This window comes from Heterocephalus glaber, unplaced genomic scaffold (assembly GCF_053883595.1).
Source record: "Heterocephalus glaber isolate CG9 unplaced genomic scaffold, H.glaber_assembly_v1.0 deba00001465, whole genome shotgun sequence".
Classification (NCBI taxonomy): domain Eukaryota; kingdom Metazoa; phylum Chordata; class Mammalia; order Rodentia; family Bathyergidae; genus Heterocephalus; species Heterocephalus glaber.
The window spans coordinates 18,630,525-19,466,056 of record NW_028258312.1 but is presented as its reverse complement, the minus strand read 5'-3'; the positions used below and the strand labels follow the sequence as shown (position 1 = coordinate 19,466,056).

The window sequence follows — 835,532 nt, the reverse complement described above, 5'->3', positions numbered from 1 at the left end:
TGAAGGGGAGACTGTCTAAAGGATGTTAAGTTAAGGGAAGCAGCATCTTCCCCAGATGATGAGTAGGAATATTTTTATTCCCACCAGTAGCTGTTTTACCTCACCTATGAGGGCCCTGGGGATACAGTTTGCTTGGTAAACTAATATAACCTTAAGAACATAGAGTTTGACATCAGGAACATTTTTGGATCTTTGTCTACCATAGTTAATAAGTAAAGCACAAGGAAGATCCTTTCTTATCTTTGGTTTTTCTTATCAAATGGAAATAACACCAGATGTTCTTATCATGAGAGTATTAACTTACTGTATCACTTTTATCACTTTATATGGCACTTTAAAATATTCTTTAGTAGTTCGTACTTCCTCTTTTGGTTATAATAAATCATTAATGCAAAATAGAAGATAGTAATTGCTTAAGTTAGTAGTAATCCTAACGTAATTAAGTAATCACCTCGTGAGTTAGGCTTTTGTACCATTAAGAAAAAGATGTTCACTAAAAAATAATTTTTTTGGTTACAGTAGCATTCATATTTTATAACTGTTCTACCTGCCAACTTCTGCAGGTCATGCCGACATATACTATGAAATGTACAAATGCCATTCAGGTCTCTGCCTGTACAAAGGTATTGCAGTTTCACCTTCAAAAGTCCAATGTGGCAAACACAGGTTATTAGGTTTTGTGGCCTAATTCATACTTATATGCATATTCATTTAGACCTGCAAAGAAAAAGTTCAATATTCTAATTTTATTTCTTATATATACTTTTGAGAAAACATAGTAGTTGCCTGAAAACTACCTTAGAGGAAGAAGAAATTCTCAATCTTTCTGGGTCCTGGCTTTTCAGTTGGAGACGTCTCAGGTGCAGCTGAATATAAAGCTGAGTTATGCTATTATTTCTTGTACTGTGCAAGATTTGATATCATAGTTCCATGGGAATGTTTTTTAAAAAGCCTGAGAGCCCTTATTACAGTATCCACATTACAATATTAACATTTCTTGAACACCTACATTGCTCCAGATGGTGCACTGGACAGGACCCAGCTCTACAAAGAAAGAAGAAAGGTCTGTGGTCTGGAAAGGTAAACCAGGCTCAGATACTGGTAAATTTTCTAATCGTCTTCTATGTGCTGTTTTTAAAAATTTTGTTTTGTGTGTTTCTAAAATTGGCAGTGTGCTTTAGTTTTTAAATGTGGATATTCAAGAATCTGGTAGTTAAATCTCTTGATGGGTATATTAGCAATTTTATTTTTGTGTAGATTGAATACGGGGCATGCTCTACATCTTAGTGAACTAGTACCCATTCTTAGGCAGATACAGATGCATTAACACTCAGATACTTTATATAAACTCCAGAAAATGTTTGTCCTTTTTAAGAAAGTTAAAGTACATGAATAGCTTCACATGAGAAAACAATTGTTGATGGAGTGTGCAGTCCTCATGCCTTCATATACCTTTCCCATTAAGTGATGATCTTGACGAGAGCCTGTCACTGTTGCTCCTGAGTCAGAAGGACAGGGTCATCTTTGAGTGACAAGGGGCACTCTTTCCCTCAGGCATTTAGCACAGAACTTCTGCCCCAATTGCTCCTCGTGCTGACGTGCAGCTTCCAAAACTCAGAATGAAAATTGTTTTGCTAACCAATGTGGCTTGAGTTGGAAAGGCCAGTGATGGTGTTATGGGAATCCTGGCGTGCTTGGTGATGTCAAAACTGGACACGCAGAATCATGGGCTGCTCCTTGTAAATAAAACTATGTTATCAAAAGATCCACCTTGTAGGATAAGATGAATTGGGTGAGGAGGTTATACTTTGTGATTACTTGCTTGGGTAACAGATTTAGAAGTGTTTAGGCTAGAAATTAAAAGGTCGTAGTATTGTTTTACTTGTGTTTAAGCATCATTCTTTCGAGGCACTGTAAATCCCACTCAAAGACCATTTCAGAGGAAATAAATATTTTTCATAAGATATTTTTAACATCACTGGTCATTAGATTTTTTTACAGTTTGCCCTCTTATAGTAAATTCGTATCTTACACAAAATTTGAAATATATTTAACTCATGCTTCCCAGTTTATGGTAACAAAGCAACATAGACCTATACCCATGTTTGTTTCTTAAGACACATGGATTTATGTGAATTATTGGAGGAGAATATTCTGCTAAATTGTTTGAAAAAATCTTGTGCGATTTACCACACACATCTTAATGATTAACTTTTTTTCACAGAAGCATCTGCTGTTTGGGAGTATTTTTATGTTACAAACTTTTCAATATTTTCTATATTTGAAATAAGCTACTGTAGGTTTTTTAGTATTGGTGTAGTGTTTTGATTGTAAATGCATTACATTTTTTTAAAAAGCTTAAAACAACCTTAGCACTAGATATAAGTGAATTTTTAGAATATTGTTTTGATATTGAAGATACATATAACCCTCTCCCTCCCTTTTAAATAAAAAACAAGTACAGTGAACTCTCTTCTGGATTTAAAAACTATTACTGAATTAAAATCCAACAGTAATATTAACTCAGCAAAGTGACTAGTGCTCAGCTATAAAAACAGTAATCCTAATAAAAGCACATTGTTAATGCACAATATATAAATATTGTAACATACGTTGCCCATGACATAGACCCCAAAAAGGCTCTTACTCGGCCATCTATAAATAGCCATTCCCAATTAGAACTGAAGCATTTCCCCTAAATTTCTTTGTGTGTTCTGACCCCTAAATCTACTTAGGATACTAAACCCAGCTTTGGTATAAATACTAATCATCCTGCTTCCCAAGTATCTAAGTTAATCATTGAGAATGACTCACTACTTTGGAACATATGATTTAGTTCTATCAAAGAAAAAAAGTTTTAAAGAAAATGATTAACACTTCCAGAAGATAAATTACACTGAACTAAAAATTTGGAATCCAGCTTTGAATTTACACCTATCAAACTATCATTTGTCTTGATAGTAGATGAACAAAAATTGCTGTTACTTCTCCATTCTTCTGTCCCCCAGTGAAATATGTTGAAAAAAATCATTAATCTTAAAGTGGTGACAGATAAAAGAACTTGGTTTGTTGTCAGTGACTTCTCAACTTCAAGGTTAGGTCAGCAATGTGTTATGTCATGACTCTTGATAAATTTTTCTAATGATCCAAATACTTTGGTTTATAATAGGTTTTTGTTTTAAGGAATGTACATCTTGGGTATCTGATTTTGCCCTAATGATGCATTTTTCAACTTGGCATTGTTTCTCTTTCACAATGTAGAGATGAAATTCCAGAGCAGTAAATACAACCCGGTAAAGTTAAAATATGTGTTTTAAAGGACTTTCTATGAAAACAAAATTGCAAAGATGAAATCTAGGCAAGAGAATTAGGGAATAAATGGTTAGGACTTTTTTGTCTAAAGGAATCCAAAAAGTAGAAATGTCTAGGTATTATTTAATATATTGATTGAAGTTAGTGAAGGCATAAAATCAGACAGAAAACATAGAGACCATCTAATAATCAGGAATGAACTACACCTCTGAAATTTTTGAACAATTTGGATAACTATTCTATAGAAGGCTCTTTCAGTTGAAATTCAATAAAAAATACAGTAATTGGCATGGTGGCATACACGTGAAATCGGAGCACGAAGGAGGCTGAGAGGGGGTCACTTTGAGCTCAGCCAGAGCAACATCTCCTTGGTGGAGGAGGAAGACAAGACAGTACCTGTTGCGATGGTATCCGAAATCAGAACTGCTTTGACTTGTAGTTCTCAGTTCTTTCCTCGAGGTTATGTAAATCTTGATGTCTCATTTCTTATTTTCCAATCATTCTAGTTCTTTCAAACTCCCTTCCAAAATACTAAGTTCATACTCAGACATGTTATTGGAAGAAAGAGACTTAAGGGAAGGCAGAAAGCAATTTATTACAACTTCCCTGACCACCATTTTTCTTGAATAATTTTGGTTCTTTGTTAAAAACACCAAATGTATTAAACTTATTTTCTCTAAGTTACATAGTGAAAAATTCAAATATATTGCTAATAGTGGTTGTGTTTGTGGCAAAATTTTGAGTATTTTTCACTTCTCCAAGTTTTTTGAGAATGTGATTTATCTTTGTTTATAATGCCATGAACCTGTTTATTTTGAAAGTAACGCTCCTGATCTAAACTAAAAGTCAGTCTTAAAATGTTTCTAAAGTTATCTTACTTAAACTGGCACATACTGGATTTTTAAAAGAGTACAACTTTACACCATTTTTGTTAAAGTTGGATGTAACTGAACATAGAATTGGCATCGTCCAACCATACACATGTCCTATGCGCTCCCCCTTTGAGAGTGAACCTGTGGGACCTTCGTAAGCTTCATTTGCAGACGCCTTGAGCCTGGCCATGTTGGCGTGGGGATCAGGTGCAATTGCTAAAGATTAAACGTTCTCTCTCGTGTGGAGTCACAATACAGTGTTCTTCCTTTCTGACTTGAAGAAGTATTTATGGAACCTGCGCTATTCCTTGTTCTCCCATGGGTCCTCAGATTCAACACAGAAAAGGAGGGAGAAATGGGTAAGATTAAATGGTAACTACATTTATTAAAGGTGTACCTTAAATGCCTTTGAAGGGTGTTCACTACTGTTAAGAATTTTTTTCTTGTATCATCATTGATGTGAAACAAAATCCACTGTCTAACTCCCTTGTAGTGTGAATGCAGATCCAAACTGTCAGCTGTCTGTTGGGATAATTGTGAGTCTTGTCATTCTTCTCCGCAGCATACAATTTGCACCTCTAGTGTGAACACCAGGAAAGGGGCCTCTTGTATTAGGCAGTGTTTTTGTTTGGGGCTACTAGGGGTTGAACCCAGGGCCTTTGAACTGAGCTACATCCCTAGCCCTTTTTATCATTTGAGACAGGCTGTCACTAAATCACTTAAGTTACCTGGGTTGTGCTCCATCTTACAGTCCTCCCACTTCAGCCCCCCAGAGTGCTGGGGTGACAGGTGAGCACCACCAGGCCTGGCTAGGTAATGTTTGAAGTACTACAACTCAAAAACATATTGTATTTCTACCCACACGGGATACCTACATTATAACTGTAGTCCACCAGAGAGTATCCATCTGCTTGGGGATGGAAGATTTCTCACCTGCTTGTCAGAAAGCCAAGTACTTGTGCATTCTTTCATTAGCATCATTGTGCACAGGAATGAATGGGATATACCTGGTCACCTTACAAGTGTCAGTCTGTTTACTTCTGGTTAAGTTACTATCAGGTATTCCATAATACCCCCCCCCATAAAAAGTTTATTTCTGAAAATACATTTTTTCCATGTACATGCTAGAGGATAATTTTAAGTATTCAGGAATTTCAAGCAAATAAAATGGACACTTTGTTGGTCTACTTAAAGACTGCTTCTTCAAATGCATATAGTACTTGACGTTCCTGTGTGTTCCCAGGGGCTGAAGACACCCTGCTGTGGTTTGTGAGATGCGTTAATCGAAATTGAAGTTAGTCACGGTTCGGGACAAAGGTAAGAGGTATGTAGACCATTAGACCATTGTATGAGTTTGGACAGATATTAGTATTAGCTGCCTCTGCTGTTATACGACAAAGACATAAAATCACAAACACAGCCCTTTCCATACCTACAGATTTTGAGTTGGAATTGTTATAATCACCACTGTGTAAGGAAGAATATTTTACAGGGACTCTAATTATATGGTTTCCAGCTCCCAAGTAGCTTCAAGAGGATCTCTGAACTTGGGACAGATGCTGCCATTTCCTTCCTCTGTGGTCCAGCTGTCCCCGTACCCATACTTGACTGTTGTCTCAGGTCTCCAGTAATGCAAGAGGCGGGGAAGCATGGGTGGGGCAGGTGTGCTTCTTTCTGTATGAATTTTAGCATTTCCTCCAAACCTGCCAACATGTGAACCCTGGCAAAATTATTTAACTTGATTCAAGCCATGTTGAAGCTTCCCTTTAACCAACTAAAGTTGAGCCTAAATGATCCTCTTCCCTCATTACTAGCAGCAACAGCTTCCTTCAGCCAGGTCTCAGGATTTCCTCAGATCTAGTCTTCTAGAAAATACAGGATGGCTTTCAGGTACACTTGGTGACTCAGGTTGGTCACTCTTTCTTTTTTGCAGCAACATTGAGGAATCTGCAGCAAGGAAGTCTTAACATTGCAATTTTAATTTTGCTAAATATGGATAAAACTTTGGCATAACTTCTTACCTAAACCATTTCTGTTTTCCTAAAAACAAATGATAATAACCCCATTAACTGACTAGAGCAGAGCACCAGTGCCATTTGGTTACTTTTTAAAAAATTGAATCATTTTTTTTCAGTAACATTTGGAGACATATAGAACCATCATATACATTTTTTAAACTCCAGTCTTTATAAAAATACTATTTATGCATGCAATGCAATGCTTTTTGGGTTTTTTTAAGTGTAGAATGTAAAAGAGCTCAGTTGTAGAAACCAGTTACATACTTGGTTGTTTAGTTTTGTGTGCTTTTTATTTTTGGTTCTTAACCCAGAGGGCCTTGGAAAAACACAAATAGAGTCATTAAGTTCCAGCAAACCATCTGTTGCATTAATTTCCACATTCTATAAATATTTTGGGCATTTAATATCTTATTTGCATAATGTTCTTATACAGTAAGAGCTTTTTCTTGGTGTTTCTTAAACATCAGAGATTGAGCTAGCCTAAGTCTTCTGATGGGACCACTGCTGTACAAGCTGCCATTGAATTAATGTGGAAACTGAGGCAATACTTTCAAAAGTAGGGATTCTTTTCTTTCAGTGAAGTACACCAATCATCTTGTGGGAAAGAATTTTAAATGAAAGGAATGACACTATTAACTAAGTATTCAGTACGTAATTTTTTAAATCCATACTCACCTGAGAGGTTAAAAAGCCTGAATCTAGGAAAGCTAATGAAACTGGCAAATAGGCCTCTACACATTGGACATGAAAAGCTCCAGGACTTAACTACCATTTAAAAATATCTGAGGGCTTTTCAGAAAGTGTGCTGACGACTCTCTTCTATTTCTGGAGCACCAACTGCTTTATATTTTGAGGGGGCCTTTGGGGGTTTTCTTAAATTAATTTTATTGGTACATTTTAGGTATACAATACAGTTACATTCATCATTGGAAATTTGCACCTTTACATAATCTCTTTTGGGCAGGGGAATGGAGAAAAATATATTTTGTTTTTTATGCTAAGCAAATATAAAACTCAAAAGGCATTGTAAACATTTAGGCTCATCTACCAAGTTTACAAACTGAATTTGTAGCCTTTTAATAAGACTTGTTCATACAAAGTAGGCAACTTCAGCACTGGAGATCTTTGGCTATTGAGATCAAAATGCGGGGCAGGAGAAGCTCTTACAAAGTAGGAGCTTTTCTTCACTTTTAAATGCAGAATTCAAATCCTATAAAAGTTGCTTTTGAAAATAAATCAGTTAAATTTGGCTTTCACTACAACTCCAGTTTTGATATATTATCATTGGTTTAAACATTGCCTGTGATAGGGTCATATAGTAGCTATGCAATAAATGCATCACAAAGCAAAATCTCTTGGTGAATCTTCCAGCCTAGTGTATAGAATAGCTGAAAAATAATTTGGAATTCCTGCAGAACCTATCAATTTGAGTCTGGAACAGTAGTACTGTGTTCAAATGAGCAAGTAGTACTATATTTTTTAAGATGGGGGAAAAGTTAAAATACAGACAGCTAATGTATTTCTTATGGATTGTCACAATTAGCTGGCTGCCTGTAATCCCAGATATTTGGGCGGCTGAGGCTTGAGGATGGAAAATTTGAGGCTAGTGTGGGCAACTTAAAATCCTATCTCAAACTAAAAAAAAAAAATAAGTTAAAAGGGCCGGGCATGTATCTCCGTGGTACAATGCTTGCTCAGCATGCATGAGATTCAATCCTCAGGACCACCAAAAATTTAAAAAATAATTATCACAATTCAAAGGGATAATTTGTAAATACAGGTAATGACTGTCAATGAATTTACTCACTAAAAGATAGGAAAACATTTAGTAGTTCACAATAACTACTATATTTAGCAAGCCAAGTAGATTTTAGGTTGGCATCCTATCTTTTAAGATATCTTCAGATAGCTTCAAAAATCTTAAAACCAAGACAAATTAGGCCACTCTTACTTAAGACAAAAGTACACCTATGTGAGAAAGGGAAAGAAATAGTTAAGAAGTCTACTAGAGATAGTCTGTTTCAGCCTGTGAATACAGTATTTTCTAAAAGCAATGATGACTAGCCTGCATATCATTTTCATGCCTCAAGCTACATCTTACTAGTCTCTCAGCTTCACTGGATCCCACCCCTCCAAAGGAATCGAGTTCTATACGACAGTCACCATTTCATGAAAAGCCCTGTTTGTTCAAACACGTAATTTGAAATGTCCTTTATAAAAATATGGACACAATCTCCCATTGCTTGTCTCTCAGCCATAGCAACTGAAAGGAAGGAGGAAAGGAGTACTGATTGTACGTAGAAAGGGTTATTTTCTTCTGTATTTAATGTAGTGAATGTGTAGTCAACATTACCATTGAACGAAACATCTGAAACGGTACAATGAAGCAAACAGAAAGTAGTCATCTGTTAATGGTTACCCGCTACTAGATACATCTGAGGTTGTAGAATATCAGGCTCATGGACGTCTGTAGACAGTGTCAAGCACAGAACATAAATCTCACACAAGGCATAATCAAAAGTTATTTGAAACAAATTATCTCATCAGTAAGTTCTAGTAACATCAACTTCATAAAGTAATATGTTTTAGCAACAAACAGTGATGGTATGCAGATGTTGTCTTAAACATGATGCACTAAGGTCAAAGCCTTTCTGTAGAAAGGGAATTTAATTGACATTCTTTCAAGCATAGTATATAAACAGATCAAAATAGTTCTATTATAAGAAATAGTATTTAACAACATATATCCAAAATAAAAATACTTTAAAAATCAGCTTTGATGAGATTAAATTTAAAGAATCTTTCTTTAGAGTGAAATATGTTTCTTGCTTCTGACTTCTCTGTGTTTTCCTGCATTACCCCCGCCCTTACTCCATCTCAGTCTATTATTAATAAAGTAGTGCAAAAACATTGTCTGCAGCAGTTTCCTCCATGTTTAATCCCCTACCGAGTCAGAGAATTAAGACATTCTCACTCACTAAATCAGAGATATTTTCCCTTGACGTGCCAGGGACTTAGGTAGAAAAGCTGCTGTAAAAGTCTGGTGAATGCAGTTTTTAAGTACAGATTCTATGGTAAGCAGTGACACATTTTTAAAGGCACCCCCCATACACAGTTTATTTTACAAAACAGGTTTTCATGCATTCATATTATCAAGAATTTTTTCATAAATGAATGTAATGAAACACTGGTATATTAGCACACCGCATTCTCCTCTACATAAAATTCACACTAACAACAGAAATCATGGTATGCATTAAAGCACTTCAGTAACCTAATGAGAAAGCTAGTGTTTTTTTCTTTTCTGTGAGAACACTTGAGTATGAAATATTTTTAGATGCACAGAGGTATAATTTGACATCAAAAGCAATGTGGGGGTTTTTTACTAGTATTTTTGATAACAATTGGGTTGCTAATTTGATAATTCAGTATAAATTAAAGTAGTGGTAGATATAAAAATTCAGATAGGCAATCATTTATAAACCTGGCAGTATTTACAACATGGAGTCCTGGAGAGATTTTAAGGTTTGGGATGGAATGATAGAAGGTTTGTAAGCTTTCTCTACAGGATCTCAGGTTCTCTTGAAGGGATGAATGTACCTGTACTCATTTGCTTAAAGTCAGCCTGCTCATACCTAATTAATCTGCATAAGACTGAGGTTCTGGTCTATGTTAAATTGAAATGCATCCTTTCCATTATTCAGGCTTTGGGATTTTTCCCCTTTTGAAATGTACAAAACATAGAAAACTGCAATGGATTACTTTTCAGATAAAAAATGGTCACATTTAAAAAAAACTTTAAAATCAAATGGACATTTACATTTTATGTAGATTTAATCAGAGCACATTTGAGCATTTAATCTAATATTCTGGTTCTTCCACTTGTAATTAGAGAAGTGTATATCCTTCAGTGTTATCACCCTTAACGTTTGTTCTTTCAGCATTATATTATTATCCCCAGCTAACAAGGCTTTCACATGGTAGTAGCTAAACCTTTCTCAAGTTGAGTCTGTACAACAGAAGTATATTTTCAAAGACATATGCCTTTGTACACTATTTACAAATTCTCCTGATCATGATAAAAAGGCAAAATAAATAAAAAGCAGAAAGAAAGGAAATGCTGCCGAAGCGGAAGGCTTTTCCTTTTATCTTCCCAAACAGATGCTGGTCTCCTCAGTGCTGGGAGCTGGCTAGCCAAGATTGTTTTTCTTCCTTTTATATGGGCTGTGAGAAGGATCCGGTTTCAGTTCTTGGTATTGCACCTGTTTAAACAGAGTTCAGAGAAAGACTGGTCAAGTGGCCACTTTCTGGCAAGGGAAGGAAAAGCAAAGGAGTGAGACAGTGCTTGGGAGAACGTGCTCACTCTAGAGGCTGCATGGGGTCTGCAGCTGGGATGCAAACAACAATAGAATAATGGAGCCCGAGTCAGAAGGGAAATCCTTTGGGGAAACTTCAAGATGCCCTGATGCGAACTTTGAGTAGGGCCTAGTGTCTTCATTAACCAAAACACGTTACAGTAAAAGCTGAACCACCTCAATCTGTTTGGAAGGACTGGATAATGGTTCTTTGCAGATTATTTGTTGAATACAATCTCAGTCTCTATCCATCCTGCTCAGGCGTATATCAAATGAAAAACTCAACTGAAACAAGGGAAGAAGTATCCCTACACCTCACGTTCAAGATTTTGTCAATTATGGGTTAACAGCCCTCAACTGCAAAGATTTCAAAGGATTTTTGAGCTGTGTCCCAGTCTTCAAGGGGCGGTTAGCATCTTCCTCCTCACTCAGCTCCAAAATTTTTATCTTTAAAACTCATTTAATCTGCATATTCCAGGAATTCTTTTCCCTTAAATGTCCACTGATACATTTTGCTTTCATCATCTAATATTCTTTATTTTCTCCCTTCAGATCATGCCGAGGCCCGCTCATAAACTCCAGCCAAACTTGGAGCAGGATTCTCCCTGACAGCTCTGCTCTGTGCAGCCCCTACTCAGTCTCCCACTTTCCATTCTTCTGGGAGCTTTCTCTTGGGCAACATCTCAAGTAGGCTGAAGTCTTGACTGGTAAAATCTGCCACCAGCTTTAGTAATGTTACCAGGCTCTTCTAAAACATATGACATTAAGTGGAAATGAAAGTTAGAACCCAGTGCCACACTACAGCCCAATAACAACAACAATAATAATAACAGCAATAGTAATAGAACCTACATACCACTTGTACATCTGAAGGGACTCTGGAAAGGAAGTCAAGTAGTTCATTGTTATCAATTGCATATGGGCTCCGAAGCTTTTTTGTAAATTTATTGATGCCTGAAAAAGTGATGGGTCAACATTATTGAAAACTCTATAAAGTTTGAATTATATAAAACAAATCTCTGGCAAAGGTGTTAGAGTGATTGGAAGGTCTAGTTTGTATGCCCCTGCCCACCCCTGACCCTGACTAAATGAACCAACAGCCCAGGTATATAGCCCACCCGCAACACTCATTCCAATTTCTTCCTTCTCTCCTCTTCCCGATTCAGCTGCTGCTTCATTTTTTCTCTTTGCACTTTAGTAACCTCTTCCTAGCCCGAAAGGCTTTCCATCTGGGAAGCAAAGGGGGCTACCTAGAAGGAATGAACAACGGTCCCCGCCTAGTGTTAAAGTACTTAGAAGCCTTGCTTATGTTTTCCAACTATGATGCAACTTGTCTTCCTGCATTGAGACTGAGATTGGTGAGACAAGGAAGTCTGCTGATTGGGTTCCCCTTCCTCAAAAGATACATCTCTTAAGCAAGCTAAACGTTTAGAAGACACATGACCTTGATTTTTTTCAAACTTGAATGGAGGACTGCCACTAGCATTTTGAAAAATAAAGATTACACAAAATCAGTTTCACACTATTAAAAACTGAACCATACCATCCGGACTAGAGCATCCTGGCTTTTCCTCATGGAGTTCATGTGGAATGAGCCTCTGGAATCTTGAGTTCGGCCTCTGTCTCCCTGTGTATGACCTACGTCTTAGATTTCGGGGTAATATTTCAGCAATCACCTGCCGCTAAAGGAATGCTGTTCTCGTTTTATTTCATTTGATGACTAAGAGCCCCAAACACATTCTCTAAAATTACTTTTAAGACAGCTAGCCAGGGAGGCCACCACAGGTTATGTAGCCAGATGTCTGCTATGGCCCCAGTTTCTAAGCACCTGAGGAAATGAGTCGGGGCATGGGGACAGCCACCTGTGGCACAGAGCTGTATAGGCAAGTTGACCCCAGACAGGTTAGAGTTTATAATCTGCCTGTGTGATGCCCTACCTTAATTCCTTCAGTGAAACAGCATCTGCTTTAAATATCAGAGAAGGATGAAAGATGGGAGCTTCAATGTACAATAGGAAGCAAGAATATGACCCAAATGCCTCATCCTTTGCATAGTGAAAGTACTGTCCTAAAGGAATTTCTGTAAATTGTAGAAATTAGCAAAGGAAAAATATCACTACTTCACCCACTCCATCCGGGACCTAAAAGGTAATGAAGGTGGTGATGAAGGCTATGAAGGCCTGCTCAAGATGACAAGATAGGCCAAGAAGGAGGGGAACTACGAATATGAAATCTGAAGCCTTGAAAACACAAGGAATCCACTTGCTTTATTTCAGTATATTTCTTTTAAAGCCTTGAAAAGAAATGAATGAAAAAACTTCCTGTGATCTTTTTGCTTTCAGTGTAAACACAAGTTTTCTGAAGTTAAGGCCCATTTTAGTTCTTTGTATTTTGAATAGGTTTAATCCATCTTAGGTATATGTGTATCCAGATAAGAGGCAAGTAGAAAATTCTTCTACCCAGTCTTGTTTATATCATTAAACATAGCAGTTCATGATTTATATTATATATTTATATGTTAGTAGATCTTTAAGACTGAAAATAGGGCTTTCCAAACCAAACATGTCATCAAGAAAGAAAGAAAGAAAGAAAGAAAGAAAGAAAGAAAGAGAGAAAGAAAGAAACCCAAAGAATGCTGCAGCAGACTACCTCCTAAATAGCATCTGGGTATATAAGAATTATTGGCATGCAGAAAAACTGCATTACAAATTAGGGCCAAAAAAGTAACCTTTCAGTAGGTTTCTATAGAAGTATTCTTGCTCAGTACACATACAACAGGGTGCTTTGTTTCTGAGGAGCCTATAAGTGCCAGCGATCCTGAATCCTAAAGGTGACCTCTTAAACAGAAGGCCATGTACTGTATTATGTTTACATATACTTCAACAAGATAAAGTACCACAGTGAAAAAGCATATTGTTCTAAATGCACCATATAGATCGAAATGCCTCTGTTGGCATATAAGTGGTGTAAATAAATCAGAACGATATCTAGACAAAGCTACACTTTGATATATGAAGAATCTGCACAACTACATGTTTAAAGTATGATGAAACCTATGGTGCCAGATAAGAAAAATGCATTTTGCAGGTAGACCTAAATCTTCATATTGTTGAGATTTTTAACTGACCTGTCTCTTTTCATCATGGAATGGCTACATGACCATAAATATGGGGGACTACCGACAGTGTAACTCACCCCTTAAAAAGAGTTTATTCTTAGCAGTTAAGACAGGTTTTTAAAAAAGGCTTTACTTACCCCAGACAAGGACAATGTATCTCAGTGGAATGAAGTATAGGATGAGTGTGAACACACACAGAGCCACAATGGCCAGCCAGCTCAGGAAGGGCACAGTCCAGTTGAAAGTACTGAATGAGAAATGAGCTTATCAGCGATCTGAGCACTTCACACCCTTTTCACACAAAGATTAAAATAAATGTGATTCTGACTAACTTGGAACCAGTTATCTGCTTTTCCTTCTGGGATAGAAGCCTGCTGTAGACTCCCAGAGGACATAGGTTAGTATAATCTCAATTCCCTGAACACAAGACCCAAGGAAAGCATTTTGCTTCCAACCCTACCAGACTGTCCTGGGTGACTTCAGAGTTTAAAACCGTGGCACTACTTGAGTGAATACCCACATGGTAAAAAGATTTTTGTTTTCTACTGCTGAAACTACTACTGAGTCTTGTTTGGTTTAATCTTCACGGGGTGGAACGGACCTGGGTCTGCCCTTCTTCTACCAGCTCTCAGCATTCCCACACTGGAAATAAAATGTTTCCAGCAATTGTCTATAGATGTAAATCTTAGACTACTGTGTAAACGCTGTGAATTTTAGAATTCCTTAGAGGAATACTCACTTTCTACCCAGCTATGTTTCAGAAGGAACTGGAAATCGGGAAATGGGGACAAAGTAACCTGATAAAACTTCACCTGCTTCTCAGAAACACATGTGTCATTCAGAAAGTCAGCAGTGTTTTACTACCCTCCCTGCAGGACTTCTGGAACATGGAATGTAATGGGTCTGTGGAATGAACTGTGAAGAGGGGCAGGGCAGGACTGATGGGTCTACAAGGTTGATCCGGCTGGTGACGGATACGTGAGGGGCTGGGTCAGAGAAGCCAGATGGCATTGACAGACAGCACAGGAACAAGAACAAAAGCAGGATCTGTGAGTAGAGGGAGAGGAAGGTACAGAAGATAATAAGGAGACGGGCAAGAATTTACGTGGGACAAAAGGGAAAAAGAATGGAGGAAAAAAAGGCAAAATAATCGTGTAGAATATTTTCTTAAAGATGGTATAGAGAAACAGGGAGATGGAAAATGGAAAGCACGATTACTTAAAGCTTTTTGTGTAGAAGTTCTGTGGTGAACCTGATAGTTTTTAAGAAAAAAAATGAAATTAGGTAGTAAATAAAATCACAGGTGCCCCTAAGGATTGATACAAAAATATATCACCATTTACAAGCACATCACTGCATTCTTTCAAATATCCCTAAAGTTCAGCTACCAAAGAGGAACTAATATGTAGTGTTGACTGGCCCTTGAGCACAACCATTTAATGAAAAGAACCAAGAAGCTGGCAAATGTGTGTTCAAAGCCTGGACGCTTGTTATGTAACTTGGATGAGTCAGTCTAACTGGATTCTGTTATAGGATTAGAGATGATCCCATCTCTTTAGCCCTTCCACTTTCTACTGTGTAACACCACAGCTTTCATTGTATCAAGGAAGGAAGACTGCTCATGATGGTAAATGTGTTTATGTGAATTAAGGTGTTATTATTAGAGCTAATGAACTGTAGAAGTCTCAAGTATGGGCAGTTGGAAGGGTGCCCAAGTTAGTTCAGAAAACTAAGAAATTGTACATGATACAGATAAATGTCAGTGTTGATTTCTCCTAATTTCTTGGTAATGGACATTATAATCATTTGGAGTTGGGTTTGTTCAGGGCAATTTTGATACAATAAAGGATGATTGCTAAGAAGTATTTTTTTTATACAGCTCCTTAGCACAATGCTTAAGCACAGTTCCTTAGTTTTGGGGCATGTAGCTTGCTTTTTGTATGTACTGTTTCCTAAAATTGACTTTTCGAGTAAGCAATCCGAAGTCGGACCAGTCCAATTCTCCTGTTTTCAGTAACCCTGGAATCTGGCTTTTTGTCTTTGTTTCTTTCCTCTCATGGTCAGGCAGAGTGAGCATCCTGTGGTTGTCAGCAGGTAAGAGATCAGACCTCCCTTCCACACCCGTGCTCCCTTTCCTCTGCCTGCTTGTGGACCGAGCAGAGGCTGAGGGTCTGCACGCTCTCCTATGGCTTAGTTCAGAGCCATCCACTCCGTGTATGTGTGGGCACCAGCACTGCACTCCCAAAATCTTCTCCTCTGGGCAGCCCCACCAAAGGGCTCCCTGTGTTCTCCTTACTCCTATTGGAAGGAGAAATGGTATAGAATCCTCGCCTATGGAGCTGATGTTAGGGGGAAAAGCTTACCTTTTCTATTCCACACTTTGTATTCTGGAATCTAAATCTAGAATATGCTCTTCCCCCCAAAAGAGTTGCAGTTCAAGAAAGTTCTGGAATGACTATGTAGTAACAAGATATGGTATTTATAGAGGCTTTTCATTGCATGCTTAAAGATTGCTTCTGTATCTGCTTTCTGCATAGATGCTTTTGATCTCATGTAAACCCAGGGGAGTTCACTTTTTTAATACATAAAACATTATTGTTGTGCAAAAGCAATGGCTCCTACAAGACTCATGGGATCCTATGCCATGAGCATGGAAAGTTCTATAAAGCCTGGGTTTCCCAAGGCTGTTCCACCACCATCATCCAGTCATATTCTTGCCCCAGCCATCATGTTCCGCAGCCAAGCACCTGTTCCGAGACCTCCCACTACGGCCTCAGAGCTGACCCAGGGTCTTCCAGTCACAAATCAGCACACAGTGAGCCCCAGAGAATGAACAACACTTAACAGGGAAATGCCCCAAACTTAGGCTTTCACTCCGTGCCTCAGTGGATAGGGCACAAAGGACAAGGGAGCATTCTTAGAGGTAGAAGTAATAGAGGAAGAAGGAGAGAGAAAAGATGTGGGAATGAATCTTTAGAGGTCTGAGACTGAATGTTGCTTAGGGGCGCATTTGGGAGTGAGAGGGAGGCCATTCTGTCTAATATATGAAAACTGAAAACTCAGCACTTGTCCATATGTGGAGATATATTAAACAAAAAATTATACAAAATAAAATGCATTAGCCCCTGCCACATGAAAGGCACCAGATGAATGACTCACACCTTGAGTTTAAATAATTTACTTCTTTCAAATTCTATGTATGTTCAAGGATCTAAATCTGCAGAACACTTTTGGTTATGAATAATAACCAGTGGGTAGATATATGAAACTGGGAAAATACAGCCTCATTCAGAGACACAGCACCCTTTCTTAACTAGACAGATCATTAACAGTTGCTTGAAAGGCCAGTTTCACAGATTAGTGTGGGGCCTAATAGTCCCTTCACTCATAATTACTCCACATCTACCTTATTGTTTTTATAAATAATAATGGTTTTGAAAGCATTAGTGAATAAAATTAAAGTAAAACAGTATAGGAATATCAATTTCTTAATTTTACATTAAATCTCAATGAAGTTACGTTTATTTAAAAATTAAAGAAAAGGGATTCAATTTCTTTTCTTTTCGGGGGGATTCAATTTGTTTTTTTTTTTTGTGGAACCAGAAATCGAACTCGGGACCTTGTGCTTGCGAGGCAGGCGGTGGAACCACTGAGCTAAATCTGCGGCCCTCAATTTCTTAATTATAAAAATTTAATGATTTTCTAAAGGACAAAGCATTATTTTATTGATAATTATGATATCAACTATTAAATTTGAAAGAACTTAATAATTTTTTGTAGAGCGTTATCACATAACAGAAAATTTTAAAAGTTTAGAGTAGCTTGATGAGAATATAATAGTCCAATAACAAAATGCAGGTGTCTGAATTACCTGAAATCCTCACATAGCTTGGGTTTGTTTTTTTCTCGGATTTCATATTCCTTTTAAGAACAAAGTCTTTCACGATGAACAATGTGCTAAAATTTAGGACAGTGTTATTTCTTCAAAGCTACAAGTATGACTTCTTTCCAATCAATATGTTCTAAATTTCGGGGAGGAAATTGACAGAACTTTCATAATACCAAAGACCGGCAGAAACCAAATGAATAATGAGGAAATGGAGCAATGGCTCACCCAGGAGTCTCTCCTGCCAGAGAAGAGGTGGCATTTCACCCTCCAAGTGACAAACGGACACCCTGCCCCCACATGAGGTCCCACATGTCAACGTCACTCACTTCTTTATCCTTTCGCCAAAGGAAGCCACTTCATCTAGGATGTTCTGGACACTGACACATACCTCCTGGATGGCATAGATTTTATTGATAAATCCCTTTTTTTCACTGTCCTGAAATGCAACAGCAACAAAAAGAAATTCTTTATGAGTAAAAGATGTTCTTTAATGCTTCAATTCTTTAGGTTGTCCCTTCCTTGTATTTTCAAATTTAAATAAACCACTATTTCTTGTGTGTCTATGCATAGGATATTAAGGGTTGAGGAGGAAAGGGACCCAGCACGGTAAAACTGTGTGACTAGTAAAGGTGGCTGCAGGATAGGAGCCTTGAATGCTATTGCTTTGACCCTGATGAACAGAAACTGTGGAGTGGAGTGCTAGCTGCGAGAGGGGGCAGACCTCACAATTACTCTATCTGGAATTTGCACTGACCCAAGACCTACCATGACTCTACCTAGCACACCCAGTTTCTTGACCCTACCACCCACAGACCTAAGTTGGATGGTAGCTCTGGATAGCTCATCAGCAGAAAATGCTTCTGTGCAAATGAGAAGACCTGTGAGCAATGAAAATGGCAAAAAGTGACAAAGGCGACTGGAACCCATTATGTGACACTTGCTAAACTACCTACATTAAGCTTGATCCCCCTCTTTAAAATAACACTCTTACATGTTGTACAGTAGCATATGCCATCAGTCATGGCTCTAACCAAGCACCCCACCCTTTTTGTACTTAATTCTTCAGAAATCTTATGCAGAATTTTAGCAAGCTAGTGTGCCCCAGGGAATGAGTGGGTGGGTGGGGACTGAGCATAAAGCTCTCAGGGTGATGTGAGCCTCGGGCACATGTGGATATTCTATAATTTTAGACCCAGAGGAAAGAAATTGTGGTGGCCTTTCATGAATACAAATTCTGCTTAGTAGCCTGGCATCACAGGCACATGCCTAGGCTGTGTGGTGGAGACCATCCAACCCTCTTTCCATGACTCCATTCCACCATGCCAGCTCGAATGTCTATGGAAATGTAGATCCAATTTCATTACTTTTAACTTCTTTTGAACACTTGCATGCTATGCCAGAACACTTGAGACCTCATGTGGCAGTCAGTGCTCGCTGAAAGCAGCCAGGAAGCTAGAATAATAATGTCATGTTGCACATTTACATACTGACTTTCATTTCAGAAGACTCTAAAGCACTTTACACTGTGAATACTCGGCCAGGGCTGGCACGGTGCCACCCAGAAACCATGGGTAAGTGAATCACAGGTGTAGGTGCGTCCTCCAAGGACAACAAGGTACACGGGGACCACGGCAGGAAGGCCAGATTTATAACTTGATCTTTAGTATAGATACCAGTTACTCAGACTTTCATTTTAAATTTAATTCCCATGGGAGACATTGTCGACATTATTCATCTTGCTTATCGCTTCTCGGCCTTTTGGCTAAGATCAAGTGTAGTATTCATCTTGCTTATGCCAAAACAGATTGTCAGACAATGAGGTAGATAAGAGACATAGAACAGTATGGGAAACAATCAGCATTCCCAGCTATCTTCAAAAGTCATCCTTGCCTTGATAGACTTGCATGCATCAATTTCTTATCATTTCTCCCTCTCCATTTAATAAAACAAAATGCATTAATTTCACCTCTGCACTTTAGAATAAAAACGAATAGCCAGTGACTCTTGTCACTTCCTTTCCTAACTACAAAGTTAGTCTGCCTACCCCTTTCTATTCTCATCTCAAGCACCAATGAAGTTCACTTATGTCTATGAAGCAAAGTATCTTTATAAATGACTTATTCTGTATGCAGCAAAATAAACTGGAGGGCTCAGGGTGTGTATTAGTGGTAAAGCATGTGCTCAGGATAGGCAAAGCCCTGGGTTCAATCCTCAGCACCAAACAGAAAAAGAAAAATAGGTCATTTCAAAGCACGCTAGTGGAAGTCCAGTAACAATAAGGTCTTTCTAGTTCAAAATTATGTGAGAAATATTTCTTTCACAATAACAGAATATAAAATACTTGAGCATAACCTTAACAAGAAATGTGCAAAAATCTATGTGAAAAATATAGAGACCATGTTTATATGCTACAGTATTGACTATTAAAATCCTTTCCAATTGAATAGATGGGAAACAGATTTTAATATTCAGAGTAAACTGAAATGGGGAGAAGTTGATAAAGTGTTTCTAAAATTTGTTTGGAAAATTAAATGGGTAACTACAGTCAAAAAGTTGTTTTTTATAAATTTATTTTTTTAGGGGCCAGGGATTGAAGCTGAGACTTCCAGAATGCTAGGCAAGTGCTCAACCACCGTGCTATATTCGCAGCTGGCCCAAGAAAGTTTTGTGAAAGAAATACTGAGAAGCCATTTAGTGAGCCAGGTATCAGGTGATTAAAACGAGAGGCAGGCATTGAGAAGCTGTCGTGCAAACAAGGGACCATCATAAAGAAGGAGGCATTGCTTATGCCCCAGGCCTGGCTCATTTTAAAGTAATTTTTAAAAGGTAAAAAAGACAATAAAGGTAAGTTCCTTACTAACCTTGGAATAGGAAAGAACTTTCTAAACATGCAAGCAGTAAATCACAAAGGAAATATTTGATAGCAATAGTTACATAAAGTTAAAAACTTTCTCTCAACAGTCATCAATTTAAAAGACTGGGGCTGGGGGTACAGCTCCGTGTGTCACATGGGTGATTCACTGAGTTCAGTCCGCAGTATCATCAGAAAAACAATTATAAAGGGGAAAAGGTTGCAAGAAATATGACAAATAATGAGATGATATTCCCATTGTATTCAATAAACATCTGAAAAACTTTCTTTGCTGTTTTGCTTATAATAACAAAACACCATTAACATGCTGAATGGGATTAATTATGGAATCAGAAAATATCGAGAGTGTAATGACAACAAAAGTATTGATGATTTAATAGAAATAAAAAGTGGGAAGCAAATGTGATGCATAATATAATCCTAACATTTTAAATTGCTAGACTGGCAAAAAATAAAAGGATTGCATCAAAATATTCAGATAATGGAAGCTCCACTTTGCACTCTCCAGTAAGATTCCAACTCTGCAATAATATGTCAGAAATATTTTTTTGTGGTACTAGAAATTTCCCCTATTATTAAAGGAAGGACAGAAGAAATAAGTGAGTTAGAACTTATCGAGGATGATCTTACTGTCATACTTTTATTCTATTTTTTCTTACTGTATTTTTTGAGACAGTTGTTGCTTAGTTCAGGTTGATCTTGATTATATTGCCCAGGCTGGCCTTGAACTCATGGCAATCCTCCTGCCTTGGCCTCCTGAGTGCTGGACTTACAGGTATGCGCCACCACACCAAGCAGCTTTTGCATTTTTATAAGCTATCTTAAGTAATTTTTAGAAAGAAGTAAAATATAAATAAAAGTAAAATGCTTTTCAAACAGCCAATCCAATCCTCACAATCATCCTACAGTTTTTTTCTCCACTGTACAGAGGAAGAAACTGAGGCTCAGAGAAAATTGACAGAGCTTGGATTGGGACTAACTGGCTATCTTCAGAGTATGTTCTCTCCATATTAAACTGTATGTTCCTCAGTTTCAGTTCTTCCCCAGGATCTCAGTGGCATAAACAACAAGAAAAGATTTGAAAATGTTTATGAACTCCTAGAGAGCATGATCTAGCCTTGAGGCACATCATGCAGCTGAAATCCTCAGCAAGAAAATGAAATCCAGAAACTGGATTCAAAGGTAAAAAGACATGATGCGCTTGAAAGGCAATGAGCAGGATTCTCCAAATATGTAAGGTACTTCTGTTGATGTCCTGTGCAAACAACCAGCTTTAAGGTCAACAATGTGGTATGTAATATTTATTAAATACAAGAACTTCATTAGTAGGAAGTCATTTAAGGAATCTACAAAGATAATTTTTAGTAGATACTTGAAAATACCAGTGTTCATGTGTGATTATTGGCTAATATTCTTTAAAAATCATGCTCACTTTAAATTTTCTTTGTTTCTCCTGCACCCCAGCCTGCCACCACTCCCACATCCCTGGGCACCAAGGTCTAAAATAAGGTGGCCTGTCTAGAATGCTGACGAAGTTTTGCAAAGCAGAGGCTATGGGGTAAAATTTTTATTTTAAAATCTCTCTCACCAGATGCTGTATTCCTCCACTGTGGTCTCCAACCAATGAAGTAATTACTCTTTATACACAGTATATGACCCAAAACTGCAATGGGTAATGGAATTGCTCTGTGTTGCATTCCAATATTTCATACTTTTTTTCCCTAATGTTCAATACTTTATTAGTAAAGAATAAATTGGTACATTTCTTTTATTGTCGTTTTTGCTTTCTTTTATAAACCAGCTTGGATGAAAGAAATATCATAGGGTAGTTAATCATCCACAGGCTTGGTAGTGGCACTGGTTTCTTTAAAAATGCATTATTAAGATTTCTTTGGAAGATGTAAAGACATTCCCCATAAAAACAGCTATCACTATAAATCCGAGAACATGTGCGATTTATATCATACAACTACATGTAATGATTCTGTGTACTTTTTTTAAAAAACTTGCTTATTAGATTTTAAATTGTCTGCAAAACATCAATAACTACAAAACTTGAATTACAGTCATTCTCTAATATTTGCCTATTTTAATAGCTTGTATCATAACACAAAGTTAACTAGATTCTCCCAAAGAAGAAGCTACTTCCTAGCACTGAGATATTTTGGAAAATTGGAAGACCTAAAGCATCAATAGAAGTACCTTACATACTTGGAGAATCATGCTCATTGCCTTTCAAGCCAAAATAACAGATGCCCCCTTTCATTGATTCTGTTCTGAATAGGAAGAAGAAGCCAAAGCGACAGGCACCAGGGGTGTGTATTCTGGGACTGGTTGCTCGCGCTGGGCTGCATCCTGCCTCAGTCACTAATGCATTTCGGGGCCTGCCAAGGTGGTCACTGGCAACCCAGCTCACTCAGAATGTGAATGTGTTGAATACCTGCGCTATGTTGATCACAGTCAGCAGGTATATAGAATAGGTTGGCTCCAGGTATTACTATTAAAAATGATTTCCCTTTCTAGGCTTGAGGGAATACCACAAGAGCAAAAGCGGGGCGCTATTAAATCTCATGCCCAGTAAACAAAGATAAAATGGAACTGTGCTAACAACCCGGGGGATATGGTCATGTTTTTCCTGGAGGAAGTGGTCAGAGTTGAGATTCCTTCTACCTCAAAGAACTAATCTTGCTTATAATTTTGTTTCTCCTACAAAAGCCTTGCTGTATAATTCTGGCCAAAGTTCACTGATAAGTGTGATATTTGTGGAGACAAAATTAGTTTATCATTTGTCTTCTGTAGACATGTATAGCTTCACATAGCACGAAATCTACAGTTGTGCTTGGAATGTGTTTATATCATTACGATTTATTTTTCATGTGAAAAATGGTTTAGGTCAACCACTTTTTCTAGTCCATTTGGTAAAATGCAACTCAGTTCTGAACTTCTAACCTATGGATTTGTGGTACACAGCAGATACAGGCACACAAAGAGGAGAGGAAATGTTTTCTCCGTGCCGTTATTCCTTCTTTTTCAGATATAGAAAACTACATTTCAGCCTGAAATCTAGAATACTGAAATTCTCAGAGAACAGCTTGGCAGCTTGCAGAGTCCCTTGGCTACTGAATCTCATCGAAGTGTCTTACTCGGTTCTTACTCTATCAAATCTTACCCAGTTGACTCGGTGTTTGGCTCTTTTCCTGATATGAGCCTCAAAAACCAGGATCCCTCCGCTGAGACAGTGAAGGATTTGGAGAGATATTGAAGGTTATGAGGCGAAATGGACACCATGTAAAGTGTACTTTTCTCGTAAAAAAATAAGACAATTCTTAAAAATATCTGCATTTTGGGGTTATAAGGAGGATGACATTGAATAAGATAATGCATACACTTTTTATTTAAGACTGAGGATTGAGCCGAGGGACTTCACACTGACTACATCTCCAGCCCTTTTTTGTTTTTTAATTTTGAGACCAAGTTGTACAAGTTGGATTCAAACTTGCAATTTTCCTGCCTCAGTCTCCCAGAGTGCTAGAATTGCAGGCATGCACCATGATGCATGGCTTGAATATAATATACATGTAAAGCTCCTACTGCAATGCATAGTAAAAAATAAACTGCCTCATAGTAGTAGAAGTAGTAGTAGTAGTAGTAGTAGTAGTAGTAGTAGTAGAGTAGTGAAACTATGGATACAACTCTTTAACAAAAAGAATTCAAATTATTTTATTCATTTTAGCGTATATTAAAAACAAAAATTTGAACTCTTCTAGGGGATTCACAACTGTGTGAAACGCTTTAGGCATGTTTAGCTTTGCCCTTCAGTGCTCATTTTCTACAATCCAGATTATAACAGCGTCGTTATACATTTGCATGTTGCTTTGAAGATGGCTAGAAAGTAACAAGAATTTGGACAGTAATATCACCTGGATTAGACAGCACAGAAAACAGGCATTAAAGATTATTAGCTAAAGCCAGTGTGGTGGAACATGTCTGTAATCCCAGCACCCTGGGAGGCTCAGGCAGGAGGGTCACAAATCGGAGCCCAGCCTGGGCCACTTAGGGACCTAGTTAGATGCTGTTTCAAAATAAAAAATAAAAAGCAAACAAAGGGGTGGGGATGCAGCTCAGTGTGAAGACCCTGGGTTGAATCCCAGTATTGAAGGGAAGGAAAGGGGAGGAAGAAAGAGAAAAAGGAAAAGTGAGAGAAGAAAGAAAAGAAAGAGAATAAAGCAAGCAAGCCAGCCAGCCAACCAGGACTCTTGGATGCAGGATGATTATGATGAAAGGCAGGAAAGAAATAAGAGAAGGAGGGAGTCAGAGGGAGGGAGGGAGAGAGGGAGAGAGGGAGAGGGAGAGAGAGACAGAGACAGGGAGAGAGAGACAGAGAGACAGAGAGAGAGAAAAAAGAGGACAGGAGAAAGGAAGGAAGGAAGAGAAGGAGGGATGGATGGAAGGAGGGAGGAAAGAAAGAAATGAAATTTGGGGCCAATTGAGAAGCAAAAGAAGAGTCTTGGATCAGAAACCAAATGACACAATGTCAAGGCAAAAGTAAAGCTTCCTAACCATGTTAATTTCTAATTAAACAAAAATTGTCATTTGTGAGAGGCTGCGCATGAAATATATTCTAGTGAATGGAAGACACCTTACAGAAGGTGTGCAGGGATGTGTGTTCCCCTGGGGGAGGAACCCAGCTTCCTACTGCTCACCACATGAAGCCTAAGGGAAAGCAAATCACCTAGCCCTAAAGATTTAAGGAAACCCCTTCTAACCACCCTGCAAATACTGGAAAGCTCTTAAAAGATGGAGACTGTATATCAATACTAAAACTCTGATTCAGGGTCTTTGCCAGCAGGCCAGAAGCACACCTTCTAGAGAGGGACCTTGGAGATGACTGCCTCAAGTTCTCGTCCCCGGAAGTCCTAGCTTCTCCAGGACCCCCAGGAGGCCCAACTCCGGGCTGGCCGGGACAGAAGCTGCACACAAGCTCTGAGGCTGCTGTTCCCAAATAACCAGGGAGGAAGTAACAATGGCCACTTCCTCCCAGCTGTGCTGAGATAAGAATGTGTATCCTCCACAGGGTTTTCTGTAAAGTCTAAATGAGCAGATGAGGGACAGGTTTTGAAAATGTGAAAGCACAGGAGGATCATGGGACAAGTCCCTGCCTGTCTTCAGACCTAGTTGGAGAAGAAAAGTTTCACTAAGGTGTGTCCTAAAATCCCTTTCGCCTAGATTCCCACATTTTACAGATAAGATAGCAAGGACTGAGCAGCAGCTTCTGTCCCTGAGTCTTTTGGAAACTTATCTGAGGACATTGCTGGTGTAGAAACTGTCCTACTCTTTCTTTGAATTCAATCACAGAAACACGAGATTGTTTTTTAATCCAAATACCGAATGCTGGGCTAGGTTTTCTTTATCCAAGTTTTTAATGAAAGCTATGTGAATGGAATTGGGGTGGGGGGATACTACTGAGGCTGAAACCCACTGAGCTACATCCCCAGCCCGCTCCCTTTTTAAGATTACTTTTTGAGGCCCGGGGATGTAGCTCAGTGGTTCCAGCGCCTGCCTCAAAAGTGCAAGGTCCAGAGTTCAATCCCCAGTACTAAAAAAAATTACTTTTTGAGGTAGGGTCTCGTGAAGTTGCCCATGTGGGACTTGAACCTGCATCTTCTTGCTGTAGACTACCTGGCTTCATGTGTTTGTTTTTAAAAACTTCTTTTGAAACAGTTTGTTTCATTTTCTTTTCTTTTCGTTTTGTCTTGTTTTTCTGACAAGGTTTCACTATGCAGTCCAAGCTTCCCTCGAACTCGCTAATCCTCCTGCTTTGGCCTTCATAGTGCTGGGGTCACAGGTGTGTGGCACGGCGTCTGGCTTGTTTCATTTTTATATGAATGTTTAAATATGGTTGAAGTTCAGAGGCAGAGCTTAGAGGGAAATCAGTGCTTAGAAAGGCTGTGGGTGCTTTATAATTCTATTTTTAAAATTTTTTATTAGTCCCTGTTTGGAGTAAATAATGATTACATTTGTCCTGGAAGATGGTACATGTACAGAACACATCTTAATTCTCTTTACTCATGCTTACCCTCTTCCCCATCTCCTGTTTCTCTTCCAGTACTTTATAATTCTAGATGAACATCTTATTTAAAAGATGACTGGATTTCTGGATACCTCTGTGTTGCTAAGGGTAGTCTAAATGTTGCCTCCATCATTTCCTTAGCTACATGGTTTCGAGCAAACTGACTCCTTCCTCTCTAAAATGGGGATGATAAAATGTTTCCTTTCACGGTTGTGAAATTAAATTAGTTTACCCTGTTCAAAGCAGTCTCCCCAAACATCTGCGACAAACATCAGTGAATATTAGCCATTAATGTTAACAATATATGAAGAGGCTGAAAAGGAAATACTGTGTCCAAAAAAGGAAATATCGTGAAACTTTTAAATGTTAGTGTTTATTCAATTTTAATAGATGACAGAATTTTCTCTTATACATGATCTGACTCAGGAATGTTATTTTATGTTTGTATCTTATCATATTTATCATCATATCCTTACAGATAGGGTGACAGGAATTAATCTCATTCCCTACTTGAGGAAACTCAAAACCCATCACCCGAAACCCTACTTTGTACCTCCACCACCATCTATGCTGGGCTCTTGTAATGCCTCCAGCTTTGTTGTCTTAGAGGCGAGGTTTGAAAAATGGGACCTGAGTAGAAAGTTCAGCAGTTGACAACATTCTTCCCCTATTGAAAGTTCTGTGTCCTCCCAGGCTGCCGGTCAGATTTGCATAAGACACACACCGTTTATCATGCTTACGTATCCTGTGGTTGTATCTGTCAATGCTTATGCAAGACATAAGAGTCAGTGACTTGTTCTTCAGCAAGCCTCCTGGCTGAATCGGGGCCAGAGATGTTTAATCTTCAACAGCACAAGCCCTGTTGCCAATATACTTTCTAGGGAAGCTTTCGTTTTTTTATCCAGGGTGCAAGGGATTGAACCCAGGGCCTTGTGTGTGCTAAGCAGGCACTCAATTGGTGTGCTACATCCCTGGTCCATTAGTGCAGCTTTTAATCAAAGCAAGATTCTTTTTAATAGGCAAAAAGAAAAGTCATACACACAGTGTGTGGGAGTCTCAAAAATTTTGTCTGAAATCTGGGAAGTTACTTACCTCACTAGAACTTTATGATTTATACAGCATTTTAATTTATATTCCCATTAGAGTTGGTAAAAGCAGGTGGTTCGCCCGTGTACGGATAAGGAAACTGAAGCTTAGAGAAGCTAAGATGTCATTATTGGCTAAAACGAGTCCCTGGTACTATAACCTATGTCTCACGATTCAAATTGGGCTTTTCTTAGGTCACTGTCAAAAAAGCTGTTATGTCACATGTGGTGTTTTTTCACTACATTGTTTTAGATATTTAAGCTTAACTCTTCCCAGAACTAATCTTGAGTTATAATCAAATTATGTGAGAAAAGAATCATATTAATATTATAAAAACAATATTTTCTGTGACATCTCCAAAACCAAGTAAGAATTACTTTATGAAATCCGGAGGCTATTTTTCTTTACAAATATTTTACAAGACAAACTTATACCTTTCTAACAAAGCACATCTGTTGTAAATTACTCCCTTACAGAAAGAGAGAGAATCCCCATTCCCTTCTCCCATCTGAGCTTAAAAGAGATTTGTTGACATATTCTGAGGCCGGCATGGACAAAACAGCCCAGGAAGGAGGAGGCGGTCAGCAGGACCAGGGTTCAGCTTTGCTTAAACTAATTCCACATGCCCCACGAACCATTAGCTGTTTTTTATTTCCTGCCCTAAAGATCTGCAGTGAAAATAATCTTGGGTAGGGAAAAGCTGCACTTATTATTTTTCCCCCCAACAAGATGCTGTGTTAGCAAATAGAACATATGAGCCACCTTCAGCAAACCAAGGTCTTTAATAATCCATTTTTCAAACACTACTGGTATTTCCTTTCTAAACAAAGATGGACTGAGACTGGAATCAATTTCATCATTTGTATGGTTATAATTGCCAAGTTTCTGGAAATAATCACCATTTAAATACTGGATAATATTTTTTATATGAAGCCAACAACAGCTTTATTGCTATTTAATTTCCATGATTTGTTTGTTTGCTGTAAATTTTCAGTGTTCTGAGAACATGATGTTTGGGGGTAGGGAAAAGTCTTAAGAACAAATCAGGAAAAAAGCAACACTGAAGTTGTGTTAATGGCTTGACTTGAATTCACCAAAAGAGGGAAATTAACATTAGAAAAAAATGATTTGCTCCACTATTTTGGGCTTTTCTCTCTCAATTTTCCTATCATCAGCAACACAGTAAAATCACTCACCAGTTTCAGATGTTGGCATAATATGGAAGATCAAGAACAGGACTGAGAACTCAAGTGTCCTCCACAAGAAGAAAATAGGGCTCTTCAAAGAAATCAGACAAAGCGGAGGTGATGTCCATACCAAGGTGCATGGCAAGTCTGGACGGAATGAGGCCATCTTTCCCTATTGATGCCATATGTAGCACATACCTAGAAAACAACTGAGGGCTCTGTGGGATCTTGTTGCTATATGGGGCAGGCCTATCCCCTAAACCCCTTCCTTACTGCAGACTAAATCATGAAAACAGGCTCATTCTGAGATCAACATGGAAAGAAACACCAAAGGCCCACTTTCCTTCACGCAGTCATGTGAATAATGGTCTTTCAATTAATTTTGGAGTGGGTCAGGGGAAGAAAGCGAGGAAGGGGCAAGATAAAGATGAGAATCAATCTGAAGAAGTATCTTAAATTCTCACACTGTGAATGGCTATTTGTTTAACAGGATAAAGTAAGTCCTTTATTTGTAGTTTATGTACCTGTTTTAGAAATCTCTGTATTTAAAACAAAAGTAGGATGGACATGGATTGAGGCAATCATGTGCTTTCTTGGGCTTGCCTTGATCAGACATATGGATGCTTTAAGGTTGAATTCTGTACTCATTTTGCAAACTATGGGACTAGGATAAGTTATTTAGCCTCTCATATATTCAGTTTCCCCATCAATAAGATTAAGATAATATTTACCTCATAGTATTAACAATTAAATCATGTATATAAAGCAATTGGTATATTAGTAAATGTTATGGAATTATCAGTTCCCCCCACCTGCTAGTTGTCTTTCTTCCCAGAGAGTAACATTTCCCTTTATCTAATTTCTCTCTCTCTCTCTTTTCCCTGGAATTTGTGATTAGAACCCTGGTTATCATTTGCTTAATTCACATCACCTTCCCATTTGATCAGTGTTTGGTTTAGCCAAATCTTTGATGCAATAAATAGTTATTGAATAATAACCACAAAACCATCATAGGCTCTAAAGATACAAGGCTCTGGGGATTCCTTGATAAGCAATAGAACCAAACAAACACAGTAATAGTTAAGAAAACATCAGAAAATGAAAGGTGCAATGGAAAGACTGGATCAGGATACATGTGCTGGAACAAGATTGTGGCAGACTCTGGCAATGCCGGAAGCCACTGCCGGAGGGAGGTGATGTTATTGGAGTGGAGATGCTAAACCATATGGACCAAGCACTGAGCCATGGAGGGCTTGACAGGTTTTGAGAATGTGGAGAAACCTTCCTGGTGGGAGCTGAAGCCAGGGTGGACATTTTGCATGTTAAAAACATATTATTAGACTGGATCTGGGAGGTGGGAAAATGAGAAATCTAGGAATTACCTGCATTTCTGGCTTGAGAAATTAGGTAAATGAGCCTAAAGTTATTGAGTTGAGAAAGTATAGAAGTCTTGAGTACTCTTGGGAAAAGGGCAGAAGAGGAGTTGTATTTGGGACATAAAAAAGAATAGTTGTTAAGCAGATTGGTAGGAACCAGTGAAGGAGACTGAAAAAGTCTGAGGTAGGAGAAAAATGAGGAGGTACCACCGAAATCAAAAGAAAGGAGTGTTTCAAAAAGAAGGCCAGCATAACCTCTGAAACTCTATAGAGAGTTCAGGAAAGACAACAGCAGAGTACCCACAGGACTTGGCAAATGGATTACTGTGACCTGGACAAGAGAAACTTCTATTCAGTGGTGGGGATGGAAGCTTTGCTAGATCGAGCAGGAAGTGTGTGTGAAACTTGCCATACTGTAGACACCGCTCAAAAAATTTTCCTGTGAAGCCTTGCTAAGAGATGGGGAGAAAGCTAGACAGTATGTGTAGATGCAAGAGAGGGTTTTACAGATAATACCAGGTGCTTATAACTCCATGATCTGCATTTTAACAAAATTCTGAGGTGATTCACATGCACAGTCAAGTTTGCAGAGGGCTACCCTAGATCATGCTTACTTGCTGCAGGAATTGATCTAGTACAGACAAGAGGCAGATGGAAAGGGAGGTCAGACTGTCCTGCCCTGTGCCCGATCAACTTTGTACACCAATCTCTTGCACTGCTTTCATAAAAGTAAGTTTTATCCAGCTTTTCTATCCAGTCTTTAACTCTTTTGATAAGGTTTTAAAAGATGTTACATACTGCATTACTAAAAAGTCTAAATAAGTGTTATGTCCAGTAGCCAATGATTTGCTCCTATATGGAAAAACAAACAAACAAACCCTTCTTTTGGATGAAGGTTACCTATCTCTATGGCCTGCCCCCCCCCCCGCCTTCTCACCAATTTCTACTTATTTTTGGCTCTTTTGGTTGCCAAGAAGAATAAAGACAGTTGTTGGCTAAGTAACTGGATAAATAATCTAACTTGACAGGTCATGGATGATTTCAACTTACTTCATTATGCTGATATTGTCTACATGGGACTGTATTTGCAGCAGCCATAATTTTTGTTCACTTCTGTAATCATTCCCATCCAATTGGTCATGAAGTGGAAAAATGGTCCCAAAACTGGTTGCTCTATGTTTAGTAAAACATGTCCTTGTCATGGCTTCGTAAACATCCTTCAAATACATGTATTGCTTAAGAACTCTGATGCCAGTCTTGTTTGTGTGGGAGATTCTAGCATTAAATAAGGATGAGTTGTTTTCTTTGCAGGCAGGAAGTGTTAGGGGCAGAGCAGGTGCTGGGTATATAAGAGGGTGACCCAAACCATGCCTTATAGCTGGTACTGCTCAGTGGATATCTCAGTTCTCTGAAACTTGTGCTCTTCATTTTGTGCATCTGCCTTCCCTGCTAACCTTTGCTCCCAGATGTTTCCAAAGGGAATTTGAAATAGTTAGGTCATCGTTTGGGAACATCTATTAAAAAATCACAAACATTTCGAGTACGGGGATCACAGCTAATTTACCAACTCTAGCCAAAGAGGCAAATGCAAATTGAAGAAGAACTTGACCAACAGAATTAAGTACCTTTGTTAAAAAAGGAAGAAGAAAACAGAAGGCACTGAGAAATAGTACCATTGCAGAAAGGATGATGTTACTTTCGGTTCTTTTGAGTATATATTACAGGAGAAAAAGAAAAATATTTGCATAATACTCTCTTGTAACCTGAATAGACCACTTTACACTTGGAGCAATTTAGTAATGTTTTGAGTCTAATATGGTAGATTAATCACAAGTTAGTAAAATGTTTAACCCACTGCCTGGATTACAGTAATTTCCAAAAATCTTACTTGTTACCATTTTGTTATTATTACTATTATTTTTGTTGTAATTATCATTAAGTGCTGGAAGGTAAGATTACAACCAATATTGAGTTTTCCTATTTGATTTTTGATGTGTCTATGTTATCAGATATACACAAACATTGAAATGCCTCTGTTTATGAATGCTCCTTGCTTATAAGCACGAAAGTTACAACAATCTGCTCTTCCTCAAACACACTGTGCAGAGTTGATAGAAATTATTTTGAACCTTCTGGTTTGTGTGACTTTTTGGCACATCTACCAGTATTATGAATTAGATATTTTCTCTGAGCCAAACTGCTGCTATGTAGAAATATAAATAGACATAGCATTCTCCAGACAGACAGATAACTGGGGGAAACAAAAACAGTGTTATAAATTAACATTAAAATTTTTATTATTCACTTTATTAATCCAAGTGTCAAAATTATCCTTCCAAAACCTACGTTTTATATTTCTTGCTTTGAGAATCATGTGAATACTTTTCTTGAATAAATGGTCATTTATTCTTTTAACTTAGCAGAAATGATGGTCAATTAAAAATGTAAAAACAGCAATACCAGGTGGCACCAGTCCTGTAAGACCATTTTGTAGATGGGCCACCCAGTGTCAAATATCCCTGTGAGTTCCATCAGTATGGTAGAGTGGCCACGTTTGAACATGATTTCTAAGAAATATTAAAAGATAGCATCATTACAGTAAAGAAAGAATTCGACACAAGTAGTGTTCTTTAACATTGCTGATTGAAATAATTTATTCTGCCAGTATAAAATCCTCATCCATCTAAAGGTTTGTATATTTCTCCTTAGTACCCTATTGGCTTAGGATATATAACAGTAGTTGCTTTAAGAATTAATCAAATCATTAGGTACTGCAAACATGTACTAATGAAAATAAAAATAATTTAAAACATTTCTAAGAAGAAAACAGGAAAAATATAATCAAAGCATCCCAGTATGATGCTACAGACTCCTGAGTTCAATCTCTGGTACTGCCAAAACAAAACGAAACAAAACAAAACAACAAAAATATATACATAGACTAAGTTGGCACCTCCCCACCCCACGAAAGGCAACATACACATTGAAATCTAATCTTCAACGTGACAATTTTAGCAGGTGGGGGCTTTGGTTGGGGATTAGGTCATGAAAGTGGAGCCCTCATGAATGAGATTAATGCTGTCATGAAAGAGAGCTCACCCATCCCATTCTGCTATGCGAGAATGCAACAGTAAAGAACCAGCTATGAGCCAGGAAGCAGGTCCTCAAAGACACTGACTCTGCTGCCATCTTGCTTTTGTACTTCCCAGTCTCCAGAACCATGAGAAATCAATTTCTGTCATTCTATTATAGAAGCCTGGACACGCTAAGACATTTAAAAAATCAGTGAAATCACCCAGGTATGGGTTATAAAATCATTTCATGTATTAAAATTTTATACATATAGTGTTTAAAGATGAATTTCACATAATTACTCAGCAAGCAGTTTTATCTATTTCAAATATGACAAATTTGGTTATTCTCATGTACTTCACTATTTAAGTAAGCAAATTGTGTTAAAGGGTGTTCAAAGTTATTTGGGACCCACTGGAAAAGCACTTTGTGACTTTAATAGTTCAAAAAATTTTAATGCAGTTGAAGTCAGAGAGCAAGGAAGAGCAGAGAATTTTCTATTAAAAGTCCTGCCTTATCTTATTTGCAGGAATAAGGTGATAAGAAATTTCTCGGGGATGGAAAATGGACGTCAAAAGGTTTGGCTTTAGGTAAACTTCTAGAACCATACTCATGTGATAGATTCTCCGGAGTCCTTTAGAATAGCAATATGATTCACAGAGGGTTTTCATCTTCTTTCTTTAGAACAAAATTCTAGAGGCCATACAGTGGATCTGCACGTATTCCATATCAGCTAATAATGGTGCTAATCATCTTTGTGGTAGGATAGTCATATGTCACCAAGCAATACTCCTTACATCAGTAAAGTGGAATAATCAGACCGTAAGGGAGTATTAATAGGGTTGAGTAAAACATTCAAGTAGAAAACAAGCCCTTTTCCCATTCCTAACTCAGTTTTTAGTTCTTCCTTCAATGATACATGTGGGAGAAACAAAAAGGGTCCAGAGCTGTACTGAGAGCTATCTATATTGTATGCTAGCTACCTTACCAAACTCCCTACTCGTGTTAGGAATGCGTCTTCCACAAGCAACCCTGCAAAGACCATGTGATTAGCCACCTTTTGTAGATGGAGCAATAGAATCTTCAAAAGGTCTCTATGTGTGGACAGGGCTGAGTGAGGAGCAGAAGCGACATATATCTGTAGTCAAAAACTTGGAAAAAACAAAAACCAGGTCTAACATTACTGGAAGATCTCATTGCTATATAATTCTGTCCAATCAAACAACTCTAATCCTAATGCTGTGATCTCTCCTAAGCATAGAGTGATATTGTAATCAACATTCAAATGATCCCTCATGTACCTCCAATGCTCACTAAATGTACCAGCTGCCACTTACATACCAGTGCCATCCTTTCCAGAATTTCTGCGAGCACCGCTGATTCCAGTGTAAACACTCAGTGGAACTCATTAGAATAGGTTCAGTCCTCTACAGATGTGCCATGAGAGATACAACATTTTTTTTAGGATGCAGGTTTATAACTTACTGCATTTCATTTCAATCATAAAATAACTTCATTGTGGGAAACTTAGAAAGTAAACAATAAGCACAGAAGTAAAAATCTCTGCCAAACACTGTTAACATTTAGGACACATCCTTCCAGTCATGTTTCTACTTATTAAACTTTCTGTATTATTAATCACGTGATTACTATGTAGCAAGCATAGGGTCAGATGCTACTGAGTCCACGGAGAGGCCGGGCTTGCTCGGCAGTCCCTGGTACTGAACAAACAGATTTCTTGCATTTACAAAGGAAATGCGTAGTCTACACGCATATACACAAACTTGCTTTTAACTTCCTAATACCGAATATTTTATTGCTTTCCCTTTCTACATTATCATTTCAAAATAATGATGCCAAGAACATTTCTGCCCAAACGTTTTTGGTATATCCTTTGTAATACCTTCCAGCCAAAGCCCCAGAACTTAAAATGCAGGATTGAATGACACACATGTTTTTAAAAGTAAAAAATAAAGTTCTTAAAAGTAAATAATCCATGTTTAAATTGAGATAGAAAAGCCTCCCTTTTATGCCTTGGTTCCAAGCCAATTTATTCCCCTCCCCAAGCACACCCAACACCACCTACTTCTTGTATATTCTTCCAGAGATTAATCTGTGCATATCCACATGAATACAGATGTGTATGAGTATGTGAGTATGTATGTGATTTTATTTCCTTTTTTCTGGCACAAATAGTAGTGCATTATAACACTGCCATCGCCCCCATTTTCCTAGTTAACTATATATCTTGAAAATTGTTCCATATCAGTAGTTCAAAGCTTGCTCGTTCTTATAGCTGCATAATAGTCCATGGTATAAATGTACCATGATCTATTTAATCCGTTGTCCCTTAATGAACATTTAGGTTTTATCAATATTTTTGCTATTACAAAATGTAGAAGCAAAGACGACTGTATGTATGTGACAGCTCACGCATGTGATCCTGTATCTGTAGGATAAACTTCTGGAAATGGAGTTGTCTGGCCAGAGGATTTGTGTTTTTGTAATTTTGGTATCTACTGCCAATTTGCCTTCCAAAAGAAATTGTACAGTTTCCACTCCCACTGGGAGGACAAGGAGGTGTCTATTTCTTTGCCAGGCTGTGTCACAGGTGCCCCTCCTCTCTTCCGTGGATTTTCAAGAATATTTGGAAACCCAGACTAGTTTCTGGGAGAATTTTTCACACTTTTAAAAAGTTATTTGTTTACAGTATGTTCTGAATCAAATGCTATTTTGATTTACAAGATTAAATACATAATCTGTGTTAGACAAGAAGATAGTTTTACTATGGTTATAGAGATGGCCAAACCAGTTGAGTATTACACAGTGGTGGTAGGTCATGAATAATTTCCAAACTACTGGTAGACTTAGTAGAATTTTTCTTGTTTCGGGGGCAATTCCCACCCGAACTGCTACATTAAAAGAGATTTTCCATATTGTTTGTGCACCCCAATGTATGTTTGAATAAATGTTTCTATTTTACTGATTTGAATGGAGTTTCAAGCAGAAAATGAAGGTTTAAATTGTTTTTAAAATGTATTACAGTAAAGGACACATCGCCATTAATCCCCTTCAAAAATACTCTTTCCTGCTTCATTCTTGTGACTTTCTGAAGCAGATCTGGAAGTCCTCTCTCACGTCTTTAGTGGAATTCTTGTGGCTGCTTCAGTGTCCTGAATTGATTCAAAATGTTTACCTTTCATGGCCATTTTAACTTTGAGGAAGGCACGTGGTGCCTGACCTGGTGGACGAGGACACACAATCATGTTTTTACGAGCCTGCCTTTCCGTTGGACAGCACTCAGCAACAGTGTTCACTGTATTTTTCATCACACCTTGTAAAGACACACACAAAAGAGAACTTCCAGAGCTGCTTCAGAGAAAATGATGGAAAATGATGGTGTTCAAAGTGAGTGAGTCTATTTTGAGGGAGATTAATGGCAATGTGTCTTTTACAGTAATTTAAAAAAATGTAAACATTCACTGTCTTTTCTGATCACGCTTGTAGGAGCAGAACAGGTAGTATTGCATTCTAGTGACATACACAGATTATACAACCAAATAGCTTGGCCTTCGGTTTTGACTCACTGCCCCTGGATTTGGATCTTGCTAACTATGCGTCCTCATCTACCATACTTACTTCATCTAAACTTTAGCTTTTTCTTTGTTTGTTTTTTTGTTATGGTACTAGGGATGGAACCCAGGGCTAGGCAAGCACTGTACCACTGAGCTAAATCCCCAACCCTGATGTTCAACAGCTTTCACTATAAAATATGATGTATAGAACTTGGTTATTATAAAGATTAAATTATTATTGTTAAGATTAAATTCCCCATGAATGACCACCACAACTGCTACTAACTAACTATAGAAGCACAGTCCCCCATTCAAATATCTGATTGTAAAATGCATTCTATGTTTTTGAGGATAAATGTAAGCAATAAAAATATAGGTTAACTCAGAATTTAACATAACTCAAATCATAATCTTGTTCAATTAATGCAGAATGATTAATATCAAAGTCCCAGCCTCCTCCTAATCTCTCTCTTTCTCTCCCCCCTCCTTATATTTTAAATGAAAGACAACAAGAAACAAAGCACATCTGAAAAATCTCTGTACAAACTGTTGAGTCAGTTTCAGAAAGTAACAGTAAATTCTGATTGCCTGGTTGGCGAAAATGTGCAGTCACACCCGATGTACTAAGGTCACATGGAAAGGACACTGAATCATTTTTTGGCTAGCAGAGGAAGTCCATGCACTGGCTGAGGGTCCTTCTGTGCTTTGTGTGATAGCAGGAAGGTGGATAGAATGCTAAGTCTAACAGACATGGGCCCTGCCACCATGATGCTTATAGTGAGGTAAAATTATTTTTGAAGGCAATCATGCAAATAACTGCCACTGAGCTTCCTGGTGGTAGCAGAAACACCATCAGAGAAGGGTAGTGTCTATCTAATCTATTGAGGAAAACAGATAAATAGAGATAGGAGGCTATAATGAAATTTCCAAATCTAAGCGCTAGAATAGTCTGGTCATTTGTTACCAAAAATATTTATCACTATTTGAATTCTAAATAAAGATTTTTTCCTGAGTGAACACCGAATAGGACTAACATTAAAAAAAAAGGTCTCGGGCAGGGGATTTCGCTCAGTGGTTCTGCCGCCTGCCTCGTAAGCGCAAGGACCCAAGTTCGATCCCCGGTACCACAAAAACAAATAAAAAGGTTCCATAGGAGTTTTATTTAGCTAGCTCCAATATTGTCCCCAAGTTCTTTTATACTTGAAATAACTACCATTGAGTAATATTTCAGTGTCCTGAAATAGTAAGTAGTTACGTGAGTTATAAAGTTATATTTCACTAATACAAAATCTAATTTAATTTAATTAGAACCTGAATTCTCAAAATCAGTAAAATCCCGGAAAAGCGACAGCTAATCTCAAATCACAAACGATGCACCTTCGCCACCTAGTGGCACCTCTGGCAAACTGCAGGTATGTTGCATTTCAAATAGTAGTAGAGCCTGCTAATTTAATTTATGGAGAACACTGGAAACTTTATAGTTAGCTCTCATTTACTAGACAATTTATGAACTTTTAGCCCCTGGTTTTAAACTTTCTTTTTATTCCTTTTCAGATCACTGTCATCTTATCCTGGCATTACAGTACCAGCCTTCTGATAGATTCTCCACTGCCTCTAAAACACTGCAATGTATGTCATTTCTATACTTTAGAAATATAAAATAAATTTGTATGCAGCACTTCCAGTAGGAGCACCTGGGCCCAACGCAAGTGCTCGACTCTGACCTTGATCAACAAGTGTGGCCATTCCAAGGACATATCAGACTTCCCAGGCCATCCCCACGTCTACCCTCCTGACTCTCCTCCACCTGGGAGATTCCTATCCATTCTTCAAGTCTCAAAGCCCATTGCTTAGCAGAAGCCCTCCTTGACTGCTGCGGTTGATTTCTCTCTCCTTGTTCAAAATTCTGATGCTGCTGATTGTTTGTAGTCCAAGCCTGACCGGATTCACCTTGCTGCCTTCTTCATAGCATCCATTATATCTGTAGACTAACAGATGGTTTCTGTGATGAAAAAGGGGCTTCTGTGGAAGATCCCTGGAGGACAGCAGTTGCTCTGTGTTCACTGCCTCCAGATCAGGGAAGAACACAGAGCTCAAGATATACCTGAGGGTTGTGCCCAGCAACCCTTACTAGCATTTCATTATTTCTGTATTTTAGGCACAGATGTCTCACAGGTGTGGCTTCTGATCACCCTGTCATCTTTTGCTCGCTGAAACACATGTGATCTTTTCAACACCAGCAGTAGTTTCAGGCCACTATATCTGCATAATCAGTGAGGAAGAAAACTAGCATGATGTTCTTCCATAATTGAGGTAAGAGAACTGTTCTTCTTTCATTACCTGAGTATTCTAGGTGGAAACTGGGGTTAAAATTTGGCAAAGATTTGTCTCATTTTATTCATTTCACTTTGTTTTTGCAGGTTGGTTGGTTGTGATTAATGAATACCTTTCAAAGGTCACTATCCATCTTCAAAATACATCAGTCCTATGTAGGCAAACTTCCACCTTTGAAGAGAAAATCTGACTGTTTGACAAACACATTCGACAAGAATGTGATTTGATCCACAGAGCACAGGATTCATGAAATCAACATTTATTCACATGATCTCACCTGCAGCAGCCAGCAACCTTCTGGTTCTGATTAAAACTACTGCAAGCATTGTACGGGAATATACTTTGTTTTTAAATTAATTTACATATATCCTGGAATAGCAAAAGGTATTGAACTTCCTTCTCCACATGTGTCCCCAGTGACATGGCATTCTAACAGGAAGACATGTTGATCTTAATAAAATGGATAATTCAAGGAATGCACACTCAGCTGACTGGCATCTCAAACCTCAATTTTAACTCCTCAGTTACAAGAACATGATAAGATCTTAATGTTTATTAATTTGGAATGCAGTTTAAATAGTTTTAAATACAATTTTTATGAAGCTCAAATATTTTCATCACATGAAGTGCTACAGCAATTACTTTGCCAGACACAATATTTTCTTGAATTATATACACATTCAAAATATATGTATATATATTTCAAAATAAAATTCATGTTGACTTCTCAATCTTAAAATAACTTTCTCTACACATATCCATTTATCTCTAGACAAACAGTCATTGAAAATATGATTTGCCAAGTATTTGAATTTGTATGTCTACAGGCTGTACGTTCTTACAATAAAAAAGTAGAAAAATCTACTTACATGCCTTCAGTTATCTTTGTCGAAATTTGATTTTTTAGATATAAATAACCAAACTCTCTCAATGCAAGCCTGACACTGATAATGAATACGTTTCAGATGCCAACAGGAAGACACACTACTGCCGCAATTAAATGCAAATGTTTTGAGAGCATGCAGTATTAAAGTCGAATTTAAGCCACTGAATAAGGAAATTTACAAGTTAAGTAGCTTAAAGGAATAATTTAAACCTGCTGAGTCAGGTTTTCCCAGTGAACAAGCTGCCCCCTGGGAATAAATCTAGTGTGACTGCAAGTGGTAAAAACTCTGTTTGTTGGATTTCATACTTTTAAAATGAACGGACACATTATTCCTGACACTGCAGCAATTTTTATGCGAGGCACATGGGGGCTTCATTGTCCAAGAGGCCCTGCCTCTGTTTCCGTAGTGTCACCCCCCGCAGTCTGAGCACCCACTGTGTGCAGAGTGTAGTAACTGAGCTTCTGAAGAGATACAGCACTTCTGTGCCCTTGAGTTGTTGAATGGACCCTACATGAAAACACCTTCTGATACTTACGAATTCTATTAATTCGTAGGGGAATTTGACCTAAGCAATGGGCTTCATCAAAGGGAGGTGGGATTAATCAAAGACTTCCTTGAGAAAGTGGAGATACGTAGGATGCAGAATACGCAAGATATTGTATGAGGATGAGAAATCAAAGTGCTGGTTTCAAGGTAAGAATGCACATCAGGGAGAAGCAAGATGAGAGGAAGCTGGTGGGGAAGCTGTTGAGAGCCTTGAGGACCAACCGAGGGCCCCTGTAGATGTTCAGATAGTAACCTTCAGAAATAAAAATCTCAAGTTAAAAAAGAAATGATGGGGCTGGGATGTAGCTCGATGGTAGAGTGCTTGGCCATTGGTTCGATTGCCAGCACTACAAGATAGACGGCTGGCTGGCTGGATGGATGGATAGATGATAGACCCATCACAATTGATGTGCTTGATGTATCTCTAGCTGTATGTCCCTTCTTAGACTAAAGCATTCAAACAGTTACATCTGCTTTCAGTAAATAAAATGGCTTTACTTCTGTTACTGTACTCACAACTGCAATATTAAATTCAAGATGGAGTCTAACACAGAACCCTGGATGACAGAAAGGACTCCTACTTACTCAAGGCCTCACACCTGACAGCTACTTGGGGGCTCTGCCAGTGCTGCTAAGTGCATTATTTATACAAACACAACCTGTGTCTAGCTTTCTCTCAGATGCTTTGGTGATAATTGAGTCATAGGAGCCCATGCCACCAGTTGGGAACTTCCCCTAGCAAAAAAATCATTAGCACTTTTGGATGGGGAATTTCTATAAGGCCTCCTAGAGCAGCACAGTTTTGAAATAGCAGAAGGGACAAATGCTTGCATGTCTTGAATTTGAATTTCACTCTCTGGTTTCCTCGTTGGGACTTTTCCATGAGTTTTTTTAACCTCTCCTTTTTAACCTCCATTTCCTCTATGTAAGATCGAGGTTAATAGTGATATATATGTTTCAGGGTTACTGTAAGGAGCAAATGTAATAGTCCAATTGTGGTGCTATCCCAATGCTTGGCCACAGCAATAATTCATAAATGTGAATCTTTACTTCCAGAATGCTTAAATGACACTGCATAAGCTGTGAAATTTACAGTGAAACCTTAAATTATCATTAAGGCAATAGAATATTAGGATGAAACTCCCAGAAAGTGGGAGGCCATAAGAAGAAATCACTCTAATACTTCTACAACAGGTGAACAGCAGAAAATCCAGGAGAAAGGTATGTCTTTGTATGAGTTTTAAGGTTTCCACTGAACTTTCTGTTTTGGCCTTGGTGATACTAAGTGAATGGAGTATGAAGACTCATTTGTTCTGGTCAGGTGGTCAGCTGAGCCAGGAATGGTAATGCTGAACACTCTTAAATCAAACTCGTGAGCAAAGCTTGCCTGAGAAGGCAGTGGAAAAGAGAATCCCGCGCCAGTGGATCCCGTTACCGCCTGTTAAGCCAGATCAAAAGACAAAAGCATAACTTTGGAAGTCTCTTGGTTTTGCCAAGAATCTGACAACAAAATATCTCTTTGCTGTTTAATAGTTTAACATTAAGTTTTTAACTGAAAAGAAAAAGAAAAATACTACATCAAACTATTAACTCGAGGAGGCGGTATTTCTGTCCCTTCATGTCAGACTAAAAAAAATGTAATAGAGATCATCTTTCTATTTATTGTGTATCTACTTCAGGCAATAATTCAATCATTGAAACCACTTTGAAGACCTAAGATCTCAGGCAGTATGCTGAGCCAGAGAGACACAAAGATTAATAATACCCAGTCCCTGCCTATAAGGAGGACAGGACAGTAAATAACTCCTCAGGACACCGTCTGCTGAGCCCTGCAACAGAGGCTATAGAAATAACTAGCAGAAACAAGACAACCTCACAAGAAAAGCAAAATAATTTTCCTCATCAACAAAAAACAAATAATCAACAAGAAGCAACAAATGAAAATACAGTGAAAACATTAATGCCAACCAACGTCAGAAGTATTTGAGAGATTATTCACTAGTTTTTTTTCTACAAATAGGAATAAATAAGAATTGGCCATACTAATAGTAATCCTCACGCTGTATTTGGAGGAGTACTAAGTGATGAATAAACTAGCAAACCTGAAAACTTGCTTATAGCCAATTCAATCAAAATATAATGGCGAGTCTAAAATATGCCAGCACCAATATCATGCTAGGGAGAAGGGAAGCACAACAGTGGAGACAGAAATAAAGGAGGAAGAGGGCTACAGGGCTCAGGAAGAGGAGACGAGATACAGGGTGTGGCACATGCTTTGTGACAGGGTGCCAGCAAAGAGGGTGCAGACACAGCTGTCTGCCGAGGCCAGGCCGGGTGAGAACAGAGGCCCCCTGCAGAGGTGCCATCCTACACGTTCTCTCTTCGTGGCCCTGGTGTTTTTCAAGAGATGCTCAGGACTCTTGATTTTTGAAAATCATTTGAAAATCCTATGCAGACTTAAATTCAATTCCTTGGCTGCCGGTGTGCAGCCTCCATATTTGCAAAGTGTATGAGGCGCAATTTTGGAAGACAATGGGATAACAGAAGTCAAGGTTAGGGAAAGGACTGGAGCACCTTGCTCAATCCTGCCCTGCCTGTGCCAGGCCAGCTCAGTGAAGCCATCAAACTGGCTCTGGGTTTTGGGTTTTACAGTCTTTGAGCTGGGGATAAACAGATCTGTCTTTTGAGGGAAGGAAAGAGAGGTTAGCATGTACTGAGCTCACTGTTTATTATTATTATCTTTAGAAAAACCTTCATGAAGGAAGGGGATGCTTCACAAGGCATGGGTAGGACTTTGAGTGGCACAGAAGGTCTGCAGAGCTTTACAGAATTCACCAGAGCAAGAGCAGAAGCACAGACAGAAGACAGACGGGATACAGAAGATACTGCTTGGGTCAAATAAAGTGCTTTGGCTGGAACAGAGAGCCCATGAAAGAGCATACTGGGGTTGAATATCAGAATGTCCAAGTGTGACCCAAGCCCTCAACTGCCTGAGTGCCACCCTAGGACAGGCTGAACTTTCACATCCCACGAAATGAGAAGACAATAAAGGTTTCTGAGCAAGGAAGTTCCAACAAGGGACAGCAACAACAGCATGGAAGAGCTGTTCTCCCTGATGCACTCATCTACCCAACATTCTTGAGGGCTTATGACCTAGCAAATATTGTATTTGGTCTTGGGGACACAGGCAGACAAACAAGTCTCTACCTCCAAGGACTTTATATGTTAGAGGTGTTAGGAAGCAGATCTGGGTTGGATTACAGGAGCCGAGAGTTGACTAAATGGTAGGCCGTGGCTAGTCTCTAGCAAGAGGTAGTGAGGATCTAATAGCAGGCAGTGGTAGTGCTATGATTAAGGAGGAGATAAGTTGGGAAGTGGAATCAGTAGATATTAGGAAGAGAGAAGCAACATAGGCCACTGGCCTTGGGTGAGCACGTGTGTGGGTGTGTGTCTTTGGGCGTAGTGCTAAAGATTGGACCCAGGGCTGCACACATGTTAGGTGAGTACTCTATATCTTCAGTCCAGGACACAGGGTTCTGATTTGTCAGCTAAGGTTGAGAGGCACTTATAATGGCATTATCAGAAACAAGGGCGGTGAGAGGAATTGCACATGTGTTGGTGAGCACAATGAGATGACTTTACCCCAGTACAGTTTGGACAGGCGGCACATGTGCGTTTGTTAATAGCTCCATCCCTGCCGCATGTTAACCCAGTGGTATTTGCGAAAACATAGGGTTTTCTTTCCAAGAGGTAATTCTTTTTTTTTTCTTTCTCTTTACCGGGGATTGAACTCGAGACCTTATGCTTTCGAGGCAGGTGGCAGAACCACTGAGCTAAATCCCCAGCCCTCCAAGAGTTAATTCTAGATCTGATTACACCCAGAGATTTGATAGCAACACTCAATTTGTGTTCAGATCACTTTCCAAAACATGGTATCAAAGGCCGAGGCTGAACATCATATTTCTGGTTAGATAACCAAGTGCTTTAACATGGCAAGAAACAGTAAAGAGAGTGGACTCCGGAGCACCCCTGTGACGTGCTTTGCACACACAGCATGAAAATGTTCTGCCGCAGCTCCCCAGGGTTATCTTGCCACATAAATCCAAGTACAGCAAGGTCCAAAAGGGTGTTTGGGGTTGGATGTGACACTCGCTTAGTGACCACCTTCCGGCTGCGAGAGGCACACACAGTAACTGAGGAGCCTTTTCCCAGGCAGGTGCGTGATGGTGATAATCTCCTTCCGGATGCTAATAGCAGGGCCTGCCCAGAGACTGTTGCTCCATGCAAGACGTGAGGTGGACTCACAGAGCTGCACTGGCTTTCTGATCGCTTACCAAGTGGGCACTTTACATTTCTCCTAAGGAAATGGGGAGGCGCACGAGTAACACACACACACACATGCACGCACGCACACATGCACAGCTCCTACTCTGGCTTAACTTGCTCTCTTTTTAGAGAGTAGGGAAGTGGGGCTGGAAGGAAGAGAGGGCGGTGAGAAAGATGAGGTGAGGAGAAAAAGGCACCCTATTGTTGTCTGTCTGAATATTTTCAATAAAATCATCACCCACTCATAACTTCTCATGGTAGGTCAACAATAATCATGTACTTCAGATCACAGAGGAGTTGGAATGTCCTGAACACAAAGAGATGATCAGTGTTTGAGGTGATGGATAGGCCAGCTCTCCTGATCTAATAATTACACATTACATTCAGGTATTAAAGTATCACACCCCACACCATAAAAATACAATTATTATGTATTAATTAAAGGTTTAAAAATTAATAAAAAGCATCAGGTATTCTTGTAGAAAGAAATTAAGGGCAGAGTCACATTTGTACTGCCAGCATTTAGCACTGTGTCTGACACATAGTAGGTAGTTAATAGATTCTTGCTGAAGAAATAAATGCATTGAAGAAATAGTTGTTAAAGAATTAAATGTTCATTTGTAGAGGTGAATTAACATAGAATCAACTTTACTCACTGTATCTTAACGTTTAGTTGCACATAACCATATTCCTCTGCCAGTAGTTTAGGTAATAGTTCCTCATATAATTGGCAGTTCAGAAGTTGATGGTTACTGATATTGTTGATATTATAGAAACCATTTAGACCCAAGTAATTTCTGCCTTCCCATTCCATCATCTTATTGTTTATTGCCTCATGGTGGCAATGCAGCTGCCCCTGCTGTTGGCATTGCATCCAAATTCCAGGGTAAATACGAAGAGGAAGGATGGAGCCAGCAATATCCTTCCTATTTTATCAAAAAGGTAAAAAATCTTTCTCAGAAGCCTCTGAAATGTTTCTTCTAGCCTTTTTGTCAGAACTATATTTAATGGTCATCCACAGACACAATGAAACCTTAGAAAATAAATATTTAGGCCAGCATCTCTGCTGTTATACACAAAATCAGTCTTCCATTAGCAAAGAAGGAAGAAAACATTTGCCCTAGGTAGACAATTGACAGCCTCACTCATGGATTTGGAGTCCTTTCTGCCTTTTGCTCCTTTTGGATACTCAGATGATTTGCAGTTTCATATTAACTTGTTTGTCCACTTATTTTCCCTCCCAGAATGAAGGCAGAGTTCATTTTTGAATATTTTCCCCTTCTTTTTCACACAGGGGTGCCCAATAAGGATTGTTGAACATTATGATATTATAAAAAATTTTAAAGTGCATGTAAAATGATGCATTTTAAGTAATTATAGAAAAAAACCCCATGAGCTACTTTTTCATTTATGCATTAGCTACTACTTCATTTTAAACACACTAGGTAAAGTAAACTCAAGTGAAGCTTTAGGAAGGAGAATAAGATTAAATATAAACACCATTGGCAAAACATTGCTTCGGTTGTAACACTGCAGACAAAATTGAAATCCATCTCTACAAAATGAAGTTAATCTCCTTTTCCTTGGCCCTTTAATGCATTCTGTACCATAAAGATAGGTAAATTATTCTAAAAATATTAATTCTTTCATCTTTACAAAAATTTACTGTATCTCAATGTACACAAAAAACTTTCCATGCTCAAAACTCCACTACTTGGTTCCAACCAACCTCTAACTCTGTTACGCAAACTTGATCAGAATTTTTTTCTCTGATCAAATTCCTCCACTCACTGCATCTTGTGCATTCCCTTTTCCTTGAATCCCTTCAATCCCTCATTTGGCTTGTCTGAATCGAACTTAGCCTTCAAAGCCTGGCTCAAGGATCAAGTTGATAATTAGGCAGTGGAGTTACCAGCATCCTTTAGGCAGAAAATAGTTTGTTTTTGACATAGCTTCTGCAGACACTGGTTGTTGTTATTCCTTTTGCTGAAAAGCCACCCTGTGAGGGGATGTAGCTCAGTGGCACCTCGCCTGCCTAGCAAACACAAGATCCTGAATTTGATTCCCAATACCAAAAAGAAAAGTTACACTGCGAGCATGCCATCCTTTCTCTCCTATGCAGCATCTTACCTAGCAGAGCCCTGCAATACTAACTACAATGGTATCCCAGTCCTGGTCATTCCCTGAGTAGTGGAGGTGCAGCAATCACCAAAAAAATGGTAAGTACCAAATTGTTGTGGTTGGAAAGGGTAGAGAGTCATAAGGCAATTGGTACTCACAAGTGCTAGTTTGTGCCTCAAGTACCAAACAGGAGATGAGCAGTGGGACAAAATGTTCAGGTCAGAGTGTGTCAAGCTCTAAATGTGATGAGTTTCAAAGCACTTGAGTACCAAGTTTCCTCTGTAATGAGACACTGATTGCCAGTTCTGATAGTGACCATGCTCACTATTTAATTAACAATTTTATAATTATACATTTGTTAACATCTGATTCTTTCAATCTTCTGAGATTATTATTCATTGACAATCTGTGGTACTGGGACTGTACCCATGGCCTTCGCACTGAGCTACATCCCCAGCCCTTTTGACAATTTTATTTTGAGTCTCTTTAAGTTCCTAAATTGTCCAGGATGGGCTGGAATTTGTGATCCTTATGCCTCAGCCTTCTGGAGTGCTGGGATTACAGGTGTGTGACACCATGCCTGCCCAAGTATTATTTTTATTCCTATTTTGCAGATGAGGAAACACTGATTTCTAATCAAGAGTTAGTAACTTTTAACATCTAACCCAAGACTTAGTAATTTTTTTTTCTGTCAAGGGCTAGGTACTAAATATTTTAAGGCCCCATAGGCTGTACAGGTTCTGTTGCAACCATTAAACTTCACCACTGAAAGCAGTCACAGGTTAAAAAATAACTTTATTTATTCCAATAATACTTTCTTTATAAAAATAGGTAACTGGCTGAGTTTGCTTCATGGTCTATAATTTGCTGACCTCTGTCTAGTCCACATAACCCATTTTATATATTCAGATAATATACATAAAGCCACTTGCCCTGGAATGTGACAGAGTCAGATCTAGAACACAGGTCTTGTGGTTGTTTATGTTCTTTAATCATAGACTGAATTGGGATAGTTATTCTGTAATAAGCTTTTGAAATGATAAGGCAGATCTGGTACTCTTGACAAAGTATCATGACTAGATTCATGTAATTTGATGTAGATTTAATTCTAGTTTCTGGATCTGAAAATGGACTTTTAAATTTAGTTTTCATATTTATCTTTCAGATGAAAGCATTTTTTGGAGCTGACAAGCACATGCCACCTTTGCACATGGTACTTGGACTTAGTGATTGCTAAAGAGCAGCAGAGCTTGGTAGTTATGGAACTACCAGCAGATTATCAGGACAGTGGCATGTGGGATGTTTCTGAGTACATGTGGCTCCCTGACAACTTTCTACCTTGGCTTCCCATTTATTATGGCACATTCTGACATGGTTAGACATGTAGGTGTATCTTTTGTGTCCTATGATTGCTTGACCTCCTTGGCTCCACGCTGTTAAAAAAAAATCTAGCTCCGAATTATTCAAATCTTTAATGGAAGTAAAATTTGTGTGGGAAAAGCTGCTATTCTATGACCTTCTATAAATAGCCTTGGAATATCACGAACAATATAGGCAACCAATGTCCCCTGGCACACTGACTTCTTGAGCACTGTTCTCAGCACTGGAAGTCTTTCTCTGATTGTCTCAGGGCTCTGTGATTCAGGAAGAACCTCTTGAGTTAGAAGTACTATAATACTGTACTTCTGTCTCTCTGTTGCATCTTAAAACCAAGCAGAAAATAAGAGAGGCATGTGTACTTTCCTCTCATGGGTAAAGATAAGATGCTGGTACCTTGACAGTACCCTGTGCACACGCCACAGAAGACTGGTGACCCTGGGCATTAGTGCTCAACAGGAGGAGAAGGTCGTGAGATGAGCTGACCCTAGAAGGTCAAGAAACACAGTTGTATTTCATGTTTTTGCTGTAATTGTGGCCCTAGAGCATTTCTCTCCTTGCCTTACATTGTGACCAGGGTTATGTTTTGATTCTGAGCATCCCTGTCTTATTAGGTTATGTGCATTATATTCAAATACTTAAATCAACCTAGAAAGAAGTTCAGAATCCTCACTAGTCTATATAATTGATCTATATAATTGCTAATCTGATTGATCATCAAGGAGATTAAAGGATAAAGGAGCCTTGGAGCAAGAGCTGTAAGTCCATTTCCTCAATGCTGTGAGATAAGTATTGTTACTTTGTCCATCGTGCCACCAAGGAAACCAAGGCTCTAAAGAGGTGAGGCAATTTACCAAGGTCATTTAGCTAGTAAATGATGGAGCTGGGATCTAAACGGAAGTCCAACTCCAGAGCCTGAATGAACCATTACTCTAGTTTGTATAATTACTTGATAAAAATCTGTATCATTCAGCAGAGAATTTGCTGAATGAGAAAGAGACAGAGAAGAAACAGTATATTCCTAATTCATTGTTGACATGTTATAGAGGATTTCCCACCTGGTGTTACTGTCCATGCCTATGCTGTCACAGAGAGAAGTACCAGCCACAAGAAGCTATGGTCAGATCTTATTGTCGCTGTTCTTCAACAGTGAACGTAGCATGCTCCTTGCTTGTGTAATGTAACTGAAATACTGGAGGAAACACTGAATTATCCTAATGGTTTAAATCACTTACTTTTGGGTGAATGAAACTTAGATGTTATGCTCATTCTTTTCTTTTCTCATTTTAGACTCATCAAACTACAGACCCTTTCAGTAATCATAAAGGCCATTGACAAATATCTGGCTATCTTCTGGTCCTGAGGTCATACTGCACCTTGCCACCCTCTTGCAATGATCTACTTTGGCTAATGACAGGTAAGCAGAAGTGATCTTTGTTTCTTCCAGGAGGAAGCTTTAAGAGCATGACTTCTTCTGACTTGGTGATGGGTAATATTCCAAGTAGCAAAATATTTGAGCCTAGGGCAGGTGACCATGAAGGGATGGAAGAAAATCTCCCGCTTACCTTTAATGAGCACATGGTATAAGCAATTTTTTTTTTAAAAAAGCACTGTGGTTTTAAGCCTCTAAGGCTTAAGAAATATTACTGCAGCAAAACCTAACTCATCCTGACTAGTCTGTTCTTATGGAAGGCGTTGATGTCTAACTCAAAACAACAGAAGATAGGAGCTAAGAGGAAATGGCCACATGTTTCCAAAAGACCCAAAACAGCAAAGAAGGACGTACCCAGCATCACCTGGTTAGGATTTCTCTAGAAATGAAAGTGTGGAATTTTTTATTCTTGCAACAGACCCAAACCCTTCGGAGAACCTGAGAGTCCCTATATCTTTCCCTCATCCTCTTAGACATGAACATGTGCATCTTCGAAGCAATGTGGAATTTTCAAGTATTTTGGCTAAGTTGATGACACCACTCAGAAACGTAATATTTTAACTTTCTGACAGATACGATAGAGCAACCAAGGGCTTTTTATTCCCCTTTTTCTCCTTTTAGTCATAATCAAAAAGGGTGATGCTGTGAGATAGGGGTTTAAACAGAAAGAAATTGAAATCCGTGACAGTGATGACTTAATAATATTGCAAATTATAGTTTTTAGTTCAGGTAATTTAGCGTACCAAATCATAGTTTAATTTCCTTCTACAGAGCCCAGGCATGTGAGATAGTGTATGGGAGAAGGGGCAAGGTGGAATGGGGGCAGGGGAGAGGATGAACATGAGGAAAAAAACATTTCAGATGTCTCAAAGGCAGGTAGGTGCCCTTGAAAGACTAATGGAAGGGACCCGGAGAATGTAAATGACAGTTCGTTAATACGTGCAAGGCCTAGAGCCCTGAACTTTGGGAGGCCAAGCGTCCTCGCTTCCTTTCGTTCAGCTTCCTACCTCTCCTGCCTGGTGGAATGCGAGGATCAAGTGCCCAGGAGGAATGCACAGAGTGTGTGGAGCGCTGACAGCTGTGAAAGGATGACTTTGAGGGAGTCAGCAAAGCGGAGCTGCCGCTGAATGGCGTGTGTCCTTGGGTGTGCACAAGGCCGAGTACGGAAGGGAGCAGGGGGAGCGGAATCTCTGAATGACTTTTTGTTGTTGTTGTTCTAGGATCAATCTTCCAGATTAAATAACCACTATTCAAACTATATTCACAAGTCCCCTTGCAAAATATTCAAAATAGCTTCCTCACGGAAGTCAAGGAATTGGCTGAAGCAGTATCTGTTTACGTGGCAGGAGAGCTGGTGGATCATTGTTCTTATGGAAGATCACCCCAAGTGATTACCTGAGCTCCAGCCACGATGATGGAGTGAGGCAGGGCACCCTGAGCTGCCAGGAAAACAGCAGTTGTGTGAGCCTGCTTGACTGCAGCTCTGCAGCTTGGCCAGATGTTGACCAGACGGGCCCCTGACAGGTACCTGGGCTCATAGGCTGAGCGTCAGACTGGTAGGCTATGTTTGCAGTGCCTCAGCTCAAATTCTCAAATTCAAGTGCCACACCCAGTCAAAACAATTCCTGGGTCCCACTCCATCCTTACTGAATCAGAGTCTCATGGAGTGGTAAAAAAAAAAAAAAAAATCTATATTTTTAACATCGTTCCTCAATTATTTTTGAAAACTAGAGTTTTTGTTTGTAATTTCTCAAGCTTACCTTTGTAGGGGGGGAAAAAGAAGAAAGAAAATATAACTATTCATAAACATAAAAGTATGAACCGCAAACATCCAAAGAAACAAAACTCAGTCCAAAGACTTCATATAAACAAGAGGTCATATCATTTGTCATAAAAACTTGGGACACTTCAGTAAGCGAAGTGGGGTGCTGTTCATGATTATAGCAGGAATACAAGCAGAAAGTAGGACTCTGCTCTTTAAGCCAGGACTTATGGTCACCTTAATTTAACACTAATCTGGGCAGGAACATGATTAGGATTTAAGTTATTAGCCCAACGGAAAGGCCTCATCCAAGTCTCAATGCTTAGCAATCACTACACATACTTTAATGGGGAGGGTTTAATAGTCCTGATCTAGAGGGTCTGGTTCAGAGGCTCGCTGTGTCTTGGGCAGAGCAGGATGAACTCTCAGACTCAGTTACTCTGACTGGGGGAAGACCACAGGAACCACGACCCCACACAGGAAGAGTGTACACAGCAGAGGCATTTGTCCACAGCACCTGCAAAAGTCCATCCCGGGAAACGTAAAAGTTTGGTCCTTAGAGGTAGAGATGAAGGGAAACCAACCAGGCATTATCCTGTTCCCTACACTCATCTTCCAGTTTCTGGGAAGCACCTTTTCCCAAGTTTTAGTTCTAACCTGACGAAGTGTGTGAAAACCACTAACAATTACTGTCAGGCAGTTTTCTGCTGCTTTCTTGCTTGGAGCAGAGGATGGAAGGTGAAATAGGAATCTTGGATTGTGCATTTTCACCATTCAGTGTATGCAAAGAAATCACGCTGTAAAGGGTGTTTTAGAAATGAAAAATAGTTATAGAGAAAGCACATATTTCTAGGAAGTAGCATTTTTTGGTTTTAATGATTGTAGGGTATTTTTACATTCACACATAATCACTGTGATGATATTGTATATTTACTTTCAGATATCATTTATACTTTTAGAACAATTTCAAAATATAATGTTCATTCAATTAAACATCCTCAGTGAATAAAACTCTACTCTTAGTTCTGCAAAGTCTTCAGCATTGGAACTGCTTTCTCAAGATGTAAAGACCGATGGAAAATGTATATACAGAAGTATCTGGATCATTACATGGTAAATTCTTTTCTAGAAATTATATGTAGGATTCACTATGCCTCTTCTGTGTTCTGTTGCTCATGCATGGAAGGGAAGGATAATTGGTGTGCAAGCCTCTGAGAAAAGCAGTATCTCAAGAAACACCAAAATAATTACTAAATATGTAGAAAAAGAGGCATGGTGATAGCTACAGAAGGAAAAGAGAAGACAAGAAAGAAAGCAATCCTTTTTAGATGATTATAAAATATACCTTATTTACCTGAGAGAGTTAAACTGTATTGGCTATGCTTTTTAAAAACTGGTCTTAATTACCCTTGAGACCAGAATTTCATATGAGATAAATATGTTTTTAGATAGTTTTCTAAAATATGTATAATTTACTCAAGGAAAAAAGGACCGTGTCCTCTGGAGCCAATCCAGCCTCACAGGTAAATACAAATTTAAGTAGATTCCTAAAAAGCATATTATGTACAGTAGCTGATGGAGTAGAATGTCTATGCAGAAGCCGCGAAGGTCCGTCAGTTAAGGACATAATAAAAATGTATTGAAAAAATGCATCATTTTCTCAGTGGACTATAATTGGCTATGCATAGTAAAAAGTCTTATTTTCAAAAACGTATTCTGCATCCACAGAGTTTTAAATCTCAATAACAGCGTTATTTTTAAGACTCAGAATGCTAAGCAATATTAGCGAGAGTGACAGAGAAGCCGCATGGCAGATGTCATTCTGCAATTTGCAACTCTCTTTGACATCTTTCTTCTCCCCCATTTTCTTTTAAAGCAGACTTCATCTAAAGCCATAGGTGAAAAGTTAAAAGAAGATGGAGAGACAAAATTCAGCTTTCCTTCCTAGTTTGATTGATGCTTTCAGACATGCCAGAGTACAATTAACTCTCAAAGTAGAGCTTTTTATTATCCAGGCAGAATTTTCTACTCTAACCACCCAAGAAAGGACAGACAGACAGACACACAGACACACAGACAGAATTTACAGGTCTGTAGCAACATGATTATCTTGTTCTGCCATGTACACCTTCATTTGGTGGGAAGGCTTCCCTATCACACTGATTCTGAGGTTTCCTTTGTCCAACAACTGACCATTCTCCAAACACACTCACTCAATTTTGGCTTCATGTCAACTACATGCTTGAATTATATGCAGCTATAAACAAGAGACTCCCTTTACCTCTGAGGACACACATGGATTAGAAGCAAAGGGACGGAAAAAGACATTCCATGCAAATGGAAACCAAAAGAGAGCAGGAAGAGCTATATTTATATCAGGTAATGTAGACTTTAAGTCAAAATCTGTAAAAAGAGACAAAGGAAGGCTTTATGTAATGATAAAGGGATTGATTCAGCAGGAGCCTATAAAAATTGTAAACATATGCACTCAGTACCAGAGCACCCAAATATACAAGGCAAATATAAAATGCAAAGGCAGAAATAGATGCCAATACAATAATAATTGGGGAATTGGGTACCCACTTTTAACATGGGACAGATCATCTGGACAAAATCAACGAAGAAATATTGATTTAAACTGCTGTAAACCAGAGAGGCCTAACAGACATTTACAGAATGTTCTGTCTCCTCTTGCAACCCACAGGTTTTTGCTGTACACGTCCTTGATTTCTCGGCATTGTCCTTGTTCTACACAAACCACTCTGCAATGTTGAGCTGCCTAAATGGCTCTGCTTTGGCCACTGTACCCTCCTGGTCTGTCTCTCAGTGCCAGCTGGGCCTTTGCAGTTATCTGATGACTTGTTCACTCACTGTGTGCCGAGTGCTGATCACACATCTCCCTTGTTCTCCTTCCTCTCCAGGGTGGCGGTCCCTACCCACACACTCACAGAAGCGGCCGTTTATCTTTCCGACGGTGCTAAGGCCATGTGGGCTTTCTCAGCACCACACTCCTCACTGGGGTCTCTGCAGAGCCAGCCCCTCCTGCTCTTCCTTCCCCACCTCCACTGCTTCTGAGTCCTTCACCCTCCACTGGTCCAGCTCTGGATACCTCCTTCTCCCCTGGCTCCTGCTAACATAGCATCAGCTTCTATGACTAAAACGAACCCCAAGGTCTAGCCATCAGCTCCCATCAGAGTCCAGCCATTTGGATGGGCAGGTCCTAGCAGCCACCTTGGATGGGCATAGAAGCATCCACCACAGAGGTGTCCTTGCCATCTTCCTTTCCCTCTTAACATCCTTGGCAACGTAGTAATTACTTTTTATCTCTAATGGATAATTCTCAATTGTAAGTCTCTGCCTCTAACCTCTTCTTTGAACTCTAGATTTCTTTTCTTTTTCTTTTTTTTTATACCAGGAGTCGAACTCAGGACTTTGCGCTTCTCAGGCAGGTGTGGCACCACTGAGCTAAATCCCTGGTTCAAACTCTAGATTTCTAATTCTAACATCTGCTACAATACTCAATTTGATGGTATGGTGACATTTCAAACTGGACGTGTTAGAAACAGAAGTCATTTTCTTCCTCTCTCAAATCTATTCCTACTCAGAACTTCTGTTCTATTTAATAACAGGACAAGTTTCCCCTAGCTGATAATCCTGGTGCTGATCATGAGTCCAACAATTATGACAGTACTACTATTATGCTTATGAAATTCTTGCCAGATGCCAGACCTTGCTACATATATTTAATCTTTAATCCTTATAACAATCCTATGGAGTAGGAACTACTAGTAACCCTACTTTACAGATGAAGAAACCGAGGGATCTAGGTGAAGTTTCTTGCTGGATGTCATCCACAGCCTGGTTCTGGCACCACAACCCTTAACTACCATCTTGCTTCAAGAAATCTTTAGTGATTACTGGCAGCATTTGAAAGACATGTTCAGCAAGCATGGTTGTGCACACCCATAATCCTAGCACTCTGGGAGGCTGAGGCAGGAGGATTTCAAGTTCCAGCCAACCCTGAGAAACTTAGTTACTTAGCAAGACCCTGTTTCAAAATAAAAATAAAAAAGGGTTAGGGATGTATCTTAGTGTGAAGAATCCTGGGTTCAATCCCCAGTACCAGCAAAATAAGTAAATGAGTGAATAAATGAAAATAAAAATGTGTTATGGCTGACAGTGGCTGGAGGCTGGCTATCTGGAGGTCAGGGGGACTTGAAATTGGCTAGTGGCTATGGGAATGGGAGGGAGGGTGACTGACGGGGGACACAGGGGCTGTGCAAGGGCAGGAACTGCACTCCGCTCTGTCATGGGCGGCATCACTGGTGGAGCAGGGGCTCAGAGTGGTGAATGGGGACAGGAACGAATTATCTGTGCAGGGAACAGAACAGGTCTTTTTCTACCGTGTTGGCAATGGTAGATGCAATTACACTTATGGGAGGTGTAAATATCACAGTGGAGTACAGAACGATATTGGCAAAATGGAGATCACTTGACAGCCAATTTTCTTTTGCTAAGTAATAGCCAGCATACAACATGGGTAATTTGAATGATAGTTCTGATGTCTGAATTGCTATTTCCCATTCATCTATACCTTTTCATTCATTGAGTACCAAATGCTTACTTTTTGTGTATCATTGTGCGTTATATATATTTTGATACTGAGGTCTGGTTGCCTGTATTTATGAGCATATAAATGCTAAATAAGCTCAGGAGTTAATAAATAATACATCAAATCTTAAAGCAATGTGGCAAAATGTTTTAAAGTATGGGTTTTGAAGTCTAGATAGAACTTAGTTCTAATTTCAGTCTTTGTGACTTTGGATAAGTTAATTTGCATTCATTTGTAAAATGTAGATGATAGAACCTATCTAATAGAGTTGTTAAGGAGAAGAAAGTGAGACAGTACTTGTGAAGGGGTCAGCACAGTGCCTGGCACATAATTACACACACACACACACACACACACACACACACACACACACCCCGATAAACATACACAAAATGAAAGGGGAGAAAAAGATAAGCGTCAATTAAGTAGAACAAATGCATCACTATTTGTTCTGAAGGGGAGCTCTGTATTAGCTAAAGGGTTTATTTGAGTAGCAGGGACCAGATTTCAGTTGGATCTTAAAGGATGCAGGAGGCTTTGATAGAAAGAGCATCTCATGTAGACAGCAAAGCAGAAATGAAGCTAGTGTTAGAGAAAGAATACAAGTTCAGGTTAAAATACACTAAATTTGAACTTCTGATGGAACAATTCCTTGATGTCCAGGAGGGTGGAAAAAAAACAACAGACTTTGGATGAAAGGTGAAAACAAAGATTTTTAGCTTCTTAGATGGAAGAGGTTTCATTTCTCTGTATATTCCTCATAGCATTTAACAGGAACATCCACATGCACAATCCTTAAATCAGAGTGAATAAATGAACAAGATTCTGATGTTATCTTCACTATGTCCACAAATCGAAGAAATTAGAAGGAAGAATAAAATTTAGTGATATACAAACACTGGAGACAAAGGAAGAAAGCTGAAGTGTTAGAATTTTTTTTTTAAAAAAATCATGAGTACATAGGGAAATAGAAGGAGGTAGTAAGGGTGATAAATGGGGAACTGGGAGATGTGCACAGGAAAGGGGAGGGCTAAGGGAACTTTTCCTGTCTTCAGGGAATGAGTTCAGCAAATAGATGGAAAACACGGAAGAAAAGGGTGGGATGGAAGAAAAGAAGGAAGTCAATGGAGGTGACAGATGAAGAAGAGTATGTATGAGATTGATGACTAATGAAGAAGAAAACTCACTACATTCTTTTCTAAAAATGTATCAGTATATTACACACAGAAGTGACATCTGTCATAGGCACTCAAATATTTATACACACATAAAGTGTACACATGTATGAATACATAAATGAACGAGTCATTCATTTTGAATGTGAGAAAAATACTGTATCTTGCTTTCTTTTCTCTTAATTAGAAAATTAATTGAAAATTAGGACTTTCTCAATTGAAGGATAAGAAACTAGAATTTAGTTAATTAGAAAATAGAGATTCTTTCTTTTTAATTAGAATATTTCCACTTTCCTTTCTGTATGAGTATGTAGTTAAATGTAAAAGTACTTGACAGTGATAGTTGATCAACTCTAAGATAAAATCTGTTCTAACACAGTAATCTTTTCCACCTGATGTTATGAAAAAAGGCCCACACAGAAAAGTTACATGACTATGATTCAGATTATGGAAAGGTGAAGATTTATGAATAAAAATAAAAGATTTTAGTTTTCATATCAATGGTTTTACTCAAAGTGACTCTCATCTATATGTTTCTTTTAATAAAACTAACTGCTTTGCGTGTTTAGACAATGCACTCTTTATCATCAGAGAAAAGTCTGCACAAGATCATTAGAACATGAAAAGCAAATGTGACCTGTGGACCTAGGAAAAAAATCTGAAATCAATAAGCACCTATTTTTTCCTCATATAAATTAAAATAGATGCCGATAAAATATTTTAGCTATGGATTTGCCTTTTCTTAGTGCTATGAAGTTCACACTGAGTAGGGGAAGACAAGTTTGATACATTCAACTTATAGCACATTTTCAAGGTGAATTCTTAAATCCTCCAAACCTGACCTTCTAATGAAGGCACTGAAGCAAGCAGAGAGTTGGTGAAGAAAACCACAAAGATATAAAAATGCATAGATATACGATCAACTAGGGACAAATTTTGATGGAATTATCACCAGATCTCTACAGACGAGGCCTATCTATCACACATGTCTACCATAAGCTTTGATTATACTAATTCCCTAAGACAAGACATCAGGTACCGTTCTGGATACCAGGTGTATAAACACAGAGATTCTGATCCTATGATATCTTCCACATAGAAAAGCGAACAGAGCTCCACCATATGCAGGAGGTGGTTTCCACTGGGAGCGCCCCTATGCTTTTACTACTGGTGTCATTATTTAAATGTTTAATGTAGGAGAAACTGAAGGCCAAAAAAGAACATGCCTGCACTTAATTTCAAGTGACAGCTAATACAGTGCATTAAAAGTGTAATACTATACACATGGTAGTTATATATAAATAGTAACATTAAAAGGGGTTACAACATCCCTAAGACATCCTAAGTCTAAAACACTTAAAAAGCACATTTGCAGCACAACTTATCTTAAATTATTTTAATTGGTTTCAGGAAGATTTCAGATTAGTGATGGGCTTTGACTTTTCCTGATTATAAAAGAGAAATACAGATGAATGCTTTTTAGGCAGCCTAATATCATTCCCAGGTAAGCTACCACATAACCTGTGTTACTTAACTGCCATTAACTATCAACGAATGTTATTTTCACGTAAGTGTTTTAAAGTAAATTTTGTTTCCCTAACGTCGTTGGTTCTAATAAATATAGTTAATGTAAAATATCTTTTTTTGCATTCATTATCAAGGAACTTTTTCAAAGAGAAAAAGAGTAAAAAAGCAGCATGACAGAGATTGAATACTTAGCAATCATTTTACTGTTGAAAAATAATCCAGTTACATTCTTTAGCTCAATTGCTTACAAATAACTTATCTGAAAAAAATCACGTAAATCTGTCAGTTGTGGGAGTTTATTTTTCCATGTGTTATCTAGAGATAAGCCAGCCTGTACTATTAGATTTCCACAGACACAATCATGCATGAATTCTGATCTGATTTGATATTACATGGTGCGAAAGGTGACACAATTTCTCTAATATACTCCATTAGAAGGGAAAGAAATTGCCAAGTATGAAATCTGAGGACCTTGATTCAGAAACTATGTGACTTTGAGGTTAGCTCAATGAGAAAAAAAGAACTTGTTCAACTACCCCAAGAATGGAAGGTTGTGATCAGCAAACCTAATACCCAGGGTGGTTACTCTGTTGGATAATCAATAAAATCATACACTATCAGACTGCCCAGCTGTATATCTGCTTATCATATCACCTTGTGTGTCTCCAAAATACTCAAGTGTGGAATCACAAAGAGAATACAGATGCTGTCCTCATTCTCAAATCACTGCTGATCAGAATACTTGCCTGAGATATCAAAAACAAGAAGCAGCATTTATGTGCATAACATGTGGAAGATTGGTTTTAACATCTGCATAATACTGCCGTACTATGGCAGAGAAACATTAACTCCAGCAGTAATGGGAAAGGGTCTTGATTAAGCTACTTTGGGTCCCACAACAAAACATTCAGAGATATTAGCGATCTTTTAAATCTTATAAGAAATGACCTTGAACAAATTAGCAATATGAACTGTTGGCAATTTCAAATTGTATTTCCTAAAAAGTAGAAACCATTCTGTTTCGTAAAAGGAAGTATCTAGAATCTCCTTTTCTCACTTGGCTTTTTATGTTTGGCAGGGAGTCCTGGTAGGCAAAGCCTGATGTGAGAACATGGCACCCTGGTTGTTCGTCACACTCGTTTGTCAATGGAAGACATGAATGCTCATGGCAATTTACACAGGAATTTTTTGAAGGATTCTTTGTAACTCCTTCCTAATTCCCAACAAAATGGCAAGGGAGAGCTTAGCCAGAAGGTGAAAATTTTGGCCATAATCCTTATCTATAAAAAAAAGACAAAAAGAATTATGTAGTCTTTTTGTATTTTAGGGGAGAAGTAGAAACGAATAAATCTATATATTTGAAGTTGCCTTGTTTGCTTTGCTTTTGAGGTAACTTATTAGAAGCTTTTGCCTGATGATTTTATTTTCCAAAGATGGCCATACAATATACCCCATTCCACAGGTTCTTTTTTTTTTTTTTTTTGATACCGGGGATCGAACTCCAGTCCTTGCGCTTGTGCAGCAGGTGGCGAAACCACTGAGCTAAATCCTCGGCCCTCCATAGGTTCTTGTGCAATATGACTTTGATATTCCCTATCAAGAGGTAGAATTGAATTCCCTTGTTCCTAAATCTTGTCTTAGTGTCTTGCTTGGCTAATAGAATGTGACAGAAGTGACATTCTGCAACTTTCAAGGCTAGGTCCTAAGGTACTTTGCAGCTTTCACTTGAGACCTTTGAAATATTCACCTTTGAATCCTCTCTCTCCAAACCAAGTGGAAGCCACAACTATTGCATACAACTGGTTGAGCCGCTTTGCTCGCCAACCTCATTGAGCCTTCAGATGGCTGCAGCCCCAGCCATCAGATGAGAGCCACAAGGTTTGCCAAGAGCTACCCAGGTGAGCCCAGTCAACCCAGTAGATAATGAAAGAGAAAGTAAATTATTACTTTAGTTTGGGGTTTTGTTATGCCAAAAAAATGATGGATGTGGAGGCAGACCGAGTCATGTTTGTTTCACTTCTTTTGAGACCTTTATTGAGGTACTTGTGTTTCAGAGATTCCAGTCTCTTTCTCTATAAAATAGTGACAGCACTAACTGCTTCTTGACTGACCCAAATTCTGCCAGCTTCTTTTCTCCTAATGACTGATAGATCAAAGCCAAAGTGAGCACGATTACTGTATACCTTTCCCTCCGAATCCACTTTTGAGGCAATGGAAATATTTAGCCACTTCTTTACCTTTATCTTGATTCCACACAGGATCAGTGCTTACTTACTGAAAGCATGCAGCTGAATAGGTACAAGACACTGGGCATGGGCCTGCTGCCTTCACTTTCCCATGTGCCGCCAAGACCCAATGCCAGGGCAGAGGGGGTGAAGCAGGTGCAAAGGATGCTTTCTCCGTTTGTGCTGAGCAGAATGGGCTGTGGCTATGGAAGCCACATGCGAAGTGGCCCAGGTGTCCTCTCTAGATGAGTTGACTGGCTTTGCTACAACCCTCCTTGGAAGGAAAATGATTAGAGGACTTGTTTTCTTATCTGTTTCTTCATCACAGAAAAGTTACCTAATGCATAGTCTTAGCTTCTCTGTTAGACAAATCATCTTGTTTTCCAGCTCAACTACTTCCCTGATATCCGGTTTCTAGTCTTATCTACTTCCCTGCTAGCAGGATTATTCTTCTTGATATTGGAGCATGGGAAAGACACTTGATTACCAATACAGAGAGTTACTGTGAATATTGAAAAAGGCAATAATAGAAAGTTCTTTGAAATACGAAAGGGATATAACAACTATATATATCAGGTAGATGTTTCTGTCATCTACAACCCTAAAATTTCCCTTACCCTTTTCAACATAATTTGCTTTTAGTTTTTTTGTTTTGTTTTTTGGTACCGGGGATTGAACTCGGGACCGTGTGCTTGCGCTGCAGGCGCCAGAACCACTGAGCTAAATACCCAGCCCATAATTTGCTTTTAGTAATCTTATTATACCTAGTATTTAAAACATCCCTTGAAGTTGTTCTTTCTATTATCACTATTAATGTTTAAGTTAAAGATAGTTTTATTTCTTATTAGAACTATCTTTGTACCTCCTAGCAATACCTTACTTAAGTCTCATTTCCTTCTTATCCCATCTTCTGCATAAATGCCAAAAGTTCTCTTTTTATAGTAATGGATTTTTTGGACAGATATTAGTTGTATATCTTTATGGGGTGCAGTGTGATGTTTTGGTACATTTATACATTGTGTACTGATAAACTCAGGATACTTGGGTTACCCATCATCTTCAACATTTGTCACTGCTGTGTGGTGAGAACATTAAGATGAATTCTTCTCGCTATTTTGAATTATACAATGTAATTAACTGTAAGCGCCCTTCTGTGCAACACAACACCAGAAGTTACTCCTTCTATCTGGCTGGATAGGTGGGAGGAAGGGGCATGGGAAGAGATTGGTCAACAGGTACAAAGTTCTCTTTTTGAAGTGCAAATTTCATCATGAAAATTCCTACTTTAAAACTTTCATTCTCCATTTCTTGGAGAATATAATTCAAACTCCTTAAATGATGGCTAAAGCTTTACAATCTGAAATTTTCACTTCCAGCATCATTTTCCTCTATTTTTCCTCTGGTACCATATGTTCCTCCTATAGTATGCAGTCCTGGATTTTGTATATCACACTTCCTGGTACATTCTCACTCAAACTTCAGACCCAAGCTAAATGCCACTTCCTTTGTAGAACATTTGTTGACAGTTCTGAGAAGGTGGTTACCCTATTTCTCACCAAAATTGCCCATAACTTTATTATAACATTTTCCTCCTTATAATTATTACTTTACATAATCAAGGGCTCCATCAGCTGGTGCCAAAATGTATAAAGGACTCCTCAGCACCTAGTAGAAAGGCTAATATCATGTCATATTATCTTTGTTTGCCTAAGGACTTTTTCCTCAATATGTAATGATGAATAAAAGTATCATTTTTCAATGAGTGATATACAATAGCAAAAATAGTTCAATCTTCATCTGAGATTGGCTTCAAAGCTTAAGGAGAGAAGGTTAAGTCTCCGTGAACTAAGGAAGAAAAAATATTTCCTATCTTCCTTTCTGAGGCTTTGATTACTCTTGGGAAAAAATCCATATTCTATGTCAAATTATAAAAGTAAGTCACTGATTCACACAGACTGGTATAGGACAGGATGCTGGATCTATCAGCCTAGACTAAGTTAAGTTGCAGGAACAAGGTCTCAAAATTTGGGAGGCTCAAAAAACTAAGTTGAATTTTTGCTTGCACTATGTGTCCATAGGGCTGACTTCCTCTTATCCTTACTCCAGAACTTAGGCTGAAGAAACAGCCTCTGCACGGACAGTTCCAGCCTCATTGCAAAGAGAAAAGAGGGATGGCAGAGCTGGGGATGGCAGAGCGGAGGATGGCTCTTAAAGCTTCTGCTTGGAAGTGGCATGTGTCAAGCAGTCACCTCTCTGGGAAGGGAATTACATTTTACACCCAATGTCATCTGCTACAGATGCTACTGAAGGTAAGAAGACAGGCGACATCATCACTACCATATTAAGACCTCTAGACTAGTTTCTTGATGAAAAATTTAAAAATAGACCACATATTACAAGCCATGTATCTTTGTTTACTTTGAGTCCAGCATAAGTTGGAAAATGTCAAAGAGAAAAAAGTACCACTATGCCATATGTATATGTGCCAATTCCCCACAATGGGCGTATTTAATATGTATCACAAACATACACTAATAAAAACAGTACCATGAAGTTTCCACATCTATTGGTTTTGTATTAATTATGGAATGGGAAAAAATGTAAAACTTGGATGATTTCTTGTGTAGCAGAATTTTCTGGCCAATGGAATCAATTAATTGAGGAGGACCTCGGGCTGCCTACTCTGAAAATCAGACATTTTGAATCTTTCTTGTTATATACAAACATCCTGATTTTTAAAGATCAGATCTTTACCTGGCTTTGGATTTGCACCAGGAAAAGAGACTTGCACTGAAACTTTTCTTATGTGTTAATCCTATCACCCACTAAAAACACAAAATCCTCACATGCCACTGGAAATGCACTGATTCCACACACTTCTTGAAGTCACACCCTCATTATATGATGTCTACAATACAGCATTTGTGACATTTCTTTAATATTTCCCTTTGCATGTAACTTAACAGATACTTAATAGAAATAGATACTTCTTTTTGCATAGCTAATTCCTGTTGGCAAGTTCTTACAATCAAGCAAGAATTCCTACTTTGTGAACTCCTTTTAAAATCTGCAGAGTCAATGTCTTTAACATGGTGAAGAATTTCTTTGCCAAACAAACTTTCAGGCAGAATAAAAATCTTGGCACTCTGGGCTCAGATGGAGCATCTGTGATGCTTGGAAACACATCTGGTTCTGCTGCTTTGGTGAAGAAACAGTCATCTCATCTCAACATGCAGTGGTGTCAGCCGGTGTCAACAACTCTGCCAGCTATCCTGAAAAAATCGTGTCTATTTCTCTGTACGTTGTCAACCTCCTGAGAGCCAGGGCTGACACAATGCTATTTCAAGAGTTTTTGTCAAGATTTGGAAGTAGAAGAGGAAGCTCACTGCTGCACTACAGAAGTTAACTAGCTTTCCAGAGGACTTCTCTTAAAACATTTGACTGGCCTTTAAATGAAAGTTCTATTTTTTTTTTTTTTTTAAGCAAAGGAAATCCAACTATCAGAAGATTCCAACTGGAAAGAGTTCCATTCATAGTTTCCTTTACTGACGGATATTCTTGCCAAATTATGTAGGTGTATCTTCTTATTTCAATTCTCTTACCCCACCTGCCATTCTAGAAGGGCATATCGGGAGCAGATATCTACACAGATATTTCAAGACCAGAGACGTGCTTTTGCAAAGCTGAACAAGGAATGACAAAGGCTGTCAATTTTCTTTTACAGGTGGAAATCCACCCACAGCTAGACTCACAAGATGACTCTTTGAAGGCTAAATCTGCCTCCAATGACCTTAACATGGAACCATGAATATTTAATCCTTCTTAAAAATGACAAAGCATTAATGATGCAGACTTTTCAAAAGATACCCCATTGCCACAATACAAATGAACCCAACAAGGCTTTTGGAGAATTACAGGCATTCTAATTTTTTCTAACTCTGTCTATTAATGCTACAGCATGTCCCATTTTCTTTGTTTCAGTGTTCTTTTGGCAAGTCAATATTTCCAGCTCTTATCACCATGAAACAGAAAAGCCAGGTTAAAGGGTTGTCGAAAGTAAAAACCCTTTTGTGATATCAAAAGTCACTCTATGATACCAAAACCAAACATCAGTCTTTTTGGAGAAACTTACTTTGGAATACAATTTAATATTGTTCTCACCTGAAAATTTTGCATTTCTCTCAAGCGCTTGAAGAAATAGGCATTACTGTCAAGAGGAAGGTGGTTGAACAAGAGAGATCTGGTTTATAAAGATAGTTTATAATGTCTATAATTCCTTTTCCATGCCACAAAAAATGTCATGCAAAAGTTTGTGGCTGTGTATGTTCTTCTGGGGGAGAAAGTCTATACCTTTAGGACTCTCAGACTTATTACCTAAATATGGCTAATAATTGCTCCAGAGTGTTGCAGGGTGAAACATTTTAAAGAATGGAATATACATCATCTGGAAGCTGGTGAAACACAAAATCAACCATTACTTGCTGGTCCATTCAGCAGTACATAAAACAGGCTCCTAAGCAGGAAAATACACAACAGTCTTGAGATGGACAATAATTCATCCTCATTTCTGGATAAGCTTTTCTTACTTAAAAATTAAGGCAATTTGACTTGAAGTATTTGCTTTCTTAGATGTTGTTTTTAAGTTTCCCTATTGAATGAAGAGCTGTATAGCTACATTTATGTAGCAAAATAAAACCAAATTAACAAAGAAAAATTAAGAGCTCAGAGCCAGTTCTTTAAAATGTAGTATTTTTGGAGAAGTATAGAGAATGCAGTTGCAAAGTACCTGTAAGAGTTTACTACTGCTGCTGTAACAAATTGTCATAAACCTAGTGGGTTAACATGAATTTATTATCTTGAAGTTCTGCAGTTCAGAAGTCCAAAATAAGTATCACTGGGCTAAAATCCAGATATGCACAGGGCTGGATTTCTTTCCAGAGACTCCAGAGAAGAATCCTTTTCCTTGCCCTTTCTGGCTTCTAGAGACTGCTCACAGTTTCTTGGCTTGTGGCCTTCTTTTTCTGTCTTTAGAGCCAGGCACAGCAATGTCTATCTCCCATCCCCCTGTTTGTTTATGCTTTATTGATGCTGCAGTGCTCAGGCCTTGACCATCTACTTCCCCATGGGTGAGAGTTGCTCCTTCCACACTATTTCTCAGTCCCCTGAGCCCTCTTGTGCTTTCCTTGGCTGCAGACTCGGGGACTTGAACTTTTTGCCTTTGTGAAACATTCTGAGGTCCTCCTAGGCTGGTTAATGACAGAACAGAGGCAATGGATTGGGGACATCTTAGCTGTTGGAGGACTTGGATCCCATGCCACTCGTCACCTGGGCAACATGCAGCTGGAAGAGCTTTTGTTTTTCACCTTCAGGTGGTCCAGCAAGAAGAAGGAAGAGCTGCTGGAATAGCTATGGCTGCACAAGTAGCTGCCAGCTGCTGGTTGCCGGTGACCTTTGCTATTTTTAAGTATACCAGCGATTATATTGGGCCCATGCAAATCCAGAATAATCTTTCTATTTTAAGGTCAGCTGATTAATAATCTGTATCCTATCTGCTACCTTAATTCCTCTTTGCCATGAGAGTGACATATTCATGGGTTTCATGGATTAAGATATGAAGAGTGTTGGTCTTATTCCATCTACCACACACAACGCTCTTAGCCAGCAGAGTGGGAAAAAGTGGGTATGCAGGAAAGTAAGAAGTTGATTATCTAGAAGAAACAGCCCTTTTTTAGAAAAGAAGGTGTGTTTCCTTCTTGCACTATCTATATACATAAAGAGCATGGTTCCTTAATTTTGCAGAACTGGGGATGGAAACAAAAGCCCTGTACATTCCGGGCAAGCTCTCCACTATTGAACTATGCACCCAGCCTCTTATTCCTTCATTTTAAAACAAGGTGGTTTAACTAGATTATTTCTTGGATATCCTCCAGTTTTAATGTCATTATGATTCTCAATAAAGTAGGGGGCATTTTTATGGACTTGAAGTCAGAAGCTATCATCCCAGTATGTGTAAGCATTAAAAGGTCCCCCAAAGAGGAATGGATGTTTCCCTACTCTTTACTACTTTAATTCTTATTTGTTTTTCTTCCAGAAGGAGGAAAAAAGGGCAATGAAATGGCCTATCAGGCCCTCTGCCTGTCCAATCACCCTTTGGCTCAGATCAGAATTAGATAATAAGCAAGTGGGATATATTTTACTATGATTGACTTTATCAAAAAGTATACTGTGTATGTCTTATACGTGATGTTCCTATGATCTTTGAAAGGACATATCTAGGCAGATAGGTTTTCCTTTTTTACTGTAGGACAGATGGGGCAAAGCCTAGTAATAGACACATCCAAGGAACAAAGATTGTTCCACTTTTCACTCTAGATCATGGCCAGGTCTACAATGCTTATGGTAGGCAGAATTCTAAGATGGTGTTAGGGTTTGGATCCGTAATGTCCCTCAAAGGTCATGGGTTGAAGGCTTGGTCCCCACAGCCATAATGTTCAGATGGGGCTTTGGGGAAGTGATTGAATCATGAAGGCTTCTGACCTCAGTCAACTCAATGAAAGGTTCATAGCTAATGCCATTATGAGGAGGCAGGGCCAACATGAAGGAAGTAGGCCACTTCCTGTCAGGGTGGTATGTCCTGTAAGGGTTAGTCTTCTTCCGAACCCCTTTCCTTCTCTCTTTTTGTTTTTCTCTCTGTTTCCTAGCTCCCATGAAAGAGCAGCTCTCTCCACCATGATGTCCTGCCTCGGCAAAACCCCAGAAAAAATGGAGCCAAGTGACCATGGGCTGAAACCTCTGAAACTGAGAGCCAAAGTATACCCTTCCTCCTTTAAGTCATTTATTTCAAGTATTTTGACACAGTGATAAAAAATTGAACACAAGGGCCAAGATTTCCCCTTCCTAGTCTATATATCATGTATAATCCCTGTTGTGGTGGTTAAGAATATGATTAGTCATTCCTATAATCAGGTTATGTTTCATGGCCAATTATCATTCAGGAAGGGAGTTTATCTTTAGTGAGTCTGGCCTAATCGGTGAGCTCTTAAACATGGTTAGCCTATTCTTGAAAAAAGGAGATTTTAAGTATGGGAAAGTTTCAAGCCAAAAGAGATTCTGCACTAATGAGTAAAAGATGGAAGGACCCATGCAAAGTGGCCACTAGAAACAGAAAGCCAACAAGAAAGTAAGGGCTTTAGTCTTCCAACTACAAGCTGGATTCTACTAACAACCCGATGAGCTTGGAAGTGGATTATTTTCTGCAGCTTCCAGATGAGAACTCAGTCTAACTGGAACTTTGAGGGTGAGACCCCCGTAGTAGAGAACCCAGTTGGCTGATCTGTACTTCTGACCTACTAAACCGAGAGCTTAAAAAATCAGTGTTGCTTTATACTTCTAAGTTTGTAGTAATCTGTTATGCCTCAACAGAAAATGAACAAACTAATACAATGACATTCCAATTAAATGTGATTTAGAATTTTCTAAAAATAAAACCTTCCTTGCCTTTTCCTGTCTTTTCCAAAGTTTCAAGCTCTTTCCTCACCATGCAGTTACCAAATGCAACTGGGAAAATATAGTTTTGTCAGATTAAAATCTCTGCTATCACAGAATTACCCCCCCTCCAGTTGATTTAAGATGTAGAGGTGTATGGATTTGGGGTACATTATGTACATGTTTGGGCTGGAGAATCAAACCAGAAAACACAGACTTCAAAAAATGAAGCAAATGATCTGTATATTTTGAAGCAACCCAGATATGTTTCATTCATTGCATCTAGTTATCTTCAAACACAGTAACCTTGACATAATGGTTGAAGAAAAAGGGGAAGCAATGTAACCATAAATGCCTGAGCATTTTAATATCTTTTATCAATAAACATTACTAGAATGCCATGCATTTGAATTCATGCTTTTCCTGAGGGAAACTTGCATTCTGCCTTCTGCTTCCTGCCATTGCAGCTGGATCTAATTACAAGGGTAGGGTTCGCCATGGGAAGCAGGCCTAAACTTTCTAAGCTACAAAAGGAAGGCTGCTCTTCATTAATTAGATGGTGAGATTATGCAGATCAACCACTGTATTATTATATATAACATGGTGGAAAACACTATTATGTGGCTTGTTGATAATCCACCTACATGCTTTAGTTAAGCCTTATTTGCTTAGATATTCTGCCAGCACAAAGGTAGGGTTTGGTGTCAAGTCACAAATCAGATCGTGTTATGACTTTGTGGCTGATGGTTGAGAGAATGCTCTGCAACAAAAGAAACTGAGAATGCTGCATGATCTCTTTCTAACATTTAATTCAGAAAAAATGTCATCTCCAGCATAGCTTAACATAGTGCTACTACGTAATGCAGATAAGTGAAAATATTAACAAGTCAATGATTCATAACGAAGACTCACTATTTAAAACCCATATTTTCTGCCTCTGTGAAAACCATGGAATTAGATTAAGAGAGAGGCCACCCAATTTTAGATTTAAGCAAATGTGGACAATGGATTTTAGAATGAAGAATAAGTCCTTGGCCACAAAACCTCACCTGAATAATGATGAACTCTTTTAATAAAAAGGAAGAACTCAAGAAAAAAATCTTAAAAGGCTATAATCTAGACAAACTTGAAAGTCAAGGACTCCAGGTAAATCATGATTTAGCTTTACCCAACATTAACCAAAATCTTCCAAGGTGCTAAATTCAGCTCTAAAGAAAAGCTCTTACAAAGCTATTTTGTGACGTAATTATCATCCTTGTCTGCTTCCACTTCTTATACCTGTGTCTTTGCTATGTATATAATTATTCTGAGGGAAAACACTCCAAGCTCAAATGAAATAAAGGACTTCAGTTTATGCCCACACGGACCTTGTCAAGTAGCCAATGACTTGCCCTTTCATTGTGAGTGACTAATATCAATGCTGGCTCTCAAGAAAGACACTTTTCATAATCGCCCAACAATCTGCTAAGTGAAAACATATGGATGGGCTTAGGCAAAGCCTGCCAGGGGTCTCTGCTGAATGGAAAACAGGTGCTCTCATTCTGTGCCATGTAATACCCCATTTACCCCCAAGTCCAAAGGTTATAGGACTAATAGCTGCCTTGTGGTAATCAGGGAAAGCCAAGACACTAGCCCTGCTGAAACATCTGGGACATATTTTACATACTTGCAACACATGCTTCAGGTTCAATTAAAGTGAGGCTTTGGCACATTTATTAATCTTTTTTACTTTTATCCTATAAGAGGACCCACTGACCTGACCCCACTACTATACCATATGAGAAAACAGAGAAATAATGAGAGCTAGAGGTCAGTACCTGCTCGTATGGCAAAAAACACATTTGTTTTCTCATGAAATTCCATTATGCATGACTCTATACACAAACTTTAAATAGAGGAACCAATGGATTTTTTAAAGGAGGAAATCACCCTTCCCCCATTTGGACACACTGATAGCCAAGACTTACTACATTTACTGCTGCGAGTCAGTCCAGACGGAAGCTGGTAAATGGAAGCTTGCAGGATCCTTCCATATTTCCACATCTTATAGTAAAATCTTTACATTTCAAGATGTCCACTCTAAGATTCTCTCCTATTATGCAAGAACTTAAACATCTGTCATAAATGACTACATTGGAGACTCTTTGTTCAATATCACTTTTAGGCTATCAACTGTATTATGAGTAAAAAAAGAAAAATCTTACATATAATTCAAATAAAAGGGTTAGAGTTATGAAAAACTCAGCTCATGATCATTTCACCTGGGAAACACACAGTTGGCATCTTGTGCAGAGTACAGTTGCATTCATGCAGCAGTTGAAGCCCTCACTTTCAATTAACTTTGGTAACTAGATCTGAAAATGTGTTAGACCCAAGGTGTCAGTTTCAGGCAACCAAACACTAGATTACAATAGATGCTACTCTGGAGATTTGGTGTTGTTTTCACCCTGGCACGTTCCACTTAACATCTATGTTTTGGTGAGCCAGTGAACCAGGTGTGTCTATTTGTGTCCCATGCCCAAAATCTCTCCATTAAAACATGACCATTAAAAGGGGATATTAGAGGTATAGAATATCAAACTTGGCAAAAAAACCATAGTCTGACTTCAAGCAGGGACACTGAAGTACTAGACTTTGCTGAGGGCTTCCATTTATTAATATTTCTGGGGAAATGCCTGCTACCAGAATGGATCTTTATGGTGGCTTTAATAATAAAGCAGCAACAAGCAAGGGAAAATGGCCATAAATGGATGGCTGCTTGGTGTTTATCAGCAGAGAAATGATGATTCAGAGCTGGCATGTGGAGTTAAAATACAAGCTCTCTACAGCTCTACGACTGACCTTAACAATAAATCATATCATTTATTGCCAGAAGTGTATGCTCATGTTATTTAACATTAAAAAACAAGCACATATGTGTTTTTTGCAGGAAGGAAATTTTGTTAGTTTATGTTTGATGATGTCGCTAATGACTAAATGATATACAGGAGAAAAATTTCACATAAAAGCTCCATCAATTTAAAAATGTTTGAGACAGCATTAGAAGGGAGAGAAAGTGTGCTTTTCCATTTTCTGTCAAGCGCTGAATATTAGGGAAAAATCATTTGTGAGGTTACTTAATCACTCTGAATTTTTCTGACATTTCTAATGCTTGCTTCCAACACAACGGTGGGATATAACTGTACATCTGTACTGGAATCAAAGGTCAAGGGCATAAATTAAAACGCTGATTTTCTCCTTCAAAAAATTTCATTGCTTTACTATAACAGAAGTCAGACAGATTCTTGTGAAGGTCAAACTCTGATTTCATATGCAAAACAATGTGCAAATAATTAATGATATGGTCTTCCCTGTCTCCTATTTCACCTTAGGACTTTGTAGGCTTTAGGTCTAGAAGTATCCAGAGACCATAATGTAATAGTATCACCATCCTTCTTGCCATAGAAACCTGTTCTTCCAAACCCAGACAATTGTGGCACTGGTGGTAAAGTTGCCCTAATTCCTCCCTCTAGTTGTCCCCTCTCCTCAGAAGACAACCAATCCAAGCAGTCCTAGAAACTAGCTGTTATCTACAGTGGTCACCAATCCCAAGCCAACCAGGAAGGGAAATAGGAGCGTCTCTGAATGGGCTTTAGGGCCCTTCCCGACCTAGGCAAAGCAGTGAGCACCAGAGCTGTTTAAATGTTCTCCTGTGCCCTGGACACACCTGTGTTCTTCTGCTGAGCAATTCTTTGAAAATTACAGATGGCAACATCTATGTTCAACTCATGCAAGCTGCTATTTTTTCACTCCCCTCTTCCCCTAAAGCATAAACTGATTTGTAATACTCAAGATAGGGCAAATTTTTGCCCTTCAAAAGCAGTTGTCACTGCCATTATCTTCACGAGAGCTATCGAGTTCCAGACAAGCTGAATTATTTTTTTTTTGTTCCTGACAGAAAAATATTTGACCTAGCTCTGGACAAAAGCAAAGAGGATTTATAGCCCTCTCTGCCTCTTTGCAACATGCAGTGGCATTGTTAGGATGATAAACAGCACTGTCCAATTTCCTGGACTCAAACACTTCAACTTCTTTTTTAACTGTCTGTGAAAACAGTGTCATGTCTGCATTTCCCCATCCCCAGGTACCCAAGTGCCGGGAAAGATAATTACCTTGTCATCTTTGTCATCTTCTTCTTCCTCGTCCTCTAGCATGTCCTCCACTACCTGCAGACAGAAACAGAAGTCGTTTTTGTGCTCTTTAAAGGAGAGAATTTTGTTCTGTCATTTTGAATCTTTTGGAAATGAAAACTTTATTAACATTGGAAACACATGCACTGGGAGGAAATGTTTGATCTAGAGAGGGAGATTAGGAAAATGCTCTGCTTTTAATTGATTGAAACCAGGGAACTGAAGCCCTGTGGGAGGATTCCTATTCATGTGAAATGTTTTGTAACAAAGAATTTGAAGTATGCATAAGGTAAACTAACATTAATTTGTGGGGTGCTTTACATCAGGACACCTCCTTCCTACCTATTCTGCTGACTATGTTATTCAGGCCCTTTAAATTTAGAGGTAGATAACTAGGGATGAAGCAGCTCTGTTATTTCTAATTTACGTTTTGCCAAACTCTAAGATTAAAAAAACTATCTCTGATAATTGATTCATACTGGTGGTCTATGGTGTAAAACTAACAGTCTTATGTAGCTCAAATTTTAATTCTTATCTATAGAGTCAACTCTTGACTATTACTTTTTGATTTTGTGGGTTACCTAAAACTCTCATTTTAATTCTCTGTAATTTTATTCGAGGATTATTTTAGAAACTTGGATATTAAAACAAAATTAGAAATGTATTCTACAACAAATGTGTATAAAATATAGGTATAATTCATGTAGGTAGATATATATGTGTATTTTTTCAATGGCTCTTAGTTCACCTACCTCAGTAGAATGGAACAGTCATTTTGGATTTGCCAAATAATTTCCCTTTGCCTTGATCAACATATAAATGTAGGCATGAAGAATCAGACTTCATTTCAGTTGGGTTTTTGAACGGTTTCATACACATAAATAAATACACATACCAAAAATATAAAAACCCCTGGGATGGGGGGTTGTTATTCAGGGGAGTCCCAATTTATTGTATTTATGACATTTTACATAATTTCTAAATTCTTATGGTGCTGTTTTCTAATGCAGTCTGAATATAACTAGAATCATGGTTATCAAATATTTTAAAACCTCTCTCTCAAAGCTCATAACTTTAGAAGATAGAAACACCAAGCCCTTTTTTCATGTGATTTTTTGATACCCACAGGAATAGCCTGAGTGAAAACTTCAATAACCAAGACTGTATTATGCAAGGGGTTGTATAAACTGAGGTAATATGTCTCAGTTATTTCTAATACTTTTCTGAAATATTTAAAAAGTATTAAACAACTTAAAAGACTGAAACCTTATCAACCAATTTATAACCCAAAGCATCTGAAAATCTATAAAATTTTTCCTAATTTAATGTACAATTAATTTACCTATTAAAACATAGGATTCCATGGTCTTTCACTTGGACATTAAGCATTTTGAAAGAATTGCAGCAGTACAACATGCTGTTTCTAATGTATGCTGAGAGCTCAAACTAATTTGGGAACATATAAAGCAATTCAATGAGAAAGATGAACTCTTGATATTCTAACTATATTCAGCCACCCCATAAGCATTTATTATTGACCATAGAACGAGGTAATATGGGAATACAAAAATAAATAACACATAGATATAAATAGGGACTATCACATAAGCCTTCATGTTGACTTTTAATTTTCTCACATTTGTAGTATTCACATCTCAAGTATGCAGACAACAATAGTAACAGTGTATACTTCAGGTAACAGATGTCAGGCTCTTCCAAATTGGGCTTTTTGCAATGGAGGTATGAAAAGGAGAAGCAGCCATAATATTTCCATACATCAGGTTGCATCAGAAGAATTCACCTAATCTTCATAACATTAAAAAAAATATTGTAGCTATAATAAAATTATCTTTAAAATTTTAAATTTAAATGAAGCAAATTTTTTTTTGTTAAAATTACCCATGTAGGGTCATATCAAGTATGCCAGGAAAAACAAAATGAACACAATAATTTTACTGCTGTGATTAAATTCCAGCAATATTGTGGTTAGTTATCACTAAAAATGTATCAGATACCTCATCTCTGTAGTACTCACACTGAAGGTTCACTGTAGGCCGAATGGTATAGAATTGTGCCTAGATTGGAAGGTACATCAGGTGTGTTCAAGAAATACCTTTCATTGAGTGAATAGATGCATATACTATCAATCCTTCATATCTTTGAAATACTCATTGGTCAAGTATCTACCCTTTATCTTATAGGCTGGACTTTGCTCACTGAGAGAGACATATCTAATCAATGATATGGATTAACAAAGTCAAATATTCCAAATGCTTCCAAATATTTGTCTGGAAATATCTGAATACTTAATCTTTGTTTGAAGGCTTGGGGTTCTCCACTCTCATTCATACTAATTTTAAAAATTCAAAGCCACCAGCTTAACTTATACGTTTTTCGAATCAGCTGTGACTCTTATGCTCAAGTATGACTCAAAGAAGTCTACAGAATTAGGCTCTTTATTTGCAAAACCCAAAATGTTCTTACCCTGCACAAGTGAGTAATTGGCTACGCACAATTGCTCCACAAATGTGCAGCCAGAACCACCCAATACAGCCATTTGCTTTTCCATTTGGCAGAAAAGTGTTGTGTTAGTGAGGGGGCCTTTGTGTTGTGTTTTAGCACTCTAGTGAGAGCTTTTCCCTCCTCCAGTGCCTTTTTAATGTTACATCATAAACATCTATAAGTGAGGATTTATACTGCAGATGGTTTCCTATTGATGCCTTTAAGCCACTTCAGAATGAATCCCCTTATTACATTTTGTTCAGGTGAAGCTTAAGGTGCCTTGGAAAATGGAGATGATAATAGTTCCTGTCCCAAAGGGCTGGCTTAGGGTCTGACAAGATCACATAGGTAAAGAGCCTAGCACAGTTCTTGTCCCAAAGGAAGTTCTCAAAATCATTAGTTATTAATACAAATAAAATATCCACACAACATTTTCAACGTTAATTATTGGAAATTAAATTCTATCTCTTTTTTTTCTGGGCAAAATATCCTGTGTTCTTAATGCCATAAAATTTCAATTCATTCTTTCACCGACGCTGAGTAAGGACAGGGGTGGAGGTAGAGGTGTGGATAAAGATTCCAGATTAAGACAGTGTTTTCACTACTAATCTTTTGCTTTAATGTTCCAGCGAAATGGTTGGCTGAGAGGGCAAGAATGTCGCAGAAGCTGAGCTGAGCTTTGAGACATAAGCTTTAGCCAAATGCAATGAATATAGAAACTGCAAACTGAGCTTTTAAAAACAAACTGCATATATCACTGAAGTGCATTTCATGACTACACAAAATTGCAACCCTTCCCAGAGAACTCAAATAACACCTGCTATTTAAAAAGAGTGCTGGAGTTTAACACTTAAATAAGGAAAATAGATAAAACACAGGAGTCCTACTCTTAAATTCCAGATCTTTCCTCTTCAAATAAAGCCAAATAACCACTAGTTTTGTTTTGAAGTCCGGTTGCCCAAATGTTTGTCAGCACTAAGTTAATAACACACACACGTAGGATTTCCTTCAGGGAAAAAAATAAAAAGACTGACGAAAAAAATGCATGTGTTAGAAAAGATACATTTACAAAGTTGAGTTTTTTCTTCTTTTTTTCTTAAGGGAGAATATCTCATCTCGGCTCTGGAATTCTCTTTCCAAATTAGGCTTTCTGATACCTTGCTTGAAACCAAGTAGTATTAATCAAACAAAGGAAGGGCACCAGGGAAATCAGAAAGATGTAATGCAAGCAGTTAAAAGTGACATGACCTTCTGTAATGTCGCTCGTCACAGACTTATATGCCACACACTGCGGGAAGGTCTTGAAAGAAACTGATTCCTGGTACTATTCCTTGAATGTAATACTAATAAAGATGACATTTTAAAAAACACACATAGACAGCCCCAAATGCACTGTGTGCCAGCTATATTACAGCCAAAGAATAAGCTGATAACATTATTTTAAAAGCATAATATTTCTTCTTCCATATTCAATATTTGCTGAACATGTCATTAACATATAAAATACAATACATACCCATACGTTTTAAAAAAACATTTACAAAATGGAGCAAAATTGCATTTATAGAACTTATATATCTTGTAATAGTTCTGGGGTGTTCTTTTAATATTGTAAGACTTAATTGTAATCCACCACAACAGAACATTTTTGTGATTTAAGATGTAAAATTATGTTAATAATGATGGTAATCTGAATAAAAATATGACAACATAGAATTATTCTAGCTGACAAAGATATATATATGGGAGATGACCAGAAGGAGGCAATGAAAAGAAGCCCAACACAGTGGAAGAACGCAAAAAAGTAGATTCAGGTAAACTTCATTGTGAAAAATCATCATGGATATTAATTATTGCTTTTTAATACTAAGTCAGGGTACATGTTTAAACTCAACATGACAAGAGGGAGTTAAGAGGTACTTGAATAATTCTTAAAACACTTCATATTCTGATTTTCCCCAGATTAATGTCTTTCACTTATTTAAATCCCTTTAAGCAAAAAAGAACCAAAAGAATCTTGGTTATATTAACCTTGTTAAGTATGGAGTAATGTGAAGGCAAGGCTGATAGAAACTGATTTCTTTTGTATGTTTACTTTTTTCCTTGAAAATAATCTTTGAATTAAATGGATGTTTTTCTATGCTCAGAATGAATAGTTGCACAATTCAAATTGCTTTACTCAAACACGGTCTCTAAAAGAGCAGCACATGTAAATTAAAGAAGAAATCACTGCTGTCCAGATGTGCAACTGCAATGTTAAAATATTAAAGAAGAAAATGTCACAAAAGAAGTTTCAAATTTAATTTCATATTTATGGAACATCCAAATGTGTAAAGATGCTTATGTTCTTATACATTACAAACAAAATGCCTTCTTCCACCATAGAGATATGAAAGAATTAGGGGAGAGTGATATTCTTCAACGTGGGCTGCAGTTCATTTATATCCTCGTGTCTACCTAAACCAGGAAGGGCATGTATTTTTGACAGTGGTTTTATTATACATATAAGTGCAATGTGAAGGTATAAAGTGGAATGTCTATGAATTGGAATGATGCCTATAACCACATAAGTGACTTTGGATTGCTTAAAAGTAGAGAGGATGGGCTGAGGACTTTTGTGGTCAGTAAGATTATAGGTGTGCGTGTCCAGACATTTTCACAAGACACCTGCTTCTCACAAGGTTTTTGAGAGGAAACTTTTGTGAAATGAACAGCACAATTAAACTGCACATATAATTTATATTTGTAAGAATCATAAGACTCATAAATATGTCTGGGATATACTGGATCCCCCAGTACATCTCAAGAGCAAGTGCATGTATGATAGCTGCTTAGTTTGATTCATGCTATTAAGGATTTGACCTTGAAATATTTCAGCGACAGTAGTCATCACGATAAAGGAACCACTAGATGCAATAATAATTAGTGTGATAGGCTTGCCATCAAGGCTGAATATATTGCAACACAAAAGAAGGCAGACTAAAAAGAAAAGCATTAGTACTTATTGCTAAAAGACTTCCTGGTTTTTACAGAGACACTCAAATACAATTATTTCTTCTTGCAGAATGCATTTCCTTGGATCATTCTGGGAAGTGCCATGTTGTAATTTAGTCTGATTCTTAATAAGAAATGTGGTTTTAATGTGGCTATCAGATGACTTTTGATTCATGCCGCTGATTACAGCCTGGATTCTACATCATCAACAGCATGCTTATTTGCAGTATAATATGTGTTGCTATAAGGTGCCAGAACAGTAAATTTACTTTTACTGGCCAAGGGTATGTAACCTTTGATTTCCGTAAGTGCCAGCTTAATACACAGGAAAAGCCCTTCCCTTAAGAAATGCTAAATAATAACTAATATAAATTCTATAATCAGCATAAGCATCCTAAGTGAATTTCTTTTCATATTTCCTTCTCAGTATTTTTAAATGTTCTTCTTATGCTTATACAAAGCACTGTGAATCGAATTCTAGTGTTTATTTGAACTATGTCTCCATCTAAAGGCGCTACAATGTATTGTATTTCTTGGTTGCTAGAAAATTCAAATCTTGGTGTCTTTAGGGTATCACATATTAATTCAGTTGAGCAGAGAAAAACTGGTCAACTATTAACCTGTAGCATACTTTTTAAACAATGTTTTCTTAAAGATATACTACTTGTCAGTAAGAAATATACAAAAGGCAAAAATTTTGATTTGTTTGATATGCTTTGCTAGTAACATTAAAAGATAACCAGTCTCATTGCTAATGTACCTTATAAAATTTAATGTTTTCAAAGCAAGATAGTTTTGTTCATTAGTAAACAGTTCAAATCAAAAAGAAAATGATTTCCTGAGCTTCTGTGTTTAAGGACAAATTTTCATTCCAGAATCACAACTTTGTAACAAAAAGAAAATGTGCAATTTTAAAGGTTTCCAACTCTGAAAACAACCTTACGAACTACTATTCTTTGAGCAGTCTGATGAAAGGTCTGCATTACTTAACACATTTTCTGTAACACAGGAGAAGTGAGCCATGTAGCCTTTGGAAGCTCTTAGAAATGTCCCTTGCTGGACCCCATCCAGTGCCTCAAGGAGCATTAAAGGTACAGTAGGTCAGAAGTTGTTTTTTTCAAGTAAATGCACAGTTCAGCATATGCATTATAGGTAAACACTACATGGTTGGAATATTGGAGAGCCTTAAAGAATCTGAAAACAAAACAAACATTTGTCTTGGAGATTAGTATTAGCAGCCTTTTAGACCATACTTCCCTATTAGATTTGGTTCACTTTTATGAAAATCCACAATAACTCACTATTTTAAGCAATATGTTGGGGTCTTTAAGGAGGTGAGTAGAATGAATGTGATTTGCCTTAATTCGAGTTTTTATTTCTTTTTTCCACATAGAATGTTTTAAGGCCTGAGAACCTTATGTCATAAAATTTAACTTGAAACATGGAGCATGTTTGAAATACATACAAAACAAAATCAGTCAGAAGACTTCAGTTCTTTGCGTATATCTTTTTTCTATAAGTCATGAAAAAAACCATTTTTTATCTTTTTTCTTTACAAAAGAAAGCCCTAGTGGGTTTGGACCTCCATTTGGGCTGGAAAGAATGTCTGTGGTAGATGGTAAATTGTGGCAGCAAAGCCTGGATGAAAAGGATGTTCAGAACTGTTATATCATGAGCTGCCCACAATGTAACAGGATTCTCTCAGTAGTCTCACAAAAGCCTGCCTGGTCCACTTATCATTTCTGCTTTATGTAGTGTACTGTATGATTGCTAAATTAGAGCATAATGCATTTATAATATTTATAGTACCAACATTTAGTTAAATAACCTTTATGTAAGATTTATGTTGATTTTTTTTATTTCTCATTTAATGGCAAATTATGAAGAGCATGTTTCATAAAGATAATTCTCCATTTAAATTCATCAGTCCATTAAATATTAAAATTATGTTTCTGATGCAATCGAGAACAAATTTGTCCAGCTTCAGTGATTATTTGCACTCATAAAAATTAGGCTTGATTAATAAAATTTAAATGCTTGATTAAGTTGACATTTTCATGTTCCATTCTGATTTATTAAAATGAGTCCCTGTCTCCAGGCCTGGTATGCTACTGTGGGTTTACCTTTCCCTTTTTCTTACCCGACACATCTTGAATGAGGCTGTTAGGAAGGAGCATTTTGCTTCTAGGCTCAATGATGGTTTAGTGAAATGCCCTGTTCTTTGCTCATGGTGCTGCCTGCCTTTGTCTCCAAGCACCTTTCCTGGTGAAGATGTGCTTACAATAATCCAGGAAAAAGCTTCTTTCACCTATCTGTGGATATACTTTGTAAAATGACAACATTTATGGTATTTCTCTAAAATTCAGTTTCTAAGCAGGCTTTAATCCGTTGAAGATTGCTTTCATTCACATTTCTTCATATGCTTTTGTTTATGGATAAAAATATAGATTTGCATTTTTGTGGGCATGCCATATACAAAGCAAGGGGATTACAGGCACAGGAAACCCTGCTGTGACAAGACTGCTGTCTTCATCTACAAGGCTAAAACTAAGAAGAATGGCTAATGGCTGGCAAAAAACCAATTCTGTTCAATAGGAGTTAAAAGGCAAATCTTTAAGACAGGAAGTGACTTATATAAGGTCTACACACCCATGATGTGCACAGTGGCTAACTTTGTTTTATACATCATGCCTGGTCATTATTGAGCACTTGCTATGTGCTTAACAAATGTTTAACATACTCTTAAGTCCTTAGATGATCTCAAGAAGACAACTTTTATTCCCATTGCATTGGTGAGGAAATGGAGGCTCAGGGGGAAATGAATAAATTTGTGTAGTTAAGAAGGAGAAGGTTTGGAATTCAATCTTGTGTCTTTTTCATTTCAAAATTTGGGGTCGTCCCCAGTCCGAAAATGGGCATCTGAAATGAACAGACATTTCTCAGACAAAGAAGTAGAAATAGCAAATAAATACATGAAAAAATGTTCAGCATCACTGGTCATTCGAGAGATGCAAATGAAAACAACACTGAGATTCCACCTCACTCAGGAAAGAATGGCTGCTATCATGAAATCAACCAAGAACAAATGCTGGCGGGGCTGTGCAGAAAGAGGAACACTGCTCCACTGCTGGTGGGAGTGTAGACTGGTGCAACCACTGTGGAAATCAGTATGGAGATACCTCACAGAACTAGGACTGGAAGTCCCATTTGACCCTGCTATTCCACTGCTGGGGATCTTCCCCAAAGAATTAAAAGAATCATACCACAGTGATATATGTGTGCCCATGTTCATAGCAGCACAGTTTGTAATAGCTAAAACTTGGAAACAGCCCAAATGCCCATCAACTGGAGACTGGATAAAGAAAATGTGGTTTTTAAAAAATAAAATGGAGTACTACTCAGCCATAAAAAATGAGAAATTAGAGACATTTATAGCTAAGTGTATGCACATTGAGGCAATACTCTGAGGTGAAATAAATAGGACACACATGTATAAATACCAAATATTTCTCTGGTGTGAGAAACTGAAAGTGTAAATAAGGACTAAATGTATAATAGGTAATGTGAAATAGGAAGAAAAGGGACAAAGGGGAAGGGAAGTGGGAAGGGTAGGGGAAAGGAAAGAAGGGAATGGAATTAATATGAGAAAATGGAAAAATAGGAAGAAAATCTTTGTAAATAGGGAGGAATGGAGGGGTTGAAGGGAGGGCTGGGCAAGGGTGAAAAATAAGAACCAAGACAGATTATGTAAGGTGCAAATTTCCAATGATGAATGTCATTATATTGTATACCTAAAATGTACCATTGATTAGAATGAATAACCGATAATGCAAAATAGGAAGAAAAGGTCCAAAAGGTAGGGGTAGTAGGAGGGGCAGGGGAAAGGAAAGAAGGGAAAGGAAAAATGATGAGAAATGGAAAAAATGGAAATAAAGTCTTTGTAAATAGGGAAGGGTGGAGGGGGTGAAGGGAGGGCTAGGAATGGGGAAACAGTAAGAACCAAGATGCATCATGTAAAGGTACAAGGTCCCAATGAGAAATGTAAATATGTTGTATACCTACAATGTACCAATAAAAGAATTTAAGAAAAACAAATTTGGGGTCTTCACCTTTACTATCTGGAAAGGTAACAATGGTAACATCTATTTTTAAGATTTTTTTTTTTTTGCTATTAGCCATGGGAGTATAACTCAGTTGAGAATTTTGTATAGATGAATTGACTGTCTTTTTCTTAATGCTACCAAAACATTCAGTTAATTTTGAATTAAGTGATAGTGTATAATAACAATTTTCTTTTTCTTGTATCATGAATAAATTCAGTAACAAATGACAAGCAGTCCCCTCAAAAGTATCTCTAGTTTGGTCCCTGATCTGTACTGTTCCAGTTCTATATACAGGATGGTGGAAAGGCCTTATGTTCTGTGTTCTTCATAAGTGTATCTCATGCAATGCTTAAAAAAATACATACAAAACTCTTAGGGCTATGGGACTCCTAATCATAGTTCCAATATGGTGTGGTTGAAAAACACAATGAATGTTTAAATTTTTAAAAAATTATAGCACAAGATGTTGCTGTCATTAATCCTTATTTCTACACACACTTCTTGCCACTTCCTAGTTTGGAAGTCCTCTCTCATGAGTGTCTTTAACTGCACTGTCATTGCTGTTTCCATGTCTGGAATCAATTAAAACATTTCTCTTTCATGGTCATTTTGACTTTGTGGAAGACCCAGAAGTCTCATGGTGCCAGATTTGGTGAATAATGTGAATTAAGACACATTGTAATATTTCTGTTTTACATAAATTTGTCTTAGATATTTTGAATCCATTTGGGACATCAAAGCAACCATCACAATGCAACTAAAGACACTGAAAAAAGAGAACTTCCAGAACTGCTTCAGAAAGTGGTGAGGACAATGGGATAAGTGAGAGGAAATACATTGAGAGGGTTAATGGCAGTGTGTTTTTTTACTATAATAATTTTTAAAATTTAAATAATCACTGTAGTTTTCAACTGCAGCTCGTATCATTTGGTTTCTACTTTTAGCTTGTTAATGTGGATAATAGCTGACACCCACAAATTAAAAGAGATGTGTATTTTAGCTCACAGTCAATCTGTTGTCAGCTGGCTCCAATGCAGGAGAGGGGTGTGGCAAAGGAAGGCTGCTGTGGCAAGGCACAGAGAAAACAGAGGGTAAGAAAGGAGCCAGAAAGGAAGACATAACCTTCCTGGTCACACCCACAGTGATCCTCTCTTCCAACAGGCCCCACCTCCTTCCTAACAGCAAGTTGGTTATAAGCCCCTATAATCCAATCACCATCCCAAGGTCCTGCCTATGATTGCATGAAGCCTTGGGGGCCATCTAGATATAAACCCTAACACCGCCCAAATCTGTCTTAGCCCCTTTCTAGTTGCTGTGATAGGGGTTTTGCAACTTCTCATCGCTTTTCTGAACCAGGGAGACCAAGTCTCCACAAATACATGAAACCTCTGACAAAACCATTCACCACACAATGCTAAAGATTAGCAATGCAAACTAGTCCTGGATCATGAGCCAGGAGGTCCTGTAGCAGGTGTTCCAGTGGGTTCTTCACCCTGCACCCTCACCACGATGTCTGTAGTAGTTTGGCTGTCTACCAGAAGGATATCAAAATCATTTAGAAACGAATGAACAGGAGGCCATTAGAAGAAGATGGGAAAACACATCTTCCTCAAGACCAAAGTTGTGATTATCCCTTTGTTCTCTTCTCCTAAGTCGCCTCAATAAAGATAATGACAAAATCGAGGGTGGGAACGTGCAGGACAGAGGTGATCCAACCACATGGCTGACACTTGGATGCCCTGGAGAACCATCCTGATGGTGAGTCACTGGACCCACGGAAGGCTCTGAGGAGGTTTTGGGGAGTTGGTGTTTCAACAGCTGGGGTTCCAAGGAGTAACTGAGGCTAAGAGAAAATCAGCCATTTGTGGCAGCAACAACTTCAGGTTTCTTTCAAAGTCCCCAAGACACGGCCAGGGACTTAGCTCAGTGGTTCTGCCGACTGCCTCGCAAGCACAAGGTCCTGAGTTCGATCCTCGGTATCAAAAAAAACCAAACCAAACAGTTCCCAAGACAATTCCTTGGGTAGAAAAGGAGTGCAGTTTCAGGAAAGAAACCCTTACAAACTAGTAGAACCTCTTTTCCTCATTATATTCTCCTAGGAATCTCTGGAGAACCCAAGAAAGGTGGGAAGATTTCAGTCTGCTGGTAGGCGGCTAAGAAATGGCAGTAACCATACATATCTTTTAAGGCAACTACCATGAACTTTAAGTCTGTCTTCTCAGTCTTAATAGATCTAAAGCAAAAATCGTGCCTTCCAGTGAGTTGATCTTCAGAAAATTGACTTTTAAAAATAGAATTGTTTTTCTTTACATCTTTCTCTATATGAACTGACATGTCATGTATAGTAATACTCATCTTCTACCATTCTACAATTTTATCATTCCTATTTTAAGGGTTGCTGCAGTTTGAGAATAAAGTAAAAGGATAGCCTATACACTCAAGAAGTATTAAAAGTAAACATGAAGTTACTGGGTGAAAAGGGACAGAGAGAAGAGCAAGTGAGAATTATAGCAACGGATATGTAGCTCTCCATTTTTAGTATATGCAGCACATACACATTCTGACTTGTCTTTTCATGCACATTCTGCATATCATATATCCACCTTTATCACTGCATTTATCATATTCAGGTATTTGATCAGTTCCCCCCTCAAATCTTGAACACTGTCTAAAAAACAGCACTGTTAATGCCTATAAATATTCAATAATTATTTTCTTGACTGGAAATAATGGTGCACGGGAAGTAGACAACTTTTGATTTGGAAAGAAAGATCAGACTAAAATATTTATTCACTCAAATATTTTTTGAACAAAAATAATGTTGCTAAGTTTGGGATATCTTGCTCTGTGTGGGGATTAGATACACAAATAGGAGATACAACTGTAAATGAGCAAGGAAGACCCACAGAGAGCCAATTATTGCAGTTGCTTTGCAAATGAAGTGAGAGTGTTGTGCCTTGTATTAATATGATTTCTATTTTGGTCTTGCAATCTTCCTCAAAGTTGGCCAGAATCCATGATATCCAGTTGCTAGGAGAGCTCTGCTGGGAGAAAGATGGGTGTCAGATACAGATGTGACTCGATGTGCCTGAGGTTGAGGTGTGTCAGTCAGGTGAGACGCCATGATAAAGCAAATCAAAATGCATGAAACAAGAAATTTCTTGCTTTGCAGTCCCAGAGAAGTGAGGGGGAGACTGAGGAACCCCTGGAGGGATCCGGGGTGGAGGCCACACTAAAGGAAGTGAGGACTCATGGCACTGTCTTTATTAAGCTCCTTGAGTGTTATCCACGCTGGTGTTAAGCATTACATTTATCGTGGTCGGCAGCTGTGTGGAGTGTACTGGCTTCTGGGTCAGCGGCCTGTGTGTGGGGACACCTCTCTGCAGTGAGAGACTGGCTAGCAGGCTAAACATTGGTGAAGAGCTCTGAGGCGTTTTGGGGGATAAACTTTTCTACTGACACCTAATTGTCTGTTGTTTTAGCTTCTTTGTGGTAGTGATTGTGTTGGGAAACCAAAGGCCTGGTCCTCCCAGAGCTCTGTGGGCTGGTGACCTTCTGAAAAAATTGAGAACATTTCCGTTGAAATAAGCACAAGGAAGAAAAGAGTGATCATCTATTTTTAGATGTTTACAGGCTGTATGACTCAGGGCTGCTTCTGCAAAGAGCAATGAGTGTGTGGTGTTTTGGGTACTGAGATGCAGACACAGGGGACTTGTCCTAGCTGCTCTCAGTGAATGACAAAACCCTTACTGAAGTAGAGGGGGTTCTAACCATGCATTCAGAGTCCTTTCGCTTATAGATTCCTCTCCTCTCCCAGCTTGGCTTTGTAGCCTCTCTAGATCCTCTTAGGAATAATTCACTTACTCACCATTCCACATATTTAAATATTCCATTGTGGACTGCTTTGGATCCCAGAACATTGGCTGAAAAGCAACGAATGTGTCTGATTGACAGGGATTCAGGTCAAACCTCAGATGTTTCTTTGGTGGACCTTCCTAATTTTTTCCAACAACAGCATTCATGGTGGCAAGAACATTTTTTTACTTATAAGTATTTCTAGGTAAGTCCTTTGAGGCTAATTGGATCAGGCTCAAAAAGAAACAAGATGCAGTGTTATTCTGAAGGCAAAAACAAAAGGATGATGTATCATTTGGGGGAGTCATCGAAACATTGCAGTATTTACTAAAGTAGTTGAGCAAGGCAGGCTTTGTCTCAATTTGTGTCACAGTCATATCATGAGTCAGAATGATTTCATTGATCTGTCCCACTCTGCAGTCTTTTAATGCCACCATTGATTAGGCAACTGAGATTGTTGTGTAGGAGGCTTATCATGACAGTAAGAATGAATGTTCTTTTAAAGTGTAATTAAAAAACCTGCATGAAGAATTTCTGTTATGTCAAAAAAAATTCAAAGACTTTCTTAGCTAACATGAAAGATTCTCAGCATGGATTTACTCCTCCTGTGCTAACCCGGGTGAATGGAAGGTTGTTCTCCAGGCCATGAATGCTTTTGGAATGAATGGGGGCAGGACAGATGACCAGCATCATTTCTTGAGAAACCACTGGGTACCTTATCAGAGGAATCTAGGGGCATCTGTGATGCTGTGGAAATCCCTGGACACTTAAGAACTGGTCCTTGGGGGAGGACGTGCCCAGGGTTTTACAAAAATAATATTCAGAGGCTCTGGAAAAGAACAGAGCTGGGTTTCCATCACATTTACTCTGTGGAGTTCATTCTTTACCCTTTCATTTTGAATTTCCTCATTTGTAGAATGGGGATCACTCCATTCAAAATCATGTACTTGGTGTACTTACTGTAAAGAATAAAAAGATGTGATGTCTCGAAATGGCTTAGCAGGACATCTAATACACAGAAATTACCTAATAAGCATCTACTCCATTCCCCTGAATGAAGAGTAAGAAAGATAAAGAAGTGGGAGAGTGTTTTCAATCATATGTTTTTAAACATATTTGTCTGCTTGAAGGCAGAGTCAGTGCTACTGTTTTTTTTTTTCTCTGTAACTCTTGGGAGACACTTAACCAGGGAGAGGTGGGATGTACCAAATTACAGTTCCAAGTGGAAATGTAATTGCCTGGTGGTTACTAGTAAAAACCTGAGACGAATGTGCCTGTGCATAAGTTACTTAACCTCTCTGGTCCTGTTGCCTGGTAGGTAAAGCAAAAATAATGCCGATAGGGTGTGTAAGAGACCCTTGGTTTGTTTGGCCAACCCATTTCCTGCATCGTCTAAGATGTGAGTCCTCTTTTAAAGGAAGGGCTCCAGTATCCATGCTTGTTCCACCACACCTCAGTTGCCTCAGACGGAGACCAGGAAGTCACTTGACGTAGGAGGACCAACCCATTGGCTGGGCTGACAGTCGGCTTCTTTCTCTCCCGAAGACTAATTGACATGGTGACTACAAAGTGCTCCACATGGCACCCCAGATGTAATGAGGGTTCAGTAATTTTGAAACTAAAAGTAAAGACCATTTCCTGGAATCTATTCTTCCCTTACAAAAATAGTCTGCAGTATTTATGATTTAGGTCATTGGTACAAGCCTCATAGGCAGTGCAGGGGACAATTTCCCCCAACTTTGGAGTGACAGCTCAAATCAAGAGGAGGATGAGATTTCTATCCTTATATCCCTTTCATGCCAGGGATATTTGTGAAAGAAGCATGTATTAAGCAGTTTTCTCTGGAAAAGCCTACCAGTCCTCATGCTAGAAATTTTAATGTCATGATCCCAGTCTAGGTAGATTCAGACCTAGGATTGCTTGTTTTTAACAAGTTGGACTAGGAAACAATGGAAGTGAAATACTATTTCTAACTATGCCTCTTTCTCCTCGGCACCCTGAGACTACAGCTTCAGCCTCAGGAATGGCTGTCTACTTTGCCTGTCCTTAACAGGTTCAGCTCATTAAATGTAGCAGCACTTATTCGGCAAGGATTGTATCTCATTTTTCTCATTAAGCTAGAATAGGCACCACAGAGGGAGAAGGTGGGGGTTAGCTCTTGTGATCCTAAGGGTGTCTAAGGTAGGAAAGGCTTTCCTTGATAAACTTATCCACATGTTCCTATCGTAGTATTTATCCCAACTATCCATCAATATGTTGAAGGGAGAATTTTCACTCATCCACACACTCTTCGTATTTCACAGTGTTTATTTTCATTTCTCTTTCAACTTCTTACATTATGGAACTATTATTTCCTTTACTTTTTCTATACAGGGCTGAGGGTCACTTTGATTTGTTTTTCTTTTTATAGTAGTCATCCTAACTAAATTTTCTCCATTGAATGTATAGTTTTATTTTCATGGCAGAAATTCATTCATTCTGACTGTCTGTCTGTCTGTCTCTTTCTCTTTCCCAATACTGAAAATTTCCTGCTTTGGGATTAGGCAGCCATGTGATTAATGCAAATCAAAGATCCTGTGAAGTTTTTATGTATGCTGAAAGATTCTGAAATGTTTTGGAGGTAGCAAGGGTATGGGGCAAAATACCATTTTTCCAGGGCTGTGCTCTGAGAAGTCACTTAGCCACAGCATAGCACCCCCTGCAAACACTTTCCCTTCATTTGCACACACACACACAAACACACACACACACTCACACACACACGTATATAATCTGTAACCAGCAAAGTATAATCCAGGTCTCTTTTCAAAAGGAGCAACCAGTTCAAATGCACAGCTGGGTATGCCAGAAAACACATAATTAGACAAATTGGATTTAAGAGTTACGTAAGGTCTCAACTGAGCCGGTGAATAAGAAGCTGAATGAAACGTTGTGATTGCTGCTCTGGTGCCTGGAAAGAACAGAATATGTGGATATGTGTGTTTTGGGCAAATAAAAGGCAATTACTGGGAGTTATGGAGCGTAGTTGGCATTCTAGAGAGCTAGACTATAGAATGTTTCACAGTGGGTTGTGCTGGAGGATAAATGTTGTCCAGGGCTAAAAGGGGAAGTCTGTTAGAAAAAATGTGCCTAAGAGGAAAAGACCTGAGAAATTCTATTTTGGAATTGCATTTTGTAAAAAAGTAAAGGGCAGTTGAAAAATGGCATGTTATGCAATTTTAATTACATATTATGTAATTTTTCTACACATTTATAAAAAGTCTTAGAGAATTTTAAGTGTCAAGGAAACATTAAATATTATTTTCTCCCATAAAAGTGGACTTTCCCAGCCAAGGCAGGTATATTCTGGAAAAGATAACAAGCGGTCTACAGTTTCAGAATTTTTCATTAAGAATTCTCAAACCAATGACTAAATGTTGAAGATAAGCTCCCTCATAGGATTAAGAAGCTAAAACTAAATCACCACTTTTTCCTATTTGCAAGTAATCTTATTTGCAAATTTGTCTCAAGGCAACTGAATGAAAAGTAGATATTCTTCTCTCTCGACAATCTCTCTGAAATAAATGGGACAAAAAGCAATTGTCTGAGAGAGTCCTATTTTCTTAAAGAAAATATCCTGGATTAATTGACCAAAGTACCTATTAGTCCCCATGATACCAGCACTTATAGCATTTGGGGCTTGTGTCTCAGTGTGCAATTCAAATATATATCCATAAAAATCCTTGCCAATAGTAATAACTTGTCTGTTAATGTCACCTAACCATTAAAATCTCTATTAGCAATCATCATATTTGGGTTGATATCATTTACAAAAAGTGTTCTGAACACCTTTAATTTGCAGACCATGTGCCAGAGATGGGCAAATACAAAGATAACCAAGAAGCATCTTCCTTCAAACTTATACTCTAGAGACTGATAGAGAAATACAACAGGGAAGTCAACTTAGTGTGCTGTTGGCAACTTTGCCATATATTTTGTGCTTGTGCATCAGAATTTTCTTTTATTTTGATGATGAGGAATTATTTTGAAGAAATTGACTTCGCTTATGTTATCATTTGAAGTGTACTTTGTTTCAGAGGGATGTTCTTTCATGTCAAAAGTATGTCTTTTAAACCACTATGATGCTTATTATTATGATAAAGTATATAATATTTTTACACTGATGATCAAGTCACTGTACATGATTATATATGTGCACAACAGTTGGCAAATTCGTGAATGCAAACCACATGAAAATCCTTAGTGGTGAATAAAACAAACAAACAAACAAACAAACAAACAAAGGAATCTGTTAGAGATATGTACCAAGTAGATTCTTGTATTTGACAGTCCTTTAATTTCTTGTCAGGCACCCATCAAACTACCCAATTCAAATGCCATATTGGGAGACTCTCCTCCTTGTTTATTTATATGCAAGAAAGCTATTGGAAATATATTTGCTAGCAACTGAAATGCTCTAAGGCATAAAAAGCTTGTCAGGAACACAAAAGTGATTACAGTATGGCTAGCTGCTGCTTCTTAGTCTAAAACGAAGAGAGAGAATGAAGATTGTCATACCTGTTCTAAAAACTTTCCAAAATGCCAAAGATGGCAGGTAAATTTAGTTTCACTTTCCTTAAATTATATGAAAGTTCTTCATTCTTGAGCTGGTACTGAAATACACTTGTCACAGAAAGAAAGGTATTTGCTGTTGTTCAGTAATACCCATTGACTTAAAGTACCTTAGCACACTTTTCCAGGCTAAAATACATCAATCCTTCCTCCCTTGCAAAGACTGCACAGAGAACTGTCTTAAGTAAAACACATTCATTTGATCTGATCATTGAGAATTTTGGGACATTATGTCTTAATTCGGGATTAATTAAGACACAAAACAGGGAGAAGGAACAATCATTTTGAGTAACAGCCATTTATGATTAAAAATCATAGCTCATTCTTTGGTGTGTTGCTTACTTTAGTTTCTAACAAGATGAGTAATGCTAGAAATAGGTGAACACTTTCTACTGAGTTAGAAGCAAAGAGTTGTTAGTTTTGCCCTGATAAAACTTTCCTCCAACCTTGAGTATTTATAGAGAGAAATTCTGGTTTGTAAAACCAAATTCAATACTGATCTTGTCAGGGAAACTAAGATTAAAAACATGAGTAAGAAAGCAGAGACTTACTGTATCACGTTGCCTGTTATCTTTCCCTGATATTATCAAGAAGTAGTTCCATGTCAATAGCAACAACAAAACCAGGGGTATCATGTAGAGCTCAAAGTTCCACACTACAAAGAGAAAGAGCTGGAGGAAGAGAAGAGAGGAAAAAGATGAGTCAACCCTGAATTTCATTAGATGGACTCTCTTATTCATACTCCGCTTCAAAAACCAAAAACCTAAACGCTTTAGAATGGGAAGGTTTATCTGGAAAACAAAGCCTTGAGAACTTGTGGAGCATTTTTCTAAAAGCACAACTGACCCCTACAAAATCATGGTTAAGATTTTTTTACTTTGTTTCATTTCCAAGAAGGAAAAACTGATATCATTACATTGTCAAAGAGGCAATTTTAATTTTTCTCCTCCAGTGAAATTATTGTTAGGTTAGACAAAATAAGTTTTTTAAAAAGGTAGCAAATGGAGCATCAGTACAATATCAGAATAACCCAGTCTAGCTGTCTTAATGACAAAGGCTGAATCGCTATTAAACACCAGGGACTTTTTTTAAAAGCTCACTTGGATAACACAATGTAACTAGTATAATAGGCAGATGAAAATACCAAGTCTACACCGGAGAGCCGCCAAGATTTCATATTATGAAAAAAACACTGCTACCAAGTGTAAAAAGTTGTCTTAACATTCAGTATTATGATAGAAATCCAACAGCTATTAAATGAAAATAAAGAGTAATTTTGTCAAAGGAAATTCTAAAATACCTATTTGTATTAGTTTTTAACACCTACTTTTCTACATATATAAACTATTTTTCATTGTAAGATAAATGTTAGATTAGGGACTCAGAGTGGCAGATGGAGCCATTCTAAGGGCATTTAAATTGTAAAACAGCAGGACTTTGGATGTACAGTGTGACTCATCCCCAACCACCACCCCATGGGCTCCTAACGATACTGTTTAAATTCTGGGGGTCTGTGGCTCTTCCTGTCAGACGAAGGTCATGTTAAATCAGGTGCACTTTAAGAGCTGGACTCCAAACCTGACTCTAATGCTAACTACCTAGATAACCTTTTGACAACTGACCCATCCTCCATTGAGTTTCTTTCTCTGTGAAATGGGGACAAATGAAGTATCACTTCATAGTTCTGGGAATTAAATAATTAGAATGTGTTAAGGGTTTGATATACTGCTTGGTACCCAGTAAGTGGGCAAAAAGAAAAATAAAAACTACTGAACTATTGTGTAAATGGCATCGGTGTTCAGAAAGTTGACTAATTGTTGACTAGGGTCCTCAAATTCTAAAGTCATTGGCCCACTAAGATCTAGCTGAATGGTAGCATAACTAGGAATTTCAGTCAGCTGCTGGGGGTACCATAAGCCCCCATCTCTGGGAGGTCAGGAGACTTAGAGGTCATGGCCTAAGGTCACTCCTGTCAGGCACAGTGGCAGGGGCATGGCACACCTTAAAGAATCCCAGTCAGACCTCACTCCACTCAAATGGCAGAGATAATTAAATACATAATGAGAGAGAGAGAGACCCCCAGCCAGAAGGCCAGAGGATCCAAGATCTAGGCCTGAGAAAATCACTTTCCCTCACCGTTTCCATATCTAGACAGATGTCTATAAACCTGATTACTTCTACAGCCCTCCTCCATTATTTAAAATGAACACATAGTATTACTGTGCCATTGGGTTTATTAATATTAAATTTTATTGAAATTTTTAATATTCAAAACCCAAATGGACACCCAAAAACACAAATGATGGTTTGGTAATCTACTAAATGAATTTTGGAGAGTATTATGTAATAATAATAGATTCAAGTTCTTAAATAAGAACTATTCTAAATATCGCAATGCATGAAACATGAGCCACATCTTTTATTTCACTAGACAAGTAGAAAGACTTCTAGAAAAATAAGATATCTCCATTTAATTTTTGAAAAACATTTAAAATGATAAAAATTATAATAGATGGTTTTGATTTTTATATATTTTTATAAAGATAATTATTTTCCAGGAAATCAATTAAGCTAAACTTAACAGACATTAACATTTATAAAGGAGAAAAATTTTTTTGTTCTTTTTTTTTTTTTGTGGTGCCTTGTGCCTTGTGCATGCTAGGCAAGCACTCTAACACTGAATTACACCCCCAGCGTGGAAAATTATTTTTGGTTAGAGTCTGCATTAAGGTTTTGCACATTTATTTGTAATGTTTAGGCAATCACCAGGATGTAAGCTCCTTAAGTGTAGAGACTTCTTTCTTTTTGTTTACTCTTTTATATTTGGATCTTAGAAGAGTACTTTGGGTACAATAAATTCTCAATAAGTAAATTTTACCAAATTAATGAATAACCAGGTACTGGATTCCCAAATCATTCAACAGAAATCTATTTAATTGTTTGTATTTGTAAAAGTATAGAACAGCTATACAAAGCCAACTAATTTCAGAAACATGCATTTAGAATCATAACCTGGCATGGTGCGAGCAGATGTCTGCCTTTGACAAATAAGTCTGCCATAACATTTCGTCCAGATAAGATTGTCTTTCCATTCTGGCTATGCATCATGAAGTGTTTTGCATGGTAGAGTCTGACCACAGTTGTGCCTCTGGAACCTTCTTACATGTTTGTCTTTCCTGAGGGCATTCACTCAGCTCAGTGTGTTCTGGCCCCATGGATGGGTCTAAGGTTATTCTATTGCTTAATATGACCAGCTGTAATCTTTAACCTGTTAAACTGATGAGTTATCCCTTGTAGCGTCTACTCATTGGTGTGAAAGTTCTGGTGTTATACAGTCAAGTTTTTCTAATGTTCATGTAGTGGCGTTGGCTGTTGGTCTGGCATTACCCAGAGAACCCTTTCTAGGTGGTAATCCTGCAAGTAATCAAGACATCTACCATCCCTTTTTCTTCTCTAGGTTCAACATCACCATCATCATCATCGTCATCATCATCAGGAAGAAGATATATTTCTTTGCACTTCCCTATTTTGGACATCTTCTTCTCATACCCAAATCAATACATCAATAACTTTCCCAAAGTACAGCACTTAGAACTGACACAAACTGCTCGCAAGTGCCTGTGGTGTGTTCATATATTCTATCAACATGGATACCAGAACACGTGCTGGGGGAAAATCACAGGAGAGAGAAACAAAAGAAGTAATTACATTAGCTTTAGGGATTCTGGCAATGGAAAAATTGTCTCTTGCCCTACTGTGTGTTAAGAATCTACTATTTTAGTAATTGAGAAGGAGATCCTACTATTGAAAACATCTTTTAAAAAAGAGGGCTTTGAATAAATGCTAAATACGAAAGCATTTAATTTTATGAAAGAATAAAAAACAACATGAACGTAGATTAACAATTAAAATGCATTTATTGAACATTTGCAATGTGCTGTGCAATAGATAGTGGTCAAAACTAAGATAAAATGCTCTCTGGACTCAGACTGCTAAGTCACTGGGAAAAAAGAAACCAATCATTCACCATAATACCAGGGATGACTCTAATTCTTCTTAGCTGTTAAGGGTCCTTTAATAAAAAGAGGCCTCTACACTGAAGCCTGGTCCCTCCTCCTGGGGCCCACCTGTACTAAGACTGATCCTCTCTTCTTTCCTATGAAAAATGGAAATAAAACAAAAGACTTGGCCTCCAGTGTCCCATTAGGGTAGAGGAGAATGAAAGCAGACAAGAGAAAACTCAAGGAAAGCTAAGATGACCCACGATCTGTCCTTGGTCCTGACCATACTTTTAGAGAATGGGCTAAAATGGGATGAAAAAAGAAGTTAAGGAATAATAAAAAATAATCCTCAATACATTCAAAGAATACAAATATAAACTATAAAACTTGTAGCATGCATCTTCACTCATACTTCCAGAATCCTGTCCTTTTTTTTGGCCTGTTTGGAACATGGAGAGAGGACTTCAGGGTTCAGAATTTTTAAATGTTATACCAGGTGATAAGAACTCTCACAGATTTATACAGTATGTAATTTCATTCAACTTTACCACTATGGGATCCCCTCTTTATTTATCCCTCATCTTTTCACAACACACAGTCTCATCGCTTCTCCCCTTCTCTCCCTATCACCATATCCCCACTGCCCACTGTCCACAGTGCACTATTGATATGGAAGCTTGGGCTGTGTTTTACTTTCATAGAATCCATGCCTCCCTTCCAGACAAAGCCCTATGTTAGCCATCTCTGCTTATTAGAGACTAACACTATCCAAGCATTTGGTGGTTTTCTTTTGAAAACATCACTAGATGGCTATTATGATTTACAAATAGAATTGTATAGCAGAAAATCATCAAGGAATATTAGTCAAAAGGTACTAAGTACACACAACTTTCATTATTAGAAGGGATACTGAGCGATTTACCCATTATCTAGAAGTTAGAAGTTCTTTCAACTGGCTTTGGACTATCAACTATGACCATGAGATCCCTCAAGGTACTAATGCAACTTGGTAAAGTGGATAGAGCATAGGTATTCACACAAAGTCTGGGGCATCCTAGCTCCCCAGTCATGAGCTATGTGAGCTTGGGTAAGTTATTAGATCTCTCTTAATTTTATCTGAAGAGTGGAAATCCTATTTTCTTTGTACATTTGAGATGGAATTAGCCTGATGCTTGGCCCCTACAACATGCTCTACAAGCAAAAATATATTGGCCTATACTATGTGTGATTTATGCTCCTTCTTGCAGCTTATCACTTTTGCTCCAGCACCCTAGGGTCCATTGGTAATAACCCTTTCAAGCATAAGAGGTATCTAAAAGAAGCCATGGAAATAGAATAGGAAAAGATGATGAAAGGGTGCCATTTTTAGTGTTTTTACAAGGTGTGATAAAAATACAGTGAATATTTAAATTTAAATTACACATCACCATTTGTTTTAAACACACTTAGTCCATCATTCTTGTCATTTCTGAAGCAGTTCTGGAAATCCTCTCTCATGAGTATCTTTAATTGAGCTGATGTGGCTGCCTCAATGTCCCAAATTGATTCAATATGTTTATCTTTTGTGATCATTTGGACTTTGGGGAAGAGCTAGAAATCAGTGTCAGATATGGTAAATGAGGTGGATGAGGACACACCATTTTAGTCCATTTCCATTAGATATCACACAGCAGCATCATTTACTGTATTTTTATCACACCTTGTAAAGACACTCATGAAAGACAATGGGCAGCACTGCTTCAGAAAGGGGCAAGAACCATGGGATAGGTGTGTTCGAAGTGAGAGGAGTATTTTGTTTTGGTACTGGGAATCAAACTCAGTACCTTGAGCTTGCGAGGCAGGCGGTGGCACCACTGAGCTAAATCCCCAGCCAGAAAAGAGTATTTTGAGGGAGATTAATGGCAATGAGCCTTTCACTATAATTTTTAAAATTTAAACATTCACCATGTATTTGGATCACACCTCACATATTTGGTTTGCAGTAAATGTGTGCAGTAATGGCCCCAGTTTATTCATGTCTCCTTGTATCCAATCCTTTTAGGATATCCTCCCATACTGACACTGGGATTGGGTATATCACTCCTTTTGGTAGAGAAGGGGAGCAAAAATGATTAAAAACAGAAGCTTCTAACATGTGACACAGATACCTGTATCACTTCAGCTGAACATTGGACAGAAAAGCTACATACCTGATCAGACGGTGACTGAAAATGCATGGGCATGAGGAAGCCCAGGTTAGTACAGAAGAAATGCCCAGGTGAACCTGGTCCATCACTAGATAAATGGTAGCTGCCTTAAGCTGTTGATTCTCGAGCAATTTGTTATGCAGCAAAAGCTAACTGATACATATTGTCCTCTCTCCCAGGAAACAGTGTGGTATGACAAAGACACAGTTTGCATCAGAAATCTCAAGAACTGGTTTTAGGTCCATATCTGATATTTGATCAACACAGGACTTGGGTGAGTTGGTTATTCTGTTTTATTTTTGTCTGTTATCTAACAGTTCAGGTAACATTGGCTTAGATTTATAAGATGGCTGTGGGGAGCAAATGAAGTATGGGAAAATGCTTTATCACAAAGTATTATAGCAATGCAAATATTATCAATTGAATGGTTTTCCCATTTAAAATTATGTCTCAGGAAATTACAGACTTTATGTAAACTAATACTCTAAGATAAATTAATATGATAGTCATTCTTTGAACAGTTCTAGAAGACATATATGATGTCTGTAGAGGGGGAGAGAGGGGTTTGCTTCAGGGTAGCTGTGTTAAACACAGGGGTTGTGGTTAAACATTTTACTAGTAATCAAAACAAGAAAAATCCAGATCTTTACAGAAACTTGTTGTTACTAGTAAATGGCATTAGCATACACTGCAGATTTTATGAACTCAGGAGGTAAAACAATTAGCTTTCAAAGTGTAAACAAATTTTAACAGCCTCACACCCCTAAATAAAAAAGAAAAGCTTGCTCTGACTAGTTATTTTATGAATGCCAATTCCTGTCCATAATCCTTTGTCATTTAAAAATTCAAATACCTTCTAGCTATATCACTATTACTTGGCCTACAGTAGTAGCATCTATATCACAAAATGCAATCCTTGAGTATCTATTTGAGTCAGGCTTTAAAAGCAGTCTAAATTGTAATAAAAATATTCAGAATGCGTTTTTTGAAATGTTTTAACTTACTGAAAGGAAGACAATATTATTTGTCTTAAGTATCTTATATCACATTGCAAAGCATGAACTTTAGGGGAAAAGTCATGAATAGCAGACTTCAAAGACTAAAAATTAGAAGATTTCATTTTACAATGAGAAAAACAAGGCTCAGGAGTTTGAGACTTGCCTAAGGACCCCCTCTTCAAAGAAGCAGAAACAGGTCTGATTCCTAATGTAGTGTGCTTTTCTCACAAAGCAACACCAACTCTAATGCGCAGGTTTTTATATTAAACTCTGATGCTTTGAAGGCATCAATTATTCAGGGAAAGGATATTCAGTTTGCAGATTTTTTTATATCTCTGTTTCTTCTCCTTCCCTTTGGTCTGGGATAACCACTTTTGCATCAGTACAAAGTAAGGGAATGACACTTCCTCGGTGTTCCGGCAAAGGCCTGGTATGGCAAAGGGGTCAGAAACTAATGGTGGAGATGAAGTTTGTGGAGCCCATTTCATGCTTCCTTTCTCTCCCGCTCTCACATGGCTCTGAATAATCAAAAGTTGGCTATTCACAAGCTCTCTATTAAATAGGGTTTTCTTCCATCCAAAATGTTTAGAAGAGGTTAGTGAGGTGGCTATAAAGGCAAAGATTGGAAACTGAATGAGCCAATTACATTTGTACAGACAAAAAAAAAAGCCCTACTTTTTCACATGAAGATTAAACAAACAAAAAACTGTTCTACTGAGAAGCTAAGTGAAGGTAGGATAAAGCTTTTCACTCACATGAAACAAGGACAATTGCATAAAGTCAAGTGACTGATTCGCAATATTAAGAATTTATAGTGACACCATTTTTTAAGAGGTGTAAAGATGTGCATGATTTTATATTTCTTTGAGCTCCAGGGTTTCAGAGTCCCAGACAGGACTGGGCCATGTACATCCTCCCCTCAATTGATGCTTTCATTGAAGTGTGGTAGAAGATGCCGGCATTCAACGATCATTCAGTGCCACACACGACAGAGTCCCTGGGGGTGCCCACTTCAAAAAATCATTTAAGTTGGGATATTGAATCTCCTATTCTTTTGCAAACTACAGTATATTTTAAAAAGAAATCTCATCCAAAATGATTAACACTTCCTACTGTTCAGGAAAAAGCCTGCCCTTTCAGACTAACAGCTGTGGATCATTAGCTCTCCAGTGATGAGATGGGTTTGATGAGTATTTTTCTTTCTAATTAAGAGATGAGAGTCTCTATTTGACTGTCTCTTCAGAAAGAAGTGAGGGGAAAAAAATTCTCTGCCTACATGGAAAGGCCATCTCCTACAAAACAATTAATTATTTCTCGGTCCTTTTAGAAAATCCTTTTCCTTCCTAATTTCAAATCATTTTTTCTTAAACTTAACACATTTATATACAGATCTTCATAGTATTAACCCATTTTTACCCCCTCATAGTTTTCTGTTCGTTTCATCTTTCAAAAAAATGACTATTTCAGGTAAAACTTAAGGGGCAAATGTGTCAAAAGTTCACATTCACTACAAGAATTAATCCTGGAGGACTTTTCTGGTCCTAAAAGACAGTATTATTTGGTGTGAGAATATTTCCTGATGGGAGAGAGGCCTCAGATTAGAAGGATAATAAATACACAGGATATGCTTTGTGAGCAGCTAGGCAGTAGTTAAAAGACAAAACCTTGCCGGGGATTTAGCTCAGTAGTTCTGCTGCCTGCCTCACAAGTGTAGGGTCCCGAGTTCAATCCCTAGTGCCAAAAAAATAAAAAATAAAAAATAATTTAAAAAAATAAGTAAAAAACCAAAACCTTTAAGGTATTTGGTAACGTATAAAAACTGGTTATGGTAATAACCCCTTTAAAGGAAACGATTTCACCTCTACTAATAAGATAGGCCTTGAACAAAAAAGCTGGGGAATGAATGTAAAATGAGACCTAAACTATTTTGCCTTTTTTTTTTTTTAAGCTTTCATGAGAGCTGGCAAGGAGGCAAGATTCTTGGATTAAAAATTGATGGAAGAGTGTAGTAAGAAGCCAAAGAAAGCAGTTTGTGAATTAATCTCATCAATTGCCTCCTTAAATCCTCTCAGTACTAGAGAAGAAAAGAGGACAGACAGAAAGCACATGGCCTTGTAAACCTTTAGGGCCCTGCTCATGCCTTCCCCAGGGCATATTTGGAAATTTGCAGTGTGCTTTCAGTGGGCCCGGTGTCTAAGGGCAGAAGAGAGATACAGTCTAGGGAGTAGGGCCAGAAAAGCAGAGGGCACCCTTATCTTCCGACCGCACTCACTGTGAGAAACTGTGCCAGTTTGCCACACAGACAACAGACTGCTCTGTAATGAACCTGAAAAGAAACTGTCCGTGTGCCTATGCAAGGGCACACAGAAGACCAGGAGTTTGCTGAGGTGACTGCGTGACATCACTTCTGGGTGGAGAGTCAATACTAGAGGGAAAAATTGCATTCACTCAGAAGCGCTTGCACTAGATTTTCAGTCTGCCTAGTAATCTTCAATATTTCTTAAAAATGTGCCTAAAGAAGAACTGAGGGTGAACCCCCTCTGCTCATTTATTCTTGCATGAATTAAGTCAGGCTCCATCCCAGCATCAGAGTCTTTAAAACATGCTTATTTTGTTCCATATTCTACCATAAGCAGTAGCAAGGAATTGGTGACTACCTTAGACCCACCCACGGGATCTCCACCTTGGTGGGCTGTTTCCTGTGATCCTGCCACAATGACACAAGTGGTCCTCGGCAAGCTTAGAAGTGCCCCATGCAGCATGGCTTCTCTCATCTTAATTAGAGTAAGAACTGCCTTCATTTTGACTAGTTTCAATAGCAAACTAACAAGACTTTCGTTGTGTTTTGGAATGTGTATGTGTTTGTGTTTAGAAGGAAAAATCAAAGTGTATTATCCACAAATGATTCCTAATATTTAATAGGCAAACTATGTCAGGAGAGCCATCTACCTCTGTTCGGGTGACAGAATGAGGCATAAGACTAAGAGAAGAAAGAGAAGGGAGAGTAGAGAATGAGAGGAGAGAGAGAGAGACACTGGTTGACTTACTGACAAACTGAATGAAATGCATGTACTATAACTGGGTTCATTGATTTACTGATGGTGTTGGAAAAATATAATTTACTTAGGTTACACATACAGGCACATTAAAAAATTCCAAATGTTTATTTTGTGAAACTGGACCCTGGATTTTAAACGTTGCTATTTGAAATTTGAAGTCCACAAATTTAATGCACCATGCTTATTTGAAAAACATAGCTTGACTCTACCTATTAAATAAGCCAAGTGTGACAAGGAGGTAGGACTCATTTGAAGATATGTTACATATGACCCATGGAAACACCTAACAAGGAATCTCCACATCTAAATAGACCAAAGTCACCACGGAGATGCCGTTATCAACTAATTGTAGCATAATACACACTACTTTTCTTGATGGAGATATTATATCAATAGAACCTGCCAGCCAGAAGGCTGGGGAAGTTATTTATTTAGATATTTTATTTCTTTTTCAGCTTACAAGTTGTACTGATACTTCCTGTCATTTTTATCAAAGTCAGAGATGAAAGGCTCTGGCTTTGCTTTGAGAACACTGACAATTCCAAAATGTAAAGCCCAGACCATGTCCAACTCAACCGTCACATCAACAACACATGAATAGCTGATAAGAGATCCCTGCAATGTGGTGAGTTTAATGTTAGTCAAAGTTTGATGTAGAATGAAGCTGAGAGATGCCTGGAGAATGCTGATGTTCTGAGGTCCATTTTGTTAGAAATTAAGCCTTTACTTAGGGGTGTAATGCTAATCATTGTATCAAACACAGTTGATGTTTTAATTTTAATAGCTTTATCATTCACAGAAGTTCAGATCACTCAAAATTAGGCTACATACAAAGTCATTCTTTTAGATCCCTGGTCCTCACAAATGTATGTTTCTCACTGACCAAACATGACCAATGAAGACGAACTTGTATTAAGTGGTCCATGAGGAGGTGGCTGGTATCAAGTAACAACCACTCCAAAAACTAAAACTGAAAATCGACACTAAACACAATTTTTTTCTCACTTAGAAATAAAACACAAAATGCTCTAAGTAAGTTTCTTATATTTCTTCCTATTTTCTAAGTTCTTAAACCATTAGTAAAGTATTGTACACTGTATTAAGTGTGACATTTCGTTAGGGATACTTTGATACAAAAATGTACCATTTCTATATATTTTCTAGGGGTTTGGAATGCCGCAAAGATTTATGAGATTTAGTCACTTTTAAATTTTTTTTTTTTGGTACCGGGGATCAAACTTGGGACCTTGCACTTGCGAGGCAGGTGGTGGAACCACTGAGCTAAATCCCCGGCCCTCACTTTTAAATTTTTAAAGAAATGAATTTGTTACTGTTGCTAGTTTTGAAATAGGTTCTTGGTCAAGTCCCCTCCTTGTTTATGTAAATGCTACATCAAGATACACAAATTTTACACCAATGTCTGCTGATGTAAAAAATGTGAAATTTTTCCCTATGCTTAAAATTTGGCTTTAAAGCTGTCTCCATCCTGAACAGGTACAATATTTAGGGCAACAGCTGGCAGTTCAGTTGCTCAAGGGGGGAAACTCCCGCTGTTCTACAAACTGTGCCAGAAAACAAGAGACCAGCAAACAAGCCAAACACATGTTAGTGAAGCCTGTGATACAATTTACTTTAAAATTTAGACCTGCAGTCTCTATACTCTTAATTCTAATTTGCCGAACACCAATGATTGGTAAAAAGCAGATGATCAATTATGGTGATTCCTTTTTGCACAGTAGCTGATGTGCAGAGGGTAACACTGCCAAGTTTTGGGATGTTTGGTATCATTCTACTCAAATTATTTCACTCAGACTTATCTAACTTATCCTGAATTTCTTTCCTGGGCTACTGATTTCTGATCTTTCCTTTTAGTCCTCCATGATATAACCTTGCAGTTACTATTGCTTGTTCTTTGTCCAGATTTAACATCTTCATCTCAATCTTAAAATCACAGAGCCAAAGTCAGAAAGCTAAATTTTCACCCCCATAAATAGATTTAAGACCTAATAATATCATATATTTAAGCTACCTTACTGGCTTCTGAAACTTCATCTCCCATTCTGTCTTATAATTTCCTAATTTTCTCCTTCACTGGTCTCATTCCCCCAATCCCTCTGTTCTGGAAAAACTTCAAGAGTTATGTTTAGCATCTCTAGCTATGTCTGAACATTTCTCTTTGCAATTCAAATAATCATCTTAGGCTGATTTTAACAGCCTTCTTTACTCCATTGCATCTTTTACCCTTGCTGTGTAATGTTTACTGATGAATGTCTTTCTCCCCTTTCTAACAGATCTAAGTAGTCCCCTTACTGCATGGGAAGCCTAAAGGTTTGAACACTAAGTATACATTTTTCTTGGCTGTTTTCCACACCTCTAAACATTTTCTTAAAGGCAACAGGGCTTGTGTTTCAGTGGTAACAGAAGTTATCAGAGAACACTAGTTTAGACAGCAAGCAAGCTGAACTCCAACTGTTCCAACAGCCTGACTTTTGCAGTAGAAGGGAAGGCCCACGGCCAAGACCACTGAGATGAGCAGGTATTTTTAGTTCACTTGTAGGCCAGCTCTAATGTAATTCTGAAATGTTTTCTTCAAACCAAACCAAACCCAACTTTCTCAGGGCTGTCCAAATCTGTTTTCTTTTATAGCAAGTACAAATTCTTGGAGCAAGGGAAGCATGCGTATCATTTCCAATGCTGCTGTGAGTCTATGGTGTTGATGCCCAATGGCTCAAATTAGTCCACAAAACAGATGAGCGCATTGTAATTAGCTCTTGTCAAACTGTTAGAAATACAAAAACCATTTCCACCATAATAAAAATTACGAAAAAGAAAAATCTCTCATATCCTTTGCAGCCAAAATAGTTCCTGAAGTGTCTTGTAGTTTAGGATTCCAGAGTTCTAAAAGGAGGCCATGTCATTTTCAGAAAAACTTTCACTTCCCTGACACAGGCAAGCTCAGACGTGTTATCTTTCAGGCATTTTTGTTGTTGTATTTGATTGCCTATAAAATCTCATTCCTAAAAATGACCTGTCAGGGATGGACATATATAGTTGAGCTACATACATGGTGCTCATGTACAAAAACATTTATTCTTCAACAAACATTTATTCTTTTTTATTTTTTAATAAAAATTTCCAAATTTTTCCATCAGTGTGTTACTATGATCAATTTTCCTGAATAACTAAATATTGCATTTTATTGAAACAAAAGAGTGTGTGATGCAGGCATTAATCAAATGTTCAGATGGAATACCTTTGATGTCAAACTCTCACATGATGGCTGTCAGTTTCTTGTTGATGACCTACTTGAATAGTCATTATCAGGACAGTGACTCAAAACACCACTTTGCTCAATCTTTTAAATTATTCAAAAGGAGGGTTTTATATCTCTGTGGGATTTAATGTCCTTTCTAGGAAAAATGTAGCCTATGATAGGTGGCTATTTTAAAAAGAAAATTTAAACATTAGCCAAAAGGTGGTACAATTTGAGATTAGGTTACGTAAACCAAAATGTTATCCTCTTCTATATGTCTTCAGAACTTTCTCAAAGATTCCCTTGGGTTTACTTGGGATGAGCAGAGTGCTATAAATTAATATATCTTTAAAAGTAATAAAATTACTGTATGCAAAAGTACACAAAACAAATCATAGAGCTAAAACTATAAAACGTCTAGAAAAAAATTTGTGGCCTTGGAGTAGACAAAGAATTCACAGGTGCAATCCTGAGATCATCCCCTCCACTCTAAATATATATGACTTGATTTTGTTAAAGTTAAAAACTTTTGTGTTCCAAAAAACATAATTAAGGAAATGAAAAGATAAGCTACATATTGGGAGAAAGTAGTTGTAAATTATATGCCTGATGAAGGTCTTGTATTTGGAATATATAAAGAACACTCAAAACTTAATAATACAAGGATGAAAACTCAAGAAAGGGCAAAAATATTTAAATAGACATTTTACCAAAGAAAACATTAATAACTAATAAGCATATGAAAAGATGCTTGACATCATTCATTAGTCACTAGGAAAATGTAAACTAAACTACAAAGAAATACCACCTCTTCATATCCACTAAGAGGCTATAATCAAGATAAAAAGACTAAATGTTGGTAAAGATATGAAGAAATTAGAACCCTCAGACATTGTTGGTAGAGAAGGAAAACAGCATGACCATTCTGGAAAACATTTTGGTAGTTTCTTAAAAGGTAAGGTACACTTGCCACATTAACCAGCAATTCCATTCCTTGGTATCTAGACAAGAGAAATGAAACACCACCAGCCCACATAAAGACTTGCACATGAATGCTGTGACAGTTAAACTGGATCTGCGAAGCCCACTTCTGGGTGCGTCCGGGTGGGTAATACCGGCGTGGCCGTGGGTACTATAGCTGGTTCCTGGCTCCTTTCTCTCCGGTGTCCCCCTGCTCTGTTTCCCAGTTGCCGTGAACCAAGCAGCTTTGCTCCACCATATCTTTCTGCCACAATGTTCAGACCTTAAAGTCAGCCAACCAGGAACCTCTGAAACCACGAACCAGAAAAGCCTCTCCTCATTTAAGCTGTGGGTGTCAGGTATTTTGTCCCAACTGCAGGAAGCTGACCAATACAAATGTCTATTGCAGTATTTTTCGCGATACTCTCAAAGGGGAAATGATACAAGTATTTATCAACTGGTGAATGGATAATCAAAATGTATCCTATCCATACAGTGGAATATACTATCGAGCAATAAAAAGAAGACACTGCTGACACATTCTCTGTCGTGGATTCAAACTCTTTAAGCTGAGTGAAAGAAGTCAGAGGCAAAGGACACATTACATGATTATATTTATATAAAATAGCCAGAAAAGACAAACCACTAGCAGATCCAGAAAACAGATTGGTGGTCTCCAGGGGCTGAGGTGGGAACTGAGAGTGATGTAACCAGGCAAGAGGGATGCTTTGAGAGTGGCATAGCCCAGTAACTTTACTGAAAGCCAGTGGATTACACACTTAAAATGGGTGAATTATAGGACATATGAATTATACTTCTGTACAACTCTTCAGAAAGTAGGGGATCTTTTTCAAGGGAAAGGAGATGAAGAAGATGGATGGAGTGGGGAGGGGGAAGGGAAAGGGGATGAGAAAGGGAATTGAGCTGTGTTATCTACACGTACCAACTCCACACAACGAATGTGAATATTATATACTGGAAACCTGTAATAATAAATAAAATGATCTAGAAAAAAATGAAGAAGGTCATGTGTCCGAAGAAAAAGAAAAAGCAACAAGCTTTGTGGAGGCAAACTCTAACACAAACAACTGAGAGTAGCCTGAGGCAAGGAAAGGGCCCGCTCTCCGGTGGACCTGCCCACACCGGCAAGAGTAATTAAGGTGGTGGTGATGACAGCTTTCACTTGATGAGTCTTCGGATAACTGCTCCTCCTCTGAGTTCAGAGAAATTCTACAAAAGCTACAAAGAAGTAGCTAAAGCCAATACTCACTGCAATCATTGCTAATTACAATTAGAAAAGCCCAGTCCTAGAGGCAGAAGATGGAAAGATGCAATGAAATGCTACTACCCTCAGGTGACACAGCTATGCAGTTAGTCCTCAATTCCCATACAAATATGACCAATTTTGAAATATTTTCACCTTTTGCATAAGAAATGGCTGAGAAATTAAGAAAAATGGTAAGGAAAACAGAGTTGGAGATGTGGAAAGAAATGGAAAAGGAAAAAAGGTAGCTTACCAACATGCTGAAAGAAAACACATCAGATAAATCAAAACAAAAGTCAATCTTTGCACAAGAGGAGGGGATAGAGTATATAATGTCATCATCAGCCTTGTCCAGAACAAGGCACTACTGGCTGAATATGGTGATGTTTTCTCATTTGGCAATCATGCTGGGGGTGGGGGACCTTTCAATTTGGTTATAACTTTAGGATTTCATTCTCATTCCTCAGTGATCTCTATAACCAAGTTACCTCCAGTACCACCTATCAGGAAATGAAACTCCTTGCTCCCACATTCATCTGCAAAAATAGCAGGAAAACGGGTTAGCGGGGGGTTTGCTTTATTTTTCTGGTCAGCAGCAGTCAGCAACTCCCTTTGGTTGGTTGGGTTTGTTTTTCTCAGTATATTACATCAAGAAAATAGAAATGAAAACTGCTGAACACAGCAGGAAGAGTGAAATAAATCTGAAAACCACTTCCAACTGTTTTTATGTGAACACTTCTAAAACTCTAGGATAATCCTGTATCTTGCTATAACAGCTACGAAACATTCCTTTCAGTTTTTTTTTCATGATAAAGCCTAATACGTGTGTTTGTAAGTTAACTAAATTATATCAAGCATGGAAAAGCAGGTGAGCCCTGGCAGATTTCCCATTGCTTTCACAGCCATTTTCACTCTCTATCAATTGCTGCAGTCTAAATAGGGGCTCCCTGTTCTGTGGTCAGCTTCCCCAGAGCCATTCTATCTCCCAGGGAGACAGGTGCGGCTTTGTCCTCTAAGCTCACGACACTGGGCAGAAACCAGCTCCCCTTTCCTAGCTCACTGTTCTGGCCACATTACACCTCTTTCATTTATGTCTGTGCTTCCAGACATGTTTGACCACCCTGCTGTCCAGAAGTGTTCATCATGCTTCTGGCTCTAATAAAGACATCAGCTCCGTGGCAACTCCAGATTCAGTGTTTACTAGTGCAATAAAAGGGTAACAGTATGTTTCTTCCTTCCTAGCTTTAGTTTGGTCTTGGGGATGCACGGAGAGGTGTATGGCTTCTAAATACCAGCAAAGGACACTGGCTCAAGACCATACTGTTATGTGAAATCAATCAGACACACAAGCTTAAATATCACAAGATCTCTCTTACATGAGAAACACAAAGCATAAGTAAAGAGCAAAATAAAAGATAGATAATAATACACAGGGAGGTGGATCTTTTGCAGAAGGAAAGGGGACCAAGAATTGGAGAGAGGGGCCAGGGAGGGGAGGGGTGAACAAATAATGAAGATGGTTATGTACATGTACAGTTCTGCAAAATGAGTATAATCATTATGTACTGCAAATATGTGCTAATGAAAGAAAAGACTCTGTCTTGATCTTGGTCTTGTAAATGAGAGCAGAGGCAAAAGGATTATGTCCAGTTTATGCAAAATAAAGGATATGTGGCACACAGATGGGGAAGAAAAGCCTAAAAAGGAAATCACAAAAAGGTAAAATAAACAGGGCTGAATAACACCTTTTAAGATTTCTGTCACAAAAAGAATACTTGCTTTGCTTTTTTCCTTTAGAGAAACTTCCTCAATAAGGAAAGCCCAAGTCAGCCAAAACATTTTAATGTTCAGGGTAAAATATACGTATGTTTACCAAGTGTGCGTACGGATATAACATCCACACATGATATGTGTAGATACATTTCTATCATACTTTTATTTTCACTTATTCACCTCATGGGAGGTATATGTCTAGAAATATTATTCATGGACCCCCTCTCAAATGTAGAATGGATATACCATCTCAATTATAATGTGAAAGTTCTTTAAATGTTGTTAAGGATATAGTTTGCTTCAGTTCGAAGGAAATAATTTTACATGGGATTAATGTAATACTGTCAATATATTTAAGGAATTTATTATTACATATTTATTATTTTGAAGATTAATAGGAATTGAATACAAAGCTGAACTGAAATCACCTTAATTAAATAAATGACTACCCTGGAGAAATAAATATAATTAAGTATTTTATGTCCTGGTGGCCATTTAACTTGATTCTCCTTTATTCTTTTTAATTATATTTTTATTCCCATATTACAGATAGGAAAATTGAGTTTAGGGTAAAGCAAAATTTTTCTAACATATTGCGATAGCAATTATTTTAAATCTCTACTTCACAATCTTAATTCCAAAACTAAGGCGGTAAAATTTGATGGGATTGTGAGCAGTTTTTGTCATCTCTCTTCATGATCATACAAAAAGATCTAAAACACGAATTTTTAAAGATTGTTAAATGCAAAAGACTCTTCCTATAGGAGCTAAGGGCACCGTTATATCAGTCTGCTCTAAATTTCTCCTTCCAGGTTTTGAAGACTGTGTTAGAGATAAAATGTGTCAAAGATAAGAAATGTTCTTGATAACTGGTATTGAAAACCTGTAAAAGAGAAATCCTATACCTCACTGAAAACCTCTCCTCACACCTTCAAGACTCAGTGTGTTGGCACAGCAAAATGTGTCTGCCTACTACATAGAAGTAGCTGAAACTTGCTACATTATAACCTTTCAACTTCATCATCTTTTTGACAATTACAAAAGTCTTCAACCTTGACACACTGGTTATCCAAAAAGGTACAATGCTGGTTCTGGAGGGATATTTGGTTACTGTTCTCATTGCTTCTTTTGTTAGTCTAACACCTCAGTTCTACTCAGTTCTAGGTAACTTCTAGCCTGCTTTGATCTACAACCCAAGAAAGTTAATGGTGGTGGGGAGCTCCATGGCCCATCAGAATCAGTTAATCAACTTACTATTTATACGTGACACTTCCTTTCCCAGTTTACCTGTTGGCTCAAATACAGGATGGTCACTGCCTTTGTTAGGCTCCGGTGGCCCATCTACCATCCACCTCTGGTTGACTTCTCTTGTTTCTTTGCCTAGGGGAATCCTGCCTGTCTCCAGCTGATGGTCTCTGGTAGAGCTGTTTCCACTTTGAGTTTCTGCCAGCTGGACCCTGGCCCCGGACCCAGACCTGGTTAACAAGAGCATCAGCTACTACTGATTGTAATAATAGCTTCAAGAATGGGCTGATCAGAGAGAAAGACAATCATCTGTGCTTCTTTCAAACTACTATAGTGAAAAAGAGAATCTCTTTTCTTCTGACCAAGAGCTAAAAGAATGTAAACTTGGAGGCGAGGTACTGATTCACACAGAAGAAATCCTACCTAAGATCAATGCTAACACAGTGGAAAATCCAGCTGAGAAAACCTGAGTTCTGACTGAATCCCAGTAGCCTCTATAGCTGAAAATCTCATTTGCCCTTCTAAAATATGCATACAAAAGAGAGGTGTTTATTTTTTATTTTTTATTAAGACAGGGTCTCACTATATAGTTCAGGCTGGCCTTGAACTCACATGATTCTCCTGCCTCTGCCTCCCAAGTGCTGGGATCACAGGCATGCGCCACCATGCCTGGTCTGAAAAGAAAATTTTTAAAAAGACAATTTAAGCACTTCAGTATAATTTTTACAGCTTTTGAAAAATATAAAATTTATCTGCCACTCCTGCCCTCCCCCAGACTTATTTAGTTAGAATCTCTGGCAGCAGGGCCCTGGCGTCAGCGGTCTTAGTGACCCCTCAGCTTCTCTGGTGATCAGCTAATGTAGGGCGCCATCATGAGCATCTACCAAAGGATCCTGCTCTTCCAGCATCAGCAGCCCCAATGCAGCTCCCATATGCCCCAGAGGCTTCTGAGAGAACAGAGCATCAAATCAAGTTGGTAGAGGGCTGGGTTTTTGTCCTTCGGGTGGCAGTCAGAGCACCATGCTTTCTCTCCTCAGGTCAAGACTGAAGAGATTGAAAGTACGTGGGAGAAACTTTAATGAAAAGAGGGCTTTTCCCCTTGCTTCTCAGTAGCCTCCTGGTAAATTAAAACTACCTCTCTGCCACCTGTGTTCTGGAAAGTTTGAGGCTTAATTACCCGGCACCTGTTTGCTGAGGACTGGTCAGTGAAGAAGAATGAACTGATCAGATTTAATGAGGAAGAGAATACGTGAGATCTTCCCAAATGGAATTTTTCTCATTGTGTTTGAAAATTCAGGTAACCTATGTGGAAGGGGCTGAGTTTGTCTGTTAGTGCTTAGGACTTAGGACAAGGGGTTCTTACAGGGACATAGGTTCCTAACACTTAATAAACAGAGTAAAGGTACAGATTTCCAGATCTCATCTGATTGGATAGTTTTCTTTCCCTTATTTTATAAAGCAAGAAAAACTACTCCAAATTTACCCTCCTGTGTTTCTGATTGACTTCCAGGAGCTCTCTTTAACGAGTACAACTGTTTAGAAATGTTGCAATAAATCAAAATCTTCAGGAAAGATTTCTTGCCTTCAGATTTACTTAAGGGGGCTTCCAGGCCTACAGATGTGGTTGTTCATGTCAATTCTAAGAATAGATAAGTCCACTGTGGCCACTCCACTGAAAAGAGGTGATCATTTATTCTCTAAAATTATCAACCTTTGTACAACATTAGATATTCTAGGCAAATTTTTACCATTACAGGTCAGTCTTTTCATGGCGAAATTTTACCTGAGGAACAAGCAGATTGTAGGTATAGCATTTTACCACTGATGGCTGCACTATTTAGGGATAGCTTTCAGATAATCCATTTGACGCCTTTCAAAATGGACAAGAATTTATAACATACAGGTTGCATGAGGTCCTCTGGGTGTACAATGGTTACTGGTCCCATAGAACTTGTCCCTTCATGTCATCCCCAATTGGGTCATGTGGGCAAGGTGTCTTGATGGACAAGAATGTCCACTTCAATGAAAACGGCTGTGTTCTACCCTCCCTCACAACATCCCACACATTGTGCTTTTTAACTTACACCTTGATGACTTCTTGTCACTTTTGACTGAGCTGGATGCAGAGCAAAAGGAGGACATAGAAAAAACCACTTACCAATGTGTAATGTCATGGCTTTATTGTCACACAACAGGTTCCAGCCTACCAAATATCCTCCTACTTAGAGTATTGAAAAAATAGATTATGATGAATAAAAATTCCAAAACCCAAATAATTAATTTTGGCAGATGCTCTGCAACACCCAGTTCGCTTATAGTCAACCCCTGTGAACAGGACAGTATCCCCTAAGGGCACAGATGGTGGTGGAAAACTTGCAGGAGACTACAGTTAGCTGCTGGAAGGTGCTCTGCTGGGCCTTCTTCATGCTGACGGTGGTGCGAGTTTCATAACCCCCTCGTTAACATTTTTGCAGGCTAAAATAATCACAGTCATGCTCTTTGGCATAGAATGTTGAGGTTTGTTAGAAAAAAATCTCGGTCCCATTCTCAGTCCATGTCCATGTGGAGGCGAGGTGGCATTTTACAGACTTATGTTTTGGTTAGGCTTCTCAACTTTTAAAAGAGTTGTCAACTATCTTCCCATCTCAGCTGAGGCTGAAAGCATGGTCTGTCCCTAATTGGCAACAGAATATTTGCACTCCAAGTACTTGTCAAAAGAGAATAACACTGAATGCTTGCTGCCCAGTGCCTATCAAAAATCAGTCGGGAGAAATCGTATTTATGGAAGGTTGCCTGAAGGACATACATTCCTTTTTAGAGCTTCTAAATTTTATTTTCGGATTTAGCTAAACCATTTGAGAGTAATGTACTTAAACCCCATGGTTATGTACCCTCAAAATAATGGTTATTTGTGGCCATATACCTACCATCATAGACAGAGGTGCTTTTCACACATTAGTAATAATCTTCAAAATGACCATGCAAGGGAGGAGCTCATGTCCCTGTTTTCCAGATCAGGAAACTCTCCTGGCATCATCAAATCACTTGCCCAAGGCCACCCAGCAAGCCAGTGGCATTTTACATAATTCACAGGAAAGTCTGTCTGGCCCCAAAGTCCATGCCTTGGGTATAGAGTTAGAGCTGCTATTTTTTTTTCTTTAACTGAAATACATTTTGGTGTGGCAGCAGCAGCCTCTACTGAGGGAAGTCAGGAGAAATACTGCTATGAAACACAGCACTGCATTTAACTCGGGAGAGCTTGTTCACATTATACAGTGTCAATTTATGGAGGCTCTCGAATACCCATTTCTTAAGACTTAGTGTTGGAAGAGTTGGGTTTATACTCAGCAACTCACAGGCTTAATATGAAAACATTAAGAAGATTGTGAATCATGTTACTGGGAGGGTTTCCCTTCATCTACTTCCTGGGAAGCCCACATCCCACATTTTGACCCTCTTCGGTCCAGCACTTAAACTATGTATTTTATGTACCATTTTACCACTGGAATTGTCTTATTTACGCATTCATCCTCTAACCATAAGTGTGATCCTTTTACTTACTACTTAACTTGCTGTACTGCATGTATTTTTATAATCCATTTTCATTATTTTCATGGTTTTTTTCAACACATATAAGATCCAAATAAGAAGCCTGCACTTACTAAGCATTTAATGTGTTTGAAGAACCGTGCCTAATGGCACCATATATTCTGTTTTAATCTTTATAGATTATAGTCATTGTGAATTAGGTTACACTAGCTCTACTTTATAGATGAAGAAAGCAAGGTTCAGAGAGGTCAGGTAAAATACTGCGGAAGTCACGTAGCAGAGCTAGAGTTCTAGCTGATCCCAGAACCAGAATTCAGAACAACCGAACGCATCTCTTCACCTTCACATAAGGATCAGTTAATGGGAACAGATGGACATGATAGGATGGAAATGAAAGGAGATCTGGGTGAGGAAAGAAGGAAGGATGGGGAGAGAAGTTCTAAATGAAGAACAGGAGCAAACAAAAACATATGAGAGACAAGTTAGGTAGAGAAAAGCTATGAAAGATAACAGAGAAAAAAAAGCGATAGAGATGAGATGGGTTCCTACTCTGCCTCACAAGGGTTAATTGTCTGGATTCCCTAGAACTCAGAAAGATTTTTCTTAAAGTTTCATGTCTCAGTATTATCCATATCCCAGTGCCGGCTCGCTACTCTAAGCTTCTAGAGCTCTCCTTGTCTGAACAACCACTCCTTTGTGTGAGTCTATATTACTCGGTGTTGCCAATCACCACCCAATTACCCGAGTCCCCTCTACCACCTGATGTTACATGGCCCATACTCTTTACAGCACTTACCATGTGCATGTTCACTTCCACAGAGAAGCTTGCTTTTTTAAAAATTTCAAATAAATCTGTTAACATCCATAGATGTAAACAAACATCAATAGAAAACTCAAACAAAAGCATTTTTGTCTTCCTGACACTAGCAGAAGAAAATGTAGCCTTTCAGTGCCCTTCCACAGGTAGGGATAGAGAAGGTGAATGTCAAGAAAATCCTTCTGGAAACATATAACTATTTACATGGGCATATATATATTCACATTATATATATACATACATATATACATATATATTATATATATATATTACTCTGATATATATATATATACATATATATATATCAGAGTAAGTTACCTTTCAACTTCCAGTTTATAATTAGCTGTCCAAAAACTTTTAAAGTAGCCCCTGGTGCATCAGGAAACAGCTTCCCTGCTTTTACTTTAGAATTGAACATTTATTTTTCAATATTAAAAATGGACACCTCCCAGGGAGTTTTTGGAGATCTGCTATAGCATCAGGGATGACATGGATTTTAAGAGTTCACACTGGAACTCCTGAGAAGTCTATCAATTTGCCAGCTGGAAATGCCTTTGAGATTTAGTAGCTGTCATTCTGATGGTCTTTGAGAGAATATAATGTAATTGCTATGTAATTGCTTATTTCTTTAGGTCCTATTTGGACCTGACATTCCAAATATAAGAATTTCCCTTGCATTTTTAAATTTTTTTAGATCAAATCTAATTCTTTTACTAAGGTGGTTCTTCCTGTAGGACATATATAGTTGGGGTGAATACTTTTATGTTTCTCCTAGTGGGGGCACTACACCTAGGAACAGTCCTCTACATGGGAGAGATTCCTAAACCTAGACAAGGTGAGCCATTTCTTAAATTTCACTGACACATCTTAATAAACTGGCGAAGTAAGCCCTGGGTTTGGTCTGAGAGCCAGTCTCAATTCCACTTCCTATGAAGCAGAACACTTTGAGTGAACTATGGCTCAGCCAAACATGCAAGGCTGTTTTGAAGGTAACAGATGTGAACATGCTTTGTAAATGGTAAAACATGAACAAATTAAAGATAATTAGATCCAGGTCCAGGTCCATATCTACATACAAATAAAAGACTGTAGTTTTTCATTCTGCTGCTACCAATTAAGTAACATTTATTGAGGGCTGTTAGATTATCAGAACACGTGGTACCATAGACTTCTTTCTAGTGGTGGCTTCTGAAGCACAAGGTCAAGGTCAACAACTCAACACCAACATTATTGCTAAGCAGCACTGCCAGTAGACTGAGACTTAGAGTTAAGTTGGTAAGCAGGAGAACCAAGAAAAATTTCAGGTGCTAAGACCACCATATGATCATAGGCTAATACACTTCAGAATTGATGAAATCAAGTCAAGGATATTCCTGAGAAGGGCAAAATGGGCCACCATATTATGTTCTGGTTCACCCAATTTTCCATCTCTGGATGTTCAACAGGACTTCCAAAGCACTGCTACATGTTTATAACTTGCAAGAAACCATAAAGCATTTGTTTTGTTTTCTGCAATCATACACAAATAAAAATATGTGTACAAGGAATTTTTTGAGACCTGGTACGGTTTTGAGGGTCTCAGATGTAAATTCCAGAAATAATTTTTGCAAGTCCTGTGAGGACCCACTAGAATTCTCTTCTCACAGCTGACTGACATCTGACATTTTAGCCATTAAACGTGGTGCTCCATCCTTTCTACAGGATCTATTTTAAAAAGTCAAATGTACTTAAGAATTCTTTGTCTAATGTAATTCACCTAAGCTTTAATGAACTTTATTTTAAATGCTCTTTACAAATTAAACTCAGGTGAATATGTTGAAGAATGTAAATGTCCAATGATTTCATGGGAACACAGTATTTCTGAAGCAGATATACTATTTTAGGCTTCTAAATTTTTAAGAGTCATTAAGTCTGAATATATTTATTTTCTGGTTGCAAATATTTTGTTATTTAGTTCTTTCAAAAAACAAAAAGATGAGGAGCAACATGTTAAGGTCAGTAGTATTCAGGCTAGAGAGAAAGGAAAAGGCAAATTCTGAAGTAGAAACACTTCCATGAAACCCTTCAATAGTCGAGTAGTGTCCTAGGACGAGCTTCCTTAATGAACCTACAGATGCTTGATTAGAGTATTAAAAGATTTCAGAAAAAAATGGGGCAATCCCAAGGGTTCTACAGTTTCTGTGGTATTCTTAATTAATTCCACTTTGAGTTCATTATTCAACAGCTGCTTTAGGAAAATAAAAGGTCTGCATCTCTCTCCACAAATGTTTGAGAGTTATTTTATAATGCAGTCCCTCCCTGCATAAGCCATTTGTTTAGAACTAGATTAAGAAAAGATACAATGAGAAGCTACTTCCATTGCCAAGGGAATTAGAAAAATTCTCCAGTTTTACCTATGTGCTCTTCAGTATGAGAAAAAGAATGTCTGCAAATTATCACCATACTCTCTCTATGAAGATGGAGCCTTCCTTCTATTTCAAAACTTCCTTTCTACCTAAGGTTATTTTTCCAGGAAATATGTGTGTGATTTCTTTGATCGACAGCTTAAACATTTAGATCTTTCTCCATCAATTGCTTTGAAAAAGTGCATTTGGCTTCTTCGCCCAACGGTCCACAATTTATCCTTTGACATCTTCCCTCAGTCATTCTGACATACGCTCTTTCCTCTCTTGTGTTTATGAGACCCACACATGCACTCCCCTTCACAAGGACTTCATGCCAAGGGGTCTGGCTCTGAATGCCACCTTATATTTCAGCTGCCCCGTTGGCCCCTGTATTTACAAAGCCTGAATTTCCTGTGGGCCCTTGTAGTGCAATTTTTGACACATCATTAAGCTCCCTTTCCATTGGGAGCCTAAGGGCATATTCAGGCTGGCTGGGAAGAGTGGTTAAAACACGAGTCATGAGCTGCAAGGGGCTTATTTGCCAGCAGGGCAAACAGTTCACTGAAGCTCTAGCAATACCCTACAACAGGGCGGGTAGAGATAATGAGATAACCACACACTGCAAGTGCGTTGTTCATCTCTGTCTTCAAGCATTCAAGAACGCAGTTATCTCAGTAGGATGGTGAACCCCAGAGAGTTATAAATATCTTTCAGAAAGGTAAAGAAAAGCAGTCAAAGAAAACAAAAAAACAAAAAATAGAAGCAAAAGAAAAGTTGAGAGCCTTTTTAAAAGTAAAATTTTAACTATACCAGAACTTATTGAATCAGGCCAATAGTTCTGTGAGCCTTTTTCTGCAATATGTTTCATTTTAATTGTATGCAGATTTATTCTAATGTTATGATGCTAATCAACCTGTGTAGCTATAATAAAATAAAGGCAATGTCAACACCTCATCAACTAGTCACACGGCTTCTTTTATCCTAGACACTGTATCCTCTGTACACAATACCAAAGTACTATAAAAATTATTTATACAAATAAACTGTTATCTAAAGACTAAAAAGGCATAACAGATTATATATAATATGACCCAATTATGTGATAATTTCTTTGTTTTAATTATTTGTATGGTTTTAATGAAGGGGTTGCTACAAAGTAGAACCATTTTTATTTTTAATGGAAAAAACAAATTTGTCCTTAAAGAATAAAAACAAAGATAATGATCTATTAAATTAGAGGCATACTAATGTATTCGTGCTCCTAAATTATTACCAGTTTTATTACTTTGTGCTATCAAAACTTTCCTCTCTGAAGCACTGATGTTGGCTATTCAAGTTATTTTTCCCATTTCTGTTAAATGTATTAATATCTTGCTGCTCATCAAGTGCCAAAGTAAAGGTTTAAAAAGTTCCCTGGATTATCTGCAGAAGAAAAATCAGGGTGGGTGATGACAACTATGATCTTTCAAGATGCAGTTTACGAATGCATAATAACTTAAGAAAGTGAGAAAAAAAAATAGATTTATCAAGAAAAGAGAGAACTCTCCTAAATTCAACACAGCAAATCAGCAAATTTCTTCAGGGAAAGACATCAAATTTGAAAGGCATCAATACTTTTCTGCTGTCACCAAACTGTTATTTATGCTCATGTACCAGCTGGATTTGTGTATGTGCGTGCATAATCTTTTTCTCACCACTGATGTCATCATTAAAGCTGTGCAAGAATTTTGATTTTTCGCTTTGCACAATCTTCAGGGGAGACTTGGACATTATGGCGAAAGTTTGTGACAAGTTTGTAAAAGTAAGAGACCCAGTCTTGCGGCAGTGAAATTTCACCACTTCGAAAGGGACTCAGTTTTCCTAAGTGTGTTATTTTGCCTGTTCAGTTCATACTGAGCAGATCACACGGAGCAGTTGCAGGGAAACAGGCAGCTTACCATTTTCTTGGGGGATTGAAAGGCATTTAATCCTAAAAACACTCTCCAAAACTAACTGCTCTTTTAAAATATTCAAATACATTCTAGAATTTCAAGACACACACAGCATTTTTTTTACACTGTTCAGATAGATACTAGCCACTAGACATGCGACTGATTCTCAAGACAGAAACTAGAACTGCTTTGTAGCACTTAAACCTTATTTGTGAGATTTATAAAGGCTTCAAGACACTAAAATTTTAGGAATTTTTATTTATGAAATCTCAAAAGTGCAGCGAATCAATTTTCAGAGCAGCAGGCAATCACGAGGAACAACAGGCAGAGTGGACCGACCGCCCTGAGGAAGAGAAGTATCTTAACAACAGCAGCTCTTCCGGAGGCGGAGTCTGGGCTCACACAGGTGGCAGCCTGGACAGGATGGAGGGTGGAACTTTGAAGGGCTCCCTTCCTGTGTCCCTAACCCGGCCTCCTCACTCAGTGGCCACTTCTGACTTGCCACGCAGTTCCCTAAGTCAGGATGGGGCTCTTCGTACTCTTTCCGTGAGGTTTTTTTTTTCCCATAAAAACAATCTAACCACAGATAATTTTCCCCCAACAAAATGTCATCAAGAGAACTGCTAACTGGATTAGCAGACAATGTGCTGTTAACTTTCTTAACTTCCTAGCCAAGGACAGATGTGCAGGTTTAACGGTTTGAGCGCTTGGGAGGGGTTTTGAAAGTGAAGGCTACAAACCGATTTTTATCACGTGTTGCCTACGGGAGTGGTTCAGTGATAGACCCCTCCCTTTTTTAATGTGTCTTCTTTCTGTATCCAGTCCTGAGCCTGCAAAATAATTGTGAGCCTCCTCATTCTGTGGGACCGGGGTACTGAATCCAGGCGCGCTCCACCACTAATCCAAACTCCCAACCCTTCCCTAAAATAATTTTTTTTTTTTTTTTTTTACTTTGAGACAGGGTTTCACTAAGTTTTCCAGGCAGTTCTCAAACTGGTGATCCTCCTGCCTCAGCCCTCCTGCATGCTGGAATTACAGGTATATGCCACCACATGGGGCTAAGTTTCCCTATTCTGAAAAAGAAGATACCGAAGTTCACATCAGACATTTATCCAAGGTGAGAAATATATCAGAAAGGAGAGATCTGTAGTGGTCTGGGTGTAATCTGGATGTGTCCTACTAGTAACTGACTAGTGCCAGTGGGCAAGTGACATCGCGCCTATGCTTCATTTTCCTCATCCATGGGGTTGCTGTTGGTCAAGAGCAGAGATGGTATGCACAGTGACTCAATGGGAGCTGGTCCATAATACGTGGTCACTAAAGGCTGCTTGTGCCCATGCCGTGATGCCCAGGACTTTCATAACCTTACCATAGCATTGTTTTCCTCAGGAGAGTTGTACTGGGTATCCAGGCCTGGCCTACTTCTTGCCTTTTTCTTATTGTAGAGCTTCAGATTGGATTATAGGGAGGAGTGAGTGAAGGAGTAAACTCATCTGTATGTCTGCACTGTGTCACTGCCAAGTGCCAAAGGTATATGAAATGCTAACCCATCCTCAAGGGTTTCCTATCCAGCTGGGGAGAGAAGACACACACAGGACCGATTTAATACATAAAACATGATACTGTTTGTAAAGCAGCAGAATAAATGGTACAGACAGAAGGCACTTTAGGAGTTGAGGGATTTTCATTACTGCATTTCTTCACCTTCTCCTGTCTCCTGTGCTTTTCTGGTTACCATGGAGGCTGAAATCAACTCAGATTCTTTATAAAGACACTCAGGGTTGAGATTTAATGCTGGAAGGTTTATACTATGAAATTCCCTTTCCCTAGTGATTTTATGATTTCACAGTCTGAGCCTTTGTCTTTGGAACAGATTTAAAAGACCCACTTGATTGCTCATGGGTTTGTCCTAAGCAGCAACCTTAGTTTCTTACAGAAATGGGGAGCTGATAAAATTTGCAATTTCATATTTATAGCATCTTTGCTTTTCTTAGACAGAAGGACAAGGTAAGGAAGGTAATTATTGGATACTGCTCTGTTGTTTAAAAATCATCCACCTAAAAATTGTGAGACCATTTGAATTCCAGAAAGCAAAGTTGTTTTGATTAAGAATATGTTCTGCTGTATACAAGATCATTAGTTATGCCAATCTTAGAGTCCTTCTTTTCTCTGAAAGCAAAACTTCTTGTTGGAAATCTGACTTTTAATCTCTTTCCAGGAAGATTCTACGTGTTCTCAAAAACAAAAACGAGTCCCTCTCTGGGAAAGGGCTTGGGTAGCTCTCCTCAGTGGTTAAGAACACAGGGAGCTGGTGCAGCATGTTTGGATAGGAATCTCTCATCTCCCAGTGAGGAGTTATGGGTTCCTGAGCAAATCACTTCTCTGGCCTTTGATCTCTTCATCAAGGAAGTGAGTAACAGAGTAATTACTATTTGAAACTGTCATGAGGGTTACAGAGTTGCTATTTACGGAGTCTACAGAGCAAAGCCTGATGCAGTTTAAGTGTAGATTAACTGAGTCAGTGGAAAGAGGTACACTTCCAAGTATCTCTTTTGTCAAAGGGATGAGAAAGTAGATGTTGGAAATTGAAAGCACTAGGGTTGGGGTGGAGGTGAGCCAGCTGGACACTTGTTCACTGACCAGTCATCCCTTAAGTAGAATGAGACTTCACAAAGGTTCCCACGTAAGGTTACTCTTTGAGCTCATGCAAAGGTGAAATACTAATTTATATAGCTACTCTTGCAAGGAGTCAGAAAGGCAGCCATCCTGAGCCACAGCTCTTGGTCAGGGCTTTCAGGGACGTATTTACACATTCCTTCACATCCCACTGCCTAATGTAAGGCAGTGATTTGTTAACTGGGTCATCTGTAACACACATCCCTTCCTTTTTTTGGAAATACACCTGTTCCTGGGATTTGCTTTGGCTCCTAATCCAAACAGACCTCCAAGTGCTCTGAAACAAAATCAACCTAAAATTACACACTTATCTAGAGTTACATTTAGGCCATATGGTTGAAGTTGTCCAAATGTCACAGAAGCAACAGCAGCAGCCATCATCATACTTTACACTTACCCAGCATCTCTCCTGCCAGAATATTATGTAAGTTATAAAAGTTTCATTAAGGCAGAGGTGTTAACCCTGACTCCAAAAGGGCAGCCACTTCATTGCTGTGTTTTGGTTCAGCTCTGTTGCCTAGTGAAGTGCTGCATAAGAGCTTCTCAAAACTCTGATACAGTCTCAGTATTCCTAAAACTGACAATTTCTCATCTGTGAATTCCCATCATGTTAAAGGCAGGTGGGAAACATGTAGGATTAACACTCTGATCCTGGGTCTCTGAGAAGACTCTTAACTAAATTAGCAGATTCACTCCACTAGAGTCAGAGAACAACAGCTAGGATGTCATTTCCAGAAAATCCTGTAATAAGCATTGGAAAAGCTTGAACAAAGAAGACATCTCTGGGTCTTTATCCATCTGAACTTAAAATTTTCTATCAAATTACGAGACCTTTTTTTTAAGCATTCACACAGGGCCAGATACAAAGGAGGTTCTCAATAAATAAATGGCAAGTGTACAGACCAATGAATTAAATGCAGGATCGTCCTGTTTCAAGTGTTACAGTCAGAGAGGACTGTGGTACACATTTAGAGTAGATGAAATGAATTTAGGCACAGAATATAGGCAGCAAGATGTTGCTAGGCAAGGAAGATGATGATGGTTACCAGGGCCCAATGTGGATTGCTGGACTGAAGGGATCCTGAGAGGTACTGAGGCCGATATTCTCTTATTATAGTATGATTAAAGAGAAAATTCCATAATAATTTTGCCTACTATTATTTGTATGGTATTTAATGTCTCTGAAATTATCTAGGTTGAAATATTTTGAAGATCAGTACTTCTTGCTTATTAACTAACCAATAAATGAACGGATAGACCAGGCCATAGGCTAGGCAAGAGGACAGAAATAAATACTCCCACAGTGAGCAGCTCACAGGGAAACTCAAAGCTCAAAATCCAGCCTTTAAAGATGTCCCAGCCTTTGTCCAATCCTGGTCCTTTGCTATCAGCCCCCAGTTGAAGCCATCACATCTAGAAGATTTTACAATCTGTTGTAACCAAGCTCTTAGGTAAACATCACTCTACTTCCAGATTCTACTTTCTCTACTAATCCAGAATAAGAGGACACAAAGCCAATTTGTAGTATTTTCTAGGAGTTGAATTTCCACACTTGAATACTGAAACACTCCAGAGCTTACACAGTGGTGTGCTGAGGGTATACCGAGATAAGGCTGAACAAGACAGGGATTTGTTTTTCTTCCTGGCAGTGATTTTTGAAAGATCATAAAGCAGGCATGAAAACGTTTCAGAATAGAATGACTAAATCAAATATATTTTAAAATAATGCAAGTGATTTCTGAATCAATTTCTCGCCCACCGTAGTTTCTTTCAGGCCTGAGTCCTCTCATCCCCTTTCCTGATGATGGCACACCTAGGGAGTATTGAGAAGCAACCCCAAACAATGGATTTGAAGTCTGGCTTTGGCACTTCCTGACTCTATGATCTCAGGCAAATTTCTCTTTCAGAGCTTTGATTTTTTTCATTTCTATGAAATGCTAAAATAACAGCACCTCCTTTAAAAGATGATTATAATGATCACATGATGACATTTGCAAAGTGCCTAGCATATAATATATGCTCAATAAATATTCATTCTCCTTAATTGAAAGAAACTAATTCACAAATCAAATTCTAGGATTTCTATCCCCTCGATTCAGTATTTAATTATGTCCTCTGGTGATAATTAGAGATCTAGAGCAATGACCTCAGGCAAGCACTGGAACTATGGCTGCCTGTGACACCCCAAGGGACACAGTGAAAGCCTTTGAATCACCCTGGAGTTGCCAGGAGTGAATCCCCTATGCTAAAACGGGGTTAGGTTCAACGTGTCATCCACCTTAAACTCAGCTAATGTCACTGGGAAAATCCTTCTTTCCTCCAATCTCAGGGGGATTCCTGGGGGCAATCTAAGAAAAGCTGACACTGGAAAAAAAACAGTGAAGAGACAACCCTCTTTAAGAGTTCAATACCAGACAGAAACAACAAAACTGGGTAGATTGGCATACAGGGAGGAACAGAGAGAATAAAAATAAGCCAACCCCTCTCTTTTCTCATTCTTTAGTTGGAATATTAGGGGCCTGGGAATTGGGTGAGAGAATGGCTTTGTTTAGATTTTCCAAGAGAAAGCTTTAATGTCCACAACTCTGGATTTCTCAAGGCTCTCATCCTTTCCATGTAACATCCTAAGTTTCTCTTTATTTCTTATTTTGGGCTAGGAGAAGAAAAGAGCATCACCTTTCATACTCAAACACCTGGTCTGATGAGAGGTTATGTGTGCCAGCAAATGATTTCAGCTCACTCAATTTAGTTTCCACTCCTGAAAAAGAGTTCTATCATGGACTGAAGTAGTCCTTTTTCGTTGTTGTCTTGTTTTGTTTTTTGAGATAGGGTCTTACTATGTAGTTCAGGCTGGCCTCAGAGTCATTGTGTAACCCGGGATGACTTGGAACTCACTCCTGCCTCAACCTCCCCAGTGAGTGCTGGGATTACGGGTGTGCGCCGCCATGTTTGGCTCTGAAGTAATCTTGTAGGAATGAAGCAGTCTAATAGTGTTGAACTATATTCCAGACAACAATGTCTCCTAAAATCTATAATGGTGGTAATTGCTATCTTAAAGGCAGCACTTCATGGAGTTTGAACTGTATTTGAATATGAAGTGGGCTGTTTTCCCTGAGCATTCATACTTATTTTAGGTAGACATGTTGTTGTTGCTGGTGGTGGTATTTGGTGGTGGTGGTGGTGGTGCAGGGACTGGGGAGGAGTTGTTGATGGAAAGTAGCACCCTTAGCTTGGGCTACTTCAAATAAACCCGTCAAATACTAGGCACAGAGTACGTGCTCTCAGTGGGAAGCATTTGTGCCACTGGAATGCCACAGGAGGCAGAAAGGCCTGGTGCCGGCTGCCAGGAATTCAACCTCAGCTTAATGGCTACAAGTAGACAGGCTTTCTGGTTTCTTCTAGGGTCTCCAGTCCAGTTCACCAGGGAATAGAGGCCACAATTCAAAGACAACATCCTCAGGATGCAACGACGCCACTGAAAATGAAATAATGGCACTGCGAAGAGAATGCTTAGAGTATTGGCAACCTCAGATAACAATACTGGCAAATGGGAACCTAAGTTAAATCTATGGTCAATCACAAAGGTCAGTGCTTAAATTGAAAAAGCTCTTAGGATATTTTTTTCGTTAAAAAATAGCTGAAAAACAACACTGATTTTCTACACTGTTGCTATTCACCATCTCATAGTGGCATAACTCCCACCCCAAATGTTGTAGAATTATATTCAGGATAGATTTGTTTATCAGTTCTTCTATCCTATCCATTTTTCAGCAGCTGATTAGTCTCCCTGGGATGTAGACACATCTCTGATCAAGAGCTGCTTGACTCTTTCCCATCCTCACACATGCATAGCAATACCCACATTACTTATAATAAATGTGCTTATATGTACATATATAAACACATTTTTATGCATATATGTTCCCTGTATTGGATTCAAAGTCATGTTCCGAATGGATGCATATATGCGCTCATCTTCATATAGGAATCCAACTGGATTCCCAGAGGGAAATGTGGAACACATTGTTAAAATCTCTGTCATCCATGTAAGAGAAACAGAAATGAGCTGGGCATTAAATTTGCATACAGCCCCAAGCACAGAAGTTCCTGTATGTGCACTGTTCTACTGTTCTTGATGATGGGCATATCTGACAGGAAGATTCTGTCAGGATTAGCTCAGGAAAAACACCCCCAAGGAGATAATTTGAAGACATACTGAGAATTTGCCTCAATACATGAAAATAAACATGAAATCCTCAGCACTCTCTGCACATTGAAAAGTTCCCACCCACACCTCACCACACACCAGGGGATAATCTACCGGAGCTAATTAACACACAGTCACACGCAACACTGTTAGAAGTGGTTGCCACTTAGGATTGATTTAGTTGCAGCGGTGCTTAAGAGAGACTTGAGAAGAGTTTTGTGTAAATGTGGGAGGAAAGAAGAGGAAACAAAAGTGTAAAAACAGCTGCAAAATTAAAAGGTGCTAAGGTCCCCCCACCCCAAGACATTAAGGAAACTTATTGAGAAACTATTAGGATTCTGACAAAGAAAGCTTCTTGGTTGTATGTTTCCTTCCACTTCAAAATTACATCCATGCTCAGGCCGGGTCTGTAGATTGTGACTATAAGAAAGTAAATTTTCACTGCATAGGCACACAAGCTCTTTATTAAATGCTAATAAATGGAACATATAAAAGCTAATATATGGAACATATTAAACAATGACGATCTTCTCATGGGATACTTCTCACTTTATTTCATCTTTCTGATTTATTTAGATTTTCAGCAAAGCTATGAATTGATAATCTATTTTGGGACAAATCCATCAAAGCATAAAGGGCCACAAATAATTCCTTTTTATCAAACCAGTTTTGCAGATGATGATAATAAAACAAATCTAACTACTTTAAAATGTTCTTCCTCAAATAAATGTTATAGCTGCTATCTTAGGAATAAACAGCACATCTAATAATCATGATAGTGGAATATCCCACACTAAGTAGATGCATGGCTTCAACAACCTATTTTTATTATGGAAACATGGTGGAAACAATATAAGAAAAGACCATTAGTGAAAACTCCATTAAATCAGACTTGGTGAAAATCTTGAGAGTTGCAATTGATTTTTTCCCTGATAAAAGCCTTCACATAAAGAAGATTATAATAACATCAAAAGGATTTCAGGGGACAGAGTATTTACTTTGGATTTGAGAACTCACTTTTTAACTATACTGTTTGCATCTAAGGTATTGATTCAGGGTAATTCTACTTGCCCATGTCTTACTTTCCATTAGTTGAGATACCTTTTCAATTTAAGAATAATAAAACCTACTTGTTAAAAATTCTGTAATTTTATCAGTTTATACTAGTCTGTAAACTAAAATTTAACCAAAACATATTGACATAGAGCATCTGCTAGGTACAAAGCCCTCTACTGCGTCGTGAGTAGAATGAACAAATTCAACTTTTCCAGATCCTTCAGCAGTTCAAAGTCAGGAGGGAAGACACAGTCATAATGAAAGCATGGCAAATAGGTTCATCTTGATGATCACCTTTAAACAATTGGCAATAGTTATTTGGAATGTTTTTGAGAAGGATTACAATATGTTTATATAGGGACACTGCTGTGATCAGTTTATAATGTCTGCCATGAGAAAAGACATAAGATATGATGGAATGTAGACATTTGTTTGCCAACTGGCCTAGCAGATGGAATGTAGGTGGGTAGGGAAGAATTGTATGTAAGAAATAAGGTTAGGATAATAGGTTAGCAGGTTAGGTCTGGGTTAGCTAATGAGCTTTGGGCACTAACTAGTGAAATTTTATTTTAAATATTTTTCATAAAAGCAATGAATTGTGAACAATGATCAGGGCTCATTAATTTCACCTCCTAGTAATTTTAGATTGGTTTATGTAGGGCATAAGAGCAGCAACAAAATATTCAAGACTAAAGCTGAAGATAGAAAACTTCAGAAGAACCGTGTAGGGATAAGTAAGAGATTGCTTTAAACTGGACACAACAGGGGCAAAGACTTCCTAGGTCGTGGGGATTTGGAGTGTGGGAGCAGCCCATCTGAAGGAGGCAACACAATCGATTTATTACAGAAGACAAAGGTCAAATTCTCCCAAAAATAAAGGTTTTTTTTTTACTATGTTCCCTAATGTTGACCAAGAAAGATTAGCTGGAAGCAGCTGTTCAGTCTATTTTAAATAGAACAGATTCCAAGCACCACAAGCAGCTAGGAAAGATCGCCTTCTGCCTGTGTTCTGCTTCCTTCTGCATCTTAGATGTCCCTCTATTAACACTGCCCTCGGTAATGTTGGGAGCTGACAATGTCTCTGCTCTTCATTCTTTAAAAGAAGGAGGTGGAGAGATGAAGAAATTTAATTTTTTTCATTAAAATACTGAAAATGGACATGTTGTTTTTATTCATTTCGTTAACTGACTTCTTTTATTCATTTTGTTAACGTCCTCTCGCAGCACGGGAACCTGGGGCGCTGCCCCAAGAGCCTGCTTTTGCTCTGGGTGTAAGGTGGCAGAGAGGGGTGCAGGAGGCCCTGAGAGGGGAAGACGGATTGAAGGGTGTCAGGATGTCAGCGTCAATGAAATCCTGGCAGCACCCCAACTGCCAGCTGTAGAGACACTTTCCTGAACTGCCTTCACTCATAGATTTTTCTTTATATTGATGATTTTTAAAAGGATTTCTACCTTTTTCCCCCTCCCCATGCACTAGTTTCACTTCTTTCTTTATTTTTTTTTATCTTTTGAAACCCTTCTCCTCCTTCATTTACTTCTTCTTTCGACAATTTTTTTCCTTTTGTGGCTCTTTAACGGGATTTCATATTTAGAATAGCCTGAAGGGAGCAGGAGTTTAGTAATCACACCTCTGCCCTAAAACCAGAGTAATCGGAATCCTTGAAAGGCAGAGGCTGCGGGTGTGAACCTGTGTGTGTGTGTGTGTGTGTGTGTGTGTGTGTGTGTGTGTTCTTCTGAAGCACCCATTGATGTTCTAGTGAATGCAGCTGGTGGTAGGTGACTAGTGGTTTTCAAAATGTGGGTCCTTGACCACACCTGGAGCATCACCTGTAAATTTGCTAGAAATGCAAATTATTGACCCCCACTCCTTACTGCATCAGAGAAATTAGGAGCAGTGCCCAGATTCCTGGGTTTTTAAGACCTTTCTACATGATTCTCAATCATACTAGGATGTGGAAGCCTAGATGCTAGACCACGGATTTCTGTTTCCCGAGTCTCCTGCCAGTAGCATCGGCATCACCAGGAAATGTTAGTCTTAACCCCTGAAGGGCAAGCTGGAGCTTAACAAGATCTCCAGGTGATGTGCTTGTACATCAAAGGCCGAGACGCGCTGTTCTAAGAACTTATGCCAAGTTCCTCGCACTGTAGCTGATTTTTACGATCTTAACCAGTGTCGTAATTATTCGTTTCCTAAAAGTGGAATCTATTTATTCTTTAAGCTGTTAACCGAGAAGCAAAGTTGATTTTTTATGTGGCGCCAGGTCTCAGTCTTTTTCTATACTTTGGTTTCTGTTTTAAGGGTATGTTCACATCTTCGGAAGAAGTGAAAGATCAAATTCCTGATGTTTTCCTTAGTGCTCAGATGTATCTGTGTTAGCCTCTGGAAATGGCATCTCTGAGGCCTGACAGAACAAAGATGGATTCTTTGCTCTTTGCTTCTTTCCCACACAGAGGAAGGGATTTCTGAGGGGCTAAATAACTGCAACAACTTGACCACAATGAAGAGGCAGCAATATGTGTGTTTGTACATACATGGTGGGGTGGTGTCAATTAGAGAGGGGGGAAATATCTCCACAGTCAAGTCCATTACCCCTTGGGGTCAGTCGCTGATGCAAGGATGTCCCAGATGTCTCTGGAACAGAGGAAGCTCTGTTGCTTCTCCCAATTATTTGAAAACTCTGAGAACCAGTGGAATGGCCAAAGATCACAAGCCCACCTGCTCAAGCACCTGCGTTCACCTGCAACTTCAGCTTCATTTAGCCCAGAAAAGTCTGACCCCTTGCAACGGAAGGTCCTTTACCTGTTTGGTATCCTAGCCTAAGCCTTGATTTGTTAAGGGGCGGGTGAATCGGTGTCAGATGACCTGTATTTTTAGCAAATAGGAAGACCATTTTCAGAGTTGAAAAGAGTGCACTAAAAAATAATGATTTAAAACTCTGCCTGAATCTGACTATAACCTACATATAAATAAACCCTACTTAGTGAAAGAATATGGCATTGAATCTTATATCTGGAAAGCGTTGGAGAAATTAAAAACAATCTAAAATAAAATTGTATAAAATTAAGATATGAAGAGGCCTCCCTGTTACATTATTGTTAACTTTCTTGTCCCAGTTTTGCCAGTTGCCTCAAAACTTCTCAGTCATTCATCTTCTCTCAGAGATCCCCCCTCTTCCAGCCTTGGGTGGGGGGTCACCTTGTGAGAAAATGCCTTCTTCCTATCCACTTAAGATGTATTTGTTGTGAACCAGCTGCAGCTCTAATAACCCCTGACCCATGGAATCAAAGGCTGCTCCTGAGAAACAAGAAGCTCTTCATGTTCCTGAAACTGCCCTCTGTGACCTTTACAGGTATAAGGAGTAGGCACGACGTCCCCACATGCAGTCACAGCTGTGAGTTCCTCATGATTAGATTAACTTCAAACTCCACAAAAGTAAGTAGTTAAGGTTTTGTCAACAAACATGGTAACTGACATCACACAATCTCTAGGACTACGGGTGATTTCTACAAAATGAGACACACTATACACAGTTCCCTTTTTTTGGGTAGCATTTGAAACTAGAAATATTGACAGTCTGAAATATGTTACCATGGTGTGGATAATTAAGAGCTAGCTCCTCTCCACCTAAATATGACTCACTCTATTAAAAATACAGTCATTCAAAAATGATTTGCTAAAGAGATCCCTGAAATAAACCAGGCTCCAATCTCTAAAATCCACTGGGTTCCTTGGTAACAAAGGAATGCAGGTTTATAGTTTCTCTGAACTTATTAAAAATATCATGAAATTCAATTCATAGGTGTGACACATTATCTAAAAGCATGTTTTTAAAATGAGAATTTAGTGAACTGAAAATCTGTTTCCTTTCTCAATAAGACTAATAAAATATAGTTATATGGGCATCTTGTCAATTGGAATTTGAATAGTAATAAGACAGAATAAAAATGTTTTTTCTGGAGTGATAATTATTGTTTTCATGCTAAGGGAGTCTTTCCTAATGGACTAGTTAATATGTCCTGTTTTTTTCCTTTTGCCTAAAATGCTCTTTCTCGCTCTTATTTACCATCCTTCAGGACCCAGTTCAAATGAGTCTAATTCTCTGTAGCTGCCACCCTCTCTGTTTCACAGGGTCAGGTCAGATCGAACTTGGATTTGAATCCCATTCTGGGGCAGAGCCAGTCAACTTAGTGGGCACTTAACTGACACAGAGAAGGAAGGGATGAAGAAACAAAAGTAGATTCAAAATTAACAAATAGCCCTGTTAGCAAAACAGAATTATCTGTCTGAAATAAATAAAATATAATTCCAAAAACATTGTGTGCTGTTTTTAATTAATGAATTAGAAATAAAGGTACATTTTGGCATAGAACATCTGGTCTGCAACTGTTTGAATACACTGTTGTCAACTGTTCCCCAAAACTGCTGCAAAGCATATATATATATATATATATATATATATATATATATATATATATATGCTTTGCAATATTTATTTTAAAAAACGAGTCGGTAATTATGCTGGTCCTTTTGTCTTTTAGCTATTCTTAATAAACATAAGATTAAACAGGTCTAAGCTGGTAAAGCTCCTGAGATGCTAACAGCATTATTTTATTGTATGGAAGACAGTGGTTGACTTCAGGAGTACTCTTTTGTAATCTTTGCTACATAACTACTAAACTGTTATTCTACAATTTAGAAGATTTACAGATTTCTTTTTATCCGAAGGGCTGTATGAGAAACTATTACATTTCCAGATTGGAGGTCAGGTACTCAGCCATTCTGCTGTCTCCTACCTACATGGGGTCATAATGCAAAGTAAAGTCACCTCTGAACAAAATCGTGAACTTTCGGGCCAAACAACTGCATAAATAATCTGTAGGCCACTGTTTTAAGACCGTAGACCATCATCAAAGTCTGGAATTTATGCAAATAACACTGCTTACATTTAACGGATTTGTAATGCTTTCCCAGTTTAAATCCACGAGCAAATAGAGCGTTTCTGTGGTACAACAGTGCCCCCTACAGGCCAAACTGCCGAATGACATGTAAAACAGCTGGGGTAGAGGTGGAAAAAGAGGTAAACAACTTCATATGATGACAGAAGATTTCTCTCTACCGGAGGTAAACCCAGGAGCATGTATAGATCTCATAATACACAGTACAAAATATGTATTATTTTTTTGTTTTAAAACTACAAACAAATTTTAGAGTTTCACATTTTCTTTCTTTTCCTATATAGGTTTACCTTCTGAGAAATGTAAATTGCTTTTATGAAAGACAAAATGTTCTCGCTCATAATGTATTATGATACCTCCAAATCTGTTTCTTCTCTATACAGATTCTCTATAGAACCCATATTGATCATTTTAATTGTTATCGGTAGAATGATCAATCATAAAATTTGGAGTAATCTCTATGATTTGAACAATCCTCCTGAGGCAGTAGTGACAGGGAAAGGGGACAGTTTATATATATGTAGAACATAGGCCCTGACTCTATAATAGCTTTTAAAATTCATTTGTTCAAAGTTATATACATTCAATATTTAGGGTAATTGAAAGAATACATATTTCTAAATTTCTTTAGGAAAATATCAAATTGAAGCTCAGATGGTAGTCTGTCCTACAATAAAGGATTCTGGTTTTCACTGATTAAAAAATTTAGCAAATTAACACTGAATTCTCAGGAACTTAGGTAACATTCCAAGCTTTGTGAGATATGGAGAATTTATAAGAATGCAGATCTATAAGTCAAGTTATTAGAAATGCATATCCCCTGAGTTATAAAAATATTCTAACTCTAAAGAGAGTAGGTTTCAAAACTAAGTAATTTATTATTGTTAAAACACATCAAGAATCTGCCAATCCATATGTACAAATAAACATAGCCCGCTCTCACAGCACATGTCATAAATGAGGCCAATGAAACATCTGAGAAGGAAGAGCAACTTCTTCCTCATGGTATTGTAGATGTTAAATAACACTGGCAACATTATCTGAGATATGCATAAAGGAACATTATCCATCTTTAATACTGCTGTGTAGGTAGTTCAAACATTCTGCCTGCCTATCTGATAAGATGTTCCACACGTCCTTAATTTCAAACACAACTTATAGCATATTCAGATTGTGTAAACAAAGAATGTTATTTGTATACTTGATTTTCACTGTGAATGATACAATTTTTAATTACATTATATCTTTGAAATATTTAGTAGTAATTATCTTAGGCAAAATTCAATAAAAGAGCTCAAATATAACAAAACCATTAAAGATATGGCATATTTACTAGAAATAGCTAGTCTATTCTGATTTACAGACAATACACAACTGTATATTGTTCAGGATTTCCCTCTATGACAGGATAAATTTTAAGCCATTAAGTGGTGTAATAAATGTATACAATCGAATATATAACTTTGGAAGTTGTCGGGTTGTGTTACTATTAGAGTCTCCTAAAGAGTAAATGTTCTATATATGGTATTTAATTGTATATAATCATAATATAATTATGTAATGATTAAATGATCTCAATTTTATTTTAATTAATTAGATAATTTTTATGGAAATAGATCTCTATAATTAAATTGTTTGGGAGAAACTAATAAAGACTGAGGACAGAACAATATAATTTTAAAAAGCAGATTTATAAGAAGTTTTCTATGAAATGAATATTTAATTCATCTAAAAATACTTCTCTTTTTATGTAGTTCTCAGTAAATTAGCCTGTTATTTTTTCAACTGATTCATATTTTGTTGAGTCAGTACTATATTAGTAGAATTAGTGAGAGTGTTCAGAATGAGATAATTATTAAGAGTTTAAAAAAGGTTTAATATTGCCCTCTTAGGCAAACTAGGTTTTAAAAGCCTAATTATTATTTACCTGGATTAAATAAATTCATATGCAGAGCTTTATTTCTACTGTAACACAATTATAAGCCATAATAAAGGATAAGAATTTTCCTAGTGTATCTTAGAAGGTTTTAGTAACAAAATGTAAAGCTGAATAATAAAAATTGTATTATAATTGGCAGACACTTACCCTACAGCTATCAAAATCAACTAAAATTATTGACCATAAGAATACTGTTGTTATTCTATTGGTATAATTGTAATGCTGACAGCAAAATAGCCCACTGAGTTTGTATGTTGTTCTAATGTAGATTGTGTATTGAAAAATGTAACCAAATTATTTTTCTTAGCTTCCAGAACTCTATTTAACATTTTTCTTATTTCTGACTCTTAATTATTCTCATGTTAAACATGAACAAATTGTAAAACTAAACTCTTATCAATATGAATCAGGTCTTTAGGTCTCTTTCAAACAAGGGATATTACTTTTATCTTGGTTACATTCTCTGTAAAACTTATCAGTAACATACTTTCAGAAAATGCCAGCCAATAAACTACACTAAAATAATTTTCTTTATAAAAGCTCAGTGCTCTTTGGCATTGTTCACTATTTTCAAAACCATAAAAGAACAGATAACAAATATATGACTCACAAATTATCAATTATGAAAAATAATCTGGTTCAGAAAGCTGCAATAATGTAAAAAGATGGATCACTTGTCACAAACCAATAAAGGCTATTGTTTGTGAATCCAATATTTGATTTTATCATTTATGTTGGGCAACTTAAAATGATTTTTAAACCACATTACTTTTTGAAAAAAATTGTTATAAAGGTGAACATGGGGTTTGTGGTGGGGGGAAAAACCATATGTAATCTGTCATCTTTGAAGCAATTTATATTCTTACATTGAATCCAGCCTACAAATCTAAATCACAAAGACTTGGTCAGCATGGATGGATGTATTAGAAAGGATTCTACCTGTCCCAGAGAATGGACAGTAACTGGAAGGCTAGTATGACTTTGATTAGTGTGTGTGTGTGTGTGTGTGTGTGTGCGCGCCATTCTGATGGCTGAAAAATATCCAGCTATGATGCTTCATTATGCAGAGGTTAAAGGCTATGTCTCTATGTGTGGTGTTTTACACTTCTTATGAGAGTAGTTATTTTGCTTACTTTGTATCACAAGAGAAAAGCATGATGATATTTTCTTTGTAGTATGCAGAGAAATGCACAAAGATATTTCATATTTATCATTATTCTTTCGTTATAACGAAGGAAGAGGCTTATTTCTCTCTAAGAAGAAGGGCTCCCTGTGAATGGCTAAGACCAGAAATTTCCTACCTGGTGTTGTCTGAGGGCTACTCAATGCTCCACCTGCTTCCTGATGGCTCAATTACAGCCTTTCGCATCTGCTTGAAAATAAGGATTTGGATGTCAAAGAAAGTCAAAAGTACATTGTTCTTGTGGCCAGAGATAAAGTGTGCATATGTTATTTAGGGGTGGTAATATTCTTACCTCTAAATAACAGATTTGCTGATCAGATTATTTGGCTGACATCCTGAAAGTTCAAGGGAAAAAGTCCTAGGAGAGGCTACAGTGTAGACAATGGGATGATAAGGACATGCTTGGGGATGTCTGGTAAACAGACTCAAGAATGGTGAAGGAAGGGGTGGGTTTAAGGCAGAGAAGCACATTTTAGGGACACTTTGTGTGTCACACAATGGTCCTTTCACATAAAAGTTATCTTTTCCCTCCTTACACAGGCATTGTATAATAAATAGAGAAATGGAGAGCCAAAGGACTAGTTATACACGCCAAAACATAGTAAGAAAAATGACGCATTATGCCCTGGATCAACTTCCAATAGCTTGTTTGAGATGGAGGTTATGAATCTTTTGAGGTAAGGCTCATGAATGTTCTTGGATATATTCCTACTTGGACTCTGAAAAAAAAAGTGAAACAAAGGTTGGGAGATGGAATAATTGAAGAACTGTTCAACTCCGGCAACTGCTAGCTAATGAAGACCTGTTACACTAAGTTTTTAATAGAAAATGTGCTAATTGACTAGGTTGGAGCTTAGAATAAGCATATGGCTAAGACTTTTTTTTTAACCCAGTTTGGTTCTATGTCCAGGATCAACTATAACACAATAAAATTGAGTGTTTCTATGACAACAAGTATGATTCCTGACTAAGGAGTGGATGACTACCTTGACAGATACATTTCTCCAAATAATATATTCTGCATAATCCCCACACTGTGTGACCTGAGGCTTATCAGCTGAAGTATCCCTCTTCTTTTTCTTTACTTAAAACATTCATTTCAATCTCAGTGTTAGCAAGACTTAAATCAGACTCTTGTGTGAATAATGGTGCATAGGATTTATTTTTAATTGAAAAAGTATATAAAGCTATGAATTTGATTTTCTTATAAAAGTGAAGCAAGTCAACACACTCCAATTAGGTGTCAGTTTAGGATTTATTCTCTTGAAGAATGATCCTGCAATGTAGCTTTTGAACAGGGCCAATCTCTAAGCCAAAGCCTATATAGTAATTTAGGAGATGAGTGTTCCATCATCCACAATTTTAGACAAAAAAACTTTCTTTTCCAGTGTTATTCTAAACTAAAATTCAAAACAGGTGTTTGATGCTAAGGCTGAAACCAAAATATTCTGATAAGACTTCCCTCGGAAATATAATGGTTACATAGGCCTTGTATAGCTTTAACAAACCCCTATTTTCTTCTTTCTGCTCCATACAATGTGCAGTCTATTTGCACCCATTCAGGACTAAATTACAGATAAAGTTACAGCAAATTTGTTTTCTCAAAAAAGCAGTCAGCCCTAATATCCCTTGAGTAATAAAAGCCTTGTCTTTCATTCAGAAGTAGAACTGGCATAATTTTCTCCAAGAAACAAACTCTACTTCCTGCGACAATGGACCTGTTCTTAAAATTCTGAATGGGATACAGCTCAATTTGCAGGTGTTCGGGTAGAAAGGTAAAAGGGCATTTGACCCCCCAACTGGCAATTGTTGCTGTGGTAGGTAACTTCAGTCTGCTAGTTATATCATTCTATTAGATAAGCTGCCAGTTTTCAGCTCTGAATTACCGAGGTAGGCTCAAGTGAATCAATAATTTATACAGATATATCTCATTCATTCTGATGGTATAAAGATACATACTAACAGCCTGCTGCAGCCACAGAACAAAGCCAGAGAGACATTATTTAAAGGGAGGGAAAGATAAACCTATTTATCTATGGGAACAAAATCATTATGTAATAATGACCTAGTGGCTTATTAATTTTATTTTTCAACTGTTTTAACAGTGTGGTGAGATAAATAAGCTCTTTACGAATCTCAATAAGGTTGCTCTGACAAATGTCAAGACAATGTTTAAAACTTTCAGACTTATTTTAAAAGAGAATGGTATTGTACATAGCAATCTAATGTAAATCATTGGAAAAAATTCATGCACCTAAGAAGGTGGTATTAACTAGCTAAATCTCTCAAATATTTCCTTACTGAATTTCAGTATAAAATTAACTTTCTAAAAGATGAGAATCAAATACATTTAGGGATTGTACACTAAGAGTATTGTTAATATAGACTTATGCTGTTAATCATTATCTGGGGAAAATTATATAGTGTTTTATACACTAGTACTATGACATTTTTATTAACTCATAATCCCTGTGCTAACAGTAGTGTATTAAACAAATAATAATTAAGAGGGCAGCAAATATTAAAAATGCCTACTTTCAAATTCTTCAATCATGTTAAAAGGAAAGCTCTAAGATATGAGTTCCTCTAAAGGAAAACAGTACCCAAACCTGTGATTACAACCTGAACTAATAATCTACAGACCTAGAATCACTCAAGTATTTCTACAATTTCTGGTTACTGTCCTTAAGGATCAAGTAAGTTTGTGACCTAAAAACATGATAAAAGTCTCTCCCAGCAACTTTAATTACAAACATTGACTGTTTCTTGACAGATTTGAAAATGTATTTGCGATAAGACACTTTAGAAGTTTTCACCTCTTCTAGTTCAAGGCCAGACATGTGTCTGTCTTGGACATACGAACTGAGTTTGCATTCAAACTTGGTTTAGGCTGACAGTGTGGCAAACTAATTGGGATAACAGACTCAACAAGAAGGAGGGTAGCAAGTAGAGGTAACACTCAGGTACCCTATTTTCCTTCCTGTGGCCATCTAGATCTAGAGATACCTCTTGGCCTCTTGGGAGATGAGGCAGATAAAAGAAAATAAAATCCCATGGAAGAGAGGGAGAGGGAGGGAGGGAGAGAGAGAGCGGGGGGTGGGAGACAGAGAGAGACAGGCAGAGAGAGACAGGCAGAGAGACAGGAGAGAGAGACAGAGAGACAGAGAGACAGAGAGACAGAGAGACAGAGAGACTGACTTCTATTGTTGGTCTCTACCTAAAGACCTTAAACCTTTATGTGCTGTACTCTGTACTCCGGGGTTGCCTGCTATAACCAGTTAACATTTTCTGGCCTTCCAAGGAAATATAAAGGAAGCAAAGAGAGGAAGGAGAAATAATGGAGTGTCCCCTTTCTGACAGTCGAGAGAGAGAAAGAGAGAAGAGAAATGTTCCCACACTGATCTCATTAAGATGACGAGAATAATGAGTGTGAATCTTATGTCTGAATCTCGCAGTAGATAGAGGAGGTGCATAAATGTATCCCCCATTCACCCTTTTATGATGCCTGATATACTACATTTATTCTTGGTTTCATCTAATACTGCTGGTGGGGTTTCTCTGACGATATTACAGCTTTAACTTCAAGTTTTGCCGCTGGAGTCATCTGAGTCAGTCATTCACACAGCTTTATTGAGTGTGCAGGAAAACCAGGAAAGACCTGTTAATGGCAACTGAAATGCTTCGCAAGCAGAACAGCCTGAATTTATTTCCTGTCACTGGCTCTGGTAATGGATTAAAAATACTGACAAATGACATATTTCAGTTTACAATCTATTTTATTTCCCAGTTCCTTAAACGAGGTTAAACATTTTAGTCAATTAGAAATAGAACTTGGGGATTATCAAATATGTCACATACACATTTTTGGAGAAGAAGTCATGCATTTGTGACCAACAGTGACATTTTTCCTTATGAATCATCTCCCACTCTTAGGTCCACTGTAGGATATTTTCCCTGATAAATTTAAATACATTTTCATACTGATACAAAGTATGAATGATTATAGCTCTCAGAAACAAAAACCTGTGCAATTCAAATTTAAATTATCCACAGGTCCTTTTACTTAAGAACTTCAGAGCAGAGTATTTACATGATTTAATTCAGTTTTCCTCACGTCATAACTCCAATGGTGATATATTAGTGTATCAAATAACAAATCGAACCTCACATAATTTATTTAAGGAAGTGGGCAACACTTAGAAATTCAGATAGTATTAAAACATGCCCAAGGGCTGGGGATGTAGTTCAGTGGTCCCACGCCTGCCTGGCAAGTGCAAGATCCTGAATTTGATCCCCAGTACCAAAACAAAATCAAATCAAATATGCCCAAATATTGTTTCAGTACTTTATAAAAGAATATACTCTTTCATTATACTGATTAATTTTATGCTAGGATAATTTGGATCTATATACATTTTAAAGAAAATTTAGGAAGACAGCAGTACAATGAAGCTAGGTCACCAGTTTTTCTAAATGATTAAAATACACACACTTCCCCCTGGCATTTATTTAGTCTAATGGAAATTTAGACCATGCAAAAGTTCATTTTATCCACCATTAAATCAATGTGGATCAACAGAGTAGTTTGAGCTGCTTAAGCCGCTCAGTGAAAATATATGTTTGAAACGTGGGAAATATATTCTTTTTTTTTTTTTTTAAATATATTCTTAATCGACATTTGCCTTTGGAAAAGTTTTACTACTTAGAGGTAAAATAATATTTCTTGTCTAAAATGTACCTTACTTAGACATACAGTGAACTCTAAGAGTTTTTATTACTATACAAACATCTTCGTGGTGTTTTTTGGAGCTATAGAGTGACGTGATCTAGATTAACAGAAAATTTCATCAAAACATCAGGTACACGCTTATTACATGCACTTCAGAAATAGTACTGGGTAGAGTGAACACTGATTTATTATTCTAGTAAGGAGGCCATTTCAGTTGTCCCATATTTTAGCATATTCCTTAACAGGAAATACCAAGGGCCAGGAGTCCAAGTTTACATCCTGAGAATTTTACAGGACAATGTCAAACAGCTGCTTTTCCTTCAGGATGATTTCACTTGTAAACCTCACCTTTCTTACTATTGTCATCTTTGAAAATCTCATTTCTAGCAACTGGGGGAAAAAACAGTTATTATTTTAAGAAGTCATTTACCTCTTTGCATTTCAACTTCCTGTCCTGTGAAATAATTTCTAAGATCCCTTTCACATGTAACATTCTAAGACTTCATCTACATCAGCCAGGGCCCACATTTTTTAAAGCCTATTGCCTTTGACATTAGAAAAGCATACCATCCTAAAGTTGGGATTGGGATCAACGCGTTCTTGGCATTCTGACCACCAAGCCATGATTCCATTGACTCTACTCTCTCCTCGAGATTTTTCTATTTTACAAGCTGGTATACACTACACAGAGATCCGCCAGCTCAGTGAGTGTTTCTGTGCCACTTCCTGGTTGGAGAATGTGTTCCAAGGTCCAAACAACTGTTTCACAAGAACATTTCATTTTAAGTACACATCAGCCAAGATTTAGGGCTTAGAAATAAAACCATGGTAGAAGGCTTATGCTCTGAGTATTCAAAGAAATGTAGAAAAGAGTGCACACTCAGTCAAATTAGTGGAACCTGGGTTAAAATTCTCTCTTATAAACATCAGCTTCCTGGCTGAGGTATGTAATAGTCTCTTGCAGTAGAAGAACCAAACTGTAAAGCAATTTAAACAAAACCAGATATATACTGCCTCTCGTTTTCAATATTGCTGCCTAATTAGAACAAGTGAACTCAGCTATCTTTCTACACAATTTTCTGAGTGACAGCCATTGCATTATGTATTAATATCATTTCACAATATAAGACTTAAACAATCTCAGTGAACTAATTTGTGAGCAGTTAATGGACTACATTTATCCTTGGTGATTCTATTATTTTAAATTCAATCCAAAAGATTTCTCTCATTTGCTAAGGGAAATATTGTTTAATTCACCAAGATTTTATGACAAAACTGGATGAAATTATTCCTGTTTCAAATATTTAAGCACTGCCTGATGTTTACTTGCAGGAACTATATAGAATGCTAAATATGAAAATGTAGTATAATTATTTGAATAGAGAAGTGGTAGCAAACCTTTCAGAGCTTTCAATGATACAAACAGCCTGCAGCAGCATGTGTGCCATAGGTTTGCCACCACTGGTCTAGAGCAACGTGGTATACATATTGCTAATAAATATTACTACTAAATATTATCACTTGTTGAGTGATGGACCTCTATCATCATAGCAGAAGTAGAAGATGCAATGCAGAGTCCTAATTTACAGACTTGCCTATGGCAGATATGGATGCTGTGTCTGTTCCTAATTCTCCCTGTAGTTCCAAGTGCAATAAAAGAATGACTGAGGCCTGGTGAAGAAGACACGAACAACTTCATTTACAACATTTCAGGTTAGCTTCTCCTCAGTACATTAACTCTCATATGTTCATAATTTTAGGTATAACTTCACAACTAGCCACAACAGAAAGATGAGACAACAGAAAGCATTCCAACTCAAGGGTTTTCAATGTTTTCCTGATACAAAAGATCATGAGATCATGTGGAGAGTGAACTTTATGATTAAAGTATCTTAACGTCTGATTCTCTATTAGAAGTTACAACCTTTGAGAGTTATTACTTACTTTTAAAAATTTTACTGAAATGAATTATATCATTAGCTCATTCTTTTAAACATTTTCTTTTTCAAAATACTTTATATAATAATATATTGCACTGGAAATTGCTTGCCAGTTTGCTTGGCAAGTGTGTCCCTTACAACTTAAATTGAAATTAGAAAGTAGAAAATCCTTCAAAGGACAAGAACATTAGCTTAGGAATCTGGAGATAGACAATCAGACATCTCTGATTCAGTATTTTCTGATTTTTTTGGTCCATATCAACTCAGTTGTAAAATATAGACTGTGCAACATATTTTTTAAGGATCTCCTAAAGGTATGGGGGCTGAAACTGCTTGATAAGTAATGCAAGGAGGCAGATTCAGGTGAAATGAGAAGATGTCATTTCATTTGTTTCCAGAACAAATACCATGGGGCCCTGGATACAATCCACCACCCTAACTCTCAACGCAAACACCAGTAAAGTGCAAGAGAAGGCTCACTCTTGGATATAAAATGGTATCATGGTTGGGTTGGTAATATTTGTGGTTTATTCTTGAGCATAATATAGCACAGCAGCATTTATACCTTGGAAAAAAGTGAAGTGAAATCACTCATCAAATAACTTCCTTGGATTACAACATCTTACCACTTCCCATGTTAGAAGACAAAGGAAGTAGAGGAGAGATCATAGAAAACATGAGCGTGGCCTGCAATCTGAATTAAATTCTTCTGATTGTAAATATAAAATAAAATTTAGGAACAGCACGCTTTTCAGAGAGTAACAGACTCTGCAGCTTATGCGATTATCTCCCTCCAAAGACTAGACAGCCCTTCTGCTCACATCTATTAAAATAAACATAAAGGGCACTGTCTATACAAACACAAAGGAAATATGACTATGCTTGTAAAGAGGTCGCTAAACTGAGCTATAGCATCACTCCTCATGATCAGAGAAAATGTTTTGTTTCATTATTATCTAGTTTGTAACATTTCCTAAGATTCAGGTTGATTTTAGCTAATAGCGATCAATCCTAATATTCAACTCACTTCTAAATTATGGTCTTTGGGGTGCAGGGTATAACTCCAAGAATTTACATTCGATGCTTTGTAAAAGGCAGCACTCAAGAAAATCTAATTTACAACTTTTTAGGTAATTTAGGCCAATGTTTGAAAAAAATTCTTCCCTGAAATCGAGATAAATTTGTGGGTACATTTTGGGTAGCATCTTGATGTGCCAGAATGTCCATTTATATTGTACATATAATCTATGTACTGAAACAAAAATGGTAATGGTAGACACTTCTAAGAGTCAAGACTTTCTGACCTTGTAAAAGAATGTGAGGCAACTTTGGAGGTATACAACCTTGGAAATAATTAAATTCTATACCAGGCTTTCTCCCTTTTCCTTGCAGACTTGTAGAAGAGATCTTTAATACAGCTGAAAATCTGTATAAATTAAATTGGAAGTACTGTTTAGTAAACTTAGTGTTAATGTCAGGGGAAAGTAAAAATTAAGAAAGATGAGTGAAAAGGCTTGGAAATTTAAAGTTACATAATTTTAGGGTAAGTCATGACTATAAATACAGGACTATCAACTGTAGATCATTTTCTCTAGTACTTATTTCTTTGGTTTTGGGGGGGTCTTTGTGCTTGCTGTCACAGGGAAAGTAATGAAAATTACATTGGGAGCAGTTTTTCTGCTATATTAAAATAATTGTAGCAACCACAAAAAAGCGCCTATAAAAATAATTTTCAACTACCACTACCCCTTTGGATCTTTTCTTCCTATTTTGCATTATCAGTAGTGAGAGGGGCAGGGGAAAGGAAAGAAGGCAAAGGAAAAATGATGAGAAATGGAAAAAATGGAAATAAAGTCTTTGTAAATAGGGAAGGGTGGAGGGGGTGAAGGGAGGGCTAGGAATGGGGAAAAAATAAGAACCAAGATGCATCATGTAAAGGTACAATTCCCAATGAGAAATGTAATTGTGTTGTATACCTACAATGTACCAATAAAATAATTTAATTAAAAAAATAATTTTCAAATTGCTATAGACTGGAAACATAACATTTCTGGTATCATATTACTGATGTCTGTTAAATTCTCCAAATAGAAATTTCTCTTGTAAACTTAAAATTATCTCCAATATGTCCAGTATAATTGTCTCACATTTCATTATTCAGTAATGTGAATGCTAACAGTTGAATAGCAGGTGATACAGAAATGTTTTTGTTCTCACACTGATATTTCTTCCTATGTAATGCTCCCCTTCTAGTTTTTGATTATGAAGGCCACTTAAAACTACCTTATGGTTTACAATAAATGTAAAGGGAATTTTTTTGAAAAGTCTCTAAGCTGTTTAATAGCAGCAGACTTTCTATACAGGAAGTATACAATAAAATACCCCAAAGTGCCTGTTGTCTTTGGGTCACTAAATTATATTCCCATCGCTCCTGCAAGTCCAGTTCCTCTTCCTTTGCTGGAGCTTCCTCCATTTTAAAAATAAGAAATCATTTGGCTACACAGAGCCACCTCACGCCATTCTTTGTAGGCATTATCCCCATTTTTCTCTTTTCTTGCACAATGGCCCAGCTTTTGTGGGGACTGCTGTTGTCCCAAGTGTAATCCTTTACTAAAGTGGGAATTGAATGAAGGTGGAACACAAATGATGTGGAAGCAAAGGAAAACCAGACATTTGAAAAGGACCCAGAGAGGAATGAGTAATGAACCAGGGTGGCCTCAGTGAACGGCTGTGGAGGGAATTCTTGGCTTTTGAACACACACACACACAGACACACACACACACACACACACACACACGGCAAATGGACACCAAGGAAAACCTAGAGAGAGAATCACAGCAGGAAGCTGGTCAAGACAGAAGGTTGGACTCAGAGGCCCTCCAGGTCTGGACAGAAACAACTGTTTTATGACTAACAGTTAAGCCTTCAAATGCACCATTTTGGAACACAAGGTACTTTGAGGAGTTGACATCTCTTCATAATTCATGTTCATTGTTCCTCCAAGTAAAATATGTGCCTCCCTTTAGTTACTCTGCTAGGAATTATACTTTACAGGCAAGGGGAAATTTTTGATAATGCACATCTTAAGACTTTTCATTAAAGTACCAAATTTAAATTCTACCTTTTTGTGCACTCTGACATTTTTGTCTGGCATTTTCATTAATTTTGCGACATACATAAATGTAGCTGAAATGTTAACTGATCAATACTTTGTCTCTCTCATGTAGCACTAGCGCTCCATTCCCCAAGGACCACACAGCAGAACAGAAATTAAATGTGTAAAATATCAAATGTTAATGTTAAACACAGCGGCACTTACTGTATAACGACAGAAAAGGCTAAAACAATTCCAAATGGACAGATGGTACCACAAATTATCTACAATCACATTTAAAGATTAAAGTTTGTCCTGTAAAATAATTCTTCTGATGCACACTGAAGTGTGTCCTTTTACTGATAGCTCTGTTGTCCAATTATTTTTGTGCTCATCACAGTGAGAAATGACAGTACTGAAAAGAAGGAGTACGTACACTCTTTTTCTTTTCTATTTTTTTTTCTTTCATCTTGCACCCACTGACATCCACAGGAACACAAATGTCTGGTCAAGAGCCTGATGAAAATTAGGCCCAATTTCTGCAACATGTCCATCTCTACAACAGATGATTGCCAAAGATGAGCAGAGCTTTCTGGAGCATACATGTCTGTGCTCACTCAGAGGGGGACAATATTCATAGCAACCCTTAAAAAACTCAATTCACGGTGCTGAACTGCAGGCCATGGAGGAAATGTGCTTGCTTATCTTTTACTGGCCGCTTCCAGACTGACATCCGTCTGTGCGTCTGTGCTGTCACCAGCTGGCTTTGAATCCTCCCCACTGTACACAGGTGGGGCTGTGCAGGCTGCAGCCACCATAAGTTCGCCTTTCTCCTGCTTTCCAAGTTCACTGACACTAGGATGCAAAAATGATTGTTTTGCCATTTTGATTTCATTATTCTATGCTTAGCTTTGGAGAGTGAATTAGAAAAGGAAAAGAAAATGGAATAGAAAAAAGACACTTAAACATTATAAAGTTGATGAGTCTGGGCCTAAAACCAAGCCGGATAATGGTACAAATGCATGTGCTCCGCGAGGCAGCTGCTTTTATGAAAAAGTGGGCCAAGTGGATCCAATATTATAATAATACACCCATGATTCATCAACAGGGCATGACGGGAACAATATGTTCATAACAATGGAGAGCTGCTCAGACTCTTCTAATGGAAACAGTTCTTTTCGCTACACTGTTCTAAAAGGCCCCAGCGATGCCATGGGAATCTTTGAAATATTTCATTTTTAAATATATTATTTAATATCTACGAGATGAACACAAATCCTAATACAGTTTTTTCTGAGTTGTTAAGATATGAAACTCATAAGGTATATATTTTAAAGGCTCTTTTAGGAAAGAAATGCTATCTACTGTGCGGCACTGGAAAAACTTCTTAACTTTGCTGTGCCTCTGTTTCTTCCTCTGTAGACTGGAACATAATAGTATCTACCTCAGGAGACACTGAGAAGGTTAAATTTATTAATGCATGAAAGCATTTTGCATGTACGCATCAGCAGGTGAAAAGCTCCTTGGCAAATAGCAAGAGCGTAATAGATACTAGTTTTTCTTATTGTATAAGAACCTTTTCATATCAGAATTTAATTTGAGGTTAAACAGATGATTGACAAAGGATTATGAAATAGTTTAGAATTCAAATGGCAGTTGTAAGGGAAAATTGCTACAAAAGTATTAAGCTATGTGTACCATGGTTTAATAATGAGCTTTATTAGAGTAAACATTTATCAGGCATTATTGAACAATGAATTTCTCCACAAAAGAAAAACTTTCAGATTGCTTGGTTCATTAATTGGCCAGGTGACTTAGTAAGCCATTTGTATTGGGAACTTTCTAACTGCTGGATACTCTGCAGATATGCTGGAGTACCAGGGTGAAAAAGGCAGGATCTCCATTCTCATGAGACTCCCAGTTCAAGCCTAAACAAATAAAGTTTGGTTTTGTTTCAATCAGTTCAATAGACTGCACTTCAATGTAGCCCCTTCTCTCTTGCCAGTGTAACAGTTAGTGTTATTGTGTCTTTTCCAAAGTAGTCTTAATGTGAGTTCACACTGTCCCTGGTGGCCTCTCGATTCTCCCTCCCTGTCTGCAGGCCCTTTCCCTATCTTTCTTGTGCCGCTCTGCTCTCCTCTTTGTGTGAGCCTCTTGCGTTCAGCTTGTGCATGGTAGGACTGAATCAGTTACATACTGACCACCAGATAAGAGAGATATTAGACATTTCTTTCCCAGTGAAGTCTGTCCCTCTTCCCATGAAATCACTCAAGTAGTATCAGGTACATGTATGTAAGGTTTTCAGAATTCTAGTACCTGTAATTTAAAAATTTTTTAGAAACAAGGACATTGTGAAAAAGGGCTGCCATATTGAATTCATTTTACACAAATCTCCTCATATAAACTTAGAAGCCAGAAGAAGTTTATGAAGACTTATCCATTGCAAGCCTAAAGAATTCAAAATGAATGTTCCTGAACAAACAGTATCGTTAGGTATCTCTCTGTTTTCAAATTTCACAAACAGCTGTGGGGAATGACTTTGGAAGGAGTGAATCAAAAATGGCAGTATGACCTTTTCAGTAGAATTCTGCTGCTGTTAAAAGGCCTCACAGAATCTGGGAGTAATGATATAAAATATACATAGAAACCCAGTATCATTTTTTCTCATTAACATCCAAGTGCCTGTGTGCTGGTGAAAAATCAGTATAGTTTGTTCAACAGTACCCTGACATATTTTTTATGTGAGAGAGCTAATAAAAGAGTATCGAGGGTAGGAGGTTTCTTTTTCTAAAGCCTGATGATGATGATGATTCTCTTCAAGGAGACAACACCATGTCTATGGGAAGCAGGCATCCTAACTTTCTGGTAACTTCCAACACAAAGGGTCATACACACTCTTTGTTCATGTGCTGAGGCATTAATGAAAGTCCCATCCAGGGTCTAAGAGGAGGACAGAGCTCAGAGTACTAAACAGATGTGCATACATTCACAAGAATGGTAATACTAAAATGTTGATTTGTTACTATAATTAAGGTTCCTCTTGAAAGTTGCCATAATAAAATCATATTTTGTGAAACTGGTAGCTCCTGGGAAGCCTAAGGTACATCTATCCTAACAAACATGAAAATAAAACAAATATTTTCAAGGCTCCATTTAAACTTCAAACTAAAATCCTGAATAAGCAAAAATAACATGGGAGCAAAGAATCTCCGCTAACACATAAAGGAAAGTATCTTTTGGATTTTTTGGTTCTGCCAGTTGGTCTCACCAGCACTTTTTAAACAAAGTGAAAGGCTGCAAGATGAACATTGTTAGAGGACTATTTGAATTGATCAAATTCTCACTTATGACTTTTTAAAAACTGGAAAGTCTCAGAAATAAAACATCTCTTAAACAGGTCATATCCACTTTCAATTGATTCACATATTAAAGTTTTACCAACTGGCATTCTACTACCTGTGGTGTTCATATTTTGAATAAAAAAGTCCAAAACTATAGAATGAACAAAATCAGATTGAAAATGGTCAGGACTATTACTATTATTATTTTTCACACTGAGGTTTTTTTCTTGGCTCTCCTATTGGCGCTTAGAATTATGCAATATGCAAAGTTTTACTTTTTAACTGCCACAGAGAAAATTATACATTGGCTGAGATGTCTCATTCCGGAAATTTGAGGCGGGGAATGTATTCTTGGACTCAGACCTTGAACAATCCATCAGGTCCCTGCCCACGGCAAATCTGTCCAGTCCAGTCTTAAAATAGGAGTTTTTAAATGGCCACATCAACATAACTGTTACTATAGACACAGAAACATGCCGCTACGATTACTGAATTTAATGAATAACAATGGAAGTAATACAGTATGATCATACCACAAAAGCAGCAAGGCTCCTTGGGGGTGAGTCCCAGTCAAAGCAACTATTAACGTAGTATGCAGCATTTACAAGCACCATGACACAATGTTTCATTCTGATAAAATTTCTTAGTAGCAGCTGTAAGAAAAATGAGAACTTTATTAGAATTTACATTACTGAAGATGATCAACTATATTGCAAAATTTTTCAAGCTTATTGTGATTTAAAATGGATTCAGAAAGTTAGTAAAGTCACAAAAACATACCAAACAATTTGACTTACAAGTTAGAAAAAAAGAAGTATTTCTGGGGAAAGGGGAAAGAATTGATAAGAGCAATTTCTCATCTAAATATATATATTTCAAATAATGTTATAGAGGCTGGACTTCTTTGCTCACAAGAAAAAAATTTCCCAACAGGTTGAACCATTCTTGCTATTTACATACTATGGATTTTTATTAATTCAACCCTCTTAAATTTTATTGTGCTTTTAAGATTCAGTAAAAGTTTATGTTTCAAGATATTTCAAAGTGAATTGGATAACCTGGAATATTTTTACTAGGGGCCTTAGAGAAAAAACCTGTCAAGTATTGCTTGTTACAGAAAACAAAATGTTTTCACCATTTTAGTAGGATTTCTTCCTTTTTTGCTATATATCCTGTCTGTCTGTCTATCTATCTATCTATCTCCCCCTCTCTCACACATTAAATTCAACCTATATTTTCTCACTGTTTGTCCATCATTTTGAAATTAGGGAAATATTTATAGTAACCAAATAGTTCAAAAAATCTTTCATTAAAAGATATATGAAAATTGATTTAATTTAAATTTAAAACTATAGTATGACTTCATTGGTAAGAAGAATAGTCCATGCACTAAGATAATGGTTCAAAAAATTATATACAGATATACTAATAGACTAATCGTATGTCTATAGGTTAATATTTTGCTACTCCAAATATATACTTCAATACTGATTTGATATTTTAAAGAAGCAGTCATGTAAAGTTTAGGGAGATCAGATAGTCAAAAGTGTGTGTAAATATAAATGCATGTGTATACACGCCAGTTTAAAAAAAATTCTAAAATTGAAATCCCATTCAGACAAAGTAAAGCATTTCCCTATTTGTTTTTATCCTGGTCCCTATCATCTTCTTTTAAAAGTAATGTTTATTATTTTTATCAATAATCTTGGAGAAATGCAGTCTGCATTTCTATTGAGATAGATACTACATTTGCAACATGTATACTATCTTTTTAAACATTCAAAGATTCCACTGTTTATGGTGAATTTATTAGATTAAAATAATGTGTGTAGGTTTCTAATGGTGAAGGAAATTATCAAATATTTCCAGGTGCAAATAAGTTCAGTAAACTTTATAGCCATAATAAATACATTTTATTTTAGCTCTGTTAATCGGATGTAAGGATTTTCCAAAACAGGTAGCTTAGCACTTTTCTTGATATCAAGCCACAGTTAAAATTATAATTGATTTCTATCAGGCTTAGTTTAAAAATCCCTCATGATAGAAAAATCAGATTTCTTGATTTTTCTGTTTTCTTAGCTAACAATGCCAATGAAAGCTCACTTCTGCAAGATCATGGTTAAAATCTAATTAACAGGAAGGCTTCCCTGAAAAGATGGAGCCCCTTCTCCTTGGATTAGAGGGAAGAGCTTTCTTCGGGGCTCACTTTACACACACCTGCATCATACCTGTGGGTGGTCTGTTCCCAGATTGGGGCCTCGGCCTTTGAGGCGCTCATTTGCACACCCCGTGGCGATCCAACTGTACTTTACGCTCAAAACGACCATCCTTTTGCTAATGCATGACTACATAACAAATTTAGAGCAGTACCTACTGTATCCCCTTTGCTTCCTGACCACCCCCATCAATTTATTAGTTTGGTATTGTCCTTGTTTGATCTTTTAAAGAAAGGAATGAAGAGAGAAAAGGAAAGAAAGGGGGGGAAAAGAACCATTTCAATAAGTAGATGATCAAACATTCCATCCTCTTCCCCCCTTCATACTTCCAAATTTATTTGAATTTACTTAGATGTTTTGCAGATATAATTAGGCTTTCCCAGAGGGATTAATCTTTCCTTGTTTTTTACCTGTTTAGAGAGTCTGTTTTCCTCTTCAATGTACTTCTGTTCTTTGGGTATTAACGTTCGTAAGCTGGCTTTCACCTATACATCAACACATGTGTCTGTTACAGATTAATATATCACAAAAGTTTACAAGTTTTTCACGCAATTCAATTTGCAATAATTACTTAAAGTTTTGAAGTCCTGCCTGCCTTGGTCATAAAATATAAATGTATACAGTTGCACTCGCGTGCTGTTCCTTTTCCTAGGCAGGCAGGAGCAGCCAGAGCGAAGATGCAGCAGCAGTCGCCAACTCTAACAGAAAATGTGGGTGTGCCAGGCATGGCAGAAGCGTATTCTCCGGGATACATCAAGGTTTAGAGAAAATGAGGAATGACAGAAATTCTCTACAAATCAGGAACAAAAGCTTTCATGAAACTGAACTCTTTAGCAGTACAAAAAAGCCAAAGTTAAGACTTACAGCATTAAAAATCACATCTATTTCAAGATAGATGACCCCCTTTGTTGGCCCTGTCAGCTGCTTGTTTTTCAAGACGTAGGCTTTCTGTTCACCATTTTGAATCTGCGGGAAAAGGACATGACAGCCGTCTGTCTCGCGGTCTCCACTGAATACACTCCCTCGGTGACCTTTGACCCCCAGCTGCTGAAACTGACAGAGAACCCAAAACAACTGTGGCAATTCTGACAAGTACCTGTTCATTACCAGGATCAAGTCTGTCAGGAAAAATTAACTATCATGGGATTCAACATGGCCGTGAATTGAGAATTGAGTATGTTAAAATTTTTAGTGTTCTTATTACAGGCCTTGGTTGAGAAATGACAGACATAGAGCTGAGGTTTTTTTTTTTTTTTTTCCTTGAGCAAAAGCAACACAGAACAGTGTGTCAGGTGAATAAAACTTACAGAGAGCAATGGTATAGCAACTTTGCCCAGAAAGTCAGCACTCCGATCCCGATCTTCATCGTAAACTGTCACTTCAAGAACTGAATGGATATCTTTAATGTTGCTGCACAATAAATAGGTGTAAGAAAAAAAAGGTTTCATCAGTGGGAAACAAGAACTAGAATGGATTTGAAAATTTAGATAGCTCCAGCTGACTGTGCGTGTCTGTGTGTGTGTTATTTGCATACACACATACACAGGGTAGCCTGGTATCTGACAGAATTTCCCATAATTCACCCTAGTTGACTACAATAATGGTCCTATTATCTGGAACTTGAAAGATCATCATAATTTTTTAAGTTATAACTTTTTAACAAAATATAATTTCCCATCTAAACAGGCAAAGAATAAGTTATTTTTTAGACTTTTTAGGCTGTTATTCTTTAGAATTTTCTTTATTCTTATTCTAACAACAAATCATATCTTCCCATAATAGCCACATAAAACACCACCTTTGATATTAGCAAGAGTCACCGTATACTTTTATAGCAATACTTTTTTATAGTAACAGGATATCTCCTTTTTGTTTATAGCTCTCCCCAAAACACTGACTTAGTTTCTATGGTGTTTATAATAAAAATGAACAAACACAGAAAACAGAATGGAGAAGATGTAACATTTATAGCTATTCTACCACCCTGAAATTTAGAAATTAAGTCATGTTCCGTAGACAACATATGTTAATAAACAACTGGAAGAGCTCTTCATATTTTTGTTTCTGGAAAAATAAGTGCAAATTGTTGACAGCATTTATTCTTTGATCAGACTGCTTACCAAGAAAACATGAATTAAGAGAAAACAAAAAAAAGAGAGAATATATTCATTACTGAAAAACCACAACCACATGTAAGAAGGGGGCTTTATCAGGGCACAATCAATTAATGGCTTTGATAATAATCAAACCTATTCATTCAATTATGCATTCCAGAGCAAAACACTCTCCACAACCTTCTTAGGAGTGCAAGTCTCCTAACCAAGCTTTCATCTTTTATGAAAATGTGGAATTCCTTAAAAATAAATTGGTCCCATAATTAAAGCTGATTAGTTACTGGCTCTTAAGCAGAGACATTAGAAGGAATTAATGAGGAATTTAGCAGTTTTTCATGTACAAGAAATAAAACTATGTTAGAAAACTTTTGAGCAATACTTTTGTTTAGAGAGTTTCCTTTGTTTAGAGTTCATTTCTAAAGCCCAGTTTAAAAAAAAAAAAAAGAAAGAAAGAAAGAAACCCGAACTTAGGGGATACTATAGTGTAGCAGCATAGGCAGCTTTTACAGCACATGATTGAAAGATTTACAAACGTATTAAAACAAAAGGAAAATTAACTCAAAGGGTGTTTTGATATCTAGGACAATACTTAATATTCTTATTGTGCTAAAATGAATCCAACCAAAACTAAAGCATCTGCCGAATTCGTGACCAGATTGTTTGCTGATTTCAGCAATAGAACAAATAGAGCTTTGTCCTCCTTGGTGTCAATGCAATTGGGAAGAATTTCAATAGAAAATATAAAAGGAAGAGGCAGTATGGAATTCTGTTGATGGGAGCAAAACCCTTAGTCAAGTCATATAAAAAGCACAGTTAAAAAAAAAAGTCTATGAAAACAAAACAAAAAAACAAATGGAATATTCCCTCCCCAGGTTTCACTCACAAAGGTAGGAGCTCAGCAAAGGTTGTTAGCAAAGGCTGGCATGGTGTCCTGAGCTGTGAATCAGTGAAGAATACACATACACACAAACACACACTCACACACATGCAACCTCAGAAAGAAATATAATTTTACACCAGTCCTGCAATGAGCTCGAGGTAATGGCTACTTACAATGTGAAGACTTTGTTCCACTCAGGATTGAGATTTTTGTAGACAGTGTGTGTTAGCAGCCTATCGTTGTTCAGTTCTACTACACAAAATGGGTCACTTTTACCTACAAGAGATTTGGGTGAACATTTTTATTATAACTAGTACCCGCTTTCACAGTGTCATGGTCATGAGGCTAAGTCTTTTCCAAAAAGTTTTATGGTAAACAAAAAGTGAAGAAAAATTTTAATACTTAAAAAAATCATCAAAATAGAATTACATGGAACCAGATGACGTTAGCAAGCATTATGAACAATAACAATTTAGAACCTGAAAAAAAAAAGCGAAAGAGATCAAATTATATAGCTAGGATTTCAATTTGAATTTTGAACAAAAATCATTCTATACTGTCAATTATGAAAGAGAATGTGCACATCCATCTCTAAGTCAGTTTTTGATTCATTCTGTAATGACCATTTGAAGTGTTCAGTGCTTTTAATCTTACACATATATTTCTCAACTCAATGGATTCACTGGTACAGAACTTGTAACAGGAATTGCTAAGCAAGTTTATTTTGAGAAAACTGCTATGATACTGCAGAACTACAACATTTTAATCTAAGGTTGAGTTAGTTTCTCTCCAGATATCTATGGACTCACAAGAAGGTAAATTAGAACCTCTCAGGCAGAAAAAATTCTGCCATTTGAAACTTAACATCAACAACCAACCAGCATGTTAAAGAGCAGTATTCTTTCTGTTCACCGAAAGTAAGGGATTTAGAAGTTATCATTTATTTTCAGCTTTTGTGCTCTGTCATAGCCAAATCTCACCCATTTGACCATTAGGTTTTCTAATATTCTCAATATTTTTGTAATGTCAGGTCCTGTATTATTAGAACCCATAAAGTCAGAGGCTCTGTGGGGCCAGCATTAATGATATTAGTGCAGCATGTAATTTGTTTGATACCTTATACAAATGACAATGAAATCAATATTTAGACAAAGCTGTTCAGAGGTCATTATCTTTTAAACTACAATATTGATTTAGACTACATAAGAGGTTAATGTGCATATTATTAACTTTAATGATAAAGAATAATTGTTTTAAATACATTGTGAATTGTAGTCACAGTAGTTTACACTTGTGTGCAAAAGCTTAAATATCATTGAAGACTTTCAATTAAATTTTAATGGGAAGGAACTTACTAGCCATCAGTGACAGATAAACTGCATATTCCCATAGAGCAGTGTGTTTATTTTCCATAGTGTGATTCTTAAAATGAGCTGTAAAAGCTTTGATTCACCTTTAATTTAAATTATTAATTTTATATTTAAAAGATCGGATACATGTGTGCTAGTTCAGTAGCCACATATACCCCAGGATAACTGCATCATTTAACATTATGATAGTCTTCTCAATTTGGGGTTTTGGGGAATAATTCCCAGTAGAGAGTAGAGAACTGGAAGACATGAAGGTCTGGTGAGGATTTTATTGGTGGTTCAGGATCTGTATATCTATCTCCTCCTCTCCACTTTCTTCACCCTTCTTACCTTTACCACTCTTACTTCCAACACATGCGTACCATGGAAGACAGTGTACAGAAAGAATACTTTGTTCATCCAAACACAGTGTAATGGATTTTATTTGAAACATCAATAACTTTATTTTCTTACATAGTTTTGCTACAAGCTTATAAAGGCAGGCTCAAATAGTTTTTGAAATATATTTAAATGTAAGCCCCTGGGCAAAGCCTTCTCCCATATCTATTCCCTATCTTTTTAGCTAGTAGGCTACATACGTAGGAAAAACTCGGTAGTTTAACTACAGATTAATGCACTCCACAAATGCATATTGCTTATCATGTATCAGGCAATGTTCTATGCGTTGGGGACATAGCAGTGTATAAATCAACTTCAATTCCTGACCTCAAGGAATTTCCATTGAAGAAGACAATGAATACATTTTATGGTGTTCTAGGTGGTAAGTACTATGGAGAAAAATAACAATGGGGAAGGTGATAGGGAATGGCAGTCCATTCCCTAATAAAATTTCGAACGGACTGCAGAGAAAGCCTCACTGAGGAAGTGGCATATAGGCAAAGCAATAAGCCCCGCGAGGGAGTGAGCCCTTGGATTACCACAGGAACAGACTGTAGACAGGCCAGAGAAGCAGCCATGCCTGACATTTTCAGGGCTAACTAGGAAGCAAGTGTGACTGGAGGGATACATTGGGTGTGTGCACATTGTGTTATAAGGAGAGTGGCAGGCCTCTGAAAAGACATGACTTAGCTTTCATTCTAAGTGAAAGAAGAAGTTTTGGGGGGATTTGAGTGGAGAAGTGCCATGATCTGATGGCTGCTATTTGGAGAATAAGATGGAGGGCAACCAGGGAAGTGGGGTGAATGGTTAGAGAGCAACTGAAACAATCCAGGTGGTAGAAGTGGTTGGATTCTGGATAGACTTTGAAGGTAGAACCAACAAGATTTGCAGATGACAATATTGCACAACTTAATATGCCCTGATATTATTATTTGTAGATGGAAAATAATTCCTTGAGCTTAGCCAAACTATTTATTTTTTTTAAGGTCAGAAAGCATTCAACAAGATGCTCAGATTGGACATTTCTAGAATCTGACAGAGGAAAACTTAGGTAAAGAGAGAGCAAATAATTTTATGTGTAATTTGTATTGATCTTATCCTTCTTATGGTATAAGTAATGAATGCCAACATTAGGTCTTGACACACTGTTATTTTTCACCAATTTAGAAAGTATCCTTCTTCCACTGAGTGATCAAAGACAATTAAAAACTAACAGCAATTTCACCCAAAGTAACAGCAAATATGCAATATCAAATTCTATAATTTGTCACTAAAAGCATATGCTATGGTTTTATTTTAAAGAAGTGGCTAAACATAGTTAATGTGCTTATCTAGGTTGTTAAATAATACTTTAAATGACTGTTTTTTCAGTTCCTAAAAATTTCAGGCCTGATTATCTGCCACTTATACAAACAAAACAATCAGAAATATACCACTGATGGACTGAATCATTAATTATCTCCTACTTATTCCTTCCTCCCACCCTTGTGTTATTCCATTTAGATTCTGTAATATGCTGTTCTGCTTGCTGAGAGTACCTGAGTTGTGAGGTTGTCTACAGGATGGAGTGTCCACTCCAGGATGGAGTGTTCATGGAGTGTCCATCTTGCAACATAGTACACTTTGGGAGTGCTAGAAAACAGTCTCATGTAATGTTACTCAATACCACAGGGCTACAAGTGCGAGGCAGGAAGGTAGCATCCAAAGTTGAAGGGTATTTTGTTTCTGATAATTTTTGCCTGAAGAGCCTAAATGTCTCACAACATAAATTATGCAATCTCTTATCTCCCTCTCACACATTTTTGTCATGAGACTAAGGCAGGTACCAATAGGTCTTTCCTTCACTCCCATCATTGTGGCTTAAAAAAAAAAAAAGCTCATACCTCTCCCTAGCAATGAAGAAACTGGAGAATTGGGTTTGGATGGAAGATAGAAATTTCAGCAGTGCTGGATAAGGGTGAGAGTCGTAGAACTGATTGCTTTAATAGCCATGACAGCTAGAAGAGAATCTTAGCCTTCCTTGAGAACATTGCAATTTTCCATGTTGACAATTTCCTAGAGAGAAATATGAATGCCTTTTGAAGCATTCATTACTTATTGAGTGTCTGCTCTGCTCACCCCAGAATTATAACTATGTTGAAGACATAGTGAAGCTCTCAAGGCATGTACAACTTAGTAGGCATGATAGACATGTAAATACACAATTATCATGCAGGGTTGTAGGTGCTGTAATAAAAGTAAGTGAAGAGGAACCATGTAAGTGAAAGGAAACCATGAGGAGGAAGCACGTCATTCTACAACTGTAGGATAGGAAGGGGGAAAGGAGGAAGACACTTCTTCCCAGGGGAAGTGACCTGGACCATCTATGGTGATTGTACACCCCAATGGACAACCACATGTAAAATGGATTTTAACAATTTATGATCAGGAATATTTAGTTTATATCTACTTGTGCATCTCTTTGATAAAGTCTCTATAATGCAAAAACCTAGATATGTGAAACATAACTTTAATAAAATCGATATTTAAAACTGTTAGGTCAGGACAGAAGCATTTATCCATAATCTAGTTAAATAATAAAGGCGATTTCTTTTGCTATTGATTTTTAATAAGAAAAAAGAAATTGCCAAAGGGAATTAACATTACAGAACCTATATCATCAAACCAAATCTACGACAGAGTTTACTTCAATTCTTCTTTTGGTGAAAAGCTATTCTTACAACAATAAAAACATAGGAATTAACTTGAGTGTGAGTGGGCATCTTTTCTAGCTCTCCTCAAAACAGCACCAAGGGTTTAATGGGATGCACTGGCTGGCTAATTCTCTCTGTCTCTTAGCCCTTGCTCTTTGAGGTCACAACCCTGACATATCGATAAAGAACTGTGGGAAAGTCTGCAACACCCCTGCTTGCCTGCTACCTGTTTTTGTGGCAAGTAATGACATCAGTTTGCTCACACTGTTGTGGTTTGAGCATTAAAGTCACTCAAAAGACACTGAGTGATATTCTTACTCCTAAAATAGAGAGTTAATCCTGATCCGTCAATGGTGGGCTTTGTCCAACATCATTTTGCTGCTGACAAGTGGCACAGTTTGCTGGGTGTGATGTGTTATAAAAATGTGTTTGTTGAGAAGGGACCCAGTGACCACCTCTTTGTTGTTATGTCTCTGAAAACACAGAAGGCTTTCAGGAGAGCGGAATGCAATTCGTACCCATGGGGGTGTTTTATTTTGGATACACCTTACACAAATGAAGCTCTTTGGTTTAATTTCCTCAGTTGCTACAGTTTCAAATGGCTATATTTTAATCCTTTAAAAAATTATAATCAAGGTTGCCATCTGTCCTTTCTGGAAATTGGAATTTCAATCAAGATATTCAACAATGTTACAGTTGAGGGAATTCCATAGGGTCCATCTGAACAAAAAAGCAACGTATGTTGAAGACATCTTCCAATCCTCTTCTTACCACAAGAGATGAGGCTTTGACCTTAGTCTTTCTCATCAAGTGACCTAAACATATTTTAAACATCTGATTGGTAGAATTACATTAACTGACACTCTTCACCAGGTCCCCACTGAGTCTGATTCTAGGATTGAATTATAATAATAGGGCTTCTCTTTTCTCACTGAGTCATGAAGCAGGTTTCATTGTGGCAGGAAAACTGACACCCTAGAATCATGGCTCTCAATCTATTAGCTCTAATATATCTTTATTTTCATATTGAAGATTTTATAATGTCTTTACTATCTTGAAATAAAATAAAACTAACTCATTCCTGACTTCAAAATTTAATGTGTGAAGTCTACTATAACGCAGAACTAAATACAAAGCTGTTCATAGTAAAATAACACTAATTACTGAACAAATATTTGAACACCTACTATGTGCCAGCCATATGAACGTGAAAGAGAAAAATCTTTGCTCTCTTAGAATTTACTTGTAGAGGGGGAGAGAAGGGTGAGGAGGAAAGAAGAATAACTGTTGGAAATAACTAGCAAGTAGATTATATTATATGCTAGAGAGCAATACATGTCAATGGAAAACTGAAAAATGACAGTATCATCAGCAGTTTGAGGAATGTGGGGGGGATCACAGTTCATTATTATAATTAGTTGGTTGGAAGAGGCCTCATCAAAGAGATGAGGGCTGATAAAAGGGTGAAGCAGTAGCCAGGTGACTATCTGGAGCAAAGTGATTTGGAAAAAGGGACCAGTTAGACCGAAAGCCCGGAGTGCCCAGGGCTTCTAGTACTGGGCTCAGTGTGCAATGGAGACATCAGCGGAAGATATGATGGAAGGTGCGGGAAACAGATCAGGAAGTGCCTGGAAGTCTCCACAGTCTTTGGTGTACACTGTGTAAAATGGCAGCCATTCCCAAGGCTTGAGTGAGCAATGTGTATTTCAGGGTGTGATCTAGATAATTATGAAACACTTCTAAAGTAGAGCAAAGTCTATAGTTAGTCATCTAGACACGGGAGAATGGCTAATGCTTTGCAGGGCATTTAGCATCGCCATCCCTAGCTACCACATACTAGTTGTGTTCTCCAGTCATTACGGCAACTAAAACTCCCTCAGAAATCTCTTAAACACACAGAAACCATACTAACTTCTCCCTAGCTGAGAAACATTGCCCTACAGCAATGGTTCTTATACATTTTGGTCATAGAATTTCTTAAAAATTATGAAAGATTTCAAAGTAGTGTTGTTTTTGTGGGGTATATACATTAAAATTCACCATTTTCAAAATTTTAAAAAAGAACATAAAAATATTAATGCACAAATAATAATAATAATAAATCTATGCCATGTTAACATGGTGCGATCGAACCCTATGTAGCCTTTGGAGAACTTCATTATATGCTCATGGGAGAATGGGAATGAAAAATCACAAATTATATCTTAATATTATTATGTAAACAGTTTTGACCTCACAGATCCATGATAGTGTCTGGGCTTCCCCAGTGTGAGGTTCTCTGGACCCCACCTTGAACAATGAAAATAGGTAAAGCTCAATGTAAATTTGAGTTTATTTCCCTTGGAATCTAGAATTAGATCCAAAATAATTTTTATAGAAATACATGTAACTAGATTCATTCTTGAGTCCTAGAGTTGAGCCATCTTGATAGACTCTGGGAAGCTCAAAATTTATGACAGCAGAACGGGAAATGAAATAAGGCAGATCAGAGACTGGAAAAGAAAGAAGAGGAAGACTATGGGATCTATAAAATGAGGGCCAGGGGAAAATTATGCCTGTGTTCTTGAGAGCATAGATAAATTATGGTGAAAATATAGAAAGTCTTCGCTTGCAATTTGTTTAATTACAAAGGCTGTATGTCAGTGGTGTTACAAGCTTAAAAACACAAAAGTTCCTTGGTCTAAAATGAGTATGATAGTATATTGAAAGGTTGTTTTTTTTTTTTTGCTTTTGCAAGTCTTATTAGACACTTGAGTTATATTACATAATGAGTCCTTCCTGCAGAAATACATGGGGTTTCAGGTTAGCTTCTTTATAAGTAAATTAATTAGCTGGAGAGATCTTTTGCAACAAAATAAAATCTTTCAGCCCCGCCCCCTATTAAGTACTATATTAGGTAATTAAATCTTTTATATATATTAATTTAACTAATCAAAGGCAATGCAACTAAAATTGTCATATATCAAGTCTTTGCCTTTAGAATGGTTTCTTTTTCTTTTTATTTCTCTTCTACTAAAAATCTCATTCAGGAGTCTATTTTTCCTCTTGGCCCTGCTGCAGCCTGGCAAGACTTGTGGGGAAGCTGAAAGGCACATTTAGGGTTGGCCTCCCCTTCTGCAACCAGGCGCTGCCTCAACAGTTCCAGGGATGGGAAAATCATCTCTTCCACAGCAATATTTTCATTTACCTTTTGGAAATTATAATTTTTGGAAAGTATTATTTTTTGATGTTCAAAACCTTAATGTGTTTCTTTTTATCCAAAACGTGCTTCTTATCTATTCTCTGCTTTCCCCTCTGTGCTGGATACTGTGTGGCTTCATTCCAGCCACCTTCTAGAGTCTCCTCCTGAGCGACAGAGATCACGAAGGCCAGAGTGACATTTCCAGACGCCCTTGCAGCTAGTAATGCATATGCGATTCAGGTGCATGAATCAAGTGTACTTGCCTAAGATTCGATACCGGAACTTAGTTAGCAAGACAGTGTGTGGGACTCATTTTGCTGCTCCATGGCAAGCAGGAGTTGTATGAGCTGTTATCAGAGCGTCTTCTCAACTTGTTAATGTGGCAGCAGCAATAATTTCTGGTGCCACTATGTGGCTTTCCTACTAACCTCTGGAGAGGGAGCTCAGAGTCTGTTTTCTTAGGCCTTTCCTGCCACCAAAAATTCTATGATGCATTTAATAATTTAAAATAAACCCCTTCCTTATTAGATTTGTTAGAAGGAGTTGGCTTTCTGGATCCGAACCCTGGCCATTACTTCCCTTGGCAGCTCCTATCTACACCCTTCTCATGACAGAGTTTTGGATAACAGGCAAAAGAAATCATATTCCTTCGCTATCTCTTTCTGCTGAACTAGTTAGCTGATGATTTCAGAGAAAAGATCCAGATCAGCATGTCTGCTCTGCTGTTTATCAGTTGATGTGTGTGTGTGTTTCTGTATTGATTGGACAAATTACTTAATTTCTCTATGCCTGAGGTTTCTAATTCATAAAGGATAGCAATAGTATCTAAGCAGGTCATTGTGAGATCAGTTGTGATAATCCTACCAAGCTCAGGTAGTACCTGACATGTGATAGGAGCTCAATAAATGTTAGTTGCCATTATTATTGGTTATTATCATTATCCTCAAGCTATTGTCATGGACTTGGATTTAAAACAACAGGTATTCCATCTGAAAATATACTCCGGTTAGATGACATTGATAATATTTTTATAAGAGTAGCTTCCAAAACTGGATTTCTACTGCTGCAGTACTTCTGGAGAGTCTACAATTAAATACCATTCTCAATATTCCACTGTCATTTAATGTCACAAAATCGATATGTGCGTAGTCACTTTCATAAAAATTAAACTCAACTTAAAACCTAAAGCCTCCTCTGTATTTTCTGTTAAAGCAAGACACCCTTTTTTAGCCATGGGAGACTAGATTTATACTTTTTAATATGCATCTTGTGTGTGCCTGTGTATATACATATGATGTCAATACAGATATGATAGGCATAGATATATAAGCATGATATTGTAAATATGTGTTAGTCTCATGTAAAATGAATTAACTAGCCATCCTAGCAAGTTTGATAAATAACCAGTCAATTATTTCCTTAAAATCATTCATAAATACAGTCATCAGTTTGAATCAAGGACAGAGCACGACAGCCATCCACCTAGTAACCCTGACACCAGCCCTTTATCACTCTCCGGGTTTCACTGTTCAGTCATTTGTGATTCCAACTCTACTATTATGTAAACAAATGTCCTTGTAGTAAGCTTTTATTTTCTTAAAAAAGAAAACAACTATTGAAAGCCAGATCTTCTCTATTTACAACATTTTTCTTAACCATTTTTCTATTAAATGCATTAGTTATAAAATTATATTGTAATATAACAAAATATAAAGAATAGTTTAATTTAGAACTATTGTACCATATAAAAACACCTCTTTAAGCACTGAGTAAAATCCTGGAGCTAGCTGTCCAAGCCAAATCAGCAATTCTCTATTTCTTTACTCAAAGGATCATTTTGTAATCTTAGTTCCACAGAACCCAATTAATTATTTTATAGTATTTCTCTTTCTCTCATTTCCCATTGATAGTGGGACCACCACTTTCTCAGCCCATAGTCCTTCACCTCTAGAGCAATCAAATCCAATTATTAATCTCTTTTGTCATCTCACCTATTCTTTCAGAGCAGTGTCTCCTACCCATGTGACCAGCATATGAATCACTCATGATTTCTGTAATTCCCTTTAAAACATTGGTTCAGACTCAGGCCTCATCAACCCTTGTGCTAAATTATAATTTCCATTCTCCTCACAAATATTTGATATCAACGTTTGGTTTTAGAATAATTTCTTTTCGCATTTCTACAATTAGAATATGATTACTTTTTTAAAAATGCAATTACTAAAAAAGGAAATATTTTAGGTAAGATGTAGCGACATAAAAAAAGAAGAAATAATGCTTTTCTCCTGCTTTGTGATGCTTTCTTTGTTTACGGTTATTCGTAAAGAGATTTTAAAGAGATTTATAGATAATATACATTTATGCTGCATATGTGATAGTTTTCTAAATTATGCATATGATTTTTGTAATAATGTCAGGTGTGGAATATTTCTTGGATACTTTTTATAAATTGGATAAACTGTTTCCTTAAAGCATACTAGCTGCTTAAAAGTCTTCTATCCTGTAATTATTAAAAAGCAATTGAGGATAGCATTAGCTTACATAACAGAAATAAGGCTTACTTTGGGAAATTTTCAATATGTTTTGTGTTAAGACTTAGGGTTTTATCTCAAGAAATGTTGTTTTAAGATGTTAATATAGTAAAAGTTAGAAAATTAAGACTATCTGCATACATTTTTCTTCTTTTATTTGATAAATTATTTTACTCCTGATAATCCACACATATGAAGCACTTCTATCTTTCATAGTCCACTTAGGTGAACTATGTAGAGTTTAGAGGTTATATATGTTCTCTTCTTCTAACATAGGTTTTAATAAAGACAGTAAGATATAAATCTGCATTTATCAGATATCATCACTATTAAATATGATAATGGGAACTACAGGTACAGGCTATAAAATTCAAACTGTTACAATCCTATCAAAGGAGCCACTTCTTCTAATAGAGCAATGGCATTTTTCAGGCAACTCGAAGCAACAATTGCATGTATTTCATGCAATTTGCTAGAGAAATCCATAACATGTTATTTTTTTGAAGGACAACATCATGTCTATGTTATGTATGTATGCTTGGTGTTCCTCCAACTTTATATAAAACTTTCCAAGAGCAGACTTGGCTTTTTCTATACAGCTGCTTTTTCATTTTCTTTCTCTGAATAGACCCATAATGTTCAGGGAAAATACCAAGAATAATAAATCCCAATCTCTGTGTAAAATATACCTTCATGACACACTCAAGCTGGAAATCACAGGAGCCAATAAAAATGCAGGCAGCCTACTGATAATGAGGTCAGAAATACAAATAAATTTAGTTTTAATGAAGACTGGAGGCACAGTAATCAAAGTGTTAAAATTCATTTCATGCATATCTCATTTGCTTCTTAGCTGATATTTACCACGCAATTCTGTGAGAAAGTAGAGGCCTAAGATGCTCCAGATAAATGGCTCAATTAATTGTACAGAGGTAGACCTCTTTGAGCCGAGCCAGAGCTGTGAGCTCTTTATTAAAAGCACCATTCTGTAGCCCCTAACCTTGTTCCTTGACTCCTCTCTGGTTTCCAATTTAAACAAGTCCCCATGCGGCCTGCTCTAAAGGGCTTTGTCTCCCTGTCATTGTTAAGAGAGCTGAGGCATCCTGGAAGTGTGAAATCAGACCTCATGAGTTGAACGGTTCCCCAGGGAACGCCGGACCGCGCAGAAGGTCAAAGTCATGGGCCGGACCATCTGAAAGTGTCTGATCGCCAGTCTGTGACACAGCAAGTTGGGGGTGGGGGCTAGGCTGAAGAGGACTGAAATTGAACACATCTTAATTAAAGCCCACAGACAGCAAAACAAAATGTTTTCTAGGCAGCCTGTCAAATGCGGCTTAAATTTAGCTCTGCTAATGAAGCTGAGCCGCTAACTGTTATTTCTTAAGATAATAAGACTCTCACGGAAGCTGATAAAAAAAAAAAAAACTGTAGCATGTCTTTTTCTGCTGTTTTGTTACTTAAATATTTTCCAACAATGAAGACAGTTTTCCAAAAGGAAAACATGGGAAAAGTCTATGCAAATAAAGGGATAGTAAACATCTCTTAATAGCTAGTAGGTTTCCAGACTGTGGGGCTGGTGAGTCACAAGCCTTTATGCCTAGCCTTGTTTCAGGAAAAAAAAAACAAAAAAAACCCTGCTGGTTTAATGTGACGATTTCAGTGACAGATTCTGTTAATTGTAAAATTTTCTTTCTCTTGCTTTTTCTCTTCCTCTCCCTCCATTGTTTCCTGAGAGAGATGGTGCATTAATTTGCTACATCAATTCACCTGGGGTGGGAGAAGTTTATATTAATACAGTGAAAAGGCAGGGCATTTTTGAAGGGCTTCATAGTTCTCCCATATCACTGTTCCTGAAACCGAGTGACTGGTCCTCTAGGGAGGCTATGACCCCTTCCTCAGGAGAAAAAAACCCCACACACCACAACCCAGGGGAAGATGAAGGGGAGGGGCTGAGGAGAAGAACTCTTTTCTCTTTATTCTCTTACAACTTGAAAGAACCAACGGGCCAGGCCTAAACACCGCAAAGAAAGCCTCACTCAATATAGAAGACTTGAAATGCTCACTTGAAATTAGCTGCGCTCCAGGCAAAGAATGATTAGAAGCCAGGGAAAACAAGTTACAACAACTATTTCCCACCACTAAAAAATCTTTCCCCTCACAATCTGTCTCTTCTCACAATCTGTCCAGTTTCAGCAATCGAGAGAATCTTCCCCAGCGCACACAGGGCCAGATGTTCTCTAGGCTTTGCTTTGATGGCGCAGAAAGACATTAACCTTTTCACTGGTTAGCTGAAAGGTAAGTAAGTTGTACTGAGCGGTATTTCTCAGTTACTCCAACTTTTTCCCTTCACAAAGAGTTTAGCAGACAAACTTTTCTCAGGCTGTGAAAGGCTGCCCACAATTTGACTGAAATTTCAATCCACTCTTGTGCCTTGCTCAATGCATGTGTATGTGTGGGAGTTGTAAATTGAGGCCTTAACCACCAGAGTTAATCTCTTTTTTAAATCTGTATTAACCTTAATGATTTGAAGTGCACTGTCCAACACTGGGCTATTGAGACCAAAGAAAAAACTACCCTCGACTATCAACAGTTTATTAGGGGCTTAACTGAAGTGACCTACTGTAGTAGTGTTCTGCGGAACAAGGCCATGGGCTTTTTGTGGAAAGGGAAAGAATTGAGGGTTTCATTAAAAAGTAATTTGTGCTTTATACTCACTCATTCAAAGAGTGTTTCAATTGCTCTTTATTCACACAGAGTTAATACAGTATCACAATGTTTCTCAATGAATGTGTTGTAACAAAAGAAAAATTTTACATTTTGAAAGGAAAAAAAATTCTTTGTAACTGCAGTAAGATTGATGGCTACTTAAAAGATTATGGAATCTTTCTCTTCTGGGCTCATGTTTAATGAGGGAATATTAAAATTTAAAATTTTTTCTTAAACAATGGAAGTTCAACTTGATGTTCAGACCATTAAAAGTATTTTGAAAATAGAAAAGTTGGTCAAATACAGGTTTGTCTTGTTAGACTGGTCTAGAAAAAAGCATTGTGAAACCAAACATAAGGACAGCTCAGTTTTTACGAGATCTGAAAGTATTCTTGTCCAAGCACAGAGAATTATCAGTGATTTAAAATCTCCCCCTTCCATCCAAAACACTCAGGGGATGTATATTTGAAGATTTGAAGACAACAATATTCACTCATTCCCTCTTTTTCAAACTATAGCTTCATATTGTGAAGAGCTTGGCTATTGTTATCCACTGAGATGTGTATCTTAGCTTTAAAGTTCTTCTTTGAATGAGTAAGAGATATAGTATACAAAGAGCTTATTTATTTTTTCAGAAATAAAAATTATCTTAAAAATTGGTCCTATATGCAGATGTTTCTGACTTAAATACATCATCCTCAATTTTGCCACCATCACAAATGTCATAAAGACCACAAAAGGTCCAAGAGTGAACAAGGTCAAAGATTGAATTACCCACTTGCCCTGAATAGTTCAATATCTCTCTGGTTCAATTCAGAACCCATTAGATTATAAGGTCAGCATGGAATGAAGAATTATTAGATTTATATCCCTAAAACTGGAAGAAAAAAAATGGAGACTCTGTTATTTAGTATTCCTCAAATTAATGTTCATTTTATCAAATCAAAATTATGCCTCATTGAATCCCTAAGGGAAAGGCTATTGTTATTCACATCAATTCACACAGAACCATTAGGGAAGAAATATCTCTATTTTTTCCAGCTTTGAAAGAGCAAGCCTTATGATATTAAAAAATGAATGGTCATAGTTGTAAATTCAAAACAATGATAACTGATGAAATAGTTACCTTCAGCCCATTTGTTAGTATGTCATAGAAACAGCAATACCAAAGCTTAAGAGGCAAAACTAATTTTGACATTTTTATAAGTTTATTTCCTGGTTTAAAAATTTCAAACATTCTAGATGTATAATTTAGATCCAGAGCTATCTCTGGGATGTGTAGAGGAATTTGGACGACTAAGTAATTACAGCAGCAACTCAAATAGTAACAGTTCATACTAGTTATTGTTACTATGCATTGAAACTTTTCAATGAACTATGCAACAGGTTTCATGCATGTTTGAATTGTAGGAGTTTATGTGATGAAGGAAGCGGATACTGTCTGAAAGATGATTCAGCATTGCTTCAATATGTCAAAATGACAATACCTGGAAAAATTACTCCCACTACACAGATTAAATTTTGTGGATAACAACAACTCAGAAGAGATTTTGCTCTTCATTTTTTATTTTCAATATACTACTCTGCCTTTAAAAAAGCAGAACTGGTAGAAAAATCAGGGGGTTGACCAATCTTTGTTAAAAGCAAACCTGAATATTTAAGTTATTTACTTGATGATCCTTTCAGGTGAAACACGAAGTCAGACTCTTCCTAGACCTTGCATGTTGCTTGACACGTCCAAGAGGAGAATTGTATCATTTCTTACCTGTGACGTCAGCAGCCATCAAGCCTTCTGCTCTGATGACTTTCACCTGGAGAAACCCCACATCTTTTAGGTTGTGAAATATCCGAAGTGGGCTCTGGAATTAGGAAAGAAAACTTTTACAGGTTCTTGAAGAGTGTGCTGAGAAAACACTTATATGGTTCTTCTCAGAATGTTACCTAACGGGTCAAAAGGTCACATGTATTTATCCAGTACAAATTACTCTTCTGCCATCATGGGTGTATACGCACACACACACACACACACACACACACGCACAATTATATAGATAATTTTTGCTATATATGAATTTCTGAAAGAATAAAAATACCATATTTACTCCCATTAAATAATTATCAGTTGTTGGTGAACAGTTACAGAGTAGACACGTCTACTTTCTTTTTTCAATGTCATCTTCTAAGTCAGTCCAAGAAACCTTTCATCTGTATATGGTTTGGAAATTAATGATTCTTAATTTTGAGTCTGAAGTTGTTGATTGACTCTTCAGCTATGGGAGGGTGAGTAAGAAAGTCAAACTTAAAGTAGTGTATTTTTCTGCTATTTTCTCCTGGGTGAGTGCTGGAAATTACATGTGCCAGATGAGGGATAAATAACCTAATATTTAATCCATTTGCTAATGTTTAATCAAAAGATAAGTATTTCTATTAATCCTTTGGAGAAAAGACAAATACAATCTTTTAAAATAAGGCAAATTGATGACTAAAAGTAAATTCAAAAGTACTTTTTCTTAAATTTATTCTTTAATTTTCTATTATAGTATCTGTGGAAGTATGGAAAGTTTGAAAGAAAATCAAATGATAAAAATATTTCACTTCATGGCTGTGGGGCAGCTCAGTGGTAAACCCTTGCCTTGGGTGTATTGGGCCCTTGGTTTAATCTCCAGCACTGGAAAGGATGAAACTATTTCACTTGATAAATTAATAATGGTGTCATTTTCATAAGCACAGTGCTTGACAGAATTGAAAGAGGGGAACCAACACAACAATTTACAAAGTTAATTAATGGGCACAAATATTCTGAGAGTAAAATGAAACTCTAGAACACTGAAATGCATTTATTTACTCTTCATAGCTCTTTTTCATGGTGAGATCAGCACTTGCACTCAGTAAGTCAAAGGCATTTCTTTATCATCATCATCTGTAAAAATGTTTCCTGATTGGAGATCATAACATACTTTTGTTTGGTAAAGTTACCTATTAAAATTAATTTTTTCTAGAGTGAAAAGCATCTTCTGCCTTGTGTTGCTAATGTTAGAATACTGAGAAGCCAAAGCTTCCTGCAATATGAACCTTCTCAGTCCTGGCTGAGGAGAGCTGTTTACACTGAACCTCTGACCTTGGTACAGTGAGAAAACGAGATGCTGATATATATGTAATCTCCTAGCCTCACTTTTTAGAGACAGTGTTTAACACAGGATTAACTCTTCATCTTTTATTGTCCTTAAACAGCTGTTTATCACCAAAAATCTGTTTAAAATACCCAGATGACAGGGTTTAGTAAAAATGCACTCCTCTCTCCATTTAAATTCCCATAAATAAAGGGTTTAATGACGGGAGCTTTAAACAGCAGTATCACAGTTCTGAGCTTTGTAGGCATGTTGTGTTCCTAGAGTACTAACCAAGGGTGGGCAGCTTCAGAGCTTACCCGCTGTCATAAACCAGATAAGTCCCCAACACTACTGATGGGGAGTCATTTCAGCGAAGGTTTCATACTTTAATTTTCTGGAGGAATTTGAACCAAGTTTCATGGTGACCAATGCAAGCATCATCAGGCCCCATGTCTGAGAATCACCAAGTTCCTGAGCTCACTTCACACACACACCGTCTTCGGGTGCTTCAGGTCTGCTGCCCTGCTTCCCATGGGGAGGGTCATTATTGTCTGAACATTTCATTTCCCCAGGTCAGCGGACACTCTATAATTTATTGCAAATTTCAAATGTTTAGGCCAGTGATATATAGATTATAATAAGAACTCAAAAAAAGTGGATAAACATATCTGTTTAAAAATATAACTTTAAGGAATGCTTCATCGAGAGAGAGATTTCTGCTGTGTTATTTATGGTTATTTTAGGAGGCCACAAAACCTGCATGGCTTCTGAAGCCAGAAATTTCCATAGCAGAGGAATCTATGATTTGCTGTGAATCCTTTCAGCCCTCAATAGATGGGAAAAGATTGAAATGCTCTGGAGAGGAGTCCTCTTTATTTTTTTAATGAAAGGCTGTATAATATATTTTCTCTATGGCTGCAGCAGCTGTCAGAGAGAGCAGCTCAGTTCAGCTCTATTACGGGAGAGGCAATACCCCATCCTATGGCATCAAGATGCTCTGAGGGGCCAGAGCTGATTGACAGCTTGTCACCGTGACGTCTTATTCCATCTCTGTTATGGAGAAAATTAATGTCACACCACCAGCCTTATGACTCGCTGTCATCTTAGAGCCGCTCACCTTTTATCAATGCTCTAAATAACATTTCAAGCCCATCGTCTCACGGTGGACAATCCGGTCAAGGGACATTAAATCAGATGACTGTGAAATGTCATAATAAAAATGGAATGCTAACAACTTCTTCTCTAAACTAGCTCCTCTGGTTCTTAAACTGTGACAAGGGGGAGCAAGGGTTCAGCATACCCGTTCTGAAAAGGTCATACAATCGCTCTTGGTCTACTACCCATTACTACCCGCCCCTATTGACCTTCCCTCCTTCCCTCCCCCTAAAGAAGAAAAAAAAAGAAAAACTGGAATTAGCCATCTTTGCAGAACGTGGTGATCAAATAATGGCTCACACAGGAAAGTCTGCTGAATTTGCAGGCCTCCTGTGTTTAGCAACGAGCAGCCACACAACAGCAATGGAGAGATTTCTCAGGCCTGCTTCATATCAGGGTAGAGGCAATCCATTTACTTCCCTACCAAGATCACTGCCAAACCAAGTCCTTGAGTTGAAAGTCAACTTTGAAAATATACATGTTCTTACAGGAAAACACGGAAATAATTTTCCAAACAAGTTGCCTCCTTTATGTTTCCCAAAACTATGTGGGGATACATTGTGTTATTCATTCATTTCATAATCTGTATAATGAAAAGGAAACACAGTGAAGCCCTAAAATATAGCTCTTTGTTCTTGTATTGCTATAAGTAATTATGACGTGTGCTATACTGCATATCGTACCTTCTTAGCATTATGTCTCTAGAGGAAGGCACGAGCCTGTGCCAGGAATTCAGGGCTATAAAAAGGGATATTTAAACATGGATTTTTTAAAATATATTGAGCACAATATAATATTAACATTAGCTGGGACATCCACATAATATTTTGCATCGTATTGAAATAACTAACATTCAAAAGAAGGTAGAAAAGTAGACATTCAGATTCTGAATGGGCATGCCCAACTTCAGGAAGTCCATCCAGCAAAAAGAAAAAAAAAATCAATAATAGAGAGATTACTTCTAATTACCCAGGCAGCAGTATCATCTTCATATATGAGATAATATCAAAATAGCAGTCCATGAACTATAGCATTAAGGTGTCTAGAAGAAGTTTTATATTGATATAGCCCAATTAATTCCTTTACAATAATTTTAATTTCTTGGGGTTCACTTCTAGTAACAGGAGAACATGTTTTGGTGGGTACCAAAATGTGGAATAATTCTCATAATTGCAATCACATATTAGAAGATGCCACACAATACCTTCAGCTCTTAGGTGGTTTAAAAATATATACTATTTAGCCTAGCTAAGTCACCTCTATTAAACTGTTTATGATAACACCATTGGCAATGAGTTGTACAAGCATTAGCAGACAGCTGATTCAGTGCAGATAGCCAGAATAAATTTGCTGAAGTGCACATCCTGCTAATCTGTTTGAAGAATATTGTAGAGCATTAGTACCAGCACTTCATGTTATCTGCACAGCCTGATAAGGTACATCTTTATTAAATTCAGTTATTGAAAGGATGTCACTCAGCAAATAGGAATATTTTTTTTTTAAAAAGAAGCCGTTCTTTGTTAGTCAGAGCTTGGTTTCATGGCTGAGTGTCTAGAGGAGCCTTCTAAACACCTGGCAGCATGGTATAATACAAGCTTTGTAATTTTAAGTGGAAAAGCTTTTCTCCCCAGCTTCATGGGTACTGAGGCATTTACTTTTCCAAGCCTCCATTGAGAGAGAATGGTGGAGTAAGAGCTCCCCTCTCTGTTGATTTAAGAAAACTACACAGTGGATGAGGTACTATGGGAGGATCCTGGGAAACAGCAAGATCTGGTTTTGAATAACTGGATTTGGTAAAATTTGAGGAGAGTAGTGATTTTTGTGACTCTCTAGTCCACCCTCTCCATAGTCCATCAAAAAGAAAGAGGGTTCCTTTTAATTACATATTTTTTTTAAATTAAAGGAACGACGTGAAGCTTTTCTGAGCAGTAGAAAATAAAGATCACTTCTGTAAATATTTTCTAGTTACCACACTTCTAATTAATGTGTCATTAACCCCATTTCAAACTTGGAGAGACAAAGAAATCTTAATTGCAAATACACAGAGTACAACGAATCAGTTTTAAAGGAATGCTGTGTAAACTTGACTCTCCTTAAGGGAAGTTTCCTTGCAGGATAAAATCACTGAGGAGAATCCAAGCTCCAGAGCTTGCTCTGGAACTGACTCTGGAGAAGACCATGCGGGGAGACACTGACTGGAAAGCTAAGCGCTCCTGTGAAGCTGCAGACCCAGTCTTCCATCAGACACCTCCTCGGAAATAGGTGTGTCCCTCCAGGACACGTCTATAACCTTGTGTAGCACAGTGACTCCAGAAGGAGGAGGTGCATACGTACGTATCTCTTCAGGATCTCCTCCCGCTCCTTCTGGTCCTCCAGGGAGTTAGCAGAAAGGTCAGAGATGCTGACCGTGGCTGAGGCTGTCAGTGTGACGAGCAGTACCAGGTGTCCCTCACCCTCTTCCAGCTGCAGCTCCAACTTGTGCGTCTGTTCCCTACTGAGGGCTGACAGGTCGACCTGGCACCTGAGAACAAATGTTTTCAATCAGCCAGTGTGGCTTTTTCGCCACATCAAACAGCACAAGTGTGGGCTTGGGCTTCTCAGAGCTGTATGAAAAATGAATCAATGGAAATACTAGTTGGGCCATGGGAAGAATATGTCTTTCATGTCAGTCAACTTTCTTCATAACATCCACACACTGATTAGCTTAGGGTCTGCAATTTCGTATTTTTATAAGATACAAATAAAGCACTTATCTAAAATTCAGTATGAGCATTAGCCACTGTCACTGTATTCATAAAGCAGTAGGACTTTTTGTCCTCAGGTGGCCTAAGGAACTAGGACAGAGAGGGTGGTTTACAGAAAGACTTACGGAAGGGGTCTAGGGAGGCAACTACCAAGAGTCTGAATTTTTGTGTCACTTTTTAAACAATGTGTGCTCCCTTTCATTCATGTACATTACTGAGCAGTAAATACAATATGTCCTATGGTGATATCTTAGTTTTGCAATTTGAAAACTATGCCAATCAACTCATAGCATACTCCAGAAATCTAAGTAAAAACCACAGATCCCCTGAAAAAATTGTGGTCCAAGTGTTACGTCCTCACAGGGCTTTCGAGACTTGGCACTCCGTTTGCCACTCTCAAGTTAAAACCTTTCATAAAAATGTCAAGTGATAGGTGTGCTGACGCATGCCTGCAATCTCTGTTTTTTGAGAGGCTGAGGCAGGAAGATCTCAAATTTGAGCCTAGCCTGGGCAACTTACCAACTTATTGAGACCCTGTCTCAAAATAAAAAATAAAAAGAGTTGGGGATGTAGCTCAGTGCAAAGGCCCCAGCATCACTAAAAAAAAAAAAAAGAAGGAGAAGGAGGAGGAAGAGGAGGAGGAGGAGAAGGAGGAGAAGAAGGAGAAGGAGAAGGAAAAGAAAAAAAGAAAAGTCAATTGAGTTTGAAAGGACAAAGAACATGGTAACAAGGCTAATAACCTGAGAGCTGGCAAATGTAAATAAAGGCATTTAAAACAAGAAATAGCTTATTAAAAGAATAAGTATGGCCAACATACATAAATAAGGTAGCTAACTTATCAGGGACAGACTAACTGTTGTTCCATGTCATTCCTCACTCTGCCTATTTATTGTTTTGCATTAAATTAAAGGCCATGAACCAGGCCCCACAGCCAGGAGTTGGGTTCACTGAACTACAGTCTAACATTTATCTTGTCTACTAGGGAACGGTGGCTGAGTCTGGATACAAACAAGAATGCACGTGTGAGAAGTGAAGAATAAACCTAACAGCCAGGTCAGAGGCAGAAGATCTGTGTGCTAAATGCTAACTGTCATTGAGAAAGTGAGAAGTTAAGAGTTTGTACTCCATCTGGAAAACACTCTCCAAGTTAGAACGTACATCTGGAACCTCACTGCTTCTGCTCGCATGACGTCCATTTCTACCTACTCTCATACAGTCTTCTTAAACTCTCAGGAGTGAACGCACATATAAAATACCTTGCCTAATATTCTAATACTAATTAGAGTTAACTTCTTATCAATAACGCTTGGCACAAATCGAGAGCCAAAAAGCACAATAGTGAAAACCAACCATTTAAAAGGATTTCCTAAGAAAAAGGAAAAACATGAATATGATTTTTTTTAGAGTTCTCTCCAGCACTGGGCACAGTGCCTGGCCCGTAGTTTGTCAGTAGTGAATGAATCCCTGGCATGGATCAGCAGTGTGTTACCAGAGGACTGAAAAGGGATTGTAATACACCATCACTCTTGGCTGCAGGCAGTTGAGACCGACAAGGGTCTTTCTCTCACTTTGTTCTTTTCTTTTGCTTTTTTTTTTTAATCTCCACTCACTTTGATCATGCATTTCCCAGGGCCTTCCTTGTTTATTCTTTTATATGATGCTGTAGGATCTTAAACACTAAAGTATCCTGAAGCATTCTGGGGGATTTCCTTCTATTCCTCTTTCCACCCTGCACTATCATCATGTTTTAACGTTAAGGAAGGTATGCAAACCATGATTTGCTCCAGGAATCACCAGCTGGCACTTTCGGATGGAATCTCATCCACAGATTTGTTGTTTTTGCTACAATGCTAAATAAAAGTTTTGATTCTAAATACAGTCATTTTAAATACAGCACAAATGTTCTCTGAATTAGTCACTGTCCCCAATACTGCCTGTTAGTGACAGCTGGCATATTTCACCTAATTACTCTACCTGGTTCTGACAGGCATAGGAATTTATGATCCCTGCAATCTTTAATTCGCCATTGAAAAAACGGAGGGCCAGAGAGGTTACTGACTTAATAGTCACACACAGTTGTCGGCAGTGTCAGAACCTGATCCTTTGAATCAGGAATCCAAAATGTAAGCTTTTCCCTCTAGATTGTCACTGGGTAACTATGCCAGCTGGGAGGAAGTTATGTTGTTAGCACTGATTCTCAAAGTGGGTGATATCTGGACTTGTTTCTGACAGGAAAATATCTCAATTTCCAAGGATAGAATTTTGTTGTTTTTATCATAATGCTCTAGATATATACGTATATGAAGCAGGCTATTAGTTATGTTCCTATAAGATGACTAAGAAAATTTTACAAATCAAATTCTAAGAACTATGAAAGTAGTAAAATTTAAATTAGCAACATAAATTTATAAGGACTGTAATATGTGTCCACAGCAACTACAATTTCAATATTTAGTCTACTCATAAAAACATTTAAGGGGAGAGGGGAGGAAAGAAAGAAGAAGGTATGGGATGAAAATAATCAAAATATGTTATATGCATGGAGCAATATACCAAACAAATTTCATTATTCTGTGCTACTAATATGCACCAATAAAAATAGTAAATCTCAGGTCCTGTCCTGTCTTCAGTGTTTCAGAATTTTGACTTTAGTAATTCTAATACAGAAAGTATTGTTTATATAAATGTGCTGAATAAGAGAATACTGAGTAATATCAAGGTTCTAGTTGAGATTTTACTGACCTCCAATTTGTCTAAAAACTCTCTGCAAGAATAAAATGACACTTTAAATGTCACCTATAATTAAGCAAAATTGTCTTGTTCACTTGAGGATAAAGTTTGCATTACTGCTTCAGTGATGGGTATCAAACCAAATTATGGCTGGAGGTAGGAGGAGAAAAAGCATTTTGCATCCCCTTGTAGCCTTAGAGCAAATATGCCAAGACAGAACACTTGAGGCGCAGTCCATGGCAGTGGTGACATGGTACCAAATGCTGTGGGGCAGAGTCCCTCTCTTCTGCTCAGTTGCATGGTTAAGTCCAGCACAAAGAAAGGATGCACTATACTTTGGATGCAGAAGTATTCCGTGGTCAACCAGATGGTCCAGTACTGGCATACAGGGATGGTTTTTTATTGTTGTTACAATGAAAATGCAAAATTCAAAAACCACTGACACACATTCATGAACTCCAAAAACACATTCACAGAGAGAAGAGGCCAGAGTCAGATTCCCTTGGTTCTAGCTCTTCATTTTTCACTAATTAGTTGCCTGACCTTTTCAGGACAACTTATCCTCTTGAATTTTACTTTTCTCATCTGCAATTATAAGTTAATTGAACTAGATGAACTTTAAATTTTCAAAAATCCCAAATCCCAGGATTTCTTATAACTCTCTCCATGTTTACACTTGCTACGCCTTCCTTTCTTTGCAATTCCACAAACCAAAAGCCAAAAAAAAGTTTATCTTACAGACAATAAAATATTCTTCCTTAGATGTATTGCTTAAGAAATGTGAATGTAGGTGCAAGAAGGGATCTAATCTAATCTAATAACTAATCTAATCTCAAATTGTGTAACAAGGAACACTGGGGTAATCCTGTAAACTCACCATGGGAGGGAGTGTGAAAAAGTGCTGTAGACTTTCTTCTTTTATCAAAGAATAACTCCTTTATATGTTTTATGGGGGGGGCTCCACCTGTGTGGTTTGAAAACTTATCTGACACATCTTCTGCACCTCCTTTGATCTGCTGGAGCCACGTCTCCTGGGCCCTCCAAGCTATGACAATGGCTGTGGAGTAGTCTTGTGTCTTCTACTTATAGGAACCATTCTTTCCCTCAACCTAATGGGTGCTGCTGCTCATCTAGGCCAAGCAGCCACATGCCTGGTGTTTCTGGCTTCTGGATGCAAAGCCACACTGTGGGGATGAGATCCGGTTCCCAGACTAACTGCCAAGAAACCAATGCAGGAACAATGTGGAAGTGGTCTCCTAGCAGGGTAATCTGAAATCGATAGAACGGGAGATGAGAAGATAACTTCCCATACCATCATTCCTCTCACAGACTGTTCCAAAACATGATTCCATTTTACCTGACTGCCATATCCAAGTGGGTACACCTGCTAAGCAATCAATTGCATCTCTGAAACATAAGAAACTATGATCAGCCTAGTAACCCATGACCTTCTGCTGCTCTCTAGTCTTCCCACCTGGAGGTCTTTATCTCACACGCTCACTGCCTGCAACTGTCCCTCCCAATAAAGCATCAGCACCTAATTGTTACCTCAAGTTCTATTTCAAGAGAACCTGAGCTAAGGCAAAATCCACTGGTACTGTTCGCCCCTCTCAGTGCTGAATGTTGAAGACACACACCTCCTGACCACATCATTTCCCCAATTTTCTGACACCCAAGAAATATCCTTAGGCAGGCAGCAGTGCCTCCAAAAACTAACACTGAATTGTGTGTCACTCTCTGACGCATCTGTACCACCTGTCTTTCCGGATGGCTTGCAATCCTCCCACTGACTATGAGTCTCACCTGTTTTGGTAGGTGTGGCTGGAGGAGTCCCTCTGCCTGAAAAGAGACATCTATCTCTGCTTGGCTGATTTTTACTAATTGCCATCAAAATAACTTGCAGTTATCTTTCCTAATATCTTAAAAACATACTGAGGGCAGGGACAAGGTCTTATTCTCAGCACCTAGCACAAGACCTGAATATTGGTGGTGCTTTGTAAATATTAAAATACTTACAGATAATTGGACTTCAGAGAGGCCAGTGGTGATGACTGAACTAATGAATAATGTTCTCATTCTGCCACTCCTGTATTGCTGTATTGTATGCATGGATATCAGTCTGTTTTCTTTCCATCACTTATTCATTCATTGATTCACTAAATTTCTTGCCCTTTTCTTTTCTTTTTTTTTTTTTTTTTTTTTTTTGTGGAGCCTCCACATTGAGCTACATCTCTAGATCCTTTTTAATTTTTGAGACCAGGTCTTGGTAAGTTGCACAGGCTGGGATTGAATCTGTGACCATTCTGCCTCAGCCTTGAAGACTACTAGGATTACAGTTGTGCATCACAAAGCCTGGCTCCACTAATTATTAAGTGCCTTTGTGTCAGATCTTCTGTTAGATTTGGGGGAGTTCAGCCCTTTCTAAATCTAGTTTCTCAGATCTTTATTTCCAGAACCACCACAGACTGTGATACACTGCACAAAAAGTTACTGGGCTTCCAAATGCATGGCCAGGAGTTCAGAGCCCTGAAATTTTAATGGAGCACAATTATTTATTTAAACTCTGTGGTTTAGCTTTCCTCATTTAACAAACTTAAGAAAAAAAGCCAGACTTCTTTATAGTTATAACAGCCCCAAAATAACAGATAATAAAATACTTTGAAAAGTTGAAATACTATGTAAATATAACATTTGGGTATTTCACATTTGCCTCTTTGATATTAGAAAACGTAAACTATCTTCACCCAACCCAACTCATCAATCAGTTAATCAGTGAATCAACTGAATAATCACCACGGACTTAACACTGAAGATTTTAAAGCTACTTTGATTTATTCCACAAATGAGGAAATTGAGGCTCAAAGAAACTAAGGGATAACAAGAGCTTAAATCACATTCTCTGATGTCATATCAGAACTTGAATTTGTTTGCACTTAAAAATATATACATATATATGTTTGATTACTTAGCCACTTGAAAGGAATATTAGTTATCTTTATTAAGTGACATTTTCTCCTAAGAATGCAGGAGAAAAATTGTAGTTTTTATCACTTTTTCTTCTCCCCCACCTTTCTATGGACCATCCCTGAACCAGTGACCAATAACATTTCCTCCCAGACAAAAGAGTCTTGTGATTAGCAACCTGGCTGTGTGGAAAGGAGTCCCTAGGGTATAGGAAGTGAATGTTGAAACCAGCTGGGATTGCTGTTTAAGGACACTCAAGGAGCGTGCTAACGCGGGCGGCCCAGGCCCACGACCTAGCTGGGTCACGTGGCCCACGACTGTTTCCCGGAAGAGCAAGCAGCAGTCGCGGAGCGCCGAGGGCTGAGAGCGACGCCTTCCGCATTCACTAAATTGCAGCTCCTACACGCCCGCCGTGTTAAGTGGATTTACGGATTATATCATCTAGTTTTAACTAAACTAATCCTCGCAAAATGGTCAATTGGCTTTAAAAGATCCCAGTGAAAGAACTGTGGATTGAAGATAATGCTAATTGCACACGCACAAGTGAACAGCAATGATAAACAAGAATCTGCCTCTCTGACACTCCTTGAGCTCTGTGTCGGCCACACGACGATTCACAGACCATTGGTGGCACAGTCACAGCTCGCAAAAATCCAGCCAAAACAACACAAAATTACCAACAGCAACATTTGCAACAGGAATATATACCGTGCCTCCTTAAGGATGAAATTCTAAACGTATTTTACTCCTTACAGTAGTAGCTAATGATGTTTTTAAGCTATCATGATTAGTAAGACATTTAAAAGCAAGGCGAGGGGAGGGAGGTGAGAAGAATTAAGATGTGTTATGTCCAAGTACCAACTCCTGTGATGAATGTAATCATTAGGTACTACCAACATGTACTAACACAAACGAAAATCAGAAAAACAAAAAACCATAAAAATGAAACCTTCAGAAGGGAAAGATAACCATCTGTAGGTTTATACAGGGAAGAACCTTTTCAAAAACACAGTTTTACATAATTTTTAAACCAAACTTACTGAATTTTATGTAGTTTTTTGAATTTTTTAATATGTGAGAACTATTTTACATTAATATAACTAATGTATTATAAAATCTTATAAATCAGCGTAACACACAATTCCTTGGAATGTTTGCATTTTAAAGGATCCAAAATATAAGTGAGAGTGTTTTTAAATTCATGATTGTGAAGTTTGACTCCATCTCTGACACTGCCAAATGATAAATGCTGTCAAAGCCTTTCTATTATCAGAAGCTGCCACTGTTCAGTTCTCTTTGGGCAGACTGCTTTATCAGAGCACTCCTGTGCATATTTGTTCAATTCCCTGTTTATTAACTTGAAGGTAAGCTATGTAGCCCTGTAACTTGGAGGTACATGGAAATTATCTTGGAAACTCTGCCTATTTCAAGAAATACTGTAACGAGTATAAATTTTATGAGAAAACTTTCAGAAGAAAAAAAATAGCAACTCATGAAAAAAGGGACTGAAACTTATTTGGGTTAGGTTGAATTTATAAAAAGCCAAGACAAAAATTAATGACACTCTCAGTTCTTTATTTAAACATTGCTAATCTTCCTAATGAACTGTTCCATTCAATCTTTGGTGAGAAAAATGGTAAGAATAGAATAATTTTATAAATAAAACTCTTCTCAGTTTAGAATTTTCTGGTAGCTGTCTTTGTGCTTTCAAATTAATAATGCAACAGGATTGCTTTTGGTCTTATTTATGCAGGAAGCCAAAGAATCATTGTTATTTTGATGCCACAAATAAGAAATGTTCCAAATCAGAATATATAGAATGTCAAATGCTCAAATGCTTTGACCTTCAACCTTAAGAGAACATTAGTTTGATTAAGATACAAAATCAAAGACTGTTTTCTTCATTTACCACACTAACCCAAATACATATGTGTACACCTACATACCTGCATTGCCTTCCTTTAGCCTTAAATATAGTCATAGGTTTATTTTTATGGCTGTAGAACAGGAAAGCATTTGCTATTCACCCAGAACTTGCCATTTTAGAGTTTTTCTTACCAATAATCATTTAATACAAATTTTTGTTGAAATTAAGCTCTTGACTCAAGCTTACATGTATAACACTGTGTCATGCTGGGCAATGCCCATGAGGAAGCCCTGATAACAAAACAAATAACGTCAGTAGTGATTCACCAACCTAAGATATATGGACTCCAAATCAATGACACTTTAAAGATAAACAAGCATTTTGCACACTAATAAATAATGTCTTAAATCTTGCTATATTGGATTGCAAATAACTCCAACTGAATAAAATTGCACGACACAAGATTTACTTATTCTGCATGTTCATAAAAAACAACTTGTTCTCTGACAGCCCTCATTCTTGGCAATTTACCACAGCTGTCAGGGGCCAATTTGTTCAGATTACTGCTCTGCATAAAAGTGTAACAATCATGAGGATTTATTAGCTGATTATCATGAAGGTGGCAGTCCTTCTTGCCTACCAAAATGCAGGTGATCAGAAAGTTAAATAATTACATGTGGATTAACGTTATTTCACTTTCACTTGCAATTTGTAGTTCAGCAACAGGTAAGATTTGTTGTTGAAACTTGCAGTGGAGCGTATATCGCTTCAGTTGGTTTGCTGACTACTTGGCATTTTATTGAGCACTTAAAGGCTGCAGGAGAACATACTGAATGCAATATTGTGATGAAATGAGGGTAGATTTCAAGTCAGGGGACATGTTTGACTCATGTCAATATTCTGGTTGCATAATAGCTGAGCAATTTCTCAGCAAATTTTAGCCTCACTATTTGCATCTGCAAATTGGTACAATGTGAATCATCCTCCTTACCTCCTTACAAGACATTATTATTTCTTTCCATTAATGGTTAAATGTAATAGCCAAATGCCATTAATTCCTAGATATGATGATGAAAGTTTGTGAAACTCTGAACTCATTAGGTGGGGAAAGAATGTACCTCGACAAAGGCCATAATAATAAGCCAACAGCTAATACCACAGTGAATGGGGGGCAGTTGGAAGCTCTCTCTAAGATCTAGAACAGAGCAAGTATCCCACTTCCAATACTTTTATTCAACTCCTAGGCAAAGCAACCAGGCAGAAAAAGAAACAAGACACCCAAATTGGGAAGGAGGAAGTCAAACTGTCCCTGCTTGCAGAGGACAGGATCTTATGTACAGAAAACTGCAAAGACTTCATCGGAAATTATGAAAACCAGTAAACAAATTTAACAAAGTTGCAGGATATAAAAATCAACACACAAAATCAGTAACATTGCTATATACTAATAGCAAATCATCTGAAAAAGAAATCAAAAAAAAAATCTTATTTACCATATCTATAAAATAACTAGGATTAATTGACTACAGAGTTAAAATGTCACTACAGTAAAGACTGAACATATTGAAGAAAGACAATGAAGAGGATAAAAAAAGGAAAAAAGGAAAGATGTCCTGCATTCATGATTAAAACAGTCAATATTGTGAAATGGAAACAAGCTAAGTATTTCCATTGGGAATGAATGAAGAAAATGTGATGCAATGGAATACTATTCTCATGAAAAGGATGAAATATTGTCATTGATGACAACATAGATGAAACTGAGGTCATTATGCTAAGTGACATAATCCAGATATAGAAAGATAAGTGGTGCATGACCTCACTGATGGTGTGGAATCCAAAAAGTTGTTCTCATAGAAGCTGAGAGTAGAATAATGTTTTACAGAAGCTGGGAGTTTTAAGGGTGGATACAGAAAGGTTGATCGACAGGTGCTAAGTGATAGATAGAAGCAGGAAGTTTTGGTTTCTGTGTTAGTATAGGTAAGAGTGATGCACTATATATTCCAAAAGAAGGGTTCTGAATGCTATCACCTCATGAAATGATAAGTGTTCCAGGAGATGTTTTTATCTTGATTTAAATATTACACAGTATACAGGTCGAAACATAACACGGGACCCTGGAAACATGTAACATTTTTATATCTTAATTTAAATTGTTATGATAAAAGCATCTTGGTAAATATATAGATTAATGCATTTGGCACAACCATTTAGTATTTTAAAATATAAATATTTTTAGATGCTTTTATATTTTAACTTATTAATGCTTTTGCATTGAATTTACAGATCTTTCCATAATTACACTGAAAATTTGTATCTTTCACTAAGTCATGTCGCTGTAATTGCCATTTCATTAATTTCAGACCAGTCTTTAGAAAATGAGCAGTTGTAACTTCCAGTATTAAATTTAAATTCAAAGCCAGTAAATACTTACTGAGCACCTATTATGTGCTAGATACTTACCTAGGTATTGAGGACACTGCCTAGACCAAACTCTCAAATATCCCTGCCCTCATGGAACTTACATTCTAGCGAGGAGCAGTGAATGAGAAAATGAATAAGTGAGGAGAACAGCACACCACACAGTGATTACTTCTGTGCAGAAAGACAAAGCAGGGCAAACAAAGGAGAATGCTGAAGAAAGGGGATTTGGGTTCTGTACACACACTTGGCTGGATGCCTCCCTGATGTGCCACCTTGCACAGACGTAAAGGAGGTGGACAGACACGACAGGCAGAGGGCTACTGAGTGTTACAGGGAGAGGGAAAGGCCCGGAGCTGGGGTGGGGGTGGGGTCTGCCTGAGGACCAGCACTAGGTCCAGTGTGGCTGGCATGGCAGCCATTTGCCACTGTCCTATCAAAATTTGCCTAGATATGGACAAACCCTTAGAAGCAAAGTGAAGTAACTCCATCTCTGCCAACTGTTTGTTTCTTCCCTTGAGCTCATAACATTGTCAAGTAAGGAAAAGGAAAGACCAGTACCAGATAAGCTAATTTCATAATTCCCAAATTTGGGAATTCATCCCAAGAAAGAAGTACAAAAAAGGATATTTGCATTATGAAAAATATGTAGAAAAAGGGATAGGAAAGACTTCATGTGATATATGTAGACAGAAGTACAGGGAGCAGGTATATTTTAGGGTTAGTCTTCTTCATTATTTTGCCAATATAAGAAATTTTGTGCATAAAGTAATGTGACTGAGGTAGTAAAATACATGTGACAGTCATTCTGTAACCAAACAGAATTAATATTCCTATAAACTGTCAAATTTAATTAATTACTCAAGCAATAGCTAGATTCTACCTACTTGATAGAGCTCATATTCTACTGGGGGAGAGAACCAGAATATACAACTCTAATGCAATGTAAATTGTGCATTAATAGATGCACACTGCTACTAAAGCTTATGGTATGCTCCAAAAACACAGCTTTCAGAAAATTCTGAAAATAGTGCCTTATTAAGAGGGAGAAATGCAATAAAGACCTTTGCCTTAAAAAGGACTGAAGTGTAAGTTAAGTGTAACAGTATTAGAATCACAGCGGAGTTTAAAATATATTATAATTAAAATATTAATTAAAAATGAAGATAAAGTATGCTGGCGTGGATTCCTGTTCTTACTTTCCTAGAATAAAATTCAGCATGTATGAACTTTCTTTGGCCTGTAAGTATGATGACTCGGAATTCACACAGAGTAGAGTAAAGAAGGAATTTCTTAGACTGACAAGTTCTTTGTACACCATGTTTTATTTCAGTATCGGCAGGTTTCCATGTGTTTTGCTACAAAAAATATAAAAATAGGCTTTATAAGAAGAATAATAAGAAAACAATTCGTATGATTTAAGTAGTCATTCAAAATAACCTTGACTTTGTAGAGAAATGTCATGCCAGCCTCAGAATAGTATTTTTTTTGCTTCATATCAGATTAACATGAGTTTGCTTCACTTACATGCTCCCTTCACTAAAACTTAGGAACTCTTTACAGATTTATGAACTCCTAAGAGATTATAAAGATTCTCTACCTTGTACAGAGTTATAGGAAATAATGCATTTTATGGTCACAATATGTTTTATGAAAATAAATATTGTCTCAGCTCACTTTACAGACTCTGAATATGCTCTTTGTTCTTTTAAGTATCCCATATCAGATGAAATTCCTCTTTTTCAGCTCCCATAACTTGTGCGCAATATTTCCGACATCTGGAGAAAATCTCTGGATATCAAATTGGAATAAGCTGGGCCCATCAACTAGTCAAAAGCGCCACCTACTGGCAGGTTTTTGAATCTAATATTCAGTTCATCCAAGCATCGCTTGGCCATGGAAAGACCCCTTCCTTCAAAACAGTAAAAACCACTTCCAGTAACCAGACTTAAAGCAAATATTCTTTCAACAAAAATTCATCCTCTCTAGGGTACACCAAAAATATCCAAGTGTACAAACCTGCCAATAAAATCATCCCTTTTCCCCGCATCTTTGTCCCATGCAGTAATATCAATGATTCCTCCTCTTTCTTCATAGAGATGAAAATCAAATTGTTCTCTCCACTGAGGGTTCAGAGTTTTTGGCATAATCTGGAAAACAAAAATGTCACTGTTATCTTATCAATTGCAGCCTTTTGAAAAATTAACTTGAGATACTAAGTCAAACTTTTGGTAGCATCCAAAAAAATCATATTAAATGGGCTATTTGAACTAAAGTTTCCAGATAAGTGAAACTAAACATTAGATTTCTAGCAACTTTACTGCTGAATGCAGCATAAAGGATGTGTCCCCCCAAATTAAAAGTCACTCCTTGATTATCTTACTTTTGTAAAATGAGAAATAGAAAATATATCAAGTAGTCTATAAATAAAACTCACTCATTCTATGTAATATTGACAGATAAAGAAATAACTCATAGTCATCTTATAATAGAAGAAAATCAGGATTTCCAAGGTTTCTTTTGTTTTTTCCTTTCACATGCATTAGAATCTAACTGACTACATGAAAAATAGACAATTAAATAGTGTGGGAGCAGGAAAGAAAAGCAAATAGCTTTGGGGTGCTCAGGCAAAATTTAACCATAGAATTGTAGCATTGATGTATCCTCATTTAACATATGGAGGAATTAAGTGTGATCTTCCTGTTAAATACACAAGAAAGATATCTGAAGTGCAATTTTATAGCTTCAAGTAGAATCAACAAAGTGACCTATACCGATATGTTTTAAAATTCTATTCACCATTTGGTTAAAACACATTCATATTTCTCTGGGTTTTTTTTAACCAGGTAAGTATGTAGTGACCTTCTCTCTTTTTTAATGGATGACAGACAGCTCTTTAGATGTAAAGAGTTTGGAAACAATGAAGTATGCTATGTGCAAAGGTAGTACAAATGAATCACAATTTTTAAAGTTCACAATCTGAAATTAATCAGCAATAGATCATGGACAGAAAGAGCAAAGAGAAACATGAGCTGGGTTTCATGTTTCACATCTAAAGAACAGAACTACAAATATAATGTCTTAAGCCTTCTATAACATAGAAGTAGTGTTAACTGAGGGAAGATAAGAATGAAGTGGTCATAGATACCTTTTTTTTTTTTTTTTTGGAAAGAGTAACTACTTTAAAATTTTTTATTACGCTCCTTGTCAAAGCAACAAGAGGGCTGGGGATTTAGCTCAGTGGTTCCGAAGCCTGCCTCACAAGCACAAGGTACCAAGTTCAATCCCTGGTACCAAAAAACCCCCAAACAAACAAAAAAACAAGGAGATGGCACAGGATGAATGCTGTAATAATTTAACTGTCTTGCAATTGGACTCAGATAAATTATTACAGTATCTTGGGATGTGGTATGTCTTCTTTATGTGGCTACAACAGACTAACTTTTCAATTTTTTTTCCTTTTAGGATTTTCTTCCCTATATGACTTCCTTCATTCAGGTCAGAAATGGCACCTTTCCAGTGTACTTGATAAGGCACACAGTCAGCTTGCTAGCAGTGCTCCCTGCCTACTGCATGCTGTTTTTAACTACCGTAAGGACTGACGAAAATTTCTGGGCCAGAAAGGAAGTGGAAAAGCTGCTGAGGCGGCAGGAGGATCACAGTTCAAGCTCAGCCTGGGCAACTTAGTAACTTAGCGAGACTGTCTCAAAGTAAAAGAAATTTTTAAAAGGCTGGGGATGTAGCTCAATGAGAAGACCCTGGATTCAATCCTCAGTACTGCAGAAACAAAAAGTAAACTAAACCCAAACAAAACATCTGTGACAACGATGACCTCAGGCAAAAGAATTCTCCAAATGGAATGTGCTCTTTAATTTAGGATGGATATAATCATTTGTCCCATGAACACTAGCTAAAAAAATTGACTAGCAAAGAGGTATAGTTGGACATAACACATATATTTTTGGTACTATGACCTTTATTGATTATTATTACTCCTATCAATACTAAGCTACTAATATTATTAGTAGTATGCTGTTATTAGTAATATAATTATTATATAATATACTTTTAAAATTTTTAAATTTTTATTATTTTTTATATAATATATTTTTTACATCATCTGCTGCTACTCCTCCTCTTTCTTCGCTATTACCATTTGCTGTGTATTAATACCAGCAGACCAGTTACATGCAGAACATATATTCACTTAATCTTTTCAATAACTAACTCTCTTAGGTAGGGATTATTTTAATTCTCTCTTTTACAGAAGGAAAAATTGAGGCACGGAGAGATAGTAACTTGTGCTCTGGCATGTTGCTCATGGTGGCAGGAGGAATTTGACCCACTGTTTCCTACATACATTTAAAAACTCCCACTCTGTATTTGTCCAAGTTAAGTTGAATAAAATGAGCTGGAGTACTTTATAAAGACTTTCATGGCGTGTAAAATAATGCTCCTTGTTGTACAGACTCTAGCACTTGTAATAATAATAGCATCATTTGGTTCTTGCTGGGTCATTTCCTTTTCTTCTTCTTTGAAATTCTCACAGATATGCTGATAGATAGTTCCTATCACTATTCCTACATCATAGATGAAGTTGAGACATAGTGAAGTTACATAATTTACCCAAGGTCCTCTAGCACATAAAGGAAAAAGTACAATACAATTGTTGGTCGTGTTTTTGGATATGATGTTCAAAAGCTCTCTTAAGTAGTTCAAAACTTCCAGTGTTTTGATCTCCAAAAGCATGGCTATTGACCAACCAGTAACTTCCCAGTATGGATAGGAACACAGGAGAGAAAGCAGGGAGCTACCTTGCTCTTGTACTTCTGATGCCCGAGCCGAAACTTCACATAGGGGTCGCTCAACCCATTGGAATCCATTGCTTTGAGATCTCGCCCTTCAATCAAGGTGATGCTGACTATTCCTCTCCACAGATGTGATTTTCTGTGCTGGTCTGACAGACGCAAACTTTGGCTCTGAAACTTTTGGGAAAGAAAAAGTGAGTTAGATTGTTGTGTTTTATGTTTGTTGTTTTGTTTTTTGAGACTAGGTCTCACCATGTATCCCAGATTGGGCTCACTAAGTAGCCCAGGTTGGCCCTGAACTTGCAGCAATTCTCCTGCCTCAGACTCCTAAGTGCTGGGATTATAGGTGTGCACCACCATGCCTAGCAAGTTATAGTATTGTTTTAAATCTAAATACCGTATATCATTTGGCCTTATTCTTTTCCCTGCTATATATATATATATTTTTAAATAGCCAGTTATTATTAAAAAAACAATTTGTGGACTATTAACCACTTATTAATTTCAAATTTATTAATAAATTATGAAATTATTCATGATAAATTTGTTATTAAGAGGAGGTGAGTGCTCAAATAAAGACAGTCTAGCTTTTCAACTCTTAAAATTATAATATATAAATGCTGCAAGAATTTGAGAGATTATTTGCATTTGTGTCAAAATGAATATGGATAAAATAAGTATTGTAAATATCAAAGACCACAGCTACACTGTGATATTTAATGTTTATTTATGGTTTTGAAAGATCTTTTTTCATGTTACAAATGGATTTTTATGGGGGAGGTTAGTTGCAAGATTGGTTGCAAGTTCTATCTAGTTATTTAAAATTGTTTTTGCCACATTAGGATATAATTGAGTTTCTGCTCAAGCAGGAACTACTTCAGATATTATGGAACACAAAATGAAATCAATATGGTCTTCCAAGATATTTTGCTTAAACCTGAAACTTGCATCAAAAATATTTACAATTATTTTAAAAATTACATTTATAATTTATATGGGCAAATGTGCTTCTGGATTTATTTCTCATTCCAGTATTTTAACATTTTCTTTACCGATCCTTATTATGCTCAATTCTAAATCACAATATTCAAGCTAGTGAACAAAATCAGAAGTTTGTAAAATTATCAAGTCTACTAAAAATGGTCATATGATTTTTTTTAACTACATAACATATAAAACAAACTAGAGAAAGCAGTTAAACATTAGAACTCTTTGAAGCTGGACTCAGCACTAATACTATAAAGTTATTTCTTTTTAATTTTCAAGTATATTTTCCCATTTAGTCATTTCATGAAGTAATTCAACATTTCTCTCAATCTCAAAGTATTCTACTCCTTAATTATTGACTAGTCCTAATTGCCACGTGGTCCGTTCTATATTAATGGGATACTGCTCTATTTAGTACAGTTTTCACTTCCACTTTTGACTTCCTACAGTTTTTGCATGCAATAGCAATGCCACAGCCATTCTTGTACATCATCATCAAAAGTCACGTGCTTTGATGAGGAAAATAAAATCTATATTCTTCAAAAGACTTTCAGTACTTGCCCATTTCAACAAAAAAATCTTTCTAAATCACATTGCATATTTCCCTACTACACTGAAGAGCAAAGTTTGAACATCACTGCTGGCTCTGCTTTCTTAATATCAACGACTCCTCACCTCTGTGAGCCTCCAGGGCAGTGTTCTGAAAGGTAACAGAGGGTGCAGGGAGCACCTCAGGTTCCCCTGGAACTCCCCTCTGCTCCCCCTGACATACATACATGAGCTGGGTTTCCACACTGAGTCTTGTTTGAACAAAGGGGTTCTAAGATTAAAATACTTAGAATTTGTTGTAACCAGTGATGGGTACAGGCCAGGGATTTATCTCAGTGGTGCAGCTGCCTGCCTCACAAGCACAAGGCCCCGAGTTCCATCCCCAGTACCAAAAAAAAAAAAAAGTTCACTCTACTCGTAACTGTATAATGCAGCCATAGATGTTGATGATCAGTTGATTGATTTAACCCACGTTTGCTGCTCAGTCTTTCAAAGAAGACTGGAGAATCAGGTTCTGAACTTTGGAACTGAAAGTTTCATTAAAGAAGCTGAGTGGGAAAGTAGGAAGGAAGAAAAACAAATACAGTATTGTCACAAGAACAAATATTTATCTTAGCAAAGACGAATTGCCTATTTAGACAGAGCTTTTGATTTATGCAGCTTATTGAAGAATGTATGTAATATCATCTTCCATATGTTTTCTAGAAGAAGTCATACATGACACTCAAGTAACAGGTACAATCTAGTATGTACATCTTCAATCAAAAATGCTAAGTTGGTTTCTTTAATAGTAATATGTCTGTGGGCTGAGGATTTAGCTCAGTGGTTTCGCCGCCTGCTGTGCAAGCACAAGAACCCGAGTTCGATCCCAGGTACCAAAATAAATAAATAAATAAATAAATAGTAATATGTCTGAAACCCTTATTTTCCCCCCTTTACTATGAGAATACAGAGTAAGAAGTGGAAAAAATGCTTTCCATGGAATCTTTCATGGTTCCATAGAAATAAAGGGAATTTAAGAGAGTCTTTGGCTTCTGCCATTAATTGTTAAGAAATTCCTTTCTATAATCTTGAAGGATATTTCCCAAACAACTTGGGAAATAAAGGAGGAAGAGGAAGGAGAGTATTTCTTCATAAAATGACAAAATGTAGACATTAAGGGGACCTCTGCACAGGGCTAAAAACAAGGGAGAGGCTTTCTAAAAACATATTAATCATATAATTTTAAAGTAATTTTTTCTTCTTCAGTAACTTTTGTTCAAAATGGCACATTCCTAAGAGAAACTTCATAACTGAGCTGTAGATTTATTGAATAACTACAAAATTGTGAGTAAATGCATAGCCATTAAACATATTTAGTTTAAGCATAAAGAATAGAAAATTGCCATAAAATTCTAAGATAAAGGTGGAAGATACAAAGTTAGGCTACTCATAGTAGAAAAAAACAGACATTTAAATATAGTCAGTTCTCCACAACCCTGGGAGAATTCAGCAAACCATGAATTGAAAATATTTGGGGGAAAACTGCATCTGTACTGAACATAAGTAGACTTCTCCCACTTGTCATTATTTCCTGAGCAATAAATACAGTATCACAACTACTCACATAGCATTTGCACTGCATTAGGTATATAAGTAATCCAGAGATGAACACAGAGGGGGATGTGTGTAGGTTATATGCAAATATCATACCATTTAATACAAGGGACTTGAGCACCTGCAGATTCGGTGTCCTTGGAGTGGAAAGGGCTTGGAACCAATCTCCCCACCAGACCTCACTCTGCCGAAGGAGGAGTCCTATGTGATGTGGGCATGTCTCTGGGACTTGGTTTTCTTATTATTTTTCAAGCCTCTTCTCCAAGTCCCCAAATGTGCCTATGGGGGTTGTGCTTGGGAGCCACCATGGGAAAACGTATATTCCATAGACAGTGAAGACCTAGCTTGCTGAAGATGGCTGCCATTCATTACTTTGACTTATTTTTAAATATTAAGGTTCTGCAGAGCTCATCAAAGGGATGGCGATGAGCAGAACTGCACAGTTAAAAAAAAAAAAAAAACCTTTGCAAACCACTAACTTTGATACTCTCCAAGGAACCTTCCGAGTCACCTTGCTCTGTCTCAAACACTCCCTTCCTCTGTACAGCAATCTTGGGAATGTGTGGTCCATAGACCAGAGCCATCAGTGCCACCTGGGAACTTGCCAGAAATTCCAGTTCAGGACAGCATCAGAAGCTGTGGAAGCAAGCCTGCCTCAGCCTTCCAGGTGATTCTGATGCAGGCTTCAGTGTGAGACACCCTGCGTTTTATATGGTGTATGTGCATTGGCCTGCCCTGTGTTCTATTACCTGCTGTTAATATAATTGTAAATATTTTCCTCTCTCTGGCATGGAAGTTATTTATGCTACTTAAAGTCTTTTTTTAGTCCTGCTTTTAAATTTAATAATCAGGAAAGCAGATCAGTTTGGATATTTGAAGAATTTAAGAGAGAAGTAGGAGCCTACTAGAAAATTATGGAAAGTTTAATGTATTACCTTCCTTTATTAATTTTTTTCTCATAGAATGTATCTAAATAACACATATTTATTGAATTATTAATAATTGCCCCCCCAAAAAATCACTTGTTGAGCACCTAAAGAGCAAAGAGCAGCAAACAAATCCAGGATTGCTGAATAAAGTTAGCACATTACAACTGGTACTTGTTTATGTAAGGTAATGTTCTTAGCTAAGTCTTCATTGAATTAGAAAATGTTATTTGAAGGAGGAAGAAAAAAAAAAAGGGACGAATAAAAAAGAAAATCTAACTCAGCTTCAAAGCAAAGAACCAAGAGCACAAAAGAAATAGCTAATCTTCGAACTCTTAAATTCTTGAATTTTAGCAGTCAATTTTTTGAAATTTGTGGACATCCTTTTCATTTCAACACATGCCTTGTGTGATTCTTATATGCACCAAAGTATGAGATCCACCCTCATAAGGAACATTATCCAACTTTAAAATTAATAAAGAACAGCAAGATCCTAAGTAACAGCATAAATTTCAAAGTCTGAAGCAATTAGCCAATAATATGCATCTTTGGTAAGATTTTAGTAGTTAGTTGGCACTTTAAGAGAGAATTATTAGTGTACTTATATTATTTCTTGAGAAAGAAGTCAAGATTATGATTTTGCTTCATATTATAATAGGTCAGGAAGTGCTTTTAAGTCAGCTCTAAGAATTCGCAGCTCATGCAAGCTCAGCAAAAACAGATAACTAAATGGTCGAACTTACTTGTGAATTTTGGCAAAAAGGACTCTGAAGCTCTGCTCTGCAGAAGCCCAGGACAGGGAGAACAGGCCTGACGCACGTCTGGATGGAAATGAATGATCAGAGCTGTACAGGAAAGCTGCATCCCACTCTCCACCCCTCATTTTGATCAGCATTTAGAATTACTTCTCAATATTGTTTGAAAACGTTATGCATTTGCGTCTCAAGTCATTTTCAGAAAATGTCTTGTAGTACAATGAAGATAAATGCCAACACAACTCTGTAGTTTCCAGCCATTTTTTTTTTTTAACTAAAATGATGCTGTGGTGGTCAAGATCATGCAACCCAGAGAGTATCTGGAGATGGATCCTGGTTAAGTGGTTTCAGGTTTTGCTAGTAGATGTAATAGAGGATACACACAGCAAGAGAAATCACAAATCAAAGAAAGAATAATTTTCCCAAGTCTGATTAGGAATGTCAAAACAGCAATAAGGCCCAAGAAGAATAAATGTTACAGAGACAAGCAATAACTGTGGTCATGCTAAGCTTGCATCCCACAGGTAAATCTTCTGTATTGATTAAAGACCTATCTCCAAAGTAACACAGAAGTTTTGTTCTATGTAATATTTCTCTTTGCTGTCTCTGCTATCAGAAAAAGCAACACAAAGATTTCTTCTCTACTAAAAGCAAGAGAGGCAAGAGATAGATTAAGAAAGACATAGCTGGACAAGAAACCTTGGAGAGAAATTACCATGGTGGAGCTGAAAATGTGTATTAAGGACTTACCAAGTAGCTAGAGAAAGTTTCTGAACAATAGTATTATGAAGAAATGAAAGGCATTAACTTTTTTTTTGAAAGGCATTAACTTTAATGACATCAATGAGAAGGACTGAATTAGGGAAGTCTGAAAGAACAGTTAAATCACACAGAAAGAAAGAAACATTTATTGAGCAGTGATTATATTGTATAATTTTCATATTCCAATATTTTTCATGGAATGCTTCTCATTTTTAAAGCAAAGAAACTGAGGCACAGAGAAGATAAATATCCCACTCAAAGCTAAATGCTTAGAGATAGGAAAGGCTGAGATTTAAATCTGTAATTGTTATACTTACTCCATGATTTTCTGCACTATATCTTATTTTTTTGGACAGAGCCTATGAAGTTTATGATACAAAACAAGGAATCAATTGGTGCAGTTTTTTTCAAATTCCTTTGCCTTTCATTTAGATGAAATATATCTTGATTATGAATTGTTGAGAAAGGCTAATTAGAAAGTTAGAGGTAGAGAATAATCCTGGAATGTTTTATTCAATAAAGCATATTTGAGTTAACTGTACACTATAATAAATTATCATCCAATGTCTATCAATGAGGCTAACGTATAGAATCTAGCATACAGACTGAGAAGACTTTTTTATTCCCATTGTAGTTAACAAAGTGTACTAGCTCCCCTCTTTGGAAAACTAGACCACTAATAATAGGATCTAGACTAATAGGATAGATCCTGATTTTAAAATAAATCAATACAAAAAAATCTATTTAGACTTAACATGTGACTAAGGGAACACAGCTATACCAATCATCCTCCTGTTATGTACAAATGATCCTTGGCTTTTGTTATCCTGGATTTTATTACCTGTGTAAAACCTAATCCTTCCAAATGAGACTCATACACTGTGAAGCTGGAGTGAAAGGGATTGCTTGTGTGTTCACAGCAAGTCATGTGTGGAGCTCTTTTCTATTTTCAGTACAGAGGTGACACGTGCTTTTATTTAATCAAATGATCCACAGGCTTCTACAAAGAAAAAATAATGACAGCCTGGAATGACTGTTTTGTGCTGCAAAAACTAGAGTGTGGAACAATTACAAGCTCAATCCCAGGCACAGGCATCTTCTATCTTTTCCTTTTCCTGCAGAGTTTATTCCAGTGAATTGCATCTGGATGATGAAGTCCAACCAGTAGATTTGTTCTGCAATCCTCGATCCTCTGAAAGCAGAATTGCCTTCACAGAAAGCCCTGCCAGGGCTTTGTGCAGCCTCCTGTGAAGTGTCTCCTCTAAAAATAGAGCTTCAATCCCCCTTTTCTTAGAAGATCATTCACTGGCACTGTAATCCTTAGAGAAATTCTCCTGGTTTTTAATCCTTAAATTTTCTTTTGTATTTTGATGGCTTCTTGATACAATTTGTGGTACCAGGAAGTCATTTATGTTCACTTGAGGCATCTGAACTATACTCTCTAACTTTAACTGTGGTCAAACAAAGTTCTTAGGCTTCTACTGTGCTTTTCAGTGTACTACGTGTTCCAAGAGGAAATCAGCATATATAGTAATCTTGTTAGATTGCTGAAATAACCTACACATTGCTACCAATGATATAGGGAAGGAATTAGTACTTCTTGATTTGACTTACAAAGACCTTTTGTTTTCTTCTCTTTTTTTTGAAAATTTAAAATTATAGTTTAAATTTCCAAAATTTTGAGAGTCTTGTTTTCATACCTAAAAATGAAGATATCTGAGGGGATCAGCCATGTACAGTTGAGAAGTTCAGGAACTTCAGCACATGAACACATTCTTATTTTATAAAACTAATAACACTTCTCCTTAGTTTGTAGTCTTTATCTAAACACACATCTGCACAACCCTACTGCTAGATATGTTCTAACATAACTACCCATTGTTCTGTATTTTTCATAGTACTCTCTTTGCCTGTCATAATTTTTTCCATCTTTATATGAGGGAATCTTGGCATATTCCAGCCTCTTCCATTTAAAAAATCTTAAAGTTACTCTTTAATTCACTACAGTGTTCTTGTAAGATGTTTTGTTCAATTAACTCTTATCAGAGCCTAGATGTCCGCTCAATAGAGATAACTAGGAAAAAATATGAGCATGCTAAATGTTTGAAAGAACTGCTTTAAGTAAACCTCCTTTAATGGGAAGTTAAAAGTCTTAAGTCAAATTAGTGACTTAATTAGAGTACTCCAATTTGATTTCACATAATTTTTACTTTCACGGGAAACACGGTAATTGCCATATTCTCTCTTCAGTGTTTTGTATTCTAAAATATGGTGTTTTAATGAATTATAAATGTTATGGTTTGGGAAAAGAATATCCCTGTATCACTTTAGTATTTTCTTCCCATTATTTGGCTCTTAAGGCAGTTAAGATGTAGCAAGTGGTACTGACATACTAGCTTAGCATGGTCTCACTAGGATTTAGTTTTATTCCATATATCTTAGTTGCTATTTCTTGAACACATGTATTGATCCTTATAAATTAAAATGATACATTCTTTCAAAATAGCATGCTGTTTAACTTCCAAAATTCATGTAAACTTTTGGTGCAAGATTTTATCTGCACTAATCAGATTTTTCGTGTATCTGGAAATCTGCATGGGAAAGTGCCTTTCATATACATTTTCCCTAAAAGTTCATTGGGATACCAATACTCTTTGAGTCCAGAGCCATGGGGCCAGCTATCAGAGTGACCTTTGAATGTGAACATGTGAGATAACAGTCATCCTAAGTAGACTCGGCCACTGATTCTCTCGTTTTGTAAGTGAGACATCAAATGCAGCAATTTCTCAAAGAGGGCATTTGTACCCATCAGCTTAAAGAGGAACCCTATGCTGTAAGTTCTTCAAAACATCTGTTTGTCTGGCATTCAGTGAGAGAAATATTGGTCCTGATCACATCATCTGCCTGTGTCCCTGAGGGCTATAGTCTCATTTCTCTGGGCCTTAGTTTCCTCACTGGTAAAATTAATCATTGTCACTCATTCATTGTATTCAGAGAAAAAGAGTTAATCTAGACTTTGTATAAAAAAGCTATCTTTTATATTTTACTCTTGCATGTTTCTTACTTCAAAATCAGACAGCTCAAGAGCTTGAAGAAAGGTTATTAAAGAATAGTGAAAGATGAATTCACTTGTAAGTGAAAGATTAATTTTGAAACAGCAAAGTAGAAAGATGTTGCAAGATCCACTTGAAAGGGAAAAACCTAGCAAAAGCAGTAAGTAGAGATAGGCCTGGTGACAAGTCTTCATTCATAGAGACTGGTTTGCACATTTGCTGCATGTAGAACAAAGAACACAGAAAACTCCAAAATCCTGCATCAACTAAATGTCTCCTATCAAGCCACCATATTTGTTGGTCTTAGGAGAACAATGAAAAAAATTTTTTTTTTGCAAAAAGCTATTTTTAATTTAAGGCCATGGAAGAATTCAAAAGCAGTTCACCTGTATGTTCATAGACAATGCATGAACATCTAAAAGGAATTGTCATTATTTTAGCAAAGATGGAAAATAACTTCAGTGATTCAGCAGATTGAAGGGAAACAAAGAGGCCATAGTCAGTAATATAAGGTCACAACAATAAAAGGTTGCAAAAGCTGTTTGATGCAGCAGGTGGGGATCAGTAGATGTGGCTTGCACTTGTTCACTGGTCGGTTTGTGACTTAATGTGGAACATGAAAATCTTAAAATCTTGGCAAATCTTAAAATCCTAAAGGAGAAAAGTAGTTTTCCATTATAAGCAGTTTCAGAGCCAAGAAAGGAAAATGGCAAAGAACTAGGAGTACAGAAGTCACATTGCAACATCTATTGCAACATATCCAAATGCCAAGTATGAATTTTCAAAGCAAGAGGGACAATTTTAAAGGCAAAGTAGTAAATGAATTAGTAATGAATTAAGCTGTGCGTACTTCAAAATTATAGTGGAGAAAAAATGGATGACAGAGCTTGAAATATTTAACTCACTGAAGAGTCAATTAAATTGCAATGGCATTTAAACAATCTTGTGGAATTTTTATTTTTTTCTTGTTTAAGTCAAAGGTAGAAATGATGTTTTCTAAATCAAATTTTCAAAGAGCACTGACGATCTAGTACAGATTTAGTATACATGTGTAAGATCACTGTAATAAATGTAGATTTTTCTTGAACAGAAAGTAATCTCATTTTCCAAGAGTAAAATAAAGAGCCTTACAGTGCCCTAGAAGGTCACTGGGGCTGTAGCTCTTCAGATTTTGGTATAAACTTGGTTCCACAAATAACTGACTTCAAATAATAGGTTTTTAAGAATATGAAGTTCTCAATGTTTTCAAATGAAGAAACAGAAGAGTAAGTTGCCTAGATGGCTTAATAAGCCAAAAGAAGACATCTATCTTAGAATCTATTTTAAAAAGTGAATTTCATAATTCACATTTAACTTTCAAAATTACTATTCAGAACCTCAAATCAAGAATATTGATATAAAGGATTTAGACATTACCCTCCAAAAGAAAGACTTCACAGAGAAATAAGATCCAACCACTTCATTTTCTGAGAGTTCCTAAAAACAAACAAATATTTAGCTGAATATCAAGAAGTTTCTGAGACTATTTCATTGGTATTCAGAATCAAACAAATAAAAGCAAAGCAAACTAAAAACAAAAAAGATGTATATTTGGTTATTCAGAAACTTAAGTTTTCTTCCTTTGCATATATTGCAGTTTTTGTTTTATTCATCTATGGCATGAGTGGTAATGAAATTTGGAGAGAATTATTTATGCACTTTGTAGAGAGTTCACTTACCTTTTTATTCTTAATTGTTCATTAATATATTTTTGAGTGTGATGTTTCCTTATGGAAAGTAGAACTGTTTAAACACATTTTAATATTTTGAAATAAAGCAGATAATATCTGTTCTTTTTGGAAAAAAATGTTAACTATAGACCTCCAGAACATTTTAAAAACTGATAGCAAAAATTGTACTTGAAACATATACTTCGTTTAATTTCAGTATAAAAAATTTCCTAATTATACATGACCTCATTAACTTAAGTAACTTCAAAAGAAATAAATAAATATATATATATATATATATATATATATATATATTTTTTTTTTTTTTTTTTTGGTACCAGGAATCGAACTTGGGATCTTGCACTTGCAAGGCAGGCGGTGGAACCACTGAGCTAAATCCCCAGCAAAAGAAATATATATGAGAAAAGAGAGGTTATTGGGTTAAAAACAGAGCAATGGATTCAAGTTGTCTATTTTATTACTTAATCCTTAGATCTTTATAAATTAAAACCAATTTAGCTTTGGGAATTAACTGGTTTTAAACAGTATATTAAGTTACACTCTCTCTTTAAAGCTTTGCATTCTGTCTTAGATGCAAGTCGTGATAAAGTTATGAGAAAGTGATGACAGGGAGCAGAGAGTGTCCCGCCTTTCATACTGCGATGAAGAGGAAGCTCCCTTGGTTATTTGAGGATTTGGGGTTAGGAACTTCCATTGTATCGGCCCCAAGTTACTTCACCTCTGTCTGAGGTGCTCAATAAACACTTGCTGCTTGACTGTTAGTCACTTAGGGTAATATTCAGCTAAAGATATATATACATTCCAAACGTGATCCAAAAATCATATTAGAAAATAATAATGAACTAAAATACACTAAGCTACTCAGTAATATGAATAATTTAAGATTAGACCTCGAACTAACTCAGAGATTTTCTGTGCAATCTACTTGTGTTTTTCAAATCTTTTTTTTTTTTTTTTTTTTTTTTACCAGGAATCGAAGTCAGGACCTTATGCTTGCAAGGCAGGCAGCAGAACCACTGAGCTAAATTCCTGGCCCTCAAATCTTTTTTTAAATGAAACTATTCACATTTTTCCAGGTTACTTGCTTAGGGTTTGGTCAGGTAGGTTACTTGTGTCAGAGGTTTTTGGGAAAAGTCCCGCATTTCAGACAGTGTTTTACCATCACTACAAAATCATCATGATTCATATACATCTACACCTATGGTTTTCATCTGACACTCTTGACAAATCGTCGCATCAGATTCTAAGCAACAGCAAAAGTTCTTAAGAAGTACTTATGTATTTTAAGGGGCATAAACCTTAGAATGACTGCAGTCTATTTCTAAATGAAAGAACCACGTAACATGATTGTGGAACAACATGTGGAAAAATATTATTAAATATCCTATTTAAAACGTTAGTTCTTAGAGTCTCCTTATATAAATAATTTCTATAAAACTTGAGCCATTAACACAAGGTATATATCTGAGGAAGTTTTATCTTAATGTAAAATATATTAAGGCAACTGTAATGGAAGTGAAAGTTTTAGCTCCAGACTCATGATAGAGCAAATACTTAAAAATAGTATTAATTCATTTAGTTTCAGAGGGTCTAAGGTTGCTAATATCAAAGGTAAATTATGGCCGGGGATTTAGCTCAGTGGTTCCGGCACCTGCCTCGCAAGCGCAAGGTCCCGAGTTCAATTTCCGGTAACCAAAAAAAAAAAAAAAGAAAGAAAGCAAGCTAAATTAACTTTATCCTTTCCAATTTTCCTCGGATAGAAGCAGAGTGGATTGAACCTGTGTGTCTCGTATGCACAGGGAAAAAGGGTTCATGAATTTGGAGGGTGGAGTGAGAATGATAACAGTCAAGACCTAGGACTCTGTCTTCTCTGTAAAAATTTGAGAAATAAAAATATTAGCCACATTTGGATCCGCTGAAGTCCCTACACTGTAATTTCTGTGCCATGTTTAATTACTTTTGTCATTCACTAAGGAAAATTTATATTTCACTTTGCAACCTGCATTCTCATGTGAATTTAGGCTTTCATTTTAAATGAAGCAAACTTTCCTGTCTACTCTGGTGCCACTTATTGTTCAGCAGAGGCATCAACTTTGCCCCAGGCCAGGGGAGGCTCTCATCTCTCTAGAGCTTCTAATGATGGCAACAACAGAAGCAGCAACAATAATAATACACGAGGTATTCCAAACAAGAGTGGTGACTTCAACACGGAAAGCAAGAAAAGCAGCATAAACCTTATGGATTCCAGAGAAGATCTGGGCTAAATCATAACTGTATATATTTGGTTACCCTTCAGTCTCCATCAAATTAAGAGACTGATCAGTGAAAGTGCCATTTGAAAAGTGCTAAAATTACAAGGTGACACCAAAAGAAAACAAAATAAAAACACAGAGACATCAATTTAATGTTAAAATTACTCTGGCTAATAAATTGTTAAATTGTTTCTACCAAGGTTTCTAATTTACTTATTTATTTATTTATTTTTGGAACAGGATCGAACTCGGAACCTTGTGCTTGCGAAGCAGGCGGTGGAACCACTGAGCTAAATTCCCAGCCCTCTAATTTATTAATATAATATCCATTGGCTATATCTTACTTAAATCTATTTTTGCCTCTAAAAGTATAACATATTCTAAAAAAAATTTGTTCTCAAGGACAAAGAATCTAACCATAAATTCAAAAATTAATCATATTTTATTCTGACAAATTATTAAATTGTTTTTACTAAGGTTTCTAATTTATTAAAATACTAAGATCCATTGGCTGTATCTTCTTTATATCTATTTTTGCTTCTAGAAATATTATACACCCTAAGAAAACTTGCTCTCAAAGACAAAGAATCTGACCATAAATCTAAGAATTAATATTTAAATTTAAAAATCTAGCAGATAATTTATTTTTTCTCAAGAAATAAGACTAAAAGACAGTTTTCTCTAGCAAATAAATATAATAGTATTTTTCAGCTGTACATAAAATAAACCACAGAAATCTCTTACAACTTTATCAGATAAAGACTAGTCAGTAAACTTTTATCAAAAATGATATTTTAAAAATAGCCACAATGTATGTGTACAGACCTCAAAGCATCAAAAGAAGAGTCAGCCAAAAGAATGTATACACACTTCAGGAAAAGAAAAACTTGTATAAATATTTTGATACTAAATTTATTGAGACATCATGAGATTAATACAAGTTACCTTTGACCTCTACAATTACAAGAGGTGCTTGAAGTTAGCTTCCAGACATTTATTCGTATGATGAAGTGCTGAAATATGTATACATACTTTTTGGCAGATTCTTTATATAACTCTTCAAGACTCAAAAAAGAGTCAGGCAAGATGGTATTCCTGTTTATAGTAGCAGGGTTTTATATAAGCACAATTTCCTTTTATCAGTGCCATTTTGTACACGTAGGAGATGATGAAGTACACAAGTAAATCATTTATATAACTTTTCTGGTCAGATTGTGATCATTGTTCATCAAAGCCAAGACTCTTGGTGTTTCCATCCTACTCAATAACAATGACCTAAGACAGTTAACCGAGCCTATCTGTAGTTATGTCAAGCAGGTTTTTGGTAGCAGAGTCCTCACAAAATTATGAATTTCTGTCACTGTGAACATTTAAAGTACATTAAAACTAGTAAGTCTCCGCCTAGTTGTGTTCAACTGAACATTTACCTATCAATCATCTATCTTTTAAATGAAAAGGCCAGGTAAACCAGTTCCATTATCCTGTAGCCCAGTTACATTAGCTCTTCCTCTTCGATTAGCTCAGGGAAGATCTTGGGAAACTGGTTGGCTTCCTTGGTAACAAACACACCAGGAATCTGAAGGCTGATCAATGATCACACAATAAGCATCACAGTCCTGAATACAGCTGCTGTGGAATCCACCCTCTGTTTCAGATTCCATTTTGTCCTTTCATTTTATGTCAGCTTATCCAGATTTACCCCCAGAAGGACCCATGACATTTAAAACATTCAACAAGAGTAGTGGTCAAATAAATGTAATGCTACTGTTACAGCAAATCCCTGTAGTTATGAATTTACAATAAGTAAAAATGTAATTTTATCCTTTGGGGGAAATATTGTCAAAACAGTAAGAAAAAAATCATCTCAATGTAAAATTTAGTTATAGCCCATAAACTCTGTGGGATAATCAAGTATTTACTGGCATGATGATAGTACCAGTGTTTTCAATAAACTTCCCACAAATTTCAGGAGTTTGGCTAACTGGCATCAAAGATCGCTCCTTTTTAATAGAACTGCACATTCCTATTCAACATTTGTTCATAGTTTCATTTTGGAATTTCAGAAGTTCTAATTATGAGCATGACTGGATAGTATTTCCAAATACTACAGATTTGGTTGGGAAATAATGGCTAAATAAGGATTTTTGAATAACATTTCATTGTTTCCTTCAAAAATATGTAAGCGTATATCATTTTTTCACGGACAAGTCCAAAATCATTAGAAATGACATACCAAGGAAAACCATTTTGGTCACTCAGAGCTGAGAAAGTCTATTGCTGTTGCAGTTTTCATCTGGGCAGCTCTTTACAAATCACCAATTTATCAGGAATTTGAAGTCTCTGTAAAAGGATCTGATAATTGTTAAACATCTTTTTTTTATCATGACTGACTGACTGTGTGAGACGCTTAAACTGTGTTCATCTGTTTCTTCCCCTTTACTTAAATTACAGCACTTACAACTTTCCACTGATGCATTTTTCAATGTGTCATCCAAGGTGTCAGGTTTAACTATGCCCTGTAGACTTAGAGCTGAGTGTTCTCTGGTTTAACTTAACAATATCTCTGCCAAAAGTCTTATTAAAAATTGCTTCATTCAACCAATAAAGTGTTTTATAGTTCATTAAAATTATGCTCTGATTATAATAAAATCTTTATAAAAAGATGTATTACTAAAAAAAAAAGCCTAAGCCATCAAGTAACAGGAGATCTGGTAATGAGACACCATCACAATTGTCTATATTATATTATTCAAAGGGTGAACTTTTCTTTCTTTTTTTTTTGTATTAAATTCTTTTATTGGTACATTGTAGGTATACAACACAATTACATTTCTCATTGGAATTGTACCTTTATATAATGAATCTTGGTTCTTATTTTTTTCCCCATTCCTAGCCCTCCCTTCACGCCCTCCACCATTCCCTATTTACAAAGACTTTGTTTCCATTTTTTCCATTTCTCATCATTTTTTCCTTTCCCTTTTTTCCTTTCCCCTGCCCCTCCCACTACCCCTACCCCTTTGCACCTTTTCTTCCTATTTTACATTATCGATTATTCATTCTAATCATTGGTACATTTTAGGTATACAATATAATGACATTCATCATTGGAAATTTGCACCTTTACATAGTCTCTCTTGTTTCTTATTTTTTACCCTTGCCCAGCCCTCCCTTCGATGCCTCCAGTCCTCCCTATTTACAAAGATTTTCTTCCTATTTTTCCATTTTCTCATATTAATCCCATTCCCTTCTATCCTTTCCCCAGCCCTCCCACTTCCTTCCCCTTTGCCCCTTTTCTTCCTATTTCACATTACCTATTATACATTTAGTCCTTATTTACACTTTCAGTTTCTCACACCAGAGAAACTATTCTGTATTTATACATGTGTGTCCTATTTATTTCACTTAAGAGTATTGCCTCAATGTGCATCCACTTAGCTATAAATGTCTCTAATTTCTCATTTTTTATGGCTGAGTAGTACTCCATTTTATAATAAAACCACATTTTCTTTATCCAGTCTCCAGTTGATGGGCATTTGGGCTGTTTCCAAGTTTTAGCTATCACAAACTGTGCTGCTATGAACCTGGGCGCACATATATCACTGTGGTATGATACTTTTAATTCTTTGGGGAAGATCCCCAGCAGTGGAATAGAGGGGTCAAGTGGGACTTCCAGTCCTACTTCTTTGAGGTATCTCCATACTGATTTCCACAGTGCTTGCACCAGTCTACACTCGAACCAGCAGTGGAGAAGGGTTCCTCTTTCCCCACAGCCCCACCAGCATTTGTTATTGGTTGATTTCATGATAGCAGCCATTCTTTCTGGAGTGAAGTGGAATTTCAGCATTGTTTTCATTTGCATCTCTTGAATGACCAGTGATGTTGAACATTTTTTCATGTATTTATTTGCTATTTCTACTTCTTTGTCTGAGAAATGTCTGTTCATTTCAGATGCCCATTTTTGGACTGGATCTTTAAATTTGGGAGGTCTGATCTTTTTAAGTTCTTTATAGTTCGAGATAGTAGACCTTTGTCTGAGGAAGAGCAGGTAAAGATTTTTTCCCTCATTGTGAGTTGTCTCTTCACACTGCTGGTGGTTTCTCTTGCTGTGCAGAAGCTTTTTAATAAGAAGAGATCCCACTTGTTGATTTTTTTGTGCTAGTTCACGAGCAACTGAGGTTTGTTCATAAAATCTTTTCCTACACCGATGTCTTCAAGGGTTCTACCTAACCTCTGTTCCAACTGGTTCAGAGTTTCTATTTTAATATTTAGATCTTTAATCCATTTTGATTTTAGTTTAGTGCATGGTGAGAGATACAGGTGTAGTTTTAATCTTTGGCAAGTTGAAGCCCAATTTTTGCAGCACCATTTATTAAAGAGGCTATCTTTCCTCCAGTGAGGGTGTTGGGCTCCTTTATTGAAGATGAGATGGCTGAGTGTGTCTGGCATGGTTTCTGCATCTTCTAATCTGTTCAACTGGTCCTCAAGTCTGTTTCTTTGCCAGTACCATGCTGTTTTGATCACAGTAGTTTTGTAGTATAGTTGCAGGTTGGGGATTGTGATACCTCCTGCCATGTCTCTGTTACCTAGAATTGCTTTTGCTATTCTGGGTCTCTTCTTGCTCCGAATGAATTTTTGGATTGTTTTCTCGAGGTCTATGAAGTACGCTGCTGGGATCTCAATTGGAATTGCATTAAATCTGTATAGCAGTTTTGGATGTATGGCCATTTTCACTATATTAATCCTTCCTACCGAGGAGGAGGGGATGTCTGTCCATTTTCTGATATCATCTTCAATCTCTCTTTTCAGAGTGCCATAGTTTTCAGAGAAGAGGTCTTTGATTTCTTTCGTTAGGATGATTGCTAGGTATTTCAGTTTTTTGGATGCTATTGTGAAAGGAATTATTTGTGCTATTTCTCTCTCAGTGAGTCTGTCATTGGTGTAGAGGAAAGCTATTGATTTTTGTGTGTTGACCTTGTAACCAGCTACTTGACTGAATTTGGTTATTAAGTCTAGAAGATTTTTGGTGGAGTTCTTGGGGTCTCCTATATAGAGTATCATGTCATCTGCAAACAATGACAATTTGACTTCTTCATTACCTATCTTTATTCCTTTTATTTCTTTCTCTTGTCTAATTGCCGTGGCTAATGTTTCCAGAACTATATTGAACAAGAGTGGTGATAGTGGACATCCTTGTCTTGTTCCTGATTTTAGTGTGAAGGATTTCAGTTTTTGACTATTTAGTATGATATTGGCTGTTGGTTTTTCATAGACGGCTTCTATCAGTTTGAGGTAGAGACCATCTATTCCACTTTTTTGTAGGTTTTTATCATAAATGCATGTTGGATTTTGTCAAATGCTTTTTCTGCATCTATGGAGATAATCATATGGTTTTTGTCCTTGGCTCTATTGATATAGTGTATTACATTAATTGATTTTCATTTATTGAACCATCCCTGCATCCCTGGGATGAATCCCACTTGATCAGGGTGTATGATCTTCTTGATGATCTTCTGCATTCTATTTGCCAGTATCTTATTAAGGATTTTTGCATCTATGTTCATTAGTGAGATTGGCCTATAGTTCTCTTTTTCAGTTGGGTCTTTCTCTGCTTTGGGGATCAAGGTGATGCTTGCTTCCAGGAATGAATTTGGGAGTATTGCTTCCCTTTCAATTTCATTGAAGAGTTTAAACATAAATGGCAGCAGTTCCTCTCTAAATGTCTTGTAGAATTCAGCAGTGAAGCCATCAGGGCCCGGGCTTTTCTTAGTTGATAAGTTTTTAATTACATTTTCAATTTCATTGGTTGATATTGGGTTGTTCAGAATTTTTAGGTCTTCTTCGTTCAACTTTGGTAATTCATATGTATCTAGGAATCTGTCCATTTCTTCTGTGTTGTCCATCTTATTGGCGTATAGGTTCTGGAAGTAGGTATTGATGATCATCTGGATTTCTGCTGGGTCTGTTGTAATTAGGGTGAACTTTTCTTAAACAAAACAATTCTTAGCTGTTATTATCAAGGATATGAATTAGAATGTGCATATCTTCACATAATAGTATATCCCACATAAAAGATAATTTATTGAAAACACACAAATTTATTATCTTACCCTAACTCTTTGGCAAATTTTTTCTTCTAGGTTAAAACATAGACACACACAATGTTGCATAAAATCAAAACTGTATACTGTCTAATGAAGTCAGTTATTTCATTTTTTTCTTTTTTGACATTTTTTCCCATTTTTGGTTTGACCTCACAAAATACATATAAATCTTTTTGACTGCATGAAAATTTCTTGATAAATAATTTAACTTTAGAATAAATTATCAATGATAAGCTTCTTCTGAAGAATAAAATATTGCAATACCTCAAAGCATTACCATTTCTCTGCCAAAATGCATTTTGTTACATAAGTGTAACTCTTTGACTGGAGTAACTATCCAGTTGCCCAAGTTTAGGGAGACATTGATTCCTTTCATCTCAAAATAACATTATTCCATTACAACCAAGTGTGGGGCAGAATTTAAAATGCGCATGATGTAAAGCATATTTGAGGAAAACCAGAATAAGTGTTTTAAAGGATGTTACAATCTCAGAAGAGGAGACATTATGGAATTTAAAACTATTTACTGATTTACATACTATTCAAATAGAGCACATATTTAACACATTCTTCCTCTCTGGAGGTAGAATGTAGAAAAATATAAGTGTGCTTTTTCTCTACTTATTAAGAGAAAGATATATATTATCTTGTTAAGAGATGATACATATTACATGTAACATATATTCCATATTTACTCAAAATATGGAATATATGTCAGTCCTGAAGAGCAAATATGATTTCTCTGTTCTTAAGCTGGCTATTCTTTTGATTTCTATAGTAAGTACAACCCCCATTCTATGAGTGTCACAAATAATAAGATTTACATTGAAAAAAATCTATGACTGGCAGAAATATGGTCATCAAAACATGAAAAGAAATCTCATTTTATAGTCGAGATGAAGAAAATGACAAGGGAGATATTTAAGTAATGGGAAACCCCATGAGCTGATTCACCATGTATACAAACAAAGGAGACATATATATTAAAAAATAATGCCAATTTAGATTCCCCCCTCTATATTTACTTTACTTCTAAAAGAAACCAAGACAAAGAATAAAAACTCTGTTCTGCAGAGAATCTAGCACAAAATTGCCTGGCTACATTTCGGTCTTTGCTACTAAGATTTTATATTCACCATTGGTGTTCTGAGCCTTGCCATAAAAACACAGAAGACTTCATTCCTATAAATCAAGATTTCAAGAAGAAAATGATTTGAGTTTATATGAAAATTTTACCTTTGACTTTGAGCATAGTTATATCTCATATAAATACCTATATTTAAATGTAATGCAAATATATTATTTCCAAAATTAATAGTGGAAATCCTTACCTAGATAAGAATCTTATGGGAAAGATTGAAATAATTAGGAAAGGGATGGATTTCCTCAAAAGAATAGCACAGTAAAATGCCTATAACTACATAGTCCAGTGACTTATGCTATAGTTTCCCAGCAAGCTCAATTCACTGGAAGAAAGGATTCCACTTGGTGGTGTGTGTGTGTGAGGAATGGTGAACCAATAGTAGAAGAAATGTCAAACTATCCCTGAATTTTTAATTTAACACTGTGCTCTTGTAACACTATATGAATGAATGTGGCAAATGTTTTAGGGTACAGTAAAAATTTGAATAAATCAGCAGGTGTTCATTATGTTCTTATAGAAAAAAATCTGATGAATCAATGTATTTTAATTCCTATTAAATTTTACCAAATTGAAATCCCTTAGACTAAAGCATAAAAGTAATATTAACACATGTACTAAGCATAATCTGCCAAATATGCAAGTGAGTGCTGAATTACAGGGATTTTGTATCTTCAGTGGCAAGCTTGAAAATGTACCAATTTGAATGTATAAATGGATTATTACTCATAAAAATTTCTGAATTTAAAATATAAAAATAGTAGAGAATAGGTTTTTATTATTCATTTAAAATTTTTTGTAGACTGAAGGAAATTATGTGGATTCATTTTTACTTAGGTTATCATTAAGATTAAATTTAAATATAAATTATATATGTTAAAAAGTAATATTTTGTGTCTTATTCAATACTATAATAAAAAGATAATTTCTACTAATTTAATACTAAATGGTATATATCATATTCTGCTCTAGCTTGACATGTTAAATTCTTCTGGAACGGGGTTATCACTACATTATTAATAGATTGTTACTTTTTTCACACAAGTACATCATAAGAGTGGTACATAAGGATGAACGTCAGTTACATGTATTTATAAATACATAGACATAGCACTAATTGTAAAGTATGATTACAAAGAAAAAGTGTAATACAAATATGAAAAGTACAAACTTAAAAAAATGTTCTTGAAACTTTATTTTGTTTAGTAAAATACAGTGATCAACTCAGAAATGCCCACTAATTTTCCTGAGTGGATGTTTTTCGGGGCCCTGATTTCTTTATGAGTTATCTCTTAGTCATTAATGCTGCAAGAATTGAAAAGGAGCTGTATTAAGAAATGCTTGTTAAAACACATCAAGACATTCTCACAGGTATAAAAAACATTTCAATGTATTTTCTTAATTCACAGTAAAATAAAAATGACAGAATTAAAGAAAAATCTAGGAAATAGTATGATTCAATCAGAATGGAAGAAAAAAAGATTGTCATGTTCCAGGGTCTAAAAAAATGTGTCACTCTTTTTTTTTCTTTTTGGTACTGGGGATCGAACTCAGGGCCTTGCACTTGTGAGGCAGGCGCAGTGCCACTGAGCTAAATCCCCAGCCCTGAGTCACTCTTAAAAGGGAATATTGACTTTTTAAAGTAGAGTTTTGAGTAAACATGAATTTTACAAATAAAATTAGCTTTATCTGTTTCAAGGCATAGTCATTTAAAAGTTCAGTTTCATCTCAATATTTATCTATATCCAAGAGTGAATAAGTTCAAAGCTTAGCTTACATCTTATATATCTTACAGGTTATAAGAAGAGCCAGGGCTTAGCAGGTTACAGGAACCAAAGAAGCACTGAGAAAGAACTGTTCTCACGGTGTGCTCCAAAGTTCTCCTAGAGGGATTTGGAGCTTAGAAAACCCCATATTCAATTTTCTGTGAAAAAAAACCAGTGAGTTTTATGGGTCTTTCTTCTGTGTGGAGGTGTCTCTGCCCTAGCCTTATCATTTCATTCCTGTGGTACAGTGGTTTTCTAGACCCTGTTGTACACACAATAGAGGCCAGATGCTGAGAATGATGTTGAGAAGTGACCAGAGATTAGCAAGAGGATGATTTTGATGCTCTTGTTCAGTGCGATTTCTATTTATTTAGAAAGCATTGCATGATTTGCTTAAAGTTCATGAAAAAATAAACTGAATAGTGATGAAACTCTGCAGAGTAGCTTGAAGAGGTATGAGAGGGATTTGGGAAAGCAGTCAATAGTCTTCTCGACAAGAAAAGCTGAAAGATCACATGCTAAGAATTACCTTACTTGATCTTTTCCAACTCTTCCTCATTAGCATTTTCTGTAAATGAAATAAAGCATTTTCATTATCTTTTCACTCTAGTACAGAACAGGGAACCCATTGTTTTCTACAGGAAATGTAACCTGCATTAGTCCTTTAAACAACAAACAGATTCCAGCAACAACTACACAGGACAAGAATTGTTTTTCACACACACATAGCTATAAAAGCACCTTTAACATTCAAACGGTCTTTCTAGTGAGAGTTCATTTGCTGTATTCTTTGAATGAAGGAATGGGACAGTATATTTTAAACAGAATGGAAAGCTTGACATACCTTAATTATTACCGGGAAATGTACATTGAGTCTCTTAATTCACAATTGCTCCTTTTGGTGGTGGGAGCTAAGGATATATTTGACTTTACAGGTATATAATAATCTTTCCATTTAAATACATTAAAAGTCTGTTGCTTTGGTGGCATCTTAGAATTGTCCCTACTTCCAGATAATCTTTCCCATCAAGGTCTACAAATGCTTTCAACTAGGAAAAATGATGTATATTGTGATGGCTATTGGTGTAAGTTGCTGCTAAATCTTCATCCAAAACATTAGTCTTCAAGCTATTTTTTTTCATTAAGTTTACTGGTACATTTCAGGTATACAATACAGTTACATTCATAACTGGAAACTTGTACATGTACATGATGTATCTTGGTTCTTATTGTTTCCCCCATTCCCCTGCTCTTCAAGCTATTTTGTTTGTGTAAGAAGTATTTATGGGCAAACATTTTAGGTAATGTTCTGGAGATTTCTGACGAATCCCTAAGATCACTGGTCTCTTGAGTAAGGTAAACTATTAACACCAAAAATTTTTTAAATTTCTTCTTTACTGTTAAAAATTCTCAGTGCATACTGAGTTATTAATCTTGCTGATTAATCTCTTCACCCTGTCTTAGTTTTACCAGTACCTTCAAGTCAGGTGAAGTGCAGAGTGGGGAATATTTGGAGCAAAAAAAAAAAAGCTTATCTAAATGCTTGGCATATCTTATAAGGAAGTATGGTGATTTCTTTTAAAACTATCTCCTATTGGAGAATTCCTTCTAAAGAAGGAACACTCACTCATAGTTTATAAAAATACAAGAAAAATATTTTAATATAAAACTAAAACAAACTTTGCCTTGAACTGAGAGAATAGGATGCTATAGAGGTTCTAGAGCAGGAAATAAGAAAATCATAAAATTGTCAAAGATAATAATAGCATTCGTTTTTTCTGCAGGTAGCAGTTTTAAGGGGTATATTTTCTTTACATGTGTTTCATGTTAAATATTAATCAAGACATTGAAGAGTAATAGATTTCTTTTTTTCAGATGGAACCAAGAAACTATAAAGCATTGCCATCAATACTATTATAGAGACATTTTGTGTTTTCCAAGTACTAAGATCCAGTTCATTTTGAAGCAAGGAATCCCAGCATTAGGTTGTGGAGATAGACAGCTGGTAGACGTGTAATGTATGTTTGTTGTGGATGTCAAATGAGTCACCATCGCCATCATGACCTCTGCCACTACCACCACTACCACCAACAGGCAACTGGCAACCAGCTTCTTCAGTGGCATGCCATATTCATGAAAACTGTCCAGTGAGGAGATCGATAATTAATGCTCCACTTTCTCAAAAAGCAGAGTTCCAATGGGAAAATTATGATTCCTAAAGACAACGTTGTGAGTCAAATTAGTGAGAAAAAATAAATCGAAAAGAAAAACCTCTTAACTCACAGTCACGTATCATCATCTGGTATCTAAGAATCTTACAAAAAAATCCCATCCTATAAAAAAAATGCTGTGTATGAAAAAGGGGGTTAGGAAGAATGGAATTTCTTCTTAGGAAGATCCAACGTGTTGGTCAAAGTCACATTAATGATTCAGAAGCACTGCGTATAATTAGCCTTCTATAGGTAAAACAAAATGTATGATTGATATTTTTCTTGTCTTTCAAAATTATAAGCAGGCCACATGGTTTATTCTTCTGATTGGGAATCTGATACAAGCAAAAAGTCAGTGATTCCTTAAATGATTTGGCAATTATGAGGACCAATTAATTGCTTTCCTGATTTGGTATCTAAAGTTCTACTACTAGACCCAGTAATCTGAAAATTGCCCTAGGTTTTACAACAAAATGTCTCCCTCTTTAGCCTAATCCACTAAATAAAGTGAGGCATTTCATATCCCACACCTAAGTCCTTTCTTCTGTTTAGGTATTTAGTTAAGATAGATTCAATAAAACTTTAAACAGAAAACTTAAAAGCAAGATACACCATTAATATGATACACTATTTAATATGATTTATTTAATAGACACACTATTAATATGATTATTTTTCCTATCTGTAATGTGCTACAGAAGAAAGATTGGGGAAAGTTAAAGATTGAAGATGAAGTGAATTCTAAAAAAATAAGCTTTTATTTTTACTCTATGATCTTAACTTCAGCTGAGAAACATATGAATTAGTTTTTGAAGGTATCCATACCTAATATTATATTGAATAGTATAATACACAATTTCAATTCTTCATTAGTGCTCAACCTTCCTTGAAGCCACAAAAAAGAACATAACATATGGTTTGTGACAGGGCAGTGGAAGTGATTATTTCTAAAAGATCCAAATTTCAGTCCATTTTTTTCACTCTATTCCTCTGTTGTAGTGATTTTTTAGAGAATTATATTGCTAATATACATACAAATTGCAGAATAGTTACCACAAATACATATTCAACTTTTTGTAAATGGATATATCCTCAAATTTTGGCTGTGTAAAAATTCTAAAAAATATAAAAATTAAACCAAAGTTAATATATCCATCTATATATGTATTTTAAATCCATTAAATGGAACTAAGGTTAATTCATATGTTTCTTTAATTTTTCTATTTTTAAGCCTTAGCTAAGCAATTTGCAGGTGGTAAGTTATTTAAGAGAGTGTGTAACACAAATTAACTCACTTTTATTTCACAAATTCTCCAATGAAGAAAGCTGTGGACTGAACTCTGCTAGAAAAGAGCCAGAAAGAACTCAAACACACCATCAGACACAAATACCATATATAGGACACACATGTACAGACTACACACTTTTTCAGGTTTAAAGCAGGACATGCAATCAAAACAGAAATGACAGTTGTGCCATGCAATGAGTCAGCATGCCCCCCGTGATGTTTTAGTGTCTTGTACACACAATGCTGAAGACTTAAATAATGTAAATATCTGCTCACATCTGAGATTTTTTTAAAAAGGGTGCATCATGAACTCAGGGAAATTTTAATATTAACAACTATGAAGTACATTTGCTATTACTCATACTACACTTCTTAAATTGCTGTAATTAGATGCTACATGTTTTGAAGGCTTTAGTAGATTCCGCAGGCTGATAGCTTTTCCAACTCGTTCTTTAGTTTTACTGATTTCCAGAAAAGGCAATCCACACAAGGAGAAATCATCTCAACTGCATTATTCATGGAGTATATTGTCAATATTTACAGTGCATAGAAACTCTCAAGATAACTGAGAAATCTTCACTTTGTAATACCAAGTATTCTTGATTTCCAGCTCTCTTCTTACTTTTCATAGCATTTTCCTAATGTTAATTTTCTATTTCCTATCTGATTGTTTATTTGTTAAAGGCTCTTGAAACTCATCTCTTCCATTCTCCATTTTAATATGTATAAAATATTTAGCAGAGTTTCATAAACACAGGCATAAAACTAAATGTGATTTTTTTGAACTAAAGTCTTCAGTCCCAAAAGCCTAAACTAAATTATTTCTAAGATAACAATCAAAGAGAACAGAACTCTTCCTGTAATTTTGCTGTGTGAGGGTCAATGCAAAATCATCTTCTATTTCCACTCTCTGTCTTTCATATTAGACAAGATGGTGAAGCACTCAGTGATTGATTTCTGGTTTGCTGCATTTTTAATTTGAACTTCTTTAAATAAATAAGATTGTTCTTGGATAATTTGCAAAAGTTCAGCATGCCATTTTCACCAAAAAAGTATTTTTATATATTACAGGCATAAAAAGATTTGATTTGAAGATATACTGGATCTCTTATTGTTTTTAACTAAGAAATTTCAATTGTGCCCCAGTGAAATATATTTAGCTAATAATAGACATATTACAAAGTAAGGAAAATTCAGTCACATGTTTATCATTATTGTCATCATTAGAAATCCTTGAAAAGAGCAATATAACTTGATTTTAAGCAGATTATCATTAATATACTAATCTTAAGAACTTATAAAAGAAAATTAAATCATTATTTAATCAGGATTTGAATACTGAAGTAAGGAAAAAAACCCTTAACATACCTTCCCCTGGTCCTTTGACGTATCCCTTCAAGTTCTCATAGAGATTTATCTACAACCCAACAAGTACTAGGTCCAGAAAATAAGACTGGGTTTTGAGAGCTGTCATCAAGAGTATACATAAAGCTGCCCGTGGAGGATACAGAAAGTTCACTGTATTTACATTTTTTGTAATACACTAAATGTTCCCCTCCCCCAGAACGACAGGGTGTGAGAGCGGAGGTGAAGGGAAGAAAGGCATACTGCAAGGAGGACAAAGGACACTGAGGCCAGATCAGACTAGAGAGAAGGCGAACTGTGAAGGAGTCTGTGTGGCTGGGACAGAAGTTACTGAGGGAACTTATGCTGCTTGTTGGAGAGCCTTCAAGTTCCTCCTCAGGAGCTTCCATTTCATTACAGAAGCAGCCGCAGAGCACGAACACTTAAGAGGAAGCAAGAGGAGGGAGTTATGAGCCTAGCACAATGCTTAGTAAGTGAGCAAGAAATTGATTTTTTTCTTTTCTTTTTAAATATTGTATATATATATTTATGGGGAAAAGTGATGTTTCTATATATTATACACTGTTCGATGTTTGAATCGGAGTAATCACATCTATCTTCCCAAACGTTTGTCGTTTTTGGCAATGAAAGTATTCAAAATGTTTTTTTCTCTTCTGAAATATGCAGTATGTTTTCCTTACCTACATCCACCCTGCTGTGCAGCAACCCTGCAGCACTACCTAAGCAAAACTTAACAGCTCATGTCTGATCTTTCCCCATCGCTCTCTCCTAGCCTTTCCCTCGCCTCAGGTAGCCACCACTGTACTTGAAACTTCTATGAAATCAACGTTTTCAGCTCATTATATGAGTCAGATCACGAAGTATTTGTCTTTCTGTGCCTGACCTATTTCACGCAACATAATGTCTTCTAGTTCCATCCACAATGTAGCAAATGACAAACTTTCATCCTTTTCAATACCTGAATAGTATTCTTTTGTAGGTTTTAAAAAATGCATGCTTACTAATGGTTCATGGTAGAGTTTTAAGCACTAATAACTTGTGCTGATAAACATAATAACTAGATATAGAGAGCTTAAAATTGTAGCTATAGATCTACTACTGAGGCCAAATAAAGAAAAACAAGAAACAAATTATATGTATTTGTTGACAGTTATCTTAATGTAAAACATACAGTTAGAAACTCAGGTTCAAATCTAGGGTATTTAATAACTAGGATATTGGATTCTCATAGAATTTTATTTTATTTTTTATTTTTCTGGTACTGAGGATTAAACTCAGGACCTTGTACTTCAGAGGCAGGCAGCAGCACCACTGAGCTAAATCCCAGCCCCCTGGTAGAATTTTCTGAGGTGGATCTTTGATCCTACTTCCCCTGCCCACCAGGAGCGAGCTTGCTTCTCTACAGGCAAACTTGTTCCCTGGCCATTATTCATACCTACAAGGCTGAGCTATGATAACCACAGTGGTGACCAAAGTCAGGAGGAGAAGTGTGAGAACGTTCCCAGCAAAGGGCCATTGCTGAGCTCTGGCTAAACCACTTGTATCTCTGAGGAAGAAGAAAGAAGTCAGGGGAGGATCAGCAGTAGGATGGAGGAAAGATACCACTTCCCAGTTCTCACAGTGGAATAAATCCAATACTACCCGAAACTCTGTCAGGGCTGGACACGAAGGAAGGAAATGCATGAAAACTAGCTGGTAGTGAAGGGATTCTTCCAGGATATCAGGGGTAATCACAGGAATTTGAGTTTTTAAAATGGCACGAGAATTTTAGGAGGAAATCTTTGTGTTGAAGATGAATATGGCTGGAGAGATATAATGAGAAAAGAAAAAGAGGAAAAGAAGGAGATGGATAAACCAGATTTTTGATATGTAACTATTTTATATGACCCACCTGTTTTCTTCCATATTTGTGTTTGAAAACACACGGATAATCAGCTCTGGAGTGCTATAATATTTTCTTCTAATTAGAAATACTTGGTATCTAAACTGCAAGTTTGAGTGAGCACGGAGATTGAATTGATTTTTGCAATAATGTTGAAAAAAATAAGAACTACTTTGCCTGTGCTGACATCTATTTCTGTGTAATTTAGAACAACTCAGCAGCTTCATTGTAAGGTCTCTGGATACTAACTTGATCCCTCAGTTTGAAGCTAGAATATTTAATAAAGATTCTTTAATGTAAAAATTCAGCAGCCTACCTATCATCACATCAGCTCAATAACTGTCACAGCTGCTACATCATTCCAATCCCCAGTAATATTGCCAGTTTTGATGGTGTGGGGATATGCAGGACCTCAGGCACTTAGCTATATTTATTTATGAAGGACTGTCCTTTATTAAAATAACAAAGAACCTCAAAGCAGGAATATTCTATCACCACACTATGTTGAATTTTACCTCCTACAGGTTAATCTGCCAATTTCCTTCCATCTCTCTTTCTGACTGTTCTAATCCAAACCACCGTCATCTTTCACTTGAATTTTGCAATAGCCTCCTAATAGGTCTCCAAACATCCATCCATACTCCTTCAATCTGCTTTGTACCATGCAGGTAAAGAGATATTTTCAACAGGCAAATATGATTATGTCACTTCCTATTTGCAAACCTTTCAATGCCTCCCCATTGCTCTTTGGGAAAGGACTACAGATCTTAACAAGCCAACAGGCCCTCCACAGACTGGGCATTTCTTTCCATTCTAGTGTCCTCATGCACCATGACCATCCACCTTCTCTAACATCCAGAACCTTCTTGATTCTTGGAGTAAAACATGGTTTCTCTCACCACAGGGCCTTTGCAGATGTTGTGTTCTCTGCTTAGAATACTTCTCTTCTTGTTTTTTTGCCTCATTAACTCCTATCCACACTTCACATTTAACTTCCTCAGAGAATCCTTGTCCCTCTGACTAGAACAAAATTCCCCATGTTTGCTCCTTCACCAACATGTATCTCTCTTGCGGCACTTAACACGTTGTCTTTTTACATTTTCTCCACGAGTCCTGAGTTTTCAACTGGACCTAAGTTCTATTGTATCTCAAGTATTCAGCACAAGAACAGGCTTACAGTAGGTTCTTGGTGATTACCAGGGTTATTTGAATAAAACAAATAAATGAATATGTATAATTTATTCCTGTGTATGGATTAGCTAGCTACAATGTACTTCCTGATTTGTATGGAGCATAGTAATGTTTTCTGAATTGGTGAATTCTAAAACGATGGGCTTCCATTTCTAAACACTCTCTGGAGAAACCTTTCTTTGCCCACCCTTCCATCTGCACGCATACATATGTGACTTCACCATATTACATTTTCACAGTGAATAGTGCTTGGTAATACTTACTGGAAAAGAAACATTTCTCTTCAGATACTTAGCCAACATTTAAGAAACATATATATGAATTTGTAGGCTCATTGTTTACCTTTTAAAGAGATAGAAAAATAATTCTTGATGGGGTGAAATTTTTACTAAGTTTAAAACTTTCAAATTTGAGGTTGTACTATTTGTACATATGATCTTAGGGAAAATGTCAATAATTCCTTTTTCAGCAGACAACACATAACAGCCTTAATCGTGTATTATTTTAAGACAGCCATATGTATATTGCTGAAACAGAGTATTTGTACTTGACTAACAAAATATGTTTACTACAAAAATGTGTTACAATTAGAGCTAGAGTAGTTTCCAAACACATGAATGTGCATTCGGTCTAATAAATAATTTCTGGTAAATTGTGGCCGAAAGTGCACTGTAAAGCATACTAATGTGGGTCACAGCTGATATTTTTTTCGTGTCACTTCAAGAGTGTGGAATTGGCTCCTCGGTATCCCTTGTTAGTTTCTCACAGCAGCATGGTGTGCAAGGGAATACAGACAGCACGTGCTGAAAAATGGGGACTATCAACATGGAAGCCCATTGAGAAGATGAAAAAGTGCTCACTTATCATTCAGTAAACAAATGCCAGAAAGCAGAAACTCTGTTATAATTTCACCTCACTTTTTTTTTTATGGTCCACCTGACAATTCAGTCAAAACAGTAGGGTCTGGATACATCAGTGTGGAATTCCAAATATTCAATTCACCAATAAATGTATTCCCTGAATGAATAGAAATATTTCCCTACAATATAGCATATTTGAAATTGAGAAATAAAATTATAAAGAAAAGCACAAATGCATTCCCTGTTTACAACAAGAGGTTCTGATCTGGAGCGTGGGACAGGAACTTTGAGTTGAAAAGACACAGTAAGCATGGATGAGTGATACTCAAGATACTCACAGAAACAGAGCACCAGCCAGATTTCATGTGAAGCTTCTCTTTACTACGACTTCTGGGTCCAAAGAAGGCTCACATACTTGCAAAGCAAGAAAGAGTTCCTACTAGGCTGTGGGGGAACTTACCACATCCCTGGGTTCTCCTTCTTTAGGCGTAAGGACGACCAAGAGCAAAATGATCCCAAGGTCATGGTCAGGGTAGTGGGGATCTTTCAGGGTTAGGGTCACATCTGTTGGCCTGTGAGATAAAATATTTCAATTTTAAACATTGAATAAATAAGCCAGAAAATACTCAGTTAAAAGGTATTGCTATAAGAACCAAAGCAATTTTTTTCCTCCTTTACTTTCTTAGTGTAATTATTGTTGCATCAAAATATCATCAATGTCTTAAGTTATCCAATAAACTGTGAATCAGTTAAATATACTTGAATTCACTGGAGAAATCGCTATCCTTCCTGGGCTTCTAGAAAGTTACTGAAAAGGTCAGGAATGACATTATTGGAAAACCAATAAATCCTTTTTCTGTAATCTCTAAACCCACAGAGAACAGTACCAGCTATTTTGTAGACATTTCAGTCCAGTAACTAGACAAGGGTCATTCACTGAAAAGTACCATCCTTTTAGTTCTCTGGGAGTTTTTTTTTTTTAAGTAGGAGGATGTTGTAAAGCAAACAGGTACATGGGAAAACAGGAAAATATAATCTATACTTTATCTGCTTTATAGACATAATCTTAAAACAATATATAATGATTTAAAAGAATATCTGATACTTAAAATCAGATTTTTTGGATCTTTTGACCTATACCCAAATAATCTTTAGGTCTGAAAGATGAAACAATGAATACCTAGGGTTGGGTTATACAGCCTTGGGAATGAGATAAGCATTTCTGAGGAAGTTATTATGAGTAACTCAACATTGCACAATCACTTTTGGAAAAATAATGAAAATACATTTGCAACTGACAGTGCACAGGTGCTGCAACTAATCACTTGGTAGTAACAACTTGTTCCTTTGACTTTAACAAATGCATTTTAAGCATTATATATGTGCACACTATATACACATGTAGGGTTACGATTTGATTTGATTCATTTTCCTGTCATGAGTACATACACAAATTAATAGGAACAATTTATTATAATGGTTATATGATATAGATTTAAGGACATTTACAGCTTTTTGGTGATGCTTAGCTCTTATTTTCTTTCAAAGAGATATCTTAATGCTTTATCTAATAGCTGAAGTATTTATATGGCAAGTATTATTTTATTTTGTATGCCCAGACTACTGATTTATACATAGAATAGAATGGCATACACAAAAATGTGGCTTTAAAGAGTGGTATTCTGGGACCAGAGATTTAGCTCAGTGATTCCACCGCCTGCCTCGAAAGCACAAGGCCCCAAGTTCGATCCCTGGTATCAAAAAAAAAAAAAAAAGAGTGGTATTCTTAGGGGAGGGAATGGATTAAGGAACAAGAGAAGTTTATGCTTCAGGATTAAGTCTAGTATTTTGAATATTCTTATGCAGAGATCTACAGAGAAAGTAATTGCAGCCTTTATAAAAGAACAGCACAATGCATTCTAGTTTGAGCTCAGTGTTCATAATAATGGACACATACACCATTCTTTGGGATACTCCCTACAAAAGTGGGTTGTCATTAGTCAGCTAAGTTCTAGCCTAAGGTTAAACCAGTGCTGGGCTTTAGGTTAGAATGGAGGGCATATAGAAAGTACAGAAAAGGCTACTCTTGTTCAGTCAAGGCAAACACTGGAAGTTCAATAAGCTGGCCCTATGCTCCAGTTTGTAATACACAAGGGGGTTCTTCTACGAACATTTCTCTACGCATTTACATTTACGGAAAAAGAAAGTAGTACTCTGGCCCATGAGTCTGCTTTCTGGTTTTCCACTATCCCTATAATGTGATGTGACATGATCATCCCAAACAGGAATTCCTTCTCCTCAGAACCATCAAAGAAGCTTTCTTTACTACCCATTTCAGCACTTCTTGACTTTTTAAAACCACTTTTTACCTTATGTAGTATGATCATTTCTTAATTCCTATGTTGAAGTGAATTTTGAAAACTATATGCCCATTGAGTGCAAGGAATGATTTACACTAGTAGTAACAATATAGTTTTGCAACTAGTCAAGCAATGTTAAATAATATGAGTAAATAGAGCCAATCTTCCTTGACTTTAGGGGTACTTCTTGGTAATGTAGTGATGGCAAACTGGTGATGCTAAATAATGATGGCATCGCCGGGGATTTAGCTCAGTGGTTTCACCGCCTGCTGCGCAAGCACAAGGACCAGAGTTCAGTCCCTGGTACCAAAAAAAATAAAAAATAAATAAAAAATAAATAAATAATGATGGCGAAATCAGGTCCTACCTTGGCTCAAGTGATAGGAAAGTTGCTGTTTTTGAAGCAAAGCATGCATGTTTATTTCATATATAACAGTCTAATACTTGAATTAATGATTATGATTAATATGCACAATCATTAATGTGCCCTACTGCAATCATCTGAGGACTGTGGGATTAAACAATGTGTCTCTGATCTCTAGATTCCCAGAGCTGATCACAGAGTTGGGAGACAGAGCAGGTGTCTGAGAATTTTTCTGTTGTTGAACTAGGGAGTTGGGGATGATGCTGTTATTCACATCAGATAGATGAGAAAGGTGAACTTGAGGAAGGCTGACTAGCCTGAAGGCTCACAGCTGTAATGATAAAACAGCAACTATAGTGGCCAGAGGGCTTACACTGTCTATCTCACAGGCCCAGCTGCACCAGGCATAGCAGCGTTACAACACTTGAAAGTCACCTGTTTAACTCCAACTGTGTGAGATCCAGAAAGGCTGACCCCATAAAATCATCCTGTAGTCCAAAATCATAGTCAAATACCTGAAAAGCAAGGAGACAAGGCATTGTTATCAATAACTAGGTTTCAAATGAAAATGTCTTGATTATGAAATATTGGTTATCTTTGTCATCCAAAACAACAAAACTTTCTGAAATTTACTTTTAAAATATATTTGTTCTTATGCTTTGGAATATTAGGAAAATATTCATAACACACTCAAATAAAGTTATATTTCATTTTTATCTTCATATTATTGGTTTATACCAAATACAACATTTAAAAAGATATGCTAACATCAAATAAAATACACTGAATCTTCAAAACATGTGAAAAACATAGGCTTAGAATATTTTTTCTATCACAGGAAAACCATTGGCATTACTTTGGAAGGCAAAGTGAGATCCTATGAAATTCACCAAATACGCCTTCCACTTTAGCCATTAGATGATGAGAATATGATAATTCTTTCATATATTTTAGGTCACTGAAAATAAATTCTCTGATATTATAGGCTAATGCCTTTTTAAACACACAAATAAATAATTAAAATTCCTTGGTTATGGTATTTTGTAAAGTTATATTAAATTTAAACTCAAGGTTTTATTGTCGCAAGCAATTACTGGGGCTAATTCTAACGTGACTAACAACAACACAAGTGAAAAATGAAGAAAGAAAAGAGAATGCATTTCTTCCTTCTGTCAGTGTTACGCAGGATCACAGTATCTTCTCCGTGTCTTACATGGTTCTTAATCATATTATGGTAAGATAGGCAAAGTCCCTGACTTCCTGGATGCTACATTTAAGAACTGAGACAGCCAATAAATACCTAAATCTATATATGCAGTTTAGTGATGAGAGCTATGAGGACAAGTAAAAGTCTAAGAGGTATGTTGAGAGGTGCTATTTTAGGTAGGAAGTCCCGGAGGGCTTCTCTGAGCAGGTGTATTTGTGTACAGACCTAAATGATGAGAAGCACAAGACCATGCTGAAATGGGGATGACCACTCCAGCCTGAGGCATCAGCAAATACAGAAGAGAGATTGATGTGCTTAAAGATCAGTAAGAAACCAGTGGTGATGAAAGAAATTGAGAGTCGGACAGTAAAAGGGGGTTGGAGGGACAGCTCAAGAATAGGTCAGTTAGGGCTTTTTGCAAAGGATTCTATGTAAATGAGAACAAGCTGACTTCCACCCACTTATTAATTTTTTCATTCATCTTTCCCCTGGCTAGTGTTAAATACTTGTGATATGCCAGGAAATATGCTAGGCACCGAGAAGAGTGGCAAGCAAAGATATCATTCTCGATGCCTACAGTTTAGTGAGGGGACAGGTGCTACACAAGGAAGCACTGAGCTGGCATATGTATGTTGCCAATTTTGACAAATGTTTTATGAAAAAGAATAGGGTATGAAAAGAAAGAATAATAAAGGAGATCTGGGAGAGCTTTCAAGAAAAAATAAAGCTACTAGATGAGGTTTAGGGCTATGCTTCCCAATCTTTTCAAATAGAAACTATTTGTATTGAGCACTGAAATAAATGAGCATAAATGGATCAGTCCACCCCTGAGTGGGAGGCCCAGACTATTGGACTTTCCAGGATGTCACAATCATGAGCCTCAGGAAATTAATAGCTCACTACTCCTGTATCCACTTCCTAGCATAACAGTTAGAAAGCCCAGTACCTAGGAATACAAAAGGTACAACAGGCTTGAATCAGTTACTGCTTTTTATACTAGTACAGGTGTACTTCAAATTTTAAAAAATTGAATATGCAAAAACTGATTTTAAACCAAAAGATAAATACTTTGCATTACAAAAGGATTCTTAGACTTGAAGAGTCACAGGGGAATTGATTTAAGCAATGAGCTTCCCTAATGTCTTTTATACCACTCAGTTTGCTGTCATTTGATTTACATACAGCCCTTCAGGAGTACATTTATTGTAGAAATCTCAGCACTTGTGCAATAAATATTCTCCTTGATCAATTACACTTCTGAGCTTTAGTCATCTGTTCAGAGCATGTCACATGCGTGCACTGCACATCTTAGACAACTGACATTTCAAAACTTGCAGGTGGCTAAAGCAGTATGTTTTACAACATAAAATTTACACAAGACACTAGATAAATTTCTTACACAATTTCTTCTAATCATGTCATTCTTGGACTTCAAATCTTGGAGAAAAGATAGATGGCATATAATCACTGAGAACACCTAGAGTACATCTATACATAGGAATCCAGTGAATTGATCAGCATGGACAGCCCAATGGGGTGATTAGTGTCCAAATGCTCTTAATTCTCACCTTGAGAGTCCTTCCTACAGTCCTAATTCTGGGATTTTACTTTAGCTCTTTATTCCTATTAATCAGTGATGTCACAAACATGGGAAAGAATGGAAACCTCAGAATGCATTTATTAATGAAATAAATATACTACTTGGTTGTACTACTGGTTATGCTACTTGGGTCTAAACTCTACAAACCATTTGTTAGAGAGAGCCTTATTATAGGTGGATCTTCAAAAACAGAGCATAGAAGAGAAATAAAAAAGAAAAGTCATTCCCACTCAAGTAACAAGCAAGTCAATGTTTACTAATGTTTATTCAGTATTTCTTCTAAATTGGGTATTGTTTTAAACACATTAGATAGATTTTGTAATTTAACTCTTTCACAATCCACTTAATAAGGCATTGTTTCTATTTCTCAGATAAAAATTTTAAAGCTGAAAAAGTTTATGCTAGTTACTCCCAAGATCTAGGACTAGGAAGAAGCAAGATTCAATTCTCGTATTGGATTTCAGAAACAGAGCGTGTTTAAACTTTTTTTCCATTAGGTTTATTGCTACATTTTAGGTATAAAATACAGTTACATTCATCACTGGGATTTTTTTTTTTTTGTACCGGGGATGGAACTCGGGTTCTTGTGCTTGCGCAGCAGGTGGCGAAACCACTGAGCTAAATCCCCGGCCATCATTGGGATCTTGAACCTTTACATGATGTAAGCTGGTAATTTTTTTCCCCTTCCACTGCCCTCCCTTCACCCTCTCCAGCCTTCCCTATTTGCAAAGACTTTGTTTCCATTTTTCCCCTTTTCTCATGTTTTATCTTTTCCCTTCTTTCCTTTCCCTGAACCCTTCCACTCCCCCTACTCCTTTAGACCTTTTCTTCCTATTATGCAATATCAATTATACATTTTTAAAATTACAATATCAAAATTTAGAGGACATTACTACAGATTTTACAGAATTTAAAAGGATATAGAAAGCATATTACAAAAATCTTTTTTTGAAATAAATTTGACAACTTCTAAGAAGTACCTTGGAAGACAAATTAATGAAACTGACTCTGGAAGAAATATAAAATTTGAATAGCACCTATTAAAGAAAGTATATTCCTAGCTTGAAAAACTACCTATATGACAACAGGCACATATACATTTTAACTGATAAATTATATCAAACATTTAAAGCAGAAGAAAGAAGGAACACTTCTTCCCTCATTTTAGGAAATCAACATTGTGCTAATACTAAAACTGGATAAAGGTACAGAAGAAAAAAGTATGAACATAGATAGAAATTTGTTTAATAAAACAAACTATTAGAAGTCAGATCTGGCAGGATGTAGAAAGTGGTTTTGTTATAGGGATGGCAGTGTTGGTTCAGCATTGGAAGATCCACCCCCAAAAGTCATCATTTTAACAGAGGAAAGAAAAAAGTCATACAATCCTGTCACTAGTTGGAGAAAAAGTATTGGAGTAAACTCTACAGCTGTTCATGGTAAAAGCTATCAGAAGACTAGAAGTAGAACAGAACCTTCTCAACAGATAAGACATGTACTCCATACTTCCAGAAAAAATGCTTTATATGAATGGAGAAGATACAATGTTTTCTCCCTAAGCTGGGGAACAAGGGCAGATATGCTTACTCTTCATCTGTCCATTAAACTTTGAAACATAGGCCCAAACCAAAATAGTCTGGCAATAAAAAGACACAATTAGCATAGGATTAGCAAGGTAGAAGTAAAATCTTTATATGTAGATGAAATGATTATCTACACAGAAAATACTCAGAAATCACTGGGAGCCCCTAGAACTTGTATTTGAATTTAGCAGGATTAGAAAACACAAGGTCTATATAAAAATTCAGGTCTATGTATACTTGCTACAAATGAAGAATTGGATATTGAAATTTAAAAGTTATGTAGGAGTACAAAGGACCTAGAAAAGTAAAGAGAAAAAAAAAACCAGTGTTGGAAGACATTTATTACCTAATTTTAAGACTTCCTCTAAAGCTACAGTAATCAAGGGAGTGTTGGCATAAGGAAAGACATATAGATCATTTGAATAAAACAGAGAATCTAGAAGTAGAACCACACATATATGATCCACTGAGTTTTGAAAGATTATTTAACATTAACATTTTACAAAACATAAACTCAATTCAAGAGCAGAGGAAAAGATAGTGTTTTCAGCAAATGGGACTAGAACACCTGGTATCTGCATGTAAAAAATTAACCTCAACCCTTTATTTCCATACATAAAAATAACTTGAAGGGATCTATGAAGCTAAATATGAAAGACTAAAGCTATAAAACTCTAAGAAGAAATTATAAGGGAAAATGTTCATGAATTTAGGGGAGGTAAGAATTTCCTAGGATACAAAAAACATGATGTATAAAAGAAAGAAATTAATAAAGGAAATTCCATCAAAATTTAGAACTTTAAATGACATTGTTAAGAAAATGAAGAGTAGTCCTTAAACAGACCATATTTATAATGCATATATATTATGACCAGAATATATAAAGAACTCTTACAGCTCATTAACAGACAACCCAATTAAAAAATAGACACAAGATGATAAATAGTACAGCACAAGGAAAGGTGTGCAACACTAGAATCAGAAAAATAATAATCAATACAATAACAAGATCATATCATACACTCATTAGGGAGAGGAAGTTAAAAGTTTTAAAAGAACAAATATCAGCTTAGGTGTGAACTAGTTAGAACTAATGTGAATATAATGTGAAATCCACGTGATCTGCAAAGAGGATAGCTACTCCTGCTTTTTTTCGGGTTCCTGTCACATGAACTATTGTTATAATTGATACCTATTGACTTATCATTGTCATGACTTTTTCATTTTGTTGGATTCTCCCCCTTTGCATTTAATTTCTTGTCGCGCCCAACAGATTCATTCTGCTGGGCTTCCTGGGGTTGTGATCCTTGCTGACTTTTCCTAGGATATTGTTTTTGGAGTGCTGGTTTGGTATTCATGAAGTTCCTAACGTGCTCCTTGTCATGAAAATATCTTATTTGTCCATCAATCTTGAAAGATAGTTTTTCAGGGTACATCAGTCTGGGCTGGAAGCTGTAGTCCTATATGCCTCACTTACCTGTATGTCAAGTTCTTCTCCACTGCTTGGAAAGTTTTCTGCCATCACTTCTGTGAACAGTTTTTTTATGTCATCTGCACGCTCTCGTTTCTTCATTGACTCTGATCAGTCTTATGTTATTCTTCTTTGCATCATCTAGCAGCTTCTGGATTGATTTCTCATGGTCCCTTTCAATTTTAAAGCAATTTTTCTTTTCCTGGTCACTAATTTCAATGTTATCTTCTATATCTGAAATTCTGTCCTCACATTGGCTCATTCTGCTGCATAAGCTTTCATTGGAGTTTTTAATCTCCTGGAAATCTGTTTGCATCTGTTTTATGGATTCCATTTGTTCCCTATGTTGGGATTCCATCATGTTCCTCAATTCCTCTATTTTTTTTATCTGTGTCCTCTTTAGATTTCTTAATCATGTCTTGCATTATGGGCACAATCTCTGCTGTTATCTGAGAAATTATTTCTGATTTAATTTTTTCCAGATCCTCTTTTGTTGGGAGTTCAGGAAGTTCAGGTGGTGGAATATCACAGTGTTCCATCTCCTTTCCCTTTGGGGTTGCTTTAGGTGATCTGGAAGTCTGGTTTTGAGACTTGTTTATGTGTCTTCTCATTTTGACAGGGGGGGTGGTGTTGCTGGCACCCATGGGGCTCAGCTCTTCTGAGGGCGTGGTACGGTCAGAGCAGCTCACCTCCTCTGTGCTGAGGGGGGGTCTTAAATTTAACAAATATAACTTGGTGCCCACTCTAGGAGAAGCTCTGGGAATTCAAAAATGATTGATTTACACAAATTTTTTGCTTTCCTGGAACCTCCACTCTGGGAGTTGGAAACATTAGGTGAAAGTTGCTTTGGCCTGGTAATACCATTTTCCATTTCTGAGTGAACTGAAGACAATAGACATTTTATCCTAAAGAATGAATTCACTTAGTATTGTAATTCAATATTTATCAAGAAAAATTGCTTTGGGAGTGCATCAGTGAAAATTCTTTTGGGTACAAGTCATAGAAACCTTAACTCATTGGCTTCAACATGAATAGAAGTTTATTAATTCCTATGACCAAATGTCTACGGGTAACTATGGTTTCAGTGTAATTTCGATTTGGCAGTTCAAATGATTCATGCATTTGTTCATTTATTTGAAAAATATAGAATGAGTGCTTGTTATTAGTCAGATACTGCTTTAAGCACTTGGATTATATCAATTAACAAATCATCAGAAGTTTTGATTTCTTGGAGCTTACATGGGGGTTAAGGTGAGGAATGATACAGAAAATAACCACATATGTCAGGAAGTAATAAGTGCAAAGGAAGAAAATCACCTCAGGGTACAAGAGTTATATAAACTGTATTGGCATGTTTAGGAAGGACAGTAAGGGAGGGAGGCCTGTGGGTCAGATGTGGAGCCATGGTAGGCAATGTGTTTTCAAAATGAGGGAGTAGGAAAATGTGTCCCAGGAAGAGGAAATAGAAAGTAGAAAGGCACTGAGGAAACTGTCCAGAGGCCATTTGGCTGGAAAATAGTGAGCAGGAGGAGAGTGCTGGGATATTAGCTCAGGGTTAACCCTGACTTGGGTTTCCTTCTGAGTATGGTGGAAGACACTGGAAGATGTTATGCATGGAAATGATATAATGAAATTTGTGTCTTAAAATGTTTACACTGAAACTACTTGCTGAATTACATTTTGTATTGAAAAAAGAAATAGTGAGCCACCAGCTTAGCTGCACAGGCAGAGCGGTTGCAGGCTGACTACAACCTGCTCCGTCTGGCTTGTTCTACCAAATTCCAACCAGGAGCCGGTGAGGAGCCCCCCGCCACACCCATCAGCAGCCAGCTTAGCCTCGCGGGCAGAGTGGTCAAGGGCTGACTGTGACCTGCTCCATCTGACTCGCTCCTCCCACTTCTGACCAAGAGCTGGTGAGGAACCCCCAACCCCGCATACCCACCAACCGCCAGTTTAGCCAGGCGGGCAGACTGCAACCTGCTCCATCCAGCTCGCTCCTCCCACTTGTGACCAGGAGCCAGTGAGGACTCTCCCCGGCATGCCCACAAGTCACCAGCTTAGCCACCTGGGTGCCTGCAACAACAGGCCCTGCCCCCTCACCCGCTGCCTCTGGTCTCTTGGTTGTGCAGCTACTTGGTTCCAAAATACAGAGGCACAGGGGGACATAAAGGCCATTGTCCTGAGCTGCAGAGGTGAACAACAGAGAGAGGACCTCTCTCAGGCTCCCTGATGAAAACTGAAGCCCACTGGAAAAGTGAAGAGAATCTCTGCAATAAAGGCAGACCAGACCACCATGCTTGTTAAGTTGGAGGGATCATCACCTCCCATTGGAACCTGGACTATCTTCAGGGGAAGGGCAGCTGGAACCTACAATAGAACCTTGCACATTTCAACACTGCAGGAGGACAGGGAGCTCAACTTGGGACTTGCAACCAGAAATCTGCCTGAATCTCATGCATCTGGGACTGGCTTGCTGAGACTCATCGACTTATAACTGCACGCTGCTGCCTACGTTGTCTATTGTGACAGCAGAGACATACCCTGAAGGAGGCCCTTCATTTTTATCTTTTATTTGTTACTTTCAAAATTACCACTAATTTTTTTTGGCTCTTATTTTTAATTTTTTTTCTTCTTTTGTACTCTTTAAAAAAATTTATTTTTCTCTTTTTTCTTTCTTTTCTCTTTCTCTCTCTCTGCCTCACTCCTTTGCTGTCCCACATGGTTCATCATCTCCCCTTTGTGTTCCTGTTCTGACCCTAATTCATTTTTCTTCTTTGTTTTTCTTCTCTTTCCTTCTCTTGCCTGTGCCCTCTGGCCTCACTGCTAACCTTCCTCAATCCTTCTACCTACCTATCCCTCCCTCCCCAACTCCTTCTAACTTCCCATCCCAAAGGGTAAAGTACGGGAGTTTATTCACTATAAACATATTTTGGGTTGGTCCTTCATTTTTATTTAATTCACACAGTTAAAAGTGATAGATTAATAACTACCAAAATTATCATTTTCTAAGAGGTACTTGATGCTATTGTGTTGCTGATTGTATCACTTGGGCTAAGGTATTGTGATTGATCTAATCAGTTGTCTTTCCTGGAATAATAAAAATGAGATGGCCTCAGAGCCATTAGAGACTCAAAACCTAAAGATCAGCTATATCTGAAAGACACCTCTGAGAAGCAATCATTCCATAATGATTTCATAATGATTCTAAATACATCAACAAAGATACTTACAATAAGCAGCTTCAAAGTATCAACCCAGGAACTAAACCAAGGATAGTACCAAAAACAAAAATGAGAAGACTTTTAAGCAAGGCACAAACTCAGACTTCCACCCCACAAAAGGCAATTTCTGGGGGAAATGAGGTGGAAAAGTCTGATAATTAACCACCTGGACACTCTGAACTGATAGCACAGGAAGTAACAAAACAGATTAATGAGGCTCTAGAAAAATTCAAAGCAGAATTAATCTCCCAGAGATGGTGAGCAGAGTGAAAGACATGATTAGAGGATCTAGAACAGAAACAGATAAAAAAATAGATGAGCTCAGAAACATGCTGGAAGCCATGAATACCCAGCATAAGAAAGAAATGGGAACCGTGATCGCCTAACATAAGAAAGAAATGGAATCCATGAAACAGATTCAAACAGATATTCAGGAGATCAAAAAATCCATTGAAAGCATGCAGAGCACATTAAGGGAATCTGAAGATAGAATATCAGACATAGAAGACAGGATTGTGGTTTAAGGACCATGAAAACAGAGATTTCTTAAAAATAGTAACGGACCATGAGACATCAATCCAGCAGCTGCTGGATGATGCAAAGAAGAATAACATAAAACTGATAGGTTTTATGAAAACAAGAGAAAGTACAATTGACATAAAAAAACTGTTCACAGAAGTAATAGTAGAAAACTTCCCAGACAGAGGTGTGGAATTGGACATACAAATATGTGAGGCATGTAGAACTCCAATTAGCCATGATTAAAAAAAAAAAATCAAAAAAAATCTACACCTAGACATATAATAGTCAAGATCCCAGAAACCCAACAGAAGAACAAAATCCTACAGGCAGTTAGAGAAAAGAAAGAAATCACCTACAAAGGAAAGCCCATCAGAATCACGGTCAACTTCTCAACACAAACCCTCAAATCAAGGAGAGCCTGGAGAGATGTATTTTAAGCCCTAAAAGAAAATAACTTCCAACCTAGACTGTTGTATCCTGCAAAATTATCTTTCAAAATCAATGGGGAAACTAGATACTTCCATGACAAAGAACACCTGAAAAATTTCATGAACACCAAAAAAGTACTCCAAACCATTCTAAGCAATATCCTAGAAAAAGATAATGAAGGTCGCAATTCCATGAGGCCCAACAGAGGGAAGCCACCAGTAAAGGTAAAAAACTAAAGGGAAAGGGTGGTGGGGTGGGAAATAAAAGAGCCAACAACAGTAAAACATCATGAGAAGGATGACTCAATATCTATCAGTTATAACTATCAAAGTTAATGGCCCCTAGGGGTGGAGATGTAGCTCAGTGGTTTCGCTGCCTGCTGTGCAAGTGCAAGGACCCTGCCTGCTGCACAAGTGCAAGGACCCGAATTCCATCCCCAGTACCAAAAACAAAAACAAAAACAAAGTTAATGGCCTCAATTCACCAATCAAAAGAAATAGACTGGCAGAATGGATTAAAAAGGAAAATGAAACAATATACTGTATACAAGAAACACACCTAACTCAAAAAGAAACTCATAGACTGAAAGTAAAAGGATGGAAAACAGTTCTCCATGCCACAGGAACCCAGAAGAAAGCAGGGGTACCAATCTTATTTGCAGACAAAGTAGATTTCAAACCAAAACTAATTAAGAGAGACGAAGATAGTCACTACATCCTTGTGAAGGGAACAATCCAAGAGGAAGAGATGACAGTCCTAAATATATATGCACCAAATACAAATGCCCCCAACTATACAAAAAAAATATTAATAGACATGAAAAAACAAATAAACACTAACACAATTGTACTGGGGGACCTCAATACCCCACTATCACAAATAGACAGATCATCTAGACAAAAAGTTAACAAGGAAATTCTAGAACTGAACGAAGCTATTGAACAAATGGACTTAACAGATGTTTACAGAGTGTTTCACCCCACAAAATCGGAATACACATTCTTTTTGGCTGCACACGGGTCATTCCCCAAAATAGACCACATGCTAGCTCATAGGACATATCTAAGTAAATGTAAAAGAATTGAAGTTACCCCCTGTATATTATCAGACCATAGTGCAATAAAATTGGAGATCAATAACATAAGAAACCACAAAACCACAACAAACACATGGAAACTGAATAACACCCTCTTGAACAACCAATGGGCCACAGAAGTAATTAAAGAAGAAATTAAACAGTTTCTACAAGTAAATGATAATGCCAGTACAACATACAGGAATCTATGGGACACAATGAAAGCAGTTCTATGCGGGAAATTCATAGCAGTGAATGCCCATATTAGGAAAACAGAGAGAACTCAGATAAATAACCTAATGCAGAACCTCAAGCTCCCAGAAAAAGAACAGCGTAACAAACCCAAAGCTCGTACAAGAGAGAAATTATAAAGATCAGATCAGAAATCAATGCAGTGGAGATCAAGAGAATGATATAAAAAAATTAATGAATCAAACAGCTGTTTCTTTGAAAGAATAAATAAAATCAATAAACCTTTAGCGAACCTTATCAAAAAAGGAAAGAATAGGCTCAAATCCATGCAATTAAGAACAAAAAAGGTGAAGTCCAACAGAGCCAGCAGACATCCAATGGATCATCAATACCTACTTCAAGAACCTGTACTCTAATAAAATGGAAAACACAGAATTACCAAAGTTAAATGAAGAAGATATAGAAATTCTGAACACACCAATTACAATGAGTGAAATTGAAACGTAATAAAAAATTTACCAACAAAGAAAAGCCCAGGTCCTGATGGCTTCACTGCTGAATTCTACAAGACATTTAAAGAAGAACTATCATATTACTCTTTAAATTCATCCAGGAAATTGAAAGGGAAGCAAGGCTTCTAAATTCATTCCTGGAAGCAAGTGTTACTTTGATTAAAAAACCAGGGAAAGACCCAACCCAAAAAGAGAACTACAGGCCAATCTCCCTAATGAACATAGATGCAAAAATCCTTAGCAAGATACTGGCAAACAGAATACAGAGGGTCATCAAGAAGATCATACACCCTGACCAGGTCGGATTTATCTCAGGGATGCAAGGATGTTTCAACATTTGTAAATCAATAAATGTAATACACTATATTAACAGAGTCAAGGACAAAAACCATATGATCATCTCAATAGATACAGAAAAGCATTTGACAAAATTCAACAGCCATTCATGATAAAAACCCTACAGAAAATTGGAATAGAACATCTTTATCTCAACCTGATTAAGGCTATCTATGAAAAACCAACAGCCAACATCATACTAAATGGTCAAAAACTGAAAATTTTCACACTAAAATCAGGAACAAGACAAGGATGCCCACTATCACCACTCCTGTTCAATATAGTTCTGGAAACATTAGCTACAGCAATTAGAAAAGAGAGAAAAATAAAAGGAATAAAGATAGGAAAGGAAGAAGGTAAACTGTCATTATTTGCTGATGATATGATACTTTACATAGAAGACCCAAAAAACTTGGCGAAAAGACTTCTAGACTTAATTGACAGATTCAGTAGAGTAGCTGAATATAAGGTCAACACTCAAAAAACAATAGTCTTCTTATACACAAATAGCAGACTCACTGAGAGGGAAATTAGGGAAACAATTCCTTTTACAATAGAATCCAAAAAGCTGAAATATCTAGGAATCAATCTAACAAAGGAAGTAAAACACCTCTACACTGAAAACTACAGCACTCTGAAAAAGGAGATCGAGGAGGAAATAAGAAAATGGGAAGACATCCCTTGTTCCTGGGTAGGAAGAACCAATATAGTGAAAAAGGCCATACTTCCAAAACTACGATATAGATTTAAGGTAATGCCAATTGAAATTCCAACAATATACTTCACAGAACTAGAGAAAACAATCCAAAAATTCATTTGGAACCAGAAGAGACCTAGAATAGCAAAAGCGATTCTAGGCAACAGAGACATGGCTGGGGGTATCACAATCCCCAACTTGAAACTATACTACAAAGCTACTGTGATAAAATCAGCATGGTACTGGCAAAGGAACAGACTTGAGGATCAATGGAATAGATTAGAAGATGCAGAAACAACTCCAGACATGCTCAGCCACCTCATCTTTGACAAAGGAGCCAACCACCATCATTGGAGGAAAGATAGCCTATTTAATAAATGGTGTTGGAAAAACTGGATTTCAACCTGCCAAAGATTGAAACTAGACCCAGACCTATCATCATGCACTAAACTAAGATTGAAGTGGATTAAAGATCTAAATATTAAGACAGAAACACTAAACTTGCTGGAAGATAAGTTAGGCAGGACTCTTGAAGACATTGGCATAGGAAAAGACTTTATGAACAAAACCTCAGTAGCTCAGGAACTAGCACAAAGAAGCAACAACTAGGATCTCATCTTATTAAGAAGCTTCTGCACTGCAAGAGAAACCACCAACTGAGCTAAGAGACAACCTACAATGTGGGAAAAAAATTTTAGCAGCTCTACCTCAGACAAAGGACTATTATCTAGAATATATAAAGAATTGAAAAAAATCAGACCCCCAAATTCAAAGACCCAATTCAAAAATGGGCATCTGAAATGAACAGACATTTCTCACACAAGGAAGTAAAAGCAATTAATAAATATATGAAAAAACGTTCAACATCACTGGTCATTTGAGAGATGCAGATGGAAACAACACTAAGGTTCCACCTCATCCCAGAAAGAATGGCTGCTATCAAGAAATCAATCAATAACCAATGCTGGCAGGGGTGTGGGGAGAAAGGAACCCTTCTCCATTTTTGGTGGGAGTCCATACTGGTGCAACCACCGTGGAAATCAGTATGGAGATACCTCAAAGAACTAGGGCTAGAGGTCCCATTTGACCCAGCTATTCCCCTTCTGGGGATCTTCCTAAAAGAATTAAAAGAATCATTCCACAGCAAAATATGTGCACCCATGTTTATAGCAGCACAGTTTGTAATAGTGAAAGCTTGGAAACAGCCCAAGTGCCCATCAACTGGAAACAGGATAAAGATGATTTTTTTTTAATAAAATGGAGTACTACTCATCCATAAAGAATGAGAAACTAGTCATTTATAGCTAAATGGATGCATATTGAGGCCATGCTCTTAAGTGAAATGAACAGGACACATGTGTAAATACCGAATAGTTTCTCCAGTATGAGAAACTGAAAGTGCAAATAAGGATTAAAAGGATTAATAACCAATAATTGATAATTTGAAATAGGAAAATGTCCAAAGGGGTAGGGGTGGTGGGAGGGGAAGGGGAAAGGAAAGAAGGGAAAGGAAAAATTATGAGAAAAGAAAAAAAATGGAAATGAAATCTACGTAAATAGGGAAGGGTGGAGGGGGTGAAGGGTGCACAGGTAATGGGGAAAAAAATAAAAACCAAGATACATCATGTACAGGTACAAGCACCCAATGAGAAATGCAAACTTACTGTATACTTAAAATGTACCAATAACAGAATTTAAGGGGAAAAAAAATAGTGTAAGCCAGTAGACCAGGATCCCTGGCAAGAATTACTGTCTTTGGATTCAATGATAAGGTGATGAGAAGTGGTAAAATTTAGGATATACTTTGATAGAAAATATCTATAGAGTAGATGTTAAATATGAGAGAAATATAGGAACTAAGGATGTGCAGAGAAGAGTTAACACAGTAGCCCTGAACTTGATCTTGTCTCCTGGCTGGTGTCTAGGAACTTCACATTTGAAACACTCTCACTGAGAAGGCCATTTAATTTATCTGCTGTGCTGAATTTATAGAAGTCTAGAATTTTACTAGACATGGCTGGTCATTATGCTAAAGTGGCCAGCAGTGACTGAAAACCAGCTTACGCTCTCTGCTCAGAGCTCCATGGTTGGATGCCTCTTCATTCACATCCACGGGGAAAAATGGGCTGCTTTGTCCCAATATTCTCAGAAAGAGTCCTAAATGCACATTGGCTCATGTCACATGCCTATTCCTGGCCAAGGACATGGATTGGCTAGATGGACAGGCTAGGCTATGTGGCTTTATTTTAAAGACAGTGGTGAGATGTGCTTCCCTAGGCCACATGGATCACCACAGAAAAGGTAAAATAAGGAATATATTGTTAGAAAACCTCCACCCAGGATCCCCCCAGATAGAACTGAAGCTAGGATTCTTTCTAATGGTTCTAGGTGCCATCACCACTTTCCTTGCTAGAGTTGGAGCTGCCTGATCCCAACCAGGAGGTCAGTCCTAGTCTCAGCTTTAGGACAATTCCTGATACGAGTAAGAGACCCTTTCAGGATTTCTAATTCAATGCTTATATCTAACCATCAAGTCATCCTTTCCAAATGTCTTTAACCTACAGATAGACATATAGGATGATGGTCTATGGGTTAGTTTTGAATCTCACTGAAGACTTGCTTTGACCACCCATTTGAGCATTCCCATAAGTCCATGATGCTGTCCAATTAAGTGAAAAACCATCTTCTGTCCTAGTTGTTTGCTCTTATCATATTTTCTTCTTATCTCTACTGGGCTATTATCCAGCAGATAACTATAACTATAAACCAGGAAGTTGATCAGCTGAGAAATATAACTATAACCCAGGAAGCCTGTACCTCTGTCAGGTGCAACGGCACCTTTTGTTTCTTCAACATCTGTCCTCCCTTTGTTCTTAACTTTACCCTGACTTATTTTCCCATTACCTGCATCTCTGTAGTCTAATTTGTTGCCTTGCTATTGTTCTTTCTTGCCCTCTGCCACTGTTCGCAAACTGCAAATCATCCTGTCTCCTCCCTATAGAGCCCTACTCTGGACTTGTCTGACCCTTGGGATCCCACCTTGACACCAGGCAATATGATGAACACATGGGATTTTCCTCAGCACCTATAGCAGAGAAATGAACAATAGCTATCAGGGTAAGGCAGCTCTTCCAAGTTTTCCCTGCTATAAGTCACTGTTCTCAATTGTGTTCTGATCTATGACAGTGACAGACTAAGTAATCAGTACTCATTCTATAAAATCAAATAATGACTATGGATTTTTCTATTACCCTCACTGCACAGCAATTTTCTAGACTGAGTTAGTGATAATATATTTATAGTGTTCTATTTTAGCATTTCCCTAGAATACACAACAGTGTATTCAATTTCAATCCAAAAGCATTCTGGGGTTGGTTTACTAATGTTTCTAACCAAATTAAAGCTTTTTTGAAGGCCTAACTCGTCTCATAGGATCATATAGTATGATCCAAAATATAAAACCCTCTTTAGCAACTGTGTCCATGACTCATTTTTATGCCAGCTCAGAATCAAAATAACCATCACACTATTAAAAACTCTAAAATCCATTGAAATGACACAGTAAAATAAAACAAAACAAAAACCCCCAACAAAATCTAACTGTGACCATTGCAATTAGTCATCTTTAGTGGAAAATAGAAACTATGTGGCTTAATTGCTGGCTACATTCAAGCAAACCCTTAATCTCACTAAGCCCTGTGCACCTGTAAATAGGGACGAGAGCAGCTACTTGGAGGATATGGTGAGATAATGTAGACCTGACAGCACAGTGCTTAGTAAGTGGTAGCTATTACTATAATGAAGATCCACCTGCACATTAACCAAAAGCAAACAGTCATGACTTTTGGTTTATTGCTTTTTTTTTTTTCGGTCTAAAATACAGTAGTTGAGATTCTTTGTATTTTTGTCACATACAAAACATGGAAGGCAATATAAATATCTCTTTGCTTTGGAATAATTTTGTTTGGGTGTGCTGAGGTTTATGGCTACCAATGCATGCTTCCATTACAAATATTCAATTGTTCACATCTAAATGTTTAGAAAACTGATTCTCAACTCAAACTATATTTCAGAATAATCTATTGAGGTGTTTTTAAAGCACAGAAGCTTGGATTCTCCCTCAGAAGTCCTAAATCACAGTCTTTGGGGGTCTTTAAAATTTTATAAATAATTCTGATAATTGAGAATTGTTGGTAAATAATATTCCCTTGGAGTCAATAAAATTTACTGAGAAATAATTTTGTAGAGGATAGTAATATAGTCCTTAACTTGAGCAGATTTTAATTTTAAATCTTAAGTGTGGATACCAACAAGTTATTTAAGGAACTGTTAATTTTATTACAGTGATCATCTTAGAGACAGTAATGTGATTAGAAAGAAACTTTTTCTAATGTAACAAAATGTTTATATTATTTAGAAGATTGTTCTAATTTATGTTAAGTGAAATAAGCCAGACATAGAAAGACAAGTATCACATGATCTCATTCATAGGTAGAATCTAGAAAAGGTGATTATATGGAAGTTGAGAATTAAATAGTAGTTGCTAGAGGATCGGGATAGTGGGAAGAGGGAAGAATGGGGAAAGATTATCAATGGGTACTAAGAATTAAACAGAAATATGAAGTTTTGGTGTGCAATTGCATGGTAGGATGACTACAGATATTAAGTGTGTCCTATATATTTCAAAAGCTAGAAGAAAGGATATTTTAGTAGTAAATATCAGTTACTAATGGGCTTCTCTTTGGCACATTCACATATGCATATAACATAATTTGATCACTGCCCTCCCTGCCCCCATTCCGACCCCTCCTCCAATCCTCTTCCTCTCCTCTAATATTTTTCTATTTTTGTGCCTCTCTCTTTCTCTATTTTTCTCTAGATTCTTCACATGACAGAAAATGTCCAACTCTCGAATCTGCCTTCTTTAATTTAACATGATGCTCTCCTGTTCCCATCAATTATCCTGAGAATAACATGATTTCACTCTTCTTTATGGCTGAATAAAGTGTATATGTACACCACATTTTCTTTATTCATCTGTTGATGGGCAACTAGGATGTTTCCGTACCTTAGCTATTGTGAACCACATAACTAGAAACATGGATATTCATGTATAACTACAGGATACTGCCGTTGTTCTTTTGGGAATATATGAAGGATTGAATGCTAGTTCTATTTTTAGTTTTCTGAGAACTCTCCATACTGATTTCCATAGTGGTTGTACCAATTACCTTTTCATTAGCAGTGTAGAAGAGTTCTTCCCCCATCCCTTCATCCTTGCCAGTATGTATTGTTTTTCATATTCTTGATGATAGCCCCTTAATGTAGTTTTGATTTGCATTTGTACAACCTTTTTAATTTGGTGCAGTTTCATTAGTTGATTCTTACCATTATTTCCTGTGCTGTTAGAGAATCCTACTCAGGAAGTCTTTGCCTATGCCTGTAACTTTAAATGTTTCTCCTATGTTTTTCTTTCTTTTAAGTAATTTCAAAATTCCACATACCTAAATTTTGATCCATTTTAAATTGTTTTTGAACAGGGCGAGAGATAAGGATCTAGGTACAATGGTCTACATATCCAGTTCTCCCAGCTTCATTGAAGAAGCTGTCTTTTCTCCAACATATGTTTTGGGGCCATTTGTCAACAATCATATGCTTTTAGTTGTGTAGGTTTGTTTATTTGTGTCCCATTCTAATCAATAGGCCTATTTGTCTATTTTTGTGTCATTATCATGCCACTTTGCTACTATGGCTTTGTAGAATATTTTGAAACTGGAAATCGTGATACCTTAATCATTGCTCCTTTTGCTTAGGATTGCTTTGTCTATTGTAGGTCATTTATGCTTTCATATTCATTTTAGGATTTTTGTTCTGGTTCTATGAAAAATGTCACTGGTATCTTAATGAGTATTGGACTGAATCTCTATGTAGCTTTTTGGTAATATGACCATTTAACAATATTAATTCTTCCAATCCATAAGTAGACGTCTTTCCATCTTCTAGTGTCTTTCCATTTCTTTCTTTGGTGTTCTGTATTTTCCATTGTAGAGGTCTTTCATTGCCTTGATTAGGTTTATTACTCAGTATAAATCTATTGTGAATAGAATTGTTTTCTTAATTTCCTTCTTAGTTTATTATTGGTGTATAGAAAATATATTGATTTTTGTATGTTGATTTTGTATCCTGACATTTTGCAGGCATTTGTTTATTAGATGTGAACATCATATTGTCTTGTAGATAGAGGATTGTCTGCAAATAGGAATAATTTGACTTATTCCTTTCTTATTTGTATCACTTTATTTCCTTCTATTGCTTATTGTTCTGTCTAAAACTTCAAGTAGAGCTAGATTGAAGAAAAGTAGTTCAGCCTGGACACTCCTGTCTCATTCTTGATTTTAAAAGAAATGGTTCCAGTTTTTTCCATTCACTATGTTGGTATCAGGGTGATATTGGCTTCATAGAAGTAATTGGGGATCATTCCTTCCCTTTCTGTTTCATGGAATAGCTTGAAGAGAGTTGGTGTTTGTTTTTCTTTATGATCTGGTAAAATTCTGCAGTAAATCTATCTTGTCCTGGCCTTTTCTTTGCTGGGAGATAGTTTATTATTTCTTTAATTTCATTTCTTGTTCTCGACCTGATAAAAGTTTTTTAAATCTCCTTTTGGTGACTTTTTTAGGTCATTTATATCTAAAAATTTATTTATTCTAGATTTTCTAATTTATTGTAATATAAGTTTGAAATAGTTCTTAATAATCCTCTGAATGTTAGTGGAATTTGTAGTAACAATGACTTTTTCAATTCTGTTTTGTTAAAATTTGGTCTTTTCTCTCCATCTTTTGGTTGAGGGTTTATCAATCTTGCTTATCTTTTCAAAGAACCAATTCTTCGTTTCACTGATCTTTTATATTGTTCTTGTAGATTCTCTTCCATTAATTTCAGCTCTGATCTTTTGTATTACTTTTCTTATTTTGGGCTTGGTTGTTTTGGTTTTGGTTTTCTGAGGCCTTGAGATGCATCATTAGGGCATTTATTTGAGATCTCTCAGATTTTCTAATGACACTGATAGCTATAACATTCTCTCTTAGAGCTGCCTTTGCTATATCCCAGATTCTGGTAGGTTGTGTTTCCATTATTATTTGATTCTAAGGATTTTTTCAAATTTGTTTGATTGCTTCAGTGACCCAAGCCATGGATCATATAAGATCATATATTATTCAATCTCTATGTTTGCTTAGCTTCTGGAGTTTCTGCTGTTGTTTTGTAGTTCAATTCCATTGTGATTTGATAGGATGTATGAGATTATTTCAATTTTTTGTAGTTGTTAAGACTTGCTTTGGAGCCTAAGATATGGTCTAATTTGAAGAAAGTTCCATGAACCTCTGAAAAGAATCTATATTCCACTGTTGTTGGATGGAACACTGTGCAGATGTCTTTTAAATTCACATGGTCTACAATATAGTCTACATCTAGCATTTTTTTGTTGATTTTTTTTTTGTCTGAATGACCTATATATCTGTGAAAGTAGGGTACTGAAGTCACCCAGTATAATTGTATTGGGAACTATCTATTGCTTTTTGTTGAGTGGGTTTTGTTTTATAAAATTGGTTTTGCCAATGTTTGGTATGTTTATGTTTATAATTGTTACATCTTCTTGGTGGATCATTCCCTTTACAATATGCAGTGAACTTCTTTATCTCATCTCAGTATGTCTGACTTGAAATCTGTTCTGTCCTGGCTACTTCTACTTACTTTCAGATTCCATTTGTATGGGATATTATTTTCTATTCTTTTACTTTGAGTCCATGTATGTCTTTGTGGATAAGGTGCTCCTTGCAGGCAACATATACCGTATTTGTGTCCTGTTTTTAATCTAATCTGACAATGTAAGTCTTTTGATTGGAGAATTCAGACCATTTACATTCAAGGTTATTGTTGAAAGATGCAATAATTGCTACCATTTTGTTACTTTTGTGATACTTGATTGTTTCCTAATACTCATTTGTTATTCTATTCTTCATTTGTGTGTAGTGTTCCTTTAAGTATGGAAGAAAGGACTTTGAAAGCTTTCACCATAAAGAGATTATAAATGTTTGAGAAGACCCATATGTTTAATATGACTTAAACATTACACAGTGTATACATATATTGAAATATCACATGGTACCCCATAAATATGTACAATGTTTGTTTTATGTATACATTAAAAATAAATTTTATTTAAAAAATATACAGAGTCCCAACTCGTAATTAGGACATACAAACCAGAGTTTCATAAACATATTACTTCTGTCTCTTCTATTGTAATTCTGGATGAATAGTAGTGTCATTGGGATCACAATGGAGAATTTGAATTCAACTGACCTGATATGGGTACTGTATTTATCCTATTGTTTGAGATGTCTGCAGGAGCATTGGTGTGTATACAAAGCTGGCTCCCGTGGCTCCTGTCTTAATTAAAAGTACTGCATTTTAACTCCCAGCTTCCACTGCTACCTCATTATAAAGACTTTTATAGCTCATAAGCCTTGTTCTTATTTGCCATTATAAGTTATTCAGATCTGAAGGAATAACTCTTCCCACTAAAATTTAAAGCTACATAAATTTACACCCAACAAAAAGTACATGCTTATTTTATGCTCAGTATGATAAAATATGGAATTTCTAAGAGTATCTGAAAAATTTTGTTTTTCTTATAGAGGTAGTGCAAACACTACAACTTTAACATGGTTTTACTAACCTTGGCGCAGAATAAATTTTGTTGCCTTTTGTAATTTTTACGTTTATACAATTAGATTCTGGGACACACTGGAACTTCATTTTCCTTTAGCTATAGATGGGAAGGTTGTAGGCTTAACATTTTCTAACCATCTTTTCACAGGTGGATTTTTGTCATGACAGAATCAATTCGTTTTTAAGAAACCCTTCAGGCAAGGTTAATTATTCAATGAATATTGAAGGAGTGACTATGAGATTTTGGGGCTAATGTTTCACCAATTTAGGGAAAAGAATGAGGCACATCCCATTGTGGTAATAGTAGAGAAAGTTTGGTCACTGAAAATTCAGAATACAGGAGCAGGGAACATTATAGAGATATGAAGGAAAGGGAAGTTAGGTATAAAAATAGAACAAGGAAGGATTTAACAAATCATTAGTCTTGTAATTCCTTAAGTTTTTCATCTTTTTTTTTTGGTACTGGGGATAGAACTTGGGACCTTGCACTTACGAGGCAGGCGCCGGAACCACCGAGCTAAATCCCTGGCCCATGTTTTTCATCTTTTTAAAAAGCCACATTAACTGAAGAAAAGCCTTTAAAATTTTTTGATAATATAACAGAGAAGAAAGTTTTCGTTCCCAATATCTTTGCTCTTCTCATTTCACAAGTAAAGAACTTTGTTTGCAACCAGGAATGATGGAGTGACGGAGCTTAATTAACATAACTTATTTTTTCCCACTGCATCAGATCAGGTATTTATTCAAAATAAGCTGTCCAAAATGATTTGACTTTCATGGAATAAACACATTGAACACTGTATATAGCACTGTATATAAACTGTATATAGCACTGTATATAAACCTACCTTCTATGGTAGGTTTCTTTTCTGCTGGGTTTTTTTCATTTGTTGGTTTCTTGGTAGTTTCAGCCTCCCCCTATCCCATCAAAGGCTTCTTCTGTTCTTTATCACCAAAAGCCCTCTTTCCTTTCTTCCCTACCACATGCTTCTTGCACGTGACCCCAGCCTCACCCACTTTGGCCTCTGCTGCTGCTGCTGTCTTACCCACCCAGAGTTTGTGACATCTAACATGGGGAAGAATGGCGTTGGCCATGGTGTTAGTATATGGCTTTAGCTCCAACATCATTCTCAGGGTTTTCGTGGGTTCTTTTTCAGTACTCTGCAAGGAGCAAGTTCAGAATGTTCTGTTTGCTTATGTTAAGCACAGCCATTCCAGGAATTCTTCTGAAAGGCCCAGTGATGCCATTGTTCTCATTATACGTGATGCACGATCCCCTGAGCTGCATATGATGGTTTCTCATTTTACCCTAGGTAGCAGTATTCTCTGGAAGGCATGGCTCATTTGGATAACACTTCAGCCCTGAAGTTCTTTTATGAAACTAAACATCCTCCTTGGTCTTGAACCTTTCAATTTTACCTTCGACCACCAGGAAGCTTGGGAACCTATTCAGTGACAACCTTTAAACATGATTAGTGTTAATGAGGCAGAAGTGACCAGGGCAGAGTAGATTGCATATGGCTTTTGGGTTGATAGGGATGAGCAGTTCCAGTTTTTGGTTGGTGCAAATGTGTGGCCACCTCAAAACATATTTTTGAAAGTATCTTTGCTGGAATGATGAGTTCCATCACCACAAACCCTGGGAATTCACACCATAGCTCTGCCAGCACCCAGGACTCAGCATAGGTTTAACAATTTGCTCACTCACTGACAACTTAGGGCCGTCAGTCATTTCTGTGTCAACTAGGTGTGAAAAAAGTTCACAATATCTGCTTGAATGCGAGTCTCACACACAACCAAGAAACGTTTTTCCACATGACTACTCCTTCTGGGAGTACACCCATGTCAGTAGACAAGCACATGCCGTGATGGGAGTAGGAGAAAGCCTTTGTCCTCTTACCCTGGCAGCTCCTACAGGAAGAGTTTAAACAATATAATTCTTAAGCAGAAAAGCTAGGTTCTGTGTTAGGCTTTCCTTCTTGCTGGATTACATGAATCTTTCTTTTCATATGCTCCCAAAGTGGACTAAATCAGTTGACAGCAGTGAGATGGAGGAGATATGTGTCATAATGCTCCTAAATGCAGTAGAAACACCCTAAAGAAGAATGTCTTCGCCAGCATTATCAACAGATTAGAGTTGTGAATGGCAGAATATGTCTCGGGTGAAAAATCTCATTAGACAGACAGACATGATAAAAAGGCCATTAAACAAGGATTTCTATGTCAGATTCCATCAGGGGAAAACAAACAAGTGACTCACCTTTATGTATAATGGTTCCCTAAGATGTTCAATGAGAATGCAAGCTTTTTCCTCCCACACAGGGTTGAGGTTCTTGTGTATTATTTTACTTCTAAAAACTTCTTTTCTTCCAATTTTAAACTTCACGTATGGATCACTTGTTCCTGTTAAGGAGAGACAGATTGATCCATGTTAATCATTCCTTTCTATGGAAGCAAGATGACTGCTCATTAAAACAACAGGGAGAATCTAAAGGAAGAAAATTTAATTAGGACTTATCATGCGGGAAAATAAAGGTTGTGTTTTTCCTAAATCTTTCCTTATATGTTGAAGTGACAGTAAATTATCATTATTATTGTTGTTACATTATCTTCTGATCTTAATTGTGTAACTTTGTTTTGGCATTAAAAAAACTTGATTGTATGATAAATATGAATTTAATTCCAATTACACATAATAGAGCTTAATCTGATATTTCTATTGGTATCATCTTGTCAATTATAGAAAGGATGATCAGTTATATTGGCTGATATATATACATGTTACTAGAACTTTACACTATTGTAATTCGCTTAGAGAAATCTGAGTCTCAAACAGAGTCATTTCTTTTTTGGTGCCATATTCTCCCTTGCTTAGAAGCTTTAATTGTAGAATGTTAAGGAATGGGTGGAGGTGACAAAGGAACGTAGTATTACTGGGATAGAGACCACTGCTTATTAAATGAAATGGATACTTAGTGTTATGCTTTAACCCCTCCCAAGTTCTCTCTGTGAAAAAGAAAATCACAGATGTCAAGTAAGTTAATTATGAATACATAGCAAACAAGAAATGGGGTTATGATTCCAACCAAAGCTGTTTAACTCTAATGCATGCACTTTTTCCATTATATCTGCAAGAGAAAAAGCCTTTTAACTAATATATATATTAATTAATATAGAGAAAATATATTAACCAATATACATATATAAACTAATATCTAATATATTAACTAAAATACATGTATTCACATTGGAGTATGAGGGTGAGACAAGACCAACCTTGACTTAAGTTGAACTGATGCAGCTATTAAAGCTCCCTAGAGAAAGTGAATCTGTTACTTCCCATATAAATTATTCTAGTGCATAATAATCTTTATCATCAGGAAATAATCCTTTGTATCAGGCCCAACTGCCTTATGATAAAATTAGACTTAATTCTTCACGTTTTGTTCAAACTGAAGCTACAGTTGATAATATGATTTATAAGACTTCAAGAAAAATGGGACCATGGCTCTGGACAATGTAGCAGTGTACAGGTGTCAGCCATTACAGTTATGAAGCTGTTATCCTTGAATTTACATTATGTATCCTCTCTCAATACTCTTCTCATCTCAATGACACATAAACACCTATGCAAAATATAAAGATTGACTTAAACACCTCGTCTGTCATATTTAATCATTTGAGGTGCCCTTAAAACTTCTGACATTCCTCTCCTTCAAAACATAATACCTTGGGACGGGGATGTAGCTCAGTGGCACAGTGCCTGCCTGACAAACATGAGGCTCTGAGTTTGATTCCCGGGGCCAAAAAAAAAATCATTTTTGTATGCATACATCAAAGAATAATAAAAATAATTATTCCATTTTCCCATTTGTGAAACTCCATTTTATTTGGACAGCTTGAGCTTATAAAAGTAAAAACAAAAATATTTATAAATGTAAATGTAGGCTGCTTCATATTAACCTGCTATAATTTTTTCATGAGGGGAAGCAATAAAAGTAAAATGTTTAATGGTTAAAATGGCTATTTTTATCTTAGTAGTTTCAACTGTGGACTGAGACAGGGGAGGTAAAGGTATGGGAGGCACCTACTTTGAAAAAGATTAAAATCAATGAATCTCTTTGAATTGTCCCAATTATACCCTAGATCAAGTTATTTTCATTGGTTAAAAAAAATCACCCATGTAAAAAAAAAATCACCTATGTAATTACTATTACCTGAAAAGACATAGTAATTTCTGTCAGATCAGAACTCAGCTGTATTACTGTTTTATAAATCTCCAGCACGTGGTATAGAATCGGACATACTGTAGGTCCTCAATAACCATTTGGTAAACAAAGAAATTTAAAAATAACTTGATGTGTGAGTCAGAAAGGTATTCTGTAAACATTCCTTGGTGAAAAAGAACAAAAATCGGGCATCTCCTTTTTAAGTTTGGGGAGGTAGGAAAGCTATTCAAAAGTTTCCACAGCTGTGTTTTCATAGCTCATCACATTCTCAGGCCTGACTCCATGGTGGAACCTTTCTAAAGTGAGTTCCCCAGGTTTACAATGGGTCCTGTACATAGGGCAATAAAACTACCGCCCACAAAGGTACATCTGCAGGAGATAGCTGAGGAGAAGGAAAGGTCTCTGGGGGTCTAAAGCAGAAGGCTCAAAGCCATGGGTGAAATCTCTTGCCCTGTTTTTTCAGGACCACTGTTTGCTCTGCTTAGACCAAATAAGATTTGGTTACCAGGTTTTCAGTATAAGAAAAAATAGAGTATTAGGTGCGAGTGGAAGCCTGTGAGAATGTAGTAAAAAACAATATGAGATTAAGGAAGAATACTTTTAAATTTTGAAGAGAACTTTCAATAATTTTTTACAATCTTTGCTTTTTAGAGCACTTTGGAATGGGGCCAAAAGGTTCTAAGAGAAACTATGGGTTTCCAGGTGGGACAGATGGAAGTAAAAACAGGATGGGTCTGAGAGCAAAACCAGGAAGGCGTGAGGGTAAGAACAAATAGTTGAATGGACTAGATTGAAAAACTCACAAACAGACTAATAAAACATTCTATTTGATAATGGTCATAACACCAAAAAAAATGGGGAAAAGAAAATATAAAACCACCTCATCATATGGACAAAGATGAAGCCAGATTCCCCACCTTGTGGCATATGCAAAGATGGACTCTTAACAATTCTGATAGCTAAATGTGAATTTTAATTCCACAAAGCTAACAGAACATAGGGGAATGAAGACAAAAGAGAAGATTCCTTAAAGAAGCAAAAATTTTAAAGTGTGTGTGAGAGAGAGAAGGGAGAGAGAGAGAGGGAGGAAGGGAGAAAAGAGGGAGAGAGAGAGAATTGTATACAGCTAAGAATTTCTGTTCAACTGAGGATACTGTGATAAAGTTAAACTGCAGATGTCTCACTAGAAATATCTGCAGTATCTGAAAGAAAAAGGAGAATAATATCTTGAATAAATAAGAATTTTTGAAAATCAGTTAAAAAAAGACAAATTCATAGGGAAATGCGACATTTTATGTGTAGTCAATCTACAAGAAGAAGGAAAGGTAAAATAACAAACAGGTAAATGAAGTAATTACAAAAAACACTAGTAATCAGAGAAAGACAGATGACACAGTGAGAGGTGACTTTTCATGAGCAGAACAAAATTTAGAAAATTGGGTGACTTTTCATGAGCAGAACAAAATTTAGAAAATTGGATGTTGTAGGTCTAAATATCACTTTGTGGGCCTGCTCTCATCTTTGAGTAGCATTCCTGCCTCCCCAAAATTGAAGTTAGCTCCTTGTCGCTTTGTCCCGCAGGCAGCTGGGGTGCAGGTTACACCCCCAATGCAAGGCTGAGTGCTCTGCTTCTGGATACTCTGTAATATAACACACTGAGGTCTAGGGTGTGAAACAATTATTTTATTATATCCAGGCATTCTGTTGTTCAGGAATTAAGACAGGACACAGAAGGACTGTCCCATCTCTGCTCTAAGAGATCTGGGCTTCAGCTAGGAAGAAACAAATGTCTTGAAGTTAGAATCTTCTGTCTGCATTTGCTATGGTGTGAATATGGTTTGTGCTTTCTAAAACTCATGTCAGAGTTTAATCCCATTGTACCATATTAGAGGATGGAAACTTGATCTGACTATGGTATTTAGAAGCAGGGGGCTTTGGGAAGTAATTCAGATTAGGTAAGATCATGGGGCTGTGGCCACCATGATTCCATCCTGGGGGCTTTATAAGAGAGAGGTAAAACACAGGACACACACATGAGCATGCTGTCTCCTGCCATGCAATGCCCGCTACATCTAAGACTCTGCCAGCAAAAAGGTCATCACCCGATGCTGGCCCTTAACTTTGGACTTCCCCAACCATGAGCCAAAATAAGCTGCTTTAAAAAAATATGTAACTTTCCCATTCTGTGTGTTGTGTTACTGACAACAGAAAGCAGACTAATGTAACATTCATATGCTGGTTGTAGGCTGGGGTCTCTGGTCTGTCTGCTAAATACACACACACAATTTTCTTGTGTGGGACAGTTTATCTTTCTTACAGTATGACAGCTAGATTCCAAGACAAAGCATTGAAAGTGTATGGCATTTGAACAATTTAGACCTTCTAAAAATATATTCTAAACAAGGGCACACAAATATACTCTATTTGTCAAGGAAATTAGAAAGGCTTGCTCTGGGGGCAGGGAGGGGATACAAAACCCACCCCCTGATGTGAGGAAAGCTAAAGTCACATTTTAAGAAGAGCATGTGGGATGAGAAATATTCTTGCAACCATTCTTTGGAAAATGAATGCTATGGCTCATCAGTATGGAAGTGAACAGTCTGAGGAAGAAATAATCCAGGAAGAGGATGGGGAAAGGAGAGACACTGACTTTCAGAGGAGGGAGGAAGCTGTGGAAATTGTGATTCCTACACCCTGGCAAAGACAGCCTTCATATTCTCAGCTTGAGTAGACTCAACTGTCTGATTCCTGATAAATGTCCCTGGCCTCTGTTTTCCCAGACAGTTGCTTTAAAAATCTTGTAATTTCTCCTCTGTCCCTTGGAGATGTAAATTCTCTCTCTGTCTCTGGTCAGGTTCACACACCCATCATGAATGTCTTAGAGACCCGGAAGTTATTTCTGTGAAAAGTGCCCAAGCACATTAAGAGTTGACAAAGACTAATTTTCTGGCCCACTAGCAATTCTATATACTGACTTCCTTGAGTATGTTCCTTTTTCTAGAGTAGTTTCTTATTACAGCTGAAATCTCCAAGTGACACAATGGAGACTATCTAGTGTTGACGAGTGGATGAGCAAATGGGAAAACTTGTGTTCTACTGATGGAAGGACAGAATGTTTTAGCAATTTTCTGAAAGCAATCTGGCCATTTCATATGGAATTCTGTATATGCATTATGATCCAGAAATTCCATTTCTGGACCTTTATTCCAGAAAGATCCAAAAGGGACTACTTAGGAAGGTATGTATTGAAGCATTATTTGTAGTTATAGCTACCTGGACATCTTTCACATGGGAGGGGAAAGGTAAAGCGCAATAGACATATACACAGAATATAAGGAAGCAGTTGGGAACAAGGAATTTGTTCAACAGACAATATCTAATATAAAAATGATAAGTAATAAATAAAAGAAGTAATATCTCTAGTACGACATCATATAGGCAGATAAAAACCACAATCACATAAAATAGTTTATATTCTACTGCATTACATGTAATTCAAGAATATGTGTAATATACAAGTGTGGTCTTTTATGTGGGCTGAGGGAAACTGGAGTGGGAAATGTCATTAAAAGTGGATAAACAAAAAGCAGGGAAAAGCTCTTACATACCCCAATTACAGGAGTGTGGTCAAACCTGCACTTTCAGAAGAAAAAAGACAGATAAAAGTAAGAATTGAAGGTAAGAATTAACAAAAAGGAGGAAGAAAGGGGAAAGAGAAAGGGAGGAAAGAGGGGAAGGGAGGGCAGAGGAGGGGAGGGAAGAGAAGGAAGGGAAGGGAGACTAGTTACATCAGTAAGCCGGTTTGGAAAGGCATGGAGCAGATGCTCAGAGTCAGAGGGGCTCTGGCAAAGTCTCTCAGACAGTGTCCATATGGGCCCTCTGCAACTTTGCCATCAGTTTTCCAGCACGAGAGTTCCAAGGCAAGGTGCTCCCAGTCGGGTGTTTCCCAGGATCCGACAGCTACACTTGGATTAGTTCCTGCTTCTGTAGGAAGCATTTAAAGATTCTAGGGCTGCCACAGAAACCTTGACTCATGGTCCTCTTTTCTTTATTCATACTTCCTGCATGATTTCTGATCCACTGTTGGGCTATTTACTTGCTGTTATTCTTATTATTACTATATAATGAGTAATAAAATTTGCCTAACATTTCACTATGAAGTAGAAATACATGCTTTCATCTTTTTTGTACCCATCTTTTCCCCTTTTTCCTGTTATGAAGAAGCAAGGATTACAATTTATGTTTGAGTCTAGTTCTCCAGGTGTGTAGTGAAAGGACCATGGGAACATTTATGCCCTAGGGGCACTGTTCTATCTTTTCAGGTTCTTCTCTGTTGACACTAGCAGGAAGGGAAGAATCAGGCGCTTATATGGCTTGAAGTAGTGTCCCTCACTAAACAACTGCATCCTTTCCATGTGTTCTCCATGTCCCACACTTTCTCAGATGCTCAGGTACTCAGCTTGTTCAGTTATTTTCTCCAGCACCTTCAAATTCTACCCCTTTATTGGTAGCTCCTGCTCAACATTCAAACATGTTCCATGAACCTGCATCCCGAATTACTACAAGTCCTCGCCATTTTGAATGTTTCCTAAACTTCTAAAGAGTTTCCTATACATGCTCAGTTGACTTTCATCTCCCTTTCACCTTTGAAGCCATCCCATTGAAGCTTCTGTTTCCATGCCTTCTTGGAGAAAGCTTCTACCAAGCTCTCCATGGGATCAAACCATGTCTCCTAAAGTGCATTCAACATGTTGACCACTCCTTCCTCTGCCTTCTGTGTCAAGCCACTGCCCTCTTCTGGTTCTCTTCATCTCTAAAGCCAGCCTTCACTATCCTTTTCCAGCTTGTACCTTGGAAAGTACTCTCTTCATGTGCTTCATGCTTTCTTGCACATGCTATCATTCATCCCCGTGGCTTTGAATTCCAGTGATATGCTGATGGCTGCCATGTTTATACCTGTAGCCAAACTTTTTTCTTGATGCCATGTGACACATTCACTTGGATGCCAAGTAGGCATCCCAGTATTAACATGTTCCAAACTCAACTCTCGATCCTTCCTCCCTCCAATAGCCTGAGATGAGGCTATTACATCGCAGTTAATGGCTCAAATGAGAAACCTGAAAATCATTTTCAATATCTCCTTTTGTCCACACTTAATAGCCAGTGCACTACCAAGTCTGATTGATTCTCCTTCACATACAGCTTGGATGTATCTTCTCTGCTTCCCCTGTGGTCAAGGGATCACGACGCCTTCCCCATACTGTAGTAGTCTCCTCTGACCTGGGCGATCTAATCCCATGTCCTGCTCCATTAATTCTCTATAGTAGCCAGGTTGAGATTTTACATCTGCACATTGAATCTCCCACCATTTTTGCCTAACACTGTCTCAATACCTTCTTTTTGTCCATTTATGCTTCTGTAACAAACACAGTAGACTAGGCAGCTTATAAACAGCAAAAGTGTATTTCTGACAGTTCCACGAGCTAAAAAGTCTAAGATCAAGGTATCATCAGATTGGGTATTTTGTGAAGTCCTTCTCTCTAGTTCACAGAGGTGTCCTCACATGGCAGAAGGCTCAAGGTAGCTCTCTGGGGTTTCTTTTATAAGGGCACTAATCCTATTTATGGTAACTTTCCCTTCATGACCTATTAACCTTCCAAAAGACCCACCTCTTAATACCATCTTATTGGGGATGAAGTTTCAACATATTTATTTTGAGGGACACAAAATATTCAGACCTTAGTACACCTGCAATAAAATTTAAGATCTGTAACACGGTCCACAAGACTTGCCATTTCTCCGGCTTCATCTTGGGCTTCTTACAATGTTCTAACTCCCTTATTACTGGAAGTTATTTTCTTCCATGAGGGCTGAGATTCTGCTACACAGGACAATGTCTTGTGCAGAATAGGTACTTAATAGGTTTATCTTCGATTTTTTTTTTTGGCATGAGCCAATTACATTTGATGGCCCTTAAAACCACTTTATTAAGATATGATGGACATGCAAAAAATCTACTTACTGAATGTATAAAATGCAATGAACCTACAAAACCATCATCATCAAGACCACAGGCATATCCATCACCTTCCAAAGTTTTCTCCTTCCCTCCTTCATATTATTACTATCTGTGGTATGAATACCTAACATACGATCTATCCTCTCTGAAAAATGTAAGAATATATCTATCTATAGGTATTAGCTGTGTAGAATCCCAGAGCTTTGTACCTAAACTGGGCGTGGTGTTGCACACCTATAATCTCAGCATTCCAGGAGGCTGAGCCAAGAGGATTCCAAGTTCAATCCCAGCCTGGGCAATTTAGTGACTTAGTAAGACCTTGGGTCAAATGAAAAAGGGGCTGTGGACATAGCTGAGTAAAAGGGCCTGTTTTCAGTTTTCAGTAACACACACACACACTCACACACACACAGAGTTACCTCTCTATTTCCCCCTTATCCTGGCCACTGGCATTACCATTCCACTCTTGCTTTTATAACTCTGACTATTTAATATTCCTCATAAGATGAGATCATACAGCACTTATCTTTCTGTGTCTGGGTTGACAGACCCCAATATCCTTCAGGTTAATCTATGTGGTTGCAAATGAAGCAATCTCCTTTTTTCTTTATTTTTAATTGGAAGCTAAAATTTGTATATATTTACAGTGTACAACATGATGCAAGAATTATGGAATGGCTTAACTAAATTAATTAACATATGCATTATCTCATCTTCTTAACATATGTTTGTGGTGAGAATACTTAAAATAGACTATTAGCATTTTTCAGTTGTACAATATACTCTCATTAACTATAGTCACCATGTTATACAATAAATTTCTTGAACTAGTCAGTTCCTTCTAACTGGGAATTTTGCATCCTTTGAGCAACATTACACAGATAAACTGCAATACAGTAACAGCAGGGAACTTTGACACCCGACCTTCAGCAGTAGGCAAGTCATGTTCTGTGTGATGCTAGGTCTATCTGGTCTACAATATAGTTTAAGTCCAATGTTTCCTTACTGATTTTCTTTCTGGATGATCTGTCTGTTGCTGAAGGTAAGGTGATAAAGTACTTACTATTGACTTTATTGTAGTCCACCTCTCTCTTTACATTTTTTTTCTTTATCTATTTAGGTGTTCTAATGTTGAGCAAATATATATTTACAACTGTTATATTTTCTTGCTAATTTGACACTTTCATCATTATGTAATGAACTTCTTGGCTCCTTTGTCCAAATTTACTTAAAATGTATTTTGTCTGATATGAGTATAGCTAGCTCTGCTCATTTAGTTCCCATTTGCATGCACAAATATGTTTTTCCTTCCCCTTACTTTCAATGTACTTGAGACCTTTTGGGTGAAGTGAGTTTCTTATAGACAGCATATAGTTGGATTTTATTTTATTTTTGTTGGCTAATCAGTCTTTTGATTGGAGAATTTAATCCTTTTATGTTCAAGATAATTTTTGATAGCTAAGGGCTTACTACTGCCATTTTGTTATTTGATGGTTGTCTTACAGTAGGTCCTTTGCCATAGTTATTTAAATGCTTTTGTCTTTTAACTTTTATACTACAGTTTAAAGTGATTTGCATACTATGTAGTGTTAGAGTATTCCGGATTTAGCCTTACCCTTACCTTTGCCAGTGAGTTTTATAATTTTATGTGTTTCATTTTGCTAATAAACATCCTTTCATTTCAACTCCAAGAACTCTCTTTAGTACTTCTTATAAGTCAGGGCTAGTGGTAATGAACTCCTTCAGCTTTTGCTTATCTAGGAAAGTTGTATTTCTCTTTCATTGCCGAAGGACAGCTTTGTGCTATAGGCTAGTGGAAATGAATTTTGGGCCACCCTTTTATTCTTTCTGTGGGACCAACTGTGCTGGGGTGAACTTGGAGTCTCTGGCTCCTTGGAGAAGGCTTCACTTGTTCCCTGAGTGGTGATGGCTTGGGGGAAGGAGGCAACTCTTTTCAACCCTCTTCACTACATCTTTCCCATTTCTGTGCCCCTCTAGCAGGTTCACCTGGTAATCTCTCACCTGGAACCCAGGGCTCTTATGAGGGTGTTTTTGTGTGTGAATTTATAGCAGTGTTTCTCTGATTGGATATAGGGTAGAAACTCCTGCCATCTTGCTGAAAGCACTCTTACTCATCTCAATAAGCATTTGTTAAATGAGTAAATAATGGATGAGGAGACTAATTACTGTATAGAGTACTACTGAATATATACTTTCAATGGTTTGAAGGTGGGATCCAAGGTTCATTCTGAAACTAAATCCTCAGTGTAACAGTATTAAGAAGGGGGCCCCCAGGGGGTGACTGGGCATGAGGACTCCACCATCATGAATGGACAGTGCCTTATCAAAGGGCTTGAGGAAGGAGTTCACGCCTTCTGCCCCTTCTGCCACATGAGGGACACAGAGAACTTGGAGTCAGACTGGGTTCTCAGCAGACACAGCGCCTCCCAGCTCCTTGACCTTGAACTTCCAGCCCACAAAATTGTGAGAAATAAGTTTTTATAGCTTACAAATTACCCATCCTCAGATATTGTTATAGAAACTCAAATGAACAAAGATAATCCTCACTGCAACACTGTGAAGTTGGAAAGCATACATCATCATCCTATATTGCAAGTAAAAAGCAACCTGAGATTCAGTGTGACTTTCCCCAAAACCTCATAGCAAGTTAGCTAATAAGTGACAAAAAAGGAAGGCAAATTTAGACTTTTAGACTACAAGTCCAAGATTTCTTCTACTAGTAATTTAAAGAAGTATAATGTCAGATAACAAGAATAGGTCAAACAGTTAAGCAAGGGTTAAAAGACAGACATTTGAGTCTGCAATAGACACAAAGATCTCTAGAAATGGTGTCATAGGGAGAGAGAGGCTGGTTTTAGGGTCGCTGAGAACTCAATAAGATGGTAGGACATTCACAAATGTTTGGTTTTATACATATGACCTGGTTTGGAAGAGGTGCTTATTGTAAGCAAGTTTCACAGTTCCCAGGAAACAGATCTAGGTACATATCCAAGCTGAGTTAGCCATCTAACTTTGCCTTGTTTTGTTCATAAGATAAACTTTACCACATCTTTCTCTTTTCAGCTATCACTTAGAGACCTCTTGGTGCTATTACAAAGAAAGTTAATAGCTAACTTTCTTTAAAGACTGTTTGCAAGTCCTTAACCTAAGTAATGTGCAGAGACTGAGAACCTTTCATGGCTGAAGGACTTCAGCCTGTTGCAATTCCAATATGATGGAAGATATCTGGAGATAGTGTCATTTTAAATTAGGTTCAGGAAAATATTTTTAACTAATGCTTTTATCTTCTAAGTTTGAAAGTGTTTTTACCAAGCATATTGGTGATATTACTTATTTTAAGTACTTCTGTGGACAAGTATATTTGGAAAATTCTGACTTAGAAGAAAAAGAAATAGATTGATTTTTCTCTAGTCTTTAAATAAATGAATATGTGCTAAGGTTCTCCAAAAAGGGGGATGACTTGCAGCATTTTCTAGGCTTCTTTGACCATGCAGCCAATTTTCTTTGTGTGCAACTTTTAGGACAAATAATCCTTGGATATCTTTCTATGAAATGCAACTTTATTATATTTAATATATGCATATATCATATATTTATAATAAGGACATTTTACACATTTTTGAAGTTTTTTTGTAATAGACTTCCCAGTGAATTCAGGTTACTGTATTGTAATATAGTTCCAAATAAATTCAAGACAATAAAATATGGTTAACATTTAATAAGTGTAGAATACAAAAATATTAGTTTTGTGGTTCAAATAACCAAAAAATTAATAAATCCATGTATGAGCTGTCTTGTTGCAATATTGCATGCAACCACAAGATGGCACTAATGGTTACCAAATTACAGCAGGGCTTGTGAGTCTACTCTTCAAAGGAAGTTAGAGCAGCTCTGTGGCACACTTTGTGGTTCTGGAGCAGTTCAGAAACATATGCTTTCTTATTTCTACCCGTACTATGACCCTCCTTAAAGTGTTTCTTATGGTGATAAATTAAAAAGGTTAAAAACATGGGAGATTAAAATAGAAAGTGTTAGCCTTAAAATTCAGATTTTATTATTACCATCATGTTCAAGAAAAACCTTTCATACATCCATTTGTCAGATAGCCTTAATTTCAGAATTTGTCTTTTAAAAATTATTTTATTATATAATTAGAAATCTAGGCTTTAAAAGTTCTATACTATTCTAGACCTAGAGAACATCAATTGTTCATTTCTGAACACCAAGTCCAAATTGTTTAAAACACAGGAATGAGATGGTTTCTTTAATATTTTTAATGTAGTAAAGGAATATAAATCTTAAACACTATGTTTCATTTTATTTTAGGAATATGAATACTTCAATACAGTTCCTTAGCCTTTAATGGAATTTAAGTCCAGCATAGAACTAAACTTGGTCTGGACATGCCCACTTCAGTGTAGCAATAAGCAAAGCACACACAAAATGGCAGCCTTTCTTCCCTTAAAATTGAATGAAAGTATTTAAAATGTAAATAGCCATTGCTTAATGATTCTCTTGGTTTTTTATTCTCAGAACAAATGAGCCTCTTGGTTAACATGGTTGAATTAATCTTATTTCAAACCTAGAATATAATAAAATAAAATTAGCTACTCATATTTTGGGGACTCATAATTACTCACTAATGCCAAATCCTAAAAAAAATATGCCAAATTTTAATTCAGTCTCTGTATTAGGAGGAAGAAAAGAAAGACAAGGAACAAAGAAAAAAGAAAAAAAGGGGGAGAAGTGGACATAAATATTGTGTGGACGGTTAAAAGAATTCAAATTCACATTGGATCTTCCTGGAGATATCCAATTTTATTATGAACTTTACAGGTAACTGTATTTCCCACTCAAGTGCAAAAGAAAGTGTATATTTGTATCAGATCTTTAATAGCTGAAAGAGTCTAAAACTAACATTAAAAACACACTCAGAGTAAAATATATCTTCTGCACATTTTCACTAATAGCTTAAAAATCTTTGCTTTTCGGCCACCCAACCACCACCCCCAGCACCGAGGAGCAGAGTCCCCCCCCGCAGCGCCAAGGAGCAGAGCCCCACCAAGCACCAAAGAGGTGAGCCACATGAGTGCCAGCAGCACGCCCCCCCAACGTTGAAATGAGAAAACACATAAATAAGTCTCAAAACCAGACTTCCAGATCACTTAAGCAATCCCAAAGGGAAACGAGAAGGAACAATGATACTCAACCACCTGGACTCCCTGAACAGGCAACAAAAGAGAATCTGGAAAAAAATGAAATTGGAAATAATTTCTCAGATAACAGCAGAGATCTTTCCCATAGTGCAAGACATGACTAATAAATCTAGAGTGAACACAGATAAAAAAAAAAAAGTAGAGGAGCTGAGGAACATGATGGAATCCCAACATAGGAAACAAACAGAATCCACAAAACAGACGGAAACAGATTTCCAGGAGATTAAAAACTCCACTGAATGTTCATGCAGCAGAATGAGCCAATGTGAGGACAGAATTTCAACATAGAAGATAGGATTGCAATTAGTGACCAGGAAAACAAAAATTACCAAAGTTGAATGAAGAAGACCTAAAAATTTTAAACAACCCAATATCAATCAATGAAATAGAAAACATAATTTAAAAATTTATCAACTAAGAAAAGGTCAGGTCCTGATGGCGTCACTGCCAAATCCTGCAAAACATTTAGAGAGGAACTACTGACACTAAAGTTTAAACTCTTCAATGAAATTGAAAGGGAAGCAATACTTCCTAACTCATTTGTGGAAGCAACCATCACCTTGATCCCCAAAGCAGAGGAAGACACAACCAAAAAAGAGATCTATAGGCCAATCTCACTAATGAACATAGATGCAAAAATCCTTAATAAGATACTGGCGAATAGAGTGCATAAGTTCATCAAGAAGACCATACACCCTGACCAAGTGGGATTCATCCCAGAGATGCAGGGATGGTTCAACATATGCAAATCAATAAGTGCAATACACTAAATCAATAGAGCCAAAGACAAAAACCACATAATCATCTCAATAGATATAGAAAAAGCATTTGAGAAAATCCAACATGTATTTACGATAAAAACCCGACAAAAAAATTGTAATAGACAGTTTCTACCTCAATCTGATAAAAGCCATCTATGAAAACCCAACAGCCAATATCATATCAAATGGTCAAATACTGAAATCTGTCACACTAAAATCAGGAACAAGACAAGGATGTCCATTATCACCACTCCTATTCAATATAGTTTTGGAAATATTAGCCATAGCAATTAAACAAGAGAAAGAAATAAAGATAGGAAATGAAGTCAAATTGTCATTATTTGCAGATGACTTGATACTGTATATAGATGACCCCAAGAACTCCACCAAAAGTCTTCTAGACTAAATAAACAACTTCAGCAAAGTAGCTGGATACAAGGTCGACACACAAAAATCAATAGCTTTTCTGTACATGAACAACAGACTCACTGAGAGAGAAATAGGGCAAATAATTCCTTTCACAATAGCATCTAAAAAACTGAAATACTTAGGAATCAACGTGACAAAAGAAATCAAAGGCCTCTTCTCTGAAAACTATAGCACTCTGAAAAGAGAGATTGAAGAGGATATCAGAAAATGGAAAGACATCCCCTGCTCCTGGGTAGGAAGGATCAACATAGTGAAAATGACCATACTTCCAAAACTGCTATATAGATTCAGTGCAATCTCAATTGAAATCCCAGCAGCATACTTCATGGATCTTAAGAAAACAATCCAAAAATTCATTTGGAACAAGAGACCCAGAATAGCAAAAACAATTCTAGGCAACAGAGACACAGCAGGCAGTATCATAATCCCCAACTTGAAACTATACTACAAAGCTACTTTGATAAAAACAGCATGGTACTGGCAAAGAAACAGACCTGAAGACAAAAGGAACAGATTAGAAGATGCAGAAACAACCCAAGACACATTCAGCCACCTCATTTTCGACAAAGGAGCCAAACACCTTCACTGGGGGAAAGATAGCCTCTTTAATAAATGGTACTGGAAAAATTGGGCTCTAACTTGCCAAAGATTAAAACTAGACCTATATCTCTCACCATACACTAAACTGAAATAGAAATGGGCTAAAGATCTAAATATTAAAACAGAAACACTGAACCAGCTAGAACAGAGGTTAGGTAGAACTCTTGAAGACACTGGTGTAGGAAAAGATTTTATGAACAAAACCTCAGTTGCCCATGAACTAGCACAATCAACAAGTGGGATCTCTTCCTACTAAAAAGCTTCTGCACAGCAAGAGAAAACACCAACAGTGTGAAGAGACAACCCACAATGTGGGAAAAAATCTTCACCTGCTCTTCCTCAGACAAATCAGACAAATGTCTACTATCTAGAATATATAAAGAACTTTAAAAACTCAGACCTCCCAAATTTAAAGACCCAATCCAAAAATGGGCATCTGAAATGAACAGACATTTCTCAGACAAAGAAGTAGAAAGAGCAAATAAACATGTGAAAAAATGTTCAACATCACTTGTCGTTCAAGAGATGCAAATGAAAACAAAGCTGAGATTCTACCTCACTCCAGAAAGAATGGCTGCTATCATGAAATCAACCAAGAACAAATGCTGGTGGGGCTGTGGGGAAAGAGGAACCCTGCTCCACTGCTGGTGGGAATGTAGACTGGTGCAATCACTATGGAAATCAGTATGGAGATATCTCAAAGAACTAGGACTGGAAGTCCCATTTGACCCAGCTATTCCCCTGCTGGGTATCTTCCCCAAAGAATTAAAAGAATCATACCACAGTGATGCATGTGGACCCATGTTCATAGCAGCACAGTTTGTAATAGTTAAAACTTGGAAGCAGCCCAATTGCCCATAAACTGCAGACTGGATAAAGAAAATGTGGGTTTTTTAATAAAATGGAGTACTAGTCAGCCATAAAAAAATGAGAAATTAGAGACATTTATAGGTAAATGGATGCACATTGAGGCGATACTCTTAAGTGAAATAAATAGGACACACATGTATAAATACTGAATAGTTTTTCTAGTGTGAGAAACTGAAAGTGTAAATAAGGACTAAAAGGTACAATAGATAATGTGAAATAGGAAGAAAAGGTCCAAAGGGGAAAGGGAAGTGGGAGGGGTAGGGGAAAGGAAAGAAGGGAATGGAATTAATATGAGAAAATGAAAAAAATGGAAACAAAGTCTTTGTAAATAGGGAGGGATAGAGAAGTTGAAGGGAGGGCAGGGAAAGAGGGAACAATAAGAACCAAGAGAGATTATGTAAAGGTGCAAATTTCCAATGATGAATGTCATTATACTGTATACCTAAAATGTATCAATAAAATTAATTAATTTTTAAAAATGATGACAATTTAAAAAATAATTTTAAAATCTTCAAAAGGAGCATTTTATTCACATGTTAAATTCTTTCTTTAAACTTTCCTATCCCTTTCTCATTTCTGTCAGAGACTTATAATACTCAACAGTGAATGGAAATATTTCTTTCACCAGAGTGAATACCTACATATGTGTCTCTCTCTCTCTCTCTCTCTCTCTCTCTCTCTCTCTCTCTCTCTCTAAATCCACCTGCCTTGTAGGTGCAAGGTCCTTAGTTCGATCCCTGGTATTAAAAAAAAAGTAAATAATTTTTCTTGAGGAAAATGAATATTCCAATGAGTTTAAATTTGGGGTTAATTAAATTACCATGATACAACACACAGATGAATAAGAAGCAATACTATAATAAAATGGAGTAGAGGAGAGAATTAAGTAAATTTCTTTCTTTGAGGAGTAGAAGGCACTTCAAATCATGTATAGAGAGGTGTTAATAATAGGAATAAATTACTTTTTAAAAGCTTATTTTTTACTCCTAAATTCAGAGTTTAGTATATGCAAGAAAAAATAATTCATTTTGCTTATTCATGTTTCCCTTCATATCTGGTATAAACAATAGATACTACCTAAATGCAATTTCCTAACAACTTCTGGAAATTTAAATAAGTTAAAATATGGAGAGTGGTGTTTACTTTTTTTTACACTGATTTCCACAAATGTTCTTTTTATTTTGAATATAAGTTCTATACTAATCTATGGCATTAGAATAATCACAATGGTGTCCAGATGCCATTTTTTCCAAAGAACTTTAGTCCTGGACTCTCTAGACGCTCTCTCTATGACCAGTAATTAATGAATCAACTCTAAATACAATATATACACCTCCTCATTATTTTTTATCCCAAGGGAAGCCATTTTTCCTGAAATTATTTTGAAATATGTACCAGGTTTATATAGCCATTAAAACAAAATAAAATATAAAAGTCAAAAATTACTTTTGAGAGGTACTTTAACTTCCCATTACAAACCCCAAATATTAATAAAATTATGCCATCAAATATTTGATATACCCACCTTCATTCTTTTTTTAAACCTATCTCAGTACTTCTCTAAAATCTAGTGTCACAGTAACTTATTTTTTAAAAATTACCAATTTCCACAGCATTTCCTTAGGTGTCAAGGCTTCCATCTATGGAACACACTGAATGTTGCTACCTCTATTGAGTCTGAAATTTTCATAGTCCTGGATTCTGTAATACTTGTCTACAGTAGACCTAAGCTGGGAAGGATATTTGCCAGAGAGCCAGTTGCTTGTTATAAGCAGCAGGATCTAAAAACATCTTTTAACTTCTCTTCTCCTTATTTGTGTATCCTTAAAATAAGTGTGGTTGCCCCTCTGAAGAGGTTTCTCTACCTCTCTTACCCCACCTGTATGTGCTTGACAGAAAATGAGACATTCTACATAAATAAGTTTATCAGGTTAAACATAAAGACCTGTTTTATTAATAAACTTGAAGGAACTATTTCCAAAATTTATTATATTTTTCTGCTTTTTGAGTAAATAATAACAAGTTTTTTTAAAATGGGAGAGAGCTTTACTTGTTGACCATGTATGTTTGGGAAAATATTGTTAAGTTTGTAGCAAAAAAATATTAAATCTACAGAAAACCCATGAAACTTGAGTAGAAATAGTTCAACCTCTTAAACTCCCTATTGAATATTGCTAAAAGTCAGAATATATTTCTTGTATCATGGAGAATTTCCCCCCTTAATGGATATTTCTATAATCTGATTATATATTTACTTTTTGATGTTTTAGCCTTTCAGCTTAAAGTCATTATAAACTTAATGACAGCATTATTTCCATTACTATATATGCCACTGAATAAAATAGGATTCTTGCAATACAAGAAGTTCAAAGTGATTTGAAGTAAGGAGCCAGAGTTCCAAAATCACTTTGTGGAGAGGAACCTGCCAAGCAGAATACCTGTCTTGGACTATTATGTGGATGAAAAACAAGCTTTCCTTACTTTGGACTCATTAAATACTTTGAGGTTTATTTCTGAGCACAGTTCAGCATATGCTAACCAATACATATTCTTAATTCTTATGGATTCTAATTATTAGAGCTCCATTTGCGACAACAGTTTAGCCCACACCACTCGGTACATGTTCCAAACTCCTCTGATTCAAATTCTTACTAAAATACCTCTGGAAACCATCGCTGCCCCCATGCCTCATTATTCCTTACCTACATTATTCTAAGAGCCTTCTGGGTGATTTCTGTGCCTCTCTTCTGATCTATCCTCTAAATGCTGGAAGGTTTATCTTCATAAGACACAAATCAGGTGACTTTACCTCTCTGCCTGCATTTTACTCCATATTCCACAGGCAGATGAAATGCTGTGCTGAGTGCTGAAATTCCACAGGCCTCCGCACTCTGGCCACAGTCAGTGTCCTAGGCTTCTCCTTGCTCAGGAGATTTTGTGCAAGCATGAATGCATTTTGTTACTTTCTTATCATGGAGCTTTCTGATTCTAATTTAACGTCTGTTTCCCCCATGCCTGTTAATAGTAGAGACTTGGTAGGTTTTAGCCTGACTTGTGATTACCCTGCCAGGAATTTCGTATTCTCCAAGCAGCAGGTGTTGCCACATGACCAAGTCCTTGCTGGTGGGATGTGAGCAGAAGGGACCAGAGCTACACCTGGGTCTTCTGTTGAAATGCAGGGTGGCTGCTTTGGACCAGAGGTGGGAGGCACACAGTGCTGACAGCAGAGTCATTTCATCAGCCCAGGGTCTTACTGTGAGAAAAAATGGAACTTAAAATAAAGTTATACTAAAGGCTGGATCTCTTAGTACCAACCTTTCATTTAGTTATGATATAGCCCTTTGGGGTGAGTTAAACCAACACACAGGAGGCACCCAGTATATGCATGTTGAATAAATGGATATTCTTAGTATTTGACAGAGAGTAAACAGACTCAGAGGGGTAAGACTGTTGGACTTTATTATATAGCTAGTAAATGGATGCTCCAGAATCTATTACAAGACCCATTTGAGTCTAGATTCCACATTTACTGGCCTACACCATGACACCTAATCACTATAAGCTTTACGAAAACACTGATTGGTCCCAAATACATCAAACTACTATTTTTGAGCTCATCCCTTTTATAATATATCTCTCGACACACCCCTTTCCCTATCAGAGACAGGTTTTCATACTATAGAAGTCTCATCCAAGTTGACAATTATTAATTCTGAACCATTAGCTTAGCAGGGTATGGATTAGACAAATTCAGCTGAATTTGATTGAGGAAGATGATTTACTTGGTGTCCTTTGTCTCCATTAAGCTGAAAATATCATGAGATCAGAGACCACTACTGAATCCTACATCCTGCTTCAAAACAGGCACCCAGCTGATCAACATACATATGCTAACACAGAAACATGTCAACATTCATACATTAGATAGATTTCTCTGCAAAGAACAAAGTTGTACAATGGTACCTAAAGAAAAACCCAATTGAGCCCTATGGAATTATTTAGTGTATGTCTGAGTGGGGTGAAGACTCACGTTTACTCCACCATAACAGAGGTAGATTAGTGCAGCATAGGGTAGTGGTGAAGACAGCAAGCAGCCTCCGAGTTAGAAAGCCTGGGTTCCATCCTTGGCTCTAGCACTTCCTAACCCTGTACACATGGACAAGTCACTCGGCCTAAGCAAAATGGATCAGAGATCCTCATTAGAGTCACTGTGAGTTACACAGTACACAGCAAGTGCTTAGCATGGTTCTCGGCACAAAATAAACACAGTAATTGTTCTTAATGTTACTCAACATAGAGACAAGGTAATATGATTACATCAGAAGTTTAAGTCTTGAATCAACATAGAGAACTATAAACACACCAAAATGGATATCACATCTCCGATTTTACCTGTTGAATCATTTATTTCAGCTAAAGCACTTATTTAGCTATTTTCCTTGATCATTTAATAATACACACACATATTTAGTAATTGTTATTTTCCCAGTTATGTAGAGAGAGCAATTCTATTAGATTTGTTAAATCAAGAAAAAAGCCTTTATTTAATTATAAACATTGTTTTATAATCTCAAGTATTGGGAAGTTTCCAATGTGATATTAAAATAACTGGAGAACATAGAACATGTTCACTAAAAATTATGACTGAAAAATACTCAAAACATTTGTCATCAATCAAAGCATTAACAACAATGCAAATAATTGTATGACTCCTGTTGACTGATTACTATTATTAACTGAAATAATTTGAAGACAATTTTAATAATTCAAATGCATCACACATGGCCAGAGCAAGGAAATAATACATTTCTCGGAAGATTCACACATACAATTTGAAAAAATTGACAAGCCCACAATCCCAGCTTGTCTCCCTGACCCCAATCTTCCCTACTCCAACTCATTCTCCAAAGTCTGATGTCTAGATTTTTTCTGACACAAAAGTCTGCTATTATTCCCGTCTTTAATTCTTTGTTACTTTCTCACTGACTTTAAAATAAATTTCAAACTATTTATTCTGTGTTAGGGACTGAATATTGGTGTCCTCAGCCCATCTCAAATTTCTATGTTGAGACCCGAAACCCCAGTGTACTGGTATTTGCGCACTGAGTCTTTGGCGGGTAATTAGGTTAGAGAAGGTCCTGAGGGTACAGAGGGGAGGTCATGATGAGATTAGTGATCTATGACAAGAGGAGGGATACAGATCTCTCCCTCTCTCCCTCCCTCCCTCCCCCCCCCGCCTCCCCCTCTCTCCTGGGGGAAGGACATGGACCACACAGTAAATGCTGGCTGTAACAAGCCACCAGGAACCAAATCTGGCAGTACCTTGGTCTTGGACTTCTCAGCATACAGAGCTATGAGAAATAAATGTCTGTTGTTGAAGCCACCCAACCTATGGTATTTTGTTATAGAAGCTAAGCTGAATAACACAGCATGTCATATACAATTTTCTTTGCTCATTTCTCCAGACTCAGGTCTCATCAGATGTCTCCTCTGCACAATAATTTGCAGCGTCTCAGATTCACAGTTCCCTCCAATGCCTACATCCTCTTCTTCCTTTCCTTCCTCCCTGAACCACCACCTTCACCATCAGCAGTCCTCTCCCAGTGTCACACTCAAGCCCCACTGCTGCCAGAACACCTTCCCTGGCCCATCCCATGGACATTAGTAGGTGCACCCATTCTTTGCTGTAGCACTGGTCACATTAAAGCTTTGCTAGTTCCTCATTCTTGGTGTCTGGCACAACTAGAAATATCCTTATCACATGTGATCAAGAAATGTTCACTGACTTGGGCTGGGGATTTAGCTCAGTGGTTCTCCTGGCTGCCTCACAACAGCAAGGTCCCGAGTTCGAACCCCAGCACCAAAAAAAAAAAAAGAAAGAAAGAAATGTTCACTGACTAAAATACATGTATGAGTGAAAGACTTTAAAATATATGTCATTTCTAACTAACAAAAAAAGCCACCAAGGTAACCAGTAGTTAAGTTTCACATCCTACATGCCCCATTCTTTTATTCTCCACTCTTACTTACTGTGATTCTAAAAATCTTATTCCCAAATACTGAATATGAAATATGTAAAGCTCAATGTCACAAAAGTATTGTGCTATCAGGTTTACAATATGAAGCATTTGTCATTGTCACTTTCTCAAACCATAGTTATTGGCACTTACTGTAATTACTAAAAATGCTCAGCCTGTCCTACTTTTGAAAAGTGCACTTAGGCAATCTTATTTTAGTAGCAATCTGTTTAGACTCTTTTCGTTTATTGATTGATTTGAGTTTATTCAAAACAATCATCTAGAAACCACACCAAAATAAAGCTGCATGAGTATACTTGGGACATATCTGATCTATCATTATTATATGTATATAATTAATAGATATACTAAACATATAGCAATACCATTTGAAGTTTGGCGTGAAATATTTAGAACAAAAGTTATTTTTCTGTGCATTATGAAAAAATAAATAGAAATTATGGATAAAACTTCTGGCCCTTTATGATATCTACATTTTCTTCTCTTTCCCAGGGACTAGGATAAACTACATTTTCAGGTCTTTTTACTTAGGTGTGGCCATGTGACTAAAGACTGAGCTCTGGAGGGTGGAATATGAGCAGATGCTCTGTATTACTTCTAGACCTGGTCCACGTTCTCTACCATAGTCATTCTTTTTTTCCTCAACATGAAGAACCCGGATGAGGACAGGGCCAGAAGACAGAGTCTGAGTCCTTGAAACTTCAGTGGAACAGAAGCCTGACTGTACCTACTATGGACTATGAAGTGATAAAGAAATACATTGTACTTTGTAAAACCAGAGAGATTTAACACTCTTTACCTCAACTGATACAAAAGTTTACTCCAAGAACGGATGCTGCCATTTAAATAAAGTCTAAAATACAAGACATTGAGTTGGTGGTGGGTTGGTGGGTGGTAAAGTGGCACTGGAATGCTGGAGAACCTCAGTAAGCCAGCGTGAAACATTTGGTAAAGAATATTCCTGTGATAACCAGGAAGGCATATGTACTGCTACCCAACCAGAGCTTTGGAGACACGGCTGGCAAGAGCCAGAAGGAAGTTATGTATATTCTAAAATTGGCTCCCTTCATGAATTATAAGATGAAGTGAGCACAGGTAAAGGTAGGCTGGTTTGCAAGGAGAAACAAAAAGAAGAACTGGAGGAGCTGTTTTTAAGCTGCAAACAAAAAGATTGAAAAAAGCTTTGGACAGCAAAAATTTATTAAAACAGCTAGAGATAAAGATCAGACTGAGGGAATAGCCTTCCTGAAAGACCACAATAGCATTAAGGATGCTAACATGATATTGGAAAGAAACACAGAATGAACAGGTCATATTTGAGGAGTAAGTCCAAGAAAGAATATTGGTACTAGCAAACTAAATTCAATAGCACATTAAAACTACCATATACCAAAATGAAGTAGGATTTATCCCTGGAACGCAAGAATGGTTTAATATATGAAAATCAATTAAGATGACACACTACGTTAAAAAAATGGACAAAAACCAATCATCTCAATAGACACAGAAAAAAACATTTCACACCCTTTTATAAAAGAAAAAAAAAACCCACTGTTAATTAGCGAGGCAGAGAAGGAAATTACCTCAACATAATAAGGGTCATAGGTGAAGATATTCCAGCTGATACAATACTCAGTAATGAAAATCGAAAGCTTTTCTTCTAAGAGAAAGAAAAAGGCAACAATGCCTCTTCCATTCACCATAGTACTGAAGTTGTAACTAGAACAATTAGTCAAGAAAAAGAAGGCAAGTCTATTAAAATCCCAAAGGAAGAAGTAAAATTGACCCTGTTTGCAAATGACATAATCTGAAACATTTAGAAAACCCTAAAGAGTCTACTTCCTAGAGTACTGGAACTAAAAAGAAAATTTAGTAGTAACATTGAGGGTACAAAAATCAATTTAGAAAAATCTGCTGCATTTCTATATCATTTATAATGACACCAAAATAATAAAATACTTAATAATAAGCTCAATTGGGGAAATAAATGACTTGTACTCTAAAACTCCAAAGGCCCAAAAAAGACATTAAAGGGGACACAAACAAATGGAAAGATAATCTGTGTTTATAGGTTTGAAGAATTTTGTTAAAAGTGACTGCACTACACAAAACATTACAGATTCAATGCATTTCTTTACCAAAATTGCAATGGCATTATTTATGGAGATAGAAAAACAATTCTAAAATTCATATAGAATCACAAATAGCCAGACACATTCTGAGACAGTAAAACAAAGTCAGAAGAATCACATTTTCTGATTTCAAAATATATTACAAAGATATAGTAATTAATACAGTATAGTACTGGTACAAAGTGAAATATAATCCCACAGAAAAAAATTAAAAGCCCAGAAATCAACCCATGCATGTATGGTAAACTGATCTTCAAGGAGGCCAGAAATACAAAATGGAGAAAGGATAGTTTCGACAAATGGTATTGAGAAAACTAAAGATTTACATGGCAAAAAATAACACTGAAACCTTATTCCATATCACACACACAAATATCAATGCAAAATGGATTAAAGATTTAACTTTAAGACCTGCAACTGTAAAACTTCTAGAAGAAACCAGGAAAAGCCTTCACAATATTGGTCTTGGCAATGACTTTTTGGATATGACACCAAAAGCACAGGCAACAAAAGCAAAAATGGGCAAACCAAATACATTAAGCTAAAATTTTTCTGTACAGTAAGGGAAACAATCAACAGAGTGAAAAGGAGATCTACAGAATGGGAGAAGCTATTTGTCAACCATATATCAGAGAAAGGGTTAATATTCAAAATATATATAGAAATCTTTCAGTTCAATAACAGAACAATTCTGACTTTTTAAATGGCTAAGGCATTGGATAGACATTTCTCCCAAGAAAACATACAACTATCCAACAGATCTACAAAAAATAAACCCTCCTGAACTTTATTAATCATCAGAAAATTACAAATCAAAACCACAATAAGACAGCACTTCACCTCTGTAGGGTGGCTATTAACAAGTGTTAGTAAGGATGTGGGGAAACTGGAACTGTTCTACACTGTTGGTAGGGATGTAAAATGATGCGGTTGCTGTGGAAAACAATACAAAGATTTCTCAAAAGATTAAAAACAGAACCACCATACATTCCCTATCATATCTAACTTCTGGATTCAAAATAGTCACAATTTGGAGCTTGATAGAAGAGCTAGAAGCACTGCCAGATTCACTGTGACAGTATTCACAATAGCTAAGAAAGGAAAACAGTCCAAATGTCCATAGATGGATGAATGAAGAAAGAAAATACAGTACATGTGTGTAGTGGAATATCATTCAGACTTTAAAAAGGAAATCTTGAAATAGATGGCAACATGATGAATCTTGCAGATATTATGCTGTAAGTCAGTTACAGAAGGACAAACACCATGTAAAGGAAATATCTAAAATAGTTAGCCTTATTGAATCGGAAAGAAATATGGTGGTTAGCAGAGGATGAGGGAGAGAGAAATGAAGTGTGGGGAATCAATAGACACAAAGATTCATTTACACAAAATGAATAAGTTCTTAAGATCTGTTGTACAGCGTTGTACCTATAGTTAACAATACTGTGTTATGCATTTAAAAATCTGTTAACAATGTAGATTTGATGTTAGGACTTTTCACCGTAATAAAATTTAACAATTTAAAAAGTAGGACTATTCAATGTGATTATTAACATATGAAAGCCTATTGAGTTTTTTGAGAGAAAACTTAGCTGGTTGAAATCCCTAGTCTAACACTAGTAGTAAGCAAGATATAAAAGCTACACAACCCCCAAGGAGGGAAAACTCCTCCATCCCTGTTTTAAAAATGTCTATAAAGGACAATAGATGAGAAAAACTCCCCAAATGGTAGAGCCAGTCATCACAGAGAATAACGGACAGAAGAATTCTTCTGAGACAGTAGAGTTCTAATCAAGGAATTTCCCCATTCTCCCAGTAAGACGCCTTTATAAAATCTGCCTCATGTTCCTTTAAAGTTGATATGAGTAAGTAAATTCTCAGTGTCTCCCATGATTTCATTTCTATCATTACATATCTGATGTGTACAGTGAGGCAGCAGGCAGATTCATAGTTTATAGGGCTATAAAAGACCACATAGAACTGACAAAGATTTCCTTCTAATAAACCTACTCACTTATAGTTAAATAATTTTTGACAAAGGTGCCAAGAACACACATTTGGGCAAAGATATTCTGCTCAATAAATGGCACTGGGAAAACTAAATGACCACACGCAGAAAAATAAATCCAGACCTCTATCTCTCACCACCTAGAAAAGTCAATTCAAAGTGGATTAAAGGCTTAAATGTAAAACCTCAAGCTATAAAACTAATAGAAGAAAACATAGGGGATGCATTCTATCCCATTGGCCTGGGCAAGGATTTTTGGGGAAAAGAACATAAAATCAAAAGCAACAAAAGCCAAAATAGAGAAAAATGGGATTACTGCAAAATATAAATCTTCTGCAGAGCAAAGGAAACAAACAATTAACAGAGTTAAAGGACAACCTACATAATGGGAGAAAATATTCACAATTATACATCTGATAAGGAATTTGTATAATACACAAACAACTTAACAGCAAGAACAATCCACTGGGTAGATACTTCTTAAAAGAAGACACATGAGTGGACAAGTGCATGAAAAATGCTCGGGACCACTCATTACCAGAGAGATGAAGGTTAGAGCCACAATGAGATCTCGTGTCCCACCCAGTAGAAGGACCACTATCAAAAAACTAACAAATAAAAAATACTGGCAAGAATGTGGAGAAAGGGAAACTCTTACATACTGTTAGAGGTAATGTAAATGAATACAGCCACTATGGAGAGCTCTATGAAGGTCCCTTAGAAAATATAAGAGTAGAATTACCATATGGTTCAACAATCCCACTATTGCTTATACATCCAAAGGATATGGAGTTAATAATTGAGAGGTATCTGGACTCCAATATTGATTGCAGCACTAGTCACAACAACAAGGTAAGGAATCAACAAGGGTCCATCAACGGATGAATGAAGAAAATATAACACCAAAAAGAAAAGAAAAGAAAATGTGATCCATATATTTACACAAAATGGAATATTTTTCAGCCATAAAAAAGAACGAACTCCTATCATTTGTGACACTATTCATGGAACCGGAGGCCTTTACATTAAGTAAAATAAGCTAAGCACTGAAAGACAAATACCACATGTTTTCACTCACGTGTGGAATCTACAAACGCTAAGCAAACAGAAGTAAAGAGCAGAACAGTGATTATTGAGTCTAGGAAGAATCAGGCAGGGTGGGGTGTATGGGAAAACATTGGTTAACAGATACAAAGTCACACTCAGATAAGAGTTATAAAGTCGGGCATTCTATTACACAGAAGGGTGACTATAGTCAACAACATTGTAACTGTTATGGTTTATACCTAGATGCTCCTCAGCCACAGCCTCTTGGACTCACTGGAAGGGCTTTGGAAATAGGGCAGGAGCACGGAGGCACTATAGCTGACTTGCTGTTAGGGCTTGGGGCCCGGTCAGGAGAGGCAGATGGCTGTAAGCCTTATCTGGAAAGCCACACCTTCTCTCGTTTTTCTCTGCTTCCTGGCTGCCATGATTGAGCAGCTCCCTCACCCCTCTATGCCTTTCACCAGGCTGCTTCCTGTCGTGGACCCGCCCATCATGGACTGAAAATGTGAGCTAAGAATAAACTCCTCTTCCTTTAAGTTGTAGGTGTTGGGTATTTGTCCCAGAGACAAAGAAAGCAACTAAGAGGGTCTTATATAATTCAAAATAGCTAGAAGAGAGGGCTTTGAAATGTTCTCATCAGAAAGAAATGATAAATGTCAGAGATGATGGATAATAGAAAGAGACTGAATTGATCACTGCACAATATATAAACGTGTCCAAATGCTACACTGTGTCCTATGGAGATGTACATCTAATAACTGTTAATTTAAGGAGATGGAAAACTGCTTCTCTTCAGAGATCCAGGACTTTGAGCTGCAGACAGTGATCAAGGGGCCCTTTCGTTGCTTCTCTTAGAGAGAGTAAAAGGCATTTATGCTCAGATAAAACACATATTCGGTGACCACAGGTGGCTGGTAGCCAAGACTGCAATTGTCTGTTCATAGTGTGTCTTCCTTTTCTTGCTAGCAAGTGGCTCACTATAGATCCCAGCCTTTTTTAAAACAAGGAGTGGCCAAGTGGCTGCCTTCAGGTCAATTTCATATAAGCCCAAAGCATGGTATATGCCAACACCAAGTCAGGCCCATAAAGAAGCTCCCAAGTGAGATGCTTACTTTTCCACCCAGTGGACAGTGAAGATTCTGACAACCAAAATTAAGATAGAAATATTAGTTGAAAGAACCCCAAAAAACTAGGATTCTTTTGTGACTGACTGGAGCAGAGGAGGGCCTTACCTTTTATCACTGACATTTATTAGACCATGAAAAGAGCAAGATACAAGCTTTTAGTATGCTAAATACTTGATACATAAGGTTTATCTGTCTAGTTATATACCTTTACAAATACAAAAATTAAGCCCAAATGCACTAGGATTAAATTGCTTGTTGAAAATAATAAGGAAAATTATTTTAAATTCCTTCATAAAGGGACTTCCTTTATAGTCTTAAAAAATACTTTGAAAGTTCAATTAGTAAAATATCTCAAGTGATCAACAATTTATTCAAATGATGATTCTTTACAAATAGTTAATATTAAAAACATAATTCGAAGGACTAAGAATTGTCCTTCGCTCTTTATTAGAATTTGGTAACATTTAAAATGGTATTCATAAGTATTTTACACAGATTTTTAAATTTGTTTTATTTAATTTAATAATAGCAACAAAAAGTCAAATTATGCATATTATTCATCTCTGATTCAGTAATGTCTTCCTTTCAGAACTAAGAGATGACTGAATAATCTTATAAAACAAAAAATGGGAAGATAACTCATCCAGTCTTTCACTAATATAAGAATTCCAGCTACAAAACTCAGTGACATATGACAGATGGCCATGTAGATGGAACAGAGAGGCAGCCTGAATGAATTAAATTCAATATTTGTTGAACACATATGTTAAGTGCTGTGGTATATTTTTATTTTGGACAGCTCTATTATAAAATGTACACTTATAGAGCTAATCTGGCTTCTCTGAATCTTAGAGCTTTAAGAAAATAGCCACTCCCCCTTTCACAGACATCCCTTCCAAGCATGTATGGTACTAAATACATTTAGTCACTGGTACTATTATATACCTGAGGTCATTAAAAGAAAAATGCAATAAGCTAATCTTCTTGTCCACCGTCCTTTAATGAGAGAAAATTTAGAAGATACGCTTCCACAAATTAGCAATTTAAATGAAGCATTCCAGTTTTTTGAGGAACCTTCATATTGCTTTCCACAATGAAACTTACATTCCTACCAAGAGTAGGAGGGCTTACCTTTGTCCACATCCTCAACAGCATTTATTTTTTGTCTTTTTGGCAATACCTATGATAACTGGCATAAGATATCTCACTGTGGTTTTGATTTGCATTTCCCTGATGAAGAATGTTTTGGAGCATTTTTCAAATACTTGCTGGCCATTTGTATATCTGCTTTTGAGAAATGTCTTCATATCATGTATCCAATTTTAAACCGCATCATTCATTTGGTTTTTGGTTTCTGTGAGATTTTGGGGTTTTTTTTCTGCTTGAGTTCCTTATATATTTTGGCTATGAATTGCTTACTGAATGAATAGTTTGCAAATATTTTCTCCCATGCTGCAGGTTGCCCCTTCTGTAGGTATTTTTGTTTGTTGTGTAAAAGCTTTTTGAAAATGTAATCCTATTTGTCTATTTTTGCCTTTGTTGCCTGGGCTTTTGGGGTCATATTCAAAAGAAATCTTTTCCCAGACTAATGTCCTCATGCACTTCACCCAGTGGGTAGGTATTCAAAAAAAAAAAAAAAAGGAAATCAGCATGTCAAAGAGTTAGCTGCATTCTCATATTCATTGCAGCACTATTCATAATAGTCTTCCACATGGAGTCAATCTATGTCCATCGATGGGTGAACACATAAAGAAAGTGCAACAAACACAGTTCAATATTTTTCAGCTAAGAAACAGGATTAATCCTCTCCTTTGCAGCAACATGGAGAAACATGGAGGATATTATGTTACATGAATTGTCAGGCACAGAAAGACGAACACTGCATGTTCTTAGTTACATCTGGAAGCCAATGTTAATCTCAGAAGTAGAGAGTAGCACAGTGGTTACCACAGGCTTTGACAGAGAGGATGGAAGGAGAGGATAGTTAATTGGTACAAAATTACAATTAGATAGGAATAATAAGAGCTAATGCTCTTTAGCACACCAGGGTAACTTGCTGACAATGAATTGTATATTTCAGAGCAGCAAATAGAGAGCATTTTGAATATTCTCAACACAGAGAATTATCTGATAGGACTAGGGTACAGCTGAATGGTAGAGGCCTTGGCTAACACATATGAGACCGTGGCTTTGATCTCCAGCACCACACACAAAAAATTAAATGATAAACGATAACTGTTTGAGATGACAGCTATGCGAGTTACCCTTACATAATTATTATACATAATACGTATGTGTTAAAATATCACACTGTACCTATAAATATGTACAATTATATATCAATTTAAAATTTTTGAAAATGAAAAATAAAAAGGGAAGTTATTAAATGTAGTTTAAATGGAATAATTGTAGTCTCTTCCATGTCCCAGGTGGTTAATTACAGGCTTTTCATCAATTATCATATTATTTGATATAGTTACATAAGTTTTATAAGCAAGTGAAAAAGATAAGCAAAGCAAAACGTTAACACCTACAATGTAACTAAAATACTTGAGGAACAATGAAAAAAAACCCTTCACCCCTTATGCTAAAAACAGTTAATAAGTGTTTAATGTGACAAGTGACTTCAAAACTTGCAATTATCCTGCTAACGCATGTCGTCACTGATAGAGGCAAAGACGGCAGATATAGTATAGTAGTAGGTGTTGTGAATCCTTGGTCTCATCTTCAACACAACATTTCCTTTAACTCTGGTGGGTGTGGAAAGTCTGTGGTCTGCACTGGCAAGTTTAATAAAAGCTGTAGGACAAACTTATATGCTACATTTCCTATTTAACCCACTATGTCTCAACGTCTGCCTTTCTGCCAAACTTGCTACTTTTCAATTGCTATTAACATTCTATTATATTGTTAAGGAACACAGGGCTTTTGAGTAGTACAAAATTTGTGCTGGTTTGCAGAGTGAATGAATTCTCCAGCTGACACAATTTTTCTTTTCTGAAATACATTCAAGCATTCAGCAATATTTACGTGGATGTCTATTATACGCTAGGCACTCCTGAGGATTCAACAGGGCATAAAACAAAGTTTCTACTCCCGAGGAACTTTCAATCTAGTGGAGAGAGACAGGCAATGAGCTAGTCAATTAGAGCATGATGTGTGGTGTAGTGTTAAGTGCATGAAGCAACGTAAAGTCAAATGCAGGGAAAAGGGATGGTGATCAGAGAGGCCTGTTATTTCAGGTAACGTGCAGGCAGAAAATCTCATCTACAGGGTGACATTTGATAAAGGATCTGAAGCAATAAGGAAACATTCCAGACAGAAAAAGCAGCAAGTCCTGTGGCCCAGAAGCAGTCTCATGAAGACAGGCGAAGAGCTTAGAAAGTGAGTGGGATAAGATCAAGTCATAGCTTGGTGGGACAACAGATCACATCAGGCTCTAGGGACCTTCGGAAGGATTTGGGATTTTTCTCCAAGTAAGTCGAAAGAGAAGCATAAGTGGATAATTAGAGAAAAGTGCCTGATGTCCTCATTCTGATTGGGGAATACATCAATGACTGAAATACAGAATGTTCTAAAAAAAAAAGCCAATTATAAAAGGGCAGCGATCTCGTATCATGCAACTTCCTCAAAGTAATGAGTAAGTTTAAGACTAGTTGGCCTGAAATATTTTGACAAAGCACACCCAAAGGTTAATAATGCATACAAAATGAGTGTGGATTTTTATACTTCTCATCTTAATGTCTACACTACCTTTCCTAAAATTTATATTTATAAATTATATATAATAGCATACAAAATATTTTCAGAATCTTCTAGGTCTCCTGTGGATATCAATATTATCTTGTTTATATTAATATAAGAATGACAAATGAGATTTAGCATAACTAAGATGTCATATTTAAGGCAATTAGCATTTATTAACTGTTATAGTTTGCCAAACACATAATGAAATCGCTATTATTGGGAGCTAATGGTAAGTGTCCTTCTTATTACCATAGGCAGAATTCTAAAATATACTCCGATTTTTCATCATAATTCATGACTGCAAATGTGATATCATACCTGTGATTATGCTACTTACATGGCAAAAGGGATTTTGCACATATAATTAAGGTTACTAATCAGTTGACTTTGAGTTAATCAAAAAGGATATGCTCAGGGTAGAGCTAATCTACTCTCAGTTCCTTTAAAAGCAGAGAATTTTTCTCTACCTGCTCTCTGAAAGGAAAGTCAGAGCTGAAGCACAGGGGGATCTCCTATGCTTTTGCTGGCTTGAAGAGGGAAGGGACCTGAGATTGGCTTCCAGAAGCTGAAAGCAAGCCTTGGCTGGCAGACAGCAACAAGACAGAGGCTTCTGACCACTAGCCACATGCACAGAGTTGTCACAATACCAGGAATGAGCTTGGAAGAGGACTCTGAGCTCTAGGTAAGAACTCACCCAAGCTTATGCCTTGGTTTTGGCCTTGTGAGACCTAAGCAGAGAACTGAAGGATACTGTGCCCAGATTCCTGACCAACAGAATCTGTCAACTATTCTGTGTGCATGTTTTAAGCTGCTAAACTCAGGAAAACTGGGTAAAAAGCAACGTAAAACTAGTAACTTAGCTAAAAGAATACATATCTGGTATAGTTGGAAAAATAAAAAAGAAACTGGAAAGAAACTTAACTAAATATAATAAAAGATTTTTTAGTAAAAGGTACCAGTATGTTATCTATTAGGGTATCTAAACTGCCGTAAGAATTAGATAAAATAGTGACTTAAACTAGAGGTAAATTCATCACTTTCTTGCAAAACTATGCAGGGAAAGGTATCCCTGAGCAAGCAGAACAATTCTATCATTCTCAGTTTGTGACTCTGGATCTCTAGCCCTTGGTCCAAGGTGGCCTTCTTTACATCCCTCTACTGGCACAAAGGTGGAAGAGGTCCAGGGAAATGTTCATGTATTTGTCCTTGGAGGCTGGCCCTGAAATTGAAGTCTTCTGCTCACATCACATTGGCTCAAACTTAGAACTCGGCTGCAAGGTAAGCTGATAAATGTCAGCCCTAGCTGAGCCACCTTGTGGCCATCTGAAACGTATAACCTCCGATGAAAGATAAGGCAAATGGAGACTGGTGGACAGTGAAGAGTCTTTACTATATACTCCGAGAGAGCTCAGAACCTTTTGCATGCCATTATGAACATCGAATTTGCAAATCGTTATGAGCTTTTTCCATGGAAGTGAGTCAGATATGTACTTCATCAAAATTCGATAAAATTAGTCCTAATTATACTTCTAGGCTCTAGACCTGGAGCTAAAATGAAGAGTTCTTCTTCTATGCAACAGTCTTCCAAAAACTTGAATCAGGTGTTCAATAAGTATCCAAGCATAGAACCCTCCAACACTTCCACCATTCCTCTCTGTTCACTATCCCTCACTATCTTACATGCTCTGGACTCGTTTTTCCTTGTTATGGAATCCCTGACCTTCATCAAAAGACGTACTCCTCAGTGAAAGGCTCTGGACTAAGAATTTGAGTTGGCAAAGAGGCAAAGAAGTATTTAGAGTGAAGAGCTGAGTAAGTTTACATTTGCAAGAATAAATAAATGTGGTGTATTTTAGGAAATCTATGAAAATCATGCTACCTAAAATGGAAAGTTGGTTTTGTGGGTTAATAAGAGATTAAACTGTTCAAAAGGGCAGATGAAGTCAGTTCATGGAGAGTCATGAATGCTAGATTGGAGATTTTTGCTATAATCATATTAACATAAAGGAAGCCATGTCAATGGTGAGTTAAAATATATAATCTATGCTACGAATACCTGCTTAAATATGAATGTCAACATGCACACAACTGTAGAAAACAATCACCTTTAAAGCTACTAGATTTCTTTCATAAAGCCTATGGCTTAATGCAAATAAATTTTCATGATGTATAAAACTAAATAGAAATATACTTTATATTTAATATGAAGATAAATGTCTTAAAACACATTAAATATTAAACAAATATTAAACATATTAATGACGAGGAAGCATTAAATATTTAAATAATATTAAAATCTATCCTCACACTGATATTTTAAGAGAAAAGAGCATTTATTTCCTATCTTTTATAATACAGATGATTAAGTCTGAAATCAATGTTCTTTTACATCTCATTTAATACAAGTTCTGAGGTAAATACAACATCAATGGCATTTTAAGAACTATACAAAAATTTATGTACTGTGTGATAAAACTAATTAAAATCTTCTGGTGATAGCATTATTCTTTCATTATAAACTTCCAAATCTTCCTAGCATCAGGGAACAAGAGCTCAAGAAAAGGTTTTGACCATTGTGATTTCACAAAGCCATCATCTCCAGAGTTGGTGAAAATCCATAATGTCAGGCACCAGAAAAGTGTATGAGCGGTAAATGTAACCAAGAATTTTCTTTGGAGGTTGAGCAATAGCATTTTTTCTTTACTAACCTAGGCCAATAAACCCCCTTAATATGCAATACTAATATCACTCAGTGCTGTTACTAACTGAATACAAATGATACCTTAATTGGCACAAATGATCTGAAGTCTCAATAGTGAGTGGTTTAAATTTTTCATTTTGCTTGAAACAAAGTCTATTTTTTATCTTCTCTTCTTTTTAAATTTTCACACCTACAATGTCTTTTCAGAAACGCAATACAGAGATCAAGGGCCCTGCCTAGTGAATGGTAACAACACTCACACCATTCCATTATCAAAAATTTATATATAGTCCCAGTTCTGAAGTTTCTTAGTAAAAATTTTAAAAAAGAGATCTCAAACCAAGTCCTAGTCCCCAATTTTTCATCAGTTTGTGGTCATGACAGAGCTACTTCATTAATTCTGTCCATTTAGCTTTTAAAACATATGGAACGGATATAGGTTTTATATACTTGGATGGGTAGCAAAAATTTTAAAGTATGAAAAATGAAACAGCTGTAGAAACACAGGATGTTACTATCATTGTTGTTATGTTTTTTTTCACATGCAGCTGGTAAGATACCCTGCTTTTACTTATTTCTTTAACCTTGGGCTTACCACTTCTGTTCTGTTTTTCATGTTTTGAACCAAATATACCCATTCATTTGCATCATCTAATCTGTTTTAATAGGGTTGTCATTAGTTCTCAACTGTAGAAGACAGTTTAGGTTTGCACAAGGAAAAATATTTTAGGGGCAAAACAGCACAAGCGCACTTTTAGTGATGAAGGGATTTAGGGTTCACCTGAACTTCTTTAACAGAGTCACCAGCAACATCGGCACAATCAGACCACATGATGTGCTTGTACAGAAAATAATAGCTCTGTTCCATCATTTGTTTTTAGGGGACAGTGCACTATTTTTAATCAGTAAAATCCTTGTTTTGGCAAAAGCTCCAAAGCTAATCTTCTCTTGTTACCCATGAGGTTACAAGACCTGATGGTTTACACAGGAAGAGAGTTCTGAGCTCATTCTGTTTACTTTGGCCTTTCACACATAATTGTATTCTTATCTCAAAAGTATATAAAGAATTAGAAAGCTCAAATAACTTATTTCCAATTTGCTGCCATCAGAGACATTAATCCTGCTCACCAGTCACTCCAAATGTTGCAAATGGACTCTGTGGAAGATGAAAGATCATGCTTAAATATCAGCAATGATATCCTCTGTGGCTAATGATATGTACTCATTTTTATATTTCAAGTTTTTATATTTCATTTTAACTCATTTCATTATAAATTTATTAAAGCAGGTTTTTTCACACTAAAAGTCTAATTCTCATGGATATAAAAATACTGGTTTATATGAATATTTATTGTTGAGATGTGATACTATATCTTTTAAAAATATCTTTGCTAACAGTTAGTAAGATTTTTTTTCTGAGCTGATTTATAAGGCCTTGCAGATCAGCAGTGTATACTTCAATCTTTCCTAGTCTCCCCATTTCCATTTACAACTCACACAACTGATTTGTATTGCATTAAAAGATTGCTACCCCAAGAATTAAGGAATATATTTTCTAAATGCTAATGTTTCAATGAAATGAAAGTGCTTCTTAGCAACTGTGGTCAGTGGCAGTCCTAAGAAATGACTTTGGGGAGTAGACCTGGGAAAACAACCTGGCATCTGAAAGTCCCCGGAGTACTTATTGGTTCTCCACTTTCTGGTCTTGGTGAAGGAAACTGAAATTTGATTCAAACCCACGGAGCAAGAAGTAGATTTTAAGAGTGTTTTCTAGAAGAGCTGAAACAGCTGACCAATCTGGAAGAAAGAGAAAGCAGTTCCCCTTTATTTCCCAATTTAGGCCCTGGTGATAACAGAAAAAAACTCCAACTGCACAAGAAATAAGATCAAGAGTTAACAAGTGGAACTATATTAAATTTAAAAGCTTCTGCACAGCAAAGAAAAAACCAATAGAGTAAAAAGACAACCTACAGGGTGGGAAGAAATTTTGCCAGCTGCATTGCAGACAGAGGACTATATAAACAGTTTCTAAAAATTAATCCCCAATAAAAGATCCAATCAAAACATGGGGAACTGAAATTGAGACTCTTCTCAGGAAAAGAGAAACAAACAGGCCCATAAAATATGAGAAAACATTCAACATCACTCGCCATTAGAAAAATGAAGATTAAACATTAGAAAACATCACTCACCATTAGAAAAATGAAGATTAAATGAAGATTAAAACAACATTGAAATCTCAGTGTTGAAATCTCATCTTACTCAAAAAAGAATGGCAATCATCAAAAAATCAAATAATAACAAATGTTAGCATGGTTATGATGAAAAAGGAACCCTCCTACCTTGTTGGTGGAAATGCTAGCTAGTACAACCATTGTGGAAATCAGTATAGAGATTCCTCAAAAAACTAAACAGAAATTCCAGCTATTCTGCTCTCGTGTATCTTCCTGAAAGAGTTAAAGACATATTATAGCAATGTATCCATACCACTGTTTATAGCAGCACAATTCCTAATATCCAAATCTTGGGAGCAGCCTATATGTCCATCTACAAAAGAATGTGTTTTTAAAATGTGGTATTTATACACAATGGAATACTACTCTGCTAGAACGATAAATTTCAGTCATTTATAGGAAAATGGATGCACCCTGAAAACACAATGTTAAGTGAAATAAATCAGACTCGCAAGCTTGAATACCGTATGATTTCTCTCACATGAGAAAGCAAAAGTATAAATGAAGTAAAGAGCAAATTAAAAAGTAGACAAAGGGAAACAGGGAAATAGATCTTTTGTCAATGGGAAAGGAGGGAGGAGGCCGGGGGGAGGGGAAGAAGATGGAGAAAAGAAGTAAGATATGTCATGTACATGCACAAAATACCACGATGAAAGTAGTCATTACGCATCCCAAATAGGTCCTAATAAGTAAAAACAGGTTTGAGGGAAATAAAAAGAAGATGTATTGTATACATGTACCAACTCCCCATAATGAGTGTAATCATTATGTACAGCAAAGGCGTACTAATAAACATAAAAATCTAAAACAAGATTTGAGGAGAAAGATGAGAAGGTAAAAACACCAGAGTCATGAGATGGTGCTGTGGCCTCTTCACTCTACTCTGACCCTTTAACGCCTCACAGTCCAATAGGGCTGTTAACCCTGCCCTTGCCAAAGACACTGGAGAGAGGAAGCAAAGGGAGAGAGAAAAAATTGAGATGTCCTACATTTAAGTGCCAGAGGACAAAGAGGAGGAGAGATAGAGAGGTTAATCAGTTAACAGCTGTGGCCCGGAGACAGCAAAAGCCTTTTACAATCCCCAATATGTGCTAAAATCTCCAGTGGGATCCCACTAGGACCCTCCTTTATCCTCACACCCTGCTTAGAGGCCCAACCAACCTAGAAGCTATAATGACTTCTCACTGTCCTGTAGCTTTGCCTTATTCCGTCCCTCTTAACTACAGTCAGTTGGGTTTCAATGTGAACAACTTATTCTTCCCTTCTTCCAAATATTTATTACAGAAATGCTGTTAGCTCTGGGTGCAATGGACAGTTTTGCAGCTGTGCGCCTTGTTGCTGGATGCTGTTAGTGTCTTTGAAAGGTAACCTGGTTAAATCAGGCCTACTGAAGACCGCCGGCCTCCCCTTTATTCACCCAAAGGCAACTGATTAGGGATATTTATTCCATCTGCACAAACAGCACCATCATAGGGCTGATATCCCGTTACCCCGACAGCATCCATCCACTCTACAGGGGAAGGGATTAAACAAGGGCATGGATCGTCAGGACTCATTTTAGAGTTCTGTCTATACTGCAAGTCCTAAATCCTGTTTCACTTAGCTGGCTTACTACATTCTGTTTTCCAGACCTCTATCTACGTGTCCTAACTTTTTAGTTCCCAAAGGACAGATACATTAAAGAATTACCTTAGCATGGCTAGCCCTCTCTCTCTGCTAGCTCATACCACTTTTCCTACTATATCTCCTGCAATTATTCTCGACTTACTAAAATGTGCAATGCTTTTCCTTTACCATGAAATACCTAATCATATAGATCAAATGTATAGGAAGAGGTCTAATAAATACAGTGACACACACCTATAATTCTAGCTACTCAGGAGGCTGAGGGAGATGGATACCAAGCTTGAGGCCAGCCTGGACAACTTAGCAAGTAGCTATCTCAAAATAAAAGTTTTTAAAAAGAAGACAGATATAATTTAGTGGTAGAGCCTTTGGTCAACATGTGCCAGGTTCTGGGCTCAATCTTCAGTACCACAAGGAAAAAAAAAGCATAGGAAGAAATATAGGCCCATAAATATGAAGTATATAATGTGACTGTGTACCACTGAATAACAGGAAATCTAAAATACTTACACCTTTGCCAATAACATTTTAAAAATTTCTTACTTTATTATGAAAAGTTAAATTAATATTTTTACTATTTAATATTAATACTTAACATTGTTCTAATATTTAATTATAATGTTATAATATTACATTATTATAATACTGTTTTCTGAATTACCGATACACTACATTAATGTATTTCAAGAGCAAAAAACAATCCATTTGAGATGTGAAGTCTTTTCCCTCTATTGACTTTTTGGTGTGTGTGAGGGAGTGAGGAGAATCTATACGTCTGCTATGACATCTCTTATTCCTAACACTAAGGAATAGTTTCGTTTCTCAACATTATTGAATTGAAATGTTGAAACTGAAGCCAGTAAAATTATTTTAAACAGTAATTTCAATGCACCAAGCAATTAGGCTTGTTTTGCTGCCATTTTGGAAACTGATAAGGATTCCTTTTCAGGATTCTATTTTCACAAGCTCAGAGTGTAATTTTGAAATAATTAACAGAAGATGAATATGATAGTTTTAAAAAATAGGAGCTTTGTGATTTACAGAGTTAGATTTAGATATCTTTTAAAAATAATTGCTTTGTTTTTCAATTCTTAACATAAATCCTATTCTTCTTTTGCTGTGAGCTGCCATGCTGGACTAAGTACTACAAAGCTGAACAATGAGTAGGCTGTGAACGTCAGTCACTTGTTAGGGCAAAAACTATGATGTGTCACTGTAGCACACAGCAGAGAAGTTCTTAAAAGACAAAAGTGACAACTGAATTCTAGAGCCCAGTGGAATATATAATACAGTACTTGCTAAAAATAATGGAAAGGTAAAAATGTCCTTGCAGCTCTCATTTAAAAATACTAATTTCATACATAATGATCCATTTAAAATCGTGCCCATACTAACAATGTTGATGATGAGATGATGATGGTAATGAGAATATAATGAGGGCTTACTTTATATAAAACTTGATGTGCAGATTCCATTTAGTCTGTAGAGCAAGGCCGGGAGGAGGATGCTTTTGTTATTTCCACTTCACATGTGAGGGTTAGTTACTCGGTGACTTAGTTCTGGTCTGTCTCTGACCAAACCCACTCGGTAACAGTCACCGTGGGTGGGTCCCCAGTCATCTACTGAGTGGTCACTGGGCTCTGAGTTGCCCTCAACGCCAAATGCTTCCTATTTCTATTTCTATTTTTCTCTCAAACATAGCAAGGAGATTGCTTGGACCACGGCTGGGCCAGGCCACAGGTACCACCCCATTGGGGAAAGGCTTAGCCAGTGGCAGATGGCAATGGCTAAATAAACCACCTGTGATCTTGGCGCCTCCCTGGGACTTGCTAAGGCAGTTCCACACCATGCCCCGGGGGCCCTACCTGCCGGCACCTTATCTCACCCTGTGCTGGGCCCTCCTCTTCCCTACCTCACTCCCTCACTCCTACCCTTAGTCCTGTTTTCTGAGATCATCGCCCAAAGAAACTCAAATCCCTGTGTCAGGACCTGCTTCTGTGGACCCAACTTAAAAATCATATTTAATAACCACATACCATAATACAATATTTAAAATAAATTAACTGAAGCTTTCAGAGTTGTTGTACTTTTTGGAAAAGCAATTTATTTTACTTTGATAATATATACTCACAAATTTTCTGTTTTGAAAAAGAACAAAGCTTCGTTCATCTTTTCTCAGTTTATCTAATAGTTATTCTCTGGTAGCTTTTTTTCAGTAAGTAAGAAGTTCTCAAAACACTAGAAAATTTAGAAAAACTCAAACACAATTTTGTAGCCAGTGCCTGGGTACATTTTGGGTATGAAATCAGTCCTCTAAAATTCTAAACAACTCAGTCATCTACATTTTAAAGATGTTTGTGCATGACAAAGTGGTCACTATTCAACTATAAAGAGAATTCCACATGAAACCATAACTATAACATCTATACATATTCACAATAGACAAAATCCATGGTTAACAGAAATGCAAAACTATAATAAATAAAAATAATAAATGATGATCTGTAGATTAGGATAATGTCTCCTTTGTCCCAGAACCATTTTCTCTTCTTACTCTAAGCCTCAGAGGCTGAGAGCCATGACTGTACTTTTCAAAAGGTGATAAAGACCTAGCAACCTTCTCCTGATTTTTGAATAGATCTGCGTTTTTTCTTAGAGACATAAAGGTTTTTCCCCTCTCAAGAGAGGCAGGGGCGCTTCTGTGCAGCATCCTTAGAGAAGCCCTCAATGGCATGATTTGGGGCTGTTCCCCAGGAGGACAGATCCACTGTGCAGCTGACATCTGCACATCTCCCTGCAGGAAGGGGGACTGCAGATCTGGGAGTCAGAGCTGGAAATAATAATGTCTGGCCTCTGATTTGGAATCTCATATTTGCTTTTAGGATAAAAGAAAGAAACATAGAGATTAAGAATTTATCAATAAAACATTCTTGGGTGTGAAGTTTAAAACTGGGTTTTTCACTTGCAAAAGCAAAACAAAACAGCAACAACAATAACAACAACAGAAAGCATTACAATCAGTTTCCAGCACATACTCAAGGGAAAACTGAATTTTTCTCTCTGACAGCTCTTGGATGAGCCACAGAGATAGTGTGCTGCACGGGGAACACCAAAGACAAATGGGAGTCAGTAGAGTAAGGATGAATACAGGAACGCTCAGAGTTCCTCCCCTTTGATAGTAGCTACAAGCAGCAAAGGACTAGACTTTTCAAATACTCAGCAATCTGAGCTCACACTCACAACTCCCTCTTGTTGGTCTAAACTCCACTTGGACAGGTCCTTGCTCTGTGGTCTGCATTGTCATCCAAAAATAGGGCCTGGAGGAGAAAAGTGGATCAGAGTGAGCCTGGAGGGACATCCTGGTATTTGGAGCTCCAGGAAGGGGAACACAAAGAACTGAGCAGGTTTCTAGAGAATGATTTGGATCTGAAAAATTTCTGTGACCTGTCTTTCAGGAGTTGCCAGGTAGCTGTCTGGTGTGTTAGGAAGTGAGCAACATTCTCAAAAATAAAGCCAGGAGAAAGTAAGCTTTCATCCAAGATTTTTGGCTGCACTTGAGGTTTTCTATGAGAAGTCTGCTCCATAAAGTTTGTGTCTATAGTTTCATTTATATACGACTTAAAGTACATACAATAATCAGTATAACTGGTGGCTTTTTGCTGGTGCATGTGCGAGTACAAATGATTATCTGGAGTGTGTGTTTGTGTGTGGGTGTGTGGGTGTGGTCAGTGAGGTTCTCTGGACATCCTTTTTATCAGTGATTCTAAACTTCAGTTTACATTAGAATCACCTAGAAGGTTTCTTAAATCAGAGATGAATGGGTCTAATTCTTAGAGTTTATGCTTGGTAGGTCTAGGGTGAGACCCAACAATTTGCAAGCTTCAAAATGATTCTGATGTTGCTGTTTCAGGAACCAAACTTTGAAAATCACTGCTGTCTATGTACAATTGTCTGTTTTCTTAGAGCTTCTCTAAAAATTAAGGGTGACTATGCATCTTGACAAAAAAGGATCTAATTAAATGAATAAGTGCACTTTAAAAATGAAAGGAGAATTAAGAATCTGATTGCTAAATTCACAAGAACTTGAAGACAGGGTGGTATTCTTCCCAGAATGAACTGACGTCTCTATCATTTTTATGAACAGAATAATTGATCAAGAGGACTTTCTTCCCTGGGGTAAAAGAGCTATTCATAACTACATTAAGACAGACTTTTTCTCTTCAACAAAGCTCCTTTGTCAGGCTCCTGAAAAAAAAATCAACAAGGTTATGTAGTCTCTCCAGTTGAAATGAGTTCCTATTTTGAATGGTCCTGAGATTAAAAGGTGCATATAAATTAATAAAAGTAATTTCAAAAGTCCCCTTTCCCCACATAATGGAAAAAAAAGAAAAAGCATTTAGAGGGTAATGTAGAGTTTTAGTTAATGGTGACTAAGGGCAACAAAAATATGTTAATAATTTGTCTTTAAGAACTTTTGCCTCAAGACTTTAAATCAAGATGCAAAGATGCTAATACTGAATGGTAAATAAATATTAAATACTTATAAAATATTCTTTGGGTTCACTTAAGTACCCCTAATATTCTTTATTATAGCAAAAAAAACTGAGCAACCTAAACTGTCTTGTTAAATTGGCTTAAAAGAGGTAAATATTTTCACTTTGTCTCTATCTCTGAGTGGGATATACTACAAATATGACATTTAGTATACATAAATTGATTTATTTTCTGATATGAGGTCTAATTAACTAGAAATTTTTATACTATGTCTTGTATAAAAGGTAAGTGATAAATGATTACCCTAAAAATTCAAAATAGGGTAGATGAAAATATGTGTAGAACTAAATTTACACAGACTAAGCGGTATCTTTATTTTTAAAAATATGATTGTTTACTACTTCGGCAATGCTGTGTTTGTTCCCCTTGAATTCACTGAGCAAAATTTTAGGGTTCTCTGGTGAGTTCCAATATCAATCATGGTTGCAGTTGTATCATTTGGTAATGTCACTGTAAATTATAATTCCACTATGCATAATTAATCTTGAGACTTGAAGTAATTAGGGTGTAATATTTATTGAAAAATACTTAAACTAAAATGGTAACAGAGAAAAGATACAATACCTGGTCATGACAGAGTTCTTATTTTAAGTAGATTTTATTTTTAATATCAGTTTTATGTTCCCAGAAAAATTGAGCAGAAAGTACAAGGAGCCCTACATACATCCTGCCTCATTTATGCATATACACTGCCCCCAAGTACTTCCTCCCCCACCAAGTGGCACATTTGCTACAATGTATGTTGTATGTTGACACAAGTTTTATACACATATTTGTGTATGCAAAATACACATACTGAGATTATTTAGTTTTGTAAAAGAAGCTTATACACAATACAGTTCAAAAAGAAAAATGGTGATTGAACAGGCTCTTGCAGGTGTAAAAATTTGTTTTCTGTGTAGACAGAAGAGGTATATATTGAGCATCATCTTAGACGGGTCTGTATAAATGCTGATTTTGAGAACTTCATATCCATGGCCAATTATTTTTAAAATATTAGAAAACAGCCAGGGATTTAGCTCAGTGGTTCCGCCACCTGCCTCGCAAGTACAAGGTCCTGAGTTTGATCCCCGGTACCAAAAAACAAAACAAAAATAAAATATTAGAAAACAAAGGGGCCACTGTACCACCAGGACCAAGGAGCAGAGCTGCCCCCAGGGATGAGGAGCTGAGCCAGGCGGGCACCAGCAGCGCACACACACACACACACACACACACACACACACATACACACTGAAATGTGAAGACACATAAACAAGTTTCAAAACCAGACTTCCAGATCACCTAAAGCAATCCCAAAGGGAAATGAGATGGAACAATCTGATACTCAACCACCTGGCCTCCGTGAACCGGCAACAAAAGAGGATCTGGGAAAAATGAGATCAGAAATAATTTCTCAGATAACAGCAAAGATTGTGCCCATAGTGCAAGACATGATTAATAAATCTAGAGAGGACACAGATAAAAAAAAAATAGAGGAGCTGAGGAACACGAAAGAATCTCAACATAGGAAATAAATGGAATCCATAAAACAGATGCAAACAGATTTCCAGGAGATTAAAAACTCCATTGAAAGTCTACATAGCAGAATGAGCCAATGTGAGGAAAGAATTTCAGATACAGAAGATAAGATTGCAATTAGTGACCAGGAAAAGAAAAAATGCTTTAAAATCATAAGGGATCATGAGAAATCAGTACAGCAACTGCTAGATGATGCAAAGAATAACATAAGACTGGTTAGAGTCCATGAAGAATCAGGAGAGAGTGGAGATGACATATAAAAAACTATTCACAGAAGTGATGGCAGAAAACTTCCCAAGCATGGGGAAAGAACTTGACATATAGATAAGTGAGACACACAAGACTCCAACTAGGCTTGATTTAAGAAAAATGTACACATAGGCATATAATACTTAAGATTCAAGAAACACAACAAAAGCACAAAATTCTACAAGCAGTTAGAGCAAAGAAACAAATCACATACAAAGGAAAGCCCATCGGAATCACAGCAGACTTCTCAACACAAACTATCAAGACAAGAAGAGCTTGGAGTGACATATTCCAAGCCCTAAAAGAAAACAGCCTCCAACTCAGATTGATGTACCCTGCAAAACTATCTTTCAAAATTGATGGAGAAATAAGATACTTTCATGACAAAGAGCACTTTAGGAACTTCATGAATACCAAACCAGCACTACAAAAAATTTTAGACAATATCCTAGGAAAAGACAATGAGGATCACAACCCCAGGAAGGTGAGCAGAATGAATCCATCAGATATGAGAAGAAATTAAACACAAAGGGGGAGAATCCAACAAAAAGAAAAAGTCATGACAATGATAAGTCAATACATATCAGTTAGAACCATCAATGTTAATGGTCTCAATTACCAATCAAAAGAAATAGACTGGCAGAATGGGTCAAGAAGCAAAATCCAACAATATGCTACATACAAGAAACACACTTAATTCAAAAAGAAACTCATAGATTGAAAGTTAAAGGGTGGAAAAGAGTAGTCCATGCAACAGGAACCCCCCAAAAAGCAGGAGTAGCTATCCTCTCTGCAGATAAAGTGGATTACAAACCAACACTGATTAAGAGAGATAAAGAAGAACACTACATCCTTGTAAAGGGAACAATCCAAGAGGAAGAGATGACAATCATAAACATATATGCACGAAAAGTAGCGTACCCAACTATATAAAACAAATACTAACGGACATGAAAAATCAAATAAGCACTAATAGTAGTGGGGGACCTCAATACCCATTGTCACAAATAGATCAACTAAACAAAAAATAAGCAATGAAATACTAGAACAAAATCAAACTGTTGAACAAATGAACTTAACAGATGTTTGCAGAGTGTTTCACTCCACAAAATGAGAATACACATTCTTTTCAGCTGCACACGGGTCGTTCTCCAAAATAGACCACATAAGTGCTCAAACAACATGTTTAAGTAAGTGCAAAGGAACTGACATTATCCCCTGTATATTATGAGACCATAGTGCAATGAAATTGGAGATCAATAGCAAAAGAAACTGGAAAAATTTCATAAACACATGGAAATTGAACAACACACTTATGCATAACCAATGAGTCACAGAGGAAATTAAACAAGAATTCAGACAGTTCATCCAATTAAACAAGAATGACAATACGACATATCAGAATCTATGGGACACAATGAAAGCAGTCTTACGAGGGAAATTCATAGCAGTGAATACTCATATTAGGAAAACAGAGCAAGCCCAAAACAACCTGATGCTGAATCTCAACCTTCTAGACAAAGAAGAACAGGACAAATGCAAAACAAATACAAGGGAGGAAATTATAAAGATCAGAGGAGAAATCAATGCAATGGAGACTAAGAGAATGATACAAAATATCAATGAAGCCAAGAGTTGGTTCTTCTCAAAAGAATAAACGAAATTGACAAACTCTTAGCTGAACATCACAAAAATGAAAGAAAAGCCCCAAATCCATGCAATTAGGAATGAAAAGGGTGAAATTACAACAGAGCCAGCAGAAATCCAGAGGATCATCAGTACCTACTTGGAGAACCTATATGCCAATAAGATGGAAAACACAGAAGAAATGGACAGATTCCTACATACGTATGAATTACCAAAGTTGAATGAAGAAGACCTAAAAATTCTAAACAACCCAATATCAATCAATGAAATTGAAAACATAATTAAAAACTTACCAACTAAGAAAAGCCTGGGTTATGATGGCTTCACTGCTGAATTCTGCAAGACATTTAGAGAGGAACTGCTGCCACTACTGTTTAAACTCTTCAATGAAAACGAAAGGGAAGCAATACTCCCAAATTCATTCCTGGAAGCAAGCATCATCTTGATCCTCAAAGCAGAGAAAGACACAACCGAAAAAGAGAATTTTTTATAGGCCAACCTCACTAATGAACATAGATGCAAAAATCCTTAATAAGAACTGGCAAAGAGAATGCAGAAGATCATCAAGAAGATCATATACCCTAACCAAGTGAGATTCATCCCAGGGATGCAGGGATGGTTCAACATATGCAAATCAATGAATGTAATACACTAAATCAATAGGGCCAAGGACAAAAACCACATGATTATCTCTCAATAGGTGCAGAAAATGCATTCAACAAAATCCAACATGCATATATGATAAAACCCTAAAAAAAATTGGAATTGGTGGTATCTACCCCAATCTGATAAAAGCCATCTATGAAAAACCAACAGCCAATATCATACCAAATGGTCAAATACTGAAATCCTTCACACTAAAATCAGGAACAAGACAAGGATGTCCACTATCACCATTCCTGTTCAATATAGTTTTGGAAACATTAGCCATGGCAATTAGACAAGAGAAAGAAATAAAAGGAATAAAGATAGGAAATGAAGAAGTCAAATTGTCATTATTTGCAGATGACATGATACTCTCTATAAAAACCCCAAGAACTCTACCAAAGTCTTCTAGACTTAACCAACTTCAGTAAAGTAGCTCGATACAAGATCAACACACAAAAATCAATAGCTTTCCTCTACACGAACAGACTCACTGAGAGAGAAATAGGGCAAGCAATTCCTTTCACAATAGCATCCAAAAAACTGAAATACCTAGGAATCAACCTAACAAAAGAAATCAAAGACCTCTCTGAAAAGAGAGATTGAAGACGATATCAGAAAATGGAAAAACATCCCTTGCTCCTAGGTAGGAAGAATCAGCATAGTGAAAATGGTCATAATTCCAAAACTGCTATATAGATTCAGTGCAATCCCAATTGAAATCCCAGCAGCATACTTCACAGACCTTGAGAAAACAATCCAAAAATTCAGTTGCATCAAGAAGAGACCTAGAATAGCAAAAGCAATTCTAGGTAACAGAGATATGGCAAGGGGTATCACAATCCCCAACTTGAAACTATACTGCAAATCTACTGTGATAAAAACAGCATGGTACTGGTAAAAAAAACAGACCAAAGACCTGAGGAATAGAAGATGCAGAAACATCTCCAGACACACTCAGCCACCTCATCTTCAACAAAGGAGCCAAACACCCTCACTGGAGGAAAGATAGCCTCTTTAATAAATGGTGCTGGAAAATTGGGCTCTAACTTGCCAAAGATTAAAACTAGACCTATATCTCTCACCATGCACTAAACTAAAATAGAAATGGATTAAAGATCTAAATATTAAAACAGAAACGCTGAACCAGCTAGAACAGAGGTTAGGTAGAACTCTTGAAGACATTGGTGTAGGAAAAGATTTTATGAACAAAACCTCAGTTGCCCGTGAACTAGCACATACAATCAATAAGTGGGATCTCTTCTTACTAAAAAGCTTCTGCACAGCAAGAGAAACCACCCACAGTGTGAAGGCACCACCCACAATGTGGGAGAAAATTTTCACCTGCTGTTTCTCAGACAAAGGTCTACTATCTAAAATCTATAAAGAATTTTTAAAAATCAGACCTCCCAAATTTAAAGACCTAATCCAAAAATGGGCATCTGAAATGAACAGACATTTCTCAGACAAAGAAGTAGAAAGAGCAAATAGACATATGAAAAAATGTTCAACATCCCTGGTCATTTGAGAGATGCAAATGAAAACAACACTGAGATTCCACCTCACCCCAGAAAGAATGGCTGCTATCAAGAAATTGACCAGTACCAAATGCTGGCGGGGCTGTGGGGAAAGAGGAGTGTAGACTGGTGCAACCACTGTGGAAATCAGTATGGACATACCTCAAAGAAGTAGAACTGGAAGTCCCATTTGACCCAGCTATTCCCCTGCTGGGGCTCTTCCCCAAAGAAGTAAAAGAATCATAGCACAGTGATATATGTACACCCATGTTCATAGCAGCACAGTTTGTAATAGCTAAAAGTTGGAGGCAGCCCAATTGCCCATCAACTGCAGACTGGATAAAGAAAATGTGTTTTTTTTATAAAATGGAGTACTAGTCAGCCATAAAAAATGAGAAATTAGAGACATTTACAGCTAAATGGATGCACATTGAGGCGATACTCTTAAGTGAAATAAATAGGACACACGTGTAAATACTGAATAGTTTCTCTAGTGTGAAAAACTGAAAGTGTAAATAGGACTAAAAGGTATAATAGATAACGTGAAATAGGAATAAAAGGGGCAAAGGGGAAGGGGAAGTGGGAGGGGTAGGGGAAAGGAAAGAATGGAATTAATATGAGAAAATGAAAAAATGGAAACAAAGTCTTTGTAAATAGAGAGGGATGGAGGGGTTGAAGGGAGGGCAGGGGAAGGGGGAAAATAAGAACCAAGAGAGATTATGTAAAGGTGCAAATTTCCAATGATGAATGTCATTATATTGTATATCTATAATGTATCTATAAAATTAATTTAAAAAAAAAGAAAACAGAAAAAATGTTAAAGGCTTGTCATGACTAAAAATCCTAAAACCGCTAAGCTATTGGTCGTTTTACCTCTATTATAATTGCCATAAAGTGTTACTGTGCTTAGTAACACAGCCAAGGTTGTGGCTCCTTCTTGTCCTCGATTACATGTGTGTTCGCATGAAAATTCTGTTTGATTTTATTGTTACCCAAGGTCAAGCCATACATTTGGAATAATAAAACTGAGAGAGTAGTTTAATATATAAGCTGACTTTGGTGCTTTCTGAACAACTGTTAGAAACACCAAAAGTTTCTTCCTCCCTCTCCCTGACACCCTCTCTGAGCCACTCAAGGGTGGAGGGACTGCATGATGCAATTAGGCACGAATTACCAATGTTCCATATTTTTAAAATTTTGTCAGCATCTTCCCTAATGTGGGGAATCCTGTCCCTCCATCTTATTGAGAATATAACCTATTCTCCTGACTACTTGATTAGATAGTATATCAAATATATTGCTAGGCAACATATAGCAAAAATGACCCTTAGTTGGTAGCTTTCATCTGGACTGGGAGAAGTAGTCGTATCTGACAGGAAGCCATATCTTTGGGCTTCACCAAGTGTAATGATTATTGAAACTCGACATTTCCCTGGAAACTATGTCTGGGAGACACTGACTTCTATGAGAAATGAGGCTTTTAAGATTGGGCTGGCTCCCACACCTGCTCAATGTGGATCTTGTCTTTTTGCATCTGCACTATGCTCCTTAAAGAGCCAAGGTAGACCACCTTAGATGGTGGGGACTCCTGAAGGGTCAGTAGCAAGGACTACTGGATGCTGCCGTGCTGGTAGGCTTCAATTTGTTGCCGTCCTGTATCCTCCTAATAGAGTGGTATCAAATGTGGCCTTGGGTAAACCTGTAAGTATTTAGTCAAACCTAAGAGCCATTAATGATCATGGAATGTTGTTTTTTGCTATATGAAAAAAATGCAAAACAAAACAAAAAGCTCCACTTACCTAAGATCAACCTTGCATAGGTATCATTCCTTTGATATATCACCTCCCTGTTGGAATGCATGGAAGCGTGTTCATATTCATACCAAAGAATGACATAAGCTGTCATGAAATTTAATCATAAATAGATTTTGACTAACTAGAGATGATTTTGGCACACACTCTACAGTATTGATTATAAGACTTTGGAGGTTTTCCATTGTCTTTGCTGTCCATAATACATTATTCCCTTTAGGGCAATCACCTAAACTATATCCTCACTTTCAGCACAAGACGCTGCCCTCCTCCTTCTGGTATAATTTGTTTCTGTTATCAATTAACCAGGAGCACTGATTCTTTCATAAATAGGTGGGCTTCATTCTCCCTTTATGTTTGCCTAAAGGTTCCTACTAGTAGCTATAGTCCAGAGACTGTGTCTTCAAGAGAAATCACAAGCTAGACATGGTAGTGCACACCTATAATCCCAGCTACTCAGGAAGCTGAGGCAGGAGTATTGCAAATTTGAGTCCAGCCTGGGAAGGTAACTTAGCAAACTCTGTCTCAATTAAAATAAAAGGTGAAATGGAGCTATAGCTCAGTGCACGATGAGGTCAATCCTCAGTACCACAAAAGGTGAGAGGAGGGGAGAGACAGAGACAAATCTAAGGGGGATTATACAGGAAATGAATCTGAAACCTTGGTAGAAAAGACTATTGAGGCTGCAAAGACAAACTCATAGGTGCAGGCTTTGAAATGTAAGCTGGGACCTAAATATCAACACTTGCAGAACAATTTTGACCCATCAGCAGCTAAATAACATAAGATCAGCAGAAAAACAGGGCTTTGTGAATGTAAAGTCCATTAGTCAGCTTTCCCATCATTGAGACCAATACCCAACAGCATAACTTACAGGAGGAGAGGTTTGATTTGGCTCTTGGTTTGAGGGAATTCAGCTCATGGCTGGCTGGCTCCAATGCAGAAGCCTCATGGTGGAAAGGTATGTTATGACAGAGTTGCTTAGTTCATGGAAGCTGGGCGGTAGAGCAGAGGAACAGTACCAGAAAGGAATGGGTGAGGAACCAGGTATAGCACCTAAGGTCATGACTCCATGAGTCACCCAGACACACACAGACTAGTGGTTTACTACTCCCCTACAAGGCTCCCAAGCCAATCAAATTGACACAATTAAGCTTACCCACCACACGAAGAGACTTCTGCAATTGTATTATTTTTAAATATTATTTGTGTTAATATTAATGGTTTATTTTATAAACACAAGATAAAGGTGCTTTAGAAACAATACTGTCAAAATGGCCATCGTCATGAAACTGACAGATGGATTCAATGCAGTCCCAATCAAAATACCAACAGCATTCCTCACAGAACAAGACAAAATAACCCTAAAATTCATATGGAACCAGAAAAGACCTAGAATAGCAAAATCCTGGGCAACAAGAGCCAAGCAGGAGGCATTACAATACCTGACTTCAAGCTATACTACAGAGTATCAGTGATAGAAATGGCATGGTACTGGCAGAAAAACAGATATGTGGATCAATGGAACAGAATAGATGACACAAAAATATCCCCAGACAAATTCATCTACTTGATCTTCAACATGGGGACAGAAATATACATTGGAGGAAAGACAGCCAATTCAACAAATGGTGCTGGGAAAACTGGTTATCTATATGCATATTTCTCGCCATGTTTTAAACTAAAATCAAAATGGATCAAAGATCTAAACATTAAAACAGAAACAATGAGCCTACTAGTAGATAAAATAAAACATGTGAAGTCATAGGTATAGGCAAGGACTTTCTGAACAGAACTCCAATAGCATAAGAAATAACAGCAAGAATAAACAAACGTGATCATATCAAATCAAAAAGCCTCTGTGTAGTAAAGGAAACAAAGGAAACAATCAGTAGAGTGAAGAGTCAACCTACAGAACGAGAAAAAAATTTTACCAGTTATTTCCCAAAGGGCTAATATCTAGAATTTATAAAAAACAAAAAAATTTGACCCCCCAAATAAAAGACTCAATTAAAAAAGGGAAAGTGAAATGAATAGATACTTCGAAGGAGAAGAGGAAGAAGAAGAAGAAGAAGGAGGAGGAGGAAGAGGAAGAAGAGGAAGAAGAAGAGGAGAGGAAGAGGAAGAAGAAGAAGAGGAGGAAGAAGAAGAAGTTAAAAAAGTGGCCAACAAACATGAAAAAATGCTTAACATCTCTGGCCATTAGAGAAATGCAAATTAAAACACTGCTAAGATTTCATCTTATACCAGAAAGAATGGCAATCATCAAGAAATAAAGTAACAAATGCTGGTGATGCTGTGATGAGAAAGGAACCTGACAACATTGTTGGTAGGAATTTAAACTAGTACAACCATCATGGAAATCACTATGGAGATTTTGCAAAGACTAAAATTAGAAATTCTACTTGATCCAGCTATTTCCTTTCTATATAATCTTCCCCAAAGAGCTAAAGATAACATATTACTGAAAAACACGCATACCAATAATTATAGCAGCACAATCCATAATAGCTAAACCTTGGAAGCAGCCTGTATATCCATCAACAGATGAATGGATAAAGAAAATGTGGTATCTATACAAAACGGAATACTACTTTTCTATAAAGAGGATAAATTGAAGACATTTGTAGGACAAGGGATGAACCTGGAAAATAAAATGTTAATTGAAATAATGCAAAGTACAAATAAAGAGCAAAATGAAAAATTGATGGAAACAGAGAAATAGATCTTTTGTAAATGAGAAAGAGTTCAGGGGACTGAGGGTGAAGGGAGTGGAGAAAGGAAGGAGAAGTAAAAAGATATGAGATGTGTCATGTGCATGTGCCAAATACCCACAACAAATGTAAACATTGTATGACATAAATAAACATGAACTAAAAATAATAATAACAATAGTAATGAAAATGGGGATTGGGGCTTTAGAGACATGGGGAGGGAGGTGGGTGGGAAGGAAAGGGATTAAAGAATAATCAAAATGTGTGGAAAAAAAGCCCCTTTCTTCCCTTAGGTTCTCTCCTTAGCCCTAAAGCTAGAAGAAGATTAAATTAGTGCCAATTAGAATGAATACCTTCTCTTTAAAAGTATTAATCAATGGGCTGGGAATTTAACTCAGTGGTGCCACCACTTGCCTCATGGGTGCAAAGTCCTAAGTTCGATCCCCCATACAAACATGTATATATAATATATATAATATTAATCTACATAATATTAATATATATATTAATCAATGAGGTTCTAATAGTATGTGGGTTTGGCCATATCAAACTGCTGTCCCCAAACCATGAGTCCATTTACAGCTGGGGTACTGGGCCAAATGACTTTTGAAAATTTAAAGAGAGAATAATTTTGTGCATTATTATCCAATTTCAGGCAATATACCCAAATTCCTTGGAATATTTCTTCATATAGGCAAAATACATCAAAATCCAGGAACATGTAATTTTTTTTTATGTTTACAACCAGGAAAAACCAGCTTTCAAAGGTTTAGAGTGGAAACCATGAACACAAGCCAATTAACCTCAGGTGAATTTAAGGACCATGTTCCTAGTGAATGGTACTCCAAAATGCACTTTTTAAATGGCTTAAATGTAACACCATCCTCTGTTAACAGCTGCTGAATTAAATTATGTATGTATTCCAAGTCAAATTCATCTGTAATTAAATCTCCTTTTAAAAAATACCTTTGCCAAAGTCTCGGCAGATGCCAGGAAATACGATGCATGCACTTTGCAAACCTGTAAACTACTGAGAACATGTCTGATATTGTACAGGGGGCCTTTCCTGGGTTTTTAATTTTTCATGGCAACGTAGTTATTTGCAAAGTTCAATGAAAATTGGTCCCCCTGTTATTTCTACCTGAATATAATTAAAGTAAATTTGTAAGCCTAACAAGAGAAGACATAACATCTTTAGAAGTAAATATTTTAGGTGTAGCAGAAATACATTTCATGTTCCATTTTCAGGAAACTGGTGTCATGCCTGCCCTACAGCTTGAGTCCCAGACTTATGTCTGGCAAAGTAGGCCACTGCCTGCAAACCTGGGGAATCTTAAAGAAAGGGAAACACCGTATACAGAGAGCTACACACAAAGCCTGGGCAGGGACAACTGAAACTGTGTCTCTGGCTCAGAATAAAGCGTTTATTCCGGGATAATGGCACAATCTTGGAGTTGATTACAGAATCCCCAGGTAGAAGTTTATTCTCATAGTTTAGCAATTTTGTGGTTCTCATTTGACTAACACACAACATGGGAGTCTCTATGTATCAATGAATGTTGTTTTTGCCTCTACGAAAATAAAACACTAAAAAGGAATAGCCTATATGTATTATGCAAAAATATGTGTGTATATATATATGGATTTATATGTGCATATATATGGATATAGCATGTATATATGTGCATGTTTGTATAGATGAAGCTTAAAATCATAGAATATATGAAATAGCTATCAATAAAACTAAATAACTATAAATTTAAAAAGTCTTTCCCAATGATAAGACAACATCATCAATGATGAAAGGAACAACAGTAATACATATTTAATAACTTTGTCTATACCAGGTAAAAGAAGCCCATACCCGATTCCCACCAACTGTAAGAAATTCAAAAATCAATCAACTAGTAAGTAACACGTACAAGTCATGACCAAAGAAAAAAACACATCATGACAGGCTATGTAAATCTCAAGAAGGTGCTGCCAAGAAAAGTATCTCAAATTCTCTTGGACACAAACCTTTCTCTGATGATACAAACTGCAATTTCCTCTGGAAAAACAAACGTTCATATTGCTTAGTGTTTTTCTTTGATGGTGGCGATTGAACCAGGGCCTCATGTATGCTAAGCACACACTACCACTGAGGTACAATCTCAGCCTGTGTACAATTTCAGTTCATTTTCTAATGGACTTCAGTGAGGCTAAGATTTGTTTTAGGAAGCATCAGTATATTCTGTTTCTGAAACTGGGACCCTCTTAAGAGTAAAAGAGTGCTATGAAGAATTATACCAGTCAATTGGTCAAAAGTAAAACTGCCCCCAGATAAAGTGAGATATATGGCCATTCTATCATAAATAAAATTCCCAAGGATTATAAACAAAGAGGAACCTGAATACCAAACCACAGAAACCTGTATGAGAAGGTGGATGCTTTTACAGCCAAGTTTGTTAAGATTGGAGGAAATCTCTGTAAATGTCAAGTATCCTACCTGATAGGTGATACACAGTGTCTTACACACTCTGAGAACAACTCTTTCTTTAGAAGCATTCACAAATGACAATCTAATGATGAAACTGTTGACAGGCCCTCTAACCTGAAAAAAGTCTTGTTTATACTTAGAATTTAGAATATACTCTAGTTTCATTAAATTCAATTTCTTATTTATTTATTTATTTTTAATTTTTATTTATTTTTTGGCACCGGGGATCGAACTCGGGTCCTTCTGCTTGCGAGGCAGGTGGTGGCACCACTGAGCTAAACCCCAGCCCCTCTTTTTTTTATTTTTTTGAGACAGGGTCTCACTATGTAGTTCAGGCTGGCCTTGAACTCAGTAAGTGAACTTGAGGCAATCCTCCTGCCTCAGCCTCTGGAGTGAAAGGATTCCAGGTGTGCACCACCAAGCCTGGCAGAAATTCAATTTCATTTTGAAAAAAGTGCTCTTCTATTTATTTTCTCAGATCTGTCTGCTTTGTATCTGGTATAAATTCTTTATAAGAAAAGTGAGCTTTACAGCTGGGGATAAACTCCCAAATCCTTTCCCATCTACCAGGCTTCTATGATACTTTTTAAATTATTCATAAAACAGAAACATTTTATAAATTCATATTTATTTATACTCTCTTAGATGTTGGTTACTAAGTAGAGGCTAATTCCACATGAGTGCCTCCTTGTATGCAAATTGTGTAGATTTTTAAAAAATTTTGGTAAACAAAGAGATCTAGTGTAACATAAAAGGTGACAGTGCTACTCTGCAAGCTGCATTTCAGGATACTGGGGACATAAGTGTATTAAACGACCCTATTAAACATGGCCCTGTAGGGTATTTCACAGGCTTCTGCAATTCTTACTCCAAACAGAAAACATGGTTCTCAGAACACCCGGACACCTCCCTTCAGCAGACCCAGCAACTCACAGAGGGCTGGGTAAACTTCGGAGGGCAGTGATTGAACAGTATTCTCTAACTCTGCTCAGTGCACGGGTTTCTGACACTGTTATAAATAAAATAACAATAAACAAGTTTACAAAAATCATTTGATTATTTAAACTTGTTCCTCGCCCATGAAAGAATGAATTATTTTCTGTAGTGGGTTAACATAGGTCCTCCAAAGATATGTCCAAGCCCTAATCTTTGGTCCCTGTGAATGTGCCCTTACTTGGAAAGTCTTTGCAGATGCAATTAAGTTAAGGACCTTGCAATGAGATCATTATGGATTTAATGTGGACCCTAAATCTATGACTGGTATCATCATAAAGGAAAAGATGGGCTGTAAGTCCCAGGGACAGAAGGGAAGGTAATGCAAAGATGCAGTCAGAGATCAGAGGGATTCAAGAAGCCAGCAAATGCTTGGGGCCACCAGACGGTGGCAACATCAAGAAAAATTCTCTCCCAAAGCAACTGGAGGAAGTTTTGCCCTTGATTCATGGACTCCGTCCTTCCAAAACTGAGCTAATAAATTTCAGTCACTTTAGGTGTCTGTGTTTGGGGTAACTTGCTAAAGAGGCTCTAGGAAAACCAAATTAGAAGAAATTGTCATTATCAGATATCTCAAATTTGTCTTTATCTTTCTAACAGTACAAATTACCAGCTTAAATCATTACATTCAAAATCTGATTTTATATATATATATATATATATATATGCCGAAAAACATAATATCCTGAAAAGTCCAACTTAATTAGAATGTAAATGTTATTTTTCTAATAATAACTAGAAATGACAATTGCATAGGGTTGCCAGATAAAATGCCACCGAATCAAATTTAAATAAGCAATACATAATTTTTCGTGTGAGTATGCCCCAGATATTATCTTAGACACATTTATACACATATAAAGGACAGTGAATTATTTATCTGAAATCCAAATTTAGCTAGCATCCTGTACTTTATTAAACCTGGAACCTACAATTGGAGCAGAGAGATTGCAATCTCACTTAAAGTCAGACAGCTGATAAAATGTGGAACTTGGCTTGAACTTATGTATCAGACTCCTAAGATCATGCACTTCATAGCTCATCAGCCTGCCTAAAGAGGAAATAATAAAACTCAGGAAAAAGTAGTCATACTTCAAGAAGCCACGAGTTCTGGAAATCAGATCATAAAAATGGAAGGGTGATATCTAGCTGTGACTACCAAGCCTATTACATATGAAGAATTCTGAAGAAATAAAATTCAAACATTCTTGTGGTGGCAGCAGTGGTGGTGGAGATAAGCTTTTCCCTTTCATGATTCTTTGCAAATGTGACAGGAGACGTAGAGGACTCAGACATTTTGGTCTTGCTGGGTAGTAGATGAGGGTATGGATGTAAAAAATAATGACTGCAATTCCTATTAATTATAATAATTATACAAGTGGATACATATATACATTATCATTTTCCAACCTCAATATGGCTCCCTGGTACTATCAGTCATATAACTTCAATAGCTTTTTAAAAAATATCTTCTTTCAAATGATCCAAACTCCTACTTGACCTTCCCCTGGACTTTCTCTCATATACTCCTTTCCCATTTCCACACCCATATACAAGTTCAAGCCCTCAAAACTATATTCCCATATAACTTCAAGGTTTCCTAACTTTAAGCTCTGTGTCCCCATCTAATTACCCTACCAATTATTTGTATACAAATTCATAAATCTAAAACGCCCAATACTATCTATCCAATCAAATATTTCATATGTGTTTTTAAATATTTAATCAATCTCAAATTTAACTCAAGTTGCTCCCTCCATTTCAATTTTTACCCATTAAAATTCCACAAATATGAAAGTTAAGCAGGCTGGATTAGAGTTAGCATTTTAAATACTTTGGTATAGTCCTCATTTCCACAAAGAAATATTTTCTCTTCACAGTCCTTAAATGTACCCCTCTTATTCCACTGACATTTGTTTCGTATTTTTGGCAGAGTTGTCTACAGAGAATAATTTGCTTCTATAAGAAAGACCATGGAATACACAAAATGAGATCCAAACTCAATACTGTAAAATGGGAATGGGCATAGGAAATGTAGAGATAGATATGTGCATACAATGTTCAAAAGGTAAGGGTTTCTCCATTCAGACGAATGCTGTCATATGATGACAGAGTTTGCTTGATGTCTTCCTATGATTAAGTTGAATTTAGGCTTTTCACAAAATTATTATAGAAATGATATGTAGTTCTTGGTGCATCTTATCAGGAGGTACATGATATTTGCACGTTTTATAGTTTAGATCTACAAAGTCCCTCAAAGTCTCATGATAGAGGTGGAGTTTTAGGAAGGTGACTGGATTATGGAGATGCTACACTCATCTTTGAACTAGTGCACTAGTGAGTTCATAGCCTACTATGCTCTTTGGAGGTGAGGCCTGGTCAGATCAAGCAAGTCACTGGGGGCATGACCTGAAAGGGTGTATTCTCGAACTTGGCTGCTACTTTCTCTCTCTGCTCTTTCAGTCACCATGATGTGAGCAGCCTTCCTCTGCCAACCACCTGTACCATGCCATTTCTGCCTTTCAGCCATGATCATGCTGAACCCACTGCAATGGTGAGCCAAAATAACCTTTTCCTCCTTTAAGTTGCAGGAGTCAGATACTTTGTTCTAGCAATGAAAGAGCTGACTACTTAGCATGTTACCTTTGATCACCTGATTAAGGAGATGTCCTCCATGTTTCGCCAAGCTACAGTTACTATTTTTCCCTTTGAAAGGTATACATATCTTATAGAGAAATACTTTCAATGCTGCAAATATTTTGTTTCATGTTGTAATTTTTCATATGTAATTTTAGCATTCTCTGATTATTTCTGCCTGTAGTAATTATGTTTGTGGTGTTTGTTAAAAGGTGAGTTTCTATTTGCATCTTCCCTTCCACATTTTTGTGTTGGAATGTTAACATCAGGAAAAGCTGCATTTTCTGTACTACCTATTCATTTATTCAACTTTTTATCAGCGTGAAATCATAGAGAGTTATTCTATTTCTTACAGTACATTATTACTATTACTTAGGTTTTATGGAAATTGTCTCAGCTTTGGTCATTAGAGTTTCTTTAAGTTGGCTCCTAATGTGTTTTGACATTCTGCCACCAATTTTTGAGCATTTCTTTACATTTTTGTTAATGCAAAATGTTCCAGGCTCATCTTGTACTTTCCTTGCCCTGGGTCTGAAATCAACCATTCCTCAAGAAGCCCTGCTTATTTATATTAGGCAACTTGTATAGAGAAACAAATGTCCAGCCTTTAGGTGTGTTGGTTGTTGACTTGTCATTATACTTTTGTCACTGTTACTAGGCTTGCTCATCAGATCAGCAAACAGAGGTAGGAAATACACATACAGAGGGAGGAAGGAAGGGTGGGGGAGAGAGACAGGGACAGGGAGAGACTCCTACCTTTAGCTATTTGTATTTCTATCTGAATACATATTAAAAACCATGACCTCATGTTGGTACCTGTTTAATACCACAGGGTTCATTCTACCCTTCCCCTTTTCTGTATTTGCAATTTCTTTCTCCATCAGTAAGAAATCCAGCTGTCATTATTTACAGTATATTTACTTCTTCACTAGCTCCTAGCATATGCATTCATTTCAGAATTAATAACCATTATTTTGAGTGCTATACTTATGTAAAGTTCTGGTGTTTTGAGTTTTGTAACATACAACCCAATACTGTTTTACAATGACTGAAATTAGTTCTATTTTCCAACTTCCCAAGGTGTGGTTATTGTTATAATCCATTTTGAGTTCCTCTCACATCCTGGTCAATTTCAGTTAATTAGTTACTTTGTAATGCTGCATTACTGTCCTAGAACTACACAAGAAGAGGAAGGCTTACTTGGAGAAATCCTACTCCCTTGTTACTCTTTCACCTTGTCCTCCTCCTGCATTCTTGTCCCTTGTTCTCACCTGCACTCTGTATGTTACTCTCTGTGTCTGATCTTTGCTCCCTGTATTTCTTTTCGGTATGAATGAGTAGATAATAAGTTCTTTTGAATTTTGCCTAATGAACTTAACATAAGTTTTTCCATGTCAGTTCCTAGAGATTTTCTTGATTCTTTTTTACAGATGCATAGTATCCTCTCATGTAAATGAATCATAGTTTATTCAACTACTCTCTTATTGTGGGTATTTTAGGCAGTTTCTGATATTTTATAATTATAAACAATGCCGCCCTAAAAGTTGTGTGTATAGACTTAAAATTCTTGTGGGAATATGTGAGAGTATAGTTTTGATCCCCAGTTTACTGATTTAATTCTATTTTCAATCAAATGATAGAATATTGAAAATTAAAACCAGTTATATCAAATAATGCTAATATTATTTCATTAATATTTTCTGTCTCTAATCCATTTCTACCTTCTATAGAGACAGCTCAATTCAATAACATTTCTCCGTAGCTAGTAGACCAAATGTTCAACTCTAAAATGTTCCTTCATCTGTTTAAATTCTAACATTTTCATTCAATAAGAATGTTCTGATATTTTATTTTAAAATTGAACAGATTGTTATTTCTAGTCATAAAATTCACTATTATATCAAGTTATTTTATTCCTTTCAGGTTAGGATATGGAAATTATAGACTACAGTCCTAAAAAGAAAAAAATAAAAAGAATGGCTGTCAAATAGGATGGGAGGAGAAACACAGGATCAAAGGCTGCTGGGACCCAGTCCAGGAGGTCTGGTAATGAGCTAGCACAGGTTCAGGAAGTTTCTTTCCTCTGGAGGGAAGACTGCACCAAAACTCAGCTTCCTATGGAACTGGGGCCGTTCAGAGCCCTCCAAGCCTCTATCTCCCGCACAGCTGGTATTTAAAATTTGCAAACGATACTTCACTGTCAATGATCCTGCCTCTTCCCTGGCTTAAGGAATCCCTCATGTGCCTAGTTTATCAGTAAACTGCCCTGGGACTTGGCACCTGAAAACTAAAGAGTATTTTTCTTGTCTTATTCCTTATCATTGTACAGAACTTCTTAATCCACTACGCCGCTCTTGTCAGGTCCATTCAAGCTTCAGATAATCACATGATGGGAATCTCTAAAGCTTTGTTGGGATATTAGTCCTGGATTCTGCAGTTTCCACACATTTAAATGAGCAAATCTATGTAGCAAAAAGAATCTTGGTCTACTAGAAGGTAACTTCTGATATGACTTCTACCATATGGCTCACCTAGTAGCCAACTGTGTCATTAATTATATATGTAGAATCATTTGGCAACAGTTTGGTAGGAACCAAGCCACCTGAGTCAGGTGAGTCAGAGTGTTGAAACTTGCATGGTCAGAGGCGTCAGGTAATGAATGTATCAAACTGTGTCTTCACATCCAAACTTCTAAAAATTACAATAGTAGAGTTAACTTTTCAAACTCAAGCAATCATAAGGAAAACAAAGTTTGTCATAAACACACAGAAAAGGCTCCTAAGTGATATTGCTCTTATATTGTTACCTCCTCGGTCTCGGGCAGCTAAACTTTGACCCCTTTTTAATGTAATGTCCAACTGGTACATTCCGGGATTGGCCAAAGGGACATCTGCATTACTGGTTCCAACAGTATGGATTTTCTGGAAAACAAGAAATTTACAAAATATTAAATTTATTATTTGTTTCTATTTTTCTCCAGTGGAGACCTTATGCAGCTTTAACTAGATTATAAGAATTAGTCAGTGAAATAAATCATCTTGTAATTTTGCACGATATCATAAACACCCAGTTCTCTGATAGTTTTGGAATTCATGAATTCTTCAGACTCCAATGAAAAAACTGGCAGTTATAGAAATGACCTATTTCGACTCAGGTTAGAAATAACAAATGTAACATGAAAAACATTTTCTATGGGAGAAAATAAACATAGGAATAGTGTCTAAAATAAAAACACAATCAATGATGAGTGTAGAATGAAGGTATACAAGGGAAGTTGACTTCCATAGAACTGAAAATTAAAATTAAAATGATTTATTCAGGTGACTTTGCTGCCTCATTTATCTGTACAAAAGATCTCCTACTGACAAGTTACATACTTTTAGTTCAGTCTCAACATAAAAATCACATGATTGTATAGAAATAAATTCTTCTGGAATTTTAACAGTATTTGCAAAAAATAAATTCACAATGGGGCTAAATATCTGCTGCTAATTTCTATGCCATAAAAGTGCACAAGCTATTTCTAGTTCAAAAAACATTTGCAAAGCTGCCTGTATAGAATATTTTTAACAATACTCTTAATAAGCTAGTAGGCACTGAGTTACAAAGGCACTTGCAAGAGAAATAAATACATTAAAATAACATAAAAGAAACATTCAGTAAAAATTATACAGGTCATATTGAATAGTCTGTGCCACTTTGCAAGCAGCAGGCAAACTTACTTTTCTTCCTACATTTATTTTAAATTTTCACAATAATATTTTCTGATCCAAAAAGAAATGTTTTCTTGTTTTAAAATATGCATGGATAAGGAAAAATAATAGACAGCAGTATGGCTCTTTTAGTTCCATAATGCACAAGAAGTCCATTTATAAAGCATTACTTTTAAAAAAAATCTTTCTTGAGATATAATTAATATGAACTCATTTCAATTGAGGCAGTATATTGTTTGAGGTTTTAAGAGCAAGTTACAGAGCTTTGTTTTTGGAGGAATTATTATTTAAAACAAGAAGCAGCACGACTTGGATTGATAACCTGAACTCATGATCTCTCTTCTGATCACAATAAAAATTCTCTTTCCTCCTCACAATGTCACTGTCTCTATAAATGGCAGCACCCTGGCCCAGCCACCCAGGCGAGATACTGCTGAGCCATCTTTGACTTCTGCATTTGCCTCCCACACACATCCAAATAGTTGTCAAATCCCATCCATTTCTGTGTTACAGCTCCCAATTTTCTGTTAATTCCTATTACCACTAATTTGGATCAGGCTTCCAAACTACAGGAGTGAAAAGTGAAATTCAATCCAATGACTCTACTCTTTGCAGTTCCCAATTATAGCTATTTAGCTTACCTCCTTTCACACTTTAGAAAGTCTGATGTAAACAAATATGCATAGATGTCTGTACACAGGTTCTGGGGTTGGGTTAGTTTTTGCTTTTAACAAAGCTAGTATGAATTTTATCTATTGCTAATTTATTTAATTTCAGAAAAACATGGCCATTTTTCTAACCAATCCATATAGCTCTCTCTTTCCAAAAATCTCCAGCTTTGCAGAGGTATAATTGTTGAGATTGAATGATTTTATGGTATACAAAGTAGTGATTTGATATACACATATTTTATAAAATATCACAATTAAATTAACACATCTTTTACCTCAAGTAGAAGTCTTTTTGGGGGGTTACTTACTTTGTGGAGAGAACAATTAAGCATAGTAACTAGATAGCATGAAATAGTGCTGAATTGTACATTTGAAAGTGGCTTAATTGTGTTAATTTAATTGTAATAATCATCTCATAAAATGTGTGTATATAAATCACTACATGGGAGAGTGGGGAAGGAAAAGAAGAGTAAAATGATTAAGATGTGATATGTATATATACCAATTCCTCCAGATTAATGTAATTATTATGTATTCCAAACATATACTAATAAAAATAATCTGGTCTTTTTTTTTCTTTTTTTTGGTACCAGGGATTGAACTTGCAGCCTTGCACTTGCAAGGCAGGCAGCAGAACCACTGAGCTAAATCCTCAGTCCCAACCTGGTCTTTTCTTTCTGTGGGATGGAGGACAGCAGAGAAGTCTGTGGGTATAGTGATTATTTAAAAGGCTTTATAACAGCTTCTAACAGTTTTAAGTCACAAGAACATGATCTGGTCAGTGGGAAGAGAAACAAAAGATGGATTTGAAAGATACCAAGAAGATTCAATCAACAGAATTTGCCAACTGACAAGATGTGGCACATGAGTGAGTCATGTAGAAGTCTGAGCTGAGCCCAGAGAGGAAGTGCCAATAATAGTAGAGAAGAGAAATAAGAGGAGGAACAGGTTCTAGGCCACCATGGTGTCAATCCCCAAGGGTTCCACCAGCCTTTTAAAAGACATCAAAAACTTAAGTGGATCTAGAAAGATATGGTCCCTCAGACTCATTGCAATAGTTCTAAGAAGAGTCAGCAAGTTGCTTTATGGAGAGATGCTACACGTGTGGGTGGGTGTGGATATGGGTGTGTGTGGTTTTAGAATATCTTTTTAAACAATTTTTAGGAAAGATTTGTACAATGTGTCAGGCACACATATAGCTCTGAAACAAACATGGCTGTCATTTTTAAATATCCTGAATGTCATCTCCAACTTGTTGTTTACTCTGGTGGTCTGCTTTTGAAACCAGGAAACTAGCCCTTTCACAGCATGTATCACAATAAGGAATTGGTGACAATGTGGTTATTTTTCACATGTGGCAGGATGCTGAACTAAAGCTCCGTAAAGGCAGAGGCCATTCCAGTTTGTTCACTGTTGCATCACTGATGTACCTCAGGCATTGGGCAGAGTTCCTGGCAAGGAGTGGGAACTCAGCATATATTTCTAAATGAATGAACTAAAACATTAACAATTGAAAGGAGTTTAATGTTTTAATTGAAAGGAGTTTTAATTTTTTCAGAGAAAGAGAATTAAGAAAGAATAACAAGAAATGCTTGTCTAATGAGGACTCCCAGGAAGTGAACACCTGGGTGGACAGAACAACACAGCATTCTAGGAACCTTTCATGTCTATGCTTTCCCTAGGCCTCACTGGTTATTCCAATGTGGTTTGTGATCTGAGACATTCCAAACCAGAATTTACATGCTAGATATCTCTGATTAAAGGCGTTAGAAACTGGAATTAAAAACAAATAAAACTTGCCAGGGATTTATCTCAGTGGTTCTGCCGCCTGCCTCACAAGCGCAAGGATCCGAGTTCGATCCCTGGTACCAAAAAAGCAAATAAAACTGCCATATATATATATATATATATATATATATATATATATATATGCTACTTATCTTACTCTGTTTTCTGTTGCTATAACAAAATACCTGAGGCAGGATAATTTATAAAAGAAGGAGGTTCATTTTGGATCACAGTTCTGAAGGCTAGGAAGACACTGGCATTTGCTTGTTTTCTGGTGAGAGTTCTCAACTTTGCTTTGTAAAAACTTACTCTCTTGGTAATGAACCTAATCCCATGAGAGCGAGAATTCACTCCAAGAAAAGCATTAATCCCTGTTAAAAGTTCCATCCCAACTCCACTATGCTGACAACCAAATTTCAACATGTTTGGTGACACCACATCTAAGCCACAGCATTACCTCTTTTACCAAGTTTTTCATTTGACTCAAGTCAAAATGTACCTTTCTTTTCTCTCTGTATTCCTTCTCTCTCTCTCTCTCTCCTTTTCTAGCCTAGATTTCTAGATTCCAAAGGATGCATCAGATAAACATTTAGAGATTCAAGAGACAAACTAGAGGAACTACTAGAGGAACTAGAGGAACTTCAGGTGCTCTCTGGAGCTAATTCTTCTTTAGTTGTTGAGTTGACCTATCTTTAACCTAGCTATTTCCTAGTATTCCAATTTTAAGCATTTTGCAGAAAATATAGGTTGGCTTGTTCAATGTGTATTCCAAATCTCTCTGAGGCTGGAGAACTGAAACGTACTTTCCAGGTTTTTTAAAAGCTAGAATTGTGCTGCATGACTTTGGTTCTTCAGTTATACGATGGCTGGAGATAGAAGTGAGCACCATGGTTCACAGACAAGGTTGGTGCAGCCACTCTCTTATTCTTCTGGGAGGCCGTAGGAAATTGTGCTGTGCAGTCTCTGGTGTCCTAAGTGCCACTCACCAGGCAGAAGTAGCACTGGTGTGATGTGATTGGTTCTTTTTCCAGACCTTGTGGCTATTCAAGTCTGGCTCCCTGGCCTTGACTTTGTTTAAATTATCTGGAGTGGATTCTGTGTTCAATAATCTAGAACACTCCTCACATCAATGCTTGATAGAAGGCGATGCTGGCAAGAAATGTTTAGGGAAGTAGTCATCTGGATTGTCCTATTAATATTAGAGGATGAGCCACAAAAAGGTCACAAGATGGGTAAATTGCTACTTAATCACCTGAGAACGTAGAGCTTTACTAGAAGCAAAGCTTTGTTAGACCAACTGACTGCTATGATGACATAATAAAGGGCGCAGGAAATTGGGAAAAGGAGTGGGTTGCTGCTAAGAGGCCTAAAAGTTTAAAGAGAAAGAAATGATAAGCTCAAAAGTTTAAATTTAGAGCTGTTAATAATTGTACAGTGTAAACAGATCTAAACAATACTGTCGAAAGAAGCTGGGTGCGTTGGGAGCAGGAACACCCTAAGTTCTGTTATGTGCACATCCCAATATGCTAACGTTAAACCCACTCTTCTGCATGAATAATATGTACTAACAAAACTTTTAAAAAGAAACCTCCTGAATTGTACGGTTTAAAATGGTGAATGTTATGTTGTGTGGCTTATATTTCAATTAAAATATTTATTTTGCAGTCACAGAAAATGTAATATAAGTAAAAAGGTATTTCCATATGTTCTCAAATTAAAAATATATAGTAAAAAACAAAAGCAAAACAAAAAACTTTAACTAGAGTTTAGTTCAGAAGAGAACTAGAATCTTGAGATACTTCTGAGATTTTGATTTTCCAACAGCCTAAACCAAACAAAATGGATTAAGAAACCCCTCCGGTCCAGTAAATGGCAATGCTTCAGCTGTTGGAAAGCACACACTCAGTGCTCCCGCAGGCTCTTCGCAGGGACTCCCACACCACTGATTACTCATCCAATGGCTTGTCTGCTAAGCTGTCTGTTCTGTGCGAACTGCTTCACTGTGGCTGGCGACCTTCCTACCTACATATACCGTTTATAAAATAACTTGCATCAAAGCAAACAAAATTCTCTTTACTTCTCCTTATGAAAGTGGACCACTTTCTTTTGAAATTAGACCATGAAACCAGCCTTTGTGTGTATGACAGTTCACAAACTCTGATAATGAAAGCATGGGTAACCACCATTTAACTTCTGTCCAGAGTACTATTGTCTCTGCTCTCTTTTCCCCTAATCTTTAAAAGGGGGTAACCGATGCAAAGGAACGTTTTGATGACAAGATGAAATATGACAATGTGTGTTGTTGATGTGAGAAGTTATTTAAATCTAGGTAGGTTATTCAGGGGCAGACGGTGAGAAGAGTTAATGAGAAAGGAAGTCTTACAGGAGAAAGTGTACAAAGGCCTGGATATAAGGACTAGATATCTGTCAAATTGCTGCAAGGCAAAGAGAAAGCTTTTTGAGTTCCAGTAGCCTCATTTTCCTGCTTCTTTACAAAGGAGTTGTAAACAGTTAAGGAAATAGTGCCAAGTAATTTTCAAAGTAGGTTTTTGCTTTATTTTTGCAAATTATATATTAAGCATATGCCACTGCTAGTGTTCATTAATGGGTAATCAGGGACTAGAAAGAAACTAGTAGATCTTGCTTGGGTTAACTCAGACTTTTAGTACTTTTATTTTACTTAATGAGGGTTATTTTTACTATTTCACCAAAATAATATTCGTCAGACCTGACAGCAAGATAGATTTGTATTAATTCCTCTGATTTCTTTGTCTTTTGGTGAGTTGCCAAACACTCTTTTTTCCTTAAAGAAAATCAAACTTCATTAGAAGCACACAGCTGAGAGCAAGTAAAACAACTCCAAGAGGAATAGACTTGTCAAAAATTGGCATCCCGCACCAACATAGTGATTGATATTGCCTTTCTTGTCATGTATGCTTTAGCCAGTAAGTGTTTCAGTATGTTAAAACAAATTCTATTATTTCCAAAATGTGGGCAATGTACCCAGGAAAACATCCAGTTTTGGAGTATGTAGATTTTTTGAGATTATAACAATCTCAGAGAATGAAGTTTGTGTAGTGGATATTTTACTTGATGAGAAACATGGAATTTTGCTGAAAAATTCTTCAAGTAATTCTATGTACTTACATCTAGAAAACTCTCAACACATAGATGCATGGCCCATCAGCTTTTATGAAACTCCCACAAAGAAGCATGTTTATTAGACTTAAATGAATATTACTTCTGGAGCAATTCTATAGTGTTCCACTTTTTCCTGTGAATTAGAAAGTGCTTTTTATCTGAGTTTGCTTTTGGAACTGTCTTGTTTTTTTCAAAGTTAACTGCAGGGAAATCCAAAGATCCAAATTAATATTTTACTATTTCCAAAAACACTCAAATGGCTTATATGGAGCATTTTTATAGACATGGGCAAAAGCTGAGGGGAAAAAAGTGAGGTAAAAAAAATAGGATGCAGAACTGTATACAGAATATGAACTAGATTAATTACCTGTATGCATTATTAAAAGATGGGAAGGAAATATAACAATGCTCTAGCAAGGGCTATTGCGTGGACAATCAGATTTAGGGTAACTATTTTCCCCTACTTTTTTGGTGTGTTCAGAGTTTCAACAGATGTGTATCATGTATCGTTCTAAGAATTTAAAGACCAATATAAAAATGACACTATTCTCTGCTGCTTCTACCCTCTGATGACTCTGTTAAAGATACTATGGAATAGTTTCATAAACTTGCTTTGATTCAACAAATACCTCACATGGGGCAAAGCATACCAGTGTGACACTTTTACTAGTGTATGGGTTTAAAATAAAGCTCATGTGTATTTTATCTCTTTAAACAACTTCATGGCTACAGGCACACAACTGCGGCTGGAGTAGGATCTCATACACTCAGCTGTGCAAATAGCAAATAGCTGTGCTTTGGAGGAAACTAAAGCACAAGCACAGAACATTCCATAGAGCCTGGTACAAAGAAGTCCTCAGTGAATACTGTGATTTTTATTTCATTGGTTGCAATCTTTGCAAACCCTTGTAGAAGTTATTCAAAAGTTTTTAAGCAACAAAATGAATACCACGGTATTGGATTATAATCCAAAGTATAAAATATCCATGATTCTACATATATATGAATAAACTATTTGAATAAATAAATGAGGGAGGATAGACAAATCTACCAAACAGAAGAATTGAAAATAATTTGTGTAGACTTGTGATGATTTCCTTGCAAAGAGTACAGTATTGATGGGCTGGTGCAGAATACCCAGAGACGCGAGACAAACACTACCTCTGGGGACAAAGTTAACGTCAACAGTGATAGGTCTCGTTGTTAGTATGTCCCCTAGACGATGTGATGAGAAGGGCACTTTATCTCTGCAGTCTTCCTCCCTTGCCAAACCATGAGAAAAGCATCAGACCAACTCAAATTAAAGGACATTCTATAAAATATCTGACCAGCATTCCTTAAAACTGTCAATGCCATGGGAAACAAGAAAAGTCTGAGAAGCTCTCATAGCCCTGGGCAGCCTAAGGAGACACAGAAACTAAATGAGTTGTGGTACTTGGGTGAAATATTGGAAGAGAAAAAGAAAAAGGGCCATAGATAAAAACCAAGACTATTCAAACAATGTATATTAGTGTATCAATATTGGTTTATCATGAAAAAAATACCAAACTAAGTAAGACATTACCAATAGAGGAAACTGAGTGTGGGGTATATGGAAATTCTCCTTCAGGAATTTTCTGTAAGTTTAGATTTGCTATTCTAAATTAAAAAGTTTGTTTTTCAAAAGTTTCTGTAGAGCTAATGTTATTGTACAAATAACCTAGAGTTTGATAGTGACAAAAAATGTTTATAGTAAGCAGAATAATAAATTTCTTAGAAAGCATATCAGTATTAAAATAGCCTGACTCTCCTTATTATTTCATTTTCCTTCTCCCATTTCACAGATGAAAAAACTGATGAGGACACATTTAAGGATTACATTTATACATCATCTTTAATCAAAATAGTTCTCTACTACTGCTAATATAAACATTGTAACTCCAGTTAAGTCTGAGATAGATGATAGCAATGACCACACGTTAAGCTATAAATCATAAGGCATAGTGTTTACTTCGTCCATAAAAGTAATTTTATTACCTCAAAGAACTTAGCTCTTTGACCCTCAAAACCTTATCTGAAAGAGATTGATTTAGATTATTTCCAGATTTTCTTCTTGCTTACAAAATAAAAGAGAGCTCTAATAGGTTTTTTTCTTCAAATCTATCACTTAAAAGTTCATGCTTTGTCCCTTAAAATGGAGATAAAACAACACCTAACAGATTTTTTGTGACGATTAAATGAGATAATATGCATGAGACACTTAGTATACTATGCTAAAAATAAAATATGTAGTTCCTGCCTTTATATTATTAATATGACAATCTATAGATAAGAACCTAAACTTGGTTATGTAAAAGATAGACTAGTATTTATCTGAGACTTTAAGACATATTCACAAAGGAAGTACTTTAAAGGAAATGTCTAGACAAATGCAGGAAGTTCATTTCCAAAGATAAACATCGAATTTTCTCTCTTTTCACAACATTTAGAACTCTTTGCCCACCTATTGAAATGCTCTCATGTGAGTGGTTTTTCTTTTTTTTTTTTTGAGAAAGGTGTGTCATTCTCTATTATTCCCATTTATAGTGAATGAAAGGGGTTATTGGCTGAGATGTGAATAATTTTAATAAAGAATAAGAAGTAGGAAATACACTTCAATTTCTTTTAAAAATGCTTTTATGATAGTTTGTAAGATTTAAAATTCCAAAATGTCATCACCGTAGGAGGAGTGTTAATGTTATTTCTTCAGTAAACACATCTGGCATATAGAAAGTTATCTTAGCTGGAGATTTAGCTCAGGGGTTTTGCCGCCTGATGTGCAAGTGCAAGGACTGAGTTCGATCCCTGGTACCAAAAAAAATAAAAAGATAAAGAAAAGAAAGAAAGTTATTTTATAAAAGGTTTTCTATGCATAAGTAATATCTATTGAGTTAGTAAATGTGAAAGCAATACCTGCTATGGATAAACATAAATCCTAGAAATGATCAAGAGTGGACTATAGAAACTAATCAAATACAGTGAACATAAATGCTGAGCTTAAATTATTCAATTGACTGCTACTCTTCAAGCATTCCACAGACACAACCAGAACAAAGTGGAAAACATATGGCTTACAGGTTCCTTAGTACCACTTGCAAGATAGAGATCTCGAGTATTATCACATGAGTGGACGATAGAACTGTCCCTTGTAATTCTTTACTACTTCCTCGTGACACAGCATTAAGATGGTCAAATGTTTCTCAGTAATAGTTATTCAGTGTGGGAAGCTGTCCCTAATTTATTACGGAAATACATACTATTCATTCACAAGGATTGGTTTTGTTTTGTTTTGTTTTGATCCCCTCACCCCTATCCTGAAATTGATCTTTTCTAATAGCATTTTTAAAGAAGGGTTTAAGGACCAGCTCAGCAAGAGACAAGGATAACTTACTTCCTGGGAATTAGCCTTCTCAGAAGTGCCTGCAACAAACACAATGACATGGACTGGTCACCCTCCCAGCATGTGTTCCTACCATTCCCTCGCTCATAACCCTCAATTTACGCTTGATAATCCATGTGGTTGTGGAGAAGCTGTCATGGGCTATGGACAGTAGTAGGTAAGCAAAAGGCCCTCAGCTCCAGAGATAGAGAATGTCACAAAGTTTAAGCCAATCTAACCACCTGGCTACAGGGATCACTTCAGGTTTGGATATGTGGCCTGAGTAACTTTGGGGAATGATTGGGAATGTTGGGACAAAGAGGCTGAATCTTTCTCCCTGGGTAAGAACTGAGCAAACTCTAGCTGGTTGTGGGAGTGTTGGTGGCCATCTTGGGTTCATGATGGTGGCCTGATGTGAGGTGAACCTAGTAATGGGGGAGGTTGGGCAGAGGTGGTCTACAGGAGGAGATTAGATTCTTGGAACTTGATTGAGCCCCTAAATTAAACTCTGATTTCCTAGTTATTTTAACCAATAAAGTTTCCTTTATAATCTATGCCAGCTTGAGTTTTATTTTTTGTTATTTGCAATCCCAAATGTCCCAGTGATGAAATAGCTAACATAGAGCACAACATTATCTGTTTTATTTTGCATAACAAGCTTAAGAAATACTTACTATCTTAGTTTTACAGATATGTGGAATCTGAAGATTAGGAAAGTTGTATAAATTGCTTCACACAGGAAATACAAGAGGTGGGATCCAGACTGTTCTAATACCAAATCCCATGGTATTAACCACTGTGGTAGTTACTTTCCTTTGAGATTAAAAAAAAAAATCAGGAAGTGAAATGGATGTCTGAAACTACATGTTATTTTAACTTCTCCAACCCTAATTACATGCTTTCACTTACCTAAAAGCTCAGATCAAAATCGGAGGGGTAATTGTAATTAAGGAAAAAATAGCACTTTAAATTTTTAATTTCAAGGGTCTCTAAATTACAGATTCAGAATCTTTCTCATGGAAAATATATTTTTCTCTACCTAATACTGCTTCCGGTAATTTGGGGGGCATTTTCTGGCATCTACTCAAATGTCTTTGTTGTCATTAATAAGCTAATTAGCTGGGTACTATTTTAGAGTAAAGGCTTTGTTCAACATATATAAAGCAGGGGTTGATAACCAGAAAATAGAATACAGTCATATATATCACCTTTATTCTGTCTCATTAAGTACAGAAACAATGCATAACTTTGTTCATTCCAGAAGTTGCAAGAAAAATAATCCCTAAGGAAGTAAAAATATATTTTAAATGTAAAAAGATTTTTTTGTTTCAAAGATTAATATACTCTTCATTTCATAGCAAATTGTTGTTCATTTTTATTTTATTCCTTTTTTTCCATCTCCACATCTTACAGCTGAATCTGGCTTCTATTCCTAACTGTGAGTTGAAAAGACAGAATTCTACCTATGAGCTCAACATCTCATTTTCTATAGAAGTTTTAGTTCAGATTACAAAAGTCTGAAGACCCGGGATCTCATCTTGTTTTCTGAATCGCACTGCTTCTTGAGCTAAGATGTCAGACCAGCTGCTTGTTTTGGTACAGTTCAATGGTTTGAGAAGTTCCCAATTATGTGTGACTGGCATATCCACAAGCATCTTCACAGGAAGGGGTCTATTTTACCAACATCAGTAAAGAAGAGTTTGCTTATACAGCCAAATCAAATAGATATTATGCCTGTGTACTGGCCTGATAAGTGATCTAACTCAGAGTATCAGGTATGCAGTATAAAAGGCATGAACATTTAGCAACTCAACTTGCTTTATATGAAACTGTCAGGACTAAGCAATGTTACCAGGAACCAGTGGAAGATCCAGACGTGTACTATCTTCTCCTTGTCGTAGTTTATGGATAGTGGTAGATAAGCAAAATAAATAAAGAGTTTAAAAAAATCACAAAATAGTATGCTTCTTCTTGCTAAAGATGAGCCAATGTATGCAGTAAGTAGCTGGGAGCACCGTGTATAGAATCCCCAATGCTGTCTACCTCAGGTGTCATTTCTTTAGGGAACATTCACTGGCTGCATACTCCCCCCACCACACAGAAGTGAGAGTGAAAAGTAAAATTTTCCATCTTCTATCTAAACTCCAGTATTTTTTCCCAAAGGCAATCATCATTAACATTGTCTTGACCATCCTCCAAAAAGAAAATGAGCACATACACTTTTTTAAAATGTAGAAATAGAAAAGTGGATACATTGGATAATCATGAAGCATTTTACTTTTCAAAATCTGATAACATCTTGGCTGTATTTGATGTTGGTACATTCAGGTCCACCTCATCCTTTATAACAGATCCACCTGATAAATATACACACCATAATTATTTAATAATGTTTTTGTTTGTGGGAAGTCAGATTTCTAGTTCTCTTTACTTCGGTATTTCCAACATGCGGAAAAGTATTCCATTTTATACAAATCTCAGAGTACCTTTTTGCATCCAATGGGTAAATTCCAACCAATGGAATTATTAGGTCAAAGGACTATATGGTTTTAATTCTAAGAAATCTTGTCAAATCAAACACTCTCCAAAAATACTCTACCATCTTACATTTGCACTAACATTGTCTGAGAGTTTCGCAAAAAATCACCAAGAATAGATGTTATCAGGCATTCCTAGTAAGTCACCACAGAGGGTCACATTTAAAGATGCCCAATTCAAAAGTTAAGGAGTTTCATTATTTAGTTCCATTTCTCAAAAATTTTCAGTTTAAGTCAATTTACAACCCATTTCAATTCTCGTCAAAATTGTCTTTCTCTCCTTCCAAAACTTCTCTGCACTGATCCGCCCCTAAGTCTTTTCAGAGAGCAACCCCGTCAACTGGTACTTTTCTCGAATACCAGCAGGGAAGATTGTCTTTCTTGAGAACTCTGTGACTCTCTCCTGGTCCTCTTGAGTATATTATTCCACTCTGCCTTTTTCCTTCTCTTCCTCTGCAGCTGCGGGGAAGAGCAGAAATGGACCGTGAGAGTGCCAAAATGTGGGGTGAGTCGACCTGAACACACACACCTTCCAAACTGCTGGCCTGTCCTATCATACAAAGTTTTGAATGTTTGCCATTTCATAGATTAAAATAGGCACTTCCTTGTTTTATTTTGCACAACCTCTAATTACTAGATTACTGATTAGCTACTTCTTACAAACCATCTGTGCATGTTTTCAACTCATTTTCATTTTATGTTAAGTAATTTTAATTGGTTAGCAGGTACTCTCTGTAAATTAAGGGAATTAATAAGGGCCTGACTTCTGTGAACACAGCCAGGAACCAGCAAGTACATCTTTCCAGTGTTTGTGGCTGAGCATACTTAAACCTGGTATATGGTTTCATGGTAATTTCTGATATTTAAAGCTCTTAAAATAGTCTCATGCTTGAATGCTCATTCTGTATTTCAGATAAAGTGTACTGTAGTGGTTAAAATATAACGCTCTAGCCAGACTTGAGTTTGAATCCCGGCTCTGACATTTTCTACCTGGGTGACTCTGTGTGTGTGTTTAACCTCTTTGTAGCTAAGCTTTCTCCTTTGGAAAAGGGGTAAAAAGGAGTTATACCTCATTGGGTTGTGAAAATTTAATGACTTAAAAATCATAAAGTACTTTTAAACTCATTTAATGAGTTACAAATCACAAGTATCAATGATTTAGTCAACCTATAAAAATGTTCATTATCAGTGTTCCACTTCCAGAAATGCAAAGCAAGTTTGCACTGCAAGAGGATAAACTCCATACATGCCTCTCCACAACACTGTATTCCATTGACTCAGCCCCATGAGGGAGCTCATGGAAATCTGCACTGTTAAAGATGCTGTAATTTCATTGCTATTATTACCTTGAAAAGAATTCATTTGAAAGGTAATTGCCCACACATACAATTTCTTAGAAAGCCCACAGAAACTTTGAACAAAGATACGGTCAACTGTATGAATGTGAAATCTACATCAGTTCTAATAGTGAATTTCACAATCTGACTGTCCTTCAATTCCTCTAGAGATTGAGCTCTTAGAAATAAGTGTTTCTTTTGTAGTAACTTTTATCTTAGATCTTACTTCATTATGCTAATAGTATCCCTATTGATCACCTCTATTCTCATTTTTGTCAAGCATTAGGAAGGAATGGTAAAATATTCAAGGACTAAAGAAAAAATGAATATGAACACCAGCATAAATGCTATTTCTATCTCACCACTTTCATCTTAAGATATTAAGTTATGAGTATTTGAAAGGATAATTAGGCATTCCTGGACAGGGTAACTTCCAAAAGTTACTTGATTGTCTCCACACTAACAGTCTCTCTCCCTATCCCTCCTCTCCTGCAGTTAGGTATATTCCACTCTGCGCTACATCAAATACCTATGTTTAGTACACTCTCATTGAATTTTAACTGAACCACAGGACTTACTAGACTGTAAAGTGCTAGACCAGAGCCATGACTGATTCAGCTTTGCTCACACCCTGATTAGAACTGTCAAATTGATTTAAAGTTCAAGGAAGACTACATTCATGTTAAATATTTTTAATCTGTATTAGGCACTTTGTTGTCGCTGGGACAAAATATCCAACACCTACAACCTAAAGGAGGAGAGATTTATTTTGGCCCATGGTTTTTACAGGATTTAATTCATGTTTTGCTGGCTAAAAGGCAGAAAACATATGCCAGAAAAGAAAAGCTGCTTACCCTATGACAGCCAGGGAGCAGAGGGAGTAGGGAAGCCCTGAAGAGAGAGATACACCCTTAAAAGGCATGCCTTTGGTGACACACCTCTTTCAATAGGCCCTACCTCCTATCAGCTCATTTAGCTATGACTTCCATCAATGATTGGTCCACTGATGAATGTATCATCCCCATGATCCAATCACCTTCCAACAGCTCTATCTTTGAATACGTGAGACTTTTGTTGGGGGACATTCTACATCTAAACTGTAGCATCATTCAATGTAGTATTTCAAGCAGTATTCCTATTAGAAGGTAAGCTCTTTGGATGGAGGAGTTGAACGGAGGGCAGGGGAAGGGGGAACAATAAGAATCAAGAGAGATTATGTAAAGGTGCAAATTTCCAATGATGAATGTCATTGTATTGTATGCCTAAATTGTACCAATAAAATAAAATTTTTAAAAAAGAAGGTAAGCTCTTTGAAAACAACAATTTTTATTTATTTAGTTCACTCCTGTATGTATCTAGGACAGTGTTTGACATGGTAAGCACTGTAGAAATAGTAAATAGTGTCTAGAAGAGATACCTATAATCTAAGGTTCTATTTATGGTTCCTGGTAAAATAACAGGCCTGAGAACAAACCAGGGGGATATAGCCAAACAGAAGTAGAGGATATCCGTGAAGACCACTCAATTTTCCTATGTTTGCTAGTCTCTATTTCACTATTTACACCACCCACAAACATGAATATAATCCCACCCTGGAGTATGCCTATTTAGGTAATGAGAATCCAGTGTTACAAGGCGTTTCAGTCTTGTTTTGGTTTAATTTACACTGTGCTTTGATTAATTACAGTTTCTAAGGCTGGAATGGGCCAAGGCCTGAAGAACAGCCAGCACCAGCCTTGGGCCAGGCCCCCATGATGCTGTCCTGCAGTTGTGCAGGGGACACAGGTGACACTGCCACCTCCTCTCTGAGCACTGAAGGTCTGTGTGTTGAGAACACAGATTAACTTGTCCATCAGGCTCTTGCTGGGAACCACTTCAATGCCTCTACTTTGAAATTACTTATGTGAAATAAACAGAACATTAAATATCAACATCAGCAACAACCAGAGGAAGACATTTGTTCTACAGAAAAGATGCCTGGTGTGTCTGTAAATGACCCCTCAGTTTGCAGCACCATGGCTTCTGTGGCATCTCCTTTTTATAAAACCTCACATAACCTTAGGCAAACAGTCCATGGAGCACTACTCAGCCATAGGAATAGACCCTCACTGCTCCCTAGTTGAATGGGTTTTTTTGGCATTGCCGATTTATCCTGTGAAAGTCAAGTCCTTTTCCCAAGTCCCTAAGCTCCGTACTGGTGGCATCTGGAGTTTCAGGACTGCCTGACCACTACTGAAATATTATGTGAATACATTAATAAAAATAAAGAACTTTAGTCACATTGCTCTTTTAAGAAAAATAATCTTTTAAGCTCAATTTAAGTTTTAAAGAATAAAGGAAATAAAAGGGCATTACCAGTTTATTCTTCTATTCTCCTGTGAATAATGTTCATAGGTTAGTCCTATGAAGTTAGAAATGGTGGTATTTTAATATTGTGACAACTACTCAAACTAGGAAAATTAATTCATTTCCAACAAAAGCGAATCTAAATACAAAACAGCCTGCCCTTCATTATCCCCCCTTTCTCCCATTTTATACCTGTCCTATCCACCCATTCATCCATCCATCACCCCACCACCCACTCATCCTTTTACCATGGTAAATTACTTTAGTTCTTACACTGGGCTAGAAAAGGCATACACAAACATGCAGTAAGTCATGGTTTGCACCTTGTCAGGAAATCAAAAATTTGGTGCTATATATAATGTAATAAATATATTGAGCAGAAAAGTTATTAAGTCAGATAATGTATTCAAAAGAAGCTTTGCCATAATTATTGCATTTAAAATACAGAGAACTAATCATACTTGGGCTTGAATAACACAAACTAACAAACTGTAGCATAATTGCTTTTTCTCTTTTTCTAAAACATCAGACAAAGGAATAGAATTTGTTGCTTTAAAATGGATTACTTAGGAGTTAGGATGTGAATAATTTACTGATATACTTTTAATCTTTGCCTGACATTAGTTATGTTTGCTGCCACAACTAAAGATGACAAAGAAAAAACATATGGTTTGCATAAAATATTTACAAGAAAAGTAATATTGACTGACTTAATAGTCACTAGAATTTGTACTCCACAGAAAGAACAACACAGCATTATAATGAAAATTCTCTTGTCACTAAGATTAATTTCATAAAGAATCTATGCCCACTATTGTCGTGCTGAGCATATCAAATAATTATGATAAATGTTGTTATAGGAGCTAGTCAAAATGTCATTTATCTCCCCTGGGGGAAGATGAGACGCTACTAAAATGGATAAATCGTTGTCAGAAGTAAGGGTTTATCACTGCCCAAAACACAGGTCAATTTTCCACTCAGTAAGATACGAAGGCAATAGCAAAAAAATACGTAGGAATGAAGGCGTAAGTGTCAGAGTTGCTGGTCTGAAGACCTAAAGCCTAGGGGTGTTCTGTGGCTGCTCCCTGACAGGCTGGAGGCTTTTGGTATTTTCTTAGCAGAGACAAGTGCTTATTATAACAAGTTATAGTAAACGAATAGAATTGTGGAATTTGATTTATTGTCAGTGCGGAGCAGGGGACTTGGAGAGAGGAAGAGAGTGAGAAAACATCAATGTTATCAATGTTCCTCCTTGCAGAAAAGGAAGGGGAAGTCAAATTTTGTAACAAAGACCTCTAGATGCTTGAGTGCTTGCAGCTACTTCCAAAGAATTTCACTGCAGTCACTGGGAAAAAGATTGTACAGCCAGGAATTCGCACCAGTGGTGACTCTTTGTGCATCTTAGGATATACTGAATTCTAAAAGCCACTGATGGAACAGCTTCCCAAGCTTTGGCATTAGCTATTTTGCTCTCATGCCTCTCATTTGTTTAATGGCAACATCTTTAATTAAAGTGATAAATTTGAATCCTCAGAGTCTTACCTTCCACACCAACTCCGAGTGTGAGGATCTCACAATGCTGATTCTACATATTAGCTCATTTCTCTCCAAAACAAAAAATGCCGGCAAGGCACTTCTGGGCTGCCAAGGCACTTCCTGTAGAGTTTCATAACATTTGCCTCCTACGTAGCAACTTTCATTCAAGGAAAACAGTCTTCCACCCTGGTGCCAGAACTCTTGAGGAGCTCTGAAGTACTGTCCACTAATGAGAGCAAAGTTCACGGAGGCTAAGACATCAAATGAATAAATAAGTATTTGGAATAGTATAAAGAGTGAAACAGTATTCTAAAAAATTTAAATAAGTGAAATAATACCATACAAGAAAATGAAAACATGGTAAAATTACCTCCAGGAGCTCAAAAACTAAAAATTCAAAATGTAAAATAGTAATAATGAAAGCATATGACTCCTAGAAAAGTGATAATCTATTCTATATTTAAATATTTTCCCCTTGGTAAAAAGAAATTATTACCTCATTTATCAACCCTCTTTTTAGTTTTCAACAACTCATTATCTAATGATGATGTCCTTTATCACAATGCATAGAGATGCTATTTTAAAATCCATCAAACGAATACTGTAGTCCAAAAAACAGGTAGAACAGAAAAAGCTCACAGCCCTTCACCTTATCCTCCTGAAAATGGACAAAGCAGCTTATTCAGGGCTGTCAGGTTATCCTTCTTTCCTCTCTCACATCAAATAGATGAAATTCCAATTAAATTTGGCATAAAAATCCTTAAGATCAAAATGAACATTTAACCAACACCTTCTCTCCACTGTTACCTCTTTGGACGCACAGGGCGGAGGGGACAGCATCTGGAACCCTGGGTGGCCTCCCTACAAGATCACTTAGGCAGCCACCTAGAAAGATGTAGCAGTCTTCACACCACCAGAGAAATATCTGGAAATCATGTCCCATAGTACCAGGCTCAAATTCTCCTTTCATACGTGAAGAAGACACAAGCAACATGAACTCAAGGTAGGCACCAGTTTTACAAATAATAATAATAATAATAATAATAGTAATAAAAATAAAAAATTACTGGATACCCAGTTAAATTAGAATTTAGATACACAAGTAACTTTTTAGTTTAAGCATTTCTTGCGCAATATTTTGGAAGGACTTGTGCTAATAAAAAGATGATTTGTTGCTTATCTAAAATTTTAATGTAACTGGGATTCCTAAATTTGTCTAGCAGCCAGAAATTAAAAGCGAACCCCATTTCCTTTCCCTTTTTCTAGTTTGGATACAGCATGGGGACGAGAGCAGGAATGAAGGCTGCAGACAACACTGATCACACTCTGGGTCCACACCTCCTGGGACTCCGCTAAACCTACCTCTTCCTATGTCCAGCAGTGACTCTGGGGTAGACAATGTGATTTTAACCTGAGCATAACAGTTCCTCGCTACACTGGTCCATCAAGATCAATGTTGAAGTACTAATCCCTGACCATGGGTTGTGGTCTCATTTGGAATCAGGGTTCATGTATTTAGCTACACAGTGGTCATAGTGGAGTTAGGGGGTCCCTGATCCAACATGATTGGTGTCCTGATATAAAAGGAGAGATTTAAACACTGAGACACATGCACAAGGAGTACATCATGTGGAACTGGAGTTCTGCTGCCACAAGCCAAGGAGCTATTGGAGCTGGGAGAGGGGGCTGGAGCAGGTCCTTCCTTTGAGCCTTCGGAAAGATCACAGCCCAGGAGGCCTTGACTGTGAAGTTCTAGCCTTTCAATTTTAAGACAATCCATTTCTGTAGTTTAAGCCACAGAATTTCTGACATATTATTAGGGCAGCCCTAATAGACTAACACATGAACCAAGTCTGCTTCCCATTGTCTTAGTCTGGTCACAGGAACTGGGCTTGGGGCCAAGGGCTTTGACAAAAGCCTGCTTTGCACCCCAGTCTTCTCCAGTGCCATCCAGATCAGAAGCTCTGCACCTACTCATACTCCATATCCTGGGAGATTAGGGTCCCATAGAGTTCTCAGACATTAAAGAAAAACAGACTAGCTCATAAATTCAACTGTGCAGGATGGACCCCCTGGGTGCCACCCAATCCTGTGACAGTGATTCTGTCTACCTGTTAAAATCAACAGCTACCTCGGGACCTCCTTGCTAGCAGTCTGTGAATAACCAGGATGTCCTTCTCGGGTTACACAGTGGAATCTCTCCAATTTTCTGTTTGTCTATGACAGCGTGGTCTCGAGGTCTTGGGCTCAATCATCTCCTATTCTGGACCAAGTGGTTTATTATACGTTAAATAGAAATTTGATAAAATACTTGTTTGAGAAATAGTATATCTCTGCTCATTATCCAAAAAGACAAGTTGAAGGAATAAAGAAATGAACTGTAAGGGAGTAACCTATTAGCAATGTTATTTGCATGTAATATTGAACTGAACTTTGAAGAAGTAGGTATGTTGCTTTCTAAGTCAATCCTATAAAGTTCTGAAATGAGATTTACCACTTCCTGAGCAAGCCTTAGTATAGCATTAGATTAATTCCAAACAATAGAAAGAAGTAACTCGCAAAATGTGGTCCACTACACCTTCATCAACTGCTTATCATGGCAATGTCTGGGTTCTACCATAGCGCTACTAAGTCAGCCTGGCTTTGGGAGCTAGGACCCAGGAATTTATTCAGGAATATCTTTATACACATTAAAATGTGAAATTTCATGATTTAAAGTATTTTGTTAAAACGTTAAATATTCTCCTGCCGTTCCTTTTCTGCATTTCTATAGTTGGGGCTCCTGCTTCTTGGTCTCTAATCTTAAGATGTAAAGCTTACACCCCTACATACAGCCCTGCAAAGAGTCCTCTGTGTGCAGACATGGCAGAGGTATGAGGGGTTCCAGACTGAACACCGTGGCTCTGTTGACAGGAGGTATCTGGAGATGAAGTCAGTAATGGGCAAACAATACTTCCAGCATATTTGCTTAAGGGCCCCAGGTTAATGTTATGATGCTGAGCCATAGTTATAACATGTAAGCATACAAAATTTCATTAACCTTTTTTTATAAAAAACCAGGTCCCTCCCCAATTAAATCTGAGTTTTAATACTAGGAGACAATAGTAGGTTATTTTCTATCCTCTCAATTCTGATCCTTCAACATTTAAATAAAAAAAAATCTCAACAGGGAAATGTATCTTATAGCTGTCACTTTGCTTTGGAAATTTACCACAGCAAAATAAAATGTGGCAAAGAAATACCTTCAATACTAAAATAAGTCTATTTGTTATTCAAAAAGCAATGGATCTATTTTCAGGTACAAAGCAATGTATTTGTGAATTCTTCATATTTTTACATATAAATCAAGGAAATATAACAATACTTTTGGAGAGGTGCAGAACAAAGCTGAAGTGACAGAATTATTCCCCGGCATTACTAATAGCAGGCAAAGCATGAGCTCTTTTCATGAATTTAAATAAAAGTACCAGTACCCCTCTTAAATCAGAATGACAAGCTGCTCAGTTCTATAATATCATACACTGTAAAGGAGATGTTAATTCAGTGTATTACAGTGTTTGTGAATATGCTGTTCACTTATGAATATAAAACTATGGCTGAAGCCCAGCATGGTGGTTCATACATGGGAGGCTGATGCAGGAAGACTACAAGTTTGAGCCCAGTCTGGCCAAAGCAGCAACTTAGTCAGACCATGTCTCAAAATAAAAAATAAAAACAGTCTAGAAATGTCGCTCTGTGTGAAGGTTCAAATTCCCAGTAGCACCACAAACAAAGCAGAAACAAAATAAAAATAAAAACATATGGCTAAACATAGGTCAAGCGCTCTGCACAAGATTTGGCAGAGCCCTAGCAAAACGCAGACTGGATTCTGTAGTCCGGGATGAGGGCTGAGCACCAGGCCATCCACAGACCACACTTGGAAAAGAAGGCTCTAAACTACACTTCCCAGCTCAGGAAAAACAGTAGGAAGGAAAAGGGAAAGAAGCACAAAGCAAAGCAAAGCAAAGCGATGTTTACTGAGTACCTTTGAGGCACCCAACAATAGCCAATAATAAGATTGAATTTAAGACCAAAAGTCTACTGGGGAATGAACAGAAATCAATTTTCTTTTATATCCATGATTAAATAGTCCAAAGTTGTCCTATCATAAAAATGACCTGGTGTATCTGGGAAAGAAAAGCATCTGGGTCCACAGTGAGCCACGCAACCAGCCAAGGTGACTCAGATAGTTCTTCCAATCTATGAGTTCAGAAAACACTGGACTTTGAATTTGGTTTTGCCTTTGGAAAGTGTGAATATTTTGAGTTTAATGTGATCTTATTCTGCGCCAATATGCAGAGGAATACAAGATAAATAAAAACTATGACGGCTCCAAAGCTCAAAGGACCTGGCCAGTTAATGTAATGTTCTCTAATACAGTCAATGTACTAGAGAATAAGAATTAATGATATTAAAAGAATAAACTCTGGTCTAATTTAGCAATCATTCTCTACTCTTTGCAAGTCACTGTAGAAAATAAACAAAAACCAATCTATGAAGTAAAAACCTCTGCAAGCCAAGATGTGAACTTAGCCTAGGTGCCCCTCAACAGATAAATCTATAAAGAACATGTGATATGTACACACAGTGGAGTATTACTCAGCCATAAAGAAGAACAGAATTATATTTTCTGGAAGTGGATGGAACTAGAGATTATCATGTAAAGTGAAATAAGTCAGACTCAAAAAGACAACTATCACATTTTCCCTAATATGTGGAATCTAAAGGAAAAAAAAGGTGACATGAAAGTAGAAGAAAGACTGTTATTATACAAGAAGAAGAGAACAAGGGGCAACAGTTCACAGCTTGGCTATTGTGAATTGTGCCACAATAAAAATGAGTACACAGGTGTTTCTATAGTACCCTGACTTTAATCCCTTCAGGTATATACCAAGAAGAGGTATCGCTGGGTCATATGATAGTTCTGTTTTTAGTTTTCAGAGGAATCTCAATGTTGATTTCCATAGTGGTTGTACTAATTTACATCCCTACCAGCAATGCAGAAGAGTTCCTTTTTTGCCTCAACCTTGACAGCACTCCTGCCTCTGAGTGGCAGATCTTCCCGTTACTCACAATATCATCCTCCTTTCATTTCACCCCCCTGCTAAGTTCAAAGTAGGTTTTCAAATGACTAATGTGCTCTAGAGTTTCTTTGTGATTCTCTTCTTAGAAATCTGTGATTTCTTGAGCCTGCTGCTGGTCTCATTAGTGTCTCCAACTCCCTCACACACCCTTATTCCCAGTGCCTCACTCTTTACCAGGCCCTGGGCTCAGACGCTCCGGCCATTCTGGTGACAAACTACACCATCTGGAGTCAATACAATCCCTTGAAATTTGTGCGGAAATCTCGGTTGGACCCCATTTGGCACCTTAAATTACACCATAGAAGCTTTTTATCTTCCCCAGATCGAAATGAAAAAATGAAGAGGATAGGAGAGGAAATGAGAGGGAAGGGAAATACAGAAATGGAGGGGAAGGGAGAGGAGCAGGGAAGTGTGAAGGGACGTGGGAGGCATGGGGCGGGATGCAGGAGTGTAGATGTAATATTGACGCTTTATTCCTAGGCAGCTTTTGCTTTTCATTTGGAATAAAATTCTTCAGCCTTCCTCAGAAGGGACTATGTTTTCCCTTCTGGCATGGGAGAAGAAAAATGAAAACACTGTTCTACTCCGTGAACCCAGGATGGAGAGAAACCCCAGTCAGAAGCAACAAAGTAGTACAATGGAAGGGAAGGGAGGCAGGCTGACCCCAACAGTCTTTGATGGGACAGAAAAGAGATACTGAGAGTCAGCTCCCCTGTCCCCAGGACATCAGCCATGCTCCTTGGGGACAATGTCTTTGGGACAGCTGGTTGCTAATCTTCTGATACCAGGGGGACGTGAAGGAAGACAAAACGGGCCCTGACTCAGCAGGACATCTTGAACCTAAGAGCCGTTAGAACCTCCCCAGCACCCTCGATGATCACCAGCGTACACGGGCTTCCTCAGAAGTTGACTGTGTTCCATCAAATTATTTCTAACGGAAGATGCACCCTACTTTCTAGTAGACAATCTTGCAGAGCATTGTTTATTCTTGAACCTGAGAATGAAAAACATTCTAAAAATAAATAAATGGCCCCTTCTGCAGGTGAACTAAAGCTTATAAGAAATGGTTAATAGCCATCTTTCCTCTCTTAGCCATAATTTAAAAATCATCACCTTCTGTTGCCGTTTGATAGGTTCATCCAGACAATATGTTAAAACAATTTAAAGGAGAATCTACCTCAACCTTGTGCTTGATTCTCACCCTTAATTCCCAGTGAGAGATCATGAGGCCTCAGTTAGCCCATCACTTCATCTGAGACTCCATCTGGCTGTGTTGCAGACAAGCTGGTCATGAAAGATGTGTTAACATGGATAGAGCTGCACTGACTTTCTGACATCCTGAACATGTCAAGAAAAAGAAAAGACTAAAAGGCATGGGCTGAATGAATATACAGTAGAAATAAATATTGGTGAAAGAGATAAATCAATGAAAAACCGTAAGTGAAAAAGAGAACCCTAAAACAGAGGTAAATTTTCAATCATGGTAATAAAAGGACTCTCCTTTCCTGTCTTTATAGATGGCCATTTTGTTTCCAGTGCACATCCAATGTATTTCCGTATCCAGTTCACAAACTTCTTCAAGGTAGCTCTGAATAACTGTTATTGATTACTGCTGTCATGGAAGGCACTGTGTTAAGTGCTTGGCATTCACTGTCTGTGTGAAACTCAGGAGAGCACCAGGAGACAGCTTTACGGTGACCATCACTCGACACAGGAGGACACTGAGTAACAGAGAGGCAATGTGCTTTTGTTAGACAGCTGGAAGTGAAGGGATGCAAGCTCCTAGTCTGACTCCAAAATCTGAGTCCTTGTTCCCTGGCTGGACTAATCCAGCTTTGTGAGGAAGAACTCGACGTTCAGTTTGGATACCTTATCCAAGCTAGTGGGTGGCAACTTCAGACTAAGAACTGGAAACAAAGCAATCAGCAGACATAAGGTTTGAGTTGAAAGATTTTCACTTTGACTAATTTAATCAAGTAGAGTTGGATTGCAATATTGACTCAATAATTTTGAATTCTTTATAACTCTTTACTGATTTTTTTTAGCCTCTGGTGTGTTCATAGAATTAAAGCTGTACTCAGGCAAGATTTAAAAGAATCTACATGCACCCTTTATGTTTCTTATGTTTCTTATATATTTTGATTTAAATTGCTAGGAAAACCCATCACAATAAATGATAGATTATTTGGGGCCCAAACTTACTGCGACTCTCAACTCTTACTTAATAGTATCTCCACTGTTATGCTCAGAATGGTGTGTGGTTGAGTTAAAGCTGCAGGAGAAGCCGCTTCCTAGTTCCCTCCCCATGCTAAACTTCAGCTCCCTTTATAGATGCGAAGACCAGGTAAGCAGCAAGAATTACAATTCTCACAATTACCCTCTCACAATTATATAGGCCAACCAGACCAGAAAATAAACCCCAAACAACAACAAAACAAAACAACAACAACAAAAAACAACAAAGAAACACCAGAGCTAAACCACACCATTGAGCAAATATCTACGGTTCATCACACAACAACAAATTACACATTTTTCTTGATAACATATGGAACTTTTTCCAAAACAGACCATATTTTAGGACACAAAGTATGCTTAAATATACAAAATGATTGAAATAATCCTGTTTACTATTGGATCATAGTGGATATAAGCTTGAAATCAACAGGAAAAGAAGCCACAGGAACCATGTCAAACACATGAAGATTAAATAATACATTGTTGAATAATCAATGGATCACAGAAGGTATCAGGGAAGAAGTAAGAACATTCCTAGAATCAAATGACAATGGAAGCACAAAATCCTATGCGACACAATGAAAACTGTTCTAAGAGAGAAGTTGACAGCTATACATATACACATAAAAAGAATAGAGCGATCAAAAATAAATAACCTGAAAATGCTTTTTAAGGTCTGAAAAAGATAAGAATAATCCAAATCTGAAACTCATAGAAAGAAATTATAAAGATTACAGCAGAAATTAATAACATTTAGACTAAAATAATGCAAAGGAATAAAATACAAAGGAAAGAGTTGGTTGTTTGAAAGAATGGGAAGGTGGTATGGAGATGCCTAGAAGTGAGAGAGAGGGAAGGAGAAGTATAAAGGATTAATAATATATACACATCAGTTCCCCACTATGAATGTATTTACTACATATCACAAATATACTAACAATAAAGGGGATGTGCTTTTTTGAACCCATCTCAGAGTCCCCTCAGCTTGGGATGGGGTCAAAGGAAATACAGTTCCCATAGACCTTCTTGTTATCTGTAGTATTTAGCTTCAGTAATTACAAATCTTCTCTAAGCCAGAAAAATCTACCCACACTCAAACATGAATGGAGAAATATATTTCAATGTGCGCCACACACAATGGCGATTGTCTAGATCATGTTTTCTTATGACTGCTATGTACAGGAACTAATCTTTTGAAAAGAACTTCTGCATAATTTTTAAAACAAACTTCTCCAACACTCATAGAGAAATGCACTCTCCTGTAGATCAGGAAGGAGGGCATTAGATCCTGTGGACTGTGACTGCACCAGAGAGAGCAGAAACCTCTGGCCTCAAACACTGGAAGTCAGGGACATTTTAAAATTTCCGTTTCTATTTCCCCTTTCTTGTACAGCACTCTTTTGTATAAAATATTTGTGTTAAAGTAAACAATCTGTAGTGCTCATTCCCCTTTCCCAAGAAAGTCTGAAACTGGGCGTGGTGGCATATGCCTAAAATCCTAGCACTGTGGGAAACTGAGGCAGAAGGATAACAGGTTTGAGCCAAGCCCGGGTAGCTTAGTAACTGAAAGACCCTCCCTATCTCAAAATAAAAAAAAATAAAAAGAGGCTATAGATGAAGCTCAGTGTGGAAGCCCTAGGGTCAATTCCCAGTGTTCCAAGCAAAACAAAAGAAAATAAACGAAAAGAAAATTTAAACTGTAGGGTTCCTAACTTCTCTGCCCAAATGAAAAAATTATACATGATCACAAAAGCTAATTCCAGGATAAGCCTTGCTATTGGAGACAGCTCAAGGGAAACATTTATTTCATCTGTATTTTTACAGACATGATAGAAAATTATTCAATAGAGGATACTCATCCCTACTTCATTTTTCAATTAAAAACTACTTACCTCTAAAGTCGCCTAAAGTGCAATCCACAAAAGTTGTTACTTCAGTCCAATTACAAGGCAAGTAATTCTATAGCCAATATACTTCACCCTTATTTTTGTTCTCAAGTGGCAAACGGAGATGAAAGAACAAGGAAGACTGGTAATGATGAACTATCACCATGGTATCAAATTGTGTAAACCTCTGGTTTAACAGTAAGTGCATGAATAGTTCACAAAATACAGGACATGTCTTAAGATCTAGTTATTGGAAAAATGACAGGTTTCAAAGATTGCTTATACAAGTACTGTATATACAAATGTAAGCATGCTACATACAATAAGGCTTTTCAGATAACCCAGGACAACAGAATGGAAGATCAAGCAAAATTGATGGCTGCTAAGTACAGCTGCATGTGGCAACCACAATCAGGTAAAATTGACACTCATGATAAAGCAATAAGAAATCCTCTACCTAGAAATCTGTGGAGGCTCTAGCTGCCCATTGTGTTGGTGTGCACAGTAGGAGCTCTGGAGTGTGGCCAGGTGACCTGTGACACCCAGACTCACAATGTGTGTGGGGGGGGGGGGGGCTACTGATTTTGTATCCAGGGAATCTGCTGATGTTAATTTTACTCACAAATACCCAATTTTAGTTATCTTTAATAACTTATTTAGTGGGTGACTGGTAAATACTTCAATTGTGTCCATAAAAATGAATGTCTATGCAGTTACAAGTCATTAGGGCCTAATAACATGAACAACAATCTGGTATTTTGGATGAGTTCTCAGTCCAGGAAAAAAGTGTTCCAGGCCCACCAGCAGTGCAGCAAGCCCCACTTAAAGAAACTCTGGCATAGGGCCACATACAAAGGGCCAAAGGAAAATCAGTATAACATGTAGCACTGCATATAGGCCAACCTTGGATGTTTCCTTTGAAACAGAGCTGACCATTTACTAAACCAACAGGACACGTAGAGAAGATGATATTTTATAGTTAAGAGAGTAAGAAGACTCAATAATTTTCAAGATGGATTCAGATGGGAGTGAAGCTGAATATAATGCTTTCAAAAGTGATTTTGACAGTTGCTGTTTAAAGAACTGACCAATGATGAGTGATATGTGCTTAATCCTGAATCAATTCATCTTATATAACATTCCTTAACATTGCTACTTTTCTGCCAAATAAAAAAGTGCTGCGACATCTCCTACAAAAGAAGATACACTTTGCCAATATATTTTAAATTTATATAAAATGGATATATCCAAAAATAATATCTATTAAAACTAATTTGAGAGCCAGGGATGTAGCTCAGTGGCACCGTACCTGCCTGACAAGCACAAGGTCCTGAGTTCAATCCCTGGTAAGGAGGAAAAAAAAAAACTAATTTGAGAAGAATAAGAGAATTTGAATCTTCCACCTAAGAAACCCTTTCAATATTATACAAATTATCCTAGAGTCTGAAACACTTATTATCATTTGTTTATTGGATAAAATTACCATGGAATTGCATGAAAGAAAAAGATATTGCCCACAATCACTTCCAAACACATCTGCAAAAATTCCAAATAGATATTAACAATTAAATCCAGCAATGTACATAAATGATGAAATGTTATGACCAATATAGGGTTATCTCATGAATTCAAAGGTAGACTGTTAGCAGAAAATCAATTAATATAATTTATTTTAATTAGTAAAGACAAAATTCATACAATCACCTCAAAATATATAGTAAAAAGATTTGCCAAAAAAAAAAGATTTGATAAAATTCAATATTTATTAATTTACAAAATCCTAGCAAGACAGACGTGAAGAAAACTTCCTTAATCTGATAAAAACAGTTAACAAATGTCATAATTTATGGTAAAACATTAAACACTGCCCTAGGGAATGAGAAAAAGACAGGATACCCACTCTCATCCCTGCAATTCAGCATTGTTCTACGGTCATAACCAGAGCAAGGATGGATATAAAATACAAAATATATAATTTAACACAAAATTAAATTTATTCATAAATTAACTGTATAGAAAATCCAAAAGGATTTGCAAATAATATACTAAAAGAATAATTTAATGACAAATAAAATTTTTATGCCATAATAAACCAAAATATGTTTACTGTTAGCCTATAAATATATTTTAACTATACACAGTCCATCAAAAATGTATACTTCAGGAAAAATAAAACTTGTATGAATATTTTAAATTTGTTGAGACATCATAAGATTAATACAAATTAACTTTGGCCTCTACAATTGCAGAAGGTGCTCAAAGTGGGGGCCATAAGCTTCCAGACATTTACTAGTAGGGCAAACTGCTGAAGTGTGTGTACACTTTTGTGTGTGTGTGAACTCTGTACATATCTTGTTAGAACAAACTTCAATCTATTTCTTAATCAAAATTTTAAAACCGAATTATTAAATTAACTTGACATTTCAACAGGTCTTTTTTGTTTTGGTTTAAGTTAAGGTCTTGCTGTGTTGCCGAGGCTGGTCTCAAAGTCTTGAGCTCAGTAATCCTCCTGCCTCAGCCTCCTCAACGTCTAAGACTACTGGTATTTGCCACTGTGCTGGCAGATCTTTCTTCTTTGATAGGGAAAAAGGACAATTATTCTGTTTTATTAAGTTTATTATCATCTTAAAGAAATTTAAAATGAATGTGATAAGGTGTGTTAAGAACACAGTGAGTATTTACTTTTTACAAAATGTATTACAGTAAAAGACAGTGCGATTACTCTCACTTTGAAGTCCTTCTCCTGGAACACACTTATCCCATTGTTTTCTTCACTTTCTGAAGCAGTTCTGGAAGTCTTCTCACGTGAATGTCTTTAGTTGTACTATCATGGCTGCCCCTTTGTCCTGAACGGACTCAAAATGATTCCCTTTCATGGTCATGTAGTCTTTGAGGAAGAATGAGAAGTCTCAGAGGCCAGGCCTGGTGAATAAAGTGGATGAAGACACACTGTCATGCTTCTAAGAGCCTCCCTTTCCTTCCACTGGATGGAGCTCAGAGGTAGCATTCACAGCATTTTTATCACATTTCATGAAGACGCTCACCAAAGAGGATGTCCAGAACTGCTTCCGAAGGCGGCAGGAATGACAGGATAATTGTGTTTTGAGTGCAGGAGAGTATTTTTAGAAAATTAATGTGTCTTACTGTAGTAATTTTTTATTTAAACACACACGCACTGTGTATTATGATCAGTCCTTTATTCAGCATTCATAGAATAAAACATAACAGAATATATATGTATGTATATATATATACATTCTCTCAATACATATTCTATATTTGTATACAATAGAATATAAAGAATAGAACTGCAGCACATTGGACTGTAAATTTCTCAAGAACAAAGATAATATTTTGAGTAGTTTTCCTCTAAGAAATACTCAGTAAGAAAAAGTGGATTTAATTCACAGCTGAGAAGGAAAGGGAGAGAAAAACATGTTTATGGGAAGAGAAATTAACATTTAATTCTAAGGGCCAGTAAATGTAAAAATTTGACCACAATTATCTCAAACAAGGAAAATGAACAACATAAACACCCCAGGAGGGTCTGGCTGAATACAGCAGCCTCCTCCTTGCAGATGGCAGGGACCCAGTGCTCTTGCAGCTTTATGGGTTCCAGCTCTGTCATATCTAAGGCTCTGGGACATCTGGCAAATATTTCCCACCCTAAATGCTCAGTCATCCAGGGTCTGCTTTCCACACTGCGTGCTTCCATTCCCTCTGCTGTTACCAACAGTTCTCTAGGTCTCAGTTTCCACCGCTGTGGTACTCATGACTGGGTGGAAAAATAAAGCTTCTATTCCTAATTAAACACTGAGCTAACACACTTTGGCAGTCATTTCTATTCCAAAATTTATGCCCAGTGCCTTTAGTCTGTCTTCCCAAATCTCACAATCACGGGCCTGCAAACGGAATTGTAAGCATTTCACCTAGTATTTGCACATAGGACACCATCTATAGTAGCTTTCTATAGATAAAAGCAGACAGACAGCTCCAGGGGAAGACTGTAAGAGACTAGCAGGTATCTTTTCTTTTCATTTTTTTTCCCCTGAAAGAAACTGTGAAACAACAGAACAGTCTGTGCTACATACATAATTAAAGCAGATGTTCTCAATCTTAATTTTCATTGCTAATTTTGACAGCCGAAGAAATGTGCTTGTCTTTTGTAGAGTCACCTATTTTCTCCCCAGTGTGCCCTATTTTTTTCACCACCCACCATGACGGCTCAGAAAGCAGCAAGGAGGTGATGGTGGGTAACACGGTAACAACAAGAACTCTGCCTTATCACTGGCGGGCCTGCAAATGGGAACAGGGATAGGAGAAAGGGATCATAAAATAAGCTTAAAGTTTATGTGATGGAAGCATTTTTATGCACTCCTAACTGATTTTGCTAATAATGACTTTCACTGGCTTGTGGGGTCTTCCATAACAAAAGCCAAAGTGATCATAATAAATGTAATAAACTACAAGCACCTTTCTTAGTCAACCCAGCCTTGGAGTACACAGCTGTTGCTGTTTTCTTCTTTTCAACAAAATAGCATATATAGAAATATGCTTTATTTCGATGACACAGACCCGTTGGCACACTTTTAAGGGCAGAATCTGATGTTTTATTTCTGCTTGTATCTAAAAATCGAAAATAGGGCCGGGGATTTATCTCAGTGGTTTCACCACCTGCTGTGCAAGCCCAAGGTCCCAAGTTTGATCCCTGGTATTTAAATAAATAAATAAATAAATAAATAAATAAATAAATATCGAAAATACACAGGGAATGACAAAGACATCCCTTCTTGCACCGTGTTCTTCTCTACACTCCTTGTGCCTTGCCTCCTCAGACAGAAAAATGACCTAAGAGCTCCCAGCACCCTGGACATCACAAACCTTAGCAATGACTCGGGGGAGAGACCCATCTTCCTGTCCTCCATGATGGAGTGTGTGATTTCCACACCCACATAACAGTACTCTTTGGTAACATCTAAGTTCTCCTCTGTGCCTTGGTGATCCAGTACTAGATCCATCCCCTTGAGGATGAGAACATCTGTACCAACCATGAAATCTTAAAAGTAGGTAAATCTCAACCTCATCTTAAGTACGGGCCTGCATGTGTAGGGCCTGAACTGGTCAACGTGCCTGGAGGAAGGAATAAGAGGCTGACAACTCTCACTGAGGTGACGGCAATGAGATCCTGAGTGTCTTGGTTCAAAGGAAGTTCCAGGGGGTTGGGTTGGGGCACCAGGAGATGACTCTACTCCTGCAAAGTGGAAGTAGGGAATCAGAGACAAATAAAATGGACTGGAATGCAGGGAAATGGAGAGGAAGGATGCTCATCTTGGCAAAGCAATGTAGGACAAAGCAGTTTGGAACAGAAATTCAGACAGAGCATACTCAGTGCAGGCTGACCAGAAAGGCTGCAGGCCAGGGACATCCTCAGCTGATCTGAGGTGCACACAGAGCTCACCACATCCAAGCTTGACACAGCACATTCAGTCCTCAGCTGGCTTCTAGGGTCCTGACTGGTTTGGTGTTTGCTGGTTAGCAGACAGGCCAGATCTGAATGTCTTGGGCACTTTTTGTGCCATGTATTGTCTAATATATATTTCATCTAATCTTCATCAACTTTCAAACATCATGGAACCAAAATTAATTCACACTTTGATCTCAGCTTAAAGTTCATTCTTAGAGAGGATGTCTCTGAGCCTATATTCTAAATTAACATCCTCCATTGTACTCTATACTATTTGCTACTTTATCTGATGTCATCAGTATAATTTGATACCCATGCCTTGGACTGAGCTCCTGGTGAGCACATACTGTGTCCATTTTGTCCCTCATTTGTAGCCCCAGACAAGCTCAAAAAACATTTTTGCATTCTGGACTACACCGAAGGAAATATGCTGAAACGATCAATAAATTTACAAGTGAACATCCATAATCAGAAATGAGTGTCTTAAAATTTAACATAGGCTAAATTTTTATTAAAATCTGGCAATCACACAAGTAGAGGAAAGTTATATATTTTAATTCTCTGCTGGACTTCCAACGAAACAGATTAGGTAAAAAATATGTACAGATTAAAGTCATTTTATTTGTATTCTTTCCCTGAACTCCCATATTGGAAAACTGTTATTAGAGAAATGAAAAAAAGACCAAGTATTTTAGAATAAGTTCAACTGATATATAGGTTTTTAAACTATTAGAATCTCAGAGACTCTACTGTGAAACTATTCGTTGCAATTTTTCTCTCGCCCCTATCGTGTGTGTGTGTGTGTGTGTGTGTGTGTGTGTAAGTTGGCATAATGATGCTAAACACTTCAACTTTGATTCTGTAGGAACCACTAGACCCCATCCCTTTATACACAACAGAGTTCAGCAAGCTGTTCTTATGTTCCAGTAAAATCAGAAACATCCTGTCAGTTCTGCAGTGCATTAAGCCCCTAACCTCCTAACCCTTGTTGGGTAAACATTGAAGGAAATAAATGGTATAAGGCTGAGGAAATATAAACAATGCTTGTAAACAAGTTTCCAATAAATCACTCAGCTTGTCAAGTTTAGCCTACATACTGCAAGCTTTTTCAGTTTTTTTCTCTAAGACTGTCTCTCATGAATTGATGGTACCACAGACTTCCGGACTAGTGTATGCTTGAGTTATGGTATGAAAAGGGCTCTTGCATCGATATTGGTAGCACAAAGAGGCTCACATTATACTCTGCTTCCAGATCTACTGTCTCTATTTCCACAGGAGGTATTTTTTTTCTCATTCTAGGAGAAAGGAACTGAATCGCAGAGATATCAAATAATCTTCTTAAAGTCACACAATATGTGGTAGGGTCTAGATTTGAACCCGGGTCTTCAGGTTGAGAATCTGGACACTACTCAGTCACTGCTTTCACTCCATTCATGGATAGTATCTTTCTCAAGCTTTGTGCCAAATGGTCCTTTCTGTCCCTGTTGCAGCTCAGCATACTACTCCATGGTCACATTACAACTCACAGGCCTTCTTTCATCAGCTACCCTGTATAGCTGTATATCCTTTTCAGAGTTCACCTTAAATCTCTCAGGCCTGGGCACAGGAGGAACCACTCCCATATTCTGGCACTTGCCAAAGTTATTCTTTATCAGCAGAATCTCAGCCTCCTCATCCATTAGTATTCTCTTTCTCCAGACTCATGGTTCAATTTCTCTTTGAGGCTGACGTTTGGCTGGGAGCCTCTGGCTCAGGCCTCAGGGCACTCAGTCACTTTTGTGCCTTCTCTGCCAATATTCCCAGCCATACCTTCTCAACCTGAAAACTGAATGGGGAAGTGGCTGATCATAGCTCGTACTGGACTCAAGGTGCAGGTTCTGTGAGTTTTCTTACAGAAATCCTTTGTTCACACATGTTCTACCAAATGACTACTTTCACACTCAAAATGTTCCTCTAAGTTATGGGAAAATCTGAAAGCATAATTAAGTGGAGGTACACTTGATATTCCACCAGTAGTAAAGGGTTCTGAACGTGGAGTAGACATTAGAATCACCTGGATGCTTTTCACAAAATTTACATTCTTTAGCTCTACCCGTGACCTACTGAATCAGAATCTCTCAGGCACAGGTGCTGCACCATGAAATTGAAGAATCACTGTCCCATAAGGTGAAGTCCAAGCTCCTTGGCTCTGTCCATCCAGAGAGGTGGAGGACTGTGTACCTCCATGTGCTGCTGCCCAAGTGTGACTACCCAGCTTCTAGGAGACACCAAGAGAGGCAGCAGGGCTGGAAACTAGTAAGGGTTTACTACTTTGATGACAAAAGTACACTTTATCACTATGAGGTATTATTTAGTAACATCATTGCCATTAATTTGATAAAATGATTTAGATGTATATATTGTCTACTAATACAATTATTTACACTTACAAAGTTTTCTGTCAGTTTGACTATGCATTTATTTTTAGAATCTGGAAAGAAGGTGAAAAAGTATAACCAGTGTTAGATGCACAGGAGTGGTTAAATATGAACCTATCTTTGTGATTACAAGTATATCTGCAATGCCAAGGGAATAAAACAAATGCAAACTTTAAGGCATGAGAAAAATGGTCTATGGATGATCTGTGGTTAAAATGTAATCTTCCAAAAACATGGCAAAAACATCATTTAACAGTATAATAATCTTTCCTAAAAACCTGCAATAGACACAATGACGCAGAAATCATGATGTAATTAAAATAGAATTCTAATGTAGCACATGTAGCTTTCACCTCTTGGTTGACTTCTGATAGATTTTTATTAATGCTTACTATAAAAATGCTTGTAAAAATATACAACTTGTAAAAATATACAAGTTGTGATTCTGTGCTCTGTTTTCAAGCACCTGCCATTAGATCCAAAAACAAGTTTATTTTCCTAATAAACTTGTTTCCATTGCCTAAGACTTGGATATATCTGGACTCTCTCTGTTGTGTTGGAGCAAGTATTTTTATAAGAAAGGTTTTTGTGTCTCCTTCCCTTGGAAAACTTGAAATAATTATCTTAATATTCTCTCTCAAATGTTAACTATTGTCGGTAAGACAAGTCAGTAAGATTCAGGCTAGAGAAGCCCAAGAATGTTACAAGCGGAGTCTGATGGGTGATTCTGGTTGGAGCTCCGAAGGTCAGAATGGTGACAGGCACAGGCTACAGACCAGGCTCAGAATTTTCAGCTGGGAATGAAGACTGCTGTGAGCTGGACTAGCAGCTGTGCATTTGACATTCTGGCAGAAAATTTGTCTAATTTTGTCCATGTCCTGAGACTTTTCAGGTGACTGAAATTAATAGTGGTGGACTAAATAATCTGGTGGAGGAAATTTCAAGGCAACCCCAAATTCAGCCTGTGATGGGTACTTCTGACTGCATCAGCCAGATATACCGTGAGAAACAGGAGGAAAAATCAGATGTGAAAAGTCTACAGTTTCATAAGAAAGGAAGACCCTGCAAAGCTTTGGCCTTGGAGAGCATGGTTGCTGAAAAGATTAGCATTGAAAGGAAGCCAAGTTCTTTGCATCAGGACAGTAAGAAAGATGGCTGAGGGCACCGGAGGAATCAGCAAGGAATTGATTCCCTGGGATTCATTTCACTTTGCTCATCTATCTAGGCACTCAGAGGCTGCTGCAGCCATGGTCCAAAGTGGCCTGGCTACTGCTCAAGCTAGCAGCAGACCTTGGCATTGTCCATATGATGCTCATTTCTCAGGCATGCAGAATACAATAGTTATGGCATCGTGGATGCTTCCATCCATATTTCAAAGAAAGACTTGACAGGCCAGACAAAATACCCCTGAGTGGTGGGTGCATGAAGCTGTGGGAATGAAGTCAGAGTTACAGTGTCCCCCCACCCAGGAAGTCAGAAATGGCAGGAAAGTGAAATACCTGCCCAGCAATACCTAAGGAAGTGAGCAGAACCAGCCCTACAGAGGCCATATGGACCACAACCAGTGAGGTCTTAGAGGTAGGGCCACCAGTCACTTCGGAACATTTTGCCATTCCCCAAATGCTGAACATGGAGCTACAGTATTTAATGTTTGCCCTGCTGGGTTTCAGTCTTGCTTAGGTCCAATTCATTTCTATGCCTCTATTCCTCCTTTTTGGAATGGGAATTTTTACCCTGTGCCATTGTGTTTTGGGATTAACTTGTTTTTTAAAAAATGTTTTACGGAAGTTCACAGCCAAGAGTCTGCCATGAGTCTCTTTGACTTGGACATTTGAAAAGTGCTGGAACTGTTGAGACTTTGGGGAAGGGGTTAGTGGGTTTTTGGTTGTATGCAGGATAGTTACATCATGTTAGGTCAATTTATGACCTTATTATTGTCTATATTTGGAAATTAAATACAGTTTAAGGAGATGTGTTTGGGTGCCCAGTTGGTAAGGGGTAGACTGGGATAGTTAAGCTTAATTGCCAACTTCACTGGATTATGAAACTCCTGGAAAAGTGACTGGATCTTAAGGACACTGGTCTTCTGCTACGTTCCCCAGCCACCAGGAACTAAGCACCTTTGCTCTGCCTTCTACTCTGATATTATTATCTTGGAGCCAGCTGACTATGAACTGAATCCTCTGAAACTGTGAGCCAAATAAATTTCTCCTCCTTTATTCTGTTGGTCTCAAGTATTTTGTTCAGCAATGGAAAAGCTAACCAATACATGGGTTTAGCAAAACTCTCCAGGTGATTTTATGATTCATCATAACCACTCCAGTGAAGAAGAAAAGAAACCTACCCTGAAATAATTAATATATTCAGTTAATATGAGAGGGGTTAGAGGATGAAACCTTCACGGAGGGATGCTAAAAATGAATCTCAGACTATAGATATGGGGAATCTAGGTCTCCAGTCAGCCAGGGTAATGCTTTTCACTAATGCTGACTTAGACCACACTATTCCTAAGATAGTGAAATCATCTCCAGAAAACAGTCAGCCATAAGAAAGGAATTTACTCCAATAATACAATGTACTTGCACACTAAGCACCAAGAAATAGAATGTTCTCAAATGGTGAAAATGTGCTACTTTGTTTAGGATTTGGAAAAAGGAAATCCACCCAATGATTCTGTGCTGATTGGGATGATTTTCTTTTTTTTTTTTTTTCTTTGTGTTTTTAATGATTGCTTTGGGTCATGGCCAACTGTGTCATTTTCCCAATAGACCGTTTCCATTGTCTCAAACTTGGATATATTTTGACACTCTTTAGTTGTGCTTAGTCAAGTGCTTTCACAGGAAAGTTTTCTGTGTTCTCTCCCTGGGAAAACTTAAAACAATGGCCATCTTAAAATACTCTCTGAAGCCTGCAGAATTGCCCAACTGAAGTCTTCATCATGGCTTTGATTTTAAAAATCATCATTCACAACTGATTATGCCAAATAGATTCTGATTTCAAACTTGAATTTGACACTCCAATGAAATTTTGCTGGAAAAATGTTTTCCTTATTGGATGGAAAGAAATATACATTTGTAAATCATTAAATGATTTTTAAGTGTCTTTTTTTAAAAGTTGATCTTGTTTCCTCTACAATTGACTGCTTTTCCATAATAAATTCTAAAATAGTCAAGCTCTGATAATTTCCATTAATTTAGGTTTCTATTTTTTGAGCTTTTAACTTTATAACCCAAGTTCAATCACTCTCTCTCTCTGTTTCTATCTTTCCTTCTCTGTGCGTACACATATACACACATTATATATGTGTTTTTTCACATCTGTATACATTTAGCTTTTGAATCATGAAAGTGAAATAATGATGCTTCATTCTGTATAATTAATAAACTTCTAATATGAAATAGTAGGAAAGGCATGTAGAAAGAAATGACTTACAGCTGTGCTTACTCTACACTGGCATGATCAGATAATAAAATAGGAGATGAACTGAAGTGAACTCTTCCACACCCTTGACATCATTTCCCTGTACCACATGTTCAGTGGTGGTATAGTTCCTAAGTAGTATCAGGCATATGAGTCATGACTTGGAACAAATCTAGGGATGCCCCAGTTTATCCCCATCATCCATCTATCTATTCAATCAGACAACCACCATCCATCCATCCATCCATCCATCCGTCCATCCATCCTGCCACCCAGCCAGCCAGCCAGTCAGCCAGCTCGTTAGGAAGTATTCCTGAGAGTCTACCGTATAGTAGCCATTGTGCTCATGCTAAGGTTATGTGGCATTGCAAACTGAGTTCTTACTTACAAAATATTGAGAAAATATGAATGTTTGAAAACTATCCAAGAATTTCAAGTATGACTTAGGACTTTCTGGAAAAACCAGATCACAAGGAACCTAGTTTGCATAATGGATCTAAACTTTTCCATTACACCATTTACTCAATGTGCTCCTTCACCCAAATAAAGACTTTCACCGGGAAATGTTTAGGGAATGTACATAGAGAAATAGAGATGATACAAATGTTCTCTTAAAATGCTGAAATTCCACAATTTTTTTCCCTGGGACTTCATCAAAAGACTGTAATGCTTTCAAACTATTTAATCCCAACTCTTCACCTCAAAAATAACAGCAACAAACAAATCACACAAAGAGTACAGTCACCTACAAAATTCTCAGTTATGTTTGTTCATTCCAGACATATATTTCATTAACACTACCCCCTTCTTCCTTATTGTTGGTTCATAAAGGCCTGGGTTTCATTAAGAATGAGAATATTGCAGTCATCAAAATAATTAAATGTAGCAACATTAAATTGTTTCTTTTTGTTTCTGTAGGACTTTATAGTAGTCATTTCAAAGTATTACAATCAAGAGGATCTAACTGTAGAAAGCATAGACATAGTTATGTATCTTGACTCTAAATCCTGTCTGCCTAAGTTCAATTCTGGTCATTTTACTCTATCTCCACTTGCAAAAAAGGGAACAACAGTGTCAAAGTTTGTCAAGTTGCTATAAAAGGTAAGATACTCATAAAAAATTATTATACACCCTTACTTAATGCTGGATATTGTTGTTATTATTATTATCAGAGAAATACTTGTAGAGTGAAGGATTTGGAACTTGATTGGTTATATTTGGGTATGCTGTAAATTGCCATGAACAAATATTACTAATCACATCCCACCAGTGAAATGACTCAAGGAAGGGGAGACCAAGTGACTAATATGGATCTCTCTACTAAATTAAGATGAAATTAAAATTCAACAAACCATCATTAAGCTTTCTTATTTGGGCTTATCTCAAGGGTTTATTCATTACAAACCCTCAACAACTGTATCAGAGGCACAGCTATGGACTCCTCTACTGGGGACCAAAGTACCTCACTCACCTTGGTGTCCCTAAGATCACTAATCAATATTTTCTGGCACATATGGAGCTGTAATCCGGCATTAGAGAGTTTCCCTAATGTTGTGGACAGGAAAACAAAATTGCAAAGATGGCACGGGCTCCAATGTTGATCTCTGGGGACTAAACCAGAGGATGATGTCAAGAGTACAAAGAAGCACTGATTCCTCCCACTGCAGTCCTATACCCCAGAGCTTGGCTCCTTAGATTCATCACCGACCCACTGCCCTTACACGTAGCAAAGAAAATGTTTAGGACCTATGTCCATCAATTTCAACTGTTCTCCTTTACCTCCAATGGTTATAAAGTAGATTCATATAGTTCGTGGAATCCAAGAAAACATGAATTTTATTACAAAGCAAGACAGATTCACCCATAAGATAATATCATAATAAATTTCACTTATCTCTGGAAGCGATAAGTTGCAGCACCGAATGTGATGACCATATATTTTTCATAGGAGTTAAGTTTTTATCAAGAGAAATGATGATCATATTTTGAATTCTTTTTTTCCACTACTGGGGATTGAATCCAGGGCCCAGGCATGCTTAGCAAGTGCTCTTCCACTGACTGAAGTACTCATTGGCCCTCAAGTTTTGAATTCTTAGGAGTAAGAAATAACTTTTTTTTTTTCATTTCTATTAAATTCTTTTATTGGTACATTGTAGGTATAGAACACAATTACATTTCTCATTGGGAATTGTACCTTTACATAATGCATCTTGGTTCTTATTTTTTCCCCATTCCTAGCCCTCCCTTCACGCCCTCCATCCTTCCCTATTTACAAAGACTTTATTTCCACTTTTTCCATTTCTGAGCATTTTTCCTTTCCCTTGTTTCCTTTCCCCTGCCCCTCCCACTACCCCTACCCCTTTGGACCTTTTCTTCCTATTTTACGTTATCGATTATTCATTCTAATCATTGGTACATTTTAGGTATACAATATAATGACATTCATCGTTGGAAATTTGCACCTTTACATAGTCTCTCTTGGTTCTTATTTTTCACCCTTGCCCAGCCCTCCCCTTCAACCCCTCCAGTCCTCTCTATTTACAAAGATTTTCTTCCTATTTTTCCATTTTCTCATATTAATCCCATTCCCTTCTATCCTTTCCCCAGCCCTCCCACTTCCTTCCCCTTTGCCCCTTTTCTTCCTATTTCACATTACCTATTATACATTTAGTCCTTATTTACACTTTCAGTTTCTCACACCAGAGAAACTATTCGGTATTTATTCATGTGTGTCCTATTTATTTCACTTAAGAGTATTGCCTCAATGTGCATCCAGTTAGCTATAAATGTCTCTAATTTCTCATTTTTTATGGCTGAGTAGTACTCCATTTTATAATAAAACCTTTATCCAGTCTCCAGTTGATGGGCATTTGGGCTGTTTCCAAGTTTTAGCTATTACAAACTGTGCTGCTATGAACGTGGGTGCACATATATCACTGTGGTATGATTCTTTTAATTCTTTGGGGAAGATCCCCAGCAGTGGAATAGCGGGGTCAAATGGGACTTCCAGTCCTAGTTCTTTGAGATATCTCCATACTGATTTCCACAGTGGTTGCACCAATCTACACTCCCACCAGCAGTGGAGCAGGGTTCCTCTTTCCCCACAGCCCCACCAGCATTTGTTATTGGTTGATTTCATGATAGAAGCCATTCTTTCTGGAGTGAGGTGGAATCTCAGCATTGTTTTCATTTGCATCTCTCGAATGACCAGTGATGTTGTACATTTTTTCATGTATTTATTTGCTATTTCTACTTCTTTGTCTGAGAAATGTCTGTTCATTTCAGATGCCCATTTTTGGATTGGGTCTTTAAATTTGGGAGGTCTGATCTTTTTAAGTTCTTTATAGATTCGATATAGTAGACCTCTGTCTGAGGAAGAGCAGATGAAGATTTTTTCCCACATTGTGGGTTGTCTCTTCACACTGCTAGTGGTTTCTCTTGCTGTGCAGAAGCCTTTTAATAAGAAGAGATCCCACTTGTTGATTGTTTGTCACGAAAATCAATAGCTTTCCTCTACACCAATGACAGACTCACTGAGAGAGAAATAGGGCAGATAATTCCTTTCACAATAGCATCCAAAAAACTGAAATACCTAGGAATCAACCTAACGAAAGAAATCAAAAGACCTCTTCTCTGAAAACTATGGCACTCTGAAAAGAGAGATTGAAGATGATATCAGAAAATGGACAGACATCCCCTGCTCCTGGGTAGGAAGGATCAATATAGTGAAAATAGTCATACTTCCAAACTGCTATATAGATTTAATGCAATTCCAATTGAGATCCCAGCAGCATACTTCATGGACCTTGAGAAAACAATCCAAGAATTCATTTGCAACAAGAAGAGACCCAGAATATCAAAAGCAATTCTAGGTAACAGAGACATGGCAAAGAGTATAACAATCCCCAACCTGAAACTATACTACAAAGCTACTGTGATTAAAAACAGCATGGTACTGGCAAAGAAACAGACCTGAGGACCAGTGGAACAGATTAGAAGATGCAGAAACAATGCCAGACACACTCAGCCATCTCATCTTCGATAAAGGAGCCAAACACCCTCACTGGAGGAAAGATAGCCTCTTTAATAAATGGTGCTGGAAAAATTGGGCTTCAACTTGCCAAAGATTAAAGCTAGACTTGTATCTCTCACCATGCACTAAACTAAAATAAAAATGGATTAAAGATCTAAATATTAAAATAGAAACGCTGAACCAGTTGGAACAGAGGTTAGGTAGAACTCTTGAAGACATCGGTGTAGGAAAAGATTTTATGAACAAAACCTCAGTTGCCCATGAACTAGCATAAACAATCAACAAGGAGTAAGAAATAACTCTTATTAATAAAACCAACTTTTAATTAATTGTCTTCTGATCTTAGAGTTAAGAAGTTTAAAACAAAAGGTTTTTTCTAAACCTCTCCTTATTAATATAGTAAGACATAGACCACTAAGCAGTATAACTATAAAGTCATTTTTTCTTCTTCTTATTGTCCTTAAAAAGTTTTATATATAAAAGAGTCAGATCAATTCTAATAGAAATGGTTGACAGTTCATTAGTTGTTTAAATTATCTTTGTTTCTTTTTAAAATATAAACTCTGGGAAAAACCTATTTTTATTATGACTTTCAATAAATATATTAAAACATTCTACCATACCATCTACAATTGTAAAAGCCAAAAATATATCTCTATACACTAAGCATGTTTACTTTTATGGCTCATTTCCCTGGAATAAGGACTTCAATGCTTCTTTCAGGGAATAGCTAAAAAATTGCAAAAGTCAGATGGTATATTTTGATGACACTTCCACAAATCCACACTCCATCAAACTAGAATCCTTAGCCCACAAAATGTGAAAAGAAAATATATGTCTTCTGCAAAACAAAAGAAGATAGCCTCCTATGAGTATGTTCATCAATATTGGGAACAAATTTTTAAATATTTTCAAAAGCCACTTAAATAATAGTACACAAAACTGGACGAGCAAAAAGATCCAGGTTTATATGTTTGTCTAGACACTTGCTAAAGAAAGTACTTTTCTTAATCCTGAGAGATTTTAATTCTTTTTTTTGTAAAATTAAATTTGAGATGACATCTAAGTTCCCTTTCAAATACATAATTGTGGATAGCTTACTCTGAAATAATGATATTTAAGGGCACTATGAAGTTCACAAAGCACTCACATCAACCATTTCATTTGATCATCACAAGAAAGACCTGATTTTAGTTTTCAGGGTAAGATGGAAGCAGTTATTGCTCCTTAATTTTCTCAGTATGTGTGCCCCTTTTGGTATGAAATAGGATCCGCCTCAGACAGTCGGATCTATAGCACTAACTAGAAAGAAGTCTGAAGTGTCCTCAAGTTATTTGAAGGCTGATGGACCACTAGGGCTTATGTAAAATTGGGTTGTTTTTGGAGCTCTTCTTTGCAAAATATTTTTATGAAAATTGGAAACTGCGAAGACAAATGAGAGCCCCATTCCTCAAAGGAAACACACCGAATCCTGAGTGCAATTCTGAGTCTTTCTGATGTCTTTCACCTAATTCACTTCAGGAAAACACAAAAATTCTTCCTCAAAAATAGGCCTAACATGCTACAGTTAATGAAATACAATAAAAATGTGATTTCACTTCATCTTTTCAACCAACCTGTGAAGTTGGTAAAGTCTAAAATGTCCGTCCCAATCAAGTTCCCAATTATTGTTCATTTTAAAGGCCACTGTATTTCCTGATGATTGAAATCCACAAGTTACCTAAAAGACTTATTCTAGTCATATAGTCTAACCTCTTTCGGACCTCTGTCCTCATTAAAACCATCATGAAAGGTTGAGAAAGAGGAATATTATACTACTTGAGCATGCTCACTTTGCTTCTTGCTTTCCTTTCTCCTCCCTCCCACCCACTGCCCACACCCCTCTGGAGGCTCAAAAAAAGCAGGAAAACAGCCAAAGGATGGGCATCAGAAAAGATGGAGGTGAAACAAGGTGCGTTCATACTGTAACCTGATAACCCCCAGCTGGCTGTAAAATATCATAAATAAATAAGTTCATATTTAAAACAGAGAATATTGTAAAATAAGAACTGACAGCATTTGTCAGTCTGAGTTGTCATTCATGTCAACAGTTTGTATGGCCATAATAAAGACTCAGACCTGATGCACAGTGCAAAAAGACCTGCTTTGGTTTTGATAAGAGTGAATTCTATTCTGTTCTATTTATTCAACTTTAGTAACTCACATAGAGCATACGAAAAATTCTCTAGGAGAATATATGACTAACAAGAATAGTCCCCTTTCTTCCCAGGCAAAAAAGCAGGGCATTATGTATAATCTAGAAGCAGAGTATTCTGATCATAACATCTCATATTACAATGTTTGGGGATATGTGCTCTTTTTTTTACTATTTGAGGTCCCAAAGGCACTCATTAGTGCAAAGTCATTTTCTTTAAAGGTTTCCTTTCCCTTCCCCAATATGGAATATTGCCTTCAAATATGTCTGGAAGTTGAAATAATTTTAATTTCTCCTACAAAGAAGAGAAAAAACACATTCTTTCCATCAGCTCATTAACCTCTTAACCTTTGTAAAAACATGAATTGTTAAATACATATCTAATGAAAAGTCATTTCCATATTTTGGTTAGAAACATTGTAGTGCGTATAATTTTGAATAGAGATGAAACAATTGCTAAGCATGACAGTGAGTCAATTAAGATGGGAGTATTCATAATGCCAACCTAATAGATAAATTTTTTTAAAAATTTCAATTCATTAATATCGTGCAAGTTCACAGCCGTGACTCTCAAAATGAAATTACCTTTTTTTAACCTCAAATGAATTTAAAGGCCTTAATTATTAGTATCTGAGATTACATGATGCTAGACAGTACCTTAAACTCTGATTTGAAGTTATTGCTTTAATAAGAAGAAGCCCAGATAGTATTCCTATTCCTGCCTCTCAGTAGCCAGCTTTAAAAATTTGAAAAGCAAACCATCAGTCACTTTCTATCCAGATTTCTCTATCCATACAATCTGTATATGGCTATCTCCAATAGCAACTGAAAGAGTAGACTAGGATAAACAAGCTCACACACATTTTAAAGCAATTAGACTAATCAGAAATTTATGAATATGGTGCCCTTTCACTTAATGAGAAACCCAAATATGTCAGAAGAGGAGGCTTTCACTACTTTTCCACTTATACTTCCTACTTACTAAGACCTCTTTTTATTTCAATGGAGAAATACAATCATAAAACTGTAATTATTTAGAATAATCCAAACATAATTATATGAATCTTATGTATATTTCACCTTTAACTGACCTCACAGAGTAGCAACCAAGAAAAATACTAAAAGCCTGGAATTATTTAATTCTTAAAAAACTAAACATAAAGCTGCTTCAACATTTCCATCTCTCGGGCACTGTATTTGTCATTAACAACTGTCAGCTAAGTATCTCACAAATGGATTCCATAGTTAGTTTACACTTACTTGCATTAGACTCTTGAATGCCACCTTCAAAATCCTGTGAGAAGGCATTTTTCTCAGGCACAATCGTGTACTGAAACTGCCACATTAATTTAATGCAGCCACAATCCAGTGAGTAAACCAAATATAGAACTTACCTTATTACAAATAAGTGGCAAATTGCAGGCACTTTTTAGCTTGCAGCTATCTAGCATAGTTGTTCAGAAATGAACAAAACATCTTTCACTCCAATTAGAGAACTGCATATCCAGACTTGGCTTTCTTCACTGAACAGCGGCAAAAGCATCTGCTCACCTCCACGGGAGAGCAACAGCCTCTCTCCACAGAGCGCTTGCTTCTCTGAACTGCAGCGACTTAGAATGAAAGTAAGAGGAACCCGTGATGTTTAAATACCGTTGCTCCAGATTCATAGGATATGACTCAACTCTCAAACCAGTAGGGTTAGAGTTTCCCCTGGCAAAAGTGTTAGTGCAGATTACATAACAAACATCATATCAGGGGTCCGAAAATGCCTACAAACTAAATATTAAAAAGTTTTGCATGCTAAATCAGGCATGCATTTTTAGTAGTCAATCTCTTCCCCGTGGCACAAGCCACGATCTGAAATGAGAATAATTAATGCTGCACAAAGAAACTACTCTGCTTGCTCTCCCAGTGAATTAATTTGTTATTAAAGGTGTGTGATCTTGCCAACATCTCCCTGACAGACATAAAAAAGAGGCACACTAAAGTCACTAGTGTTCTCATCAGTGCAAAAACAATGTGTAGAATAAACCTCTATTTTAACATGCAAGACGTGGCAATTCTACACAACAATAGAATCTCCTTCACTAAATAGATCTTTGTAGTTTGCCTGAGCTGTTTCCCACAGAAATCCTGTCCTACGAGGTCATTACCTTGGGATGCTAGCTCTGCCTACCTTCCCAACTTCAAGATCTTTATCTGTTTTGTGAACTTTTCTAAGGGAAAATGACTAATGACACAACTAATGCCTCTAGTAAATGTGGCAATTTTCTGTGCTTTCTTCACCACCTCTTAACTCTAAGCTGCATTAGGCTCGATCATACTTTGAAGTACTGTTTGGACACCTCAGTCGATAAAAAGTATACCTAGATTTAGATCCTCAGAGCAAAGTCTAGTAGATAAATTCAATCAGCATCACCATCGTGAAGGGAAAGAAATGAAAGAATGCATGTTAATAACAGTAAATAAGCTGAAACCAGTGCAGGGCTATTAAGTGGAACTACAGTACGAGGTGATCTGCATACGTAAGCATAAGCATTTTAGTAGTCACATTAAAAAGGTAAAAAAGAAACAAAATTAATTTTAGTAATATTTACCACAGTGTATGTAAAAATATAATTTTAGCATTAATAGAATTATTAATAAAATAACTTGCCATTTTGTACTAGTTTTGTAGATTGGTGCATACTTTACACTTGTGTTAAATTCCAACTGAATCACTACATTCAAGCTCTTAGTAGCCTTAAGTGGCTACTGGTTGCCATATTGGGTAATACAGGGCCAGAGTTTAAGGTTTGTTCTCAGTCTTTAGATTGTAATTCAAATATTCTTTCTTCAGAAAGTCCTTCCCTGACCACTTTTCCTGGACTGATCTTCTTGAATTTCTTTTCATTTCATCTTTTTTGTTTCCTTCATAGGGCAATTCCTTCATAATACAATCTGGAATAATCTTTACTCAGTTATTTGCTTATATATCCCTTAAATAATATAAGAAACCTGAGGGCAAGGATCTTATTGTATTCAATAATTTATCTCCAGCTACTGACATGGTGAGCAGAATTTAATAACCACTGATTAATAAAGAAATAAAATGTATAATTTCTGCTATGGTTTGGCATATAATAGATTATGACAAAACATGGTTGTTGCATCACTGAATTTTCAGCCAATATATTAAGCAATGTTTTCCTGAAATGAAAAACTGTCTCTTTTAAATCATACTAATGATCCTCTGTTTGTAACATGCTTCATTCTTATATACAATGTCATGTAGAAGCAAAATACTTGTGTCATTACTCTGCCAAAGATTTAAAGAGATACTTAGAATACTTTAGTCTCTGTGGCATAAATCCAGATACCATTAGGATGTCTATTATCCCATATTCACAGACAAATAAAATCAGTGTATACCATTCACAGAGTCACAGCACTAGGGTCAAAAATGGGCATGTACTCCACACTGTGCAGGGAGAACTAAACTCTCCCCTTTGGCTGATACTGGGAAAGAGACTAGGTGCGTAGAATGTTAAGGCTGAAAGTGTTGGCTGTCATATTTGCTGCGACATAATGTGATGTTTTCTGAAAATGAGACTAGTCAAGGGAAAAACAAAGCCAAAGATATGAAACAACAGGTTCCTGACAGCGCTATTATAATCCCCAGATCTTGTTATGCTTTAAGTGACATCTGGCTTCGGTGGCAAAGATGGATATACTGGAATAGTCACTGCAGAACTGTTTCTAATAGTGAAAACCTGAAAACTCTGCATAGAGCCGTGAACAGTGGAAGGGTTAAAAAAATAATGGGTTAACCATACTAGGGAAACTAGGGAGCTTTTTTGTGTTTTGAAAGAATCAGACTATCTAGGCAACCGATATGCAAAGATCGCTAAAAGATGTTAAATGGAAATACCGTGTTGCAGAAAAATATACTATCCTGGTTATGAGTACATGAATTTTTATATGCTAACTCATAGAAAGAGTCTTGTGGGGGTGCTGCATAACAATTGTGGACAGGTAGTTATGTCCAAGAAAGAGATCCAATCAGTTTGCTCAGTTTATTATCTATTGCATAAATCTTATGAAACAAATTCATACATTCCTTAGGAAACGTGAAAAGAATGTGACTTTAAATATAATTTTATATTCTGTATTTCTATATTTTGCTACATTATCCTCTCTTTAGGTGAACAATTCTTCTTCATTGTCTTTTCAAAACAATGTAAGAGAAATAAAAATGCTCTTCTCTGGTCCAATCTGCATTCTTTACCAGCCCTGATTTATGTTTTCTGATTTTGCAGTCTGGCTGACAGATATGCCAAAGACAGAACAAAGACAAAGACAGGATAGAGAGCAACTGAAACAGACAGCAAGCTGAGTTAGAATCTCCGATGTGGCTTCTACCACTGGCCAAGGTCTGCTTTTTTCCTCTTGGCCTCCTGCACAATCTTTTATTGGCTTCATAAAGCATAGCTTGGATTTACTCAGATGTAATGTATCAATAGTCTAACATTTATGATGATATGCCTTAGAGTGTATTAATTCAGTTAGCCTTGGATTAAAATAAACTTTTTATTTACACCTCATGGGAAATTTTCTGGTTTCTGAATTGTGTACAATAATTGCCTTCCTAATTAACTCAAAATCTGAAACTCTGGTTGTTTTTGTGGTATGCTCAGGTCCTTAATAATCTTTATATTATTTTAGGCATAGTCATAATATCTTACACTTCCTTATTCCCCTAGGTTTCTACAGTGTTCCCACCTTGAAAATCACACAGAAAAAGAACTCTGAGTCTGAGGCAGGAGCAGGGCCCTTTGGACTTTGAACGTGGCTAACCAGGATTTGAATTTATATGGGGCTGACAGGTTGATGCTATCACTGCTGTCTTGTTCCTACAGCACACTTACCCTAGTAGCTTAAAATTCTTTCATATTCTGTTGATATTCTCTCTCCACTCTCTTGGCCTCCACTGAAAATCTTATCAGGATGCCAAATTTGCTTTAGGCTTTCTGGAAGAAATAAAACCTTACGGATACTTTGAAGCTTGCCTATGTCCCTGTCTTTATCCTTCTCCTCTTTTCTCTTCAAGGGTGAATATTCTCCTGTGTTAATATGTATCATTTTCATAGATTTTTAAAAATGCTTTTACTAGATATGTGGGTATCTATAAACAAGAAGCAATTTGCATGTCTGAAGCTTTATATAGATCCATTAAATCCTGGTTTGGTTTGGTTTGGTTTGCTTAGCACTCTCTTGACATTAGCATGTAATTCTATCTAGTTTTTTTTTTGTATAAGATTACAATTCATGTACCCATTCTCATATCAGTGGACATTTAGATTGCTTCTAATGTATTATTATTATTATCAAACTATTCTATTCTTGTACATGTGTGAGAATTTCTCTTAATTGGAATAATTAGGAATGGAATTGTGGGGTCATGGGATATGTACAACCTCTTTTCTAGATACTACCAAACTACATTCCAATGTAATTAGAGCAGTTTACAATTCAGCCAGTGGTATATGAGAATCCTGTTGTGCCAGAATTTTGCAAACCATATCCACAGTTTTGATATTTCAGATGGCGAAATATCAAGAGTCTTGATAACCCAGACTGGAGATTGCGATTTGTTTTTAGTAAAGAATTCAATTTTTATATTATTAATTTGGATATATTAATTTGGATTTCCCTGATTACTACTGAAGTTGAGCTTTATTATTATCATTTTTGGCTTTTTTTCTATTAGGTGGTTTTTATTTCTCATATTTTTGGGGAGGTCTTATTTGAGTTATAGAAACAACTTCAGTATAGATATAACTTTTGTTTTAACCATTCTCTATAATGTCATTTGCTTTTTTTTTCCAGTGTCAGGGATTGAACCCAGGATCTCATGCATACTAGGTAAGCACTCTACCACTAACCTACATCCCTAAAACTTTTGTTATTCTCAGTCAGTTACCAATATTTCTTGCATTAAAAATATGAAAATTAATTTTCAAGAAATTATTCCTAAAGCATTACCAAAAATGGCATTATCTAAAGGAGAGCTGAGATTTCCCACTTCTTATGATTTTCTACTTCCATCATCTACTGAATACCTAGTATGTTCCCCATACTGTGTTTGAGGGTACAAACATGCAGCAGTACATGTGCTCTAAATGAAGAAAAATTCTTGTAAGCAGATTGCTGATGATAAAGACGAAGATGATAAAGAAAAAGCCTAGCCATGCACCTGAGGTTGAGGTAATGCATTCTTTAATAGAGTTTTTAAAAAGATGAAGTAAGACACTATTGTAAGAGATATACACAAGAAGCTATGGACACTGAGAGAGGAGAATATACTATAACTTTGTAGCCCAAAATAAGTGGCCAAATTTGAGGTAGTAGAGAACTGTAAGATACAGAAGGACTTGGAACTGAGATTTCTATTTTCTCAAGTTTAATCCTATTTAGAAGATTAATAAGAACTAAAGGGGGCAACCCACTTTCCAGTCCCCCTTCTGTCTCTCTTGGGCAGAAGCTTTCTTTCTCCTAATAAATGTTTCCTACTCTTAACTTCTGTTGTTCCTAGAATTCATTCTTCAATTTTAGAGAATACGAACTTGCAGTTGGGATATCTAACAGGTTTGGGAGTTGCATCTCTTCCCCCTATATCATTTTGGAGGTCTTCCACCAAGATTACTGGTCAGAGGTAAGAGTTTTCTTTCATAGGTTCTAACTTTGGTCTTTTTGCTTCATGGATTGTTACTTTTCATTTCATAGGCTCTGGCTATTTGTTTCTTGGATTCTGGCCTTTGTCTCAGCTTTCGTTCCAAAAGTGTCTTCATTTTAAGTTGTGTGTTTTAAATGTTTGCATTTCTTGGTTTTCTTAAGCATTGTCCTTTGTGAAAATTACATTTTATTCTTATTTTATATGTATTACATTTGAACTTAGTTGCTTAAAAATGTTGTAGAATGGGTCTCTTATGAAATCATCTCAAATAAAGACAGTTCAGGCTTTTATCTGTCCCTTATAGAATGCCCAATGGTGGTTACTCTGCCAGCTAGTAATTGCCTTTAGGGCAGCTGCCACTCTCAAAGCAGAGGACAGGTTTCTTCAGTTGCCCTCTGATGAATCCCCACTCCCATTGACACCAATGGTGGGTGGCATGTTGACCAGATAGACAATTGGGTTCCTTTCAGAGACAGATTTCTTATTGCATGGAACTAGCAGAAACTGAGGTGAGGACTGAGGGGTCATGGCCAGGGCTACCCCCGGTGGACACCCAAAAGTCCCTCAGAAGAAACTAGCTCCTGACAGCCCATCCGGGTAATCAGGAGAAAATCTCCACATCTTGTCCCTATCTGGACTCCTCAGTGAGGTGAAAGGGGAACTCCATCAGTGATCATCAGATACCCTCTGTCGCGGAGTGACCTGAAATGATGCCATCAGAGCCCTTTCTTAAGCCTCCATTAAGAGTTGAGCTACAGGTTTGGACTGCTTTCTCTACAAACCTCTAGACAAATGTAAAAAAAAAAAAAAATCAAATCTTTGATAGATTAAAAACTACCTGAACCTTCTCTCCCCCTCCTAGGCATGGTCTTCATCATTTATGTGTGTAGGGGAGAAAAATGCCTTTTCTAATAGGTTATGGGCTTTCAAATGCTGACCGTGGACTTATAAAATGCTGTATGGTAATTTTGGGGGATGTTTAACCAGCTTGAGCTTTATTTGGGCTTTTTCTCTCTGCTAGTGAGTTAAAAACTCCCCTTAAACTTTTCTCCAACTCATTGGGAGTTCATTTGAGAATCCCTTGTAGTCAGACCACTCCTCCTTCCAGAAAGTCAGACTAAGGCAACTTGCAAGAACTGTTTTGTCTTACACTAGGGAAAATAGCAACCAGTAACTTGCATTTGTGTATTTACATGCTAACTAGAATAGGGGAGTGTTTTGGTCAGCCTTTCTCTTCCTTCCGGCGTGCTCCTAGGAAGTCAATAAAGGCGCCTTTACTATGTAGATTGTGGTTGCTAGGAGGACCTGTGAGTTTCAAATACTTAGTGAATTTAAAATGGACCTTCAAGCAGTAGCCTTGTCTTGGTAATAAAAGTTGCCTAAATGACTGGATAGATAACAGAAATTTCTCCGAACTTTCTCTGCCCTAGGGCCCAGGGCAGAATCTCTGAGCAATCTCTGGAGGTGATCTCTTTTGCAGGAAAATGCCCTAATTTGACTGTTGACCTATTTTCTTCTCTCTCTTTCAAGGAACTAAAAAGCAGTAGTTTAGACCTCTTGGTTTGCTAGCAATCCTTCCTTCTCTAAACGTGACTGTTTGTGGGACTGCATAACTCTGTAATCATAAAACCTTCTAGCCCAAACTATGATTGAATGAGAGTTAATGGATAAAGATGCTTGTTAGTTTTGGGACACTAGATAAAATCTGTAACAGACCTAAAGTCCCAAAGTAAACTACTCAACTCCTTGTTTGCCCAGAACTGATGTTCCGGACACCACAATCTATAGAACAAGCTGCAAATGTCTGCTGACCATCAATACGTGACAGTCGACCACTAACCTTTGTCCCTTTTCTTTAATTCTACATGTTAACTTCCCCCTCAACCCCCTATAAGATCAGCCTCGGACTCTGAGCCAGTTGCCTCTCTAAGCTACTTTGCTTTGGGAGTGCCGTCTGGCCAGACTAATAAAGGTCTGTTTTACTTCCCAACTTGTCCGGTGTGTTCCTCCCTGGGTGTTCTTCACGGCAGTCAGCTCCTCGGAGCATTTGGCAAGGCTCTCGGTCTTACAGTTATGGCTGAAGTCAATTGTAACTTGTGCTTTGAGAGTGCCTACTGGAGTAGGATACCAGTTCCCTGAGGAAGATAAAGTCGCACGGTGGTAAAGGGTAGATCTTCCAGTCCACTTTTATTTTCTGGTTCTCTCTCCAGATGGTACCTACCTACCCTGGAGTGGTATAAACCTTGGGGGATGCCCTGGGGATGCCCTAGGGGGGTCACAGAATTCAAGCAGATATTTATGGGATGTCATATTTGTTTCTCTTGTTTCAAACTGGGACTCTATATATGAACCTCTTATTCCTTTGGAATATATTAAGGAGCAATTTAGTATTTCTCTACACCACACTCCTAAATCCAAGTACACAGAGGAAAGTACTATAATGCTATCTCACAATTAGAATTATACTGTAAAAGAGAGAAAATGGTCTAAATAATCTTATGTTGAGATTTTCTTTACATTAAGAAGTAATTCTTGCTTGTGTTCAAATGCAAATGTAGGCCATAGAAAAATGAGACACCTTACCCTTAAGGCATTCAGTACCTCTAACCCTAAGGCTACTCTGCACCCTAACCACCAGGTGCTGAGGGTGGAATTTCTAGGCCAGCTATAATTAATCTCCATGAGGCTATATCCGTTCTTAGCTAAGTTGTTGAGGTCCCTCAAAGACAATATCCCTTGCAGGAAGTAAATGGCAAATAGGGGACTACTTGTGTTCATGTGTCTTTTTCTCTCAGTAATCTTGGACAGATCAAATGAGACTTAAAAGTTTTCAGATGACCCTGATATGAACATTGAGGTCTTTAGAGGACTTACTCAGACCTATGGACTAGATTAGAAAGATGTAATGTTGCTCTTAAATCAAACATTGACTTCTAATGAGAGACTAGTATTACAAGCTGCTACCACATATAGAGACAGGTATTTTAATTTTGGAAGCTCAGAAAGACAGGCAGACAGAGGAACAACTGGTTTCTACTAGAACACAAGCAGTTCCTATACAAGACCCCCACTGGCCTGCCTGTCAGCTAGGAGATTAACAGAAGACATTTTCAGGCATGTATTCTTTGTTTGGTTGGTTGGTTTTTTTGTTTTTTGTGGTACTGGGGATCGAACTCAGGGCCTTTCGCTTGCGAGGCAGGTGCCGTACCACTGAGCTAAATCTGGCCCTTCATGTTTTCTTAAAGATCTAAAAACCATGAGAACTAAGTCCTTCAATTATTTTAAATTGTCTACTATTTATCAGGAAAAATAGGACATCCCTACATCCTGATTTGATAAAATTAAGTACTATAGTTTTTCCCAAGTCACAGTCTTGCAACGTGTAGAAGGTATGCTGTTATGTGCCCCCTCAGAAGAGCTCTCTGGCCAAGACATCTGCTCTGCTGAATTCTCTAACAGACAGGGTTATAATATTTCTAGATCTGAGGCACAACTTTGCAGCCTTGAGGTAAAATATTTAGGCCTTATAATATCTAAGGGAACCCAAAGACTGGGGGAAGAAAGAATTAAACCAATTCTTTCCTTTCCACAGCCCAAGACTCTAAAACAGCTAAGGAGATTCCTGGAAATTTCAGGCTTTTGTGGCCTTCAGATAGCAGGATATAGTGAGATTGTGTGACCCCGCTATCAGCTAATATAAAAACCCAAGAGACAGACAGCTGGGAACCTCTTTACCAGACTGCACTCTAGAAGTTCAAACAAGCACCTCTAAATGCCTGCTATAGGACACTGTTTCAGTTTGTATGTCAATAAAAGGTGAGACATAGCTTTGGGAGTGTTTCTACAACATCAGGGAGCTGCTCAACAGCCTGTAGGGTATTTAAGTCATAAATTAGATATTATAGATTCAGAGTAATTCATTAAAAGGGGAAGCCCTAAACAATATAGTTAGAACACTTTCATTCTCTTTCAAGAGGCAAAAAGCAGTGATTTGGGTTCTTTGCTTATTGGTTTGATTTTCTGCTTGGCAATGCAGTGGGAGTCAATCATAGCTTTGGTCTCTGGAGACATGTTTTGCTAAGGATTGCAGATCCACTCTGGAAAAGCTCCTGATCTTAATTGTCTTTCTACACCTGAGATGGTTAAGATTTAGTTCTTGTGCCATACTTAAAGGCACTTTTCTGTCCCTTTTCCACTGCCCTGCTCCTGAGAAATAATGCGGTTTGATTCAAGGTACTTCCCTCCTCTGTGGCTGCTGGTTTTCAAGACAAAGCTTCCAGGATGATGAGTTTCTCCTCCCTGGAATCCTTCCAGGGTAAAGCCAACCTTCATTTATCTCTGGCCCACATAGAAAACTGGTCTAGGTTTAATCCTGAAACTCTCAAAATAAATGTAAAAGTTTTAGTCCAGATTTATCTTTCAGTCTTCAGGTAAAAATAGAGAATGGTAAGAACAGCTAACCTGGCTCTGGCCACTTCCTTGCACCTCTAGTCAGCCGCCACTGGCACTGGATGAGATAAAGTCTAAGGGGCACCTTAGACCGGGCACAGAACAAGAGGGATAGACGGGGATTCCTTCTTTTCCTTTGTTTTTTTTTCAAAATGGGGAAAACTGTCATAGGTAGACATCTGCAGCACAGCAGGTTGGAGCCTTGGCAGGCCTTTTTCCTTCACTGCTTGGAGTTTATACTTAGCTCCAAAGAGTGTCACCTAGTCTCTTCTATACGCAGACCTGGCCTGAGCGGACCCCACTGGAGATAGTTAAAATTACCTTTAACAGTCTGTCCCTTTAGAGGAAACAGTTACATGTGGCTGTCAAACAACTGTGGCTATCAAGGCAACCATGAGAAGCCTGTGTAGCTGGGTATTCCATCCGGTCAGATAGCTTAGGGCCCATCTTACATCTTAAAACTGATTTTGCTTTCACAGTTGTAGAAGATTTTTATTCTTTTTAATTCTTATTATAAGAGATCTCTGTTAATTGATCTACAAAGTTCTGACTAGTCTTTTTGTAGTTATAAACCTAAAAATTATAAAAGTTATTATAATCCAACTTGGCTAAATACATCTGAGTGCACTCTGGTTTATAAACAAGTTGTCTTATGTGTCTGTCTGTTCAATTTATTACAACATGTACAGCTGTTGTGTTTGAGCTTTTTTCTTTTTTCATTTTGGATTTTTTAAGATGTTTTGCCTGTAACTATAGATAAATGTCACTAAAGACAGATTATCCAAATAATGTCAACTAGTTTTACAAATACAGTACATATTGTTGTCTATATATAATAACTCAGGAATCTTTCATTGGTCAAAGATAATGTATTAATTGTTATGATCTGGCTGTCACAGGTCATCTGAAAATTTGTTAAGATAATAATAAAGACTCTTGGGCTTAGGAAAACTACTGGACAGGACTACCCTTGGTAAATAAAGGAGCACCTGCCTGGAAAAAATTTATTCCAGCCTTTGTTCACAAAGGGGACCCCAATAATTTCCACAGCCTTGTGGGATATACACTGCTAAACATATTATTGTGATATGTATACATTGGTCATGGTCTAAGTTTTCTGTGGAAAAATAAAGTTTTATTTAAAATGCTCTTGACACAAAACAAAATTAAATGACAAGGGGTTCATGTAACTGATACTCATTGTTATTTCATGGTGTAGTGAATATCACTCATGCCTTCTGGGTGTACAGGTCTTCTAGGATACTGTTTATGGTAATGATCTTTGACTCAGGTGTCTGTCTTTCTCTTGCTCTCCAGCTACTTGTGATAAGAAGCACATGTCAAGCCAGCACGAGAAAACCAGAAAAATAGTAGTTTTCTTAAAAGCTTATGGATGTATGTTATATGTGTCGCCACACTTAGGGATGTTCAGTTGCCAGACAGTTGAAACAATGTCACACACTAAAATTAGAGGCTAAACTTTATGAACGCCCAAGGTGCATTTATAGGCCAATATGTATGTTCTCTTTAGATGGCATCCTACTAAAGGATAACAAATAAGAGTTTTCTTTATGTCATTTAATGTCTTGGGATCAGACAGAGGTGTATGACTGAAAGACTATTCCATACTAAGATGGACATGTAAGTGTTACAAAGATGATATCATGATTGTCGATTGTCATGCTAAAATACTACATGTGGCTCTTGATCTTAAATTTTTCTATATAATGTATAACTGTTGTCTGTTAACATTCTTCAGGGATTCAATTCAACTACTAAAATGACCATGGTTGATAAAATATATTTTAAAAGTGCCTAATGTCCAGATAAAACTATAATAGTTAAGCTCACTGCTCCTACTGAAATACTTATGTCACTGATCTTCTCTTCTGGGTGTTCAACAACTAAAGTTTGGAGACCAAAACTAGAAATGTAACTGGGCTATGAGGACAGCCAATATTTTGGCCCTGGCCCCTTAAGGTCAACAAAGATCAGGCCACAAAGGAATCTTTCTTACAGAATCCTACATCTTTGGTAAGTCACTCAACCTCCTGAGCAGGGAGATTGCTGGGCACCAGAGGACAAATGCACCACGTGCCAAAGGAGGGTCACCAAGAGGGAGAAATCTCCCACACTTTCACTGAAAGCAACATGATCAAGCAAGGCCGTGACCCATCCTGACGGCTGACACAGACAGAGGAGCTAGAGGCTCTATGCATGGTTCCAAAGTACTGCCTGAGGAGACTTAACTGACCTTGACAGATAGCAAGAGGTTCATATTGATTGACACAGGTCTCACTTTAACTTGATCTTAAATACCCTGCAGAAAAGAATAACCAAAAGAGGTATAAATAATGCCATAGTAATAAAGCTAGATATAAAAAGGGGCTCCAATCCCTGACCCCTTCTGGCAGTTCCTAGCTACACCAGTAGCTGACCACAGTTATGGATCATTAGAAAAAAAACGATGGTAAAATCTATAAGAGCTCAGCTAGAGTTTTAAATTTCTTAGGGAGATTTGTTCTTCAAATTGTCTCTTCTTATAGCTAGAACTAAAGAGATTTATGACAAAGTATCAGACTTACACATAACCTCTATCAATGAAAGAGTCTGAGTCAGCAGGTTATAATCACTATTGCAGTATCTAAATGTAACTTTCTTCCCAACCTGCCCTTCCATTCTAGTGTGCTCATGCTTAGTTTATACATGCTCTAATTTCTTAAAAGTTTTGTTTATTCTTGCCTATAGGCTGCCAACTCCAAGCAATCACACAAATGAAACCAATGACAAATGTGCTAGACTTCATTTAGTGGAATCTAACAGATCAACCTTGTAAACAACTCATAACTGTTAAACTATACACTATGACTTCTATGTTGGATTCTGAAGTCCCCTGGACCTTCTCCTTCTCCTCTTTGTAGAGGCTATTACTAGTTCTTATGAGTAAAAACACTTGTTGGCTATATTTACGACAACCCTGGTGACCTTATTATTTGATCCATGTATTCTTTTTTTTTTGGTACCGGGGATCAAACTCAGGTCCTTGCGCTTGTGCAGCAGGTGGCGAAACCACTGAGCTAAATCCCTGGCCCCAAATCCATGTATTCTTAACTGTTTCTTTGGGTTTGTCTCCTCCAGATTCGGAAGCTATAAGCCTACCCAAGATGACAATGCCTGATGCCCATCGAGGGCCTTTAGATAGACTCTGCAGAGTAACTGACTGCTGATCACAGCTGCGACCCTCTCCAGCTGGAAGTAGCCAGACTGGTCTTCACCCTGTGCCCCCTCACAGCAGTTAGGGTACTTCTTCAGAGGGAGGATATTGCAGATAGGTAAGTTAATTAGATATCTTGTAGGCAGTTAGACAGGGCCAGCCCACAGGGGGCCAACATGGAGGGCAGTGAAGACACATTCACTGAAGGCCAGCATTGTAATGGGAGAGGAACTACCACACCCATCAGGATGAATAGCAGTGACTGATATTCTAAACAGGTGTCAATCACCCGGGTGGGGGCTAAGGTCTTAACCCACCCTCTCCAGGAGATATCCCTGACCCACCCTTACTGAAAATCCTTGTATGCTTGCTGCATGACTTGCTTCCCCATTTGACCCCCATTTAATCAATATTACCTGGGTGACTGTACTTGTAATCTTATTGGTTGTTCATGGTTTTGCTCCACCTCACGCCCACCTTGTAAATTTCCATTGGGTCCTATAGTTTTGTCCCACTTTGTACCCACCTCACCACATGGCTTTGCTGTATAAAACACCTTTGAGAAGTGGGGTGGGTGAGCAACCCACTTTCTGGTCCCCTTCTGTCTCTCTTAGGCAGAAGCTTTCTTTCTCCCAATAAATTTTTCCTACTCTTAAAAAAAAAATAACTAAAGGGAAGGCAGGTCATTTTCATTTAAAGGAAAAAGAATACTTCCTTGGGAGACAACATCAATTTCAAAATCAGTGATCAATCACACAAAGACATTTTTTCCAGTTTTGCTCCTTTTTAGTTATAAAAAAAGTCTGCGGTTCTTAGGAGTCATAAGAAACGATGTACACATCTTGTTGTCTCCAATTATTAATAATTTACAAAATTAAAGCTAAAAATAAGTTCATGTTATTAAACATTGATTGGTAATTACATGTATAAACAATGTACAAAAATTTGTTTCTTTTGTAAATACAGATTTTCTCATTATGTTTAGGTTGTAACTACATCCTTTAAGAAATCTAGAAAATGAGACTGCTTAGCATTTTTGACCCAGAAGCAAACAAGTCTTTGGAGCTAGAAATAGGGACCATCAGCATCACATATTTCCTGAGGAAAGATCACAGCCATTCCCTTCCCAGAAGCTCCGAGGGTTACACTTCAGCACTCTAACCCTCTAGGACTTACAAACCCAAACGTGTTTTCCCTACTTGGGGTGACAGTGAAGTGAATCTGAAAATGAGAAATAAGACCATATGAGAATTAAGTTTTGAAATAAAAATATAACAGGTCAGAGCATAGATAAATGAACTGTCAGAATAATGGAAACTCAAATACTTGGAGACATACATGTTACTAACAGGTAATGTAGACCAGTATCCGGCACCTTGTGAGGATCACAGTGGACCTAATGAAGGGCAGGACTCGGGCCTCACATAAAGAGGACAGTCTCAACTGAGCTCCTGATGATTAACCGGATGTCAGAAGGGACAAGATCTCCAGATTTTTCAAGAAAGGTTACATCTCTGGGTTGTTACATGAATACTTCTGATTTTTAAATCTTAGTTTTCACAGGGTATAAGGCAAACAAAAGCTCTTGAAGGAAGAGATGCCCCCATGGACAATCAGCTGCAGACCCTCAGGCATGGTGATAATCTGATTAACGTACATGTTCTACCTATAGAAACAATGTGTCAAATCCATATGACAAGGTCTAGACTAGGAAGGAGTTAGAAGGCAGTCTCAGAGCCAGGCCTAGACAATACCATTCAAATACTGTGGCAGGATGTTTTAGGCTGGTGGCCTGTCCCTTCTTACTGTGGACCTGCCTCTCTAAATCCATTAAACTGCAAGTCGCCAAGATGCTTTCTGATTAGAATTTAGGTTCTCTTCTAGCACACTTTCAAGGAAAAATGGCTGGGATCTTGAGGGATTAGAGGAACAACTCAGCACCTGCCTCTCATTATAAATTAATAAACAGACCGACTGGTTAGAGATTTGCCCATGTGCTATAAAATGGACTGGGCACACAACTGCTCATCCCAGCAGTTTCACTTCCTGTTGTAAATGGAAACATTGGAATTCTGACCTTGCACATCACTTGTATGGGCTCTGTTAGTCTAAGCCCAGCTGTGGAGGACATATGTGAATTGTAACTGGTGACAACTGTGGTTGGTGGGCCTACAAGGCTTTGGACAGTGGTGATTTCCCCAGTACAGAGCCACCATACAAGGCCAGCTGGGATCGTAAGTAATTTATCTTATAGCCTCACTTCCTCTCACTCTACTAGCATGGCCATCTATTTCAAAGGATCCTTACTTGGGTCTCTAGAGGCCAAGAAACAACTTAGAAATGGGAGTTATCAATTAAAGATACATGGAAAGGGACAGAAAGCTCACAGAAATTAAAACTTATATTTGCAATCACTGGCACTAGGGAACGGGCACTGGAGTGTGTGCTTGCCAGACACCTTTCCACTTAATCCTCATAGAAACAATCAGAAGCATATACTACTTTGGGCAATTCTTCTACATTACAAAGGAGAAAAATGGCTGCTAATGGAGGCTAAGTAATCTGACTATATGTACCCATCTAACAAGCAGTGGAGTTGGGATTACATGATATATTTTTCCTTTTTTTACATCAGACATGCATTTTGCACTTATTATGTTCCGAATGCAGTTTTTGGTACTTCACTAATATTAACATATTTATTATTCCTAATAACGTTATGAAACTATACTAAACATTCCCATTCTGATGGAGAAACTGAGGCAAGGAGAAGTTTAGTAACTTGCCAAAGACTGTATAGACACGTGGTAGGTGGCACGACCAGGATTTGAGCTCCAGAGAGCAAGCTCTCAAACTCTGCTATTGCCAGAGAGAAGTGATGAAGATTCCAATTGTAAATATTAATGTTAGTACTACTGTAAGTACAGTTTTTTAGAATGACAGATGAAAGCACAAGGGACACAAATCTCTTATGTTATATTATTTCTCCGTATTATAAGCCAATTAGATGAACTACAATCCCTCTTCTGGATTTGAAAGCTATGGAGCAAGAAACCACAATAAAATACTACAGACCTGAAGACAATTATGTTTAGGAGATATGTCCAAGAAGAATGATAATTTTCAGTCTGCAATATTTCCCCCCACTAGTGTAGGAAGAGTAAAAGAAGCTTTATGTTTTCACTTCTGCATTCATATATCCTGAGAGGTAAAGCATTGGATACTTGTGAGAGCTCTAAAATGAAGCAAGTATTCTAGAGTTTAAATTATGTCATTTCTCCTAGAAACTGAGCAAGTTTAATTTCAGAATAAAAATATATTGAACATAAAGAAGTAGATGTGGATACCTCCTACTTGAAACTGAACTTTCTGTTACACCTAAAGTGAAACTTTCAGATCCATAAATTCTTGACTTTTATTATGAATAATACTTTGGAATGGATTTGATAAAAATAAAACGTTCTGACTCATTGCAACTGTGAAAGAAGCTCTTCACACAGTGAGGAAAGCACTTTCCTGGTTCCCATACCACTCAGCAATCCAGTTAGATTTGTTCAGTCAGGGTCTAAAAGGAGAATTCAACCCTGAGACCTGAGGTCTCCTCCCAGAAGTCCTCAATCTGTTCCCTCCTCCAATTGATTTAGTTTATTAGCTGCTTCCACAATCCATCTACCATTGGAGGGGAGACGCAGCACCCCACAGAACTAGTTCCTTGTGGGCTGGCTCTGAATAGCAAGGGCAGTACCTGTACTACTTTCCTCCAGCTCCTCATTCTCTACAAGCAGTCTGATCTTTCTGCTCAACACAGCTGACATGATCTGGTCATGAAAACATAGCTCACTGCCCCAGCAATCTGACTTTCCTAGTCTTCCACTTCATAGGTCTTCAGCACAGTCCCAGCCCCAACCTCCTCCTGTGCAGCTCCATCCGTTTTCATCTTTATCTGCCTCTCTCCCTTCTCTCATGGCGGTTCCCATTCTTCCTTCCATGTGTTTCTGAATCAAAACGTTTTAGGGGTCTTAAAGAAAATAGGATTTAAGGAAATAATACAGGGAGGTTAAGAGAGAATATTTTAATGGATCTAACTGGATTGTTGAGTAGTGTGGGAACAAGTAAATCCTTTTCTCACTTCCCAGACATACACTCTATGCCAGTCCTATATTGAATCACTTGCCTTTGAGGTGAGAAATAAAAAACAATTTAAAATTTGTAAACATAGGGCCCGGGATTTGGCTCAGTGGTTCTGTTGCCTGGCTCGAAGGTGCAAGGTCCTGAGTTTAATCTCTGGTACCAAAAAAAAAAAAAAAATTGTAAACATAAATTGTCTACCTTTCTTTTTAGCCAATACCTCATTTTCTCTTAAAAAAAAAAAAAACGGTTCAAATCAGTTTTATACACACTCCTAAGTAATCCTCTGACCTTTTCTTCTCAGTTCTGCATGCTGTTTTTCGCCTGCCGCTTAAATGCTTTTTCCGTAGGCTGTCTCTGCTTATTTTCCTGGAAAGCTCCACAAGGCCAACCAGGTGTTTGGCACATATGTACAAAAAGAGGCACATGTAGGGCCTGACACTCGCCCATCCCAGGCACTGATGCTGCTCTTCCCTGGTCAGTGTTGCCAGGAGGGACTGCAAGCCCAGCATAGCCAGACTTTCTAATTATTGAAGACCCATGTGAAGTATTTTTAAAAATATTGCCATAATGTTTTGGCTATCCAGATTCAGCCCAGGAGCCCAGTCTATGATGACATCTGCTTTATATTCTTACAGAGGACAGTAATTTTATCTAAGTCCATACTAATTACTGCTTCTATGCAAGTAGCTCCATATCTCAGTCTTTAACCCAGACCTGAATTATACATATATATTATATACATTATGCAAGCACATTAAAAATATATACATCTCTACATATACATTAACTATATATGTAAATTAATGGTCAGTGAACACTCTACCCCCGGGACTGGGTTAACAAAGATGGATGACCAATACCCAAATGAAGCCCTTGTCCAGATAATTCCATCTGGAAATGTTCCAGGCATCTCAAACGGGGCCTGTTTGAAATTATAGTTATCACTGCCATGTCACTTCATACTCTTCCTCCACACCTCAAACCCACCCAACATAGTGCTTCCTCCCTTGTCTCTAGGAGACTATTGCCCAAATCAGACACTTAGAATTCATCCTGGACGCTCCTCTCACGATGACCAGCCAATTACTATGAACACCGAGGCAGGCTGCTTGCTGCAATGACACCTCTCTTTCCATGTCCTACTTTCCACCTTTCACAATACTTCCCAATGTGTTTTTTTTTTTTTTTTTTTTTTTTTTTTTGGTACAGGGGATCGAACTTGGGACCTTGTGCTTGCGAGGCAGGCGGTGGAACCACTGAGCTAAATCCCCGGCCCTATGTGTAACTTCTTACATGAATGATTGGGGTTGTTTTGTGGCAATCTTAAAGCATCTCTGAAACTGTGACGCTCCCCCAAGAAGTGGGAGTCTGTGTCCTCTCCCTTTGGAACTGTGTTGGCTTTTGTGACTGTTTTTAACCACTAAAATATGACAAAAGCAATGTCTTGTAGCCCCCGAGGCGAGATGCTACAAGGGTCTGCAGTTACCACCTTGCTAACGGGCACAGCCTCTCTTGAACCTTCTGCTACCCAGCTTTCTAGGGCCTGGCTTGCTGTGAGGAAGCCCAGCCAGTCCTCACGGAGGGTCTCTGAGACCACAGTAAGAGCAAGAGCTCCCCAGCCAGTCTGAGCTCGTCCAGCTTCTCTTGCAATTATTTCCAGCCCCAACAGTCCATCTAAATGCAACTGCATGAAGGACACTGAGCTAGGACTTTCCTGGCAAATCATTAACACATTCCAGATCCCCAAGATCAAGAGTAACATAAAGCAGTGGGGTTGAAAGGGCTTCATTACAGGTAATTTTTTACACAACAACGGTAACCCAAACAGAAGGGAGACAGGGAGCAAGGGGATGCTGAAAGGCCCACCAGGAAGGTGTTAGCTAAAGAGGTTAGCAAGAGTTAGTTACAGGCTTCAAAGAGGCTCGGGGAGAGTAAGAAAAATGTTTCTGGAAACTGAAAGAAAAGGGTCGCTTGTTAAGTAGGTGCAGAAAGCCCGGCAACACTCATTTGTGGTAATGTGAAAATTAGAAATGGACTTAGTGAATCCACTGAGGATATCTTCATGTATTTTTTGTTCATTTAGCTTTATTTTATTTGCCAGTAATAAAATGCAAAAGGAAAGGATGTGGGTTTAGTGGCACAAGCCTGTAATCCCAGCACCCCAGGAAGCGGAGGCAGAACTGCAAGCTCCACCTGGGCTCCACCTGGGCCCCACCTGGCCGACTTAGCAACTTAATGAGACTCTGTATCAAAATTTTTCAAAAAAATTTTTTGAAAAGGACTGGAAATGAAGCTCAGTGCAAAGGCCTTGGGTTCAATCTCCAGTAGTGAAAAATAAAATAAAGTAAAATAAAATACAATAGGAAAGTTATGAGCTAAGGAGCAAACTATTACAGATAAAGGGGTTAGGGTTTGATAGGATTAAAAAACAGAAACAAGTACCTGTTTCTACTTCTCAGCCTCTGTACAATGCAAATCCTTTTCAACTTTCAAAATAGCTTTAGTCTAAAGAATCCAATAATCCAGGGTGAAATCGTAAAATCTTTTATTGAAGACTTCAGAAAAATTGAAGGCAGTGTCTCTTCAAACTTTCAAGATAGACAATGTCCCTCCAAGAATCTTAATATGAGAAAATGAAAAAATGGAAACAAAGTCTCTGTAAATAGGGAAGGGTGGAGGGATTGAAGGGAGGGCAGGGGAAGGGGGAAAAGTAAGAACCAAGAGAGATTATGTAAATGCACAAATCTCCAATGATGAATGTCATTTTATACCTAAAATGTACCAATAAAATTAATTTTTTAAAAAGAGTATGCTTTACAAATTATCTCCATAAAACAAGTGGGTCTCTAAGTACAGTATCTTAGGCTTTATCTCAAGGAATCTCATAGGGACCCTAAAGTAGAAAGGACTAATCTTGAGGATATGGGTGGAAGCGGATTCACAGAAAAACTCAACAAATATTTGAGAGAATTGTTCTAGTGTAGGAACCACCAATTTGTACTAAAAAAGATAGGGATGGTATAAAGTGAAAAGTGGACTTTGACACCCAACATTCCATGTAGAGTATACAACCTGAGACTATTTAGTTGAAAATGTGGTGTTCTCTCTGTTTGTTGTTAATGAAAGATAAAAGTTGGCTAAAAGGGCAGATCCCAGGGGTGGAACCAAGAGTGTCAAAGGATAATTCCCAGCAGAAGGACAAAATAGTACTGCAGAAGCTGCTGGCATGAGCATGGACGGATTCCAGTACTGTGGTGGGCAGTGACTTATTTGGGCCTGCTGTCCCCTTGCGTTTAGTGGGTGTGTCCACAGAAGTTTACCAATGCCTGTTCTGCCACTGAAAGCTGGAATTTGTGGGTGATGGTGGCCATAAATATCTCTTCAGTTCACAGTTCCAGAACTGTACCCAAGAAAACTTATCTTCGCTTGGATGTTAAATGATAAGTACCTGACTTTAAGTAGATGTTTAGAGATCAGGGTTGGGGGTGAGGTTGGGTATATTTTGAACATTTAGAAGTACTGAAGTTTAACTGCACGGTTAGGTATGGAAGATTGCATTTTCCAAAGATGGCCACCAAAATCTCTCCCACTCTGCATGTTTTTCTACAATATGACCTTGATATTCCTCCCTTCAAAGGGCAGGTCTAGGCTCCTTCCCCTTGAAGCTGGACAGGATGATGACTACAGTAGAAGTGAAGGCTAGATCATAAAAGTTCGCATAACATTCATCTAATTCTTTTGAGGGGTTCTCTTAGGATCCAGCTGCCATACCACAAAGAAGCTGAAGAAGCCCACACGAAGAGAAATCTAGACCCTCTAGAATACAGCCCCAGCTAAGTTCCAAGCCAACAACCAGCATTGATTTGCACTAACTTCAAAGGAAACATTTTTGAAGAGCATCCTCTAGTCCTCAACCGAGTCCTGATTCATGAAGCAGAGACTAGACACCATTGCCAAGCCCTGCCAAATTGCACACTCTTATGGCTGAGAGCTAAGTCTCATATGTTTGGAAGGTGACTGGATTATGGGAGTACCATATTCGTGGGTTCATTCATTGATGAGTTCAGTAGCTGAATGTGTTGTTAAGAGGTGGGGCCTGGTTGGAGGTGGATCACGGGCTGTGATCTGGAAGGATGTATATTTGTCCCTGGCTACTCTCTTTTCTTCTTCCTGGATCCATGGTTTGAGCAACCTTTCCTCTACCATGCCCCTCTTCCATGCTGCTTCTGCCAACCAAGCCTGCCAACCAAGGACTGAAACCATGGGCCAAGACAAACTTCTCCTTTAAGCTGTGAGTGTTGGTTGCTTTATCCCAGTGATGAGAAAGTGACTAAGACACACACACGGATGAACGAATGAGTAAAACAATTACTGATGTTGTCTTAATCCACTAAGCTTGGGGCAAGGTGTTAGATAGCAATAAAGATAACTTTCCTACTGCTCTCCTTGCCAGCTGTCTTCTATTTCTCCTCATTCTTCATGAATTTTTTAGAAAATAAATCTGTTTTTCACCTATTTAAAATTCTACCACAAAACTCTAAGCACACTGAAGTCATGAATTATTTGTTAATATTATAGTAGCATTAAAAAATTCACCGAATAAACCAATTATCAAAATATTTTGTTCCTAAAATTTGAGTAGGATCTATAATGGAACCCTGAATCATAAGCAGTGTACTCTGTGGAACTGAATTACCAATACTGCTGATTTCCCTTTAAGGAATCTAGGAGTTGATTTTTTTTAAATTTTCAAATGCCAAAATAGTTCATACTTACAAATTGGGAAACATCCCTGATGAAAACAACTTGTGACTAAAGAAATGTAGTGTGAAATCACCACACATTTCCTCAAAGGCAGATAACATACTGTTTTGCCTGAACTTTAATAATTTGATTTTGGTAAATACTGAACTATAAATATGAACAGAGTTCTGCATGATCACATAAAAGTATAATATTATAAGGAATTCCCAATATTCTGAGAATAATACTAGCTCTTCCAATGTTGGAGAGTTTCAAAATTTTCTGTTAAAATAATATAATCTATATATTTTTTTTCTAAATATATCTTGATTATGGCTATAGTATACAGCTACTTCCAAACTCTCCCTGCAACAAATTCTTGGTGTTTACACTTTTCATTTTCTTTAGGTTGATTGGTTCCTAATAATTACTTCTAGCCAAGGTGGATAATGTTCTCTTCTATGTTTTGTGTTATATTTTTATAACAGCTATTTCCTCTAAAGAATTTAAACTGTTTATCATACAGAGGCTCCTGAAGGGTTGGGTTGTTTCAGCAAATTTTTTCCACACACTGCAAGAGCAAAGAGCCCCGGTGGAAGGCAAAGATCATAGGGAAAGGAACAGAGCAGCCATGTCATTGGTCAGTAGGGCTTGGTTTACTGGTAGAGCAGGGAAAACTCAGGGAATTGTGAAAATAATGGCATTCAAACAACATTCAACTTTATAGTGCTACCTCTGAGAAAAGAAGGTGTTTTCAGGTTGATTAGCAGCAGGATACAGTACTCTGTTGCTTCCAGTTCTTATGTTGTTACAACTTTTGTACTACAAAAATTAATTTAAATTGTGTGATAATAACTGACTCAAAATTTAGGCTTTGTCCCTGTTCTGTGCATATGAGATGTGACTGAAATATAGTGGACGTTTAAATTTTTAAAAAATAAAAGACACAGCTCCTTTAATCCCCCCCAAAAGCCCCAACCTTGCTTCAAGCACACTTACCCCATTGCTCTTACCACTTTACGATGCCGTTCCGGAAGTCCTCTTTCATGAGTGTCTTTATGAGGTGTGATCATAAATATGGTAAATGGTGCCGCTAAATCCCATCTGACAGGAAGGTAGGCTTTGAAAAGCATCGCAGTGTGTCATCACCCATCTTATTCATCGTATCTAACACCACGAAACTCCTGGCTTTTCCCCAAAGTGAAAATGACCACATTTTGAATGGATTCAGGACGTCAAGGCAGCCCGGACAGGGCAACTAAAGACACTCACAAAAGAAGATTTCCAGAATTGCCTCAGAAAGGTGCAGGAACAAGGGGATAAGTATGTTTGAAGCAGGGGGCACTTGGGGAGGACTAATACATATGTTTTCTATTGTAATACAATTTTTAAAAATGCTGTGATACCACGTTTTCCGATCATACCTCATCATACATCAGATTTTGACAAGACGGAAGGCTGATGAGCCTGAAGTCCATGATTCTAGTTGACATTAGCTAAACAAAGTCACTGACGAAATTAACTGATATATTAGGTAGAGAAATAGGGAATGGTGGGGACACCAGACCGGAAACAAGGACAAGCACAGAGGGGAATGAGAAAAGTCTGTGGGCTCCTAGTTCTGAGTGGTGACAAGACCTCCATGGGGACCGATAGTGTGTGACTCTTCAGCAGGTGGGACCTTAGGCACCCTGAAAAGAGGCTTGGAGTTGGAACTAAGCTGATTCAAGCTAATTAAGAAATGTGATACTTCTCACATACCTGATTTTGTGGGAAGAGACTCATTCAACCTCAGCCAAACAAATGAGAAAAGCACACGGAACAGTCAATATTCACACTGTGAAAAACTGACTTCAGGCAAATGTTTGACAGTGGGAGGGGGCATTTCAATGGCTTCTTAATGGGGTCACTAAAAAGATACTGATTTCATTATATTTGGTGAATAAGCTCAAAACACTTTTTCATTCTCAGGCAGACAGAAAGGAAATTCTAAGTTTGCCTATATTTATATATCCACAAAAGGAATAAAGCAATATATCTTCACTTGGTAATAACAGAGAGCCTTCCAAGTGGGTTGATTATGGGCTAAACTTTGCTGAGAATCTTAAATGCAGTAAAGAAAAAGGAAAAACAAGTCAGAGAACACGTGAAGCAAGAGAGAAAAACAAAGAGGAAGGGAAAAGCAAAGAGTTGCTTCCAAATTTGCTTAAGAATATGGGTCTACTTTGAAAGATTTTCCATAAATGGAAGAAGTCCCAATTCTTTTACTATTCTGAAGCAGAAAAGCTTTTAGTATCTTACAGGGGTACATGAAATAAATGGGAGCTGAACTTCGGGAACAAAAGCTAAGTACCATAAAAGGCTTGAAATACTTTTGCTTAGAAAGGACAGGATTTTAATTGTATCAAGCCGTCTTATGAATATGGAATGGATCAGAGAAGGAAAAGTTGAACTTTTACAATAGCTCCCCAACACATCAGTGAATATTATAACGTTCTGAAATGCCTAAATATACATCTATATATTTTACATACCACATAGTTCTATGTATTTCTATCACATTATTCTAAATAGTTTCAATAAGAGCTCAAGCTACATAATTTTGTGTGATTCCATTGTTTTTGTATTTTCAGGGTGTTTAAATGCATTATGCATTGAAATTATTCCAACAGATACAGATATGGTGTTTTACTATGACAGTAAATCCTTTTAGTAGTTTTTCTCCCTAATTACATTAGCAATCTATGTCAATTTGTACATATTAGGAAAATTCTGAAACATATAGATAACAAAATAAATACTGCCTATAATATCAACTCTTACAAATAACCAATGTTAACGTATTTGTGATCTTAACATATATTTATGAGCACTTCCAAAATGCCAGGCCCCTGTTTTAGAATAAAGACAGCAGAAACTCCATTCTTTCAGTAAGAAGAGACCAAAAATAAATCTACAAATAAATAAATAATATGAAAGATTAAAAATACTACGAAGAGTAAAATGGTTTAATGTGTTAGGAGTGGAGTGATAGCTGGGGGCTGGGAAGAATTTAAGGTAGCACAGAATAGTGGGTCACTTTGACAAGGTAGTAACTTATCAGACAACTGACTGATGACAAAGAAGCAAGCATGACAAGACTAAAGGAAGAATTCCACGATCATTTCAGGAACACAGACCAACACAGAAATGATTTTTTGGACTAAAAGAAGTAGAAAAAAGACCAGCATGACCAGAGTCTAGAAAAGAAGGGCAAAGTCCAGGGAGAAGAGGTTGGAGAGGTGAACAAGCCCTGATCCTGTAGGATCTTGGAAATAAAGGACAGGAACTTGGATTTCATTTTGGTGGTTTCCATCATGGGAGTCACATGATCTCTGATCTCTTCTAGAAAGAACTGCTGTGCACAGGTTAGCTCACAGTACCCAGGAGCCAAGGTGCATGTACCTGCCAGGAAGTGGTTGCAGGAATTCAAGTAACACAGATGAAGGAATGATAAGACCTGGAGAGTATTTTGGATAAAGACCATGCAAATTGCTAGTAGGAGAGACCAACATAGGAAGAAAAGAAAGAAATCAAAAGTTATACTCAGGCTTTTGGTCTGAACAATTGAGGGCACAGTAATTCTAGTTACAGAGTACCAAAAGGTCATGAGGAAAGTTCTTTTTCACACAATGAGAAGTACATTATCGGGCAGACTTTTCTATGTTTGCTTAGCCCCCCAGAGACACACTATTATATTTAAATTAGTATCAAATTTTGACATATTTTTCTTTATCCAGCTAAACGGTTCCTGATCTCTCAACTTTTTTATTTAAAGTCCTATTTTGTAGATTCATAGTAGGTTTACTTTTTTAATAATATAAAATCAAATTTTTGCAGTGCTATGGTCATCACATATTGTAAATAAAGGTAAATATATTTCTAACCAAGTAACCCTCGAAGCTCTCAGATTGAGCCACATTTATATATATTGAGCACATTTATTTCTTCTTCTTCTATTACGGCTGACTTGGATACTTTGCTTATGTGTCAATGTCTGTGTATATGAGAGTAGTTGTTTTTCCCATTGACTAGGAAAAACTTTTCACATAAAGAATGTTAATTTTTTTTTTTTTGGTACCGAGGATCGAACTTGGGTCCTTAGCTTGCAAGGCAGGCGGTGGAACCACTGAGCCAAATCCCCAGCCCAAGAATGTTAATTTTTTTTTTTTGTATTAAATTCTTTTATTGGTACATTGTAGGTATACAACACAATTACATTTCTCATTGGGAATTGTACCTTTATATAATGCATCTTGGTTCTTATTTTTTCCCCATTCCTAGCCCTCCCTTCACCCCCTCCACCCTTCCCTATTTACAAAGACTTTATTTCCATTTTTTCCATTTCTCATCATTTTTTCCTTTCCCTTTTTTTCCTTTCCCCTGCTCCTCCCACTACCCCTACCCCTTTGGACCTTTTCTTCCTATTTTACATTATTGATTATTCCTTCTAATCATTGGTACATTTTAGGCATACAATAAAGAATGTTAATATTTAATGTGTAGATGACCTGCATTTGTCATTTCTCTTTCAATTTGTAGTGTTTCTTATATGCAAAAGTATTTAATTTTTGCACAAATGTATCAATATTGTCTTTAACATTTTCTCATGTTTATAATCTTATGACAGCTAAACATTCATCTATATTTACTTTGAACATTTTCCTTCTCAAGTTATTTGAAACTCATTTGAGACTCAATTGGGTCCTAGAAACTTGGTACTGTTTTCATAAGAGTAACTGCATTACTCCTGACACTTCCACTTCTGAGTCCTCTGTCCCAGGATATTCACTGCTGGCACACTCAAGAGACTGAAGCATCTGGCACCTGACAACTGGAGATGTTGTCATTTTATCATCACACATTCCAGAAATGAAACCAACAGATCAATTCAAAACCTCAAATCAACTCATTAGGGGTGAAAGCAAAACAAAACCAACCAAGCAATGAAAAAAGAGGGAAGACTAAAATTGAATACGAATATAAGCTAAACTGACAGTATCCCAAGCAGTTCACATAGCACACAGAGAAGTTGCTAATTCCAAATATTTTCACCAGAAGGAGGCAGGTATTCCTAAATAAATGTCTGACACTAGGTCTGATGCCAGGAAAGCACAAAATGGGTTTGGACATCATATTCCAGTGAGCAGTGGTTCATAATTTGATATTGCTAGGTCATGCCACAAAAATGCACAATCCAACTTAGACTCACATTGGGAAGAAACTGAAAAGCAAAACCAACAAACTATGGGTCTAAAGGGGTATTTGAGAGAGCAAGAGAAAGCAGGTACAGAAAAGCTCTTGTTTTGCAAAAGAATTTCAGTTGACGAACACAGGGGGAACGATAGACTTCAAATTTTTAAAAATTGAAACACAAAATTATCAGTCAAACCTAATACATCTGAGTTATATATCCTGAAACAAAACCATCTTGTTTCAAAATGAGTAGTAAGTATTTCCTACCAAGACAGAAAATAGCACACACAGAGGAGAAAACATCTCATTTTTTTCTTTTCCTTCTTTTTTTTTTTTTTTTGGTACCAGGGATCGAACTCAAGACCTTTTGCACTTGCTAGACACTTGCAGGGTGGAACCACTGAGCTAAATCCCCAGCCCAACATCTCAATTTTTTTGGTTCAGTTGGGTTGAGAACAGTTCGAACCACACATAAACAGCCTCCACTTCCGGCCCAAATAGCGATGTACCTGTGTTTGTTTTGTGTACAATCACCAAGTTAGGATTCTGAACCGGAACCCAGGATCTGAGTAAGTCCCTATGCACCCCACCAATCCTCCAGACAGCAAGATTGGTCCTCACTGCAGGACAGGCAGAGAGTGTGGCCAGGCAAGGTGTGCTGAGCAGAGAAGTTCACCTGGCAGAGAAAGAATCTAGAAAGTGAGGTTGAGGCGACCGTAGAAAGTGACCCCTTCTTCCTGCAGTTTCCAAGGTTCCTGCTGTGGAGATTTCTTGCTGCTGGACACAGCTTCAACAGAGAGGAGGAAATGGAGAGCCTGAATTATTCACCAGCTGGCTGAAGGCTCACACTACGGAACTCCTGTCAAAGACTAAATAAATAGCTTCAGCAGTTTCTAAAATCAGGTGATTGATGGACGGTATAGCTGTTCTTTGTGACCTTACAAAGAATGCAGTGTTTTGCCACTAGACCATACGTTCTTTTAAGGCAGAGACTGTGTTTTTTCCTCACTACTTGTGGTAAATGTGGACATGGTCCTGTGAACATGGCCACTCCTCCTTGCATTCACACATAAAACAATGTGTCTCTGCAGCTCCTCCTAGGAGGTAGACTTTATTTTCCCTCTCTTGGAAGGGAGGTTGGCCTCGGGACTTGTTTTGAATGATGGCATGCATCTAAACTAATGCTGTTATAATTCCAAGCACAGCCTCAAGAGGCCTTCAAGCTCTTGCAGACTTGCCTGTGTGAATAGCCTAAGGTAGCCAATGGCAGCACTGGAGACTGACAAATAGACAGACAGACACACCACTTCAATGAAGACAACAGCTGAGCCATCCAGTCCATCAGCCATGGCTGACCAAACAGTGAACTGCAGATGCAGGAGGGAGCTGAGCCAACACCAGAAGAGAAGCCCAGCTTAGTCCAGCCAAAATGTCAACTTGCATTACGAGCTAAATAAATGACTCTTGCGTTAAGCCACAAAATTTAGAGGGAGTTTATTCTGCAGCAAAAGCTAACATATACAACATTATCCCTAGTGACTACCATAGCACTAGGTATTTAAAAGATACACATCAAAAGTTGGATGAATATGTTTAATAGATTAGTTGATCTAATCTAATGCTCATTTTGTGGCAGTGCTGTATTAAGTTCTAGACAATAGATCTGGTCCCTGTCATCAAGGAGCTTTGGGGTTAGCAAAAGAAACAAATAATCATGTGGTATTTGCACAAAATATGGTAACAATTCATAATAGTGGTAAACTTAGAGAAGTGAGAGAGAGGCCCAAATCCCATGGTAAGTACAAGGACCAGCAGAAGTTCTTGAGGAGCTGATATGCTGGCAGAGTAAACTGAGGGTGTGGTGGTCCCTGCCTGGAATTTCAACATTCTGAGGCAGGAGGATCTCAAGTTCAAGCACCAGCTGGGCAGCTTAGGGACTTAGAGAGACCTTGTCTTGTCTAAGACATGAAAAAGGGCTGGGGATGTAGCCCAGTTGGTTCAATTCCCAGTTCAATCAATCAATCAATCAATCAGTTGGAGCAAAAGCAACCAGACGAAGTCTTACAGGTTGAAGTGTGGGTACATGTGTACCTCACACAGGACTGGTTTAGGAGAGAAGAAGATTAACTTTTAGTAGCTAGTTTAATTACCAGCTATGTTACTCTTAACAAATTACTTCACTTTTCTGTATCAGTTTAATTATCAGTCAAATAAGATATGGATAGTACTTAGCTTAGAAGGTTACTCTGAGGAATAAAGAAGATAATCTATGGAAAGTGCTGGCATAGTGCCATCATATAGTATATACCTCATAAAAGCTATTATTTTGTTTTATTGAAGTGTTACTATAAGCACATATTTCTTTGACTAAGAAATATTTCAATGAAGTAGAAAGTAAGTCCCAATCAGATCATCGAACGCTACAAATATATTTGTAAATCTTGGGAAAAATAATCTTTACCTGAATTTTTATATTGTGTGTTTCTGAGGGGTTTATTATTGAGGGGTTTATTATTTTTTAAAAGTGAATAAATTTTAAGCAGAGGTAGCAGTAATTAAGATAGGGTAGTGTGAAACCATATGGCACATATACGAGGCAGCAAATGGCAAATCTGACCAAAATATAATGTGCAAGGGACCCAGTTATGATCAATGAGGCAGGGGAGATAGCATGAGCCAGCCACAAAAGACCTCATATTTAATCAAAGAGTTTGGGGTTCATTCCAAGGACATCAGCCATTGCTACATCTCATTTGGAATTAACATGTGTAGCAGTTTTCTATCAAAATATTTGCTTGCTATTTAAGTAGGGGTGAGATGAGACCGTTTCATTTATTCAGCAATGACTTTTGAATGCCTTCTTAGATCAGCACTTGTTCAACCCAGGGGATTCCAAGTAACAAGATCCAGGCCCTGCTCTCAGAAGGTTGCCAGGCTACTTGAGAGGACAATCTTGGAAGCAAATTTCTACAACTCAATATTCTATGTTGTCATAGAGAAAAGGATCAAGTTCTAGGAGGATCCTGGGTTGGAAATATTAATTCTGGGAGACAGAGAGGGGCAGGAAAGTTAAGGACAAAGTTTTACCAAGTACACTTGTGCAAAGCACTGAATATAATGTAACCCAGTCTCTGTCCATTTCTGTGATTTCTATTTTCTCTATATTCCACTCCATCCTAAAAACCTCTCCACCATATCAGAGTTCCATTTTTATCTCTGCATCTACTGCCTGTGATTACCAACATGAACTCTTTAGGTACCAATTGTAAATGGAGCAATACAATTAGTTACAATATTTTATAACCTGGGTTCAAGAGAATTCAATCATAAACACTCCATATTTACATGTAATCCCAACCCCAAGTCCCAGAAATGAAATATAGCAACCTTTCTTTATTGCTGACTGGTGCTATTATGGTTTGGATTTGAAATGTCCTCTATAACTCATGTGCTAAAGACCTGGTTGCTACCTGATGGGCTTTTTGCAAAATGACTGGATCATAAAGGCTCTACCTTCATCAAGTGGATTAATCCACTGATACAATCATAATTTGATGGCATTTTGGTAGGTGATGGAAACAAGAGATGGGACGTATTTGAAGACGCATGAGGTTGTAATGTTGGGGATCATGGCTGGTCCCCAGCCCCTTCCACTCTGCTTCTTTTCCCTTTCTGCTTCCCAGCTACCATGACATCAGCAGCTCCACTCTACCACATGCATCCAGGTCCACCATGATGTTTCTCCCTCCACCAGCCCTGAAGCAAAGGAAGCAAGTGACCATGAACTGAAACCTCTGAACTCATCAGTCACAATAAACATTTCCTTGTTTCAGCTGTTTATAGCAGATATTTTGGCACAGTAAAGGAAACCTGATTAACACTACCAAAAAACATAAAATAGGTCTCTAAACTCTCTCAGCAGATTAGCAATACACTGCTCTATTTCCCGGGTTTGAGGTTTTATTCGCTGTCAGATTATACATTAGAAGCCATGTTCCTAAAATTTTAATTTAAGAAAAATAGAAATCCATAATGAAAACGTTTCAGACTTAAAAGGCAACATGAAAAAATTTCTAATAGCTTGTGTTATATGGATTACTATACAGTAGCAAGAGCAATCATTTCAATTCACAGGATAAGCAACTGCCATAGCTGGGGTCACACAGTGACATACTGAGACCCTCTCCCTATGGACCTACATTTTCAATCATCATATTTTTATTCAGTTTGTGTTTATCTACACCTCAAGGGACACTCTGACTACCTTGACTGGTTTGAAGGTTAGCTGCTGTACCAAACTCTACGATAAGAATATGCGTAAGATAGGATAGGAATAGTAGAACTTCTTATAACAAAAGGCAGAATTTTCTGCAGTTATAAAATTTCTGACTAGATTGGGAAAGTTTGGTCATCATGTTCAACACACAGTGATTCTTCCTTGCTTTTGTACTGCCTCTCTTCTCAACTGTACATTTAAAAAGGCAGGACAAGTGAGATTAAAATAAAATATTTCTTTTGATGACTGAAATCCATTGAGGTCTCCCATTACTATTATCTACTATGAAAAATTTATTAAGTTCTACATATTCATGTGCCCTATTTAATGGTACCCCAAGTGGTGTTTAAAACTTCCTTAAAATATATATTTTGTATAATTCTCATAATGGAGTTACTCTCAGTGAATGGAAGCTACTTTAGCAAAAATTTCATAAACTATAGAGATGGCAACTGAGCTCAGGCAGACTAGCATTAGAGTCTGTGCACTTAATCATTACATTATATACCTGACCACCATCAAATTGAATGTGTTACCATGATATCCTGATACCATGGTATCTGGTTACCATGGTATCTGGTTACACATAAGGAGTGCTCAGGGTGAGTTAGCTATTATTAATATTGTTAGACTGTGTGTACCTGTGTACATGTATAAATCTATCATATGTATATGACAGGTTCATATCTCTCTCTCTCTCTCTCTCACACACACACACACACACACACACACACCAAATGGACCCTTGAACCTGTTATTCAGTCCCTAAAACACCAAGTCTGTGAGGAGCAAATAGCCCAAGGGGAGGAGGTTAATCTCATTTCAAATTTAGTCTATTTTGTTTGTGATCAGATGTCAACTGCTGCCAGTCCTTATTGTGTAACATTTCCTTGAGGTAGTGACCATCTGTTGGCCTCTTTCTGGAGAACTAGCACTCCCCACTCTTAGAGCATGTGATTTGGGTGGAACTGACCACTGGTGGGCTATCCCTGATCCAGGTCTGGCCAGAAAATACTTCTCTTTTGTACAAAGTTGTGGGTTCAGGGATGGTGAGGTCAATTGAGCCAGGCCACTGAGACACCAAAGGTCAGATGGGGACTAAGGCCAACTGCAGGACCCTTCTCTTCTAGGGAAGCCCAGCTCCCAGGGTAACAGAAGTCTGGAGCCACCAGTGGTCTTTGTCTCCAGTCACAGAAAGCACATCAGCCCAGAGGAGAGGAGTCTAGAGCAGCAAGAGAAGAGAAGCACGGTGTCCTGGCGACACCGGGGAGACTCTTGAATCCTGTTGACGCTGAATCGGTGACTATCCCTGGAATAGCTCAGATACTGGGCCAAAAAATATCCCTGATTTTCTCAAGCTGGTTTCTGCTGGCTTTTCTATCACTGAAAACCAAAGAATCATCACTAATTTGCCTATATTTCTATTCATTTCAATTTACAGACATAAACTGAGGATCTACTGAGGGCGAGACACTGCTAGGTTCTGGGGCTACAAATATGAATAAGACAGATTGCCTGATCTCTTGTGAGTACTGTGTTTGGCAGTAAACCTACAGCTTAGCTGGCTATATGCCATTCTGCAATCACAGTTCATGGCTGTCGATACTTACCCCATTTCACTAGACCAGAACAGTCATTCTGAAGGGCAAGAAAAGGAAATAATACCCAAGTAGCATGCACACTTAAAAAACACAAACCTGGCAGAATGTTTTCACAGACGAATAAGCAAAGAATAAAGTTATCTTTAAGAAGCTATTCAATGAGAAGCAGAATATTTCTAGGACACAATATTTCTAGAACCGAATATTTCTAGAACACAATAGTAAATATATTATTCAAAGCCTATTGCAATGAAAATAAGGATGTAGAAAAAAGAGCGCTAAATTTGGTTGAGTATTAACTATGATGGAGGTTTAAAAAAATGAACCCAGAGAGAACATGAAACATGGGTACTCAATAATTGAGGAGTTCATTTAGATATTTTTGTATTTTGAATAACTTATTTTGATACCATTACTCACTACTAATTTTCAATCTCAAAATACATGATGAAAGAGCTTATTGTTTTAAATGGACATCTCAGTTCGTGGTATGAATCAGGTACCTCAGGGGTCATGGGACTGAAATACTTGAGGACATCTGCTTAAGGAAAAAGGGACAAAAAAAGAATTAAGATGCAGTGGTTGTGTACATGTACCAACTTCCCACAAGGAATGTAAACATTATAACATTATGCTCTCATGTGTTAATAAACTAAAATAATAAAAACAAACCAAGGATTTGAAGTCAAAAAAATTAGATGAAGAATTATATAGCAACACCCTTCATAAAACTAGATGAATCAAAAGAGACATTTCTCCAAATCTCACATTAGTATCATTCACCATTTATAAATAAAAGTAATACTTTATTACCAAAGTTTTTTAAATAGATCATAGCAAAAAGGTAAAATAAGAATTAGCATACAGTAGCAGTTTTACAGAAATAAATCTGATAGGAATGCCAAGGCTGTCAAGTACTAAAAGAAGTGAAGTTCGGCTTCAACTCCCACTTTTCTCAGCCTCTCAGTCTGTATATCACTCATCAGGTGCCATGCACCTGCAATCCCTATTAATCTGTGAAGTTCTTGAAATTCTAAGGGAATTCCTCTCCTTTTGTCCAAGTATTGACCATTCACAATTGTTGAGCAGAGAGGAACCTTATACTGGTGTAGAGTTGAAAAAGCTATTTCTTTAGGTGGTACAGGGCTAGGAAAACTTCAGTTTTCACTCTGTCTCATCTTACCATTTGAAAGCAATATGACATTGCTGCATCAAAAGGGAACTGGGGTTGGGTTACCAATAATAGTAAGTCAAGGTGAAGGAACCAGGCAAGCCCAGCGGAAGATGTGCTATAGTTAAGAAATCTGTGCTTTGCATTCCTCTGTTTTCATATACCAAGGTTTATTTTTTTCCATATACCAAGGTTTGGGCTTACCTGATCTGAGCTAAAGAGATTTTGTCACTTTCCCTTCAAGTGCTCTTTGTTCCAGGTATAACTAGGAGAGCAGCCAGCTCACAAAGAGGGCCAGATGGAAAGGAAGAACTTCTGCTGAGTCAGGGCAACTCCTTTCTGCTGAGTCCCAAGCTTCAGTGTCACAAAGCAACTGCACAAAGTGATGCTCAGCAAGGTGTTAATGATTAAGAATCATCTTACTCTGTTATGGTCTCAAACTCAAGCTAGTAATATATTTTAAAGAAAGTAACTTCAAAGCTGAGAGAATGGAGTGTTACAGTGGAATATCAGAGAGCTAAGCAGATTGCAAAGTCTTCAGATCAATAAGCACTCTCAAATCAAAAGTTTCATAATATATATCCCATCTATCATAAAAAGAAGCAGGCTTTACTAACAAGTAGGAAACCACCCATAGCCAGATACCTTTCCCCTTTACACCCTCTGATATTGTTACCTATGTATCACAATATCCAACAGTACTCATAAGAAGGTCGGTCACACCCAATGAATGTTAATAGATATTTTAAAGAGGTGTTAGCATTGGTCAAAAACACTCCAAAGGAAACAATACATCACTGAAAGGATGAAGACCCTGGAAAAATATATTAATCAGTAGTAACAATAGGTAACTAGAGCCACATTTTTATTGAAATAACACAATATACCACTTGAAGAAATCACAAAATAAAAGTGGTACTCCACAGAAGTAAAATTGTTTCAGATGTATAAATGGTTCATATGTGACACTTGGGAGCACCTGAGAAGAGCATATTCACTTACAAGTTTACCGAGAGTCTGGACTCACTGGCACATTTAAACTGAGGCCAGTGACATTTTCTGCAGGGGCCTCAGCTGCCCTCATAGACCATGGAGAGAGCTCAGGACTTCATATTCAACACAGTCTTGACCACTTAGTTTTTCCCCTAACACCAATAAAAAAAAATCTATTTCCTATTATAGGAAAATGCACTATTTAAGCAAAAGGCAGAGTATTGATGTGAAAGTAAGAACATTATAAACTAGTCAATATAAAAATTCTACAAGTCCCCCCAAATGGGCAGATAATTGCAGAATCATTCACAGATTGATTTTAAGTATGTTTTCTCTGAATATAAATTTTTAGAAGATAGGAACTTACTGCTGAACAAGAATGTGCTTTTTATGCTAGCAATTTTGTTTTTACTCTTAATCCCTCATGCTACTCTTTATATAATGAACTCTTTAGAATCTGACTCTGTCCTTTTAAACTCCCATCTTTTAATTATAGATTGAATAAAATTTTTATTACCAGAAGGATCCAAAGTTGGATAACCAAGTTCAAGTCTAATTTTACAGCTGAGGATGGTGAGGATTTGCCTAGGGTTACACAGAGGCAGAAAATCACATCAGAGGACAACTCTGCTGGCTGTAATGAGGGAGCTGTTTCTTATCCACCTACCTTAAGTCTCTGAGTCCAGCAGTTCTTAGTCACTACATTCTGCTGTAGGTTAATCCCTTTGTCAGAAGACAATTTCCTTGTATCAATACTTCATCAGCTCAAATGTTTGCAGACAAGCAAAATAAATCAGAAGTACTTTTGCATACATTCCCATTTCCTTCTAGAAGGGATATGCAAAACTTAAAATACAAAGAGTAGGTGGGTTTTCTGGATCTGTAAAATCACCTAACAGAGCCATTCCTAGACTATGCCTGTAACAAGTAAAATATTTAGTGTGTGGTAGACTGATATTTACTACCCATATATCCCACCTACCTCTCTCAAGGAATTTATAAACATCCAGTGGCTAGCCATGAAATATTTTCCAAAAAGCAGCTCAACTTTGCAAAACAAATTACAATTGGAGTTTTCATGGTTTTCTTTCTGACCTAGTGTGATCAACTTTAACTATGAGGAGAGCTGACTCTATTAACAGAATTTATGGACTTCCCTGCCAGAATACAGATCTTGTAAATCCAGCAAACCTACACTGTTTTTCTTTCTTCTTTTTTCCTTTTTTGTCTTTTTAATGTTTTGCTGGAGAGCAGCTGCCCAGTTGCAATACTTCCAAGCAAGTCTTGCATCTAGGTGGGACCATATGAAATGTTCTCATCAGTGGAACCTAAGTGTAAAAGCTGTGTCTCCTAACAGCAAATATGGATGAGAAAGGCTCCTCCATCTTTCTTTTCTGCCTGCCCACTGAAGACTCCAAGACCATCAGCAAATGGCACAATTCCAATAGGGGGAAAAAAAAAAACCATGTTGGATGTTGTATGAGAAATACACTTCTACTGTGCAAGCCACTGAAAGTTTGGAGTTTATTTTAGAGCCATTAGCAAAACCCCAATTAACACAATGACTTTATTAGATACATTCAGGGGCAGAATGTTCTTGGTGTCCAGATGGTAATAGCAGTTGATAAATGGGGAGAAATACATCAATTTTATCATTAAATTTCTCCTCTGTTTACCATGCTCCCAAGATCACAGTCACAAGCTAGGATATAACTAAATGCAGCCAAAATTCAGTTCTTATGGTCAGACTGAACGGAGTATTATGGTCTATACTCTGCCACTGTTGCAGATGACAAAGCCACTGAAGTTGAACCTAACTTCAGATTTCTACCATAAATCACATTTCTGGAAGTCTATGAAATTCAAGAGTGTTTCCTTGGGGCTCTTTATTTTAAGATGTTAGCAAAAAAACAACCTCTCTTTTCCAACAGTCCATGTGAAAGGATTTATTATTTTGTAAGGGGAAAAAAGAAAGGAACAATTCCCTGGTCCCAGTCTAAGGGATTGTTCTGGAGGCAGTTTATGATCTCCAATAAACAAAGTCCTAAAATGTGTTCAGATGTCCCAGGCTCTGACTGAAAGTAAATCTGTGCTTCCTTTTTAATGAAAAAAAATACAAGGTATAAATCTATATCAAATAAACATCAATTTAAGTGATAAATTCTAATGGAAATGTTTTGTATCTGGTTATACGGTAATTAGTGAAAACAGTGCCTTATTAAAAAGAAAACAAGCAGAAAAGGTGAGCTGTTTACTGATCCAGGACTGAACTGGCAAAATGTGACCCTGAAGGTATGTTTCTTTCACTACTGTGAAAGGCTTCAAGAAAAAAGATTCAGCCAGGCATGGTGGCACAGGTCTGTAATTCCAGCACTCTAGAAGGCTGAAGCTTGAGAATCACAAGTTTGAGCCTAGCCTGGGCAACTTACCAATTTAGCAAGATACTGTTCCAAGATTCAAAAGGGCTGGGTATATAGCTCAGTGCGAAGGCCCTGGGTTCAATCTCAGTATCAAAAGAAAAAAAAAAAAAGCTTGAAATAAGAAGAGTCCACAACATTTTTTTGTTTTGTTTTGTTTTTTGTTTTTTTAATCACAGCTTATGGCATAGAATGAACGAGTCTGAGATTTTCATCCTTCACATCAGAGTGCATTTCCAGCTTAGCCAGGACCGTTAATTCTCCAACATTCCTTACATAGCACAGATTCTCAAACCTGTACGCAATTTCACCCCCTTTGAATTTGTGTTACATTCATCCAATAAGATCAGTTTACCCAAAAAGAGTTTAGAGTAGACAGGTCTTTTCACTTAAAACCATACATACAAAACAATACCATTATTATTCTTGGAAAAGGGTTTACCTCAATTGAGTTGAACATGGAAAGTCAGTGAAATGGACTTTTTCCTGTAATTGAAACCAAATGACTATTTTCTACTGGTATTTTGTAGAAATATATTCTTCATGAAGCTTTCCTTATTTTTCTCTGGCAGATGTAATGTCTCTATGTACCTTTATGGTACTGATTACTCTCTAACTTGTTTTTCTAGCTATTTATACACTGCCTCTCCACATTAATAGACCTCAGCTCTGAGCAAGCATTCACATCTGAATTATCATGGTCTCTCTTGTACTCTGGTATACAAGGTCATGTATGTAGAAACTTGCATCTAAACATGTTTTAAAAGAAGCACATTCACACCATAGAACACTATCCACAGGGCTCACATCTGTCTTATGGGAAATTAGCTCACATCTGAATGTCAATACAGATGAGAATGCTGTTTCTGTACCTTGTACTTGTGACAAGTATCTATGTGGAAATCTCTTTGACACTTTCCCAATAACTCATCTTCTCTCTCAACAATGCTAGACGATGACTCTCAAGTTAATTTTAGTGGAATTATACCTATAACAAAGACCAAAACACTAGCATTTTAAAAGTATACAGAGTTAACCACCTTCCTAAACATTGTACTTAAACTTTTCCACATTATTTCAACTACAACTTGCAATGACTTTTGAAAACCATAATATTGTATTTTTAAATGTTAGCTAAATTTATCACACTGTAACCTAGTCTAAAAGAAATAAATGATTGGGAATAAGCTTGAAATGTTTTTAACCTTCACTGAGAGCTCTCAGTAGAGACCTAGCAAACTCCCATTTATTTACTTTACCACAGTTCCAATTTGGTTGGTTGGTTGGTTGATTTCAGTACCGGAGTTTGAATCAGGGGCTCAGGCATCTAGGCAAGTGCTCTATCGCTGAGCTACAGCCCCAGTTCGTTTTATTTTATTTTGAGACAGGGTCTTGCTGACTTATCAAGGTGTGATCTTCCAGTCTCCACTTAAAAAGAGGCTGGTATTACAGGTGTGTGCCATTGTGCCTAGCTCAATTCATCATTGTGCAAAATTTAAAAATAAAATGAAATAGCCTTTATTCTCTGACAAAACTGGGTTAGCAGAATATGACAAGGGCTTGATTAAAAAAAAACCTGTAAACAAGCTATATGAGGCCAGACTCAATGCAGGCCTTATAATTTAAATTTCACTGAGGATCCACAATATATACTTCAGAAGATGAAGTATTTTTTCTTTAAGAGATGTCACCATTCTAGGTTTCACAAGAAAAAATATCCCCCTTTGTGCATGTGAAGGATATGTAAGCCTCTCTCATTAAAGATATCACTGGGCTTCTTGAGGGGTGAATTCACCATTCAGTATAAGACGCATACTTCAGTTTCTAAGAAAACACTTGAATTTTAACAAGATCAGATATTTTGGGGTAAAGCCATGTAGTAATATACAAATATGAGGTTTCTGAGATATTCTTGGATGTCTAAATGTGCAAAGATTTTTTAAAGAATGATATATTCAAGGTTAAGAGTAGATGTTATTTGTGTATTTAACCTGGGGTTTCAGAGGTGCGATAAAACTTCTAGAAGATGAAGACCTTTATCCAGCAGGTAACTTATGGTGGTGCCATTAAGATACCAGGCACACAGTTGGATGAGTTTTTACTTTTGAATTTTCACCAAACTGCCTCTAGCTGACTGGCATTCTCTACTTCAGAAAGGTTTCAAATTTGAACTATAGGTGGGTGTGGTGGGTAAAGATGAGTGAACTGACAGATTTGCGTGGGAAAGTACACACTGTCAGACTGTCTTTATGAAATGGGAAAAGGCACTTTATAAAATAGGAAAATCTGACACAAAAAGTATATAGATTCAACAAAGGACTCGAATCAATGCTTTAAAATGTTATCGCCTTAAAAGCTAGTTTCAGCTTGTGATTCACAATCCCCTCTTATCATTCTGCTGTGATCCTGTGGCCAAAAACATAATTTCCTGGTACCTGCAGCACATTGCCGGCCTGATCAAGACAGTAGAAAGCTAGTGCTCATGTTCCATGCACGGCTCTCTCTCCAGGACTTCAGCACCTATTCAGATATTGACAGGGGTATCCAGACTAGCACTCCAAAGAGAACCAAGTTCAATTTTCACTGATACACTTACAAATTTGCCATAGGCTTTTGGCCACTTCCAGAGACTCAGAGCCTTTTGGAAGGAGAACTGTTGCAGGGATGGATGGAGGAAAGAATCAATGGTTTTATTTTGGTCATTGCTAAGTTAGGAATGAGATGACTATCAAAAATCAAAGTGGATACGTTGGGTAGACAATTGGCTATGTTAAGTCTAGAACTCATGAAAGGGGACCAGCACAGAGACGGCATGAATCAGTAGTTCAGAGATGGGTTTGTAAGCTGTAAATCTGGAAGAGGGCTGAGGACACAGTTCTAGGAAACGATAATCTTTGGAGATCTTACAGAGGATAAGGAGCCAACAAATGAGACTCAGAGGGAAAAGCAAATAAGCCAGAAATTAAATCAATGGTACAATTAAAATTTAACTCCGCATGGTTTACAAAGGTCTACAGCATGGAATGGTTGATGAAAGGTACCATCAGCCATGCTGAGATGGTCGGTAGGGTGCTGGAACATTATACTTAATACTTCTGGACCACAACTGACCATATATAACTGAAACCATGGAACATTAAAAGGTAGATATGAGTAGAATATATTATCTATAAAAATATATACAACATAAAACTATAGAAAAAGATATAAAATTTTGTGTCTGTTTAATTTTTTTTTAAATAAAGAACCAAGTCAATTTATAAAATAAATTAAGCATTTTCTTTTGTTTTAAATCTCTACCATATGTATGTAGGAGGATACAAGAAGGGGGAGAAGGTAAAACTAACAATCTCTTACTTTTAGACCTTTACAGTTGAATAAGGGTAACAAGAAGTTAGTTACCTCTGTATCTAGAGACACAAGAAGCAAACTGAGCTAGAGACAATTTTAGTGTTCTTCTCACTTATTGAATAGTATCAATAGTGGTAAAGTTAAAATTGTTATATTTAAGAGTTATTTGTATTTTTCTTGGCAGTCACAGGAATTAAACAAGTCATAAATAAAAGCCATAACAAAGATGTGCTCACTTTGGCAGCACATATACTAAAAGCCATAACAAAGAGAAAGAACAGAAAACTATGCATGCACTACTTCTAGTTTTTAATTTTCATGTGTCTAATGATCTGGTGAAGGAAAAGCCCTGCTTCTGTTAAAGACACAGGTCCACAAATGGAACTTGATTGTTAAATTGAATTTGTTTAGCCTTATAAACACCCTGACACACATATGTACACATTTCGTTTTTCCTGAAGACAGATGTGATGTCCTAGCCCTCTGTTATTTTTGATATTTGCACGTCATTATTTTATTGCACCTTGACAAATTGAAGCAAATACTGGAGTTATGTATTACTCTATCTGCATGGTACATTCTCTGATATAAAAGTGATTGTTCACAATTTTGGTTAAGGTACAATATGTGAAGCACTTAAGAAGACTGTGTTGCCATCAGTGGGAAATTCTTTCTGGTAAATTCCATGTGGCCAGGTCCTTTTGTTTCTTGAAAATATCTTTAATGATAAAAATATATAAGCAGAAAACAACTGTATTTTCTCTTACTTTAAAAATTACTGGAAATCACTATTTTTAAAATAACTGCTTTTTATTATTTTGAATTTTTCAAATGATCTTGGGTTCTCCATTTTAGGAAAGGAAATCAAAGCAGTGGGTAGAGCTGCAGTTTTGAAATGATGTTTTTAAAATGGAGCAGAGCAAGGAAGACCTTGACCCTATTTTGGTGACTGCAAAAATACATTAGGGAAATTCCTCAGTAAATATTAATGTCTTTTGGATGGCAGATGGATAAAATATCTCTGAAGTGTCAGTGCCAGAGAAACTGACATTGTGTCTAAAGAAAGGTGTTCTCCTTTGATATCTAACTTTCAAATAAAAAAGAAAAAAATGCTTGTATTTAATTTGTTCATTCCATCAATATCTCTTGTGCATCTTTTGAACGACAAGTGGAAAAATCCTCTTCAGTGGGATATGCAGGGGTGACATTCTCAGTAAGTAACAACAAACGTCACGGGGCGCTGAAGCACAGTGGACCTGCCACCACGCTGGAGCAGGTTCTAGAGGTTCCTCGCTGGCCTCCTCCTTCAGTTGCTGAGACAGGAAGAAATCTGGGGAGCTCTGGGCAGGGTTGAGGGCAACAGAGATGGTATGGCTCTGGTGAAGCTTGGAATGGTATCCATTTGCCAATAAGTAAGGAAGGATTTCAATATTTTAAGAATGCGTAGGGTCAATAAGGATCATAGAGTAGGTGTACTAGCCCAGCCAGGGGGGACGGATCGTGAGGGCAGGGGCTGCATCTGGGTGAAATAATGGGAGAAGGAAGCTCTGGAAACATCTAAGGAGGGTGAGTGGTCAGCTAACAGCTTCACCCTCTGCTGTAAGTAGACTTCAACTCAGAAAAGTCAGGTGGAACATCCAAGAACTCTGGGGTGGATAGAACCCAGCTTGGACCTAGAAACAGTAGATGCATAGGAGTTAAGGGCAGAGTGTGATGACTGAGGGGAGGCAGAGCCATCAGGGGCTCCTGGAAGCTAAAACAGCACATAACGATTAGAGGAAAACAAGGCTGGAGATCTGGGCAGCAGCAGAGGGTGGGGGCTCCTGTGCATCTCGTTGCAAAGGTTTGGATACCATCAGGTGGGAACAGGATGCTGTAGGGTTAGGGTTGAAACAGGAAATAATGTAGTTACATATGCATTTTAGACAGTTCTCATTGGCCTCTAGGTAGGGGTTGGAAGAGGAAAAGGCTGGAGGCTAAAAGGACAAATAGGGAGGAAGGTGGTGAGCGGTGAGCACCGTACACTTGTCTAAAGCCCCACGGCAAAGGTCATGACCATCATCATAGCTGGTTATGATGGCCCAAACCAGAGAGTGGAGGAAAGCTTTGGAAAATAATTCAGTAGTTCTTTAAACCACCACCACAGCCCCACCAGGGACAGGGACACCCATCCTCTCCTGCCCTCGAACATCAGCTCTTCTGCTTCTCAGACCTCCACACTAGGACTTATACCAGGGGGCCCCCACCCAGCTTCTCAGACTTTCAGATTAGCACTGAGTTACAACATCCACTGGCTTCCCTGGTTCTCTGGCATACAGGCAGTATACTGGAGACTTTTCAGCCCTCAAGATGAGGTGGGCCAATTCCCATGATAAATCTCATTTTATATAAGTATGTATATCGTACTGGTTCTGCTTTTCTGGGGAACCGTAATACAGAGAGACACAGTCTTTCCCCTCCCCACAGGTTTCATGAAGGTAGATTACACGGATGGGCAGCTGATATTCTGCAGGCAAAGCATCAGCACTTCACTTCCACTGGGGAGAGACAGAAAACAAAATGGAGCAGTGAGAGGGACAGGCGGCAGCAACAAATGGCTTACCTATCTGCTGATTTAAGCTTTTAAATTATTTTGGTATCTAATGACCAGTAAGTAGGGATCCCAGACTCAGCTTATTCTCAGTTTATTAGTCTGCAAGGGCTGCTGAAGAAAAGTAGAATAGAGTGGGTGATTTTACCAGGAGAAATTGACTGTCTCCCAGTCTTGGAGGCTGAAGTCCTAGAGATCAAAGTGTTGGCAGGGTTGGTTCCTTCTGAGGTCCTTCCTAGACTGCAAATGACCATCTTCTTTCTGTGTCTTCACATGACCTTTCTGCTGTGTGTACCTGTGGCCTGATTTTCTCTTCTTATGAGGCTACTTATACTGGACTAGGACCCTCCAAAATGGGCCTCATTTAAACTTAGTCCTGTCATGATCTCCTTTCTACATGCAGTCATATTGTGAGATACCGGGAGTTAGAATTTCAACATATGGCCTTGGTCAGTGGGCACAGGCAGCTTGGAAAAGGCATTCAAACTTAAGGGTAAGAATTATTCATTCAATGCATTATTTTCTTGCCTTGAAATTTGTTTTAAGGAAACTACAGGATTTTTGCTTTAAGTGAAATTCTTCTACCAGTGCTCTTTTGCATGAGTAGGAATAGAGTTGTTTCCTCAAGATCTCAGTGTTGTCAGAGTTGCCTCTGAGAACAGGGAAGGAAACTCTGCCTTTCTTGCACCACTACTGCATAGCTTTCAGATCTTATCCACTGAAAGAAAGAGTGGAGAGAAAGGTCAAGGTCAAGCATGTGAGAAACAGTTATTAATAAAGCCAGGCTGAGCTCCTGAAAAATGTGATTTAAGGGGACAGGGTTTGATTGCAGTCGATGTGGCTCTGTTCGTGTGGCTGCATTTGATGCTCAGTACTTTCCTCTTACTCATTGGATCACTGGATTCAGCCAACATTGTGATTATGAAATAGAACTTAGAACGAGGACTTAACATGGCAAGGCTTTTTAATGATAAAGAGAAATTTTAAAAGTAAACCTTCGTATTGCCATGTTTCGATACGATTTGGGGTTATATAACGTTAGGTGCATAGGTTTGGTATAGTTTTATCACCCTCAGTTTCCTCAACTTTTTTTCTTTTTTATAGCCGTTATTACCTTTAACAAAATACATGATTTACTTATTTCATTACCTCTGTATCTGTCTACACTACAAAGAAACATAAATTTTTATAGGACAGAAACCTCTGCCAGCTTTATTCACTGACATGTTCTAGAATACACCTGGTCCCAGAGTCAACATTAAATTAAGACTGGTTGAATAAGTGAGTAAATGGATATGTCTCATCAAATTGACTACATTGAGCTTTTAATGTGCATTTCAAAATTCTTAATTATGTAAGTGTATTGTTCCTTAAAACCGTTACCCCAGGGGACTCAATGCTCATTGTTGTTATGCCATCACTTAAAAAATATTTACAGTTTCTTAAGTCTTACTTTATAAGCTCCAGAATCAGGCTTATTACTTCGCAGTTGTATTTTACTTTTCACTGTAGCAATATTTTTCAGCGTGATCATCTGTTTTTATAGAACTTTGTTTCAAATGACCTTTATTTCTTCCCTCAGGTCAAGGAAAAGGAAAAGACCTGCACTCATTCCACGGAGAATTAACAAAAACAACAACATCTCCTTGCCCTGTCACCAGAACTGAAGCAAAGGAGCCCTGGAAGCATTCTGCGATGTTATGGCTGTCAGTGCATACTGCACATAACATCTGTAGTTGGATGCACTGCATAGCTCTTACCTTTCAGGAGGCATTTAGATAATCACATTTGACAGTGTATTTTTTATTCCTGCATGTTTTGTCATTCATCTCTTGCAGCTTTAGCTAAACTTTAAAATTAAGTACACTGGGCTGAGTAGAACATAAAAAAAGACATGAAACATTAACAAAGTGACACTTTTCTATAATGTATTTTATTGGGTTACCTTTTGCAATGTTTTTTTCAAGCAAAAATATGTGTTTTGCCAGGCGTGGTGGCACACACCTGTAATCCTAGTAGTTGGGAGGCTGAGACAGGAGGATGGCCATGAGTTCAAGGCCAGCCTGGACTACATAGCGAGATGCTGTCTCAAAAAAGAAAAGTATTGTGTTCAATGGAAAAACACGAGAGGTGCTGTGGTGGAATTCTGCTGTGTACAGGGAGGGAGTGTGAAGAAGGCCTGATGGTGGCAACTCTGTCGCAGCCAGTCTCCCTGTGTGCTTAGCAGGCACACTTGCCTTCTTACAGACCCCTCACACCTCTGCTCTGTGGTCCTACCACCCCAGCACTTAGGCAAATGGCTCTTTCTTCCACCAGCTGTACCAGCTTTGCCATCCCTCCCTTCATCTGGCAGCGCCGAGGTGATCCTAGCTCTAGCATTTCCTCCTCAGGGGAGCCTTTTCTTGCTTCAATCATTCCGGGTAGGTCAAGTCCCTTAAGTTTGGCTTTGCAGTTTCACAGCAGTGGTTACATGCTGTGTGACCACTTGCTTCCTACTTGGTATGGTTTGGATCTGGAATGCCCCCCAAAGGCTCAGGTGTGGAAGGGTGGTGCCCAATACAGTGAGGTTCAGAACCGGGCTGTTGGAAGGTGACTGAGTCATGCTGGCTCTAATGTAATCTGTGGATTTATCCATTGACAGACTAAAGATTTCATGGCATTTTGGAGAAGTAACAGCAACTTCAGAGGGGAGACCTAACTGAAGGACATGGAGGCATGTCCCTGGAGACTATAATTGCCCATGACCCCTTCCTGTCTGGCTCTTTCTCTGCCTTTTGGCTGGCATGAAGTGAGAAACTTTCTTTCCTTTTGCCATGATTTTCTGCTTCACCACAGGCCCAGAAACAATGAGGCCAGCCTACCACAGACTGACACCTTAAGCCAAAATAAACCTTTCTCCTTTAGTTGTTTTTCTTGGGTATTTCATTACAGTCTCCACAGTAATCTTAGGAACACAAGGCAGAACAGTGATGTTCTACTCACCATAGTCTCTCCAGGTCTGTTGTTGAGCCCTGTACAAGTAGGTGCTCAATAAAACATACATGCATTATTCACTTGATTTTCAAATGCTGGACTCCCGCTGGAAACCAGGTGAGGTTCTGGAGAAACGACAGCTGAATATTCCTAGATTCTGAACACGCTCTTTCCTTTACTGGAGGGACTTCTATGAAAACCATCACACCTAGTTACCTGATCTCTCTAAGGAAGTTGGACTTGATTTAAGATTTGATCACATCCTAAACTTCTTACTGGAGACAATATAAGAATTGTCTATTGCAACAATATTTTTGTAGCTTTTGCAACACACCAGTTAAAAAAAAAATTATTATGATCCATGCAATTAAGACTCATGCAGTTTCTCCTATAGAAATAAAAAGGATTCTTTTCTTCACAAGAATTTATTTATTTTCTACTCAAATAAGAATTGCATAAATGCAAATTTTTTTACTTTCTACTGGCTGACAGAGATTGGACTGAAGTTGTGCTCCTTTTAATAATAATTAGAATATACTTGGCACTAACTTTTCATCTCTTTCTCTGATCCTCCGAATCAGTTTGTGTTTTACTCTTTAATTATATTGGCTAAATGTCTTAATACTGTAAGGATTCTGTAAACAAGTGGGATGGGAAAGAATAAGTATATATCAGATCATTATTTTCCATGTTAAGTGTTTTAATCATTTTAGTAACTTTATGCTTTTTGAAACTCGATTGTTCAAGATGTCTTTAGTTTTTAAATATATTTCATTAAAAGCTTTTGATTACTTTATATGGCCTCTGGCAAATGGAGTATAAGTGAGATTACATATAAAAGAATGGCATTCAATGTATCAGTATAAATATCACGTGATTTGTTTCATATGAGAAACCCAAAATATTTTTTTGTTTTTTGTTTTGGCTTTTTTTTTGTTTTTTTGGTATGGGGGATAGAACTCCGGTCCTTGCGCTTGCAAGGCAGGCGGCGGAACCACTAAGTTAAATCCCCAGCTGAGAAACCCAAAATATAAAAAGCAAAATAAAAGATAAAAGGAAATAGGGAGATCGTTCTTTTGCAAAAGGGAAGAGGATCAAGACATGGAAGGACGAAGAATCAAGATGTGTTATACCACCCCCCCACAAGCAATATACTCATTCTGTTCTGCAAACTAATAAAAATGTTAGAAATGGCATTATGGCTGTTGGTATTGCTTGGTAACAAACCTCTCCAACACGATGACTCTAAACAGCAATCACTTCCCAGGTCCAAAGTCACTGGGTTGGCAATCTGATCTGCTTTAACTGGACCGTTCTCTTGCTGGACTCACCCATGCAGCCCTACCTGATAGCTTCAGGTGGGGCCGAATGCTCTGGAATAGGGGGGGTCTCGGCTTGTATTGGTGTTAATTATTAGCTGGGGCACAGGTCTCTAGCAGGGTAGCCAGGGCTTCTTTGTACAAAAGCTGTGATCTAAAAGCAGCAAAAGAAACAGCCCCAATGCTGAAATGCTCTTCAGGGTTCTCTTTGCAACACCTTGCTAATATCCTATTGGTCAAAGCAAATCATATGGTCAAGCTCAAAGTGTGAGACGTTGATGTGGGCAGGCCTGATTAACTGGAAGCAATTACCATGGCACGTTATGGCAGAGTATAATAAACTAATCAGAATAATCTTTCTTTTCAGTTTTCAAAGCATAATGGCAGTTCCTGCTTTTGATAAAATAGTGGGCAGTCGCTGGACAGCAGTTGTGCTTTATTACAACATCTGTGTTACATTGCTTTTCTAGGATTTTGATTTACTTTTGCCTTGTGGCAAAAAACAAAATTTCCTTCATTTTCAAATTAGAAAAGCAGGTCAGACTCAGACACTGAGGTATGTGAAAATCAATATTTCATTAGATTAGGCATAGTTCCAATACCAGTACAGAGGAATAAAACTGAAGAAAATACATGTTTGCAGAACAAATACGGAGTCAGTTTCTATAATATGAAAAATATAGTGAATAAAAATAATAACATGTCCTCAACTTTCCTTACAAGGATCAGAAATACCAAAGGACCACAAAAATAAATAAATATATATATATAATGGTAATAAATTGAAGGCATTAATTATTAGGACTTATTATATAAATCTGAATTCAAAATGTCCTGTAAAATTTGTAGGCCCTCAATTCAGATGAAACACTGAGATGAGTGACATTATAGTGTTCTACTTTCAAAAAAATCTAAGAAAAAACATATCCAGGTATTCTGGCTCAAACCAGTTCTTAAAGCATTATGTATTTTAAAGGTTAACCCACATATTGTGAGCCAGTCATTGCACTCACTTGGAACTTTGCATGCCAGTAGATATCAGTATAACCGGAGTAAGTTTTCAAAATATGTCCCTAAATTACTTTATTATTCTCCTCTCCCACACAGCAAGAATCTCCTACCCTCCCAGTATATTAAAACACTTGATTCCTTCACATAATGAAGGATATAATCCCTATTCTTAACCCTTAACATCTTTCTCTTTTCAGCTGGATGCATTCTTTTCCTTTCGAAAGATTCAGTCAAATGTGACTTTGCCATGCATCCTTCTTCAGAGCCCTAAACAGAGATAACTCCCTCCTGGGTACTCTCACAACCCTTAAGCTCCTTTGTGTCCCCTGGCAATCCTTGCTAGCCTATGGGCTGCTTTTCTAGGCCAATGGCTCTATCTATTTAGGAAGAGCTGAGGATGGTGTTATGGTTTGTGTCTAGATGTCCCCCCAAAGCCTCGTGCAGTCATAGGTGAGGTTTTTCAGCAGTGGGTGGCTCTAAAGTCTGTGATGCTGGAACTGATTCAAGGTGCAATCCTAGGATTAAGCGTGTGAATGCTATCTGCCCTAAGTGACCTGGATTAGATATAAGGGATAGAAGGAACTGTAGTCATCCCTTGCTTGCTTTGCTACCTTTTGCCTACCATGAACTATTTCTCCTCTGTGATGCCTGTCTGCCATCCCACATGCCTTGGAGCCAGTTGATTATGGACTGAAACCACTAAAAACTGTGAGCCAAATAAACCTTTCCTCCTTTAACTTTGGGTGTCTGGTATTTTATCTCAGCAATTAGAAAGTAACTAACACAGATGGGTACCTCAGGTTCATAAGGAGATGTCATATCAAGTCATTGATCTGAGTTACAAAAAAGACAACAGATTGGGATGAGGAAAGAGAAAAGGGGAAGCTGAAGAAAGAGGAAATGGAGGGTTTCAGGGAAAACGAAAATCAAGGAGGAGGAAACTGAGAAAGAAAAGAATCTGGGAGGAAGTTAAGTCGAGGAAAGAAGGGACATAAGGAAAAGAAGCAGTTCTAGACCTCACAGAGCTTATGGCATGTCTGACTGTAGGTTTTTAAAAGATAACATATATTGCCTTATAATAATTTTGTAAGGGAAAGGCTATCATTATTCCCACTTTATGGATAAAGAAACGGAGGCACAGAGATACGGCTATCTCATCCAGAATATCAGTAAGAAGAAGGGCAATAGCGTTAAAAAGTGTCTAGACATCCCCAAGTCACAGCAACTGCCACTAAGCCTTTCTACCTCACAGTGGAATCCATCGAACAAAAGGTAAGTCCATTCTCCGGATCTGTCTTCAGCAATGTCATCAAGACCACAATGGAGAAAAAAATACACTTTACAAAGATTATTTGTGAAGTACATCCCATCTATTCATCTACACAGTATAGATTTTAAACGTCAACAATTAAAGGAATTAGTAAGTATTTGATATACTCATTCGCAGTTTACAAAAGAAGTTCTTTCCTCAAGTTCTTTCAATGTGACACCCGAGCTCACTTTCAGAGATGTTATATATGACAGCCTTATGGAATCTCATGCTGTGTTTCAGGCTTGCTGCAGAGGACCCTGGTCTCTTCTAGAAGAGGCAGGGAATGTCATTCAGGGCAGATGTCACCCAGTGATGAGGAGACAGTTTCTGCAGTCATTCAAAAGTCCTGCCTTCAATTATTGCTCAGTATGTGGTATATAAAGTTTATTTGGGTTCTCTAAACCTCAGCTTAATGACTAATGATATAACGGTCCCTAGCTCAGAGATTTGTTGTGAAGTTTACTGAGACAATGCTTGTGAAAAGAGTACTATGCCTAGCACATAGTAGGCACTCAATAAATGTCACTGTCAAATAGTACTCTCCAATTGTGTTCCACAAAATTTCTTTGTAGCCTATGTTTTAGAAAACATAGCCTTTTCTAATGTACTAATACGCTTTTCTTTTTATGGACACCAAATTTCTCTTTTATCTTTGAACACTATTACAATTAGAGATAAAATTTCTTTTGGGGGGGGTATTGGGGATCGAACTCAGGTCCCTGTGCTTGCAAGACAGGCAGCGGAAACGCTAAGCTAAATCCCCTCCCCCTAGAGATAAAATTTCATCTCAACCTTAGTAGCTTTTTGGAATGCCAGTTTTTGCTGATATCTAATCTAAGAATGTTATCCATTTTTTCTCTATTTTCCCTCATTTTGATATTTGTTTGTATTAGTATACAAATTGCTGTAATTTGCTTTAATTTATATGTAAGTTAAAGCAAAAGTAATAAATAAATCAATGATTTTGCTTGTTTCTACATCTGCTAAACTACCAAGAAAGATTTATCCTCAAAAGTAGGGAATATGTGGGTTCTCCCCAAAATTTAGCTTATGATTTGCATGCAACATATTCTTAGAAAAGATTTACTAAATTAATACAGGAATTTGAAATTACAAAGAGTATGATACTTAATAAAAAGTCTTATAGAAAATATTCCAGTTCTAGACAATAATCATGCAAGTTTTAAATGTCTTCAAAATACTTCAAATTTATTTTTCAATAGGATATATTTTTCCACATTTTTCTCATCTTTCATAATAATTTCAATAATATCTCTTTCTCATTCTTGCAGAAGAGTTTGAGCTGGGTATGGAAGTGAACTCACCATAATTATACAAGATGCATTCATAGACATAAAGACCTCCATTAGAATAATACATATTTTGGGAGCTGGATAGGACTCAGCTATATCATTTCTCTGATGGGAAAAACGTTTTGTGGTATAGACAGCAGTGGCAGAGCTAAGCAAGAACATGGCTTCCTCAGTGCCCATGTGGAACCTTCTCACCAAACTTTCCTATACCTTTCAATAACAGGTATCATAGCTGTGTGAGTCAGCTTTCCATCACTGTGACAAAATACCTGATATAAATTATAAGAAGGTTCAGTCTGCCTCAGTGTTTCAGAGGTTTCAGTCCATACTCCCTTGGCCCTGTTGCTTTGGGTGTGGGGTGGGACCATACATCATGGTGGGAATACATGATGGATGAGGAGGTCTGGAGACCTCACGGTGGCCACAAAGCAGAAAGAAAAAAAAATGAGGGATAGAGGTTCCAACATCTCCTTCAAGGGCACACTCCCAATAATGTGACTTCCTTCCATTGATCCCCAATGCCCAGTGGCTCCACTACCTCCAATGAATGCCATGGTTGGATAACCACGGGTGGGTGGCCCTTTGGGTGAAATTCAAGATCCAAACTGTAACAGTACAGAACACAAAATAAGTCACATAAACACAGAAGGAATTACCCATTCATTCACTTTAAGTTTCCTTTCTAAAGCACCTTATTATCTGAGGACACACTACTTGAACAGAAATTTCATGGAACTACTGCTATTGGTCTGGCAGTGCCTCTGAAGTATTTAGGAGAAGGTTTACTAACCAAACAAATAACTTTCTCACCTAACAACACACAAAACAGCTGTCATCTCCTCCCAGAGACCTTCCCTGACAGCCATCAAGCAGGTGTGCCTCCACTGCCCTCTCCCATCACATCTCCCTTTGGATTTCGTATCACAAAGTGTTACTATTTTCTTTATATTGTGCTCAGATTTGTTTTGAACTGTTGCTGCCTCCAGAGTACAAAGTAGATCTTGCCCTTTAGCTGGGTAGAAAATTTTCAGCTAGTTTCATTGTATCTGAATAATCTCATTATCAGCTGTTTGCAATTAAACTTTTCTAATGTGTGGGCTTTGTCAGGGCCTTCATTTATTTCCATATCTACACATTCTACACATATGCATATTTAAGAATCATTTGCAAGGATGTCAGTGTGATCTTAGAGCTTACATTTTCAAAATATTTGGAACTCATATGAAATGTTTATTTTTTCTTTCAAATAGTCGTTAGTTTAACATGAGATAAGAAAAACAGTTTTGATTTAATACAAAAAAGTTAGAACTTTATGTTAAAAGCCCAAAATATAAATACCAAGAATAGAAAACTTAACGGATCTATGCTGATTACCAGAAACAGTTGCTGCTCAAAACAAAGAAAATGGATCTAGATAATATTGTTCTTAATGTGTTTGTAATCTAAGAGGCTTTGTGAGTATATATCCAACATGAGAAAACAGGTCAGAGATTTACAGATATTTGCATGGTTTTCTTTCTGGAAAATGCAAATTTCTTAAGGAAATAAAAAGATCTAAAAATTGCAGCATGTCAAATGAAAATGAGTGCAGGTGAGAGCCCAATTTGCCTGTTGCATTATCTTTGCCTCTCGCTTCAGGAACAAGAGAGCTCCTTTTTACATTTTTATTCTTTTTTCAAAACTATTCTAGCCAAAGGAGTCTTTAAAAGGAGCCTCAAAATCAACCATATTTCAAAAAGTTAATTAAAACAGATAGATGTTGCCTGATGCTTAATAAGAATTCTTGCCGCTCATGAAAGATTGCTTTCTATTTTTAGCTACTTATCCAGAAATACAAGTCCATAACTGCAGATCCACAGAAGTTGCTTCTTTACAGACAACATCAAATGGTACTGGCCCCACTCCCCACCAAACTATCAGCTCCTTAGAAGTGAAACTTGTCATTAATTTTCACCTTACGACCTATCACACAGCCTGACCCCTGTCGCTTAATAAATGGCTGAATAATAAATGAATATGGGAAGGGCGATCAACTTTCATAACTATAAGCTTTGATTTTAAACAGATTATCCAGAAAAGGAGAAATTTTAAAAATTATTAAATATGCAAATGGAATGTTTAGAGAGATCTTTACAGTGAACCTGAGGGGCTCCTTTTCAGGCCTGGAATCCCCTCATCAAAACCCAACTCCCTTTCACATCAGCCTGAGCCTGGCCTTCCTCTCCTCTCTCTGCTCCCAGATGCTCCCAGAGACAGGATTAGGAATTGCAGAAAAACGGGCTCATTTCTAAAGAGAATGGATAGGTTTTTACCTTTGAGAGCGAAGTCATTCACTTCCTCCTTAAAATATTCTATTTGGAAAGATGTGATTTTTTGCCCTCTGTTTCAACTAAGTCTGTTTCTCACAGTGCCAGCTCTCGTACCTGTCCTTGTATGCAATCTGGAGGGTTACCTCACCATATTGAAGGTGTTCTCTGCCAATCAGTAGTAGGAAAAAGTGGACACGGTTGCTTCTTTTCTGACTTCTCTGTATTACAGGAGAAAGCCTGATAGGAAGTTCTCATCAAGCAAGATGTTACTTTAAATAGAAACTTTTACAACATACAAGTATTTTGAAGAACTGAAAAATTTCAAAGGGCAAAAAACCTTTCCTGTTTCTTCAATCTCTGAAAAACAGTTGTGCCAATAAACCTTTGGGCTATTTTGCTTTTAGAAAAATTTCATGAAAATTTACTAGAAAAGATTGTGCATCTCTTCTTTTTTCACTTCAATTTATTAATTATTGACTTAGACACATAATTCTTGTTTGTTAGCCAAGAAATACAAATTTTGATATTTCAGTAAAATCTCACTGATGTGATTCCTAAGTATTTGGAATTTATTATCAGAAATCTAACCTTTGCTTTCATTGTGGACTTTTAAAAGAACGTGACTAGAGGGGCCGGGGATTTAGCTCAATGGTTTCGCCGCCTGCTGCGCAAGCACAAGGACCAGAGTTTGATTGATCCCTGGTACCAAAAAAAAAAAAAAAAAAAAAAGAACGTGACCAATCACATAAAACGTACAATATGATTGCAATGGGAGTATGCTCATTACTCAAGAGAATAGTCTATAAAACCTGGAAAGTCAAATCAAAAATGTCTGCCACGGAGCCTAGCCCTCCCTCCCACACATGGTGGATCCTGGCTCAGTTTAGATCACTGCTGTAAATGTGCAACAACTGGAGAGTTTGGCCATGTTTATGAAGAAGAGGCCTGAGGTCTTTGTTGTTTTACCTCTTCTGTCATCTGACACCAAAGAATCAATAGAATATCTTCTTGTTCTGGGACCTGGTAATCACCGGTCTCCTCAACCTCACTGTTTACCTAGTTTTTCTTTTCCTCTTTTTCTTTTATTTCTTTGTCCTTTTTAAAAAAATTGGTATATTTTTGCAATACATAATAATCCTAGGGAATTGATACATATAAAATGTCATATTAATCATTCTTTCCATTCTACTTTTTTTTAATTATCCCAGTGCTAGTTTTCACATAGAAATGTAACTTTTACCTTCCTTCAGACCAGAATTCTTTTAGAGCAGCTCCAAAGTCTACTGTAGGCAGTAAATGGCAAGCTAAAGTGTTTTTCTTTAGAAAAATTATTAGCGATGAAACAAAACAACTTGACTAAATGCATAAAATCTTCACTTACAGCTAATTTCTACTTTTAACAATAGTGACCACAGCCATTCGCTGAATGCTTTAAAAAAGGCTTTTGTAGAAGAACAGCAATGAATTAACTTCATTCCTTTCCAAGTATATTCACAAATTCTTCCTTCATCATTGGTTCAAACTGATGTGTCATTAGAATGTTCCACATTATTTCTTTTTATTACATAATTAATTTTCTAAAATTCAGGTCTCATGGAGACTGCATATAAAGTTAACTTCAGTTGTTAGATATTTTAATAATACAGACTTTAGCTTGGTCATTGTCTCCAGCAATATGTGATTTTCCCCATGTGCCACGTCTCCAGTTAATAAGAATCATGGCTTACTATATATCTCTATCATTATTAATTGGAACTGTCTGCCAAGAATAAAGCTAACAGGAAACATAATAACTTTTTACAATAGAACCTGAGCTTCTAATTAGGAATCAAACATGAGAAGGACTAAGTTTCCAGCATGTTTGGAAATTTCATTCCAGTTTGGGCCCTATGTCATATTTCCTTGCAGACATATAATCAAAACCTTCAGTTCCAAGAAAACTGAAAGTTATATTTGTCTTTTCCATTATTACACTCATTGTGTTTAAAAAAAGAAAATAAATAAAATATAAGCACTGACTATAAATCCAGAGCATAGTTATGCAAAGCTGACTTTTAAGTAAAATTTCAGTTTAACGTGAACAAATATCCTAATAAAAATCTGTTTTCAAGTCACAATTTAGAATCTATTTGCATAGAATTAATGGCAATAAAAAGCCTATTGGTCACTGGTCAATGATTTCCCCATACCTTTCACCCTGGACCAGTGTGGATACCACGAAACCTTGATTATTAAGTAACACAAAATAGTATATAAAGAAAACAAAGAGAGCATGGCATAGTAAGAGCTAAAGTCACGGAGCTACCCAAGCCAGGGAAGAAAAATTACTGCTTTAAATACAATGATAGATGTAGAAGTAAAATATAAACTATCAGTATTACTGTGCAAATAAAAGATACTATTTTCCCAAATGACAAGAAAATTAGAATCCTAAAGGGAAAGACAGAAGGCCCAATGGCCAAAACATAACAAAATATGGGTTACTAAGAAGCATTTTCTTTACCCTGCCAAAGATGATTACCATGTGTCACTGGCAGTCCCTTCTTCCACAGTGCCACCCCCTGTGACACTGTCTCATCCCAGGCAGAAGAACCAAAGAAACAGGATGAAGCCTAGTTCCTTTTCATTGGTTCTTCATGGGAAATAGACTCATCCTCACCAATAGGCCCGTAGGTTTTAACAAAATCTTTTCTCCATTCCACATTCCACATTAGCCCACTTCTTCACAAGCAACACATTTTGCTACAAAGTTGTGGAATGAGTGGCTTAACACAAAGAAATAAGATTTCTAGGAAACAGACACTCAATGTCTCAGATGAAAAAAAGAGTGTTTTGACATTCATGATGATTTTTAATGAAAGCTTTTTATAATGCAGCACCCTTCCCCACATTGGCTTTAAGTGTATGAGGCAGTGGTAATAATTCCAGCTCTTGCTGATGGATGGAATGTTATAAGGATCTTTATTTTATTAATGCAGTAACTGTCTCTGCTTTCTAATTTCTATTTTCTCTTGACATGAAACTGTAATTTCTGCTTATCATTAAGCTATAAAACTTGCCAACCTCTAAAGCATAACTGTCCTATCATTTGGGGAAAAACTAACTAACTTTAATGCTATAACATCTTAAGTAAGACTCAATGAGCTCTATGTGAGGCCTAGGAGTAAAACTTGCGACTCTGAGAGCTTTTCTCATTCATGGTCTTATTCAGTTACTTTTGATTTAAAACAAAGACATCAAATTAACAATAACAAAAAAATCCAACTTATAAATCAATTGAATATATTTCTACTAGAAAATATGGTCACCATATCATTTCATTATATATATCCAGTGGTGCCTTGATTCATGAACATAATTCTTTCCATGATTCTGGTCACAAGCCAAATTGGTCTAGAACTGAAGCAAATTCAATGGCTATGTTCAATGCTGATCTTATGGGGAACTTTGATTCATACATATATATATATTCATATATATTCATATATATATAGTGGTGCCTCAGTTCACAAACTTAATATATCTATTTTCATATATATTTGATATCATTTAATTAAGCTTACTATCATATGATAGTTTCTGAAAGGGCCATTATTTCACATCCTGGACAGCCAGAAGGACTGAGCAGTTAAGAACACTGTACTATAGCCCACTATTGATACCAGCCTGGGCTCTGTGCAAAGCTGTGTCTCCATCTTTATTCATTTGCTCCCTTATTTGCCTGCCTTCTGCATGGCTATTAGCATCAGCAGTTCCCACCATCTGCCACCTGTTTAAACTTTTAAGCAAAATCCTTTCCAAAGACATTGCCTGTGTCTCTTACCTTGGCATTTCCTCTCTACTTCATACTTGGAGTCAATGCCTCCATCTAACCACAGAGGCCAGCACTTTCAGAGCAATCCCCGACCACAGTCCTTTACACACACGTGCACACACGCACACACACATGCACATGGCACACATTGCCTAGTGATATCCTTTGGCTCCCCTCCGGAGTCAGCCAGCAGTGGTAAATGCCAACATTTGCTGAAAACTTTACTGATGAATATTCTAGGTTATAGCCAAAGATAATACTTTGGCATTTATCTTTTCTTTAAACTATTTAAACAGTATAAAAAAGGCTTTGGATGGTAAGTGCATTTAGAACTTGTTTTTAAAACTTAAAATTGTTTACTATAATCAAAACAATAACTAAAGAAAATTAAACCCTGAAAGTCCTGTTACTTGCTCTCTATCACCCTCGTAAGTGTCAACAGGAATTAAGAAATGAGAGATAAACTGATTTGGATTTCTTCCTAATTTAAATCTAATCAAAACACCAGGATCATTCCAGATTCTATTCCACTATTTTTGCATCTTCAAATTAGGCATGCGAAAGAAACTAGCTTGGGTAAGAAGACTCGGGCACTGAAAGTCAACAGCCAGAGAAATGCATTCTGGGTCAAAGGCTAATACTTTCATATGCTCTGAGTCTTAACTCAGCCATTCTTTTTGCAGGTTCATCACAAGATATGTGAACAATAATGTCTAGGGTAATTCTCCAATTATAAACCAGAATATGGTAGGGGATATGTGAAAAAATTCACTGTAGAAACTGAAGAAGTTTGGGCCTAGAAAGTGAGTCTAGACCTACTTAGTTTCATTAATAAGGGTTCTGATTAAACTCTATCCTTTTGGTTTATTCTTTCACCAAGCATTCCTAGAGGCCAGTAAGAAAAATAACTTTTGAGTTTATTCTCTATGTATATTCCCGTGTGTGTGTGGTGATTGCCAAAGGGAAAAACATTCACACAACTAATCAGATACAGGAAGAACTGTCATCATACGGTTGTGGCTGGCTGCATCAGCTGCCTAATACACCAAAAACAGGAAATGGTCCCAGACAGCCTCTCCTTTCCAGATAGAGTATGTACTTTCCTATTTCTGAACAGTCATCTTACAGAGGAGAAAAAGCACACAGTAGGGATATGGGAACGTGGTCATTAAATCCATCATTTCCCCTGAGAGAAAAAAAATTAAAAGAAAGCAGTAGCCACTTTCCTTAACCAACAACATGCCATGATTGTGATCATTTACATACACAAGAAGTCAGTGGTCCAAAGCTGAATCATGACCCGTAGACCACACGCACAATGAGCTGTGCCCATGACAGCTCCGTGGCTCTCGCGTGTCTACATTTGACCTTCACATCTGCATGTGGAGAGAAAGGCAGAGAATGAAAGGGGAGAAAATGTTCCCCAAAATTAAAGTTTGCAAGAAGTTTGCAAAGCTCAGTGTAACCGCAACAGATACACAAGTTTTCAAGTAATGACAAATATGTCCTCAATCTAAGATGCTTTGCGGCGCTCTCTCAGAGGAGTTCTAAAGGGGTAGTGAGCCAGAATGCTTTCCCATAAGAGGAAATGGGGCTTTTCCCTGCCAGGAATATCTGCAGAATTCTCAAACCTCATTAGGAGCTGTCTTTGTTTTAAAGACTTTTTTTCCTTTCCAAAGAAAATGAGTAATCAGAGGACTCTGAATTACCTGTGCTCCTCTTTCTATATACAAAGGTCTTTATTGTATTTCTGAAACTATATTAAGTATACTTTTATCTCTCTTCTCTGAAAATCATATCTAGAAGAAATCTGTAATAATTTTAATGATGAAAAGAATGTTCCTCTTTTATAAAGTACCCTTATCATTTCATCCACTTACAGTCTGATGTCCTAACAAAGATATTTGCAGACAGAAACCATTCAGTAGCTGGCCATCATGCTGCGGCTGCGTGATGCCCTGCTGCTGTGCCTGTGCTCATCTTGTGGCACTGTGTCACTCAGGGAGAGGTGTTTGACACACAGTGTTCTCCTCTGTGGTGAACTAGGTGCCTGCTCGGGGCTCTGCTGTTTCTTACTCACAAAAGCCCACAGGTTTAAAGCACAATCAGGAGTGCAGTGTGTTCATACACAAATGTGAAATTTATGCCAACAGAAACCTAAGGCCATGGCTGGGGATTTAGCTCAGTGGTTCTGCCACCCGCCTTGCAAGCTCAAGGACCTGAGTTCCATCCCCAGTACCAAAAAAAAAAAAAAAGCCAAACAAACCCTAAGGACCTTTTCTCAACCTGTGAACATACTGCTACTAGACAATGACTCCCTCGATACTGCTTTCCTTGTTCATGAAATAAAGAAATAAAATGAATTGGACAATATGGCCCATTCAGCTATACAGTTCTAACATCCCACCTAATGTGCATGACAGCGGGCACCACATTTGCACTCTAATTAATATCTTAGCTTGAATAAGCTAACTTCTTCACAATAAAATCATATAGCTAAGAACCAAAAACCCAAACAAGAAACTGGGGTTCGATAGAATTATGGGAAATAACATATTCAGTCTTAAAACCAAAATTTTGTGGAGACTGCCCTAAATTCTTGCATGAATTGATTTTTGAAATGAGTGAAACAACAAAGAAAGCTAATAAATATTAGAGTAACTGAAATTTCATTTTATGGTGTCTTTCATATTAAATACAAGGAATGGTTTTTATAAAAAATAAAAAGTATGGCAATGGTAGATAAATTCTGTCTTTCTCATGCTGTCTGAGAGTAAACTTTGATGGATGTACTACTTACAGAAAATCTTTTTCAATACATAAACATATATTGATTAAAGTATGAAGAGTTGCATGGTTTATCGGGAAGATCACAATTTAGGCACTATGCTAGGTACCCATGTTTTGTACATAGAAAGCAGAAGCCTGTATAATTGCATAAAAATATGAATAGAGACAAAATAGATGAATTTCAGAATGTAAACACACAATAATTATTAACAAAATCAAAAAAAAATTTAAGCTTTTGTTTTACAGAAAAATGTTCATTATTTAGAGTTTTAATCAGATTCTGTAGTTTATAGACCAGAATCACTAAAAAAATAACCAATGATTATATCAGTGGAGTAGAAAGATACAGGCAAATAGATTTTGAGCTGAAATTAAAGGCATATTATAGAGGCACATGTTATAAGAGAAAAGCAGAAAGTAGTATATCATTTGCAGAAATCAGGCTGGGCACATCCTACATTCTATGCAAGGTTTTTGGCAAGATTGTTGAAATCTTCTTTATATAATGTCTCAGTATAAAATTCATTCAAATGTACATTAAACATTTAAAAAGTGATTATGTATATGACTTTTTGCCACATGATGAGGACCCTGAGGTGCCCTCTTGGAGATAAGAACAATCCCTCGCCGTGAGCTTAGAGGAAAATAGAAACCTCTGTTCCATAGTCACAAGGATAAACAAATATAAAAGTGCTTTCTTTAAGTGAAATGGTGAAAAGTTCTTGAAATAATAAGGAAAGAAATAAATCATTTGCTGAGATTGCTAGGGTAAGAACGAACCTTCTATTCATGAAATAGTCAAAAAGGCAAAAGAAGTTCATGCTGTCTTACTTCAAACTGCAGGAGTTGGGTCATAGTGTGGGATAAGTACTTAGTAATGAAGAAATAGGCATTAAATGACATCTTGCTCTTTTTATAAATATTTTAAAATGGTAAACATGTTCCATTGATATTTTCATCATTCAATATGATTCTTTTATTACAAAGACCAAATTAAGATTTTAGTCACAAAACGTTTTTTGATGAATTTCACTCTTCTATAGCAACAGTTCCCCAACCTTTTGCCACCAAGGACTGGTTTCATGGAAGACAAGTTTTCAATGGACCAGGGGAGGGTGAGGGATGATTCAAGCTCATTACATTTATTGTGTACTTTCTATTATTACATTATAATAAATAATGAAACAATTATACAATTCACCATAATGAAGAATCAGTGGGAACTCTTGAGTTTATTTTCCTGCAACTAGATGGCCCTATCTGGGGCTGATGGGAGATAGTGACTCCAAAATATGTTGCTTATGTTCAGTCTATTCTGTAATCTCACTTGGTTGCTGTTAGTGCAGAAAAGCCTACTTCACAAAGATAGGATGTTGGAAATGGAAGCAGGTTTTCAAGGTTTTGTGGCAATCTCAGGATATTTCCCCCTTGACTTTAATCCAGAACATGTGGAGATCTTAAGTTGTCTCAGACACACTCTCAAAGCCACGATCATTTATGATCTCAAGCAGGTGATCTTTTTCCAGCACAGACAAAGTCAGTTCACCTGGCTTATTCACAGGCCTAATCTTTCCAGTTCAGGAGTCTTTTGTAGCTGGGAAGTAATGTTCACTCGTAAAAGCTGAGGTAGGTGATTATGCACCAGCTGGGAGAAGGAGGCCCTGGCTCAGTCTCTTTACAAATCTCTGCTAATTTTTGAAACATGTTAAAAATCTCAATGTTCACTCATCACCCTTGTAATTACAGTTTGTATTTGAATGCATCCACTTTATCTGCTAACTTGAACACATTCATTGTTCGCTCCTGAAGCTGCAGATTGAGTTTGTTCAGCAAGTTGAGTGTGTCACTCCAGTAAGCATGTTTTGGAACCCATTCTGTGTCACAGAAATGCGCTGCCAGTAGTAACTGTTTTTCTAAAATAAATCTCTGGAATTGGTTTCATAACTCAAAAATTATGGCCAGTGATGTACCTTCTGTGTATAAAAGATGCATGTGCTCTGCATCTCTCTCTAACAGAGCTATGTAAACAGACATAAGTTAAAGACATATACTTTAAAGTGGTTGATAATTTTAATCAACATCAATAATACTGCAAAATATTAACTTCAGGTAATATTTTTCAGCTGGCCAGCATTTCTTGATGGATGACATAGTATACAGACTCACATGCAGAAGTAAACTCTTTGATTAAAATAGTAAATAGCCGGGGGTTTAGCTCAGTGGTTTTGATGCCTGCTGTGCAAGCACAAGGACCCAAGTTCAATCCCCAGTACAAAATAAATAAATAAATAAATAAATAAAATAGTACAACCAGAAATTGATCCAGTCATGACAGTCACTCTGTCTATGTATATATTAACACAAAATGTTCAAGATCAATTTAGTTTTCCTTATACATTATTATTCAAAGATTTGAATAGTTCTGGCTGCAGTACTAGCAATGAAAGTGAACATAACATATCCTCATGCACATCCTCATGAAAAATGCATCACACAAGTACCAACATTGTTGCCTTGCTATCAACCTGTGTTGTGTACCACAGTGACTCATTCGTCTTCTCTACCAATTGTGCCTCAATATTCTCTATTCCAGGCACTCATCTAATTATGCTGCTAGCTGAAAAGGGAACATGTGTCACCTTTTGAACTACAGCCTGTCCTAAAACGTCATGACAAATATTCTTAGCAGCAGGCAAGATCAACTCTTCACCAACAGTAAAGGGCTTCTTAGCTTTAGCAAAGCAGTTAGCCACTAAGAATAATGCTCTCAGTACAGACACATTTGATAAAGTGGTGGCCTTCACTAATTGATTCTGTTCATGGTTTTTTTCTTTTGAAAAACTAGAAGACTTGTCTTTTAGTACTAGGTGCTTGGTCTCTATGAGGCAAAGCAGTTTTGAAGGCTTCATGGCTTCACTGGATAGCTGGATGCCACATATTACACAAAGTGGGCTTGAAGAATGTGAATCACCTGTTGCAATTAACTCATACTTTAAATAGGACTCTTGGTATTTTCTCTTAAATGCAGCTTTCTTTTTGTTGGCAATTGTACAGTCTTCTGCTGTCTTGATCTTGGTTCTTTCCCATTTTTCAAAGAGGCTCTCCAGTGATATTTGTTTTTTTACTCACTTTTGCTAGGATTGTCTTGTGGGCTTATCAAAAATGACTGAGACAAGTGTGTAGTATGGGAAAGAGGTATGAATGGAAGTGTTAAATAAAATAATGGGTAGCTCATGTGCAGACTAAAATGAGAGACAGATTCTTAAAGTCTGCCAGCAGATGCAGCTTGTCAGTTGGCACTCACTGATAGGGTTTTGATACAAATCTGCAAGCAATTGATTTATTATGATCTTTGTGCAGTCCAGCCTCCCCACTAATGTTAATCTGAACTTGCAACCACTCCTCAGCATTACCATTCACATGCTCAGCTCCACCTCAGACTATCAGGCATTAGATTCTCATAAGGAGAATGCAATCTAGATCCTTCGCATGAGCAGTCCAGAGTAGGGTTCGAGCTCCTATTTGAATCTAACGTCACTGCTGATCTGACAGGCAGTAATGTAAGTGATGGGAAATGGCTACAAAACATTAAGTTTCAATTGCTTATCTTTCACTCAACCCTGCTGTCCAACAGGACCTGCATGGATCCATGGCCCCAGAGGTTTGGAACCCCTGATCCATAGTCTTTTGTGTTATGCAGCCTTGTAAAAGTGCACAACTCTGTGCACATATTACCCAGAGCCTGGTGAAAAACAGAATGATAACAGAAATATATAAAGCTTCTGATAACTGTTTAGATTACAGTAAATGTTTGTAAATCTAGTATCTTTTAAGAGGGATATCATTGTTAAATAAATTCACACCAAGGAATGTCAAGCTTATTTCCAGGATTTTCCAAAAGCATTTAATTCAGTTAGATAAATGGCTAACCTCAGAAGAAATTTAATTAATATAACTTATTATATTAAGTGGGAGGGGGAGGGGGGAGGGGGGAGGGGGAGGAGAAGGAAAGGAAAGGAAAGGAAGGAAAGGAAAGAGGGAGGGAGCATGAACATATGTGTGGTGAGGGAAGAGTTCCAGGAAAAAACAGATAGGGGTTTGTTGTAAAAAAAAAAAAAAAGAATGTGAACTCTACAAAAGATTGCTCACTCATCTAGTATAAAATGTCCAAATTACTATATTAGGTCCCCAAATATACCTTCAAAGGGATCAGTCCCGGACTTCAAATCCCAATTACCCAAAGTTCAGACAATATATATGACATTTGTGATATTTGATTCAAGAGGCTATGTTAATTATAAATTTCTCTAAACTCCCTAAGGTCTTTGTATTCATGCACACATTCATTCATTCATTTATTTGTTCACAAATCCAAACACCACACACTTGATGATAACCTATCATCAAGGTGCATTAGCTGTTTAACATTATGTATGCAGCTCACATGAAACAATGCTATATTTTGTTTTCAACAAACATTTATGAAATAATCATAATATACATTCCATGTACTTTATTCAGTCTTAATGATCAAGAGATCTCTGAAACAGTGCTATAGTTCTAAAACATGGGTATGCACTAGATATATCTTTGGATTTTTATCAATATACAGAAGCTTAGTCTCCATCCAAACCCACTGCATTAGAATTTCTGAGGATGAGACCCATAAATGTGAATTTGTGCAAATTCCACTAGTGGATTCTGTAGTACATAGAAGTTTGAGTTATTTTTGCAAGATGTAAAGTAGTATGGAAAAAAGGAAAGAACCATGACTAAATAAGAAATATGAAGACAGACCATCAAATTCTACGTGGAGAGATTACAGAGATGTCTGAAGAGGCAGCCTTGAAGACAAACCTTCATAAATAGGAAAGTCATGAAGGAGATAAGTAGGCAGAGGTGAAATAGGTGGGAATAAAGAAAAGGATGAGAACAGTATGGTGTGTTTGGGAATTGCAATTATCTACTTTTGGATGAAAGGCATACAAGTGGAAAAGTTGGGAGAAGCTGGAAAAGCAAATTGAAGTTAAACTTAAAGGGCCTTGTAGGAGATGCTAGAAGTTTTGATTTTATATTGTGTGCCAGAGAGAGTTACTAAAGTTTTGTGGCTAAAGAAGTGATATGATTAGACAAACTGTAAATAGTGAGAGAGAATCAGCATAAGGGAGATACCTTATGCTGAGTGAGAAATAATGAGGACTTGAATTAAAATACTGGCATTGAGAAAAACAAAAAGGCAGGTAGATCTCTGGGGAGTAGAAATGGCCTGAGCAGATGATAAAACTGATTCTAAGGAGAATTACTAGTTTCTAATTTGAGGACTGACTATATTATGAACTTGTAAACAATAGCAACAAATTATAGGACATTTGCCATATCCTAGGTGCCACTTTAAAACATCTGTTTACTCCATCTTCACTAGACACCAAGAAACTTTATTTCATTTTTTTAATTTTTAATTTTTTTGTTACTGGGGATCGGACTCAGGACCCTGCACTTGCAAGGCAGGCAGCGGAACCACTAAGCCAAACCCACAGCCCTGATAGTCATTTTAAAGATCAGGAAACTGAGGCACAGAAAGATTGAGTAACTTGCCCAAAGTCGCCAACTAGAAAGAGACAACCCAGGAATTGAACCCAGGCAGTCTGGTGTCAAGGCCTGTGTTCCTAAATAGCTCTGTTCTACACCTATAGAGAGAGGAATATGGTGAGGCACAGAAGAACTCAAGAACTAAAGTCATTTTGTAGGAAAGATACTTCAGTCATTTTGGAAGTTGTTAACTTTGAAGCACTCATTGAGATGCTAAATAGACAGGTGGCAATGTGGACTTGGAGGTCAGAAGTCTGTAGCAGGCATTTAGGATTGGATTCTTTAGTATGCAGGGAGTTTTCCACTACTATGTGTGCAGTAAGTAGGAAGCAGGCTAAAATAATATTTTGGAGGAAGATAAATGATGTTGCTAATGTGATGCTACATGATGAACATGTAAACTATGTCATTTATCTACATCCGTATATCTATCTCATTACAAACAGATTTATATTTCTTTGGAAAAGAGGGTTGTCTTTTAATTTAACAGAAGATAATACAAACATATATTCGAGAAAAAATGAAGCAATTACTTGACAGGATTTTTTAACACTTCTTTGTTGGCCTTAAATTATATGAGAAGAAAGCCACGGGAGGAATGAGACTATTAAATAAAAATAAAAACAAAGTGACTTCCTCTTTCAGTTTATTTATGGGCTATGAGGCAAACAGTCAAACAACCTCACATGAGGCTCCACCTATAAAATATATTATGTCAGCAAAATTTCCTCAAACTATTTTTTTAAAAAATGATTATTCCAGAAAGACTCCTTGTGCTGCTATGAGACATTTCTGCCAGAATATTAATGGAATGCCAAGGTCCAATGTGAAACTGTGCAAGCTGCAAACATCATTTTGGTAGCAAGGAAAATTTTGGATTACTTTCATTTCTCCCAGCTTCTATAACAACCTACTTCATTCTGTAACAATGAGATTCTGTGTCACTAACCCCATTAATCTGTCAAGTTTGAACATGACTTCACTTTGTGCTTCTCCCCAAAGATTTACATAAAAATCTGCAGCATCATTTGGCACCATTTTCTGGCTCCACTCAACAAAGGAACAATATTGGCAGGAACTAGGACTTAAGGCTATGTGTCATCCAAAAGATAGCCTACATTGGAAAGAAATATTAGGAATATTGTTTTTACTCCTTGAACAAGTCCATGTGATCCAGACCTTCTGAATCTTAATTATTGGCTCTTAAGTAAGAGTTTTTAAAACTGACAAATCAAATTATGCTCCCTTTTTACATGAATCTATCTAAAATACCAGCCTTTAATGACTATTTTATACCATTTTAATTTTGTATTTATTTATAAGGAGTTGAAGATTGAATATAGTTCAGAAGAGTCAGAAAAGCTCTGATTGTGCCAAGGCCAGGTATAGTGCCTGTCACTGCGTAAAGGATCAGTAACTGCTGAATGAAGAAGACCTCAGTTGTCAAGAGACATATACTGTGACCTTTAGGGTTAGACAGATACTGTCTGTTAAATCCACGTGGTCCCAGCATCAGAATTACTATGTGCTGATGTTTCCTGATTGGCTCTAGTCTGACATTAAAAAGCCATCCTTACTATGAAACCAACTGACAAGTAAAAGCTTTCTCTGTGGACAACTAAGGATAACTGAACTGTAGACTGTTCTCACTGTAACACTTTCCTGACTAGGAATATGACCATTTGACTGTTCAACAACTGTGTTTACAGTTTCCAGGGTTTGTCATTACAATAGGAACAATCTTTGCTATATACTTTTTAAAAATACTGTGCTATTTCTCATTCTGGAACTGTTGAAAGAAAATATATAGAATGGATCTATTGTTCATCAGCTTTATTTTTTAAACACACTACTTATTTTGTTGGAATTGTCAAAGATTGTATTTAGATTTCAATGCTTTTGTTAAATGTTTACAACAGTAAATAGTTTGAATTCAGTAAATATTGGTCACTGTACTGATCAGTGCATGTTACCCTTTCAGCCATTTGTTTTTTTAAAAAAACTAGAATGCTTTTTAATTCAAAGTTGATTTTTGTACCCCTTTGATTATGCAGAAACCTCATCAGCCACTTATACAACTTACCCATCTTTGAACTTCTCACTACTTGTATCTGCTGGGCTGGATATTTAGTCGGACTGTATAGTTTTATTTGCTTCTGTATGTGTATTTTTGTGAAGTATTCACAAGGGTTAAGTTAAAATAAACCAAGGGATATCTTATAAAGTGAGAAAAAAATAAATAAATAAATAAAGCCATCCTTTATTATGAAAGCAGTCCAAATGCTCTTTTGCTTGATCTTGCTGACAAAATCCCTCCAGTTTCAAAGGAAATGTCTGTAAGACATTATCATTACAAAAAGGACTGTTTAACAGGGGTTGCACAATAGTGCATATTCAGTAAACCACTTAAGTGTCTTGACATTTTTTTGATTTGACCCTTATCAGAGAGACGTGTCATATCACTGGGAAGTTCTGTTCTTTTCTTAAAAGCAATTAAACATCGATGTTGTTCTTTTAATGGTGAAATAGAATCTGGTCTTTTTTCCCTCAGTTTGCTTCCAGAATAGGCATTTCCATTATACAACAAAGAAATGAACACGTAAGAAAAATCCTGTGAGTGGGATTTGTAGTGTTAATCAGCTGTGTGGTTTGGGGACATATTCATAACTTTTTAGGCCTTGATTCACTCTTTATAAAAGGAAGGGATTTAATTAAATGATAGTAAAGAATCACTAGCTGACAAACACCAACAGTAAAGCATATCTACTTTTTAAATGCTTCAGTCCAGAAATGATATTGTTCCCATTCGCAAGTCATTATTGAGAGTAGTCATAGGGTCCTACCAAGATTCAACAGGGACAGAGAAATGTAATTCTTTTAATCACTTCTCCAGAGACAACTCTGAATAAAGAAAAGCAGAGCTAATATTTTGGTGAAAAGTTAATCATCAGTACCTGAGTATGGAATTAAAGGAAATAGGTACAATAATCATCTTATACCATTTTATTTTATCCAATGGAGAAAGAAACCACCGAATATATTTGGGATCTCTCCTTTCTATATTAGTAGTCACACACAGTACATGATATTTAGTAAGTAGTGGAAACATAGTTGGCCTAGTTGATGATTTTGTGTGGAACTGTTACCTTAGTAAATTCCTGGTAAATTGTGATTATATATCTCTACCAATCTATAGCAAAGGTCTACCATGAAAATCAAGTTCATAGTTGAGAATGCTTTGAGGAATTCAAACACGATGTATACATTAAAAAGAAACACACGCAATAATTACAGAATCTTCAGAAGATCTGGCTATTTGCTGCAAAGACTTGCAGTAGCCAAACTCTCACTTTACTCTGAGATGTAGCACTTCTTCCTAAGGGCTGCTTGAAAACTCAATCAGAAAGAGAACCATGATCTATGTTATACTGACCTGTGAGTTTCCATGTTTCCAACTCTGAGACTCAGTTCCTTTCTTCAGTTCTGATCTGAACTCAAACAAAGAGATTTACAATACTGCACATTCTGAATTTTGTCTGGCTGTTGTCTGTGTCTTTGTCCCTCTTGGACCTCTACCCATTGATTCCCAGTTGGTGCAGAACTTTGCACCTGACTTGCTGTTAGACCTGCCACCCACTTGGGACTCGTAATGACCGTGTAAACACCTCCTTCCAGTGTAACTGGGCTTCTGATCAAGGTTTCTATAATCTTACTGTTAGCATTTTACTGCCAGATTCAGTCCCTGTGGGCAGTGATATCAACTCTGTGGCCACTATTGATAAGCTATTCTCTAAACGGTCTTTATTAAAGCACTCTCCCAGCATATTTGAAATGACAAAAGGTTACCTCTTGCTCTCTGTACCACTAACAGCAAGCTCTCCTCCTGTACAGAGGTGGAAATTGCTCAGACTGCTGGAGACCTAGCTTTTCACACATTTCCCCTAAGGAGAAAATGGACTTAATGTGTTTACTTTTCTCTATGTCACTGAATTTCTCTCTCATTTTTCTTCTTTCCTAAGAGCTTAAATGCTCCAAACAGGTGCACCTATACATTTAGCTCTTTACAGCAAAACAATCCTCTCCAATAGCAAAGCAATAAAAATGCGAGTAAGTGTGTTTTGCATGCAAACACTTAAGAGCTAAATCTTACGAGTCCATTGTCACTTAGCCCGAGTAATTATCAAAAGATACTCACAATTTGTATTACTTTAAGGGCTTCTTCTTGTAGTGGTAGCTTTACTGAGTATTCTACACTACTAAACTATCAAAGTGCCAGAAAACCCCTGGACTTCTTGACAGGCATAGATGAGTGATCATATTCTTTATAAAAAATGTTTACTTGGTGCCAGGTTGATGCCTGGCACTACTGAAGCACTGCAGAGATATACCAAGACGTAAATTTTTCTTTTCAGTGGTGCATGGTTAATAATACCCACAATACATATTTGCTGAATGAATGAGGAAGCAAGTGAAGAATTATGGTGTCTCTTGTGGTATTGTGTGCCTTCCTTCCATATATCCTCAGGGGAAAAAAGACACATCACCAAAGGAATAGTTACTAAAAAACCTGGAAGTTCACATTATTGACTGGTTCATGTTAGAGTCAATGAGGTTACCTATGATTACAATATGTTTGAACTCAGTGATTCCCTGGGACAGCAATAACAACAACAAGAATGGCTAGCATTTTTACTTGATGCTTATATTCAGAATGCAACAGGTAAATTACACTGGCAATGGATATGACAAATAGAAGCCAAAGACTAGTGTTTCATCCCTAAATGTAAAATATAATCATCATAGCCTGAAAAAATATGAGAGACTAGAAGAAAGGTAGGAAATTAATATCCTAGGACTAAAGTGAATGACTACAAAAGACTTGCCTCAAATATGACTGTCATTTAGATTCTCAGAATGTACAGATTAAAGTTTAAACTGCTTACCTTGGTACACAGGCTTGCTACACTCTGAATCTTAACAGTTATATCCATGCTCAAATCCATCCTCTCCTCCCCTTTGCCTTCTGGCTATATAATTGACCTAGAGAGTAGTTTACCAGAATATAAACTCACATATGCAAGCAGAGTACCTAATAAGCACTTTAGTGCTTAACTAATATATGAACACAAGGAACATTAGGCATTTAAGGAAAGCCACCAACACGAAAGGGTCCAAAATGAAACGCAAAGGAACTAGGATACATAAAGACTATGCAGATAACAGAGAGTAATTTTTAAAATAACAATTTTTCAAAAAGCCATACGAAACAAAAACAGGATTCTAGAAAAAGGCATTAGAGAACAAGAAAGTAATTGGAAATTAAGAATAAAAGAACTGAATTTAAAAATAAATTAAGTATGTAACTAGAAGGGAAAGCCTTTTGGAAGCAGTTAAAAAGAAGGACTATAGGAAAAACAAAATATAAATAAATAAATAAATAATCAAGAAGGCCCAGTACCTGACTAAATGGCTCCATCAGGTTAATGTCCTATTACTGCTGTCACCACTAGCATGGTTTACAATGTCTGACAGAGAGGAGGAGCATAACTACTTGGTGAATGAGTAAATGATTATTCTAAAAAGAAAACAGAGATCACTATGTCAGTGGGTGAGGTCCAAGGAGGTCCCCTCAAAGATGAGATGGCACCCATAACTAGATGGCCCTACCCCATGCAGTAGGTTAACCAGTTTTCATCACAGAAAAGCATTTCATTTCTTATGCATCAATGAGACCCGCAGAATTATTAAGCAAAATCAAAGAAGTACATATACTCAGAAAGGAATATGGATGCCTGAGGGGTGAAGCATATTGGTCTGGGGTTGAGAGTGTTTATGAGTCTGGTGGATGGAATTATGTGGAATTTGTGGATCTGTAGTACTGGAAGAAAATCCGAAGCCCAGTTTACAGGTTTATTGTGTCTTTTAAGATTCTTACAAAATTTTGGAGTGAGTTGCCTGGGGAAAAATAACAGGCTTAGGAATGAAACAGGTATTATCATCTTTGGAAACTTTATGTCCTGAAATTGCAGTTTTAAGTATAATTTTGAAATTATCATGCACCCTGTGTCCTTTATGCCTGTCTTTGTTTTTTCTATTCTGCCTCGACCACAGGACTAAAATAAGAAAACCAACATTCCCAAACTGAGGAACAAATATCACATGAAATAGCATCCAGCATATTTAAGCATTCAGCATATTTTTAAAAATCAATGCTCATTATCTTGAAATTTCAAAATCAGGGATAAAAAAAAGATCCTAAATTCAAGAGTAAAAACTGGCCATTGACAAAGAAACAGAATGGTTTGAATTCAAAGAAATATTAGAAATCACAAGTTAAAAGAATAAAACTTCAAATTTTAAAAGAAATTAGCCTAAAGCTATTAATCAAATGGTACAATATATTAGAGATTATTAGAGATAGTTCAGTATTGTATATGAAAATTAACAGATCATTTCTGTCTTATATAACTTTTCTGTAAAAACTATTACAGGATTGTTCCACCAACACAAAGAAGTAAACCAAGAAAGAGCTAGACATGGACTCCATAAAACAGGGGATCCAACATAAGAGAGAAGAAATTGGAATTTCCAGAACACCAGTAGAGAGAAGGTCCTGGATGACAAGGGTTCACAAAACATCAGGAGCAATTAATCCAAATAGAAGCCAGAAAATGGAAGGTTCCAGAAGAATGTTTCCTAGAAGAAAAAAACGTATAAGCAATATATGTGACAAATTTGATCATGTAAAAAACTATGGAGCTACTGCAGAGTGTGTAAAGACCTAGTATAGATTCAAAGAAAATGAAAAACAAAAAAAATTTTTCAGGTAAACCAAGTTACACTTGAAAGAAAATTAGCCACAACTCAACTGTGAAATATATTTACACAGCCATAAAACTAAAAACACTGAATATCCATTAAATGAAAATTTAATCGAGATATGGTTAAAGAATGCAGAGACAACATGAGAGAGGAAAACTCCTTATTGTAAAGGAGATATGGTGAATCTGAGAAAAGATAGGAAGAGATTTATAGCTTTTTATTTTAAACATCTATCATTATTTGACCATTCAATATGCATACATGAATTATTTTGATCAAATGTTTGAGGCTAATAAATACATTTTTTAAAGTGCTACACTATAATCAATAGACTTGTAAAAAATTTTAAATATCATATTCAACCATTGAATTTAGAAATCGAAAGCTTCATTAAATTTACCCAGAAATTGTGTAGCACAACTTCAAAACAACTGTTTCCATACAGTCCCGCTTGAAAAAGTATCAATGTGGTAAGCAACAACAAAATCACGTCAGCGTTTGATGTAGCCATGCTCAACAATATTTAATCTAGAGAATATTGCCTTCCTGTTGGAATCTTTGTTCCATTACTTATTAGCAGTGTGGTTTTAGGCAAATTATTTCATCTCCCTTGCTTCACATAACTCATATGTAAAATGGGAACTATTCTGAGACTGCTTCAGAGGGTTAGTACATGGACTCTGTGGATTATTTTATGGCATAGGCTGACACAAAATAAGCACTCAATAAATTTTTAATTACTAATGGTAATTATTCTAAAAGTTTCTACAAATCAACAAGATAGTTACTAATTTCTTGTATTTTATTTGGGTATTTTAAAACTATTTATATTTTCCAAGTAGCATAATGTTTTCCGTACTTTAATTTCTCCCATTGTGTTTCCCTATCTTCCTTAGTTCAACATTTATTTTGTTATTGGAACAACTACTAAGCTTTTGGCAAGTGACCAGAGAATGATACAAGACATATGCTTAGGTAAATACTTCTAGTTACACTAAGGAAAAGACAAGAAGAAAACAGTTTTTCTTTAGATATGAGAAAAAAAATGGAACTCGTGTTGTACTTTTAAATCAAGTTTTCAAAGGTAAAAATTGCAAATGAAAATTATCCTGTGAGATTGCAATTCATCCTTCAATGTGAAATGCAAGTGCATGGCTTGTCTCTAGCTCCCCATGCCTTTCTACACATTTCATTATTGTCTGGCAAGTTTAAGTGAACAGGTATAGCTTCGAATGCTTACTGCCTTGAAGAAAAGCAAACATGTAGAAAATGGCACAAGAAGCTTTAAAGCAAATTCATGTTCTTAAACTCAGTTTGTTTTCCATTCAATGCAGCTGATTAGCATCTGTTTCAACAAATAGTGGTACCCTTCACCTCTATTCCTTCATGAAGCTATCTTTTCAACTGAGAAGAAAATAGAAGGACATTTAGCAAATGGAAGGAAATACAAGAACCTCCAAAGTAAGTCATCCTCCAAGCAAGAAGGAAAACCCCAAAACCTGAGTCCTGTAAAAAAAAATCCACTTTCAAATCAAATGCTAAAGCTTTCTCCAGGACAGCTTTGGGTTTTGGTAATGACTGCTTGAAATAGCTTCTGCCTAGGTTCAGATGGTCAGTACAATTGCATCTTAAGTGTAAGGGGAAATGCCTTTCAGTAGCCACCTTTCCTTCACATAAACAGGGGTTGTTCAAGACAGGCTGATGAGGGCCCACCCACTGGTACTAGCCAAGATGCTGCAGGATGCCACCACACACTACCCCAGCAAGCTTGACTCAGCCTCCAAGGAAGAAAAATTAAAAGAAGTTCTTCTCAAACCCAAGGCCAGAAAAACCTGACATTTATATTACTCTTCAGCTTTCCAGGACTGCTATCAGGACATCAATAGACAATAGACAAATGATGGGCTAAGAGTCAAGAAACTCGGTTCTAACACCAAAATCAGAGTCAGTACTTTGGGGTCCACATTTCTTCTCTGTGAAATAGTGGCACTTCCTATTTATAGATCTTATTGTATCCTTGAGAGTATCAAATGAGCTAATGGATGGCAAAGGGCTTAAAAACTGTTTTTTCAAATGTTCAAATTTAGTGTTTTTTTAAAAAATGCATTTATTGTATATTCCCAGCACTGATGTATAGGTTGTGGAACATAATAAGGAGTAACATAAAGACTGTCTCCAAAGATCTTTTATTAAAAATAAATGGAAAGGAATAAATATGAGAAAAGAGAAAAATGAAAGCAGTCTTTGTAAACAGGGAGGGGTGGAGGGGTTGAAGGGAGGCAGGGGAATGAGGAAAAAAAATAAGAATCAAGATATATCCTGTAAAGGTACAAATTCGCAATGATGAATATCATCATATTGTATACTTAATATGTACCAATAAACCTAATGAATAAAAAGGAATATCTGTAACTATAATATATATACATTCACATACATATGTATATGAAGAAAGAAAATATATATACATAATACATATATATTGTGGGTGTTAGATCTCTTTAGAAAAAGAATACAGGGTGTGTGTGTGTGTGTGTGTGTGTGTGTGTGTGTGTTTACTTTCCATATCTGGAGAGGGAGAGACTTATTTTAAGGAATTGGAGGTTTAACAAGTTCACGATTTGTTAAGGATGAGGTGTGGGCAGACTGCAGACCCAGGGAAGACTCGAAACGTAGTCTGCTGGCAGAATTCCTTCTTGATCGGGGAGGTCAGTTTTTGTTCTATTCAGGGCTTAGACTGATTGGAGGGGTCCACTCACATTAGGGAGAGTAATGCGCTTTACTCAAAAGCTACTGATTTGAATGTTAATCTCACCCAAAAAACATATTCACAGAAACATCCAGAATGGTATCTGACCAGGTGTCTGGGTACTACGGCTCAGTCAAGTTGAGAGTTGCTTAGAACTGAACAGACACACACACACAAACACATGAGTACATATAAAACCAGGAATCCTGAATAAGTTCAATGGACCATATTAATATGAAATGCTAGCATAATTTTGCATGATATTACCATTGGACAACATTGAATAAAAGGCACATGGAATCTCTCCATTACAGTATCTTACGACTGCATGTGAAACTACCGTTGTCTCCAAACCAAGTTTTACTAGAACATAAAGTTTGGTTCTTTACACAGTCATGCAGTGGTACCTGAGAGAAAGGGGGACAGTGAGTGACTGCAAAGGAGGTCAGGGGCTTTGGGGATGACAGAAGGGTTCACATCTTGATGTGGTTACAGTGCACATGTGTATGAAACTCATCAAAGTGTACACTTGAAATCTTGTGCTTTTAATTATATGTAAATGCTATTTCAGTCAGTTATACATTTTCTTTGAAAAGTGTCAGCCTGGACAGAGAGGAGGCTAGGATACTAAAACTGGAAGCAAGGAAATTTCTGTGAGGGCCCAGTGCAAAATTCTTAAATTCCAATCAGGTAGCTTTAAAGAGCAGGGTACAGCAGTCAAGGAAACTCTGGACACTAAGGAAAAAGCCAACAAATCAGGGAAAGGCAAAGCCTCCCTTCTCTCTTTTCATCTCTTTACACCACAGAATATGTAGGGAAGTGAGAGCTCCATGGCCTTCAGCGAGATACTGTTAATGGTGATTTAGGGTTTGCTTCGAATATAATTTGCATTTTCCATATATCTTAATTAGTGTTATCTATAAGGTTGAAGTAAATAAAAGGAGCTTATCAGTTCAGGAACATACTGAGTTAGCATGCCCTCCGCTGACTGTGCACTTTTGATTTCTGTGCATTTACAGAGAATGAACAAGTAGGTCAGGAGATTAAATGACCTGAAAAATACTGACTGGTGATTTGAATATCTATGCTTGGCAGGAGTCAGAAATATGCAAGGAGAATGAAGCATATTCCAAAGAAAGTGAGCTTAGAAGATGAAGCTATCAGCCTTCTTATTAATGGCCTTCAACTGCCCCAACCCTGCTGCATTTTTAAAGCAATGGAGAATGTTTCTAAGACAAACTCTGCAGCGGCACACTGAAACCTGAAAGGAAAATCTGGTAAGGATGCAACAGCTCCCTAGCATTTATGCCTTCTGGGATTTGCACTGATTCTGATGGCCATGCTCTAAGAATATCCAATTTGCTTGCAGGAAGTTACATTGTCAAATTAATTGTTAAAATAAATAAATAAAAGAAAAAATTTAAGGCACGAGGAAAAGATCTCTGAGATGCTACATTTAAAGATAAACATTAAATTATTCTGGGGTCAGTTATCTGATTTAAAGACTCAATTCTGCATTATCAAAAGCAGCGTACTAATCTCTTCATGTATTCTTTTTTGCTAAAGCTTCTTTACTAGACATTTAATTTTTACAGCTTTTAATTTTTTAGTCTCCTGCCAGGTAAACATGGGGCCAAATCCCCTAAAGTGTTCATTTCCAATTCCATTCTGGAATCCAGGAAAGAATTAAGTTATTGAAACCAGAAATGCACCTCAGTTACTAGTTGCCTGCTTCCTGGTTTCCTTACAAAATATGAATAAAAATATTTCCTTCTCTATCATCTAAAAAGACTATTCACAACATCAAATGAATGAATGAATGTACCCAAAAAGAAATCCTGTTTCATATATGTGTCACTTGATATCAATCTGAAAAGATATGATAGAAAAGATAAAGTTACCATATGGATGTTGATAAATTTTCAGAATTTATTTTAGTTTTGACAAAATAAGCCACCAAAAAGAAATAAAATTATTCTTTGGATCTAAAATCTGAAATCTTCAAAATTCCAATGTAGCTGAAAATTAACATTTATATTCATTTTTACTAGTACAATAATGATGTGAAACTAGACTCTGCCGAACACAAAGGAATTAAGTCCTATATAATTACATAACTTTAAGCTAGTTTGTGAATTCTCAAACCTCCTAGGTCTCCTATTTTGATATTGTAATTTTAAAAATGTACAATTGATATTGTGTAACAGGAAGAAAAGGTCTAAAGGAGTAGGGGAAGTGGGAGGGGTAGGGGAAAGGAAAGAAGGGAAAAGAAAAAATATGAGAAAAGGAAAAAAATGGAAACAAAGTCTTTGCAAATAGGGAAGGGTGGAGGGGGTGAAGGGAGGGCAGGGGAAGGGGAAAGAAATAAGAATCAAGATACTCATGTACAAGATTCCAATGATGAATGTAACTGTATTTTATACCGAAAATGTACCAATAAACTTAATGGGAAAAAAAAAAATATATATATATATATAAATGTAGTATAAAACATTTGCTTTGTGTTAGTAAATTTTTTTTTTTTTTTTTTTTTTGGTACTGGGGATCGAACTCTGGTCCTTGTGGTGTTAGTAAATTTTTTAATGTGAGGTAGACAAGTATATAACCATATTCATAATATAGGAATTAAGAAATTGACCTTTTTTTTGTCTTTATGATTTTGATAATTTAGCCTATTTCCATTTCCCATTGGCTGTCAGAAAGCTAAAAGTCAAGTAAATCAACTGTTCATTACATAATCAATTAGCCTCCTTTGGATAAAATTTGTTTTCTTTCCCAATAATAATTTTTTGTTTTTATTGTGCATGTGTTGTGGTCATAACTTTATCCACATCTCCTTTAGGCAACAGGTAGAATACAAAAATATATACTGAAGATCAAAGGGTTAAGTTTCAGTTTTAGTAAAAATTAACAGAAGATCACAAATATCTTTATATATCTTATAAAAGAATTCAAAATGACTTCCATCAAATCAAACAGATTTATTTTAGCTTACATATTTGCAGTTTTCAGGCCTTCTGTGGGGCCTTTAAAGAATAGCAGAGAATGTACGAGCACCATAACTGTGTGTGTGTAGGGGCCACACGGGCCCAGTGATATTTCCTTCCTATTTTTCCACATCAGCAGCAACATCTTGAGGGCCTGGGTGGCTACTTGCTGATGAGCTTTCCAGTACAAGGTGGCTCTGCTGGTGCCAGACGGGAAGCCAGCAAAGGACTGTTCACTTGTTCTGTAAATGAGTTTAGCTTGAGTGGTCGTGGCTTTTCCTCAAAACTACACAAAGCTGTACATTCATAAGTGGCCAAAGGACGATTCAAACACAGGCAGATTGGTTTGCTCTCTCCTGAATGGAGAAACCATCTGCCACCAGGACAGGAACATAAAAACAGGGAAAGAAAAGGGGAAAGCAGGGCATATCTTAAGATGTGGTAGTAACTACCAGATGTGAGTTGAGACAAAAATAAGATACGTCTTAAAAATATTTACCTCACTGACTTTCCATGATTAGAAGTTTCTCTCCTAAGATTTGTTTTCAAGCTTTCCCAAATAGATGCAGATATTCAGAGTTATGTATAACCACTGTTCGATGTAGTTGTTCAACTAATGTCACAGGGGAAACAATGACTCTTAAGACCTCCACTGGGAAGAAAGGAGAACCCCAGAACCCCACGCCCAGGACAGTGTCTAGACCAGAACCTGCCCAAGAGGAAAAGCCAACCAAACCACCTGCTTCAAATCTGGGCTGAGACCTGGGGCAACAAGTGGATGGCATGAAGTCAAATCCCCCAAACACACAGCCTAGCACCCACAAAACCAGACCTGGCCCCGGTCTGTACTGATCAAATAAGGATGGAAGAGAAAGGCGAATCTTGAAGGTTTTAAGACTGGGGCCGAGACATAGTCACAAGAAACTGCTGGGAAGCTTTCAGAGACGGATCAAAATAGAAAAGCAGGTTGGTTAATTTGGCACCAATAGGAGAAGTAATATGTAAAGGGTAGCCAAGTCCCAAAGGCCTTAACTCTGAGATAGAGGATGCCCGGCAACCAAAGTGCAGATGATGGCACCAGGACAGTCGACATTCACAGCACATCCTAAATTCAGTGCCAAAGAGTCAGAAAGATGGATGACACAGAACAGGTTCTTGCTTATGACAATTCCAGAAAAGATTGGGACATGAGAGCCTCACCCAATCTCAAGTTTTGCCCCAGAGTCAACATGACTGAAGATGGCAATATCTTCTTTCTACGTACCACCACCCACAGGGGCTCAGAGGGGTGTGAACACAAAAATTATTTTTTCAGAAAGAAAATATAATACTTCAACATCTATTTTTAAAAGGAGAGATACAGACAGACACTGTTGTGGCAGAAGGCAAAGAGATGTGTCTTCACCTAAGATGAGTGGCCTAGGAAATGGAAGTCTTGGACAGTATAAATGGAGAAAGGGCATCTGCTTGTGATCTGTATTTTTCCAGCAGGAAAGAGGAAATTAAAGGATGCACATAAAATCAGAGAAGAAAAGGAGGAAGCAGAAAGGGTTGCACGAGCAGACAGTACACTGAGTACCAATCTGACAGCCATACACTCTAAAAGGTGTGGTTTGAATCCAAATGTGTAGTCAATACAGCACTGGGACAGCTCAGAATCTATGAAATAAATGGAAGGGAAGGGACATAAAAATGACTAAAGCGAGAGATAAGCAGTAGTTCCTAGATCAGGTGTAAACAGTAGCAAAGTAACTCTTGTTGGAAAGAATAAGTATTTCATATGTACAGAAGAATGACTTGTGTTCATTCCCAGAGGAGGATTAATGAGCTTTCTCTAATACATTACCAGTTTTTAAATGTTCTCCAAGACTTATTTTAGTAAGCACATGTTCTCAGGAAGATAAAACTAGCCACGATGCTGTGCTTTTAAAATGTCCAATTTTTTTTCTTTATATGTGGTTCCTCACCTTTTTTGAAATATCTACACCAGGCAAAATAGAGACCACTGAAGTTAGTATGCTGCTCATTCATGGATATTTTCATTACTCTCAATAGTGCTCGGCCGGGGATTTAGCTGGGTGGCGCCACACCTGCCTCACAAGTGCAAGATCTTGAGTTCAATCCCAAGTACCAAAAAATATATATATATTTAAAAAAAGAAAAAAAAGGTAAATGCTATTCTCCTTGCCAAGTTTTCAAGTACCTGAGCAGACAAATATCTTGGAGCCCTACCTATATTTTGCACTGTGCTAAGTCTAGGATGAATAAATGCACAGATATTGGGACATTTGGATTACATTTTTATAATATATAACCTTCCTTTACTTAGCCTTAGTAGTTTTTCTTCTTAAACTATATTATAAGTTAATATTATTAACAGCCATTGTTGTCATTCCACAGTTTGTACTGTACCAAGCATGCAGATATTAAAATTAATTCTACCCATACACTCTTTTAAGGAAGAGAGTTCTATAAACTGAGGTCATGATGTTTTAAGCAACTTATTCCAAGAATACACAGAGGTGGAAAGTGGCAGAAATGAAATTTGAACATAGATCCATCTGACACCTACATCCTTAACCACTAGGCTCTTCCTGAGCACAGTGCCACCACCTGGGAAGACAGCAATGAGCAAATCATGGCTCAGTCTTCAAGGACTCCACATGGGTGGTGAAGAGAGAGAGGAAAGAACACATACATTGCACGATGGTATGGAGGAACTCTATCAGGATGGAGAGACATAGCATCTAACAGCCTGGGTGTGAACAGTGAGGACAGGTGTGTCTGCACAGAGCTGCAGAATGCGGAGCAGTTGGTGGGTGGGCAGGACTGTGGATAGCTGGGAGGAGGAAGCACCCAGGCAGGAAGAGAGTGTCTCACCAACTCACTCCATCCATCCATCACTGGACTGCATCAGTGAAGGAATCACCAATGAAGAAGACTCCAGGATTAATATTTATTTTTCAAAATAAATCTAAGTTCCCATTCTTCTTATTTATTAAACCAGCTTTTTAATATATTAAATGGGTGAGTTTTTTAATTTTAAGAGTATCTCATCAAAAGAGCTTCAACAAAAATACTCAGGTTTGTATTGGTACTGATTACAGGCTTTTGTTTTACAGCCTAGCTAATTGAACATCAAACCATTATATATTTCAAAGCAGTTTTATCAAGTTCATTAGTAAGAATTTCATGTAATGAGATTCTCATATCCAAGGCTTGACAGATATACAGGATTGCTTTTCTTTCTCCCCCCTTATCTATAGGGTTACAGGTTGTCATTCTCATTTTCTTATTTTAAAAAAACCCAAGCCAGGTGTGATGGTGCACGCCTGAAATCTCAGTACTGAAGTAGGAGTATCGTTATGTGTTTAAGACCAACATGGCTTCCATGTTGAATTCAAGGCCAGCCTGGATAGGGCCCAGTAGGACCCTATTTTGAAAAAAACAAACAACAAAATCCAAACATACATAACCATATTACTCATAAATTTATCTCAGTGCTAATTAGATTACCAAAATATATGCTCTCTGACATAAAAATATATTTTCTTGGATGGGTAATTCAAAAAAGCACATTAATTTTCTATGATTATTTTAGAACAGTAAATGAAATCAAAGGAAATAAAAACCATAAATGTGTAAATAATGAACTAACACTGGTACTATTTTATATTACATATTACATCTAAGGCAGATAATTATCATACAATAACATGCCTAGTACAATAAAGTTTAATTTTCATCAAAACACTCCACTAATTTGTCAAAGCACATTATAACACAAATTGGGTACAATGATAGATCAGATATCCCTAAAAGAAATGATTTGTACACTACTGAGGCAAAAATTTATTCCTCCAAGCTAATATTTTTTCTTCTCAAAGAAAACAGACTGAACTATTAATTACTGTAATCAAATAAACCACTCATATTACATGTAAAGGAGCACCACACATTACTTGATGAAAGTTAGCACAAACCTAATTACCAACATCCAGTACTCCAGGATGCAGAAACTGACTGGATTTCTGAAAAACATGTAATATATAACTGACGATTTCTGTAAAGCTCTGAATCTAAGGTTTACTAGTATTCATTAGTGTAAGAATTCTTCAACCAATCAGATTTTCAGAAATTCATTCTATCTCTGCCTCTGTTTGGAAAAAATACTTGGAAAAGAAAAAAGTTAAATTCAGTATGAATTATCAAAAATAAATATGCTCATTCACAGTAAGTGATAACTTATGCATGTGTTATTTTTAATTCCTTCTCATAACTAGACTTTTTCTTATTCCCCAGTCACCAGGGTTAATTTTCATTGATGTGTTGGAAGCTCATACTAATTAGATCTCCAAAGACCACTTTGCTACACAGAATCATCTCATCTGCTCAGGACTATTAGGAGGACTGATCACAAATTGGACAGGGGTAGCCTGGGTTGTAGCCGGTGCTCAGCACACAATGACTCTTCATCACTCTTTAGTAAAACAAGCAGATTACAATGGGAAAAGGGAAAAGGAAGAGGTTATGTGAGAAAGGAGGATTCTTCTTGTCCTTTGAATTCTCATCTCCTAAATTCATTTCATTCTCTCATATATTTCCCATCTTGCTGAGCTATGACCTCCAGATGTTCTTTGTCCAATCCAAGGGTATCCCTAGAACCTCTCATCATCCTTCCTCAGTCTCTTTTGTCCCAGGAAATAAAGCCCCACCACTGTGTTAAGGCATAAGACACTGGAGGTTCTGATCCACTCCTGCAATATCCTACCCACCTCACCTTTCCAAACATACGTGACTCAACACAGGTATGGATTATCACAGAGAACATTCAAACCCGCTGATGGAGGATATATCCTCAACTAGCCAGGATTCAAACAAGTCCTTTTCTTCTAAACTTCTTTACTTTCACAAGACAAAATTATATGCCGCTGATGATGGCATTCCTTTGGCCAACATGGCCTCAGCTTCATTCCTCATCTCAATCAGCGGCTTGAACTGAGCCACTGTGATGTCTTCTCTGGTATCCGGAGCGTTTTCTGCAGCATCACTGAGCCAGTGTCATGCCCCTCAAAGGTCAAGGTTGGCTCAATCAGTGATTTTCACTCAACAGATCAAGGAGGTGATTGTGATATCTGTGGCAAGACCAAGAGTCTCAAAAGAATAGGGAAGATGCAAAAAGGCCATGAGGTTGTATCCTTTTTGTTAAACACTGTTCTGACTGGGTCTTAGAGAACATTCTGGGTTTCCCAATAAAAATGTGAAAAGGACACTTATATCTTTCCTATCATTTGTTATTACAGATCCATGATTGGATACAGTGTTAGTTTTAATAGGATTAATCAGGAAACAGGAGAAGATTAAGGCAACCTGCACTAATTTCAGAGATAAAATAGACTTTCATTTTTAAAAGATAGCACTCTCAATCCTGTATTTATTTTCAAATGTAATTATGTTCACCAAGCAAAAGTAAGATAGTTGGAATGTGATTACACTGGTTTTATAGGGCTTCCCCTATTTACTATAATCTCATTCAGAGTGTAGGAAATTAAAAACCATTATTTAAATATATTTCTACTTGTGTGAGAAAGAACACAACTGGTTGTAATAAACCAGGTGAAGAAAATTAACTGAAAGGACATTGTCGATTTTCATGGAAAGAAAGGCAAAGTCCAACCAAACCACTGGGAACTGGAAATCTGTCAGCTAGAAACTAAAAACTTCTGTCAGCTTTTCTGTTTCAGGAACACACTGCTCTACAGCCACAACTTAAAAAAAAAGAGAGGTTTATGTGAGACCAAAGTGAACCTAAGAAAGGCCATCTTGGCCTGGAAATGAACTCCCCTCACACCCCTCCCCTTATAGAGTGCTGGAATTCCCCACAAGAGAGCCACTTGCTCTGCTTCTGTAAACATGCTTTATTGCTCCCCGGGAACAGATGGCGCCCGGTGCCTCCCTGTAACCACTGAACCCTGTAGCCACAGAAGGCCCTATCTTGGCAAGACAGGTGGGATGAAAAAGAACCGGGTTATGAAAGATATTTCACAGCTGGCTGAAGGACATAGTGGCCTCTCCCTGAACTTCTTTGTTTGAGTTACCTATAAACCTGTACTGTCCCCTGCTTCGGGGCTTCACTTCGCTTAGGGAGTGGAGTCCACGCACATGAATAAACTCCTTTCAGTTTACCTTTGTTGCTGGTCCCAGTGTTTGGTGATTTATCAGCTCGCTTGGCACAACAGTTTAATTTAGCTCAAGGTTGCAGGAGATTCAGTACATGGTCAGCTAGCTCCAAGGCCAAACTATTATGACAAAACGAAGATGCTTTGTTCATAATGACCGAGAAGCAGATCAAGGAACAGTCCCATCCAGGAATTGGACCACGGTCCATTGATAGTACCCAAAGTCACACTTCCACGACCCACAAGAACACTCAGACGTGTGCTCCACCATCCACAGAATGGATCCCAAAGCCGATCGATTTGACACTCTACCGTATCTGCCACACTTCAGTTTCTCTGGGGTGATGCTTTCCTATTTGCTTATCCTTGCACCTTTCTCCATACAGAACAGTTTCCTTTGATTATACCTCAATGATGGCTCCCTCCCATTACTTGGTCTGCTCATAGCTTTACCTGTCAGTGACTCTATTTTCCCATGGCCTGGTGGTTTTGTTACTGACAGCTAAATTAAGACTTTCTGGGACCCTTCACTTAAATTCTCAAAAGATAATATATTTGGCTCATATCGCCTGCTATGAGTGAGCATCTTCTGACTGAGCTAGTCTGGAAAAGGCATGTCCAAAGAAACCAATGTGGCAGCTTATGCTTGACCCTTTGGCAGGAGCCATGGGGTGAGGCCATTCCCAAGTGTTGATGAGTAGGAAATTCAACTTAATTTGCTACAAACACAAAAAACTTCCTATGTTTTAGGTAGGCAATGAAAAATGAATCACCTAAAGACTTAGAAAATTCTATGACAGCCTCAAGTAAGATGAGGTATAGAAATGGAGACTATGTATTAAACAGCCATGGATGCTTGAAGCAGAGCTAGTTTTGTGGTGTAACATATATTGTGTTCTGACACAACTAATTAGAAAAGCCACCCACACCTTTATGAGCTACTACTTTAAGGTCTTAAAAACACTTCCCAGCATTTCATTTTCAAAGTATTAGCCTTTGTATTACTTGTTATAAAAGTGAAATGTCTACTATGTCATAATCAACCATGCAGAGATATTCTCTTTGTACAAAAAAGTATAAAAAAGCTATGAGAAACCTGCCAGGCTGATGAATTGTGGGCCTCTATGGTAGGTGGGCTAGTGAAAAACCAGGGAATAGCAGTATTTCCTGTCAGCTGATTACTTTTGATCATCTTAAGAGAATTTTCTGATGTGAACAGTAATGATTTGATAACAACAAAAGACCAGATATAAAACAATATTAGCAGAGTTTTAGTAAGCAGAGGTTGCTAGAATTCCAACTTGTAAAAAGTTCTTCTTGTTCATTAATTTTCCAAATATCCCATGTTTTTAAAGGAGTATCATTCTCCATGGAACTCAAGTCACTTAAAATACATAAATAGTGTGCCATTCAAAATTAGCTATAAATGAGTATATGCTAAACAAATTGAGTGATACCTCTGCTGTAAAGCTGTTCACATGAATAATAAATACTATTGATGAGAAAAAAAACAGCCATGGATGGGAGCAAAATTCAGAGATGAGTTTCTTTTCCTATTCTTTCCAGACAATAAGGTTTAAACACTAAAACTCTAAATTTGAATCCTTGGTACCAAAAAAACCCCAAAAACCTCTAAATTTGAGAGCTTTTCTTGGGCTTAATTTGGATTACTCCAGGCATCCTCCATGTAATAATCAATTTTGAGTATCCAGCATAGCTCTCTTCTTCTGTTCTACTTTAAAAACAAGTAACTATAAGATTGTCCCAAGCATCTCAGTTCATGCAAGTCCTGTATTCTAATTTTCTCTTTGCCAATAACATAACCATACACCCAGCTGGACCATGATCATTTCCATCTTGAGGCTTTATCCCTTCTTTACTTTTGCTTGGAATTCCTACCTCACCTTCTTTTACAAAACATAGCTAAAGCTCAAGATCCATTCTTAAGTCTCACTTCCTCCATAAGATCCTGCCTGATCAGTTCATTTAACTGATTTATTATTTCTCACTTCTTTAATATGATGTAAATGTAAATACAAAAACATGGGTAGGTTGGGGTATTACAGGGTGACATTAATGACAGATTTTTGTGATAGAAAAATCTGCAAACCTTTTAGTCTTCCTTCTTAAGAGCATATAAATGGGGGGGAGGGGGTCACAATGTTTTCTTCTAGAAAATAATAATCAGCTTCTCTACCAAAGAGGAAAGAGCACACAATTCTGGCTCATGAGATTAAAAGTGGATTGTCCAGTTACTATAAAAAAAGTACGATATTCAACTAACATGAGCCCTTCTCTCTCCCCACCCCTTTCTTTTCTTATTGGAATATGTATGTAATGTTGGACACTGGGCAGCTTCTTATAACTATAAGAAAACCATAAAGGAGAGGAAAAGCAAATTTGTAGAACCTAAACTCTTAAATCTTTCAGCCAGAAACTACTTTCTACTAAAACTTTTATTAATGAGAAAAGTAAACCATAAAATATTTAAGCCACTGGTTTTGGAAGGAGGGCTTCTGTTATGTAAAGAACACAGTTCTGCACTGATTATTGGCTTCTCTTATTAATATTCTCGTTGGACTAGGTAGGCCTAAATCAGCACAAACTATTTGGATCTTGTCCAAAGTTAGAAAAATACTTTGAAAGTTCCACTTATTTTCAGTTATTGTACTAGAGAACTAAGATTAGGCAACTCAAATGCAAGGCAGTTTAGCTTCTCCACCATTTTACCTTCTCACTTGCTCTAAAATAGGGCTTCTACCTTCAGGTTCAAAGTCAGAGATCAGAAGCTGTTTTTTTCACCCTTGCTGGATTATGAGATGTTATAAAGAAAAATGGAAAGCAAAGTTGTGAGTCCAATTCCACGGAGCAGAGTCTTCGGCTGTTAATAAGAATTAAGACTGCTTCAGGGCCGGGGACTTAGCTCAGTGGTTCTGCCCCCTGCCTCGCAAGCTCAAGGACCCGAGTTCCATCCCCCATACCAAAAAAAAAAAAAAGAATTAAGACTGCTTCAGATTTCATTTGTCTCATTCTTCAACCAAACTCTTCACAGTGATTACTTTTTCAAAGATAAGTGAAACATCCTTTCAGAAATGTTGAAGGCAAATGACAGAGATAATCCACTGAAAATTTACAGCCTACACTCCACTATTTCCATGTATGTTAGTGCTGCATTCAATCAACAACTTCCATATACAACATCCGAGTTTAAAGTTCTACACGCTTGTGAAATTCATTTTTACATATAAAGGATGTTATACACTGAGATTTTCTCAATGTTTTGACTGACATTAGCCTGCTTATACTTTTAATACCTAATAAATCCACACACACACATACTTTTATACTATATGAAGGGAAAATATTTTGAAACAATTCAATATTGTCTTGATTTCTATGAACACAAATTAATATATTTTTGACTTGATAAACCAAGAGATTATTTTCTTGTTCGCACTTGCTCTTAGCCAAAAGGCTGAGAAGTGATTATCTTCTTGTTTAAATGGAAACACATCACAATAAATTAACTGTCTGATCTTACAGCATTTCATGCAAACATTTTTTCATAGTACTCTAAGACAGTCAGTAATAAATAGGGTTTCCTTTTCCAGTGAAGAGAAAATATATGCTAAATGTTGCCTAAAAATAGTCATGACTTTGTAAAGCCCTTGTGTCAGTGCCCTTCCTATTCATAGATGGCTCTGTAATCATGTGTTGGCATAACTGGAGACCCTGCTAATGTTGCCAGGAATACTTGCTCTGGTCCATAGGAAGCCTGGGCTCTGCTCCAAGGAGCAGGAAATGTCATCCCCAGACTTCCCAGAGAATTACAAAGGGACCATTCCATCCTGTGGGTTGCTCTTTTCCCACAACTACCCATAGCAAGAGAACTCTCTTGGAATGGGCCCTCTAATCCTGTGTTGTACTGGCATTTTTCCAGCTCAAAGGAGAGTGAGGTTCCCAAGCCTGACAAGGTCCCCCCTGAGATGGCCCCACTGACATGTCTCCATGAGTTTTTGCTAAGATGTTCAGAGGAAATTAACCAGATCATAAGTATCCAATATCAAACACTCTCAGAAGCAGCCATGTACAAGACACATAAGGTCATACAAGTGAGAGAGCAGACTTATAAATGTTTGTTATAAAATGCTGTCATACCAAAATGAAAAATTACAGAGATGCATTAAGCTGATGGATCATCTGGCAACAAACACATCCTCATTGTCTCTTCAATCTAAACTACAGAACTGTCCCCTCCTGACTCACATCCCAAGCTCTTCACACACTTCATCTCCAAATTACTATCATCAATAAAGTACAAGAGGCAGCCGGTGTCATTTCTCCTCAAGCTATCTCTGGAAGAAAAAGTAAAATAGGGAGAATTTCAATCCTTTTCAGTTAGTATTTTTATTGACCTCCCAAAGGATACATGATTCTGGCAGATGCATACAGTTAGACATGGTCCTCCTGGAATCCACAACCAAAGACATATACAGTAAATATTTCAGAAGGCAACGAGACAGATTCACATCTAAATGAAACCACAGGTCTCATTTCACAGGCGCTATTTGCAAACTTTATAAATATTTATTAATCATACACTCTAGCACATTCATATTTCCTAGTATTGTTTCCAAATATTCCTTGTATATACTGAAAATAGCTTTTTCTTTCCTGGAATTTAACATTGACATTACTTTTAAATTTGTTCCTGAGTTTGCATTCATCAGTTTTTAAGATTTTTTTCTTCCCCTTGGAGATGTCAAAATTTATCATTTTTAAATTTAGAAGGGTGATGGAAGAAGTAAAACTCCTTACTAAAGCACTGTATATAATTAACTGAAGTTCAGTCAGAACAACATACAGAATTTGAGAGTTCTACATTTAACTACAGATAATTCTTTGTATTTGTTCCAATATAGGTGCAGTGGCCAGGCTGGCCCTAGCCCCAGTTGCTTTCCCTTGTCTATGGAATGTGGGGCCGTAATCTCTTTCATTAAATTCCCCTGACATCAGATAATCATTATTGAGGGTAATCAAGCATGAATTGGGAGTTCATAGGTATCAACTGTGAAGAAGTTCTGAGGCATGGTAATAACTGGAAGCTAAATTTTGCACAGAACGCTAAAAAGGCACTGACTAGTATGGCAAATAGCAGTAATAAAATAATTATCTTTGTATTAATCACGCTCAATGAAGTGGTTCTACCAGGCAACATTTAGTAACTGATGGAGCCTTATTGTGTATTTAAATTCAGAGCATGTTTTGGGATTAAAACCATACGTGCCACTAAATAACAGCACAAAGGAAAGAGCAATTAGGACAGTGGGCTGTCTGTTAGATATGTTCCCTGGCTCCCAAGCTTCTCTTGTCATGCCGGTGCTTCAGAAAGCACAGAAGAACCCTGACATACTGTTTCAACCTGCTATGACCTGGAGATGTAGGCAAGAGACAGAGCCATCAAGGCACATTACAGGGCTGTGCCAAGCTGAGACAAAGGGCCTAGAAACAAGGACCTCGCAGAATTTCTAGTCTCTAAAACAAGTTACACTGGATTTGGGTAGAAACGAGAAAAGATCTGGGATGAAAACATTTAGAGGACGTAAGTATGATCAATCAGGGTAAGTTCACGGGGGCAGAGATTTGTGTTTTATTCAACCCCGTATATCCAATGGAAAGCACATTACTAATGAAGAAGGAAGAGGGGAGAAAAGCAAGGGAAGGAGGAAGGGAGGGAAAGAGGAAAGGAGGGTGGGAAGGAGGGAGGGAGCGAGGGAGATAATGAGGTCATCTGATTCTTTTCCTTCGTTTCTTTAACATTTCCCAAAGTGTAAGATGCTTTGGTGGGTGGTCAGAGACATCATTTTAGGTGGTTTCAGGACATGAAAAGCTCTAAATCAGGTGTGACAGGACTTTCCACATTTGAATGATCTAATGTCAAGGAGAACATCTCAGGGTGGTACTACTAAGTCTTTAACAACTCTTCATTCTTGTTTAAACTGGAGGGAGATGTTCTCAGGTACTGATCTTCCAGGTAATGCCACCTAGCTAAAAGTATACCTTGGCTTTTAGTCTATTTTTGGAAAGACATTTAGTTTTCTAATATGTGGTGTAATATAAAATATCCTCTTACGATTATTTACTCAAAGCACAAATTCAGTTGATTTAAAGGAAAATATTAGGTAAATAATAAAGGAGATGTATATACCACCTTTATTGGAGATATACATATCTATGTGTATGCATGTATATATGTGTATATGTATACATATATGTATATACATACATATATACTATATATAGTATATATACACATATACATATACACACCTAGTATATATAGTATACATATATATATATATACACACACACACACACACACATATATACCACTTGGACAATTTCCTTAATGGCTCCAAGCAACAAGAAGACCTAGTATACATATGCTTATGTTCTAGAATCACTGGAATATTCTTCTACTTAAAATCAATCCTGCTAATGTTGAATACTCTTTAACTATAAAATTATTTGCCTCACGTGGGTGCCATTGTTTAGTACAATAACTCCTACAAATATACTTTCAGATTCCTGGAAAAGTGACATGTAAATAAAGCACTATTGCCATAACATCTCCCTTAATGATCTAGAAAAGACAGTAAATAGCAAGCTGATGGATTCACAGATGGCACTAAATTAAGGAGTGTTGCAAACATCACTAAAGGCAGGAAAAATTATGCAGAAAAGACCTAGCATGCTTAAATAAAAATAAAACATTTTTAACTTTATGGAGCAGAAAAATGACATTTTTTAAAGTGCCCAGAATATGCTATCCAGCATAGAAGCTACAACTAGCCTGTAAAAACATGCCAACAAGAATAACTTTCAATTCTTTAAAATCAACTAACATCCCAACATACTATACTTTGAATGGGGATGGCAGTCACATAAATATGAAGCTCGTAAGTAAAAGGAAAAAAGCACCAGGGTTTCCTTTGAAGGTTCCATATAAAAGTTCAGGTTTGTATGTTAATAATTTTGAATGAATGCAAGTTCCATTTAGGTAGTTTATTCCTTGTAAATCTGCTTCATCCTAAGCAGTCTTATAACCTGAAATCTCTTCTTCTTAGAAAGACCCATCTGTCTGCTCAGGTTCTGCATATGGCCCAAACAGAAATAATGGTTTATGAGTCCCATGCTTGGGCTTCCCAGTGGTTTCAAGTTCATCTTCTATTTCCCAGGGTGCCTAATGTGACACGTGATTAGAAGTTTCATCTGTAGTAACGGTGATAGAATAAAGTAGACACTGGACATCACCACCAATGTCATGCTTCTATCTTCCGTGCTTTAACCCTTTGGAAAATTAGACCATGTTTTAATACAGAAACTTTTAAATGTCAGAACATATTTATTCTCTCTTGGCTCCTACTATGTCTACTGATTGGTTGTTCCATTTGATCAGGTGACGATAGTTGCTTATTCTAAGGTCTTGAACATCCTATAGATGATCTCTTCTTTTGGGAACCAAACTCATTTGCTAGTTCTTATGCGATCAACTTCTCTTATTGTAAAACAGGCTTCCAATGTGGGTGTTGATCAGAGAGTGTGCCACTGACCTTCATTACCCCCAAAGAATTCATTTACATAAAAAGTTGTTTCACAGTGATCAAAAAGGAAATTTTGCTGTATCTGTCAGAGTTCAGGTCAGTAAACCTGAATCCTAATATGGGTCTAAATCCAGAATGTGAAAATAAATTGATTAAATACACCATTTATTTTTCCCTGTGTAAAAATTAAAAGACTGGAGGTCATTAGTTCAGGTCTGGTTCAACATCTTCACATGTAGCTCCATGGTCTAAATGGCTTTTTACATTCTGTCATGTGCGATAAAAAAGAACTTCCAAGACCATTCTCACCTTGTAATTATCCATGGGGAGATTTAGATTCAACTATTAGCAAACAGTGCATATATTCTGAAGATACAGAATCAGCCCCAAACCAATGTCTCTGCATTTAAATTATTATGAAAGCAAACAAGGGAGTCAATGACCCCAAATCAGTAACATTTTAAGTGGCACAGACTGGTCTGTTATTCATTAGACGGTACAAGGTTTGCTCTGCTTCTGAGAAAGAATGAGATAAATGCTTTTTTGTCAGTCCTCTACCGAATTACCAGTTCTCATGTCCACAGTGTTCTCCATTACAGCCACGTGTTAATATCCATGTAGCAAAAGGTAATTTGTCCAAGCGATGTTTTGTGACTTCTCATTGTGGTTTTCACTGCTCAGAGTAATAAATTTAATAACTACTATCAGTTATGCTAACTCTGTATCTCTCTCTCTCTCTCCCTCTCTCTCTCTCTCCCTACTCTCTCACAGTTCAAAAACACTCAAAAGGTCTGATGTCTCAAATACAGAAAACTGTGTGTTTACAAATGCCAGCCCCAACTCTGAATATAAAAGCTGTCTCTGATTTCTGTGTAAAAGGGATCAGAAAGAAGAGAAGGGTCTGGCTTCATTTTTAATTCCAGCTCTCCGTGACTTTGGGCCAGTAACTTAATCTCTTAAAGGTTAACATCTGGGCCTTAAAATCAGGCAAACTCACACCCATGCGATGAGGATTAAGAGCAAGATCTTACAAAGTTTAGCTCAGAGCACCAAGCATAGAATAAGACTCAACTGACACATTTGTTTCCATCCTTCACTGTGCCACAAAGTTCTTGGCACCACTGAGAACTCTAGGGTGAACGTCCCTGTGTACGCTCAGGGAGAAACTAAGCAGCCACCTTCAAGAGAGTGTTTTAACTTAAACTACTAAATGGTGTCATCTGCTCTACATTCTCTTTCAGGATCCATAAAGCAAGCCCCACGTGCACTTGAGTGTTGAGCACTTACGGAATAAAATGAAAGCAATCAACTTATTCATTATGGGTACAGAAACATAAAACCTACACAAGCTTGAGTTACAGTGCCTAGTATCTTGAACAACATACACAAAACCCACAACAATTCTTCCTATCAGGCCCCACAGCAGAAATGAAAGCACCTGCGAATTCATACCTTCCCAGGAACACCCCTTAACATGTTCATGACGAGGCCATAATTTAGAGGCAGGTGGAACCACCAGAGGTACATATATGACTATCCCATTGGGTGACTTTTTATTAATTTTTAGTAGTAAAAAGATGGATAAAAGTGATTAGATCTGTTAGTACAGATGGGACAGTCATGCATGTACCAATGGTGGTTCAAGCCAGTGGGAACATGTTAATGCCCAAGGGATAGAAGAGTGTAATCATCCCCTGGGCCCACCTGGACACCTCCGGTTTGTGACTTATGTTGTCTCCAGTGCCCCCTGCAAGACTGAGCCAGCTATTCCCTGGAAACTTTTCATAAGTCACATACTTGCAAGTCTTATTCCCTTTCTGATCCTGTCTTTTCAACTTCCTAACAGTTTTCTTAATAAATTTCCCAACAAATCATGTTCATAGGAACGAATACTCCTCTAAAGTTCAGCTTAAGGGCAGGCATTCCTTCTTGGGCATATCTATATCAAAACAGACGGCTGTTCCCATTCATTCAAGGGTACAAGAAAACGATCTAGAAGAAGATACGCGTGATCTCTAAATCATTAACGGTGAAGACAGCTGTCCTCACTCTCAGGGTAAGAATCATAATAAGGCATACCTGCATGTACTCTGCCAAGCATCACCCCATTCAATCCTCATAACAACTTTCTGAGTCAAAGGTATTATTATTATCTCTATTTTTAAGACAAAGAGATGAAGAGATTTGCTCACGCTCACAGAGATAGTAAGTGGCAGACATGAGATTCAAACCCAGGATCTTTGCCTCTAGAGTGCATGCAGTTAACCTCCCTGCAGACAACCTCTAAAGATAGGTAAGTTATGCTAACTATTGTAGGCAAGAACCTGGAAAATAGAAACTATTTAATAGCCTGCCACAGGATCTTTAGTATTTCAAAAGCCAGATGTTTATTAAAGGTAACATTTAATCTATAATTTTAATATCTTTTGATATGATACCATGGTAAAATTATATCTCCAAATTACATCTAAGCAATTATGTAACTATGAGTATGATTTCCTTTTTATTTAATTGTATGAATTTCCTAATTTTCCAATCAACTTATTTTTATTTTGAATATACATCAGCTCCTTTATCTTATCAGATTAAAGAAGAATCCAACTTAATCTTGATTTTTGAATTATTGATGAAAATATAAATATACACTTTAATTTACCAATAAAATACTGTAACATCGTATTTCCTACTGAAAATATTTGACATTCTAGGTCAGAAGATTTCATTTAAGTAACAATCAAAATGATTTTGCTTTGTATAAGTGTGTCTTTGAGAAGTTTCATATTCTATTGATAGTGATATCTCAAGGGGGAAATATTTCTTCCAAAAAATGCTTTAGTAAAACTGCTGTGAAGTAATGACTATAGATATCCCACAAATACCCTATGTCATCATTGCCAATGATTGGACCACCATCATTTCAGATGACTTTACAAGAAACTTACACTTTCAAGGTGCACAGGTGCATGACTCAGGTCTACAGGGCATATCGGTGTGCTTCGTGCTGGGTGAGTCATCTACAGTCCAAAATCCCATATCATTTCTGTTTCTATACTCATCCTAATAGTAAGTTCTTCATCATGAAAAAGATATTTTCTGATAGAATTGAGAAGCACTGTTTTATAAAAATCTCAAATATAGAAAAGAGTCCCACAAATGGCCAATTTCTAGGAACAAAGCCTTGAAATTAAATAGAATCTTTTTCTTTCCATTAAGTTTATTGGTACATTTTAGGTATAAAATACAGTTACATTCATCATTGGGATCTTGTACCTTTACATGATGTATCTTGGTTCTTATTTTTTCCCCTTCCCCTGGCCTCCCTTCACCCCCTTCACCCTTCCCTATTTGCAAAGACTTTGTCTCCATTTTTTTCCTTTTCTCCTATTTTTTCTTTTCCCTTCTTTCCTTTCCCCTACCCCTCCCACTTCCCCTACTCCTTTAGACCTTTTCTTCCTATTACACAATATCAATTATACATTTTTAAAATTACAATATCAAGATCTAGGAGACATTACCACAGATTTTACAGAATTTAAAAGGATATAGGAAGCATATTACAAAAATCTTTTTTGAAATAAATTTGACAACTTCTAAGAAGTACCTTGGAAGACAAATTAATGAAACTAACTCTGGAGGAAATATAAAATTTGAATAGCACCTATTAAAGAAAGTATATTCCTAGCTTGAAAACCTACCTATATGACAACAGCAGGCTCATAAACATTTTAACTGATAAATTATATCAAACAATTAAAGCAGAAAAAAGGAACACTTCTCCCCTCATTTTAAGAAATCAACATTGTGCTAATAATAAAACTGGATAAAGATAATAGAAGAAAAAAGTATGAACATAGATAGAAATTTATTTAACAAAACAAACTATTGGAAGTCAGATCTGGCAGGATGTAGAAAGTGGTTTTGTTATACGGATGGCAGTGTTGGGTCAGCACTGGAAGATCCACCCCCAAAAGTCATCATTTTAACAGAGGAAAACCAAAAGCCATATGATCCTGTCAGTGGTTGCAGAAAAAGTATTGGACTAAATTCTACAGCTGTTCATGGTAAAAGCTATCAGGAGACTAGAAGTAGAACAGAACCTTCCCAACAGATCAAAGACATGTACTCCTTACTTCCAACAAGAACTCCTTCTATGAATGGAGAAGATACAATGCTTTCTCCCTAAGGTGGGGAACAAGGGCAGATATGCCTACTCTTCCTTCATCTGTCCATTTAGCTTTGAAACATAGGCCCAAACCAAAATAGTCGAGCAATAAAATGACACAATTAGGATAGGATTGGCAAGGCAGAAGTAAAATCTTTATATGTAGATGAAATGATCATCTACAGAGAAAATACTAAGAAATCTCTAGAAGCCCCTAGAACTTATATTTGAATTTAGCAGGATTAGACAACACAAGGTATATATAAAAATTCAGGTCTATGTAAACTTGCTATAAATGAAAAATTGGATATTGAAATTTAAAAGTTATGTAGAAGTATAAAGGACCTAGAAAAGTAAAAATGAAAAAAAAAAAAGTGGTGGAAGACGTTTAGTACCTTATTTTAAGACTTCCTCTACAGATACAGTAATCAAGTCAGTGTTGGTGTAAGGAAAGACATATAGATCATTTGAATAAAACACAGAATCTAGAAATAGAACCACATATATATGGTCCACTGAGTTTTGAAAGATTATTTAACAGTAACATTTTATAGAACATAAACTCAATTCAGGAGCAGAGGAAAAGATAGCGTTTTCAGCAAATGGCACTAGAACACCTGGCATCTGTATATAAAAAAATTAACCTCAACCCTTTATTTTCATACATAAAAATAACTTGAAAGGATCTATGAACCTAAATATGAAAGACTAAAACTATAAAACTTTAAGAAGAAATTATAAGGGAAAATGTTTATGAATTTAGGGTAGGCAAGAATTTCCTAGGATATAAAAAACACGATGTATAAAAGAAAAAAACTGATAAATGAGATTCCATCAAAATTTAGAACTTTAAATGACATCATTAAGAAAATGAAAAGTAGTCCTTAAACAGACCATATTTATAATGTATATAACCTATGACCAGAATATATAAGGAATTCTTAGAGCTCATTAATAGACAACCCAATTAAAAAGTAGACACAAGAAGAGGATAAATAGCCAGTATAGCACCAGGAAAGGTGTGCAACACTAGAATCAGAAAAATACTAATCAGTACAATAACAAGATTGAATTATACACTCATTAGGGAGATGAAGTTAAAAGTTTTAAAAGAACAAATGTCAGCTTAGGTGTGAACCAGTTAAAACTTTCTAATACTGCTAATGTGAATGTAAAATGACAAAACCATTTTGGAAAACAATATATAAATTTCTTGTATTACTGTTAAGAACCAACAGTCCTGTTCTTAAGTTTTTACTTGAGAGGAATGAAAACACATGTTCACAATAGATTTGTACAACAGATAGTTGACTATCCCTTATCTGAAATTCTTGGGACCAGAGTGTTTCAGATTTTCGTTTGAAAACCACTTGATCTGCAAAGAGGATAGCTACTCCTGCTTTTTTATCAGGTTCCTGTCACATGGAGTATTGTTTTCCACCCTTTAACTTTCAGACTATGAGTTTCTTTTTTAATTAAATGTGTTTCTTGTATACAGCATATTGTTGGATCTTGGTTCTTGACCCATTCTGCCAGTCTATTTCTTTTGATTGGTGAATTGAGACCATTAATATTAATGGTTATAACTCATACATATTGACATATCATTGTCATGACTTTTTCTGTTTGTTGGATTCTCCTCACTTGCTTTTAATTTCTTGTCGTGCCCAATAGATTCATTCTGCTGGGCTTCCTGGGGTTGTGAACTTCGTTGTCTTTTCCTAGGATATTGTCTAAAATTTTTTGGAGTGCTGGTTTGGTATTCACGAAGTTCCTAAGGTGCTCTTTGTCATGAAAGTATCTTATTTCTCCATCAATTTTGAAAGATAGTTTTGCAGGGTACATCAATCTGGGTTGGAGGCTATTTTCTTTTAGGGCTTGAAATACCTCACTTCAAGTTCTTCTTGCCTTTAGGGCTTGCGTTGAGAAGTCTGCTGTGATTCTGATGGGCTTTCCTTTGTACGTGATTTGTTTCTTTTCTCTAACTGCTTGTAGAATTTTGTTCTTCTGTTGGGTTTCTGGAATCTTAACTATTATATGCCTATGGGTAGATTTTTTTTGATCACAGATTCTTGGAGTTTTACATGCCTCACTTATCTATGTGTCAAGTTCTTTTCTCCTGCTTGGGAAGTTTTCTGTCATCACTTCTGTGAACAGTTTTTTTATGTTATCTGCACTCTCTCCTCTTTCTTCATTGACTCCAATCAGTCTTATGTTATTCTTCTTTGCATCGTCTAGCAGCTGCTGGATTGATTTCTCATGTTCCCTTACAATTTTAAAGCAATTTTTCTTTTCCTGGTCACTAATTGCAATCCATCTTCTATATCTGAAATTCCGTCCTCACATTGGTTCATTCTGCTGTGTAGACTATCAATGGAGTTTTTCATCTCCTGGAAATCTGTTTGCAGCTGTTTTATGGATTCCATTTGTTTCCTATGTTGGGATTCCATCATGTTCCTCAGCTCCTCTATTTTTTTATCTGTGTCCTCTCTACATTTATTAATCATGTCTTGCACTATGGGCACAATCTCTGTTTTCATCTGAGAAAGTATTTCTGATTTCATTTTTTCCAGATCCTCTTTTGTTGCCAGTTCAGGGAGTCCAGGTGGTTGAGTATCACAATGTTCCATCTCATTTCCCTTTGGGATTGTTTTAGGTGATCTGGAAGTCTGGTTTTGAGACTTGTTTATGTGTCTTCTCATTTCAACAGGGGTGGAGGAGATGGACTGCTGCTGGTGCCTATGCGACTCACCTCCTCTGTGCTTACGGGGGTGGGGGGGCGCGGCGTACCGCGGCCTGGAAGCCTCCTCTTGGGCGCTGGGAGCAGCTCACCTCCTCTGTGCTTGCGGTGGGGTACAGCGGCCCAGAAGCCTACTCTTGTGCGCTGGGAGCGGCTCACCTCCTCTGTGCTCACAGGGGGTCTTGAATAAAATCTTAGTGATGACATCCAAGTACATCTGCCTAGTACATAAATTGCCACTGTAACACACTTCGTCATGTGTCATCTCCCTGAAACCTCCTCAATGCAAATGCTTAAAAAGAAAAGGGTTTTCAACTTCTCACCTGAGAAAACATGGCATTGCTTCTCCAGCTCCTTCTATGCCATGTATAAATGACAACATGCATCAGAACGTGTTCTTGAATCATAGGGAAAAACATGTTTTCAATGGAAATAGAACAGAAACTAAACCAATCAATTACAGAGATTTTTTAGCTTACTAGAATAATTTTCCTCCTTTCTCAGAATATTCAAAAATAGCTCATAGGTGTCTCATACCAGTAGAATAATAAGCTCTTATGAGGTAATATTTCCTCTCCATTCTCTACAGACTCAGCCTCTTATTAATAACACCTGACAGTCTATTTGTCGGCTACTATTCTAAAAAATGCTTCTAATTTCATGGCAGTTAACAGATTATTTATTCATTACCTGATACAAGTGTCAGCAAAAGTATGAGAAATGTTGGAATAACTCAACTGATTTCCCTACAAACAAAAATTGTCATAATAAGCTGGACATCTTCCAACTCCAAGCAAGAGATGGTTCTATCCCAGGATATGAGAACATCTAAGGAATTCTGAGGTATCAGCCCCAAAGGGATTAGCTGTTAACAGGTATGCATAACCTTCAACATCTAGGAACAAATGAATAAATATTAAAACTAAATATAGGGCTGGGGATTTAGCTCAGTGGTTCCGGCACCTGCCTCGCAAGCGCAAGGTCCCGAGTTCGATCCCCAGTACGAAAAAAATAAATAAATATACATGTATATGTGTGTGTATCAACGTATGTATATATTTTGGCCTATACTATTAATTAACTCTCAACATTCCAAAAGTGGCAAGTGTTCTAAATTCAAGTAAAAAAGAACATATTCCCCTTCCATTTTCACTTCAGATTCCACAGAAACTTTACAGTGTTTTCTTTGTCTTTCTCCTCTAAATCTCCTCACTGTGTTCCTGAGGTCGTTTCTCAGTTTTGTTTTCTTTGTGCATAAGGGTATTTCCCTCTCCATTCTCTCCTCCCTACTCTGCCCCACAGTCTCCTCTTTCTATCTCCTCCTTCCCTTCCTGGCCATTGTCTGAACCCAGGGCATATTTATTCTTAATGTGCTTGCTCTTATTACAGTTTTTAGGAAAGTATGCCACATTCAAATAGAGTTAAAATTGTCATAGTTATTTTTGAAAATTATTTCATGAAGGAGAACTTCTTCTTATTCTTCTTATTTCATGAAGGAGAACTTCCCCTTCTCTTTTGAGTTTTCCTCCCTTTGCCTTGGACACACATTTTGGCCCACAAAAACACCAAAGAATATTTTAGGCTGTCAAATTAGCAAATAGGCTGTCAAATTGGCAAAACTAGAATGTAGAATCTCTGTATGACATATGAAGACATTTTCTTTTTTTTTTTTTGGTACCAGGGATCAAACTCAGGTCCTTGCGCTTGCGGGACAGGTGGCAGAACTACTGAGCTAAATCCCCAGCCCCAACATTTTCTTTATTGGTACGAATAACAGTTAGTGGCCTATATCTATGATAAAAACTTTCTGCAATTTTTCTCCCTACTAACAAATCCCCTCTTTCTGTTTATTATTCCCTTTAAAAAATTTGTATTTAACCTTGACAACTATAAAGGGCTTTTCTCTATTGTCCATGGAAGGATTCTATTAATATCTAGAGATGTAGGATTTTTCTTTTTGTAAAAATATTTGCTAAGTAAAAATGTGACTTTTCAAAAATTTTCCAAATATCTACTAAAACCTAATTACCTACTTTAACATTGCAGTTCTACTTAAAACTATTCTGATAGCAATTTCAAACTGAATCAAAGAAAAAGTTAAGCTCACTTTCCACATGAGGTCAAGAAAGAACATTTCATTTTCTGAGGCAACTGACAAAACACCTGTGTAAAATTAGACAAGAGACAGATTACAAAATACAGTGGAATTTTAAGTCACTCAGAGATGAAGAGACTAGGCCAAGGTACAGGAGAAGATGTAGGTTAGAAGGTCTCTAATATCCCTTCCAGTCTGTCTGCCTCCTAGATAAAAAGACTCAGGCCCATGCCTCAGAAGCCACCAAAGTTGAATTCAGTTAGTTTTAGGAGTAAATAAAAGCTAATACTTCAAATCCTAGTATTAATAATAAAATCAAGCTCAGATTTGATTCTTCCCATGTTTCATGTGGAAATTCTATTTTACTGGGCACACTGGATTGTCTCTTCTCCTTAGCTCCTTTCCTTCTGTCTTATCCTAACCTCCAGCAGGTAAAACAGAGAAGAGACAGCAATGTATTAAACATAATAACACCTCAAAATTATACTCTGAAAGATGATTACTGTTAGCAAAAGAAAAGCTTGCTGTGTGGGGAGATACTGTACTCCGTAATAAACAGAAACCTTAAAGTATTTTTCTATTAAATACTGAGAGCGTCATTCATTACTTCTCTCTACACGGATCCCAGGACAAACTTCAGGGCCTCAACAGCCTCCAGAATTCAGAAAACACAAAGGCGAGAAAAATGAGGGCTGTCAAGCAGAGATTAAATTCCCAGGCAGACTTTGTATTCACTAGAAGACAACTTGGTAGGAATCATACAAAACAGTTGATAGCATTTTCAAGAAACAGTGCACATGGACAATTTTCTTACAGTAATGTTTTTTTACTTTCTGGTGATGGGTTATGTCTGTAGACCTTTCCAAGGACAGAGGGCACAATGAAAGGACATTTTACAACATTTTTCATCACTGTGTAATTCTCACATTAATACTATTAATTAATAAATATTTGCTTCTAAAACGGATATCAGGGGCTGGGGATTTAGCTCAGTGGTTCTGGCACCTGCCTCGCAAGCGCAAGGTCCCGAGTTCGATCTCTGGTACCAAAAAAAAAAAAAAAAAAAAAAGGATGTCAGAGGTTGACAAATAGTGAAAATACAAAGAAGTATAAAACATGAATCTACACTAAAGAATATTAGGATCTAGTTAGATAGAAAGCTCAATACGTGTTAACCAAATTAGGTCAAAAATGCACATATATAAAGAGCTCAAAACAAGGCAAGATCACATTATTGCTCACTGTAACACCTACTTACAACATAGTCTATATAAGGTACCATAAGAAACACTTTTGCCATTGTCTCTGCTCTCCAAATGTTTAAAATAGAATGAGATAGACATAATAAATACACAGATCTAAGAATAAGCATATTAGAAAAAAATTACTGTTATAATAGTTAAACAAAAGGCTACCAAATGGAGAGATGTCCAATAAGCTGATCAGAGGTAACTCAGAAGGTGATACTTGATCAAGATTTTGAAAAAACAGAAAAAACTTCAACATAATTCAAAGAGAAGGTATTTTTAGTTGAAGAAATGGCACATCCAAAAGAACAAGATCAAAAAAAAAAAAGGATGATGAAAACCATCTGGGAATTAAGTAGTTCAGCTTGTCCAGCACAGAGATGACATTTATGATATGTTGAATGTTATACTTTTCAAGTTGAGGTTCTGGAAGTACAGCCAATACCAGGTGGAAGGAGAGGTTTAATGTGAGAGTTGATCTTATAGAGGAAAACACAAGAACCCAAGAGATGTCCAGGAGGGAAGACAAGAAGGTTTGAGCCAAGAACTTAGAAAACCCTCCTTGGAGCCAAAGGAAGGAGAAAGATGAGCTGGTTCCTCGGGGTCACCATGGAAGGTTTGCCAGAAGTAATAAAAACTGAGCTGAGTTTTAGGGTGGGTAATGCAGAGAAGTGGAGAGGAAAACAGAGGACAGCACAGGTGACAGCTCTAATGTGCTTCAATAATTGAAGCCAAGAAGCACAGGAGATTTACAGGACACCAAGATCTGACCAACGCCAGAACAAGCAATCTTACTGATATAAACAAGAGGAAGATTTACAAAGGTGCAATTAAGCTAGGGTGTAAAGATCTTTGAAACTCACTAAGGAGTCTAAGCTTTACGCTAATGGCTATGTGGAGCCACTAAAAGTGTTAGAGCAGTGCAGTGTTGGCAGAGTTGCAGGGATAATGGCTGATTTGAAATACAAATGAACCACACTCCTTGTGATATCAACTTGATCAATTTTCTACTAAAATCTTAGGTGTATTTCAATAATTCATCCTCTAATACACCCCAGAGCATTTGCATGAGAAGTGAGCATTCCACTCCCTGGGCCCTATTCTGCTTCATCGATGAGACCAAAGGCTGGACAGGTTACACAGTAACAGGGAGCTGACTGGTGGTGCCTCAAAAAGAATGTGCCAAAGGATGTTTGAGAGCATGTGTCAATCTACTCACCAGCTTAGCAGAGCCATACCTAAGAACCTTCTCCAAAAAGGAACGGCGAGAGAAATGGTCTCCCTTACCTCCTTCTCATAGGTAAGGAAAGGAAAGGAAAGTGGGGAAATAGAAGGTTAAGCGACTTGTCCAAGATCTGTAAGTTTCAACACTAGGAGGAGACCAGGCATCTTCACCCCAGAGCACCTGCTTTTCACTATTACATTTTACTACATCTTTATTCCCATTCTGCTTTTGCTCCTTGAAACATGGCTATTATGGTTTAAATCTAAAATGGCCTTCAAAGCCTCACATGTTTGGAAGGTGATGGGATTACGGGGTGGTTCAGCTGACCTGCTATCAGTTAGGTGGAATCTAGTCAGAAGAGGCAGAAGGCTCATGGCCTGGAAGGGCGTATCTCCCTCCTCCGTGGTTCCCCTCACTCTCAGCGTCCCGCTGCAGGGACATGAGGAGTCACTCCCCCACCATACCCCTGTGCCATGCCACCCGCTGACCATACAACGACTGAAAATACTGCAACAGCCAAAATGAACCTCTCCTCCCTTAAACTGCATGTGCTGGGGATTATGTCTCTCACTTCTAATCAGTATATGCACAAAAGATACATTTTCTGAAAAGCTTAAACTTCAATGAAGCAAAGAATTTGATGTGAATTGACACTGACTGTAAGAACATCCCCACACACACAATAACTGAAATTCTATATTTAGTTTTCATCATTTCTCAGTAGCACATGATGAAAAAACTTATAATTTAATCTTACCTGGAAACACTGCTCTTAAGAGAAGCACATTTTTAAAATGTTTGTGTAGAATAGAAATTGGGGTAGGGAATGGAAAATTACACTTGACACTGCTTCTAGAGAAGTTTAACCAATAACAAGAAGAAATATTATCTTCAGAAATCTCATAATAGCTCATTGTGTACGGTAGGCACTCAAACATTTCCCCCAAATCACTGAAATATTAAAAAATTTAAATAAATATACTTTGAAAAATGGGAGTAATACAGGGCCACTGAGTGCAATATACATTTATATGCTCTGTACATTTATATGCCAGATAACATTTAATATATTTATTATGAAGATAATGTTAATCATGAAAATTATGTATTACACATAATTACCAATTGCAATTTGTTTTGTTTTGTTTTGTTTTGTTTTTGGTACCAGAGATCAAACTCAGGACCTCGCACTTGCCAGGCAATGCTGTGCCACTGAGCTACATCCCAGCGCACCAATAGCAATTTGAAGTCAACCCACTCACAAGAAAACTGAAGTATAGGGATGTCCATGGGTTTCTGCTTCTGGCCAAGTTGGGTTAACAGGAATCAGATTTACTTTCCCATTAGAAACAGCAGTCACAAAAACCAAAACCAAAAATCCAATATAAAAAAATGGTTTTCAAGACAAGATCATCAGTTCACAAAAGACAGTAGTCCTTTGAAGATAAGAAATATACTAAGTGGACTCTGTAATTGCCCCAGTTTACTGCTTTTGAGGGATTCCAGGCCACAGGGCAGGGAGCGGTAGCTGTCACATAGTGACATAGCTTGGTGGTAATGGAAATGTGGGTTTACACAAGGGAATGAAAAGCACCAGAAATAATAAGTTCATTGTAAAATGCGCAAGGATTTTTCTTATTATTTAAATATCTAACAGAGAAGAGGGACTTCTTCCCACTCTACCCACCCAAACATTTGTGTTACCAATGGAAGACTTTTCCCAAAAATTCTTCAGCAATCTTCTTCTCCTCTCTCATTGACAGGATGGAGGGAAAGGAGGTTAGGAAGGAGGAAAGAGAAGAGAAGATTCTTTTCAGCATCCAATAAAGTAAAAACCTGGAGTGCCCACTATAAATTCAAACATTTCTACTACATACCCAACCTTTGCTTTGTATAAACATGTCAAATAAACTGAGCAGTTTTCTAACATCCCACAGACCTATAAAAAGGGAAAAGACTAAAAACAGAACATGAATCCTCATAGCTACGAATCCTCAAGCTGTCCAGCAGCTAACACCAAGTTAAACACAGATAGCTCTGACTACCCAACTGAACTACTTCTACTCTCCAGACCCTGGAAATGCAAGTGAATATGTATTATTTACATTGCAACAGCAATTTTATTCAAAACTGGATTATTTCAGCATAACAACCTTTTCAAAGTCTTGGTCTCCCTTTGTAATTTGAAGAGGTTCTTGATGATCCACAAAGACTGCTGGGACCATGTTTCAGCAAGGACTCTGGTACTTAATTTGCGCACTGCATCAGACTCTTGGGAGAGTTTGTTAAACAGGCAGCCATATGAGATCCACTCCAGACATACCATGACAGGCAGAATTCTAAGATTTCTTCCCATCATATCCACCCAGGGGTGTGACCCCCCCCTTACTATGACGAGGCACATGGAAGAAGGGATTCTTTACATATAACTGAGATTACTAACCATCTGACTTTAAGATACAGAAATTGTCCATGTGGATCTAACTCTAATCATATAGGTTCACTAGAAGAACTTCCCCAGGTAGTTGAAGCAAGAGAAATTAGAAGGATGAAGCTTGAGAGGTGTTTGTGTACGGTTCTCTGATTTTCAGATAGTCAGGTAGCAAGAATTGAGAGCAGCCTCTCGTGCTGAGTGTGGTCCTTGTCTTGTAGCTGGCAAGGTGAGAGGCCTCAGCCCTAGAACCACAAGGCAGGAAATTCTACCAACAATGAAGGGAGCTTCAAAGTGGGTTTTTATAGGGCCCTCAGGGGAAAACCTAGCCCAGGTGATGCCCTGATTTCTTCTTGGCAAGGACCTAGGCAGAGAACCTAGGGATCTCATCTAAGGATTCACCTGAACTACTTTTGACAAGGTATTATTTTATGCTTCCAAATTGAATCATTTGTTACACAGCAGCAGAAAGCTAATAAACCTACTGAATCAACATGTCTCTAAAGTCGTATCTAAGTGACATGTTTAACAAGCTACCAATCAACTTTATAAGGAATAACATTTAAGATTAACTGAACTTAAAGAATATGATCACAAAAATGGAATATATTGTACTTCTGAATTTATAAGCTTCTCAAAGCTTGAGAGGCCATTTCATGCCCTTTATGACATTTGAATACAGTTCTTAGCAAACTCCTTGCTGATGACATTTCTCCTTATTAACATAATGAAGGAAACACTTAAGATCTTTCAGCACATGTTTCAGCCTCCAAGACTGGATTATGTCCCAGTCAATAGCCACTCAGTCTATTTTCAGGTATTTGGGGGATAGATATATATAATCTCAATAATATCATCCAGCATAAAATACCGCTACCTTGTCTGCACGTTCTTTCCAAGAGCTATTATACATTCTTTTTAATGTGATTTAAGCTGGTTTTCTCTTTTCAGATCTTGAAATATTTAGTTAAGAGTATCAGTTATGTTGCTTTGTTTCATCCCTTATTTCTCCTGTGAGGACAGCTGGTAGCCATGTGCCTTTCTCTGGGAGGCCAACTGTGATTGATCTACACAGAGTTTATTACACAGTCTTTGTTGATAACTGGATAAAAGGAGGGCATGCAATTCAGTTCTCACCAAAAAGACGTAAGGTGGAGCCTGCTGGATGATCACAGGAAGGATGTCCTTCTTTGGTAAAAAGAAAAGTGCACAAAGAGTCACCCAGCATGTCTCCTCCCTAAAATCTCACACACACACACACACACACACACTCATGCAAAAGCCCAATCCATGTAGCACTCATGTCACAATTCTTTTCCTCAACCTACGCTCCAGCATCAGCTTCGGGGAAGTTAGACCACAGGTTCATGTAGCACATCCACAACCCAGGATAACCAGAACTGCTGGGCCCTTGCAGACTGCTGAGCAACCAAAGTGATCCTAGTGCTGACTCCTCATTAAGAGAGCTTTAAAAAGTTCTTGTTTTAAGCCACTATTGCTTGAGTATTCTGATACCTCCTTATAATTTGTGTAGTCTAAGCCACGTTCATATTCATTAACCTTCCCAGGCAGTTATTCCCAGTACTTCTTTTCAGCCTGTGCCTTGAGCCAGAATCTCCAAAGATCTTCTAAGGATTGGCAAAGCAGCATTCTGCCAGGCCAAGTACAGGATTTCCAGAGAAATCCACACCATAGACAGTCTGAAGGAAGCAGTGCCTGCCATGTCTCAGCCCCTTAACATTTCTCCAGAACCAGTAGACACTGTGACTAAGCCAGACTGCAGTTCCCAGAAACATCCACTGACAATAGCTGCAAAACAGGCCAGGCCCATAGGGACTCGGAGTGAGGTGGAGCAAACTTGGAATCCATCCAGAAGATACTGACTCGACCCGGGCAGACAGACCCTCAAGCTGAGTGAGGAGCTGCTTCAGTTCCTCCAGGCACAACTGCGACAGGGCACCCCATGGCCAGGCTCCTTGCTGGCAGTTCTCTATCCAGGGATAGCTTTTTCCAGAGGTTGTGGCTGCTCTTTCACAACAAGAAAACCAGGTTTCAGAGGGAACTATTCCACTTTATTATCTTGGTGGACTGTAGTAGAGCATAAGATAGGAAAATATCGAGCACATAGTAAATGGCTACTATCTCCTGCTTTGATTCATTAGCAAAGTATAATGAGAAAATGTATATGTAGCACTTGCTATTCTCGTTTGAAAATTAGTTTTCCTGGTCCCAGCCTCTCTTTCTGATTTCCTATAGGTAACAGTTAGTGGCATCTGCAGAAAGTGAAGGAAGGTGGACAGTGGGAGGCATCACTGGAACAGTATACTCCCGATCGGTCTTTTAAAATATTCCCATTCCCATTGTATCAGTTGACTTTCCATCACTACAATAAAATACATGAAGTGATTGACATGTAAAGAGAAAAGGGTTATTTGGCTCTCAGATTTGGAGCTTCCAAGCTGATTCCATGATTGACTGGCCCTGTTATTTTGGGCCTGTGACAAAGCAGCATGTCATGGTAGGAACACATGTTAGAACAAAAGCACTTATGTCATGAACTAGGGAGCAAAAACAAAGAGGAAGAAAAAAGAGGTCAGAGTCCCCCAACCCCTACTGGAATTACCCTAGTTACCTAAAGAGCTCACTTCTCAAAAATTCCACCATGTCCCAACAGTGCCACCCTGGGACCACCTTTACCACAGGAACCTTTGAGGAACACTCAACATCCAAACTCTAGCACCATCCCAACCACATTCATCAGTCCCTGGCCGATGCAGACATCTAAGCCTTCATTGTTCCACAGCTCCTCCTATTTACCACCACTAGAACACACCCACAAAGCCACCACATTCCCACATGGACAGCTGAGCAAAAGCCTTACCAGAATACTGTCCTTGCCCTGTGTTCTCTGGGACAGACATTAAGCACCCTATTTCATTTCATTTTACATGTAGCAATGACAACTGTGTGCATCGTTTAGGACTTGTACAAAGGCTTTTGGGCCATAGTGACCCATCTACTTGGGCACCAAGGTACCATACCTTCAAAACAGGTTTTCTCAAAAGAAGGAGAAGAAAGTTTGTCTCGAAGTCTCTCGCAAACATATTTGGTCTCCTAAAAAATCATTTAAAGGACCATTGAGCCCTCCAGTGGTAAAATTAGGAAAATGTTGTGATGCATATCCGAGCACCTAGAGAACTCTCTTGCAGACTGGTGGAAACAGAAGAGACAAAATTAAGTCGGGTTAGATTTGGGGAATTTTCTGTTAAATTCCATCTGCCTACCATGTGAGTGATCATTGTCTGAGCATTCCATTTTTCTGGAAATGTCTTTTCCCAGCAATGCCTTCAACAGAAAAGTCCTCTTGAATTTATCTACTGTGCTTTAGGGTTTATGTACCTTCACAGCTGAAATTTTTAATGCAGAGTCTAATTAGAGGTATAACCATAAGACATATCTGATGAGTCTGGTTCTGGAAAAATATTATAAGACTTGTGAAAAAAATCAAAAGGCAGGCCGCCCGTGCCGGACCCCATTCCGCGGAAGCCAGCACCTGCTGCCCCCGTGCCCAGCCGCCCCACCGGACCCCGCCCCATGCAGGCCGCGCGGTATCTGAATCTGTACAGCAGAGGCGCCGGGTTATGAGCAGAAGTGAACAACAGAGAGGGCCTCTCTGACGCTCCTCAATGAAAACTGAAACCCACTGGGAAAGTGAAAAGAATCTCTTCAATAAAAGCACACTGGACCATCGTGGTTGTTAAGCTGGGATCAGCATCTCCCATAGAAACCCGGGCTCGCTTAGAGAGGGGAGGACAGCTGGAACCTGCACTAGAACCTTGAAGAGTTGAATCCTGTAGGAGGTCAGGGACAACAACTTGGATCTTGCAGACAGAAATCAGCCTGAATCTCAGTAGACTACAGCTGGCTTGTTGAGACTAATCGACTTGGACCCGCACGCTGCTGCCCACATTGTTTACCAGAACAGGAGAGACAAATCCTGAGGGAGAGCTTTTATTTTGTTTTTTTATAATGTATTCTTTTCTTTTCTTTTCTTTTTTTCTCTCTCTCCCTCCCTCCTGGCTCTATATTTCTCTCCCTCTTTGTTCCTGTTCCTGTCCCATTTTGAATTGTCTCTCTCTCTCTCTCTGTCCTCTCAACTGTCACTATTATAGGAAGGTGAATACAATTTCTAGCTTCCCTATTGTTGTCAGTTTGTTCTGTAATTGTCTGTTGCTTCACTGTCTTTTCCCCCTCTCTTCAACAGATTTCCACAACATGCGTGATCTTCCTGTGTCCTCTAGCCTCAATTCTAACCTTTCCCTCTTCCTCCATCTCTCTACCCCTCCCAAATCCTTATCCCAATGGGTAAATTTGTCATATTGAAGGGTTTACTTACTACAAACATATTTTGGGTTGACCCTAGATTTTGATCTAGCTCGGGCCTTTAAAGGTGACAAATTAACTGCTACCACAAATTGTCATTTTCTAACCTGTGTTTGATGGTATTGTTGATGCTTATTGTGTCAACTGGGCTAAGGTGTCGTGATTGATCTAATCGGTTGTTCCCTCTTGTATACTGAAAACGAGATTGCCTAAGAGGCATTAGAGACTCAAAGCCTAAAAAGTCCAGCTATACCTGGAAGGTATCTCTGAGGAGCAATCACTCCATGAGGGTTCTAAATACAAGTAATAAAGATACTCACAATAAGAAATATTGAAGTATCAGCCCAGGAATTAAAGCAAAAAACAGCACCAACAACAGAATTAAAAATGAGAAGACACCTTAGCAGGACACAATCCCAGACTTCCAGCTTGCCAAAGGCAAATTCTGGGGGAAACAAAGTAGAAAAATATGATAATCAACCACCTGGACACCCTGAAATGATAGCACAGAAAATAACAGACGAATGAGGCTCTAGAAAAATTCAAAACAGAAATAATCTCCCAGATAACTACAGAGATGGTGAGCAGAGTGAACTAGAGAACAGAAACAGATTAAAAAAAAAAAATAGATGCTCTCAGGACCATGCTGGAAGCCACGAATGCCCAGCATAAGAAAGAAACAAAAATCATGAATGCCCAAAATAGGAAAGAAATGGAATCCATGAAACAAATTGAAACAGATATCCAGAAATTAAAACCTCCATTGAAAGTATGCACAGCAGATTAAGGGAATGTGAAGATAGAATATCAAATATAGAAGACAGGATTACGGTTAGTGACCATGAAAACAGAGATTTCTTTGAAATAGTAAGGGACCAGGATAAACCAATCCATCAGCTTCTAGATGGTGCAAAGAAGAATACCGTAGGACTGATAGGACCCCACAAAAAAACAGGAGAAAGTACGAATGACATTAAAAAAAACAGTTGACAGAAGAGTAGAAAACTTCCCAGACAGAAGTAGAGAACTGGACATACACATAAGTGAGGCATATAGAACTCCAACTAGCCACGATCAAGAAAAATCTACACCTAGACATATACTAGTCAAGATCCCAGAAACCCAACAAAAGAATAAAATTCTACAAGCAGTTAGAGAAAATAAACAAATCACCCATTAAGGAAAGCCCAGCAGAATCACAGCAGACTTCTCAACACAAACCCTCAAGTCAAGGAGAGCCTGGAGTGAAGTATTTCAAGCCCTAAAAGAAAATAACTTCCTACCTAGACTGTTGTATCCTGCAAAATTATCTTTCAAAATCGATGGGGAAATTAGATACTTCCACGACAAAGAAAACCTGAGAAATTTCATGAACACCAAACCAGAACTCCAAATAATTCTAAATAGTATCCTAGAAAAAGACAATGAAGGTCACAACTCCATGAGGCCCAACAGATGGAAGCCACCAGGCAAGGTAAGACACTAAAGGGAAAGGGGAGGGGGAAATAAGAAATAAAAGAGCCATCAACAGTAAAACACCATGACAAGGATGAGTCAATGTTTATCAATTACAACCATCAATGTTAATGGCCTCAATTCACCAATCAAAAGAAAGAGACTGGCAGAATGGATTAAGAAGCAAAATCAAACAATATGCTGTATACAAAAAAACACACCTAACTCAAAAAGAAATTCATAGACCGAAAGTAAAAGGATGGAAAACAGTTCTCCATGTGACAGGAACCTGGGAAAAACCAGGGGTAGCAATCTTATTTGCAGACAAAGTAGATTTCAAACCAAAACTAATTAAGAGAGACAAAGATGGTCACTACATCCTTGTGATGGGACCAATCCAAGAAGAAGAGATGACAATCCTAAATATATATGTACCAAATACAAATGCCCCCAACTATACAAAACAAATATTAATGGACATGAAAAACCAAATAAGCACTAATACAATTGTAGTGGGGGACCTCAATACCCCACTGTCAAAAATAGACAGATCATCTAGACAAAAAAATCAACGACGAAATTCTAGAAGTGAACCAAGCATTTCAACAAATGGACTTAATAGATGTTTACAGAGTGTTCCACCCACAAAATCAGAATATACATTCTTTCCAGCTGCACATGGGTCATTCTCCAAAATAGACCATATACCAGCTCATAGGGCATACTTAAGTAAATGCAAAAGAACTGAAGTTACCCCCTGTATATTATCAGACTATAGTGCAGTAAAATTGGAGATCAATAGCATAAGAAACCGCAAAACCCCCACAAACGCATGGAAATTGAATGACACTCTCCTGAACAACCAAAGGGTCACAGAGGAAATTAAAGAAGAAACTGGACAGTTTCTACAAGCAAATGATAATGCCAGTACAACATACAGGAAATTATGGGACACAATGAAAGAAGTTCTACGAGGGGGATTCATACCAGTGAATGCCTGTATTAGGAAAACAGAGAGAGCTCAAATAACCTAATGCTGAAACTCAAGCTCCTAGAAAAAGAAGAGCATGACAAACCCAAAGCTCATACAAGAAAGGAAATTTTAAAGTACAGAGCAGAAATCAATGCAATGGAGACTAACACAATGATTCAAAAGATCAATGTATCAAAGAGTTGGTTTTTCAAAAGAATAAAATCAATAAACCTTTAGCCAACCTTATCCAAAGAAGGAAAGAAAAGGCTTGAATCCATGCAATTAAGAATGAAAAAGGTCAAGTCACAACAGATCCAGCAGAAATCCAGAGGATCATCAATACCCACTTCGAGAACCTAATAAAATGGAAAACAGAAGAAATGGACAGATTTCTAGATACATATGAATTACCAACGTTAAATGAAGAATATATAAAAATCCTAAATACCCCAAATACAATCAGGGAAACTGAAAACATAATTAAAAATTTACCAACAAAGAAAAGCCCAGGTCCTGATGGCTTCACTGCTGAATTCTACACAACATTTAGAGAAGAACTATCACCATTACTCTTCAAACTCATCAATGAAATTGAAAAGGAAGTAAGGCTTCCAAATTCATTCCTGGAAGCAAGTGTTACTTTGATTCCAAAACCAGGGAAAGACACAACCCAAAAAGAGAACTACAGGCCAACCTCCCTAACGAACATAGATACAAAAATCCTCAACAAGATACTGGCAAACAGAATACAGAGGGTCATCAAGAAGATCAGACACCCTGACCAAGTCAGATTTATCCCAGGGTTGTAAGGATGGTTCAACATACATAAATCAATAAATGTAATACACTATATTAACAGAGCCAAGGACAAAAACCATATGATCATCTCAATAGACGCAGAAAAAGCATTCGGCAAAATCCAACACCCATTCATGATAAAAACCCTGCAGAATATTGGAATGGATGGTCTTTATATCAACTTGATAAAGGCTACTGATGAAAAACCAACAGCCAACATCATACTAAATAGACAAAAACTGAAAACCTTCATGCTAAAATCAAGAACAAGACAAGGATGTGCACTATCAACACTCCTGTTCAATGTAGTTCTGGAAACATTAACCACAGCAATTAGAAAACAGAAAGGAATAAAGATAGGAAAGGAAGAAATTAAACTGTCATTATTTGCTGATGATATGATACGCTACACAGAAGACCCAAAAAACTCCACCAAAAGATTTCTAGACCTCACTGACAGATTCAGTACAATAGCTGGATACAAGGTCAATACTCAGAAAACAAGAGCCTTCTTGTACACAAATAACAAACACACTGAGAAAGAAATTAGGAAAACAATTCCTTTCACAATAGCATCCAAAAAAAGGAAATATCTAGGAATCCATCTAACGAAGGAAGCAAAAGACCTCTACACTGAACACCAAAGCACTCTGAAAAAAAGAGATTGAAGAGGGCATAAGAAAATGGAAAGACATCCCTTGTTCCTGGATAGGAAGAACCAATATAGTGAAAAAGCCCATACTTCCAAAACTGCTATACAGATTTAATGCACTGCCGATTGAAATTCCAACAACATATTTCACAGAGATACAAAAACAATCCAAAAATTCATTTGGAACCAGAAGAGACCTAGAATAGCAAAAGCAATTCTAAGCAACAGCGACATGGCAGGGGGGATCACAATCCTCAACTTGAAACTATACTACAAACCACTGTGAAAAAAACAACATGGTACTAGCAAAGAGACCCAAGGCTCAGTGGAATAGACTAGAAGTTACAGAATAAACTCCAGATATACTCAGCTACATCATCTTCGACAAAGGAGCCAATCATCCTCACTGGAGGAAAGACAGCCTCTTTAAAAAATGGTGTTGGACAAACTAGAGGTCAACCTGCCAAAAATTAAACTAGACCCATATTTATCACCATACACATAACTAAGATCGAAGTGGATTAAAGATCTAAATATCAAGACAGAAACACTAAACTTTCTGGGAGATAAGTTAGGTACAACTCTCAAAGACATTGGCATAGGAAAAGACTTTATGAACAAAACCTCAGTAGCACGGGAACTCACACAAAGAATCAACAACTGGGAACTCATCTTATTAAAAAGCTTCTGCATTGCAAGAGAAACCACCAACAGAGCTAAGAGACAACCTACAATGTGGGAAAAAACTTTTAGCAGCTATACCTCAGACAAAGGACTACTATCTAGAATATATAAAGAACTGAAAAAAATCAGAGCCCCCCCTACATTCAAAGACCCAATTCAAAAATGGGCATCTGAAATGAACAGACATTTCTCAGACAAAGAAGTAAAAGCACCAAATAAACATGAAAAAATATTCAACATCACTGGTCATTCGAGAGATGCAGATGGGAATAACACTGAAATTCCACCTCACCCCAGAAAGAATGGCTATCAAGAAATCAACCTATAACAAATGCTGGCAGGGGTGTGAGGAGAAAGGAACCCTTCTCCATTGTTGGTGGGAATGCAGACTGGTGCAACCACTGTGGAAATAAGTATGGAGATACCTCAAAGAACTAGGACTAGAGGTCCCATTTGACCCAGCTATTCCACTGTTGTGTATCTTCCCAGAAGAATTAAAAGAATCATACCACAGTGATATATGTGCACTCATGCCTACAACGGCACAGTTTGTAACAGCGAAAGCTTGGAAACAGCCCAAGTGCCCATCAACTGGAAACTGGATGAAGAAAATGTGGGTTTATTTTTTTAAAAAATGGAATACTAGTCAGCCATAAAGAATGAGAAATTAGAGACATTTGTAGCTAAATGGATCCATATTGAGGCCATACTCTTAAGTGAAATAAATAGGACACATGTAAATACCAAATAGTTTCGCTGGTATGAGAAACTAAAAGTGTAAATAAGGATTAAAATGAATAATTGATAATGTCAAATAAGAAAAGGTCCAAAAGGGTAGGGGAAGTGGGAGCAGTAGGGGAAAGGAAAGAAGGGAAAGGAAAAAATATGAGATAAGAAACAAATGGAAACAAAGCCTTTGCAAATGTGGGGGGATGGTTAAAGGGAGGGGAGTGGAATGGTTAAAAAATAGGAACCAAGATACATCACGTAAAGGTACAAGTTCCCAATGATGAATGTAAATGTACTGTATACCTACAATGTACCAGTAAAAGAATTTAAGAGAAAAAAAAAATCCAATCATCACCAGTCTTGCTGACTTCACTTCCAAAACATGTCTCCACTCTACTAGTGTCTTAGTCTGCTTCTCCTCATCTTGTCCCTTCACTATTCCATTAGCTTCCTGCTATGGTTTATATGTGGATGTCCCCCCAAAGCGTCACGTGCTCATAGTAGCATGTGGGGGGATGATGAGATCATGGACCATGGGGAACTGGTACTTAACAGTGGATTGGCCCACTATTGAGTTTATAGCTCAATATGACATTAGGAGGTGAAGCCTGGTCGGAGAAGGTGGGTCACTGGGGGCGTGGCCTGAAACGGTCTCTCTCCCTCCCTCCTTCCTTCATCTGTTTCCCACTGCCATGCCATGAGCTCTTTCTCCTCTGCCACCCTGCCCTGCCTCAGAGCTGGCCAACTATGCCTGACACCCTTACAAACTATGAGCCAAAATCAACCTTTCCTCCTTAGAGTTGTGGAACTGGGTATCATGCATCAGCAATGAACAAAGTAACTAAACACTTCATAATGAGTCTCTCTCTGTTATAACCAGTATCCACACTATTGCCATTCAAGTCACCGTTAAATGATGCAATTTTAAATCACTTCTCTCCTTTAAACTCTTCAGAAGAAAAAGTCCAAACATGACCGTACTCTTCTCTAGTCTCACCATGCACAACCCCAGCCTCGTGTCTTATGCCCCAGTAATCCTAAATCTCTTTTACACCTACCATACTATTTATTTACCTCATGGACTCCCATTCATTTTTGAGATTCCTTAGGAAGCCAACTCTGGGCCCATCACAGTTAAAGACTTACTTTTACATGCTCCTCACACCCTGTGTTCACTCTGTCTGGAGGAGGCTGACTTATAAAACCTGCCTGTAACCAAAGCTAGGATTTCACAACAGAATTCATTTACAGACTGTAAGAATAACTACAAAAATTGAAAATCATCTTAAATATTTTTCTCAGCTTTCTTGGTAATTAGATATTTACTGTGGTATCTATGGTAAAACTCTATCTTATGAAATGCATCATCACTTTTGACTGATGCTGGCTGATACTTTCGGACACATCATTTTTCTATCATTTTCTTCTTTATACTTTGTTCTTTACTATGAATGACTGAAAAATATTTCTCATGGATGTTGTCATACATTATTATGCAATTTTTCTCCCTAAGAAATTTGGAGCCATAACATTTTCTAAAAAGTTAAGAATTCTACAAAGACTAGAAATATTATATTACATCATCCATATTCTTCTTAGGACTGCCATTTAAAATGTCATGATACATATGTGTGTATGTATGTATGTATATATATATATATATATTTATTTATGTAATTTTTATAAACATTTGTTTATTGTTGTGTCTAAACCTGTAATCCTATTACTCTGGGGGCTGAAGCAGAAGGATTTTAAGTTCCACCCCAGTCTAGGTAACTTAGTGACTTAGCAAGACCCTGTCTCAAAATAAATATTAAAAAAGGTGGAGAAGGAAGGGGCTTCTGGGTGGCCATCCATCCTGCTGCTCCCAGCCCAGAGGTAGAGGCTTCTGAGCTGCCATCCCACTGATCCTGGTCCAGAGGAAGAGGCTTCCCAGCCACCATCCCTCCCGCTGCTCCCAGTCAAGAGGAAAGGGCTTTGGGGCCGCCTTCTGTCCCACCACTCCCAGTCTAGAGGAAGGGGCTTCCAGGCTGCCATCTGACCCTCCGCTCCGGGCCCAGAGGAAGTGGCTTCCAGGCCACCATCCCTACTGCCGCTCCTGGCCCCTGTCCCACCTCTCCCAGCTCAGAGGGGGTGAGCCACAAGGGTGCCAACAGCAATCCCCCGCTCCCCCAGGCTGAAATGAGAAAACACGTAAATAAGTCTCAAAACCAGACTTCCAGATCACCTACAGCAACCCCAAAGGGAAATGAGATGGAACACTCTGATACTCAACAACATAGACCCACTGAACTGGTAACAAAAGGGGATCTGGAAAAAATGATATCAGAAATAATTTCTCAGATAACAGGAGAAATTGTGCTCCTAGTGCAAGACATGATTAATAAATCTAGACAGGAACTGAGGAACATAATGGAATCCCAACACAGGAAACAAATGGAATCCATAAAACAGATGCAAATAGATTTCTAGGACATGAAAACCTCCATTGAAAGTCTACACAGGAGAATGAGCCAATGTGAGGACAGAATTTCAGATATAGAAGATGAGAATGCAATTAAGGACCAGGAAAAGAAAAATTGCTTCAAAATTATAAGGGAACATGAGAAATCAATCCAGCAGCTGCTAGACGATGTAAAGAAGAATAACATAAGACTGATTGGAGTCAATGATGAAACAGGAAAGAGTGCAGATGACATAAAAAAACTCTTCACAGAAGTAATGGCAGAAAACTTCCCAAGCAGGGGGAAAGAACTTGACATACAGATAAGTGAGGCATATAGGACTCCAAATAGCCTTGATAAAAAAAAACTACACATAGGCATATAATTGTTAAGATTCCAGAAACTCAACAGAAGAACAAAGTTCTCCAAGCAGTCAGAGAAAAGAAACAAATCTCATACAAAGGAAAGCCCATCAGAATCACAGCAGACTTCTCAACACAAACCATCAAGGCAAGAAGAGCTTAGAGTGACATATTCCAAGCCCTAAAAGAAAACAGCCTCCAACCCAGATTGATGGAGCCTGCAAAACTATCTTTCAAAGTTGATGGAGAAATAAGATACTTTCATGACAAAGAGCACCTTAGGAACTTCATGAATACCAAACCAGCACTCCAAAGCATTTTACACAATATCCTAGGAACAGACATTGAGGATCACAACCCCAGGAACCAAAACAAAATGCACCCATATGGCACGACAAGAAATTAAATGTAAAGGGGAGAACCCAACAAAAAGAAAAAGTCATGGCAATGACAAGTCAATACATTTCAGTTATAACCATCAACATCAATGGTCTCAATTCACCAATCAAAAGAAATAGACTGGCAGAATGGGTCAAGAAGCAAAATCCAACAATATGCTGCATACAAGAAACACACTTAATTCAAAAGGAAACTCATAGATTGAAAGTTAAAGGGTGGAAAACAATACTCCATGTGATGGGAACCCAAAAAAAAGCAGGAGTAGCTATCCTCTTTGCAGATCAAGTAGATTTCAAACCAACACTGATTAAGAGAGATGAAGAAAGACACTACATCCTTGTAAAGGGAACAATCCAAGAGGAAGAGATGACAATCATAAATATCTATGCACCAAACACTAGTGCACCCAACTATATCAAGCAAATACTAACAGACATCAAAAGTCATATATGCACTAATACAATTGTAGTGGGGGACCTCAACACCCCACTGGCACAAATAGATAGATCAACTAGACTAAAAATAAGTAATGAAATACTAGAACTCAATCGAACTCTTGAACAAATGAACTTCAGAGATTTTTACAGAGTCTTCCACCCCACAAAATCAGAATACACATTCTTCTCAGCTGCACATGGGTCATTCTCAAAAATAGACCACATACTCACACATAGAACATGTTTAAGTAAGTGCAAAGGAACTGAAGTTATCCCCTGTATATTATCAGACCATAATGCGATGAAACTGGAGAGCCATAGCAAAAGAAACTCGAAAAATTTTCATAAACACTTGGAAATTGAACAACACACTTCTGAACAACCAATGGGTCACAGAGGAAATTAAAGAAGAAATCAGACAGTTCCTTCAATTAAATGACAATGACAATACAACATATCGGAATCTATGGGACAAAATGAAAACAGTCTTATGAGGGAAATTCATAGCAGTGAATACACATATTAGGAACACAGAGTAAGCCCAATTAAACAACCTGATGCTGAACCTCAAGCTTCTAGAAAAAGAAGAGCAGGACAACCCCAAAGCTCTTACAAGGGAGGAAATTATAAAGATCAGGGGAGAAATCAATGCAATGAAGACTAAGGGAACGATACAAAAAATCAATGAAGCCAAGAGTTGGTTCTTCAAAAGAATCAACAAAATTGACAAACCCTTAGCCAACCTTACCAGAAAAAGGAATGAAAAGGCCCAAATCCATGTAATTAGGAATGAAAAGGGTGAAATTACAACAGACCCAGCAGAAATCCAGAGGATCATCAATACCTACTTCCAGAACCTATATGCCAATAAGATGGACAACACAGAAGAAATGGACAGATTCCTAGATACATATGAATTACCAAAGTTGAATGAAGAAGACATAAAAATTCTAAATAATCCAGTATCAACCAATGAAATTGAAAACGTAATTAAAAACTTATCAACTAAGAAAAGCCCAGGCCCTGATGGCTTCACTGCTGAATTCTATAAGACATTTAGAGAGGAACTAATGCCATTACTATTTACACTCTTCAATGAAATTGAAAGGGAAGCAATACTCCCAAATTCATTCCTGGAAGCAAGCATCACCTTGATCCCTAAAGCAGAGAAAGACTCAACTGAAAAGGAGAACTATAGGCCAATCTCACTAATGAACACAGATGCAAAAATCCTTAATAAGATACTGGCAAATAGAATGGAGAAGATCATCAAGAAGATCATACACCCTGATCAAGTGGGATTCATCCCAGGGATGCAGGGATGGTTCAATATATGAAAATCAATCAATGTAATACACTATATCAATAGAGCCAAGGACAAAAACCATATGATTGTCTCCATAGACACAGAAAAAGCATTTGACAAAATCCAACATGCATTTATGATAAAAAAAAAAACCTACAAAAAATTGGAATAGATGGTCTCTACCTCAAACTGATAAAAGCCATCTATGAAAAACCAACAGCCAATATCATACTAAATGGTCAAAACCTGAAATCCTTCACACTAAAATCAGGAACAAGACAAGGATGTCCACTATCAACATTCTTTTTTTTTTTTTTTTTTTTTTTTTTTTGGTACTGAGGATTGAACTTGGGTCCTTGTGCTTGCACAGCAGGCAGCAAAACCACTGAGCTAAATCCCCGGCCCCACTACTCTTGTTCAATATAGTTTTGGAAACATTAGCCACAGCAATTAGACAAGAGAAAGAAATAAAAGGAATAAACATAGGAAATGAAGAAGTCAAAATGACATTATTTGCAGATGACATGATACTCTGTATAGAAGACCCCAAGAATGCCAACAAAAGTCTTCTAAATTTAATAACCAAATTCAGTCAAGTAGCTGGTTACAAGGTCAACACACAAAAATCAATAGCTTCCCTCTACATGAATGACAGATTCACTGAGAGAGAAATAGGGTAAATAATTCCTTTCACAATAGCATCCAAAAAACTGAAATACCTAGGAATCAACCTAATGAAAGAAATCAAAGACCACTTCTCTGAAAACTAACTATAGCACTCTGATAAGAGAGATTGAAGACAATATCAGAAAATGTACAGACATCCCCTGCTCCTGGGTAGGAAGAATTAATATAGTGAAAATAGTCATACTTCCAAAACTGCTATATAGATTTAATGCAATTCCAATTGAGATCCCAGCAGCATACTTCATGGGACCTTGAGAAAACAATCCAAAAATTCATTTGGAACAAGAAGAGACCCAGAATAGCAAAAGCAATTCTAGGTAACAGAGATATGGCAGGGGGTATCACAATACCCAACCTGCAACTATACTACAAAGCTACTGTGATAAAAACAGCATGGTACTGGCAAAGAAACAGACCTGAGGACTAGTGGAACAGATTAGAATATGCAGAAACAACTCCAGACACACTCAGCCATCTCATCTTTGATAAAGGAGCCAAACACCCTCACCGGAGGAAAGATAGCCTCTTTAATAAATGGTGCTGGAAAAATTGGGCTTCAACTTGCCAAAGATTATAACTAGACCTATATCTCTCACCATGCACTAAACTAAAATCGAAATGGATTAAAGATTTAAATATTAAAAGAGAAACTCTGAACCAGTTGGAACAGAAGTTAGGTAGAACTCTTAAAGACATTGGTGTAGGAAAAGATTTTATGAACAAAACCTCAGTTGCCCGCACACTAGCACAAACAATCAACAAGTGGGATAGCTTCTTATTAAAAAGCTTCTGCACAGCAAGAGAAACCACCAGCAGTGTGAAGAGACAAGCCACAATGTGGGAAAAAATCTTCACCTGCTCTTCCTCACACAAAGGTCTACTATCTCGAATCTATAAAGAACTTAAAAAGATCAGACCTCCCAAATTTAAAGACCCAATCCAAAAATGGGCATCTGAAATGAACAGACATTTCTCAGACAAAGAAGTAGAAATAGTAAATAAATAAATGAAAAAATGTTCAACATCACTGGTCATTCGAGAGATGCAAATGAAAACAATGCTGAGATTCCACCTCACTCCAGAAAGAATGGCTGCTATCATGAAATCAACCAATAACAAATGCTGGCGGGGCTGTGGGGAAAGAGGAACCCTGCTCCACTGCTGGTGGGAGTGCAGACTGGTGCAACCACTGTGGAAATCAGTATGGAGCTACCTCAAAGAACTAGGACTGGAAGTCCCATTTGACCCCACTATTCCACTGCTAGGGATCTTCCCCAAAGAATTAAAAGAATCATACCACAGTGATATATGTGTGCCCATGTTCATAGCAGCACAGTTTGTGATAGCTAAAACTTGGAAACAGCCCAAATGCCCATCAACTGGAGACTGGATAAAGAAAATGTGGGTTTTTTATAAAATGGCGTACTAGTCAGCTATAAAAAAATGAGAAATTAGAGACATTTATAGCTAAGTGGATGCACATTGAGGTGATATTCTTAAGTGAAATAAATAGGGCACACATGTATAAATACTGAATAGTTTCTCTGGTGTGAGAAACTGAAAGTGTAAATAAGGACTAAAATGTATAATAGGTAATGTGAAATAGGAAGAAAAGGGGCAAAGGGGAAGGAAGTGGGAGGGCTAGGGGAAAGGATAGAAGGGAATGGGATTAATATGAGAAAATGGAAAAATAGGAAGAAAATCTTTGTAAATAGGGAGGAATGGAGGGGTTAAAGGGAGAGCTGGGCAAGGGTGAAAAATAAGAACCAAGAGAGATTATGTAAAGGTGCAAATTTCCAATGATGAATGTCATTATATTGTATACCTAAAATGTACCAATGATTAGAATGAATAATTGATAATGCAAAATAGGAAGAAAAGGTCCAAAGGGGTAGGGGTAGTAGGAGGGGCAGGGGAAAGGAAAGAAGGGAAAGGAAAAATGCTGAGAAATGGAAAAAATGGAAATAAAGTCTTTGTAAATAGGGAAGGGTGGAGGGGGTGAAGGGAGGGCTAGGAATGGGGAAAAAATAAGAACCAAGATGCATTATGTAAAGGTACAATTCCCAATGAGAAATGTAATTGTGTTGTACATCTAAAATGTATCAATAAAAGAATTTAACAAAAAAAATAAAAGGTGGAAGTGGAGGTAAGTATGAAGGTCCTGTGTTCAATCTCCAGACTCCCCTAAACAATATTGCGTCTACAATTCTTACTTACATTTAAAAGTTGATATTCAGACGTTACACTTATGTTTGAATGGCACACCTTGCAAATGTAAGAAATGTATTTACATAGATTAGATATGATGCTAACCTGCTGTTCACACACAAGTTCAGGAAGAGCAGAAACAACATTAAGGTGAGCATTTGTTCCTGAACCTTCAAAGGCTGGGAGGCCTGGTAGTAGGTTTGGGCTGAAGACTGAGACCAGAGCTGAGCTCCCAAGCACTCCTAAGCTCCAGACTACAATTCTGGCATGTTTCCCTGCTCCCCCTCCCCACTATACTATGGACCATTTGAAGGCAGATGCTTTACATTATTTGTCTAGGATAGTATTTGTGAAATAATGAATATTTAATAAACTTTAAAAAATATTCAGTACACTGATGTATCAAATCACTGTAGGCTTATTTTGTGAGATATCTGTTAAAATATATGCCTAGGCCAATTTAAACTTTGCATTCACAATCAGGTCTTAGTAGCATACCCTACCAGGTTTAATGTAATCAACATTCCACTTACAGAATTTCTCATCATTCTATAATTATCTATATTTGTTTCCATACTTATAACTTACATTCTAATTAGCTAAATCTTCATGTATATTTTTTGTTGTCTACTAAAATATACACCCCTTTTTCCATTTTAATTGAGGAATGCACAGAAAATATCCACATACAATATTTTATACCATGTATTAGTCATCATATTTTATTCTAAGCCCATGAGATAATCCTGGGGTTTTTTTCTTTTTTGGTATTTTGTTCTTAAATATAGATTCTTTAATTTCACAAATTCAAGGAAGTTTTTAAATGTAAGATATCAGATTAAAACAATGGCCAAAATAAAATAAAAATGTAGAAGTTGTAAAAATCATAGTTGCATTTGTTTCTATGAATTCCAAAGTGTAAAGTAGATAAATTTACAATCACACCTCAAGGAAGAAATTTTCCTTCTTTATATCAGAGCAGTATTCCATTGTGTATAAATACCACTCTTTATTTATCCATTCACCTATTGATGGACATACAGCCTGCTTCCAAGACTTAGCTGTTGTGAATTGCCTTGCTATAAACCTGGATACACATGCTTTGCTGTAATATGATGTCTTTAACTCTTTGGGGGAGACACCTGGAATTTCTATTTTAGCATTTTGAAGAACCTCTATATTGTTTTCCATAGTAGTTATACTAGTTTACATTCCCACCAAAACATCACAATGCTAAGTGAAATAAATCAGACACAGAAGGTTAAATATCATATGGTTTCTCTTAATATGAGAAACCCAAAGTATCCATAACTAGAAGAGCAAAATAAAAGATGGATGATAGGAAACAGGAGGGTAGACCTTTTGTACAAAAGAAGAGGACCTAGGAATGGAGAGAGAAGTGGAGGTAAAAAGGATTAAGAAGCAATGGTATATTTATACCAAGTGCCCATAATGAATATACTCACTATGTATTACAAATATGTACTAATTTAAAAATTGAAAAGAAAAAAAGGAAGAATTTTAAATTTAATAATGCTACCTTTGAGTTTTTAATTTATGTATTTTGTGAAATATTTTTAACTACATACTAATATAAGATGCTGCTCTATTTACTGCCATAACTAGCGGAGTCTGGCTTCATTAGAAAAAGAAAATTTTAATTAGCCAGACATCTTCTACATAATATCATGCTTCATATTTAATGAGCCCTGGCCCTGGGGGGATTGTGACTAAACACGCTGGTGTCAGCCTCTCCAAAGAAGTAAAATCATTCTCTCAACTCAGCATGGCAGCTGCTTTGCAGGACGATGTGGTATCTGCAACTCAACTTCTCATGGTCTCTCAAAAAAGAGTAATGCCATTATTTATAGAACACGAAGAAGTCTGCAGAGCCAGATAGCCATACAATTCACTTCCTCCTCTCTGCACTGCAATAGGCTGACAAACAGGTGGACTTGGAGTTCTCTGGGAATTCCCATCAGTTAGCAGTCTTAAAAACTGTTAAAGGTGATCTCACATATGAGGCCTACACTACACCTGGGGCTTACGTGGTCCCAAGCCCGCTGTTTAGGGACAAGGGCATCTCAAAGAACACAATGGCCTGCATTAGGCTAGTGGTAAATTCATAACATCTATAAGACATTTTAATTTGCTCAAAGATCTTCCTCAGAACACAGCCTTCGCCAATTTCTGAAGTTATTTTGCCCCAATTTACATTCCAAAGAAAATTAAAATCATTCAGATTTTAGTGGCTGTGCAGTTCCATTTCCACAGCATTACAGTCTATTTCTACCTGGCAGCAACATTTGCCACACACCTACATGCTGCCATACAGCCATGAGTCATTTCTCCTTCTCAGGGAGGATTAAAAGCAACTCTGAAAAGAAAAATAGTCTGAAAGGCTGGAAAGTTACCTACTTAGCAAAAAAGGAAACACTGAACCATACTCCCTCAATAAGTGAAAATAAAAATATATACTGAGGGTCAGATATAAGAAACCCAACATCTTTATAATCAAAACACCTAGACAAAGGCTAGGTAAAAAAAAAAAAAAAAAAAAACAGTTCTCAGAGCAATGCTTAGATCATTGCATTTATAAACCCGAAACAAATTCTATCTAAGAAATGCACAGATTTATCTCCTAACCAAAAAAAGCTAGATTTTTCCAATTTGTTATATTATTCTTCACCTCTTTTCCTTTCCTTTTTTATTTTGTTCTTTGTTTTTGTTCTCCACTTATTGCTAGTGAGGCATTACTGAAAAAAGAAAAGAAGAAAAGTATTCTACACACTCAAATCCATCATTTGGAGATTTAATTGGGATTCTGGAAACTTGCAAATTATTGGCATCGTTTAAAGGCCAGTTTTTCAGCAAAAGTCTCTAAATTATTAATTTGTAGAAGCAAGAAAAGAATATTATACTGGAAGAAGAAGTAAATTTGACATTCCTGGCCCTACATATTATAGCACAAAAGTAGTAATTACCCAATGTCCATTAATGGGTGAATGGGTATAAGACTGGATAAAACTGAAGTATATCCATACAGTGGAATACTACTCAGCAATACAAAGGAATGAACTATTAATATAAATATTGAAATATTAATAAATCTCAAAATCAGTTTACTGACTGAAAAAAACCCAGACCCCCAAGAAAAATAAAACATACTTTATGATATCACATATATAAAATTCTAAAAAATGAAAATTAAATCCACGGTGACATATATCAGACCAGTACTAGCCAAGGGAAAGGGTTGGAGGCAGGGAGAGAATGAGGAGAAGTAGCAGCAACATTTCTAGAGCCACTGAGCAGTTTTTTATCCTGATCTGATGATGATTTTACAGAGATGTACACATTTCCAAACTCGTTGACCAGTACACTTTTAACATGTGAAATATATTGTGGGACCCTGATGCTATAACAAACCTGTTTTTATAAATTATCCCTTCAAAAAATAGCACATCCACGGAGAAATCATTAAGGCCCTGTCAACATTAGAACCTCCACTATTAAGTACATATGAATAAATAAGGAATATGGACCCTACCACTGAGAAGACACATAGACATCACAGGGGGACTTAACTTGTCCTTGGGGTTCAGAACAGGAAGTCTGGCTTTGTTAGAAAGTTACCTCCTGGTGATGTAGTAAACGAAGACTACGGACACAATAAACAAAGGAAATTCAAAGAAAATCTCCTATAATAAAAGAAGAGGAGACTAGTTTAAAAGAGAAAGGAATAAACAAGTATAAAGTGACAAAAATATACAATTCCATTGTTTTCTGACCAAGAGCAATATTGTTAGAGGGTATATCTAGATGTCCCCCTAAAGCCTCATGTGAACATAGGCAGGACGTTTGGAAGGTGACTGAGCTGTGGAGGCACTGTGGCTAACTTGCTGTTCGGAAGAGTGGGTCACTGTGGGTGTGACCCTGAAGGCCGCATCTCCCTTCCCAGCTCCTCCCTGGACCCTCGGCTTCCCTGCCGCTATGGCACGAGCAGCCTCCTGTCCACTGTCCCGCTGTGCCATACTGTCTTGCCTTGAAGCTGGCCAACTAGGACTGAAACATAAGCCAAACCACACCACTCTTTCCTTAAACTGTGGCTGTTGGGTATTTTGTCTCAGTAATGAGGGAAGTAACTAAGATAAATATCTAGCAAACATCTGTGATTTGGGAAAGAAGGAAAACAAACATATGAAGCAAGCCCAGGACTGGACTTTCCAGGGGCAACTCGGGGCAATAGACACAAAGGGGAGCAGAGATCCTAGCAAGCTGAGGAGGCACTGAGAAAAGAGTCTTGAGTTTGGGGAGGTGAGGGGGGAGTGCACCAAAAGTCATTGTGAGATTTATGATGGATCCGTTCCCAACAGCTGGGGATGCAGACATGAAGGTCTACAGGAGATCACTGAGACAGAGACGAGGGCTGCAGCGAGACGACACAGGTTGTAGGAGATGGAAGACAGAGTTCTGCTGCAACCAGAGATCTGCCTGAAAAATTGGGGCTTTCAATTGAGATTCCATGCACAAGGATGAAAAACATGCTCTGTAGTAGGAAAGGATATACCCCAGAATCCACACAGCTTAACACCATCTACAACATAATCAAACAATAAAAATATTATTAAACACGAGAGGAAATAATAGAATGGAACAAAGGAAAGTAGTCATTAGAAACCAATAATGTGATGCAATCATACAGGTGTTGGAATTAGCAGACAAAGCTCACCATGTAGCTATTACAGGTATGTTCAAGGACTTAAAGGAAAAGATGGTTGGAATGAGAGAATGGGGTGAGGGGTTACTATTTTTCTCTGCACTTCTGTTTCTTCATCTGAGAAATAGGAATAAAAATCACCCCAGAATGAATGACTATGTGTAAAAGCTTAGAATATGCCTGCCTGGCTTAAGGTAAGCTCTTACTAAAAATTCACTCTTATCATGTGACCTGGAGAAAGTTACCTGCAAATCTTTTAACTTTCATTTCTTCATGGATAATCAGAGTAAATTAATGACTTTACCTTACAGGCCTATGACAAAGATCTTTTTAAAAGGCACAGAGAGACCCTAACACAAGGCCTACAGGTAATAAGTATTTATTAGATGCCAGTTCTTTTATCCTTCCACATTAATGCTTTTCAAGCTTAGAATACATGATGGAGTAAAATTGTGATGACCACTCTTTTTCTACAAAACAATGGATTCCAAATGAATGCAATATCTTTATACATTTATACATTTCTCTCAATGGAATATAAACAGCTATCTAAGTAAAATGATACACTAAAACAGATCATCTTTGTTCTTCACCTGGAAGTTCTCCATCCCTAACCCTTGCATTATTCCACAATTTCTTCATCCAACTCTTCTTTTTCCACCTTCAGGGCCAGGTTCTGTACTGGTTGGGGGAATAAGTATAATAAATAAGACGGTCTTCCTTCAAAGAGCTTAAAAATAATGAACAGCAAATTTAAATAATCACATCAACCACATCTGTGCCTACCAAGAGAGGGTATCTTAAGTTACTTTTCTCTTGTTGCTGAGACAAAATCCCTGACACCCAAAGTTAAAGGAGGAAAGGTTTATTTAGCTCATAGTTCATAGAGGGTTCAGTCCATAGTTGGCTGACTTCAAGGCAGGGTGGCACACAGCAGAGAGGCATTGTAGAGAACAGGCAGTTCATTGCAGGCAAAGACAGTAAAAGCAACAAGGACCCTTAACAGCACCTTTCTCCCCCTTTTATGTTATCCAGACTACTTAGGGTGGGCAGCACTCACAGCCTTAATCCCAGCACTCTGGGCACTAGCATTGTACCATGACTCAATTCCAGCATCACACACTCTAGATCCAGCCACCTCTATAAAAGCCCCACCTCATTTGCAGGAGGCTTTGGGGCAGGGGCATCTAAACACAAGCCATAACCGAGGGCTAGGCACCGAAAGTATAGAAGGAGTATAAAGGCTTGCATGTGATGGAGGAAGTGATATTTAAGACCTAAAGAGAAGAAAGATGCCATGAGAGAAAAGGAGGATGTATACTCCAGAGAGAGGATTCAGTGCTCTGTAAGTAAGCACAGAATGTGGGGAACCACAATGAACAGACCATAGAATTTCACTAAGGAACTGATGAGAAACAAGGCAGGTAAGGATCAGACCATGAAGGACCTAATGTGTCTTGTTAAGGACTTTAGGCTTTATTGTCAGGACAATGAGGAATCAGCCACACTGTAGGAAAGAGAAGAAATATAATTCTGGTCCTATTTGGGGAATAGATGAGAGAGGGAAAAATTGGAGGTAGAGCAACACCAGTGTAGGAATCCACTCAACAATTGGCAGGAACTTGGGACCAAGGCTGCAGTTGGATAAAGAAGTGAATGGGAGGAAGAGAGGGATAAAGGAATCGAAAATGATCAAGATATGCTATATGCATGCAGCAATTCCCCCAAATGAACATAACTACTATGCACTGTGAATGTACACTAATAACAGTAATAAAGAAGGGAATAAATTCAAGAGGTATTTTAAAAGGTAGGGTGGACAGAATTTAGTGACTGGATGGAAGTGATGAGAATGGGGAATTAAAGCTAGATTAAATGAAGAGACAAACAAATAATGAGAAAACTAAATAAGATGACCAGATTGCAGGCTTGGGCAAATAAGACAGCAATGATAGCTTTATCATAAGAAGAAACACTGTTGGAGGGAGTTGGGAGATAATTCTCAATGAGTGCCACACCTTTCTGTATTTCAGACCATCATTCAAGGATTTTTGTACAATGACCACCTTGGAAGACAGAGACAGGGTCTGCCTCTAAAGCAGAAGGAAGATATTTTTAATGTCCAGTCTCCTAGGGCTTCTGTTCATCATAAATATAATAAAGATAAGCAAAGGGCACATTTGCTTACAGCCTACAATGAAATTTTGAGTTCCCTACAATCAGGTTTTCCAGATGGCATAAATCAGAGAGACTGTGGCATATGCTTGAGCAGTGTACCACCACACTTGGGGACTAAGGGAACTAAGCTTCATGCTGCAGCTATGTGATGAGGCATAAAGTCTTTCAGCTCTCACCCTGGGACCTTGTATCACCTGTTGGCATCCACGAAACAGTGGCTACTAATTTGTTAGCTTGCAAGATTTAGACCTCAAAATCTCAAGGTCTTCAGTTTTTGATAAAAGACAAGAGAGCATTTTCATTTTCAGTGTATTGCAAAGACAAGCAGATCTGGAGTCAGGCTGATGATACAAGTTGGAAATTTTGTCCATCCATATCCTTGTGTGCCAATTTATTTAACTTCTGGCTTTCTTTTCCTCCTCTATAAAATGAATCTAACAACATTAAACTGTTCGTACATACTGCTTAGTACACATTTTTCCTTTTTTGTATTATCATTTCCTACTTTCTCCTTACAGTTCCATGGGTTTATACTTACACCTTTAATGCTCTTATATACATGTCTCTATGTCACAAGGAAGCTTGTGGGCAAAATGTTAGGTCCCCTCAGTATCATGTATGTGCTGCTCAACAAGTACCTGTCAAATTGCCAAAGATCTAGTTGACAAAATTAGTTTGTTTTTTACTCACTAAGTGGAAATAATTGTTGAACCATTACTGTGTTCTCAGCACTGAACTAGGAAGCAGTGATTCAGCAAAGAAGTCTCAAGTGTTCATGAAACGTACTTTTGGTAAACAAAGATTTAGTGCACAGGCATGATTTTCACATAATGGTAAGTGCTATAAAAACACAGCAGAAAAGTGAGCAGAATTGAGTGGTAAGGAGACACTTCTATGAGAAGGAGTTACTTTATCTACCACCTGAATGAAGAGGAAGGAGTCAGCTATACAGAAATCTGGAAGAAATGCTTTCCAAGCAGAGGTGGAAGTGAGTGCAAAGGCCCTGTGGTGAGAGCAAGCTTGATTGTTAGAGAAGCAATAACCCTAGAAGCCATATAATACTATTATCTACAATTAACAGATGAGGAAACAGGGGTGTAAAAAGATTTAGAGACTTGTCCCAAATTGCATACCTAGGAAGTTGGGAAACTTCCTAGGAAGTTGGGAAAATATAATTTCAAACAAAAGCTCCTCGCAACCTAGAAGACTTCTTCACAAAGGTGGAAGAAAAGGAAAAGAAGTTATTACTGAATAAACATCAAAAAAGAATGTGGTGTACATCACATGCAACCTACTAAGTGATTGTCAAGACAGAAAGAAATCTTAGCCTTTTATTTAACCAAGCAGATACAACCATTACATACACGTCCTTAAAATAAACACTAACTAGGCCTCAGATAAGGGATCTGGACAGCACCACTTGTATGCCCAGCTCATCCTAAACTCATCTGGAAGTTGGAGTGATCAATTGGTTTTATTTAAAGGAACAGATAGTATTTCTTGTATTTAAGGGACACAAGTGTTGGAGCTTGATGCCCACGAAAGAAAGGCTCCAAACCTCCCAGAGACTGGAAAATGGGGGTACTATTTGCCTCGGTGGTTACATTTCCAAGTGATGGTTCTCAGCTCCTTGAAAAAGGAATTCTTGGGTCATAGTGCTAGAAAGAAGCTTATTTAGATTTTGAAGTGCATTTAAGGGCCCCCAGCGACCAGCTAGTGGATGGTGAGGACCTCAGTCATGTGAAGCCCCACTCTGTCCCCACACCCCACCCCCCCAGTGACCAGCTTAGCACACAGGTGCCTGCAGGGACCCCACACACACACCTAGGCCTCCTGGCTATGCTGCTACCTGGTTCCATGCTACAAAGGCATGGGGGCTCATAAAGGCCATTGTCCTAATCTCCAGAAGACAGAGCAGAAGTGAACAGAAAGAGGGCCTCTCTCAGGCTCCTTGATGAAAACTGAAGCCGACTGGAAAAGTGAAGAGAATCTCTGCAATAAAGGCACACCAGACCACTGTACTTGGTAAGTTGGAGGGATCATCACCTCCCATCAGAACCTGGACTATCTGGTGTTGCTGATTGTATCATTTGGGCTAAGGTGTTGTGATTGGTCTAATCAGTTGTCCTTCTTGGTATAATGAAAATGAGATAGCCTCAGGGCCATTAGAGACTCAAAACCTAAAGACCAGCTATATCTGGAAGAAACCTCTGAGAAGCAATCATTTAATAAGGGTTCTAAATACATCACCAAAGATACTTACAATAATCAACTTCAAAGTATCAACCAAGGAACTAAAACAAGGACAATACCAAAAACAAAAATGAGAAGACATTTAAATAAGGCACAAACTCAGACTTCCACCTCACTAAAGGAAAATTCTGGAGGGAAATGAGGTTCAAAAGTCTGATAATAAACCACCTGGACACCCTGAACTGATAGCACTGGAAGTAACAAAACAGATAAATGGGGCTCTAGAAAAATTCAAAGCAGAAATAATTTCCCAGATAACTACAGAGATGGTGAGCAGAGTGAAAGACATATTAGACACTATAGAATAGAAACAGATAAAAAATATAGATGAGTTTAGGACCATGATGGAAGCCATGAATGCCTAGCATAGTAAAGACATGGAAACCATGATTGCCCAACGTAAGAAAGAAATGGAATCCATAAAAGAGATTCAAACAGATATCCAGAAGATTAAAAACTCCACTGAAAGTATGCACAGTAGATTAAGGGAATGTGAAGATAGAATATCAGATATAGAAGACAGGATTGCAGTTAGTGACCATGAAAACAGAGATTTCTTTGAAATAGTAAGGGACCATGAGAAATCAATCTAGCAGCTTCTAGATGGTGCACAGAAGAATATCATAAGACTGATGGGAGTTCAAGAAAAAAAAGGAGAGGGCTGGGGATTTAGACCAGTGGTTCCAGCGCCTACTTTGCAAGCACAAGTTCCAGCGTTCGATCCCCAGTACCAAAAAAGAAAAAAAGAAAAACAGGAGAAAGTACAAATGATATAAAAAAAACTATTCACAGAAGTAATAGTAGAAAACTTCCCAGACAGAGGTAGAGAATTGGACATACAGATAAGTGAGGCATATAGAACTCCAACTAGCCACAATCAAGAAAAATCTACACCTAGACATATACTAGTCGAGATCCCAGAAACCCAACAAAAGAACAAAATCCTACAAGCAGTTAGAGAAAGGAAACAAATCATCCACAAGGGAAAGCCCAACAGAATAACAGCAGACTTCTCAATACAAACCCTCAAGTGAAGGAGAGCCTAGAGTGAAGTATTTCAAGGCCTAAAAGAAAATAACTTTCAACCTAGACTGTTGTATCCTGCAAAATTATCTTTCAAAATTGATGGGGAAATTAGATATTTTCATGAAAAAGAACATCTGAGAAATTTCATGAACAACAAACCAGAACCCCAAACAATTCTAAACAATATCCTGGAAACGGACAATGAAGCTCAAAGCTCCAAGAGGCCCAACAGAGGGAAGCCACCAGGCAAGGCAAGAAACTAAAGGGAAAGAGGGGGAAAATAAAAAATAAAAGAGCCAACAAACAGTAAAACATCATGACAAGGATGAGTCAATGTTTATCAATTACAACCATCAATGTTAATGGCCTCAATTCACCAATCAAAAGAAAGAAACTGGCAGAATGGATTAAGAAGCAAAATCAAACAATATGCTGTATACAAAAAAACACACCTAACTCAAAAAGAAATTCATAGACCGAAAGTAAAAGGACGGAAAACAGTTCTCCATGTGACAGGAACCCGGGAAAAAGCAGGGGTAGCAATCTTATTTGCAGACAAAGTAGATTTCAAACCAAAACTAATTAAGAGAGACAAAGATGGTCTCGACATCCTTGTGAAGGGAACAATCCAAGAAGAAGAGATAACAATCCTAAATATATGTGTACCAAATACAAATGCCCCCAACTATACAAAACAAATATTAATGGACATGAAAAACCAAATAAGCACTAATACAATTGTAGTGGGGGACCTCAATACCCCACTGTCAAAAATAGACAGATCATCTAGACAAAAAAATCAATGATGAAATTCTAGAAGTGAACCAAGCATTTCAACAAATGGACTTAATAGATGTTTACAGAGTGTTCCACCCACAAAATCAGAATATACATTCTTTTCAGCTGCACATGGGTCATTCTCCAAAATAGACCATATACCAGCTCATAGGACATATGTAAGTAAATGCAAAAGAACTGAAGTTACCCCCTGTATATTATCAGACTATAGTGCAGTAAAATTGGAGATCAATAGCATAAGAAACCGCAAAACCCCCACAAACGCATGGAAATTGAATGACACTCTCCTGAACAACCAAAGGGTCACAGAGGAAACTAAAGAAGAAATTAGACAGTTTCTACAAGCAAATGATAATGCCAGTACAACATACAGGAAATTATGGGACACAATGAAAGAAGTTCTACGAGGGAGATTCATACCAGTGAATGCCTGTATTAGGAAAACAGAGAGAGCTCAAATAACCTAAAGCTGAAACTCAAGCTCCTAGAAAAAGAAGAGCATGACAAACCCAAAGCTCATACAAGAAAGGAAATTTTAAAGTACAGAGCAGAAATCAATGCAATGGAGACTAACACAATGATTCAAAAGATCAATGTATCAAAGAGTTGGTTTTTCAAAAGAATAAAATCAATAAACCTTTAGCCAACCTTATCCAAAGAAGGAAAGAAAAGGCTTGAATCCATGCAATTAAGAATGAAAAAGGTCAAGTCACAACAGATCCAGCAGAAATCCAGAGGATCATCAATACCCACTTCGAGAACCTAATAAAATGGAAAACACAGAAGAAACGGACAGATTTCTAGATACATACGAATTACTAACGTTGAATGAAGAATATATAAAAATCCTAAATACCCCAAATACAATCAGGGAAACTGAAAACATAATTAAAAATTTACCAACAAAGAAAAGCCCAGGTCCTGATGGCTTCACTGCTGAATTCTATACAACATTTAGAGAAGAAATATCACCATTACTCTTCAAACTCATCAATGAAATTGAAAAGGAAGTAAGGCTTCCAAATTCATTCCTGGAAGCAAGTGTTACTTTGATTCCAAAACCAGGGAAAGACACAACCCAAAAAGAGAACTACAGGCCAACCTCCCTAACGAACATAGATACAAAAATCCTCAACAAGATACTGGCAAACAGAATACAGAGGGTCATCAAGAAGATCAGACACCCTGACCAAGTCAGATTTATCCCAGGGTTGTAAGGATGGTTCAACATACATAAATCAATAAATGTAATACACTATATTAACAGAGCCAAGGACAAAAACCATATGATCATCTCAATAGACGCAGAAAAAGCATTCAACAAAATCCAACACCCATTCATGATAAAAACCCTGCAGAATATTGGAATGGATGGTCTTTATATCAATTTGATAAGGGCCATCCATGAAAAACCAACAGCCAACATCATACTAAATGGACAAAAACTAAAAACCTTCATGTAAAATCAAGAACAAGACAAGGATGTGCACTATCACCACTCCTGTTCAATATGGTTCTGGAAAGATTAGCCACAGCAATTAGAAAAGAGAAAGAAATAAAAGGAATAAAGATAGGAAAGGAAGAGGTTAAACTGTCATTATTTGCTAATGATATGATACTCTACATAGAAGACCCAAAAAACTCCACCAAAAGACTTCTAGGCTCAATTGACAGATTCAGTAGAGTAGCTGGATACAAGGTCAACACTCAAAAAACAATAGCCTTCTTGTACACAAATAACAGACTCACTGAGAAAGAAATTAGGGAAACAATTCCTTTTAAGATAGCACCCAAACAAAGGAAGTATTTAGGAATCAATCTAACGAAGGAAGCAAAAGATGGCTACACTGAAAACTACAGCACTCTGAAAAAAGAGACTGAAGAGGATATAAGAAAATGGAAAGGGCCGGGGATTTAGCTCAGTGGTTTTGCCACCTGCTGCGTGAGTGCAAGGACCCGAGTTCGATCCCAGGTACCAGAAAAAAAAAAAAAAAATTGAAAGACAGCCCTTGTTCCTGGATAGGAAGAACCAATATAGCACAAATGCCCATACTTCCAAAACTGCTATATAGATTTAATGCAATGCTGATTGAAATTCCAACAACATATTTCACTGAGATAGAAAAACAATCCAAAATTCATTTGGAACCAGAAGAGACCTAGAATAGCAAAAGCAATTCTAAGCAACAGCGACATGGCAGGGGGTATCACAATTCCCAACTTGAAACTATACTACAAAGCCACTGTGATAAAAACAGCATGGTACTGGCAAAGAGACCCAAGGCTCAGTGGAATAAACTAGAAGTTACAGAATAAATTCCAGATATACTCAGCTACATCATCTTCGACAAAGGAGCCAATCATCCTCACTGGAGGAAAGACAGCCTCTTTAAAAAATGGTGTTGGACAAACTAGAGATCAACCTGCCAAAAATTAAACTAGACCCATATTTATCACCATACACATAACTAAGATCGAAGTGGATTAAAGATCTAAATATCAAGACAGAAACACTAAACTTTCTGGGAGATAAGTTAGGTACAACTCTCAAAGACATTGGCATAGGAAAAGACTTTATGAACAAAACCTCAGTAGCACGGGAACTCACACAAAGAATCAACAACTGGGAACTCATCTTATTAAAAAGCTTCTGCATTGCAAGAGAAACCACCACCAACAGAGCTAAGAGACAACCTACAATGTGGGAAAAATTTTTTAGCAGCTGTACCTCAGACAAAGGTCTACTATCTAGAATATATAAAGAACTGAAAAAAATCTGACACCCCCACATTCAAAGACCCAATTCAAAACTGGGCATCTATAATAAACAGACATTTCTCAGACAAAGAAGTAAAAGCAGCAAATAAACATATTAAAAAATGTTCAACATCACTGGTCATTCAAGAGATGCAGATGAAAATAACACTGAGATTCCACCTCATCCCAGAAAGAATGTCTGCTATCAAGAAATCAACCAATAACAAATGCTGGCGGGAGTGTGGGGAGAAAGGAACCCTTCTCCATTGTTGGTGGGAGTGCAGACTGGTGCAACCACTGTGGAAATAAGTATGGAGATACCTCAAAGAACTAGGACTAGCGGTCCCATTTGACCCAGCTATTCCCCTACTGGGTATCTTCCCAAAAGAATTAAAAGAATCATACCACAGTGATATATGTACACCCATGTTTATAGCGGCACAGTTTGTAATAGCTAAAGCTTGGAAACAGCCCAAGTGCCCATCAACTGGAAATTGGATAAAGAAAATGTAGTTTTTTTAATAAAATGGAATACTACTCAGCCATAAAGAATGACAAACTAGAGACCTTTATAGCTAAATGTATGCATATGGAGGCCATACTCTTAGGTGAAATAAATAGGACACACATGTGTAAATACCAGTTTCTCTGGTGTGAGAAACTTAAAGTGTAGAGCACCCAGAAGGAAGCTCCCCACCTCCATCCCAGGATCCTAGGGCAGTGAAGCTCAGCCGGTCCCAGCACCCAGAAGGAAGCTCCCCTGCTGCCATCCCAAGCTCCTAGGGCACAGAAGGTGAGCCACGTGGGTGCCAGAAGCACCCCCCCACCCCGTGGAAATGAGAAGACACATAAACAAGCTTCAAAAACAGACTTCTGGATCACCTACAGCAACCCTAAAGGGAAACAAGATGGAACAATCTGATACTCAACCACCTGGACTCTCTGAACTGGCAACAAAAGAGGATCTGGGAAAAATGAAATCAGAAATAATTACTCAGATAACAGCAAAGATTTTGCTCATGGTCCAAGACATGATTAATAAATCTAGAGAGGACACAGATAAAAAATAGAGGATCTGAGGAACATGATGGAATCCCAACATAGGAAACAAATGGAATCCATAAAACACATACAAACAGATTTCCAAGAGATTAAAAACTCCATCGAAAGTCTGCACAGCAGAATGAACCAATGTGAGGATAGAATTTCACATATAGAAGATAAGATTGCAATTAGTGAGGAAGAAAAGAAAAACTGCTTTAAAATTGTAAGGGAACATGAGAAATCAATCCAGCAGCTGCTAGACGATGCAAAGAAGAATAACATAAGACTGATTGGAGTCAACGAAGAAAGGAGAGAGTGCAGATGACATAAAAAAACTGTTCACAGAAGTGATGGCAAAAAACTTCCCAACCAGGGGGAAAGAACCTGACATACAGATAAGCGAGGCATATAGGACTCCAGCTAACCTTAATCAAAAAAAAATCTACACATAGGCATATAATAATAGTTAGGATTCCAGAAATCCAACAGAAGAATAAAATTCTACAAGCAGTGAGAGAAAAGAAACAAATCACATACAAAGGAAAGCCCATCAGAATCACAGCAGACTTCTCAGTGCAAACCCTCAAGGCAAGAACAGCTTGGAGTGATGTATTTCAAGGCCTAAAGGAAAACAGCCTCCAACCCAGATTGATGGACCCTGCAAAACTATCTTTCAAAACGGATGGAGAAATAAGATGCTTTCATGATAAAGAGCACCTCAGGAAATTCATGAATACCAAACCGGCACTCCAAAAAATTTTAGACAATACCCTAGGAAAACACAATGAGGATCACAACCCCAGGAAACCCAGTAGAATGAATCCATTGGGCATGACAAATTAAACGCAAAAGGGGAGAATCCAACAAAAAGAAAAAGTCATGACAAGGCTTTTAAAACTTTTGACTTCATCTACCTAATGAGTGTATAATTCAATCTTATTATTGCACTGATTAGTATTTTTCTGATTCTAGAGTTGCACACCATTCCTTGTGCTATACTGGTTATTTATCATCTTCTTATGTCTACTTTTTAATTGGGTTGTCTATTAATGAGCTCTAAGAATTCTTTATATATTCTGCTCATAGGTTATACGCATTGTAAATATGGTCTGTTTAAGAACTACTTTTCATTTTAATGATGTCATTTAAAGTTCTAAATTTTGATGGAATCCCATTTATCAATTTTTTTCTTTTATACATTGTGTTTCTTGTATCCTAGGTAGTTCTTGCCTGTCCTGAATTCATAAATATTTTCCCTTATAATTTCTTCTTAAAGTTTTATACTTTTAGGCTTTCTTATTTAGGTTCATAGATCCCTTCAAGTTATTTTCATGTATGAAAATAAAGGGTTGAGGTTAATTTTTTATATACGGATACCAGGTGTTCTAGTGCCATTTGCTGAAGACACTATCTCTTCCTCGGCTCTTGAATCAAGTTTATATTCTATAAAATGCTAATGTTAAATAGTTTTTCAAAACTCAGTGGACCATATATGTGTGGTTCTATTTCTAGATTCTCTGTTTTATTCAAATGATCTCTATGTCTTTCCTTACACCAACACTGCCTTGATTACTGTAGCTTTAGAAGAAGTCTTAAAATTGGGTGCTAAACGTCTTCCAACATTGTTTTTGTTTTTGTTTTTGGCTTTTCTGGGTCCTTTGTACTCTTACATAACTTTTAAATTTCAATATCCAGTTCTTCATTTATAGAAAGTATACACAGACCTGAATTTTTATATATACCTTGTGTTTTCTAATCCTGCTAAATTCAAGTACAAGTTCTAGGGGCTCCTAGAGATTTCTTAGTATTTTCTCTGTAGATGATCATTTCATCTACATATAAAGATTTTGTTTTTACCTTGCCAATCCTATCCTAATTGTGTCACTTTATTGCCAGACTATTTTGGTGGGGACTAGGTTTCAAAGTTTAATGGACAGATAAAGAGTAAGCATATCTGCCCTTGTTCCCCACCTTAAGGAGAAAGCATTGTATCTTCTCCATTCATATAAGGAGTTCTCACTGGAAGTATGGAGTACATGTCTTTGATCTGTTGGGAAGGTTCTGTTCTTCTAGTCTCCTGATAGCTTTTACCATGAACAGCTGTAGAATTTAGTCCAATACTCTTTCTCCAACTAGTGACAGGATCATATGGCTTTTGGTTTTCCTCTGTTAAAATGATGACTTTTGGGGGTGGATCTTCCAATGCTGACCCAACACTGCCATCCCTATAACAAAACCACTTTCTACATCCTGCCAGATCTGACTTCTAAGAGTTTGTTTTGTTAAACAAATTTCTACCTATGTTCACACTTTTTTCTTCTATTATCTTTATCCAGTTTTAGGATTAGTACAATGCTGATCTCCTAAAATGAGGGGAGAAGTGTTCCTTCTTTTTTCTGCTTTAATTGTTTGATATAATTTATCAGTAAATTGTTTATGAGCCTGCTGTTGTCATATAGGCAGGTTTTCAAGCTAGGAATATACTTTAATAGGTGATATTCAAATTTTATATTTCCTCCAGAGTTAGTTTCATTAATTTGTCTTCCAAGGTACTTCTTAGAAGTTGTCAAATTTATTTCAAAAAAGATTTTTGTAATATGCTTTCTATATCCTTTTAAATTCTGTAAAATCTGTGGTAATGTCTCGTAGATCTTGATATTGTAATTTAAAAAATGTATAACTGATATTGTGTAACAGGAAGAAAACGTCTAAAAGAGCAGGGGAATTGGGAGGGGTAGGGGAAGGACAAAAAGGGAAAGGAAAAAATATGAGAAGAGGAAAAAAATGGAAACAAGGTCTTTGCAAATAGGAAAGGGTGGAGGGGGTGAAGGGAGGGCAAGGGAAAGGGAATAAAAATAAGAACCAAGAGACTCATGTAATGGTACAAGATCCCAATGATGAATGTAACTGTACTGTATAACTAAAATGTACCAATAAAGTTAATGGGGAAAAAAAAGATACATCATATACAGGCACAAGTATCCAATGATAAATGTAAACGTATCGTATACCTAAAATGTACCAATAAAAAATTTTAAGAAAAAAAAGAAAAAAAAAGAAACTGAAAGTGTAAATAAAGATTAAAATGATTAAATGAATAATCGATAATTTGAAATAGGGAAAAAGATCCAAAGAGGTAGAAGAAGTGGGAGGAGAAGGGGAAAGGAAAGAAGGGAAAGGAAAAATTATGAGAAAAGTAAAAAATGGAAACAAAGTCTTTGTAAATAGGGAAGGGTGGAGGGGTGAAGGGAGGACAAGGAATTGGGAAAAAATAAGAACCAAAATACATCATGTACAGGTACAAGTATCCAATGATAAATGTAAACATATTGTATACCTAAAATGTACCAATAAACGAGTTTAAGCAAAAAAAAAAAATCCACTTAAGAGATAAGAGACAAAACATGTAATCATAAGTTTTCTAAAGAAAATTTTTAAGAAAAAGGATAGAGTCTCTTCCTTTAATGGTAAGAAAGAGAATTAAGTATTACATCAAAGTTCTAATTTGTATTTGCCTTTCCTACCTAAGTAGTGGAGCTGGGATATGAACCTACACCTTTTGGGGCTAGGAATTTTATATTTTTTTTCTCCATGACTGGGGATTGAGCCCAAGGTCTCTGCATTAAGCTACATCCCATCCCACACCCTTTATTTTATTTTTATATTTTGAGACAGGCTCTCTGTAAGTGGCTCAGGCTGAGCTCAAACTTTCAATCCTCCTGTTTCAGCCACAGAGAATGCTGGGATTATAGGCAGGCAGCACCACACCCAAATACATTTTTACACTTTTATTTATTTTTAGGAACTCCTAAAATTATATTCCTAATTATATTCCTAATTTTCACTGTTTTTCCCTTCATTTTGACAAATAATACACAGATGGGGAGAAGGAAACTAAAATCATTCACATAGGACCCCATGTTGTCAACAGACCTAATTTAATTCCCAAGGATTAACACTGTAGGAATGTAGCTCAGTTTCATCAATAATTTAGCAATCTGCACTTTCAACGACATAATAACAATCTTGGTAAAAGAGACAAATAAGGCCATTCTATGTACATTCCAAGTGATGGTTTTTAAAAATAGTTTGTGGCTATGTATCAATGCTGACTAATGTATAGATAATTGAAGAAAAGAATACCTGGTGTTTTGGAAAATGAAAAGCAGCAGCCAGTATACAGTTAAGTATAGCCCATCACAACATAACTAGCAGATTACAGAAGAGACTAGGATGGGGTAAGAACACTTAAGATTAAGCTTAATTCATTTATATAAAAACTGTTGCCCTTTATTAAAACCAAATTTTATTTCTAAATGTTCCTCTTTATTTTCTGTATACTAACAATAAATTTTAATATTCTACAAGAACATGGCCAGAGGATGGAATGGCCCCTCATATGGTATAATTTGAGGAGTTTCCTCTGATCAGAATGAGTTCAATAACCCCACTGAAAACAAGGAAAATGGAAAATGTATGATATGTACAAATTCAGACTTAAGTGAAAAGTAACCAAGATGCAACTAAGCACTGTGCTGCAAATACAGACATTACATTAACCATGGGCGATGAATCCTCTTCTTTGCTTTTTGCCAATGAAAATACATTTTAAAAAGTTACTAAACAGAGGATTAAATTGATATATAATCTTTTATAACTAACTATAGGACATGGCATTAGAATAAAATAAAGAATACATACTAAAAAACAAAAATGCAATTCTAAGCTAACATAAAGAGACAAAATCATTAAATGTTCTAAAAGGATTTTTCATTTTATTACATAACAAACCTTGTGATAAGGACAGACGGGGGATGAGGGAAAATTGCAACATTGCTAACTTTGAAAGCATTATCCAATATCCTAAGAGCTGACAGCACACTGTTCGGTTTTCAATTTTCCTGATTGCTAAATATACTTGTTGCCTAGGCCCCAAAACACCTAGCACAGTAGTTTTCTCTTGAACCAGCAATAAATTCCTAGATTTTTTTTTAACTCATCAGGCAACTTCACTACCACTAAAAATTCAGTCAATAAAAATGTCAATAACTGAGTGTTCCAAACCACAAACCACAGAAGCATTTCATTCATAACAGACTAAGAGAGCTTCAGGTAATTCTCTTCCCTACTGTATTTCTATCATGTCATGTTCAAGATCCTAAATTGTCCTCTAATAATATTTCTCCATAAGCTACCTAGAAAGTCAACCAGAGTTGATATAATAATAATAACGGCTAATACTAGTACCACTTGTTCCAAGTGATTTGCATGTATTTAATTCTCAAAGTAATCCTATGAGAAAATTAGTGTAAATATCCCAATTTCTGGATGAGAAAACTCAGGAAGAGCGGTTAAGTGTCTTCTCTAAGGTGAACAGCAAGTGGTGGAGCCAGAACACCAGATCAGACAGACTGGCTCCGAGACCTACATCTCCAAAACCTCAGGAGGATCACGTTAAGTGAAATAAATCAGACACACAAGTTTAAAGATCACACGGTTTCTCTTAAATGAGAAGCTGAAAATATAAATAAAGAACTCAATAAAAGATAGATAATAGGAAGTAGGGAGATCTTTTTCAAATGGGAAGGAGATGAAGAGATGACGGAGGGAAAAGGGAAAGGGATTTTTCAAAAGTGAATTGAAAAAAGCAGAAATAGAACTTTTGCAAATGGGAAGGAAACCAAGAGTTGGAGGGAGCAGGGAGGGATGGGAAGGGAAAGGGACACCAAAAGAATATGTGTTTTGTGTATGTGCAAACTCCGCTACAATAAAAGTAATCATTACACACCACAACCAAGTACAACTGAAAAAATAAATCCTGTATCTCACCCACAGATTGAACAACTAATGAAGTATTAGAGCCTTTCAGATCATCTACAAATGATGTCTTCCAGTACCTAATCTCAAAATTAACATTGACTCCTGTGCATTCATTCTGTTGAGCCACAAAGGGCTATAATAAAATGTAGACAGAGACACTGTGCTCAAGAGGCTCAAAATATAATGAGAAAAAACAAAGTAATAGTCAAAACTTCCTAAGCGGTCCAAGCACTAAAAATACATGTCAGAATACACTGCCTGTATTAACTGCCAAGTTAATCATCTGTATGGACTGCACAGATGTGATAGAGACGTGGTCATAAAAGTCTGAGAGGCATGAGTCCTCCTGCAGGAGATCACGTGAGTTAGAAGCCTCCTTAGAGATCTTTCCAAGGCAAACAGCATTCTCTCCACTGTAAGCTCCTTGAGAGCAGCAAGCAGCGTCTTCCTAATATTTGTATCCCATCACTAGCCCAGTGCCTGACACACAGCCAGCCTTTCTGGTTAGTGATAAAGACATGAAAGACAAATTGAAATAGCCCTGAAATTTCAAGATATAAGAATTTACCTAGGTTTTAAAGACTGCATAAGATTTAGATAATTCCAAGAACATAGTAATGGGCATTCTTAGAAATTCCTCTTCAATTTCCTGACCATGTAATAAGCCTGGAAAGGACTTAGATCCAAAAAGTTTTCTACTCAGAATAGAGTGGCTGAGTAGCACCGCAAAGCCAGATGATCCCTCTACCCACCCCTCTGCCCTATGTACCCCCCCATTTCAGTACTCTGTGTATCCCAACATGCAGGCAGTAAAACCTCAGCCATAGTGACCATGAGGGAAGGAGTTCATCTGTAGCTTGGGGCACTGATGCCCAATCAGAAGCATCAGATGTTTTTAAACAAAGGGCCTGATTTTCTCTTTCCTGGTTCTCTGTTGGCAAAAATCCATCCCAAGTTCCACCAAGTGACATTTATGTGCAGCAAATCTTAGTTTGAATCATCTTCCTCCTTTGCTTTCTGCCTTGATTTATTCTTGGATATTTCTCAGTAAAGAAAGGAGGAACAAGAAGGAAGGGGGGAAAGGAAAGGATGAAAGCATAAGGAAGGAAAATAAATGAAAATTTCTTTTCTGCCAAGTACTGTCCTGAGGCAGTGCCAGGGGAAAGCAAGATTGTCCCCTTTGGCCTCGTGGTTGAGCACGACAAAGTGTCTGCGCTGGTCCATGCTCATCTGCTGGCAAGGCTAGTCCTCGCTCTTATCTCACCTATCTCAGCCCGATGCTCCATGTCTAGTGGATGGGAGGAAGGAGCCAGAGTATCTGGTACCTGCCTCCCTGGATGACCCCGATGGCTGAGCTCCTACCTTTTATCCTCTGTCCCTCCGGCCTAGGCATGTAGTCACTTCCCACTGTTGCCAAACTCTGGGTTGCCTCAAAAATCCCCTTTCTGCCTCCTCAGTTCTTCCACACCCATCCAGGCACGTCCAACTTGCAGTCTGCAGTTGGACAGGCCTGTGTTACAATAAAAAAGGAAGTTCTGTTACACAAACTACATCATATACTCCATATTTATCTGAAGACGATTCCTCTTCATTCATGTGTTCCAAGCAAGCCAAGCATGTTCAATCCTCACATGAGACTCCTTTTAAGTATTCAGAGGTGTTTATCCCGTGCTGAGTAGACCCTGACTTACACAACTTTTCATAAATATGGCTAAAGAAAGGTAAAAGAGACCTGTATGCATGAACTGTAATAGTCACCAAATGCTTTCTTTAGTAATATAGTAAGTCCTTGAAAACCGTGTTTTCCAAAAAAACAGATTTTCACAAAAATCAGTGTGAACACTACGGGTCTGCAAATTTATTTTGGCAATGCACAGCTAATATTTTTTCTAATTTAACAAACATGCATATATTTAATGTGTTAAACTACAGCTTTGCTAGATTAAGGTATTTTATGTACAAATTAGTGTCTTTAAATCAGAAAAAAAACCAGAATGGCATTATCCAAGAGAAGTTGATGCTTTAAAGTACCCTACATTTCAAGATCTTTCAGAAGTGGGGAATAGCTAAAATAAGTTTTTATTTTCTATCCCTCATTACTGCTTACTCAAATGCAGCATAGCCTGAGAGATAAATAGAAACAGAGTTTTTTTGCTACATTCAAAAGGAATGATTGGGATTCACTAATTGACACTTAAGAGCGATGGGACTGTTGTAGTCATTTATTCAATTCATTTCACTTCTTGAAGGATCTCAATCAGACCAGTCCTCTCCTATGTGTTGTAAATACAGCAGTGAGTCAAAATCCATTTCCTTGTGGAGAAAAAGTATCCAGAGAGATAGGTAATCAAATGATCTCACTATTACAACACTTCACTTGGGAAGAGTGTGACAAAGCAGAGGTGTGTAAATGAGAGAAGCAGAGCTGGGGATTTCACCGAGTCAGGAAGTCTGAGAAGAGCTTCCTTGAGGATGGGCTGAGAAATGAGCAGACATTAGCTAAATATCCCAATTTTTAGAAAACTTGATCAGCAGGAGAATTATGACCAATAAAAAGCTCAATGGTAAAAACAGTGCGCCTTAGGTAGCAGGAGCAAGTAAAACCAAATGAGGTGGTGAAGTAGGGTCTGAAACCATGTGGAATTTTTAGGCCATATTTCTATGTTGACTTTACAACAGGCCATCTTGCACTTAATTTTCTACCCATAATAACATTGCTTTGTTCCAATGTGATTTATCTTGACTTTCTATTCATGACATTGAATTTCTATTCATGACACTGAATTTGAATTTTACTTAGGGTGGAGGAAGAGTTTTTCTAAAAACTTGTACTTAAAATTTTTGAAAATAAAATTAGAGAAACAAAAATTATTAATCTGTGAACAATATTAAATACTCCACAGGTGGATAAGGCCCAAAGTAGGAATGACTATTGTGGCATAGGAAACAACAATATTATTAAATCAGTTCAAGATGGATGGTCTCAAAACATCTTAACTTACTGTTTTCCCAGTTTAGTCCAAAAGTAATGCACAGTCATTAGAAAATATAGTATACGTTCTGAATTCTGATTTTTCCTGTGCTGGTGATATGTGGTATGATGCTCCTCACGATGCTGAGCCACAGCTCCTACTTAGCCATGTGACCAAGAAGGAGACAACTGGTAATCCACAGTGTGCCATGCTGCTAAGCCAGGATGTGCAAGAGGTTAGGTGTATTATATGCATTTTTGACCTATGATATTTTCAATTTATATATAATGCATGTATCAGGCCATAACTCCATCATACTTTGAGGAGTGCCTTCCCTGGTAAAGATATTTAGTAATATTGTGGTTTGTCTATAGATTTCCATCTTTATGTTACAGTCTTCAAATTGCCTCAGAACAGGTGATGGGTAGTTTCTGGCTTGATTCCTTTTGTATATGATAATAGCTGTGGCTCGTGGAAGCATAACCATTACTAAAACTACAGTCTGAGGAGATGAGTGGAAGTAACAAGAGCTGTCTCATTTTACTTTTTAAAAATAATTTGAATGATTTAAAATACTTGCCAGTTGTACTTTTATCTAACTACAAGGTACACAATTCATAACATTGAACTTGAAACAAACAGGAAGGCTTTATAAAAAGCCAAACATCCATGACCCTTTGATAAATGAACTGAATGAACTATTCACATTTTTATTTTTTCTTTGCTCTTCCACAGACTTATATTTATAGATTGTATATTCATATAATTCATATCACAGCTTATCCAATTTTATGTTTTTTAAAATTTCAGATTTTAATGAACACTGCTCTGTGATATTAAAAATGTTTCCCAATAGCATTGAGCACTTGTGCCCAGATCTTGGATTATAATTCCATATTCCAACAAAAAGAACCAGTGGTCCATGGATAAAGGCTATGTCTAGGACTAGGAAAGGAAATATACAGATGAACCTGGAATAAGAAAGTAAGGATTTGCTCAAGAATACACAAACACACACACACACACTCACAAATGGGAGTACATCAAAGGGACACAGAGCCAAAGGAAAGCATTCTCAATGATCAAAGCTGGAACAATTTGAGCAAAGAAATAAATACAATAGTACTAGTTATAAATCAAAGTATAAAATAAATAGCTATGAATTTACAATGATATAAATATGTATGACTGAGTAAATAAATAATGGAGAATAGACTAACCTGTGTTGAATTCCAAATAATTTAGGTACATACTCCACCTTCAAAGTGGCGGAACATAACTTCCCACTCCACACAGATAAACTTTATGTAGTGGTTTCCTTCCAAAGACTGCAATATGGGAAAGGGGATAAAACAAGGACAGGATTGGGGAGCGGAGCTGAGTAAATTCACAGAGGAGAAAGCAGACAGAGAGAACCTTGGCAAACCACCAAGTTTAACAATAAGAGTGAGGAGTCATACTGATAAAATGTATCTGCTATCATTTGGATGTTCTATATCTTCCAAAGCCCCTTGTAGGGAAGTTTGGACTCCAGAATGTCAGTATTGGGTGCTGTGGATCTTTAGGTGGAGAGACCTACAGGGAGGTCCTTAGGTCATCAGGAGGATGCCCTTGAAGGAGATCATGTGACCTTGGCCCCTTCTTGTCTTTTACTTTGTTTTCTGGATCATCAATTAAACAGCTTGCTCTCACTCACATTTCCACCAAGATGTGCTACCCTTGCCAGAGACCCAAAGTTACGGGCAGCACAATCTTGGCCTGGAACCACCAGAATCAGCAGCCAAAAAAAAACACTTTTCTCTTTGTAAGTTATCTGCTTCAGGCATTTTGTTATAGTAGTGCAAAACTGACAAAGACAGTATCCTAGATATAATTTTACAAAAAAGGAACATTACCTTTATGTCTTTCTTCACTCTAAAACCCATAACTCCTGGTTTATTATGAGAAAAAGCACACAAATCTCAGTTGAGAAAGATTCCATAAAACATCTGACTGGTATTTCTCAAATCTAACCAAGGTCATCAAAAACAAGAGAAGTCTAAAAAACTATCACAGCCAACTGGAGCTCAGGCTGTCATGAATAAACATAATGTAGTATCCTGGACAGAATCTTGGAATAGAAAAAGGATTTTAGATAAAACTACGAGGATATGAATAAAGTATGGACTTTAACTGAATAATAATGAATCCACGTTGGCTCATTAAATGTAAGAAGGATACAGTTGTCACCAGACAAGGTCTGAGGAGGTTCCCCGTCACCTCACCCTGTGGAGTAGGTTTATCAACTCTCCTCACAAAGACCCATTTCAGCACTCTCGGTGAGAAGGACAAGCTGATTTATTAGGCAGAGGTGGAAAGAGAAAACAGGGAGAGAACTCCAGCTGAAGGAGCTGAGGGGCCACAGCTCTGATGAAGAGCATCAGACTGGCCTGTTCACAAAAGAGCAAGGCCAGCTCTATGGATGAGCCGAGGTGGCCAGCATGCCTGGCACATTATCGCAGTTCTGCTGCTGTAAGACAGCTCCAGGCTAAGTCCTTATTACTGGAGGGGGCAATTCGGTCTTCCTGAGATCCTTGTGGCAGTCTCAGGTTTTGTAGAGATCCTGTTGGAATCTACAGGGACCATGGGTTTAGGGAAATGTTTGGGGACTTCGGGACATAGTGAATGTTCCTATTAATCTCTTATCTTGGTGTCCTCAGTCTTAGAGGGGATGGGATAGGTGATGTAAATTCAGGCTAATCAGCCTTGTTTTTCCCATTTTTACACAAACACTCTCTAAATGATTAACTCAAATATGGTGCTGAGCAAGGATCTGATCCCATGTTTTAAGGTAATAAAATAAAAGTCAAGCTTTGTTCTGCTTATAATTCCTTATTGCATATCTATAGGCCCCAATAAAGAGTCATTGTTTTTGTTGTTTTAATGAAAATTGCTTTGAAGCCCCTGATGTCCTCAGAAGGATAAATCATACTTTGAATAAATAACAGGTGAAGAGCCCCAGAGTGAGTCTGCACTCTGTCCCTGATCATGTCACCGTGGTAATGTAACAGGAGAAGCCCAGAAGTGGCATGGTGTAATCCCAGCACTATAGGAGGACGCGGCAGGAGGATCACAACTTCATGCTGGCCTGGACAATACAATGACTTAGTGAGTCCCCCATCTCAAAATGTAAAAATTAAATTAATAAATAAGAGGCTGGCGATGTTGTTCAGTATGAAGGACCTGGGTTCAATACCCATACCACAAAATAGGAAGAAAAGAGAAGGAGGAGAATGTGGGGGAGGAGGAGGGGGAAAGGGAGAGGGAGGGGGAGGAGGAGGAGGAGCAGGAGGAGGAGACGGAGGAGGAGGAGGAGGAGAAGAGGAGGAGGAGGAGGAGGAGGAGAAGAATAGAAACTGGGATCAGAATAGATGGGAATGGAAACTCTCTGTCCTATGTGAAAACACTGTAAATTTTCTGTAAACATAAAGCTATCCTTAAAAACTAAAATTTATCAAAAAGTGTACACCAAAATATTCTGAAAGCATTTTGAATTGCCAGGTAATAACCCAGATGGCATATTTATGGTATTTAAGCATTTCACTATTGTTGGAAATCTGAGACACTTCTAACTTTTCCATGAAAAGGTAACATAGGGATGAACAACTCTCCCTGTATATTTTGGTTCACCTCTTCGATTATGTCCTTACTGTAGAGTCCTAGGAGTTCATTCTACTTTTCAAAAGTGTTAAAATAATACATTTACCTATAATAGCTAATCCGAAGCAGCTAAAGTCCCATTAGATCATTTCTGAGGTAAATTCTATTAGTAAGGGAAACACTCAGAAAATATTTTCCAGAAAGCATATCCAGAAAATAGGAAAGAAAATATCTAGAATTTGCATTCAACTCTCAAGCCTTATCCATTGATTCATGAATTCATTAAATAAATAACATCATCTGCTATGCACCAGGCAAATGCACTGTTAGGAATGACTTTTAACCTCCTGAATTCCTTGTACCCTTTTCCGCAATAAGAGAATTCCAACCACTGTCTTAATTCACAGAATTCTTACATTTGATACCTTAAAAAACACTTCCTGTTCCTTGCAATGAGGTAGTATATGAATAGCAAGTGCAAGGTGCTTTAATAATAATTTCCTGCAGCACTTGAATCTACAGGGCACAACATGATTAGCTGGAAAAAAAGAGATTCCTCTCACATTAGCATTTGATGATTTTTTAAATGCTTACAAAAACAAGTTTTTCTATAATAAATGATTTTTCTAGTATTTGAAAACTTCACTATCCTCTGGTGCCACCTAACGCTCATCTTCTCTGGCACATCTGTGTTTATCTTCCCATAAATGTTATTTTAAGCCTGGGTGTAACCCTACCAGCAAAACTTCCCTTGATTGTCCATCTGTCACCAAAATTGTTGCACTGTTCCCATGACATCTGATTGTTTCTTCCTAAATTTACAGATTACTTTAAAAAAATTCAACAATGCTGTCAGACAGACAGTTCCCTGCAAATGTCCTTTGCAATGGACGCCAGTTTACAGGACTTGGGTAGATGCCCTCAGTGATCAAAGTAAAAACTGTGGAAGCAATGCTCTGCAGAGGCAGAAAGTGGGCCATGGTGCAGTATCAGCTGAGGCCTCTGCCAGTCCTACTGAGTGTCCTGGAGCTCAGACTGTGAGGACTGTGTTCTCCCTAGGCTGAGGGATGGGCCTTCATGTCCCCTCATCAACCAGTTATTGGCACTTGGAGGGACATAGCTTTGGGCAGGCTATTTCCAGAGGTCAGGGCAGGCAATTTCCTCTGGCCAAGGGCAATGTCCAGCAGAGGCACATCTGAGACACCAAGACAATCCAGGTCCCCTCAGCCTGGTGATGGGCATGTCCTGAGCAAATGGCATCTGGGCAGAGTACCAAGTATCTGGGAAAGTATCCACTATGGGTCATTCCTCACCTGGACTTTGCCTACAGTTTTACCTTCACAAGTCCATCTTAAATGAAAGGGATCTAGCTCTTGAAAATGTCCATAGACACATATTTTTAAAAATCACAGGTTCTGATTTATATAATTCATTTCAGCTGTGAAATGTTTAAGGAAAGTCTCCTACTCACAGCTCCAAACACAGAGCCTCCTACAGATGGGCTCTTGTAAATACCTTAAGAAGATACCCAAAGCATCATTATTCTGAAGCATTACACCCAGTTTTAGGATGTAAAAGGAAATGAGACATAAAAATAATATTAAAGTACCAATAATTAGAGAAAGACTTTAATCAGTTCTCAGCATGAAAATGTGAGGGAACTGCATGAGTAACGGTGTGTTTGGAAGGATAAGGAACCAATTTAGAACATCTATATTTGAGGAACTGGTTATTTCCATATAACTTTGAAAAATAAAGTTCACTTAAACATAGTTGTAGCATTGTGGAAAATTCTCAGAACTGTAAAAAGTTGCTTAACTCAAAAAATTATAAATTTAAAAAACTATAGTTAGCTCTTTGAGATAATTCTTTGAGTAAAATTAAATAGAAAACAATTCAATAAATATAAAGAATTAAATATGAAGGTCATTTATGTCACAACTATATAATCTATTCCTAAGTATTCTCCCCAATAATTTAAAAATAAAACCTTTTATTCATTTAATAAAACATCATATAGTAATACTTCAATTCATTTCACATTTATGAGATATTCACTATATTCAAAGCATACATGAAGTAAAGAAAGTTATTATAAGCAACTCCTTTCTGGACCGTCTACTTGATATAACAAAGAGAAATTGTGCAAGTGTAGGAAAGCTAAGCGTTATGACAGTATTATCTGTCAAGTGCAGACAGTCCCTGGCTTCCTGAGGATCCAGAAGTGTATTAGAAAGTTGTCTGTTTACTGCAATTTCCCAGAGAAGCAATGTCACATGCAAGTGGTGCTGGGGCCACCATGAAGAAAGAGCCCTCCCTGAGGGAGGAGATGTCCAAAGCCAAGCAACCCTGGGAGAAGGAAGGAAAGAAACCAGAAGGAAAGAGCAGAGACAGAGATACTTGATGACATTGTTCACAACTCTAGATCCAACCTCCTCTGGGTCTTTGGAGTATGAGCTTATCTAGCCTTCTGTGAAGCCTAATCCAGGAAGAGCTGAGTTCCTGTCACTTGCAAGGGAAGAGTCCTGAATGAGATCCCTGAAGCCTAGACTCCACTACATCCATCTCATAAAACACTTCCATTCCAACCTACTTCCCCTCAAATGTCCCCATCATTATGTCAGGAACTACTTGTGTGCTTCTTTAGCTCCCAAGCCTGGCATGGCTGGCAGGACTTGAGAGCCAGCCCCTGCAGCAGACCAGTCTGCTTGCTTCTGGCACACTAAGCATATGTTCTGCAGCAGATGTTCATGTTCTCCTGGACTGCTGCCCCAAGCATGGAATCAGGCTTCCAGACAAGGAGTTTGGTATTAGCTGACTGATTTTAGAGGAAGTTGTGTTAGTCAGCTCTTTGTTGCTGTGACAAACTACCTGAAAGCAATCACTATAAAGGAGAAAAGGTTTATTTTGGCTCATGATTTCAGAGGTATCACTCTATGGTCACTTGGCTCTGTTGTTTCTGGGCCTGTGGTGAGGCAGAATATAATGGTGGGGAGAATGTGGTGAAACAAAACTGCTTATCTCATAGCAGGCAAGAAGCAAAGAGAAAGAGAGAAGGGGACCAGCAACAAGATAGAGCCTTCAGGGCACATTCCCAAGGACTCACTTCCTAAGGTTCCATCACCTCAACAGCCCATTAAATTATGAACCCATGGATGGGCTAATCCACTGACGAGGTGAGAGCAGAGTCCTCGTGATCCAACCATCTTCCAAAGGTCCCATTTCTAATCACTGCTGCCTTGGGAATCAAGCCTTTAATACATGAGCTTTTGAGGGACATTTTAGAACGAAACCATAATATAATTGTGCTTCCGTATGTCAAGGCCCAGAACACACAAGCATAATCTACGTCCCACTGAACCAGCCACCATTCAGGCTTAAGAACTGCCATCTAACTCAAACCCTCCTTCACAGATTGTGAGTTTCTATATTTCCTGGCATATTTATTTCTGAGATGGCATAACACTGTTGACAGGAAGTGAGCAGAGACAGCTAAAAGGACAAAGGCCTATTCACTTTCTAGTAGTGCAAACCAGAACAACTGTCCCAACAGCTTTAGCCAATGAGGTAATTAAGCCTCTATATTTATGTCAACAAACATGGGCTTTTAAATGTACACCTTCTTAAAGAATTCCTTTCCAAAGTTCTTTATATTTTCTCCCACTCTAACTTCAGAAAAGAAGTTGGAAGCTCATGAAAAATAAATTGTCCATAATTTATAGCTCTAACATCTGGATCACTGAGCTTTATCTAATTTCCATCTCCATCTAGCTCTAAAATGTGCTGTCTTTGAGAATCTCTCCCCTGAGCACCAGTAATGGGACATGAGATTGCATTTCCTGCCTTCATTTACTTTCCAATAGCTCTCAATAAAAAAGCAATAGGAAGAATAAAATGGTGTGTTTTTCCAGGGGGAGAGACAGATTCACCTGCTAGGTATTTGTATTTCTTATAGACATTTTTAAAATACCTTATCCTAACTGAGAAAAGCCAGCCCCAACCTACTTCTCTTTTTCTTCACAAAACAGTTCTTTGAAGACAATGTAGTTCAACATATAGCAGAGAGAGAGAGAGAGACAGAGAGACAGAGAGAGAGAGAGGGAGAGACAGAGAGAGACAGAGAGAGAGAGAAACTATTCCCAAGTCAAAGTTATGAACTTTCCTGAAGTTCTGGTTCTCTTCTCCATAGCCAAGCATCTGGACTCTCGAGATTGCTTCCGGACTTATTAAAGTTCAGACTCTCCCCGGGACCCACAAGGTCCTGCATAATCTGGTCCCTGCCAGCAATCCCAGCCCCATCTGCACCCACATCACTTCCTTCTTACTCACCAATCTCCAGCTGCCCAGGCAATCCTTCTCTAAGCACCGTATGCTGTGGCTTCCTCTGCCCAGAACCATCGGCTACCTCCACCAAATCTGGCCAATTCCTCTTCATACTCTGTATATCACCCTGAATGTCACTCTTCGCGAGAACCTTCCCTGCCATTCCCCTGTTCTCAAGATTAACTGGGAACTACGTTCCTGCAGTTATCTGTCCTCTGAGCCAGCTATCACAACGGTGACTGGTAAATATCTGTTGTGTTATTTTCAGATGTTATAGAAGTTTCTTTTACTAAATCATAAGCAGAAACAAATGAAAAGCAGAAACAAATCTGCCTTCTTTAGCAAGGTATTAGCAAGATATACATCTCTCAGAGGGTACATGTTAAATATTTGAGCAAGGGAGGGAGGAAAGCAGAGAGATGAATTACTAAATCACTGATACTGCACTGGAAGGAGATCTTCCAGTTACACATATATATAGGACTAGTTCATTATATAGAACATTTTAATTGAATCTTTTCCCCAATTCTAAGACATGTGGAAAACAGCTACAAGACAATACTCATGAGCAGACCTAGCAGTCCTTCAGTTCTGAGGAAAGCCATGTAACACAGCAGCTAGATGCATATGTTTTGGAGCCAGACACTTAGGTTCAAACTTCCAGTTGTGTGACTTTGGGAAATTTCCTCAACCCTCCTGACTCCTCTATTGATTCATCTATAACATGAGCCTTAGAATTCCAGCCCCCTTAGAGCAGTTACAAAGACTGAAGTAATAACTATGAAGCAATTGAGAGCCATACCTATGAAGATATGGGTGTAGGAAAGAATTTTCTAAAAAGAATCTCAATCTCACAAGAAATAGCAGAGCAACTGACTGGCTACAATTTGAATGCTGGTAGTATTATGACCAAAAGATATTAGAAGTTCTGCCAAATTCAAAGATATTACCTCATATTTTGCTTTCATTATGTTAAAGGAATGTACTCCAAATTGGCATATTTTAAAAACCAGATGCCTAGAAAATAATTTATTTGTCTACCCAGAGACAATAACTCCTACACTAATCACAGAATGTATAGCTTTACCTTTCAGAGGCGTTAAACAACATAATTTGACGATATAACATCTTTACAGAACTCACAAGGAGAATGACCTGAAAAATATTCATTTATGATCGCTCTGAACTGAACCTGCAAACAAAAAGTTAACCTATTCCCATTCACTGGATGCTTTTCTCCAACTCATCCTAGCAATGCTCCTAGCTATCTCTCCAAAACAATGGGGCAACTCACTGGCCAGGCTGGGGTTAAGGGACAGCTGGATCAACCATGAGTGACAAGTTTGGGGCTGAGCCCTGCACCTAGCACTGACATGATGATGTGGCCTCATAATGGTAAAGCAGTGAGGACCCTCGAAATTGTGGCCTTGGCAAAAATCAGAATTCCGTGAATATCCAAGCTCTGCCACTGGCTAACTATATGCAGAACCAGAACTGCAGAAAAGTGACTTGGCCTCTTTCAGAATTTGCCATATATATACTAAATTTAAATCAGAATGGATCAAAGATCTAAACATTAAAACAAAACCAGTAAGCTTACTGGAATATGAAACAGGTAAAACACTTGAAGACATGAGTGGAGGAAAGGATTTTTAAAACAGAACCTCAATCTCACAAGAAATAGCAGGAAGAATCAACAAATGGGTTACATCAGACTAAAAAGCTTCTGCTTGTACAGAAGGAATCAATCAGTAGAGTGAAGACATAATCTACAGAATGGGGAAAACAATGTTGCCAGCTACTCCTCAGACAAAAGACTAATATCTAGCACATACAAAGAACTCAAAAAAAGTAAACTACCTAAAATTAAAGACCCAGTGAAGAGATGAGCAAGAGACAAACGAACAGACAAATCAAATAAAAGTGGTCAATAAATATATGAAAAAAATGTTCAACATCTCTGGCCTTTTGAGAAATGCAAATTAAAACAACAGTATGATTTCATCTTACTCCAAAAAGAGTGGCAATCATTACAAAATCAAACAATGACAAATTCTGGCATGGCTGTGGTGAAAAAAGAACCCTCCTTCATTGTTGGTGAAAATTTCAACTAGTACAACCATTGTGGAAATCAGTATGGAGATTTCTCAAAGAATTGAAATTAGAAATTCCATATGACGCAGCTATTTACCTGCTAGGTATCTTCCTCAAAGAGCTTAAATCATCATACTGCAGAATTACATGCACAGCAATGTTTACAGCAGAATAACTTATAATAGCTAAAACCTGGAAGCATCCTTTTTACCCATCAACAGACGACTGGTTAAAGACAATCTGGTGTCTATATATAATGGAATACTACCCGACTATAAAGAAAGATAAATTTGAAACATATGTGGGAAAATGGATGCACTTGGAAAATATAATGTTGAGGGAAATAAACAAAACAGCTAAGCTGAAATATTGTACGGTATCTCTCATTTGAGTGAGGCAAAGTTCAAACAAAGAAAATGATAAAGGATGGATAGAAAGGGACGAGGGGATGGATCTCTTGCAATAGGGAAGTGGTCCACGGGAACAAGGGCAAGGGGTGAGGAGGAGGGGAAGGGGAAATGAGAGGAATAAAGATGTACCAGGTACCGGACATTAATAACCCCCAGTTACTGTAAACACTATCTGCCATAACAGGAGCTAAGACATGTAATATCAACAAGAATGAAAAATGGGATGGGGAACTGGAGAAGGAGGGGGGAGGAGGAAACAAGGGGATTTTTTTAAAAAGAAAGAAACCCTGTACTACATACATGTAACCATTCCCCAAGAGAACTGTAAACTACATGAACAGCAAACATGTACAAATAAAAATATTGTAAAGAAGAATTTCCCATATGTAAAGATACAAATAATAAACGTAAAAATATAACTAATACCTCTCTCAAAACTACTGTGATGTGTAAGTGGAATAATGTACATAATCTGTAATATGTATTTGAGTTACAATGCAAAGGAATCCTAGCAGATGAAAATATTTCATTTCTTTCCCCTCATACCATTCTTTTTTTTTAATTAAATTCTTTTACTGGTACACTGTAGGTATACAACACAATTACATTTCTCATTGGGAATTGTACCTTTACATAATGCATCTTGGTTCTTATTTTTTCCCCATTCCTAGCCCTCCCTTCACACCCTCCACCCTTCCCTATTTACAAAGACTTTATTTCCATTTTTTCCATTTCTCATCATTTTTCCTTTCCCTTCTTTCCTTTCCCCTGCCCCTCCCACTACCCCTACCCCTTTGCACCTTTTCTTCCTATTTTACATTATCGATTATTCATTCTAATCATTGGTACATTTTAGGTATACAATATAATGACATTCATCATTGGAAATCTGCACCTTTACATAGTCTCTCTTGGTTCTTATTTTTCACCCTTGCCCAGCCCTCCCTTCAACCCCTCCAGTCCTCCCTATTTACAAAGATTTTCTTCCTATTTTTCCATTTTCTCATATTAATCCCATTCCCTTCTAGCCTTTCCCCTAGCCCTCCCACTTTCTTCTCCTTTGCCCCTTTTCTTCCTGTTTCACATTACCTATTATACATTTAGTCCTTATTAACACTTTCAGTTTAGTCCCATTTGACCCCGCTATTCCACTGCTGGGGATCTTCCCCAAAGAATTAAAAGAATCATACCACAGTGATATATGTGCACCCATGTTCATAGCAGCACAGTTTTTAATAGCTAAAACTTGGAAACAGCCCAAGTGCCCATCAACTGGAGACTGGATAAAGAAAATGTGGGTTTTTTTATAAAATGGAGTACTACTCAGCCATAAAAAATGAGAAATTAGAGACATTTATAGCTAAGTGGATGCACATTGAGGCGATACTCTTAAGTGAAATAAATAGGACACACATGTATAAATACCGAATAGTTTCTCTGGTGTGAGAAACCTCATACCATTCTTTCAGGAGGCAAGAAAGCAGTAATGACAAACACGAGACAAGGCTATCTAACACACAGAAAATACACGATAATAGGGGTCTGTCTTAGTCACTTTCCTCATTGCTGAGACACAATACCTAACACCCACAAATTAAAGAAGAGGTTTATTTTGGATCTTGCTTTTGGTCCCTAGCTGGCTGGCTCTGAGGCAGCAATGCAATGGTGGAAGGACCTACTGGCCCAGAAGAGCTGCTCATAATATGGCCACCAAGAAGTAGAGACAGGAGGGAGGAGGGAGGGACACTCTCCCATGTTACACTCCCAGTGACCTACTTAAAACAGTGTCCAGTACATAATAAGTGTTATATACATGTAGTAATACTAGTTATAAAGTGTCATTTTAAAATAGCACCAGGTAAGAGGTCCCACATGTTGGTGGGCCTCAAGGCAGAGATGAGGTAACACAACTGAGAGAGACCGCTCTGGGTGGGCTGGGGGAGAACTCAGTCTGCATGTCATATCTCAGTTGTCTTGGCTGTAGGAGATGGAATGTGTGTTGTGATTTAGCAGAAGTTAGTTCAAAGGCAGCACAGAAACAACCAAGCCCTACCACAATAGGCACTGCTGCACAAAAGTTTATGCAGAACTATGCAAAACCAGTGCATGCAAAACTATCTAGCACCAAATGCAAACAATATTTGTTCAATTGATTGAAGCTTACATTGTAGTCCTTGAAAGAAAAAAATAGATTTTAAATATGAAATGTGCATTTGTAAATGTAATGCTCAGAATACAATCTGGGTAATTAAGAAGATGAGTAAGGGCAGAAAACAGTGTAAGAAATACCTTGCAAATGGAGCCACTGAGAGGCATTAATATGGCAACATTGACAAAAAATAAAACATTCTTTCTTTAAAAAAAAAAAAACATTATTTAAGCAACCACCAAAACACAGACTGTGATCTCTTGGATCTATCTGTTTCTAATTCGTTTAACAGCCTCATTTTTAGGTGATTTCAAAAGATAAGCTTCCTGTGATTATGATGATATGTATTTTATAAACCTAAATGGATTACCTTTACTCTAATTAGAAAAGATGAGCTATAACAATAAAGAAGCTCCACAAAATGTCTCCCCATTTTTTATCTGTCAGAGTCACTGAGTGAAGGTAAGGCCAGGCCAGGCTTGACAATACTGCTGATAGATATTAGTTACAGTGACACCTAGATTTGAAAGGATTCAAGGAATAATTCAATGAGCTCTCTTCTATGGTGACTATAAATACACTGTATTCCTACAAGAAAATGATTATTCTACTCAAGAAACAGCATTCCTTACACACCAGCTTAAATTCCAAGTAAGTTCATTCATCACCTCAGCATAACACACTTCCTAGCAAACCACATATGCTGTCTTCTAAGTGTTTTGTTTTTCTGACTGAACTGATCATTGTATATCTACTCATACTGCATAAATTTAAAACATATGTAAAGATTTACATCATCATTAAAATGGAACACTATCCGGTCAAAGAGAAAGATTACACTTAGAAGGGAAAGAATATTGGAGTTCTGGTTATCTTTGACTTTAGAGGAAAAAATTTCTGACCTGTGTAAAACAGTAGGAGTAGAAGTGTGCACAAACCACACTTGGCGAAAGTATACTCTATGTATGTATGTGCACACATGAGTGCATAAAGCATATATCAAAGTAGCACAAATGCCACAAACATCATAGGAAGTAATAATTTAAACTTCACCCTGCAAAAAACATTATGAATAAAAATGTGCTGGAGTCCTTTATTTATTTTCCCCGCTAATGTCCCAAGTGAGAAACAGAAGTGAACTAGCAGAAAGGCAAACAAGAGCCAAGACCTACACAGAGTTCACAGGAGTTGGTCACCCAGGATACACAGAGATCCTCTAATGGTAAGTTCCACGCAATTACTCCTCATTTCTGGAAAATGTTGAAACCAGAAGTATAAATGGCAGAGAGAGGAAGAGGTACTGAGAATACTTTGCCAGGTTCCATGATCCTTGAAAAGCCCAGAGGCAGAGGTCTTAAGGCCTAGGGAATGCAGCCAGCTGTGGGTCTCCCTCACTCCTCTGCCTGTTGCCCTAAGTCTTACTGAGCTTATTTCCACACAGGAAATGAGGAAATCACAAAAGCACCAAGAGGAGTGCAGAGTAAGTGAATGATCCCAATGGCCAAGGGGATCTTTTTATTTTACTGGAAACTGTTGAGTTGAACTGGCATGTATGTGCGGCCAGGCAGAATGCGACAGGCTCCCAATCACAGCAGTTCCTATCACTGTTCTTCACTTCTAGCTTCCTGGAACAGGTGAATGGACGAAGAGAATGTGAGAGACAGCCACAGCATGGAATACCATTCAGCCATAAAAAGAATTAAACCCTCTTCTGTGTTGAAACTGGAGATCACGATGTTCAGTAAAAGGCACAAAAAGACAAGTACCGCATGATCTCATTCACATATGGAAATTAAAAAAAAAAAGATCTCAAATAAGTTAAAGGTAGAACAGTGTTTGTCAGAGGGTAGAGAGGAGGGACAGAGAGGTTGGTTAATAGGTACAAAATGGCAATCAGCAGGAATAAGTTCTAATGTTCTACAGCATACGAGGCTGACTAGGTAACACTCATTTCTTGAATATTTGAAAAGAGTTGGAGGAGCTGACTTTGAAAATTTCCAACACAGACAATCAATGTTTGGGGTGACAGATGTGCTGGTTGCCCTGATTTGATCAAGACACATCGTATACATGTATCAAAATGCCACACGGTGCCCCTAATATGTACAACTATTATATACCAATTAATTTTTTAAAAAAGAAGCTATTGGAATGATGAAAATTAGACAGATAAATAAAAGTAAAAAGCAGCCAAAAATGGGGAAGGGCAAGCTGCAGCCCACATGTGCTCTCTGCTCCAGACAGCACGGCCCCTGCTGATTCAGGGGGTTCAAGTCCTTGAAGAGCACAGGAGGCTTGGCAGCAGCTCTGTGGTGACACAGAACTTGTCTCTAAAATCTATTCCAATCCCAAAAGATGGTTTGGAAAACAGTCAGACTTCTAATTTAGTGTGGTGAAAATATTATTCAAAGGCAACCCTAAAAATGCTGAATTCCTCTTCTTTTTATCAAAAGCTACTTTACATTTCAATAGCAGAACAAGAGTCAAATGTGGCTTAAGGCTCTGGATAGATGATCATTTCTATTTTGAGAGAATGTCTATCGAGAATTTTCATGAGTTGACCATTTGCCTTGCACAGATCAACTCTGCATCTGAGAAGGGATGCATATTTTTAACATGCTTTGATCACACGGCCTTGATGAAGAATGAACATTTTCAACAAGGCATTCCCAACCCTTTCATTACAACGATTTCTCCAAAAACTTAGCCCGTCTGATCACAGACACCTTCAGAATTCAGGTGATAGGGATATGTAGGAGATTTTCTCATTTTTCCTGATACTTTAAACTGATAAACATGTTTTATCATTTCTTTGGCTCTGCTAACATTTATCACTTTAGTGCCTAATGCTGCAGAGAAGGAGAACTATTTTAATTCCGAATCATCCAGAATAACTATGAAGAATAGGAGCTGGGACAGTAAACAGGAAACAACCTGGCACTCAGGAGCCTGGCACCACGACTCTTCTGTAGAGTCACAAACTCTAAACTCAACACCCCCAACCTCAAAGGAAAAGACCTTTCACCGAAAGCATTTCTAAAGGGAACCAGGAAAAGGGGAGAGACCGTGCTGTGACGCATTCTTTACACTCTCCTTTCCCCCAAAGGTTCAAATACATCTCTGCTTTCTCAGGTCTTTCTGTCCATCACCAACATCAAGCCACTGCCCAACCCCAGGCTCTCCCTGAGACTTGCACCATCCGCATGGCCTCCTGCCACCATGGCCAGCTTCACCTTCCCATGGCTCCTCTTGACCCCACCGCTGCCCCTTCTGTGCCCTGGAACAAACTCTCCACGCCCACATCTGGCCACATTTCATGTTCACCTTTCTTGTCATTATCTTCCTTCCTGTACCTTAGGCTTTGGTCCCACTATTGCCTCCTGAGTTCTCGCATATACAGGACACTTCTGTGCCCCTGCACCTATGACAAGATTCTTTTACCATTTCCCTGTATCCAAATCCTAATCATGCCTCAAAACACGGCAGCTGCAATATCCTCAAATTGCTGCCACCAAACCTTTAGACTTCCCTGCACCCAAGTCCACACGATTTCCTTCCATGTTCAGTGGAAGGGGATGTTTGTTCTGGCTGAAGGCCAAGGCAGATCATCTGGTGCTTTTCTGTGAAACCCACTGCAACCCACACCCTCGGGGTTCTTACCACATCAGTTATATCCCTTTCTTCTTTATCTTCATTTTCTGCCTCACTCTGGCTCAGCAACCCAGTCAGTTGATCTCCATCAAAAACAAACAAAAAACCTTTCATGTCTGTTTGAACACCTAATACCATTTTTATTTTCCAACCGCCATTTCCTTTGTGTTCTGCACAGAGTCAAACTTCTTGGCCACTCTGCTGTTCCCCGTGTGTCCTAGTTCCACATCAACTTCAACCGACTTCCTTCTGACTGTCACCCTTCCAGTCATTTCTCCTGGCTACTGAACTCCAGCTCATGATAAAGGCAGTCTATTAATGTGTAAAATCTATCAATACCGACCACGTCCCAGACAACATGCCAAACACTTGGCGTGGGAGGAATGGGGAAGAGGAGGAATCAGACATGAGTTCTTGAGTCAGACATTCAAACTGATAAAAAAAATTTCACCCCAGAGCTATACTTTATTTGGTCTTTCTTGCTTTTAAAAATATATTAATTATTTGCCAGAAATTCAAGAATCTGGAAACTTCCCACAGAAAGTTCTATGGGTTGGGGTCTTATTAAAGAATCCGGAAGCTCTAGGAACACTGCTTCTTCATTGTTTGGCAGTAATCGCTGGAGCTGAGGGGCAGCCCCTCTGGTTGACCAAGGCCCAACAAACCCTCTTGGCTTGTTGTCTTTATTTTGGTGGCCCTGTGGGCATTGGAGTCTGGAGTTTGAAATCCCTTCTTTAAATCAGTGCTGTCCAGTACAAATACAAAAGTGAGCCACATATGTAATTTTAAAATTCTAATCACAATTTATTTATTTATTTATTTATTTTGTACCAGGGATCAAACTCAGGTCCTTTCACTTGCACAGCAGGCGCGAAACCACTGAGCTAAATCCCCGGCCCAATCACCCTATATTTAAACATTTAAAAGGACAGGTAAAATTAACCTTAACAATATATTTAATTTAACCCAATATATCTGAAATATTTTTGCAACATGCAATCAATATAAAGGTTTAGTAATGACATAGTTCACAATCTTTTCTTTATGCTGTTTTCAAAATTCATTATGCACAGCAGTTTACATGTACAGCGTATCTTAATTCTAATTGGCCACATTTCCAAACTTCAATAGCCAAATGTGGCTAGTGGCTGCCATATAGGACAGGCCATCACTGAATGCTTAATGGTTAGTCATAAAAATTAAGTCTTACAAACAGAGAGTGGGGATGTGGGAAAATATTAAGGAGAAAGAAGAAAGCAGGCAGGACTATGGAGATGTTAAAGGGTGGGCATAATGAGATGTTTTAAAAGAAGTGGGGGCTGGGAACACAAATACAATGAATACTGCTCAGTGACAAATCAGCTGTTGTCCAGTCTTTCAGGGAATAAAACACCTTCAAAAGCAGCTGGTCAGTGATGCAGACTTTCTAGAGGTAGGCTTTGGGGTTTACCAGTAGGCTCAGAAATAGGATAAAAATCACTATGAATATCAACTGCCAACTATGTGAACCCTGTTTCACCTCCTTGGCTCTTAAAAGGCAGCAGAATGGACCAGGCTAGTGAGGATGGGATTCTTGGTCAATACTGGGATTTTAATCTGAGCTGTGGTTGGGAAGAGAGGGGACATCAGAGACTTTTCCTAGAATGATGAGTACGGGATGCAGGAGAAAAGTGTAAAGTACAAAAAGCAAATCAAGGACATGGGCAAAGGGGAAGCCACAGTGATGCAGGCAGGAGGCTTATCTTGAGCAAAGATCCAAGCAGAACTCAAGATTTGGAGCAAAACTGAGTTGAGGCTATGTCACCAGGCATCTGGAATTCAGACTGCACAGGCATTATCAGAGGCCAGAGAGACTCAGGTGTAAGAAGGGTACCCCAAGTCCCAAACCAGCACCAAGAAACATCCCTGAGCCAGAGACCTCAGAAATTGGACTCTCCTCCATCCCCCATGTGAGCACAATATGACAGCTATTTAGTAGGTGTCATGCTTTTCCTTTATACCTGAAGACAAGAACCAGAATCAAAGTCTAAGCTGGGAGAAGCCAAGCCAACAGCTGGAGGAAAGGGGGAATGTTGAATATATCTGCCAGACTGAAAAGGACTTGGAATCAGGGAAGCAAAAACTCCATTCCTTAACTATAAAGCAATTTTGAAGTTTTTCCAGGGACCTTATCTCTGAACAGCCCCAGTCTGTCCATTCATCCCTTCACTCATTCAACAACCATTTATTGAATAGTTTTTCTCTGGACTGTACAACGCTGATTCAATGGGTCAATTATACCGAAGCTTGCCAAATTTAACTCTAACAGAGCTGGTGAGGCAAATGAAGATAGCCCAGGCCTAAGCAAGATAGGTTCAAATTTCTAAAACTGAAGGGAACTCTCTAAACAAAACCAGTGTGTGATTAGGAGAAAACAGTGATCTCAAGATGTCCAGGGGTCCACTGGTCTGGCATCTGCAGTCACGTCCCATCCACATGGACTAGACTGTGACAGAATGGGGACCAAGGCTGATACAAAGTATTTCAAAAGACATTTCACAGGGAAACTGTTCTCTTAAAAAAGCAGTATTCAAGACTTTGAAATCCTACTGAAAACACAGCATTTCACGTTGCATTCAGACTTGAGATAAATACAAATGTTGGGAAACTTGAGGGAAACTGTAGCCTAACATTATTTGGAGGGGTAAAACTTTCTAAAAGTAAAAAAAACTGGTATGCATTAGAAAGGGAAATATACTTGAATAAAATCTTATTTTTGAGGGAGAATAATCACTTCCTACACCACATTTAGAAGAAGCAATATGAGTCAGAAGAAAAGGTTGGTAGTGGCAGGAAATTAACATGGCACATAAAGTTAATGATGCAGAAAAACAGTATTCTCAATGGTAACAACAAATCAAAAATTCACAAAGACAGTAAAGATTATTTGCCAAGTGAACAACTGACAAGAGAAAAGAGTATCTCACTTTTGATTCAGTTATTAACTTTACAGAGATGTAAACGTGTCATATACAGGTATGATTTATTCTAATTCTATAAGGACAAGCAAGCTTATATAGAGTAGCTTCTAGGATAAAATCTATGTCATTCACATTAAACAAACTCAAAAAAAAAAATCAGTATTCAGGTTAGGGAGTAGAGTGCTTGCCTAGTATGCAGGAGGCTCTTGGTTTGAACCCCAGAACCCCAAAATCTAGCATTCAAATGACCCTCAGTTATCAGGAAAATGTTCTATTAGAGTGCTTGGTTTTCCAAGGAAGAGAAATACATAATTTTAGTAAATTTTCCAGTAGCAAAAAAGGTCAAAACAGAGTTTCTGATTTCAAAAAATAATTTTGCTCATTTAAAATAGTGAGCTACAGTGGTTCCACCGCCTGCCTCAAAAGCGCAAGGACCTGAGTTTGATCCCCCGTACCACTAAATAAATAAATAAAACAGTGAGCTAACTGTTTGATATTATAAATAGATACTAGTGAAGAAGGAACACAATACATGAACTAGATCTGCAGGTTTCATCATTGCTTACAAAGTTACCTACATGTACTATTTACTCTTTGTTAATTTAGGGTTGGCAAATGTTTTAATAACCATTATGAGCAAAGAAACCACAATACACGATTCCTTGGAGTACCAAGGACATATTATTAGCTTTTACTGTATGAGACTATCCATTATTTCTAAACGATAGGACAAAAGAAATCAGAGGAGGGAATTCTGTCCTACTGATTATCAATCTATTAATTCTATTTTCTTCCTCAAAGTATTTATTCATTCTTTCATGAAAATACGCACACACTTGCTAAAAGTCATTCAAAACTTTTTTCACTACTGAATGAAGTTCTGACACTACCAGTACTATCTTGGTTAATCTTGGGCTACTCTTGCTACAACTGCAAATAAAAAAAATTTATATCTTCAAGTAAAAAGACTGCAAAGCTCGCTATTATTTTTTTAACCACTACCTATTTGTAATAGCTATTAACAAAACTTCAATCAATATACTGTGCCATAATACTAACAACTACAACAGCAATCGCTAATGTTTATTGAGCACTTGATATGTTTCAAGCCATTCTCTCCCATCTAGAAAACACTGCCATTTATACAAGATCCCTGGCTCTGTTTGAATCTGCCAGATCCACAGAACAGCTAATAAAGGGCAAAGGGAAATATCCTACTCTAAGAAAACCTCTCCCTGCTTGCTCTCTTTCTTCGGAACAAATTCATAGATCTCATATTTTTCAAAAAGTGATCACACCTTAAACTGCAGTTTACACCCTGCTCCAAAATGTGCTAAGATCTCATCCACCCTCTCTTGCGCTGAACTTGAAAGGTGTCATTTCTGAAGCTAGATCCCATCTTGCTTGTTTTCATAAATTTAATTAAAATTGCTTTTAGGAGCTTAATTTTAAGAATATTAGATTTCTGACATTGGAAATTATGTTTTCAAATCTATGCTTTCTCCAGATTAAGTAGTGTTATTTGAAGGAATATTAAAATGACTGAAAAATAGCGTAAGTTAACTGAAATTACACTTGAGAATTTGTTTAAATACAGGCTTTCTTTGAAAGGCCAGATGATTAATAAAGCAAGATGTTCTTCATGTGTAGGCTTAATTTTTAAAAATATCTTGCCCTTTTTGTCTTTCAGGAGTCTTAAGAACTTGTTCCCAATGAATGGATATTGCTCTTGCTATGTTTGAAAACATTTCTATCATACAATAAATAATTTACTCTTTCCTCAAAAACATCTTTTAGTGAAAGCAACTTTGATAAAATTTACTTTAAAAACAATAAAAGTTTAACATTCATAAACATGACATCCTTTTGTTAAGACACTAAAAAAATGCAACATATTCATTCCTCACTCTTTATCTCAAAATACTGACTTTCTGATTCTAGCGAAGATAATTTTAGTACCTCATCAAGACAAAATACATAAAATTGGCATATTTTTTATATGCACACAAATTGAGAGAGCATCTTTCCCAAATGTGTTGCAGAAAATGAAATGCATCTGGTGTGACAATATGGCCTGACACGTGAACTAGAATCAGTGGAAGAAAGGTTTCTTTTCTCTCTTTTTCTTTATTCTCAAAGCAGAATATTTCAAATAATGTTCATGCCCCAACAGCAGGGCATCTGTAAGTTTGTCGGTGTGTGTTTCAAAGGTAATGTTTGGCTAAAGAAAACATAATAGTAAAGAGGGCTGGCAGAGGCAGGGGAAGTAGCACACTTTGTTCACTTTTTTTTTTTTTTTTTTTGGTACTGGGGATTGAACTTGGGACGTTGCGCTTTCAAGGCAAGCGGCGGAACCACTGAGCTAAATCACCAGCCCCTTTGTTCACTTTTAATCATTGCACATCCGTGACTTCCAAATCTCTTTCCCCACTGTCCGAAATGATTGTTGGCTTTTGCTTATCATCTCTCCCTAGTGTCAGAGTGTGGGGACATATGCTGTTGGGGTCTCATACTGGGCTGGAGGGTGGAGATGTGTATTGCAGAATGTGGCTGATGCCAAGCAACAAGAGAAAAATTCAATAATTTCCCTATTTTGGGGATGAATTTTCTCTCTCCCTTGAGAGAAAGTTGTTTGTACACAGGCAATCTGAAGACAAAGTACATGCGTTTACTATCTTTTCTCTTCTAGGTAACCATCTGTGCTGGTGACCTATAAATAAAGCAAATCTGCATGTGTTCCAAGCTCCTCCCCATCCTCAGGTATCTTGGCAGTGAAGAGGTGGGAGGGCAAGGAAAGACCTCTGCAATGTGCAGAGCTTCAAAGGGCAGGGTGCTGCCAAGCTAAGTCTACGTCCGGGCAGCACTGAGCCTGCTTCCGGTTCCAGTTTCCAATTCTAGTTCTTCCTCTTCCCCAATCAGAAGGGAGCTGGGCTCCTTTGGTTGGGCAAAGAGTATTCAGAGGACTCAGAAATCTTTCCACCTGTAATTCAGAACACCGAAAATTCTATTTCACAAAAAACAAAGCCCCTTGGCATCAGGTGCTGGGGACAAACACTGGTGCCTCTTGGGTCTGGTCTGGCAAGAGGCATATCCCTTAGGACTTACTGTTTTTTGTTTGTATCACAACGTTCACCTATTTATTTCTCCCCTGTACATTAACTTTTAAAAAATTCTGTTCATGTCTACATTAAAATGCTAGTTCTTCATAGTAAAAACCTTCTTTAGAACTATAATACAGATTATGATTAAAAATATCAACTTTAAATGTGATGGTATGTAACAGTACAATTCAGAACCACAGTACAATTCAGCACCACAGCACAATTCAGAAATTAATATGCTAATCCATCATTGAACTGATTTGTGTAGGGATGGGGAAAACCAAAATTAATGCAAATTTGCAAGTCTCTAGTAGAGTATTAATCAGTAAGAGCAAAATCATCTCTAAAAATTATATATATATATATATATATATATATATATATATATATTTTTTTTTTTTTTTTTTTTTTTGGTACCGGGGATCAAACTCGGGTCCTTGTGCTTGCGCAGCAGGCGGTGAAACCACTGAGCTAAATCCCCGGCCAGTAAAAATTATATTTTAAAATTGCCAAAGACAGCTGTAATCGTGGAAAACAATTCTGGAGACTGATTTGAGCACAAACATTTCTCTGGCATTTATTAACCAAATGACTCTGGAAAGCTTACTTAACTACTTTGACCATTGGTTTCCTAATCCATAAAATGACAACAATTTCTGCCACAGAGAACTGCCATGAGAATTAAATTATGTAAGGTAATAGAGTACTCAGCAGATGGAGAAGGTACATTCATAACGTTAGTTTAGTATTTCCTTCAATTTCAGATTTTTTGTATACAAAATTCAACTTACATAAAAATATTTTTTAAAATAAAAAGTGATAGTTTCTGAAAACTTTTTGGTAAAAGGGAACATGAGGCTGAATTCAGAATTCCCTATTTTTGCTTTGAAAATATCTTATTTCAATAAACTGCAAAATGACTTAGTAATACATTCACAGTAGCATGATATACACCCTCCAAAATGACTCAACTATTATTTGATGATCTGTTATCCTTGATAGTAAAAGTTATGAAAAGCAAAATGTAAAAACAGTGCCCTAACTCTAAAATTCTTATACATTAAGATTACACACACTCAAAAAATACTTTCTTTTATGTACAGTATTCATTTACTCTAAATGAAAAAATGCCTTTAAGCATATTTTTTTATTTTACTTTTGAAACCAAACCCATTTCTATCCAGTACACTTTCAAGATAACAAGAAAAGTTAAATTTATTTAGTCTTTTTGTCCACATTCTCTACCTATTCTTCTGAAATAAAATCTTTTTCTAGAACTTCAAGTATTTGCTTACTGCAAGCAACTGTTCATATTAAGAAATAAAATATACTGGTTTTCTGATTTATTTTCAGAAACTTCACTAATAAAATAGTCAATAAATTATAAAGATCTCATATCTAAAAGAACTTCAAGTCCTATATATTACTCCCAACTCATGGCCTAATGTTTTTTATAACTGAGCTTTTAATCTAATTAAAGTCTCTCTCTCTCTCTCTCTCTCTCTCTATATATATATATATATATACACATATATATACATATATATACACATATATATACACATATATATATATATATGTCATTCATCTAACATAGTAAGAGTGAAAACAATGAAAGAGTTTAAATAAGCTAAGATGTATTGAGAGAAAAGGGTCATTTAGATATCTGGTAGTATAGAATTTTTAAAATATTTTCTAGCATTAATGTGATTCAATAAACATTTACCTTTAAAGCATTTCCTCTTCAAAACGGGGGAAGTAAAATCAGCCAATTAGTGAGATGCCTTACAGAGCCTACAATAAAATGTTTCTTAAAAGCACATTAAAAACTTGATTTCTTGGACCAGGGATTTAGCTCAGTGGTTCCGCCGCCTGCCTTGCAACCACAAGGACCGGAGTTTAATCCCCGGTACCAAAAAAACCCAACAAAAACTTGATTTCTTCTTGTCTGAGTAGCATCGACATGAGGTACAAAGCAGCATATTTTAAAAGCACTACAGTAAAACTCTCACGCTGTCCACTTGTGGGACAGTGACCACCTGCTGCAGGAAGTTTCAAAGGGATGTGGGGAATGACCGGGCTTGTGCCCCAGGGCTCTGCCCAGCACATAGGCCGCTCGCTGCCACTCCGCGTTTCCACTCCTTCCTGCCAACCGCGCGCTTCCAATGGGGGCTCCTCCACACCGCCAGGCTCCTTGCCATTCTTTTTCCTAAGTAGTTAAGCTTGGTACCTTCTTCTACTGCCCAGGTGAGACATAGCTGAGCTTTTCCCTGGAGTCTCCCCGCCCCCAAATACTCCCTTTATCTCTAACTTTTGTCATTGACTGATCGATCATTAAGCTACCCAAAGGGCTTCTGGCGACAGGTGTCATTCTCATTAAAAGTAAGGGTGCAAGTCAGAACTCTATCTTTACTAAGGAAGCGCAAGATGGATTCCTAGCACTGTTTGATCCGCTTGGTAGGTCACACCCAAGAGCCAGCTCCCGAGGTGGCGGCGGCATAAAGCTGGAGGCGTGGCCCGAGCGCCTGTCCCTGCCGCGCCCCGCACTCACCTGGCTGCTCCCACGCTCCTCGCAGGTCTCGGGGGCCTGGGGCTCCGCGGGGCTCCGGACCGGCTCTGCCGGGGGCGGCGGCGACTCCAGGAGCTGCTCCAGGCACGCGGTGCCCGGCAGAGACGAGCTCTTCTGGTGGCACAAGTGCGCCCCGGGGCCCCGACGCCACGCACCCTCATCTCCGGCGCGGTCCTTCCTCGGGGCCGGCTGGGGAGACGAGGACAGGGAGGACGAGGCGGAGGACGAAGACGGAGCTGAGTCCGGGGAGCGCCCGCCAGGAGGCGTCCCTGCAGCGGGTCCCCGGGCTGTGGGCAGCAGGTGCTCCCGGATCCGGCGGCGGAGCGCGGACCCCTGCTCGGCTCGGCCCGCGCCGCCGGGCTCCAGAGGCTCCGGCGAGGAGCAGCACAGGTTGGGCTGAGAAGACGAGAAGACCCTATCCAGCACTTGCTTCCGCTTCCTGAAGCCGCTCCACTTGCTGCCCGGGCTTCCCACGTCGGGCAGCGCCTCCCGCGTGGCCCTCGGGGGCGGCGGGGACGGCGACGGGGTGTGCGCAGTGCGGCGCTCCGGGCCCCCCGCGCGCCCACCCGCGCCGCCTTTGCCCTTGCCCACCCCGAGCTGCAGGTTCCTCCAGAGCCGGGCGTGGAAGGAGGAGGACGCGGCAGCAGGCTCGGACTCGCCCGCCGCGGGCGCCCGGGGCTCCATCCTCCACCCCCTGCCCGCCTGCGCCCCTCCTCCTCCTCCTGCGTCCCGGGCTTCTCCGCCCTCGCCGGCTGCGCCCCCACTCGGAGCCCCGCGGCGGTGGCGGTAGCGGCGGCGGAGGGCGCAGCAGCAGCAGAAGCCGGGAGCGCCCGGCGGCTTCAGGCCAGCGGGGAGCAGAGACGCCGCCGCCTCCGCCGAGGCTCCCGGGCAGCGGGACTCAGGCGCCGTCCTTTCCTCCACACCTCCGGGCTGGGCCGGCGCGGACACCGGATCCCCGCCGCCGCACCTGCAAAGTTTCCGGTTCCGAGCGCCGCGGCTGCAGCCGCCCGGCGTCCCCCAGGCCGTGTCCCGGCTCCGAGGTGCAGGAGCGGCACGCGCACGGCCGCGCCTGGGACCTGGGGCTGCGCCCCGCGCCCTCGGGCAGCACCTGTCAGCAGCGGGGGCGGCCGCCTCCCAGCCCCGCGCGCGCGCGGCTCACACGGCAGAGCGCGTCCGGCTGCAGAAGGCGGCGGGGACCCGCGGCCCCGGCGCAGCACCCCGGGACCATCCTCCCGCCGCTGGGTGGGAGGCTCGCAGGAGCCCGGTGGAGTGGGTAGGGCCCCGAGTCGGCTTGCTTCTGGAGACCCGGCCACTGTTGCCCACGCAGCTCGCTCTGGGCGGGCCTGCGGATGAGGCCAGATGAAGAGCGACCGAGAGGCGACTGTGCGTCCCGGGCGGGTCCCGCAGGGCGTGGAGAGTCCACGGCGAGCGCGGAAACCCGCCTCCCCCCTACATTCTAAGGCCGCACACAGCTGTCTGGGCCCGCCCCTTGCGCGCGCCGGAGTCCAAGAGGAGTTTGATTCCGTCTTCCGCCTCATTCACCGGTCCACGCTCTTCCCTATCATGTTCCCTAGTGACTTCGCTTATGATCAGGATCTAGCGCCTTCCAGAGCCTGGCTTTAAAGTCAGCCCTAAAGTTAGAAGGAGTTTAGGGTGGACGCAGATGGGAGGAACGCCACAGCCTCTGACCTCATTAGGCACACAGTTCCATTCTTTTCACCCAAGTGCGTTTTTTCTTTGCCTAATCCATTTGCTTCGTTGCAAGCAAACGAAAAAATCTTTTCAGCTCATTGAGGCTTTGCTTCTCCCCACATCTTTCTCATCCAGGGTCTTTTGATTCTGTAGCAAAGCCTTCGGAAAGGCAGGTGACACTGCACCCCTAGATATGGAAAACCAGGGGAAGTTTCCTAAGCTCAGGTCCACAGTCTGAATAGTCTCTCCTGGGCTAGCGGTAGGCCCTGGAGGTTTCACCAGCCTAAGTTTTGATTTGTTTTCCTCGTCCTTATAACAAATAGTTATTTATTGCGCACCTACTATGTGTCGGGTACTGGGACAGGCGCTGGAAAGAGTTGTGAACAAAAATGCAAGGTTTCACCCACATGAAGGTTCTTTGAGTTGAGTAGGGGAAGAGTCGGAGAATGAACAGATTTTCTAGCAGTGAGAAAGTCCCAGGGAGACAATAAAACAGTACCGGAGTGGCATGGCTAAAGAGGAAGCGTAGCTGAATAAGAAGGGAGACAGCCAATTACATTTGAATTTCAGAAACACAACAGTAATTTAGTACATGTATGTCCCATATATTACAGGGAAGATATTTACAGTAAAACTGTTTATCCAAAATCCAATTTTATTGGATGTCTTATGTTTTTACTTGCTAAAGCTGGCAACTTTATACGGCAGGGATTTGGGGAGGATCGTTTTGGTTTGTTTTACCTTCTGTGTTCAAGAAGAGTGTATCTGAGAACACAATTTGAGTTGAAACTTCAAGAGGATGAAGAGCCATGGAAGGATCTGAGGAAGGAACACCAGGTGCAAGGACTTAGAGGCAGGAGTTAGCTTGACTAGGAATGTTCAAGGACGGATGGAGACACCCCAAACGCTGCAGAGCAAGGGGAGGGGGTGGTAAGAGGTGGGACAAATGGAGGGCGTCCTGTAGTCATAGTAAGAGTTTAAGGCTCCTAGAAATGAAAGGAGGAGCCATTAGGAGCATTTTTTCACATAGGAGTGATGTGATTTACTCATATTTGCCTCACAGGACTATTTTGAATATCAAGGAGAAACCAAACTTGGTTTAGTGCCCTTGATATTATTGTTGTTTGGTAGATAGAGACAGTATTTCCTAAGTTTATGAACACTATGCTTTGGAAAAAGAGACAAGGAAGTGTTGTAAGATTGTGGGCTGTATTTAAATAACATTCTTGAAAGTACAAGATTATGGAGATGGAAAACAGATGGCGGTTTCCAGAAGCTACTAGTGGTGCAGATATGAAGGGAGAATTCAGGAGGCTCCTTTGTGATATGAGACAGATCTGTCTTGGTTGTAGTGGTGGTTATAAGAATTTTACTACATATGTGTGGAATAAAACTGCATAGAACTAGACACACACACACACACACGAGTGGCTATAAAAATTGTTAAAATTGGAATAGGATCAGTGTTATACCAATGGCAATTTCTTGAAGTTTTACTGCAATTATGTATGATAATACCATTGTGTGACATTGTGTGAAGTTTACATGGAACCATTATATAGCATATTTGGAACTCCATAGAAGTCTGTATTTCAAAATAAAAAGTATAAATAAAAAGTGCAACAATAATAAGACTTTTTTAAATCATAGGCAGATAAAAGTTTTCCTTTGGAGCTTCAATCATTGGGGAATAAAACAGTCCTAGAAGCCCAATGGACCATGCCTTTCCTCTAACTCTGTTCTCAGCAACCCTATCTAATCCCTGAGTTAGCCAGAAAGCCTCTGAGGAACAAATGGGGAGGGGGTATGTCTAAGATTACTGTGGTGGTTAAGTTTGATTGTCACTTGACAAGAGACTCCTAGAGAGGTGATGGGATCAGGGGAGTGCTATACTCATTAGTGGATGAATCCACTGATGTTCGTAGCTTACTATGCTCTTAGAAGGTGGAGTCTTTTTTTTTTAATGTATAACTTTATTATCATTCACTAAACACACACATATACTAAAATTATTCAAAGAAAAGCAATGCAAGGGGGAAAAGACTATGATAATATTCAAATATAAAAGAACTCAACCAAAGCAAAACTGAAAAGTACTTAAACATTTTCCCATATAATTTAAAAAAACATCTCAAGCATTAACAAGACATCAAAGGATGTGATTTGTTTTAGAAAGATTTTCAAAACTAATATGGAACAAGTAGTGGTCTGGAAAAAAACTGTAATTAGCTAGTAGACTCCACATAGGCCAAATTTTTTTAAATTTAAATTTCAATACAGTCATGTGACACGTGATGGAAATAAAATCGGAGAAATATGTTATTAGGCAATTTCATCCGTGTGTATCACAAAGTACCACACAGAGTGCCAATTTCTAAGTGCAAACTGAGAAGGTATAGGTCAATCATCTGTGATGGCCCCTTGATATTATCCAAATACAGAGTTAAACATGAGATACATGAGGCTACCACTGGCATAGCAGCACACTGTGTTACAGTAAACTCTTTTATATAAGTAGGGTTATGCTCTAAAGGATGAAAAGCACAGCCTGTTATGATGAGTACCTAAAACAGTACCAGTCATTTATCACACTATCGAGTACTGTGTACTGTACATAGCTGTATGTACTTCTTCTGGAAACACACCCTTCTCTCCTTTGATCTCAGTGACTCTTCCTTCCCAACTCACTGATGAGCTCCAGCCTAGTCTCTATCTACATCTCTTCCTATAGTTTTAAACACAATCTATACATGGATTCTTTCCAGATTCCAGCCTGTAACCTGGTCTCTCCCCTTCCCCTCCTGCCACCCCTACCCCTTTGAACCTTTTCTTCATATATCAAATTATCCATTATTCATTTTAATCATTTTAACCTTAATTACGCTTTCAGTTTCTCACACTAGAGAAACTACTCAGTATTTACACATGTGTGTCCTGTTTATTTCACTTAAGAGGATGGCCTCAATATGCACCCATTTAGCTATAAATGTCTCTAGTTTCTCACTCTTTATGGCTGAGTAGTAGTTCATTTTATTAAAAAACCACATTTTCTTTATCCAGTTTCCAGTTGATGGGCACTAGGGCTGTTTCCGAGTTTTACCTATTACAAACTGTGCCACTATAAAGATGGGTGCACATATATTGCTGTGGTATGATTCTTTTAATTCTTTTGGGAAGATACCCAGCAGGGAAATAGCTGGGTCAAATGGGACCTCTAAGCCTAGTTCTTTGAGACATCTCCATACTGATTTCCACAGTGGTTGCACCAGTCTACACCCCCACCAACAATGGAGAAGGGTTCCTTTCTCCCCACACCCCTGCCAGCATTTGTTATTGGATGATTTCTTGATAGCAGCCATTCTTTCTGGAGTGAGGTGGAATCTCAGTGTTGTTTGCATCTGCATCTCTTGAATAACCATTGATGCTGAACATTTTTTCATATGTTTAATTCCTGCTTTTACTTCTTTGTCTGAGAAATGTCTGTTCATTTCAGATGCCCATTTTTGAATTGGGTCTTTGAATTTGGGGGATCTGATTTTTTTCAGTTCTTTATATATTCTAGGTAGTGGTCCTTTGTCTAAGGTACAACTGCTGAAAATTTTTTCCCACATTGTAGGTTGTCTCTTAGCTCTGTTGGTAGTTTCTCTTCCAGTGCAGAAGCTTTTTAATAAGATGAGATCCCAGTTGTTGATTCTTTGTGCTAGTTCCTGTGCTACTGAGGTTTTGTTCATAAAGTCTTTTCCGATGCCAATGTCTTCAAGAGTTCTATCTAACTTATCTTCTAGCAAATTTAGTGTTTCTGCCTTAATATTTAGATCTTTAATCCACTTCGATCTTAGTTTCATGCATGGTGATAGATATGGGTCTAGTTTTAATCTTTGGCAGGGTGAAATCCAGTTTTTCCAACACCATTTATTGAATAGGCTATCTTTTCTCCAATGAGGATGGTTGGCTCTTTTGTCAAAGATGAGGTGGCTGAGAATGTCTGGAGTTGCTTCTGCATCTTCTAATCTATTCCACTGATCCTCGGGGCTGTTTCTTTGCCAGTACCATGCTGTTTTTATCACAGTAGATTTGTAGTATAGTTTCAAGTTGGGAATTGTAATACCCCCAGCCATGTCTCTGTTGCCTAGAATTGCTTTTGCTATTCTAGGTCTCTTCTGGTTCCAAATGAATTTTTGGATTGTTTTCTCCAGTTAGGTGAAATGTATTGTTGGAATTTCAATCAGCATTGCATTAAATTTATATAGCAATTTTGGAAGTATGGCCATTTTCACTATATTGGTTCTTCCTATCCAGGAACAAGGGATGTCTTTCCATTTTCTTATATCCTCTTCGATCTTTTTTCAGAGTGCTGTGGTGTTCAGTGTAGAGGTCTTTTGCTTCCTTCGTTAGATGGATTCCTAGATATTTCCTTTCTTTGGATGCTATTGTGAAAGGAATTGTTTTCCTAATTTCTTTCTCAGTGAGTTTGTTATTTGTGTACAAGAAGGCTATTGTTTTTTGAGTGTTGACTTTGTATCCAGCTACTCTACTGAATCTGTCAATTAAGTCTAGAAGTCTTTTGGTGGAGTTTTTTGGGTCTTCTGTGTAGAATAAGCAAATAATGACAGTTTAACTTCTTCCTTTCCTATCGTTATTCCTTTCTCTTTTCTAATTGCTGTGGCTAATGTTTCCAGAACTATATTGAACAGGAGTGATGATAGTGCACATCCTTGTCTTGTTCCTGATTTTGGCATGAAGGTTTTCAGTTTTTGACCATTTAATATGATGTTGGCTATTGATTTTTCATAGATAGCCCTAATCAGGTTGAGATAAAGACCTTCCATTGCAATTTTCTGCAGGGTTTTTTTCTTGAATGGGTGTTGGACTTTGATGAATGCCTTTTCTGCATCCATTGAGATGATCAAATGGTTTTTGTCCTTGACTCTGTTAATATAGTGTATTACATTTATTGATTTATGAATGTTGAACCATCTTTGCATCCCTGGGATAAATCTGACTTGGTCAGGGTGTCTGATCTTCTTGATGACCCTCTGTATTCTGTTTGCCAGTGTCTTGTTGAGGATTTTTGCATCTATGTTCATTAGGGAGATTGGCCTGTAGTTCTCTTTTTGGGTTGTGTCTTTCCCTGGTTTTGGAAACAAAGTAATACTTGCTTTCAGGAATGAATTTGGAAGTCTTGCTTCCCTTTCAATTCCCTTGATAAGTTTAAAGAGTAATGGCAATAGTTCTTTAAATGTCTTGTAGAATTCAGCAGTAAAACCATCAGGACCTGGGCTTTTCTTTGTTGGTAAATTTTTTATTACATTTTCAATTTCACTCACTGTAATTGGGGTGTTTAGAACTTGTATATCTTCTTCATTTAAATTTGACAATTTGTATGTGGAGAAGGTGGAGTCTTGTTGGAGAAAATGTGTTGCTGGGGACATCTCTTTGGAGGGTATTTCTCTGGCTGCCACTGTGGTCAGCAACTTCACTGCATCATGCCTTTCCATGTTGCTGCATTAGATTCAGTAACCATGGACTGTAACCTCTGAAACTGTAAGCCAAAAATAAACCTTTCTTTCTTTAAGTTACAGGTATCAAATATTTTGTACCAGTGACAGGAAAACTGACTAATACAATTGCTGAAGCAAAGTCCACATTAGAATGGGATCCTAACTGCAAATGTAGACACAAAGGCGATGAAAGTCTCTCCACACAGATGAAGAAAAGCTACATTTGCTATCATACTAGCATCATGCCCTGTGTAAAGGTAGAAATGGCTGCATTTTTCTTTGGCCCTTCCTCTTCTTTGTTCCCATTTTCTTTCTTGTCTTCCATTTCCTTTAGCCCAGTCCTTAACTTTCATTTTTAAACTTTCAGTTAAACTTTTGAATGTTTAATGAAAACTTTCAGTTAAATTCTGAATTTCATACTATTTCCTTTCTCTAGAGCCGTGATGGCAAACCTTTTAGATCTTTCAATGACATAAACCGCCCGCTATAGCACTTATGCCACAGGTTTGCCACCAGTGCTCTAGAATATTTATTATCTATTGGAGACTTCTAAAAACTGAAAATCTGAATTTAACCAATAGAATTCTTCTATGGATTTGGCTTTTCAGGATCTTGTTAGTCTTGCAAAGGGAACCACACACTGTTATTAAAGGCTTTCACTCTAAATTTGCCTGAATCCCTTATTAAATCAATATGGGAACCATTTGTAGAAGCCTTAGGCAAACTCTTTTCCAACGGACAAATGAAGCTAAACATTCCATCACCACAAAAATCACTTCATACAGAGCTACTCTGAAAACCCCCCAAAACCCTGCAAAACCCAGAAGTCTTACTCTTTCAACATAGGAAGAATACTTTGTGACCAGTTTTTCTATGACATGGTAAAACAGAAGCACTGAGAAGACAAGTAAAGAAACACAAGATTACCATAGATATTTAAGGAAAAATAACCACCTCTTACCAGAAACTCTTTATTTCATGCTTATCATAGTGATAACCTGGAGACAACTCTAAACATTCGACCTTGCATTTATAGTCGTTTAATGATGCATTTAACTGACTTCTGTAGCTTAACATTTACATTTTCCTCTTCTACCTAACTTGGTCTTTAAAATACCCTGATATTGTTGAGTTCTGAAATTTGATCCCAAATAACACCCATCAATGTGAATTTATTCACACAGCTTGAAAGAACAAAAGTAACTTTCCTAAATATTTGAAGTGGATTTACAGACTCTGTCTCATAAACAGCTGTATTAGATTTGTTCTCCGCTGTCAAATATTTTATTATATTTAAGAGAAGATCCTTATTGAAAGAAAACTCCACAAGTAGAAAGTGAGTGTCGCAAACTGATCACCAAAGGAATACAGAAGAATGAAGGGTAACTTCTGGCTTCACCGATCAAGGAAGAATTCTCATGGGTTTTTTTCTGAGCTGAGATCTATTGCATGTGATAGGGTACACCGAGAAGATGGATTGCGACCAGTAAGGGAAAGTAAGATTCATGCCACATAGAAGACTTCAATGAATATCAGCTCTTAGGGTTGTTGCTATAATTTGCAAACGATCTTAAATATTGATAGGACATTTATTGGTTGGATTAACATTAGATGACTAGTATGCATCAGACCCTATTCACAGAAGGTAGAGAAGGTGATGAATAAGATAATATTTCAGAAGAAACCCAAAAGAAGAGATAGAGGGAGTCAAGAAGTTAACCCGAAGGGAAGCTTTTCCAGGACAAAAGAATAGTGAGTGCAAAGAGGCTGGGGCAGAAACCTGCTCAGTTTGAAGAACGACAAGAAGAGCAAAGTGGATGAAATGGGAACTGTAAATGGGGAATGGGAGGGAGTTTTTGCAGAGATGCTTTAGGGCCAGATCATGTGGGACTCTAGTCAACAATAAGGACTTTGGATTTGAGTGAGATGGAAAGCCACCGAAGGTTTGGGGCAGAGTTTCTCTCCGATACAGTTTGATAAGGTATTTATACATAGTGGAATATTATTTAGCCATAAAGAATAATTAAATCCTGCTGTTTTCTGGAAAATGAGTGGAACTGTAATTCACCCAGAAAGCTCATTTTATAAAAGAAGAAGCCAATTGTTACATGACTTGCAAGGTCCCTTGTGTGGTAAGAGCAGATTCGGCAATCAAACCCAGGAACATGGGATTCCAGAGCCCATGACTTCTTCAATTTTAAGACATATGCATAGACAAAGAGAATAAATAACTGAAAGAAGCCTCAAAACATAAACTGATCCATGCCCTTGCCCTAGGTGAGCAACAGGAGCATCTTGGGTAGAACCACAGCTTCCACTCCATGAGACCAAGGACATCAGTGCAGGAATGGAAACAACATTTCTGGAACTAATTGAGTTGAAGGTCAACTTAAATGCACTTAAGGAGCCTGTTGTCAGAGAAGCCCCGGCTGCCATCCCAGCTCCATCACCGGGAAGGGCCTTTGGTCCCTCATTTCGTCTTGCAGTTTCTGAAATAGGGATAGTAATATCCATCCATCTGACCCACCTCCAGAGGACCAGTTTAAAGACCAGGGTAAGCAGCATTCTTGATGAGCAAAGCTTTTCTAAAAGAGAGACATTACCATCACTTTGTAACCAAAAACAAGAGCTACCAGACTGATTGTTCCATTTTCACATTAAAGAAAATCCTGCCTCTGTGGAATGAAACATGTTTAACCTTTCAAAACTAAGAACTGAATCATCACAACTCCCGTTTTGAGGTGGCTGCTAACTATATAATCAACTTAGAATAAATTCTTCAGGTGTGAACTAGTTCCTGCCTTTTTCTTCCATGAAAATTTTCTCACTGCAGCTCTTCAATACAGTTTCATATTTCAGGAGCTTCAGAGGAGCTATTTCTGTTCATTCTATTTAACCTAAGCCACTTCAGACTGTCTTTAAATCAAAGTAGCAAAAGTATTATAAACTGCTAGGCCAAGCTCAGGGATTTCTACGTAGGGGAACACAGGAGTGTCCATGCAGCCAGAAGTAGATGTGAAACTGCATTTGTGTAATTTCTTTCAAAAATCAATTGTCCCTATCAAAGAAGAGAGGACTGGATTAACTGGAAATTAGGGGGAAACAAAAACCCCATTCCTTGATCCCAGTTCTGTGCTATGCCAAGTCAGAAGGCAGAGGCAGTGCCTTGGAATTGCAACCAGCTATAGGAAGCTCTTGGAGCCTCAGTTTTTCATTAGCAGATAAATAAAAACAATCTAGCTACCCTCTAAAGTCCCTTTCGATTTAAAAATTGCATACGTCTCTAAACAGTTTTCCAACATAGGATATAATCCATCTACACACTCCTGGGTTTCTGATATACACAAAGCAGGTGGTATTGGATGAACCTGAAAATAATCCCCTTGGAATATAGAGCATGTAGCCAGAGCTGTTAGGGCCCTTATTCCTATTGCCCTTATTCCTATTGCAATGCCCTTGGCATTTCAGGGCAGGTGTCTGCATTTCTCTACCTGAGGCTGTCTTCCTCTCTCCCAAGTGCCTTGAGTCCCAGGGGTTGATAATAGCTATGGTGCCTCTGACTCCCTGCTGAGTGGGAGTGTGGGTGGGATCACTTCCTTGCAGGGATTCCGCACTTCTCCCAGGTCTGGTGCATTCTGTGGCAATTGGCTTGATAACAGTCCTTTTATCACTTCCTTTCCAACCTGGTCCTACTTGCCTTTCTTCCCTAAATCTGGCTCCTATGTTTCTGAAATAACTTGTGCTCACCATTCAAGTCCTTGTCATTAATGCAGCTTCTAGGCAAACCCAAACTAGGAGACATTACATTGACATTTCAGTCCCTAGTTGATGAGGTTCCAACCTGACCATTCTCTGAGAATAGAAGTAATGGTCTCAAGATCATGAGCAAAGCTCCAACCATGAGATTTATTTTCCAGCCAGCCAGAAAACAGGGAGAAAAGATGAAAAAGAATGTGCCCCTTTCTTTAAAGTTACTCCCAACTCTTCTAATATTCAGGAGTTAGAATTCAAGCACATGGGCATGTCTAGCCATGGTTTTAAAATCAATTAAAATCCTTTATTTATTTATTTATTTATTTATTTATTTTGGGGGGGTACTGGGGATCAAACACAGGACCTTGCATTTGCAAGGCAGGCGGCAGCACCACTGAGCTAAATCCCCAGCCCAAAACAAAATCTTTATTAAAATCATGTGTCCAACCAAGCCTTTTGGGGGGCGGGGGGTTGTTTTGTTTTTTGAGGAAGAAGGAAAAGGTGAATATTGGGGAACAAGAAGAAACTCAAACACAAAAGAGTAGTCATTTGAGTGTCTTCACTTGTGAAAACAAAGCAAATAAAAGAAATTACCTCTTTTCTTTGTCTACATAATTTTGACATTTGATGCAGTGCCTGGAACTGCTAGAGCTATCTTTTTTAATAAGACCTAGGATGAAGCAGACACCACAGAGGACAGAGGAGAAAGATGGAAACAATCTCCGTTCTTGACGATATCATTGTGCTGAAGAATCAATCAAACTCAAAGCTTTCCTTAAACCTGTTCCTATTACCATAACATGTATTGTCTAGTTTCTAGCTAATTTTGGTTGAGTTTTACATTAGTTTTCTATTGCTGTTATAACAAATTATTACAAGCTTAGCTGCTTAAAATAATCCCAAGGATACTGAACCTACTTGTCTGATGCTATAATAGTGGATACATGTCATTCTACAGTTCCCCAAGGCCATAGAGTACACACCACGAGGAGTGAACCCTAATGTAAACTACAGACTCTGAGTGATACATATCTACCAAGGCAGGATCATCAATAACAGCTCTGGTACCACTCTGGTGGGGACACTGACAATGGAAGAGACTGCATACATGGGGGTGGTGGGTACGTGGGAAATCTCTGTACCTCCCACTGTGAATCTACAACTGCTCTGAAAGTATAGAGTCTAATTTCCAAAAGGCATTCGTTATCTCCCAGTGTCTGTGGGTCAGAAGTCCGGGCACAGAGTGGCTCAGTTCATTCTTTGGCTTCTGATCTCCAAAGGCTGAAAGCCGGGGTTAGCAGGGCTGTGCTCCTTTTTGGAGACCCTGAAGATGAACCTGCTCTGGGCTCATTCACACTGTTGGCTGAGTTAAGCTCCAAGCCCATGCAGACCTGAGACCTCGTCTTCTCGCTCCATACTTAGCTTCTAGCAACAGCTCCCACTCCTTAGCTCATAGCAGCTGCTTTTTTTCCAAAGCCAGCTATGGCAGATCAGTCTTCCTCAGGCCTCAAATCTCAGATCTCCCCTTCTACTCTTCTCTCTCACTAGACTCTGCTGGATTTAAGGGCTCTTGTGTTTATAGTGGGACCATCTGGATAATCCAGGGAAATGTCATTGTATTGAGGTTGATTGATTAGAAAACATAATTACAGCCACAAAGCCCCTTAACACCTGTACCTAAACTAGTAGTCAGTTGGATAAGTAGAGGACAGGAATCTTGGTGGACTGGGAGGAAAATCTTCAGATTTCTTCTTACCGTGTGTTTCTGAAAGCTCAAAGCCACTTGATCAAGACATCCTGGTTGAGATCAGGAAAAACAATCTATCTTTCTGGGCTGCTGCTTTCACAGTGAGGTATTGAAACCAGTGGAAGTAGTTCACTGTTACAAAGTAACAGAATTAAGACAGGTACTTATTAATTAATGATAAGAACACTGAGAGACTGGCCTGAATAACAATGGGGACCTTTCTTCTTTGCTGTTATTTTGAATCTGGATATTTTGCTGCTTAAAATCAACCCCTACTCTATTTTCTCCTAATGTGATGCTTTTAAAATATACTGTAATGGGGGGATTCATTTCTCTAAAATCAAATCCCATAATTCACATATTGTTTTCTCAGTCAGCTAAATGTTATTTTAAAATATGTATTATTGATTTCAAGCGAGTGCCTGAAAATTTAGCTGCCTTCTGACAAGCCCTAATTGAAAAAGGAGAAAAGAACAGCCTAAAGTCTGCCTCCCTGTTTCCTATTATTTCTCTTATTTTTCTCTTTGAAATATTTATATTTTGGGTTACTCATATAAAAGAAACCCTCTGTGTTTGATTTATTTTACTTACCATTATGGTCTCAAGACTTTTTAGAAATGGTAAAGGGATCTGGAGCTAAGGAGGGAGGGCACAGCCAGGAGGGGAAGATGCGATATTATATGTACCAGTTTCCCAGATGAATGAAATGATTATGTATCACAAACATGTACCAGCATACTAGAAAATATGGCCATGCTTTTCACAAGCAGAAAAGAAAATACCTGTCTAGAAAATACACAAACAAGAATTAGTTCAAAGTAAATCTTACAGAGTTTTATTCTGGGATGACCTTCTCTCTGAGTCTCACAGGCGAGGTGGAAAGACGGAAGGAAATAAGGAAAAATGAAATGTGTATAAACATCTTTGGGAAACTGTGGTTAAGCTTAGTTGTGTCAACTTGACTGGTTTGGGGGATTGGTAAAGCACACTTCTGTGTGTCTGAGTGAGCAGTAAAGGCATCACTCTGAGGTCCATATCCCGTTCCTGGCTCCTCCCTCTCTGGCACGGTTCCCCTGCTTTGCTTCCATCCGGCCACCCTGAACTAAGCAGCTTTTCTCCACCATGCCCTTCTGCCATGATGTTTCTTCCTCGAAGCCGGTTCACAAATCTCCTAAAACAATGAGCCAAATTAAACTTCTCCTCCTTTAGGTTGTGGGCTGTCAGGTATTATATCTCAGTGATGGGAAAGCTAACTAAAACAGAAGCTAAAATCATCTTTTATGCAGACAATTGTCTTTAGTAAAATTGTATTGGCTAGGGCCAGGGATTTAGCTCAGTGGTTTTGCCACCTGCCATGCAAGCGCAAGGACCCGAGTTCAATTCCCCAGTACCAAAAAAAAAAAAAAAATTGTATTGGCTAGAATCATCTCATCAGACCTTGACTCGCCTATAAACCCATCTCCCAAGTTTGTTTCCAGTCTTCTTTCTGCCTTCATCCACATGACCTCTAAATCTTGGCCATGGAGGTATGCAGATCATACAAGTAATGCTTTCAATCTTTTTCCATCTTCAAAAACAAAAAACAAAAACAAAATGCTGAGCTCTGACAGGACTTGGCCCAGGACTCCTATAAAGTTAGAAGGGAATGGAATTAATATGAGAAAAAGGAAAAATGGAAACAAAATCTTTGTAGACGGGGAGTGGTGGAGGGGTTGAAGGGAAGGCAGGGGAAGGGGAAAAAATAAGAACCAAGATGGATTATGTAAAGGTGCAAATTTCCAATGATAAATGTCATTATATTGTATACCTTAAATGTACCAATATAATTTTTTTTTAAAGTTAGTGGTGGAGGTGATTACAGGCACCAATATCTTAGAGGGGACTTTAGGATTATAGCATCCTCATTCCCTACTATTATTTCCAGTATTTGTGGATCAGTTTAACACTTAAGTCTACAGTTCAGCACATTGGAACCCACAAGAATCTAACCACAATAACATCAAGAATTATCTCTGATGCTCCACTGGATGACAGTCTGGACTCCAAAGACCTTAGGTCTGGAGTTGCACATCTTTATCTCAGACTGACAGTAGCCCTGGGCATTCTGTACTTTTCCCAAGCATTGGCATAAGGAACTAATATGAGAAATTTAAAAATTGATGCTATAAGCAGACAAAATTGTATTCATCACTTATTGGGACTGTCATCTATAAATACAATCTCTGACCATTAATGAGATTGGATAAATGGCAAGGAAGCGAGGGACCTGTGAGGACAGTTTCATATTGCAAATAGAAGTGCACTAGGGTAAAAAATTAGTCTTTTGTGGCTATGTGCGGGAAAAATATAATTCCTCTTGTGGTGTTCTGTAACTAATCACGTTTTACTGTAGAGTAACCTCCTAAGGGGGTTAGTGGGAAAAGTTAACAAAATATCCAACCCAATTTTAGCAATCATAAGATTTAATGATTAGACAATCCTTTTAGGAAACAGCTAATAATAATTACACTATCTCTTTAGGAAACACCTAGTATCTTCTTGAGAACAGAATGTTTGCTCCTCAGACAGCCTTCTCTTCCCTGGATTCTCTTTTTAAGAAGGTAACTGGGTGGGTGGGGAAAGGATGGGTCTTTCACATCCTCTTGGAAGCATGAAAGTCAGGGTTCAAGGACCTTACTGGTCTAGAGAAGATGTCTCTTGTCTACCAGACTTGCCTGTTACCATGCATAGCAAGTCTGCACTCCCATAATCTGGCCTTCACCTTGGTCTACCCAAAGTGCTTCCCCATCACGCAGCCTCTCCTGGCCTCCCACTAGCTGTCACCCTGCTTTCTGTCATTTCCCTTCGGCGGCCTCCACCCGGTTCTCCATACTGCGCTTCTAGTCTAAGGCCACCTAAGCCCACTGACTCTCAGCTCAGTATCCATGACACAGACATGAAGCAGACTCAGAAAAAATAAATATCAGGGCCTCTTCCTGCCTGCTGTAAAGCACCACCTGTTTTCTGTTGATGTGGCTGATTCTCAATTGGTTTGCAACAGCTTTGCCCTTGGGAAATAGACAATTCCCCAATAGAAACTGGCTCCTCAATCTCTCTCTCTCTCTCTCTCTGTCTCTCTCTCTCTCTCCTCTCTCTCCCTCCCTCCCTCTCTCTCTGTCTCTCTCTCTCCCTCCCTCCCTCTCACACCCTCCCTCCCTCCCTCTCTCCCTCCCTCCCTCCCTCTCTCCCTCTCTCTCTCCCTCTCCCTCCCTCCCTCCCTCTCACACTCTCCCTCCCTCCCTCTCTCTCCCTCCCTCCCTCTCTCTCTCCCTCCCTCCCTCTCTCTCTCTCCTCCCTCCCTCCCTCCCTCCCTCCCTCTCTCTCCCTCCCTCCCTCTCTCTCTCTCCCTCCCTCTCTCCCTCCCTCTCTCCCTCCCCCTCTCTCTCTCCCTCCCTCTCACACTTTCCCTCCCTCCCTCCCTCTCTCCCTCTCTCTCTCTCCCTCCCTCTCTCCCTCTCTCTCTCTCCCCCTCTCCCTCTCTCCCTCCCCCCCCCCCGCTGTTTCCTTCATCCCCTAGGACCTCTCCCTTGGTATCCACACAGGAGAGATTTATTAGTCAGGGTCACAGTCAGAAGTACGTAACACGGTTTTGTAAGTTATTTTCAAAGGTATACCAAAGTTTACACCAGTGTCTCTTAGAATAGGGTCCGAGGCCCTGAGATCCTTTCAGTGATCTGCAACATTGTATTAATCCACAGGGCAGTATTGTCTTAGCTCCTTCTCCTCACTGGGACAAAATAGCTGACACCCACAAGTTAAAGGAGGAAAAGATTCTTTTGGCACATATTTTCAGCCATAGTCAGCCAGCTCCAAGGCAGAAAGTGCATGGTGGAAGGGTCTCCCATGGAGGAAAGATACTCATGTCATGGAGGCCAGAAAGCAGACAAAGAGAAGAGAGGAGCCAGGAGGGGGGATATACCCTTTCAGGTCATTCCCTCAATGACCTGCCACTTCCAGTCATGCCTCACCTCCCAACAGCTCACTCAGCTGCTGAACTCACCCTTGGATGAATGCACCAATGAGAACTGTGCCCCAATGTGGGGGGCCTTGCCCCCCCCCGCTAGAACTCTTGAGTGCCTTTTACGGGCATGTCTAAGCCTGCTGCAAGTCTACCCGGCAACAAGGAAGTAGCCCCAGTACCCTCCCCTTGCTCCCTCCCTCTAGCCCTACGGTATATATGCTGTAGCAGCTTCCACAATAAACGAGACTTGATCAGAAACCTGTCTTGTCTCCATCTCTCGTGTCCCCTGTCCTTTGTCATTCTCACTCCCCCTCTAGGGTCACCGTTGACTTACCTGCAGGACGGGACAAGTGGCGCCCAACGTGGGGCCCGAGAACGGGGGATCCAGTGAAGAACCCTGCTCGGGGGCCCAATAAAATAGAAGAGACAAATAAAATAGAAAAAAGAGGATTGAGTCTGACGTGAACCTGCCGTCTTTCCTGCACCTCGGTGAGTTGAGCAGTGATTATGGGACAGGTGATTAGCCAACATGAGTTGTTTGTAGAAGGTCTTAAAGAAACTTTACAGACACGAGGGGTAAAGGTTACAGTCAAACAGTTGTTAAAATTTTTTTGATTATATTAGAGATCTCTGCCCTTGGTTTCCTGCCGAGGGTACCATTGATGAGAGGAGATGGAAAAGAGTAGGAGAGGCCCTTAAAGATTATTATGCTACTTGTGGACCAGAAAAGGTCCCGATTACTGCATTTTCTTATTGGAATCTTATTAATGAAATTATCTCCCAAAAAACCAAAGATCCGCTGGTCGCTCAAGCCATCCAGGTCGGGGAGACAGCTCTCCGATCAGAGGAAGGGTCGATCATTCTCCCTCGGAGTGAGGAGTTTGTAAACACCCCCCGAGATGCCAAGACGGCGCCGAGGCCCGAGCCCCTGCGGGTCGGGACTCCCTCAAAGAATGAGGGAGAAGACTTGATGTCTTTTGATAGTGACGATGACTCAAACAAGAAAAAACAAAATGCAACTGATGAGGGTTTACAGGCGGGCTCTGCCTCTTCCAAGCCTTTTAAAGAAAAACTTTGGCGCTCCTCAGCTTCCGTCTCCGCTCTTTCAGCCCCTGCCTCTGACCCCGCCCCACCTGTTAAGGAGGAACCGGCCTTGTACCCTTCCCTCCACCACCTCAGACACCCCCCCTTGCCACAGAACGATCCGGGGGAGGCTGACTGGGCCAATCTTGAGGAGGAGGCAGCCAGATATCATAATCCTGCCTGGCCACCCGTAGTCCAAGGTCCCCCTCCTTATGTTCAGGTACCCAACACTCCCAATGCGCCCGCTTTGGCATGCCCTGCTGTTGATCCCCAAAAGGAACTCCGGGACAAGATAGAATTTCTAAAAGAACAAATAAGATTAGAAAAGGAACACCAAGAACTTATTACCCAGCTCGAAGGCTTAAAAACAGGCAAAACCCATGAAAATGTCCGTAGACAAACTTAAGCCACGACCCCCCGTTAGAGGGGCGGCCCCTAGGGTGCCGTCCGGGTCGGGAGTATCCCTAGAACTTGAAAATGCAGAAGGCTTTCACGTAACTGAAACTACTGACGTGCAGGGACAGGTGTGGAGACACCACAGTGGTTTCGATTTTAAGGTCATTAAAGAACTTAAAACGGCCGCAGCTCAATATGGGGCCACTGCACCTTACACAATGGCCATTTTAAAACCGGTGGCAAAAAATTGGCTTCTCTCACCAATATCCGACAGGGGCCTGATGAGCTCTTCGCGGATTCTGTTCACCGCCTGCTCACAGCAGCGGGTCGGATTTTTGGGAACACAGAAACCGGGACAGATTTTGTTAAACAGCTTGCTTTTGAAAATGCTAATGCTGCTTGCCAGGCCGCCATCCACCCTTATAAAAAAAAAACAAAACTGATCTCTCAGGTTACATTTGCCTTTGCTCAGAAATTGGGACCGCCTACCAACAGGGACTTGCTACGGCTGCCGCCATGCAGGGTTACACGGTCAAACAGTTTTTGTCGTGCCGCCCGGGTAACAAATGTTTCCGGTGCGGGGCAACAGGTCAATTTGCCAAAAAATGTCAGGCCCCTAGGGCCACACCTCCGGGGCCTTGCCCTCGATGCAATAAAGAGAGACATTGGACACATAAATACAAGTCCGTGATGGACGCTCAAGGCTGGCCCCTCCCGCTTGCCCATAACCCGGACCAGGAAAACGGGAAAGGGGGCCAGCCCCGGGGCCCCGGACCCAAACAAATTTATGGGGCACTCAATTTTGCTCCAACAAACAACAATCCATTTCAGACCTCTTCAGAACAACAACGGAAAGTGCCGGACTGGACCTCAGTTCCACCGCCCACACAGTATTGACTCCAGAAATGGGGATACAGGCCCTCCAGACAGGGGTCTTTGGACCCCTGCCTAAGGAGACCTTTGGGCTTGTAATAGACAAAAACAGCAACACTATAGATGGGCTGCTAATCTACCCGGGGGTGATTGATAGTGATTACTCCAGAGAGATTAAATTTATGGTTTCTTCCCCCAAAGCCATTAACACCATTCAATCAGGCCAAAGATTTGCTCAATTGTTACTCCTTCCCCTTCTCCCTACCTCTAATAAGGCTCTTAACAATGTCAGAGACAGCCAGGGATTCGGCTCATCCGATGTCTACTGGTCAAAAATACTCTCAGCCCAGAAGCCTCTCATGACCTTATGGTTAGATGGGAGACAGTTTTCTGGATTGGTAGACACCGGTGCTGATGTAACTATCATCAAAGGCAAAGATTGGCCTCAGGCGTGGCCATTAAAAGACACCCTCACCCACCTCAAGGGTATAGGTCAGAGTCAAAACCCTAAACAAAGTGCCAAAGATCTGACCTGAAAAGACCAAGATGACAATCAGGACACCATTCAACCTTATATCATCTCAGGGTTACCCATTAATCTATGGGGGAGAGACCTATTATCACAAATGGAGATGATTATCTCTAGCCCTAATAAAGTCGTCACTATGCAGATGTTTAAAAATGGGTACATTCCAAAAAAAGAGCTAGGTAAAAATTCTGCAGGTATTATACAGCCCATTGAGCCAGTCCTTCGACCCCCCCAAACAGGGTTAGGCCATTTTCCATAGGGGTCATTGACACTCCTGCGGACCATGCTGAAAAGATTACCTGGCTCTCAGATAATCCGGTATGGGTCGATCAATGGCCCCTTTCCAAAGATAAGTTATTAGCGGCTCAGCAGCTGGTACAAAAACAGCTTCACACTGGCCATATCATCCCCAACAATTCCCCATGGAGTACTCCCATCTTTGTCATTAAGAAAAAGTCAAAAAAATGGAGGCTCTTACAAGATCTTAGAACAGTCAATAAAACCGTGATACTTATGGGAGCTTTACAACCCGGTCTTCCCTCACTGGTAGCCATCCCCCTTGGATATTATAAAGTTGTCATTGATTTAAAGGACTGTTTTTTCACCATTCCCTTGCACCTTGCTGATCAAAACTGCTTTACATTTAGCCTTCCGGTGACCAATTTCTGTGCTCCAATGCAACGCTTTCAATGGCTAGTACTGCCCCAAGGCATGGCCAATAGTCCCACCCTATGCCAGTCATTTGTGGCCGCAGCCCTCCAATCCACCCGAGACAACTGGCCTCAGATGTACATTGTCCATTATATGGATGATGTCCTAGTGGCGGGACAACAAGGAAGTGAGGTTTTAGCCTGTTATGTTGATCTCCGACCGGCCCTTGAGTCTCGTGGCCTCCAAATTTCCCTGATAAAGTTCAGCTAAAAGACCCCTATACTTACCTCGGATTTCAGATAAAGGGACATAACATTTCCTCTCAAAAGCTTACCTTACGGTTGGACAATCTTAAAACCTTAAATGACTTCCAAAAATTGCTCGGAGATATAAATTGGCTCATGCCATATTTAAAACTTACTAAACATGACCTAAAACCTCTCTATGATACCCTACAAGGAGATAGCCACCCCACTTCACCTTGGGAGCTCACCGCTGAGGGACATAAAGCCATTAGCGCGGTAAAACAAGCTATCCAAAACCAAACAATTACCTTTATGGATTATAACTCTCCTTTGCAGTATGTTATCTACAAAACCTCTCTCTCTCCCACTGCTGTTTTCTGGCAAACCACACCCCTTATGTGGGTTCATCTCCCGGTTTCCCCTAAACGGGTCTTCTACCCCTACTATATTGAGATTACAGACCTAATTATCCTAGACAGAGACCATAAAAAAATATATGTTGAAAAGGAACCTGATATTATTATCCAACCCTACCCTAAAGATCAAATCGATTGGCTTATACAGACTACCGACTCCTGGCCAATTGCTCTCACTTCTTATACAGGCTTAATAGACAATCACTATCCTCCAAACAAACTTACTGACTTTGCCAATAGACATGAGTTCATTTTCCCAAAAGTCACTTCCTGTTCTCCTCTAACAGAAGCCCCATTAGTCTTTACAGATGGTTCTTCTACCGGGATAGCTGCCTATGTGTGGGACAATAACTTTGTCCAATTCCAAACCAGCTGTTCTTCAGCCCAAATAACCGAGCTACATGCAGTCATAGCGGTCTTTTCTACATTCCCTAAACAAGCCTTTAATCTCTTTACTGACAGTGCTTACATTGCTCAATCTGTTCCCCTATTAGAGACATGTGGATTGATAAAACACGCTTCTCAAACTGGTGGTCTTTTTATTCAATTACAAGATCTAATAAAAAAAAGATCCAAGCCCTTTTTATTGGGCACCTTCGTGCCCACTCTAACCTACCTGGCCCACTTACAGAAGACAACCGGTTAGCAGATCTGGCCACAAGACCTCAGGCTTCTGCCTACTCTCTAAGTATTGATGCCTCCATTCAGATTGATCAGACACAGAAGGTGCACCAGTTACATCACCTCAGTGCCCACACGCTTCGCCTCATGTATAAACTTACTAGAAAACGAGCTAGACAAATTGTTAAAACCTGCCCTACGTGCACCCTCCATTTTCCCACACCTCATCTAGGAGTTAATCCTCGTGGCTTAATTCCAAATGCCCTATGACAAATAGATGTCACACATTACCCTGAATTTGGAAATCTTAAATATATACATGTCAACATTGATACATATAGTAGATTTATATTTGCCACCCTACAATCCGGAGAGGCTACTAAACATGTAATTGCCCACCTTCTAGTTGCCTTCTCAGTACTTGGATGTCCACAACAAATTAAAACAGACAATGGTCCAGGCTATACCAGCTCTGGTTTCTCAAAGTTTTGCAAACAATTAGATATAACACACATAACGGGAATCCCATATAATCCACAAAGACAAGACATTATAGAACGAGCCAACCTCACACTCAAAATTACATCAGATAAAATAAAAAAGGGGGAATGGTACCCTATCAAGGGGTCACCCAGAAACCTAATGTCACATGCACTATTTATTCTTAACTTTTTAAATTTGGATGCTAAGGGATTATCTGCAGCTAACCGTTTCTGGCAACCAGAGACACAAAAACAATTTGCCTCTGTGATGTGGAGAGACCCCCTGGACCACTCATGGCATGGGCCTGACCCCATACTCATCTGGGGCCGAGGGTCAGTGTGTGTTTACTCCAAGGAAATGAAGTCGGCCAGGTGGCTCCCAGAACGCTTAGTAAAACAAGTTGATAAGCGTGTTGATGATGCCGATGACATAACATTGTCCAATTTCAACCAGTTAACAATGGCACCTACAATTATAATCTAATAATCATAAAGAGAATAGTATAATTCAATTTGGCCAGTTATATTTGAGTGCACCCTAATTTTATATACTGTCTCATATGTTTGTCTATTGTCTGTTGTTTGTGTTCGTACAGTTGAGCTCAATATGTTCCTTCCTTTTCAAAGGATATTTGCCTATTGTTAAATTGACTTACAGATAAATATTATTAAATTAAAGACATGCCTTCCTTCCCAGGTTGCTAATTCATCAAAGTGCCACTGAGATTTATTTTATGAAAGTAATGTGTATTGTCACCTACATGCAATAATCAAATTGCAATTGACAGTTGTAAAATAAAAAGATATATATTCTTGTTTGTCAAAATGAATATAGATGGGGACTCCCTTTGATGAATATAGAAGTGGCCACCCAGAAAATGATTATTCTGGTCTTAATTCATTAAAGGGACCCCCTAGTAAATTTTATATTATAATCTTATGGGAGGCACATCACAACAAATATTATCTAAATATGTTATAAATTGATTACATTGGTTATTCTTGATATTTAAGCACTGAATATGTTGTTACAAAATATTTACATTGGTTAAGTTTTAAATATGTTATTGTAATATGTCCACATTGGTTATCTTCGAAAGCTTAATCAGGTTAGCCTAACTCTCTTATCTACAGCCCAGCCTTGCTTACATTGCAGGATGAAATTTTGCTTACAGGTTAAAAAGATGACATCCCTAAATCTGTTGCATGGTCTGTTGCTGTTCCTGGCACTGCTAACAAAAAGCGGATTTCAACCAGTTAACAAAGAACAACTGCTCATTGCCCTGTATGGTAACCCCTGTGACTGTGCTGGGGGTTCTGGTGGGGCTGCACCCACAAGTTACACTCGTAGTACTGATTGCGGCAACAAGATTGCCTACTTGGTTTATGAGGCCGTGCTAGCGGAAGGATATAACCAAAAATGGGATTGCGTCCCTAAGCCTAAAGTCATACCAACAGTCAATGGCGAACCAGGGCCATGCCCTGCCAATTGTGCCAAGGCCACAGAGATGCATTCTACCTGTTACACTGAAGCCCAACAATGTACGCATTCTGATGGAAAAATATATCTAACTGCTGTTCTACAAAAAATTTACAGGGGCTCCATTGGAGGTGACTGGGACTTTTCCAGCCCCACTGGATATCCTAAATTTGGCCAACCCTCCTGCAATGGCAGTCCCAGCAAAGATGTCTGCTGGCCGCCACAGGACCCAATTCATGTATCTGATGGTGGCGGGCCTTCAGATCAGCTCAGGGAAGAGCGAGTACAAAAACAGCTCGAGACTGTCATCCAAGAGATGTACCCCTCCCTAAATTATCATCCACTGGCCCTTCCCAAACCTCGAGGCCCAGACCCTGACGTCCAAACCCTGAGTGTCTTAGAGGCCACTTATCAATTGATCAATACATCCAATCCAGCCTTTGCTGTGGATTGTTGGCTATGCTTGACCCTTGGCACACCCCTGCCCCTCGCCTTGCCAGTTGTCGACCAAACTGACTATGCCAACAGTTCTAGTTACAATTGCAGTTTTTCTCTGCCCTTCAGGGTCCAGCCAGTACAATTCAATGCTTCAGCTTGTTATCTAAGTTCGGGCCACAACGATAGATTCGATATACCTGTCGGAGTCCAAAATTCCTCTCTCTGCTCTGTAATGCTTAATGGCTCTGCAGCCATTTGCCCTGCCCCGGGTCACGTGCTCATCTGTGGAGAGAGCTTGGCGTTCACCTCCCTCCCCACTAATTGGACTGGGCTGTGCGTGGTGGCAACTGTCCTCCCGGACATCGCCCTCATTCCTGGAGATGAGCCGGTGCCCTTGCCCAGCTTTGACTATATCGCTGGGTGACATAACAGGGCCGTTTCACTGGTCCCCCTGCTCATGGGGCTGGGGGTGTTCGGTGCCCTTGCCACTGGCTCTGCTGGCATCTGAGTGGCGTTACACTCCTATGCCAAATTATCCAACCAGTTGATTAATGATGTTCAAGCTCTCTCCAACACTCTTACAGATACACAAGATCAGATCAATTCTTTGGCTGAGGTGGTCCTTCAAAATAGAAGGGGCCTGGACCTCCTCACGGTGAAACATGGAGGGATTTGCATAGCCCTAAATAAACATTGTTGTTTCTATGCCAATAAATCTGGGATCGTCAGGGGAAAACTTCGCGAACTTCAGGAAGATCTAAACAGACGACGACAAGAATTCGCTCAAAATCCCCTCTGGACTGGCCTCAATGGTTTCCTCCTTTATCTTCTCCCTTTGCTGGGACCCTTATTGGGCCTACTTCTGCTCATTTCTTTGGGGCCCATAATATACAACAAAATCATGGCCTTCCTTAGAGCCCGGATAGAGACAATAAAAACAGCACCCATACAGGTCTACTATCATAGATTGGCAATGGCTGACCAGGACGAATGCCGGACCATCGATTAGGTCCTTGCCGTGGCGAAGTGTTCTCACCCCACTTGGTGAGTGGGCTGGCAAGCCAATGACGGGCAACTGAACAAGCGTGCCATGCAATGAGAGAGTCCTCGTGCACCACCTAAGACAGGTGCCAGAGCCTTGATTCTCTGGTTAACCGATGATGGGTAAGGTACACGGTGCAGACACGTATGTCGCTCTGACCCAAGACAGGCTCAGCCCCCGCAGGCTTGGCTCTCCTGACGCCTTTCTAAAATTATAATTTTAAAGGGAGGACCTGTGGGGGGCCTTGCCCCCCCCCCTGCTAGAACTCTTGAGTGCCTTTTATGGGCATGTCTAAGCCTGCTGCAAGTCTACCTGGCAACAAGGAAGTAGCCCCAGTACCCTCCCCTTGTTCCCTCCCTCTAGCCCTACGGTATATATGCTGTAGCAGCTTCCGCAATAAACGAGACTTGATCAGAAACCTGTCTTGTCTCCATCTCTCGTGTCCCCTGTCCTTTGTCATTCTCACTCCCCCTCTAGGGTCTCCTTTGACTTACCTGCGGGACGGGACACCCCAAGATCCAGTCACCTTCCAAATGCTATGCCTCTGGGTGCCTGAAGCTTTGGGGAGACATTTTCAATCCAAACCATAAGAATTACTCTAATGAAATATGTGAAGCTGGGTAAATTTATAAAGAACAGTTTATTTTGTTTTACAACATGAAAAGATAAAACACAGAGAAACAAAAGCTCTTTGGCACCTTCAATAATTTGTAAGTGTAAAGGGTCATATTGGGGAGAGGACAATCTGCCAGAACAGACACCTCCGGGATAGATTTGCTGGAGGAAAGAGAGCTATTGGTGAGGTCCATGAATTCCCCTACTGCTGGCAAATGCAGTATTAGGGATGGAAAGTGAATCTTTAAGAGGCAGATGGAAGATATCTAGAAAATTATCTTTCCCCTAGTTACAGCCTCCTTTTTCTGACCCATCTTTTGACAGAAAAAATAGGAAATTTTTTTCTGAACCATTTGATAAAACTCCATGAACCAAGCCCTGAAATAAGTGCAGTTGTTGTCATATTGAAGGAGGAAATGGAAGTATTTGTAAAATCTTCCTTAAATAAATGGCTTGACTAGCAAGACAGATTTTCTGCTATGAAACTTTTGCATATCAGTAGCTAACAATTCCTTTCTTTCTTTGCTTTTTGTTTATTTGTTTTCTTGTTTCCTCTGTAACAATTTCTAATTTTCACTGTGTCCCTAAGGAGGCCAGATTGTGGTCTCATAATCAGAAAAACAGAAGAGGAAACAAAATTTAACATTTAAAAACCATGACCACCATCATTGCCAGCTTGAAAACACAACACTATTTTTAAGTAATCCTAGATTTGCACATAGAGTTCCGATTACTCATTTCATCTCAGTTTAAAATCCTTAGATCATTTAAAATCTGTAATAGATGCTGGTCTGTGAAGCCAAAAGACCCAACCCTGGTTTGACTCCCACATCTGTGTGTGTGTGTGTGTGTGTGTGTGTGTGTGTGTGTGTCCATGCTAGGGATCAAACCCAGAGCGTCACACAGGCTAGGCAATCAATCATTCTACCACTGAACTATTTCCCTAGCCCATGGATCCATTCTGGATCTTTGAGATCTGTGAACATTGCCATATTTGGAAAAAAGGCTTGTGCAGATGAAATTAAATACTTTGAGATGAGGAGATTATCATGGGTTACCTGATGTGCCTTAAATCCAGTGACAAATATTTATATGGCAGTGAAGAAAATGGGAAGCTGATAGACAAGAAGAGAAACCAATGTGATTGTGAAAAAAGAAATTGGAATGAGGTGACCACCAATCAAGGAATGGTGGCAGCCATGAGAAGTTGGAAGTTGGAAAGGATAGATTCTCCCTAGACCCCGCAGAGGGAGCAGGGCTCTGCTGGTACCTCAGTTTCAGACATCTAGACTCCACAACTACAACAATAACATCCTGTGGTTTAAGTCACTTGATTTGTAATAATGTGTGACGGTAGCCACAAGAAACTAATAGAAGAGGTAGTATTTGCAGCAATCACACTAGTTCATGGCCTTTATATATAAAGATCTCATAAAATAAAGAAAAAAACCTTACATGAAAAACAAGAATATGACCAAATACCAGTTCATTTTTGTTCATTCTTACTAATCAATTTCTAAAAAGCAAAAAGAAAACCCAAATGACATACTTCTCTAATAGGTTGCCAAAGACTCTAAAATAGCCTGTGTTACTAATAATGGAATATAAAATGGTATAATTTGGCAAGGAGGCAGGAGGCAGACTAACTCTCAAAGGCCTCACTTCTAGGATTTCATCCTGGTAAAATGCCCCTAATGAGTGCTCAAAAAATACATATACCTCTATGTATACCAAGTGTACTGTATACATAACCACTGTGACTTTGTAAAAGCAAAAAGTTGGAGACAATGTGCTATGGTTTGGGTCTTGATGTCCCCTCAAAGCCTCATGTGGTCATAGTCTTTAACTAGAATGTGACATTGGGATTGATTCATCATGCAATGCTAGGCTCAAGGGCACTAGGATTAAGGGTGTGAGTGCTACCCACCCTAATCCTGATATTCTGAATGATAAAAGGAGCAGAAAGATGCTGTTAAACTCTCTCCTTGTTGTCTTTGCTACCTTGTGCACACCATGTTGTTTCTCATCTGTGATGCCTGTTTGTCATCCCTGCCTTGGAGTAGGGCAATTATGGATTGAAACCTCTAGGAACACTAAGACAAATAAACTTCTTCCTCTCCAACTTTTGAGTGTTGGGTATTTTGTCTCAGCAACGAGAGAAGAATAACTAACACACAATGTAAAAGTTCATCAATAGTGGCAAGGATAATAAAATATGTGCATTTATTAATGGTCTATATGCAGCCATTTTTTAAAACATAAAGTAAAACTATATATCCTGAATACCATTAAATACAATTAAATATATTAATGAAGAATAGACATATAATGTGATCCCTTTTTTAATAAAAGAAAGGAACTATACAGTCTATTGAACTTAATTGGATTATAAAGTTCTTATGAAAGTGTAACTAAAAAACAAAATATCATTAATCTATAGTAATTAAAATAGTATAATAAAAACCAATTAGTGAATAGGTAAGAATATAATGAAAAATAGAACCATGTACATAAGGCAAATATGCATTTGAACAGCTGAGAAAATTAAAATTAGGTTCTTACTTCATATTATTTGCACAAATATCCAATGAAATCAAGGCCCACATATAAATACTGTGTGTACCAATGCACTGAATATGTATCAGATAAAAATGGTGTTGAATAAGCTTATTATCCTGAGTGTAGAGATGACAGGAAAAAAGCTGCAAAAGGAAAGACTAAGTTTACATAAAAATTTAAATATTTTACAACAAAGGATGCCATCAACAAAGTTTTAAAAAGTAAAAAGTGAGGAAGAATATTTGCAAAATATTAGCAAATAAACATAATTCTTCAAATTGATTAGAAAAAGAAAATAGAAGGGTAAGTAAGGTGTGAATAAAAATTTACAAAAGAGAAATCTCACTAGCAAAAAGGAAATAAATGAGAATTTAATCTCCACTACAATACAATTTTAATTTTTTTCCATAGATTAACAAAATATAAAATAATCCGATTATGCCCAGCTGTTGATATGAGTGTGAGGAATGCATAGTCATTAGTAATAGCAGACTGAATTGTTACCACCACTTGATGGGTCAATTTGGGAATATCTACTCAAACACACATAATTTATGACTGCGATTCCACTTTCAGACATCTGCGCATCCACTAAGAGATGTGTATCAGGATTGCATTGCCACATATTTATTGCAGTCATGGTTAGTAATTGCAAAAAAAAAAATCTTAAAAATAGGAGACTACAAATGCTCTTCAGCATATAAATAATTATACCAATTGTAGTCTATTCCTGAAGATCTATATAGTAGTCAATAAAAAAAAGGATAGATTGAAATTTTACTGAGCCCAAAAAGGCTGTAAAATGACTTTTTTATTGTGATAACATATTGATATTAGTTAATAAATTCACAAGTAGAAATCACCACTACACTAAAAAATAATACATCATAGCATGTTTAGATTCATTTCCACAGTGAAATAATTGTTCAACATTGGGAGATTCATTATAATCTGCCTATTAATTGGTCAGATGATATCAAATAACTCAGAAAGAGTGTAACAAAATTCAATATTCTTTCCTAATTAAAAATTTTAAAATCTTAGTAAAATAAAGTGATAGAAAATGTCTTGGTGTTTCCCAAAGCTGATAATATCCTTCATACCAAAAAATAAGAGGCAATCTTGTGTATATCAAGAGCAAAGACATATATATCAACAAAGAGTATGGCCCCTAAAAGAGTTTACAAGAATGAGCCTATGAATTTAACCAAGAAAATAAGATAAGATACACAAATATTGGAGAGAAGGGACAAAATTTTTATACTTATAGAAGATATCATCATTGCATACTTTAAAAAGTCAAAGGGAAAAAAATGAAAAGCCAGTAAGGAATTCAGCTACCAAGTTAATCTACAAAAATCAATTGATAGTTTTCCTTTCTATCAAAAACATTATAAAACTACATATAGAAATATTGATATAATAATCAAAAATTATAAACCATGGGAGCAAACTTAAGATAAATCCATCAGCTATAGGAAGAAAGTTTTTTAACTAATGGGCGGGATGAAAGACTTGAGTAAATGAAAAACTCCTGGATGGAAAGATCTGACATTGAATAGACATCATTTCTACTTAAATGAATCCATTCTGTCCATTTTATCAAAACATCAGTGATTGTAAACAGCTGGCATCCTTTGGGTTCTGTTTATCTGAAAGAGCCTGACTCACATGCATTGGTATAAACACACCCCGTGCACACTCAGGGCACCCGGGAAGAAGCACAACACATCTAACTTTAACAGTTGTTTCTGGGATGGAGTACAGAGGATTTCTCACAGCACACTGTTTTGAGTTGTTAGATCCTTACAGTGACCATCTGTTAGCTTTATAATAAAACCTCTTAAACACATTTTTCTGGTTAAAATTGTAAGACAATTGGGGAAAGCTTTAACATTTCTAACAATAAAGAGTAACTTCAACAGGACATAACACAATGGTATAAACACATGCTTAACATCAGAGGAGTTGTGTGTGAACTGAGCTTTTCTCCTTACTCTCATTCATTTATCAGACCCATATTTACTAAAATATTAAAACTTCTGTGCTAGCTCCTGGGATTCTAGCATGAGTGAAATAAACAGCCACTCCCCTCAGGGAACCCCAAATTCCATTGATTAGTTATCATTTGACCTATCTAGACTGCAACTTACCCATCTGAAAAAGAAACACTCAGAGACTACCTCCCAAATTATTGTGAAAATCAAACAAGCTAACATAAGTTCCAAGCTAGTAATCAGAGTGTAATGAGTACTCAGTAAATATCTACTGAATATGAAGTACCTACAGTCACAACTGACTTCACTAGCTTGGGTTTTGGGGAAAAAAAGAAATACAACAAAAATACCTTGGTTGGAAAACAAATGATGAATATCATTTCCCTTCTAAGAGTTAACTAAGATAGAAATATTTCCTTTTTTTTGAATGAATGTATCAGTTATCTTATGAACAAAAGATAGTTTTTATATGTGAAGCTAACATATGTCACCACATAAAAAGCTCTTGAAATGTGTCTGGATTTGCTCATTGCCAGTCTCACATTCTAGAATTCCCAGCTTGCATCTGTAAATGCAAGATGACAGAATTGGTATTACATAATTTTGTTCAAATATTGACTAGACTGATTTTGGTTTTAAAATATTTATTCTAAATGTATTTCAACAATCTTTGTTACACTGTTGCAAAAATCTTGCGGCAACTAATTTTCATTGGTTTGTTCAATCAAATTGACAGTGAAAAGATATGAAGTCAACTAGAAGATGGTGGAGAAGGGAATATAATTAGCGCTTATGTTGAACCCATTGAGAACAGTAAAAACTTCTTTCATATCAGTATGATTCTTAAATCTAATGACTGAAAAGACATTTCGGTTCAAAAATCACTCAGTCAACTTGAATTAGAGGTGATCCTGAAGTTTTGCTGGCAGATGTGATACATAAGGATTGCATTTACTGCAGTCAAGGCATTAGTTTTTAGGGTTTGGGATTATTCTTGTGATTTATTCTGTAGTAATAAATGAACAACTAAGAAGATCAAGTGGTGAGAGTAACTTTTAAGTCAGTATCTTCATTTTGAAAGCCAAAAATGCAATAAAGAGAACTAATAATTCAATTCAGTGTATACATTTTGAGCACTTGCAGGATTCAGAGAACTGTGCTAGGGTGCCAAGTGGTCCCAAAGATGAGTCACGCCTGACCTTTGCTTTCACAGACCATGTATTCTAGAGAGGGAGCTATGACACATGCATAAATAATTAAAGAATGATACAATAAGGATAATATATTGAATAATAAAGGATGATATGTTTTCTTTAAGAAAAATAGAAGATGATTGAAGGATGAGAGAGAGGCTGCTTCAAGTTTAATATGTCCACGTACGGCCTTCTGATCTTCCCTGCGAAGTCCACCAGAAGCCTTGCCAACCTCAGCTGATGGCAACGTCACCCTTTTAGTTGCTCAGAGAAAGTATATCTCATATATCAGGAAATTCTAATGGCTCCATCCAATTATATATAGAACCTGTCTACTTCTCATCAATTCTACCATGACCACTCTGGTCAGAGTTACCCTCATACCTTGCCCATGTTACTATAGTAACTTCATAATCAACCTCTACAGGTCTACCCCTACCACACTGTGTAAGTCTCCTTCGGAGAGATAGAAACAACAAAGGAGGGAAGGAGGAATGAGGGACAGAGGGGTGGGGAACAGAAGAAGAAGAAGGAGGAAGAGGAGGAGGAGGAAAGGCAAAAGGGAGGGGAGAGGAAAGGAGAAGAGAAGAGGGCAGAGGATTTAATTAGGGGAGTTGGTTCACATGATTATGGAAGCTGAGGAGAAGTTCCATGACAGGCTCTCTGCAAGCAGGAGACTCTGGGATTTTGGCATCATGGCTCAGTCCAAGTCTAAAAGCCTCAAAATCAGAGAAACTGATGATGTAACCATCAATCTAAGGCTGAAGCCTGAAATCCCAGGAGGCTGCTAGTAAGGTTCTGACACCCAAAGGCTCAGAAGACCCGAGCTCTGACACCCAAGTGCAAGAGGAGAGTGCTCTAGCTTCAGGAGAGAGAAGACCTTGACTTCTCTCTGCCCTTTTCATTGTCTGGGCCTCCAGCCAAATGGATGGTGCCCACCCACAGTGAGGGCTGACCTTCCCACTCAGCCCACCAACTCACATGCCAGTCTCCTCTGGAAGCATCTCCACATACACACCTGGAAGTTAGGCCTTACCAGTTCTCTAGGCTTTCCTTGACCTCATCAGTTTGATCTCTACAGAGAATAACTTGCACACTGTAAAGCCTATTCAGCACAGTAGCTGGAATGATCCTTCAAGCAAATAAAGTATGGCACATCATTCCTATACTCACAATTCTCCAACATCTCCCTACTTCACAAAGTGTGGAAGCCAAAGTCCTTACCAGGGCTGACAAGGGCTGACATAATTGCACCATTCATTTCCTCTCTGATTCACTTCTACCTCTCTTCCTCAAATACTCCAGGCACTCTTGGGTACTAAGAGCTTCACAATGATTAATCCTCTCCTTAAAATGTATTCTCCTAAGACAGCCGTCGCTCAAACGCCTCACATCTTCTAAGACTTTCACAAATGTTTTCATCTCAGCAAGGCCAACCTTGACCACCCAACTGAAAAGTGCAATGAGCACTCTCATCTCTAGTTCCATGGCCACTCTTGATCTTCTTTATCTTAATTCTTTTTACTTCCCCTTCCTCTCCTCTCTTACCCCTTTCTCTCTATCACTGGATCACCTTTCCATATGCAATGTCCATTTTATGTTCTTTTTTATTGCACTTCTTATACAAAAATCCAGTCTTTATATTTTATTGTTTCATGTCTGCCAGCTGCCACTGAAAAATAAGGCCCGTCAACCCCACTTCTGGGTAAACATTAAAAGCAAATGAAATCAGTATGTTGAAGAGACATACTGTTGAGTGGAGCCCTATTCACAATAGTCAATATATGGAATCAACACATAAATTAAGTGTCTAAAATGTGATATATACAGAATCCACCAAAAAAATGTATACACACTTCAGAAAAAGAAAAATAGTATGATTTTTTCAACAGGTGGCATTACCCTTATATGGGGACCCTACAGGATGTCGTATATCACAGAAAACCCACTACACTGCCAGCCTTTAGAGAAGAAATTGAAAATGCGTGAGCAGCAGTCTCAGTAACCACGGCTGTCCAAACAGCAGTTCACCATGCTGATCAATCTCTGGAAGCTAATGGCCATCACTCTGAGCCTCTCTTATAATTGTAGAGGCCAAAGGTAACCTCATGATATATCAGTAAATTTGGTATTAAAATATTTACATAAATTTTTCTTTCCCTAAAGTGTGTATACATTTTTTTGGCAGACTCTGTATATAATGGGATCACAGTCAGCTTTTAAAAAGGGGAAATTCCTTATTTGCAACAATATGGATAAACCTGGAAAACATTATGTCAAATGAAAGAAACTAGACACAGTAAGGCAAAAACCACATGCTCTCACTTATATGTAGAATATGAAAAAGTTGATCTCCTGGAAGCCAAAGGTAGAATGGGGTCTATCAGGAGCTGTGAAACAGAGGGAGTTTGGAAGATGCTGGCCAAAGAATGCAAAGTTTCACTTAGCTAAGAGGAGTAAGTTCAAAAGACTGTTGCACAACTGTTCAAAAACTCTGTTGATGACTATCGTTAAAAACAATGCATTATATTCCTGAACATCTACTAGAGGAATAGATTTGAAGTGTTCTTACCACATAGAAAGAAGCCTATGTAATGCATATGTTAATTAGCTCAATTTAACCATTCCATAATACATACATATTTCATGACATAAGGTTGTATATGATAAATATATACAATTCTTGTTTGTTAATTTACAAGCAAGTAAATAATAAATTCCAGATAGGGAGTAACTTCCTTTTATCCACAGATGTATCCCAAGCCTTTAGAACTCTGGATACTTGGTAGGCCCACAATAAGTATTTAACAAATGAGATGTTCAACAAATAGAAATTTAATTTACTATGTTTAATTTTCTGACTTGATCTGAAGCTCAGTGGAAACATGTTAAATATGTTTTTGAGATCCATCAGATCCTAACATCTGAGACTGGATATGTCAGGATTATTAGGAGGGAACTCTTGAAAGTGATAGGAAGATAACTACAGCAGAAAATTTAGTATAGACTGAAAATAGAAGCCAGCAAAGGAAAGATGGAGAGCTGAGAATGGTAAGCATGTCACTTGACAGGAAGGAAGGTTTTCAGGAAGAAAGGTGTTCAGCAATGACCAGCGCTGCAAAAAGTAGAGGAAGGTGAGGACTGGAAATGGCAGCCAGATTTGTTAATGATGTAAAGTCACCATACCTTCAAGAGAACTTTTATCAAAGCAATTATCTCACAAAAATTTCATGACACCCTCTTATAAAAATAGCCTGATAGACCGAAGAAAAGATTTTATTTGGTTCCTAATGAGAAAGCTGAACACATATGACATATTTCATGATAAAATATTTATTATATATTAAGCAATTGAAAAAGTTATTTGATTGCAACTTCTTCATTTGTCACTTGAGTAGCAATAAAAAAGCAGACAGCAAAGCAGCACCTGTAGTCGGAAAAACCTGAGTTTGAGTACAAGTTCTTCCACTTTTTAGCTTATGAAGAATATCTCCCTATTTTCCCATCTCCTGGGCCCTTGGGGCTCACTCTTGACCCCTTCCAAGAAAAGCCATCCAAACAGTTAAGAAAGTTCCAGAGGCTGTGTTTCTAACATCAAGAATTTGGTCAGAAAGTGGGCAATGAATACCACTGATCATTTTATAAGTCCCAAGAATGAGCATTTGAATATTGGTGAACAAATAAATACAATGGGATGTGGGGTTGCTTATACTAAGATGTCAGCCTGTGTGTCATTGATGTCAGTATTACTACTCATGAAAATTGATGATCAGTATGAGAAAAAAAAGCACAAAGTCCCTTCCTCCTGGATGTGGGTGCTCTCCCTCCCAAGGTCTCCTTATGGCTGCATCTTGGCTGTTTGATTTATAGGATGTCGGACACCTCGGTTCAGAAGTAAATAGCCATCTTTATCCTTCACTGACTGACTCTCTCCCAACACTGAGAACTGACTTGGCAGTGATTGCTGTTTCCACCCACAAAAATCTCCTTTCTACCCCTACAGTATATCACTTCTTAAGTGCACGGCAGTACTTTTCCTATAATTTTACCTGGAACTATGATTTAGCTGTAAACAACCACACAAAGACAATGTTGATGGGTGGCAAAATAAAAAGAATAAATGAAATAAACCTATGTGGAGTTAAACATGAAGACCATATTCTCTTGCACGGAAATATTTTTCAATGGCACAAGTTTCCAAATAATTTTCATTTCCTTTGAAATCTTTCCTTTTTTTGCCACAGATCATCAAGGAATTTTAAATACATTTCAGGGAACATAAATAAGCTGCATCTTTCTCCCAAGATCATATAAATTCCACAGACTTTCATTCTAAGAATGTCAAGTTCTCCAGTTCAATTTCACAAGTGTGTGGTAGTTTCCCCTTGAGAAATAATTGCAGGAGCTTCATTGTACTTTTAGCCTTCACCTCTTTTTGTCTGTAATATTATTATGCCACTCCTGATCATGGTTTGTAATTTTTTACAGCACCTTTCTTCTTTAAAGGCACACACAGTAGCATTTTATTTTTCTCTTGCTGAAGTTGTACACAAAATGGTTGAACTTTATGGGGCATCATGGGAAAATATTCAAGTACATAGTTCAAAATAAAACATGACAGACAATATTTTTAATGGTGATGATTATCATTCTTGTCACCAAACCTGCACACCAGAGTTGTCCTTTAATGTGGCATGGAGGAAGGTAGCTAAATAATATGTCAACTAATGAAATATAACATTTTCATTAATATTACAAAATGTAAACTATCTTAATATTATACATGGGAATACCCATTCAAAATAGTGCTCATTTTAAAAATGACTTCAAAATACAATGCCCATGTTATCTGAAATCATTAGTTTGTATATGTAAACTCTTTCTTCAAAAAAGCATCCACTTAGAGCTGACCAGAATGGTGGTCTCCTGTAATCCCAGCAGTCTGGGAGACTGAGGCAGAAGGACTATAATTTTGAGCCCAGTCTGGGCAATTTAGTAACTTAGACCTTGTCTCAAAAACAAGGCCATTTAGAAGGCTATATGCATGTAATATAATTTAAGGTAAAATTTTAAGAAACCCAATACAGCTATGTAAAATATTTGTGACTAGGCTGACAAATTCCAGAAGTTAATTTAGTGAAATATAAAATTTCACACTCCATTGGCTATTTTTTCTGTAATGTTCAAGTACATAATAAGATATTTTCCAGCTATTGTTCATGAAACCACTGCTCAAAGTAGTTTCAAAGAAAGGCATCGCCCTGAGACTGAAGATGTGCTCTGTACACACAAGGCTAGTGTTTCTGGGGTGTGTTGTGTGGCTATCAGAAGACTAGGGGCTTTGGTGTGGACATAATTCTTTGGACTGTGGTCCCTTTTGGGAGATCAACTCCATCAATCTAAGTCTTCACACCTGAGAACCTGTTATATATAAGGCACTGCTCCCCATCTCCCTTAATAATGATTGATGGTTGCTTCACACTTGGAGGATAATTATTCTCCCCTTTGCTCTTCCCCATCCCAACAAAGCACAGAACATTTGGAGGTAAATTACAATTGCCTGGCAAATAGCCTGAAGTGCTAAATTCATCTGAATAATCTAAAACAACTAACAAAAAACAAGTATCCGTGGCTCTTAAGAGCTAGGATTCTCCATACCTTAGCAAAGTACTTTAACTCAATGAAAGAACCACAGAAGTCAGGCTAAAATATATATCATCGTCATCTTGGCATCTATTCCATACTAATGGCATTTTGGTCAAATTAACTTTGAGAAGAATATGACTCAAAGCTTCTAATATATTTGACTGTCTAAAAGATCATGAAATTCCCTTAGGTTTGTTTCTTGCCTTTAATAAATTAGCATCGGTTTGCTTTTAAGAAGAGTTTAGCTTCTGGAAGAACTGAAGAGGAAATGAAGCCTCTGAAAAGTTCAGAATCTTCCAGATGAGTTTTCTGCCACAAGGGAGGGCAACCAAGGAAGGAGAGAGCCAGTGGTGGGGGTAAAAACAGGGACTTCAGTGAGGGGACCCAACAAAATGGAGAGCTGATAGGTAGAGCCCAGTTCAGATGAAGGTCCTCTGACTTCACTCAAGGGGTCACATCTGCCTAATGATGTAAACTCCAGCCAGTATCCCCCAGTCCACCACACCACAACAGAATTCACTCACTGATACTAATACCATGTGTTTTAGTCAGCTTCCCCTTTGGTGAGACACAATCCCTGACACTCACAATTTAAAGAAGGAAAGGTTTAATGTTCACATGGTTTCAGTCCAATGCAGAGGCCTCATGGTGGAAGAAGGTGGCAAAGTTGCTTAATTCATGGGGACTAGGAAGCAGAGCAGAGGAAAAATGCCTGAGAGAATGGGGCAGGTACCATATATAGTATCCAAGGTCATGCCTCCATGACATGCCCAGTAGATGAGTGCTTTACTAATCTATTAGGAATTTCCTAATCTGATGAAGTTCATAAATCACCCCTGACCCAAATTCCAACATGACAACTATTTATATCTGCTTGGGTACCCTGAACTTTTAAAATAATAGAAAATTGCTTTATTGCCCTTGTCTTTTGAGTGGTTGTTGTGGCTTATGTCTAGATGTTTCCCAAAGCCTCATGCAGTCTTTTTCAAAGGTAGCTAAATCTGGAATGTATGATATTAGGATTAAGGGCATGTGGTTATTAAATTACTACACATGAGTCACCACCCTAATCCCAGTAGTCTGAATAAGATAAAAGGAGAAGAAAGACACTGTTAAGGTCCCTCTTGTTGCTTTTGCTGCCTTTCTCCACCATGAACTGTTGCTCCTCTGCCACCCTGCCTTAGAGCCAGCCAATTATGGACTGAAACCTCTATGAACTGGAAGCCTTTCCTCTTTTGACTTTGGGTGTCAGATATTTTGTCTCAGGAATGAGAGAAAAGTAACTAACACAGAAATTTGGTACCAGAGAAGTAGGGTCATTGCCGTGGCACTACATGGCCATGTGGCTCAAGAGCCTTTGAAACTGGCTTGTGGGAAGGGGAAGAGTTAGGAAAGGGTCAGAGATGCCAGCTGAAGAAGTAGAGCTGGAATGCCTTAGGCTGCTCTGTATGGGAGATTCTGATCAGAGCTCAGAAGACCAAAAAGCCGGTAAAGACCAGGCTCAAGAGGTTTCTGCTGAAAAGAAATACTGAACTGGCTGTTGGGCTCCAGATGATGTGTGTTATTGCTTGGCAGAAAGTTTGTCTGCATTTTGTTTGGGTCCAGAGACTTTTCCTGAGATCGAGATTAAGGGCAGCAGACAAATTAATCGTCCAGAAAAAATTTCAAGGCAGTCTAATATTGAGTCTAACGTTGAGTAGCATGGCTGCTGTTGGGGGCTTTTAGCCAGATCTATGTTGAGAATCAAGAGCAAAGAGCCCAGCAGAATGATTTAAAACACGTTGAATTTGGCCAGAAAGGAAGCTCCAGGAAATCTGTGGACTGCAAAGATAGAGCAGAGGAGATCTTGATTGCTGAGAAGGAACAGGAGAATAGAAAACATGGTCTGAGAGCATCACAAGAAGCACCAGAACCCCACTCCTGGTACCAATTTTGTTGTGGTAAGGGTTTGCAAGGGAAATAGATTTAATATAGGACACATAATTTATAAGATTATTTTATAATAATCACCCAAAGAGTCAAATGCAGAGGAATGCAAGAAATCTAACCACACACTAGAGGCCCAAAGAATCCAGCCAAGGACCTGGATCCCACAGCAATGTCCTGCACAAATTCAGCTGAAGGCCTAAAGTCCAAGGCAATATCCTCCATGAATCCAGCCAGTGGCAAGAGTCCACAGCAATGTCTCATGCAAGTCCATATTAAGGATCTGCACCTGGAAGGCCCAAAGGCTATTGGTGGAAGCCAGAAAACCTGCACCAGAAAACCTGCACCAGTGGGGTGAAGGATTTGTGCCACCAGGCTGAGGGATCTACATTGGAGACAGGAAGAGATGCTCACGGTGAAGATCAGAGCTCCCCTAATGAGAACAGCAACAGCGAGGCCTGAGCTCCTCCGATGAGAACAGCCAAGTTTGCACCAGGAAAACCAAACACAGCAAGCTTCTACTAAAAAATCAACAGCCAGAGCTTGGGTCTTCACAGTCACTGGGAATGGCTGCTGTTTAATTTAAACCTCTGTCTAAAGCTCATCTACTTCAATATTTTGCTGTAATTTTTACAATTTAAAAAACTTCTGTTAGACTTTAAGCTCCAAGAGGGCAGGGACCATGTATATTTTATTTTTTCATTACTGTGTAGCATCACTTAGCAGAATGTTGACTGAATAGTGGCCCAACATTCAGATCCTTGCATCGGATTGCCTAGTTCAAATACTGTTTACTACTATGAGTTGTACAATCTCTGGGGCTCAGTTTTCTCATTAGCAAAATAAGGATGATAATAATAGCATCTACATTACCTCAAAGAACTTTTGGAAAGATTGAGATAATCCATGCAAAATATTTATCAAATGCCAATAATATAATATATAATATAATAAATGTTCAATAAGTAGGGTAAATATTCAACATATGTTAGTTATTGACCAACTATTTTAAAGGATTTGAATCAGACTGTTTGATCTTCTTTGTTTCAAATAAATGAGGTTGATATTGTAGCTATACCTCAAGGTATTCTAACTGATCTATTATATTTCCAAGCCTTCTTCAGAGTAGTTTTGGGTACATATCTTTGTAGTTCAATTCTCTTTTCATTTATCTTCATTAAACTGGAGTGTACAAAACATTGGTAGAAGCTACTTTTCCCTGGTTATAGTTCTGCTACTTTCTATGGTTTTGTATTATATGATGTATCAGCAAGGTAAAGTTTATATGCATAGCACTCATTCATGTGTTCTTATCTTTATTTTTAGTAATTTCTACTTCTGTGAGGCTATTAAATATTACTTGTGTTAAAAACTCCCTTTCTAGGTCTAAAAGAGCAGGGGAATTGGGAGGGGTAGGGGAAGGCCAAAAAGGGAAAGGAAAAAAATATGAGAAGAGGAAAAAAATGGAAACAAGGTCTTTGCAAATAGGGAAGGGAGGGCAAGGGAAGGGGAAAAAAATAAGAACCAAGAGACTCATGTAATGGTACAAGATCCCAATGATGAATGTAACTGTATTTTATACCTAAAATGTACCAATCAACTTAAAGGGGGGAAAAAAAGAAAGAAAGAAAAAAACCTCCCTTTCTCCTCTTGAATAAATTGAATTCACATTCTGAGTTATTAATAAAAAAGACATAAACATTACATCCTGCAGTTTTCTTTTTTTCTTTCCCCTTTTTATTTTTTAATTTTTGAGTTCAATTCAGTGGAAAACTATCCTTTAAGTAGGAGGCAGTTGCCTTAAAGAGATTGTGTTTTGTCTTTCAACTCTTTCCTTACCAGATTTGTTCTTAAGGGCTAGTTTCCCTGCCGAGCTTGCAAAATCCTGGCCTCTTTGTTTATTATTTCCTGATTTTTAAAAAGGTTTTCTGAGTCACTTCAACATTGGTAGCTATAAGAAATAATCTTAACTATTTTGCCCATACATGGTAAAATTGAAGAATTCTCCTGAGAGGAATAAATAGTCTGTTGCCAATAAACTAGATCCTGGGGATTTCTTCATTCTCTTTCCTTTTTTTACTCTTTCATACCATTATCATTGTTTTTAAAAAATATATTATTCTTGATTAAAAAAAACTTGGGAGTTAAATTCTTCATTTTAATTTTTTGGAAATAAAATAATAGGAACAAAGTGACTGTAACAATCCAGCCTAAAAATGAAAATTCAGTTATTCCTTGTCTGTGTTCCACAAACTTAGGATGTAACCCAGTTCTCTGATCTTTCCGCCTCCGGGTATGCAAATCTCAGCCCAACCTTCTTAAGCCTTGGCGTCTGCTTTGATTTTGTTTTTTGTTTATTTGCTTTAGTTTTGTTTTCTGTAAGAAAATGTTTAGTAAATGAACTCTAAATTTTTCTACAGATGTAAAATTTGCTTTCTACTGCACATAAGCTAAAAAATAACCATCTATATTGCTGAGGCACTTATAAAAGCCATAAAACCTAGCCCAGTGTAAGACAGTAGAATATACTTTAATTCATGATATTCCAACTGGATAGGAAAAGACAGCTGGGAAATGTATGTCCTTGAAGAAAATTTCCTCTTCCATAACATTAGGTCATTATTTAAATTTACTTTGTTAAATGGCTGATGTTTTAAAACTTAATGAAATACTAACACTTTAGTGATAACAGTTTTATCTGATGTAAGTTTTATAATTAACTTTCAGTCCAATACCTACATTTTCTCACAAAACAAAGTAGCAAATTTTGCTCTATAAAACTGTTTCTCTTGACATGGTTTTGTCCTCACCCTTATCCTTGGTTCTATGTTCCCTTCTAGTGCAGAATGGCACTCTCCACCATCTATTATACCACAAGAAAGAGATGTGCACAAAAGGACGACTCTTGAAGAACAGTTGCACTTCCTCCCAGACCCGTGAGCAGGGAAAGGGAGCTGAGAAAGCTAGCTAATTGGGACCACTTTTTGCTATCAAGCCATCTGTTCCCTCAGTTCCTCCTTGACAACACTGATTATGCGATGGGCAGCCTCCCATTTCACCTGAAGCAGGAGGAAGTTGCTCATTCATTTGGGACAAAATATTTGACTAAAATAGGGTTCCTGTCATTGTAAAGGGGGATGTGAAAATATGCACAAATAAATGTATTGTATTGTTTCCCTTGAACATGAAACTTGGACTGCAGAATGTTCTATTAAAACAATAACAGAACTGGGGATTTGGCTCAGTGGCAACTGCACCTGCCTCGCAAGCGCAAGGTCCTGAGTTATCGCATATCTTCCCTCATAAAAGTAGTCACACAGTCTCCATTTTCAAAATTTTACTCCTCATTTTACGTTCTAAGCCTGAATTGAGGTAACCATGAGCCTGCTCTTCCCCTTCACCACTTTGTGTATCCAAACCAGAAGAGAAGAAATTGCAACAGGAAACCCAAATTCTTGTCTTAGTTGTTAACAGAACCATGGTCCATGGGAAAAATCACTTAACCTCTCTGAGCCTTGGTTTTTACCTCTGCAAAATGAAAGAATTGGCCTTGATCTTCTCTAGCAACCACCACTTTAGCTATAAAAATCCATCCCATTAAAATAAGTAAATTCTATAATCAATTCAATGAAATGGCCCATTTAGAGATTCAAACAAGTCCATCTGTTATTTTAACATTAGGAAGAACTATCTGATCATGTTAGGGGAAGGAGTGGTAGATGAAAGATCTAGGAAAAAAGAAATACTTCAGTGACTACATTCACTTGCAGGAAAGTATCCTTATATTGGGATCTAAAATTAATTGAGATGGACGAGATGCAATGATTATTGCTCCTTCTTCCACATGGAAAATGGGTTTAAATACTGGAAAACTGCACCGCTGCCATGGGAGCCTATAGGTTCCAGTCAGCAAAGGATAAGAATAGCCTAAAACTTGGCACCAAGAATGGTAAGATTCTTTCTTTAACAGAAGAATATTGGTTACAATATTCTGGAGAAGCTAAAAAAAAATCTCATTATCTGTTATTATCAAGGTATGAGTGAGTGGGAATTAGCCAAAAAACTCAAGGCTTTCATTTAAATTTCAATATATCTCATGATTTTCACAGCTCTGACTATAGTCTTTCCAAAGCCTTCTAGTACAGTGACCATAAAATTTATGAACACAATAGGACACTCCAGCATGAAAAGTTATACTCTTTAGAGTTGCCAGGACAACATATCTAAACCAAGATGGCCCCAGGAGAACAAAGTATGTGATCTTGAACAGGGTTTTTCATGTAAAGTGACTTCCCTTATGTGTAATTTCACACTACTGGTAAGCAGCAGTACTTGTCTCCAGCTCAAACAGGCTCTCCACCAGTACACCAGTGGACCTCACTCCAGTGGGAATCAGAATCACCTGGAGGGCTTGGACGAACAGGTTGCTGAACCCACCTCAGAGGTTCTGACTTAGTAGGCCTGGGTTAGGTTTAGGGTTATTTGTATTTCTAAATTCCCAGGCTATCTTAATGCTGCTAGGCCGGGAACCACACTTTGAGAAACACTATATTTAGTGTGGCTCACCGCTGAGCTTTTCTTCATCCTTGTGTCTGCATTTTGTAATCTTTAGCATCAAGTTTTCACCTGTACCTTTCCCTCTCACCCACCCTAGTTTTTAGTTTACCTGTTTAGAACTAACGATCTTACTCTACTAATTTCTTCAATTCCTTCTAAGGTGCGTCTTCTAATTTGTCTCCTAATTTGTCTTCTAATTTGAATGGGAAAAATATCCAAGCTTATTAGAGTCCTCTTTAAAGTAAATTTATAAATAAGCTCATCATTCATCTGTTCATTCAATCAACAAGTACTTGAATTTTCCTGTAGGTTATCACTTAGAGAAAAGGTCTCAGTCATAGCTATTTTGCTGGTTCAGTTTGCCTTTCTTGTTTTATTTTCTATCTCCCAACTGGGTTTCATAATGGTATTCTTTCCACATACCATGGGGGTGAGAGATTACTGTAATACTCGCTTGGAGAACATGTAGTCTAAAATATATCTGTAAAATTAAATTGAATAGCATTGCTATAGAGATAGTGCTACATAAGAGATTTTTGATTAGGAGAATGAAGATATGACACTAACTCATAGTGCCTAATTCATATGTGCCACCAATCGTACTCTTATGAAATTACTTGTTATACAATATTCTCATCTAGCAAGTCATCCCCACTCCTGGTCCATCTACTTTATACTTTGTGGTATCATTCCATATTTAACTGAGACAGAAGGAGTCTGTTAGAAATAAAATGGAACAAACTCAGCTTTAAAGTAGCCCATTCTTGTAGACAGCAAGTATAATTTTAGGTAATAAATCTATTTTCAGTTTATCCAAAGAATGTAGTTTCTAAGGCATGACTTTATTTCTTTGGGGTTTTTTCCCTCTTACTGTCTTAAAAAATTCTTTTCACATAAGAAAGTTGCTGAATTGAAAACTGACCCTGGAGAGGTAGGTATATGGAAGGGTACCTTCTACCTGGGCAATCAAGACAGGTAGTCTGAAACTAGCTCATTTGGCCACCCTGAATTTCATCCTAAACTAGTGCCGCCAACCCTGCTGGGCTTTGGGGTCAAGCATACCTGGCCTCAAAACACTTCATGGTCACGCACTAATATTCAAAGAACTCCAGGACTCTCATCTTCTGAGGTTATCCTTTATTTTATTATCTAAAGAAAATGACTCACGTATTGAGACAAGTCCAGCACCTCTGCCTTATTCTGAGGATTCCAGGAGGAGGAATATACATGCTTCCATGATGCCTTGCTCCATGCAGCCTCTCAGTCCCTACTCACCTTCTCTTCTGCCCTTTTGCTTCCTCAGTTCACCTCAAACATGAGCCACAACCATAGTGCTATCAACACAAGATCCTCAAATGTCACAAGATTTTACGAGGTTTTGACCACAGCTGAGGTTAACCCAACACAGGGCAAAAGTCCAGCTGTCTGCCATTTCTGAAGGAGGATCTTTTTCTTCCTGTGACTCTGACTTGCCACCACCAGGTAACCAGCTCTACACACCTTTCAGAGCACTCTTTCCATTCTATTCTGTCCTGTTTCCAGAAACCCTGTCTTCCTCTCACTTTAGAGCAGACAACGTAAAAATATCTGTGGCTTTATTATGCAGAACAATTTAGTTTCTCAAATTCCATCCTAGATTGGTTGTTGATTCCTTTACATAACCCAAAATAAGCTCTGTTCCCCTGAAATTGGCTATATTGCTTTTGGAATGTGAATGCAATGACAGCACTCATCCTTGTGAGTAACATTTAATTCTTTCCGCGACAATGGCCACATCAATGTATGTGTGCCGATCAATTTATCTGAGCCCTGGTTTCCTCAGCTACTTCTGTTTTGGAGGTTAAATATAAAACTCAGCGAAACACTTGTCAAAGAGTAGATGCAAATATTATTAACCAGAGAGAATTTCCACCCAAAGGGGAATTAGTATGGGGATCACTGAGTAATGTAGCCGACATCCACAGCCAGCAGCTGACACACCAGGGTAAAGTGAAGGACTACACTCTAGCATCACACACCACATTTCTTGATTCCCCTGGAAGTCACATATTCTGGCAAATACACAGGAGAAATATTAGGCAAATCCTCACATTCCAGAGCTAAAAATATCTTTCCCAGCCCCCCTCCACTGTGCCACCAACAGTAAGGGATGGTGTTCCCTCTGGCTTCTGTTGTTTACTTCTTTCTCACAGCAAGGAGAACAGAGCTGGACAGGAGCCCACTTATGTGCTACACGCTTCTGAGATCCATTGCCTGCCATCACGTATATGCTCTGAGAATAAACCACACTCACAGTTTTACAAGGACCTTCATTTCCCAGAAAAACAAAAGTTGGTCTATAGATAATCTGAAAATCATTTCAGCTGACAGATGAGCTAATGTCAATGAGCAATCTTCTCCTAAAAGCCGACTTGAAGGCAAATACCAGGAGGTGAACTTGAATCAGGTCTCATCAGCCTACTTCTTATCCCAAAGGGGTCCTCACACCAAAATGACCCAAGACTTTTTCTGAGCAAAGACCTCTCCTCTCCCCACTTCCTGTCTTTTTCTCTCCTGTGTCCTTTTGTTGTTCCTAAATCATTCCTGCTCTTTAGACCCTCCCCAAGCCATAATCTAAGCACTCACTTAAAAATGCAGGAAACTAAGAATTTTTGACCTTGAGGCACTTGCACTCTGTGCTAGCTATGTGTTGAGATAGATATTAAGTCCATTTTAAATCCAGGAAACTAATACTCACAGAAGGCAAGCCAATAGGCAAGATTCGAACCCAAGTCTGTCCTAACTCAAGTCTCCTGGTTTTTATCACAGAATGCTTTCTTCCTGTATGCAACTGACAGCGCCAAAGCCCTCCTATTTAGCTGTCTTCAGTATGGAACTGCTCACAGTCTGAGATTTCTCAAATTATATACTTTCCCACCAAATTAAGGGCAATGTAACATTTCTGTTGAACATAGTAATTTTTACTAATTTAATAAAATATATGGTGGCTAAGGGGCAATACATGGGCAATTAATATAGTCCCAATTCCCACTGTAGTATTTCTTTCCTTAAAAACTTTACCTTTCCCCCTCTGACACATCAGTGCCTCTGCCTAACATTCAAGGCGCTGTACTCCTTGACAGTGTGGTGTCATCAAACTCTAACACCTAACTATCCTCCAGCCTCTTGAAACCACCCGAAATGTCCCCACATGACCTTAGAAGGCCCCAGTTTATGGTGAAAAATGGGAGTAAATTCTCTGCATTAAAAAATAGGAAGTGACCGCATTGAGATTCTACTTCATACCCATCAAGAGGACTCCAGTAAAGAATGTGGAAAATAACAAGAATTGGCCAGGATGCAGAGAAATCACAACCCCAGAATTTTGCTGCAAAATGGTGCAGTGACTGAGGAAAAGAGTTTAGCAGTCTCTCAAAAAGTTAAACATAGAACTACTGTCTGACCAGCAAATCCTCTTCTGGATCCAAATCAACAGAATTGAAAGCAGGGAAGGGACTCAGACATTTGTACATTCACATTCATTATTCACAATACACAAAAAGTATGAGCAACCCAAGTGTCTGATGTCAGGTGAATGGATAAATGCAGTGCACACAACAATGGAATATTTACTCTGCCACAAGAAGGAACCCGTGACACATGATATAACATGGGTAAACCTTGAAAACACAGTGGTTAGTGAAATAAGCCAGACACCACAGGATAAATGTTACACGGTATGATTCCACGTAAGTGAGTGACTAGGATGAGCAAATTCACAGAGACAGTGGAATGGAGCTTCTGAGGGACTAGAAGGTGTAAGAAAGGGAGTTGCTGTCAGATGGATGCAGAAGTTTCGTGGGGGTGACGAAACTCTTTACTTATAGGTCATACTGATAGTTGGACTCAATGCCCCTGAACCGTATGTTCAAAATGATTAAAATGATAAATATCATGTTCATTTTTGAAAGTGAACAAAGTAAGTGAAATTGCGAATCTAGCCACTAGTGACTTGAAAGGGAATGGGCTCTGGAAGCTGAGGGAAGAGAAAGAGTGGCAAGAACTCTCAGGAACTCAGATCCCCACACAGCAGACTGAGGCTTCCGTCTCCAACACCAGCTCAATTTACTCTCCCCTCCAGCCACAATGCTCCCATTCACAAGCTCTCCATCCCTAGGACATCTCAAGGGTCTTTGCTCAGCCCTAGAACTCTCTTCCACTTCACTGTTTCTCGTTACAAAGGTCTCAATCAAAATCTTCCTTAAAGGAGACACCTACCTGTTCAGATTCACTGCAAGCGGTCTCTTCCTGTCAGATTTTATGTTCGTCTTAACTTTTTGTTTCTTATTTTGTTAGCACTGATCTTATCTTGGTAAATATTCTTTTCTTTTCCTAGTTTTTATCGATTTCCCCCTCCGTACGATCATTTCTCCGATATCAGGGACGGGACGGTGGCTGCATGGTCACCTATATGGCAGCCTCACTCTGGGTAGGCAGGCAATAGCTGTTTGTCATCTCTAAATCATGGGTCCTTTCCTCTGCATCTCTAGAGAGACAGAAGCAAAACCAGATAATCACATTAGGCTTGCTAGTATGTATTGTCTCACTGCCTGGCCTTCTCTATCCATGTATAAAGTTGTATATAAATGATGTGCTGTACAGTAATGGTTTTGATCATTTTCTCCTTCATATTATTGAGGGAAATGAAGGCCTTAGGGTAACCTGAAAATAGAAATAAGTACAGAGAGGTAGGAAACTCAGTTTAGATCTTGATCCTGTATTTCTAGCAATCTGATATTTTATCGAGCATTAAGAAAAATATTTTTAAAAATAGTTTTGACAAACACATGAAAAGATGATCATCTTCGCATATCAGAATCACAATAAAGTACCCATTCGGCTATTTTAAAAAGCAGAAAGAACAAGTGAGGGGAGAATATGGTGAAATTATAACTTTCATACATTTCTCATGTCAAATAAAATAGTTCAGCCACTATGGAAAAGTTTTGCAATACCTCAATAACAACACAGAATTAGTATATCACACAGAAATTCTACTTGTAGGTACCCGAAAGAATTGAAAACCTGTGTTTAAACAAAAACTTCTGCATAAATGTTCAGAGCAGCATTATTCACAAGCATTAAAAGGTAGAAACATGCCTCACAAGCACAAGGTCCCGAGTTCGATCCTCGCTACAAAAAAAAAAAAGGGAGAAACAATCCAATTGTCAACTGCATGATGCATGGATACACAAAATGTGCTGTATCCACACAATAGAATATTATGCAGCCATAAAATATTAAAGTAGTGATATATGCTATAACATAGATGAACCCTGAAAACACTATGCTTGGTGAAAGGAACCAAACACAAAAGCCCATATGCTATGTAATTTCATTTATGGGAAGCATCTAGAATAGGAAAATCCACAGAGATAGAAAGCACATCAATGATTGGCAGGAGACAGGATTGTGGAAGGGAGTGCTAAAAGTAACTGATTAATTACTACAAAGTTTCCTTTTGCACTGATTAAAATAGTCTAGAATTACATTGTGCTTATAGTTGTATAATATTGAAAATGTACTTAGTGCTGCTGAATTGCACACTTTAAAATATTTTTAAATTACCTATTAATCTATTAATCAGTAGTTAAGAATAGAAAATCCTTTGTAATCCACACAAATTCAAAAGGAAGAATATCTTTGGTAAATTTTCACCTTTCAGAAACTGGCAACCAACTAGAAAAATTGCCTGGCATCCAATATATCAGTTAATTTCTACTAAAAAATGGATTTTCTTTCCAGGCAACTTAAATGGACAAATATAGCTGAAAGAAAAATATGCATTCCTCCTACCATTAGGGATAATGCTGTGCGTAAAATCTGCAGTCATTTCAGCTGCAGCCATTTAATAGGAAATGTGATATTATTCCTGGAGCCAGTACAGACAATCAGTTGGAACAGAGATGCCAGGAAAAACATTGTACAGATTGATTTTTGGCGCTCTTCCACTTTTTCCTTTGGGTTTTTGCTGTTTGAACACCAGTTCTGACTACAGGAGCTTTCAAAAGTATTCATTCATAGAATGTTATCAGAAGGCCTGGTACCTGATAGAAACAGTAGTGACTTTTGAAGCTGGTAGATTCAGGCTGAAATCCTCTCTCCTTTTCTTTCTACTTAGTGAACAAATCCCTTAACCATGGTCCCTTGTGATCCCCGTTCATAAAATGGAAATTATAAAATAATATTTTCATCCTACTTTACAAAGTTGCTCTGCAGATCAAAAAGAGATGATGATTGCAGAATAAATTCTAAAGACTGATGTTGAAAACAGCAACGCTGCTGGTGATGATGGTCATGATGAACAAGAAGGCAACCTCGCAGCGCCGACGCTTGTGAAATGACAGTCTATTAAGATCCTTACCTTCCACACATCCCGCACTTACTCTATGTTGGGTTTTGCTCCTTGAATGAACAAGAGGTAAATTTCTAAGGGAAAATGGTGTAAAGATTATTTGTCTGGAAAATAAATAATAGAGTATTTGTTTAATTAAAACACAAAAGGAGAAACATTCCTTTATGTTCTTACTTTATTCTAGTTGCTGCTACAAAAATACGTAACTTCCATTATTATAGTTACTAATAATAACATAAATTTCCTCTTTACCATTTGGGATAATTTTTAAATATATCACCCGTATTTTAAAAAACTTAAAAAAGCTGATTGTACATCAAAAATTAAAACAGATTGCTCTTACATGTTGTTTGGTGTTGTGCCCAAGCTCTGTAGGATGGGTGTGATGCCAAATTTCTGCCACTAGACATTGATATATGATATAGTCTTTCTCAAAGTAATACAATTACATAATCTCTTTGATCTTGCAGTTCTCTTTAGAAGTTAATTATAAAGAACTATTTATGGATGTTCACAAAGACCTAGCTGTAAAGATGTTCAAAAGATGTTGCTTGTATCATCAGCAGGAAACTGGAAACAACCTAATATTCAGCAGGTAAATTGTCAGATAATTGGGATTTCTGAGATTTGTAGGGATTATTTTCTTTTCCTTCATGCACTTCTATATTATCTACAATGAGCATCTTATGAGTGTGTGTGTGTGTGTGTGTGTCTGTGTGTGTGTGGTACGGGAGACTGAAAACAGGACCTTTGGGCTGACCTACATTCCCAGCCCTTTTACTTTTTATTTTGAGTCAGGGTCTCACTGAGTTACCAACACTGACCTTGAACTTGAGATCTGCCAGCCTCAGCCTCTCAAGTAGCTGGGATTATATATGCATGAGCCACCACACATAGCTTATTAATTTTTATCATAATAACACACAACAAATCTTATTCACTAAAATAATGATCTTTTTTATTACAATAATGAATGTAACAAATGCATTTGTATCAGTCAGTGCTTGCTAGAGAAACAGATTTAATGCAAGATACACAAATATACAAGAATTTTCGAGATTGGCTTACAGTGGCCACCCACAGAGTCAGGTGTGAACGAGTGCCAAAGGTCAGTCTGGGCTCTGGAGCTCCAAAGGATCCAGGCAAAGGCTTGGAGCTCTGTCTATTGTCTCGTGCGAGACCATATCGGGAGGCCGGAGGGTCTGCACTGAAAAGCTGAAGGATCTGCGCTGGAGGCTGAAGAGTCTGTGCTTGAAGCCAGGAGACAGCGTCCAAAGTGAAGCAAAGACTGGAGCACTTCTGGAGAAGCAGAAGCGATCCTTCCTTCTTGTTTCCTTTGTACACAATACTGGAGACAATCCTCTCTAGGGTGGGTCTTCCACACCCAACTCAACTCGACCCCACTCACGTGAGTTCAACGTTCAACTATGCTGAGTCAATCTAGTTGGATGTTTCTTACTCAAATTGACACAATCAGCTATCATAGAATTTATTTCATGGTCTCCTAAAATTCCACTGAAGTGACACTTTCTAAAGGAAGTATTTGAGGGCATCATTCTGCAAGAACAAAGGGAAACTGTTGCCACAAACTCCTGGAAGCTGGAAAGCCCCTGGATTACTGGCAACAAATCTAACAGCCTTGAGAAAGCTGAATCCTAAACAGACAATGGGAAAGCCAAAGAGGAACCAGATTCACATCACGGAGTCTCCCAAAGTTTCAGCTGCACCAGGGACCTCTGGAATAGAAGAAGGGGCCATCACATCAGGAAGACTGCCTGAAAAGCTGCTTATGTTAGGCTCCTAATGTCCTTCCTCAATTTCCCTGGACCAGCTTCCTCCTCATACTTACAGAGGCTTAGGTTGAGTCTTTGGAGAGGGTAAACAAGGACTCTGAATTGGAGAATACCAGGCACAGTGAAGAACAGGGTGTCATGCAGACAATCCGGGAGCGGATGATGTGAACATTTAAGTCGTGAACATTGGAAGCCCCATAGCCCTTGTCCACCAGTAAGCTACCAAAACAATGGCAAGCAGAAGCTGGGACTCTTGGCAGCCCAAGAGGACCCAATAGGGCAGCCTTTCATGACAAATCACACTCAGGGATTCCAATTATACTTCTAGCGCCTTACTTCTACGAGCACTCAGGGAAATGCAAGACAACCAAGGGAAGCCTCTAACATAAAGTATACAACCCAGAAGAAAGAGAAATGAGCAGCCTGGATAAAACCAAGACAAAGGGGTAGGTAAAAGTTTATTGTTAATAAAACCATCATTACTAAACTACCATTAATAGTCTCAGAGATGAGAGGATGTTGCACCCACTGAACAGAAGCTGATGTTTAAAATATGCACACACCATTCAGAGAACAGAATTCTTATAATTGGAAGTAGAGTAGAGCAGGTGGGAGACATAGTTGAAGAAATCTCTCAGAAAGTAGAATAAATAGATTTGGACATGAGAAATAGAAGAAAAAGATCACAGAATAGGAAAACTAAGCCTGAAAATCCAACATCAGAAAAATAAAATTCCAGAGACAGAAAACTTAGTAAAATAAATTATCAAATAATTCAAGAAACTATTTCTGGAACTGATATGCTTCCTCAGGGTGACAGCACACTGAAGGCAAGCCCAGTTGGCCACCCTGATTAATATTAAGTGATATTTCAAAACAATAGTCATGAAAAGAAAATCCTATAAACTTCAAGAGCATGATAAGCAAAACTATGGCTCGTTGCCAAACCTCCAGTGCCTATTTTTAGAAATAACACCATGTTGAAACAACCGTGCTCATTTATGTTTTATCTATGGCTATTTCACACTACACCAACAAAGTTGCATTGTTGTGATAGAAACTCTGTGACCCACAAAGTGCGAAATACTATCTCACCCTTTATAGAGGCTTGCTCACTCTTGTCCTAGAAAGAAAAACCAGATCTCACCCACAAAGAACAAAGTAAAATTTTCAGAATAAGTCTAAACTGGTTCCTGTCCTATTCCCTTTCTTAGAAACTCACTAAGTTTGCGTCCCACCAAATTAAAGTGTAGAGACAAGGGTCTGTAGACAAGAAAACAAAATAGGAGCTTCCTTAGGTCTTCTAGATAATTCTGACTAAAAGGAGTTAAAAACAAACTTTACTAGAGAAGTTCCCCTGGGAAGCAAGTCAGAGGCAGGGGAAGAAAAAGAGAAAGAAAAAACCAGATGAAGAAAGGCACTAAATGGCCTTGAGACTTGCACCAAGAGACCAGAAAAAGAGCTGACAGGCAGGATACAGAGAGAAAGGCCCGTGCACAAATGATAAGCCACCCCCAGCTCTAATAAAATAAAAGACAAGCAAAGAGAAGGGGAGCTAACTAACTTTAAGGCAGTGTGTACTCACACCTATGCACTAGCGTACACACATATATAGATGTGTATTCCCTCTACAGTCACCATATTATGCACTCTAGGGTTGTCATAGAGTACAATAGACATCCACATGCTCCCTTACTAACTCTAAGCTAACCAAGAATAAGGCACCCCCTTGCCAACTAGCACCCACCCCAAAGATAAGACCTTAAAAGGTAGGCCAGGGCCAAGTAAACAGCCAGGAAGAAGCTGCACATAGGCCACCGGAAGAAATGACGTTAGGCAGAGATGCCTGGAAGCCAATCCGGTTATGGCAAGTTCCAGGTGGAGGAGAAAGAGTCACTCATCACCCTCCCCATAAAAACAGCTGAGAACAAAGACCCCATGGTTCCTCCATCTTTCAGAGCCCCCTACCCTGATTCTTTCTTATCAAGGCAGCTATCTATCTCCTCCTTTCCACCCCTTCCTTTTCCTCTTTACCAATAGCATGTCTTCCATTAGCTACACTTTGTCCCTCTAGTTTTTTATTGGGCTGGGTTACCATCCCAGTGGGCTGCTTTGACGGTACTTGAGTCCCCCAGAGGCAACAAAGGGAATCAAAACAAAGGAAGATGGAAAATAAAGGAAACAGATAATTCACCTCAAGAAGGAGGCAAAAGAGTTCAGGAAGAGACCAGAACCAGGCAAAGAGAATAAACTATGCACACTGGTTGAGGGAAAATGTCTAATAAATCTGGCCATGTAAAGAGGATATTTAGAAAATTAGGAGTGTATTTGAATTTAGATTATCCTAAAGCACTTAGAAAGCTAAACAAATAAACAATACAAATAATGCAAATAACTTTAATCATTGTGATGTGTCAATTTGAGTAAGAACCACCTAGCAGATTAGTGAAGCTGTGGGTGTGCCTGCAGAGAGTGGACATGTAGGACACTAACTTAGGAGGGAAAACCCACTCTGGATGTGGATGGCACCAACCAATAGCCATGGGTGGAATAACAAGGGAAAAAGGAAAGAAGTCTGCCCTTTTTTCTCCGGAAGCCCTCCAGTCTTGATCATTGTCTCTGGTTGTTGGTCTCCAGTTCCTAAAGCTTCCACTGTGTACTCTTCAGCCCACCAGTCCAGCTTCTGAACTCTTCAGTGAACTCCAGGCCTCTGACTGTTGACTGGATCCTCCTGCTTAGATGCAATGCATAGACGGTCATTTTGTATTCTTGTATCTCTGATCTGGCAGACGGTCATTGGAATTCTTCTGCTTCCGATCCTGTCAGCCTACCTGGTAAATGCTTTTTACAGTTATACATGTACTTTACATTAAATCTGTTCCTCTAGTGAACCCTAACTCTAACACACCAACTCTTAAGAAAACAAAAGAAAAAAGTAATGACAATATTTATATAGTTTAGCTATGAATAGCATTTACTTAGTCATAGTAATATAAACATCAAATGTCTATTTAACTGAAAGTATGATAAACTCTTAAGAAGATAGGGAAACAGACAAAATATGTGGGTGGAGTTTGTGTAATGCAGGAAAGGGGGTAGCTAAAGGAGAACTAAATCTTCATTTTCCTTAGTGAGAAATCAAAGGATAACGCACAGGCCTGCAATATTATGAATTAGCAAAATTAGCATGTTACTTAGAAATATATAGGTAAAACTCAGACAAATAAGGTAAAAGCATTAAAGTTAGTTACCACTTGTGAAGAGAAATGATGGGAAGAAGAGACAGGCTATTGTTTCTAACACTACTGAAATTTGCTTGACAATTTATAGTATGTCCATGTATAACTTCCATCCCTAAAACAATAAAATATTTTTAAATTAAAACATTGCTTATGGGTGTTTACTGGATATGAGAATAGAAAGTGACCTTATCACCAATTTGCCTAACTTTGTATTTTATTCACAAGGAAGTGACAGAGTTTAAGTGAGATAAAACCTAGCTGCCCATGTCTATTTGTGATAGATCCCCTCACAGTTTTCCAGGCTCGTGTAACAATTTTAAGTTTATGACATAGCTGCTAAGAGAGCAGTGCAACTTAATGTAAGAGAATATCTATTGTCTTTTCCTTCTAGAGTCCTCTCCCTCTTCCTGATGAGCTCAACCCTGTTTCGCATGGCTGAGATGGTGCTTCCTTATTCTCCACTACCCAGTGAATTGGGCTGCAAAACCAGAATGGTATGCATATGCTCTGTCCCAATTCTGGCCACAGGATGAACATGTGATTATTCTTATACAGTAGTCTACTCTTAAGAATAAACCATGTTTCTCTGATATCAGTTAAATGGAATGCTATAGAAAAGAACCCTATCCACCTTCCTTTTGGATTGTGAGGTTACGAGGTCTTATTCTAACTCAGTGCTCATGACAACCCAATAAGCTGGGTATTATTTTTTTAAAGATGAGGTAACTGGCATACAAATAGGTTAAATAACTGATCCAAGAAAAAAATATATATATATAATATGAAGGTCTTAAATCTAGGTGGTGTGGTTTCAGATTGCATTTTGTAACCATTTTGCTCCTATGGGAGTTATTTGTGCAGTATTTTCCTTCTCACACATCCATTTCCCCTTGGGTGGTAGTAACTCAAGAGTTTCACGTGGGTCCCACATCCTCTGCCCACTCTCAGTCTGTATGGTCAGTGGGTTTTATCCCAGGTATTGGAGGTGGGATATTTGACCCAGTCAGGCCAACCAACCCACAGTTACCCACTCTATTCAGTGATTGCTCGCAATGAAGCAGAGAGCACAGAGCAAGATTAGACGCCCGCCTAAGGTTTTAAGAACTGGTGTAGAAAGATGATCATAGGCCGTCTATCCAGTAACTGGCCTTACTGAAAGGAAAGGTAAACTTTCTCCTGTCTTCTTGACAGGAGGCAGTTTTACAATTTGGGAGGAAGTTGGGCTTGTGTCTGCCACAGGAACTGAGATGCCCACTGGAGTGCTGCCTTCCCGGGTGATTCCATTTCACACGAGCGGCTTGCTCCTTAGTCTTGGAGAACATTCTTGGATTATAAAACTGGCCAGAGACGTTTTGTTTTCAAATTTTATTTTTTATTAGTACATGTTTGTAGTACAACTCCTTGTGGAGAGTTGGTACATGGATATAACACATCTCAGTTTTTTTTTCATCCCCTCCTCTCCCCTCCCTCATCCCTCTATCTCTTGATCAATCTTCTCGTTTGCAAAAGACTTTTCTACCTACTTCCCATTATCTATCTTTTATGTGGGTCTTCATTTCTATTTTAGGTTTCTCATATAAGAGAAATCATATTTAAGCTTATATGTCTGATTTTCACTTAACACTGTGTCTCAAGGCGCAATCATTTTCCTAAAAAAGACTCGAGTTCATCTTCTTTATAGCAGAGTAGTACTTCTTTGTGTATAAATGCCACATTTTCATTATCCGTTCATCTGTTGATGGGCGTATAGGCTGCTTCCAAGATTTAGCTATTATAAGTTGTGCTTCCATAAACATGGGTATGCATAGATCACTGTGGTATGGTGTCCTTAACTCTTCCAGAAAGATACCTAGAAGGGGAAAGCTGGGACAACTGGAATTTCTATTTTTAGTTTTTTGAAGATTCTCCATACTTATTTTGTATGTCAAAGAAGCAAAGGGAAAACACAATTAGAAGGTTTTGAAAGTCAGTGGTCTCTTAGAAGGTCTCAGGGTAGAGAAGAAGCCTCTCTAAAGTTCAGTCAAGCTAAGAGGAAAGTTAAGGCCATCGTGATCAAGATTTATAGGAACTGGTAGCAAAGTAACTTTCTATAATTCACAAAACATCTGTCAAAGAGTCCTATTTTCACTGAATTTCCCCCCAAGGGGAAAACATTTAATCTTATTTATTCAGGCAAAGTCATGAAGAGGTAGCCTCACGTTCAGCAAAAGAACTTATGCTCCCTGGAATATACTTAATCCCTCATCTTATATCATCTTCCACAGGAAGTGTCCCTGAGTTCAAAACCGGCTACCCTCACTTATTTACAACAACCAAATGTTACTAACTGCTATGGCCTGGATGCGCACCCCCCCCCCTTTCATATATCGAAACCTTATTACCCGTGAGTGAAATGGTATTAGAAGGTGGGACTCCGGACAGTGATTAGTGCATGGGATTGGTCCCACCGAGTGAGGACACAGCTCTGTTCTGCGAGCCAGGAAGAGGATCTCACCAGACACTCAGTGCGCTGGTATGTTCCTCTTGGACTTTCCAGCCTCCAGAACTGTGAGAAGTAAACTTACACTGTTCATAAGCGGCCCTGTTCATGGTGTTTTGTTGTAGCAACCTGAAAGGATGGAGACACCAACAAGGGGAAAAGATTATGTGATGGGAATCAGCGGAAGCGCTTCAGCTGCAGCAATTAGAAACGCCTCGGAAGCTAATAAAATGTAAACGCCATGCAAAGAGGAAATAGAAATAAGTTTATCAACAAACTCCCAGAAATCACAGGGAAGATACACAATAAATTAACTTAAAGCAATCCTGGGCTAGTGCCGGTTGTGCTTCTCTCTGAACTTGAGAAAGGATAGAAGAAATGAAGATACGTGAAAAGGAAACAGAGAAAATCATGATTTAATAACTGTACTTTTAAGAACACTGTGGTCTTAGGGCAAAATCAGAGTATCAAAGAATATAATTGCTTTTTTTTTTCCCTTCTAGTAAACTAAAAAAAAAAAAAATCCTAAGCATCTTAAACATAAAATGAGCCTGTAAATTGGGCCCCTGCTTTTTACTTGTAAAGTGAGCCTGTGGTTTTCCCTCATGCTATAGATCTACAAATCCTACAGATTTCTCTCCTTAGGAAACAGTACTATTAAGCAGGCAGTATATCTCTAAGCTTCAAACACATACAAATGGTTTACATTCTAATCTAGCCCACAAGTGAGTAACCAACGGACACAAGGACTATACATCCTAGGTGCCTGAGGACACCCCAAGGACATATAAATACTCCCCCCTCCCAAGACCATCATGGACCTCTCTCTTGAGGGCCACACTCCCTTCTGAGTGTGCACTTTTTTCCACCTAATAAATCATTCTGTGCTTCTCACCGATGAGCCCTGTGATTCTTTTCTGTGATACAAGTCAGCAGCCCTACAAGCTACCCCATGGTTGGGATGAGTCGAGGTCCCCATCTTTTTCTTGAGGGACCTCCTTGGACCCCATACAATGACAGACTCGCCTGGAATTTCCACACTAGATTTTCCCAGGACACACAGGTTCCTTGAGATGCTCTGCAGCTGTTGTTTGGTCTAAGCATTTTGACAAATTCTGAAAACTCTGGGCTCCTCTCTCCCCTAACTTGGGTTACAGAATACACCAGTGCACCAATTGCTCAGACAGACCATGTGGCAGAGGCCTGTTTGGACTTGTTTAATCCAGTATTAGGCTGGGCTGTAGAATCCTTTTTTCTCCTGGCAAGACATTTATTAATCTCTCCGGACTAGTGTGTGAGACACTGTCCCATCCCCAGTGTCTCCTTGTTTCCTGTTACTGGTCTGCACATTCAGCGAGGGCCTGGCTCCTCTACTTGCTGCCCACTGCCCTGAACCTCCTGCCCAAAGGGGTCAAAAGAGGCTCCCCAAAGTGGATGAGGAACCTCAACTCAGCTTTTCCACAGAATAAGTTGTGGTTTTATTGACTTCTGTCACAGAAAAAGAATTTACAAGACATGTTAGTGAGAGGCATAAAGAGAGCTATTAGGCAGAATTGTAAAAGTCCACACAGAAAGAACAGAGTGCTGACCCCTAAGAGAGAGGCCATATGGGCAGGGGTCTTGGGGTGTCCTCAAGGTGAGTGAACTAGGATGTATATTTCTCTCAAATTTCTTCCTATTTTAGGGCTCTGTTTGATATGCATTTTCTGTGGAAAGAAGCACAATTTACAGCTAAAAACACAAGCCCAGACTTACTATGTCTTTAGGATTTGTTTTTGGAGTTAGCTTCCTGGAAGAGAAAAGGACTTGAGTAACTTTCATATCCTGAAGCTGTGGTTTTTTTCCACAAATTTTTAAGTATAATTTTTAAAAAAGATTTTCCTTATCTCCTTGGTATCTATCTGTTTTTTATCCTACTTCCTCCTGAGTCCTGCCTCCGAGTCCAGCACTCATGTGAATGATGCTCTCGCCTCCGCATCCCCTCTAGTCCAGTGGCCTCCCCCAGCCCCAGTGGCCATCCATTCCCATGGTCACATTTTAACCTGTTCATCTCTCACAGCCACTTCTTTTATTTTTTTCCCATTAAGTTTATTGGTACATTTTCGGTATAAAATACAGTTACATTCATCATTGGGATCTTGTACCTTTACATGAGTCTCTTGGTTCTTATTTTTTCCCCCTTCCCTGGCCCTCCCTTCCCCCCCCTCCACCCTTCCCTATTTGCAAAGACTTTGTTTCCATTTTTCTCCTTTTCTCATGTGTTTTCTTTTCCCTTTTTTCCCTTCCCCTACCCCTCCCAATTCCCCTGCTCTTTTAGACCTTTTCTTCCTGTTACACAATATCAGTTACACATTTTTAAAATTACAATATCAAGATCTAGGAGACATTACCACAGATTTTACAGAATTTAAAAGGATACAGAAAGCATATTTCAAAAATCTGTTTTGAAATAAATTTGACAACTTCTAAGAAGTACCTTGGAAGACAAATTAATGAAACGAACTCTGGAGGAAACATAAAATTTGAATAGCATCCATTGAAGAAAGTATATCCCTAGCTTGAAAACCTACCTATATGACAACAGCAGGCTCATATACATTTTAAATGATAACATATCAAACAATTAAAGCAGAAAAAAGAAGGAACACTTCTCCCCTCATTTTAGGAAATCAACAACACAAGCTAATCCTAAAACTGGATAAAGATAATAGAAGGAAAAAGTATGAACATAGATAGAAATTTGTTTAACAAAACAAACTATTGGAAGTCAGATCTGGCAGGATGTAGAAAGTGGTTTTGTTATAGGGATGGGAGTGTTGGTTCAGCATTGGAAGATCCACCCCCAAAAGTCATCATTTTAACAGAGGAAAGGAAAAAGCCATATGATCCTGTCACTAGTTGCAGAAAAAGTATTGGACTAAATTCTACAGCTGTTCATGGTAAAAGCTATCAGAAGACTAGAAGTAGAACAGAACCTTCTCAACAGATTAAAGACATGTACTCCATACTTCCAGTGAGAACTCCTTATATGAATGGAGAAGATACAATGCTTTCTCCTTAAGGTGGGGAACAAGGGCAGATATGCTTACTCTTTATCTGTCCATTAAACTTTGAAACCTAGTCCCCACCAAAATAGTCTGGCAATAAATTGACACAATTAGGATAGGATTGGCAAGGTAAAAACAAAATCTTTATATGTAGACGAAATGATCATCTACAGAGAAAATACTAAGAAATCTCTAGGAGCCCCTAGAACTTGTACTTGAATTTAGCAGGATTAGAAAACACAAGGTGTATATAAAAATTCAGGTCTGTGTATACTTGTTATAAATGAAGAATTGGATATTGAAATTTAAAAGTTATGTAGGAGTACAAAGGACCTAGAAAAGTACAAAGAAAAAGAAAAAAAAACAGTGTGGGAAGACATTTAGTACCTAATTTTAAGACTTCTTCTAAAGCTACAGTAATCAAGGCAGTGTTGGTATAAGGAAAGACATAGAGATCATTTGAATAAAACAGAAAATCTAGAAATAGAACCACACATATATGGTCCACTGAGTTTTGAAAGATTATTTAACATTAGCATTTTATAGAATATAAACTCAATTCAAGAACCGAGAAAGAGATAGTGTTTTCAGCAAATGGCACTAGAACACCTGGTATCCGTATATAAAAAATTAACCTCAACCCTTTATTTCCATACATGGAAGTAACTTGAAGGGATCTATGAACCTAAATATGAAAGCCTAAAAGTATACAACTTTAAGAAGAAATTATAAGGGAAAATGTTTATGAATTCAGGGTAGGGAAGAACTACCTAGGATACAAAAAACATGATGTATAAAAGAAAAAAATTGACAAATGAGATTCCATCAAAATTTAAAACTTTAAATGACATCATTAAAATGAAAAGTAGTCCTTAAGCAGACCATATTTACAATGCATATAACCTATGAGCAGAATATATAAAGAACTCCTACAGCTCTTTAATAGACAACCCAATTAAAAAGTAGACATAAGAAAATGATAAATAGCCAGTACAGCACAAGGAAAGGTGTGCAACTCTAGAATCAGAAAAATACTAATCAGTGCAATAACAAGATTAAATTATACACTCATTAGGGAGATGAAGTCAAAAGTTTTAAAAGCCTTGTCATGACTTTTTCTTTTTTGTTGGATTCTCCCCCTTTGCATTTAATTTGTCACACCCAATGGATTCATTCTGCTGGGTTTCCTGGGGTTGTGATCCTCATTGTCTTTTCCTAGGGTATTGTCTAAAATTTTTTGGAGTGCTGGTTTGGAATTCATGAAGTTCCTGAGGTGCTCTTTATCATGAAAGTATCTTATTTCTCCATCAATTTTGAAAGATAGTTTTGCAGGGTACATCAATCTGGGTTGGAGGCTGTTTTCCTTTAGGGCTTAAAATACATCACTCCAAGGTCTTCTTGCCTTGAGGATTTGCATTGAGAACTCTGCTGTGATTCTGATGGGGTTTCCTTTGTATGTGATTTGTTTCTTTTCTCTCACTGCTTGTAGAATTTTGTTCTTCTGTTGGATTTCTGGAATCCTAACTATTATATGCCTATGTGTAGATTTTTTTTTGATCAAGGCTAGCTGGAGTCCTATATGCCTCACTTATCTGTATGTCAGGTTCTTTCTCCCTGGTTGGGAAGTTTTCTGCCATCACTTCTGTGAACAGTTTTTTTTATATCATCTGCACTCTCTCCTCTTTCTTCATTGACTCCAATCAGTCTTATGTTATTCTTCTTTGCATCGTCTAGCAGCTGCTGGATTGATTTCTCGTGTTCCTTTACAATTTTAAAGCAATTTTTCTTTTCCTCCTCTCTAATTGTAATTTTATTTTCTATATGTGAAATTCTATCCTCACATTGGTTCATTCTGCTGTGCAGACTTTCAGTGGAGTTTTTAATCTCCTGGAAATGTGTTTGCATCTGTTTTATGGATTCCATTTGTTTCCTATGTTGGGATTCCATCATGTTCCTCAGATCCTCTATTTTTGTATCTGTGTCCTCTCTAGATTTATTAATCATGTCTTGGACCATGAGCAAAATCTTTGCTGTTATCTGAGTAATTATTTCTGATTTCATTTTTCCCAGATTCTCTTTTGTTGCCAGTTCAGAGAGTCCAGGTGGTTGAGTATCAGATTGTTCCATCTTGTTTCCCTTTGGGGTTGCTGTAGGTGATCCAGAAGTCTGTTTTTGAGGCTTGTTTATGTGTCTTCTCATTTCCACAGGGTGAAGGGGGGGGTGCTTCTGGCTCCCGCGTGGCTCACCTTCTCTGCCCTAGGAGCATGGGATGGCAGTGGTGGAGCTTGCTTCTGGGTGCTGGGGACCGGCTCAGCTTCTCTCCTCAGAGCCACTTCTGACCTGAAGTCCTAAATGTAGAAGCTCTGCCTCCACTGAACCGGTGCATGGAAACACTGTTATGGGCTGAACCCATCTGAATCTCTGCAACTCAGAGCTCCAGAAATCAAAATGAGCAAAGTAGTCAAGTGAAACATTTCCAAAAATACACTTATTTGGTTTTAAACGAATCTACTTGCTCACTTTCAATATATTTTGCTATTTTTCTTTATCAAATCAGTAACCATTAAGCCATTATTTTTAGACTCATTGGCCCTTTTCATTGGATTTCCTATGGAAATATCGATCCAGTGCTAGTGCTGTTACAAATCAAATAGTTTGCAGACACTCCTGGATCATGCAACTCAAAGGTATCTGATTGCTTATGTCTTAGAGAAAAGGTGTTCTTTTTGTCCAAAATTGCTGCTTTTAGTTGTATTGAACTTTCCTTAAAGAAAGTTAAGACATCTTAATGTTTTATGAAGGAAGAAATGGAGGAAGGAGAGGAAGGAAGGAAGTAGGTCCTGTGACTCACCACCCGTATTTTGTTCTTCCTCACCTACTCTGCCTTTATTCAAAAAAGTCTTAGACTTCACCAAGATCACTGACTCTCATGCTTATCCCAGGTTCTCAGACTGCCCTGAGCTTCCTTTTCTCTTTACCAGATTCATTTTTCAACTGCAGTAACTCATTGATTCTAACATAGATTTCATTTGCCTCCTTGCTTTTATACCTTAATCCTGCCCTACCAGTCTCAAGATGGGATGATTATCCTGAATTACCCAAGTGGGTCCAATGTAGTCAAAAGCACCAGAATCAAAAGAAAAGATATTTCAAGGGAAGAAGAGGCTGGAGTGACATACTTAAAGATGGAAGAAAAGGTCACAAGCCAAGCAATGCTGGTGTCCTGCACAATTTGGAAAAAGCAAGGACTCAAGTTTTCTGCCTGGATCTTCCAGAAATAACAAAGCATTTCCAACATTGCCTTGTAAAACTCAGGTCAGACTTTTTTCCTGCAGAACTGCCCAACAATAAATTTGTGTTTTGGTAAGCCATAAAAATTTTGGTAATTTGTTAGGCCAGTAAAATAAGAAACTAATACAGTTATCAACTTCAGATAAGTCTTCCAATTGTGGTACGCAAACTCCAGAGGTAGCTACTGTCAGTTCCTCTCCATACATATCCTGCTCTTCATTCCACAAGTAGAATCTGTTTTCCTTCCCTTAAAACTAGACTGGCCTTGTCACTTTGCTCTGACCACTAGGGTGACGTAGAAGTGACACTGTGCCAATTCTGGACCTGGCCCTTAGGCAGCTCCTGCATCCTCCTCTCAGAAGCAGCCATCCTGTAGGGAGCCCAGCTACCCTGGGAGCACTGTGGTGTGCTGGAACCCAAGCTGCTGCGGACATCCCAGCAAAGGCAGCAGACACGTCAATGTAGACACCACATAGAGAAGAAATCCCCAGGTGAGCCTAACCCAGCAGTCATTAATAATAAGTGGCTGGCTTTTTAAGCCACTAAATTTGGGGTGATTTATTATCAAGCAGTAGAAAACTGAAACAAAAATACCTTCTATTGTATTCTCCTGTTCCTCTACCTGCCTCCTTGCAGATGGCCTTGCTCAATAAATGTTAAATGTTACTTTTGTTACATTATTGTTGGTTTTTATTTAACTTCCTCTTTGATTTTTGTCATGAGATTTTACCTGAGAAACATACTCCAGATATGTTTTTTGTATTTCAATTTAAGGAGCAGAACAAAAAATGCCAATTGTACCTGTAATAGCCTTACTGTCCTGAGTTGCCACAAGACCTCTTAGTCTGTCTTGCTTTTAGTCTTCAACAGTGAACTCATCTTGCCTGCTTCTAACTTGCTAGAACAAGCCGTGCTGGCACCATTTTTTTAAAAAGAATTTTCTTACTTCTTGACAATCTAATTACAGAGCTGTTGCTTGATGACTTTGTATCTGAAACCAAGACCTTGAAATAAACACAGTCATTTCAGTTCTTGATACAGCAGAGCGAAAGTGGGTTCTCTGATTAGTTTGTTGGCTACAGAGCACACAACAGCAATGGGGTAAAATTAGCCATGCTCTCCTTGACCTGAGATCCATTACGGATCTTGGAAGTTCCTAAACATTTAATTCTTTTGAAGCATATTGTGTTTGATGTATTGAGTACGTTTGCAGTACATCTAGCTATTTTATTTCAGGGAATATAATAGTGTTGCAGTAGTTGATTAACTTCAATAGCTTAATTTTCCTAAAATATGTCACAAGAGAAAAGTTTTGTCAGATGCATAAAACAGAAAGTCCTTTCATTTTCAATGGTGCTGGGATCCTCTGCCAGATGACAGTCCTCAACCACACCCATCTTCATGCCTAGGAAGTATGAGAAAGAACCAGTCTTGCATTAGTCTGGACAGTCTCACCCTCACATTCTTAATGGCTACTAATTAAAAGAATCTCCTTTTGTGCAGTTGACAGCAGTATTCATAATAAAATATCAATGGGTGCTGCTTAAAAAGGAGGTATTAGGGGTTTTGTAATATACCACATCCTTGCTAGTTTCAACAGAGTGTGAAATAGAGAGCATTTAGTATCTTTGTTTGATATTCATTTATTCCTGTATTCACTCTTTCAACAAGTGCTTATTAACTTTGTGCAATGACCCAGAAATAATGATGCTCTCTCAAAAGTTAGATTGCTTACAAATATGTATGCATGTGGTTGAATTTATTTTAAAATCCACAAGATTCAGAATAGTGCCACCTTTAGGGGGTAGGGAAATGGGATTGGTGAGGAATATGCACACACACAGGTACCCCAGTAGCATGGTGGTGCTAGAGCTCTGGGCAAGGCAGTCCTTTCTCAGAGGTTCCTTTTGATTTGCTTTATAGCACTGGGGATCGACTCAACCCAGCAGCACCTTTATGCTGTTCTACATCCAGCTCGCGTTTTCTTTTTTGTTTTGAGACTGGATCTCTCTAAATTGCCCAGGCTGTGTTTAAACTTACAATCTCCCTGCCTCAGCCTCCCAGAGCACTGGGATTCCGGGCGTGTGCCACCACAGCCAGGTACAATGAACTTGTACTTTAAGCAAGCAATTTTCCTTCAAGAAATCTATCAGTCTTACACAATTAAGAAATGACATCAGGTGCATGGTTTTCACTATACAACTGAAATCATAAAGGCTTAGAAATAGTCTTAACAAGCCGGGCTGCTGTCACATGCAAGTTCAAGTCCAGCTTGGGCAATTTAGCAGCTTAGTGAGAGCCTCTCGCAATAAATTTGTTAAAAAGTCTGGGGCTATAGCTTGGCACAAAGGCCATGAGTTCAATCCTCAGTACCACAAAAAAAAAAAAAAAAAAGGAAAAGGAAAAAGAAAGAAAAGAAATAATCTTAAAGAAAAGAAATAATTTTCAAGATAAAGTTATTACATATTGGGGAATTTTTTTCTTTGTGTTCTTACATGAAATGATCTGCAAGAGAAATTGATTGGTCAAAAAAACAAAGTCCAAAAAGAAGAATATGCAACATTCCATCATTTGTTTGTCTTTTGAAAGAATAACTTAGTTTCAATATGCATGAAGTATTTCTGTAAGGACGTCTGAAAATATTAACAGTTAGGTGACCTCTGAAGAGGGAAATTCAGTGGCTGCAGGCAGAGATGGGAGGGAGATTCCCTCTCCGTGTCCTCTTTTCTATCCTTTGTACTTTTCAAGGTTGAACTATCTATTTGAAAACCAATAAATGGGGGGCGGGGTATAGCTCAGCAGCACCTCACCTGCCTGGCAAGCACAAGGTCCTGAGTTCAATTCAATTCAATTCAATTCCCCGTACCAAAAAAGAATAAAATGAATGAATGAATCACAGCATCCAAAATAAAATAAGTGCGCAAAACTGCTTATCTTTCATCCTATATTCCCTTACATTATTTTAAAGCTAAACATATACTTTTTAACCTTTTGCCTAATCATTTTAAATATTTAATTTTCCAGTTAAAATGAATGGTAAGTCTGCCAGTTTTTTAAAGTCCATATTTACCTATGGCACCAATTGAAATGAAATAAAATACTGTATGTGTCAGTAGATTCTGGTTCTAAGAAGCTGGTCCATTCAAATGCAAAGGGAACTAAAGGGCATTAGAAACAAGAGGACCAGTCTGAGACACCGTTGTACCTCCCTAAGGGGAGCAAGGTGAAACCTCTTCATCCTCAGCCCAGTCCACGTCATTGTTCAACTTCAGTTTCCTCTCTCTCCCCACCTGACCTTTATAGCTGCCTTCAAGAAGGAAGAAGAAACTCCCTAATTGAACTGACAGTGAGCAAGAAATTATTCCAGGAAAGGGAAGAGGCCTATAGAGCTACAAGTTGACTAATCCATAGAGTTGGGAAAGTGGATAGAGTAATTTTACTTTATTATATTATTAATCTGACTAAGGCAATCTGCCTTCACCTACTACCTGCCATTTTTAACGTCTCTGTTTCCTGGACCATATTAAAATTTACTTGCAATCTTTAGATACAGAAATGTTTGACCAATTTGGTATTTTGTATTTCAATTCTCAGATTATCTGCCTCCATAGTACATTTCCATCTTTATGAGGGTTCTTTTTTAAAAATTGAGATATCATTTTTTTCTTTTTACTGTACTTATCACATCTGTCATGCTCTCATTCAATAAATTTTTTTCAATAAATGTTTAATCATGAAAACATGCATAAGGATGTAAAGATATGCATGACTTTGGCCAATAAAAAGTAAATAACTCAAGACAAACATTGTGGTTTAGATATAAAATATCCCCCCAAAATGTTACATGTCTGAAAGTGAAGTCCTGGTCATAAGAGGTGGGGCACTGAGGTGTGACCCACCCAGAAGGGTTTTTCGGGGGTTTTTTTGGTTTGTTTGTTTTTTTGGTACCAGGGATCGAACTCCGGTCCTTGCACTTTCAAGGCAGGCAGTGGAACCACTGAGCTAAATCCCCGGCCCCTGAGAAGGGTTTATTCTTATCCCCAGCTCCTCCTCTCCCCCTCCTCCTTCTCTCTAACTTGATTACCCTTTAAAGACTCTATTTCCAAATAAAGCCACATTCTGAAATACTGAGAGACTAACATTTCTAGGGTAGAGTTGAGCACAGTTTAACTGATGGCAAAGGAATAGTTTGAATGATTGAAGTTTGGGTAACATTAGCTTAGTGGAAGCTCTCTGAAATGGTTCTGGTTCATTTAAGCACAGTTGTACCATATTATAGCTGTGCTATTTTGTGCAAATCATTTAACTTGCTGAACTTTTCTCATTTATAAAATAAAAGGGTCAAAGGAGATCAGTGATTACCAAGCTATTTTGATTTTGTAAGATAGTATATTTTCAAAGAACAAAAGGATATATGACAGAAGGCTTGAAACTTTGCCAAATGTAGGAGGTATCAGGTAATCTCCTACTAATCCTGCTTCTTCTTCCTCCTGGGCACAGAGCTGAACTATTTTCCAGCTTCATTTGCTGTCAGGTTAGCCACAGGGAAGTTCCAGCAACAACATAGGAATAGAAGTAATTGTAGTCCACTTCCAGGCCTATCCAATAAACAACATTCCTCCAGTAACTTTCTTCTCTTCCTACATGTGCCTACTGCATGAAAGACTCCCAAGTGAGAGTAGAGCCACAATATGGAAGCCAGCCTGGGACCCTGGGTGAACATGAGGGACACTCCCTACATTCAGCATCTACTTAAGGAAGACATGAATGTAACAGGTTAATCCATTGATATCTGGGAACTGCAGGAGGCATCATTATTCCAAATATGGACATTAAAAAATTCTACCTACTATCACAAGGGAAGGATAATTTAAAACCCCAAATCTAGGAAGTATACAATCTTAGTAACAGGAGCACTCATTCTAAGTGAAAAGCTTAATTTTTTGAAAAATCTTTGCCATCATCTGGCTTTTGTCATTTCATCATGAATGAATTAACTTTGTTATAGATACTCATTGGTGAATGAGCCAGCACTGAATGTTTAATAAGACAGAGGACTTTGCATTCGGTCAGAGGTCAGGGACAGACTGAAGACCTTGCTTGGTAAAGATGGCGGGCTGTAGCTTCTCTTCATCTTATGGCTGCACAGCGTCTATATTGGTTCATTTCCAGGGAGCTCAGTCCTCGTGGTGGGCTTCATTTCTCCAGATTAATATGGTCATAGCTCCAAATCCAATGAGGAAAAAAGAAAAATAAAAACCTCTTCACATTCTCCTGACAATGTTTCAGGATCACTTCTGATTTGATCAGCTTGAGTCACGGGCTCACTCTCAACTAAACACTGCAGCCAGGAGAACAGAATGTGCTAAGCAGCCAGGCCTGAATTACATCTAGTTCTGGTTCCTCAAGAAAATGTGTGTGCTCTGTTACCCAAAGAAAAGAGAATGATCTCCACAAGGGAAGATCATAGTAGCCCTCGTTAATATTCTATGCTGGGCACCACAGGGCTGTAGAAGACCAAACTAGGACTCTACCCAGCTTTTCAGTGGGATTTTTAAAAGGATGGGAGAATTGGTATGCACTGAAGTACTTTGAATGTCAAAAAGATAGTGAATAATAATCAATTATGCAACATATTTCAAATGAGATGTGTTTTTGTCCATACCAAGATAGATGCAGATGGCAAATTCTGGGAGTTAGGCAGACTTTTAAATTTAAAATATGAGCTTTTTTTATTAGGAACATAAGAACAAATAAGATAAATTTGGGATAATTAATTCTTGATTTCTCCACCAATCATAATATTTTATATGTTCTTAGTATTAGTCCATCTGTGAGAAAAGAATTAAAGATATCCGGCATTTAATACTATCAAGGATACATAATTCCTCTCCTCCTGAAATCTAGTGCCCTTTTTCCTTACCTGCTGATTCTTAGACAGTTAAATGTACTCTTACTTTACTAAGATTAGTATAAAGTTTTAGACTTTCAATCTAAGTCCTATTAAATAGAGTATCTCCATATCTTCTGAAAGATATGTGCAATCATATTTTGAGTTCTTTTATTCTAATTATACCAAGATGCTGGATTTATTTTCCTGTCCGCAACAATCTAGCCAATGTTGTCTAAGATGTAACCCAGCATGTATTTTTCAGAAATAATTAGACAGTGAAGAATTTTCAAGCTCCTTTCTGGTCAAAACCACAACATTACTCTTCATTCCATGCTGTTTGTCAGTCTATTTTTCTTTTTGTCTCTGCTGCCATTGATTCAGCCAACTGTCCTTCAGTATGAATTCTCAACATTAACAATAGATTAAATTCATTTCTTTTCTTTCTGCCCATACTTTTCCCTCTTAGGCAAACATGAAGGCTTTATTGCTTGGAGAGTATGTCTCTCCAAGATAGCCATATAACAATTTAGTATCAGTTTTTCTCCAAAAAGAGAAGAAAAATTCATAGTCTTATATATCTACTTGCTATTTCTAATGTATTATAGCATAATTGTTAACTTCTGCTTTAGAAATAAAGTATTCACAATTACTAAGGGGAAGATCAGACAAAATTTAGAATTGTTTTTATGAAAGAGAGTTGACAATTTAAATTGTTGTAAATATCAAGCAACATTCAATCATTAATTGTTTAATGAAATATTTACGATTCCCTAAAAGTGATAGGCATTATGGTCTAGGAGCTGGGGACACAGCTCTGAAGTGAACACACCAGAGTCTACCCTCACAGAGACTGAATGTCAGGGGAGACAGAAAATAAATGCACAGACAACCAAAAGAAAGGCCATGCTATGAGATAAGGTGCCAGAAGAATAAACTCCGTAAAAAAAGGTGGAGAGCGGCTGGTGGAGCAGTGAGAAGCACTCTCTGAGGGTGTAACAGCTGAGCTGAGATCAAGATGATGAGAAAATGACAACCACGACACAAAGTTGGGCTAGGAAAACCTCCCAGGCATAGGGAACACACGTCTCCAAAATCAGAAGCTGGAAACTATTCACCAACGTCCAAGGAAAGAGGCCAGCAGGCTAGATCACCATCTTCACTCGTTGCAGTGGTCTCAGTTAAACTCAAATTGAAGACATTACATCTTGGATCCAATGCCTTGTCTTAGTTCTGGCTAGTAAATGCCTTCTTATTGGCTTATTTTTCTGAAGTAGTCAGATCGTTTTCAGTTCTCTGAGTCTGTCTTTAACTCTTTGAGAAAACTAAAGACACATACTCACAGTCGACGTGTTTAAAGGATCAACCACCACTCCAGTGATTACAAAGAGTTAATAAACCTCCTCAAATGCCCAGTTTACTGCCAAGAAATCCTTTATACCCTGAGAGAATCTGGCTAGATATTTGTAGCCATCTGGTATTTAAAGCAAAACCCACTGTGCCAGCACTTTAAAAACATAACAACCACCAATCTTGATTTAAATAGAATAACAACCAGTCTGAGACATCCATTGAACTAGGCTGTGCTAATCTTCGCTTTGTGATGACTTGGTTTTAATAACATTCCACACTATCTAACAAAATGCCACATAAAAAAAGTCTGATGGAACAGGGCTTGATGGTCTCTTTTGAGCTCAGCAGGATCCTAGCGTGTGCTCCATCTGTTTCCTGATAGTGCCTGGCCAATCAGAAATAAGCCAGTCTGAACAGGACAAAATGCTGACTGCCACTCCAGCTCTGCCCCAGTTCTGTGGCAAATGGAAGAAGAGGTTTTCCCTCAGTGAGGAATGGGGACAATTGTGGGTGGGAAGGACTTCGACTTCAGAAAGACTTAAGGACAAATTCCAGGATTGTACCAGTCAGCATGGAGACCTCGGTCTTTAGGTAACTTCTATAAATTCTGTAGGCTTTGTGTTTAGCCATTGTAGAAGAAGGATAATAACTAATTATTTTATTTGGTATGAGAAGTGAAAGAATGCTTGTAAAGTGTGTGGCACATCATAAATGTTCAATAATATCAGATATCACTTTCATTACTCTTTTTAATAAAGTCTGTTCCCCAGGTGAGCAGAAAATAACTGCAAAACTACTCCCCATCCCCAAAGAGATACAGAAGTGTGAATATAAGGCCAAGAACCTTCCAGCATCTTCTTGTATCAATTCCATCACGACATCCCCTCTGTGTTCCTTGTCTAAGGCTAAGGATAGAGAAGGACTATTGGCCTTAAGGCCCTCACTCATGAGGAACTTCAAATTTAGACATTTTAAAGATCTAGTAGGTTGGTTCTAACATGACTTTCTTACTTTCCTGTGTATCCTTCCCCAAGATCTCCTAGATTCCCAGGTGGGAGACAAGAGCAGTACGTTGAAATTTCCATCCTCCCAATTCTAAGATAATTGTACTAATTCCCTGTTCCCTGGGTGTCTGATAACTTCAAGGCTGGAGAGACATGAAAAACAGCTGCTTCTTGCAGAGTAAAAACGTCTAGAATATCCTGCCCTAGAAACAGTAGAAAACACTTGAAACTTGAAAATGGTTTCAGATACGCATCACTTGATGGCGCTCTTTGCTATTTGTACTTTAGTAATAGCTGACTGGCTTTCTAAATAGACTGTGCTTCTTCAAACCAAAATAGACTCTGTTAAAATGTCAGATTTCCTTCAAAGGAAAAACACTGGACTTACTTGAGACATTAACTTGAATTCAGAATGTAGGGAAAAATAATTCCCAGTTGTTGGTAGATGGTACTTGGGTCTTCCTGGCCCCTTGTGAGGGGTGTCTGAACCTGGGTCATCCCAGGAATGGTCCCAGGGTCCCACCTCTGGATCCCAGATACCCTCTGCCTCCACATGAGACTATCAACAGCAAGCTCAGTCACCTGGCTGTGTTCCAGCTGCTTGCTACTTCTGTTTGTCCAGTGTCCCAAGGCTTCAGCCTCAGTTTACCCATTGGTTACCAGAGGGTCCTCCCCTGGAGACTCTCTCAGGAGAGAGCTTTGTAGCACTGGACTCACAAGCTCATGACAATGGCATAGCCCACTCCTGCAGTTGCCAGAGATTCCACTGCCTTCTGGCCTCACCCCTCACCACTCTGCCCCTTATTCCTCCTCCTCCTCCTCCTCCACCTTCCTGGTGCCATTCATTTCTTCTTAGACAACCTCTTCTTCCCAGCCTCAAGTCTGAGCACCTGGTGGTCTTTCTGACTGCAATGCTTTCCCCCACAACTGGATGCATATTTCACAGAGCCTACTGCAAACTTCAAATGCAAACCTTCTTGTTCAAAACTGAGAATTCCAAGTTGGTCCCTGCAGAACTTCACACAAAGCATGGGAGCCCACTAATCACAGGGCCTTGTGCAATGTCCAGGACTCACCAGCAGGAAAGCTGTCCCTATTTCTATTCCTGCTGTCCACATGCCTGGTGCATCATCAATGCTGAGCCCATCACTTCCAGCTAGCTTTTTAAATTTCCTCCATAGAACTTATCACAATGTTAAATATTAACCCATTAGTTTGCTTACATTTTGGGGTCTGTCTCCCCCCGCCAACCCATTTGAAAGCTTTTTATGTAAGCACTAGAGGGGCAGAGCCTACATCTCCCTTGGCTTCAGTCAGACCTCCAGTAACTTAGAGCTGTGTCTGGCATCTGTAGACATCCAGTAAACACATGATGCATGAACGACTGACTCAAGTTCCTCTGCTTTCCCATTGAAATTCCTTTTAATGTTTAAGTCTTCAGTGCATAAATAAGCTTTGTCAGAAAGCAAACAGGAGTAATGAATGATTAAGTTGAGTGTAATGCTATTCTCTCCTCATCTGAGAAAGTGGTTCTTGTTTCCCTGGACATGGCTTGTTTTGTAGAGTTATTTAAGCGATTTTATGATTTCTGATTTACCCAAACTTTCATAGTTTTCTTGCATAAAGGAAACATCACAGAACTCTATGAGCTATATTTAGAAAAGAAGATGGGTTTCATGATCTCTTACTGGATGTCACCAAGGGAAACATGAATTAAGAGTATTCTGGCACCAGCTGGCATTATCCAGACTGCAGTACAGTTCTGACAAGAGTCACCCAGAGTTAGCACAGAGCCTACAAGTGAAAAGGCCCAGTCCCCAGCCAGACTGACCCAACTTCAGACACCAGCTTCAAGAGCAGCCGTACTGGCAGCCCACCCATATTTCTGGTTTTGTAAGGTGCTAGGGATCAAATCCAAGGTCTCCTTCCTGACAGGCAAGTGCTCGACCATTGTGTTACACCCTGAGCTCCTACTCACACTTAAGGCCGACTGGCTGCATAATTGAGTTCCCTGAGAAGGTGAGGCAGGTTGGAAACCTCTCAATCAGGTTGGAAATGGCTTGAGAAAGCAAGGGAAAGAGACTGGCCTGGGATTTTATTGTGAGGGAAGGGTGTGCTTGAGAAGGGGCTTATGTGTTCTGAATCTTCCACCTTTACCAAAAGAGGGAACATCAGGTTTTCTTATCAGACATCTAGATGTGGGGTACAAGGGGAAAGGGGATGGATGAGGCTTAAAAGCTGTCAGCAAACATAAAAAAATGGAGTCCGACTCCTTACCACACACAGTAATACAGACAGAATATGTCAGAAACCCTTAAATACCCACCATAATGTGGCTTCAAAAATTATAACATAATTTTTTGTTCCTTCTAAATTCCTTCCCACTTCCCCATTCTCATTGGATTATTTTCAAGTATATTCTAAGCATTAGGGCATTTTGAGGGTAAATATTTCACTATATATCTCCAAAGTACAGACTACTTTTTTAAATTAACCATAATTCTTTAACTTTATCAAATATCACTCTGTGCTTAGATTTCCACAACTGACTTATACTTTTTAATAGTTACTTTGGTTGGAATCGGGACCCGAACGAGGGCAAAATCACAATGAGTCAACATGATTCTTACTTCTCTAACAATCTAAAGGTCCTTGGTATATCTCCTCCTTTTCCTGCAATTTCATTACTGAAGAAACTACGTTGTTTCCCGAGTGGAGTTTTCCACAGTCCCATGTCGGCTGTTGGCGTTCTCAAGGTGTCTTTTAACATAGTTCCTGCCCCTTTGAGTTCCTGTAAGTTGGTAATAACGCCCAGGCTTGAACACACGGAAGGCAGACAGATATGTTTCTCTTTTGAGGGGAATCCACTTGATGGTGGTTCTATAAGCATCCATTGGTCGGTGTGTGATGCCTCATTGCATTTTTTCCTGCCTTGTTAGGAAGCACTGTTGCTCAGCTCACAGATCCATCAATTTACGAAGGGGTGTGAAGTGGTGATTTCCTATTTCTCTTATTCCTTCTTCATTGGTTACAGAGGCTTTCTAAAGAGGAAATGCTCTTCACCCAACACTTGGTATTGTTCTTCTAGTAACATTAGAATAAGTGTGGACTCTTTACCTGCATTTCACACGTTTGTAATGAATTCTTATCCTTGCATCCTCCAAAGACAATCTCTGAATTTTTGGAGGCATTTTTAAAAGTAACACTGTGAACTATTTATGGAAATTTTTTCTTGGTGGCAGACTCTTAAAGTTGCCTTCATCTTTTTAGATTTAAATATTTTCCCAAAAAGACTTGCTTGTTTAATTATCCAGTTATCCTTATTTCTATAAACTGAATTAGATATTGGCTACAAATGATTTCTGAAAGGACTGGATTTTGCAGGAAATAGAATTCTGAGCAAAATGTAAACATGGATTTTTAATGATACCTACATTGCTTTTATAATAGGATGTAAAATTCCTTTTTAATTTTCTTTACAAAATAATTTATTCCATGTAGAAATACACATTTTAAGCTTGGGTCAGCTCTCAAGTGCAGAGGTGTCTGACCCTTTCCCTAACCCCAACACAAAGAGAGTAACAAAAGCAGCAGCAACTGTAGACGATCCATGTTCTATATTCCTGGATACATCTCAAATTCAGAATTGCTTTCCATTTGTAATCTTTCAGGGCTCAGCTTGATAAGTCTACTTCAAACTCCAAAGAGACTTGGGAGTACCACGAGCTCTGGTCTGACTCCTCTGGGGTGACCCTGACAGCTGCTCAGCCCGAACAGCCAGCCACTGCCACCAGCAACTTTGGCTCTGTTGCCCGCATGTTTGCGGGGAGTTAACAACATTTTTATCTGATTTCTGCTAAAATTAACCTCACTTGGAATACAGTCTTTCTATTTCATTGGTATAATTACTGGCCCTAGAATGCCTTCCCAAAGCTGTTGTTTATAGTGATTCATGCAGCAGAAAATATACAACTTGGTTCTTGAGAGCCAAGCAATGACAATTCAATTCTGTGACAGAGCAAAAAAGCAGTACAAAACCCCAATAGTACAGAAGCTTTCTCCTGTATAAGTTAATCTTTTTTGCAGGGAGGGAGGGTACTCATACATACGTGTGCGCGCACACACACACACACACACCCCTCCACTTTAAAACACCTCTTACTCTAAAAAAATCAATGAACAGCATCTGTATGATAGCTCATCATGGCCAGGTTAATTATAGTCTGGGTAAACCACATGCAAAGGTGAAATGAGGACCTGCTTCAGATATTATTTTAGGAGTAATAAGGCCCTGATGCTTCTCCACATGCTTTCTCTGGTAAATGACTGAAATGTCACCATAAACGCTCTACTCCATTAGCTTAAGAGTTAGATCTGGTTAAAATCTGCCACTTCTAACGGAAGTTTAGCACTCGTGGAATCAGAATCTCTCAGAGACTAAGTATCATTGTTATTTTAAAGTTTGAGTGCCCCATGTAACTTCTAATATGAGTCGAGGGTTACAAAACTAGAGGGCTTGGGTGGAGGAAGAATGGAGAAGACAGGGACCAGGCATAGCATCAGGCACAGGTGTACACACTAACAAACACCCAGGAAAAGAGGAATGCAAGAGGACCAGACCTGACACAGCTGACCATAGATAGAGACCTTGCTTTACTTGAAACAACTCCACCACCCCAATCATATGTGCTGCCCTGAGTGATGAATTTTCCTCTTGTTGGCAAGGAAGGGAGATGTGACCTAGGCCTTGTCAATTGCGTTTCCCTGAAATAGTGATTTGTTTAGGGAAACCAAAGCAGGCCAATCAGAAGCAATACCCAGTGAGTTCTAAGACTTTAAATGGAAGTGTTGGAAAAGAAGTCATCTTTACATTGAGATTACTAAACTGTTAAGAAAAAAACTAGAGGTACTAGTAACTATCTGTCATTGTCCATTTTTTGTTGCTATAGCAAAATACCCAAAGCTGTGTACTTTATAAAGAAAAGAGGTTTATTGAACTCATAGTTCTGGAGATTTGAGAGCATAGCCTCACCATTTGCTTGGCTCTGCTAAGGGCTTATGACGGATGGCATCATAAAGGTAGAAGCATGTGCTGAAGTCATGCTTCTCACATAGTGAGACTGAGAGATTGCAGCCAGGCTTGATCTTTTATGACAGCTTTCCCTCACAGGAACTCACTGGGGTCCCACAAGAGCTACACTGAACCCTTTCGAGGATGACACCCCCAATGATGTAATCATCTCCCACTAGGCCCACCTCTCAAAGGTTCCACTAGATGTCAACATCAGCACACTGAAGACCAAGCTTCTGCCACCTGGAACTTCAGGAAATGCACTGGAGCAACACCCCAAATACAGCCTGCTCTTACCACACTGAGGGGAGAGGCCGCCTAAGAAGGAAGCCAATAGCAATAAAGCAGAACCAGGGCTGAGAAAGCCAACGTTGATTCTGTCCTCAGACCACTGGAGCTTCCTTAGCTTATTACCTTGATCTTTCAGTTGTGGAAGCTAAGTTCTTTTGCTTGAGTCATTTTGAGTTCAATTATCTACAAATTACAACAAAAAAGAATTCTGAGTAATGGCCAAGTGGAGAGGAGCAAAGGAGTCAAAAAAAAGTTGCCTGGGTTTTAGGCTCAAATCTGTCACTGCCCCAGCCTAGAGGTGGACTTGGTTAAATGGGGTAGAAGTTACAGAAGTTGAGATTGTCGTGTTTCACTGTTAATGTGTTACTCTTTGATTGTAAATAGATATCATAAACAAGAGTTATGCCTTCAGCAATGTTCCTAAAGAAAATTACATACATGTCTTTTTTTAATTGAGTTAATTTGACATAGATTAATGATCTCCTCAGTTAATTAGATCAACATTTAACCTCCTCTGATGAATCAACCCATGAAAACCACAGTTTATAAATTTATGTGAAAAATATAGTTTTTGCAACAAATACTCTAACAAATTATATTTCTATGTACATCATAGTCTAGTCTGGAATTGTAAGTCAACATTCTTCAAAACTGCTCAAAACAGCATCTCAGTATTTTAGGAAAGCTAAATGTCCTCCAGAACAAACAGAGACAATTCAAATTTATGAAGACAAGATACAGAATAAGTTTAAATTTAAATTTTATAGTCACTATTATGAAAATACTTATATCACCTTTAACCTTATCCATCTAATGTAATAGCTGATTCATGTTTAATCTTCACAAATCACATATGTTACACACATGCATTCTATCCTGTTTTTTTTACAAGCAATTGCTAGGTAGCACTGGAAACCCACCAAATTCAGTTATCCTTTCTTATCAAAGTTGATTTAAATAAAATAGGATTTATGATTTTCTGATTTCACAGGTTGATTCTCAAAATCCCATGAAATTATATTCTTGCTGGGGTGTAAGTAACTTTAGGAACAAGACCTGTGGCTATGGAGTAGAGAAAGGAGCTCAGGAACAAGCCTTATGAGACTCACATGCAAGGCTGAACCAGGACATGTGGGTGTCCCGGGTCAAACTAATCATCTGGTGCCCTTGCAATACTCGTTAAATTTGTTTAACAGTCAGTGGTGTATGACTTCCCAGAAAGCAGTTTTTGTTTACCAGCTGTTTGGTTCCATGTGATTGCTGTTATTTTAATTTTCACTTGAGGGCACTGATTTGTTCAGCAGGTATAAGACCAATTAACCTCTTGGGAATTATGTAAGAGGTTGTATATGGAAACTTGAAGTAACTAATGCAGTAATTCTGACTTATTCCAAGTGAATCTTAACATAGCTTATAAAGTAGTGACTCAACTGACCTACTTTTTTATCCAGCCTTTGGCCTTTCACCCCTGATTTGGAGCAGGCCATTGTACACACTGAGTCCTGCTACTCAGGTAAGTTGCTGGACCATGACTTACTTCCAAAGATTGTCCTCTCTGGGATTTCACTCCTGTGGTAAGTGCATTCTGCCACTAACCCAAAGGGAGCCCACAGAGCTCTGCATGCCAGACTGTCTTCCTTCCCTTTCATCCTTACATGCACCTTTTAATCTACCCCATGGGCTCAAGGAGACCACAGCAAGTACTCTGCCCATCTCTCACCCTGCATATTTTTAAGCAGGAACCAGATACTAGTCCAGTATGTCCCCTTAACTTAAAGGGTCACATATGTTCTCCAAATGATTTCACTGAAACCCCTTTGCCTTGACTGAGCCTGCAAGAGAAATGCTCACATGTACATGAATATTTCTTCTTGGGAACTAGATCTCCAATAAAATCCTCTTTGCGAAGTCTCCTTGATTTCCAACAATTGACCTTTTTATATCCTTGAAATAGTTAAGTTGTGTTAGAGACATGTAACTAATTTGGGGGTTTTCAAAAAAATTCCTATAGGATACTGTCTCACAGCTCATTTTGTTATCTTATATCTATCACCTAAGAGTTCAGCCAAAACTTCCATTTAATTTCCTTTTCCCAGAAATTATTAATATAGCAAAATCAAAATGCTATAAAGTCATCTGATAAAAAATAGGAGATTTTTCACCAAGAACCTTTTGAACAACATCTCTTTATTGTGCCTTATCTGGAGAACAATGAGGTTGTGACCACCTTGCATTCTATTTTTCATCTCTCATGTTATATGCCTTTTTAAGGAAAGTTTGACAAATACCATTGCTCTGACTTATTCTAAAGACTGGACCTCCTTGGCCTCCTGATACTTTTCTCTCCTTGATCTACCTGGAATTGTGTCAGATCTATTCTCCCAAGAATACACCATGTACTGAAGATTGAAAAAATGCCAAAGTTTAGGTCAGCAGGATTCAAAATTGCTATAAACATAAGTGACTTTCTTATGAAAGTTCATTTAGCTTGACTCTATGTACCTTTAGCTTTTGTGCCTGCTAAATAACAGGCCAGGTAAATCAAAATAATGGGCAGGTAATCCATTAAATAAAGCACAGGCTCTTTCAAATACTAATAGAATCAGATTATTTAATTATTCTGGACTAATAGCTTTAAAATGACACATTTTCATTTTTTAGAGTATCAGTACTGACCAGGATAAATAAATATGTCACTTGAATCTCACCATGATCAACAATAGGTAAACATCATTTCCAACATCCTTCTATCCAGACATACAAATACGATAGATGGCTAGTTTAAATAGGATAGACGGATGGAGATAAATACTTCATTCTTTTAAAAGCAATAATACAATTGAATATAATATCAAATATGTCCAAACTTCTCTCTAAGCACTAAATAATTTATATTGCACTTTATGCATTTAAAATATTGGGGTTCTGTTTTGCTTCTAAGGAAAAAAGAGGATCCCTTTCAGAGATTTCTGGAAGATTCCTGCAGTTTCCATGAGAGCTTTGCCAGACTCAGAGGTTTAGAGCTGAGAATGGATGAGGGCCAGAGGAAGTTTGAACACAAAGATGGTACAGAGGGATTTGATCTCTCATACTTTGTTTACTTTTGAGTTGTGGTCTTGTTTATTGATCATTTTTACTTAAAAGCAAAGCCATGCCTGTGAATATCCATAGACCCAATTTGCACAGCAAACACTTGCCAGTTGCTCTATTAGGTTCTGCAGATACAGAGATGAACACAGAGCCAGCTCTGCACTGCAGACACCTGCGGGAAGAAGCAGCATATCACTGAACAGTGACAAGGGCAGGGGTACGTGCTATAATAATACCGCTTACCAAGAGCTATTAGAACAACACAGAAGAGGAAAGGAAGTCACTTCTTCTGTCGCACTCTAGGCAGAGAAGCAGTGTGTACAAAGATATGGGAAGTAACAGAACAGGATTTATTTCTGGGATGGAAACTAGCTCCTGAGCAGAACAGGATGCCCTGTCAGCAACTGAGCTGCTCGCTCTGATGTCCACACCCATAGGCTGCCATGGATTTTGCACCATGAGTAGCAAGAAAGGGGGAACGTCAGGGGAGGCTCACCCAGGTACCAACCAAGTGACTCTGACATTCTGAACCCATCCTGGTGGTTACAGTAAACATTATCTCCCCCTTGTGTCCACTTCACACCCAAGAAACTGTGACAGCTACATGCTGCAGATTCAAAACAACAATTTTTCTTCCCCTCTCCACCTGCAGATGTGAATCTTGCATTAATTTCTTCATTTGTCCCTACTTAGATCATACAGAGGAATAGTATTTTATATAAATTTATTTGCAAGTAGAAAGATCCTTGGGATTATCCTTGAATAATGCCCAGAACATCTCTCTAAGAATTCTAATGTCTTAGTCACTTTCTTGTCACTGAGACACAATACTCAACACCCATGACGTAAAAGAGGAGAGGTTAGTTTTGGTTCATGGCTTTTCCAGGATTCAGTCCACAGTCAGCAAGCTCCAGACAGGAAGGCCAGGGTACAGGGCTCTGCATGGAGGAAGAGCTGCTCGTGTCATGGTGGCCAGGAAGCAGAGAGCAAAGGTAGGAGCTGGGAAAACAGACACACAGTACCTTCCAGGCCACACCCCAGAGACCAGCCTCTCACCAGTCCCCACCTCCCAGCAGAACATTCAGTTCTGATGAGTAAATTGCCCTTGTGATCCAATCACCTTCCAAACATGTGAGACTTTCAGGGGACATTTTAAATCTAACTCATAACAAGTAGAAAGAAAAAGAGAAGAAGAAGAAGACGACGACGACGACGACGACGACGACGACGACGACGAAGAAGAAGAAGAAGAAGAAGAAATCCTCCAAATCACATGCAGAGACCGAAAGGACTTTACGAAGGCATTTTCTTTAGATCAGTTCTTCTAAATCATCAGCATCAGCTGTTGCCTTGTTAGAAATGCAGCTTCTTCAACCCTGCCCCAGACCCACTACATCAGATTCTCTGGGGCCAGAGCCCAGCACCCTGTAGTCTACCAAGCTTCTGGGTGATTCTAGTCCATATGCCAGTTTAGAAACTGTTGTCCTACAGCAATATATATGGTCCCAGAAGAGCCCATATGCCCACAAATACTTGTCACAAAAGACTAAAAATTATATTCCAAGAATATTTATCATTTAACTGCATTCTTGGGATCAGTGACCCAAATCCTCTCAAAGTGACCATATCTTACTTGGGAGAGTCACAGCTGCAGACGCACATTCCCAGAGAGGCACTTTGAGTTGTCACCTACAAAACTTGTCTTTAATGAATGTGACAACTGAGGCTCAGAGAAGCCAGCGACCTTGTCCAAGGTCACAGAGCCAATCAGCAGAAGTCCAGGCCTAGTTTCTAGACTTCTTGATCCAAAATTCAGTCACTTGACAGATGTCATAACCGCATAAATACAATTTCTCTAGCAAAAACTGGAGATTCAAATAAATGAACTACAGAGAAAATAGTTCCATTGTTTAAAATGTTTTCAAATATTTTCTTATTAGGAAAGTAATACAGTATATGTTCATTGTAGGAAATTTTGAATGAACAAAATTTAAATACAAAAATAAACTAATTGTACATAGAGAAAAGTGCTATTAACATTTTAGTAGTACACATGTATGTATACATAAGTGGGCATAAAGCACTTACGTAGAATTTATATATATTTAGAATGTATATATATTTATATATGAAATATGCAAAATATATAGAATGTATATTTTCTCACTTATTTCATTAATTTAATTTTATACTTTTCTTACTGTTTCACATTTACATTGTTTGCAATGTCTTGCTCTTGTGAATAAGGTGGGAAGTTAAAATGTGAAGTTTCAGTAAGATGCAGTAAAGGCTCAGTATAGAAGCAGGACAGTGTGTGGGACCCAAGAAGGGTCTTTGGGGAGCCAGAGAACTAAAAAGCTGGACCCATACAGAAAAAAGGTGGGGAGGGGGGTGTGTTCTTGGAGGGTGCAGAAATCCCCAAGAAACACTGACATTCACAAATTTTCCTGGGCACAGTCCTATGTAGAAATATGGCAATTCCAGAAAGCGCGCGCACACACACACACACACACACACACACACACACACAGGCTTATCTGAGATACAATACAAGTATTGCATCTACACTTCTCCCTGTGTCTCACAGCTCATGGAGAGAAATTGCTTTTATAGACTACACCAGTAAAGTGATTACAAATCTCATCAAAGCTTCATTTATCCAGAAAGGATAACTCAATCAAGACAAGTCTTCAAAGAATTCTTGAATGAGAATACACATCTTTCCTAAATATTTCCTAAATATTCTTAATCAGTGCCTTCTGTTTCATCTGAATAAAGCCCCTTTTTAAGTTAAGTGCAAAAAGAAAACTTCCAGGATAATGATAGATGATCTACTCATATTGTATGACAATAATAGTATATTGCTTCTAACCTAAGAGGGTAAACTTAGGCTGCTCAGCTAAAATGCTCTCTAGCTATACAATATTTATAAAGTAATTTTCTTATATTTTGCCCTTTCAACATGTTTGCAATTGTAGGAGTAGTGTTGGGTGAGAACTTCATTTGGATTTTACCAATTCAACCATTTCCACAAGTAAACAGCAATCTTTTCCCAATGGGTCCTACTTAATTTTTTTCTCCACTCCAAATTTTAGAGAGAATTTCAACAAATGCCTTGGGTGATAAAGTTTATTTTTTCATAGAAATATCACTCAGACCTTGAAAAGGTCACTTCAATGATCATATTTACCTTTTTACTCTTTTCTTGTTTACAGCATTTCTGTAAGACTGGTCTCTTTAGAGTTTAGACTGAAAATGTTTTTTCAATGAGAAAATTCACAAAATCCAATCATACAGACCTCTCGTGAAGTAAGGCAATCCTTTTTTTTCTGAAAAGACAGATATTTCAATGTCCAATTTGGGTTTTAGCAAAGGGACCAAATTTCCTGAGCAGTTGATATTGATGTGGTCCTATACCTCTGAGTAGGTAGGGGGGAAGGCTGTATTTGTAAAGTCTACCAACAAATATGTCATTGATCTCTGAAGAATTTTAAGAAAATTTCTATCTGAGATTTTAACTGCTTTGTGCTAGAAACAAAATTTCAGAAGCAGTATTTGTCAAAGGGTGTTCTGTCCATCATTATTTTCTTTGAGGTGACAACAATTGTTTCATGATTGAAAATAAGATTAGTAGTTTCAATAACTTTTGGAAATAAATTTAAGCAGTTGGATATGCTAAAATACTAAGAAAGGAGCAAAGGAAGTAGTGGTTTTCAACCATCTTTGAACATTAACTCTTCTTTCAAGGAAAAATTACTTGATGTTTGAAAGAAGAATTTGAAGCCACCAAGCTGCTTCAGAGGTAAGTTATCTTTTTTCTATGCCCCACTCCACCCCTAATTTCCCCTGCTCCACCTTTATCTGCACAGCTGCTGACAATTCTCCAGATGTTTGTACCTCTGCAGCTTTGTATCCACATATATTTACATCAGAAGGTGTTTGCCCATGTGTTAGTGCACCTTTTCGTATTAAAAGTATAATTGTTTAATTCTAGGGTTTTCTAATTCCCCCCCCAAAAAAGAACAAGTAGTTGCTCCTAAAACTTAACATCACTCTGATTTGTTCCATGGTACTACTGTATCTTATCTCTTCACATATATCCCCCAGATGTTATCTGTGAATGCATATATTTTGAGTTGAAATCGGGGAACTTATTTGGATAATTTGATTCTATCTTTCATATTTAATTTCAGATAGCAATGGTTTCTTCCAACTGGAACTTTGGCATAGTCTTTGGCTTCAATTTACAAGTAAGAGTAAGTTTAAACAAACACTTGCCTTTTTAAAAATTAATTTTATTCATACATTTTAGGTATACAATATAATGACATTCATCATTGGAAATTTAGACCTTTACATAATCTCTCTTGGTTCTTATTTTTCCCCATTCCCCTGCCCTCCCTTCAACCCCCCATTCCTCCCTATTACAAAGGAATAAGGACTAAAAGATATAATAGAGAATGTGAAATAGGAAGAAAAATGGGAAAGTGGGAGGGGTAGGGTAAAGGAAAGAAGGGAATGGAACACTCCCTTTTTGCCACAGCAGAAGTGGACTATAAAAGAAACCTATGCCATGGAGCTGGGGCTGCCATCCCACCACACCCCACCCCACCTCCAAAGAGACAGGAACTGAGCCGATGTGTGCCTGCAGCGCCACCCCAGCCCCGCCCCCCCGTCCCCCCAGCCTCTGGCCTCCTGACGGCATAGGTACCTGGTCCCACACTGCACATACTGCAGAGGCACAGAGGGTCATAAAGGCCATTGTCCTGAGCTCCAGAAGATAGAGCAGAAGTGTACAATAGCAGGACGGTCTCTCTCAGGCTCCTTGGTGAAAACTGAAGCCCACTGGAAAAGTGAAGAGAATCTCTGCAATAAAGGCACACCAGACCACTGTACTTGGGAAGTTGGAGGGATCATCACCTCCCATCGGAACCTGGACTATCTTCAGGGGAAGGGCAGCTGGAACCTGCAGTAGAACCTTGCAAAGCTCAACAGGAGCTCCCTGCAGGAGAGCCTTGTTCCTTGCAGCCAGAAATCAGCTTGAAACTCAAGGGTCTTCTACTGGGTTGGTGAGACTAATTGACATATATCTGCACACTGCTGTCAACATTGTCTATTGTGATAGCAGAGACACCCTGAAGGAGGCCCTTCATTTTTATTTGTTATTTGTTATTCTCAAAATTATTATTTTTTGTCTTATTTTTAATTTTTTCTACTCTTTTCAAATTTTTCTTTTTTTCTTTCTTCTTTTTCCTTTTTTTTCTTTACTTTCTCTCTCACTCTCATTGTCATGCTCTCTCACACTGCTCTTCATCTCCCTTTTTGTCACTGTTGTGGCCCTAATTCAGATTTCTTTATTTTTCTTTTCTTCTCTTTTTCCTTCTCTTGATTGTCATTAGTTTTAAAGGAAAGTAAATACAGTTACTAGCCTCTCTATTCCTGTTAGGTTGCTCTGTTCTCATCATTGTTCTTTCATTCTGTCTTTTCCTCTTGTCTTCAACAGATTCCTAGAGTTTGCATGATATCCCTCTGTCCACGGGCCTCAATGCTAACATTTCCCTATCCTTCTACCTATCTATTCCTCCTTCCCCAACTCCTTCTAAGTCCCCATTCTGAAGGGTAAAGTTGCTATATTGAAGAGACATATATAAACATATTTTGTGCTGGTCTTGGATTTTGATTTAATTCACACAGTTAAAGGTGATAGATTAGTAACTACAACAAATTGTTATTTTCTAAGCTGTGCTTGATGCTATTGTGTTGCTGATTGTATCACTTGGGGTAAGGTGTTTTGATTGATCTAATCAGTTGTCATTCCTGGTATAATGAAAATGAGATAGCCTGACAGTCATTTAGAAACTCAAAACCTAAAGACCAGCTATATCTGGAAGACACCTCTGAGAAGCAATCATTCCATAAGGGCTCTAAATACAAGCAACAAAGATACTTACAGTAAACAATATCAAAGTATCAACCCAGGAATTAAACCAAGGACAGTACCAACAACAAAAATAGAAATGAGAAGACATTTAAACAAGGCAAAAATCCAGACTTCCAGCTCACCAAAGGCAAGTTCTGGGGGAAATGAGGTAGAAAAGTCTGATAATCAACCACCTAGATAGCCTGAACTGATAGCACAGGAAGTAACAAAACAGGTAAATGAGGCTCTAGAAAAATTCAAAACAGAAATAATTTCCCAGATAACTACAGAGTTGGTGAGCAGAATGAAAGACATGATTAGAGACTCTAGAACAGAAACAGATAAAAAAATAGATGAGTTCAGGACCATGCTGAATGCCCAGCATAGGAAAGAAATGGAAACCATGATTGCCCAACATAAGAAAGAAATGGAATCTATGAAAGATTCGAACAGATATCCAGGAGATTAAAAACTCTACTGCAAGTATACACAGCAGAATGAGCCAATCTGAAGACAGAATATCAGATATAGAAGACAGGATGGTGGTCAGTTACCATGAAAAGAGAGATCTCAGGGGCTGGGGATTTAGCTCAGTGGTTCTGCTACCTGCCCCACAAGCACAAGGACCCAAGTTCAGTCCCCGGTACCAAAAAAATAAAATACAGATGAAAAGAGAGATCTCTTAAAAATAGCAAGGGACCATGAGAAATCAATTCAGCAGCTCCTAGATGACGCACAAAAAAATAACATAAGACTGATAGGAGTCCATGAAAAAGCAGGAGAAAGTACAAATGACATTAAAAAAAATGTTCACAGAATTATTGACAGAAAATTTCCTAAACAGAGCAAATGAATTTGACATATAGAAAAGTGAGGCACATAGGACTCCAACTAGCCATGATCAAAAAAAAAAAATCTACACCTAGACATATAATAATCACAATCCCGGAAACCCAACAGAAGAACAAAATACTACAAACAGAGAAAAGAAACAAATCACATGCAAAGGAAAGCCCATCAGAATCACAGTAGACTTTTCAAACCCTCAAGTCAAGGAGAGCCTGGAGTGAGGTATTTCAAGCTTTAAAAGAAAACAACCTCCAACCTAGACTGATGTATCATGCAAAACTATCTTTCAAAATTGATGGGGAAATAAGATACGTCCATGACAAAGAACACCTGAGAAACTTCATGAATACCAAACCAGGACTCCAAACAATTCTAAACAATATTCTAGAAAAAGATAACAAAGGTCACAACTCCATGAGGCCCAAGAGAGCAAATTCATCACGTTAGGCAAGAAATTAAAGGGAGAGGGAGAAAAATAAAAAAGAACCAACAACAGGAAAATAACATGACAACAATAAGTCAATACATATAACCATCAATGTTAATGGCCTCACTTCACCAATTAAAAGAAATAGGCTGGCAGAATGGATTAAGAAGCAAAATCCAATGATATGCTGTATACAAGAAACACACCTAGTTCAAAAAGAAACTCATAGACGAAAGTAAAAGGATGGAAAACAGTTCTCCATGTGACAGGAATCCAGAAAAAAGCAGGGGTAGCTATCTTATTTGCAGACAAAGTAAATTTCAAACCAAAACTAATTAAGAGAGACAAAAAAGGTCACTACATCCTTGTAAAGGTAACAATCTAAGAGGAAGAGATGACAATCATAAATATATATGCACCAAATACTAATGCCCCCAACTATACAAAACAAACATTAATGGACATGAAAAACCAAATAAGCACTAATACAATTTTAGTGGGGGACCTCAGTACACCACTGTCACAAATAAACCGATCATCTAGACAAAAAATCAATAACGAAATACTAGGACGGAACCAAGCTTTTCAACAAATAGATGTTTACAAAGTGTTCCACCCAAAAAAATCAGAATACACATTCTTTTTGGCTGCACACAGGTCATTCTCCAAAATAGACCAAATACTAGCTCATAGAACATGTTTAAGTACGTGCAAACGAACTGAAGTTATCTCGTGTATATTATCAGACCATAGTGCAATTAAACTGGAGATCAATAGCATAAGAAACTGCAAGAACTTCACAAACACATGGAAATTGAATAACACTCTCCTGAACAACCAATGGGTAACAGAGGAAATTAAAGAAGAAATTAGACAGTTTTTACAAATAAATGATAATGCCAATACAAAATACAGGAATCTATGGGACACAATGAAAGCAGTTCTACAAGGGAGATTCATACCAGTGAATGCCCACACTAGGAAAACAGAGTGAGGTCAAATAAACAACCTAATGTTGAATCATAAGTGCCTAGAAAAAGAAGAGCAAGACAAACGCAAAGCTCATACAAGGGAGGAAATTATAAAGATCAGAGCAGGAGTCGATGCAATGGAAACTAAGAGAATGATACAAAAAAAATCAATGAATCGAAAAGTTGGTTTTTCAAAAGAATAAATAAAATTGATAAACCTTTAGCCAACCTTATCAAAAAAAGGAAAGAAAAGGCTCAAATACATGTAATTAGGAATGAAAAAGGTGAAGTCATGACAGATCCAACAGAAATCCAGAGGATCATCAATACCTACTTTGAGAACCTTTACTCTAATAAAATGGAAAACACAGAAGAAATGGACAGATTCCTAGATATATACAAATTGCCAAAGTTAAATGAAGAAGATATAGAAATTCTAAACCCCCCAATTACAATGAGTGAAGTTGAAAATGTAATAAAAAATTTACCAACAAAGAAAAGCCCAGGTCCTGAGGGCTTTACTGCTGAATTCTACAAGACATTTAAAGAACTATCACCATTACTCTTTAAACTCATCAAGAAAATTGAAAGGGAAGCAGGGCTTCCAAATTCATTCCTGGAAGCAAGTGTTAGTTTGATTCCAAAACCAGGGAAAGACCCAACCAAAAAAGAGAACTACAGGCCAACCTCCCTAACAAGCATAGATACAAAAATCCTCAACAAGATACTGGCAAACAGAATACAAAGGGTCATCAAGAAGATCATACACCCTGACCAAGTCAGATTTATCCCAGGGATGCAAAGATGATTCAACATTCGTAAATCAATAAATGTAATACACTATATTAACAGAGTCAAGGACAAAAACCATATGATCATCTCAATAGATGCAGAAAAAGCATTCAACAAAATTCAACACCCATTCATGATAAAAACCCTACAGAAAATTGGAATAGATGGTCTTTATCTCAACTTGACAAAGGCTATCTATCAAAAACCAATAGCCAACATCATACTAAATGGTCAAAAACTGAAAACCTTCATGCTAAAATCAGGAACAAGACAAGAATGTCCATTACCATCCCTCCTGCTCAATATAGTTTGGGAAACATTAGCCACAGCAATTAGAAAAGAGAAAGAAATAAAAGGAATAAAGATAGGAAAGAAAGAAGTTAAACTGTCATTATTTGCTGACTATAAGATACTCTACATAGAAGACCCATAAAACTCTGCCAAAAGACTTCTAGACTTAACTGACAGATTCGGTAGAGTAGCTGGATACAAGGTCAACACTCAAACATCAATAGCCTTCTTGTACACAGAGAACAGACTCACTGAAAGAGAAATTAGTGAAACAATCCCTTTCACAATAGCATCCAAAAAAAAAAGAAAAGAAAGAAATACCTGGGAATAAATCTAATAAAGGAAGCAAAAGAACTCTACATTGAGAACTACAGCACTCTGCAAAAAGAGATTGAAGAGGATATAAGAAAATGGAAAGACATCACCCATTCCTGGGTAGGAAGAACCAATATAGTGAAAATGGTCATACTTCTAAAACTGGTATACAGATTCAATGCAATCCTGATTGAAATCCCAACAGCATTTTTCACAGAACTAGAGAAAACAATCCAAAAGTTCATCTGGAACCAGAGGAGACCTAGAATAGCAAAAGCAATTCCAGGCAACAGAGACATGGCAGGGGGTATCAAAATTCCCAACTTGAAACTGTACTACAAAGCTACTGTGATAAAAACAGCATGGTACTGGCAAAGAAACAGACCCGAGGATCAGTGAAATAGATTAGAAGATGCAGAAACAACTCCAGACATACTCAGCTACCTCATCTTTGACAAAGGAGCCAATCATCCTCACTGGAGGAAATCATAGCCTCTTTAATAAATGGTATTGGAAAAATTGGATTTCAACTTGCCAAAGATTAAAACTAGACTCCTGTCTTTCACCATGCACTAAACTAAAATCAAAGTAGATTAAAGATCTAAATATTAAAACAGAAACACTAAATTTGCTGGAAGACAAGTTAGGTAGAACTCTCAAAGACATTGGCATAGGAAAAGACTTAATGAACAAATCCTGCGTAGCACGAGAACTAGCACAAAGAATAAACAACTGGGATCTCATCCTATTAAAAAGCTTCTGAACTGCAAGAGAAACCACCAACAGAGCTAAGAGACAACATACAATGTGGGAAAAAAATTTTACCAGCTGTTCCTCAGACAAAGGTCTACTATCTAGAATATATAAAGAACTAATAAAAACAGACCACCCCAAAAATAATGACCCAAATCAAAAATGGGCATCTGAAATGAACAGACATTTCTCAGTCAAAGAAGTACAAAGAGCAAATAAATATATGAAAAAATATTCAACATCACCAGTCATTCAAGTGATGCAGATGAAAACAACACTGAGATTCCACCTCATCCCAGAAAGAATGGCTGCTATCAAGAAATCAACCAATAACAAATGCTGTGGGGGTGTGGGGAGAAAGGAACCCTTCTCCATTGTTGGTGGGAGTGCAGACTGGTACAATCACTGTGGAAATCAATATGGAGATACCTCAAACAACTAGGATTGGATGTCCCATTTGACCCAGCTATTCCTCTACTGGGGATCTTCCCCAAAGAAATAAAAGAATCATACCACAGTAATATATGCACACCCATGTTTATAGTGGCACAGTCTGTAATAGTTAAAACTTGGAAACAGCCCAGTTATCCATAAACTGGAGACTGGATAAACAAGATGTGGGGTTTTTTTTTTTCATAAAAATGGAGTACTACTCAGCCATAAAGAATGAGAAGCTAGAGACATTTATAGCTAGGTGCATGCACATTGAGGCCATACTCTTAAGTGAAATAAATAGGACCCACTTGTATAAATACTGAATAGTTTCTCTGGTGTAAAAAACTAAAAGTGTAAATAAGAATCAAAATGTATAATTGATATTGTGAAATAGGAATAAAATGTCTAAAGGAATAGGGGAAATGGGAGGGGAAGGGGAAAGGAAAGAAGGGAAAAGAAAAAATATGAGAAAAGGAAAACCATGGAAACAAAGTCTTTGTAAATAGGGAAGGGTGGAGGGGGTGAAGGGAGGGCAGGGGAAGGGGAAAAAATAAGAACCAAGGTACATCATGTAAAGGTACAAGATCTCAGTGAGGAATGTAGCTGTGTTGTATACCTAAAATGTACCAATAAACTAAATGGAATAAAAAAGCAGCCTATGCCATGTGTATGCCTCTACTTCCACTCCCCCCACACGTGCCTTGTACCTCATGGTCCTAATCCCACTATCTCTGTCCGCTGAACCCAGAATTCTAGATTTTTGGTTTCCAGACACCTGACCACCCCAGAAGAAGATTGCAAGTATGACCCGAAACTTCAATAATAATAATTTTATTTTTCTCTCCCTGGATCAAAGGTAGCTGGAATCCAAAATGAAATTGAGAGAAAAGTATATCTCCTATTTAAACTGTACTTTCCAAATTTTCTTTTGTCGATCCTCCTTCGACCTTCCCTGGCCAACAGTATAGTAAGTATCCAAGAAAGTACCACAAGCCCCACAAAAAATCCCGCAGGAGTCTAGGGCGACTGAACCCCAATGGGGCTTCCCAGACTTTCAGTGCTAAACTGGGAGCATCCTGACAAAGTGAGACCGAGGCCGCCATTCTCAGCCAATCCTCCTGCAGCAGTCTTTCCCAGCAAGAGCTCAGACTCACCAAGCAGAGCTTTCTTTCACGTGATTCCCACTTGACCCATGTTGCCTCTAGCGTACCTAGCAACACACTAGAGCCTAACTAGCACCCAGCGGTACATTGGTATTCTCTCTCTCTTCCCCTAAAAAATTTCTTCCTTTCATCTCTATGTCCCTGGAGTCTTGGTCATAAAACATCCCACCTTGATTTTCCATTTCCTTCATCATGCCATATTAGCATCTCATTACAATTAGGAGAGAGTGACCTAGAGATTTTATCTCCCTGAGATCTCCACATAGAATCAGCAGTCATAAGCCTCATGGGTTTGGCTAGTACATCAATCTCCTCCCAGTGACACCTGGGCATCCTCTTTCTACTGAGTTGTTGTGACCAGTGGTGCTCATGAGTCCTCTGGTCTGATAAACTTCCTTCCAGAACTGTCTAGCTCACTCCCACCCTTCCCCATTTATACAAAGCAATACAAGTCTATAATCTATCTACAGATCTTCACTTACTAGAGAAAGCAGAATGTACACATATGTCAGCCTCTCCCTACCCATTTCTTTCTCTCTGACAGCAAGTCTGTGATACTTAGGGCAGAAATAGAGACAAGTTACAAAGTAAGATGCCAATAGTACAAGTGGCAGTTCTTCAGTAAACAAGGAGAAGCATCTTAAAGGTTAATGAGAAAACAAGAGTTGTTGGAGAGAAAGTGGGTGTGGGCTCCAATCCTAAAACTGTTCTTCCTATGTAGAAAATATCAAAGGGAAGAGAAAGATGGATTTGCACCAAAAGAAGTGATATTTTAAATTTCCTTCAGGATGACCTACAATACCTTCTTTGGGCCATATATAATAAGGATGCAGGCTCTCTAATGTTCAAGTGGTTTGTAATTAAGTTGCTATACTGAAATAATAAGCCTTTATCTATAGAGTCAGCTTCATAATGCTTTGGCCAGTTGAAATATTTTCATTCCTGAAACTAAAAACCCAAGTTATTACAAAAGGTACAGGAAGACATAATTACGTTTCTACCTTGAAGAAATTATTCCACATCCTTTAAATGCCGTAGGTCCATGAGCAATTATGAACATTTCTGAAATAAATTTGCTTTTGCAGAGAAAGAATTTAACTTGTTAACCCCAGACTAGATTTTTTGTGCTTTATGAATATTAATAACTCTCACTAAAGAAACATAAATTTGGAGTTGAGACCTAAACAAATTGCTAGGATAATTTTTAGTACTTTTTAATGTTTGAATACCCTTTCAAAAATATCTAAAACTATCCCATATTAAATGACTTAATAGCTATTTCACAAATAAAATATAACTCGATAGTCTAGAAACTTTAATTTTCTTATTTGACACTTTTTAAAAGAAGCATGCCATTTACTTATGTTTAACTAAGATGGAAAGAGTATGATGCATATATCCTATTTATTATATCAATTAAGATGCCTCTATTCCAAGTAACAATCTTATTCCAGCTAATTTATGTAATAAAGCTACTATATTATTTCATAAAACCTGAAAGCCTAAATTAGAGAAATTTTTGAGATATGTTCAGCTTAGTAGCCCAGTGAAATCACTTAGGATCCAATATTTTTATGTTCTGCTCATTCATAGTTATGCTTCATCCTAAGACTGGAGTCATTATTCTGGAAAGAGTCTGTTTTTGGCCCAATATTGGATCATGTGAAATGTTTTGTGGTTACTTCCTCATTCTCTTCTCAGGGGTTCAGCTCTTACATCTGTGTTTGTGTAAACCCAGTCATACAACTCTGACCATTCACTGGTTTCCAAAAACAAACAAAATACCATTTCCCCAAACATTTGATGAATCCTCAATCTAGATTTGCCAGTTAAAAGCGGGGTAACCTCAAGCCTTAAATGGCCCAAATCTACATATTCTCTTCTCAACTTTTCCACATACACCCCTCAGCCCCTCAGTGACATGCTGGTCAAAGTGTCCTATAAAGTGGCCTTTCTCCTCTCTCAAGTCAGGGCACCAGCTGATTTATTTTCTGCAATGAGTAATGGAGGCATTTTGCTTTATATTTTTCAGCTTTGTTATTAACTATATTCATCATGCTATAAAACAGATCTCCAGAATTTATTCTTCCTGTCCAATTGAAACTTCATCCTGTTTGACCAACACCTCCTATTATAGCTTGTGTCTAGATGTCCCCCTAAAGCCTCATGCAGTCATAGATGGCTTTTTCAGAGGTGCCTGAATCTAGAGTGTGTGATGCTGGGATTAAGGGCGTGTGATTACTAAACCACTACACCGATTGGTTTGGCACCACCCTGATCCCAGTAGTCTGGATAAAAGGGCCAACCTGTTAAGGTTCCCTTGGTGCTTTGCTACCTTTGGTCCACCAAGAACTGTTGCCACCCTGCCTTGAAGCCAACAGACTACGGAATGAACCCTCTACCAACTGTGAGCTAAATAAACCTTTCCTCCCTTAACTTGTGGGTGTTGGGTATTTTGTCTCAGCAAAGAAAAAAGTAACTAAGACCCCTCCCCTTTCCCCACCCAAGGCCTCTTCCCAGTCCCTGGCACCACCACTCTCTCATTCTATGAGTTCCACTTCTTTTAGATTGCATGACGTTTTGTCTTTACAAGCCTGCCATATTTCACTTCGTGTTATGTCATCCAGGTTTAGATGACATTAGGAAAAATATTCCTTCTTTTTTTATATGTCAATATTATTTAAGCAGGATAAAATTCCATCACATATATACATACACATGCATTTTCTTTATTCATCCATTAGTGGACACTTATATTGATTCCTTATCTTTGCTACTGTGAATAATGCCACATTAAACATGGGAGGCAGATATCTCTTTGGCATTGTGATTTTATTTCCTTTATATATTTTGAGATCAAGCTGATACATCTAGCTTTATTCTTTCCTGACCAAGATTGCTTTGGCTATTTGGGGTCTTTTGGGATTTTATATCAATTTTAAAATTGCTTTTTCTATTTCTGTGAAAAATGTCATTGGAATTTTCAGCAGGGGTTACATTGAATCTTTAGATTGGTTTGGGCATATGGTAACATTTTTAACAATGTTGATTTTCTAGTTCATGAATACAGGGTATTTTTTCATTTATTTATATCTTATCCAGTTTCATTCATCAATGTTTTCTAGTTTCCAGTGTGCCAGTCTTTCATCTCTGTAGTTAAATTTATTCCTATTTTATTATTTTTGATACTATTATAAATGGAATTTTCTTGATTTTTTTTCAGGTAGTTCATTATTAATGTATAGAAATGAAATTGACTTTTGAATATTGATTTTGTATCCTGTAACTTTACTGACTTTACTATAATATTATAATAATATTATTTATTATTTCTATTAGTGGTATCTTTAGGGGTTTTAATATATAAGATCATATTGTCTGCAAATGGAGACAATGTTACCTCTTCCTTTCAATTTGGATGCTTTTATTTCTTTTTCTTGCCTGTTTCGGAAGGGACTTTCAACATTATGTTCAATAGAAGTTGCAAAAGAGGACATCCTTGTTTTTTTCCTGATCTCGGAGGAAAGACTTTGAGCTTTTCACCATCAACTGTGATGTTAGCTCTGGGCTTGTCGTAGATAGTTATTATATTGCTGTGCATTCCTTCCATCTCCAATTCATTGAGAGTTTTTACTACAAACAGATGTAAAATTTTGCCAAATGCTTTTCTGCATGTATTGAAATGGTCATATGAGCTTTAGCCTCCATTTTGTAAATGTGCCATGTCACATTTACTGATTTGTATAGGCTAAGCCATCTTGCATCCCCAGGGTAAATTCCACTTGATCACGATGTATGATACTTTTAATATGTCCTTGAACTCTGTTTGATAATATTTTGGTGAATATTTCTACATCTATGTTCAGCAGTGATATTGGCCTGTAATGTTGGCCTCCCAGAATCAGTTTGAAAGCATTTTCTCCCCTTCAATTTTTTTTGAAAAGTCTGAGAAGGACTGGCATTAATTCTTCTTTAGCTGTTTGGTAAAGTTCAGCACCAAAGCCAACAGGTACCGGGTTTTTTTTAGGGGGAGGGATTTTGCTAACTGATTCAATTTCCTTACTTGTTATTGGTCAGTTCAATTTTTCCCATGCTTCAGTCTTGGTAAGGTTAATATGTCTGGGAATTTATCCATTTCTTCTAGGTTATCCAATTTATTGGCATATAATTGTTTCTGGTAGTCTCTTATAATCCTTTATACAGATGCAGTTCCCTTACATTTATCATTTTATTTGTGTCTTCTTTTTTTCTTAAGCTAGCTAAAGTTTTGTCAATTTCATTTATTTTTTGAAAAACCAAGTATTAGTTTCATTGATTTTTTTATCATTCTCCCAATCTTTACTTCATTTATTTCTGCTTTGATCTTTAGTATTTCTTTCCTGTATTAACTTTGGGCTTACTTCGTTCTTTCTCCAGGTCATTGTGGTATGAATGTAGGTTATTTGAGATTGATCTTTTTTTTAATTAATGTAGGTGTTTTTCACTATAAGCTTCCCTCTTAGAACTGCTTTTGCTGCATCCCTTAAGTTTTGATATGTAGCCATTCTATTTTCATTTGTCTTAAGATATTTCAATTTCTTCTCTATCCCATTGCTTGTTCAAGAGTGTGTAATTTAATTTCCACATACTTGTGAGTTTTCCAATTTTCTTCGTCTTAATTCCGAGTTTCATAACAATGTGAGTGAAGATACTTGTATGACTCTAAACTTCTTAAATATGTTAAGACCCGTTTTGTGACCTAACATAGGATTTGTCCTGGAGAATATTTCATGTGCATTTGAAAAGGATATGTATTATCTATCCAGATGATATATCCACTGTTGAAAATAAAATATTAAAGTTGAATAGTGCTATTATATTGCTGTTTCTTCTTCAGATCTATGGATATTTGCTTTATACATTTAAGTGTTCTGATGTTGGGTGCATAGAGATTTATAGCTGTTGTGTCTTCTAGATGGGTTAGTCATTATACAATGATCTCCTCTGCATCTTGCGATAATATTTTATTTAATTTTTATTTATTTTATGTAAGTACAGCTGTCCTTGCTCTCTTTTGGTTGCCATCTGCTTAAAGTATCTTTTTCCATCCCTTCACTTTTAGTCCATTTGTGTCCTTAATGCTATAGTGAGTCTCTGTTGTAGTAAATCATTTAAAATTGCTGCTTTTTAAAAATCTATTCAGCCACCCCATATTGAGTGACCATGAAATTTAAACCATTTAAATTTAAATTAATAATTGATAGGTAAGTACTGCCATCTTTCTTTGTTTTCTTTTTTATTGGTACATGTTTGCAGTGTGTAATTCCTTGTTTTCTAACAATGTTGTGGCTTTCTTATTCCATTTTTCTTTCTCTTGCCATCTCTCTTAGTGATTCGATGATTTTTATAGCATGCTATGGTTTCTTTCTCTTTACCTTTTGTGTACATATTACAAATTTTTTTCTCTGTGGTTACCATGAAGTTTACACAAAACATCTTAAACTTACCACAGTCTATTTTAAGCTGAAAACAACTTGAATTCAAACACATACTGAAACTCTGTGCCTTAGTTTCCCTTCCCTAACATTTTATATTATTAATGTTGCAATCTAAATCTTTTATATAGTCTATCTGCAGTAACAACTTTTGTAACTATATTTTTGTCCTTTAATTTTATACCAGTGTTGAGTGGCTTATGGACCACCATTACAGTACTGAAAAATTCTTGATTTGACTACAAATTGACCTTTTCAGAGTTTTATACTTGCATATGTTTTCATGGTGTTATTTAGCATCCTTTTGTTATAACTTGACTACATTGTCCATCCTGGATTACAATAACATTTTTCTCTCTTTCTTCCTATTAATATCTGTCTTTTATTTTGTACTTTATTTCTATATTGAGTTTTTCATATGAGAGAAACCATATGATATCTAAGCTTGTATGTCTGAGATTTCAGTTCCATTTAGCATTTCTTGTAAGACAGGTTTATTGATGATGAACTTCCATAGTTTTTTTTCTGGGAAAATGTTTCTCTCCATTTCTGAAGGACAGACTTTCTGGGTGTAGTATTTGTGTTGGCATTTTGTATTTATCATCTCAGCTATTCCTGTGCTGTAGGATTTCTGTAGAGAAATCTGCTCAGTTTTGTGGGACTGTCTTGCATGTGATGAGTTGAGTTTCTCTTGCTGCTTTCAATAATCTCTCTTTGTAACCCATGACTTGATTATACTGTGTGTCAGCAAAGGTTCTTTTAAATTTAATCTATGAGGAGTCTTTGGGACTTGTGGGTCTGGATATTAATTTCTCTTTCCAGATTTCAGAAATTTTATGTCCTCATTTCTTTAAATAAATTTTAGCTCTTTTTGTTTCTTCTGGGATATCCATAGGCATGTATATGTACACACAATGTTATCTCATAATTCCCATTTGCTTTATTTGCCTCTTTTCATTCTATTTTTATTTCTATGATGGGTAACTTTAAATGACCTGTCTTTGGGTGCACTGATTCTTCTGTCTGATTGAGTCTGTTGTTGAAGCTCTCCATAGCTTTTTTTTCAATTCTGTCATAGGATGCTTCTGCTCCAGATATTCTATTTTGTTCTTTTTTATGCTTTTTTCTTTATAGAGCTTTTCAATGATCATATGTTATTTCTCTGATTTCAACTAAAAAGTTGTCTATCTGTGTCCTCTTCCAGCTCACTGGGTTTCTTTAAAGTAATTATTTTGACTCTTTGTCCGGTAGTTTGTAGTGTTCCATGTCCTTAGGGTTGTACCCCGATGCTTTATTTCATCTCTTTGGTAGTGTCTTGTTTTGCTGATTATTTGGGTTTGCATATTTGAAGAATTGGGCACATCTTCTAGTCTGTACACTCCGGCTTCGACAAGTAATATTCTACCAATCAAGCTTTCCGGATATACCGAGTGGGCTATCTTGAAGGGTCTGTCGGTGGACTTCCTGCTAGAATTACTGGGCAGTCTGAGCTGGTACCTAGGTCAGCAAGTAGAAGGGCCAGGCTCCATAGTTCCCAGGGTTCTCCCAGTACTTGGGTCCACAGAGTTGGGCAGGCCTGTTTCCTGGCTCTATGGTAGACGGGAGAAGAGGCGTTATAGGGACTGATGTGTCACTAGGATGGCCGTTTAGACTGAGTCTTCAGGAATTGGCCTGGTGCTGATATGGACCTAGCACCTGGGACCCCAGGGATGGGCCTGGTTCCAAGTCCATGGAGGCTGCCCTAAAACTGGGGTGAGCTTGGAGCCTGGGTCTGCAGGGTGAAGTATGAGGCCTGGGGCCACTGGGATTGGTGTGGGGTGTGAACTGACCTGGAACTTGGGTCTGCAGGGCTGGCCTGGTGCTGGGTGGTCCTGAAGATGGTCCATGGGACCGGAGTCTGGGACTAACCTCTGCACTAGGGTGACCTGGAGCCAGGATGGCAGAGGTCACCCTAGCACAGGATTTCCCAGGGGTGGGCCAGCACCCCTTAGAGAAAAAACTTGAATGCTTGCTTCACTTTCTTTCCCCCAAATGGAAGATATTTCTCTGCACTACAGTGCACAGGCTTGGGTGAAGGTAACAAGGGTAACATGAAACTGTGACTCGTACTCTCTCCAATGCATCTTTATTTCTGTGCTATACCCACTGTAAGCTCTCACCTGGATTTCTTAACACTTTTGATGGTATTTTTTTATGTGTGGATAACTGTTCAAATAGATGCTTCTGTGAGAAGACAACTGGTGGAAAGTCCTAGTCTGTCATATTGCTGGCATAGCTCCCTGGCATTTTCCTTTAAAAAGTGACTGGCTTCATTTTAAGGCAAATCCATAGCATTCAATTGATGGGGAAATTTCCCCAAAGGCCAGAGGCCTAGAGCAGGGCAATATTAGCCCCCACACACACACACCCTTGCCGTACGCTCCAGGCCTTTCTACTGCAGGGGTGCCACCCAGAGATGTTAGGGAACAGATTCATATTGGATGATTATATGACTTTTGATAATCTCCATCATTTGGTCAGTATCTCTCTCAATTAGGAAAAATGAAAAACTATTACTGACTGGTTTCATTTTATTATTCAAACACGGAGTTGTATTATTTGTGATTTATTACTTAAACAAGGCTTACAAAGAACTACCTAGTGGAATTCCCAAAGACATGGTTGAAGAGATTTAAAAATAAGTAATACAAGGGCCAGGGATATAGCTCAGAAGCACTGTGCCTGCCTGGCAAGCACAAGGTCGCAAGTTCAATCTTGGGTACAAAAAAATAATAATAATAAATAAATAAATAAATAAATAAATAGTACAAGCTGTGCATGATAGCGCACATCTTTGGGCCCAGCTATTTGGAAGCCTGAAGCAGGAAGATCGTAAGTCCAAGGCCAGCCTGGTGAGATCCTGTCTCAAAATAAAAAGGGCGGAGGGTGTAGCTCAGTAATAGAGCTCTTGCCTTGCATGCAAAAGGCCCTGGGTTCAGTGCTCAGCACTGCCTAAATAAATACACACATATATAAACCCCATTTTTCTGACTTTTCCCAAAGTAGTTGGAATGTTTTTCATAAATGCTTGGAATGCTCTATTTCAATTTTATGCGTACTATGTAACATTTCTAGACAGGTTTACAACACTATCAAAAACTTTAACTTTCATAAACTACCAGAGATTCTACATAAAAAATCTGAATTAATGAAGTTTTACTCTAATATTTGTATATTTACTTATTTAGTATTGAACATTTAATGTTTGATTATAAATTTGCAATGTTTCTCAGACATGAACACACTAGGAAATAATTGGGAAACAAGGCAAAAGTTTCTACGGAGGTGATGTAGACTGTTGGGTATGCTGGTCACCCACTCGCCCAGGGGTCCCACCCACCAACCCGCGAGATTCCCAGATCAGTTCCCTGGCCGATCCGCTCACTGCCTCACTTTGTACCAGCGTCACACTTTGCACCAGCGTCTGCGTTTTCCAGACTCACCGGCGCCCCCTAGTGGATACCACGCTGCATCTTTCCTTTGGCTGAAGCCAGAATACAGAGACCCTCTCTGGGATTTAGAAAGAGGAAATGCAAATGCAGACAAACTCAGGTATTGTTTCTCCTTCAACTGTCCCGGTCGACAAACAACTTCAAGAGCGGTCTTTAATGTAAGGCCAAACGCCGGCCGGGGGGGGGGGGGGGGGTGCGCGCGGTGGCAGTTTAGATGCACGGATCACTTCATACTCTACATTTCACGCTTTCTTTTTTTTTGGTATCGGGAATCGAACTCGGGTCCTGGAGCTTGCGCAGCAGACGGCGAAACCACTGAGCTAAATCCCCAGCTACATTTCACTCTTGCTAACCAAGGTATCTTTAGCGCGGGATACGCTGCGAAACAATTCCTTGAAATACAGCTTATTGGCTGTCATGATTAAAGTAAGCAACCGAATAAAAGGCACTATTAAATTTAGGCTAAAACTGCCCTAAAAAGACTGTAGCAAGCAATTGGAGAGTTGCTTGCATCAGAAATAATGATGTTTTCAATTTAAACTGACAATGTCTGATTCTTACATCATTGTATTAGTATCGTGAATAATCGTGAAATGTTTTGAGACAGAGTACTATGTTTGTGAATATAATTTTATGGCTTTTAGTTCTTTTAGTAGGACCCATTCCATCGATATGGAAAACTAAGAAGATTGATTTCTGCTGTATAATCTGGCATTTGTTGTAAATTAAAGCTTATTTTTCTGTGAAGGAAACGTATTCAATAAAGTACTATTCTTTAAAATTTTTAAAAAGAAATGATATTTTATTAAATTATACCATCCGCCCTGCCTGACCTACACTTAAAATAGTAATGAGAGCGATAGGAGAAACATTGATGCAGAGAATTGGACTCTTGTCTCTGCAACACTGAGTCAAGAATGTTCTCCTTCAACATCTTTGGCTGCCCGCTGGGCAGGTCTGGGGAGGAACGAACAGCTGAGCTGCTTCCTCCGCCAACTGGGCTGGAAGCAAGAGACTCCCAGTTAAGCCATGACCTGCCGAGCTGCTTCTGTTTATCAGTTGTGAGTCCCTAACCGGCCCCAGAGAATAAAATATTTGGGATCCACAACTCACTGCAGATAGGGCACAGGTAAGGACTGTGGTGGAAAGCAACAAAGTCTTCACAAAAAAAATTCTAAAAACCCGGAGTTTAAGTCAATAGAAGTGCTTTTATCTTATAATAAACTTCATTTGTATACAGTTTACCTACAATCAAATGCACCCATTATAAGAGTATATATGCTAATTTGTTTCATTTATAATGGTAAAAAACTATTAGTAACTAATTAATTAGAAACTAATAGTAGTTTCTCTTAGTTCATTGAAAAGAAAGTTTTGTGCTATTATTTGTTTCTTCTTTGTAAGAATTTTTTTGTGTCTTGTACTCTGAGTAACTACTTTGAAGATAATGATACACAGTGCATTAACTATTGTTATTCTCTTATTATTATGTCATGAATTTTTTTCATAAAATTAGAAAAAGAATATAGTTCAAGGGGTTCAACAAATGCTACACACTCACGTAACCACCAACCAGCCAAGAGAAAGAACATTTCCATCACTCCAGCAAGTTTTCTTGTGCTCTTCCCTGCCAGTCTTCCACCCAGATTGTTTTTTAAGCAACAAAATATTTATATGAACATTTTTAAGTTGAGGTAACATAAAAAAGGATCTGTTCACTTGCCATAAACATTTAGATCTTTAATTCTTTGCATGAAATCAGCTAAGTATAGGAATAGCACAGACTAGTTTCTAATGAGTTGTTGCCACAGAGCAAAGCTGGCTAATGTCTGAGATGTAATATCCAACCAAAATATAAGTGGAAAGGGCATTGTAATCTAAGCGACATGCTCTGAAGTTACACAGGTTTCCTAGTAGGTAGTTAATATGAGTGTAGGTAGTTATTATGAGTGAGTAGGTTATGAGGAAAGAAGGAAAAAAAACTAGCACACACATAAAAAGACTTTACTAAGAAATATTGCATTTAAGTAAAATTATATGGAAATTGAAGATAACATTTAAAACATAAAAGTAATTACAGTGAGCATCCCAATTTCACAAAACTCTTAGAAGTCTCCTACTGAAACCCCTTCAAAACATTTATGTCACATCAAATATTTTCTCTTCCATCTTAAAAATAAAAACAAACTAAAGTCAAAAACATTATTGACTGATAGACATCAAGTATGAGATTCAGAGCAAAAATTGCTTTCTCAGTCTGAAGCTAACGTTCTCCTCCTAAAAGTGCTTCCTGCGCGCTTCTCCACAGATCAATGGAAGACTGGAAGCGAAGTTTCCCAGCTGCCTCTTCCTACACATGCAGAGAATTAGGAAGGTAGGGAAGCAAATCAGAGTCCTGCTCCTAAACCGCCTGTGGATCTCTCTCAGGTAGCAACTGTGCAAGCATTCTGGAAGTAGCAGGCACTTTCAGCACACACACTTCAAGACAGCTGCAGTCCAAAATGTGGTTTCTCTCACGACTTAATAAAAAGTAACTCCTGATGAACTGGTGTACATTTCATTAGGTAATGAAAACATGAGCGCAGTTTTATTCCAAAAATGACATTAGTAAGAAACCTGCAAAAACAAGTGTAATTGTACAACAGTCTTTTACTTAGTATTTGTTTAAAGTATAAAAATAATGCATACTCATAAAAATATAAACTAACATTTTATATGACAAGTTTCCATTTACCACTGTAATGTGTACATTTTTATATCACAAGTAATTATTAAGATTGTTATAACTAAGTCTTACAGAAATAATACTTTTAGCATTCCCTAGTGTCAGACAACTGGGCTAGTTCCAATTTTTAGTTATTTTTACACTCTGAAGAACACATTTGCATGTACAACTTTTTCTGTACTTTAGGTTATTTCCTTCAGATATATATTTTGATGTGTAATTATTGCATTTGGGTACAAAATTCTTCTATCTGTTGTTGCATATTTTCAGTTTGTTTTATAAAAGTACCGTATGATAATTTCCTTTAAGGCAATTTGTGTATACTATCCTCTCAAATATTTCTACCCTAGAAAGCATAAAGATATATATGACTATTTTGTTCATAATATTATTCCAGTATTATTTTCATTACCAAAAAATTGGTTACAATTCAAAAATTAAAAAGCAGTTAAACAAAATTAGGTTATTCATAGGATATACTTTATATAGCCTCTAAAATTATATTTCCAAAAATATGGGATAACAATAAAAATGTTCGAACAAGCATATTAAGTGAAAAGTCAGAAGATAAAATGATAAATATGTATATGATCTCAAGTATCTGTGTGTACAAATATATGTATACATGTTCATAGAAAAAGGCTAGAAAAATCTTTCAAAATGTGTGCAGTGATTACTTCAAAGGAGATGACTGCAAATATGTCTTTCTGTATAGTTTAGTATATATTTTTACATATTCAGGATATTCTTTCTGGTGGTTCTATCATATATCACATTTATGCATTTATACAAAATGTTATATGTGTGCACATAAATGAAAATTAAATATAACATTTAATATAAAATAGTGATATTCTTGAAATTATTTTCCAAATTTGATTTTTCTTCCTTTGTTATAAACAATTTACCTGGCTACTTTTTCATCTCACAAAAGGAAAACACTTGCGTAAATTAACAGGCTTTCTTCTGACAAAATGCCTTGAAACGGCTCGGCCCCGTAACGTGGTCTCCGAGTCCCAGCTTTAAATGGTTTAGCTGGATTATACAACGACAGATTTAGACACAAGAAAAAATACGACTGCGTTTTCCACAAGAAGTTTGCCATATTTACATTACTGACTTGTCTTAAGCTTTCAAAAAGTTCCTTCCCAGTGGAGTAGAATCAGAGTTCGTACGTTGTCCACGTTTGCGTCTCAGGCGTCACAGAGAAACAGCCACGGGACCCGACTGCTCGCTCTGCAAACACCAGTGACCGCCGCCACCGCCACCTGCAGGTGGACTCCAAACTCTACTCCGCCTACAAAGACACAGGGCCCTTTGGAGCCTGGCGTCTGCTCACCTATGCAGGCTCATTTCTGATTTCAGCCCTCTTCCTGCCACCCTCCACTGCTAGTCTTGTGAATGACCCTCCCTGAGCAGAAACACTGTGTCCGCTCTGTGGGCCAATTCCGCACAGACTTCACCTCTTCCGAGAAGTCTTCTCTGCTCCTCCTTCGCTGCAGGCCACTTGCCTGCTCTTCTTCTGGCTCCTTCCACAATGGGCTTCCCTCCATGATCTCCCTCGTCATTCTGCATGCAAACTCTGTGTGCTTGTTGCTCATTCTCTTCTAGAATGTCAGTGAGGCCAGCGGTTTCCTCCTGCTTTGCCCACTACTGCATTTTCAGTGCCTAAAATTGTGCACAGAAAATGGCCCAATGAATGTTTGAAAGCTCATCTGCCCTGACAGACCAGATAACGAGTGGAAGGGGGAATAGATGACTGACAGTATTCACCGGGGACTTGAGCATCGAAAACACAGTCCTGGACAAGGTGGGGCCAAAGTGGTACCAGAAAGAGGAAAGCGGAAGGAAAGACAAGAAAGATAATAGAGACTTCAGCAAGTGCTTGGGAAGGTGGAAGAGACTGAAAATTCTTCAACTTCCACCTGTAAAATGGGACAGTGTGCTCACTGGGTTGTGAAGATTACTGAATTATAAAAATACAAACACATCCACACACAGCAGACTGCCTTGCACATAGTAGGGATTCAGCAAAAATGTTTGACTTTTTCCCATCCCTTACTTTATAGTTTGGTCCGAGATATTTCTATACCTACAAAAAGCCAATAACAAATTTCTAGGAAAACTGTACTGAACAAACTTATTTCCACTTTGATTCCTAACAGTATAAATCATGCTCAAGGACAGCCACAGCAAATGCAAGATGTCTAAAGTTTCACAAGATTGGAAATCATGGCCATAAAAAGAGAGGGTTATTGGGGGAATAAGCTTTGCACAGAACGAAGTCTCGTGTGTTTTAGTAGTGGGACATAGGTGTATTCCCAGGACACAGGAAAACTTCTCATGGCTTCCATTACCATTTCTTATTGCTGAGAGAAAAATGCACAAAATATTAAAATCTGTCATAGAGCCATTTGGCTAAATGTATAGATGTCTAGAGCCAAAAATACATTCATTGATTTTTAGAATCAGAATCTATTTATATGCTTCTTAAACAGATGTCTCTGGTCACCTTGAGGCACAGGTGCATGCTTCAGGCTGGATGCTTTCAGGACACTGGTCTTACTACATGACAAAAATAGAGTCCTGGAGATCCTGAGAGCAGCCAGTTGGGATGGCTGCCCAGCCCCAGTGCTTCTTTCTGGTGAGCTGACACTGGCAGGGGAGTTGAGTCAGGGTTTCACAGCACAGAATGCTGGATCCACAAAAGTATGCTTGGAGCCTTCCTGGCAGAGCAAGAAACTTCCCTACAGCAAAAGAGGTGTCTGGAGCTAGACTAAATACTCCGGCTGCCAGTATTACAGACAGCCTATAAGCCAATTTAACAATGAGCAAGGCTCTTATTGCCCCTGCAAATGACTATGGCTCCTATATCTGGTGGCAACATAATCAACAGCCATGTAAATGGTCATTGTCTTGGAAGTGGTAGAACGCCTTCCTTTGTCCTGTGTTCCCTGTCATGTGGGACTTGGTCATTTCTTCAGTTATTGCTTGTTTTTTTTACTTTGTTTGCAAATGTGAACGTGTGTGATGGACTAAACCCTACATGCATCTGCAAAGAGAAACATTTTCCCAGAGAATACTTTTCCTTTGGCATTTTATTTCATTAGAACATACCAAAGTTGCTGTATTCTAAAGCATTGTACTTCTAAAGTGGTTAGTCAATTTGTTTGGCTGAGATTAGCCAACCCCAGATAAAAGGCAAGGAGAGTCCAAGGCAAGAGGTAAGAGCCAAGTAGTTGGGATTTAGTAGCTTGATGACAATTACATGTCTGGGGAGAAGCTCTTTGTGCAGAAGTAGAGGAGACAGAAGTAGAATCTGAAACCAGAGAATGGAACAAGAGAATCTCGCTGATGTTTAGAAAGAGGAGGAGTAGCAGGGTTTAAATGTGAAGTAGGACTGAGAGCAAATTGCTATGGGCACTTGCAGGAAGCCTCCCCTAGGGGGTGGTTTGCCCTTTGGGACAAGCAGGTGGTAATTAGGACCTGCAGAAGATGTTTTGCAGGCAGAAAGCACCTCCAGCACTGGCCCAGTACATGAAAATTCCAGTTAACACAGAACCTGCAGCCCAGGGAGAATGGGAAGATAAATAGATGATAGTTTTATAGAAAGACAGTAGCAATGTTAGGGACACCACAGTTGCCCTGTGACCAAAATGATCTTCCCCTTCAGGATGCCATTTCAGAAGTTCTTTCCTTTGAGTTTTTCAGTGTGATCCTTGATCTCCAGATCACAATGAGCTTGTCTGGAAACTTGAGGGTTATGGGGCCTACAAGCCTGGAGTTAAGATGCTCTCCAGGTAAATTGTTTGTATACTAATGTTTGCAAGGCCTGGACTAAAGTATTGTCCCTTGTCCGATGCAAAGTTCGAATTTGAGGAAAAATGAAACCTATACTGCTTTGAAAAAAAACCCTCACTTGCTGAAATCCCAGCCTTAGTCTTTCCTTTGAGTGCAAACATAGACCACCCCAGTAGATGGAAGTCAGACACCCACACCAGAGACTACAGCCTGATGCATTCCAGGAGGGATCAGTCAGGAGACATAGGAACCAGTTAGAGTTTCACCACTTACGTTTATGAGTCATTTAAGCTCCCTGGTTTCTTCGTATTTTTTATCTATAAAATTGGAATATCACACCTGCACTGCCTTCCTTATATGTGTCATGAGATAGACCATGAAGACAACCTCCTGAAATACTAAGTGCTAAACACATTACCAGAAAACCAAAGCAAGTAAAACCAGAATAGCAAGAAGACCCCAGGCCCAAATGAGGTCTTCCAGGAATCATGGCCTGAGGCTGCAGAGACACCAGGCAGGGTCAGGAAGAGCAGATGGAGGAAAAAGCAATCAGGAGTCTTCTGATGACTACGAACTGCTTTGGCCCATGGCTGGGTGAGGCTGGATCAGCTGAGGATGTGGCACTTGCTAGACACCCAAGGCTAGGGTTGCCACTGGCTCATTATGCGGTATGATCAAAAAATGTGGTTAATGTTTAAAATTTAACATTTTAAATTTTATTACAGTAAAAGACATATCGCCATTAATCCCTCTCAAAATACTCCCCTCATTTCAAGCACATTCATCCCATCATCCTTGCCACTTCTCAAAGCAGTTCTTTTGTGTGTGTGTGTTTATGAGGTGTGATTAAAAAAAATATAATGAGTTTTTAAAAATGTAAACATTCACTGAGTATTTTGATCACCTCTCTACTCACTGGGTGAGCTACAAATAGGTGCTCCTCCCTCAAAACCTTTGATTCCACCTGTCACTGTTCTAATATAAGTGCCTTGTTAAAATGAGGTATTTCCTGCCATGTGCCTGGAAAAAAAAGTAACAAATATGAGAATCTACATTGTTACTATGCAAATAGCCACCCCCAGGATTGTTAGTATCCAATTTACAATGCAGTTCTGTCTTGACCTCCAACCCTGACCATCCCTCTTCCCTGACCCCCACATCAGGAGTATTTCTTTATATCTATATCAAAAATATCAGAAGAGAGTCATTTTTAAGCATTTAAGATCAAAGTTGGACATTTCTCTTTCTGTGCTCCAAGCTATGCTAATCTTAAATTAGGAAGCATTGTTGAAGATCATTGACTTCCAGGAGAAACTTCACATACTCATTTCAGGCAGGTAGGAAGCCAACGTAGATAGATGATAGATAGATAGATAGATAGATAGATAGATAGATAGATAGATAGATAGATAGACAGATAGATAGATAGATAGATAGATTGATTGATTTGTGTATTGTTCTATTAAAAACTGAGCAGCCAGGGCCGGGGATTTATCTCAGTGGTTCTGCTGCCTGCCTCACAAGCGCAAGATCCCAAGTTCGATCCCCAGTACCAAAAAAACAACTGAGCAGCCATTTAGAGAACAAACCAGTTAGACTCTTTTTCAGTAGGGCCCATTTCTCTAGCCAAATATCATGGATTAAAAGCTGAATTTAAGGAAGGAAAGAAGTTGCTAGGCAAGGTCAAATCTAGTTGCTTTTTCCCCTCACACTGTCCTTGCCTGTTTCTATTTTTTTCTTGGCTAATTGCCACCTTGTGATAATCACTAATAATAGTTACCTTTTAGAGCATTCCTGGCCTGGCACTCAGCTGAGCACTTGAAGTATACTATTACATTTAATCCCTTCAGCCACCTCTTTAAATCAATATTGTTTGGTCATTTTACAGAGGCTAAAGCTGAGGCTTGACAAAGTAGTGTAATTTTGCCAGAAGTAAACAGACAGTAGGTTGAGGAGTCAGGTTTCCAATCCACTCTCAAAGAACCTGTAGCTTCCTGGTTGATACAGGTGTGTCAGTCCACCCTGATGCTAGATAAAATGACAACTAGGAAGTGTAATGAATCTTTTTTTGTCTAAAATATTTTGGAATGCTGGTTTGGTATTCATGAAGTTCCTGAGGTGCTCTTTATCATGAAAGTATCTTATTTCTCCATCCATTTTGAAAGATAATTTTGCAGGGTCCATCAATCTGGGTTGGAGGCTGTTTTCCTTTAGGGCTTGGAATATGTCACTCCAAGCTGTTCTTGCCTTGATGGTTTGCATTGAGAAGTCTGCTGTGATTCTGATGGGCTTTCCTTTGTATCTGATTTGTTTCTTTTCTCTCACTGCTTGTAGAATTTTGTTCTTCTGTTGGATTTCTGGAATCCTAACTATTATATGCCTATGTGTAGATTTTTTTTGATCAAGGCTAGCTGGAGTCCTATATGCCTCACTTATCTGTATGTCAGGTTCTTTCCCCCTAGTTGGGAAGTTTTTTGCCATCACTTCTGTGAACTGTTTTTTTTATGTCATTTGCACTCTGTTTCTTCGTTGACTCCAATCAGTCTTATGTTATTCTTCTTTGCATCGTCTAGCAGCTGCTGGATTGATTTCTTGTGGTCCTTTACAACTTTAAATCAATTTTTCTTTTCCTGGTCACTAATTGCAATCTTATCTTCTATATCTGAAATTCTGTCCTCACATTGGCTCATTCTGCTGCATAGACTTTCAATGGAGTTTTTAATCTCCTGGAAATCTGTTTGCATTTGTTTTATGGATTCCATTTGTTTCCTATGTTGAGATTCCATCATGTTCCTCAGCTCCACTATTTTTTTAATCTGTGTCTTCTCTAGATTTATTAATCATGTCTTGCACTATGGGCACAATCTCTGCTGTTATCTGAGAAATTGTTTCTGATTTCATTTTTTCCAGATCCTCTTTTGTTGCTAGTTCAGGGAGTGCAGGTGGTTGAGTATCAGAGTGTTCCATCTCCTTTCCCTTTGGGGTTGCTGTAGGTGATCTGAAGGTCTGGTTCTGAGGCTTGTTTACATGGCTTCTCATTTCGACAGGGGGTGGGGTGGGAGGGGGGTGTGCTGCTGGTGCCCGCATGGCTCACCTCCTCTGTGCTGGAAGCGGTGGTAGGTTGGCCGGGAAGCCTCTTACCTTGCATTGGGAGCTGTGGCACGTCGACCTGGAAGCCTCCTCTGTGCTGGGAGAAATGAATCTTTTTTTAATGAATCTAAACCATAGGATACTATATTTCTAAGTTTTAAGGACTTTTCTTAAAACTGCCGGAATGTACCATTAGAGCCAAAATCATGAGTGGTCTTCACCTATATATCAAAGTATGTCATTCAGCATCCCGAACATTGTATGTCCTTGGGGTAGGGCAAATCTGGCACCATAACTTGGATCCTAACTTAGCCCTTAACTTCACTTCTGCCTGTGAATGAGAGCCAAGTAGTATTAACAAAATATGCAAATTTTAAAATTCAAAAAAAATTTTAAGACTAGAATAGTCCATTCCTTTTTGCAAAATAACTGAGGAAAAATTTCCTATACAAGACTCAATCATTTATTTAAAAACTCTAGCCCATGTCACCTGTTACTATTGCTAAATTTTCTATAACGCTCCCCTTGTTGGCTAGAAGAATTAACTTCTTCAGTTAGCCTATGCAAAGGACTTGGGAATAATGTAACATTTTGCTTTCTCTTTGTCTAATTTGATGGTAACTGTTCTCTTACAAGGCTGTAAAAATGAAACCAGGAAAAGAGTGTGAGATATAAGATTAACAATTATCACTTCTCAGTCAATGAGATAAAGAAGTAAAAGCCCTAGCATTTGGGGTTTTGGTTTTTTGTTTGTTTGTGTTGTTTTTTTGTATAACAATGAACCTTAAGGAAACCCCCAGGCTCCTAAATCCCAAGGATTTAAAGACTTAAAGGACAGGGCCGACCCCACTGACATCACAGAAGCTTCCTGTAGTCACAATGCTCTGAGTTCTCAGGAAGATGCCCAAGAAAGATGAGCTCTTTGGTTAGGATGCAATCAGGATTCCTTAGTACTTTGGCTTTCTAAGAAAAAAAGAGAAAAAGTCCACCACTGTTCCTTTTCAAAAAATCAAAATAAAATCAACCAAAAAAAATAAAACTGGAAAATCAAGCCTCATGAGTTCAGGTATTTATTTCATTATTTCATGGTGTTCAGGTATTTATTTCTCTTTAGTAGCAAATTTATATTTCTCATACTTTACTACCTTACCTGTATTTCTCTTTTCTTTTCTTTCTTTTTTTTTGGTATCAGGAATCAAACTCAGAACCTTGCACTTCCAAGGCAGGCAGTGGGACCACTGAGCTAAATCCCCAGCCCTACTTGTATTTCTTACTACTGTACATATAAACAAATTAATAAATCCCAGAGAAAACCCTCAGGTGGCTTGGACACACTATGGTAGGATTTCATGTTAGAAGTCTTTGATCTCGACAAAGTTCCTAACTGTCTCATGAGGTACCTGTGAGGATATGCTCTGCTAGCTGACCACAGGTGTAATGTGGCCACAAGGGAGAATCCTGGTGTAAAGCAAATCAGAAGCATCCTTTAAGCTTTGCCATGTGTACAGAAACTACCCTTAATAGGAACGGAAATGCCACCAAAGCAAAAATTCATTTACCATAGTTCCTGATCTGATTCTGCATTCTAGTTGCCTAGATACAGATGTAAACAAAAGTGCCTCTCCGACTACTGACGAACGGCTCGATGAACCCAATGGCCCCTTCCTGGCACAGACGGTGACCAAGAAAAGAAAGCAAGTACTTTTAGATATTCATATGAAAAGTAGAATATAGTATTTTGCTCAGCTTTTCTTAGAAAGCTTTAAAGAGTCCTGGATGAATGATTTTTCTTTTCAGTCTTCCCATGTTTCCTGTTTATTCTGCCCTGACAAAGCAACCCATGACAGCACAGACTGAAAGGATAAAGGATCTCAGTTTGTAAATACATTAATTGGACTGATTTTAATTTATGGGACTAAATGTTTTAACTCAAGAGTGATTTTTTTTTTACAAAAATTTAAAAGGAACCATGATAAACTCAAGGTGTAGACTTTAACCAGAAAAACTATAATCTAATAGAATGTTGGCTTTATTAGTACTTGTCATGTTTTTTCCATTAATTAAAAAGAATGTTCAAGCAAATGGTGTTTTTAATCTTTGTAATTCTCATCACACCTGACCAATGGTTTTGGTCTATGGAAAGACCACCAGAAAGCTAGCAGGATACCAAGCACTGATCCAGGTGCTGTTGAGTGTACCTGGCACTATCTGTGGGACTTCAGGCGATTGCTTAACCTGTTTTTTTCTTTTCCAAAATGGGTTAATTAGCCCTATCACACAAGTTGCTGTGGGGTTGGAGTGAGCCACTCACATTAAGAGTTTAGCAGGTAGGAAGGGCTCAATCAATAGCCATAAATGACTATTTCCTTTTCCTGAACTTGAACAAGTCCCACTACTTCTCTGATCCTCAAGTTCTTCACTGATAAGAATAATCATCTTCAATTATTTTAGTAATAAGAATTTCAGTTACTCAAAGTAACTAATGTCATCCGTAATGTAAAAATAATGACACCAATCTTCTAGGGGTCTTGGAAGAATGAAATCTTATTGTATTCAAGAAAGGATTTTATAGTATAAAGCCATAAGAGTATAGCATTTTAAAATCTTATTATGGGGCTGGGGGAGTGGCTCAGGGGTAGAGTGCTTGCCTACCATGTGTGAGACCCCAAGTCTAATCCCCAGGACCATAAAGTATTAAACAGTCTAAAAATTAAAGTATTATTATGGAAGGATGAAAACTGATATGTGTAAAATCCCACAATAACCACCAAGAAGTTTTACTGAGAAACAATTTTTACATATAATCACATCGTATCCTGCAAGAGTGGGAAGAAAAGGCACTAACTTTTATATTCAGCTAGCAAATATTTTAAAATTTAAATACTGCCCTAGACACATAAAAATGAATTTAAAAGGAAAAACTAATCGCACTACATTGGTAATGACTTTGCTCAAGGTAGTAGAATTATGAATATTTTTTCCTGTAATCTTTTAATTCTCTATACTTTTCCAAATTTTTCTCCATCATCATGTTTTTTTTTTGAGGGGGGCAGTGCTTCTTTTTTGTTGTTGTTAAATTCTTTTATTGGTACATTTTAGGTATACAACACAATTACATTTCTCATTGGGAATTGTACCTTTACATAATACATCTTGGTTCTTATTTTTTCCCCATTCCTAGCCCTCCCATCATCCCCTCCACCCTTCCCTATTTACAAAGTGGGAGGGCTAGGGGAAAGGATAGAAGGGAATGGGATTAATATGAGAAAATGGAAAAATAGGAAGAAAATCTTTGTAAATAGGGAGGAATGGAGGGGTTGAAGGGAGAGCTGGGCAAGGGTGAAAAATAAGAACCAAGAGAGACTATGTAAAGGTGCAAATTTCCAATGATGAATGTCATTATATTGTATATCTAAAATGTACCAATGATTAGAATGAATAATCGATAATGTAAAATAGGAAGAAAAGGTCCAAAGAGGTAGGGGTAGTGGGAGGGGCAGGGAAAAGGAAAGAAGGGAAAGGAAAAATGCTGAGAAATGGAAAAAATGGAAATAAAGTCTTTCCATCATCATGTTTAACATTTGTCACTTTAAAAGTGTGGGTATTGGGTGTATTTTTAAGATGATGATATTTGTAATCCTCCTAATAAGACTTCTAAATACACATTAATAAAATTAGAAAAATATATGTATATGTAACACCAGGAGAATCACCTAGTGATTCATTGCTCTTGGACACGATCCATCACACTATTTCATCCCAAAATATAGAGGGCTATTGGGTGCCAAATATATAAGGCAAAAACCAATGTTACCAAGGAAATTACCAAGACCAGACTCTCACTGGCCTGGAGGTCACAGGGAAGAGATGGGGAGTATAGAATTAGAATGAAATAGGTGAGGATCTCAGAGCCCAACACTGTTCTAGTAGGAAATAGGCATGAGAAAGCCAGTGCCAGAATAGAACAGTCAGTTCTTCTAAGGATTAAAGATGGTCCCCAGAGTGTGGACACCTGAGTGACCCATTCTCTACGGGAAGGTTGGGTTGGGGGCCATCCAACCTCTTGCAGGTCCTATTTGCTACTGGGGAGGGGACCAAAGCACAATCACTGCAGTTCACTGACTGCATCCTGAGCAGCTTCAAACCTACTCTGGTTGCTGGGTCAACCAGAGTAGGTTGCATGATTACTGTCAGGTGGCCTTTATGTGCTTTCTTGATAGTGGACTTACCTACTTAAGGTGTTTGTTTGTTTTTGAAGAGGAAGGACTCCAACTAATTTGCTTGGATTTAAAGTAAGAAATGGTAATTCAGGTGGGCATGGTGGTACATGCCTATAATCCCAGCACTCAGAAGGCTGAGGCAGCAGGATTGCTGTGAGTCTGAGGCCAGTCTGGGCGACATAGTGAGTTCAAAGCCAGCCTGAACTACATAGCGAGGCCCTGTCTCAGAAAAGCAAAAACAAAAACAAAAAACAAAAAAATGATAATTCTACTGACATTTGCAAAAGGACTGATTTCTCTATGGGGGCTCTTAACGTATTCTGCCCATCATAATAGCATACCTTAACAAATAAAAAATACACTAGGAATATATTTTATGTTTTTTTAAACTGAGATGAAATATCACTCACACTGTCCCTACTGAATTAGTTCAGGGGTAGTCTCTTAAAATTAGGATAAATCTATGTTCTATTTTTAAATTTTAAAAAATAAAAAAACATTGGATTTTTAGGCACTTTTCAGCATATGCAAAAGTGAATATATTTGCTTTTCTCTTTTGTCACAGAAATTTTGTTAAACTTTAAACCTGGCAAAAAATAGAACATTCTAGAAGTATTTCATTGGATTGGAGGTTGTCAACTAACTGTTCATATGACCAACTATGTTTAATACTAGTAAATTATGTATATACCTGTGCGTTTATGGATTTCTCTTTGACTATAATAATCTGACATCCAAGTGTTTTGAAAATAAAAACTAAAGATAGATTAGTTTTCTGCTTTTAGATTTGTTTATTGAAAATTAGCTGATTCCACTAAGAAATTAGCATGTCAGGAATAATTCACTCTATTAGGACTTCTTTTGTAATTCAGTCAATAATCACTGGATATTTCCTTTAGGAATTATCCAGGAATAATCTATCTTTAGGAATTATCCAGGAAAAATCTGGTTTTTACTTTTCCAAAAAGTTCTTTGTGATATTAAAGCTATGAAGTGCAACACTCTAGTGTCTTCCCAGAACTTCATTTTGGTTTTAGTCACTACCAATACAAATGGAGTATGTACAAGATTAAATGGGCTGGTGATCTATGTATCATATACATTTTGTTTCAAGTCAAAACATTTATTTAAGGATAAAAAGGATAGGAGTAGCCTATAAAGAAGCAGATGATATATATATTTTAAATCTGTGACCTTTGTTTTAGGTAAGATTATCTCCAGCCAAAATGTCAACCAAGAACTCTACAGATCTAGTTGAATATGTTGACAAGTAAGTCCATAAATTACTACTTTTAACTACTTACTGCACTCAAGGATTGGGTCAGAGACTACCTGAATGAGACCTCTGAATTTATCTTCACTAGTTCTCTGCTTTCAGAAGGCCCTAAACCATCTCAGAAAAATGAAAGTCTCCATCTGATTCCTTTCTGACTCTCAAAGCAAATAAATTTTACTCTCTTTAAATGACTTTCATACATACATGTACATTCTTGTATAAAGTAACACAGGCAGTAAGTGACATATGATGAGAGAAATTATAGTTTACCTTGACTTTCAAAATAAACCAAATACATTTGTTAACATTTCATGATAAAAACTAGGAAAAGTATATATATAAAATCAATCATGGAAAAATTCTGTTCCTACCATTTACAATGCCAATCTGGAGCTCATCCAGGCAGGAAGTTAAATGAAGTAGATCATTCTAACTTGTACATTTGTTCATCAATTACAATGAGCAGATACCACTGATTTTATGATAATGCATCCAATGTCTACTTAAGCTTAATTGAGCAGGAAAACAGCAAAGCCTGGTTTCTTGGAGCTTTTGGGGTTTTTTGTTTTTGTTTTTTCTCCTGCTGGTGGAAGAAGTTTCAATGGAAATGAGGACACCTCAGGTCTATTCTTGAATCTGCCTGCAATCAGCTACTCAACTTTGAGGAGGAAAAAAATCTCTCTGGGCAATCTCTTCCTCCTCCATAAAATGCAGTGGGAGTTCTAAGTGATCAGTGATGAGTACTTGCTACTTCTCAACTCTCGCTGAAATTTCTCATCATCATTCTTCTATATAATTAAGGAGGTGGTTAAAATTTAAGAACTTTATTCTCTTCTGGGATTTAATTTTGAATGTAAAAAATTCATCTCATAAATCTCTTTGTATTTTTCTTTAATTGACTCTCTTGGGAAAAAAAATTTCTCACACGGAATCAAATATTTTCGAAGGTTCTTTTCATCCCTAATATTCAAAATCTGGTTATTATTATTTATTCACTTAAATGCTTATTTGCATTAAATCTCCTTACTAAACACCAGGTATTGTGCTAGACACCTGGTGAGTTACCTGTGAACAAATAAATAGGACAAAGATCCTTGCCTCGCTGAGCTTCCATCCTGGCAAGAGGAAGACACACACATTGCTAGGTAGCCTGGTCCTCTGGAAGCTGGCATTTGAGCCAAGATAAGATGGGAGGGTTTTGGGCAGATAGACATCTTGGAGAAGAGCAAAGTTTCTAAGGTAGGAATGGAAATGGAGCAAGGATGGCTGGGTAAAGAGATGGAAAATAGAAAGTTGGACTATGATAGTACCTAGGATTTGATTTGAAAGTTGATGGGTGGAGTAAGTGCTGAATTTCTCCAGTCCCTGGGGAAACTTCTAAATTTTCTAAATAAAAAGGAGGGCAGGAAATGAAATTGTTTTGTACTAAGCAGTTGTCCAGGGTGGGCTGTAGCCATTCTCAGAAATTCTCCCAGGAGTACATTTTTGGAAGATGAGGGTCTGGCTTTTTGGAAGATGAGGATCTGGCTGACAGCCAAAGAACAGTATTTAAAATTTGAACTCATGAAACTTTCAGTAAGTCAAATTGGCAAAATAATAAATAATTAATAATTTCTCCTTGTGAGTAGAATGTGGCATTCAGGGTGTGAAAGTATTCAGTTTCAATGTTTTTCTTAGGACCACAGCAGACATGTTATTATGTCATAATGCGTTGCTTTTGTTACTACCTGGTGGAGACAGATATTTCCCACTACAATATGGAAGAAAGGAAGACAAAATGCTGCACTAAGGCTTTCTGTGGGTAGGTCGTGCTATATTGAATGGTGCTGCCATGAGCCACAGCACCATCTCTGATTCTCTCACATCTTGGATTCTCCTACTGTGAGTGGCATAGCCACAGGAACTGGGCATCACCCTGAGGGCCCCCAGATCCACCAAGGCCAGGGCTGTCCAGACGACACTCCATCTCTCTTGTCCCAGGAGGCTCTCAGTTCTTGTCAGAGCTAAGAGCTTCAGTCTCAGTCTGGTAGAAGGAGCCCCTCCAACCTCAGAGCCTTGGTGAGGACAGATGTGAGCTGAGCAGGGAAAGGTGACTCGAGGAAGAATTGCATGATGTTGGGAGCAAGCTACATACAGAGAAGCAGAGGAATAAGCATACCTTGCGTCTCTTAGAAAAGTGCACCTATACCAGGAAAAGTCACTAATTAACCTAAACAAAGGTGCTGTGGGGTAGGAGAAAGAGAAAAAGCATTTAAAAAGTGTTTCCTGGGCCAGGGCTGTAGCTCAGTGGCACCAGGCCTTCCTAGCAAGTGCAAAGTCCTGAGTTTGAACCCCAGTAGCAATAATTAATTAATTAATTAATTAAAAAATGTTTTCTGCCTGAGTTACTGAAGCCCTCCAAGCCTTAGGTCCCTCCTAAATGGAGAGAAAATTTACTTATGCTATGGGGTAGTTGCAGTAATGAAATGACATGTTTTTGAAAGTAGTACAGCACTATATAGTACCCAGTATACTACAGTCCAGTAGTATAAGCACTATAATTAGATAATTATATGAAAAATAATTAGATAATTTTATGAAAAATAAACTATAATTAGATAATTTTATGAAAAATAAAACACAATTTCATAACAAAATAGCAATAGTTAATACTGTGTATAATCTCAAAAGCAGTTACTCAGACTAGAAGACATAGACAAAAAAGACTTACAAAGAAGAATCAAACAGAAAATAGCACAAAACTTTCTGTTCAATGAACTGAGAAACTAGTAACATAATCTAAACAAATGAGCATATATATTAAAATATTTTTGAAACGGTGGAGCACGTGATTTAGGGAATTATTTGACCTTTTGCCTACTTTCTACTTATCTGTCTTCTATGGATGCAACTTGAGAACATAATATTAAGCGAAATAAGTCAGACACACAAGCTTGAATATCGCATGGTTTCTCTTACATGAAAAACTCAAAATATATTTACAAATAAAGATCAAAATAGAAGAAATAAGGTATTACTATTAAAAATCCTTACATTTCTCTTAAATAACACACCGTCTGCCTTAATTTCCCAGGGTGCCATAACACAGTGCCACACAATGCATGGCTTAAACCATAGAAATTGATTCTCTCAAAGTTCTGGAGATGTCAGCAGGATTTGTTTCCTCCAGAGAGCAAGTCTGTTCCTTGGCCTTTCTTGGCTGATAGATACAGTGCTCCAGTCTGTCCTTCCGTCTTCTCATTCTCCTGGGGCCCCTGTCTTCATATGAGTTCCTCAGTCCTAGTGGACAAAGGGCCACCCTACTCCTGTAGGACTAATCATATCTGCAATGACCCTATTTCAAAGAAGATCCAATTATGAGATACTGAATGATGAGACTTCACATATCTTTTGCCAGGGGACACAATTCAGCCCATAATACCATCTAAAACTTACTAATGTTCTTGCTCTTTATTTATATTTTGGGTTTCTCATATAAGAGAAACCATGCAATATTTAAGTTTATTTCACTCAATGTCATGGTCTCATGGTGTATCCATTTCCCTACAGATGACCCAAGTCTATCCTTCTTTATGGCAGAATAGTACTCCATGAATAAAACCATTATACACTACAAACATGTACTAATAAAAAATAAAAACAGGAAAAAATCAAAAAACAAAAACTGATTAATAATTATGAGAATATGGGTGTACAATATTTAACATTCCAAAACACTTCAGACACCTTACTTAAGTTGATTCCCCTCAGCCATACGGGCAGGACAGGAGTCATTCTCTCCACAGGGCAGAGGAGTCCTCTTCTGGGTAACCTAACAGAGGTTACAGGCAGTGACATGACTTAAGCCAGGTCATCTGATGATAAGCACAGTATTCTTTACCCTGGAGACACAAAAACACACCCCTTCCCTGCCCCCTCAAAAAGAGCCTGCAGCCAGGGATTTAGCTCAATCGTTCCACCGCCTGCCTCACAAGCGCAAGGTCTGGAGTTTGATCCCTGGTACCAAAAAAAGAGAGCCTGCAAAGGAGTGTGGGAAAGTGTCTCAAGAGTGCTAGGGCACACTATTGGAATCTCAAAAGGCACTGAAGCAAGGTGTCCACCTGCCAGCATTCATGCAGGCCTATGTCTGTGGCCCTCACCTACTTTGATGCCCTTCACACTAGGTGCAGCCTTCGTGCTGCAATTTTGTTGACTTTATTGCTGGGAGGGGTTTGCCTGAGGGAGTGCAGAACTTTCCACAGAGAACATCCACACATGCAGCAGTCCCTCTTCTAGTCCCTTCTTGGCTGTGCCCCTGGCTAGAATCATCTCTTTTCCAGGCCAGTCCTTGTGCAGGCTCTGAGCTGGCCCAACCCCGGGCCTTGGTCCCTTTTCTGGACTCCACCTCCAAACTTCAGCTGCCTCCCTCAAGCTTAGATCACTCACCTTACAGAAAAACGTAACAGCACAGGGTTCTGGGGCCACCAAAACCCCTGCCACACTGGGTAGAGGCAAGGAATGGAGAAATGATAGAAAATAGGTTTCCATTTTATTATTCTCCACACTCAGAATGTAACTAGTCATAAGAGATGCAAAAATGCAGAAATTTTTCTTATTATGGCCTTTGGCATTCTAGAAAAAAGTTTAAATATCCCAATATGTGTCTCTGAGTGTTACAGGTTGCCAAAATGGTTATCAGAATCTCCTCCTAAATGTAGTGTTCTCCGCACAACGACAGAACAGGCATGGAGGCAGGAGGCTGCCTCTGTCAGCCACAGCACAGCTGCTGCCAGTAGCTCCGAGCGGCTGGGAAATGGAACTCAGAGTTTGTGGGAAGTCTGTTCAGATTCAGTTGTGGGCTCCACAATCAGTGATCTGTGTGAAGCCCAGATCTCTCTCTCCTTCTCTCTCTCTCTCTCTCTCTCTCTCTCTCTGAAAAGGTCCCCACAGAGCTCTTTCTCCCGAGGTTAGTAACTCCATCTGGACTGGCCTGGGATCTCAGCTATTTCTTCCCTTGCACAGTTACATTTAGATAGAGATCATCTCACTAATATAACCTGCTAACCAAGCACATCGGTGGATGGTTGGTTTATGTGTTTATAGAATCAGGGTGGCCACATCTCGCTACGTGTGAGAGGCCTCAGGTTACAGCCTATTGGGTAACCGGGCAAGTTATAATAGTACATCAGGAATCTCTCTTACAAGATTAGGAATGTTCTTGTGTTTTTTCTTCTACTTGTTGCCTTAGAAAGACCGATTGAAAAACAATGTGCTTTGCCTTAAAGCAACAGAAATTGGAAAAAATACATGAGGAAGTCTTATATTTGTTTTGTAGGAATGATATCAATGAAATTAAACGGATCATCATTTTGTGCTTCACTGAGCATTAATAATAAACATTGTGTAAGTCACTCATGTCTCCATGGTTGCAGGCAAATATCTTTGCATGGCAGTTGGTGCTGCCCTCATTAGAGGTTTTCTTCCACACGCCAGACAGCAAGGACCTGGGAGGCACAGGTGGCAGCCCTGTCCCACTGGCCGGCTGCATTCCCTCAAGAATGAGTGTGCTTGGGCCCCTCACAGCCTGGACTGAGGTGCGGCTGTTTGGTGTTGATTGCACCAGCCCTGTTGCAGACTTGTCACTTGCTAACCCCAACATCCACCTGCCTAGCAAAGGAGGTCCTGTTTAAAGATGAAGTCCCTGAAATGCGCGGTTGCTAAGCACTCTCAGTCTGTCTGCTTTCCAACTTGCCACGCTGCTTCTGAATGTCTACAGAACTTAAGAGTTCGGAGTTCATATTTCCCACTTCAGTGCTTCATTATACATTCTCTGTTATATTTTTCACTGATTCACATGACCAATCTTAAACAAGCCAGTGGTGCTGTTTTCAGAACACATTGGGATCACCAGAGTGCTTACGATACTCCCTTGCTCTCCCCCTACCTAGCACAACATAATGATTCAGTAGGAATCTTATTTACTTCCTCATCACTAGGACACAATACCCGACACCCACAAGTTAAAGGAGGAGAGGTTTATTTTGGCTCAGTTTGTAGAGGTTTCAGGCCATAGTCAGCTGGCTGTGAGGTAGGGCAGCATGGCGGAAGAGAATTTATATAACAAAACAGTCTAGGGTTTGGTTCATTTACTGGTTTAACACCATCAAGCAACCAGATTTTTCTATTCTTCTTTCCTGCCATCCCCTTTTTCCTCATGATCACAAATGGCTCTAGCAGTTCCAGGTATCATGCATAGATGTGACAATATCTAGCAAAGAAAACAACTTTTTTCTTGTATGCCACTTTATTGATTTGTTTATTTATTTTTGCAGTGCTGGGCACTGAACCCAAGACTTTTGCACTAAGCTATATCCCAGGCCACTTTATAATTTTTTTCTTTTGAGACAGAGTCTCACCAATTTGCCCACGCTGGCCTTGAACTTTCAATTCTCCTGCCTCAGCCTCCCAGAGTGCTGAGATTACCATATCGAGGGATATATCTCTTTCTTGAAGGTAAAGATGCCTTTCCCAGGAGTCCCACAGCAAGTTTTTCCTTGAATCTCCTTGGCCAGAATTGTTTCACTGGCTCCTATCTAAAACAGTGGCATTTCAAGCCAGAAGAATGGAACCACATGATCAGTCCTCCCCCAAGTACATGACAGGTAGGAGGATGACTAAAATCAGGTAGAAATGGGGGCTGACTATTAGGAAGGTAACTCACAGCATCTGCCACGATGAGAACACCTAAGAGAAAAACTACACTGGGGTTGGGGTGATGAGGTATAATTTATAAATGTCTGTCTAGGACTGAAACCGAGAGATCAAACATGTTCACTGGCAAATCCAGGCTATAGGTTTTTGAGAGGTGAGAAAGCAGCTGTAGCTCAATAAAAGCAAAGGAGTCAATCTGCAGTCCACAGCTAGGTTATGCGTCACTATGAGCAGGGCCTGACGTTCTCTTCCCTCCTACCTCTGACTCACACCTGCAATCCAGGCTAGCACTGCCACTGTGGTCAGGCTTAGAGGAATGGAGTATATATATGGTACCATGTGGTAGTTTTGAGCCAACTGAGCAGTAGGTGGAATGTGACTAATGAAACCCCCTTAGAAAAGCCTTCTTTGTTCTTGGATGTACAGGTGATAGGAAAGAAGACTCTTGCCCAGGCTGAGGTGAAAGTAAACCTGAGGCACCAATAGCTTTGACTTTATGGAGCCAATGTTTTTTTTCAACAACTGAGCCTTAAGAGAACCATCAAGTCAGTAGCATCAGTCAGTCAACAAATATTTATTGCCTGTCTACTACGTGTCATGCACTCTTCCGACATTGGGATGTTGTTGGAAACAAGGTATAAACATGTCTGTAAAGAGAGAGTTCTATAACAAGTAAGTGAAATGATTTCAGGATACTTCTAGGTCTCATTTCTCCTGCCTTCCTTTATGTAGTTAAAGAGAAGGAAAATATAATTTATTTTATCACTCTCTAAGTTCTTGACTCGGACAGATTCCTGGTAACAAGAGCCAAATTAACAAGAGAACACAAGCAAGTTTGTTATACAGTATGTGTCACATGGAAGAAGAGTCTCTCCACTTAGCTTAGGAGCCTGGTCTGATAATGTTTAAGACAGGATGGTAGGTTTTACAGTGACAAGACAAAGGGCCAAGAAGTCTCAGGCTTCAGAAGTCAGAAACTTGGGGAGGTATCATTTCAACTATTGTATTTTTCTTATCTAATTCTATTTATTTACTCATGTTTTTTCATCTTATTATTTTGCTAATATCTTCTTTTATATTCTCTTGTAGTGTTTTATTAGTCTTTAACAATTTTTACACCTATTACAATATTCCTCTTTTGCAGGAATCTATAATCCAATGGGTTATTTGTTGCCTAGTTGGTTTCTTAAAACCTATGCTACAAATGCCCTTTATTTTGGCCTGTGAGCTCATTTTGTCCTGGGGATTGATTTCAACCCAACTCTAGTCTCCATGGCATCTCCTCAGTTTCATTGAGCCTAGGGGTAGGAAGGTGTCTTAGGTACTTTTCTCATTGCTGAGGCAGAATATCCAATGCCCAAAGTTAAGGGAGGAAAAGTTTATTTAGCTCACAGTTTGTAGAGGTTTCAGTCCATAGTCAGCTGGCTCCAAGGCCAAGTAGCATGGCAGACAAGTATCAAGAAAAGAAACAGTTCATGGTGGGCAGAAGGTACCAAAGTACCAAGGGACAACCACAGCTCTTTCTATCCCTTATGTCTTATCCAGACTACTTAGGGCATGTAGCACTCACATCCTTAATGCTAGCACCCTTGATCCTAGCATTGTAGCATGAATCAATACCAGTGACACACAGTCTAGATCCAGCCACCTCTGAAAAGGGTGGCTGAAAAAGTGGCTATGACTGCATGAGGCTTTGGAGGGACATCTAGACACAGCCCTAACAGAAGGTGCTGATGAACCCCAGGCTCCAGAAAGCCACAATCATTCCCTCCACCTCTGAAGAAAATTTCTGTAAGGTCTTCCCTTTTTGCTCTTCAGAGAGCAGCAAGGTCAGGAGAGGCCTTTTCAGGTGGAATTGCTCAGAAGCAACTGCTCAAAGTCAGTTGTCCCTCAAGTTTGTTATTATTGTTATTTCAGCTTCCTCACCTATAGAGGCCATCTGCTCTCCTCATCTTTCTCTAGAGGATACCTATACCAGAGTCTGAAATTTCACAGAAGTAGGAGCAGTTTTCCCCAAGGCAACTGAGCAAGAGCAAACTTACATCATATCCTCTTTCCCAAGTCATGCTCCCACACCCAGGCTGGGCTGTCTCTTGCCCCATGCCAATACAGCCATTGGGCTCAGGTTGGGATGCCAGAGAAAGAGACTCTGAGACAGACTGGTGAAAAGAAGCCTCATTCTAGAGCACACTGAGATCAACATGTATGTAAAGGAGGGGATCAGGCAGAATGAAAAGGAGCCACACTGTGATACCAGTGAAGATGTCAGCTGAAATCTACCAGGAGCCCTGATGCTGAGGTGGCCCTTCAAAGTTGGTCTGAGTTAGTCACAGAAAGTGTGCCTGCCGCACACTGACCAGTCACTGAATACAGGTAGCGCCAGGAAGCGGGCATGACCTGGGCCAGGCAACTCTCTCAGGTCTCCAAACAGCTGAGGGGAGTCAGGACTGTCAGGGACCCCCGTGGTAGGTTCCAGTCTCCTGCCCAGCGCTATAATACATGCGAGAAGAAAGACTTAGAGACAGAGTTAAAGAGACAGAGTTAAAGAGACAGAGATGCAGGGAGCCAGGATGACCAATGCTCATGTAAGTAAGGCTGAACAATCAATGGCCCTGAACACCCAGAGCTGTCGATATTTATTAGTGACATCATAGTTAGACGGAGGTAAAGGGACTACATGGAGGGACTAGTGGAGTTGCTATGGATACATTACTGATGCAGGCAAGGCTTGTAAAGGAAGAGACAAAGCATTCTTGAATTAGGGACAGAACACACAAAATACAGGTTGTGGTTAATAATTAACCTTGTCTTTTTAGTAAAGAAGATTCTAACTCTGGAAATGGAATTTGGGTAAGAGTCACTCTGAACTCCATACATAGGCTTCGGCCAGACTCACTTCTATAAACAAGCCAAGTGCGGGGTTAACTCTTTACAGCCTGCACTGCTTATAGCCTGCTTTGGGCATAATCAATGGGGTGCTTTCCCACACAGGCCTGAAAGAGGAGTTGGCTGCCCCACTACCCACTGCACTACCCCACTCATTCACCAGCTTGAAATAACCCTCCACACCCCCTTTTCTCCTCCCTTTTTTCTTTCTGGACCCTCCAAGCTCTTAGGGGGGAAAGGAGATGTGAAGGCAGTAGGCATGCTAATTCAGCATTTGGATCAAGACTCTGGTCAACCCAGGAATTCTGAGCCTGAAGAATTGTGTAATTCTGTTCCTTTTCTTCTGTGCTTGGTCTCACATGAGCCTTCATGTTCCTCTGGAGCAGACATATGGTAGCTCACATGGTCATCCCAGCTCCCAACTCTCTTGTTCACGAAGGCCTCAAATTTCCAAGGAAGCTGAAGCTGAGTGAGTTCTCTGAAGCCTCAGGCAGCACTGAATGGTGATGTGGCATGGCCTGAAGGTGGCCTCACCTGAGGGCTCTGTAGAGACACAAGGACCCCTCGCAAGAAAGACAGCACAACTCTCCACAGGACCAAGGTCCGCTCTGTGAGTCCCTTCGCCCCGTCGATTCTCAGCCTTATGCCCCCACCAGACAGTGGCTGTTCAAGCAGGGGAGAGATGGACAGTGGGATGGGCTAGAGGCCAAGATGGACAGCAGGGGTGTAACTCTCCTTTTGAACCTGATTCTGAAAAATGTCTGTTCCCTGCCACACAGGCACAGTCCCTCCAACTCAGCCAGTCTCACTGTCCTCTCCCAAGTCTTTAGCTGCCATTTACTTTCTGAGAAAATTGAAATTTCTGTAGATACTTTCAGGCTGTTCAATGAGTGGCTTTCTAAGGCTGCCTTATAAATATTTCAAAGTTAATTTTCTCCTCCTAAATCTGTTTTCTTATAAATTTCAATCTTGATCCAAGGATCATCTTCATTAAGTCCAAATCAGAAATTTTAGAATCTCTATCTTTTCCAAGTCCATTTCCAATATATTCCAAAAGTTCTACAGCTTCTAGGTCCATCATCTCTGTAAGGTGCCTCATCTCTTTCTCTGTCACCTTCTTAGCACCATCTCAGTCTCAGGGCCTCTCATATTTCACATAGATTACTGCCTGTATTTGTTCTCTACTGCTAGGTGGCAAAATATCCCCAAGCTCCATGGCACAAAACAAGCAATATTTATCTCCCAATTTCTGTGGGCTGGGAACCTGGAAGTGGCTCACTGGGTAACTGTGGCTCAGGGTGTCTCACTAGGCAGCAGTAAACATGACAGCGGAGACTGCAGCCATCCGAAAGCTGAGGATCTTCTCTGAAGGCAGTTCACTCACATAGCTGTTGCAACAGTTTGCCCCTTTAAAGCAGTGGGTAGAATAAAGAGCAAGTGCATTTCAGGGGTGATTTGGGGGCCAAGGTCAGCCCCATATCTGCACACACATGACACAGACTTCAGTGATTCACTGCTTAGGCTTGAGTACCTGCTCGACTCTTGTTAGTGCAGTGACCTTGGACCAAATTATTCAGTTCCTCTAAGCCTCAGTTTCACTATCTTGAAATGGGATAATAGTAGTACTTTCCTCATGGTGCTATTAAGAAGATTTAATATTTAAAGTGATGGCCAGGACATCTGGCTTATATTGAAGGCTTAAAGGAAGAAACTATTTGTTGAGTGTATGGGTAGCTAATGGACATGGTGGTAACACTTTCGGCCACTCATTGACATCTTCTCCCTTTCTGGTTCTCAGCTTCTAGAACTACACTGTCTGACACAATAGCCCCTGGCCCCATGTGGCCACTGAACACTTAAGATGTGTCCAGTTTGAAATGAGGTGTTATGAGTGCCAAGTATTCAGATTGCAAAGATTTAGTACAAAAATGTGAAAATATCTCATTAACAGAGTTCATCTTAATTATATGCTGCAATGTTATTTACATAAATAGGGTTTAATATATTAAAATTAATTTCATCTGTTTTTGGAACATTTTCTAAGTTGGCTACTAAATTTTTTTAATTATATATAAGGTTTACCTTATATTTCTTTTGAGCCGTCTTTTAGGAAGACAAAGTTATGAAGCTATTAAATGAAAAAGTAACATGTTACTGCGTTTTCTTTCTTCACATAGCATGAGCTCCTCCTCCTCCTTTATGCTCCCACTATACTTAGTGTGGATTCTGACTGGGGAGTTAAAATGATGCATTTCATGCACATGACTCTCATGAACCACCATCCATCACTAGGGCAACAACAATGGGATGTGTGACTAACATTTCCTCAATTGTTGGCAGTGCATAAGGAAACTTGGTTACAGATTAGTCAGTAGAGAACAAAAGACCAGGAGGGGGGAAGAAAACAATTTCTTTTTAAACTCTTTTCATAATGATGCTTCATATAAAACTGAAGGTAACAAAGAGAAAAATTAAATGCCACTGGGAGACAACTCAGTATATGTGCACTGCTCCCTTCTCCTTTGCTAACAAAAGTCCCAATGTTGCTTAGGGCTACAGTCCACCCAGTTAAAACACAAGCTACAAGAGGTGGCCCTATGGGACAGTTTCAACCAATGAAACACAGGGGTATCATGGTAAGTCTTTTAGGAAACTTTTTCTTGACTTCAAAAAGGAGGGATGAGACAAATTCAGCTGGCACACACCATTTTTCCTTCACCCTCCACCTTTTCTGTCTGGAATGTGGACACGATTCTGCAAAGGTGGAATCACAACCTTGAGACTTTAAGGGTCAAGGTCACACACTCAGGTGGGCCAGGATGCCTCAAAGAGCCTGAGTGCTTGGTGACAACTTGGTCCATGGCCCAGGCCTGGATCATCTACCTCCAGACGCGTTACACAAACCACATAGGCCCTACTTGCTTAAGTCACTCTCAGGTTTGCTGTTGTACGCAGTTAAATACAACAGTAGCTGATACTTGCAGTCTTCAGAAAACACTAATATTCACAATCTGGGCCCAAAATCTGTCCTCAGGCCATTCTTACTTCCAAGGAAATATTAGCCCACAGCATAGGTCATGTGACTCATGCAGTAGAAATAAGTGTGAACTATTTGGCCTGGGATTTTTATGATCCAGCACATACAATTGCTATTTTTAAAAGATACATGCTGTATAGCTATATATGTATACATATATATATATATATATATATATATGTATACATGTATACATCTGCCTATATGCACCTAAGTATACAGATATAAATATACATTTCCTAGTGGACAGAATTTTGTCTTATTCATCATCTTATTCCCAGGCCTTAAAAAATGCCAATCCTCTCTCCTTTTAAAGCTTCCTCCTCCTCCTGTGGATATTCATAAAATATTTTGCCACCACTCAGAGGGTGCATCATGAAAATCATCCTAGGCTAGGTTTCAGGATAGCTGGATCTAATCTTGGCTCTGCCAAATGCATGGTTCTGCGACACTGAAGCATTCCTTTAAACGAAAGCTCATGCAGAAGCTCACTGTACTACACAGATAAGACTGGAGAGAACACCCAAGCCCCCCTCCACTGGGCCATGAGATGAGAAGTTCCCAGAATGCAACAGCATTACAGAAAAATGTAAAGTAAACTGCTAACTCTGTTATATAGATCTAATGGAATACTGACCTGGTAAGAGGTCAGAAATCAGTACAAACAGGAGCTTTAAAAGTGACCTGCACTTAGAGAAATTTAATAAAGTGCTTCAGCAACGACCCAGGACCAGTTATTTAACTACTACATGAGCTATTTTCCTTATCTATACAATTAGTGTGTTAGACATTATTATGATAATATACAGTACAATGTAAATTACCAAGAGAAGTATATTTTATGCAATATTTTCCAATTTTGATCATTAAATTCTCTTTCAGTTCCCTAGCTTACTACTATTTCAAGACATATTCTCTCTCTCTCTCTCTCTCCTCCCTCTCTCTGTCTCTCTCTGTCTCTCTGTCTCTCTCTCTCTCTCTGTCTCTCTCTCTCTGTCTCTCTCTCTTTCTCTGGCATACTGTTGGAGATTGAACCCAGGGCCTTTGCACTGAGCTACAATTGCAGCCCTTTATTATTTTTTACTTGAAACAATATATGTAAGATGTTGTATCAATCAGGTTTGTTGTTGCTGGGACACAACACTGAATACCCACAACTTAGAGGAGGAGAGATTTAATTTGTCTCATGGTTGGAGGGGATTCAGTCCATAGTGGACTGGCTCCAAGGCAGAAATGACATGGCCAAAATGCAGGGAAAAGCAAAATTGCTCAGCTCATTACAGCCAGGAAGCAGAGCAGGGGAGAGTACTAGAGAAGAGCAGGTTAGGGACCATGCGTAGTATTGAAGGCACATTTCCATGACCCACCCAGATACACCCAGGAGCATGCTTACCTAATCTGTAGGCTCCTTTACTGAAGTTGACATACCATATCGGGATTAATGGCCATAGTCACCCAATAATGGGCTTGAATTTTTGAACCTCCTACCTCAGCCTCCTAGTGTGCTGCGATTAAAGGCTACCCTACCACACCTGGCCTCAGTTTTGCATTTTTAAAGATATAATAACTTAAATTTTTCTACATTAAAGTAGAAATTTTTAGACAAGTGTTTTTAAAAGCATAAGTCATGAAGAAGTCCTCTGAAAACTTCCTTTATGGATCCCCCACCCCTGCCCAACCATGACCAATTTGGCTTAAAAATTTATCATTGTATATAGACTAATTCCTGCTTAGAAAACAAAATATGCATGATGCAAGATCAAGGCATGAACCATATCTGCATCTGAGAGGAGACATAACCAAGATTTGGACTAGGTAAATGCTTACAGGCCTCTTTTCTCAATAAAGGAGTAGCACTGAGAGTGCGAATTAGGTTCCTGGCTCCTCCAGTTCATTCTCCTAATGCTCCTTGTTTCCTTTTGCTGAGCAGGGGTCGTTCTTTTCTTCCTGTCATTGCCAAACCCCAGACAAGTCAGCTAGAAGACAGACTGAATCTCCAGGAGTGCACCATAGCCTTCCTCCTCAAACAAGCCTTTCGCATCAAGGAGGACATCTCTGCTTGTCTCCAGGGGGCCCATGGCTTTCGGAAAGAGGAGTCGCTTGCCAGGAAGTTGTTAGAAAGCCACATCCAGACCATCACCAGCATCGTCAAAAGACTCAGCCAAAACATTGAGGTAGTTTCTGTTTCCAATGTGTTGGCATCATTGCTTGACAAAGATTGTCAATGACCAAAGTCATTTTTCAACTATAGGAATGTGTTGCGATGGTTTAAAACTTAAATGATTTTAATTTAGCTGCTCCAGAGGGAAACAATTTGTTTTTTTGACAGCTCATTTATGAGAAGAAGTGGAAGAAACTTCTATTAAAAATATGACTTGCATATCTATCTTGTGACAGCAAAGATACTGTTTAACTTTATGTCAGACATTGTGCTAAGGTGCCTATGTTATTCTAAATCACCAAGATTCTACCAGTGTAATAATTTCAGAGGTTTTCCTAGTGCTCTGACAGTGCTGCCTCAGTGACTCTCCACAACCTGACCCCAGCAATCTCAGGCCCCATCTCCACCCATTCCTTCAGCCATGCCAACTTCCCAGCATTCCTTGCTCTTCACCCTGACTGGATCATCTTCCTTTAGCTATTCCTATTAAATACCCCTCATTTCCTGAGGTTTCTGCTCAAATTCTACCTCCTAAGAGACGATGTCCTCCACATTCTAGCAAAGAGCACCCTTTCTCACCTCAACAGTTTCAATCCCCCTTAAACTCTATTTTTTATCCACAGCACTCATCACAATCTATGATGATCTGTATTTGTCTATTGTTCCACCCCCACCCCCCAAATATACTCTGCAGAAGGGCAGGGACTTTGGTTCACTGCTAAATCCTACACCACACAACAATTCTGTGAGATATGTAGTCAGTACTCTTAATATTTCTTGAAGTAGATTAGTAAATAAATGATTTTTAGGTCTTGAAATGAAAATAAAGCCTTTGATTGATTTCATGATAGCAGCCATTCTTTCTGGAGTGAGGTGGAATCTCAGCGTTGTTTAGATTTGCATCTCTTGAATGACCAGTGATGTTGAACGCTTTTTCATATGTTTATTTGCTCTTTCTACTTCTTTGTCTGAGAAATGTCTGTTCATTTCAGATGCTCATTTTTGAATTAGGTCTTTAAATTTGGGAGGTCTGATCTTTTTAAGTTCCTTATAGATTCGAGATAGTAGACTTTTGTCTCAGGAACAGCAGGTGAAGATTTTTTTCCCACATTGTGGGTTGTCTCTTCACACTGCTGGTGGTTTCTCTTGCCGTGCAAAAGCTTTTTAATAAGAAGAGATACCACTTGTCGATTGTTTGTGCTAGTTCACGAGCAACTGAGGTTTTGTTCATAAAATCTTTTCCTACACCAATGTCTTCAAGAGTTCTACCTAACCTCTGTTCCAGGAGATTCAGAGTTTCTATTTTAATATTTAGATCCTTAATCCATTTTGATTTCAGTTTAGTTCATGGTGAGAGATATAGGTCTAGTTTTAATCTTTGGCAAGTTGAAACCCAATTTTTCCAGCACCATTTATTAAAGAGGCTATTTTTCCTCCAGTGAGAGTGTTTGGCTCCTTTATTGAAGATGAGGTGACTGAGTGTGTCTGGAGTTGTTTCTGCATCTTCTAATCTGTTCCACTAGTCCTCAGGTCTGTTTCTTTGCCAGTACCATGCTGTTTTTATCCCAGTAGCTTTGTAGTATAGTTTCAAGTTGGGGGTTGTGATACCCCCTGCCATGTCTCTGTTACCTAGAATTGGTTTTGCTATTCTGGGTCCCTTCTTTGATCAAAAAAAGAAAATTCTGTGCTCACTTCGGCAGCACATATGCTAAAAAAAAGAAAATTCTTAGGCTATGTCTAGATAAATATATTTTAACCATAGTTCTCCAACTTTTTAGAGTGTATGTGCATGCATGATTCTTCTCAGTTAACAACTTTCAGCAGTGCCTCAGATAATACATGTTAGGAAAAGGGCTAAAAACTTGTGCAATGGTGAAAATTGACAATGATGACTTCCTCCATACTTAACCTTCTCTAGTACACTAGATTGATTAAAAATAAAAACAAACCAACAAACTAAACACCAACAATGGGATTTGCTGGGATTTCCCCCAGCAATAATTTCTGAGCAGTGATTTGCTCATTAATTTGAATATAAATCCAAGGATATTTATGAATAATTTTATGTGTAGGGTCTAGCAGACCCCAAAATGCAATTGAGAGAATATAGAAAGTAAAAACCTCTTAATGAACTTTTTAAAGGGTACTTTATTGATATTTAGGAAATTTTCCAGGCATGACAAAATATTATCACAAAAGTGTCAAGAGGCAAATAGATCCTTGGCTTTTGAGATGACTGGTAAATCTAGTAAGTACAGCTATAGCACCAAAATAAGATTCTGATTTATGAGTTAAATCTTGGTAGTTGGAAAGAGAACAACATTCTCATCAAAAATTTTCTAAGAACGTTCTGTATTTTGACTTGGGTTGTTGTCACACAATTGATCACATTTGTCAAGATCTCACCAGGTGTGCCCTTTGATTTATGCATTCCAATACCTACTAGCTATACTCTTAAAACACTCTCAATGTTAAGGTGGAGAATAGTTGCCAAATCTGTAGAATCCTGCTAAGAGTTTTGGTTAGCTCTGAAAAAAAGACAAATGCTAAAACATTTTCCAGAAACTGTAATAACTCAAGATATTTGCAATGCTGGTAAGGCTTTGGCACAAATAAGAAAAATGTGAAATATCTGGTCTGATTGCATGAAAATTATATTTAAAGAAATATTTTTAAAGGCTTTAGATAATGTTAAAATTTCATGAAGGAAAAACTATATGGCTACCTTTAGTAAATAAAATTTAAAGTGAGTCCCGCAGAAGATGCCGAATCACCCCGCTGCAGACAGGCAGGTCTGCCCACACCCTACTGAGGTCCTGAGTCCCACAGAACAAGCCAAATGAGCCCGCTGCAGACAGGCAGGTCTGTGCACGCCCTACCGAGGTCCTGAGTCCCACGGAAGATGCTGAATCACCCTGCTGCAGACAGGCAGCCACCTGGTTCCACACTACAAACATGCAGAGGACACCAGACCACCAGACCAAGGTACTGAGTCCCGCTGCTCCCGGCCCAGAGGTAGGGCCTTCTGAGCTGCCGTTCCACTGCTCCTGGTCCAGAGGAAGGGGCTTCCCTGTCACCATCCCTCCTGCTGCTCCCAGCCCAGAGGAAAGGGCTTTTGGGCCACCTTCTGTCACCCTGCTCCTGGCCCAGAGGAAGGGGCTTCCTGGCCACCATCAATCCCACTGCTCCCAGCCCAGAGGGAGGGGCTTCTGAGCCACCATCCTACTGTTCCTGGTTCAGAGGAAGGGGCTTCCCGGCCACCATCCCTCCCACTGCTCTCAGCCCACAGGAAAGGGCTTTTGGGTCACCATCACTACAGCTGCTCCTGGCCCCTGTCCCACCTCTCCCAGCTCAAAGGAGGTAATCCATGCAGGTGCTAACAGACCCCCGCCCCAGTCAAAATGAGAAAACACGTAAATAAGTCTCAAAACCAGACTTCCAGATCACCTACAGCAACCCCAAAGGGAAATGAGATGGAATACTCTGATACGCAACCACTGGGACCCACTGAACTGGCAACAAAAGGGGATCTGGAAAAAATGAAATCAGGAATAATTTCTCAGATAACAGGAGAAATTGTGCCCCTAGAGCAAGACATGATGAATAAATCTAGAGAGGAGCTCAGGAACATGATGGAATCCCAACATAGGAAACAAATGGAATCCATAAAACAGATGCAAATAGATTTCCAGGAGATGAAAAACTCCATTGAAAGTCTACACAGCAGAATGAGCTAATGTGAGGACAGAATTTCAGATATAGAAGATAAGATTGCAATTAGTGACCAGGAAAAGAAAAATTGCTTCAAAATTATAAGGGAACATGAGAAATCAATCCAGCAGCTGCTAGGTGATGCAAAGAAGAATAACATAAGACTGATTGGGCTCAATGAAGAAACAGGAGAGAGTGCAGATGACATGAAAAATCTCTTCACAGAAATAATGGCAGAAAACTTCCCAAGCAGGGGAAAAGAGCTTGACATACAGATAAGTGAGGCATATAGGACTCCAAATAGCCTTGATCAAAAACAATCTACACATAGGCATATAATTGTTAAGATTCCAGAAACACAACAGAAGAACAAAGTTCTCCAAGCAGTCAGAGAAAAGAAACAAATCACATACAAAGGAAAGCCCATCAGAATCACAGCAGACTTCTCAACACAAACCATCAAGGCAAGAAGAGCTTGGAGTGACATATTCCAAGCCCTAAAAGAAAACAGCCTCCAACCCAGATTGATGTATCCTGGAAAACTATCTTTCAAAATGGATGGAGAAATAAGATACTTTCATGACAAAGAGCACCTTAGGAACCTCGTGAATACCAAACCAGCACTCCAAAGAATTTTACACAATATCCTAGGAACAGATATTGAGGATCACAACCCCAGGAAGCAAAGCAGACTGAACCCATCTGGCATGACAAGAAATTAAATGTAAAGGGGGAGAACCCAACAAAAAGAAAAAGTCATGGCAATGACAAGTCAATATGTTTCAGTTATAACCATCAATGTTAATGGTCTCAATTCACCAATCAAAAGAAATAGATTGGCAAAACAGGTCAAGAAGCAAAATCCAACAATATGCTGCATACAAGAAACACACTTAATTCAAAAGGAAACTCATAGACTGAAAGTTAAAGGGTGGAAAATACTCCATGCGACAGGAACCTGAAAAAAAGCAGGAGTAGCTATCCTCTTTGCAGATCAAGTAGATTTCAAACCAACACTTGTTGTTCAGCCTCAAGATGATAGGGGCCGAGAGTGGAGGGCCGCAAAGAGACAGAAGCGGGACACAGGGGGTCCTGAAGATTAGCAGGACGTTTATTCTTGGTTCATACATCTCTTATATAGTACTTACAGCAGTTATTTAAGGTGAATGCATAAACAGCAGGTGTTGTTTAATGTCTTCTTCTCTATGAATGCACTCTAATCTCTACAGAAACAGGCTGAGACACTTCTCAGGATGTTCCCATCCTTGAACTATTCCTTCAAGGGAACCAAGGCAAGACAAACAGGATTGCAGCTATGGGAAGTATGACAGGGGGCGTGATCTCTTCTTGGAGCAGAGTCAGCAGCACAAGCAAACTATCTCGGGAATGACCTTTCATCCCCTTCGGCCACAGCCTGCCGGGCCTGCAAGATTAGTAAGCTTGAATGCGTGACTCTTTACCAAGAGGATCTTCCCTTAACTCCATGTCAAACACTGATTAAGAGAGACGAAGAAGGACATTATATCCTTGTAAAGGGAACAATCCAAGAGGAAGAGATGACAATCATAAATATCTATGCACCAAACACTAATGCACCCAGCTACATAAAACAAATACTAACAGACATGAAAAGTCATATATGCACTAATACAATTGTAGTGGGGGACCTCAACACCCCAGTGTCACTAATAGATAGATCAACTAGACAAAAAATAAGTAATGAAATACTAGAACTCAATCGAACTCTTGAACAAATGAACTTAACAGATGTTTACAGAGTCTTCCACCCCACAAAATCAGAATACACATTCTTCTCAGCTGCACATGGGTCATTCTCAAAAATAGACCACATACTCACACACAGAACATGTTTAAGTAAGTGCAAAGGAATTGAAGTAATCCCCTGTATATTATCAGACCATAGTGCGACGAAATTGGAGATCCATAGCAAAAGAAACTCAAAAAATTTCATAAACACGTGGAAATTGAACAACACACTTCTGAATAACCAATGGGTCACAGAGGAAATTAAAGAAGAAATCAGACAGTTCCTTCAATTAAATGACAATGACAATACAACATAACGGAATCTATGGGAAACAATGAAAGCAGTCTTACAAAGGAAATTCATAGCAGTGAATACGCATATTAGGAAAACAGAATGAGCCCAATTAAACAACCTGATGCTGAACCTCAAGCTTCTAGAAAAAGAAGAGCAGGACAACCCCAAAGCTCTTACAAGGGAGGAAATTATAAAGATCAAAGGAGAAATCAATGCAATGGAGACTAAGAGAACGATACAAAAAAATCAATGAAGCCAAGTGTTGGTTCTTTGAAAGAATCAACAAAATTGACAAACCTTTAGCCAACCTTGTCAGAAAAAGGAAAGAAAAGGCCCAAATCCATGCAATTAGGAATGAAAAGGGTGAAATGACAACAGACCCAGCAGAAATCCAGAGGATCATCAATACCTACTTCCAGAACCTATACGCCAATAAGATGGACAACACAGAAGAAATGGACAGTTTCCTAGATACATATGAATTACCAAAGTTGAACGAAGAAGACCTAAAAATTCTGAACAACCCATTATCAACCAATGAAACTGAAAATGTAATTAAAAACTTAACAAATAAGAAAAGCCCGGGCCCTGATGGCTTCACTGCTGAATTCTACAAGACATTTAGAGAGGAACTGCTGCCACTACTGATTAAACTCTTCAATGAAATTGAAAGGGAAGTAATACTCCCAAATTCATTCCTGGAAGCAAGCATCACCTTGATCCTCAAAGCAGAGAAAGACACAACCAAAAAAGAGAACTATAGGCCAATCTCACTAATGAACATAGATGCAAAAATCCTTAATAAGATACTGGCAAATAGAATGCAGAAGATCATCAAGAAGATCATACACCCTGACCAAGTGGGGTTCATCCCAGGGATGCAGGGATGGTTCAACATACACAAATCAATCAATGTAATGCACTATATTAATAGAGCCAAGGACAAAAACCATATGATTATCTCCATAGACACAGAAAAAGCATTTGACAAAATCCAACATGCATTTATGATAAAAACCCTACAAAAAATTGGAATAGATGGTCTCTACCTCAAACTGATAGAAGCCATCTATGAAAAACCAACAGCCAATATCATACTAAATAGTCAAAAACTGAAATCCTTCACACTAAAATCAGAAACAAGACAAGGATGTCCACTATCACCACTCTTGTTCAATATAGTTCTGGAAACATTAGCCATAGCAATTAGACAAGAGAAAGAAATAAAAGGAATAAAGATAGGAAATGAAGAAGGCAAATTGTCGTTATTTGCAGATACTCTATATAGAAGACCCCAAGAATTCCACCAAAAGTCTTCTAGACTTAATAACCAAATTCAGTAAAGCAGCTGGTTACAAGGTCAACACACAAAAATCGATAGCTTTCCTCTACACCAATGACAGACTCACTGAGAGAGAAATAGGGCAAATAATTCCTTTCACAATAGCATCCAAAAAACTGAAATACGTAGGAATCAACCTAACAAAAAAAATCAAAGACCTCGTCTCTGAAAACTATGGCACTCTGAAAAGAGAGATTGAAGATGATATCAGAAAATGGACAGATAACCCCTGCTCCTCGGTAGGAAGGATTAATATAGTGAAAATGGCCATACTTCCAAAACTGCTATATAGATTTAATGCAATTCCAATTGAGATCCCAGCAGCATACTTCATAGACCTTGAGAAAATAATCCAAAAATTCATTTGGAACAAGAAGAGACCCAGAATAGCAAAAGCAATTCTAGGTAACAGAGACATGGCAGGGGGTATCACAATCCCCAACCTGCAACTCTACTACAAAGCTACTGTGATAAAAACAGCATGGTACTGGCAAAGAAACAGACCTGAGGACTAGTGGAACAGATTAGAAGATGCAGAAACAACTCCAGACACACTCAGTCACCTCATCTTCAATAAAGGAGCCAAACACTCTCACTGGAGGAAAGATAGCCTCTTTAATAAACGGTGCTGGAAAAATTGGGTTTCAACTTGCCAAAGATTAAAACTAGACCTATATCTCTCACCATGCACTAAACTGAAATCAAAATGGATTAAGGATCTAAATATTAAAATAGAAACTCTGAATCTCCTGGAACAGAGGTTAGGAAGAACTCTTGAAGACACTGGTGTAGGAAAAGATTTTATGAACAAAACCTCAGTTGCTCGTGAACTAGCACAAACAATCGACAAGTGGGATCTCTTCTTATTAAAAAGCTTTTGCACGGCAAGAGAAACCACCAGCAGTGTGAAGAGACAACCCACAATGTGGGAAAAAATCTTCACCTGCTCTTCCTCAGACAAAGGTCTACTATCTCGAATCTATAAGGAACTTAAAAAGATCAGACCTCCCAAATTTAAAGACCCAATCCAAAAATGGACATCTGAAATGAACAGACATTTCTCAGACAAAGAAGTAGAAATAGCAAATAAATAAATGAAAGAATGTTCAACATCACTGGTCATTCGAGAAATGCAAATGAAAACAACACTGAGATTCCACTTCACTCCAGAAAGAATGGCTGCTATCATGAAATCAACCAATAACAAATGCTGGCGGGGCTGGGAGGAAAGAGGAACCCTGCTCCACTGCTGGTGGGAGTGTAGACTGGTGCAATCACTGTGGAAATCAGTATGGAGATATCTCAAAGAACTAGGACTGGAAGTCCCATTTGACCTCACTATTCCACTGCTGGGGATCTTCCCCAAAGAATTAAAAGTATCATACCACAGTGATATATGTGCGCCCAGGTTCATAGCAGCACAGTTTGTAATAGCTAAAACTTGGAAACAGCCCAAATGCCCATCAATTGGAGACTGGATAAAGAAAATGTGGTTTTATTATAAAATGGAGTACTACTCAGCCATAAAAAATGAGAAATTAGAGACATTTATAGCTAAGTGGATGCACATTGAGGCAATACTCTTAAGTGAAATAAATAGGACACACATGAATAAATACCGAATAGTTTCTCTGGTGTGAGAAAATGAAAGTGTAAATAAGGACTAAATGTATAATAGGTAATGTGAAATAGGAAGAAAAGAGGCAAAGGGGAAGGAAGTGGGAGGGGTAGGGGAAAGGATAGAAGGGAATGGGATTAATATGAGAAAATGGAAAAATAGGAACAAAATCTTTGTAAATAGGGAGGAATGGAGGGGTTGAAGGGAGGGCTGGGCAAGGGTGAAAAATAAGAACCAAGAGAGACTATGTAAAGGTGCAAATTTCCAATGATGAATGTCATTATATTGTATACCTAAAATGTACCATTGATTAGAATGAATAATCGATAATGCAAAATAGGAAAAAAAGGTGCAAAGGGGTAGGGGTAGTGGGAGGGGCAGGGGAAAGGAAAGAAGGGAAAGGAAAAATGATGAGAAATGGAAAAAATGGAAATAAACTCTTTGTAAATAGGGAAGGATGGAGGGGGTGAAGGGAGGGCTAGGAATGGGGAAAAAATAAGAACCAAGATGCATTATGTAAAGGTACAATTCCCAATGAGAAATGTAATTGTGTTGTATACCTACAATGTGCCAATAAAAGAATTTAATAAAAAAATAAAATAAAATTTAAAGTAATAAGTTCTTTTATGGACAAATGGATACTATTCAAATATTTTAAAAGAACCCAAACTTTCAACCCAGTCAGACCATTTGCAAATTAGCCAGCAAGATAAATCCAAATGTGAACGAAAACTTGACTCAGGTCCTTAAAAGGAATGAAAGTAATTATTTTTAAATTTACCAAAATTGCAGTAGTTACATTTCTTGTTCCTTTTTAAAAACAAATGATTTTTTAAAGCAGTCAGTTCCTTATAAGTTTTTTAATTAATTTATTTTTTAACTCAAAAATGAAAATTTTATGTACAACACTTTTATCATGTTTTTTCCCCAATATATAAAAACAATTCTTGTTCACTGCAATTAGAGTGGAAGTTCAGGAAGAAATTTTAAAATCTGAGAAAAATACACTCCCAATTCCACCAAGTGCCAGTATCTACAAATGCCCCCGTCAATCTTCCTCTAGTCCTTGCAAATATTCCATTTAGGAGGATGAGACTATTTTTGCAAGCACAATCTTTAATATGAAATTACAACAAAAACTTTCATGCACCATTAAAATTTCTTGGTGTAGGACATGTACCATAATTTCCTTAATTGTTCTCTTAATGTTGAAACACCTTGGTGCATAAATATGTGTCTGCATTTGGATATTTCCATAATATATATTCTCAGAAGTGAAATTAGTAGGGTATTAGTACTGTGGAATGTCTTGATATATGGGGCCAAAATGATGTCCTGAAAGTTTATATACTTAATTTATACTTCCATGAGCATTATATGAGAGTGGGTTTTTTTCCCCTGGGCCTATGCCAGCATTAAGATTTATTGTTCTAATTTTTTTTAATTTGATAGAAATGAGATCTTTTTTTTCCCTTGAAGGTATTGAACTCATTTTTTAAAAAGTGACCATGAAAATTTGTATTTCCTCTTCCAATAAGCTGCCCATGTCTTTTGCAGATTTATCTTCTAGCGTTTTAGTACTTTTTAATTATTCTTGATTTGATCAGCTCTTTTGTATATTAAGGATAATAAGCTGCCTATGTCTTTTGCCAATTTATCTTCTGGCATTTTAGTACTTTTTAATTATTCTTGATTTGATGAGCTCTTTTATATATTAAGGATAATAACTAGTGGTACATTGATAAATATTTAACCATCAGCAATCCATTTTGTGAGGGGATCCTAGTTTGTAGGGTTTGCCCATTTCATGGTATAACTATACTTCCACTATGATTTCAAACAAGCAGTACAACGACACTGAACTCAAAGATGGAAAAGTTAATGCACAGTCAGTTCTCACAGACAAATACATGTTCATTGCAGGACTCCAATGAAACCCTTGCCAATAACTTGTTAGTAATGTTTTTCCAGTGTACTTTTTATATCTTAATTGTATTTACAATGCTTTTCACAAGTTTTGCATATTCAAATAGTTTGCTTCTTATCTCATTATGTTGAAGATTAGAAAATTCTTCATATATGAAATAATTTCTATTATTTATGGCTTAATTCATGGGTGCGCACGTGTTCAGGATTTCAGTGATGGAACCCAAAGACTTTCCCTTGCTAAGCACATGTGCTATCACGGAGCTACACTCTCAGACCCTCTGATTTCATTTTAGTCTATTTTTTTTGAAAATATTGAGACAAGGCGTGAGGTAAAGATCTAAACGTCTTCTAAGTAAGTAACCAGAGATCCTACCACCTCTTGTAAAATTCATCCTGATCAATTTGTGAGTCTTGTAGATAGCACATTCCTTTCTTATAAGCTTTTACCGAGGTTTTCCTCACAATGTTACATTATGCTACCGGTCATTATTACATTACATTGAACCAATTGGCAGTACCACTACTACACTGTGGTAGCTCCAAGTTCCATTGCATCACTGTTCTTTACTAGAAAAGAAAAGGAAACACATATATGCAAAAAGATAAAACCAAGCTCTCACTAGTGTTTTTGATATTTTGTTTTCAATTAATGCTTTATTTACTCTTAGGTTGTCTTAGTGTTCCAGTTTAAAAATGGGAAAGATCTATACATGGTCTTTGAAATTCCTGTAATTCATTTGAATTACAAAGAATTACAAAAAATAATTCAAAAATTCTTTTTTACCTAGTAAAATTTGTAAGCCTACATTTAAACATAGTCAAATATAACAACTAAACTTGAATATTTCCACCCATCACAAATTTGTGTTTTCCAGCGTTCCATACTCACATTTTTCTCAAGGAATAAACATTTTTATATGTCAGCACTTCACACCGAAATTTGTCTGTCAAGTAAGACAATATTTTTCTATGGATAGGTAGGAGTTTTCAATTTTCAAGGTAATATTTATAAATAGGTACAAAAAATCTAAAAACCACTGTTATCAGGACCATTAAGTTGGTAGTGTAAGAAAGTCAGCTTTATTTCCAAAACATCTGACAAGGACAAAATTTTAGCACACATGTGCCATGGAATCTCTCATGTTCTCTAAGAAATCTTTAGGAAAACCCTTTTACTCTATGTGGAACAGTTTGATCCAGATCAACTTGTGTTGACTGTGTTACCTATCTTCACTATGGTTCTGATTCCTTCCCCAAGGGATCCTGGCTGATGCCTTATTGAAAAATCTTTTTTTTTTTAATTTACCATCAATTGTGAAATAGATTTGTTCATGTGCATCTGAAAAGTTTTTACATCAGTGATAATCAAATGGCAACTCATGGCCATGTTAACACAATAAATATATCGTATTTGGCCTATAGGGTGTTTAAAGATTTTGAATATTGTTTTACATTGAGAGAATCACCTAAAATCTAGATTTCTAGCTTTTGTTGATAAACTATTGCGATATCATTCCAATCTGGCCTCAACTGAAATCAAGCCATTGCAACCCTCTGGATAAAACAGATCAGTTCTCTTGGAGATAGGTCTCTCTCATTTGTTTACCTCATCTAACTATAAAATGCATACACCTGTTATAAATGCTTTATTATCATATATGACAGGAAAATATATAACGAGGATCTTAACTCTAAATTACAGATCTTGGAAGATCAAATAAGAGTTCAAGATCAGGCGGCCACTGGGACTAATTTTGCAGTGCAGGATCTAAACATCAAACACCTGCAAGGAGTTGGAGACCTCCGGGGAAGAGTAGCCAGGTGAGAAGCACTGTCAGATCTTGGCCACTGAATTCTCATTTCCAAATAAATAGCGTATTGTTGAAAACAAGGTTTCAACTTGACACTAGGCGAAACTGACGAGACAGGAGTTGAGAAAATGTCCCAAAGAACTTTGAAAACCTCATGCTACCTGTGGGAGCCATGGGTTACTCGGAATGTCCAGTTTGGTTCCACTGGCAGTGACCAGATTCTTGTCTTTACAGCGCACAACTGCCCAAATGCCAACATCCGTACACAGACACACCCTAACGATCACATATAAAATTCCTATGATGAGTACAACATACAAGGACTAGATGAGAGAAGATATGGACATTGAGGCAGGCTCTTATAGCAAGCCAGTTGAGAAGCAGCAAGCAAGTACATTAAGGCACCAGCTGTGAAGTCCAGAGCAGTAGATGGGCAACACAGGACTTGAATAACATGGAAGGTGAGTTAAGAAAGGGAGTCAGAGACAACTACTGCAGCTTCTGGCTTGGACTGAAGAAATGTGGAATGAAGAGCCACTTTGACAAGAAAGGGGAAGAGAATCAGAGGGCAGTGTTGTATTTGGTTTGCACCGTGCTGTTTATGAGAAGTCTGCAGGACATGGACCAGAATGAGTGAGGAGCTCCAAGGGGAAGGAAGGCGCAGGGGTCAGAAGGGGCCTAGGTTTGGGTTGGCCCACAGCATAAATGATTAGTGGCTCTGGGAAAGACTTTGCCATTCTGAAGTCTGGCTTCATTCCTCCTAAAAATAAAGCTACTATTTAGGAAATAATATTCATGATTCAAAAACTCCCATCAAAGAACTGTCTGACAATCCAGAAACTAAATACAAAAGTTTTTTATATTGTGCATAAGTATATAAATAAAATATGTATCTCTGCAAAGCTTATTATATAATATTTGATCACAAACAGAATTTCATATTATATCTGTGAGTGATAAAGTCAGATAAAATAAGTACAAGCAAACTCACAACTGTACTTAGATATATTTTTGCGAGAAGATGTTGAATGAAATATGATTTGACTCAATTCGGTGGTGCTGATGACAGTCCCATTGTTCTCTGTAAACCTCTTACAAACCTATCATTCTCTTCTTGTAAATCCTGTTTTGAATTCAAGACAAAAGAACAAATGGTCTTTTAAAAAGCAAGGAGTTCATGGACTTACATCAAGATGCACAACCCTTTTTGCCCTGCTCTGTTGTGTGTGTGTGTGTGTGTGTGTGTGCGCGCGTATGTGTGGGTGTGTGGTGCTGGGGATGGAACCCAGAGCCTTGGACACACTACACACATGCTTTACCATTAAACTACCATGTCTTTTTTATTTGTTTATTTATTTTAAAATTGAGTCTCACTATGTTGCCCATATTACCCTGGGATTCCTTGGGTTCCAGCAGCCCTCCCACTTCAGCCCTCATTCCATGCCGCTTTGTCACTACTGGCATGTGCCACTGCATGTGGCTTGCTCCAGTTTCTTACATGCACCTTCACCTTTAGCCTTAAGCGGTGATTCTGGGACAAGTTCTTGGTTTTCCTTGAAGTGTCTCCTCTTTTATGGAAAATTTCTGAAACCTATTTGGTAATCTGAGACTGTATCTGGCTAAAAGCCATGAGAGGTAAATGCATCCTTCCTCTCCTGTTTCTTTTCGGTGTTTTTGCCAAACAAATGACTAATAGACAAACTAAAGAATATTGATTACTGGCTTTCCACATCTAGTGACTTTAATTCCAATTAGAATTTTGGCATAAGTGAAGTGAAGTTGATTATTTTAGCATAATTCCTAGCAAACACTTTAGTCTTCATAAATCAGGCTCAATATTTAACAATTACAATGTTCTTTGACTTTTACACCTTATTATACCCCAGTATAGTGGCAGTTCAAAGCAAACACTTCCAATGAACTGCAGCTCTCAAAGCTGCCCAGCCCACCTTTCACCCTCTCCTCTGCTTGAGAGATTGGTCTCAAGGGCAGAAAAGGGAAAAGGAGAGGCTGTAGAGGGCCCCGTAGGGCTGGCTATGACTTACAGTTTATAGCAGCAGCCAGAGGAGGCCGACCAGCTTGCCCTGTTTGACTCTTTGGGACCAAGGAAAACCTGTGTTTTAAAAAATGATAAATTATGTTGATGTATTGAAAGAAAAAATTGTGTCCGTTGAAGAAGCCTAATGATATTATGGAAATTAGCAACTTTTGAAAAGTTAAGAGAGGATGCTTCTGGCTGGAGTGCAGTAGAGACATCTCAATACCAGAGGAAAATTTAAAAAGGAAAACGAAAACACCATCTTTCACATAAAATGGATTTGCCACAACTGCTAACCACAAGCAGAGCACCCTTACCAAATACCAAACATTGTGGTAGTGAGACAGACACAGTCGTTCTCAGACTTTACATATAATCACTTCATCCAAATCAAGAGTTGTAATCCCAAAAGGCTTAGGCAAAATAATCATAATAAAGCAGTATTTTTAGGGGCTTGGGTGGGCCATCGGAAACATATGGAGCAACACAGAACAGCTAGGGAAGGAGGAGCAGCTGCAGATCCTACTGGTTCCTTATCATTTCCTTTACTCAAGACCTTCCTCCTTTCCAGGGCATACCCAAAAGAGACCAGCTGGAGCACAACGGGCCAAGGAAGGAGAGGAGTGAGTGTCACAACAGAGAAACTATGGCCTAATGTTTGCTGTGAGATACCCCAATCTCTTTCTTAAGGGGACAATCAGGAGCAGTACCCCCAGCCTCAGACTTAAGGAAATATATTTGAAAGCTTCAATACTGAAGGCTTCAGTACAGGATAGCATGTAACATTTACCAAACACACTCACCACTTTGCAACAAGCTAGAAACATTATAGGTTGTCGTAGAGATCAAATCTAACCATGTACAAAAATCACCTCCACTACATCTCCAGGTAGGCAGATCTGAAATGGATGGATGGATGGATGGCAAAAACATAAGTCAAAGACTGATAATGTAGTTCATGAGAGGAACTGCCCAGAAAAGTAAAAGTTCAAACCTAAAGTCTCCTGGTTTCAAAAAAAGTAAGAGAAAAAGAAAGAGTTACAAGACTGCTACATGAATAGTCATGTATAATTTGGCCCCTTTCAAAAACCCTACTGAATCTACAGTAAAAAGATTCTCTCTTTAAAATGTAAGCCCACAAGGTCCAGAGGTATCAGCATAATAGTCTTGGAACACAGAACACAGATGGACATGTGAACAGTGCTTTAGCAGATCTAATAAAGTCAACTTCAAAACTATAGGGTAAGCTGAGAACATCTGGATTTTACACACAGAATTCCCACAAGTTGTCAGGCACTTGTCTCCAGGGAGAGAAACGGAGACAAGCCAGGAAAGGCAGGGCAGGAAGCACTGTACAGAGCCCCCACCATTAAGGACACATTCGAGGACCCTGAGCAGATGTCTGGAACCACATCTGAGAGTCCTAACATCAGATGTACTATTTTTCCTGTATATACATGCCTGTCATAAAGTTTAGTTCATATGATTGGCATAGTAAGAGATTAACAAGAATTCATAGTAAAATAAAAAGTATAACAACATAGTACAATAAAAGTTATGTGAAGGTTCTTTTTCCTAATACCTTACTATACTGTACTCACCTTTTCCATTTAATATTTTTAATCCATGACTGACTACAGGTAACTGAAATGCAGACTGAAAAACTGGAGAAGGGGACATTACTATGGTGTCATTAGCCTTTTAGTTATTGGAAACTTTCAAACCGTAGTCATGTCGTACTTTGAAAAGATACAAATAAATTTAAAAAATAATATTTAAAAAGGTTACCAAATAACAAAAGGAGATACATTGGAATTTCTCAGGGATAAGATAAAATAAAAACTTAAAATGTTACAGGGATTAAATCTACTTTAGACCTGTAATCCCGGCCCATGCCTGTAATCCCAGAACACAGGAGGCTGAGGCAGGAAGATCACTGCAAGCTTGAGGACAACTTTGTCTATACAGTAAGTTCAAGGCCAGCCTGAACTACTTAGCAAGACCCTATCTCAAAAAATACATACATACATATATACATACATACATACACTTTAGAAGCTCTTAAATATAATAAATATAACTAAAAATAACAAGTTAGAAAAACACAAAATGCATAAGCAAACCACACGAAAAGAAAATGCTTTTTAATATTAAATTGGTTGTAAAAACATGATATGACAGACAAGTCATAGACCTAATAGAAAGTCCTGAAGAAGAAACAGAATGAATCCTTCAGAAAAATATATCCATGGCTCTAAGAGAAGAATGTTGTATTGAAACAGCCTCTGGATCAAAAAATAAAACCCTGGAAAAATTGATATAAGAACAACTAAACCAAGATATCCTCGTTGACATTACTGAACATCAAGGATAAAGAATCACTGGGCATGCAGATAGACAAAGCAAATCATCTAAAAGAAAAAAAAATCTAGTTAGCTGAGACTTCTCTGCCTCATCAAGGCCACAAAAGAATGGACCAGTGTCAATCATGTTCATAATGAAAGTAAAAATATGATTGTTTTAGCCACTTTTCTTGTCACTGGGACAAAATACCCGACACCTACAACTTAAAAGAGGGGAGGTTTCTTTTGGCTCACGTTTTGAACATTTCAGTCAGCAGCATGGTCAGCAGCATGGTCCGCAGCATGATGGAAGGGCTGGGCAGAGGAAAGCTGCTTGGCTCATGGCACCCAGGAAGTAGAGAAAGAGCAAGGAGCCAGAGAGAAGGATATACACTTTCAGGTTACGCCCCCAGTGACCTCATTCAACCAAGCCCCACCTCCAGGGTCACATGTAGCTCTACTGCCCCCAAGATTCAATCACTTTTCAAAAGCCCCACCAATGAGCTCATGAGCCTTTGAGGGGGACATCTAGATATAAACCCTAATAATGATCAAAACCAAGATAGCTTTGAAATGTAAGAGGGCAGCCAGGCATTCTTAAGAATTTAAAGGCTCTAACATGCCTGAACTCTTCTTTCAAAATCTGGATGGAAAAATAGGGAATACCAAGGAATAAGCCAAAGTTAAGGATCTCAGGGGGAAAAGTCATAGTTTAAAGGATTGCTAAGAAACATAGGATATTGATACAGAATGAAGACTGAGTAAATATATGAATTCTTGTTATAGAACACAATGCAAATGCCTCTACATTTTGACATTAAAAAATAGCAAAATAGTAAAAAAAAAAACTATTGAAACAACAAGTATTCAAATTTATTTCCTCGTTTTCTTGGCACATGGTAACAGATGCTGCCTAATGTTGAGATGGTAGTTGTAAAAATATAACAATTCCAATCTATGATAGCTTTTTATAACTTCATTTTTTAGAAACAGATCTCTCACAGTGAAGAGACAGACACAGTCCTCTGTGTATGTAGCTTCTATATGCATAGATTCAAGCACCCTTGGACAGAGATTCTTCCTTGTCATTTCTCCCTAAATAATGTAACTATTTACATGACATTTGAGTTCTACTACGTTTTCAAGTAATCTAGCAATGATTTAAAGTATATGAGATGTGCATGGGTTATATACAAATATTATTTAGCCATTTTATATAAGAGACTTAAGCAACTGAGGATTTTGGTATCCGGACGGGGAGAGGGGTTGTAGGTTGTCCTGAAACTATTCCCCTATGGATACCAATGGAGGGTTGTACATAAATAAATATGCGCATGCGTGTGTATCATCTCGATCAGAACTGTAAACAAATGTTAACTGTAGCCCCACCCAGGTCCCTAGCCCTACACTGGGAAGCCACCTGGAGCTGACCCACCCAGCCAGCCTTGTCCCAGGACTCCGGTAAACAACTCAACCTCAGCTGTCTTAAATTTTCCCTAGGCCCGAAATATGCCATCACCTCCGAGTCCAGCCCTTTCTCCTTTGTGCTCTCAGAGGAAGCTAATCAGGCCTCCATTCTCCTCTGGTCTCTGACAATTAACAATATTTTTTTCCGAGAGGTGGGATTTGGAATGATGTTAACTCTTCTCTCTGTTATTTTTTGTTCTTTGTAATATTTGTAAAAATTTTTACAATAGACGCATACTATTTTAACAGAAATAAAATCATTCTACAGAAGGAGGCCGAGAACTTCCCTTTGGAATACGGAGTCAGCTTTGAGAACCTGCTAATCAGTCCTTGACTTCAACATGTATGGGGTCAGGCTTGGGTGAGGGTGAGGTTGGGAGAATAAGGATGAATACGTGGTAACAAGGATGAGCAAATAAATAGCAGCTGCTCATCTTGTGTGTTGGCTCCCTCTCTGCCAGGTACTGCCTGGGTGCTCTGCATGCATCACCTCCTTCCATCCTGAAATACCTTTATGAAGCCATAGTGGTCAGGACGGCCACCACAGTTTTGAAGGCTGAGCATGCAGCACTCCCTGAGAGAGATCCACATAGTTGCCCATGTGTCTGGCACCCACTGGAGGGTGCAGTAGACAAACCATGCAGTGTGCAGTGACCTTAGAATCATTATTCCTTTGGATTTGGATAAAGAAAGCTGAAACTCATAGATGTTATGTTAAGAAACTTGTCCCAGACCTGAAACCTAGGATGTAGCAGAAGCAAGCTTCAAAGCCTGGTGATGTGACCCCAGAGGCCAAATTCTTAACCACTGCACAGACCAGCTTTCCCTGGGGATGGGGAGCAAAGCTGGGATGGAAGGAGGTCACAGAACATGGTGGTAGCAATAGCCACTCCTGTAGTCCCAGGGAGTCTTAAAATGGACATAAGGACATTCCAAATAGTTGAAAACAGGAAGGGCTGTTTTTCTAACAATGACAGTTTCTATACACAAATGTGTAAAATGACTTTCAACCATGACTTATGTGCATGGCATCTTGTGCTCATTCTTTTATTTTTTATGGTACTGGGGATTGAACTCAGGACCTTGCGCTTGTAAGGCAGGCGTGGTGCCACTGAGCTAAATCCCTGGCCCCATCTTGTACTCATTCTTAATCTAGCTGACTCCTAATTTTTCCTCCCAATAGCCTTCCCTCCCTTACCACCCAGTTACCTGGCCATCTCAGGCAAAGTCACCAACTATGCTCACCTTTCGTTCAACTTTTTGGCACCAAAAATCTTAAGGAAAAAAGTCAATTCTGGATCCTAAAAATTACCGACAGTCATAAAACAAACAATACTTACAGCACTTAGCATGACAACATGAAATGTGGTTCCTAATAAATGTTACTTGATGACAGTCAAAGCATTTATTTTACAAAATGAAAATTACAAAGTGATTCCTGATAATTCAGATATACAAAGACATTTCCTGCAGTGGTTTCTCTCTCTCTCCCGCACACATGTGCATTTACTGAAACTGATCATTAATCCCATAACCTGCTGTCCCCCTAGAGAGGCCTCAGGTAATGGTAGAGGGGTTAGCTTCTGCATATTTTTCCTCGCTGATGTGCTGGGGAGCCTGTTAATCTTCAGCTCAGCTGTGTCTCACCAGAGTTCCTTCCCTAAAATGTCAAATGCCACCTTGGGACCAAAGCTCCATTCGTGTGTGAGTATAAACTGTTTCTGTCCCAAGGTCAGACAACACCTAAGTGAGACCACTCGAGGGGCAGGGGTTTGGGAGCCAAATAAAAATTGGTTTTATTTGACTATGGATTGGAGGATTTTGTTTGGGTGGGACAACTTTTCTGTTTAAAGGAGAATTGGCAGCTTGGGGGCAAAGGAAGGAAAATGGATTCAGACCATGCTATAGAACTGGAAAAATGATCAGTTTTGCCTGGCTACAAGCAGTAGGATATATTCTCAAGATATCAAAATCTGCTAACGCTCCTATGACTGAGTTTATATAATACCAAAAATGTAAAATTTTCCCCAGTGTACCCCAGTGTCTCCATGTATACTAACTTTGGGCTCTGGTTTGGACCAATGTATCCAACTTGGTTTCTCTCATCATTAATAGAAAAGAAAAATGAAGCAAGAGATTCCTATATATGCTCCTACATCTACGAACACGTTATTCAAAGGACTCAAGAACTTCTGCCATCAAATGAATGTACTGATCCTACTAGAGTATTAAAAATGTTATGAGCTTGTGGATCTCACATACATCTCCCTCCTGGCACTAGGTGTGATTCGAGCATTGTGAAGCTTTCTGGAGACATCCACATCATCAGGCATGAGCACCGGCAAACTGAGAAAGCAATTCAAGGGCTCATATCTGCCCTAGAAACTGTTGCCAAAAACTTGGATATAAAGGTAACTGAAAATAAACAGGACTTTACGTGTTACTGCCAGAAGTAAGATCACTGTAGCTTATTCAAATGCCCAGTCAGGTGGTCATTTTTAAAAAGAATGCTTCCTTCGAAAGTTTTAATTAGACAGCTCATTCATATATATAGACACCATCAGTGCAGTCAGCTCAGTCAGCGAGTATTTACCCAGTGCTCCCATATTCCTGCCCAGCTGCTCTGGAGAGCATGGCCTGCTTCGTTCCAACACTGCCGTGGCTTCCTTACCCTCCGACTCCCCCTCCAACCCCTGTGGAAGCAGGGATTCTAAGAAAAGGAATTTCCCATGGGAGCTATGATTATTAAAGCTCCAACAATAATACAAGTTGATCACGTTCCGTCCCTATTTAAAACCCTGCAATGGATTATACCTCTTACAAAAAACACAGAAGTCCTTTGGCGAGACTTTAAAGGCCATCTCTTCACTGGCCTCTGCTGATCTCCTGTGCCTTCTGACCTACTCTTTATACTCAGTGATAATGACCTAGCCATAAGTAGCTACCTGATGATCAACCAGGCTGTTCCTTTTGTTATCTGATACTCTTATTATCATTGTCTGAGTAGATTGTCACTGCAGTGATGATTTACTCTTTAATACTTGTACCAGTCTAGATTCTTTGAGCAACAAATGCCATAGAAAGTAGATGAATGAGAGATTTACTGAGGCAGACATCTATGAGGAGAAATGGGGAGAGAGGTGGATGAGACAGAGACCCTCCGGACTGAGATGCAGGTGTGATTCCTGCCAAAATGGCAGGGAGGGAAGGCTGGAGCTACTTCGCCAGAAAAATCATTTATCAAGTTCCTTCGGTGACAGTGAGGTATCCGACGATGGCTGGAGAAGCTACGGCAGGGCATTGTGGACACACAGTGCCAGGTTTCAAGCACAGCACCGGGGCTCTCGGCCAGTTACCGCCCTTGCAGTAGAGCTTAGGGGCGTGTTTTCATGCGAAACACTAGAACGGAGCACCAGAATTTTAAAAGTGCTTTCTTTTATCTCAGGTGGCTGAATTTTTTGTGTCCTTATATGTACTTTTGTTTTTAATATCTACTTTTGTGCAGTAGGAGTCATGTCATGGCCTAAGCTTTTCCCTTTAGGTGACTGTCCAAGATGTTTTATAGCCACATGTGCTTAGTTGTTGCAAATGTTCATGGGCTCTGGGGAAAATGAGTGCTGAATGCTTGTAGGTTACATGGCTTGGTATATAAATCTATTAAATAAAATTTATACTTTTCACATCTTCCTATATCTTTATTTGTATTTTACTTATTCAAACACTAGGGAATAAAGGAAAGCCATTTAAAATTAGTAAAATATGTCCTGTGTTTGACTATCCTAAATAGCTGTTGCTTTTTAGTTCAATACGTAAAGTAAACAAGGTTCAAAATTCTTTACTTTTCACTATGCGTTTTGCTGCTCATTTATAAAAATTGTCACCTTTGTTCCATTTTGTAATATATTTTGTCTTAAATGGCATTTTATCTAACATTAATGTTGCTCTGCCTGCTTTCTTTTCCTTGTCCTTCACCAGGCATAGAGCCTAAGGCTTACTGCTTATTATTTTGTCCAACATTTCTGCTTTACTGGGTTGCAAGTGTACCCCCTCCAGACCACCATTTGGGTGCTATCAGTTGCCCACTGTATCTATTTAAACCCTTCTATTATTCACTCCCTCCTTGTTAAGGGAACTCTGATTGCATTGAACACCCACTTTCTTTCATGTGATCATAGGGTTCAGGAGTAGAATTGTTTAGTCTAAGCCAATCATGCTGTTTTATTCTCCCTGACAGTAGTTAGTTTAGACAAAATTATGTGCTGCAGTTCTGCATCTATATTTTAACCTAGTTCCTATACCTAATGGAACTTCCTCAATTCTTCTAGCAATGCCAAAGGCACTCTTGCTTGTAATTCCACAACTGAAGCTTGAGTTTCTCAGTCTTTATATTTCCTAAGCTATTTCACTTGTGGTCATGTCAGAATGCTATCTGGAAATGGATACGGCCAAATCTTAATGCCAGAGCCTAATTATGTATTTAAACATTTATTCCTTAAGTATGTGTTGAGCATTTACCATTAATGACCTAATGTTCACTAAGAATGTAGGGATGAAAAGATATAATGGCTTACCTTGTAACTGGGGAGGCATAAAGCAAAGAAATAATCCAATTAAATTCATAAGCAAACTAATGGCATTAGTCTTTTCTGTTATATCATTAGGTAGCCTATTATCTAAAATATTATAGGTAGTGGAATGGAACCTTTCCTATTATTTTTTAAATAGTACGACTCTATCTGTGAATCCTACTCATTTGAGGAAATCATTTTCAAAAGCAAACATGCATTCAGGTCTGTTCCTAGCTCCTGTAGGAATAAAGTGTAATTTATGTAACTGCTGGTGGTTTTGCTCATACACAGAAAAGCTCCTTCTTATACTTCCATTAGGTAACACAGCTCTTAGGAAAGATAGAGGCTTCCACCTCTGAGCAAACCTCAAATTTAAAGATGATCCAGGGAGATTATCGCCATGAAATGAATCTTTTGGAATTCAAGTAAGTAAATGTAAGATTTTTAATTCTGTTAAGTGCATTCCAAAGAGTTTTGCCTAATGAAAGCATTGCCATTAACTAAAAACCTATCCCAGGAATTTGAACCTGGCCAAGCAATAAAGTAGCAAGCCAATGCATAGAATATTCTAGACTAAAGTAACTTACACAATATTTATGAAAGAATAAATATAAATATTAATTTTGTCATTCTCTTTGTTGGCATATCTCAGCTACATTGGCATATACATGCTGACCCTTCCTATGGAGAAAATTTAACTTATTACCAATTTTATATTAAAATGCTTCAATGAAAAGCACCATTGAATATAAACTGATTCCCCAAGTTACTGAATATGTTTTAAAGCAATTTTGATTTACAAGCTTTTCCTTTAAGATTTTCTCAAAGATCCTGTACATATTCCTTTACATCATCTCCTTTTAAAACTGTTCCTTATCCCATCTTACACCGAGTTTTTCTTTACTCTATGGAGTAAAGGAGATAAGTCTCCACAATGTTCAAATTACTGGACCCCCCCATCTCTCTTGTTTAAATGGCCACCAAGTCCTGTAATCATGGTGCAGGCAAAGAAAGTTCTAGTCACTTGGATGATGCTACCTCACTGCCCTGCCCTCCCCATTTCCCTCTGTGTTCCACACCATTTAGGTTTAATACCTTGGTTAAATCCAGTGTTCTGATAATACTCTGTTTTCTCCATTTTCCATGTCTCTACTGCATTTTACTAACTTTAAGCCATTAATGATAAGAAGCGCTGCTATATTTGTATACCTCTAAGACATGAAGCCAACAAAGCATAGCATGCCATCATTTTAACACCTATTTTGGACATAATGAAATGAAAAGTATGCATATCCTACAAATGATGAAAAGCATGAGTGATTGCTAGAACTTGAAGTGGATGTCTTGGGTAAACAGAGAGATCTGTCTACCTTCTTCATACCTTGAGAAAGCATTTTTTCCCCTAGATTCTTAAATTTTAGCACAATGAGAGTGCTCAGTATATACCTGTGTGGTGCTTGAGCTAATCTTTTTAGTTTGGAATTAAGGCAAAGAAATATAACCAAAGGAAAAGTACCAGAGTAAACTGTTTCTATAGTAAAGTTTAAGAATTCATTTCCTAGGGAAGAGATGGGTCTTACAATCCAGAATGAGACACTGTATTAAAAAGACAAATTATACTAACAAATAGAAAAGATGGAAACAGGAAATATTTGAGATCTGGAGCTGACCACTAAGTATCAATGATACTTAGTTTTTTCAGTCTTTAGTACTATGGGAAATTGGCATACAGGTGCATCCGTCATCAACATAGTTAGATAAGAATCTGAGCATTTCTGTAATAGTGTGATCTACATCTTTTTCATTTTAAGTGTGAAGTCTTAAAATTTCAATAGTACTACAGTAGATAATGTGAATCTATATGCTGTATTTTCTTTAGACAAATAATTATGGGCACTATAATTAATTCAGTTACAAAATTGGCTGTTTCCTATTTAAATTTTCTCCAACTTTTTAAAGAAGTAGTATGTACTTACTGTAACAAAACAAAATAAAAATGAATAAAAAGATCACCATTTCAGCTTCCTAATGTAACCAACGTAAACACCACAAATATATCTTTCCACATTTTCTTCTTGTTAATAGGGATATATAACAGAATAAAGATGTATACATATATGTACAGAAGAAGCAGGTTTTAAAGATAAGTCATACATATTACTCAATAATTTGCTTTTCCCCATTTTATCTTGCCTATTTTTCAAATTCAATGACTATCAGCCTAACCTTATTTTTCAAAGCTGCATAATATTGTAACGTACATGTGTGCCATAATTCTATTTATCTTGTTGTTCAATAGCTTATTTTAAGCTTATGAGCACCACAATCCAAAACTTCTTGTGTATATTGTTAGATTCCGGCACTCTTATTTCTATGAGAAAAATTCCTAGGCCAAGAATCACCTGTGCTTATCACTTTCCAAACTTTGTATTGGAATTTTAAAAGTCATCTTCTTGCCAGTTTGTAGGATTCCTTCACATTAGGGATATTAATCCTTTGACTGAAGTATGGATTATGAACAAGGAAGTAAGGTAGAGAAGGCTCTTTAAAACAGAACATTAGAATCGAGCTTTTAACAAGGTTGTCTCTGAACAAGTAACTCCATGATGTTAAAAATGTACGTAAGTCACTGCTAATATTAGAAAATTGAGATATGTATAAATTTAAAATTAAAGTGAATTTGCTCTTCTTTTTCTAAAGGTAAAACTGGCTCTGAACAAGGGGACGGTAACTTCAATAAAAGCATTTTAATGAGATTAAAGGTTAAGCTTAAGGGATTTTTCCATTTAGAAACTTTAACAAATTCAAGGTTAGTTGTCCTCTAGGCTTATATTGGATATTGAAGGCAGATGCCTGAGACCATGTTGTCTTGGGGTTCTGGGGTTTTCTAGTGAATCCCTAGAACTTTGGGCTGGATCCCTGGAGCACACAAAGGAGAAATGCACTGGAACCTCTGCGAAGCCCTCTCCCTCCGGAAGTGCCTGAGTCAGGTGCTCAGCTAAGTAATGGCCTAAGTCCACAGCTTTCTGCTTATACAGCAAGAATCTTGGCTATTGTGAAATGCAGCCATCTTTTAGTAAGAGTTTGGCAGCAGCAGCATCTGCCAGTCACTCCCTAGATAGCTCTTAATAGTAATTTATATAAAAAAAGTATTTAGTCAATGAAGCAAATGCATAGACTCAAATCTCATCACACCACCTTGAGAATGTTACCACAGTAGGACGTTAAAAACTAAGGCAGGACTACGTCGCATTCATATTTGTATTCTTAAACAGAAGCTGATATAGTGTATTAGTGACTTTTTGAGCGCCTACAAGATAAAAATTTTGTTTTGGAATGTTCCAAGACACAATCCCAGGCACACAGAGTGGGAAGAAAATATAATTCGTCAGGCAGAGATAATTGTAATTGTCACCTACAAATGCATACCAATAACTAAGTTTTCAATAGGTTCACTGCACACTGCTCTGAAGGGTGTCTTATCCCCATTTTAAAGATAAGGACATTTATCATCATTGAGATTAAGGAATCTGCCCAATTCACACAGCTAGAAAGTATCTTGACTCCAAAGCTCAGGCTGTTTTGGGCTGGGGATTTAGATCAGATTTTGCCTGCTGCAAAAGCACAAGGACCCGAGTTTGATCCCCGGGACCAAAAAAAGAAAAAGCTCAGGCTGTTTTTATCAACCCATAATGCCTCCATTTTAGGATCCAACCTATTAATAAATAAGTTGTGCTACAGAAATTTAGGGAAAGGAAAGATTATATTTGCCTGACTGACCAAGAAATAAGCTATGAAGATATTGGGATTTAAGTACATGTACAACTTGGAATGAACAAGAAATAAGTCTTCCTATGAGAGTGGAGTTAGAATTGCTTTGCAACTAGTTTCACTAATTAGAAATCACAGAACATTAATAAGAAATTAGTTTAAGAAGGGTCAACCTGTATGCATAAACTTAGTAGAAAAACAATGTTTCTTGGAATTAATCTCTTGCTACTGATCTGAAGCTCACAATCCTAGACTCAATCACCAAACATAGTAAATGATCTATCTTAAGCACTTTTTCAAATATAATTATAAAAAACTGAAACTATCATCCATGTTCATCAGTTCATCAGAGGCTACTAATTATTTTTTTACATTTGCTTTTGGTCAAAGCCACTATCTGAACTCTTAAGAGCCTGTTAAGAGCAGTAACAGCGTCCAAGAAATCAAAATCGTCATCTTTTAAAAATTTAATTCAGTAGATTGTGACTGCAGACCACCGGCTTGGGGATGTAAGTGAACTGGTGAACTGGCTTAGAGTGGAGCTAGCCCTTGCTGTGCGTTCACTCTGCCTCCACCATTAGCCCTTACCACACCCTCTGTCCCGGGATCTGCTGTGTGTGTTTTTTCCAACTAACTTTTCCTTTGCTCTTTGTAACTGTCTTCCTTAAAATTGCCCTCGGTGTGGATTTGAGCCTGATTCTGTCAATATAAAAATTTAAAAAAACAGTCAGTACCCTATATTCTCCTAGTGGCATCTCTGGCCATAATTTAAAAGTCTGATTTCATGTTTTGAAAAAAATGAAAGAAAAAGCCATCTATCATCTGTCTATCTACCATCTATCTTCTATCTTGAATAAAAATACTCCTACATTCAGTGGCATAGAGATTTAACAACTAAATTGAGGCATTTTAAACAAATTCATCCTGTTGAGATTTTAACTGTGAATTCTACAATTAATAGACTTAGGGCAAATCATGTCCATTTTTCTAGGAAAAGTCTAAGCAAAAGAAAACATTTATATAAGCCTTTATTTTATCCTTTTTACCTTTCTAGGAGAATGCTTTTTAAAATTCTTTTGTATTTTAGTAAATCACCAACAGATAGAGTCTAACTTCTGGTTGTTACAGGGAAGTGAACCTCTAACTGCAAGTAAGCCTTGTAATAAAAGCCTCATAAATAGTAATCCATTTTTATGGCTTTAATTTCAAAATTTCAGTTACTGATTTGCCTTTCCAGAGATGTTACTTAAGTACATTTAGTGGTTCCTTGGTTTCCAGAGGACATTGATTCTGTTTAAGTAATAAGAGAGTAAATATCCAACATTTATTATACAGTAAGTGATCGCTGAAGGCTAGATTCTCAACTGTAAGGCTATCTATCTCTTGATTGTCTGGGACTTACTGTCCCCCTTAACCAGCAGTATTAATTAAAACTTCCACTAGATATTGGGGATGGAAGATGAAAATCAAAACAGAGTATGTTTCTAAATGGTTTGACAAGTTTATGTTGTTTTTAAAATAAGAATCAAGATATATCATGTACAGGTACAAATTCCCTATGATGAATGTGATCATTATGCATACTTAAACTGTACCAATAAACTTAATTAAGAAATAAAAGACATTTGAAGACAAAGAATGAGCCATTTGTTGCTTTAGTTAATACTTATTAGTGGAGCACTTACTATATAGCAGCAATGAACAAAGAAAAACCCCTACTTTCATAGAGCTTAAATTGCAGTGGAGGGCACAGCACACCACTCAGCCTGTATCAGAGGGTGGTGAGCACTTTGAAGTAAAACAAAATAAAGGAATAAGGGGAGTCACATGAGGAGAAAGGGTCCTTTTTAGGGTGGTCAAAAAGAGGTCTGTGTGCTCAGGTGATGTTTGAGCAGAAACATGAATGAAATGCGGGCAGAAGTCGGTGGACATCTGAAGAAGGGTGCTCCAGGCAGAAGCAGCAATGGGCTCAGACGAGGTTGCTCCCAGCACAGGGGGCGGTTGCGCCTGGACATCCCGCAGCTGCGAACCACAGGCACTGTGAATGGGAATCAGGACTAGAGTAAGAACAAAAACAGAAACCAACTTGGTCTGCAATGTTGAGGCTCCCGTCTCTATCAAAAGTATGCTTTCTATGTTGTGAATATCCCTCTGTGTTCAAAATAATGTGAGGACTCAGGGGATGAAGATCAGAATTTAGCTGATCTGCCAATATATAAGTATTGGAAAACAAAATGACTTTTTCCATTCTTTGCTTTCATCATCTAAATCAGGGTTTCTCAACGTCAGCACTATTGATCTTTTAGCTGCTTTTTAAAAATAGTATTGGAGCCGGGTGTGGTGGTGCAGGCCTGCAATCCCAGCACTTGAGAGGCAGAGGCAGGAGGATTACTGTAAATTCAAGGCCAGCCTAAACTACATAGGGAGACCCTGTCTCCAAAAATAAAATAAAATAAAATAAAATATAAAATAAAATGGTATTGGGGATTGAACTCAGGGCCTTCTCACTGAGCTCCACCCCCCGCCCTTTTTCATTTTGAGACAGGGTGTCACTAATTCACCCCAGGCTGGGCTCAGCCTTGTGGTCCCTGTGGTCCTGTGGTCCTCCCAGGTACTGGGAGTCTGTAGCTGGAAAATTCTTTCATGTGGAGCTATTTTTTGCACTGCAGGATGTCTAGAAGCATCTCTGGTCTTTTCCCACTAGAAGCCAGGAGCACATCTCAAAACAACCCAAACCGTCTTCAAGAATTACCAAATGTCCCCAAGGAGGGGTAAAATTGCCCTGAGTCAAAATAAAAATGGAAATGATTTTACGGCCCTTGTTTTATTACGAGACCAAACACTTTTTCAGGAGAGGCAGGTACATGCAGTAGATGTCCACCCTGTCTTCAGCTATTTCCAATGATAAACAGCACTGATTAAATTCTCTGTATATCCTTTTGCCTGAAAACATCACAACATCACAGCAATTATTACTTTAATTGTAAAGCGCCACACATTGTAACACAGTGTGAATATTTTCAATAACAAACTCACATTTTCCCTGCCAATCTGAATCATGAATCCCCATCCCTGCATCCCTCAGTCACTTCAGATACAGATTTCCCTTTCTGCCCTCAGCCACGCTACGGCGACTTTTAGATTGAGGATACATGTCCAACCCCTTTCATCATTATAATGACATCCGCTCCCATTTTTTAAAAATCCTTCATTCTTTTTCTTTGCCTTTCCTTCCTTTCCCCTTCCCTTCTCCCCAGTTTTTCTTTCCTTTTGAACAATTTCTTAAATGAGAAAACAAGGATGAAATGGAAACAAAGCTTTGCAAATAAGGAAGGGAAGAGGAGTTGGGAAAGGGGAGGGAAACGGGAAAAAAAGAAGAATCAAGATACATCATGTACAGGGCCAGGGATTTAGCTCAGTGGTTCCACCAGCAGCCTCACAAGCACAAGGTCCTGAGTTCGATCCTCGTACCAAAAAAATAGAAGATATATCATGTACAAATTCCCTATGATGAATGTGATCATTATGTGTATCTAAATTGTACCAATAAACTGAATGAAAAATCCTTCATTCTCTGTTAATGCTCATACGGTACAGCATCTTGATGCCAGAAGTCCCCTCCTGCACCTCTGTTAGTTCTATTTTTTGCTCCACATGAGTAAATCAGCATCTTTCTAAGCACATACATACCCCAGCACTACCAAAAATATTCACTCTCAAAGATCCATTGGTGGCGATGGGGACTTCACTGAAGATTTCACCCGAGACAGTGACAACCTAAAGTCGCCCTCAGGGCATTACCAAGGTCCTGCTGGGTGCTCTCCCCTCTCCCCTGCCTCTGAGCCTTCTCCCTGGACAGTGCAGGTCCTCTCTGCCCCAGTTCCTCTCCCAGCCTCATACCAGCACCTGTAGGGCAGGGAGCTGCAAACTACCACCCAAACCAGGTCTGCTGTGGCTATGAATGGTTTTTATACTTTTGAATCATCTTTTTTTAAAGAACTAGATAGCATGACATGTAAATATATCTGAAATGTGATCAGAACACAGCCAAGTTTGTCCGTGCACGTCTGTCTGCAGCTGCTCTCCTGCTGCAATACAGTGGTGAGGGGTTACCACAAGGACCAGGAGGCCCGCAAACCCCAATGCATTTACAAGCTGGCCTTTTACAGAGAGCGTTTGGTGACCCCTCCCTAGAGTCATACGCCCCACTCCACGTGACTGGTCAGCTTCTCCTCCACACATAATGAGCCCCGCAACCCGAGAGGAATTCTGCATGGACAGCACCTGCGTTGCTGAGTGGATGTGTTAGCAGCAAGCTGGCAGTGCACCTGACTGTGTATGGAGGTGTTTAGGGTACACTGAGGGGTGCTGATAGCAGCTAGCCTGAACTCAGAGCCAGGGCAGGGCCCCCGGGCCATTACCTTTCTTCTGCATCTCCCACATTATGCCATGAGCCTGTGGCTAGCCACATCCAGCCTCATCTTCCTGCGGACATTCTAACAGTGAATTTGTATTTTGTATTTAAATTCACTTACTAAAACAGATCAAAACATTTTTCCTTAGATTTAACTCTCTTTCGAGTAATCTGCATGAAGAAGTTGAGAACAATCAAAAATGGACAGAGAACCAGTTTATCAAACATAGACAAGACCTCCTGGCCCATATAAATGAATGTCTGAAGGTCCTGCAGGAAAAACTGGTAAGCGGCTCTGTTATTTCATGAAGTTCAGCGGCATGGTCACTGTCTGGATGTTAACCATGAGTAAAGGTCTGGAAGTGCAAGGTTCTGAGTTCGATCCCTGGTATCAAAACCCCCACCACATTTATAGCAATCTTCACTGCACCGTAACTTAACTGTTTAGCATTGCAATAGGAATCCAGCAACCTGTCTTCTGGTCCTGCTTGCTACTTCCCAACTCTGCAAACCTGCACATCTCAGTTTGCTCTCCTTTTACCAAAATAGCCTGAAGAGTTTCTTTTAAAAGTACAGATTCTTGGGGACGGAGCTTTAGCTCAGTGATTCCGCCGCCTGCCTTGCAAGCGCAAGGTCCCAAGTTTGATCCCCGGTACCAAAAAAATAAAAATAAATAAAAATACAGATTCTTAAAATTTGTACTAAAAATACAGATTCTTACCCTAGACCTAGGGAGTCAGCTCTCTGGGTACCTCCCTTGGGAATTTGTGCTTTTAGACAAGCTCCCTGGGTGGTGCTTAGGCACGAGTAAAGCTTGGAAAATTTTGGCCAAACAAGTAATTTAACCTCTCTGGAGATCTGCTAATAGGTTGCAAATTTTGAAAACTCCTTTTCCATGTCAGACCTTGTGAAGAAAGCCCCAAGCTTTGGGGTGAGCCTGCCACGGTGCTGACAAATGCACATATTTCATGTTCCCTTCTCTCACTGCCACCAACCATGCCCAATGGAGAGGGCACCATGGGGTCATCACTGCAGTCAGTGGCTACAGGTTATACTGGAGATTTAAATGTGTTTGAGAACTTTCGTAGAGGAGCTTTAGGCAACTTGTTTTTGTCTTCAGCCCCTACCTGAGCTTGCAAATAACTGAGTGAGGTAGGAACCAAGAGTTAGAGGCAAACATAAGAGTTTCACTAACAGGCAATGATTTCTGCAGTCAGATCTGCAGTTGTCAAGTGGGCTTGCTAGTTCTTCACCCCCAAATTAGGCAAATTCCTCTATCAGCTTCAGGCAGCACTAGGTGACTTTGGGGGTCACCCTGAAGGCAGATGCTCCGGGAAGGATAGGAGACTGGAATCCACCATTACTGGGGCAGAAGGGACCAGAGATGAGAAGCAAAGGGGCTATGCCAGTCATGCCATTTCTGCTCCCAAATTCCCTGTGGGAGGGGGAGAAGAGAACTAGCCTGAGGCTGCCTTTGCATCCCCACCCTGCTGCCTATGAGAATCAACTGGAAAGCTTTCAAACTATATGAATTCCTGAGCTCCATCACAAACCAATTGTGTCAGAATTTCTGGAGGAGAATATGATCCAGGTAATTGCAATAAATAGCTGGCATGGAGAGTCACTATTCTAGCTGAGTGTATCCACATGGACCTATGAAGTTCTAGGGAATAAGGACTTCTAGCACTCAGGAGTGTGTCCATGGAACACAGGCAAGGGAAGCCAAAAAATTTTCCTTTGCTACACTTCTTTAAATATGAGACTAAAGTTGCAAACTCTCAAAGCATCTCAGCAAGACCACAGTCCTTTCCTCGCATAAACAAGAATTTTAGAATTTCTAAAAATTTTAGAAACTACAAACAAACAAGGTCAAACAAAGGGATGAATTCTTCTGTTTGTGAACACAGTTCTGGGTACAAGGGATCTTGGTTTGAATTTTCATACTTTGCATGGAATAACAAACATCCTAAGAACATTTTCTCCAAGCTGAAATATAAATTCACATAAGTTTTCTTCTTTACAGTTTTATCACATGATTTCTTTCCTAGGAAAAGTCTACAGATAGAACAGAAGGAAAAATGCTGCAGCTTTCAAGCAAATTAGAGAATTTCATCAATTCACAGAAACAGGAAGTAGAACTAAACAAAGTAAAGCATATAGAAAATAAATTGTCAAAAAAGATGAACCAAATGGAAAAGCAGATCTGGAATGAACTAGAAAAAATGCAGAATGAGTATCAATCAGGTAAGCAAGTACATTTTATTAAATAAAAAACAACTGTCTTTTTTGTCCAGTTCCTCAAAAGGTTTCTATTTTGAGGAATCAGTCTTGTCATCAGTGACATCATTATGTATTTAATCTGGCTTCCTTAAACGGCCCATAGGATGTTAACTTACCTCTGGGAGGTACGTAAATAAATCAACTTTCTTCAGCCACCACAGGCAATGTCACAAACCTGCCATTGCTCGGAGATTTTTTTTTTTTACCTTTCAAAAATCACTGAATCATAGAATTTTTAAACATGCAAAGTCCTTGGAGATCACCAAGACCTGACTTTGGGGTATATTATGAAACTAGAAGCCCCAGTCAAACGCCTCTCTCATTGAGCAACAGGTAATGAGCCTAGACAGATGTCAGACTGGAAACTTGACCTTTAGAAATAAGGAAGAGAGATGAATTAGCAAAGTCCAGTGTAATAACTGCTTTTCTTCTTAAGAAGCTAATGGCAGCAGTGTCAAGCTGAGCTAACATCAAAGAGGATTAATTTGAAAGGCTCATCTAATTTGTAAAGGGAAGGACATGCCGAAGGTGCTGTGGAGAAGCCATCTGCCTCCAGTCACAATTCAGAGGGAATTATAGGAGCAGAGGACTTTCCTTATTAGTCAAAGTCCCAGTGCTTTTTCTGTCCTCCACATCTCAGAAAAATCCATGGGCAAATTCCACAAACTTCTGGTCCTGTAAAGAAACACGTTGGAGGTGCCCTGAAGACACCATGGTATCACTCTACCTGATGTTCCTTGCATATAAATAAATATTGCTACCTTCACAACCCTCACTTCCTACCAGCAAGTAAAATAATGAGTTACCTGGCCAGGGATCATGCCCCTAATATAACTGGTCCTTCTAATGAGGGCCTTGTCTTTTGCTTAACATTTAATTTTACTCAAATTCAAGAAGTGAGGAGAAATTTGCAATCTGTATTTCTACAATCTTAGTTGCAATCCGAGTTTACTAAGTGGGAGTTCTACCAAAGGGCAACTGCAAACTAACAGTTTGCTCCCTTATGCCTTTAGTAAAAATGTGTAGAGAAGCCACTGGGTGAAAGGCCTTAGTCAATAGGAAATGGTCTCTTCCTAAGAAGTTTGAGGTCCGGTATAAGAAAGACACAAAATGCTGGAGGAAGATGGCAGCAGGCGGCCATTCTTTGGGGCCTTCAAACAGGTTCCTTTCAGAGAAGTTTTTAAATCTTATCTGTGGTCTTTACATTCAATTTGGTAACAAGAATTTTTTTTTTAAAAAGTCACGCAAATCTCTTGTGAAAGCATATAGGAAAAGAAAATATTTTAAACATAGAATTATTTCAATATACAGTATATTTGGGAAGAGGGAAAAGAAAATAAAATGTCACAATAAAACCAGACACGAGTTAAAACACTATTACTAATGCATCATCACATATAAGAAGTAGATAATGTATATTTTTAATATTTATTCATTTATTTATTTTGGGGGTATTGGGGACTGAACACAGGGCCTTCACACTGAGCTACACTCCCAGCCATTTTTCGTTATTTTTTAAATTTTGAAACAGGGTCTCACTAAGTCACTAATTTGCCTACTGCAATTATTTGCAGTCCTGCCTCAGCCTCCCAAAATGCTGGGATTACAGGCAAACACCACCATACCTAGTTCTGTATGTTTTTAGATGGTTCTTAATGGAATTTAATGTGCTTTGAATTAAATAATGATCAATTATGGCAGTATTGCTGATTAGCAAGTTTGTTAAAAATATATTCCAATGCATTGTTTAATTTAGTATTTCTATTCTTATTTCCTCTCCCAGCGTTTCAATCAATTCATGACTCTCTCAACTCCCTCCAACAAATACAGAAAACAAAAATGAATCTAGAGAAATATAAAGTACAGAAAGACATAAAGAAATTACAGCGTAAGATAGTAGAACTCCAGGAAGTTTAAAATTTTCCAATTAATCACCAATTTTTCACCAGTTAATGGAATGGCTCGTTGGGAAAAGTGAAGAAAATTAATATCTCTAGGATGTTTCTACTTCCAATGTCTGCATTTCTCGCCACCATTTAAGGAGATGAATGTACTTGGAAAAACAATAAAGCAAGAACCTTTATGATATCTTCAAATTAGTGAACAAATTAAGGAATTTATTCATATATATGCCTTTTAATATTCTTTTGTCTACAAATTAAAAGAAGAGTCATCCATATAATGTATACTGATGAATAAAGTAAAGCTAGGTGTAACAGATAATAGAATAGCAAGAACTAAGGCAAATTGGAGACTACTGACTCTCTGGAAATACCACTTACAAATCACTACTAACATGAATTTAGTCAATTATTGTGAAAAAAATTGCTTTTTACGAGCATTAATAAGCATTAATGCATTAAGAGCATTTTTAAGCATTAATATGTAGTTCAAAATAGTTCTTCAATTACCAGGGAAATATATTTGGAAAAGATATACCCAATGGGCTGTCAATTTGCAAACTCTGACCATGAGATTTTCCTAACAATCTCAGTGTATATAGTAAGTCTAGATTATGCCTATTTAAAATATATTTTTATTGTACTGAATTTGTACAAATTATGATCAAGTAAGTACTAACCCATGCAAGGTAAGAAAATGTAATACCTTCCATATATCCCACACAATTTGATCTAGGTGCTAAATCCAGAAGTACTTCAAAAACACTAATTTCCTATAAAATTATGTCTAGCTTTTCTGGATATAAATGTCTAATGTAGAGCCTGGTATGAAGCACTGAGATCGTGAAAAATAAACATGCTTCATGTCAATGGCTAATTTCTAATCACAGAATTTCTGTAAACCTGGCAAAGGGAACCTTGCTTCAGATTTAGGTAGCTTCCTTGGATTACAAAAGAAGATGATAATTTCTCCTGTAATAAAGAACAAATTTACCTTCTAATGTCCACTTCTCTAATTTTTAATATGTGAAGTATCTCCATTCATTGGTATTAGTAAGCTGTACGAAGCACTATTGGCTCTATAATTGAAAGGATTTTCATCATAGGATTTAATAGTTTAAAATGCAATAGTAAGTGCTGTTGCCAATCAAATATTATATTAGGATAAAGAGCTAATATCCTAAGTAATCGCAAACTCTTACAAGACAGTAAGAAAATAACAAACCCAACATTTTATTTTCAAAATGGGCAAAGAATATGAATAGGCAAATGACAAAAAAGCAAAATAATCAATGATAGTATAAAAAGTTGACTAAATCTCAGCATTTCCTGCACTACCTCCCTCTTACTAAAATCTGCTCTTGGCAAACAGGGAAATCCCTTGACATTGCCTGTGGCCATTTTTGGGGATATAATATCAAAAATACAGGTAACCAAAGCAAAAATAAACAAGTGGAACCACATCAAATAAAAAGCTTCCATACTGAAAAGGGAACAACAAAATGAAAGACAATACATGGAACAGGATAAAATACAGTCATCCCTTGGTATCGACATTGAACAGATTCAGAACCACCCATTCCTGAAATCCACAGATGCTCAAGTCTCTTTTATATAACAGTGTAGTATCTGCTTAAGTCCTATGCACATAATCTCATATGTGCTTTTTTTTTCAGTGCTAGGCCTCAAACCTCACACACAGTAGGCCTATGCTCTATACCGAGCATGGTATCCTCTGTCCCTCCTACATACTTTAAATCATCTCTAGATTATGTATCATATCTAATACAATGTAAGTGCTATGGAAATAGTTTGTTATGCTGTGCTGATTAGGGAATAATAACAAGTCTGAAAATGTTTGATACAGGCACAATTTTTTCTTTTTTTTAAAATTGATCAATGGTTGGTTGGATCCATGGATGAAGAATATGCAAATATGGAGGTTTGACTATACTTGATGATTGGCTAATATCAAAAACATAAGAACCTTATATAACTCAATAGTAGAAAAACAAAAAAAAATCCAAATAATCCAATTAAAAACTTTCAAAGAACCTAAATAGACATTTTTCCAAACATATACAAATGGCCAACAGGTACATGGGAAAGTGCTCAATATCACTAATCATCAGGGATATTCAAATTAAAATGACAATGAAATACTACTGCACATCAGTTGGAAAACCAATGATGAATCTGTCTTAGTCATTTTCTCTTCACTGGGATGAAATATCTGACACCCCTAACTTAAAGGGCGAGCTTATTTTGGCTTACAGATTCAATCCATGCTTGGCTGGCTCCAAGGTAGAAACAGCATGGTGGAAGGGCATAACAGAGGAAAGTTACATTATGGTGGGCAGGAAGCAGAGAGTAAAGGGAGGAGCTGAGGAAGGAGATACACTCTTCAAGGTCACAACCCCAGTGATCTGCCTCTTCCAACCAGGCCCTACCATCTAACAGCACATTCTGTTCTGAATTCTTCAGTGGATACATTCATTGATGAGTCTCATGATCCCATGGTTCAATCACCTCCCAAAAGTCCACCCTCTGACACATGAATCTTGTGGGGGACATTCAAATCTAAACCATAACAGGAATACTATTTTAAAAAGTCAATGATAACTATTAGTGGGCATGTAGAGAAAAGGAAACTCTAGTTCACTGTTAGGGGAACTGTAAACTGGTACAGCCAATATAGAAAACTATACAAAGGTTACTCAGAAAACTAAAAACAGAACTACCATATGATCCAGCAATCCCATTTCTGGGTATTCAAAGGAAATGAAATCAGTATCTTGAGATATTTGTACTCCTATGTTCACTTCAGCATTATTTAAGCAATATAATAGGGAAAAACTCTGTGTCCATTGGCAGATGAATGGATCGAGGAAATGTGGTATACATATACAATAAAATTTTACTGTCTTAAAAAAGGAAATACTGCCATTTTAAACAACATAGATAAACCTAGTGAACATAATGCTATGTGAAATAAGCCAGACAGAAAAATGTTGCATGACCTCACTTATATATGGAATATAAAGAAGTCAAACTCATAGAAACAGAGAATGTAACAGTAGTTTATAGGGGATGGGGAGCTGGGTAAAAGGAGGGATTTCTGTCTGTGTTAGCTTTCCATTGCTGTGATAAAAAAAAAAAAACCCTGAAAAAAATCAACATAAAAGAATGGTTTATTTTGGCTCATGGTTTTAGAGGCTTCAATCCATGGTCACTTGGACTTGTTTTTTTTTTTTGGTAGCGGAGATCGAACTTGGGTCCTTGAGCTTGCGAGGCAGGCGGCAGAACCACTGAGCTAAATCCCCAGCCTGGACTTGTTGTTTTGAGCTCATATAGGCAGAGTCTATTATACTGGTGGACGTGCATAATAGAGGAAGACTGTTCACTTTGTGGCAGCTAGGAAGCACAGAGTGGAAGGGGCCAGAGCTCTAATATGTCCTTGAAGAGCAAGCCCCAATGACCTAATTTTTTTCCACTAGGCCCTACCTCTTAAAGGTTCTATCACTTCACAACAGTGTCACTGGTTGGGAACCAAGTCTTTGGCACATGGCCTTTAAGACTCAAACCATAACACAAAGGGTACAAACTTCATATGATGATTAAGTTATGGGGAGCTCATACACAGCATGGTGGCAAACACAGTCCATTTTCCATTACTATAACAAAATATCTGAGGCAGTAGACTTTATAAAGGAAAGAATGTTATTTAGCTCACTGTTCCTGGGGTTGAAGGGCATAGTGCTAGAGCTTTGATGAAGACCTCATGGTCAGTGTCATCACAATGGTGGGAGCATGTTTAGAGGAAGAGATCACATAGCCAAATAAGAAACCAAAGAGTAGAAGTGGCCAGACTTGTTCTTTTACAACAACTCTCTCACAAGAACTAACTAATACAGGGCCCCCACAGAAACTATCTTTATCCCTTGTTAAGGCAGCACCTCTAATGGGCTCCCACTAGGCTCCACCCACCTCTTCAAGGTTCTACCACCCCAACACCAACACACTAAGAACCAAGACTCCAGCAGAAGAACCCTTGGGGACAGACCACACCCAAACCACAGCAAGGACTTTTTTTTTTCAGTTAATAAGAATGGATTGCATATTTGAAATTTATAGTCAGAGTGTTTTTACCACACACATAAAATAACTATGAAGTTAAGAATATGTTAGTCTGATTGTAATAATAGTATCATGTATATGTACACTAACATATCACATTGTACATAGTAAGAATGTTTAAGGCTGCTCTTTGGGGAAAACATCATATAAAGTTATTCATACTGAGGACTAAATGATAATGTTCCAAGCGTCTTGCTTCTCTTTTGAAAATGAAGCACAAAGCCTTCACCTCATTCCACACAGGTTAACTGCTTTCTCAGCTCCACTGTGAGGTAGAAATGTTCCTTCAGTACATCAAGGCTCACAGGCAAAGAAACAGAATACCCAGGGTGCTCTAAATGCCAGCAGCTTCCTTTCTTTTATAGAAACTTTCCAAACCACCCATCACAACAGCAAGTAGTATGCAAAAATACCAAAAAAGAGAAAACTGTCAGGCACATACACACAATTACCTTACAAATGGATCTCCAAACTTTTTGTGAGATATTACTCTACACATCTTCCCATACACTCATGTGTAAATTTCTGTGGAGACAATATTAAACAACCTAAACATGAACACTATCCAAGGGGAAATTACAGCTTACTGGAAAAGATCAACAATTAAATTTGAAAATGTATCCATCAGCAAGCAAAGGGAGTGACAGGAGCATCTGGGAGAGGCAGTTAGCATAAACCTGAGCGTAAAAAAGTTGTCTACATTGAGACCTCTATGGTATAAGCAGATGTTAGCCATGGGAGAGACCCTTAATTGGTAGAAGTGAGGGCTCAGGCAGATGCAGCAGGCTGAGCAAAGGTCTGGAGGCCAAGAGAACAGGCCACATGCTAGGAACTTCAAGAAGCTCAGCTGCAGAGCCCAGTGTATCAAGGAGGTGAGGGAAGGAGAATAAAGGGAGTGGGTGGTGAGAGATAAGTAGGAGAGGGTAGGAGAGTGGGGGTCTAACCACTAAGGGTCTTGTAACTCGTGTTGAGGGATTTGGGTTTTATCTTAAGGACCCAGGGAAGCCTATAAGTATTCTGAAGAGGACGGTGACATCATCAGATTTGCATTTTTAAAGATCCTTCTGGTTGTAGTGCAGACAATAAAGACAGAGTGGGAGAAGCAAATTTGAGTGGGAGAAGACAAAGATGAAGCAGCAGAGTGTGGACAATGAGCTGAGTTTTAAACCAAGGCATCCACAAGATATCACAGTGGAGGAGTCCAGTGGTTAGAGTGACCAGTCCTGGACTGGGGATTTAGCTTTGGAAGACACCACCAGAGGAAAGATTATTGGAGTTATAGGAGAGGAAGACATTGCCTAGGACCAGGTGTAGTGGGAGTTGGGAAAACAGCTGCAGTGAGGGGAAGAGTCTCAAAGCATATCAGCACTCAAGGAGTGAAGAGGCAGAGGAGTCCAGATGAGTATGTGGAGAGTTAGCAGTGAAGTGTGAAGGGGTGTCATCATTGGAAAGTTTCAGTCTTTCCTGGGAGTTCCTACTGGTGGAGGTATCAGCAATTAATTGGGCATTCTACCAGTATTGCCTCACATTAGATCCGTCTACCAAAGAGAATCCTGTTCCTATAATGTAAACATGAGAATTCTTAATAGAGAATGGTTATAAATGCTTTCTTGATTCCTCTCCCATACCACAGAGAACTATGAGAAACTGAAAGTGTAAATAAGGATCAAAATGTATAACAGATAATGTGAAATAGGAAGAAAAGGTCCAAATGGGAAGGGGAAGTGGGAGATGGAAAGGAAAGGAAAGGAAAGGAGGGAAAGGAATACATATGAGAAAAGGAAAAAACAGAAGCAAAGTCTTTGTAAATAGGGAGGGGTGGAGGGGGTGAGGGAGGGAAAAAAAAAAAAAGAACTCTGCTTTATCTTCTCAAAGCAGAGGGTGGTGAGCCACTCCAGAGAGAGAGAGGCAGGATTATTGCCAGAAAAAAAAATTGGATTATTTTTGTTCTCTACCCAGCTAGGCATTTATCTTCAGGCGATTAAAATCACACACATTTGTGGAAAGGTTTAATATTAGTTCAGACTTAATACACAGTTGTGAAATATTCTGGCTCAATAGAATAAGTTTCCATAACCCCTTGTTCCATGGTAGAATTCTTCTACTTCATTTTTAGAAAACATTTATGTATTTGATAAATGTGGTGATCAGAAATGACTAATACATTCATCTTTTTGTCACAAACCACATCCACTTCTCCAACTCAAAATTCACAAAATGAGAAAACAAAAAAATAACTCAAATTTGTGTACTGAGAAATCGAGTCATCTTGAGGTTTAACAAACCCATGTTTACACCCAGTACAACAGGTGCTACCTGTATGACTTTGGTTATGTTCCTAACTAGAGATTCAGCATCCTTATCTTAAATGGGGACAATTTGTAGGTTATTGAAAGAATTAGAAGAAAATATTAATTAGATATTAAATCTTAGAACTACTCAAAAGAGTCTAGATAGAGTACCTCTTTCATCTACCTATTGCTGGGAGTTAGAGAAGTTAAATCACATTGCTACATGCAGCCAGGATTTACTTACCAGTCCAAAGAATGTGCTTTTAAATGTTATGTTATACTTTTTCTGTAAATATGTAGACTATCTAATAGTGCCTGATACACAGCAGATACTATATGTGATCTGTGATACTGATTAATAAAGTTTCAATTTTTGTGGGGAAAGACAAGTTCCATGGTTCTCTCACATAATTCTAATGCAGATCATTACCTAAAAAATTTGAATTTAAAAAAGTTTCTTTTACTATGTATAAGAAGAAAAAAAAGCACCTTGGCTTGCAATAATTCTAGCAATGAACAAAAGGAGAAGGAAGTACAAAATATAGATTTCTCCTGGATCAAAATTTTAGTGATGAACCATTCCACTCTTTTAAAAGCACTTCTTTCTACTGTCTCAGGGGAAGGAGCCTAGCAGCTGAAGAAGCATTATGGACAAAAAAAAAAAAAAAAAAGAAGCATTATGGACATTGACTGGGTGCATATGGTGGTGATGCAGATGTACAGTAAATAATATTCTCTCCATAAACCCTAGCCATAAAAGGAAACCCAATAGCCCTTATGCTGAGTAAAAGCCATTAGGACCCAGCTAACAGATGCTTGTCCAATAAGTGAGGGACTGTGTTCACAAGGCAAATATTTAGGGAAGACTTCATGTGGATGATGCCTGCACAACACCGGACAAACCCACCTGGCTGAAACCTAAAACAACCCTTATTTCAAGAAATCTACCTAGTCTCTGCTGGCTCCACCTAAGGAGACCACACCTTGGCCATCTAAAGCCCCCATCCAACAACACCCCTTTGCCAGTGGGAAGTAGCACAGAAAAAGAGGCCTTCACCCCTATTCCATAATAATAAGAGTCTGGAATGTTAGAGTTCTCTACCAGACAAAATGGTCCCAATGGTCCTACATTCTAAAATGGCTCCTGTTCCTAAAATGGTTCCCACTTATGGAAATGAGCCACTTGGAGGAAGGGGGAGTGAAAACTAACTTATTGCTCCATCCTGCTACCCATGTGATCCTTCCCTTTCAATCACCTGGCCCGGTGTCCCACTGCTCAACTCTCATAATACTCTCCCCACTGCACCACCCTATATAAACCTCACCCCCAGTTGGTCTTGCCCTTTCTCACCATTGTTTGAGGCAGCCCGGCAGCTCCATCCCCAATAAAGCCCTGCCTCAGGTGAAAAAAAAAATTTTATCTAGTCTGTACACTATATTCCAACACTTAGCACTTAAAAGAATTTCATGCATTCATGACACCAACACAAAATCTTCAAGAAATGTGGGGTAGATGAAAAAAGGTAAATGTGGGGTAAATTTAAAAAAGAACAAACATATCCATGAATCTTATCAGTTATCTGCAGGCCTTAGCTGATAACTAAAGGACAGTAAGGTCCATCAAACAAAGTGTCATGTACCTACGACACAGCATGTCCAAAAGAAAGTTGATGGGCTCTTGGGAGACATTAGAGAAAGACAAACCAAATGCTGTGCCATTACCAATTAGCTCATGCTGGCCTTGGTATCTGTGAAGTTCAAAATCCAACCATAGAGTAATCCTTGTCATCACATAGGTTTATATTGCAGTTATTTTTTTGGAGGAATTTCTCTTTCTCATATGGTTTCTTCCTAGAACTCAGTTTGTGTCATACGGTAAATGGTAACATCTGAAGAGAGCTTCTTAGCGAAACTGAGTCAGTCTCAAAGACATACGCCTCAATTCTTTTATATTTCTTTGAATTGACAATTATTAACAATGTTATTGGAAATTATCAATTACACAGACAACATCTAAGAATATAAACAATTTTAGAAGTTAATCTCCCTAAATTGTTCTGTAAAATGAGGCTATATACTGTAAAAATGACACGAGAATTAGAAGTAATGGTGTAATAAGTTGGGCACATAGTAGGCCTTCAATCTATCACAGCATGTAAGTCCTTACAGGCTGAAGGCCTGGTGGGCAGCACTTAATATCTCATAAGCACAAAACCCTCGATTGCTAAAGCAAATCATTGGCTGGTGCAGTACAAAGATCCTTCACAATGCTAGATCTTACTAGAAGCTTTTTGATTAGCACAAAAGATAATTACTGCTTACATTGTTTCTTAATATTCATAAATTATTCACCACTGTTTGTTGTCAGTCTGGGTCCAGTGAGTTGATAATTTATTTACTCTAAATTTATTTCTCAGAAAAGCCTTCTGGCCATACTCAGAGCACATGTTCTGAGGCACTGTAGGGACAACCCTAGCCAATTCAGAAACGTGAGTTTATTTACCCTCACCCTGCAGAAGTTACTTATGACAATAAAAGTTTGCCTTCTCAGCAATGTTTTTCTCTTTGCCTAACCTCCTCCCCTTCTTTCCACACAAAAACCATCTGCTCCATCTGGCTTTTCTCTTGTGCCCAGACATTTGTGTCCCAAACACAAGAGAAATTAGCACTGCCAGGAACACACATATGCAAGAAAACATGTAACTCAGTCTGCAAAGATAAAACCTGTAATCATCTTTTCTCCACACAAGTGACTCCCTTCCAGGCTAATTTCCAAACTTCTGAAGCCAGCATGTATGTATATAGAGACTATCTATAAAGTATTTGTTCTTTCTAGATCTATGAAATTCGATAGATCAACTAAGATTAATTAAGATTAAGACAATTAAGATTAGTCTTCTAAAAGAGTATATAGTTTTCCAGCACAGCTCCTGATTGCCTTATGATACTAACCTATGCAGTAGTTTTTCTTCACAAAGATTAAACAATGACTGTGTTTTATATGATCAAAGGGGGGAAAATGGCATTAAAAAGGCAGGGCCTTCTAAATTCAAGCTCCTTAAGCTACCTGGGAGTCAGATAACAAAATAATGTGAGAGTTTCATTCAAAGTGAATTTTTTTTTTTTCTTGGTAAAAGTTTAACCTACTTGGGCCACCCCTGGCCCAGAGGAAGGGGCTTCTGGGCCACCATGCATCCCACCACTCCTAGCCCAGAGGAAGGGGCTTCTGGACCACCATCTCACTGCTCCCAGCTCAAAGGAGGTGAGCCACCGGGAGACAACAGAACCCCTGCTCCCTGGGATGAAATGAGAAGACACATAAACAAGTCTAAAAACCAGACTTCCAGATCACCTAGAGCAACTCCAAAGGGAAATGAGATGGAACACTCTGATACTCAACCACCTGGACTCCCTGAACTGGCAATAAAAGAGGATCTGGAAAAAATGAAATCAGAAATAATTTCTCAGATAACAGCAGAGATTGTGCTTGTAGTGCAAGACATAATTAATAAATCTAGAGAGGAGCTGAGGAACACGATGGAATTCCAACATGGGAAACAAATGGAATCCATAAAACAGATACAAACAGATCTCCAGGAGATCAAAAACTTCATTGAAAGTCAGCAGAATGAGCCAATGTGAGGATAGAATTTCAGATATAGATGTGAAAATTGCAGTTAGTGATCAGGAAAAGAAAAATTTCTTCAAAATTGTAAGGGACCACAAGAAATCAATCCAGCAGCTGTTAGATGATGCAAAGAATAACATAAGAGTGATTGGAGTCAACAAAGAAACAGGAGAGAGTGCAGATGACATAGAAAACTGTTCACAGAAGTAATGGCAGAAAACTTCCCAAGCAGGGGAAAAGAACTTGACATACAGATAAGTGAGGCATATAGGACTCCAACTAGACTTCATCAAAAACAAAATCTACACATAGGCATATAATTGTTAGGATTCCAGAGACTCAACAGAAGAACAAAGTTCTCCAAGCAGTTAGAGAAAAGAAACTAATCACATATAAAGGAAAGCCCATCAGAATCACAGCAGACTTCTCAACACAAACCATCAAGGCAAGAAAAGCTTGGAGTGACGAATTCCAAGCCCTAAAGCAAAACAGCCTCCAACCCAGATTGATGTATCCTACAAAACTATCTTTCAAAATTGATGGAGAAATAAGATACTTTCATGACAAAGAGCACCTTAGGAACTTCATGAATACAAAACCAGCACTCCAAAAAATTTTACACAATATCCTAGGAACAGACAATGAGGATCACAACCCCAGGAAGCACAGCAGAATGAACACATCAGGTACCACAAGAAATTAAATGTAAACGGGGAGAATCCAACAGAAAGCAAAAGTCATGACAATGATAAGTCAATATGTATCAGTTATAACCATCAATATTAATGGTCTCAACTCACCAATCAAAGAAATAGACTGGCAGAATGGGTCAAGAAGCAAAATCCAACAATATGCTGCATACAAGAAACAAACAATTCAAAATGAAACTCGTGGACTGAAAGTTAAAGGGTGGAAAACAATACTCCATGTGACAGGAACCTGAAAAAAAGCAGGAGTAGCTATCCTCTTTGCAGATCAAGTAGATTTCAAACAACACTAATTACGAGAGACAGTGAAGGACACTACATCCTTGTAAAGGGAACAATCCAACAGAAAGAGATAACAATCATAAATGTCTATGCACCAAACACTAGTGCGTCCAACTATATAAAACAAACAATAACAGATATGAAAAGTCATATATGCGCTAATATAATGGTAGTGGGGGACCACAATATCCCACTGTTACAAATAGATAGATCAACTACACAAAAAATAAGTAACGAAATACTAGAACTCAATCAAATTGTTGAACAAATGAACTTAACAGATGTTTACAGAGTCTTCCACACCACAAAATCAGAATATACATTCTTCTCAGCTGCACATGGGTCGGTTTCCAAAATAGACCACATACTTGCTCATAGAACATATTTAAGTAAGCGCAAAGGAATTGAAGTTATCCCCTGTACATTATCAGACCGTAGTGTGATGATATTGGAGACCATAGCAAAAGAAACCACAAAAACTTCATAAACACATGGAAATTGAACAACACACTTCCGAATAACCAATGGGTCACAGAGGAAGTTAAAGAAGAAATCAGACAGTTCCTTCAATTAAATGGCAATGACAATACAACATATGGAAATCTATGGGACACAATGAAAGCAGTCTTATAAGGGAAATTCATAGCAGTGAATACACATATTAGGAAAACAGAGCAAGCCCAATTAAACAATCTGATGCTGAACCTCAAACTTCTAGAAAAAGAAGAGCAGGACAAACCCAAAGCTCATACAAGGGAGGAAATTACAAAGATCAGAGCAGAAATCACTTCAATGTAGACTAAGAGAAAGATACAAAAAAAATCAATGAAGCCAAGAGTTGGTTCTTCGAAAGAATAGACAAAACTGACAAACCCTTAGCAAGCCTTATCAGAAAAAGGAAAGAAAAGGCCCAAATCCATGCAATTAGGAATGAAAAGGGTGAAATTATGACAGATGCAGCAGAAATCCAGAGGATCATCAATACCTACTTTGAGAACCTATACGCCAATAAGATGGAAAACACAGAAGAAATGGACAGATTCCTAGATACATATGAATTACCAGAGTTGAACAAAGAAGACCTAAGAATTCTAAACAACCCAATATCAATCAATGAAATTGAAAACATAATTAAAAACTTATCAACTAAGAAAAGGCCAGGTCCTGATGGCTTCACTGCTGAAATCTACAAGACATTTAGAGAGGAACTGTGGCCAGTGCTGTTTATCTTTTTTTTTTTTTTTGCTTAAATTCTTTAATTGGTACATTTTAGGTATGCACTACATTTACATTTATCATTGGGTGCTCATACCTGTACATGATGTATCTTGGTTCTTACTTTTTCCCCATTACCTGTGCACCCTTCACCCCTCCACCCTTCCCTATTTACATACTCCATTTCCATATTTTTTTCTTTTCTCATAATTTTTTCTTTCCATTCTTAATTTCCCCATCTCCTCCCACCACCCCTGCCCCTTTGGACCTTTTCCTATTTCAAAGTATCAATTATTAGTTATTATACCAGTGCTATTTAAACTGTTCAATGAAATTGAAAGGGAAGCAATATTCCCAAATTCATTCGTGGAAGCAAGGATCACCTTGATCCCCAAAGCAGAGAAAGACACAACCAAAAAAGAGAACTATAGGCCAATCTCACTAATGAACACAGATGCAAAAATCCTTAATAAGATACTGGCAAATAGAATGCAGAAGATCATCAAGAAGATCATACACGCTGACCAAGTGGGATTCATCCCAGGGATGCAGGGATGGTTCAACATACACAAATCAATCAATGTAATACACTATATTAACAGAGCCAAGGACAAAAACCATATGATTATCTCCATAGATGCAGAAAAAGCATGTGACAAAATCCAACATACAATTATGATAAAAACCCTACAAAAAATCAGAATAGATGGTTTCTACCTCAATCTGATAAAAGCCATCTATGAAAAACCAACAGCCAATATCATACTAAATGGTCAAAAGCTGAAATCCTTCACACTAAAATCAGAAACAAGTTAAGGATGTCCACTATCACCACTCTTGCTCAATATAGTTTTGGAAACATTTGCCATGGCAATTAGACAAGAGAAAGAAATAAAAGGAATAAAGATAGGAAATGAAGAAGTCAAATTGTCATTATTTGCAGATTACATGATACTCTATATAGAAGACCCCAAGAACTCCACCAAAAGTCTTCTAGAGTTAATAACCAAATTCAGTTAAGTATCTGGATACAAGGTCAACACACAAAAATCAATAACTTTCCTCTACACAAAGAACGGACTCACTGAGACAGAAATAGGACAAACAATTCCTTTCACAATAGTATCCAAAAAACTGAAATACCTGGGAATCAACCTAACGAAAGAAATCAAAGACTTCTTCTCTGAAAACTATAGCACTCTGAAAAGAGAGATTGAAGACTATATCAGAAAATGGAAAGACATCCCTTGCTCCTAGGTAGGAAGAATCAACATAGTGAAAATGGTCATAATTCCAAAACTGCTATATAGATTCAATGCAATCCCAATTGAAATCCCAGCAGCATACTTCACAGACCCTGAGAAAACAATCCAAAAATTCATTTGGAACAAGAAGAGACCTAGAAGAGCAAAAGCAATTCTAAGTAACAGAGATATGGCAGGGGGTATCACAAGCCCCAACTTGAAACTATACTACAAAGCTATTGTGATAAAAACAGCATGGTACTGGCAAAGAAACAGACCTGAGGACCAGTGGAACAGATTAGAAGATGCAGATACAACTCCAGACACACTCAGCCATCTCATCTTCAATAAAGGAGCCAAGCACCCTCACTGGAGGAAAGATAGACTCTTTAATAAATAGTGCTGGAAAAATTGGGTTTCAACTTGTCAAAGATTAAAACTAGACCTATATCTTTCACCATGTACTAAACTAAAATTGAAATGGATTAAAGATCTAAATATTAAAATAGAAATGCTGAATTGGCTGGAAGAGAGGTTAGGTAGAACTCTTGAAGACACTGGTGTAGGAAAAGATTTTATGAACAAAACCTCAGTTGCCCATGAACTAGCACAAACAATAAACAAGTGGGATCTCTTCTTACTGAAAAGCTTCTGCACAGCAAGAGAAACCACCAGCAGTGTGAAGAGACAACCCACAATGTGGGAAAAAATCTTCACGTACTGTCCCTCAGACAAGGTCTACTATCTGGAATCTATAAAGAACTTAGAAAGATCAGACCTCCTAAATTTAAAGACCCAATTCAAAAATGGACATCTGAAGTGAACAGACATTTCTCAGATAAAGAAGCAGAAATAGCAAATAAATATATGAAAAAATGTTCAACATCACTGGTCATTCGAGAGATGAAAATGAAAACAACACTGAGATTGCACCTCACCCCAGAAAGAATGGCTGCTATCATGAAATCAACTAATAACAAATGCTGGTGGGGCTGTGGGGAAAGAGGAACCCTCCTCCACTGCTGGTGGGAGTGTAGACTGGTACAACCACCATAGAAATCAGTATGGAGATACCTGAAAGAACTAGGACTGGAAGTCCCATTTGACCTAGCTATTCCCCTGCTGGGGATCTTCCACAAAGAATTCAAAGAATCATACCACAGTGATATATGTGCACTTGTGTTCATAGCAGCACAATTTGTAATAGCTAAAATTTGGAAACAGCCCAAATGCCCATCAACTGGAGACTGGATCAAGAAAATGTGTTTTTTTTAATAAAATGGATTATTACTCATCCATAAAAAATGAGAAATTAGAGACATTTATCACTAAATGGATGTACATTGAGGCAATACTTTCAAATGAAATAAATAGGACACACATGTGTAAATACCGAATAGTGTATCTAGTGTGAGAAATTGCAAGTGTAAATAAGGACTAAAAGGTATAATAGATAATGTGAAATAGGAAGAAAAGGGGCAAAGGGGAAGGGGAACTGGAGGGGTAGGGGAAAGGAAAGAAGGGAATGGAATTACTATGAGAAAATGAAAAAATGGAAACAAAGTCTTTGTAAATAGGGAGGGATGGAGGGGTTGAAGGGAGGGCAGGGGAAGGGAGAAAAATAAGAACCAAGAGATTATGTAATGGTGCAAATTTCCAATGATGAATGTCATTATAGTGTATACCTAAAATGTACCAATAATTAAAATGAATAATTGATAATGCAAAATAGGAAGAAAAGGTCCAAAGGGGTAGGGGAAGTGGGAGGGGTAGGGGAAAGGAAAGAAGGGAAAGGAAAAATTATGAGAAATGGAAAAAAAGGAAATAAAGTCTTTATAAATGGGAAGGGTGGAGGGGTGAAGGGAAGGCAGGGAATGGGGAAAAAATAAGAACCAAGATGCACCATGTAAAGGTACATGTTCCCAATGATAAATATAAATGTATTGTATACCTAAAATGTACCAATAAAAGAATTTAAGGAAAAAAAATGTATAACTTACTTGACATGTAGCAGGCACATATAATTACATCCAGTCATTTATAGATGCTGGCTTCCACTGAAGTATTTTCTGAGTGGGGACCACTTTCCTTCATAGTCTTAGCCCTGAGACCCATTTCCCTACCTCTTTTTACCATACGAGCTTATAAGCAAAACGGCTCTACTCTATGATCTGTAAGCACAGATCCCCCTGATCAGTGGAAACCAGAGTTGCTGCTCTATCAGTGCTAAACCATGCAATTTTATTTCAGTAGTTTATTTCAGCTCAATTCTGACTTGCCAAGTTTGGTGACCTTATTAGAACAATGCTACTATCAGAAATTTAGCTTATGGCCTTGATTTCACAATTCACAATAAAACTGAAGAGATAGAACTTACCCAGGCTCATACCCATTCAATAATAAAACAGTTTGAAAAGTACTTTTTAGGTCTTCTGAGTATAATTTAATGCATTTTTGAGAGAAAGAATAAGAGTGAAGTACTATCAATGGTGTTGGTGGGTACTGTGCTATAAGTAGCACACTGGGTGAAAATAGTTCAGATATTAACTATTACAGAAATCCACAGCCAAATTTTTTTTTTTGGTACCAGGGATCACACTCAGGACCTTGCATTTGCAAGGCAGGCAGCAGAACCACTGAGCTAAATCCCCGGCCCTCCACAGCCACATTATAAGAGCCAAGTGCTCTGGACATATATATTTTCAGTGAGTAAAAAATTTTAATCATTCACCATCTTATTCTGATCACTTTTCTTTTGGCAAAAATTTAGATGATGATCCCCAATCTAAATAATAGTATGAAATTTAAAAAAGAACATGTTCTTTCCAGTATGTATAATGAGCAGTGTATAAATTTTCCAATGCTGCCATAACAAATTATCAAAAGTTTAGTGAATTAAAGCAAAAAAAATTATCTTACAGTTCTGCAGGTCAGAAGTCCAACCCCGATCATTAGGCTATCATCAAGATGTCAAGAGACCCGCACAAGAGTCCCACAGAAGAGTATTTCCTTGCTTTTTTGTTTCTAGAAGCCACCTCAGTCTTTCTATGGCTGATGGCCCCTTTCCTCGATCTTCAACACCAGCAAGTGGAGTCAGAGCTTTTTTCCATTTCACATCTCTCTCTCTGAAAGGTTCTCCACTATTAAGGACTCATTTGATTAAAATGGTTCCACTTGGATAACCCAGGGTGTTCTTCCCATTTCAGGTTGTAATACATTCAGCCACATCTGCCAAGACCCTTTCGCCCTGTCTTCACAAGGTCAAGGGACTAGGACATGAAGATACTTAATGGTCCTTCACTGAAACAAATAGGCACTTTCAATTCTAAGTTCAAATCAGTAAGAAAAAAGTATTTCAAATCATCTTATTTGTCAAAGAGAAAAATTTTCCAACTTTGAAATATTTTGAAGTTTAAAGATAACTTAGGGGGAGAGCGCCGGGCGTGAGTGGGCGGGGAGGGCGGCGCGGGTTGCCCTCTGCGGCCTTGTACATCACCTTCCGGGACCGAAGCCGCCCGCAGTAGCGGGCAGCCCCAGCCGCACCCGCCCTCAGCGCCGGAGGACATGCTGGAGAGACAATGAGCCAGAGGGACACGCTGGTGCATGTTTGCCGGGGGATGTGGTGGCACAGTGGGAACTACTCTGACGTGTCCACTGGAAGTTGTAAAAACACGGCTGCAGTCGTCTTCTGTGACACTTTATATCTCAAGTTCAGCTGAACAGCATGGCTGGAGCCAGTGTTAACCGAGTAGCGTCTCCTGGACCCCTCCATTGCCTAAAAGTAATCTTGGAAATATAGTGGGGGTGGGCCCTTCCAGAGCAATATACTTTGCTGCTCACTCCAACTGCAAGGAAAAATTGAATGGTGTATTTGATCCTGATTCTACCCAGGTTCACATGATTTCAGCTGCAGTGGCAGGCTTTACTGCAATCACTGCAACCAACCCCATTTGGCTTGTAAAGACTCAGTTACAGCTTGATGCAAGGAACCGTGGGGAAAAGCAAATGGGTGCTTTTGAATGTGTCTGTAAAGTGTATCAAACAGATGGACTTAAAGGATTTTACAGGGGCATGTCTGCTTCCTGTGCTGGCGTATCAGAGACTTATCCATTTTGTTATTTATGAAAATATAAAGCAAAAACTACTGGAATGTAAGACTGCTTCTATGATAGAAAATGGTGAAGAGTCTGTAAAAGAAGCATCAGATTTTGTGGGAATGATGCTTGCTGCTGCCACCTCAAAAACAACTATAGCATATCCACATGAAGTTGTAAGAACAAGACTACGCGAAGAAGGAACAAAATATAGATCCTTTTTTCAGACACCATCTTTGGTGGTTCAAGAAGAAGGTTACGGGTCCCTCTACCGTGGTCCAACAACTCATTTGGTGAGATAAGATTCCAAACAAAGCCATTATGATGGCCACCTATGAATTAGTGGTCTACCTCCTCAATGCACAGCAGCGCAGGCTGCCACCTTGCAAGAGGGAAGACCAAAAGATTACAGTGGATCATGGAATACTGGAGTCAGCATGGTGGACAGAAAGAATAGTAGTTTGGGAACATGTACCATAATATGCCTAAGTGGAAGTTTGGTGAAGATAGCTGCACCACATTACTTAGTCTTTCAGTAATATGGAAAAACCTTAGCCACCTCTAAAGGAAATGCCTTTGGAAGCACTCCTTTGTCAAAATTGCCATTTCTCTACCATGTCTACCAGATACAGTTGTGTTTTATTGACCTATAACATTGACAGTATAGTGTTTATTCCAAGAGGATTTTTCCAGTCTTCTAAACAAAGCCATCCTTAAATATATACTGTACTGTAGATAACATAAATATCTAACTTCTGACTTTTAATTCCTGTAATACTGTAAGATAACAATAATTGGTAGATACTCCAGTATTCCCATGTTGCTGAGATGACTTGGCACAATATTTTAATTATTTGGCACCAGTAATCACTGTTTTTGACAACCAAGGAACTGTAGTCTAAATATCTTGTGTATTAAAATGTTTGAGTCTCTTCAGCTAACAGGTGCTTGATGTTTAGCATAACGTAGATTTCAAACTGTTACCATATAAAACTCACATCATAATACTTTGCAGATTAAAAAAATTAACCAATAAAATATTTATTCTTGACCAAAAAAAATAAATAAGTAAAATAAAGATAACTTAGGTGGCCAGGGATTTAGCTCAGTGGTTCTGCTGCCTGCCTTACAAGCACAAGGTCCCAAGTTCAATCCCCGGTACCAAAACAAACAGACAATAAAGATAACTTAGCATTTATAGAAAAAATTTATTCTGGGTGTGGTAGCACACGTCTATAATCCCAGCACTGTGGGTAGATGAAACAGGAAGATCACAAGTACATATACACAGTTGCATATGGCATTAGGTACATTAGTATTAAATATACTGATACTTTAAAACTTCCTAATCAGCCCAAGAAAGGAAAAACTCATTATTATATAATGCACTGACAGCTACACACCATTAGTGGTCGTGAGGTAAAATATATCTTAATCATTGTCTAAAGTACATATGGGGCACATACTCTAAACAACTTTTTCTGAATTTTTATTTCAACTCAATGAAAAGTCTTTAAATATGTGCAAGTATAAGGAAAAATTATTGTACTGTATATGATACATAAATGTATTCTTTAACAGTACATACACAAGTGCAGAGCAAAAACCCTCTCTGGCAAATTGAGGGCCCATTTATACACCGCAGCTGAGTTCTTCTTCTTCCAACAAGGAACATGGCAGAAAGCCTGAGCAGCTTTCTATCCATAAGCACTAAAGTGGGAGAATGGAGGACAGGCAGAAAGACAAGGGTCAACTTTGTCAAAACAAAATTTCCACATTTTTTTAATGTGCAAAAACTGAAACAGAGCCGCAAACCACATTGCTTTGGCGAAAAAAAAGATATTGTACTCTGAAGTTTTAAAATTTGAAATTAAGATGATACTATAAATAAGACACTTTTTTAATTTGAGAAAGTTCAAATATTTTCATCCTAATTGAATGAATTGCATGATCGATTAAATATTGTCAGCATTACTTTCCACAAAGTTTCCATTAAAGTTTTTCATTGCAGCCACACACCTGAGTGTTTTAAATGACATGAACATACCCATTTGCAGCCAGAGACTCACATTTATAGTTTGCTGCTTCAGTAGAAGCTGGAGATGAAACAGTAGCACAACAGTAGCAAAACAAGATTTGGATTTCATGATGAGTTGGTCTGTGGAGCTTTAGGATTCACAGGAGAAATTAAATCTTTGAATTTATTTTTTAACAAATGAAAATTCTGCTTTAACATATTATTTAGAAAATGGCTATAAAGGCTTTATTTATTTTTATTTTTTGGTAAAGGATTACCAAAAAAATGATATCCTATTATGCACCATGCAAGATGCAAAAAATAATGATTCACAAATGACTCTAGAACAACTAAGAGAATCATGTTCTCTTTTCACTATGTACTTCCAAATTAAACATGTTTTTCAGGTTAAAATCTGATTAACAGTCAATGGAAAATTACATCCCTAATTTAAGAACTTCAACTTCCTTGAATTAAAAAAAGAAGTATGAATGATTATAGGTTTAAAATATGTTACTTCAGGGAAAAGTCTTGATTTGCTGCTTTGTTCTTTTACCTATTCTTCTCCTTTATTATAAGACAATGCATTGTTATTGTGAGGACAATTTCTGATTCAGTTCCAGTGCTCTTGTATCTCTGTGAGTTTCAGCATTTTTTACCAACACCTGTGGGAAATCACATACAGGAAAGTTAGCATTTTGTTTACTAACAAGATCTATATTTAGATTCCAAAGGGCAGCAATCTTGAAAAGGCAGCATTAAACTACACAAGAAAAAGTGACTGCATGCAATCTTTGTCACTTTGGCCAAAATAAATTGTTCAGCCAAAGCTAACGTGAGAGCAGCACAATTTACTAGCATTAATGGTAACATTTTGACTATTACCATTGGCAGCCCTGTATAAAAGTAAAGGTTTTGTTCGGTAGCATTGTTTACATTTCTGTCATGTCTAAACCCTAACCCAAAATGACACTTTATGTACAGAACTGTCAAAATTACCACAGTTGAGGATCTAGGCTCTAGGCTTTATCAAGAATCTTTCCATGTTTACACAAATTTCACAAACTAGACGATTCACTTCTAGGTAATCATTCAATTATTGAAGTATTTTTGGGTTGTTCATTGTCAAACACTATGAAGTGTTTGAGAATTTACTCTACTTTCAAGCTGAAGAGATAGCCTATTACAGTTTTACAGTGTTTTCAGAAAAAAGGACTCCTGCATCAGAGAAAAACGTCTTCATTACACAGGTATAGTAAGTGGAAAGAGCATCAACATATTGGTATCCATCCCGTTGCTCTATAAGCCTGGCAGGGGTTATGTGGATGATACACAGCTTCCTACCTACATAGAAACTGCATTATAAGAAGGGAACCCTGAGCCCAGCAGACTCAACTCTTTTATAATGGGTGGTGGAATGCAGTAAAGGAATGCCTATGCTTTGCAGTTACAGGAGACATTATCTGTCTCCCAAGGCTGCTCACTATACATTCCTGAAATGATAATCTAGAGCACAGAATCATCAGGACCCCTGCTCACAGGACGTTTAGAAATACAACAGACTCACAGTAAATTATTTCCAAACATGTACACATTCTACCTTTTTGGTTTACAATATGTTGATTAGAATGCCTTTCTACAAGCCTTGTTCTCTTTACAATTTCTTTAATGTTGTCTATTTTACCAAAAGGAAAATAGCATTTCAAATGCAATTGGAACTGAAAAGACTTTTCATTAGTTTTCATGAGATTAGTTAAGGAATCTTATCTTTATATATTGTTATGTACTCTACCTTTTCCAAAAGAATTTCAGATACAAATACATTTATATATTTAGATACTGCCATCCTATAAAGAATAAAAATTGTCACATGCATTTTATAGAAAAGACAAAGAAAAGCAAAATAATGTTTTCAAAAACAATAGATCCTAGTGCCTCTACCCCAGTGATGACGAACCTTTTACACACGAGTGCCCAAACTGCAACCCTAAACCCACCTACTCATCACAAAGTGCCAGCACTGCAATTAAACCAGAATACTAAGGTTTTACTTCAGAAACAGCAACTCATACATTAACATCTTTGGTCTTGAAAGAAAAACAACATGCACCATAGCTTCGCCACCACTGCTCTACCCCTTGCTCTATCTACGATTTGTTTCCATGTCAATGGCCATAAAAAAATACAACTAGCACCTGTCACTTTTGTCTACCTTTTTAAAAAAAACTCTACATAGCACATTAGAAAACTGTATTATCTACAGTTCAAATCATTAGTTTTCAAAATGATGCCTCAGAGATCACTTGACAATGTATAGAAGACAATTTTTGGTTGGTAAAGTAGGTATGTAGTGGGGCAGACCACAATGCTACTGGCATCTAATGGTTGGACACCAGGGATGCTGCTAAGTGTTCAACACTGCACAGAATGGCACCTACTATGACAGAGAACTGTCTAGTCCAAACTTGCAATGGTGCTGAGGCTGAGAAACACTGGATTAAACAAATTCCAAAGGGTGTATCACACTCTTTGTTCAGGAAAAGAAAAATATGAGCAGACCTAACAGTGCTACTATTACAATGTTAACACAAAACCAGTGCTGACTTGCTCATCTTCTGTCCTGTGGCTTTTATTTTATCGACCCATTTCTAAAGACAACAAAGATAAAGAAAGGGAGTGTAGTTAATTCATTCCTTTCTGATTAAAAAAAGAAAAAAATGATTATTGGTACTGCCTCAGGCTGAGTTTAGATGGGCATATATTTGTACTGCTACAAATTTCACTACATAAGAGTTTTAGATCAGCATCACTTGACTTTTCTAGCCATATGAACAATTATTTTTGTATTTTCAACAGATATAACTGTAGTCATGGTAGCATTTGTTGATCAAAGAATTATATGGCTCCCTTTTTCAAAGTTTCAATCATAAAAGGAAGTAACTTTGAAAAATAATACTACATCTGTAGGTCCAAGATCAGATATTTTAAATAAAAATCAATGCCTTACATCAATAAGCTCATAGTCATTTTTGGCATAGAGATGTCTCAGTAGGTACCAACGTGCAGTTGATACGATAGATTTGGGATACCCAGGCTGATACACCACTCTCTCCAAAAGTCGCCGTGTCTCTCTGGAAAAAAAGATATTTACATTTTGAGTCAAAACGTGTAAATTAACATGAGATACTTTATATATAATACTAGTCTTGCACACATAATTTTCTTTTGAAAGCAGAAATTCAATCAATTGATAATACAATGGTAATATATAGTGGGACAAGAAATATTTAAAATCTACACTAGAGGCTTACAGTGCATGTTTTCAAGGATATGCACACTATGTGAACTCACAGTAGGCTGATTAGTAGCAATGTTCTGATTGTTTCTCTCCTGATGTACTAACAATTATGACAACTAGGACAACGTCTGTAGTGGTAGAAACAACGTGAACGGTAGCAACTTTAGCACTGCTAAATCACGTCTTCTAAGTAGAAACTGGTTTGAAGCAGGAACTAAAGAACTTAAAGAAGTTTTGGCAGAGGGATCGCATAGTCAGCAGTGTTTTTTTTCCTAGACTGTGCTTTTGAGATGATTTTTGGAAATGATAAAAATTGAGGGAGGTGTTAGCAAGACTATAGGGGAAGGGAATATATGCTCCCCAAGTCACCCACAACATGAATCAACAGAATGAGCTCATTAGAAAATTCATAAACTAAAACTTTACTTGGTGAAATCAGCCACACACACACAAATGGCCAAAAATAAATAAATATTTAAAAAAATACTGGAATTGCAGATTAGCCATATGGGTCTTAATTCTTCATCCCAACTTTGTGATATGTTTTTCGCACACATCTTTATGTATTAAGCTCTATTTCAATGATATCTATTATGTTCCAGTAATGTTTGTTCCTAAATCAGTTTTACTTATCACTGTTTTGTACTGTGTGTTATCTATTAGCATTAAATCTTGTTTTAAGAATTTTTAAATACTCTTGCCTATTTATTCATCCATATGACCTCTAAGTAATTTTCATCACATTTATTTAGACAACACTCTCACCCTCTAATAAAAATATCGATTAAGATTTTTTATATTTTAATTTAGCAGGTTTTGGATTTTCTAGATATGAAATCCCATTATCTACACACAACATGTCTGTCTTTCAATATTTTCACTTTTTCCATAGTCTACTGCATTAGCAAGAATTTCTATTTATGTCTCAAAGTTGTGCATTCCTGATTTTGTTTGTTTCTGGAATGCACATCACACTTGGAACATCCTAAAATACTGGAGAACAAAAACTCCAGAGACTTTTTACTTGCAACACTGTGATGTCAAACCTCTACTATCTATGTCAATGTATCAAACTATTTTTCAAACAAGAAATTTTCTCCCTTACTAAATTACTCTAACCAACCATTGTAGATTGAGATAAAAGAATGACTAAAGTTTCATAGTTGGTTAAGCTGATTATAAACCTTTCCTTGATTGTTTCCCAAAAGGCTAATGTGAAGCAGAATTCATTTCCAAGAAGAAAAAAAAAAGAAGATTCTTCATACCTTGCCCCCATTTTGCGGTTGAATTGTAATAAAGCTTGCAAAAGAACAGCCAGCGGACAAAAGCAAAGTTTCAAGGCCTCAGCTGTAGCCTCTTGAACCAAGGACGGCCAGTGATCACTGGAAATATTAGCCTTTACAAACATAAGATAAAGATTAGCTCAAAGATTTTGACACATTTCACTTCAAAAGTAAGCAATTCAATTTTCATCTATTGAGACTCTACTTGTCCAAGTTACCATAAAAATGCTACAAGGAAGAGAATTACTAAAAATGATTCAAAATCTGATCTTTGCCCTTAAGGAGCTACAGAACAGGTAGACTGAGATAAAGTCTCATATAGGAAGTATAAATCTAAAAAACATTAAAGTATTTGTTAAAAGAAAATGCATTATTATACTATATAGGTGAATAAAATCTGTCAGTAAGCTTTTGGTCTACCAAATATACAAAACTCAATTTAAGTTGATTAACTTTTTAACTAGTACTATAGTGAAAAAATATAAAGCTCCACGATTCAAGAAAGTATCTAAATAAAAAGGAAAATCTGAAATGAAACATTTCAATAAAATCAAAATAGAAAGTAAACAACAGATCAGAAATACTTAAGTTATCAACACTGAAAATTTAAAAAATCATCTTATGGGAGAAATGCTTATGTACATTACTTGTGTTACAAACTAGTTTTATAATATGAATTGACTCAAAAATAACATATCTATTTCCTAAAAACCAGTAACTGAAACTAAATGTTATCTGAATTAAGAAAAAAAAATAGCAAATTATTTTCATTAAAAGCCTCAAAATGTAACCAAGATTTCTTAATTACAAATATCCATTATACACATGTGAATAAAGTCAATATAATGATTCAATATACAGTCTTTTACATTTTAATAAAGTCAATAAAATGAGTCAATACACAGTCCATTTCAAACACTACATTTTAAGAAAAAAATGTTAGAGCAATATTCTGTGAGCAGTGTAGGCAGTTGTAATATGTTTAATCAAAGAAGACGAAGCATAATGAATTTGAAAAAAAAGAACAGAGGCTGAGGTGTCTTCTATAAATACGGAAGCAGTGGGACTGGGAGTACGTATAACGAAGATAATAAGGCAAGGCACAGACTAATAAAATTGTTCCTAACAACTTTTTCAAACCTGTAACACAATACTTTCATTGATGTTTTTAATAATGCACTAATTAAATTCTAAGAAATAGGGAAGTATTCTTTAAAGTTAGCCCAAAGATGAGTACATAAGGCAAAAGTTACTAATTATAACAAACACACTGAACAATATGATCAGAATGCACTTTTATTTTTGCCTCCCCCTATCACTTTAAAATTTATTTGGGGACTTTTACTCTGTCCCTGAATATAAATTATAGTAGCCCCCATGCCTTTTATGTCATAATTTTTCTTATATTCATTTACAAATACAGTCTCAATTAAAATGCTTTCTACCTTTCAGTATTTCGATCTTTATGCAAAGATAATATCTGCAGCCCTCTCCCCAATTCCCTCAACTCCCAGAGTAAGGCCTGGCTACACGCAGCACTGGATGGCTTATTTGTCCTGCCCGTCACTTCCATCTCTTTTTACTAATCACAGTTTTGTGCTCTCTTGATTGGTACCATAATAAGATAGTGTTAGAGACTCCAATCTCATGGTAGTTGCTCATCTGCAGGTCCAGGAGGACCTATGAAGCACAGTGCAAAACAAAAGTGAAGAGCATTTTGCTCAGAATTTAAGAATTTCAAATGGTGACCATAGAGCATTAAACCAAGTGTAGAGTTCAGTGTAGCCACGGAGGATATATGCCCATAAAGCCAGCTCTGTTCTTCTGTAGGTTCACTAACTTGGACAAATGTATAGATGGTTTCTCAACTTATGATGGGCTATGTCCCAATGTTATGTACAGTTTTATCAGTCTGAATGCCTCATGTGCTGATAGTAACTGGAAATTCCTCTTAAAGAATGTCAAATTGAACTAAAAAACCACTAAGCTGTTAAAAATTAGCATCTTTGTCAAAGATGAGTAGCAGAGTTTATTATTAATTTGTAACCCTAAGAAGCAAAAAATGTATATTCTACCTTAATCATCTGTTAAAATTATAATCCTAGTGTTTTCCCCAAGTAATGATCATTTTTTGCAATAGTCTACATCCTTCAAGATCCTCAAATCAAAGTCTACTAAGAGGTCACAATAGCAAACAATGAAACAACAGGAATTCCATGAAATAAAAGAATGTGAAAGGCTTTCATGTTAAAAAAAAAAAAAGATAAAGGAATCAAGTCTTCATGATCATAATTACAACATGATCTTACCATGCAGACTTCTAATGCAAGCAGTGCTAGTTTCAACAGACTTGAGAGCTTCCCACCCCAACTGCCCTGCTGGGACGCCACTTGTAGACTCTTTCTGTAACACATCTCTGCAGCACTCATCATTCCTTGAGACTGATACACTTGCGCCAGCCACTAAGAACAATAAGGGAGAAGAATGCAAAGGATTTTCATTCAGCACAGTCTGCTCCCTCAGTCCCAGCAATTCAATAAATTCTGATGAAGTCAAATTTTTTCTTTATCAGTTAGCCCTATGCCCCAAAAAACAAAAATTATAGGCCAAGAAAGGGATATTACATTGCCCATTCTATTAGCAACAGCTTATTTGCCATACCTAGTCTGATATCTACAGGTCTCCTAAAATGGCAAATAAGGAATAAAGTCAAAATGTAATGTGAAATCTGGCGTGTTATGTAAATATTAACCAAAAGAAAGTTTCTGCAGGTGTACTAATAGCCAGCACGACAGACCTTAAGACAATTATTTAAGTGTTAAAGCGGGATACTTTATAATGATGAGAGTCATTATATTCAGTCATTATATTCAGCATAAACACTTCTACATGTGTATATACCTAATAACAAAATTCACTGAACAAAAGTTGACAGAAATGAAATCCAGAATCACAGTTGGGAGATTTTAACACTCAAAAATAATAAAAGAAACAGACAATAAATAAATAATTCATAAAGGTACAGAAGATTTAAACAACCAGCTTGATTTAAATGATATATTTAGAAGACTACATTCAATAACTGCTGAATAGCTATTCTTTCCAAGTACACATGAAACAATTACCAAATTTGACCATATGTTGGGTCATAAATCAAATCTCAACAAATTTCAAAGGACTGAAATCATACAAAGTATGTTCTGATTAACTAGAACATGAAATCAGTAACAAGAATACCTAGAAAATCCTCTGTATTAGTAATTTTGTAACATGCTTTATTAAAAAATGAGTGAAAGAAACCCAATGGAAGTTAGAAAACATTTTGAAATGAAGGACAATAAAAGCACTACATAAAATTTTGTGGGATACACATATTAGAACAACAGAAAATTCTATCTTGAGAAGCTGGGGAAAAACAACAAATTAAACCCCCCAAAAGTAAAACAAATGAAACAGCAAAGAGAAGAAATCAATAACATGTAAAAAAAGAATAATAAAAATCAACAAACAGGAAATTGGCTTTTTAAAAATTCATAAAATTGCTAAAGTTATCCAAAGATAATGAGAAACAAACCACCAATATAACAATGAAAAAGGGAAAATTACACTAGATCCTGCAAACTTTGAAGAAGATACAATATCATGAATAATTTTATGCCAATAAGTCTGAAACTGAGATGCAATGGAAAAATTCCCTGACCCTCACAAATACGTTTTATAAAGAACATGAAGGGCTAAATCACTAGGCACTGTGCCTGCCTAGCAAGCACTGGTCCTGAGTTTGATCCCCGGTACAAAAAAAAGAACATGCAATCTTAAATCTTACTGGTATATATATATGAAATTTCATTTCATCTGTAATTTAAAACTTTCCCTGAACAAATTTTCTGGCCTAAATGACTTTAATAGTGAATCCTTCTGAACCGTTAAAAAACAAATTAACAGACTTCTTATACAAACTCTTTCAGAAAATTTTTTAAAAGAAATAAGAATTAGATACCAATACTTAACAATTCAGGGAGAATATTTCTTTTTTAATTCTCCCAAATTAAACTACAGATTCTCAAAAGTTTCAATGAAGAGAGGGCTTTTGTGTATGCATGTAGAAATGAACAGTTTATATGGAAATGCATAAGTTCTAAAATCACTAACACAAAGAACAAAAAAGTTGGATATTTTAATGGTACCATACATCAAGACTATGAAGTTATGAGCAAGACTAACTGGAAAGGAACAACAAAAAAAAGAACACAAAGCCCCAGAAGACTCACACATACACAGTCAGCTATTTATGACACACACATAGATAACATTTATGAGCGGTCTTTTCAAAGAACAGGTAGATAAGATATCCATAGAAAAAAATTAATTATGACCCCTCCAACATTCACAAAAATAATTCTACGGTAAACTATAAAGCTAAATGGGAAAAATAAAGCAATAACATTTCTAGAGTGAAACATTAAATCTTTATGAACTTAGAATAAGCAAGGAATTTTTAAATAGAACACCTAAATAGAGCATTAACTATTTAAAAATGATAAAGTAGGTCACTGAAGTTAAGAAATGTTATCAAAAAATAACATTCAAGTGCTGAGGTAACCCACAGATGTGAAAAAATATTTGCAATACAAATATCCAAAACTGTGCTTGTATCCAGAAATATAATAGATTCCAATAGTTCATTATAAATAATTTGTTTACTCCATAAGAAAAAACAAAGTCTATTAAAATTATGCAAAGGCACATAAAAAGGAGGATATTCAATAAGCATATAAGGAGTTGCTCAACATCATTAGTCATCAGGTAAATGCAAATTAAAAACCACCAAAAGATACTACTATCTACATATCTACCTAAATGGAGAAAAAAACAACAATCTAGCAATGCTAGCAACTAGAATGCTCATGCACTGCTAGTGTGAGTGTAAACTGGTATAAACATTTTGGGAAATTGTTCAGCAAGTTCAACTAAATACAATGTACATATATCCTATATACCACCAAAAGAGAGGCCAAGGATGGCCATAGCAGCATTTATGTGGGCTACATAAACATATATAGTATGGTAAAAGGGATATATGTACAAATATAGTATGGTAAAAGCATATATATATATATATATATATATATATATATATATATCCTAAAATGAAAAAAATTATTCCTACATAAAAATAGAAATTCCAAGCAAAATGAATCTCACAGAAACTAGCCAGATACAAATAAACATTGCATTTGTATGAAGTCTGAATATACGCAAAACTAGACAGAAGCAGCCAAAGTCAGAATAGCAATTTCCTTTTTGTGGAAGTGGAGAGGGGCTTGGGAGAGGAAATCAACTGAGAGAAGCATCAGGAAGCTGGAAATGTTCTGTCCTGACATGAGTGGTAGGTAAACATGTACATATGCATGTAGAAGTTCAAGGAGTTGAACTTTTTATTCCTTATAAATTATAATATAAAACACATAATCTCTTAAGTTCTTTACTTATTACATAATATGTCCTTTAATTTTGTTCCCTTTTAGTTTGACAAGGTAATTCTACCAATGATAAAGAATAAGAAATCAATATCCAATTAACCTTAGAGTTAAAGTATCTAGATCTCATTTGGCAAAATTACTCTAAAAGAGGGAAATCAAGAAACCATATTCTTCAAAGATTAGAATAAAATGGAAGCTCAGCTTGCATAACCTAACTATTCTATGCCATTACATAATTATTTAAACTAGGGATATCATACAGTTGATACAATGACAGCACAGAATAAAGAATAAATTATAGTTAAAAAAAAGCTTCTATAAAACCTATACCAAAGGTCTCCAGTATTTTCTCTGGGGCACAGAAAGAAATATAACAAGCTGAAATAAATGATTATAGGCTTCTTTGTATTTCACTATCAATAAGAATGTAAGACACAGTGGTGACTGAGCATATGTCATCATGAGTAGCCAGAGCCAGCTAAAGAGCAGATCATCTGCTGATATAAGCACCAGTGCTGAAAATTCATATCTGTAAAAGCACTAATCATCCATTAAAATGTTGGATATGAGTTACCTTAAAACAGCAGGAAAAAAACTACACACATCCCTTCTAAAGGAAAAGTTTAAAAAATCCACTGTTATCCTTATCATAAAATGCTTAAAACATTTCTTTAACTCTCTTACATAAACCCCATATAAAAGACAGTATTTTTACCACTATTTCAAATTGAGGAAAATTACAATCTATGAACAAGAAGTTTTGAAGTGTTACAGTAGTGGATCCTAAATTAGTATTAAACTTCTTTGGTTCCTCTAACCACAGTACCCTTTACATCTTGGAATTGATAGATACATGGTGAGTTTAAAATCAAGACTTAAATAAACATGGAGCACATCCCTGACCCCAACTGGTAGCATGCAGTGTTTTAACTTAGGACTCAAGAAAGGAGACAACTTACCTGCCAAGCTGGAACAGAGGTGGAGTTGGACTTGACTGCTTTTTGCAGTTCTTCAAGTACAGCATCTGGGAGTGGCTTTTGTGACTCTAGGAGTGATTTACACTGAACTTGTCTCAAGAGTAAAAGAACAGCTGGTTGATCAGGGTTACTTTTTAAGTTCTAAAAATTAAACCCAAAATAGGAATAATAAATCAAATAGGTTCTTACATAGTAAAAGTAAAAAGCAATCAGTTATATGCCAATTTGGAGGAAAAATCTTAATTTAAGCCTTTTCTTATTACAGTGTAAACAACTACAAAAGCTAAATGAAAGATTGAACAGCTTGGAAATATCAAAGCTGATATTTAAAACCTACATAAGCCTACATAATGTTTAACATTAGGAATGATATTATTGTGGTATACAAATTATTTATTTTAGCTTTAATATGTCCTTGACTAGGTTTATTCTCAGGTGATACCTTGCAAAATGTGGGTTCTGAATGTAAACAGCTAAACTAAGAAGATGTGAAACAAACTATAATATATAAAGAAGGAAAGATGTATCATTTTTTTCTGCCTCAACCTCTTACCAAAGATATTTACTCCATGTCTTTCTTCTAGGCACAGACTTCTTATGCATTTGGAATAAGAATAACAGTAATGACTTTTTCTCATTCTCCTAAGCTTCTATACCCTAATCCACAGAGATACCTACATAGAAATATAGGTAGACAAGTATCTCCTTCCATATATAAATGGAAGGTGTCTTCCAGCCCTCTCTTCCTTCCATTCTTGTTCCTCTTTCCTTCTGAACTAAAGCTGTTTTTATTAGCAGACATGATCACATACATAGAAAAAGCTTAGAAAATTACCAAAACAGCTACATTATCTAACAATTGAGCTCAGCATGAGCTTAGGCTGCAAGGTCACATGAAATTCAACAGTATTACTACATACCAGGAACAAAAACATGGCCATTAAAATAAACTACAGCCAGGCATGGTGGTACACACCTGCAATCCCAGCACTTGAGGGGCTGAGACAGGAGGACCGCTGTGTTTGAGGCCAGCCTGGAGTGAGCTCAAGGCCAGCCTGAGTTACAGAGTGAGACCCTGTCTCAAAAAACCAACAACAAAAAGCCAAAACAACAACAACAACAACAACAACAACAACAAAACTACATACAATACCATACAAAAATACTAAATATGTAGAGGTAACATTAACAGAATGTGTAAGTTCCATATACTAACAAGTACAAAATATGGCTGGTATAAATTATACATACAAATAATTGGAAAAATAATACCATATTCTTGGATCAAAAGATTTAATATTTCCAAGATGCTAATTCTTTCAAAATTTATTCGCTCTTTTTAATAGAAAATGGTGGTTTCATTAGTTTCCCTTCAGGGACATATTTATACTTTCTCAACATCTAACATTTGTACTTATTTATGGAGTACAGAGTTATAATTTGAAACAATATATAACATATTATGATCAAATCAGGGTAACTAGGATTTCTGTCACTTCAAACGTTACCAATCCTGTGTTGGGAATTTTCAAACTCTTCTTTAGTTAAAATATTTATTTTTTTATTGTTTGTCCCATAAACCATACTTACCTATTTTTTTCTTCAATAGGTCACAGTAAAACTCATTTCTAAAATACATTTGATTGTTTTCTTCTAAGTAAAGGACTACAACAATAAAATGACAAGGAAAGGCTCATGAAGTATTCTTTATTCTACTAGCACAAAGCAACTTTTAACTTATACTTAATAAACACACATAATAGGTTTGACCTGATCTCAGACAGATTCCTTACATGAAAGAAAAAATGTATTACTTTGCTTTCCAGAGAATCAATCAAAGGGAATTTCAAGTCCACTTTTCTTTCATTGTAAAATTTATACTCTTCTTTCAAAAAACATTTCTGGGGCTGGGGATGTAGCTCAGTGGCACAGTGCCTGCCTGGCAAGCACAAGGTCCTGAGCTTGATCCCCAGTACTGGAAAAAAAAAAATCAAAAAATTCTTCCAAAAAGACAACAAAATCATAAGCATTTATGAACCATAATGTTTTCAAGAAAAACCATGTTTAAAACTCTCCTTAACTACTAAATTATTTGAGTGATTTTATGAAACTGATTCATTCATTCAATAAATATTTGTTGAGCCCCCTACTATGAGTTAGACAAGAAGGTAAGAATTTACTCAATCTGCAAACACAGAGCCCTACAATGCGGCTTGTAAAAACTGACTACTGAGTAAGTCCAGTCCCCTAGTCAATAATCTCCACAGTCATTCTGTCAGTGATGTTGAACCTTTAAGAGATGGAGTGCCAGACTGCAACCCAACATTCACTTATTTATCCCAAAGCGCCAATACTGCAATTAAACCTGAATACTGAGGTTTTAGTTGAGAAAAAAAACAACTCTACATTAACATGTTTTGTATTAAAATAAAAACACAACAACACCACAACATAGGTTCACCATCACTGTTCTATGTGGTTCAGACTCTGAAAAAACACAGTATTCTAAGGGGAGTAGCCAGAAATCAAAGAAAAATACTGCCTCACCCCCAGCGCTGAAGAGCAGAGCCACACCCAGCACCAAGGAGGAACCTTCCTGGCCGCCTTACCACTGGCCTCAGTGCTGAGGAACAGAGCCACCCCCAGCGCTGAGGAGGTGAGCCATGTGGATGCCAGCAGCAACCCCCCCCCCACCCTGTGGAAATGAGAAGACACTTAAACAAGTCTCAAAACCAGACTTCCAGATAACCTAAAGCAACTGCAAAGGGAAACCAGATGGAACAATCTGATACTCCACCACCTGGTCTCCCTGAACTGGCAACAAAAGAGGATCTGGAAAAAAAGAAATCAGAAATAATTTCTCAAATAACAGCAGAGATTGTGCCCACAGTGCAAGACATGATTAATAAATCTAGAGAGGACACAGATAAAAAAATAGAGGAGCTGGGGAACATGATGGAATCCCAATATAGGAAACAAATGGAATCCATAAAACAGATGCAAACAGATTTCCAGGAGATGAAAAACTCCACTGAAAGTCTATGCAGCAGAACAAGCCAAGGTGAGGACAGAATTTCAGATATAGAAGATAAAAGTACAATTAGTGCAATTAGAAAAGAGAAAGACATAATAGGAATAAAGATAGGAAAGGAAGAAGTTAAACTGTTATTATTTGCTGATGATATGATACTTTACATAGAAGACCCAAAAAACTCTACCAAAAGACTTCTAGACTTAATTGACAGATTCAGTAGAGTAGCTGGATATAAGGTCAACACTCGAAAAACAATAGCCTTCTTATACACGAATAGGAGACTCACTGAGAGAGAAATTAGGGAAACAATTCCTTTTACAATAGCAATCAAAAAAATGAAATATCTAGGAATCAATCTAACAAAGGAAGCAAAAGACCTCTACACTGAAAACTACAGCACCCTGGAAAAGGAGATCAAGGAGGATATAAGAAAATGCAAAGACATCCCTTGTTCCTGGGTAGGAAGAACCAATACAGTGAAAAGGGCAATACTTCCAAAACTACTATATAGATTTAATGCAATGCTGATTAAAATTCCAACAATATACTTCACAGAACTAGAGAAAACAATCCAAAAATTCATTTGGAACAAGAAGAGACCTAGAAGAGCAAAAGCAATTCTGGGCAACAGAGACATGACTGGGGGTATCACAATTCCCAACTTGAAGCTATACTACAAAGCTACTGTGATAAAAACAGCATGGTACTGGCAAAGAAACAGACCTGAGGATCAGTGGAATAGACTAGAAGATGCAGAAACAACTTCAGACATACTCAGCTACCTCATCTTTGACAAAGAAGCCAACCACCCTCATTGGAGGAAAGATAGCCTATTCAATAAATGGTGTTGGAAAAACTGGATTACAACCTGCCAAAGATTAAAACTAGACCCATATCTATCAGCATGCACTAAAGTAAGATCAAAGTGGATTAAAGATCTAAATATTAAGACAGAAACACTAAACTTGCTGGAAGATAAGTTAGGAAGAACTCTTGAAGACACTGGCATAGGAAAAGACTTTATGAACAAAACCTCAATAGCATGGGAACTAGGAGAAAGAGTTAACAACTGGGATTTCATCTTATTAAAAAGGTTCTGCACTGCAAGAGAAACCACCAACAGAGCTAAAAGACAACATACAATGTGGAAAAAATTTTTTAGCAGCTGTAACTTAGACAAAGGTCTACTATCTAGAATATATAAAGAACTGAAAAAAATCAGACCCCCCAAATTCAAAGACGCAAATCAAAAATGGGCATCTGAAATGAACGGACATTTCTCAGACAAAGAAGTAAAAGCAGCAAAGAAACATATGAAAAAAGGTTCAACATCACTGGTCATTTGAGAGATACAGATGCAAACAACACTGAGATTCCACCTCACCCCAGAAAGAGTGGCTGCTATCAAGAAATCAACCAATAACAAATGCTGGCAGGGGTGTGGAGAGAAAGGAACCCTTCTCCATTGTTGTTGGGAATGCAGACTGGTGCAACCACTATGGAAATCAGCGTGGAGATACCTCAAAGAACTAGGGCTGGAGGTCCCATTTGACCCAGCTATTCCCCTGCTAGATATTTTCTCAAAAGAATTAGAAGAATCGTACCACAGAGATATATGTGCACCCATGTTTATAGCAGCACAGTTTGTAATAGCTAAAGCTTGGAAACAGCCCAAGTGCCCATCAACTGGAAACTGGATAAAGATGTGATTTTTTAATAAAATGGAGTACTACTCAGCCATAAAGAATGAGAATGTAGAGTAATTTATAGATAAATGGATGCATATTGAGGCCATACTCTTAAGTGAAATAAATAGGATACACATGTGTAAATACCGAATAGTTTCTCTAGTGAGTGATAGTTTCTCTGAGAGTGTAAATAAGGATTAAAAGGTTTAATAACTAATAATTGATACTTTGAAATAGGAAAAGGTCCAAAGGGGTAGGGGTGGTGGGAGGAGATGGGGAAAGGAAAGAAAGGAAAGGAAAAATGTTGAGAAAATAAAAAAAGAAATGGAAACGAAGTCTATGTAAATAGGGAAGGGTGGAGGAGTGAAGGGCACACAGGTAATGGGGAAAAAGTAAGAACTAAGATACATCATGTACAGGTACAAGCACCCAATGATAAATGTAAACGTATTGTATACCTAAAATGTACCAATAAAAGAATTTAAGAAAAAAAAATTACAATTAGTGACCAGGAAAAGAAAAATCTCTTTAAAATACTAAGGAAACACAAGAAATCAATCCAGCAGTTGCTAGGCCATGCAAAGAAGAATGACATAAGGCTGATCAGAGTCAATGAAGAAACAGGAGAGAGTGCAGATGACATAAAAAAAACTGTTCACAGAAGTAATGGCAGAAAACTTCCCAAGCAGGGGAAAAGAACTTGACATACAAATAAGTGAGTCATATAGGACTCCAACTAGCCTTGATCAAAAAAAATCTCCACAAAAGCATATAATAGCTAAGATTCCAGAAACCCAAAAGAACAAAATTCTGCAAGCAGTTAGAGAAAAGAAACAAATCACATACAAAGGAAAGCCCATCAGAATCACAGCAGACTTCTCAACACAAACCATCAAGGCAAGGAGAGCTTGAAAGGATGAATTCCAAGCCCTAAAGGAAAACAGCCTCCAACCCAGATTGATGTACCCTGCAAAACTATCTTTCAGAATTGATGGACAAATAAGATACTTTCATGACAAAGAGCACCTTAGGAACTTCATGAATACAAAACCAGCACTCCAAAACATTTTAGACAATATCCTAGGAAAAGACAATAAGGATCACAACCCCAGGAAGCCCAGCAGAATGAATCCATCAGGCACCACAAGAAATTAAATGCAAAGGGGGAGAATCCGACAAAAAGAAAAGGTCATGACAGTGATAATTCAATATATATCAGTTGTAACCACCAATGTTAATGGTCACAATTCACCAATCAAAAGAAATAGCCTGGCAGAATGGGTCAAGAAGCAAGATCCAACAATATGCTGCATACAAGGAACATACTTAATTCACAAAGAAACTCATAGACTGAAAGTTAAAGGGTGGAAAACAATACTCCATGCAACAGGAACCCGAAAAAAAGCAGAAGTAGCTATCCTCTTTGCAGATCAAGTGGATTTCACCCCAACACTGATTAAGAGAGACAAAGAAGGACACTACATCCTTGTAAAGGGAATAACTCAAGAGGAAGAGATGACAATCATAAACATATATGAACCAAAAACTAGTGCGCCCAACTATATAAAACAAATACTAATGGACATGAAAAATCAAATAAGCACTAATACAATGGTAGTGGGGGACCTCAATACCCCAAAGTCACAAATAGATGAACTAGACAGAAAATAAGCAACAAAATACTAGAACTCAATCAAATTCTTGAACAAATGAACTTAACAGATGTTTACAGTGCTCAACTCCACAAAATCAGAATACAAATTCTTTTCAGCTACACACAGGTCGTTCTCCAAAAGAGACCACATACTCGCTTATAGAACATGTTTAAGTAAGTGCAAAGGAACTGAAGTTATACCCTGTATATTATCAGACCATAGTGTGATGAAATTGGAGAACATAGCAAAAGAAACCGCAAAAACTTCATAAACACATGGAAATTGAACAACACACTTCTGAATAATCAATGGGTCTCAGAGAAAGTTAAAGAAGAAATCAGATGGCTCCTACAATTAAATGCCAATGCCAATGCAACATATCGGAATCTATGGGACACAATGAAAGCAGTCTTATGAGGGAAATTCATAGCAGTGAATACTCATATTAGGAAAACAGAGTGATTAAACAACCTGATGCTGAACCTCAAGCTTCTAGAAAAAGAAGAGCAGGACAAACCCAAAGCTCATACAAGGGAGGAAATTATAAAGATAAGGTCAGAAATCAATGCAATGGAGACTAAGAGAATAATACAAAAAAATCAATGAAGCCAAGAATTGGTTCTTCGAAAGAATAAACAAAATTGACAAACCCTTAGCCAATCTTATCTAAAAAAGGAAAGAAAAGGCCCAAATCCATCCAATTAGGAATGAAAAGAATGAAATTACAACTGACCCAGCAGAAATCCAGAGGATCATCAATACCTACTTTGAGAACTTATATGCCAAAAAGATGGAAAACATAGACGAAATGGAGAGATTCCTAGATATGTACCAATTATAAAAGTTGAATGAAGTAGACCTAAAAATTCTAAACAACTCAACATCAATCAATGAAATTGAAAACGTACTTAAAAACCTACCAAGAAAAGCCTGGGTCCTGATGGGCATCGGTGCTGAATTCTACAAGACATTTAGAGAGGAACTACTGCCACTACTCTTCAAACTCTTCAATGAAATTGAAAGGGAAGCAATGCTCCCGAATTCATTCCTGGAAGCAAGCATCACCTTTATTCCCTAAAGCAGAGAAAGATCCAACCGAAAACGAGAACTATAGGCCAATCTCACTAATGAACATAAATGCAAAAATCCTTAATAAGATACTGGCAAACACAATGCAGAAGATCATCAAGAAGATCATACACCCTGACCAAGTGGGATTCATCCCAGGGATGCAGGGATGGTTCAATATACACAAATCAATCAATGTAATACACTATATCAGTAGAGCCAAGAACAAAAACCACATGATCATCTCAAAAGATGCACAAAAAGCATTTGACAAAATCTAACATGCATTTATGACAAAAACCCTACAAAAAATTGGAATAGACGGTCTCTACCTCAATCTAATAAAAGCCATCTATGAAAAACCAACAGCCAATATCATACTAAATGGTCAAAAACTGAAATCCTTCACACTAAAATCAGGAACAACACAAGGATGTCCATTATCACCACTCCTGTTCAATATAGTTTTGGAAACATTAGACACAGCAATTAGACAAGAGAAAGAAATAAAAGGAATAAAGATAGGAAATGAAGAAGTCAAATTGTCATTATTTGCAGATGACATGATATTCTGTATAGAAGACCCCAAGAACTCCACCAAAAGTCTTCTAGACTTAATAACCAAATTCCATAAAGTTGCTGGATACAAGGTCAACACACAAAAATCAACAGCTTTCCTCTACACAAAGAACAGACTCACTGAGACAGAAATAGGGCAAACAATTCATTTCACAATAGCATCCAAAAAACTGAAATACTTAGGAATCAACCTAACAAAAGAAATCAAAGACCACTTCTCTGAAAACTATAGCACTCTCAAAAGAGAGACTGAAGAGTATATCAGAAAATGGAAAGACATTCCTTGCTCCTAGGTAGGAAGAATCAACATAGTAAAAATGGCCATATTTCCAAAACTGCTATATAGACTCAATGTAATCCCAATTGAAATTCCAGCAGGATACTCCATGGACCTTGAGAAAACAATCCAAAAATTCATTTGGAACAAGAAGAGACCCAGAATAGCAAAAGCAATTCTAGGCAACAGAGACATGGCAGGGGGTATCACTATCCCCAACTTGAAATTATACTACAAAGCTACTGTGATTAAAAACACCATGGTACTGGCAAAGAAACAGACCTGAAGCCCAGTGGAACAAATTAAAAGATGCAGAAACAACTCCAGACATACTCAGCCACCTCATCTTCGACAAAGGGGCCAAACACCCTCACTGGAGAAAAGATAGCCTCTTTAATAAATGGTGCTGGAAAAATTGGGTTTCAATGTGCCAAAGATTAAAACTAGACCTATATCTCTTGCCATGCACTAAACTAAAATCAAAATGGATTAAAGATCTAAATAACGAAACAGAAATGATGAACCGGCTGGAACAGAGTTTAGGTAGAACTCTTGAAGACACTGGTGTAGGAAAAGATTTTATGAACAAACCTCAGTTGCCCATGAACTAACACAAACAATCAACAAGTGGGATCTCTTCTTATTAATAAGCTTCTGTACAGCAAGAGAAACCAGCAACAGTGTGAAGAGACAACCCATAATGTGGGAAAAAATTTTTACCAACTGTTCCTCAGACAAAGGTCTACTATCTCGAATCTATAAAGAACTTAAAAAAAATCAGACCTCCCAATTTAAAGACCCAATCCCAAAATGGGCATCTGAAATGAACAGACGTTTCTCAGAAAAAGAAGTAGAAATAGCAAATAAACACATGAAAAAATGTGCAACATCACTGGTCATTCAAGAGATGCAAATGGAAACAATGCTGAGATTCCACCTCACTCCAGAAAGAATGAATGCTATCATGAAATTAACCAATAACAAATGCTGGCAGGGCTGTGGGGAAAGAGGAACACTGCTCCACTGTTGGTGGGAGTGTAGACTGGTGCAACCACTGTGGAAATCAGTATGGAGATACCTCAAAGAACTAGGACTGGAAGTCCCAGTTGACCTAGCTATTCCCCTGCTGGTTGTCTTCCCCAAAGAATTAAAATAATCATAGCACAGCAACATATGTGCACCCATGTTCATAGGAGCACAATTTGTAATAGCTAAAACTTGGTACAGCCCAATTGCCCATCAACTGGAGACTGGGTAAAGAAAATGTGGTTTTTTTATAAAATGGAGTACTACTCAGCCATAAAAAATGAGAAATTAGAGACATTTATAGCTAAATGGATGCACATTGAGGCGATACTCTTAAGTGAAATAAACTGAATAGTTTCTCTAGTGTGAGAAACTGAAAGTTTAAATAAGGACTAAAAGGTATAATAGATAATGTGAAATAGGGAAGAAAAGGGGCAAAGAGGAAGGCGAAGTGGGAGGGATAGGGGAAAGGAAAAAACAGAATAGAATTAATATGAGAAAATGAAAAAATAGAAACAAAATCTTTATAAATAGGGAGGGACGGAGGGGTTGAAGGGAGGGCAGGGGAAGGGGGAAAAAATAAGAACCGAGAGAGATTATGTAAAGGTGCAAATTTCCAATGATGAATGTCATTATATTGAATACCTAAAATATATGAATAAAATTAATTAAAAAAGGAAAATACTGCCTCCTCCATATTACCAAAACCATATAAAAGTAAAAAAGATCTATGAAGAGCTTGAGTCCTAGAGTCAGATAAATCTATCTTCAAACTGGAACTCTAACCACTTCTAACTTTAAGCTCATGGGCAAATTACCCTCCTTCAGCATTAATTTCCTCGTCTGTAAAAGTGGGATAATAATAATAAGTACTTACATCACAAACACCTAAGGCCTTGTACGAATCTTAATTACAAAACAGTAAGAGCATGCATGTCCAACGTTTGGCAAGTCATCAACAAATGCTGGATGTCATCATAATCGCCACCGCCACCACCACCACCATAACTCTCTTTAAGTAACACACCCTCCTTTTTTAAAGTTATTTTTAGGTAAGAAAAAATCCATGAATGTCCATGTATAACTATAACAATACCTTTGTGCAGAGAGATTCAGCTTCTGCTGTTCTTCCTGTGTCTAGTAGACTAGTGACCACTTGTGAGAGACACCACTTCTCAAGAGATTGGTTGTAATTTTCAAGAAACTTTTTGTCCTTAACTGTAAACAAAAAATGTCAACGTTACTTTCTTCTGTAATTGATAATGTACTCTCAAGGGTGTAACTAGTTGCTAAAAAAATTCACAGTTAAACTTATCATGCATATACAGTTTTTAAAACTTACATGTACTACTGGAAAAGCATAGACTACCTGACATGTGATACTATACGTTTCTGAAAATTTTCATGGTAAGAGTTTATGATTGAATAAGTTAAGGCCACAAATATTTGTGATTTACATTTAAAAATTAGTGTATCCTCAGTAACAGTGAAAATAATTCATTTTAAAAATTTAAAGATTTATTCCAGATAACTGAAGTAAAATAAACTGCATGAATTCAAATTATACAATGTGAAGGGTTCAACATAGTTATATAAAGTGACCATCACCACAATCAAGATAATGAACATATTAATCATTATCAAAAGTTTCCTCCAGCCCCTTTATAATCACATTTACCTGGAATTCATTCCTCTCTACCCTCTGTCACCAGGCAATTCTTAATAGGTTTTCTATCACAACAGACCAATTTACATTTTCTAAAATTTCATATAAATGGAATTACTTAGCACAAACTCTTATAGATGCTAACATAGTGAATTACATTCATTTTCAAATTTCTAGAACAAACCTCACTGGATCATGAAATACTATCTTATGTGTCATTGGATTTGAATTGCTAGAGCTTTACTATAAATTTCTATATCTATGTTTATGAATGGTGCTGTTCTATAGTTTCCTTATAATATCTTTGTTTTTGGTATTAAGATAAGGCTTGCTTCATAAATGATGACAGAAAGAATTACCATTTCTCTTTGATTTTCTGGAAGAACTGGTATAGAATTGGTATTATTTCTTCCTCGAATGTTGGTAAAACTCATCAGCAAGGCCATTTATTCATGAAGTTTCCTTTGTAAGATTTTTTAACTACAAATCTGATGTCCTTCATAGACATATAGCTATTAAATTTATTTCTTCTTGAGCAAGCTTTGTGTTTTTCAAAGAATTCGTTCATTTCCTCTAAGTTTTCAAATTTCATAATATAAAGTTGCTCATAAGATTTTTATTCAGCTTTTAATAGCTACAGTGATGCACTTTCTTGGATTTCTAGCACTGGTACTTTCTGTCTTCTTTTTCTTGATCCATCTGGCTAGAAGTTTATAAATTTTACTGATCTTTTCAAATAAGCAGTTTTTGGTTTCACTGATTTTCTGTTTAATTTCATAGATTTCTACTCTTATCATTTTTATTTCTTTTCTTTTGCTTACTTTGGATTTAATTTCATGTTCCTATCTTTAGATTCTTAAGGCTGAAGCTGAGGTCATTAATATCAGGAAAGCCTTTTACCTTTTCTAATGCAGACAGTTAAGATTCTAAATTTCCCTCTAAGCAGTGCATTAAGAATACTACATAATTTGGATAGGCTGTGTTCATTTCAAAATATTTTGCAATATCTTTTTTTACTTTTCTTTAGGTTTGTGTTATTTAGAAGTATGTTATTTTACATGTAAGTATTTAAAATTTTCTAGTTATTTTTCTTTTGCTTATTTCTAATCCCAGTGTTATCAAGATAGCATACTTTATACAATCTGAATGCTTTTAAATTTACTGAAACCTGCTTCATGGCCCATAATGCAATGGGGGGGTTGGTAAACGTTCACTGAGTAGTTCTTAAAGAATAGACATTCTGCTGCGGTTTGGAGTGGTTAGGAGAAAGTGGCGTTCTCTAAATGTCAAAGACCTCGAGCTGGTTGACAGTATTTTTCAAGTCTTTATTATATCTTCGCTGATTTTATGTGCAATTGTTTCATCAGTTAGTGCAAAGCAACATTTCCTCAGAGGAGAAACAAATAAGGTGAGCTCTACAGCTCCCTCAGCTTACTGCCTGGAGAGTTTGCAGGCTGCAGCTCAGGAAAAGGGGACCCAAGTGGGCCCTGAAAACTCCTTGAGTTGAAGAGATGAGCTGGGAAAACCAGGAAAGCCAAAGTGGCTAAAGTTCCAGGACAGAGTACCTGAGAGGAAAGAGGTGAACAGAGAACTCCAGATATCTACAAAGGATCCCCTCAATTCTTCAGCTCAGTACCAATCAGCTTGTGAGGAAATTACTTGAGGTTTGAAAAAAACACAAAAGGAAGAGGAGAAACAATCTTCTGAGTTTACAGAACAGTGGGAATAGTTTGTGTTTCTAACAGCCACTGTGGAAAATTACCTAAAATGTACATAGCACTAGGTACTAAAGGATATTGCCAAAAGGTGGTGAGCACAACTAGGCCTACAACGAAGGTCTCCATGTGGAAAAAGACATCGAACTCAAGGATGTTCTATAGGGCCGATCCCACCGAAGAGGGTGAGGTAGACTGAGAAAAAGTGTGTCATGGTCCAGGGGCACAGGCTCACTCACAGGAAGACAGAACACTGCCTGCCTCTCTTCTCTTCCACCACATTACCAAAGGCTTATTTATAGCAGTTTCTTCTTCTGAGTACATCACGACTACCAAGAAAAAATTACTAATACAAAAGATACGGCTTAAAAAGACAGGGTAAGCATCATGACCAGATGTGGCAAGGATGCTGGAGTTCTGAGATAAGGAATTAAACAACTATGATTAATATGCTAAGGGCTATAATGGACAAAAGTAGACAGCACGAACAACAGATGGGGAATGTAAGCAAAGAGATGGAAATTCTAAGAAACAAAAATGCTTGAGACCAAAAACACTGAGACAGAAAAGAATGCTTTTGATGAGCTTATTGGTAGACTGGACATAGCTCAGGAAAGAACTTCTGAACATAAGGATTATCTCAACAGAATCCACAAAAACTGAAAATAAAATAGAAAAAGGACTGAAGGTAACAGAAAGGAATTTCCAAGAACTGTGGGAACACTACAAAAGGTATAAGTACTACACGTAATGGAAATCCTAGAAGAAGACACAAAAAAAGAACAGAAGATAAAACAATGATGACTGAGAATGTCCCCAAAGTAATGTCAGACACACCTACAGATACAGGAAGCCAACAAATAGAAAACAGTTAAAAATATGGCAGGTATTTAATCCAACTATATCAATAATCACTTGAATACCTATGGTCTAGAGACATTCATTAAAAAATTATCAGAGTAGATAAAAAATAAATACTTTTTTTAATCTGAAGAGTATATTTTAAAAATAATGATTTTTTAGGTATTTCTGACTTTCTACTTAAAATAAGTTCATTTTACTAAAATATTTCAAACATACAACACCAGTAAAACAAAAAGTCTACTTTTAAATTTTTTCTTTGGTAGTCTCTAAAGACGGGCAGAAATGATGTTTATTAAAAGATAAGGAGCCAAGCATGGTAACCCATGCCTATAATCCCAGCAGTTGGGAGGCTGAGGTAGGAGGATTATCAAGAGTTTGAGGCCAGCCTGGGCTACATAGTGAGTTAATGGCCTGCCTGAGCTATACAGTGAGACTCTGCCTCAAAACAAAACTCAAAACAAAACACAAATCAAACAAAAAAGATAGATGACCTAAAATTTATTTAGTGAACACTATTCATCAAACACACAAATAGGTTAATCAGTTAATCTGTTCATGATGCTAAATACAGATCACTTTTCACTGAAAGTATTTATAGAGTTACAGTAAAGACAATGTTGGCTAAATCTGACTAGTTTAACAGCTCTCTCGCCAACACTCCCAGGAAGATTGACAGCACAATTTCAGTGCTGGTTTTAGTACCGTCCAGTTCATCCCAAAACACAATCAAGTCTCAAAGCAGCTAAATGACACACAACAAAGATTTCAGCTAACAGAAAAAATTGGACTTCTGTATAGCTATACAAGTATGAACTCTTTAATGAATGCATTTTTGTAACAATATATAGTGAAGTAGTCTGTGTTCCTGATTTAATCACATTTGAGGAGCCTGATTTAAATCATGTATAAAAATGCTTCTTAAAACTTACTTGAAGCAGAAACAGCAGATAACAGTGCCAAGTATAAATCCATCCTCTTTGGCTGAGTGTTGTTCACGAGAGCCAGTTTATCATCTGCGTGACAGGCTGCCATCAGCCCAGCCCAGACAGCAGGGTCACCTAAAAACAGGAGAAAGTGTTGGAGGGCTTGCTAATATCAACATGGTGTGGGCAACTATGCAAATGAGAACAGGAGCTTATGAGTGGCCCCTAAAAATAAAAATTGTTATTCCAGAAAAATTCTACTTTCCTAAAAGCTACTTTCTACTTTCCTTTTCAGAAGACACACTGCTACATTTATCCCTCGAGATTTGCTATTTTTTCAAACACATCAGAGGATGAGAAATATCCTATTAAGCACTTTTCCATGGCTGGTTAGCTCAGCCGCCAAGAGTGCTGTGCTACTGTGGAAAGGGCAGTTTCACTCACTTTCACTAGACAGAAGGACAAGCCTCAAAGCCCGCATCTTTATCACTCAGCTCCTGCTTTAAAGGCTCAGCCACAGGACAAACAAGATAACACAATGTTTCTGTTCTCAAGAAAGCAGGGTCAAAGGAAAGGCTCAGCGTTTTGTCTATGCTCTATGAGGAAAGCATGAGTCGTTGCACCATTTTAAGTGAAGCATTAGTACGATTGCATAGCCTTCCACGGGCTCCTTCCCTCAGATATGGACAGCTGTGGGTCACAGAGGTAACAGAGATTAGGTGTGCGGACTCTTTAAGAATGTTATTTGTGAAAAGACAGAGGAGGATTTAGAACTTAGGAGGTTTTATTAAAAAATCTGGTTCTTATAAATTTTATTTTGCAGTTTACTTCGAATGTTAGTATTTTAGTCTTGCAACCGTTAAAAAAACAAATGGATGATTTTAAAATCTCACAAGGAAGTGCTGGTTAATAACACAGTTACTTAATTATACTTTTTAGCTTTAGTTAGTTTTATATTTTTTCTACCTCATTGGACCATCCAAAGTAAATCTATCAAATGTCTGTAATATATTTTACTTATACATGGTTACAATTGCTACAGATAGTATAAGAATCATTAAATATCCTATGCAGGTCAAAACTTTTATAAAAAGAAATAAATGTATACCTCCATGTTACAAAATAATGTCTGCCCCAAATAACTACTACTTTAACACTAAGATAAAACCAAATTCCAAAACAAACAGCGGGGGCCATGCCCTAGAATTCATGATGAGATCAAATTACTGTATGATGACAGCAACATGCTGAACCTTAGAGCTTGGTTTCAGTCTAGCAATTAACTGTGTAGCAGCTTTTCCTTTGGGATTCATTGTTCTGTAAAACAAGGGCAACTAAATTAGATGATAGCTAAGGTGCTGTCAGGTCTAACATCCTATGATTACAACTGATGTAGGCTTGGCTTCTGAATAGAGACCAACTTCTAACATTAAGTAACCAAGCCCTTTAGGGACCTTATGGTATTATTCAGTTTGTATGGGGTGGAGGTGGGGACATTAGGTCACAGCAATTTCTTCAGTCACAATAAAAAAGAACTGCTGTTGCCAGGAATTCTTCATAAACAATCAGCAAGCCAAATTACCTATGAAATAAAGTGATTCTAGGATAATATATAAGCTGCAAACCTAAACCTTTTAAATATAAGTTGTTAAAAATTAAAAATACCTTTAAGTATCCCAGAAGCACAAATCTAGCAGAAACTGAATTTTCTTTCCTTCAATTATAAATTCTTGGGGCTATATTTAAATTCCTGAAAAGGTTTCTTAGACTAGCATTTGTACTTTACTCAACTTAAAGCTCTTCAAGGATTAGATATATGGCCACTATCCTACAATTACATTCACTTTCATTGGGCTCCAAGGCCAACACTCAGGCTCTCGTTTTCACCACCTCACTCCCTATTTTAAACATCTTATGTGATGACTCTGCTTCCTTGAGATGATACAGAAGAAAAATCAGAAATCACTAGAAAGGATCTTATCTGGGAGCTCTGCATTGTCAAGTTCATATCCCTGATAGAATCAAAGGCTAAAAGATCTTCTATCCTTCTGGATATACAATAAGGATTCTTAAGAGTAAATCTATCTAATACTTGATGACCACCTCTAAAAATTAGAAACTTAACAATATATAACACAGACATGTTCAAATGTTTAGGTGTCTTTTTGTTCAAACTATGTCAAAATGAAAGAAAGCATAAATTACAGAATGTTGGTGTTACTTATTTTATAAAATAATCCTTGATGTTGATAATGTTCCAGCTTAGTTGGGATCCACTGAACACGTTCTTTGTGCAAGTGCTTCCCAAGAGTGCCTAGCCAAACAACAGCATTCTGATCTAGTAGATGTTTGAAATATTCTAGGCGAATAAATTTTTGATGCTATATTCCATATTTTAAAAAATAGTATGAAGAAATTTGCCTTGTAGCCCTGCATTGCTAGACGTTTCAGTCCTCCAAGTGGCAAGGAAACATGTGGAAGGAGTAAAGTGCAATTCCTCATTACCTTTGTGACCAACAGCATACATATGCAACTCCTGGTGAGAACTAGTAATTGCCAGCTAAGGTAAGGTAATGAATGACCTTAGCATTTCTAATATTTACCAAAAAAAAAGACACAGCCCTACCCTTCAAGAAGTTATCTACGTATAGGTCACTTCCACCAACAGATGAGCGAATAAAGAAAATGTCTATTTATTCACAATGGAGCACTACTCTGCCATAAAGAAAGATAAACTTGAGTCTTCTGTAGGAAAATGGATGCACCTGGAGAACACAATTCAGACACACAAGCTAAAATATGGCACAGTTTCTCTTATATGAGAACACAAAATATAAATAAAGAGCAAAATAAAACATAGACAATAGGAAATAGGGAGCTAGGTCTTTTGTAAATGGAAAGGAGGCCAAGAGGTGGGGTGAGGTTGGAGGAATGGCAGAAGGGGATGAAAACAAAAATGAGCTGCATTCTGTCCATGTAGCAACTCTCCAGAAGGACTGCAATCATTACATACTGCACGTATGTACTATAAAGAAATAACAACTGAAAAAGAAGCTTAACTACACATAAAAATAAACATGATTCAATAATTTAGCAGTTATAGGTAAACCTCATCAACCCATAGAAAAATGGAAATAAAACCACTTCTTGAAAATGTATCATTCAGGTAATAAAAAGTATCTTTAACCAGACATTCCCTTTAGGCTGCTCAGTAACTGATTTCTTAATTACGAGCAGCCAAATGCAGACAATCAAATAATATAAGAAACCTTGAAACATTTTCTTAAAGTTACTTTTTAGCTTATTTCATGGAAATATTAACTTTGGTCCTATGACAAATGTAAAATTGATAGTCTCAATTAATAAAATGGAGTATAGATCATATTTACCTGGAGAAAGGAGAGCTGCCTTCTGAATGGTCTTTAGTGCAACATTTTTTTCATTTTCTGCCGAACTGCTTCCCATTGCCAACTGATTCACTGCAGTGTACAGTAACGCCTTCTGTGTGAGAAAAAGAACTGTTAACCGCTGCTCTTCACTGCTCCCTGCCTTCCATGCTGGCTTAAGGACTCTATTTGATAGGATGTGACCCTTAAAGCTATAAAGAAAAATTATTTTATTATTTTGTCTGTATTATTTGTCCTGGGGTACACTAACCTTTCCATGATTTGAATCCAGAATATGAGCCACATTTCCTGCTACAGCACCTCCCTATAATATAAAATATTAATTATATAAACAAATGCAAACACTTTCATGAAACAGTAAACATTAATACCAACAAAATCTAACATTAAATCATTTGACAGGTTGTTTTATCACACAACTTTTAACTCCTTAAGTATCAACTTATTATTACTGTTTTAAAAGAACTGTTTGTTTTTTAGCAAAGAATAAAAAAATAAGGGCCAGGGATTTAGCTCAGTGGCATCGCGCCTGCCTTGTGAGTTTGATCCCCGGTATCAAATAAATAAATAAATAAATAAATAAATAAATAAATGAAAAATTGAAAAAAGATCAGTTTGATCATTTCAACTTTGCTATTAAAATAGTCACTAAAGGTTCAAAAGTTACACTGGCACTGAACAAATGTACAGATTTTTTGGCAATATAAAAGAGACTAAAGAACTAAGAGAGAGGGGCTAAAGAGCAATATCATAAAAACGAGATAATATGGTCTCACTTCATGAAAATATGTAATATTTTTTAAAATCTCCATGGTCTCTAATAAAATGAATAACTAAATTTCAGGGCACTATAAGGCTTATCATTGATCAACTCAATACTAAAAATAAAAATATATTAAGTATTCACAGAGTCTTCAGAAAGTCAACTTGAAATCTACAATTTAAAAAATTCAACTGGGTGTGATGGTGCACACCTGTAGTCCCAACACTTGGGAGGCTGAGGCAGAAAGATTGCTGGGAGTTCCAGGCCAGCCCACACTTAGTGAGTTCAAGGCTAGCCTGAATTACAGAGGGGGACTGTCAAAAATAAATAAATGAAATAAAATAAAATAAAATTTGTTTAAAATGGAACTCTTTCAATTAAAAAATAAAAATTGAATTAAGACATTTTACTGGATAATGAAGTGAATTATAAAAGTTTTATTTTACGTCAGAGGTACACTGTATCTTTCATTTCCTATCAGAAGTGTGTCAAAAGTGCTTTCAAAACTGTACTTTGAACATAAAGGATACTAAAAACATTTAAATTTTTAAAACGTCAATAAAAAGCAAATGTAAATGAATTAAGAAGAAGAAATGCAACACAGCAGAGTGGAAAGAGAATTTACAGTAGACGTTAGACCTGGGATTCGATTCCATTACTACAATTACTAACTGAGATTTCGCATGAGTTACTTGAACTTCTGTGTTTCCAGTTTCCCACTCTATATAAAGTGGACAGAACCTGCTGCTACTTCATGTGACTGTTAAGACTAAATGACAACACATAGGGATGTTTAGCATAGCAGCTGACATAGTACTTCATTCCAGTGTCTAGCAAAGGTAGCATTCTAGGCTTTTTGAACCAACCCACCCACTGAAAATAACTAAAAATGTGAGATAAGACTCTGCTGCTCAAACTATGGTCTCTGTTAAAAGCATGTGGATGATGTTAGAAATGCAGAATACTGGAGCCCACCCCAGACCTGCTGAATTAGAATATGCATTTTTAACCAGGATTACTAGATAACTTCAATTGCAGATTAAAAGTTTGAGAAGCATATCTTAAAAAACATATTCTCAAAAGCACTGAATAACTGACAAGTTATTAAAAACTTAGGCCAAAACTGAAAAGGAAAACTAGAATCTAGAGACCAAAGTGAGCAAGAAAGGCCACTTCTGACATTTGTAGATCCTAACAAGTTTTAATTTTCATCTTGAAGGGTCTCATGGGTCAGGGGGAAGAAATAAAGGTCCATGGTCCACACAAGGAGGAGAGTATACAGGAAACTCACATCAAAACAGGCTAAGACTCCAAGGGGCTGTTCTGTCAGGTTCAGGAGGAATCAGAATTAAGTCTGGTCTCCAATGACCTTAAAACTCAAGCAGAGAGTAATCTGGTTGAGCCAGAAACCTGAAGTTCTAAATTGGCAAATTTGTCAAGCACCTGACAGAAGCAAGCACAAATTCTCTCTATAGAAAGGCACCTTAATCCTAGGCCTCAAATTATTCCTACTAAAATTTCCACATACACACAATCAGGTGAACAAGCAAAGCCACCGTAAGTGAAAACCAGACACCGAGCCACAAACATTCAAATATTGGGAATTCTAAACATGACACACATTCAAAACATACTAGCTATTGTCATTATGTTTACCAACTAGTCAACTGATCTATGAAAGGACATATTAACCATAGAAGTTTTATAATATATGTCTGAAAATATCTGGCTACTATGACTAAAATACTATAATCCTTCAAATTATATTATATATCATATTATATATTATTATATGAGGGATTATATTCCTTCAAAGAACATAAACGACTACATATTTATATTTACATTTTTGGACATTAGCCATGTTCCACTCTTAATGTTAATCTTTAACTATTTAAAAACACAATAGCTGATGCTTGTTAAGTTTCAAACACTACTGCACAGGCATTAACATGACCTGTATGTATTCCAGAAGGTTGTCCTACTCCTCTGTATCTCCTACTACACCCAGAACAGTACAACCCTACATGGAGGAAACTCAGTCTAGTACTTGTATGAACAATGGAAAATTTGGTTAAGTGACAAAACTCCCTTTGCTGTATTATCTTTCAGAAAAATAATGCTATACTTTAAAATTATATTTACTATCTCACAAATCATTTTATCTTTATCTCAAAATTTAGAGCATTACTCACCTTTGCATTTTGCTGGGCATACTGAGCGACAACTCGGGATAACAAAGCCCAAAGAGCCGGGTCAGCTGGGTTACTAGAGATCATTAAAAGGAGTGGCCTTAGAGAGGGAGCTATTTTAACTACAGACAGTACAGGCAGTTAACACTTCACTGAGTTTAAACCTCTTAACATCTGAGATAATTTCACATTACTTCTCTATGTTGGAAAGTTCCTTAAATTTCAGAAAACATACTTTTATATCTTCTACATACATTAAGCATTCTTAGGAAAATGCAAAAGAAAAACCAGTAATATGATTCTAAAACCATGAGACAAGTAAGAAACGGTAAAACACAGAGATTTAAAATAATAGAATAAATAATGTTGTATAACAAGAGAATGTACTTTAATAGAAATGACATCATAAGGAATAACCTTTATGTTAAAATAATTTAATTTTTTAAAATATAATTAATCAGTAAAGATTGTTAATAAAAATGCAGAAGAAATTACACAACATGCTGAAAATAAAATAATAAAATAAACCTGTTGCTAATGGCAGCTTTATATTTTCCAAATTTTGAAAACAATAACGAATATTTAAGTGGCCAAACATTCCTAAAGCCATTAACCTGTTCTGTATCAGTCTGTAGTATTACAAACTTAGGAATTAAAGGCTTTTATATGAAAATGAGTTTGGGGCCTTCAGCCAAACTAAGGGCCAAATTTATCAATTGAATTTTAAAAAAAATCTTTATAGGGAAAGTAACAGATAAAGTCAGTTGCCAGGTCTTATGTACAATTTCATAAAACCAGAGTCATTTCCAAAACTATATGCTTGGCTCATTTTATCATTTATTTGGTTTTTGTTTGTTTTTTGTTTTTTATTTTTTGAGGCAGGGTCTCCCTTTGTAGTTCAGGCTGGCCCTGAACTCACTATGAAGCCCAGGCTGGCCTTGAACTCATGGCAATCCTCCTGCCTCAGCCTCCTGAGTGCTAGAATTCCAGGCATGCACAACCACGCCCCGCTCCTTTTACAGGTTTTAATAAAGCCCAAATGTCAAACACAGTCACACCAAGCATAGTGGGCGCCCAACCCACAGCGCAGAGTTTACCTGTGAACAGCTTTAGATGCTTGTCTCTGCACAGCCACACTGCGGCCTTGCAGTGCGTGGATGGCTGAAGTGAGAAGGCACCTCCGGTAGTCACCATCTTTGTGTTTCACATGCTTCAGTAGCTCATTAAGCGCTGCCTTTGACAGTGTAGCATCCTGCATGGCCAAGCCTAGGGCACAGAGGGTTTGAAGGCTTTCTGTGCTTGGTTCCTTTAAGATAGAGCTGTAAATACATTTTTTAATTATCTCTGGCCATCAATACAGTAGTCACTGTCTATAACTATTAAAAGATATTTAATACCAAAGGCTATTTACTTAAAGCTTCACCAAACTGAGCCAATTTTAAGATTAATATAGAAAACAAATTTCTAGGCTTTTACTGAGGCAAAGTGCCAATGGTCTTTCATCATCAACAACAGCTAACTTTTTTTTCTGGTCATTATACTTACATTTTAGAAACAAAACAAATACCTAGCCTCTCTGGGTCTCAGTTGTAGATAAATGATTAGAACAGTTTGGGTAAAATGTTTAGTTTCAATAAAGTCCTAGAAGGTATGAGTAATAAAAAAAAATCTGTTTGACCTAAGATCAGATTTTCATCATTCTGATAAGCTTGGTCCTATTTGCCTTGTGGTACTGAAACCAGTATTTTATATAATAAGCACAAATTGTATCTATATCCGCTATGCTCCAAATGAATACTTGAATCATTTAAGGAGAATCTGCATGTAAACAATTAGCATCTTTTCCTCTTTTAAGTGTGAAATATGATTTTGCCTGAACCCTTGTTAATTTAAATGAAGAACTTTTATCTCTCTACAAACAATACAAAAGAAATATTTATAACATTACAAAATATCACCTACCCATTAATAATTACTTTTTGGAAAGGAAAATTAAATGTTTTGCACTTAATTTTGACAAACAGGTATAAAATCATGAATTTTCATAAGCAACTCTGGAGTAAACAGCTAACTTACAGTATCCATAATAACTCTTTATACTAAAGAGATAATAGATGTAAGTATACAAATACAAGTTCTATTGGTGTAATTTTTCTAAAGATTTACCTTTACATGAACTTTTTATTAGGTTAACTTGAAAAAGAAAGAGAGGAAGAAAATAATTTCTTTGGGAATCCAAAAGACAAAGAAAAACAGCCAGTTACAATTGGTTTCATTAAAAGTTTAGTGAAAAGACAAGTGATCAATTACTCTTTTTTTAATTGCTCTTAAAAGTATGTTTAGGGCCAGGGATTTAGCTCAGTGGTTCCGCCACCTGTCTTGCAAGTGCAAGGTCCCAAGTTTGATCCCCAGTACCAAAAAAAAAAAAAATTTACACAGAACAAAGGATGATTTTGAAGGGCTGGATGGATGCTGTCAATTCAGAACCAGGTAATCCCAAGTCCCTTTTGTTCACCCCAAAATTCCTAAAACATTAAGAACTTCATTTCGTCTTGCTCAACCCAAATATGTAAGACTCCAGTCTCATTAACATATACGTCAATATACATACCATTTGAATAGCAGTGACTTGGCTACATCCAGTTTTCCTTGTTTATATTCTGTTATTGCCAGAGCTGTTAAGATATGGGCTTTGTCTTGCTCTGATTCAACAACAGACAAAGCTCTCTCGTAGGCTATTATATCACATTGGAAAAAAATATGAAAGCAATTCTGAATAACACAGTGTGGAATTTTTACTTTCCTAATCTTATTTTTCAAAAAGATAGAACTAAAATCATATCTTATTGTTCCCTTGTTTCTAAGCATACACAATAAAAAATTTATAATCGTCTACCTTTGTTTAGCCATTCTAAGGTGACTCTGGGGGTATCATTAGAATTACCATGTAACAGTCCAACCGCCAACCTCAGAATCTCCTAGGAGGTCCGCATCACTATCTTTTTTTTACTTTTTATTTTTGGTACCGGGGATCAAACTCAAGACCTTCGCTTGCGAGGCAGGCGTGGTGCCACTGAGCTAAATCCCCGGCTCTGCATCACTATCTTTAAGAGTCAAGTTAGGCCAGAAATAGAGGCCTCCCCCCACTGAGACATCACCAAATTTCCCAAGCCAGCGACTCTGTCAAGCTGACAATACTTAAATGAACTGCACGCATATGGGCCAGGCCTATATAGTATGTATTTAAAAGTTTACTCAGTTGACATTTTTTAAAAAAACAAAATGTACTTTTACCAATGATGACTGAGATCTTTATTTATCAGCAAGTTTTACTTAAGCAGTATAAAATAGTAAATACCTGCTTTCGAATGCTAGCTCATACAGCTGCCGTAAGTGGTCTAGGGCCTCAGTTCCCTCATCTCTACAATAAATACTCAGCTGTATAACTCTAGAAAAACTACAAGAACCATTCATCATCATAACGTAGTAAAGGAGATAATACACACAAAGGATCTATTATGGGTCCTGACTCGCACTCAGATTTTAATAAGCATTATAACCCTCACCCCATCTCAGTATTACATCCTTTGGTGTGTGAGCTCATCATAATTGAGGGCTACTCAACTCTGGAAAAGATGTGTCCCTTAGCTTCAAGCCATCTACTTACCTTTGCTGCTCTCTGTATACAGCCCCTTCATAAATAAAGCCAAAGCGAAACCTATGATGTCTTCTAACTCTTCAAGGGGTGTTGACTTAAAAGCCTGGATAGCTTTATCATATTCACCAATGGAACTAAGAAGCAAAATACAGCTTACTTTTACTGTCAAAAATACTTTTGGTTATATCATCAAAATATAGAGACTTAAGACACAAAGATTCTGTTAATAACTCCATCCGCACTTGCTTTTCTATGGTGGCATTTCAGCAAACCATAATCTACTAGTGTTAACACTGGAGAAAAGACTAAAAATAGAAGGCAATAGGACGTACTGGGGATTTTAACTTCACATTTTGCTTCTTTCAAGTACATGGGAAAATGACTGATTTTGTTAAATTATATTTTGTTTAAACAAACTTTACTAAAAATCCCAAGTTCCTAAGAATAACTTTAAGTAGGGCTGGGGATTTAGCTCAGTGGTTCTGCCTCCTGCCTCGAAAGCCCAAGGATGCGAGTTCGATCCCCGGTACCAAAAAAAAACCAGAATAACTTTAAGTTGACTTTTACACAGAACTCTTACTTTTAAGCTTGATACATTAAATATTATTCTGAGTGTAATTCTAGCATCTTTGACAACGTTAAAAGGTCATAAACTGCTTAGAATCAAACCTAGCCTTTGTGTAAACTATTTATCTGCACATTGAAGGGCATATACATACCCTAAAATTCCAGACAAAACCATGTATCTTTTTTGTATTTAATAGGGAAAAATGTAAATTATAATAAATGATGTTAATAACAGCAGAATAACAAACTTGGTTATTTAAAAATAAAAAGGAGTTATGTAAGCTCAGTTGCTAACATCTGAATAGAAATACTACATCTCTGAGATGCTTGTCTCTGGTATTCATCACTATAATTAAAATCTTTTAAATGTGTAATTGGGAATCTTTTATAAAACCTTGTTAATTTTGAAGGACATAAGTAGGAGCTAAAAAATGAAGACAACATTTGCTTCTAATAATTTTATAAAAGCAAATAAATTTATAAAATCAATAAAATCAAATTTTGATAAATACTTTGATAAAGGAAACAGGACTACCTTAAGTTGCTTACTTTTGTGGAGGGAAAAATGGAACTGCAGAAGGGCAGAATGTGATTTTAACTTTACCTATAACTTTTTCTTTGTGAAAAATAAAAAACAAAAAACCCTGAAGCAAATTGGCAGAATTTTAATACTACTTGACTAGTAACTATTCATTAATTTATACTCTATACCTTACTTCATGCTGCATGTCCAATATATTTAATAATAAAAACAAATCAGAAAATAGGTGACTTGCTTTCAATGGGAGGTAATGATTTTTCTTCTAAAACACTTACATTACATATCAATGCTAAAAAGAACAGATATTTTATCCTACCCAATTTCTTACAATATCTATTCTCTGCTTTAACAAAATCTTGGAACTAACAGAGCACTACTCTTTTTTTGGTTTTTTTTGGTACCAGGGATCGAAATTGGGTCCTTGTCCTTGCGAGGCAGGCAGCAGAACCACTGAGCTAAATCCCCAGCCCACCACTACTGATTCTTAAATGCAACAGTTTAGAAGAAGTAAAAGGAGAGGTCAGAACAGTAACATTTTCCTGTTTTAATTATATGACTCAGTTATAAAAGTTATAGAAGAACTGACTACCACCTGTTTCTATTATTGATGCCTTAAAAGATGAGGACACTGATCCCAAATCATCAAACTATAGTTTTAATGTGCTCCAAATTGGACCATTCAATTTTGGGGCAGTGGTAAACAGGGGAAATGCCTCTTCAACTTGAGCCAAAAACCTTCCTTCTTAATGTAATGCTTCTGTTCTCTGGTCTTAGTTGTACCTTCTAAAGCAACTGGCTTTTAATCTTTTTTTTTTTTTTTTTTTAATTTTATGTTTTTAGAGTCAGAAGTCTGTGAGAATCTAAGGAAAAATGTATAGCTCTCTCTCTAACTCCCCCAAACTTTTGTGTAATATCTCAAAGGAGTTCTTGGACCCCAATATTCATCCTCAGTGATCAGAATAAGCAAATCAGTATAAACCTAATTACTCTTCCAGTTAACTAGGTTTCTACTATTAGACAGCAACTGCTTCTCTTCCAAATATTATCTTGTCCAGCCCACAAACCATGAATCCTAATTCTACTCTTACAAGGTACACTGCTGTTAGGTATCATTGTAGGTATAAGAAAGTATTAACACAGCCTGGTATCATTATAGGTATAGGAAAGTACTAACAGAGGGTGGTACTGTGGGAATAATGTATTCTACATGCTCACTACTATGGATACCGGTCATCATCTCATCAGTCCCACAGGCTTCACAGAAAAATCCTACAGATTCACAGAATTTATAGGAAAAAAATACACTTACCATAACAATCTGCCATAATTTCTTACGGTAACATTATAAGTATCTCGGTCTTCTGCTGTCTGTAACAACAAAATTGCCCTTAAGAAAAGGACAAGGTATTTTAAATTATCTATGTGCAACAGCAATGTTTCCCCTTCCCATCTTTAGCTGAACCCAGAGATTTCTGCTTTCTTCATTTAGTTCTACTAATTCTTTAATGCTAGTTATAATAGCTTATTCACATTTCATTAAATTGATGCCATAAAAACACTTATACATTTTAGATTTCAGGAATAACTTGAATAAAATAACCTTAGTTCTTATGTGAAATAATTTATCACATTTTAGTTCTACATGTTCTAAAATTTTTCATCTAAATGTGGGAAATGACTGTGTCATGGAATTAATTTTGATGCATTTAAGTTTATAGATGATACTCCTAAAAATACTTGTGCGTTGCACTTTGAGTTCAGAAGGCAGAAATTGTTTCCATGTGACCTTTCCTGTACACACAGAAAAACTAAAGGAATAGCCATTAAAGCTCCTCGAGGAGTAGAATATATACACCAACATGTGATAACCTGTATTTCTTTCTCATGCGCCATTATCTATGGGCAAGCAGGGAAATGAGTTTAACAACCAAAAAGAACTGGATATTTAATAAGATTTTTGTTTTTTCCCTGTACAAAGAGGATTTTCCGAGGAGTAATATCTAAGAAAGCCTTTTTATCCTCCTGATGTTGTTACATGAGAAAAAACTGTTACAAAAGCCTAAAAGTATTATAGAGATTCAAAACTATACTTCTGACCAGGCATGGTGGCAAATGCCTGTCATCCCAGCTGCTCAGAAGGCTAAGGCAGGAAGACTGTACGCTTGAGGCCAGCCTGGGAAACGCAGCAAAACTGTCTCAAAATAAAACAAAAACAAACAAAAACGGCTGATGGTATAGCTCAGTGGTGAAGCACCTGCCTAGCATGCATAAGGCCCTATGTTCAATCACAGTACCACAAAAATAAATAAAAACCGTACTTCTGGTTAAATTTAGGCCTAACGTGTGGTTTTAAGTCTCATATATTTGTTTAAGGCAGAAAACAGCAATCATAGTCAAGAAAGAATAGTTCATAAGTGGCTGTGGAGTTCCCATTTGAAGTTTAAGGTATAGCCAGTTAGATTCACAATATCTGCAATAACCACAGTATGTAGAAAACAATAGCAAACTCTAAAACTGCCTAGTTTTCTTTGTTCAAATATCTTGCTCACTTGCATACTACCATATTTACAGTTTTTTTATTGGTAAGTTTATTGACACTGAAGGACAAAACTGTGGCTTTTCATGAACCGCTCTCCACATCTACCTCAAAAAATAACAACCTCATCAGGCAGCCTCCAGTGCCACCTAGTGATTACTCCTTTGAACTACACAGAGATCCATGAAAGCACAGGGCACAGTACTTAGAAGACCTCAATTACACCTGTCAACGCTTCTTCTACATATTTACTTGGATTTGAGGCAATGGCCTTCCTTACAGGTTAGACAATCGGGTCTTTTAGCTTGTCATCATGAGATGAATAGTTATTTTCTTATTCACCCGTCTACTAATTTGCAAAGAATAAAACTTTAAGTTGGTTTCCTTTCCCACCCTTCTCCAGGCTGGTCATTCCATGCCAGCACCCTGGCTTTCTTGTTTCTTCAATACCCCAAGCCGCTTCTGCTGTGAGCACTGGCTCTTGCTGCTCCTTCTGCCCCGATGACTCAATGGCTGTGGCTTTAATCCCTCCTCAGTAAGCCCATGCCTCTCAAACCCATCCTGCCCCTGTATTCTCTGGCCCTCTACCCTACTTTCATCCTTTCTTAGCAATTATTATTTCACGTAAGTTTTGTAGCTGTGGAGTAGTCTCCCATCAGCAGAACATAAGCTTAGGAGAAACAGGGCTTCTGTTTAATTCACTGCTAAATTACCAGTGCCAAAGGTACTGTCTCCCACACAGTAGCACAAGAAATATTTATCGAAGTGAACAAATATATAGTAGATATGAAAATGATTCAAGCAAATACATCAAAATGTTGTCGTTTCTTATCTGACTGAAAAAAGTGCTCTCCTGCTCGCTCAGCAATAGAAACCAAAATACAGCTGAAAATTTGGGACTGCTTCATCCTCTAAAATGAACTAGTAATACACAATGAAGACCAGGAAAGGAGTCAGAGCATTTAAAAATAGTCTCATTAAAAGAATGAGACTATATTTAAAGACTGATAAAACAACAACCACATTTCATTTAAATGCAGCTTACCTTTGGTACATGTCTGCTGCTTCCTTTTTCAGTTGCAGATGTTCATTCAAGTAACCCAACATCGTGAAAGCTGGAGCATAATTCTGAATTCTTTCTGGAAATCCAGAAATACCTTTATGTCATGTACATACTAATATGATCACAAAAATATTAATTTACTTTTTTTTCTAGTATTTTAAAAACCAGATTACCTATTGAGATCACCAGCATTACTAAGAAAAATGATCTAATTTTATCTTGAATATAACAATAATCGTGTTAGAATTCACTTCAATTACTGAATAATACTTAATAGTTATATACGGTTTCCAGTTACGTTTTGGAGTTTAAAAAGTTTTATCCTTAAAGTATAATACATTTGAAATTGGAACTCATGTTAAAATTAGTTATCATATTTATAAGAAAATTAAGGGTTTTTGGCTAATTGTTTAAGCCTTCCTGTGATTAAATTTATTAATAATTTCTCTTGGTTTGATCTGTATATCTTTAAGAAAAAATAATTCAGTATTGTACACTAGAAAAAGAAGATAGTGTGGATATTTTCAACATTATGGGTTTCCAACATTTACAGCATCTTGAAATTTTAAGGTCAAAACATCATACATCTACTAACACACACTGGGAGAAAGAGAAACACATTTAATCTAGTCTACTTAAAAGCAGTATTGAGAAGTAAAGTTTTGAATCCCTTAAACTGTGTAATAAAGTACAATGTAGTCATATCTTATATGATAGCTAGGTTCTACTATCAAAGTTTATGGTGAAAATCAGAGTTAAAATTATTCTTGAGAAATCCCTATGGTCATCATACAAGAAGATCACAAAACTGAGTCAGTGTATGAGAAGATCCGTGCCTTCACATGTCAGGGTACCCTAACCCAAAACTCAGTCAGACAGACAAAGGATAGTCTGCATTCTCTCTCGTATCACCCTCTCTCTTTTCTGCTTCTACTTTTCCTATGTATGTGTATTTTGCCAGGCAACCTCATAGAGTTGAATTTGTTAAGTGAATATATGATATAGATCGATGATGTAGTTTAAAAACCCAGCTATGAATGAATATTTATGTAGATGATGTATTTTTTTTTAGGTATCTAAATTTTGCTGAAAACTAAAGATTTACCTTTTTATGTAAAGCCTTCACAAAAGTTATTCATGTGGGAAGAAAAGCATTTCCTCAGCTCTAGGTAATTTTTAGAGTTATTCATTTTGACATAAAATGGAAATATCTCAAAACTCTATGCTTGTAAACTAATTACTTTCTTCTCCACAAGTGTTCCAGGCTAAAGTCATATCTTACAGAATACCAACTTTAATTTGGAATGAATTAATTTTAAATTTTTAAAACTTATTTCCATAGTTATTCAAAAATTTGGCCATTGTGATCCCAGGCTCCTAGGGCAGAGAAGCTCAGCCGGTCCCAGCACCTGGAAGGAAGGTCCCCCCCCACCATCCCAGGCTCCTAGGGCAGAGAAGCTCAGCTGGTCCCAGCACCCGGAAGAAAGTCCCCCCACCGCCATCCCAAGCTCCTAGGGCAAAGAAGGTGAGCCACATGGGCGCCAGAAGCAACACCCCCCCCCCATGGAAATGAGAAGACACATAAACAAGTCTCAAAAACAGACTTCTGGATCACCTACAGCAACCCCAAAGGGAAACAAGATGGAACAATCTGATACTCAACCACCTGGACTCTCTGAACTGGCAACAAAAGAGGATCTGGGAAAAATGAAATCAGAAATAATTTCTCAGATAACAGTAAAGATTGTGCTCATGGTGCAAGACATGATTAATAAATCTAGAGAGGACACAGATAAAGAAATAGAGGATCTGAGGAATATGATGGAATCTCAACATAGGAAACAAATGAAATCCATAAAACAGATACAGATTTCCAAGAGATTAAAAACTCCATCGAAAGTCTGCACAGCAGAATGAACCAATGTGAGGATAGAATTTCACATATAGAAGATAAGATTGCAATTAGTGAGGAGGAAAAGAAAAATTGCTTTAAAATTGTAAAGGACATGAGAAATCAATCCAACAGCTGCTAGACAATGCAAAGAAGAATAACGTAAGACTGATTGGAGTCAATGAAGACAGAGGAAAGAGTTCAGATAACATAAAAAAACTCTTCACAGAAGTGATGGCAGAAAATTTCCCAAGGAGGGGAAAAGAACTTGACATACAGATAAGTGAGGCATATAGGACTCCAGCTAGCCTTAAATCAAAAAAAATCTACACATAGGCATATAATAGTTAGGATTCCAGAAATCCAACAGAAGAATAAAATTCTACAAGCAGTGAGAGAAAAGAAACAAATCACATACAAAGGAAAGCCCATCAGAATCACAGCAGACTTCTCAATGCAAACCATCAAGGCAAGAACAGCTTGGAGTGACGTATTTCAAGCCCTAAAGGAAAACAGCCTCCAACCCAGATTGATGTACCCTGCAAAACTATCTTTCAAAATGGATGGAGAAATAAGATACTTTGATGACAAAAAGCACCTCAGGAACTTCATGAATACCAAACCGGCACTCTAAAAAATTTTAGACAATACCCTAGGAAAAGACAATGAGGATCACAATCCCAGGAAACCCAGTAGAATGAATCCACTGGGCATGACAAATTAAACGCAAAGGGGGAGAATCCAACAAAGAGAAAATGTCATGACAAGGCTTAAAACTTTTGACTTCATCTCCCTAATGAGTGTATAATTTAATGTTGTTATTGTACTGATTAGTATTTTTCTGATTCTAGAGTTGCACACCATTCCTTGTGCTATACTGGCTATTTACCATCTTCTTATGTCTACGTTTTAATTGGGTTGTCTATGAATGAGCTCTAAGAATTCTTCATATATTCTGCTCACAGGTTATATGCATTGTAAATATGGTCTGTTTAAGGAATACTTTTCATTTTAATGATGTCATTTAAAGTTCTAAATTTTGATGGAATCCCATTTATCAATTTTTTTCTTTTATACATCATGTTTCTTGTATCCTAGGTAGTTCTTGCCTGTCCTGAATTCATAAATATTTTCCCTTATAATTTCTTCTTAAAGTTGTATACTTTTAGGCTTTCTTATTTAGATTCATAGATCCCTTCAAGTTATTTTCATGTATGGAAAAAAAGGGTTGAGGTTAATTTTTTATATATGGATACCAGGTGTTCTAGTCCTGTTTGCTGAAGACACTGTCTCTTCCTCAGCTCTTGAATTGAGTTTATATTCTATAAAATGCTAATGTTAAATAATCTTTCAAAACTCCGTGGCCCATATATGTGTGGTTCTATTTCTAGATTCTCTGTTTTATTCAAATGATCTATATTTCTTTGCTTACACCAACACTGCCTTGATTACTGTAGCTTTAGAAGAAGTCTTAAAATTGGGTGCTAAACGTCTTCCAACACTGTTTTTGTTTTTGGCTTTTCTGGGTCCTTTGTACTCCTACATAACTTTTAAATTTCAATATCCAGTTCTTCATTTATAGCAAGTATACACAGACCTGAATTTTTATATATGCCTTGTGTTTTCTAATCCTGCTAAATTCAAGTACAAGTTCTAGGGGCTCCTAGAGATTTCTTAGTATTTTCTCTGTAGATGATCATTTCATCTACATATAAAGATTTTGCTTCTGCCATGCCAATCCTATTCTAGTTGTGTCATTTTATTGCCAGACTATTTTGGTGGGGACTAGGTTTCAAAGTTTAATGGACAGATAAAGAGTAAGCATATCTACCCTTGTTCCCCATCTTTAGGAGAAAGCATTGTATCTTCTTCATTCATACAAGGCATTCTCGCTGGAAGTATGCAGTACATGTCTTTAATCTGTTGAGAAGGTTCTGTTCTTCTTCTAGTCTCCTGATAGCTTTTACCATGAACAGCTGTAGAATTTAGTCCAATACTCTTTCTCCAACTAGTGACAGGATCATATGGCTTTTTCCTTTCCTCTGTTAAAATGATGACTTTTAGAGGTGGATCTTCCAATGCTGAACCAACACTGCCATCCCTATAACAAAACCACTTTCTATATACTGCCAGATCTGACTTCTAATAGTTTGTTTTGTTGAACAAATTTCTTTCTATGTTCATACTTTTTTCTTCTACTATCTTTATCCAGTTTTAGGATTAGCACAATGTTGAGTTCCTAAATTGAGGGGAGAAGTGTTTCTTCTTTTTTCTGCTTTAATTGTTTGATATAATTTATCAGTTAAAATGTTTATGAGCCTGCTGTTGTCATATAGGTAGGTTTTCAAGCTAGGAATATACTTTCTCTAATAGGTGCTATTCAAATTTTATATTTCCTCCAGAGTTAGTTTCATTAATTTGTCTTCTAAGTTACTTCTTAGAAGTTGTCAAATTTATTTCAAAAAAGATTTTTGTAATATGCTTTCTATATCCTTTTAAATTCTGTAAAATCTGTGGTAATGTCTCCTAGATCTTAATAATGTAATTTAAAAAGTGTATAACTGATATTGTGTAACAGGAAGAAAAGGTCTAAAAGAGCAGGGGAATTGGGACGGGTAGGGGAAGGGAAAAAAGGGAAAGGAAAAAATATGAAAAGTGGAAAAAAAATGGAAACAAGGTCTTTGCAAATAGGGAAGGGTAGAGGGGCTGAAGGGAGGGCAAGGGAAGGGGAAAAAAATAAGAATCAAGATACTCATGTAAAGGTACAAGATCCCAATGATGAATGTAACTACATTTTATACCGAAAATGTACCAATAAACTTAATGGGGAAAAAAAAAAAATGTGGCCATTGTGTAAGAATCCTTACCCACGTATTTACAGAGAACAACCTGTGCTGCTGGGACAGCGTTCATCTGGAGGATATTGTACTGGTACAGCTCTGTGCCTCTGTTGCTTTTATCTTGCAAAGTCGTGCAGACCCAATACGCATAACCTATTGCTCCCTCAGTCTGTAACAAGCCAAGGTTAATGAGTGAACACCAATTAAGAAATAAAACAGCATACTTTGATACCATAAATATCACTCCCAAGTCTTCTTTAAGTCAACTGTTTACATTTAAATGTTTTTAAATGTAAAGTCACCATGAAGAAGCCTAGCTAAGAACATACTTCACCCACTTGCCCTAGGCCTAAGTGGAAGAGTCAGAGGGAATAAGGTGCAGAAACACAGCCTCGCCACCGGGCTGCCTTTTCCCTTCTTGGCACCTTTCCCCTACATCAAACTAGACTAATGAATTCTAAAGTATTTTCTTAAAGAGTCTAAAATGTCAACCAATTCTAGTCCCTAACTCCATTTTTCCCCTGGTATCTTAGTTTCTCTTTTACTCAACTGCTACTACGTCTATTAAATTTCAATGTCATTTCCTCACCAGCTTTTGAAGGATGGTAAGATGAAAACTGAAATCTTTAATTAAAAAGTGTATGTTTTTAAGAAAGAATAAAAAGGAACAACTGTTGTCACTAACATCCTCTACCACTATCTATTCTTTTTTTTTTTTTTTTGGTACCGGGGAGTGAACTCGGGTCCTTGCACTTGCGCAGCAGGCGGCGAAACCACTGAGCTAACTCCCCAGCCCATTTTTAACAAGAATAATACTTTATTAACATATCCGTAAGAAGAATGTTCCAATTCTTACATGCATGCAGAGTTCTGTAGTGTGTCTGAAGAGATCCATAGTGTCGTAACTTCCAACTGTCTCTGCAATAAGAGCCTATAAAAGGAAAATGGTGTCTTAATGTGTTTAAATCATAATGACGGTGATAATAAATGAATTTAGAAGAACGAAAGGTTTACTAGCTGGGCTTAAAATCAAAGTTAATTTACGCTTCAGTCTATTATTACCATTTTAATTAAACCTATCAGTCACCACTTGAAATTAATTATTTTTAAGAACAAAGATATTTTCAAAGTAAAAATATATTCTGTTAAGTAACTAAGAGCTACTGACTAGAGCAGTACTGCTAAATGTGGTCCATGGACTGACCAGGTTCATCGTCATAATCTGGAGCAGCAGAAATGCAAATTCTTGGTTTTCCAGGGTGCAGCAGCTAACCCAGAGGTTAGCACAGTAACCACTGCTCCCAGCGACTACCACAGTTAATGGGAACAGGAGTTTCCTTTCTCTCTCAGCTTGTTCCACCAACTAACTAGAATAGACTAAAGAGACAAAATAAAGGTAAATAATCCTGGACTAATGACTTCCTGATATGGGTAATGTTCCTATTCTTCCTTAAACCAAAACAATCAACTGCTTACTAATTCATCACAATTTCTCAGTCAGGTAAGACACTGAAGGACACTCAGGCAAAGGACCTGCTTTTTTAGGTGAGAAAATTAAAATCCAGAGAGGTGATATGTTAAAGTAAAATAATCAGTCAGTGACAGACTCAGACTAGCAAGCAACTATCTTGCTTCCTATTTGGCAATACAAAAATCTAAACTTGGAGAAGGAAAAAATACTCAAAAGTGCCAAATCAAACATGAAGATTTTCAGAAAATAAGAAAACAATAATCAAAATGATCTTTGTAAATGTGTTTTTTGTAAATGTGAGTTAAACAAAGCCTATTTTTTAAGTGCAGTAATGACAGCCTAATGGTATCCAAAAGTTCATTACAACCTGTGTCACCTTAAGTGACAATACATAGGATCTCTAAGCTCCAGTTCTACCTTTATAAAAAGAATATACCAAAGCCACATCTTAAAGGAAATACTGTAATGCATACAAAGAGCACAATGACTGACACACAGCAAGTCCTCAAATGCCACCTGTCATCATTATTGTTATCATTGTTATTTATATGACTAGGTAGGTTATTTATGTTTATATTAATAACTGTTATATATCTTACTTGTCCAATCCAGCACATTAAATAAGATGGATCAAGGGACTGAGCCATTTTGAAAGCTTCATGAGCTTGCTAGGAAAAAAAGGCAAGAAAATATCACATTGAGTAATTTTATAAACAGTATGTGAATAGCATAAAATAAGAAGAGTAAGAAAAGTCAAACATATCACAGATACATATTAACCTTAAACTTTAAGCACAACTAGCAATGATTAATGCTGTTTTTTAGCTACAGTCTTAGAACAATCCTGGATGCAACAGGTTTCTCTACAGGTTAGAAGTTCTGGTCCCCAGGACAAAAACAATATTAAGTGTTTACCTCATAATCTGCACAACCTTTAACCAATCATATCTACATCTGCTAGCTAGATACTTGGAGGAAATGACTGAGTAAGCTGAATCTATTCCCTTCTCTTTGAACTTAGTTGAAAGGGCAAGAACTCATAACTAATAAAGTCTGAGACGTTACTAGAGAGTAGTCAACAACACAACTCTGCATTAGGCAGTCAAGAAATTTTGACGATAGCTCATTAGGATCATTAACTTGCATGCTACAAAAAATAACCTATTGTCACAGCTTTACACTGTTTTCTCAATTATCTCTTGTGTGGCAGGAGAGAAAGTTGTTTGTCCTATAAAAAAAAAGTAAGCTCAAGAGCAACAACTGTGCCATGCTACAGTAAATTTATATTCATGCTATATTACCTAATTCATTGCTTGACTTAAACTTTTAAAAAATATGTTCACTTATTTTTTTTGTGGTACAGGATATTAAACCTAGGGTCTTGTGCCAGACAAGTACATGGTCTGACATTATGTCACATATTTTAAAATCCCAGTTAATAGTCTTTCAATCTATTTACAATCTTTAAAAATGAGTCTTATTTGCAGTGAATGAGTTAATGTATGTGTTCCTCAGAGCAATATGGAAGCTTTTTTACAAGGATGAGATTCAGTATATTGGCTGAAACACATAACAGTGCAGATTGCGGTATTGTCTACAGTTCTGTGAAAACTCCCAAACCTGACCTGTGAACATGTTTCCCAGTCCTTTAAGTTCCATTTCTCTAATGTATAACTGCTCAACTATCACAAAATACATTCTGGTATTTAAAGGGATTACTACTCACTAAAGCCAAAACCTAAATACCACAGGTAAAGGTTAAATTTCAGCTGCTAGAGAATAATCATCTCCCTTACCTCCACCCACCCCATCCCCAACACACTCTACAAAGGATTTCTGTTGCATGTGAAAAAAGAAAAACACCCGAATAATTCATAATAGAACTGTTTTTTAGTCTCTAAAATCATAGATATATAAAATAAGTTTCTCAGAAGTTTCTTGAGAGTCACGGAAGGAAAGATAAATCTTACATACTCATTCCTCAACATAATGAATTGAATATAATGAATTAACTAGCATATCTGATAGTATATTGAGTAGCTAACAATGTCCAAAGTTTTCTTCCACAAAAAGTTAAGCTATTATGAAGCAATAGAAGATAGAAAATGTTCCTTTTATCTTTAATAAGACAAAACTGACAATGTTTACCTCAATGTTTTCATTTGCAAGGTACAACACTCCCAAGTTGGTCCATGCAACAGCATTCTAGAAAATAACATATATTTTGAAAATTACACCTCTTATCTACTTGGAAGACTCAGAAAATCTGTAACACTGCATGCTGAAGTTCTTTTTCATATATGACACAGAGGTACTCACAATTTGTTCTGACTGGATTGATTTGATGAAACAGTGCTGAGCAAGGGCGTAATTTCTAATACCTGTAACATACAGAATTTGACATGACTGTACCTCATTACCTGAAAACAGTAATCTTCTAAAAATACTGAAGTAAGCACTACTAAGTACTCACCACTGTAACATGCAACCACTCCAAGAGCATTCCAGTATAAGTGATTATGACTGTCAAGTCTCACTGCCTTTTTCAGACACTGAAAGAAAATTAAATGAGATTAATTTTCATTTCTTGGAATATCAGCATTTATATCAAGATAAATATGAGTTTATGTGAAAATGCTAGAATTTATTTTAAAAATCTTTCCAAAAAAGCACTTAGGTTTTTTTTTTAAGTTTATAAAAATTTTCTCAAAATCATACATGCAAAGATTTCTCTAGTAGCTCTTTAAGATCACTCGTGTTGCTGCCTGTTTCTGCTAATTGTTGTGCTTGGCGATAATAATTAATTCCAAGATCACACCACGTATTGGAAGTGGACATCAGTTTTAATGCACGACCATAACACCTGAGGAAAAAGGAAAGTGAATGTCATGTTTTGTTATAATGTCTTAATTCAATTTGAATTAGGATTCAATTTGAATTTCAACTGAATTTGAATTCAATTTGAATGTGATTAACCAGTAATCTTTATAAATTACCTTCCTCCAAGATGGAGCAGCTCGTTTTTCTTTAACGCTTGTTTCCCTTCTTTCTGACCTAGAAGGACACCTAAAACATTAATATTCACTTTAGTCGGAGAAACAGCATAGAGACTGGTGCAAGCGTCCCCAACTAGCTTCCAAAGGCAGGACACATCAGCTCGATGCTGCAGAGCCCTGAAAGAACAAATAGCATAATTCTTACAAATCATTTCCCCAAAGTATGCAGTTTATCCCTCTTATTAGTACTTACAATTAAAACAAAAATTGTACATGCAGTCTTAAGCATACTTCCTTAATTAAGCTCTAGCAATGCTTTACTAACCTGCTCCTACTGAATTACATCCTATTGCCTGCCTAATAGGAAGACAAGAAAAAAAAAAAAGGGTGGGAAAGGGGAGAATTATTTTATATGCCAGAAATTTTGTAGTTTTTTTGGACGTGCAAGAAATTTTGCAGCTTTTAGTACTCTTCACCATTTTTATTAAAAAGTAGCAGAAATCAAATAACTAATCAAAAAATTTTCCAGGATCAATTTACTTTCAATGCTCTTTTTCTTTGTTTAAGCAACCAACAAGGCAGTGAAGTACCTAGTATATATTTGACAATTATAAATGTAGGTTTCTGCTTTTAGACCTTCCCTCAAAATAAATAATGTATCAAATATATTGAGACTCATTCTGATACCAAAAATAAAAACCGAAACATGTTAAGACCCACATTTACAGAAGTAAACACATACTGAATAGACAAGGTCAAAAAGTGAATACAAATATTAATTACAAAGATGGACGACACTTCCTTCTAGAATGAGAAAAATCAAGAGTTATATAGTTATCTTCATTTTTCTCAAGCTCTTATAAGTAAAACAGCAATTTCATATAAGCTACGCCTCTATAATCAGTTATCATAAACTGCTATGTCACAGGCAGATGGACAAGCAGATCTGAACATTTTTCATAACCTTTTCTATGTAAGGAGTCCAGCCAAAAACTGTTCTAATATCTTCCTGAAAAATATTAATTATTTCAATCACGACTGAAAAAGCACTGTGAAAGAAGGAAGAATAGCACTATTTCAAGATACTTTAAATATTCTAGCAAAGTTTCTAAAATTGACAACATGAAAGGAGAAAAAAAATAAGGAGGTAACTGTTAACAATTGAAACTCTATTCTTTTAAGTTTAACGAAACAAAACAGCTCTATAGTAAAATAATTGTATTACCCTTAAAAATAATTATAGTGGGGCTGGGGATTTAGCTCAGTGGTTTTGCAGCCTGCTGTGCAACCGCAAGGACCCGAGTTCGATCCCCAGTACCAAAAAAAAAATAATAATAATAATTATAGTATAAACTCCTTTACGTCTAGAATTAAGTATAAATTTGAAGATTATAATTTCTGAGCATTTTATATTCTACATACCTAACTGGATGACTGCTATATGTTATCCAGAATAAAACTTCCTACTCTCAGGGAGGCAGTTCTTATAGCTAAAATATTCACTCAAAGGTTCACATTTACTCTTTAATATCAGCTCAAACAAGGCATGCTCACTGCACAATAAACTTCCTCTTTGAGAAAACATATATGTATGAATATTTATAAATAGATATGTGTGTGCACATATATATATGCACACACACATATACATACACATGGGGGCAGCACTAAGGATTGAAAACAGGACCTTCGCACTGAGCTACACCCCCCGCGCATTCATTCATTCATTCATTCATTCATTTATTTATTTATTTATTTATTTGAGACAGGGTCTTGTGAAGTTGCTAAATTGCTCAGGTGGGGGGGGTTAAACTTTGGATCCTCCCGTCTCAGCCTTCCAGAGTGCTGGGAACACAGGTGTGCACCATGATTCCCAGACTGGGGAGACCTATCTGAAAACTGAAAAGCAGCAAGAAAAATCTGTGAAAGAGAAAGCAGGGTACCAAATAAATAGGAAGCAAGTGATGGCAACTTGCAAAAGGAAGGAAGGGAAAACAAAGCGATGTTTCAAGAGCAAAACACTTTAAATGTACAGTGGATCTTTACAAACGCAATCTGTTCTCAAGGGCTGGTTGTAACTCAAGTTGGTCAGCTGAAGGCTCAGGCTCCTCTACTTCAAAGTCTCTCTCGTATACAGACAGATCTGTGCCCTTAGAGAGACACTAGCCCAGGATTTCTCAGTTAACCTCACAGGAAAGGATGTTGTATTGTTCCTTCCAGAACTCTTTAAGGGTTAAATGTGTATCTGAGACCATCAAGAGTCACAAGTAGCTAGCATTCAGGTCGTAACTCAAGACTTTGAAAGTTGTTCATATGTCAGGCAGGTCATAACTTGAAGGTCCGCTGGATGTCTAACTTCTGGACTTAATTTCTGAGACAATTTTTTTTTCAGTATTGGCAACTGAACCCAAGTTATTGGGCATGCTGGGCACTGTGTATGTTAGGCAAGTGCTCTAACACTGAGCTAAATTCTCAGCCCATTTTTATTTTATTTTGAGACAGAATCTCGCTAAGTTATCCAAGCTGGCTTCAAACTTGTAGTCCTCCATCCTCAGGCTTCTGAGTAGCTGCGATTGCAGAAGTGTACCACTGCACCCAGCATAGCTGGTGGGCTTTTGAAAGTCATCTGCACTGGTAACATTTCTAATGAACTTACATTAATGAATTAGTCAATTTACGCTTCTATAAGATATCAGATTTACTCAAATTTTACTGATCCCTTTCTTACTAGACACACCATTTTTTTCTTACAGATTCTCTTCATGAATAATTTGGCTGCTTATTTCCCTTTCCTTCAGGCCTACCAGCGGCCTAAAACAGTCCTGTACACTCCATGGAAGTCACACTGTGCACCTGCAGCCCCATGTAACCATTCGGTTCCAATTAGAGACACTCCCACTTCCAGGTCTCATGAATGAGAACACTAATAGGAGGTGTGATCCCAAAATACAGTGTGCATTCAAATTTTTAAATAATTATTAAAGGACACATTGCCATTAATTCCACTCAAGGTGCTCTCCCTCACTTCAGACACACATATCTCACCCTTCTTTGGCACTTTCAGAAACAAGTGGCAAGTTTCTGGAAGTCCTCTTTCATGAGTGTGGCTGCCTTGATGTCATGAATCCATTCAAATGTTTAGTTTTTGTGGCTGCTTTGACTTTGGTGAAGAGCCAGAAGTTGCACAGTGCCAGGTTCAGTGAATAAGGACACACCATAATATTTTTACAACCCTACCTTTTCATTGGATGGCACAGCTGTACATTCACCATATTTTTTATGAAATCCCATAAAGACACCCCCAAAAGAGGACTTCGAGATCTACTTCAGAAAATGGCAAGAATGATGAGAAAAGTGTGTTCAAGATTAAGGGGGAACATTTTGAAGAGTCTGATGTCAATGTGTTTTATTTTAATGCATATTTTAAATTTAAACATTCACTGTAGTATTTTTTCATCAGCCCTGTACATGGTGCTGGAGCTGTTGCTCCACTAGTAGATTACTTCTGTCCTCTTCTTCCTAGGTCCAGCGAGCCAGCTTCCACAAAGAACAAAGAAATTGCATCTTTTCAACAATGCAAAATTAATACAACATATGTTACAGAATTAATTGGTGAGTCTGTTATTAATTATACTTCACATTCTGAATAACTAACACAATAGACAAAATTATTTCCTAAATTTGGCTTTATTATAATACTAAGAAAAATAAACATAATAAATAAAACAGTAATACTAACCAAGTAAAATATTCCAGTGCTTTTTCTGTGTAGTCTATAGCTCTCCCGTCAAGATAATCAACTAAAGCTGCTTTTGCCATCAAAAGATAGCATTCACCCAAACCTAAAATCAGATAAATTTGTAGACTAATTAAAATACAAAAAATAAACACTTAAAATAACTTCAAATAAACATATTGTTATTCTTTTAAAGTCACTTTCCAGTAAATAAAAGTTGTAGTATTTTATAAAATGATCTTGAATACATTTAGCAAGAAATTGAAATGTCAGGGTTCTATTGGAGTAAACATGCACTAAAATTACCTGTAAAATCTAAGAATTTCCTGGACTTTGGGAAGGTTACAAACCTCTTAATACTTCAGCTTTGAAAATGGGGACAAATCTAAATGTCACTCTTAATCACATGACTGTTGTGAAACATGATTTAATCTTTTATATTAAAATCTGTACAGCAAACTGAACTGTAAGAATGAAATGAAACAGTGATTTCTTAAAGTGCCTAGTAAACATTTTATAAATCTGAGTACATCTTTTGAGGAAAGGTTTTACAAACTTAAAAAGAGAGCAAGAGCTAGATTTCAAGCCCTAAATTATATGTTACTCAAAACCAACCTCAACTGTTTACTTAAAAAGGACAAGGAAATGGAGGAAAGTATATACAATGGGCTTCAGGCTTTTTTAAAATTATAAGATATTTTCATAAAAATTTTAGATTATATGTAGATGACTGTGATTTTCCTTTTATATCCAAAAATAATATAAGAAGAGAGGTTAGGTAGAACTCTTGAAGTCATTGGTGTAGGAAAAGATTTTATGAATAAAACCTCAGTTGCCCGTGAACTAGCACAAACAATCAACAAGGGGGATAAACAAAGCTTCTGCACAGCGAGAGAAACCACCAGTAGTGTGAAGAGATAACCCACAATGTGGGAAAAAATTTTCACCAGCAGTCCCTCAGACAAAGCTCTACTATCTCGAATCTATAAAGAACTTAAACAAATCAGATCTCCCAAATTTAAAGACCCAATCCAAAAATGGGCAACTGAAATGAACAGACATTTCTCACACAAAGAAGTAGAAATGGCAAATAAACATATGAAAAACTGTTCAACATCACTGGTCATTCAAGAGACGCAAATGAAAACAACACTGAGATTCCACCTCACTCCAGAAAGAATGGCTGCTATCATGAAATTAACCAATAACAAATGCTGGCAGGGCTGTGGGGAAAGAGGAACCCTGCTCCACTGCTGGTGGGAGTGTAGACTGGTGCAAGCACTGTGGAAATCAGTATGGAGATACCTCAAAGAACTAAGACTGGAAGTCCCATTTGACACAGCTATTCCCCTGCTGGGTATCTTCCCCAAAGAATTAAAAGAATCATACCACAGTGATATATGTGCACCCATGTACATAGCAGCTCAGTTTGTAATAACTAAAACTTGGAAGCAGCCCAAATGCCCATCAATTGGAGACTGGATCAAGAAAATGTGGTTTTTTAAATAAAATGGAGTACTACTCAGACATAAAAAATGAGAAATTAGAGACATTTATTGCTAAATGGATGCACATTGAGGCAATACTCTTAAGTGAAATAAATAGGACACACGTGTGTAAATACCAAATAGTTTCTCTAGTGTGAGAAAATGAGAGTGTAAATAAGGAATAAAAGGTATAATAGATAATGCAAAATAGGAAGAAAAGGGGCAAAGGGTAAGGGGGAGTGGGAGGGGTAGGGAAAGGGAAGAAGGGAATGGAATATGAGAAAATTAAAGAATGGAAACAAAGTCTTTATAAATAGGGAGGGATGGAGGGGTTGAAGGAAGGGCAAGGGAAGGGGGAAAAATAAGAACCAAGAGAGATTACGTAAAGGTATAAATTTCCAATGATGAATGTCATTATACTGTATACCCAAAATGTACCAGTAAAAGGATATACAGTTAAAAAAATAATAATAATTTAAGAAATAGGTATGTATGATGGAACTGAAATTAATTGAGAATTACAAAACAAGTTGCTTCCAAAGTTTAAAAAAAAATTTAAATGAGTTTTTATAACTCACAAAATAATTAAAAGGTATTAAGATATTCTAGGGAGATAACAAATTAATTATCAAAATATAAGAATAGAAAAACTTGTTTTAGAGATCCTTTTTTAACTCCAAATAGTTTCTGTCACACTTGTCTAAAAGTGAATCTCTATCATGTTACTATTTATAAACTGTTGGGAAATAAAAGTTGACCTTTTTATATCTAAATATGTATAAGCTGTACTATAAGCAGATTATATCAGATCTTTGCTGCTGACTACAGAAGTTTTCAAGTTGTTTAATACATTTATATATGAGTTTTACTCAAGATTTTATATTTAAGTAACACAGTCATTGAAGCTATTAAAAATAATTTACCTTTCAAAGCAGGTACGTAATCTTCCTTCTTTTTAATGATCAGCTGGTATTGAGCTATGGCCTCCTTATACTTGCCTAGGATTTGCTGTATTGCTGCAACCTTAAACACACTGTATATGGACTCTGGGTTCAGCTCACTGGCTCTTGTGAAGGACTTCAAGGCTGTTGTGTAGCCACCTCTGCTTAAGTATGCCTCTCCTAATGACTCCCAACAATTGAAATCCTTTGGGTCTGCCCTCAGTGCTGCCTGTAAACTAAAATTTTAAGAAATGATAAGGGAACTAAAAATAATAGAACCATGTTCACACCTGAAAAGAAAATATGAAAACATTCCAGCACATATATGTAGACTTCTTATATTTATAAAAGTGCTACTTAAAGCAGGTATACTGCTTATGATCTGAATTTTAATACTACAATGTTTTATTAAAATTTCAGAATGAATAAGAACAAAATACATTTTTGGAAAAGTGCTACCAGAATTTCTTTTTCTTGATTATCTGGAAGAACTCGTTTTCTACCTTACCAGGATAGGTAGACATCTCAGTTTGCCTCATCGGTCCATAAACCCCACTACCAACCCTTCTACTAAATGGAAATATCCCATTTGAAATACAGGAATAAGAGGCATGATTTACATGTCTGATCAAATTCAATTTTTATGAAAAATTTCAAAATGCCTAGACATTAGCATAAATCAGAAATGACTTCATCTTGATTCAATTATATTTTGTTTACCCTGACATACAGTTCACACAAAATGAGTAAAATTAATCATATATGAGCTGCTCCACTTGATCTTAGCCAAAAGACCAAAAAGCAATGTATGAGCTGCTCCAAATGCTCTTCAAGAAGCCAAATGTCTCCCTTGCCAAAAACAATGAATGTCTGTGGAAGAACAAGAAAAATTTTTACCTCAGCTTTTTTCATCACTACTGGAATCTCTGGTGAGGCTCAACCAACTGCAGGTGTGACAGTAGTAAGACTTGATTTCACTAGGCCTTCTATCTCCTTAACAACAGGGTATCGATTTTTCAATTCTGCCTTATAAATCAGCACTAACTAACTTTAAAAATGTGCTATTTCTTCCCTTAAAAAGCCACCAGGTAAGGCAAGTTTCAAGGTTATTTGGGGCATAAATGAAATCTATTTTAAGGAACATGATGCTGCCCAAATAGAAACATAATCAGGGGCCTTACTCGGCCACTGCTTGAGAATGCTGACCGGCCTTCAGGTAGTACAATCCTCGTCTAAGCCAGGCCCACTTGGCCGCTCCAGCACTTGCCTTCTGAGTCACTGTAGTTAAGACAGCTAAGGCGGATTCCTTGTAAGAAAATTGGTATTAGAGATACTGAATATCATAAAACAATAGATCATCAATATAAAGGAAGCAAACATTTTCATTTCCCACTTCTGATTTTTTTTCAAACTTAGGCTGGTATATATCCAACCAGTTTCAACAGTAAGTGATGAGCAATTTAATATCTGCCAATGGAAAAAGAAATTAACCTATTTATAAATGGTGGTAAAAACATGTCTGTTGCATCTACAAATAAATATAAAAACTAATGATAACTTTCAAGAATATGAATTTGTATAAAAGTATTTCTATTTATATACTTGGGATAAACAAAAATGCCAAATAGTTATTAGGTGTACCGTATCTTCAAGTTCCACACTTAGGTCAACTGCTGCAGCTCCAGATTCAGTGTCAGTGTCATCCAATTCAAAAGCCTTCCTGTAGCATCCACGGGCTCTGCTTTTATCTTCCGCTACATCTCTGTAGTAATGACCTAAATAGCAGAAAACTTTGCCCATGTACGTATCCAGTCTTGCAGCCTTTGAAATAAATATTAACAGCAGAAAATAAAAGTTCTTTTGGATGAGTATCTTTAAAAACACAAAAGAAATACAGTACACAGATTAAGGAAGAAAAATAACAATTTTATTAAATATACAAAAAATGTCAAAATTTCCTTTAATGTAAAATTTAAAACATAAAAGCTGGCTCTTACTGGTTATGGAAAGTGAACTGAAGTGTAAAACTGTGACTTTTCTGGTAAAAGAAATGTGAAATTAGAGTGAGTTATGGTTAAATAAATCTGCTCTTATAAGAATGAAGACTTTAAAATGTTAAACTTCTTAAAAGGCAAGAAGTAAAACATCTACTTTCATGTACCTATAAAACTATAGTGGAAATAACCTAGAAACAATAATGTTTTCCAGAGATAATTTTGTTCATTTTCTATAATAACACATTCTGGAAAAGTAACTTTTACACTTTCATGGTTTAATTTTCTCCTTGAAAAACTAAATAACATTCTCAATAAAACCTGTACATGAGAAATGATACATAAAAAATAAATTCAGTAAAGAGTAGTTTTAAACATCAAACTTATATGATTCCTATTTATTTTATAATAAATCCAGTTCACCTACGAACTGAATAGCAGCATTTGTTTTACCTTCAGAAAGTGGGTAAGAGCTTTTGTTTTATCTTTTCTTGTTTCTTCACCCATGAACCAGTATGTTAACCCAAGCTGATAATGATATTCAGCAACATCAGCATCTTTCTCAATTGCTCTCTGGAAACTAAGTCACGCAAGGGGAGTAAAAAAGAATGTTAAAATAAAATTCAAAATATATATATACAAATATATCTAAAATATAGGAGACTCCTAGTTGGAACTATCAAATGTTGAGTGATTCAAGGATATCAAATTAGAAATGTCATTACTTTAGGATTTAGACTATAACGAGAAAAAAAAAGATTTGTTTTTTAAGAAGTGCTTAAAGGCCTTTCAGCACGACCATGTACTAACTGTTCACAGCATGTGCCAAACACTATAGGTACTTACTGAACACTATGATCAGCTAATTTGATTCTAGATCCTTCAGTGAATTTTTTATAGTTAACTGTGTAACAAGTGAAATACCTTTCCTAAAAAACTGACTTAAAAGCCTTCAAAGACGAATTTTATACAAAACTGGATCTTTCTCAAGGCCAGCTCATCAAGCTCATGTTGAATTTTTGAGGAATACAATAAACTCGGATGTGACCAGATTTTTGAGCAACCTATATATCCTTACCATTTTTCTGCTTGTAGATAGTCCTTTTTGGTAAGATGAATCAATGCCTCGAGGGCATGAGCTGCAGCTAGGTTGGGGTGAGACAAGAGAAGGTCTTCCATAATCTATAAAGTAGATACTTGTCAATTCTACAGCCACATAAAAATGATTTTTAACTGTTAAAAAATGCATGCTTTAAGTTTAAAAAAAAAACAAACCAACCTTTGTAGCATCATCTAATGAGCCTTTATTCAGATAGGCCAAGCTTTGGAGAACCAAAAGTCCTGGGACATTATTTGCATCTGAAACCTAGAAAATAATTGGAAGTGCTTTTATAGTCTCTTTGTTTCGTAGCATGACAAGATGTTCTGTGCTCATTTCACACATTTCCTGCCTCAGACCTGGACTCTTCTAGTTCTTTAAGAAGCTTTGCATTTCGTTTTTTTGTAAGAAAATTATTGAAAAGATTTCTATAAAGTATCACACAAAACATATCATTGGAAAAAGGCAAGTAGAAAATAAAATTTAGTTCTTAAAGTATTCCAACAACTGCTATAACTTTAAAGAAATATGAAATTATGAATATTATAAAATGCAAAACACAATATATTTCAAAGAGCCCTTTAAAATATAGAAAAACAATGATTTGGAAAAACTCAAAAACCCTCCAAAGCACTAAGTGATATAATGTTAATCTTACACAAAAAAAATAACTTTTATTTGACAAAACTCTTTAAGGTACAATGTTGCTATAATTAATAATTTACCTGTTCTCTTTTTTCACTAATTTTCAAATGGTTTGAACCAAAAAAAAACTAGTTAAGAAGTCAATTTCCTCAAAAACCAATCTTTCTTTGAAGCAATATTCTCTACTATGAAGCTACTAGATACTCAATTAATCAATAATTAATCAATAATCTGTAAAACATTTATGGAGGAAAATATTTGGAATTCCAAATAGTAGTCAAGAAGTAATAACCTAAGAGGACAAAATGAAGAAGAAAAAATAAGACTAAAACTAAAGAAAGAAATTGGCTCATGTAAATACTTAACTGAGAGGCAAACAAATAACTTTAAGAGTTTCCAAGTATGAGAACGATTAATCCAAGAACAGATATTGTGAATTCATACCCTAACTGAAAATCTGTATAAGTAAATATGTGGTGGGGAGAGATGATTTTTACTTCGTTAGATGGAAATTAATTAAAGGAAAAACCTGATAAAAAGACTACCTGATCAAGAATACGAATTGCTTCCTCTGAAGATTCAGAATCTGAGAGTTTAATTAAAGCCTCTGCTTTCAAGCAAAGACAAGAATTCTTCTGCTGAAGACTGCCACCAGGCACACCAGGATTATCTATGTTCTTCAGAGCTGGCAAAATTAAGGACATCTGAGTGAAATAATCACTACATTCTTTTCATTTTTAAGGATGAAATAAACAGCAGATACAGTAAGTATAAATTTCTAAAATAATATACATGAAAAATAATTCAAAGGTAATTCAAATTCTTCTCTGAACTTCTTAAAGATCTAAATTTAAAACAGAAGATGTGTGAATTTTAATCTACTTCACAATGACATAATAAAACTGAAGATCCTGAAACACAATGATTATCTATATCTGCTGCCTAATAAAGGTGAGCTCTTACTTTAGCTAATTACCTGTGACATAGGAAATTAAGAATACTGGAAGGGGAAAGAAGTTGAATTAGAATGGGCTTGGGTAAACATTTTTCAGTTACAGATGCCAAGTGATAAGCTGGATCAGGAGCAGAGAACTGTTCAAATAGGCTCCAAGATGCCTAAGACTTTATCTCCTTTATCTCTCTCAGAGACATGAAGAATTCATGGAAGTCCTGGGCACCCCAGAAACTTTCTTGTTACAAAGGTGGACCACCACCCTCCAACCCCAAAATGGTGATATCAGTATTCAAATGTGGGAAAGCTTTGATAAACACTCACTGCTACTTTAAAAATAAAACATACTAATATGTATGTGTGCAGATTTGGTATTTATTTAACCTCCTCGCATAGCAATTTAAAATGCAAAACAAAGCATGCAAGTTTTTTTTTAACATTAACTTTCTCCTTTAAGATAAAAATAAATGCTGTTGGCCATCCTTATGTGTAAACCCCAACCTAACAAAAAAAAAAAATACCTTGATTGCATGAAAGAACAGCTTCCTTAGGTCTATGCATTTTGACTTGCACTTCTGCCAGATGATACCATCCGTTTGTGCAGAGAGGGCTTTCCTTTAACCCTGAAAGGATAAAAACAATCTCAAAACTCAAGGTTTCCTTGACTTCTTAGAGGAATGGCATCACTAGCCACTCTCCAGATCTGGCCCTTCCCCGCTGCTCATGTCTCTCATGCAGTCGGTCACAAAGCTACACTGATTGTGTCCCAACTCGTTTCTCTCCATGCTTCTCCATCTCTACCAGCACCCTTCGGTTCAGCTCTCCACCATTTTGTCCCAGAACACTGCACGTGCCTGCCACCCTGTGTACCACAGTACTTCCAAAAGGGAGGGGAGACAATGAAAACAGAACTAAAATATGTACATGTACCAACTCCACCCAAGAAATATAATCATTATGTAATGAAAACATGTTCTAATAAAGAAATAAGTAAATAAAAACTGAAAATAAAAGACAAATCCAATAATGAGATGCCATTCCTTAAAGCCTCACTGATAGCCCACTGCCCTCAGGATAATGCACAAACGCTTTACCATGGTTTGCAAGGCCTTCCTCCAATCTCACTTCCTGTGCCACCCTGATCCTTACTGCATTCTCAAATCTTGTAAACTACCCACAGATCTCTGAATGACAATCTTCTTCTTACCTCAGGCTATTTCACAGATTTATCTCTCATCCTAAAATGTTCCTTCCATTCCCTTCATCCACTTGCCTGGTTTGTACTTGTCAGGGATCTCCCAGTTTGAATAGAGATTCATCTAAAAATACTGTACCTCAGTTAAGCCTTTGTAAGGCTTTCTAAAATTATCCCTATTTTTCAAATGAAAACACTGAGACATAGAATGCTTAATTAACTTTTCCAAAGTCTTGAAATCAGTGAGTGGAAGAGTTAGAATTCAAACCTAAGCAAACTCCAGGTACGTGGGTATATTTTTTTCCCTACCACCTTAGAAACTTCCTTAGAGAGAGACTCCGAGATTAGAGCTTACTCAGTTACAATGACACCACATGTCACATGCCATAGGCTGTACATTTACCTTCTGTTAGGTTCCTGACAGCTTCTTCATACTTTTTGTCTTGTAATGCTTTAATGCCTATGCCAATCAGGCCTGGGCTACTTTTTGAATTCATCTCTACTAGTTTATAAAAATACTGCTGTCCCTCATCAGTAACATATCCTGAAATGAAGAGAAAAAATTAGCATATGTATATCAGTTTTGTAAATGCCAAAACCTATACAATCAAGTCTCAAAAGCTGCTTTATACCTCCTTCACCATATCCTGATTCCAGGAATTCAAAACTTAAATAAACCAGCAAATACAGAAAATACCAACATTTCATAAAGAAACCTACCCTCTTTGTGTCTTCTTAAATATTAGAAGTAGGAACCGCTTTATTCATAGACTGCGCACCTGAGGTCATCCTCAAGAAACCTGTTGCTGCTAGTCAGTAGGCTAAGTCACAAAGACCATCTCACAGACCTGGCTGGCCAGGTCTCTTCTATGCAGCAGTAACAATTGTAGTTGTTACACGGAGGAAAAACTGACAGTGGAGGGACATCTGCATCGATCGCTCTCTGAGGGCAACAATGCCTGGTAGACACATGCAGTCCGATGCGGTAGCTTTTCTTCATTCTAGGCTCAAAGATGGTGGGCTACTCACGAAACACAGTCACAGTCTCCTAAATTTACAAGTTCAGCAACACACGTCTATATTTTTCTAAAACTATATTTTTCTATATAATAATTAAGTTTATGTAATAGTCTCCTAACGTCTGTTTAGGTTTATTTTCTAATTTATTTTGGTAAAATAGTTTAGAAAATATTATAGACTTATCTCCATTTTCTCCAGCCTCAATTAATTTTAGGATTCCTATTTCCATAAAAGCATACACACAAATGAAAATGGTCATTTCTGTTTTTAGAATTAATGGTGCATAGCATTTGCCTTTTTTTTTTTGTACTGGGGATCGAACTCAGGACCTTGCGTTTTCAAGGCAGGCAGCGGAACCACTGAGCTAAATCCCCAGACCCATAGCTTTTGCCATTTTAATAAACTGTTTAACCACACAGAAAAATTCTTAAAAAGAAATTAAGATAGATTACAGCTTAAAGAATAAGTGTGGGGAATAAATAAGAAACAATTTATTTGAAACCAGGTATGGCGGCACATGCCTGTCTGTAATCCCTCCACTCAGGAGGCTGAGGCAGGAGGACTGGCACAAGTTCAAGATCAGCTTGGGGTACAAAGTGAATTTAAGGCTAGCCTGAACTATATCTTGACACTCTGTCTCAAAAAACAAACAAAGAAACAAAACAATTTATTTTAAAAAAAAGATCTTATGCTTTAATATCTACGTGAAGCATCTGCCCCTAAGCCACATGGGGAACTACCTTTTCAGTCACCAGTATCAAAGGTAAATTCCTCGCATAATATCAGTTAGCTTATATATTTCAAATTTTTCAAAACCAAATGCACACAAATGTAAAACCCATAAGTAATATATTATATACTGATTTAGAATTCATAATGCCTAGAGCATTAATACTGTTTAGTAAAATATGAAAAAATTGAAAAAAATACAATTAGTAAGCCAGTGACAGAGACACAAAGCTAGTTAATGCTTTCACACACCAATTTCCTTCTGTCAAAATGTTCTCATCACTGCTTCCATAAGTATGAATTTCAAGAACAGATACGCCCGCCCCATGCCCTCTGTATCCTCCTGAGCAAAACAGTGACATTTCCCCTTTCCACCCAGGAGTAGTGTCCAAACCAGACACTGTCTACACGAGGAATCAGAATCACCAGAGGGACTTTTAAAATATGCTGTGATGAGCCTCACTCCTAATGTTTCTGATTCAGGAGGTCTGGTATAAGACTTGAGAATTTGCATTTCTAACAATTTCTCAAGTAATGTTGATGCTACTGGTCCAGAGATTACACTTTAAAACCACAGAAAATTACAGTAATTGCTAATATATGATCTTTATTGTTAGTCTTATAACGATATATCTACCCTGCCTTTGTTTCCTCTGTACTAAATGTTAACTTCTGGAGAATAGAAACTAGCAAAATAACTTACACATGGTAGGCGTAATTAAACATGATGATCTTTTTTTTTTTAACATGATGATCTTCTAAAAAGATCATCATGAACTAGTACTCAAAAAGGTCTGTTATTAGGTAATGGTTGAGGATTACTATAAAAATTCAAAATTTTCACTATCCTAAAAATAAGAAAAAATGGCTATAAAGGATTTACCTTCAATTTCTACTCATCTGAGTCAAAGCTCTCTTCCTCCAGAGAAACACAACTGCAGCAGACAGACTACGTTGGCAACATAAGCTTCCTTTATTACAAAAAACACACCAGGGATAAGAAGAGGAAAACCAATCACGCATCCCTCCAATGACCACCCATATTTAAGGTGCTCCAAACTGCAGGTAGGAAAAAGAAAAGTGTGGCAGTATCCAAAAGGCTGAGATGAACAGGAGCAACTTTTAAAACAAAGTAAACCTCCTTAATGTATTCCCTCTGCTAATACCTGGAAGCACAATTACAGAAACAAAGTAGGATTTGGGGAGACTCTGTTCATGTTTATCTGTAGGTAACATATTCTCTACATACGTCAAGTTGGCACTGAGAAGAATTATTTATAATGTTGCCAAAAATAACAACAGTAATAACACCACCAAGCCTATGTGAAAAGACAAGAAATAGCCCACCTTCAACCCCAGTCCTCTTCATACTAATTACTGTTGAGATTGGCTTAATAAATATCTGTGCAGAATAAAAACAGAGATGAAACAGACATCTTCGCTTTTGAATAGAAAGTCACTTATGCTCTTTTTAGCACTTACAGGACTCTCATTCCAGGCTGAATGACATTTTTTTTCTTTATGGTGCTAAGGATGGGAATGAGGGCCTTGTGCGTGCGAGGCAAGCGCTCTACCACTGGGCCACATTCATAGCCCTGCAGACTTAATGACTTTCAAACAGTTTGACTCTACTATTTTTACTTCTTAAAAAGACAAGCCAAACTTGGAGCTGATGAATGCTAAAACTCCAAGGGTAAAAAAAGGGTACTCTGAAAGTTGGAAGCTAAGAAATACCTATGGAATCCTGTTTCCTAAAGTTTACTCCTGTTTTCAAAATCATTTTAGACATACCAAAGAATCTAAACAATACTATAGAATTTTTATTTTTAAATAAACCTAGTTTAGGAGGAAGAAAACGTACAATTTGAAGACATTCATTTCTTTCTTTTCATCTGAATTTTCTAATATTTTTAGAGCACAAAATCTTAAAGAAGCTCTTTTCTGCTTGAATTTGAAGAAACAAGCATTGTATCCGCCCCCATTTCAGAAACAAAGAAAAATAAATCAAAAAGGTCATTTGACATGAAAAAAACATTTCAACAGATGACAACTGTCAAAGCTATTTACCGCTTGTCATTTGAAGCTTTACAAACTGAGTCATTTTGAAGATGAATCGTCAAGTCTCAACATGCAGAGCAAGACAAAGGAGAATGAAATATATTTGTCCTCAGTGGAATAGAACTCAGTGATTAACTGCTGTGAGTAACAAAGTCTGCTGACTTTAAAGACCTTAGAGATTTTCAGAAGCTCTTAGTTTTCAGAAAAATACAGAAAGTTTGGTTTAGAGGAGCAAAGAAATCAAAGTATAGCTTCCTATTATCCTGCAGTATTAAACTTTTGCCCCCAGAATAACACTTTACCTTGGGATGTACTGAATCCTGAAGTGCTTGATTCCATGAATTCTTTTTTTGTAATTAATTTTACTGGCACATTTTAGGTATACAATATAATGACATTCATCATTGGAAATTTGCACCTTTACATAATCGCTCTTGGTTCTTATTTTTCCCCCTTCCCCTGCCATCCCTTCAACCCCTCCATCCCTCCCTATTTACAAAGACTTTGTTTCCATGTTTTCATTTTCTCATATTAATTCCATTCCCTTCTATCCTTTCCCCTACCCCTCCCACTTTCCCTTCCCCTTTGCCCCTTTTCTTCCTATTTCACATTATCTATTATCTTTCAGTCCTATTTACACTGTCAGTTTCTCATACTAGAGAAACTATTCAGTATTTACACATGCGTGTTCTATTTCTTTCACTTAAGAGTATCACCTCAATGTGCATCCATTTAGCAATAAATGTCTCTAATTTCTCATTTTTAATGGCTGAGTAGTACTCCATTTTATAAAAAAACCACATTTTCTTGATCCAGTCTCCAATTGATGGGCATTTGGGCTGTTTCCAAGTTTTACAAGCACAATTACAAACTGTGCTGCTATGAACATGGGTGCACATATATCACTGTGCTATGATTCTTTTAATTCTTTTGGGAAAATATCCAGTAGGGAAATAGCTGGGTCAAATGGGACTTCCAGTCCTAGTTCTTTGAGGTTTCTCCATACTGATTTCCACAGTGCTTGCACCAGTCTACACTCCCACCAGCAGAGGAGTCGGGTTCCTCTTTCCCCATAGTCCCACCAGCATTTGTTATTGGCTGATTTCTTGATAGCAGCCATTCTTTCTGGAGTGAGGTGGAATCTCAGCGTTTTTTTCATTTGCATCTCTCCAATGACCAGTGATGTTGAATGTTTTTTCATATGTTTATTTGCTCTTTCTACTTCTTTGTCTGAGAAATATCTGTTCATTTCAGATGCCCATTTTTGGATTGGCTCTTTAAATTTGGGAGGTCTGATTTTTTTTAAGTTCTTTATAGATTCAAGATAGATCTTTGTCTGAGGAACAGCTGGTAAAAATTTTTTCCCACATTGTGGGTTGTCTCTTCACGCGGTTGGTGGTTTCTCTTGCTGTGCAGAAGCTTTTTAATAAGAAGAGATCCCACTTGTTGTTTGTGCTAGCTCACATGCAACTGAGGCTCTGTTCATGAAATCTTTTCCTATGCCAATGTCTTTAAGTGTTCTACCTAACCTCTGTTCCAGCTGGTTCAGCGTTTTCTGTTTTAATATTTAGATCTTTAATCCATTTCAATTTTAGCTTAGTGAGTGGTGAGAGATATAGGTCTAGTTTTAATATTTGGCAAGTTGAAACCCAATTTTTCCAGCACCATTTATTAAAGAGGCTTTCTTTCCTCCAGTGAGGGTGTTTGGCTCCTTTGTCAAAGATGAGGTGGCTGAGTGTGTCTGGAGTTGTTTCTGCATCTTCTAATCTGTTCCACTAGTCCTCAGGTCTGTTTCTTTGTCAGCACCATGCTGTTTTTATCACAGTAGCTTCATAGTATAGTTTCAAGTTGGGGGTTGTAATATCCCCTGACATGTCTCTGTTGCCTAGAATTGCTTTTGCTCTTCTAGGTCTCTTCTTGTTCCAAATGAATTTTTGGATTGTTTTCTCAAGGTCCATGAAGTATGCTGCTGGAATTTCAACTGGGATTGCATTGAATCTATATAGCAGTTTTGGGAATGTGGCCATTTTCTCTATGTTGGTTCTTCCAACCCAGGAGCAAAGGATGTCTTTCCATTTTCTGATATCATCTTCAATCTCTTTTTTTAGAGAGAGGTCTTTTTTAGTTTTCCGAGTAGAGGTCTTTGATTTCTTTCATTAGGTTGATTCCTAGGTATTTCAGTTTGGATGCTATTCTGAACATAGATGCAAAAATCCTTAATAAGATGCTGGTAAATAGAATGCAGAAGATCATCAAGAAGGTCATACACCCTGACCAAGTGGGATTCATCCCAGGGATCCAGGGATGGTTCAATATCCACAAATCAATCAATGTAATACACTATATATTAATAGAGCCAAGGACAAAAACCATATGATCATCTCAATAGATGCAGAAAAAGCATTCGACAAAATCCAACATGGATTTATGATAAGAACCCTACAAAAAAGTGGAATAGATGGTCTCTACCTCAATCTGATAAAATCTATAAAAAACCAACAGCCAATATCATACTAAATGGTCAAAAACTGAAACCCTTCACACTAAAATCAGGAACAACACAAGGATGTCCACTATCACCACTCCTGTTCAGTACAGTTTTGGAAACATTAGCCACGGCAATTAGACAAAAGAAAATAAAAGGAATAAAGATAGGAAACGAAGAAGTTAAATTGCGACTATTTGCAGACGACATGATACTCTATATAGAAGACCCCAAGAACTCCACCAAAAGTCTTCTAGACTTAATAAATCAAATTTTATCAAATTCAGTGAAGTAGCTGGATACAAGGTCAACACACAAAAATCAATAGCTTTCCTCTACACGAACAACAGACTCACCGGGAGAGAAATGGGGCAATCAATTCCTTTCACAACAGCATTGATTCTATGAATTCTTACAACCAACAGTTCAGCAGGGAAAGAGCTTTTCCTTGGTTCTACCATATGTGTAAATATCCACTCGTCCACTCCACTTTGAATAATATAGACATCCTTTTCTTTTAATTCTGCAACCCCCAAACCCTCAAGAAATTTTTTTACTTCATACACTTACTATTCAATCAGCACAATCCTTTCACTATGGCTTTACTGGAGCAGCTTTTTCAATGACTGAATTTATGTGCAAAACTCTGTTAGACCATCTGTTGATTCCTTTTATTCTATTATTTTGTAGGCTTTTTGGAATATAAGGGTCATATTTGCTTTAACAAATCCACACTATAGGCACATTTATGCTTATAGAGAAAGCATTTCATCCGTCTTCAAAAAGAAATTTCCTAAGTATTCACTTATACCAGTTGGCGTGTAAGCAAGACTGAGGGAATGACATAAACACTAACAGCTGACCAACACTGCAACACTGGAGAGTAATGAGTGATCACCAGCATTAATTTCTCAATAGCAACTATAATAACAGAAAAAGGAGTGAAGAAATGGATACGGGGGGGCCACACAGTAAAGAAAATCTCTTCACTTATCTTTAGAATACACTAGGTCTTTCTGCTAAAATGTAAAGAAATTAGGTGATTTTGGAATTAAGCTTCCAACCAGAAGAAAAAAACACAAAAACCCTACCCATGCGCTTATGCTCATGGTCTCTTACTGTACCTCCTCATCCTTGGCTTGAACCTTAGAAGGTTCAGTAGCCCCTTCCTTTTGAAATGCTCCTGCAGGTGACCCACTGCATTCTCAAACCTCTCTAAAAGCTTCCTGTCCCCTTCACAGGCTTCACTTCTTCCTCCTCTCCCTTGAATGAATCAATTAAGTTCCTGAGTTGCTTTTTTCTTCGACCTGCTAACTACGTCTTCTTCTTTTGCCACCATTATAATCTAAGTTCCAATTCAGTGAGTATGATTTTAAAGGATAACTGTAATAGTTAGGCATCTTAGTCATAAAGTCAGCGGCGCAGCCATTGTGACCGACCATAATAATCTCCTTTCTGAAATGCCCCTTTCTTGTCTTCAGCGATGCTGCCCTTCAGCGGCCCCCTCCTCCTCTTTGACCTCTGTTCTCGGTCTTGCTTTCTCCTCCTTCTCTCCCCCCTCCCTTTCCTTTCAAGCCAGCTTGCACTGCCCAAAGCACAGTTCTCAGCCTTTTGCCCCTGCTCTCCGATGTGATCTCCTCCACTCCACCTTCACTCACATGCAGATAATTCATAAGCTGCATGTCCAGCTTTATCTCTTATCTCCAGACAACGATGGCCTTTCCTTCCCCTTAACAGCTCCTCTCAAGCACCCACTCACCTTTCACACAAACCATTATTCCATACTAGGTTAACTTTTCAAATCAGAAAGTTAAAAGTGATTTTTCCCTTTTAGCTCCCCAAAAATCACTTTCATTTTTCCATTCCTTTGTTCCTGTCTATCATGACTGTCATACTCCTAGCACATTCATTCCTAGTATCACTTAGGTCTACTCCCTTTCCTCCTGCACGCCTTGTTAATTTTCTCACACTTCATAAATTAACTCATTTTCAATGTTTTCTAATGTTAGTAAAAAATGTTCTTGAAAGTCTAAGTTTGACTCAAAGTAAGAAAAAGAAGACCTGGTTACTACTTAGTGAAAAATCCAAGACTGAAGGTAACAACATTGGTTTGTGTGTGCCCAAAGACTACTGCTTAACGCATTTACTTTCATGTCCAGAAAAAGTGAAACAATATCTTACAACTGATAAGCACTAAGACATTTTCTGATTGATAGCAAATCACTCCCACACAATCACATACCCCTAGGACACGCAATGTAATGAAGAAGAAATTACCTGACTCAATTAGATGCAAACAGAGCACTTCTAATGGATACTGTACAGTGGGATAGATGTTTATCATTCCTTCACAGGCCTTCTTCAACCTAGCAGCCTCATGAGGAAACTTGAAAACAAAAAAGCAAAACAAACTACATTCTAATAGTAGTAAAATGCATTTGTAAACATTTTCCTAATTAGAAATATATAAAAGTCACTTTAGAGATTTAAAAAACCTACTTACTTTGGATAAACACTGAATAAAATGCCTATAAAGGAGTTGGTGATCTTCACTAGGAATCTGATCTGATAAGCCCAGTGCATTCTCAAATGCAGTCAAAAGCTGAAACAAACAATAAAGCTGTTTACACGGAATATTTAAGTGACAGTCTGAGACAGGTGAAGGTATAAGGCTCTCTTCTATAAGTTAGACCTTCAACTAGCTGGAGTGTATTCTACTGTCTGCTCTGACAATTTCAATGATAAAAAATGTATATGTAAGTTTTAAAATGCATTCTAACTCCAACTGGCTGGTCGACTGGACTGAACTAGTAAGTGATCACTTTAAATTACCAACATTAATTTTGGCTCATACTTGAGTTGATTTTCTCTGGTACTTTGTCACAACAATGGAAAGCTAACTAACACATATTACAAACACAGAAAAATCTTATTGTTATACTTTTACCCTCAGTTCTTAGGACACTGCCTGACATATACTACATTCTCAATAAAATACTGAATAAAACAGCAAATTAATGAGTGAGCAAACATTAAAAATGAGCTTTCCATTCCAGCCTACAACTACTGAGGTTTAAAAACTCCATTCAATGTAACACATGCGTACTGAGTAGCTATTTATATAATAATAAATTAGTTGACTTTTAAACTTACAAATAAAATGATAAAGACATTTTCCAATTATGGTTCAAATTGAGAACCTTTTAAAAATTCTTTTCAATTACTTGAATCTATACACTAAAAAGGAATATTATCTAGGTATAAATACCCTAATTACTAAATATAAATAATCAAGTTGAATTGTTAAGCCTCAAATAATACAGTACTCTTTGTTTATAACTATAAAGAAGCACACTTTCAAAATACAACTTTTTAGAAATTGCAGCAGCTTTGTGAAAGCCAATTTTTGCATAATTTCTTTTCTATGGTGATTAAGTTACTGAGTTATCATGGATTCTTACAAATATAAGAGAATGAAATTTTCACACCCTGAGTTCCAATTTTACTCCCTCCAGATTTAGTATGAGACTGCAGGCCAATAATTCTAACTTTGTCAGAAAGACCCTCTAAGAATTTAAAATTATACACTTACAAAATAACTAGTATGACATAAAATACTTTCCTATATTATTTCACTATGTTTCCATTTTCTGAATTCAATGAAATGATCAATTTTCACAACACAAACTGTGAGGAAGAAACAAGTCAATACCAATTGCTGAGTTTCATTATTCTGATACTCTGTACTCTCTGCCAGCAACTGAGTCAATTTCCTCCAGAGCTGGTGAAGTTCTTGGTCGTCTGCACCTTCTTCCTGCCTTGTCTTAATCAATCTGTGCCATGTTCGAGCCACCTGATGAAAAGAAGACTTAAAATGGTTACTGAATATTAAACACTAGTAAAAATTAAAAATGGCACTAAAAAATGTAAAATCTAAAAATAAGAATATTCTCATCTACTAATATGTCAAATAGCATAAGCATAAAATCCCATCTATTAAGAACTCCATAAAAAGTAAGCTGACTGGGCAAATTCAGAGCCCTTCTATCAGAAATATGACTAAGATACGACAATAGGTAACTACATTCCCCAATGCACATAACTTAGGTAGCAGCTATGAAGACACCACAAATAGGGCACTAAGTTGCACAAATGACACTTTTACTTATTTAATTTATACTCTATCCAGTTTCAAAAGGTTCAGAAGTTACAATATCTTAAATTTAAATTTCTAATTTAAGACCCCGTTCTTTATCTCCAATTTTTTTGACATCATATTACATATTAATTTCATTCACGATAAAAGGTAGCTTCCTTCTAGTAGTTTTATTATTGAAGTCTAGGGTTCTAAAAAGCCATCCACCAACCTCTAGGTGTTTCTTTTCTTGGTGATACAGATCCACAAGTTTCTTACAGACATCACACCACTTCTGTTTGTCAACACTTACACAAAAAAAAAAAAAAAAAAAAGGATTTTTAAATCTGATAATGAAAACAACCAAGGACTTAAAACATGAAAAATTAAAATGTCCCAAGAACATTATCAGGTATTACCAGTAGTTTTAAGTTAAAAAACATTCTCTTTCATTCTGCATAAAAGTTTGTAAAATGGGCCTCTCATAAAAAAGAAAGATTAAGAAATACAGTACTATTTTTCATTACATTGACTAAAAATAGTATCAAAATTCCCAAATTAGCCCATTCTCTTACTGGCAGTATTTTGATTCTATTTCAATCATAATCAAGAGATTCTGTGACAAAACATTTTGAAAGAAAAAATGTTTTCCCAATTCCCAGTAAATGTTTGGAGTACTTCTACTTTTAAGCAATTTTTAATCACTTTACTCTAATTCAAGCTTGTGAAGAAACTAGCTTTTCTCCATACATTTATTACCTTTCATAAAGATCCAGGAGCTTCTGGTAAACACCTGGTAAATCATCCTTAGCATTCATGTGATTACATTTCTCATACAGGCTTGCTAACCCCTAGAAGAGAAAGTAATGGTAATTATTTTTACCAAAATGTCTGATGTTCCCACATTCATTTATTTTGCTAAATTGTATCATAATCCCTAAATATTATTTACAATTAAAGATTACTATAGTTGACAGATGAAATGATATGTGTGGAACCGGCCTCCAAATAACTAGACGTAGGAGTGAGTAAATAAAAAGTACAGATAAAAAAATACTGTCTAAGAGTGAATTTCTCTTTTTTTTTTTTTTTTTTTGGTGCCAGGGATCGAACTCAGGACCTAGCGCTTGCGAGACAGGCGGCGGCACCACTGGGCTAAATCCCCGGCCCAGGATTTCTGTTGAATTCAAATGACTGATAGAGACATAAAGGGGTTCATTACACTTTCCTTTTTACTTTTCAAAATGCATTTAAAGTGTTTTAATGTTTTTTTACCACATGGCACTACTTTTTAAAAAAAATTCAGCATAATATGATTTTTAACAGCTTTATTGAGATATCATTGACATATAAATATTACTTACATTTAAGATGTACAGCTTGACGAGCTGACAGGTGTACACATAATAAAATGTGCACCAGAGTCAAACTAATTAATACAGCCTTTCCCTCTACACAGTCACTATTGTCTTTAGTTGCCGTTCTTGTGTGTATACTTTAAGTAAAGACCATATATCTTCAACCCACCAGTAAATTACAAAAGTAGGTATTTATCAAGTGTGCACCAGATATCCTCACTCAAGTTCTTATTCATGTGAACCTGAGACGAATATGTTCACACATGCCAGAATTCATACCTCCTAATTATACATTGTTTCAAAGATGTGACTGACATATGAAACACATTAAATTTCTTAAACATTAAAAAGCTAGAGAATCCAAAGAAAAAACATTAAGACCAATAAGTAAGAAAAGTATTTCATTTGTACTCAGAAAATTGAAATATTTTATATACTATTTTATTCTTAGAAAACATACGAATATATATTTCTTTTTATCATAGGTAAGCAAAAATAATATTCTGGAAAATTCTTTTATATGCACATATAATTAAATAGGGGATTTATAACCATATTTCAATTTGATTCCGCACATCTAGAAATAATCCACTGAGTTGAACCATTAAACAGCAACATCATCTTTGGTGCCACTTTTTTAAAAAACTAATTAGAATTAGAAAAATCAATGATTTTTTTCTTATTTGAGTCAAATGGAGATTTAAATGGTTATTTTAATACTGTAATCTATATTTTGAAAAGTGAAAAAAAAAGCCTTTCCATGCTATAGAGAATAAAGTGTGTCTCCATACCTGCCAAGCTAGTAACTGGTCTGGATCTAGTTCCACAGCTTTCTTATAGGCACCCTGGGCTTGATCGGGTTGTTCTAGCTCAGCTGCAGCAACACCAATAAAAACCCAGGCATTGTAGTTATTTTTCTCTTGTTTTAACACTGTCTGATTAAAAAAAATTAAGAGCAAGTGATTAAATTTTGGAAATTACTGAACGAACAACACAACAACAGTTTATTAAGAGTCAGGAAATTGGAATTTACCACTCACGAGGTAATCTTCAGAATGCTAATTTCTCTAGTTTCAGATTCCTCAGGGAGAGAAGGCACTGGATTCCACCAGTGACTGTGACTGTAAGCAGTTTGTAACATGAGATAGACAGATAGATAGATAGATAGATAGATAGATAGATAGATAGATAGATGGATAGATAGATTTTTAAAGCTACCCACTGATTCTGATCCCTTAGTCAACTATCACCTGCTGCTCTGAGATTACTGAAGAATAGTAACTGCCTTACCCACCCCTCTTGGCTCCACACTGCTACTGACCAACTTGCAAAATGGTTCTCAATCTCATTTTATTTCATCCAACTCTAATATTTCCCTTCCCCCTGATAATATTTCCCCATATTAGGCAGATGGATTTTTCATGGAAAGTATAGACTAGGGAAGTCAATTCACCCCCATAGGACTGTACCAAATATGTTCAAAATAAATAGTGGTGATGAATGTTTACATTAACACCTACTACCTAAAGCTAAAATCACATGTAAAAATACTGCTTTCAGAAACAACAGCTACTTGCTAAGGTAAAATAAAACTGCTTGAAGCAGAAAGTAAATATGTTCTAGAGAAAGATAAAATTAGAAGCTAAAATGCAATTGCCTCCTAAGGTTTTACATGTTCTGAAGAAAATAAAAACATTTCCATGAGTTGAATCAGTCAAATTATTAGGCTTAGGTGTATCCCCGTAACACTTCTACCAATCCTTCATCGATGTACTACACAAGTTCCAGTCTATCCAATAATGTTGCCTCCTAAAAACCACAACAATGAGGTAACTTTCAAAGTTAAGTTTTAAATATGAGGCCTTGTTAATACTTCTGTTCCCAACACCAAGTACAATGGCTGTTACCTACTGCTGAACAAATAATAACTGCCATACTCAACTAGCAGTCAGTAATTATTATTTCACTGATGAGCACTTTTCAGAATCTGCAACAGATTTTTAAAGCAATAATTACAACAATGTGGCAAAAACAGGTATGAGATTCTCAGAGAACCCAGAGAAAAAGTATCTAACTATCTCTGCACAAGCTGAAGAAAGTTCTCATAAAGGGCTGCTTGTACCACCTTAAGACGTCCCACAAGGAAATAAGGATCACACAAAACCACAGCAAAACGTCTTCATTAAAAAATGCATTTAGTCTCATTCAATGTTCTGGGTCACTATAGATAAGTAATCTGAAATTTGCCTCTGATTTGTTCTCTATGTTTTTTTTCTAGTTGGGTGTTTCCAGTAAAAATTACATACTTGGTGGAACTCAAATCTGAATTTTGCAGAAAACCTACAGAAAAAAAAAAAAAAAAAGACTGCTCTGGTGCTGCTGTACATAATAATGGAAACAGACGTGTATGAGCATTTTTAGTTAGACCACCCTAGCCCCGAAGGAAATGGTCTCTCTGCCTTCCCTACAGCTCCCCCCAGGCCCCCCATTTGAACAGACTGTCCGCCTTCTATGTCAGGATTAGAACTCACGGCCTCAACCCCTGCTGGCCTCTATAAACACCAAAGACCTGAACTGCACTAGGGCAGCCTTTACCCCTTACATTCTCATTCCTGTATTACCGTGTATTTCCCCTTATCCTGCCCAGTACCCCTCCACTGCTCTCCTTTGAAACTCCTGACCTGAATCAGCTGAGTCCCCTCCTTATTTTCAAGCTTTAACCATAACAGGGTCTACCTAGAAACGTGGAGATGTGCCTACTCTGCTCAAGATCTTCCCTCCTACAGCTGACTTCTTTTCTCTCACCTTCCATTTCTCTTACTTTTTATTCTTCCCTCCTTACTCAGCTTAGACTCCATGGCCCATCACTGTCATCACTCCCTTGTCATCACATACTCAGCTCTTTTGACTCCTTCCCTCATCTTCCTCATGACGCACAGCTGAACCCCATGATTTCCATCTCCAAACTGAGAAGCTGAGTATGAAGAGAGAAAACTACAGCTGGGTTCACTGGTTTCACTTTACTAACACGAAACTTCAAATGGGCACTCATCGGGGCCTAGTAGTCCTTCTAATTCTTACTAGTAAGTTTGTTTTCTTCCTATAATTAACAACTGCTTCACATTTCTTCTGTTCCACACCTCCTATGCAAGCCTTCTCCACTGTCAGTTTGTAGTCCACCAAGAGTGCTCAGAGAAGAAGGCTCTTATTTTCCCACCAGCAAACATAAATCTCACAGTGTGGATCTGCACCTATCTTTCTTCTTGCTAAGATGGAAGACGCTTAAAGGCTCTCCTGTCAAGCTCTGGATCTCATCCTGTCTTATCTTCCTGAGGACATTGCTTCTACCAGTACCCTGAATCTCTCCTGCACATACAGAATATTCCCATCGGTACATATGGAAGCTCTAGAATCCTGATTCTCCCAGCCAAAAACAAAGTGGAATTAGAATGTCAACATATTCTAACAGTTCCACTAAACGGTCTTACCAATTTTATTGAATTTGGACAGTAAATGACTCGTGTCTTACAATAATGCTTATAAATGGATAATACCCTCTTATCGTGGAAGAAACAAGAATCACTTACCTTACAATGTTTCAAAGCTTCTTTGTATTCTTTGTTTCTGATTGCATCTCTTGCACTTTTTAGAGCAGCCTTCACCTCTTTGCTGGACATTCTGTCAAGGCAAAAAGCATGAGTGAACCATTTATAATAATATCTCCCTAACATGGGTTCCAACAAACACAATCATCTGAAAAAGGCACCTGGAATCCCCCCTATCTGGAATACTCCTCCCTGGACTGCACACACAGCTTTGTTCCACATCCGTTCAGATATCCACTCCAATGTCATCTCCCTGGACACACTAGTTCAGATCTTAATCTTCCCATTCCCCTACTCTCAACTACTGCATATTCCCGTATGCTCTTCTGTTCTTTACTTTTCTTCAGAGCATTATCACATCTCATAGACCACACATGCTATGTATTTATCTCACCGTAATCTGCACCTCAACCTCACCACAATGTAAGTTCCATGTAGGCAGGATTTTTGTGGGGTTTTTTTTTTTTTGCCTTATTCTCAGGATCTAGTATCTAACAAATTATATAAGACCAATAAAAGTGTTTAAATTGGCTTGCATTTGAATTACACTTACTCTCCATATATATGGCTAAAGCAGATGATCTCTCTCTCAAGGGCCTCCCAAAATACATACTAATCTCAGTCCTATTTTATAAGCAACAACCAGTAAAAAAAAAAAAAGACAAAAACACAGTAAAACAGTAATACAAATAATTTCAGTACTATGATAGGGAGAGTTTTAAGAAGTCTAAGAAAGCACTGTTGTAATGCTAGTTTCTATAAAATATAAATCAGGCCATTAGCTGTCTTCACAGTAAGGGTTACTGTAAAATTATTACTTTCTCTAGCAAGAAATAAATGCAGTGTTTCCACTTGACTGGAAGGGTGAATATGCAAAAGAACGGTACACTAATTTCAGCTATAAAAAGGCATTTCAGTTGGTAGCTAAATTACTGCTTCATTTAGTCTTAAGCTATATTAATACAATTTTTTTAAAAACTAGTCAAGAGTTAACAACTTAACTCTGGCTTACCAGTCAGAAAGTTAAATTCAATCACAATTCGATTTTGAAAACAAGAAATATTTGTGTTTTCTGCCAACTCCATTTATCTCTAATCTCATCAAGAAGACAAAATTGACCAGATGTTCAAGTCAACAAAATAAAAAACATGGTATAATAACAGTATTTTATAACTGAAGGTATTATAAACAAAGTGATGTACAAGTTCAAAACAAATTAGTGAAGCTAGAAATTTTTTCAAAATCTTTTTGACTTAATATTAACATTGAAAATAACATAAAAATTAAGATACCATAAAATCTATGTATAGCCAGAATCGAGTTTCCCAAATAGGGGAAATTACTTTTTATGCCTATTAAAATAAATATATAATTTAAAACAACATAGTTCATACGCTCTTATCTTAGAAGCTACTACTTACCTGAAATTATGTTAGTATTACTTTATAGATGAACACCTGAAGTTTTTTTTGTAGACCACAGATCGTGATGGGAGTAGGTAATAAATTTCAATGCTGATTTCGTGTCAAATTTCATCAAACCAGTTTTCTTCAGGAAAATAACCTGCACTAAAAAGAACATCAATGTTGATAATAACTGATCTAGACGTTAAAGGAGGAAAAATTAGATGTTCAAGTAAAAACCCAAGAGTTGTCAAAGTTAAAAAAGAAAAAAATGGTTTCAAAACAATACCAAATAAAAACAAACAGCAGACTACAACCTCTCTGAGACGAAGTCACAATCTCTTCTATGATCTGGTATTTAAGTGGAAGCAAATACATACAAGGTAGAACCAATCACTAAAACCCCACGGAATCCCCAACCTATTCAATGCACATGACAAAAAAGAAGGTCCCTGCTCTGAAGAATATAAGCTAAATCAAGAGAAAGACCTAAGATACATGAATCATTAGAAGCACAATAGGAATTCAGTGAAGAAAAGTGTGTGGTGTAAATTAATTAATGGCTACTCATGGAAAAAGACAAGACTTAAGAAGGGAAAGGAACACTGTTTATGATGGTATACACCTGTAACCCCAGCACTTTGGGAGACTGAGGCAGGATGATCACAATTATGAACACAGCCTGGGCAAGTTTAGTGATTTAACAAGATCCTGTATCAAAATTTAAAACCTTTAAAGGGCTAACAGTGCAGTTCAGTGGAAAGGCCCTGGGTTCAATCCCTAGTACCATCCAAAATAAAATGAGGGGCAAAAATTTATTCCACTGAGAGACAATTGTACAGCAAAGGCTGAGAGACAGACATGAATGTGGCAAGTTAATAAACAATGAAAAAAAGGAGGCTGAAAGGTACAAAAGGGATTTCGCAGGGAAAAAACGGGAATGAGAAAATTAGGTTGGGTAAATAATGTGGAGCCTAAGATTACGAATCTTAAAAGTCAGACAAAACAGGTTGGACTTAGATAATAAGTAGGTTATTTGTAAAGACTACTAGAAACAAACTCCATTTTCTCTTGGTAACCAATTCTAGGATTCAGTATCTTTCCAGGAGATCTGGGGATGGGGGAGATGGAAGGGAGAGAAGGGAAAAGGGAAGTAAAAAGAATTAAGATGCAGTATATGTACCGATTTCCCAAGATGAATGTAACACATATATATCACACATGCTAATTAAAGAAATGAAGTCTATATTCTTCCATATTCATGTGTCTGCACTGTAATTAAATTCCTTACGTACTATTCTCTTCCTATTCCTTCTTCATTTGATGTGACATTTAGTATATATGCTAGCACTGAGGCCCTTTCTCTTCATCTAAATGTATGTGTATATGTGTATGTATATATATATAATGTATAAACACACTTGAACATATGTATGCATATAAGGTTCAGGGGATTAATTTTTTTCTTGATACTGTGCTTGTGAGGCAGGTGGCAGCACCACTGAGCCAAATCCCTAGCCCCCAACTGATTTTTTTTAAATTAGGGTATTCAGTTTTGCATATTTTCATGCAAGGAAAAATTTCCTACTACCAATCTAAAGGGTTTTTAATCCAACATAAACTAAGCATAAAAAGTAATAACAACTATATTTAAGAAGAGCAGAACCAGGCACGGAGTTGCACAAGTGCAATACCAGCTATTCAGGAGACTGAGGCAAGCAGATCACAAGTTTATGGACAGCCTGGACAATTTAGTGAGACCCTGTTTCAAAATAAAAAAATAAAAAGGGCTAGGGACATCACTTAGAACTCCCTGAGTTCAATCTCTACTACTTAAAAAAAAAAAGCAAGCGAGAATTCACACCCTAAAGGCACTGATACCCCTCATGGCTACCAACTATCAGTAAATGAACTGATCAGTCCTAAAGTCCCCAGATGAAGCTATAAAACTTTAGGCTATATTCTGTTATGTGAGTACAAAGACTCTACAAAACAAAAGCAATGGCAATAACAAACAGAAATGGTGGAAGTTAATTTCAGTATGAAAAAATATCTTTAAATCTAATAACAAAAGTCTAAAGGTAAAAACCTGTACCATTAATCCTTTTTTTTGACAGGAACAGGGAACAATAATCATTAAGGAAAAATAGACTCAAACTGCTTATTATTCAGCATTCTAGACACCTTTTCCCTATTACCACTTGTCTTCTTCATGAATTGAATCTCAGATTGTTCCTCACCTGTTTTCCATCTAAACAAAATACACACCAGAACCTGAATTTTTTAAAGCAAAATATAAGTACATTTTAGATATGCATAATGATAATACTCATCATAGGGAATTTGTACCTGTACATGATAGATCTTGCTTCTTTTCTTTCCCCACTCCCATCCCCTTCCTTCTACTCCTCTTGCCCTCATTTATAAAAGCTTTGTTTCCATTTTTTCCTCTATTCTTTATTTTCTTGTCCCTTCTTTCCTTTCTCCCTCTCTCCTCCCTTGTTCCCCTTCTCCTCTGAACATTTTCTTCTCATTTCCCAACATCTATTATACATTTTGGTCCTTATTTACACTTTCCAAGATCTGAATTTTTAACTTTTTTTTTTTTGGTACCGGGGATCGAACTCGGGTCCTTGCACTTGCACAGCGGCGGTGAAACTACTGAGCTAAATCCCTGGCCCGATCTGAATTTTTAAAACACCAGATTTACATTCAATTTTCACAATGTAAAACATAAGAAGTAATTATGTACAATTTTTAGTCTTCCTTCTTTCCCAGAGCCACTGACCTTAATCTCTAAATTTCTGAATTAGTCTAAACTGTATTCCTACAACTGCAAGTAGTGAAAAGAAACATCTGTAAGACATCAAAACAATTCTGAAAAAACATTTCTAAGACTTAAAATACACTGATGTCAACATAAAGAATTGAGCCACAAAAAGAATATTGATTACTGCTATGATATGTTGTTTTGAATTTAGGAAAATTAAGGTCACTTGTCTATTTCAAATTTGCAGCCCAGTGATATAAAGTGGGCACTGTTCGAAGCCATACCTGAGGTTACTGGTACATAAAGAGTTATCCACATCCAGCAACTATATTAACCTAGTAAAAAGAGAAAAGTTCGGGCCGGGGATTTAGCTCAGTGCTTTCGCCGCCTCCTGCGCAAGCACAAGGACCCCAGTTCGATCCCCGGTACCAAAAAAAAAAAGAGAAAAGTTCATTCGTATTAAAATTTCATCAAAAATAATGAAACAGTCATCAGAAGTATTAACACAACCACGCATCTACAAATTCTAAAGCTATTTTGATGGCAACCCTAAAGTGGCTTCTATCAAACAAAACTAAACCAGAATGCTTCACGGAGAGAACGGAACAGATAGTGGTGGACTTGAAATGCTAAATGACATGGGGAAAACATGTCACTGAAGAAGTAGACGAAGACACCATGGGAAGGTAGTTTACTAGACCCAAAGCTGCCTTGACAATCTGTCTAAATAAAATGGTCAGCTTCAACCGTAAAGAATCTTAACTAATAAGAAAGTGTAGTATTTCAAACAATATTTGGGAAAGTAAAGTAGAAGTAAGAATCTAAATAAAACAAAAGGAAGAACCTGACTATTCACTGACTCCTTTAGCCCCTGTCCAGCAGCACTTAACTGCCTTCACCACCCAACCTAACGAGAATGTACTGCTCGGTCGCTTCAGCACTCCTCTTACAAAACAGCCCAGATTCGGCCGGCCAGTTCACTCTGCCGTACCTACCCACCACAACTTAACCTGGTTGACAATGACTTCAAGAAATCATGGATCTAGGTTTAACCCCTATGAGAGTTTGAGCAAACTTACTTGGTCATTCCAAGCCTATCTCCTCATTGGTAAAGTGAGGATTAAATCAACGACTTGATCTGAACATAGATGCAAGTGCCTACATACAATGTATATTAATTCTGATCTATGGCTACCCTCTCAATTAACTTCACTACTTTGCTGCCATTTCTCAAACAACTTGTATGATAATGACCCAGTTGATTATTATATATTTTCTCTACACATGCAAAATCCCCAACCTCTTCTGCAACCTTCTTCTTGCTCTTCACTCTCAGAAAGTAATCGTCTTGCCTAAATAATGCAAAAGATGGCTGCCTTCAAATATGAGTACCCTTCAAATTAGTTACTACACAAATAATAGGGATCACTCCCTCCTCTGAACCACTTACCAGCAGAGCTATTCAACTGGAATTAACAGATTTATTATTCTATATAGATGTGTTCCGCTCCCAATTCGATAAAACCCTAAATGGAGATCCAACATCTTCAAAGCCTCTTATATATTCAATACTATTGGGTAATATACATACACAAATGGCTGGTGATCATTTAGCTTCCAAAGTCTACCACCAAAAGGTGTTATTGCTTCAGTATTACCTCACATAACTTTTTTGATCTTTCCTCAATTTTCTACCTGTACATCTTTGCTTCTCTCAGCTTACCTACTCGCTTCTGTCTATTCAAATACTCTAGAAATAATTCACAGCCCGGTTCAAGTGTCAAGCATATAGCCTTCTCTGACCAATCGCACACTAGTCTGAACTTGTAACACTTATTATTAATGTCAGAATTTTCCAATATGTAGATTAAGGAACATTAGTATGCTTAAAGGTATTAATAAGCAGCCTAGTAAATTTGTAACTATTGTATACAATGTATCTCACTCTTTCAAAATCACAAGGCATATAAGCACTTTAAAGCCTCTGAGAAGTTCTAAATATCCAAAGACAGATTAACCCAGTAATTCTGAAACTTCTGAGATCAAAGAACATTTATTTCAGTGAAAACCAATTAACACTTTGAAAACAGTAGCATTCTCCAAATTGCAATTTGGGATACTATGGCTTTCACTCTTTTACTTATGTAGCAATTAACTATACATTTTGATACCTTTTATGTTGTTATTAAACTTAAAGGTGCACGCATCTATATCTACCAAAACTTGACCGGAAATTCCTTGGGAACTGCTATAGGCAGCTTGTAATGCTGTTGCTATTTTGGGCATTAAAATAACTACAGACAAACAAAAGCTAGATCAACACTCTTCATTTGAAGACCTTTCTAAACCACAGACTAATTTACTGAAACAAGCAATCTTTAGCCTACAAATCTTTAATTGATAACTTAAAGATACATATATGTAACAGAGCCTGTTATGGGCTGAAATGTATCCTCCAACAATTTTTAGGTTGAAGCATTAATCCTCAGTATTTCAGGATATGACAATGTATGGAGATTACAAAGGTAATGGAGGCTAAATAAGGTCTCTAACCTAGTCTGTTATCCTTAAATCTGAACACACTAAGGATGCACAGGCACAGAAGAACGACCATGTAAAGCATAATGAGAAGGTGGCCATCTGCAAAGCCAAGAGGTCAAACACCAGCACTTAGACCTGTACTCTCTAGAATTATGAGAAAAGAAATTTCTGTTGTTTAAGCCACCCAATCTGTCATATTTTGTTATGACAGACCTTGTAATCTAATATAACCCCTAGCTTCACTGCAGTATAAACATACATACGTGTGCAGACACAAAGGTACCTTTTCTGATGTAGTAAGTTAGTGGTTAGCAGAAACGGATGTTCAAAAGAAAGTAGTCAAAACAATGAAGAAACCTGAAATTAATTAGTGAAGAGGAAATGGGGGAAAGCTTGTCCCAAGGGAGAGATTATCCATGTAAAAGTGAAGAGGAATGAATTAATGAGTGGTAAGGGAAGACTGATTTCAGCTCAAAATAAAAATTTTTGATACTTAGACCTAGACAAAAGGACCATTCAAAGGAAGCGTGTTGCCCATAATTAGAGATGGAAAACCACAGCCTGGTCATCCACATGGCAGGAATGTTGTAGGACAAATTGGCTGTCAGCCAGGAAGTTCTTCTACAGCCTGGTCTCTGGGATCCTGAGATACCTATTTCTCCTTAATCCCCTGAAGCGTCTGCTCCTAACACTGCCAAAGACAGAGAAAGTAAAGAAAAACATTTTCTTCCTGTCATCCTGTTGTCAGAATAATGGCTTGTAGAAACAAAACTACACAGTAGATAGAGCTCATAGAACTGGTACTATGGCAAGAAAAAAGCTAAATTTGTGGCCAGGAGTGGTGGCACACACCTGTAATCCCAGCATTCAGGAGGCTGAGGCAGGAGGATCACTGTGAGTTCAAGGCCAGCCTGGGCTGCTTAGTGAGTTCAAGCCCAGGCTGAACTTCATAGGGAGACCCTGTCTCACAAAATTTTTTTTTTTTAAAGTTAAATTTGGGGCTGGGGATTTAGCTCAGTTGTGCCACCACCTGCCTTGCAAGCAAAAGTCCTGAGTTTGATCCCCAGTACCAAAAAAAAAAAGTTAAATTTGTATGAACCTAAATGTCAATCAACATTGTTTCTAGAGTAAACCATGTTCTCCATTCCAAATTAACGCAGAACAATTTCTGGAAACATATCCTATTCATGAGTTTACCTGACTCCATTCTGTATTATTTTATGTATTTTAGGTTTTGTGTCCCTTGAGTGTGAGCTCCTTGTGGACAAAGGCAACTCTTTATATTTGTGCATGCTCTCACAGATCTTTATCATGATGCTTAACAATTCTGCTTCATTAATAGACATTAAGATCACCAGATCTGGAAATTTTGTAATTACCCAGAGCAGGGGTATTTAGCTGATTGGGGGACAGGCTGCTTAATTTTCAGTCCAGTCTGACTGACTCTGCTTAACTCTGGACCATTTCACTTCCCCAAGACTGTTTTCCTCTCTGCAAAACAGACAAAGTGAGGATTATGGAAAATATTCCATGTAAAAGCACCTGAAACACAATAACAGGTACTGGGTAAATGCTTAGTATAATGCTCAGCACGTAGTGCTATGTATTAAATATTTAGGATCTGTCCCTTATTACAATTATTCGATTCAAAATCTATCAGATTAGTAATAGGCTGATTTTTTAAATAAATAATACAGCTCTTCCTTTTCCTTTCAAAATATTAAAAACGATTGATGTGATGTTGTAATTATATTCCTCAAACTATAATGAAGAAGTTTGCTTTCAGTCTGAAATCTGCTTCTCCCAGAATCCTCCAAAGGAGCTCAACAATCAAAACAGAGCAGCTGATTACTCTGCAGCATAACAATGGTGTTCGAGACTTACGTCAACTAACTGAACATGTGACAAGAACAACATTTCCTCCTTTGAGATCATCCTGTTCCACAGCCTTTTTCCTTTGCAAGGAACAAGTTAAGCTTCTTCCGGCCTCGAACTTGAAACTTCTCACTAGGCCCAGCTCCGCACCCCCGCAGGAGCACAATAAATCCTTACTGCACAAGCAATGAGAGGCAAAACGGTGGGGCGGGTTCGGATTCCTCCAGAGTACATTCAAAGAGCAGATCCAGGCAGAGGCCCTACAAGGAACGTGCCCATCCAACTTCAGTGACAGTCGCGCCGCCACCTCATCACTGCCCAGTTCACCGCCCTCGCCTAACACTCAGCCATGCTTGTTCCATGCAAAACAAACAGCTCCGACCCCCTCGATCGTTTCTCTCTCAAAGTATCATTTCAGCTGCCCTCAGGGTACAACTTTTGCAAAAGCGACAGCCATCCAAACCCACCTGGGTCAGATCCTGCTAGACTACAATCACCACGGCTGCAACGAAAGCGCATGCGCCTGTTCCAGGCACCGCTCACGTGACTGGAAGAGGCTGGATTTGGTTACAGTGCTCGGTATTCTATTGAAAGGACTTAACACAATTAAGGCTTGGTGCCTTGCGCATGTGTTTGCGCTTAGCCTGGTGGGAGTTGTAGTTTCGATGGCGAGGCTCTGCATTGTACACAGTTACATTGTACACAGTATTTGTAAACCAAGCTGCAAGTTTTGAAGAAGTTGCTGGGTGTCCCCACCATCCTTACAGCCCAAGAAAATTCCAGAGGAGGCGGGCCCAGCGGCCAGCTCTCAGAGCTGCTACCCGAGATGCTGCTGCTGTGGTTGTCCTTGATCACGGCCTGGGCGGGGGCTGCGCCAGCCCCGGGGTCAGAGGGGCCGACACTGCGGGCAGCCCGGGCACCGAACGTGGTGCTGGTCGCGAGCGACTCGTTCGTAAGTCCAGGAGGGCGGGCAGGCGGCGCGCCGCTCCGGGCAGTCGGACACGCGTTAAAGCTTGCTATCCCGGGATGCGCAGCTGGAAAACACAGTTTAGTGTGAGGCCTTGAATGCACAGACTTACCCACATACCTATGAAACAACACTTTAGTGAGACGCACTCGGGTAGCAGCTTGACAAATCTTTCACTCTTAAAATATATTCTATTAGTGCATGTTAATTTTTAACATTGAGTTTGAATGTGGTATTTTCATACATGCATATAACATAATTTCAGCATATCCATCCCTCATTCCTTTAACACCTTTCTCCCTTATTCCTGTCTTCCTGAAGCCTCCCTCCTGCTTTCCTGTCTTTTTTTTTTCTTTTTAGATTGCACATATAAGGAAAACATGACACTTGTCTTTGAATCTGCTTGTTTTGCTTAACATGATGATCTTTGGCCCCATCCATTTTCCTGCAAATAACATAATTTCGTTCTTCTTTATGGCAGAGTAATACTCCATACACACACAGATATATATATATTTTTTTCCCCCCGCACCCATTCATCAATTGGTGGGGACCTGGTTCTATACCTTGGCTATTGTGATTGTACCACAATGAACATGGCTGTGCAGGTGTCCCATGGGTATATACTAAGGAGTGGTACATTTGGATCATATGGTAGTTCTATTTTTAGGTTTTTGAGGAACCTCCTTACTGATTTCCATGGTGGCTATGCTGCTTTACATTTCTACCAACAATGTGGAAGGATTCTCTTTTATCCACAAATTTTTTGTTTAAAATGCTGTTCTCAACCCACTGAATTATTTTACCCCTCCTAATGAATTTTTAGAGTTCATATTCTACTTTGATTCAATTGTAGGAAATAACACTGCAATATCATAAGAGTATTAGCTTTTCACAAGTTATTTACAAGCTTGCCTAAGTTTGCAGAAATTAATATTTGGATGAGAAGTGAAAAGAGTTAGCTTTTTATTTTTATTACCCATGTATTGATTGTCCTGTTAGTGCTGCCTTAAATGTGTTACTCATATAATTCTAAATACTGCCTCATATTCCAGAGAAAGTGTGTATGTAATCTTAATTTGAATTGAAACTATTCAGTATGATCTCACAATTTACTTTCCTCTTTCTGAAACATGTATTTTCTACATCTGTCCATGGGAAATGTCTAAAAGCAATTTTTAAAACCCTCATAGTTTCAATTCAAACTGAAGATTATGAGGATATATATGAATATAAGATGGTAATATTATTACAAATAATGACATTCCTGAATGCAGTCTAAAATTTCTTTGCAGTTTTTGTTTTAGATACATTCAACTATACAGCCAAAACACTGTCCTTTAAACTAATTTGAAATAATTCTCTCTATGGTTCTGTTATACCAGTTTGGTGCAAAGTTAGATTCTTGAAAATATGATTTATCATTCCTAGAATTCTACAGGCTAAAATAGGACAGTTGAGATAAGATAATAACATGATAATTGTGATAAGAAAATAACATGAGTTTTGCTTTCAACATGCAATGTAAGAAGCTCCACAGACACATTTTCCAACAAAACATGCAAAACTGTAGCTAAGAGGGTTTTTTAAAACTTAAATAAATAAAACTTTTAATAAAACTGACTTTTAAAAACTATTAAATAACAGTGAAAACATTTAAAAGGTCTAGAAATTGCCATAAACGCATATGCAAAATGAAGAGATATTCGTTCAGCATCTACTATCCAGGCCTGGTGGTGCACAACTGTAATCCCAGCACTCTACAAGACTGAGACAAGAAGATCACAAATCTGAGCCCAGCCAAGGCAACTTACCAAGACCCTGTCTCAAAATAAGAAATAATACAGAGCTGGGATGTAGATCAGTGCAAAGGTCCTGGGTTCAATCTCAAGTAACACCCAAAAAGGAGGCAGGAAGAGAGAGGAGGAGAAGGAGGATATAATCCACTAAAACTTGGTAAGAAAAACAAGAGTCCGTGACAGTGAAGCATGGCTTAGCTTGACAGAGGTTTTGCTCCAGATATAACCAAGATGACAGGGCTACCTTTTCCTCTCAGTTCTCAGTCATTCATTAGTGTATCTCACCAGAAGAGACAGCTGCCAGCATTTCTCATCTCCTGCAGCTCCAAGCTGAGCCGGCTAAATCACAGGTCAGAGCAGCTGAGATGTTGGGGGCTCTAGGCAGGTGGTGGAGCCTGAGAATGCTAAGGCCCAGTCACCTTGCTCCAAGATCATTAGGGCACAGGAAGGAAATGGTAAAGACTACAGCAGAAATTAAGGAAACGGAAAAATCAATGAAACAAAAAGTTGATTCTTTGAAAATATTTTAAAAATTGACCTTTTGCTCCACAACCAGGAAAAAAAAAAAGACCTGAATTACCAAAATCAGGAAGAAAGACATTACCTTACAGAAATAAAAGAATTTTAAAGGTAAGATTGACACTCCCTTATGTAATATATGACAATGGTATGTCAGCAATTAGGTAACTTAGATGAAATGAGAAAATTCCTAGAAAGACACATGCTACTGAAACTGACTCAAAAGGAAATAGCCTGAATAAACCTATGACAAAGACATTAAGTTGATAATGTAAAGACTGCCCCTCAAAAAAGGCCAGGCCCAGATGGCTTCACCGGCAAATTCTACCAGACATTTAAAGAAGAATAACTTCATAAACTCTTCCAAAAAATAAAACAGAGAAACATTTCCAGACTTGTTTATTGGATTCATGTGCCTGACTTCAAAGCCATACAAATACACACACACACAAACGTATGCATGTATATTCTTTTAGGAATATAGAAGCAAAGATCCTCAACAAAATACTAGCAGATAAAATTATCAGTATATAAAAAGGATTATACTCCATGCCTAAGTGGATTTATCCACAAATGTACAATTGACTTAGTATCTGAAAATCAATATACCGTGTTAACTGAGTAAAGAACAAAACACTTGTGATCATCTCAGTAGATGCAGAAAAAAAGCATTTGACAAAATTTAGTAGCTCTTCATGATAAAAGCACTCAACCAAGCAGAAATAGAAAGGAACTTTCTCAACCTGGTAAAGGGCATTTACAGAAAAAAAAAAAAAAAAGCCAGACCTAATATTATACTTAATGATAAAAGACTGAATGTTTTCTAAGATCAGGAACAAGACAAAGATTGTGTTCTCACCACTTCTATTCAGCATTGTACTGGAGGTTCTAGCCAGAGAATTAGACAAGAACATGAAATAAAAGGCACCCAGGGCCAGGGATTTAGCTCAGTGGTGCTGCTGCCTGCTCTGCAAGCACAAGGTCCCAAGTTCAATCCCCGGTACCAAAACATAAAAAATAAAGATAAAATAAAAGGCACTCCTTTGGAAAGGATCTGTATTTGCAGCAATCTTGTATCCGAATCCTAGGGAATCTACTTCAAAAGCACTGAATACAAAAATCAACTAAATTCCTACTAATTGATTAACAAAACTTAAGAAAACAAGTCTATTTAAAGTAGCATCAAATGGGATGAAATAATTAGGGATAAGTATACTAAAGTACAAGTCTTATCCTCTGAAAACTACAAAATATTGTTAAAAGAAATTTAGAAACACCCAAAAAAATAGTAAGACATCCATGTTCATGGATCAGAAGATTTAATATTGTTAATATAGCAATACTAATCAAAGTGATCTACAGATTTAGTGCAGTCCCTGTCAGACTATGGCCCTTTTTTTTGCAGAAATAGAAAATCCTATTCTAAAATTCATACAAAAATTCAAAAGACCCAAGATAGCAACAACAAAAATCCTTGAAAAAAAACAAAGTCAGAAGACCAAATACTGCCTAATTTCAAAACTTGTGACAGTAAGCAATCGAGATAGTCTGTTATTAGAATGAAGATAGACTGATGAACAGATCAGTAAAATATATTTGAAGGTACAAAAGTCAAGATATTGTGTTACTGTCATAAAGATAGATTTATAGATCAGTGAAATAGATTTGAAAGTAAATTCTCATATTTATAATAAATTGCTTTGTAACAAGGGTGCTATGACCATTTAATAGGAAAAGAATAATCAGTTTGTTTGAGACAGGTCTTGCTATGTAGTGTAGGCTGTCCTCGAACTTACGAGGATCCTCTTGCCCCAGCCTCCCAAGTGCTCAGATTACGGACATGCATCACTACACCCAGCAAAAATAATCTTTTGAAAAGTGGTTCTATGAAAACTAAATATCCACATGAAAAATAATGAAGTTGGACCTTGCCTTCCACCACAGACAAAAATTAACTAAAATAAACCAACAAATCAAATGTTAAAAACTAAGATTATAAAATGCTTGTAGGAAACCATGGTGCCAATCTCTGGAATCTTGGATTGCACTTTTTTTTCTTAAACTGGGCAAAAGATCTGATTAGACATTTGTCTCTGGAAGATACACAGAGGGCAAATAAGCACATGGAAAGATGGTCAACATCATTACTCATACGGAAAATGCAAATCAAACCACAATCTGACAACAGTTCACACCCATGAGAATGGTTGTGGTAAAAAGATAGCAACTAGAGTTGTGGAGAGTATAGAGGGTTTGGAGCTCACATATGCTGCTGATGGGAATGTAAATTGGTGTAGCGACCCTGGGAAAGAACTTGGCAGTTCCTCCAGTGGTCAGCCATCGAGTTAGCCCTCACTCCAGCAGTTCTATTCCCAGACAGATGTCCAAGAAGAATAGAAACAGACACCACACAAACACTTGTACATAAATGTACCTAGCAATGTTCTATCAATGGGTGAAAAGTGGAAACAACCCAAATGTCCATCAACTCATAGATGGATAAATAAAATTTGGTAGCATTATTTGCAATAAACAGAAATGCAGAGCTGCAAGTATGGTTCTGTTTTACAGCGCCATACAGCCTAACATGTATGAGACCCTGGGTTCAACACTGAGCACAAGAAAGAGAAAAACAGAAAGAGGGAGGGTGAGAAAGAAAATGAAAGAAAGAAAGGGAGGAAAAGAAAAGAGGGAAAGAGGAGTAGATCCTACAATGTGGCTGAAACCTAGAAAATGTGTGCTAAGTAAAAGAAGCTAGTCATCAATGACCACATATTTATATGATTGCATTTATATGCAATATTCAGAGAAAACAAATATACACAGAGTAGATTAGTAATTGTCTTGGATTTGGGGGAGCAGAGGGCGATGGCTAAGGAATACAGGATTTCTTTTGGAAATGGCGATAAGATTCTAAAATTGTGGTAATGTTTGCCCAGCTTTCTGAGTACACTAAAAACCATTGAATCGTACACCGCAATTGAGTGTTAAATGAATTGTGTCATAACAAACTCACTTTTTAAAAAGAAAGAAAATAAACACCTCTACCAAGTCTCAAGGTACAAAGGCATTCTCTGAACCCCCACTTCTACAGAGTCCCACCCCCTCCCTCCCACTGCACCTGCGTTGGTTTAGTGTTGATGAGTTTCAGGGTTGGGGTGGAGGCAGGGATGCACATACAGGATCTAGTGAGACTGTCCTTCAGTCTGACTGAGAGAACTGAGAAAGACACTATCAGCAGTCTGGCTGTCCCAGATAAGAGAGTTACTGTTGCATTCTTTCATTAAGATGATGCACTGAAATATCCCTGGCCCAGAACCATGAGTAGCAACTAAGCTGTGGCTCAAAGTTAGTTTAGCATGGTTCAGGAACAATCAACAATCACTTCATCTCAGGGTTTTTCAAAGTACTTGTCATAACTATTCATGGTTTATTTATCTGTATGCTTTTTCCTCACTGACTACACTGTAAGCTTCTTGGGGGCAGGACTTTATTTTATTCACCATTGTATCCTCAGATCTTGCAGTGTCTGGCACACAGTGAGTACTCAATAAACATTTGTACAGTTAGCCCATCATTGCCCAAAAGAACTTTCCAAGAAGCCCTTTATTTCCTGTATTCAACTGAATCCAAGTGCAACACTGTGTTGAATTCTATGTATCTAGGCACTAGGTACTGGTAATACTGTACTTGTTTTATCTTTCATGAAACCATATTGGAGTCTTCTGCCATTGTGAATTTTATGGTTAAAATTAAAGAAAATAATTTTCTTCTTTTGTAGTGCAATCAGTGTTGATGAAATTTCTTTATTCCAGGATGGAAGGTTAACATTTCATCCAGGAAGTCAAGTAGTGAAACTTCCTTCTATCAACTTCATGAAAACACACGGCACTTCCTTTCTGAATGCCTACACAAACTCTCCAATCTGTTGCCCATCCCGCTCAGGTATAACCATGCTTAATGTTAGTGGAGAAATGTGGCTATATGCTGAAAATACATTCTCAGTTTAGAAAATTAATCCCAAAAGCAAGATAGTAAAGCTGTACTTGACACCAAAATTTGTAGTGTAAGACATGTGTGGTCTCAGGTACATATTAGATATTGAGATTATTAGAATTTCCAGGTTTTTTAGGAGTAGGAACTTTTAATACCATCTAGAATACTACCTAATTCAGGTGTTACTGTTTCATTTCCTTATAATTGGTGACTAAGAATCTTTTGACTACTGAAGCACATGAGGAAACAATTATAGTTCCTAGAAGAGTTCTGTTTCCAAGGAAACTTTTTAGTAAGTGTTCAGGGCAGGCTTCTATGGACTTTACAGTTCAAGGCTGAATTTTTACATATTATTTCAGATTATATACTTTACCTTTCTCTTCAGTCTCAGTTCTTTTCTGTCATGAATCTAATTGTTCACTAATTTAACAGTCATCATTTTAATACTAAAAAGCCATGAATAATAAAGAAAAAGGGGGAAATTGTCAGCTCTCATAAATCCCATCTATTGTCTGACAGTGGCTTCCCTTTTTTGTGCCCTTCTAGTCTGCATTGGAGCTCCTAAGTAACACTGAACAATTTGGTTTTGTCTGTAAGTTACTAAGCTGGTATGCCATGGTTTCAGTTATAGGTTCTTTCACTTATATCTCCTGTGGGGTATATAATCACCCATGGTTGAAGGAAACCTAAACTATACTAAAACATAAACTATATTGATATTTTAATGAAGACGAGCCAAGTGTATTTAACAACACATTATGCTAACTTTTACTCTGTCGAGTGAATAAGTACGGGTCAAGAGTGGGGTGATGGCCGGGTTTTACTCCTCAGGGGACCCTGTCAAGTCTGTCACTCAGTTGACTTAACTCCAAAATGCTGTGTCGCCCACAGCATATGCAGAGTCAGTTGAAATAATAAAGAAAAATATGGTCAGTGAACTCTAAAGGTCTCAGAAATTTTAGGTGATATATGTCCTGGGAAAGGTATATTTTGAAGAGTTTGAGCAAAGAGAAGGAATAACAGTACTAGAAGTGAACATTTACCACATTCTTCCTGTTTGAAGCCATTACATGTATTAATTTTATATAATCTTCATAATGTTTCCATGTGATAGATACTGTAGGTATCCATGCCCATTTTGCAGATGAAAACTAAAGTATGGAAAGGGTAAGTAATTTATCAAAGGCCACTCAGTAGCTGATAATATTAGGATTCAAACCCAGCTAATTCCTTATCCCACCTCTCAGAGAGCATTTTGTTAGATGAAACCAGAAAGCTTATTGCAACCTACGATGTATGCACATAGAAATGGGAAAGGGGAAAGCATTTTTTTGAATAAAAACTCATAGAAAACGAGAGTGAAGACATACTGCACTCAAAGGACAAGGAATAGGGAAAATCTTTGAGAATGGTGGGGAAAGGAGCTCTGTGCTTTGAAGTATTTATGATTTAGAAAATTAACCAACAAATACTTATAAGTTAATTTATGGGGGCTGGGGATTTAGCTCAGTGGTTCTGCCGCCTGCCTCGCAAGCGTAAGGACCCAAGTTCGATCCCTGGTACCAAAAATAATTAATTAATTAATTTATGATTGAAAAAGACGTTAAAGCCACTCAGGCTTTATATTTAATTCCAGCTGTATTTACCTTCAGCAACTTAACCTGTCATCCTCGGTCGACTGACTCCTCTGTAAATGAAAATAGTAGCTCCTTGCAGAGCCTTCCCACCGATAAAATGAGGCAACGATCAGAAACGTTTGCTGTATTCGTCAGCTTTCCCACTGTACTGGTCAGCTTTCCCACTGCTGGGGCAAAAATACCAGATACCCACAACTTAAAGAAGGAAAGGTTTGTTTTCACGCAGAGTCTCAGAGGTCATGGTCAGCAGGCTCCAGAGCAGAAACAAGATGGGGGAGGGCATGCTGGAGCAAGGCGCACACCTCCTGGTGGCCAGGAAGAGCAGCACAGGAGGAGCACCGGAAAGGAAGGGGATGGTCCAGATACGTCCCCCAAAGGTCACAGCTCCTTCACCCATCCAGATACACTTAGAAGTGTGCTTCACCAATCTGCTAGGTTTCTCTTAATCCAATCCTGTTGGCAATCAAGATTAACTGTCACAAGCTCTCAGTCAAGGTGTGTCATCCTCCAGGACGTGTGCTCTAAACGACTGAACTATTGTCTCAGAACGATTGCCTTAATACCTACAACAAATTATCAAGTTTTACTCTACTCTCTATTTCTTTTTCTCCTCAGCAATGTGGAGTGGCCTCTTCACTCACTTAACACAGTCTTGGAATAATTTTAAGGGTCTAGACCCAAATTATACAACATGGATGGATATCATGGAGAAGCATGGTTACCGAACACAGAAATTTGGAAAACTGGATTACACTTCAGGACATCACTCTGTTAGGTAAAGAATAAAACAAAAGCCATCCTAATAGGCTCCCCTCTGCTGTAACACATATATGTGCTCTTTTTTATGTTTTTAACAGTTTTCCCACAAAAGTAAATCTCTTAATCTCTAATTCTGTTAATTTGGCTAAACCTTTAGCTTTCGTTAATCTTCTTAAAATATTAAAATTGCTAATAGGCTGGTAATTTTGTTATTCTTAAACATTAAAGGTTTATAAGTAGCATTTGTAACGTTGTTTAGCCCATGATTTATTTTGATTGAGTTCCGTTATGACTACTTTATTACTCATTTTAGAATATGTTTTTAAAATCATAGGATTTTTTTCTAATTATCTTTGTAATTTTCTTCCAACTTGAGCCTGTTGGAACTTTTTTCTTTCATTTTAGGAAACCTTATAATCAGGCAGCCAGCTTGGCTGCAGTATAGCTCGATGGTAAATCATGTGCTCTGAATGTTGGGTTCATTCCCAGCACAAATTGATCAATCAGTAAATCAATCAATCAATCACCTAGCCATTCATAGTGATTTAGAGTAGAGTACTAAAATCAGATTGCCTAATTTTGAAGACAAGCTTCTCTGTTTGCTACTAAACTTGTATAATCTTGGACACATCTAAGTTAATTGAGCTTTAATTTCTTTGGTGTAAAGATTAAAGAATAGCCTCATCTGCATTCTTGCCCATACTTGCTCCATTTTGTCTTTTTTGTCAGCAGCCATCCTGAGGTGGTTTTTGCTTGTGTTTCCTTGAGGATTAGTGATGTTGAGCATTTTTTCATATACCTGTTGGTCATTTGTGTGTCTTCTTTTGAGAAATGTCTGTCTAGGTCTATTGCCCACTTTTAAGTTGGATTGCTTGGATTTTTGTGTTGAGATGAGTTCCTTACATATTCTGAATATTAAGTCCTTGTCAGATATATAGTTATCAAATATTTTCTGCCAGTCTATAAAGGATCTCTTCACTCTGTTGTTTCTTTTGCTGTACAGAAGCTTTTTAATTTGATATAGTTCCATTCATCTATTTTTGCTTTTGTTTCTTCTGCTTTTGAGGTTTTATCCAAAATATATTTGATGATTCTAATGTTCTGAAGCATTTCTCCTGTTTTCCTCTTTTAGTTTCATAGGTCAAGTCTTACCTTTCAGTTTAATCCATTCTGAGTTGTAAAGTCATTCTTCTTTTTAAGAAGTAAAGTTAATCCAAAGCAGGGGACAGCTATTCATATTATCCTATTTGAAATTGTTTCCTCAGTCGATCCAGTGATAAAAAGAAATAAATCAGACACACACACTTAAATATCACATGATTTCTCTTATATGAGAAACTCAAAATATAAATAAATTAAAGAGCAAAGTAAATAGGAAGATAGTTCTTTTGCAAAGGGGAAGGGGTCCGAGAGAGAGACAGAGGGAGGGGATAAAAAAGAATTGATGTATTATGTTCATGTACCAACTCATCATGGTGAATATAATCATTAAGTTCTACAGACATATACTAATAAAAATAAAAATTAAAAGATAAATGGAATACCAAAAAAATCTTGTTTTAGCACTTCCAAAAATACGTAAAGTTATTCCCTTTAATTCTTTTTGGTTTTGTTTGTTTGTTTGTGGCAATACTGGGAATTAAGTCCAAGGAGCACTGTCCCCAGCTCTTATTTTTACACTAAGTGGCCCAGACTGGACTCAGACTTGAGACTGTCCTGCCCCAGCCTGCTGAGTAGCTGGATTACAGGCATGTGCCACCATGCCCAACTAACTTTCATTCTCATATATAAGATGGTTAAATTATGACCTGGTTTTTATTCCTTAGCAAGGAAGGAAGTGCAAGGTCCTTGACTCTTCTGTACTGTCTCCTATTCCTGTTTGCCAGCACTGCAGCAATACACTGTGGGTACACAATTAAATGTTTAATGAATGAAAAGGTTATGTTGATCTACTTATAGCATATTTGATGAACATTTGTCTTTAACCTGGGCTCATAGCACTTGTTCTTAGATATATAGATATAATATATTATATATAATATATACTATATAATTATATAATAGATATAATATAATTATATTATATATAATTATATTATATCCTTAGTTGAATATATTGTATTTGATATATATTCAATTAAGAACTTATCCTGTTTTAACATGTTTTAATGTTTCAAATATTTCTAATTTTCAGTTCTTTGTCCTGTGGAATTCTAAAATCAGTACAGGAAGAGTATTTAGATGTTGATATGTGGGATGTCACAGATGATTTTCAGCATAATAATAGCTTGCAGAATATTTTTATTTACTCACCCTCTCATGAGAGCTTAGGAAACTGAAGCAAACTACTAGTTCTATTTGTATAAGTGCTGCATGTACCCAAACAGCCATTTGGCTGACAAATATTTCAGGGTTTCTTTTAGTAGCATATCTGAAAAGGTTACATGAATTATGATGAATTATCTTTTAGATTGTTTCATGTAAGTTTAAAAATGGATTTCAGGGGCAAAAGTTCTCTTAATATCAAACTTCATAAATAGTGGCATTCAGTGTTTTTGACAGGTTGACTCTCAAATCAAAACTCAAGTTTTTATACTCCTACCATTTAACTTGATCATTTTTAACCTGCTTATATTTTATATAGACTACAAGTTTCTTTAATTTCTTACTATAATACTTCCTTCTGTCATTTTAGGCTTCACATGATGTTTTCTTCTGGTACCAGTATGATCCACCTATGTGTTCTTGTTCTGTATAATATTCTGTGGCATATTAGGAGTTGTTCTGGTTTGGATTGGTTTGGTTTGGTTTTGGCAGTTCTGAGACTGAACCCAGGGTACACTTGTTTCTGCTGGCCAGGTGCTGAACAGTTAGTGGCAGTACTACCCACCAAAATGCCACTTACTGACTATAAGTTCATGAGAAAGTTATTTATCTACGTACCTAGAATCCTAGTTCCATCAAATGAGCTTACAATAGATGACCTTCAAAGTCCTTCCGTTCTGAAATCTGTAATTTCAGTGGAGTATCATTAAGTGGTTTATGTTTACGGCTATTTATCTGCCCCCTTCACATTACATGTATTGCACTGATCATAGGTTTAAGTTCAAGTTAGTTTATTTTTTGTTTTTGTTTTTTTTGGTACCAGGGATCGAACTTGAGTCCTTGCACTTGTGCAGCAGGCGACAAAACCACTGAGCTAAATCCCCAGCCCAAGTTTATTTTTTTATCAATTGAAAGAAAACATTTGTACTTAAGTCACAGGGTATTTTGATCATTTTTGCTTTAAGGTAAAACTGTTTTACCAATGTATTCCCAATATCAAAAATAGTAGTTCTCAGCCAAGGGCAATTTTGCCATCCCAGAGCTCATCTGACCACGTCTGGGACATTTTTGGAGGACACCACTGTGGTCGCTAACATCTGATGGGCAGAGGCCAGGATTGCTGCTAGACAGCACACAGTGCACAGAACAGCTCCTTCCTGCAGAAAGTGTTCCCAAGCCCAAACGTCAGCAGGCCACAGGAAGAAAGTGTAGAACAGGTATTTCCTGCTCCCCAGCGTGGTGTTAGGAATGTCACACAAAGTAACTGCCTTCGTTTTAAATCCTAAATTTATTCCTCCATAGTCTAGGAATCAGATCCACATGACATTAATATGTCCATTTTTTTTAGAACAAGGCCAAAGAAAACTGTTAATTTCGAAGCATACAGAATTGGGAGGGAATTGATTTTATCTGGAAGAAAATTTAAAACTAGATTTCTAACAGTATAATTTAATAAGGAAACTTAACATTAAATAGTATTCCTTAAAATACTAAGACTAAAAGATGATCCTTATTTAAGTTACAAAAGTAAAATCAGGTATTTGCAATATCCATTCAGCTAATATTTATTGAGCTACCTGCTATGCTCCAGACACTATTTTAGTGTATTTTTAACTAATTAAAACACAAAATTCTCCAGTGTCATGGAACTTACATTCTAATGCTATCAGAAAAGAAATTAAACAAACCGCTGCCTTGTTTTTCCTAGCTAAATGTTTAAAGCCTAAAATTAAAATCAAGTCCTCTGTCACTTCATCTTACCATTATAATTATGTGTGTTCTCTGCGCGTGGAGCTTGATGTTTTTCTGAGCCAAGTCATGACAGGCTGTTTTGAATCCTCTGAAGCTAGTACGAAATAAAGGCGTACTTCCAGAAGGCGAGAATCGCTACAGACAAAACTAAGCTTCAACCTCTTGGCAAACAGCAGAGAGAAGCAAACCCCGGGCTGCTAACACGACTCTTCCTGCCTCGTCAGGCCTCCAGCCAAGCAGCAGCGGCTCCCACGCAGAGCAGAACCCGAGTGAGGAAGGGGGCCCAGAATTCGGGACACTGACCAAGGAGCCCTCTCTGCACCTCTCACTCTGCAGCCTGAGGAATAAGCTTTGCTTCTCCCATCCGTACCCACTATTACTTTATAATCTAAAATATTATATATTGTAGGTCATTTTTCTCCATGACAGGAAGAGTTTGTTTTATTCTTGTCCTTATCATAAAAGAAGGTTTGATTGCTTTGGCCATGTTGGTAGCTTTTTTTAGAACTCCCCACTTTATTATCTTTATTAAAATTTAGTATCTAAAACAACACACATTATTCTTGGCACATTCTCAGCATAACATATTATGATAGTGGATGAATTTGAGATTTTTGTTTTGTTTTTTGTTATCCAGAGCCTTCATTTTTAATGACTAGCAAATTCTTGGCTAAAACAGCACCTTCAGATTGCTGTCTACCATAACTCTTATGCCACTTTCTCAAAATACACAAGTGATACTTCTGAGCCTACGACTGAGTAACAGTTCTTGGATTTTGTTCTCATTTGACTACTAAAGTTTAATAAAAGTTTAGCTGTGTGTAATGACATTTATCACCTACTTTTGCAGCTTAAAATTGGGTTATAGTTTTATTGGTGACACTTTTTTTCTTAATGGCATACATTTTTTAATAAACATATCTTACAGTTGTTAACATTTTAGATTTGATGAACTCTGTAGAAGGTGAGTAGGCTCAGATGGAGAACAGGAAGGTGAATCTTCTAAACAGAGTCATCCAAGTAGGAAAGCACAGACCTTTTAAATGGCACGTGAACCAGAATTCCCACAAGAAAAGTTAGGCTTTCAGGATTATTTGGGAACTTAAATAAAAGCCTGAGGCAGCTGGCAGGAAATAACCTGTTTCATCAAATAAGCTGGATTTGACAATCTCTATAGTTTTTGTTCTCTAAAAATGACAACAACCTCTGCTGTGTTCTTTTCATCCTTGAATATATTTTGTGCTCTCTGATCATAATTATAATTTGATGAATAATAATGTCCCATAATTATTTTTGATGAATTTTTTGGAGCTGCTGTAATTTCTTGACTGAGCAATTGGCTATCCCTTCCAAGTTGTGTTTTTTGTTTGTTTTTTGGTTGGTTGGTTGGTTGGTTTTTTTTTACTGTATTACTTTGCAGTTAGCAATGAAGAATCTGGCTTCCTTTTAGCACTTATTTTTTTACAGGTATGATGCTACACTATAGAATTTCAAAAGTAAGGCACTTAATTGTATAAGGAACATACGAGAATTTTCACACTTTTAAAACTTCAGGAGGAATATTAAAATATCTAAAAATGCCTGAGTAAATCAGCATGCCTAATAGCTAATCTAATCACAGTAAATTCTTAGCAGTAAAATCTTTACTTTGAAGCATGATAGACATAAGTTTGTACCTTTTATTAAGTATTCTATTCTGAGACTTATAGTAAATGAGATTTTTCATCCAGTATAGTATCTGAATATGGTGATTATTTTCATTAAGTTCTTTTGTCTTGTAGTTCTGGTTATCAAACCTAGGGCCTCGAGTATGCTAGGCAGCCCTTCCCTGTATTTAGGTTGGGAAGTCCCTGGAACCCACCTACATAAGACTAGCCGTTGTACATGACCATTATATGTGGGTTTATATGCCATAAAAAGGGATTTGGGTTACTAGTCAAAGAATAAGGACTATCCTTACATGAGTCGCAAGTGATGGAATTGAGGAGTAATTCTGAAGCCAGTACAACTTCAGGGACCTCAGTAACAGGCACTGGGGGAACCTTATTCTAGTTCTCTGTGATTAATATGACTCATGACTTATTCTTCTACTCTTCTGTGGGTCTTCTTCTCAACTACATCACTTCCAGCCATCACTTTACTTTTGGTTCAAGTTTCAGCTCCTTTTTGACTCTTCTAACTCTTAGCTATGTGTTCTGGACAACTGCCCATTATTGAATTATTTCTGTCTAAATTATAAATAAGGATGATAGGCCCAATTCATATTTAATGGCAAGCCATCATAACTGCTAACCAGGTTAATGATACAAGGATCTTAGTCCTTAGGTTTGATGACCAATTAACAGGCTAGAAGTGGAATTAAATACTACACAATACAGTCACCCCTTCAAGCAAGAGCAAGGGACTTGATGACATGTCTACTGTAGTGACTGTTTTTTAAATTTTCTTAATGACAGATTTACTGGGACAATTCACCCACTTCGTCCTTTCAGACTTTTTATGGTATTTAGTTCAGGAAATATTTTATATAATATTGAAAAACAAAAGCTTACAAAAATTTAAAATACTATAGTTGGTCAAATTGATAAGCTAAATTACTTTAAAAGTGTAAGAAAAATCTTCCCTTTTTGATATATGAGTGTGATTGAAAACTACAGTGAATGTTTGAATTTTAAAATTTATTACAGTAAAGGACCCACTGTCATTCATCTCCCTCACAATACTCAAAATACTCTCCCGCTTTGAAAACATCACATCGCTCTTGTCACTTTCAGAAGCAGTCCTGGAAGTCCTCCTTCATTAGTGTCTTCGGGTACACTACCATGGTTGCTTCAATGTCCTAAATCAATTCAAAATGTTTACCTTTTTATGGTCATTTTGACTTTGGGGAAGAGCCAGAAATCACAAGGTGCCAGATCCATTGAATAAGGTGGATGAAGACACATTGTAATGTATGTAATAAGCCTGCCTTTCTGTAGGATGGCACTCAGCAGAGCATTCACTGTATTTATGATCATACCTCGAAAAGACATTCACAAAATAGGACTTCCAGAACTGCTTCAGAAAGTGGCAAGAGGCCTAGCATGGTGGCACACTCCTATAATCTCAGCACTCAGGAGGCTGAGGCAGGAAGATCACCATGAGTTCAAGGCCAGCCTGGATTACATAGCAAAACCCTGCCTCAAAAAAACAAAAGAAAATGGCAAGAAAGAAGGAGCAAATCTGTTCAAAGCATGGGGTAATATTTTAAGAGGGATTAATAGCAATGTGTCTTACTATGATAAATTTTTTAAATTTAAACACACACCATATATTTTGATTAACCCTTGTATCTGTTGAGCATTTAAATAATACATATTTAAAAGTGATGTTCCAACTTGAATTTGCCGGACTTGTATAATTTATTCAATTAAAATAGACTGTTTTTGTGAGTGGCCATATGTAAGGAAGATAGATGACAGTCTCGTAAATTAAAAGGCATATGTGTTTCTCATAACTTTGAGGGGAAAACATTTGAGAGGCATGAGGCTGGATTCCTTCTTCTGTTACAGAATTTATTATGCTGATAGAGAAATGAGAGGGAGAGGGAGAGGGAACTCCACAGAACTCCAAATATCTGAGATAGTTAAATTATCTTTATTAGAGTCTTAGGAAGCTAAAGATTTATCTAGGCTCCCGCCCCATGTGAAAAGAAAGTTGTCATTTTCTCACAGTCGATTTTAATGCGTGATTTATTGCAGAGTAACTGCTACGGTATAAACTCACCCTGTGCTACCTGTGGACTGACCGTATCCAGGGCCATAGCAGGACTTGGCACACTGGGACAGCAAACCCACACCACAGTGACATACATACAGATTTTTGCAATAATGAGTTGATAATGTGTTAGGTGATTTTATTTTCTATTTGTATTACTGGGGAGTAAATCACAAGTGATTTCATAAGGCAAAAATAAAGCCTTATTTGAAATCTAGCCATCATGATAAAACTAGGCTAAAATTAATTTGATTTGAGCCATTTTACCTTTAAAGTGACCTAGGTTAAAAGAATCTCAGCAACATAGAGAGCAGAAAGCAGAGGGAGAGGAATAAATTTATAACTAGAAAGGTTACATGAAATCAAATCTCTGCACTGCTGCGGCAGAAGATTACACCAGGTGCGGTTCAGTCCTGCTATCCTTAAAGGTTAGAAGGCCTTCCCTTGAGCTGTCTAGATTCACTCTTGACTCTGCCGAAGGGTCAGTCCATCAGCACAGTCGAGACAATAATCCAAAGACAGGCCACTAGTTATACTGTAGTTCAAGCTTGCTTCTTGTAATGATCTCTCAGCCATACTTTCCCGCATGTAACACTCCTAGGCTGAAAAGGAAACACTTTGGTCCCCATACTTGCTGTGTGAATCTCCATGGGCTGATCATTCTTATCTTAAACTCCCTGAGTCCTACCCCAAGTGCTGCTGCTGTCATAAACCCCTGAAATCACAACTCTTAGTCACAGAGTGAGATTTCAGCAACACTTAAGCAAAAACCGAGAAAGTAATGTCATATTGTTTTGATAGTGTAAGGAATTTCACAAAATGCCCTACTTGGAATTTCTCATATGTTAGAATTAATTAGAATCTATTAGATGCAGTTCTGCTAAAATTCTAGTTTTTCTTATTTTTCACAAAATATATTGAAAAAAATGTTTTTATGATGGCTGCTTCAGTTTCTTTACCTGCTTTTCAGATAGAAAAGAAGAATCTTTCATTTTGGCTCCTCTTCTGTGGGCCATGAGTTATTTTGTATGGTTTGAATTTCTCTTGTGTTTAATATAAAATACTCTATACTTCCATCTGGCTAACTTTCAATATCCTGCTATAAGAAAAAGTAACTGTTCTAAGTAGCCTATCATAGTTTTAAAGGATACATAGGCAAATATTCATTTCTTTTTTTACTTTTTTTTATTAATTTGTATAGCTCAATTTTTGGTTTAGTGCTGGGGATCAAACCCAGGACTTATGCATGCTGGGCATGTGCTCTACTACTGAGCTATATCCCTAGCCCTCATAATTTTCCAATATAATTATTCTGAACATGTACATGAATGAATCTAAATGTTTTCCATGTTGCTTTCCTATGTGTACACTTAGTCCATTTTTTAAACTTCAAAAATTTCTTACAATAGACCTGTGTTTTTACTCCCTCAGTAATCGTGTAGAAGCATGGACAAGAGATGTTGCTTTTTTACTCAGACAAGAAGGCAGGCCTATGGTTAGCCTTATCCCGGATAAGAATAAAGTGAGAGTGATGGAAGAGGACTGGAAGAATATAGACACAACAATTAATTGGTTAAGAACAGAAGGAATTAATTACACAAAACCATTTGTTCTGTATTTGGGTTTAAATTTACCACACCCTTCCCCTTCACCATCCTCAGGAGAAAACTTTGGATCTTCAACATTTCGCACATCTCTTTATTGGCTTGAAAAAGTAAGTATGTTCCGTGTGCTCAAAAGCAGAAGTTAATATTGTATGTGTAGTTTATTGGTATTACTTCATTAAATTATCACTTTTTGTAAAACTTTGAAAAATGTGTAAACTGGACCAATAACTGGTTTGACTAAAAAACAACAGGAGCAAGTGAAAATAGAAGGGAAAAAATGGAAACAAAGCTTTTTTACAGGGAGGCGGGTGGGATAAAACAAAATTTTTAAAAAACGAGCAATTTTATAAAAATGAATGTGTAAAACTTAGAAGGCTGCTTCTGAATTGAATATATTTGTGTATAGTATGTCTGTGAAAAGAAAAACTCAAAGATATTCTCTTAGGAGTGTGGGCAGTTATAAATGAAAACAAGTAGTAAAACTAATATTATTAAGTATACCATAATGAAAACACTAGAAACACTGAGGATTAAAGTGCTTGCAGAAAACTTACTAGACTAGTTAAAATAGAGTTAGTGTTTGTATGGACCAAGCATCTTCTCACAAATCATCATACAGCTTTCTGAATTTGATTACCTTCCAGCACTTTATCTGTTGCATTTACACTATCATGCTGTATCTCTAAGAGTTCCTTTAATGTGAACATTTTTCCAATCGAGATGTGTTAAGGTCATCTTCACGAAGACCTTCTGTATTTATGTCGATAAAGTAAGTATGCCTTCACTTCCTCTAGCTACGTATCTAGGATCTTTGGAATGGCAGCAGTGTCAACATTCTCAGCCATTCCTTCTATAATTTTATTTGCATTTGATTTGAAATTTACTTCTAGCTTTATGACTTTTCATACCTTTGCTGTATACTCATTGTTGTTGGGCAGTTCCTTTTCTCACTGTCCATTTGGTAAAGTGTCAATGGATTTATTCATTGGAGAGAAATAAGTTGTGTGAGTATATACTTTATTATCTGTGCACACACGAGTAACCATACTTTGAAAGAAACACCATTAGCCACTGAATTTGATGCGCATCTGTTATTTACAGAGTGATTTGTAATCTAAAGAGCTAGCAGCCTATTGGTATGAAGATTTGTAATTTATGCAATTACAGTCGATATACTTTGGTAACTGGAATTTTTGAAGCCTCTTTATGGGGAGACATGTGGTTTAACTAAACCATAGTGACTGAAACGCATGCAAATTAGTACCACATGAACCAAAGACTACCTGTATCTTGGAATGTGTAGCTTTGAAATGTTTGGCTTGTAAATTTCCTTAAAAGCTTTAATTAGAAACACTTTATTGCACCCTATTTTAAAGGAAATAATGTCATAGTTTTAGATATCTCATATCTTTAAAAATACTAAGTGGCTCCATTTTCAAAATTCAGAGTTAGTGAAATAAGCTAACTCACTCTCAACTCTCAACAGTAAATAGATGCTTGAACTTTTACTAAAAAATCTATATATATGAATTATATATATGAATTATATATGAATTAAAGATGTAGCATAATTGTTTTGTCAACATTGTAAGTAAACATTATAAATTACATATATATTAAAAAGTTGTATTTGTTTTTAACAAATGTTTGGCTAATTAGATATTGACATTTTTACTAGTGATTCATATCACCATATTTTATAGAATCTAGATTCTTAGTTTATTGATGCTGAAGCTCTGTATTGGTCACAAAACTATATATAAAAGCAGTTGAAGCCGGGTGAGGTGGCACACGCCTGTAATCCCGGCAGGGCTGAGGCAGGAGTTGAACACTTTTCTGGACACTATATAGTCTAATATAGCACATATTTTTCATTGGCATGTATAATTTCAAAATAATTTTTCCACAACTATTTTAGTATATATGCAATTTACCTTTTGTTGTTATTGAAATATAGATTGAGCATCCTTATATAAAATTCCAAAATCTGAAATGCTACAAAATGTGAAACTTTTTGCGCATCCGGGTGATACTACAAGTGTAAATTCTTCACCTGACCTCATGTGATAGGTCATAGTCAGAACATGGGTGCACTAAAAATATGGTATAAAAAAATACCTTCACCTGTGTAAATAAGATACATATGAAACGTAAGATCCATCTCCACTATATCTCAGTTAAGTACATCGCAATGGCTTCTGCTCCCAAACATTTCAAATAAAAGATACTCAACCTTTATTAACAATTTGTCCCTGGCTGGGGATTCAGCTCAGTGGTTCCGGCGCCTGCCTCGAAAGCGCAAGGTCCCGAGTTTGATCCCCAGTACCAAAAAAAAAAAAAAAAAAAATTGTCCCTATTCTAGGTATTTCATGTACTTTTTTCACATTTTCTGATCATTCTTTTCTACTAGTCTTAGTAATTAAACATTGTGTAGTTCACTGTACATGTTTTTTTGGAAAAGAGAATATTACCATGTTGCTAGCCTAACTACATTTTTCCCCCCTTTTAGGTATCTCACGATGTCATCAAAATCCCCAAGTGGATGCCTCTGTCAGAAATGCACCCTGTAGATTATTATTCTTCTTATACAAAAAACTGCACTGGGAAGTTTACAGACAAGGAAATTAAGAGCATTAGAGCTTTTTATTATGCTATGTGTGCAGAGACAGATGCCATGCTTGGTAGGTGGTATAATTAATAGGCAATTAAATGAAGAAAAAGTATAATATTTTTCCAACAAACTGTTCATGCTGGTTGGAAATTGCTTAGATGTTTCAGATATTTCTTAGTACAGTTGCTTAGATATTTTAGACTTAGAACTATAGGAATCTTGACACATAAAAATTAGATAACATTCTTTAATAATAGAATTAAAAGCTCCTAATTAGGGGCCGGGGATTTAGCTCAGTGGTTCCACCACCTGCCTCACAAGCGCAAGGATCTAAGTTCGATCGCTGGTACGAAAAAAAAAAAAAAAGGTCCTAATTATTCACAAATTCTCAGGTTCATAAATGCTCAGATTTGCTCATACATAAAGGGTTATAGAAGGCTGTATCTGCTTGAAACGAAACTTCTCACTAGCCTTAAACAGGAGTCAGTATTCAACCGAACGCAGTATGCATATGACGGGTAATTATAAGGCAGTTCCGACTCTTAAGCGACAAGAAAGTTTACTCAGGGCTGGAGATTTAGCTCAGTGGTTCCGGCGCCTGCCTTGCAAGCAAAAGGACCCGAGTTCGATCCCGGTACCAAAAAAAAAAAAAACAAAAGAAAGAAAGAAAATGTATTCATTGAGTCTTGTGACTCCTTCCAAACTTGTAATACTGCAAAATCAATCCATTCTTCCTTAGCCCTTTAGAGAAAGGCTAAACTAAAGCTGAAATCAGTTTCCCTGTGCAAATTCTGGACCAGAATTGTATTGAACTTTTTGCCTTCATTTAAGCTCAAGGGCAGCTCAAAACCAAGCCTGCCTCCATTAGATGATTGTCAAGAGTTTTTCCTATTCACTTGAAGAGTTGTGGCAGTTTCTAGTTCACACGTGGAGCAACCCTGGTTTTAAGGAGAAAAAAAAAAAATCACTGTTTTTATAATAAGTAATTGTTATAACACCGTGACATTTACTTTGCTGCACTTTGGAGCTGAGCATAACTGCACTTGTGCAGTGTGGGTAGCACCTGTTTTGTGTAAAGAAAAGCTTGAGTGTGAACAGTGAATAATTATTTGTTAAAAAGCATTTATTGGGTAAATAGAAAAGTATGCCCCAGAAAGCAAAAGGCCATATGCATATTTATAATATAGCAAGTTATATTATTAAAAGAGGCATAAGGACTTTCCAAGTACTCAATGTTATTGCAAGTAAAATTTGAAGTGTCTTAATCATAAGCCCATAACTTCAATTGAATTGCATTTCATCAGTGTTTTTAGATGTCAGGGAGTGTTTATCCATTTGTCTCTACAAATTGCTTTCAGAAGATTGCAGCCATCCAGTCATCTGTATCTACTAAAGAGAAACACTATAATACTGCTGCTAGGATGGCAAGAATATTGTTCTTCACGGAGGTTCAGCGGGGAGAAAAACCACAGCAGCTTGCTTACCTCAAGTTACAAAGTTTATGGAACATACTGCATCTTTCTTTTAAAATCTACACTGGTCTAGTCACCAAATCATATTTATTATGCTGGGCACAGTGTTAAATACTATTAAGAAATCACATTATTTTAATGACACTTTTTCTACTTCAGGGCCTTTATATTTTCTCCTTCTTCTGCCTAGAATGTCCTTCCTTCTTTTTGCTTTTTTTACATGACTGGCTTATTCTCAGTCTTTACCCAGCCACTCCAAGTTAGTATACCAGCCTCGTCATTCTGTTTACACGTTATCATGTCGTTACATCATAACACTAGTTTGGTAGTCTTTCTACTTGTTTACCCTCTGTCTTTCCATAAGATGCAAGCTTCTCTCCATAAGAAGCATAGACCTTCGGTCTTACTCCACATCCTCAGTACCCAGCATTGTATAGTGCCTGGCACATAATAAGCACTCAGTAAACATTTACAGAATGGATGTAAACAGAAAAGACTACAATATATTGTTGTAACTAAGATGGTAACTACAGTATATTGTCGTAACTATACAAATGGTGGGGCTCTCAGAGACCAGAGTGATTCACTGACCCAAGAAGAACAGGGAGTGCCTCCCCAGGAAGGTAAAGCTGGAGCTGGGTCACGCAGGAGGAATGGAAACTTGACAAGTGAGCAGTGGGAGAAAAGGCAGTTGACATAAAAAGCAGTGTGGACAGAGTCAAGAAAATGTGAAATGATATGGTATGTTTGAGGGACTGTGAGAAGTTTAGGACTGCTGGAAGGTCAAGGTTGAGGAGTCAGCTGAGGCTGCTGAGGTTGGAGAGCGGACAGGGGCCTTGCACGTCATGCTAAAGATACACAGTGGGACATTCTGAGCAAGTGTAAGCAGGAATGTGACATGATCAAATGATCAGGTATTTTAGAACGACAGCCACCAGAATGGAACAAGGGATCCTGTGAAAGGGAGAGAGGAGTGGAGGCAAGACTTGTAAGGAGGCAACTCTAGTTGTCAAGTTGAAAGATCACGAGAGTCTTAATTCCATGAATGGCTTCACAGAGCACTGGCTCTCAGCTCTCACTGAGCCTCGGTGGAGTTTTTAATAATACAGACCCTTATGACCCAGGTTCAGGCACTACTGAAACAGGAATGACTGTATGTCTCTGGACTGTGCTTCACTGTAATTCTCTTAATGATAGTGAAGAGGAAATGTAACACATGGAGAGACTGCTCAGAGGGACTGGGCTGAGCAAGTTTGGTGTCCAGTTGGTCCTTATCCAAAAGTATGCTAAATGACACTTGCAGACCATCTGTTCTGCCTCCAGCCCTTCTTCAGAGGTGGGGTTTCCATAGCCCTCAGCCGGCTTCTTCAGCCTGAACTGGCAACTGTTTAAGTCAGAGCTGAGCTGTCCGACCTTTCGGCTCGCCTGAGCCACACTGAATAAAGAAGATTCATCTTGGGCCATGTATAAAGTATGTAACATATTTAAGTAACAGAACTTCCTTATTTTTAAATATTTTTAATATAATACGAGGCGGTTAGGAGGAAAAGTAGCAGGAAAAGGAGTTCTGATCACTCTTGTGACTTCCTGTTGTGCAGAGCTTGTGGGTAAGTGGTGATATCAGTCTTTGTATACAGTGCCGACAACCAGACTGTCATTCTTTCCACATTCGTGGCCCTAAGGGGGTGATGCCCACCCCCACCCCCATAAAATTTTCTGACAGAAACAGAAAGCAAGCAGCATGATCTCCAGATAAAGAAGCTTTGAGCAAGAATTCCTGTGGGTGTTATATTTTCTCCCTCCTCTCTACTCTGTCAACTGAAGAGCAAGCACATCAAACTGTGGATAATATTCAGATGTTAAGAAGCATCCTTACAAACTTTTAAAGGTAGAGTTGTTAATGAACTTAATGTGATAAAACATGAGCTAAATGTTAGTGAAGAGATTTGTCTCGATCTCATTGTAGGTAAAATTATTCTGGCTCTTCACCAGCTAGATCTTCTTCAGAAAACTGTGGTCATATACACTTCAGACCACGGCGAGCTGGCCATGGAGCACCGACAGTTTTACAAAATGAGTATGTATGAAGCCAGTGCTCATGTTCCACTTCTGATCATGGGACCAGGCATTAAGGCCAACCTGCAAGTACCAAGTGTGGTGTCTCTTGTGGATATTTACCCAACTATGCTTGGTAAGTAAAGTGATTCTGTGTTTTGTTTTTATAGTAATGCTATAAAATGAACAAGCAAAGAAATCAGAAGGCCCACTGACTTGTTTTAACCTTGAGCAACTCATTTCACTGAGTCACATTCATACTCTAAAAAAGGAAGATAATGTTCCTAAGGTTCCTGTGGCCTTCACTCATTTTACTCATTTTCCCTTCAGAAGATTCACAATCAGGATGTGGGTAAGATATTCAAACTCATAACTTTATAGATGATTTGTACATCATTTGACTCCCTACCGGCACCTCCCCAAAATCTAAACATTTTCTTTTCACATTATTCTACCCACTTTGAAAGTATTGACTTTGTACAGCATTAGACAAGTCCCTTAATCTGAGGTTATGAATATATTTCTCCTCAGACTCTTTAGACAGTTTTATACTATTTGCTTTACTAGCTTCTTAATGTCTGTAAGTATATCCATAGGTCTAGAATAACAACATTCAGTTTGGGAGTGGTTAGCTGTTTTCACTGAAGATACTAGAATGGTAATATCATCAAATTCAAAGGAAATTATGTAGAACTGTTTCTAACTTAGCAGAGTTCTTTAAATTCATTAGATTTAAATACTCTAATTCTTCTGTTCTAAGCCACTAACAATTAGAAAAATTATCATCAACTTATAAGTTTCAGTTAATTAAAATGATGACATTTTTCTAATTTCAGGAATTTAAAAATGTGACACATGCATCTTAAAAATCAAAAAAATAAAAGTTCTTTTTATCTTCTTCATTGTACTACAAAGTCTCTTTAATAAATTTCTTTAGAGTTAATTTAAATCAATGACCTTTGCTTTTCTCTTTTTTCTACATTACTTCTTTTATATTTGAGCATCTTTCTAGTTCTTGGAATTTTGAGTCTCTTCAGTTGCTTAGTCATCAGTTGCTGGTTTCTCTATATCACAAAGCACTTATCATACTTAGTCACTTTCTGGCTTCATCTCTGTAACTTTCCATCACTTTTTTTAAAGAAGCCTATATGTAATTATGCATATTTCTGTGTGTTTCTCCTATTATCATCTAGTATTGCCATTTCTTTAGAGTTTCTTCCCCTGATTTTTATTCATATAGAATTCTCATTCCCAAAGAAATCCTCTTTGGGTTATTGCATTTGCTTGATTTTTTTAACCTTGTCCTGTTTTCTTGAGGTTCAGTGACTAGAACTGCAAAAAAGTACTGTAAAAGATTATAGAAAGTGGGGGTGACTCTGCCATTGTTGTTTCTGTTGTTGTTGTTAGTGCCTGTTAGTTATACAGAATAATGGGTTTCCTTTGGGCAGATGCATTTGGGCAGATGTTATATTGCACATGCATTTAATGTACTTCGATCATTTCCACTCCTGAATAACCCCTTACTGTTCCTTCCTCATGCCCTTGTGGGGTAAGTCTTTCTCAAGGTTTCCCTCATATATGTATCTCCTAGTGATATTTTGCATTTTATTTGTCTAATTCTACAGGTAAGAAGTTTAAAAATGAAATGAAAAAGGATTTATCATCAAATAACTGGGACATATAAATATTATGTACTACTTTTGAAGATTTATAGTACATATTAGCAGTAAATTTATATCTACAATAAATAAAGTTTATTTTGTTTAAGCATTGTTTTGAAGACATAGCAACTACCAAACCCCTTCCTTATATAAGCCTTGTTACTATCTCATGTAAGAAACTTTGAGAAACAACTGATTATTTAATCATTCAGAAAATAAAAGACTGATGATACTAACGATATTTAGTGAGGGCTCTTATGTGCCAGGCACTGTTCTCAGAATTTTATATAAATTATCTTACTTAAACCTAAAATGAATCTATGAGCTACAAGAACTATGATGAGCCCCCTTTGACAAACAAGGAATCTGAGGGTTGAAGGAGTAGGTAACATGCCCAAGGTCACATGGCTAACTAAGCATTGGAACCCAGACAGTCTGTTTCTACAAAATCTGCATACAATCTCTTTTTAAGTTGGACATTTCTCATACTATTGTTCTATCTGTCTGTCTGTTTTGGTTTGGTTTGGTTTGGTCTGGGCTTTGAGACGGGGTCTTTCTATATAGTTCATGCTGGACTAGTCACTGTGTAGGCCAAGCTGGCCTTGAAGTCATGGTGATCCTTTTGCCCCAGCCTCCAGAGCACTTGGATTACATGTGTGCATCACCATGCCTAGCCTGTCTGTGTATCTGTATTTGATAGATTTAAAAAATTATTTTTTCCTAAATCAGTATAATCCAGGAATGTCCAAGTATGTTTTACAACATACTAGTACCTTTAAAAATGATCCCTGTGATCTTTAATAATAGGGAAAATATAAATATCATTTAGAAATATTCAACTAATAAAAGAATGAATTGTGTAAGAATATTTTGTTGTTTTTGTTACAAAGATATCGCTGGAATTCCTCTGCCTCAGAACCTGAGTGGATATTCTTTGTTGCCGTTATCATCAGAACCGGTTAAGAATGAACATCAGTTCACAAACTTGCATCCACCCTGGATTCTGAGTGAATACCATGGGTGCAATGTGAATGCTTCCACCTACATGCTCCGAACCAACCAGTGGAAATACATAGCCTATTCTGATGGTGTTTCAGTATTGCCTCAACTCTTTGGTAAATTTGTTGATACATTTTAAGTACAATATGCCTAATAAGCATTGCTCAAGAGATTTGATAATGATTGTTAAATAAGGGAATATCTGGTGCTTCTTATCCTGGCATGGGCTACAAAAGATTGCCTGTAGGAGCAGCTTCCTTGCAAATCAGCATGTGACTATCAGAGAAAGTGCCTAAGGCTTTGGATCTGGGTCTCATGATTGAAACCAGTGGTTCCCCCGATCAGAGACCTTTCTATACTCATTACTGTATTTCCCAATCAGCAGGCAACACCTTCTCATCATACCTAGGTTGCATCTGTTCTGAAAGATCAACACCTGTCTTTCATGGAGCCTGACATGCTATGTTACATGCTCCGTTAATTATTTAATGTTCACCACAACGCTACAAGATAGAATACCATTCCGTGTTATAGAAAAAGTCAGGAAAGTTCAGTGTATGAGGTCTTGCAGCTGTGTAACAGACCTGAGATTTCAATGCAGGTCTAACTCCAAAATCCATGCTCCTTTTACTCTATAAAATTCCTGCCAGCTTCATTAGTCTATGAATAATTTTTATTTATTTATTTGGAGTTTTTTGAGACAGGGTCTCACTATGTAGTTCAGACTGGCCTTGAACTGACTGTGTAGCCCAGGCTGGCCTGGAACTCACAGTGATTGTCCTACCTCAGCCTCCCATATGTGTGCTGGGATTACAAGCATGTGCCACCCCACCTAGCTCATTAATTAATTTTTAAACAGCAGTTTTGGATTTAGTGTTTATCCTGTGTCTTCATTTTATACATAAAATATGTGCTAAGGCCATTATTAATGTTTGTTTCTCCCTCCTAGTTATAGATGTTTTCTTCCTAGTTACAAATGTCCATATTATTAACTCCAAATAATTCCTTAAGCAGCGAAACTGACTAACTTCCTTAATTCTAAGAGCAAGGGATTCTTGGCTTCAAAAAGAAGTCCTTAAATTATCATCGTGATGAGTAATATGCATCTCTTGCTTGTTCATTGGCCGTTGTTACATTTGTGGAAGCTCATTGTTTGCTGAGCTCCTGCCCTAGGCCCAACAAAACAGAGCAAACCAGAATGGTAAATGCCATGTACTCAAACTGAACTGTAAAACAGGCCAGTTAGTAAAGAAACAGGAGATTCACCGTAATCAGAAGGGGACAAGGAGGTCCCCTCTGTTGTAACCATTATAAGGAAAGTAACTTTGAACCCCCTACTCTGCTCTTTGTTCCCTGTTTCTGCATTTTTCACCTTCTTTCCCTTGTAAGTGCCCTCCTCAGCTCATCAGAAACCTTTTCTTGTTCATTAGGTCAGCTGGTGCCCAATTCTTTCCATACATATGTAAAAGAGTGTTTATGGATGTAAAGTGTTTATCATTATTTTCTCACTGGTAGTGATTGAGAAAAGTTGGTATTTCCATGGATATTTGCTCAAATGGACAGCTTAGATGAATGTAACTTTCAGGATTCCAAGCATAAATGCTAATATATAAAGACAGTTAGGACTGAGTGGAGATGGAGGAACATGACTTGTTTGTATAGGGAATTCTCACAGCTGGGAAATGGGTTGTGGGAATGGGACGATATAAGCATTATTATTTTTTTCCTCTGTATGTCAAAGGAGGTAAGGCATCAGACACAGGCAGATTTAGTTCCAAATCAGCTCACTAATGATAAAGGTTGACTGTTTCTGGCATCTAAGAGTGAATAGAAAAATAAAGTAAGGTAGCAGGATGATGGTAGCAAGGAAGATAATTGGAACATTCCTTACAGGAATATAAAACTTTTGGTATGTTATTTTACTATATACAATCATACTTTCCTTAATGATGGGAATAGATTCTAGGAAATATATCATTCAGCTAGTTCATCCTTATGCCAACATCATAGAGTGTATTTGCACACATTAAAGTGGCTGTGATATCACTGGGTGATATAATCATATGGGACCATCATAGTACAGGCCAGTGATGGCGAACCTTTTAGAGCTTTCAATGATAACAAACCGCTGGCTGCACACACACGCCATAGGTTCGCCACCACTGGTATAGGAAGCCCGTTGTTAACTGAAACACTATGTGACACCTGCCTATATACCATGCTTCATTTCACTACACTAAGATGAACTGAAAATAAAATAAATTCTAATATATTATCTGTCATAAGGATATTCTTAAAACTGTTTAGCCCCTAACTATTGTGACAGGTTCTTTTTTTTTTTGCAGATCTTTCCTCAGATCCAGATGAACTAACAAACATTGCTACAAAATTTCCAGAAATTACTTACTCTTTAGATCAGAAGCTTCGTTCCATTGTAAACTACCCTAAAGTTTCTGCTTCTGTCCATCAATACAATAAAGAGCAGTTTGTCATGTGGAAACAAAGTGTAGGTCAAAATTATTCAAATGTTATAGCAAACCTCAGGTGGCATCAGGACTGGTTGAAAGAACCAAAGAAGTATGAAGGTGCGATCGATTGGTGGCTTAAAACCCACACCACTCCAAAAACAGTATGAAGAAAAATAAGAAAATAATGTTCCAGAGCTACATCGAAATGTTAATACGCATTTTAAATTGAAGTTTGAGTACTAATTTTTAGTTACTTTTTCAGAACTACTGTATCATAAAATAAAATGCCAATGATTGTAGTATTACATATTTTTTAATGGTAAGACTTTATTCTTAGCAACTTCTAAATTTAATGGAAGTATCAGAAGAATGGAAACAAACACTATAATACAAAAGTTATGTTTCTCTAACTAATACAGAATATAAAATATTTTTAATATTTTTACTTATCAATAATAAAACAGCTATTTGATGGTATTTGATAGTTATTTGTATTTTATGGGACCATTTGAGTGTATTTGGTGAGAGTATTAGGGGTATTAAAGGTGACATACTCATCCCCAACCCCATAACAACTGGCTTAGCACTTCTAGGATGAAGAATGGGTGCCATTTGCTACTATTGATGTTTCGTTTGTTAAGCCCTGACAGCCAGAAGTGAATTTATTCCTAGTGTTTGTTGTTTTATCTGTTATTGTTAATACTATTTTAAGTGCATTTTTCTTCCATTTTTGTCTCCCTATTGTTTATATATGTATACATATACAGTGGACCCTTGACTTACGAACTTGATCTGTTCCCGAGGGCTGGTTGTAACTCAAGTTGGTTGTAAGTCTGTACAGCTGAGATCTAGATGTTTACCTGGGTACTTGCAATAGATAACAAGAGGCAGATGAATCTTCCATTAAACTAACCCAAGTTGTTTGTATGTCAGGCTGGTTGTAACTTGAGGGTCCACTGTATCATTTTTTTTTGGTACCAGGGATCGAACTCAGGTCCTTGTGCTTGCATAGCAGGCAGCAAAACCACTGAGCTAAATCCCTGCCCCCTAACTGTATCATTTTTTCTATATATTGTTGTGTGCTAAGCCACTTTATTGTTTATAATAGCCTTTCAATTGATACTTTATATTTTCCAAATAAAAGGCTCATCTGCAAATAATAATTTTACCTTTTTCAAACTGTCTTTAAAATTTTTTCCTCAGAAGCCATTCCATTTCCTTTATATTCTTCAGTGAATTTATATAAGCTTGTATTTGTGGTTGTTTACAAATTTCTGAAAAATAAATTCATACATATATATACATATACAATCACAAATATATTGAATGAATATATATATGAAGTGAAATTCAAAAGAAAAGATCTCAATACTACTTTAAGGTTAAAGTTAGTGCCTCCTAATTAAAAGTAAAGAACATAAAGTAGCTAGTGTGTAGTGTACATGCTACTTGTAGGGGAGAAAAAAGCAATAATAGAAATGTGGTTCTGAAAACATAGCATTCGTGCAGGCACAATGTTTTAAGCATATTAACCAGGATCATAAGTAGGTACAACTGAATTTTCAAGACAATATCTAATTCAAAATCGTATTGAACAACCATGAAAAAAGAGAAAAACTTGCAAAACCAAGACAGTTATTTCAGATCCTGAGAGAAACTGGCACTACATAGAAGCTGGACTGAGAACATTTTGAGCTTCACTTTTTATTACCGACACTGCTACCACCCTGTTCCAGTCTACCATAATCTCTTGACTGGAATTCTGCAGTAGATTCTAGGAGGTCTCCTTGACTCTGGTCTTGGCTTTCTTGAGTCTATTCTCAACAAACACAGCAGCCAGAAAGATCCTGTTTAAATATATGAGTTTGCATCACTGGACACTGAAACCCCCACTAGTTTCCTATCTCACTTCTGGAAAAGCCACAGTCATTACAATGGCCCACAGAGTCCTAAACACTTTTCACTCTCAGGCCACATTTCCTGTGTACTTGCACCTGGTTCACTCTGCTCCGGCCACACAGCCTTCCTGCCCTTTCCTCGGCTCCCCAGACATGCAGCCACCTCAGTATCTTTGTACCTGTTAACTCTTGCTGCCTGGAATCCAGCTTTTCCCTGGGATTTCGACATGACTCATTTGTTAGCACCCACGGGTCACTGCTCAAATGTCACCTTTTCACAAGTGTTTCCATGCTTTATTTTCTTCTGTGTAGGTTGTTACCATCCAACTTAGTTTTACATATTTATACTCTCTCTTACCCTGTGCCAACCCAGTGAAGAAAAGCTGCACACGGGCTGGGGATTTAGCTCAGTGGTTCCACCGCCTGCAAGTGCAAGGTTCCAAGTTCGATCCCCGCTTCCCCTCCCCCAAAAAGCTGCACACATGCATGGATTTATGTCCTTTTTGTTCCTTAAACTAACTCAAGTCCCTGACACATGGTGGAAGCTTGGTAAATACTGTACTTGAATTAATGTACTGAGAATTATAACAATCCAAATAGCATACTGAGCTATACTGACACAGTAAGGCCATGGACAGACAGGAAGTAAAGGGGAGTTCCTTTCTCAGTAAAGCAAAGCCTTCTAAAACAGTAAATTCTAGTAAAAGTCTGTGTGAAAAAGCCACTTTTGTCTTTTTCTATGAAAAGGGCTAAATAGTAAATATTTTAAGCTTTATATGCCATATGGCCTTTTTCACAACTACTCAGTTCTGCAATTGTAGCGTGAAAACAAAGAACTGTAAACAAATGAGAGTGTGTGTGCTCTAATAAAATTTTGCTTACAAAAGTACCAGATTTGAATTGTAGACCATAGTTTCCTGAATGCTGGTCTAAAGTAACAGTTCATGGGGCCGGGGATTTAGCTCAGTGGTTCTGGTGCCTGCCTCGAAAGCGCAAGGTCCAGAGTTTGATCCCCGGTACCAAAAAAAACCAAACCCTTAAAGTAACAGTTCATGACTTTGCTGTAAATTGGAAGCATCACAGGATGATTAAAAATATTAACACCTCACTTCTACCTCAAGTACTGGGATGTGTAAAAGCTTCTGATCTATAGCACACTTTGGGAACCACTGGTCTGGAATATTGCTGTTGAAACTATGACCAGAAGCATCCTCTCAACCATTCAATTAGGAACCTTACCTGTTTTTATTCATCGACGGGGAAAAATATATTGTATTCTTTCTAATCAAACCCAGAAGATATTAGTGAAAACTGTAAGAACTGATAAAACATTAAATTACTATACAAAAATCAATACTTATTTGTAAGAATAATAACCAGGTAAAATGGAAAACAGGGAAGGTATGCTCATATACATACTATAAAATATTTTCAATTTTAGAAAGAGATACAAACCTAGAGTTTTAAAAATTGTAAGGGTGTACTGAAGTATATAAATAAGGTATGAACATGATGTAGTAGACTAGAAGAAATAAAAATAGGTAGAAAGGAGAAAAGAAAACTGTAATTTTAAAATTATACTTTTAAAAAAATTACAGCTTCCAGGACACAAAAATTACTCAGGGTTACAATGCCTTTTTCCCCTCCAGGAAACTTACTGTGAAAAAGAGACAATCCTAAGAGTCTTATAGACACAAGAAGCCTGTAAACTGGGTCTTGGGCCCATGCTTTTCACCTGTAAATGGCTCTTCTGCTCATGGTCTCAGCCTCAAGGACACAGGTCAGCATATCTCAACCTCAGATACTTGACAGACAGTAGAAGTGCACGCCCTAGCTCACCCATCTTGGACATACTTCAAGCCTCGTTAGAATACCTAGCTCTAGGCCACAATGCATCTCATTCCGAACATCTTAATTCTCCCTCTTCATGTGTACTTTTTTTCTGCTAAATATTTTCTGGGCCTCCTATTGACACATCCTGGAAATTATTTTTCTGTGACTCAGGGAACTTAAGCTGTGGGTGGAGTAAGCTGATGTTCCCCATCTCCTCTTTGGGGAAACCTACTTGGACCTCATCAATTACAACCTTTCATTGTTGTTTATTTGTTGACTCTACCCTCTGTTGGCATCACTTGATTGGTCTCCCTCTCTCTCTCTCCAAACCTCGACAGTAGGATGTTCCTAGGTCCCTAGAAAATGAATGCTTACATATAACAATACTCAAGATGCAAGGTGCTTGTTCCCCCTAACTATAAGTGGAAAGAGGTGTCAGAGGGTGCACCTCAGGACACACAGCCGCCTTCATAAGAACCCTCTCAAGTCAACATGCCCCAAGACTTAAACTTGCTCAGCAGGAGGATACAAGGACTGTATCCAATGTCTGGAGCAAACTTATCATGTACCTGCTGTGGGAAACTAATTCTGAGACACAGCAGGAGGGAACTGGCCTCAGAGTGATCCCTGAGGAAGCCACCTCTTCAGTCTTATGCACCATTAGGTCCTCAGCACTTTAGACCAAAACAGATCTTCTAAGCTTTTTAATTCTCTTTCTCTCCCACCCCCGACCTCTTTCACTCCCAAACACCAACGGCGTAAGTGTGCTCCACCTAATGCCATGGCCCCCCTTCTGGGGTGGCAAGGGGAGCTCCCTGCACTGTGCAGGCTCAAGTGGAAATTAGGATGTAGGTGACAAGATTCTTGGGACCCGGGAGTCTCCATGCTCTAACTGACACGGAGCCCACTGGTGTCTCTGTCTCTGTCTGTCTCTCTTTCTCTCTCTCCTCCCTAAAATTCACCCCCCTTCTTTGTCTTTCCTCCTCTCCAACACTGAGGTTTCCATCCATTTAAGGAAGGCTTATATCTTGTAACTTTGTGGTGTTAATTAGAGGGGAGAGTTGGGAGCAAGGGGGATGAACAAGAACACTGAAGAAGGCCAAAGAAAAGGTTGCCCAAGTTTTCTCTCTAGGCTCCAGCGAGCAATTACTGCTCTCTGCCTGGGTGAGGGAAGAGGAATACAGGTCCTACATGATCCACCTGCATATTGATGCTAAAGGGAAGGGAGAGTGAATCATGCCACATTGCTGTGTTGCTCTTAATATCCAAACCCAGCTGGTTACCCCCCATTCCTACCTAGCCAGCAACACCATGGGGTGGGGGTGAGAGGGAACATATTCACACACTGTGCCAGGGAGGGCCTGCACTGAGGTCCAAAGCATGCACAGAGTCGTGCCCAAGGGATGCATGCCCCAGTGGTGACTCAGAGAACCTACAGGTTTGTCTGCCGCCAATACCCAGCATGCCAGCAGCTGGGACAGCAGCACAGCTACCGTGATTCTTCCTGGGTCCTAGTCCTGCCTGCTCTGTCACTGCAGGTACCCACAACACTCCTCTGGGGACTTGGTGGACCGTGTTTTTGTTTTAAGCCAATTTGCTCATTTATTTCTTGTGATAATCAGAGTCTCATGTATATCTCCATATCTAATCCAGCATGTACTCTGTAGTTACTAAACCCTGCTTGAGATCTTTATATAAGTTGTAGGTTCTGAGATATAAATGTCTTGGAGATGACTTTTTTAGTAAAACTCAATCCCGTAAAACTCAATTTTTTCTAATTTCTTAGTTTACTGTGAAAGATGCAAACAAGTTTTCATACTTTCAGAAGCTCCAGGAATGCCTAGAAACAAATTTCTGAGTAATTGGCAGGGATGCTTGGATTCTAATCACGATAGGAAAGTAAAACAAGCCTATTGCCTGAACTCGGGAAAATTGGGGCTGATTAGTGCTATCAGACTCAGAAAAGTACCAGTACCTATTAAGATCTCAGCAATAACTATTAAGAGTATGGACACCTCATCTGGTCCTGAGTGGAAGATCTAAAGGGATCTTATCTTTTCTTCTTTTCTCTTTATCTCTTTTCAAAAGTACACTAGGCAGATATTTTCTTTTAGATCCTAGGGTTTCAATTTCTGCCTTGCTTGAGTCCCCTGGGCCCCTTTTTAGTAAGGTCTGTGTTGTGACTGGTGTTGCCGGTATATCCCCCTGACCAAATACTTTACAGAGCCAGTAACCTGCAGTTTGGGGGAATTAATTTTTACTCAAGCCTTCCTAGTTTTCCCAGAATGTCCTACTCCTTTTTGGGGAAGAAATTTTTGCCAACCTTGGAGCAACTTTTTATCTGACATCAGAAGGATCACCTCCTTTCTTGGGACCATTGATATCAAACCCAATAGACATAGTCTGGGAAACTAAAACCTCAGAAAAGGCAGAGCAGGCCCAGGCTGTTATCATTTCTTTAAAAGATCCAATATGTACTGTCATAAAAAACATTATCCATTAAGCGAGAAGTCTGCCAGGGACTTTAGCCTGCCATTTCTATATTCCTCACATGTGGCCTTTTATTTGTCAGGCTCTATGCAACACTCCCATCCTTCTGTTGCTAAAACCAAATGGAAATATTGGCTAGTCCAAGATTTATGGGCTGTTAATGAAGCTGTAATCCCACTACAACCTATACTTCCTAACTAATATAACATTTTAACCCAAAATGCCAAATGCAACTACATGGTTTACTGTCTTGGATCTTAAAGCTGCTTCCTCCTGGATTCAATTACATTGTAACTCATAATATCTGTTTCCTTTTGAATGGCCTGCTCTTGATAATATGGAAATGCTCTAATATACTTGAACAGTACTACCTCAAAGGTTCAGGGACAGCTTCCACTTATACTTGAAAATGGCTTTGCAAAAGTTTTAAGGCCTCTAACTTTTAAAAAATGGAGCTGCACTCCAATATATATATGACCTTATTTGTACACCTACAAAACTGGTCTCTGATAAGAATTACTACTACAGTTTTAAACATTTTAAGGGGGAAGAGGAGGTGAACCTTCCAGGCCACTGTACCACTGCCCCCAGCCAAGGAGGTAACCCACGTGGGTGCCAGCAGCACACAGCACCACCTCCACCCCAGCACTGAAATGAGAAGACACTTAAACAAGTATCAAAACTAGACTCCCAAATCACCTAAAGCAACCCGAAAGGGAAACGAGATGGAACACTCTGATACTCAACCACCTGGTCTCCCTCAACTGGCAATAAAAGAGGATCTAGAAAAAATGAAATCAGAAATAATTTCTCAGATAACAGCAGAGATTGTGCCCATAGTGAAAGACATGATTAATAAATCTAGAGAGGACACAAATAAAATATAGAGGAGCTGAGGAACATGATGGAATCCCAACATAGGAAACAAATGGAATCCATAAAACAGATGCAAACAGATTTCCAGGAGATTAAAAACTTCATTGAGTGTTTACCCAGCAGAATGAGCCAATGTGAGGATAGAATTTCAGGTATAGAAGATACAATTGCAATTAGTTACCAGGAAAAGAAAAATATCTTTAAAATACTAAGGGACCACGAGAAATCAATCCAGCAGCTGCTAGATGATACAAAGAAGAGTAACATAAGACTGATCAGAGTCAATGAAGAAACAGGAGAGAGTGCAGATGTCATAAAAAAAACTGTTCACAGAAGTGATGGCAGAAAACTTCCCAAGCAAAAGAAAAGAAATCGGTATACAAATAAGTGAGGCATATCGGACTCCAACTAGCCTTGATCAAAAAAAAATCTACACATAGACATATAATTGTTAAGATTCCAGAAACCCAACAGAAGAACAAAATTCTACAAGCAGTTAGAGAAAAGAAACAAATCACACACAAAGGAAAGCCCATCAGAATCACAGCAGACTTCTCAATCCAAACCCTCAAGGCAAGAAGAGATTGGAGTGATGTATTTCAAGCCCTAATGGAAAACAACCTCCAACCCAGACTGATGTACCCTGCAAAACTGTCTTTCAAAATTGATGGAGAAATAAGAAACTTTCATGACAAAGAGCACCTGAGGAACTTCATGAATACAAAACCAGCACTCCCAAAAATTTTAGACAATATCTTAGGAAAAGACAACGAGGATCACAACCCCAGGAAGCGCAGTAGAATGAATCCATCAAGCACGACAAGAAATTAAACATAAAGGGGGAGAATCCAACAAAAAGAAAAAGTCATGACAATGATAAGTCAATATGTCAGTTATAACCATCAATGTTAATGGCCTCAATTCACCAATCAAAAGAAATAGACTGGCAGAATGGGTCAAGAAACAATATCCAACAATATGCTGCATACAAGAAACACACTTAATTCAAAAAGAAACTCATAGACTGAAAGTTAAAGGGTGGAAAACAATACTCTATGCAACAGGAACCCCCCAAAAAGCAGGAGTAGCTATTCTCTTTGTGGATCAAGTGGATTTCAAACCAACACTGATTAAGAGAGACAAAGAAGGACACTACATCCTTGTAAAGGGAACAATCCAAGAGGAAGAGATGACAATCATAAATATCTATGCACCAAACACCAGTGCACCCAACTATATAAAACAAATACTAATGGACATGAAAAATCAAATAAGCACTAATACAATGGGAGTGGGGGGCCTCAATACCCCACTGTCACAAATAGATAGATCAACTAGACAAAAAATAAGCAACAAAATACTACAGCTCAATCAAACTCTTAAACAAATGAACTTAACAGATGTTTATAGTGTTCCACCCCACAAAATCAGAATACACATTCTTTTCAGCTACACATGGGTCGCTCTCCAAAATAGACCACATACTTGCTCATAGAACATGTTTAAGTAAGTGCAAAGGAACTGAAGTTATCTCCTGTATATTATCAGACTATAGTGTGATAAAATTGGAGATCAATAGCAAAAGACATGGCAAGAATTTCATAAACACATGGAAATTGAAAAACACACTTCTGAACAACCAATGGGTCACAGAGGAAATTAAAGAAGCAATCAGACAATTCCTTCAATTAAATGACAAGGACAATACAACATATTGGAATCTATGGGACACAATGAAAGCAGTCTTAGAGGTAAATTCATAGCAGTGAATACTCATATTAGGAAAACAGAGCAAGCCCAATTAAACAATGTGATGATGAACCTCAAGCTTCTAGAAAAAGAAGAGCAAGACAAACCCAAAGCTCATACCAGGGAGGAAATTATAAAGATCAGAGCAGAAATCAATGCAATGGAGACTAAGAGAATGATACAAAAAATCAATGAAGCCAAGAGTTGGTTCCTTAAAAGAATAAACAAAATTGATAAGCCCTTAGCCAGTCTTATCAGAAAAAGGAAAGAAAAGACCCAAATCTATGCAATTAGGAATGAAAAGGATGAAATTACAAAGGACCCAGCAGAAATCCAGACAACTATCAATACCTACTTCAAGAATCTACATGCCAATTGGGCCAGGGATTTAGCTCAGTGGTTCCAGCACCTACCTCAAAAGTGCAAGGTCCCAAGTTCAATCCTCGGCACCAAAAAACAAAAACAAAAACA

At 37.6% G+C, this 835,532-nt stretch overlaps 4 protein-coding genes and 1 pseudogene across 25 annotated transcripts; 3 read left to right on the top strand and 2 right to left on the bottom strand.

Moving 5' to 3' along the window:
- Window positions 1–8,509: 8,509 nt before the first annotated feature.
- Mctp1 (multiple C2 and transmembrane domain containing 1) lies at window positions 8,510–525,053 on the bottom strand. 14 transcript variants are annotated; one of them, XM_087180712.1, is made up of 24 exons: window positions 524,303–525,053; window positions 306,348–306,462; window positions 244,227–244,369; window positions 220,827–220,906; window positions 218,128–218,239; window positions 212,377–212,424; window positions 209,401–209,439; window positions 197,298–197,357; window positions 192,055–192,132; window positions 187,260–187,430; window positions 184,465–184,595; window positions 172,054–172,240; window positions 167,220–167,313; window positions 152,769–152,871; window positions 150,909–151,011; window positions 150,466–150,567; window positions 150,012–150,086; window positions 147,919–148,038; window positions 91,396–91,515; window positions 72,762–72,815; window positions 17,890–17,999; window positions 13,812–13,921; window positions 11,414–11,511; window positions 8,510–10,464 (listed from the first exon to the last, which is right to left on the bottom strand). In XM_087180712.1, the coding sequence occupies exons 1-24, from the start codon at window positions 525,002–525,004 to the stop codon at window positions 10,393–10,395; spliced, it is 3,027 nt and encodes a 1,008-aa protein (XP_087036838.1). In that variant the 5' UTR covers window positions 525,005–525,053; the 3' UTR covers window positions 8,510–10,392. The 14 variants fall into 14 exon arrangements, with proteins under 14 accessions (XP_087036838.1, XP_087036843.1, XP_087036841.1 ...); XM_087180717.1 differs by lacking the exon at window positions 524,303–525,053 and adding an exon at window positions 352,177–352,526; XM_087180715.1 differs by lacking the exon at window positions 91,396–91,515.
- Window positions 525,054–636,101: 111,048 nt separating this feature from the next.
- Window positions 636,102–763,428, top strand: Fam81b (family with sequence similarity 81 member B). Of its 5 annotated transcripts, XM_087180958.1 has the most exons (10): window positions 636,102–636,270; window positions 636,794–636,898; window positions 640,630–640,694; window positions 655,244–655,487; window positions 667,839–667,957; window positions 676,076–676,205; window positions 678,681–678,787; window positions 686,697–686,832; window positions 688,596–688,791; window positions 690,611–696,669. In XM_087180958.1, exons 3-10 carry the CDS (start codon window positions 640,651–640,653, stop codon window positions 690,742–690,744), a joined length of 1,110 nt encoding a protein of 369 aa, XP_087037084.1. In that variant the 5' UTR covers window positions 636,102–636,270; window positions 636,794–636,898; window positions 640,630–640,650; the 3' UTR covers window positions 690,745–696,669. The 5 variants fall into 5 exon arrangements, with proteins under 5 accessions (XP_087037084.1, XP_087037083.1, XP_087037085.1 ...); XM_087180957.1 differs by lacking the exons at window positions 636,102–636,270; window positions 636,794–636,898; window positions 690,611–696,669 and adding exons at window positions 650,716–650,886; window positions 763,328–763,428; XM_087180959.1 differs by lacking the exons at window positions 636,102–636,270; window positions 636,794–636,898; window positions 690,611–696,669 and adding exons at window positions 650,716–650,886; window positions 714,850–714,964.
- LOC101700971 (solute carrier family 25 member 36 pseudogene) lies at window positions 707,811–709,439 on the top strand (annotated as a pseudogene).
- On the bottom strand, window positions 709,515–796,406 carry Skic3 (SKI3 subunit of superkiller complex). 5 transcript variants are annotated; one of them, XM_004841691.4, is made up of 42 exons: window positions 796,300–796,405; window positions 788,665–788,811; window positions 787,226–787,316; window positions 784,430–784,573; window positions 783,040–783,131; window positions 782,513–782,588; window positions 781,858–781,998; window positions 780,649–780,747; window positions 780,423–780,531; window positions 772,257–772,397; window positions 771,180–771,281; window positions 770,252–770,391; window positions 769,242–769,328; window positions 769,041–769,144; window positions 768,416–768,542; window positions 767,610–767,789; window positions 767,150–767,274; window positions 765,951–766,204; window positions 763,544–763,646; window positions 759,805–759,981; window positions 759,527–759,671; window positions 759,282–759,360; window positions 759,128–759,189; window positions 758,957–759,013; window positions 757,408–757,476; window positions 756,194–756,268; window positions 755,365–755,506; window positions 750,589–750,682; window positions 748,317–748,394; window positions 745,909–746,033; window positions 744,853–744,976; window positions 743,339–743,560; window positions 742,245–742,317; window positions 739,537–739,590; window positions 739,269–739,380; window positions 735,886–736,014; window positions 731,808–731,929; window positions 721,367–721,525; window positions 717,234–717,386; window positions 714,907–715,037; window positions 713,351–713,474; window positions 709,515–711,008 (listed from the first exon to the last, which is right to left on the bottom strand). In XM_004841691.4, the coding sequence occupies exons 3-42, from the start codon at window positions 787,313–787,315 to the stop codon at window positions 710,934–710,936; spliced, it is 4,695 nt and encodes a 1,564-aa protein (XP_004841748.2). In that variant the 5' UTR covers window position 787,316; window positions 788,665–788,811; window positions 796,300–796,405; the 3' UTR covers window positions 709,515–710,933. The 5 variants fall into 5 exon arrangements, 4 of the variants coding, with proteins under 4 accessions (XP_004841748.2, XP_004841750.2, XP_004841749.2 ...); XM_004841693.4 differs by having other exon boundaries at window positions 788,665–788,806; window positions 796,300–796,389; XM_004841692.4 differs by lacking the exon at window positions 796,300–796,405 and adding an exon at window positions 795,842–796,293.
- A 65-nt stretch (window positions 796,407–796,471) lies between these two features.
- On the top strand, window positions 796,472–827,378 carry Arsk (arylsulfatase family member K). Its single transcript, XM_004841695.3, has 8 exons — window positions 796,472–796,784; window positions 802,933–803,062; window positions 805,366–805,525; window positions 814,774–815,056; window positions 817,459–817,630; window positions 820,999–821,223; window positions 823,639–823,863; window positions 826,093–827,378. The coding sequence occupies exons 1-8, from the start codon at window positions 796,659–796,661 to the stop codon at window positions 826,380–826,382; spliced, it is 1,611 nt and encodes a 536-aa protein (XP_004841752.1). The 5' UTR covers window positions 796,472–796,658; the 3' UTR covers window positions 826,383–827,378.
- Window positions 827,379–835,532: the final 8,154 nt, after the last annotated feature.

Excerpts from the sequence above, each read along its gene's own strand:
- Mctp1 (XM_087180712.1), bottom strand. The coding sequence starts at position 525,004 with ATGGAGCCCCGGGCGCCCGCGGCGGGCGAGTCCGAGCCTGCTGCCGCG. Across the intron at positions 192,133-197,297 it reads TGAAGTCTTTCTTTTGGAGG|ACGTGCGTCAGGCCTGTTCT; the intron begins GTAATGTCTAAA and ends ATTTCCATCCAG. Across the intron at positions 72,816-91,395 it reads ATAACAGGCAACGTGATACA|GTAGTGGAGGACATGCTAGA; the intron begins GTAAGTCTCTGC and ends TTCTGTCTGCAG.
- Fam81b (XM_087180956.1), top strand. The coding sequence starts at position 650,777 with ATGGTGATGTGGCATGGCCTGAAGGTGGCCTCACCTGAGGGCTCTGTA. Across the intron at positions 650,887-655,243 it reads ACAGGACCAAGGTCCGCTCT|GGGTCGTTCTTTTCTTCCTG; the intron begins GTGAGTCCCTTC and ends TTTGCTGAGCAG. Across the intron at positions 688,792-690,610 it reads GCAGAATGAGTATCAATCAG|CGTTTCAATCAATTCATGAC; the intron begins GTAAGCAAGTAC and ends TTCCTCTCCCAG.
- Skic3 (XM_004841691.4), bottom strand. The coding sequence starts at position 787,315 with ATGTCCAGCAAAGAGGTGAAGGCTGCTCTAAAAAGTGCAAGAGATGCA. Across the intron at positions 783,132-784,429 it reads ACCAGTTACTAGCTTGGCAG|GGGTTAGCAAGCCTGTATGA; the intron begins GTATGGAGACAC and ends TTTCTCTTCTAG. Across the intron at positions 780,748-781,857 it reads ATAATGAAACTCAGCAATTG|CTTTTGACTGCATTTGAGAA; the intron begins GTATTGACTTGT and ends TGTTTGTTTCAG.
- Arsk (XM_004841695.3), top strand. The coding sequence starts at position 796,659 with ATGCTGCTGCTGTGGTTGTCCTTGATCACGGCCTGGGCGGGGGCTGCG. Across the intron at positions 796,785-802,932 it reads TGGTCGCGAGCGACTCGTTC|GATGGAAGGTTAACATTTCA; the intron begins GTAAGTCCAGGA and ends TCTTTATTCCAG. Across the intron at positions 823,864-826,092 it reads AGTATTGCCTCAACTCTTTG|ATCTTTCCTCAGATCCAGAT; the intron begins GTAAATTTGTTG and ends TTTTTTTTGCAG.